The 832,500-nt window shown below is 39.7% G+C and overlaps 1 protein-coding gene across 2 annotated transcripts; it reads right to left on the bottom strand.

Moving 5' to 3' along the window:
• Nucleotides 1–156,769: 156,769 nt before the first annotated feature.
• LOC122809435 (transmembrane protease serine 13-like) lies at nt 156,770–704,778 on the bottom strand. 2 transcript variants are annotated; one of them, XM_044080945.1, is made up of 13 exons: nt 704,580–704,778; nt 516,806–516,983; nt 478,134–478,232; nt 409,840–409,986; nt 392,906–393,038; nt 308,200–308,301; nt 306,851–306,894; nt 295,306–295,468; nt 241,992–242,164; nt 240,395–240,493; nt 199,058–199,200; nt 170,947–171,099; nt 156,770–157,832 (listed from the first exon to the last, which is right to left on the bottom strand). In XM_044080945.1, exons 1-13 carry the CDS (start codon nt 704,580–704,582, stop codon nt 157,821–157,823), a joined length of 1,449 nt encoding a protein of 482 aa, XP_043936880.1. In that variant the 5' UTR covers nt 704,583–704,778; the 3' UTR covers nt 156,770–157,820. The 2 variants fall into 2 exon arrangements, with proteins under 2 accessions (XP_043936880.1, XP_043936881.1); XM_044080946.1 differs by lacking the exon at nt 478,134–478,232.
• Between the last annotated feature and the right edge of the window lie 127,722 nt (nt 704,779–832,500).

Raw genomic sequence — 832,500 nt, 5'->3', positions numbered from 1 at the left:
GTTGGTTTACCAGGATAGTCCAGTGGGCCAAAATAACCCGTTTTCAATGAAGTCCTGGGGAGAAAAGCTCCAAAAAATAGACATACAGACTAGGTACATACAATAGAGAAAGCTCTATAAGCAAACAAACATACTAGGTACATACAATAGATTACTAAAGATACTTATACAATTTTAAAAGAGAATACAGTCATTGAATTCACATTTGAGGTACTTTCCACTATGCAATCTTATAGAAGTAAGTAGAATAAATGTGGGGAGTGTTAGGGCTAAAGAGGTAGTTAATTTGTAGAAAGTAATTGTTTATGTAGGCATAGTTGAGTAATATAGGAATGAATGGGAGATGAAGAGTACCTTGTTTTTAAGATGGGTGGGAACAAGAGCATTCCCATAGGGACTTAAGATGTGAGTGAAGAGATTTTTTGAACATATAATGATTACTACTGGTGCGAATGGATGGTGGGAGTGAGTTCCAAAGTCGTGCTAGGTTAAAGGATAGAAGGTTTTTACCTGGGGGACGAATTGGTTTATGAACTTCTAATAGGTTTTGATTGTTTGACCTTAGGACTCTGTCAGGTAGGTGCAACGTAAAAGCAGAAAACAGGGAGGGACAAAGAGAGGGGGTATTAATGAGCTTATGGGCTAGGGTTAGCTGAATGAAGTTGAGCTGATGTGGAAGTTCAAGCCAATTAAGTTTTTGGAGAGAGGAACAGTGGTGGGTGGAGGACCTGTGACCGTTAGCAAACTTGGCGATTTTGTTGTAGCAAGAGGAAAGTTGTTTCTTTAGAGAGGACTGAAGATTAGTTAGGAGAGGTGATCCATAGAGAAGGGAGGGGATAAGGAAGAAAGAAGAGAGGGTGATTTTGGTGGTCTTTGTGAGGTATTGATTTTGACGGTAGAGCATGCCAAGTATTTGGTGTTTTTTTTTAATATTTAGTTGTAGATGGGAGTTGAAATTAAGCTGGTTATCAATTTGGACACCTAGTAGCTTGGTTTCAGACACCAGTTCTAGGATTGAGTTGTTTTGGCTAGTAATGAAGAATGTGTTTGTATTGAAGGGAGTATTTTTGGAGGGGGTAAATACCATGAGTTTAGTTTTGGAGGCGTTAAGAGCTAGATGGTTTATTTTCATCCAGTGCTCAGTGATTGAGAAAGCTTCTTGTGTGAGATTTTGAAGCTTAGAGGTAGATATGGCAGAGCAGATAATGGTAGAATCGTCAGCGTATTGGATGATGTTAGAGAATGGGATAGATTTGTGAAAATCATTTATAAATATGTTGAAGAGAAGAGGACCAAGTATAGAGCCTTGGGGAACTCCGGTGGGGGTGCTAAGAAAAGAGGAAGTGGCCTTTTTCCATTTTACAGCTTGGTATCTGTTTGATAAGTAGCTGGAGAACCAGTTCACAGAGGAGGGAGAAAGGTTAAGTTTTGAAAGTTTTGTTAAGAGCAGACTGTGTGAGATAGTATCAAAAGCCTTGGAGAGGTCAAGTAGTAGTGTGGAGACAATTTGGCCAGAGTCGCGTGCTTTGTTTACGGTTTCGAGATAGGAGAGGAGGGCTGTCATGGTGCTATTATTTGGCCTAAAGCCGTGTTGTGTAGGTGTGAGAAGGTTATTCTCTAGAAGATGTGGTAGTAGTTGAAGTTGGATGCACTTTTCTAGAAGCTTGGAAATGGGGGACAGGATAGCGATGGGACGGAAGTTGTTAACATTGCAGTTATTACCGCCTTTATGTAGAGGGATGATAAAGGCTTGTTTCCAGAGTTGGGGCACAGTACATTCCAGGATTGAGCGGTTGATGAGAATGCTTATGGGATAGGCAATAGCTTCAGCAGCTATACTAAGGAAGTATGAGGGGATGTTATCAGGTGCATTTGTGCCAGGCTTCAATTTCTGAAGAAGTTTCTTTATTGTAGAAATGGGTATAGGTTTTAATGAGAATAGAGCAGAGTGGAGAGGGAGAGTATTTGATGCTGGTAAGGAAGATGAGGAAGTTAGAGTAGGAGAAGAGCTGGGGGATATAGAGTGAGTAGATGGGAAAGTGGAAGGAGGAAAAGTGCAGGGTGGATTTTTGGCAGGAGAGGGTGGGGGGTATTGGATGGTGAGGTAGAAGTAGGAAAAGAGGAAGTTAGTTTACTAATGGATTCAATGAAGAAGGAGTTAAATTGAGTGGCCAAATCTAAATGTGGGGTATTTGGGTCAGGGGTAGGGGTGTGTGGTTTGCTGGGGTTTAGGAGGGTGGAGATTCCTTTCCAGAATTTCTGTGGATTTGTTTTATTATTGTTTTGAAGGGTAAAGAAGTAATTTTGTCTGTCAGAGATAGTAAGCTTTTTTGCTTTGTTTCGAAGGGTTCTGTATTCAGTGTGGGATTCAGGGGTCTTTCTTTTCTGATAGAATGCCCAGGCTTTATCTCTAAGGCGCATGGTTGCTAATGTGTTTTTGGTAAGCCAGGGGGCAGAATTATTTTTTATTCTTTTTGTCCTTAAAGGGGCTAGAGAATCTAATACTTTTAGGAATGCAGAATTAAAGTGGGAGACTGCGTCTTCTAAGGATAGTGTCCTTAGATTGTTCCAGTTAATTGCATTTAGAGAATCTAAAAAGGTTGTTGGGTTAAAATTTTTGTGGTTGCGGGTAGTAATATAATTGTGGGGGTGGTGAGATATACAGGGGAGTCGATGGGTGAAAGTGGGCATATGATCACTTAGAGCGTCGGGAAGAGTACCACTATCAGAATAATAGTGGGGATGTGAAACTAGAATCCAGTCTAGTATACTGCCACAGGAGAGGTTTTTTGATGGATGTGTTACTTTGTTGATTAGCTGGGAAAAGTTATATAGGTTAATGTTAAGGGGGTTAGTTGGAGATTGTATGGAGGTCCAGTTGATATTTACATCACCTAAGATTATGGTTTCATTACTAATGTTATTGGAGAGCCAGGAGAGGATATCTTCTAATGTAGAGATATTGTCCCCTGGGGGGATGTAGAGGGATGCAAGACATATGTGTTTATGCTTATTGACTTGAAGGAGAGTGAGGAGTAATTCAGCGTTGTTGAAGTGTGGGATAGGTTTGTCATAGGGAGTAATTAATAAGGAAGTTGAAAATATGAGAGCTACACCGCTGCCTTTTTTGTGGGACCTGTCCTTTCTAATGATAGAGTAGTTTGGTGGAATTATTTCAGAGTCTTTTATATGGGGTTTTAGCCATGTTTCTGAGATAGATAGGATGTCAGGTTTATTAAGTGTGAGCCAGGCATGGAGGGTTGCTATTTTATTGACTATGCTTTGGGAGTTTAATGAAGTGAGTAATAGAGGCTTGCGCATGGGGGTGGAGGTAGAGGGGCCCGGGTTTGGATGGATATCACCAGATAAGAGACTGGTAACTAGATGAAGGATATGGCTAGAGAGGCAATTTAGCAGTTTAGAAAAAGGATTAGGTAGTGTTGTGATGGAAAAAGGATTTCTGGTGGTTATGGGGATGTAGGGTTTGTGGGAAGTGAGTACTTTGTAGGAGAAGGATAGGAGGTGTTTTATACGAAATAGATGGGGAGAGATAGATGAGTGTGAATGTGAGGGGGGGGAATTTAGATGGTTAGTTATGTGATAGAGTTGTGTGTGGTGGCAGGTACTGGGTTGGGTGAGGTAGTAAAGATAGGAAAGTTTAAGAAGTAGTAGTAGTAGAATAGTGATGGATGAGGGTTTTAAAAGCATGTTGATTAAGGCTGTTCTGTGGATAGAGGCTATAATTGAATTAAGTATGTATTTAAAGATTATTATAGCAGGACGTGATGTACAAAGCTTGAATTGTAGTGGGGGGTGTGGTGTTAAGAAGGAGGGTAGAAGTGGTAGAGGATGGTGGAAAGGGAAGAGAGGATCAGTTATCAGAGTTAAAGTGTAAATTTAGAGTCAGGTAGTGTAACTCAGTAGTGGGTGTGGTAACAAGGAGGTGATTAGGAGATACTGGGTGTGTCCAGAGTGTTTGAGGTTGATTGGTGTAGGGAGGAAGTGGGTGTGGTAATGAGAGGAATATAGCTAAAAGTGCTGGGGGCGGGTGGGAATTGGGGGCAGGGTAGGGGAGCAGAGTGAGCCCGTAGGGCGAACGGAGCGGGAAACACCAGGAGAAGGATGAGCGCCAATCAGTGGAGCATAGATTGCAGGAAAGTAAGCTGTAACAGGGTAAGTAAGAGTTCTAAATATAAAAGATAGAGTGGGCTATGAGTTAAGTGAGAAATAAAAGTAAAGCAAGTAAGGAAAAAAATGTGAGAAGTGAGTGAAATAAAGCAATATCAGTGTGGGGGGGCACCTTGTGGTCAATGTAGAAGTACACTGGGCCCACTAGGGCAGTGAATGGGCTAAAGTGGACTGAAATGGGAAGGAGCCTATAAGGATTATGGAATTAAATGAGGGTGAGAGGCAAGAGATGGGGAGGTGTAGGCTGCTGGCTGTCCTGGCAGGGAGGTAGCTTACACAGATAACAGACAAGGAGTAGAAATTACAAAGTTTAGTAGCAGCAGTTACACATACTTCCTCTGTGTCCTCTGGGAGAGACCTGATTCAACTTTCCTGACAGGGGGTTAAGGCAGCAGAGAAGTGATGTTGCAGGATCACAAATAATGGATGAGATTGGTGGCTTTAGTTTGGAATATGTGTTCAACCAAGGCGAGGTCCCAAGGGGAATAAGCAGGGTAAAACAACTGGAGACAGGAGAAAAAGTTGAGAGAGGGTTAGTATATGTGTAGTAATAACATCACCTTATCCCTAGTAGTAGTGATGGGCAGGTAAGGAATGGTATTAGCACAAAATAGTAAATTAAAGCAAATAGTGTCTAAGTATACAATTTAGCAATAGAGTCTATCACAGTGGTTAATACACAGTTAAATACTGCAGGGTTGTTGTTAAATTCTGCTGTGTCATATTCGAACATTTAAATGTTCAATCACTAAAGGACGATCTTTAGCGATTCGAACATTTAAGTGTTCGGATATGTAATATAGACCTGATATATATATATATATATATATATATATATATATATATATATATATATATATATATATATATATATATATATATATATATATATATATATATATATATATATATATATATATATATATATACACATATATATATATATATATATATATATATATATATATATATATATATATACATATAAAGTTATGGCTAAAATAAAAAAACAGCAACTGTCATAGATACAAGAGCTTTCTGATTCAACTAAACAAGAAACTAAGAGGTCTAATTCCAACAAGGCCAATTACAAGGCCAGGATCGTTTCCCAGGCTAATTGCAATCACAAAGCCTTCTTCAGCTATGTCAGGAACCTTAACGGTAACACTCAACAGTGTGCAGAACTGGTGGTAAATGGCACAACTTTCACTGACCAGGGTGACATAGCATATCTACTGGCTGATAAATTTTGCTTTAATTCCCTCCAGTACCACCCGTGAAATCTATTCATCCATCCTCAACCCCTTTTCTCATTTTGCACATGGGCCCGGGGTGTCACTTCCACAGTGACAATCATCTTGAGCCAAGGTTTACACCGCCGGGTGGCTAGTCCTGCCACGGTACTTCATTCACTTCCCTCAGTCATGCACACACTTTCACTTACGGCCAATATAGGGTGTCCAGTTCACCTACTCTATGTCTTTGGAATGTGGGAGGAAACCGGAGCACGCGGAGGAAACCCATGTAACCACAGGGAGGACATGCAGACTCCACATAAAAGGCTCTCCAGCTGAAAATTGAACCAAAGAACCTCTTGCTGTGAGGCAACAATGCTAACCGCTGCACCACGGCGGCCATCTGTGAAATCCTTTCTAGCAGATTCCCCTTCCCAGCTATCAACAGGGAGCAGGTCCTGGTGGTGCTTTTTAAGACCAAAAACAATGCTTCAATGAGCCCCAACAATATCCACATTTGCCTCCTAAATAGCATAAAACAGGACCTAGCAGGATCACACCAGGCACTCTTCAGCTACAGTCTCAAAACAGGTTACATGCTAGGTGAATGGAGGGCCACAACAGTCATCCCTTTTCATAAGGGTGAACCATCAACCGATCCTGGGAACTACAGAGCCTTCAGTCTGGCAAGTCTAATATACAAAGTCATGGAAGGAATTATCATGGAAATGATCAAAAAAAGGTTGTTGGAAATGTACAGACACTGGGCTTGTCCCAGTTTGGCTTTGTTAAGGGAAGATGTTGCCTACTCAACCTGGTAGATTTCTTTGAGAGGGTCTCCAAGGCTATGGATTAGGGGAAAATGGTGCATACTACCTACCTTGACCTGGCCAAGGAGTTTGATACAATACCCCACTCAGGTATTGCTGACAAACTCTCAGAACTAGGCATATACCTCCCTTATAACCCACTGGTCTACTGGCTGGCTCATAGATAAGACCCAAGAAGTCAGCATTGATGAGACCACCTCCACCAGGAGACCGGTCACCAGTGGAGTACACCAGGGGTCCATGTTGGGCCCGCTCCTGTTTGGCATACCTCTTGGAAGTCAAGGCTAATGTTAAAGGCCTGTGGCTTACCAAGTTCACAGATGACTGTAAATTGGGAGCTATCGTAGATTCCCATGACACCAACATCCTACAAGAGGACCTAACACAAGCAAATGACTGGTGCCAAAGCCATGAATTAAAAGTGAATACGAAGAAATGCATTATAGTGCCTTTTGGGAAATCATCCACCCAAGCTGATTAGTCCATCAATAAAACATACCTAAGCGGTGATCTGATAGTTAGCTATCTGGAAACCTATGTAGACGGTAACCTGGCCCTCGACCAGTAAGTACTCACGATAGTAAGAAAATCATTCTATGTCGCACAACTCATAGGCAGGGGTATGGAATTCAGGTCCAAGGAAGTTAAATCACCACAATACTCATCCCTTATCAGACCCATCATTGAGTACAATGCTCCCTCTAGCATGTACCTACTCAGGTACTTGCAATAGCTGGAGCTCCCTCAAAGGTTCCTCACCAGGAGAATCCAGGTTATGTATACCCTGATTTACAAAGATTACCTTAAGGCCCTAACTCTGTACTAAAGCTCCTTCAGGTTACTGAAAGGCGATCTATGCCTAGCATATAAGGCATGCACAGATCCAGCTCTGATGGATGTCCTGCACATCCACAATACAAACAGCACCCTAGATCCAAGGATCTGAACTTTTCCTGTGACATAAGTAGACTCTGTTGGAGGGACCGATATGTGTCTCAAAGGATCTCAGCACTATGGAATAAGCTTCCCATGTATATGAAGCATAGTTCATCCCTAACCCCATTCAACAAAAGAAACTTTGATCATTGGATGGGAAATCATAAATTCATCTCTGATTTGCCCCCCCCCCCACACCGTGTCTCTGGTGGACAGAGGTCGATGGTAAGTAAATTCATTCACAACTAACACCCCCCATATAACACATAACTACTTCTTAACTAACATGCCCCAACCATATCGGCATCCAAGGAACTTGAGGACAAAACTGGGTTGAGTTGGGTTAAATGGCTAGGCTTGTAAACACCCTGGTGATAGTTAGCCTAGTATAAACCTATGAACTTATGAGTGACAGCAGCAAATAGATGCTGGGGTGCATTATTGGGGAACAGACTGCAGACACAAAAAGGTAACACTTACACTCTAGAGGCTTGGTCAGATCATACCGTGAGTACTGCATGAAGGCTTGGAGGCCATATCAGGAAAATTACATCAGGCTGTTGGCAGAGGTTTAGAGGAAAGGTGTATGGGATGGAGGGGGGAAAGGATATTGCAGAAATGTAAGGAGTCACAGCTTTTCTTATTAAGGGCCAAAAGAGACATGGCTGTCAGTACTGGTGAACTAGAACATGCCAAAAGTTTGAGGTGTCTTTTTGAATAGAAATGGCAGAAGAGAATGGAGAGGGTAATAGCAACAGATTGTAATGGAGTAACTACTCACTAGGTTCCTTCTCCGTTATTGAGCAAGTTTACTCTCTGAGTGGATGTTGATGGCTGAGATATAATACTATGTACATCTCCCTCTAAAATAACCTAAATGATTACGGCCCCAGACAATGACCTTAAACATATATCTGTACCATGAAATACTATAATCAGGGGTATCCGGTAGAAATGATTTAGTCACAAGAAGGCCTTTTTACATGCTACGTTACATGACATTGTAGTGTCAGTTGCACAACAGGTAGCCCACATGCCTTTGATGCTGGAAGACCAAAAGGCCATCGGGTCTATTTCCACTCCAGGTGATTGGATTGCTGACATTGCCATGCAGCATTGGGGGGATTACACTCCTGAGTGTGTTGTTATTCAGATGTGATGTTAAACAGATACCCCATCTGCTTGGGTTGGTGGCCACTCAGGTGAATGTAAATGAACCCATGGCACTTATCAAAAGGAGTATATGATGTTTTCTGATGCCATGGCTAAACATCCCCTAATAGTGGAAATACCACCTCAAGTCTCCCCTGAAAAGAGGCCACTAGCCTAGTGAGACTAACCTAGCCATCAAAGGATAAATTAATATAAATTTTGCTTGTTGGCAAAAGGAGAAAATATTTATTTAGTCTACCATTTAACAGCATTTGACATTCTATCTACCCTCTGTACTTACCTTCCTATCCTCACCCTCACTCCTTTTCCACCTGTCCCATACACTCTTGAATGCCTCCATGGAGTTCCTCCACTCCACTTTCCTTTTAGATAGAGCACAGATGTTAGTTCTGTCACAGTGAGCCTGACTCAAACCCTGGATAAATATTTTGTCTTCCTCAGGATATCAAAAACCTAATACGAGTCCCCCATATAAAAACATACGCATCTCTCTACAGTAGAAGCTTGTCTCCAAACACCAAAGACACACATGCAGCTGAAATACTCAAGATGTGGTTTAGTATTTCATGGCTAAGATTCAAAAAAGAAAATCCACTGTGGGTGATAACTTCTGTGGATAAAAGGGGCTATTTTCATGATCATAGAAAATGTGATTCAGGGACACGTTTAGCCACAAAAATGAAGTACCTTATTATCAGATTATTTGTATACCTCTGAACTGTGTGGTGTTATTGTTAGTGCTAATCATCACTTGCCTGCTTTAATTATCACTCTCAGCCCATGATTCGTGATGCCACATGCACGCCATTCATTCACTTTTTCTCTCACACATAGACAGAAGCACACACACAGATACACATCCATTCATTCAAACAAACCCAGACACACCCTTATACCTCTCAGCTGTCCACAGGTTTATAGAATGCCCCCTGCTGTTGCCTATTATTTTTCTCCCGTCCCTTGTACATCACGGATTACAACAGTAAATAATGCCAGACGTTAGAGTTTCATTCTTTTTACTGTTCAGAAATGCATCACGATGCAACACCTGCTGCTGTGTTAACTTAAGTAATATTTGAAAAGAGGCACAGGGAACTAATATAAGGGGGCGGCGAAAGCCAACACATTCTGACTAGGCTTATAAATGCCTTCGGCCAGATAGCCTAGTACCTACCAATGAACCTAAAAGTCTCCTTGATGTCATCTAGCAGTCCTCACAGATTTGTTCAGAAATCTTGAGCAAGGCTGTTGAGAGATATGGAAGACCCCCCCCCCCCATGCACACACACATAGACACACGCTCATACCTCTCCACTATCCTTAATTTTGCCTCTTATACCAGCCTCATCCTTCATAAATCACGGATCATTCCATTCAGTCAATAATGCTAGACAGTTTCATGCTTCTTATTGTACAGAATATGCTTTGTAATGCAAAACCTGCTTTTTCCATGAACATGATTTAGAGTAATATGTATGTACCTGGTGTTTAGTGTGCCCTCCCCCCCACTTATTTTAAAAACATGCTTTGTGCTGCAAAGCCCATTGCTCTGTTAACTTTGTAAGTGACTATAGTGTGTCTCTGATGTCTAGTGCCACCATACTTATTATTGCTCAGAAAAAACTCCATCTATACAATTACATAATTTAGTATTAGCCCTGGAGTCTAGTTCCCCCCTCACAAATATTACAGGCTCTGTTTGTCAATCTAGGGGAGTTTAGAGGTATGGCAGCACCCCCACCACACACACACACACACACACACACACACACACACACACACACACACACACACACACACACACACACACACACACACACACACCTGAGACCATGCATACTTCTGCAGACATTCACACATACTGACACACACATACACCCCCCCACAAATACTTCTCTGCAGACACCTGATCTTACCTATTACATGGTCATCCCCACTGACTACAACAGGTAGACCACAGCTTTTTAGTCAGTAGTAGCAGCCCATGGCTTTCCTATTGACTGCTTTTACTAAACTGATGCCCTTTTCCTTGTATGGCCTCCAGAAATGCACACAGTAATCAAGCATTGCTCAGATCAGGGCCAATTAATGTGGGGGCATTTTGTTTTTGGTTCTACAGCCAGTCCCCTCTACAGATATACCCCAGTGCCCAATTTGTTGTTGCCATAGTCCTCTTACTCTCCTTCTGGTGGTTTAGTCCTGCTGTGATCATGCAGTACCTGTTGAAAGTGGGACGGCTGTAATTGTGATTCTCTGAAGCATGCACATAACATTGTGAATGAGGGGAATATATACACTGAATCTGAGACTGCAGTGAGTTTGCCAGTATTCTTCTTCCCTGAATTACAGAGATCTTGGAGTATCATGTGTATCTTGAAGCATTTTCCATTTTCATCAATGATTTGTATAAGGTCATCCAAACACAACATGCATTCAATATGCGGATGACTCCACTTTAGTATGCTCTGACACTTCACCTACAGTTGCAGATTCTGTCCCAAAATACTTTTAACACAGTTGAAAACGGGTTCCTTAACCATCGTCTCATGTTAAATCCTAATAAAACCAAACTGCTGCTTTTCTCCCCCACTCACAGTTTTGCCCCTATAACCTTTACATTAAACTCTAACAACAGCACCATTATTTCCCCCAGAATTCTCAACCAAACTGTTAGGAGTTATAATAGATAATAACATTACGTTTGATCTGCATATCAATAAAACTATTAAAACAGTTAATAAAAAACTTGGCTCACTATATAGGATCAAGCCCTTCCTAACACCATTTGCCAGAACTGTAATTGCTTGTACACATCTACTCTCCACCCTCCTCTATGCTTCCCCTCTATTTACAAACCTCAGCAAAACTGACCTTAATAAACTTTCTAGCAGCTACAATCACATTGCTAGATTTGCTACTGATGCATCCTACAAAACTTATCACTGTCATAATCTAAATCTACTAGGATGGCTTGAACTGCCTAACCTATTTCAGGTTAACCAACTAATAGTTGCACACAAGATCCTGTACTAACCAAATAATACACTCGTACTTAAAAACCTCATCACCCCCTACAGTAACCTTAGCACACTTCATTCATTTGAAAGACTATTAGTTCAAACTCAAATCCAACAACACAGCCGGTAAATCTTTATTTGTTAACTCTGTTGGCAAAACTTGGAATTCTCTTCCTGCTAATCTTACATCTGAACTCTCTCTACCTCAATTCAATAAAGTTTGATTCAGTATTTAAAAAAAACGATGACTATGTCCTTGTCCTAATCCAGACTAACTCTAACCATCACTCGTGTGCACATGGAGGACTTCTGCCTACACTTTATTGTTTCTTAACTTATAAATCCTATGATCTCCTTGGATCTATTACCAGGTTAGCCTACTAGGCATTCAATACCCTATCATTCTTAAAAACACTGTCTAGAATTTTCCATCTGAGAAAAAATTTAGTAATTTATCTGTTTTTGTGTTTGTTTACATCTGTGTAAAAATCCTTTTATTTGTGTTTTATTTTGTGTTTTAAACTCTAAAAATGCAGCAGTTTGTTGAATCTATGCTAGTTAAACTCACACTACCTAAAAGCAGAGTTATGTTGCATTTTTTAGCAGGTTTGTCAGCATTGGACAAACTCAGGGAGTTCTGCCTTGATACATTCGTCTTTTTCTGTAATGCACATTTATGAAGTTAGTATAATGTCTTTTTTACATTTTTTGTATGTTTTTAAAGATGTTGCACATCAGATATGTATTTATTATGATGTGTTTTTATTTTTATTTTCATTTTGTGTTTATTTTTGTGTCAATATGTATATGCTTACTGAGTATCACTCTGCTTTTAGGTAGTGTGAGTTTAACTAGCATATAGTTGAATGATGACATGTGAAAAGGTTTGGGCGTGTCAATGATTGAGTGGTATTTAAGTAGAGTGCAGTTTAGTTTTTATTAGGTCTTAAGAAGTGGTGTTTCAACACCACGAAAGCGCTCACCAATAAATCTACTGTTTTATATGCAGCCGTTGAGTAGTTCTTTGGATGTGTTTGTGGCGAATATTTTTGGAAATAGTGTCCAGACACTACGTACTACTGACCATTACCTTGTTTGTGTTTGGACATGTACAACAGCATTTGCACTTCTTGATTTAGCTAGCTGAGAGGCCATTGAGCGAGAATGTTCATTTGTGTATGCGGCTGCTGTGCATGCAGGGGAGGGTATGAACCAGCATATTGTGATACAGGCTGAAATGTGGGAAGAACCTGAGTGCTTAAAACATACACTTAGAGAAATGTGTAACCCACAAATGAATACTACAATGGAAAGAAACAAATGTTACACAAGAAATCAAAAGCTTGGTGAAATTGTTGCAACATACATTACCGACTTAAGAAATAAAGCAAATGTAGATTTGGTGATCTATGAGATGAGTTGATAAAAGACTGTCTTGTATGTGGTGTTAATGATGCAGTGAGAAAGATTTTATTTCAAGATAGTGAATTAACATTGAGCAAAGCCACTGAGATTTGCCAAATGGATGAAAACACAGAAAAGCATATGAATATGCTTACAAATGAGGAAAGCATGTTTGCAATATCTGCAAGATGAAAAAGAAATATAAACCGAGAGGCAGTGCCACACCCAACCTCATTGTTAACTGTTGCAATTGTGGAGGCAGTCATGAACCTAAATGGGAAAAGTGTTTAGCTTTTGGTCAGCAATGTCACAAATGTAAAAAGTGGTATCATTTCAAAAGGCTTTGCAAGTCTGAAGTGTTGCAGACTTATGTTAAAAGAGAGTATCTGAAGAAGCAAGTAGATAAGATAGAGACTGTGAGCAAACTTTCTATGTTGATGGTGTCTCTGTGATCGATTAAACAGTTAATACAGTATACTATCTGTTGTCAGCAAAGAGTGAAATATTTTGTACTGTACAAATTAATGGTAAACCTGTAGAGCTTAAAGTAGACATTGGGTCCAAGTGCAATGTTATAGCAGCACAAATGCTTGCTAAAGTAAAAGCTGGTGAGAAACTTGATTCAACAACATCTGCAAAACTAGTTGCTTAAGGTGGTGAAGAAATTCAAACTGATGGCGCAGTAGTTCTTTCATGCCATTCTGCTGAAAACAGCTATGACTTGCAGTTTTACGTAGTCAAATGACACATGCACTGTTAGGCCTCAGAGACAGTCTGAGAATGGGATTGATTTCATTTAATAAAGAGGTCCACCATATAAGCATGTATAACAACGATAGTTTTACACAGAGTATTTTTAGTGAATATGCTGATATTTTCAAAGATGAACTTGGTAAACTTCCATGAAGTTAAACCATGAAGTAAGTCCAGATGTGAGGCCAGCACGGAAGATTCCAGTAGCAATACAGAGTAAAGTAAAAGCAGAACTAGACAAAAATGATGAATTTAAGTGTCCTTACTCCAGTCGAAGAACTGACTAAATGGGTATCCTCCATGGTCGTAGCTCATAAGAAAAGCTCAGATGATATTCAACATTTCGGGTGCAAAGCACTTGGAGAAATCCAAAAGAGATGGTACTGATGCTTTCCTTAACTTACTCAATCTCAGAAACATTCCTTGAGACAATTTGCTTGCTTCACCTGCTCAAAGAATTATGTCCAGACAGACACAAGCAACTCTTTGAGTCAGCAAACAATTGTTAGTACCAAATTCAAAGAATAATAGAGTGGTCAAGGCTCAACTTTCGAGAAAACATCAGTCACAAAAGTTGTACTGTGATAAAACCAGTAAATCCCTTCGACCATTGTTACAAAAAGTTGTGAGAATGCAAAAATCCACAAGTTATGAACAGAGATCTTACATCATACAATCTGAAGGAATGGATTACATAAGGAATCGTAGACATGTGCTACCAGTCTCAGAACTAGTGTCACAGCAGATTGTTTCTATGTAACTAGATCGGGTAGAATTTGCAAACCCAATCCTAAATACACAGTGACTTGGATTGAAGTTAGTTATGTTTTGTTGAGATGTTGAAATAATGTCTAGCTCTTAAATATGCCTTTATTTTTGTATTTTGCAATGTTGAACAAAATTAAAGAGGGAGGCTGTAAATCAGTGTGTATAATGAACCTAGTGAGCCACTGTAGATAGACAAGTGCATATAAGTTACTGAGCATGTGCAGGATCAGTGCCATTTTGTGTAGTCAATCAGTGTGAATGTAAGCTTGAATGCAGTGCAAGTATGAGTGTGTTAGAAGTAAAAAGTTAGCTAGTAAGCATAGGAAGCATTCAGAGCATGCAGTATATGTACAAGTTACAGCTTCTGATGTGTTCATGTATCATAAGAAGCATGCAGTATATGTACAAGTTACAGCTTCTGATGTGTTCCTGTATCATAAGAAGCATGCAGTATATGTACAAGTTACAGCTTCTAATGTGTTCATGTATCATAAGAAGCATGCAGTATATGTACAAGTTACAGCTTCTAATGTGTTCATGTATCATAAGAAGCATGCAGTATATGTACAAGTTACAGCTTGTAATGTGTTCATGTATCATAAGAAGCATGCAGTATATGTACAAGTTACAGCTTCTGATGTGTTCATGTATCATAAATGACTTGAACACATACCCAGCCTCTGTGTCTCATTTGTATACATGAGACATGTGACACTTCTCCTGTTTTGCTATCATCAGTTCCATCTTTCCCAGCTGATACTTTACAAAAGGTATGCTTTGGTTCAAATACAGTACTTTGCATTTATTGACACCTAACTTCAACTGCAATTTTCTGCCCAACTGATCAGTATTTCCAGATTTGACCTTAGACCCTTCTTTAAGTCTTCAATTGCTATACCTCTGTGCCATCAACAAAGATGTTAATTTTCTTCTGTGCCCAACAAACACCTCAGAAATGAACACATGGAAAAGTTCCATGACCCAGAATGGACCCTTGCACACTGTCCATCTCACCACAATCCCTTGTATCCTACCTTTCAGCTCTGCCGCTGCCCAGTTCCTCATTCTCAGTCATTTCTCCAACCTTTCCATTTTCCTTTCAGCTGTCTGTGCAGGACTGAATCAAAGGCCTTGCTGAAGTCCAGGTCCACCATATCAGTACTCCTCTCACAGCCAGGGCTTGTGGAACTTGATCATTAGACTAGATCATGTTTGACTCCCAGATTTTTCTAGCCATGAATCTCTAATCATTATCTGCCGGGCAAACTGGCCACTAATCTCCAGAATTTTTCCTTGTACAAGGATACCAGTATCACTTTCTTCTTGCCTCAGGTAGTTCTGCACTGCCCAATAATGTGTGAAAGATTTCTGTCTGTGCTAGTTCACTGTACAGATTTTTGAGGATTCTGGGAGGCAGCCCATCAGGTCTCCATGCCTTATTACTCCCTAGGGCAGCTATTAAATTCTCAGCCTCCTACCTCTCAGTTCCAGTGTCTGTTTACCATTCTCCCCTGTGCGTAGTACCTCATTCTTAGACTGGCACTTTCTTCTTGATTTAATTTGTTAAGGGTGAAGTAAAATATGTTTTCAGTATAGGCTGCTTTTCTCCACGCTTCTGCAATCCACCTACCATCTTTGTTCAGCCTAGCCAAGTCTGTCCCTCCCTTCTTCTTTTGCGCTTTATATCCAAAAGAATCCTTTGTTTCCCTTTTGACCCCAAATCCCTTTCAGTTTGTATCTTTGCTGCTGTCTCTTCTTTGTTACCCTTATGCGTGCCTGCTTGTATTTAAACTCCTCCATGTCTAACCCTCCTTTATATCTTCTATGGCATATCTTTTGCCTTAATCACTAGCCTCACTTTCACATGTAAACACATTGATCTTCTCTATTTTTCACTTCCACATACTCTTAACTACACTCTTAAGTATTCAAGGCCTGATTCACGTAGGTAGCTTGTTTACTTCCTCAGTTTTCCCTCGGTCCTCTAACACATACTTGACCTTCTCACAGGTCATCATAATCATCATCCATAAAATCTCACATCTCTGCCAATGTCTTCTTCACTTCTTTCGTCTCCTCTAACAAGGAATCAAGTTCTTTGTGAAGCTGAATTTCACTAAAAAGAACAGACTGCCTTGTTTAGGTCAGTCCATGTTTGTCAAAAGGTCTGCATTGTACTCGAGGGGTGAGGGAGTAAACAGTAAGGGAATCTCTCCCCCTTCACTATTGTGTTATCTTGGAAATAGCATATTTAGGGAATCTGTAGTGTGGGAGATGCAGGGTGCTTGCTCTACTGTAACAAATTTTGTTTTAAATTAAAAAAAAAGTATGTTCAGTTCACTAGTATAGCTTATCAAAGCACTTTTTTGGTTTAACTATACACCCCTCTAATCTATCGAATGGTGTGGCCACTACTGGATAAAGGCCTCATTGTTACTTCCAGAATTCTGCCCTTTCTGGTCCAGTTCTAGATCAGTCATTTGGAACTCCTCAAAATCCAAGACCTCAGCCAACACTCTCTCCCTGTCTTATCAGAAAAGCATAGACTCTAGGTCTACTCCCTCTTCGCTATTATTCCCTACTAATAGGGCTCCAGGTCCAACTCTAAACTAGTCACAAGTGGTGTCCCGCAAGGCTCCGTTCTGGGACCCCTACTGTTCGGCATATATTTCTCAGAAGTACAGGCAAACACAGGAGGACTATGGGTAACCAAGTTCGCCGATGACTGCAAACTGGGAGCTATAAATGACTCTCCGGCTGACACGGACATCCTTCAAAAAGGCCTTACTGAGACAGACACCTGGTGTCAAAGTTATGGCCTCAAGCTAAATGCCAAAAAATGCATAGTCATCCCGTTTGGGAAAAACAAAACACCCACGAATTACCACATAGGCAGCAGCCCCCTTAATACAGAAGAGGTAATAAGAGATCTGGGGACCCAGGTAGATAGTAATCTCTCCTTTGACAATCATATTGCCAAAGTAGTTAGGAAATCCTTCTATGTGGCCCATCTAATTACTAAGGGGTTCGCACCTAGAAATAAAGAGGTTATAGTGTCCCTCTACTCATCACTCATCAAACCCATCATAGAGTACAATGCCCCATTTGGGATGTACCTCACAAGACACTTCCAACAGCTGGAAAGACCACAAAAGCACCTCACCAAGAGGATTACTGGCCTCAAACATATGTCCTATGCAGCCCAACTGAAAAAACTCCAGCTGTACTTAGTGGCATATCACTTACTCAAAGGTGATCTCTGCCTGATTTACAAAGCCAAGTCCAACTCAGAATTGATGGACATGCTTCACCTAAAGAAATCTAAGTCACTGCAAGCCACGCACTCTAGTGAGCTAAACCTTGCCACAACAATAAATAGAACATGCTGGAGGGATAGATTGCTGTCACAGAGACTCCCCATGCTTTGGAACAAAATTCCTAACTACATTAGGCAGAGCCCCTCACTAACACTCTTAAAGAGAAGCCTTGAGTGGATGGGTAACAGAAAATACACCCCTGGGATCACTTCATTGGCTCTGCTTGACAGAGGCTCAGTTAATTAATCAATGGGGCGGCAAATGCCGACACACTCTGGCTAGGCTTATAAATGCCCTCGGGCAGATAGCCTAGTACCTACCTATGAACCTATGAACTCTTGGCAGTTTCTTCCTCTTTATGGCATTTATATCATAGTCAGATGATTTGGTGCACACTACAGTAGAACTCAGTGAAACCTCACAATATTTTTTTTAGAAATTTGTCCCTCTTTCCCTTATGACACTTTTTCTATCACATTTAAAAGTTTATTATGAAGGAAAACAGACAGAACAAGGCACCTGTCAGTGGCGGATTCAGGATTTCGCAGAAGGGGGGCACACTATGCAAAGTAGACCACGGGGGTGGTGGAAAAATAGAGCACCAAGGATATGGTGGGGGCTGTCGATAGATCACCTTAGGATGCTCTGAAATCATAGATGTAGCTGCACATCAGTGTGGTGCAGCTGTGGTAGTGGAACACATCAGTGTGGTGCAGCTGTGGTAGTGGAACACATCAGTGTGGTGCAGCTGTGGTAGTGGAACACATCCGTGTGGTGCAGCTGTGGTAGTGGAACACATCAGTGTGGTGCAGCTGTGGTAGTGGAACACATCAGTGTGGTGCAGCTATGGTAGTGGAAGCAGTAACTCCTGTACAGCACTCAACAAATTTAAAGACAGTACTGGCTGTTTTGGTGTGTACCTGGAGAAATTTTTGGTTACCTATGTCAACTCATACTCCCCTTCTATGGTGGCACTACTTGCATATACATTATGATACAGTAAAAATTCCTCTCTGAAGGTAACATCACCAAGCAAGTACCACAGCTAACACAACTATTTTTACAAGTAAATAATGATATGTGTGAAAACAGTGATGTTCAGCTTATTGAAAGCAAAACAGCAAGTTAAGGAACTACATGTTATGAAAATAAAAAGAAATCACAACAAGCAAATATTTCAGTAATAGGCAGTGTATGAAAACAGATGTAACCATTACAGCATTTCATAGAGGAATGCAGCTTGACATCTACTTAATTGACGTGCAGCATCAAATATAAATCAGAGGCACCAGTTTTTTTTGATGAACCTTAATTTGTGCAAAATAATTGAACACAAAAGTCTTCCTCAGCAGAACATAAAAAACCTGTATTGTCTTAGTTTACATTTCTTTAAATGATTTTATGCACAGTTCACTTTATATTGCAATCCTTTTAATCATAATAAAGGTCTTACTGTGTCTAGTGTATCACCATTTTGAAGGAAGAAATGTACGTTACACTCTCCTAATGGTGATTTCGATTCATCAGGATTATGGTGCATCTATAGAGTAAGTAATTTGTCTCAAGTTGTTTCAGGAGCACAGTTCCACAGAAATACTAAATTTATATGTAGGACTTGGATTATTTGATTGTACTGTTGTTTGTCGGTTGTAACATTATTATTTTTATATTTTTGGTGAGCTAACCAGTCAAAAACACTGTCATCCTATTAATTATGCTGTAAGTAATTTAATTGTACGAACTACGTATTTCCTATCAAGTTAGCTGTAACTATTACTTACATTAATTTTAGTGTAAACCAATGTTTAATGAATCTATGCAAGCTGATACTGATCAGCTAAAACTTAAAGTAACATGTTAATTTTGTTTAGATGATTTTAGCATCACATAGCCTAGACTTCTATTGTATGATGTAACTATGTGTTGTAATTTTACTGTCAACTGTTATAATGCTCCTCTAAGCTCCACTATAAATGCAGCTCACACAATAAATGGGTAATAAAATATAGTTATAGTAGTAGTAATAGTAGTAATAATAATAATAATAATAATAATAACAATAATAATAATAATAATAATAATAACAATAGTATCCAGGTACCTGCTTTAACTTGTTCAAGATCAAAGGAGAAAGTACAGTTGTGTACACTTACCATAAATGTAGATGTTCGAGTGTATTCACTGTTGCAGTCATCACTTGTGGGTTATCCCTGATGGGTAGCCCTTAGCCAGCCCGAATACCAGAATAAAGATATTCCCTCTTGCGTCGGCTGCAGGTCACCAGGGACTGATGTCAGGCCATCAGTGGTATAAAACAGGGCAGCCGATGCCATTACATCAGTTTTTCTTGCCCCAACCTTTAGGAGCCCTACCCAGAAGGCCTGAGGAAGGCCAGCCTAGGGGATGGCCATATGTATGGATAGGTGTGAAGTAAACAGATAGAAATAGAGGGGGGAAGGAGGGAGGGAAACCAGGACTGCAACAGTGAATACACTCAAACATCTACATTTATGGTAAGTGTACACAACTGTATTATGTTCTTCATGTTTCACTGTTGCAGTCATCCCTTGTGGCAAGATTCCCAAAGTTGAAGGAGGGCTGGATGGTAGAAGGGTCAGGACAAGAGGAACAGGGAGCCCTGCTCTAAGTAGGACTTAGCATGCCCTGCAGGACTGCAGAGGCAAAGCCAGCCTGGGTTTTGGAGAAAAGAGGCAAATGGTAGTGTTTGGTGAAGGTGTGGATGGAAGTCCAAGTGGCAGCTTCTAGAATGTCCTTGGTAGGGACCCCCCTGAGGAAAGCAGTAGAAGTAGATGCTGCCCTAGTGGAATGGCTTCAGACAGGCTTGGGAGGAATTTTTCCATGGAAGAGGTAGCAGAAATGGATACAGTTGGATATCCATTTAGAAATGGTCTGCTTGGAGATAGGTTCCTCTCTGCCCGTGGGGTGAAGCTGACCAGAAGCTGGTCAGTTTTTCTGAAAGGCTTGGTTCTATCCAGATAGTACCTGAGTTGTCTGTGCACATCCAGTAAATGAAGGATTCTTTTCCCCCTGTTCTGAGGGTTAGGAAAGAAGGTGGGAAGATATATAGCCTGATTCAGTGTTACTTCAGACACCACCTTAGGCATGAAAAAGGGGTTAGTCCTAAGAGACACCGTGTCTGCATGAAAGATAATGAAGGCCTCAATGGCCATGAGAGCCTGCAGCTTAGAAACCCTCCTAGCTGAGGTTATGGCCAGCAGTAAGGTGGTCTTCCAAGGAAGGTGTTTTAGCTCTGCTGAGACAGCCAGCTCAAAGTGAGGTAAGGCCAATTTTTCCCAGACATAGTTCAGACCTCAGGCAGGTGTAGGAGGCCCCCTAGGTGGCCTGATGTGAGATACCCCTCTAAGGAATTGTTTTAGCAGGGGGTGGGAGAACAAAGGCTGCTTGGTATGGGAATGGGCAGAGATAGCTGAGGCATGGATCTTGATGGAAGAGTGAGATAATCCTGTTTGTACTAGCTCCACCAGGTAGTCTAGAATCAGAGAGAGAGAGAAGCAAGGGAGCTGCTTGTACCCTTAGTTTGGTACCAGGCATTGAATTGTTTCCATTTTGCCAAGTATGATTTCCTTGTGCTGGGACTCCTGGGCTCCTTAATTATATCCAGAACCTTCTTGCTCAGCAGTGGGTTGTTATCCGCCTTTGGTATATAAGCCATGTGGATAGGTGGGGAGTTGCAGGCTGGGATGCAGTACTGTTCCTTTTTCTTGGGTTAGAAGTTCTTCTTTGAGAGGCAGGTTCCTGGGCGGATCTTTGGTTAGGCTGAGTAGCAAGGGGTACCAATGTTGCCTGGACCAATTGGGAGCAATTAGTTTTGCTCTTGGCCCTTTCTCTCTGATCTTTAGGAAAAACCCTTGGGAACATTGGCAAGGGGAGAAGGCATAAATGGAAGGAGAAAGCATCCACCTTCCAGGCTTTTGGGTGGAACTCCCTGGTGCAGAACTGATCTGTCTATTCTGTACGGATGCAAAGAGGTCTACTTCTGGGGTCCCCCAAGTTTGAGTGATTGAGTGGAAGGTCTCCCTCTGAAGTTGTCATTCGTGGGGGTCCAGGGCACTTTTGCTGAGGTGGTCTGCTAGGGTATTGTGTTCCCCTGGGATGTACTGGGCTATCAGGTGAAGGACCATCATTGAGGCAGTCTGCCAGAGAAGCATGGTTAGATGAGAAAGCGGGTAGGACTGAGTCCCTCCCAGCTTGTTGATGTACCACATGACTGTGGTATTGTCTGTTTTGATGAGGAGCACCCCCAAATTCAGGTGGCTCTTGAAGGCTGTGATAGCCCTGTGTACTGCCATCATTTCTTTTAGGTTGATGTGTAGGTCTAGGTCCCTGGGGTTCTAAGTGACTTGGGTGCACATGTCCCCTAAGTGTGCCCCCTAGGCTTTGTCTGAGGCATCTGTGGTGATGGTCTGGCCATGGGGGAAAATTAGAAAATGTAGGCCCTTGTACAGGGTGAAAACTTCTGTCCATCATAGGAGTTCCTGTCTTAAGCTGGGAATCAGGGGCAGCTGTAGCTCCAGAGACTGAGAGTGGTGGCACCATAGGTTTTTGAGGTACAATTGGAGTTTTCTCATGTATAATCTGGCCAAAGGCACCAGAAGGAAGCAAGATGCCATGTACCCCAGAGCTTGAAGGAACTTCCTTGCTGTGAGGTGTGTTCTGTGAGCCAACTGGGAGAAGTATTGGGGCAGAAAGCTTTGTTTTTCTGGAGAGAGGAAGGCTCTTTGGATGGAAGTGTCCAGGAGAGCTCCCAAGAAGATTATTTGTCTAGTGGGTTGGAAATGGGGTTTTTCCTTCCTTGTTGATGGTGAATCCCAGAGAGGTAAAGAGGGTTTGGACAAAGTTTAGGTCTTGCAGGAGCTTATTCCTGCTGTCTGCCTGTACAAGGCACTGAGCACAGAGTTTTTGAATTTGTCTTAGGGCTTCTGCCCGCTGACTTGTAGGAATGTCTGGGTACCCTGATAAGACTGGACTTTATTTGAAGGTGAATTTGTATCCTTGGTAAATCCTTTGTGATGGATGGCCAGTTGTCTTTGTAAAGGGTTAGCCATCCACCTAACCTTTGGGGAGGGGATATGGGGCAGAGGGGAGGATGAGGAGTCATTGCAAATCCTTTGTGTAGGGAGTTAACTTAGAGCTCCCTGCCCTGGGGGTTGTAGAGGTCCATTGTCTGGGCCTCTTCTGTCCTTGAGGTTGCTGCTTGGAGGTCTATCCCTGTACCCTTTCCTTTGCACAGGCCTAGTTTGGGCAGGAATGGACAAGTATTTGGTGGGAAAGTTCCTGCTGAATCTGGGGGGTTGTACATGGATGAAATCTTTTACTGTCTGCATTGATTTGGCTTTATCCTCCATTTTTCGATCACCTCCTCTGCTTTAGTTCCAAACAAGCGGTCCTAATCTAGGGGTGCATCTAGGAGTTTTGATTTGACATGATCAGGAAGAGGTTGCTCTTTCAGCCATGCATGTCTCCTAATAACTGACCCTGTCACTGCAGCCATGCTAGAGGCTTCTAGGGCATTGTATCCACAGTGGAGGGAATGCTTAGCCACTTGAGAGCTGGAGTGTAAGAGTTCCCCTAGCTCTCTGGAAGCTGAACTGTCTGGCAAGGAGGAAATGTTTTGCTTTAAAAGTTTCAAGGTATGCTGATGATATTTTAACATATGGAAATGACAGTTTAGAGCTCTAATAGCTAAGGCAGCAGAGGTGTATATTTTTTTACCCCATCTGTCCAGAGCTCTGCTATCCTTGTCAGATGGAATAGGGTTTTTGGAGAAACTGGCCTTAGCCCCTTTGGGTCCCTGGGTGATGACCTCTGGGTCTGCCGCAGGATTTTTAAATAAGTATTTGCTGGTGTCTGGCACCCTGTAGTACCTGCCAGGCTTTCTAGGTACGGGAGGCAGTGCATCGGGTGTGAGGCTAGATTGCATAAATACATCCTCCACCACATCCAATATGGGAGGGATGGCTAAGGATTTGTGCTGGGGAAGGTCCTGAAATTCTCTTAGCCACTTCTTAGACTGGGGATAATCCTGAGCTTCCCAATGGAAATGCTCCTTAAGGGTGTGTAAGGTCTCTCTAAAAGATAGGTCCTCGGGTGGATGCAAATGGGATGGATTTCTCTACATCAGAATCCTCAAAGGTGGAAAGGGCTATTGTTCATTGTCTGAATCCAAAAAGTCAGATTCTTCAGAGTCTGCTTCTGATAGAATCTTTGGGGAAATGTCTCTTTTTCTTTTAGCTGGGGTAGTCTGATTACTTCTGATAAAAGCTGTTGTGACTGAGCAGGTTGTGTTTGAGGAAGATGGTGGCTAGGAATTGTTTTCCTGGGAGTGGTTCTGCTTTTAGGCCTCAGTGTTTCAATGGGCCTTGGTGCAGATGTAGCCAGTGGCATGGTCGCCGATCTTTGTCTTGCATCAGTTATCCGAAAGGCCTCCTCAAAGGCCGTTACCTGCAGAGTAGCTCTGGACCCAACTGCTGGGCTGACAACTGAAAACTTGGCAGATGTAGTCTGATCCGGCGGCATACCGGACACCAAATGGGTCTCGGTAGAGGCCTGCGGAGGTATAGCGGTGGGTATCAGGGGCTGCCTAGGTGCCTCACTGAATTCCACTGTGTTGCTGACTGACGTCAGGGTAGAGTCATCTGAAGGCCTAACTTTATGTGGTCTGTCCCTTTCTTTATCCTTTCTCTTTTTGGGGATATCCACACTATGCTGACCAACGGACACCATTTTGTACTGCGAAGAACTGTTTTTGAAATGCCTAGCTACAAATTCTGCTCTATGGCGAATGGTCCTAGCATTAAAAAGAATGCAGAACCAACAACCAGGAATGTTGTGGTCTGGGCCTAAACAGGTTACACACAAGGTATGTAAGTCTTGGTGTGGTATTTGCTTTGCACAGTGGACACAACTGTTTTTCAACATCAGTTAGAGAAAGAAAAAAGTGCTCAATGGGGTACTTAGCTTTTAGTCGCTTTCTACCTCACTCTAGCAGTGTCTGACCAATACACATGCAAACTGCTTCTGCTTCAGGCTCCATGGCAAGAAAGACTGATATAATGGCGTCGGCTGCCCTGTTTTATACCACTGACAACCTGACGTCAGTCCCTGGTAACCTACAGCTGATGCAGGAGAGACTATATAATCTGGTATTCAGGCTGGCCGAGGACTACCCAGCAGGGATGGGTTCCTATTACTTTATCAAACGATAATGTAATCGAATGACCAAAACATTGAAACGGCCGCATTTTGAAGTTCGCATTGTGCGTTTGCAGTACAGTGAATATTGGGCTATTTGCCCTTTCCTTACTGTAGTGCAATCTCGGAGTTGGAATATATATTTAGTGGGGGTGGGGTGGGGGGCACAGCCCCCCACAATAAAAGTTTAGAAATGTGGCTGTTTCGATGTTTCGGCCGTTCGATTATGTTATCTTTCGATAACATAATATGAACCCGCAGGGATAACCCACAAGTGATGACTGCAACAGTTAAACACGAACATCTAGAGCCTATCCCAACATTTCACTGGGCATAAGACAGAGCCATTCTAAAAAAACTCAGTTTGTTGTATTAGATATAATCACACACACACACACACACACACACACACACACACACACACACACACACACACACACACACACACACACACACACACACACACACACACACACACACACACACACACACACACACACACACACACACACACACACACACACACAGAGTTTAGAGAATCACACGGAGTTTAGAGAATCACCATTTTGACTGTCAGTCTTTCTTTGGGTTGAGGGGCCCCTTGCAGAAACCAATGTGGGTACAAAGAACACAGTCGGACTCCAAACTGAAAGCAACCAAGCTGGGACATCAATGCTACTCAATAAAGCACTGCATACATTTTATTATTATTACTGATATATACATAGAAAACTGCCATGTTTATGAAACAAACTGTTCTGCAGTTATAAGTAGCAATTTTTTACACATCTCATTTACTTTTGACTCATCTGAATTTAATAGAGCGGCCACAGTGGTGCAGTGGTTAGCATTGTCGCCTCACAGCAAGAGGTTCTCCAGTTCGATACTCAGCTGGGGTGCCTTCTGTGTGGAGTCTGCATGTCATCCCTGCGGTCGCACGGGTTTCCTCTGGGTGCTCCTGTTTCCTCCCACATCCCAAAGACATGCTGCAGATGGATTGGATACTCTAAATTAGCCCTAGGTGTGAGTGTGTGTGCCTTCTGTGGAAGGTTGGGCGCCGGGCTGGCAACTTGACACTGTAAAACTCCACTGCCAATCATGAGCAGACAGGTGATCCAGTGTGGCGACCCCTAACTGGGAAAAGCCGAAAGAAGGAGAGAGAGAGAATTAGTCAAAACTGGTTACTGTCATACATTTAAGTAGAGTTATGAGGCAGAAAGAGATGCAGAAAGGGGGAAGTGGTTAGCATACTTACTAAACCAAACCTAATCTTTGTAGAAGTCCACTATTATTGTGCTAAGCAAAAGTATAAATAAAATTATATTCCACAAAGCAAGCATACTTTCTTCTTTCGATTTAACTAAAAAAAAATTTGTGAGATACAGACCAAAAACAAGATACAAAAACAGGTATAAAGAAAGTCTGTTTGCCAAAAGCTGTTCACTGCTCCTTATTTGTTTGCATGCAGGGATTTAAAAATAAATAAATAAATATATATATATATATATATATATATATATATATATACACACACACACACACACACACATATATATATATATATATATACACATACATATATATATATATATATATATATATATATATATATATATATATATATATATGTATATATGGGTTTGTTTGGGGGCAGGTTACATATGTAAGAACTATTCTTAGTTTCCCATAAAATCATGAAAGTTCAAAGGTACTTTGTCTTGTGACCATTACTCCTCGTGAGTTCCCACTCTAGAGGGCATCTCCCCTCTCAATTTCTTGACTAGGCCAGTCAAGCCTGTGATGAATTTATAAACACCCATTCAATTATCCATCTCCTATTCGAAGGAAGATAGTGCATCATACTGCCTTATCTACAAAGGGTGTCTATTCCTAAGATGTGTGAGACCTGAGCAGTGAATCCGTCTCTCCACTGTGTTTTATTGATCTTTGAGGCGGGTTATGATCCTTAGTACTTGTAAGAAGGTTTGATTTGGGAAAGTACAAGAGATTCAGGCTCTAATGGATGTCTGACTACCCAAAAGGTAAGGCACAGGCCTCCTCTGAGGTTCCTCGAAGACAAGAAGACAAACTGCTTCTAATGTTTTCTAGTTGCTTAGGGATTATAAACCTGTAATCATCTGTTCCAACTGTGAGATATATCTAGTGAGGTACATCCCAAATGGGGTGTTGTACTCTATAACTGGTCTGGTGAGTACCGAATGCCAGGGACAATAATATTTTACATCTGGATGATATTCCTTCAGCAATCAACTGCAACAAGTGGAAGGATTTCCTGACAACTGACAACAATCATGATCAAAAGACCAGGAATTATCAACCCACGTTCCCAGGTGTCTAACTACATTTACCACGTTCCCAGGTGTCTAACTACATTTACCACGTTCCCAGGTGTCTAACTACATTTACCACGTTCCCAGGTGTCTAACTACATTTACCACGTTCCCAGGTGTCTAACTACATTTACCACGTTCCCAGGTGTCTAACTACATTTACCTTTTGAAGTCAGCTTTTTTGTCTCCCCTATGCTTCCAGTCATATAGATATAATTATGTATCATAAATCAGAGTAGCAACTGCCTTTTGGATAGCTCATTGTGTCCCACGGCTGACAAAAATGAACTTCTCATGTTTTGGTCGGGTCAAAGGGCATGACCTCTGGACAACCAGAGGAAACAAATGGTCAAGTAAAGCACAGCTTTTAAAATACGCTTTTATAAAGTTGACAAGCAAATCTACAGACTCAACCCAGACATAATAGTACTAGAAAATAAAAATTATCCCCATCATACACACCATACAAATAAAATAAATGAATCAAAATTTAAAATACATTGCAGTAGGTGAAGATGCTAAGATTAAAACGCATAGGACAAATGATGCCATCACGCTCCCACAGTACATATGCAAATGTTCTGTTTCACTCAGACATTAGCTAACAACCATACTGCAGCAGCTGCTGAAGGAGAAGACGTTTACAGCACTTCAGCTACAACAAAATGAATGTCATCCTTATGATGAGAGTGGACCCACTTTTTTAAACCTAGGTAGCAAAGATTGTACAAAATATCACCACTCAGCTTGGCTTGAAAACATTCACCTTGCTGAAGGAATTCGCAAATTACGTCAGCTCTAAAACAGCAAGTCTTCAAATGGAGCAAAAAATGAAAGAAAGAATAGCACAAAATCTTGTCATCCATAAACACATACACTTACAGTACATACAGAAAAAAATACATGATCTTTTTCAAATGTAGAAAGATCTATCACTGAACCATCTGTCACATTTTAGCCATTGCAACTGATAGAAAGGCAAAACAGGCATGCCAGCTTCTAACAGGACTTGTAAGAAATTCACATGAAATAAGTATCAGACACTGCTCCCTCCAAAAAAAAAATAAATAAATCTGAAATCAGAGAGCCAAGTGATCAGTTAATTGGTTTTCTATACTGACATAAGCCTAATCAGCTAAATGTACATATTGTGTAGAATCATTATAGGCGTCAGTCTTCACTGAACCAAATTATAAGTCTGAAACCACTATGCCACAAACTAAACACAATACACGTGCACTGAGATACCAGTAAAACAATAAACAGCCTCCTCCATACTGCCAATGGAACCTAAAGATTAATAGAATCATTCTATTTTAGCTCTGATCACCAAGTGCTGCAGCCTATATTTTAACAACCAACTAGTCCATCATCTGTGAAGTGCATATCCTAGTTATGCATTTTCAATAGCAGTAAGACAGCCACAGACAGCTGAGAAACACACCCATGTATATAATGCATCTTCACGGTGGAAGAGCTGCATGCAGAGAAGTAGTTAGACCATTTGGAGCACAGAGTGAGACACTCATTTGGCACCCCCCACGTGAAGGCCACACCCTCATCAAAATGTTGCTCTCCCCCATGCACCCTAAGCAAATATACACAAGAACACTAATCATTTCATGAAAGAGCAAAATAAAATTAGACATTTTAGTGCAAATTCATAGCTGTGTTAGGTAAAAAAGCAGATAAGTACCTCTCCATTTATATTATGCTAGATTTTACCCCAGATGAGTTGTATCCAGATGGCCACTCATGAGTGGCTTTTATTGCAGTATATCACAGACCCACATTTCTTTTTTTTATTCATTTTGGTCCCATGCCTGTTGCCAATCAAATCTCTCCAACTCTTGAGGAGATATCATCTGGGCAGCCATAGGAGACGCCAGTGCCCACATCATCTTCATGGTAATGAGAGTGTTAAGTGTCAGCCCCTCTACATGGGTGGGAGTTGTGTGAACCACATAATCATAGGGGTCACTATGACTCTTAATACACATTTATACTTCTGTGCACCTGCTAAGAAAGGCTACCACATTTCTGGCTTGGTGAGTCAAATGCACCTCCAAAGACTGCATCAAATGTCACCATCTCTCCACACTGATGCTAGCGTTGTCATGTACTCATACTGCTAACAGGAATCACCTTAGTCAGAGTCAGGGCTTCATCCCTATGTAGTAGAGCTGGCATAGTCCCCACATAACTAACAAATAAATGCTGACATGACTTGCTTTTAATAGCACTGGTGTAGTATGGCAAGCCTCTGTACCGTATCAAGGCAGGCAGTCACACAGATATCCACTCATACAATAAAACTATGCCAAATAAGATGCACATTATTCAGATACTACCAAGTACTAGTAAACACCACAGAACACACAGTCAACTAACTAATGCAGCCCTAAATTACACTTTCTTCTGTACAAGAGGAAGTCTGTTGTGATTTTGTTCACACTCTCTCATCTTTGCATGTTGTCATAATACTAAAACTCTTAAATAATGTTGCATGGAGTATCACTCATGATTTTATACACAGCAGCAAAGTGTTATGGATCTTCTTCTTTCGGCTGCTCCCATTAGGGGTCGCCAAAGCAGATCAACTGTTTCCATTTCTTCCTGTCCTCTGCATCTTGCTCTGTCACACCAACCACCTGCATGTCCTCTCTCACCACATCCATAAACCTTATCTTAGGCCTTCCTCTTTTCCTGTTACCTGGCAGCTTCATCCTTAACATCTTTTTCCCAATATACTCTGCATCCCTCCTCAGCACATGTGCAAACCAATGTAATCTTGCCTCTCTGGCTTTGTCTCCAAACCTTCCAACCTGGGATGACCCTTTAATATACTTATTCCTGATCCTGTCCATCCTCATCACACCCAGTGCAAATCTTAACATCTTCAACTCTGCCATATCAAGCTCTGGCACCTGCCTTTTTGTCAATGCCACTGTCTCCAACCCATATAACATAGCTGGTCTCACTACCCTCTTGTAGACCTTCCCTTTCACTCTTACTGGTACTCGTCTGTCACAAATCACTCCTGACACTCTTCTCCACCCACTCCATCCTGCCTGTACTCTCTTCTTCACCTCTCTTCCACACTCACCATTACTCTGAACTGTTGATACCAAGTATTTAAACTCATCCACCTTTGCCACCTCTACTCCCTGCATCCTCACTATTCCTCTATCCTCCCTCTCATTCACACACATATATTCTGTCTTATTCCTGCTGACCTTCATTCCTCTTCTCTCTAGAGCATATCTCCACCTCTCCATGGTCTCCTCCACCTGTTCCTACTCTCACTACAGATCACAATGTCATCTGCAAACATCATAGTCCATGGGGACTCCTGTCTGATCTCGTCTGTCAACCTATCCATCACCATTGTAAATAAGAAAGGGCTCAGAGCTGATCCTTGATGTAATGCCACCTCCACCTTAAACGCATCTGTCACTCCCACCACAGACCTCACTGCTGTCACACTACCACAACTCCTCTCTAGGCACCCTGTCATATGCTTTCTCTAAATTCACAAAGACACAATGCAACTCCTTCTGACCTTCTCTGTACTTCTTCATCAACACTCTCAGAGCAAACATTGCATCTGTAGTGCTCTTTCCTGGCATGAAACCATACTGCTGATCACTAATCATCACCTCCCTTCTTAACCTAGCTTCCACTACTCTTTCCCACAACTTCATGCTGTGACTGATTAGTTTAATCCCTCTGTAGTTACTACAGCTCTGCACATCACCCTTATTCTTAAAAATCGGTACCAAAACACTTTTTCTCCATTCCTCAGGCATCCTCTCACTTTCCAAGATTTCATTAAACAATATAGTTAAAAACTCCACTGCCATTTCACCTAAACACCTCCATGGTTCCACAGGTATGTCATCTGGACCAACAGCCTTTCCATTCTTCATCCTCTTCATAGCTATCCTTACTTCCTCCTTGCTAATCCACTGCACTTCATGATTCACTATCTGCACATCATCCAACCTTCTCTCCCTCTCATTCTCTTCATTCATCATCCCCTCAAAGTACTCTTTCCATCTGCTCAACACACTCTCCTCACTTGTGAGTATGTTTCCCTCATTATCCATTATCACTCTTACCTGATGCACCATCTTTACTAGCTCGGTCCCCCTGTCTAGCCAATTGGTACAGGTCCTTTTCTCCCTCCTTAGTGTCCAACCTTTTATACAACTCTTCATACGCCTTATCTTTAGCCTTCACCACCTCTCTCTTTGCCATGCATCTCATCTCCTTATACTCTTGTCTACGTTCTTCATCTCTCTGACAATCACACTTCTTCGCCAACCTCTTTCTCTGTATACTCTCCTGTACTTCTTTTCCCTGAATATCACCTCACAATTACCCTTTTTGAATTTCCACCATTTGATCCTTGGTGCTGCCCTCACACTCATCCTCCTCTTCTTGATCACCAATGTCATCCTACAAACCACCATCCTATGCTGCCTAACTACACTTTCCCCTGCCACCACTTTACAGACTCCAATCTCCTTCAGACTGGCCCTTCTACATAAGATATAATCCACCTGTGTGCATCTTCCTCCACTTTTGTATGTCACACTATGTTCCTCCCTCTTTTTAAAATACATATTCATCACAGCCATGTCCATCCTTTTCGCAAAATCCATTACAATCTGACCTTCTGCATTCCTTTGCTTAACACCATACCTACCCATCACTTCCTCATCCCCTCTGTTCACTTCACCAACACACCCATTGAAATCTGCTCCAATCACCATTCCCTCACCCTTGGGTACAGTCATCACCACTTCATCCAACTCACTCCAAAATTTTTCTTTCTCATCCATTGCACACCCAACTTGTGGAGCATATGCACTAACAACATTCATCATTATATCATCAATTTCCAGCTTCATAAACATCACTCTATCCAGCACTCTTTTCACCTCCAAAACACTCTTAGCATACTGTTCCTTCAGGATAATGCCTACGCCATTTCTCCTCCCATCCACACCATGATAAAACAATTTGAACCTGCCTCCGATACACCTAGCCTTGCTCCCCTTCCATCTGGTCTCTTGCACACACAATATACCAACCTTCCTTCAGTCCATCATATCAGCTAGCTCTCTCTCTATACCAGTCATACTGCCAACATTCAAAGTTCTGACCCTCATTATCACAGTCCTAGCCTTTACCTGCTTTCGGGCATGCCTTCCCCCTCTTCTCCTCCTTCGGCCAACAGTAGCCCAATTTCCGCCAGCACCCTGTTGGCCAACAGTACTGGTGGTGGTAGTTGTTAACCTGGTCCTCGACCGATCTGGTATGTATATCTGTACTGTTGTCTGCATGTATGATTTGGCAAAATTTTATGCCGGATGCCCTTCCTGACGTAACCCTCCCCATTTATCGAGGCTTGGGACCGGCACAAAGAAATGCACTGGCCTGTATATCTCCAGTGGCTGGGTTAGCAAAGTGCTATGGATACATTTTTAAAAAAAATCAAGCCGTATCAATATAAATGAAAAAATATTTATATTGCGTCTCTAAATATACTCATGTACTGATTAAAAAAATAATTGCAGTTAATTAACAAAAGCAAAACAGGAACACGTCTTCGGAAGGGCACTAATGTAGAAAGTTGGAACTGACCATAAAACTATCACAAAAAGATAAACATGGTATATTGTTTAATATTATCACTTGTTATAGACTTTCTATATAGTTTAATTGTTTTGATGGTCAAATTTTATATTTTGTATTTTTTTTCTTTTTATATGTGAACTTAAAATGCAATAAAAAGTTTTAAAAAAAGATAAACATGGTGTTCAAGACAGTATGTGACACGTTTTGCAGGTAACATGTTCCTGACTTAGAAATTTAGAAAGTTTCTACAATAACAGGATTTGTGTTAGCCTGCATTTTCTAAAGGATACAAAGTCTGAAATTCAAATGTATGTCATTATTTAGTGACTTCGGTCCTCAATTATTTGTTAGAAAATGACAGAATTTATGAAGAGGAGACCAAATATAAGAGGCAAAAAAAATCTGGATATTCTGGGAAAAATCTGGCCAGATGAGAGGCATGGAAGGTGAGTGAGTGCAAATATAAGAGACTGAATTAACACTGTCTTTCTGACAGCGTTTGCTAAGTTCTTAATGGCTTTGAAAGCTGGCAAAACACCTTTTTTCCCTGTAATTAGTAGTACATGGAACAGATAGAGCTCCATGTTCTGCAATGAACTGTGAATGGTTCTCCGATCATAACCCTTAATTGTGTGTTCTTGATATAGATGACAGGTGAATTTCTTGACATTCATGTTTCAAACACATAATAATCAGATTATGGATGTGATCTGCTGATAATCCTCTATATAAACTTTACTGGTGAAAAGAATGAGAAGGTATACAGCACCGGCTATAATAAAATCCTGCTATAAAACTGCATACAGCACCGGCTATAATACAATCCTGCTATAAAACTGCATACAGCACCGGCTACAATAAAATCCTGCTATAAAACTGCATACATCACTGGCTATAATAAAATCCTGCTATAAAACTGCATACATCACTGGCTATAATAAAATCCTGCTATAAAACTGCATACATCACTGGCTATAATAAAATCCTGCTATAAAACTGCATACATCACCGGCTATAATAAAATCCTGCTATAAAACTGCATACAACACAGGCTATAATAAAATCCTGCTATAAAACTGCATACATCACTGGCTATAATAAAATCCTGCTATAAAACTGCATACAGCACCGGCTATAATAAAATCCTGCTATAAAACTGCATACATCACTGGCTATAATAAAATCCTGCTATAAAACTGCATACATCACTGGCTATAATAAAATCCTGCTATAAAACTGCATACATCACCGGCTATAATAAAATCCTGCTATAAAACTGCATACAACACTGGCTATAATAAAATCCTGCTATAAAACTACATACATCACTGGCTATAATAAAATCCTGCTATAAAACTGCATACAGCACCGGCTATAATAAAATCCTGCTATAAAACTGCATACATCACTGGCTATAATAAAATCCTGCTATAAAACTGCATACATCACTGGCTATAATAAAATCCTGCTATAAAACTGCATACAGCACCGGCTATAATAAAATCCTGCTATAAAACTGCATACAGCACCGGCTATAATAAAATCCTGCTATAAAACTGGATTCATCACAGGCTATAATAAAATCCTGCTATAAAACTGCATACATCACTGGCTATAATAAAATCCTGCTATAAAACTGCATACAGCACCGGCTATAATAAAATGCTGCTACAAAACTGCATACAGCACCGGCTATAATAAAATCCTGCTATAAAACTGCATACAACACTGGCTATAATAAAATCCTGCTATAAAACTGCATACATCACTGGCTATAATACAATCCAGCTATAAAACTGCATACAGCACCGGCTACAATAAAATCCTGCTATAAAACTGCATACATCACTGGCTATAATAAAATCCTGCTATAAAACTGCATACATCACTGGCTATAATAAAATCCTGCTATAAAACTGCATACATCACTGGCTATAATAAAATCCTGCTATAAAACTGCATACATCACTGGCTATAATAAAATCCTGCTATAAAACTGCATACATCACTGGCTATAATAAAATCCTGCTATAAAACTGCATACAGCACCGGCTATAATAAAATCCTGCTATAAAACTGCATACATCACTGGCTATAATAAAATCCTGCTATAAAACTGCATACATCACCGGCTATAATAAAATCCTGCTATAAAACTGCATACATCACTGGCTATAATAAAATCCTGCTATAAAACTGCATACATCACTGGCTATAATAAAATCCTGCTATAAAACTGCATACAGCACCGGCTATAATAAAATCCTGCTATAAAACTGCATACATCACTGGCTATAATAAAATCCTGCTATAAAACTGCATACATCACTGGCTATAATAAAATCCTGCTATAAAACTGCATACATCACTGGCTATAATAAAATCCTGCTATAAAACTGCATACATCACTGGCTATAATAAAATCCTGCTATAAAACTGCAAACAACAGTGGCTATAATAAAATCCTGCTATAAAACTGCATACAGCACCGGCTATAATAAAATCCTGCTATAAAACTGCATACAGCACCGGCTATAATAAAATCCTGCTATAAAACTGCATACATCACTGGCTATAATAAAATCCTGCTATAAGACTGCATACATCACTGGCTATAATAAAATCCTGCTATAAAACTGCATACATCACTGGCTATAATACAATCCTGCTATAAAACTGCATACAGCACCGGCTATAATAAAATCCTGCTATAAAACTGCATACATCACTGGCTATAATACAATCCTGCTATAAAACCGGATACAACAGTGGCTATAATAAAATCCTGCTATAAAACTGCATACAGCACCGGCTATAATAAAATCCTGCTATAAAACTGCATACATCACCGGCTATAATAAAATCCTGCTATAAAACTGCATACATCACTGGCTATAATAAAATCCTGCTATAAAACTGCATACATCACTGGCTATAATAAAATCCTGCTATAAAACTGCATACATCACTGGCTATAATAAAATCCTGCTATAAAACTGCATACATCACTGGCTATAATAAAATCCTGCTATAAAACTGCATACATCACTGGCTATAATAAAATCCTGCTATAAAACTGCATACATCACCGGCTATAATAAAATCCTGCTATAAAACTGCATACATCACCGGCTATAATAAAATCCTGCTATAAAACTGCATACATCACCGGCTATAATAAAATCCTGCTATAAAACTGCATACATCACTGGCTATAATAAAATCCTGCTATAAAACTGCATACATCACTGGCTATAATAAAATCCTGCTATAAAACTGCATACATCACTGGCTATAATAAAATCCTGCTATAAAACTGCATACATCACTGGTATAATCAAATCCTGCTATAAAACTGCATACAGCACTGGCTATAATAAAATCCTGCTATAAAACTGCATACATCACTGGCTATAATAAAATCCTGCTATAAAACTGCATACAGCACTGGCTATAATAAAATCCTGCTATAAAACTGCATACATCACTGGCTATAATAAAATCCTGCTATAAAACTGCATACATCACCGTCTATAATAAAATCCTGCTATAAAACTGCATACATCACCGGCTATAATAAAATCCTGCTATAAAACTGCATACATCACCGGCTATAATAAAATCCTGCTATAAAACTGCATACATCACCGGCTATAATAAAATCCTGCTATAAAACTGCATACATCACTGGCTATAATAAAATCCTGCTATAAAACTGCATACATCACTGGCTATAATAAAATCCTGCTATAAAACTGCATACATCACTGGCTATAATAAAATCCTGCTATAAAACTGCATACATCACTGGCTATAATAAAATCCTGCTATAAAACTGCATACAGCACCGGCTATAATAAAATCCTGCTATAAAACTGCATACATCACCGGCTATAATAAAATCCTGCTATAAAACTGCATACAGCACCGGCTATAATAAAATCCTGCTATAAAACTGCATACATCACTGGCTATAATAAAATCCTGCTATAAAACTGCATACATCACCGGCTATAATAAAATCCTGCTATAAAACTGCATACATCACCGGCTATAATAAAATCCTGCTATAAAACTGCATACATCACTGGCTATAATAAAATCCTGCTATAAAACTGCATACATCACTGGCTATAATAAAATCCTGCTATAAAACTGCATACATCACTGGCTATAATAAAATCCTGCTATAAAACTGCATACATCACTGGCTATAATAAAATCCTGCTATAAAACTGCATACAGCACTGGCTATAATAAAATCCTGCTATAAAACTGCATACATCACTGGCTATAATACAATCCTGCTATAAAACCGGATACAACAGTGGCTATAATAAAATCCTGCTATAAAACTGCATACAGCACTGGCTATAATAAAATCCTGCTATAAAACTGCATACAGCACCGGCTATAATAAAATCCTGCTATAAAACTGCATACATCACTGGCTATAATAAAATCCTGCTATAAAACTGCATACATCACTAGCTATAATAAAATCCTGCTATAAAACTGCATACATCACTGGCTATAATAAAATCCTGCTATAAAACTGCATACAGCACCGGCTATAATAAAATCCTGCTATAAAACTGCATACATCACTGGCTATAATAAAATCCTGCTATAAAACTGCATACATCACTGGCTATAATAAAATCCTGCTATAAAACTGCATACATCACTGGCTATAATAAAATCCTGCTATAAAACTGCATACATCACTGGCTATAATAAAATCCTGCTATAAAACTGCATACATCACTGGCTATAATAAAATCCTGCTATAAAACTGCATACATCACTGGCTATAATAAAATCCTGCTATAAAACTGCATACATCACTGGCTATAATAAAATCCTGCTATAAAACTGCATACATCACTGGCTATAATAAAATCCTGCTATAAAACTGCATACATCACTGGCTATAATAAAATCCTGCTATAAAACTGCATACATCACTGGCTATAATAAAATCCTGCTATAAAACTGCATACATCACTGGCTATAATAAAATCCTGCTATAAAACTGCATACATCACCGGCTATAATAAAATCCTGCTATAAAACTGCATACATCACTGGCTATAATAAAATCCTGCTATAAAACTGCATACATCACTGGCTATAATAAAATCCTGCTATAAAACTGCATACATCACTGGCTATAATAAAATCCTGCTATAAAACTGCATACATCACTGGCTATAATAAAATCCTGCTATAAAACTGCATACATCACTGGCTATAATAAAATCCTGCTATAAAACTGCATACATCACTGGCTATAATAAAATCCTGCTATAAAACTGCATACATCACTGGCTATAATAAAATCCTGCTATAAAACTGCATACATCACTGGCTATAATAAAATCCTGCTATAAAACTGCATACATCACTGGCTATAATAAAATCCTGCTATAAAACTGCATACAGCACTGGCTATAATAAAATCCTGCTATAAAACTGCATACATCACTGGCTATAATAAAATCCTGCTATAAAACTGCATACATCACTGGCTATAATAAAATCCTGCTATAAAACTGCATACATCACTGGCTATAATAAAATCCTGCTATAAAACTGCATACAGCACCGGCTATAATAAAATCCTGCTATAAAACTGCATACATCACTGGCTATAATAAAATCCTGCTATAAAACTGCATACATCACTGGCTATAATAAAATCCTGCTATAAAACTGCATACATCACTGGCTATAATAAAATCCTGCTATAAAACTGCATACATCACTGGCTATAATAAAATCCTGCTATAAAACTGCATACATCACTGGCTATAATAAAATCCTGCTATAAAACTGCATACATCACTGGCTATAATAAAATCCTGCTATAAAACTGCATACATCACTGGCTATAATAAAATCCTGCTATAAAACTGCATACATCACTGGCTATAATAAAATCCTGCTATAAAACTGCATACAGCACCGGCTATAATAAAATCCTGCTATAAAACTGCATACATCACTGGCTATAATAAAATCCTGCTATAAAACTGCATACATCACTGGCTATAATAAAATCCTGCTATAAAACTGCATACATCACTGGCTATAATAAAATCCTGCTATAAAACTGCATACATCACTGGCTATAATCAAATCCTGCTATAAAACTGCATACATCACTGGCTATAATAAAATCCTGCTATAAAACTGCATACAGCACTGGCTATAATAAAATCCTGCTATAAAACTGCATACATCACTGGCTATAATAAAATCCTGCTATAAAACTGCATACATCACTGGCTATAATAAAATCCTGCTATAAAACTGCATACATCACTGGCTATAATAAATTCCTGGTATAAAACTGCATACATCACTGGCTATAATAAAATCCTGCTATAAAACTGCATACATCACTGGCTATAATAAAATCCTGCTATAAAACTGCATACATCACTGGCTATAATAAAATCCTGCTATAAAACTGCATACATCACTGGCTCTAATAAAATCCTTCTATAAAACTGCATACATCACTGGCTATAATAAAATCCTGCAATAAAGCTGCATACAACAGTGGCTATAATAAAATCCTGCTATAAAACTGCATACATCACTGGCTATAATAAAATCATGCTATAAAACTGCATACAACAGTGGCTATAATAAAATCCTGCTATAAAACTGCATACAACAGTGGCTATAATAAAATCATGCTATAAAACTGGATAGAACAGTGGCTATAATAAAATCCCGCTATAAAACTGCATACAACAGTGGCTATAATAAAATCATGCTGTAAAACTGGATACATCGCTGGCTATAATAAAATCCTGCTATAAAACTGCATACAACAGTGGCTATAATAAAATCGTGCTATACAACTGGATACAACAGTGGCTATGTGGACTGCAGACAGCTAGAAGAAATATTAGTCAAAGCAACAGAAATTAGAAATCTGAGTTTGGAGGTAAAACAAAAGTAATGTTTATTTATTAATGCAAGATCAGATAAAAACAGCCTAAAGAATATCCAATAAATATAGTCTGGACAGCTAAAACTTGTTGGCATCAGCGAATCCATTGTAATAATAAAATGAAGGTTACTCATGCAGAATAAAAAGCCTTAGCATTTGGAGTAAATGTGAGAGGAAATCAAATGAAAAATGAAGGAATAAACCACTGATAAGTCATGAATAAATGTTAGACTTGGCTATAAGCACACAACTGAAAGTTAATAGTTGTTACAATAAAGAAAGATATAGGCGTGCATTGTGGGATAACTGTTCCTTTTTCAGTGAAAATAGTACAGTACAGGGAACTAATGCTGATAGAAGACACAAAAGGTACAATGCAATGTATACACAATTTAACTAAGTAATAAAGTGGAAATTCTATCTGCCCAATATAGCCAGATAAACCAATGTTGCAACAGTAACTGCTAACACCTTCTAAGTGTGCAAAAAATAATGTTAAAATAAGGTTCATCAGCATGCATTTAAGGAGCCTGAAATCTAACAAACAGTTGCAGTTAGACAGTGACACACAAAAAATTACAAATGGTAGCTGACTAAAGTCATTCAGGCAGCAAATAAGATCTTTCTATTGCATTCACATCCATTAATCCCTGTCAGACTAACAAGTTCTGCAAATACACGTTTATGGAATTTGAGCACATTTTCAAGTTTAAAAACCAACCAGGTTAGAAGCTGGACACATGATAAATAGTTCTTTTATTGCTTTATTCCAGACTCAAAATGATGCCCTTGCCTACCTCACAATCTTGTATAATTTGTGAGTGCAGCTGCAGCGATATCATCATGTTTGACATTGCGCCCCTGCATCTGCATGCCTATAATGTGTGTGGATTAATGAAGCTATGAAGCACTTCTGTAAACAAATTCTGGTTTAAAGGAGCCATCACAGAATTTTGGCACCCTGTTATTTTAAAACTAAATTATTTTTCTGACCAGGAAACACAGGAGAGTTGATTGGTATACATCCAACAGGGACAATTGCAAAACAGAAAAAAAAAACACCTGGCAAGCTACATATCGATAATCACAGAGTTTTTGCACAATATGTTATCATTTTGGTTTTGACTGGGATGCCTTCTCCTGGGCTGCAGTGCTTGCTTCGTTGCTAATCCCTTTGCATAACTTGTCGTGAAGTGTTACAGTGCATATGATATGCCTCCCAATGCTCCTGGCAAACACCCACACAAGGGGAAATATAAAGGGGGTGGCAAGTAGCTGAAGCATTTGCTTGACCCAAAAATTAAATTTTGTCTTAGTAAGAGTTAAAAATTTATATATGCATTTCCTTTTATTTATTTATTTATTTATTTATTTATTTTCCGTAAATTGTGCCCTTTTCAAGCTAGCTCCTAAGGTGATTGCCCCTCTCTCCCTGCCCTTCATATGCCACTGGCTGTGTGTAGTAACCCAAAGGAAACAATTACATCTTACCTGTTTTTTAAATTAACTTCAGCTATTTTCCTGTATCTCTGAAAAACCTCTCCACACATTGCACTCTCCCTCTGTCAGGCCTGGAATTTGAGTCTACCTATGTAAGTTTGTGACACATTCCAACACATGTATATTTTTTTCCTTCTACGATGTCCTCCAACCTCAACAAAACTGTCAGTCATTATGGCAACACAATTCTCGGAGCCAATTAGGATTTTAGAATGGACATGTTATCTGATCTTTCTAAGATCTTGAGCGGCTCTCCCAGTTACATCTACCATCATGACTTGTGACGCTAAATACATAAAAAAGAAAAGTTTTTCTAACTTCTATGGGTTAAAACTTGAAAATGTTTCACAAAATTAGAAACATTAAGAAGAATACTCCCTCAACTAGTTTGGTGGTACATTATCCAATTTTAACACATAATGGTTAGAGAAGTGTTTTTGGCCACATGTGTTTTAGCAAAAAGGAAGGGGCATGCGCCCTTGCACCAAAGCCTAAATCCGCCACTGCCTGTAGCTTTTTTTAATTGCACATCCAGTAAAAACTGAAAATTCACAGCTCTTTTATTGTGCATTGTCATCCACAGATGCACTCACTTCCTCCCCTAGACCATAAATCTATTGAACCATTTATAATCTGAAGGTTAAAAAAAAACAATTAACCACTGAAAACAACTTCAGTAATTTGTTGAGATTTACAAACTAAGGAATATGATATTCTGACTTGGGAAAGAAGCTAGAAGGGTGAAAAGACATGAAACTCATAAAATTCTACTTTAAAAAAGACTACGTTCTCAGATATTTCTTTACAGTTACACTTTTTACATATTGTGTAATGTATTTTTGAAGCAACTATGTAGAGGTCACTGCAAATAAGTCACTGACATTTACTGAGGATTCTTAAACTATAGAATTTCTCACTGCTAAATGAATGGAATTGTGATCTGGTGGTAAAGACTAGGGCAAAATAATTTCATTAGCTGTGAGGTCACAGTACATTATCGGTAAAAAATAGCTTTCCAGAAGACAAAATTGATTTGACCAGGTTTGTCTCACTAGGCTAGTGGCCTCTTTGAAGGGAATAGCTGAAGTGGTGTTTATACTGACTAGATGATATTTGCCAGGATGACAAATTCCCCTACTCTTTTTAATAGTTACTGTTGGATCTTTTACATTCAGCTGTGCTACCACCAGCTTAGGCAGATGGGACCTCAGTTTATCAGCTCACCAGGATAACAGCGCACTCAGGAGTGCAGCTTCTCCTAATGATGCACTGCAATGTCAGTAATGGAACACCAAAGGCAAGTGTGCCAGCTGTTATGCCACTGACACATCAGGATGTCTGCCCCCATGAAGATATGCACAGTTAGAAAATATACCTTTATTAATAAGCAATTACTATGCAGCTGGGTCTTTTGTTTGTGAAGTACTTCATGACAGGATAAAACATATAATAAATTAACTTCTTTTGTCTCCTTCCATCTCTTTTCAAACACGTGGTGCTTTTTTGTGATATTTCTCAGGGCAATGCTATCACTGGTCATATTTTATTGGGCTATATTGAATTGCATTCTGCAGATGTTTTTGATACAACAATGTTTAAATGTTCGGTAACAGGAAAACAAATGCATTGTTCCAGAGTGTACATGAAGGAAAAAGCATCTGAAGTCAAAAGTAGGTTAATATGTTAAGCATATTTGAAAATATATATACCTTTAAATATGGGGGTAAAATAAGTGAGTATAGGATCTGTCATACCTAATTATGTAACATATGTTTTTGGTCTACGTTGTGTCTATGTTTATCTGTGAAGTTGTAACACAAGTAATTTCATGCAGGATCAATAATTTCTGATTTTGAATATACTTCACTGCTTCCTGGTTCTATAAATTCCTTGTACAGCATAATCTGATCATGTATATACAGTTATGTGTAATCTTTAGGAACTCTCCTTTTGGAATAATGTTCCTCAGGAAAGGTGGATATCAAGTAAATAAGGAGAGAAAATAATGCAAGTGATATATGGAATGCAAATGGGCTACAGTCTTTAACTGTTGTTGATATCATGTTAGGAAATTTGGGGGAGAAGCACAGATATGAATGATTTAGAGGAGGACTAGTAACTGGTATCCTGATGAGAAGTTAATATGCATTAAGCATTGTACCAAAAAATGATATAAAAACTTATGTTTATAGAGCTGTGATGAAATGATCTGCCATGACAGGAATAGACTCGTTTAAGAGAGAGATGATAGGGGTCCGAATGGAGAGATGATAAATCAGCAAACAAAGGAGAGTAGTACTTCTGGAATTGAATTCATCCTCAAGTCTTGGTGAGTACCTTCATGAGGTGGACCCTGTTTTTTACAAAATCTCACCAAGACAACACTGATATAGACTATATTTTATATAGCATATATCATGGACAGAAGTAGGTTAAAAATAAAAAAAGATAGCTGGGTTCACAAGACCCAGGATAAAAAAGTGCCCAGTCCTGGTAGGCGTACTGGTGCCAGGACTGGAAAAAATGACAAGTGTAGAATTCTTGAGACATGGAAACATTCCAACAATGGGGCTAGGCCAGGCTCATGGGGTGGATGGCCCCTTGTTGTAGATGGAAGTAGCAGTTCACAAAAATCACAGAAACTGAAAGGCCAAAAAATAACCATAAAGATGACAGAGTGGACAATTGAGGATAAGAAAAAAATTATGCATTGTTATTATTATGCAAGAAACCCATAATTTCCAGACAGAAGATATACAAAAAGATTAAGAGAGAAATTAGAGGACAGAAAAATACTTCCAGAAGAAAAACTGTCAGAAGCTTCAAATAAAAATTTGTGTTCATTAATACAACAGATTTATGAAAAACATAATAAAGACCAAGAAAACTTGGTCGGTTTGGAAAAAGAAGCAACTGAAGAAGTGCAGAAATATAAAGAACAAAATCTAGAGAATTTTGAAAGGTATAGAAAAAGAAATATTGACATGGGAAAGAAAGAGAGATCTGTTATGGTGCAATATTTATGCAAAGGAGAAAGCCAAATTAATCAACACAAAAAGGCAGCCCCCAAAGATATTCAAAGAGAAATACAGGCAAAGGCATCCAGATTTGGAAAATCTCACAATAGAAAAATAAGATCACAAAGAGAGAAAGTAGAACAGATTAGTAACACTGAAATTAAAAAAAAAATAAAAAAAAATTATGGAATACTTGCAAAGTGAAGGATTTAGTGTAGAAAGTATAACAGGTTATATCACAGAATGATGGAACAATAAGTCCCCAGTGTACGGAGAAACAAGAGGATCAGGAGACATCTGAAGAAGAAATATGGGCATGAGAAAGAAGAAGAGATTCATGCTGTAATATTTATGCAAAGGAGAAAGCAAAACTAATCAATACAAAAAGAGAGGCACCAAATATATTTGAAGAGAGATATAGGCAAAGGCATCCGGATATGAAACATTTTACGATACAAAAATAAGAAAACAAAAAGGAAAAGTAGAAAACAGGATTAGTAATGAAGAAGTTAAAGAAATAGTAACTGAGGTTATAGATTACCTGCAAAGTGAAGCATTTAGTGTACAAAATCTAACTTGGAAAACATCACAGGAGGATAGAGCAATCAATCCCCAAATTAAGGTGAAACCAGTGGAGCGGGAAACATCTGATCAGTTACCAGATGAAGATACATTGGAAACCAGTACAAACATTTAGATGAAGGAACAGGAAACTGTGGCAACTCTGATGCAGCCAATGTTGTGCAGTGAGACCAGTGAGTTCCCATATGAAAAAGCAACAAACAAGAAACCGAAGAGAATGTGGCACAGGAAGCTGCTGTGGAGCCATCTATAGAATGCCCACAGGAAATGGAGAACAAAGAATATGCCCTCAGTTTAGAAGAAAATTATCCAAGAGAAGAGTTGCTTGATTTAATAGAGATGGACAGACATATTAGGATCAATGAAAGAAATAGACTATAGAAAGTCAATAAAATCTAAAAAAGTTAGAAGTTTGATAAAACAAATGAAGACAGTAATTAGGACTGTCCATAGAGATTCATGCAATATAACAGAAGTAAAAAGAATATATTACTGTGCAATAAAATTAATAACAGATAAAGTCTTACCACAAAAACATAGAGTAACAACGGAAAGGAAGGGGGGAAATCAAATGCCATCATGGAAGTATTGAATAGAGAAAACTATAAAGCAGTTAAAACAAGAAGTGTCACTGTTAGAAGAGTATAGAAGAAGGAACAGATCAACAAAAATACTCAAAGATATACATGATAAAAGCAATGCACAGTATCAGAACAAATCAGGATCTATTGTGCGCTATCACAAATAATAAACTAATAATATCAGCTCAGGCAGAAAAACGTAGAAGATAATGCAGATAAATTTAAAGGAAAAGTGCAAAATAAGCAATTTATTGATGACATAAATAAAGTTTTATAGAGAATTGGGAAACAAGGCAAAAGGAATTGAAACACCACCAAAAAAGAAGAAATTGATACATTTTGGAGAAATATGTAGGAAGACCCTATGGAACATAACAAAGATGTTAAATGGATAGAAGAAAGTAAAAGAAATTCAAATGGACAGTATATGCAATGGGATGAAGTAATGGCCAGAGAGATGGAAACAAAGTTAAGAGAAGCTTCTAAATGGAAAACCCCAGTCCCACATGCAGTGCCTAACTTCTGATTAAAAGAATTAACATCTTTACATGAAGATTTAGCCATGAGTAAGAACTAAGAGTAAGAACTATTTATATACACACCCAAACAGATACCAGCTTGGCTAACAACAGGAAAAACAATACCCCTACTTAAGAGTGAACCTGAAAGCTATCCTAAAAACTATAGACCAATAACGTGCCTTCCGATGATGTATAAACTATACACTGGAATTGATGTAGACAGAGTTTATAGTCATTTAGAAGAAAACTCAATCATGGCAATAGAAAAAAAGGGTAATAAAATAGTCATATGGAATCAAGAAATTGAGGTTAAATAAAGTCATAATGGAGAACCGTAAAAAGGGGAAGAATCTAAGTATGGTACTGATAGACTAAAAAAAAGCATTTGACAGTATCCCATATTCATGGATAAAAGAGTGATTAAAATGTATGAGATATACCCTACACTGATCAGTTGCATTACAGTGACCATAAAACTCTGGCAAACCACTTTGCAGTTAAGCCACGATAAAGGGCAAATTATTATTCCAAGGATAAGGATTCAAAGAGGGGTATTCCAGGGTGACTCTCTGTCACCACTGCTCTTTTATCTTGCCCTTTACCCATTAACCTCTCTACTTAACAGATTAGGTCATGGCTATAACTTGGCTCCCAGAAAACAACAAAGTGTAAAGACTTTTCATATTTTTATAGATGATTTAAAACTGTTTAGGTCATCAGATTAGGAACTGAACGCACAACTAGAAGTGGTTAAAATGTTTTCAGATGATACAAGAATGTCATTTGGTCTTGATAAATGTGCAAAGTCAGCTTTTAAAGTAGGAAAGCTGCAGCATCAAGAAAACATTGGTTTGGGACAGTAATGTGATATAAAAGAACTTGAGCAAGAGGGAATGTATAAATATTTGGGAAGTGATGAAGGATCATCAATAAAACATGAACAAATGTGAATAAAACTTAGTAAGGAATATTTTAGAAGACTTAAATTATTACTAAAAACAGCACTGATATCCAGGAGCAAAGTCCACTCACTCTATGAATCAATTTGCTCTTCCTGTCCTAACTTACAGTTTTGGAGTGACTGATTGGCCCCAAAAGGTGTTGGATACTTTGGACAGAAAAACAAGAAGGATGCGTCATGCTCATCAAATAATGTATAAAAATCAGTTCATACCAAGATTATATATTCCCGGTTCTGAAGGAGGTATGGGCCTCCTTGAAAGTGATTACATGTATAGATCTGCAATAGTGGGACTGCACACATATCTGCTGACCTCACAAGACTCAAACATAGTGAAAGTATTGAAACATGAGGAGAATAAGTCTAAGATGACTTCCCTGCTTAGTTTAGCAGAAGCATATCAGCATCAAGTGGGAATGGAAATCAAACCAGAAGTAGATAAAAATCAGGTAGCACCTGAATGTGCCAAAAAAAATACTAAAGAAAGCATATAAGGTAAAGGATCACATGAAAAGGCAAGAAGTGTGGAAAATGCATAAGTATAGTTGCAAGTATAAAAAAACTCTTGGAACAACCTCATGCTGATCAGGACTGAATGCAGGACTGGTTAAGAGGTGAATTTAAACCAAAAGATGAAAGGTTAATATTGGCAGCCCAAGATAGTGGACTACATACACGTTGGCTTACAAAGTTCATTGAATATTATTTTTTATTTATTTTACATTTGTTGACCGGGCTAGTCTAACTGGATATATGTCCATTTTCAGTAGAGGCCCGGGGAGATAAGCTCAAAGACATGGTCCAAATACAATAATACAAGTACAAGCAAATAAAAAATAAGAAATAAAATCTAATATTCTAGTCAAAATAGCAATTTTCCTGGTATGGAAAAAAATATACATCAACAATGGTAACGTGTATTTCAGCATAGAGGTTGTAACAGGATGTAACACTGAGGTAAAAAGTCACAAACAGTGCAAATTGAAAAGAACTTAGATAACAATGCACGTTAAGTCAGAGGTAGATAAAAGGAAATAATCATAGTAAAAAGAAAAAGAGAAAAATCATCAGTAATTGCAACATGTGAATTACAGCAGAAAGGTTAAGCAGGATCTAACACTGAGGACCTGCAGTATAATATAGTCCTATTTTTAAGTATGGTGACATAGTATAGGTTAAGTCAGAAGTGAAAAAAGGGAGTTTGATGTGTAGTATTGTAGCAAAGGATTTGCTTAAGAAAAGATATATAAAGAGGAATAGACATAGTGAAAAAAAGGTAGATCAGAAAAATATAATAAGGTGGGAAAATGTAGAAGAGGATAGTAAGCAGTGGATAGGTAAGTCAAGTTAGTAGAGGTAGATGACTAGTCTGGTCTGGAGCAGGGGCATAGCCAGTATGTTTTGAGGAGAAGTTTAATCCTGTTTTTAAATAGAGATAGAGAGGTGAGTGAGGTGATGTCATTATGGAGAAGATTCCAGGATTTACCTACTGTATTAGGGAAGAGAGAATCCCCATCTCTGTTTTGAGGTGTGGATAAGAAGTTTGTGAGATGATCGTAAGGACTTTAGGTTTTTATAGGGGGTGATGAGGGTAGATAAACTTGGAGTATTAGAATTTTTGTATAGGATGTTGTGGGCAATGGTTAGTTGGTGAAATTTAATCTGTTGTTGCAGTTCTAACCATCCTAGCTGTTTTAAGTTTATACAATGATGGGTGCAGAATGGGTTGCCTGTAGCAAATCATGCAATGTTATTATAGGTCATTTCCAATTTGCTGAGGTTATTCTTGGAGAGATTAGTAAAGATGGGAGAGGCATACAGGAGTGTAGAGATCAAATGGGTGTGGGCGATAGTAGTTTTAGCAGTAGGGGAAAGGAATGATTTAACCCTATAGAGACTGACAATTTTTTTATTGACAGTCTTTATGGTATTATTGATGTGGATGTCAAAGTTCAGATTATTGTCGATGGTAACACCTAGTAGTTCGGTGGTATAGTCAGAATATATTATAGTACAATTGATAGATGTCACTGAGAATTGAAGAGGAGAGGACTTCAGAGTAGGAGTGAAGAGGAGGAGTTTGGTATTCTTTGGGTTCAAAACAAGGCAATGATGAGTGAACCATTGTTCAACTATGTTAAATACTTTTTGGGTGAGAGCATGAAGATCATGGGAGGATGTAGCTGAACATAATAGTGTGGAGTCGTCAGCATATTGTATACACATGGCTTGTGGGATAACTAGATGAAGGTCATTAATAAATATGGAGAAAAGAAGGGGTCCAAGTATGGAACCCTGAGGGACACCTAAGGTAATGGGTAAAAGGGAAGATAAAGTATTATGCCAAAGTACTGCTTGTTGACGTTTGTTAAGGTAGGATTGAAACAATTTTATGGAAAGTGGGTCTAATGACAGAGATTTTAGGATGTTTATGAGAATCTGATGGTTTACCATGTCGAATGCTATAGACAGGTCAATAAATAGAGCAGAAGAAAGATTATACAGGTTTCGTTTGTTAATATAGTCAGTAAAGGACAGGAGGGCAGTGGTAGTGCTGTGTGAGGGTCTGAAACCATGTTGACAGTTGGAAAGTAAATTGTTTTCAATTAAATGGTGAAGAAGTTGTTTATGGATACATTTTTCCATGATTTTAGCTAGGGGAGAAAGTAAGGCAATGGGGCGATAGTTAGATATTTCGGTGGACTGGCCACCTTTATGTAGGGGGATAATATGGGAGATTTTCCATAAGGTGGGGATGTAACCCTCAGTAATAGTCCTGTTGACCAGTATGGAAATAGGATAGGCTATGGCATTAGATGATAGTTGTAGATATTCAGAAGGCAGTAGGTCTGCTGAAGGAGAGCATGGTTTCAGTTTCTTCAAAAGGGTTTGAATAAATGTGGTTGAGACAGGTTTGAGATGAAAGGGGGGTGGGGTTGAGGAGTGTGAGGGTAATGTGAAGGTATTTGATGATAACTGACTAGCTAGTGTTTGGATGGCATCTGTAAAGAAGGTATTGAAGGTATTAGCTGTATGGATGGGATTTTTCTGGTCTGTATTTTGAGGGTTTGGTGTAGTGGATTGACCTGGGTGGAGTAATTGCTTAATGCTGGCCCATAATTTCTGTGGGTTGTTGTAATTAGGTTGTTGATATTTTATGAAGTATTTTTGTTTGTCAGAAAATATGGCCTTTTTAGTGTCATTTCTTAGCTGTCTAAAGGTTAGTTGGTCAGCAGTGTTTTTTGTCATTCTACATTTGGTCCAATATTTATTTCTGATGTGAATTTTGTGTTTGGTTTCATTATAAAGCCATGGAGCAGACTTGGTCTTAATTCTGATAGATCTGGAAGGAGCATGATGGTTAAGAATGGCAAGAAAGGTTGAATTAAAGAAATTAATGACTTCATCTAGAGGCAGTTGTTTTAAGGAGCCCAATTGCATGCTCTTAGTTCCATTTGGAATAGATCAGGGTTAAATTTCTTTTTGGATCTAATATGTCTAATGGAGGATGGGAAGGGGGTGTTAGCTTTATATCTGATGATGTAGGTAAGTGAGTGGTCACTGATATCATCAGGGAGAGTTCCAGAATCATAGTAGAGAGTATGATTGTTTGTGAGAATCCAGTCTAATATGCTTGCTTTCTTGTTAGCTTTATTTATTCTGGTAGGGGAGGTAATAGTTTGAGTGAAACCATATAGGTTTATGTGTGTGGTAGGAAGGCTACTACTATAGGAATTCCAGTCTAAATTTATGTCACCTAGGATTATGGTTTCTTGAGGCAGGTGTTGGGATAGCCAGCAGAGGATATTTTCCATGGTGGCTATGTTATTTCCAGGGGGCAGATACATGCAGATGATATAGACTGATTTAGCTTTGTTAAGTTCAAGTTTAGAGATGAGAATCTCAGCATTGGAGTCATGAGGTAGATTACAGTTGTAAGTGGTTAATTGAAAGCCAGATTTAAATAGAATAGCCACCCCACCACCTTTCTTAGCTACTGTCAAGTTTTAGGATATTATATCCAGGTGGGATAATTTCATTGTCTTGGATGACAGGTTTTAGCCATGTTTCAGGTAGGCAGATAATGTCAAAGGAGTACACTTCTAGCAGAGCATAGAGTTGAGTCACTTTGTTGTTAATGCTACGTATGTTAAGATGTGCTAGTAGGAGAGAGTTAGAAGGTCTTGCAAGGAGAGAATAGATAGATTGAATATGGCTTTGAAGAGGGTTAGGGGTTACAGTTGGGCCAGTGTTAGGATGGATGTCACCGTCCTTTACTGTGAGGAGTTGTAGTAGATAGCTTGGATTAGGGGATTTGCTGTAGTGAAGTAACACTCTTTTGTAATATTGTGTACTATATTTCATGTGTAGTGTTCTATGATACTTTGAAAGTAGGTAGCTAGGTGTCCATCTTATGTTTGCATGGTTATGCAGGTTTGGTAAGGGTTGAGAGTTGGTTTGTTGGTTGTGGTAAGTAGTGTCTGGATATATTGGGTGCTCATATGAGGATAGTAAATATACAAAGGTTAGTAGTAGTAGTGGTAAGAGAGTGAAGTAGAATCGGATTTGAAGAGAGATAGTTAAATAAGCCATTGTGAAGGAATAGTTTATTGTTGTATATTTGTGGGGATGGAAGTATATAAGGTGGGAATGTGTAAAGATAAAAGGGAGTGGTGAGTGAGAAGGGGAGTGGTTAGAGATAGGAGATGTAATAGAAGTTGGCCAATAGGATATGTGAAATTGGGTAGTGGGAAGAGGAAGAGGTGTGGTTAGAAAGTATAAGAGTAGGACCCCTTGGGGTGGGTGGGAATTGGGGGTAGGGAGCAGGTAGACACAGAGAGTGGAGCAGTTGTAGAGGAAACAATCAGCAGGACTGATTTGTGAAGGTAAGTTTTAAAAGTCAGATGTGGTGAAGGTTAGTGAGAAGTGATCCTAGGAAAGGTAGTAATAGAATAAGTAGTAGTAAAAAAAAGTAAGGTGAGAGAACAGGAATAGGAATGCAGGTACAACAGGAGGAAATTGGGTAAGAGGCTGTGTAATATGAGGATGAAAGGGAAAAAAGCTGGGTAAGGGTGCCACCTAGTGGATAGGCCTAAAAGTGCAGGCAGATGTATGAAGGAGTTAGAGGAGAAAATCAGGGAAAGGTGGGAAATTTAGTTGGTGAGGGATTCAAAGAGGATGGGAGAGAGAGATTTATGTAGAGAATGTGGGGGTACTCTGCTGGAAGCTGCTGGCTGCCTGAGCTCAAGATGTAACTCACCACCTGTAGTAGTGGTGCACTAGTTGAAAGGCAATTAAGGCAGGAAATTATATAGTACACATACTTTTCCTGTATCCTTGATATAGGAATTGTAAGGCAGTTGGTCTGAGAGGTGTAATGCAGGTAGTTGTAGGGTTTCCTTTAGTTTCTGACAGGTTAGTGCTGGAGGTACAGGTAAAGCAGGGTAACTTAAGGAGGCAAGAGAGACAAGGTAGTTAGAGGAACAGGAGTTAGCACAAAGCAAGATTTAGAGTGGGTATAAAAAGTAATCAATTACCAATACTTATTTATAGACAGCAAATATACAGTACAATAATCCTTGTAGTGCAGGTACAACTAGTCATTCGTAGAGGCAGAGTGTAATCATAGCAGTTTCACAAATCTAACAATTATTCATTCACAGAGCAACTAGTCATTCACAGACGCAGATATGTAATCATAGCAGTTACACAAAATCTTAACAATTAGTCATTCACAGAGCAGATATATAAAGAAATGGAATTAACACTGAAAGTCTACCCTGGTAGCAGTAGATGTGATCACATAGTTAACCATTATATCAATGCTGTAGGGTGGAAACACTTTTTGCATGAGATTATATGCCCCTAGATATTAGCAGGAACCAGAGGCTAATCATAAAAGATGTTCCTATCTATTTAATAAACAACAGAAGTCAGCCATTATTCAATAATCACTAAAAAGGACTATGGTGGGTAAGGACAGGCTTAGAGCGACTGTAAAATAGCACAGTAACAGCTTAACACTAAGAGAGTAAAAGAAATTAGACATTCAGAGTAAGTGCTTAGGAGGCGCTGTTTTTAGCCAATTGACAGTATCTGACAATATAGGTAGCGTGATAATGCTCAGGGCAGGATCTACCTGAGAATAAGGATTAACAACAAATAAAAAAACTTGCCATAGTCGGCTTGTTTTAAAGCCATAGGCAGTCTGTGCCGTTGTCGGCTTGTATCAGAAGCAGGATCTGCCTGAGAATAAGGATTAAAAAACAATAAAAAAACTTGCCATAGTCGTCTTGTTTTAAAGCCAGAGGCAGTCTGTGCTGTTGTCGGCTTGTATCAGAAGCCAGAGGCGGACTGCAGTTATCAGCTTGTTTAAAAAAAAAAAAAAATGTGGGAGAAACAGACAAATGCAGGTTTTGTAAAACAGAAATGAAAACAGTTGCACATCTTGCTGCTGTTTGTGATACACTAATGGTAGGACTGTATAGTGAACGGCATAATATCTGGCAAGACTGTTGCACTAGGGATTGTGCAAATATTATAATATTTAAGTAGCTGAAAAGCACTGGAATCATGAGCCACAAAGCATCATAGAAAATGAAGTTTATATCACATGGGATCATCTGTTACCAACAGTTCTAAAAATAGATGTGAGAAAACCAGATATGGTAGTCCATGAAAAGAAGACAAAAGTAGCATTGATTATTGAAATTGCTGCACCCAGTGACTACAGCAGCTTATCTACAGAGAGAGACAAAGTAAAAATACCAGGATTTGCAGGCAAAAATTAGGACAATCTGTAAGAAAGATACCCAGACAGTTAAAATAGTAGTAGGAACAACGGGTCTTATAAAAAAGAATTTACAATTGTACTTAGATTTGTTACCGATACATGTAACTCCCTACTTATTGCAGGAGGAGTCATTACTGGGCACACTGCAGGTTCTGCAAAGAGCACTTCTGGCTAACATCATAGATTGAAGCAATACTAATTTCATGAACTTTAGTCATACTTTGACTTAGGAATGAGGTCCATTCCCATCATGGAATTAGAAACCCAAAAGACTTGGTGAAATTAAAAAAGGGGGAGATTTTGAAAGAATGTTTATGGGAAGTGCTCTTATTTTAAAGTACACTATTAAAACTTGGTTAAATGATAAGATTATTATATTATTGCCCATTCAGTGGACATGAAAATGTGGTGACACAATTATATATACCATATAATGCAATAGTAAATAGTGCAGAATGTTATGATTAAACCAAATGTCTGTGTTAGGCACAGTAACATACATTGCTTCAGCTATGTTGTATATTATAAGAAGGACAAAATATTGAGATACATTTATAACTCGATTAACAAGTATCTGTAAATACACATTTCCAATATATGAGGTTACGAGGCAAGAAGAATTCAAATTCACTCAGAAAGGCATACAGATCCCACTGGCTTCTATATGCAGACACATGTTTAATTTTTAGACTGAAAACTTCTTAAACTTTTTGGACTAAACAAACATACGTCTGTGGTACTCTTTCATAACGGCAATCCAAAAAGAGTTGTCTGGCAGACAGTGCAAAGGATTAAGGCCATGGGCTGTTAATGAACTGCTTCCTATAGTCCAGAGTTTGATTCCCTCAGCTTCCATTTGCCTATGTGACTCTGAGGAAGTCTCTTAACCAAACAGTGCTTCTGGGCTGAGTCTGAAAAATGTCCTAGTGGATTAGCATTCTAGCCTGGTTAACAAAATGGTAATTCAGTTTTGTCATTGTGATAAACTCCTGAAGAAGATAGGATACATACTTACGTGGCTGCTGACACTGACTTTTGCAAAAATTACATTATAGATATTTTTCTAGCCTTTTTTGCCTACAAGTTTGTACACTGTGAAGCTTTTTCCTGCTAGATTTCAGCCCATTCCCTCCCTGATCACAGGACAGTCTCCAGTGTGAGGGTGAGTGCTGGCTGAAGGTGGTGCTAGCCACTGAGCTGACTGAAGGGGTTGTCAACATGAAGGTGATTTGTGCCATTTCTGGCATCCCAGCAATGAGACCATTTTTAAATAAATCTCTAATCACTCCTTTAGTGGTTGATATCATGGTGTAAACCTTCTAGACCTTTCTGATGCATGGGTGTGCTTTTACTCACATACTAATGAGAGTTAATATCAATGACTTGGGATGGTTAAGCCCAAATCCCTAATCCAAGAGTTCTTTCTTTATTTCAAAGTTTATAGAGCAGTAAAACCCACATGCTTATGCTGAGCCCAGGAAATACCTTTATCCAAGTAATCATTTCTGATCTCTCACCTGCAACACTGACTTTGTGATAAGCAGAGAACTGCTCCAAAGGTGGGCTAGCAACATAACTGTTGAAGTAAGCCCACAAAAAACTGAAGGCAAGTTTACTTAGAAGTCATGAGTGCGGCAAAGGACTTGCTGGACTTTCTTTTCTAAAGCAGAATACAAAGCTCGGGAATGTTATAAATATTCCTGGGAACAGTAATTCTAGGACCATGTTCATACTTGTTATGCAACTGAGGACAAGCAGACTAACTAGAAAGTTTCTGCAGTGGAAGTGTTTTTTGTGGAGGGCAAGTCTGTTTTAAGTTACTGGATGCAGGAACATTGTTATTTGTTAACTTTCTTCATAGGAAGCATGTCATAAAGTTAGCTGTCACAGAGTACTATTAGCTGAAGTCAGAGGAACAAGACACCCAGGGATGAATGAAATTTCTTGCAATGGCTGAAGAAATGCATTGGCATAAAACTGCAATTGCAACAGCAACTGTGAAATAGAAGTATTATAGGGAATTCATTAGAGGATCTAAAAGGAAGGCATTTACTGCTCAGTTTGCATAAAACTCCTATAGTAGAAGGAATAGGATATCATACTGATGACCACATTGACTTATTCAGGTCACCCACCTTATGAAGCCCCTTATGAAGTATATAATTCACTTATTTCGCCTAAATAAGTATGCAGTACAAGGAGTGGTTAAGTAAGCCCAGTGAAAGTAAAGATGTGACACAGCCGACTCATGTACATGGCTGACGTGGGTGCGAATACATCAAAGTCGCACAAATAACACGTTTCATTTAATTTTAATTTATTTAACTGATAACCAGATATAAAATCTGGTTATCATGGACTTTTCCAGCCATGACCTCTACCCAGGCTAAAAGAACAAAAGTAAATGCAATATATATGCACAGTTTGGAGAAGCCAGCAAACAATATGGAACAGGAGTACCACGAGTAAACCACTGCAGACTCCATGCAGACAGTAACCAGAAGTCAGAATTGAACTCACAGATCCTGGAGCTGTGAGTCAGGAATCTTAACAGTCCAAATATGCAAGGGAAGATTATTTGCTCTGGAAGTACCATGGAAGGGTTTCAGGTAACTTTCACAGAAGCAGCAAATGACACATTGGGTTGGTTTGGGCAAACTCCCATGACATGTGTGACTGAACTGACTTTTGTTTTCTGTCTTATAACAGCCGCTTCTAATGAGTGGGGTAAGGGTAATTGAATCAGGAAAGACGAAACTGGAATTTATGTAACACCTTTCATAAATGCATACACAGTATATATATATATATATATATATATATATATATATATATATATATATATATACATACACATACAAAGCATTGCAACTGGTATATTGTTTAACATCTCTTAGGCTTGCAATGAAATTAGAAATAGGTTCAAACAAACTGAAAGCCTGGATTGCTCAGAAGTAGAGAAAAGTACTGATTAGGGACGAAATTTGATTCAGCTTGTTATCCAGATTTCTTAACTGTGTGTTCTCAACTGATTTTAAGCAACAGCTGTCTGGCACTGATTGCTATCTATAGTTTGCCCTTTTGAGACAAGGACAGTTGCTGTGGGAATTTGTATTGTTCCATAAACAAGAGATCTGGAAAACTTCCAAGCTGATGAGTCACTGCCTCAGTTGCATTTACAAGCTTACTACTGAAGGTGCTGTTTGCGTCAGATTACTTAATGTGGAGGTTTGAAAAAGACTGTCATACCCATGACAAGCTTGCATGATCTTGTGCGTGTCCTGTATTTTCATACTGTGGCACAAATGATTCAGACTTCTACCCAGCTTCATTTAGTAGTCCTAGTTTGACTCTATCAGTCATTCTTTGCCTATTCTGTGATGATGGCCAAGTTAATTAATCAAACATTGCTCCTGTGTTACCCATGAAAAGAGGCAGGACTGCTTCATGTAGCTTTACTGAGTTAATGAATGAGAAAAAAAACACACAAGGGGCTTTTATGGTAGCAGTCAACTGTTTTACTTATAAAATGCCAACTAAAGCAAACCACAAAATAATGTAAACAATAAATACTCAAAAAAGCTTAATAAGGAAAACAACTTAAACATTGTTAGAGTCAAACTAAAGATACTGAATCAGGTTAAAGAATGCACCTCATTCTAATAGTATTTACCCACCAAAGCAGATTAGAAAAAGGTTTAAATAAACTGAAATCCTGCATTTCTCAGAAGTAAAGCAATGTTAAGCTGGTTCTCCAATGTCCTAATCAAATATCTACCCTCATACACTGTCTCATCTAACCAAACTCACTGAAATACTCCCCATTTTACAGCAGCATAGCAAGTTTGGGGTGAAAGGGGCATGTGCCCCAGGCACAGGGTGTTCGAGGAAGCAATCCTAAAGTACCTTTCCTGCATTCTTCTTTCTGTACAGGCATTTCTGAATGCCTCTACAGAAAGCAACTTACAAACTTCTTTTTTGTGGCAGGGCGGGGAATGTGTGCTTCAGACTACTATGAGGCAGCCTATTGGAGCTGGCTGTTTTTTGCTCTTCCAATGAAGAGCCATGAGAGCGGGGCATGTACTTCATAGTACCATGAGCAGTCTTTTGGAGATACCCTTTGTTTTTGCTCTTTCAATGAAGAGCTGTGGCATGGAGGTGGCATGCACTCCAGACTGCCATGATCAGTCTATCAGAGATGCCCCCTTTTTTGCACTTCTATTTGAACAAGGAGTTGGGGCATTAGTTCAGGGACCGGCCCAGGGTGCTGGTTGAGCCAGCTATGCCTCTGGATTTTATACTCTTCTGATTTACCCAATATAAGCTGCTATCCCTGCTTTGTTCAAAAAGTTTGCTTCTAAATACATGTATCATGCTGTACAAATATATATATATATATATATATATATATATATATATATATATATATATATATATATATATACATATATATATATATATTTACATTGGATACAATGAAGAGTTTGGATTATTCTGTTATAAATATTTCAAAACTTAGCTATAAGACAGCTCTTGGTTGTTTAACCACAAGTGAAATGGCTGTAGTGTAAAGACAAGATAGCCAGAGGCAAATAGCTGAATTTGATTGTGCCCTCATATTCCTCCTCTTAATGTAATTAAATTTCAAGATTATTCCATCTTGTGAGACGGGAGGATCCCCTTTAAAGTGTAAATACCAGTCTCACTTTAAAGGTTCACAGGTAAGTGGTGAACTAGCCACCCTTGAGGTCCATTTTAAGCCTAGCCAGTTTCCCTTGTAGTGCTCAAATTAACCTATGCCATTTGATTAGAAATTGGCCTTACCCATCCCATGGTCGATAATTACATATTACCCTAATGAGAATAAATGGGATCATACCATAGATAATTTGAAGGGACCAATAAATGGGTAAAGCATTTAGGAGCTGCCTCTGTCCATTAGTAGTACAGGGGGCAGCTCTGGTGTAAATTTTTTGTTTACCATCTGTAGATCCAAGTTGTACTTGAATATGGACAGGGATGAACTTTGCTTTATGTTGATGGAGAGTCTATTCCAGTGCAACGGTATCCTCTGTGAGATATACCTGTCTCTCCAAACCGTTCTGTTGATGTTAAAGAAGAGGTTTACATCCCTAGACAGAATATTTCTGAGGTCATTTGATTTACTGATGTGCAGTAAATCCATCAGTATTGGGTCTTTGTATGTCAGACACAGGTCACCTATCAGCGGTATGTAGGATAGAGAGTATAGCAGCAGGGTTATGAGTCAGTCCACATAGCACATGTTGTATAGACCTTGCATCCTTTTAGTAAGGTATGTGTGTGAGCACTTCAGTTGCTTCATATGTCTAGAGAGATACATGCCAAAGGGGGCATTATATTAATGACTGGTCTAATGAGAGCTGAGTAAAGGGGGGCAATGACATCCCTAGATCTAGAGACAATCTCTTCATCTATAAGCTGTTCAGTATATAAGGACTGTCATACAACAATGGACACATGTTGGTTAAAAGTTAGGTCACTGTCTGCTTAAGTTTCCAAATTCTAAACTAGTTGGTCATCTATTAAGGGAGTATTGTCAATGTGGTAGTTTCCTGGGGTAGATGACTTCTCAAGGGATACAATAATGCATTTTTGGCATTTATTTCGTCTGTGATTTTGGCACTAGTTATTTATTTGGGACAATCCTTCCTGCAGGATAGCCAAGTCATTTGGGGATTCAATGACTTCACCTAGCTTGCAGTCATCTACAAACTTAGTCAGCCTGAGCCTTTTGGTATTGACTTTTACTTCAGAAAAGTAGATGCCAAACAGGAGAAGTCCCAGCACAGAACCTTTAGGGACTCTACTGGTGACTGGTCTCTTCATGAAGGTAACTTCCCCTATTTGAATCTAGTCTAAAAGGGAGGCGAAAGCCAACACATTCTGGCTAGGCTTATAAATGCCCTAGGGCAGATAGCCTAGTACCTTCCTATGAACCTATGAACCCATATGTGAGGCAGTTGATAATCCAGCAGGTGGCATAGTAGTTTATTCGCAGTTTACTGCTATGCTGGTGGGGAATTTTGTCAGAAGCTTTGGCCAAGCTGATGTATGCAATGTGTATCATTTTGCCTTCATCCACTGCTTTGGTGACATTTTCAAAAAATCCACCCAAGTTCAGTAAGCATGAAACTGCCCTTGACAAATCCATACTAAGACAGGTCCAGTGTTTGGATGTTCCCTACATCCTGATTGATTAGTTCCATGATACATCCCTCCATGGCTTTGCATATGAGGTTGGTCAGACTTGTGGGCTTTTAATTACCTGAGTCTGTGAAAGGTCCTCCCTTATTTTGGCTGATAGTACAGTCTGTATACTACTACTAGTGAAATATTTATTCAGCTTTTTAGCCATTATTATTCACATAACACATCTGAATTCTCTGCTCATTTTACTGCCTATGTCCACTACGACACTGCCCGTTAGAAATGCTTAGAAATTACTGAAATGGAAATATCTATATATATTGCAACAGGGTGTCTTTTGTATCATTTCTAAAACAGGAAGCATTGTTCCAGACACAGATATCACTACACAGTTCTACTTTGCTGGTCTCCATGACTTCATCTCAATATCTGCTCTGTATAATTGGCAGTGCCTCAAAGTGTTTCTATTGCAGATTAGAACTTGAAGTTAGATAAGTGTATTATGCCAAGTCTGATATATATATATATATATATATATATATATATATATATATATATATATATATATATATACACACACACACACACACACACACACACACACACACACACACACACAGGATCATAGGAAGTTATTAGGCTATTGACCCTAAGGCCCTTATAAGCCTAGTCAAGAGTTTAGCCCATGTTTAGACAAGTCAGCACGGGATGCCCCTGTCCAGCAGGGACACAGGTGGAATTCCAGGGGTGTATTTTCTGTTTCCCAATCAGTTATCCAGGCTGTGCTTAAAAAGGAGTAATGAGCTACTTTGCTTGATGTAGAGAGAGCGAGTCTATTCCACAGATGGGGGAGTCTATGGGACACAAATCTGTCCCACCAACAAGTCCTATTGATGTCACAGACCAGATTGAGGTCACACATGTGAGTTACTTGAGTGGAGCTTGACTTGCAGATATGCAGCAGTTCCATCAAGGCAGAATCCGAGATCACTTTGTATGCCAGACAGAGGTCACCTCTGAGGAGTCTATCTTACACTGAATAGAGGGACAGGGCATTTAGCCTATCTGTGTATGGTAGATGTTTGATGCCCTGGATTCTCCTGATGAGAAACCTCTGTGGTCTCTCCAGCTGCTGTATATGCTTTGCGAGGTACATGCTGAAAGGAGCATTGTACTCAATAATGGGCCTTATAAGGGAAGAATACAGGGATGTTATGACCTCCTTGTCCTTGGATGAGGTACCCTTTTTTATGAGGTGGGCTATGTAAGATGAATAACCAGGTAAGGTTGGGGTGCTCTCTGCAGCTATGAAACCGGGTTTCTGTGACTGCAGAGATATCAGCATCTTCCAGGGTTAAGAATGCTTGCAATGAGTGAGGTTTCATGTTTAAACTCTTAGTATTTAGCAGCATGACCTTTAATTTGCGTTTTGTTGAAATTTTTATGTTGGTAGTTTTAAAATGATCACTTTTCTTAAGAAAGGCACTATGGGGGAGGCAAGAGCCTTTTGCCAGAAGCCTGAAGCCCAAGTGAGGCAGATGCAGGCCATCTCTGGCAAAGTATCGTGGTCTCTGTCAATCATATCTTCCCAGGTGGTCAGGTACTGGATCCCTGGAATGACACCAAAAAGTAAGCCAGTTGTTAAAATCAATAATTTTCTGTTTGTATTGAAGCATCATTCTGGGTGATGGTAGAATGTTGCTTAAGGCTAGGGACATACCTGCCTGGGACACATATTCAGCAAGCTCAATCATGTCTCTCTTCATATAGTTCAGGGAAGTAAGTCTCAAGTCATTCATGCCAACATGGACTACGTCAAAGTCATAGCAGTACCTTTTGTTGAGAGACTTGAGTGCGAATGTGATATGGTGGATTCTGGCACCTGACAGACAACTGACAGTGACTTTCTCCTTATCCAGCCTGGTGACACTTTCTTTTTTCCTATGTTACATTCAACTATTTATTTTTCATTCCTTAGATCACACCTTCTGTCCAGTTTGTTACCAGCCTCAGCATATTATCTAACAATCCTCCTTGAACAAGACAATTGATGATGAGATTTGTGGAAAGAAGTTAAAAAAGGGAAAAGCAACATTTGCTAGGTGAGTGTCTAGGCTTGTGGCTAAAATGAGTCATGGAAAAAAGACATTAGGAAAAAAGTACTTAAAAGAGCTTTTGAGGGGAAGTACATGTGCTATAGATGGCTTAGAGTATAGTTATATGATAGCTTAGAAGTGTGCCAGAATGAATGCTGGTATGGGCTAGGTAAATTAGTTTATTAGAGCATTTCATGGCAGAAAGTAATAACAAGGTTTGAGAAATGGAGGTGCAGTATATTATTAAATGTCGACAAAAACCTGTTTACTAAGTTTTCAATTATGGCTGAATGAGAAAATAAGATAAATCAAGAAGAAACTGGATGGATGAGGAAGCAATGCTATATGAAGAAATTTGCTGTGTAGTGGCGAATTTGTGGATTATGTTGGACATGATGGCGTGAGTGGACTCTTGGTTGCTATTAAAACGAGACCTTAGTAGAAGGTTGAACATGATAATATGAAGAAGGTTTTGTCAGGATGTGGGTTAGTGGTTAAATATGATAGCAGGTGTAAAGACATATATGATAATGTTATAATATGTCCAAAATAAAGAGACAGATTTGGAAGACAATGGTAAGAAGAGGTGTTATGCAATCATCTGTATTAAGCTCTTTATTTTTGCACTCCGAATGAATAAAGTAATCAAAACTTAAAAGTAGATTTTAGCATGGGGTAATGCTGTTTGGATACTAAGAAAATAGCCATGTATTTTAACTTATAATAATGATTTAGTTTTGTTTAGATATAAAGAATGGATGGAAAAGGGATTCAAAATGCTAAAGGAGAGTGTATTTAAAATAGGTTTTGAAATTAGCAAGCAAAAGAGCAAATGATGTAGCTTTGAATGTACTGTTGAAGATATAAAATTTAACAGGCAATTCTGAGAATTTGTGAAAAGATTAAACTGGCGAGAATTAATAAAGAAGAATAGGGAATGCGTTAATTTGTAGATTACATTCAAACATTTTATAGTAAAAGGATATATTTAATGATTTTTTTTTCTAGTTTTAGAGAGATATGTGGCTTGTGTATGTGCTTTGCCTTAGACCTTGGAAACAGAGATTACCAAGTTACTTTTTTCCTTCTTTTTGGTGATAAGGATCGAGTTTGATTAATAGAGGAATTTATATAGGGGCAAAATAGAAGGCTGGTTGATACAGTCAGTGACTCATTTCATAACCTGGCATTTATGTGCTGAAAATGAAAATCTGTAAAGTAGACATAATGATCCATATTCAAAAAAACATAAGGAATTCTGGAAGAAATGGGTTGTAGTGTTAAAAGTGAGAGAAGTAGGATTAGACAAAGAAATAGTAAGAGCTGGATATCAGGGTCAGCAGTTGGAAAGTGATGTTTCAAGAAGGTGCCAAGATTCAAAATATTTAATATGTGGACATTGTGGCAACATTAGATTTAGTAAATGGATGCGAGACATTACTGAAAAGAGAAAGTAAAAGAAAAGCAATGCTTGAAAGAAGAAAAGGGATAGATTCTTAAGCATGTGTGTGTGTGTGTGTGTGTGTGTGTGTGTGTGTGTGTGTGTGCATATATATATATATATATATATATATATATATATATATATATATATATATATATATATATATATATATATATGGAGCTACTTCAGTAGATCGAACATATTACAAGTTTGAACCACATATGGCCAAGACCATATATTTGAATTTGTAATAGTTCGAACACTGAAGTAAAAAAAGAAAAAAACAACAAAAAACAAAATTAAACATCTGTAGCAGGGGGGCCTACGCCTGCCTGCATCTCCAAACCCCCTTAATTAAATATACCAACTCCGAGATTGCACTACATTGTGGAAAAGGGAAATCTTCCTGTTCCGCAAAAAGATCCTATGGCACCTCTTGAAAAAAGAATGACGTTTTATTAAAACTAAAGTTTCAGATTACAACTTAAACATGACAATTGTGTTATATTTACAAAACTCATTTTCAAACCCCAGCAATATACATCAATATCACTATCTGATCAATGCCATCTTCTTTTCTCCAAACATTAGTACATAAGTTATTTCCATAACTTTGTGTCCGTAATATCTATATGCAGAGTACAACTACCCTACCAGTTCTGTCAGTTTCCTACATTGCTATCTCCATATAATGGTCATACCAAATTCTCCTCATTCATTTCCTCCAGAAGTATTACCCCTGTTCTTTTCAACACTATCTCCCAAAATCTTTCATAATTTCCAACATTTAAGAAGTAAATGGCTAATGCTCTCTTCTTCCTACAAGAACACCTCCTTTTCTGCTTCATTTTATGCTTAATAGGAATCTTTTTATGTGACTATCTCCATATGAAATCCCAAAGACTTGAGTCATATACCATCCAACTTCTGTTAAAAATAGCTTCCTTTAATCCCTCCTCCTCCTACTTACTATATCTAGGAATTACATAAAATGTATTCACAATTCCTTCACAACAGTGTCCTATTTTCAATACTTAACCTCATTGCCCCCTTCTCATGTAAGAGTTTGCTGCTATCTTTCTACTGTATTGTATCTTTAATATCCCTTTTCACTTTCCTTCCCTAGACCGGCGTAACCCCCCCCCCCCCCAGAAAATATGCTTAGTCATTTCACTAATTAAACTATCTACAACTATCATTTAATTACTACACTGCCAGCCCACCTTGGTCATATCCAGCAACAGCGGGTGAGCCAGGGGATCCCTCTGAGCCACTCTCAGTGGACTCTACCCTCCTCCTGAGAGGTAGCTACTAAGGCCACCAATAAACTGTATAGGTCACTTTCCACAGGGTGCCCTTCCAGAAACATAGATAGCTCAACCAGTGCCCTGTGCCAGTAACACAAACTACTGCCTCCCATCTACTCTCTAAAGCTTGTAGGAGGGTTCTTGTAGACACTGTCCCCCTGGCCACCCCTATCTCTTCAAGAAGTGTAGAGCCAAAAAAGTATCCATATGCATGGCATGCCCCCCCTTTCTGCCCCAATCATTCAGGACCGGTTTGTGTGCCCTGCCTTTTCTTCCTCACAATTTAGTTTAAAAAAGAAACTTTCTTCTTTAACGTGCTTGCATGGAGTACTACAGCATTCAGGTTTGACCGCAAATGCAATACGAGCTTTTAAAAGCTGGTATTCCACTAAGGAGTGATTGGGATGATGGATGGACCCATGATCACTCCCCTAAAACTTTGCATTGGGGGCATTTCCCCCTCTCGCCCTGCCATAGCTAGCCTACTGTGTCTTCACTTTCCCTGCTGAGAAGCAAGCTTGTGGATCCCTGGAGCCCCAGCAGCAGGCACACAGTCTGGTACAAGCCCAGGTGTCTGCCCCTACAGCAGTGCATCTCACATCACAGATGATCCTCTGGAGACAGTGAACAAAAAGAGAAGCTGAAAAAGATCCAGCATATTAATACATGATAAATGATAGATATCTGCCTACTGTTCTTACCCGACTGCCTTGCCAGTCTAATGTCTCTTTAGTATAGTCTCCCTTCTTGTGTAAGCTATAAAGCCATGATTAACATAATTTGTCCTTGCCAACAGAAGGCAAGGACAGCAAAAGGTAACAGTCAGAAAATATATTACAAAATGATATATACAGTGTTTATTACAGAAGGCTGTCTCTCTGTCATTAACCTTTGTGTTCCACTGGACCAGGCCAGAGTGATGTCACTACAGGTCACTGTACCTCTGCTGACACCAATCACCAGAGCAAATGATGCCAGTAGTATCACCCACCACTCTGGCAAGCTGGTGCCAGGCTTCATGTTTATACACAGGGCTGTCATATTGTTCCAGCAAGCACTCCCTATAAACCCTATGCAGCAAGAGGAGAAAGAACTTTGCATCTTGGCTGCACCAGTGTCTGAAAAGGTCATGTCCTCTCTGCAAATCAGAATGAAAAAGAAAATGTTAGACACAGTGTAGGGCATAAAGGTGATGTCCAGACATACCACCCTCAGAAATGAACAGCCCCATTAGGGTTGACAGTCCAAGGATACTAGTAGGTAATGAGCACACCCAGAAGGAAAAAGAATCAGGGGGAGGAGGGAGGGAGTGAATAATGCAACATGGAAGAGAAGGGCATCTACTGTTATGGTGAGATTTTACACAACTGTATTATGTCCTTCCATATCAGTGTTTCAGTATTCCTTACAATAGGGAGAGTACAACAGTTCAGGAAGAAGATTAGGAGGAGGAAGGGCCAGCAGAGCCCTCCAGGAAGCCATGGAGAATGGCCCTGGCAAAACCAACTCAGGCCCTAGAAATCACATCTAACTTATAGTGCTTGGTAAAGGTATAAACAGAAGTCCATGTAGCTCCCTCAACATAGAATTAGTTTCCAAACCCTTGAAAAAAGCACCAGAAGAAGCCACAGCCCTGGTAGAATAAATAGAAAAAAGAAATGGTATAAGAAATCCAAAAATAAAGTGTTTACTTGGAAACAGCAAAACCAAAATATCTAGGATGAAAACAAACAAAAAGCTGTTCAGATGTATGAAAAGCTTTAGTTTTATCCAAATAATATCTGAGTTGTCTATGCAAATCCAGGGTGTGCAGAACCTTCTCTCTAGCAGACTGCTGAGAAGAGAAAAAAGTGGGCAAATGTACAGACTGATTAAGAGAACTCATTAACCACCTTAGAAATAAAAGAAGGATTAGTACAAACTGACACACTGTCCTTATAAAAAAACAAAAATGTGTGCGGGGGGTTGGAGAACAGTCATAAGGGCTTGTGGCTCAGACACCCATCTGGTAGAAGTAAGGGCTAAAGGAAGAACAGTCCTCCAAGAACAATGCTGTAAGGAAGCTGAAGCAGCAGGCCCAAAAGTTGCCTGAGTCAATTTTTCTAAAACAAAATTAAAGTCCTAGGAAAGAGGGACAGGCTTCCTGGGAGGTCTAATGTGAAGGATGCCTTTAAGAAACTGTTTGGTCTCAAATCTAGAGGCCAAAGTGGGAATCAATGGCAGACAAGCAGAGACAGCTATTAGGTGGGCCTTAACAGAAGAATATACCAACCCAGCATTCAGCAATTTACACAAGTAACAAAGAAACATCCAAAGCAAGTGGATCCGGGTTATGAGAAACACATCAGACAGAAAATCTCTTCCATTTAGACAAATATGATTTTCTAATAGTGGGTATCCTGGCCTCCTGCAGGACCCACAACATGTCCTCAGAAAAAAAGTGTCTGAAGGGATCAAAATCCTATCACCTAGAATGTCAGTTGAAGAGTGGACAGGTGGGGATGGATGACAGACCCCTTGTCTTGTGTAAGTCCACCCTGTGAAGATAACTTGTGATGATTGCCCTTGGCTAAATGCAAAAAAGAGGGAACCAATGCTGCCTGGGTCAGAAGGAAATCACCAGAATGATTTTGGGAGCATCCTGTTTTATCTTGAACAGGAGTTTCAGAATAAGAGGAAGGGGAGGGAAGGCATAAAGAAACATCACTTTCCAAGAAAAATAAAGAGAGTCCATCTTCCAGACCAGAGGACATGGGATGCTGGTGCAAAATAGAGGAAGTTGTCTTTTCAGATTGGAGGCAAATAGATCTACTTGAGGAGTACCCTACTGGTGGACAGTGTCTAGAAACACATCTCTGTGAAGCATCCACTTGTGGGATTGTGTTATCGACCTGCTCATAGAATCTGCCATTATATTTTGATATGAGGGAATGTAAACTGCCTAAAGGGTCATCTGATAGTGGATAGCTAGAGCGCTTACCTGAAGTGTTATTTATCCTGCACAGGAGATAAGGCCTTGTCCCTCCTTGCTTTCTGATATACCACATCACTGTGGTACTGTCTGTGAGAATTTTGAGGGGCCCTGGAAGGAAAAGAGAATGTAAACCCTGAAGATCCAGAAGAAGAGCTCTCATCTCTTTGACACTGATGTGGTCTTTCTTTTGCTGAAGAGACCAAAGGCACTGCACTTTCAGAGGACCAAAGGAGGCTCCATTCCACATCTGAAGCATTTGTGAAAAGTTCCTGACAGCGGATAGGAGGCTGAAAAGGAAGCCCTGGGTCAAGTGACAACAGATGAATCCACCACTGAAGTCCCAGCTTGAGGCATGTGTAAAGAATTTAGACACTGTCATCTGTGCTAGCATGTCTGGCTGAGATTTTGTGCATAATTTCAGATTAACCTTGGTATTATACACCAGCATGTTTAGCTATGATACTGTAAATAAGTGCTTACATGTTGATTTATAATCTGTTTGTACAGAATGTTTTAAAGACTTGAACAGTGTCCTTTTACATTTCTAACTGTGCATGTTTGTGAAGAAAGATTTTAAAGGCAAACTGTTTCAGATTCAGCTGCTCTGCAGATAATGTCATTGGAATGTTGACAGTTGCTATGTTTTACTGTCAGAAGCTGAAAGACAGGAAGGAACTTTAGAAAACAGCTGTTGGTTTATTTTCAAAATATGAAATGAAAATTAAAACAAGAACAGTTGTGACAGTTAGGCTAGTCTATAAAAGAGCCTGCTGAAGACAGTCAAAGTCAGTTACAGTTGTCAGTTATAGCTGCCAGATGCCGCTCACCTACCCTTACTCCATTCTCACACACCCCTATATCAATTTCTTTTATAGCTACCTACCCTATCCCTGCCTCTTCTAGCATCTCCCCCCTCATTCTCCACCTATCCTTAACTACTCCACCCATTCCTCATGTGCCCTCTCCTTTTCCCACCCCTCCTTCTTATTACACTAACTCCATCATATAAGCCCTTAATCTCCTCTTTTTACATTTCCTTAATACATTTCTACTCATTAATTTTTCTCTGCCTTCATAATGCTATCTTCTCTGCTCACCTCCCTTTTTCTGCTTCTCTCCTACCTCACCTATTATCACATAAAAATATATCCACTTCACCCCCAACCAACATTACCTCACTATATCCTACACAATGAATCTCAACACTATTCCCAAATATCTCCCACACTCATCCATTCTTGGGTATCTCAACTCTATCCTAATATAATAACTGTCTCTGAAACATGGCTTAAACCCCACATTTCTGACAAAGAATTTCTGTCCCTGGGCTATAACATCCTTCTTCTTGACAGAACAACCAAAAATGGTGAAGGTGTTGCAATGGCCTACTCTAACAATCTCACCCTGTCTCCCTTGCCTAATCCTCCTCCTCCTTTCTATCCTACTGAATTGTTAGCTGACAACTGCAAAGTCAACAAACATAAAACCTTAACAATAGCTGCTATATACTTACCAGCAAGAGATAATATACCCTTACTTGAACAAATTTTGTCCTGGTTCACCAACAACAACCTAGTGATACTGCCATACTCGATGATGCAAATATCAGTTGGCTATCTATTAATTCCTCCTGTCCAAGCTCCATTATTAACCCATACAGCTTCACCCAGCTCATCTCTACTCCAACCCACTTTATTAAAAAAAAAAACAACTCCTCATCTTTAATTGACTGGGTCCTGGTCTCCAACCATAATCTCAATCATAACCCTCAATCCCTACCTGATGCCATCAGTGTCCACTCTCCGATCTGTGTCCAAAGATTCACTCATCTTCCTCAACATGACAAACTTATTGAATGCCAAAAACATTTCAACTTTTATCCTGACTCCTTGAACAACATTCTTTCATCTGTTAACTGGTCCTTCCTTTATAATCTTCCCCTAGATGACGCTGTCCAAGAATTTAACACTATATTTCTGAATACTCTCAACTCTCATGCCCCACTGCAGACTAAAAGGTTCAAATCTAGATGCTCCCCTTGTTTTACAAAGGCTACACTCTCCCTTATAAAGAGAACAGATAATGGCTGGAAGCTTTGGACAAAGACTAAACTGCCCTCTGATTACCAAACATATAAGGAACTAAGTAACCCAACTAAAATACAACTTAACATAGATAAGAACATATTCTATCAGAAAGCCCCAACTACAAAAAACAAAAATCCCAAAAACTTTTGGCAGAGTGTCAACCAAATCCTACATCCAGGAAACCCCTCTCCTCTCAACCCCTGCCCAAATAATTCCTCACAAGAAACTGCATCCATCTTTAACTCCTACTTCATTGACTCAATTAGCAAACTGATACAAAAGTCTAACTTCACTGATTCTTCTAATATTCTCATTCCATCTCAGCTTAATGACTCCTTCTTCCTAAAATCAATTCCTACTAACTACATCAAAAATCTTCTCCTCAAATTAAAACCTTGTTCTCCATCAGCTGACAACTTATCTCCACTCTACCTTAAGGCAGCTGTTCATTCTATTGCTTATCCCATTTACATACTCATTAACCATTCTACTGTTCCCTCACTATGGAAACAATTCTACCCTATTCCCCTTGACAAGGGTGGAAACTCTACTGACATAGCCAACTACTGACCTATAGCAGTACTGTCTCCACTTTCCTCAATCCTTGAGAAATGTGTGCATAAACAAATCCTTGACTATCTTATCAACCAAAATCTACTCTCATCAACACAACATGGCTTCTGACCACACCATAACACTACAACAGCCCTCATTTCCTTTGTAAACTCTATCGCCCAGGCAAGAGACAATAATAAGCTGGTCTCCTGTTTTTCTTTCTCTCTCCAAAGCTTTTGATACTGTATCTCATCCTATTCTTATTTTCTTATTTCTAAACTCTCTCAACTTAATCTTTCTTCTCCTACCATCTCCTAGTTTCAATGCTATTTCTCCTATAGACAGCAAGCTGTTAAAATGGCTCTCCTCCCTCTCCCCTTTCTCCCCATTAAGATGGGTGTCCCTCAAGGATCAATACTTGGTATCTTACTTTTCAATATTTTCATAAATCACCTCTACACTTCCTGAGCACAATCATCACTAATACAGTACGCAGATGACTCCACAGTCATCACCACCTCAGATACCCTCCCCAACCTATATACTCTTACACAAACATTTTTCAATCTCATCGAACCATGGCTCTCAGCCCCAAAACGATTAAACTTCTCCTTTTCTTTCCTAAATCAGTCTCAGCACAAATGTACATTCACCATTACATCCCTAAACAACACAGTTATCAGGACTGAATTTTATACCAAGCTTCTGGGTGCCATTATAAATGACCAGTTAAAGTTTGACCTACACCTATTCCACTGTATCAAGAAAACCCATAAAATGATGGGTCTATTGTACAGAAACAAAAAGTTCCTAACTGTTGAGTCACACTAGACACTTGCCTATGCTTACTTTCTTCCTAACCTTCTCTACAGTTCTCAGATGCTAACTTACAATCTAATCTCCTCTCTAAATTTGAATCTACTTACAATAAAGCAGTGAGATTTGCATCTAACAACCCACCAAAGTCACATCACTGTCTTGGTCTTAAGTCCTTAAACTGATTAGAATTATCTCACCATCTTCAGCTTTTACAATTTAGGAAGTAAATGCACACACAGCCAGGAAATGGAACAGCTTGTTGTAAGTTCACCAAGGCAGATTCAGTAAATCCAGGTAGGCACCAAACGAATTCAAATAATTCCTTTATTCAGAACCACAGAATAATAACACAAGCTTTGCTCAGAATTCTGAGCTTTATCAAGTGACCTCGTCACTTGATAAAGCTCAGAATTCCTCTGAGCGAAAGCGCTTGTGTGTTATTATTCTGTGGTTCTGAATAAAGGAATTATTTGAATTCGTTTGGTGCCTACCTGGATTTACTGAATCTGCCTTGGTGAACTTACAACAAGCTGTTCCATTTCCTGGCTGTGTGTGCATTTACTTCCTGGTTTGGTTCTCTGCTGTTTGTTTGACTTCTTTGCAGCTTTTACAATTTACCTATATTCATTCTATTGTGAACAAACCCTCCTCTTGCCCTAACACTTCCTCCTTAGTCTCTTTCTACATCCCCCTTGTACTCTTAGAAGCTCTGACTAGTATTACCTGGAAATCTACAAACTCAAGAACTCTTTTGGTCAAAAAATGTATAGCTATTTTCCAGCTCTTTCCTGGAACAAACTTCCCCTGTCACTTTGATAAACCAGACACACTTCTTCAAAAAAGCTCTAAAAGATTACCTAAATACTACCTGGACATGTCATTGTAAATATCCTAGATGAACCCTCATCCCTTTTCTTTACTGCTACTGTCACACTCTTCTTTACAAGCGTTTACTAATTTTCTTTCATTTCTTCATATTTGCTTCTTCTTAGCCCAGCTTTCATTTTACTCTTTTCCACTATACTTCTTACCAAACCTCTCTACAACCTGTCTCATTTCACTTCTTCGCCCTTTTTCTACCTGAATATCCTTTTTTACCCATTATCCCTGACCTGCATGTCTTCTAACCTTACATACATGCCTTCTCCCATTCTAATAGCTCCTTCCTCCCCTAAATTACTTTATACTAACAATAGTCTTTCCCAGCTCCCCTCTGTTTGATAGCAACTACTCAACCATCTCCTCAATAATAGCCTTCTGGCAGACACTCAGCATGGTTTCAGACCTGCTCACAGTACTACCACAGCTCTTCTCTCCTTCACCAACACAATAAACTTAAACCGTAATAACAATAATCTTACATCTTCTCTTTTCATAGACCTATCAAAAGCCTTTGATATGGTAAATCGGTTCCCATTCAGAAGCCTGAAACATCATAAGCCTGAAAATCAAAATCCTGAAACCAAAAGCCTGAAAATTCAGAATCCTGAAAACTCAAAATCCTGAAAGCCCAAAATCCTGAAAGACCAAAATCCTGAAACTCAAAATCCTGAAAACACAAAATAGACATACTGATGTAATTGTGGCTTTGCTATTGTTAGCCCTGTGGTGTTAGGTCATGCGTTGGGGTCAGGTAAGTGTGTGGTTGGTTTTATGTTAGGGTTAGGGGCGGTTTAAGTGAGTTAGGGTTAGGGTGCAGGTTAGGCATGTATGCAATAGTGACAAATATTGGGGTTAGGGGCGGTTTAAGTGAGTTAGGGTTAGGGCGCGGGTCAGGTGAGTGTGCGATAGTGACGGACCTTAGGGTTAGGGTTAGGGTCAGGGTCAGTTGGTAGATATTAGTGTCTTTATAGTGACATATTAGCACTATTTGTGTTTTCAGGATTTTGAGTTTCAGGATTTTGGTCTTTCAGGATTTTGGGCTTTCAGGATTTTGAGTTTTCAGGATTCTGAATTTTCAGGCTTTTGGTTTCAGGATTTTGATTTTCAGGCTTATGATGTTTCAGGCTTCTGAATGGGAACCGGTAAATCATACACTTCTTCTGCACACATTAAAATCTCTTGCCCTGGAGCCCTCTTCCCTAACCTGGTTTTCTTCCTATCTTGAAAATCGTCAGCAAGCCGTACTCTGGAAAAATTCTCTCTCTGCTCTCCTCCCTATCTCTTTAGGAGTTCCTCAAGGGTCTATCCTAGGCCCACTTTTATTTTCCATCTTTATTAATGACCTTCAATCATCTATACCTAATACTACCTGCATACAATATGCAGATGATTCCACTATAATTTGCACTGCCTCTTCTCAAACAGAACTCCAGTTTCAAACACAATCAGCCTTCTCAACTGTTGAACAGTGGTTCTCCAATCGCTGTCTACTCCTTAACCCCAAAAAACTAAATTATTACTCTTTTCACCTACCCGTAAATCTACTTTGATAAACTTCTGTATTACTGCAACTGATAACACCATAATTTCTCCTGACTCCTCAACTAAACTTCTTGGTGTTACTATTGATAATAATCTTAACTTTGATTGTCACATCAACAACACAATAAAAGCCCTTAATAAAAAGATTGGATCCCTATACAGAATAAAGTCCTTTCTCACACCTGAAACTAAGATAACCCTAGCCCAAACACATCTTATTTCTACCCTTTTGTATGCATCTCCTATTTACACTAATCTATCTAAAAGCAACCTTAAGAAACTCACTACATCTTACCACAATATTGCCCGCTTTGCCACCACATCACAATTTAGAGCTCACCACTGTCTAAACCTACAACAACTACACTGGCTGGAACTCCCTAATAAACTCATTTTTCAACAACTCTTAATTGCACACAAAATCCTATACCAACCTTCTAAAACACCATCTCTTTCCAAACTCTTGACTCCCTATATCAACCTGAAACAACTACGTTCCTCTGACAAATTACTTGTTAATATTACCAAAACTATGAACTCTGCAGGCAACTGCCTTTTTTCTAACTCAGTAGGTAAAATATGGAATAATCTTCCATCTGATCTGTCCTCTTTGCATACTCTTCCACTATTTAAAAAACAACTTTTAATACATCTTAACAAATTCTGGCTTTGCTCTTGTACCAACCCAGACTAGCCTGTTGGCATCCTTAACTCTATCATAAACTTTTCCTATCCACTTGGATTTTATCTTCTACTTCAACTGATATATTACCCCTATTTATTGTAAATATTACATAACTCTTTTTAGCATAAAAAAAAAAAAAAAAAAAAAAAAAAGTTTGTGTATTATCTACCATGGTTCAAAACTACCTTTTATATACTTTATGATCTCATACCTTATTATATTGTTTTGCTAGGATTGTTCTGATAAGTTAAAATCTATAATATTTGTATGTTCATTTTTTTTACATTTTTACCTTTGTATAATTACACTTGTACTATGTCTTCTTATGTATTTCCAATATTGTATTTAACCTCAGGAACTTTTCTCCCCGGGCCTCCACTGAAAATGGACATTAATCCAGCTGGACTAGCCCAGTCAACAAATGTAAAATAAATAAAATAAATAAATAAATAATTCTCCACAGCTCACTATCTAATAAATATTGTTAATATTTCTTCCCGAACTGTTGGTTATACCAAAAAATCACTGTTTGATAGCTGTGTGCAATCCCAGTTTATTTCTGTAAGTCTACATACAATTTTAATGCCTTCTACTTTAGTATCCTACCAACTAGTATGATCTGCATGTTACTTGTGTCATACATTTTGACTGTACACTGTTTTTATTAATTCTTGTATCATATCAGTCCAAAAAAAGAAGCCAGCACAACGTGGTAGAGAAATAATGATTTAATCCATATAATGGCAAAAAAACAGACCGGTTTCAGCAATAATAACAATGCCTTCCCCAAGACACTGAGGAAGGCATTGTCATTATTGCCAAAATCAGTCTGTTTTTTTGCCATTATATTGATTAAATCTCCCTGGGCCACCACTGAAAAAGGGCTCTGGCTCAGTCAGACTATTCCAGTTAACAAATGTCAAATAAATTAAAATGTACTGTGCAGTGGCTACCCAAAATGACTCACCCAAAACTGTAAGCCTGCCTTTGCTCGGTTGTAATAATTTAGTTTAGATCAGGGGCAGTGTTCTTTAGTCAAATAGGAAATTATAACTAAGTTAGATGAGTTAGAATTTTTCTAAATGTTAAATTTCTGTCCTTCAGGATTGCTTTAATTTTCCTGGTGATTGAATTATGTTTGCTTACTGGAAATTATTGTTTTATCCTTTTAATAATTTTCGCTCATTATTAAATATTTTTATTGACTTACATTGTGGCTGGTCAATCAGTGTTTTCTTTAGTGATTTGAGAGTGCTTATACTTGTCTTGATAACTTCCCAGGCCACTCTGAAAGCCTGGCTGCTTCGGTCATTTGCTATTATTTCTTTTAATATCCAATTTTTATAATTGGATACCCCTTTAAAAAGGCATGAAGACATTCTGATTGGGGCAGCATTACCATATTATTTTGGGGAAGGAACACAGCTGGAAATGTGTCAGGCTTTCCCAGAAGTGTTTGGATGTGTGAGATTTATTTTATTTAAGTGTGAGTGTATCAGAGGTCTTAAACTGGGACACATTGTTTGGAGTGTGTTATAATGAGCTACATTAGGGATAGACAGAAGTATACAGTCCAATCCCAGATTATAGAGCATGTTCCTGTTTGTGCTGTTAGGGAAAAATTGTGGAATATTATTCCTGTTTAAGTGACAGTCTCACATTGGAGTCAGTAGTAAGAATTTAAGCTCCTTAGTTACTGACCCAGAATAGTGGTAGATGTCACATTATTTAGTGGCAGCATAGTGCGACATTGTCAGGACATCACATTAATTAGTGCCAGTGGTGTGGGATTTTTAATTGGACTTCAGTAGCCTGTGGGTAGGTGTCATTAAGGTGTGCACTCTTGCCAGCCACAAATTAAACATACAGAATCTCAGTCCATGACAGTTTTATTTATTTTTAGCTAGTTATTCAGGGAAAGCAGGCAAAGATGTCAGCAGAAGATTACAGTAAGCTGACAAAGAACCAGTTGGCAAAGGAGTGTGAAATCAGAGGACTGGTGCGTACCAATCTGACTAAGGAAGCAATGATCTCAGACTTAGTTGCAGCTTCAGCTCAAACAAGCCATTCAGAGGATATCCAGTTTGGTATTGGGGATATGCAGCCTGCAAAGACAGAACAGTCCACATTTTCTTCAGAGGACCTGAGAATCCATCTAGCATTAAGGAGACTGGAACTGGAGGCAGAGGAGAGAATGTGATGTCTGGAGGCTGAAGAGAAGCAGCGTCAATATGAACTGGAGACCAAATGTCTGGAGACTGAAACATTTAGAAGCAGAGGAAAATTAGAGCACCAGCATGAAGTTCATAGGTTCATAGGTTCATACTAGGCTATCTGCCCTGGGGCAATTATAAGCCTAGCCCGATTCTGTATGGCTTATGCCACCCCTTGATTTGAGTATACTGTGCCCTTTTTAAGGTTTAGTTTACTGTGCCTCTGTCTAATAGTGACACGGGAGTAATCCCTGGGACAAACCTACGATCCCCCATCCACTTATCGAGATTCTTCTTGAAGAGATTCAGTGAGGTGCTCTGCCTCACATGAACTGGAATTCTATTTCAGAGTGAAGGGAGCCTCTGGGTTATGAACCTGTCTCTCCAGCAAGTTCTATTTATTTCTGTGCTGAGGTTCAAGTCCCTCGAGCATGTGGCTCTAAGGGATTTAGATTTACTGAGGTGGAGCATGTCCATTAATTCTGGATTTGACATAGCTTTGTATGTCAGGCATAGATTGCCTCGAAGTAGGCGGTATGCAACTGAGTAGAGCTGGAGTTTTTTTAACTGAGCAGCATATGGCATCTGTTTGAGACCCTTGATCCTCTTGGTGAGATACTTTTGGGGTCTTTCTAATTGCTGCAGGTGTCGGGTAAGGTACATCCCAAAAGGGGCATTGTATTCTATGATGGGCCTGATGAGGGATGAATAAAGGCACGATTACCTCTCTTGATCTAGATGTGAAACCCTTCGTGATGAGGTGGGCTATGTAGAAGGTCTTTCTAACCACTTTGGCAATGTGGTTTTCAAAGGAGAGATTGCTATCAACTTGGGTCCCCAGGTCCCTAATAACTTTCTCTGTACTTAATGGGTTTCCGCCTATGTGGTAATTTGTGGGCACATTGTTTTTGCCAAAGGGTATGACTATACATTTTTTGGCATTTAGCTTTAAACCATGGTGCTGGCACCAGTTATCTGTCTCTGCGAGACCTTTTTGAAGGATGTTTGTGTCAGCTGGAGAGTTGATTATGGCACCCAGTTTGCAGTCGTCTGCGAACTTGGTGAGCCATAGTCCTCCCACGTTTGCCTGTACCTCGGAAAAGTATATACCGAACAAGAGTGCTCCCAGGACAGAACCCTGTGGGACGCCACTTGTGACCGGTTTCGAGTCTGACATGGCTCCAGCAACTCTCACTCTGTGGGTTCTGTCTTTGAGCCAGTTTGCGACCCATCTTGTGACATAGGGGTTTATATTTAAGCTAGATAGCTTATCTATGATGCCCGAGTGGGGTATTGTGTCAAATGCCTTTGCAAGGTCCAGATAGGCTGTGTGGACTACCTTCCCTTTATTTATGGCTTTGGTAACTGTTTCAAAGAAGTCAACCAGGTTCAAAAGGCAGGATCTGCCCTTGACAAAGCCGAACTGGGTAGGATCTAGTGTCTGTAGGTCCCCAATGTTTTTGTTTATGAGCTCCATGATGATCCTCTCCATAGCCTTGCAGAATAAGCTAGTCAGGCTTATGGGGCGATAGTTTCCAGGGTCCGTAGAGGCTCCACCTTTGTGGAGTGGGACCACTGTTGCTGTACGCCATTCTGTGGGCACATATCCTGTAGTGAGGCTGAGATTGTATAGCTGTTTTATTTGAGGGATTAGTTCCTCTTGTAGTCCATGTAGGACGCAACCTGGGACGCCATCTGGTCCCATGGAAGCAGTGTTTTTTGCTTTGGAGAGGGCAGCCTTCACCTGAGCATCTGAGATGTTTGGGAGGCAGCCCTCTGCCGGGATAGATACTTGCTCTTTTGGAGGGGGGGGTGGAGAAGTTTGCACTGAACCTGTCTGCCAGGATATTGGCGATGTCTGTGGGTTCAGTGTATTTTTTGTCATTTAGAATCAACTCAGAACAAGTCTGGGAGTTGCATCCCAGGTTTCTAAAATAACTGAAAAAAGCCTTATGATTGTCTTTGGTGTCCTGTGCAATTTTTCTCTCAAAGCTGGCCTTGGAGGATTTTATGAGGGATCGTAATTTTTTGCTAGTACTGATCAGAGATGCCTTCCCTATTAGGGATTTTGCTCTATCATTTAGTAGCTTCCTCCTTCTGTTGCACAGTTTATTTATGGCAGGGGTCCACCAGACTGGACGCCTGCCTTTGGATGATTGGGTCTTGGTTTTGTTTGGGATAGCATGATCCATGCATTCCTGGAGATGTCTGTAGAATGCATTTATATAGGATTCTGCAGTTTGGGCCATAGTTTCCACTGGCCCTGGGGCCTTGAAGGATTCCACTTTGGTTTTGAGAAGTGAGAAGTTCGCTTTTGAGAATTTTTTCACTGTGGTTTTCTGGGCTGGGGGTGGGGTCGGGATGTGGACATCCAGTGAAATTAATTTATGGTCTGATCTTACCAATGAGGGATATACTTCTGGTGTGGAGCATAGAGTCCCCATGTTGGTAATGATCAGGTTTAGTATGTTGTCCCCTCTTGTGGGAGTGGTGACTAGTTGTTCCATAGTGTTTGAGTTTATAATTTCCAGGAATCTTTGGGCTAAGGTGCTGGGGCTTGAGTAGTGCTCCCAGTCAATGTTTGGGTAGTTGAAGTCGCCCAATATAATGGTGTTCGGAGAGATCTTCATTTTCTCCAATGTTTTCAGGAAAGCCGAATGGGATTCCTGACTTTGAGAGGGTGGTCTGTAGGATGCTATAAACTGAAAAGCAGTCTTGCCCACTGTTAGTTGCACATGGATGGTCTCCGATACTTCGTGCAATGCCACTAACCTGGAGGTGTGGATATCCTTGATAAATATGGAAACTCCCCCTCCTTTTGTGCTTCGGTCTGGGTTTTGGGGCCGAAAAGCATGATATGAGGTATAGCCTGGTAGTGCTGGGGTGCTCTCTGGAGCCTTGAACCAGGTTTCTGTCACTGCACAGATATCAATGTTCTCCATACTGAGGAGAGCTTCAAGTGAGTGCATCTTGAGGTTAAGACTTCTGGCGTTTAGCAGCATTACCCTTAGTTTCTTGTTCCTTGTGCTGTCTATGGGGGTGGGTTTGACTTTTGAACCTTGCCTAAAAAAGGCACTATGGGAGTGGCAAGAGCCTTTGCCAATATCCGAAAGCCCAGTGGTGACAGGTGCAAGCCGTCCCTAGCGAAGCAACATGGCTTGTCGAGCATGTCATCCCAGGCTGACAGACACTGGATCCCCTTTGAATGACACCAAAATTTTAGCCAATTGTTAAAATCGATCATTTTGTCTTTGTACTGTGAAGCTTCTTACCCTTTGAGAGGGTCAGGGAGGTAATGGGGAAGAGAATAACTGGACCCCAGAAGCTGTAAAGGTCAGTAAACTTTTTCCTCAATACAGGGATGGGGATGTCTCTGACAGTTTTATCCATATATCTGAGAGGGTATATAGGCAGTATGTTGACCGTGAGTTCTGGGTTCAGCTGCAAACTCCCTTACTCCATAGTAAAGCTGTTCAGCCCATCTCAAAACTGTATGATGTAGATTGTTTGAATTAGGTTAAAGTTAAAAACTGTCTTTTAGATTGTTTTAAACTAATACCTGAAGCTTATAGAAAAAAGTTTTGTGAACAGAGATGCAAGACAGATGAATGTGTACACGATTACACTGCTGATTTAAGTACTTACTTTCACAGATGGGCGAGTGGATGTCAGGTCACCACTTCTGAGGGACTGGCAGACCTTTTAGTGAGGGAACAAGCCCTCAGTACTTTGCCTGATGACATGAGAATCTGGTTAGCAGACTGAGTGTGTAACTCTGCAGAGGAGTTGGGGAGTAAAGGGGATCTTTACTTAACAAACAGAACACCAATGCATAAGCAAGGATATCCAGTGCTGCACAAGGACATAAGGGAACCTATGGGAGGCAGTCTAAACCACTCCAACAGAGTACACCAGTAACAGGGGAAACCACTAGTCCAAGTACACGGTTAGGGATTAGATGTTTCAAATGTAACCAGAGGGGCCACATAGCAGTCAAATGTCCATAGAGGAAAGGTGAGAAACAAAAGGTGAGGGAGCAAGCAAGTAGTGATGACAAACTGTTAGTGGTAATTTATTTGGAAAGGACAGGGGTGCCAAACTATAATCAGAATTTATGTCTTAATAGATGGTAAATAGGTCACTGCTAAGAGAGAGTGACAGCTTCTGATATAACCATTGTAAGGCCTGCAGTGGTTAGAGAAGACCAATACTTGCTTGGAAAGTCCACTCCAGTCAGAGATTTGGGAGGGACCCCATTCCAGATACTTTTGGCTTGGGTTCATCTTGACTGGGAGGGTGGAAGTGGAAGCAAGCAGGTTCATAGGTTCATAGGTTGATACTAGGCTATCTGCCCTAGGGCATTTATAATCCTAACCAGAGTGTGTTTGGCTTTCACCACCCTTTTAGATTAGTTGACTGTGCCTCTGTATAGTAGGTCACAGAAGGTAGCCCTTTTAAGGTTAGTTTACTGTACCTCTGTCAAGCAGGGACACAGAAGAGATCCCAGGGGTAAACTTATGATCTCCCATCCACTCCTCAAGATTTCTCTTGAAGAGGGTCAGTGAGGGGCTCTGCCTAACATGGATTGGGATTTTGTTCCAGAGTGAGGGGAGACTCTGGGATATGAATCTGTCCCTCCAGCATGTCCTATTTATTTCTGTGCTGAGGTTGAAGTCCCTGGAGAGTGTAGCGCTTAGGGATTTGGATTTCCTGAGGTGAAGCATGTCCATTAATTCTGGGTTGGACATGGCTTTATACGTCAGACACAGATCACCTCTGAGTAGGCGGTACGCAACTGAGTAGAGCTGGAGTTTCTTTAGCTGAGCTGCATAGGGCATCTGTTTGAGCCCCTTGATCCTCTTGGTGAGGTACTTTTGGGGTCTTTCCAGTTAGATAGTTAGTTAGTTAGTTAGTTAGTTAGTTGGTTAGGTGTGTTTGAGGATATTCCTGCGGATATCCTTATAGGGAATGACTTGGATGATGCAGTACCTTGTGTGCATTGCAGTGACATGCAGTCAAGCTTGGAGATAGGCATGTAGGTCCAGTAGCCTGGGATAGACTCAAAAAGATCTCATATCCGAAACTGGGACTGGTGTAGTGGCTGTTTCAGAGAAGGAGCTATCCTGTAGCAGTAAATCTGAATGTGAGCCACAGCTGCTGGTAGGTACTGATGTTCCCTTGGACATGGTGACTGGAAGGATGGAGGTGAGTGATAGTACCCAGACTGATAGTGAGGTACAACTGTCAGACGTTACTAGGCATCTTGTGGAAGGGAAGCTTGGGAGAGTCAGAAAGGTTGAGTTGAGACAGGCTCAACTTACAGACCCAACACTAAAAAGCTTGAGGGAGATGGCAAAGGAATTACCTGAGTCTCAAGGAAGAGGGGAGTCTGTACACTGGCACAAAGGTTTACTGTATAGAGAGTGGAATCCTGAAGGTGGGCTAGAAGGTGAGGTAATACAGCAGTTGGTAGTTCCTAGAGCTTACCGTCTGCCACTTATAGTCATAGCACGACATCCCTTTTTCAGGTCATGTGGGTGTAAAACATACTAGGAGATGTATTATGCTGAATTTTTATTGGCCTGGAATTTCAAAGGATGTGGTAGGATATTGTAAGACTTGTGAATAGTGCCAAAATGTTGGCAAGGCAGGGGACAATGTTAAGACTCAGTTAATGCCTTTGCCTGTCATTGAAGAGCCATTTCAGAGGGTGGCTATGGATATTATGGGACCCTTGAGTACCCCAAGTGCTACAGGGAAGAAATATATCCTGGTGGTATTGGATTATGCTACCAGATACCCTGAGGTGGTAGCTCTATCATCTATTGAAACAGAGAAGGTAGCAAATGCTTTGCTAGAAATTTTCAGAAGGGTAGGTTTTCCAAGGGAGATACTGACTGATTGAGGTGCCAACTTCATGGCAGACCTGTGGGCTTGTTTGTAGAAGCATTGTGGGGTGAAACATCTAAAAAACACCCCCTACAATCCCCAGACTAATGGTCTTATGGAGAAGTTAAGCTCTATATTAAAGACTATGCTATGGGCATTTGTGGATCAGTTTAAAAGGGAGTGGGACAAGTACTTGCCCCATCTGTTACTTGTGTACAGGGAAGTCCCTTTGAGTTGTTATAAAGGCATAGGGTGAGGGGGCCTTTTGATCTGATCCAAGATGAGTGGGAAGGTGAGAGTGAATCCCACAGGGAGTCTGTTGGGGCCTATGTCCTTAACTTCTGGACAAGACTTAAAGAGCTCGTGGGTTTGGCCCAAGACAACTTAGCATTAGCCCAACAGGAGAAAAAAGTTTGGTACAATAAGAATGCTCATGCCCAAGAGTATGCTGAAGGACAGAGGGTTTTGGTACTTGTTCCTGTCAGACATAATAAATTAGAAGCAGCTTGGTAGGGACCCTTTGAAATGGTAAGGAAAGTCACCAACATGAATGGCATGGTAAACCTGGTAGGTAGGGGACAGGGACACAAACTGCACCATGTCAATATGATGAAACCTTATCATGATAAGAGGCCCTAGTATTAAGTATTCAGAGTGGATGGCAGGAGGAGTTTGAAGGGGATATGGTAACCAATCTGCTCGATGAGGCTAGGAGAGACACATCTGTGGAAGAGATAGCCATAACACAGCTGTTAACTCCTAATCAAGTCTGAGAGATAAGGCAGTATTAAAGGAATTCGGGGACAAGTTCATAGAGAATCCTGGGTGTACTGACTTGGTGCAGCACTATGTGGACACAGAGCCCTAAATACCTATCAAACAGGTTCTTTATAGAGTGCCTGAGAGAGTTAAACAGACTCTGAAGGAGGTGATAAGGGGAATGGTAGAACTGCAGGTAATTCAAGAATCCAATAGTCCTTGGGCTTCCCCAGTAGTGCGGGTACCAAAGTAACATGGCAATGTTAGGTTCTGTATTGACTGTAGGAAATTAAACAGTTATACAGAGTAAGATGCATACCCCATGCTGAGAACAGATGAAGCCTTAGAACAGTGGGGCTAGGTATATGACCACTACTGATCTGACCAAGGGATACTAGTAGGTACACTTTGACTCCCATTGGTAGAGAGAGGTCAGCTTTTGTAACTCCTTTAGGGTTATATGAATTTACAAGGATGCTCTTTGGAAGGAAAAATGCCCCATCAACTTTCCAGAGACTGGTAGATATTATCTTAGTAGGAGCAGAAGATTATGCTCTAGCATATTTGGATGACATTGCTATTTATAGCCATTCCTGGGAAGAGCACCTTCAACATGTTAGGGAGGTCTTGACTAGATTAAAAAGAGCAGGATTAACCATAAAATCCAGTTAGTGTCAGGTGGGTATGGTACAGGTTACTTACTTAGGGCACAGAGTGAGGAGTGGTAAGATTAGGCCAGAACCTGTCAAAGTGGAAGCTATTCAAGCATGGCCAGTTCTTGTTACTAAAAAGCAAGTGAGAGCATTTCTAGGGACAGCGGGGTACTAAAGAAAGGTTGTGCCTAATTGTAGTACAATAGCTGCACCCCTTACTGACCTAACTAGGAAAAATAAAAAAATAAATAAACCGGAAAAGGTACTGTGGACCACAGATTGCAAACGGGCATTCCAAAAACTTAGAGAGATTTTGGGAGAACCCCTTGTGTTAACCAGCTGAGATTATAGTAGTTTGTTGTGCAAGTAGATGCATCAAATTATGGGGTGGTGGCAGTATTCAGCCAAGTTTCCTCAGAAGAAAAGCACCCAGTGGTATAGCTGAGCTGTAGACTTTGACCTAGGGAAGAATGTTATGCAGTTGTAGAGAAGGAGTGTCTAGCCATAGTATGGGAATTTCTGAAGCTGCAGCCCTATCTTTATGGAGTATTCACTGTACTCACAGATCATAACCCTTTAACATGGATAAATAGAGTCAGCAAGCAGAATGCCAAGTTACTGAGGTGGAGACTAGGGTTGCAAGCATATGACATGACAATACAATAATAATGCCAATGCAGATGGATTGTCCAGGAGAGGAATGGGTTGATATTCCCAGATAGACCCATTTTTCCTCAAGATCATTTTTCAAGGTTCACTTGAAAACTGTGCTTGAGTCATAGGGGAGAAATGTGAAGAAATTAGACAACTTTATCTCTGCTAGCATGTCTGGCTGAGTTTTTGTGCATAATTTCAGATTAACCTGTATATTATATGCCAGCATGACTAGCTATGATGTTGTAAATAAATTCTTACATGCTGATTTATAATCTGTTTGTACAAAATGATTTAAAGACTTGAAAAGTGTCCTTTTACATTTCTAACTGTGCATGTTTGTGAAGAAAATGTCTAAAGGTAAACTGTCTCGGATTCCGCTGATCTGCAGTTGATGTCATTGGAATGTTGACAATTGCTATGTGTTACTGTCAGAAGCTGAAGGACAGGAATGAACTTTAGAAAACAGCTGTTGGTTGATTTTCAAAATATGAAGTGAAAATTAGAACTGGAAAAGTTGTAATAGTTAGGCTAGTCTATAAAAGAGCCTGCTGAAGACAGTTGAAGTCAGTTACAATTGTCAGTTATACTTGCCAGTTGTCCGATGTACTGTGTAGTGCATACACAAAATGACTCACCAAGAACTGTAAAACTACCTTTGCTCTGTTGTGATAATTTAGTTTAGATCAGAGGCAGTATTCTTTAGTCAGATAGGAAATTATAACTAATCACTTAGATCAGTTAGAGTTTTTCCTAAATGTTGGATTTATGTCCTTCAGGACTGATTTCATTTTCCTGGTGAGTGAATTCTGTTTGTTCATTGGAAATTACTGTTTTATACTTTTAATCATTTTGCTCATTATTAAATATTTTTATTTACTTACATTGTGGCTGGTCAATCAGTGTTTTATTTAGTGATTTGAGAGTGCTTATACTTGCCTTGATAACTTCCCAGGCCACTCCAACAGCCTGGCTGCTGAGGTCATTTGCTACTATTTGTTTTAATATCTAATTTTCAAAACTGGACACCCCTTTAAAAGGGCACAAAGACACTATGATTGGTGGCAACATTACTGTATTATTTTGGAGAAGAACACAGCTAGAAATCATCAGGCTTTCTCAGAAGTGTTTGAATGTGTCAGATTTATTTAAGTGTGAGTGTATTACAGGTCTTAAACTGGGACACATTGCTCTGGAGTGTGTAATAAGGAATTAAATTAGGGATGGACAGAAGCATACAGTCCAGTTGTAGATTAGGGGAAAATTGTGGAATATTACTCCTGTTTACATTACAGTCTCATATTGGAGTCAGTAGTTAGGATTGAAGCTCCTTAGTTACTGACCCTGAATAGTGGCAGACATCACATTACTTAGTGGCAGCATAGTGGGATATTAACTGAATGTCTCCGAATGGAAGAAGAGGGACTAGTAAATGTAAAGTATGGGAATGCTAAAGCCAAACTTACTTTAGAAACTACTGGAGCTTTCTTATGTGGAGCTTGGCCAGAGGAAGCATAGGAATGATGGAAACCATGTAACCTAGAGTCCTCAGAAACTCCCTGACTGTAATAGAAGCCAAAGGAAGAAGGGACTGAAAGAAAGTTTAAGCCTTGGGAGGAGGCAGGGTTGCCAGTATTGAAACAGTCTTAAGCCTGTACCCCAGAAAAACGTCCTAAAAAGGAGTTAGGAATGATTTTTGGAAATTTACAGTAAATCCAGGCTTTGCAAGAGAGAAATAGCAAAGTGAAGACACTGAAATAAAATCTCTAGAGATGAGGCCTAAATGAGCAGGTCATCCAGGTAAGGAAAGATCCATATCCCTTTCAACCTGTTGAAAGCAATCACAGGAGTGAGGCATTTGGTGAAGACCCTTGGAGCAGTAGAGAACCCAAAGGAAAAGCAGAGAACTGAAAATGTCAGGAAGCAACAGAGAAACGTAAAATCTTCCTGAAAAGGGGATGAATAGGAATGTGTAGATCAGCATCCTTGCGAGTCAGGGAAACTAGCAAAGCCTAAGAAAGTAGCAGAGGAAACAAGTTTTGAAGGGACAGTATCCAAAAGGAAGGGACATTCAAAAAGGTATTTAGTTGAGAAAGGTCCAGAATGGGTCTCCAGGTGCCTTCTTTCCTGGGGACCAAGAACATTCTGGAGTAAAACCCCGTCCCTCACTGAGGAGTTGGAACTTCTTGAGTCGTGGGTGATTTTCAGCCAAATAGGAAGGGACAGAGAAAGACATAGGGAAAGAAAAACGTGATGCAGAAGAACAGAGCAAGAATAGTCAGACAGCACTTGGTTGTCAGGAAAAGGAGAATTCTGAGTTGGAGGACTTTGAGTAGTCTTAGCAAAGGGAGCCCGTCTGCCACCCTTTTTACCCTTTTTTAACCTTTTGGGGGGAGGAGGTGAGACTGTCTACAGGTAAAGACATGCTTGCTAAGATAATTCCTCAGAAATTTGCGTACAAGGGAAACAAAAATATGCTTTAACTCCATTAAGGCCTTACCCTTTCCTTGCAGGGACTTGAACAATTCTGCAGCAGAAGTACCAACAAATGCTTATTATCCAGAGGAACATCTGTCAATTTGGCCCTGATATCATGAGGCAAAGGCTGAAGTTTGAGCCAGGAATACCTTCTCAAAACATCCAAAAGTAGTAGCCATAGATTATGTGTCAGCTGCATTTAATGGAATGGCGAGTTACTTGGGAGGACATCCCTAGCAAGGTAAGAGCAGATGCTTTTCCATCCAAATCAGGGAGATTTGAAATAGCCTGACAGACTTGAAAGAAAAGAGCCAAAATCATACCTGGTAATATGTGTCCGATAGTTAACAGCTCTAAACGCGAGGGTAGCAGAAGTATACATATTCTTGCCGAGTCACTCCATGGTCCTGGTATCCTTATCAGATGGCAGCAATTTAGTGGAAGGAAACAATTTGGAAAGCTTATCCAAAGACACTGACACTGCAGAGGGGTTATCAGAGGGACACGTATAAAGAAACTTGTAGTTCTCATGCACTTTTTAAAACCTATCAGGTTTTTTGGGAGCAGGGGTAGCAAATCAGGGGCCTGAAAAGCAGCAGAAAAAACATCCAGCAAGGCAGCAAGAACAGGAAGAATAACAGAGGGCCTAGGAGACTTCATCTGTAGAAGCTCACAGTACCTCTTCTGAGCATCAGACATCTGAGCACAGTCCCATTTCAAAATTCCATCATTCTGGACATAGTGTTACCAAACGAAATCTCCTCAAAAGGAGAGTCATGACTGATATTCTTCCCTCATTCCTTCTCCTCTTGACTATGGTTCTGAGGAAGAAGAGTTTAAGTCAGAGACTCTTCATCCAAATCAGCATCATCATCATCATCAGAGGATTCCTGCTCCCTGGGCCTCTCAAGAGGGGGTAGAAGACCAAGGAGGAGCAGGAACAGAACCTCCTGTAGAGGCTTAAGTGCCATAAGAGCATTAAACAGACCTTGAGTAAAGTTCTGCATTCGCTCTGAAGATCTTTAGCAGAAGGCAAAATATGTTTATATTTCTGCTTATTTTTAAGTGAGAAATCAGTCTTAAACAATTTAGGAGGCCCTGCCCCCTGATGACACTCTATTATTGTAGTCAGAACCTCTTCCCTCACTAATATCTGAAGAATACCCCTAGGCCCTTCAGTAATTAACAGTCACAGTTCCACTTGTACATCCGAAGGAGATGTCTACAAGGCCTCCATGGATGTGTGTGGAGTCGGATCATGCTAGCCTCTGAAGCAGTTACGGCAGAGGAATCTGAAAACGGAACTGGATGATCATCTGGGCTTTCACTAGACTCAAGAGAGATGTCCAGTTGATGAGGTACAAGTGAGGAGTCTGACCAAGCTTTCTTGGTCTTTTTCTTCATAGACAGCTGACCCTCAGGCCAGGAAAATACTTCATACTGTCTTTAGCCAACAGTTTAAGGTGTTGGCTCTCTAAGCAGAAAGCAGGGAAGAAGGGTCTATATTAGATAATCGAACATTCAAAAGTTTGACTGTCATATGGATAACACCATATGATCAAACTTTTAAAAGTTCGAACATCCAATAAAAAAAATAAACTACACAAATAACCTGCCTGAATGTTTTAAAGAAGGGGGCAAGCTCCCATCCACCCCTCCCCACACCCTCTGCTCTTTAAATACACCATCTCTGAGATTGTGCTACACTGCAGAAAAGGGATATCTTCCCATTCCGTGCTGTATGGAGATCTCCGTTAAAACATTCAAATATAGTCCCAGGGAAGAAAGCTGACTATGCAACATCTTAGGGATGAAAGCTTGACAAATCTCAGAAGACATATGGTTGTGAAAAGCACCTAAATAAAACAAATACTGCTTGCGATGATCTTTACAGGGAATCAGTCTCCTACACTGGCATTTCTTCCTTCTGGATGACATGAAATTAACAACCAGAACAAGGCAAAACAAAGACAAGAAAAAAAAAAAAAAAAAAAAAAACAGAGGGGTACTTATCTGAAAGTGGTTAGGTAACCAGGTGATAAATAAGCATTCAGACCAATGATCGAAGATGGTATTCAAACTGGGAACAAAGACGTTTGAGGATGGTACATCTGGATGTCCCCTTTATGCCCTATGCCATGCATGGGAAGCATGTGTGTGACATACAGCATATCCAATTACAACCTAAAGGCTTTTGTATACTGGCCAGATGTTGATTTCCCCTTCCCAGGGGATTCCTATTGCAAAGAATTCTGTAACAGTGATATGGAATGACATCAATGCATGATATTCATTACTGAGCAGCATGAGAACCCAGTGGAAAGTAGCATTATCATGGACAGCTTTGTAATGCCTGTGCATGAGTATATTGTGTACATTACCTCCTACCCTGGAAATGGGCAGGCATGAGCATGGTAGTATTTCATGTTAATGTAGCGAGTCAAAGGTGACTTCTTCTTCTTTTGGCTGTTCCTGTTAGGGTTCGCCACAGCAGATTATAGGTTTCCATTTCTTCCTGTCCTCTGCACCTTGCTCTGTCACACCAGCCACCTGCATGTCCTCTCTCACCACATCCATAAACCTTATCTTAGGCCTTCCTCTTTTCCTCTTATATGGCAGCTCCATCCTTAGCCTCCTTTTCCCAATACACCCAGCATGCCTCCTCAGCACATGTCCAAACCAATGCAATCTCGCCTCTCTGGCTTTGTCTCCAAACCGCCCAACTTGAGCTGAGCCTCTAATATATTGATTCATAATCCTGTCCATCCTCATCACAATCAATGCAAATCTTAACATCTTTAACTCTGCCACCTCCAGCTCTGACTCCTACCTTTTTGTCAATACCACCATCTCCAACCCATATAACATAGCTGGTCTCACTACCCTCTTGTAGACCTTCCCTTTCACTCTTACTTGTACCTGTCTGTCACAAATCACTCCTGACACTCTTCTCCACCCACTCCACCCTACTTGTGCTCTTTTTTCACCTCTCTTCCACACTCACCATTACTCTGAACTGTTGATCCAAGTATTTAAACTCATCCACCATCACCACCTCTACTCCCTGCATCCTCACCATTCCTCTATCATTCCTCTCATTCACACACATATATTCTGTCTTAGTCCTGCTGACCTTCATTCCTCTCCTCTCTAGAGCATATTTCCACCTCTCCAGGGTCTCCTCAATCTGTTCCCTACTCTCACTACAGATCACAATGTCATCCGCAGACATCAGAGTCCACGGATCTCGTCTGTCAACCTGTCCATCACCATTGCAAATAAGAAAGGGCTCAGAGCTGATCCTTGATGTAATCCCACCTCCACCTTAAACGCATCTGTCAATCCTACTGCAGGCCTCACCACTATCACACTGTGCCCATACATATCGTGTACCACTCTAACATACTTCTCTGCCACCCCTAACTTCCTTATACAATACCACAACTCCTCTCTAGACATGCTGTCATATGCTTTCTCCAAGTCTACCAAGACACAATGTAACTCCTTCTGACCTTCTCTATGCTTCACCATCAACACTCTCAGAACAAACATTGTATCTGTAGTGCTTTTTCCCTGCATGAAACCATACTGCTGATCACTAATCATCACCTCCCTTCTTAACCTAGCGTCCAGGTTACTGCAGCTCTGCACATCACTCTTATTCTTAAAAATCATTACCAAAACAGCTCTTCTCCACTCCTCAGGCATCATCTCACTTTCCAAGATTTCATTAAACAATCTTGTTAAAAATTCCACTGCCATCTTTCCTAAATACCTCCATACTTCCACAGGTATGTCATCTGGACCAACAGCCTTTCCATTCTCATCCTCTTCATAGTTATCCTTACTTCCTCCTTGCCAGTCCATTGCACTTCCTGATTCACTATCCCCATATCATCCAACCTTCTTTCTCTCTTATTCTCTTCATTCATCAGCCCCTCAGAGTACTCTTTCCATCTGCTCAACACAGTCTCCTCACTTGTAAGTATGTTTCTGTCATTATCCCTTATCACCCTTACCTGCTGCACATTCTTAAACCATGAGCCCAGTTTAGAATGATAAAAGGCTCCATTGCCATATTTCAGGAGACTGCATTATGATGAGCAGCTTAGGAATGGATATACAGTGAATTACAGTTTCTACTGCTAAACAGGCATGCTGACAGCAGACAAGGCAACTGGTAATGAATGTCAGGAATGCAGGGTGCACACACAAGTACATGAAAGCAACATGAATAGGTACTGAGAAGTGCAGGGTGTAAGGGAAACAAAGTTCAAGGGCATGACAGGTGACAATTTGCTGTGGGTGGGGTGGGAGGCAGCTTGACAGGAAAAAGAACACAAGGATATGACAGATGACTCTCCTATTGTAGAGATGGATTTACCCTGATGCAGAACAGTGCAGAAGGGCAGGACAGGGTACTGTCCCACTGGAGAGCACTCTGTGCCATACTTACACAGAGTGCAAGACGTGCTACTGGGGAATCTATGGCTTCCTGCACACAGGTTACACAACATACACTGCTGCAAGTTGGTGGGCAGTTGTAACATACTTATTGCTTCTGTCACTATGGCGCAAGGTGTGACTAATGGCAGCAGACTAGCAGAGAGGTATGTGACCACTGCATGGAGGCAGAGTGGCTGGGCAGAGACTGCCAAGGACAGTAATGCATGTATATATATATATATATATATATATATATATATATATATATATATATATATATATACACAGACACACATACACACATACACAAACACACACACACACACACACACACACACACACACACACACACACACACACACACAGACACACACACACACACACACACACACACACACACTGATCCGGATATGTCAGCCACATGCCTACACATCTTTTCATGAGACAGCGAGAACAACTATGGCTGGAAATGTTTACTGCACAGATGTCCTACTACAGGCCCTTTGCAAACATAGCATGCATATCCTTCAGAACAGTAAAGACAAGGCTTTTTGGGACCAGCTATGGTGGGGCGTGGTTCATGACATCAATGCTGTTGGTGGCCACAACAGGACAGTAGTATAAGTGCTTTGCTGGGTCACTGATATGATACTTCAGGCCAAGAGCAAGGCATAGAGTATTGCATAGAGTATTGCCAAGGACAAGTCCCTTACTTGTGGAGGACCATGAACACAAAGCATTTCACAGAGGTGAAGCATTTTCTGGTAATCCTATCTGTGGCAGTAAAGAGCACCTTCCTACCTGGCACTAACTCAGATATGCGATCTGGGTTAGTAAAGACTTCCGGAGTGTCTATAGGGCATGTACTAGGAGAGTACTAGTATATTCTATTACTGCTGTACAGTTACCCACATGTATGAATGGGGTATTCATCAGAACATAAATGCATATTTCTTTTCTAGGTACATGAGGACTAAAACTATGAGAGCCTGCACCACAAGGTATTTATGTGTCTATATGCTGTACAAATAATTGGCAGGTCATAGTATGCATGCCATGTGTTGGGGGAGTGACACACATAGTTCAGCACTGACACAGGTATATCTTTATGCTTTCACAGGTTCCTCAGGTGGAGGATCCAACACAACAGTACACATACCTCTCAGCTGTCTCTGACTTTACCTCATATTTTTGCCCTGTCCCTTCTAAAATGTTTGATTTTCTAGAAAATCACTGATGATTATGCTGACTAACAGAGGTGCCAATTTCATGTCAGACCTGCTGGCTTGTCCGTGGAAGCACTTTGAGATGAAGCACTTCAAGATCAGCTCCTACCATTCCCAGAATAATGGTCTTGTGGAGAGGTTAAACTCTACACTAAGACCATGCTTCAGGCATTTTCAGACCAGTTTATGAGAGCATAAAACAAAAAATTGCCCCATCTGCTGTTTGCATACAGAAAGATAACCCAGGAATCAACAGGGTTTTCACTCTTTGAGTACATAGGTTGAGGGGGCCTTTAGATCTGATTCATGATGAGTGAGAGGGTGAGTGTGAATCCCACAAGGAGTCTGTTGTGGCATATGTTCTGAACCTCAGGACAAGGCTTAGGGAGCTCATGGGCTTGGTCCAGGAGAACCTGGCAGAAGTCCAACAGCAGAAAAAGGTCTGGTATGACAGGAATACTCATAGGTTCATATGTGTATACTAGGCTAATGACCCTGGAGTCTTTACAAACCTAGCCAATAGGATTACTCTGACATCGTGCCACCTGACCTTAGTTCCCAGTGCCTCTGTCAAGTAGAGCCACTGGAGTGATCCCTGGGGGGAATTTTATATTTCCCATCCACTCATCAAGGTTTCTCTTGAAGAGGACCAGTGAGGTGCTCTGTTTGATATGTATGGGAAGTCTATTCCATAGCAAGGCAGTCTTGGGGTTATAAACCTGTCCCTCCAGCATGTTCTGTTGATTGTGGTAATGAGGTTGCGATCACTGGAGCATGTGGTGTGGAGGGATTGGGATTTTTTTAGATGTAACATTTCTAACAGAGCTGGATCAGACATGGATTTGTATGTCAAGCAGTGATCACCTCTAAGTAGGCGATATGAGACAGAGAATAGTTTGAGTTTTTTGAGTGTGTCCATATAGGACAAGTGTTTAAGGCCTAGGATCCTCTTTGTGAGGTACTTTTGCAGCCTCTCCAATTGTTGCAGGTATCTAGTGAAGTACATGCCAAATGAAGCATTGTACTCAATGATTGGTCTAATGAGGGAAGAGTAGAGGGAGACAATGACTTATTTCTTCCTGGGTGCAAAACCCTTAGTAATGAGATGTTCCACATAGAAGGACTTTCTGACCACAGTGGCAATGTAGTGGTCAAAAGAGAGGCTGCTGTCAACCTGTGTTCCCAGATCTCTTATAACACCTTCTGTGTTCAGTGGACTAACATCGATGTGGTAATTCATGGGAACCGGGTTTTTCCGAAAGGGGATGATGACACATTTTTTGGCATTGCGCTTAAGGCCATGGTTCTGACACCAGTCGTTGGTCTCCGTGAGACCCTTCTGTAGGATGTCAATATCACTTCAGGAGTCAATAATAGCTCCCGACTTGCAATTGTCTGTGAACTTTGTCAGCCAGAGACCCTTTGTGTTGGCCTGGAAAAAGTTCGAGCCAGAGAGTATGCTGTGGGACTGCAGGTTATGGTTCCCATTCCTGTCAGACACAATAAGATGCAGGCAGCTTGGGAGGGACCTTTCAAAGTGGTAAGGAAGGTCAGTGGTCTTAACTACATGGTAGAACTGCTAGGCAGGAGGCAGGGGTCCAAATTATACCATAGTAACATGATGAAACCTTACCACGATAGGGAGGCCCTTGTGCTAATTATTCACAGTAAGTGGCAGGAGGAGTCTGAGTGGGATCTATGGCTACATCGAGTCAGCCTGCAAAATACCAAGTTACTAAGGTGGAACCTAGCATTTCAGCCATATGACATGACAGTGCAGCACTGTAGTGGGGTCAGCAATGCCAATGCAGATGGGATCTCAAGACAGGCCATGGGTTAATGTATTCTCAGACAGGCTCATTCCTCTCAAGCAATGTTTATCAAGGGGCACTTGAAAAATTAGCTTGAGTCTTCAAAGGGGGGGGGGATGTCAGAATGTGAGGTATTGTCAGCTACGTCAGGAGAAGTAGGGCAGTGGATGTGTAACATATGCCAGCAAATCTAGCTGGAATTTTGTAAAGAATTATATGTCATTTGTATATCAAACTGATTTGTACAGATGCTTGTGCTGAAAATGTATTTGTAAAGTTGCTTTTGCTAAAAATGTTTCAATAGTGTGTCCTGCTGGACAGAAAAGAAATATACATCTATATCAGACCGTACTGTTGTAAACAGGATACTGGAACAGAAGAGGTTAATCTCAGTCCAGCTAAATTTTAGAAAAATATCCTGAAATTAAATTACCTGGTCTAGGTCATAAAGATTGTATCTTACAGTTCTGATTGCAGACAGAGACTACATGTCTGTTGATGAGAATGGTTTATTAGCTCCTGTAGGAAGAGTGGAAGTGTTTTATGGTTTTATAGCTTCCAGATGCTGTAACACATCTTAGAAAAGCTCTATCTGTGTGTATGATAACGCATATGTGCTAAATTCTGGTTCAGTTTCTAGCAATGGGGGTAGCATGGGAACCAGAAGTCTGATGACCAGATGTATGTGATGCCATTCAGTAATCTAGGACAAAAATAATGTTTTAATACCAGATGACAGAGGTCTCAGAACACTGTTTTTGGAACCTAATAAAGAATGAAGATCACTCATCTACTTCATCTTTCCTTGCTCTAGTAAGTGACCGGGGAATAGTAATTCTTTAGATCAGTCAGGAAATTATAGTGAGATTAGTAAAGTACTGTTTTTCTGTATCTATATGAATCTATTCATCTGTGTTATGTTAAGATTTCCTGTGACTGAAATTCTGATGCTTATTGTAAATAGATATTTAATATTTTCATGTTCTTTTATTATTTATTATTAAGTATATTTAAACTTTTCATTGTGGCTGGTTGTTTAGAGAATATGTTAACCTTAGAGAGTATTCGTATCTATTTGGTGACTCTGCGGTCACTCCTGAAAGTCTAACTGCATTGGTAAAAACACTACCATCGGTACTAATATTAATTTCATTCAGTATAATTGGGTACCCTTGTAAGAGCTTTAGAGTAGCTAGCTTTGGAATGTCCTGGTAGCAGTATCTACCATATAGTCTGGGGAGAAGGTCATAGCTAGTAAATCTGTGCCAGCCTTTGTCATGCGTGTGTGTGTGTGTGTGTGTGTGTGTGTGTGTGTGTGTGTGTGTGCGCATGTCAGCTACTTGGAGGAGGGGAACAGAGCACTGGATTCACACAGAGGGTTCTGGAGGACTTGGATTGGATGTCCAGCTGAGGGCTCAGCTCTATAGCTGTGCAGTGGGTAGTCTTACTGGGGATCTGGAGGGAGACAAACAGAGAAATCCAGACCCCAGACTGAGCATGTTCCATGTGCGCTCTTAAGGGAAATTGTGCTTGATGCAGAGAGATGCATCTGAAAATACTGGGTGTATTCATTTTTGTTCAAAGTGAACATTCCTTTCTAATGTCAGTGGTGAGAATTCAGACTCCTTGATTACTGGCTCAGAGTGGGGATGTCACATTTTCAATGAAGAATCTATAGAAACGACTGTGGAATCACTACATCTGATACATTGGGTAGACGTACTTAATTTCCAAGACTTAGGCATTTTGTTATTATTAGTGAACGTATATTTGAATATTTCCTAAAAATTGTCTCATAGGTTCATAGGTTGGTACTAGGCTATCAGCCCTAGGGCCTATAAAAGCCTAGTCATAACAATTCCCTGGATATTTCTTCCCACAATATTTACTTCCCTGGACCCCTGTCTATCAGGGCGACTGACAGGATCCCCGAGGTAAATTTCCTACCTCCCATCCAATTGTCAAGGCTCCTTTTGAAGAGGGCCAAGGAGGTGCTCTGCTTGACATGTATGGGCAGTCTATTCCAGAGTATGGGGAGTCTCTGGGTCAGGAACCTATCCCTCCAACATGTTTTGTTCATTGTGATGACAAGGTTTAGATCCCTGGAGTGTATGGCTCTGAGGGATTGGGATTTCTTTAAGTGGAGCATGTCCAACAGCTCAAGGTTTGACATGGCCTTGTATGTTAAGCAGAGATCACCTCTGAGTAGATGATATGCCACAGAGTATAGCTGGAGTTTTTTTAGATGGTCAGCATAAGGTATCTGCTTTAGGCCTGTGATTCTTTTAGTGAGGTATTTCTGTGGCCTTTCCGCTGTTGCAGATGTCTTGTGAGGTACATACCAAATGGGGCATTGTACTCTATAATGGGTCTAATGGGGGATGAGTACAGTGGGACAATGACCTCCTTTTTTCTGGATGAAAAGCCCTTAGTGATGAGGTGTGCCACATAGAAGGATTTCCTGACTGTTGTGGCGATGTGGTTATCGAAGGTGAGACCACTGTCCACCTGTGTCCCTAAGTCTCTCATCACACTTTCAGTGTTTAGTGTACTGCCACCTATATGGTAATTCATTGGTACATGGTTTTCCCAAAGGGGATAACTATTCATTTCTTGGCATTAAGCTTGATCCCATGGCTCTGGCACCAAGCATCAGTTTCTGTAAGGCCCTTTTGTAGAATATCCATATCATTTGGGGATTCATAATGGCTCTTAGTTTGCAGTCATCTGCAAACTTTGTTAGCCAGAGTCCCTTAGTGTTGGCCTGCACTTCAGAGAAGTAGATGCTAAACAAGAGCGGTTCCAGTACTGAACCCTGAGGTACTCCACTTGTTATCTGTCATTTTTTTGTTCAGGGGAGTTTGCAATACAGTACTGAGTCTTAGTTTAGACAGAAAAGGAACTTCCAGTGCTAGATACACACAGAAAAATCCACTACTGATTTAGTATCTAAGACCTAATTTGATATATCATTATTGCTATCTGTATCTTAATATGAAATAATGTTCATTTCTCTCTAAGTCACACAAATTAGGGTTACACCCAGTATCCATAGCATAGAAGGACAGAGCACTATGATCCACAGTCTGTTAGTGGCTCAGGAGCTGAAGGAACTTGACAGGGTGTGTGAAAGAGTGGCTTTTTGCTGTCTCACTGACTCTGGGAAGGAGAATCTTTCACCTGTAATCTGGCATGTTACGAATGAAGGAGGTAGTGCTATAATCCTACAGCAGTTTGCCACTTAAATTTGGATATCATGGGAGTGCTGAAGATAAATGATTTATATGATGTCAATAGATCTTCCCAATTAGGACACAGAAAATTAACTTAGGTATACAGGCCTGTATGTGATGCTGCCAGCTGATCCACTCAAACTCAGCTCTCCTAGTCCCACCACCAGTGTGGTTCCAGCATTGGGGCACAATGGCAGGGACTATAAGGAGCAAATGGAGCTAGAGAATCAGCTCTAGAGAGCATCTGATGATTGCTGGAGGGCATACAAAGTGGGAGGGGGTCAAAAGTTATGGTCTTAAATAGATTTCTCCCTAATTTCACAAACCTTAGTCCATCAATTTATTGAGGAATCAATAAAATGCCGCATATTTCTGACCACTTCATGTAAACAGTACAGTTAGATTAAAGAACTAATATATTTTCATTATGGAAGTTGAGTACTAACATCTTACAATCTCAAAAATATAAAGAAAAAATATCCATTCTATTAGTGGACTTCAAGGAACGATAGTATTTAATCTGATTTGAGATGGGCAGATTTTACAGACACAATCCATGGCTTTTTAATAAAAAATGATTCATACTTTTAAAGAAAAAACAATGATAATCTTCAAGTTAAATAGAAAAATAAAAAGTTATCAGTGGAAAAAAGAACATGTTGAGTCCCACAAAATGACTAGGCAAAAATAAATACAATGAATATTAATTGAATATTGTCTTTTATTAAATAACCAATAATGATGTATAGAAGCCATGCTTATGAGTTTATATTCAGACATGGCTTTAATTACTTCATATTTAACCAAAACAATAATATTAGAGAATTGTAATAACTTAATTTGTCAAATAAGGCAGAACAATATTTTCTGATACATACAGTGATAGTTTTGGGCAATATAACAAATTAAACAGCCTTGCAATCCCAAAGTTTTTGTGAACATTCTAAAACTTAGCAGACTACTATAATTTGTTAAGAGATTTAACATGCTATTGCTAAACTGAAAACTAAATAAAGCTTCAAGTCCAGATGTTTTTCCACTATTCATATAAAATGTACACTAACACAATTAAATTAAAAATTATTATTGGCAATTATGTTTAATCCATAAAAAGGTATTTATGTCAAGTATCTAAATCAGTTTAGAACTATTTTGATATGAAAACCATTCTAACCTAAAATGTTTATATTTAACCCAGAAGTTGCATTTTGTATCAACACTGTTGATATTGTATTTCTAATCAAGTCTGATAATTAATCAACATATATTTGATTACATCTTTACATTAGAATCTGTATGTGTTGCTGAATTTTTTTGTAATCTTTTTCCATTGGACACATCTGAAACCTTTTACAGAATGAACTACTACTACTGTTGTTCTCTTTTTTGACTGCTTCTAAAACTGAAATTCCTGTCTTATTTTATCAGAGCTGTTAATAACATTTATTCATGTCTTTCTACTGTGTTTTTTATCATTTGGCATAACTCTAAACTATTTTTTATTAAAACTCAGGTGAGATAGGAAAGCATATCATATCCCCTTTAAGTTAAATTTTAGACCCTACTCCTTTCTTAAAAAAATAAATCTTCATTAGATCAGAAAAAGTGTTCATTCCACATGCACATTCAATTTATGCTCAGAAAATGCAAAGCAAGGTTTGACTGCTGCACCTGATTATTTTGTTTATTTGTTTTTGTTTGCAATTTTGCCCTTGCTACCTGCTGCCTACCCTCTTTCTTGGTCTGCTGGCCTTGTTTGCTATCCTTCACTAGGGTGGGAGCCAACTAAAGTTAAATGAAAGGGGGTTCCCACTGAGGTACCAATCAAGGGTGGTTTGAGCTTTTTTTGTTAAGACCTAATGTCTCGTGCATGTTCATTTATGGATAGGAAGGAGGCATGCAGTGGGCTATCTACACTGGCTGTCCTTCACTGCCACAACAGGTATTGACAGCAAGCAGCCTTATTCACCTTCTCTGAAGCATGAAAAGTGGCTTCTCTGATCTTCATCAGAAAAATCACACCATCCTTATGTTCAACACAACATCCACATCACTCCCTCCTCAAATATCAGGAGAGGCAAGTGTGCTAACCCCTTCATTCATATCCCTCCCTTCCTAGCTGCTCCAGTGCTGGGGCCACTAACTGAACCTGGGCTACAGTGAGGACTCCATCTCTCTGTGTCACAGGGCAGGGCTGCACTTTTCAAAATTTTAAACTCTAGTTTACCACTCACAAATGGGACTTAACAGAGTAATCAACATATAACAAATCATACATTCTAACCTTTTAACCTCCAGACAATGGTAGCACAAATCCTTCAGCATAAAACATCAAGACTAATATGTCTGGAACTCATTTCGACCTTATAAATCTTTAAAAATCATATGCTTTTGTATCTATTTTATTACAGTTTTCTTCCATAGTTTCCAAACCTAAAACTTTATACAAGACTTTTCACAGCTATTACATTTTGAGATACATCAGCTGAATATTAAAATAAATCGTCCTTAACGGTGGATAAAATAGAGTAGCAATATTCAGTCCTGCCATCTAATGTATTAATACCCAACATACAATCTTTGCCTTCATACTTAGGCTGTGATAACTATTCATTGCCAAGTCCATGCCCCATTTTTTTTCCGGCATTCCTTCATTCTAAAATCCTTACTTAAGTAACTAACTACCCATTGCATCTTTCACTTCTTCATGAAAATCAGACATCAAGCTCATATTTAAGACTGATAAGATAGTTCACTAATTCTTATATTCATGCAAATCTAACCAATAGGAACAAGTAAAAGGGATGCCAACAAACCGTCACAAATATTATACTATTTCTTATCAGGGATTATGGAGACAGCCATTCCACATTGTAAGGCACTAGGGCTCCCACTCACTGTCTTCCTTGCCTTATCAAGAAAAATAATTGTCAGTGTCTAACTTCCTTACAGGAGTACCATTGCATTCTGGTTTCCAATCATACAAACTTATTTAGTTCTAAAATATTTTACTCTTTTTTTTGTTTGAATCCTGATAAATGTCTGGCTGTTTACCAGGTGAAGGAGAAATCAACCAGCAGTTAACCAATCATATGCCATGCAAACCCATTAATCAGTGGAAAAGGGGCCAATACTTTGGTTCTTATACATCCTCTTAAAATGATGTAATCCAGCATGGTGATTAGGTAGATTTAAAGCTATCCTCACAACAATCACAACAAGATTACTTAACATATAATTTTATAATCTTCAGCATTCCCAGTTCCACAGAACGAAGTCAGTTGCCAAATTAACTATTACCATTATTAGCAGTAAATACTTCATTTTTATCCACTAAAGTTTATGAAATCCACCTTATAGCAAGGGAAATTATTCACTTCATAGCAAATTCCAGTTAATAAGTGGGAGAACGCAGATATTTCCATGCAAATCAAAAGTGAAAGACATTCATGCATTATAATCAAAATAACAGATCTCAGCTTATTAGTAAACAATACTCTTCAGAATTCCACAGTCACCAATACATTCAAAAGCTTCATACCAGTTAAGCTCACTCCTCTGAAAATGTACTTGGTTATCACATTGTGCTTCATCCCTCTCTAAGATCAAAATTTTCTCCTTCTAACCCAGCCAGAGCTAAACACATGCGAGCTAAGCACACCCACAACCTTAATTTCTGACAGAATTATAAATGGCCATTGATAGCATGCAGCAGGTACCTAATTAAGCAAAAAAATAAGCATTTAGAAAGAATGACAGCCGAGGCAAACCATACAAAATAGCTACAACCATGGATTAATGAACATATATAAATCCACTTTTATTTTTGTAAACTCTTACAGTTATATCCATTAATATCACTGTAATAAGTGGTTATCATCAATGCATATCAAGCCAAATAAAACATTTCACTTTTGTAAACCATTATGGCTTACACAAATAAACAAGAAGGTAGACAATTATTTAACTCTCAGACTAATACTTAGATGAAGAAATCAATCACCATGCACAGAAACATATAGATTTTCACCAACTTTACATTTTCAGATATTCTTTCCACAGATCAGTATAAGTATATAATCTCAAGAATGAACTTTGCCATCAATTTTCAGCCATAAGCAACTCCTGCCATTATATGTGCCTACATTTAAAGAAAAAAAAAAAGTACATTCTTGGGATTTTTCCGCATACTGTGAATAATGAATCTGTTGATCGTCTTCCATTGTAATAAACAAATCTTGCTATCATATTCCAAATTAAAAAGAATGATGAATTCCATTCAGTGCCACCGTCAGATCCATAAACAGCTCCACTTCATTAGGAAAAATGCTCTTGAGAATAAAATTATACATTCTGAACTTTAAGCATTTTTGGTGAATTTCTCTTTCTTAGTATAAAAAACTGAGATGGCTGTACGATTTTCTATTTAAAAAAAACAAAGTTGGGGAAAAAATCATGTGCCATCTTCCCAGCATATTTGATGTGGTCTTGAAACCTGAAATAGTACCCATTTTTTCAAAAACAGGTTTTCAAATTGGATCACAATACATCTAGGTTGCCCAGTAGTTATGTTAAATTCTTATGATGAAAATCAATATGCTTTTTCAATTTCCATCTTTTTGCAAAATAAATAAAAATAAAAAAATGAAAAAGTCAAGCAGCAAATTCCTCCTCCATAGTTCTGATATATTTCAAACCATTCTCCATTTTTGGAAACTTGCATTCTAATTCAATCAATGTATTTCCAGCTGTTGCAAATGAAGGAATGCCATACTTACTCTCCAGTTGCTTACTTCTTTCATTTTAATGACACAAAAGCATCTGTACATAAAACTTTCAACATTTTTTCTTCTTCATGATCCATTCTCTGGAAAAAGTAACTTGATTTACCTGTAATCTTTTGTAGCTTTGACAAAATAATATCCAGTTAGGACCTTGAAGTTACTTCAAATGCTATTGTTTTGGGAATCTTTATATGATTTTTTATCAGCCATGTGGTCAGTTAACCCATCCAAAATTTCAGTCATTTTTTTACCAACAACTTTTATCATTTAAATACCATGTGTAGCGAACAGGAAACTTAATACTCTGCTATGACAAACAAACATTTCTACTTTCTTAAGGGAATCAAATGAAGATGTATTTTCCTGAAATCCTGAGTTCTCCTAATTTGGAACCTTATTTGCATTTATTTATAATATGTATATATATATATATATATATATATATATATATATATATATATATATATATATATATGTGTGTGTGTGTGTGTGTGTATATATATATATATATATATATATATATATATATATATATATATATACACACACACACACACACACACACACACACACACACACACACACACACACACACACACACACACACACACACGTGTCCCCTTCATATGGTTGACATTTCAGAATGTCAAAGACCATATGGCCGAGACCATATAATCGACATATGAAATGTCGACCATGTGGAACCGGCATCTCCGTACAGTGGGGAATGGAAAAATTTTCATCTTCCATGCTGTAGTGCAATCTCAAGAGTTGGTATATTTATGTTCCAGGGGGGTGCAGCATGAAGGTAAGTTTTTTTTTTTTTTATTTAATGGTCGACATTTTGAATGTCGATCATATGGTCTTGGCCATATGGTCTTCGACATTCTGAAATATCTACCATATGAAGTAGATCCAGATATATATCTTGTTATTTATAAAACCTAACAAATATTATAGACTTTGCAAAATGGTTAATAGTTTGTTTCACTTGTGCATATCCTAATCAAATGCATTTCATAGGCTCAGTAGTGTTTTAAAGCTTACATGTAGTCAGAGTTGTACTTTTTCCTACAAATGGCCATTACTTGCAGTTTAATTTAGTTTTTCATCTTATCTAAATTGCCAAACTATTTTATGAATAAGTTATTTACAAAAATAACAAGAACTATAATTCAATTAATATTTACAAAATCTGGAGTAATATTATGATTTATCTAAAATTCTGACTACATGAAACACGTTTGCTCCTTAAGACTTCTATAATAAAAAAATGATATTTTCAAAAATTATACCTGTAGTTAAATTCATCATTAGAATTAGCATATAAAGCATTCTAATGATGTTCCTAGAAATATGACAAATAACCAAATTCAGTTTGAATATCTTGTACAATTTAAGTAATATTTGACATTTATAAAATTTTCAAAATTATTGTATTTCATGGTAAAACATGTCTTCTTGTTTATGATTTGTTAAATTTGCATAGAACATTTGAGATTAACAAATTAGTGCTTTCATTTCTTTCTAACAAAAGCACATCTTCATTGGGTTTTTATGTCTTGGTCAACTTACATAGAAGAATTGTGGTTAACAAATTAATGCTTCAATTTCTGTATACAAAATCCATATCTTCTTCAGGTATTTGCCTTCTATGTGCGGTATTAGTGCAGTTACTCAACATTTACAACAGCAACTATAACTTTAACTTCTATCTTTCCTACTTAAATTTATCAAATTCAATTTACATGCTCTTTATTAGTCGGAAAGTAGTTAATTCTAAGGATTTCTGATATTAGAAAGCTTAAAGTAGTAGTAGACATTATAAGTCATTCTATTATGACTTCTCAATGCAGTGGTATTAAAAACATTTATATGAACTGTGCCCATTTTATAAATATCATTGCTGGAGCCTTTATTTGTCCTGACAGAGTGTTCTTCAAACTATCTGGAGATATACAGAGCTGAGTATATTTTTCTGGCACTTCAGAGTTGTGTACTGGTAATTGTTGTTTGACTAATTTTATATCATTGCTGGCTGACTTCAGAGTTGTGCACTGTTATTTTTGCTTCACTGTACAGTTTTTCAGATCTCTGCTGAAGGTGTTTGTTTTCCCATACCCAAACTCCCTATTCCTGTGTTGTTGTTTAAATTTGAAGGCTTTTACAGTTGCCCGCACCCACTGTAGATTTGATCTGGGACACTCCCCCCAGTCCCATCTCTTTACCTCATTCTACCTAATAGACTCCTTCTGCACTTGTTTTTAGTAATTTTTAATTTAATTGCATTTTTTAAACTGTTTGGTCTAACATTGCTACATACTCATGTGTGCTAGCTTGCACTGCATTTGAATTGTTTTGACTGCTGTTTTAGCTACTTTTCTGTATATATATATATATATTTAAAAAAAAAAAAAACCTTTCCTGTAACTAGTGTAGCCCAGATTCAGATTTGCTGTATGCAGGACTGTATGTAAGCTTCTGAGCCCCCCCCCAAGCTTTCTGTGTTGGAGGGAAGCCTTCTAGCTTATCAGTGCGAGTGGTAAGCACTAGGTAACCTATCTACCACATAAGGAGTGGTTCTGGCCCAGAAATTGTAGTTACTGGCAGTTTGGGCAGTTTTTCCATCTCTCTCAACTTTCTGATTTAAAAGCCCCATTTGCACTTGTTTCCCCCCTTTCCTGTAACTAGTTTAGTCCAGATACAGATTCTTAGTTTTAGCACCTGAATTTGCTTATTTGTGATCAGCACTTGTTCAGAACTTGTAAGCACTAAATAACCTACTAATTACTACAGCACTCAACCTTCCTCTTTACCTAGAGGAAAACAGTTTTGGTACTTACTTTCCTCACTTGCTTAGAGAAAAACAGCTCTTGTACTCACTTTCCTCACTTATCTAGAGGAAAATAATTTTTTATGCAAACATGTCCAAGGGTCAGCTCCCAGTGTTCTCTCCTGTTTATCTGACGAATTTGGGCATCTTGGGGCAATGTAGAAATTGCCTAATGTACACAGACAACCCTCTCCTTCTACCATCCAACACTACAACCTGTGAGAGATGCACTTATCTAGCCAAACTGGAGGTAAAGCTCTCTCGTATCAAGACTGAACTTGACAGTCAAGAGGAGAAGGTAAACACTTGCACCACATCACACTCATCACATAGTCTCACTAAATCTACACCCCCAAAATCCACACATAGAAACACAAAAACATTTGTGGAGGCTCTCAATAATAATCTGCTCAAGCAACAGAGACCTCCAAAGCGGAAATGCAAGCAACCTCCACCCCCAACACAACCCAAATGACACGTAGCCCGCAGACTCAGTGTAACACTCAACCACAGCCAATAAGGCAAAACAATGTACCCAACACACTAGTCATAGGTGACTCTATAGTCAGGCACACTGATGTTCCACTCACCAGGCTAAACAAGGAGAAGGTTACTGTCAGCTGCCTGTCAGCTGCCAGGATCTGCTACATAATCCACACACTCAGGTCACTCCACAGCAAGTACAAATATGACTATGTCATTGTCCATGTTGGTGTGAACGACCTGAGACGTACCTCCCTGGACTACATGAAAAGAGACATGGAAGAGCTCTCTGATCTTGTAGCCTAGGTAGGTATGACCCTAGCCCTGAGTAGCATTTTTCCATCACCCAGAATGATGCCGAAGTATAAGGACAAAATGATTGACTTCAACAATTGGCTAAGCTTCTGGTGCCATTCTAAAGGGATCAAGTATCTGTCTGCCTGGGATGACATGGTCGACAGACCACGATGCTTTGCCAGAGATGGCCTGCACCTGTCACCCCTGGGATTCCGGATACTGGCTAAGGTTCTTGCCGCCCCTATAGTGCCTTTTTTAGGCAAGGTTCAAATGACAAATTCACCACCGTAACAGGAACAGGCAAGCAAAAACTGAAGATGATGCTACTCAATGCTAGAAGTCTAAATCTCAAAATGTACTCACTCGAAGCACTCCTTAAAATGGAGAACATTGATATCTGTGCAGTGACTGAGACCTGGTTCAAGGCTCCAGACAGCACCCCTGCACTACCAGGCTATAACTCATACCATACTTTTCAGCCATGTAACCTGGACCGGAACACCAAAGGCAGAGGTGTGTCCATATTCATTAAGGATATCCACACCCCCAGGCTAGTTGCTTAGCATAATGCAGCCGAGGTTATCCAAGTGCAATTAACTCTGGGCAAAACTGCAATCCAAATTGTAGCTTGCTACAGATCACCCACCATGCCCCAGGATTCCCACTCCTCTTTTCTTGATGTACTGGAAAATATTAGGGTTCAACCAAACACCCTAATAATGGGCGATTTTAACTACCACACCATTAACTGGGAAAACTACTCATGTACCAATTCCTTCGCTCAACACTTTCTGGAATTCATAAACTCCAATGCCCTGGATCAACTTATCTACACCCCCACCAGGGGCAACAATATTGTAGATCTAGTTCCACACCTGAAGTCAACGCCTCATTGGCCCGATCTGACCATAAGCTAATTACCCTAGATATCCACATCCTGCCCCCACCCCCATTAAGGAAACCATGGTAAAAAATTTCTCCAAAGCCAACTTCATGCTTCTTAAGACAGAAGTGGTGAACTTCATGACACCCATGCAGATAGGCAATACAGTTACGACTACTGAATCCCACACAATTGCTCTTTATAAGCACTTACATGAGTGCATGGATCGTACTATCCCAAACAGATCCAAGACGCTATTCTCCAAAACAAGGAAGCCAATCTGGTGGTCCCCTGCCATAAACAAACTGTACAACAGAAGGAAGAAACTGTTGCAAAAGAGAGTAAAATCTCATAAGTGGAGGAGCTCCCTGGTCAGCCTCAGTAAAAAGCTGTGATCCCTGATAAAATCTTCCAAAGCTAGTTACGAAAACAAAGTCACCACTGATTCTGAATACAACCACAAAGCATTCAATGGCTATGTCAAGAATCTCAATGGAACACATAGATCTGCTCTGAGTTACAGCACAATGGCACTAAATATACAGACCCAAATGATATTGCCAACATCCTGGCAGATAGGTTCAGTGCTAACTTTACCCCCCTCTCACCCCCTTAAGAGCCCATCTCTATACTGGAAGAATGCAAACTTCCTGTAATCACGGCTGCACAGGTAAAAACCACACTCTCCAAAGCCAAGAACACAGCATCCATGGGACCAGACAACATTCCAAGCTGCGTTCTACAGGAACTACAGAACAAACTGGCGCCCCACCTAAGTACCATGTTCAATCATAACCTCACCTCAGGCTTTGTGCCTGCTGAATGGCGCACAGCAACAGTTATCCCACTCCACAAGGGGGGAGCCACCACGGACCCCATGAACTACCGCCCCATTAGCCTGATGAGCCTGGTCTGCAAGGCCATGGAACGTATCAACATGGAACTTATAAACAAAGACATTGGTAATCTCCAAACTCTGGACCCCACCCAGTTTGGGTTTGTAAAAGGCAGATCATGTCTCCTAAACCTGATAGACTTCTTTGAAGCAGTCCCCAAAGCTGTAGACAAGGGTAGGGTGGTTCACACAGCCTATCTAGATCTTGCCAAGGCTTTCGACACCATCCCCCACTCTGGAATTATAGATAAACTCACTAAACTAAGTATAAATCCCTATGTCACAAGATGGGTTGCCAACTGGCTCACTGACAGAACCCACACTGTGAAAGTAGCAGACTCCAAATCCGACATCAGATCATTGACAAGTGGAGTACCACAGGGTTCAGTCCTGGGTCCTCTCCTGTTTGGTATCTACTTCTCTGAAGTACAGGCTAACACAGAAGGTCTTTGGCTAACGAAGTTCACAGATGACTGCAAACTAGGAGCCATAATTGAAACTCCTAACAATGTGGACATCCTAGAAAAGGGCCTCACTGAGACAGATGCCTGGTGTCAAAGCCATGGCCTCAAGCTCACTGCCAAAAAGTGCATTGTCATCCTCTTTGGTAAAAACTCTGTACCCATGAACTACAACATAGGCGGTAGTATACTTAACACTGAAAGTGTGATAAGAGACCTTGGGACACAGGTGGACAGTAGTCTCTCCTTTGATAATCACATCGCCACAGTAGTCAGGAAATCCTTCTACGTGGTTTCTCATCCAGAAAAAAAGAGGTCATTCTTCCCCTCTACTCATCATTCATTAGACCCATTATAGAGTACAACGCCCCTTTTGGTATGTACCTCACAAGACATATACAACAACTGGAAAGGCTGCAGAAATACCTCACAAAGAGGATTACCAGCCTCAAACAGATGCCCTATGCAGACCGTCTCAAAAAACTCCAGCTTTACTCCATCGCATATCGCCTACTCAGAGGTGATCTCCGCCTAACATACAAAGCTATGTCAAACCCAGAGCTGTTGGACATGCTCCACTTAAAGAAATCCCAATCCCGCCAAGCTACACGCTCTAGGGACCTAAACCTTGCCATCACAATAAACAGAACATGCCAGAGGGATAGATTCCTGTCCCAGAGACTTCCCATACTCTGGAATAAACTACCTATCTATATCAAACAAAGCTCCTCATTAGCACTCTTCAAGAAAAATCTTGATGATTGGATGCGAAACAGGAAATTTACCCCAGGGATCACCTCTGTGGCTCTGCTCGACTGTGGCACAGAAAAATAATTTTCTTGGGTGGCAAAAGCCAGGGTACCTTTTTGGCTGGGCTTGTATAGGCCCCAGGGCCGATAGCCTAGTACCTACCTATTAACCTAGGAACCATAGAAAATATTATTTTGTTAGCTTTTTTTTTACTTCTTTCAAGTACAATCAACTTTTTTAAGTTGATAGTGACTTACAAAACATATCTGAGATCAGCAACATACATGTCACCTTTAAACTAAAAACTTTATTTTGTTGTCATTTTACAGTTTGTAACGAATATTGCTGAATTAATTCTATTAAATTAAACTGGACCCACCTTTGAACGAATATATAGAAAACTATTCAGTGTAGTAAGTTGCTATACATCTGGTTTATGTTTTTTCTCATTATGCCTGTTAGTCTAAATAAGATAAACAGCAACTTTTCAAACTCTGAAGGCATATATAAAGCATATAAATTTTTGAACTGTAATTATGATACTGCTTCTTTGCAGGAATTCATAAGTAACAATTTGAAAAAATAAATGCAAATAGCAATTTTTGAATTATGTACGATCACCATTATGCTTTTTGAAGGAAGATGTGCCATCATATTACAAACACCTTGACCTCATGTGTAAAAATGAAAAAAAAGGGTTTGAGGATGGATATATTCATATTTTAAATTACACTGAGCAGGCTAATTTTTCAATAACTTTCAGATAAAAGCTTATTTATATGTGATTTTAAAGCATGTAAAAACTGTAAGTTTAAATTAATTTACAGCTTAGGAAAATAAATCCATTTCCAAATGTTATCTTACTCTACTCATCATAGAATTTCAGTGAATCTGCTGTCTTACTGTTTTATTGTTTTTTAGAACTGCATATTTGTCTAAACGTGTATCTATCTGTATGTTTGTTTTTTTTGATGCATGTCTTATTTTATATCATTCTCTAATTTAATAAGCGATGTTAAAACATTTTAATTAAAATAATTACATTAAAAACCTTTTTAACCAGCAGTGTCAATTTACTTTCCAGAAACTAATTAATTAGATTTTGGAAAAGGAAATGGTAGATTTCTAATTAGATAAATCCATGCCAAGGCTTCTAAAAATATTAAGTTTTGCCTCATCTACTGTTTTAATTATCCAAGCCAGCATTTCTCCTGGCTTATCTTTGCCACCACAAGAATGTGATAACAATGGCACAAATGCAACAGCTAGCAATCACTCTGATTCATTGCAGATGGAATGTTTGCATGTCATATATTCTGAGCTGCCCTAACAGTACATAGCAGGAACTATTACTGTAGACATCTACATAAGTAAAACATTACTAACTAAAAAGTTGAGTCTACTTTTAAGGTATATTGTCTTTCATAATTAATAACATGTAAATTATAACTTGAGGTATGATTTGGACTATAATAAAACCAGAAAAAATATAAATTCTGAAATACTATGGTATGATACCTTTTATAATTTATCCAAAGGTTTTGGGTTACTAATACTGTGACAGGGATAAACCTCATTACCGAGTCAGGGTATGATTAGAGTTCATGAAATTACTATTGCTTCTGTCTTTGATGCTTGCTAAGACTGTTCTTAAAACACCCAACAATATACCTAGAATTGCCTACTTCATAGGTTCATACTAGGCTATCTGCCCTAGGGCATTTATAAGCCTAGCCAGAGTGTGTTTGGCTTTCGCCACCCATTTTAAATGAATTTTGCTATGCCCTTTTTCGAGGTTAGTATACTGTGCCTCTGTCTAACAGTGACACAGATGTGATACCCTGGGTAAACCTATGATCTCCCATCCACTCATCAAGATTCTTCTTGAAGAGAGTCAATGAGGGACTCTGCCTAACCTGGACTGGGATTTTATTCCAGAGTGAAGGGAGCCTCCGGGTTATGAATCTGTCCCTCCAGCATGTCCTATTTATTTCAGTTCTGAGGTTCAAGTCTCTCAAGCGCGTAGCTCGATGGGATTTGGATTTTCTGAGGTGCAGCATGTCCATTAATTCCACGTTGGACATGGTTTTATACGTCAGGCACAGATCGCCTCTGAGCAGGCGGTATGCCACTGAGTAGAGCTGGAGTTTCTTTAACCGGGCAGCATATGGCATCTGTTTGAACCCTTTGATCCTCTTGGTGAGGTACTTTTGGGGTCTTTCCAGTTGCTGCAGGTGTCTGGTAAGGTACATCCCAAAAGGGGCATTGTACTCAATTATGGGCCTGATGAGGGATGAGTAAAGAGGCATCATGACCTCCCCTGATCTAGATGGGAATCCCTTCATGATTAGGTGGGCTATATAAAATGTTTTTCTAACCACTTTGGCCATGTGGTTGTCAAATGAGAGATTGCTATCAACTTGGGTCCCCAGGTCCCTAATTACTTCTTCCGTACTCAATGGATTACCATCTATGTGGTAATTTGTGGGCACTTTGTTTTTGCCAAAGGGGATGACTATACACTTTTTGGCGTTTAGCTTGAGGCCATGGCTCTGGCACCAGTTGTCTGTTTCTATGAGGCCCTTTTGTAGGATGCTTGTGTCGGCTGGAGAGTTGATTATGGCACCCACTTTGCAGTCATCTGCGAACTTGGTCAGCCACAGTCCTTCTGTGTTGGCCTGTACCTCCGAGAAATATATACCGAACAAGAGAGGTCCCAGGACTGAGCCTTGTGGGATGCCACTTGTAACTGGTTTGGAGTCTGACATGGCTCCAGCAATTCTAACCATGTGGGTTCTGTCCTTGAGCCAGTTTGCAACCCATCTAGTGACATAGGGGTTTATATTTAAGCTGGTGAGCTTATCTATAATGCCCGAGTGGGGTATTGTATCGAAGGCTTTTGCGAGGTCCAGGTAGGCTGTGTGGACCAACTTCCCCTCGTCAATGGACCTGGTGACTGTTTCAAAGAAATCAACCAGGTTTAAGAGGCAGGATCTGCCCTTAACAAAGCCGAACTGGGTAGGATCCAGTGTCTGTAGGTCCCCAATATCTTTATTTATGAGGTCCATGATGATCCTTTCCATAGCTTTGCAGACCAAGCTAGTCAGGCTTATGGGGCGATAGTTTCCAGGATCTGTTGAGGCACCACCTTTGTGGAGAGGGACCACTGTTGCTGTACGCCACTCTTTGGGTACATATCCTGTAGTAAGGCTGAAATTGAACAGTAGTTTTATGTTTGGGTTTAGCTCTTCTTGGAGTTCATGTAGGACGTAGCCCAGGAGACCGTCTGGTCCCATAAATGCTGTGTTTTTTTGCTTTGGAGAGGGCGACTCTTACCTGAGCATCTGAGATGTCAGGGGGGCAGCACTCTGCTGGGATAGATATTTGCCCTTTTGGTGGGGAGGGGAGGAGAAGTTTGTGCTGAACCTGTCAGCTAGGATGTTGGCAATGTCTGTGGGTTCGGTGTATTTTTTGTCATTTTGGACTAATTCTGAGCATATCTGGGAATTCCCACCCAGGTTCCTAACATAACTAAAGAAAGCCTTGTGATTATCCTTAGTGTCCTGTGCAATTTTTCTCTCGAAGCTGGCCTTAAAAGATTTTATGAGTGCCCGTAGTTTTTTGCTAATACTGATCAGAGATGCCTTCCCTTTTTGGGATTTTGCTCTATCATGTAGTAGTTTCCTCCTTGTATTGTATATTTTTTTTATGGCTGGGGTCCACCAGACAGGACGCCTGCCTTTGGAGGATTGGGTCTTGGTTTTATTTGGGATTGCATGATCCATGCATTCCTGAAGGTGTTCATAGAATGCGTTTATAAAGGATTCTGCAGTCTGGGCCGTATTTTCTACAGGCCCGGGGGCTTTGAAGGATTCCACCTCGGTTTTGAGGTGTGTGAAATTTGCTTTAGAGAAGTTTATCACTGTGGTTTTCTGGGCAGGGGGTGGGGCCGGGATGTGAATATCCAGTGAGATTAGTTTATGGTCTGATCTTACCAGTGAGGGATACACTTCTGGTCTGGAGCATAGAGTCCCCATGTTTGTAATGATCAGGTCCAGTATGTTTTCCCCTCTTGTGGGAGTGGTAACAAGTTGTTCCATAGTATTTGAGTTTATAAATTCTAGGAACCTTTGGGCTAGGGTGTTGGAGCCAGAGTAATGCTCCCAATCTATGTTTGGGTAGTTGAAGTCGCCCAATATAATTGTGTTTGGAGAGACCTTCATATTTTCCAGTGTTCTCAGGAAGGCCGAGTGGGGTTCCTGGGTTTGGGAGGGTGGTCTGTAGCAGGCTATAAACTGGAAGGCAGTTTTACCCACAGTTAGTTGCACATGGATAGTCTCTGATGCTTCATGCTGTGCCACCAACCTGGAGGTGTGGGTATCTTTGACGAATATTGATACTCCCCCTCCTTTTGTGGTTCGGTCCAAGTTTTGGGGCCGAAAAGCATGGTATGAGGTATAACTTGGTATTGCTGGGGTGCTCTCGGGAGCCTTGAACCATGTTTCTGTTACTGCACAGATATCGATGTTCTCCATGCTAAGGAGAGTTTTGAGTGTGTGCATCTTGAAGTTTAGACTTCTGGCGTTGAGTAGCATTACTCTTAGTTTCTTATCCCTTGTGATACCTATGGAGGTGGGTTTGTCTTTTGAGCCTTGCCTAAAAAAGACACTATGGGGGTGGCAAGAGCCTTTGCCAATATCCGAAAGCCCAGGGTGACAGGTGCAAGCTGTCCCTAGCAAAGCATCGTGGCTTGTCGAGCATGTCATCCCAGGCTGACAGGCATTGGATCCCCTTTGAATGACACCAGTACTTAAGCCAATTGTTGAAATTGATCATCTTGTCTTCATATTGTGGCATCATTCTTGGTGAGGGTAAGATGCTACTCAAAGTCAGGGTCATACCGGCCTGGGCTACATGGTCAAAGAGCTCCTCTATGTCTCTTTTCATGTAGTCCAGGGAGGTACGTCTCAGGTCATTCACACCAGCATGGACAATGACTGAGTCATATTTGTACTTGTCTTGGAGTGACCTGAGTGCTTGTGTTATGTGGTGGATCCTAGCGCCCGACAGGCAGCTCACCGTGACCTTCTCCTTGTTCAGCCTGGTGAGCGGGACGTCAGTGTGCCTGACAATAGAGTCACCTATTACAAGTGTATTAGGTGTGTTGTTTAGCCTTAAGGGCTGTGACTGTTCGGCACACTGGCTTTGTTTGCTATGTGTTGCACGTGTTTTGTTTTGGGGTAGCGGTTGCTTGGGTGTCTGCTTTGGAGGTCTCTGCTGCTTAGGCAGATTTTTATTTAGAGCCTCCGAGTATGTTTTTGTGTGTTTATGTGTTTGGTTTACTGTCGTGGTAGGTCTATGTGATACTGGAATTGTAGTGAGTGTGGTTTCCTTCTCCTCCTGACTGGTTATGCCAGTACTGAGTTGAGAGAGCTTAGCCTCCAGTTTGGCTATATGGTTGCATCTCTCACATGTGTTGGAATTTGTTGGGAGGAGGAGAGGGTTGTCTGTGTACATGAGGCAGTTGTAACATTGCCTCAAGATTCCCAGATTCACCAGCTGGACCAGAGAGGAGAGTGACAACTGACCTTTGGACATGCTAGAATAGTATTGGGAATTCCTTTATAAGTGAAAAAAAGGGCCAAATGGGGAACAAGGTACTCAAGGGGAGTTTGTGAGGATGTAGTGCTTTTAATTTTTTAGTGCTGACTTATATAATTGCTTTAGTGAGCAAGTGCCAGACTTTAGAGTAGGAATAGGGTGTTTATTATGAGAACTAGATCAGTTCTAAGGGAAAAAGTGAAGAGCAGACTTTGTGGAGCCGAGAAAGGTTTAAACCCAATTAAGCGGCGCTGCCTGATGCTGCGCTATGTGCAAAATCACACAAAGCCGCGCTAAAGCGGGTTTTATACAGGAGGACTTGAAAGAGCTAGAAATTGGCCCAAAACGGCCAATAGACTACCAGATTCTTGTGCTGGGAACACTCCTCCAGGAATAGATAGGCTGCTCTAAGCTCCCCACTGCCACTGGTGAACAAAGAAGCCTCCCTTTATCCAAGAAAGGAAATGGGTAACACAGGAACTTTCCAAAAGTCCAGAATACAGCAAAGCCTGTATTTGGACTACTCTAGGTCAGGATAGGTGGGAAGCAAGAATAATTTTTTTTTTTTGCAACAAACAGCAGGAAAATGCAATAAATATGTAACATAGTGTAGCCTCAACAGGTAAATGCAACAAACAGGACAAACTTTAAATTACAAGCGCTAAAGCTGGCTTTAAAGCAGGGGGTTAGAAAGAGATAGGAAATGGCCCAAAACGGCCAATAAGCTACAAGTCACTGGGCTGGAACCACTCCTCAAGGGACAGATAGGCTGCTCAGAGCTCCCCACTCTCACTGGTGAACAAAGAAGCTTCCTCCTATCCAAATAAGGATATGGGCAACACAGGAACTATGACACAGCCCAGAGATCAGCAATACCTGAAGACTGCAGTTTATATTGGTAGCATATTTGAGTATACTTGAAAATTCTTTATATTAGACTTTTTGCTTCTTCTACTACTACTACTACTAGAACTATCAGTGCAACTTTATCTTACATTGCTTTAACTCCCTCTTGCATAGCTTGGTATTTTATGACTTTGGGTCTTATAGTACACTAATTGCTAGATGTAAGTTTTTCATTGATTAATGATACATTTTTCCTGTTTATGTTGATTATTATATCAGATTTTATGCTTCTACTTTCTTAACTTTTACATACATACAAAATATATTTCAGGTATGGACAATATCAAAACAGTAATTCCCATGATAAATGTCCAAATTGTTTTTAAAATGATCAACACCTTGTTTTAGTATAATTTGTTAGTCTATTCCTTGCATCAGCTACTCACTTGGAGAATCAATTAGTATGTCAATCGTTCCTATATAATCTTCTAAATAGGCTGTCTGGGGAATCTCTAATACTCTTTCATTACCCAAAACATTCTCAGAGGTAGTCATCTTTAGATGTCCCATGTAACCAAATAAGATCTTCTCTTAAATAATTATATGAAACACTGTCAAGCTCAGAAATTTTAATCTTTCCTAACAACTTAATTTTTCACATCCATGGCAATCCTTGAGTGGCACAGTGGATAGTATTGTCATCTCACAGCAAGAGGTTTCCTAGTTTGATTCTCAGCTGGTTGTCTTGTGTGTGCAGTCTGCATGCCCTTTATAGTGATTCAGTCAGAAAGCGGGTTGTCACTGTTTCATAATCCCTGCTATAATCAATGTAGGGCACATTTTACAGATTTGTAAGCATTTATAACCCATGAGTATGCAATGCTGTCAATTTCTTTAAATAAACTATGCATATGACACTTGGATCTATTCCCTTTCACAGGTCCATATTATGGTTTTAACAATATACAATCATTTCTCGCATATAATGCTGCTGATATTGTTTTTGTTCTATTAACACAATTGATTGTTTTTTCTAAGTGGTTATATACTCTGACCTCATCAAATCCTATATATCATTGGAAGGCAAACAAGTGCTCTTAGAATGGTTTACAGGTTTGCTCAAGTGGAGGAATGTGTTTGTTTTTTCTTGTTAACAACACAAAACTGGTATCTATTTGGGAAGTATATAAAAATAATTTTCACTCAGGACTAAGTTTTTGTTCAAAGATGTTAATACATTCAAGTCTGAAATTTAGTATTACATCTGGATCTGGCATTTTCCATTTTGGAGTTTTTCTTAATTTTGTCCTGATTTTTCTGTTACTTCATTCCATTTCAGATGATCTTTATTAGAGCTTCTTACTACTTGTTTTTAATTCTTCTGTTCATTCAGTGTTTCTTATAATCAAAAAGGTCTTCATAAATACTTCTCTAAGATGTACTAATTTCTTTTTTTTAATTTGAGTTACTGTTTCTTTTGCTTTATTTCCCAAATCAGTATAAAAGCTTTTTGGGTCATTAATGAATTACTGGTTTTGTATTTGCTTTTACATTTGTCTATATGCCTTTCAGGCTATTTTAGTTTATTCTTGGAGATATTGCATTATAAATCCTGATCTATTTTATTTTGATGTCGTGTATTGTTTATACCAGATCTGTTTTTATAAGAATGCTTGATGATCGACTCTCTTTCGGTACTACTTTAATAGTGATGCTTGTTTTAGTTGCTATATACTTTTCTCTGGTTGATGCTTCCATGTTGGCATTGTTCTCTTCCTTTCTTTTGTGACTCTGATTTTGTAGTTACACCATCTGTTATTAATTTAGCTGTACAATAGTACGTTCTATATACATTATATCACTTGAGGATGCAATAATCCCAATTACTCTGTTCATCTGTTTTACCAGTCTTTTAACATTGTGAGCCTTATTCACTTTGTGTAATCTTTTTTTATCTTAATATTTTTGCCCATTTCTATTTAGTCAAGCAAGTCTTACCTTAAATCATTGTTTTCTAGACTGACAGTACCATATTTGTTCAGTTTCCTGTTCTTTCTCTTGCTGTGCAGTTCTAACTGGACCTGCATGTGAATTTTCTACAGAAAATTTCAAAACATTATTCTGTGATGTATCTTTTCTAAATGAATCCTTCTCCATGTGTTGCACCTCCTCCTGGTGATGAACTGACCCACCATGTTGCAATATTGCCCATATATTAGAGTTCCCACCCTAATTCTTTGACTTTATAGTTGGTATATCACTTCAATCTCTATTTCTTTGTTATATCAGTAAAATTATTTTTAATTACTTTCCATTTTTTGTGATCTTATTTTTATATTTTGAAGTTCACTGTGGCTAGGTGTCTTTGTATGTATTTTTCTTCAAAAATCACTGAAGCTACACTTTTGATACTTATTAGTAGGGCTTTCTTCTAAAGATCACATCATATCACTTATTTTTCCCCATGTCCTTGTTTCTTTTTTATAATCTCTCTTTCTTGTTCTTTATCTTGCAATGCTTTCTCAGTTACATCCCTTTCCCAGTGTCTCAGTATTTCATTAGCTAGGTAATAATCCACTCTGATCCATTGCATACCTCATGCTTCACCTATCATTTTTTTATTTGTGGACTGCTTTTTCCCTGTGCCACAGTGGGCCACCCACACTGTGGCAGGAGTGTGTGCAGGTTCTGTGGATTCTACACTGACAGTTTTTTTCCCTAACCCTGGCCCCACTGCCTATGCCAGAAGTAGGCACTTTTTTATCTTGGGACCTGTGCACCCAGTCTTTTTCATTTTCTGACCCACCTTTCTTCATGACAGATATGACTGAGGTTTTGGACTGTGTGTCTTAGATAGGTATGTCCCTAGTCTTAAGCAGCATTTTACCTTCACCTAGGATGATGCCTCAGTACAAACAGAAAATGATTGGCTTCAATAATTAGCTTAGTTTTTGGTGTCAGTCTAAAGGGATACAGTATCTGGCAGCCTGGGATAACATAATTGACAGACCTCGATGCTTTGCCAGAGATGGTCTTCCTCTGCCACCCCTGGGATTTTGGCTACTAGCTAAGGCTCTTACAAGCTAAGGCTCTTTCCACCCCCATAGTGCCTTTTTAGGCAGTGTCTTAAGGACAAAATTCCCAATGTAAAAACTCCATCTAAAAGCAACCTCAAGGTTATGCTGCTAAACACTAGGAGTCTCAATATAAAACTGCATTCAGTGGAAGCAGTCCTCACCTTGGAAGACTTAGACATTTTGTGCAGTCACAGAGACTTGATTCAAGGCTGTGAAGAGCACCTCAACCATACCAGGCTACAACTCCTTCCACACATTCAGACCACAAACTGAAGGTATGAAAACTAAAGATGGTGGTGTATCAATATTCATTAAAGATAAATATACCTCCAGATTGGTTACACAGTATGATTCCCTGGAAATACTTCAGGTGCAATTAACTGGTGGTAGGACACCTATTCAAGTCATTGCCAGCTACAGGACCCCCTCCATGAATCAGGACACCCACACTGCCTATTTGGATCTATGTGAGTCTATCAAGATACATCTGAACACCCTGGTTTGGGGCAACTTTAACTACCCATCCATTCGCTGGGTAATTTAATCATGCTCTAACTTAATTGCCCAAAGGTTCATCGACTTTAATTCCAATGCACTGGGCCAGCTGGTTGACACCCACACAAGGGATCTGGTGCTTACCGATATGGGAGAACAGACCACTGTAGCACCTCCACTGTGAGGTCTTCTCTAGTGAGATCTGACTACAAATCAGTCTCATTTGAATTAAGTATCACACCTGCCCCCTGCCCCCTGCAGCAACTAAACTAAAAATAAAACTTCTCTAAAACAAATGCTAAATTCTTACATGATGGTATAAATAGCTTTACTGTACCACCCCCTCAGATGGATCTGGCAACTATGTAGAGTTCTACACCAATGATTTATACAAATATCTGTATAACTGCATTGACTCGGCCATACCTGATAGGACCAAAACAAGCTCCTCAAGGAAGAGCAAACTTGCCTGGTGGATAACTGCCATTAACAGGCTGTAGAATAAGAGGAAGAAATTGCTAAGGGTAAGAGGGAGTGAGCCCTAAACTGGAAACACTCACTCCTCAGCTTAAACAAGCAAATAGGGCTTACTGTGTAGTCCTCCAAAGCAAACTACTAATAAGGTGCTCTTTAGTTACATCTGTAACCTAAAAGGAAAGGCCCAGATTTGTGCAGAACTGGTAGTTAATGATACCTCATATAATGAGCCTGTGGACATACCTAACCTGTTAACCAACAGGTTCTGTAAAAACTTCACTCCCCTGACCCAGCACACATACCACAATGACATCCTACCATATGTCCTCTACCTTGTATCTCTAAAGAGCAGGCCATAAACACCCTAAGGCCAAAAACACAGCATCTATGGGACCTGATAACATCCCAGGTTGCATCCTACATGGGTTCAAACAAGAATTAGCAACACCACTGGGTACTCTTTTCAATCATAATCAAAGCTCTGCCTTCATCCCAGCTGAAAGGAAAATGGACACTGTTAACTCCTTGCGCAAAAGTGGTGCTTCCAATGACCCTGGGAACTATAGACCTATTAGCCTGACTAGCCTTATCTGCAAGGCCATGGAGTGAATCATGGACCTTTATTAACAAAGATATAGGCAATCTCCCAACACTTGACCCTACTCAGTTTGGATTTGTCAAAGGGAGATGCCTGCTAAACCTGTTGGACTTCTTTAAGACAGTCATCAAGGCCCTAAATGAGGGGAAATCTGTGCATACAGCCTACCTAGACTTAGCAAAGGCAAATGATACAATCCCCCACTCAGGCATCATTGACAAACTCAGCCATCTAGGTATCAACCCTTATATCATTAGATGGGTCGCTAACTGGCTCCCTGATAGAACCCACATAGTCAATACAGGGGAATCAACCTCCAACAGCAGATCTGTAACAAGTTGTATTCCACAGTTATCAGTATGGGGACCTCTACTGTTTGGAATCTATTTCTCTGAAGTACAAGCTAAAACTAAAGGTCTGTGACTCACAAAGTTTGCTGATGACTGCAAACTGGGAGTGGTCATAGAATCTCCAAACGATGTCAACATCCTACAACAGGGCCTTAAACAAATGGCTGGTGCCAAAGTCATGGCCTTACACTCAATGCAAAAAATGTATCATCCCTTTTGGCAATGTATGCACTCAGTGGTGAGAGACCTGGCCACACAGGTTGACAGCAACCTTACATTTAATCACCATGTCTCCACAGTGATAAGAAAGGAATTCTGTATTACTCTTCATAAGTATGGGCATTACATCTGGAAAAAAAGAAGTTATAACTTCTCTGTACTCTTCCCTCATCAGGACACTAATTGAGTACAATGCCCCTTTTGGTATGTACCTTTCCAAGCACCAGCAGCAACTGGAGAGACCACAGAAGTTATTCACAAGGAAAATTCAAGGTCTTCAGCATCTGTCCTATGTGGATCATCTGAAATCACTGTCACTTTATTCTGTTTCATACAGACTACTCAGAGGCAATCTATGCCTTGCATATAAGATAATCTTTGACCTTGCTTTATTGGAAATGCCGCATATCTGCAAGTCAAATGGTACATGTGTTACTCACTTTAAAGACCATAACCTGGTATGTGACATTAACAGAACCTGCTGGAGGGATAGATTTGTCTCCCAGAGGTCAACACAGCTTTGGAATGGATTCCCACTTCATGTCAAATACAGCATCCCACTGGCCATCTTCAAATGCAGTCTGGATGATTGGATGTGTAACCATAAATTCACTTCGGGGGGGGGGGGTTCCACCTGTGTCCTTCCTGGACAGAGGCAATTAGTGCTGATTATGGAAATAAGGGTGGAACTTGGCTAGGCTTCTAAGAGCCCTAGGGCCATTAGCCTAGTAACTTCCTATGATCCTATTATATATCAATGTCTTCTTAATGAGGCTTCGTTAAAACAAAAAAACAAAAAACAGGGTCCACCATGTGAAGAGACTCACTATGGTTTGAGGATGGATTCTTTTCCAGTAGTAATACTCTCCTTTCCTTGCTGATTCCATCTCTCAATTCATACTTGCTGCTTACTTAAAGACAGAATGCATTCCAAGATATAACAAAGACATAAGGTCCTTAAGGCAAAATCCATGCCATGTCTCAGAAGGTAATGGATACAAAAATGAGGCTGTGCAATATAAAATTATATCTATACAGCAGACAAAAGATTTGTGCTCAGTTTCACCTTTTCTCCTACTTTCCAGAACCTCTCAATCTGAGTAATTAACTTAGCAATAACTGTTCACCAGAATTCAATACATTTTAATAGTGTCCTGTGGTTTTCTTCACTACATAAGGTATGTATCTTTGCATAAGATAGATATGATGCTGGAAAGTATGACATCTGCTCCAGTTATATGTGTATATCTCTGAAGGTTATATATTTCAAATAATTGAACTTTGAAGATGGTTGCACAGTGATCAAAAGGTTGATTAGATCTCTGAGTGAAAACTGCAATTGTGAGAAAACAAGCTAGTAAAGGCTGTACAGCTGGGTAAAATTCAGTTACTTGACAGAAATTGTACTCCTTGGATGCCAGGAAAGAAGAAATTTGGAAAAATTAACATCAAGTCAACTAGAATAGGTGGAGACGTAAAAGCTCTAACTGGGAATTATCTGTTAGTTCAGGAAAAAGCAGTTCAACTTTCATCTTTGGTGAAGGAGATGCCTTCTAGTAATTTAAAGGAAAAATAGTACTACTCTCTCTTCCTCTCTCTGTTTAAACTGGTATTCCTTCCCTATGTATGCACCAATGTGCAAGGGCAGATTTAAGATACAAGACCTGTCTCCACCACCAGCCCACAACTGCAGCACCGTTTATCACCTAAACCATAAAAAGTTAGCCAAACTCGGACCCCTTTTGCTTCCATAACTGCCTGCAACTTACTCCTGTATGATTTGTGGATTTTTCTGTCTAAACCTCACTATGTTTATAGCTTTAATTTTGGTTTCTCCTGCACATCACTGGGACACACTATTTGCCCATTACTGCCCTCCGTTTTCATTACTTATACATAATCTTCACTTTCTTATTTGTCCTGCTCTGTTTAATGTTCTCTCTATTTTTACTGCTTCTGTTCTGCATTATTTCTCTAGCATTACATTTTTCACCCCGGTAATTTCCATAATACTAGTTTCTTTTTTTTCTTTTCCACGTTTATTTTAACATTAACACTCCTTCTCTTTCTGTTTGTATTCTCTAATTTCTGAATATTGTGGCAATTTATCTTAGCTCACTGCCTGTACGAAAACATTCATACTACTATAAAAGGACATCAGGCAGTTCCTTACTGATTGTTTCTTCTCCAGCTTGACCTGCAGGTCCTACTGGGTTGTTCCTGCTCCATTCACGCTTGCTGCACTCAGGTTCTCTCCACTCCCCTACCCCCCCCACTACTCCTAGCTTTATAACCCCATGGTCCTCCTACTTCCATTTTAACCAATTATAGCTATTCTAGTACTAAATATCATTACTCCTCCTTCCCTGTATATCTACCATACCCCCATAGCATCAAAATACATCTCCTGCTTTCACATTATATCCCTATTATAATACCTAACTTAATATCTTTCTTTCGCCTTTAAAATATTCACCTCCTGGTATTTTTCATCACTTTCTCAGGAATAACCAATTTTGTCAAATTCTCCACTATACAACATACAGGCCAACACCATGCCCCCCCCCCCCATCACAAACATGGTTTCCCTTTCTCTACTTTTCCTTCTCCTTCTGCAACTAACATCTTACCATACATGTACTACAAATACCGACATCACTTCTATCAGCAATCCCTGATAATACTAATAGCTTCTCTACTACAACATCAAGTATCTTTACAACACATATAATAACCTCCTAAAATTAAACTTTTAAAAGATAAATCTAAACCAAGTCTCCATATCACCTGAAAAAATGTCCTCTTTTACTCAAAATATTCACCACCTATTTTTCATTTATCTCCCTCTCTGGTGATGTTCACCCTAACCCATGCCTATCCCCAAACCTAGCCCCATCCCCTACCCCTGGTTCTTTCCCTAACTCAGGCCCATTACCTACCTCTGGTCCTTCCCATACTCCTGCGAATGCATCCCAAAGCAAAAATCTGAAATTTATCACCCTTAACTTTCATAACATTTGTAAGAAAATATCATACTTTCAAGCCTGGGTTACATTACATCCTCCAGACTTCTTAGCTGCCATTGAGAATTGGCTAAAATCTAATGTAAAAGAATCAAAGTGCTTCCTCCAGGATATGACTTAATCAGACTAGATAGACTACATAAAAAGATGGTGGAGTTACATTATTTTATAACAGCTACCTCACAGTTGCAATCTACTTAGGTCCCATCCCCAAATCTAAAAATGCTGAACTACTCACTACCATTCTAAAAATGAACAACTTGAAAAAACAATGTATAGTTGTCATGTGTATTCCCTCAGCACAGAACACACTCATACTTGAAAACATTCTGTCCTGGATCACAAAAAATATTCCCTATGAAAATGATTTTTGATGATGTTAACATAAATTGGATAAAACTTACATCAGTATCTCCCTCTACCTCTATAAATGTATTCAATTTATTTTCCCTCTACCTCTATAAAACCAAAACGTATTAAATATCTCAGAACTTATAGTATTGCCCACAAGGCATGAAAAACATAACCAACAAGGATCCATATTGGATTGGATCCTAGTAACTGACCCAAACAAATTTACACAAACAGGTGCCCTTCCCAACACACTAAGTGACCCCTTACCTTCCTTTGCCATTAGCATATCCAAACATTCTCCTAAAAAGCATTTATATAAATCAATCCAGAACCTAATAAAAATGAATCCAGAGTTCTTTCTACACACATACTAAATCTACTTCCTGGACTACCCTAAAGACTCTTCCTCTTGATGAAGCTGTAAATAACTTTAATGTAACATTTTAAACATTCGTAACAGCTTAGCTCCTACTTGAATAAGAAGAATCAAAACTAATCATACCCTACATCAAGCAACTAATGTCCCTAAAAAGTAAGCATGGAAGAAATGGGTAAAAAATAAAACTCAAAACAATTCACAGCATTATAAACAACTCTGTAATAAAGTCAAACAACTCATCATTTCTGAGGACTATTATATCTATCAGCAAGCTAACAACTCACACAGTCCAAAAACATTCTGGTCAGCAATCAACTCACTACTTAATCCAGGCACAAAACAAAAGCCTATTCCTCTCCCAGATAAATCTTCCTTTGAAACTGCCTCCTACTTTAACTCTCACTTCATAGACAGTATTGCTAACCTACTGTCAAACAATATTCAGCCTTCACCTTCAGTAAAACAGTCCTCTGCCTACAACACATCTCAGCCAAGTATAACTGTTAATAATGTTACTCACTGCCCTAATGCTTCTGCTCATACTTAATCACCCAGTCTCTACCAACTTTATAAAAAAACTTCTTCTAATACTCAAACCTAGTTCCAATTCAGCAGATAATCTTCCTGCTCAGTACCTCAGGCTTGCTGCTGAGTTCATAGCCTACCCAGTTACTATTCTTATAAATAGATCAATCCCAAAATCATATGGGCCGGGTATTTGGAAGAAGTTTTTCATTATCCCTCTACACAAAAGGGACAATTCCTCTTATCTATCACCCCATTGCTGTCTTATCACCTCTGTCTAAAATACTTGAAAAATGTATCCATACACAACTTATTAATTATTGTCTCCACAACATATCACTGGTCCAAACCCAGCATGCTTTCAGACCAAACCATAGCACCTCAATTGCTTTGTTATCTTTCATGGACACCATAAACTATGCTAGAAATTCTGGTCATCTTGTATCTGGACTGTTTTGAGATCTTTCTAAAGCTTTTGACAGTTTCTCACACTAAGTACTTATACCAATTTTCCTTACTTAGTCTCACATCCCCTACTTTGACATGGTTTAAAACATATCTGTTGGACAGACACCAGTCAGTAAAGTGGCAAGGCTCCTTTTCTTCCTTCCAAACATCAGTGGGATACCCCAAGGCTCCATCCTTGACCCCCTACTTTTCAACATCTTCATAAACAAACTTAAGTAAGCTTCCCACCAAGCTATACTAATTCAGTATTCTGATGACTCCACTATTATCTGCTCAGCAAATACACAGTGCACCTTCAACAAGTTACCCAAGAAGCTTTTTCATCAATTGAACTCTAATTAAATGACTCCCAACTATTACTCAATCCCAATAAAACAAAACTTTTACTTTTTTTCCTAAAGGACAAACAATAAATAAATACAATTTTAAAATGTATTCCACAAATAACACTTTAATTGAAATAGTGCCACATACCAAGCTATGTGTAATCATCGATGAAAACATGAAATCTGACATATATCCAAAACATAAAAAATCTCATCAGAAACTCGGCATGCTCTACAGGCATTCATGCTTTCTTACTCAGTCTATTAAAATAATTCTTGCTAACACCTATTTATTACCTTCCCTCTTGTATGGTGCTAATATCCTTACTAATCTCCAGACCTCCCTCTTATCAAAACTTGAAGCCTGCTATAACAAATTAGCAAAATTTGCTACAAGCTTTACCTATGCTACTCACCACTACATTTCACTTTAAGCACTACAATAGTTCGAGTTACCACAATGCCTTAACATCATACAACTCTTAGCTGCCCACAACATTATCTATAAGCCCACTACCTGTCCTGCTCTAACTTCTGTTCTCTCTGTCTCCCCACTAGATCTCTAAGATCCAAAGACAAACAACTTCTATCAGTACATAAACCCAAGAAAAATGCAGGAAAATTCCTCTACCCTTACACCATTGCCAAAGTCAGGAATGGTGTCTTCCCGTTCAATGTGCTCACCACATATAAAACAATATTGTGGAGTGCTTTAATGTAAGTACATATTTACTTTTAGGTGTATAGATTTTTCTTTTTGTCTTGCCTTTTCTTAAGATTGTAGTGTATAACTGGCAACTGACAATAATTGACATGTACTTACTGCTATTACATATTTACCTGCTGGCCTTAAGTGCTGCTTGCTTTAATGTCTAGTTTCTTAGCATTCTTTGTGCAACATGCCTTCTGAACTAAGAGTCTAAGTTGTTTCAGTGTGTATAAATATACAGCTATTTTATTACAAACAGTATTGCATAATGTACAATTAGTTATAAGTGCTCTAGCATGTTATTGTTGCATAACACTAATGTCTCGGCAAAGCACATTGTTGCAAACTGAGACATCTGAACTAGTCAGCTATCTGTTGGGAGTACTCTAGGGTAGGAAGTAACATTTTTTCCCTATTTTGGTTGTCTAAGTACTACTAACTATACTCTATGACCCCTGTACAAATTTCTATTTTCCACTCTCTCTTACAGTTCATTCAGCCCTAACCTCAGCGGACTGCACTACTGTAGACCCGGAGATCTTGTGATACCTCTGGCCACAGAAATCAGGGTTTTGGTCACCATTTAAACTTGGAGTCTGCAGTGTATGTTAGAACCTTTTTCTAAACAGTTAATATGTGCTGATTTTTCTGTTTAAATTGATCCTGTATTAATGACCGTGGTGTGCACACTAAATTGATGACACCATAACCTTAGTTTCCTCCCCTCCATCTTATATGGACCAAAGTGTTAGTGCATTCTTAACAGCCATAGTCCACAAAGTAATTCTATGTTAGGAGCCTACTACTGAGCCAAAATTGCAGTCAGTACATAGCTGAGAATTATCATTCTATGCTAGCTACCTTTCCTTACTGTCATAAAATTAGGCAAAGCATATAAGGTTTACACATTCTATGTAAGCCTCATTCTGCAGTGCTAAATTACAAGACAAGGTACTGTACATTACTTTACTTGGTTACAGGCTCTCTCTGACATGGTGAATAAAATTATCCTACTAATTGTATTTGAAGAATTCTGGCACTGTTCTGATTAAAATAGAGTTTTAAAACTAGAATAAATAGAACAAATAAATAAAGTTTTAAAATAGAAAAATATCCTCTTACTGATTGTTTTTGTGGATTTCCGGTACCGCTCTGCCATGAGGACCTGGCGCAACCCACTCAGTTTCTCCCTTTGCTTTGCTTGGGCTCACTCCGCTCCTTAACCCTACCCAGATTCCCACCCACCTCCACATCCACTAGATTTATAGCTAGCCAAACCACACCCACTCCCATCCAGCCTATCTGCTCCTACCTGCTACACCACTCTCTCCACCAACTTAACCCCACCCTCTCCTACATCAATCATCTCACCTAAGCAGCCCTATCCATCCCAACCTGCAGTCAATTTTACTACTCAACTGCCTAACCTCCACCATGCACCTGTACTACTCAACAATACCCAAAATATCTCTACTTCTCCTTCTTTACCTCACCTGCAGTTTCACCTCCCTTAACTCATACCATATCAAGCAATTTTACTCACCCGCACTCCCTCTATGCCACAACCCCCTAACACGCACTCATTTACCAACATTAGGCTACAACTCTTTAACTACAATACCACACTACTCCAGCCCTTCAAACAGAAACACACTCAAAGCTCAAAGTCTCCTACCATAAGTTACCACAAATTAAGTATCAAACTTAGACTCTTGCTATTGCACTCTCTAAAGCAACTTAAACTCCAAGCTGACATCCACCCTAACCCAGGACCCAACAACAACCACTCACCCAACCACTTCTCTCCCCCAACTATCACTCCTACAATACCCACTAAAGCAGCATGCCACTCCCATCCCTATCCCCTCTACCCAACAAATCTAATTCAGACCTGCTCTTAACGAACTTCAATCTATGCAGCATAATCAATAAAGCTAGTGACTTCAATGCAGTACTACCCACCTACTCTCCAGACATAGCTATCATCACAGAAACCTGGTTAAAGCCCCGCATAAAAGACACAGAAGTCATCACAACAGGTTATAACATCATTAGACTAGACAAATTAAATAAAAGAGGTGGTGGAGTAGCCATCACATTCAAGGACATACATAAGGTTGTTCAGCTCAGCTGCACTCCCCTAAACCAGCCCAACTCAGAAATCCTAACTGCCCGCTTAGACATCAACCCAAACAAATCCATCATTATCATAGCCATCGACTTCCCCCAGTAATAACCTACACTCCATAGAAAGTCTACTAGCATGGTCTTCTAGTAACTTCAACCAGGAAAATATCATTCTAAGGGACTTCAACATTGACTGGCACTCCTGCATATCCAACAATCCCACAAATTTTCTAAATCTATTTAACTTCACTCAAATGATAACCTGTCCCACCTGCATTGACAAACGTTCCATAAAACAGTCTACATTAGACTAGATTTTAACTAATAAGCCAGCCCAACCATGGTTACCTAGCAGGGTGTCTCCTTGATTCCCTCAGTGACTATACTCCAACCTTCCTATATAGAAAACGTGTTCATACCCATTACAACATAACTTACAAATACATCCATAGTAAGAAAAATGTATCTCCCTCATTATTCACTCAGCTGTTACAACAACACAACTGGACACCTCTCAAAGACCTCCAACTAGATATAGCAGTTCAACACTTTAATACCTTCATTAAGATACTAAATAATCTTGCTCTTATCAGGAAAATTCACTCAAAAGCCAAACCCATACCCAGGTTAACAACAGATACTAAACTGTCACTAAAATGCAGAGACAGGGCATGCACCACCTACCATACTACCAGAGACAACTCAAGCCTCTCTAACACCTTGGAAATCTAGTGAAAAAAACAAATCAAGAATGACAAATAAAACTACTTCCTGACCTGTCAATAGTCAAACCAAAATAACCCTCAAAAATTCTGGCAAAACATCAACTATCTCCTCAATCCTGGCCATTCCTCAACCCCAGCCCAAACCTCCTCAAACAACACTGACCCAATAGCTAGTCAATTCAATTCCTACTTTATTAATACTGTTATCTCACTCACTCTCACTCTCCCCCATTCATCTCTAGATCATCCCACACTCTTCACTTTTACACCCATCCAAACTGGCTACATAAAAACACTCCTGACCAAACAAAAACCTGCTGTGTTGGAGCTGACCAACTCCCAAATGAATTCCTAAAATTAGCTGCTCCCTGTATTGCCTACCCCATAGCTATTCTGATTAACTGATCCATTTCAGAACAATATGTCCCAACTCTATGGAAGATATCCCGTATCATTCCCCTCCACAAAGGTGTATCATCCAAAGAAGTTACAAACTACTGTCCCATAGCCATCCTTTCTCCCCTTGCAAAAATACTAGAAAAGTGCATCCGCAATCAACAACCTCAACCACCTCCTCCCTCACAACCTATTATCCAGTTCCCAGCACAGATTTAGACCTAAACATAGTACCAGCACTGCCCTATCATTCACCAATACCATTCATCAACTGTTAAATGAAGGACAATTTATCTCCTCTATCTCGACACGTCCAAAGCTTTTGACACTGTTTCCCACCAGCTACTACTAAATAAGCTTTCTTCCTATGGTCTAGACTCCACATCACTGTCCTGGTTCAAGAGCTATCTTTCCAATCATCAGCAAGCTACTAAATGGGAAAACAATCGTTCCCCCTTCTCGCTCTCTCTGTAGGAGTACCTCAAGGCTCCATACTTGGCCCTCTCCTTTTTAGCATTTTTATAAATTATCTCAACTCTGCTACTAATCACACCTCCATTGTCCAATATGCTGACGATTCAACACTTATTTGCTCAGCCCTATCTCCCGAAGATCTTCAAACAAAAATGCAATCATCCTTCCAAAACATAGAAAAACACCTCGTGGAACATCAACTTATTCTAAACCCAAATAAAACCAAGATAATAGTCTTCAGTAATAAGAAATTCAATCCTAGCCAGTCTCCACTCTCAATCCTCTCTTCCAATGGCACCAAGTTAGTTCCCACTACCCAAACTAAACTACTAGGTGTGAGAATTGAACATCTAAAATTTGACAAACATATTTCACTGACAATCAAAAAAGTGCATACCAAATTAGGCGCTCTCTACAGGGCAAAGCCATTCTTAACCCACAGCGCTAGGCTGGCCACTGTCCATTCTCATCTGCTCTCGACTCTACTCTACGGTGCTAACATTTACACCAATATGCGTAAGACTGACCTCAATAATCTAGAAGCTTGCTACAACAGAATAGCCAAATTCACATCCAATCACCCAAACAGAACTCACCATTGCTCAGCGCTCTCTCAACTAAACTGGCTCGAACTGCTTAACCTCCTATCCTTCAATCAACTCACCATAGCCCATAAAGTTGTCCACCAACCCAACAAACTTCCTGCTCTTGCTAGCCTAATACAACCAAGCCGCAATGTCAGGTCCTTCATATTTTCAGAAAACTCATGCTACAAATCACCCGCTCCCACAACCTTCATGGCGACTCCCTATACTCACACAAGATGTCCAAGCTATGGAACACACTTCCTCAGCCCATCACAAAAAAAAAAAAAAAAAACTGCCTTGAGTTCAGAAAAAATCCTAAAAGAATACTTAACAAATCATTGTCTCTGCTCCTGCCGTAATCCAGGCTAATAACACCCTACCACCCTTATCTTTCCACCCTCCCACAATATTAGCCCTTGATACATCCTCTTGAACCTACTGTTCTCACCTGCTCAATTAACTGCAAGCTTCCATCATTCCTTTGCTCTCAACTTGACATCCAATAATATAGAACAAACTGTTAATATGTTTTCTTTTTTGTATACACTGTATCTTAACTAGCAGTGACTGTTTTCTGTAATTTCAATTGCTTCTTCCTAGCCAGATACTGTCTTCCTGTTGAGTTAAAGTCTAATTCTTTAAATGTACGATTCTGAACCATGACCATGTTGTAATTTAGCTTTTCAGCTACTCCTGTGTAACCTGTTATATGTGTTGTGCTTACTTCTTATTTGTTAAATGCTGGAGCTTTTCTCCCCAGGTCTCTGCTGAAAATGAGCTCCTGGCCCAGTCGGACACTACCCGGTCAACAAATGAAATAAATAAATAAATAAATAAATTAATTAATTAATAAATATCAGGGCAAATGCCAACTTTCCCTCATTTAGATGGGCCTTAAAAAAATTCTTAAGCTGCTGTAGTCCCACTTATTATATCCTCTCACTTTTACTTTACCTACCTTTACCTTTTCATCTACCTTTCTATATGTCCTGCTCCCTTAAACATTTCCCCCTTCTACTTCCAACCTTTCCTTATCATATCTCACTTTCTTTTTCCTCTTATGATACAATTAAACTATATTATCTTACTGTTCTTTCCTACAAATAATATTTGCCATAATATCTCCCTACTGTTTTTTTATATTAGTCAACTGACATTTTTCTTTTATCATAACTAATTGATGTACATTTCATTATTATACTTATCTATGACTGATGTTAATATTTATGTATTTTTGGAGCTATTCTTCCTGGACTTCTGCTAAAAATGGGTACACTGGACCCCAGTCAAACTTTTCCAGTAAATAAATGTCAAGCAAATAAATAAAATCAGATGCACTCATGCGTGTTCAAAAACAGTGAAGAAATATTTACAGTCACATATCAAAAGGATGAAAAAATAGAAGCTTTAATGAGCTATTTAGATGAGCCAATAAATCATCACAAATCAGAAAATGAAATGAAGAAAAGGCTGGCTGAACAAGAAGCTTGTCAAGAAGAGCTATTTCAAAAAAATAGTGTTAAGGCAGAACCTGCAGAGAAAACTAGAGAAACTGGAAGGAATAGACTGTTAATTTTATGAAAGTACAAATTAGCAACTGACAGGGTACATTATTGTGTGTGTATGTTCCAAATCTGCTCATGAGAAAATAGCTAAGACCTTCATTAGTAAAACACAATCACATCACCAGAAAGAGTTTTTCATGATAAAATTGTGGAAGAAAGGAAAAAAATAATAAAAACTGTGGGCATCAAAGTATTAGTAGAAAATGTTCCATTGTACTTCAAGAAAAAAAAAAGCAAAAAATGTATCTGAGCTATCAGGGAATGTCAAGAGCCAGATGCAATATTCAAGCTTCTGGATCTAGATTTTTAGAGTATTTTTCCTGCAAGATCCATGACATTATTTAATTCAGAACAGGCTAAGGAGGAATGAAGATAAAAACAGCAAACAAAATGTGAACCAACATTAGAAGGTGACTCTACTTCTCATTATTCTGAGAACAACAAATCCATGGAGAGATTTTTCCAGTGAAACCTTTTCCATTGTTAGAAAGGAAAATGCTGGAGTGACAGAAAAAGTGTAGAGGACCTGACTAGAAGAATCAGGAACACTTTGAACTTGAACCAGAGACTGGTGTTTAGAGATGGGGATGATAAAGATGATGACCAAGAACACTGTAAGCTTAGTAATAGGACACTGTAAAGCATCAATTCAATTAGATACAGGATTTGCTATGTGTAATGTGGCTTTGCAAGAAGTGGTGGCTGAGAAATGTTAGAATATTGTCAACAGTGGTGGGTGAACAGTAAAGGCTATACCCCCAGTTTATGCCATTAAGGTTTAGAAGGAGACTGAAGCAATGACTAAGTAAATCGATTTTTGTTTTTATTAATATTTGTATAAAATTTTCATGACAAATTGCATGTTGTATTGTAAAGCAGTGTTGTATAGAGTACAATCAGGAGCATTTAACATATAAGGTGGGGTCTTATCATAGAGTATCAATACTCTATGCAATAATTTTGCTTCACAGGTACCTGCTAATGTGAAAATTCAAGTTTGTGCAATACCCTAAATGGCACATCTTATGCATGTAATGTCTGTAAGTGTCTGTCCTAGTATTACTAAATGGTAACTGTATATATGCATGTTTCTTGCACTGGGAATGAAGCAATGTAATTTCATTTAGCTGCACTATGTGCAGATCTAAATGACAATAAAGTTTACTTTGACTGCTGTATAGATTATAGATATTACAGCAAAAACATACATTGTCTTATTTGTAATATGTCTTTACATTGTAACAAAAGTGAGAAAATACTGGAAAGAAGAAAGCTGAAGTTAATAAAATGTGATTTGGGGCTGATAACATTACGTATACAATTAAGGCAATAATTACTCCTGTGTTTATGGGGTGGATGTCTAGATTAGTGTCATTAGCTAAAGTTATAGACAGGGGCTTTCTAAGCAAATCAGCTTGAAAAATGAGATAAAATGATAAAGAGCTTGGGAACTGGTAGTTTTATTGCAGTTGTAAAGCTAGTAGCTACAGTTTTTCCATTATAAATGCTCTCATTCAGAGGCAAGAAGAAAGCAATTACTAACAATCATGAGAAGTCTCATCATTATGCTCTAAGTGAAATTTACAAATATTCTTTAGTGCACCTGCAAAGCTACAAGATGTTTTTTTTCTCAATGCCATTTATGCTGAGAAAAATAAATGAAGTACAGTGTAATAGCCATTTACAGGTATATTTGTACTAAGCTAAATGAAAAGTAAATTAAGCTTGAAACTATGGGAAGTGATCAGGTTATACAAGTAGTTGCCTCCTTGGCAGCTTTAATACTTTAATATATTTCAAATAGTGCACAGTTTAGTTTATTTAAAAGTAGCCAGAGCAGTTTTTCTTCACAGTAAAACGCTGACATTTACTGAAAGCATGCAAACTGTTTTGTAATCTGTGTGGGGAAAAGAGTTGAGAAAAGAATGGACAGCAATTAGTCTAGGTGGCACCACAGGCTGTAGAGTACTTTGGTATGAGTAACCTTAATTTCAGAATATATAATGCCGGTGGACACAGCCAACAGTTTGTGCCAATTGTTTCTATCTGGAGAGGTAAACTTCATTTTTTTTTAAAATATACATAGTTTGCATATTTGTTGTAAATTAAAATAAGATGGTGGTTCTAAAAATCTATTTGTTTTTATTTGTGGGTTTTTATTGAAGCAATATCTTGCAAAATTTGACATAGGTTCAAATGGAGATTAGAAGAAAGAACTGTATAAAAGATCACCCTGCAAAATATTAGTACATGCAAGTAAGCTAAAAGTTGGAAATGCACATTCAAAAGAATGGTGATGCATGCTAGGTGTGAGTAATATCTTTCTAGCATAATAGCTAATCTGTACATATCATGGAATGTAAATAGCCTTACAGGTAGAGACAAAAAGCAAAGGCCTATTGTATTATATTAAATATAGTCGGGTGCAAATTACTACATTGCGCTTGACATATTTAGATATAAATGAACATGTGAAATTGATGGAGAAAGGATTACTCAAGGGGCTCAGGTACAGATAGAAAAGACAGCAGAAAAAGCAATGCTAGATATGTGTTAGCAAAGGGTTATTGTCTGGGGAGGAGGATTATGCTGGCATGTATTTATATTCCACGAAAAACTTTTATTATGGTGCTTAAGATATAAACTATAAACTTAAGATAATTTTGGGAGAAACAGTCAACTTTCAGGGATTATTTATGGGTGGGGACTAGAACTTGATTTTGTAATAATGAGGATGTCTCATGGTGGACCTAGATAAGAAATGTAACAAAGAAGGGTAGATTTCTGAAGCAATATATACAATATTTGGTATGGAAAAAGTGAATTTAGTAGTAGGAACTAGAATTTACATATTTTTTAAGGTACTTTAACTGCGCTAGCCTGGATAGAAATTATATTTCACAAGAAAATGTGTATTTAATTGGAAGCTTTGACACATCCAATCTCACAGAACAAGAAGAGGAGCAACTACTGACTGCTAAAGTGAAAATAAGGGACTATTTGTATAATAAGCATGAGTTTAGAAAGGTTGCTGTTAAGCAACTATTTTTGATATCTCTAGAGCACAAAATATTTTACTACAAAAACTTAGGCAACAGAAAGTAGAAAGTATTTTACTAAACTTAAGGAGCCTATGATAAGAAAATTACCAGAGATGCAACAGAGTTATTAGAAGTATTCTGGGAATATTATGCAAATCTGTATAAAGCAACAGAATGCGGAAACCATGAAAAGGCAAACAAAAATTGAAGTATTTATTGAATACCACATTATGCCAATATTAGAAAAAAGGTGAGCTCAACAGTTAATAGCTGAGATACAAAGAGATAAATATGGTGATACATAATAATTCAGCAGAGATGTCTCCAGGAACAAATGGTATTCAAGAGGAAAGAAAATAAATATCTGGGGGTTGTTTAACAATATTTAAAGGAAAGCATGATACCATCATCTTGGAAGAAAACTTTTATCTTTATTACACCACTAGGGTAAAGAACCTTCAGATCCATCTTCATACATACCCATTTCAGTTTTAAACCATGATTATTAAGTGTTTATGTCTATAATAGCTATGAGAATGACACAGATGTTGTCAAAATTGGTAGATATGGATCCAATGTAGTTTTAGACAGGGGAGGTAAACATTTGGCAACATTACTAGAACAAGGGTGATCCAGAGGGAAGCAGAATGTAAAAAACACTGCTATTAGTGTCTTGATGCAGAGAAAATATTTGATAGTCAGCTGAGATTTTATGAGGAGGGCAATTGCAACATTTGTATTTCCATGTTAGACATCCTGGTGACTTACAGCACAATGCCTTCATCAGCTACATTCTTAAACATTAAAGTATACAGGTATTTTCTGATCTAATGAGCTGGAAACATTTCTTAATGAAACATTGGTGGGATGACATAAATCAAATTCTGAAATATTTTTGTTTGGGTTTATTTAGACAGAGTGGGAGCAAGGCTCAGGTAATTTTCATAAGGCATAGTCAAACCTCATGGGCTTGAGCAAGCCACCTCTCTTCCTACCATTTCACAGCCTTGACTGGATCCTCTGGTCTCATCTTGGCATCATCAAATCAGCAAAGATACTACCTGATTTCTTTCTGTGCAGTTTGGGACCAAACAGTAATTCATGGATGCTACGAGATTCAGAAAGTGTGACAAAGAGATTTTATTCTTCCTTGTATTTACTTCTCACTAGACTTTATTAGAAGGGCTACTTTCCTTACAAAATGCCCTTTTCTGTTGTCATCCTAGTAAAACGTTACTGAGTAAAGTATGACAGTCTTTCATGGTAAGCCTTGCCTTGACATCTGTCCTGCCTGCCAAGGCCGAAATGTGTGTATAATTAAAAGAAAATCTGCATTTTAAAGTTTTAACAGTAGCACAGAAACACAGTCAAAAACCACATAATACTGTAAATGCAGCTTTTTTAACAAAAATATGTCATATCACCTGAAGAATGTTTAAATGGTATCAGCTTGCTTCAAAAAAAATATCAAAATCCTTCTCCTCTCCTCCATACTAGTACTAGTAGGACTGTATATGAAAAATTTAGATCCTATTTCCAGCAAGCTGTCCTTTGTAGTAATGCTTGGATTAGGGATTCTAATGCCAGTTGATATTTCTGTATATACAATTTCAAGTTAAAAGAAACAAGTAATGCACATAAACAACTTTTCCAGCTCAGCTCTAAAGAAGCCAGCTGCCTTTGTCAGTTTGTCTTTCACATTCATCCACATTGTTGCCAATGGCTGCTTCTGTTATGCTCTTTATGATTTACAATGTTACGGTGAGTAGCAAGGAAATATAATTATTAAAAATAAGAACATGTAGTGACAGAGACATCACTGTACTAAAAATCAATATATGGCAAAATATTTTTTTCTCTGTGGTTGTCCTTTGATATTAGTTGTTTTCCTTTAGTTTTTTTTTATATAGTCTGCATTTGTTTATATCCTCCACTCACCTCCACCCTTTATCATGCCATATCCTTAGTCTTATCTTTGAAGAATTGTTGTTTCACTTTTTGCTATTCGTGGAATCCAACTATGGTTAGATTTTGCTATTTGTAGATACATTTATATACTGTGCATTCAAGAGCATTCTTTGGTTATAATTTTTGTTTAATGCTTCCTTGCTGTAATATATAAAACCACTGTCTGCTGTACTCTGCATCGTACTCACATAATCCTTTTACTTTCTAATGCTGCACTTCCAGTTTGACCATGCCACATGCTGTATAACCTTAAATTCTTTTTTAACACCTTTACTAAATTACCACTTAAGACAGATGCAAACATATATTTATATAAAAGAAAACAAACCATATTAACATGTCTACAGTTACAAACATTATACATCACATATATTCTTTTGTATACCTAGTCAATCCACCAATTACATAAATTGTTCAATGCCTGTCTTCCCTTAAGCATCACTCCTCCAAAACATTATTCTGCATGTACTGTTCCCACAAGTTCCATTTTTTCTGTGTAATTTGTTACAATATTCGTTATTTCAAATACAGTTGTTTTAGACTTTGATTTCCATTTTATAGTAATTGCTTTTTTGCCAGCCAACAGAATTAATCTTAACAATGCCCTACTTCTTCTTCTTTCGGCTTTTCCCATTTAGGGGTCACCACAGTGGATCACCTGTCCGCTCATGATTGGCAGTGGAGTTTTACAGTGTTGAGTTGCCAGCCCAGTGCCCAACATTCCACAGAAGGCACACACACAGACTCACACCTAGGGCCAATTTAGAGTGTCCAATCCACCTGCAGCATGTCTTTGGGATGTGGGAGGAAACCGGAGCACCCGGAGGAAACCCACGCGACCACAGGGAGGACATGCATACTCTGCACAGAATGCACCCCAGCCGAGGATCAAACTGGAGAACCTCTTGCTGTGAGGTGACAGTGCTAGCCACTGCACCACCGTGGTCGCCCTTAACAATGCCTTACTATATCTAGGCAATTCAGATCCTGTATCCAAGCTCAAAAAATACTTCCTTACTTACACCCATTTGCTCACCCAGTATATTTCCAACATCATTTTGTATGGAATTTCTAAAGTCTGACAACTCCTTACACTTCCAAAACACATGCTCTCAGTTACTTTTTTCTTTCACATCACAACTCCAGCATATGCCATTTGCCAGAGGAAAAATTCTTTGGTATCTGCTTGGGGTACAAAAATACCTATGCAAACACTTCCAAGCAAAAATCTTAAATTTTCTACACTTTGTTGCATATTTGGAAGCTATACATATGTCCTCCCCATTTTTTTATTTATGAATTGCTTATCCAGTCTCTCTTCTCAATCTTTTCTAACCTCCTCTGAATTATTCCTATAGTTATCATGCAATATTTTATATGCCACACTGATCATCTCTTTTTTAACAGCAGCTCCTCTTCTAGATTCAATTAAAAAACTCTACCAGAGCAGGTCTTTCACTTAAGATTCCCCTATCCCTTTGCCTATACTCCGATATTAATCCCTGACAAGGAAGGCAGTCTCTAGCCTGCAGTCCAGATGTCTTCTTGGCTTTTTCCAACTCTGTTAACTTTGCCTTTTTACTTATTTGTTCCCAATACCTTGGTTCCTTTGCCTATTGTTTCAAGTAAATTCCAGACCCTATTGCCTAGTCTACTTATTGTACTGGCAGAATCACTTTTGTCTATTCTTGGGTTGGCTTAATTCTTAAAATACTTTCTGCTACTTTACAAATATAATATTCTCTATGGCAGCTGTTATTCTCCTTAAGGATCTGCATCCAAAATCCCATTCTCTCCATATTTCTCGAATTTGCCCCTTGCTTCACTATCATCATCCCTTTCCTCTTTGAATTGTATCTTTCTGTTTATGTTACATATATCAGCCTTAACTGTGCAGCTTTAAAATTAGCCCCAAACCGGGTAATCCAAAACCACTTGCTATTTTGGAAGAATCAGCTTATCCCACTTTACCCTTGCCCTCTTCCCTTTCCAGACAAAATCCTCCAACTCTTATTACTGTTCAGAACTTCTCATCTGGTTGATACAAATATGCCTGACTTGTATATAAAACTAAAAGGGCTAAAAACATTCTTACTGCTTGTATCTTGCAATCAATATCTGTATATAAGAGATTCCAGTTTCTTAGTTTTTGTATTATCTTTTTAGTCTCTTCCCACATATCCTTAGCTGCCATAACAGATTTTGAACTCATATTATTAAATACTTCACTTTATCATGTTCCCATAAATATGGGTATTACTGAATCAAATTCACGTATAGGTACATAGTTTACAGCTATAGCCTTTGTTTTGTCTTTGTTAATTTTATATCCCAAAAAGACTCAAGGCTGTCTCAGAATATTCCACAACAGTGAAATATCCTTTTCTTGTTTTATCAGGTGCAAATTATTGTCTGCAAATAAAGCCAGGTTTTCTTAATTACCACACCAATTATTGGAGTTTCTTTAGCAATTAGTGTAAGTACTCCCATTTTTGTTTGCCCCTGATACTCTGCTGAATATCCCCCCTGAAATCCTTTATCAGTTTCACATGATCATTCCTTTCTAAGTGTGGTTCATTTAGCATTGTCATTTGCACTCTGCATTCCTTAATACAATTCAGTACTCTTTCCTTTTTGTCTATATTTGTGAGGCCATTCACTTACCAAAATAATATGCTTAGTGTAGCCATTATAAGTTAATATTTTCACCTATTATATATGACAGCTTTTTAAAATGTCTATTCCCATCTTTTGCATTATATGCACCCATTAATTTTTAGTAGGGTGATCTTTTCTATAGTTTCTTGCCCATTACATCTGAACCTATATCACGTTTTGCAAAACATTTTGTTTTAATGAAACATTTAATTTTCAAACAAAACACACACACACACACACACACACACACACACACACACACACACACACACACACACACACACACACACACACACAAATAAGAAAACCCCTATTATCAAAAACAAACACACAAAACTATGTACATCGTCAAATAATTAAGTTTAATGCTGTTGATAGGAACAATTGCCCCAAATTGACAGCTGCATCCACAGTTAGTACCTAACATAAAATTAAGTTTATCCATGCTAAGCAGTATGTAACAGTCTTTGCTCCTACTTACACTAATTGCTGTCTGTTCTGATATGAAAAACAATGTTTTCAGAAAACATTAACATTTAGCCCCAAGAAAAATTTAACTTGTTATCTTTAAATAAAACTACATTATACACTGTTCTATTAAATGCATGAAAGTAGTTACCAGAAAACCAGATCTTATTCACTTTCAATAATTTTAAACTTCATTTACTTACTTATCTTTTTACTTTCTTTCAATAAACAATGTCCAAACCTCTCTATTTACTGCATTTACATTTAGTCAGCTTGTTTCCATTTCCATGGAAATGTAGAGCTGCCCTAGTTTCAGATTTCTCAACTGGCATTGAACATTTATTTGCTTAAAAAAACTATTTATTACACTGTGGTCTGTCATTTTTTTAAACCAACTTGCATTTACATGCAAAAATTGTCAATAGACTAAGCCAAGGACATCAATCCAGATATTAATCTATGCCAAAGTAAAGGAAAACATTTCAATTCTACATATAATCAGTGCAATTTTACAGCTGACCCCCCATACTCAAAAGCCCCAAATTACAATCTATGGACTTAAAAATGCTTTTATCCAGCCTTTCTTCTCCTTTTATATTGCAATGCCTACATTTTTTAAAACTAAGAGGGAGACCAAGAGGAAACAACACCTGTTTACTTTAGTATCTTTATCATATACCACAATCACTGAAAATACTTTACTGCATAACATGCAATTTATATCATAAAATGTTTTATATAATTACTAACAAAAATGCTTACTTACAGTTATATTTCCTCTTTTGCCTTTTTTTTCTTTCTTTTAGTATCCTTCCAAACATTAATGACAAAGTGGGGCATATGCCTGCCAGTCCCCCAACAAGATTAACAAAGTCAACACAAATCCAATCTTTCTCAGCCACCTTTTCTGGTAAACACATACATACAGTTCAGTGATCCAGATTTTCCCAGAATGTCCAGATTTTTGCATCATTCATTGTCTGTTCCTCTTAAAATTTGTGTTTTTCTAGCAAATCACTGAGGATTAAAGTCAGTACATAATGACATACATTTGAGTTTCAGACTTCAAATTCTTCAGAAAATGCATGGTAACATAAAACCTGTTATTCTGGCACCTCTATAAGTTTATTACAGCAATATGCAACTATGTCCCTATTTTGGGCCTTTGTCCCACCATTATTTTAGGTTTTGTCCAGATTTCTTGCACTAAAAGGTTGAGAGGTATGAATACATCTTTCTCAAATGTGATTGATGCCTTATAGTCTCAACAGTTATTCACTAGTTTCAGTGTTGCTGGTCTTCCTCCTGTTCATTTCTATATCCCAACCCCAGACTCCAGTTCAAGTCCAAAGTACTCCTGATTCTTCTGGTCAACTTCTGTGCTTTTTTTTTCTCTCTCTCTAAAGCATTTTCCTTTGGAACATTAAAGACTTTCACTGGCAAAGTCTCTATATGAGCCTTACCATTAGAAGAATGAGAAGAGTCCCCTTCTGTTTTAATGGCTCATCCCTTATTGTACAAATGTTTCCCTCTTAGCCTGTTTTGCATCAGAACATGACTTTGATCAGAATTCTGAAGACAGTTTGATACAGCAGCTTGAATCTCATACCTGCCTCTCAAAATGTCCTCATTGCTGAGATAACTTTGCTTATCTTCTGCTTGGTGCAAGTCAATAATCATTTTCTACAAACATCTACTGTCTCCAGTTTTCAATATTTTACCCTTCTGCCACAGTTTTGTCAGGCCCAACTCTTTCTGACCTAATACAGGTCATGGCTCCTTTCTCATGGCCATGTTTGGCACACACACACACACACACACACACACACACACACACACACACACACACACACACACACACACACACACACACACACACACACACACACATGGTGTACCCTTTCACTTAATAAATCCTACTTTAAAATACCAGTCCAGTTGCTTATTTGTATTTTCATAAAATGAATACAGTCTGTTCCTTCCAATTTCTCTGGTACAGTAGACAATCTCATGTTTTCTCAGCATGTAGTATCCTGTAACTCTATGATTTTGTGAAACAGCTGTTCTTGAGAATTCTCATACTCAGTCTTTTCTTTACTTCAACCTCTGATTTTTTTCAGTTTTATGAGTTTGTCTGAATAGCTGTTTAAAGTTTCTTCCATTTTTTCCAGCCTTTTGTTATTTGAGTTGATATCCTCCTTCAGTGTTTCTTTTATTTTAATCAGCTCTGAGTATGTTTGATTTATTTTTTTACTCTAAATTAGTGGAAGCCATCATTTGCACCAAAGTTGGTGCTTGAACTGCTTTTTGCAGAGAAGCTGCTGGACTTTTCTGAGTCAGTGTTTTCCCTTCAACTTTTAACTTTTCTAGTTGATTTTCTTTTAGTCACAATAAAGTGTCTTCTTTACTGGCATCCAGGAAGTGCAGTTTTTAGTCAGTAACTGAATTTTACTAAAACTTTCAGTATTACTGGCCCTTACCTCTCAGTTTCTTTGTTCACACTGGGAGAGCTAAAATTAAGCTGCTGATTAGTGTGGAGCCATCTTGTAAAACAATGTCTGTTCTTGTTTGACCCTTATTCCTATCCCAGATAGGAAAATTAGTACAGTTTCAGAAAACATTAACATTTAGTCTTAAGAAAAGGTGTACTGGCCATCATTAAATAAAACAAACATATACACTGTTCTCATAAATATACTGAAGTATATAGGTACCAGGAAAGCTATCATCTCTTATTTACTTGCAATAATTTTAAACTGTATTTTCTACTAACTGGCCTGCCATTGTACCTTTTAATCTTAAGATTCCCCCAGCAAACAATGCCTAGAACTGTCAAGATTTCTTGCCTGCACATTTAGTTGGCTTGTCTCAATGGAAGCACAACAGAATGTACAGCTGCCTTCAGCTGTTGACTTTTAAATTCATACTGAACATTTATTTGTTAAGGAAATTTTTTTCACTACATTCACAGTGTTCTCTTATTTTTAAAGCCTATATGCATATACAAAAAACTTCTTAAATTAAGCCAAGGTCATTAAAGTAGACATTCACCTTTGCAAAAGTAAGAGAAAACATCTCAACTCTACATATATTATAATCAGTGTACTTTTACACCCATCCCCCACCCAACAGCCTAGGATTACAACATGTGAACATAAACATGGTTTTGTCCATTCTTTATTCTTGTTTTATGTGGTAATGCCCACATTTCTCAAAACTAAAAAAGAAAACAATGTAGTTGTTTACTCTCTTCTATGTGATAAAGATGCTAATCACTGAAAATGCTGTACTATATAACATACAATTTATACCATGCATTAAGAACAAAAAGTTTTTGCTTATAGTTACTTTTTTCCTTATAGTGTCCTTCCAAACATTAAAGACAATAAGTGTGGCATATGCCTTTCAGTCCCCCCACAAGTTTAACAAAATCAAAAAAAGTCCAATCTTTCTCAGCCACTTTTTCTTGAAAGCCATATTTCACAAATGTGATTGATAAGCTATAGTCTCACATTTATTCACTAGTTTCAGTGTTGCTGGGCATCATCATGTTCATCTCCATTTCCAAACCCCAGACTCCAGTTCAAGTCTTAAGGCTCTCCAGACTCTTCTAGTCAACTTCTGTGTTTTGTTTTCTGTCTCTTAAGCATTTTCCTTTGGGCCATTGGAAAGGTTTCAATGGCTAAGTCTCTCTATAAGCTTTATCATCAGAATAATGAGAATCAGAGTCCCCCTTCTGACTGTTGGATCATTTTTTGTTGGACAAGCTTTTGTATTTCCTGCTTAGCCTGTCCAACATCAAAAATGACTTTGATCCTCCAGGAAAATTATTCTGAAGACAGCTGGATACAGCAGCTAGAATCTCACACCTGCCTTTTGACAATTCCTAAAAATTTGCTTCTCTTCTGCCAGGTGTGCAGTGAATAATCATTTTTCACATACAATCTACTGTATCCAATTTTAATACTATGGCTTGCTGCCATAGTTTTGTCTGGATCAACTCTTTCTTCTGGCATGTTGACATGTTTACTAATACATGTCTTGGCTGCATTCCCATGGGCAGGTTTGGGGCACACGCGCATGATGTGCCCTTTCACTTAACAAATCCTGCTATGAAATACCAGTCCAGTTACTTATTTGTACTTTCATAAAATTAATACAGTCTGATCCCTCCAGTTTATCTGGTAGAGCAGAAAATCTCAGGTTTTCCCTACATTTTGACTGACTTTTACAGTTTTATCAGTTCATATGAATAGTTGTTTAAAGCATCTTACATTTTATCAAGCCTTTTGTTATTTGAAATTATATGCTCATTCAGTGTTTTGTTTTCTTTTAATCAGCTCGGAGTGAATTTGCTTTTTCCCCTCTAAATTACTGCTGGAGCTTGAACTGCTTTTTGCTGAATGGCTGCAGGATTCTTCCTGATCTGTGCTCTTTTCATCCTTTCTAACTGATTTTCTTTCAGGGTCACCAAGTCTCTTCTTTGCTGATACCCAGGCAGTGTGCTTAATAGCCAGTAACAGAAATTTACTAAAATTGGCAGAATTACTAGCCCGTATCTCCCAGTTTCTTTTTTTACACTGGGAGAGCTGAAATTAAGGTGTTGATCAGTGTGCAGCCATCATGGAAGTCTTAACTTGGGATCACCAAGTTTTTCTTCAATGTCTTCTATTTTATGGGAAACCAAATGACTTATTGTAGTGAAATTCATCAAATGTTCAACTCACTGCATCAATATTTTCATGGTCTGTTGCTTCTCCCATTTTGCATATCAGTGGCTCAACAGATACTCACCTTTAGTGCTGCAAGATCAGAAAGCTGTGGATTCTCTTCTCACAGTAGGTACTTGATACTGCCACTGTAGTGCAGCATACGGGGTGAGAGTTTCACTTCTGAATGTGCCTTTCATCACATGAGATGTTAAACAGAGGTCCCATCTCCCACAGTCTGTGGTTGTTCAACAGGGTGTAAAAGATTCCATGACATTTAAAAAAAAGGTTCTATATTATAAACCCGAAAGTTTACTTCAGCGAACGCTCATATGAGCGAAAACGCTGGTAAACAAAAGGGTGTTTATGGAGTCGCAGTACAGTTTGGAGTGGGATTTTTGCCCTTTCCTCACTGTAGTGCAATCTTGGAGTTGGACTATATAGTTAGTGGGGGTTGTGTGGGGCACAGCCCCCCACAATCAGCAGTTCGATTACCAGCATTCTCGCTCATGTGAGCGTTTGCTGAAGTAATCTTTCGGTCTTCTAATATAGACCCAAAAAAAAGACTAGTGAGCTTGCTTCATTTTCATCTTTCATTGCTTACACTTCTTTACATTTGCACATTCATATTTATAACATCTTGTCATCTCTTTCCATTTTATTTTCAAATTTTAACATAAAATGCACACAGAAAAAATAGTTTTCATCATTTGAAGAAACACAAAAATTGATTTTTTCTAAGCCAACATCAACTGTTCTTTATAATTTTTGTCTATCCCCCATTCTTTCCACAACTATCTGTTTTATTTCATATAGTGCATCTTTATCATCTTTATCATCTCTATGGGGACATTCATAAAGGTACTGTGGCATGTACACACCACAGTAGCCTTTTCATATTCAGCAATGTCCCTGACATGCTGCTGTATGGTACTGTAGTTTGAAGACATGCAGCACCACACAGGGCTTGGCCCGTTGGCCATGCTGAATACTAATAAGACAATCCAGGGAATAGGAATTTGCTAATTAACTATGTGCTCTCTCCCTTGAAAACTCATTCAAGGAGGCATCAACACAGTGTGAGTCAAGAAATTGCTCAGCCATGTAGATCAGCATGGCTGACCCACCACTTCAATGAGTGAATAGAGCTGTATTATGGGGATCGGGGTAGAGTGAGCCAATAGACATCAGGGACACCAGTCAAGTGCCATAATAATGGGGACTGGAGGGGGTGAGGAAAACACTAAACACCGGGCATTACACTAAAGACAAGTGCCATAACAGCACTGAAAGTAGTACATAGATGGAGGGTGTAGAAAATAACTAGCCACCAGGGAAATTACAATGGTACCATACCAGCACTTAAACTACTGCATGCATTGAGGGTGGGGGGATCCACTAGACACCAGGGATGACTTTAGCCTTGAGTGCCACAACAGCACATACAGCAGTCCAGGGATCAGGGGAGGACACTAGAAACCAGGCAACTACAATTGTACCATAATGGCACTTCAACTAGTTTTGGTGGTGGGGGGGCACACGATAGTCAACTAGCAAGGGAATTGGCACAGGAACTGTGGTGTGTGTGTGTGTGTGTGTGTGTGTGTGTGTGTGTGTGCTTGTGCATGTGTGTGTTGGGGGCAGAATGCCAATGCCTACATGTGCAGCAATATACTACCACAATGTGATCTGTATACTTGGGTAAAAACTATGATCTAGTAACAAGAAAATTAACTGAAAATGAGGCCTTTCCTCATCATCATTAACATCTCTGAATTACAAATTTCCTTGTTAATGGAGCACAGCCTTAGGCCCTTTAATGAAATACTGGGTATTTTTATTATACAACAATTTTTCACATCTTTTCTATAATCTCTGACTTGCTACAAAAAATATTCTGTCCCACTTTTCAATTTTAACATTTTTTTTCTTTCTCATATTTTCTGTATAATTTCATAAACATTATATTTTAAACCAAAAAATATGAGGGAAAAATCTGGACATTCTCTCTAGGAAATTCTGGACAGTTGAGAAATAAGCTTTTAAAATGAGCAACAAGCATGGGATTCCAACATCTGGTATTTCTAAAAATAATGCAAATTTCCAGTGGTTTACAAAAAAAAGAATAATGACTGAGCCAGCCAAGCAAATTAGGCAAAACAGGAATTTTCTGCAAGATCAGTAACAGTTGAAAACTATGAAAAATATCTGCATGTCTGCCAGTAACAGAAGAAAAAAAAATTACCTCAGCTTTCTCTTCCTGCTGTAGCTATTCCCACATTTTAAAATTTGTCAGCTTCTCGTTCCATTCTGCCCATGATCTACCCAATTCTTTGTTTAAGTAGATCATGGATGAGATGTAGGAGTAGATCAACAAACTGATTGTCAAGTCTGCAACACTTCATCCCTAGGGTGCCAATCGCAGTCCTCTGATAGGGGAGCTTATCGAGTATTCATTTATTTATCTTCAAGTAAAGAACTGTGGAATTTTCTTTATTTTAAATAAAATAAATACATACCCAAAAAGCACCCCTGCAAGAAGAGCGAGAGCAGCATCCTAGGTAGCCGCCGGGTTCGCCTACGTGAAAGGCAGGCCATAGCGCGTAGATCTGACAGCAACATCAAAAGTCAAATACTTTGTCCACCTAATGTGAAAACAATATTCACTGGACAAAACATGGATGCTAGGAGGGCTTAAAGGCAAAAGAAGAGAAGAGAGCAAAGACTGATGGGCAGTATTACTGAAATAATAAAATATGAATTTACAAGAACTTAAAGAAGCAATGTTGGACAGATAAGGCAATTATTCTAAAGTCCATGAAGTTATAAGCAGTTGGACTTGCCAATGACTAAACAACAACTATGCATAGATTTGATTCATATAATTTCTGGGTTTCATAATGAATTTCGATTTTCAGAAAAATATTTCTGCCATTTTAAAAACTTGCCTTTTCTGACAGACCTGTACATATCTGAAATTATAGTACCTTCTTTCCCTAACAGCTAGTAGTTTAAGTAGTGTGCTGTATAACTATTTGTCATCTTATCACAAAGTGTTAACAAAACTATCTTGAAGCAATGCAGAGATAGTGCCATATATATAAATGTATATAATTTATAAAAATTAAATTCAGTCCAGATTAGTAATCTGAAACTGAAAACTGTAATATGGGCTAAAATAAGAGAAGCTAGTAGTTATCAATCAAAAACACAACATAGCAGTAGTGTGACTTTATACCTAAAAGGAATATGGAATTCTCTATAAAGGGAATAATTTGTTCTTTTTCTTTGTTGTAGCATGTGGCACAATGGCACAGTCATTAGCATTGTTGCCTCACAGCACTTCGTGCGTCAGTTTAGTTCTCAGTGAGACTGGAGTTTTTACTTGTATCTGCATTTTTTGCCAGGTGTTCTGGTTTCTTCTCACAAAGGGGTGTCATAGACAAATTGGCAATCCTGTGCATTGTCCATTGGTGTGCATAATGTATGTGAGTGAGCATGAGTGTGCCTCCTGCAATGGGTTGGCACCCCTCTGAGATAACTCTTTTTGCCTTGCAACAGATGGGTTCTAGCACAGGCTCTGATCCCTCCATGACCAGGAAATGGGTTAAACTGGTAATCAAAGAATTAATGAATATATGCTGTGGCATGTAAAACAGCTTTTACTTTTGTGTATTACAATCTAAAATGTAGCTTATTGTTTGCCAATGAGACTAGATGTAAATTCTAAAGATGTTTGTTAAGTAATCATCCTATTAACTTCCTCTGGAAATTTCAGCAGAATATCTTAACATATTTTGAAGATACAGATATTTGTACATGGGAAATGAAATCTCTCATTTTCCATGCGCAGAAATCAGCTTAAAGAACATAGATGATGTCATCAAGTCACATGCTCAGTGTCTTCAATAAAACAGAAAATGTAAAAACAATGTTTTGCTATCAGAAAAAAAGATGATGAAAGAAAGCAGGCTACCAACATGAAGATTTGAAGTGTCCTTTCTGGTGCCTGTCTTCAGCTCAGTGATATTTTCCTATTGTGTTCTTTTCTACATGGCGCTGTAATACTGGCTCTTACAGCACCATCAAAGATGAAGCTGTATGAGAACATAAATAGTCACTTGACAGCATGTCTTCTGAACTGGACAGTATGTTACAAGGACTGAAACTCACTCAGAGAGAGAGGGAAGCAGCCAGTAACTATCTTAAATGCAGCGGAATTTTTGCTTGGATAATGATAATATTTAACAGTGTATCATATCTTCAAACAAGACTGAACAAACCATCGAGGAATTCAACAAACCCTTTTATTTTAAATGTCTGGTGATTTGAGGTTTACTCATTAGCTTGAACTGGACTAAATGCTCTCAACCTGACTTGAATCAGAGGTTGAACAAGGTTTTAAGGGTGAGTCTAACCTCTCAATAGATAAGTTCGAGTGGCTAAGACTGTGACCCCTCAGGAATCAACAATCTTTCATTTTTAAAGAGAGGCTGTATCATTTAGCCTAGTCCATTCAACTGCTGTCCCCCAACTCTGTGGGTTCTGCTCAAGCAGCTTTATTATGCAGAAACACATCAGAATTGAGGCTTAACTAACTTAGATAAACTTATAAACAAACTAGCTATCACACACTCATGCATGTTCACTCTGGCTGCACTCTCGAAATGGCACTGAAGCAACACGTGCTTGGTATTTATATGCACATGGTGTCCTTGGAAGCACTTCTTAAAGGTACAACAGACACTATTCTACATCTTTCCTCTTTGAGAAATGAGTCATGCATTGTAGATGACATTAATTGACATGCAGTTGATACAAAATAATTCTTTGCCATGCAATTATGCAAAACTAAATACATACAAACAATTATGCCAAGTTGCTGTGTATTTCACATTAGGTCTGGAAATACAAATAAATCGTGTGACATAGAAATTAGAACTAGGTCTAGCAACTGGGACTGTCTCTGCTGAATGTTCAACTTTGGGGACATCAGGAACATTATCAGGAATGGAAGTAGGAGTTAAAGACATGTTCTGCAACAGGAACACTGTCTGGATTGCTCTGAGATCTAGAGCCTGTATCACAGGAACAATGCTGTGAAATTGATTCTGAGACAAGATGTCTGCAATTTCTCTTGTACTCCACACCCTCAGATTCCATGAAGTAGGATCTTGGCTCGACACATATACCTGTTACTTGACCAATGTGGTTAAAACCTTTCGCATTTGTATCCTCACTGTCTCTCCTTCTTTCAATGAACAAAGAAATCTGCTCGGTTTATCATAGCTGGAATTCTGAAAAGAATGCTTTCTGAATAGTTGGGCTTTGATTGCTCTGATGTTCTTAGTTTTAGGCCTCAACAAACTCAAACTGATAGGCAATGTTGTTCTGGTTTGCCGAGACAAAAGTCTTTGAGCAGGTGAGCCAAGTATATCGTCACAGGGTATGCTTCTGAGATTTAGTAAATTCAAAAAGACATCGGTTTTATCACACTTTGACTTCTCTAGTAATTGCTTTGCACTCTGTACTGCACACGTTCAGCTACTCCGTTTGACTGTGGGTATTCTGGACTACTAGTAACATGTACAAAGTCCCATTTTTTTGAAAATTTCTGAAACAACTGACTAGTAAATTGGGTACCATTGTCAGAGATAAGTTTCTGTGGACTCCCGTGGACTGAGAAATAATGTTTTAGCTTGATGATAACAGCAGTGGACTTTAGGTTAGGTAGTAAATCGATCTCAAACCAGTTTGAATAACAGCCTACCAACACTAAGTAATGCTGATTGTTCCACTCAAATACATCAGTGGCTATTGCTGACCAAGGTAGATCAGGAACGTGACTTAGATGAAGTGGTTCTTTTTGCAAATGTGGTTTAGTACTATTGCATACTGAACAAGAAGAAAGTACTTTATCAATGTCTATGCTAGAGAAGGCCAGAATACTAGTCCTCTTGCCCTTATTTTGGTAGATTCAGAACCTGGGTGGCCACAATGCAAAATCTGGATGTATTCACATTGTAAGGAAGCAGGAACAACAATTTTGTGGCCTTTAAAAATAATGCCATCTTTCATCAACATCTCATCTCTGTAAGGAAAATAAGTTTGCACTTCAGGCGATACACTAGAATGCATCGATGGCCATCCAACATTAATGAAGTGGTTGAGCTTTTGCAAAACTGGATCAGTCTTTGTATACTCTCTCAGCTCATCAAGTCTTGTGGTAGAAAAATTGCATACTTTCATGACATCAAAGTCAAAATTCTCTGCATTAAGTTGTTCCATTGCATTTCTGGGTGATCTGGATAAGGTATCAGCCAAATAAAGAAGTTTGCCTTTTGTATAGTCCATTTTGAAGTTGTACATTTGCAATCTAAGCATCATTCTTTGTAATCTTGCTGAAGCTGAATGCATTAACTTCTTTAAAATAGTGACTAGAGGTTGGTGATCCACTTCAATCTGAATAGCTTGACCATAAATATAATCATGAAACTTTGAACATGCAAATACTATTCCCAAAAGTTCTTTCTCAATTTGAACATATTACATTTCAGTTTGGATAAGTGTTCGAAATACATAGGCTACTGTTCTGACCTCTTGAAGTATAACTGTGCCAAGACCAAATTTTGAAGCATCACAGGAAAGAGTTACAGGTTTATTGACATCATAGTATCTTAATGTAGATGGAGTGGCAATTTTCTGCTTTCTGGTTCTGTTCCAACCAAGACCATGTAACATTTTTGTGCATCAACTCTCTCCAAAGCACTGTCAACTCACTGAGGTCTGGTATACACTTGCCTAAATAGTTGGCCATACCAAGAAAACATTGTAGAGCTTGAACATTATCCAGTGCTGGCATCTCAAGAATGGCTGCTTGCTTGGATGGGTCCGGTCTCAAGCCAGTGCTAGTAAATAAATGACCTATGTATGTAACTTCTGGTAGTCTGAATTTGCACTTCAGAGGATTGAGCTTCAAGTTCACTTCATGTGATGTGTCTAGAACTTTCCTAAGGTTTCTGTCATGCTCTGCTTCAGCATTGCCTCCAACCTATAAATTATCTACTATTATGGCACAAGGATAACCTGAAAAAAATTTGCTCCATTACATACTGAAAAGACTTCACTTGCAGAATTTTTTTCAAATGGCATCCTGAGGAATCTATATCTTCCAAATGGGGTACTGAATGTAGTCAGTAGTGAAGATTTGCAATCAGGCATCACTTGCCAAAATGAACTTTTTGCATCAAAGACAGAAAAAACAGTGGCATTTGGTATTAGGGCTGCAACTTCCTTGACTATACACATAGGATGATGTAATCTCTTTAATGCTTTGTTCAAATCTCTTGGGTCTATGCATATTCTGATTTTGTCTGAGTCTTTTTTGTGGGCTGCTACCATGGAAGACACCCATTCAGTAGGTTCTGTAAATGGACAAATTACACCTCGCTGCACCATTTTATCCAACTGAGCTTTGACTTTATTCTGCATAGCTATTGGAACTTTTCTTGCTGGTCTGACCACTGGACTGACCTCTGAGTCTAACTTCATAGAGTACACAACTGGAAGTTTGCCTAACTTGTCATTGAAAACATCAGCAATATCATCAGTAAAATTAGAACTGGGACATGTGCATATATAATGAACTTCTTTGGTAAAGAAAAGCAGATTAATTAAACTGTCTCCGAGACCCAATAATGACTGCACAGGTCTTTGGACTACATAGAATAGTAAGCTGTAGGAGTTCCTAGCCAAATAACATGAAAGCACTACTGAGCCTTTGGTTTGAATTTCTTCACATCCATAAGCAACAGGTTTCGCACAACTGGCCACAATAAGTTGCTCACCAGCTCTCAACTTAGCAAATGTGTCTGCTGACATAACAGTACACTTTGAACCAGTGTCTATTTTGAACTTGGTGGATTTACCATTGATCTGGACAGTATAATACACTTCATCCTTTGCTAACAAATCTACTGCATCAACCTTTTCATCCATTACTGATACACCATCTACATAGAAATTAGGGTTGCAGCTTTCTGTCTGATCAACTTGCTTTTTTAAGTGACACTTCTTTATAACTGTGTGAGGTTTACTTGATTTGCAAAACTTTGGAAAATATTTCCATTTTTTTTACACTTGTGGCATTGCTGACCAAATGCTAAGCACTTTTCTCTTTTAGACTCATGATTAGCACAATTGCGACAGTTAACAATAAAGCTTGATTTGGGTCTTGCTGACTCGCCTTTGTACTGCACTGAGCATGTCGTTTTCCCTGAACTAGTCTTAGAACCTGCTGGAAAAGTGCAGGTTTTTCCTGCCACACCCACAGGGGTTACATCTGCCATGTGCTTAAGCCTGCTTCTGTTAGCCACGTGTTGCATGCTGTCTACATTTGCTCTGGAGCCTACTGAAACCATGCTCTTTTCATTTGCAAGCATATTTGTGTGCCCTTCTGTAACTTCATGGATTTGACAAATCTCAATAGCTTTGTTCAGCATTAAATCACTGTCACGAAGCAAAATCTTTCTCACTGCAGCACTATTAAGACCACACACAAGTCTGTCCTTTATCAACTCAAAATCACCACACCTACACATTTTAGCTTTATTTCTCAGGCCAGTAATATAAGCTGCAAAAGTTTATCCTGGCTTTTGATTTCTTGTGTAAACCAAATGCCTCTCTAATGTAACATTTGTCTGGGGGTTGAGCATTTCTCTGAATTTGTGTTTCAAACACTTGGGGTCTTCCCTTGTTTCAGCCTATACAACAATATGATGGTTTTACCCTTCTCCATCATATACTGCTGGTGCATACACAAATGAATGCTCTCTTTCAATGACCTCTGACCCAGCTGGGTTTAGCAAAATGAATGCCCTGGTGCATGCATCTTTGCCAGAAAAAGCTGATTGTACAAAAACATATTTTTGCTCAAATATTCTCCAATTCTCTGCAATATTCTGATCAAATACAAGCAGTCCTGGTTTGCGAAGCCAGTGAAGGCTTTTGCAAGTATGCATGAACACACACACATATACATATGCCAGAAATTTATGCCAGTACTTGTAACTATGCCTAATAACACAACACACCTCTGAATAACTGAACTTTGCGAAATAAGTCTCCTGGGCATAAGAATACTCTTGCAATCACTGTACTGTAAGAAATCTCCTCTTAGTGTAAGAAACATTTCAAAATAACTGGACTGTGCGAATAAACTGGGCAGAAGAAGCTCAGAGTAAAAAACATTTCAAAGTAACTGCACTTTGCGAAAAAAACAGTACACAGCACACTGAGACTTTCTCAAAATGGCTGTACTTTATGAAATAACTCTGTCCAGTGCAAGAAACACTGCAATGGTGGCAATCTGCAAATAGACACACCCAGCACAAGAAATTTTTCAAAATGACTGTATTTTGACTGCACCTTACAAAATAGTTGCACTTTGGACATAAATAAACTCTTCAAAATAAGCATACACTGTAAGCACTTTTACACACTTTGAGATACTTTGAATAACTCTAGTTATGCTCTGAATAGCTTTAATCAATGCAAAACAGTAGTTTATGCCAAAACACAGTAATTTGCCAAAACACATGCAGTCGCCTTGCTTTATTTATGCTTAATGTGCCCTTTTTGCCCTTTATTATATCAATTTTGCTCATTTAATCTCTTTTCACACCATTATACTTATCTTGTGCTTGTTTTACTCTAAACATGCCCATTTTGCAATTCTGGGGTAATTCCAAACCCCTTATGTGCTTTTAGATAATCATTTTATCAAATATCTTAATTTCAAACATTTTGTTTAATTAATAAACTTTTTGTGCCTCTTATTTGCTTAATAATGCATTCTGTGCCCTTGTAATGCTCCATTTTATCTTTTTAATAAAATAAATAATTTGTGAAAGTTTTCATTACCTTTAGTTTATTTCTAGCACTTTTTTTACTTGGTTCACTTTGTTTACCTTCATTGTTAACTCTGCACCTTGTAGCTCTGAAAAGCAGTCTCTGGAATCCCGAGTTTTGACAGCATGTCGCTTGTCTGGTCAGGATAAAACAGACGAACATCTGTGGGTACTGTTCAAGCAATTTTATTATGTACAAGCACATCAGGATTGAGGCTTAATAACTTTAACTTAGATAAACTTACAAACAAACTAGCTATGAACTCATGCATGTTCAACTCTCTGGCTGCACTCTCAAAATGGCACTGAAGGTAGCACGTGCTTGTTATTTATATGCATGTGTTGTCCTTGGAAATGGTTCTTAAAGGTACAACACATGCTATTCTACAGGAACCAAATATACAATTCTGGTCACCCAGTCTGACTTCCCCCACAGTAGTCCTGAAAACTCAGATGCAACTACTTTGGGCACACTACCACACTCAAATTTCCCATAGCAGTGAGGCCATTGTCTACATACAATTTGACATTCAGGGAGACATTCTAGCTTTTCCTTCTCCACGCCTCTTAAATTACCAATATTCTGGGACAGACCTTCTGTTTAGTCGATGACAACCTCTACAAGTCAATCAAGCGTCAAACTTGGTGTGTGTATGGGGGTCACACTGGCTACCACAAACCCATCTTCTCCCTGGCTATATCCAACAATTCAGATTAGATTAGACCATGCTATTCAGATTAGTACAGATTGTTATAATTTAACTTTCCCTACTACTTCATCACATTTTCTGCATACACACTGTATTTCTCCTTGTTGATGGCAGCATTCATTCTTTCAGCCATGTGAATTATTAAAAATGTACATTTCTGTTTAATCATTTCATTTACATAAATTTTATTTCCTGTTACCACAGGTTGCACACACATATATTAATTTAATAGCATTGATTTGAAATAATTCTAATTTCAGCACTATTTTATATAATGATTCAATTATATTCATAACAGGCACAGAAGCAATACAGAACAAACCAGAAATGCACTGCATTGCATAGCCTACTGATACAGAATGGGGAGAGGTAATTTGATTTACAAAAGAAGGATAACAGACACCTCAAAGCTTGGAGAGGGGGGTGAGAGAGAAAAGTGGTCACAGAAGAGCAGGATTTTATAATAAGGCAGACGGGATAACTCAGTGGTAATTTAGGGAAAGAAGGAGGTTGTGGAGGTAAAAGTAGTACATTGAGAAATAAGACAGAGTAACTTATCCTTATTTTTCACAAATTAAATGTTTCTATAAAACTAGGAAAAAGGATAATATAGTTCCACAAGGATCCTTTCAGAATATCAAGCTAAAAAAATCTTAACTTTCAAATGAATGAAAGTAGAAAATCAAATCTGAGAATCCTGACCTGTTATTTAAGTGGTGGTTTGCCCATCCCTGGGAGGGGTACAGACAGACATGGTTATCTGAGGGGTTTGCAGTCTTGGAGTTGGAATAATCAAATCTTGGGGTGTCAGTCAGAGCACAGTTTTTCGCATTGGGTACAGACGGCTTGCCCTCCTTCAAAAAATGTTTTATTATATATATTTTTAATTTATTTGATAAGAGCTTGATAGTTGAATTTCATTATATGTAGCTTAAAGCTGAGATTTTTAATGTGAAATGTTTTATATCACATTCAGCCTGATCCCTCCACCTTAAGTATTTTTTAGTCTGTAGTAGGATGGGGTAGGATGTAGAGGTGGAATTATAGGACTCAGCCATAAACTGACCCTACTCCAACCCAAAGACACTACATTTTACAAAAATTGAAGCAATTCAAGAGCTGAAATTGTTTAGCTTTTGTGATGCACACACTTTTACAACCAGTGCTTGCTTTACCATTCCCAAAGGATGCCAACTGATTATACACTGCAGGCCATGCCAGCTAATTTTCTCGACATTCTTGAGGTAGCATTTACAGTGGCCTTCAAAAAAAAAGTTTAGCAGGCTACTGTCATCAGAGCTTTGGCAAAGTGCTATGCAGCAAAGCATATTCTCTGGGTGGGGAAGTATGCTCTACAAAATTACCTCCATTTTATTTTCCAGTATTCCCTTTAGTTAAGACATGAATAATATGTTATCCCAGAGATCATGATTTTCATATTCACTCCTGTTACAATTTTACAATAAATGACTCCATGAGGTACTTTAAAATAATTTGGGACATGAGGGTTTAAAGCTAAAAGAAAAGAATACCCTTAGAGGAAAAGCAACTTCTTCATTAAAGGACCTCGGATGGAATGATTTTGCTTTTAGTTCTAACACTGATCCTAGCTGTAGTTGTTACAGCAAACTGACAGCATTTGACTAACCCAGCCTTAGAGCTAAGATGACAAACATTATATTTATATACAACAGAGGATTAAAATGATCAAGACTTCATTATGACACTGTCTTTCTTCCCCCACATTTAAAAAGAATTCATTACCACTTGAGTATGCCTACATAATATAAAATAGTCCAATAAGAACAAGTTTAAACATGGATTTCTTTTCCTTAAGATGTCAAGTTCCAATAAGAACAGGTTTAAACATGGATTTCCTTTCCTTAAGATGTCAAGTTCCATAATGAGGTTGAGATGGTGAAGGACTTTCTTTAAATCAATTTTCTGCCTATAAGAAAAAAAATATGCAGTATAAGGTTAATAGTTCAAACCAACGAGGTGAAACATCACCTTACATATGTGCCCAACAGGCCACCGGCACAGAGCCCTTCTGCATCCCTTATGTTATGTATACAGTACTCACGAAAGAATAGTGGAGAGCAAAAGTCGCAACTGTTTAAGAAAGGATCTCAGAGTTTTTCTTTTACAAAACACTGAGATAGACTTCTGTGACAGAAACCTGCCATGGTATTTAAAATTCCCTGGTAGATCTGCACAGATACACTCATGGAAGCTTTCAATAAGTTAAGCACATTTCATACTTGAGACCCAAATACTGTTACAGACCAAACTAACCAAAGCAATCAAAGCAGTCTATCCACAAGTTAAAGAGGGTATGAATCAAAGAAATTCAGCTCCTAAAATAACAAAGCAAGTAAAAGTCCAATATACTTGTGAGTAATTCACTATCTGAATTCGTCATATATGCAGCAGCCACTTACCATAGCAGATATGCAAGAATGCCTCTCTTAATGCAGGCTTAGCATTATGGGATGCACACCACAGGAGTCTGAATATTATGCAGGTTGTACCCCATTATGATGTGTCATGACAGCTGGGCTAATGATGGTTTTAATGAGTCTTGTTTAATTGAGATGCTAATCATAAAAATACTTAAAAAAATTCACTATCATATGCACTAATCATCACATTAAAGAAAATATAAAACATGTTTTTTTCAGCTGCTGCAATTCTATGCTGCCTACAACATGCAGGGTTCATCCCTTCACTTCCAATCTCTAAAAATATATAATAAAATGGTATTTCGTCAAACAAACTGTGAATAAACATAAAGGCTAGTTTGGAAAAAAAAAGAAAAAGAAAACATTTTCTTTTTCCTCCAAGGTGCTAAACCTTGAAGTCAGGAAGCATAGCTTAGTAAAGGATGTTTGACAATTAATGACCCCACAAAATCAACCGCAACAGTCCATAAGTTAGCAAAAGCTTGTATGACAGTTCAAGTCTCACCTTAATGAAGCATAACAAATCATTATGTTTTCACAATGGCTCCCATCTAGTACTGGCATCCCTTGCATGAATCAGTTCTCTGACAAATGGCACACCAACAGACTGTTCATACAGTACAAATGGGTACACCAGGCTCTGCATATCATGATAGCATTAAAGGAAACAAAATCAATATTTATATCAGTTAGCAGTGTTCCTAATATGATAAAGCAATATGCACCCTTGAAGGAGGTTATATTTAAAAAAGATTTGAAAAATTATGGGATGTGAATATAGGTTACCATCTAAGATATACACCTCATTTTGTGCACTACAGAAAGGATAGCAATGTGAACAATATTTCACCTAGGGACAAACTCCCATGAAATGTAGGTAAAATATACCCAGCAGATAGTATATAAGGGTAGTTAGGAATATCAGTAAGATATCTGACATACAGACTGAATTTGTTACGTTAAAGACACAATTTGTAGAAAGGGTGTTTGAGATGGAATTTAATTTTTAAGAAATTTGGGGAAATATTTGGTTGGATACTGAAGGGGATGTTTCAAAGCACCCTTTGTCTAGCAGAAAGGAGAATTTATATACTGACAGATACACCCTTTGTCTAGCTGAAAATGTAAATATAGCAAAATATAATAAGCTTTTTTAACTCTTATAAATACACTACTGTCAACAGAAAGAAGTATTGTTTGTAATATCCAGGATATCTTGTTGAGTAAAAGAAGGGTGTCATTGTTAGTGAGAGATCTAGTTTAAATACTAAAGAATGAATAACATGAAAGATGCATTTATTAGACACATCGGAGCTGACAAGGGAACACCATATAATAACATATTTTATAGTTTTATCTGTCAGTATATAAATTATACAGACAGCTGAGATCACCACAGGTCTGGAAAGGAGTTTATTACCTTCACTGCTGTAAATGTAACATGCTAGGACAGTGTATAAAGCAACATAACTTTGTAGATGTTTATTAGTAGCAAAAACAGAACAAGCTACATATTAAGATTATGGAATATATAGGGAATATTAGGAGCTATAGTGAAATAATACATTATATAGGCACAGAAAAGGGTAACATATTTCTAGTTTTAAGTTTCAAGGAGTTGGGAAACAGTGAAGATCCATCTGGGTGGTAACTGCTCTAATTTGATACTTAAATAATATGCAAAACTACAGTTGTGACTTGAGCAAGAATCACGGTTTAAATATTTTCCTCTGCTAAGCACATATTCAAGCTTTCAGAAATATACAGCTATAATGAAATTGCACATGGGTTAATTCCATTGCCTGGGACTTTTTGGATGAAATACTTAAATCCTGAGCATCACATGCCATGCTCCTTTTGCAACCTAAATAACATGTTTAAACGCTTATCAATTGAACTTTTTGCTGAAGCTTTATGCTTTATATATAAAAAAAATCCTGTTTATGTAATCAGATAATCCATTCCAAAGAATCAGTTCTTCAGTGTTTCATTCAATGATGTCTTTTGCAATTGTTGCTGTTCGTTTATCATTAGAGAAACAAACCAACATGATATTCATCTGGAAAACATCAAAATAAAATCACTTGTTCAAAGAGCTGATATGTAGTAGAATGTTGCTGAATAAAATGAAAAAGCAACATGCTTCTGTTTCAAAAATGTTGAATTCAGGATTTTGCCTTACAGGTGTTTATTTCAGATATTTTTTTTTCAAACACTAACATTATAAAGAACTAAGATTAAATATGACTTCTCATCCTCTGTAACAGTTCATACGGGGAGCCATCCTCCCACTGTGGGAAGGTATCTGGAAGAGCTCCTTCTCAGTATCATGTGGACATGCACAAATATACACACCACAAATCAGCTGCATGTTATGCACGAGCTTTTTTCTGTTTCTGAGGATCCCTCTTCACTGCTGAATCAAGGAATAATTATCCAAACCCTAGCTTTGTGGAACAGAGAACAAAAGCCCTGACAACAATCCAAATGACTAGAGATCGATTAGTGTCTGGGAAAATGGGACAGCTAGAATGAGGTTGGTATGGGAGATGCATTACTTATGCCTGCAAGTCCTGGAATGGAAGGTTGGGGTGACTCCTCCTCTGAAATGATCTGGTGCTCCAGGGAGTAGTATAGTCCAGTCTTCTTGAGAATAGGCCAAAAGGGGAGGGGGGAGATGTGGATGGTCCCACTTAAGCCAGCAACAGTAGCACTTGTGAAGGCATGTCAAGGAATAGGCATTGTTCCATATCTAGGGAGTATGTGGTCCCTCTATGCTACTGTAGAATTCCACATCACCTCCAATGGGAGGGTTAGGGGTGCACTTTAAAATGCCCAAATAGCTGGTAGAATAATGGATCTCTGATTGTCTCTAGCCTCCTAGAGAACAAATGGGCCTTGAAAAGCTCTCACTCTGTGAGGAACGAATAGACATCTGCAGTGCTGGGAAGTGATGGTCAGGAGGGTACCAAAAATAAATGCAAAAAAAAAGAAAATAATTTTTAAATACAGAGTGAGAATTACAAAGCCTGCACATTTCTTTTAAGGAAGTATTTCAGGATACGAAGTCCACACGTGATTAGTGTTCGATGGACGATGCCTTGTATGAAAAATTTACTAAATTTAAGAACATCGCTCCAAATGGAAATGCTTAAGCAGGTCATTGAGGTAGCCAACCTTCTTGGAAAGGGACCACAGAGACCTATTTAGCAGCATCTGATAAGAAAATGTATTGCATACTGTTGAATTCCACACTAGAAAAGGATGTCAAATTGTGAAGAACACTAGGAGTTATGCTATAAATGAAGTCTTCAATAGTGAGCATTCAGACAACTGTGCTACATTCTGAGATGGAATGAAATTCAGACACAGCAATCGTACTGAGGTTTATAAAAGGCTTGCTTGTGTCCTTTGTGGATATTACAGTCTAGTACTTTAATTATTTGTCATCTGAAAAAGATGCAGTACATTATAAGGTACACAAAAATGTTTGTGCATGTCTGTCTGTGTAAAGACTTGTCCTAGGATGAAGGCATTCTAACTGAAACAAACCCCACATGCCACTATTAGGGGAAACCATAGCAATAAGTATAGGAATATAAAAGTGGCTATACTTTCTCATGCTTATGGCCCTGAAGTCTTTCCTCCCTTCCAGAAAAAAGTGAATGGTATTTCACAGGGCATAGGAGGGGATTACTATTGTTCAATACAGATAATGTGGTAACAATGAAATACTTTGCTTTGACTTCTTTAAAATTCTGCAGATTGCAGGTAGATGTCAAAAAAGCAGAGGGAAACTTCCTGCAAATATAAAATAAAGCACCTTCCAAAAATCACCAAGTTGCAGAAAAAAAAAAAAATAACACACAAACATTCTGTCTCTTCTGCACATACATGAGTGATTCCTCACCTAATTCCCCTCTGTGTTGCATCCATAATATAGAGTCAGTGTGTGTGCAAATAAATATCAGATTGACATTTAAGTGGGAAAAGTTCTGTGACACCATAAACAAGCATAATTTCTGGAATATTACTGTGTTCCATGCTTATCTGATTATAGATTTTGGTTCCATGTCAAGAAAAAAATGTCTCAGCCTAAAATTCTTTTGCCTGGTTTAGGCTATCTTTTAAGACAGCATAGAATAATAAAGAACTCAAACAAAGATGCAAAACACACCCATGTCAAAACTGCTTCAGAATCATTATAGACAGACCTGGGATAAGGACCAGTTTCAGCTCACTAATCAATATTGCCGATTAGCTGAATAGTTTTCTGGTCTGGAATGATGTATACTTTCCCATTCCTTGAGAGTATTATCAGTTTTATAAAGTTTACAAAACACATACACAGTGGCATAGCAGATAGTGTTGTCACCTCCTAGCAAAAGCTTTCCCAGTTTGATTCCCGGCTGGGTGCCTTCTGTGTGAAGTCTGCATGTCCTTCGGTGCTTTCATGGGTTTCCTCTGGATGTCCCTCCCACATTCCAAAGACATGCAGTAGGTGGATTGGACACTGTAAATTGGCTGTGAGTCTTTGGGTCAGATTGTGGTATGGAAGAACAGGCAAAGCAGGGCTAGTCACCCAGCAGTGTGAACCTTGGCTGTAGATGATCACCACAGTTGACAACCCACCCCTCAACCTGGGAATAATAGAAAAAAAGGTTGGAATGATGGGATACAGATACCAACATTGTTCAGTTATGTTTTAGTTCATTAAAGGCATATAATTAACACGACAAACAATGCAGTATGAATTACCAGCAAAATAAATGCCACTATTTTTTGGCAGCTGTGGTTCCACATGCAGTGCATAGTGACTGAAAGAACTGAGGAATTCAAAGGCATTGTCATTATATGAACATCACCTCATTTGTCAATGACATACTTTGACATATGGAGCTTCTTTGTAAAACCATAAGCTCTACTTCATGGGATAACTAGGTGGCTCAGTAAGGAAGGATAAATCCAAACCAGATGTAATTACCTAAAAGTAAAGTTTCAGATTCAGTTAATCAACATGCCAGTTTTTTTTCAAGGGACTTGTGTAAAGATTGGAGGAAGATGGACAAAGGCTGCCAGCCTAGTCAAATAGAATTTGATACATAATTCTATCAATTGTATAACTAAATGTAAAATACAGGCTTGTGTTTTTTAAATGAAAGAAAACACTGTAAAATGTGAACTTCAAGATTGTTGCAACAGTGCCATCTGCTGTAAGGAAAACCAAGCCAAGCATTTCAAATGTGTCTTTTGAAGCTGAAAAGATCTTATGAATCTCTTTGATGTTTACAAGTTGGCTCCAGTGAGTCTGGATGAAGGTTTCAGGCATATAGTTTTAAGGTTAAAGTTAAGGGCCAGAATTTACATGTGGAAGGTACTTTATTGCTCTGGTTTCTGCTAGAGTGTATATGTGAAATGCCTTTTATTGTTGTAGTCTCCTGAGCAGGTGTTAGCTTGCTAAATAATGCAGTTTGTGGCCTGGGAACGCCAGACTAAGTGTCAAAATGATGTAATTTGGGAGGGTCTTAGAGAGCTGTCGGTTATTGTTTAAAAACTATTGTTGAGTGAGAGACTAGAGCATTTTGATCTTGGACATCTAACCCAGCACTGCTTATGCTTTATGTCTGCAAGTAGGATTATAGCACTGTGATTTCTCTTAGGAATATTTAAACTTAGAAGAAAGTTAGACTAAGTATTTTTCTTTGAAATCAGATCTTTACTACGATATTGTTTTAAGTTTCTGTGTGATCTCTGAACTTGAGTGGCATTGTACTGTAGTAGTTTTGTCTTGTGTTTTAATTATTTATTATTAAATATTTTAAAACCTTTACCTGTGGCTGGTTTATGTAGATATAATTTAACCTCTAAAGTACATTACATATTTACGGATTTTACTAAGTCACTCCAAATTAAGCCTAGACTGAATAGCCACATTACTAATTAGATAATAATATTGCACAGTAATAATTGGACACCCTTTTATGGGTCTTTTAGTAGCTGATAATTATTAGCTGGGTGGTGGCAGGCATTACTACCATATGGTCTGGGTAATAGGGGCACAGCTGGAGAACCTGTGCCAGCCTTTTCCCAGGAGTGTCTGTGTGGTTGTATAACCTCTTCTCAAAGTGTGTGTGTGTGATGTGTCAGCTACTTGGCAGGGACACGAAGCACTGGTTGGACAGAGAGGGTACTGGAGGTTTTAGCTTGCCCAGGTAGGCTAAGACCTGGACCCTAAAGCTGTGCCAGTGGGGAGTCTTATTGGGGACCTGGTGAGCAAGGGCGCAACCATCCCCAGACTGACTGTGATCTCTGTGTGCACTTAAGGGAAATTGTACTTTACTGTGTGTGTTAGTTATCCTTTCCTCTTCTAGGAGACGACCTCCCTGGTGTTAGTGGTGAGGATTGAGGCTCCTTGATTGCTGGGCCAGGGCGCGGTCATCACATATTGGTGGCAGTGGTGGGATTGAGGCTCCTTGATTGCTGGGCACGGGCATCACTTATTGCTGGCAGTGGTTGAGATATCCTATCACATATTGGTTTGCTGTGGTGGGAACCACATCACATATTGATTAGTTGGCAAACACTAATTGGCTTGTAGTGGTGTGGGGAGAGTGAATTCCTGTAGCTTATGTACAGTGATCTCTAAAAGTGTTTTGTACTCTAAAACAGCCATGCAGTGTACACTCAGAGTTCAGATCACCATTGGTTTATTTCTTTTGTTAGCTTAGTGTTAGGGTGAGCAGGCAGCATGTCAGCAGAGGAGTATGGAAAGCTGACAAGGAGCCAGCTGGCGGAGATGTGCAAGACTAGGGAACTGGTGCATGGAAACCTGACTAAGATAGACCTGATTGCAGCCTTGGTTACAGCTGCATCAGAAAACAGCAGCCTGGAGGACAATCAGACTGACAGTGGCGATACAATATCCTCGGAGAATGGACAGCTCAACCTTTCTGCAGTGGACTTAAAAATCCAGCTGGAGCTAAAGAGACTTGAGTTGAAGGCCAGGCATATGGAACTAGAAGCAGCTGAGAAAATGAGGAGTCTACAAGCTGAGGAAAATGAACGCCAGAGAAGGCATGAGAGGGAAATGCTGACTCTTCGCCAGAGTCATGGAGGTAATGGGGAAGGGAGTAACCAGACCCCAGAAGCACAAAAGGACAGTAAATTTCTTCCACAGTTTAAAGAGGGGAATAATTTTAATAGCTTCATTCATATGTTTGAGTGGGTATGTAAACAGTATGAAGTTGACCAAGGGCTCTGGGTATGGTTCCTGATCCCCTTACTCCATGGTAAAGCTGTAACTTGTTTAGCAAAAATGCATGACATTGACTGTTTTGATTATACTGCTGTTAAAAGACACTTGTTGTAATGTTTTAAGCTAACACCTGAAATGTATAGGAAAAAGTTTCATGAGCATAGACACAAGGCAGATAAAAATATATGTGAATATGTTGCTGAACTGAGCACTTATTTTCATAGCTGGGTGAGTGGATGTCAGGTCACCACTTTTGAAGGGCTGTCAGACCTTTTGGTAAGGGAACAAGCCATTAGCACTTTGCCTGAGGACATGAGGGTCTGGTTAGCTGATAGACAGTGTGCTACTTCAGAGGTGTTTGGGAAGAAGGGAGACCTATACCTAGCAAGCAGGGCAGCCCTGTACAGGAAAGGGACCCCCAGCACTGCTCATGGGACTAAAGGAACCCATGGTGGGCAGTAGAGACTTCCCCAACAGAATCTGCCAGTAGCAGGGGAAGCCACTAGTCCAGGTACACGTCCAGGAGCTAAGGTTAAATGTTTTGAATGCAACCAATGGGGCCATGTGGCATACAGATGTCCATGGAGGCAAGGTGGGGAACCAAAGGTGAGGGATCCAGTAAGTGGGAAAGACAAAATGCCAACAGTGGGTTGTCTTGAGACAACAGGGGTATGGAACTACCATCCTGCAGATGTCCTGAGAGGGAAGGATTTGGATGAGGCAGTACTATGTACTTATGCAGTTACATGCAGTGAGGCTAGGAGACAAGCATGTGGGTCTGGTAGCCTGAGGGAGACCCAGACAGACTGTATACTTGCAGTCAGGACTGCTGAGGTGGTTACTTCAGGGAGTGAGCTATGCTGTAGCAGTGAGACTAAATGTGAGCCCCAGCTGCTTGTGGATACTGATGTTCCCTTGGACAGGGTAACTGCCAAGGTAGAGCTGAGTAGTAGTACCCAGGCTGATAGTGAGCTACCACTGTCAGAAGATGCCAGACTTCCTGTTGAAAGGGATCTGGGAAGGGTTACAAGGAGAGACTTGAGACAGGCTCAGCTCTCAGACCCTACACTGCAAGGCCTGAGGCAGGTAGCTAGGGAAGCACCTGATTCGAAAGGGAAGGGGGAATCTGTATACTAGAACACAGGGTTACTGTACAGAGAGTGGACCCCTGAGGGAGGGCTAGAAGGTGAATGAGTACAGCAGTTGGTAGTGCCTAGAGTTTACTGTCTGGTGCTTCTAGCCATAGCCCATGATATTCCCTTTGCAGGTCATATGGGCATAAAATATACAAAGAGGCATATTATGCAGAACTTCTATTGGCCTGGAATTTCCAGAGATGTAACAGGGTACTGCAGGACCTGTGAGCAGTGCCAAAAGATAGGCAAGGCAGGAGACAAGGTGAGAGCTCTTTTGATGACTTTGCCTGTGATTGAGGAGCCATTTCAGAGGGTAGCTATGGTTATTGTGGGTCCTCTGAGTACCCCAAGTTCCACAGGGAAAAAGTATATCCTAGTGATTTTAGATTATGCTATACGATACCCTTAGGCAGTGGCTTTGTCCTCCATTGAGGCTGAGAAGGTGGCAAATGCTTTGCTAGAGATTTTCAGCAGGGTAGGTTTCCCAAAGGAAATACTGTTTGACAGAGGTGCCAATTTTATGTCAGACCTGCTGGCTTGTCTGTGGAAGTCCTGTGGGGTGAAGCACATGAAGACCACCCCCTACCATCCCCAGACTAATGGTCTTGTTGACAGGTTAAGCTCTACAATCAAGTCCATGCTACGGGCATTTGCAGATCAGTTTAAGAGGAAGTGGGACAAATATTTGCCCCATCTGTGGTTTGCTTACAGAGAGGTTCCCCAGGAATCCACAGGCTTTTTATCCTTTGTGTTGCTGTATGGGCATAGGGTGAGGGGACCTCTACATTTAATTCAAAATGAGTGGAAAGGTGAGGATGAGTCTCACAAGGAGTCTGTTGTGGCATATGTCCTGAACTTCAGGACAAGGCTCAGGAAACTCATAGGCCTGTCCCAGAAGAACCTGGCAGAAGCCCAACAACAGAAAAAGGTGGGGTATGACAGGAATGCTCGAGCTAGAGAGTATGCTGTAAGGCAGCAGGTGATGGTTCTCATTCCTGTCAGACACACCAAGTTTCAAGCAGCTTGGGAGGGACCCTACAAGGTGGTAAGAAAGGTAAGTGATGTTAACTACATGGTGGAAATGCTAGGCAAAAGGCAGGGGCACAAATTGTACCATGTTAACATGATGAAACCTTCCCATGATAGGGAGGCCCTTGTGCTGAGCATTTGCAGTGGATTGCAGGAGGAGTCTGAGAGAGATCTTGTGACTGATCTCTTCAGTGAGGCTCGGGATCACACCTCGGTGGAAGGTGTAGCAATGTCCCAGCAGCTATCTCCTACCCAGGTTTGAGAAATATGAGCAGTGTTGCAGGAGTTTGGGGGCATTAACCAGGGAGCACCCACCTGGTGCAGCACCAGGTGGCTACAGGACCCCAAAGTCCTATCAGGCAGGCCCCTTATAGGGTGCCTGAGACAGTCAAACACACTCTGAGGGAAGAGGTACAAAAGATGCTGGAACTAGGGGTGATTCAGGAGTTCAACAGTACCAGGTTCTGTGTGGATTACAGGAAATTAAATAGTCACACAGAGGCAGATGCTTACCCCATGCCTAGGACAGATGAGGTCCTAGAGCAGAAGGTTGGGGCTAAGTATCTTACAACCATTGATCTTACCAAGGGTTACTAGCAGGTGCCCTTGACTCCCAGTGCTAGAGAGAAGTCAGCCTTTGTGACTCCTTTTGGCTTGTATGAGTTCACAAAGATGCCCTTTGGGATGAAGAATGCTGCAGTGACTTTCCAGAGGGTGGTGGATAATATCCTAGCAGGAGAGTTTGCCCTTGCTTACATGGATGATATTGCTATCTACAGTCATTCCTGGCAAGAGCACCTTCAGCATGTCAGGGAGGTGCTGGGCAGACTACAGAGGGCAGGGTTGACCATTAAGCCTAGCAAATGTCAGGTGGGTATGGCAGAGGTCTCCTACCTAGGACATAGAGTGGGGAGTGGTAAGATAAGGCCAGACCCTGGCAAAGTGGAAGCCATTCAAGAATGTCTGGCACCTGTTACCAAAAAACAGTTGAGGGCATTCTTAGGGACAGCAGGGTACTACAGAATGTTCATTCCCAATTATAGTACCATAGCTGCTCTCCTCACAGACCTGACAAGGAAGAACAGGCCAGATAAGGTAGTGTGGACCCCAGCATGTGAGCAGGCATTTCAGAAGCTTAAGGAAGCTTTGGGAGGAGCCCCATGTATTTGCCAGACCAGACTATAGCCAAGACTTTGTTGTGCAGGTGGATGCTTCAAACTATGGGGTGTGGGCTGTACTTAGCCAGATTTCTTCAGAGGGAGAAGAGCACCCAGTGGTTTATCTCAGTCACAGGCTCCAACCCTGGGAGGAATGCTATGCAGCAGTAGAAAAGGAATGTCTAGCCATAGTATGGGCACTACACAAACTTCAGCCTTATCTGGAAGAAAATTCACTGTGATGACAGATCACAACCCTCTAACATGGTTAAACAGAGCCAGTCAGCAAAATGCAAAGTTGCTAAGATGCAGCCTGGGATTGCAAGCATATATGTCAGTGCATCACCACAGTGGGGGTAGCAATGCCAATGCAGATGGGCTCTTAAGACAAGGAATGGGGTGAGGTACACCCAGATAGACCTGACACTCTCAAGCAATGTTTCTCAAGAGGCACTTGAAAAACTTGCTTGAGTTCCCCGGAGGGGAAGAGATGTGAAGATTGGAGGAAGATGGGCGAAAGCTGCCAGCCTAGTCAAATAGAATTTTATACATAATTCTATCAATCGTATAAATAAATCTAAAATACAGGCTTGTGTTTTTTAAAGGAAATAAAACACTGCAAAATATGAACTTCAAGATTGTTGCAACATTGCCATCTGCTGTAAGGAAAACCAAGCCAAGCATTTCAAATGTGTCTTTTGAAGCTGAAAAGATCTTATGAATCTCTTTGATGTTTACAAGTCGGCTCCAGTGAGTCTGAATGAAGGTTTCAGGCCCATTGTTTTAAGGTTAAATTTAAGAGAGATAATTTACATGTGGAAGGAGCTTTATTGCTCTGGTTTCTGCTACAGTGTATATGTGAAATGCCTTTTATTGTTGTGGTATCCTGAGCAGGTGTTAGCTTGCTAAATAATGCAGTTTGTAGCCTGGGAACACCAGACTTAGTGTCAAAATGATGTAATCTGGGAGGGCCTTAGACAGCTGTTGGTTAGTGTTTAAAAACTATTGTTGAGTGAGAGACTAGAGCATTTTGATCTTGGATATCTAACCCAGCACTGCTTATGCTTTATATCTGCAAGTAGGATTATAGCACTGTAATTTCTCTTAGGAATAGTTAAACTTAGAAGAAAGTTAGACTAAGTATTTTTCTTTGAAATCAGATCTTTACTACGATATTGTTTTAAGTTTCTGTGTGATCTCTGAACTTGAGTGGCATTGTACTGTAGTAGTTTTGTCTTGTGTTTTAATTATTTATTATTAAATATTTAAAAACCTTTACCTGTGGCTGGTTTATGTAGAGATAATTTAACCTCTAAATTACATTACATATTTACAGATTTTACTGTCTAAGTCACTCCAAATTAAGCCTAGACTGAATAGTCTCATTATCACTTAGATAACACTATTGCACAGTAATAATTGGACACCCTTTTAAGGACCTTTTAGTAGCTGATAATTATTAGCTGGGTGGTGGCAGGAATTACTTCCGTATGGTCTGGGTAATAGGGGCACAGCTGGAGAACCTGTGCCAGCCTTTTCCCAGGAGGGTCTGTGTGGTTGTATAACGTCTTCTCAAAGTGTGTGTGTGTGGTGTGTCAGCTACTTGGCAGGGACACGAAGCACTGGTTGGACAGAGAGGGTACTGGAGGGTTTAGCTTGCTCAGCTAGGCTGAGACCTGGACCCTAAAGCTGTGCCAGTGGAGAGTCTTATTGGGGGCCTGGTGAGCAAGAGAGCAACCAGCTCCTGACTGTGATCTCTGTGTGCACTTAAAGGAAATTGTACTTTACTGTGTGTATTAGTTATCCTTTTCTCTTCTAGGAGACAACCTCCCTAGTGTTAGTGGTGAGGATTGAGGCTCCTTGATTGCTGGGCCAGGGCGTAGTCATCACAACTTGGTCTGTTCCCTTCTTTATGGAGATAAAAGATAACAAGAAAAACATCTTTCCACCCACACAAAGTCACAGTAATACAATGCACAGTAAAAGAGAGTGAGATTCAAAACCAAATATACAGATATATTACCTCCATCATCTTGTAAAGCCACTGGACAAGTTCTGTGACCCGAGAATAAACACCGGGTTTATTCTTGCGTGCACACCCAACTCCCCAGCTTGTAACACCAGCAAGATACCATCTGTCTTTCACCTGACAAACTAGTGGTCCACCGCTGTCACCCTGGAAATAAAACATTAAAGCATCTATTAGATAACTGTTTAACTCCACACTTTTCCCCCTCCATTTCTTGCTTGTTTCATCATATTCACTAATTCAGTTAGGCACAGTGATGTGTACACAGTTGGTATTCAGATGGTCACATTAATTTACAGTTTGAAGTACAGACTTTTTTTCTTTATTCTGAACCCATGTTACCTTAATTCAGAATATTCAAAATGACACAGCATTAAGTATGTGCAGTGTTAGTTATATTTTATTTCTTTAGACTTCCTGAATTCTTAATTGTGTCACTCTCTCTTTAAACAGGAATACTGTAGTTGTAATGGACTTTAGCCTGGCTGAAGGATGAGCTAATCACACACTAAATTGGTAGGCATGTGAAACATTTTCCCCATATCATTTCCCTACCCACTCACCTCACTGTTCTCTGAACACTATTTAGAACAGGCAGTGGTCTCTGCTCCCACACAAAATGACACTTACAGAGAGTGGGCATCACTGTCACTGTACTTAATGTCTCAGTGCACATTGACTGTGTATGCGTGTGTGTGTGTGTGTGCATGCACGCGTGTGTGTGTCTGTGTGTGGTGAAATCAGAGATTATCAGGCTTAAACTAATATACAACTTCAGGAAACATGGCTCTGGTCAGGTTTAGGTTCTGAATTTGAATAATACAATGAAATGATTACAATTGAATACTATAATTATAAATATCGCTACATTAAAAAAAGAGGCAATGAAATAGTTACCTAGAGTATCCACAATATAGGGCTAATCAAGTGTTTCTATGGATCATTATTTATACTAAAAACATATCCTGAGAGATGACCAAGTCAGTCACGTGAGGTACATGCTGTCCAAGAAAATAGTTGTGCTGGTAGCAAGCAAGGCTGTGGAAGTGGCACAGAGATGTAAGGTTAGGAAGGCAGACATACCATTTTCAAAAATGTTTGCTAAAGCATAGTTCTCTTCTGGAATTATTATTTAATCTTTGTTGACTGGGTTAGTCCCACTGGGCCAGAGGCCTCTTTTCAATGGAGATCTGAAATGGTATTCGTACTTACTAGGAAAAATGTACCCAAAACACCAAGGAACTTCACTTACTGCTACTGATAATTGCAATGGAATGTTTTACATCCACCTGAGCTACCATCAATTCAGACAGATGGGACCTTGGTTTAATGTCTCATCCACAGTACTGTACACTCAGGAGCACAGCACTCCCCTAACGCTCTGCACTGTACTGTCAATGCTAGAAAAATTAATCCAAGCATCTGGCTTGGGAATAGAACCAACAGCCCTCTGGTCTACCTACACCAAAGGCAAGTCTGATACCTGTTGAGCCATTAACTAGAGAACAATGATTTCCTGCATCACCAGACAAAGAAAAAGACAGTAATGCTTGCAATTATTAGGATCACAGGGAGGGCACCTGGTAAAGTGACCAATTGCAAGCCAAGGGACATTTCCACAAATGGACCTTTAAACTAAGATGGAAAGGGAGCAGGTAGGTATTCAGGCTATAGACAGAAGCACAACATCAATTGAGAACACAGTACAGGAATAAATAAGGGTGACCCAGGTCATGCTCATGTACTATTAAGTATGATGTAATATGAGTAGAAAGATGAAGTAGCAAGCAGTGTTGCAACTGAGGAGAGTAGAGAATACTATCACAGAACTTTGGGCAGTGTGGCAAGAAGCAGGGGAGGCAAGGAGGTGCTTGGAGATATACTGTTCAGGAATGACAGAGGGCATTAGACCCAGCTTCATACAGGCCCATTTCAATACTAAACCACAATTCTAAACTGTTCATGTCTATAATGGCTAAAAGAATGGCGAAAGTGATTCCAACATTGATAGACATGGATCAGTGTGGTTTTGTGGAGGGGAGGCAAACATTTGACAACATTAACAGAACACTAATGATCCAGAAGAAAGCAGAATGTAAGAAAATACCACTGTTGTTGGTGGGTCTTGATGCAGAGAAAGCATTTGACAGAGTAAGATGGGACTTTATGAGCAGGGCAATGGAAGCATTTGCACTTCCTGAGAAGGTTGTAAGGCTGATTAGGAGGATATATGAGGGATTGGAGGTGAAAATTAAAGTGGATGGGGTCCTCTCTGATAATTTCTGCTTGAGCAGAGGAACCAGGCAGGGGCATCCTTTTCCCATTTGTTATTTGCATTGTATTTAGAACCACTGGCAAAGAAAATAAGGGACTCAGAAATTTAAAAATATAATTGGTATGGTAGCCAGGAAAAACTGGCCATTTCCAGATGATATTATTTTATACCCGATAAAATCAGAAAGAGACATTGCAGTGTTGTGGAACATTTTGAGACAGTTTCACATCTTTTTGGGATACACAACTAATGAAGCTAAAACAAAAGCAAAATTGGTAAATTATGTACCCACATACAAATTGGTTCGGCAATATCCGTATTTATGGGGACATGATAAAATGAAATATTTAGGAGTATGTATTAAAAATGATTCTGGTGTGGCAGCTAATGATATGTGGGAAGAGACTAAACAAAAGATATTACAAAAACTGAGAAAATGGATGCTTTGTTATATGGATATGGATAGTAAGATGCAAGTAGTCAAAATGTTTTAGTCCCTTTAGTCTAACACACAGGTCAAGCATATTTTCATCAACCAAAGGAAAGCACTTAACCATGTATGTTTTTAAAGTGGATTTTTATTAAACTTCCATTTTTCAAGTGCTAACTGGTCATTTTGTTATTTTATTATTATATTATTATATCAATGACTCAGCTTGGTAATCTCTTTAATGAAATGAGATCAAACTGTTGGGATGGTGCAGGTCTGTTGCAGTATGCAGACAATGCCTTTTTGTAAAATCTGGCATCAGTGAATAACAAATGAGAATCTATCTCCCTGTAATTCTCAAACAAAGCATAAGAAAGCTAATGAAGAAATAATGAAATTACGCTGCAATCTGGCAAAATGCAGAGCCGCAATTGCTCCTTCTCTTTGAATGAGAAAAATGTTTTTACAGTTAAGGTTGCTGATAGATACTGCTTTCTTAAGCATTCTGTGAACTATCTAGCCATGCTTCTTGACTAGAATTAAAATTATATTAACATGTTGAATATCTGCTTTCAACTTGCAGCTTTTACAAAGCCATTCCAAAACCTTCCTCATCACTACAAACTCACTTACAGACAATAGTTTATTCTTACAAATTGTTTGTAAGTCCTTCAGGCTAACTCTGTTGAAGAAGAGTTAGTTCATCTTGATTGATTGTCAGTCGGCATTATATTGGGTATTAAAGGGTTAAGCCTTGCTGGTGCACTTTGATACACTTAGCATGTTTCCAGTTAAATACGATCATCAGCTGGTTCTGAATTCCTTCCTCACAGTTACAAGCTATGCTATGCCTATGCAATGTATCTGCAAGGCCCTGAGTTTTAAGCTTTGCAGATTTGTTTATGGGTGTTATAGCTGTTTTCTTGAAGTTTGGATTTGTTACTAAAGATGTTAAATAATTTGATTGGACTTTTGACATTCAACATCTAAAACAGTTTCATTTTTTGTAGTGAAGTGTCCAAGTTCTGAAAAATTTCAACACATGTATCAACTTGAGAGGAGAAGAAAATAAAAATCACATAGCAACTGTCGGTACTTTGACAGCATTTGATGGAAAAAGACGTTGTTTTAGGAAGAATGGAACTATTTTAATTGAAAATGAGAATACAATGAAGAGCAAGAGAAAAATACACTTCCCCATTCTTCTGAAAGAGAAGGCTGCATTTTATTGAAACGAGTTATCCAGCAAAAATGCAGGGATATATCTTCTGTAAGCCTATTACAAAACCATTTTGATCCATAACATAATAAGATTTGAGAAAAATAAAAAAAAATTGAGTCTTTTGCTATAAAGTTTACTGAATCATGGTTGAACTAAACACATGATCCCAACATTACCCAAGACTGCAGTTCTGGAGACATTACATCCGATGGTGACAGATACAACTGTGCATGTATGGTTTACCTTTTGGAGTGTCAGCTATACCTGCTGTATTATATTGAAGAAAATGATACAAATTTTATTACAAGCTGTGCCACATGTGTTGATGTTCATATGGATGATATTCTGAGTTACAGAGGCTACAGCAGAGGGACATAGTACTGAGAAAAATGAAGGCTGGTCATTTGTATCTTAAAAAAAGAAATGTGCATTTTTGGAAAAGTAAAACACTTAAGACATGAAGGTTATTTCCTGTAGAAACTAAAACTATTACTGAGGCTTTTCTTCCAGTATTACTGAACTGAAAACATAACTGGGTTTACTGACTTATACGTTCTTCATAAAAATTTCAAGTCTTTTATATCTCTCTGCATCATTTGTTACCTAGTATGTAAGATGTCCAAAGGGAAAAAGAATATACATTAGCATTACAAAATGTAAAACTTTCTTATAGTTTAAGTAACTGATAATTATTCATTTGGTTGAGTGGTACTCCTTTCCCCTAATGATTCACTTCACAGTCTAGGACCTGTATTTCACTCAAAATGCTAGAGGCTAGTGAGAAACCCTTTAGTTATATGTATTATAGCATTTAATCTGGTAGACCACACCATTCTTATAAATTATATGACAGAAAAAAGCATCAGCCCAAATGCTTCAAAGGACCAAATACTTCCTGTCTAGCAGGCATTTTAAAGTTAAAATTTACTCCTTCATTTTGTCTGACATCCCCTGCTTAAAGGAGTCCCACAAGGCTCTATACCTATCCTACTGTTTTCAGTACTGGTAAACTTCCCTATGATGGCCTCACCTTCCACTTCTTTTATATGCTGACAGCATGATAATATTTAGGTCACACCCATCACATCCCACACTGTAGTGTAAGCTTCAGAAAGACCTTCACTGACTTATCAGTATAAATGATAAATAGCTGCTGTTGAACTCAGCCAAAACAAAATCCATGCTTCTGTAACAAATTCTCCAGGATCCCAAACATTTTGGAAATCCAAGACAAACAAAATACTAATTGAAAGAACTACAACTTTCAAATAACTAGGCATCTGGCTTGAACAAACACTAAACTTTCATCTTCATACAGAAAAATAAAGACATAAAATGAGTTATACTTGACTTTGGACAAAAAGATCTCCCATTTTCTTTCCTTTGGCACTAGAATCCACCTCTGGTAAAGGATTTTCCCCTAGCTTGAATATGGCCTTTCCTTAATTGCAACTGCTTCTGAAGATAGCAAGCCCTGGGCCTGCAGAAAAGTTTAAATGAAATATTTTGATCCATCACCCAGTTACTAGACAAGAATCTACTGCCAAACAATCAGCAAAGCTATAATGTCTATACATTCCACAAAGAGCTGACCCTTTACTAAGGTCTTAATTATCTGAATTACTGAATAAGAAAACTTTGTTTTCTCTAGTTGTTAAACCTAACACAAAACTCCTTCTCCTACAATATCCAATGCCATGTTCTCAAAAGTACAGTTCTAGTAACACCCAAACAAAACTTAAGAGAACTAATCAGTTTCTCAATTATAGGACTTAAAGTCTGAGAATCTCCACCCCTTAAAGTAAAATACCTAACCCTTTATTCCAAATTCATTCGAAAGCACATCTTATCAAACAATCCAGATGCAAGTGTTTAATATCAAGACACATTTATTAACATCCTTACCGATGGTTCCTGTTTTCCAAAAAAAGAATTCCAATATTGTTTACAGCTGTAAGAATTTATCTGTAACAATAAATATGATATATATATATATATATATATATATATATATATATATATATATTTATATATGGATCTAGGACGTTTGATCGAAAGATCAAACGTCCAAATCCATTAAGGGCGAGCATACTTACGCGAAAGTGCTTTTTACCTAAGAAGCACTTTCACGTAATTATACCTGTTGCCGAGGCCGTACTACAGTGCGGATAAGGGAAAATTCCCTTTTCCCCACTGTAGTGAGGTTTCGGAGGGAAAAATATTAAAGTAGGGGAGGTATGGGGGGTGCAGGGGGGCAAAGCCCCCCTGCAAAAACATTAATGTAGTGTTTTTTTTTTTTTTTTATTAACACGCTTTAACGAAAGCGATTTTTCGATGAAAGCGCTTTCGTTAAAGTGTGTTCGGTGGTTATGGATTTGGCCGTTTGATCTTTTGATCAAATGTCCTAGATCCATATATATGTGTATATATATATATATATATATATATATATATATATATATATATATATATATATATATATACACACACACACACACACACACACACACACGAGGTAACGTTGTCACCTCACAGCAAGAGGTTCTCCAGTTAGATTCTATAAAAGCATAAAATCTACTTTTCAGAACTTAATGTTTCAGAAATATAAGCATATTGCTTGTTTTGAGTAGGCAACGTACCTTTAGACATTATACTAAATATTATACTTTCTGGTTTCATGGTTGAAGATTCTGGTGCAAGAAAGTAGGGTGTGAGAAGATTTGTAGGCTTCTTTTCTGTTTAGATGAAATGGGTTTACCTCAAATGTTTGGAAGAACTGCATCTATCTTAGGAATGCAGTTAGTCTTCTTGAAAATGTGCTACTGACTCTCTAAACCAAAAACAAACCCGTTATTATCCTTGCTAATATTTATGATAAGGACAATTAAGTATTTGTTTCTCTGTGAAGCTAAGTCAAATGGGTCAAGCCAGCTTACATCATCATATTCACGATCTTAAACATAGCAGGGAAACAATGCATCCTTCTGCAGAAATGTTCCATAAACTTGTTTTGTATGTTGTCATTTTAACAAAGCTAGGTCAACATTGTCAGGGGCATGTTTTCCACCCAGTTGGTGTGTAAAAATAATATTTGTTTTCTTCTCACAGAATTCTTCTCAAAGAATATTTTCTTTGTCTATCTGGAGTATTACCCTACATGATTTATTTCCATTTCTGTACTATTTTTTAAATAAATCTGGTATTCTTGCCTGTTTCATTCAATTTGCCTTATTTTAGAGTAACCTAATCTAAAAGATAATTTTGCAGTTTATAGTGGATAAATAAATGGGTAATGCTTTACAACAATGTGTACCGGAAAAAAAAAGCTGCCCTTTAAAGTGTATATGGTATTGTTAATCGCGCAGTTCCATAACTGCAGTGTGGTCTGAGACAGTTTTATTGATGAAATGTCCACAAATTTTTTTGTTGTAGACCAAGTCTTTTAAGATAAATGGCACTGAGATGTACCTTTTTCTGCCACTGAGCAATTGCATTGCACTGAGGGAAAGACTGCATGGGAGAAATGGATTTTCCCCTCAAGATGCAGAGACTTCAGAGCTGATTACAAAAAGTTTAGGATGCGAAGAGTGCAGTCTATACACAGAACCTTTATGTGTGTGGAGGTGGGGTGGTGGAGTTTTGGATTCTCATGTAAATTGCTATTTGTTTTTTTTTTTACAGAGATGTGTATATCTAGACTCATAGTAGGGACACTGTAGTGCTGTTTATCCCCCCCTGAGTCAAGCTGTGCATGATCAGTGGAGTTATAGTACCATGTATTAAATCCATTATCCATAAGGTATTGATAAAATGTACTTCAAACTGATGATTTTGTATTTTAATTTGTTAAATGCTTTAAGAGATACTAGCAAAAGTGGTGCCATATGAATTTTGCTGTTTCATTTTTCCATTTAAATCTACAGAAAATATGTCAAGTTGCCTGATGCACTTCAGTTACAAATACAATGAATTGTTCAAACACAGGTAATGGCAGCATAACATGTGCTGTGTGTGTTTAGTACATGTGAACGGTTTCAGTGATGTGGCATCAGTGATATTTCTGATGAAGTTACATTCATTTCTCTGGCCTACATCCAATTATTGCTTTACTGTTTGCTATATGTCATGGCATTACACATAGCCATGTACTTGCTTTTGAGCTGCTCATCTGTGATCTATATTATTTCTGTTGCTTTCTTCCAGGATCTTCTTGTAAAAAGGCCACTAAGACCTGTTTTATATTACCTTTTATTACATTTGCTTATTAGTGCAAGATTAACAGAAGCATATGGAGTGCAAGCTGTCTATTTATTGGTGGTTTTGTAAGGTGTTTCATGCCTCCTGACAAGGTTTTGTTTGGGTTCTGTGAAGCTTTCTGGTAATGGCAGTTAGACATTAATAAATAAATAACTGTCCCGGTGCTTTTGTGAGCTTGTGTTTGGATGGATTACCCTAGCATACACGTGCACATACATGTGTAAGAGAGATATGCTCTCAGCTGCTGTTCTCATAGATAAAAAAACGACATTGTGCCATCACAAAATTTACTAGCCTCTCTTTTACACACATGCTGTGATCATGTGAATATGTGATGAGTGTACACATCCCTCTATATCAAATACCCACTGAGTGTACATATCTGTCTGCATCAAATACTCATGGAGTATCAAATACCCAGAGTGTATGTATCCATCTGTATGAAATACCCATGGAGTGTACGTATCCATCTGTATGAAATACCCATGGAGTGTACGTATCCATCTGTATGAAATACCCATGGAGGTACGTATCCATCTGTATGAAATACCCATGGAGTGTACGTATCCATCTGTATGAAATACCCATGGAGTGTACGTATCCATCTGTATGAAATACCCATGGAGTGTACGTATCCATCTGTATGAAATACCCATGGAGTGTACGTATCCATCTGTATGAAATACCCATGGAGTGTACGTATCCATCTGTATGAAATACCCATGGAGTGTACTTATCCATCTGTATGAAATACCCCTCTCTGTACATCCTTTGTGTTGGAACTACACTGGATGCAGGAGTGACAGCATTCTGTCACTGGTGACATATGTGCATCTACACTTTATGTAGTCATTTTCTAGCTCTTCTCAAGCCCCAACCAACTGCTGCCCACCTTGGCTTACACCTGCACTTGGTCTCCCATCACTGCATAGAAGTCAGTGGTTTCCTTTATGCTGATGTGTGACATACTTCTGAGAAATACCATGTCCTTTGTAAACAATTTGTCTAAGACTCTACCTGAGGGCAATCACTGTGTCACACCTTGTTTCTCTTTGCTTATAATACTGTATGCTGTATTTCTTACATTATGCCTTTTTTATTTTTTGCAACAAGGTCAAGACTGAAAAGTGTCTCAGAGTTTGTTTACCTACTTGTAACAAAACTAATACAGGGCACCACCTGTTGGCTAAATATATGAATTTTTCATCATAATTACTGAATATGGGATGTTAAAATGTTGAAGTCAAAGTAATGACTCCCTTACATGTAGACAGCGAGATAGACATGCCCACCCTGCAAGACCCATATTAGCACGAATGATATTTAACTGGCCGTGATCTGGTGCAGTGTCATATGTAGTGCTTGAATGCTATTTATATGTGTTTTCAGTTCAAGTATTGTAAAGCTTCAACATTTTGTCATTTTAGGATTTTCTGCATTTAGTATTATGACTGAGTCTACTACCACTAAATAAGTTGCCATGTACTAAAATAGCATGGTACAGCAGAAAAAGTGTTGGGGATAAACATTAAAACAAACTAGCAAAGCAGAACAGGCTAAACCTGAAACACAGCTAATAAGTTTTCTCACTAAACTCAAATGATACAGTATAGTAATGCAAGGAAGGGAATTACCAGTTTAGAGCTTGCATTTGTAGGAGTATAAACTGGACACACAAGAGTTATAGTATAATAACTCATTAAGGATACTGAATGAACAAGGTACCCTGTCTTTTCAGGAATTAAACACAAGATGGTTGAAATTTAGCCTGGTTCTGTCCAAGTTCGGTAATTAAATACAAGATGATTGAAATTTACACATCTGGGTCCTGATCTGCCTTTATATGCAAGATATTCCTCAGAATGTTTGTGGGAGAACAGACAAAAGCTCTTAGTGACAAGGTGTTCCCAGAGTCTATGTGGGAGATCAGATAAAGCCCTTACTGGCAAGGTAGTCTCGGAGTGTATTATGGGAGAAGACAAAGCTCCTTCTCTGGTTTGATATCTGGTGACAGAGTAAACAGGATGAAATGAGTTGTGGAAGATATGAAGAAAGCTTTAATATCAGTAATTTGCTGTGACCCTGGCAGACTCGATGGAGAAGAAAGCCTGCATATTGATAATTTGCAGTGGCCCTAACACAGGAACAGCAGTTAACATTATATTCCAAACCATTCCAAAACGGCATGCTCAGTACTTAATAATGCTGACGATGTGGACAAGAAAACAATACCCCAAAAGCATCTCATATTTTTGTAGGTGGGAACCAGTTCGGCTGTTGATGTTAGGATTAGCTTGACAACAGGGTCTTTATTTAATGAAGATGACTGACAGACAAATACTAATAATGCATCCATTGTTTTTAATGAGGCATTTGACATAACTTGTATTCATTTATTCACATCTAAGTCAGAGCATCCTAACTGCACTGTAATAAATGTTGTATCCTTCACAATACAATTCCTGAATTAACTGCTCACTCATTTCCCAAGACTGTATTTTTTTGCTGCTTATTTGAATTTAATTGCCACACCTTTGCTTTTCTTACATGAGATGACAACTAAACATTCCAGTCTTGTATGTGTACATATAAAATGTTCTTTGCTATGACAACAACCAAGCAGCCAGAAAGAGCAGGAAATTGCACTTGGTCATTAGATGAATGCAGCTGGCAGTAGAAATAGTAGTAACAAACATGCAGTAGTAATTGGAGGAGGAACAGTAGCGATTAGAGTAACAGAAGCTGAACCTGTAATAGCAGTAGGAATAAGAGTAACTGTAGTACCTGTAATATGGATGATTATGATCTGTTCACCGATCATAACCTGTTTATTGTGTGTACAAGACATGGATGCCGATAAATTCACCTCAAGACGAAAACTCAAGAGGTAAATTTTGGCACCCCTGTTGAGAAAGTTCATATGTGTAAAATCTTACCATAATTGTAGATGTCCTTGCCTTCACTGCTGCAGCATTCATTACAAGTGGGATTCCCTGCTGTGATGCCCACCATCCAGCCAGTTTACCAAAGACTACCATTGCTTTAAGGTACACCGAACGTCACCTACATACTTCTCAAGTAGCGTAGGGCATAAAGGTGACATTCTGGCATAGCGTCCTCAGAACTGATTGCCCCAGCAGGAACAGCAGTCCAAGGAAAACCAAGGAGAACCTGTACATCCAGGAAGGACAAAAGACTAGGGGGATGGAGTGAATACTGCAGCGGTGAAGGCAAGGACATCTACTGTTATGGAAAGATTTTACACAACTGTACTAGGTCCTTAGATTAACTACTGCAGTATTCATTACAAATGGGAGAGTGCCAAAGCGCAATAAGAAACTTGGGAGGAGGAAGTATCAGCAGAGCCCTCTAAGAGGCCTTGAAAAATGTCATCGGCAAAACCAGTCCTAACTCTGGAGATATCATCCAACTGGTAATGTTTGGTACGGGTATGCACAGAAGTCCAAGTGGCAGCTTCAAGAGTAGAATTAGCATCTAAGCCTTTGAAAAAAGCACCAGAAAAAGCCACAGCTATAGTAGAATGAGACTTTATAGAAGAAGGAGGGCTCTTGCCATGAAAAATGTAACAAAAGGAAAAAGCATTTGAAATCCAAGTGGAAATAGTTTGCTTGAAAACAGCCAAACCAAAAGACCTAGGATAAAAGGAAACAAATAACTGGTCAGATTTTCTGATAGTATTAGTTTTAACCAAATAAATTCTGAGCTGTCTATGCACATCTAAAGTATGCAGCACCCTCTCACTGTCAGATTGCAGAGAGGGGAAAAAAGTGGGCAAATTAATAGACTGATTAAGTGAGAGCTCATTAACCACCTTAGGCATGAAAGAAGGATTAGTAACCAAGGGCACCCTATCCTCATGAAATATCACAAAAGGTGGACAAGCCATAAGGGCTTGCAACACAGACACACATCTTGCAGAAATAAGAGCTAACAAAAGAACTGTCTTCCAAGAACAATGTTGCAAGGAAGCTGAAACAGCAGGTTCAAAAGGAGCCCAAGTCAAATTTTCCAGAATGAAATTAAGATCCCAGGGAGGAGGAACAGGCTTCCTGGGAGGTCTAATATTAAGGACATCTTTAAGAAATTGCTTAGCCTCAAATCTAGAAGCTAACGGGGAGTTAAAGGCAGACAAGCAGAAAGAGCTGATAAGTGAGCCTTAATAGAAGAATAAGCCAAACCAGCACTGAGCAACTCACACAAATAAGAGAGAACCAAAGGAACATCCACAGAAGAGGTCAAGAGAAAGACACCAAATAGAAAATCTCTTCCATTTAGACAAGTAGGATTTCCAAGTAGTAGGTTTCCTGACCTCCTGCAGGACCTGCAGCACATCCTCAGAAAAAAGGTGTCCAAGAGGGATCAAAACCCTATTACCCTCAGTATCAGTTGAAATGTGGACAGGTGCAATGGATGAGAGCCCCCTTGTCTTGTGTGAGGAGTTCCACCCTGTGCGGTAACTTGTGATGATTGTCCTTGACTAGATGCAAAAGTAGAGGGAACCAGTGCTGTCGTGGCCAAAAGGCAGTCACCAGCAAGATTTTGGTGGCATCCTGCTGAATCTTGAATAGGACTCTTGGAATGACAGGAAGGGAAGGGAAAGCATAAAGAAACATCCCCTTCCAAGAAAATGAGAGGGCATCCACCTTCCATACCAAAAGACCTGGGACTCTGGCACAAAACAGAGGAAGTTGTCTGTTCAGAGAGGAGGCAAAGAGATCTACTTGAGGAGTACCCCACAGGTAAACAATGTCCAGAAACACATCCCTGTGAAGCATCCATTTGTGGGATTGAGTGAAGGTCCTGCTCAGACCGTCTGCCACAACGTTCTGATCTGAAGGAGTATAAACTGCCTGAAGAGTCACTTGAAACAGGAAAGCCAGATCCCATACCAGAAGTGTCAGATGGCAAGGACACTAAGATCTTGTACCCCCTGTCTGTTGATATACCACATGACTGTGATATTGTCTGCGAATACTTTGAGAGGCCCCGGAGACAAGAGAGAATGAAAGATCTGAAGATCCAGCATAAGATCCCTCATCTCTTTGATGCTGACATGTTCCTTCTGCTGATGAGGTGACCACACTCCCTGAACTCTCAAGGGAGCCAAATGTTGCTCCCCATCCCACATCTGAAGCATCTGTGAACAGATCCTGAGGGGGAAGAGGAGGTTGAAAAGGGTGCCCTTGATTCAGAGACAACAGCTGAATCCACCACATAAGTTCTTTTTTGAGATACGGGAGAAGAGGAGCAGGAAAGTCTAGTGGATGCACATGCTGAATCAACACTGACTTCAGAAACCACTGGAACTTCCTCATGTGGACTTTGGCCAAAGGGAGCAATGGAATGGTGGAAGCTATGAACCCCAGAGATCTCAGAAACTCCCTGACTGTAATGGAGACTGGAGATGAAGAGTTTGAAAGATAGAAATTAGAGTTAATGCATTTGGAGGCAGCAGGGATGCCAGCATTTGCACCATTTGAATCCTGCAGCCCAGAAAGACATGATCCTGAGAAGGAGTCAGGGAAGACTTTTTGAAGTTTATTGTAAACCCCAGACTCTGAAGAAGAGAAATGGTAAAATGAAGATTTTGCAAAAAGGACATCTGGAGAAGATGCCCGAATTAGCAGGTTATCCATATTAGGAAAGGTTTGGATCCCTTTAAGCCTGCAAAAGGCAATAACAGGAGCAAGGCATTTGGTGAATACCCTTGGGGCAATAATAAGGTCAAAGGGCAAAGCACAGAACTGAAAATGCCAGGAAGCAACACAGAAATGCAAAAATCTCCTGAAAAGAGAATGGATCAGAATATGGAGATAAGCATCCTTGAGGTCCAGAGACACCAGAAAGGCCTGAGGGAGCAAGAGAGAGAAAAAATGAACTGAAGGGACAACATCCAAAAGGAAGGCACCTTCAGAAAAGTGTTGAGATGGGAGAGAGCTAGAATAGGTCCCCAAGTACCTTCTTTTCTGGGCACTAGAAACATTCTTGAATAAAACCCATTCCCCCTTTGGGACACAGGCACCTCTTGAATAGTACCCTGAGACAAGAGGCCTCAAAGAATCTCTGGGAAAAAAGGAAGTTGTTCTGAAGGAGGCTGAGGAATGCCCATAAAAGGAGGGCAGGAAATCCAGACCATGAAGTACCCCTGCCGAATGACTGACAGAACCAGAGAGTCCTGGATGATTCGGAGCCAAACAGGGACTGAAAGAGAAAAGTGAAGAGAAAGAGGAATGCAGCTGGGAACAGGTGGATAGTCAGACAGCATCAGTTTGTCAGGAAAGGAAGGCTTAAGAATCCCTGTAGTCTGACTGGCCTTAGCAAGAGGAGTCCGTATACTATCCTTTTTACCTTTAGAAGGAGGGTGACTTGCCTACAAGCAAAGACTGGCTTAGAAGGGTAGTTTCACTGAAAGTTAGGCGCACGAGAAACAAAGAAGCATCCATCAACTTAGCCTTAATATCATTGGGCAAAGGTTGAGGCCTAAGCCAAGAATATCTCCTCAGAACTGAACCAAAAGCAGCAGCCCTAGAAGAGGCATCCGCTGCATCATAACTACATTTGATAGGATGACAAACTACCTGAGAGAAGTCCTAAGCAAGGAAAGAGCAGAAGATTTACTCTCAGAGTCTGGAAGATCAGAAAGAAACTGACAGGCCTGAGAAAGAAGAGCCAAGACATACCTAGAAATATGGGTCTGATAATTAATAGCTCTAAAAGCTAGGGTAGCCGAAGTATAAACCTTCTTACCCAGTCTATCCATGGTTCTACTGTCCTTGTCAGAAGGCAGTAATCTGGACAAAGGAAGCAATTGAGACGGCTTATCAGAGGATACAGACACCACTGAGGGGTCAGCAGCGGGACATTTAAACAAAAAGGAACAGTCTTCAGACACCCTATAAAACCCATCAGACTTCTTGGGAGCAGGTGGCAAAGAATCTGACGCTTTAGAGGCATTAGAAAAAACATCCAATAAAGCAGCCAAGACAGAAGGGATGGCTGCAGGTTTAGGAGATACCATCTGTAGTAACTCATACTAGCTCTTATGGGTATCTGAAACCTGGGTACAATCTCACTTAAAAAATTTCATCATCCTAGAGATTGTGTCCCCAAAGAAAATTTCCTCAGAAGGATTATCTAGAGTATGAGAATCCTCTTCCTCAGACCCATAGTCTAAAGGAGAAGGAATATGGGTAGAATAAGCAAGGGAGTCATCATCAGAATCCAACTCTTCCTCAGAAGAATTCAATAATCTGGGCTATTAAGGGGAAGAAGAGGACCAAGAAGGAGCAGGAACCAAAACCCCTTGAGGAGGCCTAAATGACAGTAAAGCACTAAACAACCTCTCCACTCACTTTGTGGATCTCTAGGAGCAGAAGAAACATGATTAGTTTTCTGTTTCTTTTTTAAGGCGACATCCGTCCTAGAAACCTGAGAAGGCCCAGACTCAAGACGGCATTCCACAACTGTAGTAGGAACCTCTTCCCTAAAAAGAAACTGCGGAACCCCTCTAGACCCCTCGGAAACAGTCAACTGTGGTTTCCCCTGAATGCCCAAACTGGACAGCTGCAAAGCCTCAAATATACTGCCTGCCAGATCCTCACTGGCCTCCAACCCAGATGCGGTAGAAGAATCTGACAAAACAACTGGGCAAGCCTCCCAGTTAGTAATAACCTCAGGAGAAACTCCTGGAAGAGGCTGGACAGGGGAAGATTCCAGTCTTACATTATGCACCATCTTATTCCCTGAAGGCTGACCCTAGGGGAAAGAAGATCCATCCATGGTATCTTTAGACACTGGTTCTCAAGATACAATGAAAGGGAAGAAAGCCTACTATTAAGAGTTTTAGGGACAAATGCCCGACAAACTGAACAAGACGTGTGGTAGCTTACAGCACCTAAGCAAAAAAGACACTTATCATGACGGTCTTTATGGGGAATCAGTCTCCCACACTGACATTTACCTTTCCTGGATGACATTAATCCCAAACAGCACAAAACAATAAAAAATAAATAAATAAATAAAAAAGAACAAAAAACCCAACTGGGTACTTATCTGCAATGGTGAGGACTATAGCAAACAGGAATAATCACTGGAAAGCCAACCAACAGAAAAACTGCAAAAACTGTTGATGGTAACAGACCAACAGTTAAAGACAGTGTTCATACTGGAGGCAAGGAAGTTCTGAGTTTAGTATGCCTGAATGTCACCTTTAAGCCCTGCGCTATGCAAGGAGTGTGTAATTGATGTTCAGCATACTTTAAAGCAAAGGTAGACTTTGATAAAATGACCAGATGGTGGGCTTCACTGCAGGGAATCCCACTTATAATGAATACTGCAGCAGTGAATGTAAGGACATCACATGGTTTAGGGTCACAATCAGTGATCCGATCATAATTGTTTGTAGTGCATAGAGCTTTATCTTCTCCATGAACTATTAGTTATGGTTAAAAAAAAAAAACAAAGGAAAAAGTGTTTTGCTGTCTTTTAAAGTTGTAAAGTGCTTAGTCACTTTATGAGGGCGGTCAGAAAGGCAGAGTAGCAAACAGTTTCCTTGCATTTTCACTCTTATTATCATTCTGGTAAACTGTCCAGATTTTTGCCTCCTTTAATCTGTTCCTCAAAGTCTGTGGTTTTAAGAGAAATCACGGAGAACTGAAGACACTAAATAGTGATATATATTTAGGTTTCAGTCATTGTATCCTTCAGAAAATACAGGTGAACACACATCCTGTTATTCTAGTAACTTTCTTAGTTTGTAAGAGGAAGGGTCACCGTATTGGAATGGACAGCAGGCAGAACCAAATCTTTTTTTTTCTGCTGTTGCGGTTTACTGATCTGTACTGGAAGATTTTATTGCTGAATATTGGACTAAGCCTTAACAACCTCAGCAGGGGGTGCTTAATATTTATTAAACGTTGATGTCACGCCACTCTAGAACTTAACTGATTTGTCATTTTCTGAATACTGGAGCATAACCACAGTATTCCATGCACTACAATAATATTAATAGGAAGTATAGGAGGAGTATGAGTAACAGTACCAGAAGTAGGAAATGTAGTAGAAGGAGTATGAATAACAGTACCAGAAGTAGGAAATGTAGTAGGAGGTGTATGAATAACAGTACCAGAAGTAGGAAATGTAGTCCAAGGAACAGGAATAACAGTACCAGAAGTAGGAAATGTAGTAGAAGGAGTATGAATAACAGTACCAGAAGTAGGAAATGTAGTACGAGGAGTATGAATAACAGTACCAGAAGTAGGAAATGTAGTACGAGGAACAGGAATAACAGTACCAGAAGTAGGAAATGTAGTACGAGGAACAGGAATAACAGAACCAGAAGTAGGAAATGTAGTACGAGGAACAGGAATAACAGTACCAGAAGTAGGAAATGTAGTACGAGGAACAGGAATAACAGTACCAGAAGTAGGAAATGTAGTACGAGGAACAGGAATAACAGAACCAGAAGTAGGAAATGTAGTACGAGGAACAGGAATAACAGTACCAGAAGTAGGAAATGTAGTACGAGGAACAGGAATAAGAACCAGAAGTAGGAAATGTAGTATGAGGAACAGGAATAACAGTACCAGAAGTAGGAAATGTACGAGGAACAGGAATAACAGAACCAGAAGTAGGAAATGTAGTACGAGGAACAGGAATAACAGTACCAGAAGTAGGAAATGTAGTACGAGGAACAGGAATAACAGTACCAGAAGTAGGAAATGTAGTACAAGAAGCAAGAATAACAATAAAGTAAAAGCAGCAAAGCTAGCAGCAGATACCACATCTGTAACAGTAGCTACAAAAATCCTATTGTACAAATATTGTTAGCAACATAGCAGCAGGTTTATTAATGTGTGTATTAGTTGGTGTTTGCTGCTCCTGTCCAAACAAAACATGAAGCTATACCCTCACATGTCCATTTTATGCTCGAACCTGAACTGTTAAGGCTGCATAAGGCTAATCTCTAGAGAAGCCCAGACAGTAAGGAAGTTTTAAACAGCTTCTACCATTTCAGGTAATCCCAGTAGTGTGGATTGTTTGAAAATGACCTGCTAGGAACTCAGTGGAGGATAGTGTGACCATACCTTTCAACTGTACAGATTTTCTGAGAATGTCCAGATTTTGGCCTCATATTTTTGGTCCATTTTTCATAAAATTGTGGTTTTCTGGCAAATTAGTAGTAAATCATTAAAGACTGAAGTTAGAAAATAATGACAGATATTTTAGTTTCAGACTTCATATCTTTCAGAAAATTCATGCTAATGCAAAACTTGTTATTCTATCAACTTTCTAGATTTGTAAGAGCATTATTTAAAAAGTGTCCCTATTTTGTATCCTTGTCCCACTTTTATTTATGGCTTTGTCCAGATTTGTTGCTCTAATAGGTTGACAGGTATGAGTGGGAATAGGCTAGCTCCTGTGTGGCACTATGCTATAGTCAGAATGTGTAGAAAAGTGTGTGTGTGTGTGTGTGTGTGTGTGTGTGTGTGTGTGTGTGTGTGTGTGTACGAGCTGTGTCTTTAGGAAACATTTCAAGGACTGAACGTGCATATATAAATAGCGAGCACGTGCTGCACTCAGTGCCATTTTGAGAGTGCAGCCAGAGAGTGAACATGTATGAATGTAATAGCTAGTTTGTTTATACGTTTACCCAAGTTAAAGTATCAAGCCTCAATCCTGATGTGTTTGTACATAATAAAGCTACTTGAACAGAACCCGTGAATTCTCGTCGATTGTGTCTTGACTAGATGAGCGACATGGAGTCAGAACAGAGATGCCGGAGACTGATATTCAGAGCCATGAGGTGCAGAGATAAAAGTGAAGGTAAACTAAGAGAAACAAGCATGAAAGGGAGCCAGAAATGTACCAAAGGTAATGAAAAAGTGCACAGTTTGTTTTATAAAAAAGATGAAACGGAGCATTAAAAGGGCTCAAACCGCATTATTAAACAAGTGAAAGGCACAAAAGGTTTATTGAGTAAGCAAAATGTTTAAGATTAAGTTATTTGATAAAAAATTGTCAGAAAAGCTCATGGGTCAGAAATTACCTCAGAATTGCAAAACAAGCATGTTTAAAGCAAAATGGGCATGTTTAGAGTAAAACGGGCACAAGAAAAGAGCATTGGGCATGAAAAGAGATTAAATGAGCAAAACAAATATAATAAGTGCAAAATATGTGTAAACAAAGCAAGGTGACTGCATGTTTTTGGGCAAAGTGAGTGTTTGGCATAACTATGACTTCATATTGTATTCAGGGCACAACTAAGGTTATTCGAAGTATCTCAAAGTGTGTAAAAGTGCTTACAGTGTGTTTATTACTGTGTATTTATTCCAAAGAGTCTGTTAGTGTGCAAAATGCAACTGTTTTGTGAAGTACAGTCAAAGTACAGCCATTTTGAAAAGTTTCTTGTGCTGGGTGTGTCTATTCGCAAAGTGTCGCCATTAAAGTGTGTGTCTTGCACTGTAAAGGGTTACTTAGTGAAGTACCACCATTTTGGAGAAGTTTCAGTGTGCTGTGTACTGTTTATTCGCAAAATGCAATTGCTTTGAAATGTTTCTTACTCTGAGCTTCTCATGCCGAGTTCATTTGCACAGTGCAGGTATTTGAAATGTTTCTTACACTGATAAGATGTGATTTCTTAAAGTATGGTGATTTCAAGAGTGTTACAGTGCCTGAGAGACTTATTTCACAAAGTTCAGTTATTCAGAGACTTGTTGTGCTACTGGACATAGTTACAAGTATTGTAGAATATTTGAGCAAGAGTATGATATTTTTATACAGGCAGCTTATTCCGACAAAGATGCAGTCACTACGGCATTCATTTTGCTAAACCTAGCTGGGTCAGAGGTCATAGAAAGAGTGTTCATTTGTGTATGCACCAGCAGTATATGAAGAAGGTGAAAACCGTCATATTGCTGTCAGGCTGAATCAAGGGAAGACCCCGAGTGTTTGAAGTGCAAATTCAGAGAGATGTGTAACCCCAGAAAAATATAACATTAGAGAGGCATTTGTTTTACACAAGAGATCAGAAACCAGGGGAAACATTTGCAGCTTATATAACTGACCTGAGAAACAAAGCTAAAATGTGTCAAGTCTGGTAATGTAAAAGATGAGCTGATAAAGAACAGGCTTGTGTGTGGTATTAATAGTGCTGCAGTGAGAAACATACTGCTTCCTGACAGTGATTTAACAATGAGCAAAGCTATAGAGCTATAGAGATTTGTCAAATCCATGAAGTTACAGAAATGCACACAAGCATGTTTGAAAGTGATAAGAATATGGTTTCAACAAGCTCTAGAGTACATGTAAATAGCATGCAACACGTGGCAAACAGAAACAGGCCTAAGCACACAGTAGCCACAGCCCCTGCTGGTTCACCAGGAAAACCATGTAGTTTTCCAGCAAGTTCGAAGAAAGGTGCATGTTCATTGTCATTAGGTTCAGTGCAGTACAAGCCTGAGTCAGCAAAACCCAAGTTCAACCTTATTGTTAACTGTCGTAACTGTGGTGTCAGTCATGAGTTTAAAAGAGAGAAATGCTTAGCATTTGGTCAGCAATGCCACAAGTGTAGAAAATGGAATCATTTTCAAAGGTTTTGCAAATCAAGTAAACCTTACACAGTTATAATGAAAAGTCACTCAAGAAAGCAAACTGATAAAGCAGAATTGCAGCAGTCCACTTTCTACGTAGATGGTGTATCAGTAGTTGGTGAAAAAGCTGATGCAGTGAATTTGTTAACAAGAAAAGTGTTTTGTACTGTCCAGATCAATGGTAAATCCACTGAGCTCAGAGTAGACACTGGTTCAAAGTGTAATGTTAAGTCAGCAGATATTTTTGCTGAAGTGAGAGCTAATGAGCAACTCATTGTGGCCAGTTGTGCGAAACTTGTTGCTTATGGAGATGGAGAAATTCAAACCAAAGACTAGGTAGTGCTTTCATGTTATTTGGCCAAGAACTATTACAGCTTATTCTATGTAGTCTGAAGACCTATACAGTCATTACTGGGTCTCAGAGATAGTTTGAGAATGAAGTTGCTTTCTTTTTCCAAAGACGTTCATCAGATAAGCACATCTCCTACTTCCAATTTCACAGAAGCCATTTTCTCAGAGTATGCTGATGTTTTCAATGATAAGTTGGGCAAACCTCCAGTTGTGTATTCTATGAAATTAGACCCAGAGGTCAGCCCAGTGGTCAGATTGGCAAGAAAAGTTCAGATAGCCATGCAGGATAGAGTCATAGCTCAGATGGATAAAATGGTACAGCAAGGTGGAATTTGTCCAGTTACAGAACCAACTAAATGGGTGTCATTCATGGTAGCAGCTCACAAAAAAGGCTCAGATGAAATCAGAATATGTACTGACCTAAGAAATCTGAACAAAGCATTGAAGAGACTGTATCATCCAATGCGTACAGTCAAAGAGGTCGCAGCTCTAATACCGAATGCCACTGTTTTTTCTGTATTGGATGCAAAAAGTTAATTTTGGCAAATGATGCTTGATCGCAAATCCTCATTATTGACTACTTTCAGTATCTTGTTTGGCAGATATAGATTCCTGGGGATGCCATTTGGGATTAATTCTGCAAGTGGAGTCTTTTCAGCGTGAAATGGAGCAAATTTGTTCAGGTTATCCTTGTGCCATAATAGATGATTTATTGGTTGGAGGCAATGGTGAAACAGAACATGACAGAAACCTTAAGACAGTTCTAGACAGAGCATGTGAAGTGAACTTAAAGCTCAATCCTCTGAAGTGCAAATTCAGACTACCAGAAGTTACATATGCAGGTCATTTATTTACTTGTACTGGCTTGCAACCAGACCAGTCTAAACAAACAGCCATTCTCAAGATGTCAGCACCAGATAATGTTCAAGCTCTACAACGTTTTCTTTGTATAGTCAACTATTTAGGCAAGTTTATACTAGACTTCAGTGAGTTGGCAGCACCTTTGAGAGAGTTGATGCACAAAAATGTTACATGGTCTTGGTTAGAACAGCACCAGAAAGCATTTGAAAGACCTTAAGCGGAAAATTGCCACTCCATCTACATTAAGATACTGTGATGTTAATAAGCCAGTAACCCTTTCCTGTGATGCTTCAAAATTTGGTCTTGGCGTAGTCATTCTTCAAGAAGGCAGACCAGTAGCCTACGCATCAAGAACTCTTACCCACACTGAAATTCAGTATGCTCAAATTAATAAAGAACTTTTGGCAACAGTGTTTGTGTGTTCCAAGTTTCATGGTTTCAATTGCAAAAGTACAACTTCAAAATGGTGTACACAAAAGGCAAACTTCTTTATCTGGCTGATACCGTATCCAAATCGCCCAGAAATTCAACGGAATAACCTTATTTTCTTTACAGAGATGAGGTGTTAATGGAAGATGGCATTATTTTCAAAGGTCCTAAAATTGCTGTTCTTTCTTCCTTACATCTTGAACATATCCAGATTTTGCATCGTGGTCACCCAGGTTCTGAATCTACCAATAGAAGGGTGAGAGGACTAGTATTTTGGCCTTCTCTAGCAGATGACACTGATAAAGTATTTTCATCTTGTTTAGTGTGTAAAAGTACTAAACCACATTTGCAAAGACAACCACCTCAGATAAGTCAAGTTCCTGAGGTACCTTGGTCAACAGTAGTCACTGACATATTCGATATTTGAGGGTAACAATCAGCATTACTTGCTATTAGTAGTCCCTTATTTGAACTGATTTGAGATTGACTTACTACCTAACCTAACATCCACTACTGTTATTACTAAGCTGAAATATCATTTCTCAGTCCATGGTAGTCCACACAAAGTTATTTCTGACAATGGTACCCAATTTACTAGTTAGTTGTTTTGGATATTTGCAAGAGAATGGGACTCTGCACATGTTACTATGGTCTAGTTGAATGTGCAGTGCAGAGTGCAAAGTAATTACTTGAGAGGTCAAAGCATGACAATACCAGTGTCTATTTGAGTTTACTTAATCTCAGAAACATACCCCGCGATGATATATTTGGCTCGCCTGCTCAAAGACTTCTACCTAGGCAAACCAGAACAACATTGCCTATCAGTTCCAGTTTGTTGAGGCCTAAAGTTAAGAACGACAAGACAATTAGAGCTCAACTATTCAGAAAGCATTATTTCCAGAAGTTCAGCTGTGGTAAATCGAGTAGATTTCTTTGTCCATTGAAAGAAGGAGAGACAGTAAAGAGATACAAATGGCAAAAGGTTTCGACCAGATTGGTCAAGTTACAGGTATATGTACTGAGCAGAGATCCTGTTTCATAGAATCAGAGGGTGTGGAGTACAGGATAAATCACTGACATCTCCCTGTATCAGAATCAATATTGCAGCATTGTTCCTGTGATACAGACTCTAGATCTTAAAGCAACCTAGACAATATTCCTGTTCCAGAACTTGGCTTGACTTCTACTTCCATTCCTGATGATATTCCTGATGTCCCGAAAGTTGAACATTCCACAGAGATAGTCCCACTTACTAAATCTGATTCCAATTTCTATGTCACACAGTTTTTCTTACTTCCAGATCTAGTATGAAATACACAGCGACCTGGACTTAACTCTCTCTATATATATTTAGTTCTATATAATCACATGGCCAAGAATTATTTACATTGATTGCATGCCAATTACTGTTTTTAACATTGCATGACTTATTTCTCAAAGATGGAGGATGAAGAACAGAGTGTGTGTGCTATGTCTTAAGGAAGCATTTAAAGTACTGAACGTGCATATATAAATAGCGAGCACATGCTATACTCAGTGCCATTTTGAGAGTGCAACCAGGGAGTGAACATGTATGAAAATACTAGCTAGTTTGTTTATAAGTTTACTTAAGTTAAAGTATGAAGCCTCAATCTGCTGCTTGAACAGAACCCACAAAGTCTCATCTATTGTGTCCTTGCTAGACGAGCAACAGAATGGTCACTGGGTGGATCTGAATTCGAGGTGACACCAATGGCTAGGCATAGAATTTCTTATTTACCACTCTTTGGGCTATTCACAACTTAGTGTTAGGCAAGTAACCTTACCTAATAAAAGAGGTTCCTGTTAAGCTACTGAATTTGAAAAAATGCAAACTGCAAAACCGCAAATGGGACAATTGTCAAACTACAACAATGTTGAAAAAAATATATATATATATCGAATAGCCAGAGTTGACCAGCAATCAGAAAGTAATGCAATGCGTAGGTAAGTGTAATGAAACCTTTTAAATTTTCCCTTTTCCCTAGTGTAGTGTGATCTTGGAATTGGTATATATAGTTGGGGGAGTGTGGGAGCGCAGCCCCTCACCTTGGTTGGTTGTGTGTGCAATGTTGGCTGACTATGGCCATTTGATGTAGTTATTTTCAACGTTGTTGTACTTCTAGGATTGTTCTCTTCGCAGTTTTGCTTCTACTGTTTCACAGTTTGCATTTTTTTTAATTCGGTAGCCAAACATAGACAAAAGAGTTGGAATGTTAGGAACACATGGGCTGCATGCTTGAAGTGAGAAGTACCTCTTATAAGTGTCTTGTATATTGTTCAGGGCAATATGTATCCTGACACAGCACTGGGGCATTACACTAGTCAATAATAACAGTTATGGGAACACTGAAGCTACCATGATTTCTTCATGTTCAGACAGATTTTTTACTTCTACCAGTACTAGGCCTCTAATGTTGTCTAGTTAAACCAGCCTAACAGTACAAAGACAGGATACCAGACAATGCAGCCACAAGCCATGATTTGGTAAGAGAGGTTAGGAGACTGAGGGCCAGTAATGTGTGTGGGACTGCACACATGTATACCAGCTGCCTCATATTAGCAAGGGGTTATACGATTACAACTCTTCACCCTAGATGATTGTGCAGTACAATATTTTTCAGAGGTCGTATTACATATATACTCTCCTTTTCAGTCCCTTGGTCTCTACACAGTGTCATGAGTTGAGGCCAGTTAGTGACATTGGCAAATGCCCAAGACAACCACTCAGTATGCAGTTATGAAGAGAACTTACCCTGAGACTGATGGTGGTGGATGATAACCCATCTCTTGCATAATGCCCACCCCAAGACTAATGGGGCATATCAGTGGATAGTTGAAACTATCTAGGTGGGGCAGTAGTTGTGAGAAATGTTTATTGTGAAGGGTCCAGAGTATATGCCAGGGTTATGAAGGGGAAAATGAAATGGGCATAGCATACTTTTTGCCTTGTTAGATAAACAGCATTTTGAATGTTAGTATTATAAAGGACTGACTTATCCCAAGTGATGTTATCAAACTCTTGCTCAACACCTATTGCCACTTTTCTGGACAAAGCACCACAGTACACACTGCATATGCACAGGAGGCAAGAAAATGACACCATCATTGTAATAATCCCTCACTGGACTGGTAATCAAGGAGCCTCAGTCCTCACCACTGAGGGACGTACATTGGGAGGATGACAGGTACGCACACAGTATTTCCAGATGCAGCTCTCTGCAACAAAGTGCAATTCCCTTTAAGAGCACACAGAGACTACAGTCAGTCTGGGGCTGGTTTCTACCTTTTTCTCTGGATCCCCAGTAAGACTCCCCACTGTCATAGCTATAGAGTTGCGATCTCAGCTGAGCAGCCAAGCTAAGACCTCCACCACCCTCTCTGTCCAACCAGTGCTTCATGTCCTTGCCCAAGTAGCTGACACACACACTCTTTGTAGTTTGATTTACACACACACACCTGGGAAAGGCTGGCACAGGTTTATTAGCTATGCCTCCTTTTGCCCAGACTATAAGGTAGTTATCACTGACACCAGCCAACTCCTTATCAGCTACTTTAAGACCCTTAACAAAGGGTGTCCAATCTTACTGTGCAATGTTAATATTAATACAAATAGCAATTTGACCTAGAGCAAGGCTGTTAGGAGTGGCCCACACAGTGTCACCAAATAAATATGCAAGCATTCTGAGAACTTAAATATCTCTAGACAGATCAGCCACAATGAAAAGTTGAAATATATTTAATAATAAATAATAAAACAACAAGAAAATACTAAGTATATATTCACAGTGTCAGAGTTCAAAATCATGGGAAATATTTAAAACAACATTGCAGGACATCCTCAAATAAATAAAGAAAAATATCTAAACTAAGCTTTGCTATATTCCTAACTATATCCAAGATAGTTACTATGCCCTACAAACAAACTTACAGAGCAAGGCAGATACTGTGTTGAATGGTTCTTGACAGGTCCAAGACAGAATACAGAATATAGAATGCTCTGTCTCTCTATGAGACTTTTTAAATGAATATCTGAAATATTACTGCTGGGATAGCTTGCAGAATGACATAATTTCTTGTCATCTGACTCTATCCCAGGTGGAATCTCTACTGCTGGAATCTGGCAGTATTTAGCATCTACCTGTGAAAATACATAGACCTCAGATCTCTGGCAAATGCTGGAAGTCATAAAACAATTGCATTCCTTCACATTTCAAAACTAGTAATTAGTTCACTCCAAAGGCAATACAAGAAGATTTTAGCACAGACATTATGTCTCCGGCCTAGCCTATAAAGAAATTTAATTTCAGCTATTTTTCTGGTTAACTTCCTGTATTCCATTTTCCACTATTAAAATATATACATTTAAACAGTTACAATAGTGCATGCACATTTCTGTAGTCTTCCAGCAGGGCACATTGTGGTTACATTTTAAGCATGTGCACTTCATAAAATACCTTTCTAACACACATCTGTACAGACCAGTTTGATATACACAACATACAGTTCTAATACAGTTGCAACACAAGCATCTTATATAAATCATGTTTATATTCACAAATGACATATAATTATTTACAAAATTCTAGATAGCTGTGCTAGCAGTATCCCCCTTTGTCACAATCATCATTAACAACAGCTTCAGAGAACTGTGACTATAGTTTTAATGTCTGTGAAGCAGATAAAACAGTAGTTAAGGGTGTGAAACAAAATAAAACTAGCTAAGACTAGCAGGATAACTATAATGATTTGAGCTTTGCTAATACATATAGTAAATAAAACCACAAGCAGCATCGGTATATTCCACAGGACACAACCAACTGTAAAATAGTTTTTTAAAAGACATATTAGTATATTAGTAGTATAGAAGGTGGATTTTTGCTTCTTTAAAGATAAGCAGGGAAAGGTGGGCCTTTAAGGTTTTGTGACCCTTGGTGGTACCAGCAGTGGTACAAGACTAAGTCAATTGACCTGGAGCTATACTTCTAGCTTCAACTCAAATACCAAGGTGTTCTTGACTGCAATTAGAACAGCAAAAAGTAACAAGGTAACAAAAATGACTAAGCATTCACGGAGATCCTTCTGTGAGTTTAAATCATCCGGTTTATTTAGGTGCGGGTGGTTTTGTTGTAAATAGACTTCATTAGATAATAAAACTCTTAGCTTGCAGTGGTTTAAATCCTCTTGAAAAGGGGGGACTGGATCAGACTACTCGACATGACTGGTTGATGGGATAAAAAATCTGAATGGAAAAATGTGTTTCAGATTCTAGAAGAAACTCTCTATTTCGAAAATGGAGACTGATTGGTGTGGTTGCCATAATCCTGTGATCCCTTTTCAGGAAGCATTTTATTTACAAGCAAAGAAAATGTGCAAATACCAGAGTTAATTTTATTTTTGTCCTTAACAATGCCCTCATTCATTAACCATAAAGAGACTAAGACTGGATACCATTATATTGTTCACATTTCGGTGCATTTGTCTTAGCCATACTGATGGCATTACTCACTTCCATAACTTATAACATCCAGCAGAACAATGCTTCAGTCTAAGCAACTCAGTGCCACACTCACACACAAGATAATACATTTCAGAGAGAGACAGACAGACACATGCACACATACACAGATATAATGGATATAATGCCCTACCTGGCAGGAATCCAGCCCACCGGAGAGTTTGCCAGCGCACAGCATTCTGTCAGTGATCGCACCACTGTATATATTTGCACTGTTGCACATGTCGGTGTTAATGAGTTGAACACTTGCCTCCATCAATGCTGTAGATACAGTAGCTGTATTAAAAAAAAAAATTACATTATATTGTATTGCATTATACAATTTATTAATGGATCATTATGAGCATTAGAACTGGTACTTTTAGGTTCATGTTTTTTTTTGTTTAAAGGAAAATGCCACCCTAGAACTAAAAAATATGTTTTTTTTTCAGTCAATCTTTGTTTCCAGACCTATTTTAACACCTCAAAATCACTCTAAGTGCTTTATATGTAATTTTAGCATGTTTACCACAACATGGCTATCGATCGGGCTTGATATCTCAATGTGATCTTCTTCTCCTTCAACCCTTTCTCTTTCCCATAAAGCATTTCAAGTCTTTTTTCTATGACTCATGCCAGACATAAGGAAGTAACTGTGAATTCCCATGCCATTGACATATAATGGGAAATGTGTGACTCACTGTCAGTTTGTATTCCTTCTGTAACAGGGCTGCTTCTTTTCTGTTGCTAATCACCTTCATTTATGTTTTGCTTAGGGCTTGCTTTACACTATACTTCGAAGTTATCCAGTTGCAGGCAGAGAAGTAGCTAAACTGGAAGCTTTCGTTCCCAGTGTTCTTTGGTAGACCTGAATTGACAGTCCCTCCCCCCACACTACTGCACAGGCATTAAAACTGTAATTGCAACTGATAGCTAGAATACAAAGGAAGGGAATTCCAATCTAAATGTCTTCCCCTCTGCCTGCAGTAAGAATTATTTATGTAAATAGTTTGCCAGCAGCAGAAAGATTTATTTATTTAAACAATTTCAATTTAATTTTTCCAAAGTACGTTTCAGAAAATTCTTGATTATTTCAATGTGTTTTATTAATAGTGACTTTTGATTTACTCCTAATTATGTCTACAACACATTTTTATGTAACTTATTTTTGCTTTCCCATTTCTTTCTGAGGAACAGCTGTCTTGTGACATGCAGTTTCTGTAATTTACTGACATTCTACTCGGCTCCATATTTTCTTAAATTACAGCGAAACAGTAATTTGGAAATCTGACTCCATGATACTGGCACAGTAAAAGAATGTACTGAAAACTCACAGTATTCTGCAGTGCATGCCATGCATTGAAACACTTATTTTTTTGGGAGAGTGGCTACTCTATATTTTGGGAAATTAAGTATCACTCGCATTATGCATATAACTGATGCATTTTTTAACTTACTATCATCTTCTCAAATTCAAAAGTAAACTATTTTGCAAATCTCTACTCCTTTATCGGCATTAGTAATTTTTCTTTGAGCCACTCCTGTCTTTGTGCATATTTTCAATCATAATGTTACACTGCCATACCCCTCAACCAATCAGGGATACATTTCAACAGAATCAGGGACAAAGCCAGAAAAAATCAGGGACCATCAGGGACACTTTTAAAATATTTGTGCTATTAACTTGAGACATTCACAGAATCACAGCATATGAATTAAAGTACATTTTGTGAGGTAAAAGAAATCTACAACTCTTAATTATTGTCATTATTCATTAAGTTTAACTCACCAACTTTCCTCCAAAAGTCACCAGTTTTAGGAGGGATTAAGAGGGGCAGAGCTAAAATTTCAGTCAAAATCAGGGACAGTTGAGAGGTTTGTACACTGCTCATCTATTGGGTTGTTAATGTGGAACCGACACTACTCAGCCAAATAGAGTTCATATTGTCACATTACAAGTTGGGCTATGGTGTCTCCAAAACTAAGAAGGAAATTTGTGAATTTTGCACGAAACATCAGTTAGGAGGCTTACAACCTTCAGTAACTTGAGGACTGCAGCATGCAATCATTAGCTGTACTAACTAAACATTGGAATCATAGAAAAGCTCACTAAGATAGGCACCAACCCTTATATCATTAGGTGAGTTTCAAACTGGCTCACAGATGTAAACCATAGAAATCAGAACAACATGTATTCATTCATTCAGTGAGTCATTTATTTATTTAGCTGGAAGTATCCAACTGGGAAGAATCTACTTTCACTGGAGTCATGAGGAGAAAAGCTCTCAATGTGACTCTTTTTATACAAGAACACAGTACAAGTACAAAGCAATAAATAATGCAAAGAAGTAAATGCAAGCATTTATGTGAACTAGTGTAGTATATAAGGGTATATAAGGGAGGTAGATAGATACTGTAGAACAAGTTTACGAAAAGGCCCAGTATGAGTAAATCAGGATTGTGGAATACAGTAACATTTGGTGAGGATGCTGATTTATACAATGAGAACCTTTGAATGGTTAGTGGCATGTTCACGTAAACTTTAAGGATCAATGAGAACCTTTGAATGTTTAGTGGCATGTTCACGTAAACTTTAAGGATCAATGAGAACCTTTGAATGTTTAGTGGCATGTTCACGTAAACTTTAAGGATCAATGAGAACCTTTGAATGTTTAGTGGCATGTTCACGTAAACTTTAAAGATCTAGATAAGGAGATTGTAAGAAGAGGCTGCCGTGGCTCAGTCTGCAGCTCACAACTTGCCAGATTCCTCTAATTTGTTTTGATTTCCTTGATGCGACTATGCTAACTTTTTTGAGCACCCTACATTTAACTCAAAGGGAAGGAAGCTAATATGGTAAATAAAGTTTAGAAAGAGCAAGAAACTTCGGACAACATACTAATAGGACTCAATCCAGAGTATCCCTTGCAAAACCAGGAAACACACTTACATAAATATTTGCAAACCTCCTTTTACCAGGACACCATCAGAGGTTCATCACCAGGAGAATCCAGGGCCTCAAAAATCAATAGACAGATAGTCTTAAAAGCTCTATTTCTCTGAGGATGCAGCAAATCTAATGGCTGATAAATTCAGGTCTGAATTTACCCTGCTTTCCTCCCCCAGATACCTCTCAGGAAATACCACCAACTACAGGTCCCTCAGCTATCACTAAGGAACATGTCCTCAATGCGTTCTTTAAAGCCAAATCACTGCAACAATTGCACCTGAATGCCAAGTGCAACTGTTATGCCTCTGACAAGGGAGTGCCATCCCTGGTCTTGGGAAACTACTGATCCATAAGCCTGACTAGTCTCATACATACAGCCATGGAAAGAATAATCATTGACACAATAAACAACAACAGAGAAAACCTTCTAGCCTTCTATACAACCTAGTTTGGTTTGGTCAAGTGCAGGACATACCTACTTAACCTGGTGGATTTTTTTGGAGAAGGTCACCAAAGCAATGGATGAGGGCAAAATGGTGCATATGGTCTCCTCGACTTGGCCAAAGCATTCAACACAACACCTCTTTGTAGACATGCTTATGAAACTAGGTATAGACCTCCTATGTGACTCATTGGGTACCCATCAGGCTCACAGATAGGACATAAAAAGTCAGGACAGCTGAGTCTATATCCACAAAAAAGCCAGCCGCTAGTGGAATTTTTCAGGGCTCACTGCTGGGGCCACTTCATTTTTGATGTCTACTTCTCTGAAGTCAAGGACTACATCAAAGTCCTCTGGATGACTAAGTTTGGAGATGATTACAAGCTAAGCAGAATCAACCAATGACACAAATATCCTACAGGAAAGCCTGACACATGCTAATTAGTGGTGCATGAATCACAGTCTAAAACTCAATGCTAAAACTGCATAATACTATCTTTCAGAAAGACGACCAGCCCTGGAAATTACTACATTGATAATACACCCCTAACAGTTAACACTCTGGTCAGGGATTTGGGAATGCATGTAGACCGTGACTAGGCCTTTGACTACCATGTGTCTACTGACTGTAGCAAGAAATTAATTCTGTGTTGCTCAACCTGTATGCTAGGGTATGCCATCCAGATCCAAAGATATCATTGGTCCAATGAGAGCTCAGTACAGTGGAACTATCAGTGAGTACTTGAGTAGGCATATGCAACATCTGAAGCATCCTCAGAGGTTTCTTGCAAAAAGAATACATGTTGTACAAAACATGTCGTATGCAGACCACCTCCAAGCCTTATCCCTGTACTTGGAGTCCTACACACTGGTGAGGGGTGATGCATGCCCGACCTCCAAAGCTGTCTCTGATCCAGCCCTTATGGACCTTTTGCACTTATATAAAACAAATAGCATCAGAAACACATGATGTAGGTTCCTGAACCTAGTCTGCAACCTAAATAAGACATGTTGGAGGGACAGGAATAGGCCTCAGGAATAGGCTTCCCCATCCATGTGAAGCAGAGCTCCTGCCTGCACTTATTCTTGGACAACTTGGGTCAGTGAATGGATAATTGTCAATTTAACTCTGGTCTGCCACCTATATCCCTATTAGAAAGAGGAAGCTTGTAAGTGCTCAAATACTCACTTCCAAGTTATAATCTCTGTAAAAGGAGTGGTATTATAACCTGGCAAACATATTTTGGAATCATGGTTTAGCTTAAAAAGTCCTTTCAGGGTAGTTAGACTAGTAATCACCTATGAACCTGTGTTGCCTTCTCAGTAACTATTGATGGACATAACGTTTGTGTTAATGGTCCATCAATGGCAGGTGGAGTAATCCAAAATGGCAGAAGGAGTTACAAATATAAGTTTCTAACCTGATGAATCAACAGTATACATATGTCAAAACAGTAATTGTGTGTCTAACCAAAAGTCTGCATACTTCATAAATAATGGCCATACTCTGCTAACATGCTTCTGGCCTAGTCAAGAACATGTACTGACAGAAAAAGAGGGGAGAAATGTCTTGTATTAATAGTATCAAAATATACAAATAAACTAGCAACAAATGAAGGGACTATCCCCAACAGTGCAAGAACTTAAAATGGTTGATTTATGGTCCAGACACTATAATCAGAAATATCATTCCTCATCTGTGGTAAAGAGTCTTTATTGAGTGGCTTTCCTTACGTGGGAGTACTATGACTGACTATTGGCATAGCACTTTGGTGTATATAGGGGCACTGAAAAGAGCAGCAAACTGGAATATTTCATAAAGAACCTGAAAGCTCTATAAACATCACCCCAGCAGCACTGCATACTGGTGCTGATCATACCATCATGTACCATCACTAGCCATGACTATGCAGATCACAGCACATGGAAAGTTTTGGCAAAAAGCATCAAGACAGATATACCAGATAAATCCCCTAAGCAGATGAAAAAAAAAAAAAAAACAACAGAAAACTAGCAAGACAGTTATACAGGAGACATCATCTAAGCAGCTGCAACCAGGACACCATTAGAGATCTGAAAATGTGTGCCATTAGAAATAAAGAATTTTAGTCCACTGGCAGATGGCTTCATCATGACACACAGGCTAATGCAAAACATCTTATTCTATCAACATGAACTCGGGCAGGAACTTGCAGCACCATTAGGCACCCTATTCAACCAAAGCCTGAGTACCGGCTTCTTCCCAGTCAAGTGGAGGACAGCTACTTTTATTTCTTTGCACAAAGGTGGAGTGCACACTGACCAGGAAATTATAGACCCATCAGCCTAACTAGCCTGATCTGCAAAGCCATGGAGCAGATTATCATGGAGCTCATTAACAAGGACATTGGCAACATCTAGGCACTTGATCTGACATAGTCTGGTTTTGTCAAGGGGAGGTCATGCCTGTTAAATTTGGTGGACTTCTTTGAGACAGTCACCAAGGCCATAGACGAGGGGAAGGCTGTGCACACCACATACTTTGACCTGGCCAAGGCCGTTGATAACTGGATGGGGAACAGGAACTACACCCCTGGGATTCCACCTATGTCCCCGCTGGACAGTGGCTCAGGGTCCTGACTTGTTGCAACATGGGCTAAATTCTTGGGTAGGCTTGTAAGGGCCTCAGGGCCAATATCCTTGTAACTTCCTATGATGCTATGCTCATTTCGATTCTTCATATATTACTGTGAATGGAGCTTCAGCAGCCTAGCCTGATCATCACCAAACGGCATCATGTGTACACCAAAGCATGAGTAATGTCCACTGTTGTGTCCAGGCACCAGGTGTACTGGTGCTCCATGACATCTTTCTGTGGTGCAATTTTGTGACCCCTGAATTAACTATTTTATTTAATGGGGTATAGGGACTAAATCAGACTGTATGAGGTATGGGTTGCTTTGTCTCACATGAAAAAACAAAACGAAAACATTGTGAATCACCCACAGCTATAGCAAAGGGATTTGACATCCTGGGTAATAAATACATTTGCTGCCCCCCCCCCCCCCCACCACCACCACATACACACACACTCACATATTATAAAAAGTACAGTTTAGAGATCCTTACAAAGAAATACAATCATTATGTACTAAACCCATTTTCATACCAACATCCTTCAGATATTAAACCAAGATCACATATCAGCTGCTTACTGTGTAACATATAGACAGTCTAGCTCTCAAGCTTCTGTTATTTTTAAAAGTACTACCTTTAAAAAATAATCAGTTTGACAGTCATGTCTCCATATAATGTGTACCACGTGATCCCTTAATTATAGGTTATAAGCACCCTTACATATTGACACCTGAATCAGGTATTGTCATCACAACTCCCTTCCTATGGCACTGGAGTGCCATATGATGACTCAGGCTGGATAATTCTAACTGTACTGAAAATATCTGAAACAAACTACATCTGGTGAGGAGAGTAGGACTCGTATCTCTCATCTCTACAGATTTTGGCAGAATGTCCAGTTTTTTGCGCCATATGTTTGGCTTATTGTTCATAAAAATTCCATTTGTTTGACAAATTACTGCGATGGTATTAGAATTAAAGTCACTAAATAATGACATGCATTTGAGTTTCAAACTTCATATCCTTCAGAAAATACATGGTATCACAAATCCTGTTATTCTAGCAGCTTTTTAAGTTTATCAGAAGAATATTTAAAATGTGTTCCTATTTTTGGGCCTTTTCCCCCCATTATGTCAGGCTTTGCCCCCCCCCCCAATATCTGTGGCATTGTCCATATTTTCCACCCCAATATTTGTGGCATTGTCCAGATTTTGGGTTGTAGGAGTTTGAGAGTTGTGGTATGATCCAGCACCACACCCCCTCAACAAGAGCTACTGAAAAAAAAAATTAAAAAAATCAAGGCCTTCACTGTAATAAGCCGATCAATACATTGTAAGCGATCAGCTTATTACAGTTCTGTGTGTAGCCCACTGCTCTTAGTTGCAGTGGTTGATGCAAACTTTAAAATTTCGGTAAATGGAAGTAAAAAAAAAAAAGACAGATAATGGTACACTTTCGTGCAGACTAAACAAATGGCCAGATGGATGCCCCCCCCCCCCCATCTCTCATACACAAAGACACACGCAGACATTCTGCTTCTAGAAACGCATCATTCATTTTCTCAACCATTGGCAACTCTCTCGGTCATATACACTCACAGACACAGTCTGTTCAGCATTCACACACAAACATTCTGCTTTTCACACATGCACTGTTCAGTATCCCAAACATCGCCTAGTCTCTCTCATACAGACGCATGCAAACCCTATTCTGCATTCACACAGGCACACATACTGCTTTCACACGCACTTGCGTTCTTTCTCTCCTGCATTCCTCTCTCTCATTCACGCATAGACAGCATGTTATGCATTCACACAGACACACACATTGCTTTCTCGCATGTAGTGTTCATTTTCTCATGCATGGCTCTCTGCCATATATACACACACACACACACACACACACACACACACACACACACACACACACACACACACACACTCTTCTGCATTCACACCACACATACATTCTGCTTTAACACTCGCACTGTTCATTCTCTCATGCATCGCTAACTCTCTCACACACACATACAGTCTCTTCTGCATTCACACACACATAGACATTCTGCCTTCACGTGTGCATTCACGAACCCACATGCAATCAGGAGAAACACACTCATACACATACATACACACAGCAAAACACCACCTGAAAACCACTCAACTCTACAGCTTTTTGCAGGAATGTCCATACTGTCCTGCAAGTTGGGGGCAAAAGTTGATAGTTACGAAACTATTGGCAGCACCACACCCCCTCAGTAAGAGCACCGCAAAAAAAAAAAAAAGAAAATAAGGGACCTCAGTGTAATAAGCCGATCAATACATTGTAAGTGATCGGATTATTACAGTTAGAGCTATACGGCGCAGCTAAATAGCTGAAAAAATTAGTGAAAGGAAAAACAGCGCAGATAAATGTCAGTGGCAGAAGCATTTAGTGAAAGGAGGAAATGAATCAAAGAAAAAAAAGGGGTGCTCCTTCCTTCCGGCACACTAAACAGATGCTCAGATACATGGCATAACTATTGGCAGCACCACACCTCCTCAGTGAGCCCGGGAAAAATAAAAGTACTTGAGTGCAATAAGCCGATCGATACATTGTAAGCAATTGGCTTATTACAGTTAGATCTATACCGCGCAGCTAAATGGATGAAACAAGTAGTGAAAGGATTAAAAAAAAAGTAATGGGTGCTCCTTTTTCAGATGCATGTCACCCCCCATCTCTCATACACACAGACACACTGAGACATTCTGGTTTCAGACATGCACTGTTCATTTTCTCATACAATGGTAACTCTCTCTCTCATATACTCGGGGGCACAGTCTGTTCAACATTCACACACACGCGCGTACACACACACGCATTGCTCATTCTCTCTCATACAGTCAAAGACAGAATTTTCAACATTCACACATGCATCTACCTGTCAACCTATTTTCATTAACACTCTTCAAGAAAAATCTTGATGAGTGGATGGGAAATAGAAAATACACCAGGGATCACATCTGTGTCTCTGCTCAACAGTGGCACAGGAAAATAACGTTCTTGGGTGGCGTAAGCCAGGGAACCTTGTTGGCTAGGCTTACGTGGTCCTTGGGCTGATAGCCTACTACCTACCTATGAGCCTACCTACCTATGAACATACTGCTTTCAAGCATGCTTCACTAGCACACATGCAGGCAGAAACACTCATACACATACATGCACACACTGCAGCAGGGTAATTGGAGACAGCATGGACTGAAAGAACCTACGGTAAAACAAAACCAGGAAAATACTGTCAGCCTTACAGCACAGACCCACAACAAGGTATAACAATTAGTTTGCGGCAGAAATTTGTATGTAGTGTACTTACCAATACAGTTAGCAAGTAATGTATTTCTCCGTGGAGTTTGCCTGCAGATTAGCGGGAGGAAACTCTTGATCCAATACTGTTTTTACTCCGGAAGGAAACAGTGGATGAAATATAGAGTTCCACAACAAAGTAATGCAAGACTTAATATTAGCTGATAAATGGCCCGTCCTAGTTAATGCCGATGTCACACTGTGGGTGGATCAGCAGGAGAGGGAACAACTGATTTGACTGTGTCGAAGGTATGTCACGACTGGGGAGACCTATTCCAACTCAAAGGATGCGATACTAAAGAATGGGGGATGGGTTTTCCTGCACTACACTAGGGAAAGTGAGATATGTAGAACTAACTAACTTCTTGTAACATTCTCATAACCACAGACGGCTGATATGAGTTTACAGGGATAAAGAAACACTTGCAGTTGAGTTGTATAGTGCTCGAGCCCGGAGTTTTCCTTTAACTAATATTCACCTGATCAAGGAAGCTTCTTTGCAAAACCTTTGAAGTCAGTGGTACATTCCCCAGAACACTAGCTAACAAGTTAAGCCTCTACACCACCTGCTGACCAATCGCAGAAGTGCAGAACTTTTTATACATATCAAGGTGCACCACCTGTTCTGTACAAACAGCTTTCCTTGGTTCTTCTCTTCTCCAAATTCCCACAGCTGTAAACTGAGGATCTTTATCCCAACAGCCATGACTTGCACATCTTCTACACCACAAAAATAGTTTTTCTTTCATTTATCTGCTTAGAATTCTTGCAGTGATAACTCCCTCCCATGCAATAGAGAATGCTAAATATGACTTCCACATTTCGGTGCTCCTGATTTCCTAAATCATAAGCCCTCTTACTTATTAACTGTTAAATAAGCACACACTTCTCCAGTGACCAGTTCCCAATTCATGATCTTCTTAATTTTACTGTATTTACACACACACACACACACCATGAATGTTACAATATTGGGCTAAAGCAGTAATGTTTTAGTGAAACGTTTATCACTGCCTCATTAAAAAGGGAAACACCATGTAACGGAGATGGTAACAGCCACAGATAATATAACAATAAATATTTTATTTAAATACATATAATGTTGAATAAATAATGGTGAATGGGATAATATCAAATAAAAGATAAACTACATATAACTCAGGTTTGATTGCATCAGGTCTGAAGAAATGCATGTTTTAAACTTTAATTTCTAATTTAAATGATTTCATTATCTCCTTTGAATTTTTGCAGTGATAACTGGCTGCAAATCCTTTCTTTCATCCATCACTGCCACCCATTGTGCCTCCCTATCATGTGTGACATCCTGTCTCCTGACACCACAAAACTGAAACCCGAGTCTGGTTTTGTATGAAGCAGTTTGTACCAATCTTTACAAACAATAGAGTCGTGCTTCTTATCTTTTCAACCTAAACTACATAAACACTTGAAACTCTTGACATTATCACGCCCCCTTCTCTGAGTCCAGGTTTCTTAAATCATTGCTAGACAGGAAGGGCATTGTAATCTGGGGACATCTGATCACTGGAAAATAGAATGGATAGCCTCAGTGGTGCAGCGGTAGCGTTGTCGCCTCACAGCAAGATGTTTTCCCGTTCGGTTCTCGCTTGGAGCGCTTTCTGTGTGGAGTTTGCATGTCCTCCCCATGGCCGAGTGGCGTTCGAAACACATGTGTAAATGGGTGTGCCTTCGTTGAAGGTTGGGAGTCGGGCTGGCACCTCAGCATCGTAAAAATCTAGTGCCAATCATTAGCGGACCGGAGTTCATAACCGGGAAAAGCCGAAAGAACAACATTCACCTGCACAACAGGAGTTGCTATATTTTTTAGTAACTAGTTTGGAATACTGGACATACAATGCTTATATTTAGACATAATGTTGGAAAGAACTAGTGACAGTTAATACAAATATTATGTAATATAAAAGGACAAAAAAATCTACACTGAGGATACAATGATTTATTTAAATCAAGGCAGATATAACATGAGCAGAAGTAAGCAACAATAACAAATCCAGCTGTGAAGAAACCATTATTAACATTTTTACCAAGGAGGAGGCTGTTACATTAATAACAATCACAAAGTGCACAAAATGTAAGTAACACATATAATCACCATGGTTAACACAACAATAAATTACAGAACACCCTATGAAACAAGCAGCTTTAGCAGAACTTAGAAATGTAGGCAGTCCTACCCAGCTGGAGGTTAAAGTGAAAAGGGATCAGGAAGGGGGGGAGTGACTCAGCTGGAACAACTTTTGATTCTATAGTACTAAGAACTGGAAATAATGGCTGTGGCCATCATGGAAGTAGAATTTATTAGTATAAAAGAGATGAAGGGGTACCACTGGCCATGACAAGAGGCAATATTATTTACTGTAGAAGGGGTCAGGAGGAAGGTGATGACAAGTAGCTGTTCTTCAAATTCTGACAAGAAATGGACAAAATGCATTGTGGTGTTGCCTTTTATGTTTTGTGTGTGTATGAAGCATGAAAAGAATACATTGGTAGATATTCTTAACAGAGAGAAATCACAAAGTAAGCCAATATACAATGCCAGCTCATGTGGCAGAGAGGGATATGGTCCCGACCACAGCCCAGGTGACCAGAGTTCAGTTACTGACTTTGGTGACTGATGGTAGTGACAAGGAAGATAGTTGTCTCAATGCTTGGGGGGAGTGGAACAGAACCAATCGCTAGATGAAGTAGTCCTTTTGAGAAAGGCAGCAAGTCTGTGGACTGCAGTGGTGGATTTAGGCATGGGCGCAGGGCGTGTGCCGGCCCCTTTTTAGATTTTTTTTTTAAATGCATCCTGTCAACAACGTGCCTAATACTGTACATCGGAGATGTGATTTTTTTTTTGAAATGCATCCTGTCAACAACGTACCTAATACTGTACATCAGAGATGTGACTGGAGGTTGCAGTCAGATGACTTTTCTTTAAAATGATCCTCCAACTACATCTCCATTGTAATTTAAGAACGTTGGTGACAGCTTGATAATGAGTAAAAGTTGACTTAATTCTTTACCTTGAATGTGGCAGACTGTTCAAGACAGTTCAAAACCAGAAATGACTTCAAACTGCTCTTCCATTGTGAGGGAATGATCTGCAGTTCAGGTAATCTGCTAATTTTCATTGAAGTAGTTATTATTTTCAAGGCGCCAAAGAAGTGGTACATTTGAGAGAGTGCTGCATTTGACTCGCGTATAGCATAAATGGCTTGTTATGCTTTTATGTTCTAGTGCAACTTGGTAATCAGAAAGTACAGTTTTGTACCTACCATAAATGTAGATGTTCGAGGATCCACATTGTTGCAGTCCTAACTATTGGGTAGTCCGCTGTCCAGTCGGCCCGAATACCAAAGTATATGGCTGACGTCGGTCAGGGCGCATTAGACTGACGTCAGTACGTCAGGGTACTAATGCGCATGACCGACGTCATATCCTCAGTCTTTTCTTGCCCCAGATGTCAGAAGACCCTGAAAAGATAAGGCCAAAACCAAAAACTCCAAACATACCTGCACCAAAAATATGTACAATAAATACAAAATTACCAGAATATAACCTCACCTACACAACCACCCCTAAACACAGAGGGGAAGGAGGGAGGGTAAATTGGACTGCAGCAATGTGGATCCTCGAACATCTACATTTATGGTAGGTACAAAACTGTACTATGTTCTTCATTCCACATTGCTGCAGTCCTAACTATTGGGTAGAATCCCAAAGCAGAGGTAAGGGAGGCTGGCAAATCATAAGGAAGCAGGAACTGACAACATGCCTTGCAAAATAGCTGTGGCAAAACCAGCCCTAGACTTAGAGTAGAGAGGAAGGTGATAATGCTTAGAGAAAGTATGCACTGAACTCCAAGTAGCTGCCTCCAAAATATCCTTAGTTGCCACCCCTTAGAAATGCTGTTGAAGTGGCAGTAGCCCTAGTGGAATGAGGCCTAATCCCAACTGGAATCTCCTTGCCATGATGGGAATAACAAAATGCAATGCAAAACCCAATCCACCTAGAAATAGTTTGTTTTGACACAGGCTTGCCCTGCGAACTCAAAGCAAAAGAAACAAACAACTGCTGAGACTGCCTAAAATCCTTAGTCCTGCTCAAATAATAACGCAACTGCCTGTGTACATCTAAAGTGTGCAAAATCTTTTCCCCTTTATTTTGAGGATCTGCATAAAAAGTAGGCAAATGAATAGTTTGGTTTAAAGCCACACTAGAAACCACCTTAGGCATAAAGGAAGGATTAGTGCGTGAAGATACCCTATCCTTATGAAAAATCAAAAGGCTCTACCGCCATAAGGGCCTGTAACTCAGAAACCCTTCTTGCAGAAGTAATGGCCAACAAAAAGCGGTCTTCCATGACAAGTATTTCAATTCAGCAGTAGCCATGAGGCTCAAAGATTGTAGAGTAAGTTTCTCCAACACAAAATTGAGATCCCAAGCAGGAGTAGGAGCTCTACGTGGGGGTCTTATATTCTTTGCCCCTCTAAGAAATTGCTTGAACAAAGGATGCGAAAACAATGGTGGGTCACAATCATAGTGAGCTGAAATTGCTGCAGCATGAATCTTAATGGAAGAGAAAGACAAACCTTTGTCCAATAACTCAGTAAGATATTGAAGAGCCACACTCAAATTAGGCTCAGAAATCTCCAAATTGTTTGCTGCACTCCAAAATAAAAATCTCTTCCATTTTTCTGCGTACACTTTCCTTGTACTAGGTCTTCTGGCTTCCATAATCACATTTAAAACTTGTTGAGGAAGTTGAGACCTGCTGTGTTTCAAAACAGAATATGCCAGGCTGTTAGATGAAGAGAGTGAAGCTTGACATTGAGCAGGTGACCGTCCCTCTGAGACAACAGGTGCGGAATCAAGGGTAAAGGCCATGGAGGCTTCCTTACCAGACTCCTCAGTAATGGGTACCAGTGCTGCCGAGGCCAATCTGAGCTATTAAAATCATCCTTGGCTTGTCTTGTCTGACCTTTAGAAGCACCTTTGGGAGAAGGGGCAGAGGTGGAAAAGCATACACATGAAGATTTTTCCAACTGAAAGAAAGAGCATCCACTTTCCAAGCTGTGTGATGAAACCTCTTTGTGCAAAACTTTGGCAGCTGGTGGTTTAGTGGAGAAGCGAACAGATCTATGTCTGACGTTCCCCATGACACTGTCAATTTTGAAATACATGAAGACCCAGTTTCCACTCGTGGGGATCCATGATTTGTCTGCTTAACACATCTGCTAAGGAGTTCTGTGCTCCCAGCAGAAACCTTGCCTGAAGAGTTAGTTGCAAGCTGAGCGCAGTCTCCCATAAAAACATTGCTTGCCTGCACAATGGGTAAGAATGTGTTCCCCTTGTTTGTTGATGTTAACCAAAATTGGGAACCCAAAAAATTTGTGTTAAAACACCACCTGAAAACCACTCAACTCTACAGCTTTTTGCAGGAATGTCCATACTGTCCTGCAAGTTGGGGGCAAAAGTTGATAGTTACGAAACTATTGGCAGCACCACACCCCCTCAGTAAGAGCACCGCAAAAAAAAAAAAAAAGAAAATAAGGGACCTCAGTGTAATAAGCCGATCAATACATTGTAAGTGATCGGATTATTACAGTTAGAGCTATACGGCGCAGCTAAATAGCTGAAAAAAAATTAGTGAAAGGAAAAAACAGCGCAGATAAATGTCAGTGGCAGAAGCATTTAGTGAAAGGAGGAAATGAATCAAAAGAAAAAAAAAAGGGGGTGCTCCTTCCTTCCGGCACACTAAACAGATGCTCAGATACATGGCATAACTATTGGCAGCACCACACCTCCTCAGTGAGCCCGGGAAAAATAAAAAGGACTTGAGTGCAATAAGCCGATCGATACATTGTAAGCAATTGGCTTATTACAGTTAGATCTATACCGCGCAGCTAAATGGATGAAACAAGTAGTGAAAGGATTAAAAAAAAAAATAATGGATGCTCCTTTTTTCAGATGCATGTCACCCCCCCCCCCCCATCTCTCATACACACAGACACACTGAGACATTCTGGTTTCAGACATGCACTGTTCATTTTCTCATACAATGGTAACTCTCTCTCTCATATACTCGGGGGCACAGTCTGTTCAACATTCACACACACGCGCGTACACACACACGCATTGCTCATTCTCTCTCATACAGTCAAAGACAGAATTTTCAACATTCACACATGCATCTACCTGTCAACCTATTTTCATTAACACTCTTCAAGAAAAATCTTGATGAGTGGATGGGAAATAGAAAATACACCCCGGGGATCACATCTGTGTCTCTGCTCAACAGTGGCACAGGAAAATAACGTTCTTGGGTGGCGTAAGCCAGGGAACCTTGTTGGCTAGGCTTACGTAGGTCCTTGGGCTGATAGCCTACTACCTACCTATGAGCCTACCTACCTATGAACATACTGCTTTCAAGCATGCTTCACTAGCACACATGCAGGCAGAAACACTCATACACATACATGCACACACTGCAGCAGGGTGATTGGAGACAGCATGGACTGAAAGAACCTACGGTAAAACAAAACCAGGAAAATACTGTCAGCCTTACAGCACAGACCCACAACAAGGTATAACAATTAGTTTGCGGCAGAAATTTGTATGTAGTGTACTTACCAATACAGTTAGCAAGTAATGTATTTCTCCGTGGAGTTTGCCTGCAGATTAGCGGGAGGAAACTCTTGATCCAATACTGTTTTTACTCCGGAAGGAAACAGTGGATGAAATATAGAGTTCCACAACAAAGTAATGCAAGACTTAATATTAGCTGATAAATGGCCCGTCCTAGTTAATGTCGATGTCACACTGTGGGTGGATCAGCAGGAGAGGGAACAACTGATTTGACTGTGTCGAAGGTATGTCACGACTGGGGAGACCTATTCCAATTCAAAGGATGCGATACTAAAGAATGGGGGATGGGTTTTCCTGCACTACACTAGGGAAAGTGAGATATGTAGAACTAACTAACTTCTTGTAACATTCTCATAACCACAGACGGCTGATATGAGTTTACAGGGATAAAGAAACACTTGCAGTTGAGTTGTATAGTGCTCGAGCCCGGAGTTTTCCTTTAACTAATATTCACCTGATCAAGGAAGCTTCTTTGCAAAACCTTTGAAGTCAGTGGTACATTCCCCAGAACACTAGCTAACAAGTTAAGCCTCTACACCACCTGCTGACCAATCGCAGAAGTGCAGAACTTTTTTATACATATCAAGGTGCACCACCTGTTCTGTACAAACAGCTTTCCTTGGTTCTTCTCTTCTCCAAATTCCCACAGCTGTAAACTGAGGATCTTTATCCCAACAGCCATGACTTGCACATCTTCTACACCACAAAAATAGTTTTTCTTTCATTTATCTGCTTAGAATTCTTGCAGTGATAACTCCCTCCCATGCAATAGAGAATGCTAAATATGACTTCCACATTTCGGTGCTCCTGATTTCCTAAATCATAAGCCCTCTTACTTATTAACTGTTAAATAAGCACACACTTCTCCAGTGACCAGTTCCCAATTCATGATCTTCTTAATTTTACTGTATTTACACACACACACACACACCATGAATGTTACAATATTGGGCTAAAGCAGTAATGTTTTAGTGAAACGCGTTTATCACTGCCTCATTAAAAAGGGAAACACCATGTAACGGAGATGGTAACAGCCACAGATAATATAACAATAAATATTTTATTTAAATACATATAATGTTGAATAAATAATGGTGAATGGGATAATATCAAATAAAAGATAAACTACATATAACTCAGGTTTGATTGCATCAGGTCTGAAGAAATGCATGTTTTAAACTTTAATTTCTAATTTAAATGATTTCATTATCTCCTTTGAATTTTTGCAGTGATAACTGGCTGCAAATCCTTTCTTTCATCCATCACTGCCACCCATTGTGCCTCCCTATCATGTGTGACATCCTGTCTTGAACCAAAAACTGAAACCCATTGGTTTTGTATGAAGCAGTTTGACCTGGAGGCTCAAAAGGTTGAAAAGAGTAAGTTTTCTCCAACACAAAATTGAGATCCCAAGCAGGAGTAGGAGCTCTCGGGTCTTATATTCTTTGCCCTCTAAGAAATTGCTTGAACAAAAAAAACAATGGTGGGTCACAATCATAGTGAGCTGAAATTGCTGCAGCATGAATCTTAATGGAAGAGAAAGACAAACCTTTGTCCAATAACTCAGTAAGATATTGAAGAGCCACACTCAAATTAGGCTCAGAAATCTCCAAATTGTTTGCTGCACTCCAAAATAAAATCTCTTCCATTTTTCGTACACTTTCCTTGTACTAGGTCTTCTGGCTTCCATAATCACATTTAAAACTTGTTGAGGAAGTTGAGACCTGCTGTGTTTCAAAACAGAATATGCCAGGCTGTTAGATGAGAGTGAAGCTTGACATTGAGCAGGTGACCGTCCTCTGAGACAACAGGTGAATCAAGTAAAGGCCATGGAGGCTTCCTTACCAGACTCCTCAGTAATGGGTACCAGTGTGCGAGGCCAATCTGGAGCTATTAAAATCATCCTTGGCTTGTCTTGTCTGACCTTTAGAAGCACCTTTGGGAGAAGAGGCAGAGGTGGAATACACATGAAGATTTTTCCAACTGAAAGAAAGAGCATCCACTTTCCAAGCTGTGTGATGAAACCTCTTGTGCAAAACTTTGGCAGCTGGTGGTTTAGTGGAGAAGCGAACAGATCTATGTCTGGAGTTCCCCATGACACTGTCAATTTTGAAATACATGAAGATCCAGTTTCCACTGTGGGGATCCATGATTTGTCTGCTTAACACATCTGCTAAGGAGTTCTGTGCTCCCGCAGAAACCTTGCCTGAAGAGTTAGTTGCAAGCTGAGCAGTCTCCCATAAAATCATTGCTTGCCTGCAAAGGGTAAGAATGTGTTCCCCTTGTTTGTTGATGTACCACATGACAGTTGTGTTGTCTGTTAGAATCAACACCTGCCCTGGAAAAGTAACTCCTTGAAAGCCATTAATGCAAACTGGACTGCTAACATCTCTTCATGTTGATATGTAGATGCTGTAGTCTGGCAGGCCACTTGTCTTGTATCCACTTTCCATTTAGATGAGCTCCCCAAGCAATGTCTGAGGCATCTGTCGTTAGAATCTGACTTCTGGCCGGGTCACAGAGAGTCCCTTGTTTAGGTGACATTCCTGAGCCCACCAAAAATTCCTTTTGAATGCAAGGTATTATTTGAATGACAGTGTCCAAATCCTGGCAGTGCTGTGTCCATACATTTGAGATACCATTGCAGCTTCCTCATATGCAGTTTGGCATTGGGAAGCACCAGAATACAAGATGCCATGAACCCTAAGGCTTGAAGGACTGTCCTTGCAGTCAGCCCGGACTGAAGAGATAGTTGATGGAAGTAACTGGAAAGATTCTTTTGTTTGTCCGGGGTTAAAAGGCCATCTGGGCTCGTCTCTCACACCCAGAAAGCACATGTCTTGAGAGGGTACTAGACTGGACTTTATTTCGTTCACAGAATACCCTAGGCATCTTAGCACTGCTATGACATATGCCATATGCTGTAGGAGGTCTTCCTTTTCTTGGGCCAGAATCAGGCAGTCACCAAGTAAGGATAGATTTGAATTCCTTTTAGCCTGAAGTAAGCTATCACTGAACCTTTGTGAATACTCTGGGATAAGCAGGGCAATGCAGAGAACTGATAATGAGAATTTCCAGCTCAGCAGATACTTCCTGCAACTTAGTCTGATAGGCACATGAAGGTAAGCTTCCTTGAGATCTAAAGTTACCATCCAGTGATCTTTGCCCAGCAGAGGTAAAAGCTGTTGTAACGGCAACATTTTGAACTTGGGAATGTCCAGATAAGTGTTGAGGATAGATAAATCCAAAATTGGTCTCCACGTGTTCCCCTTCTTGGTACTAGGAACAGGCGAGAATAAAATCCTAGGCCCCTTTCTGGCACAGGAACTGGCTGAATGGCCCCTATTTGGAGAACAGAGAAATTTGCTTGTGAGCCTCTGTTCTTTGTAGAGGAGGGATGTCTGGCATGCCTTTGAAAGGAGGCAAGGTATGGAAATAAAATCTGGCAGTCTTTGAAAAGAAGAGCTCTCGGGTAGGCGCTGGCAGCTGAAAGAATCAGGACCCCTGCCCTCACCAGAAGTCTGAGCAGGGAACTCCCTGTCTAGGCCTAAAAGAACCTTGAGCTCTGCCCTACCGCCTACCCTAGACTGGGAATCATAAGCAGGATAAGTCCATCCCTTAGTAGGCCAATTTCTACTAAACTTGGAGGCTGCACCTGCAAAAATCTAACAGTTTGCATAGACTTAGCCTTGTCCTCCATTTTCTTTAAAAAAAAAAAAAAAAATCCTTTACAACTAGAGTTCTTCTTCAACCTACTAAAAACAGAACCAGTGGCAGCCACCCTCGAGGAGGCCTGCAACATATTCCAACTCAAAGGATGCGATACTAAAGAATGGGGATGGGTTTTCCTGCACTACACTAGGGAAAGTGAGATATGTAGAACTAACTAACTTCTTGTAACATTCTCATAACCACAGACGGCTGATATGAGTTTACAGGGATAAAGAAACACTTGCAGTTGAGTTGTATAGTGCTCGAGCCCGGAGTTTTCCTTTAACTAATATTCACCTGATCAAGGAAGCTTCTTTGCAAAACCTTTGAAGTCAGTGGTACATTCCCCAGAACACTAGCTAACAAGTTAAGCCTCTACACCACCTGCTGATCAATCGCAGAAGTGCAGAACTTTTTTATACATATCAAGGTGCACCACCTGTTCTGTACAAACAGCTTTCCTTGGTTCTTCTCTTCTCCAAATTCCCACAGCTGTAAACTGAGGATCTTTATCCCAACAGCCATGACTTGCACATCTTCTACACCACAAAATTAGTTTTTCTTTCATTTATCTGCTTAGAATTCTTGCAGTGATAACTCCCTCCTATGCAATAAAGAATGCTAAATATGACTTCCACATTTCGGTGCTCCTGATTTCCTAAATCATAAGCCCTCTTACTTATTAACTGTTAAATAAGCACACACTTCTCCAGTGACCAGTTCCCAATTCATGATCTTCTTAATTTTACTGTATTTACACACACACACACACACACACACACACCATGAATGTTACAATATTGGGCTAAAGCAGTAATGTTTTAGTGAAACGTTTATCACTGCCTCATTAAAAAGGGAAACACCATGTAACGGAGATGGTAACAGCCACAGATAATATAACAATAAATATTTTATTTAAATACATATAATGTTGAATAAATAATGGTGAATGGGATAATATCAAATAAAAGATAAACTACATATAACTCAGGTTTGATTGCATCAGGTCTGAAGAAATGCATGTTTTAAACTTTAATTTCTAATTTAAATGATTTCATTATCTCCTTTGAATTTTTGCAGTGATAACTGGCTGCAAATCCTTTCTTTCATCCATCACTGCCACCCATTGTGCCTCCCTATCATGTGTGACATCCTGTCTCCTGACACCACAAAACTGAAACCCGAGTCTGGTTTTGTATGAAGCAGTTTGTACCAATCTTTACAAACAATAGAGTCGTGCTTCTTATCTTTTCAACCTAAACTACATAAACACTTGAAACTCTTGACATTATCACGCCTTCTCTGAGTCCAGGTTTCTTAAATCATTGCTAGACAGGAAGGGCATTGTAATCTGGGGACATCTGATCACTGGAAAATAGAATGGATAGCCTCAGTGGTGCAGCGGTAGCGTTGTCGCCCCACAGCAAGATGTTTTCCGCTCGGTTCTCGCTGGAGCGCTTTCTGTGTGGAGTTTGCATGTCCTCCCCATGGCCGAGTGGCGTTCGAAACACATGTGTAAATGGGTGTGCCTTCGTTGAAGGTTGGGAGTCGGGCTGGCACCTCAGCATCATAAAAATCTAGTGCCAATCATTAGCGGACCGGAGTTCATAACCGGGAAAAGCCGAAAGAACAACATTCACCTGCACAACAGGAGTTGCTATATTTTTTAGTAACTAGTTTGGAATACTGGACATACAATGCTTATATTTAGACATAATGTTGGAAAGAACTAGTGACAGTTAATACAAATATTATGTAATATAAAAGGACAAAAAATCTACACTGAGGATACAATGATTTATTTAAATCAAGGCAGATATAACATGAGCAGAAGTAAGCAACAATAACAAATCCAGCTGTGAAGAAACCATTATTAACATTTTTACCAAGGAGGAGGCTGTTACATTAATAACAATCACAAAGTGCACAAAATGTAAGTAACACATATAATCACCATGGTTAACACAACAATATATTACAGAACACCCTATGAAACAAGCAGCTTTAGCAGAACTTAGAAATGTAGGCAGTCCTACCCAGCTGGAGGTTAAAGTGAAAAGGGATCAGGAAGGGGGGGAGTGACTCAGCTGGAACAACTTTTGATTCTATAGTACTAAGAACTGGAAATAATGGCTGTGGCCATCATGGAAGTAGAATTTATTAGTATAAAAGAGATGAAGGGGTACCACTGGCCATGACAAGAGGCAATATTATTTACTGTAGAAGGGGTCAGGAGGAAGGTGATGACAAGTAGCTGTTCTTCAAATTCTGACAAGAAATGGACAAAATGCATTGTGGTGTTGCCTTTTATGTTTTGTGTGTGTATGAAGCATGAAAAGAATACATTGGTAGATATTCTTAACAGAGAGAAATCACAAAGTAAGCCAATATACAATGCCAGCTCATGTGGCAGAGAGGGATATGGTCCCGACCACAGCCCAGGTGACCAGAGTTCAGTTACTGACTTTGGTGACTGATGGTAGTGACAAGGAAGATAGTTGTCTCAATGCTTGGGGGGAGTGGAACAGAACCAATCGCTAGATGAAGTAGTCCTTTTGAGAAAGGCAGCAAGCCTGTGGACTGCAGTGGTGGATTTAGGCATGGGCGAGCGCGTGTGCCGGCCCCTTTTTAGATTTTTTTTTTAAATGCATCCTGTCAACAACGTGCCTAATACTGTACATCAGAGATGTGACTGGAGGTTGCAGTCAGATGACTTTTCTTTAAAATGATCCTCCAACTACATCTCCATTGTAATTTAAGAACGTTGGTGACAGCTTGATAATGAGTAAAAGTTAATAACTTAATTATTTACCTGGAATGCGTCAGACTGTTCAAGACAGTTCAAAACCAGAAAAGACTTCAAACTGCTCTTCCAGTGTGAGGGAATGATCTGCAGTTGAGGTAATCTGCTAATTTTCATTGAAGTAGCAATTATTTTCAAGGCGCCAAAGAAGTGGTACATTTGAGAGAGTGCTGCATTTGGCTCGCGTATAGCATAAATGGCTTGTTATGCTTTTATGTTCTAGTGCAACTTGGTAATCAGAAAGTACAGTTTTGTACCTACCATAAATGTAGATGTTCGAGGATCCACATTGTTGCAGTCCTAACTATTGGGTAGTCCGCTGTCCAGTCGGCCCGAATACCAAAGTATATTGGCGTCGGACAGGGCGCATTAGACTGACGCCAGCACGTCAGGGTACTAATGCGCATGACCGACGTCATATCCTCAGTCTTTTCTTGCCCCAGATGTCAGAAGACCCTGAAAAGATAAGGCCAAAACCAAAAACTCCAAACATACCTGCACCAAAAATATGTACAATAAATACAAAATTACCAGAATATAACCTCACCTACACAACCACCCCTAAACACAGAGGGAAGGAGGGAGGGTAAATTGGACTGCAGCAATGTGGATCCTCGAACATCTACATTTATGGTAGGTACAAAACTGTACTATGTTCTTCATTCCACATTGCTGCAGTCCTAACTATTGGGTAGAATCCCAAAGCAGAGGTAAGGGAGGCTGGCAAATCATAAGGAAGCAGGAACTGACAACATGCCTTGCAAAATAGCTGTGGCAAAACCAGCCCTAGACTTAGAGTAGAGAGGAAGGTGATAATGCTTAGAGAAAGTATGCACTGAACTCCAAGTAGCTGCCTCCAAAATATCCTTAGTTGCCACCCCTTAGAAATGCTGTTGAAGTGGCAGTAGCCCTAGTGGAATGAGGCCTAATCCCAACTGGAATCTCCTTGCCATGATGGGAATAACAAAATGCAATGCAAAACCCAATCCACCTAGAAATAGTTTGTTTTGACACAGGCTTGCCCTGTAACTCAAAGCAAAAGAAACAAACAACTGCTGAGACTGCCTAAAATCCTTAGTCCTGCTCAAATAATAACGAACTGCCTGTGTACATCTAAAGTGTGCAAAATCTTTTCCCCTTTATTTTGAGGATCTGCATAAAAGTAGGCAAATGAATAGTTTGGTTTAAAGCCACACTAGAAACCACCTTAGGCATAAAGGAAGGATTAGTACGTAAAGATACCCTATCCTTATGAAAAATCAAAAAAGGCTCTACCGCCATAAGGGCCTGCAACTCAGAAACCCTTCTTGCAGAAGTAATGGCCAACAAAAAAGCGGTCTTCCATGACAAGTATTTCAATTCAGCAGTAGCCGCAGGCTCAAAAGGTTGTAGAGTAAGTTTCTCCAACACAAAATTGAGATCCCAAGCAGGAGTAGGAGCTCTACGTGGGGGTCTTATATTCTTTGCCCTCTAAGAAATTGCTTGAACAAAGGATGCGAAAACAATGGTGGGTCACAATCATAGTGAGCTGAAATTGCTGCAGCATGAATCTTAATGGAAGAGAAAGACAAACCTTTGTCCAATAACTCAGTAAGATATTGAAGAGCCACACTCAAATTAGGCTCAGAAATCTCCAAATTGTTTGCTGCACTCCAAAATAAAATCTCTTCCATTTTTCATGTACACTTTCCTTGTACTAGGTCTTCTGGCTTCCATAATCACATTTAAAACTTGTTGAGGAAGTTGAGACCTGCTGTGTTTCAAAACAGAATATGCCAGGCTGTTAGATGAAGAGAGTGAAGCTTGACATTGAGCAGGTGACCGTCCCTCTGAGACAACAGGTGCGGAATCAAGGGTAAAGGCCATGGAGGCTTCCTTACCAGACTCCTCAGTAATGGGTACCAGTGCTGCCGAGGCCAATCTGGAGCTATTAAAATCATCCTTGGCTTGTCTTGTCTGACCTTTAGAAGCACCTTTGGGAGAAGGGGCAGAGGTGGAAAAGCATACACATGAAGATTTTTCCAACTGAAAGAAAGAGCATCCACTTTCCAAGCTGTGTGATGAAACCTCTTTGTGCAAAACTTTGGCAGCTGGTGGTTTAGTGGAGAAGCGAACAGATCTATGTAGTTCCCCATGACACTGTCAATTTTTGAAATACATGAAGATCCAGTTTCCACTCGTGGGGATCCATGATTTGTCTGCTTAACACATCTGCTAAGGAGTTCTGTGCTCCCAGCAGAAACCTTGCCTGAAGAGTTAGTTGCAAGCTGAGCGCAGTCTCCCATAAAAACATTGCTTGCCTGCACAATGGGTAAGAATGTGTTCCCCCTTGTTTGTTGATGTACCACATGACAGTTGTGTTGTCTGTTAGAATCAACACCTGCCCCGGAAGAAGTAACTCCTTGAAAGCCATTAATGCAAACTGGACTGCTAACATCTCTTTCATGTTGATATGTAGATGCTGTAGTCTGGCAGGCCACTTGTCTTGTATCCACTTTCCATTTAGATGAGCTCCCCAAGCAATGTCTGAGGCATCTGTCGTTAGAATCTGACTCGCCTCTGGCCGGGTCACAGAGAGTCCCTTGTTTAGGTGACATTCCTGAGCCCACCACAAAATTCCTTTTGAATGCAAGGTATTATTTGAATGACAGTGTCCAAATCCTGGCAGTGCTGTGTCCATACATTTTTGAGATACCATTGCAGCTTCCTCATATGCAGTTTGGCATTGGGAAGCACCAGAATACAAGATGCCATGAACCCTAAGGCTTGAAGGACTGTCCTTGCAGTCAGCCCGGACTGAAGAGATAGTTGATGGAAGTAACTGGAAAGATTCTTTTGTTTGTCCGGGGTTAAAAGGCCATCTGGGCTGCTGTATTCAGTCTCACACCCAGAAAGCACATGTCTTGAGAGGGTACTAGACTGGACTTTATTTCGTTCACAGAATACCCTAGGCATCTTAGCACTGCTATGACATAATCCAAATGCTGTAGAAGGTCTTCCTTTTCTTGAGCTAGAATCAGGCAGTCATCCAAGTAAGGATAGATTTGAATTCCTTTTAGCCTGAAGTAAGCTATCACTGGAGCCAGAACCTTTGTGAATACTCTGGGCGCAGTGGATAAGCCAAAGGGCAATGCAGAGAACTGATAATGAGAATTTCCAGCTCGTAAACGCAGATACTTCCTGCAACTTAGTCTTATAGGCACATGAAGGTAAGCTTCCTTGAGATCTAAAGTTACCATCCAGTGATCTTTGCCCAGCAGAGGTAAAAGCTGTTGTAACGCCAACATTTTGAACTTGGGAATGTCCAGATAAGTGTTGAGGATAGATAAATCCAAAATTGGTCTCCACGTGTTCCCCTTCTTCGGTACTAGGAACAGGCGAGAATAAAATCCTAGGCCCCTTTCTGGCACAGGAACTGGCTGAATGGCCCCTATTTGGAGCAACAGAGAAATTTGCTTGTGAGCCTCTTTTCTTTGTAGAGGAGGAATGTCTGGCATGCCTTTGAAAGGAGGCAAGGTATGGAAATAAAACCTGTAACCGTGGTGAATGATATCCAGAACCCATCTGTCTTGGGTAATTAAATCCCAATTTTCTTTGAAAAGAGACAGCCTTCCTCCCAAAGGTGCTGCCAGGCGAGAATGTACTGGCAGCTGAAAAGGCAGGTCATTGGGTCTGCTTACGAAAGGACTGACCCCTGCCCTCACCAGAAGTCTGAGCAAGGGAACTCCCTGTCCTAGGCCTAAAAGAACCTTGAGCTCTGCCCCTACCACGTCTAGACCTACCCCTAGACTGGGAATCATAAGCAGGATAAGTCCATCCCTTAGTAGGCCAATTTCTACTAAACTGGAGGCTGCACCTGCAAAAAATCCTTAACAGTTTGCATAGACTTAGCCTTGTCCTCCATTTTCTTTAAAACTGCTTCCACAGGCGAACCAAACAACACATCCGACTGCAAAGGAGCATCCAAAATCCTTGTTTTAACATGCTCAGCTAAATTCTGATCTCTCAACCAGGCATGCCTATGAAGAACAGAACCAGTGGCAGCCACCCTCGAGGAGGCCTGCACAGCATCAAAACCACACTGCAAGGAATGTTTACCCACCTGTTCAGACACATGAACTAAATCCTGCAACTCTTTACACTCAATACTTTCTGCCAGAGCATCCACCTTAGATTTCAATTGTGAAAGGAGGTAATTCTGATATTTTAACATGTGAAACTGACAATTCAACGCCCTCATGGCTAAAGTGGAAGAAGTATACACTTTCTTTCCCCATCTATCCAAAGCCCTTGCCTCTTTATCAGGAGGAACAGGATTTTAACAACAGAGGCCTTCACCCCTTTAGGCCCCTGAGAGACAGTTTCCGGGTCTGCCCTAGGACTCTTAAAAAGATACTTATGAGCTTCAGGCACCCTATAGTACCTATCCGGTTTAACTGGGGCAGGAGGCAAAGAATCAGGATTCAGGAAGCCTCTGCAAAACATCTTCCACCACATTCAGAACAGGAGGTATAGCTAAAGGCCTATGCTGGGGTAAAACAAGAATTCCCTAAGCCTCTTTCTGGAATCAGAGAAATCTTGACCTTCCCATTTAAAATGCTCCCTCATGGAATGCAGAGTCTCTGAAAATGAAAAATCCTCAGGAGGAGAAGCTGAAGGAGTAGAATCATCCACATCAGAATCAGAATAAGGAGGATACTCCTGCAAGTCTTCAGTCAAGACTCAGAAGCCTCGAACAGTGCTCAAAACTCTCAAACTCAGGTTCCACCCTAGGCCTCTTATCAGGAGGGGCATAGAACCTCTAATCATAGTAATCAAATCCTCTGCCATTTTAAGCATATGTTTCTTAGGCAAAGACCCTGAAGCACTAGGAGAAACCCCCACTGAAGCTACACTTGGCCTGCCTCTCAAAGAAGCCTTGGAAACAGAGGGGAGGCTCTAACCACCTTAGGAAGAGAGGGAAGAACAGCCACCTGAGAAGCCCCTCAGCCTGGCCTACTTCCTGAGAGGATACATCCTGTAACAATAAAGTCTCTCCCTGAGACTCCAAAGAAACACCTGGCAGAACCTCCGGCTCCACTGAGTTTTCTAAAGAACCGACGCCAGGGACTGTCGGTTCTTCCACTCTAGGCTTTGCTGCTTTGTCCTTGCGCTTTTGCCCGAAGCGGGCGCCGGAGCATCCGACGGCATTTTATAATTACAACGCTTCCCAAAACTAACCTGGCACAGTCTAACCTTCTCTTAATAGTGCGTTTGTTAAATCTAGCACAAGAGCGGCATCCAACAACGCCGTGCTCAGGCCCTAAACAAGGTATACACAAAGTATGGTAATCCCTATGAGGTATCTGTTTCCCACAAGAAATACAGTTATTCACTTTTTCTGACATCCGGTTAAATACTGAGGCAAGAAAAACCAAAATATTCCCCAACGGGTACTTAGCCAACTTTGATTCGGTCTGAAACTCTGACTTCAGAAACTTTCAGAACGCCAACCTGCACTCGCAAAATTGCTTCTGCATCGGACCATGCGGCAAAAAAGACTGAGGATATGACGTCGGTCATGCGCATTAGTACCCTGACGTACTGACGTCAGTCTAATGCGCCCTGACCGACGTCAGCCATATACTTTGGTATTCGGGCCGACTGGACAGCGGACTACCCAATAGTTAGGACTGCAGCAATGTGGAATGAAGAACATCAGTATAAAATGGATGTGGTATATAATTTGCACAGTCTGAAAGTTTAATATTACGCGCTTCGTTTCAAACTTTGTGTAATAGATTTAGAATTTTTCAAAGTATCATGGGGTGTAGGAGCCAATTAAATTGAGCTGGCACGAGCCTGTTTTTTTGGGATTTCTTCTTTTCCTTTTTTTTTTTTTTTTTGTGTAGTACTGAGTTATCTTCTCCAAAAAAGCAGCATGTAGGAAAGGGAGGCCTACACTTGGTGAGGGGGCAAGGCTACATACTCATCTGAAAACTGGCTCTTAGTTCCAAAAAGTCCTGGCTTCACCCCTTGTGACAGAATGCCAGGATTTGTACTACGCTAGCTACCAAAAATATTGACAGCTGAGTGATAACATATCATTAAATTATATTTTCCTTAATGTCTACAATTAAAGCATACTTATACCAATATAATAACACAGAATATTATGTTATTTCAGGAAAATCAGATATCATCAAAATCCCTTGTTTGGTAAAGCAAGTACAGTTCTCTAATACTTCATACAATGTGTTATGTTACCCTTATAAAAAGTTATGCTGATGAATTAATGCGAGCCACTGTTATTTACTATGAATATCACTTAAAACATGGATATTTTAGACTTACACAACCATTCCTCATAATGAGGTACACTTGAAAGATATGAATTCACCTTTCAACGTTTGGCTGATAACCAACATTAAAATATCTACAAAATATTATCTGTGTGCATTATATACCTCTCAACTGCCCAGATTTTCACAGAATCTCCAGATTTTGCCTCATATTTTGGTCTGTTCCACATAAAATTTGTGGGTTTCCTGCATTCTTAGGGCAAATCAATGAGGACCGATTCACTAAATAATGACAGGCATTTGAGTTTCAGACTTTATAGCCTTCAAAAAATGCATGGTAACAAAAGACCTTTTATTTTAGCAAATCTAAGTTTATAACAATATATAAAATTTGTCCCCCCATTACTTGTCCAAATTTTTTGTGCTAAGAGGTTGAAAGCTGTGATATCATAAACCGATACAAGTTATAAAAGTGGAAACCTAGCAAGACGTAAAGCTCTGGGACATTCTAGCGGTAAACAGTAGAAGTATCTGTTCAACAGTAAAACATACATTTCCACATGCTGGAGTTAAACACAATCTATGACACTCCGAGTTCTTTTTGTAGCTAAAATGAAGCGATTGTCACAAGCAATTTGCACCAGTGACAGAGACATGAGAGCCAAACAGCCCCCCAGATGGGTGACACAGACAAGAAATCTTCAGCACCTCTTAAAATAAAGACTAACCTGATAACAGTGCAAACAGATACTCATGTAGTAGTAGTAGTAAAAAACAAAAAAAAACATGACCATTACTTTCAGTCAGATAAACAGCAAATATTTAGATTTTTTTTTTTTTGCATTGCAGAGGTCCTTCTTATTATGGCAACGTTACCTGCTTACGAGAGGAGAGCTTTTGTTCATAAGCGCAACAAATAAGGACATCATGGCTAGTTTTGTAAGGTACATAGACCATAAAACTTTTTAAAAGGGAACTGCTTCTGATGCTTACTTGCTACTTCTGCTTCAGCAGAGTGCTAGTCTCTGCAGTTGGCGGCAGGTCACTGCATGCAGCAGGTGAATTCTTTATGTAATTTGTGAATTGTTTGCTGTCATGCTCAGAATGGCATATTTAATTTCTGGTTCCTTTCCTCTTTCTAGCTTAATGTTGTCTTGAGGGTGACAATAAATATAGAAGTAGGTGTGCTTTGTTCAGTGATGCGATTCTAATTGCCTTGGGGGACAGTATTTCCATCTGTTCCAAAAGGTTCATTCGGATGTTTAGTTCTGTTGGTGAGGTGATGCTGACATATATGTGTGTGGTCATTGGAATGCCACCACCCCTTCACCAAAGTGTTGGCTGCGATTGAGAACATGTTATCTTCAGGATAATGATTTAAATTTTCTACGGCATTCCTTACTACTAGCAAAGTAGTGAACGGTTTTATGTAAGAGCGCATTGTATGTATCTTCTAAAATGCCTCATAAATATGGGAAACAGCTTGGAATTAGTATTAAATGTCTAGAATATGGAGAACTTTCACATAGTACATACTTATTTTGAATAGTCATCTCCAAAGAGTGACATTAATTAGTGGATTTAATCACAGCTTCTCACACCTCTCAATCTTTGAACGTCAATAATCATAGCACTAGCCTTTAAGAAAACCATAGCAGGGGGCTCAAAAGTGGTGCACATTTATTTATTTATTTTTTTATAGAAGGCATTTGGATTTATTGAAAGAGAAAATACTAGATCACATATACTTAGTGCCAATCTTTGCAGAAGAAAATCAATAATTCTTAACAGAAGCAATGTAAAATATGAGGCCAAAAATCATAGTGTTGCACCTAAATCATAGCAGTTGAAACTAACTAACGTGATAATAATAGTCCATAGAAAGTACAATCTACTTTAGTGTCACCTTAACTATACAGATTTAGTTAGATGTCAATGTACAATAATAATCGTATGGGGAATATGGCAAAGTGGACATTTTGTCTCAGTCTTAGCAGTGTCTTAATAACTGATCAAAAAGAAAATTGACTTTGTCAGTTCTTACTCTCTGCTGAAACCCAGAAAAGCGGTACAAGGGAACATATGGGATCTGTTGTAGGGCAAGCTGTTAACTGATACTTCTGTGTTTCTGGTTTGCTTGCTTTCCATCATCTCCCAAGTAAGTGTGGTTGTAGTTGTGATGTCAGCTAGGAGGCATAGAACAGCACAGCTGCCTCACCACTGGACACGAAACTGAAAATGACAGAGCAGTTCTCTTATGCAGTAGGAGTGCCCTTTCTTTTGCAGTGCTGTTATTCCCAAAATATATTAATGGGGAAATATTTAGCAATGCACACTCACCTTTTTATTTGTGTGCAGTACATGGAAAATGTCAGAAATGCTTTTTTGTAGGTGGTCCCAGGATAAGGTTAACCAACTTGATCAAAACAGCTCAAATGAGCAAGTGGAGATGGATCAAACCTTGCTGCCTTAACCACCAGAAAAGATTTATCTTTAAAAGTCTGCCTTTAACTTTCTACTTAGGTTTCTACCTGGCTGTCCATCTGTCTGCCTGTCTGTCCACTTCTAAAGCAATACAGCTGCATTCCTGCTGCAATCTTGCAACGGCCCCTTGATAAGAAACTCCCGCTACCAGCACATATGACGCTATTGCTGACCTCTGCAGAGCTTGAAACCCTGTTTGCAAGGGCCACTAAACTCTTCTGGATGCCAAATGTCACTGTTTCCTTTGCACCATTGATCACTGTATTTTTAACTTTTTTTATTCTCCTTTCACTCTCCATGCTCAATTTTGAGATGCTTACCCCCACAATCTGGCACGCTGGTATATTTCAGGACAAGTTGCTTCTTTGACATCGGATACTACACACATACACACACATACACACACACACACACACAAACACATACACATACACATCTGATGTCCCTGTAGGAGCACCTATCTGTATAATTTCAAAATGAGTTTGGCAATCTTGTCCCCTTTTCCAAGTTTGCTTGTTTGTGTAAGTTCAACCACTGGCAGCCATACCCAAGATGTCTTATAAAACCCAGATTCTGTCCAGGTCAACACAAATAAAAAGCATTTTGCTCCTTGATGAAGCCTAGGGAAGGATCAGTTCTTTTTCCTGCATTTCCAAGCATACAATCCTGGATTCCAATCTTTAGGGAAAATGATAAATTTCATATATTTCATGTCCATACCCCGAGATGTAGCTCTTTTTTGACAATTCCAGTCTAGCTTGTTATGGATCTGAAGGGCTATGAAAGGGAATCAGTATGCAAATTGTTTCAGTTACAATGGAAGTGTTGTGCATAGTACAGCATTGGAACATGTGATATTGTTAGACACGAACACACATTTTTTATGTATGATATATACATTCAAATCTATACTTACTTGCACAGTTTTTTAATATATACCTCTAGATTTTACCTTTGAGTTTGTTCTTTATATGAGGAATATATTTTTTAGTGTATAATATGATTATTTTACATAAAATACCTTGTTTATGAGCTTATTCCTTGATGATTTAAGATATGTACCTTTATTTTTTGTTATATGCCTTTAATATTTGCAAATGGAAGTGATGGCATTGTGATGTGGACTTTCAGGCATTTAAAAAGTGCGCCTTTTTTGTTTGTTTTGTATATGGCTTGATAAAGCCCTTTTTGGGTGAAAGTGCTTTCCTATTTTCTCAATAAATCGATTTACTCTTGGATTTTTACCACAATTATCCATCTTTTTTCAGAATTTGTGGACCATTTGCTGCTGAGCTGATTTTATGCTACAAATGGTTTACATCCTTATTTTACTCTCCTGTGATTTATTTACTTGGATTATTTTGCTGTTCTGCATGGAGAGTATTTACTTCCTGGTAACTTTGTTTTTGCTTTTATATTTTATTTATATTCTTGGTTATCGGGGAGACATGGCTGAATCCAATGCATTCATTGTTGAATTACCATATAATTTGGAGCACCAACCTGAAGCCAGAGATGACCTGAAGAGGTTCCTGGACTTTGTCTCAGGAGAGAACAACCCGTTGATGACGTATACTGTGGATGAGAACAACACCAACGATATAACAGCTCGTTGGGCTAGCTGAAAGTTTTGAGAGACTGGAAGTGGATTTTTTGAAGTTGAAAAAGTTACAGACTCAACGTCAACACTTCGAAGTCTGTGTGCAGAGGAAGATTGTTCCAAGGGGACTACGAGTTTTGAAAATGCCTACAACTGGGAATTTGTACCCAGAGCTGCTGTTTAGATGGCAGCAGCTAAACCTCGAGGTGAGTCTCCATTATATGGAACTTCTTAATGACTTTTTTCTACCCGAGGAAGTAGCGTTACGTGATAAAATTAGAAAACAGCAATGCTTTATATTTGCCATGTATCCAGAGACAATTGCCAACACTATGATGGACAAAATGTTAGATAGTGTGTTTTTATTTGAGAAAAAGTTATTTGAACAAAAATTAAATAAGTTACAGAGAGATACTTTGGACTTCAAAAATGGACATGTCTTCACTTGGCCTTGAGTAGATAATAGATCTGATAGACCAGGTAGATGTGTTAATAATATTATGGATAATGCAAATAATGTTTTTAGATTTGCATAGTGTACACAATGATTTGAATGTGAATGTTATTAACAATGAGTGTTCATAATGCCACTACATGTCCCAATGATGATTCGATCACAGGTCATAATACTATGAATGATTGTAATATGGCTAGGAATGAGTCCCCCACTATTCCTGTTATCTCACCAGAGCCAAGGAATGATTCTAGTTCAATAGATGGTAACTCCACTACTAGTAATAATTTGAATGATGCTGTTACCCAAGGACAGGGTGATGCAATGGTTAATTGTCAGGGAGATTCTTTTCCAAATGGTAATAATCTAACAGGTACCAGACTTGATGTACATGATACACATGTATATCTCTGTTAGGAGAAAGGAGTTTAGTCGAGGGCCTGGAACCAGTGGTTATACTAACCAGACCCCTTTCCCCATCAGCGATACCTACAAGAGAGGGAGATCCAGGTCAATGAGCAGAGCCCGGCAGAAATGCAAGGTCTCAGTGGACGAACAGCAGGGCCCAACCCTCAAGAAAATGTGGCAATGTCTACCGCTACATTAGCTTGGAATATCTCTAGTAGAATTTTAACAGCAGAGGAGGTTGAGGTTTTAAACAAAGGTTTATCCTTTATATCCTCTACCAAAAGTAATCTAACAGACACGGTGAAAGACCTCAGACTATTCTGCCATAATGTTCAATTGAAATTGGATTTTGGGAGCCAACATGTCTATGATCAAGTCAGTTTTAGGAAGCCTGGAACATATGTACCTGTATTACATCCATCTTTGGAGGTTTTTGCTAAACTAGTACAGGAGGACCTACATAAGTTAGATACCAATAATGGACAACGGAAATGGTTTGGGAATCTATCCCCCAGTCTGAGGATAGCATTGAATAGGATAAAAAATGCTAAAGCTATTGTGATTAGACCTGCAGACAAGTGGGGGTCCAGTGGTAGTGATGGACAAAGTGAGATATGACAATAGTATGAACGTGATGCTACAGGATGATAGATTTTATTCTGTAATTCCTACTAGTGAAATAGAAAGGAGAATTGCTAGTATGTCATGCATGTTGGAAGATTTATTTACAAGCACAATCATTACTTTAGACCGGTATCAATTTTTTCAGGTAGACCATCCCTTGATACCTATAGTACAGGGACTACCGAAGATCCATAAACATGCCAAAGACCCCCCTATGAGACATATTGTAGCAGGAAGGGGTTGGGTGACAGAACCCCTTTCACTGTACTTAGAATACTGCCTCAGACCAGTAGTGGAGGAATATCCATACATCCTGAAGGACACGAAGCATTTCCTGCTGATGATGTATGACAAAACTAGTGACATCAACAGTGATTTTAACATTCGATTGGTGACTTTGGATGTTCAGTCTTTGTTCAATGTAATACCCAATGAGGAGGGAATTGGGTGTAGATATAGATGTCTGATGAATAAGACCTCTTATACTAGGTGCAAAATTGACTTCATTTGTGCTTATTTAGAGGTTGTCCTAGAAAATAACATGTTTCTTTTTGATAAGACAGCATATTTCCAAACGGATGGCGTGGCTATGGGCACATCATGTGCTAATAGCTACGCCAACCTCGTGATGGCGGATTGGGAACAGAATAAACTGTTTCCTATAGCTGGTTTCCAACAACATGTAATGTTTTACACCCGTTTTGTGGATGACATTTTTTTCCTGCGGACAGGTACTGTCTTTGAACTGTCAAGTTTTTTAGAACAGATTAATTCTTTGACACCCTATTTAAGGTTCACAATGGAGCAATCTGAAACTCGTTTCATTTTTAGATGTTTATATTGAGAGGTTGGGTAATGGTTCCTTAAATACAGGAGTCTATAGAAAGTCCTGTTACAGGAATTCACTTTTACATAGACATAGCATGCATCCTAGCTTTGTGTTTTAGAATGTCATCAGAGGACAGGCCATGTGTGCCTCAAGGTTAAATCCCACTCATGAGGGGTTTGAAGAGGAGGTATTGAGTTTAACAGATAGATTATTGAATAGATCATAAAGAGAAGAAGAAGTGCATGCAGGTGTTGAATGTGTCAACTCACTTAGGACTACAGCTGCTGCACCCTATTTCTCTGAGAGCTCAAGAAGCTGTACAAATACTTCAGATGATGGGAGAGAAGCAGCAGTTGGTGTTACCTCACAGGAAGGTTCATGTAGATCTGAGGTCAACCTTATATTGAGTTTCACAAAGGACATACGTGATATTAGAGATATCTTTATTAAAAATTGGGGGTACTCACAACTGACCAGGATTTAAAGGAGGTAGTAGGGGATAGGCCCAAGTTTACTTATAAGAATAGGAAGAATTTGCATAGAATACTATGTTATCCTAAAACTTATATCAGCCATACAGATGAGGCCTCCATTTGGGGTACGAAACCATGCCACAGATGTAATTTCTGTGAATATATAGACAGTGAACCCCGATTTGTACATCCTATGACACATCAATGCTTTTTGCCTAGGGTAAAAGCTGATTGCCAGTCAGAATATTTAGTTTATTTAGTGAAATGCACATTTTGTATGGCGTTTTATGTCGGTAAGACTGATAGACGTCTTAGGGAGAGGATTAGAGAGCATATCTATAACATACACATTAGGACCATCAATAATGCACTCTCCAATCATGTGATGGCGACATCAGATATACATAGTTTTAGGTTTCAGGTACTGCAGATCAATGCCCTGAGCGCTAGAGGAGGGGATATTAGAAATTATACAGAGACATGTGAGTTAAAATGGATTATCAGGTTGAGGGCAGACCGTAAACCTGGCCTGAAAGATAACATCCCCATTAAACCTTTATTAAAGAATAGAAGGCTGAAGATCAAATCCTAGTGTTGTGCATAGTACAGCATTGGAACATGTGATATTGTTAGACACAAACACACATTTTTTATGTATGATATATACTTTCTATATATTATATATACATTCAAATCTATATTTACTTGCACAGTTTTTTTTAACATATATCTCTAGATTTTACCATTGAGTTTGTTCTTTATATGAGGAATATATTTTTTAGAGTATAATATGATTATTTTACATAAAATACCTTGTTTATGAGCTTATTCCTTGATGATTTAAGATATGTACCTTTATTTTTTGTTATATGCCTTTAAGATTTGCAAAGGGAAGTGGTGTCATTGTGATGTGAACTTTCAGGCATTTAAAAAAAGTGCACCTTTTTTGTTTGTTTTGTATATGGCTTGATAAAGCCCTTTTTGGGTGAAAGTGTATGCCTATTTTCTCAATAAATCGATTTACTCTTAGATTTTACCACATTTGTCCATCTTTTTGTTAGAATTTGTGGACCATTTGCTGCCGAGCTGATTTTATGCTACAACTGGTTTACAGCCTTGTTTTACTCTCCTGTGGTTTATTTACTTAAAACAAATCAAGGATGTTATATGATTGCCTTTGGGTTTATGTACACCCTCTTGCATTCTAATCGCAGGTGTTCGAATACTGAAAGCAAGCTTTCGCCATAGGGTTAACTGCTTTGACTAAAATGGAGTACTAATCTGTAACTAAGGGTACAGATCTAACCTGAGCTTAAGTTTCATACTGGGTTGACCAGTACTGCATTATTACAATACATGCTACAGCATTAATGTGGTAAACAGGATAACCTGCTAGTTTGTGTATACAAGATCGAATGCTAACTTTGTTCTGCAGCTGATTATATATACACATACATAATACATTGCGGATGCACATTTAGAAAGTTGACAGAATAAATGGTTGGTTTTGTATTAGCATGCAGTATGAAACTTAATGTCCTAATTAATTGTGAGGCAAGTTACTACATAAATGAGTTGTGCAGGGATGTGGTATGAGTGGCTTACATGATGTAGACATACCCATCTCAGATGAGGGAAGAAGCTAGATACCATAGCACATTTGCTACTTGTCAGACAGATAAGCACTGGCTCATGTGTAGGACAAGACTTGGCCTCTTAAGCAATGTAAAATCACTGTGGGCAAGACAGTTGTATGGGAGCACAAACTTGCAAGCTGTTACCATAGAACTTCACAGGTTTATAACAGTGCATATGCCCGGTATGGCATGGAAGGAGAAAGATGTGACTTGGTATGCGCAACCAATCATCTTTTCAGGGCATGTATTGAAAATACTTGTACTATCTGTGTGCTGCACAGGAATTACCTATTTCTAATACCATCTCCACAGCAAAATCATGTGCAACTGAATTTAAACTGATGTCTTTCCACACGTGATGTCAGAGCTTCTTAAGGTAATCTTTTCACAGCCACCAAACCCAGTGTCTCACTTTCCCACATTCACCCAGTAATCACCTAACCAGACTGCCCCCCCCCCTTTGCAAATTCCTGGATCCGCCACTGGTCTGGGGGGGATGTGCATATTGCACACCAAGTTGCTGAGTGTTGGGAGCCTTCATCAAGCACATGCTTGTGGAGGAGGGAAGGCACTGTAGCTGACGCAGTTCCCTTCCCCCACTCACCCTTGGGAAGAGGTTAGGTTGGCTCTGAAACATATGCTCAAATCCAACTTGGGAAGCTTGGTGATCTGCATGCATAGGGTGAAAAGCCTAAAGGCTAAAAAACATATTAAGCCAGGGTAAAGACTTGTTGGGCTGGGTTCTAATAAATCATGACCATGGAGTCCAGCATTGTTCTTTTTAGTGTGACATTGCACACTTGAGATCATTTAGCTGTCCCAATGAGTGTTTGGTTTCTTTATTTGCATCCAATTTATACAGCAACATGACTAGCTTTTTCAAGGAAGAACTTTCTCTTCTTGCTACTGTGCAGAGTGCAACCTGCATGTATCATATCTCTGTGGTTCACATTTGTGTTAAATCAGCCATTCATTTTCTCCAACAGTATTGTCCTTCCTGTGACCCCCCCCCCCATTAACATAGACACTGGTGGTACCTGGACCCCTTTCATCACTTCCTCCAAAAATAAAGAAAAAAAATCTATTCTTACTCAATTTCAAATTTTCACTCTCTCTCCTTTATATGCTCTGACACACCCAGACACAGTTTGCATCTACTGATATTGGTGGATAAACACTTAGTGTTATGTACCTACAATAAATTAATTAAATTGCAAATGAAATGTCACCCTCCACCCTCCATCAGTAAAATACTGTGATACTTTTGTCTGCATGCTGCAGACCTGCCAAACTGTACACAAAATTATGCTGTAAAACATTTGGTCCTCTGATCTTCTTCAAACTGTACCTATCTTTACCGTTCAGGTCTAAACCATAAATTGAACAGCGTACTACAGTGTGTCCCAGTGGAGTGTTTTATTTCAGGACGTTTCAGTGGATGGGGTTCAGCTTGGCTCGATTTTTCTCCCTTATTTTACTACTCTGGCTGTAGTATACCACTTCATGTAGTCTGACTTAAGCTTGATTAACCACTTTAACTAGCCTGTGTAAACAGCATTTGCCATTATGACCAGGTCACAAACTATTAACAAATAATTAACTAAACAGCACAGTTCCTGCTATAAGCTTTCTTTTTATGGAACAGCATTAGTGGTGGTAGTGCTGCGATAGTGTTGTCGCCTCACAGTAAGACGTTGTCCCGTTCGATTCTCAGTTAGAGCGTCTTCTGTGTGGCGACATGCGTGAATGGGCATTCCTTCGTTGAAGGTTATGCGTCAGGCCCGGCAAGTCGGCACGTAAAAATCTACTGCCAATCATTAGCGGACCGCAGTTCCACTGTGGCGATCCCTAACTGGGAAAAGCCAAAAGACACAACAACAACAACAACAACAACAACATTAGTCTTTTTTTTGCTGCATTATGCTCAAATCATTTCATGTACTGCAATCTTGATAGTGAAAGTGACAGCATGACACCACAGCCAAGAGAGAGAGAGAGAGAGCCACAAATTCAGTTCCATGATAAGTAAACTGACAGGAAAGTATAAGGCCAGGAAACAAACATCCACGAAGATGAGCTTCAAGAGGTTTGGTAAAGCAAAACAAACACATGCATGCAAACACACACACACACACACACACACACACACACACACACACACACACACACACACACACACACACACACACACACACACACACACAAAGAACATCACTGCATCATCACAAGTATTTGTTAGAAAAACATACGTCACAAGCAAATGCCTTAGAAATATAAGGACCCCGTGGTCTGTTCATCCCTACATGGGAAGCCCTATTGGCCCATCCATTCCTATAGAGAAGAGAGTCGGGTGATAGGAACAGCTAACTTGCTGGTCCATCAGAGCACCCAGGCCCTAGGAAAGGGGAAGATGTCTGTGTGCTTCTGCACTTAGCTCTTATTGCTTGGCTCAGTAGGAAAGTCCCTGCCTGTCTCTGTGCAAGTCAACAGTCACTGCAAATACTGCCAGTCACCACTAGGCATCAACAATGCTACAAGTCTAGCAGCCCCCCCCCCCAGAAGATCGGCGAGATGGCATCAGCTACTCAAGGTCATCTTCCCCACCCAGTAGCTCAGAAGTCTGTACTGCTAATTGACATAAGTCACTTGGGATGTACTCAGGGCTTCAGCATTCTATGCCACAGGTCTGGGATTCCAAAGCTTTAGTTATGAGACCACATACTATGTAAGGAGAAGCACACAGCTGTGTTGTGGGCTGTTGCTTGTATCTTTTCCGACTGTTATATTGATAAGAAAAATAGTGATCTATTAATCAGTAGATTTCCGATTGTTATATTGATAAGAAAAATAGTGCTCTATTAATCAGTAGATGTTCCAAAAAAAATGACAACTGATGCAAATCACATTAAAATATGGAAAAAGACTTTTATTTCTTCATAGGTTCATAGGTTAGTACTAGGTTTACTGCCCTTGCGAGCCATTGTAAGCCTAGCCTTGTGAGACTCAAACCCTGCACCTTGTGTTTGTAAGGCAAACACCTTAACCATTAGGCCACCCTTCCAACCCTGAGTTACACAAGTGTCACAAATGGCAAATTAGATTCAAGTTATGAAAGAAATACAACACGTATATACTTTTGCTTAACAAAAGCTGGAAATACAGTTATGTTTTACTTAACTCTGAAAAATTGACTTCAACAAACAAGGCCATGTCATGCTGTGCCCAATTTATGTTTATTTCATTACAAAAACTGGACATGTATGCACTGTCAGTAAATCCAAAAATAGTTTAATTTCACAATAGGTGAAGTCCAGTAATGCAACTTTTATTCTAGAAAATAAACAGAGTAAGCACTTTCATCCATCATCAAATACTTCATCAGATTCTACTTTCATTTAATTCTATATGAATAAATAGTCACTTCTTAACATGATGTAACCAAATTAGCATTTAATAAATATAGTACCGCGGTAGTGGTGTCGCAGTAGCATTGTCGCCTCACAGCAAGACGTTGTCCCGTTCGATTCCTGTGCATCAGGGCTGGTAACTCGGCACATAAAAATCCACTACCAAACATTAGCGGACCAGAGTTCCGCTGTGGCAACCCCTGGCCGGGATAAGCCGAAAGACACAACAACAACATGTATGTAAAACCAACCACTTCATTTTGTAAAATAAATTACCATAAATATTGTTTTGTTAAAAACTATACATATAAATAAAACATGATTATGTCCATTTCAATTTTAACTTTTTTAGCATAGTAGCCTGAGCCAATTAATTTGGGAATTGTGATTGGTTGATTTGTGGTTGCATCATGTTAAGAAATGACTATTTATTGGTATGGAATGAAACTGGAGTCTGATGAAGTCTTTGATGTTTGATGAAAAGATGTTTGATGAAAACATTTACTTGTTTGTTATTTTTTAAAATAAAAGTTGTGTTAGTGGACCTAACCTGGTGTGGAAAGGCACTATTTTTGGATTTGACAGTTGCTAAAATTCTAAGCCATGGTTCTTGCTCTTTTCTTAATGTATGCACAGTGTCAGCCTTCCATAAGCCTTTTCACAACAAAATAATTTAATACAACCATATTTATTCTCAATGTCTGGCAACTATTTTTCAACAAGGTATTAACACAGAAAATAATAAAATGATTACCTACTTGAGGTTTCAGAAGTTTTTCCAAAACCAGAAATCGAGCATGTTGTTCCTTCAGGAAATGTCTGATCAAACGATGGTAAACAAGCAGGCTGGATACTTACTGTGGTGAAATAAAAGAAAAATTTGAAATTAACTCTTTGCCTTCTTCATAATTTCTCAGAGCAACAATTCTGCAGTTCCACCCAAAGCACATACAGGATCTGTCTTTGATTATTGAGAGGTGGTAGTACAACCAAGGTTCTAGGACCAGCCATCACATGCAGTGCTATGCTCTTTAAAATAGAAAGATGATAATACAACAGAGGGAGGATAACAGTAAATAGACCTCAGTGAATGTCACACTAAGCAGTCTGAGGAGAAGTTATCCTGAAATTGTGGTAAAAGCTTGCCTCGCATGTGCTTCACCTTGATACTGGAGAATTAGGTATTCCAAGGAAAAGGTATAAATGACAGGATGCACTACCATCAGTGTCAGATAATGGTATATTCAAGTCTTACAACTATACCCAAAATGGTATCCAGTCTCATTATATAGCTTACCAGAAGTACAGACAGATACCAGTGCCCACCTGGGGAATGATTACAGGTTCATGGATACAAACAGTTCAAGGTACAGAACAGGAGAAGCTAGTACCATCATGGTGTTCTTATACAACAGAAGTTGGACAGGGTTATAAAGAAGAAGGAAACTAGTCACATCTCTTCAGGAAGGTTTGAAAGTGCTTTCAGAGTTCAAGGAAGGAAGGAAGGAAGGAATGAATGAACAAACAAGCTGCATATTACGAGTGTTCTACATAACGCTTTCTATTCAGAGGTTGGAAAGGTGGAAAAATAAATAAGTATCAGCTTTAGAATGTGAATTCCAAATAAGAGACAAGTCCAATATGCATACTAAGATAGACATGCAGACAAAGAAAAAAGAACAGTTAATGGATACCATGCTACCTTATGGGTGTCCCATGCAAAATTAAACAGTATGAGATATAGAGAGAAATGGGTAAATATGGCACATCATACACAAGTAAAAGAAGGAGGCTGGCTCTGGAGACAGGGACACGAAAGGAAGATGAAAAGAGAAGGAATGAAGAATATGTAGTTACTTTACACCAAAGAGTTAAATGCTGAGAAAGTCGAACCAAGCTAGTGAGAAAGATGAAAATCAGGTATGGAAGTGGGTACTCCTTAAAAGAGAGCTGGAGAGGTTAACAGATAATTTTAGAAAGTATTGCATTTTACTGAAGTGACAGTAGTTCTGGAACATGGTTCATGAACAGAACACAAGAGTTACAACATCAGAGGAATTCAAGGTAGAGTGGAAAAGCTAAAGGTTCTCTCATCTATATGAAAAAAATCCCAACATTTCTATTATCAGAGGTTTGTTAATATACAACAGATTTGTAGCAGCCCTTTCTTCCCATCAACTTTTAAAATTAAATAATCATTTTAGTTAGAAGAGTCTATACTAATAGAAAGACAAAGGATCAACAATGATAAAGAAAATCCAGATAAAAGATTATTAACATTGTATTATTGAAAATCATGAGCAAGCAGGCAATGAACAGCAAATTTGATTCAGCTTAGCAAAATGCATACTGTACCTCCATACTGGACTGGACTGGAGAGTTTCAGTAATGCGATGTCATAATCATGAGTTTTATCATCATACTGTTCATTGAGGATGATCTTATTAACGGAGAACTTATTTGGGATGTTATTCAGGTTAATGGTGCCAGGACACACTGTCCACTTCCCCACATTTTGACCATACTCACTGAGGACAGAACAAACATTAAATCATGTACTTTGTCAGACAATGTATTTTTCCATTGGCTGCTTTTACTTAATAAACACAGGATTTTCTTTAGAATTATGAGAGTTAAGTTACTCAAAGACAGTCTAAATACCCACCTTCCATGAGTGTTAATGCATCAGCACAAAAAGTCATTTGTATAATCCATTTATTTTATCGCATTTCCTTCCCTCCAGTTCCTTTCTCTCTCATTGATATTTTAATCAGATAGGTACATTATGAAGAGACTGTCAATTTTCAGGTATAGCCCAAGAAACAACAAAATGATACATTGCAGGACAATACAAGAACAGTATATGACGAATAGTTAACAGAAAAAAATTAACTAACAGGAGATAAGGGCAGTAAATAGGGTAAATGTACTCAAAATATAATAAAGTTAAGATTAGGGAAGACTTTGAATGTGGCAAAGAAAACTATAGTGTGGGAATAACAGGAGAAATCGAATGCCTGATGCTGTAAAAAAGTGAACAAATTACCAGCCTTATTGTATACTGATTACATGGTCATCTGGACTTCACATCCATTCCACTTCTGCATTAGCTCTACAGTTGAGAGTACCTTAAAGAAATTCACTAGTGATTCATTTCATTAGGTTTTAGCACTCACATGCTGTTTGGTATAACTAAATGCCTATGTCATGCCCCTTAAAACTGGACAAGTACATCTCATTAAGGGGTACCTTATATTTTAAGCAGTGCTTCAGATTATCTAGGTTACCATTGCAATCCACAATTTACCTTCTCCTCATATCACCGTTGTACAGCTACTTGATTAAAACAGGTTTTCATGCACGTTGATAAGATGCAACCTGATGAGTTGCAAATGGTTAAGTTACTTTCTGAAGCTTTTTCCAGCCTTGCAACTGGATAGTGAGATTGCTGTTCCATATTTTACCATTACAGCAAATTTCACTTTCCCCTGTGGTTGCATGGCAGTGGGGTCCATACAGATAAAGGAGGTTTGGAGGAGAGGTTCTCCATATGAGTGGGGTACAAGGATAAAAATATTTTTGTGTGTGTGTTTTGCTTTTGCATGGATTTGTGTAGTAGATCCATTGTATCTGATCAGTTCATGTTTCAGTGAGGCAGGTGTCTGGGCTTTGTAACAGAATTCATAAAAAGTTTACAAGTTATCAGTCAGAGGATGACTCATGTTATACCATCACAAATACTGCATTTCTGCCAGCACTAAAATGCTGACTGCCACTGATGACTGCAGATCTTCCATCAGGTACAGCTGAATCCATACTCTACTAAACATCTACACATTTATAATAACTCACCCAACTTAAAAAGTGCCACTACAAATAACTCACTAAGGCAAAAGGTTTAACTAGCAAAACAAGATACATATTCTCTTCCTCTTTAGTGATGCACAAAATTCTTAACGTTAACGTCAACCTTCTCATATTAAGCTATGCATTAGAATGAATTAGTACAGCATTTTTTTATTGCAGCCCTAATCTGTGGAATGCAATCCCACCAAACATCAGGTCTGTACCAATTCTTCATCAGTTTAACTCTCATTTTAATCACCACCTTTATTAATCATGTCCTCAGACAGGTCATTAGTGCCTATAGGCACCATAGTTGTCCATGTCTTTCCATTGGTTAATACCTTTTTCACTGCCCCCCTTATCAAAGAGCGGTTTTGCTGTATCTCCCTCTCCATGGTTTTCATTTCCTAAGTTCATAATTATCTTGATGACTGAATTGCAGTGTAGTCAAACCCTCTTATCTATTCATGTACTTGCTTTCCTCCCCTGAGGTGGTAGCAACTAGGTGTTGGGGTGTGGCAGAAAGTTAATGAGACATGGGTTACAGACATTTTTAGGAAGGAGGTAAACGAGGATCGGGAAGTAGAACAACTTGTTTCATGTCACCACCCTTCCTGTTTTGCAAACTTTCCTACAGCTGTTGCATTATCCCAGCCATTTGCCTTTCTGTCTGTACTTTGGCTAACACCCTTTCACTCCTCCTGTACTTGTGCTGCAGGCTCTCTTTCAGTCTCTCTCTCTCGATTCCTTTTAGTCCCCTCCTTCTTTTTATTAAGTAACTTGCACCAGGAAAATCATATGTCCAACTGCCAATCAATGTAGAAAGGCAACAATCATACAGAACACATCAAACAGAGTTAAAGAAATTCAGTTTATTCATGTAATGAAATGTTTTTGCAATACTCAGCTGTGATAGCATTTGACAAACGTTAAGAATAGACACAACCGTGTCATAAGTAACAAGCACAGATGGGTACAACATCAACAATAATGAGATTTTATGTAATGTTAAAGGGTATTGAAGGCCAAATTCCACGGCACTTCATATGACACATGAAAATGTTATGATAGGTGTGACACAATGGCAACGGAGTCAGATAAATACAAACATGTTAAAGCTAAACTAAAAAATGTAACAAGTTAAAAATATCTTTGATTCTTTGCATCTGCCCCTGCTGCTGTGCATCCCTGCCCTAGCGTACTCGCTACCAACCTCTCTCTACACTGCTTTTATTTGGCCACCGTTCCTGCCCTGTTGGAAGTCTAATATCACTCACGCCTCAGTTTCCAGCACAGGATGTGAACAAAGCTATTTCCCAGATATTTCCAAAAAAGAAAAGTATGTGCATTTGATGGTCAACTGCTTTAGCTACTTAAACCTCTCTCATCACTGTTAGGTTTTTAGAGTTATGCTCCCTACCAGGGTCGCCAGTAGCCCCTCCTCACTCAGTGCCTACTCAAACTCTCATACTTGTCCCTATTCCAGCCCTTAACCCTAGTCGTTAGATTTTTTTTTCTGTTCCTTTTGTTCTTCCCAGCCGTTTGGGACCTCCATAAAACACTCCCTTCATCCCTCTGCTTATCATCGATACTATCCCTTAGTTATCCTGCAGCTTTTGCTTTTTATTCTTTCTTCCTCTTCTCAAATCTTAATTTCTGTTAACCTGTAGCTACTGCTGGGAACTTTCTCTGCTTCTATTGTGCTTCTCCGAGCTTTCCCTCCTAACTTGACCCCCCCCCCCCCACTTTCTCTGCTGCTCTGATTGATCAGTGACTGATTGTCTATTGTTCTTGTGGTAACTCGAGACTTGGGGCTAGCCCAACTACGTTCACCCTTGCTATGCTTGGGATCACTTTGCTCCCCTACCCACCACCCCATATCATTTCCTTTATACTTACCCATCTGACACACCCATAGCCTTACACCACACCCCTTCCTGTCTTCCCAGAACAAACTCAAATTGTTTTTCCCTCCCTTTCACTCTACTAACTAGTCATACTAGCATCTCTACTGACTAAAATTCTCCTCACTCTCACTACCTCCCCCTACTGGTACCTTACTACTGATCAGTAAAGCAATCAATCCCTCTTAACTTTAACAATGACCGTATCACTCTACACTTTTCTCTATCTGCCTCCATTATTTCTATTCATTACTGAACACCCTCCATCCTTACTGTCAACAATAGTCCTATTAATTCTGAAGGCTATATCTTCTCTCATCCACAGCAATCTGTTAACATCACTTCATCTATCATCCCTCTAATTATTCCTCTTCCCAGAATCAGAATTCGTCCCCCCTGCACTATCCATTCTAAAACTAAAACAAAATATCTCTTTAGCTATCCATATAAACATAAGTTTCACTCTGTCCCTGCTACTGTATTTCTATCAGGTGGCATTCATCCAAACCCAGGACCTACCTCAGCCTCACCCTCAAAAAAAATACTATCCCGGTCAACCAATATATTCCAACCCTGACTAAAAAACATCTCATTCTACTCAATGAATATTAGAAGTATACTTAATAAAACCAGTGAATTCCATGCTTGGGTTGCTAACCATAACCTTGATGTAATCACCCTAACTGAAACATGGTTGAAAACACATGTCCCCAATAGAGACATTCTTCCCCCAGGGTATAATATACTTTGCCCGAAGAAAAAAAGGGGTGGAATTTCCATCATCTACTCTAACCATCTAACCCTCACTTGTACTAAAGAATCAATCCCACTCTTCCCTCCAGCTGAAATCCTGGCAGCCAACCTGAAATTGAATAACTTCTCTACCATCACTGTAGTAGCCATCTATATCCCGCCAGGAGATAATATTCCCCTTCTTGAAAACTCTCTCTCTTATTTCACTGAACACTATACAAATGAAACAGGTCTCCTTGGTGATGTAAATATAAATTGGCTAGCTCTAAATGACCCTAACTCTTCTATTTGCATTAACCTACATGGATTTATCCAATTAATATCGGAACCTACCCACTACAATAACTCGCACATCTCCAGAACTCTACTCGACTGGATACTGGTATCCAACCCTACCTCGTATCCTAACCCAGAAACCCTTCCAAATTCCCTTACTGATCACTCTCCAATAAAAGTTACTAGCGTCACTCCACACTTCACCAGATCACACAAATGCATAACTTGTCATAATCTATCCAACTTCTCCCCTGACACCTTTAACTCTCTTCTCTACAGAACTGGAATCACTTTAATGAACTTACTCTTGAAGAAGATGCCCAATCATTTAATTCCATCTTTCTTAATATACTAAACTCTCTTGCACCTCTCTGTACTCTTAGAATAAAATCTAAAATATCTCCATGGCTCTCTAAGGCAACCTGCACCCTTATGAGAAACAGGGGCAGGTTGTGGAAAACTTGGATGAGAAATAAACTCCCTTCAGACTTGCAAAAGTACAAAGAACTCAAAAACCTGGCAGAAAAAAAAAACAATTGCTAAAGATAAAAATGAATTCTACCATAACCCTCCCAAAGCACTAAAATCTAACTCCAATACATTTTGGAACTCAGTCAACCAAATACTGCATTCTAGAAATCCTTCCCCCAAAATCCTTACCCAAATAAGACACCTGAACAAACTGCTACTATCTTTAACACCTTCTTTATTGATGCTGTATCAAAAATGATTATTACAAACCCTCCCCCAGCAAATGTTTCTAATCCATCTGTCCAACCTCCTACTTCAAACTCCTACACACCTTTTTCCTCTTCAACCTGTATCAACTACCTTTATCAAACTACTACTCTCCAAACTAAAACCTTGCTCTACGTCTGTTGATAATATTCCTTCCTACTTTCTCCAGATAGCAGCTGATACTCTGGCCTTTCCTGTATCTATCTTGATCAACCACTCAATCTCTGAGTCTAAAGTTCCATCTATCTGGAAAGAATGTTATACTTTACCTATCCACAAAGGAAGTAACTCCCAAGAAATCTCTAATTTTAGACCTATAGCCATTCTGTCACCTCCCTCTAAACTACTTGAAAAATACATACACAAGCAAACCCTGCAGTACCTAGTACAGGAAAACCTACTGACTCCTACACAGCATGGTTTCCGCCCAAAACACAGTACACAGACCGCCCTTATCTCTTTTACAAATACTATTTCCCAAGCTCGTGATAACAACAAACTTGTCTCCACTTTATTCCTTGACCTTTCTAAAGCCTTTGATACCGTCTCTCACTCTCTACTTCTGGCTAAACTTTCACATGTAAATTTCTCCCCTGCTACTATCACTTGGTTTTCTAGCTATCTCTCTGATCAGCTACAATCAGTGAAATGGCTCTTCACACTCTCCCCCTCCATCCCTGTAAAAATGGGTGTTCCCCAAGGATCTATTTTGGGTCCAGTACTATTTAATATTTTCACCAATCTGCTTTATACTTCTTGCTGTCAGTCATCTCTTGTATAATATGCAGATGATTCTAGTGTGATCACTATCTCCGACTCTCCCTCTAGTCTCATCTCCACTACTCAGGCTACCTTCAGATCAGTGGAAACCTGGATCACCAACAACCAAGTAATCCTGAATCCCAGAAAAAAGAGACTCTTACTCTTTCTTCCAAAACCTCTTAACCATCTCAAATCTTCTTTCACCTTACTGTCTGCCAGTAACACTCCAACAGTACCTGACTCAAGTACCGAACTCTTAGGCGTTACTATAGACAATCAACTTAAATTTGACCTGCACATCAACAACTGCATCAAGAAGACCCATCAGAAACTAGGCCTTCTATACGGAAATAAAAAGTTTCTCACTCCTAATGCTAAACTAACTCTCTCTCATACTTAACTCCTACCCAGCTCCAGATTATATGCTCTATCCTATACCAACCTTACTATTGTCCTAACATATCCTCCCTTATATCCTTCTAATATCCAACTAGATCACTTCACAGCTCTGACCAAGAACTACTACATATCTATAAACCTAGGACTAATAATGGACACAATCTATATAGCTATCACCCTACCATTACTTGGAACAAGCTTCCACTACAAATTGGTTTACTAAATCAACCACAAAATTCAAAGCAGCTGCCAAAGAACACTTAAAAACTCTCTGGTCCTGCCTCTGTACTCGCCCAACATAAGCAGCCTCTCCATCCTTAAACAATTCTCACTATTGACCACAAACCTTAACAACTATCTTCTTCACTCAGCTGTTATCATTTCTCCTCCTATGGCCTTACCAACCTTTCTCTTTCAAGCCATAAATTTCATTTTAGCCTCAGCCTTAACTTCTTCTCCCCTTACATATTCTCCACTAAACCATTATCAGAAATAACAAATGCTCATACTGTATTAATATTTTAAGACTATATTGTATAAACATGTCTTATCTACATGCCTGATTTTAATGTTTGATTTTAAATACAATTTTTATCCTTGATGTTAATGTTGGTAATTCCTGTCAAATAACTGTCATCCTTTTTGTAAATATTTTTTTTCTGTTAATTTTAACTATTCTATTGATAATATTTTCTGTAGCTTTTCTCCCCAGGCCTCCACTGAAAAAGGGCTATTTCAGCTCAGTCGGACATATTCCCAGTCAACAGATGTAAAATAAATAAAAATAAAATAAATATTGAGCTTCAGAAAGTCTGCTCAAGAAAACAGAGATGCACTAAAAATGTACATGACTGGATCATAAATTCTGGTAATAAATTATTGTTTCACTAAGAGTTAAATCAATACTCAGATAATACATAGCAATTATTCAGATGAATTAAGAAGACAGGCGCTCAGGGAAACATACCAGACACTTGAATATTTGTTGAATTTTGGGAAAACTTGAACTGCCAAAAACACAGGCAAAAGAAACAAGAGCACACATGAAAACATTAAATACATGCAGTGACAAATGCCCAGCAAAGCAATAAAGCAAACTGCAAGAGTAAAACTAGATAAGAAAAAGCCAGGAAAAGACAAGAAGGTAGCAAACCCAGTAAATATTGCAGAAAACCAGGAGCACCTGGTTTATTTTATTATTATTATCAGATAAGAAAAAGGAACAAAACAGTTCAATATGTAGAAACTATGGAGCAGGTTTCTTCTGCTAAAAGCAACAATTTGTTTAGTGGAAAAATGTAACCGATTTTGCTTAGTGGGAGAAGATTACCACTGCCCCCCCCCCCAAAAAAAAAAAAAAATCAAGGTATATGTGAATTAATAAAAAAAGAAGTTATGTACTCAGCATAACGTTCCATCTGAGTAGTTATACTTTATTTTTCTGCAACCTGTGGGTATTCGGATCCATATCGGATCCTAGCAGGCAACTTTTCAAGCATCTGCTCTGAGCTCCAAGCTCCTCCCCCTTACCCATAACCCATCACCATCTCCTACCTTTCCTCAGATCGAGTTTGCCACCAATCAGCAACTCATTTTTATAAGAAACTTAGAACAGGTTAGGGGAAAGGAGGGTGGGATGGTTGCAAAAAAATGAAGTATAACTAATTAGATGGAACGTTATGGTGAGTACATAACTTCTTTATCTGAAGTAGCTAACTTCATTTTATCTGCAATCTGTGGGACAGTGTCCCCAGCTACTAAAACTTCTGGGAGGCCCCCATGGAAGGATATTCCTGAGGACTGCATTGCCGAAGGATGCTCTCCCTCTGGAGATCAAATCCAACCTATAAAGAGAAATGAAGGTATGTGACCTTGACCTAGTTGCTGCAGCACAAATGCCATCCATTGAAACCCTAGACCAAAAAGAAGCAGAAGTCGCCATAGATCTGATAGAATGAGCTTTAACAGGACCAGGCGGGGACAGACCTTTGTCTTTATAAACTTGCAAAATATATTGCGTAATCCATCTAGCTAAGGAAACCTTGGAGATAGTTTTGCCCAGAAAGGGTTTAGAGAGGGACACGAATAACTGGTCAGACATACGAAAGGGCTGTGTTCTGTGTAAATAAAAATTAAGCTGTTTATAAACATCTAGCAAATGCAGCTTATATTCACCCTTGTTCTGAAAATTTGGAAAGAAAACAAGCAGGTTAATTGTTTGATTAATGTTTGATTCAGAAGCTACTTTTGGTAAGAAGGAAGGGTTCATGTGGAGCGAGATGCTGTCCTTATGGAAGATCAAGTAAGGGGGCAAGGCAGACAAAGCTTGAATCTCAGAAACCCTCCTAGCACATGTAATGGCCACTAGGAAGGCTGTCTTCCAGGATAAGAACTTCAAATCTACTGATGCTGCAGGTTCAAAGGGAGGAGCAACTAAAGCCTGCAGAACCAAGGTAAGGTCCCAAGGAGGAACGGAGTCCTTAATTGGGGGGGCGTAAAAGAAAAGTGCCTTTAAGAAAGGCCTTACACAGTCTCGAAAAGGCCAGGGTATTCATGTTTTTGCTGAGATGGAAATTCGAGATAGCTGCAAGTTGTACTTTCACCGTAAAGGAACTAGCCCCTTGTTGAAAAATATTGGCTAAAAAATCTAGCACTGCAGGAACAGGGCCTGTAAAGGGATCTAGATTCCTCTGAGAAGCCCAAATAGAGAATCATTTCCATTGGCTGCAGTAAATCTTCCCAGTGGAGGCCTTATGGGACACCACTAGAATAATTTTCACTGAAGATGAAAGACCGGGAGTCCTGGCAATCAAGGGAACTGGAGCAACCAAGCTGTCAGCTTGAGGCTGTCCAAGTTGAGCGGACAAGTGCCCGAGGGATGAGAGATGAGATCCGTGCAAGGATCCAGAATTCAAGGAGGAGCTAGAACATGAGACCAGAGGAAGGGCAACCACACCTGATGAAGCCAGAACGGGGCAATGAGGATCACTTTGCAGCCCAGTCGGCAAGCTTTCTGAAGAAACTTTGTAATGAGAGGTAACGGGGGATAAGCATACAGTAACCCGGGAGGCCAAGCATGGACTAGAGCATCTCTGGGGACATCCCTGGGTGAGGGGATCAGAGCAAAGAACTCACTGCACTTCGCGTTGGAAGGAGATGCGAAGAGATCGCAGCAAGGCTGATCCCACACAAGAAAGATCTCCTCCGCTATGATTGTTTCAGAGACCACTCATATGGCATTAGAATAGCCTGACTCAAACTGTCCACTAAAATGTTGGAGCATCCCGGGATGTGTGTTGCAATCAGAAATCGACTGGTGGAGATCACCCACTCCCACACTCTCATAGCCTCGTGACACAGAGGGTAAGATCTGGTTCCCCCCTGTTTGTTGATGTACCAGATAACTGACATGTTGTCTGACTGAACTGCAATAGTCCCCGGAGGAAGAACAGTGTGAAAGGCTTGCAACGCTAAAAGCACTGCTCTCATCTCCAGATCATTGATATGCAATCTGGTCTCAGTCTGGGACCATGTGCCTTGGACTGTCCTCCCCAAATAACGCCCCCCCCACCTGAGCTGGGAGGCACCCATGGTCACTGTGGCTTGGGCTGTGGGTAAAACAAATGGCTGTCCTACTAAGATCTCAGGAGAGTGGAGCCACCAGAGAAGCGATGCCCTGCAGGCTTTGCTAATTTGAATTGGATATTCCATGGGGAGATCTAGCCAAGACCACTGTACAGCCAGAGTCCAGTGAAGAACACGCATGTGAAGATGTGCACAGGGGAGGATCAAGATTGCTGCGGCCATAGAGCCTAAGGCTCAGAGAACGTCACCCGCCTTTGGTAATATGGGGCCAAGAATCACTGATATATGGGCCCATAGGCTCTGGACCCTGTCTGGATTTAGGAAGACTTTTAATTGGAGGGTGTCCAGCCATGCCGTGATAAAGTTCAAGATCTGCACTGGGTCCAAGAGGGACTTGGAAACATTGATAGTAATCCCTAGCCGGATTGCAAGATGAAGGAAGGAGTCTCTGGCTATGCAAAGATGATGCTTGGTGGAAGCAGCGAGAAGCCATTCGTCTAGGTAAGGAAATACCTGAATTCCCTGAAGCCTCAGGTGAGCTGCTATGACTGCCTTGGTACCTTGGTAAACACCCTGGGGACTGTGGTGAGACCAAAGGGTAGGGCTCTGAACTGGAAATGACTGGCTCCCAGCTGGAAGCGAAGGAATCTCCTGGAGCTTCTGTGAATCTTGATGTGGTAGTAAGCATCCTGGAGGTCTATCGAGCACATCCAGTCGCATTCTCGAAAATAAGGTAGGATGGACTGCAGGGTGACCATCGGGAATTTCTGCCTGGCTACAGCCAGGTTCAAGGTTGACAGGTCCAAAATGGGCCTGAGGTCCCCTGTCTTTTTTGGCACTAAAATGAACCTGGAGTAAATGCCTGATCTGGACTGATCTGGGGGGACAGGTTTGATGGCTCATTTGCAAAGCAGCCTGGAAATCTCTAGCACTGCCGCCTCCCTTTGAGCAGATGGGACATCTGGAAGGCGCTTTGGTTGGATGGGAGGGGTAACAAACGGGATGGTGTAGCCTCCGGATATTATTTGAAGCAACCAATGATCCACAGTTATGGACTCCCAAGCCATTGGGTGCAATGACAATCTTCCCCCTACTGTCTCCAGAGTAGGACAGTCGAGCAACCCCTCAGGGCTGCTGGGTGGGCCTGTCTGAGAAGGTCTCCCTAGACCCAAAGTTTCTTGGCCCCCCTCTGCCTCCGGGGCGGCATCTGTCCTGTCCTCCTCTGCCTCTAGGGGACGGGTTGTCCTGAGAGTTCCGGGAAAACTGTGATTTTTCGGAACCACTTCTTCTTTTCCCTCTCTGATTCCTAGAAAAGGATCTTTGAGGGCTAGAGAAGTGGACTCCAATGGCAGATAAAGTCTTTCCGTCCTTTTTGCTCTGGACCAGAGTATCACATACTGTCTTCCCAAAAAGGTAAGAAAAATCGAAGGGAGCATTTGTGAAAGACGCCTTGAAGGGGTCCACAAATTGACACAGTCTGAGCCAAGTGTGTCGCCTCATAGCCATGCCAATCCCAGCTGCCCAAGCCGCTCCTTCCATGGCATGGAAAAGGAGATGCATGGATGTGTTCGATACTGATTTGAGAGTCGACATTTTCACGGAGAACAGGCCCTTGTCATCTGGCAAAAAGACTCTGGGGGTGACTCAGTGAACTCCGTGACTAAGTCTCGCTGTAGTCGTATAACGTGTGCCAAATAGTTCAGTGCTCAGATGGAAAACATCGCTGAAGAAAACACTCGCTTTCCAAATCAATCCACCACCCTAGACTCCTTGTCTGGAGTGTGGACCGAGGAACTCTCCTGTGCCAGTTCCCTCTTGGTGGCTGCTGCAACCACCATAGCATCCACCGGGGATCCTTTGTACCAGGCCCGTCTGTCTGAGGGTGGAAACTGAATCCTGTCCGGGTGTTTTGTTATCAGCTCTTTGGTGTCAGGCTCCTTCCATGCCCACATGGGGATCCATAGGAGGGGACAACAGGACGTAGATGGGCCTGTGCCAAAAGCCTCCAGGAACACTGACTCATCTGTAGAAAGTTTTGGGGGTGACCAACCTCCCCTCTGGCAGCAGATCTCCATGATGTCTCCAAAGGAGACATCCTCGGGAAGTGACCTGGGGGAACCTTCTCCTTCATCTAAATCAGTGTCTTCTGTCAAGGACTCCGGGAGTCCAGGTGCCTCATTCTACATGTGTGCTTATGAGGACCCTCTTCAGTGGGACTCTCTGAAGAGGGCTCATGAGCCACAGGGGGTTCCTCCAGGCCTCTAGCATGGGCTGTCCCTGAGACAAGCTGAAGGGAGTCATAACTGAATCCAAGGGAGTCTGGGCGGAATCCAAGGAAATAGGTTGGGGTCTTGATCCTTGGGAGAGAACCCTCTCCACCACACTGAACACCGATGGAGAGCGTACCTCCTTAGCACCCAACAAGGAGGAAGCCCTCCCTGGGTCCGCTGTGAGGATCGGGGCCGAGGCAGGAGTAGCCAGAGTTCCAAATGAATGGCTCAGATCTGACAAAGTCAGAGCCGAAGACACCTCCATCCCCTCAGATCCGACTCCCTGTCCTTGGCCCCGAGAGTTGCTCGGGTCCGAACTGGCTGATCTAAGGAACTCAAAGTAATCAGCGGATTCGAGGTTGGAGGAACAGTCAGTGCCAAACCCTCAGCTCCAAGGATCCTCGGATCCATAAACCCTGAAACCACAGGCCGGATCGGGGAAGGAGAAATTGGATGAAAGAAGGGCATGGAGGTCCCCCCTCCAGAGGGAGAGGGGCCTGGCAAGACTCCCATTTGGAGTGGGGTCCGAATGAATCTCCTCATCATCCTATCCATATCCAACTTTGACAGACTCAGAGTCGAGCGCGAGGAGGTGACCGACTGAGAACTGGCTGGTTGTTGCGATGACCTAGATGAAGGCCTTGGAAACCAAGGGCTCCGTCGGCTCCGAGAAGAACCTCAGGGAGTGGAGCCAAGGAGATGTAGGTCTAGACATTTTAGAAGGTGGGCTAGGGAAGGGCTCCCACTCTGGAGACTGCTTATGAGGACTATCCCCCTCTTGTCTCTGTCCTTGTTCTTCCTGTCCTTTCCTTTGGCCTCCCCTTCGACAGGTCTAGTGGGAGGGTGAGTCCCAGCCTGAGGCAGAGGTTGAGCAACTACTGGATGAGCTGAGGCCGATGAATCCAAGGAGGAAACTGGTAGAAGGCCTTTTGCAACCAGTTTGGCCTTCCATTCTTTTAAGGCCCTGGGGTTAAACCCGGCACACACACTGCACTTAACAGAAAGAGGCAAGCAACACACAGCTTATGGCCACACACTCTGCATATTTTGAAGGTAGGCTTTGGCTGATCAGCCATACTACTAACACACACAGCCAACCTACTTAAAACTAACACTCTAGCACACACACCTAAGGGGTAGGGAGGGCCTTACTAGACTACTTTACAACAAACTTTTTAAAACAGATGAACAGCCAATGGGGGATGAAAGGGAACTAAACGACAACACACACACACACTAAATAGAGCAAAAATAAAAATGACCAAAAGTCACTTACTAACAACCCAACACTTGGAGCTACAGAGATCATGATGCTGATGCATGAAGCGGCAAATGAGATCTGAGGGAGGGTAGGAGATGATGATGGGTTATGGGTAAGAGGGAGGAGCTCGGAGCAGATGCTTTAAAAGTTGCCGGCTTGGATCCGATATGGATCCAAATACACACAGGTTGCAGATAAAATTAAGTTAACTACTTCAGATAAAACACTTACAGCCATAATCAGAATAAGTGCAAAACAAATCTGGCTGTAATTGGGCGTACTACATGAGAACAGTTCAAAAATATTAATACTGGTTGTTGTTCTTCTTCTTTCGGCTTTTCCCGGTTAGGGGTCGCCACAGCGGAACTCCAGTCTGCTAATGATTGGCAGTAGATTTTTATAGTGCCCAGGTGCCAGCCTGATGCCCAACCTTCAACGAAGGCATGCCCATTCATGCATGTCTTTCGAACGCCACTCAACCGCAAGAAGGACATGCAGACTCCACACAGAAGGTGCTCCAGCAATGATTTATATATCTTAAATATTACTAACAAAATGACCTGAAAAGCAGAGTTGTATACTGTTATTTTGAAGAGCAGATATAGCAGTGAGAATGAGCGAAACATCCTGGGTATCACCAACAGTCACTAACCCAAGCTGAGGAACTATAATAAAGTCAGAATATGTGCTGAAATCAGAAAATGAAGGCAGCCATTCCTATAGAATGTCACCTGACACACTATTTATTGTTTTTGTTGACTGTGATTGACAGTCAGACTGCACTGTGGTAGCCTTGTGTCAGTGGAGGTCCAGAGAGAAAATCTCCAGTTACAAAACAGGCTGTTTAAAAAAAAAAGAGAAAAATGTAAAGCTTAAAGCTTTAATACGGACATACATTAACTTAAAGGCAGATACACTATAGAAAACCTGCAATCAGTAAAATATAGAATTGTTATATATTAATACATGACAAAATGTAATATATAGTGAGGATTAAGCTGTCAAATTAAAATGTATTTATAGGTAGGAAAAATAAGAGAGAGGAGGCAGTATGGGTAGAAAGCAGAGAATAGGCGAGGAAAGGGAAGTAGTGTGTACATTTCTTACACAAACGAAAGCGGTAGTGAAACTGAAGTAGATATAGAGGGCAATGAGTATTAGATGGAATTTCTTTGAAGGAAAATAATCTTTGATATGAGTTTAAAGTATTTGGCAAGTTAAACTTAAGGTCAGACAACTGCAAAAACTCACCTTTACAATAGACTGCTTTCTCCCACTCAGTCGAGGCTATAAAGGAAACTCTTAATATCAGAGCTGCTGCAGAAATGTTTCATAACACCGTATAACCAGTTTCAGGAGGGATATCTAATATCAGAAACTTTAGTGATAGCATAGTACCATTTGTGAAAACAAAAAGAGCACAGCAAATGCTTAAGGAAAATATTAGAGGTTGAAATGCAGTTGCTTAAACAAGGCAAATGTGAGTTCATTCAAGACAAGCTACAATTCTATGGGTTGATATTTTTTTCACAAGGGGATCTCTCTAGACTCAAGATTACAGGCAATTAAATATTTTACAATGACAGGTCATTGGCATTCAAAAACGTGCACTCTGACTGGTCAGCCCAACTTGCATGTCGTAAATTGAGCATAAACTAGTAGCAAAAGGTCTGGTTGCTCATACTTTCTTCTATTAATATATGCTAAGGCTTACCAGTTTTCTTGAGCTAAGAGGGTGAGAGGTACACACAGAGGGCAGAGAAAATACAAGGAAAATTAGGTACATTTGGCAAAATTAAAGAAACTTACTTGATTTTCCTTGTATTTCTGCCCTACCTTTCTTGTATCACTACTGTCCAGATTTCAAACTTTTTTAAAAAACAAACACCTCCCCCCAACAAAAAACAAAGAAGCAACAGAGATCTTCCTTTCTCTGTTGTGTGCTTTCCAAGGTACTGCTGTACCCCATAAGCATGGGGACATAACTACCATATGCATGAGGTACTGCTGTACCCCATAAGCATGGGGACATAACTACCATATGCATGCGCAGTACAGGAAGAAAGTGGCAAGTATGGAAACAATGTGGAAGAACACCACAGCAACGTTATACAAAGACAATATTCAAGAAAAGCAAGTAATTTTGTTCTTAAATAATTCTTCTTTCGGCTTTTTAGGGATCGCTGCAGCGGATCACCTGTCCGCTCATGATTGGCAGTGGAGTTTTTATGGTGTCGACTTGTCAACCCGACACCCAACCCTTCCATAGATGGCACACACATGCACACACTCATGCCTAGCACCAATTTAGAGTGTCCGATAGCAATAACCAACTCCTGGGTGTGATACATTGAAGATTTACCACGGTTGTCTTTGTTTACGCAGTCTTGCTTCATCCTTGTGATTAAGCCACACCAACTGCCGGTAAATCATCAGTATATCAAAACCAGTCATTGGTTAATGCTATAATATATCACCAGCCAAAGATTAAGTTACTACAAGTGCTTCAGGCATAGCACAAGACAATGCAAAGTATATGCAGACATTTCTATTGCCACAGAATCATTTGGAAACCCTATAAAGAAATGATAGTCCATGGTTTTAAACAGAGACTCATGACAGAATAGTGGAGAAAAGTGAGATTTGTTTAATATCAGATTAAGTGAAGTCATGTTTTGCTCTAACAAGGGAGATCCAATTTAATGTTGATGCCAGGTCATTTGAATTAGAGGGACATATTAATTCAGAAGCTTAAACACCAGGTTAGTCATAGGAGTGGTCAGTATTGGCTTATCTATTGTTCATTAAGGGTATTGGTTTTATCCTACAACAGATATGCTCCCATGAAAGCTTGACAAGTGCAATTCATATACATAAGGATACTATAGTGTGAGCTTAGTCCAGCAGTGTGTCCAATCTATCCAGTCATAGTTCTTGTGCAAATGTGTGCATACACATGGGAGCGAGGCATCACAGGCATTGTACCATACTTATCATTCAAGAGAGGGAGCATGACAGAGGTAATGTTTTCACCACTTTTGGGATGATGATAAATATGTCTGGCAGTTGGCACAGAGGGTTAAGACTGTGAGTTGCAGTTCCTTTGGTACAGGGTTTAATTCCCTCATCCTTCATTTGCCTACTGTATGATCTTGAACAAATCACTTAATCAGACATTGCTCCTGGGATGACCCTGAAAAGGGACAATGTTCCCAGTGGGCCTACCTGGTTAACAAATGGATATCATCATCATCATCATCATCATCATCATCACAGGTTCTTTCTTCTCCCTCCTCTGTGTCCTCTATGCTGAGGCTGGAAGGGGAATACACATGAGCTAGGAAGGGAAAATAAAGTCTGGTGTTCACAGAGGTGTGATAAAAAAGGAAGAAGCTAGTACAATCTCACCCATAATCATGGACAAGGATTCTATTGTTCTTTGTCCACAGACAAGGGAGCCCGCAGGATTTTTTGCAGGGGGGTGCAAACCCAAGACCCGCCCACACAGCCCCACCCCTCTTCTGCCCCGCCCACCAAGCCCCACCCCCATCCCCTGCCCACGCAGCCATTCCAGTGTCCCATTACTTGGCTATTTCTCCCCATTTGACATAGACACTGTTCAAATCTCTCAGTGTGCATACTGTTTTATGCTTTACTTCTACAATGATTACAGATATCTGGATTTCATTTACAACTTTTATTTCAAATTTTATAGCACAAACACTGATAGACATTTACTAAACCTAAACAAAGCAATTGTCTTACAATGAAAACAGACTTAGCATTAAAACTTCTCTACCTTTGAAACCCACATTCACTGAACCACCATTGAAACCCGCATTCAAAGAAAATGCATCTGGCCAGTGGCAGGGTAAGTTTACCTTTGGGCTGTTTTCAAATCATAGGCTCCTTGCACACATTTTTAGAACCATGGAAAAGTTATTTGATTCACCTTCCTGACTGTATTAATTATACTATATAATAATTGAATTATATCCCTTGTATAATACAGCACCACTTGTTACAGCGTGTTTTGAAATTTATAGTTCTGAACATTTTTCCTTTAAACAATGAAACAAATCATATGAACCAATAATGACAACCTGCCCAATTCAGAACATTTCAACCATAAAGGGCCACTCTACTCAAACTTCTGTCATACAATCCACCAATATCAATTAATATGCAGAATCTTTGCAGAAGTAAAAGTCATCTGAATAATTCCACATTAAAGAGATCTGAAACCAGTGAAGAGGTTGTTGCTAGAAAACAACTTTATATTTCAGTGTTTAGTCTACAAACTCAATGCCTGCTGCCCTTGAAGAATATATTACCTACGTTATATTAAAAATGGTAAGCTAGTATATTGCAATATTGAATGGGTGGCAAGCTGAAAAACAAGTTCATAGTTATTAGGCATCTCATCCAAAGGAGGACATACTCAGGACTGTAGCACTCCACCTCCTTAAAATACAAATCTACATGTTGTGGGAGTAGAACCTATAGCCTTCTGTATCAACATGCAAGTATGCTACTGCTGTGCTGCTTTAAAAATTCTATACCACAGTAGTGATACCATTTGCTAAACAAAACGGTTGCACATTTTAAGCAGGCTTAGCATGAGCAGCAGTAAATTTCTCTTCCCTTGAAGCTCACAATTCCTTGAAAATGCACTTGAAAATAAAATCCACCTGCTAACTCTAACTAAGGCATTTCACTCTCTCTCTCTCTCACACCTCATCCTCTTAGTGCAATAAATCTGGACAAAGCCTAAAATAAATAGGAACAGATTATAAATATTGTTGTCATGAACTTAGAACACTGCTAGAATCTGCACCTGCTTCTGACAAAGTACCTTCCTGATGACACAGGACAAATATATATTTGTGCAGTTATTCAAACCCAGACTGTTTTTAAAATAAAAAAGTCACTTACTACCAATGGACAAATTACCCTACCAAAGAAAAATAAGTAGTAGATCAATAACTACAAATAGGTCTAATTAAAGATCTGAATAATATTACCTATGTACTTTCCTCACAGTGCGACTCAGCTTCTTAACTACTACAATTTGTGCCAAACCTGAAGTGCTGAGAGCAAAACAGAATAATGGAATCACTGGAGATAATTGAAAATAGTTTAGAACATTACTTTGCTAAAATATTATGAAAACAGCATGAGCTACAGAATTTCTTGGGAAGAAACAATATAGAGCAATTGAAGAACATTAACACGTCATGCGTTTAACTTGTTTATTACAGGAGTTACCAATACTTACATAAGAACAAAACAATCACAGGACTTAGTAATAAACCGCATATGGCATACCAAGCAGTGCAGCATCTTAAAGCAAAAGTAAAGCAGTCATAGGATGAGAAGAGGCAACTACGTATTCAGCACTATAGAATTGCTCAGGCCACAGTTTAGTCTTTTATAAAATTAACCTCACAACTTAACTGATTATAGGACCGTGTAAGTAGTGTTTAGGATCGTTGGGGAATTTTTTTAGGAAGGCTAGCTCACAGATGGTCAGACAGTCAGTGTATTAAATAACCACGAGGTACAAGCATAGCAAATTATTAACAGACAGAAAATCAGCAACGATCACTGCAAGCTCATTAGAACTGTTGCCCGGGCCCCAATAATGGAAAAGTATTTAAATGCTGCTCACTCTCTCAGCTCTCTTATCTCTCTGGAGTTTTCTAAACCATAAGAGACGGTATAGTAACAACTGTTGTATGTGACTACAAAGTTAACATCAGTTTCTTGGTCACACATTTCCACAGGAAAAGCTAAATTGTCCTTGATAGCAATAGTAAAGTGAAACTATGACCGCAATCAAGAAATCACACACCATATTTAAGATGCTACATTTGTAGTTTATTACATATATGTAATTATTACACAAAGTCACATTTAATGACTAATGTTTGCCAGCGTTTAATGTTACCAAGAGCTGTTTGGATGGTGAAACACATGCCTGATACATTTATTTCAAACTGCAGTCTGGTGTATTATGCAGAACAGAGATGCACTCGTGCCGTCTTATTGACTCCGGCAGATTTTAAACACAACATTGTGACACTGAGAATGTGGACACATCTGACAGTACTCAAACACAGTGACCAAATGGCATGAAGCAATAACCCTGGGACCCCATAGTGCTGCAGCATTTCTCACAAAACATTCCTGGGTAAATGGCATAGCTTTCAACCTCTTAGCACAAAAAATCTGGACAAAGCCAAAAATAAGGGTGACAACCCCCCCCAAATAGGGACACAGTTTACATATTGTTCTTATAAACTTAGAACGTTGCTAGAATAAAACGTCTTGCGTTTCTATGCATTTTCTGAAGGATATTAAATATGAAACTCAAATATCTGTCAGTATTTGATTAATTAACTCCTCACCGCTTCACCACAAAAATCCAGAAAATCACATATTTTATGAGGAACAGACCATAATTATGAGGCAAAACTCTGGAGATTTGAGAGCATATGGTCTCAAATCAAAGTGGGTTTTTTTCTTACTTTTACAAGCTCATTTTGTCACCAAAACATCCCATGAGGCAGTTGAAGCAGCACAGTAAGTAATATAAGGCACCAGAATGTTAGCAGCAAGGCAGGTTCTCCAATTGCACTTGATCTTTAAGACATAGGCAAACATACATTAACAGAAAAGAAAAATATATTATCATATTTTTCCATTTGCATACATTATATATCACATATATTTTCATTCTTTTTAACTACCATCAGTCCAACATTGCACAGATTTCTGAAAATCCTGCCTTCCCTTAAACCTCATTCCTTCTCCTCCTGAACATTATCCTGCATGTACTGTTCCCATGATTTCCATTTTTTCTATGTAATTTCCTCCTTCCCTTTTCTAAAGATCTCTCTTTCAGTCCTTTTATCATTTTTATAATATTCAGCACATCAGATACAGTTGACTTTAGAGTTTGACTTGCATTTTCTAGAAATTATTTTGGGCAGCCAACAGAATTAAATGAAGTAAGGCCTTACTTCCATTTATCTTGAACATTGTTAGTAGCTCTATGAAAATTTAATGTAGCAAAACTAATAGTTCATTGGGGAAGTATCTCCCATAAGTAATCCCACTGCACCCAGTTTTCTGCATCTAAATGTATTAACACCAAAGGCTGGCCCATTCTTTCTGCCTCCTGGTATATCAAGTTGGTCTTTATTGTATTGTTGAATGTCTGCCAGTCCTGGCTGAAGCTGCATTGATCTAGGTTTATTAACTTCACTTCACTTAATCACTTAGTACATCACTCAATAGTAAGATTTCTGCACTAAGAAATTCATATTTTATGACAACACACACACCCTCGTACCTGATAATCTTCACGATCACCACAATCCATTCGCGATTGCCTTCCACAACTTCACATTTCCCGATAATCCATTAACGGTTGCCTTCCACTCACTCTCACTAGTCACTACTACTACACATTTCCGCTAACAGCCAGCCGGACATGACGAAGTAGCTCAATTCCGACTGGCTGGTATGTTCCTTAAAGGAGCCAACGCTGTATTAAAAGAAAAAATATGTACTTTTTTTTTTTAAAGAAAAGCTACCCCTGAAATTAGTACAGTGCGCATCCATGCCTCCCGTGTCCCGATCCCCTGCCCAGCTTAAAACGGATGCAAAGGCGTTCGTAAACAGAATGCCCTTTCTTTAAAAACAAAAAAAAAAAAAAAAGTTTTTAAGTAAAATAAAATTAATTTCTCCCAGCCGATTCCAGGGGGGTGCAAGTGCACCCCCTTGCACCTGCCTGCGGGCGCCCTTGTCCACAGATGAACATTTGGCAGTAAGCACTGATGGCAAATACCACATTATAAAACAAACTGCTTGCCTGTCTTCTAGCATGACATTTCTAGTGACAGCCAGCATATTTTTTTTCAGTTTGGCATTCTAGAAGCTCTGCAGTTTTTAGAACTAATAATGTACTTTCATTCAATTTACATCAGTTTACAGATTTTGCTAAACATCTGTGATTCATAAACTGAAAAGTAATACCTTTATATCCCCAAGCTAAGGGACGTCTTCAGAAGTTTAGTCTCATGTTAGCCTTGAGAACTGCCTAAAATAAAATGTGTGTTGAAAATAGTATTTATAAACCTTTTTGAGTGTGCACATGACATCTCTGCAGCACAACAATGCAGACTCTTGTACAGATTTATTTTTATTAAAGTCTTACTTTGAAATTACTTCTTATGAACACAAAGAGCCTTGTATTGATCATACATAGTTGTGACAGAATGAAACTTTGATCAGATAAAATATGTAGACAGAGACATTCGTACAGCAGAAGTATAAAGTAGGAGTTTATGTAACTTTAAAAGAGAGGAGATCAGCAAAAGGTACGGAGTCATTCTACTGAACCATGCTGTATGAATGATGTGAAATGTTAGAGATTTAATAAAAATGAACACATGCTGAAGATGCACACATTCTTTTCTAAGAATTTAATACAGACTTTATAAAAAAGTTAAATTATAAATTATTGCAAGATTCTGATAAATTAGACAATGATAGGCCTATGACTAGGCATGCCTAGTACACTCAAGACAATCACATTTGAGATACTACATTTGTTAGTGAATGTCATATTTCAAAATATTAAATTGCCATGCATGTTTCAAAATATTGAATTGCAAAGAATGTTGGAGTTAAAATGCTAGCACTTAGAAGTCTTTATAGGTTATAAAAATACTAGTGATGAACATGTAACAAATGTTTAGAAAATGCATTGCACTATTTATATACTTTCAGAACAACTCTGAGAATCATTGCCAGTCAGTTATATGCATAACAGGTCCAACAACTGAGAAACCAAATATATGAAGTATAAATATACAATTACAGTACATTAATATTATGAAACATATGCACTGACTACACAAACCAATCAGTGTGCCCATTGTAAAAAGTCGCTACCATGTTCTCTGCTCCACAAAGTGGAGGAAAGAAAGTAAAAAATACGACAAAAGAAAGACAAACTTTCACCCTGTCTAAAAGAAACCTTAAGAAGATATACATAAATATAAAGAAAAAATGAATTCACTGCCAGGACATTTGGAGTTTGTCCGTGTCCTCATGTAAACAGTAAGACATGTTTGCATGAGTTCCAAAACAGTGGCAAAGACTGCCCACTGTACTGTGCAAGAGTCGTCTACACAGAGGAAGCCACTGAGGAAGATTAATGTTCCTTTATAGGATGATATTATTTACAAAAAGTAAGAAACTTTTTTCTTAAATATCATTGTATAATAAAAATACACTTCTGTGCCTAGGGAATGCTGGATTTACCCAATAATCACTTCACCTTTGGGATCAAACCATGGGTAAATCCAATATTACTCAAACCCAGTTGTGGATTACTGGTAAAACTATAACATTTATAAATATCCATGCAGAACAGTGACTCCCTAATGAAAGTGGTCCTATGGCTAGAAAGACTCTTGTATGCCACAAAGTCACAGGAGTGAGTGTAAAGACATTGGTGACTATCCTTGAAACACGTACCCTGTGACTGATGTGACATTACTGGGCAAGGAATTTAACAGTAGCTTCTTACAGTTAAGAAACACAAGTTGGAAGGTGCAAAATAATACTGGTAACCAAACAAAATCACCAGGTCCTCAGCGAAGGTGCAACAGTTTATTGGCACAGTATGACAACAGCAAAACAACGAAAGATACGCAGTTAGTGAAACCTCATCGTTTCGTCAAACCTTCTTCAGATAATACACACACACCCACAAGTCTGATACTTAAATGCACATGATAAAATTCAAATCAACCAATAGGTAGTTAAAATTAAAATTAATTAACCAAGTAAATTCATTGTCAACACATTGAGGAAGTATAAATTTCTGGCTTTGAAAACTTTTTATACATAATAAATATAGAATAAATAAGAAATATGGAAAATAAATTGTATTAGGACATGCTTGACTAAAATTACATAAAAGACCTGAGAACGTTGTTAAAATTCATATAAATATGTCTTAATAAAATGTTTTAAAATATATTCATTCATAAATGATCAGCTAAATTATAATTTTACAATGGTTTTAAACATTAATTATTTTACTTATTACTAAGAATTGTGTTGAAATACCACTTTCCACCAGTAGAGTGTAGTATGGTGTTATTTAGATCATTTATGAATGAATATATTTTAAAACATTTTATTAAGACATATTTATACTGTGTTTTAGCCCAATAAACTGTTGCACCTTCGCTGAGGACCTGGTGCTTTTTGTTTGGTTAACTTCTTACAGCTCTGTGGAAGACTGAAGTCCTGAATCCTGTATGCTGATTGGTCCAAATGGTGAAGACACTGAGACAGTCTGTTAAAATATGGAATTACAACTGTTCTCTAAAGTCTTATTATTGGTAATTAACGTCATCAGGTTGTGATTCTGGTTGGTGGTGTTTCAATCTGTATTTAACTGTAACTGATTGCTTGTGGAGTTATAGACTTTAATGCAAAGCTTTGGTACTTGAATACTGAACTGAGTTGGAACTTAGTTGTGACTGTGCAAACAGCTGTGTGATATTTGTTATTTGTGAGTTATTAACTTGCATTTTGAGTAGTTATGTTTATTTTATAGAAAAAAAAGCCATTATTGAGTAGGATGTAATTTATTTATTTCCCCTACTGAAGTTGTGCCACAAACCTACACTAATGTTCTCTAGCTATCCTATGAAAGAACTTTTGGCTGAATGTAGTTCTCTCAATTGTCTCCTGGGAGTCTATTGCACCATCTTGTGTATTACTGACAACAACTGATTTTCTTTTACTTCAAAAGCATGCATATGTTGCCTTAACAATATTCAAAGGAATATATCATCATCAACCCCCTATATTGGCAGTCAAATGTTGCCTTACACAATTTTTTTAACCTCTGGATAGTATTAAGCTATTTATCTCCTACTAAGACATAAAGTATGCCTGACCTATAAATGTCGTATGTGAGCACTTTCTTCCTGTGAAGATTCATCAGAGCCAGAAGAATAAGACACAACGTTGAAGCTTAAATATGCTACTGTTCATAACACCAATGTAAAAAAGAGAAATCCTTTACTCGTTCCATCTTGATAAACGAGCTAGTGATTATAAACATTTAATATCCTACAATCAACTTTCAAATCAATGGAGACCTAAATGTTGATTTATTCAACCTAAAATACAGCATATTACTTAGATCCCTAGCATTAAATGATATCACACATTCCTACCATTAAAGGACATCACAGATCCCTAGCATTAAATGATATCACGCATTCATACCATTAAATTACATGTCACACATCCCTAGCATTAAAGGGCACATCAAACATCCCTAGCATTGAATGGCACGTCACAGATCCCTAGCATTGAATGACACGTCACATCCTTAGTATTGAATGACATGCCACAGATCCCTAGCATTAAATAGTATGTCACAGATCCCTAGCATTTAATGGCACGTCACAGATCCCTAGCATTAAATTACATCACAGATCCCTAGCATTAAAACAGCACATCACACATCCCTAGCAACTTACATGTCACAAATCCCTGGCATGTCACAGTTCACTAGCATTAAATGGCACATCACAGATCCCTAACATTAAATGGCACGTCACACCTAATGGTTAAGGTGTTTGCCTTACAAACACAAGGTACAGGGTTTGAGTCTCACAAGGGATAATTGGCTAGGCTTACAATGGCTTGCAAGGGCAGCTAACCTAGTACTAACCTATGAACACATCCCTAGCATTAAATGACACGTTACACATCCCTAGCATTGAATGACATGTCACACATCCCTAGCATTGAATGACATGTCACAGACCCTAGCATTAAATGGCATGTCACAGATCCCTAGCATTAAATGACACATCACATGTCCCTAGCATTAAATAGCACATCACAGATCCCTAGCATTAAGTGGTACTTCACAGATCCCTAGCATGAAATGACACATCACACATCCATAACATTAAATCCCACATCACAGATCCCTAGCATTAAATGACATTTCACAGATCACTAGCATTAAATGGTAAATCACAATTAATCCGTACACCCAGTAAAACGATCCTACCTTTCACTACCTAACTTACTCATCAGCAACATCCTGTCAATCTGATTAATTCCATTAAAGACTACCTTTTCATGCATGGCACTATCACCTACAAAATGCCAAAAAGTCGCAGATAGGCTTACCAACATCAGACTAAATTCAGAGAAAGACAATCAGTTACACAGTGAAGTAAACAATACTGACTGGACACCTATCTACTAAGCTAATTATCTCACTGTTGTCTTCCAAATGTTTCATCAAATAACTGTTAACTTATTCTGTATAACTCAGAGAAGGCTGACAGGTAAAAGTGGTACCTGAATAACAAAGGAAATTAAGAAGCTAATGAACCAAAATGACAGATGTTGAAAACTATGGAAAGCATCCCAAACAGATCTTCACAAATCTTCATACCTCAAACATAGACAGGACTGTAATTTAGTTATCAAATAAGGAAAACTAAAAGCCCCATGTGGAATCACATAATGTCTAGGAAACCAAAACTACTTTGGAATGTAATAACATAACGAATGGTGCCTCGGCTTCCCACAAAAACAAGTCAGGAATAAATTCCATTATCTTAAAAGACATTCCTTTGTATAGCTCATGTGATGCCCCCAGAGCTCACTCAGTATTTCTAGATTTATCCTAAATTCACTATACTCCCTTGAAACCTCCAGTGATACCCTCCAAACGTACCTGTTGCAAGACTCTATCTCAGGCAACAGCATGTGCACTTTTCTAATCAGGTCCTCTTTGACCTACATGGTACTGTCAGGCTATAAAATGAAATCAATGTGAAACACTTTATAGAAGTGTGAAAAGACAAGCTAAGTTTTAAACATATCAGCATCACTTTCTTTAGTATGGTAGCTCAGCGTTATTTTGAAACCACTGGCACACATTTTTAATGTAATTATAGAGAGTTATCATCCCTCTTCATTTTAAACCCTTATTCATAATTCCAATCCCTAGAATTTCATCATCATATCATAGTTACTGCTACCTGATTCCTATACTCCTATCCACCACTGGAGCATTTGAAAAACTGCTATAGAACCAAATGCATCAATATATTACCAAATGTAGCTCATGTAATCCACAAAACAGTAGTATGATAATGTCCATTTCCCCAGTAACAGAATTTAACAGTTATGGAAAATAGCTGGTTAATGAGGTATTTCAGATGACAAAAAGGGCACTTGATTGTGTAGATGATTTTCTCCTCATTAAAAAGAACATACACTTAGGTTTGGGCACAGTGTAATTACCTAGTTACAGAACTGCCTTTTTTATTTTACCTATTTGTTGACTGGGTAAGTCCACTAGGCACAATTCTCCCTTTTCAGGCATGACTCAGTAACACTAGTTATGTGGCATGCTGTGAGTCACACAGTAAGCAAATAAAGGTGGAAGGAATCGAACCCTGTACCCCCCACATAGGAAGCAGCTTTAACATCTCAGAGATTTAGTCCTCTCAACTATCAGATCAGAAGATTATTTAGTCTCATCCTCTTCCCTTTGTATACAGATGGTCTAGTCAGATCTCTACCATGCACTGTAATAAATCTCTACACAGATATAATTCTGTGTCATGCTGGCCAAGCACACCAAAATGTACAGGAAAATCGACACACATGATTTACTCTCCTCGTTCCTGGATCACAGACAACCAGCTGACTTGACATGTCACTAATATATCATCTATATTCTTTGGTGCTACTCAAAAAGTAAGACACTCTTCCCCTGACTATCACTGACTTCCTCCTAAATAGGAAAGTACAGCTCATAAGCCTAAGGGTGTCATTAGTCATATTACTAGTTCGGGGAACCTGCTGGGCGTAGGACTCCTATTTTTTAAGCAGAATAGCAAGCATCTCAGTAGCAGAATATACTCCAACACACACATGCTTTTCTAATGCTGCAAAATGTTAAATGTACACCCTCTACTTATAAGTAGGAGCCAGAAGGTACAAGCATCAGTAAACAGCACGGTTATTCTGTTAAAGTCCCACAACTGTTATTTCTTTATACATGTTTGTTAACAAGAATAGCTGACTTAAACCAATCCCATTTTTGCTGGTGGCCCAAGAAGAATTGTTCAACAGCAGAACTAGTAAAATTATAGTGTAAAATAAAAAATTGGCGCATTAAAGATCTTTCCGAGCAATTCAAGAATATAGGCAAACAAAACTTATGTTGCATTAAGTATATGAAAAAGGAGTAAAGCATGAGGTAGGAGCAAATAAAAAGGAACATGTTCAATAGTATGGTGTACACATGAAGATAAAGGAAGCATGTGATTGATAAAGTGAGCAGTTTACTGGGTATTCAGCTAGCAGTAATGAAGTGGGAAAGGAATTAGACAATACTAACTATGCATCTGCATTTTGGTTGAAGTAGAGGGGTTTCTGAAAGCTTTTTTTGAGGTATCTCTCCCTTTGAAAGAACTCTCACTAGAAGGTAGTAGTTTAAGAGTACCTTCTGGTGAGTCATTGATAATGAAGATTGAACTTGGCTTGCATTCCTGGGGTGGAGAGACAACAAAGTGCTACATACCCTTTTAGATTTCCTTGGACAGAATCAGAGTTATAATATTCTATGGTCAATTCTTAAAATATTACTATTCAAGTAATCAGATACTCTAGCTATTGGATGGACATGCATTAGAAGCAATGATAGGGTTTTTCTGGTTGGCCATACACAAACATACAGAGACTCAGTTATTGTCCTTTGTAATTTATCAGTTTGAGTAGAAGGAGGATTAGAAAATTAGTGACATCTTTCAAAGCATACAAGAAACATAGAATAGATAAGATCTAGTTATAGGAAATGAGGAAAGGGGGGTTATAAACGTCTATGTTCTGTAAAGCTGGCCTAGTTTTTGATTTGTTTGACAAATAACAGATTTTACAAGCTGATCAGATTAAAGCTCTAGATGAAAATGCAATTCGGAGTTTAACTGAGGACTGTTTGACTGAGAGTCTTGTCTTCATAAACAATATGGGACTGCACATCAGTTGTCACATTACTGTCACTGATAGTGAAGAACAATTCTTTGGTGTTCAGCTGGAGACTAAAATTCTTTATTCAGGATTCCACACTTGGAAGTGGTGTCAGATATTCAAGGCATTGTTCAGTGAACACCAGACTGTGGAACTGTCTCCATGTTATTTTCATTTGGCTGGTAGAAAGAAAGTAGCCATATCTTTGAAAACTACAACATACTATACAGTGACCAAGAACTGATCCTGTGACTGTCATATTGATTGATTAGGGCTTTGAGGTGGTATTTTAGCCTCTGATAGTAGACGTGCTACAAATGAGCAACTGGAATACCTATGCAGCGAGCGTATAAACTATTACAACTGATTTTTCTGAGATTTATCGATGTCTTAGCTGGGTAAAAAAGTCTAGGCTTAAGCCTGCTTTCAGTTACACACTGAGTACTGTCTGATAAGTGACTTGCTGAGAGAATCACGTAGTAGGCAAATGCAGACTTAAGGGATTTAAACCCTGGATTACAAGTTTGAAGCTCATTAGCATCTCATAGACTTAACCCTCTGTGATATGTTGGGTAAGTTTAAAAGCAGCAGCAATGTTGCTTGGTCTTAAAAGATAATTCTTTGAATGGACTGTCACACTGACAAAGACACAGGCTGTGAAATAGTGACAAAACTGTCAATTGTTTAATTACTTCATTGTCGTAATCTTGGAAGCAGCCTTTTGCTGATGAGCTCTTCCACAGTGCAGGATGCTACTGCTCTTTTTCACAATGTATTTTGGACTATGGTGATTGCTGTGACAGTAATATGTTATCTTGCTTTTGGTGACCTCATTTGTAACCTTATGACACTTTTGTTTCTAAAGTAGTTGAAGCTGTGGTGGCTTTTCTGGTATTGTTTCCACAGTACCTCTCTTTAATTTCTCCAAGTCGTTTGGGTTTCTAATACCATGGTGGGAATGGACCCCATTCCTAAGTCACAGTACGATTAAAGTTCATGAAATTAGTATTGTTTCACTCTTTGACTTTGATGTCAGCCAGTAGTACTCTTCGCAGCACCCACAATGTGCCCAGTAATGACTCCTTCTGCAATTCGGACTGGTTACATGGATTGGTAACATATCTAAATACAATTGTAAATTCGTTTTATAAGACCCGTTGCTCCTACTACTATGGGAACTGTCTGGGTATCTTTCTTCCACATGGCTCTTGTTTCTGCCTACAGATCCTGTATTTTATGACTTTGTGTCTCTCTGTATGCAAGACACTGTAGTCACTGGGTGTGGCAATTTCAATGATCAATGCTACTTTTGTCCTCTTTTCTTGGACCACTATATCCGTTTTTCTAGCATCTATCTTTTGGACTGTTGGTATTGGGTGATCCCATGTGATGTAAACCTCATCATTTTCTATGATGCTTTGTGGCTCATCTTTCCAGTGTTTTTCAGCCACTTTGATACCATAATGTTTGCACAATCCCCAGTGCAACAGTCTTGCCACATTATTATGCCTTTCAGTATACAGTCCTTCTGCCATTAGTGTGTCGCAACCAGCAACGAGGTGTGTAACTGTTTCCAATTCGGTTCCACAAAACCTACATTTGTCTGTTTCTCCCACATGTTCAATGGACTTTGTAAACCAGCATGTATATAGGCGACTATCTTGGGCTGCCAATATTAACCTTTCATTTCTTGGTTTGAACTCGCCTCTCCTCATCCATTCTTGCATTCGTTCTTGATCAACATGAGGCTCTTCCAGAAGTTTTCTATACTTACAACTATATTTATGTTTTTTCCACATATATGCCTTCTCATCTGGTCCTTCACCTTATATTCTTTCTTTTGTTTTTTGGCACATTCAGTTGCTGCCTGATTTTTATCCACTTTTGGTTTGATTTCCATTCCTGCTTGACATCGATATGCTTCTGCTAAATTAAGCAGAGATGTCATCTTAGATTTATTCTCCTCATGTTTAAAAACTTTCACTACATTTGGATCTTGTGAGGTCAGTAGATATGTGTGGAGTCCCACGACTGCAGCTATATATATGTAATCAATTTCAAGGAGGCTAATTCCTCCTTAAGAATGGAGAATATATAATCTTGGTATACACTGTTTTTTATAAATCATTTGGTGAGCATGAATCATTCTTCTTGTTATAATATCCAATCTATCCAACACTTTTTGGGGCCAGTCAGTCACTCCAAAACTGTAAGTTAGGACAGGAAGAGCAAACTGATTTATAGCTTGGATCTTGTTCCTAGAAGTCAATGCTGTTCTCAGGATTAATTTAAGTCTTCTAAAGTATTCCTTACGGAGTTTGATTCGCATTTGTTCATGTTTTATTGCTGATCCTTCATCAATTCCTAAGTATTTATACACTCCCTCTTGCTCAAGTTCTGTTATATCACATTCTTGTCCCAATATGATGTTATCCTGATGCTGCAGTTTTTCTTTTTTAAAGGTTGCTTTTGCACATTTATCAAGACCAAATGACATTCCAATATCATCTGAAAAAGTTTTGACAACCTGCAGCTGTGCTTTCAATTCCTCATCTGATGAGCTATACAGTTTTAAATCATCGACAGAGAGAAGATGAGAAGTCATTAGACTTTGTTGTTTTCTAGGAGCCAAATTGTAGCTATGGCCTAAGCTGTTAAGTAAACAGCTTAATGGATTAATGGCAAGGCAGAATAGCAACAGTGACAGAGGGTCACCCTGGAATATCCCCCTTTGAATTTTTATCCCTGGGATAATAATCTGTCCTTTATCATGGCTTAACTGCAAAGAGGTCTGCCATTGTTTCATGGTTACTGTAATGCAGTTAATTAGTGTAAGGTGTACCATATACATTTTTAAGCACTCTTTTATCCACGAATGTGGGATACTATCAAATGCTTTTTATAGTCAATCCATGCCATACTTATATTTTTCCCTTTTTACAGTTCTCCACTATAACATTATTTAACAACAAATGATCCTATGACTTTCTTTTATTGCCCTTTTGTTCTACTGCCATAGTTTTCTTCTAAATGACTATAAACTCTGTAGGCGTCAATTCCTGTGTATAGTTTATACGTCGTTGGAAGACAAGTTATTGGTCTATAATTTTTGGAGTAGCTTGCAGGTTCACTCTTAAGTAAGAGCATTATTTTTCCTGTTGCTAACCAGTGCAGTGTCTGTTCGTGGTGTGCATATAAATAGTTCTTACTCATGGCTAAATCCTACTGCAAATAAGTTAACACTTTAAGCCAAAAGTTAGGTACTGCATCTGGACCTGGGGTTTTCCAGTTAGAGGTTTTTCTCAACTTTGTTTCAGTCTCTCTAGTTGTTACTTCATCCCATTTCATATCCTGTACCTTTAACCCTTTTATTCTTTCTTTTACTTCTTCTATCCATTTAGCATCTTTCTTATGTTCCACAGGATCTTCATAGATACTTCTCCAAAATGTATCTATTTCCTCCTAGTACCTCCAGTGTGTGTGCACGTGTGTGTGTGTGTGTGTGTGTGTGTGTGTGTGTGCACGTGTGTGTGTGTGCACGTGTGTGTGTGTGTGTGTGTGTGTGTGTGTGTGTGTGTGTGTGTGTGTGTGTGTGTGTAGATTTGATCTTTATCACACTGATGCTATTATTCTTGAGGATTGATAGAAAAGGTTGATTGAAGAAACAGACGGTTTCATTTTTTTGCAAGGTGAATAACTGACCATTTGACACGACTGACTGCATGTATGAAATTAGAGGGATTAAAATGTTTGTGTTCTCAGATAAGCTAAAGTGACTTTCTTTGGACCTCCTTTTGTATCCAGCAAAGAAATACAAAAAGATGTTTTGTGGAATGGTATTGTTGTGGGTGGAGGAGGTAATGAGGTAATCCAATTAGGGACACCTTTTCTTTTCGATAATGTGCCTGTTCTTGTGGTGATAGAGATGAAGTGAGACAGTTCAAAGAACTGATGGTAACAGATATCACTGCTCATCTGAGGCAAGACACCAGACAAAACTAATACTTATGATGATCAATAACCACAGGCAGACCCCCTGTCAATACTGAAGTTACTCAAATGAGAGAATAATTAGAGGAAGGCCCCCATCAATACTGAATGTACCAAGGATGAAGATTTTATGGTTAAAATTACAAGTAAGCCAAAAAAAAAAATCTCCTGTCTTTTGTTTAGTAGAGCCAGGGGGTATACAGTATGCATATGCCTAATAGTGAGGCACTTTTCAGAGTTTACCCTTACAAAAATAAGAACAGCTCCTATATTTGGGGAGTTTGGTAGCTGTAAGGAAGAAGATGCATTTCCCATGAGATCAGAAGTAAACAATTCTAGTCTACACTCTTCCTTGCATTTTATGCTGGATATGTGTGTGTGTGTGCGTGTCTGCGCGTGCATGCATGTGTTGGATAACTAGCAGTATTACCATGATACCCCAGGGTCTTTTATATTAGGACACAGCCATGTTTGAGTTACTACCAGAATAGTAGGCTTGGAGTGACAAGCCCAACTATGCATGAACTCAGGCTCCTTACAAATACTACGAGTGTCTATGTGTACCATCCTGAGACACAAGTACAAGTCTGATGTCCAACTTGGGTCATCACAAGGATCAGTGAGCCACAATGTCTGTATAGGGTGTTGCTTGGGCTGAACATTACCAGGTAAAGGGTGGTTTATTTACTAATTTGATTTTATATTTACATATCCTTAGAGACAGTGTGAACAGCCACTCTTTTGTTTCCAAATATTCACCTGCTCATACTGTGTTCAATGACACTCTTGATTTTTCCTACAGTGTTATGCATTAGCATCTCTTGTAAGTATTGCAGAGAGTAAATGAGGCTTTTAAAGTAAAGCAGTCCCTTGGAGAGGGAAGCAGATATTAGAAGAATGACATGGCATTTATTGAATCAGAGGTGCTAGTAGTTATTTAAAGATTGCAGAGAATTCTGTTAATCAATTGCTGTCATAAAGTCATGCATGACTGACAATGTAGCAGGAGGGGTTTATGGCCAAGATACAGGGGCAGCTAGCACAGCTAGAAAGAGTGATCAGGATGGCAGGCAGATGAGTGTTAAGCAATCCAGGTATTGAGGGCAAGTATGAGAGAGCTCTAAATTCCTTTTTATGCCATATCATTTAACCATCGATACTACATTACTACATCCCAGGTGTCATACCCTCCCTGTTCTTTGTCCCTGTTTCTCTCTAAATCAGTACTATACCCCATACATACAAAATTCTATACCATTCATTCTGTCCATTTATGACAACTAGAGCTTTAGCTCCCACCATTATGGTAAGAACACATCCTTGGTTCTTTGACCTTGACAAATACTTGCTAGATCCTCCCTGCTAGGCACAGCCGTACGAGGACCAGGCATATCATTTTTACACTAAACATACCTCTGCATCTCATCTTAAGTACACTACAATTTCTGTCACAGTGGCATCTGTACATACTGCTGCAACAAAAGCTTGATTAGCAGGTCCCACTTCAGCCTTCTAGAAGGAAAAATCAAGCAGGGGATGGCCTTTATCCTTTCTCAGGAGGAAGGATGTGGGCTAGCTTGCTACATATTTCCCACCTGGAGGAGACTTGTTAGATAGAAGTGCAGCAGAATACCACAAAGCAGTGATCCTAGTACAGACTGCACACACATGGAAGCATGCACATTTATCCCAGAACTGACATATTACATGTTATGGCATAAACCATCCATAGGACACTAAAGAATTATGCCCTGCCATCAACAATATGAAGGTTGTAGTCTGCTAACATCCAGCCTACTACCAGCTTGTGTGAGGCATGAAAGTGGATGAAGTAATTGGCATAAGTGATAGATGAAGCCATGATACTAGGGCATGTATTAACAAAAATGTTATGTATTAATACAGGATTGGATGACATATCTCAGTGATTTTTTTTTGTTGCTATTTTATAATTTCTAACCAATTTTAAGAACCTGAAAGCATAAAACTATCTAATTTCTATTCGGTGACAAATTGATTGCACATCTTTTAAATAAGCTTCTTTGATTGCCCTGAATACTGTCCATCATGATTTACAGCACCATCATTATTTTTACTGGTCTTTCCAAGACAGACTCAAGAACGGCCTTAGCAAAGCCAATGCATTCTGAATTCTCCTGACTTTTTATAGCTGTCCCTAATTTAAGCTCAAAATCTTATTCCATCCATCTCAAAATTGGATTTATTTTACAAAAGTTGATGGATTACAGCAGGGGTGGGCAAACTTTTTGATTCGTGGGCCACATTGAGTTCTAACATTTGACAAAGGGGCCAGAACAGGAGCAGGTAGATGGCATGCTTTGAAAACATCACCTCATTGGGGGAAAAATACACATCTTGGGATATGGAGAAAACATGTGCTTTAATTTCCAATGTAAATGAAGAAAAGCATTACAATAAAATCTCTGACTTCGAAATGAGTCTTTAAACACTGAAAATCAAATAAATGACCATTTTATTTTAAAGCACTGAAAGTTCTGTTATCCTTCAGGATATCACCATCACTCTCCTCCTGACTGTCTTTTTTTTCAAAAACGGTAGGAGATGCAGATGTACTTGTCCTGTTCCTTTTATTCAATTTGTTTCCCCGGTGCCAAAAGTCAACAATTGTGGGATACAGCACACTTGTTATACAGAGAGAGCACATTTTAAATTTATTGTTTGAACATTTTTTTCAGTAGGCAATAAAACAAAATGCATGAATCAGCAATGACAAAACTGCCCAATTCAGAACATTTCCATCATAAAAGTCTACTTAATTATTAACATGGTTGCCACCTTTGTCTCATCCATTTCTCCTGGCCAAAGAATAATGTATGCATGTTGCACTCTGGCCTTAATGACTGTAAATAAGAAATAAAGAAAAAAAAATGGCACACCCATAGTAACACTTACAGATTGCTTTAATTTATAGCAAGACATAATGGGATGATGTTGAGACTATGTGGGACTAAATATTGCACAGTCAGTTTTACATCACTGACAAATCAATACAACAAATCACTACAATGAATTCCCAATGAACAAAACTGGACTCCCAATGACCATGAAACCATTTAACAGATTTAACTTTCAGGCAGGTGAGCTGGACCACTAGGACTCACTTTCGGTCAAGCCTTAATTGTAATACAACTACTGAAACCCAGTGAATAAAACATAACAAAAATAATTAAAAGCATAAAAATACAAATCAGACATAAATGCACAAAACTGTATTAGGTACAGCATATAAAAATAGCTTAATACCTCTGTAAAACAAAAACATTAACACCAGTTACCTAGTAAATATTGTGAGAAGATTCATCTGGAAGAGAAGGATTCCAAGACCATTTTACCTCAGGTAACACTGCATGAGCATACACAATGGCTCCCTAAAAAAATGTTTTCATTCTATTTTTATATGAATACAGTATAGGAATTTTAACAATGGCTTCTGAGGTGCACTCCAGTGACACTATGTCCAGGTCCTCTGGACCATGTCAAACTAGATCACATTCTTTGGGGCATTTTAAATCAAAAGTAATATTAGGACTTATGGAAAATGCTGCACAGACAAGGAGGGGACTTATATATCCAAGTGCCTGCTTACATATAAATCCCTTGTGAACCAAACAGAACACAGTAATAACTGTTTCTTCTTACCTACTTAATAGTGTACTTTTAGGAGAGCTTAAATTAATAAGCTAGTAAATCATTTTACACGCAGATACATTTTCTGTCAGTGAAACTGGACATCTATTTAACTTCAGCAGGTTTTGAACAGTGATGCTGCAATCTATATACACACACACACAGACACACACACAGAATCTTGTCAGCTTTCATAATTCACTTTCTCTCTCCAATCGCTCACACACACATACACTCTTCACCTTTCAAACCTGCATTCAATCACTTTCTCTCTCTGATCGCTCACACACACACACACACACACACACACACACACACACACACACACACACACACACACACACACTTCACCTTTCAAACCTGCATTCACTCACTTTTTCTCTCCAATCGCTCACACACACATACACTCTTCACCTTTCAAACCTGCATTCAATCACTTTCTCTCTCTGATCGCTCACACACATACACACTTCAACTTTCAAACCTGCATTCACTCACTTTCTCTCTCTGATAATACACACACACACACACACACACACACACACACACACACACACACACACACACACACACACACACACACTTCACCTTTCAAACCTGCATTCAGTGATTCACTCACTTTCTCTTTCCTATCGCATACACACACACACACACACACACACACACACACACACACACACTCTCTCTCTTACCCTGAGTAGTGCTCGGCATCTTCTGTTCAATCCATCCTCATGTTGCTGCTGCTGCCATTAATCCTGGGCCCAGCTCCGTTTCAGGGCTCGCTGTATCCCCCAGCCTGCTAATGCCATTAATCCCAGCTCCGTGAGCTCGCTATATCCCTGGCCCCTTTGCTGCTGCCATGAATCCGTTTCAGGGCTCGCTGAGTCAGCCTCTTCTGTTCCACATGTTGCATTCCCGCTGACTGTTAACTTAACCGCCAGCCAGCCGGAATGATGATGCGAGCTCCTTGAGCTCAATTCCGACTGGCTGGTAGCCTGACGGTGCTGACGTCATCGCGCACGTGATGACGTCAGCCCCGACAGCGCGAAAATTTTAAAAAAAGAAAAGAAAAATCAGAAATGAAGGGGTGCCAAGTTTGGCGGGCCGAATCAAAACGTTTAACGGGCCGCATGTGGCCCCCGGGCCGTAGTTTGCCCATGCCTGGATTACAGTCAGTAAATGCTGCTGCTGATGGTTGCAGTTACATGCGTCTTTTACTTCAAAATAAAATGAATTCAAATTCTCTTCTCCTATCCACTTTTTAAGGTAATAGCATCAGTAAGTGCCCCAATTTGAAGCCTTTTCTTTAACTATTTTTGTTTCCCCCATTTCTGAAGGTCATATGCTGAGAGTTAATGAGTGGAAAGTATTCCCTTACATCATGATTACCCTTCTGGCATCATATATTTATCCTTTTACCTGTAATGCTACCATGACGCGATGGTATGAGGACAACTTCATTGTGTATGCTCAATTGCTGCTTAGCAGCTAGAGAGCTATTCCTATAGGGACCATGTAATAACTTCCTTTCCATTAGATGTAGCAAGACCTCAAGTTATAAATGTTGTATTACATTTTATTTTTGGTTATCACATAGAGAGTCAACAATCGGTGCATGTGTAGTTCAATAACTTAGAGCCTGACAGCCTTGGGATTCCTGCAGAAAAGGAAACACAGACAATCTAATCTATTACATTGTTTTGGTGGTCTAAAGTCTAAAATTTTAACTCTGTATCAGATCTTTTATTCATTTGATAATCGGGTATACCCACTGAAATACTTAAGTCCTTCTATAGTGACAGAATTGCTGGTAATGGATATCACTACTTATCAGAGGCAAGATGCCAAAATGCATAATGTTGAGATAAAGAAAATAAAGGCAGCACATGACAGGAATATAATCTACATGGATGAAGAACACTGATTTACACAGTATGTAGAAGTCCATTTTGTAATAAAAACAAAGAATGCAGACAATCATTCACTACGAGCAGGATCAGTTACATTGGTCACAATCAGCAGGGAAGCATTGATGCAATGAAGCTAGTGGTCACTAATGGGACAGCTACAGTGATTCAGTTATGTACAAGACCTTGAGCAGGATCAGTTACACTGGTCACAATCAGCAGAGGTGCAGGGAAGGCAATGGTCACTAATGGAACAGCTACAGTCACTATCTATGGTACCTTTAGCAGGATCAATTACATTGGTCATAATAAGCAGAGGTACAGTGAAGCATTGATGCAATGAAGCTAGTGGTCACTAATGGAACAGCTACAGTGATTCAGTTATCTACAAAATCTTGAACAGAATCAGTTACACTGGACACATTTAGCATTGGTGTAATGAACCTAATGGTCAGTAATAGAATAGCTACAGTCATTAACTATCGGTAGTACCATGAGCAGGATCAGTTACACTGGTTTGGTCAAAAAGCTAATGCTCACTGGTGTTGTGCAAAAAAGTGTGTAGGAAGGCAGTGCACAAAGCAGGGAAGGATAAATCAATAACAAAATACAGAAACAGATAAGGAGGGACTGATGATACAACCAAAGATTAGGAGCTGCCAGTTACAGAAGGGGCAGGGCCAAATCAGCATTGAGCCAGTCCATCTCTAGCATTATTTTAGCATGCATGTCTAACCATTTATCAATCCACTAATCCCTTCATTTAGTTTCTAAATCTGCAAAGAATGAAGGCAAGTTGAGTGATGAAGGGAACTGATTCCACATTTTGGAGGTAGCCACAGTGAGGCCACTACTGCCACATCATTATGGAGGATACATGGACCATTATAAAGTAACAAAGCATCATGTGACCTGAGGTCGTGGCACAGAATGGGATGCAGTGACATCAGCCTATTCTTTACATGATTTCGTGAAGAGGAAGCAGTGATACACACAGTTGGATTCTGTCTGGAAAAAAATGAAGGTATAGTCTCTGCCTGAAGCAGTGACAGACGAGGGTGCTCTGATGATGAGGCTGCAATAAACCTGACCACATAGTGGTAGAAACTTTCACCTGCAGACATGTCTGCTTAAGGTGTTAAAGAGCTATAAAGTAATATAAACAACAGCTTATTCACGACAGTTCTGGATTTATTATCTAGTTACGGGAAAATGGGCAATCCTATATAGCAGAACAAATTTGCAGTGGCCTTTATATCTACTTAACTGTGCAACTGAACATGAGATCAATGACAGCTCTTTATCCAGAATCTGCCAGAATTTTCAAAACAATTTAGCAGAACTGCCAGGAGCCATGAAAATGCATGTTTTTTTTTTCTTTTAGGAACTGTCACTGGCAAAGAGGGTGCAGTAGATAGGAGGTTCTTGGTTTAATATAGGCTAGGAGAAGGCTGTCATATGTTAACATCTGCTGCACATTCAAGAACCAGTTTTTTTTTAATTTCTCCAAATCTTTGGGTTTCTAATACCATGACAGGGATGTATCCCATTCTTAAGTCAAAGTACGATTAAAGTTCATGAAATTAGTATTGTTTCAATCTTTGATGTCAGCCAAAAGTGCTCTTTGCAACACCTGAAATGTGTCCAGTAATGACTCCATCTGCAATTCGTATGGGGTGACATGTATTGGTAACATATCTAAATATGACTGTAGATTCTTTTTTATAAGACCCGTTGCTCCTACTACTATTAGAACTGTCTGGGTATCTTTCTTCCACATTGCCCTCATTTCTCCTGATTGACTTTGCTTCTCTCTGTAAGCAAGACACTGTAGTAACTGGGTGTGGTGATTTCAATGATCAATACTTTTGTCTTCTATTCATGGACCACTATATCTGGTTTTCTAGCATCTATCTTTTGAACTGTTGGTAATGGATGACCCCATGTGATGTAAACTTCATAATTTTCTATGATGCTTTGTAGCTCATGTTTCCAGTGTTTTTCAGCCACTTCAGTACCGTACTGTTTGCACAATCCCCATTGCAACAGTCTTGCCACATTATTATGCCTTTCAGTACACCTTCTATCATTAGTATGTCACAACCAGCAATAAGGTGTGTGACGGTTTCCAATTCGGTTTTATAAAACCTACATTTGGCTGTTTCTCCCACATGTTCAATGGACTTTGTAAACCAGCATGTACATAGCCCACTGTTCTGCCTCCCCTGTCTGTGCATAGCAAGTGTAATCTTCTAATCTGTAGCAAGATGAATTGAGAAATTTACTCACCACCACAGATAGTGTTAGCAGACAGTGACTCAATCGAAATGATACCTGTGGAGACCGTTAATAGCTCAATTTCCAAACTGTGCAAATCTTAATACAAGAAATCATTGCAAATATGTCAAATAATGATGCTTTGACACACTCCAGCAATATACATGTGGCTGCAATGGAGTCTAACACACAACTGACGAAAATGGGGGAGAAGGGAGGAGTTAACTAACAGAGCTAGGCTACATACAGGAGAACAGCTAGGACAAAATACAAGAAAGGCAATTTCTTAGCTGAACAGTAAATACATAAGCATGTGTAACATGACACTCCCCACCTGAAATAATTAGATTTCACCAAACAACAATAACAATAAACATTAAGTCCATGATATATTTGGGACATCTTTATCCTCTGGAACCTGAAAAACAAGAGGGAGGGGAGAACAAGAGGATAAATGCAAACATCATAATGAATTCTTGCTGTTGCCAACACCTCTGAAGACTGGGCAAGCAGGAACAATGAAAGTTCAGGTAGCAGAATCTTTCCATGTTTCCCATCTTCGTTGTTTTTCTCTGGGGAGAAGAGCATCCCAAGCCACATTTTCAGAAGTGAGGTATCTTAATAGTATCTTGCCCTGAATGGTAAAGGGTGCTATGAAGCCCAGTGGGTCATAGATGCTGTTTACTACAGACAAAACTTCACATTTGGTGAAGGGCTTGTCACAAGCTGACATCTGAAATATGAATGAGTCTTGCTTGACATTCCAAAGCAGACCAAGGCTGCGTTGCATGAAGATAATATTAGAACCAAGTTCAAAGTTCTTTAGACTGTCAACACGGTCCTCAGAATGAAAGGCTCCATTTAGTTGACACTATTGGAGACTATCTTGTGAAGTCTGAGATTAGATAACAGTCAGCATAGCTTGAGTTCTGGCAAGGAGATTGATCGTTTCTTCCTCTGTGGAAAATGATTTAAGCCCGTCATCTACATAAAAGTTTCTTTCAACAAACTGACATGCATCAGACCCAAATTCCCTTTCACCATATTGGACAGTTCTTTTCAAACCATATATTGTGAAAGCAGGAGATGAGCTGCTACCGAAAACATGTCCCTTCATTCGATAGTTTATGACCTTGTCGTTGATATCATTATTGCGGTACCACTGAAATCTGGGTTAGTGTCTGTTGTCTTCACGAACAATGGAACATTTGTTGGATGTCAGCCATTACCGCAGTCAATTCTTGTCTGAAACGGATCAAAACCCCATTTAGAGTATTGTTTAGATTAGGCCCTGAGAGGAGGAGTTCATTAAGAGAAACATTTTCATGGCGAGCACTCGAGTCAAAGACGACTCTGATTTGGTCTGGCTTACAAGGGTGATACACACCAAAGCATGGAAGGTACCAACATTCTTCCCCTTTCTTACGGGGAGGTGCAGGTTCAGCATGATCTCTATCAAACACCTTCTGCATGAAGTCAACAAAGTGCTCTTTCATTGCAGATTTCCTGTTTAGGGTGCATTCTAGTGAAATAAACTGTGACTCTGCAAGCTGCTTCTTTTATGGCAATGTCATTCTTGGGGGATGGAAAGGTAAGGGTATCACCCAGCTATTGGAGTTATCCTGATAGATACTTCACTCATAATTTTCAAGAATTCCTTATCTTCCCTTTTGGCTGCCAACTGATCATCTTCACTAGTGGTATCAAGCACCATAATGCCAAGATTATCATCCCAGGAGTCTAAGCCATAGTTGTAGCCTTGGATGACTTGCTGTGGCTTACCATTACCGCATAACCTTTCCTTTAAACAATAGTGATGAGGACAGGGTTTAAAACAAGTATTGCATCCATTTGGAAGAACATGTGTGTTGAAGGAAGTAACCCTGTTAGGTCTCCTGACTTTATCTAAACAGACATTACCTATGACAACCCAACCTAGGTCTAAGCATTGGGCATATGGAGCATTGTTTGGGCCATTGATATATTCACATACCTTGTGCACCCTCAGTACGTCTCTACCAAGCAGTATCAGGGTTTCATCATCTTTATCAAGGGGTGGTATTTGACCAGATACGGCCTTCAAGTGAGGGTGATGAAAAGCAGCTTCTGAGGTAGGGATCTCTTGCCTGTTAGTTGGAATCTGGTTGCACTCAATGAGAGTGGCAGTGGAATTTCTAGGTTGCCATTGAGAGGAGCCATGATAAGACTGCTAGCTCTCCTACCAGATACTTCTGTAATGCCAGCACAAGTGCCCAGAGTGTAAGACAAGGCATCCTCTGTTATGTTGAGTAGGTCAAAGAACTCTGATCTTGCAAGAGACTGATTACTCATCAAGAATAGTATACAGTCTTATAGCTCTTTCAGGATGACCCTTGGGATATACACAGACCAAGCATATTTTTGCACAAGATTTGTCACTGAGTCCCTCTCCACAGACTTCAATACATTTGGTGGGAACTGGAGTAAGAGCCACTATTTGTTCTATGTTTTCCCCACCTTTGCCTCAGGAGGGTTAACCGTGGATGGGGTAGAAGTATATTGAAATGGATGAAGTGCTTCTACATGATCATCACTGTCACATTCTATGCATTTGATAATGGCTTTACAGTTCTTAGCAACATGCTCGGTAGAAGCACAGCATTTAAAACATACCCCAAATTTCTTAAGAAGCTCTTTGCATTCTTGCAGGGTTTTTTTCTGAAGTCAATACATTTTTCTGAGTGGGTAAGGTTTGTTATGTATGGGGCATTGGCGATTTGGGTTTTCAATTTTCTTGCTTTGATCATCCTTGCTGGGAACTGCAGAAGGTGTAGGTAAGACATCAGTCTGTTTAACTGATACCGGATCTCTGCGGTCTCTGTGTGAGCTGCACAAGTTTGTTGGCTTAGAACAGGGTAGACCTGGAGCGTGGATATCTCAAAGGAGAAGCTTGAGTCATTCTTTGTCTCTGCAATTTTCCTGATGAATTCACAGAAGAAGGAAAATGGGGGAAAGGATAACTTTGTTTCCTTGTACTTTGATCCAATTGTTGTCCATTTTCCTTGGATATCATTTGGGAGTTCTGAAACTATCGGGTTAACCCCATGAGCAGTGTCCAGATAACTGAGGCCTGGAAGGTGTAAGTCTTTCTTGGCTAGCTGAAGTTCAGAAAGGAGGTCACTAAGCTCTTGAAACTTTAGATTGTCCTTGCTAGATATCTTCGGGAAACTTTGCAGCCTCTTGAATAAAGCATCCTCAATGATGTCAGGGCTGCCAAAGGTATGTTCCAGTCTGTCCCAGGCAGCATTAAGACCCACAGCCAGGTTAGCAATATGAACAGCCTTGAGATGCTTAGTACATTCAGAGGAGCTGGCACCAAGCCACCTGATGAGCAAATCTAGTTCTTCGGTAGCTGTAATGTCCAGATCACCAACTGCAGACTTAAAGGTGGATTTCCAGCCTCTGTAGTTCTCAGGTCTGTCGTCAAACCATGTGAGGCTAGTTTTGAAGAGATCTTTGAAAAGCATGTACTTTACAACCTGTGACACTTTTGTGTCTTTGGGCTTTAACTGAGGAGCTGTTGGTTGGACAGAGTTGATCACATTAACAGTGACACCATTGCTGAACGACATTGGGACGTACAGTGGTGCAAGAGCATCAAGCTGAGGAATTGGCTGAGAGTTCAAAAGTGCAGGAGCTTGCAATGGTGCAGAGGCTTGGTTGACAGAAGGCTGGTGACTACCTCCATAACATGGTAGGCTAGCTTGAGCAGGGCTAGGTGTGTCATACTGACCATGGTTGAGAGGTACTGCAGCAGTAGTCACTGGGAGTAATAGTTTTGAGGAAGTGTCTCTGGCTTTGGGAGCATCAGATAAAATGGAATGCTTGCTGCTTTGGTTGAACACATAGTCTGTAGTGCATTTAAGATAACGCTACGTGTCCACTGGACCTATGCTGTCTCTGTCACTGCCACTAGCAGCCTGCTCTAGAACTCTTAACCTTGCCATAGCTGTGGCATGTTCACACTGTTTTTCTAAGGTCTCTATTTTAGCCCTTTTGCGGATAGCTTCAGCCTGCCTTTCTACTTCTCTGTGTGCAGCTTCTGCCTCTCTTTCTGCTTTTCTGTGTGCAGCTTCTGCCTCTCTGGGGGCAGCTTCCACATCTCTTTCTACTTCTCTGCATGCAGCTTCTGCTTCTCTTTCTGCTTTTCTGTATGCTGCTTTGGCCTCTCTTTCTGCTTCTCTGCATGCAGCTTCTGCTTCTCTGTGGGCAGCTTCTGCCTCTAACTGAGCCTTCCTTTCTGTGAAGGCTGCTTGAATCTTGGCAACTTCTGCATCAGCATGGGCTTTAATAAGCTGCTCGCTCAGTGCGGAAGATCTAGACTGTAAAGACCTACTAGATCTGGTGGAGTGTCTGGGTAGATGCAGAGTGATGGGATCTGGATTCATGGAATTGTGTAATTCTAACTTCAGCCTTAGTCCTTGTTTGTAATGCCAAACTGTCCCTGTCAAGATTAAGCTGATCAAACCTGTTTAGTTCTTCTTGTGCTTCCTCAGTGTTATACCTCTGTAATAAATTGACATATTTTATGCATAGTCTCTGTTAGCTTTGATAGGTAGCAATAAATTGCTCGAGTGCACCCTCTAACTGCAGTGCATCATAAGCAGGTTGAGAGAGGATCATGAGTCAGCAAGATTGGATAACAATTCTTTCCTGTCAGTCTCATAATTCTGTTTTGCCTTCCATGTAATTTAGAGATGCGTTTTGCTATTACACTTAGGTTAGGGATTTGATCTTGGTCTGCAAGAAATTCTGCATCTTGCTGTGTATCAGCCTCTGCTGAAAGTGTAGTGCTTTGTGGAGACATTGTGCTGGTAATAAAACAGTTAATGCTAAAGTATTTTCTGGGACTTAGTAATGGTAGTGTCATGTTTTATTTACATTTATAGTTGGTAACCTCTACTTAGCTGTTCACTGGCAGTTAGTATATTGTGTGAATTGTTTGTTCTTGTGTATAAAATCAATAAAAAATGTATTGGAAAAAAGTATTTTCTGGGATAGAGAAAAGTATCAAAAATGTATAAATTCTGAGCTAGCTGGGTTTGCAGGGCATTGGTTTGCAAGAACCCAGGCAGTGCAGAAAATGTCACTTTCAGTTTTACAATGCTGCAAGCATGGCTCAGGGAAGAATAAAACAGCTTCTCTGAAGATATATGCAGTGCCTACAACAAAATATGTAAAACAATCCTTGCAACAATCACTGCTGAATTGCTGACTCACCAAAGAATTATCTTGCTGTCATGTACAAGCCCAAGTGAGCAAACAAATCCTTAGGACACAGGCCTACTCTCTAAACTTAAAAGGCATTAGAACATCTTTCAATGGCTGCCCTGTGCTCTGGGACTTCCTGAAACTTCCATAATCTGCCAAACATATCCACACTTTGTAATTTATGATTAAGCAACAAAGAACTGTATAGGTACAGGATGCAAACTTGTTCTCAAATTGCACTTTCAAAGTCCATCTACAGGACCCCACTGAATATTGTAAGTGTTCAATACGTTATTTGACTGTTCTGCCTCCCTTGGCTGTGCATAGCAAGTGTAATCTCCTAATCTGTAGCAAGATGAATTGAGAAATTTACTCACCACCACAGAGAGTGCTAGCAGACAGTGACTCAAACAAAATGACACCTGTGGAGACCGTTAATAGTTTAATTTCCAAACTGTGCAGATCTTAATACAAGAAATCATTCCAAATAAGTCAAATAATGATGCTTTGACACATTTCAGCAATATACATGTGGCTACAATGGAGTCTAACACACACCCCTGAAGAAAATGGGGAGAAGGGAGGAGTTAAAAGAGTTAACAGAGCTAGGCTACAGGAGAACAGCTAGGACAAAATACAGCAAAGGCAATTTCTTAGCTGAACAACAAATACACAAGCATATACAATATGACACCCACTATCGTGGGCTGCCAATATTAACCTTTCATCTCTTGGTTTGAATTCGCCTCTACTTAACCTTTCCTGCATTCATTCCTGATCATTATGAGGTTCTTCCAGAAGTTTTCTATACTTGCAACTATATTTATGCATTTTCCACATTTCTTGCCTTCTCATCTGGTCCTTCACCTTATATTCTTTCTTTTGTTTTTTAGCACATTCAGTTACTGCCTGATTTTTTTTCTATTTCTGGTTTGATTTCCATTCCTGCTTGATGCCGATATGCTTCTGCTAGATTAAGCAGAGAAGTCATCTTAGATTTATTCGCCTTATGTTTCAAAACTTTCACTATGTTTAGGTCTTGTGAAGTCAGCCGATGTATCTGTGGAGTCCTACGACTGCAGATCTATACATGTAATCAATTTCAAGGAGGCCCATCCCTCCTTCGGAATGGGGAATATATGATCTTGGTATATACTGATTTTTATAAATCATTTGGTGAGCATGAAGCATCCTTCTTTGTTTTCCTATCTAATCTATCCAGCACATTTTGGGGACAGTCAGTCACTCCAAAACTGTAAATTAGTACTGGAAGAGCAAATTGGTTTACAGCTTTAATTTTGCTCTTAAGATGTCAATGTTGTTTTCAGGATTAATTTAAGCCTTCTAAAATATTCCTTACTAAGTTTTATTCTCATTTGTTCATGTTTTATTGTTGATCCTTCAATTCCCAAATATTTATACACTCCCTCTTGCTCAAGTTCTTTTATATCACATTCTTGTCCCAAACTGATGTTTTCCTGGTGCTGCAGTTTTCCTGCTTTAAAGGTTGTTTTTCACATTTAGCAAGATTTATCAAAGCCTCTTCTGTAGTGGGTTTCAGATGAATTTAAAGTACGTGTGAATAACAGCAGGACAGTATAATAGTCATACTGCAGCAGATGGCACTAACTAAAGACTTGCTTTTGTGTCACACATGAACAGATGGAATAACATGGGTCCAAAGACAGGGCCTGTGAGTGTGAGACAATACCACTGATATAAAGTCCAGCCACTTAATCTACTGAGTTTTGGTATAAATGTATGAGTTCATCCAGTAATTAGTGTTTATGTCATAGCCACTCTTCTGAGCTGCAATGTGCCACAGAATCTATGACCTTAGTACAGTCTGGGAACATAGCACCAGTGAACTACCCCAGCCACATAATCTATGCCCCAAGTACCAGTGAACTACCCCAGCCACAGAATCTATGCCCCAAGTACCAGTAAACTACCCCAGCCACAGAATCTATGCCATAAGTACCAGTGAACTACCCCTGCCACAGAATCTCTACCCTTATTACAGTCTGGTAACATAGCACTAGTGAACTACCCCTGCAAAGAAGCTATGCCCCTAGTACTAGTAAAGTCTGGGAATATAACACTAGTGAATTTCCCCAGCCACAGAATCTATGCCCTTAGTACAGTCTGGTAACATAGCACTAGTGAACTACCCCTGCAAAGAAGCTATGCCCCTAGTTCATAGGTTCATAGGTTCATACTAGGCTATCTGCCCGAGGGCATTTACAAGCCTAGCCCATAGTTTTGTGGCTTACGTCACCCCTTTAGTATGGGGAACTATACCCATTATTTTGCTGTGCCTCTGTTGAGCAGTGACACTGAGGTAATCCCTGGGGTATATCTGCGATCTCCCATCCATTGGTCAAGATTTCTCTTGAACAAGGCCAGCGAGGTGCTCTGCCTCACATATACCGGGATTTTATTCCACAGCATAGGGAGTCTTTGGGTGATGAATCTATCCCTCCAGCACGTCCTATTAATAGCCGTGTCGAGGTTTAAGTCTCCGCCCTTGTGGCTCTGACGGATCTAGATTTTTGAGGTGAAGCATATTCATCAAATCTGGGTTTGACATGGCCTTGTATGTTAGGCAAAGGTCACCTCTGAGCAGCGGTAGCGACTGAATAGAGCTGGAGTTCTTTCAGTCGGGCAGCATAGGACAGATGTTTGAGACCCTTTATCCTTTTGGTGAGGAACTTTGTGGCCTCTCCAGCTGCTGCAAGTGTCGGGTCAGATACATTCGAATGGGGCATTGTACTCAATCATTGGTCTGATGAGTGATGAGTATAGGGAGACTATGACCTCCCTTGATCTAGATGAGAATCCCTTCATGATAAGGTGGGCAGTGTAGAAGGTCTTCCTAACTACTTTAGCTACATGGGTGTCGAATGACAGACTACTATCAACCTGGGTCCCCAGGTCCCTGATAACTTCTTCTGTACTCAGTGGATTGCCACCTATTTGGTAGCTAGGGGTAACCTTGTTTTTCCCAAGGGTATGACTATGCATTTTTGGCATTTAACTTTAGGCCATGGCTCTGGCACCAGTTATCCGTTTCTGTGAGACCCTTCTGAAGGATATCTGTGTCAGATGTGTTTTCTACTATGGCCCAGTTTGCAGTCATCTGCAAACTTTGTCAGCCATAACCCTCCTGTGTTTGCTTGTACTTGGAAAAGTAGATGCCAAACAAGAGTGGGCCCAGGACTGAGCCCTGTGGTACACCACTTGTGACAGGCTTTGAGTCTGACATGGCGCCAGCAACTCTGACCCTGTGGGTTCTGTCACTCAGCCAGTTTGCAACCCATCTTGTGATGTATGGGTTAACATTTAAGCTGATGAGTTTTTCAATGATACCCGAGTGGGGTATTGTATCAAAGGCCTTCGCCAGATCGAGGTAGGCTGTATGGACTGCCTTTCCCTCATCAATGGCTTTGGTGACTGTTTGAAAAAGTCAACCAAGTTTAGAAGGCATGATCTGCCTTTGACAAAGCCAAACTGGGATGGATCCAAAGTCTGCAAATTCCCTATGTCTTTATTTATGAGGTCCATTATGATCCTCTCCATGGCTTTGCAGATAAGGCTTGTCAAGCTAATGGGCCGGTAATTTCCAGGGTCGGTGGAGGCACCGCCTTTGTGAAGTGGGACCACAGTTGCAGTGCGCCACTCCCTGGGTACGTATCCAGAGGTAAGACTATGATTAAACAGCTGTCCTAGTACTAGTAAAGTCTGGGAATATAACACCAGTGAATTTCCCCAGCCACAGAATCTATGCCCTTAGTACAGTCTGGTAACATAGCACTAGTGAACTACCCCTGCAAAGAAGCTATGCCCCTAGTACTAGTAAAGTCTGGGAATATAACACCAGTGAATTTCCCCAGCCACAGAATCTATGCCCTTAGTACAGTCTGGTAACATAGTATCGGTGAACTACCCCTGTCCTTATTTATTCATTTTTGTTAATTGGGTTAATCTCACTGATGGGGGCATCTTTTACAGAAATGACTAAGTAACACAAGTTCTACAGAACAAGCAGAGGTTTAATTGTTTTCTATAGATAATCAATCTAAGCCGAATAACATGGAAAGAAACTGTGGTATGCAGAGGAAAGCAATGTAGATTTTTCTCAGACAAAATCCAGCAGCCAGTAGCTAACTCCAGCACCTGAAGACAAGTGGTAACCACACTAATTATTTATATAACCATACCAGTCTTCATACCACCCTCCATTCCACTGTCAAAAGGACAAGGACCATGAATGTATCTTATTACTTTTAGTGCCACACTATTGTGTAATGTCACAATAAATATATGTGGAAGAGTCATATGCATCAAAGAGTAATAACAAACACTGCTTTTGTAGTAATTTAGTCAGATGACTTAACATTAACACTGAACAGTGGCATCATTAACTACTACCTCTATATATGAAGTCAGTGATGTCATCGTTTATGAGACACTGCTCCTTTCAGTAGTCTCAGCAGTTGGTGCAGAGGGTTAAGGCTGTGAGCTGTAGTTCTTGTAACACAAGGTTTGATTCCTTTAGTCCTCATGTGCCTACAGAGTGATCTTGAGCAAGGCACTTAACCAGACATTGCTCTGGGTCACCCCTAAAAAGGGACAGTGTGCCCAGGGGGCCTACCTGTTATTATTAATTATTATTGTTATTATTATTACCATCAAGTAACTTAAAAGAGTAAACTATTGTCTTCTGATGGTAGAAATTTTTGGAAGGGTTAGTGGGAAGTTTAAAATTTTGCTAAGGATCTTGACTTACCCTGGCAGTCAGACATTTCTGGACATATTCAAAGACATGATAAAGGGGCTTTCTCCAGTTTGGAAAGATGGCAGTAGGTATATATGCAACTGATTCACAATTCCTGAAAAGGCAGCTGGAATAATGTGGGGAAGTCATACAGGGCAGTGTGCTGAGACTGCAAAAGTCTCATGATCAGAAACTGAGCTTGGAAAGTTGTCTTCACAGAGAAGAAACAGTGAAGAAAGATTTAGTTCCCTGAAAAATTATTTCTTGTCTGTTAATACTGAAGATTGCATAAGCCAAAATAAGAATTTTATGCTTCAATAATTCACCTGCTACACTTATATTAGAGCTACCTGCTTTTATTTTAACAAACAGGACACCAGAGAGCCCTATTGTTACATTTCATCCAATCTCTTGGACTCCAGTGATCCAAACTGCTTTGGACATAAAATGACAATATATGATTATAAAATAAATGGTCAAATCATAAAATATGATACCATGATTAAAGATCTAGGGACAATGATAGAAAACAAATCAAACTGTGGCCAGTATGTATCTGCGGAAGTCAAAAATGCATGTTTTTTAGTTTGTCTAATTGTAAACAGAAAGCTTAATCATTATAGGGAGACCATTGTATCAGTTCATACTCCACTAATATGACCCATTATTGGATACAACACTAGGTTTTGTAGCACTCAAGCAAGCTGCCTTAAACAACTTGAAATGGTAGCATCCCTTAGTAGAAAAATCTTAGGGGTGAAAAATTTAAAATATTTAGAAAGACATCAGTAATTGCCATTATGTTGTTATTCTTGTAGGTTACTTACAGATTATCTCTCTGTCTAATTTATAAGGGGACATCTGACCCAGTTCCACTTGAAAGTCTATGGTTTTAATGCACTCCTGGGGATCTAACAGCAGATCAGGGAATCTAATATGAAAAATAAATGTACATAATTGAAAAAAGTGATAGATGCATTACATAATGGCTCCCAAGATTACAGAATAAGCTTCCCCTTACAATTAGAAGAAAGCAGCTACTGACTTTTCTCAAAACTAGTCTTGATGTTAACATGTCTGGGTTATAATAGCTAAGCTCCATGAAGGTCAGTAGGTTGTAAGCCTGATAATCAAACCTATGAATTCCTTAGTAACGGTCTTATAAAAAATGAAGCATACTGATAGAAATTGATAAGGAAGTGACCAACAGTAAAATGAGAACATTGTTGTTTGAGAGAAAAACTATTATTTTCTTTCACCCTAATAACCTGCTTTCCTGTCATTACCAAGAAGCTAAGCTTAGAGTAGTTTTCTTGGGTTTATTGGCTAATCAGCTTCTGAAAACTTGTAGAATTTGGTACTGGAACAGTGAGCTTAATTCAAGGCAACAGATACTGATACATACTTATTTGTTAGACTGATAGCAATGGGTGTAATAACGTTTTTCAACATGGGAAGATGTGGGGTTAATATGCAATAAACAAGGTGGAGACATGTACAGATAAATTCTGGCACATTATATACTTAATACTCATACTGAAATTGCAGGCAAAGTAAAATCTTGTTCGGTGGCTATAACATATAGCGTTTTACTCTATAATGGGTCATATTAGTGGATTGTGAATATAAACCAACTGACAATGCATCGAGTTTTACTCAGAAAAGAAATGAGAGAGGGAGAGAGAGATATTGAAGAGATATATGGAAACTTAGGCTGTCACCACCATACAGAGGCTCACAACTGGCTGCTGATTTAAGGCATCATCCATAACAATGTATTCTGATTAAAATGATGCTGTTTGACTTACAAATGTCAAATTGTGATCACCCTTTCGAAATCATGGGCCACAGACAATCTGAAGAAATTGTTTACGGCATACGTAAAAAGCTTGTAAACAGTCTTATTGAGGGAAAAAAAAAAATATATATATATATATATATATATATATATATATATATATATATATATATATATATATATATGGGTTCCCTACGTTAGACCGACAGCTTGGAAAATCGACACTCAAAACATCGACGCCAGAAGAACGAAACCTCAAAAAAACAAAAGTTCACATGCCCAACACACCACAATCCCGACACGTAATAAAACAAAAAGTTCACTGTTACACACAGCACAAACACAACACAGACATACCAACAACCTAAAAACCTACACTACACCTTACACAAAACTATCTATGCACTAACCTTAACCCAAACCCTAACCCTAAGGTCCATAACTATCGAACACTCACCTTACCCGCCTCCCTAACCCTAAGGTCCCTAACTATCGCACACTCAACTTACCCGCACCCTAACCCTAAGTCCCTCACTATCACACACTTACCTTACCCGCACCCTAACCCTAAGTCCCTCACTATCGCACACTAACCTTACCCGCACCCTAACCCTAAGACCCTCACTATCGCACACTAACCTTACCTGCACCCTAACCCTAAGTCCCTCACTATCGCACATTTACCGGGTCACACTCACAAGTTACCCCTGTCGGTGTTTTCGCTGTCGGGATTATGACTTGTCAGTCTTCTACTTCGTCGTTCTTCTGGCATCGGTGTTTTGCGTGTCGATCTTCCGTGCTGTCGGTCTAATGTAGGGAACCCATATAATATATATATATCAATCCTTAGCAAATCACAGTTCAACTAATATAGTTTCCCCTCTGTATCTCATTATTTTTGATCCATAAAATGGTTTCCATTTTGCTTTAAGCACTACACAAGATTTTAAAAAGCTGTTAAGGATTTAGCAGTAAAAAATAAGCTGAAAACCATATTCAAAATACATTTTCCAGACTTTTTGAATCTTACACAGTACTAGCAAAGCTCAGTGACCATTTAAACTTAGACAGAGGTTATGGACACAATAGCAGAACTTACTCAGGGAAACAGTGGGCAGCTGTGACCACCCACTGAGGAGCAATTATTGTTCCACCACAGACATGTGAGTTAGCATACTGCAAGCTAATCTGCCATGGCCACTTCCCCTGTGCAGCAATAACACCGCCGACAATCCGAGAAGTACTCTTACGAGTTCCACAGTCTGAGGAAATAAACAATGAAACAGTTAGTATGAAGCATTATTAATCATCAAGTCTCATTAAATACATGTTCATTAACTATTAATCCTTCATCTGTACCTCTGACAAACATGAAATACCCCATCTGTGACTCTGATGACCCAGGTTCATTTACCATCCCAGGTGCTAGAAGGCTGACCATGAAATCATTTACTATCCCAGGTTCTAGAAGGCTGACCATGATGGGACAAAGTAAGGGTCTTGCAATTACTCTTACATTGGCTCAGTCTTTTTCTTGGGAGGATATGATGTCCATTGTCTCATTTCTCAGCCATTACTGTAAGTGATCCAGATCAAGCCCATCATGCCAGCATGTTTTTATAGAGAGGTAGGGGAACCTCATGACCTCAAGTACAGTCCTGGTTTCTGGCAGAGAAGGCTCTAGACTCCCTACTACTCATCTTCAGACAGTAACGAGACTATGGTCTAATACTTTTCCACCAGCAAATAACTCAGGAGTTTTCCCCATGTTTAATGAAACGTTTTACTAAATATTGCCTTTGGCAAAAAGGGGATAAGCTAGGAAGACAAAAAGGAGGAAAAGGTAAAAGGAGACATAAATCGGAGAATTGTGGCAACATTTCATTCTAATCGACAAAAATCAATTCATTTATAACAAAGGCGAAGATCAGAAAAAATAATCATCCTTGTATCAAACTAAGGGGGAAAATGTAAAATAAATAATCAATAAACTGCATATTATTCACTCTCTGAACTGTTGCAAGGAGATCCTTGCTAAAGTTTAGCAAAGCTCCATTCCCAAATTGTTTTCAAATGTATTTTTATGTGTGTGTGCGCGTGCGCGGATGTCTATATAGACAGAGGGAGCAAGTTTGACTTCTGTGAAGCGAGTGTATGAGGATAAGCTAAAGATGCATGTGCTCTTTCAATGCCAAGGGATTATTACCAGTGGGAGAGGCAGACTGCAGGACTCCATCTGGAGAGAAATCTCATCATATTTGTTGTTCTTTTCTTTCAGGAACTCTTGTATTCTTATATTATTTCTTACTGATCTGTTTTCTAGACCAGCTCTGACTTACTCTGGCATCTAAATGATGGTTTCATTTTGTCAAAAAAGATTGTATTGGTGACTCAATTGTGAGACATACCAATGTCCCCCTCACCAGGCTTGACAAGGAGAAGGTCACGGTTAGTTGTCTGTCAGGTACCAGAATCCACCACATCCCTCACGCACTTAAGTCTCTCCACAGTAGCTACAAGTATGATTCTATCACTGGCCATATTGTTGTGAATAACTTGAGACATACTTCCCTGGACTATATAAAGAGAGACATGATTGCGCTCTCAGAGTATGTGTCCCAGGCAGGTATGACCCTAGCCCTAAGCAGCATCCTACCTTTACCAAGAATACCACCACAATACCAACAAAAAAATAACTGACTTCAACAAATGGCTTAGTTTCTGGTGTCATTCCAAAGGGATCCACTATCTGCCTGCCTGGAATGACATGGTTGACAGGCCTTGATGCTTTGCCAGAGATGGCCTCCACCTGTCCCCTCTGGAATTCTGAATTCTGGCCAAGGCTCTTACCTCCCCCATTGTGCCTTGCTTAGGCAATGTCCCAAAGGCAAATCTTCCAACATAAAAGATCTGTCAAAAAGCAAATTGAAGGTCATGCTGCTTAACGCTAGGTACCCTAACTTGAAAATGCACTCACTAGAGGTTCTCCTCACAATGGAAGATGCCAACATCTGTACAATCACAGAAACTTGGTTCAAGGAAAAGGTAAAAGGAGACATAAATCAGAGAATTGCAGCAACATTTCATTCTAATCGACAAAATTAATTCATTTATAACAAAGGTGAAGATCACAAAAAAGAATCATCCTTGTATCAAACTAAGGGGAAAATGTAAAATAAATAATCAATAAACTGCATATTATTCACTCTCTGAACTGTTGCAAGGAGATCCTTACCAGGCTATACCTCATTCCACACATTCTGACCCCAAAATGAGGGTGGGAAGACTAAGAGTGGTGGGGCCTCTATCTTCATTAAAGATAAGCACACCTCCAGTCTGGTTTACCAGCATGACACACTAGAACTACTCCAGTTGCAACTGACAAGACACCCATCCAAGTTATAGCCAGCTATAGACCCCCCCCCGCCATGACTCAGAACAGCCTACTCTTCCTACCTCTACCTACTTGACTCCATCAAGGTACCCCCTAACACCTTGATCTTTGGTGACTTCAACTACCCCACCATAGACTGAGTGAACTATTCCTGCACTAATGCACTTACCCAATGATTCCTTGACTTCATCAGTTCTAACGCTCTAGACCAGCTCACCTCATCTCCCACAAGGGGAGACAACAGTCTGGATTTCGTTCTCACCAACATGGGTGACCACTGCACCACTCACATAGTAAATTCTTCCCTGGTGAGATCAGATCATTGGTCTGTCTCGTTTGAAGACTCTTTCCTGCTCTCCCCAGCTAAAACCAGGCTAAAATCTTCTCAAAATCTGACTACAACCTCCTAAGGAAGGGTAATCAGTAGCTTCACACCAGTGCCCCCCACCGAGGATGCAGACAACTATACTGAACAGTAATCCAATGCAATATACAAGCACCTGTACAACTGCATGGACTCAGCCATACCCAACAGAACTAAAACTTGGTCAACGAAATGCAAACCTGTCTGGTGGACATCCTCTATCAACAGGCTTTACAACAAAAGGAAGAAACTGTTGTCCAAGAGTAAAAAGGAGCAAATTCCAACTTGGAAAAGCTCCCTCCTTAGCCTCAACAAGCAAATTAGATCACTAGTGAAAACCTCCAAAACCAATTATGAATCAAAATTAGCCTCTGAAACAAAGGAAAACCACAAAGCTTTCTTCAGTTACATCAAGAACCTCCATGGCAAAGCCCAAGTTTGTTCCGAATTATTATTTAATGGTACCGCTTACACTGATCCTGTTGACTTAGCCAACTTGCTGGCAGATAGGTTCAGCACAAACTTCAGCCTCTGCCCCCCCCCCCCCCCCCCCCCAGAAAGGCCCTTTGACATCCCTGATACTTACCCTACATCTCACATCTCCATAGATCAGGTGTTAAAGGCCCTATCCAAGCAAAGAACACAGCTTCCATGGGACCTGATAACATCCCAGGCTGTATTCTGCATCATCTCCAGCAAGGACTAGCTTCACCATTGAGCACCCTAATGGAGAAATGCCATTGTCATCCCCTTGCACAAAGGTGGTGCTACTACTGACACTGGAAACTATCGTCCCATTAGCTTGACAAGTCTGATCTGTAAAGCCATGGAGCTTATTTTTATGGATCTCATGAACAAGGACATAGGCAATCTCCAAGCCAAGTGACCCCACCCAGTTCGAATTCGTCAAGGGCAGATCTTGCCTGTTGAACCTGGTTGACTTTTTTGAGACAGTCACCAAGGCCCTGAATGAGGGAACGTCAGTACATACAGCTTACCTTGACTTGGCCAAAGCCTTTGACACAATCCCCCACTCGGGCAACATCATAACTTGGTGGAAATCCCTATCTCATCAGGTGGGTGGCCAACTGGCTCACAGATAGGACTCAAGGTCAAAATAGGTGCCTCCACCTCCAACAGCAGACCTGTCACTAGTGGTGTTCTCCAGGGATCTGTCCTGGGCCCCCTACTGTTTGGCATCTACTTCTCAGAGGTCTAGGCAAAGACAAAAGGTCTGTGGCTGACCAAGTTTGTGGACAACTGTAAGTTGGGTGCTGTCATTGACTCCCCAGATGATGTTAACATACTGCAAGAGGGTCTCACAGCAACAAATGACTGGTTCCAAAGTCATAGCCTTAAATTAAATGCAAAATAAGTATTATCATACCATTCATCAAAAACATGGCCCCTTGCTGACTGCTGACTTCAGGTTTTCCAGTACTTGCCTCCTATTTGCTGACTCAAAGGCAGCACTGAATGATGGTCTCAGTTCCATTATGCTTTGTTGTGCCTCCACACTGAGCTGGCCATTTGTGACACTGAAATGGTTGCAAGTGCATGCATCCACAGCCATGTACTTATGCAACTAACAGCCCCCAATTTAACTTATGTGGTCAGTTAAGTCAGAAACAGTAGTCTGCATCATGAAACCTTTATAGTCCCTATAGGAAAAACATTCACGTTTAAAAATACGAAGATACAAAGAGAGCCTGTCCAATTCAACATGATAAGCACTTTCGGCCTTAGCCTTCCTCAGATCTTTGTATTTTTAAACGTGAATGTCTTTATTAAAGTTGGTTTTATGATTTTAGGAGATAATTAAGTGGAATTTCTGTGGTGGTATGCTCATGAACTATTTTTTGTATTTTGTATTTCTGTCATGAGCTACCTTTGGAAGTTTCTGGTTTGTTTACTTCACATCCCCCAGAATCTGTCAGTCAGCATGAAAAGAGTCTTTTACATAGAGCAGAGATTAAACACAGGGGAGAACAGTCATTCCCTAGTAGCAAAGGTTTGTCTGTGTAAGATGAGTCAGTCCAAAGGATAACAATGACTTCATGTGAGCAGGGGTCAATCCTTGGGAGTAGTTAAACAGTAAAAGCAGGGAGTCACGTTCATAGGAGTAAACTAACCCTAGGGATATCAATTAGTCTGTAAATACTTGACCAGTACATGGCACAACATGATTTGGTGAGAAAAGGATGAGACACATTCAAACCCCACAAAAATAACATATATATATTGTACAGCCTTCAGTCTGAGTGTAACAATGACCTCACTTCAAGGGACACTGGAGTTGTGAAGATGCAGATATACAGTTCATCTGTCTCAGGTGATAACTTTCACTCTTGGCGTTATGATTTCTGTAATTTTGTAGGCAAATCTGGATTAAAAATATTTGTATACAGCTGCAGCTGTGATGTCACTGATACCACAAACTAGTACATCAGCTAGTAAAGTAATTCCATTTAAGTGCAGAAAAGCTACTAATTCCCACCAAATACAATACTGGGGAAGTTTACACAGCTATTATTTGCAGTACCACTCTCCCCTTCTAAAATTAAGTCAATGGTTTTCCTCAAGTGTCACAGGCCTTACACCTCAGTAAAAATACAAAAAATATCAGGGTAGCTGTTCAACTGTCAGGTAGACATGAACCGACTGTAGTTTTCCAGTGTAAAAAATTCCACATACCTTTCTCTATTGAGGTTAAAATTTTAAGGGAGAAAACTCTTAGTGGACTTGAAAATAGAAATGTAGCAGTCCTACAGATCTGGAAATAGAAAGTAAAAAGTAGTACCTGACAAGTAATTTAGTTTTTATTAGATAGAATAAAAGCCCTTTAAAAGGCTGTTTTTTTTTTACTGATGGTTTAAATATATACATTTTTAAATTAGATGATGCCCACTGTTTTTGATCTGCAGCATCACAATTTAGTCCACTAACAGAAACACATTTGTGGCATAAACCCAGCATTTCACACAGCACAAGACAGGCAAAAAGCTTTACCATCCAGATATGTAAGATAGTTACCTAGATGGCTCGCACACTATTTTAATGCCTGTGACTCATAAGAGTCCTGAAATAGTGAAACTGAAGGTGCAAAAATGGGGACTATGTATATTAAGTTCAAGATACCTGTGTCTCAGAGTATTCCCCTTTTTCTTGGGGAAAGTGATCTCAAAGTATATCTTTATACACATACGCATACATATATTTGTATATACACACACACACACACACACACACACACACACACACACACACACACACACACACACACACACACACACACACACACACACACACACACACAGAGTGTGTGTGTGTGTGTGTGTGTGTGTGTGTGTGTGTGTGGAAGGTTCCCTATTACGCTGCCACAGATGCAGGTTGTCGAATGCATCTTTGTCGAACTGACAAGCGCGAAAAGGCAAAATAGGAAGTGGCTTTTCAGCGAATTCTTTCCCTGGGAAATAATTTGCTTGGTCGCTTTCGCTACTTTGCTGTTTTTGGCACTGTAGTGCGATCTCGGAGTTGGTATATTTAAGTAGGCAGGGTATGGGGGGCACAGCCCCCCACATTATGTAATGTTTTACATTTTTTTTTTTAAATTTCAGAACAGTGATTTTTTTCCCTTGGAAAAAAATCTCTGTTCTGAGGTTTCGACGTTGTAAGCTTTCACTTACATGGGGTCGATTATGTGTCATTCGCTCTTCTGAACATGCAATATCATAATATAGACTCTGTTTGGAAGGGCGGGTTTGCCTTCCAGAAAAGATAACCTAAAAGGACAGTAGCGACTGTTGACATTCACTGCTCTTTTGTAGTTTACTTTTTTCATAAAATCCATACTTCAAGTTGCTGTCACTTATATGCTGGCCATTAAAATAAATAGTGGTCACTTGCCCCCCATTTAAACAAAAAGGTCCCATCATTGAACCTCCTGCTAGTAATATAACAGTTGCTTTTGATTCTAATGAAGTATTTTGAATTCCTCAGCTAAATATTTACCTGTTTTACTGTGTGCAGGTTAATGTTCTGAGTCATTAATATTAAGTTGAGTGCCTTGGTCAAGTCTCAAAAAAGATAATTACTGGTAAATTGGAATCTGTGGTGCAATCAGAAGTATAAAAGCTAAATAGAATTATAACAATATAATTTTCCTTGGGTGACTTTGTTAGTTTACATCCATGAGCTATCATCCATTAGCAAAAATTGTTTTCAAGAATGCTTTTCTTAAAACATTTCCCCAGAATGCTTGGAAGGCTGATTAACCTATAAACTGCTTGGGTTGGTTGCATCTTCTCTCTCATATATGGCTGAAATAATAATATTTTTTTCCCTCAATTTCTGGTAAATAACTTTGGTTTGGTCTAAATAAATGGACTCTTAATTTTGAACAGAAAAAAAACAAACATTTAGATAATCTGAACCAACAATGCAATCAACTTTAATCAATAACGCACTCCACTTTTGTATGATGGCGATCATACATTATAATTTCCTCAAGTGGGTCAAGTAAACTTGTAATAGCTTGCTTTGAAAAGAGACTGGCAAAAGCAAAGAAGTATTTATCAGAAATAGTTATATTGTTTTTCTAACAAAAAATATGACTATAGTTATCAGCAGTGTAACTTCAGGTAAGCTTACAAAAGGTATTTTATTGTCCTTTGTGTATTTTGCCAAGTTATACTCATATAGTTGCTTTGCATTCCTCATGTGATATCCAAACTTCACATATATTAACTTAAATATTTTACTCCTATTGTAAAAGTATTTTTATACTTGCTTCACCCAATCTAAATTCACTTCTTTTCATCTATTTTCCACTTCCCTCTCTATGTAAATGTATTACACAATACTTGCTGTCTTGTTCTACATACTTTCTTCACTCCATTACTTTCTATACCACTTGATTATCACTATATTTTTATATTTGAATGTAGTTCTTAATAGTTTTTATACTTAGCATCAGTAAAGTTGTATAGTGGAGCTTATCTCCCCGGGCCTCTACTGAAAATGGACATGTATCCAGCTAGACTAGCCCGGTCAACAAATGTAAAATAAATAAATAAAAAAAAATACTGAGATCAAGTGCCTCTTTTTCCTAACCAGCTTACTCAATTTGTTATTCCATCATGGATATCTAAACTTTATTCTTTGTTTGATTCACTCTAACTACTGGAACATGTCATTGAATATTTGCCACTTTATCATTAAAAATACCTCCATGTTTTTATGATGCTGTCTGCTTGCATGCAGCTCCAGCTTGCCATCAGCTTCTCTAGATCTGCTCTCATTGCTTCTTTTTATCTTATCCTTATCCCATACTACCCCTGGAACTATTCCATTAGTGGGTTGGAAAACCAAGAAGAGTGGAGAAGAGCACTTTCCTCCATGCTAGGAGAGTTTTTCTGTGCCCTGTGTGGTCCAAGCTACTGATGTCACATACATCACTGCCTGCAGTGTCATTTAGCTCTAACCCTGCCCCCTTCTATGTCAAATATTGAATGGAACTCGGCCACACAATTATGGCACAGCCTTTATCCCCAGGGATGTGCCAGATCACAGGCAAGCCCCCCTCCATTTATCTCAATAATGCTTGCGCTGAAAAAAAGCCACTCATCCAAACCTCCCCAGCTTTTCAGGCAGCTAAATCACAAACTAAACTCGCACTGTTACAAGTCTATTCCTCTATGCTACAGAGACAGGTTCAAGATTCTTCTACAGTTAGACAGCAGGTCTTTTTCCAGTCCCAACTGTTAACTTTACCCTAATGCCTCATAGTTTGCCCTGCAGGTTCATAGGTACTTAGACTACTGATCCTTGAGGCTCTTCAGAAACCTAACCCTGCATCCCCATGAAGTTTTTAGCCCTTGTAACTTAAGTATGAGTAACCCAGAGATGGACAGAGCATTTACATGTTACCCCATCCATCAGGGCAAGGCTGCTAAACCAGGGGTGAATGTGAGGTTTCTCATCCATAAGTCCAGATTACATTTGAACAGAATTTCCTACTTAAATTTGCAGCTGCCCTATTACACTTACATTAAGTAACCACTGGTCACAGTACACAATCATGATAAAATGAACCTGGTGGGTAAAAAATACTTATAATGGAAAATTATGCACTGGGACTATTAAGGACCACATCTAAAATATTATTCACTCTTGAAATACTCATTCTGATACTAAAATTTAAGTAGTGATCCAGTGGGTCTATATTATATATATTCAAAGTTTCAAAACTTCGGACCTCATATGTTTTACAACATATAAGCGAAATTTGAAACTTTGAAAATATAATAAAAAAAAAAAAAAAAAACTTACCTGAACACTCTGAGCAGGGGGGCAAGCCACCCTGCACCCCCCACCCCCACCCCTATTTAAATATACTAACTCCGAGATCGCACTTCAGTGCAGAAAAGGGAAATGTTCCCATTCTGCGCCATATGGAGCTGTTGCTTTTAACCTTTGAACTTTTCAAAGTTCGATCATATGGTGTTGACCATATGACATTCAAACTTTGAAAAGTTCGAATAATTAATAGGGACCCGATCCAGAAGCTCATTTTCATTATTTTTAGGGTGCTAAAGGTCTCACAATAGATCAAATGAGCATTGAGGTGATCCATATAATAGCAACATTAAATGTTAAACATCTGAGTAATTTAGCTGTAAAGTTACAAAGTTCCTAAGGCAGTAGTGTAGGACTCTTACAAAAATCAGCAGTCACAAAATCCTGCCTCACACACTAATAGTAACAGAAATTATTTAGAGTGGCACAGTGGAAAGAGTTGTTACCTCACAGCAAGAGGTTCCCTGGTTCAATTCTCAGTTGGTGTGCCTTCCGTGCAGAGTCTGCATGTCCTCCCTGTGCTTGTGTGAGTTTTTCTGGGTGCTCAGGTTTCCTCTCATATTTCAAAGACATGCAATAGGTAAATTGGGCATTCTAAATTGGCCATATGCATGAGTATGCATGTAAAAGTGTGGTATGAAGGAATACCGGGGCAGGGCTAGCCACTCAGTGGTTTAAAACCTTGGCTCTAGATAACTGTCACTGTTGAAGTGACACACCGACCCCATGTTCAAAATGGGAAAAAGGGTTTGTGGATTGATGGATAGATTTCATCAACTGTTTAAGCTTTAACAGGAAAGAAGCTGTAGGTATAAATAAATGGAGACTCCTCCACCTGACCCATTTTCCCTAAAGTTACAATTACCACTGAATCCTGCAAAAATGCAAATCTTGGTTAAACCAAGTCTCAAGGATCATGCAGACTTATGTTTTTCACATGAGTATTTTGCAGCTAAAGTAATTTACAACTAAAGTTATGAGTATTAGACATAATTAACTTAATTTCTCTGCAATCCTTCTTGTCCATTACACCTTATTAGAGGAGTCCATAAAAACTTTTTGTCTGACTCATAATCCTTGCACCCAAACCTTGTTGCCAAGATGACAGGTGCAACTTATCTTTGTAGAAGAGATGTCTTTTAGTCAAACTGCTCCCCCACGTGCATGTGTTTTTAAAGCAAATCCTCTAAAAGCACTGTTTAAACTGCTAGTACACTTCCGTTATCTTTTATCTAGGCGCTGTTAATACAGCACAGGAACTAACTACTAATCCTCTGGCCTTACTGAATTTAAGGACATCAGTGGCATATTGTAAGGCTTAATCAAAGTTAGCAGCATGACTATCCTTTCCCTGCCACTGCTATAATCTCATTCCATTCATATTTATTCAGTCTTGCAGTTGCTACATTTATATTTTCAGACTCGTCACAGAGAAAGTTTGCCTCATGTAATAGTGCACCTGTAATCTCTACACCTTATTGACTCCAGTACAGACTAAATACAATAGCTGGAACAGTGCTCTGAACTTGTACTGATACTCCAATAGTATATGTATACTACAGTGCTCTGAGCTCGTACAGGTACTCTAATGGTATGTGCATACTACAGCACTCTGAGCTTGTACAGATACTCTAATGGTATGTGCATACTACAGCGCACTGAACTAGTACTGATACCCCAATGATATGTGCATAGTATACTACAGATGTCTGAGCTCGTTCTGATACTCTAATCATATGTACATACTACAGTGCTCTGAGGTCGTACTGATATTACAGTGGTATGTGCATACTACATCTTCTGAGCTTGTACAGATACTCTAATCGTATGTGCATACTACAGCACTCTGAGCTAGTACTGATACTCCAATGGTATGTGCATACTACAGTGCTCTGAGCTCATACTGATACTCCAATCATATGTACATACTACAGTGCTCTGAGGTCATACTGATATTCCAGTGGTATGTGCATACTACAGCGCTGTAAGCTCATACTGATACTCTAATGGTATGTGCATACTACAGTGCTCTGAGCTCGTACAGATACTCTAATGGTATGTGCATACTACAGTGCTCTGAGCTCACACCGATACTCCAATGGTATGTGCATACTTAAGTGCTCTGAGCTGGTATGGTATGTGCATACTACAGTGCTCTGAGCTCATACTGATACTCCAATCATATGTACATACTACAGTGCTCTGAGCTCATACTGATACTCCAATCATATGTACATACTACAGTGCTCTGAGGTCATACTGATATTCCAGTGGTATGTGCATACTACAGCGCTGTAAGCTCATACTGATACTCTAATGGTATGTGCATACTACAGTGCTCTGAGCTCGTACAGATACTCTAATGGTATGTGCATGCTACAGTGCTCTGAGCTCAAACAGATACTCCAATGGTATGTGCATACCAGCAGGGAGGTTTTAGAAAATAAACAGTCTGTATATTTAGTACCATTACCTACTGCTTTTTCTAATTAACTTAACAAGTAGATCAAACAAGTACACAGTTCTTACCTGAACACATTAGAGAAACAACTTGTCCTTTTGGGCACTGGGGGCTGAAATGAACAAAGGAAAGATTCTTTAAAATCTTAGGAAATTTAAAAATAGTCAACAAGTCAAGATTTTTATTTATTTTTCGTGACCTACTGATGCTTTTATGGATAGACTACTTTGCTATCCATTCACTACATAACTACCAGACAGTTTCTTGCAAATAGCTGGAATATAGCTCCAAGTGCTGTCTGACTTAATATAGTCAATGAATTTCAGATCCTACAAATGAGATTGTTAGACAAAGGAAGAATACAGTATTTGTTAAGAGCAGGAAGAAGAAAATATGAAACCAGTAGAGAACATGTCCACTTCTCAATACAGTCAAAATATCCCTTATAGTTAGACCACAGCTATTTATGTGAATTCTTTGCCTTAGATATCCATATGTAACATTTAGCTTCAACATGATGTGGCTGCATATGCCAGCTGTCAAGCATCTACAGCAAATTCAAACAAGTCACTGGCAATAAAGTTTGACATAGAAAGAGTGTAGAGCAGATGAGTCGGAATTCACATCTCCTCTCCTCTTCTGCCTCCTACAGGCCACACCCTCACAAATGCACCCCAATCACAGCAAAACATAAAAGCCATAGTCATAGAAAGCCATAGAAAACATAGATTACCAGAAAATGTAGACTGACATTTCACATAGTCAACCAAAATTTAGACAATTATTCTTTGACACAATGCAATAACAATCTCACTTTCCCAATCCTCAGGCAACATCTCTGCACCTTAGTGGCAGAACTCATCAGAAGAAAGATGTACTAAGGCAAAACACTGTGGTCCCAGGAATATCTTCCTGGAAGTGAGTGATTAATGAAAAGGATCTTTGAAGGAGGGCCATTTGTGAGTTTACGTGATCACTCTTTGTGATATAAATCATGGTGCTGGGGTCAGTGGACACAAAAGGTCTATAAAATTATGTAAACCAGGCCAATACCTATGTGATAAAAGAAAACAAAGGAGGACAAAATTAGCACCCTGAGGTGCAATTATACTGTGACACACAATTTGTTTGGGTTACACTCACTGCAGATGTGTTTACATATTTACAAATTACATGGTTTAGAATTCTAGTCCACAACCAGAATTAACTATTTGATTACAGGAAAACTGGCTGGTGTATACTTGTATTTGTTTTTATTAGGGAGAAAATAGCATTTTCATTTTGTCTACTCACAGTTCCCAACAAACAATGACAGACATCCCATGCAACAGTGCATATTACACCTTATTATCTGTAGTGAGGTCACATGAAATAAAAGAACGACTTTCTGAAAAAACATCACTGGTTCCTTCATTACCTGGGCGTCAAAATAGTTTGCATCAGAGTCGAAGGTGATATGTTGCCTTTGACAAGTAATACTGGACTTGAAGAACTGGATACAGCACCAGTGTAAAATGCCCTGTAAGAGGAAAAATATACATGTAAGCATAGATCTGAAAGAATAATGACAGGTGCTTTTTCTGCATGACTGACGATATGAAGTGACTGACACTGTTATCCCCAGATGGCGCTTCTTACACTTTTCTCTCTCTTTATTAGGAAGCAGTTTGCCTTTGGATACTTGTATCAAGGGCTTCCTTTGTTGAAATGGCTTCCATAACTGTTGCCAGCACTGAGCTTCCCTCTTCTTTGGGTGCCCCCTCTCTCATACTTAGTGGGTTTACCTAGCTGCACTCAGCACAGGATCAGAGCAGGACACACTGACAACTACCAAGAAGGGGTATGCTTTGGGACTGCAGCATGGCACTATATGACCATGGCATTATAACATCATGCAAAGGGTAGTTCTTTCCCCCATAAAACTTTGCAAGAGTAGAAACTAACACTAATGATAACCCTCCTTTGCAGACATACACAGGAATGCCTGCCATTCTATAATTGTCCATTGATTCCATCAGGAGCTTCCACACTACACTGAGAGGTCCTTCTGGCACAGTCCCAACCTACCCCCTTCACATTCAGGGTAAGAGTTCATGCACAGTCCTTCTTTTCTTTTTGGTATACCGGTGGATGGCTGAGTTTCAAAACCACAGTCAATGGTAACTAAAAGTGCCACAGTCACGGTAATCCTAGGATACCACAATCACGGACTCCCCAGGATGGCATTGTCAGTGACATCTCATGAAGCCATAGTCATTGACATCCCAGCCTACCACAGCCACTGACCTCCCAATATACCACAGTCATTCACATCCCAGGGTACCACAGCTAATTGACATCCATGGCAATCACAGTCACTGACATTCCATGGAGAAATCCAACCACTGCAATACTGTGCTGGCATTTTAGAAATTTTTGCAGGCATAAAGTCAACAAAGAAGCATAATATAATGTGAAATAACACAGAACATAAAGCATAACAAAAATGGATAAAGAAAGCCAAACAGTGACATATACAATATGCTTCTTTCAAGTCACTCAAAATACAAGCAGCTACCTGCCCACAAACTGCAATCCCATCTAGTTATCTGGTTTAAAAGCCTGCGTTTGCGCTTGTTTCCCACCTTTCCTGTAACTAGTCTAGTCGAGATATAGATGTGCTGTATCCAGGACTGTTTGTAAGATTCTGAGCCCCCAAACCTTTCTATGTTGGAGGGAAGCATTCTAGCTTATCAGTGGGAGTGGTAAGCACTAAGTAGCCTATCTACCACAAGATCCAGGTACAGATTCTTAGTTTTAGCACTTGAATTTGCTTATTCGTGCTCAGCACTTGTTCAGAACTTGTTGTTAGCACTAAATAGGCTACAAATTACTACAGCACTCAACCTTCCTCTTTATCTAGAGGGAAACAGTTTTTGTACTTTCCTCACTTGCTTAAAGAAGAACAGCTCTTATACTTACTTTCCTCACTTGTCTAGAGGAAAGTAGTTTTTTATTCAGGCATGTCCAAGGGTCAGCGTCCAGTGTTCTCTCGTGTCTATCTGATGAATCTGGGCATCTTGAGGTAATGTAGCAATTCTACTCTTAACAGGCACTGCCTACCCACTACCTGCTGCCTACCCACTACTTCCCTACAACTAGTTCTACTTTCCTTACTTGCCACATTACCTTTTTCCTATTCCTTACCCTTCTTTTCATCCCCTAAACTTACTCATAGTGTGACAACTCTTTATTTATATAATTACACAATATGCCTCTTTTATTGTTACTTTCTATATTCTACCTGTAATTTGCACTATACCTGCCTACTGCACTGCAAAGTATTTCTGCCCTCTCTGTAATTTTTGCATTGTACCTGCCTTTGGCACTGTGAAGTATTTCTGTACTCTTTGATTTTTTTCTGGGTTAACTTCTAATGTTCTTTGTAAATATAAATGTATTATTTCCACTTATCCCAGACCTTATCTCCCAGACTATAGTATATTATTAGACCTGTATTTTTAGTATTGTACCTGCATTTTGCAATGGGAGGTACTATGATAATTTCTGTATTAACCTGTAACATAATTGTATGAAAAAAATGTTTTTTGTTATTTTTTGCAAGGAGCTTATCTCCCCGGGCCTCTACTAAAAATGGACAAGTATCCAGTTAGACTAGCCCGGTCAACAAATGTAAAATAAAAAATAAATAATTACCCTCTCCTCTTACCACACAATACCACAACCTGTGAGAGATGCACTTATCTAGCCAAACTGGAGGTAAAACTCTCTCCAACCAAGACTGAACTTGACAGTCAAGAGGAGAAAGTAAACACTTGCACCACACCACAATCATCACATAGTCCCACCAAACCTACACTGCCAAAATCCACACATAGAAACACAAAAACATTCGCAGAGGCTCTCAATAATAATTTGCTCAAGCAACAGAGACCTCCAAAACAGAAACGCAAGCAACCTCCACCCCCAACACAAATGACACATAGCCCACAGACTCAGTGTGCCAATAAACCACAGCCCATAAGGCAAAACAACATACCCAACACACTAGTCATAGGTGACTCTATAGTCAGGCACACTAATGTCCCACTCACCAGGCTAAACAAGGAGAAGGTTACTGTCAGCTGCCTGTCGGGTGCCAAGATCTGCCACATAACCCACACACTCAGGTCACTCCACAAGTACAAATATGACTCTGCATGTTGGTGTGAACGACCTGAGACGTACCTCCCTGGACTACATGAAAAGAGACATGGGAAGAGCTCTCCAATCTTGTAGCCCAGGCAGGTATGACCCTAGCCCCGAGTAGCATCCTGCAATCACCCAGAGGGATAATGCAGTACAAGGACAAAATGATTGACTTCAACAACTGGCTAAGCTTCTGGTGTCATTCTAAGGGGATCCAGTATCTGTTTGCCTGGGATGACATGGTAGACAGACCACAATGCTTTGCCCGAGATGGCCTGAACCTGTCGACTCTGGGATTCTGGATACTGGCTAAGGGTCTTGCTGCCCCTACAGTGCCTTTTTTAGGCAAGGTTCAAAGGACAAATTCACCACCATAACAGGAACAGGCAAGCAAAAACTGAGGGTAATACTACTAAATGCTAGAAGTCTAAATCTCAAAAGGCACTCACTCGAGGCACTCCTTCAAATGGAGAACATTGATATCTGTGCAGTGACTGAGACCTGGTTCAAGGATCTAGAGAGCACCCCTGCATTACCAGGTTATAACTCATACCACACTTTTCGGCCATCTAACCTGGACTAGAACACCAAAGGCGGAGGTGTGTCCATATTCATTAAGGATATCCACACCTCCAGGCTAGTTGCGCAGCATAATGCATCCAAGGTTATCCAAGTGCAACTAACTCTGGGCAAAACTGCAATCCAAACTGTAGCTTGCTACAGATCCCCCACCATGCCCCAGGATTCCCACTCCTTTTTTCTTGATATACTGGAAAATATTTTTTTTCCTCAAATATTTTTTTATTTTCAATTAAAATAACATTTACATAATATTTTTAAATATTTTTAAACAACTATATACAATAGTTACAATAGCCTGACTTTCAATTAAATACACTGCATGTTATTAAATATAGAATTAACAGATCAGTTATCAGAGATAGAATATTGATTATTGCAGTGTGTCCAAAAAAGATATAACTTTCTTTCAAGGATTATTTACCAATGGCCTGGGATAGATTCGTAGTTCTTTGATTTTTATTTCCATCAATGCAGTTGTCTTCAGTAAAGTGTAGAATTCTTCTAAGGTTGGGGGTGTATTTGAATTCCACCTTCTGGTTACGCATTTCCTAGATATAGCAAGTATTGTCCATAACAAATACATATTTGTCTTATTCAGGTAAGTACCTTCATTTACATTTAGTATAATCAATACTTGCTGCGGTAGCATTGTCACCTCACAGTAAGACATTGTCCTGTTCGATTCTTAGCTAAAGCATCTTCTGTGTGGAGACATGCGTGAATGGGCGTACCTTCGTTGAAGGTTGTGCGTCAGGGCTGGCAACTCAGCACGTAAAAATCTACTGCCAATCATTAGCGGACCAGAGTTCCGCTGTGGCGACCCCTAACTGGGAAAAGCCGAAAGACACAACAACAACATAATCAATACTTTACTTAAGGTAAAGGATTCATTAAATAAAGCTTGTAAAAAATGATTGATTCCATTCCAATATGATTTAATTTTATTACATTCATAAAAAATATGAACCCAGTCTGCTTTATTTGACTTTCACACCTCCAACAAAAAACATTTGTAGTAGTACTGAGCTTTTTAATTCTATCTGGTGTTAAAAATGCTCTATGTAAGTATTTCCAGTTAAATATTTTCCAGTACTATGTGTTAGAGGTGTAATTAACTGATAGTAAGATGTTACTTTTAATTTCTTCTGTTAACTGCAATGACTGACCTTTTGTTAAGAACTGCCAGTATGATGGTTTGGGAATTGTTTTATATGTTATTAACTGTTTATATAGATTTGAAATGGAATTTTTCTTTTCACAACTATTATATATAAATTCATACAGAAAACATATTAGATTAGGAATATCTTTAAATGAGGAATTGTTAATTAATCTAGATAAATCTTGTGTGTACATTAGAATGCTTTGTAAGGTTAACCAGTCCTGTGTTGGAATACTGTAAGCAGTTTTTATCATATGTATATCTAAAACATTTAATTTATTTACACATTGAAACCAGCATAAGAATCCATTTTGTTCCCAGGAGGTTATTATTGCCCTATATATTTTGTGAGGAAAGTTCTTAGTGATGGTAAATGGGGTTAAAAGGTCAAACCAGAGTTTTAGATCTATGTTTGCATTGATAAGTTTCCTAAAGGAATTGATGTAATGATTAATCAGTGTTGTTTTAGAAGGTTTTGTTATATTATATTGTATACTTATGCATAGTATGTACCAGGGTTTGTTTGATTTGTCTACTATTAAATTTTTTTTTAACAAATTAAATTCATTTTTTAATATAGCCATTATTAATTCTTTCCAGTTGGCAAAATAATTTGGATTTATCCAGTTTATTGTAGTTTTTTAAGCACAGATGCTTTTATATATGTTTCTATTTCTGGGAAGTTCAATCCTCCTTGTTTCCAAGGTCTAATGTGATGATTTAGAGCTACTCTATTCTTTTTGGGATACCATAAAAATTTTATTAAACATGAGTTTATTTCTTTAAGAATGCATCTTTCAGGAATTAACTGTATTGCTAATGCTACATATAGTATTTTTGGCAATAAGACCCCCATTTTTATTAATTGCAATCGGTCTTCAAAAGTTAATATAATTTTGTTCCACTTTTCTATATATATTTTTATTGTTTCAATAATGTTTTTTTATAATTTATTAATATTGTTTTGTTTATATTTTCGCATAACATAATTCTTAAATAATTTAGCGTTAGTTCTTGTTTTCCTATGATGGATTTATCTGTAACTTGTAGTTCTTTCTTCTTATTTAAAAATAAAAATTTTGATTTTGATCTATTAAAGTGTAGACCTGAAATCTTATAAAATTTCTCCATTACTTCTTCTAGCTCTCCTAATGACTCTTTGGAGTTTGATAGGGTTAATAAAATATCATAAGCAAAAATCATTATTTTAGATATGTACTAGCCATAGACTTCTATTCTTTTTATTCTTGGATTATTGCGTATCATTTCTGCAAGTATTCCTATAGCCAAAGCAAATAAAATAGGAGAAAGGGGGCATCCTTGTTTAGTACCTTTCGTTATATGGATAGATTCTGATGTGAATGGACCTAATTTAATGTAGGGTAAGTTATTAATATATATGTTTTTTAGTAATAAGATGAAGGGAGGAGGAAATTCAAATAATGCTAAAGTTTTAAATAGATATTCCCAGTTGAGGGAATCAAAGGCTTTTTCTATGTCTAATCCGATTACAAGTGTTTCTCTATCTTCTTTATTCACATAATCTATAAGAGAAAGTACCCTTTTAATATTATCAGGTGTGTGCCTGTTATATAAAAATTAATTTTGATCATTATTAATTGTCTTTGAAAGTGGGATTTTCATTCTGTTAGCTAGTATTGACATGAATGTTTTGTAATCATTATTCAGTAATGATATCAATACTTATACTCAATACTCATCTGTATGAGGTGCAAAGGTCTGATGTTTTATTATCTTTTAGAATTGGTGTTATGAGAGAATATTTCCATGAGGGTGGTATTTTTGTTTTTGACTGGACTTCTAGCAAAGTTTTATGAAAAAGGGAGTTTACTGTTGAAGGGAAGAGTTTGTAAATTTCCATAATTATACCATCTATCCCTGGAGCTTTGTTAGATTTACTTTCATTTATCTTGTCAGCAATTTCTTTGTAGGATATAGGTTTTAGTAGGTCTAGTTTTAAGATTTCGGGATTTTTTTTATATTGATAAGGTTTGTATCTAAGTTTATTTTGGTTGGTATCTAAATCTTCTTTTTTGAAGTGTTGCATATAATGGAACCGATATGCTTCAAGGATGTCTCCTATATCTGATCCTTTTTTCCCTCTCTTTTCATTATATATACTACTAATGTTATTTGCTTTAGATTATATTTTAATTCTTGTAGATACGTTATGTAGATATCTGGGGGAGGTGGCTAATGAGTTTAGTTTTAATTTTTCCAAGGCTAGACAAGTTTTGTGTGTTAGAATTTCATTATATTTATTTAATTCCTCTATTTCTTTTTTTACTTCTGGACAATTCTGTTTTTTTTTTTAGATTTTGCTGTGAAGAGTCTGGTTTGCAAGTCTAATGATTCAGATTCCCACTCTCTAACTTTCTTTTTGTACCAGCTAAGGGTCTTACCAAATAAATATGTTTTTAATGAGTCCCAAACCATGACTCCACTGATTTCTGTTGTATTGTTAATTTCAAGAAATAATTGTAGTTCTGACAACATCCAGGGTCTGAATTCTTTAATTTTTGTGATATACGATGGAATTCTAGTTGAGAGGATTAAAGGTTTAAACTCTATTTGGAGCTTCATTATCAGAGAGTCATGATCTGAGAAGGGGCATGGAACTATTGAGAAGTTGAGGATTTTTGTTTGTAAATCTTGAACTACGAATAATTTGTCTATTCTGGTTTGTGTTCCAAATCTATGGTCTTTATGGGAAAATAATAAGGATTTATCATCTTTTACTTTAAAAGTGTCTATTAAATGAAATGAATCAATCCATTTTTTAAGGATTTTAAAATAGTTGCTATGCGCAAAGACTTCTTGGTGGTTTCAGAAGCCTCTAAGGTACAATTAAAGTCTCCTCCCAGTATAAGATTTCCTTTATAATTGTTGGAAATAAAATCTAGGTGTTTTTTAACCGTTCCTACTCCAATTCCTGGGAACCAATATAGATTAGCTAAGGTCCATATTCTGTTTTTAAATTTAATTAAAACAAATGCTAGTAGACCTTCTTTGTCTTCATATTTATGAATAACTTTTGGATTGATTATGCTTTTCTTCCAGAGAAATGATACTTCTTTTGTCTTTGGTCTATAGGAGGATTGAGCTAAGATTGTAGGGTTCCAAATAAAGCTATCATTAGTCTTAAAATGTGTTTCCTGGAGAAATATTACTTGTGCCTTATTTAGATTTAAATATTTTAGTAAATTTGATCTTTTATTTGCATTGTTTAAGCCATTAGTATTTAATGATAAGAATGTTAAATCCATTTCAAGTTATTGTTGAAAGAAACGTTTTGCTTCTTTTTTTATTTTGATTATAGTAGTTATACCATATTCTCTGATAACATTGGATGTTATTTTTATGTGTGTAAACTTGGGACTGTAATTTAATGTTCTTTCTTCTTTAAATACAAGTAGGGTAAAATTCTGGTCAGGCTTTAAAATGGTATTTCTATAAAATATTAATACTAAAGTATCAAATACAAATGAATATGAATTTCCCATTAAACATAGAATGAAAGTAATTCTTAATCCAATAGATAAAGACAGATCTATTGGATTATCACTCATACCTTTAACCAACCATATCAACTGAGCTCCATATGTTAAATTATTATATGGAGAATTTTCTTAAAAGAGATATGAAATTCTATATTATTCTACTATTGTTCTATAGTATTTTATATATCAGGATGGAATGTTAGTAGTGTAAACAATTATGTTGACTTAGAAAATATCCAATATTTAGTTACCCTTAAGAGATCCCAAACATGTCAGATATGTCATTTTGGATAAATTAAATGCAACAGAGGAGCATACACTAAATAAGGGAACAACAAATAGATTATTACTAAAATAGTTTGACTAAAAGGACTCTACAGGAGACAATGAGTGATTAACAATGATATATGAATTTACTGTAGGTGTACTGTCTTCCTTTACTTTCCCACTCTTCAGCTTACCAACTTCAACTTACACTTATGAAAAGACATGGCTTATCAGTGGTATCCTGAGTACAGGCGCCCTACATTCTAGTGTGCAGTGCTTTTACATATTTATAGATTTACAAAGGAGAGTCTAAGAATGAACTATGATCACACTGACAATTCCCATCCTGCATAGGGCACCTCCTACTTCCAGAATGGGTAATCACATCAGGTCTAGAATGAATGTGATGGTACCTATATGGTAATCAAGACTTACCATAGGTAAGTATTAATCAAATAGTATTTAGAGCATCCTAGAGAGTTCTCGGGGCAGTTAGAATACTCTTAAGCCTCTCCTCCCTTGACCAAAAACTGAGATTTCCTTTCCCTTTCTTTCCCTTGTTTTAAATCAGTACTAATAAAAGAAATTCAGCAAACATAGGTAAACAGAAATATCATTCAGTAGTCCATCTTGTACATGACTCGCAATCCATTAAACAAGTCAGTGACTAACATCACTTTAGTAAACATTATAAAGACAAATTAGAAATAATTTCCTAACTCTTTTTTTCTGATAAAGCAAAACGTTAACAATAAGCTATTTTAACTAAAAGTGTAAAGCATTTCAAATTTTCCTTGCATGTATACATCTCTATGTATATTGTAGTGTCAACAGCTGTCTTTGAAATCTGTACAATACTTCACTTCTTCAAATCATTCCTTTTTCAATTCAGGTTTTGTTTTACCAAAACGGCAACAATATTTCAAGGGCACAATTAATATTTAGACTGAAGTTTCAAATAAATAACACATCAGTTGCCGACTGAGTTAGTTTGGAATGTATGGTTACTGCAAATATAGCATGTTGCAAAAATTTGTATTTTTTTGTGTGCTCTAGAGACTGTCATATGCAAATGACATATATAATGTAGCATAAATAGAGCAGACAGCTTATGGATTCAGATTGTTAAAGTAAATTAAGCTTATTAATCAGGCAGTTTCATTTAAATTCACAAGTAATTTGGGGACATTTCAGTTGAGTTTCCAGGAATGTGTAGTCCAATGTGAGTAACGAGTCCACTTTTCCTCATAAACATGTCACAATTCATTAAACTAAACAGAGTCTAACATCTGTCTAATAATCATTATAAAAACAAAGAATAGTAATTTCCTAGCTCATCAAACTTTCTGATATCGCAAAATGTTGACAATAAGCTATTTTAACTGGAAGACTAAAACATTTCAATACTTCCTTATGAATATATAGTTTTACTTTTACTGTAGTGTCAAGAACTGTCTTTGAAATCTATGTATTACTTCACTTCTTTCAATTCATTCATTTTACAGGTCAGATTATATTTTGTCAGAATGTCAATAGCATTTCAAGGGCACATTTAATATTTAAACTGATATTTTAAATGAATAGCTATCAGTTACCAAGTGAGTTTGTACAGAGTGGGAGGGTAACTGCAAAGATAACATGTTGCAAAAAGTAATATGTTTCTTTTCATATGCTGTAGAGACTGACAATTCCAAGTAACATATAAAATGTAACTTTTACAGTGCATACAGCTTGTGAAATCAGCATGTTCAAGTGAGTAATACTTTTTAATCAAGCCGCTACATTTCAAGTGCACATGTAGTTTGGGAACATTTCAGTTGTGTTAACAGGAATATGTAATCCTATGAGGATAAATCATAAAATATTTACAAATAATCCTTTTATGTATTTATTTTACCTTGCTTAGGTTGTTTTTCATTTTAATAACTAAACATTACTTTTTCTTATTATTAATCTGTGAGGCTAAATGCACTTTGCAGAGTCACAGTGTCCTTAAGAAACTGCAGCAATTGTTTAATGTTGCTATGGCAACGCAAATAGAATGTGAAGAAGGCTTCACTTCTCTTAACCAACAGTACATTTTCCCTCCTTTTTTATGTATTTGTTAATACTAAAAGGAAATAATTCAAAGGACATATGTACATGAATGGAACATTTCAGAGTTAATCACAAACATGTCCCCAATCCCAATAAGCATAACAGTGACTATCATTAATCTAATAAATATTGTAATAACAAGTTCACTATTCCAATTAGTCTACATTAAAACTAGATTATTTTAGACTATTTATCTATTTATAGATAGTGAGTTATTAAATATATACAGACTATATTAGTATAGTAAATAGAAGAGAATTTAGAAAGGGAGACAAGATGCAGTTAAAATGAATAATGAGAAGAGAGGAGAGAGAAAGAAAAGAGAAAATTAAGAGAAAATACACATATACCATGTATGTTGATTTACAGTATAACTATTTTATGTGCTATATAACCCTCCTTCTGTGAAAGAAAAGTACCCTGTTTTACATACCTGAGGTAATGTGAAAACTCTCATGTGTCATCTATTTTCAAAAAAATATAGATAAAGATTCCAGTAGTTACCTTTGTTTTAAAATTCCAAGCAATAAAATCGGTCCTTTAAAGTAATGTTAAAACAATTCATATCATAGCACATGCTTTGAGAGATGTGGCTGCAACAGTATCAGTCTTTTGCTTCTTCTTTTTGATGTCTGTCCAGATATTTGTTTCTTTTGTTCTCTTGAGAGAAGGTGACATCCAATCTATATCTTCTGGTAAAGTAATCACATTATTAGTTTTAATAAATGAAGAGGCTTCCGCTAAGTCAGTAAAAGTCCTCATCTCGTTGGCATACAGTATTCTTATCTTAGCTGGATATGCAAGTTGTGCCTTGATGTTATTTTGTTTCAGAAACTTTACTATTGGCCACACTTTTTTCCTTTGTTCCATTATTCTAGATGAATAGTCGTTATCAAATCTTATCAGGCTCTGTTTATATTTTAGAGGTGCTTTCCTCCAAGCAGATCTTAAAATCAGTTCCTTGTCCAAGTATGAAAGAAATTTGATAATTATTGACCTAGGAGGAGAGCTTGAGTTAGTGGCAGGTTTCCCAAGAGCTCTGTGTGCCCTTTCAATGCCAAAGGAAAGTCCTTCTTTTACATTTAAAAAGTCAGGGATCCATCTTGATAAAAAGGAAATAATTTCCTCACCTTCTGTGTTTTCAGGTAATCCAAAAATCCTGATGTTATTTCTCCTCTTCCTATTTTCCAAGTCATCTACTTTATTAACCAACCAAGTGTTTTGTTTAAGAAGCAGTTCTTTCTGTGTTTCCTCTTCCTTAAGTTTGCTTTCTAAGTCATTTAGAGAAACTTCTATTCCTGTTATCCTTGTCTGGTGTTGTAGCATTTCCTTGACACTGTCAGCCTGTTTTTGACTGCTTGTTTTAAGATTTTCCAGGTTATCTTTAAAATCATACATCTTCAAAGACAACTCCTGCAGGGTAGATGCCATCTGTTGTAGTTCTTTCTTTAAGGCAGCATCCTGGTGAGAATTCTTTGAGTTGCTCATTTTAACAAGTGAATATATCTCCAAGCTATTTGACAGGAAATTATTTGTAAAACTTTACCAAAGTTTCTAATTACGTAAATTAGTCCTTTATCTATAAGATGTTATACTTTGAAGAAAAAAAAAGAATATTTTTTTCCTGTCTTATTTAACTGGTTATATGGGGCTCTAAAATACTGCTGCTTTCAGTAGCCATTCAGGCTCCGCCCCTCATACTGGAAAATATTAGGGTTCAACCAGACACCCTAATAATATGTGATTTCAACTACCCCTCTATTAACTGGTAAAACTACTCATGTACCAACTCCTTCACTCAATGCTTTCTGGAATTCATAAATTCCAATGCCCTGGATCAACTTATCCACACCCCCACCAGGGGCAACAATATCCTAGACCTAGTCATTACCAACATGAGTGACAGGTGTTCCACACCTGAAGTCAACTCCTTGTTGGTCAGATCCGACAATAAGCTAATCACCCTAGATATCCACATCCTGTCCCCACCCACCATTAAGAAAACCATGGGAAAACATTTTTCCAAAGCCAACTTCATGCTTCTTAAGACAGAAGTGGTGAACCTCATGACACCCATGCAGATGGACAATACGGTTATGACTACTGAATAATACACAAATGCACTATATAGGCATTTATATGAGTGCATGGATCGTGCTATCCCACAAAGAACCAAGATGCTATCCTCCAAAAAAAGGAAGCCAATCTGGTGGTCTCATGCAATAAACAAACTCTACAACAGAAGGAAGAAACTGTTGCAAAAGAGAGTAGAATCACATGAGTGGAAGAGCTCCCTGGTCAGCTTCAGTAAGAAGCTGAGATCCCTTATAAGATCCTCCAAAGCTAGCTATGAAAACAAAATTGCCACTGATTCTAAGGGCAACCACAAACAATTCTATAGCTCTGTCAAGAATCTTAATGGCAACATCCAGATCTGCTCTGAGTTACAGCACAACGGCACAAAAATTACAGCACCAACTGATATTGCCAACATCCTGGCAGATAGGTTCAGTGCTAACTTTACCCCCCTCTCACCCCCTAAAGGGCCCATGTCTATACAGGAAGAATGCAGAGTACCTGTAATCACATCTATGCAGGTAAAAGCTGCACTCTATAAAAACCAAAAACACAGCATCCATGGGAGAGGACAACATCCCAGGCTGCGTTTTACATGAACATCAGAATGAACTGGCTCCCCACCTAAGCATCATGTTCAATCACAGTCTCGTGTCAGGCTTTGTGCCCACTGAATGGTGTACAGCAACAGTTATCCCACTCCACAAAGGGGGAGCCACCACTGATCCTGGGAGCTATCGCCTTATTAGCCTCACAAGCCTGGTCTGCAAGGCTATGGAATGTATCATCATGGAACTCATAAACAAAGACATTGGTAACCTCCAAACTCTGGACTCCACCCAGTCTAGGTTTGTGAAAGGCAGATCATGCCTTCTGAACCTGATCGACTTCTTTGAGGCAGTCACCAAAGCTGTAGACGAGGGTAAGGTGGTTCACACAGCATATCTTGACCTTGCCAAGGCTTTTGACACCATCTCCCATTCTGAAATTATAGCTAAACTCACTAAACTAGGTATAAATCCCTATGTCAGAAGATGGGTTGCCAACTGGCTCACTGACAGAGCCCACACTGTAAAAGTTGCAGACTCCAAATCTGACTTCAAACCAGTGACAAGTGGAGTACCACAGAGCTCAGTTCTGGGACCTCTCCTGTTTATCTACTTCTCTGTAGTAAAGGCTAACATAGAAGGCCTCTGGCTAATGAAGTTCACAGATGACTGCAAACTAGGAGCCATAGTCGAGTCCCCAAATGATGTGGACATCCTACAGAAGGGCCTCAGTGAGACAGATGCCTGGTGTCAGAGGCATGGCCTCAAGCTCAATGCCAAAAAGTGCACAGCCATCCCCTTTGGTAAAAACTCTGTACCCATGAACTACCACATAAATGGCAGTCTACTTAACTCCGAATGTGTGATAAGAGACCTAGGCACCCAGGTGGACAGTAGTCTCTCCTTTGATAATCACATCGCCACAGTAGTCAGAAAATCCTTCTATGTGGCACACCTCATCACAAATGGGTTTTCATCCAGGAAAAAAGAGGTCATTGTTCCCCTCTACTCGGGACTCATTAGACCCATTACAGAGTACAATGCCCCTTTTGGAATGTACCTCACAAGACATCTGCAGCAGTTGAAAAGGCCACAGAAGTACCTCACAAAGAGGATTACTGGCCTCAAACAGATGCCCTACACTGACCATCTCAAAAAACTCCAGCTTTACTCTGTAGCATATCGCCTACTCCGAGGAGATCTCTGCCTAACATATAAAGCTATGTTAAACCCAGAGCTGTTAGACATGCTACACCTAAAGAAATCCCAATCCCTCCGAGCTGCATACTCTAGGGACCTAAACCTTGTCACCACAATAAACAGGACATGGTGGAGAGATAGATTCCTGTTCCAGAGACTTCCTATACTCTGGAACAAGCTACCCATCTATGTCAAGCAAGTTCCTCATTAGCACTCTTCAAGAAAAATCTTGATGAGTGGATGGGAAATGGGAAATAGGAAATAGGAAATATACCCCGGGGATCACTCCTGTGGCTCTGCTTGACAGGGACACAGAAAATTAATTTTCTTGGGTGGCATAAGCCAGGGAACCTTGTTGGCTAGGCTTACTTAGGCCCTTGGGCCGATAACCTAGTACCTGCCTATGAACCTATACATTCCACCACATATCCAATCTAATTTAAAATGTCTTCTCTTTCAGCTCCTGCAACATTAGACATTGCATGAATACCCATTCTTTACAATGAAAAAGTCTCCTTCATAAAGTCCTACAGATATTTGCAAGAAGGCACTTCATTATCTTCTCTGTCTTTAAAAGTCCACAAAGCAGTCCAACTCTCCACGAAAAGTAATAATAAGTTTATTAAGAGAACAAACACTGTATATTCATAAGCGCTTTCATCCCTTCAGAAGAGACTTTGTCAGATAAAATACCCCTTCCCTCCAAATCCTTATATACAAATTTGTGCTCCAAATGCTTACAATCAACCAACTATACAAATGTGAAATTAAGTTCTTAAAGGGCCATTTCATAATGAACCACTTGTTTTATAACTTGTATAAAGACAAAGAATGCTAGTAAATAAAATGTAACGCATCTAAAAAAAAATACATCTGTGTCATAAAATTCTTATTGTTCACCTATAAAAAAAATAGTGAAATAGACAATTCTATATTTTTGTATGTGTTTTTGGTTTTAAATTAAAATTTCTGCATTTTCTTTCAAAACTGAAATAATTGACACTTGATCATTGAGGCCACGTTTTTATTTATTTTTATTTTTTTATTTTACATTTGTTGACCGGGCTAGTCTAGCTGGATATATTTCTATTTTCAGTAGAGGCCCGGGGAGAAAAGCTCCACACAAAATACAACAATATGACATGTAAGTAAAAAGCTAATTATTAACAAAATCTAACAAAAAAGACAAGCCATACGAAACTATAGTAGACAAAAAATACAAAATCCCTGCTTTGCTCCAACAGTGTGTAAACTAGCATGGCATTTAGCCTCAATTGCCAGACTAACTCTCTTTTCAGCAATAGCCTTTGCCAGTCACCACCTCTCACATTAATTCTAATGTTTTCTAAAATACCAAAAGTAAATCTTTTGAAATTGGTAGAAATACAAGAATGTTTGTACAAGGCATTTGTTTCTTTCCTATTGCTTTGGTCATACATATATTTATACTGATATTTACCAATTTTTGCAACAGCCTAAGCTAGTTATCCCAAATATTTTTGGGATCCCCAAAGTCCATAAACGTGTTATAAATCCCCCTTTCAGGCTTATTGTGTCAGCAAAAGGATGAAAAACTCACCTTATAGCAGTGTTGTTAGATTATTGGGTTAAGGACGTAGTGGTCAGCACCGCGCATTTAGTTAAGGACTCTCTTAGGTTTCAACACATTGTTTAACGATAAGGAGAGTTATGTCTAATAAGAAATATTTACTGCACAACAACGCTCCGTTACAATGGCTGCTGATTTCATTTACTTGTAATGCAGTTATGCATTCAGCAACAACCATATCATGAGAAGTAAATATTAATATATTAAGGATATAATTGAGTCATCTGCAGCAATATGCATGTTTGGAAATACCTCCAGGACAAACAGGCTACTTACAGTTAACAGTAATAGCTTATAGTAATGGCTGTTTTATTTGTTCATTTATCAAGTGTAGATGAAAGCGAAAGCCAGGACAAACACGCTACCTATAGTTAACAGTAATAGCTTAAAGTAATGGCTGCTTTATTTGTTTACTTATCAAGTATAGATTTTTCTGTATAGATTTTTAATCTTTAAACTAGTTCTATTATCAGTGAGATGTTGCAGTCAGATCAATTGTTTTATTAGATAATTGCTTGTTAATCAATGTTACTCTTCCCGCCTAGTTCAGTATAAAAAGGGAGAGTTTTGTATCTTTTATTATCTGAAGAAGCATAGGTTCCACTACGCGAAAGCACTCATCTGTTTGTCAATGGAATAAATTATCTTTCAATTTTATTTTTACCACGGAGTCTTGTAAGTGAATTTTTTTGATCGTGATTTTTTAGATCGTGGTTAGACCTCCGTTTTGTGATATACTATTATCGTTGGTTTTGTGACGGGAGCCTATTCAGCTTTGGAGCTGTTTCCTGTTTCCTTGGAGATATATATATATATATATATATACACACACACACACACACACACACACACACACACACACACTTTATTAAATTAGTATACTATTATACTTTTGAATCTCATTCCTGCACTATTGATGCTAAAATGGTGAATACTTGAAAAGTATTATACCAGTGAACCTCATTTCAATTGAACACTAATATCTCTAAAATGGTGAACTTTGAAAAGCATTATACTGCTGAATTATTTTAAAATGCTAATAGCTTTAATATGACAAACCTTTAAAATGTATTACACTGGTTAATCTTTTGTTGCACACTAACAGCACAAAAATGTTTAACAATAAAATGTATTACACTGGTGAACCCCTTTTGTACACTCACAGTGCTAAAATTATGAACGTTTAAAAGCATCACACTGGTGGCAAAACAATTAAATGCAGAGGTAGTGCTAGAGAGGACTGCTGTATCCAAACAGGATAAGTCATGGAATCAACTGTGTTGCTTATTTTATGCTGAACAATTTCTGACATGAAAAATTAACTGATTCAAAAGGTAATTTGCTTTAAAAACTTTTACAGTCATTTTATAGAAAATGCTAGTATGTAGACACATTCCAGATCTGTGGTGATTAGTTATAATAGTGCTGGTCCATAAATTGATTGGGGGGTTACAATTTAACCAAATAATGTTATAGTCCTTAGTTTACTAGTATTCTGTGTAAAAATCATAAAGATAGTCATACCTCACTTATGGCGTAGAGGAATAAAGCCCTGACTATGACCCAGGTAACCCAAATTTGAGGAGCAGCTTGTGTGCTTGATGTGAAGACACACAGGATGGTAGTGCCTATCCTGCAGTGGGGTTCGAGGGGACTGGGTTAAGCATATCTCAAGTGGAACTCTGTTAGAGGCTAGAAGTCAGGGAGATGACACCAGGCTGGAGACTGGAGAAAAGTGATTATCCTTTAGGGCTTAGGGATGGGGTATACATTCAGTACCACTCCACATTGCCAACCCAGCCTAATACATTAACAAGAGTACACTGGGGCTTACTAAAAATCTCTCACTAGGCTGTAGTGTACCATCTTCCTGCCCATCCTATAGCAGTTTGTAGCACTGGTAGGAGCTGTGGACCAAAGCCTGCATACAGAGGGTTCCCTATGTGCAGGATTCTCGCAGTAGGTAGACATTCCTAGTGTGGGGATAACAGGTAGCCTGCCAGTGGACTACAGGGGGATAAGACTGTACTGTAGGGATCGGCAAATAGCATCCTGCAGTCAGCAGTAGATGAGATGAAAATATAGAAAAAAATCATGTTGAATCATAGTAGAACTTATCCAAATAATGCAGAGAAGTTTTTTTTTCGATGCGGAGTAGCATTAGTTTGTCAAGGGAAATCTTGTCTTTCCAATTTTTGACATTCTTTGCAGATACAGCAGCAGCACATTATGATGGCCTGACACTGCTCATTTTAACCTTGCTAAAGGTATTCATCACTGCTCTGCATAAAATAATAACTGGAATATTAAATGTAGCAAATTTTTATCTCTCTCTCTCTATGTGTATGTATATATATATATATATATATATATATATATATATATATATATATATATATATATATATATATATATATATAGGGAGAGAGGCGTACCTGTGGAAAACTAGCTATGAACCAGAAGAGTTATTGTGTAATGGTAGGAAACTGAAGTACAGTGTTTGGTCTATAACAGTTTTTCTAGCATTTAGTTCAGATCTCTGTGACTCAACCAAGTTACTTCACCAAACAGCACTCCTGAGCTGTTCCAGGCTGTTAGCAAATGCATTACACATTTGTCTTTTGAATTCCTGCACCTTTTCACACAGGTGCTAATTAGTACTTTATTATATGCTATTTGAGTATGAATCTAAGCAGGTCTCTTATTCTGTTGGGTTGCCATATCCATTTTCACTAAATGTGAGTTTCAAGGGAAGAGACGTTTACTGTTTCCAATGTGAGAGCGTTTTGTTTAGAAAATGTAAAATTTAAAATAACAGTTTTAAATGAAAGTCTGTGATAATTGCAAAAGTAAAGAGGAAAATAATATCCAGACTGACAGCTTTGAACAGTATTTATGGTAATTAGGGAGAGACAACCAAGTAATGGGATACGGCTATGGACGGGGGGGGGGGGCTACTTCATTACCCTGCATAGGGCCCCATTTGTATACAATCTGGCTGCAACTCTGGAGGTATTACTGCAACAATACAGCATTATTAAGTATTCAAGTTGGTCAGACGTTTACTGAGTGATGTCAGAGGTAATAGCGATTCTTGATGACAGAGAAGATATAAGGAGGTCAAAAATTAGATGTAGGCATCCAGCAAACATGCAAGGCTCCCCCCACCCCCAAAAAACAATATGCTGTATGCAGTAATGGTTCTGATTTTTATCTGATTTGGGATTTGTTGAACAAAAGCTACTGTGGCATTTATATTGTCTTTAATTATTTATTGACAGCACTAAACAATGAATTAATTCATTATTACATTTGGATTGTGTATTAGTCTAAATGTGTTGTATTTTAGTAGTCAAAATGTGACATTTTAGTAATGCATTTTACAGTACATTCTAGCAATTGCAAAGGGGTTGACATTTGTCAGGTCACAGTCTGCATTATTTGGCCTGATAATCAGAACACATTCTGATCTTTGGCATCAGTTACATAGTAATTGTTTCATAGTTTTGTGATACAGTCTGATGTACAACATTGGATTGTAAAGGACTTCTACATTTAGTTAAAAAATATTACTCTAGCAGTTCGCACAGAGGACTTGGTAGTGAGTTGCTTTCTGTGGCTGGGGTTCAGGGTTTTTATTTTTCCACCTTTAATTACCTACTGTGTGACATTGAGCAAGTCATTTAACCAGACAGTGCTTTTGAGCAACTGAGGATTTAGGCTTGCCTCCTTTAAAGGACTACATGTCTAGTAAATATCAACCTGTTGTCACTGTTTGCCAGCCATCCCCTATTGCATAACTGGTCTAATTAAGGAAATATTATGGCAATATAACTAGTACACTGATTTTTTTTTATGCAACATAGGCAATTTATTCTTCAAGGACAGCAAACACTACATTTGTAGATGAAGCAATGAAATGCAAAATTTGCCAGTAGCAACCTCTGCATTAGTAATTCTCTTTAATGTGGAATGATTCAGATGACACTTTTGCAGCAATTGTGCATACCGACTTAGCATATGTTATCAAATGGTTAAAATTTCTTATAGGTACTATGCTATCTGCCCAAGGGCCTAAGTAAGCCCAGCCAACAAGGCTCCCTGGTTTACACCACCCAAGAAAGCTATTTTCCTGTGCCCCTGTCGAGCAGAGCCACAGAAGTGATCCCCAGGGTGTATTTCCTATTTCCCATCCACTTATCAAGATTTTTCTTGAGGAGTGCTAATGAGGAACTTTGCTTGACATAGATGGGTAGCTTGGTCCAGAGTATGGGAAGTCTCTGGGACAGGAATCTATCCCTTCAACATGTCTTGTTTATTGTGGTGACAAGGTTTAGGTCCCTAGAGCATGTAGCTCGGAGGGATTGGGATTTCTTTAGGTGTAGCATGTCCAACAGCTCTGAGTTTGACATAGCTTTATATGTTAGGCAGAGATCACCTCGGAGTAGGCGATATGCTACGGAGTAAAGCTGGAGTTTATTGAGACGGTCAGTGTAGAGCATCTGTTTGAAGCCAGTAATCCTCTTTGTGAGGTACTTCTGTGGCCTTTCCAGCTGCTGCAGATGTCTTGTGAGGTACATTCCAAAAGGGGCATTTGTACTCTATAATGGGTCTAATGAGTGTCGAGTAGAGGGGAACAATGACCTGTTTTTTCCTAGATGAGAACCCTTTTGTGATGAGGTGTGCCACATAGAAGGATTTCCTGACTAATGTGGCGATGTGATTATCAAAGGAGAGACTACTGTCCAGCTGGGTCCCCAGGTCTCTTATCACACATTTGGCATTAAGTAGACTGCTGCCTATGTGGTAATTCATGAGTACAGAGTTTTTACCAAAGGGGACGACAATGCACTTTTTGGCATTGAGCTTGAGCCATGGCTATGACACCAGGCATCTGTCTCAGTGAGGCTCTTCTGTAGGATGTCCACATCATTTGGGGACTCAACTATGGCTCCTAGTTTGTAGTCATCTGTGAACTTTGTTAGCCTGTACTTCAGAGAAGTAGATACCAAACAGGAGAGGTCCCAGGACTGAACTCTCTGGTTCTCCACTTGTCGCTGGTTTGAAGTCAGATTTGGAGTCTGCAACTTTTACAGTATGGGTTCTGTCAGTGAGCCAATTGGCAACCCATCTTGTGATGTAGGGATTTATACCTAGTTTAGTGAGTTTAGCTACAATTCCAGAATGGGGGATGGTGTTGAAAGCTTTGGCGAGGTCAAGATAGGTTGTGTGAACCACCTTACCCTCATCTACAGCTTTGGTGACTGCCTCAAAGAAGTCGATCAGGTTCAGGAGGCATGATCTGCCTTTTACAAACCTGAACTGGGTGGGGTCCAAAGTTTGGAGGTTACCAAGGTTTGTTTATGAGTTCCACGATGATACGTTCCATGGCCTTACAGACCAGGCTCATCAGATAATAGGATGATAGTTCCCGGGACCAGTGGTGGCTACCCCTTTGTGGAGTGGGATAACTGTTGCTGTGCTCCATTCAGTGGGAACAAAGCCTGTATTAGTTATATTTACTCATCTATTTTTAGTTAAAATAAATGATTATAATTTAAAAATCATTACCGTACTAATACAAATGTAAATATTTATTTTAAAATATAAAGTTTTCTAGAAAATTTTAAGAAATAGAAGTTTTTGCTGCTAAATGTATTATTTTCTTCCATTCCTTATTTTATTTTATTATCAATTTGAAAGACTGTACATTGTCAAGAAGGTAGAGAAGCAAAATACACAAAATCTTCATTCTCTCTTCTTTTTGTGAACTGTCAGTTTATATAATTCAGTCTTGTCACTTCCCATGTTGAAATAATCAGCTCTATCAGACTATTAGTTTCTTATGTTTCCATGCTGTCACAGTTATTGATTAAATACCAGACTTAACTGCAGTTAGACATGCAAAGTTTACAATCATTTGCATCACGGTCTACAGCCTGTATAGTATACCCATTACAAATAAGAGAATGACTTCACCACAACAGTACCCTAATCGTCCCGTAACCTCAGGCCCTGCTAGCTAGGGGATTGTATTTTCACACTGTACTCTTAGCATATGGGAAAATCGTCTTGCTTTTCAGATGCATTCTGTATCTTGTCTACTTTTCAAAAGCACACTTTAGCAAAGAGCTTTTTAAGGCTCTTTATGTTGATTGCAAAATGTTATGTATCACAGAGGATCTTAAGACACCCAGTCATGTCATATGTTTTATTAATCACACAATGAAAATTTCAAACTTGCATCTAATATAATTACCTCTAAACCATGGCAGAGAAAATATTCAAAATAATATCTACGTACCAAGTGGGCAAGTATGTTTGCATGAAGAGGAGAAAATCTGTTATTTATTTTGCATTTCATGGTCATGTAGGGGGACTGGTCTACAACTTATTGTGACAAATAGCTAGGTTACACAGAAAATACTTTATTCCAAGAAAAGTGTCCTGCAGTTCAGTAAAATGTTATAATTAAACATGTACAGTGTAAGATTCTGCATCATTTGATGCATGGTGCCGAGGAAGGAACAGGACTTGTACTTGATACATGAATGAGTCAAGTGTCATAAGATCCTCTCTGATACATTACGTTTTGCAGTCAACATAAAGAGCCTTAAAAAAGCTTTTGTTTATTTAAGTGTGTTTATTATGTGCTACAGAAAAAAATAGGTAAAATACACAATAGATCTGAAAAACGAGACAATTTTTCCAGTGTGTCACAGTTCCATGTGAGAAGAGTACAATGTGAAGATATCAGTCTCTTGAATAGTAATGCCTGAGGTTATAAGAAGATAAGGTTTCTGGCATTCTATACAAGCAATAATTTATACCTGTCTGCCACAGTTATTGGACTGCATTGTTTTGTTTTATTTTATTTATTATAGGGGATATGCCTAGGGAAAACTAAAACCTTCTTACTGCTTTGGAAATGGTTATGATCGATACAGTCAGCATAAAAACAACAAAGTAGGATTCCTGGAAAAAAACAGACTTTATTTATCTAAAATATGGTTATAGGTGCAGCCATGGAACTAATACCTTTTTGGCTCAGATACTCTGACCTTTTCACTGCCTACTTTATAACTAAGCCTGTGCTCCACTCTCTCTATCATGAAAAAAAAAAAAAATTCCTTAATGCATTCAGATAGCCAGTATGGGGGGGTGGGGGGGGCATTCTCATGTTGTTTGCCACCCTGCGATTTATGGTTGTACATCCCTTCCAGGTACCCATCTTTTTTTTCTGAACAAACACTACCCTCCTGAACTTTATTAGACTTGAGAAGTTGTCCTCCTCCGTCTGCCTACTTTCCTTCGCAGACTATTTATAAAGCTGGCATAGTTTTCCAGTGGTTGGTTTACCTTCAAGCGGATGTTAATTCAGGTAGTTGAACAGAAGTAAGGTGTTACAAAACTGATCAACTGTTCGACTGATTTTGGGACTACACCTCTCATTATTTTTGAATTTGTCCAGAATTATTTTGGTATTGCGTGATATGCCATCCCTAATCCTTTCTGATGTATTAGTCAGTGCAGCCACAGAACCAGATGTCTGCAGCATATAGATGTAATTACAAGACTGAAGATGTCCCTTGTACATGAGGTAAAGGCCTTGCTTTTTTTCTTACTTATTTATACATATGAATTTGGATCTAGTTTGTGGTAATAGACAATACTTATGACGGAGTTTAAGGAAAGCAAAACAAAGGCTCTAAAATTCTTACTATATACATGTCGGAATATGATACAACAAAACAGTTAAAGTGAGTTTTGGATCTCCAACCCCCCCCCCCCCCCCAAGAAGTACAGTTGTGCTGTGTATATATTAACAACTTGATGAAACCTCATTTATCTCCCATTGTATTTTCTCTGAGTACTAGAATGAATTACTTACTTACAAACATAACTTTTAGGGAAGAAAAGAGAAAAAAAGGAATAAAGAAGTGATCCTCCTTGTTAGATCCAAAGACTCTAAGATTCTGCCACTTAAAAAGTAAAGGAAAAACATTTTTAGGAATCGTCCTTTTATGCCACTTGTGTCCTGTGAGAAACTACAGTTGTGTAAAATCTTACCATAACATGTCCTTGCCTTCACTGCTGCAGTATTCCTTACAAATGGGGATGCCCTGCTGTGAAGCCCACTGTCAGGTCTACCATTGCTTTAAGGTAGGCTGAACATCACCTGCACACTTCTTGCATAGGGTAGGGCACAAAGGTGATGTTCAGGCATGCCATCCTCAGAACTGATTGCCCCAGTTGGAACAGCAGTCCAAGGAAAACCAAGAAGAAGAGGGATGGAGGGAGGGAGTGAATACTGCAGCAGTGAAGGCAAGGATATCTACCATTATGTTAAGATTTTACACAACCGTACTACATCCTTACATTCACTGCTGTAGTATTCCTCAGTAATGGGAGAGTGCAAAATCTCAAGAAGAAACTTGGGAGGAGGAAGCAGCAGAGCCCTCTAAGAAGCCATGAAGAATGACAGCATCAAAACCAGCTCTAGCTCTGGAGATACCACCCAGCTGGTAATGTTTGGTAAAGGTATGCACAGACGTCCAGGTAGCAGCTTCAAGAATAGAATTAGCATCTAAGCCTTTGAAAAAAGCACCAGAATAAGACACAGGTCAAGTGGAATGAGCTCTTACAGAAGAAGGGCTCTCACCATAAAAAGTGTAACAAAAGGAAATAGCCTTTGAAATCCAAGAGGAAATAGTTTGCTTGGAAACAGCCAAACCTAAAGACCTAGGATGAAAGGAAACAAATAACTGGTCAGATTTTCTGATAGCATTAGTTTTAACCAAATAAAATCTGAGCTGTCTATGCACATCTAAGGTATGCAACACCCTCTCGCTGTCAGATTGCAGAGGGGGAAAAAGTAGGTAAATTAATAGACTGATTAAGTAACAACTCATTAACCACCTTGGACATGAAATAAGAATTAATACACAAGGACACCCTGTCCTCATGAAATATCAAAAAAGGTGGACAAGCCATAAGGGCTTGCAACTCAGACACCCATCTGGAAGACGAATGAGCTAACAAAAGAACTGTCTTCCAAGAAAAATGTTGCAAGGAAGCTGAAACAGCAGGCTCGAAAGGAGCCTGAAGTCAAATTTTCTAGAATGAAATTAAGATCCCAGGGAGAAGGAACAGGCTTCCTGGGAGGTGTAATATTAAGGACACCTTTGAGAAATTGCTTAACCTCAAATCTAGAAGCTAATGGGGGAGTTAAAGGCAGACAAGCAGAAAGAGCTGGTAAGTGGGCCTTAACAGAAGAATAAGCCAAACCAGCACTGAGCAACTCACACAAATAAGAAACAACCAAAGGAACACCAACAGAAAGTGGGACCCGGTCACGAGAAAAACAGCAAATAGAAAACCTCTTCCATTTAGACAAGTAGGATTTCCTAGTAGAAGGTTTCCTGGCCTCCTGCCCGACCTGCAGCACATCCTCATAAAAAAGGTGTCTATGAGGGATCAAAACCCTATCAACCACAATGTAATTTGAAGTGTGGACAGGTGGGAATGGATGAGAGACCCCTTGTCTTATGTGAGGAGATCCACCCTGTGGGGTAACTTGTGATGACTACCCTTAGCTAGATGCAGAAGTAGAGGGAACCAGTGCTGTCATGGCCAAAAGGGAGTCACCAACAAGATTTTCGGAGCATCCTGTTGAATCTTGAACAGGACTCTCGGAATGAGAGGAAGGGGAGGGAATGCATAAAGAAACATCCCCTTCCAGGAAAATGTGACGGCATCCACCTTACATACCAGAGGACCTGGTACTCTGGCACAAAACAGAGGAAGTTGTCTGTTCAGAGGGGAGGCACAATCATCTACTTGTGGAGTACCCCACTGGTGAACAACATCCAGAAACGCATCCCTGTGAAGCATCCATTCATGGGATTGAGTGAAGGACCTGCTCAGATTGTCTGCCACAATGTTCTGACCTGAAGGAATATAAACTGCCTGAAGAGTCACTTGACATTGGATAGCCAGATCCCATACCAGAAGTGCAAGCCAGATCCCATACCAGAAGTGCAAGCCAGCAAAGAAGGGAAGATCTTGTAACCCATTTTTTGTTGATATACCGCATGACTGTGTTATTGTCTGTGAATACCTTGAGAGGCCCCAGAGAGAAGAGTATGAAAGGCCTGAAGAGCCAGCATAAGAGCCCTCATCTCTTTGGTGTTGATGTGCTCCTTCTGCTGATGAGGCGATCACACTCCCAGAACTCTCAGAGAGCTAAACATTGCTCCCCATCCCACATCTGAAGTGTCTGTGAACAGATCGTGAGAGGGAAGAGAAGGTTGAAAAGGGAGTCCTCGATTCGGAGACAACTGCTGAATATACCACAGAAGTTCTTTCTTGAGACATGGGAGAAGAGGAAGAAGAAAGTCTAGATGATGTGCATGCTGAAGCTACAGTGACTTCAGAAACTACTGGAACTTCCTCATGTGGAGTTTGGCCAGAGGGAGCATCAGAATGGTGGAAGCCATGAACTCCAGAGCTCAGACACTCCCTGGCTGTAATGGAGGCCAGGGGAAGAATAGTTTGAAAGTAAGAAATGAGAGTTAATGCCTTTGGAGGAGGCAGGGATGCCAGAATTGGTACTGTTTGAATCCTGCAACCCAGAAAGACATGATTCTGAGAAGGAATCAGGGAAGACTTTTTGACGTTTATTGGGAACCCCAGGCTCTGAAGAAGAAAAATGGTAAAATGAAGATTTTTGCAAACGAACCTCTGGAGAATATGCCTGAACCAGCAGGTCATCCACATAAGGAAATATTTGGATCCCTTGAAGCCTGCAAAAGGCAATAACAGGAGCAAGGCATTTGGTGAATACCCTTGGGGCAATAGAATGGCTAAAGGGCAAAGCACAGAACTGAAAATGCCAGGAAGCAACAGAGAAACGCAAAAATCTCCTGAAAAGAGCATGGATCAGAATATGGAGATAAGCATCCTTGAGGTCCAGAGACACCAGAAAGGCCTGTGGGAGCAAGAGAGGAAAAAGGGACTGAAGGGACAACATCCAAAAGGAAGGCACCTTCAGAAAGGTGTTCAGATAGGTCTCCAAGTACCTTCTTTTCTGAGCACTAGAAACATTCTTGAATAAAACCCTTCCCCTTTTGAGACACAGGCACCTCTTGAATAGTAAACAGCAACAAAACAAACTAAAACTGGAAAAGATGATTCAGCACGACACAGAAACACCAACCAGGATCCAAAACAGGTTTATTGTCTTCAAACTCTAGCGCCTCGGCCACTGTAAGCCTTCAAGGAGTAAAGTTTCAGTAACATAGCACAATATATATAGTCACACCAATCAATCAATAAAACTATTATACAATTAAATAATAAAATTACTCAATTAAATCACATTTTTCCAACAGCATTCTGTGTTTAAGCCTCTAGGTAATAAAGTGCCAAACTTTAAAATAAAAACAGTTTCATACTTTAAAAGTAGTTTTGACACAACTGCAACATCAGACTCTAACTTTGCTATCTGTTGTAAAATAGTTGCTTTTAAAGTGTCAGTGCTACCATTATGAAATTCATAAAAATGTTGAGCCAAAGGGCTATCCATTTTTTTATTTTTTATGTCCCTAAGATGTTCTAACAGCCTGACTTTAAACATTCTTTTAGTTTGCCCTATATAGAACTTATGGCATCCACATGTGATTGCATAAACCACCCTATTAGTTCTACACGTGTATGAACCACTTGAATAAAATGGTAAATTATTAATATTAATATTAGAAAAAGTTCTATATACAAATGGGCAAGCCTGACATTTCCTACATGGGAAAGTACCTATACTAGATGGTTGAAGTGGTATTTTATTCCCTGGATTAAAAAATTTTGTTCGTACCACCATATCCTTAATATTCTTACCTCTTTTATAGGAAAAAATTAATTTTTTCATTTCTAAATTACTTAATTCATCATAATTCTCTAAAAACTCCCAAAAATGCAATATTTTATGTTTTATCATATCACTACATACATTGTATGTGGACACTACAAATAAATTATTATCCACCTGACTTTCTCTATTGATTGTATAACTATTAATAATCTTTTTCTTATTGTACCCATCATATCTCATATTTATGATTTTTTCTATATCAGCATCCACTAATTTACCTCTTGAATAGTACCCTGAGACAAGAGGTCTCGAAGAACCTCTGGGGAAAAAAGGAAGTTGTTCCTGAGGAGGCTAAGGAATGCCCATGAAAGGAGGGTGTAAAATCCAGACCATGAAGTACCCTTGCCAAATGATTGACAGAACCCAAGAATCCTGGGTGATTCGGGGCCAAACAGGAAGAGAAAGAGACAGAGGAAGAGAAAGATGAATGTGGCTGGGAACAGGTGGATAGTCAGACAGCACCTGGTTTGTCAGGAAAAGAAGGCTTAAGAATCCCTGTAGTCTGAGTGGCCTTGGCAGGAGGAGTCTGTTTACTACCCTCTTTACCTTTAGAAGGAGGGCGAGATTGCCTACGAACAAAGGCTGGCTTAGGGTAGTTTCACTGAAATTTAGGCACAGGAGAAACAAAGACATGTTTAAACTCCTGTAAAGCCTTCCCCTTGTCCTGAAGAGACTTAAATAAACCAGCAGCCACTTCACCAAACAAAATATCATTATCCAGAGGAGCATCCATCAACTTAGCCTTAATATCATCGGGAATAGGTTGAAGCCTAAACCAAGAATATCTCCTCAGAAATGAGCAAAAAGCAGCAGCCCTAGAAGAGGCATCTGCTGCATCATAACTACATTTGATAGATTAACTCACAGTCCCTGCTAAGAGCTAAATACATATTATTTAGAAGCTGAAAAGTAGGATCGCCCTTTTAAATTTCAAGGGCGGACTGTGTAGTTAGTAATAGAGGCAATTAAACTAATTGAGCTTTAATTATTTGATTTATGGAAGAGTGTGTATTATATAAGCTGGAGGCTGTTACTTACATTTTATCTGAAGAAGTCACCCTATTTAGGATGACGAAAAGCGCTTAATGCTACCTGTGGATTCTTAACTTTGCATCTGTGGATTTTACTGAATAAACTCAAGAACTGTTTTTTACAAAACAACGAGCCTGGTTTTCTTTGGTCGGAGGCTTCTTTCTTTTGGTTTACTAGTTTTTGGAAAGTTCATTAAGTTTTTGGGTCCCTGAAATCGGAGCTCCATGGCCACGGAAAACCTCAACACATCTGGTAACCTTTTTAACAGTAACCCGTTACCAACGGAACATTCACAAGAACTAAGCAATGACGGTAACTTAACTGCACTAATTTTGGCTTTGACACAATGGGTGGACAATCTAACAGCTAGATTCGAATCTAGCAACTTTAGTACCGCAGCTTCTCCAGCTACTGATAACGACTCTGAGGACTGTATTACACCAGCACAACGCCAGCATGATACTACTGTGGAAGGCGGAGACAACGCTAACCTGCAACCAGGAACCATCCGTGCCAATAACCCTGACTCGAATCAGAGTAGGCTAAGGCACATAAGAGTAACCCAAGAAGAAGGAAGGAGCGGTCGTGAGCTTATTGGAACTCCCGGGTTCGATAAATGGCTCAATGACACCAGTGCCATGACTTTTCAAAAAACAAATGAAACGGGACTTTCGGCCGACGACGCTGATACTTTGCAGGTTAGTGAACTGACTTTAACTAATAAACTTAAACTCCTGGATACAAAAATGGTCAAGATCAAGAAGTTACAATTGGAGGTTAATTACCTCAATGAATGTATCAAAGAAAAACTAGTACCCAAAGGTTTACGCTACCACGTATTTCCTACTGGCTTGGTAGCTAACTCTCCCTTTCATAGGGAACTACTAACTTTTTTTGACGAACAGGGTTTTGGCTTACTAAAAATCATGATCAAACATTACACTCTGCAGATTGTTGATTTATCGAACGAAGTTAAAGAACTGAACGGGGAAATTCTTTCTAGTACTGAATTTCCTCGTTATAAATATGATTATGATAGATCTTTTGCAACTATTGACCAGCTTTTAGTAAGACTAAAAGCTAATAAAAATAAGAAAATGGCAAGGGACCGACTTGCTTATAAGAACAATATAGCCTACCCTAAACCACCTCTATCTCAAACCAACACGAGGGTGACAAGTACAACACATGTAAGGGATGAAAATATAGAGACTGATGATTTGAATTACAACAACAGAGAGGCTGATCCTAATCCTACTGGAAGAAATAATTCAGAATCTGGAGGAAATACTTGGTCTCATCGCCTAAGGAGAAATAGAGAGAGAGATGGTAACAACCCTAATTACTATGATCAAGAAGACAATTTTACTTATGCCTACCAAGGAGCCATTCCCAAAAAGACTTTCTACAACCAAAATAACCAAAAAAACAACCAGCGCCCTCTGACCAAACCAAGGAGATAACTAATGGGGTTGGATTTCCTACGATTATCACTAACAAAACAGGGGACTTTAAAATATATAATTATTCCAGCTTAGATATAGAACCCTGCTTTGCAGAACTTTTGGCTAAAGGTTATACATTTATACCCAACCAACACATGGATCTTGTTGAAAGCATTAAAGACCTGAAACTTTTCGTAAGGAAACTCAACCTACACTTGCTCCTAGGGAAATCTGAGCACGAGACTTCAACTTATTACATTCCGAGCGACTACAACCCCCCCTTGGACCCAACCCTCCAGACATTTGAAGACATGATGGAACTTGACTTGAGGGCTCTATCTAACAAGGAAAACAAAGTCTTCAATAACAACAAAAACTACAAGAAACCTAACACTACCACTGAAGAAAAAGACTTCCTTAACTTATTTAGAAACCTCAATGTGAGGGCTATTAAACCTGACAAGGGAGGGGGACTTGCTCTATTTGATCAATGTGACTATATTTCTAGAGTGTCTAAAATGTTTGATAATGATACCTACTCAAAAGTTAGTGTAAATGAAATGAACCGTGCACATAGATTAGTGAAGAGTTACTTTAGTGATCTTTTCATTGAGGGGTATATAGACATAGACATGTACAACTACATCAAATGTGAATGGCCTAGAATCCCGATATTTTTTGCTACCCCTAAAATACATAAAGACCTTTATAACCCGCCTTTTAGGCCTTTGATTGATGGAAGAAATTCTTTCACTTATGCAAGTGCTAAACTAGTTGATAACATCCTGAAAAAATACTTAGGAAATGAAACCCAAATTAGTAAAGACTCGTGGGCCTTCCTGACTAAAATGAATGATATTGAATTCAATGAGGAACTCAATTTCCTTACAGTAGATGTAGTCGACTTATATACTGTTATACCCCACGATATAGGTCTTGAATGGGTTAACTTATATTTAGTGAAAAAAGGCGCTCCATCTAACGAAGTCTATCTAGTTACATCCCTGCTTGACATAATCTTGACGAACAACTTCTTTCTGTTTGACAAAGACTACTACCTGCAGAAATGCGGAGTAGCCATGGGTTCCCCAGTAGGAGCCAGTTTTGCAAACACAGTTATGGCCTACTGGGAGAATGAATATATCTTGAATTCAGACCAACTAAGAGACAATATTAAATACTATGCTAGATTCCTAGATGACATTTTTATATGCCTGAAAGGGAACAAAAATATAGGAACAGATTTAGTTGATTACATGAATAAAACGACAAGCTTCCTTAGATTCACCTTTGACTTCCAGGAGATCGTAATCAACTACCTTGATATTGAGTTAACAAAAGATATAGTAAATAAACAGTTCTCAGCAAAGATATACAGGAAGGCTACTTATAGTAATTCCTTCCTACATTTCTCAAGTCTACACCCCTATTGTCAGAAGAAAGCTATAGTTAAGGGACAAGCAATTAGAGTAGCCAGGATGGTAACAAGAGATGATGATTTCATGACGGAATGCGGATTCATTGAGGACATGTTCCACCACAGAGGATACCCTAGAGTATTCCTAAAAGACATTTTTGATGAAGTCAAAATGAAGAGAGCCAATGGGACTATAGGCCCTTTATTAAAGGTTAAGAACACCTATAGTAACCAAGGGGATAATATTGTCAGGATAGGCCAAACTGATGAGGAGACCAATAATAGTAATGTGGTCCTCGACTACTACGAGCTTGACTCAAGAGTAGTCAATGCCACTACTAGTAACCCAGGAGAGACTCCTAGATTCATTACAACCTTCAGCCTTGAAAGTAACATGATAAGAAATATAATGGACAAAAACTGGGCTATATTTTCATATGATAAAAGATGTTCCCAAATTTCTAGTAATCCCCCTAAAACAACATATAGAAGGGGGAGAAACTTAAAAGCACTTCTTGAAAGACGAGGACAAAATATTAAAGATAAAGGGACCTTCTGCTGCGGTTGTTGTAAATATTGTAAATACATCAAGAAGGGGAATAAACATGTGATCAATAATAAGAACTACACCCTGAATGTCAAACTGGATTGCAATTCTAGAATGGTGGTATACGGAGCTCTATGCACTATATGTACATGTTTTTATATTGGTAAGACAGAAAGGAGGCTGCGAGATAGGATATATGAGCATGTTAATGCTATCTCAAATATGAAATTAGATAATGCCTTGAGTAAACATATTTCTGCCTTTCCTGACCATAGTTTTAAATTTGTAGGTCTTGATCAAATTAAACCCGATAGCAGAAGGGGACCGTTCAACTTACTACTTGAAGAACATGAACTATCATGGCAGTTCAGAACGAACGCCTTCATGGAACCTGGATTAAATGACCATTGTAATATCTTATGTCTTTTAAAGCTTAAAAGCTTGACCAGATAATACTTACTTACTTATTCATGCTTATAATTATTTATTTATTTTCAAATCATTTATTTTTAGGGACACTATAGGATTTTATTATTTCAAGATGGTTAGAATAGTATTAAATGAGCGGACTATGTTGATAATATTAACAAAAGTAACAACTCTATATATAAAATTATGAGCTTAAAACATCCCCAATAAAGAAATTGGATTTTACTTTATTCATTTAATTCTATTATTAGTTCTACCTTTTCTTTTCACAGTACCCTTTAAAGTTAAGAATTAATTAACTGGCTTGACATCAGGAAAATATACTGCTCTTATATATATAAGAACTAGTATCTATATTTTTTTTGTGGAGACTTATTAAAAAAAAGATTGATCAGTCTCTACTTGAAGGTTAATACACAAGGCTAGACCTAATAAAGGTCACATTTCGGGCTTTTCATTTTTATGCACAAATTCCACAAATGTTGGATTAGGGCAGGAACGATAGAAACTCACAGTTTGTGTTAACAACTAAATACATAATACTTAGAAGCTGAAAAGGAACATCTCTTCTTTGTGGAGACTTATTATTAAAAATTACTATAAAGTAAAAAAGATAGTTTAACTTTTACTTTAAGGTCAATACATAAGGTTAGACCTAATAAAGTCCACATTTAGGGCTTCTTATTTTCATGTATAAATCTCACAAATGTTAGAACAGGGCAGGAACGATAAAAACTCACAGTCCCTGCTAAGAGCTAAATATATATTTTTTAGAAGCTGAAAAGTAGGATCGCCCTTTTAAATTTCAAGGGCGGACTGTGTAGTTAGTATTAGAAGTAATTAAACTAATTGAGCTTTAATTAATTGATTTATGGAAGAGTGTGTATTATATAAGCTGGAGGCTGTTACTTACATTTTATCTGAAGAAGTCACCCTATTTAGGATGACGAAAAGCGCTTAATGCTACCTGTGGATTCTTAACTTTGCATCTGTGGATTTTACTGAATAAACTCAAGAACTGGTTTTTACAAAACAACGAGCCTGGTTTTCTTTGGTCGGAGGCTTCTTTCTTTTGGATTCTTTCTTTTGGTTTACTACATTTGATAGATTGACAAACTACCTGAGAGGAAGTGCCAAGCAAGGAAAAAGAAGAAATTTACTCTCAGAGTCTGGAAGATCAGAAAGAAGCTGACAAGCCTTAGAAAGAATAGCCAATACATACTTAGAGATATGGTTCTGATAATTAGTAACTCTAAAAGATAGGGTAGCAGAAGTATAAACCTTCTTACCCAGCCTATCCATGGTTCTACTGTCCTTGTCAGAAAGCAGTAACTTGGACAAAGAAATCAATTGAGAAGGGCTTATCAGAGGCTACAGACACCATAGAGGGGTCAGCAGCAGGACATTTAAACAAAAATTAACAATCCTCAGGCACCTTATAAAACCTATCAGACTTCTTGGGAACAGGGGGCAGAGAATCCGGTGTTTTAGAGGCATTGGAAAAAACATCCAATAAAGCAGGCAAGACAGGAGGAATGGCCACATGTTTAGGATATTCCATCTGCAGTAGCACATAGTACCTCTTATGGATATCCGAAACCTGGGCACAATCCCACTTAAAAAAATCCATCATCCTAGAGATTGTGTCCCCAAAGGAAATTTCCTCAGAAGGATTATCTAGAGTATGAGAATCCTCCTCCTCAGACCCATAGTCTAAAGGAGAAGGAATCTGGGTAGAATGAGCAAGGGAGTCATCATCAGAATCCATCTCAGAAGAATTCAATTCTTTGGTCCCTTTAGTGGAAGAAGAGGACCAAGGAGGAGCAGGAACTGAAACTCCTTGAGGAGGCCTCAATGACAGTAAAGCATTAAATAACCCCTGAGTAGAGGCCTGCCACTCACATTGTGGATCCCTAGGAGCAGAAGAAACATGACTAGTTTTCTGTTTCTTTTTTAAGGGGACATCTGTCCTAGAAAGCTGACAAGGCCCAGAGACAGGACAGCATTCCACAACTGCAGTAGGACCCTCTTCCCTAAATTGAAACTACAGAACCTCTCTAGACCCCTCGGAAACAGTCAACCATGGTTCCCTCTGATCACCCAAAATGGATGCCTGCAAAGCCTCCTTGGACGTGCTGCCCACCATATTCTCACTGGCCTCCAACCCAGACATGGTAGAAGAATCTGACAAAACAACCAAACTAGCCTCAGAGTTCGTAATAACCTTGGGAGAAACTCCCAGCAGAGGCTGGACAGAGGAAGAGTCCAGTCTTACCTTCTTCTTCTCTAATGGCTGACCCTCTGGACAGGAAGTTCTATTCATAGTAGCTGCAGCAAGAAGCTTAAGATGCTGGTTCTCAAGATACAATGAAAAGGAAGAAAGCCTACTACGAAGAGTTTTGGGGACAAACGCCTGTCAAACTGAACAAGATGTATGGTCGTGAGCAGCACCTAGGCAAAAAAGAAACTTGTCGTGGTGGTCTTTATGGGGAATCAGTCTCCCACACTGGCATTTACCCTTGCTGGATGACATTTACCCCAAACAGCACAAAATAAACAGAAAAAGTAACCAAAAACCCAATTGGGTACTTATCTGGAACTGTGAAGACTCCAGCAACAGGGGTAAGTACAGGAATGCCAACAGACAGAAAAAAAAACAAAACAGAAGGAGGTAAAACACTGATGGTTAAAAGAGTGTTCAGACTGGCAGCAAAGAAGTTCTGAGGACGGTATGCCTGAATGTTACCTTTATGCCCTACTCTGTGCAAGGAGTGTGCAAATCTATGAATGTTCAGTGCACCTTAAAGCAATGGTAGACTTTGGCCGGATGATAGGCTTCATGGCAGGGAATCCTCGTTTGTAAGGAATACTGCAGTGGTGAATGTAAGGATATCTATGTATATGTTGTCTGTTAGTAAAGTAATGCAGCTCTCAGATCTGCTTTGTTACCGCTCTGCAGCTCTCCGAGCCCTTAACCAATAAGAGCCCCGTAAAGATTTAAGGATTTCCTGTGAAACCCTGAAAAATGCTGCCTGGCACTGTCTAGGGTTGGTAGGGATGGTCACTTTCTAAGGTACTGAAGTTCCTTGTGTATAGTCACTTTCTGACTTAAAGATGTTATACAGCAAGGAATGTTTTTCCAGACAACATCAACTGCAGTTCACAGAAGCATTAATAAACATGACTTTGGGTACTATGAATAAGTGTTGTTTTTTAAACATGAATATTTCCAAGTCTGCACTTAAAAGTTTTAAAACAAATTTGATAGTTAAGTTTTTGTGACCTATGATGAGCAACCAAACTTAAAATGGGAAAAATTCTCAAGTTTCTAGTATAATTAAAGAAAGAAAAAAGAAAAGGAAAAAAAAAAAAGAAAAAGCTATTATTCGCGATTATTCTGGTGAAAAAATAATAATACATCTCCTTTATTTTGGTTTTATTTTTATTAATTATAAATGCAGAAAATGAAGCATCTTCTTAGGGTTGGTAATGTAGCCATAGGAGTAGGCCAATACAATACTCAATGAGTGTGCTCCATCTGTCTATATGTTCTTCTGTTCCACCAATGACTCTGGCAGATCCTTCCATCACTAAAGAATGCCTTCCTCATCTCTGATTAGGGTCCAGTCCTTTCCACCTGCTGCTTGCAAGTTCTCTTTCAGCCCATCCTCTCCTTTCATTTGCAAACCCCTAACCATCACAGTCCTAATTTTATATGCTCATATCATACCACCCCTCAACCTCTACTTTGTACATATGAAGCAAACTGTCTCCCTCAGAACATATCCCATCTTAATGAAATCACACTCCTTCCCTCTACCTCCTTTTCATCATTTCTTTTAGCTCACTTACAGCCTTAATGAAGTCCTCAGAATTATAATCTGAGCATACTATGTAAGGAGATCTAAATGCTACTGATCTGAGCTGCATTCCCAGTACATATTTCACACGTTGTTGACTCTACATGTAGTCCCACTGGTGACTTCTTATACTAGACCGAAATGGTTACTTAGCTCTTATCTGGATTGTTACAAACAACCCACCAAGAAGTTCTTTTCTTGTAATACTCAGTACCAGCCATATTGACCACTGTCTTGTACTCTTATGTTTGTCCTTTAAAATGATCTAAATGTCTTCTGTTACAATTTAAAGTAGGACATTTTCCCCCAGCAAGGAGGACACGTTTTATACGGATCTCTCACCTGTTCATTGGCCTCATTTTTTTCTTGCTAGGATGCAAGTGGGACTTTAGATTTTTGTTTTACCCTGACCTTGCCTATAATACAGAGGAAATATTTTCCATCACAAGAGGAAGGGTAAGACCTGCTGACCACCCACAGGATCAAGTTTTTAAGTTTAAAGCTAGAGGGTTAAGCCTTAGGGTGATACAAGTCCACTAGCTACCCCCAAAACACATTATGCAAACTAAGGAATATATTAAGATTATAATTAAATTGCTAAGGCTATTTTATTCTCAGACAAATGCAAGCTCTGTCCTTTATCAGCCTAGATTATTTTAGCAGGGGAAATGCAAAATGTTTGTGAGTAGTCAAATTCGCTTCCGACTTCTGTCTTATCTCTGGAGATAAGGACATGATAGATAATGACTTAACTGATGCCTTTTACGTTTATTTTGCTAATATTGCAGACCTCTCAACTGTCCAGATTTTCAAAGAATGTTCTGATTTTTTTGCTCATATTTTTGCTCTGTTCCTCATAAAATGTGTAGTTTTCTAGCAAATCACTGGGATGATCTGAGGACTAAAGTCACTAAATAATTACATACATATGAGTTTCAGACTTCAGATCCTTCAGAAAATTATGTTAAAGCAAAACCCTGTTACTCTAGCAACTTTCTACGTTTATAAGTGAAATATTTAAAATATGGCCCTATTTCTGGGCCTTTGTCTCCCCATTTGTTGGGCTTTTACCAGATTTCTTGCACTAAGAGGTTGAGAGATATGTGCTAGCAGTTCTCACTCTAACCCTAAAGACAATTTCTTGAGCAGTGTAACATACTACCCATCTGGCTTACAAGTGGCAGCTAAGGGTGTTCCCTGAATTTTTGAAATTCTATGCAACTTCTAGTATATAGCCCCCATCTCTCTCACAGGAATAGCCTCCTTGAATCCCAGATACCGCCTGGAAGTAAACATTACACATTTTCCTCTACTGAAAGCAAAACTTCAAAAGTGACAAGCTTAAACAAATTTAGACAAACAAGCATTATAAGAAAAAAGCAGTTTATCAAAAATATATAACATGATACATGTGTTAGTTTTTGTTTTATTTAAATTCTAGTTCAACTTACAGCATAAATTAAATACATTTTTATAAAGTATATCTTATGGCTTCTATGACAGATGCATATTGACACCTGTGTTAGTAGCACACTTCCTGATCAGGAAAATTTCCAGTCCTCAAATCGGGTACCTCACACTGGGGGGGTGGTTAAGTACATTGAATGTGTGGATTGGTGAATATAGTGTGTGTCGACTTGTGATTTTATTGAATATAGGAGTATGGTGTGATCAGGAGGTAAGTGGGGTTATTTTTTTTTAATACCAAAATGTTCAGAATTATCAAAACCTTCAACAGTAGGGCTTAGGGTCATGTGCTTGATTGTAAGGGTGTTAGGAAAGTGGATAGTTTTAGTACTGTGGGTACATGTTGGTGCATACAGTGCATGTATGAGCCTGTCTTGTGTAGTCACAGGGGAGGATTAAGGTTAACAGGTTTATTTATAAAATGGACAAGTAAATTTCATCAGGCTGATAGTTGCCTGTGCATTAAATCTGCAGGAAGCACGTCAGGCTAACTAGACTTCACATTCATTCAAATTGCCCTTCTTCCCAGACATATTTCAAAATCCATCAAACTGCCACCATTTTAGAAAGTCATTTAACAAGCAAAATATAAAATACGGCAGAAATACTAAAAACACTCAAAATCAAATACTTTACTAATTTTGGGTAAAAAGAAAGAAATGGGAATCAGGACTGGGATACAAATTAAACACACTTTACATTAATAAAATCATTAAAGATATAAATTTACCTCCATTACCTGATTATCAACAATAAAAGACATTCAAGAAAGGCAAATAAAATCCCACAAACAGGAAATGAAGCAGTATAAGAACAGACATAGCAGTAACTGCACACACACACACACACACACACACACACACACACACACACACACACACACACACACACACACATGCAGAAATGTAGTAGAAAGTGTCTGATGGCACAATTTGATGAGAGTTTAAGTTAAAGATACAACACACAAAAATTAAATACTGCAGTGCATCTTAAACAGAAATAAAACAAACACAAGTTACCATAAAAACCCAGTTAAATAAAGAACCAGAAAATGGAACGAGGAGTCATAAAACAGTCTTTGGGTTTGATTCGTTGTTTTGGACTCTTTGGGTTTGATTGTGACTGTATCGAATATAGGAGTATGGTATGTGCAGGAGGTAAGTGGGGTTATGAAACAAAGAGATTGTGCTTGGAAAACCTGGACTAAAACTAAACAACCACCTTTTCTTCAAAAAATACAGGCAGCTGAGGAACCTTGCAAAAAAGCAAACAACTAATGACAAAAAGTTATACTATAGCTCTGCTCAGCTTAACAACAAATCCAATCCTCAAAAATTTTGGTCAACTCTCAACAACATCCTCTATCCTGGAAAGACCTCTAATCCCTCCCCATACCCTAACTCTTCCTCTCAGGAAACAGCTACCCTTCTGAATAAACACTTTATCTCTTCCATCCAAAATCTGGTAACCTCTAAGCCAAACTCTACTTTGACACCCACCCTCCAAGTCCCACTAAGACAACTTTGTTTCTTTTGAGCCAGTTCCCATTACTTACATCAAATCTCTACTGCTCAAGCTAAAACCTTGCTCTCCTTCCACTGACCATCTGTCTCCTACATTCCTCAAACTTGCTGCTGACTCAATTGTTTATCCTATATCTATGCTAATTAATCGATCTATTCTGGAATCAACTTTCCCCACCCTTTGGAAATCTTTCTTCACTATCCCTCTTCATAAAGGTGGAGACTCCACTGACCCATTGCCATTCTGTCCCCCCTCTCCAAGATATTAGAAAAATGTATTCACTCACAGCTTCTCAATCACCTCCTCACACACCACTTACTTACCCCTACCCAACATGGATTTCATCCTTACCACAGCACCACCACTACCCTCCTCTCCTTCACTCAGATCATTGCAGAGGCCCTAGACAACAATAAACTCATTTCCTGTCTCTTCCTAGATCTCTCCAAAGCCTTCAATACTGTCTCTCATCCTCTACTACTATCCAAACTCACAAATCTCCACCTATCCCCCTCCACACTTGCTTGGTTTAATAGTTACCTATCTGGCAGGGAACAATCTGTCAAATGGCTCTCATCCTTCTCATCTTTCCTTCCCATCTCCACTGGTGTTCCCCAGGGCTCCATCTTGGGACCCCTTCTGTTTAACATCTTCACCAATGATCTTTACACCTCATGCAAAGAATCCTCCCTTATTCAGTATGCGGACGACTCCACACTTATATCCATCTCAAATAACATTCCTGAACTACACTTCCTGACCCAACAGGCCCTACTATCCACTGAACAATGGCTCTCTCACAACCTATTGATCCTAAATCCCAAAAGGACCAAACTCCTACTTTTCCTTCCCCTTTCTCATCACAAAACCTCCTTTTTTTATTACATCTTCTAACAATACAAGTATCCAACCTGACACCCTACAAAACTCCTAGGGGTCATTATCGATGACGAACTAAAGTTCAACATACACATACTCCAATGTATAAAAAAAAAAAAACAAACCAGAAACTAGGTCTGCAATATGGGAACAAAAAATTCATAGCCCCTGAATCTAGACTTACCCTGGGCCAGGCACTCCTCCTCCCCTCCCTCCTATATGCCACCCCAGTTCTTACCAATATCCAGGCCACCACTCTAAACAAACTCCAACAGACTTACCATAAAATAGCCAGATTCATTACTAACTCCCCATAAAACTCACACCACTGCATTTCTTTAAACTCTCTTCAATGGCTTGAACTTCCCCAATTTCTGCTATCTTATCAATTTCATATTCTACACTCTATTCTTTATAAACCCTCCTTCTGTCCATCTCAATCTTCCTTAGTCTCCAACTACATCCCATCCAGGACCCTCCGTACTTCTAACCAACAACTGTTTGATATCTACCACCCAAAAAGGTCAGTAGGCAAACTACTCTACAAACACTCCCTTGCCCATGCTTGGAACAAACTTCCCCTTGATTTACGTTCAATCTCCCACACCTCACACGTTAAAAATGAACTAAAAGCTTATTTTCTCAATTCCAGAGCCTGCCCTTGCCATGACCCTACCTAGTCTTCCTTCCCTTTATGTACCCTCAAACGGACCATACTTAGTACCTCATTACACCTCTCTCTCCATTGTGTCACTATGCATTTGCATAATTTTATACAAACAAAATTTTTTTATTGTTGACCTATTGAACTATATCAATGTAAAATTGTTACTTAGCTTCTTTTTAATGCAACTTTAACTTTATGTATGTATCCCAACATATGTGAATCTTTTTGCTATAACTGCTATTATATCAATATTGTTTAAAATTGTACTTGTTTAAAATGTACTACTGGAGCTTTTCTCCTCGGGTCTCCGCTGAAAATGGGCCACAAGCCCAGTTGGACAAACCCGGTTAACAAATGTCAATAAATAAATAAATAAATTGTTTTGGACTCTTTGGGTTTGCTTCATTGTTTTGGACTCTTTGGGTTTGATTTGTTGTTTTGGAGATCATGAGGACATTGTTCTCTTTGGGTTTGATTCCCAGTTAAATAAAGCCAGCACTCATACCATCAGATTAATCAACTTACGACAAATTATGGGGTTGGGAAGCTCATTACTGGTTGTATATATGCATCTTTCAGTTCTTGGATATGCCACCAGAATCATTACCCTTATGAATATTTTTGACACTCTGTTGCCCGGAAAAGGGTCTGCATATCTTTGAAGCATTGCGCTGCTGCTAAATAAGCCTTGTCCTTTGGACTCTTGTTGGGTTGTATTAGTATCTGCTGTTAGTATAAACTATACTGTGTAATAGAATACAATAGTATAGTACAAGGGTCCCTTATATGACTGCCCTGATTCAAATGGGTGTCCAAACTGTTTTACATTAAGATACACTATAAAACATGGAATTATCATGCCTAAACTACTAAATATATAATTCAAACTGAAAAAAAATGCAGATTCCCATTTTATTAGTGCATCACAGCATTTTCAGGTGTGGATGGTACCTAAGGCAACTTGTTCCTTAGGCTCATACAGAACACCCGCTGGGCATTGGGCATGTGGTAATATCTGTGCACAGCACATCCTCTAGTAATTTATTGCATGCATACATATATATATATATACATATATGGGTTACCTTTAGTTCATCGAATGGCCACAACATCGAAACCCACTGCATCGATATGGCATAACATTGAAACCTGGAGAGCCAACGTTCCCCACACGGTAAGTAACTGTTTGGCCATCAACATGAACTTTGCCCTGTACCCCCGTGGTAGTGCATTCTCAGAGCTGGAATATTAAGTAAGAGGGGTGTGAGGGGCAAACCCCCCCACATCTGTGTGTTTGTTTAAATGGTAGATTTTGAGTTCTGGATGGCCAAAAGGTTACTTACCGTGTGGGGAATGTTGGCTCTCTGGGTTTCGATGTTATGCCGTGTTGATGCAGTGGGTTTTCGATATTGTGGCCATTTGATGAACTAAAGGTGTATATCTCTATATATATATATATATATATATATATATATGTATATCTTTTATGACCATTATGCAGTGGGGCAAGCCCCCCTGCACCCCTCACACCCCCTGCTAATTATATATACTATCGCCAAAGTCACACTACAGTGAGAGAAGGGGCACATGTCCCGATCCCCACTGTAGTACAATCTCCACTCCGAATGCCGACCTCACAAAAGAGCAAATGCACACTGGCATTTGCTCTTTTGTGACGTCGGCATTTTTTTTTTTTGTTTGTTAATACGAACCATTGACAGCAACCTTTCGCACGTCTGCCATCGCAGATGTGCACTTCAACATTGTGATGGTACACTATATATATTTTCATAGGCACACAGAGATCTTACCTAAAATACATTATATACATATATACAGATTTAAATATACAGGGAAGTTTAGTGAGTGAAGCCCCCCCCCCCCAACAATGTGAATTCAAGGAGGTTGGCAGTAAGTTATGTTTTGTCGTATTTTGGGTATAAAGTCCAGGTATATTCAACTGACATTTGTTGTGTACCTCTACTTTTTGATCCTGCTCCTGATTGTACTTTTGAGAAGGGATTTTTTCACTAACAGAATGAACCAAAATTACAAAAATTAAAACAAAAAAAAAACTAAAAAAAACCCAGAAAGAACTCAAAGGAACTCAAAACCAGTTGCCCTTTATTAAAACAATTACGCGCTTTCATCAGTAATAAACCATGACGTCTTCAGAATGATTAAAACCTCCATCAATTGGCTTAATATGCCTACATATAACCACATGACCAACAGCAATAAACATCTAATAAACCAAATTATGTTAAAGGAACACTAAACAATACACATAAATTGTCACAAAAATCTACAGATTGCAATATTAAAACATATAGATTACATTTATACAAAATCAATAAGAACCAAATATAACATAACTCTGAAACTTAGCTTTGAACACAAATATAAATATCCAAATCCCACAAAAAAATCTATAATATAAACTCAGCTTTTAGTTTCAGAACACTGCTTATCGAAAGTGTCTCATTAAGACCTGGGGGCATTGTAGCATTACATTTCAACTGCCATTTCAACTCTTTGTACTCAAGATAAAGGTTGGATGGGCCACCTCTAGGCCCTAAATTGACCTGGTCTATGGAAATGAACTTAAAATTGTGGCTACGATGTGTCTTACTGTGTTTAGTCAGGGTGTTGGTGTCAACCCCCCCTCTGAATGTCATACAAATGTTGGTTAATTCTATTCTTAAATAATCTTGTCATTTTACCAATGTAAAAACAATCACAACCCTGGCACTTAGTCACATAAACAATTCCCCTACTAAAACAATAATATTTATGCAAAAGTACAATTACCCCATAGTTCTGAATAAAAGCTTCCGAAGCCTCCAGGATGCAGCTACATTAAGGGCATTGTCAACATTTGACCATAGTTCTAAAGGAGCTAACACTTGAGGTTCTCCCTAACATAGTTTTAAAACAAGTGTCTTTCTATAAACAACTGTTTTTTACCCGCCTTTTCAAGATGGTCATGGTCCACCCAAAAATTTTCCAATTTTTACTAATGATTCAGCTGATGTCTTCAAAATGTAAATTATATGGAAACACTAAGGCTTTATAGAAAGGACTTTTGTTGTCCTGTGACACAGGATCCACAATCCTTAAAAAACCCTCGTCACCTTCAGTAATGCTTAGTAAGGGAATAAAATGGCCTTATTGTCTCTTTCTTTCAACTTCACTGAAAATTTTGTCTAACAGGAAACTTGGATAACCTCTACTTTCCAGCACCCCCCTTAGAATAATACAATCATTCCGAAACATAATATCATCACTCACCATATGGTCCGACCTAACACACTGTCCCTTCACCAAAGACTCCTTTTGGTGATAGGTATGACAGCTTTCATAATGGAGCATCGTCCAATCCTCCGAGTCTCTTGTAAGGAAACATTGTTACTTTTCAAGTGGCTTGCTTCAAGGCTACACAATGCAGAAATACATATTGAATAACAGGTCAGATTAGTCATATATATATATATTAGTACAGCGATCCCCCTGAAGTGATCAGACGTGCTTTTTAGAATAAAATGGGCTACAGAATGTGTGTTTTCAGACTTTGGTGAACCCATACCTCTCAAAATTTAAATTGTTGTCTACCACTATGCCTATATCTTTAAAGACTATGTTATTTGCTTATGATTTCACCATTTAATTTTGGAATTCAGATTTTATGCTCTTTTTGTCAAACTGCATGATACTAAACTTATTGACATTAAAGGTGAGTTACCACTTCAAAACCAGGTATTTCTTTAGTAGTTTGTCTTTCAAGAACATTGACATCTTTTATACTGGAATAATTGTGTTACCCAGTTTGTAATCATTAATATTTTGTTATCCAGAGCCCACTTTCCAACATTATGCCTGAGAAGCAGATTCTAATAAGAAATGGTGTTAGTACTGTGGTCCTCAGTTCAGCATTAATGCCCACTGAAAGGAAGAGGAGACCTATATTTAATGCTGTTGGAATATCTCTGAATGATGTTGAAATGTTCAAACTCCTAACTGTGCACCACTTAAATCTTTACCATTCTGTATCTAAAAGTAGTAGGCCACCTATTGGCCAGGCTGATGGGTCTTAAATGATTTGGGTCTGAAGTGCCCCCATTGTAAATTAGAAGTACCACTGACCAGTCATCACAAATTGAGAGTACATTCCCATGCTGGCAAATACGTTAATACGACTGAAAGGGGACGAGTCATATTTTTCTTGACCAAGTATCAGAAACTATTATCTATGTTATATGGTCCCATATAATCTGTGCCTTTGAGTTTTATGTGTGCCCTATCTGAAGCCACATAACTGATGTTGCCCCATGTCCACATATCTACGTTTTGCTGCATTTTATGATTTCATCATTCATTTTTGCAATCAGACTTTAATTATTTTCACCAGCTCACATGATGCTGCATTTATTGGCATTACAAGCAAATCACTGCTACAGTAAAAGACATGCATTTGTCTTTTAAGAATAGTGTTCTCTTTTATTGAGATAATTGTACTAACTCTAAAATATGACTGCTTATTCTGATGTTTGTGCAATTTTTTTTCTGCAAGTCCTTTCATTATCCTTCATTGCTTCTGGACAGCCTATTACATTCACAATTTTTCTCATTCAGTTTCCCGATGTAATTAAATTATACTTTATTAGTACTGCCATTTTCTGAGATCAAACTAAAATTGCGGCTAGATCTGGAAGCTTTGGTTAACAAATATTTTCTGCTCTTTAATCTAGATTTGATTTCATGACTAGGGCCATTTTTGACAAGTGGTACATCTTTTCTGTTGTGTATTTTATTACATTTCTCATTTTGCCAAATAAGCTTTTTTTTAATTTGCATGTATATTTACATATTACCAGTATGTTATTAATGAATGCAGAAATCATAAAATTCATTTACTCTATCCTGAACAGATTTATTGTGGATCGTTGATGATAACATCTCAGTCTGTTCTGTTTCTATTCCTAAAGTCTACAAAGGAAGTTTTTATTTATGACTGAGATTGACTTTCTCCTTCATCTAAAGATAACAGTGCCAGGATCTGTGTTAATTATGGTTCCCTTGTGATATTGGAGAGTTTGCATAGAATACCAGTGAAGTGCAAAACTCGTATTACATTTTTTAAGCATTCAAGCACACCTTCACTGCCTTAACTGAGGGGTTGTGCCATTACCTCCCCCACTGCTTATATACACAGAGTCCAGAATCACAGTATTTTGGAATAGCAGTAATACTGCAAGTCACTACAAGCAAGTTTTACAATTACAGTCCTTGGAACTTTAAAAGGCATCCCTTAATGACAGAGGGTATAACAATGGGTGGAGAGCAAAATAAATCACAGGCTTGTCAGCACAATATAAAATAATTCCACCATGTAGAGAAAGCCAGTATATTAAAAAATCAATTAAAACAAAAAGTGTAAATTAAACCTGCACCACCTCAATTGATACATTTACTTTGCACTTTTATTGTCAGCACAATATTCAAGATACTGCAGTGCCTATTTGGAATTTGTGCAAACTATTCAAAATTATTTTAATATTATCCATTTACATCTGGACATATATTTTAAAGTGGAGCACTTTACTTCATATTTGGCTAGTTAAAACCTCATGTGGACTGTATTTTCATAGATATTTACGTCTTGGGGATTAGTTGGGGAAATCCTTATGCTCTGTAGGGAATATAGGCGTAGCATCAGTGCAGCCACACTGATACTGATTCTTGTATAAGCACTTTCTAATCCTGACTAGTAGTTTTATTGCTTCTCTCTCTTTTTTTTTTTTTTTTACATATTCTGTTACAAATGCTGACATACTGCCACATTTTTTTTACATATTCTTTTACAAATGCTGACATACTGCCACATTTTTTTTACATATTCTGTTACAAATGCTGACATACTGCCACATTTTTTTTACATATTCTGTTACAAATGCTGACATACTGCCACATTTTTTTTACATATTCTGTTACAAATGCTGACATACTGCCACATTTTTTTCCATATTCTGTTACAAATGCTGACATACTGCCACATTTTTTTTACATATTCTGTTACAAATGCGGACATACTGCCACATTTTTTTTACATATTCTTCAAATGCTGACATACTGCCACATTTTTTTTACATATTCTTCAAATGCTGATATACTGCCACATTTCCCATTAGGTATGCAACAATGAAAGAAGGCATGGAATTTGTGATGCATAATTTGGATCTTTAAACCTGGCTTCAGTAATAGAACAGATAAACACATTCCAAGCAGTGGAAAGCTTCCAAATTACCTATTTTATTTCTTAATTATTTCCAGTAGGTTTCAATTTTGTTTCTGGTTTAGAATTTGAAACGGTCTAAAAACACACTATGGTTATATGGTGATGTTACACTTGTTTAGTACTTGTGCTTCCTGGGAGAAAGGACAAGCTCACTAGGTGCAAAGCACTGCACATGGTTATGCATCTCACTCCAGGTGGACAGGCACTAAACTATTTATTTGTGAAAACGTGTCTACAATGAATTAATGCCTTATATTTGTCTTAATATGCATCTATCAGACAAAGTAACAGGAGTAACAGGTGCTGAATCTAGGCTGTTTGGCAAATACTGAGCACTAAAACCATCCTTCCTACATTAAGAAGACTCTCCTGCACCCTTAGGGCAGAATTGTGCAGCCCAGGACCCATCTGAGTTGGGGAATGTTGGAGAAAGCGCAATTTTAGGCTTTCACATTGGCTAGTGTGTGTTAATTTCATTTGTATTTAAGCACTGTTTTTGGGCAGTTTTGCTCTCAGTTTGGCAGAGCTGCTCAGAGTCTGGCGACTTAGCTAGAAAACTGGAGTGAATCTAAGCTAAATGAGAGGCAGTCACTGTGATCTACAAAAAGTAAGTATATTTAAAGATTGCACGGCACTTTCTTGAACTGTATTAATTGCTGTGTTACTTCTCACTGCTGTTGCTGCTTTGCCTGTTACTTTCAGTACTTTCTAATACTAGTAATACTGTATTCATCTCATAGCACAGGCTAGATTCACATCTTCTGAATCTAGGCTGTTCGTCATATGTTGAGTACTAAAACCAGCATTTCTAAATTAAGAAGGTTCTCCTGCACCCTTGTGGCAGAAGTTGGCAGCCCAGGACTCATCTGAATTGGGGATTGTTGTAAAAAGGCTCAGTTTTGGGCTTTCCCATTGGCTGGTCTGTGTTAAAACTGTTTAATTTTGTTCATATTTAAGCATCACATTTGCACATATATCTGCACTGTGCTATGATGTCCGGCCAATATCTCTCTGGACTGCCAACAATATTTCAATGTCCCCCACTTAAAACCCAGGTCAGTAATTAAGAAGCCTCACACCTCACCACTGACTCTAGTGTGGGAGCATCACAGAAAACACCAGAGCACAGAGCACGCAAGAGTAAAATTCCACAATTTCCTTTTACAGCATAACAGGAACATACTATTTTCCTGGGACTGGAATATATATACCTCTATCCACCCCAAATGTAATCCCTTATCATATACTTCAGAAAGTACAGTTGTGTACACATACCATAAATGTAGATGTTCGAGTGTATTCACTGTTACAGTCATCACATTTGGGTTATCTGCTTGCAAGTAGCCCTCAGCTGGCCTGAATACCAGAGTCTTGGATTCCTGCACTGGATGCTGTCTCTTCTTCCATGATGTCAGGTCATCAGGGGTATAAAACATGCAGCTGACACCATTACATCAGTTTTTCTTGCCCCAGATGTCAAGTGCCCCCTCAATGGGAAGCAATTCTATGTTATGGTACACCTCCATCAAAAAGCAAATACACCAGAAAACTTAAATACACTAAACCTGGGACCTCTCCTGTTTGGTATCTACTTCTCTGAAGTACAGACTAACACAGAAGGCCTCTGGCTAACAAAGTTTGCAGATGACTGCAAACTATGAGCCACAGTCGAGTCCCCAAATGATGTGGAAATCCTACAGAAGGGCCTCGCTGAGACAGATGGTTGGTGTCAGAGCCATGGCCTCAAGCTCAATGCCAAAAAGTGCATGGTCATCCCCTTTGGTAAAAACTCTGTACCCATGAACTACTGCACAGACAGCAGTCTACTTAACACCGAATGTGTGAGAAGAGACCTTGGGACCCAGGTGGACTGTAGTCTGTCTTTTGATAGTCACATCGCCACAGTAGTCAGGAAGTCCTCCTACGTGGCACATCTCATCATAAAAGGGTTCTCATCCAGGAAAAAAGAGGTCATTGTTCCCCTCTATTCGACACTCAGACCCATTATAGAGTACAATGCCCCTTTTGGAATGTACCTCACAAGACATCTGCAGCAGCTGGAAAGGCCACAGAAATACCTCACAAAGAGGATTACTGGCCTCAAAACAGATGTCCTACACTGACCGTCTCAAAAAACTCCAGCTTTACTCCGTAGCATATCGCCTACTCCGAGGTGATCTCTGCCTAACATATAAAGCTATGTCAAACCCAGAGCTGTTGGACATGCTACACCTAAAGAAATTCCAATCCCTTCGAGCTACACACTCTAGGGACCTAAACCTTTTCACCACAATAAACAAGACATGCTAGAGGGATAGATTCCTGTGCCAGAGACTTCCCATACTCTGGAACAAGCTACCCATCTATGTCAAACAAAGTTCTTCATTAGTACTCTTCAAGAAAAATCTTGATGAATGGATGGGAAATAGGAAATACACCCCAGGGATCACTTCTTTGTCTCTGCTCGACAGTGGCACAGGAAAATAACTTTCTTGGGTGGCATAAGCCAGGGAAACTTGCTGGCTAGGCTTACGTAGGTCTTCAGGCCACTAGCCTAGTACCTACCTATGAACCTATAAACAAGAAGGAAAGGTAGAGCCAAGAGAAGTCAGGGGCTAGAGGGAGGGTAACCAGGACTGCAACAGTGAATACACTCGAACATCTACATTTATGGTAAGTGTACACAACTGTACTATGTTCTTCGTGTTTCACTGTTGCAGTCATCACATTTGGGTTGATTCCCAAAGCTAAGGAAGGGAGGAGGAAGTTAGAGAGCATTAGGGCCAGCTATTAAGCTCTGCAAGACTGCAGTGGCAAAACCAGCTCTGGATTTAGGAAAAAATAGGTATGTGGTAATGCTTGGTGAAGGTATGTACTGAGCTCCAGGTAGCAGCTTCTAGGCTGTCCCTGGTAGGGACTCCTCTGAGAAAGGCTGCAGAGGTAGATGCAGCCCTGGTGGAATGTGATCTTATCCCCTGTGGGGTAGATTTTCCATGGTGCTTGTAGCAGAAATGAATGCAATGGGCTATCCATTTAGAAATGGTGGCCTTCCCCTCTGCTCCTGCAGCAAAGCCAACTAGCAGCTGTTCAGATTTTCTGAGAGGCTTAGCCCTGTCCAAATATAATCTAAGTTGTCTGTTCATGTCCAAAGAGTGCAGTATTCCTTCTCCTTTGTTTTGTGGATTAGGGAAAAAGGTAGGCAAATGAATGGACTGATTTAGGGCCACACTAGACACCACCTTGGGCATAAAGGAAGGATTGGTCCTGAGGGAAACCCTGTCTGCATGGAAGGTAATGAAGGGCTCCACTGCCATGAGGGCCTGTAATTCAGACACTCTTCTTGCTGAAGTGATGGCTAGAAGGAAGGCTGTTTTCCAAGAAAGGAATTTCAACTCTACTGTAGCAGCTGGCTCAAAGGGAGGGAGAGTGACATTTTCCAATACAAAGTTAAGGTCCCAGGCTGAAGTAGGGGCTCTCCTGGGGGGGGGGGGGTCTTAAGTTTTTGGTCCCTCTAAAGAATTGCTTTAGCAGGGGGTGAGAGAAGAGGGGTGGCTCAGCATTATAATGTGCTGAAATGGCAGAGGCATGAATTTTAATTGACGAGAAGAATAGGCCCCTGTGGAGCATTTCTGAAGTACTGAAGAATATGAGGTAAGATGGGCGCCGTTGTGTCCATCCCCCGAGTCTGGCTCCAGGAACAGTATCTTTTCCACTTTTCAGCATAGGATTTTCTAGTACTAGGCCTCCATGCCTCCAGAATAACCTCTAGCACCTGCTTACTGAGGGATGCTATTGGAGAGCTCAAGGAATTTGCCAGGCTGCAAGTTTCAGGGTTTGAAGCTGGGCGTGCAGAATCTGGCCCACTTGCTGGAACAGCACAGATGTGGTCTGAGGCAGGTGCCATGGTTCCAGTAGTGTCATACTGCACAAGAGGGGGTACCAGTGCTGGCATGGTCAGTCTGGTGCAATCAGTATTGTCCTTGGCTTGTTCCTGTTTGATCTTTAGGAGAACCTTCGAGAGGAGAAGCAGAGGGGGGAAAGGCATAAACCGAGAGGCTTTCCCAGGTGATGGACAGGGCATCCACTTTCCAAGCTTGACTGTGGGAAGTCCTTGTGCAAAATTTGTCCAATTGGTAGTTCTGAGGGGAGACAAAGAGGTCTACCTCTGGAGTCCCCCATTTGTTCCTCAAGAGGATGAATATTTTTGGTTCCAGTTTCCATTCGTGTGGGTCCATGAGATTTCTGCTTAGGTTGTCTGCCAGTGAATTTAGATTGCCTGGCAGGAATTGAGCAAGGGGCACTTGGTAGCTCAGGCTGTGTTCCACAGAGCCATGGCTGGTCTGCAGAGGGGGTACGAGTGGGTTCCCCCCTGCTTGTTTATGTACCACATAACTGTGGTGTTGTCTGCCTTTACCAATAATTGCCCTGGAAGGATGTGGTCTTTGAAGGCTGTCAAGGAATTCTGTACAGCTAACATTTCTTTTTGGTTGATATGCAGGTGCATCTGTCTTCGGTTCCATTTACCCTGAATGCACTGCCCTGACAAGTGAGCCCCCCATGCCTAGTCTGATGCATCTGTTGTTAGGGTTTGGGCAGCAGGGGGTAGAGTGAAAGGGAGCCCCATGTTGTGGTAGCAGGCCTCTGCCCACCAAAGGAACTCTGTCTTTATACAAGGAATTATAGGAATCATTGATTCTAGGTCCTGAGAATGTTGACTCCATAGGCTCTTTAGATACCATTGTAGTTTCCTCATATGTAGTCTTGCATATTGAATTAGTAGAATGCAAGAGGCCATGAACCCCAGGGCTTGCAGAATTTTCCTTGCAGATAGCTCGGGCTTTGTGGCTATAAGTTTGAAGTAGGTTGTCAAATAAACTTGTTTCTCTGGAGTGAGGAAAGCCATCTGGAAAGTTGTGTTCAAGCTTGCTCCTAGGAATACAATCTGTTGGCAGGGTACTAGGTGAGATTTCTTTTCGTTTATGGTGCACCCCAGTGAGTTTAGAAGTTTCTTTATGAATTCCAGATGTTTTAATAGCAAGTCCTGGCTTTCTGCCTGAATCAGACAATCGTCCATGTATGGGTATATTTGAATATTTTTCTGCCTGCAAAATGCAATGGCTGGAGCTAGACACTTTGTGAATACCCTGGGCACAGTAGACAAGCCAAAGGGAAGTGCATAGAACTGACAGTGCATGGAGCCTGCCCTGAAGCGTAGGTATTTCCTGCAAGATTCCTTATTGGAATATGCAGGTAAGCTTCCTTTAACTCTAAGGTTGCCAACCAGGCATCTTTGCCTAGCATAGGAAGCAGCTGTTAAAGTGTTAGCATTTTGAATTTTGGGATTACCAGGAAGGTGTTTAGAATAGAGAGGTCCAGGACAGAACGCCAGGAGCTATCTTTTCTGGGTACCAGGAAAAGTCTTGAATAAAACCCTTGTCCCCTCTGTTCTGCTGGCACAGGTTGAATAGCCCTGATACTTAGAAGAGAGAGAACCTGCTGTTGGGCCTCTGACCACTGATTTGGGGGTAGGTCTGGCCAACCGTTTGGGGTTGGTAGGGTGTGAGAAATGGAATCTGTATCCTTGGGAAACTATATTTAAAACTCATTTGTCCTGGGTAATGAGTTCCCAGATTTTTGCATGCAGGGTGAGTTTTCCTCCTAAGGGAGCAGGCAGTTGAGCAGGGCTTGGAAGGGCTAAGGGTAGGTAATTGTGCCATTTTTCTGTAGGGGGCGGCTTACTACTCTCTGCTTTGGAAGTGGGAGCCCCCACTGCTTAGGCCTGTGCACAGCCTGAGACTGTAACCTGAGTGGTCTGCTGTTCCTGGGTTTGGACTGAGAAGGATTGAAAGAGACTGGAAAGGACCAATTCTTTGAAGGCCAATGCCTACTGAATCTGGAAGGCTGTACTTGTAGGAAATCTTTAACAGTTTGCATAGATTTTGCTTTTTCTTCTATCCTTTTGAGGACTTCTTCTGCTTTGTTGTCAACCAGATGGTCTTGGTTTAAGGGACTATCCAGTAATTTAACTTTAACATGATCTGGCAAGTTTTGCTCCTTAAACCAAGCATGCCTTCTAAGTACAGACCCAGTGACAGCAGCCATGCAAGATGCATCTAAAGAGTCAAAACCACATTGCAAAGTATGTTTACCAACTTGTTCTGCAGAATGCATTAAATCCTATAATTCTTTGTGTTCAGCACAGTCAGGAATCATCATTTTCTGTTTAAGTAGTCCCATAATATGCTGCTGGTACTTTAACATATGAAACTGGAAATTTAAAGCCCTAATGGCCAAAGAAGCAGAAGTGTATACCTTCTTATCCCATCTGTCCAAGGCTCTAGAATCTCTATCAGAAGGGGCAGGATTTTTGGCAGCAGTAGCCTGAATGCCTTTTTGTCCTTGGGAAATGGTCTCTGGATCTGCAGTAGGATTCTTGAACAGGAGAACTTGTGAGAGTCGGGTACTCTGTAATACCTGTCAGGTTTTCTGGGAGCTGGAGGTAAAGTGTCTGGGGAAAGGCTAGATTCCAAGGAACCATCATCTACAATGTCCAGAACAGGATGGATAGCTAAAGGCCTGTGTTGAAGAAGGAGTAAGAATTCCCTAAGCCTCTTTTTGGAGTCAGAGTAATCTTGGTTTTCCCAGTGGAAATGCTCCCTAAGAGTGTGCAAAGTTTCACCAAAAGAAAAATCTTCTGGAGGGGAAGCAGAGGGAATGGAATCCTCTGCATCAGAATCCTCATAGATAGAGAAGGGCAAACCCTGGTCATCAGAAGGAACAGAAATAACAGATTCCTGATTAGAATAATCAGAAGAAAATTCAGTTCTAGGTCTCTTACAGGGGGGAGGCTGACTTCCCCTAACTAATGCAATAAGGTCTTCGGCCATTCTAAGCATTTGTTTTTTAGGCATATGGGCCTGAGTATGTGGTTTGGACGTCAGTTTTCTAGGCATGGATCAAGTTTTAGGCCTGGATGAAGAAGATGGTGACGGTTTAAAATGCAAGTCCGTATGCCTGAATATACCCTCAAAAGCTGGTGCCTGCACAGTGGCTCCGGACCCATCCAAGGTAGAGACATCCACAGCTTCCATAGTTGAAGGAGTATTTCGCGGCATACCAGACTCTGAATGGGTCTCAGTAGAGGCCTGCGAATCTGAGGTAGTGGGTATCACGGACTGCAAAAGCGCCTCACTGAATACTGGCGGACTGGTGACTAGCTTAACAGAAGCATCATCGGCAGTTTTGGACCTATGCGGTCTGCCTCTGTCTTTATCTTTACATTTTTTTCAGAAGATCGGTAGTTGGATGGCTTAATGAAGCCATTTCGAAGTACTGATACCGAGTACCAAAATAATTTGCTGCAAAGATAGCCTGATGACAAGGCACAAAACCGACAGTGAGGGACGTCGTGGTCTGGGCCTAAGCAAGGGACGCAGTATGAATGAAAATCTTTATGAGGTATTTGCTTTCCACAGGTAAGACAATTGTTAACTTTTAGTGACATCGGTTGGAGCAAGAAAAAAGATCCCCAACAGGGTACTTATCTTTTCTGAAGACTTCGGTTCTGAAACTTGAAAACAAAAATTGCAGGAGTCAGCCAACCGGCACTTGCAAACTGCTTCTGCTTCAGGCACCGCACAGCAAGAAAGACTGATGTAATGGCATCGGCTGCATGTTTTATATCCCTGACGACCTGACGTCATGGAAGAAGAGACAGCATCCAATGCAGGAATCCGAGACTCTGGTATTCAGGCCGGCTGAGGGCTACCAGCAGGCAGATAACCCATATGTGATGACTGCAACAGTGAAACACGAAGAACATCAATGAGTTCTAGTTTAAGGCCTCTGACTCACTCACATTCAAAATAAATTTAAATCTCACACACACACACACACAGACACTTATGGGAAGCCTGACACAGATTTTCAGCTGTGTCCCCTCACCAATATAAATGGTAAATGCTGCCACCAGAGTCAGACATGGCTACATACCCTAAAAAGGGTGATCAATTATTAAAAAATAAGTATCAAAATAAATGATAGCTATGACCAGAAGCAGTCAGGCATTTTAGTTGACCTGGGAAGTATCAAACAGGTAAAAGCACTATCTAATCTCTAAAGAACAGACTGATTGTTCAGCCACGATGTAAAGTAATGAAAACGACATTTAATAATAAGTAAAATGATTACAAGAATGTAAATCAATAACTTTCAATATAAAACAGAATTCAATCACCAGAAATATAAAACTAAACTGTACGATAGAAGTCCATCATTTTAGAAAACCTTTTTCTAAATAACTAAACTTTCCTAATCTAACTGGAGAATACTGCCCCTGATCTAATCTAAAACATAACAACAAGGCAAAGGCAGGCTTATAGTTTTTTTCCGGGTGTTTTCTGCACAGCGATGTAACTGACTGCAACTCTCAACTAACTGCCGCTCTTCACAAACTGCCCAGCAACTGACTTCAGCAGTCTCTTTTATATAGTCCAGGTTGACAGTCTCAGCTGTCTTATTTTAAAAATAACAGTCAGCTGTTTAAAAAAAAAGTTCTTTTTCCTGTCAATCAGCTGTTCAAATAATCACCTAGCAACCAGGAACATTCTAATGACATCACCTTCTGCTCAGCTAATTGTCTATAGACAGTTTGTATTTAGAATCTCCCTCACAAACATGTGCAATTCAAAATGTACCAAAACACTGACAGATTTTTTAAACATTTTGTATAAGCAGGGAGATACTCAACATTTAAACTTATTTGCATTTTCACAATTAGACATGCTGGCATACAATACAACTTAATCTGAGCATATACACAAATCTCCTGCCAGACATGCTAACATAGATGACAGTGTTTTCATTTTCTTCACAGGCGCAACGGGGTTTAGCACTGCTTTGTGTAGATGCAAATGCTACCCAGCAATCAACCCAGCTGCACTTTCTTAGGTGATGATGCAGTCTTCCAACCTTAGACTTTTACAGAGTAGCCACCCTTGTTGGTCTTACAAGCAAATCCTGGTTTACCCTACCCACTGTCACTAGTCATTACAATATATACCTGCCATAATGGACGGACAGTTTCTCATAATTTCTCCAGCCAACTTGACTGACATAGGCATCCTGAGGCAATGCGGCAATTGCCTCATGCACACTAACAACCACTTGCTCCTAAAACAAACTATGTGAGAGATGTAATTATACCATGAAATTAGAATCTGTCCTGTCACAGAACAAACAAAGATGTACAATAGGTTGTCAGCACACACATCTTCCCTCTCACAGAGAGGGACAAGACACATATACTCACATATGTGGAGGCACTCCCTAAGAGCTCACCAAATGACCAGAGACATCCCAAGTGCAAACATACACATACTGGTACGAGAACAGAATCCGCCACCAAACATGACATACATATCAGTGTTTCAGCAATTAAGCCCCTAAGGTGAAACACCTCAAAACCAAATGCCCTTGTGATAGGCAACTTAGTAGTGAGACACACAGATGTCCCCCTCACCAGGTTGAACAAGGAGAAAGTCAGCTGTCTGTCAGGTGCAAGGATCCATCAAATCACCTACACACTCAAGTTGCTCAGCAACAATTACCATTATGACTCTGTCATAGTACATGTTGGTGTAAATGACTTGAGACATACCTCCCTGAACTATATGAAGAGAGACATGACCAATGTCTCAGATTATGTATTCCAGGCAGGTTCTACCTTCACCAAGGATGATTCCACAATACAGACAAAAAATGACTGATTTCAATAATTTGCTTACTTCTGGTGTCACTCCAGAGGGATCCAGTACTGTCTGCCTGGGAAGACATGGTCAACACTCCATGCTGCTTTGCCAGAGATGGCCTTCACCTGTCTCCTCAAGGCTTTAGAATACTGTCAAAGATGCTTGCCTCCCCTGTAATGCAACAAAACTTCGACATAAAGAAATCCACTAAAGACAAAATCAAGGTCATGCTGCTTAGTGCTAATAACTTAAACAGCAAACTGCACTCCCTGGAAGCACTCCTCACCTTAGAAAAGGCTGACATTTGTGCAGTTACAGACACTTGGTTCAAGGCCACTGAGAGCACCCTAGCCATACAAGACTACAATGCCTTTCACACTTTCAGACCCCAAAACAAGCGTGAAAGAATCAAAGGTGGAGGTGTATCCATCGTCATCAAATCCAAATACACCTCAAGACTGTTGAAACTGCACAACTGTCTAGAGCTATGCCAGGTTCAATTAACCATAGGAAAAACACCCTTCCACATCACTGTTAGCTACAGGAACCCCATCATGAACCAGGAGAAGCACACCGCCTACCTGCACTTGCTAGAATGGCTCAACATACAACCAATCACCCTGGCGATGAGAGATTTCAACTACCCCACCATTGATTGGGAGACCTACATGAGCACAAACACGATTTCTTTGAGGTTCCTAGACTTTGTTAATTCAGATGCCCTGAACAGTTTTGCCCAGCCCCCACAATGGGCTCAAATGTCCTGCACCAACATGGGGGGGGGGGTCATTGCACCCCCCCCCATGTGTTACCCTCTCTAGTAAGGTCAGACCATAAATATGTCTTGTATGAACTTAAGATCAAACCTGACACCCCCACAGGAGTAAAACATAGAAACATTTCTCCAAAGCAAACTATTGACTTCTAAGTGATGGTATAAAAAGTTACAAAGTCCCTGCCAACATAGACAGCAATGTCTCCCATACTGAAGAATACACACTTGCTGTTTATAGCCTCTTAAACGTATTGACTCAACCGTACCTATCAGGAACAAAACCAGGTCTTCCCGAAAGAACAAGCCATCCTGGTGGACTGTAAATATAACTAAGTTATACAACAAAAGAAAGAAACTGATATCTAAGAACAGGAGGGAATTAACTCAACAGAGGAAGAGTACCCTTCACAGCTTGAACAAGTAAATCAGATATCTTAAGTCCTCTAAGGCTAGTTATGAGTCCTAATTAGCATCCCAAGCTAAAGACAGTCATAAGGCATTCTTTAGCTACATCCATAACCTAAGAGGGAATACCCAGCTGTGTGCCAGACTTGTAGCAAATGGTACCACTCATACTGAACCTGAGGAAATTGCCACCCTGCTAGCTGATGGATTCGGCAATAACTTCACTTCCCTGTCCCCACCTGACATGCCCCAAATCATTCCTGATGCCAATCCTCTATAGATTATCTCCCAGGAACAAGTCAAACAAGCTCTCTCCAAGATCAAAAACACAGCTTCTATGGGACGGGATAACATCCCAGGTTGCCTACTAAACAATCTAAAACAAGACCTACAGAAACACTCCGCAATCTCTAACCATAGCCTAAGAACTGGCTTTGTCCTGGCAGAAAAACAGCAACAGTAATCCTCTTGCACAAAGGGGGTCCAACAACTGACCCTGGGAGCCATCGACCTATAAGCTTAACCAGCCTCATCTGCAAGGCCATGGAAAGAATTCACAAGGGCAGATGCAGCATTCAAACTCTAGACCTGACCCAGTTTGGCTTTGTCAAGGGGAGATCTTGCTTATTAAACCTGGTGGACTTCTTTCAGAATGTCACCAAAACCCTGGATATGGGCAACATGGTACATACCATATATCTTGATTTAGCCAAGGCCTTTGAGACAATCCCCCATTCAGGTATCATAGAGAGACTCTCCCAGCTTGGGATTAACCCAGCTGGTATCAACTGGCTCATTGACAGAACGCACACTGTCAAATTTGGGAGTCCACCTCCACCGGTAGACCAGTTATCAGCGGAGACGAGCAAGGATCTGTGCTGGGCTCTCTACTGTTTGCAATCTATTTCTCTGAAGTCCAGGTGAAGGTAGATAGCCTGTGGCTATAAACTGGGTGCAATCACAGAGTCCCCCAATGATGTTAACATACTACAGAAAGGACTGATGCAGACAAATGTTTGGTGCCAACCTCATGGACTAAAGCTTATCACAAAAAGTGCATCATTATCCCCTTTGGCCAAGAAATAGCCCCTGCTAATTATGATATAGATAGCACCCTTCTAAGCTTAAACTCAGTGGTGTGAGACTTGGGAACACAGGTTCATAGCAATCTAAACTTTGATCACCATGTGTTTGTAGTGGTAAGAAAAGCATTCTACATTGCACATCTCATAAATAAGGGCATCACATCCAAGACCAGGGATTTTATAGGTCCACTGCACTTGACCCTTATCAAACCACTAATTGAGTACAATGCTCCCTTCTGTATGCACCTCACTAAACAGCTGCAGCAACTAGAGAGACCATAAAGGTTTCTTACCAAGAGAATCCAGGGCCTCTAAAACATAACATTCATGGAAAGATTGAAAGCCCTGTCACTGTACTTTGTATCATGCAGGTTGCTGAGAGGCGACCTGTGCTTGGCCTACAGAGCAGTCTTGGACACTACTCTAATGGAATTAGTGTACATCTGCAAATCAAATGGGGCAAAATAACTTGCTGCAGAGATCTCAACCTAGCCTGTGAAATAAACAGAACATGCTGGAGAGACACATATTCCTGCCTAAGATTGCCACTCCTCTGGACTAAGCTCACACTCCATGTGAACCAGAGCTCCTCAACGACCCATTTCAAGTGCAAACTTGACAACTGAATGGGTGACCATAAATTCATACCAACGGTGGCACCTATGTCCCTCATGGACAGGGACATTCTGTACTGATCGCTGTATCACTCTGTTAACAGCAATCATCTAAATTTGGTCATTAAGGGCACTTGGGTTTTTTATATGGCTAGGCTTGTAAAGGCACTAGGGCTATTAGCCTAGTAATCTCGTATGAACCTATAAGGAGATGTGTGTTACTGTCTTTATGTGGATGTCAGATAATCTCACTATTTCCTGTTGATATTCATGAAGATGACTGCCTTAGATTGTTCACTAATATGGACAATGACCAACTCAAAGTTCTGCTTAATCCTTGTAAACCTAGTTGAACTGCCCATAATTTTGAACACAGGTAGGCATGACATTGTCACATGCTCTGTATGATGTCCAATGAAATGTGTCTGTTTTACACACAGTGGAGTCCCTGATGACCAAAATGTTTTGGTATTTACCTGGTCACAATGACTGCCTTCTGGCCTTTTGAGTTTAACTTGATTTAGTTCTAAATCCAAGAATGTTGTTGTTATAGAGTCTCACTGTAGCAGTGTTACACTCATTCACAGTGTGTGATTTATTGAGTTATGTGTAATGTCTTATTCAGAAGACATTATGGTTTTGTTGTGCTTTTGACTTCTTTATATGCAGATGAGACTTCTATAAGTCTACTGTTTTGAACTTCTGCTATGGGGTGGGTGGGTAGGTGTATGTGCAGTAACGGGGGTTGCTGTTATGAGTTTAGCCACAGTATTCTGGATTTACTGAGGCTTTACATAGATATTTAGGGTTACATTAAAAAGGAGTGCATTTTCAGTTCATATACTGATTGAAGTGCTTTAATATATCATATAAAGTTAGATGCTTCATGTCATGGATTGCCTGCCACTGCCTCAAATATTTTGTAGGTAACTGACACCAGTTATGTGAAAGACAGGAACTGTGGATCTTTGGATCTGCTCCACTGCCCCAAATAGGTCTAATGGCTTTCAGAGAGATGGTTTCTCAAGTGAAACCACTGGTCTTAGCATAGCTATAGTGAGGCGGAGTAGGAAAGAGGCAACTGCCTCAGGCACGGAGTTTTAGGTGGTAGGATCGGCCATCTGATCCATCATCTTGGCTCTAAATGCATACTGGTTTCCAAAAGCTGGTATTGCAGTTATGGCAAATCTTGAGAGCTGTAGTGCTTCCTTTGTAGTGTAAACTGCAACTGCTTGCTACATTTGTAGAAAACAAAAACAACTTCTTTCATTTGTTTTTTAAACCTGAGCACTGTAGCTCTAAAAATTTAGAGCACTTTCTCTAAAAGAAATGTTGCAGTAGTAATCAAGAAATATAATTTTAAATAATCATGAAGGCGAATAAAAGAACACATACAGTTATGCATGGCCCTAAAAAATGTGTGCATGGGGTCCATGGTTTGAAAACAGACCAGGGCCAAAGGTATACAGACACAGTTTCAAGAGAAGAATTTACTGTTGCTCATGCTAAGTCAGTTTTCAGTTTGAGACTGTTTTATTTAGCAAACGGCCATCAGTCTTTGTGCTCTAAAATTTGAAATTAAACTTTTAAACTAAATCTACATCTCTGTAATCATTCTAAAAATAAAGAAAAAATACTGTGCATGCCGACAGGTTTAAACAGTATTTCTGATAAACGAGGAGAGACAATCAAGTAATGGAACACTGGAATGGTTGCGAGGGTAGGCCCTGGTCTATTTGCCTGCCTAAGGTCTCATTTGTCCATAATCCAGCTCTGATTCCTGGGACACCTCCCAGTGTGCAAAGAGATGTGAGTACTTGTTTCACTCCCTTTTCACTTGATCTGCAAATGCTCTCAGTGTAAAGTTTATCCTCTCCAGAAAAATATGTTTGTCTATGGATGGTAATGGGGGCCTGTCAATGCTTTCCTACACAGTACTTCCATAAACACACCAGCAAGTTTGGCAAAGTTAGCACTTTTGTCACTATTTCTGTAGGAAAATTGATCCATTTTAAAATGTCTACCAAAGCATAGCCATCTTCTCTGCTTCAATAGAATACTGAGCTATGACCTCAGGGTATCTACTTGCATAATCATACTTCTTAACTGTGAAACTTGCAACAATCATAGGACCAAACAATACCCATAGCTATTCTCTGAAATGTTTTTTTCAATAATAGGCAAAAATATCAAAATCAGCCTTTGCCTCCAGCCTTGCCAACCTTTTGGCATCACTTACAGCTCTTGTAGCATCTTGTAACATCCTTTGCAATCCCTGACCAATAAAAAATTCACACAAGCTAATTTTTAGTATGCTTTATGCCCATATGGCCTGTAAATCAAGTAGCATAGGCTACAGTCAGCAGACCCTGGGTACAACCAACTGCCGTATTACTTCTCCATTTTGCTCTTCTTCTGGGGTCCATTCCCAGTGCAACAATCCTTTGTCCCAGTATATGGACTCCCTCTAACCTTGAGAATCAGGATCCTCCTTAACTTCTGTTAATTTTACTGAAAACTGTAAAAAACTGCATGAAAACATGACTTGGGCCCTCTCTGCATTTATTGTTTTATTTTTACTGTCAGACAACATGAAACAAATTTATTGACAGAGACTAGTCTCACCCAGGCAAGTATAGGTCTTTACCTCACTGCTTTATTCAAGCACTGCAGTTTATACTTTCAAAGCAGTTGTAACAAATTCCTGCATGCATAAACAAACACAACTTTTCATCTGCTGGGAGACCAGTAACAAATTTTATCTGACTGGAAATGAGTTGTTTTATATTATTTCAGTTAGAAAAGGTCTGATGAAGTCTCATTGTTTTGTGGACGAAAACGCATTGTATGACTGAAAAGCGTTTATACCTGTTTGGATTATTTGTGGCTATCTTTCAAGACTCAATAAAGTGCGGTTACTTTGGTGCGCTTTTTCCTATTCTTTGTGTTCAGTTAGAAAAGAAGTACATTCAGTTCTGAAAAAATACAGTTTAGATATATTGTAACCTCCAACATACTTGAGGTATTCAGTAAGCAAAAAGAGAAGAGAAGAGGCCTTATATACATTTCTTAGATACTTGGTAAAAAAAAAGAAAAAAGACCCGTGTTCCATGTTTTTTGTGGTTTGGCTCTTTTAGCACAATATAACATTTGTAAGCATCAGTTTTCAGACCATTCCTGTATCAGATAGTTAACATGTAGATAAACACTGATACATTCTTTCAAAATGGAAACTTACTGTCTTACACAAGATGGAGTCACGGAAACCATTTTATATTTTACACAAAGCTAAGACATTCCCCCTGAAGTCTAATAATGTGGAGCTACAATGCAATCATTTTAGTTATAATCACATTTATAGTTTAGGTAACTCAACATTTGAGTACAGAATTTTTTTTTTATCCATTATAAAACTACAGATGCACAAGAACAAAGCAATTACAATGAAAAAATAATCCTATCCTTACTCCTTTCCAGACTATAAATGCCCTACCTGGCCAGCTAAACCATCAATCTGCATAATCTGCTTTTGGTTTACTTATAACTTGCACTGTGGTCTCTAGATGATTTTTAGTAGATTTATTGCTGCCTGGTATGTACAAAGAGCATTCCATCACTAGGACTACATGTAATACCCCCCTGCAGTGAACAGAAAGTCAAGAACAATTTGGTTGTGCTGCATTACAGGTTCATCACTGCCATTTCAACTGTAATGCCTTTAAGAGACTCAGATACTTGAAGTTTAGGTACTTGTCTGAGTTCCCAGATTGCTTTACCTGCACCATAGAAAGAAAAAAGACCCGCCCCTGCTCAAACTCCATCACCTAAATCTAAATCTCCCAACTTATTAATATATAGGTTAGCATGAATACCAGAAGTGTTTGCTATCTTGAATGGGTTCACAGTTTCAGGTGAATCTTTTTTTTTCTTACTGTACCTTCAGGAAGATCAGACAAATGTCTGAATAATGCATCCTAAATACCATGAACTGTGCCAATTAGGCTGTAACTATTTCTAGGGTTCACTATTACATATTCAGTAGCGATGTCTGAATGCATAAATATTCCAACCTTGTTGCGTCAAAGGAATCAAGAAAAAGCATCATAAATTGTTCCAATACTATTTTGCAATATGTCATTTAAGTCTTCTGGTGAGAAATGAGTTATTATTTTTGGCATCCTTTAGCGCAGACTGTTCTAATTTAACTTTGTAATTACAACTACTGTCACCTTCATGTATCACCTTGCCAAGACTGGGCAGGGTTGTCAGATTTGTTAGCTTAACACATAAAAAAAATACTTTACACAGACTACCCAATGATAAATATGCTATAAGCTTTTGGGTTTTCAAAAAAGTCTCATTTAATTCTTTTCCTGCTTCATTGTAGAAACAATCAGTGAGAATTGTAATTTCCTAATGAATTAAGAAGATAGGCAACAAAGGTGGTATGTCAAATATTTGCGCGAGGTCCACAAAGATGGTTTCAATAAGTTGGCCTTTATCCCTCTTTATCAATATGTCACAATGTTATAATATCACATACTTCAAATTCAAAACCTAATAGGGCTTTAATGAATTTACCTTCATTTACACTGGAATGAAAGATTCTATCGCTCACAAAATTATCCAATCCCTGTTTAAATTGCAAAATTGTATTCGGCTTCCTAATTTTAGTGGTAGATGATTCCATCTACTGACCCTAAAATTAAAATAACTTTGTTTAAACTTTTGAATTACAGTTTCCTATCTCAACTGCATAGTTATTATTTCTAGTACCCAAAGAATGATGTAACTTCGCAATGTCCACAGTGGTACCATAGCAATCAGAAAGAAAGCATTCATGTATTACAATCAGATCCCCCATGAATGGTCTATTTAATAGACTATAAAGATAATGTTATCAACCATCTCTGGCAATACCCCTTAATCCTATTATTTGGAAGTTAAAAAAAAAAAAACTTGTGTGTCCTTTCAAGTCTTTCAGTTTGAGTCTTACTGTATTTGACCTGAGATTCTCCATATTCAATTCCAGGTATTATTGTCTTAAAATTGGTAATAAGACATCCCTGTCCCTACACACACTATAACCCTTAATAATTTTTGTAATTCAAAACACCTTATTGTTTATGGCAAATGGAGATCAAATTTAAATCCTTTCTCAATAATAATTCCTAAATCCTTAATACCATTCATCTTCTTGAAACAATTATTCATCATATGGGAATAGTATTGATTACTCTTCCCAATTTTCAAACTAAATTTCATATTATTGATAGTAGCCTGAGTATGTAACTCGTCTAAATATCTCTGATCTCCCAAATTTGTAATAAATGAGACAATGTTGGCATCATTGGCTTATTTACTTATACATACCCCATTATAAATGGGAAATGATGCCATGAATAACCAAATAGCACAGACCCAGAACAAATCCTTGTGGAACACCAGAGTAAACTAATTTCACTTCTGAAAAAAAAGTATATTTAATTCTCACCCTACAAGTTCTCTGGGATAACCAGTTCTTTATCTACAATATAAAAACAGTGATTCAAATCGTATTTTACCATTTAAGAAATTATTAGACGAAGGAGAATAGTATCAAAAGCCTTTGCCAATATTTAAAAAACATAAGCAGGTAGACCCTCATTCAATGCCACCCAAAATGGTTGATAAAAAAGCCTGTTTCCCAAAATGGTTGATAAAAAGGCAATATTTTTGTATGACATGATCTCCACTGAGTAAATCCATGTTGGAAAATATCCCTATGCCAACCTGCAGTCTCCAAAATATATTTAGCAATAACTCTCTCAAAACCTTTTACCAATAAAAAAGTGAGACTAATTGGTAAAATTACTAATTACAAACAAATCCCCACTCTTAGGCACTGGAACCACTGCTACCTCCTTCCATAATTCTGGTACAAAGCCTGAAGACATCTGGAATAAGTAAAGACTAGGAGTAATAGCACTTATTATAGCTTTCAATAAATACCCATTTATCTCAGCCTCAGAACCGGAGTTAATCTTAAGCAGCTCTTCACCATTTACAAATAACTTAGGGCACAAACCTTTATTATTAAAAAGAAAGCTATCTATAACTGAGGACCCAACCATTGATATAACTATTGTATCTAAAAATATGTTAACCAAAGATTTCAAGCCAGTTATTAAATGATTATTCCACCTGACATTATAATGCAAGGAATTTCCCTTATAAAGATCCAAATGTCTAAACAAGAGGTTTATTGTCCAAAGTTTGACTAGCAAGTATTCTTCTCATTTATATTTACATCTTACTTACTTATATCTTTCTTCATTACTTCTGTTAGGATGACTTCTAAACTTCCTCCAAAAACATTTCCTTCTTTTATTACCTTTTTTAGCTTCTAATTCTACCATTGCGGTGATGGTGCTGTGGTAGCGTTGTCGCCTCACAGTAAGACATTGTCCTGTTCGATTCTCAGCTAAAGCGTCTTCTGTGTGGAGACATGCGTGAATGGGCATACCTTCATTGAAGGTTGTACGTCAGGGCTGGCAACTCAGTACGTAAAAATCCACTGCCAATCATTAGCGGACCGGAGTTCCACTGTGGCGACCCCTAACCAGGAAAAAGTCAAAAGATACAACATTCTACCATGTGGGGAGCTAATGGAACATATCTTTCAGTAAGTTGATTTAAGAATACATAAAATATTTTTCAACCAGAATCAATATCAAATCACACAAGTCTTCCTTCTAATTACAATTATATATTTTCCGTTTACCTTATCAAAATCAGTTCTGTAAAATACCAGTCTACTAATTACTTTTTAACCACTTTTGGGAATGACAGAAAGGTGGAATGTATTTGCATCCTATAATAATGTCATTTGATCCAGCCAATTCTGTTTCAGTTATTCTAAAGAATTTTTACCCAAATTAGTTCAAACAATATCAAACAAATTATTACTCCTAGTTGGCATCTCTGCAATCTGTTTATAACCATGCTCAAAGCTGATGTGAACTACATCATTAATTATACCTATTCAACTAGTACAATTCTCCCACTGGATATTTGGAACATTCAAATCCCCATTCTAAAAATTAGCTAGAATTTGTTTGTGTCTTTCAGCTTTTCCTGGTTAGGGGTCGCCACAGCAGAACTCCGGTCCGCTAATGACTGGTAGTTGATTTTTACGTGCCGAGTTACCAGACCTGATGCACAACCTTCAGCGAAGGTATGCCCATTCATGCATGTCTCCATGCAGAAGACGCTCTAGCTGTGAATCGAACCGGACAGCATCTTACTGTGAGGCGACAATGTTACCGCAGCACCACCACCGCGGATCAAAATTTGCTAGAATAATTTTGTTAAATTCCCTATTCTTAGTGGATGCAACGTTTGGGGATCTGTAGAGTAAACAAACCCTAAAGTGATAATAAATGTAATATTAATCGATACAATCTAAAAACACATACTAGTACCTATTAGATTTAAAGGTAGTTTCTCATTCATATAAATAGATACCGTACCATCTTGTTTATGATATGTCTTATAACCTGGCAGGCTAAGTGGAGAATTTCTGTCAGAAAACCAAGTTTCTGTAATTTAAAATGTATCAATAGAATCACACTTTTTGTTTCTAATACAGAACATTTATTATTTAGACTTCTGTCAACACACATCAACATTTTTAGGCTGGAACCCTTCACAGAATCACAGCTGTTTATTTTCCTTCCTTCCTGTCTAAAAATAATTTTCATACTTCATAAGTTTCTTAAAAAGAAATATATCACCATCATAACTTAAATGAAACTTACCTACACCAAAATAACTAAAATTGTAAACCACATCTTCCCATAAGTTTATAATTTTAATGGAAGTATCAAGACAGATTTTTCTTAAATTGCTTGTGAAACCTGTAGCCACCTTCATTAATACCTGCCCAAATCACAAAACAGCATGCTCAAAAAGATTTTCTCTAATTAGTTCAATAATGTCCCTCACAAAATTATTAAATAATGAATTACTGCATTTTCCCACATTGCTTACCTCTCCAAATATAATATTCCTGCCATATGGTTTACTATTCCTAAATAAGAGTTTTAAGAGCAGGACAATATCCAACATTGTGCACCCCCCTCAAACATCACTGTTACCATCTCTCTGTTATTATCAGATATCTGATTTCTAATTGTTTGTAGCATTGAATCGCCAATAATGAATACATTTCTACTGCTATCATCACTCTTTGCCCAATGAACTGCTTCCTGCACAAGGTTATCTGTTACCAGGGATGACCCTCCCAAAGCCTGTCCCCCTTTCTTTCTGACCAGTTCAAACAATCTCATTATCTCCTTCATCAAAACTGAAACATATTTTACTCTGGTACCTGTACGTACTAGCGCAGGGTTATCACCCAAACCATTTGAGTTCACTTTTAAATTACTACCCTTCTGCTCAGAATTACAGTCAGACACCTTCTGAATCACCTTATTACTCTGTTTAAGATTATATTACCTCTGTCCCATAACCTGATCACACGTGCTCTGTAAATTGACTGAATTATCAGCTATACTAAAAGGCAAGGTTTGAGTCTTTATTTAACACTCTATCCATTAGGAGCAAATTCATATTACTCAATTCAGGCTCAACTTTTGTTCCTATTTCTGCAATAACTTTTATAGACCCACAACCACACTTGTTCTTTATTTCTCTGCATCTTTTACAGATAAAATTTTCTAAAACTCAGTCATCCAAAATGTTATTATATATTTCACATATCTTACACCTAGTCAGAAATCCCCTTTCAAGCAAATCCAACAGACTAAATTTATCCATTTTTTTATCTTTTCACTTATAATAACCCAACACACCTAACATGCTTAACACACAAAGAAGCAAAAATGTGTATTTGCATCACTGTGGGATGCATCTGCATGTAATTTTAAAACTAAACCGATGAAAGGTACCAAAGTCCATACACCCACCCCTTCAGGAAGCTACACACAAAAAAGATAACTTCATCCAGCCCTTAAAAGAACTTAAAGTGTAGTTAAAACAGTTTGCTGTCCAGAAAAGCATACAAAATTGTCTTAATTGCAGCAGGAGTCCAATCACTCATTGGTAAGCATATACAGAGCAATCATGGAGCTTCTTTCTGGCCAGAAGCCATGTTCCTGGAGAGAGTATATGTGATTTGATTTTTTTTTTTTTTTTGTAAATTAATTTTTTTTGAGAATTTTCCCAAGAAAAGAAAGGATTGAGATGGGCATGAAGTTATGCTGTGATGGGGCTGCAAATTGTGGGAATTGTCATGACCCAGTAATTTTCCATTGAGAAGACACGGTATTCTTGGTGATACATTTGTTTTGGAGCTGTTTTTAGGACAGAAGAATCTGGTCTTAATACAGTAAATAAAGTATATAATCTGGGACTAGCTTGAAGTAGAAGACTGGCAAGTCAGTAATGATGATGTTAGACTTAGTAGGATTGGTATAAATGATTGTCGGGGGGGATTAATCTTTTAAGTCATCATTGGAGGTGATATGGCGTTTGGGTGTTCTGAGTCTTTGTATAGTAAATGTTCAAGAGCAGTGTGGTCTTTAATATCATTAAATAGATTCCAAAATCTTTTTTTGGTTGTGTTGTATGGTGGTCTGGATTATAGTTATGGGGGTTGCATTGTGATGTCTGGTGGCCTCTTTTGGCTAGTTTTTTAGGAGGATGAATTAGTTAGGGTTTACTTTTGAGGAGTTATTTTTCCAGGTTTTCTAGGCACTGTCCTTAGGTTTGTAAAATTTCTTAGTGATCCACTTGTTGGAAGGGCTTAAGGGCCTAGTGACTTTGGGAAAGTATTTATCTTGTCGGCAGTAGAGGTGGTTGTTCAGAGGTAAGGTTAACAACTGCTTATAAATTCTCCTATTGATATACTGATTCTCTTAAATGTTTTAAGATGACAGATTATTAATTGGGCATGGAAGTTTTCTGATTAATAATTTAATGGAAAATGTAATGGGTCAGTAATCACTAAATGGGGAGGTGACAAGAGGTTAAGTCTGCTTATTATAGATGGTTTCTTTGTTATTACAAGTAGGAAGTGGCTACCTATGACTATGTTTGGCCTGCTGGCTTCCTTAACTATTTGTGCCAAACTGAGGCTGGTTAGGAGGTCCTAAGGTGGTTGTTTAAGAATGCTTAGTAGCAGTGATTTAAACTTTAAAAGGGTGACTGAGTAAATAGATGTGCAACTACCAAGGTAAGAGAGTTGTGGTTGCTGAGAGTGAGAGAAATGTAATTGATTATTGGTAGAAGAGCTTTGTTTTTGGTGTTTGACTTTTAGATTGTCTTTTAAGAGAAGGGTACCAAATCCTACTATTTTAACTCATCTGGCAATGAAAACGTAAGTTTAGGTAGTGGAGGATCAAGATTGGGAATGTCTTGTTTTAACCAAGATTCTATAACTGCTACTATGTCAATGTTATTGGTAGCTATGAATGAATATAATGGTTCCAATTTATTCAGCATACTACCTGCACTAAATTAAGGCAATGTTAATGTTTATAATTTTAATGTATTGTGGTTCTGAGTTTGGTTCAATACAACTACAAATAATAGTCTTGATTAATGTAATTAGCCTGATGATTAATTTTCAGGAATTGTGAGGCTGATTGATATTGCTTAGGAGAAGTAGAATTAAAGTAATTTATGATTAGTAATGATGACGTTGGGTGGTATGGGCATATGAGTTCAGAGGCATTTCTCTGTTTATAAAGTTAAATAGAACTCTTGAATTTTGGAGTTGGTGGGGAGGTTGTACTGAAGGCATTGCTTGGTTCTGTAAGTTCATACAAAAGGCAAATGATGACAATATGTATTTAAACTATAATGAATATCATAGTGAAATGATTGGATTTTCCTGCTGCCGTTATTTTATATTTATGTGTGAATGTTCTAAGGTGGTGAGTGCAGTTTAGACAGGGAATAGAAAGCGGTTGTGTTGGTTGTGATGACAGGAGTGAGATGTCTGTAGGGAAAGTGCGTATTTTGCTGAGAGAACTTAAAAAAGAGTGTGTGTTGCATCCTGAATTTCTGCTTGGAGACATGCTGAAATAAGAATATGGATGCCGGACAGGGTGGCTGGGGAATTAGGGGTGAGACAGGAGTGAAGTGGGCCAGCAACCAGTGTGCAGGGCAATAGTTGAAGTGTGCGCATTCATACCTGCCCAAGAACAGGGCCAGAAAGTCTGTGGAGGGAAGAGAAAAGCAAGCACCACACAGTGGGGCATCAAGAAATCTTAAATCCTTGTGAGAATAAACTGCAAAGAGACAAGATAAGTGTAATTAAAAAAAGTCAAGAAAATGGATCTGAAACTATACAATTATTAGTTTGTAGAGGCTCCCACAGCTAATGATTTTGGTGATAAGCCTGCTTAGAAGATCATGGGCAGTAGCAGCTGGCTTGGTGATTACACCTTGGAAGTAATTCCTTATGTAACAAGCATGCTCAGGGCAAAGGGCTTGCCACAGTTTCACATACCTACATAGCAGTAATTCTGGCATGCTTTGTTGTTTATTCTTGTGGCATACAGGCTGAGCATATACCTTTGATGGCCTATCATGGAAGAAATTTCTGCTGTACATGGGCTATGCCTGCAAGGGGGGAAAAGAAAAAAATAAGCAATTACAGTGAAAAGCAGAGACATGAGTGAAAGCAAGGCGTGAAAGGTACGGAGAAGCAGCAGCTGAACTTTAAAAATGAAAAGAGCAGAGATACAGGAAAGGGTCAACTGCAGGACAGAACACAATGTTGACTTCAATATGCAAGGCAGATTGGAACAATAAATAATCTGCAAGGACGTTATGTGTTAACATTAAAAACAGAGAGTATTGAATGGCTAACACAGAAAATTTAAAATAATAAGTAACAGTCAGCTAACAGAATTAGTCCTATATATTCACTTTTAGAAAAAATGTTTCAAAGCAGACAGCTAACCGCTTCAATGAGAGGTGCTGACAAAGGACTAAGAAATTTGCACCACTGTGCAATTAACATACGTTGGCAGTGAATAATAAAACCACACTGTTTTGCAAGAAGTGTGGTCTCCATAAACTAACATAAAGCAGAGCAGAATCTTGCCTACTGACTAGTGAAGGTTAGTTAGTGGGTCTAAACCTCTGTATGGAGACTTTTCTCATTATCTGAGCCATGGACTTTGTCTCTGGATATGGAAATGGAATTTTACACAAGGAAATTATCTTCTGGCTTTAAACTAAAATATTCCTGGAGGAAATGTAAACTGGGCAGTGCACACAGATCTGTAAAAGTGAGTCTATGTACCTCAATGTAATGTGACCATGAAAATGCACAGATGGTCAGTTAATGTTCATGTTTTGTCAAGCAATGTTTTGTTGTCAAAAGAACGGCTTCAGACATAATCACAGGACTCCTTATGACGTTTGGAGTATAAAACAAATCTTGCCAGTTCTAACTTACCCAGTAGTCATACTGTGACAGAAACATGAAAAATACTGTGCTCCATGGACCCATATCCTATACGTGCAAGATATGCAATTGAAGAACAATTCAGAAAAAAGAAATAACTGAATACAAACAAGAACCACTCAAAACTCAATGCACTGAAAGACATTCACTGTACAGCAGGAGGACTTTGTTCTGTGTCCCTCCAGTGCAGATAATTATGCCTCCAGCACCCCAGTTGGGCTGACACCCCACAATACTTTAAATTTAATATAGTAACTCCATGGTCACACCACCAAGAAATACAAGCAAAACTAAAAGGCACAATACAACTGCACTGTCATGCTTATTCACTGCATAATTCAACAATATTTAATAAAAAAGGCAATGCAATGAAGTACACACTTGATTACTGGTAAACTAAGAGACACATTTCAACAAATATCTTCTTGATGATAAAGGATACTTCCCATTCCAAAGCGGTGAAAAATACCATTGTGTTACCACTATGTAAAGGAGGAAATAACTGTTCAGTTAGCAGAATTAGGCCAATAGTGCTCAACTTTCTAATGAAAACGTTTTAGAAAATGTGATCACAACCCCTAATGTGTTTACTTGATAACAATTTATTTTCTCCAGAGCAGCAGAGATTTCATTCAGACCACAATACAGTATAGTTTTCTCCCTTACAAAACATGTTAGAAAACCACTTAACAAGATGAAGGTGATTGTGACCCCCATTCGAGTACCTTTCAGAATTAATGATGCAGTCAACAACACCCATTTCATTCAGCTACTACTAAATATATAGTTACCAAAGAAGGGCTATCAGATTAGATGGCTTGCCAGCAACCTATTACAGAATATTCAAACATCTAAATGGAACAGACAATAATAGCAGATCATGACTCTGTACTGCAGAGTGCTTCAGTTATTAGTCCTTAATGAGAGTTTTCAACATCATACTTTTTTTAAAACTTGCAATCCTACAAATATTGAAAGGATAGTGCAAAATCCCATTTTACAGTCAAGTCCTATACACACACACACACACACACACACACACACACACACACACACACACACACACACACACACACAGTATAACTTGGATATTGCAAAAAAATATTACAGATCATCATCCTAAACAAAGGTTATTTAATTCATCCAATTACTATATATCTAAACGGTTTCACTTCATAATCTCGAAATGCTGAAATCTCGAATTTTCAAGACCATGAACCTGAAACTGCAGAATGCCGAAAGTGCATAAGAGCAAATTTAAATATTTGGAATCGGTGTTATGCATTTCCGTTAGGTTGCTTGAAGTGTTTGGCTGGTATGGTGTCTGAAATTGAAGGTGAGTGAGTGTTTGTGTGTGTTTTGTACGTTGTATGTGTGGGTAAGTGTAGGGAGGTGTAAGTATGAGTGTGAGTGTTGGATTTGTTGGTGTTTGTGTATGTGTGATGTGTATTTGTCTGCAAGCGAGTGTAGAATGTCATGGTCTGAGTTTTTTTTTTCCATTATGTGTGATCTCGGAGTTGGTATATATAAGTAGGGGTGTGTGGGCAGTGCACTCCCCCACATGGGAGGTACAGGGGGGCTTGCCCCCCTGCTTATATGTAGTGTAGGATTGTGTGGTTTGTGTGCTGTGGGTGGAATGGTGTGTGTATTATGTGGTGTTTGGTATATGTATGTTTGATTGTGTGATTTGTGATTGTGGGTTTCAGGATTGTGAATGGTTCGGCTTCATAGTTTCGAAATGCTGAAATTTGAGATTTCAGCATTTCGAAATTATGAAGTGAAACCATCTATACACACACACACACACACACACACACACACACACACACACACACACACACACACACACACACACACACATTCTGAAAGTAAACTGCTTATTCATGACAACAGGCAATGAGCAGAATATGTAATTGGTTATAACAAGTGTAATGTATGAACTGAAGTTATATCACAATTTGGATCTCATTTTGCCATTGTTGTGGTTTGGCTAAATTATTATTTTTGGAAAACTGGAGTTTTTCTACCAAGACCTCTGCTATAAATGAGATATTGTGTTCAGTTGGACATTGCAAATAAACTTGGCAAAACAAATTAACTAAATGTATAGTAAATGATAGGAGACTGAAAAGCAAAATTGTAGGTCTGTGCAATGCAAATTGTAGGTACATAAAATGAAACTGATTACAGTAAACTCACAGTTAAGTGGAACTCAAGCAACCAGCAATCTGAAGCAACTAGAACAAAAATCGAAGATATACAGCACAATTTTCATGTGTTGCACTTTGTTTTCCCCCTGCATAAACATATCTTATGTTTTTAGAGTTTTAAAAGGGAAGATAGGGATAAATTCCCTCTCTCCCCAACCTGAGAACAAGTCAAACCAAACAAATAGAATAGGGTACAGTATTAATCAGGCCTATTTTTAATAGTAACTCTCAAGCAACCAGAAACTACAGTTATCTGCCATCTACCAATCCCCATGGGTGCCGATTAACTGAGAGTTTACTGTACAAACAAGACAGATGTCATGGCAGCAAACAGGGCAAATCAGAAAAAACTGAAAAGTGGGATAAATGAGAAATAGTGGGACAGGTTAAAGGCTGGCAGGGTAGTAGAGTAGAAAGGAAGTTTGAATTCGGAGGTCAAATGCTAGAATCAGGGGTGCTACAAACAACTGGCAAAGAGTCAGGTGTAGTGTATGACATAAGAATGGCAAAGAAGGTGAAATGCAAGGCGAACAAAAACAAGTTTTGTCACCAGTGACTTTGTATGGTGGAAATCTGGGCAGTGAAGGCAGAGCACTTGAGAAAGATGACATCAGAGGAGAAGCTAAGAATGTCGCAATTGTAGAGCAGATCAAGGAGAACAGATTATGGGGGTTTCTTCATATGTATAAGAAAGCAGAAGACAATCGTGTGGAAAACTATTTGGAAGAGACAGGAAGAAGGCAACAGAAAACTAGAGATGGCTGGACTGTGTGTAAAAAAGATCTGTGACAATCAGACATGACTGTTGAAAAAGTCATTGACTGGCACTGAATAGCAGGAGATGGCAACAGCTGATGCAACACTTTGACTCCATGTAGGACAATAGGGAAAATGGTTCATGGTGATGATGCGCTGTGTCTCGCAGATTCCTGGAAATCTGAATTGCATTTGCTGGTTAAGAGTCTTAACAGGATATGAGCATTCTTAGAAAGGTTTCCATGTGGGGGAAAAGTTTTACTCTCATGTTGTTGTGTCTTGTGTCTTTCGTTTTTTTCCCAGTTAGGGGTTGCTACAGCGGAACTCTGGTCCGTTAATGATTGGCAGTAGATCTTTACATGCTGAGTTGTCAGCTCTGATGCACAACCTTCAACGAAGGTACACCCATTCACGCATGTCTCCACACAGAAGACGCTCTAGCTGATAATCGAACAGGGCAACGTAATACAGAAGGCAAATAATCCTCCTGATACAAAGTGTATCCTCCTTTAATTGTCTAAAGCAAGCATAAAACTCACTGCCAATCATTAGCGGACCGGAGTTCCGCTGTGACGACCTCTAACCGGGAAAAGCCAAACGACGACGACAGTGAAAAATGAAGATATCTATCCCTAAAGTGACTAACATACCTTAGGTTGGAGCAGTGCTAGTCACAAAAATCAGAAATAGTATCTCAGTGCAAGTTTTGCATATATTTCTGTGTAAGGACTACAGATCCTACAATATTTTGTAATGTACACTTTTCCTAAAGATTAGTACACAGTGAGGTGATCAAGTGACAGTTGTAAAGAATGTGGCAAGACTGCTCAGAGCTCTTTAAAGAAACACGTTATCAGTAAATAATTGATCTTATTTAAAGAGTCTAAATATAAGAAATCCACTGCAGCCTTTACTTATTTCCCATCTGCAACAGATGAAGGGAGCAGAGAAAACACAGTTTTGAGACACAGATTCATACTGCTTTGTCCTCATTTCGTTAAGGGGTTCTATTTCAAAATATCCTGTAGTCACCATGCATTTTGTATTCAGTTCAGTCAGTGCCTCTCAATATCAGCTGATGGTTTCTGTCCAGAAATGTCTGCTGTAAATTTAGCTGAGCAGAATCTTTTCCTTTTCTAAAGTTGCCGACTTTCTCCACATGTTCCTTCACTCTGCACTGTTCAGCCCATGCAGGCAGTCAGCATTACTGGCATACACAGCAGGTTGAAACTGTTATTCATTTTAGAAACGTGCTGTAATTTGTCTCTGTTTTGTTAGAAAAATATAATACAAAGCAGATCACAAATCTTGCAATTTGTACTAAAAGTGGGCCTATGACATATCCTAGCTTGTTTACTCCCTTAATAGGTTCATAGGTTAGTACTAAGCTAGCTGCCCTTGCGAGCTATTTTTAAGCCTAGCCAATAATCCCTTGTGAGACTCAAACCCAGCACCTTGTGTTTGTAAGACAAACACCTTCACCATTAGGCCAACCTCCCAACCTTTAGTGACAGGCTATAGAACCTGCATGGTATTCAGCCCATGATGCACTACTGAACCAAGTTCCCACTTTAAAGTATGCATGTATATCTTAAAATACTATGTGTGTGTGTGTGTGTGTGTGTGTGTGTGTGTGTGTGTGTGTGTGTGTGTGTGTGTGTGTGTGTGTGTGTGTGTGTGTGTAGAGCAAGGCAGGAGAATTGCACAGCATAAAAAAGGAAAACGAGGAAAAAAAAGGAATTTAGGAGTTTCTACAAGGACCTGTGTGCACAAGAGAATCAGACTACGAGACAAGGACCTGTGTGCACAAGAGACTCAGACTAAGAGACTAGGACCTGTGTGCACAAGAGACTCAGACTAAGAGACAAGGACCTGTGTGCACAAGAGAATCAGATTAAGAGACAAGCACCAGTGTGCACAAGAGACTCAGACTAAGAGACAAGGACCTGTGTGCACAAGAGAATCAGGCTAAGAGACAAGGACCTGTGTGCACAAGAGAATCAGATTAAGAGACAAGGACCTGTGTGCACAAGAGAATCAGGCTAAGAGACAAGGACCTGTGTGCACAAGAGAATCAGATTAAGAGACAAGGACCTGTGTGCACAAGAGAATCAGATTAAGAGACAAGGACCTGTGTGCACAAGAGAATCAGACTAAGAGATGTCTGCCAGAAACTGTAGTGGGACTAGGGAGGGATATGCAAAGATGCAGAGGTGGATTATAATAAGTGCAATTTAGATGGTCACTTGGGGCCCACAGCTACAGACAGTGCTGGAGTAAGAATACATCGAGCTGTTTTCAGGCCATGGGCTCCCTATACTCTTTCTTAGGGGCACCATACATAAATAGACATGTTTGTTTGGATTCATCTTCCTGAATTACAACCATTCAAACTCTAACATTGTAATTTACTAAGATACATACTCATCAATTACAGCTGCTTGACTGTGTACACATCAAATGTACAAAAAAAGATAAAAAAATGTCTGCAGAACGTATTCCAATCTACTGTACACAGTTACACACTAGTCCTGCAAAGCCAGATTAATGACTGTTTAAAGTGATAATAACAGTTGGGGAAGTCATTCTTATCCACATCCAGCCTGCTTACTCAGCAATAATAGCCCCATTTTTGACTGCATATACCGCAGATGTCTGATTGTTGTAAAATAATAATTACAGATTTCATAATACATTTCAGATTTGTTTTATACAAACACAAACCAGCCCAAGAATTCCAACTTATTTCACATAAATGCATATTAGTCCTGCAAAGCTAGTCTGCTTAAGCTAATTAAACAACAATAAGCTAAGTTACTTTCTCCCACAGACAGCCTCCATTACCTATCCAGCAATTATACCCACTTTGCTGAATACACCTTATCTGATTGTGGTAAAAAATACTTCTCAACCTTTTACAGCAAAAATCAAGACAAAGCCAAAAACTATTAAGGGGCAGAGGCCTAGAATCATGGGCAGATATTTTAAGTATTGCTGCTGTAGACTTAAAATTGCTAAAATAAAATTTTAGTATTTTCTAAAGAAAATGAAGTCTGAAACTCAACTGTATGTCCTTATTTAACTGACTGCAATCCTCCATGATTTACAAGAAAACTGCATATTTTATGAAGAACAAACCAAAACATGAGGTAAAAGAGGGCATTTGGTAGGCTTGGGGAGAGATGATTTGATTTCAACCTTGTTTTACATAAACAGTAGTTAGCCCGCAAGTACTTCAATTTATTTCTCGCAAATGCACATTAGGCCTCTGAAGCTAGATGGTTAATTGAACAAAATAAGTTACATTCATCCACAAAATCCCTACCCCACACAGCAATTATAGCTAATGTATGTACAACTCATTTAAATGTGATCAAAATATTACAACCTCTTACTGACAAAGTTCCAAACCAGAGTCAGATTTTAAATATTGCTCTTATATACTCATAATTGCTACATTAACATGGCATGCATTTTCTGAAGGACATGAAATCTGAAATTCCTATGTTTGCAATTATTTAATGACTGCAACTCAGTTATTTGCCAGAAAAACACAAATACTATAAGGAACAGATCAAAATGAGACAAAGTCAGGAACATTCTACAAAATAAGGGACAATTTCAACTTGGTTTCACACAAACAGTACCCAAAGCTTATTTCATACAAATGAACACTGGTTCCATAAAGCCAGAATGTAACATGAGCAAATATCGAGAGAGTAAGTTGCTTTCATCCACAGCTAGATGCCTCCCTCATTTAGTGACTGCAATCCTCAAAGATCTGGCAGAAAAAAAAAAACACAAATTTTTATATGGCACAGCAGAAATATAAGGCAAAGCCATCGACATTCTACAAAATCAAGAACAGTTTCAGCTTGGTTTCACCCAAACGGTACTCAAAGTAAACATTCCAGCTTTTTTCACACAGATATACTCCAGTCCTGTAAAGCCATTTAGTAAGCTTTGCAAACAAATAAAAGGTATGTTGCAATCCTAAACTGTTAGCTAAGTACAAGGACGTTCTATGAAATCAGACAATTGCAAATGTTTCACTCACAGATTGACCAGAGAGTAAATACTCCTATTTATTTCACACAAATGTGCACTAGAGTCCTTAATGCCAGACTTTAAACTGAGCAAATGAAGTTGCTTTCATGCACAGCACAGCTATCTCCTACCCCAACCTCCAAAAAAATCTGATTGCCTGCCAGCACGTTAAAAAATACTTACCTTCAAACTCGTAATTCACTAATACCAGCTATACAGATACACTTTTTTAAGTATAAGCAGGCAGTGTGCACACAAAAAACCTTCACATACAGAAAAAACTTGCAAAATCCCTAATGACTGCATCTGCCCCTCACTGGAAATGCTTCAGTCGGGACTTCCTTCACACAGTCTGTTATAATTCTTATACACTCCAGAAATGTACTTTCTCCTCTACTTTAGACATATGGGAGCAGATACTTTCACTTTCTTAATGTCTGCCTTTGTGTGAATGCTGGCTCTCCTTCAAGCAAGCATAACAAAACCTTTATTTTTAACCCTCCTTTCACTTCCTTGAAAGCTATAACATACCTTTATAGGCCACACCTCCAGCTATGATAAAGCCATTACCCAAAAATAGAATCCTATTACCTCCAACAAAATAAATGAGGTTTACTTTCTGTGTATCTTATAGAAGAAAAAAAAACCCTCCATACAGCCATTTACAGAAATGTTTCAGTTGGAAGGCACTCATATGGTTCACTACAAAAAACATTCTGTAAACCTAAAGGATGTGACAGGTGAAGGCACTTTTCATTTTGTATTGATTTAGAGATATGATAAGGCAAATTTTAAGCTGCAACACCGTAGTTTTGATTGTTCTATCCCTCAGTCATTTTTGCTTTGTTTTCACTTTTAACTTACACTTATTTTTAAAAAAAGAATACAAGTGCAATAAAACAAGAGTGTGCTACAGTGCAATTTAAATAATTTCACTTTAGAAACACTGCTTTTCTTCTTTTAGTTTACTTTTACATATTATAAGAAATAACGTATCACATTACTAACAGACAGTGACCTATTGTTCTTATTCTGCTATGGTGTACCTGGGCTTTGCAGTCTAGCACTGAGAGGACCTTCTCTGAGTAATATTGTCTTCATAAGTAACAACTGATTGTTAACCATAGGCTGAAGACATGCTGGACAGCTTTAGTGAAAAGTGAAGGGAAATGCAGGCAGTGTGTATTTATCTGGAATATCAGTTTAGGGATTATCTACACAGTAACGTGTTAAGGCAAAACAAGAAGACAGGAATAACAGCTAGATAAAGATAAATAAAACTCCACTTTTCTTTTTTCAGGCCATGAAGACATTTTGTATATACTTTATAAAAACCACTTTCCAAGACAGACGTAAAAGTGATTTTGTTAACGGTTAATAGTTTTGAGTTTGCATTAAATGACACTGTGCCATTGAACACCAGTTTGTTAGAAGTCTAGTATTCGCACAATATATCAGTTTAAGTCCAGCAGTCACCATACCCTTTCTCCATTAGCAATAGAACCCTTTGAGATAGAATAGCTATGTTGGAGTGCATAGAGGCACAGTCCTACATGGAGATAACAGGGCTTCACCTACACATAAAATGCGTAAGTGCACTCATACGTGTGTGTTAACTGATAATGCATGGGCTTGCTTTGAGCATGTCTGTTTTGAATTGTGTGTTCACAGATATATGTGGATGCAATATAGTCAGATCCACTATGGAAGTCAAAACAGTAAACAGAGAGTCAAACTTGTTGACAAACAAGCAAAAACTATGGGTGACATCAGGAACAAAACATTATTTTGCAAGGGAGCAAGCCTCTTGCAACTCCATATTTGGGGGACTTTACCCCCAGCATTCCTCTTACTGGTATATACTAATGTGTTGGTCACACAACCACTGAGAAAACATGAACGCGATAGTCACACACTCACAGGGAAATAAGAAACATCCTGCGATGAAAAAAATGACTTGCAAGAGTGTCAGCTTTCATCACAGCTGATAAACATAAAAACATTCCAGAACTTGTACTTTTGGGAATCGTGCATTCAGCTAGTTGCCATTTGTCAAATGAGTAACTATCCCAAATTGTCATCTCAGAGAAAACAGATTCAGATTACTGGTTTTCAATGAGATTCATTATGTATCCATTGCTTCCAAGTGTGAAAAATATCAGCATTAGTCTTTCAGAAAGAAAGGTCAAGGTGTTAAATTATCAACAATCTAAACTGCCTTCACAGTTCTGAGATATAAATATACATATAATTTCACAGTCTATGTAAGTGAGGCAATTTCCTATTATGTGAAGCAGACTCCCCATCCACATGTACAAAGTTCATCCCTGTCCATTTTCAAGCGTAACTTGCATATGTGGATGAGAAACAGAAAATTTAGCCCAGGATTGCCTCCTGTAATACTAATGGACAGATGCAGCTCCTAAATTCTTTATTCCATACATGGTTCCCCTAAAATTATCAATGGTATGATTCCAGTTATTCTCATTAGGGATAATATATAATTATCAACCATGGGATGGGTAAGGCCAATTTATTATCAAACGTGACAGGTTATTTCAAGCACAAAAAGGGAAACTGGCAAGGCTTAAAATGGCCGACAAGGGCAGCTAGCCTAGTACTGACCCACGAACCTACAGCATACCTACAATGGTTGTATAATTGTATCACATCATGTGCGAATGACATGTTTTGACATACCTTTGAGAAAGATCAAGGCTTTCATCATACCAAGTCAATACTTATAACCTTAATATAAACAAGGTATAATAAATATCAGGATTAAAGTAGAGTTTGAGTGTCTTACTAGCATCTCTTTGTTTAGCAATACTTCAGCATTTTATTGGCCACTGCTGATACTCCACCTGCTTTGCAAGGCTCAGTAAATCATGTTATCCTCAACAAAATGCAATGGCTAGATGAAAGAGGTCTGAATATTAAAAAAAACTATTGACTGGTCCCAGTCATGGAAACGCAGCTGTACAGTATGCATTAGGTCTAATAAAGATGCCCATTTTATTATTTATTCATTTTTTGCTTGGTCGTCATCTTGTATTCCAGATTTCACTAAGACAAACAATGCAGGCCTCGTCACTTATGCCTATTTGGCCATATTCCTTTCTTGCTGTCAGCAATGTGAAATGTTATAAGCTTTAAGTTGTCAGAGTGTTTAAAAAGTAAAATAGTCCACTGATCCCATCTAACTGACTAGGCTCTCAGCTAAAATGCTTCATGTGAGCAGGGGAAGACCCCATACTAATATTAAAAAAGCCTATTCAGTGAGCTGTGGTCAATGGAACAAGGTTGTTTTTACAATGAGTTAGCAGCAAGAATGGATACTATGAAGTATCTATTAAGACACAGTCTGACTTTACTACTTTTTTTTCTGAGCACTTTCTGCACCCCTGCATCATCCTACGGCCTTTCTACCCAGTGTCCACATCCACCACCAAGTTTACCATCTTCTCCTCTGCCCCTTCCCCAGGATTTACTCCAATGTAGCTGGAGCTAGCACAGATCCTAATGGCATCCTGTGGGTCTAGCCACCTCCATTCAGATGGGGGAAATTTATTTTTAATGACCTACATCTGCTCCTCCTTCTCTACATGCAGTGTCCATAGTTGCATCCAAGGAGTGAGAATGCAATGTGGATGTGAGGAGCACCACCCCACCTCTGCAGCAACTTAACCATGTCCTCCACCCTTTCTTCTCTTGGTCCATGTCCCCTCATAGTGACATCTCCTTCCTCTACCAGGGAACACCCATGGAACCACCCATCCCTCCCTGCCACTCCCTTCAGATTCCTGAGCACCTAATTGAACCTGGGTTGGCTGGACAGTACTCAGGGGTTTATTCCTCTATGCCATCATTATGGCAGCATGACTATATGAACAGTGAATGAAATGGTACTTGGGCAGGAAAATGCTTTATGGGATCTAGAAGCAATCCATCTATACATGCCCTCCTTTAAGGGATCTAGAACCAATCCATGTATACATGCCCTCCTTTTCCACATTTCTGCATGAGTTCGAGATGTCACATCAACAGTGACCATCATGTAGATACAATGTTGACTGCAATACGCATAAAATGTGCCAAGCTATTCAACAGGACATCATGGTGTCATCAGCCTAACAGTGACTTCATTCCATTTTTCTCCTGAGATATGCAGACTACAGAAATAAAATATCAGATAAGGCTCATTTGACCCCTATTTCCATATCCCGTTTCACCTTTCAACTGAATAAGTTTCAGATCAGAGTTAATCTATAGCCTATTTACTGTCCTCACACACCCCTCTAAGGACATACAATCTGTTCTACGAGTACTTAAGCTTTCTTACACTTTACAATCCTACCAATGATTTCACAAGACTATTATACATTAACCAATGCTGTGTGAAACCTTTCACCTATTATAAGTCCAAGTCATCAACCTCCTCTATCCTAAACTGGTTCCCCTCTTATTTTTTTGCATCTTGTCCTGAAACCCTCCTGGAATTCATTCCATCGGGGGCTATTAAAATGTATGCAATGTACTTCCCTTTAGTATACAGATCATAATGTAACTTCTCTTCATGTGGGTTCTTATGCAAACCCTGCTTCTTATTTGTAGCCTGTGTCTGAAATGTGCTGGTTCGCTCTACGTCTATAAGAAACTGATTTCTTCACGACCTGAATTCCATATACATTCTTACCATTCATTTAAAACGGACAACTTCAGATTTTCTAATGGTGATGCTCACACATCTCAACAAGTTTTTTTATCCCAGTAGTTGCAAAACTTTAGATAATCTTTTATTCTTATAAACCCTGGTTGGGTTCCTTCAAATTCAGTCTTTTGTGAGCATGCCCCTTCTAGGTGGGCTCTCTTCTTTGCAGGTAGTTTTTCCTGTGGCTAACATTTATTATTCTTGGCAATAAGCATTAAACTCTTGTATTTTTGACCATTTTTAAATGCTGTCATAGCTGTTATATTTCACTCCTTGTTCTTATCTTGTCTTTGTCCTATCCACACGTACTCACCTCATGAAAGATTAGGCCAAGAAAGGAGCTCCTGATGAGGCATCCAGATAGATTCTAAACTGAATGCTTCCAAAATTACACAATGGAACAACCCTGCCATACCTTTAAAGCAGTTTAGGGAGAAGACAATTGTATTTATGGGCTAATCACAATAAAACGGCAAAGTCTTTCACTGCTTATAAAAGACATTTCCAAAAGCAATGGTCGTGTCTCAATCATAGTAATAGGATTACCCTTTGCTGATGCCCACTTGCGAGCATGTCCTGTCAGAAAAAGTGCTAGTCCAATTATTGGAGCACACAAGTTCCCAGGCCTGATCCTTCCAGTCGTATACTTGCAGTGTTGAATTTTCTCCACTAAACCGTACTGCAGAGAGAAGAAAGACAATCAGTTAGCTAAAACTAGAGCCCTGTACAATTTAGAGTGATTATTTAGACAACAGATCAGTTTATTAACTGCTTTTGATTAACTACATGCTCATAAAACATTCTGACAGACTAATGTTCTCTTTGCTGACCTTTGTTTTTCAAATGAAATACCCCCCAAATAAAACAAAAAAAGCATAAATTAAGTATTTAGAAAAAAAGAGTGCCCACTCACCCACACACCTTTAAAATTCCACAGTCAGTGCTTGCTTTAGATCATCTGAAACACTATCTGCAACAGAACTAGCATGGATTAAAATAATTAAATTAATAATACTTACACGATTCCTCGTCTCTCGGTGGTGTAAACCTTGGCTCTAGATGACTGTCACTGTTGAAGTGACATCCAGACTCCATGTACAAAAGTGAGAAAAAGGGGTTGGGGATGGATGGACATGATTCTTAGAGGAACTTCACTGGTTTGAAATTCTATCATGCTAAGCTACCTATATATTGTAGAACAATACTGTTTTGTTAAACCACAGCTACTCAAATTATTCAAATGGTAAGCCCCCCCGTCTTAGCCTGCATCAGAGGAGGTGTACACAAATATGAGTGCTGAAAATTATCTATATGTTATTTTATACAGGATCAGGCTAAACTCCAAAAAAACTCCAAAACTCTAAAAAAAACTCCAGCTTTATTCCGTAGCATATCGCCTACTCCAAGGTGATCTCTGCCTAACATATAAAGCTATGTCAAACCCAGAGCTGTTGGACATGCTACACCTAAATAAATCTCCGAGCTACACGCTCTAGGGACCTAAACCTTGTAACCACAATAAACAGGACATGCTGGAGGGATAGATTCTTGTCCCAGAGACTTCCCATACTCTGGAACAGGCTACCCATCTATGTCAAGCAGAGTTCTTCATTAGCACTCTTCAAGAAAAATCTTGATGAGTGGATGGGAAATAGGAAATACACCCCGGGGATCACTTCTGTGTCTCTGCTAGACTGTGGCACAGAAAAATAACTTTCTTGGCTGGTGTAAGCCAGAGAACCTTGTTGGCTAGGCTTACGTAGGCCCTTGGGCCAATAGCCTAGTACCTACCTATGAACCCAATGGAATGAATTAAATGGGATGGTTCAAAAAAAAAGTCAAAATTAATGCTACTAAATAGCAAATATTAGTTATTTCATGTCACACAGTCACAGTCATGCTGTTTTGCATAGCAAAAAAATAAAAATTTACTTTCTTCTAGAAGAAGAGAAACTTTTTTTTCTGTAATTAAAGGGTCATTGTCATAGTGAATGTGAGAAACCTTTAAATTAAGTATTAATGCTGCCAAAGTGCCATGTAGCATTATTAGAAAGAATGAGATTTTTTAGCCCTGTCTTTTAATCTAACACTGCTACACTCCATTTATAATAAGGTATTTTCCATAATTCCATGATTTTTTTGATTTTATGCTATAACACAACAATAGAGTATAGAGTAAAGTGATTAGGAGGCTACAGCATGGCATCCATATGATTGATTAAAGCAAGGTCCTTGTGGGTGTGGATGCTATGTTGGGATTACTCATGACTGCCCTGGACGGAGCCTTAGTTAGGCTGGGCAGCAGGCAAATGGCACCCCGCACCCACCACCCACCACCACCACCTACCCGTGCCCCCCATCCTCCTCTACTCAAATAAATAAAATAAAAGTGCCCTGCCCCCAGGGGCTCCCAGGGCTGCCTGGTTGGCCTATGCCTAAGGCCGGCTATGTGACTTGCAAGATGAAAGGTGAAGAACACCTATGTAATCAAATACTTTATCATGCCTGAGTAAATCCTCTGTAACTAACATCTATCTATGTTATACATTATTGCTATTAAACAATTTAAAGTGTGCACAAAAGCATTTAATCTTTTGTGTGATACTTGAATATAGGACACAACAATGAATTAATAAACATTTGTTCCTTATTGTAAGGAACTCTGCGGTCTCACTTTTTCAACTAGGAATTTTTATTTAGAATTAGAGCATTTGACTTGGTTCACATTTCTTTTGTGTCCACCGAGGAAGAATCTAATTATGCAAAAAATTACTCTGTTATGTTTTAAAGTGGTTTAGAACAGCTTCTGATCAGTATAAACATTTTAGTGAAAGAGGAACGTAGAAGCTTATCACCCAATATCAATAATATTTAATCAGGAAGTCCATTACCCTACATCATGAATATTTAATCAGGAAGCCCATTACCCTACATCATGAATATTTAATCAGGAAGCCTATTACCCTACTTCATAAATATTTATAAATTATAAGTGTAAAGCAGTGACTACTGTGAGACTTATGCTGTAAATTGATGATGTGGTGTAATGTTGCTAAAGGCATTTGATGCATATATAATGTGGTAAAGTTGTGTATGGTTTTGGCATTGCCAGCAGTCAGTGCCGCTATTGCAAAAATCACATTCAGCAGTAAGATGTTATTTTATATTGTTCATTAAATAGGATGTTCAACTGGACAAAGTCCATTTTAAGACGTGATGGGGGGAATTACGTAATAAAATAAATAAATAAATATATATATATATATATATATATATATATATATTGTATGGAAACATTTTAGTCTCATATATACATAAAAACTACAATGTGTATATATGGTTCATATCTTTATCTCATTTTCTTAATAACCTGTTTGTAGGAATCAGTTGTATCAGTAGGGGATTAACAAATATTGAATAATGTAAATCACTCAGCATGGTACCAAGGAGGAGAGACGTATGTTATTTGCAGAACACAGAGTCTATATATAGCTAATAAAAATGCACATTGTTGCAACAGACACAACAACATTTTAAGAAGCTTGAACTTGACAAAGATTCTTGGTGGGAGAGAAGAGGAGGGATTTGTTCTGGAAACAAAATTATAGTGGAAAGGTAGGCAAATGGAGAGGACATACAACAACTAATGTGGAAGGGAGCTGAAGACAGTAACAGTTCGAACAGGTGTACTAAAGGTAAATAACAGTTTGAGCAGGTGTACTAAAGGTAAATAACAGTTTGAGCAGGTGTACTAAAGGTAAATAACAGTTTGAGCAGGTGTACTAAAGGTAAATAACAGTTTGAGCAGGTGTACTAAAGGTAAATAACAGTATGAACAGGTGTACTAAAGGTAAATAATATGTACAGTTAGAAAGCCGAGGAGTATTAAGTTACATGGAGTTGTAATACCAATACAAAAAATTATCCTAGGCCATCCTCTCACCACCACCCCACCCCAGATTCGGACTGCTTAACCTAGGACCCTGGTTTGTTTACACATTTTTAAATTCTAAAGCCAGTATGCGGGGCACAAATAAACAATTAAAGTAAAATCTATACTTTTGTAATTTAACACAGTAGAAATCAGATACCAAAGTATCCCAAATATACAGAAGAGAACACAACTAAAGAAATGGCATTACTCCTGTATTTTACACCTAGGTATGTTTGCAGCTTGTTGCTTGTATAAAGAGTCATTAGCATGGTTTGAGCCTCTTGGAAAGCATGTACACAGAGACAAACATAAAAGCCACCCCATTCCCACTTTCCCCAAGAGAATATTTACAGATAAAAGAAAACCTGAGCTACAAGTGGTTAGGAGAATTCAATTGTTACATGACTTATCAGGTTTAGTTTCCAGGTGATGGGCTCATACAGAAACCACATGTTGTGATTTCCCCTTCAATATGTAAGCCATGAAAAGCAGCAGCAGAATAAATGCAGTAAAACTTCAGTTTTTTAGAAAAGGAGTTTAGTCAGTTGAAAGTGGGCTTTGAGAACACCATCTAATAAGAGACAGTAAACAAACAGTGCATTTACAGTACTTACACTATATAAAATATTTGTACGGGGCATAAATCTAACTGAACAGCATATCCTCTAGATGTTACAGAACTAGCATGACATGTACTGATATATCTAACAGTTATTAATTGCCAACTCCAGATGCTAATTGTTGGCAACAGTGGCATAAGCGTATGCAAATGCACACACACACACACACACACACACACACACACACACACACACACACACACACACACCTGCAAGCAGACTCACACTGCTCCTATAATACATTTTCTGATGATGTGCACTTTGATCCTACCATACCCTATTTGGCTGTATACTATTTGAAATGCCCAGTCTCACTGCTTGCCATTTATAGGTCCGGACTGATGTACATAGGCATACATACATCCGTGTATTCACAGGTCAGATTAGATACAAGTACTGTGGGACTGATACCAACATTCTGGGGGTCTGCCGGCTCAGTGGGCATAAACAAATAAAGCCCTAACGATGGTCCAGGTGACCTGTGTTCAACTAGTAACTCGGATACCCAGATGACCACTCTCACTTCCCTAGTCTATCCCTCCAAGACCCCATTTGTCTCCCCTTCAAGTTATACAAATTCTTGTTACTTAGGCATCTATCAGGAAAACAAGTTTCTGTGTTAGACATAGACTGCTTCTTATTTCATAATATTGCTACAAACTTCATTACAACACAAATGCAGCAAACCCCACAGAAGCGGATTGGTAGCACCATAATACTCACCATAACCTGATGTTAGTAACTCCCCTCTGATCTGTCCACAGCACAGCTCACAAGCGTACCACTTATTTATTTCTAAAATACCCCATGATCTGCCCTCCACAGCACAGATCACATAAGTACCACTTATTCATTTCTGAAATACCCCACAATCTGTCCTCCATAGGACAATCCACATGAGTACCACTGATTTATTTCTGAAATGCCCCATGATCTGCCCTCCACAGCACAGATCACATGAGTACCACTTATTCATTTCTGAATTATCCCACAATCTGTCCTCCATAGCACAGTTCACATGAGTACCACTGATTTATTTCTGAAATGCCCCATGATATGCCCTCCATAGCACAGTTCACACGAGTACCACTTATTTATTTCAACCTCCAGTTCTTTTTGGCCAATAGTAACAGCCAGCAAACATTTACACAGTCATACATGCACAATGTTAGCAAAAGTTTAATAAATGAACACAGTAATTTCTTCCTCTTATGCATGTATATTCAACACAAGCCAACAAATCAGTCTATACCCCACACTAACAGCGTCAGCAAACTCTAGTTACAGTGCATGGACAAAATTATATTTGCATCATTGTTGGTCAAAAAATATTCCCTGAATGAGCATGCTCTCCACTAGCAAATGCCTCACAAAAACTGAGGTGTATTTATTAGTTAAAATGATTTAACATGCAACAATACAGAGCAGATTTATGAACTACTACTATTGTAACGTAAAATAGAAGAGTCAAAAATCATGTCTCTTTCAAATTTAATTCTCTCTGATTTCAGTGCACTATATCACCCAAGACTGCTTTTTATATTGATACAGAACATATGAGAGGCACAAAAACCTGAATGGCATTCAAAATGAGAAAGTCCACTTAAAACAGCAATCTTATCAACTTTTTAAGCAAAGCCCTTCAGACCATCCTGAAGCTATGTCTCCGGATTCCCTGAACTTACTCTGAAGTTGCTTCATCTTGGGAAGGAAGGCTCACCCCTGCAGTAGCCTCTGCAAGAAAACATTGTGGTCACCCAGTTTGGCACTGTCCTACATGCTGGCGTATCCTACACTTTTTTACTATTTCTCATCTATAAATAAGGTATTTCATTTGACAGCTACAAAGAAGCAAATGATGAAATTAGTTATGTTTGACAATTCTGCTTAGGAAAATCAGTCACGTGTATACTAGTGAGTTCTCAAATTAGACGCAAGAGTGCAGCATTATCATTTTTTGAGAACCTTGGGAAAATCATCATTTCCCTTGCAAATTGTTAGCCATGGTGGTCACTTTGGAATCGATGGAATCAGCACAGGTATATCAGGGTCCTCCTGCAGAACAAAGTCCAAAAACCTTCAGAATTATTATAGGTGCAAGGAGGTTTTCAATGGTTAATAGAACTCAGAGGAGTTAAATGTATTTATAAAGTCAAGAAGCCCTCAGTAGGATGAACTAAAAGAGAAGGCTCCAACCAAATTTGAATCAGTAGATCCAAGCAGAATTGATTAGAGAGACCCAGTTTGCAAAGTCAGAATACCCTAGCGGTTTGAAAAGAAATCATCCAGAGGATAAGTAAGATAACAGAAATGGAAGGCCACGGCAGGAATAGCAAAGCTGATGGGGACTTAAGCTGGAACAAAAGTGGGGCCCCAGCAAAACTAATGGCACAGGCAGTTTTATTTGTTATACAGGCCAGGTGTTTCACTATTAGATCTTGATGTATTGATTTGATGTAAGTAGTTTTTTTTTTTATTTAGCTAAAGAACCTTCCCGTTTATAGATCACATGTCTTTAATCATCAATTACCAATACAAGCTAACATTCTAAAGTGATTGCGTTGCATCTCCCTTCACTTTCTAGTACTTTGGCATTACTGATGACTCTAACACAGATACACACCCGATAGAACATTTTTCTGCATTGTATTTTTACTGATCTGTTTCTTCCCTTCCATTTCAGCTGCAATTGTGTATATGTCTGCTTACTCAAGGAGCTTCTATAATCAATTTTCCTTGTCATTTATTTATTCTTTTCTTTCTCGCTCTCCTCGCTTCTATATACTTCTCACATACAGGCTGTGTCACTCCATTTCACAAAAACAACCACCAGAAACAGCAGTGATTTAAAATAAGAACAATTAAAATTTAAAATAAGAACAATTTTACTCTCCCCAGAAATGGTCTTTTCTCTTACAAACCCAGATGGCAATATGCCTGTTTCATTCAAACAATTCCTTATTTAAATTACTAACTTCAATTCCTTATTTAATTACTGGCTGCGTTTAAAAAAAAAAAAGAGTTTTTCATGTACACATTTAGCAAGACATGCACAGAATAACATTTCCAATGCACACCTTTTTTGCTATACATTTTTTTCATAGTGGAAATCAGCATCTCTTTTAAAGACCTTGACATGCACATATAATTTGAAACCATGATTTGCGATGTTCTCACATCTACATTAATTCATGTGATCCACTGAAATCTGTCCATTTTCCCCAGGACTCAAAAAGTTTAGCTCAGTCCTACATCCACAGTTCATATACTACAAATCTGAATGCTGCATGCAGTTCTGAAGACCTCACTCCATGCCAAGTGCATAAACAGGATGATGAATGCAGTTTACAAAACTTCAGCTAAAACGGTGCATGGTTTGCAGAAGATGCTATGTGAAAGGAAACCTGAGACTCCAATATGCATATTTCTACTGATGGTAGATAGGGAGGGTGACAGACATTTTAAGTAGGTCATAGTAACTAAGCAATTCAAATGATTAAATGTTTTTAAAAAAATAGATATGAAAAGAAAAAAAAACAGGCACAGTAAGAGAATAAAAAGACATAACTATGGGGTAATACAGGGAATTCTGTATTATTGAAAAGGTGGCCATTAATGGAACAGTAATGGGAAAATGCAGAATTGACGAGTCAAGTTTTACTGGAATGTTTGCGTAATGCAACCAGAAACATATTGCATATATGTACGTGTGTGTGTGTGTGTGTGTGTGTGTGTGTGTGTGTGTGTGTGTATATATATATATATATATATATATATATATATATATATATATATATATATATATATAGTTCCCATTCACATTACTCCTAAATACATTTTGCCTAGCCCGTAACTCCAAATTTACACTTCTCCCAAATGGCACTTTGCGATCACACTGCAGTAAGTATGAGCAAATATACTGTTGACACTGCAGTGTGATCTCAGAGATAGTATATATAATTAGCATGGGGTGTGGGGGGTGCAGGGGGGCTTGCCCCCCTGCAAAAATTAGTGAAAATTAGTTAATGTGGTTCAACTCTTTTCCGTTTCGGAGAAGTGTAAATTCGGACTTATGGTCTCAGCAAAGGGTGGTTCGGAGAACTGTACTTTTGGCAATGTGAATGTGATATATATATATATATATATATATATATATATATATATATATATATATATATATATATATATAATATTTTATCATTCTGCATGTCTAGTTTTATTATATAACTACATTTAAACAGATTGCTTAAGCAACCTATTAAAAAACAAAATTCAAGTAAAAAATACATAAACAATGTGCAGTAAAAAGTTGGTGATGACAAATACTTTCAGAGGTATGAATTTATTTATTTATTTATTTATTTATTTATTTTAGTTTGATGACCGGGGAGGTCCACTGGGCTCAGGAGCCCATTTTCAGTGGAGGCCCGGGGAGAAAAGCTCCACATTACAAAATACAAAGATAAAACAAAATACAAAATACAAAAGATAAAAATAAACATAAGATTCAAGGTACAGATACATAAGGATGCAACCGTCAGTCTACATGGTATGAATGCTGGTAATTTTTGATACAGAGGTAGTAAAAGGAATGGTGTTTACATAACATATTATTTATATCTTGAAATGGATGATTAAAGATTACAAAGAGTCTGATTCTAGTAATGGCAGAGTGGTAGAGCAAGCATAGGTTTTTAGGGAGGGGAATAAAGGGAGAGCAAACTATTTACAGTATTTACATATATACACAGGACAACAGTAGCAATAAGTAGATATGAACAAGGTTCAATTTAAAGAGTAATATGAACAAATCTTGCTGACAGTATACCCAATAGACATATGATTTTATATATATAGATTTATATATATATATATATATATATATATATATATATAGATTTATATATATATATATATAAATCAAAACCTTAATTCAATCCATACAGTGTAAGAAACAAATTGCCCTGATAAGAATGCTCACTGTATGTGATGATGTTTAGTGGAACATTAACAGTAGATTTACCCTTGGATTTATCAGCTCTCCATCAGAAGTGCTGCATCAATCCTGTATGTACTGACAGTTTAAAGAAATGAACAGATAAGACAGTTAATTATAAAACTCAGCGTTACAACTTTAAATCATTTTCTACAGGATTTTTACCTCTCATGTCCCCCGAAGACATGGGAAGGACCTGTAGCCCCCATGCCATATATATATTCTGAGAGCAAAGGGAATGCTCAGATTAGTATAGCCTCCCTTGCCACATACTCGTACATTTACTTCCACTGTTTCCATGATCTCAGAGTTGGGCAACAGCTTCTGCAACACCAGCTGGATCCTCAGGGCAGTTTGAGTTTGGAAGGTGAATTAACCAGATGTGTGGTTTTTTTTTTTGTTTCCTCCAAGTCTTTGGGATTTCAAATACCATAATGGGAATGGGCCCCATTTCCACGTTAAAGTATGACAAATTCATGAAATTAGTATTGTTTCAATCTTTGATGTTAGCCAAAAGAGCTCTTTGCAGCACCCACAATGTGCCCAGTAATGACTCCTCCTGCAATTTATATGGCGTTACATGTATCGGTAATATATCCAAGTACGACTGTAAATTCTTTTTTACAAGACCCATTGCTCCTACTACTATTGGAACTGTCTGGGTATCCTTCTTCCATATTCCCTTCATTTCTGCCTGCAAATTGTGGTATTTTATGATTTTGTGTTTCTTTGTATGTGAAGACACTGTAGTCACTGAGTGTAGCAATTTCAATGATCAATCCTACTTTTGTCTTTTTCATGGACCACTATATCTTGTTTTCTGGCATCTATTTTTTGAACTGCTGGTAATGGGTGATCTCACTTGATATAAACTTCATTGTTTTCTATAATGCTTTAGGGCTCATGTTTCCAGTGTTTTTCAGCTACTTCAGTATTACAATGTTTGCACAATCCCCAGTGCAACAGTCTTGCCACATTATTATGCCTTTCAGTATACAGGCCCTCTGCCACTAATATATCACAACCAGCAACAAGATGTGCAACTGTTTCCAATTCTGTTTTACAAAACCTACATTTGTCTCTTTCTTCCACATGTTCAATGGACTTTGTAAACCAATGTGTACGTAATTCACTATTTTGGGCCACCAATATTAACCTTCCTTTTGGTTTAAATTCACCTCTCCTTAACCATTCTTGTGATTGATCCTGATCAACATGAGGTTGTTCCAAGAGTTTTCTATACTTGCAACTGTATTGATGCATGTTCCACATTTCTTGCATTCTCATCTGGTCCTTCACCTTATATTCTTTCCATTGTTTTTTGGCACATTCAGTTGCTGCCTGATTTTTATCTATTTCTGGTTTGAATTCCATTCCCACTTGACATCAATATACTCCTGCTAAACTAAGCAGAGAAGTCAACTTGACTTATTCTCCTCATGTTTTAAAACTTTCATTATGTTTATAAATCATTTGATGAGCAGGAAGCATCCTTCTTGTTTTCATGTTCAACCAAACCAACAACTTTTGGGCCAGTCAATCACTCCAAAACTGTAAGTTAGGACAGGAAGAGGAAATTGGCTTACAGCTTGAACTTTGTTCCTGGATGTCAACACTGTTTTCAGTATTAGTTTTAGTCCTCTAAAACGTTCCTATATTTTATTCACATTTGTTCATGTTTTATTGATGATCCTTCATCAATTCCCAAATATGTATACATTCCCTCTTGCTCAAGTTCTTTAATATCACATTACTGTCCCAAACTGATGTTTTCTTTGTGCTGCAACTTTCCTGCTTTAAAGGTTGCTTTTGCACATTTATCTAGACAAAATGACACCCTTATATCAACTGAAAAAATTTTGACCACTTGCAGCTGTGCTTTCAGTTCGTCATCTGATGAACTATACAGTTTTACACCATCCACAAAAAAGAAGAGAGGTCTTTACACTTTGTTGTTTTCTAGGAGCCAAATTGCAGCCATGGCCTAAACTGTTAAGTAGACAGCTTCATGGGTTAAGGGCAAGACAAAAGAGCAACAGTGACAGAGAGCCACCCTGGAATATCCCCCTTTGAATTTTTATCCCTAGAATAATAATTTGTTGTTTATCATGGCTTAACTGGAAAGTGGTTTACCACTATTTCATGGTTGCTGTAATGTAACTGATCAGGGCAGGGTACATCTTATACATTTGTAAGCACTCTTATCCATGAATGTGTGATACGGTCAAATGCTTTTTTTTGTAGTCTACCTTAACCTGCCATCAGTGGTGTGTAGGTACCTTCATCCTATAGAAGATGAAGACAAGCTTCATAAAAGAGAGAGTATGTTATGTTCTTTATTGTAGAAAAAGGCTTTACTTCCCCATGGGAAATTTTGTCTTCTGTTAGAAATTTCTCAAAAGAGCATCACCCAAGAAAGGGACATCAGGAATCTCCTGACATAACTCCTCATGGAAAGAGTAGAGCCAGAGTCCAGCATTCTTGCATATGCAAGCATCAGAGAAGGCTATTTAGTATTAGATTCATAGGTAAGTACTAGGCTAGCTGCCCTTGAGGGTCAATTTTAGCCCAGCCAAATTCCCTTCGTGCAAATCAAATCCTCTACCTCATCTGTGAGGTAAATACATTACCCATTATGCCAGTCTCAATTCTGACCTCTTCATCTGTAGCACAGGTTTATCAGACTACAGGATGGCAGCATTAATAGTTTGCAGAGACTTCAGATCATCAAAGGGAGGGAGGAAAACTTCTCAGAGCTGTACCATCAGACAGATCAGAAGGATGCATGTGTCAAGTTTCCACAGTACAGGTCAGCTTATCAGATGTGTCCATGGCCTTGGAATCCTTCTTCAGAAGGAGACAGGTTAAATATGGATGATTCTAACAACTATGTTTGATCAAGGAACTAACTAAAGAATGCACTCTGTGGAAAACCAGAAAGAAAACCAACTCCTGTAGTGCTCAGCATAAGTAACCTGTTTTCAGGGGCATTGAGGGTCCTGAGCCTGGCCATTACTAAGTCACAAGAAAAGGGCATCATACTTGATTAAGTTTTTATCACTGTTTGCCACAAGTAGATAATAGGATTTTTTTTAACAGATAAGTAACCAAGGGTTGCCATTCAGGATGGAGTTAATCAGTCTGATGGTTTCCCACAAACAAAAAAATGGGTTCTGTCCAGGTTTTTAACAATCAGAGCATTGCTTTTTAGAAGATTCATAGATGTGTATTAGCCAATTGGTCCAGCAGACTATTTGGAGCACAGTCATTGCAATTCTGACTATTTGTGCTCTCTGTAAAGGCCTGAGAAGACAATTGAGAGTGAATTTATGTGTCCCAATCCACTGATCATCTCTGACTGACTGTATAAACTACTTTGACATTGACTGAAAGCTTATTCCATACATAAGGGGGATCTTTTGGGAGAGTTATTGATTTAGACTATAGGTGTTATTAATATTACCATGTTTATAAAAGTTCTGGTATTGTTATGAGTTTTGCAAATTTGTAAAATGTTGAGTAGGACTGGGTTGTTAATAGCAACGAGAGGATAATATGCAGGAGTCTGTAAGAGAGAATGAATTGATAGGGCTTTTAGATACTGTATATCATTTAAGGAGTTCATACCAGAGATTTTCTTGGGCATCACTGTTTTTTTTTTCAAGCTGGGCAATATGCTTGTACAAATTCAGTACACACAGAAGGGTACTTTACTTCATATTATGGGCCAGATTAGTGAGGAGTAAAGGGGGAACAATAACTTCATTGGACTTGGAAGATATTTATTTAGTAGATAGTTGGCTATTAAGAAAGATTCAGCGAAGGTAAAGCATATGAAGAAGCCAGACACGATGGAGATGAAGTGTCTGAGACAGGCAGTAGGATGCACACTGAGGGGACAGGTGAAGAAATGAGGACATCGGAGAAGAAGCCAAAGTAGCTCCAATTGCAGAGGTCAAAGACAACATATTACATTGGTTCAGGCACATGTACAGAAAGTAATTTAGGATAGATAGAATAAAGGCAAGAGGAAATGAGGGTGCTCAGCAAAGAGATGTACTGTGTGAGAGAAGACCTGCAACAGTCAGGCATGAATATCAAAGAAGGTAGGAAAGTAGCATGGAATTAAGAGATGGTGACAGTTAATGTGACAGCCTAACCCTATATAGAAAATGAGAAAAGGGGGGTTGATGATGATTAGAAAGATTTCCTAACAAAAGTTGATATCTGACAGTTAAGGGAGAGCTCAAAGTGAACAAATGAGCCTATGTCTCTAATAAGGCCATAGGCTTTGAGGAGTTATTTTATTATGCAGTAGGTTCAAGGGTGTGCTTGCTTCCCCAAAGAGTTCAATAATGCACTGAGCTTGCATCCATGGCCTTGTCACCAGAAATATTTATGGATTATTTTATCAGCCGATACCCATGTTCTACAAGAAGAGCTAATGACAGCACTACATATGTGGTTATCAGCAGACAGTCTGCCAGAGACCTTTGATGGCAGGTGGGATATAAGTGAAGCATAAGCTGAAAAGGAGTGGACCTAATATAGAACCCTGTGAAATTCCGATGGTGACAAGACATTTTGAAGGAAAGTATGTCACCAACCCTGAGTGTGAGGATTCTCTTAGCCAGTTAGTTATCCAACAGGTTACATAGGGGGTCAATAGTCAATCAGGAGAATTTCTTAATAGCAGCCATGTGGGGTATGGTATTAAAGGCATTAACTATATCCTGGTAGGCAATGTGATAATGAACATCTGAAAGATGGAAGCTCACAAATTCATTCTAACTTAGAGTGTGCACAATGTGGACAAGAGGTGTAATCTTGGAATTAGAATAATCAAACATGAGCTGTGGGGTTGCAGACGATCTTGGCCCCCTGTAAAAAATATCATTGTATTATTCTTATTATGGCAGAGTTTGACTTTTGGATTTTCATCTTCAGCTTTCTGAAGGTTGAGTTATCCATTATCAATGTCCTGAAAATGAAGTAGTAGGCTTCCTTCAGAATACTATTAGTAAGTCTATGGGAAGGGTTGCCTAATTGACTTCCAGAGCTGAGTTTTTAACTCTTTAAAGTTTGTGTTGATAGTGGTCCTCTCTTTCCATGCTCTTTAACCCATCCCACTGACCACTATGGGTTCTATGAAGGGAAGGTGAAACAGCCACTGTACAAGTCCCTGATTTAAGGACAGATGCTGAGCTGGACTAATATAGAGAGATGAGCATAGAAAAGGCATTGCTAGCACTGAGCAAACTGCTTATCAGTGCTGTCCTGTACCCTCTTCAGCCATCTGCCACCACCTGCTCAACACGTCATCCAAATCCATTGTCAGCACAGGCAAGGCCAACATCTAAAAGCAGGTAAAGCAGGACGTGTAGGGACTGACTCATCTCTCTCTGGAGAATGGACAACTAATGAAGATGCAGAAGTCAATCACATAAAGCAGAGTTTAGGTGCAAAGATGAGAAGTGGGGGTCATTCCAATTTTACTAAAATAAAGTATTTGAACTCCAGTTGTTAGTCCCAGGTCTATATACCAGTTTCCTTCTTATTTATTTATTTATTTTATTTTATTTTACATTTGTTAACCGGGAGAGTCCGACTGGATACATGTCCATTTTCAGCGGAGGCCCGGGGAGAAAAGCTCCAAGTACATAACAGACATATGAACATTGTTAATGCAAAAAAAAGGAAGATAGTTGAGTTCTAAATACAATATAAAGATACATCACATCTTGCCTTAATATAGATGGAAGATGAAGACTGAGATGGTGACATGTTCTTAGTAGACGACACTCTAAAAGCAGCAGCAGATGACCTTCAAAATTTGAAATGGAGTCAGACCCATAGGCTACAGAATTGGTTTCTGTATACCTTTCTTGTTTCCCCTTCTCATCCCATTTAGTACCTTTTAGTTTGTCCTCCAGCCAGTCTTTTTACTTGGCCACTTCCATCATCACAAGGCAATGGACACTCTCATTGGGTTCAAATTTCTCAAACCAAAAATGTTGGGCTGGGAAGTGAAAGAAATGAACATGGCAATAGTCTTTACTATTATGAATTGGGTCCAGGCAAAATGGGAAGTGTTTGTGGTGGTTTTGTCTTATAATCTGTTTATCACAGACACACCTACAAGGCTTTTTGTTTTCTGGATTCAAACATGGGGACTTCCCAAACAAGGGGTGAGCTGAACAGCTTTATGTTTTGGAGAGAATTGTGGTCTTTTGAGGTTCACATGTGGCCTAATCCCACCACAGAGTTGCTGCACATGGATCAAAGAGAATGTATGTGTGGAGATTTGAGCTTTTTGAGAGAGGTATTTGAGGGGACACCAAATAGATGTAACCAGGTGTTAAACCAGCTGCACATTCCCCTTAATGTATTAGTGTTTACAACTCTTCTTAGTTTGTTGTTCTGTAAATACAGACTCAAGCATGTATAACAGCAAGAAGAAATGCATTTCCTAGCCTTAGTAATTTTAAGAAATTGTGAAAAATTGGGAAGGGGGACAAAGTGTCTAGTGAAGGATTTGAAAAGGATTAACAGGTGGGTAGTAATGTGGAAGGGGTTCAGTACAAACAAATGTAAAGTACTGCATTTAATACACAGCACCCCTGGCTTAAAATAGTAGGTGGAGAAGTGGACCTAATAGAAACAATGTGTGTCTAAGGATGTCAACCATACCTGGACTGGACCAATGGAAAAATTATACTATAGGCAGTCAGTAGCAAACAGAATGCTGGGTGGATCTTTTGGTACATTCCAGCAACCACTCTACAGGGTGTTGTGCAGAGTATACCTTGAGTAGCGAGTGTAGGTCTGGGGGCCCTATAAGGAAAGGGACATTAAGCTACTGGAAGAAGTCCAGAGGAAAGCTACCACAAACAGTTTTGGGATGATGGAGAAGGGATATAACAAGGGGCTACAGGAGCTGCAAGTATTCCTACTTGAGACCAGAAGAGACTGGAATACATGATACTGGTGCATATGATCATTTCAGGGAGACGCGAAGGGGGTAGAACAGGGCACAGGCAATGGTCTAAAGAGACTTACCCCTTCCTTGATCTATAAAAGTACTTTTCCACAGAAAGGGTCATAGAGTGACAGACTGAACTAACACACAGGATGGTGGAGGGGAATCCACATAGGCATCCTAGACAGCATGTTACAGGACAATAGTGTCAAAGGGAGGTAGAATGTTAAATGCAATTAAAACACCAGTCTAGAAAGGCATATTTTACCCATGTCATCAGGCAAATGTAAATGATATCACTGTGCATTGCTCATTAAATCACAGTCATTTCTATGGTTACAGTTTGACAGCAGCTTTGCATTAGAAAATCAAAGAACTGTAGTGTTGCCAAGCTTGTAACCCTAATTCATGAGCATGTAGAACTGTCACTTCTTTAAAAACTAGAAGCTACCATCCCCTACTCTCTCTCTCTCTTTCTGGTTAGGGATCACCTTGTCCACTCATGATTGGCAGTGGAGTTTTTATGGTGTCGAGTTGCCAGTCCAGCGCCCAATCTTCCACAGAAGGCACACACATGCTTGCACTCATGCCTAGGGCCAATTTTAACATGTCCAATCCACTTGCAGCATGTCTTTGGGGATGTGGGAGGAAACCCACATGACCACAGGGAGGACATGCAGACTAAAGTTCCATAATTTTGTAAAAAAAGGGATAGTTCTAGTCAAAATTAATGGATACAGCCTAAAACAATATTAGGCAAGAGATAAATTATAAATTGATGAAAATTTTCTGTCAGAAATATTTAACATACAAAATGGTGCCAAAATTGCAGTTTACATGAAAAACAAACTGTAATCCTACTCAGTCACCTCAACTAATCATAATCATACCATCCCCTACTCTAATCTTCAAAAACACATGAACTTGTAAAAACAGCAGAGACTGACTTACCACAGCCAAGTTCATCGCTCCCTGAGGGGCAGTCTTTAATTCCATTGCAATATGTTACACTCTGGTAGCATGTTTCCTGAACAGTGCTGGTACTTCCGGGATTATTGGAACTACTCATGTTAGAAAAAAACTTTGAGCCAAAGCGTACTGAAAAAGAAAAGAAAAAAGGGGAAAAGGTTACCTTTTAGATGTAAAACATTGCCATTTTCACTTTGGTCTTTAGTCTTCCAGTGTCCTGCATAAATGTGTAATACAATGAAAAATAAGAATGCCACTGTGAATGAACTCCTAAAGATGTAATGAAAATGCAACCACAAAAAATAATGTAAAAGGAGAAACACAGTAGAAATAAAAAAACATCAGTTTATTGTCAGGGTAGTGCTTTTGCAAATGATACTGATGCTGAAGAAGAGTTAATGGCTTTCTGTAAGGCCTAGAAAAATGCCACCTCTCAGCTTTCCTTTACCTATACACATATTATTTGTTAGAGCTAATGGGACTGTGTATTTGCTGTACCCTGCTCTGGACACAGTGCTGGTCACGAAGAAGGCCATATGCATTTTGTTTTGGCCTACATAACTATGTCACAAAACTGAGGAGAATAAACTAGTAACAAAGCACAGTTCACCTGCTGAGAAGTCCAATCCTTTAATGTAAAATACAAATGATGAGCGCTTTCGTCTGCATAAAAACAAACTTCATCAGATAAAATCCCACTAAAACTGACATATTTTATAAAAAGTGCTTAACCAATGAAAATTTTACATTAATAATTCAATTAATCAATAAAATTCTTAAAATCCTGGCATTCTAATTTTAAAGAAACAAAGACATATTGGTTTGTTATATATGTATATATACACACACTTCAAACAAAACAAAACAAAATGATAGTGCACCCTGAAAAAACTTTTTTAAAAATTATTATTATATAAGGAAATGGTCTGCATACATTGTAGCATAAACGTAGTTTAATAATTTATATATAGTTCTTTCATCTGGTGTGTTTGGAAATGTATCTACCCTCTTTAAAGTATGTTTGCCTTTCCTATTAAAATGGCTTTGATATTTATATATTCATTTAAGCCTGGAAAAATGTTAGATTTTAATCTTAACTGCCATCTGACTTCCTTCTGCAGTAAAATATTTTTAGCATCTCCTCCTCTAATTTCCAGGTTAACAATATCTATGATGCCAAATTTGAAAGATGGAACAGGTTGACACATGGTGGTGTGTTTATATAAGGCACTTGTTTCCTTTTTAATTTTTATGTCATTCTTATGTTCGTAAATCCTTTCTTTTAAATGACGTTCAGTTTTGCCCATGTAATAACATGGGCAGTGACAACAGGTTGCCAAATACACCACCATGGAGGTGTAACAATTCCCCCTGCAAAATTTGACTACTGTGTTCAACCCATTGTTCAAAGTAATACTGTTGGAAGTATTGATAGAAGAACATTGGGCACATCTACCACATGGGTGAGTACCCCTAGAATTTTTATAGGAGTAGTCTCTTCCTTCCAAAGTTCTTTGGAAATTATTACCTACCCGATGAATAAAGGTAGGTTGGTTCCCTATAACTTCAATAATTTCAGAACTGGTTTTTAAAATAGACCAATTTTCTTGTAAGATTTTTTTGAAAATGGAAGAAAAGTTGTTGTGTTGAATAGAACAGGATCCCAAAAATTCATAGGGTCTGTCTTCTGATGTTTCCATATTCACAATGGGGTGACCAAGTAATGGTTTGAAACGTGTACCCCACCCTTGGTATACTTCCGTCAATATATTTTCTACTAAAACCTTAGGATACCCCCTTTCACTGAACATTTTACCCAGTTTAATGAATTCTTGTTTAAGATCTTCTAAATGGGATGTCATCCTAGCCACTCTGACAGCTTGCCCTTTTATAATGCTTTTTTTCTGAAAATGAGGGTGTTGACTGTCAAAGTGGAGATAGCTGTTACACCAGGTTGGTTTTCTGTATACCTGGGATTTGAAGCCACTCGGGGTTTTGGAGAGTGTGATGTCTAAGTAGTTAATACATTCCGTACTGACTTGGTGAGTGAAAGACAACCAGGAGGTGGTTTGATTGATATAAAACATAAATTGATCCAACTCATCTTGTGTCCCATCCCAAATCACAAAAATATCGTCCAGAAATCTAAAATAAGCTTTAATTTTGGCAGAGAATGCACTCTCAAAAATATATGAGGTTTCCCATTCTAAAAGTACCAAATTGGCGTATCGCCACCCCCACTAACTTGCTTATAGAGAACCCCTTCAAAATTGATGAAATTGTTGTCTAAAACTGTTTCCATTAGTTCCAACAATAAAGATTTCCTGTCTGATGTTAATTCCGAGTGTTTGTGAATACTAATTTCAAAAAATTCAAAGCCCTCCTTTCTGGGGATACATGTAAATAAGTCTTTCACATCAATAGTGATGAATAGACTATCCTTGATCCATAACCCATTGTGAATTCTTCCCAAAAAATCCCATGAGTCCTTTATAAGGTGTTTATGTTTTTTTGCAATATTTTTGAAATTCTGATCAATAAATACTGCCAAAGGGTGGGTTTTGGATCCACGGGCGGAAACAATGGGTCTGAAAGGTGGTTTCATAATGTTTTTGTGTTTTTGGTATTCCAAAAAAACCAGGAATGAGTGGATGGGTTTGCCGAAGAAAGTGGTAAGTAGTCTGGTTGATACGTTGTTCCAGCAGATATTCTTCTAGAAGGGAATCAATTCTGTTATAAGCAATGGAAATCTCATTTAGGGACACCAAACAGTAAGTTTCCTCTTGTGTCAAAATATTTCTTATAGCTTTTTTATAATCATTTTGTTTGAAAATTACCAATCCTCCACCTTTATCTGGTTCCATAAAACGTAGTTTTTTATTATGTTTTAAATTCTCTAAAAGGTTGGTTTCTTCTAATTTTAAGTTGTAGTTCTGCCAAAACCCGTTGGTGTTTTTACCATATGTTTCATATATTTCTTTTGTAACTATATTCTCAAATGTATGGAGCAGAGGGTGAAGAGGAGGGTTGTAAACACTCCTTCTAGTGGAGGCATAGTTAACAATGTCCCCTGCATTCTGATTGGCAACCCCTTTGTTGTAAAGAATTTTAAGATTTAATTTCCTAAGGAACAGTTTTAAATCAATCAAAATTTGAGACAAGTCTCCTTTAAAACTTTTTATAAACTTGAAGCCTTTGGAGAACAGGTGGAAATGAGTTTTATCTAGTATCAAATCAGTGTAATTGTATATTTTGTATCCACGATATTCAAAAACAATTCCATTGTCATGTGTAATTATAACATCTGTCTCTCCTGTTCCCCTGTGTCCCCTGTAATTCCAATCTTGGTTTTTTGAAAGGGAATTTGTGTTGGTTACATTTTGATTTTTGTGGGCTAAGCGTTCTGACCTTTGGGGTCCTAAAAAAACTTCGTTGGATTCTGAAAAGGAATCCAGTTCATCTAGGGAACCAGAATAAGCAACAGGTGGGTCCCTGTGGTAATTAGAATCATCAAAGGAAACCCTTACATTTTTCATAGTCTGTTTTTGGTTAGGTGGTATAGTAACAATTCTCCTGTTGTATCCCTCCCTAGATCTGGATGGAGCAGTTGAAGTTGTAAAATTAGGTGGTGGGTAACATTTACCAGTCTCATATTGCCCCTTGTCCCTAAAATATTTCTTTTGTTTTCTTTCAAAAATCTTTTCAACTTTTCCATTGATTCTCTCTAAAGTTCTTTCAAAAAATGCATTATATTGATCAAACAACAAGTCATTAGTAATAGAAAGGTGTAAATTGTTAATTTCTGCCAGTAAGGTTTTTAAATGTACTTCATTGTACTTAATAAGCTTTAAAATTAATGAAAACCCACATTCATCGAAAAAGCTGTGAAATTCTTTAATGATGTTTTCAGTATAAGCAATACCAAAAGGGTATTTGTGAAAACGAAGTCAATACTTCCAACAGTATTACTTTGAACAATGGGTTGAACACAGTAATCAAATTTTGCAGGGGGAATTGTTACACCTCCATGGTGGTGTATTTGGCAACCTGTTGTCACTGCCCATGTTATTACGTGGGCAAAACTGAACGTCATTTAAAAGAAAGGATTTACGAACATAAGAATGACATAAAAATTAAAAAGGAAACAAGTGCCTTATATAAACACACCACCATGTGTCAACCTGTTCCATCTTTCAAATTTGGCATCATAGATATTGTTAACCTGGAAACTAGAGGAGGAGATGCTAAAATATTTTACTGCAGAAGGAAGTCAGATGGCAGTTAAGATTAAAATCTAACATTTTTCCAGGCTTAAATGAATATATAAATATCAAAGCCATTTTAATAGGAAAGGCAAACATACTTTAAAGAGGGTAGATACATTTCCAAACACACCAGATGAAAGAACTATATATAAATTATTAAACTACGTTTATGCTACAATGTATGCAGACCATTTCCTATATAATAATAATTTTTAAAAGTTTTTTCAGGGTGCACTATCATTTTGTTTTGTTTTGTTTGAAGTGTGTGTATATATACATATATAACAAACCAATATGTCTTTGTTTCTTTAAAATTAGAATGCCAGGATTTTAAGAATTTTATTGATTAATTGAATTATTAATGTAAAATTTTCATTGGTTAAGCACTTTTTATAAAATATGTCAGTTTTAGTGGGATTTTATCTGATGAAGTTTGTTTTTATGCAGACGAAAGCGCTCATCATTTGTATTTTACATTAAAGGATTGGACTTCTCAGCAGGTGAACTGTGCTTTGTTACTACATAACTATGTCTTTACTCAAGATTTTCAAAAAGGGAGTTAGAAATTAATCTAAAATACTCTGTCCTATGACTGTCTCACTGGTAGAAATCTTGGACATGCTAGTGCTGTGCAGACTATCAGCACTTTAAGACGCTTCTTCCGTTTTAAATTACATATTTAATCCTGATCATTCTGCTTGAATTTGGCACAAAGTTTTATCAAAGTTATCTTGTGGAACACTGCTTATCGCTTTATCGTCATTCAGTTATCAGCACAAACTCTTCTACAAGTGACTATTGCCGATATTGCTTGCAATATATACTGAGTGCATATTTCTTGTTACCAGCACATCATTTTCCTCCCTTCTGTTTCTATGTCACAGCCACAAGCACTGAGGCATTAGTGACAGAGATACTGTTTTTGCAATTTCCATTTATTGCTTGTGGAGCTACTGACCATATAATTGAGCTGATGCAGTTTTGTGGAGTGTTCAAGTACTTTTTTTAATGTTTTCTAACAGTGAATCTTTTCATTTGCGGATTATCAATTTATCTGATATAGTTGAGTTTCATCTACCATTTACTGCTTGTGGTGCTGATGACTGTCTCAGAGTTTGCAGAGTTTCCTACTCATCTAGGAGCTTCCTGGCTTTGGCCAGCATGGTGTCCATTTCTTGGTGGATTAGTGATACATCTGACATAGCCAAGTTTCATCTAGTCTCAGATAGCTGTAACCCTCTTCCTCCAGTGTAGTAAGAAACGTGTGAAATCCAGTTTGTTTTATTTATTTACTATTACTGCCATATGACTCTTTCATCAAAGCAACAATTGAAGAAATATAGCAACTGTCCACAGCATCTGCTTGTTTAAAGCCTCAGCACACACTGCTGTTTCTGGGCTCAGTACGTTGTATTTAATTTCACCATTAATTTACTGCTGTATCAGATAGTAAAATTAATTGGTCGTGTTGTTGATCTTTGGATTCTGTTGGGTGATGACAACTGTTTCATACAAGCTGAACATGGCTAACTGCCATTTTCCTTTGGAACACAAGCCTGTGGAGGAGCCCTTATTGATGATTCTTTGGGAAAGGACTGACACAACCCGTATTGAGGAACTTGCTGCTTTTACTTTACTTGGTTTGCTCTCTATTTTTGCCAATCTTATCAACTTTGAAAGTTTTCACTGTTCACATTACAACAGATCACATGGGTATTTGATTTGATTCATTCCTGAATCCACCTGTGTACATTTGGAATTGTTGGTTAAGTTGCCCATTTTTTGACCTACTAAAATTAATAGAAAGTAGTCATAAATAAACTATGTCAATTGCACAAAATCTTGCCCTGACTGACTCAGTTCTCTTCTGGCACTAATACTTGTATTGCTATATTGGTTTGGTGTTGAGATGACTGATTACTGGAATCTTCCATTCTAATACCACGTCAGTGCTCAATAAGATGGGCATCCAATGTAGCCTGATGTTTGTCTGGCAGATGACTTACAGGATTAAGGAGTTGCTAACAAGCTCTTTTCCTGTGATCCAATGGTGCAAGGTTCGATTCCCTCAGCCTCCATTTCCTAACTATGTGACTCTAAACAAGTCACATAACCAGACACCATTCCCGAGCAGAGTAAAAATGATTTGTGGAGATCGACCCTGGAAAAAAAAAACAAATAAATAAATAAACAAACCTGTTTGGTGTTTATAATGGTAACCTAGTCGACAAATACTTCAATCCACTCGTAGCAGCTCATGCCCTGCCAGTTGTTTTTCCATTATATAGTTGCCACAGAATGACTCAGACCGAGGGTGAAGTGGTAATTTTTCCTTGGACGTTCTTTCAAATGATGAAGCTTGATGCCAGAGCTACCAACTTATTTGAATTTGCCATGGAAGCAGCAGCAAATGGAGGGTATCTTCTCCTTTATCATTCACCCAGTAATGTGAGGTGAAGGAGTTTACTGACTTCCTTTTCTCCTCTTTGATGACACTGCCTTAGTAGTTAATTCTAGGCAATTTCAAAATTAGGGTCAACAAGGAGTCAGTAGATTTTGTTAAAATAATTATTCTGCGTTATGAAGGGATTTGGGTTTTCCCCAGGTTGTTACCTCTGCTACCCATGTTTATGTCGGTACATTGGTCTTGAGGTTTGTGCTAGGAGTCATGACCATTGGCATTGTGTTAGAACCTGTGACATGATCTGACCATTTTCTTCTTCAGTTTAAGGCCCTTATGCCCAGGGCAAAATCCCTGGAACTGGGACTAGAGCAGTGCAGAAACTTTAATCAGTTCACCACAGATACTGTAATCACTCATTTGTCAGTACCCTCAGTATTTTAGTGCTGAAGGTATGGGGGAGCTGGATGAGGCCTGTAATGAGACACTTATGGCTGCTTTTGACATATTACTCTTTAGCCATGTACTTCTCATCCTCTTGGAGTGATCTGAAACTCCATGACTTGAGAATTGTGCGATGGTCAGAGCAGAGGTGGTGTTATTTTGACTTACTCGAAAACGGTTTTGATCTGGATAATACATATGCATTTTACAAGGCAGAGATCTCCTGAAAGATGCCCTTGCACTTGTCTCAGAAGATTTCTGAATGTTCAAACTGCCTGGCTGCTTTTTTGGGGTAGTCAGAAAATCGTGCAGTCCTGACATTCTGGCCACTCAGAAAGCTTGTGATATGACTGCCCATTTTTTTTTTTGCTGCTAAGGTTACCTCGTTTAGTTCCAACTTTGCACATAATGCAGAGTATGCAGTTAGTCATAGTACACCTGTCATTGAGCTAATGGAATTCTTACTACAACTACCTGTAGTTTACATCCTTGCTCTTTCAGGACAGTCTTGTCCTACCTAGAAAAAATGGGGCCCATAATCATACCAGATTGCAGCTGCCCATCTTTGAATGACATGAAATCTTCTTACTAAAAAGCTACACAATTGTTTATCGAGTAGCAAATCAATACTTTAAGATCAACTGAACCTGATAAAAATGTTTCCTTTTGGTTTTCAGTACCACAATAAAATGTATTCAGCTGAATGGTGAAAGTAGGACAGAAAAGTCATTTTCAAATGTTATCAACTGACTTGTTCTGACAAATGTAAAAATATGGTTAGACAAATATGTACCAATACTTGCACCATCATTTTGGTCTGGTGTTGAGACTACTGATTACCGGAATCCTACATTCTAATACTAGGTCAGTGCTCCACAAACATTCCAAGAAACAAAGGACAGTTTTATGCAACACAAACCCCTGTCAATCTACCACAGCCAGGTACAACACCTATGGAACATACCAATGTATGGGCAACAAACTCGATTTTATTTTCAAATTGTCTATTTTATTAATACATCCGCCTAAAATCATCTTTTTTTAAATTCAGTGATAGAAGGTAAATTAACATCCAGCTTAAAATAAGGTCATAATTATATTGAACGTATCTTAAGTTGAATGTTAATTTACCTGGCACAAATGCAGCTTAGTACAGTTTTTTGCTTTGCAACTGTGGTTAAGTATTTCGGATAGGTTTGTACAGTGGAAGAAACCATGGACTGCAATTCTGATGATAATCCTTTTTATTTTCTTACTTTGAGAAAAAAAATATGCAAGAACTCCCAGATGCAATGCCACTCCTGTTTGAATTTGGACAAGACCAGTTGTGCATTGAGGTGATGCACCTCACTGTGGACCATGCAATGGGCTACAAAAGTCAAGCATTTGTCAGTGCAGGTTTGACTGAAAGACTTTTTTTTAAGTAATTAAGTACTAAAACGTTTTATGGGCCAGAGTAATGGCATTTGTGGGCACATTCTGAGGAGTTTGAAACTCTTGGCCTATCAGTACTACAGAGCATTTTGCACTGTTTTGTTTGCCTAGTCTTCAGTGAAGTAAGGCTTTTCAGATATTTTTTTCCTTCAAAACGACTTTCTGCTACTCAAGTAGAACAGCAGATTAGTCAGCCTTCAGGTTTCGGTCCACAACTGGATAGCAAAATTGATAAATTTTCTTCTTCCAATATAAAGTTAAAGAAAACATTGTTGAAGGTTACTTCTGAGGTACTACCCACTGTTACCATGGTGGCTGCATCTGATCCTAATTCCTCCTCTGGTGAAGGACAAACTTGTCCAAACATGGTTAACTAGTCTTCCATTTTTACAGAAGAGTCAGTGAAGACCCCTTTCAATTTTTGCTGCTCAGCTCACTTTACCACCTTCTCCAGCTGTTCAAATCCATTTGTTCAGTCTAGGTTTGAAATGTCTTGTTATTTTAAACTGCCCCAATTTATCCCAGGACTGATTAGGATACATTGGTAGAAGCACTTTGTGAGCATGCAATCAGATGGTCAGATGTTATGTCCCTTTCCGCTATGCATTTGGGGTCTAAAGTCTGGTATAAATTTCCCTTCAGGAACTCATTTTCCCTGGCATGGATGTCCATTGGACTGGTGGCCTTGTTACTCAGTACTACAGCTAGGGTTAGTTGAAGGTAGTGGTTGACCTAGGTGCAAGCTGTTAAGAAGTATAACTGGTACCTCAGAAGAATTGCCAATCAGATGCAAGTGCGGTAATGGCACTCACGGAAGGAGCCATGACTATGTGGGAACTGCTTAAATGAATGTGTTTGTTTGTATTGTGATAGTGTGTGTGCGTGTGTGTGTTTGCTTGCATGGTTATATCTGTAGCTTGTATAGATAAGCCCTATGCTAAAGTTAGAGAAAGACTTTAACTTCAATTTCTGGTACCTTTTTAAGTCCTCAACTTTTGGTTCCAGTTTGAGGGTGCCGCTCTAGTGATTGCAGGGACTGCCCAGGGCACCAAATGACCTACTATGGCTCAGCTGTCAGCAGTTCTAGAACTAGCTTCACAAGCCCCAGAATTCTCTTTTCCAGTGATACCACTCAGGCATATTTTGGTCTAGAATGAGTACTTTCAGTTCTGTATTGTATGGTATTGGTTAAGGCAGCACCATTTACAGACTGTCACTGCTGATTTTTTTTTTTTGATACTAGAATTCATGACAGTGGTATTGGTGTCTGTCTATGTGATGCTGTGACTGATTTAGGGAATTCAGTGACCACTCAAGTGCACTGGTCCTCTTCCCCATGCTAATGGTCTTGCTACTATTCTCCACCATAGCAACCCTGGCACTGGATCTAGAACAGGCTCTTTATCTGGCATCCTCTTACACTGTCTTACTGCCTCCTCAGGAATTCATCTAGGCAACCAACATCATAAGAGGCAAAACCCTTCAGCCTACACATTTCATATTCCCGTCTAGGTCCAAATTTTCCAACTAGGAAAGAAGACCTTTGACATCTAGACAATAAACTACCAGAGAAACAGTGAGAAAGGCTCTGGCTAAGACTAAATATATTGGTCTTCCTTTGGATTCATGCATAAAGGATCTTGCTGATGAGGAAAGGACCAGAGCTCTTTCTCTCCTGATGATCCAAAATTTGGGAAACATTTACAAATTATGAAGTTGGGGGCTGGCTATCTGACCTCATCCCTACCTCTTTAATGCAGATTTCAGCAGGTTTGCTGCTTTACACTCCTAGACCTCTCAGAGGTCCTCTTCTTTAAAATCATTGTCAAAATATAACCAAAATTGCATAGGAAAACCCAGACACGGTAGCTCCTGTGCCTATGAAGGCATATCAGGTTTTCCATCCTCCAACAGAGCATACAGTTTGAACAGATTACAACAAGCACAGACTGCCATTTCTGCAGTTACTCTCCATAAGGCTTATATATCTTGGAGCTCAACTCTCCAACCAGCAGACGAGGAGTCCAAAGTGTGTTGGGCTAATTTGAAAAGAGTGCATTTGCATATGCTACCTTACTTATTTTGGCATTGATCTTAACCTGCTTGGTCTATTTCAAAAGAGACATGGCAAATGAAATGCAATGTGTGGCAGAGGAATTGATGGAGGGCCCATTAAGGGAAAAGAGTTAAAATCAGTTCTATCCTCTAGCTTATAAAGTACAGTTCTTCTTCTTCTTCTTTTGGCTTTTCCCCAGTTAGAGGTCACCACAGTGGATCACCTGTCCGCTCATGATTGGCAGTGGAGTTTTTACAGTGTCGAGTTACCAGCCTGGAGCCCAACCTTCCACAGAAAGCACACACACATGCACAGACTCACGCCTAGGACCAACTTAGAGTGTCCAATCCACCTACAGCATGTCTTTGGGATGTGGGAGGAAACCGGAGCACCTGGAGGAAACCCACGTGACCAGAGGGAGGACATGCAGACTCCACACAGAAGGCACCCAAGCCGAGAATCGAACCAGAGAACCACTTGCTGTGAGGCGGCAATGCTAACTGCTGCAACACTGCAGCTGGCCTGCAGTTGCTCATGTGATATGTAACAAGGCAGAAAATATTCTCAGAGTTGGAGCATGTGGCATTGTCATACACTGCCTCTCTTTGCTGCAACTAACCATGTTTGTTGAGGAGACCAAGGTGAATGACTTGGATTTCCCTTTCAATTAGTTCTTCCTTTTCACACCTGAAGTCTCCCAGAACCTTAATATTAAACAGGATGGTAAAAGCATCACTGCTGTGATGGTGAAATTTCACCCTTCCCTGTATACCTTTGGTAGGACACAGAGGAGCTAAGGTCAGATATATTATGAGCATTATCCACAAACGCAGGGTACCAGAAACAATCAATCCTCTAGGACTGGTGTCCTACAGGTCATAGATTCAGAGGTTGGGACTATTGATGTTTGCCAGAAAACAACTGTCAGCTCCAGGGCAGATTGTAGCAGTCTTGAGGCGTAGCTGAACTGTCTCATTCTGCAAGCAGTCAAGGGCTGATTCCAACATCTCCAACAGAGATTTGCCTTAAAGCTTTAAGCCTCATAACAGTTTCCTTTTCCTTGCTCATTCATGACAGATTCTGAATGACAGGTCTTCAGTGGATATTTTTGGCCCACTGGGTCCCAGCATCTCAATCATCTTTCCCATCTGGTTCAAGTTTTAAAAGCCTCTTGATTTTACCTGCAGTGGAAGTTACACTAATTCAACCTTCAGTTACAGAACCTGTTCCAATTCCAGACTCCTCAGGCTACTGTTTTTCTAATAAAGTTGAAATCATTTAATATCGACATGCTGAGAATATTAAAGGGGGTATCAGAATGCATTTTAGAGCCTCATTTTCTAAAGGTCTTAGTTTATGCAACCTGTTGGTACATAGCCATTTGATTAACCCACAGGGACATGTACACCTTTCATTTGCTGACTGGGTTATACTTACCTATGGACACTGCTCTGCCTGAATATTCCTTATTAGAGGAGATAAAGTCCCTATTAATAACAGATTATGTACAATCAAGGGATCTCTTTGTAGTGAGATTGTGTGCGCTGCATATGCACTGTTTTGTCTGAGTGGTAAAATAGATATTGGACATACAAAACATCAGTTTAGGGTCAGATTACAAAAGTATGTTACAGATATTAAAACGAAACAAAACTCCTGTTGCAATACATTCTTAAACCTGTCACAACAGTGACAAGTCACTTAAAGCCATGATTCTTTTCATGTACAGTGGTCTCAAATTCCCTTTCCATTATCACTTATAATCTGGCCTGCAAAGCTTTGTCAAACTCTAGCCCACATATGTTAAAACAAGTCTCTTTTGTGATCTGAACCACATACACAAATCCTTGTCTATTGTGATATGGATTGCCTGTAGTAGTTTCTCTCGCTCATTGGCTTAACAGTGGAGCCAGGGACAAAGATACTTCCTGGAGCTCAGAACAGACCAGCAACAGAGGTGCACTGATTTTACTAATTTCTGCTACTGGCCTGTTTGAGCTCCGGAAAGTAGCAGTAGTTGGACTAATGTAAATATAGGGCCAGAAGTCAGATTATCTTTACAATTTGTACAGCACAGTGCATGCTCATGTTGATATGATTACCAGTTGCCTTTTGCAGGGCTCTGTACTGGGACAACTTCTTATGAGCCAATGGACTACTAAGTTTCAGCATAAAGCCAGTTTAAAGACAGCTGTTTTCAATCTTGAGCTGGTATATATGAAAAAGGAATATCTATAACATTGAATGTTATTCTAATGAAAGATGATCCCTGTTGGCTTCCTGCAGGATACTGGTAGGCTTTTCCATAGCTCACTATCTCTCCCATCACTACTCCCTTAATTTTTCTCTTTAGAGTGATGCATTTTATTAGTGGCACACAAAGTCCATAGTAATATGTTTCAAATGACAATACCCTGATGGACACTAGTTTAAGGGACTTTTATATGCAGAACAAGGTACGGGTTTCTGGCATGACAAGAAGCACAGTTTTTATTTTATTTTATTTTATTTTATTATGACTGGTCATTAAATCTGACTAGTTAGTGTCCTATACAGGTTTTGGCACTAGCAACTGACTTACAATTTCATCCATATCCTTACTCAATCTATAAAGGCCGTCATCTTTCAGCTCAAAATAGAGGTGAATAATGGGAATATCATGTTTACTCTCTTCCCCTAGAATACTGGTTATATTTTCTCTTTTCATTCTTAAAAGTATCATCTTGCCATTATGCTCTTTTTAAATGCATCTGGCTTATCCAAGTCCACTAATAAAGGGTTACTTCCTTCAAGGTGTAAGGCGCACCTTCTCTCCAAAACACTGACAGTGTAGCTTCTTTTGCATCTTCTACTGGGGAAGCTGCAAACAAAAATCACCTTTGCATTACAGTCTCTACTATCAGTACAGGTATGTTTGACTGCTCTTTTTCTTGCTTAGTTTAAATGGATACTAACCTAACACTGCGGGACAGATTCATTAATGACTATACTAAATATACACGAAGTGTACATGATCTGTATTCAAAAACATCCTTACCACATTGTTTGTGCTAGTGTACACCTTGTAGTAACCTTTATGAATCCCCCTCAATATTTAAAGCTGCAAGATTATCAGTAGGAAAACTAAAATTAGGATGAAGAAGGTGTGAGTTACGCTTGTGTGGTCTGTTCACTCAGAAGCTGTATACTTTGTGTAGGCATTAATGAATCCCAGCGTTGTTTTCCTATTCTGATCTCATCTTGTGTGTTAATGCTTCTTTTAGTCTCTATGCTAAGTTCTGCTTTGTATTTATTTTAATTTCAGAGTTTCATGTTATTTCACCTTCAGTTTTGGTACTGACATCTCATATTGTTTTAGCTTTCAGTTTGTCTATTACTGGAATTGCTTCTGATAACAGATATGCTTTTAATTGTCTTACTATTTTTGATTGTATATTCCATAAGTTTAACTTTTCATCTGAATGTACTGGGATATGTGAGATTTTTGAAAAAAAAACATAATATAATCCTACATCAACCCAACTAATTCAGTTAAAATACTATTTTATTACAAAAATAAAATAAAGGAGAAGCTGAAAAAAATATTTTTTCATCATTTTGTAAGGCAGGTAGGTCTGTGTGCAGTATACAATGCCATTTCCAGCACTAGGCAACCAAGGCAGCTGCCTAGGGCCTACGTTGGCTGGGGGGTCCCAGCGTCACTAAAAAAATACAAAAACAAATAGCAGCAGCAGCACAGAATCCTTCTGTAAGCACAGCAAGCATTAGGGCCCCATGGGAGAACTTCATTACCTTGACACAGAAACCTCATTAGGACAATGTCCTAATGTCATCTAAACCCATGTCAGGGATTTAAGCTGGCAATGTCCATCATCTAGACCTACCCAGAAGCTGTGGAGATACAGAGCACTAGAGCAACAAGATCCATTCCAGCTGAGTGCACAACTGCTCTTGTTTAGGACAGAGGGGTGCTCTTGTTTAGGACAGAGGTGTGTGTGTTGTGTGTTTTGTGTGTGTGTGTGTGTGTGTGTGTGTGTGTGTGTGTGTGTGTGTGTGTGTATTGTCCCAATTAAGAACTAAGGACAGGTAAGTGCCATAAACCTCCACACCAACTGCCAGGTCTCCTTTACTTGTATTTTTTTGTCAGTCACTGAGGATTACAGTCTGTTCATGTCATGCACAGAGTTTCAAGTCTGTGTTGTTCAGTGTCAGTGATGCAACAGGTGGCACACTTGCTTTTGGTGCAGAAGGTGGTAGGTTCTCTTCCCACAACATGTAGAAAGAGTGCAGACACTACTGTGCAGCATAAGGGGAAAGGGGATGCTGTGTCTTCCTTTGCATGAGATGTCTAGTAACAGAGCCTGCTGTCAGTTTGCCAGCCATTCTGTACTGCTATATCACCAGCACACCTATTTTCTTGATCTTTCTATTAATGTAACATAGACTACTTATTCTTCATGTGCAGCAGGTACTGAATTTGTAGATGAAACACCAGAATACAAACTTTTGCCAGCAGCAACCTCTTCATTAGTTACAGATCTCTAATGTGGAATTATTCCAATGACTTTCGCTTCTACAGAGATTGTGTATATTGACTGATATTGGTGGATTGTAATGACAGAAATGAGTGCCTTTTATAGTTGAAATGTTCTGAAATGGGTAGTTTTGTCAATATTGGTTCATGCATTTTGTTTCATTGCTTACTGGAAAAATGTTCAAAACTACAAATGTAAAACATACTCAAACAAGTGGCGATGTATTTTATAAGGAATATAATGTAATACAATCAGAAAGGTGAATCAAAGAATGCATGTGCGCATGCATGGTCCTAAAAATGTGTGCAAGGGGCCCATGGTTTAAAAACAGCCCAAAGGTAAACTTAATCCTCCATTAGCTAGATGCATTTCTGTGAATGTAAATTTCAATGCAGTTTCAATGAATGCGAGTTTCAAGGGCAGAGAAAATTACTGTTGTTCATGCTAAGTCTGTTTTAATTGTGAGACTGTATTGCTTTTTTAGCAAATGGATATCTGTCTTTGTGCTAAAAATTTGAAATAAAAGTTTTAAATTGAATTTTATATTACTTTAATTTATTAAGCCCATTTTCAGTGGAGACCCGAGGAGAAAATCTCCAAACAAATGAAAGAAATAGTAATAATAACATAGTCAATAACAATAATAAGTTGCATAACAAGTTCAAAATAAGATATGTGAATACCAATGAATAAAACATTGATTCCGTAGTAGATTTTACACACAAACACATACATACACACACACACACATATATATATATATATATATATATATATATATATATATATATATATACACACACATGTATGGTTTTACTTCATAATCTCGAGTTACTGAAATCCCGAATTTCAGTAACCTGAGACCATGAAGGTGAAAACCGGAATGCCGAAAGTGCATAAGAGCGAATTCGAATATCTTAAATCCGTGCTTATGCATTTCCAGTATGTCGCGTGTAGTGTTATGGTGTCTGAGATTGCAGGTGAGTGAGTGTTTGTGTGTGTTTTTGTGCATTGTATGTGTGGGTAAGGGTAGGTTGGTGTAAGTGGGAATGTGAGTGTTGGATTTGTTGGTGTTTGTGTGTGTGTGATGTATATTTGTGTGCGAGCGAGTGGATGACGGCATGGTGTGAGGTTTTTATGTTACGTGTGACCTCAGAGTTGGTATATATAAGTAGATTGGTGTGGGGGGGTGCAGTGTAGAGTTGCATTGTAGGGTTGTGTGGTTTGTGTGCTGTGGGTGGAATGATGTGTGTGTTATGTGGTATATGGTGTGTGTATGATTGTGGGTTTTGTTGTTGTGAATGGTTTGACTTTATAGTCTCGGGTTACTGAAATTCGGGATTTCAGTAACTCGAGATTATGAAGTGAAACCATATGTATACATACATACATACGTACACACACACACACACACACACACACACACACACACACACACACACATATACATGCATACAACTTGAATATGGTTTATTATCAAAATGTAGACTGGTACTTACACACAGCTTGGAAGGCCAAAAGACTGTTTTCAAGTTCTCATAATGCCAATCTGGAAAATGTTCAACTCCACATTACAGAATGAATGGCAGTGTGCAATCGCTAGTGTGGAATTGATGTTCTTATAAGAGATCTCACTGCAGTGAGGATCAAGAAATGTACCCCTTTCTCACTGTAGTGTGATCTCAGAGTTGAAATATATAATATGTAGGATGTGTGGGGGCTGCAGGGGGGCTTGCCCCCCTGCAAAAACATTACTGGTAACATGAACTTTCGACATTGGAACTTCGGTGCAAGTGTCGATTCCGTGTTAACCATTATAAAATTTTAGTATTTTGTTATTACCAATTTCAGCTATAAACCTATATGCAGCGATGAGAGTAATATATTACAATTTCTAGTAACTAGTAATATAACTAGTTACTTTTTCAAAATAGTAACTAGTAATAGTAATATATTACTTTTTTGTAGTAACTAGTAACTTAAATGTGAGTTACTTTTGAGTTACCTTTGCTTAAACCAATGGTTCTCAATGTGGGCGATATAGCCCCCTAAAGAGTGATGCAAAACTTCTAGGGTCCCTATATAGTATGGATAATAATCAGATGTTAGGAGGTAATAGAGACTTTGAAGTGGCAATTTGGATAACAAATAACAATAATGGCACAACTCATAGCACATACCATTCATAACAGATCATTAGAATTAGTCTGGGGCAAAATTTACTTCATTTTTTTTAGACTGAAAGGAGGAGAAAGCTAATGATAAAGCTAATGATGAACAGACTCCGGCCCTGCCCTGGTACTGTGGAATACCTCTCAACCTTTAAGTGCAAGAAGTCTGAACAAAGCCAGAAAGAATGGGGGGACAAAAATAGGGACAGAATTTTAATGTTGCTCCTATAAAGTTAGAAAGTTGCTAGAATAACAGGTTTTGCATTATTACATATTTTTTGAAGGATATAGTCTGAAACTCAAATGTCAGTCATTATTTAGTATTATTTAGTGACTTCAGTCTTGAATGATTAGCCAGAAAACTGCATATTTTATGAGGGATAGATCAAAAATATGAGGCAAAAAGGGCATTCTGCGAAAATCTGTACAGTTGAGAGGTATGTCTGTGGGACTCTCACCCACTAAAACATCCCCCTAACACTGGAACAATTTGAGCCTGCTAGAGATCATATCCTTACCTTGCTGCATAATAAATGGCATTGGTTCTCCATACTACTGTCAATCAGAATTGAACTCATTGCTCATCAGTTGAACACCCAACACCCCATCCCACTGCACCAAGCAGGACTCTTCGGGTAGATCTATGATCAACCAACTTTTGTCTGACAATTTTTTGTTATGTTCTATTTAAAATTCTTCTTGGGTTTCAATTTTTAGTGGCTGAAAATAGACAAAATGTGATAGTTTTTTTATAGTCCTTGTGCTGCTGGCTGGTTTGGCTTATTATTATTATCTGTCATTCTCTAGCTATAAAGAGTAGTCTTCTTTTTCTCCTTTCGGCTGTGCCCATTAGGGATCACCACGGTGTATTGTCAGTCTGCAAAACAAGTGGCAGTGGGGTTTTACACTGTTGAGTTGCCAGCCCAGCACCCAACCTTCTTCAGAAGGCACACGCATTCACACACTCACACCTAAGGCCAATTTAGAATGTCTTATTCACCTATCATTAGCACTAATTAGTACTCTTCAAATAAAATCTTGATGACTGGATGGGAAATAGGAAATTCACCCCAGGGATTACCTCTGTGGCTCTGCTCGACAGGGGCACAGGAAAATAATTTTCTTGGGTGGCAAAAGCCAGGGTACCTTTTTGGCTAGGCTTATATAGGCCCTAGGGCCAATAGTCTAGTACCTACCTATGAACCTATGAAGCATGTCTTGGGAATGTGGGAGGAAACCAGAGCACTCTGGGGAAACCCACTCGAACACAGGGAGTGTAGATCATAGTGTGTGTTGTACCTTTAAAGCCACTTTAGTGCATAGGCATGTGTATAAAAGTACTGAGCACGTGCAAGCAGAGTGCCATTTTGTGTAAGCAGCAGGAGTGAAAGCATGTATGTGTGTAGCAGTCAGTCAGTTAGCTAGCTTATCTAAGTTTTATGTACCAGTCATCCATCCTGATGTGTTGTGTAATAAATACCTTAAACACCCAAGCCTCGTTGTCTTATTTGAGTACACAAAACGAGTGACATGGTGTCAGAATACGATCCAAAGCCAAAACTTCTTAAAACCATGAGGCACACAGAAATGGAGGAATATACAAGAGTGGCTCAAATGACTCACAAATGACTCATAAACAGGTCAGAAAATATTTCCAGGTACTTAAACTTGTTTAAATGATTTTTCCTCAATGAATATAAAGCGAAGCATTCCAAACCAATTACTGAATAAAAATGTTCAGAATTGCCACATATTGAAAAACGTACTTGAAATAGTTACGAAAACATTTGAAACAATATCTGAATCATATAAAATGTTCAAAAAAGAGAAAACAACTGTATTTTTTTTTTTTTTTGCAATCTACTACTTTTTCACATTAACTAAAGCTATTCAAAGTATCTAAAGAATGCAAAGTTTTGGCTGTGTGTGCAGTATTACAGTACAGTTTTTTTCAAAGAGTACAGTTATTTCAAAAAGTCTGTTATGCAGTTGAATATAATTACAAGTACCTGGCCTGTGTTTGACACTTATTTGGCATGGCAGAGGGATTTCACAGACCTGGTCCGCTTATGTTTGATAATAATATTGCTGAAAAATGTAGAGTGCTTGAGCAAGAACATGATATTTTCATGCAGGCCACTTTTTCTGATAAAGATACATGTACAAAAACATTTATTCTGCTCAATTTAGCTGGTTCAGAAGCCACTGAGAGAGATCATTCATTTATGTATGCACCTACTTCTATGCAGAGGAGGGGGAAGACCGCCATATTGTGGTACAAGCTGAAACACAGGAAGGCCCTGAGTGCTTAAAACATAAATTTAGAGAAATGTGCAAACCTCAAACGAATATTACAACCGAAAGGCACATATTTTACACAAGAGATCAGAAGTCTGGTGAAACTTTTGCAACATATATAACTGTCTTGAGAAACAAGGCAAAAATATGCAGATTTGGTGATCTGAGAGATGAGTTGATAAAAGACAAGCTTGTGTGTGTGGTGTTAATAATGATGCAGTGAAAAAGATTTTGCATCAAGACAGTGATTTAACTTTAAGCAAAACCACAGAGATTTGTCAGATATATGAGCTTAAAGAAAAGCACATGAATATGCTTGCAAACGAGAAAAGCATGTTTGCAACTTCTTCCAGCACGAATCTTGACAGTATGCAGCATGAAGTTAAGAGGTACAGGCCAAAGGGTGTGGCTCCAGCAATGAAACCTAGGGCAGCTTTAATAAAATCCAGGGTACTTGCAGCAAAACTGAGAAGTGATTTAGCAAAACCCATGGTAAACCTCATAGACAAGTGCCGTAATTGTGGAGGCAGTCACGAACCTAAACGAGAAAGGTGCTTAGCTTTTAGTCAGCAATGCCACAGATGTAAAAAGTGCAATCTTTTCAGAAAGCTTTGTAAATCTAAAGAGACACATTTTTTTATTAAGAGAGAGCAATCCAAGAAGCAAGTTGATCAAGTAGAAAGTTGCGACCCTACTTTTTATGTTGATGGTGTTTCTGTGCTTGAGGCAAAGGTTAATGCAGCAGATTTGGTGGCAAACAGCAAATTATTTTGTATTGTACTGATTAATGGGAGACCTGTAGAGCTCAAAGTGGATACTGGTTCAAAGTGCAGTGTTATGTCAGCAGAAATGTTTGCTAAGGTAAAATCTGGTGAAAAACTTGATTTGACAAAGTGTGTGAAGCTTGTTGTTTATGGTGGTGAAGAGATTCAGACCGAAGGCTCAGTAGTGCTTTCATGTTTTTCTGCTGGAAACAGCCATGACTTGCAGTTTTACATAGTCAAAAGACACGTGCAATCATTGTTAGGCCTCAAAAATAGTTTGAAAATGGGACTGATTTCATTTAATAAGGAAGTCCACCATGCAAGCATCAACAATGAAAGTTTCACACAGAATATTGTTTCTGAATATGCTGATATTTTCAAAGATGACCTTGGCAAACTCCTAGTTATATATTCCATGAAGTTAGACCACTAGGTAAGCCCAGTTGTCAGACCAGCTCGGAAGGTTCCAGTAGCAATGCAGGGCAAGGCAAAAGCAGAGCTAGACAGAATGGAACTTTTAGGAGTATTTTTTTTTTCCAGTAGAAGGTCCAACTGAATGGATATCTTCCATGGTAGTAGCTCACAAGAAAAGCTCAGATGACATTTGAATATAAATTGATCCAAGATATTTGAACAAAGCACTGAAACAACCTCATCATCCAATGCATACAGTTGAAGAAGTTGCTTTTCTCATGCCAAATACCACTGTTTTTCTGTCTTAGATGCAAAATGTTCACTTTGGCAGATTTTACTTGATCGAAAATCTTCCTTGCTAACCACTTTCAGTACACCATTTGGAAGGTACAGAGTTTTGAGAATGCCACTTGGGATAAAGTCTGCCAGTGAAGTCTTCCAATGTGTGATGGAGCACATTTTTTCTGGTTATCCACGTGCTGTATAGTAGATGATATTCTTGTAGGAGGCAATGGTGAAGTCAAACATGATAAAAACCTCAGAAAAGTTCTAGCTCATACTCATGAATCTTAAACTGAATCCTCAGAAATGTAAATTCAGGCCAAATGAAGTTCCTTATGTGGGTCATTTGTTTCCCAGTTCAGACTTACAACCAGATCCATCCAAGCAAGCTACAATTACTGAGATGCCATCTCCAAACAATGCCACATCTTTACAATGTTTTCTTAGCATGGTCAACTATTTAGGCAAGTTTATTCCTGATATAAGTGAGCTTTCAGCACTGCTGCAAGAGCTGACATGCAAAAATGTAACTTGTTCCTGGTTGGAACAACATCAAACAGCATTTGATGTCCTGAAACAGAAAATTGCCAGTCCAACCCCTTTGAGATATCATGGTGTTTACAGACCTGTAAATCTTTCCTGTGATGCTTCAAAATATGGTCTTAGTGCAGTAATTCTTCAAGCGGGTAGACCAGCAGCCAATGCCTCTAGAACTCTAATTCAAACTGAGATGCAGTATGAGCAACTTGAAAAAAAGAGCTTTTGGCAATAGTGTTTGAATGTTCGAAGTTCAATGATTATTTATGGCCAACCTATCCAGATTGAAACTGATCACCAACTTCTGGTTACTATTTTGAGAAAACCAATGCACACAGCTTCAGCTATGTTGCAATGGATGATGTTAAAACTGGAAAAGTACAATTTCAATCTGATTTACACAGAAGGCTGATACTTTATCCAGATCGCCCAGACAAACCAGTGAGCAGCATAACAATAAAAAAGCTGATTTTGAAGTTATGAAAGGGAGAAATTTGTCTTCCACACGTCTTGATGAGCTTAGAAATCACACGGCTTCTGATCCAGTTCTCCAGAAGCTGAACTTTTTCATCAGTCACGGATGGTCAGCAAAACAATCGTGTTTACCACTAGACATGCAGCAGTATTTTCCTTATTGAGGCAAGATTTTGATGGAAGATGGTATCATCATGAAAGGTCCACAAGTGGTATTTCCAAAATACTTGCAACAAGAGTATATTAAAATCTTACACTGAGGTCACCCGGCAACTCATTCTACCAAAAGAAAGGTGAGAGACTAGTATTTTGGCTTTCTATGCCAAAAGATATTGAGAAGGAAATCTCAGCGTGTTCAATTTGTAAGAGTACTAAACCGCACCAACAAAAAGAACCACTTCAGCTGAACCAGATTCCTGAACTACTTTGGTCAACAGTAGCCACACATTTTCGAATGGACTGGTCAACATTACTTGGTATTAGTACCCTCTTATTTAAAATGGTTCGAGACTAACCTACCTCCTAATCTAACTTCCAGTACTGTCATTACGAAATTGAAGAGCCATTTTTCTGTCCATGGTAGTCCATACAAAGTAATTTCTGACAATGGTGGACAATTTACAAATCAGCAGTTCAAAAGATGTGCTGAGACATGAGACTTTGTTCATGTTACTAGTAGTCCTGAGTATCCACAATCTAATGACTTGGCTGAACGTGCAGTTCAAAGTGTGAAACATTTGTTGGAGAAATCCAAGAGAGAAAAAAATATATATTTTTCTCAAATTGCTTAATTTCAGAAACACTCCTTAAGACAATTTACTTGGTTCACCTGCTCAGAGATTGATGTCAAAATAAACCAGAACTGCACTGCCAATCAGTAAGAATTTATTGATTCCAGCTGCTACATTTGTAACATAAATTCCATTATGACAAAACCAGCAAATCTCTCAAACCATTAAAAGGAGAGAGAGTGAGGATGCAGAGAGCAAAAGGTTTTGACAGAGTAGGACTTGTGAAACATCTATGTGTGGAACCAAGATTGTACATCATTGAGTCACAAGGAATGGAATTTAGGTGGAATCGGAAACATTCATTGCCAGTGTCTGAGCAGTGTTACAGCATCTTGTCTGTAATTAAGATTCTAATTGTCACAGTATGCTAGCAAATGTTCCTGTCCAAGAGAACAATTCATCTTCTGTTCCTGAAAGTGTTCCTGAAGTTCCTAGTAAACAGCATTCCCCAGTAAGTGTCCCGTTGCTAAACCCAGTAATGATTATTATATGAAAAGGTCAGGTCGTATCTCAAGACCTAATTCTAGATACACAGCAACCTGGACATGATTGTTATTGTTTATGTGTTTATATAATTTTTGTGTGTATCTGATTGTTATTTTTGATTTGCATGGCACATGCATACAAGTCCTGAGCACATGCAAGTAGAGTGCCATTTTGTGCTTGCAGCCAGAGTGAAAGCATGTATGCGTGTAGCAGTCAGTTAGCTAGTTTAAGTTTTATGTTCCAGTCATCCATCCTGATGTGTTTGTGTGCAATAAATATCTTAAACAAACACCCAAGCCTCATCATCCTATTTGAATACACAAAACAAGCGACAGGGAAGACATACAGACTCTGCACAGAAGTCACTCCAGCAGAGAATCTATCCAGAGACCCTCTTGCTGTGAGTTGACAACACTAACCGCTGCACCACTGTGCTGCCCTGCTATAGAGAGTAATCTGCTGGAGTTTTTTGTTAGAAAAATGTGTATTTGAATATATGAGAAATGCTAGTTTAAAAGCAATGTAGTATATAATGCATTTTATTCTATTAATCATATAACAGTACAGATTAACTCATGTGTAAATGTAAGTAGTTTTGAAACTTCAGTGTGGCTTGAAGCAAAGCTGATCCTTGACCCTGGCAGAATGCTAGCTTAGCAAGTTTTAATGTTTATGCTTTTCACAAGTGATTATCTGCTGGGTCAGGAAATTAAATGTGTGAAATAATTAAATCTTCTGCTCTTTCCCGTTGGAATGATTTGGCCTTGTATATGTGTTACTGAGATAGCACGCAGCTGTGTGAGAAAGTGTAACAGAGAACAAAGACGTGTATTAAAAGACTGAAGCTGCTATTGTATTCGAACTGATATGAAACCTTGAAGTAGTAACTTTACAGGAAGACATTATGTCTGACCAGCTGGATAGCAAGGCCGTATTGTATCTAGAGGAAAAGTTTTTTTAAATATACAGCGTCAACAGTTTTATGAATAGAGGACTGTAAGCTAAAGTGATGTAGATGCCCTGTGACATATCACGTCAGTAAGGTGGGCATAGCTTAAATGTTAAACCTATATAAAATTGTGTGCTTCCTGTTTCATGTCAGACAAAATTCTGTACTTGTACGTTTTTTGCCTCCTGGTGTACACTAGTAAACTTTTTAACCTGAACCTCCTGTGTACTGAAATTTTATTTTATTTAACAGTTTGGTCCTTTGTAGATGGAATTCCCTTGGTAAGCCGCAGATCAGAGCGTATCGGTGGTCGAATACTGCGCAGGAGAAGTTACCGAAATGGTTCTTCTTGAGTGAAAAGACCTCCGACTGAATTGTCGTGTAAAGAGGCTGGCCACTTTCTGATCTGTGGCCGAAAAGCGGAACTTGGACTTTCTCAATACCGGAGGCTCAGGTAGGAAGAATTTGCCTTTTTTCTGTTTTAGATCAGGGACTAAGTTACAGTATATTGTTGTCAAGATTTGTTTTGCAGATCAGGGACAAAAGGAAGTACTGTATATTTGGTCATAGATCAGGGTAACAGAATAGGGTAGGCAGTTATTATAGATAAACTGTGAACAGGAACTGAGAACTTGATATCACGTGATAAAAAAGGGTTATGTAACATTTTCTTTGCCATGGGTAATCAGTGCACTAAAACATCGCGAGATCCGCCCCTAACCAAAGACGCAAAATACATGCAATTACAACGTTCTGATAACGTTAGGTATTATACGAAATGGGTTAGTAAATATGAATTTGATGGTAAACTAGATAAAACTTCACTAGTTAACTCCTTAAACAGCTTAAATCTGATGCGGGAGGTCAGGCAAAAAAGCAACGCCAATTAGGCATTCTTCAGGCACACAGGTGGATTGAGGAAGCAAATCGTAGAGAGCAGAAGCTGAAAAATTCAAAAACATTATTTTTAGACAAAGAGGATAATAACTTGGTAATAGCAACAGCTCCTCCTCCTCCTCCCTTACCCCCTCCCTTACCCTTTTCAGGATACGAAGCGAGTGGACAGGCTGGCCCGCCTCCACGTTATCCTGAAGTTTCAGCAAGATCACAACCATTTGTTAGAGATCCTATTGAAACTAGGTCCCGAACACGTAAAACACATAGGGACACATAGGGTATGATTTACCAAATAGAGAGAAATCTACAGGATGAGAGTGAGGAAGAAATATGCCCACTTATAGAAGTTCCAAATCCTCAGGCAGGACAGGAAGGGCAGAACCCAACACTCTTAGTATATAGACCATGGACACTGGAAGATATACGGAAGGCTACTGAGGGAATCCCCCATCCGAAAGTTAATTTTACGAAATTTTTAGAAGATTTACAAGGCATGAGGTTGAGTTACCACTTGAATGGGGAAGAAGTAGAAAAAGTAGTAAGACAAATTATAGGTCCAGAATGACACATGATTTGTGGCACCTGGAATCCTCATAATGCAGAGCTTAGACCACTCCCACATAGTGACGCGGAGTTAGACAACAGAGTGAAAGGTCTGACAGACCGAATCTCTGAGAAATGGAAACCTAGAGCAGACTGGACTTGCATTAATCAATGCATACAACAGAAAAATGAGACAATAGATGGGTACTATGCTAGATTATTAGAATGTTTTAATAATCATAGTGGTATGTCGGTTCCTGAGAACCAAACAAATGATTCTCCATATGAACAACAATTAAAAAATGCATTTTTGAAAGGTTGCATTGCACCTATTAGTAGCTTCATTACGAAACATATGATAGACCATCGAACAGGAAGGCTACAAGCCTTACTCGAATATGCTAGACATGCTGAAAGACATTTTAATAGTAAAAAGAAAAACATAAAGGCGCAAGTCTTCACTGCTGAAGATGGAGCTGAATATTTGTATTACAGTCAGGTAAAAAGGGCAAGAAGAATGCCCAGGGAAACAAACAGTCTGACAAACGATCAGAAGATTTTGAAGAGAGGAAAAAGAGAGGTGAATGCTTCAAGTGCAGGAAAAAGGGACATCTAGCAAGGGATTGTAGGCAAAACAAAAAGGTAATTTCAGAAGATAAGGGAGATGAGGACTGACTATATGATAGTGAAGATACATCATGTGAAAGTCAGAAATCATCAAGAAAAGTTACTAAACAGAAAACAAATGTAAATGTGATAGAAGGAGTAGAGGAAGTGCAAGTAGATATGGAGGATGAAGAAAGTGAAATTTTGGACTTAGCATTATTGAGCCTAGAGCTCTACTTAGCAGATACGAAACCGGAAGTTACACTTCTGGTGGAGGGAAGGGAAGTCAAATTCCTGTGTGACTCAGGAGCATCACGGACTTTGATACATCCCTCCAAGTTACCAGAACATTCAGAATCACCTGATTATATACTAGTAAAAGCCGCAAATGGACAGCTATACAGGGAACCGCTTTCCCATGATATAGCAGTAACTGACCCTGTTTCAGGTATGACCCAGAGAAGTAAAATTGTTGTTTCTGCAAAGTGTCCAGTAAACCTATTGGGCAGGGACCTTATGTAGATATTTGGCATAGCAGTAGTTCCAACTGTACAACGTATGGAGGCACAGAGCAAATGGATACCTTTGTAGTGCGATCGGAGGGTGAAACTTTTTACTGGTACAGCCAGGACCTAGTCACGACTGGTCCAGGGGCAGTAACCGAGGAACTGATGAATGTAGCCATCAGTAAAGCTCCCTCCCTTGACACTGATCGACAGCATTTGTTACACTGTACTCTATACTACTGTACTACACCAGGACCTGATAGAGAGTATGAGCAAGAATTGTTTAGAAATCGTGCAACTAGATTGGTTTTGCGTACTTTGTACTGGGATACTGAGGGGAACAGTGTAGTTAGCTGTTCGTTACCTCAAGAATTCCTTGCATTGTATAGATCAAATCGGTTACCACACGTCAGCTTGACAAAGAACAAAAGTGTCAAATGGGCAGACTTAGGAGAAAAAGTAACAAGATGGGAGAAACAGACTGATTTAGAACTATCAGAACAAGGGATACAAAAACAAAAACTGAATTGGTTGACACAGACACATCCAGCTGTACACTTGCAATCTAGCGAGGACAGCTGATTAGCGTTCTTATTAGAAGAAGAAGAAAAGGCTTTATGTGAAATTCCAACAACTCTTTGGTCAACAGGCAAGTCAGATGTAGGACTTATTCAACAGCAGGACCAGTTACAATTACCCCAAAGTCAGCTTTTAGACCACAGAAAAGACAATACCCTTTGAGAAAGGATGCAGAAATAGGAATTAAGCCTATAATAGCAGCATTACTCAAAGAAGGAGTACTGTTAGAATCTCCTGATTCACCATGTAATACACCCCTATTTCCTGTTAAAAAAGCAAATGGGGAATGGCGGATGGTACAAGATTTACAAGCTGTAAATAATGCAGTAATACCTAGAGCACCTACTGTGCCAGACCCACATACCTTGTTAAACGATTTAGAACCGCAACAGAAATATTTCTCTGTGGTAGATATTAGCAATGCTTTCTTTTCAATACCTATACATCCTGATAGTCAATATTGGTTTGCATTTACATTTCAGGGTAAAAGGTATACCTATACTCGACTACCACAGGGATATTGTGAGAGTCCAACAATATTTGCACAAGAAATGGCTAGCAACCTGGCAGGGTTTACCCCACCGGGAGGTAGTCAAATTCTACTTTACGTAGATGACATCTTGCTAGCAGCCCCCACCCAGCAACAGTGCAGGGAGGATACTGTAGCATTATTGAAATTTTTAGCAACACAAGGACACAAAGTAAACAAAAGTAAGTTACAACTTTGGAGAAAACAAGTTAGATACTTGGGATATGTAATATCCAATGAAGGTAGAATACTAGATGAGGAAAGAAAAACAGCAATTTTGCAAGCACCCAAACCAACAACCAAGAAAGAAATTATGTCTTTCTTGGGTACAACTAGTTTTTGTCGGAGTTGGATACCAAATTATGCTTTGGAATCTGCTCCACTGACTGACTTGATATATAAGACACCAATGGCAGCACAAGATATCTTACAATGGTCACCTGAAGCAGAAACGGCTTTCTGCAGGTTGAAGCAGTTGATAGCTTCTTCATTAGTTTTAGGACTTCCAAATTATCACAAACAGTTTTTTCAGACCGTAGATTGTAAGCAAGGATATATGACGCCAGTATTGATGCAACAACATGGGGATAAGCAATGCCCCATAGCCTATTATTCATCACAGTTAGACCCAGTGGTGCGATCTTTGTCTCACTGTGTACAAGCAGTGGTTGCAGCTGCAATGGCAGTACAGGCTTCAGCCTCAGTGGTGTTATTCCATCCTCTCACATTGAGAGTGCCTCATGCAGTTGCAATAATTTTACTGCAAGAAAAAGTGGCATAACTTTCCCCTGCTAGACATCTTTCGTGTATGACTATACTGCTGAGCCAACCTCATATGACAATTGAACGATGTACGACATTAAATCTATCAACACTACTCCCAACTCCTGCGGATGGCACACCACACAGCTGCCTGCAGGAAATTGAACAGTTAGCTTTACCTAGACAAGATCTCACAGATATGCCCTTGGCTAATGCCGAGGTGACATATTACATGGACGGCTCATGCAGAAGGGGTCCTACAGGGAAGAATCTGGTAGGATATGCAGTAGTTACAGACACTGAAATTTTAGAAGCTCAATCCTTACCACACAATTTATTTGCACAAGCAGCAGAATTGATAGCTTTGACGAGGGCATGTACTTTAGCAAAAAACAAGTGTGTGAACATATATACTAATAGCTTTTTCTACAGTACATGTATTTGCACAACAATGGAAAAAATAGAGGAATGATAACATCCAGTGGAAAACCTATTAATCATGCGCAATTTATTTTGGAGTTATTAGAATCTATTCAGTTACCTACCAAATTAGCTATTTGTAAATGTGTAGCTCATACAAAACAGCAGGATAAGATTTCAAAAGGCAATGCATGAGCTGATGCAGCTGCAAAGCAAGCAGCCTCAGACTCAGAAACTTTACTTTTGAATGAGGAATTACAACCCTCTGAGATTTTAGATTTAGACATGTTAAAAACAATGCAGACACTTACTACAAAAGCGGAGAAACAAAAATGGGTAAAACGAGGTGCAATTCTTGAGAATGGACTGTACATTTCCAAAGAAAGAAAACCGATATTGCCGTCTAATTTATTTAGATATGCAGCTTTGTTGAGCCATGGGCAGTGCCATGTCTCAACAGGAGGGATGGTACAGTTAGTAAATCGAATATTCCAAACATACGGATACACAAACTACACAAAAAAAATTTGTGCAGCTTGTCATACTTGTAACAAGCACCATGTACAAGGAGCATTTAAAACCAAGCAAGGAAGTTTTCCTATACCACCATACCCGTTCCATACTATTTGTATGGATTTCATAGAATTTAATAAATGTGAAGGGAAAAAGTTTTGTTTAGTTATTGTAGACATGTTTTTAAATGGGTAGAAGCTTTTCCAACCAAAAACCCGGATGCAGCAACAGTGGCGAAAGCCCTGATAAAAGAAGTAATCCCTAGATTTGGCATTCCGGAAAGGATTTATAGTGACAATGGCACACATTTTGTAAACCAGACAATCCACCAACTTGGTAGATTTTTTGGTATCTCCTTAAAGAACCATTGTGCCTACCACCCACAGTCAGCAGGACTGGTGGAAAGGTACAATGGTACCCTAAAAAGCAAACTTAGGAAGCTAGTAGAGGAAACCCAAAAGAATTGGATATACTGTCTGCCTTTAGCACTGCTGAGTATGAGAACGGTTCCAAATGTAAAGGGTTTGACTCCCTTTGAAATGGTTTTTGGGAAAGCATATTATGTGCCTCAGTGGAAAGCTCTCATGCCTGCAGAGCAAGAGGCTGACAGTTCATTAGCTAGTTATATGAGGAAACTGTTAACAAATAAATCTGTTTTGCAGTTTAACTCTTTTTCAGATAAGGAACAGACCAGTCTTGGCTCCTGGGACATACGTTTGGGTGAATGTGACGAAAAGAAAGAATTGGGCGAGTCCAAAGTGGGAGGGACTGTACCAGGTTCTGTTGGCAACGCCTACTGCAGTTAGAGTGGCCGAGAGGATGTCCTGGGTTCATTTGACGCATTGTAAACCAGTAAAGAACTTTCAACTTGATAAAAACTTTATGACTGATACACAACCAGACCGAGATGGGCAAAAACAAAGCGAATAGAAATTTAGATCAACCCCAGAGATGTTGCATAATCATTTTATTGAGTGTACATTTATTGACTGTAATTGTGACAATTTTCATCTTGTTGTGGTTTATCCTACACACAACCACACAAGTGAAAGTGGGAAGGCATGATGAAACGTCTATAGACTGGCATCCAAATTTTAACACATACCTAGCCATGAAACGTGTATATGCAGAGACTATGAACATTTCAAATTGTTGGGTTTGTACAGCCATACCAACAGCATATGGAGGACTGATAATGTCCGCTGTCCCTTTGGGGATAAATGAGACTTGGGAGAATTTACTTTTCGATACAGGAACTGTGAGATCACAGGACAAAATAGCTTTATTTTTACCTGTCACACAAAAAGGAGTTGTATGTTTCTATAAAAATGATACCCTCCAGGTGGGCTGGAGCAACTGTAATATAACCATATCTTACCGATGTTATATTAAGAATGGTAATGGCAATACTTTTTGCAATACTAATTATGACTCGTATTTGAACTCATTGAAAACAACTACGAATGACAGTCGCAAAAATCCAGTTTTGTTTAAACAATTGTCAGTTATAGATCAGAAAATGTTTCATGCAGGGCTGATGCGTATTAGTACTAAAGTAGAAAACTGTTATTTTATTTGTGGGGAAAAAGGCATATAAATGGTTACCTGAGAATTGGTCCGGCAGTTGTTTTTTGGGTTATTTGGTTCCAGCAATAAGACATACTGCAGAATTACCTTTGGGTAAGATATGAAACGTGAGAGAAGCAGCCCGAAAACCTGAAGGTCCAGTTGAAAAACCTGTGAATCCAGTTGGAAATCGAAGCTGGCTGGAAAGACCACAATGCAGTAAAAGACAAAAGCGAATTGACTCATATGGACTTGAGTGACAGTGTTATATCCTGGGCAGGAATATTCCCAGCCTATGGAGCAGTCAAATTGATCTGGGAGCTGAGGAAATTGTCGAAACTTCATGAAGTAATGAGTAATGCAACTTTTTCCGCCCTAGAACTGGTGACTGATGAACTAAACGCAATGAGAACTGTTGTGCTACAAAATCGAATGGCTCTTAACTTTACCCTAGTGGCGAGAGGTGGTACGTGCGCGCTTATCAAAGAAGAATGCTGTGCTTATATTCTTGACAATCGTCATGAGATCAATAACCACCTAGAGGTAATTCAGCAAGTATCAGCCATGACTGAACCAGACCCAAACCCACTGACGGACTTTTTCCAGAATCTGTTTGGGGGGTGGGGTTCCATCCTAATGAATATTCTGATTGCCATTTGTGTGGGTATACTCCTAATAGGAGCATGTGTTTGCTGTGGAATTCCCTGCATGAAAAGATTAATCAAAGATTTTATAGATGTATCTGTCACTGAAACTTTGTACCAAGATATTGAGATTGAAAGATTGATCTCAGATGACATTTTTTCTGAAGTATAGATTGAATGACTCACCTAGCTGAAAATCCTAAGTGGAAAAGGCTAGGAGATGAAATGACACTATGCATACTTCAAAGTAGAATAAAAAGTATTAATAGGGGGGAAAATGTTAGAAAAATGTGTATTTGAATATATGAGAAATGCTAGTTTAAAAGCAAAGTAGTATATAATGCATTTTATTCTATTAATCATATAACAGTACAGATTAACTCATGTGTAAATGTAAGTAGTTTTGAAACTGCAGTGTGGCTTGAAGCAAAGCTGATCCTTGACCCTGGCAGAATGCTAGCTTAGCAAGTTTTAATGTTTATGCTTTTCACAAGTGATTATCTGCTGGGTCAGGAAATTAAATGTGTGAAATAATGAAATCTTCTGCTCTTTCCTGTTGGAATGATTTGGCCTTGTATATGTGTTACTGAGATAGCACGCAGCTGTGTGAGAAAGTGTAACAGAGAACAAAGACGTGTATTAAAAGACTGAAGCTGCTATTGTATTCAAACTAATATGAAACCTTGAAGTAGTAACTTTACAGAAAGACATTATGTCTGACCAGCTGGATAGCAAGGCAGTATTGTATCTAGAGGAAAAGTTTTTTTTTAAATATACAGTGTCAACAGTTTTATGAATAGAGGACTGTAAACTAAAGTGATGTAGATGCCCTGTGGCATATCACGTCAGTAAGGTGGGCATAGCTTAAATGTTAAACCTATATAAAATTGTGTGCTTCCTGTTTCATGTCAGACAAAATTCTGTACGTGTACATTTTTTGCCTCCTGGTGTACACTAGTAAACTTTTTAACCTGAACCTCCTGTGTATTGAAATTTTATTTTATTTAACATTTTTCAGGTGTTAAATGTTATTCAGCATCATTGTAACATTGTGTATACAACTTTAATAAAACACTTGTACACGTGCTTACTTGTCTGAGTTAATCTCAATATTATAATTAATAAACTACACTTATGTAAAAGTAACGTATTATTTCACTTAGTAAATAGCAAAAGTAATGCATTACTTTTTTAGTAAAGTAATAAGTAATAGAAATATATTACTTTCACTGAAAAGTAACTAATAATAGTAATTTATTACTTTTATAAGTAACTAGCACAACACTGCCTATATACACATATACATACATACACAGACGCACACATATATAAACGAAAAGGGAAAAAGTACAGTTGTGTACACTTATCATAAATGTAGATGTTCAAGTGTATTCACTGTTTCAGTCATCACCTGTGGGTTATCCCTGCTGTGGTAGCCCTCAGCCGGCCCGAATACCAGAGTCAATTTTTTTTTGCGTCGGCTGCCATCGCCTGTAGTCTGACATCAGGTTGTCAGTGCTATAAAGCATGGCAGCTGACATCATTACATCAGTTTTTCTTGCCCTAATCCCTCAGAAGCACAAGGAAATAAGGAAAAGTGGTACTGGTGGCTAAAAGCCACCATGGGAAGCTTATGTCCCCCTAGGGGAAGATGCTATATGGGGATAGAGGGAGGGAAACCAGGACTGCAACAGTGAATACACTCGAACATCTACATTTATGGTGAGTGTACACAACTGTACTATCTTCTTCATGTTTCACTGCTGCAGTCATCACCTGTGGGAGGATTCCCAAAGCTGAAGAGAGGGGTGGAAGGATTGGTTAGAGTCCTAGGCATGGGTCAAGCAGGCCCTGCAGAACTGCGGAGGCAAACTATGCCCTAGACTTAGAAAAAAGAGGTAGGTGGTAATGCTTTGTAAAGGTTTGGATAGAGATCCAGGAGGCAGCTTCCAAGATGTCCCTGGTGCGGACTCCTCTGAGGAAGGCTGTGGAAGTGGAGGCTGCCCTAGTGGAATGGGTATGGATAGACTTGGGGGGGTTCCCATGTAGTCTGTAGCAGAAATGGATACAGTGTGATATCCATTTGGAAATGTTTTGTTTGGAAATGGGCTTCCCCTCTGCACCAGGGGCAAAGCTGACAAGTAGTTGGTCTGTTTTTCTGAATGGTTTAGCATGGTTCAGATAGTATGTAAGCTGTCTGTGCATGTCTAGTGAGTGTAGAATTATTTCCCCCTTGTTTTGAGGGTTGGGAAAGAAGGTGGGTAGATGTATGGCCTGGCTGAGGGTCACATCAGATACCACCTTGGGCATAAAGGAGGGGTTAGTCCTTAGGGAGACCCTGTCTGCATGGAAAATGATGAAGGTCTCTACAGCCAATGAGGGCTTGAAGTTCTAATACCCTTCTGGCTGAGGTGATAGCTGGTAAGAAGACAGTCTTCCAGGAGAGGTATTTTAATTCTGTAGAAGCAGCAGGCTCAAAAGGAGGTAAGGTTACTTTTTCTATAACATAATTCAGGTCCCAGGGTGGCATGGGAGGCCGTCTGGAAGGTCTGATATTAGAAGCCCCTCTCAGGAATTGCTTAATCAAAGGATGAGAGAAGAGGGTTGAGTCTGAATTGTAATGGGCAGAAATGGCTGAGGCATGGATTTTAATACAGGAAAACGAGAGGCCACTCGAGCAATTCGGCTAGATAATCCAAGATAAGAGGGATGGGAGGTACTGGCCCCATTGGACTGGTTCCAGGAGCAGAATCGTTTCCATTTCCCTATGTATGATTTTCTGGTGCTGGGACTTCTGGCCTCTGTGATGATGTCTAGGACCTGTTTGCTTAGCACGGTCTCCTTGTTGGCTATTAAGGTATAAGCCATGCTGAAAGATTGAGACTCTGTAAGTCAGGGTGCAGTATCTTCCCCCTCACCTGGGTCACAAGGTCTGAGATTAGGGGAAGCTGCTTGGGGGGCTGTAAGCTCAGGCTGTGCAGTAAGAGCTACCAATGCTGTCTGGGCCAATCTGGAGCAATGAGGATGGCTTTTGGTCTGTCTTCCCTTATTTTGATCAGTACCTTGGGAATAAGGGGCAGAAGAGGGAACATGTACACAAAGAGGGAGTTTCAGGGGAAGGTCAAAGCATCCACCTTCCATGCTACGAGGTGATATTCCCTGGTGCAGAACTTTTGCAACTGGTGGTTGAGGTGTGAGGGAAAGAGATCCACTTCCGGAATCCCCCACTCCTAAGTGATTTGCAGAAAGATTTCCCTGTGCTGCCATTCATGGGGCTCCAGTAAGTTTATGCTTAGGTGGTCTGCCAGGGTGTTGTTGACCCTTGATAGGTATTAAGCAATTAGGTGTAGACCCATGGAGGTGGCTGTAAGCCAGAGGCTCATGGCTAACCTGCTCAAGGGGTAAGACTGGACCCCCCCCCCCATTTGTTGATATACCACATTACTGTGGTGTCGTCTGTTTTATAAGGAGAACCCCTGGCCTGAGATGGAGTTTGAAAGATGTCAGAGCCTTTTGTACTACCATCATTTCTTTCTGATTGATGTGCAAGTGAAGTTGCTGGGCATCCCAAAGACCTTGGGTGCACCTGCCTGCTAGGTGAGCGCCCCAAGCAATGTCTGAGGTGTTGGTGGTGATGGTCTGGCCGGAAGGACGGAGGATGAAGGGAACACCCTTGTTCCTGGCACAGGCCTCTGCCCACCAGAGAAACTCAGCCCTTATACATGGGGTCAGAGGGAGAGCGGTCTCTAGGGACTGAGAGTGCTGGCACCAAAGGTTCTTTAAATACCATTGAAGTTGTCTCATGTGAAACCTGGCCAGAGGAATGAAAATGATGCAAGATGCCATGCATCCCAGGGCTTGCAGGAACTTCCACTTTCTCGCAGTGAGGTGACTTCTGGAAGCCAGCTGGGTAAAGTAGAGAGGCAGGAAGCTCTGCTTTTCTGGGGATAGGAAGGCCATTTGGGATGTTGTGCCTAGTACAGCTCCCAAGAGAATGATCTTCCTGGTGGGGTTTTGCTTTGACTTTTTCTCATTGATAGTGAACCTAGGGAAGTTAGGAGTGATTTGACAAAGAGAAGGTCCTGGAGCAGCTTTTCTTTGCACTCTGCCTGAATGAAGCAATCATCCATGTAAGGGTAAATCTGTATACTTCTCTGTCTGCAGAATGCTATGGCCAGGACCAAGCATTTGGTGAATACTCTGGGAGCAGTAGATAACCCAAAGGGCAGCACAGAGAACTGAAAGTGTGGTGAGCCTGATCTGAAGCTCAGGAATTTTCTGCATGATTTTCTGATGGGAATGTGGAGGTAGGCATCTTTTAGGTCTAGGGTCACTAACCAGGCATTTTTTGTTAACATCGGCAGCAGCTGCTGCAAAGTTAGCATTTTGAATCTGGGGACCACCAGGGAGGTGTTCAGAATGGATAGATCCAGGATGGGGCACCAAGTGCCCTCTTTTCTGGGAACAAGGAATAGTCTGGAATAAAAGCCTTTGCCTGTTTGATTTGAGGGGACAGGTTCGACTTCCCCCTGGAATATGAGAGTTTGGACCAGTTTCAATGCCTCTGCCCACTGATTTGGAGGTAAGTCTGGGTACCTTCCTGGAACTGGAAGCTCACTGAAAGAGAATTTGTATCCCTGAAAAATTATCTTTAAGACTCATTGGTCCTTTGTTACAGAGACTCAATTGTCTTTGAAGAGGGTGAGCCTACCTCCTAGTTTTTGATGAGTGAAGTGAGGGCAGAGGGGGAAGGGAGAGTCATTGTGAGTGTTTGCCATAGAAGGTTGGCTTAGAACTCCCTGCCTTACAGACAAAAGTGGTCCATTGTTTGCTTCTCTGCTGGCCCTGGAATAGGGGCCTGGATGGTCTGTCCTTGAGGGGTTTACCTTGGCCCTGTCTGCTAGGTGCAAGGAAGGCCCAGTGCTTAGAGGGAAAGTTCCTACTGAATCTGGGAGGTTGAACCTGAAAGAAATTTTTTACTGTTGCATAGATTTTGCTTTGTCTTCCATCTTTTTAAGCACCTCTTCTGCTTTTTCCCCAAACAAGCACTCCTTATCTAGGGGTGCATCAATAAGTTTAGACTTGACATGATCACGAAGAGGTTGTTCCTTCAGCCATGCATGTCTCCTAATAACAGATCCTGTCACTGCTGCCCTGCTAGAGGATTCTAGGGTGTCATATCCACATTGTAGAGAGTGTTTGGCCACTTGACAAGCAGAGTGCAGTAAATCTGCTAACTCTTTTGAATTGGCACAGTCAGGAAAGGTAGCAATCTTCTGCTTTAATAGTTAAAAACTGTGTTGTTGATATTTTAACATATGTAATGGACAATTGAGTGCTCTGTGGCTAAGGTTGCAGAGGTGTATACTTTTTTACCCAATCTGTCCAGAGCTCTGCAGTCCTTGTCAGAAGGAAGAGGATTCATAGCAGAACTAGTCTTGGCTCCTTTAGGTCCCTGTGTAATGACCTCTGGGTCTGCAGCAGGATTTCTGTGCATGTATTTGTGAGAATCTGGTACTCTGTAGTATCTGTCAGGTTGGGTCTATATTAGCAAATCGAAAAACCCTTTAACCGAATACCTAAATGTCGACACCTATAATGCGAACCACAAAAATCCCGAATGCACTAAACAGCAAAAAATAAAATAACAAACTGTCATAGTCGGCCAACCTCACCACCCACTACATACTACCTACCCAAACAAAATAAATAAACCAAATACATACACTAACCAAACCCTACTTCTAACCTAAAGTAAAGCACCAAAACCCTACTTCTAACCCTACATCAAACCCCACAAACACAACTAACTATGCACTATCCTTAACCACTCCCTAACCCTAAGGTCCGTAACTACCGCACAAGTCCCCTACAGACATACACCCAAAAAAATAAATACACATACATATAACAAAACCCTACTTCCAACACTACACTAAACCCCACATACACAACTATCTATGCACTTTCCTTAACCCCTCCCTAACCCTAAGGTCCGTAACTACCGCACACTTCTCCTACAGACATACACCCAAAATAAATAAATAATACACATGCATACAGCTAAATAAAACCCTACTTCTAACACTACACTAAAGCTTACATAAATTACCTATCTATTAACTTACCTTAACCCACATCCTAACCCTAAAGTCCTAGCTATCTCACACTTACCTTATGGAGCTATACTGCAGACAGGCCAACCACTGCACTTCGACATTTCCATTTTCGCTGTTTCGGACATTCAGCGTTTCCGTATTTCACACAATACATGTCGCTCTTTCCATATTTGCGATTACGGTCTTTTGCTCTGCTAATAGGAACCTGTCAGGTTTACTGGGAGCAGGAGGGAGGGTGTCAGGGTATAAGCTGGATTCATGGAAAACATCATCCACCACTTCTAAAATAGGGGATGATGGCCAGGGGTCTGTACTGGGGCAGGTCCAGAAAAACTCTAAGTCTTTTCTTAGACTGTGGGAAGTCCTGACATTCCCATTGGAAATGTTCCATGAGGCTTTGAAAGGTTTCCCCAAAGGAAAGGTCCTCTGGAGGGAAGGCAGAAGGGATGGATTCCTCTGCATACGAATCCTCATAAGCAGTTAAGGGATGCTGTTCCTCTTCAAAAACTGAATAGTCGAATTTCTCAGAATCCTGTTCCATCATAATTTCTGGAAAAGGGTGCCTTTTCCTTTTAGAAGTTGTGGCCTGACTACCCCAGATAAGGGAGATGAGATCCTCTGCCATTTTAAGCATTTGTGTTTGGGGTGGTGGAGCAGTAGCAAGATGGTGGCTAGAAGCAGATTTCCTAGGAATGGCCTGGCTTCTAGGCCTGAGAGAATCCATTTGTCTGAGAGAAATGGTAGTCGGATGTGAAGATGTCATTTTTTTGTCTAGATTTGGTAGTGCGAAAGGCCTCACTGAATTCCGGAGAACCGATGACCTGGTGAGCAGTAGCGTCATGGAAGGCTTAGCCTTGTGTAGTCTGTCTCTATCTTTATCTCTACATTTTTTCAGAATGTCCACAGATTGTTGGCTGATGGACGCCATATCAGAATGCGAAGATGGAACATGAAAATAACTGTCTACTAACAGAGCTCTACGGCGAATGGCTCTTGCATTAAAGAGGGTACAGAACCAGCAATGGGGGACGTCGTGGTCTGGGCCTAAACAAGTGATGCAGTAAGAATGGAAGTCTCGGTGTGGGATCTCCTTTCCACAAGTGAGACCATTGTTAACTTTTTTGGACATCGGTTAGGGCAAGAAAAAAGGATCCCCAATGGGTACTTAGCATTAGACATTTTCAGCTGAAATTCAACTTCTGGTAGTGACCGATCAGCACTCGTATGAGCTGCTTCTGCTACAGGCTCCACGGCAAGAAAGACTGATGTAATGACATCGGCTGCCTTGCTTTATAGCACTGATGACCTGACATCAGACTACAGGCAATGGCAGCCAACACAAAAAAACACTGACTCTGGTATTCGGGCCGGCTGAGGGCAACCACAGCAGGGATAACCCACAGGTGATGACTGCAACAGTGAAACACGAAGAACATCTAGTTGTTCAAGAAAGACTGCTCTCGATATTTGTATATAAATTACTAAAATGGACTCTTGTCATAACTTCTTATTGTAAATTACAGTGAAGACTTTACTCCAAGAGTGCTTAAACATTTACATGGCTATTTACACGGAAAATAAAAAAGGACTTGTTACTACTATGTATAACTTAGATCTGATGGAAACTCTTGACAAGGGTGAAAGTGATCATCTCTTGTTTTAACTTAGTAAACCATGGTTTAAACAAGCAACTCCAGCTTAAATCCATTTTTTTTCATATTTGTTATAAGAATGTAAAGGTATCTTTGATACAGATCTTACATAAGGACATAGCCAACGTTAGGCACCTATGGAACCCATGGCCGTGGGGAGTCCCCGATCATCTCCCTGCCAACAAGGGCCCCCATGCAGCAGCCATGGATTTCTCCTTCACAGTCATTCATTCCTTGGCACTTTGTAGATGTCCGCATGCCTACATGGTGTCATCACATGATCGCAAACTTTTTTCCGTTTTTTTTTTTTAACTTGTCTATGAGCTGCCCTCAATCAGGTCCACTTCAATAAAGCAGACAAGAAAGTAAGTTGTTTATATATATATATATATATATATATATATATATATATATATATATATGGGTCTACTACTATTCACTGAAAGCACATTTCACTGAAAATCAAATTAGTGTGCACTTTTCACTGAAAGCTCAATTCACTGAAAACGCAATTCACTGAAACATATTTCTCTGAAAGTTATATATGGCCTTTTTCCCACTATAGTGTGACCCTGGAGTTGGTATATAAAGTAAGGGGGGGTGTGGGGAGCACCACCCCCCACATATTTTAAATATTTTGAACTATACACATGGATACTTGCAATTGCAATATATTACTGTTCTCTGAAAATAATATATACTTAAAATATATAATCCCAAAATACCAGAATCTCGAGTTTTGAGATAACGAACCCAAAACATCGAGATTTTGGTATCTTGAAATTTAAAAGTGTAAAAAAAAAAAAAAAAAAGAAAGAAAGCTAAAATAAAGTGTTTGCAGGGGGCAAGCCCCCGGCACCCCCCCCCCCACTTAAATATACCAACTCCGAGATTACGCTACAGTGAAGAGAATTGTAATGCTCCTGTTGCACTTACCATTCTCTCCACTGTAGTGCAATCTCTGAGTTGGTATATTTAAGTAGGGGGAGTGTGGGGCCCCCTGCAAACATTTTGTTTTAGTTCATTTGTATGTTTTATTCCCACTTAAATTTTGACATACCAAAATCTAGATGTTTTGAGTTTATCGCAAAACTCGAGATTTTGGTATTTCATGATTTAAAAGTGGACCCATATATATATATATATATATATATATATATATATATATATATATATATATACACACACACACACACACACACACACACACACGCACACACACACACACACATATATATGTGTGTGTGTGTGTGTGTGTGTGTATATATATATATATATATATATATATGTATACATATATATATATATATATATATATATATATATATATATATATATATATACATACATATATATATACCAATATATAAAAACACCAAAAGAAAACGTCCAGCACAACTAAATACACAAACTGTTGTTATAATTTGCAAAAATAAATAAAAAAGATAATCAGGTATTTATTCAGGTAAATGCTCTTAGTCGACAAACAGTCACGGTAAACAAGAAACTCCAAACCGGTTTCATCCCCTAGCATCTTCAGTGGAATAACACAGTCCCTTGTAAAACATACATTTATATACCCATTTCTTAAAGACATAGTATATAAAGTCACCCTCAATTTTTATTGCACATGAACTGCGGTGGTGGTGCTGCGGTAGCGTTGTCACCTCGTAGCAAGACGTTGTCCCGTTCGATTCTCAGCTAGAGTGTCTTCTGTGTGGAGGCATACGTGAATGGAGTGTGCCTTCATTGAAGGTTGTGCATCAGGGCTGGTAACCCGGTACGTAAAAATCCACTACCAATCATTAGCGGACCGGAGTTCCGCTGTGGCGACCCCTAACCGGGAAAAGCCGAAAGACACAAACAATTAAGTAAATTCCCCTACATATTATAGTACACTTTTTAACAACATTCCTTCTTATAAATGTTCGTTCAAACCAGGCTTATAAAATGCGCCCAAATTTATGATCCAGAGTCTCTTCCTTTTTATCTAAGAAAATCAGCTTCAGACAAATTTGCACTCTATAATGAATCTATGCCTACAAAAACAAAATTAGCAGATGCATTTTCAGTTTTGTGTTTGAAGAGAGCACTCCTAGTACGTTTACATTTTATGTTACTTAAATGTACTGTTACCCTGCTTTTGAAAGACCGTGAGGCAGGGGCAGCTCGTGATATAGGACTGCAGGACTCCAGTCCCTCCCACCTGTAGAAAGAAAGAAAAAACAAAACAAATTGCGAGTCCCAAAACTCTGTGCATGCATGCTTGGAGTTCCTGGAACTCACAGAACTCCAGTCTGCTGTGTCAGCAGCCTGGATAGGGGGAGAGGCATATCTGCCCTGCAGATGCCCAGAAGTCAGTGTGGTGATGACTGCATAGAACGGAAGAACTCCAGACTGGAGCCTACTCTAGCAGGGAAACCAGCCGATATGACAGTTGAGCCTTCTCATGGGGAAGAAACCAGCCATTAGCTTGCGCAGGACGGGGTTGAGGATACTGGAACACTGAATGGGACTGAAGTACGTGTGTGTCTGTGTGTGTGTGTAAAATGCCCCAGTTGCTTTATACTGGTGGGTAGAGAATACCTCAGGCTTGAACCCTGCACCTTGGGTGCAGATGGCAAGGACCTGAATTCCCTACCCACCACCATTTGTAAAAAAAAGGAGATTTATGCCTCATATTTGTTCTGTTCTGTTCCTCATAAAATCTGTGGTTTCTGTATTTTTGTTTCCTTACACAGTTAGTGGTGCAGTGGTAGCATTGCTGCCTGACAGCTCCAGGTTTTCTGGTTTGATTCTTGATTGGGGTGCCTGCTGTGTGGAGTCTGCATGTCCTCCAAGTTTACAAAGACGTCTCTGGAGTGTTTCTCCCTGGGCTTCTGCTGAAAATTGGCTTTTGTTCCAAGTCAGACTTTCCTGGTTAACAAATGTTAAATAAATAAAAATTACAGGCATTTGAATTTCAGACTTCATATTCTTCAGAAAGTACATGGTAACACAAAACCTTTTATTCTAGCAATTTTCTAAGTTTCCAAAACAGAACAAAGTTTATAAGATGGATATTTGAAATTTGCCCCTATTTTTGGGACTGTATTCCCCCCATTATTGGCTTCATCCAGGTTTTTTGTGCTAAGGTTGAGAGTTATGGTGAGAACTGAGTATGTTTAGGGGCTGTTTACCCCCATTACTGGCTTTGTCCAGGTGTTTTTTGCTAAGAGGTTGAGAGCTATGGTGAAAACTGAATTCATTGAATACATTTGGGGGCTGTATTCCCCCATTATTGGCTTTGTTCAGGTGTTTTGTGCTAAGAGGTTGACAGCTATGGTGAGAATTGAATTCACTAAATGGTAGCCATTTAAGTTTAGTCTTTCTCTCTTTCACAAAACAGCTGATTGGGCATAGTGGTATGTTGCTCTGACTGTTTTGCACAGGGTCTGAGTTCAAGTCTTGGCCGTGAAATGTATGGTGGTAACACAGCATTTTATTCTAACAACTTTCCAACATTATACAAGCAATGATTAAAATGTGTCCCTGGGTTTTGGGCTTTTGTCCCCCCCAAATAAATTTCAACTTTTTCCAGATTTCTTGCCCTGCAAAGTTCAGAGATACAGCTGAGTGTTGAGTAGATTTTACAAGGAGCTGAGATCTGCAGGGGAACAAAAGTTTAGTGCTGCTTATACTGAGTTTGCTTGTATTGTTAATAGCACAACAGGTAGTGTACTTGATTTTGATGCAGAAAGCTGTGGGTTCTACTCCCACAGTAGGTAGGGTAGATGCATTGCTGATACTGTACTGTGCTGTAAAGGAGGTGGATGCTGCAGTCCTTTTTGGTGAAGATAACTATGAACCTGTTATCAGTTTGCCATCCATCCCCTATTGCAATATTACTAGCTTATCATTTTTTTAATGCAACATAGGCAATTTATTCCTCAAAGGCAACAGGCACTTTACTTGTAGATGAAACAATGAAATATAAAGTAGCTTGCTAGCAGCACCCTCTTCATTAGTTACAGATCTCCTTAATGTGGAATTATTTAGATGACTTTTACTTCTTGTGCATATTTACTGATACTAGTGGACTGTAGAAGTTTGAGTAGACTTTTATGATAGAAATGTTTTGAATTGGGCAGTTTTGTCATTACTGGTGCATGCATTTTCTTTCATTGTTTACTGGAAAAATGTTCAAAACAATACATTGAAAACGCCCTCTGACAACTGTACAAGGAGTATAATTTAATACAGTCAGGAAGGTAAGACGTTGTCCTGTTCGATTCTCAGCTAAAGCGTCTTCTGTGTGGAGACATGCGTGAATAGGAATACCTTCATTGAAGGTTGTGCATCAGGGCTGGCAACTCGGCACGTAAAAATCTACTGCCAATAATTAGCAGACCGGAGTTCTGCTGTGGCGACCCCTAACCAGGAAAAGCTGAAAGACACAACAACAACAAGGAAGGTGTATCAAAGAGCATGTGTATGTTTCATGTGCAAGGGGCCTATGATTTGAAAACAGCCCAAAGTTAATCTTTATCTGCCACTGGCAAAATGTATTTTCTTTGAATGTGGGTTTCAATGCTGTTTCAATGAACATGAGTTTCAAGGGCAGAGAAGTTTTAATGCTAAGTATATTTTCATTGTGAGACTGCATTGCTTTGTTTAGCAGATATCTATTAGTGTTTGTGCTGTAAAATGCAAACTAAAACTTTCAAATGAAATCCAAATCATTGCAGAAGTAAAGCAGTATGTACATTACAGTGTTATGGTAAAAGGGTCAAAATAATCAAGGAATGGGACATTGGAATGGCTGCAAAGGGGAGGCTCCATTTGACCATGATTTTGTTAGGGGGGGGCAGCAAACTCAGACAGCCCCAGCTGAACTATACCTCTCAACTGTCCAGAATTTTGCAGAATGAATAGATTTTTGCTTCTTATTTTTGGTTTGTTCCTCATAAAATGTGTGGTTTTCTGGCAAATCATTATGAAGTCACTAAATAATGACAGACATTGAGTTTCAGACGTCATAACCTTCAGCAAAATACATGCTAAAGCAAGATTTGTTATTCTATCAACTGTCTTAAGTTTATACAAGAGCAATTTTTAGTACTGTTTGCATGTTCCCCCAATATATTTGGCCTTGTCCAGATTTTCTGCATTAAGAGGTTGAGAGGTGCATGCAAATAAATTGCTTTATAGAATTAGGAATATCCAAACCTCTCAACTGTCCCCAAGTTTGTCTCAAAATGTTGCTCTCCCCCTAATAATCCCGCCACAAAATGGCAATTTTGGAAGAAAATGTGGTGGGTTTACAATTATAAATAACTGTAATGATCAGAGTTATAGATTACTTTTATTTCAGAAATGCATGTATATTCTCTTATTTTGTCAGCTGCTCAAGTTAACAGTACTAATATTAAAAAGGTGTCCCTTCTATGACAGGTTCCCAGCTCCATTGTGTGGCAATTTTATATTTTTGCATCACATTTTTGGTCAGTTTTTTCATAAAATTATGGTTTTCTGGCAAATTTGTGGCAAATCATTAAAGATTTCATATTATGAAGAGACACTTGGTGACATTAAGAGCCAACTTGATTCTTGTTTAGAGTCAGTACAACGTTTTGAACAGCAGGATGAATATAAGAGACTATATGACAAATATATCAAAGAAATGAATGTATTTGATTCAGAGTTGAAAGTAAGAAAAGTTAAAAAGTTTAATAGAGACTTGAATGACTTGAAATCTGACAAGGCCTATACGTGGAAACAAATTAAAAGGTCTGTTAGATTTACAGAGACTGTTAACAAATCAGACAGAAGCAAACGTAAATGAAGTAAATCCATCTTGAAATCCACTCACAATTTGGGTTATAGTACAGAATCTAGTGCATTGGAAATGTCTTCAAATGCATTGAGTACTGATACTGAAAATTATATGGGGGATGTAGTAGATGTGGATTCACCTAAGTATAAGAAAACAAAGTCTAGAACCAGCCATTTAGAAGGTGCGGTAAAAAGCATTGTAAACTAAGGAGAGACACAGGTGGAGAGAACTTTCAGGAACTTGATGACAGAATAGAACAAGAAGATAGACTTACAGTTAATTTAACTGACTATAATTTAACAAATGAAGAAAGGGCTGTTCTCAATAATGGCTTAAACTATGTACCATCACATTTTTGTCCCAATATGATGTTTGTATGGACATAAAGCAATTTTGCAGAACGTTACATATGAAATATTTTTTTCATAACAGAAGTGAAATGTCTAATGTGGTACCTTATTTTAAGGTTAAGAAAAGTTCTTTTGTACCTCCATACCATTCTAGAGTTAAGCTTTTTGAAGATAGTGTGTTACATGAATTACACATTAATCAAAATAATATTTTCAAACATCACAGTGACAATTATACTCAAAAAGAGAGATTAGCATTAAGACACTTGAAAGAAAATAAAGACATAGTGATACTTAAAGCACATAAGGGTGGGGCTGTAGTTCTTTGGAAAACATCTGAATATATTAATGAAGTTAATAAGCAGCTAAATGATGGCAGATTTTATTACAAACTGCCTTTAGATCCGACAGCTGACTTTAAACGTAAAATAGATGAAATGTTGATGGACTATAATAAAAGGAGTTACTTTACAGAAGCATTAGTCAAAGAATTAATGGTAGAGAATCCTAGACCACAAACATTTTATATTTTACCAAAGATACATAAAAATGTGTTTTTCCACCCAGGAGACGGATAGTGTTGGGAATTGGGTTTTTGACTGAACCTATCTCTATGTATTTAGAATATCAATTTAAGCCATTATTACAGCTAGTTAGATCAAAACTGAAAGACACCAATGGGTTTTTGGAACTTGTTTATGACTTACAAATAATACATGATTCATATATTTGGACTTTAAATGTGCAATCATTATATACCAGTATCCCACATCATGGAGGTATTGAGGCCATTAAATACTGGTCATCAGAATATGGCCATTATTCTAAAGAACATGGGGAATTCTTGTTAGATTTAATGAAACTGGTATTGAATAACAATGTGTTTTATTTTGGTAAGGACTGCTACCTGCAAGTGAAGGGGACAGCGATGGGCACCACATTCGCTCCGGTGTATGCTGATCTGTTTATAGGGTATTTAGAATGCAGTTTAATCTATAATATTGACAATCCTTTTAAGGGAGAACTGGTGATGCGGCGATGCTACCTGGATGATTGCTGGGCAGATTGGTCTGGTTCCCTAATAGGTAGGAACTCATTTGTGGGATACCTTAACTTCAATGTGTTCGACATTAATTTTGTGGATAGAATAGAAGTGGCATCTATTGATTTTCTAGATGTCCATATTACAAAAACTAAGGATTGAACTATTAATACAGGATTGTATATAAAGCCATTAAAATTCTATTCCACAAGCAGATAGTGAGGCATACTATTAAAAATATGCCTAAGTTCCAATTTAAACGATTATGACGTATCTGTAATAGAGAAAGTGATTATCAGACTGAGGTAGATAAAATGGGGAAAAGATTTGTTGAACGGGGCTATAACAGATAACTTATTAGAAAGGAAGAAGAGGTAGCACTTGCATTATAAAGGGAATTAGTACAGAATGATGTACAGAGTACAGAACAATTGGTTGAACCATCTAAACCCAGGTTAGTGACCACTTATGGTACCAACACATATAAGTACACAATGTTATAGATAAATATTGGCATATTTTAAAAACAGATGAGTTTTTTGATGAATGTATGGATGAGCAATGTCTTTATGGATATAAACATGGCAAAAATATTGGAGAATTTTTGTCATGGTTTAAAAGGTTGAATATTAATAATAGGAATGAGGTGAATACTGTTAGAGGAAGTAACCCTTGTGGTAATTGCACATATTGTAAAGTCATTTTGAAATACAAGTCATTCACATCCATTAATACCTCAAAGATTTTTGAGATCAGAAAATTGATTACATGCCAGAGCGAATGCATAGTTTACATGGTTATATGCCAATGTGGGGCCTTCTATGTGGGACAGACCTCAAGGTCTTTCAAAAGTAGGCTAGCAGTACATTTAAGTGACATAAAATGCAAATATACTAGGAGTACTCTCTTCAAACACAAAACTGAACATGCATCTGCTAATTTTGTTTTTGTAGGCATAGATTCATTACGGAGTGCATATCTGTCTGAAGCTGATAAATACTTTTTCTTAGATAAAAATGAAAGGCTCTGGATCATAAATTTGGGTGCACTTTATAAGCCTAGTTTGAACAAACATTTAGAAGAAGGAATGTTGTTAAAAAGTTTACTTTAATATGTAGAAGAATTTACTTAATGTGTAAAAAAATGGAGGGTGACTTTATATACTATGTCTTTAAAAAATGGGTATATAAATGTATGTTTTACAAGGGACTGTATTATTCCACTGAAGACACTAGGGGGCAAAACCAGTTTGAACTTTCTTGTTTGCTGTGAGTGTTTGTCGGCCAATGGCATTATTATCTTTTTTATTTACTTTTGTGAATTATAACAGTTTATGTATTTAGTTGTGCTGGACTTTTTCTTTTGGTGGTTTTATACATTTTATATATATATATATATATATATATATATATATATATATATATATATATATATATATATATATACACCACACACACAGATTTTATTATCTGTTTCATTCTATACACTATATGCACTGTAAAAAAACAAATTATAAATATATACATATAGATATTTACAGAAATGCTATATTTGGCATATGTACACATATATATTACTCTTATGAAAGGTAACAGTTTGAAAATGAACTGTGTGTTAATAAACACTGTCAATGTAATATACTCTTTTATGAATACCGTATGCTAAAAAAAAGTAAATCAAAATACCAAGGTGTTTTTTTTGTGCATGTGCGGGCATGGAAGTTACTTTCACTTCCATTATTAGTGTCATCCTTCCACCCCTCCCAATACTATAATCAGTTTAAAAAACTTTACGTCCCAGATGAAAGCAACACACTTTATGATGACAATGGAGTGAAACTACCATTTTATATTTCTCTCTCTCTCTCTTTCTCTGTTATAGTCCTTTCTATAAATCTTATCAACTGACATTTGAAGGCTGCATGCCAGCAGACCATTTTCTCTGAACTGGCACACAACTGGGCAGCTTGCTCAGTTATATTTTGTTTGTAAACCTGGACCTTTCCCTTGTACATGTCTAAAGTGAACTCCAACTAGAATATGAAACAGATTTTAATGCTCACTTAAAGGTTACACTACTGAATTCTAAAGGAGCAAGTAACACACTGCCTTTCTAATTTTTATTTTTTGTAAAAATATTACAAGTTCAGTGTGAATGAGTCAGCAGCAGCAGCAAAACCTGCTTTTACAATCCTGGGAGTTACTGCTCTTACCACACTAATGCCTTCCTCAGGACTTAAATTCATTATTCTAATAACTTAATGATGACAGTTTCAGACCAGCACATGCGTGCCATCACTTCAGGACATGGCTGATGCCTACAGCTCTGTTTCCTACTTTATGACAGCTTTCTTTGAAATTGGTATTTTGCAACAGCTGTTAGAGTCTGCCTCATTTAACGCAATTTGCTAGTACATGATCAAGCCACGCAGGGTGCATTTGAGGCTGTCATTGCTAACAGTGCCTACACAGTCAAATACTACATTAGCTGAGCAGTTCCATCCCCTCCCCCAAAAGGCCATCATGAAAAAATTACTTTATTTCATAAGGCATATACTGCCACAGTGCCTTCAAAGGTTATGTAGTCGTATGCTGACACTGTTTTACGCCATGCCACATCCAATTTATTCCGAGTTGTGTGTTTGACCATGTTCATTTCTTGCACCTGCCTTGCTTTGGGTCACTCACCTATTGCTCATATCAGTTAGTATACTGTTCTACACTGTTCTTCAGTCAAAGAAAATAATTCCAGCAACAGAAGAACTATCTGGCCCATGTAGCAGAAGTCGTTTTCAACCTGATGGCTATTGTTTTAGATCATAGATTTGTAGTGTATTCCACCCCCACTAGAATATCGTGGAATGTTTCATGATTTTCTGAATGTCACTCTTGATCCACTCAGGAAGGTAGCTGTTTGCTATTAGCACCATGGCCATGAAATATTCTCCCACTTCACTCTCTCACTGCACACCCACCCCCAACTGCATTTTTGTGAATATTATTACCCTTATCATTGATCCCCTCCCCCACTTTCCTTTCCAGCTGACCATCAGCTCTAACTCTCCAGAACTTAAATGCCCTCAGTATAACCACATTCAGATGTGACCATTGGTTGGCTGAAAGGGGAAAAGTAGAGGGGAGCAACTCAACAGCAACACATACTCTGTCCTGTTACACAAGGGAGAGTGTTATGCTAAAATTGGGAGAGGGCTCCTTGATGTCATACATATGACTGTATTGTAGCACCAATTTACTGTCCTCCATGCATGCCATATTCAACTGTTATCCACTATATGATTACGGGACTAGTCCTATCACTGGGGTAGTGCCAGATCACAAGCAGGAAAACTTCACTCTCCCTCCTGGAACATCCAACCTGACATATTCTGCTCCTTCCCTCTTTTCTCTGACCAGCTCCTCCAGCACCTGAGACAGTAATTGAACTTGGAATGTTTGGGTCCAAGCAGGGGTCCATTTTGTTAATGCCACATTCAGGGTAGAAATACTGATTTCTTTAAAGTCAGAGGCAGCTGCTAGCAGTGAATTAATGGATTGAATGGACAGGGCAGAGTGGAGTGGGGTGATATGGGGCATGGTTAAATCTGAGCATGGTTGCATTTTAATTTTTGGTCATATGCAAGGTAAGCACTTGCTCATTAGCTACTCTGTAGTACCACTCTTCAGTCTATATGGCTGAGGATTACACATTTTTTTATTTTGATTTAAGTTTGTTAAACAGGTAGGTGGACTGATCCAAGCACGCTTTTCAGTTACTATCCAAGCTATTTGGCAATAATATTTTTCCAGGGACTTACATACACAGTTTAGCTATGTTTTACAAAGATCTGTGTACACATTTAGGTTACTCAACATAGTAAATCTACGATTCTTACAAATCAGGCGAAATAAATCAAGGATCAAGGTATACACTGCACAGCAATAATTGTGGGCAGGTACACAGCAGTACCAGATATGCAGATTTAGATTTTTAATATGGATGACTTTCTTAGTCTTTATCCATTGTCTTGGATGGGAGTACATTTAAACTGTTCTTTCAAGTAGTCCAGTAACCTCTGCCTAAATGCTGGATATTTCTTAAGGTCACATTGTATTCCTGATCTCAGTGAGGGGTCAGTTATATACATGATCCTCTCTCTGTCCTAGTCAGAGTCTTCCAGAAGCAGTCACCATTTGAATGCTGTGTTCTTCCAACCACAGCCAGATCCAGCACTAGACAACCTTGGCAGTCACCTAGGGCCCATTGGCTGGGGGTCTGCCACAGCAGTTAGTTTTTAATAAAAAACAAAAAATTTAAAATGTCTTCAATAAATACCCTTTGACCTTTGGGATTGTTGATGCATGCACCACCTGCTGCCCCTTCGTTTCCACATCTGCATGTGTTGAATTTAAACACAGTGAATGTCTGCTACTTTGGGATATTAAGAAACAAGTGAAGTGTGTGTGTGAAAGTGTGTGAGTGCGAGAGTGTATGTGTGCATGAAATGCCCTAGTTAGGGATAGCAGGTTAGTTAATTTGCTCAGGCTCAAACCCTGTACCTTAGTTACAGAAAGCAAGAGCCTGAATCCTCAACACCAACTATCAAAGCACTCAAAGTGCATTTTTAAAGGACTGAGTTTCAGTGTATTTTCAAGGAATTGTAAGCTTCAGTGCATTTTCAAGGAACTGTGAACTTCAAGGGAAAAGAAGTTTGTTACTGCTCATTCTATTTTCGCTGTATAACTGTCTGCACTATAACATTTGAAATTAGTGTTAGTAGCACAACAGGTAGCATACTTACTTTTGATGCAGAAGGCTATGGGCTCTACTCCCTCACCATATAGATCGATTGCTGATACTGTGTTGTGGGGTGGGTACTGCATTTCTGAGGGTGTCGTACTTTGGATGAGATTCCTAGTAACTATGAACCTTTTGTCTGTTTGCCATCCATTCCTTATTGCAATATTACCAGCTTACCTTTTTTTATGTAACCTAGGCAACTTATTCTTCAAGAGCAGCAGGCACTGAATATGTGTAATCAAGCACTGAAATATACACTTGTTTGCTGGCAACAACCTCTTCATTAGTTATAAATCTCTTTAATGTAGAATTATTCATACGACTTTTACTTCTGCATATTGACTGATACTGAGTGGACTTTTATGGCTAAAATGTTCCGAAATGGGCAGTTTTGCCATTATGGCTTCATATGCTTTGTTTCATTACTTATTGGAAAAATGTTCAAAACTACAAATTTAAAACGCACAAGTACTGTTGTATTATACAAGAAATATAATTTAATACAATCAGGAAGGTGAATCAAAGTACTCACGCATATCTGCATGGTCCTAAAAATGTTTGCAAGAAGCGTATGGTTTGAAAATAGCCCAAGGTAAACTTTATCTTCAACTCGCCAGATGCATTTTCTTTGAATGTGGGTTTCAATGCTGCTTCAATGATTGTGAGTTTCAAGGGAAGAGAAATGTACTGCTAATGCCAAGTCTGTTTTCATTGTGAGACTGTGTTGTTTGTCTAGCAAAAGACTATCAGTGTTTGTGCTATAAAATTTGAAATAAAAGTTTTAAATTAAATCAAAATATCTGTAATCATTGTAGAAGTAAAGAATAAATTAGTATTTACACTGACATGTTTGAACAGTATTTATGGTAATTGGGGAGAAATAGCCAAGTAATGGGACAATGGAATGGCTGCGGGGGAGGGCTACTGTGCATGTAGGGGGGGGTGGCTGATCAATTACCCTGCCTAGACCCCCATTTGACCAAGATCCAGCTCTTACTCCAACCAAAACCAATGTAACTAAAATCCAGTCATGTTTAGGAATTAAGTTTACTTCAGGCAGAGACAAGCACAATGTTTTATCCATTTGCTATTGTAGATAGGAAATATAGATCCCATAAGAGGTATTTTTACTTTATTTCATAAGAATCCTGTATTAAGTGTTACATTTCTCAGACTTTAGCAAGTTTCAAAGCTGAATGGTTTCCACTACTGCTGTAGTACTTACATTGTGTCTGCTAGTTTTGCAGGACCTTAGTATCTAGATTATGTGGTTTCCCCACAGTTGAGCTTTAAAACCATCAGTTTTGCATTAGGATGGTTTTCTGACTGCACTCTTGTAGTAGAAGTGTGCTGTAGCAAACTTATCTGAGTTGTCAGCTGCTGGCTGAAAGCTTATTGTGTGTGTTTTCCTGATTGGTCTGTAGGTCTTGTAGTTGTAAAACTTGTTCCTCTGATTCTTTATAAGCCCAGTGTTAGTGTTTTCTCTAGGCTGCTCTCCATGTAGCAGTGGTTAGCAGTGCCCTGTATAGACACAAATGCTATCAAGTTAAAATTTTCCTTAGAATAACAATCTCTGCCACCTTCCCCAGTACTCCTGCTACTCTAGGAACATCTGAGTTGCATGCAGAGCAGCGTCACCTTGTTGGATAGCTGCAGTTCACACTGACTATAATACCCATTCCTCATCCATGTGCTATCATCCCAGTCCAGTTAAATTTCCCCACTCTTCTCGCTGGTTAAACCTATAGTAAAAAAACTGAAACCATGGATAGGCACTTTCCTGCTATCTCTGTGGCCAGCCTGGTGGACATGGGCATCCTGAGGCAATGTAGCAATTGTTTCATGTAAACTGATAACCTCTTAAGCCTGAAACAAAAAAACACAGTATGCGAGAGATATAGTTAATGCTATGAAAATTGAGACATGAATCTCGCATACTGACAAACAGGTTGTCAGCATATGCACATCATTTCTCTCACTAAATAAGGTCTCAGCACAAACCCACATATGAGGAGGTACTCACAAGTAACTTACCAAAACCTCAGAGGCCTCCCATATGCTGTCATCAGAAACCACACATAAACAAAACCAAGTCAACCCCAACATGCACCAAAATACACATCACAATGCCTCCACAAGCAAGGCTCTAAGGCGAAACACCATACAGACATCTTGGTCATAGGAGAGTCCATCATGAGACAGACACCCCCCTCATCAGGTCGGATAAAGACAGGGTTACAGTCAGTTGCCTGTCAGGGGCCAGGATTCGCCAGATCATGCAGGCACTCCGGTCGCTCAACCACAAGTACCAGTATGACTTGAGTCATAGTCCATGTGGGTGTGAATGACCCAAGATGAACCTCCCTGGACTATATGGAGAAAGACATGACAGACCTCTCTGAATACATGTCACAGGCTGGTATGAGCATTGCATTGTGCAGTATTCTACTCTCACCAAGAATACAAACAGAAAATGATTGATTTTATAATTGATTTAGCTACTGGTGTCATTCTAAAGGAATCCTGTATTTGTCAGCCTGGGACAACATGATTGACAGACCATGTTGCTGTGCAGATATGGTCTGCACCTGCTGCCACTAGGCTTTCGAATACTGGCCAAGGCATTAGCCACCCCGTAGTGCCTTTTTAGGCAGTTGCTAAACCAACAGACCTACCAATGTAACAAATTCTTCTAATGTCAAGCTGAAGGTACTACTGTTCAGTGCTAGGAGTCATAAGAAACTGCACTCCCTGGAAGCTCTCCTTGCCCTGGAGAATGCTGATATCTGTACAGTTACAGAGACATGGGTCAAGGCTGCAGAAAGCACCCTGGCAGTGCAAGGCTACAATGCCTATCACACATTTAGACCACCATCTGAAAAGGAAAAAAAAATGAAAGGATGTTTCCATTTACATAAAAAGCAATCACACCTCTAGATTTGTCAAGCAGGATGACTCGCTTGACCTACTCCATGTCCGGCTGACCATAGGCAAAATCCCCCACCATATCATCCCCTACTACAGGTCCCCAACCATGAACTATAAAAACCACTCCACATACCTGAAGTTACTAGAATCACTTATCATTCAGACCAACACACTACTCATGGGTGATTTTAACTACCCCTTCATAAAATGGGAAACATATACGGCCAGTAATATGCAGGCTCAGAGATTCCTGGACTTTGTCAATGCAAATGCTCTGAAACAGCTCAACTGTATTTCCACTAGGGGCTCAAATATTCTTGACATGCTACTCACAAACATGGGGGAGCATTGCACTCCCCAGTGTAATGTCCTCATTGGCAAGATCAGATCATAAACTGGTATACTTTGAAATAAATGTAACAGCACCCACATCAAACTCTAAAACCCTAAAGAATTTTTCCAAGGCAAATTACCTCCTATTAAGTGATAGCACAGGCAATCTTAAAGCTCCCTCTAACCCTGAAAACATGGAGGCTTATGCAGAAGTATACACGAATGCCTTGCACAAACACTTAAACAAATGCATAGAAATAGCATTTGACTAAACTAAACCCAGGTCTAGCTGGAAAAACAAGACACTCTGCTGGACCCTTGTCATAAATAAACTATACAACAGAAGGCTGAAATTCCTGTCTAGAAGTAAGTGGAAGGGAGCACTACAAAGAAAAAAAACCCCTCATCAGTCTCAACAGACAAATCAGGGAAGTAGTCAAGTCTTCAAAAGCTAAATATGATACTAAAATAGCCTCCCAATCAAGGATAACCACAGAGCATTTTATAGTTATGTCTGACATCTTAAGGGAAACACTCAACAACGTTGGCTGTAGATGGCACTACCTATACTCAGATTACACACTGTTTAGACGGCTCCCACCGTCTAAGTGATGCTCTAATAATGCAGTGAGTGAAACTGACTCGAACCTGGTAAAAGTTTTAATAGCAGAGCTTTCCACAAAGATATAAAACCACAACGTTAAGTGCTTTCATCTGTAGATACAGACTTCTTCAGAACTTCTTCTTTGTTCTATGATCATTTTTTGCTCTGTCCAGAATTATTGTGCTGAGAGGTTGGGAGGGGAGTTAGTGGCTATGAGAATGTTGCAGAATGTACAGCTGCTGTTTTAATGTGTACAAATGCAAACCCTGTTATACTAGTATTGTGTACACCGGCAGCGTTTACAACTATCCCTGATGGTACGCCTTTGTTCTATGATCATTTTTTGCTCTGTCCAGAATTATTGTGCTGAGAGGTTGGGAGGGGAGTTAGTGGCTATGAGAATGTTGCAGAATGTACAGCTGCTGTTTTAATGTGTACAAATGCAAACCCTGTTATACTAGTATTGTGTACACCGGCAGCGTTTACAACTATCCCTGATGGTACGCCTTTGTTCTATGATCATTTTTTGCTTTGTCTACAGTTATTGTGCTGACAGGTTGGTAGGTGGGGGTTGCAGTCTGTGAGAATGTTGTGCAATATTCAGATATTTGCCTGGTATTTATCTGTTTTCATTAAAACATATGGGGTACACAATGCATTTTACTTCATAATCTGTTATTCCAGCATCTGTATTTGCTGATAAGCACATTGTTTTTTATGTTATGCCTTTGTGTTTTTATTTTACTTTCACTTCATCCAGATTTATTGTGCTGAGATACTGGGGGGTGAGGGCTGTGACAATTCTGCAGAATGTACTGATGTCTTAATGCGTGCCAGTGCAATCCCTGTTCTGCTATCAAAGTTGATCATAGCAAAGTTTCAAACTATCCCTGATGTTATGCCTTTGTTTTGCATTTTTTTTTTTTTTTGCGCTTTGTCTGGAATTGTTAAACCGTGAGGTTAGACGAGAGGTGTAGGGGCTGTGAGAATGTTGCACAATGTTTCGATGTTTGACCTGTACTTTTGGTCTGTTAGTCATCATAAATGTGAATTCACACAATGCATGCTACTGGAAAAATGTTATTCTACCATCTTTATTAGTTCATAACCACAATGTTTTAAACCCCTAATGTTACGTCCTTGTCTTTTTTTTTTTTTTTTTTTTTTTTTTTTTTTTTACCTCCTCTTCAATTGTGCTGAGACTTTTGGGGGGACTATGAGAGTTCTGCAGAATGTACTGATTATTGTAATGAATGCTAATGCAATTCCTGTTATTCTAATATCTTTCTAAGTTTATCATAGCAATGTTTTTAACTATCCTTGATGTTACACCTTTGTTCTGCAGTTATTTTCAGCTTTGGAATTATGCTGAGAGGTTAGGAGGTTGGTAGGGGCTGTGAGAATGTTGCACAATGTCCAGATGTTTGTTAGTGTTGGTCTATTCTTCAAAAATGTGGGGTCACACAATGCATGCTACTGCAAAATCTTATTCTAGCATCATTATTAGTTCATAAGTCCAGTATTTTAAATTCTTAATGTTCAGTCTTACTGTAGTGCTGTCCATCATGTGTGAGTGTCTATGTCCTGTCTGTGTAACTGTCTGCCTTATGTCTCTGTCCTGTGTGAGTGAGTCTGTGTGGGTGTCTTTGTGTACCTCTGCGGAACCGGCTACCTTGATTCTGTACAGAGGCTTGCCATAATGTAACAACATTACTACTAAATGCCAGTCAGTGTGTGTGTGTGTATTTATGAGTGGCTACCTTGCTGTGGTACAGGAGCTTGTAATGTAACATTTGTATTAAATGCCAGTCAGTGTGTGAACCTCTGTGTGTGGCTACCTTGCTGTGGTACAGTGGCTTGTCATAATTTATTGGTACGAAATTTTATTTATTTAGCATTTGTTGACCGGGAAAGTCCAACTAGGACAGAGCCTATTTTTAGCAGAGGCCCAGGGAGAAATGCTGCAGAAGCATGTCCTTAGAATGTGGGAGGAAACCACATGAACACAGGGAGGACATGCAGACTCCACACAGAAGGCACCCCAGCTGAGAATCAAACCAGAGAACCTCTTGCTGGGGGGGGGGGTGACAAAGTTAACTGCTGCACCACTGCGCAGTCCCAGTCATTGTGTGTGTGTACCATTGTGAGTGGCTACCTTACTGTGGTACAGGGGCTTGTCATAATGTAACATTGGTACTAAATGCCAGCCAGTGTGTACCTTGACATTTCAAGTCTTTTTAATGGTCTGAATGTAATAATACTACACAGTGATTGTTAAATGGTGCTTCATGAGCTTGATAGGGAATGAGGCGTGATGGCAATATGGTCACACTTTTTATATTCTCCTGGGTAGGGCCCCAACTTGAAACTTGCTGGGAGCCCCAAAATACTAGCACTGGCCCTGTTTGCACATTGAAAATAGACTTAGCATGAGCAATAGTAAACCTCTCCCTTGAAAGTTAGAATTCCTTGAAAATGCACTGGAACTCAAAATTCCTTAATGCACAGAAAGTTATCATTCTTTGACAATGCACTGAACCTAAACAGTCCTTGAAAATACATCTGTTGCTGATAGATTGGTGGTTGGTGTAGAGGATTCAGGCTCTAGTATCCTGTAAGCAAGGTACAGGGTTTGAACCTGAATAAGTTAACCAACCTGCCATTGCTAACTAGGACATTACGCACACATGTGAGGATGCAGACATACACATACGTATATACACACACACACACACACACACACACACACACACACACACACACACACACACACACACACACACAAACACACATGCACACACACCTGTTCTGCCGCTTGTAATCCTCCCTCATTCATTTTGAATCTCAGTTCTCTATAACTGCTCACTGCACATATAGACGAAGAAAATGCAATTGGGTACTCTTTTCAATCATAGTCTAAGCACCGGCTTCATACCAGCTGAATGGAAAACAGCCAATGTTATTCCCTAGCACAAAGGTGTTGCTTCCATTGACACAGGGAACTACAGACCTATTAGCCTGACTAGCCTTATCTCCAAGGCCGTGGAGTGAATCATCATGGACCTCATCAAAGCTATAGGTAATCCCCCAACACTTGACCCTACTCAGTTTGGATTTTTCAAAGGGAGATCATGCCTGTTAAACCTGGTGGACTTCTTTGAGACAGTCACCAAGGCCCAGGATGAAGGGAAATCTGTGCATACAGCCTACCTGGACTTAGCCAAGGTGTTTGTATCTCCCACTCAGGCATCACTGACAAACTCACCCAACTAGGCATCAACCCTTATATCATTAGATGAGTCACTAACTGGCTCACTGAAAGAATTCATATAGTCAAAATAGGGGAATCTACCTCCAACAGCAGACCTGTAACCAGTGGTGTTCCACAGGGATCAGTCCTGGGACCACTACTGTTTAGAATATTTTCCTCTGAATTACAAGAAAAAACTAAAGGTCTGGCTGACAAAGTTTGCTGATGGCTGCAAACTGGGAGTGGTCATAGAATCTCCAAATGATGTCAACATCCTACAAGAGGGTCTTACACATACAAATGATTGGTGTCAAAGTCATGGCTTTAAACTCAATGCAAAAAAATGTATTATCATTCCTTTCAGTAAAAACAATGTTCCTGCTAACTACCAAATCAATAGCAACACCTTAAGTATGCACTCAGTGGTGAGTGACCTCGGCACACAGGTTGACAGCAACCTTACTTTTGACTACCATGTCTCCACAGCAGCAAGAAGGGCATTCATTATTGCTCATCTCATAAGAGCATTGCCCCCAGAAAAAAAAGGTTATAACCTCTCTGTATTCTTCCCTCATCAGGCCAATAATTGAGTACAATGTCCTTTTTGGTATGTACCTTTCCAAGCACCTGAAGCAATTGGAGAAACCACAAAGGTTCCTCACAAGGAAGAGTTAAGATATTCAGCATATGCCCTATGGGGTCATCTGAAATCACTGTCACTTTATTCTGTTTTATACAGACTACTCAGAGGTGATCTCTGCCTTGCATACAAGGCAGTGTCTGACCCTGCTTTATCAGAAATGCTGCATACCCATAAGCCAAATGGTAGATGGATTATTTGCTCTAAAGACCATAAAGACCTTAACCTGGAATGTGACATTAATAGAACCTGCTGGAGGGACAGATTTGTCTCCCAGAGGCTAACATAGCTTTGGAACAGACTCCCAATTCATGTCAAACAGAGCACCTCTTTGGCCCTCTTCAAATGCAATCTGGACTATTGGATGGGTGACCATAAATTCACCCCAAGGGTTCCACCTGTGTCCCTCTTGGACAGGGGCAGTAGGTGCTGATCGTGGAAATAAGGGTAAGAACTTGTCTAGGCTTGTAAGGGCCCTAGGGCCATTAGCCTAGTAACTTCCTATGATCCTATGAACTGTTCAATACCCCATAACTGCTCGCTACTTTAATGTATGGATGAATGGAAAATCTCTAACCGCTCTAATATGCATGCGCACACACAGATGTAATTGCAGGTGCAATCTGCATATGTTCTTAAAGGAAAAATGACATGCATGCAAGTGCATTGTTAAAGAAGAAATGTAAGTTTTGTGGTAGTGGGCCACCCAGTTAAGCCCTGGCCTTCCCCAAGTCAATGGGACCTAGGCAACAGCCTAGGTTGCCTAGTGCTAGATCTGGCTGTGTACACAGCCAGAACAAATAGTAAACCTCCTGGCTGATAAATTCAGCTCAAATTTCACCCCAGTCATTTCCCATAATATACCCCCTCCCTTCCTTTGCCTATTATCACAAAAGAACAGCTCATCACTGCACTCTCTAAAGCTAGAAACATGGCATCAATGACTCTTGATGGAATCCCAGGGTGCCAATTAAAGAGCTTGAAACATGACCTAGCAGACCCACATGGATCTCTAATTACAGTCTCCAGATAGGTTTTGTCCCAATAAAGTGGAGGACAGCAACAGTCATCCCTCTGCACAAGTGTGGGGGGGGGGGGGCATCAACTGTCCCAGGATACTACTGATCCATAAGTCTGACTAAGACTATGGAAAGGCTAATCATGGACCTGGTTAACAATGACATAGGAAATCTCCAGACTCTAGACACAATCCAGTTTGGCTTTGTCAAGGGCAGGTTCTGCCTGCTCAATCTGGTGGACTTCTTTGAGAAGGTCACCAAGGCCGTAGATGAGGGTAAGACACTGCATACCACCTACCTTGACCTGGTCAAGGCATTTGACACAGAACCCCATTCAAGTATTACAGATATACTCACAAAATTGGGCATAAACTTCTACGTAACCAGATGGACAGACAAATTGCTCATGGATAGGACACACGTTGCAAGAGTGGGGGAATCCACATCCAGCAAGGGGTCAGTCATCAGTGGAGTACCACAGAGCCCAGTGCTGAACCACCTCCCATTTGGAATATACTTCTCAGATGTCAAGGCAAATGTAGATGGCCTTTGGTTGATCAAGTTTCCTGACAAATGTAAGTTGGGGGCAATCACCAACTCCCCATGCAATGTTGATATCCTACAGAAAGGTTTGACGCAGACTAATGATTGGCATCACAGCCATGGACTCAAACTAAATGTGAATTAGTATATAATAATAGCCTTTCTGAAATCAAATACCTCTGCAAATTACAACATTGGTAGCACCACCCCCAAGAATGGACCAGTGGTGAAAGATCTGGGTAGTCGGATAGTAATCTGGACTTTGCCCACCATGCATCAACTGTGGTGAGGAAATCCTTCTATATGGCTCAGCTTATAAGTAAGGGCATGGTATCCAAATCTAAGGATGTCATAGTACCACTGTACTCGGCCCTCATTAGACCAATAATCGAGTACAATGCACCCTTTGGCATGTACCTTGTCAGGCACCTGTAAAAGTTGGAGTGTCCTCTGAGGTTTCTCCCTAAAAGAATACAAGGCATAACCAACATATCATATGTGGAACAATTAAAAGCCCTATCACTGTATTCAGTTTACTACTGATTACTGAGCGGTTATCTGTGTCTGATCTACAATACAGTCTCTGACCCAGCCCTGATGGAAATGTTAAATATTTGCAAAACTAACCGCACAAGGGTTACATACGCCAAAGATCTCAACTTGATTGATAGATCATGCCTCAGAGACAGATGTGTCCAAGAGATTACCCCTTTTCTGGAAAAGGCTTCCTATTCACATAAAGCAGAGCCCTTCCCTGACCATCTTTAAGTGAAATCTGGAATGATGGATGAGAAATCGCAAATTCACTCTTGGGGTGATACCCCTGTCCCTTATGGACAGAAGCAGTCTATAAAAACAGTTAAAAGCCCACTTGCTAACCCTTGTTAACTTTCCCATAGGGATAGAAAATTGGGTAAACTCTGGGTAAAACTGGATAGGCCTGTAAAGGCTCTTAGTTCATAGTTCATAGATTATTACTAGGCTAACTACCTTTGTGGCCATTTTAAGCCTAGCCAATTACCCTATATGAGAATCAAACCCTGCACCTTGTATCTGTAAGGTAAACACCTTTACCATTATACCAACCTCCCTTGAGCCCTGAGCCTAGTAGCCTCCTATGAACCTTTGAAGGAGAAGGAAGAACAGTATCTTAAAGGGATGTTAGGCTGACATTTTACTGGAACACACACAATATAAAAATGTCCCCATTCAAGTCAAAGGCCAATGCTCAATGCTGTCCCAAAAAACTTCAGGGCCAATTTGTCAGTCTGGGGTAAAAGACACAGTGACATTAACTGGTTCAGATGCACTGTAATACATAGACATTATAGTCATTTCTATACTTTTCACTTGATTCTTGTGTTTTGTGCTTCCATTTCCTAGTTCACTAATAAGACACACATTTCCCCATTTTTGTCACACACTGCATCATATTCAAAATTTATGAATAAATATTGAGATGTGTATTTCTGGACATTTATCTTTAGTCTCTTAGTGCTCATGAGCTTCCATAGATTTCCCCACCTAGACAAGCATCAGCAAGTAAACTACATGTTTTATGAAATCACCACACTTGTAGATCCCATTTATTGCTGTAAATCACCACTTCTGTAATTCCTGCTTGCAGGAGCTCAATGACCATCCTGACTTCCAGAGATGCAAATCCCCCCACCCCCGCCTTGAATGACTCCCTCCTATTTAGAGCTGGATCATGGTCAAATGGGACCCTAGGCAGGGTAATGGACCAACCATACCAAGATCACATTACTTGACTGTTTCCAGTTACCATAACATGCTATTCAAACCCACCAGTTTACACACCTCTTTCTTCTTCACTTTTACAACCATCACAGAGATCTGGATTTAATTTTAAACTTTTATTTTACAACAAAACACCGATAGTCATTTGCTAAACAAAACACTCTCAGATTGAAAACAGACCACACGAGCAACAGTAGACATCTCTTCCCTTGAAATTCACATTTATTGAAAATGTGTCTGGCAACCCAATAAATAAGAGATATGCAAACAGCATATAGTGAAACACTAATTAGCAACTAGGAAAATGGTGCAAGAATTCTAAAGGCAAATATGCAATGCATTTGTCAACAGCCTGGGATAGCTTGTCTAGTGAAATAACTTGGTCAGATTTGCACATTAGAAGGATGTGCAAATCGGATCTTGTACTACAGGAAGCAGCTAATTAACAGTTTATAGTGTTAATAATCCATATTACAAGCCAGAAAAAACTGCTGTAACCCAACCCTGCAAAAAAGCAACCTGAATTAAAAATGTATTCATAGCTAAAATATTAACAATAAACTTGTAGACTTTATGCTATCCAGTTTATTTACAGCTAAATAATTAATGCATTGCCAATAGTCAGCAAAACTAGGAAACTAAGATTCGGACCTAAAGAACTCTGCTGATATGATGATGTAGAAGCAAGAGAAATAATGGTCCAAAACTGTCAGTTTATTATAAAATAACAAACAAAGCTTTCGAGGTGACAAACTCTTCTTCAGTATAGTATTAAAACAGACAAGCTGTAATGCATCAATATACATCACATGCCAGCCAATAAAAACAACACAGTTCATCACATGGTATAAAAGCCTACAAACTTAAAATCAAACTTGACTAATTCATATAGCAAAGCATCAGTTTGAAGTCAAGTCACATAAGAGTGTTTCTCTTTTAATAGTGGTTTTAAACTATTAGTGACATTTAATCTTGATGGGTGGTCAGCCCAAAAATAATTTATCCATTTATATTCCTCTATCTCTGTTTTATTAGCAAGGTCGCCACCTCTATTCCTTAGTGTGACTAATGATAAAACATGAAATTTAAACCTATGCTGCACACAATTCATCAGTATATGTCCAAGGCATTAGTTGGCTCACACCTTCTAATATTAGAGAGATGAGAGGAAATTCTTTCTTTTAACTTTTGGTTGGTCTTTCCAATATAGAATGCCACGCAGGCTATACAGATCGCTAAATAGACCACATTGTGGGTATTGCATGTTGCATATTTTGGAAAGAAAAATGTTTTATAAGTATGCGGATGTATAAAATCATTAGATATATTTATATATCTACAGGAATTACAACTATAACATGGGGCAGTAGATCTTAAACAGTCCTTTCCTGCTATTTTAGATTTACCTTCACTCAAGTCTTTGTAATATAGAAACTGCTTTAGGTTCATTTCTCTTTTATAGGTGAACTGAGGTCTTTGTCATATAATTTTACTTAACTCAGTATTTGATTTAAGTATAGTCCAATACTTCTGTATTACAGATCTCATCTAGGATGCACACCTATTATATTTCATTATATATCTAATAGACCCTTCTCTATTCTCTTTTAGTCATAGTAGGTTCCAAATTTTTAGTTTGAGACAAAATTCTTTTTTCCTAACTACATACTTATTATTATTCTCTATCAGTTTTGTATCATAGCCTCTTACCCTAATCTCAAAACCATTATCAGCAGTATTTACTCTACTGGCCTTCAGAAATTGGCTTTTAACAACATTTTTATGGATATACCTAGGATGCATGCTTCATGCATGCACATATCTTGTTGCCTGCACATTCTTCTTATAAATGGATCTTTCAAAAGATGGATAGTTATGTGTAATATTAACATCTAAAAATTAGTAGTCACATCTGAATATGTTGTACTTTGCAAATACTCTACAATAACTTAAATTTCTTCTATTCTTCCTTTCCATAACAAAAAGATGTCATCCATGAATCTTTTATAAAAACTCAAATTTGAGTTAGAAAAATTATTAGATTCATATATGACCTGTTCTTCCCAGTGTGCTAATACTATGTTAGCATAAGTATTTGCTACTGGGGTGCCCATAGCTACCCCCAGCCACTGATGAAAATAGTTCTCTCTGAACATAAATACATTATTAGCAAGCACTGTGTCTAACATAGAACATAACACATTAATTTTGGCCACACTCAAGCTACTATGGTTACTAAGGAACTCTCCAACAGACTGTATTCCTATATCACTAGGTGTGACTGTAAACAGCAACTTTATACCTAGAGTAACTAAAACCACTCTTGTGACACAGTTCTCTTTTGACTAGGTATGCAATGATTAGGAACACCACCATGAAAGAGACACCTGGTTGACAAGACTTGAAAATTTATTTAATGCTTTCGTCAGTAAGTGCACATAGCCTTCTTCAGAATAAGAAAGTATGCACCATCACTTCCTTTTAAAATCACAAAATCACATGACAAGTTGCATAATACAAAGTTTAAGATTTTAAAATTTCAAAAGGCTCCAGACTTTTAAACCATGTTACCATATATTTACATGCCCCAAAATTATACATTTTGTTTAAAAATGTATTTAAAGTCTGAATATAAGCACTTGCATAAATGTATATGTATATACACCTCCCCACACACACGTGTGTGCACACCCCTACACATTTTTATACCAAAACATTGCATTTCTAAAATGTTCTATACTAAAAAGTTTCATTTATTTATATTTATACATAGAACTGATAATACCAACAATAATGTTACTGTTTGAAGTCAAATACATAGCATAGTATGCAATGATGTAAAAAATTCACTTACTTCTTTAATAAAACTTTTACCATACTGTAACATACCATGCAGCTCTTTCTCTAAATATTTAGATCGTGCAGTGGTAATCCATCTTTTCCCTGATACAATAGGTCTCATCGATGGATTAGTAATGTTTATATGTATTTTTGGGAGACTGTAAATGTTTTGAGTTACAGGGTGTGCTAAATATAAGTAATTATATAGCTCTGGTGTAATGGAGCATTCCATTAGTAAATCATATAAAAAAGGTTTCACTTTATAAACAATATCATTCACCTGTAAGTGGCTAAACTTCTTAAATGTACTCTCATCAAACAAAAACTAGGAAACTATGATTCATACCTAAAGAACTCTGCTGATATGATGATGGTCATGTTTACTAGAATTAGTTCCTTTAATACAATACCTATTCTGCAATGCAAGAACTAGGTGAACACACACGCACACACACACACACACACACACACACACACACACACACACACACACACACACACACACAAATGTCCATCAGTTACAACCCCTTGTATGACTGTGTATAACTACCTTTCAGCTGTCCAGATTTTCATAGAATGCCCACATTTTTGCCTCATATTTTTGGTCTATTCCTCATAAAATGTGTGGTTTCCTGGCAAATCACTGACAATCTTAAGACCAAAGTCACTAAATAATGACATACATTTGAGTTTCAGACTTCAAATTCTTCAGAAAATGTATCTTAGCACAAACCTTATTACTCTAGAAGTTTATAAGAGCAATATTTAAGATCTGTCCTTATTTTTGAGCATTTGTCTTCCAATTTTTGACATGCTTTGTCCAGATTTCTTGCACTAAGAGGTTGAGAGGTATGGACACCTCTGATGTCTGCTTGTGATCAGATGAATAAATAAATAAATAAATAAATAATGACCTAGAAGTGCATTTCAGCTTGCTGCTATGACAACCATACAGTGTACTCCATTGCATCCTTCACCCCCCTCCCAACCTTTTAACTCAAAAATCAGAGAAAAGGATACAAAATCAGGAATAAATTTTAAATATTGGTCTTGTATACTTAGAAAGTTGCTATTACAATAGATTTTGTGTTAGCAAGCATTTCCTGAAGGATATGAATTCTGAAACTGACATCTGCCATTTAGTGACTCCAGTCCATAATGCTTTACCAGTAAGTCACAACTTTTATGAGGAACATACCACAAATAGGAGGAAAAAATGAGAGACAGTTGAAAATTTACTCTCTGCGCACAAGCATGGACAGACACACGAACACATACACAAATCCATCAACTACATGCACTTGTAGGACTGTACACTTTTCTGCTAAAGATCAAGCAAATTAATAAATTCATATATAATGGCCCAGAAATCTAGTGTAGCTTGTTGTTGACAGAACCATACAGTGTAACCCAATGCAACTCCCCTCTGCCCCTTTTGGCTCAAGAATAAGAGACAAAGACCCAAAATCAAGAACATATTTTAAATAATTTCCTTTATATACCTAGAAAGTTGTTGGAACAACAGGCTTTGCATTAGCAAGCATTTTCTTAAGGATACAAAGTCTGAAACTCAAATATCTATCATTATTTAGTGATTGCAGTCTACAATAACTTGGCAGAAAGCCACATATTTTACAAGGAACAGACCAAAATACCTTCTCTGCTCAAAAATTCTGGACAAAAGCAAAAATACTGGGTGAGCAAATGTTGTGTGTTTTTAACCAGGTAAGCCCAATGGACACATTGTTTCTTTTAAAGAGCAACCCCAGAGCACTGTCTGGTTATGTTACTGGCTCAGAGTCACTTAGAAGACAAATGGTGGAAGGATTCAAACCCTGTACTTTTGACTTCAGGAAGCAGTTAATTTACAGCTTAGAGCCTTAATCCTCTTCAAAAAATTCCAGACACTTGTTAACTTCTTCATTATCTTGTAAATTACTAAGGATTACAGCCAGTCAATAATGTCAGTCATTAAAGTTTTATAGTAATTGTTGTTCAGAAAATGCATGCCAATACAAAACCCATTTTTCTGATAATTTTGTGCATGAATTAGAGTAGTCTGACTCTTATATGTCTCTACTTTTGCAGAGCATCTTTGATTTTGCTTCATATTTATACTCTCTCCTTCATTAACTTAGTTTTTTTCTGGTCCATCAGTGAAGATTAGAGTCAGTCAATAATATCAGTCATTAGAGTTTCATTGCTCTTTTTCTGCAGACAATGCATGTCCATGCAACACCTATTGTCTTGCATACATACATACTTACACGTATACTATCATAAATATATGCTGGTAAGCTCAAAAAATTATTGAAACAAAAAATATATATATATCTATTTTCTTGTCAAATTCATAGTGTCTAAAGTACACTGATTCACTACCCAAGGTTAGCTCAGGCTTATTTTAAGACTTGTCTTGCATTTTAAGTGCCCATACATCAATGGCTTTGTTGACTGAGCCAGCAAATGTTTTGTTATATGATGAGCTGCATATATTATACAGCCTCTAATGAATTATACTATGTTACGCTGTTTTATAGCCAATAATTATTCATCCATGGGTGTCGCCATTGTACTCAGTTTAGATTCAGACAGTGTATACTGCTAGACATACATTGTGTACAAGAGCCAATGAAGAGAGAGAGTCAATTGTTTAGATACAAAACATTTCTGCAGCTGTACTTGTACAAATGTAAACAAAATCATCACTACTTACCTATGAGCCAGATACCCACAGCAACACACAGGCAGACAACAAGCAAGGTGACTATACCACAACATCTCTTCTGAGAGGAATTCCTTTTAGGCTGGGGTGCTGGAAATGAAATAGAAATATAAGTCCAACGGTTTGTTATTTTTTCTTCATTCTACATATTTACCTTTACAAGTAACAGTTTTTAAGCATTTTTAAGTATGAAAGTGCACTGCCTGACAGTAAAGGAGGAGATCATAAGCCTATCTAGTTTACCTTGTGCAGCTAACACTATATTATCTCCATTCCTATCTTCTCCATTATTTTTCCAGCTGTCCTGTGCCTTCTTGAATGCCTCTGTGAATTCTCTCTCCACAATCCATTTAATAGTCCGTTACACAAGCTGAGAACTCACTCTGTTCTTTTGATTCAAATCACATCTCCTTGACAGTTCTTGTGCACAAATATGTCTTCTCCGTCTCTTCCAGTCTCCGATAAGACGACTTTTAGCTCTTTTCATCTTTGATTGCATCTTTTCCTTCTCCTTTCTGTGAACCTTTCTGATTTTTTTTTTACTTGGATTCCTTCTAGAAGTCTGATGTCTCTTTCCTTAATTGACCTCCAGAAATGCACACAATACTCAGAGTATGGTCTGACCAGGGACCTGTATGGTGAAAGCATAGCCTATTTTTGTTTGCAGTTCAGCCCTGAAAATGCAGACCAGCATTCCGTTTGCTCTTGCCAATGTCCTTTCTATCTGCTCCTAGTAGTCCATGTCAAGTTTGATCAACACCCCCAGATACTTTTCCTGATGTGTTACCACATCTTTCTACTGCTGATGCTTCACAAACCAGAGCTGTTATAGCCCAAATACAGGACTTTGTTTTTGCCTGCTCCAAACCTTAGTTGCCACCTTTCTGCCCACTGGATCAGCTTCTTCAAATCTTTCATTAAATTCTTTTCTCATCCTCTTCTGCTGCAATTTTATTTGTGTTATCAGTAAATAAACTGGTTCATGTTCTTACATATCTCTGCAAACTACTAACCCAGGAATCATCCTCGCGGTACTCCACCAGCCATTTTCTTTACTCCTGGCATTGCCATCTCACCACAAGCACCTATGCCTTATTAATCAGCTATGAGACAGTTTAAGCCTTCAGTCTTGTTTCTTCCCCAAACATGTAGTACATAGCAACAGCAATCAGAAAATCCTTCTATCCAATCCAGTTAATAAGTAAAGGTACATCAACCAAGTCAAAATGAGTTGTTACTCCTCTAGACTCAGCCCTGATCAGACCAAATGTAGAATATGATGTCCCTTTTAGTATGTAGTGATCCAAATACATCATGAAGCTAGAAAGACTCCAGAGGTTCATAACTAAAAAGATCACTGGACTAAAGATTTTCGGTTACTAAAACCGTCTCAAAGCAATTTAAACTATGATTTTTTTTTTTGCATAGACTCCTCAGAGGTGATTTATGTTTAACATTAGATTCTGTTGCAGACCATTTTCTCCTTGATATCCTACAGCTCCACAAAGCAAATGGCTTCACAAACACATGAAATAAAGATGAAAGTCTCCATTGATAAATAAAACTATCTGGAGTGACAGATTTATTACTCACTGCTTCCACCATCTTCTAGTACATTCGAATGAGGTAAAACAAACAACTATCCAGCCTGTTCAATATTCAATTTAATAAAAATATAAAAATGTATGCACTTTCATTATTGTAAAAGCATATAAATATCTTCATCAGACATTCTTACCATCTTAGGTCAGTAGTTTGAATATGTTCATTGTCAATCAATGGTATTCTATCCACCAATAGATGTTTAAAGATTTCAATTAAAAAAAAAAAAAAAAAAAGCTAAATTGAATTATTATTAGGCCCTGGTGCTCTAAACACATTAAATCTAAACTGCCAAAGACATTCATGCCTATCTAAAAGGGCCTCTAAATTGCCATCTCTCATCTATAATAACCTGCTGTAACACAAAAAAAATAAATCTTTTGTAACAAATTTCTGCTGTGTTTCACTAGTAGTGTTCATTTTTGCCTTTATCATTCTCACATGTTCTGTAATATTGCCTTTCAGCTTAGCCTCCCAGTGCAGAAGGATTCACAAGCCAAACACTGTGCATGGTAAATGACATTCTTACTGTCACACATAAATCTGCCCTTGCTTCCCACTGTCATATTTATGTATAAGTTAACTTATGAATTGTTAGAAACAAACTTGCACTGCCTATATCCAAAGCAAGAATACATTCCAAAGCTTTTATTGGTATTTTTTCTTTCTTTTTTTTTTAATTGATTCATCTCTCTTCCCTTCCAAAATATTTTAATGTTACTTGCCCTCCTGTCAACAAATTCTGATTGATTTTATTCATCCGTCCTCAACCCCGTATCCCATTTTGCACATAGGGTCAGGGTGTCACTTTAACAGTGACAACCATCTTGAGCCAAGGTTTACACTGCCTGGTGGCTAGCCCTACCATGGTAGTTCATTTGTACCACTCACTTGCACCTACGGCCAGTTTAGAGTGTCCAATCTATCTACTGCATGTCTTTGGAATATGGGAGGAAATTGGAGCACCCAGAGAAACCCATGCAATGTCAGGGAGGACATGCAGATTCTGCACAGAAGGCATGCAGCCAAAAATCAAACCGGAGAACCTCTTGCTGTGAGATGACAACGCTAAGTGTTGCACCACTGTCTGACTGATTTTATCACGGCACGTAATTCTCCTTGCCCCTTAATATTCTCCAGTGCCTGCTAACAATGCTCTGTTTTCTGACAGTCCCTAGTAAAGGTGACGGACACCTTCAAAGTGTCAATTGTAATGTTCTTTTTTCAATGTTGTTTATCCCAAACTTGGCATTAGGCCCACACATTCACACTCCATCTCTGCCTCTGATCACTAAAACCAAAGTATCTTGAATAAGATTTTTTAAGGTATCCCTTTTCTTGAAAAAAGAATAAAACAATTTCCTGACATTTCTCTAAGAAAACACCGTCTTCTATAGTAAGTCAGGAAGCCCCAATAAATTGGATTTTTATAATACCTCTATGTGTAGTCTGGATGCATGATGGCATATTCCAAGTATTTGTTTCCTCTGATTTCTTTCCTACAAAACTTCACACATAACCCCCATTCTTATAAATAGACATATCTAAATAATTGATTTGTGCAGCCCCAATATTCATTTCAAATTTCAAATATTCCGATGCTTCATTCAAATACTTGGTAAATTACAACTCTTCCAACCCAGAGTCTCAATAAAATGTAAATAAGCTCTATATTGCTTACAAAATTGTGAATGAAAAATATTCTGCTCTTCCCATGCCATAAAAAAATATTGCCATACATGGGCACCATCAGGTTCCAGATTGCAACCCCTCTTGTTAGGTGATAAGCTTTATGGTTAAACATGAAGCACTCTCCAACTAATTTATTAAGAACATTTATGAGTGGATAGAGCACACATGATTGACAGGGAATGTATTTAAAATTACTGACATAACATGGTAAGAATATGTGAGGAAGAAGTTCTTTATATATTTTTATAAGAACGAAAGTGCTTACATATCTATATCTTTATTTATTTTATTAAATTGAGTTTTGAATGAGATGGAGAGTTGTGTATTTGTTTTACTTCATTTTTTTAATTGGAACATGCATTTGGTGCACTTTTTGTATATGCGTAAATGAGAGTTATACCCTTTGCTTTAAGTCAAACCTTGTCATTTCAATGGGCATCCTTAAATTTATCTCAGATCTGACTTGTTATGCCCTACTAGAGGCAGGAACTGCCCTATGTGGGTGATTGTAGTCCTTGGACTGTCTCTGCCTTGTAAACGCTATGAAAACCATAAATTTTCTATCAACCTCCTGTGTGGGATCAAGTCAAAGGAATTGCTGAAGTCCTGGTAGATCACATCTACTGATACCCCACTGGCAAGTTAACCTGTAGCAAAATCATAAAACTAGATAAGGTTTGATTGACAGCTTTTTCTGTCCATACTCTCACATTGGGTACTGCTCTGTAATTGCTGGCTTCTAGGAATGTTATCTTTCCTCTCAGGTTTCATTTTACGACTTTTCTTTCCACTGCTGTTAAGTTAATACGTTTGGAATATGTAGACAGAGACTAAGCAAAAGATAATACAAAAATTGAGAAAATGGAAGCTGCTGTCTACTGATAAATAGTCGAAGGATTTTATTTGGGAGGAGAAGAGGGGAAGAGTCAAGTTGGATAAGCGGATCATCCAAATAGAACAAGGAGCTTTGAAGTAACCTGATTTGAAGACTTTTATACATAACACAAGCAGGAAGCTACATTTAAAAGTGGAAAGGGACGATGATGAAACGGGGTAATTTACAATATAAGGAAAACGTGGAATATTGGTCCCAGATCCTTAAGGAGAATAACGGTCAGAAACAGCATTATAATAAGGAAAACGTGGAATTTTGGCCCCAGATCCTTAAGGAGAATAACGGTCAGAAACAGCATTATATTCATAAAGTAGCAGAAAGTATACGAAGAACTAAGCCAACAAAAAATGGAGAAAGGAAATTCTGCTGATAGGGATAACTGCAATTAGGGGTAAGAGAATAGGCAAGAGGGCGCTGGAATTTACTAGAGGAAGGTGCTGCCAAAGCAATCAAGGTATTGGGAACAAATAATTAAAGAGGTTAAGGTGATACAAATCAAAGAGGCCAAGAGGACATTTAAAATGCAGGCTAGTGATTGCATCCCTATCATGGATTGATATCAGAGAACAGGCAAAGAGAAAGGGATAGGGGAATCCTAAATGAAAGACCACCACTGGTTGAGTTTTTAATTAAATCTAAAACAGAAGCTGCTGCTAAAAAGGGGATAATTATAAGGGCATATAAAATATTGCTGTATAACTATAGGAATCAATCAGAGGTGGTCAGAAAAGATTGGGAGGAGAGGTTAGCAATTCACAAAGATGCAATGAGAGGAAATAAATATAGTGCTCAAATGTGCAAAAAAAAAAAAAACTAGAAGTGTTTGCATAAATACTTTTATACACCAACTCTGACATGAAAACTGGGCAAGCAAATGACAGTAACTAAGGAAATGATTTTTTGAGCTGGGATACAAGATCTGAATTGCCTAGACATAGCAAGTCTTTCTTAAAGTTAGTTCTGTTGACTGCCAAACAAGCAATTACTAGAATATGGAAATCGAAGTCTAAACCAACTATAACTGAAGTAGTGAAGTAGTGAATGAGGCAACAGAGACAAAATATTAGGAAGTGGGATCTTTAGAAAAAAGGTAGGAGTAAATTAAAAAGAAAAAAAATGGAAATTGTGGGAACAATATATGCAGAAAAATGTTTTGGAAGAGGAATGAGGTTTAAGAAAAGGCAGGGACTGAACAACTTATGTAATTTTGCTTTGATTATATATTGAAAACAATATATGTGATGTATAATGGTTGTAAATGTGAACTTGTTAATATGGTTTGATTACTTTTCTATAAATGTAAGGTTGCCTATCATTCAAAAAAAGATGTTTAAAATGAATATGTTTGTAGTTTCCCCTCATTTCTTGCTTACTCTCTTGTACAAGGATATCTCATGTACTGTCTTCCAGTCGTCAAGCATTTCTGTACTTGACAGTGATCTGCTAAAGGATTTCCATCAAGTGGTCTACTTGATCACTTGCAAGATTTCGGACAACATTGGGAGGTAGCTCATCATGTCACTGGGCTTCATGTTCCATATTGGTAGAAATGGTCACGGTATGTATTGCTCTCTCAATTCTGTTCTTAATATATCCCGACATGGTAGCCTCCACTTAACTTTTGTGAAGGCTATAACAAAGTTGGCATTCTGTAGCTCTGTTGCAAATGTTATTTAATTGTTGCTTAGCCTGTCCTACCCTTTCTTCATTCTGATATATACCTTAACTAACCCTTGTTTTCATTCCTGATTCATTCTGCTAAGTCTCTTTCAATGCATGCTGTCTCTGCCCTTACTGTCTTTGTTGCTCTTCTGCTAACCAAAATAGAACTGAATAGTCAACAAGCTAGTGTAAAGGACTAATTACCAGAAATCACAAGCCAATACCAAGGCACAGCACTATAGCAGATTTTGAAAATATACAGAGTACTTTTGTCTTTGTAGTACAGAAGACCGTGTATAAAGTTTCAGAATCTACTATTGTCTTGGCTGGGTTTGGTATTGGCTGATGATTTCTGGTTATTTGTTGCTCTACTGCTAGCCTCTCCTTGCACTTTGTCTCTCCCTCCCCACCCTCTTCTTTCCACTTCCAGAAGTAGATAAATTTCGACTTTATTACGAGCTTCAGATTGCTATATTGTCACATTGGACTTCTTTTTTTTATTTGCCTCTTTCTGAAATTCTTGTCCATAGACCTGAGTATTCTATCTCCAGTCCACTCCCATGGCTTAACTCCAGCAATCTGTTACAAGTCTCATAACATATCAACGATCCTCTCCTATGATACCATATTCCCCTCTTGCAAAAATCCCTCACCATCATCTTGTCATTTTATTATTTCTTTTCTCACTCATAGAAAATCTGACATCATCTTTTGTTTTGCTAATTTCACCCTTTCTCTACTTCAAGTCACATAATGACATGATCACTGTTGGCTAAGATGGCCACAACCTAGATATACATCAGTCTCTGTACTGGTTAAGATGATGTCTAGAAGTCTGCTTTCTGGTATATGTAGAACTAGCTGGCTTAACCTTTTGTATTCCAAGACCTCTATCAACTCCTGCTCACTCTGTTCCCTAGAACTTGAAATCTTAAAGTCTAGCCTAATTTGCTCAGCTGTGTGACTCTGTGCAACTGTCACTCAGACAGACACCACTCCTGGGATGAGTCTGTAAAAGGTCTGTGGAGATGAGTGCTCTACCCTGGAAAACAAATACAAATAAAATAAATACTCCTGTTGGACTCAGATCTCCCATGAGTATTATTCCTCCAATTCCATGTATTTATTATCTATTTATTTGTTTATTCTCCTCTCCTGAAGGATCTGTGACATGATATACTGTATCAATCTACCAACGTTCCCTCCACTTCCTTAACTGCCAAACACTTCATTTAGCTTCTAACCCAGCCTGTTCCCCTGTCCCATTTTCAGGCTAGTATGCGGTCTCTTCCCTGACCTCACATAGATTCCCTCTCAAACATCATCCTTCCCTTCCTCTGCCATTCCTGAACCTATATCCAGGCACCTCTATGCTCCACCCTCTTGCCACTACTGGTTTATGTTTCTGCTCTGGTTATCTCCTTGTATGCTCAGCATCTAATTCCATCACTTCTATGCCATTGCAGGAAAATCCTTCCACTGTTCTGTCACTTCGGCACTTTGCCCCTCTCATCCGAGTTCTCCCCCTCTGTCCATTTACCTTCTCTCTTTGAAGTACCAGCTGCTGTATGGATACCTCTGACTTTATTTACTTTTTTTTTTTTTTGCCATTTCTCTTCACATCTGCTATTTCTAGCCTGGCTTCCTTCTCATTCTCTAGCCATTTGTAATTGCACCTCCCACTTTCTTCTCTCATTCTACTCCAACTCCAGTTGCCAGTAGACCTCTTCCAACATTTTTCCATATCATCCTGATCTTTTTACCTTTGTCCCTCATCTCTTCAAACCTCATGCTGTCTTCTAGCTTCATTGTGCTTCCTTCCTAGTGGCACTCTATTCATTCTAACCTGAGCTGCCAGCCCATCACCACCTCTTCATATTTAATCATGAATCTTCTCTCTTCTCTTGTAGACCCCACATTCTTTACCACCCCAAAGCTAACTGAGTCAAGTAGCTGTCTCATATTCTATGCACCTTTCAGATTTCTCTTCCGTCTTTCTGGTCTACCACATGCTTCTCCTTTTATGTCCCATTCCTGGATGTACCACATTTTCCATTCTTTTTATTTAGTAGTTTTATTATTGCTTTTTCTCCTCTATGGACATTTTTATTTTAATGTCTAACTAACACTGCCTTACTGGCATTCAGGGTGTAGTGCCCTGTTGCCCTTCTCTGGTAGTCTACTAAAGCTCAGAGTCCCTCCCATTGCTTGTCTGTGATTGTGATGGACCACTCACCTGGCAACACAGAGATTGCCTTACAGCCCCACAGGCAGAACCCTTTCAGTTTTCCACTGCCATAGTAAGAGAAGGATCTCTGGGAAGACTGCTTCTTACTTTGGATCGCTTCAGCTGCTAAGCTCAGATAAGAAACCCTTTTGGGTTTTATTTCCTCCCTCTCCTTTTTCTGTCAATGCTTGACTAGTGTATTCTGCTGCTGTGACCATTTTTCCCCCAATTAATTTTTTTTTATATGCTTAGCTTTTCAGTTTGTCTGCAAAGTACAAAGCTTATACTGTAAATAAAATAAAATAACACTAGAATGGAAACAGTAAAATCCAACACCAGGACAGTGAATTTTCAGTTAAGCGTTTTTACTCACTTTATTAGCAATGAGCTTCTTCAGAACATTCTGTTTGTTTGAATGTTTCTATTCTGGTGTTATTTTATTTTATTTAAAGTTTGTTTGGTTTTATTTAAACCTTATACTGTATTACAATCTGATTGCTGGTTTCTGGGTTATTTTCACCGCTCAGTTGGGTTTTATGGCCATTATGTGCATGTAGATTCTGTACTAAGGTCATTTTTGTACAGTTCCTCTCATTACTTTGTGCTTCCAGATCTGCAAGTTAATTGTGCCCGGTGTTTCTATTGACTAAAACCTTCATTTTGAAGTTTTGAAAGAAAGCATTTTTGGTAATGTAGTTTTTTGGTGTTGTCATTATTGGAGGTGATTGGGCAAGATTACAATATTTTAAATGACTTCTTTGTGTAAGTCGCATTGTTTTGCATCATCTTGTATATTAAACATTTCTGACTAGATTTTTTCCAAAGTTTTTGCTTTATTTTTTGTCTAAAACTGTTTTTTGCTGTTTCTAATCATTTAGGGCTGAAAGTGACTTTTCAAAACTGGGGAACTTTTGTACATGTATTTTGTGCTTTGACTTGTGTTATTCAGTGCAGTATTCAGAACACTGCAGGAACAGACTTCAGATTGGTATTTGGAGGGAGAATAGTGGGATTTGGTCACTTTTTATTGGCTGACCATGCAGCCATTATTTGGTATTGCTCTGGCTAGTTTCTTGTCCCCTGACTTGAGGTACTGTGATACTGTGCCCCACTCCACCATCTAACCCCTTGTGCACCTAAAAAATGTATGAGTAAATCACGAAATATGCCTCAGCCAATGGCTTGTGACTCTGTAGTAGCCTTGGGTAGACTATCTGATCACTTGCCTTCTTTTGCCTCCAGGTCTCCTGGTGTGGTGGAAGTACCACACTTGCCTTCTTTTGCCTCCAGGTCTCCTGGTGTCGTGGAAGTACCACAGATGTGCATGACGCAAGGGTCAGACACGTTCTCTAGGGCTGCATCATCTCCTGGTTCAGGTGCAGGGAAAGTCAGGGGTACAGAATCTGTTGACAGCATTGATACCTTTCTAGGATGCAGTGCATGCAAAAAAGATAGAAAACCCGCCATGTTGCAGGAAAACAATCTACAACTGTGTTTTCATCTGAAATTATGGCTACGGCTAGATCCATTATTCAGGCTCTTGATTATGGGGGATGCAAACCAGGGTTAAGAGTAACAGCAGTACTTCCACCTCTGTTTAACCACTCAAGGATCCTGATTTTGGAGGGTATCCAAAATCTGAGCTTTCAAAATTGTCAGAATCTGAGCAGTCACTCTCCTCTGAGGATAAACAGGTTCAGAAACTCAGATATTTTTCTTTTCCTAAATTCTGGCTAGATTTAGGGATATATTCCATTGGAAGCAATTATCAGGTACCCCTGAGATCAGCAGGGTATATAATCTTTTGGTTGATGAAGCCCTGGACATGGAGACTGTAGCTCGTTTGTCTCGGTTACAAATAATGAGAAGGCTTGGGGTTTTGTTTACATGCTTTAATCTACAGAAACACAACAGGATGAATAGCAGCATCTATAAATACGAACAAATTAGTTAACAAACAGAGCTTACTTACATGTTCACATCTCAACAGCCAACAGTCTGACATGCACGTGCTCAGTGTTTGCACACTTGTGCAAACCCTTGGATAGCTTCTTAAAGGTATACACACATCTCAACAGCCAACTGTCTGACTTGCACATGCTCAGTGTTTGTACACTTGTGCAAGCCCTTGGATAGCTTCTTAAAGGTATACACACACTCATTGATCTCCATCCTTGCTCTTAAAAAGCTTGCCCTTTGTGCAAAACAATAGCAGAGATAGGCATGCACTACCATGTACATCAGAGACAAAATACAATGTCCATGTCCAAGTTGCCTCATATCTATTGTAAGGTTTAGAGATTCGACCATATCTGTTAACATAACAGTTGGGACTAAAATCAGCAACAGAGACAATCTGCAGTACACAACTCATATCAAGAACATCTGGATTTGTCAGAGGAACAGGAATGTCCTCTGGAACTTCCTCTTGAAATGGAACACTGGATAACCCACTCTGAGATAAAGAGGCTTTCTCACAGGCTATCTGCTGTTGTATAGACTCAGACACTGGTCTCAAATGTTTCCAGTTCTGCCTAAAGATTCCTCCTTCTGATTTTATAGTGCACGATCTTGGCTCTGAACCAAAACAATCTGATCATAACCTTTGGATGTTTGCATCCTTACCACTTCTCCCTTTCATAATGGATTGCTGGTGTGGCTAGCTGGTCTTATCATAGTAGGACTTCTGAGTTAGGCATTTCAACAGATTGGCTTTCACTGATCTGTTCTTCTTGACACACGGAATCAACAAGTGACTACTGATTGGTAATGTGGTTCTGGTATCTCTCAACAGAAGCCTCTGAGCAGGTGAACCAAGATGTTTGTAACAAGGAACATTTCTGTGAGTTAAGAAATTCAGGAAAACATTACTATTGTTTCACTCTAACATCTCTAGTAATTGTTTTGCACTTTGCATTGCACGTTCTACCAAACCATTTGACTGCAGGTACTCAGGACTACTAGTGACATGAGTAAAGTCCCATTCTTCAGCAAATCTTCTGAATTGTTGGCTTGTAAACTGTGTGACATTGTCTAAAATAACTGTGTGTGGAGATCTACAGCAAAATGATGTTTCTTCTTAGTAATGACTGCATTGGATGCTAGGTTAGGAAGTAAGTCAATCTCGAACCAATTGGAGTAAGAGTACTAACACCAAACAATGCTGACCATTCCACTCAAACATATCTGTGGCTACTGTTGACCAAGGTAGTTCTGGAATCCGGAATCTGGTTAAGCTGAAGTGGTTCTTTCTGTTGATGTGACTTTGTACTATTACACACAGAACAAGATAAAAGTGCTCTCTGAATGTCTTGTGAGATAAAATGCCAAAATACTACTTCTCTCACCCTTCTTTTGGTAGAATTGGTTCCTGGGTGACTACGATGGAAGATAGTAATGTCCTTTGGAACAATCGCTTTCATAATGATACCTTTTGTCGGACAGAATCTCATGGAAAATAACAGCAACGAAACCCAGTAGATCCACCATGGCAAATGTGAAGATAAAATCTTTAATAAGCAGGATAAGCGCTTTTCAGTACTGAGAACTCTTTTTCAAATCCATTTTACCTTCACATTTGCCGTGGTGGATCTGTTGGGTTTCATTGCTGTTGCATTCATTTTCTACCATTTTGGTACTTTAGTTCTGCTGCTCCTGGTTTTGGTTTTGTTTTTACTGGGAGCAGGACGCATGGCTGATGTTCAATCTACTGGCACTGATCTTGGCTACCAACCTGGAGCTGTTAATGCTGTCAATGGATGTTTATTTAGGGAACGAGGTCAGCGGTTGCTGGTACAAGGTACATATCCATTTATTTCACTGAACCTCACAAGCAATGATTATACTGAACCTATGGTGCCTGCCAATGATGAAGAGCTTAAAAGTTTGGTTTTTCAACTGGAAAAGGACTTGTTTAAGTTGAAGCGGTTGCAATGGCAATGCTATCACTTAGAGGCCTGTCTACATCATAAGATAGTGCCTCGTAGTCTCAGGGTATTATGTTTGCTTATGTATGGTAATATGTTTCCAGAATCGTTGGCCCAGTGGCAAGAAATCAACTTGCAGACTAGTTCTAAATATATGTAGCTGCTGATTAGTTACTTTGAGCCTAAAGTGAATTTGTTGATCCAGAGACTGGAAGGAACACAGGTACAAATTACTTCAATGTTTGTGAAGGGAATTTGTGTGAGTAAACTAGATGAATTATTTCATTCCTTGAATGCTTATGAATGTAGACTTAAACAGATTAAAGATATTGAAGAGGGATTATTGTGACTTTGTAAAAGGCAATATATTTGTTTGGCCTAAAGAAAGAATAAATACTAATGTACACCACTCTGTGCCTGCTCATTCCACTATGCCTCCTGTTAAACACTCCTGTAACAGCGACGCTACCAATAGGACTGTGGAGGTAGAGGTGGGTGTTGTTGGTGAGTTAGATAGAGGCTCACCTCATCGGGTGCAATAGGATATTGCTGATGCAACTGCGGACTGTAATGTTACTAACACTGCCACTTTGGGAGCTCTGGTGAATACTGCACCTTCTACGTGGAGCCTCAAGGAGGGCTCATCCTTGAAGGAGAGCCTGGGAGTGACACCTAAACAAAGATATTGTATTGGTTCGGGATTTCCAATATTACCAGTACCAGTTAAGCTGAAACTGTCCCTTTTGAGAGAAAGGATAGACAGTCAAAGCAGAAAGAGAAGACAGACATTTGAAAGATACGTTAGTTGTGAATATTTCTGGCACTGAGCTGAGCATGAAACAGCTGACTATACTAAAAAAAGGCTTGACCTTTATTCCTGCACAACCCTGGAGATTAAGTGAGATTGTAAAAGATCTAAGGCTGTTTGTGAGAAATATAATGCTGAGGTGTATGTTCAGTGTTGGAGAAGTAGATGAGCATAGCACTTTGAGTCTTAGGAAGCCGAGTACCTTTGTTCCTGCTTCACATCCTGTTGTTGATGCCTCCATTAAGACCTGTGAAAGTGAAATAGCAAAGGTTGTTAATGAACATAGATGGAGAGACTTCTACAATTTGATGAAGGATGAATACAAGGCGCTTGAAGAACTTAAGAGGTGGGATGGTATTATCATTAGACCTGTGGATAAGGGGGTGCTGTTATGATCAGAGCAAGCACTGTCTATGAGGAGAAGATGAGATGCATGCTGCATGATCCTGACACTTATGTTGAAGTGAATTCTTGTGAGGTTAAATCCATTGGTGTGAATGTAAACAACACAACTGAGGAATTGTTCAAGTCACGGATAATCATGGAAGAGACATACAATTTTGTGAAAACTATGGAACCTGTGACTTCTGTAATTAAAGGGTTGCCAAAAGTCCAGAAGGATAAGGAAGACCCACCCCTCAGACCGATAGTTTCTGACAGGGGATAGGTAACCGAATGCATGTCTGTCTGGGTTGACAGATATCTGAAACTGGTGCTAGAATTTGCACCAGTGGTGTTAAAAGATACTCCATTTTTTTACTTCCTTGTCTTCCCACATGCCAAATCAGCAGTTGTCTGGATGCTCGATCCAAGTTACACTTGATGTTAACAGTTTATTTACTGTTATACCCAATGATGTGGGGGTCAAAGCAGTGAGTGATTTCTTAGCTGAGAAGGATGTTTGTCATCCCGATGAGATTACACAGGTATGCAGCGTTCTTGATCTCGTTCTGCTTAACAATGTTTTTCATGTTTGGAACGAAGTACTATTTACAGAAATGGGATATAGCCATGGGGATGGCTTGCACCAACACATATGCCAACATGGTGTTGGCGCAGTGGGAAGAGTGCTATGTTCTTGGTACTGGTAATGTATGGAGAGATTTTATTTTTACAAAAGGTTTGTAGTTGACCTTTTTATCATTTAGATGGGGGCACAAGAGCAGCTGATCAATTTTGTGGCTTATTTACAACAGAGCACTAGTTACTTAACATTCTCGGTCAATTATTCCCCAAACTCAATAGCATTCCTTGATGTGGAGCTATTTAAGGAAGAACAAGGGTTTTTGCAAACTAGGACACAGAAAGGGTGTTAGAAGAACACCTTCCTGGAGTGGGGGTGTATGCACCCTCAGCATATTTTTAGTAACGTTATGAAGAGGCAGGTCATGCGTGTATCCAGGCTCTATACTCAGGATGATGTATATAACAGAGAGACTGAGTTTTTGTTGTCTTGCTTTGAGAAAAGAGGTTATTCCAAGGGAGCTATAAGAATTGCGAGCTGGAACATCATGTGTGGAGACAGACCTCTGCAAGACCTTGGTTTAGGGGTCATGATGTATGCCCCACATCTGAATGGGTTCCACAGATGGAAGGATGTTTGGGCACCATGAACAACAAGAAACATCCGAGGCTAACCATTGGTTACAACAGTGATATGAATAAGATCAGAAGGATGGTGCATAAGAATTGGAAGATTCTCCAGTTGGATGATGGTGTTAAGGAGGTTGTTGGCACAGTTCCTGTTTTTGGATTTAGGAATGACCCCAATTTAAAAAGATTGCTCTGTAAGGATTCTGTAGACTGCATTGGTGGACGTGTTTGGATTGGAACGTTTCCATGTGGACACTGTAAAGATTGTGCCTATATAGATGGATCGAATATTTTTCAACATCCTGTCATGTCTGTTTAGTGAAGTGCCAGAACTGTGAATCATTTTATGTTGGCAAAACCAGCAGAATGTTGAAAGAAAGGGTTTTGCAACATTGTAGAGACATAAGAACTGGTAGTGAGCATAATGCCTTGGCACAACATGTTAAGAGATATCCAAGGCAATCTTTCAAGATTATGGTTCTGCAATTGTGTAGTTTATCCAGAAGAGGGGGTGATATATCCCTCAAAACTGAACAGATTGAAGTGAATTGGACTGCAGATCTTCAAGCTGATCATGTGCCAGGGCTTAATAATGTTTTACCACTGAAGCCCATTCTGAGAGGGCATAGACCCTGGAAATCATGCTGATTGGTTGCTTTAGAGGGTGGGTGGCTGATTTTATTTTAATTGGTTACTTGTGTTTTTAAATAGGATTTTTTGTTTACAGTGATGTGCATTTGAAAAAGAATTCTCAGTACTTGAAAGCACTTAGGTGGATTTGAAAAAGAGTTCTCAGTACTCGAAAGCACTTATCCTGCTTATTAAAGATTTTACCTTCACATTTGCCGTGGTGGATCTGTTGGGTTTCATTGTTGTTGCATTCATTTTCTACCATTTTGGTCCTTTAGTTCTGCTGCTCCTGGTTTTGATCGTTTGTTGTATGGAAAATAAGGTTGCAGTTTGAGGTAAACTAGATTGCTTTGACGGCCATCCTTGGTTGATAAAGTGGTTGAGCTTCTGTAAAACTGGATCTGTAACTGTGTGATTTTTCAGCTCATCAAGACAGGTGGAAGAAAAATTACGCACTTCCATGACTTCAAAATCATCAGTCGAATGAGAGCCTTGATTGTCATTCTGGTCTGTGGTATGTCTGGGCGATCTGGATAATGTATCTGCAAGAAAAAGATTGAAATTGTACTTTTGTAATCTCAGCATCATACTAGTCACACTGGAGCTGAATGAATGGTCTTTCCCAAGATTGTGACTAATGGTTTGTGGTCTGTTTTGATCTGGAAAGATCTACCATAAACATATTCATGGAATGTCGAACATGCAAACACAATTGCCAAAACTTCTTTTTCAATCTGGACGTACTGCTGTTCAGTTTGGGTAAGAGTTCTCAATGCATAGGCAACAGGTTGATCCTCTTGAATGACTACACCAAGACCAAATTTCAAAGCATCACAGGAAAGTGTAAATGGCTTGTGAATATCGTAATATCTGAGTGTTGGAGGGCTAGCAATTCTCTGTTTCAGGACATTAAATGCTCTTTGATGTTGGTATAATGAAGACCAGGATACATCTTTATGTGTCGTTGCAGGGCTTGAACATTGTCTGGAGCTGGCATCTCGAGAATGGCTGTTTGCTTTGAAGGGTCTGGTCATAGGGCTGTACTTACAAATAAGTGATCAACATAAGCAACTTCATGCAGCCCGAATTTGCATTTGTGTGGATTGAGCTTAAGATTCACTTGACGTGCTCTAACTTTTCTGAGGTTTCTGTCATGTTCTGCTTCATCACAACCTCCTACCAGTAAGTCATCTACTATGATAGCAGAAGGATACCCAGAAAAAATTTGCTCCATTGCACTCAAAGGCTTCACCAGAATTTATCCCAAATGGCATTCTCAAATATCTGCACCTGCCAAACGGTGCACTAAAAATAGTGAGCATGGAAGATTTTTTGTCAAGCTGTATTTGCCAAAATTAACTCTTTGCATCTGAGACAGAAAAAATAGTGGCATTTGTCATAAAGGCTATGAGTTCAACTGTGCACGTTGGTTGATGAGGTCTTTTTAGTGCTTTGTTCAAATCTCGTGGATCAATACATATTCTGGTGTCATCTGCGCTTTTCTTATGAGTTACTACCATGGAAGATACCCATTCAGCTGGAGTTTCCATTGGACAAATCATACCTTGTCACACCATTTTATCCAGCTCGGTTTTGACTCTGTCCTGCGTGGCTATTGAAACTTTTTGTGGTGGCCTGATAACTGGACTGACCTCTGGGTCTAACTTCATGAAGTACACAACTGGAAGTTTGCCTAGTTTGTCTTGGAAAAGATCAGCATAGGTAGAAAAAATATGTTGGGCAAAATTAGAGTAGTGGTCTGTCAAGCTAACATGATGAACATCCTTATTAAATTAAAGTAGTGCCATCTTCAAAGTGTCTCTGAGCCCTAATAATGACTGGACGTGCCTATTGACCACATTAAATAATAAGTCATAGCTCCTTCCAGCAGAGTAACAAGCACAACTGAGCCTTCAGTTTGAATTTCTTCACCTCCATAAGCAACAAGTTTCACAAACCTTGCCAAGCCTTTCATCTTTACATACTCTAGCAAATGTTTCTGCAGACATAACATTGCACTTGGCGCCTGTATATACTTTGAGCTCTATGGGTTTGCCATTTATCAAACAGTACAGAACACTTCATTCTTTGCCCTTAAATCTACTGCATTGACCATTTTGTTAAGCACTGACACACCATCAACATAAAGAGTAGAGTTGCCACTGTCTAACTGATCAACTTGAGTGTTCCCTTTTGATAAAAGAGTGCCCACATTCTTTTGATTCACAAAATCTTTTGAAAGGATTCCATTTATTACATTTCTGGCATTATTGACCAAAAGCTAAACACTTTTCCCTTTAAGATTCATGACTACCACCACAATTATGACAGTTAACAATGAAACTTGGGTGGGACCCATGCTTTGAGTTTACTGATTCACTCTTATGCTTCACTGAGACTGTGCAGCTTCTGGAATGTGCTAGAAAGTTCTGGAGAGACTTGCAGCCATCCCCGGTAAACCCCGTAGCTGCCATGTGCTTGGCTTACTTCTTTTAACCAAGTGCTGCATACTATCAACATGAGCTTTATGACTGTGCCTTCTAGAACTGCTCTCATTTGTAATCATATCTGTGTGCTTTTCTGTAAGCTTGTATATCTGACAAATCTCAGTGGCTTATTCAAAGTTAAATCACTGTCATGAAACACAATCTTTCTCACAGTATTATCTTAAATACCACACACAAGTCTGTTTTTTATCAACTCATCCCTTAAGTCGCCAAATCTGCACATTTTAGCTTTCTTTCTCAGCTCAGTTATAGATGCTGCTGAAGTTTCAGCAGGCTTTTGATCCCTTGTGTAAAATAAGTGCCTTTCCTTGTAACATTTGACTGGGGGTTACACATTTCTCTAAATTTACATTTTAAGCACTCAGGGTCCTCCCTTGACTCAGCCTGTACAACAATATGATTGTTTCCCCCCTCTCCAGCATAAATAGTAGGCGCATACACAAATGAGCTTTCCCTTTCAATGGCTTCTGACCCAACTAAATTAAGTAGAATAAATGCCTTTGTACAGTCATCTTTATCAGAAAATGCAGCCCGTATGAAAATGTCATATTCTTGCTCAAACACTCACCAGTTCTCAGCAATATTACTGTTAAACACAAGTCACTGGGGTTTCAAAATCTGTCTGTCATGCCCACAAAGTATACACAAACACACTGAAAATATGGCCCTTGTAGTTATGTATGAACAAACAGTTCCATGAGCTTGTAACAACATCCAAATGCACAATAAGCTCTTTGAAATGCTTTGTTTTGCAAATTATGCTCCGTAATGGCTGCACTCTGTGAAATATCTTTACAGTAACGCTGCACAAACATGTGAACACTATATGCACTTCTGATAACTCGGATATCTTTGCTTAATATGAAAAATACATATACTTTGCGAAAATGTGGTCTTCTTGACATACTTTCCTGATAAGTTAAAAAATGAGATTATGAATATTCCATTCATTCTGATTATGAGTTTGGTACAGCAGCAATTCAGATCCTAAAACACTGGGATGACAGAGGTAAAGTGATGCAAGGGCTATCTAAAATGTTCTACTTATTTGGAGGAATCTTGGGATTATGGGATAATTTTCAGTGTCCAAACAGAAATCCCAGCCAAACAAAAAACAAGGCATCAAAAAGAAATAGCAGGATGACAGCCCCACCAAATCTAACAAGAAGGATTCCTTACCAAAAAAAACGATGACTCCCTTCCAGCCTACACATACGTATAAATATTTCAGGTGAGGGCAATAATGACTTTCTAGCCTGCCTGTATATGCCAAACAGTTATTTTTAAGAACAACCTGGACACCTATTATGGAAATATTTAAACTAGTGCTTGCCTTAATATATTTTGGTAGTCTGTTCCACACATTAGCTACTCACTCAGAGAACCAATTAGTACGCCTTTCATTTTGTATAATCTTTTACATAGGTTGTCTGAGGATTCTCTGCTTCTTTTTGATAAAACTAAACATTCTCAGAGGTAATTGTCTCTAAATACGCAATATACATGAATAAGGTCTTCTCTTAAATATCTATATGAGATACTGTACAGCTTCAGATATTTTAGTATTTCATAACAACAAATTTCCACATCCATGGATGCCTTTGGTGTATTTTCACAGCACTCTTTCTAATTTACTCATGCTTGTTTTATTGGTTTACATATTGTTATTAATATAACTAACAAACAAGGATTCCATCATTTCTTATATCCTAGACTTTATAAATATTTTTACACAACCTATAGTTCTACAATCATCTTTAACCAATTGGTTAATATGATCAGAAAAATGCAAAAATTGATCTACCCATATACCTAGGTTCTTAAATGAATCTACACTTTCAATCACAGTGTGCTATGTTAAATATTCAACTTTCAATATGTCTCCCAAATCTCATATGCTTAGCTTTTGATGTATTAATCAGCATGTCAGCTATGAATGGGAAACATTAAATTTACCCCAGGACTGCCCCCTGTACTACTAATGGACAGTGGCAGCACCCAAATGCTTTATCCCATGCATGGGTCCCTCTCAAATTATCTATGGTATGATCCCATTTATTCTCATTAGGGGTAATATATAAATTATCGACCATGGGATGGGTAAGGTCAATCTCTAACCAAATGGGTTAGGTTAAGTTGAGCACAAAAAGTTAAACTGGCTAAGTTTAAAATGGTTTGCAAGGGCAGCTAACCTAGTACTTAGCTATGAACCTATATTATTATCCTGTGTCCAAATGGTAAATTTAATCAAGTTCTTTTGCAGATATGCACTATTGATAACACATGTAATCAGTTTACCCATTTTTCAAGTCATCTGCATACAGAATGTAGAGCATTTCAGATGAAAAACAGAAAGTATCATTGTGTAAAATCCTACCATAACAGTGGTTTCCCCCTCACCCTTCCCTCAGGAAATATCATCAAATATAACTTTCCCTACTATTACTAGGAAACACGTCCTTAATGCTCTCTTTAAGACCAAGAACACTGCGTCAGTGGGCCCAAACAATATCCCAGGATGCCTTCTAAATAGCATGATGACCGCTTAGGGCCTCTGGAATTACTATTTAACTGTAGCCTCCAAACAGGCTTCGTGCCTCATGAATGGAGAAAGGCAACAGTTATCCCTCTGCACAAAGGTGGGCCATCTACAGACCCTAGAATCCGCAGACCCATAGGTCTCACTAATGTTATATGTAAAGCATGGAAAGAATTATCATGGAGGTGATCAGAAGAGATATAGTAAACCTCCAGACACTGGACTCAACCCAGTTTGGTTCCGTAAAGGGCAGATCGTGTCTACTCAACCTGGCGGACTTCTTTGAGAAAGTCACCAAAACAATGGATGAGAGCAAAATTGTTCACACTGCCTACCTTGACCTGGCCAAGGCATTTGACAATACCCCACTCGAGCATTGTTGACAAACTCAAGAGGTTAGGTGCAAACCCATACGTCACCTGGTGGATAGTCAACTGGCTCACAAACAGGACCCAGGAAGTTAGAATTGGGGAGTCCACCTCTACAAAGAGGCCAGTCACAAGTGGAGTCCCTCAGGGATCAGCCTTGGACCGCTCCTTTTTGGCATTTACTTCTCAGAAGTCAAGGTCAATGTCAGTGGTCTCTGGCTGACCAAATTTGCAGATGATTGTAAATTAGGAGCTGACATTAAATATCACACTGACACAAATGTTCTCCAGGAGGGGCTGACGCAGACAAACAACTACTGTCAGAGCAATGGACTAAAACTAAATGCCAAGAAGATCATGCCTGTTAAAACTTGATGGACTTCTTTTGAAACTGTCACCAAAGCCCTAGATGAGGGCAAATCTGTGCATACAGCTTACCTAGACTTAGCCAAAGTCTTTGACACAATCCCTCACTTAGGCATCATTGATAAGCTCACCCAGCTAGGTGTCAACCCATATACTGTCAGGTGGGTTGCAAACTGGCTCACTGATAAAACTCACAGTCAAAATAGGGGACTCTACCTCCTCCAGCAGACCCATAACCAGTGGTGTTCCACAGGGATTGTTTCTGGGACCCCTACTGCTTGGAATCTACTTCTCTGAAGTACAGGCTAAAATTAAAGGACTGAGGATGACAAACTTTGCTGATGACTGCAAACTGGGAGTGATCATTGAAACTCCTATCGATGTCAACATCCTTCAAGATCATCTTATGCAGACTAATGACTGGTGCCAAAGTCATGATCTTAAACTTAATGCAAAAAATGCATCATCATCCCCTTTGGCAAGGGTGATGTTCACAAAAACTACCACATCAATAGCAATACCCTAAGCACACAGTCAGTGGTGAGAAATCTGGGTACACAGGTCGACAGCAACCTTAACTTCGATCAGCATGTCTCCACAGTAGTAAGAAAGGCATTTTTATATTGTTTATCTCATAAGTAAGAGCATTGCCTCCAGAAATAAAAAAAAAGGTTATAACCTTTCTGTACTCTTCAATAATAGAGTACAATGCTCCCTTTGGTATGTTCCTTTTCAAACACCTGCAGCAACTGGAGAGGGGCGATAGATGCTGATTTTAGTGTCTGCTTGAACCAGACACCCTTGGGAATACAGGTTGAACTTGGCTAGGCTTATAAGGGCCCTGGAGCCATTAGCCTAGTAACCTCCTATGATCCTGTGATCATATGCAGAAACACCCTGTACCTATGAAGAAACAAAAAAGGAGGACCCATCATCAGAGTCTGCCGTTCAGAAACTTTCTCTGCTGAAGTAGCAGCAGGTTCAAAAGAAGCCTGAGTCAGCTTTTAAAAGACAAAATTAAATCCCAAGAGGGAGGAATAGGTCTTCTTAGGGACCTGATATGAAGGAGGACAGCTTTAAGGAATTGTTTGACCTCAAAACATGAGACTAATGGTAGGTTCAAGGGCAGATAAGCAAAGATTGCTAACACGGGGGCTTTAACAGAAGAATATGCTAGGTCAGCATGGAGCAGTTCATACAAGAAAGGATCAAGGGGACCCCCACTGCGAAGGGATCCTTATGATGCTTAAGACACTAAATAGAAAATCTCTTTCATTTGGCCATACACGATTTTCTGATAGTGGTTTTCTTTGCCTCCTGCAAAACCCTAACCATATTCTCAGAAGATTGGTGTCTAAAAGGGATCAAAAGAATCAAAATGTCAACCGCAGAGTGGACAAATGAGGATGAATAACAGACCCTTGTCTTGTGTGAGAATAGGTGTCTGTTGAGGTAACTTGTGATGCCTGCCACTGGCTAGGTGAAAGATAAAGGGAAACCAGTGCTGTCTGGGCCAAAAGGGAGCCACCAGCAAGATTTAAAGGGAATCTTTCTTGATCTTGTGCAGGACCTAGGAAGCAGAGGAAGAGGAATTTAAGCATATAGGAATTTTCACTTCCAAAAAAAGATATGGCGTTCATCTTCCAAGTCAGAGGACTTCGGACTCCTGAACAGAAGTAAGGAAGCTGCTGTTCAGAGGGGTGGCAAAAAGTTCCACTTGAGTAATGTTCCGTTGATATGCTATGTTCAGAAACATGTCTCTGAGAAGCATCCATTCCTGAGGTTGTGTCCTGGACCTGCTCAGGGAGTCTGCCACAATGTTGCATTCTGAAGACATATAGACTGCCTGAAGGGTTACCTGATGGTGGATAACCAAATCCCAAGCCTCAAGGGCTAGTCTAAAAGATAAGACCTTCTGCTTCCCTGTTTGATGACCTACCATATGACTGCAGTGTTGTCTGTAATTACTTTTAAAGGGCCTGGAGTCCAAAGAGAATGGAAGGCCTGAAGCGCCCTTATTTATTTTATGTTGATGTGGTCCGACCTCTGATGACAGGGCCATAGTTCCTGAACCTTCAGATTGTTGAAAGAGGCTCCCTATCCCATACTGGCACCATCTGTGAACAGCTTGAGTCAGGCCTAGAAGTCTGAAAAAGACAGGCCTGAATTGAGGGAGATCTGCTAAATCCACCAATAAAGTTCAAGTCTGAGACAAGGTAATAAGGAAATTCAAAACTCCAGAGGGTGGCAATGCTGCAGCCAGACCATCTTTAGGTACCACTGAAGCTTCCTCATATACAGCTTAGTCAATGGAAACATGTGAATGGTAGATGACATGAACCCCAAGACTCTAATATTCCCTTGCAGGAATAAGAGAAAAGAGAAGTAGAGACTGGAAGTAGTTTGTCAGAGACAGAACCTTGGGAGAAGGAAGAGAAGCCAGCAGTGGAATGGTTTGGATTCTGCAACCCAGAAAAATGTGGTCTTTGAGAAAGAGTCAGATTTGGCTTCTTAAGCTTGATGGTGAATCCCAGACTGTGCAGGAGTAGCATAGTGAAGTGCCTGGATTGAGAGGGAGCCTGAAGAATCAGGTCATCCAGATATGGGAATATCTGGATTATCTGAAACTTAAAAATGTATGACAGGTGCCACTGCAGACATTTGGTGAATACATTTGGGGTTGTACAAAGGGCAAAGCAGAAACTGGAAAATGACAGGAAGAAACAGAGAAAATGTAAAAGCTTCCTGAAGAGAAGTTTAATAAGAATATAAAGATAGGCGTTCTTTAGTTCTAGGGAGAGCTGAAAGACCTGTGAAATTAAGAGAAAAAGCACCCAGAAGGAAAGAATCTTTAGAGAAAGGAGAGATCTAGGACAGGAACCAGAAACATCAGGAGGAAAAGCCAGTTCCTCTTTGGGATTTGGCAATGGATTGAAAAAGCACCCTGATCCAAAGGATCCCTCAGAACCTCAGCAAAATAAGGAAGTCAGTCTGTAGGAGGTTGAGGAAGACCTGAGAAGGGAAGGAAGGGATTTCCATACCATAAAATAAGAGTGATGGATAATGGGCAGAAGAGAGTCTGAAGAAGTCTGTTTCCAGAGAGGGGAAGCCTAAGACACAGGGGATCCAGCCAAGGGGAGAGGGAGAAAATATAGGTCAGACAGAAGCACATCTGCTCTGAACAGGAGGCTTTTGAGATTTAGACGTCTGGGTGGGTTTATCAGAGAACATGCACTTAGGAACCCTTTTTCCTTTAGAAAGCTGACAAGGTTGATTATGAACAAAGGCAGACTTAAGATTGCTTCTTCCATACCCAAATTTCAGAGAAACTAAGATTTGTTTAAGATCCTACATAACTATCACTTTGCCCTTTAGGGTCATAAACAAGTCGGCAGCTGTACCAAAGAGATTTTGATTGTCCAAAGGTGCATTTAGCAGCTTGGCCTTAATATCACCAAGTAAAGCCTGGAGACTAAGCCAAGAGTACCTCCTCCTAACTGAACCTCAAGCAGCAGATGTATCATGCATCAGCTGCATCACAGCAACCATTTGAAAGAGTCGTGTGTAACCTGAGAAGTGAAGTGAAGTAAGAAGAGGGCAGCAGTCCTCCCTTCAGAGTCAGGAAGTCTCCCCCCCCCCCAAGTTGAGACGAAGGGGAAAATTGGTCATATGTGTTTGATAATTTATGTCCCTGAAGGCCAGAGTAGCAGAAGTATAAACCTTTTCCCCCAGCCTCTCCATAGCCTGACTGTATCAGAAGGGAGAAGTTTGGAAGAGGGTAAAAGCTTGGATGGCTTGTCAGCAGAAACAGACACCACAGCAGGGACTAAAGGATGACATTTATAAAAAGTACCTAAAGACCTCAGGTAACTTATAAAAATGGTTATGCTTCTTAGGAGCTGGAGGCTGGGAATCAAAAGCCAACGAAGCAGCTGAAAAAAATATCCAACAAGGCATGAATGTTGAGGAGATTCCTTTTGTAACAGCACAATAACTCTTGAATGTCAGAGACTTGTGAACAATCCCACTTAAAATATTCCATCATATGAACCACAGTGTTCTCAAATGAAACTCCTCAAAGGGAGGATCAGGACTCAAGGAATCCTCTTCCATAGACCCATAGTTTAAAGGTGAGCTAATTTCTGAGGAGTAGGCCAAGAATTCATCAATTTCTCTTTCAAAACTCATTACATTCCTTCTGCAGTTTTTCCACTGAACACATCACTCCATTTAGTTTTACATAATAACTGTTTTGCTTCCTTATAACCTGTTATTAACCTCCTGTGCATTGGCTTAAATTTCAGTCTTGCATAATTATCTAGCAACAGTTTATCCTTGATAACCCCATGATAAGCGTGTATCACCTGTGGTAAAACTCAGTGGCGGCTGGTGATTTCAAATCAATGGGCGGCTGCAGGAGAGAGCTGAATGGGTGGGGCCAATGGGAAGGGGTGTGGTCAACTAGAAAGGGGCAGAGCTATGCTCAAAACCACAAAAACTGGGAATTTAATTAAATACGCTGCCCTGGGTGCCAAACTATCATTATGAGAGTCCAATCAAGACAAAATGAAGTGGAGAAGAAAAAAATATTTCAATGCATTGGCTACATGACAGCTTACTTAATATCTAGATGGAAACAAAAAGGTTGTGAGGCAAGAAAAAATAAATTACTTTTTAAATACATTACTGGAATGCCAGTCAAAATCAAGTATAAAAAAAACAAGCAGCACTCAACTCAAACCACTTCCCCTTGCTGTGCAGTTCTAATTGTAATTTATATTCAGAAATCAGCTTTATGAAAGTACCAAGTAACATGCTGAAAGTAGCAATCTCTGTGATACCCCACTTAGGAAAATGCTTCTTATCGAAAAAAGACCTGCTGCCTGAACTATCTACTTGTTTCATGGGGAAAACATAATCAACGTAAAACATTAACAGCAAACAAGAAACAAGCTCAAGATAAATTGCTTAAAGGATTACTGCACAGGTTATGGACCACACATGATAGATTGGCATTCTATTTAATTTATGGTAAAGCCTGCAAAGATGACTGCAAGTCTCCAACAAATGTAATGAGCTTCTGAAAATACTGTAATCCTGTCCTTTATTACAAATACTGTCTTATGCATTTCAATACCCAAGGCTTATACGTTATCTAGTTACGTAAATATTCTCTGCATAGCAACAACAAAAAGGCTTTCAATGCTGATAATTCTATAACAGTATGCTTATTAAAGTTTGCTTGCATCTTACAATCTCAGACAAGCTTACCTGATGGTCATTAAAGCGTTGCTACTTCACAGAGCAATAGGCACTGCAACAACATGCAATGTCTGAATAATAAAAAGCATAAATCAACAGTATAAAAAAAGATATGACAGAAAACCTGAACATTCTGTAAAATCAAGGACAGATGAAAAGCCACTATACTACTTGTGTCTACCTTGGATGGGGGGATACTCTGCACACTTACACTGCATAACTGCTCCTTGCCTTGCTTGGACACATCCAGAGTCACTACATGGGGTAGTGGGGTGGGGTACAACAAGTATGTCACAATTTGCATTGTCTCTGGCTAATGATGATGGCCCTGACACATTTGTCACAACTGTCAACCTCAGAGCAAGAAATCTGGACAAAGCCATAAATAGAAGTGGGACAAACGCCCCAAAATAAGGACAATTTTTAAATATTGCTTTTATAAACTTAGAAAGATAATAGAATAGTAGATCTTGCATTAGTATAACTTTTCTGAAGGGTATGAAATCTGAAGCTCAAATGTCTGTCATTATGTTCTAACTTCAATCTTTAATGATTTGCCACTAATTTGCCAGAAAACCACAATTGTGTGAGAAATGGACCAGAAATGTAATGCAAAAATATAAAATAGCTACACAATACAGCTGGGAACCAATATTTTTACACACACACACACACACACACACACACACACACACACACACACACACACACACACACACACACACACACACACACACACAGAGAGAGAGAGAGAGATCTGAACATCACTAATTTAGAAGTTTGCTTTGCCATCTTAAGACTCAAGACAGTTTTAATGTATTAATTTCTATAATAATGCAAGCAAACCACCAAGTACAACTAAGGATTATATTATTGGAACAAAGCCAACAATTGTATCCACCTTCACTAACCTGCTATTTACCAAGTACAACATCTAAAAGTTAATAAAGCCAACAAAAAAAAATCTTATTCTACAAGTTACAACTTTTTTGTATCCCCCTTTACCTTCTCTAACCTGCTATTTCAGTTCCTTTCCTTCTCCTGTTCTTTGAAGTGCTGGCCTCTTCTTTCTTCTACACCAGCCAGGTCAAGGAGCACTGCTCTGCTGCCTGTGTCCACTGTCCTCTGAGACTTCTCACTCCTCCGATTAAATGAACTCCAGGCCTCCAAAAAAAAAAAAAACTATACTGTTGCTGTTTTTTGGCTTGCTCTCTTTTTTCCCAGCATGCAAAGCATGGGAAGAGAGGGAGAGCCGAGAACCAATCAGTACCCATCCAGCCAGCTGCGTCACATACGTGACTGCAGACGTGGCGGTCCGAGCCTCTTCCATTCACTGTGGTTAAAAACCACATAGACTTGTGGGCATGTGTATATTAAACCTTCATTTATTAATCAGGACTGGTTTAACTGTAGTCCAGATTGAGAGAAACTATTTTTTTTTTAAAAACCCAGAACTCGCAGAGCACACCTGCGCAATTCAAGTTCTGGGACTTAGCGAGTCAGTCGGACTCGCTTACATCTAAGGTAGCCTGTAGCCAAGCCAGTGAAGCCACTAAGCCAGTCAGTATTTTTTTTAAATAAATATATATTTTTAATTGTTTTTCTTTACTTTTAGATGGAGGTGCTGCAGTGTAATAGCACAGGCCACCACTGGCAAAACTTGACATGAAGTAACAAGTCATTTCCTTAGGAACACGCACTCTAGTCTATTCCATTCCTTGGTAGGGATTTTACAATCTGAATCAATTGTGCCCGAACATATGTTGTAAATAATGTCAATACTATTGTTGAATCAATGTTTTTCCAGTCTGTTTCTGGAAAATTTAAGTCCTCAGTCACTATTATTCTTTTTTCCTGTATTTTATGCAAGAAATGTATGAATTCTTCTAGGTCATCAGCACTTGACCTTGGTAGTGTATACACTCCAACAGTAGTTATTTGCTCTAGGATTGTCTTTATTATCACAGTTACATAATCTACAGTATTAGTGTTACTACTAAACATGCAATAATCACCAACATCAGTTTGTAAATCCTATTTAACACCTCCACCTGATTTTTGTTAGAATTTCTGTTACAGTAAAAAAATGTATACTCTAACAGAACTGGTTTTCAGCCATTGTTCTTTAACCCTGTTTCACAAACATTTATCTTGTGAGAATGTAGCAAATTTTCCAGTAAAATAACTTTATTACTAATGCTCCTAGCATTAGCAACCAAAGATGCATCAAATTTTGTTATCTGTGAAGTTATATTTTCAACCTGGCAGAAGTTCTGTCTTGAGTTTTTACTACAAAAATTCTCTTCCCTGGTCTTGACAAGTGCAAACCATTCTGCCTAATCATTTGTGCCCAAAATTTTGGATGCTGTACACATTTTCTTCTTTTAACATCCAGCCATTTTTTCATTTACCTAAAAAATATTTTCATTGACAGTGACCTGACTCCTTTCTGTATGCGATTTTTGAAAAACATGTCCTAACACCTGTACAAGCTATGTCATCTAAGAGGACTGTAAGTTCCCTACTAACAGGATAACTTCAGGAGATATCTAACACTTGCCATGTCTGGTTCTATCATTTCTCTGTGCTGACCTTTGGCATATCCACTGCTCTGGTAGTGGATCACTGCTGGACTCTTGGCGTACATATTTTTCATTACTTGGATGAGCTACTAATCTGGGATGAGTCTGCATCCAGGTGTTTGGAATTGATAAGAGAAAGCCTTGGCCATACTGTCCTAGCTAGGGTTCAGGTTGAACCTTTGAAAGTCGTGTCTAACAGCCTCACAAAGACTCATCTTTCTGGAGTGTTTAATTGACAAAGATAAAATAATGGACTTTTTCCCTTGAGACAAGGCCCTTTCCTACCAGATGATGTTTCAGGAATTCTCCAGGAGGAACATCACCTCAACAAGACAATTTCTAAAAATTATTGAACTGATGGTATCAATGATTCTCATACCACTACTGGTCCATTTCCACAAGAGGAAAATTCAATGGTATGTACGATAGTGTTGGATGCAGCACCTATATTCCCTGGAAATCCAGTTGCTGGTTCTAGGCTTCATCAGATAAGAGTTACAGTGGTGGAGAGGACAGCTGGGCACAGAGGTGGCAGAAGCTGTTAAAGGCTGGGGGGGCAGAGGGTGAGAGGGGCACTTTGTTATCTAAAAAGGGCATTTTTTTAAAATGATTTACTACCACAATATAGGTTCACTTGGAGAACATTTTAAGCTTAGCCAATTATGACCCTGACCCTGAGTAGCATCCTGCCCTCACCAAGAATGATATCACAGTATAGAGAAAAAATTATCAATTTCAACAATTGGCTAAGCTTCTGGTGTCATTCAAAGGGGATCCAGTGTCTGTCAGCCTGGGATGACATGCTCGACAAGCCGCGCTGCTTCGCTAGAGACGACTTGCAACCCTGTCACCCTTAGGCTTTCGAATACTGGCCAAGGCTCTTGCCACCCCCATAGTGCCTTTTTTAGGCAAGGCTCAAAAGACAAACCCACTGCTGTAAATAGCACAAGTAAAAAAATTGAGGTTAATGCTACTCAATGCCAGAAGTCTAAACCTCAAAATGCACACACTCAAGGCACTCCTCAGTATGGAGAAAATCGATATATGTGCAGTAACAGAAACCTGGTTTAAGGCTCCAGAGAGCACCCCAGCACTACTAGGCTACAACTCATACCATACATTTCAGCCACAAAACCTGGACCGAAATACAAAAGGCAGGGGAATATCCATATTCATCAAGGATACCCACACCTCCAGGTTAGTGGCACAGCACGATGCTTCAGAGAACATCCACATGCAACTAACAACGGGCAAAACTGCTATTCAAATTATTACTTGCTACAGATCACCCACCATGTCCCAGGACCCCCAACTCCACATTCCTGGAAACATAAAAGTCCTACCAAACACCCTGATATTTGGTGATTTCAATTAACCAAACATTAACTGGGAGAACTACTCAAGTACAAACTCCCTTGCCCAACATTTCCTAGAATTTATAAACTCAAATGCCCTGGATCAACTGGTCAACACCCCCACCAGAGGTGACAGCATATTGGACCTGGTCATCACCAACATGGGCAACCGTTGTTCCACACCACTGGAGGCCAACCCCTTGCTGGTCAGATCTGACCATAAACTAATCACTCTGGATATCCACATTCCGCCACCACCCCCGGTCAAAGAAACCACAGTGAAAAACTTTTCAAAAGCAAACTTCACATTACTCAAGACCAAGGTGGAAAGTTTCAAAGCCCCCATGCTAAAGGATAATGCTGTCCAAGCTGCAAAATCCTTTACTAATGCACTCTACGGGCACCTACAAGAATGCATGGATTGTGCTATCCCAAACAAAACCAAGACTCACTCCTCCAAAAAAAGGAAACCAGTCTGGTGGACCCCTGCCATAAACAAGCTATACAACAGAAGGAGGAAACTAATACAGAAAAGAGTAAAATCCCAAGAAGGAAAGACATCCCTGATCAGTATCAGCAAGAAACTACGTTTCCTCATAAACTCATCCAAGGCTAGCTTTGAAAGAAAAATTGCCATGGACTCCAAAGATAACTACAAGGCATTCTTTAGCTTGCAGTCGTCTCAGACTTAGTCAGCCAAAGCCCTTTGGTATTTCCTTTGACTTTTTTTAACCTTCATCCATTGCTTTAGAGATGAGAGTAAAGCTTAAAATTTGCCCATGATTTTGAGCCTTTCACACTTTCTCCCGATTCTTGCCCTAAGAGGTTGAAAGATCAGAGCATATGTTTGACTGTCCCTGATTTTGTGTCATATTTTTGGCCTGTTCCTCATATGTGTGGCAAATTTATGAGGATGGCAAAACTCAAATAATGATAGATCCTTGAGTTTCAGACAAACACTGAGCCATTTTATTAACAATCCAGCCTCATAATGAAAACAGACTGAACATGAGCAGTAAACTTATCTGCCCTTGTAACCCACAGTCATTGAAAGGGAATGAAATCCCACACTCATTTTGCATCTGGCCAGTAGAGGACTAAGCTTACCTCTAGGCTGTTTTCAAACCATAGGCTCCTTACACATTTTTAGGGCCATGCATACATGTATGTGTTCTTTGATTCACCTTCCTGATTGTATTACATTACATTCCTTGTAAAATACAGCACCACTTGTTAGAATGGGTTTTAAATTTGTAGTTTTGAGAAGTCTTCTAGTAAGCAATGAAACAAAATGTATGAACCAATAATGACAAAACTACCAATTTCAGAAAATTTCAATCATAAAAGGCCACTCAAACCTCTGTCATTACAATCCACCAATATCAGTAAATATGCAACATCTCTGCAGAAGGAAGTCCTATAAATAATTCCACATTGAATGGTCTGTAACTAATGAAGAGGTTGCTGCTAGCAAACAAATTTATATTTCATTGTTTCATCTACAAATAAAGTACCTGTTACCATTGCCTATGTTACATTAAAAAAATGGTAAGCTAATAATACTGCAATAGGGAATTGATGGCAAACTGACAACAGGTTCATAGTTACTAGGTAACTCCTCCAAAGTTGGACATTCACAAGACTGCAGCATCCACTCCCTTTAAACAGTATCAGTGATCCATATGCATACTGTGGGAGTAGAACCCACAACCTTCTGCATCAAAAGCAAGTATACTACCTGTTGTATTACTAACAATGCAAACAACTTGGCAACTTCTCAAAACTGAAGTGGAATCCTTCAAGGCCCCAGGGCCAGTGGAAACTACAGCCCAAACTGCAGAATCCTATATAAATGCATTCTACGGACATCTCCAGGAATTCATGGATCATGCTATCCCAAACAAAACCAAGACGCAATCATCCAAAGGCAGGCATCCAGTCTGGTGGACCCCTGCCATAAATAAACTGTACAACAGAAGGAGGAAGCTACTACATGATAGAGCAAAATCCCTAATAGGGAAGGCATCTCTGATCAGTACTAGCAAAAAATTACGATCCCTCATAAAATCCTCCAAGGCCAGCTTCGAGAGAAAAATTGCACAGGACACCAAAGACAGTCATAAGGCTTTTTTCAGTTATGTTAGAAACCTGGGATGCAACTCCCAGACTTGTTCTGAGTTGATTCTAAACGACAAAAAATACACTGAACCCACAGACATCTCCAATATCCAGGCAGACAGGTTCAGTGCAAACTTCTCCACCCCCTCCCCCCCAAAAGAGCAAGTATCTATCCCAGCAGAGGGCTGTCTCCCAAACATCTCAGATGCTCAGGTGAAGGCTGCCCTCTCCAAAGCAAAAAACACTGCTTCCATGGGACCAGATGGCGTCCCAGGTTGTGTCCTACATGAACTACAAGAGGAACTAATCCCTCAAATAAAACAGCTATACAATCTCAGCCGCACTACAGGATATGTGCCCACAAAATGGCGTACAGCAACAGTGGTCCCACTCCACAAAGGTGGAGCCTCTACGGACCCTGGAAACTATCACCCCATAAGCCTGACTAGCTTAGTCTGCAAGGCTATGGAGAGGATCATCATGGAGCTCATAAACAAAGACATTGGGGACCTACAGACACTAGATCCTACCCAGTTCAGCTTTGTCAAGGGCAGATCCTGCCTTTTGAACCTGGTTGACTTCTTTGAAACAGTCACCAAAGCCATAGATGAAGGGAAGGTAGTCCACACAGCCCATCTGGACCTTGCAAAGGCATTTGACACAATACCCCACTCGGGCATCTTAGATAAGCTATCCAGCTTAAATATAAACCCCTATGTCACAAGATGGGTCGCAAACTGGCTCAAAGACAGAACCCACAGAGTAAGAGTTACTGGAGCCATGTCAGACTCGAAACCGGTCACAAGTGGCATCCCACAGGGTTCTGTCCTGGGACCACTCTTGTTCGGTATATACTTTTCCGAGGTACAGGCAAATGTGGGAGGACTATGGCTCACCAAGTTCGCAGACGACTGCAAACTGGGCGCCATAATCAACTCTCCAGCTGACACAAACATCCTTCAAAAAGGTCTCACAGAGACAGATAACTGGTGCCAGCACCATGGTTTAAAGCTAAATGCCAAAAAATGTATAGTCATACCCTTTGGCAAAAACAATGTGCCCACAAATTACCACATAGGCGGAAACCCATTAAGTACAGAGAAAGTTATTAGGGACCTGGGGACCCAAGTTGATAGCAATCTCTCCTTTGAAAACCACATTGCCAAAGTGGTTAGAAAGACCTTCTACATAGCCCACCTCATCACGAAGGGTTTCACATCTAGATCAAGAGAGGTAATAGTGCCCCTTTATTCATCCCTCATCAGGCCCATCATAGAATACAATGCCCCTTTTGGGATGTACCTTACCCGACACCTGCAGCAATTAGAAAGACCCCAAAAGTATCTCACCAAGAGGATCAAGGGTCTCAAACAGATGCCATATGCTGCTCGGTTAAAAAAACTCCAGCTCTACTCAGTTGCATACCGCCTACTTCAAGGCGATCTATGCCTGACATACAGAGCTATGTCAAATCCAGAATTAATGGACATGCTCCACCTCAGTAAATCTAAATCCCTTAGAGCCACACGCTCGAGGGACTTGAACCTCAGCACAGAAATAAATAGAACTTGCTGGAGGGACAGGTTCATAACCCAGAGGCTCCCTTCACTCTGGAATAGAATTCCAGTTCATGTGAGGCAGAGCACCTCACTGAATCTCTTCAAGAAGAATCTCGATAAGTGGATGGGGGATCGTAGGTTTGTCCCAGGGATTACTCCCGTGTCACTATTAGACGGAGACACAGTAAACTAAACCTTAAAAAGGGCACAGTATACTCAAATCAAGGCTAGGCTTATAATTGCCCCAGGGCAGATAGCCTAGTATGAACCTATGAACCTATAAGCAGCACTAAACTTCTCTTCCCCTGAAGCTGTCAGCTCCTGGCAAAAATCCACTTGAGACACAACTAAATCTTTCAATTTAGCAGCACAAGAAATCTGGAATAAGCCAAAATTTAATTGGGGGGGGGGGCAAAGGCCCAAAACCAAGGACACATTTTAAATATTGCTTGTATAATCTTATAATGTTGCTAAAATAAAGTGTTTTGTATTACCATGTGTTTCTTGAAAGATAGGAAGGCTGAAACCTAAAGGGCTATAATTATTTAGTGAATTCAGTTCTCACTGATTTGCCAGAAAACCACAAGAGGAACAGACCAAAAGTATGAGCCAAATATTCTGTGAAAATCTGGACAGCTGAGAGCTATTGAATCAACTCCTCGAGACACAAATGGTGGTATGGGTAGAGAATTCAGGCTCTTGTTTCTTGTACCTAAGGTACAGGGTTTGAGACTGAGCAACACTAACCACCAAAGTATACCTAATTGGGGCATTTTATACACATAAACACACCTCGGGAACCACAGAAAGAAAACTGACGACACACACCCCCCCTTCTTAAACCTAACCTACCTAAAAGTAAGCACCACTTGGGAACCAGAGCAATAAAACTGTTGCATCAGGAATCAGTAAAGAAAATCTTTTCTTACCGGAAGGAAGCATGGCAGCAATGATCAGCACTCGGGGGGGGGGGGGGTGTCAGCATAACTCTTGGGCACAAATGTGATTACACACATTTATGGAACAGCTAGTATTACCTTCCTCGCACTTTCTACGTTAGCGTGTGACGCACACATGGGTCTTCCTTTAACCACATCCTTAAAGAAGACGAATCCACTTTGCTTAATTTTTCTCCAAGAGGCAGGTCTTGCAGCTGTAAAAGTGTGTGTGTGTGTGTGTGTGTGTGTGTGTGTGTGTGTGTGTGTGTGTGTGTGTGTGTGTGTGTGTGTGTGTGTGTGTGTGTGGTGTGTGTGTGTGTGTGTCTGTGTGTCTGTGTGTGTGTGTGTGTGTGTGTGTGTGTGTGTGTGTGTGTGTGTGTGTGTGTGTGTGTGTGTGTGTGTGTGTTTCCTCCCCCTCGATCTATGGTTCCAGCGCCCTTGGCTGGGCATCAGTCCAGGGCTTTCCTTCTTCCTGCCTGTTCAAGCTCACTCTGACCAGACAGATTCATACTAGTTTGCTTGGGGATCTGTGTCAATGGAAGCGAAAGTGCAGGCCACGTGGAGGCCCAAGGATGCATGGTAGCTCATCAGATATTAAGGACATATTGGTGTGATCAACACCTTGAAAGTCCTTCACAAATTATACATTCCAGATCCACATCTTCTGGTTACAGACAACACCACAGTGATGCAGTACCTCAACAAACAAGGAGATACAAGGTCTTACCCTCTATGCCAGTTGGCAATGATGGCCTGGGAGCTGACTTTACAACATTCTGACTCTTCAAGCATCATAATCCCATCACAGCAAAACATTGTGACAGATGGACTAAACTGGTCCTGGGCAAACCCAAAAGAGTGGCAGCTCAAAGCAGTGGTGTTTCAGGATCTAATCCAGATGTGGAGAAAGTCTTAAATATATCCATTTACCTCCTTTCAAAATAGCTAAAGAAATTATGTTACAAACAGCACAAGGAGGAAGAAAGGTGTATTGCAACTGTACCAAACTTCCAAATAAGCAAACTAAGGCACCTGAAAGGCTAGTGCAGAAGAAATTCACTCCACGTCTTGCAAGTAGCCCAGTTTATTCAAGTATACAAATACAGAAGTATTAACGCTTAAAGTCACTGCGTTTTCGTCCCTACCACACAGGACGTCATCAGAGAATACCAAACCAGAAGAGTTAGCTCTATTTAAACCCATGACAGTTGGTTTAATGACTTAATTAAGTGTAATGCAAATTAATTAATCAATCAACTACAACATTTTACTAATCCCTACATTATATACCAAAAAAAGTCATGCAGGAAAAACAAAACCTTATAAAACCTTTTAAAAAGTTGTTTTTGAAAAATATTTTTCAAAAACAACTTTTTAAAAGGTTTTATAAGGTTTTGTGCGTCTACCCACTTTATATAAGTTATATTTTATATCTGTTGAGTTATGGCATTAATATTTCATGTTGATTTTAGTAAATGTTAATTAAGTCATTAAACCAACTGTGATGGGTTTAAATAGAGCTAACTCTTCTGGTTTGGTATTATCTGATAAAGTCCTGTATGGTAGGGACGAAAACGCGGTGACTTTGTTAAACGTTAATACTTTTGCATTTGTGTACTTGAATAAACTGGGCTACTTGCACGACGTGGAGTGATTTTTTTTCTACACTAGCCTTTCAGGTGCTTTGGTTTGATTAAAGAAATTAAGTTCTAGACATCCTTGCAGCCATGCTTTGAGGACAGATGCATTCTCATTCCCTTGGAGAGGAATGTTTATGTATGTGCTTCCACCCTATCCACTTATTCACAAGTACTTCTGAAGATTCAGAAAGAATTGCCAGAGATGATTGTGGTGATTCCCTATTGGCCCAGACAATGTTGGTACTCCCTTCTAAAAGGTATTGGCTAAGGGCAATTACCACATACTTCCTCACACTTTGGATTTGCTCACACAGCCTCAGTGGCAAGTGGTGCACTCCAATTTGGAGCAACTGCACCTCACAGCCTGGATGATTTAATCTTAACTCTGTTTAGGTACTTGTTTCACGATGATGGACAGCAGGTGTTAAAGGAGGCCAGAAAACCTACCAACAGTAAATTTTGTGTTTACAAATGGATGAGGTTTTCTAAGTGGTGTCTAAATGGGAACAGAGGGTCCCTTGAGGTTAACATCTCACTGGTCTTGAAATATTTATGTGAGCTACTTCGAGATGGCTTATTGTATGCACCCATTAAAGTGCATTTAGCAGTTATCTCTGCTTGTCTGCCATTGGATCATCCTCCTCTTTTTTGGTAAAACAGCTCATGAAAGGAGTATTGCATATGAGACTCCCTCATAAGCAAACCCCTCCTTCGTGACATCTCAAGTATGTTCTAGAAACATTGCCCTTACTACCAATTGAACCTGCGGCTCTGGCTGATCTGAAGCTCTTAACGTGGAAAAGTGTTTTGTGTATTTCTCAGACATCCACAAGGTGAGTTTCTGCACTGCAAGCTCTCATGGTGGGACAACCTTACCTTATTTTTCAGAGGGATAAGGTTATGGTATGCACTAATCCCTCTTTTATGCTGAAAGTAACCTCAGAATTCACTCTCAGTCTATCAGCCTCCCTGTGCTTTTCCCAGAAACTAAGAATAAGGGAGAGAGTATACTAAATACCATGGATGTGCACCAGCAGCTCAGGTACTACCTTGTCAGAACAAACCCCTTCAGGAATGCTGAAAAGCTTATTTCCTTCACAGAGACAAAGACGGTCAACAATATCTCTAATCAAGCCACCATGGCAAGGTGAATCCAGGTAAGGTAAAGGTGCAGTCCACAAGAACATTTTCCTCTTCAGTGGTCTATTGGAAAGGAGTTGACACTATAACAGTTTCAGAGGCAGCAACTTGGTACGCGGAGCATGCCTTTATGAATCACTACAAGCTGGATACCTTTTCTAGATCTAGAGCAGGCTTCACTGGGACCATTTTCCAGGGACTCAAGAACCCTTTTCTTTCTTCTTCTTAGGTCGGGTAAGCTTGGGGAATCTTCCCTAATATCAGTAAGGCAGTGTGATAGTTGAATATAGTTGTTGTTGCATCTTTCGGCTTTTCTCGGTTATGGGTCGCCACAGCGGAACTCCGGTCTGCTAATGATTGGCAGTTGATTTTTACGTGCTGAATTGCCAGCCCTGATGCGCAACCTTCAATGAAGGTACGCCCATTCACGCATGTCTCCACGCAGAAGATGCTTTAGCTGCGAATCAAACCGGACACCGTCTTACTGTGAGTCGACAATGCTACAATATAGTGCAGCTCCTTAATGGCAGTACCCCCCCCATCTTTCCTTTTGTATGTACTTAGTTTGGTGACTGGGTTGCCACTGAGTGTGTACTCAGCATTTATTGTTGTATACATGTGTGTGGTTTTTGGTTTGGGACAGTAGGGGTTTACATAGCTTGTGTTTCCATATTTGCTTCTTGTTAAATGCTAGAAAACTGAAAGGGTGCTGTCTGTACATTTCTAAGGCAGTCCCTGTTCTACCAGGTGATTGATGGATCACACCCACAGACAGGCAGTGGGAGGGAATCAGTTTTATTAGACTGTCAGAGGTGGGTAGCAGGACACTCCTACCTGAATGTCAAGAAGGCAGTGTGCTCCATGAACATCTACTGTTACAGGTAAGTAGTATTTACGCATCTGTACTAGATTTCCTTCTTTCCACCACTTTAGCTTCCTGTTAACCTGACCTTGTATTCAGGTGTTTTTATGAGAGACATGTCATCTCTGGAAGTCCTTTTAACCTTATACAGCAGAACCCTTTGTCCCATAGGTTTTTATAGGATATCAACATCAGAAAATCATTGCCTCAGATAAGAAATAAGCAGAGAACAATTGTCAAGTGACTATCTTTATATACTTGGCATTAAAGAAAAAAAAATCCAGAAAAGTGGAGATTGTTTTGTCAGTTTCATAGGCATTATATAAATGTATGCTTGGTAGTGGTGGGTGTACAAGTGTTGGTCATTTAAAACAAAAATCTTCTGCATTTACCTGAACTGTGATGAGCAACAACTGGCGGAGGAGAGGGTCCTGCATTAGGAATGTAGTAAGGCTGGTAAGATGGAGGCTTCCCACCTCCTTGCGGATGCTGTGGATATCCTCCCTGGGGATATGGTGGATAGGCAGGAGGTTGCACTCCTACTGATGAATACGGTGGAGGCCGAGCATCCTGTGGATGAACAACATGCTGTCAGAATACATTAAGCCATTTTGACTAGTCCTAGATTACTCACAAAATAAGTCACTAATCATTTATTCATAGAATTTGAAACAAAGATCTAGCCATTTTCCCTTTGTTAAATAACTATCTTGAACATTTCTAGCAGAAATAACTAGTTTGTTTTCAGATCCATTTCTATCTGGGCCATGGTTTAATTTTGTTCACTTGTGTTAAAGTTGGAGGTTTGAGGCTTACTGGTATTTATGAATAGCCAAAAGTACTTCAAAATGTCAGTGAGCACAGACTTCATTACTACTACTCCTACAACTATTTTTTTTGCAGAAAATGAAGTTGCTGAACATATAAAAAGAATGTAACATTTAGGAAAGAGGGACAGGTATGAAAATTAGTCTGCATACATCAGAAACTAAGCATACGAGATTTGGGAGACAAATTGAAAGGTGAATATTTAATACAGCACACAGTGATTGAAACTGTAGACTCATTTAAGGACCTGGGTACATGGGTAGATTCAGCTATGAGTTTTTCTAATCATGTCAACCAATTGGTTAATGGTAGTTATAGAACTATAAGTTGTATAAAAAGATTTATAAAGTCTAGAAAATCAAAAATAATGAAGTCATTGTTTGTTACATTAGACCCAAACTTGAGTATGGACATCCTACATACCTGTCAACTGTACAGATTTTCGCAGAATGTCCAGATTTTTGTCTCATATTTTGGTCTGTTTCTCAAAAAAATGTTGTTTTCTGGCAAATCACTGGTAGATCATTGAGGTTTGCAGTCACAAAATAATGACAGACAGTTGAGTTTCATATATCATACCCTTCAGAAAATTCATGCTAATGCAAAACCTGTATTTTTATCCAGTTTCCAAGTTTGTAAGAGCATGTCCCTATTTTTGGGCCTTTGGCCCCCCATTATTTTTGGCTTTGTCCAGATTTCTTTCTCTAACAGGTTGAGAGGTATGAAACCCTATAAGTAAACAAGCATGAGTAAACTGGAAAGAGTACAATGGAAGTATACTAAGGGCATCCATGGATGTGAAAATCTAAGTTAAAATATCTGAACTTGTACAGTGTCTCTTACAGATATTTAAGAGGAGATCTTACTCAGGTATATAGGGCATTTAGGGACAACTACCTCTGGGAATGTTTGTGGTTATCAAAAAGTACTAGAGAATCATCAGATAACCTATGTAGAACGTTCTATAGGAATGAGAAGTGTACTAATTGGTTATCTGACAGAGTAGCTGATGCTTGGAACAGACTACCAAATTACATTAAAGCAAGAACTAGTTTAAATATTTTTCAGAACAGCCTGGATGCTTATTATGGGAACAAGAATTTTGGTATATTGGCAAGTTAGGAGGGCATTAATGCTCGTGCTTGAAATATTTGTATGTATGGATAGAAAAGTTCAGGGAATAGGGCAACTCCTGATTTCATAAACAGCTGCATAGCAAACCGTAAAAAAGATGTTCTGCAAAAATCAAATGCCAGATGCCCACTATGTATGCAAAATAAGCTACAGAACATGCATGTCAACAGTAATGCAATGTAATGACAGTTATAATGTACATCAAACTTTATTACATAGTTAGAGAGTTATACTTGTAAGACACTCAAGCAAGAGTGAGCTATACTGACATGAAATCACAGCACAGAGCTTTGTAATGCAATGTTATATACATGCTTGCACATATATATGCATGTGGTAGAAATCCAAGTCGTTTATACAGCTTACAAAGCCACATTGTTTCCTTTAAGATGCATCTGAACTTCTATCCTCCAAATGTAAACAATTTGCTGTACATTGGTCCCATACAATACTTACGAACCCAGCCCCCAGTGCTAGACATTGGTCCCATATGGTGCTTATAAGCCCAGCTCCAGTGCTGTACATTGGTCCCATGCAGTACTTTTGAGCCCAGCCCCCATTGCTGTACATTGGTCCCATGCAGTACTTATGAGCCCAGCCTCCAGTACCACTGCTACTAGAGACATTCAGGGAACATAGTTTTCCAAGTCTTCTATACTGTACCTGTGCCATCCTACACAAACTGAGGCCATTTGTGAGGTGACCTGTGAGTGTCCATGTCACATGGTGTACTACATTGTGCATCCTTGAGATACTAACACATCTACCCAAAATAGCTAACTGTGCTATTAATATACAGGACAAACTTCAATGCTGGACTCTTGTTCTATTAATCTTATGGAGTATGTTGACTCATTATATTGCAAATACGAAAAAACTAGGTCACTTGTTACAGAATGATTTGGCTACTCTGTCCAGATGATAGAGTGGTCCTAAGCAAAAGTAGCTTTGTTACTTGCTTAGACATGGGGTCCCATAATGTCTACCTCCCTCCACCAGAAACACACTGCACCTTCACTTAGGTGCTGAATAACATAGGAGGTCTTATGGTACTAAACCCCCAAAGGGAACACCACTACTTACTACTTCAAGGGGGAGCAGTAAGTTGGCTTGTGAGCAAGCAAATACTGATAAAGCAACCAATGCACTTAATTACAGCTATCTTATATTAAATGCTTTCCTCTTCTTACATACACATTGATTCTTATGTACAGCCCACCTTGCCTTTGTTCACAAGATAGTGGAAGTGTCACTCTCAATGACCCTATAACATATCTTACGGTTGGGTTCTTGTGCTGAAATCACTTTCTTATTAAAGATATGGTGTCTGAATGATAAAGACATGTATTTACTCTGTCTGAATTTGAAAAAAGTGGGTAACCCCTAAAAGTATCCATATGGCATTTTAGTACATCTTGAATAGCTGCTGCCTTATATTTTAGATTATACTGAGCCATAATAGTGTCAAACCATACAAGGAGTGGCACACGGCGACTGTGGTCCTACTTCATAAGGGCGGTGCCTCCACAGACCCTGGAAATTACCACCCTATTAGCTTGACAAGCCTTATCTGCAAAGCCATGGAGAGGATCATAATGGAACTCATAAATAAAGACATAGGGAACTTGCAGACTTTGGATCCAACCCAGTTTGGCTTTGTCAAAGGCAGATCCTGCCTCTTAAACTTAGTTGACTTTTTCGAGACAGTCACCAAGGCCATTGATGAGGGAAAGGCAGTCCATACAGCCTACCTCGACCTGGCAAAGGCCTTCGACACAATACCCCACTCAGGTATCATCGAAAAACTCATCAGCTTGAATGTAAACCCATACATCACAAGATGGGTTGCAAACTGGCTAAGTGACAGAACCCACAGGGTCAGAGTTGCTGGAGCCATGTCAGACTCAAAGCCTGTCACAAGTGGTGTCCCACAGGGCTCAGTCCTGGGTCCACTCTTGTTCGGCATCTACTTTTCTGAAGTACAAGCAAACACAGGAGGGTTATGGCTGACAAAGTTTGCAGATGACTGCAAACTGGGCGCCATAGTCGAAAACACATCTGACACAGATATCCTTCAGAAGGGCCTCACAGAAATGGATAACTGGTGCCAGAGCCATGGCCTGAAGTTAAACGCCAAAAAATGCATAGTCATACCCTTCGGGAAAAACAAGGTTACCCCTAGCTACCATATAGGTGGCAATCCACTGAGCACAGAAAAAGTCATCAGGGATCTGGGAACCCAGGTTGACAGTAGCCTTTCGTTTGACACTCATGTTGCTAAAGTAGTTAGGAAAACCTTCTATATCGCCCACCTGATCATGAAGGGATTCACATCTAGATCAAGGGAGGTCATCGTCCCCCTGTACTCATCACTCATTAGACCTATGATTGAGTACAATGCCCGTTCGAATGTATCTGACCAGACACCTGATGCAGCTTGAAAGGCCCCAAAAGTTCCTCACCAAAAGGATAAAGGGTCTCAAAAATATGTCTTATGCTGCCCGACTGAAAGAACTCCAGCTCTATTCAGTCTCATACCACTTGCTCAGAGGTGACCTGTGCCTGACATATAAGGCCATGTCAAACCCAGATTTGATGAATATGCTTCACCTCAAAAATCTAGATCCCTCAGAACCACAAGGGCGGAGACTTAAACCTTGACACGGTTATAAATAGAACGTGCTGGAGGGACAGATTCATCACCCAGAGACTCCCTATGCTGTGGAACAAAATCCCGGTACATGTGAGGCAGAGCACCTCTCTGGCCTTGTTCAAGAGGAATCTTGACCAATGGATGGGAGATCGCAGATATACCCCAGGGATTACTTCAGTGTCACTGCTTGACAGAGGCACAGCAAAATGATAGGCATAGTTTTTATTCAAACTAAAGGGGTGGCGAAAGCCACATAACTATGGGCTAGGCTTATAAATGCCCTTGGGCAGATAGCCTAGTGTGAACCTATGAACCTATGAACCTATGAACACACCACATGCATATGCACGTATGTCATGGAAAACTGAACAAATGAAGCAAAAGATGCTAAGAGCTTTGTTAAATTGTCATTCCGAGAACTACAGAAGCATAGCAGCTGTCCTGCTACAAAACTGTGGAAAATATAGAAATTTCAGCCGGTTATATCAGACAATATCCTCTTTCAATTTTCCTTTGCCAGAGTAAGACCACAACAGAGGTAGGATAATATCAGATGGATGGAAGATTGTGGAATCATTGAAAGAAGAATTTTAGAAAATCTGCAAGCCTGCATGACACGACCTGAGGCAGTACCAAACAGAAACAACATGAGGGTCGTGCCATGCAACTCTAACAGAAAATGGACCGGGAGACAGTGGTTTCCAGAAGAAAGCCATGAGGAGCTGTTTCATTGACACAAGTGCAGGAATCAGAAGCATTTGATTTTCTTTATACTGATCACTGCTGCAGTAGCCACAGCTATATAGGTTATATCCTGCAAAGGGTACAACAGCAAACCAGTTTCCATGCACCCAAACTGTCAAGCAGCTTGAGCTGAGCTGAGTAAAAGAAGAGTTTGGGCACAAAGCCCTTCAGAGCTGTACTGCCACCAAAGAGTACACTCCTGAGTCTTTTGAGCATCAATGGTTGGTTTGTGCTTTTCTTTGCTGGGCAGACAAGTTCCCATTAGGGGAAAAAAAAAAAACAATTTTCTCAAATGTTGTTGGTGTTTTGTTATTTGCCTCTTCAGGAAAGTTATTTTAAAGCTAGGAGTGTTATTTAATGGACTGTCTCTTGACTGTAATGTTCTTTTAAAGAGAATACTCTTTTCTTTCCATCAGTTGAAAAGTAGAATATAACTGAAAACATATTTTCTGGGGAGAAATTGTGTTTATTTTTCCATTGTGGGGCTGAGGGCCACATTGGTGCAGCGGTTAGCGTTGTCACCTCACAGCAAGAGGTTCTCCCATTCGATTCTCGGCTGGAACACCTTCTGTGTGGAGTCTGCATGTCTTCCCCGCGGTTGAGTGGCATTAAAGACATGCAGGTAGGTGCGTGAATGAATGGGCATGCCTTCTTTGAAGGCTGGGCATCAGGCTGGCAACTCGGCACTGTAAAAGTCCACTGCCAATCATGAGCGGACCGGAGCATGGCTGTGGTGACCCCTAACTGGGAAAAGCTGAAAGACATTACTCTTTTCCATTGTGGGGCTGACCTTGTGTTTTAAAGTGCTTTTTTACTGAGTTTTTTTTTTTTTGTCAAAAAAGTAACTTTTGCGGACTGGTAGTTTTACCAGCATTTGCTGCTTGTCTTCCGTGGGAAAGAAGCACCATTTTCAGCTTGACCATGGAACAGACTACTGATCCTAAGGTTAGTTCTTCTTCCAGCCAAGAAAAAGTTAAGCAAACAGCATCTGCCATCAAAGGTAGCTAGTAATTAGTAATGCCTTAGCTAAAGGTGTATGGCCATTTGCTGTACCTCTGACTGCTCATTCTTTACCCTGGATCCCTCTGGTGTAGCACCTGCAGCCATTATGGACTGGGGAGGAGCCACATTCTCTGTGGCTGTTGTTCATAGGTTCATAGGTTCATACTAGGCTATCTGCCCAAGGGCATTTATAAGCCTAGCCCATAGTTATGTGGCTTTCGCCACCCCTTTAGTTTGAATAAAAAACTATGCCTATCATTTTGCTGTGCCTCTGTCAAGCAGTGACACTGAAGTAATCCCTGGGGTATATCTGCGATCTCCCATCCATTGGTCAAGATTCCTCTCGAACAAGGCCAGCGAGGTGCTCTGCCTCACATGTACCGGGATTTTGTTCCACAGCATAGGGAGTCTCTGGGTGATGAATCTGTCCCTCCAGCACGTTCTATTTATAACCGTGTCAAGGTTTAAGTCTCCCGCCCTTGTGGTTCTGAGGGATCTAGATTTTTGAGGTGAAGCATATTCATCAAATCTGGGTTTGACATGGCCTTATATGTCAGGCACAGGTCACCTCTGAGCAAGCGGTATGAGACTGAATAGAGCTGGAGTTCTTTCAGTCGGGCAGCATAAGACATATTTTTGAGACCCTTTATCCTTTTGGTGAGGAACTTTTGGGGCCTTTCAAGCTGCATCAGGTGTCTGGTCAGATACATTCGAACGGGCATTGTACTCAATCATAGGTCTAATGAGTGATGAGTAAAGGGGGACGATGACCTCCCTTGATCTAGATGTGAATCCCTTCATGATCAGGTGGGCGATATAGAAGGTTTTCCTAACTACTTTAGCAACATGAGTGTCAAACGAAAGGCTACTGTCAACTTGGGTCCCCAGATCCCTGATGACTTTTCTGTGCTCAGTGGATTGCCACCTATATGGTAGCTAGGGGTAACCTTGTTTTTTCCGAAGGGTATGACTATGCATTTTTTGGCGTTTAACTTCAGGCCATGGCTCTGGCACCAGTTATCCGTTTCTGTGAGGCCTTTCTGGAGGATATCTGTGTCAGATGTGTTTTCGACTATGGCGCCCAGTTTGCAGTCATCTGCAAACTTTGTCAGCCATAACCCTCCTGTGTTTGCTTGTACTTCAGAAAAGTAGATGCCGAACAAGAGTGGACCCAGGACTGAGCCCTGTGGGACACCACTTGTGACAGGCTTTGAGTCTGACATGGCTCCAGCAACTCTGACCCTGTGGGTTCTGTCACTTAGCCAGTTTGCAACCCATCTTGTGATGTATGGGTTTACATTCAAGCTGATTGTCTCCTCAGTGGGAGGTAGCAGGGCAGGCTTCCTTGTTGTGTCAGAATGCTGTTCCCATCCCTGAGGAAGCAGCTGCTGTTGCTCTTACTAACAAAATTGGCCCTTTTTCATTTCAAAAAGAAAGAGAATAGAATTAAGTACTACCCAGCTAGTGATTAATATGAATGCAATTAAGTCTGGTTACAACATTTTGGCTTTAAAGAAAAATGGGAGATTAGAAATGAGTTTTCACAATACAAAAAAAAAAAAAAAAAAAAAAAAAAAAAAGAATAAAGCTGATACATTTGAACATTTAGAGACCAAGATAGAGAGTTAGAAGGCAGCCTTTTACAACTTTGTATTGACTGATCTGGCTTCAAATACTGACAGCAGTAACAAAACAAACAAAAAAAAAGTCAGAAATGGACAAATTAATGGAAACTTTGAAAATGCAACTCTCAACACTTTGATTTAAACATAAGGGAACTCAGCATTTGCAACAAAGAATAGAAGAAAAGTTAATTACACAAAAGCAGGAACAAAATGGTTTGCTTCTTTTCACCTGGATACCTGCAAATTATCATGTCAGCATTGCAGCTGCTATTAAGCATTGTTATGCTGTTCTTTTTTTTTATGAGTTGAGAACACACACCGCCATGACACTCATTTATGAGCTACCAGAAGATTTTTCATTTTTAAGCTCTACGTATCCCCTGTAAATGTCTGCAAGGTCCCATGGGTTGGGCATGCAGTGTGGCAGTATTGGAACTTGCCATCTACTTCTTTGGGTGAAGTTACCCCATTAACCCCCTCCTCCCCTTTAAGGGTAGATGTTGTCATCCATCTCCAGACTTCAAGTATGACTGCTAGCAGAGTCTGTGTCCATGGACGCATGCATCAATCATTTGCCTAAGAGACGAGCAATGCTTTGCCTTTTCATCCATGTCCCTCAGCTTGTTCCTCCATACAGCACTTGAACCACTAATCAAACTCAGGTCTTGTGGGTTATAGGTCAGAGCTTCATCCTTCCTTCCTTCCTTCTATGACAAGCAGATACCCCATAAAAGTAGAAGAAATTGCAGAGGAAACTAAATGATTATAATGTCAATCACATCCATAAATCCATAAATAGCAAAGGAAGAGTAAAGAGGGGAGGTGCCTCTGTTCCAAAAATTCCAAAAACTATTCCCAATATTTCTCATTAAGTATCAGTACTAGTCAGCTCACCAATATGTTCCCCATGATTCTGGCAATTAAAGCACCTGTAGGAAGCCTGTCACAGTTAGTATAATGGTAAAGGTGTTTACCTTACAGACACAAGGTACAAGGTTTGATTTTCACCTTTAAAAGGGAACATTTGCTAGGCTTAAAATGGCCTGCAAGGGTAGCTAGCCTAGTACTAATCTATGAGCCTATAAGCACAAGAATTAGGACTGAGAAGTTCAAAAGGAACTTCACACACAAGAAAACCAGAATAGCAGTGTCATCAAATTGAAAAAAAAAAAACTGCTACACTACTAACTAGGTGAAAACATTTTTCAGGTATTAAACATGATTTAAGTGTTTGTGGTTACAGAAAATATCGTAGATAAAACCATCTTATTATGTACATTGTCTTTACTTAATGATGCCAGACAGAGCGAGCCAAGAAATGGAAGCAGATCAAGAGTACCTGAACAGGTACTGGTTTCATTCTTATGTACTGAGGTTAGTTCAGGACTGGTCCTTTGCATTAAGGCAGGTCCAGGCTAGATCAGCTCAGAGCTAATGGTCTAAATGCTTTCTACCCACCCACATTGTTGTAGGTTGTGGCTGAAGTTCTGTTCTTTAATAATTCTCTCCTCCTTTCCATTCACTGGCTGTTGATAATAAGCATATAAGTATCATTTTGCAAAGTCTTTCCCCTTAAATTACTCTCTAGCCTAAAGGACCTTTGACAAAATAATTTACTACTGAATGTACCGATACTGCTCACACTGATTTGATATTCAAATTAGATAGTTTTTCTTTTTTTTTTTATTTAACTATAATTAGTTCACTGGTTCTTGCTGGTGACAGGAGGTGGTTTCCAGGCTAGTTGTTTTGCATTGAAATTTAAATACTCAGTAGCAAGTCCACCCAAACATTATTCTAAAGGCGGAATCCAATCAGTTGTAGTTACCTCTGCTCCCAGAGTCATTCCTACCACTATCATGGACCCATACTTCTGCACAACTTATCATGGACCCATACTTCTGCACAACTTATCATGGACCCATACTTCTGCACAACTTATCATGGACCCATACTTCTCCACAACTTATCATGGACCCATACTTCTCCACAACTTATCATGGACCCATACTTCTCCACAACTTATCATGGACTCATACTTCTGTAAGAATTGTCTCATGCTGTCTGATGATCATCTGTACTCAAACAGCATAACAGTGTGTGAGAGATTACAAAATAAACTCAGACATCAAAATCATCAGCAGTACATAACACATCACACCTTTCCAAGGCCATCACAATGCACACAATCCATCATATGCTGAGGTTCTATAGATTAATTTGCCAAAACCTCAAAGAGCTCCAAAACACAACACAGGCACAAAGCACACTCAGAATATTAAGACTACTTCTTCAAATAACATAATGAGTCCCAAAGTCACAGATGCTGAGCCTGTAAGGCAGCCATTGACCCAACCAAATATTATTGTTATAGGGGACTCCATTTTAAGACATACAATATGTACCTCTTTCCAAGCTGAGCAAGGAAAGCTTGATGGTTACTTGTTTGTCTGGTGCTAGGATCTATCAGATGGGTTCATAGGCAAGTGCTAGGCTAGATGACCTTTTGGGCCATTTTAAGCCTAGCCAATTTCTTTTTAAAGGTGAGATTGGAACCCTGTACCTTGTGTCTGTGAGGTAAACACTTTAACCATTATGCCAACCCCCAACCAAATAGGATATCAGTTTGCAGACTATTACAAGCCTAAACAATAACCAGAGGTAAGCATCAAACCCTGTACCTTATTTCTTCAAAGTAAAGATCTTAACCATTATGCAAACACCACTAATATAATGATCATGTTTGTTAACCACATGGGATCACTGGAGATGTGCCCTTTTTAGGGGAGATCCAGGAACAATGGGTTGTGAAGTGATTTGCACAAGGTTACAAAGTTTGCAAATGAGGGCCGATGGAATCGAGCCCTGTATCACAGGAAACACAACTCACAGCAATAACGTCTGTACCAACGGCCAGACCAGATTTATTTATTTATTTATTTTACATTTGTTAAACGGGGGTATCTGACTGAGCCGAAAAGGCCCTTTTTCAGCAGAGGCCCGGGGAGAAAAGCTTCAAAGAAAAATTACAGATACATTTAGTTACTTAGACATGATCAGTATACACACAAATTACAAAAGACATGTTTTTACAGTGGAGAGAACAAACAAAAAAAATTAATTTAAAAATAAAGGTAATCAACAGATTTGTGGTGTAGAGCTGAAATTTGGAATATAGGTAGAATACATACATTGTAGATTAGCCAGTGTTTGTGAGTAAGATTAAAAACTATTATCAAGTACTCTAGGTTTAGTATGTGTACCTTATCCGCTTTCACTAGCCTGGGGAGCAATCATGGCACTGCCAACTTTGCTTGAGATGTTGCCCGATGAGGTCTTTAAAGGAGGCTTTGGATGATGTGTTTTGAATGCTAGTGGGGACAGAGTTCCATTTTTTAGCCACTGAACTACTATATAGTGCATCTCCAAAGCTATTGTAGCTGTTGGTGACTTCTATTAGTAGTTTGCTTGATGATCTAAGAGGCCTTTTGGCTGAGTGATGTACTAGGCTTCTGAGGGCAGGACACTTATTGGGGAGGTAATAGATAGAATGACAGAGGCAGAGCTGATTGCAGGTTAAGAGGTTGGGCAGTTCAGCCAGTGGAGCTGTCTCAAAGCAGTACAGTGATGAGTTATATATGAGCAATTTGCAGCAAAGCGGGCAATTCTGTTACAGCAGGCTTCCATTTTGCTTAGTTCAGGTTTGTTGAGATTAGTCAGAATGGGAGATGCATAGAGTAGGGTGGATAGAAGTTGGGAATGAGCAATGGCTTTTCTTCTATGCACGCAAGTCCTTGAACATCAAATACCAGTATGGCTCTGTCATAGTTCATGCTGGTGTCAATGACTTAAGGTGTACCTCGGTGTACCTCGCTGGACTATATACAGAAAGACATGATGGAGTTCTGTGTGTCCAAGGTAGGTATGAGCCTAGCATAGAGCAGCATTTTACCTTGTCCCCTTGGTATGAGCCCAGCACAAAGCAGCATTTTACCTCCTCCAAGGATGATGCCACGATACAAGCAAAAAATAATTGACTTCAAAAATTGGCTTAGTTTTTGGGGTCATTCAAAAGGGGTCCAATAATTGTCAGCCTGCAAGGATATGACTGACAGACCAAGCTGCGTCCCTTGGGATGGCCTGCATCTGTCTCCTCAAGGGTTTCAATTATTGGCAAACACATTGTCCACTCCCCTAGTGCCTCTTTTTAGGCAATGCCATCCTGTTAAATCCATCAACATAATGAAACAAGCAAAGGAAAATATGAAGGTGGTACTGATCAGTAGCTAGCAGCCTAAACAAGAAACTATTTCCTACAAGCCTTTCCCACCCTGGAGGACAGTGACGTCAGTGTACTGACTGAGACGTGGTTTAAAATAGTGTAGAGCACTCCAGCTGTGCAGGACTAAAATGCTTTCCATACATTTAGACCAGCTACTGTGCAGGAGGGGGAAAAGGTGAAGGTGCCTCACTCTACATCCAGAAGACTCTCATCAAGGCTGGTAAAGCAGTAGAATGCATTTGAGCTTCTTCGTGTCCAGATAACCATCAGAAAGTTCCTGTACCATACATTAGCTAGCTATAGAACTCCCTTCTATGACAACAAAGCCACAATGCCTATCAGTATTAAACCCCAAACCATTTTCCTAAGTGATCTAAACTATCCAACTATAGACTGGGAAACCTACACCACCACTAGTGCACAAGCACGGAGATTCCTGGACTTTGGCAGCACAGATGCTCTGGAACTGAGTACCCACTGGAGGGAACATCTTGGATCTTGTCTTTACTAATACAGGAGCATCTTGTACCATCCCTTGTGTATCTTCATCACTTGTTAGGTCTGTCCATAAAGCAGTCTTCTTTAAAATAAAACTGAAACCAGAGATCACTTGTACCTTTAGAAATTTGTTTTAGGCAATCTAACTATTCCTAAATGACACATTGGCAAGCTTCAAATCCCCTCCAAATCCAGTTAAATCCAATAAATACACAAAAACGTACACCATTACACTACACCAGCATGTATAAAGCTGCGTAGATGCAGCTGTACCCTGTAGGAACAAGTGCAGGGCAAACCTCAGAAAACAAACCCACATGGTGGAACCATACTATCAACAAGCTTTATAATAAAAGGAAAAGCATTTTGACCAAATTAAATAAGTGTAATTTCCAGAATGTTACAGCCATTGTCACTGAAATAAACAAGCAACCCAGGAGCTTAATAAAATTCACCAAAGCCAAGTTTGAGGGCAAAATAGCTACCAAAGCCAAAGACAATCACTAGGCATTTTAGTTATATTCATAATCTCAAAAGCAAAATGCAGTATTGTGCTGAGCTGATTGTGAATGATGTTACATACACTGAAGAAATAGTAAATATACTAGCCATTAGATTTAGCTCTAATTTTCCCTGTCTCTTCCCTCCATCTGGCCCTCAAAATATATCTCAAACTGGCTCACCTCCAGCCATCACACAAGGCCCAAGTCCTAAAAGTGTTATCAAAAGCTAAAAATCCAGCATCAATGGGTGTTGATAATGTCTCTGGATGCATCTTAAATAGCATGAAGCATGATTTAATTGCACCCCTAACACTGCTCAGCCTCAGCTTCTATACAGGTTTTGTACCAAGCGAATGGAGAACAGCTGCCCTCATTCCCCTGCACAAGGGAGGCCTTTCCACAGACCAATGCAGTTACAGACCCATAAGTCTCACCACCCTCATGTGCAAAGCCATGGAAAGACTTACCATGGAAATAAGCAATCAGGACATAAGGAACCTCTAAACACTGGAGCAGTCTTAGTCTGGATTCGTCTAGGGCAAGTCATGCTTACTCAGCCTGGTCGATTTCTAGGAAAAGATCACTGAAGCAATGGATGAAGGCAAAATGGTACACGTCACATACCTCGACCTGGCCAAAGCTTTTAATACAACTCCCTGTCCCATGTCCATTGGAACGTCTGAGATGCTATCTTGAACATCTACAAAGAACTTCTCAGAATAAACTGTAAAGGGAGGGGGTACTTTTGTGAAATATTAAGAAAAAAATGACTACTGAACTGAATATCCATGTTAAATGTCAGTTTGCAGTACTTTCTGCAGTACGGTAAAGCAAATTAGTAATCATGTTAAGTGCTAGTATAGAAATGCATAAGGCTTAAGAACATGCATTTCAATTGTAAACAAATGCAACTATCAGATATAAACGGTTTCCCTCACTCCATGATTAAATGCCTCATTTAGGAAGAGCCACAACACATCTAATGCAACTTTACCCATACATGTTCACACCAGTGTAATGTGTTAGCAGCAATTAAATAACTGCTCAGTCTTAAGATCATGTGCCTGGTGTTATCCACTAACCTCAAGATAGTGTATACAGCATGGACATAACAATAGCTTTCCTTTAAACATGGAAAAAAAAAACATTCATAGGGGACAATGAACTGATCTTTCTATACAAGGTGTATCTGCTTAAGAACTACATTCAAAGACGAGCCTTTTTAAGAAAAGCTGTAAATGTGGTAGGTAGTCTGTATCCAGTGCAATCTTAATACATATGCAGACTTTTTTTTTACAGCTTCCAGACTCACCAGGAAAAGCAGTGGTTATCTTTCCCTTAATGCTTCCTAACACCTATTGTACCTCCAACAACTAGATGTAATTCTATGGATTCTGTAGTGAATGACATGAAATGTTGCAACATCAAATAGATATAAATCAACGCGAGGGTCAGAAAATGGGCCAGGAATACATTTATTAAAACAACCTAAAAAAAGTTTTTTAAAAATAACGAGTGCTTTCATCTCATACAAGAGATTTCCTTAGAAAGATTCTGCAGTAAACCATGGACTGGACCAATATGCTTATCAAGAACAGAAAGCATAACAACAGGCAGTCATTAATACCAAATGTAAGGTTACGTAACATTGCAGATTCCTTCAGATGTATGGTCGTCTATTCCAGCACTGGAAAATTACAAGCATAAACTACAGCAGCTGGATTAGTTTAAGATGAATTACAGGCACAGAAAGAGAAAGTAAGATGGTGTAGAACCTCAGGAACAAGTTCAGAGGAGCCATTAACGAATCAAAGAAGGCATACTTCATGGTAATACAGAATTCAGCAGTTTACGAACCAACAACACTCTGCAGTGAAATAAAGCTTGCCCACGCCATCTTCTTCCAGCAATGACCAGCTGAGAAGTACAGCAGTTATGTTAATGCAATTGTCAGCCTAACATGCCTCCAAATGCTTCATGCAAATCCTAACTATAGTAAATGTACTCCTTCATGAGCAGGATGTGTCCATGTGTATCAGATGGACATGTCAGCTAAGCAGCAGCTGTAATGACAAAATGACAACTTTAATAAATATATGGTGACAAGAGCCTCTCTAATGTTCTTAGAAAATTTTCAGATTTCCTTATTGCATGCATGCACATTCCTTTTAATTGCATCTCATTATGAGTAACACTCCCCATTATCAGTCTTAAAAATTCTATGTTCCATACTGTTTCACACAAAAAAAATCTGTCACATATTCATTAAGAATGTTATAAGAAATATTAATAGTAAATGATACTGAATAGTATTTATTCATGAACAAAACACTTTTTGTAAATATAAATTAACAGTTTTAACCAGACAGTGAGCTTCCTAGTTAAAGCTGTCAGTGTTCCACATTTTACCTATTTGTTTCACATTATGAAAAACAGAGTTCCACATAATGCTTGCCAGTACACAACTTTCAAATTGTAATGCACAAGAAGGACTTGTTATGCCACAAAACGATTACATTATAATTTTATAACATACAGAATATACTGATTATACCCTGAAACTGACAAAAATAATCATAGGTAGGCACATACATTAAAAAAAATAGCCATAGTAAGCTTCTTATAAGCCAAGTACTTCTATGTGAAGTGGATTGTTGCCACGGACATGGAAGTCACCAGAAGTGCATTGATTGGCATCTCAAAAGCTGCATGATACCTCTGCTGCCACACAAAATGGCAGTCAGAAGTGAAGGGCACTGCTAGTCACTAACAGCTTTAAAAATGTGTTTTAATTCACTAACAGCTTTAAGAGCGGTTATACACCTAAATCTCTCTTTGTATTATATAGGATTATGATCAGGTCTCCAGTCACAGTAGTCTGTTATGTATTCTCAAAAATGGATGTCAAGATTCACCTACAGAACTTTGTTGAGGTAGATTTCTTGAACACAGTTTTGCAACATTTGGAAACACAACTGCAAACCTTTATGTAGTACATAGAATACTGTGATCATGCTCCGAATTTGTTGAAAAAATTTACTTTGCTCCAACTCATGAAAGGTGCTCACATTTTTGATAAACACTAGTTTCATGCAAGAGCAAAATAGTGGCAACCAATGATGATCATCTGAAGCATTTTCACAGACTGAAATGATATTATACATTTTACTGTCATACAAAAAAAAGGTTGGGCAGCATGAAGTTTGTAACCGCTTTTAAAGCTGTTTTAATAGAGAGATTGCCTTTGTCCACTGTCTCTGTGACTGCTCTAACTTATTGCTTTTGAAGGTGCAAAAACACTTTCTGCTTATACTCTTCTGTAACTAGTAGTACATGGAACTGATATAGTTGCATGCACTATAAAGAATTATATGCCCACATAGATAAATGCGTATAACTGACAGTCCCAACCAGATCTAAATATAATGGGAAATTTAAAAACAAACCACTTTGGTGGTCTAGCAATATAAATAAACTCTACAATAAAAAAAAAATCCTTAAAGTATACAGTGGGTCAAAAGATCCACATATCAAGAAAAACATTAAGAAATCAACTAAAAATGTGAAAAACATTTTATTAGTTTGACTAAAGCAGGCTAGTTTCTGAAGCTAATGACAGCTACAAATCCTTTAGCTACTTTTGGAAACTAAGAAACAATACACAAGAGTACTTTGAACGTATTCATAATGACCCACCTACTGTAGCACAGTAAACATTGCCAATAAACTAGCAAGCAAATTCAGTGCAAATTTTTACCCCAGAGATAACTCTCCAAAGCCAAATTATCCCTGAATATGCCAGACCCCCATCACCACTAAAGAACATTTCCTGAAATTGTTCTTCAAAACTAAAAATACTTTGGCCATACGACCCAAGAATATAAACAGCAGTACTAAATACTCCCTGGCAGAGACACTCCATACACCATTTAATCAGAGTTTAGTCAATGACTTTGTCCCCGAGGTTTGGCACACAGCAGAACTGATGCCACTCCACAAGGGTATATCCACCCTAGTATTTCACGCCTATTAGCTTGACAAGTCTTATTTGTAAAACCATAGAACATATTATACTGACCGGATAAATTAGAACATTAAACATCTCATTGGGCTAGACTCTCAGCAGTTTGGCTTTGTCAAGGGGAGATCCTGGATAATAAATCTGGTTAACTTCTTCAAAACTGTAACCCGAGCTGTTGGCAGCAGTCATAGTGTCCACACGGCATACCTTGACCTGGCCAAAGTATTAGAGACCATCCCTCATACTAGCATAGTTATTAGTGTTACAAATAAATAATTTTTATAGCAAGTTGGTACTAAATTGGCTAAAGATAGAACCCACACAGTGCAGGTAGCAGGCGCCTTATCAGATCATGAAGTGACCACAGGGCTCAGTGCTGGGATCCCTTTTCTTCAGCATTTACATCTCTGGATAGAAGACCATGAACCAAGACCTCTTTGTGTGCAGACAAATGTAAACTGGAAGTTAGGGTCATGTCTCACACTGACAACAAAGACGTTCAGGAAGAACCTGCACTCAAATATCTGGAGTACTAAAATGGGCTTGAATTAAATTCTAAAAAGTGCAATATGTCACATTTGATAACAATTGTAGCTCCCAGCACACAACAAACATTTAACTCTCAAATGAGAATGTTGTTAAAGACCTTGACCTGATCCTCCTGTCATCATGTAATGGCAGCAGTAAGACAGTCCTACTTAGCACAGCTATTTATTTAGTTATTTATTTATTATAGTTTGATGACCGGGGAGGTCCACTGGGCTCAGGAGCCCATTTTCAGTGGAGGCCCGGGGAGAAAAGCTCCACATTACATAATAATATAAAAGATAAATCAAAAGAAAATACAAAAGATAAAATTAAGGTTCAAAGATACAGATACATAAAGATGCAACAGTCAGCCTAAGTGATAAGAATACTGGTAGATTGTGATACAGAGACATTAAGAGGTATAGTGTTTACATAGCATATGAGTCGTATATTGACATACGAGTCATATATTGACATGGTTGGTTAAAAGGTTACATAGAGTCTGAGTCTTGTTATGGCAGAGTGGTAGAACAAGCATAAATGTTAGGGAGGGGAATAAAGGGAGAACAAACTATTTACAATACTTACATATATACACAAGACAACAGTAGACAGAAAGTAAATCCAGAAACAAAGTTGATGGTAGTAGGAAATAGTATAGAAATACAGTTAGTGTGTGCGGAGTAAAAGTTTGAGAGACAGCCTTACAAGACTATCTGCAAATATATAGAGCTGAGTATATTTTTCTGTATTATTCTGTATTATAGAGCTAAATTGTTGCTTAGATATCTGTTGTCTTACTGCTCTGCAAATATATAGAGATCAGTATATATTTTTTTGGCTTTATAATTTGCACATTCCTCACATCTGTGTTGAAACTGTTTTTCCCCACCGCCCCTCCCTGTTCTTGGTTGTAGTTTAAATTTGGTGGCTTTTGCAGTGCCCGCCCCACTGTAGATTTGATCTAGGACACTCCCCCAGTCCCATCTCTTTACCGCATTCTGCCTAATAAACCCTTTCTGCACTTGCTTTTACTCCTTTTTAATTTAATTACATTTTTTCAAACTGTGTATGGACTAATATTGCTACATACTCAAGTGTGCCATCTTGCACTGCATGAGAATTTTTTTTTATTACTGCTTTTGCTACTTTTCTGAAAAAAAAAACACATTTTATCTGCTTTTACTGTATTTGTGTTTCTTCCTACTTTATTTTGCTTTTGCATCATCTTAAAAGTACTCAATTGTATTTATTACTGCTTGGTGTAACTCATTCTAAGCCTTTTAGTTTAAACACTTGGGCTTCAGACCAGTTGTTTTACATTAAGAGGGTTTGTGGTCTGCACTGTAGTGGCAGAACAGGTAGCTTACATCCTTCTAAGTTGGGAACTGCTGATTGAAGGCTCAGTGTCTGTTATTCTAAAAGTGTATTAATTCTGGTTTAAGCACTTGGGCTTTCAGGCCAATTATTTTACATTAAGAGGGTTCGTGGTCTGTACTCGTGTGGGAGGAGAGGCTGGACTCTGCTCTTCTGAGCTGGGAATTTCTGGTTAAAGGCTTATAGTGCATGCATATCTGAACTGCTTCTTACTGAAATTGGTACACCTTGTTTGCTGTAGCATAGACTAGCTTTGTTTGTATAACTTGAGCACTAATCCAGGCATTCTTTAAAGTATTCAGTTGTATTTATTACTGCTTGGTAGTAACTTGATTAAAGTGTAGCTATCATTCTAAGTCTTTTGGATTAAGCACTTGGGCTTCAGACCAGTTGTTTTACATTAGGAAGGTTTGTGGCATGCACTGTGGTGGCATGACAGGTAGCTTACATCCTTCTAAGTTGGGAACTGCTGATTGAGAGCTCAGTGTCTGTTGTTCTAAAAGTGTATTAGTTCTGGTTTAAGCACTTGGGCTTCAGGCCAGTTATTTTACATTAAGAAGGTTTGTGGTCTGCACTCTTGTGGGAGGAGAGGCTGGACTCTGCCCTTCTGAGCTGGGAATTTCTGGTTAAATGTTTATAGTGCCTGCATATTTGAACTGTTTCTTACTGAAACTGGTACACCTTGTTTGCTGTAGCATAGACTAGATCCAGGCCTGCTGAATATAGCTTTGTTTGTATGCTTGTTGTTTGTTTGCTTGTTATTTCCCTGGAACACCAATTCTACCTAAAACGCGGCTTTTCAGCGCTTCTGTGGATCACTGGTGATATCTGCATTGCTTACTGTACTTATTTCCTTGTTTCACTTGAAAGAAAGTTACTGTTTGTCGTTTTTGCATTTAAGTTACCTGTAACACATTGCACTTAAGTTACCTGGCACTTGCTCACTAAAACAATTATATAAGTCAGCACTAAAACATTAAAAGCACTACACCCTCACAAACTCCCCTTGAGTACCTTGTTCCCCATTGGCCCTTGTTTTCAATTATAAAGGAATTCCCAATACTATTCTAGCATGTCCAAAGGTCAGTTGTCAATCTCCTCTCCGGTCCAGCTGGTGAATCTGGGAATCTTGAGGCAATGTTACAACTGCCTCATGTACACAGACAACCCTCTCCTCCTCCCAACAAATTCCAACACATGTGAGAGATGCAACCATATAGCCAAACTGGAGGCTAAGCTCTCTCAACTCAGTACTGGCATAACCAGTCAGGAGGAGAAGGAAACCACACTCACTACAATTCCAGTCTCACATAGACCTACAACGACAGCAAACCAAACACATAATCACACAAAAACATACTCGGAGGCTCTAAATAAAGATCTGCCTAAGCAGCAGAGACCTCCAAAGCAGACACCCAAGCAACCGCTACCCCAAAACAAAACACGTGCAACACATATCTCACAAAGCCAGTGTGCTGAACAGTCACAGCCCTTAAGGCTAAACAACACACCTGATACACTTGTAATAGGTGACACTATCGTCAGGCACACTGATGTCCCGCTCACCAGGCTGAACAAGGAGAAGGTCACGGTGAGCAGCCTGTCGGGTGCTAGGATCCGCCACATAACACAAGCACTCAGGTTACTCCAAGGCAAGTACAAATATGACTCAGTCATTGTCCATGCTGGTGTGAATGACCTGAGATGTACCTCCCTGGACTACATGAAAAGAGACATAGAAGAGCTCTCTGAGCATGTAGCCCAGGCCGGTATGACCCTGACCTTGAGTAGCATCTTACCCTCACCAAGAATGATGCCACAATATGAAGACAAGATGATCAATTTCAACAATTGGCTTAAGTATTGGTGTCATTCAAAGGGGATCCAATGCCTGTCAGCCTGGGATGATATGCTCAACAAGCCACGATGCTTCGCTAGGGACGGCTTGCACCTGTCACCCCTGGGCTTTCGGATATTGGCAAAGGCTCTTGCTACCCCCATAGTGCCTTTTTTTAGGCAAGGCTCAAAAGACAAACCCACCTCAATAGGTATCACAAGGGATAAGAAACTAAGAGTAATGCTACTTAACGCCAGAAGTCTAAACCTCAAGATGCATGCACTCGAAACTCTCCTTAACATGGAGAACATCGATATCTGTGCAGTAACAGAAACCTGGTTCTGGGCTCCCGAGAGCACCCCAGCACTACCAGGTTATACCTCATACCATGCTTTTTGGCCCCAAAACTTGGAACGAACCACAAAAGGAGGGGGAGTATCAATATTCAAAGATACCCACACCTCCAGGTTGGTGGCACAGTACGAAGCATCAGAGACTATCCATGTGAAACTAACAGTGGCCTGCTACAGACCACCCTCCCAAACCCAGGAACCCCACTCGGCCTTCCTGAGAACACTGGAAAATATGAAGGTCTCTCCAAACACCATTATATTGGGCGACTTCAACTACCCAAACATAGACTGGGAGCATTACTCTAGCTCCAACTCCCTAGCCCAAAGGTTGCTAGAATTCATAAACTCAAATGCTATGGAACAACTTGTTACCACTCCCACAAGAGGGGAAAACATACTGGACCTGATCATCACCAACATGGGGACTCTATGCTCCAGACCAGAAGTGTATCCTTCACTGGTAAGATCAGACCATAAACTAATCTCACTGGATATTCACATCCCGACCCCACCCCCTGCCCAGAAAACCACACTGAAAAACTTCTCTAAAGCAAATTTCACACTCCTCAAAACCAAGGTGGAATCCTTCATAGCCCCCAGGCCTGTGGAAAATATGGCCCAGACCGCAGAATCCTTTATAAATGTGCATTCTATGAACACCTTCAGGAATGCATGGATCATGCAATCCCAAATAGAACCAAGACCCAATCCTCCAAAGGCAGACGTCCTGTCTGGTGGACCCCAGCCATAAACAAACTATACAATAGAAGGAGGAAGCTGCTACATGATAGAGCAAAATCCCAAAAAGGGAAGGCATCTCTGATCAGTATTAGCAAAAAACTACGGGCACTCATAAAATCGTCTAAGGCCAGCTTCGAGAGAAAAATTGCACAGGACACTAAAGATAATCACAAGGCTTTCTTTAGTTATGTTAGGAACCTGGGTGGGAATTCCCAGATATGCTCAGAATTAGTCCAAAATGACAAAAAATACACCGAACCCACAGACATTGCCAACATCCTAGCTGACAGGTTCAGCACAACCCCCACCAAAAGGGCAAATATCTATCCCAGCAGAGTGCTGCCCCCCCTGACATCTCAGATGCTCAGGTAAGAGCCGCCCTTTCCAAAGCAAAAAACACAGCATCAATGGGACCAAACGGTGTCCTGGGCTGCGTCCTACATGAACTCCAAGAAGAGCTAAACCCAAACATAAAACTATTGTTCAATCTCAGCCTTACTACAGGATATGTACCCAAAGAGTGGTGTACAGCAACAGTGGTCCCTTCTCCAAAAAGGTGGTGCCTCAACGGACCCTGGAAACTATCACCCCATAAGCCTGACTAGCTTGGTCTGCAAAGCTATGGAAAGGATCATCATGGACCTCATAAATAAAGATATTGGGGACCTACAGACACTGGATACTACCCAGTTCGGCTTTGTTAAGTGCAGATCCTGCCTCTTAAACCTGGTCGACTTCTTTGAAACAGTCACCAAGGCCATTGATGAGGGGAAGGTGGTCCACACAGCCTACCTGGACCTCGCAAAAGCCTTCGATACAATACCCCACTCGGGCATTATAGATAAGCTCACGAGCTTAAATATAAACCCCTATGTCACTAGATGGGTTGCAAACTGGCGCAAGGACAGAACCCACATGGTTAGAATTGCTGGAGCCATGTCAGACTCCAAACCAGTTACAAGTGGCATCCCACAAGGCTCAGTCCTGGGACCTCTCTTGTTCAGTATATATTTCTCGGAGGTACAGGCCAACATGGAAGGACTGTGGCTGATCAAGTTCGCAGATGACTGCAAACTGGGCGTCATAATCAACTCTCCAGCCGACACAAGCATCCTCCAAAAGGGCCTCATAGAAACAGACAACTGGTGCCAGAGCCATGGCCTCAAGCTAAACGCCAAAAAGTGTATAGTCATCCCCTTTGGCAAAAACAAAGTGCCCACAAATTACCACATAGGTGGTAATCCATTAAGTACAGACGAAGTAATTAGAGACCTGGGGACCCAAGTTGATAGCAATCTCTCATTTGACAACCACATGGCCAAAGTGGTTAGAAAAACATTTTATATAGCCCACCTAATCATGCAGGGATTCACATCTAGAGCAGGGGAGGTCATCCGTCATCAGGCCCATAATAGAGTACAATGCCCCTTTTGGGATGTACCTTACCAGACACCTGCAGCAACCGGAAAGACCCCAAAAGTACCTCACCAAGAGGATCAAAGGGCTCAAACAGATGCCATATGCTGCCCGGTTAAAGAAACTCCAGCTCTACTCAGTGGCATACCGCCTGCTCAGAGGCGAACTGTGCCCGACGTATAAAGCCATGTCCATTAAGGGACATGCTCCACCTCAACAAATACAAATCCCATCGAGCTACGTGCTCGAGAGACTTGAACCTCAGCACTGAAATAAATAGGGCATGCTGGAGGGACAGATTCATAACCCAGAGGCTCCCTTCACTCTGGAATAAAATCCCAGTCCAGGTTAGGCAGAGTCCCTCATTGACACCCTTCAAGAGGAATCTTGATGAGTGGATGGGAGATTGTAGGTTTACCCCGGGTATCACTTCTGTGTCACTGTTAGACAGAGGCACAGTATACTAACCTTGAAAAAGGGCATAGCAAAATTAATTTAAAGTGGGTGGCGAAAGCCAAACATACTCTGGCTAGGCTTATAAATGCCCTAGGGCAGATAGCCTAGTATGAACCTATGAACCTATAAAAGTCTAGGTGGGGAAAGTGCAGTTGCACTTCCACCTAGAGAACAAGTAGGAATGGAGTAGAGTTTTGAAGTTGTCAGAATTTTCTGTCATTCGTAAAGAATCTTTTTGGCTAAGGAAAAAGATAGGAGGTACTGCCCGGCAGGTCGCTTTGGTTTGTGGACAGTGAGTAGGTTTAGGTGAGCAGATCTAAGTGGCCTGTTAGGGGTATACGGTTGTAGGATGTTGGATAGTGCAGGACATTTAGAGGGGTTAAATAATAGCCTGTGGGCAGTGGTAAGTTGGAGGTAGTCTAGAAGGTTGTGAAGTTCTAGCCAGTTTAGTGAATAGAGGGCAGAGCAATGGTGGGAGGAGAGTTTGGCTTTGATGGCGAATTTTGAAATTTTATTATAACAACTTTCCATTTTTGAGGAGATGGAGGCAGATAAGTTAGTTAATAGAGGGGCGCCATACATTAGTGAGGGAAGAAGATAGGTAATGGCGAGGGTTTGTGTAGAAGAAGGAGAGAGATAGTGGATGTTTCTATATAACAGGCCTAGTTTTTTATGTGTTTTCTTGATGTTGAGTTGAATATGTGTGTCAAATTTTAGGTTTTCATCTATAGTGACCCCAAGGAGTTTGGCATAGGGAACAATTTCTATGGTCGAGTTGTTGTGGCTTCTAATTTGGAAGGACTGTTTGTCAAGTTACCAAAGGAATATCATCCAGATCTACAGAGGTCATTGTTCCCTTATATCCAGCATTGATTACGGCAATTATTGAATACACTGCCCCCTTTGGGATGCACCTCACTACACATATCAAACTACAAAGACCCCAGAGTTTCCTATCCAAGATCATCACTGGTTTAAAAATGCAGAAAAAACCTGGAAGCACTGTCCCTTTATTCAGTACATTATAGACTGCTAGGAAGAGATTTATACTTGCCTTCCATGCCATTAGGGTTGCAGTGATCCCAATCTCTTCTTTCACCACAAATCAAAAATTCCACAAATACCAGAACTAGGGATTTAAATTTTCATTAGCAAATACAGTGTGGAGAGACGAGGTCATTACGCAGTGCCATTCCCACCTCTGGAATAGATTCACACTGCAATCAAGTAGTGTGATACATTATCTTCCTTCAGACGGGAACTGGACCACTGGATGGGGTTTTACAAAGTCACTCCTGGCTTCAGTGGCCTAGTCATCCTTGATAAAGGAGATACAGGTGGATTCTGGGAAGATGTAAATGGTCACAAGACTCAGCTGACTTGTATTTCATAGTTTTCCTATATTGGGTTATTCTGCTCTCAAAGTGAGTTTATTAACATCTATGTCATGAGCAAGTAAGATGTCATGATTGGAGACTGAACTATAATTGTCTTTGTTATTGCTGCTTTGTTTATATCACGCAACTCATTATATTACTTTAGTGTTAAAAACAAAGAAACATATCGTTTGAAAAACAGCAGCTGCCAACACTGCAAAGTAAAACTGAAAACACAGAAAAACAAAAATCCAAATGTTAAACACGAAATTCCAGACAAATGAACCCGTTTCAATGAAACACACACAGCTGGAGATCACTGTAATCTAACACAACCAATCATGTCCCACATTCTGTTATTCAAACCACTACTGACCCTGAACCATAGCAAAAGAATCAAGTAAAAATTAATTTCAAAGCTTAAAACACACAAATGAAATCAAAATGTCATGCACTAAAGAATGAAGTGCATCACAATAGATTTAAGCAGAATACTTTGAGCTATGTGCAGATAATTACGCCATTGCAAACTTCTTTTTCTTGCTGACAAGGTCATAATCCAAGTCTTTTCCTGATAAAACTTGTTATGTTAGCTTTCATCCTCTATATTATAAACATGTCAATCCTGGCAAAGATCACACATAATTGTACTTTTTGACAGTATACCTAGCAGCTGTTATGAAGGCATATGACTATATAATTGTTTTCCCCATGAGGAATAGTCACTTTTTTGCATACAAATGGAAAATGCTTCAGTCTGAAGAGGAACTTAAAATGTAAAGCATAAACTTGTTGTAACACAGGAATTTGACTATTGCAACCACTACACATGTCCTTCTACTCATTCTCTGAATGTCCTTCTGTGTTATTTGTATTTAATGCTTTAGAAAATTATTATTTTTTTTTTACTAAACAGTTTAATTATGATTTTTATATTTTCCTGCAGAGAGCTCTCTAAAGTCACATTTTTCTATATGGCCAAATAGGGCATATTGTATTGGAATGTGACCATTGGTTTGTCTGCGGGACCTTTTTACTTCTTGGATAGCATCTGTTACGCTAATACTGACAGTGGCACTTGCTCGTCAAACGTGTTTCCATTACAGATAAGAGAGGCAGTTCTGCAGGGTAATTTTTGCATATCACAACACTTGCAAAAGCACATTAGAATAAATATAAACAAAAACAGGTGATATAACAAAGCAGATTATGAATTGTACAGTCAAAAAAGTTCCTTCCCATATCCCATTGTTATAAAGTACAACACAAACAATTAAAAATGTAAATGCTACTATGGCATTAAAAACACCTAAGCCTTGTTACATGTGTTCTTTCAATTTTAAGCTCTGCTTTGACATATGAAAACCAAACTGCACTTTTGTTTTTAAGTGCGCATCTTTTAACTTTGTCCATTCTGTCATGCCTATTATACAACTTTTGGGCTCTTCAGTGGAAAAGTGAATCATTAGGCTAACTGAAGAGTAATTAGACTAACAAAGGTTAGGACATACTTTGGATATTAACAAACAGGACATGTAAACCCTCAGAGTATCACAGGAAATCAATGTGTGCTAGAAGCCCTGCTAAAAAATCATGTGTTTCTCCTGTGAAGCAGGAGATAGTGGTAGGCTGTTAGAACTATGGTTACAACTTGTGGAATTCATGGTTCAAAGGAAATGTACCAGAAATTCAGATGCAACAGTGTTTTCAAAACATTGTGAACTTATGGACTGGTAGAGGTTATTGGCTGGTTGGGTCTAAGACTGTAACAAATTTGGGATGTGGCTTAGGATGTCTGCCTTCCTACTTTTGCTACAGGGACCATTAGTTATTTAGCGACTGATTGGCATTTGTTTACCAAGAAAGTCTGAATTAGCAGTGGCCTTTTTCAGTGATGGCCCAGGGAGAAACGTTCCATTATACAGATGTCATGAACATTTGCATTGCTTCTTCATCTACAATCAGATTCATTCCTGAACAACAGTTGCATTATTCAGACATCCTTGACATTGGTTACATCATTTACAAACAGCTGTGATTAAAAGTAAGTTAGATGGGTTTTATATGAATACATTTTTTTTCCTAGTTAAGTTTATAAGGATGTTCATATGCTTTGAGATTTTTACATCCCCATCCTAGAGGAATTCATTAAAACTGACTTAGAACAAATTTGCTTATAATAGAAAATGGAGAATGTTGCCAAGACATTTCTAATGATGAATACAAATGAGGGATTATTTCAGTAAAACAGATTAGTCTCTGGAATGGTATCTTTGTCTGCTATCTGGCAGCAGGTAATTGACAAGGCAAGGCATGACATTCTTAAAACAGAATTCTTCCTAGGTGACATCATGGTGACAAAGAACATGATGTAGAGAACCTACAAATATTCCTAAACAGGTGCAAAAAATCTTGAGCTTACAGTAAACAGATAAGTATGAATGTTTCAATGATTTCATGTTCAACTGTGGGTATCCAAAAGTTAAAAATGAACTATGAAAATCCTAAAATAAAATAATACTTGCACTAGAAATACCAAACCCCCCAAAATGTGTATTCAGAGCTGGCAAGTATTTCCATGCATTAAAAAAATGGAGGCCCTTTGGCCAGGATTACCTTCTAGAAATTACTAATACCCATCCTTCTCCACACACTCAACTGACCAATTTACCCTCCCCCAAAGTGAGATCACCAAACTATGACTGGTGGAGAATTCATCTATCTTTAAGGGAGGGTAATCATCTTCTCCTAAGTGCAGGTATTTTTTATACATCCTAAACCTTCAGAGGGGACAGGTATACTACAATGACAAACATACACCCATGGGTGGGGTCCTGCCATGATACATTGATATCTAGAGTCTGCTCTATCTGCACAGGTAGGGGCATGCAATGCCGTAAACATGCATTTATGACTGGCCCTGCCACAATGCATTGATATCTGCCCAAGGTCTGCTCAATGTGCATGAATACATGCTGTCTGTGGGTTCACCCTTTAGTAGGGAACAGCAGCGAGTCATAAAAGTCAATGTACAGCTCCCTATACAGGTAAGCTGAACATTGGATGCTAGACCTAACAACCCCAGCCCATCTAGCCCTCCACTTCCCAGGTTACAACATACCTTAAAGAGACGAAAAGAATTATTGTGTCAGATGAAGTGTGCACCCACTTTGATCCTGTTTTACCTGTTAAGTTGACATGGGATGCTTCACCTTATGGAATCAATGCTGTTTCTATTACAGATTCTGAGATCGCACAGAACAAATACAGAATTTGCATCAAGTTCATTACAAAAAGCTGATCAGAACTATGCTCATGATGACAAAGAAACCCTCAGGCTGGCATGAGCAGAGAGCAAATGTAACTAGTATCTACATTAAGAAACCTTACAAGAATTATAAATTGACAGTCAATGTTGACTTTTCTTAATGAAAAAAATAAATTTACAGCTGGCCATGTTTTATTTTACTTTGTTTTATTAAATGGAATTGTCTAACTGTGAAGAATCCTATTTACAGGGGCGGCACAGGGTAAAAAGCTAGAACATACATGTTATGACACAACTACATTACTGAAACTGACTAACAGAATATAACACTGGCTCCTTTTCCTGCTTGGACACTCATAAGATACAGAGTACAAGAAAGCAGAGTATTATGGTCATGCTGATGGACTCGCATTGCTGTCATATGAAAACTCCAAGAAACCAACAACCACAGATCCGGTATGTATGTAGCTACATGCCTGTTATTGTGCTGTTTACCCTTGATGAGTTTGACTATACAAAGGGAAAAAGAAATGAGCCAGTCTGCTGCAACAAGTGAACAAATTAGTTAAAAAATGATAAACTCACTGTGAGTCAGTACATGGAGTTTCAGCTTTTAAAATGCACTAAACCCATCGATTTCACAAATGTCAGTTGATTAAGGAGACCACTGTGCATCTGTCCTGATCAGGCAAGAGGCGTTTTTTTTTTTTTTTTTCAGGGGAGCCATGCACTCCTGCAAGCCCTTCCTAATTGCATATACTATTTAGAGATCTCACCATCATAAAGAGAGGTAAACGGCAACAACTATAGATGTAGTACCATCTGATTCTATCCATGACTATTTGTTTAAGTTTTACAACACGAATATCTGGAACATTCAGAGAGGAATTTAACTACCTGCAACTAGATAATGTACCCCATGACTGGATGGTCTGCTACTCTAAAAAGAATGGTCTAGAGTTCATAACTTGTCACATCCCGATGCTACTGTTAATAGCTATAAATATTAGTATTCATGGATAAGTTACATTCTAGAGTGCTGAAAGGAATACTTGATTGATAACATGGCAATAGTAAAATACTGTTTCTTGGTCAGAGTTTCATGTGGTGGCCTGACAGTGATAAAGAAACTGAAGACTAGGCCATAAAGCGCAGTGGATGTTAAATGATCCAAAGTGCACTACTAGCAGCATCTTGTACCCTTGAAAATAGTTACCTGTACCATGATACTGTATTTGTTACAGGTACTTTCAGAGTCATTGCTAAGAATCACACTGCATATACACAAGCTGCCAGAAATTATCTGCATTTAGTTTCCCAACATGAAAGCAACCCTTCTTCCCAAATGATCTCCAAAGACATTGTTCAAAGCCCACACAAGCAGCAGAAATGCGGTTTTGAGTTTTTTGAAAAAACCCTTATAGGTTCTATATGATTTAGTTAATCTGCATTATTGACATATCCTATCACGTTGTGTCACAGTCATTTGCTTCTCGATATTATTTAACTGAGGAACTGCTATTGCTGGGGTTGTGCTTTTCTTTCCAGACGCGTCTTTTACTCAGTTCTAGTCCTTTGCTACTGTAATCTACATTGGTTTTATTTATAGTTCCTGTATATCTATGAGTCTGTGATCTCACAGCTACTTGTTATGTGGATATAAAAACTTATTACTGATTTTTTTAATCTACTCTGCCTTCTGGAGACTTTTCTCTCCCTTGGACTCAGTTGTAAATGGAATATTCCAGCCTGACATTTCTAGTTAACAAAGGCAAATAAATAAAAGTGTGTGCATTTTCCATTTAGAAATTCTGCAAATGCTAAAATAAACAAATAAAAGTACAGGAAAACATAAGTGCCATTAAATAAACACTAAGTAACATTGGTAATGCTGTTCAATTGTAAAATGGACTAGTTAACCATCAGCACTAATAACATGATATATAACTGGGTTCAATCACATCAAGACAATAATGACTCCAGCTAAACAATATGTAGATTTGAAAGTAACATGAAATGTAGTGACATCTGGCCAGGCTTATGCCATTTCTTCATGGAAATATAAACAAAGCAATGCAGCATGTTATGTTAGTTGGATTATGCACAGTATTTAAACTGTCTGGTTACACCACCTGAACAGATGTTGCTTAGTAAAGGATGCAATGAGTCACTGATCTTGCACATGCACGCACGCACACACACACACACACACACCTCTTCAGTATAAATGCATGAAGCAAAAAGCCTTGGAAAGTTATTGCTTAAAGGAAAAAATATTGACTTTTATTTACAAGCCTATGATAAACAGAAGTCTCGTGAATGGCAAAATACCCAATGCTTGGAGTTGAGGACTGTCATACCCATACAGGAAGACAGCATGGATGTTTTTAGCTTATAACACTGCCAAATTCCTAAGGAAACATGAGGAAGGGTGGCATCTCTGCTCACACATCTCCACCAGTGTTCTCTCAGGCTCACAACTTGGCAAGGGAAGGGACTCTGGGCACACATCACAATCAAAATATCTGACAAAATTACAGTACTCACAGGTGAACAGATGGAATTACACTGCCCCCTTCTGTTTAGATTTAAGAAAATGAGCCAACACAGCAACTTATTCTGTTACTCAACAGCCAACGCACTGTTACAGAGACAGAAGGCTTGGGAATACAAGCATAGCTACCCCTTCAGGAGTGTCTTCTGGGTCCTGTTTATTTTTCCCTCATATTTATCCATAAAGTGTCACCCCAGACAGGAATACAAAGCTTAATAAAGCACAAACTGGAATCTCTCAGTCACCTGTTTAATGCTATTTCAGTATCTGCTAGCAATGGCTGGATAACAGCAGCTTTATTAATAATCCTCCCAATGCCAGCACTATGATTTTACTAACAAATGCTCCCCCACATTGTTTAGAACAAAATCGGTCCCTTCAGTCCATGGCACACCTAGTGAACTCGTAGATAATATGAAATACCTAGCTTTAATTGCAAGTATTGATTGAGTATTAAATAGTATTGATTTAGTACTACACAGTCATATCCAAATGTAACTGGTTAAAGTTAACCAGTCCAGTTTTATTTGAATCCTTATTCTTGGACTGCAGTAACACTCATGCCACTTATACTAGATTTGGTGATGTACTAAAAAAAATGAACATTAATATGACTAACAAAAGAAACAGTTTTTTAATTTAGACCAAGACATGCCATGTGACAGTCTCTCAAACTCAAAAAGGAACATAAGTACAGCAAATTTTAAAAGGAGGACTGCATAAATGTATGGAAGACCAAATTTATTCAGAAAGGATGCAACATTAATGAATCCTAATCTTGACTTGTAAGCTCTGAATGTAGCTTGGTACATTGTACCCACTACTGTCACACCTTCTGTATGGAGAGCACCATTTTCACAAAGCTGGCTCAGAGAGATATAAAAGTGATTTTACAGCTGTACCATATGGTGGTAAAATATCCAGCTGAACATGCTGCTAGAAGCCATCACTACGTTATCCTCTCATAGATGAGCCTACCCTATACAACACATGAATGCCTGTGCAGTTATCCCTGCCACATAGATGTCTTTACAGACAGCCGCACAATGAACCCTGGCACTTTCTAATCTTGCATTATCCTGCCAGGGTGCAGAGGTACTCTGAAGGGTAACACCTGGCTGCCTCTTGCTCTAGATTAAATGCAGGTAACAGGAATTAACCATGGTCATAGGCACTGATTTGTAGTGTTAAGAAAAATGAAATTCTGTTTTCATGAGATGAAATCCAGGAATGGAAAGTTAAATGGCATCAGAAATATTCTGTCTAGGGACCTAAACCTCTACTGCGATATCAACACAACAGTCTGGAGGGACAGTTGCATCTCACAGAGGATACCACTGCTCTGGAACAGACTTCCCATCTATATAAAACAAGGTTTATCCCAGTTTGTATTCAAATGCAACATAGATCTATGGATAGGAAACAGAATATTTACCCCAGGACTGTCCCTTGTACTAATGGACAGAGACAGTTATCCCATGCATGGGTTACATCACATTATCTATGGTATGATCCCAGTTATTCTCATTAGGGGTAATATAGAATTATCGACTGTGTGATGGGTAAGGCCTATCCATAACCAAATGGGATAGGTTTTTTCAAGCACAAAAATGGGAAATTGGCTAGGCTTAAAGTGGTCTGTAAGGGCAGCTAGCCTAGTGCTTACCTGTGAATCTACTGCACTTACCTGTAAATCTATGAATACCACCTGTGATTTTTAGGTTCATAGGTGTCTACTAGGCTGATGGACCTGGAGCCTTTACAAGCCTAGCCCATAGGATTACCCTGGCATCATGCCACCCGACCTTAGTTTCCAGTGCCTCTGCTGAGTAGAGCCACTGGAGTGATCCCCGAGGTGAATTTTATATTTCCCATCCACTCATCAATATTTTTCTTGAAGAGAGTCAGTGAGGTGCTCTGTTTGACATGTATGGGAAGTCTATTCCATAGCATGGGCAGTCTCTGGGTTGTGAACCTGTCCCTCCAGCACGTTCTGTTGATTGTGGTAATGAGGGTGAGGTCTCTGGAGCGTGTGGTGCATAGGGATTTGTATTTCTTTAGATGAAGAATTTCTAACAGAGCTGGGTCAGACATTGCTTTATAAGTCAAGCAGAGATCACCTCTAAGTAGGTGATATGAGACAGAGAATAGTTGGAGTTTTTTGAGTCTGTCCATATAGGACAAGGCCTAGAGTCCCCTTTGTGAGGTACTTTTTGTGGCCTCTCCAGTTGTTGCAGGTGTCTAGTGAGGTACATGCCAAATGGGGCATTGTACTTGATGACTGACCTAATGAGGGAAAAGGAGAGGGAGACAATGACCTCTTTCTTCCTGGATGCAAAACCCTTAGTAATGAGTTATGCCACATAGGACTTTCTAACCACAGTGGCGGTGTGGTGGTCAAAAGAGAGGTTGCTGTCAACCTGTGTTCCCAGATCTCTTATAACGCCTTCTGTGTTCGATGGACTACCATTGATGTGGTAGTTCATGGGAAATGGGATTTTCCCAAAGAGATGATGACACATTTTTTGGCATTGAACTTAAGGCCATGGTTCTGACACCAGTCGTTGGTCTCAGCGAGGCCTTTCTGTAGGATGTCAACATCACTTGGTGAGTTAATAATGGCTCCCAACTTGCAATCATCTGCTAACTTTGTCAGCCAGAGTCCCTTCATGTTGGACTGGACTTCTGAGAAGTAGATACCAAACAGGGGAGGACCCAGGACCGATCCCTGTGGGACTCCACTCGTCACTGGTCGGCAGTCTGACTTGGAGTCAGCTACTTTCACACTGTGGGTTCTATCTGTGAGCCAGTTTGCAGCTGACCTAGTGATACAGGGGTTGTTGCTTAGCTTAGTGAGCTTTTCTATGACTCCTGAGTGGGGAATAGTATCAAAGGCCTTGGCCAGATCAAGGTAGGCTGTATGAACCACCTTACCTTCATCCACAGCTCTGGTGACTCAAAGAAGTCAACCAAGTTGAGCAGGCATGATCTGCCCTTCACAAAACCAAACTGTGTAGGATCCAGAGTTTGGAGATTCCCTATATATTTGTTTATTAGGTCCATGATGATGCGTTCCATAGCTTTGCATATTAGACTTGTCAGGCTAATGGGGCGATAGTTCCCAGGGTCTGTAGTCACTCCTCATTTGTGGAGAGAGATGACTATAGCAGTGCCCCATTCAGTAGGGACAAAGCCTGAGGTGAGGCTGTGATTGAACAGTGCATACAGGTGTGGTGCCGGTTCACTCTGTAGTTCATGTAGAACACAGCCAGAGATATTGTCAGGTCCCATAGAGTCTGTATTCTTGGCCTTGGACAGTACTGTTTTAACCTGTGCAGCAGTAATACCGGGTGCCTGGCAATCTACTGGTATTGTGATTGGTCCTTTGGTGGGAGAGAGGGGAAAAGTTGGCACTGAATCTGTCAACCAGTATATTGGCAATATCTGTTGGCTCAGTATAGGAGGTACCATTATGCAATAGCTCAGAGCAAATCTGGCTATTGTCATGGAGGTTCTTTACATAACTATAGAAGGCCTTGTGGTTGTCTTTACTATCTGCCGCAATTCTGTTTTCATAGCTAACTTTAGAGGATTTGATGAGGGATTTCAACTTTTTGTTGAGGCTGATAAGGGAGTTTTTCCAGTCTTGGGACTTCACTTTATTCCACATCAGTTTCCTTCTTCTGCTGTAGAGTTTGTTTATGGCAGGGAACCACCAGATTGGCTTCCTTTTTTGGAGGAGAGCATCTTGGTTCTATTGGGTATGGCAAGATCCATGCATTTGTGCACGTGTTTGTACAGTGCATTGATGTATGATTCGGTGGTCATGCAACTATTCTCCATTTGCATAAGTGCCGTGAAGTTAGCCACCTCTGTTCATAGGAGCTCAAAGTTAGCTTTGGAGAAATTTTTCATGGTGATTACCTTTGCAGGGGGGTGGGAGGGAGGCGGATTTCCAGGGTGATTAGTTTGTGGTTGGATCTAACCAGGGAGGAGTTGACTATTGGTGTAGAGCAATGGTTGCCCATGTTAGTAATGAACAGGTCAAGGATGTTGCTACCTCTAGTGGGGGTAAGAACAAGCTAGTCCAGGGCATTGGAATTAATGAATTCCAGGAAATGCTGGGCAAGTGTATTGGTACACAAGTAGTTTTCCCAGTTAATGGAGGGGTAGTTGAAGTTACCCAGTATAAGTGTGTTAGGTTAGACCCTAATATTCTCCAGGATGCTTAGGAATGTGGAGTGAGTGTCTTGGGACATAGTTGGGGACCTATAACAGACTATAACCTGAATCGTTGTCTTACCCAATGTTAGCTGCACCTGAAGTATGTCTGATGCATTATGTTGGGCTGCCAGTTTGGAGGTGTGGGCATCCTTTATGAATACGGAATCACCAACACCTTTGGAGCTTTGGTTTAAGTTCTGGGGCTGAAAGGTGTGGAATGAGTTATAGCCTGGTAGTACAGGGGTGCTTTCTGCTGCCTTGAACCAGGTCTCTGTTACAGCACAAATGTCGATGTTCTTCATTTTAAGGAGTGCTTTGAGTGAGTGAATTTTGAGATTTAGACTTCTAGCATTGAGCAGCATGACCCTCAGATTGCATTTGTTTGTAGCTGTTATGGTGGTAATTTGGTCTTTGGAACACCTCCTAAAAAAGGCACTATAGGGGTTGCAAGAGCCTTGGCCAGTATCCGGAAGCCCAGGGGTGACAGATGCAGGCCATCTCTAGCAAAGCATCGAGGTCTGTCAATCATGTTATCCCAGGCAGACAGATATCGGATCCCCTTAGAATGACACCAGAAACTTAGCCAATTGTTGAAATCAATCATTTTCTGCTTGCACTGTTAAGTGTAATTTCCAGTCTTTGCCATGATTTCACTAAAATATTTTAGTGCATCTATATACTTGCAAACAAAGCATATTCAGCTTATAAAACACTGACAGTAATATACTTAGTAAATTTGAGAAGAAATGCAGGTTCTAGAGTAAAACAAATGCAGTAAATACAGAGTCCAGATTTGGGATTTACTGGTATTTTCCTGAAAAATAGAAACTCAGCATCCTGGACCACACCATTTCCTCCAAGTGTCACATATTACTAGGCAGCCTAAGGTCTTGCTTGTCACATCCCTTCATTCAGCACGAAAATGTGCCTGTATCTTGGGAAAGCCAAGGAATGCACAACATGTAGTGAGAACTCAGAACTTCTACTCCCAGAGTTGGATTCCTCTGCTGGTCTACACTGTAAATAGACTTCACCCAGATGAACAGACATGATTAATTTACAGATTATACTTTATTACTGGAACAAACATCAGACATGTTTACAGAGTAAGAGTGCCTTCTTGTGTGTTCAAGATGAAGATCATTACCTCTTTAGAAATTCCAGCCCAAACCAGTGGATACCATTACACTTTAAGGGTATCAAGCATAAGTCTCAACTTCCCACTTTCAGAATTAGAGATAAAGCCAAAAATATTCAGGAACAAAGGCCCCAATTTAATGATAATTTAAATAGAGTAATTTGTTAATCTGACAAAATGAAAGTAATTAATTAGCCCATAGTTTCTGCAATGAAAGCAGTCTGTAAGTGAATGCCATTACTTGTTGATACCAATCACCTTTTGTGCTCAATGTATCGCTGAATTAAGGATGGTCAGAATTTAAAAAATGAGACAAAAACAGGGACAGCTGAGAAGTATGAACATGTTATTATACTGACAAGCCATATCAATGAAATCAACAACTATAAACAAGTCATATTCCACTGTCCAGAGTTTTATTCCTTCATTCTCTACTTGTACATAGACTGCAAGTAATTCATTTAAGCAGATAGTGTTTCCTCAGTCATATCTGGAGTTAAAGACCCACACAAACAAAATGCCTTGATTACAGCACCTGGCATACATGGAAATAACTATAATGTTTCAATCCTACCATACAAAAATGTTAGGAGACTTCACTCCTCCACAATCTGCTCTTAAAATATGGCATCTCCAGATGTTATCCTGTTTTGAAAAAGGATTCCTGGTAAGCAATTTCCTTTTAACAACCTTTTGAAAGCTGGTAATATAGTAATACTATGCAGAAAACAGCTGTAAACTCTAAACACATGGTTTCAAAACAATCCTGACTATGTTATGCACTTAACAAATGTGTTAAATTAATGACAATCCCGACTATGTCATGCATTTAACAATGACAATCCTGACTATGCTATGTATTTGTTAATTAATGACAAGCGGACTATGTTATGTATTTGTTAATTATTATCAAGTACATAACAGTGTTGTCGTTAATTAAAGCAGTCTTTCTCTGAAGTTTTTAAGCCATGACCCAGACTATGAGGTCAAAAATTAATGCACTATATATGGACGGTTTAGAGTAGTCAGTGAAATTTTGTGAGAGCTGGGAGAAACCAGAGTATCTTGGGGGGGGGGGGAGAGAAAAACAGCACTGGCATAGGGAGAACAAGAAAACTTAATATAGGCTATGACTTGATATTAGGATTGAATTCTAGGTCTTGGACCAGTGAAATAGAAACCACCAAACCACTGTGCTGCCCAAAGTAACGTTACTGCACTGCAAAAGGGGCAGATGCTGGATTCTGAAGAGCACTCTGGCTTAGACCAAAGTTCTCATAAGGAGTGTCAGCTGGTCCCACAAAGTGGTTTTAACCACCTTAGGACAGTCTGGTGTTTCTGTCATACATAAGCTCAACCAAAGTATTCCCAAGAGAAGCTAAGCATCATGAAAAAGCAAGGTTCAATCAAACTAAAGTGCATTTGTTACTGCCACATTATGTAGCTTCAACATCATTGCATCTTCGACCAGACTCTGGACAGACGTCTGTACTGTGACAACACATGGCTTCAACCAAGTTAATCTGCAGGGGAGTTTAATGCTGGCATGACTGGTGGAGTTAATCAAACTGCTTCTGAGTAGTATCATATGCTGCCCCAAACGCATGGTTATAACCAAACTAACAATGATGGAGATACCATGACTCATGACTTCAGCCTATGAAGATAATTCTTCCCCAAGATAGGATTACTTTGTTTAAAGCCCTAAGGAGAGGTCTATGTGGAAAAACACTACTTTAAAAATGATTTTGAGGACTCTAGGGAGCCTGCTACTGCTGGTACAAATAATTTCCACAAAAATTATTTACATTGACTACAAGATGTAGCAAATACATGGCAAAATGCCTAACGTTAAACTGGTACTCCAGGTGTGACCCAAACCATCAAAAAAAGACTAGCAGCTTCTGGAATCCCTGAATGCTCACAGCTCTAGCTTTTTACATGTGTGTCTAATAGACCTGGTTAAAAAAAAACAATGCAGCTTGAGACAATTCCACTGCAACACTGAATAACTAAATGGGCTTCATATTTCCATGTTAGGAAATATAAATCCAGTTCTTGCATTGATTTTATCAGGAAAAATATGTATAATCTATGTGAACTAAAGTGATTAAATTACAATTGTTCTTCCAAGTAAATGCTATAACAACTTTATAACTTGTAAGAACTAGACAGGAGGAAGAGATGCATGAAAAGTACTGCAAGTAAACTGCAGACAATGGAAGTTCTAAAAGGCAGTTTAGAGCTCTCAGACTTGGGGTTCCTTCACTACTGCTTGGTGTAGAGGTCTCAGACTTGGGGTTCCTTCACTACTGCTTGGTGTAGAGGTCTCAGACTTGGGGTTCCTTCAGTACTGCTTGGTGTAGAGGTCTCAGACTTGGGGTTCCTTCAGTACTGCTTGGTGTAGAGGTCTCAGACTTGGGGTTCCTTCGCTACTGCTTGGTGTAGAGGTCTCAGACTTGGGGTTCCTTCAGTACTGCTTGGCATAGAGGTCTCAGACTTGGGTTCTTTCAGTACTGCTTGGTGTAGAGGTCTCAGACTTGGGGTTCCTTCACTATTGCTTGGTGTAGAGGTCTCAGACTTTGGGTTATTTCAGTACTGGAGCGAATTCTTTGCTATAATATGTATAAAAAGGGACTTTCATAAAAGGACTACTTACTTTACCCAAGCTACCCCAAAGCATAACATAACCGGTTTCACCTTTGATTGTTATTTGATATCATAACAACTGATGTGAAACAAGTCCTGTATTGTAAATGCTGGTCATCTACCACCAGAATATCTAGAAGTTACTATAATGACCAGAAACCTGTTACTAGAAGTATGTACCAGTGCTCTGAAGCATCTAGAAGCATCCATCTTTGATGGATGCTTCAGAACACTGAAGCATCTAGAAGCATCCATCTTTTATGTCTGTACCAGCACTGTCCAGTATCTTCCCTTCTACAGCCCTTAGCAACAATGGCCAGTACTTCCAATTCTGAAGTCTGTACCAGCACCATATAGTATCTGAACCTCTGAATCCACTACCAGTACTGTTCTGTCTCCATCTGTGGTGTCTGTAACAGCACTGACCAACATCTTCCCCCTCTAAAGACCATACCAGCTCTGTCCACTTACTCCACCTCTGAAGCCTGTATTATCATTGTCCAGCATGCATTAACAATGTCAACTTGTCACCTTATACCAGCACTATCCAATGTCTAACTTTGAAACCTGTACCAACACTGTCTAGTGAGTCCACCTCTGAAGCCTCTACCAGCTCTGACAAGTAGGTCCATCTCTGAAGCCTGTACCAGTCATGTTCAGAATTTCCTCCTCTGAAGGCCCTACTGACTACAGTACACCCAGTGAAGCATCTAACAGCATGGTCCAGTCCGTCCATCTCAAAGCATGTGCCCAGCTCTGACTAGTGCCTTGATCCTTGAAGCTCGCACTAACACTGTCCTGTATCTCTGGCTTTTGAAGTAGGCTCTAGATCTGTATATATGTACTCCTCCAAACCATACCAGCTCTGTCCAGTGTGTCCACCTCTGAAACTTATACGAGGACTATTAGTGTCTTCATCCCTGAAGCCTGTAACAACACAGTCATGATTTCTACTGCTTATTCCTTTCTCCCCAGTTTATGGGATGCTCAAATAAAGTCTCACTTAGCAGTTCCCACTAGCAGTCTAGTAGCTTATGAAGTCATGGCAGACTGCTAAAAATGATACAGAAACCAGCACGTGGACCTTGTCCATCTTCACAGCATCAGCAGAAACACTAACATTTCTCACAGTATAGCTATTTTCTCAACCATCACCCCACAAGAGAAACAGAGGAGAGTCAGTTATTATTTAGTGAAGCCCTCATCACAATAGTTTAAATTCAGAACCAAATCATCATCTTACATGGTAAGGCACTGAGGCAAAGGGGCATAAGGAATGGAAGGGATTATACCCATGACCTTTTCAAATCATCATGGTGTGTCCTAAAATGATCATCTGTTTATACTCAGACTGACAGGAAACCTACATCCAAAGGTAACTATGTTTTTTTTTTTACTTAATGACTACAATGATTCACTGTTACATTGTGTGTATAAATACTGCTTGTCCTGATTAACTTGTATAGTGAGTAGTTTACCAATGGAAGAATGACATTTACGATACTTAACAGACTAATAGCATATATTACACTGCAAGAAATATGCAAACAGCAGCTACAGTTTGGATTACTGAATAATGTACAGGCTCTAGAACACTCTACCAATCATGATAGGGGCATGCTCTACGAGTACTTTTTAATTACAAAAAGTGCAACCAATATAAAAAGTCTTTGTTCTTGCTCTGAAATTTTCTGCATTAATGCCCTGTCAGCAAATGCTGAAATGTAATGAGTATAACTCACATCAACCATGCATAAAAAAAGAGTAGTAATAGGAGATCAAGAGGTAGATCCTGAGTATTTAGTGTTTCATTATTAAAAGACAGTTATCAGATTCAACATTATTCTATTGGGGCGGTGGTGCAGCAGTTAGAGTTGTCGCCTCAAAGCAAGAGGGTCTTAGGTTTGATTCTCGGCTGGGGTGCCTTCTGTGCGGAGTCTGCATGTCCTTCCTGTGGTTGCGTGGGTTTCCTCCAGGTGCTCCGGTTTCTTCCCAAAGACATACAGTAGGTGGATTGGACACTCTAAATTGGCCCTAGGTGTGTGTGTGTGTGTGTGTGTGTGTGCCTTCTGTGGAAGGTTGGGTGCCGGGCTGGCAACTCGACACTGTAAAAAAACTCCACTGCCAATCATGAGCGGACAGATGATCCGCTGTAGCAACCCCTAATCGGGAAAAGCCAGAAGAAGAAGCTACTTGACTCTGACCACTAGATGACACTTATAAAGTTTTATGTCCTTACTTCATTTTCTGTTTAATGTATTGATATGTCACAAGCTGTGAAAAGCCACAGATCTGGCATAATTTCTCAGATGCACTGCAATAAAGAAGGGTACATGAGAAGCAGTTATACACATTTTTAAATTAATAACTAAGTTTGAGAACCCCTGGATATAATGTTTGAAAGTTTCCTCAAGTGAAAGTCTCTGCTCAGCATTTTAAGTCATTATTTTAAACATAATGTAATAAGCAGTTTCTTTTTTTCTGCAGAAAAAACAGTGGTGGAGTTGTATAAAAATAGGAATCACGTAACTGCTTAAGACATTCCTCTTCCCTTGGTAGTAAAGGGCTGCTTTCACCTTGAGCCTACAAAGTAAATGAACTATGAATTGTCAAAGGCTCAATAGGTTTATGGCCCCAGAAGAGGAAAATAATGCAGTTGTAAATGACAGTACACATTAAAAGAACTGTGACTTCTCATACCCTGAATAGCATTATGATTTGAGTGTGAAATAAAGAGGTACAAATACCTTATGTTTTTTTAATTTGCCAGAAACCTTAAAACATGATGGGCAAAATAATACAAGAACAAGGAAGACAAATTCCTAATGAAAGTATCATGATATTACATCCAGAACCAACAGTGCGTATTGTGGAAGGGGACTAGGGCACAAATGATTCAGAAAGAGAATTTTTTTTTATATGTGAAAGTACAGGGATCATTCTATAGGAAGAAGCAGATTAACCTACAGGTAACAAAACCTGAATGTGTCCACAGCTACAAGTCCCATTGTTTTGTATATGGATGCCCAGCTGTGAGTAGGTTTGCCAAATGGGGGCATTGTCTAGGAAACTGGCTGATCTTGCTATAACTCTGTAACGACATGGAGTATTACTATAGGGATCTTCCCCAATGCATGTAGTCTGTAAACATCCTAATGCCTAGCACACAGGAGGCAGATACTCCATTATATGGAGCAGAGGATAAGGACGGTGTTGTGATAAGGAGCTACCCGGATTTGAATATTTCAGCCTTCACTTCACTACTGTGTGCTTCTCAAAACTGTCTGCAATTGTACTGCACAGCAGATGGTTGTGAGCTTACGTGAAACTCCACATTGCCTAGCTGGCTGGAGAATATGGTGGCATTCTGCTTGAACAGTTGAACAGCCAGCTGTTTCCTGACCTCCTGAATTTTCAGTAGTTTAGAAAATAGCCACCTACACTCGGCCAGTATACAGTGGGGAAACATAGTGGAACCAGGTGGTCATATTCTAGAGAAATGCAAGGGGAAACAGTCCTTGGAATATTTAAAAAAGTGTCTGGCTAGGAACAGAGCTTCATGTTAAAATCATTTTGATATATGCCAAGCTATTCACATGGCAGTTTAACTACACACCTAGATACACAAAGGACTATAGTGGCAAACTGATATATTGATAATGTGCTTCATCTTAGACTAGCATAGTAGACAGCAGTTAGTGTTAGAGATTCTGTCAGGGAAAGATAGGACTACTTATTCTGGGGGGGGGGGGGGTGAGCATTTAAGATGCACCCTGAAGGGAGGTGTGGTCCATAGAGTGGAGTTGTCCTTTGACATAAATAGACAAATGCAGAGGATGACGGATCAAGGGAAGGTAATTAAATTAAAAAAAAAATCCCCCTAGCAGAAACAGTCATCAGACTGCACCCCATACAACTCAAGATAGCCTTACGGATCAAGGGAAGGTAATTAAATTAAAAAAAAAATCCCCCTAGCAGAAACAGTCATCAGACTGCACCCCATACAACTCAGGATACCCTTAAGATCCACACTAGCCATAGTCCGGATTCAGGGAAAGCCTGCAGCTGGAAAGTGGTGGTGGTACATATGGTGACGGATGGGAGCACAGCAACAGTGAAAAAGGGGAACTCATTGAAGATAGTGATACGCATATCTTGTTCAAAGTACATAAGGACATTTTTACAAGTGCTCTGTCATTCTTCATCTTACAACTGTTTTTAAAACTTATATAAATTCTTTTGATCTTGGAGTCTGCTTTAATCTTACTGATATAGAAGCACTAACCTTACAGTGAAATCATTGCAATAACTGGATGTTATATTTAATATCTGGCATAGCTCTTGGAATTTCAACTAATGAAAATCAATTTATTTTTATTTTAATAATCAGCGATTGATATTGATTTAATAATCAGATTTATCCATGTCAAATGGAGTGCACTGCAGGTGGAAATTCAGAGAGCTTTTTTACTCTATATTATAATTTATTTTTGTACTATGAAACTAGCAATTGGTAACAATTTTGAACCTAATATGCATGAAGATCCTGCAATTCAAAAAAGTTATTTTCTTAATATTTTCCTGGAAAATCTACAAATGTTCATAACATATAAACTATTATACATAAAAAGAGATCATATTGGCTGGACAAAGCCTTTTTAAAATGGAGAGCAGGTTTTTGGTCTTTAATTACTCCTGGCAAGGCAAAGAGTATAGAATATTTATTTGCAAATGATCTATAAGAAAGCTATTAGCTGGCCACATTTGGAGCCTCATTTTTAGGATCCACCCAAGTTCTAAAACATGGAACAGTAAGGGGTGGTTATACATTAGGAAGAAAGTTTGCAGACATCTAATATGCTAATACCATGGCCCAAGATGCATCAGCTGAGACGTCGTACATAAAGTGATCCATTTTGGAATGAGCCACACCCCTGTGGTATACATACACAGAGTAAGGATCTTCAGAGGATTGCAGAGGTGGAGGATGTGGAAGCGATTATGAGGAATCTGTGCATGAATCGCATATTATAAAAAATGAACGAGCACTGCTATGGTACATAGCTAGAGGGGATGCATCAAGACAGGACGGCATAATGCTCTCATTGTACAGGGTGCTGGTGACACCACACCTGAAATAATACATACAGCAAATGTACAGGCACCAAACATTTGGTGAAACAGCCAGCACCCATATATGAATACTAACTACAATAAACTGAAAAATGCATTTTTTTGCTTTTTCCTGTAGCAGGTTTGTAACAAAAATGTACATGTAATAGCAACCATCACAGTCTAGAATATTGCATCTCAATACCCATGACGGCGTGAAGAGTTGTGACAACGTTTCAACCTTTAGTCAGTGGAATAAGGCACATACAGACACAGTGTGTGCCACTCAAAAAGAAGAACTGAGAAACAATAAAAAGTTGTCTTATTAGAAACATACAGGAACATGGTACTTACATACACAAAATCTAGGTTTGTTTTTGCTTTATTCGCAAATATTTGTTACATGTTAATATATTTAAACTTGAATCATAGCTGGTATGTAAATACCATCTTTTAAATCAAACAAAGGATAAAACAAGAATAATATAATCTGAGAATTATGGGTGCTGTGCGAAGATACTGAGGACCCCGACATTCAAGAATTAAGAAATCAGGGCCAAATATCAAATGTTCACCAAAGAACAAGTAATAACTGTGGCTAGAACTTGATCTCAAGTTTTGATGTCAAATTCCAATAGGTATACTGCAACGGTATAGCAGATTTCACCCCCAGGGGGATGTTGTTACAATGTCTAAAATTATGGGACAGCTATAGTTCACAGCACATTCTGTGTCCCCAGTGGCTGTAGCTATGGAACAACATGGATCAGAATTCTTACTGATAGAATTCTGCAGCTCACATCACAGTGCTGAAATTAATGTAGTGACATCTGTTATCCCCGCACTGTCATACACACAGGGCTTTTCACTTGCACACCCAGTTATTCCTTAACCTCCAAATTACTGCATTTCAAAGGACAGAAGAACCCCCCCCCCCCCATATATTAGGGCATGATCTTTTGTCCTACTATGTTGTCTAGGTTGTCACATCATTTCCTTGTGCAGAGGCACTAGCTGCAGTCTTACAGCTGAACTATACCTCATTTTGCATTCCCCGTTCCATATTAAGCATTTGTTACATATTGTTTGCTACGCAATTAGACAATAACTTTTTAGCAAATATCCATCATAAATAATAAAGAACCATATTGATCTATTAATGCATTCTCACAGTATTAAAGGATTGTTAAATCATTATTCTCAGTAATGAAATATATCATCATACAGCCATGAAAAAATCAAATTGATTAATGGGTATTATAAAGCATTGTTAATGAGGAACAGCATAACAATTCAGGCTTTACTATTCAATTGTTGTAACATTCCTAGTTAATGCCAGTTTGTTCCACATTTGAGAGATCTTTGGTTAAGAGCTATGACTGATGATTTTTTCCACTAAATCACTCCCATCTCCAAACCACAGCACTTAAAAAAAAAAAAAAAAAAACAGCTAGAAAATCCTCCTTAGAAATACCGTTTTTTCCTCCTTTACATCTATCTGTATATGTCTGATCATGGGGCTTCTACTTTAGATGATATAGAGAATGGGAGATGAAAGAGATAAGAAATAAAAGGAGTGACATTCCATATTTACTTTCCTTATGAAGCATCTGTACATATGCAAATCTTTAATGCATTGTGGGAAATATCTAAAAACATGCTTCTGGAGCACTGCTCCCCGGGCCTCTGCTGAAAACAGGATCTGTGGAACCTAGTCGGACTTTCCCGGTCAACAAATGTTAAATAAAATAAAATAAATAAAAAAATGTAAAGCATTCCTGAAAATAGGCTCAGTAGTGAAATGAAGCCAAAATAAACACTCCAGAAGATGTGGTTATATCTACTAAATATGGATGTATGTTTTGGTGTTGACAACTTTCATCAGCATCCCATAAATGGAAATGTCTCGTGCTAAAACTCTGCACCCTTACTAATACAGGTAAGGGCTTCTTCCATACCAAATTCTTCATGGTACAAGTCAGTTTTCAGCCATGATATGCTGAAGAGATATAAAAGTATAGCAACACATACTAAGATACTAAGATCTTACTTATTAATGTATGTATTGCTGAATAACTGACTATGTATGCTGATTCAGAGAAATCATTTTCAGTTATGGCCTAGAGTAGACCCTTTCTGCAAAAAGCAGCAGATGAAAACATTTATTTATTTATTTGCATTTGTTAACCGGGTTGGTCCAGCTGGGTAAGAATTACCCTTTTTCAGTGGAGACCCGAGGGGAAAAGCCCCAAACAGACATACAAATACATACGAATAGAGACAAATTAACAATTACTGAGGAAAACATTATGGGTACAATGGATAAGAAAAACAAACATCAGGAGAAAAAAAAATAATGGCAAATTCTAATAGTGCAATATGCAAAGTGTACACATACAAAATAAGTGATATCCAATACAATCATACTTAGACTATGTATAGTCTACAGTCATTCTGATTTGTGCTAAACTACAAGCTTCTAACACACACACTGTACATTTAAATCTTATTTTCGAGCAAAGCACTCAAACTACCTTAGTTCTAGCAGGTTAACACACAATTTCTAATGTTGAATTAATTAGATGTCATGTCTAGTAACTTGGTTCATTTACCAGTGCCTGGCAGTTGATAATTCGCAGATCTGCTAAGGCAGCTTCAACCAACTCTTATTCCTAATTCCTCTTTAGTAAAGTGTGATCTCAGTTTTGGGGACTGTTGCTCCATATCCTCAATAGTGCCAACTGAAATGGGATTTGACAAGTTTGTCAGGCCAGTAACTGAGACAGCTGATGAGAAAAACATAACAAAGAAGGTCTTGACGAGATGTCCATCAATAATACAGACTGGACTCTAATTTTTCAGATACTCAACAAATCTTCTTCTTCTTTCGGCTGCTCCCGTTAGGGGTCGCCACAGCAGATCAACTGTTTCCATTTCTTCCTGTCCTCTGCATCTTGCTCTGTCACACCATCCACTTGCATGTCCTCTCTCACCACATCCATAAACCTTATCTTAGGCCTTCCTCTTTTCCTGTTACCTGGCAGCTTCATCCTTAGCATCTTTTTCCCAATATACTCTGCATCCCTCCTCAGCACATGTCCAAACCAACATAATCTTGCCTCTCTGGCTTTGTCTCCAAACCTTCCAACCTGGGCTGACCCTCTAATATATTTATTCCTAATCCTGTCCATCCTCATCACACCCAGTGCAAATCTTAACATCTTTAACTCTGCCACGTCAAGCTCTGACTCCTGCCTTTTTGTCAGTGCCACTGTCTCCCAACCCATATAACATAGCTGGTCTCATTACCCTCATGTAGACCTTCCCTTTCACTCTTACAGGTACTCATCTGTCACAAATCACTCCTGACACTCTTCTCCACCCACTGCATCCTGCCTGTACTCTCTTCTTCACCTCTCTTCCACACTCACCATTACTCTACAAATACAGATTACTCTACAAATACTCAACAAATAAACCTCTATAAACCCAGTGTCATAACATTTGTAACCATGGCCAGACTATGCAAACTTCCCACTGACTAAAATATTTTTTGTACTTCTGAAAACTTCTGCTGAAACAGTAAGTTCACTGTGGAGTGAAGCCAAGCACCAAGGTACTTAAAATATTGCACTGGTTTAGTGGGAGAGTCATGAGGTTAAAAGACATTCCAGTCAACAGGAACTTTGCATAGTCTTGCCAAAGTTCCAAAAATCATGACCTTGGCTTTAAAGAGGCGGCCTTGAATGAACAAAGCAGATTAGCAGGCTAATAAGGTCAGAGTGTAGAATATCAGACAACAGGTGATGCATAGGATGGCTGCACACATCAACACCTCAGGATTCAAACAACTAATAGGAAATACCTTTATAAACGTTATAAAATGAGAGGGTCCAATGCAGACCCTTGTTGTACTCCAGAAAGAAGTAATGTCAATGAGGTTAGAGTGTGCTCAGTTTTAAGTATAGCTAGTGAAACAAATGACAACTGTGGATTATTAAAAATGAGTACATTATTGTACAATACTATGTCAATATCCTATAACATTTCTATTTTCAGGGGCGATTTATGAATCTCACGTGATGCTTTGAAAGCCAGGCACACAAGTGTCTCTGTGCACATTTGTGTTTGGCCAGCTTGTTTCTGGCTAGGTAATTCATGCCTATTCTTGGGGACTTTTGTTTTCTTTCTTCCTTCAATGCAGTTTTGCTTTGTTCAATTAAATGCTAGCTGTAACCTGTGCTCAAAGAGCTACTGAAAACAGCCCACATAAAATCAGTTCATTGCCACAGACTGCGCTCGGAAAAAGGTTTCTACAAAAACATCCAAAGAAGGCTTTGCCAACATGTTCTTTCACAGTTGGATTACTCTGTTTGAGATGGTGAGTCATACTAAAGATGCAAATGCTCAGAGCTGTGAAACCTCTACAAGGCAGCCTCTCCCCTAGGCCTATAAGGTCGTCAGAAGCTGCTTATCCTGAATGTTGACTTGTCATTCCCATGTACTACAACATTCTAAGAATGTGGACTAGTTACACCCATGTAACTCTCAGATCTAAATTACTCCTTATGTGGCTTAAAGGGAGAATGCAGCTTTGTAAATCCTTTGTTACACATTCTGAAAATCTTAACTTGTGTCAACAATTATAAATTTATTCCTTGATGGCAATAGCTGATGGGATACCAAAAATAACTACATTTCATATGAGTCATATTCTACGTATGATTAAATTATATTGTACATAACTACCTTACATAAAATGCCCATAATGTCATGCTTTCACTGAGATTCTCTGTCAGAGATAATATAATATAGCTATGGCTGTCTGAGGTCACATGTAGCACTTTCCCTGGATGGAATCTCTGGAGAGAGGGGGACAGAGAGAGAGAGAGAGAGAGAAAGAAAGAATTGTATGTTTTCTTTCAAGCTGGCGCACAGCTTTTAGCATTCTAAAATGTACATGATAAAAAAGAAGGCTGACTTTTTTAAAACTATTCACCATATGGAAGTCTTAAGGAGCAATGTACATGTAACTCCACATTCCTTTACAATCTCAGCAGTCCATACAGTCTTAGAAATTACAATGGACTGTATTTTTGTTTAACAATGCCACACAAAGAGGATTGTTTAGGTCATACCTTCATGGGAACCTCCACTACTGCATTTTTTCCAGCATACAGACCTCTAACTCCTCTAAAATTGAATGTTTTTCATAAATGAATAGGGAACTGAACTACCAGGTACTTTATATGTAATGTGCGTAGCGTAAACCTGCAAAGTGACTGCAGTGCTTTTGAAGGCAGCTACTTCTTCAGTGGAGGGATGATACAAGTGTTTTGGTTTTCAACAAGTGAATGGGGAAATGGATGAAAACAATAATGGAAAAGGGATACCACAACAATGACCACACTACTAAAATAAACAATAGGAAGTGCTAGCATGCAGCACACAACAGCAGCGTCCACAGCTCGAAGGTAAAAAGTTGTGTCACTAGTAGACACAAAATAAATTTTGTTGGTAGAGGCATGTATCACTATTTATTAATTGCAGTCCATTAATGGAATACTGCACTGCAGTCATTAGATTTACTATTTTAGAGCTAAAACATGTCTCTTGAGTTTTCTTCTTCAAGGCAAGTCTTTTCCCTGGGGGGAAAAAAAAAATCGCTGATGTGGCCGTTCGCTGTTATGAGAGTTTGCGTTTTAAGGGTCGATGAAGAGACGTTCGATGGAATGTCTCTTCGAGGATATAATATAGACCCATCTAGCCATCTGTACCATTAACAGTTTTGCCCTGTGAACAGGATGCAGAACTGAAATAGGAAGACAACTGGATGGTCATTCTTTGACTGCATTAAAATAAAAGCTAAGTAACAGAAGACTGTCTGGCCAGTAAACAAGCAGACATGGGACACTAAACTGAGGTACATTTATCAGCAGTAACAAGAAAACAGATAAAGTCAGATGTGCAGAGTGACAGCTGTATTGTCATCTTTGACAAATCCTTCAACTTTACTTATATGACCTAAGCAAGAATATCAGTACAATATGCAGACTGAATAAATTAAAATTATGGGGTACTGGTAGTAATGAATAGGAAACATGTAAATATTAATCTGGTGCATATAATTTCTGATAAATGCAAGTAATCTGTAAATGCACATAGAATGACTATTCATGCTGGAAGAAAAAAGCTTAGTATATACTCTCTCCCTGACGCAGTGAATTTCATGTAGTCTGTACTATCACTCCCACCGACACTGTGCATTTCATGTAGTCTATACTATTACTCCCGACGCTGAATTTCTTGTAGTCTCTACTATTACTCCCCTGACATTGTGAATTTCATGTAGTATATACTATTGCCCCCATGTAAATTAGAATTTATACATTACATTCCAAGACTATGCATCCCTTATGTATGGGGTTTGTGGACCAGTGTTCTATCTGGCTCTTTGTGATTCAAGCCTTCCATATTTTATTTATTTTTCAACCCCTCTCCATGTTGTCTTTCCTGCAGATTTATCTCTGATCATGTTATACTGCTCCTATGGTGCTTCCATTTCTATGCTCCTCCTCCCTAATCCGCACTGTTCAGAGACTGTCACCTTTCTATAACCATGGGAATTTCCATCAGTTTTATGTACTCACTGTCAGGGTGGCCAGTGAACCTGGTATGTTATTGGCACCTCTGCAGTAATTGCCAGCACTCTCGGCTAGAGGAGTTAACATTCCATGCCATGTGACATGGCAGTCTGCCGCAGATGCAGTTCTTCTACAAGATACCCAACTAATCCTAGGAAAACCAAATTCCTTTTGTCCTTTCCTGTTACTTTACCCCTATACGTTTCTGAACCTGAGGCACTGGCTTAGTGAAAAATGAGATCTAAAACACTGCAGCCCACAAAAAGTATTGGGATAGGTAAGTTCTGTACATGACTTACATACTTTCTAGTAGAAAGACAAATCCAACATGCTAGAAAGAAAAATAAACCCATGTCTGACAGGAGCAAGTATAACAATTCAGTTAAAAGGCAATATCCTTCTAGGTAGGAAACTTAGAAATGGTTTGCAGTGACTGTCTTTTCTCAAACACAATATATTTACTTTCCATGTAGTATATGAGAAGTGAGGAAAGCTCTCTTCATTATGCTTTCAGATTATCAACAGCCACAGAGACCACCTAAACTGCACATTTGCCTGCACAGTGGATAAGCTGCAGATCTCACTTATTTCTTCTCCCCCACCCTACCCTTTGAGGTGAATTTCTTGGCGTCCATGTCTCAAACACTTAATAAACAGGTTTTAATTGGTGAATAGATCATAATCCTCTAGGCCTGTTACAAAACCAGGCTAATTAACTAAACTCCATCATTCAGAAACTGTTAAAAGCAGTCCAAAACTTTCAAAGTCAGAAATAAAATTTAAAATAAAAAAATTCGACCAGACTTTGACATCGAAAGAACTCCGCTTTATTTATGTATGATAAGAGCTTTTGTCTGCTAACTGGATTTTATCAGATCATCTTTTCAAAAACAGCTTTATCTGGGGAAAATATGTATACTTAAAGTCATAAATGAAGACTAAAAAACATCCACAAACATGAATAATGAGTGGAGGGTGGTTCAGGACAGGATAGTTTTGAATATTCTGTGTGGTCAAAGTACAGCATTAAAATCAGCCTTAAGTACCATCCTACAGGTCTCTCTATCTCAAAAACCTTGGAGGAAAAGTGAATCTTTTGTGACTTGGACAAACTTACACAGCTAATTATTATGTCCAATAAAGTAGGCCAATGGGTTAAACAGCAAGAAAAAAGACCAAGCATTATATGAACACAGAACTAAAGCACTTGCTTGAAACCAGAAAACATACATTTTTTTTATGTTATTTATTTATTTGACATTTGATCAGTGGGAAAGTCTAACTAGGTCCAGGGAGATCCATTTTCAGCAGAGGCCTGGGGAGAAAAGCTCCAAATACATGTAAAAAGAAATATTAATACAGAAGATAAGAAAATGTTGTTTCTTTCGGCTTTTTCCCGGTTAGGGGTCGCCACAGCGGAACTCCGGTCTGCTAATGATTGGCAGTAGATTTTTACGTGCCAAGTTGCCAGCCCTGACACACAACCTTCAATGAAGGAACGCCCAGTCACGCATGTCTCCACACAGAAGATGCTCTAGCAGAGAATCGAACAGGTCATCTTACTGTGAGGCGACAACGCTACCGCAGCACCACCACTGCAGTTAAGAAAATAAAGACAGTAAAAGTATATAATAAAGCATGTGAAGAAGTGAAGAACAGAATATTAAATTACAATTAGAAATAATTATAATAAATATAATTCATTATTATAGGAGGAAAATTAGACTATAAGACACTAGTTTGACAATCAGTGAAACGAGAAAAAAATGTGTATATTACGTTATCGAACTTTTAAAAGTTCGAACTCATATAGTCGACACCATATAATCGAACTTTTAAAAGTTCAGACATTTCAATGGAGATCTCCATACAGTGTGGAATAGGAAGATTTCCCTTTCCTGCACTGTAGTGCGATCTCAGAGTTGGTATATTTAAATAGCAGGGGGTGTGGGGGTGCAGCCCCTCCCCCCACATGAGGGGGTGTAGGGTGGCTTGCCCCCCTGCTTAAAATGGTCAGGTAGGTTTTTCTGTTTATTTTTTTTTTTTTTGATTTTCGAACTTTTAAAAGTTCGATCATATGGCTTTGATCATATGACATTAAAACTTTGAAAAGTTCGATAACATAATATACACCCAAAGAAAATGGGGTAAAGGATAAGAAAAGTATATAGAGCAAGTGGGTTAAGTAGGAAAGGAAAGGAATGAGGGAAATAGAGCAGAGGGGGAAGAGCTAGAGTGAGAAAAGTAAAGTAGTTGGGCTGTTAAGGAAGTGGAGTACAGCGAGAACAGAGACAAGTCCAGGCCTATTACAGATAGTAGATGGAGAACTAAAATGTGGAAAAGGGGAGACGATGGCAGAAAGGAAAGGAGTATTAGACATTGTGAAAAGGTAGTTTGGGGTAGTGAGAAAAAGATATAGTGTCAAGCAGGGTTAGAGCAGGAACACACCCATGCTTTGCTTAAGTATTCCTTTAGAGTGATTTCCAATGACCGGAAGTTGATGTTTGATCTAATGTTTGTGGGAAGTTTGTTCCAAGCTTTGGCAGTGAAAAAGGAATACAAAGATTTTCTAGCAGTTTTATTGGCTTACAGAAGCTTTGTGTACAGAAAGAAGTGGTTTGTCTTTGTATATGTAATATAAATATATAATATAAATATAGAATGCATTATATCATATATATTTAAATATAAAATAATATAATGTTATATAATACATATAAAAAATATATAAAATAAATAGCCAAGTGCTAAAAATGTAAAACAACCTCCAGCCAACAAGGCTAGTAATTACTATCTTCAGAAACCAAAAACAGAGTCCTAAAAAATAAATCAAAGAAGGAAATACCCAAATGAACATCTTCTGACTCAACAAACACCATAAATAAAAAATGATAAAAAACAAATTAACAGATGTATTATTTTGTTTGAAACCATTTACTTATTCTTGCCATTTAGGTGTGTTTTCTGTGACTCCCTTGTTATATAACCTTCTGTCTCCACAAAAAAAAGGCAATTTGATAACCAGTATGGTGCAAGACTTAGAAAACACCTTCAGTACTGACTACTGTGGGGTAGCCTCTGATCATATCCTTTTCTCCACAATGTCCCATGTCGTACTTAGGTTTATAGGTTCATATGTAGGTACTAGGCTATCGGCCCAAGGGCTTACATAAGCTTAGCCAACAAGGTTCCCTGGCTTACGCCACCCAAGAAAGTTATTTTCCTGTGCCACTGTCGAGCAGAGACACAGAAGTGATCCCCGGGATGTATTTCCTATTTCCCATCTACTCATCAAGATTTTTTTTGAAGAGTGCTAATGAAGAACTTTGCTTGGCATAGATGGGTAGCCTGTTCCTGAGTATGGGAAGTCTCTGGGACAGGAATCTACCCCTCCAGCATGTCCTGTTTATTGTGGTGACAAGGTTTAGGTACCTAGAGCATGTAGCTCGGAGCAATTGGGATTTCTTTAGGTGTAGCATGTCCAACAGCTCTGGGTTTGACATAGCTTTATATGTTAGGCAGAGCTCACCTTGGAGTAGGCGATATGCTACGGAGTAAAGCTGGAGTTTTTTGAGGTGGTCAGTGTAGGGCATTTGTTTGAGGCCAGTAATCCTCTTTGTGAGGTACTTCTGTAGCCTTTCCAGCTGCTGCAGATGTCTTGTGAGGTACATTCCAAAAGGGGCATTGTACTCTATAATGAGTCTAATGAGTGTCAAGTAGAGGGGAACAATGACCTCTTTTTTTCTGGATGAGAAACCTTTTAAAATGAGGTGTGCCACATAGAAGGTCTTCCTGATTACTGTGGTGATGTGACTATCAAAGGAGAGACTACTGTCCACCTGGGTCCCAAGGTCTCTTATCACACATTCAGTGTTAAGTAGATTGCTGCCTATGTGGTAGCTCATGGGTACAGAGTTTTTGCCAAAGGGGATGACACTGCACTTTTTGGCACTGAGCTTGAGGCCATGGCTCTGACACCAGGCATCTGTCTCAGTGAGGCCCTTCTGTAGGATGTCCACATCATTTGGGGACTTGACTATGGCTCCTAGTTTACAGTCATCTGTGAACTTCATTAGCCAGAGGCCTTCTGTGTTAGCCTGTACTTCAGAGAAGTAGATACCAAACAGGAGAGGTCCCAGGACGGAACCCTGTGGTACTCCACTTGTCACTGCTTGCAACTTTTACAGTGTGGGTTCTGTCAGCGAGCAAGTTGGCAACCCATCTTGTGATGTAGGGATTTATACCTAGTTTAGTGAGTTTAGCTATAATTCCAGAATGGGGGATGGTGTCGAAAGCCTTGGCAAGGTCAAGATCAAGATAGGCTGTGTGAACCACCTTACCCTCATTTTCGGCTTTGGTGACTGCCTCAAAGAAGTTACCAATATCTTTGTTTATGAGTTCCATGATGATATATTCCATGGCCTTGCAGACCAGGCTCGTCAGGCTAATAGGTTGATAGTTCCCGGGATCAGTGGTGGCTCCACTTTGTGGAGTGGGATAACTGCTGCTGTGCGCCATTCAGTGGGCACAAAGCCTGATGCGAGGCTATTATTGAATATGGTGCTTAAGTGGGGAGCCAGTTCATTCTGAGGTTCATGTAAAACACAGCCTGGGATGTTGTCCAGTCCCATGGATGCTGTGTTTTTGGCTTTAGAGAGTGCAGCTTTTACCTGTGTAGCTGTGATTACAGGGACTCTGCATTCTTCCTGTATAGATATGGGCCCTTTAGGGGGTGAAGGGGGGGTAAAGTTATCACTGAACCTATCTGCCAGGATGTTGGCAATATCAGTTGGTTCTGTAATTTTCGTGCCGTTGTGCTGTAACTCAGAGCAGATTTGGGTGTTGCCATCAAGATTCTTGACATAGCTATAGAATGCTTTGTGGTTGTCCTTAGAATTAGTGGCGACTCCTTAGCAAGAATTTGGCTCATGCCACTATCCTTAGACTATTTCCCTTAACTACTGTGTGGCACTATGTCTAGCGGTCCACATTTGTTGTCAGAAATCGATGAAAGTAACAGAATGACAGCAGTAACATAGTTCCAAATATATACCAGTATCCTTCACAATGTAGGTGCTGAAGCTATTAGGTGATGGCTAACTTTTCACCGTATTCTGAACAGTATACCAGTTTTAAGCCTGCATGAGGTTTTTTTTGCTCCCCCACGCCCATTTGCTAATGCCTTCTGGTTCCATGCCCTGATCCCTATATATTCTAGCTTCTCCTGTGCCTGCACAATAGTGGGCACAAACCCACAATGTGATTTTTCACTGACTGGGTCTTCAGTCTCCAGGGTAGAAAACCTCTACGATACTGGGGCTAGCACTGTTTCCACACTGGAAGAGGTCAGGCTAGTCTGCATTTTGCACCCGATTGGTACTTTTTGTGTTTATGTCTTTATGTTCTTTGAATGACAGATGCTGCTGAAGTGGCGGGTGTGTAAATGTACAGTGTAAGGGTGATTTCCTACTTCTGTGGACAAACTGACCTTTAGTCCCCCTTTGTAAGCCGATACCTTTTTCATATGAAGTACAATTTCCATTAGGCATTTGAGATGTAAAGGGTAACCCCAGACATGGTTCCCAGTCACTCTTCTCAGAGATGGAAACAGTCAAATCGCTCTCAGTGTCCACTGAACCTGTATCATCTGGGTCATTTTTAGGAATTAATCCCTCCATGCAGCAAAGCAAAGCAAGTTACCCTGGCAAGTCAATGTTAATAAAGAATGGGTAATTGTTTATCATGAATAGCATTCAGATAATTAAGGATATGAATGTTGCTCCAAAATTTCCTGACCTAGTTAAGGAATATTTACTGGATTTGGTATGTTCCCTTGAGAATCATTTTCTGACCACATACTTAAGTGATGTACATCACAGAGATCATGGCTGGCTACTCTGGGATGACAACAAGTAACCATTTCAGTCTGTCTTTGCCTATTTAAACTGAGACAAATACTGCATAAGTTTTACAGCAAGTGTATGTTATTCTGCTTTAAACGGTTGTGATGTTAGGGTTTTCAGATGTCTAAGAGCTGTTTAGAAACCTCTGGTCACATCAAAACAATGTATGCAGTTTTAAACAAAAAAAACTCTAGCCACGCCAAGACTTTCTGATATGAATGCTTCCAACTAAAGAGAATATTCTGTGAAATGGCAAAAGAATTTTCAGATAAGGTTTGTTATTGGCGGATAAAGGGTGAACATTTGAGATTAAGTTGTCCAAAGTACAACCCATCGGCAAGCAGAGGTCTTCCACAGAGAATAACTACTGAAGAGTTGTGCCGGCAGTGATGTCTTTTTTGGGGGAATTTCTCCCTACTTCGAGTTGGTACAACTGTGGAGTTCAAGAGGTGTGGGGGGTGGCTTGCTCCCCAGCAAAAATAAACACTTTTAAGCAGTTTTTTTTTTTTTTTTTTGGTGAATGCATTTCGGGGATTCCAATCCTCTGCGCATTTGCTTAATAAAGTCAGTGTGGAAGCTTTTCAGATATGTTGTCTCTCATTTGTTCTATATGTAGAAGTAATCATGGTCTTATTTAGATGTATCCTAAAACATTTTGGTATACTCTTGATTATTTGGGGGAATAAACTGAGTTAATTTTCAGAACGATTGAGCACTTACATTAGGGGTACTATTGTTAAAGACAGTGTGGTCAAGGCTGACAAACAAAAGGACACAGAATCAGACCTGGATCATAGCTTACACATGTGCTAAATGCACCCTTTGAAGATATGTGAAATGTACAAAATATTTTACATCTGTAAATACAAGTAATATTTTTAATCTAAAATGTCTTGTGCGTAGTGCTTCTACTTTGGCATACATGGCAACATGAGTCTTCCTTGTCAATTTAAGACATGTATTACACAACATTTAAACTCTGTTGTAAGGATGGACAGAAATGCTCTTTGTTGACATACTAGTTTATATAATGAATTATGTTTTTCATTTAAAGGATAACATATAATCTTCAGCTAGAGGGGTTGACATTGAGATTACTCAGAAAACATGGAACATTTTGGATCAATCAGCTAGTTGCATACAGGTATCCAGGATCTAGTGAGCCATTATTGTGCAGAAACGTATATAACAGTATTAATTTGCAGGTTTTGTTTCCCTACTTGTTCTCTATAGTTTTATACAAGGCATCTCATCCTTACAGGTTTCTTCTTCAGTGGCACAGCTATCGCATGCCTCCTTTCTCAGGAGATTATTACTGGTATAATAGCACATTTAAAGAGGAAGCATATGAAATGCATGGAAAGTGTGTGTATATTGTAATTATTTTTATGTAATTTAGACCCGAAAATATTTTCATGTTTGACTTGTATATAAATTTGTCACTAAGAGTACTGTTATTTTTGATATGTTACAATAGTTTCATTGACTCAGTTTTTAATATGCACTTTATAATTTCAAGATTGTGGATTATTTAGAGCCTTAATGAGTAAGCATTGTAATGCAGGAAACAGTCCTGGATGGAGTGGCCTATCCTGGCCAAATGAACACACTCAGCTGGAGTCCCATTCAAAAATCTGCTGAGAAACAAGGAAGTCATATTCAGCCCATGCAGAAAGTATGACAGTAAGGAACCAAACACTATAAAAGAGAGCAACTTAACTGCTTTGCCAGTGTGTCACCAAGAAAGCAGTTGCATACAAGTGAAAAAATAAACAATTTCAAAAGAATACAGGCAGATAATATACTAATCATAGTCATTCAGTCATGGGTAAGCAGATTTAATCGTGAATGCCATAATTTACCCATAAGGGATTTCATTAGTGGTGGGTATATAGGACCAATGCTATGCAAGTGGTCATGCAAACCATAAGATACCCCTGTTCAGCCATATTCATCTTGATGTAGACACATTCAAAATGTTGAACACTAAGCACATCACCCAAACAGGGCTGGTACATGACAATCCCAGTGTAAATGTGTGTCTGCCCATCCAATCAAGGCTAGCTTAGTTGAAGTAGCACTTTGACATGTATTGGTAACTTATCTGTAGGCTGGAAATAGAGGAGTTATAAACCTAACTATACATGGTAAATTCTATACCAACCAATATTTTACAGCCAAGTTATTTAAACAAATCTTCTTATCTTTCTCTAAGTAATTTATTTATAGTATTAATCCTCTCCAGACATTGGAGGGTGAATAGAGGAAACCTCATTAAAATAAAACAGGAGTAACAGTTCCCATGGAGATTTCCCTTTTATAGGCTCAGCGAGCCATTCCTGGAATATGTTCCCTCCTAACATTAGATACACCATCACCTTACAAAACAATCTACGTAACTGATCTAAGATAACGTACATGTAAGCAAGCGGTATCAAACCAAAAGTAATAAAAAAAGGAGGGAGAGAAGTAGGATTACTGCAATTTAAATGCTGGTAAAATCTTCTGCATATCTTTCGACAATAATTTCAAAATTACCTAAAATGTCAACCACATCTTTATGAATACAGAAAAAGATTTCACTTCTTTACAAATGAAATTTCCAACTGAGCACCTGGCATAAGTATACCAAACACTATGAATCATGTTTGAAACTTGCTATCTTGTACTGTGTGATGAATCTTTGCCTGCCCTGTAGCTACATGCCTATGTATTATGAAACTCAAGTGTGACTAATTTATAATGTTAACACTTTAAGTGAAGTTATAGCAATGTTCAATTATATTACTGCTTAGTGATAAGCTTTCTTTCACAGGCCACCTTGAACATGGGTTTCAACTCAGCTGACATTCCTCATAATCAAAACATAAATAAAATTAATATATTTTAGTTTTACTGATCCTTCCCTATCTTTATTTTCTCCTATATATTATATACATTTTTTTCTATATATTATATAAAGATTTCATCTCCCTTTTTGATTAACTGGCTTGTCCTTTCTTCAGTATGAAGCGGTTTTCAGACCATCTTTGCTGATTCCTTCTGTTTTCATCTGGGTGATTTATCTTTCCTACTTTCTGTGTTGCAGAGTATTTCCTAAATACTGCATGGTATCCCAATCACTGACAACACCTTGTTGCTAGTCAATAGCAGGAGAGCAGCAGGATGTTCAGTCCCTTACCTAAAGTCACAAATGGACTGCACTTTTGAATGCAAACACCATTACAGCATGCGTACTGCACCATAACACTGCTTCCTGATAATGAAACCTGCCAAATAAAGTTGCATACGATTTGAATGGAAGCTTGTGTTCTAAAGGGCTGGCAAGGAGGAAGAGGGACATAGTTGCCAAAGATCTGCTTTCTGTTTGTAGGTGGACAGGCACATAGGGTTTAAAGCGTGACCTTTAATGTTGAGGTTCAGCAGGTATCCACAGTAACACAGAGGACACATACAAGCATTCAGAGAATGAACTTGCACAGGATTATAAATGCACACCCATATCTATGGCTGGATAACTACAGCAGCCTGTGTGTATGAAGATCGGCAACATTTGCCCCACTGTACCAAGGGAATACACTGCAGAGGAACATATGTTCACAAACATATCCAAAGGTGTGCAAGCACAAGCTATGGGCATCCACATTATACAAGCATGCATAAGAGGACTCATGTGCATCCTCTGCATCCAATAGTTCAGAAGCACATGATACTGTTTGCATTTTAGCATACAACATTATACAAGCACAGGAGCATATATGCACCTTAACTTCTGAAGATATAAACATTCAAATGTAGGTGTGTAATGACTGCATCCAAGAGTATATAGGCACAGGGCCGCCTGTTCAATCCTGCATCCGAGTGGTGAACAAGCACAGGACTATATGTTTACCACATTATGCAAGGGTCAGAAAAGAATATGTATACCCCCATATCCAAAGGTATACAAGCATAAGAACTCATATGTACCTTACAATACAGTATTCCACAAGCATAGAAGCACAAATGAACAATCACATACAAGGGTATAGGGATACAGCAGCATACCTTAGTATACAATGTTAGACAAGCACAGGATCATATAGCCACCCCCACAAGTAGGGGTATTATGAATACAGTGTGTGTACACACCAGCATCAAAGGTATACATGTAGAACAGCCTGTGTACACCACAGCTTCTGTGGGTATACAGTCAGTCAATGTTTACTTAACTAAAACTAGAACAAAACAAATTAGGGAGATAAAGAGAATGGTAAATATTCTCAGAGGCCTAGACGAAAATATGACCAAACAAATGATGCCAATAATAAATACAGTCCAAATGCAAATACAGAAACAAAATACTTACAAAGTCAACAAATCAAATGTACTAGTCAGTATTTTCAAGAATTCACTACAAAAGTGTGTTATACAATCAAAAATCAGCATCCCCAGATTTCTGGTATGGTGGCATAGTGGTATGTATGCATAGGGAAAGTTCCTTTGTCAGCTTCATTAAAATACAAAACTTTATTCTATGGTTTTGAAGGAGATACAGGGGGGACTTTAAGTAAACTCGATAACAGAGGATTTCATGTCAAGTGTGCTATAGCCAGACAAATGGAGGTAGATGTGGTACTGAACAACCAAAATTTTACCTCAATAATAAGGTCTCTTTATGATAGATCTTTGGCATGGATAAAAATAGAATCCTGTTTGTCAGAGCCTATTACCATTGCAAAAGGTACAAAACAGGGTTGTCCACTTTCTCTTTTGTTATTCGCATTAGTAATAGAACTATAAGCAAATTTCATGCGTGCAAACCCAAACATTCAAGGAATTCAACCAGATATTGACCTTAAGTTAAAGCTTCAACTATTTGCAGTCGACATTTTACTGACTTTAAAAGAAAATAATAATAATACACTAAAAGAACTATGGGAAACAACAAAACAGATTTCTGGACTATCATTTAACGAAAATAAAACCAATATGTTACTAATAAATATGAACAAAAGCATTAAATAAAAAATTATAATAGATATCTATCTAGAGATGATACAATCAAATACTTGGTTAAAATTATAAATGGCATGGATACAACAGTGCAACTAAATTATAAAAAGACTTTGGATAATATCAAAAAACTCATACAAAAATGGAATAAGCTATTTTTTTTTTACCAAGGATGAAAGACTATATATAATTAAAATGAATGATGTTGTCTCTTTCAGCTTTTCCCGGTTAGTGGTCGCCACAGCGGAACTCCGGTCCGCTAATGATTGGCAGTAGATTTTTACGTGCCGAGTTGCCGGCCCTGACGCACAACCTTCAATAAAGGTACGCCCATTTACGTATGTCTCCACACAGATGATGCTCTAGCTGAGAATCGAACAGGACAACGTCTTACTGTGAGGCGACAATGCTACCGCAGCACCAAATGAATGATATTCCTGAAAATTCTGTATTTTATACAAGCTTGCTTGCTACTTCCACCAAAATCATATTTAAAACTATTTGAAGGGTGAATAACAAAAGTCTTATGGTACCCTAAAAAACCTAGAGTTGCCATAAGACATCATTTTGGCAAATGGGAAGAAGGTGGAATAGGCTTACCAGATTTAGGATGTATACAATTGTCAACTTTAAGAACAGTTTCTCTATGGTTAAACAAAGAATACACTTCCAAATGTAAACTAGTACATGAAAAAATCTGGTTAAAAACCACTCATGATACAATAAATAAACATATGAAAATAGTACCGAATAGCTTACTTTGGTTATTGAAGGAATATATGACAACAGGGAAACACAAAAATATAAATTCTAAATACATTATCAATACCCTAAAGTCTTTTATCCACTTTGTAAACAAAAATCCAAATATAAAAGCGTGGTCTTTTTTCATATTCCCAATAGCATACACACAAAATCATATTATAACTCAGGACTCAGTAGCAGTTAAAACACTTAGTAAGAATAGTCTAACTTACTGGCATCAGTTTATAAACACTAATATAGTATTAATGATAGAGTAGATTATTAGTGAGTTAAACATTGAAAATAGCATGTGGTTAACACTGCAGGGATTAAGACAAACAGTTTTAAACCAACAGGCAATAATGCAGAAGTCTGTTAGGGAAAGTTCCTAAGTTCATAGAGCAGGTAATAACGCTGATGGAATTTCCCACAAATGGGAAAGGAATTTTATCAGTATTGTACAAATTAGTTAAAGAAACAAGAGTTCATAATAAACAAAATATATGGAAATACTATGAAACAGTTAATGGTAAAATGCCAGATGATAAAGATACAAAAAATAATTTTTATATCTCCAAAACTAATATCTTTATAACTATACTGGCAACTTTTCACATGGCAATTTATACATAGAACATACTTAACGCCACACAAATCAGAACTAATATATAATAAAGAAAATAGATGTTGGAGGTGCAAATCACAATCAATAGCCAATTGGCAACAAACGTTCTATGAATGCCATTTACTTAAACAATACTGGAAAAGTATTAATTATTTGTTATAGGTGCTGTTCACTGATAATTTTCAACTTACAAAATCTCTAGTTTCGTTGAATACACCTGTGCCGTCTTGTGATCTAAGGCAAAAATATGTAATTTTGTGGACTCTCCTTGCGATTGCAAGGAAAAATATTATACAGAACTGGAAAGCTGCAACTCCTCCCAGTTTTAAACATTTCAAGTACATGGTTTTATCAATCTCACAGTTGGAATTGAAAACAATCAAGGAAAGAACAGAACGACCTACTTCCTTAAGCATTGCCTGACAAAAAGTAAATCAAGTGCTGGAAACAGAAGACTGTAATAAATTATAATCTTATTCAAAGATACATTCAAGAAAACAGTTTTTCAAGTATAGACATCCTATGTAAATAGTTGGTTTTGTAATGTTTGTTTTTGGAATTGTTTCTCCACTTTAAGCTTTGACTATGCAAATGTTTCTTTGACATACATTACTGTATATATGTTTATGTTTCTGAAAAATCAATAAAAATTTATTCAGCAAAAAAAAAAAAAGTTTTATGGCAGATTGGAGCAACTACTGTAAAAACAGCAAGATCTTGAGAATTGGGCCAGGAGAAAGAAATTCAGGGTCATTGGAGATTTTAGTGTGTATGGACAGAAGTAAGTGTATATCTTTCCTGCTGACCCAGTTGGCCAAATGGACAGTGTCGATTGAGTGAAACAAGAATTGATTAGGCGTGCACGCAAACGCACGCACACACACACACACACACACACACACACACACACACACACACACACACACACACACACACACTATTTCATCTAGAATATCAGCATCTGGACCCAAAATACCATAGCCGATAATATTACAGCTGAAGACATATGCACTGAAAGAGCAGATGATTTTAAACATTTAGAGAGCAGGGAAAACATACAGAGTTGGTGAAACCAAAGCAGCTCATAGGCAAGTACTAAGCTAGCTGCCCTTTTGGGCTATTTTAAGCCTAGCCAGTTTCCCTGAAAGGTGACAGCTAAACCCTGTACCTCATGTCTGTGAAGTAAACACCTTAACCATTACACCAGTTCCCCACAAGTGTGAGTTCAGCAGGAATACTCAGCCACTAGGCAGAGAAGAATGCAGTGTTTTTGTTTGTTTTAACCAGCAATTAAGGAAGGCAGATGCAAGAATTTGAGGTTCAAGCTATTGTATCTTGCTTTACCGAGAGTGACATTTCCAACAGGGATAAAACTTATACAGATGCAGGAGGTGCAGTGACTCAAGCAAACGAATATATGGCTAGCTGGCAGGACTCACATTTATTATTGAAAGTTGATCACAGGAAGGGGTTATTGACATTTAACAAGATTCCTAAAGGGCCATAAATGTACTTCTGTTATTCAGAACAGCAGGAGTGAAGATGTGACTGACAAGAATGCACAAAGATAAGAAATTATGTGAGTAGCTTGTTTGTCATTGACTTAAGACCAGGTTTATACAGAGGTCTGGACGGGGTATTATTAGCATAAACATTATGGAGGTTAAAGGGATTTTGGAATGCCTTACATGGTAAGCACTAAACAGCATTACATTTGAGCAATTTGGGGCTCATGTAAAAGGCATGTGGAAGATGCACACAGACATAAAAGACTAATTACAAGGGGACAACTTGTGCTCCTCTAACAGACTTCTAAAGGAAGACTAAACTAAAGACAATGGGATGAAGAGACTTTTTTCATTGTACTACTGTTAAAAGAATAGAACAGTTAGAGGAAGCAAGAATATATGCCTGCTAAAGTCACTAGGAGTTTCTGTGAATTCCAGACCAAGGGCATCTGCTCTCTCTCATTACTGGAAAGGTTATAAGAGAAGTTCTTTGAAATGATGGATGAGTACAAGGTTTTAAACAGAGGCGAATGAGAGATTCAGGGCTTCCCTTATTATTCATCATATCATAATGCTTGGTCTAGATTGGACGGTTTACCTTCATAATGTCAACGGCCACAATAGCAAATGTGTACAATGCCGAACCATTTCCAAGAAACCAGTACCGCCGAAACCTCAGAAAGCCAACAAAACATTGAAAGTCGAAATTTCTGACTGTACCACACCTACAAACAAGTGCTAACATGGGTCAAAAAGGGGGTGAGGTTTTGCAGTTCACAATATTGGTGTTTGAGGTTTTGTGAAGGAACGGTTCAGAGTTCCCAGAAGTGGATTCGCTGTTGTGGCCATCAACATTATGGAGGTAAACCGATTGGACAGTTGTTATATTGCCATTAGACAAGCTTACTTAGTTAGGAACCAGGCCATTGGCTATTTATTGTGGTTTGATCATGCTTTGGTAATCTCTAAAATAATAAAATTAAAATGAGGCCCCATTAGAATAGTACAAGACATTGGAAATTTCCTACATCCATGGTAAAATCTACTGACTTGGGCTGCAGGCTGAGTGGGCATTCTCGTTTTACTTGAAGCAGATGGGTAGACTGACGAAGGAGTGGGAGAAGAGGAAGAAGCAGCTGAAGGAGCACATAATAGTAAATATGATGGCTACGCATATCAAAGGGAAAGAGGAATATTTGCTGGCTAGCCAGGCACTGCTGACTCATCAAAAAAGGAGAGCAGCAAATCTCATTCTGGAAGAAAATCCTAGGCTTAGGGAGACAAAAGGTAGAACTGAAAACTGTGATAGATTTTACTTTAAAAGCAGGCTGAATTCTAAGCTTTGGCTATATAAATATAGATTACACCTATATTTTGGGGGCACTGTTCTTGAAATTCAGAAAGTAGGTGTATTACGGCTTTGAGAGAGATTGATACAAGACAGATAATAAGAGATCCTGTATTGATTTTTCAGATGTTTAGGAAATATTAGGAACAATTATATACAGCAGAAAAAAATTGAGTAGTAGTAGGATGACAGGATAAGCGAATGTTGGAACATCAGCATCTGCCAAGGCTGGGTAGGGGAACATATGATCTTAGACAAGACCAATCAAGAAGTACACATTTGTCGTTTCCCAGCAAGTAGCTAATAAATCCTCAGGTCAGGATGGTTTTCATCTAGAGATTTGGAAACCAGTCAGGGATTCTTTCCCAATGGAATAAGTGTAATATAGCATTGGATGCAGGACAGGATCTCTCCTCTTGGCAGAAAGCAGTGATCTCAGTCATTCTGAAAGAGGGGATGATACAGTCCCCCCATTCTTTTTCCTAATTCAGTGTTAAGCCTTGTCTGAACAGTTATTTATGGCAATTCTAGCTTTAAGGCTTTCAGTGGTGCTTTTAAAGCTAGTTTATTATGATCAGACTGGATGTGTGTATGTGTGGGGGTGGCAGACACAGAACTATACACGGTTAATAGAAAGGGGTAATTAACATGAAACTAAGTTGCTGATACTGAGTCTAGATGCAGAGGAAACCTTTGACAGGGTGGGTAGATATTTTTGTACTCAGTGTTAGATAAGATGGAGGGTTTGCTACTTTACTATAGGCAGTATATAGTGGGGAGCCAGCTAAGCTGTCTTGGCCTTTCTTGGTGAAATGAGGGACACACAAGGGCTATCCTTTGTCTCCATTGTTAGCTGACCTACATTTAGAACCATTGGCATATTGTATTAGACAATCCAGGACAGGACGGGTGGAGTGGGAAAACAGGAAATTAAAAATAGCAATTTTTGCAGACTATGTAATAGCAATTTTTGCAGACTATGTTCTACCACATTGTCAAACCCAGAAAGGGATTTGGGCAAGCTTTTTCAAAGTCTGATTGAGTTTGGTGGTCTAGCTGGCTGCATTAGAGTAAAACACAGACCATTTTGATAAATTATAAGCCTTCGGTGGGAATATCCCCTCGGTTTACATTTATAGAGGAGACATATAATATGGCTGTCAGGTACACTGTACAGATCCTGGGAAGTAACTTGCACAATTCTTTGGGATAAATTACAGCAGCTCTTTCAAAGATGGAGGGCTGTCATAGGCCAATGACAGTTCAAATGTGTGCACTGCTATATATTCTGTATTTTACAGGCATTTCCAGTGTCTATTCCTAACAGTTTTAGGGCAAGTATCACAAACTGGCAAAAGGAATTTGTATGGGATGGGAAGCACCCTAAGGTCTCATGTGAGAAAAAGGTACTGCCCAGTTGCCTCTGGGGACTAGGGCTACCAGATGTGGAGATGTACAAGCAAGCAGTGCTACTAAGGATAACGGCACTTTTTAGGGCATTGAACTATCATCTTTGAAGAAGTTATTGACTGATGCAGCCCAGCTGAACAATGCCATGGATGTATTCAAGTGGTGGGATGCATCTCCAGGGGACTGGTTGGATGTTTTCTACTTAAAAGGACTGATGTTGCAGGTAAAGTAGTGGTTTAAGCAGTGAGATAGGGCCAAGTAGCTATTCATACTGGTGCCTACTGGGGCTGAAGAGGAGGAGGAAGTGGACAGGACCAATATTTCAGTATTCTGAAGCTGGGGCAGGGATCATGAGGAGCTAACTATTTGTCCCAATCAGGTAAGAGATGGGGGTTGTGAGCCTTAGTAAGTTAGTAGTGAGATACAACCTGGAAGGCCTAGCTGTATGGTTAGGGAGGGTTACATATGGTGAAGCTGTTAAATGTGAGACAATAAGGAAACAGTGGAATATACATACTAGCATCACTGACACGGATTAATTACTTGCAGGTCATCACAGAGACCCTTAAAGCATTTAGTTTTAGAGGCATATAGGTTTTGGCAGGAGGACAGATTGTAAGCAATACAGAAATTAGCCAAACTGTGGACAGACTCTTTTAGTAAGATGCTGAGACACAGACATGCAGAAGGCAGATGCAGTTATTCAGGTATGTAACAAAGTCTAGGCAGTATAGGATATTCTCGTGGAAATGCCTTTTCAAACATTTTTATACACCGGCACATCGCCATAGCATGCCTGCTCAGGTGCCTTGGAAAAGTATGTCAGGGAGACTGGTTTCATGTATTTTAGGCCAGCTAGAAAATGGTGGCTTACAAAGGTGGCTTGAGGCTGATGGCACATCAGATGGTGGGGGTTAAGTGAGACATCCCCAAACTTTACTTCTTTGGCACAGTGAGGGAGTGAGGTTACAACTTACAGCTCACAAGAGAAAAGGAGATTAAAAAAGGTGGAAATCTGTAGATGAGCAAAATGTCCAAGAGCTAGGAGGATTAAAGAAGCTGTTAGCGGAGGATGAAATAAGGTCAGGAAGAAGCAAAGGATTAGAAAATGGCACATATAGTTCAGATACATGGCTAGTTAGCAACATTTCTAAGTTGGCCAGGTCAAGTGATCATAATAAAAAGAAAAACTTAAGATTGTCTGGTCAATCTCTTAGCTTTGGGAACAACAAAAAGACTGTGAAGATTCCTGAATATTAAATGACTCTTAGATCCATGTGCATGGAATTTTGTTCTGAACAATTATGGTTGATTTGTTATTAAAGTGATTGCATAAAAATAAATCAGCATGAAGAAAATGTATTTTCAAATTCATGTCTAAACTCTGTAGTATAATGCTGACAACGTGCCCTTTAATGAAGTCTGAAAATAAGGAATTGAAAACAGCTGTAAAACAAAGCAAAATCCCCCTCAATGAGTAGCTAGTCAGATAGCAACATTTGTAAAAGCTACCTCAAAAAAAATCACAGAATATGAAACTAGCTAAATGATCAGTTATTGTACACTCAGCAGCATATGTGCACTCCTCTGTGTCTCAGGGTGCATGTGCACAGTAGCATGTACACATCTCCATGTCCAACAGTGTGCATGCACAGTAGCATATGTGTACCCCAACTTACAAAGATACACAAGCACATCAGCATTTTTACCCTTTTATGTCCAAAGGTGTACATTCTAACAGCATACATGTACACCATTTCCAAAGGTGTAGGTAATAAAAGATAACATATGTGCATTCCTACATCCAGTGATGTACCTTTATTGCAGCATATGTGCACGCCCACCATCAAACTGCATGTACACATTAGCATAAGTGCACCTCCATGTCCAAGTGTCCACGTATGACAGCAAGTGTTCCTCCCATGCCCACTAACCAGTGGTGTACATACATGGAAGCACATGTACATATACCCCCCACACACATTTAAGGGTCTACATGCACATCATATACCTCAAAATGTGCACTCAAGAATCCCAATGGATGGGAGTCAGACTCCACTAATGCATCCAGCTTTGCAACCAAACAGGGGCATGAGGGAGCATGCATGTATCCCTGCATGCAAGGGTGTATACATGAGGCAAGTGTCCATTTCTCTCAGTACCACAGGGTGTGACTCGACAGTTTTGATCATGATCAGCATGCTTGACAGAGTGATATCTACTTGGAGCAGTCTTTCCCCATCCTTACAAGAAAACGCTAGATGTGCACCAATAGGTGCACTGCCCTACAAAGGAGACAGACACGCAATAAGTTACTTGTCACATCTGTAAGCAAGAGGCAAATATGTTACAAATGAGGACTGAAGGCATCTAGAACCACTAAGCACAGAGGTTGGTATAGTTGCTGATAAAAAAAAAAAAAAAGATGCAATTTATTATTTAACAGATATGTACCAGGCATGTTGTGATGAAAGTGCATGTCAGTTAGAAGTTCATCTCTGCTGTTGTCACAATTCAGCATCTCACAATTCAGCATCTCCTGGCAATGAACTGGTTTAAGATAATCATTTGCCAATGCCAACTGTTGACTTGTATTGGTGATGCAGTGCAGCTCTACAATAGAAGTGTGCGAGAGAGAAAGTGAGCAGTGTGCAACATGTCAATGGCATAACAGTTATGTGCGAGTCAGTAGTTTGCTGAGCTCACTGTTATAACATGTTTATGCTAAGGTTTTCACTTCTGTGCATTTATCCTCAATGATGCTGTGTGCATTATTTTTTCTGTATTACTAAAATCTGTACTCTGCAAAATAAATGTATCCATTGTTTATATGTGTGATGCATAGCAACAACAGTATATACATAGGGAAATATGAGGTATAAATTTATATAGCTTTTTTGTTTTAGTTGGACCCATCAGAAATAATATTTGCATTATGGTTTGCATGATTTTCCTTTCTAACGCCATCTGTTTTTCTTTTCTAGAATCCTTGTTAGAATGATGGGACGTTGACAATTTCGCTACTGTTGCCTCCTTAGTGTTATGTGAAATGTCAGTAAAACTTGCTTATTTATACATTTGCTTAGCAAGTTGGGTGGGTGGATTAAAAGCGCCCTTTCAACTCTGAGCGAAGCTGGTGTCAGAACTAATATACAAATACAATTCTACACAGAAGTAGTCAAGATATAATATGACACCAAAGTAATGAAACACATGAAAACAATGAAATCTGAGGCAAACCAGTGAAATACAAAACAAACTTTTTTTTTTTTTTTTTTACACGATCCAAGATTAGCTTTAACAATGAAGAGTACTAAGGATGCACACCTTGAATATGCAGTATAACAAAACACAGATGTTCCCTGTGCAATTGCTGCATAATTAGGGATTTCACATTTATACAAGAATTTTCTCTTGTGTCAGCTAAACTTGGTACTTGCATGAGAATTTTTGCTATGCCTTCAGGCTTACATAAGGAGAAGAAATGTAGGGTATATAGGGACTGACAACACAAATAGAAGTAAATAAATGCCTATACACAGAGAAAGAAAATGTCTGGTAAACAGATTTGCTAGTATTAATAAAGATTTCTAGATTGTCAGAAATGCCCAGGAACATTATTTCATAGAATATTTACCTAAGGCTGTACTAACTAATAAGCATATAATTTAATTAATAATTAAAGTCAATGAACAATTTGTTGTTGGCAATGTAACAATATCAAAGTGTCTGCATTAATAGCAGCAATTTTAAGAGAGTGAGCCAATAGTATGCTTTATGTGATAGAAACAAAGATGTATAATTGTTGTACATCAGATTATGTCTCTTATTTACTTTTTCACACACACACACACACACACACACACACACACACACACACACACACACTGCACCAATGCGTACACAACATAAAGACCTGCCAGTTCAACCTATCAACATGACTTTAGGATATGAGAGGAAGAAAGAAAACCTTCAGAGACAGATAGCGGGCATGCAGTTTTACGTAATAAATGTAAACAGCAATTAGTGTCCTGAGCTTGGGTTTAGTGGAACATCTGGTACTTTATAGCTATATGTCTGCATTTCCAGGATTTGACCCGATAGGTTGAAACTGTTAAACATTTCAAGAAAACACAGTTTTCACAGAGAAAAATAATGTCATCACAATAATACTAAACAGAAAATAAAAAGACATCAGTCTACAGTATGTGCATGATTCTTTAATCAAATATGCACCGACTGGGATGGGATAGTATGTGGTACCATGTCTCATTTCATAATGAGTAAATCTGATGCACGAAAACTGAACAGCACTTTCCAGTGCTGAAAACTGACAGCAAAAAGTATGAGAGATTCAAACAATGAACTGCATAATAATTTAGTTTGAATAAGGATTTTTAAGCAGCTAAAAGGGTGATAAATACAAGTCATATTACATGTTAGAAACTCCTGGATTAATGTACCTGAGACACTTATTAGGGGTTCCATGACATGATCACAAAATTTTAGGAGTCTGAAATCTGCCTGGATTCAAAATTAGAGAACTTAAAAAAAAAAAAGAAAGTGTGGAAACAAAACCCTTCACAACCCCATTCAGGGGGGCTTTTCACACACACATCCTTAACTATTACAACTAATTCTGCAGCGACTGTACCATGGAGAAAATGGAACTTGCTTTGCAGTAACATCCTTTAAAAAGTGTACTGTGTCACACAGGTGAGTTTTACAACTTGCGAAAAGCATATTCTACAATTATTAAACCAATTTATTTTTTATAAAAAATTAAGTAATTCAGTTCCAGCCATAACCAGAGATTAAATGAGGAGGAAAGAAATAAAGTGAAATGTGGCATCCAGATAAACAGCTGGACACATTTATGAATTCATTCACAACAATCTGTTTCATGATTTTTTTCATGTAGGCCAAAAACACTAAAGAGTAAGAAGCGAGAAGAGACTGTCTGTGCAAAAATGCACATATACAAAGATTTAGTATTGCCCAGAGACCTAAAAAACTGGCATGAGATGTCCTTAAAGTCATGTCCTTAGAGCAATATGAGCAAATGTCTGTGCTGTGATGTGAGCATTTTACTAATCATGTTGCTTTTTCAGCAATTTTCTGCACACAACTATTTTCAGATTTGCTAGGCCACTTCTGACTTGGCTACTACTGGCAGTTACGTCTAATTACCAGAGTTAGTCATTCTCTTGGAAGTCAAGTTTATCTCAGCCCAGGTAGACATCTGAAATAATCACAAACAGTTTTGCTGATTTGCATCATTATAAATGAATACTGTATGTCCAGGCTGTCACCTTTTTTATTTTGAATCTACACAGACCCTACTGCCTTGCTGGTATTCTAACCATCCCAATATAAGGACAATATTCTTTAACAACTGGTTGCCTGTCCACCACCAAAGTATTTGTTGTAGTTTGTACCCTCTCCCCAACTACATGTTCTGGATCCTTTTTTAACTTCAGTAAATCTGTCTCTCTCTTAACTCACCGTGCTGAAGCTTTGCATGGGCCCACTGTTGACCACTCGGAAGGTCTGCATGGTACCACTATCCTTTCCAAGAAATAGTCATGGTCTCAAGCTCAAAGCCAAAAAGTTTATTGTCATCCCTTTTGGTAAAAACTCTGTACCCATGAACTACCACATAGGCGGTAGTCTACTCAACACAGGTGGCCAGTAATTTCTCCTTTGATAATTACATTGCCACAGTAGTCAGGAAATCCTTCTATGCGGCACACCTCATTACAAAAGGTTTCTCATCCAGGAAAAAAGAGTTCATTGTTCCCCTCTACTCGTCATGCATTAGACCCATTATAGAGTACAACACCCCTTTTGGTATGTACCTCACAAGACATCTACAACAACTAGAAAGGCCGCAGAAATACTTCACAAAGAGGATTACCGGCCTCAAACAGATGCCCTATGCAGACTGTCTCAAAAAACTCCAGCTTTACTCTGTCACATATCGCCTACTCAGAGGCTAACATACAAAGCTATGTCAAACCCAGAGCTGTTGGACATGCTCCACTTAAAGAAATCCCAATCCCTCCGAGCTAGACACTCTAGGGACCTAAACCTTGTCACCACAATAAACAGAACATGCTGGAGGGATAGATTCCTGTCCCAGAGACGTCCCATAATCTGGAACAAACTACCTATCTATATCAAACAAAGCTTCTCTTTAGCACTCAAGAATCTTAATGATTGGATGGGAGATAGGAAATTCACCCCGGGGATCACTTCTGTGGCTCTGCTCGACAGGGGCACAGGAAAATAATTTTCTTGGGTGGCAAAAGCCAGAGTACATTTTTGGCTAGGCTTATATAGGCCCTAGGGCCAATAGCCTAGTACCTACCTATGAACCTTGTATATTCTGAAACATTCATCTTTTTTTCTCTCAGATTTTTTTTCCAGAAAAAAGTGTATAAATACTCCAGCTTATAACACAAATGAAATTAAATAGCAGAGTGATAAATAGCTAGCAATATAGCAAACAATTAAAAGTATTTAAACGTAACAGCTGTACTATACACCCTGCACTGTTAGTTCTGTACTTAGGACACATGCCATAGGAAACAAACGGTTGTGTTATTTCCTGTGGGATGGGAAGGCAATTCTTGCAACAGGCTGGAAGCTGGTGTACTCATCCAAAGTACTTGCTATAATTTTGGACTTCTCTATGATCCCAGATTACAGTTGTCAGTCTGCTTGTGCTAATCTCTTGTCTCCATGTCATAGGTGCTGCACCCAGTACCACCTCTTTTACTCGCATTGTTTTTTTTCTACACTCAGATATCCGCGTTTCCTGCGTTCACTCACCCACCCTTTCTATGAAAACAGCTATGCCCACTTTCCTTTCTGTTAGCATCGATTGTCTGTAACCAGCTCTTTTCATTCCCTAAGCTTCACTCACAACAAAGCATTTACACAGTTCAAACAAGTAATTATTTTACTGTTAACATTAAATTAACTTTCCCTTACACTAGTTGTTTTAATTATTTCCTAAAGCATTACATTTTTTTTTACTTATTTCCTAAAGCATTACATTTTTTGTTACTTATTTCCTTACAAGTTGTTTTAGATTACTGCAAATGAAGCACTTTTTTTTGCAACTCCCCAACAGGCAGTGGTCCTGAAGTTTAATTCCTCCTGGGTAAATACGCAAATCCCAGTCTACTGTTTAAGGATTAAACCCCATATCAGCATAACCCCAGTTACTTAAATACATCTCAGTCATATAGTGAGACAGTTTTTTTTTGCTCAACATGCAACCTAAATAAGTTACCATAACCAGTTTACTTATTCCAGTGTACGAACCAATAATCATATTCCATTCTTCTGTTTCCCTTGCCCAGCTAGCATTAATAGATGAATAAAAACAAATTTCTAACACAATTTGTTTACAACCCCCTCTCACACCTTCAGTAGCCAGAACATTTAAATCTACATAAAATATCACTTGTGCAATATATGATTTTCTCATAAATTTATTAATGATGACTTCTGTCTTGCTCCAGACCTGGTATGGTTTCTATCCACCTTTGAGTATTGTTCATCCTTCCCTTCCTGTCTAACCATGGGCACCCCAGCAATAAAACACTTCATAATGTCCCTTCCACCTCCTTTTCACTCATCTCCATTTCTGCCTTATAAACTTCACCATCTCTCATTCTCCTATATCTTTCCTCTAGAATTTTCTTTTACTCATTTGTTGTGCATCCTTGCTACATGCAGTGTAGCATACCATCTACCACATCTTCCCTTAAAGCAGTTTCTCTCTCACTGCATTCGAAGTGCCTACTTTGTTTGTGTATACTGCCATGTCATTAACAAAACTCCTGCTGCAGCCTCTCGTTTTCTTAACTAGTTTCATATTGTGCTTGTCCAGCACAAAACAACATTCTACACAACTATGTTCCTAATCAGTTATTATGATCCAAAAACCAAAAACTCCTGTCTGTCCACAAACCTATCAGATCTGCTGGGCATTGTCTGCACTTGTAACATGTTGCTAAGGCCTGGAACTCTATCTCTATCCATCAGGTCAGTACCCTCCCTACCATCCTTCAAAACCATTCTGAAAGACTGCCAAACCAAAGCTCTGTTCATGCTCAGTACCAGGATAAACTATATCCCTAAATTTAAACAAGTATTAGTCATGACACCTCCTTACTCTTCCCTACTTCTATCAATTTATCTCCCCTGGATTTCTCTCTAAATATACCATAAACCTATTTTTCTCACTTTATTTTGCAATCCTTTGTATTATACTAACTTGCCTTTAATTTCTCTATAAACTGGCTAAAAATTCTCCCAAGTATTAAATCATTGTAATATAGCTTGCATCTATTTTTAACAAATGTTTTCATATTATGTCTAATTTCGTATAATTATTAAACCTTTAAAAATAATACAAAAACAAATAAAGACTGTAAAATTATTGCTCTTAATGTTTTGTAGTACTTCATTTTCAGTGAAGACCCGGAGAGAAAAGCTCTGGTGTCCTACTCAGTCAGACTTTACTGGTAATCAACGCCAAATAAATCCTCACCCTCTTGATGCACCACTGCCCTCTCCCTATCTACTGATCTCCTTACCATCACAACTCATATCTCCAACTTTTCACTTAATCTCCACCTAGATTTCTGCACTGCCTACATTTGCCATCTTGGTCCTTTTATGCGAGTTGTCGAATTGTTTCTTCACTTTTCATTCTGTGTCTCTGCTTACACTTATCCTCTTAACAGATAGGAGTAGTTCAGCTCTGAAACACTTTCTAGTAATATATTTTTTTCCACATTACCCAAATATGCTGGTTAATTTTCCCATCATGATTCTAGGTCAGCTAGCCTTGACAGTCAGGGTAAATAACCCCTGGCATTGCATCTTTTTATAAAATGGAAATGTCTTGACATTGCTACTTCCTTGCAATCTGAGGATCAGTATGGTTGCATCAAAGCTGAACTGACGTATTTCATTCTTATTATTTTAGAAAGTAAAACAGCCAGACTGACAGATAACTGCTGCCACACAGTTTTATGATGTTACAAAACGTGTACCCAAGTATGTGTGCATGCACGCGCGCACACACAGACAGACACACATATATCTACATGGTGAAATCAATGCAGTACATTTCTTTCTATTTTAGTTATAATTGTGGGAGGCATTTAAAACATTTGTTAATACTCAATATAACAAAATTACATGCAGCCATATAACAAAGGTAGAAGTACTTAAATTAATTACTTTTCCATAGTAATTGACTGTGACATTAAGTACTAAAACTGTCTAATGCAAAAGTAGTATGGCTGTATTAGCAGTATTCACCAGTTCTGCTGCATACTCCAGCTGATGGTGAGTCATGGAATGCTTATCACAACATCAGCTGTTAAAGAACCATCTATTTACTTTCTTGGCAAGTGGAACTTTTCCACTGCTCAGAACAATGATATTCATGTATTGATTAGTAAATGCCAACATAAAATATTTTTGATTTACAAAAATGATTCTAACCTCCAGAAGCTCAGTCTCTATGAAGATCTCCTCAGAGGCTCATAAAAGTGTCTCTGGGGCTCCACGCTGGGTGATTCTACCTCTGCATTGCCTGTTATCTGGAGATCCAGGACATTCTCAATGAAATTCTCTGCCTTTGGGGCATGAAAACTATTATCACTGCTATAATTCGGTGTCCATGTGCAGCCTCTGCTCATCTCAGAATAAGCAGATAATTTCCATTATGGCCTGTGGAGAACTTTGGTAGAACTATGATAGCAATTTAACCTGTTGCTCTACAAACATCATACAAATGTTGGTGGGTGGTATAATGGTTAAGGTGTTTACCTCACAGTCACAAGGTATAGAGTTTGGTTCTCACTTATGAAAGGGAAACTGGCTAGGCTTAAAATGGTCCACAAAGACAGCTAGCCTTGTAATTATCTAGAAAAAGTCCCAGATGTAACATTAACCACGACTTGTTTGAAAGCCTTGGAGTCTTTAGCAGAGCATCTGATTATTCTCATATGTCTCTTTATTACAGGCCCAAAATTTTTCTTTTTTGCGAATCAAATTTGTCTCGGTTAAAGTACAAACTCCTTTGGCGTGTAAAATAGTCCTAAGCTAAATGCAAAAGTGAAGCAGAGTAGCATTCGGCAAGAAAGCTGCTCCCATCATGCATGGGATAAATGGTACTACTCTTCAGACAGACATGGTAATGAAAGTACTAGAGTATTTATGTGCACAACTCTCCCAGTCGATCATATTTCTACTATAGTCAGGTAATCTTTCTATCGGGTTCCTATTAGATGACCGAAGACACATTATATCGAATGCGTCTTGGTCGAACTTAAAATAACGAAAATGCAAAATAGCGAAGCGGCTTTTAAGCAAATTCTTTCCCAGGGAAATAATTTGTTTGGCTGGTTCTGTTACTTTGCTATTTTCGGCACTGTAGTGCGATCTCGGAGTTGTTATATTTAAGTAGGGGGGGTGAAGCCCCCTCCCACTTTATGTATTATTTCAATTTTTCTTTCTTTCTTTTTTTTTTTTTTTGAAACAGCGATTCTTTTCCCTTGAAAAAAATTGCTATTCTGAGCTTTCGAGATTGTAAGCTTACGCTTACATGGGTTCGATTATTCATCGTGCACTTTTTTAAGCATTCAATGATAATAATATAGACCCTTTCTATCTAGCCCTATTACTTTCCAAAGGAATATTTTCAAGATTCAAAGTTGTCATCTTAGCACTGTACTCTTTCCTTACCAGACCCATCATTGAATACAATGCCTCAAATTATTATGCACAAATCCAAAAACCAGTCAACTGGAAAGGCTTCAAAAATGCTAACCAAGAAAATTAAAAACTTAAATCTTTCAAATATCTTGATAGATAACCTATCCTAATAAATTATCCCAACTCTGCTTATACCGAGGAGCCTACCAACTACTCTGAGGACTTGTGTATCACTTTTCGAGCTACTGAAGCCACAATCCCATTTGAACTCTATTTCTCCACAAAACCTTTGGCTCTACAGATTCCACAGTAAGGACCTAAATCTATACCAACAAACAAGTCTCACTGGAGGGATAGGTTCCTACCTCTACATATTCCCAGTCTACAGGAACAGACTAAAGGTCAAGCCAAGTACCCTGTTGCCTTCTTTTCAGGCTAGCCTTGATTGGGTGGGCAGACACAAACATACACCAGAGTTATCTTGTAAAGCCTTGCTTGATTTAAAGTAATGTTTATAAAGGGTGGGAAGAACTTTTAATTGAATAGTATATGGCTAGGTATCGTATTATTCATGTGATTACTTGCTTAGTGTTGTTCCTACGTAGGTTAAATGGTCTTCATTGTTGTCTGTCACAAGGATATTAACAAGATAACACTGCATAGTAAGGTATATCCTGAAGTATTTGGTCCACTGTTTTATACCAAATGAATGAATGTTAGGAATGTCACTCCAAACGCAACATACTTATACTGGAGCAGTCGTGTGTGTGTGTGTGTGTGTGTGTGTGTGTGTGTGTGTGTGTGTGTGTGTGTGTGTGTTAATGCTCAGGATCAGTAACTTCTTGAGTCTCCCCATTGCCAGTTGCAGCTTAACTTGAGATGAAATCATTTTACAAAAAAATGACCTGTATGTAAAAAAATGTCCTCTGTCTGTCATGAATGGTTTATGGTCAGTTTAAACTTTCCACAAATGCATGCATCATATGATTTTCCTCCATTTACTTCAGGAACTAATGGCATGAAATGCTCGGTGCAGCCCACTTTAGATAATATTCTTATACTTCTGAGCCTTTTCAGTTCCAGCTCTGCCTTAAACATAAATCCATATTCCACTGTACTTATTTTAGGAAACTAAACTTGAACTTTATATCATGCAAGGTATCATTTTTGGAAGAAAACTTGTTTGCATTTCCCCACAGTAATAAAAGGCTTTTGGCTGTTACTTTGTTGATGTCATTTTATGATGACACCTGTGATTTATTTTATTTGTTTGTTAAATAGAGAACCTCAGTGGGCAACAGTGCCCTTTTTCAGGAGTGACCTGGGAGCACTGTCCAGTTAAAGGAAAGCCCAACCCTCCAATGCAGTTAACCTTATTATTTCTCTGTATAATCACTTAGATTTTGTTAAGTGCTCAGAAATCATTAAGCATCTTTATTTTTTCTCCATTTCCATGTCATCATCCCCCGTTCTCTCCATTTTTTATATGGTATTGGGGTGTCGTGTTAACTGTCACCATCTCTCTCAATTCAATGTCACATTCCTACCTTTGTCAACACTCATGCTTGACTGTCACAGATCCTCTCTTACACAATCCATCAACCTCTTTGCAGGGCACCCTCATTTCCTCTTACCTTCTTCCTGTCTGTCCCAAATCTTCTTCTCCAGATTGTCTTCTGTTTTTCGGCACATATGCCCAGACCACCATAATCTGTTCTCTCCGATCTTTTCTGCAATCGGAGGTACTTTGCCTTCTGCTCTTACGTCCTCATTTCTTCATCTGTCCCACAGAGTGTATCCTACCACCCATCTCAGGCACTTAATTTTGATCACCTCTAACTTCCTCATTGGCTTTGCCTTAACTGCCCAGGTTTCTGTACCACACAGTAGTACTGCTCACACCATTGCTTAGTACACCTTAATTTTCCGCTTATTTGGCATTCTTCTGTCAGACACTACTCCTGACATACTGTGCCAGTTGGCTGCAGTCCCTCTGAGTCTAGCTTTGACCCCTTCATTCAGACTTCCTTTCTCCTCAACTACCCCTCCCAGTTAGTTGAAGTGGTTAACTGATTCCACTGTCTTCCCTTCTATCTCAGTTCTCAGCTTCTTCTGATTTTCCCCGATTTGCTGCCATTACCACTGTCTTATCTGTACTTAGTTTCTTCCCATGTGCCTTCAGTTTTGCATTCCATTCCCCTATCCTTTGCTGAAGTTCTTGCTCTGATTCTGCCTGCAATGCCACATCGTCTGCATATAACAACTTTGTTGATCTGTCTCCTCGGACCGGTTTGCTAACATCACCAGTATGAACAGCAGTGGGTTCAGAGCTAAACACTGATGCACACCAACTCCCACTGGTAACCCTTCTGTAAGGCTGAACACTGTTCATATTTGACTCACTGGATCTTTGTACATAGTCTGCACTAATTCTACAAATTTTTCTGGGACTTCAGACATCCAGGATGGCTGCACACTGAGTAACAGCTTAATTTCTGCTTTTCCAGTGTGAAAATAGAAAGTCAGGAAAGAGAGCCAGTGAACTTATCTTTTTGGGTAAATTTCAGTAACTGGTTAGAAAGTCCACTGCCTGGATGCCAGCAAAAAGAATTTCAGAGAACCTGAAAGAAGATCAATCACAAAAGGTGAGGAGAAAACATTGACTGGGAAGAATTCTGCAGCTGTTCAACAAAAAAACTGTGCAAGCTCCAGCTCTGGTGCAAAACATGACTTCTAGTAATCTAGAGAAAAAAACAAGTCAAATATACTCAGAGCTGATTAAAATAAACGAAACACTGAAGGAGTATATCAATTCAAATAAAAGGAAGAAGCTTTAAACAGAAATTCAGATGACGCAATAAAACTGCAAAAATCAGAAGTCAAAATGAAGAAAAAGCTGGCTGAGTATGAAACTGCGCAAGAAGAGATGTTTCAAAAATTGATAGAATTAGGACAGAGCACATAGGAAAACCTGAGATTTTCTGCTGTACCAGAGAAGCTGAAAGGAACAGACTGCATTAATTTTATGAAAGCACAAATAAGTAACTGGATTGATATTCCACAGCAGAAGTTGTTAATTGACAGGGCACATAGTGTGTATGCTCCAAACCTGGCTATCAGAAAGCAATCTAGACCTTTAATAGTAAAAATGCAATCCTATCAGCAAGAAAGAGTTGATTCTAACAAAAACTGTGGCAGAAGGACAAAATCCTAAAACTGTGAGACAGTAGAGTCCTTGTAGAAAATGATTACTCACTGTACACCAGGCAAAAGTGAATTAAATTTTGGACTACATTTATTCCAGTAATCAGGGGATGTGAAGAAGCAGGCATAAGATTTAAGCTACTGTATTCAGCTATTTTAATAATATTCTTTGCAGAAGGGTCAAAATCATTTTTGATGCAAAACACTCTAAGGAGGAAATACAAAACTTTGCCTTACAAAAAGTGAGCTATCAAACAGAAGGAGACTCTCCTTCTTGTTCTTCTGGTAATAAAATCCATAGAGAGACTGTGCCAGTGAAACCTTTACCAATGTTTTATAGGACAATGCTTGAGAGACAGAAAAAAAAAAGCATAAGATTTAACTAGAAGAATCGGGACTACATTTCAAATGAAGCAGAGACTGGGATTTGGGAGATGGAGATCAACAGGAATTAAACCAGGAACTCCGAAATTGACAAATAAATGTAGAATTACAAATCATTAATTAAATTTGTGAAACATGACAGAACAAGAAAACCTGGAACTATTGGACTTTTTTGACTTTGTTAAACTTGTAAGGGACTCCAAAGCATATGCCCTACTTCATATGTCATTAATGTTTGGAAGAACATTTGGAAGAGGGGAAGAGAAAGGATATAGTTAACTGTAAGTAAAAACAATTTTCTTCTTAGCAGCAGTATCTTAGTTCTATGTTCACACATAGAATAGGAATAACAGCAAATGCCCTATAATCTAACACTAAACAATGAATATTTAAACTATTGAACATACTTAACATCATAAAATAATTCACTGAATGCCCATAGTTGGCCAATATTGCAAATGCAATCAACCAAGATGGGGGGGGGGTGCCCCTTAACTATAGATATAGATATATATATATATATATATATATATATATATATATATATATATATATATATATATATACACACACACAGACACACATACACCATATATATATACACACACACACACCAACTCTGAGATCACACTACAGTGGGGAATAGGGCAAATTTTTAAAAAGTTTTCCTTCACTTACCTTATGCATCTCAGTACTTCATGGTCATTGGCCAGCTATGGCCACTCGATTAATTACTTTTCATTGTTGAGCATGTTCAGTAGAACTTTCACCATTTAACATTTTATTAGAAGGTGTACGCTGTAATTCTTATTTGATATGCGAACATAGATCACAGTATTTTTATCATGCATGACAAACTGCATGCTATAAAGTAAAGCTTTCTCAGATCTTTTCAAGTATAACAGAGATACCAAAAAAGGTTCCTCTATTTTTTTTACCAGTCTTCTTTCTTTCTCCATTCGTCTGGACAAAACAGCATAATACAAAAATATTGATATGCTGTTTCTTACTCTTGCATAGGGGAATGACTGGATTAAGGCTCTTGGCTTGATCCAGTAACAAGTTTTAAGGGGAAGAAAATAAATAAAAAAAGAACATTGAACATAATAAAAACTTTTTCTGTTGCAAATAAATGAGTGCTTGCAGCAGAGGTAATGGTGAGTCTGGTTCTCATGTCTCTATGGGGACAATCTGATAAGGTGCAATACAAGCAGAATACGTCTTTCTTTAGATGGCTAGGAAATAATGTTTTCTGAAAGCATTCAAGTGTTTTTCTACTCTGGGAGAGGAATAAAGATAAAACAAAAACACAGCACTGTAGAAGCTCAGGCTGTACCATGCAGCTTAGCATGGATAACCTTTCTTATAGTCTAATCCATGTCTATGACTGAGACTGTCAGTCTGGGACAATTGCTCCTATCAGGAGGGTTAAACTTCAACATTTGAAGATGTACATAGTTTTGTATGTTGGTATTAAGTTAATAGGTTTTAGGGGTGTTGTGTGTGTTTTCTTTGAGGGTTTTCACTAAAGCAAAACGTTTTGTAAGATGTGGCACAGCTTCAAATGGGTATGACAAGAAACAGCTGTACAGAAGATTAACCTGCCAAACATTAACGTATGCATGCAACACAAAAGCTGAAACTAGACATTTAAAAAAGCTGTTACACATTAACAGGCAGGGATAATAACTTTTTAACATAATGACAGCACTTAATCTTTAGATATGAATGGCCTAACAGATATACACAAACAAGAGATTAGTGAACTATATTAAAAAAAGTAAAGTTCCAATAGTTATGCTAAAGGGAGCTCATTTGGAAAGAAATGAGCATGTGAGTTTACTAAAGAAAGGATTTCAGCTGGTTATTCAGCAAAATATCTGGGACAAAGGAAAAGTGGAGTACTTGTATTAATTGCAAGAGGAGCACCAACAGTGACAGGAGACAGATTATGGTAGATAAGGCCCTTGGGGCTACTGGTAAGGGAAGGAGGATTACATGAGTAAGTATTTATATTCCACCTAAAACTGTTATACTGGAGCTTAAGAAAATTCTGGGAGAAATAATCAGCTTTCAGCAGGAATGGGATTTGATTTGCAGCAGTGAAGATGTACCGGGGGGGGGGGGGGCACAGAAGGGAAAATATAACAAAGGAGGGTTTATTTTTGAAGATATTTATGAAAATATTTGGCACGAAGGATGTGAATTCAGTTGCAGGAGTTTGGAGTGAATTTACATATTATTCCCCAAGGTACAAAAACTAGGTTAGGATAGATAGAAATTATATTTCACAGGAACATGTGCATTTAACTAAAAGTTTTGATACACATCCAAAAATTATTTCGGACCATGCACCAATGTTGTTGTTGTTGTCTTTCGGCTTTTCCCGGTTAAGGGTCGTCACAGTGGAACTCCGGTCCGCTAATGATTGACAGTAGATTTTTACATGCCAAGTTGCCGGCCCTGATGCACAACCTTCAACGAAGGTACGCTCATTCCCACATGTCTCCACACAGAAGACGCTCTAGCTGAGAATCGAACAGGACAGCACTACCGCAGCACCACCACTGCAGTAATAATTAAAATAAAAATGTCGGGTAGTGAAATAAAAGTGAAACACTGGTGCTTTCCCCATATTTGTCAAAAAGGAGGAATTTGTAGTGAAAATTATTCAGGAGTTATTAGGGAAAACAGAAATTTCTTCTGAAAATATAGCTATGGAGTGGGATAAAATTAAAATGAAGTTTAAAAATAGGGTGGAAATAAAAGAGAGATGGTTAAGAAGCAACATGAATTATTTAGAGGGACTGACAAAGTATTGTAGAAAAGGGGAAACCACACAACAAGAAGAGCAATTGCAGAATGCTAAACAGAAAATAAGGGATTACCTCGATAATATGCACAAGTTTAGAAAGATTGCACATAGGCAACTGTTTTTGATAACTCCAGAGCACAAAAACTTTTAGCACCACAACTAAGACAACAGAAAGTAGAAAGGGTTATTGCTAAGCTTAGGGAGCCTATAACAAGGAAGACAAGTGGAGAGCCTGTAATATTTTGGAAATTTTAATAAAAATCTGTATAAAGTAGAGAAATAGAGAAAATCAAGAAAAGGTACAAATGGGAATGTTTATGGAAGAAGTAAATATGCTAAGGTTAGAGGTAGATAGGCTCAATTACAACAGGTTAGGATAGCAGGAGATAACAGATGGTATTCCTGTGAAAGTTTGGAAGCTAATAGGGAAAATGATAAAGATTTGGATGGTTTACTTTAACAGTACAGTACAGAAGCACCAACATCCTGGTAGAAAATGGTGGTGGCTGTAATATCTAAAGATGGTCAAGACCCATCAGATCCAGCTTCATATAGGCCCATTTCAATTCTAAACCATGATTATAAAGTGTTCATTTCGATAATGGCTAAAAGAATGTCAAAGGAGATGCCAAAATTGATAGGTATGAATCAATGGGGTTTTGTGGAGGGGAGGAAAACATTTGACAACATTAATAGAACAATCAAGATCCAGAGCAAAGCAGAATGTAAGAAAATATCACTGTTATAGGTGGGTCTTGATGCAGAGAAAGCATTCAGAGTAAGTTGGGATTTTATAAGTAGGGCACTGGAAGCATTTGCATTCCCTGATAAAGTTATAAGTTTGATTAGGAGGATATATGAGGGATCAGAGGTAAACAAAGTTGGTGGGCTCCTCTCTGTTCTGTTTGAGCAAAGGAACTATTATGTGTGTTATATTTAGAGCCACTGGCAATGAAAATAAGGGACTCAGAAATTTAAAGATATAATTAGTATGGTAGTCAAGAAAAGCTGGCTTTATTTGCAGATGATATTATTTTATACCTGACAAAACCAGAAAAGGACATTTAAGTGTGTTGTGGAACATTCTGAGAGGTTCATGTCTTTTCAGGATACAAAAGCTGTAGACTATGTACCCAAACACAAATTGGTTCAGCAATATTCATATTTACAGGGACATGGCAAAATGAAGTATTTAGGAGTATGGATTAAAAAGGATTCTGTTATGGCAGCTAAGGATACATGGGAAAAGACTAAACAAAAGTTAATACAAAAACTGAGAAAATGGAAGCTCTGTTTTATGAATATGGATAGCAAAATACCAACAGTTAAAAATGTTTTTAGTTCCTTTAGTTTTATACACAGGTCAGACATATATATTTTTTTATCAACCAGAGGAGAAGTTGTGGATAGCAATTAATAAAGAATTGAAGGATTTTATCTGGGAAGGGAAGGCAGCAAGAGTCAAGTGGGATAAGCTTCTTCTTTCGGCTGCTCCCGTTAGGGGTCGCCACAGCAGATCAACTGTTTCCATTTCTTCCTGTCCTCTGCATCTTGCTCTGTCACACCAACCACCTGCATGTCCTCTCTCACCACATCCATAAACCTTATCTTAGGCCTCCCTCTTTTCCTGTTACCTGGCAGCTTCATTCTTAGCATCTTTTTCCCAATATACTCTGCATCCCTCCTCAGCAAATGTCCAAACCAATGTAATCTTGCCTCTCTGGCTTTGTCTCCAAACCTTCCAACCTGGGCTGACCCTCTAATATACTTATTCCTAATCCTGTCAATCCTCATCACACCCAGTGCAAATCTTAACATCTTCAACTCTGCCACGTCAAGCTCTGACGCTTGCCTTTTTGTCATTGCCACTGTCTCCAACCCATATGACATAGCTGGTCTCACTACCCTCTTGTAGACCATCCCTTTCACTCTTACTGGTACTCATCTGTCACAAATCACTCCTGACACTCTTCTCCACCCACTCCATCCTGCCTGTACTCTCTTCTTCACCTCTCTTCCACACTCACCATTACTCTGAATTGTTGATCCCAAGTTCTTAAAGTCCCTTCACCAACATGCCCATTGAAATCTGCTCCAGTCACCAGTCTCTCACCCTTGGGTACAGTCATCACCACTTCATCCAACTCACTCCAAAATGTTTCTTTCTCATTCATCGCACACCCAACTTGTGGAGCATATGCACTAACATTCATCATTACACCATCAATTTCCAGCTTCATAAAGATTACACTATCCAACACTCTTTTCACCACCAAAACACTCTTAGCATACTGTTCCTTCAGGATAATGCCTACGCCATTTTTCCTTCCATCCATACCATGATAAAACAATTTGAAACTGCCTCTGATACACCTAGCATTGCTCCCCTTCCATCTGGTCTCTTGCACAAGTGGGATAAGCTGATCCTTCCAAAAGAACAAGGTGGTTTGGTGTTACCTGGTTTAAATGGGGCATTTTAGAGCTAGACAGTTAAGGCTCCTATACATAGCACAAGCAAAAAGCTATAATTCAAAGTGGAAAGGGATGATGAAGAAACAGGGGAGAAGCTCCAGAAACAAGGAAAGACTGGGATTTTGGATGCAGATTCTTTAGGAGAATAACAATAACCATACAGTCAAAGTAGCAGAAAGTATTCTAAGAAATAAGACCACACCAGAATGGAGAAAGGCGATTCTGCCAATTGGGAGGACTGCAATTAGGGATACAGACAATAGGGGGCTGGAATTTACTGGAGAAAACTGACAAAGGAACCAAGGTATTAAAGAGGGAAAGGTAATAGAATGGGAAGAGGTCAAGATTTTATTTGGAATGCAGTCTAGAGACTGCCTTCCCTATCAAAGATTGATAGAGTATAGGCAAAGAGAAAGAACAGGGGGTCCTAAGTGAAAGACAAGCACTGGTAGAGTTTTTAGTAAAATCTAGAACAGAAACTGCTGTTAAGGGATAATTAGCACAGCTTATTAAACATTACCTGAGAATCAATTGGAGGAGGTTAGAAAAAAATTGAGAAGAAAGATTGGATAAGCAATTCACAAAGAAGCAATGGGGAGATTTATGTACAACTCCAAAATACGCAACACAGTCTAGAAGATTTAGGATCTTTGCTTGGAAGTGTTTACGCAGGTATTTTTATACCCCAAGTAGACTTCAAAGAATTTTTCCTCAGGTAGACAGCAAATGTTGGAGGTGTGATGAGAAAGAGGTAACTCGGAACATATTTTTGTGAGTGTAATGATTTGTTACAATTTAAAAATTCCCTGCAGACTACTCAAAAATACTGGATGAGCAAATAGTTATAACTAAGGAAATTGCTTTTTTTGAACAATGATACAGAATCGGCCTATCGGCCGATAGGCCAATCGGAATTGCCTAGACATAGCAAGGCCTTGCCAAGTCTATTGATGGTGGCTGCCAAAAAAGCAATTACTAGAAAATGGAAATCAAAGTCTATGTCAACTGTACTAGAAATAGTGAATCTAGTAACAGAGATAAAAATTCTAAAGATCCCCTTTCTGTTACGGGTAGAAGCAAATTACAAAGAAAAAAATGGGAATTGTGTGAATACATGCAGAATAACATGTTGATGGAAGGAGGACATTTAAAAAAAATGCTAAATTTGAATGAACTATGTAATGTTTGACTGAATGACTGGATAGATTATAATATGTATAATGTTTGCAACTAAAATATGCCAATAAGGTTTATTTTAATTTATGTAAATGTATGATTGCCTATGCCATAAGTGATAATTTAATAAAGATGTTTCTTGTTTAAAAATTTTTTAAAAAGTAGGGATTAGGCGGAAGGTGGAAAGAAAAGGATATGGGCAGCAGAGGTGGGAACTGGATTTAAAATTGATATAAGGAGGTAATGTGTCACAGAGGTAGTGGTGAGAAAGATGGAACAGGTGCTGGGAGAAATGCTGGGACCTGTGATAAAGATTTCAAGTAGTATAAGAATAGATGCATAATAAAAATGAAAATTAAAATGGGCATAGCTGCAATGGTCTAAATCCAACCACTTGAAAGGGCTCATAATGCTGTTTATCTTTGTCGGATGCAGTTGTGTGTTCGTATAAGTTTAACCTGAGGTGTCTTATTAAATGAATACCTTCATATATTTTTTCAGGTTTATGTTTGATGGTTACAGGTTTAAGTTTTTACTGAATGCTATGCCCACTATAACTTACAGTAACATTCACTGTGCTGGGGTTCTGCTCAATGCCATGTAATGTTACAATGAACAGTGTTGCTGACACTGCTGCCAGTTACTCATTTTTATAAGCTGACATTTTTTAAAAAAAAAATCAGAAAAATGTTTCTGGGATTTCAAACCAGGCTGCCCAAATCAGCTTTCTTGGGATCTTGTCATATGCTTTTTCCAAATCTAAAAATGCCCAGTTGGACTCTTTCCTCATCTCTAGCTTCTCTTCAACCATTTGTCTCACTGCAAACATCGGGTCAGTTGTGCTGCACCCTGATCTGAATCTGAACTGCTCATCTCCCATCTTACCTTCTACTACTCTGTGCATCCATTTATCAAATGCCCTCTCTACAACTTTCATGCAAGGTGACAAGAGTTTGATACCTCTGCACTGCCCACAGTTACAGATGTTCACGTTGTTCTTCTACACATACACCAAGTATGCTTATTCTCAAGTCACCAGGGCTATGCCTCTCTCTCCACACTGCTATGAGTACACTCAGGGGCCATTTCTCCCCTATCTTACTCAGTACCTTTAAAATATTGGCCATGACCTCATCTGAGCCTGCTGCTTTCCCCAACTTCATATTCCTTAGTGCTGTTCTTTCTTCTAAGGTGAGCTCCTCTTCTTCTCTCATTATAGGCTGTGGCTGGGACAGTACAGTTTCAATGGGGTTTTCTTCATTCAGAAACTGCTGTAAGCACTCTCTCCATCTGCCTTTGATCTCCTGTGGACTGGTGAGTAGGTTGTTGCTGGCATCCCTTATGAAGGGTGTCTTACTATCTTCTTTATTTTTCTGTCTTTGGTTTGCAACCTGATAGTTTCTTAGTGCTACCTACTAAGTCACTTTCCAGAAGCTGGTAGAGTGCCTCTGATGCCCTATTCGTTGCTATTGTTACTCCTTCCTTATCGTCTTTGTTAGCTAACCAGTATTCCTTCCTAACCTGGTCTGCCTTTTCAATCTTCCACTTTTTCCTGCACTCCTCCTTTCTTCTGATGACTTCCTGGACTTTAACATTCTACCACCAACTTTCCCTATATATACCTTATTTCAATACCTGGTTCAGCCACATATCTGTTCTGTAGTCCTAAACCAAAAACAGGGAAATAGGGTGCCAAAAAACTAATAACCACAAAAGTCACACATTAGCACACTGTAATCCGGTCTCAAATAAAAAACAGCCACACAATAAAGCCCGAAGGTTACTCACTTTATTAACCACACTAATGCTAGTTGGATTAATACATCTGAAGAAGTCTTTTGTGTTTAAGACAAAAATGCAGTGTATATTTGTAGCGTTAGTGTGGTTAATAAAGTGAGCGACCTTCGGGCTTTATTGTGTGGCTGTTTTTTATTTGAGACCGGATTACAGTGTGCTAACGTGTGACTTTTGTGTTCTGTAGTCCTCATAAATACTGTTTTGAGGCACTGCCATTCTTCAGTTCCACCTATTTCCTCCTCTTCTTGGGGTGCTAGAGCCCTGAGTAATTCCTTGAACTGCTGTACTTTCTCTCCAGTCAACTTCCAGGTCTTCAGCCTGGTCTCTGTTGATCTTAGAGCCTTCTCAAACCACCTCTTGCAGCAGATTGTGACAACGGTTTATGGTGTGGATCATATGTTTCACTGGGGATGACTTCAATCACCGTTTCTATCCCTGTGCCTTTTCCTTACTAGAAGGAAGTCTGCCTGAATTGCATGTTGGCCAATCTTGTATGTGATCTTTTGACTCTCTCTCTCTTTCTGAACTATGTGTTGGCTAGCAAGCCATATGCCAGACAGAAGTCTAGAATGGCTTGGCCTTTATTCCTATTGCCCCACCCATGTGGACCGAGGCAATCTTCATATTCTGTTCTGTCTGCCCTGATATGTGCATTCAAGTTACCCATTATCAATAGCAAATGATGTTGTCCTGCTTTATCTAGTAGGTATTGCAACTGCTGTCTTACTGTACGCTTCTCTTCATTATCGTAACCCTGCTGTGGGGCACAGACTGAGATTATGAGTGCTGTCTTATCCTTACACAGGAATCTGATTGCCATGAGTCTGTCACTAATTATGATGATAAGCCTCTCTCACCACAAGTCCCACACCATTTCTAGCCTGTACTCCTGCCCAAATAGTAGACTCTGGATCTCAAGGCACTGGGCTTTGCTGTACTGCCTTCCACCTTGTCTCCTGGATACATAGGATGTCCAGCCTACTCTGTACCATCATATCATCCACTTCCAAGCTTGGTCATGTCAGTGAGGCTATGCTGAGTGTAGCAATTCTTATTTCTTATTAATTCTTATGTTTGGCAGGTTGACTGGTTTTACATTCAACTTTCGCTCAACATAGCTATCCCAGGTAATTCAAGCTGGGCAACTGGATACTGGCCGGACAGTAGCTTATTGACCCAGAGATAATGGCCTTTGTGGTGGGCACATACTGGCCAATAAGGGCACATGCACTCCTCCCATCATTAGCATGGGTCATTCGTGTATGTCGGGTCCTCAACCCACTTACCACAGGCAAATACCCATGTCCATTCGGGTGACATTTATCAACATGACAATCACCTAGAGCCATATTTTACATCAAGTGGCTAGCCCTGCCATGGTGCACAGTCTGTGATCCTTATTATCTGATCATGAGGATACTGCATACCACAGTAGATGCCCAAAGCGGTTGGTCTATACAATTCTTCCCCCTATATGGCACCATGTAGAGTCTGTGCTGCCGCCCATTCATTGAGGAGTTTGCAATGGAAACAGCATGTTTTTCAGAGAAGGGAAGAACCCCACAGAGAAATGGGGAGAACATGTGAACTCCAAATAGGTATTGGCTGGAAGTCAGGATTGAACCTTGTACATGGGAGGCAAAGACCTTAACCATTATACCAAATTGTCTCAAAAATCTCCACTTCCACTTGCTGAGGCTTTTCTGACTTGGGCAGGATAGCATTTTTTTTTCTATTCATATCCCACATGGTTTCAAAAAGGAATGTGTCAAAATCTACACGACCTAGGCCAGATATTTTTTAATCTTCACTACATACTTCACTGATGGTCATTAAAAGTTTTATATATTAAGATCGCCTTACTGAGTTCAATACACTGCTATGAATAGCCAAAGAGTTAGCTGGTAGAGAAAATCTAGTCACCGAGCACAGGGATATGTTGCACTGGAGCACTATATATACAAACTGGTAAGTGTTCTCTTTTTTGGATAGTGAAATGTCATTATCCATTTACAAAATTAACTACTGTTAAGACTTGCAAACAGCTGTGATTTGCCTTACTAGCTGTTTAAAATGACAATTAAGTCACCGATGAATGAACAATGCAAACGACTTACATCTTGCAAAAATGCGGAGGGCGGAAGGGTCTGGACAGAATTGTAATTAAAGTGGGTTCGGGGGCAGCTGCAATAGTGCAATGGGTTAGGGGTGTGATTGGCAGACTGATCATTTGGTAGTGCATTATCTGTATTCACATCCATAGAACTGCCAATACAGAAGTGAAGTCTTGTATTGCCTTATTGTTTTGGGTACTAAGAACCTTGAGCTCAACAGGAGAGAGGTAAGGAGTGCCAGTTTGGAGAGACTGGACTTTTTTTTCCAGGCTCCTTAACTCCATGTTGAGGGTCACCAGACGGAGGAGCTGCAGTGGGCAATAGATAAGCCAACTGCAGCTCTGGGTCTGGATTTTATTTGTACTTTGATAACCAGGAACGTCAGACTGAGCCAATGGCCCATTTTCAGTGGAGGCCTAGGCAGAAACGCTCCACAACAGATTGAAAAGAAAGCCCCACAACAGATTTTTTTTAACATCTTTAGTAATGAAGTATATGTAAATGAACTAAGAAATGCTTTTATCAGGTTAAAGTAAGTACATATGAGAGTAACTTGCCTAAAAATAAAAACAAACTCTGCTTTAACAGGCCATCTAAAACCCAGTGACTCCCAAAGTTGTTACTGTAATTAGAGGGGAAAAAACTTATGATTTCTATGCCATGCCATATTATAAGTCTCCTTACTCCATGCTGGGAGGAAGACAAAGACTGAACAATTAACCCATGTCAACATGGTCATCTTCATTATGGTTACATTCATTGTACTTCACTGATGAGCTTGACATCACTCTGTATGGACACCAGAATACTGACTAGTTTGATATCATTTTCCCTTTAAGGGCACTAGAAATGAGCACAGTATTTCAGGTGTATATCACAACATCGAAAAGTAATTTCTTTGAACTCCTTTTCAATCGAAAATGACGTTAATAGAAATTGCTTTTGTGGGGGCTACACCCCTCACCCCCTAAATATATATACCAACTTCAAGATCGCACTACAGTGAGGAAAGGGCAAATTTTCCGATCTTCACTGTACCTTGATCTCACAAAAGCAAATTTCTATTAATGGCATTTTTGATTGAAAAGCTGTTCGAAAAAATGACTTTTCAATGCAGTGATATAGACCCCCAGTATTTCATGCAGGGCATGAGCACAGACCCAGAAGTTGGGAATATAACCATTGTGCTCCTGGAATCTATTTCCTTTAGGATGCAACAAAGTATCTTGCCAGCCTTGGGTGCAGCTTTTTCACCTGTAACTGGTAGTTTATTTCTGCTATTAGTGCCATATTAAGATCTTTTTCATGAAATGTTCTTTTTAGGGTTATTCCTCCCCAGTTGGTACCCCACTTTGGGATTAATGGACTTTACACTTCCCTACATTAAAGTTGGGATGCCACTTCTACCCAGAATCCTTCAAGGGACTGCAGCCCCTAGCTCCTCTATGTTTGTGCCATCCACAAATGGGTTGATATTTTTCTCAATGCACCTCATGATATCTGGTGCAAAGATACCAAAGAAAACTAGTTTCAGACCATCTCCCATAGAACCCGATTAATGACTTCTCCCTAATTTGAGAGAATCCCCCCAACAGCTCTTTTTTCTGTGAGTCAGTGTGATCATGCATATAGCATACTTAAAGACTGGGGGTGGGTGGACAGTCCCCCAGCCACATGGAAACACTTTAAATTTAAAGAGCTGCAGTGGTCAGAGGAGGGCAGTGGGAACCTCTGATTGGTAGGTCAGGTATTGGCAGGTTTGTCTTCATTATTCTGAAGCAGAAACAAAGCAATGCGTCTAAGTTTATTACCTGCATCAAATTTATGTCATTTTGCATTTCTGATTTAGATGCTAGAATGTACCCATTTACATCTGTGAAATGAAAGATTTACATCCTGTAATTTTTCTTCTACTCCAAGGCCTTGTTCATACATTTATCTTCTTATAATCCTGTCTTTCAACATGCAGTAGTTAAAATCTAAATGAAAGGAATACTGCCTTTTCCCACTCCAGCCTCACTTTTATTCGCTAACTACTTATTGTGTCTCAGGTTCCTCTTTTCCCTCCTCTGTCCTCAAGTACTTGACAGAGTGCCCTGCCCGGTGCAGATTGTTACCTCTTTCTTGTCTTGCCCTTTGTGTGTCCTGCTTGAACAATTGATATTTTGGAATCATGTCAGCCCTGTCATTTTTTGGAGCTGCCTAGTAATTTTTCACATGCACTAGGTCGGCTGCTGGCTCTTATAACAGTCAGATCTCCTGGCATTATTCCGCATGGTCCGCTACCCCTTCCCTTCAGTCTTGTTTCATTTTTTGCCCTTCTGTCTTTCTGATAATTCTTGTACTTCCTACATGTTGTCATCGTTGTTTATGTACCCAAGTCTTCCCACTTCCCTTCTTTTGTCCTATTATCAGTGTGCTTCTAACTCCAGTCTACCTGACTGTACAGGTACAAATGTCCTTGCATACTCTGTATTCAGGACTTCAGCAAGCTTTTCCCATCTAGAGGGAAGTGAAGTCCATCAGTGGCACAGAGACTCTCACTCCCTCTGCCATGTATCCTCCCAGCTGCCCATTAGGGCTTATCATTGCTCATCAGTCCATCTTCTGCACCAGCTATGGTGTTTTGGACCTTGTCATTCACCGATGGCCTTAGATCACAGCATTAGTGAAGCTTTCATAAAAGCCAGTTTCTATTGCCCTTCTCATTTTTAGATCTAATCAATGGGATACAATTTTTAGTGGAATTATTTTTCTCTGCATGAAATTCATTCAATTTCCTACATTTTATTATATTTAGAAACTGTTTCAAACTCGGGCGGCCACGGTGGTGCAGTGGTTAGCATTGCCACCTCACAGCAAGAGGTTCTCCGGTTCAATCCTCGGCTGGGGTGCCTTCTGTGCGGAGTCTGCATGTCCTCCCTGTGGTCGCGTGGGTTTCCTCCGGGTGCTCCGGTTTCCTCCCACATCCCAAAGACATGCTGCAGGTGGATTGGACACTCTAAATTGGCCCTAGGTGTGCATGTGAGTGTGCCTTCTGTGGAAGGTTGGGCGCCGGGCTGGCAACTCGACACCGTAAAACTCCACTGCCATTCAATGTGCAGACAAGGTGATCCGCTGTGGCGACCCCTAACCGGGAAAAAGCCGAAAGAAGAAGAAGAAGAAGAAACTGTTTCAAACTCAAAACATTACATTTGACCCAAACAGCAAATCCTCAGTCTCTCACCATCTGTATTTTTTAAGCTTAATCTTAACTGCTTGAAGTTATTTCTGTTTACTCTCATTTCTTTTCTACACCCCATTCTGCTTTCCACATATCTTAGACTACTTACAGTGTCTAACTGAAGCCCTTCTTTTAAAGTTAAGAACTCAGAAGTGATGGCACCAGGAATAAGTGTTACCATAACACTCCTATAAAATTTCTGGCTGTCTGATTCCTCTTTGGCTAGATTTCCTATCACTGGAACTTAAATTAAATGGAACAGTGGGGTCATACTTTACAACACAAACAAAGACGTTTAGGATTGTGAAAGGAACTGGAGCAAACACAATCAGCTTTCTTATCTGAAAGTAACAATGTTCAAGGGCCATGATCTGCCACATTTGGGCATTTTGTCATGAGACAGCAGAGCTCAATTTTTCCAGTTGTGCAATAATAAAAAAGCAAAAATAAAAGGTGCAGTAATTTCATCAGTATGTAAGCACTGAGAGGGGTAGAGGTCAGAATTCATTATCACACACAAATGTACTAAAGTGCATACCGCACCTAACTGCAATTGTAGAATCTTACAGCAAATCCAACCCACCTCCATTGTTCAGAATTTCAGATACGATATACAATAAACTAATCCACAAAGAATGTTACCAAACAAGCTAGTCTGGGCCCTACAAAAGATGCATTTAAACACAGAGAATTATAGTGCTGAGTAAAATCCCTGTTAACCTCACTCCAGTCTCCAGTTGTCAAAATAGCAAAGCTACAACAATAATCATTAAAAAACTGAGCAGAAAGTGAAAAAAATCAAAATTCTTCTCAAAAGTGCCTACTGATGAAAGTGTAAACTCACATCATTCAAGATCTAAGTCACACAAAATCCATGCAAGGCTAAAATCACACAATGCACAATTAAATCAAAGGTCTATACAAAGTTAAAACTACACAAGGCTATGCAACATACAATCTTGAATCCATACCTATTAAAATCTCACTATGTAGGTCTTAATCTTGGGTCCATGCAAGGCTAAAATTACATTATACAAGCCAAATCGCACAGTTCTTTCATGGCCAAACAAGTACAAATATGACTCTGTCATTGTCCATGTTGATGTGAATGACCTGAGACGTACTTCCCTGGACTACATGAAAAGAGACATGGAAGACCTCTCCGAGCTTGTAGCCCAGGCAGGTATGACCCTAGCCATGAGTAGCATTCTGCCATCGCCAAGAATGATACCGCAGTACAAGGACAAAATGATTGACTTCAACAATTGGCTAAGCTTCTGGTGTAATTCTAAGGGGATCCAGTATCTGTCTGCTTGGGATGACATGGTCGACAGACCACGATGCTTTACCACAGATGGCCTGCACCTGTCGCCCCTAGGATTCCAGATACTGGCAAAGGCTCTTGCTGCCCCTATAGTGCCTTTTTTAGGCAAGGTTCAAATAACAAATTCACCATCATAACAGGAATAGGCAAGCAAAAACTGAGGGTAATGCTACTCAATGCTAGAAGTCTAACTCTCAAAATGCACTCACTCGAGGCACTCCTTAATATGGAGAACATCAATATCTGTGCAGTGACTGAGACCTGGTTCAAGGCTCCAGAGAACACCCCTGCACTACCAGGCTATAACTCATACCACACTTTTCGGCCATGTAACCTGGACCGAAACACCAAAGGCAGAGGTGTGTCCATATTCATTAAGGATATCCACACTTCCAGGCTAGTTGCTCAGAATAATGCATCTGAGGTTATCCAAGTGCAACTAACTCTGGGCAAAACTGCAATCCAAATTGTAGCTTGCTACAGATCCCCCACCATGCCCCAGGATTCCCACTCCTCTTTTCTTGATGTACTGGAAAATATTAGGGTTCAACCAAACCTACTCGTGTACCAACTCCTTAGCTCAACGCTTTCTGGAATTCATAAACTCCAATACCCTGGATCATCTTATCCACACCCCCACCAGGGGCAACAGTATCCTAGACCTAGTCATTACCAACATGAGTGACCGGTGTTCCACACCTGAAGTCAACTCCTCGTTAGTCCAATCTGACCATAAGCTAATCACCCTTGATATCCACATCCCACCCCCATTAAGGAAACCGCAGTAAAAAATTTCTCCAAAGCCAACTTCATGCTTCTTAAGACAGAAGTGGTGAACTTCATGACACCCATGCAGATGGACAATACAGTTACAACTGCTGAATCCTACACAAATGCACTCTATAAGCACTTACACGAGTGCATGGATCATGCTATCCCAAACACTACGAAGACGCTATCCTCTAAAAAAAGGAAGCCAATCTGGTGGTCCCCTGCCATAAACAAACTGTATAACAGAAGGAAGAAACTGTTGCAAAAGAGAGTAAAATCCCATGAGTGGAGGAGCTACCTGGTCAGCCTCAGTAAGAAGCTGAAATCCCTTATAAGATCCTCCAAAGCTAGCTACAAACACAAAATTGCCACTAATTCTAAGGACAGCCACAAAGCATTCTATAGCTATGTCAAGAATCTTGATGGCAACAGTCAGATCTACTCTGAGTTACAGCACAACAGCATGAAAATTACAGAACCAACTGATATTGCCAACATCCTGGCAGATAGGTTCAGTGCTAACTTTACCCCCCCCAACCCCTAAAGGGCCCATATCTATACAGAAAGATTGCAGAGTCTCTGTAATCTCAGCTATGCAGGTAAAAGCTGCACTCTCTAAAGCCAAAAACACAGCATCCATGGGACTGGACAACATCCCAGGCTGCGTTTTACATGAACTTCAGAACGAACTGGCTACCCACTTAAGCACCATGTTCAATAATAGCCTCGCATCAGGTTTTGTGCCCACTGAATGGTGCACAGCAACAGTTATCCCACTACACAAAGGGGGAGCCACCACTTATCTTAGGAACTATCGACCTATTAGCCTGACGAGCCTGGTCTGCAAGGCCATGGAATGTATCATCATGGAACTTATAAACAAAGACATTGGTAACCTCCAAACTCTGGAATCCACCCAATTCAGTTTTGTGAAAGGCAGATCATGCCACCTGAACCTGATCGACTTCCTTGAGGCAGTCACCAAAGCTGTAGATGAGGGTAAGGTAGTTCACACAGCCTATCTTGACCTCGCCAAGGCTTTCGACACCATCCCCCATTCTGGAATTATAGCTAAACTCACTAAACTAGGTATAAATCCTTACATCACAAGATGGGTTGCCAACTGGCTCACTGACAGAACGCACACTGTAAAAGTTGCAGACTCCAACTCTGACCTCAAAGCAGTGACAAATGGAGTACCACAGGGTCCATCCTAGGACCTCTCCTGTTTGGTATCTATTTCTCTGAAGTACAGGCTAACACAGAAGGCCTCTGGCTAGGAGCCATAGTCAAGTCCCCAAATTATGTGGACATCCTACAGAAAGGCCTCGCTGAGACAGATGCCTGGTGTAAGAGCCATGGCCTCAAGCTCAATGCCAAAAAGTGCAGTGTCATCCTCTATGGTAAAAACTCTGTAACCATGAACTACCACATAGGCAACAATCTACTTAACACCGAATGTGTGATAAGAGACCTTGGGACCCAGGTGGACAGTAGTCTCTCCTTTGCTAGTCACATCACCACAGTAGTCAGGAAGTCCTTCTATGTGGCACACCTCATTATAAAAGGGTTCTCATACAGAAAAAAAGAGGTCATTGTTCCCCTCTACTCAACACTCATTAGACCCATTACAGACTACAACGCCCCTTTTGGAATCTGCCTCACAAGACATCTGCAGCAGCTGGAAAGGCCACAGAAGTACCTCACAAAGAGGATTACTGGCCTCAAACAAATGCCCTACACTGACCACCTCAAAAAACTCCAGCTTTACTCCATAGCATATCGCCTACTCCGAGGTGATCTCTGCCTAACATATAAAGCTATGTCAAACCTAGAGCTGTTGAACATGCTACACCTAAAGAAATCCCATTCCCTCTGAGCTACATGCTCTAGGGACCTAAACCTTGTCACCACAATAAACAGGACATGCTGGAGGGATAGATTCCTGTCCCAGAAACTTCCCATACTCTGGAACAGGCTACCCATCTATATCAAGCAAAGTTCTTCATTAGCACTCTTCAAGAAAACTCTTGATGAGTGGATGGGAAATACACCCCGGGGATCACTTCTGTGTCTCTGCTTGACAGTGGCACAGGAAAATAACTTTCTTGGGTGGCGTAAGCCAGAGAACCTTGTTGGCTAGGCTTACGTAGGCCCTCTGGCCGATAGCCTAGTACCTACCTATGAACCTAAATACAAAAATTCACATAGGGCAATTCAAAATTACAACATAACATGCACAACTAAATAACATGCATAGCCAGCATAGCCAGCTCTAACCAGATCTATGTAAGGCTGCATACCATACAAGAGCAATCATTTCATACACAGCTAAAATTAAACAAGTCAGAACAATGCTAAATCATACCAAGCACAGAAAAATCACAGACTTCTGCAAGACTAAACCAAACAGCTTCACAGATAGCCATTAGCCATGCAGTGCAGTAGCCTGCCGAGAAGCCTAGCCAGAATAACCACTGTTTAAATTTAATAGCTACCCCAGTCAAGAAGGGTTGTACTAAATAGTAGGGGTATATTTACAATTACCCTCCCAATCACTTACTTTAGTTTTAAAGATAGCAAAGGTGATGCTTTATCTAACATACCAGGGGAGGTGGTATATGTTCCATAGGTAGGGGATGCATTGCATTAAGTGCCTTTCATGCCACTGACAACAGGTCCTATTAATGCATCTCACATCAGTTATACTTTACATAATAGAAATACAAGGTTTGGTTATTAATTCTTGCTCTACTTACCTACTGGGATTATAACCTTCACTTGCATTTTTAGCTTATTTTGGCACATTCTACAACTGTGTAACTTCTGCTATTGTCAAACTATGACTGTATTTATTTTCACCCGGGCTGTGCCTGAAATTAGGCAGTACTGATCAATGGACTATCCCATAAAACATGTATACAAATAAAAATAAATTAACGTGATGGTCTTTGGTGCAGTTTTTAGTGGTGCCACCAGTTTGTGAAGGGGAAGTTGATAGTGGTGTCTCCAGCTTGTGAAAGGGAAGGTCCTAGTGGTGTCACCAGTTTGTAAAAAGGAAGTTGTTAGGGTTGCCACCAGTTCATGAAGGGGAAGGATATGTAGAAGGTCAAGTTTTATATATATATATATATATATATATATATATATATATATATATATATATATATATATATATATAAAGGCTGAGTGGAAATTACCATTCAACTGCTTCCAAATTAAACACTATACTTTTTAAAACTGAGTATGAATCCATGACCTCAGATGGTCTGATCCAGCCCATGTTGATGGACTCAAGTTTCAGTAGGGGGGTTCCCAAAGGCACCTGGTTTAAAGTCATTTGTTAACTTGGTTAGATAAAGTACTTTGGAGACATAGTGGTTCACAGATGAAGGGACCAGGGACTGAGCACTATGGGTACCACTTTTGATTTTCTTTAAGGATGAGGTGCCACAAACTCTTAGTGCATGGGTTCTATTTATGAACCAGTTGGCCATCCAGTGAATGCCATGCGGACTCATGTTTATTTGGATTATGTTGTCAATAATACCTGAATGGGAATGTTATCAGCAGCTGTGGGTATATCCAGATAGGCAGAATGGACAGACTAAGGATTCATTAATACTTGCAAATTGTGTTGGCTTTCACAAAGCCAAATTAATTTGGATAAAAGGACTGTAAGTGACCAGTTTTGTTATTTGCATGTTCTGAAGATGATGCACTCTATGAGTTTACAAGTTATACTAATGAGACTTGTGTGTTTCTAGTTACCTGGATCTGTGATGGAGTGTCCTTATACAGTGGCACCACTATGGCAGTCCTCCAGAACCTCTGGCAAAGGTACGGGAGCAATAAGCTATCCAGGCCTATACCAGGTTGTCAAACATCTCTGCTTTTGTAAAACATTCAGCTTCTAATTGTACATGTTGCAAATTTAATTGTCTTAATTTAAGAGATGTATAATGATCTATAGAAACTAAAGTTGTAATGTTATTATAGAAGTAAAATTTACTATGTTATTAGTCCACATTTTTACTACTGTTAAGTTGACAAAATGGGCCCATTGGACTCTGGTCTACTACCTGGTTAGCGTACAATAAGGATAGCAAAGACCTTGATGAATTACTTGTCTATTGGCCTCTTTTCTTGGATTTCTGAGCAAGTTTCTAGTGCTAAGGTTTGTGTGAGAGCTCTCAGTTTTATGACTGCACTTGTTAGTGAATACTGTTGGATTGTACTTCTGACATGAAGCCCTACAATGCAAGGACACCAGCATTAAAACACTAGATATGACATTCAAAAGCTCGTTTTTTATTAAGTGTTTAATGTGGCAATTTTTGTTCTTATCACAGAGCTTACTTTTGGTAATTATTCCATTCCATCTTATTGCTTTTGTGAATCCCATATAAGGACACCTGCTGTTTAATACCAAGATCATTAAGAAGGGACAAAATGGGTCCATGGATTGGCTACACATTCATGCAGCACAACTGCCATTTTAAACAGCCTAGTGAAGACCTCAATTATACCATTCTCAGCAGGGCCAGCATCAACATGGGCAAATGGGCAGCAGGGCTGTGTAGTCCAACAGCAAAGACAAATGACTGGACATTGCCAGGTGCTCTGTGGCAGCAGGGAGACAGATGGTCCCATTTTGAGGGAATGTACAGGTCTCCTGGCTTCTATTTGATCACATTCTCCAGAAGGCAGTCACAGGAAAAATATTTCTCTATACACTCCAGTGTCTTCACATCCAGTGGATGTATGGATCGGGGGTCTGTAAAAGACATTATGATTCACAGTATGGGTCGGGGGTCTATAAAAGACATTATGATTCACAGCTTTTTTTTTATCACACTCTACGTTAAGTCATCATAGACCTACCATTAACTACCTCCATTTAGGAGGGAGGGGTGGGGGGGAGGACCTGATTTGTCATTGTCTTAAAGAAAACAGGAGACCCTACGTCCATTTGGGGGGGGGGGGTTCTCACTGAACTAATATTTTTATCTGAAGGAAATATTCTCTGTGCCATCTCCTGAATCCATTCTCCCCCTATTAAACATGTGAAACCAGGTGCATTGTTTGAATCTTCAGGTTGTCAACCTGAATCATAAGATCAGAAGTTCTTATAGGAGCCAGTTACTTCCACTTTTAGAGTCTGTTGTCCAAGCAATTCTTAACAGCACTTAAAGGGCTCACAAAGTGAAAAAAATAGCAACAGTAGCAGGAAGTACCAGAGAAGATTTCTAGGCTTCCAGAAGACCTATGTAAAGAGTTAAAACAAAGTGGATTGCTAGGCAGTGGAAAAACTATAGCAGAACTGATATGTTGTGGGTTAGTGCAACATTCTGCACAATACCACATGTTACAGTAGTAGAGCAACTGGGAGATTAGAAATTAGAATACCTGCAAGGAAAGTTATACACAGGGGTACAGTAGGGCAATAGACTCGGAATGGAAACCCAAGCAATAATCAATGATGAACCATGGGGAGGAGCAAAATACAGAACATGGAGGAGGAAAAAGATGGGTCAGATGTGCTACATGTTACATAGCAGTTTATCTTTTAGATGTGAGGGAGAAGTGTCCTGCAGGATGGCAGCAATGGGAGTACAGTAATGAAGCACTTCCAGGATGCGTGGATGGAAGTACGGTAAAGAAGCACTTCCAGGATACTTGGATGGAAGCACATTAAGGAAGCACTTCCAGGATACGTGGATGAAAGTACGGTAAGGAAGCACTTCCAGGATACGTGGATGGAAATACGGTAAGGAAACACTTCCAGAATACATGGATGGAAGTAAGGTAAAGAAGGACTTCCAGGATACATGGATGGAAGTACGATAAGGAAGCACTTCCAGGATATGTGGTATAATGTTAAAACAAAACAATGAAGTGCAAAATTGAATAGGAAAAGCAGGAGGCCAGTCAGACAAATAATTGCACAAATTCCAGACAATCACCAACAAATAATTTACAAGCCCAAAAATGGAAACAAATGGGTCACAGCTGATTGACAGGTGCTGTCTACTGAAATAAAAAAGGGGAAGACAGAAGGTCTAAAGAGGGGAGAACAGAGACAGACTTCATCCGCAAAGACTGAAAGTGTAGACAATAAAGGCAACTAAGGACAGAGAATAGAAGGACTTGAAGCAAAGAAGCAGGAAGGATGCACAAGGCATCCACTAGTAACTAGGCTGGTCCAGAGGAAGCTAGTCTTGGGGTTGGATGAGAACAGAACTAGTAATATGGTAAGGAGGAGTCAGCTAGGCAAGTAAGTCAGACAAGGCTAGTTTAGAAGACTGTGAGGGGGGAAGTAGTCTAGTTAAATTCAGCATGGCTAAACAGGAGAAACAGCAGAAAAGTAGTCTAGTTAAATTCAGCATGGCTAAACAGGGGAAACAGCAGAAAAGTAGTCTAGTTAAATTCAGCATGGCTGAACAGGGGAAACAGCAGAAAAAAATCAGATAGGAGAAGTAAAGTCTTGTAGTATACGAGCATAAGATTAGACAGAGCAGTCAGAGTAAGGTAGGGGTTCTCAATCAGAAAATACATTTGTTGGAAAGCCAGTGCAGGCCAGACAAGTCTTGTGACAATGAAAGATGGGCTTTATGAAATGTGTTAATACAAGCCAGTCAAATGAAGCAGTGAACATCCACACATTGTGGTCTTTATGGGCACAAATGATCTAACAGATGGTAATACGGAGGACTGAGGAGGGAGGTGACAAACAGGAGATAGGGGAGCACAGTAGCATTTTCAGAAGTATTAGTAGTGCCAAAACTCAACAGAACAAGCAAAGAAAAGAGCCAGTGAGGTAAAATGGTAAGTGAAGGAGAAGGAATTATAGGAAGGGTACAACACATTGTGGGAATGTAAAAAGTTTAGGAATCTAAGGAGATGCATACTGCCTACAGAAGGGACAGCAGCAGGTACCAACTACAGAAGGGACAGCAGCAGGTACCAACTACAGAAGGGACAGCAGCAGGCACCAACTACAGAAGGGACAGCAGCAGGTACCAACTACAGAAGGGACAGCAGCAGGTACCAACTACAGAAGGGACAGCAGCAGGTACCAACTACAGAAGGGACAGCAGCAGGTACCAACTACAGAAGAGACAGCAGCAGGTACCAACTACAGAAGAGACAGCAGCAGGTACCAACTACAGAAGAGACAGCAGCAGGTACCAACTACAGAAGGGACAGCAGCAGGTACCAACTACAGAAGGGACAGCAGCAGGTACCAACTACAGAAGGGACAGCAGCAGGTACCAACTACAGAAGGGACAGCAGCAGGTACCAACTACAGAAGGGACAGCAGCAGGTACCAACTACAGAAGGGACAGCAGCAGGTACCAACTACAGAAGGGACAGCAGCAGGTACCAACTACAGAAGGGACAGCAGCAGGTACCAACTACAGAAGGGACAGCAGCAGGTACCAACTACAGAAGGGACAGCAGCAGGTACCAACTACAGAAGGGACAGCAGCAGGTACCAACTACAGAAGGGACAGCAGCAGGTACCAACTACAGAAGGGACAGCAGCAGGTACCAACTACAGAAGGGACAGCAGCAGGTACCAACTACAGAAGGGACAGCAGCAGGTACCAACTACAGAAGGGACAGCAGCAGGTACCAACTACAGAAGGGACAGCAGCAGGTACCAACTACAGAAGAGACAGCAGCAGGTACCAACTACAGAAGGGACAGCAGCAGGTACCAACTACAGAAGGGACAGCAGCAGGTACCAACTACAGAAGAGACAGCAGCAGGTACCAACTACAGAAGGGACAGCAGCAGGTACCAACTACAGAAGAGACAGCAGCAGGTACCAACTACAGAAGGGACAGCAGCAGGTACCAACTACAGAAGGGACAGCAGCAGGTACCAACTACAGAAGAGACAGCAGCAGGTACCAACTACAGAAGGGACAGCAGCAGGTACCAACTACAGAAGGGACAGTAGCAGGTACCAACTACAGAAGGGACAGCAGCAGGTACCAACTACAGAAGGGACAGCAGCAGGTACCAACTACAGAAGGGACAGCAGCAGGTACCAACTACAGAAGGGACAGCAGCAGGTACCAACTACAGAAGGGACAGCAGCAGGTACCAACTACAGAAGGGACAGCAGCAGGTACCAACTACAGAAGGGACAGCAGCAGGTACCAACTACAGAAGAGACAGCAGCAGGTACCAACTACAGAAGGGACAGCAGCAGGTACCAACTACAGAAGGGACAGCAGCAGGTACCAACTACAGAAGGGACAGCAGCAGGTACCAACTACAGAAGGGACAGCAGCAGGTACCAACTACAGAAGAGACAGCAGCAGGTACCAACTACAGAAGAGACAGCAGCAGGTACCAACTACAGAAGGGACAGCAGCAGGTACCAACTACAGAAGAGACAGCAGCAGGTACCAACTACAGAAGAGACAGCAGCAGGTACCAACTACAGAAGAGACAGCAGCAGGTACCAACTACAGAAGGGACAGCAGCAGGTGCCAACTACAGAAGGGACAGCAGCAGGTACCAACTACAGAAGGGACAGCAGCAGGTACCAACTACAGAAGGGACAGCAGCAGGTACCAACTACAGAAGGGACAGCAGCAGGTACCAACTACAGAAGGGACAGCAGCAGGTACCAACTACAGAAGAGACAGCAGCAGGTACCAACTACAGAAGAGACAGCAGCAGGTACCAACTACAGAAGAGACAGCAGCAGGTACCAACTACAGAAGGGACAGCAGCAGGTACCAACTACAGAAGGGACAGCAGCAGGTACCAACTACAGAAGGGACAGCAGCAGGTACCAACTACAGAAGGGACAGCAGCAGGTACCAACTACAGAAGGGACAGCAGCAGGTACCAACTACAGAAGGGACAGCAGCAGGTACCAACTACAGAAGGGACAGCAGCAGGTACAACACAACAACGGTGCATTTAAGCTGAGCTGGAAGTGAAAGGGAGAAGCCAGGAAGAAAATTAAAAAAAAAAAGAAAGAAGCTGAATGCAGGTCAGTAGATTAGAGGAGTATGGTGGTGACGTTTAGCTAGAAGACAAAAAGTTAAGATAGAAACATTGGGGTGAGAGGATGGAAAGTCACTATCAGCAATGCCAGAAGTCTATGCAAAATGGGGGAAAACTACAGACCATGAGGAAATGGGAACAGGCAAAGTAGGCCTCAATGCAACTTGAGCAAATGAGAAAAGGAATATGACAGAATTACTACAGATATACAAGAAAGACAGAATAGACAAGATGCATGGACTAGAAGCTGTGTATGAAAAAGCAGGTCATTATGTATGAAGTATCAAAGGACATGACCAGTAAATGGGTACGGAACCCAGCAGAGGAGGGAAAAGGAGAAATTAAACCACAGGGAATAAGGACACTATATTTGTGGATGGACACCAAGTATTACGGTGGGCTACAACAGTGGATGACAACATATGAAAAGATAATCTGTGGAAGGGCAAAAACGTTTATATTAATAAAGTCTCCCTGAAGTAAACTGGAGCATTTCAATATGAAGACTGAGTATGCAACATGAATTAGTAGAAGTAACAGACCAAGAAGGGATTACACACTTAATACCAGAAGAGAGATATGGAAGAAAAAGCACATTTTTATATATCATACTAAGTAAGGTGGTGGGGTGCAAAGCATGGAGATAAAGGCACTACTCTGGCCAAATTCATAAACCAGTGGTGTGGTTCACACTAGATGAAAGGGTACATGGGTAGTATTAAGGTATGTAGTCCAGGAGGATCAACGAGAAACCTAGCCCATTTTCTCCAACTGACCCAGCACACTGCCCGCTTAAGTGACTTGGCCAAACTCAGAGTAAGCGGATGGAGATTTAATCACACTCTCGAGTACAGGAAGCATCTCATTAACAACTCAGCCCTAACCATCTCTGCTAATAGCCAGTCAGAAAATAGGTGGAAGCATTTAGAGACATTTGAGACAAAAGGAGCCCTGAAAAACAGGACGCAAACAAAGGGGGGTAATTAAAACTTAGGAAAGGACTTGAGACAGTGCTTTGGTAATTGGGGGGGGGGGCATGCAATAAGCTCTACAAACACAAAATAAGTGCTCCCATGATCCTGTTCAAGAAGATAAAGGCCAAAACATAAAGAAAGTCAATATGGTTGAGGTACAAAGTGCAGTTGAAGCAAGTGAGAAAGAGAAGGCTTCAGAAAATGGAAAAAGGAAAACAGAAGACAAAAACACAAAGATGTTAAAGGTAGGTTACTAACAACCAAAAGAGGCAAAATTGAAAATAAAAAAGTCAGCTTACAGGATCAGTCTCCGTTAAGCACACCACCTTTCTTAAGGTTAGAAAAGTCTAGAAGTTACTAATGCAGCTAACCATAAGGTGTCCAGTGCTAAGGCACTTGGTCAAAGTGTAGCTCATTAACACCCAATGTAATGCGGAATGTTGCACCTCTTACAGCCTGCACACATCCTTGCATTCCAGAGCATTTTCTGAAAACTCAACTTAAAAAGCAGAAGATAATCAAGGCTTTTGTACTGTGGGACATCCTAGATTAAGAATCTTAGTGTAATTTTAATAATAAATCCTTTTCCATTCTAATTCTGCCTATTATAAGCTAATAAGTCACTTAGTTAAGTCAAACCCAAGAAACGTCTTGATGCCATAAGGAGCGATTGGTGTTAACTGGAAATATACAAAGAATATGCTCTGGGCTTGAATGAGCTAGACAGCAAGTCACAGGAAAGGTTAGAAGAGAAACCAGTTAATTCTCAAGCTAATATCCCAAATTCAAAACAGAGATCTGCTGTACAAATGTTTAGACACGGTATAATAGTCCATAAGAATGACTGCTGCTGTGACTGCTAAGTACTAATTTATGAGAAACTAGTTTGCAACAGAAAGCAATGACTAAATGTTGTGTGTAGTGAGAAATTATTTTGTTGAAAATACATTTATTCATGTTTTCTTAGCTATACAGACTGATATATAGTTAAAAGTAGGTTTTCTGAAATCAATGCATAGGAATGCTACCACATCATTACTTATCCATGATTGTATAAGCAAAAAAAAAAAAACTAAGGGGTGTAGTGTATAGTTTTAAAAAGGGAGTTTTTAGTAAAGTGATGCATATGTCTTGCTTAGGTCACCAAGGAGGTATTAAAGATTTTAAGGAAGCAGCATCAAGTCTGTGTAATGCCTCTGCTGTTTCTGATATACTTTCCACGGTATCTTACACTAGCATTTGTTTAGGTGTACCTGGAATACATGCTGCTTTTACACACACAAACCCTTTTTAACAAGTCTTGATATATTCCATCAGCTGGTTCAGAGGGGACCACTGGACAGCATTCAGTCCAGGTAGGAGCTCTGCTCTTATGAATTACTCTTATTTGCAGCCATTCTTACCAAAATGCCATCACTAGGAATCTTACCTCCTGAGATTGTGAAATGATTACTGCTCCATGTACACTATACCTGCAGATCTCTGTTGCTTTAATACCCCATGACTTTAGTTAGATCAAGTTAGGAAACTGCCCCTCATTATTAGATCTTATCTCTATCACTGGAGTAATGACCCTCATTATTAGATCTTATCTCTATCACTGGAGTGATGCTCTTAAGTGGCCATAGTCAAATGCGGTAAAGGTACCGGTCACCTATAACTGCTGTTTGATGCATTAACCAGTGGCATTCCTAGAGGAAACACAAACAGCCAATGAAGTAACTCCTCTCCTCTACAAATACACACAAAAGTGTTTATGCAAGAGAATTAGCTGCCTACCCTGCCACATCGAGCCATGCCCCATTACCCCATTTGAACCCTCCCTAGGAAAGTGATCATTCAGAGCAAACAGATTGTGCTGAGCAGCAAAAAAGGCCTGGTTTATCTGGATTACGATTGACCATTTCTTCTTGCATTTAGCCACATCACCCTTTGTTGCTCAGCACAAGGCTTTCTGAATCTGCCCCAAGAAACTTTACTCTAGAACTTATCTTACATGCAAGGTCAAAAAAGAGCAATTTATTTGTACTGTATCCTTAACCACAAGCTGCTCAGCAGCCAAAAACAGCAATTACATATAGAATGTCAGTGGTGTAACAGGTAGCACACTTGCATTTGGTTGTGGGTTCTATTCCTGCATCAGGTAGATGGATTGCCGACACTGCAGTATGTAGCATAAGGTGGTGCTCTACTCAAAAATTTGACATCCTTTGGATTTGATTTCAAAACAAGTACTGTCTGCTTGAGTTAGTTGTAGATCAGGTGGATGTAAAAGTTCCCACTGCACCTCATAATAAAAACATACTTATTTTCACTTTAACTTCTTTGAATTGGAGTAGGGAAAGTTACCCAATGCCCTGGCCCACTTTCCCCTTAGATAATTACCACCTCAGGTCTCCCCGGAAAAGTTGCCACTGAGCCTACTGAGACCAATCCAGTCAACAAAAGGATAAATAAATTAATACAAATCATTTGCATAATTCCAACATTTGATCTGTCTTGTAACTGCTTGTTAATCATATGTTTATGTGCAGCACTGAAAGGCAGAAATAACAAAGAACAATATATATTTTTTCCTACTGCACCATTGGCAGTCCAAGAAAATGAATAAATGGAGAAGCTTAGATGCCCCTGGTCAGTTTTCTTTCATTAGGTTAGTATGACAATGCTGTTTGTTGTCCAAAGTTGCTCCTGTTCTCTGTACCAGCCTTTAAGGGTGGAAACTTTAAGGTTGCCATTATTAGTGACAAATTCTTGCTGACTGCGAGCCCAGACAGCTGGATAAAGTACAGCTAATGTTGCCTTTCAGCACAACCTCAGGCTCAACAATGTTTCAGCTGATGCATTTACTGAGGCATGGCATTTATAGATGTTTCCACTGATATGACCCCAGAGAACTGACAAGAAAGTGACAATGCAGTTAACAAAGCTAAGAGGAAGAAACAGTAGGGCCTGTGCAATTACACCAGAGAAATCACTGTTGTACCACTGGTAATGCCAGATTTTATGTTAGTTAATGGGAACTATGCATGTGATCAAGCAGACAAGCGGACACACACACACACACACACACACACACACACACACACACACACACACACACACACACACACACGCACACACACACACACGCACACACACACGCACACACACACACGCACACACACACACACACACACACACACACACACACACACACACACACACACACACACACACACACACACACACACACACATATATGGATGTATATCAGAATTCATGATCTGCATTCCAGAGCACTGGACTGGAAAGGAATTAACAGCAGTAAGGGCAGTCTAAAGTCAAAAGCCAAACCAAAACAGGTTAAATGGAATTTTTATTTTTTTTTTAATAAATAAATTGACATATGCAATGTAATATGTTAAGACTTGAATAAGTAAAAGAACAACACTGGATTCTCACTTTTGAAGATGCTAGTATGATTAATCATTTGGTAAGCTAGAATCAGATTTTTTTTAATTTTTTATTTTAATCATGGTAAACCAATGTTCTGGCAGTTTTTTAAACACTAGCAAGGTAGTAGGATTTTTTCTTCAGGTGACTTGTGACACAATGTTATTACAGCTCTGTATTTCAAATGGTGTAGCCTACAAACCATGTCTAATATTCTCTCTCTCTCTCTCTCTCTCTCTCTCTAAAGGATTTATTGTGCTGTAATATGTCACCCTTCAGTAAAGTGCACACACACTGGCTAAGTTAACATTACTGTTTCAGTGACAACTGTATCTTCCTAGAAACATTAAATTTCAACTTATTCCTAGATGAATTTCTATGGTTTTTGCTTCCCTTGGTACATATGTTTCACTTTGCAAGGCAATTTACTTAAAATGAGAAACTGCTTAGCACTGTAAAATCTTGTAAATAATAGATATTACGCACAGTTTTTCTGAAGATAATTATAACTGTGTGTCTTTTTGTATTTATTTAAAATATTACATGTGGTGTTTGATATGCATTTGTTTTAGTTCCCACCTCCGATGGAACTGTGTGTCTGAATGCTTTTGGAATGACACCCACTCCGTGTGCTTAGATGAAGACTCTCAGAGGTCATAGAACTTTAACAGAGTGGAAACAGAACAAATAAATTCCACAATTTTTCCAGCACATATTTTGCATTATAAGGAGGCATAGTGGTGCAACAGATAGTGTTGTCTCCTCGCAGCACGAGGTTCCCCGGCTGGGGGGTCTTCTGTGTAGAGTCTGTGCATCTTCTCTGTGTTTGCCCCAGTTTCCTCCCACATTCCAAAGACAGTCAGAATGTGGACTGGACACTCTAAATTGGCCATAGATGTGAGTGAGCATGTGAGTGTGTGGTATGGATGAACTACCATGGCAGGGCTAGAGACCCAGTGGTATAAACCTTGGCTATAGATAATTGTCACTGTTGAAGTTGCACCCCTACCCATGTGCAAAAATGGGAAAAGGGGTTTGGAATGGATGGACATTTGAACTCCACCCTATAGACAGATAGGATTGATTTTCTGAGACTTCACTTCCATTCTGTGCAACTCCAAGCAAGAAACAAACCTCAAATCACCTGCAAAGTGAGGTACTTGTGTCTAGCAGCTTACCCATTTAAAATAGATTAAAAATACTCGGGGCTGACACACACTAATGGTTTCATTTAGCAAACATCATTGGGTTTTGTCAACTTTTTTGTTTTCTTGTGATATGACGGACAACCTTCAAAAGACACATTAAGTCCATTGTCACTTTATTTTCTTTGACTTTTTATGTACTTCTCCCAGGAGGTAAAGTACACACAGCTACAGAAAGGCAACATCACCTCAACAGTAGTGATTTCATTTTTGAGTCTTGCAGCTTTTCTTGCTTCGCTCTATTGTTCACTGGTGGTCAACCCCCCCCCCCCCCCGATTTAGCAGTTAAGATATATACATATATATATATATATATATACATAAAAACTAACTGGTGTGTGTGTATGTTCTTTAAATTCCTTTTGAACATTCTAAATGACTGATTTCTGAAAAAAAGGTGTTCTACTTCACCCTCTTGCTCATTAGAACAATACGTTTAATTCATAACACTTAGTATTAATAACAGAAATACACAGATTTGGTTCTATAAATTACTACCCTTTATCTAGGTGACAACACAAACACTTTCCTCATAAACCTTACATTTGAATACTGTTGTTCACGTTCTGACACTCATCTGCCTCTTCCTCGTCTCTTCAGGCAGTATCCAGGAAGAGAGGTACATGTAGCCAGAGAATAAGTGGGGGACCGACCTGCTTCACTTTACTGTATCTTTGTCATCTCAGTTGCATATCTTATTTCTATTTATGAAACTGTCACACATCTCGAAGTATATACACTTCTTGACTTCTCATTCTATTTATATAACTATACTAGTTCAAATGTTCCTGAAAATATTAAGCTTACAGTATATGAATTCAAAGACCTTTCAGAATGTTCTTGCAACAGCTTAGCACGGACTAGGACCTCAGAAAAACAACTTTTGGGTCCTTAAGTATTCTGGTATCAGTAATGCACTTCTTGCGTAACAAACATTAAAACCTCGCTAGCACTGTTAATTTCCCAAGTTAAGTACTGTCACTTTTGTAAAGGAGCCCTTGTAAGGTGACAATTTGTTTTAATGAGATATGCTGTACTATACTAACAAACAGAGCAAAGACAGCGATTCCTACTGAATGAAGGCTGCCTTTAAACTCTTATGCCCATAGCTGGATCACTCCTTTGGATTATTTAGGCATATGCAAGAAACGATCTACTGAATAATATTACAATTTAAACACTAAATTCAAAACTGGATAGGTAAAAGCAGGTGAGCAAAACCCCACATTAAAAAACTCTGAAGCTTCTAAAAACATTTCAGTTGGAAGCTAGTTTACCATAGTTCCATTAATTTTACATAGAAAAACTGAGACTGGCCCATCACAGCTCCAACCGTACCTCTCAACAACAAGTGCAATGTGACATAAGAGGTGGTCCATGGCAATTAAAGTTGGAAGAGAATGAAGTAATGTGGCAAATTCGAACATCAGCTCATATCCCGCCAGGCCTCAATGAATACACCTCAATAAAAAGTATTTTGAAACTAAAAGCACTTTTTAGGTAGAACTGCGGCGGGAAAATCTGTATGAAATATAGTAATAAGAAGTGGACAAAATAACTGATTGTACAAATAAAATTTATAATACATACATATATATACATATTTTAGTGGAGTTTTAAATGGAAAGTATTTTGTATTATATAGGACGATTTTAATTTTACATTATATGGGTATGTATAAGTAGATATAAATAAGGCAATGTATATAATTATTTTAAATTATATTTTAATGCATACCTATATAACTGAATGTTTTTTATTTAAATTAAATTTGTGGTTGATAACTATGCCTATTCATTATTAAGTGATAGAATAGGTAGGTATGCACAATTTTAAAGCTAGCTTCTCAATTAATGTAACAAGCAAGTTAAAAGTCGCGTAACATGCAAATATGGGCTAATATAAATTTCCAAAGCAAGGCTGTTAGAACATATTTAAGTTGAAATAGTGGTATTTAACAAGTACCTGTATAGGTAGTGTTTTAATTTATTTATTTATTATTTTTGCATGCATTTTGTATTGTATTTATGGATGTATGATTTTTAAATTCATTGAAAGTTTTTAACAGTGAAGTAGTTCTTTAAGAAAGATAATTGTTTAATTGTTTAATTAATCAAGGAAGGTACGTCTATATAAAGACGTTATGTTAATGTTTTACTTTGTCTGATGAAGGTGAGGCACTGACCCCACCGAAAGCGCTTATTAAACTAGGATTTTAAACATTTAAACATTCTGTCAAACAATCTTTATCAGCATCACTTGCGGTTTGTGTTTTTTCAACAGTTTTTATTTTTTGTACTTGGAAGTGTACGCAACTGTACTATGTTCTTTGTGTTTCACTGTTGTAGTCATTACATTTGGGTAGATTCCCAAAGCTGTGGTTGGGTGGAAGGAATTATACAGCATTAGGACCAGCTATAAGGCCCTGGAGGACAGCAGTGGCAAAGCCAGCTCTTGATTTAGAGAAAAGTGGTAAATGGTAATGTTTGGTGAAAGTATTAACTGAGCTCCAGGTAGCAGCTTCTAGAATGTCCCTGGTAGGAACACCTCTGAGAAAGGCTGTTGAAGTACATGCAGCCCTGGTGGAATGGGATCTGATCCCCTGGGGGATAGTTTTTCCATGGTGCTTATAGCAGAAACAAATACTATGGCTTATCCATTTGGAAATGGTTTTCTTTGAAATAGCCTTTCCCTCTGACCCTGCAGCAAATGCTACCAGCAGTTCAGATTTTCTTTGAGATTTAGTCCTGTTTAAGTAAAATCTAAAAAAAGTTCTTCTGTACAATTGGAAGGAATACGATTCTTTTATTGTCCAAAAACTTTTCAAATGAGCGCTTTCGTCTGCTCAAGGCAGACTTCATCAGATAAAAAACTCACTGGTGTATTAGATTTTTATATATAAAATCAACAGAATAATTATTCAATTAACATCAATCAATTAAAAAACTTAAAGTTGTATCTTCCCTCATTTTTCTCTAGTGTTATACTCAACTTAAAACAGCTTGAACAATATAAGATTTGAATACAATATGCAGATTATACTAACATGAAGGGTATACCACTATACCAGGGTTAGGCACTAGTTCGGTTTGCATAATTGTACATTTGTTGTATTCATACACATTTTGGTACAGTGATTACATGATAAAAGGGATATTTATTTCAATAAATACACACATGTTTAGAAAGGGATGAACAATATTTAAAATTACTCAACAACATGATTACCATTCCTTACTGGTATTTGATATACAATTTTATTTTTCATAAGACATTTTGTCTCATTTTAGGTTGAAAGGCTGTATAAAAAATCTTATATTGTTCAAGCTGTTTTAAGTTGAGTATAACACTAGAGAAAAAATGAGGGAAGATACAACTTTAAGTTTTTTAATTGATTGATGTTAATTGAATAATTATTCTGTTGATTTTATATATAAAAATCTAATGCACCAGTGAGTTTTTTATCTGATGAAGTCTGCCTTGAGCAGACGAAAGCGCTCATTTGAAAAGTTTTTGGACAATAAAAGAATCATATTCCTTCCAGTTGTACAGAAGAACTTTTTTTCGCTTTGGGTGACTTTCATTTTTTTTGGAGTATTGTTAAGTAAAATCTAAGTTGCCTGTGTACATCCAATGAATGCAGAATCCACTCTCCCTTGTTCTGTGGATTGGGAAAGAACGTTGGCAAATAATTGTCTGATTAAGAACCACACTGGATACCACCTTAGGCATGAAGGATGGGTTGGTTCTTAGAGATACCCTGTCTGCATGAAAAATTATGAAAGGCTCCACTGCCATAAGAGCCTGTAATTCGGAAATCCTTCTTGCTGAAGTGACTGCTAAAAGGAAAGCCATTTTCCAGGAAAGAAATTTTAAGTCTGCAGTTGCAGCTGGCTAGAAAGGAGGGAGAATGAGTTTCTCCAAGTTTTTGGCCACTCTAAGATACTGCTTTAGCAGTGGATGAGAGAAGAGGGGAGGTTCTGTGTTGTAATGAGCTGAAATGGCTGAGGCATGGATTTTTATGGAAGAAAAGGACAGGCCCTTGTGAAGCATCTCAGTTAAGTATTGTAAAATCTGAGGAATGTTGGGCACTGCTGTGCTTATCCCTTGAGATTGATTCCAGGCACAGAATCTTTTCCATTTGTCAGCATAAGATTTTCTAGTACTATGTCTTCTCGCCTCCAAAATGACAGCCATCACAGGTTTGCTGAGGGATGCTAAGGGTGAATTTAGTTGATTAGCCATGCTGCAAGATTCAAAGTTTGGAGCTGAGTGTGCAGAGTTTGGTTGTTCTGCTGAGACAGTAAGTAAGGTGTCTGAGGCAGGTGCCACGGTGGGAGGTGTGACACTGCGCAGGAGTGGGTACCAGTGTTGGTGAGGCCAGTTTGGAGCAATCAGAATCATTCTTGGTTTGTCTTGTTTGACTTTTAGTAGAACTTTGGAGAGCAGAGGGGGAAAGGCATAGACTGATAGGTTTTTCCAGTCGAAGGACAGAGCATCCGCTTTCCAAGATTTTTTGTGATGAGTTCTTGTGCAAAATTTGTCCAACTGATAATTCTGGGGTGAGGCAAAAAGATCTATGTCTGGGCTCCCCCATTTGCATGTCAACATGTTGAAAATCCATGGTTCCAGTTTCCATTCATGCGAGTCCATGAGATTTCTGCTTAGATTATCTGCCAGAGTGTTTAGCTTTCCTGGCAGGAATTGAGCTTGGAGTTGTACTTGATAGGTCAAGGCCGTGTTCTACAATGCCACGGCTAGTCTGCAAAGGGGGTAGGAGTGTGTACCCCCCTGCTTGTTTATGTACCACATAACTGTGGTGTTGTCCGTCTTTATCAGTAATTGTGCTGGATGAAGGTAGTCCTTGAAGGCTGTCAAGTGCATTCTGTACAGCTAGCATTTCATTTTGATTTATGTGAAGGTGCATTTGATTTGGGCTCCATTTTCCCTGAATGCACTTCCCTGCCAGATGAGCATCCCATGTATAGTCTGATGCATCTGTAGTTAGGGTTTGGGCAGCAGGGGGTGGTGTGAATGGCAGTCCCTTGTTCTGATGGCAGGCCTCTGCCCACCATAGGAACTCTAGGCCCAGGCAAGGTATTATTGTTTCCAGGCTGTGACAATGCTGACTCCATAGACTTTTTAAATACCACTGAGGTTTCCTCATATGCAGTCTTGTATATGGAATTAGAAGAATGCAGGAGGCCATGAACCCCAAGGCTTGCAGTATTTGCCTTGCAGAAAGCAGGGTTTTTGTGGCCAGCTGTTTGAAGTAAGTCACCAAATGAATTTGCTTCTCTGGCACAAGGAAAGCCATCTGGGCAGTTGTATTCAAGCTTGCACCCAGGAATGTAATTTTTTGAGTGTACCAGTTGTGATTTCTTTTTGTTTATATTGCACCCTAGACAAGCTAGAACTCTTTTTACAAATGCCAGATGTTTTAGAAGAATGTCCTTGCTTTCTGCCTGAATTAGGCAATCGTCCAGGTATGGATATATTTGAATATTTCTTTGCCTGCAAAATGCAATTACTGGAGCCAGGCACTTTGTAAAGACCCTGGGCATAGTAGATAAGCCAAAGGGCAGTGCAGAGAACTGGTAATGCAAGAAGCCTGCTTTGAAGCAGAGGTATCTTCTACATGATTCCCTGATTGGGATATGCAGGTAAGCCTCTTTTAAATCTAGAGTTGCCAACCAGGCATCATTGCCTAGCATAGGAAGCAACTGGTGAAGAGTCAGCATCTTGAATTTTGGGATGCCCAGAAAGTTGTTTAGAGTAGATAAGTCCAGAATTGGATGCCAAGATTTGTCTTTTCTGGGTACCAGGAAAAGTCTTGAATAGAAACCTTTTCCTCTTCTGGTACTAGTTGAATAGCCCCCATGCTCATGAGGGAAAGTACTTGTTTCTGGGCCTCTGCCCACTGATTTGAGGGCAGGTCTTGCCATCCGTTTGGAATTGGCAACGTGTGGAAATGAAATATTTAAAACCCATTTGTCCTGGGTTATAAGTTGCCAGTGTTTTGCATGAAGAGCCAGTTTTCCCCCCAAATGGGGTGGCTAAAAGATAAGTGCTTGGTAAGTGTAAAGGGAAGTCATTGAGACTGCTTATCATAGGGAGGTGTCTTGTTATTTCCAGATTTGGAAGAGGAAGCATCCCATTGTTTTGTTCTGAAAGTCCCTTGGGACTGAAACCTGGTGCCTTTGGAATGTCTGGGTTTGACTTGAGTGGCTCTCAAAGGAACTAGAAAGGACCAGTTCTTAGTAGGCCAGTGTTTACTAAATCTTGGAGGTTGTACTTGTAAGAAATCTTTCACAGTTTGCATAGATTTAGCTTTATCTTCCATCTTTTTTAGAACTTCTTCAGCCTTATTACCAAAGAGACGGTCCTGCTGTAAATGAGCATCTAACAATTTTGCTTTAACATGATCAGGCAGATTTTGCTCTTTCAGCCAAGCATGCCTACTTAGCACAGATCCAGTTACAGAAGCCCTGCAAGAGGCCTCCAAAGAATCAAAACCACATTGCAAAGTATGTTTTCCAACTTGTTCAGTTGAATTCAATAAATCCTGTAAATCTTTATTTTCCACACAGTTAGAAATCAACATCATTTTCTGTTTAAGCACTCCCAACGATATGCTGCTGATATTTTAACCTATGAAATTGACAGTTTAAAGCCCTGATTGCCAGGGTTACAGAAGTAAATAATGAATGAACAGAGATCTCTCAGGGTAAGGTACCTGCTATGTCCCCAAATGAAAAATGTCAATATCAAGGTGCAGGTACTCCACGACTATCGAAGCCAACCATCAACCAAAAAAGCAGAAAATCAATAAATTTTTTTTTTTATACTGAACAACAAAAAAACTTTATTCCATGGGTTGTTAGCGCTTTTGCATGTGGGAACGTCTTCTCTTGGCCGAAGGAATCCTTCCGGTCAGCTATTGATGTAACGAACTCTTGCCTTCCTGACAATAGGAAGGATGGTAACAGCGAAATGCGTCCTACCACATCAGGAAGTACTAATGTGGCCATCTTTGAAGGCACTCATGCAGAGGGGTGCACAACAGAGAATGGTTCAGATTTATTACTAGTGGAGAATGGAGGAACATCTGAAAACTTACAAAATAGGAATACCACAGAAGAGAATATTCCACCAACCATTAGACAATTGGACACTAAGAGCTTGGGACCGGTAGTGAGGAAGAAGACTTTGCTCCTAGCAGAAGGGAATTCAGAGACTAATGAGAGAGACAACACAAATCTTACGTTCCCTTTATCATTTCTACCAGCAGATCGCAAGACATGGAGTCCCCAGTACAAGGGGAAGAAACGGAAACCGTCAGGGGAACCACAGAAGAGATTGTGGAAGAAATCTCCAATGAACTGGTAATTAATTTATCTAGCCATGAGTTGACTGATGCTGAAATGAAAGTGTTAAACAGAGGTTTATCATTTGTGCCCTCACAAGGGATAGACATTAGTGAGTTGATAGTACAATTAAAACTTTTTACTAGGGGTTTAGCACTTGATTTATTTTATGATAATGAAAACACTGAGACAAGGGATGCAGTAATTAATAATTTTAGGAAACCTTCATGCTTTGTACCAGAATTGCATCCGCTTTTAGAAAGTTTTGAGAAAGTTTGTTGCAATGATTTTTATATGTTGTTTGAACAAGCAGGTTTTAAGTCAGAATTTTACAATTTAAGCCGACAGGAAACAGCAGCTTTAAAAAGTTTACAAAACAATGATACTATAGTTATCCGCCCAGTGGACAAAGGTGGTGCACTAGTGTTGTTTGATAGTGTATATTATAATAATAGAATGTTAGAAATGTTGTTGGATGAAACCACATATAAAAAAAATACATATGTATGATCTAAACAAGGTTATTAGTAAACGTCATGCCTCATTGTATGATATGTTGATGTCCAGTATTATAAACAATGATCTCTATAATTATTTTCTAGTTGAAAAACCTCTGGTACCTATCATCAGAGGTCTTCTGAAGGTGCATAAGATATTGCCTGACCCACCCTTCAGACCTATAGTCTCAGGGAGAGGTTGGCTAACTGAATGTATCTCAATTTTTATTGAGAGGCAACTTAGACCTATAATTGATTCTACCCTCTCCATTTTGAGAGATACTAAACAACTATTGGAATCTCTAGCTGAGAGTGCTGTTGAAAAAGCATACTTGGAGAATGACATTATGATGACCTTAGATGTTCAGTCTTTATACACCTGCATACCCAATGATATAGGGATAGACTTCCTGAGGCTTTTTCTTCTAGAGAAGGGCATGACAAACAATAAAGTGATTATGATCACCATGTTGATGGAATTAGTGTTAGAAAATAATGTATTTTTATATGGTGATGGTTATTATCTGCAGATTTCAGGGGTAGCGATGGGCACGTCATGTGCCAATTCTTATGCTAACCTTGTACTAGCCTATTGGGAATCTATGTATATCTTTGGCAATGAGTATTATTCACAGCACCTCAAGTATTATAAACGTTTTGTGGACGATGTGTTTTTTGTTTGGAATGGTGATGTGACTATCTTAGATGAGTTTTTAAGTTACATCAACAACACCACATCTTTTCTTAAGCTGACTGGGGAGAGATCATGTCACCAGATTGACTTCTTAGATGTTACCATCAGGAAGCATAATGGGTGTTTCACTACCAACATTTATAGGAAGCCCTGCAGAAAGAACACATACTTACATCGTGATAGTATGCATCCCTCCCACATATACAAGAACATTGTTAAGAATCAAGCAGCACGCTGTTCACGCCTAACAAGCGATGATTCAGCATATAGGAATGAATTGACTGGCTTAGATGTTGACTTTAAATCTAGGGGTTACCATGACAATGATTTGACAGTCCTGCAACAAACAGAACGCAATGAAGAAACAAGACCCTACATTAGGATAGCAACTAGTGAACAGGTGGAACAAAGCAGGCCATTTACTAGAAGTAAAAAGAGGATGGTACTTTCATATACCAACAAGAATAAAAGAGTATTACTAATGTCATTAGAAAGAACTGGGGTATCCTACAGTTGGATGATAGGCTCAGAGCACTTGTAGGTTCTTACCCCAGTTTTTCCTATAAGAATACTAGATCTTTAAGGAACATGTTATGTTATGAAAGGCAACTTCAAGATCAACCACTTACTGTTAGAATGGGTACCTTTCCATGTCGCAGTTGCAATCAGTGCAAATACATACTGGGCAGGAATAACTTCAGGCACCCGGACACAGGTGTGCTATACAAATTTGATCATTATGCAGACTGTAGGACAAGGAGCATAGTGTATTTAGCCGTCTGCACCAAATTCCAGGCTTTCTATGTTGGTATGACAAATAGAACGTTGAGGGAAAGGGTTAGAGAGCATTTATATGCGATCAATAGGGAGAATGACAGGAACGCACTGGCTAGACATGTCCTATCGCAAGGCACCACACACATTTTTGAGTTCTTAGTTATTGAATTGATACACACCACATTGAGATTAGGCAATGTTAGTAACTTCACTGAAAGGGAAGAATGTAAATGGATCATCAGAATGAAAGCAGATGAAGGACATGGCCTTAATGAGAGGGTTACTCTGAAACCCTTTCTATTCAGTCATCATCTGAAGCATTAGCAGTTATTTATTGCTATACATTTGACTTTTTCATGTCTCTTGGTGTTAGTAGGAATATGTATTTTTAGAAGTTTTTCAGTAGTTTCATATATTTGAAAAGTTTTTTATCACATGCTGTTTTTATATGCTCTTGTGTTTTTAATAAATATTCATATGCTATTTGCCATCCGAAATGTTAATAACAGTAATAATCTATTATTACGTCCATTTTAGTGTCAATGTTGAATTTTGAATTTTTAATTTTTACAATATAAGTTTCTGACTTTTTTATTTAGAAGTTTCTGACTTTTTATAGTTATGTATTCATACAAAGGCTTTCATTGGTTAACTGTTTAATTGATATGTATTTAAATGCAGAAGTGATGAAGTGTTTTATCAAAGTCTGAAGAAATGTCCAGAGTAGACGTGAAAGCGCTAACAACCCATGGAATAAAGTTTTTTTGTTGTTCAATATAAAACTTTTTTTATTGATTTTCTGCTTTTTTGGTTGATGGTTGGCTTCGATAGTCGTAGAGTACCTGCACCTTGATATTGACATTTTTTGTTTAGGGTCACAGAAGTGTAAACCTTCTTACCCCATCTATCCAGCGCCCTGGAATCTCTAACAGAAGGGGTAGGATTTTTAGCAGTAGAAGCCTTAATGCCCTTGGGACCCTGAGAAATGGTTTCAGGATCTGCAACAGGATTTTTGAAAAGGAATTTGTGGGAGTCAGGAACCCTGTAGTATCCGTCTGGCTTACAAGGAGCTGGAGGCAGAGAATCATGAGCCATACTAGATTATGAAAAAACATCATCAACAATGACTAGAACAGGAGGTATAGCCAAAGGCCTATGCTGTGGAAGAAGAAGAAAATCCCTAAGTCTTTTTAGATTCAGAAAAATCCTGACTTTCCCAGTCGAAATGTTCCTTTAAGGTATGTAAAGTTTCCCCAAAAGAAAAATCCTCAGGAGGAGAAGCAGAAGGAATGGAATCTTCTGCATCAGAGTCCTCATAAGTAGGTATAGACAATGCCTATTCATTAGAAGAGTCAGAAGAAATAGAATCTTGTTCAGAAGATTCATAATCAATATCTTGCCTAGGCCTCTTAGAAGGGGGGGGTTTGTTGGCTACCCCGATCAGAGTAATTAAATCTTCAGCCATTTTAATCATTTGTCTTTTAGGCATAGGGGCCTGCACATGTGGCCCAGGCGTCGATTTATTAGGCATAGGAAAAGATTTTGGCCTTAGTTTTGAAGATGGCGTCGGTCTAATATACAAATCTGTAAGCCTGAAACCCTCAAAAGCTGGTGCCTGCACAGCGGCTCCGGACCCATCCAAGGTAGAGACATCCAGGGGTTCCATAACTGAAGCATCTTGCTGCATACCGGACTCTGAATGGGTCTCAGTAGAGGCCTGGAATCAGAAGTAGCGGGTATCAGGGGCTGCGAAAGCACCTCACTGAGTACCGGCGAACTGACGACTGGCTTAGGAGAAGCGTTGTCTGCAGTTTTGGACCTCAACGGCCAGTCCCTGTCTTTTTCTTTGCGTTTTTTAGGTATTCTGGTAGTCGGATTGCTAACCGACAACATTTCGGGATAATTAAGTGTGAGCCAAAATATTTAGAAGCAAAAATGTACCGACGTTTGATAGTGTGCTGATTAAATAAAGCACAGAACCGACGGCAAGGTACATTGTGGTCAGGGCCTAGGCAAGGAATACAGCACAAATGAAAATCCTTAAGAGGTATTTGCTTCCCACAAGTAATGCAATTATTAACTTTTACTGACATCAGTAAGGAGCAAGAAAAAGTTTCCCCAATGGGGTACTTAGCTTTTTAGTTGAAGACTTCGGATCTGAAACTCGAAAACGGAAATTTCAGGAGTCGGCCGACCAGCACTTGCAAACTGCTTCTGCTTCGGGCACTGCGCGGCAAGAAAGACTGATGTAATGGCGTCGGCTGAATGTTTTTTACCCCTAATGACCTGACGTCATGGAAGAAGGGACAGCAACTGACGCAGGACCCAAGACTTTGTTAATAAGGCTGACTGAGGGCAACCTGCCAGCAGATTACCCAAATGTAATGACTGCAACAGTGAAACACGAAGAACATCCTATTATTCTATCAACTTTCTCAGTTTGTAAGAACAATATTTTAAATATGTCCTTATTTGTCCCCCCATCATTTTAGGCTTTGTCCAGATTTTTTGCTCTAAGAGGTTGAGACGTCAGAGCTCTACTATCCTTACATATAGCAAAACAGTAGGTATTTTAGTTACAGAACTGATACTTACAGAAAATTTTCTTTTTTTGTCAGAAATGTCAGTTCTTTACTGGAAGTTTGACCCCATTATGTCCATACCCAAGCTCAGCCCCCTCCCCTTTTGTGGCTTAAACTCCTCTTGAGATGATCGTGCTTTTTTCCTCAGAATGTTAACAATGGTTGCTTAGGTTACAGTTCAGTACTTGTCAGAATGGTGCACTGTTGCTTAGGTTACAGTTCAGTACTTGTCAGAATGGTGCACCGTTGCTTAGGTTACAGTTCAATACTTGTCAGAATGGTGCACCGTTGCTTAGGTTATAGTTCAATACTTGTCAGAATGGTGCACCGTTGCTTAGGTTACAGTTCAATACTTGAAAGAATGGTGCACCTCGATTTGAAATGGGATGTGTGATCAATTTTATCATGTGGTACATGAACATTTATGGAGTACACAGTAAGCAAAGAAAGTTAGATCATCTGTGAAGGAATGAAACATTTACACCACATGTACTCCTATGGCCCCAACTTTGATTCCAAAATGGAAGCCATCCAGCACAAAAAAATGTCAACGTATAATTTTTATTAGTTTATCTTTAGCTGCCCCGAAATATTGCTCTGACATGTGTTATTTGTTTGTGTATGTCTGTGTGTTTGATTACTGGAATACCAGTCCACCACTCACTGTTGTACGTATAGCCAGAAGCAGATGCCCATAAAATAAATCTGTACAAGCCCATGACCGATTCCTCCTACTGCTTTAATGCTTAAAGCTGTGGGGGCCTAGTTACCATTAGTTTGTGTGAAAAAAAAAAAAATTGGAGAATTTCTTTCTATTCTTACACCCTTGGCCAGTGGAGAAGCCCAAATAAAAAACAGGATTAGGTGTACAAGAGTTCTGAGGGTGAAACCTAATAAATCTTCAAATATTTTTATTTTAAACTTGTAACCAAATTAATAAATCCCACATAGAGCAGTACACTTTCTTCAGCCTAGTTTTCTAATCTTTCTAAGTTATCAAATGACAACAAAAAACTTTAAAGCTACTTCTGAGAAATTGTGAAGATTTTTGAATGCCTCCTTCCTTTCTGGTTTTACGGTTATGCTCAACTGCAGTATCAAAACACCTTTAGCAAGTCATCAACAGTAACGTCAGAGATATATTATAAATATATCATCATCATCTCACCCCCTTTCTCTAAATTAAATTAGATTCAGAATTTGGTCTAAAGCATTGGCTACCCATATAATGAGCATTTCCAGCATAATACAGAAAACGTCTGCACTACAACAGGTTGTTCCACACAGGATTACGTGTATTGTAATTAACCTAATCCGTCATAAGTTACATGTTCCACATTAAAGCCAACACCTTACTCATTCGTTCTGAATAAGCTTTCAACACTGTATAATGACCTTTTTCTTGAAGGACTTCCTCTTGACTTTGTGGGTGCTGTCTTAAGGTGTTATATTTCTCCATCTGCTATTAATGGCACAAACAAATTTTTCCATTACAAACAGTATGTGTCAGGGCCATTTGATTTATTTGTTTGTTTCATTAGCAGGATGTTCCAACTGAGCCATGCAAGACCCATTTTTAGAAGAGACCCAGGCAGAAAATTTACACAAAATTACATATTCTAACAATAAAATGAAAAAGAAAAATATAATACACCATGAAACAAATAATGACTTGGTAAAATGATTGTTTCCAAGAGAAGGGAGAAAGAATAGTTACAAAGCAGTGTAAGATACTAGGGGTGTAAAAAAACAAGGGGTTTTTCTTACTTTGGTCACTGAAACTACACCAGAAAGGATACCAGCCTACCACTCGCTATTGTACGTATAGCCAGAGGCAGATGCCCATAAAATATATCTGTACAAGTCCATGACTGCCTCCTACTAGTACTTAAAGCTGTGGGGGCCAAGTTACCATTAGCTTGTAAAACAAACATTGAGGCATTTCTTTCTGGTCTTACAATATTTCAGCAAAATCCTCTGCACACCTTCAAAAACACAGATGTACTACAGGATATTATTTAGCATCAAAGAAGTCAAACAAACAGCAAAGAACCAAACCAGGAAGTAAATGCACACACAGCCAGGAAATGGAACAGCTCGTTGTAAGTTCACCAAAGCAGATTCAATAAATCCAGGTAGGCACCAAACAAATTCAAATAATTCCTTTATTCAGAACCACAGAATGCAGATTCAATAAATCCAGGTAGGCACCAAACAAATTCAAATAATTCCTTTATTCAGAACCACAGAATGATACATTCTGTGGTTCTGAATAAAGGAATTATTTGAATTTGTTTGGTGCCTACCTGGATTTATTGAATCTGCTTTGGTGAACTTACAACGAGCTGTTCCATTTCCTGGCTGTGTGTGCATTTACTTCCTATATTATTTAGCATCTTCATCAAATACTTTTCAACAACTGCGACGTTCTGAAAGTCAGGACGTTTTTTTTTTTTTTTTTTTTTTTAACCTGTTCATTGCTTTACCTTAATTTACTGACAGAATATCATAGAACAAAATTAAAACTATTTCTTTTCTGATTACCATCACCTATCACACCTCCACAGAATTTATATGGAAAGGCAGGAGGTTATAATTGGTAAGATAATATTACTAAGTAATTATAATGCACCTGATTTAAGAGCACTTTATTTGGGTACCTAGCTATTCCATAAAGCACAGAAGCTGGAGGTTTAACCACCTGCTTGTCTGTTAGAAGCATTTAGAATAAAGTAGAAATGGAGTCTGTCAATGTTTAAGATGACATCCCTCAGCGAGGCACTATCTCTTCCAGAAAACTGATCAAAGGAACTAAGTGGAACAAAGATTCGTGAACAATATTGGTAGCAGTAGCTCTTGGCTTCTATGACATAATGTATACAATGGAACGATATGTTACTAGGATCAAATAAAACAGAAATCCCTTCTCAAGATGGGGCACGAAGACTCTCAGCTGCTGACAAATATAACGTCTATTCCTTCAGTCTCCTGTAACAGTCATTTACTGCTTTAACAGTCCCCATTCAATCAGTCCTGTGCTGATCATTAACTCCATACAGACCCAAACCCAGTCCTCTGCATTTAGTAGGATAATATTCTTAAATGAAGCCAAACAAAAACAATGAGTGAAAAGGTCAGACAGAAAAAACAAACAATCAGTAAAAACTAACAGGAAATTCTAGCCAAGCAAGCAAAGGTTTGTTGGCCTGAATTTGTCCATTAAACAACTTAAAAAGAAAAAAGTCATGAGCATTCAGAATCACCAAATAGCTGAAGCACCTGATATTCATAAGGATCATTTGCATATATCCCACATCCCTCTAATACAAGAGGTTTGAGGAGTCACTCAGTGGAAATTCTAGATTGGCTAGAATTTTTTTTTAATTTCCACTAAATGAAGCTAAACAGGGAACTCTTAATAGAGCCTAAAGTTTCTCAATGGATTTCTTTAAGAGATCATGTTTGGTGCTTTGAAAGTCCTACCTGATCCAGCTGTCTAATTAAATTTTCCTTATGCTTTACTGCTTCTACTGGGATTCTCATTGCAGTTGATGTACATTTTCATTCCATCTCAATAAATATGTAAGCTGATACTGCTTTAACCAACATGTCCTTATGTGACCTTTTATGCCACCTGTTTATACTGAATGTACTTTTATTATTTAATATTTGAAAATGTTGCTGCAACTGCTGATACAACAATGCAAGACCATCAGCTGGTATCACTAATATCTTGACCAAAACACAAAAACACTGATTACCAGAATAGTGAGGTAGGAGGATCAAAATGAATCCAATATCAATAATAATAAAATTGAGTGCTTTCATCCAAAAATATGGACTTCATCAGAATAATCAACATACAATATAACAAAATTAAAGTACAGTTTTGTACCTACCATAAATGTAGATGTCCGATAGGTATGCATCTGCAGTCATAACATATGGGTTGTCCTGCCTCAGGCAGCCCTCGGTCGGCCGGATTCCAAAGTCTGGGTCTGGCCTCGGCTGATGTCGCACTTCACCCAACGTCATAGCTCCTGGGGTATAAAGGCATCAGCCGACGCCATTTTCCTCAGTGTTTCTTGCCCCAGATGCCAGGTGCCCTCTAGGAAGGCTAAATTTGGATAAATGTTGAAAATTCCAAACAGTAGCAAACAAAACAAGAATAAATACATATATACATACAAACAAATACACCATAATAGATTCCCCCAGCTAGCTGATAGAGGGGTAAGCACCCTAGGAATACCACAGAGGGGAAGGAGGGTGGGTAATCCTGACTGCAGATGCATACCTATCGGACATCTACATTTATGGTAGGTACAAAACTGTTCTATGTCCTTCAAGGATGCATCTGCAGTCATAACATATGGGTAGAATACCATAGCCAAACTGGGGGAGGAGGCACTAAGATAAAGATGGTGTAGTTAAGATCCCTTGTAAGACTGCAGTTGCAAAGCCTGCTTGGGATCTGGAGTATAAAGGAAGATTGTAATGCTTGGCAAATGTATGCACGGAGCTCCAAGTAGCAGCTTCTAAAATGTCTTTGGTAGCCACTCCTCATAGGAAAGCTGTAGTGGTGGCTGTAGCCCTTGTGGAGTGAGGCCTGATATTTTCAGGAGTTGTCTTTCCATGAAAAGAGTAACAGAAACAAATGCAATTTCCTATCCATTTTGAAATTGTCTGTTTGGAAATTGCTTTTCCTTGCACTCCTGTTGCATATGCTACCAGAAGCTGGTCAGTTTTTCTTCTGGTCTTAGTTCTGTCCAGGTAGTAGCGCAGTTGTCTATGTACGTCCAGGGTGTGTAGTAGTTTTTCCCCCCTGTTCTGTGGGTTAGGGAAGAACGTAGGTAAATGAATAGCTTGGTTCAAGGATACCCTGGATACCACCTTTGGCATGAAAGTAGGATTGGTTCTCAGAGACACTCTATCCTGGTGAAAGATAAGGAAAGGCTGTACTGCCATTAATGCCTGTAACTCGGATACCCTTCTTGCTGAAGTGATTGCTAGAAGGAAGGCAGTTTTCCAAGATAAGAACTGTAAGTCTGCTGATGCAGCTGGTTCAAAAGGGGGAAGTGTTAATTTTTCCAGAACAAAATTGAGATCCCATGCAGGCAGAGGTGGTTTCCTTGGAGGTTTTACATTTTTGATCCCTCTTAGAAATTGTCTGAGGAGAGGTTGAGAGAAGATAGGAGGATCCATGTTGTACTCTGCTGAAATTGCTGAAGCATGAATCTTAATGGAAGAATAGGACAGGCCATTGTGGAACAGCTCTGCTAAGTATTCAAGGATGTGTGCTAGGTTTGCAAGCTTGACATCTGTTCCCTTTGATGCACTCCAAATGAGAAATCTCTTCCATTTGGCTGAGTATGTTTTCCTTGTGGAGGGTCTGCGAGCCTCCAGGATAATGTCCTTGACCCTCTGAGATAAAACAGGTTGGTTTTGTTTTATGCAATTTTCCAGGCAGTTAGCTGCAGTGTTTTCAAGTTTGGATGAAGGGTCTTGTAGTTGTTCTGTGTTAGAAGTAAAGGCCATAGAGGTAGAGGCCATGGGTTCGTCCGAGACATGCTTCTCAGTAGCGGATACCAATGTTGCCTTGGCCAGTCGGGAGCTATGAGAATTACCTTTAGCTGTTCCTCCCTGATCTTCAGTAGAACTTTGTACATCAATGGGAGAGGTGGAAAGGCATAAACTGTCAGGGCCTTCCAGCTGAAAGAAAGGGAGTCCACCCTCCAGGCTTGTGGGTGGTATTCTCTTGAGCAGAATTTCTTCAGTTGGTGGTTGAGTGGGGAGGCGAACAGGTCTATTTCTGGCATTCCCCATTTCTTTGTTATGGTTTTGAAGATATCTGGATGCAGCATCCATTCGTGAGCATCCGTGGTAGTTCTGCTTAATTTGTCTGCTAGTGAATTCTCTTTTCCTGGTACGAATCTGGCCTGCAGTTAAATGTTGAGATTCAGGCCTAGGTTCCACAGCTCCATTGCCATCCGGCATAAAGGGTAGGAATGCGTGCCTCCCTGTTTGTTGATGTACCACATGACTGTGGTATTGTCCGTCCTTATCAGCAGGTGTCCTTGCTGGAGGAATGATTGGAATGCCTCTATTGCATGCTTCACTGCCAGCATCTCCTTTATATTTATGTGTAGATTCAGCTGGTCTTGGGACCATAGGCCTTGGATACACTTGTCTTCCATGTGTGCACCCCAGCCTAGGTCTGAGGCGTCCGTGGTGGTCTGCTTTGGTTGTGGTTTGTGGATTGGCATCCTGGTTTCTAGACTGTGTCTGTGTTGAGACCATACATTTCTTAGGTACCATTGTAATTTTCTCATATGCAGTCTGGCATGTGGGATCAAGATTATGCAGGATGCCATGTAACCCAGGGCCTGCAGGACTTTCCTTGCAGTAAGCTGAGATTGTCTTGTCAATGTCGTGAAGTAGACTGGAAGTTGTTTTTGTTTTTCTTCTGTGAGAAAAAACATCTGAGTTACTGTGTCCAGTTCTGCACCCAAAAAAGTTATCCTTTGGGATGTCACTAGTCTTGACTTCTGTATGTTGACTGTGTATCCCAAGGCTTGCAGCAGTTGTATGACATAGGTCAAATCCTTTATTATTTTTGCCTTGTTGTCCGCTTGTATTAGGCAGTCGTCCAGGTATGGGTAGATTTGAATTCCCTGACGCCTGCAATGTGCAATTACTGATGCCAGGCATTTCGTGAATACTCTGGGCGCAGTAGATAAGCCAAAAGGCAATGCTGAGAATTGATAATGCTCTGATCCTGCAAGAAATCTGAGGTGTCTTCTGCAATCTGGTCGTATAGGGACGTGCAGGTATGCCTCCTTGAGATCTAGAGTCACCAGCCAAGACTCCTTGCCCAACATGGGAAGAAGTTGCTGTAGGGTCAGCATCTTGAATTTTGGTACAATGAGATATGTGTTCAGTGTGGACAAGTCGAGAATAGGCCTCCATTGAGTTTCTTTTCTTGGTACAAGGAATAGTCTGGAGTAAAATCCTTGGCCTTGTTCCATAGATGGTACCTTTTCTATTGCTCTCATCCTTAGTAAGTTGATGACTTGTTTTAGAGCCTCTGACTTCTGGCTTGGTGGAAGGTTTGGCATTCCTCTCTTTTTTGGTAAAGTGTGGAAGTGAAGCCTGTAGCCTTTGTCTATTGTTTGCAAAGTCCATTTTTCTCCTGTAATGCAATGCCAGTTTTTTGAAAATAAAGCTAACTTTCCGCCCAAGGGTGCTTCCAATTGTTCCCTGGTAGGCAGAATCAGAGCCAAGTCATTGTGTCTGTCCTGTGGAAGTGGTTGCAGTCGCAGCTGTGGAGGCACTCCTCTGGTTGTCAGGTTGCCACTGACAGCCCCTGTAGGCACCCCTTGATTGACCTCTGCCTCTTGGGCATCTATTCCTGCCTCTCTGTGCTCTGGAGGTGTCTGGAAAGGACCAATTCTTTGAAGGCCAATTTCTGCTGAACCTCGGAGGTTGGACCTGCAGAAAATCCTTGACTGTTTGCACAGATTTAGCTTTTTCTTCCACTTTCTTTAGTACCTCCTGTGCAGGGGAGCCAAATAAACTCTGTTTCTCCATAGGGGCATCTTAGACTTAACATGGTCTGGCAAGGATTGCTCTTTTAGCCAGGCATGCCTTCGAATCACTGCTCCAGTCATAGCTGATCTAAATGAAGCCTCCAGTGCATCATAGCCACATTTTAAAAAATGATTAGTGACCTGCTGAGATTTGTGTACCAACTCCTGAAGGGACGTACGGTAAAGGTTCAAGAGAGGAAAGCTTTTTATTCAGTTGATCTAACAAAAATTCCTGGTACTGTATCATGTGAAATTGACAGTTTAAAGCCCTGGCAGAAAGAGTAGCAGATGTATAAACCTTTTTACCCCATCTCTCTAATGCTCTTGATTCTCTTTCAGAGGGTAGGGGGTTTTTGGCCGAGGCAGCTGCTACACCCTTGGGGCCCTGAGAAATGGTTTCTGGGTCTGCAGCGTGGGCCTTGTACAAGTGGAAATGAGAATCCGGGATCCTGTAATATCTGTCAGGTTTGGCAGGGTCCGGGGGAAGATAATCAGGGGCTGAACAGGCATCATTGTATGCATCATCAACAACTGATAGTACAGGTGGTATGGCTAGAGGCCTATGCTGAGGTAAGTGTAAAAAAGTCCTTAGCCTTTTTCTAGAATCAGAAAAATCCTGACCCTGCCATTGGAAATGTTCCCTCATTGAATGTAGAGTTTCCCCAAATGAAAATTCTTCTGGGGGGGAGGCAGAAGGAATGGAGTCTTCTGCATCCGAATCCTCATAAGGTGAGTATGGTCCTTCCTGATGGTCTGATAAATCTGATCCATCCGAGGAATAGTCAGAGGAAAGAGGTTCAGGGGGTCAGTCCTAGGCCTTTTTTCAGGAGGGGGTTGTGAGGCCCTGTCTGGGTGAGGTTGGGATCCCCTGATCAAAGAAATAAGGTCCTCAGCGAGGCTGAGAATCTGAGAACTGGAGGAAGGTCTGTGAGGGGGAGCTTTTGTAGGTAAGGCCTTGGAAAGTTTAGCTGCTTTAGCCCTGGAGAAGGCCTTAATAGACATAGAAGCAGGGGGTCTAGCTGCCCCACGTGCAGGAGTAGAAATGTCCAATGGAATGGTGTCTGACAATTCTTGTGTGCCTGCTTCTTCGGTAGGAATTTCTGTAGCTGACTCAGCCGGGGCCTCTGTGGCCTCGGTTGTCAGTGGCATGCTTGCGGCCGAAGGAAGAACCGAGGATTCGGTTTCAGCCAAAATCGAGACACTCGCGGAAGGCCTAACCGTGGTTTCAGCCGAAACCGCGGGCCGCGAGTGTCAGTCCTTTTCCTTGCGTTTTTTAGCTAAATGAGTAGTCGGAGTCTCCGACGGCATTTTATATGCAAAAGCGGGACCAAAAAATTCTTCTGCAAACTCCGACCAACGTCTAAGTGTCCTTCGGTTGAAGGAAGCACAGGCTAAACAAGCTGATACGTCGTGGTCTGGGCCTAAGCAAGGAAGGCAGTAAGAGTGGAAATCCTTATGAGGTATTTGTTTCCCACAAGTTAAACAATTATTTACTTTTTCTGACATCGGCTGAGGCAAGAAAGAGTCCCCAATGGGGTACTTAGCTTTTTTAGAAGTCTTCGGTAGCTGAAATCTCTGGATCTGACCGACCGGCATTTGCGAACAGCTTCTGCTTCGGGCACCGCGCGGCAAGAAAGACTGAGGAAAATGACGTTGGCTGATGCCTTTATACCCCAGGAGCTATGACGTCGTGTGAAGTGCGACATCAGCCGAGGCCAGACCCAGACTTTGGAATCCGGCCGACCGAGGGCTGCCTGAGGCAGGACAACCCATATGTTATGACTGCAGATGCATCCTTGAAGGACATCCCTATATTTACACTAATCTAGTCCTAACATCATCTTCTAATAACCTAATTAATCATTTAAAATTGAGCAAGTTGGGAAACTCATTAGACTTTCAAAGTGTTTTTATGAAAGTCCTCCCTGTATTACCTGATTTGGGGTGCATAAGAACAAAACTCACGTGTCTGCTTTTATTTACCAATTTCAATCCTGATTGATTTGCAAAAGAACACCACAAATATTATAAAGAACAGACCAAAATATAAGGCAAAAACTTTTTCAGACAGCAAAATGACAAACAGCTGCCAGCCCTCACCATTATCCATATACACACAAACATAAACCTATACAGCTATCAATGACAGTCACTTGTATGACTGAAACTGAGCACCACAGAATTCTGGCTGTGATCAAATACATGAAAACATACATAAATGATGGACACAAAATGTATCTTTACAGCTCAATGTCAGAATACAGTACGCAACCCAATGCACCCCCTCACACTCCTTTCAACCTCTTAGCTCAAGAATCAAAAAGAAAGCTAGAAATAGGGGGATAGAAGACCAAAATCAGGAACAGGTATTGCTCTTACATACTTAGAAAGGTTGCTATAACAACAGGCTTTACATCGATATGTTTTATTTTGAAGGCTATTAAATCTGAAACTCAAATACATGTCGTTGTTTAGTGATTGAAGTCCTCAATCACCTCCCAGCGGTACTTCACAAGGAACAGACCAAAATATAAGACAAAAATCGCAGACATTCTTGGACAACAAGGCCACATAAAGGCATGTATGCCCCATACATATTGTTAATATTTTCATGTTGGGTTGTTATAATATATGCAGGAATGTAAGAAGGTAACAAAAGCTAGATAAGTGGCAAGCTAAGTGCCATGCATAGTGCAATTACAAAACAAAATGATACATCACTCACACAACCAGAGAGAGACAGACACACACAAATTACAAACATTACTTAAAAGTAGCAATGTTGCTCCCGGGCTCATAATTCTTCCATTACTTTCTTCTTTCAGTCAGGCTGCTTTGGCTACCTAAGGCAGTCCTGAGTCATCTCCTCGCTGCTTCACACCGTAGCCCAGTGAGCTGCTTTCTGAGCCTCATTTCCACTTTCTAGCGAAAGCAGAAGAAATTTGCAATGTTGAGCTGTTAATAAACAGCCTGGTAAATACAGTAAGCAGAGTTTTCCCTCTTCGGTGTTTCTCTTAACGTGTTAATGGGGGGGGGGGTACAGCTGTGCAGCCAGAGCCACAAGCTGCCCTTAGATATAATTGACTGACAAGATATCTATAAAAACTTCTTAGCTCATTTTCTCCCTCTCCTCAGTGTTTACTACTCAAAAATATACATAAAGAAAATATCATTTGTTCATAACTATTATTTAATATGTACACATTACTCATTTTTTCTCACAGTGATCTTCACTGAAATGCTTGTGCGTTTTTCTTTTTGAACCTGTATGTAGTATATAACTGTACTGAACACTACTTTGTATAGACTAACTAGATGATGTGTATTGTTCATCTTACTGTATGGATACTATTGTACTATCTATTATATTTTGCTTATTTCTGTGGAGCTTTTCTTCCCGGGCCTCCGCAGAAAATGGGCTTCTGGCCCAGTCAGACATTCCCAGTAAACAAATGTAAATAAAATAAATAAATAATAATTGATATAATATCAGTAATAAAGGATTAGCACTGTCTGTTGCTTTGGGAGAAATGTATGGAAATGAATGAAATTTATTGAGAAAAGCTGTCTGGAAGGAAACTAGCTACATAACAATGCTTTATGAATTTAGCCATTTTGCAAAGAATGCTCAATTTCCTGGGTCAATACATTTGAACACAGATTCTTGATTTACAGATGTGGCATCTGTGTAAAAAATTACAAACAAAATTATGGAAGAAACACATACCCTGAATCATAAATTTTTATTTTCTAGGCTAGGTGTCTTAGCCTCATGGTGCTATGCAACTGTTAGTAGAATGTACACTTTTGAATCATTAAAAATAAATAAAAAAATCTCACATATGCACAATTGACTAATAATGGACATGGCTGCAATCTCTCATTAGTGTCGGAACCACATAGTGCTGAAAACGTCTCTGTGCACATGTCCTTTGACAGAGAGTATACCAGCACTCCTCACTGAGATTACAGAAGAGCCCCGCTTCTGCAATTAATACCAGTCATTAAAGTTTCATAGTTGTTATTGCTCAGAAAATGCATGTTTGTGTAACACACATTATTCTGTTAGCTTTTTAAGTGGATTAGAGTTATCTTCCTCTCATCTGCTCCAAGTTTTGCAGATTATCTCCAATTTTGTCTCATGTTTTTGTCTTGTCCCCCATTAAATTAAATTTCTGATGAAGCCCCAAGGATTAAATTCAGTCAGTAATAATGTCAGTCATTTAGAGTTTCATAGTTCTTATTGCTCAGAAAATGCATTTCCATGCTACACCCATTAGTCAGTTAGCTTTTAAATTTATATACATTATATATATATATATATATATATATATATATATATATATATATATATATATATATATATATATATATATATATATATACATACATATATCCACGCACAGACACACACACACACACACACATCATCATCATCATCTTCTTCTTCTTCTTTTGGCTGTTCCCCTTAGGGGTTGCCATAGCAGATCAATTGTTTCCATTTCTTCCTGTACACTGCATCTTGCTCTGTCACACCAACCACCTGCATGTCCTCTCACCACATCCATAAACCTTATTGAAAAAATTACATGGAGCTGCTTACTGCTTGGTGTGATGGATTTGAAGTGTTCTTATGACACTCAGTCTTGCTGGCTGGATTCTGCTAAAATTCAAAGTCTGGTTATATTTGCATTCACAGTCTGTTGCATACAGAAACTTGCAGAATATACACTGATGAGAGAATATACTTTGCAGCACTTGTCTTTAAGAGCAGTAACCAATAAATTTTATAATAAATCAAACTGGACAAACGTTGCAGCTTAAAAGTACTGTTCCAACTTTACTTCTCATATAGTACAGATGATGTGAGAGATATAACATTTACCTTAGGACAAATGAGTCCCTACCATACCTCAAACATGACTGGATTTATACAGCTCTTTATATACAGTTTTAGTCCTCTTGGTATTCTATTTTGGAGAATTGCTTATCCTGTAGAAACAATACTAAGCTTCCTTGTTTAACGATGTCTTGTAAGAGACCAGCTTTTCTGACAGTGTGAACATCCTGTATTCTATTTGGATCTTTGTACAAAAACATCTGTTCTTGTGCCAATGCTGATAAGCATATCCTGTTTTCCATGCAGAAAAGCATATTTTTGAAGAAACACATTGTTCTGACAGTGTGAACATCCTGTATTTTATTTAGATCTTTGTATAAGAACATCTGTTCTTGTGCCATATCCTGTTTTCCATGCAGAAAAACATATTTTTGAGGAAACACATTGCCACAGTGTCATTGTCCATTCTTTAAAAGCAGATTTTACATTTTTGCTCTTGCATACATCCTGTTTTTAAGTCTGTAAGGGAAAAATGTCCATTCTTTAAAAGCAGATTTTACATTTTTGCTCTTGCATACATCCTGTTTTTAAGTCTGTAAGGGAAAAATGTCCATTCAGCAGATTCCTTTTCCAAGCCATGGTCATTTAGTATGACTGCTGATCACATACTACGAAACTCTGTTTCTGCATTTAAGCAAGCTTTTTCTTTCAGCATATTTACAACATAATTAATTTCAGCCTTATATTAATAAAATCTAACAATTCCCTCTGTTTTTAAACATACTCAAAACATTTTATATAGAAAACACAAGAAACAAACCTTTAGTTTGATACAATAAATCAAAATGCAATTTTACATAGTTAATACAATGATATTAAAGTATTACTACCAAAACTGAATGTATTTAACAACTTTTTCTTTTGCAGACCATTCTGTGAAAATATTTTATCAGTTATGAGCTGTGTCTGCTTTAGTTTAACTTGATCAATTTATTCTTTTGCAATCATAGAATTTCATTTATGACTTAGAACTGTTTCATTAACTCTTTGCAACTGTTGAATTAACACCATGTGCTTCTGCAAGCATTTATACCTGAAAATATACAGTTTCAATGTCAATTTAACCATAACACTGTGATCATGTCTTCGAACTGCTCATTAACATCTTGGTAAAATACTGAACTGGGCTTAGATAATAAATATTTGAAAACAATTATTTTACTGGGGTAAAACCAGTGATATTACAACTTGACAAATTACTTTTGAACTTATTACAATGTATCCTGATTAGTATGTATTTACACAGAGTGTTTGCTATTTATGCATTTCAATCTAGTAGGTATCTTGGACCCATTGTTTTCTTTAAATATGTTTTTTTCACACATATTCATTACTAGACATTAATTTTATTTGTACTGAATTTTTCTGCATTTGTACATACAAAGACTATCATTTGTACTGAAATTTTCTACATTTGTACATACAAAGACTGTAAAGTACATTTAGTCTAATCTTACAAATTTAATAACATTAATATTAAGCAAAATCTTGGAAAATGTTTGTCTCTTTAGAAATATCTAGTGGAACTGATACCAAATGCATATGTCGTGTTATTTTAAACTACATACTCAGCAATTAAAATATTCATGCTTTTTTATACCAACATTGTTTTGTCAAAAACATGTTGAAATAGTGACCATTCTTGCTATTAGAAACATTTATGCATTTTGCATATCTTTATTCTCTCTTTATAGCTTTAATAAAGCAATTTTAAGTCATCTCTTGTTTTTTAAACCGTCTCTTGTATAGCTTTACAATTTAACAGGTTGTAAATACAATTTAATTGTAAACAATATAATAATAACCATTATGATAGCTATTAACAACTTGTAAAATATCTTATCCTGTCAGGTTTAATCCAGTTTACCAGTATTTCTAATACACTAATACCTGTTTTTCCCCCCATAAAAGAGTATTGTCAAGAAGGAATGAGATATTTTTTCCTGTAGCTTTATTTTAGACCCTTGTTGTTTATTTTTTCTGAAGCTTTATTTCAGACCCTTGCTGTTTATTTTTTCTGTAGCTTTATTTCAGACCCTTGTTGTTTATTTTTTCTGTAGCTTTATTTCAGACCCTTGTGCAGAACTGCTTATACAGTCAGTGTAAAACTGAGAAAGTGCCCCTCCCCCTGTAGTACTTCAGCACTGTTTTCCTGCCCTATGCTGTGAGAATAGAATGTATGTTAGCCCAACACTTTGGTTATACATTTATTTTATTAGGTTACTAAATAAAGCTTTCACTGTATATTACCTCTAGTAGGTATTTACTCCCTCCTGCACAATTGATTTGAACTGTATATATACTATAGCCCATTTGCTGGCTGTACTTGATGCAACTGAGGTTTTTTTTTTCTTTAACATTTACTTGCAAACAGATTATCAGTGACATCTATGCACAATTGTGACATTTTATTACAATTACCAAATAGTGTTGCCTGTAAACATTTTAACAATTATGTTTTAATAACAATGATGCTTTAGAAAAACTCAAGCTACTTATCTGGCAATCAGTCTTGTTGTTTATCTGATCTTTCCAACATTTCCTGTAACTATTCATTCAGTCTAGGAAGGTCTGAACTCACATTTTATACTCTATAAACTATAATTAATTCTTTTAGCATTTTTCCTTTAATGTGATTGTGATTTGTATAACTATGCATTTATACTACATTACAATTAGCTTACATGGATTTCAGTATTTTTTTATTTATTTATCTTTTTAACTATTTAACTGTCCCGCCATTAATTTTACAAAAACTGTTTGACTAATACCATCTGTGATTTTATTTATTTTTAAAATTCAGAACTTTAACTGTTTGGTGTTACTATACAATTATAACATATGTTTATTTATATTTGCTGTTGTCTGCCTTTTGCTTTTGTGCATTGTAAACAAATGTACTCTAGATGAAAAGAACACACATGCATGTCTGTCTTGTATATGTATATCTTTATAGAAGCATGTCATTTCCCTATCATCCTAGCATGCATGCTTAACCATTTTCAAAACATAAACATATTATGAAATATATTTCTTTTGCACAGATTAACTGTGTATGCAGGAAATTTTTAGTTTTTGTCAGTTCAGCTAATTTATTTCCTTTATCCTGCAACTGCTGTTGAATAGTTTCCTGTAATATTGTATGGTCTTTCTGACATTTTTTAGTAAGCTGTTCTGCTGAATTTGTAACTCCTATGCCCTTTTGAAAAGAAGTGTGTATAACTTGTCTAAGCTTCCTGAACTCATTATGTCTGTCTTTTAGAAGTTTACTACATTCCTTTGTAACAAAATGTACTAGGGGTTCTATCAGTAACTGATTTGACTCACATGTGGTGACAGGACATAACTGTTCAACATCAGAATGTAATGGAAACACTTTACCCTTAGTTAATTCTTTATCATGAACAGATCTGTCTTTACAGTCTATTTTTTAGCAATATGATGCAATATTATTTTATGGCATAATACACAAAATGCAGTTTTTGTTGAAGCACACACTAAACATTTGTCATTTTTCACATGGTTTTCTTTGAGATACCAGTCAAATATTGTAATACATTTGCATAATGCCTTACTATCAACCTGCCCTAATAAGGTTTTACATTTACTAATGTGCTGTGTATACCAACATAGCAATTTACTAAAGTTTGGTTTACTCCTGCATGAATTATAAATAATATCCATACTATCCAATAAAAAAACTGTCTAAGAATATACAAACTATGTAAGAATATACAAACTGTCTTAAGAATATACAAACTATCTTAAGAATATACAAACTATCTTAACATCATCCACACTAAATATGTGACACAGAAAAAAGTCTTACCAGTTAGCAAGAAAACAGGTGATCAGGCTGCTGCTGCTGATGGCTAGAAATTTTTCAGAGTCACTTGAGAAGCTGGTGAAGCACAACAGGCAGCGGACTACTGTGCTGGTGGACATTCACCTTTTCTTGAAGAATTTATGGCACTGCGAATTTCTTGAACTAGTCTCACTCCAGATTGTAGACGTCTAATAAACTTTACTACTGCAAGCTGCATAAACTGGAATACTTCAGTTTAGGAGTTGCACATACGTACAAATGTTAGTTACTGCAATTTGACTGAAGTGACCCTCTGCAGGGCTTACAATCACTCCCCCTGTGTTTGAATGCAGATTGTAGGTTCAAATGCAAGCTAGCTTGCCACTGAAAAAATTACATGGAGCTGCTTACTGCTTGGTGTGATGGATTTGAAGTGTTCTTATGACACTCAGTCTTGCTGGCTGGATTCTGCTAAAATTCAAAGTCTGGTTATATTTGCATTCACAGTCTGTTGCATGCAGAAACCTGCAGAATATACACTGATGAGAGAATATACTTTGCAGCACTTGTCTAAGAGCAGTAACCAATAAATTTTATAATAAATCAAACTGGACAAACATTGCAGCTTAAAAGTACTGTTCCAACTTTACTTCTCATATAGTACAGATGATGTGAGAGATATAACATTTACCTTAGGACAAATGAGTCCCTACCATACCTCTAACATAACTGGATTTATACAGCTCTTTATATACAGTTTTAGTCCTCTTGGTATTCTATTTTGGAGAATTGCTTATCCTGTAGAAACAATACTAAGCTTCCTTGTTTAACAATGTCTTGTAAGAGACCAGCTTTTCTGACAGTGTGAACATCCTGCATTCTATTTGGATCTTTGTACAAAAACATCTGTTCTTGTGCCAATGCTGATAAGCATATCCTGTTTTCCATGCAGAAAAGCATATTTTTGAAGAAACACATTGTTCTGACAGTGTGAACATCCTGTATTTTATTTAGATCTTTGTATAAGAACATCTGTTCTTGCGCCATATCCTGTTTTCCATGCAGAAAAACATATTTTTGAGGAAACACATTGCCACAGTGTCATTTGTCCATTCTTTAAAAGCAGATTTTACATTTTTGCTCTTGCATACATCCTGTTTTTAAGTCTGTAAGGGAAAAATGTCCATTCTTTAAAAGCAGATTTTACATTTTTGCTCTTGCATACATCCTGTTTTTAAGTCTGTAAGGGAAAAATGTCCATTCAGCAGATTCCTTTTCCAAGCCATGGTCATTTAGTATGACTGCTGATCACATATTACTAAACTCTGTTTCTGCATTTAAGCAAGCTTTTTCTTTCAGCATATTTACAACATAATTAATTTCAGCCTTATACTAATAAAATATAACACTTATCTTAGGTCTTCCTCTTTTCCTGTTACCTGGTAGCTTCATCCTTAGCATCTTTTTCCCAATATACTCAGCATCCCTCCTCAGCACATGTCCAAACCAACGTAATCTTGCCTCCCTGGCTTTGTCTCCAAACCTTCCATCCTGGACTGACCCTCTAATATACTTATTCTTAATCCTGTCCACCCTCGTCACACCCAGTGCAAACCTTAACATCTTTAACTCTACCACATCCAGCTCAACCTCCTGCCTTTTTGTCAGTGCCACTGTCTCCAACCCATATAACATAGCTGGTCTCACTACCCTCTTGTAGACCTTCCCTTTCACTCTTACAGGTACTCGTCTGTCACAAATCACTCCTGACACTCTTCTCCACCCACTCCATCCTGCCTGTACTCTTTTCTTCACCTCTCTTCTACACTCACCGTTACTCTGAACTATTGACCCTAAGTATTTAAACTCATCCACCTTCACCACCTCTACTCCTTGCATCCTCACCATTCTTCTATCTTCCCTCTCATTCACACACATATACACACACATACATACACACACACATTTATATATTTATATTTATACACACACCATATATATATATATATATATATATATATATATATATATATATATATATATAGGTCTACTGCATTTGGTCGAATTACACGATCGAAAATGATTTCAGGCAGCCCAGTTCACTGAAAGCACATTTGGTCGAAAATGAAATATAACCCCTGCCCCACTGCAGTGCGACCCTGGAGTGAGAATAATAAATAAGGGGGGGTGTGGCCCCCAACATTTTGCAAATAGTTTTTACTGAACATATATGCAGCAATGTATTTTTAATGGATACACCTTAATATAATGGTGAATACACTACAATTATGTGGGGGGGTGCTACCACCCCCACAGCCTCCAATGTGGGAGGCTGCACCCCCCACACCCCCCCCTTACTTATTATTCTCACTCCAGGGTCACACTGCAGTGGGGCAGGGGGTATATTTCATTTTCAACTAAATTAATTTTGACCAAATGTGCTTTCAGTCAAATGTGCTTTCAATGAAGCAGGCTGCCTGAAATAATTTTTGACCAAGTGTAATTCGACCAAATACAGTAGACCTATATATATATATATATATATATATATATATATATATATAAAGAGAGAGAGGTCTACTTTAAAACATCTAAAACCTATAACATCTAATTTCATAACATTGAGACCAGAACACCTAAAACCCAAAACATCCACAATCCATAACATCGGATTTCATAACATCTAACACTACAAATCACATGAAAATAATATCCCCTCCACATATAATGACACCAAACTACCAAACACACTTTTTACTACGTTTCTGCAGTGGGGTAAGCCCCCCACACCCACCGTAAATTAAATATACCAACTCCAAGATCACACTACAGTGGGAAAAAGTTAATTTCATAACCCCACTGTATCAAGCCCCCCTGCAGAAACATAGTAAAAAGTGTGTTTGGTAGTTTGGTGTCATTATATGTGGATGAGATGTTATTTTCATGTGATTTGTACTGTTAGATGTTATGAAATTCGATGTTATGGGTTTTAGATGTTTTGGGTTTATATATATATATTTTTAATTTATCTTCACCTTATTTCTGTCTTTCTCCAGAATTCTTGAGCAAAATTGAGAGGCATTTTGGTACGTTTATTGTAAAAGTTGTGGCTTTCTGGCAAATTGTTGTGGATTGCATTCATTAAATAACAGGCATAAAAGTTTCAGACTTTGTATCCTTCAGAAAGTTGCTTTGTAATGCAAAGCTTGTTTTTCTAATGATATTTAAAATCTGTTCTCAGTTGTATCTTTTTCTCTTTGAGTTAAGAAGTTGAAGGAGCAGAGGGGAGTTAGAACCATGTAATACAACATGTTGCAACAGTGGTAAACAAAGATATATTGCTGGGCTATTATTTTTGCAATATATGATTCTGATAGAAGAGAGCTGAGATTAATTCATACATTCATTTATTCATCATTCACATGATCTCAGGCAGAGATAGAAGGTGTACAGTCATATAAGTGGTTGTAATTAATGATCATACCTGTGTGCATGTGTGTTTATTTATAAATACTTGGTTCCTGCAACTCGGCACGTAAAAATCTACTGCCAATCATTAGTGGACAGGAGTTCTGCTGTGGCGACCCCTAACCGGGAAAAACCGAAAGACACAACAACAACTTGGTTCCTGTATCCCAGAGTAGTAATTGGTATATTGAAGAAATCAATTGCAGTAAAACAGGAGATTTATCATATAAACCATGGTTTTTTGGGTACGATTATTAGTTTTCTTGTTTTGCTGAATGCTGACAGTGGTTATATTTCTTTCTGAATAAACTCAATGTATATACCTTAATTGTGAACACATTTTTAATTTAGCTTGTTTTCTTGAAAGTGTGTGGGTGTGAAATGCACTGTGTTGTGCTACAACAGAGTTTGCCTGCCACTTAAGTAGAGAAGCAAGGATAGAAGTAGTTAATAAAGCTGCTTTCTATATAGTAGGGTTTGAGGGCCTCTGCCATTATTTGTCTACTGTGAGACTCTTACAAACTCACTTCATTAAACAGTACTCTTGGGAAGCCCCTGAAAAGGGATAATTGCATCCAGGTAGGCTGAACCAAGACTTTGGCAAATTCATTACATACCGTATTTTGAATACCTATATCCTTCACATAGTTAAGTAGTGTCTTTCTATATTCTTTTGACTATGAATCCCAGCAAATTTCTTAGTTTAATGGCTTGCTATATGTACTTTCAATAAATGTGAGTTTTGAGGGTAGATGTTTACTGTTGCTCATGCTGTTCAATACAAGAGTGAGTTTTATGTTTTGTTTAGCAAATGGCTGTCAGTGCTTTTGCTCTAAATTTAAAATGAAAGTTTTATGTAAATCTAAATCTCTGCGGATTATTGTAAAAGTAAAAAAAAAAAAGAAGATAGTCTGTACACTGATAGGCTTGAACAGCGTTTTATAGTAGTATGGGAGGGTGAAGGATACTGAGATATTGGTATGTTTGGGGGAGCCCAGTCTGTTACCCTTTCCTGCACCCCATTTGTCCATGCTCTAGCTCTTCCTGCTGCCCATATGTACGATGCATATATTTAATGCAATGCATCCAAGTGGAATGCTGAAAATCACTGGCAGCCATGTCTTTCCCTTACAGCTGAAGAAAGCTTGGAGTACACTGTTTTCAAGAAGAGCCAACTACTTTATGAAATTTATAGCTGGTTTACTATCTGCATGAGTTACTGATTTTAATTCAGTATCTTGTATGTCATATAATTTGAGTTATGGTTTTAGTGTATTATCTGGTTTTAAAAATGTTTTGAATCTTTGCTTTTGAAAAAAAGCTTACAATACTGAGGGATAAAAGGGCCAAGACAAAAACACTGAGTAGTAAGATACTCTGTGGTTAGGCCACCAGTCCAAGCTTTTTATCTGATGTTGCAACAGAAATGTACAAAGTGAAAGTAGCATCATCATGTGTATTTAAGAAATGTGAACATATATACTGTGTCATTGGAATAAACACTTGGCTGGCAGTAGGTGCTTATACTCATAGTCTGTAACAATTCATTTGCTTCAGTCCCCCATCAGTGACTTGTGCTATCAGATGCTTCTAATCTGCTTTCAGACAATCAGGAAATATTCAGTCACAAGTGGGAGCGGGTATGGTATTTAAAAAGAACCCCCATGGCTAAAACAGTGATGGCAGTGCCCCAAGGATGCCATTGGAATCTACAACTGTCCCCAACCACATTGGAAGCAAGTCTGGGAGTAGGAGATAAACTGTTAGACCCAGTGTGAATGTGGGACACTGGGGCTCAGGCTGAGAAATGATGATATCCCAAGGGGGGCAAACAAACAACCACCCACCCAGCAAACAACAAAGGGAAAGCTGTCTAGGACTGTGGGGTAAAAATCTGGAAGTTGTAGTCACATGGGGTCTGCATGGAACAGATGAACCCACAGCTATGTAGATACTGGGATACAGTTCCAGGCAGAATGAGTCACAAAGCAGCAAGAAGTCATCCTGGCCCAGGGTAGTGACATACTGAGAACATGCTTAGCACACTGTATACTTCTAAAGGGAAGGGAGAATCCTTTATACAGCAGACAGTTGTCTCATATGAGATGAACTCTGTAGTAACCTCAAGAAACTGATCAGGCAGCTTGAACCTGTTCATATGGCCATTACTCAATAGTAAGAAAGCCATACCATGCAATGAGGCTGAGGTTTAGAAGGTCTTTGCTAGGAAGAAAGGCTTGAGGCTTTGACACTGTTTCAAGCTACAATGGAACAAGGAGAACTATTGTTTAATCTGCTTAACAGCATAAAACAGGTCGAGAATAAGAGTTTGTTGTAGCAAAGAGAGGGAATTATAAATAGGGTGTTTAAGGCAGACCATTTTTAGTAGGACCTAGTGAAGTACCATGACATAGGAAGGATGGGGAATACCTGGAGTACCTTGTCTTAAAAAACTTCCTCCTGCAAGAGCCTAGAAAGGATTCAATGCATGAATACACATCCCTTGTAGATACTAACAGAACGGGAAGAGTGTAAAATGGTAGTTGCCAGACTCTCTGATAAGGATTGGGGGTAGGAGTTTAAAGCTTTGCATGAACCTCATAGGCAGATACACATGGGCTTGTATTGCATAACTTACTAACATTGATGAGATCGGTTTCCATAGAAGCATATAACACTCATACTTATACAATGCAGAAGTTAAACAAACATTCCAAACAACTGACACTACATGCCTTCACAATGAAAAATAGTTACCTTAGAGACAAAAACACCTATAAGATCAACAACAGATAATTTGTTCTGTGAGCAATAAAATAAACCAAATCAAATTAATTCAACCTTTACTCTAAGGCTTTATCACAAACGTCATACAAGCGAATGCTAAACAACTCAAATTGTAAAGCATATAATAAAATACAATTCAACATAGCATTTGACATCTATCTTTCTTCCTAAATAAAGAGCAAGCCATTCTGAAGTAAAACAAATTATAGGTTGCAGCCCAGATTACCTTTTTCAGTAGGTGTACAAACCTGTATGTCTTGCATTTATTTTATACCAGGTGCTGCAGTTTCATCCCAAAACACAAAGACATTCTGTGGGTGATCCTCTAAACTGCTCTAATGCATGCACACCATGTGAAAGTGTGTGTGTGTGTGTGTGTGTGTGTGTGTGTGTGTGTGTCTGTATACATATATATATATATATATATATATATATATTATATATATATATATATATATATATATATACATACACAAACACACACACACACACACACACACACACACACACACACACACGTATATGGGTCCCCTTCTGAGGATCGAAGTTTCAAAACTTCGAACATCATATGGCTGAGGACCGGATGTTCGACGTTTTGAAACTTCTAATGTTCTGAATGGGATCGCTGTACAGCGCACAATGAGATATTTATGCTTTCCTCGCTGTAGTGCGATCTCAGAGTTGGTGTATTTAAATTAGCATGGGGCTTGCCCCTCTGCAAAAAAATGTAAAATCAAACTTTTTTTTTATTTGATGTTTAGAGTTTCAAAACTTTGATCATCTGGTCCTCAGCCATATGATGTTCGAAGTTTTGAAACTTTGATCATCTGAAGCAGACCCATATTATATATCAATACACACCAACTTTTTCACATCCTGGACTGGGCCCCATATTCAGGATCATTTTCTATGTCTCATGCCCACTGAATGCTGGGAGAGGCTCAGCCTCCCCCCATAACCAAGCACTGGATTAGGGGAGTAAAGAGAAAAAAGGAAAAGAGTGATAAAAAGGTCTGGGGGAGAAGCAGGCGGCTCACAGAACAGCCCTTCATATTTGTACAAGAACTATATCTTTTTAAATGAGGTAGGTTGACAGAATGGCTAAGGTGTTTACCTTACAGACACAAGGTGCAGGGTTTGATTCCCCTATAGGGTAATCGGCTAGGCTTAAAGTGCCCCTCAAGGGCAGTTAGCCTAGTACTAACCTATGGACCTATATTACAAAAGGTATTCTTTTTGAGGGAATACGTAGGTCAAAATTAGCATGGGAAGGGCACAACATTTATATCTGTTTTTATCAGCCCAGCACACTAGGAAGACAATATTGTTGGGTGTGCCCAGAGAGTACAGCTACACTAGGTTATGGCACGCACTTTTACATAGTTTGTAATAGTGATATTTAACAAGCTTAAGAAACCCCTGCTAGTGAGAATTTCAAAGTGCTGAATTATGTAAAGGAACAGTCTGAAATAATGGTAAAAGACATAAGATATAAGACACCAAATCTGTGTAATGGGAAAGCACTTTACAGAGTCAAAGAACCTCTAGAAAACAGTACAGCTGTATAGAAAAAAAATGCAATTATCAATTCCTGCCATAGTGCAACTCATTACACATACGCACACACACACATACATAAAACCCCGCAAATATTATAAAATGGAAATGAGCAATAAAACAGTTTATGTTCCTTTCAAATACATTTCACTTAAAAAATCTGTACCTAATGGATTTAGATCATCATTTTTCATTTCTTGAGCCATCTACTGTTCTGGTAGAAGGAAAACTCACTCAGATATTGACTTATTGATAGAATGACTTCCTTTCTCATCTTTTACATAGTTTGCTTCCTCTAACCAGATTTCAGTTTTAACAGCTACCGTAATTTCAGTTAAGCATTCCTGCTGTTGCATATAAATGCTGCCTAAAACTATGAAACATAATCAGTTTTTGTTTTACTTTTAGGCAGCCTTGGCAGACTCAGGTAGGGAAAATAGTAACTAATTTAAGCATGGTAAATTATTTGTTGACGTAAAATATAAAGTGAATGTCAAATTTAAAAAAGTTGCATGATTTTGGTCAAACTAAGAACATAGAAAGCAGTGAGACTGTGAGATTGGCAAATGCATGAGGTGTGACCATTATGCTAAATCAGAGCAATGTGCTACATGTAGCAGAAGGTGTAAGTGCAAAAGTCCTGACCATATTCCTAAAGTTTGTAAGGAGAAAAAATGATTAAATAAGAGACTACTGAAAAACGTGTTCAACAAGCATTTATTCTGGGTTCAGTCTCTACAGTGTTTGATGTTGAAGTAGGCTGGCAAGTTAAGATTCCTATTCATGGAACTCAAATGAGTTTCAAGATTCAAACAGGAGTTAATATTACTGTGATTGCACATGCTACCTATAGATGTTTTTTGAAGCAAACACAGTTAAACAAACATTTTGGCAGATTTCTAGCCATGGCTTAGTGGAAGGGATATCAAGTTTTAGTTGTGGGTTATATGTTGGATGGTCTGTACATATAGTCCACTCATAAAAAATTAGATCAGTAATGATGTGGTTGGTGAAGTAGGTCTGCTTAATTGAGAACAAGTATAGATTTAGCCAAAAACAAATGTGGTTTCATATGCCTTGACCACACCCAGGAGAGTGCCATTTCCTATGCTGTCCAAAGCAGACACAGGACTTAAATGAATGCAAAGCCTTGATATAATAAAAATGTGACTATAACAGTGTGCTTGCATGGTCTAATTAATTAAAAATAAATTGAGTAAGAATATGTGCTGATTTAAAACAGCTCAGTGAGTTCTATGACAAATACCCTTAGCCAAAGAAAACCACAATCTGACACTCTTCATTACTCCAATTGGACAGTTCTCTTTTAAAAGGCTTCCATTTGGCATAATCTGAACAGCTGAATTTTTTCAGCATTAAAAAAGACTGGTTTACTTAATGGTCTAAATGGTATTTTTATTGTTATGGATGATAATCTTATATGAAAGAGTTAAGACAAGCCATAGGCATAATTAACTACTTGGGACAGTTTATACTGGACGTTTCATCTGCGTTGTACCATTTAACAGACTTGTTAAAAAAGATGAGACCTGGCCATAGGAAAGTGTTTAAACCCAAACATTTACTAAAGTAAAAGAAATTATAACAGCTGCACTATAGCTCTCAAATATTCAGGGACATATTTCAACAGAATCAGGGACAATCCCAGAAAAAAAATCAGGGGACAGTTTTACAATAGTAATACTATTAATTTGAGACACTGGCAGAATAAAACAAGGTTAATTACTATACATTTTTTGAAATAAAAGAAATCTATATCTCTTACTACCATTATTTATTGAGTATAATTTACCACCTTTCCTGCAAGAGTCACCAGTTTTAGGAGGGATTAAGAGGGACAGAGCTAAATTTTGTAGTCAAAATCAGGGACATCCCTGGAAATCAGGGAATGGTAGAGAGGTATAAGCTGCACTGTTATACTATAATAGCCCCTAATAATGAGTGCAAATACTAGTAGGTATGACCTAGGTGTTGCATTACTTCAAATAAATGAACAAGTGTTACATCCAGTTGCCTGTTGCTAAAATGCTAACAGATGCTGAAGAGAGATATTCACAAATTGAAAAGCAATACCTTGTAAATGTGTTCGCCAGTGAGATATTCTCTGGATGCTTATCAGAACTTGAAATTTTCCACCTCCGTACTGACCACAAACTATTAGTTCCACTAATCAATTCCTACAACCTAGACATAGTTCCACCAAGGTGCCAAAACCAGTTAATGATACCAAAAAGCTTCAAATGCCAAAGCAATCAATTTGCCTAGAAAACAGTTGTTGCTAATTTGTTAGCCAAAAGTCCTACAACTGGCCAGCTATGATTGAAGATGTTATATGTGGAATATAGTGATGACTAGATTAGCAATTACCAAAAGACTAGACAAACTTAAGCAACCTACCCAAAATGAGTAACAGCAGTTATCAAAGATGTGCAAAATATAAGGTCAGATTGTTAGGCATCAACCAAAGAACTTATGTATTAAGTACTATACAGTCAGCACAACTATCAGAACATGGCAGCTTACTGTTATATCAAGAATCACGGTAACCACATCACTGCAAGCAAAGGTGTGCTTGTCTAAGACACAAATGTCATCAGGGTCTTGCACAAAATGTTGAGAAAAAGTTAATGTGGTGGCTAACTTGAAACAGGAATGTAGTTTTTTTATTGCAGTGGAAAAGTGAAGGAAGTACTTGTAGGAAAGTCAGCTTATTGTGTGGATGAATCATAGTTTACTAAGTGCACTTCTTTCAGCAAAAGGATTGGGAAGGGAAGAAATGCATATTTTGCCAGATAATCAGCTAAGATTACTGCATTTCATTTACACAGTAAGGTACAAACCAGGTGCAAAAAATGTTATGGCTCTTGAAACTGTGTACATATTAGGACATGAAACTTATTTAATTTACACAGGCATTTCCATCTGCCATTACAGCTGAAGAACTCAAAAAATATTTGCCTTGTCTGACAAGTGTCTAGGACAGAAAGGATTCTGGGTTCCAGTCCCATGTCTGCCTCAGGATTTGATAATACTAGTCATTACTGGATTGCTATATAGTTTGTGGTTCTCATAGTCTGCTGGTACCATATGCATTTCTGAAACAACACAGAGTGGGCAGATACCAGCCAAGTCACCAAGGAACAGTATGGATGAAACAGAGAATGTGTGATTTTATACATGGAAACTAACATTCGCTCTTATGCAATGTTGACACCATGAAAAAAAGCCACTGTGCACATATCACCACTTTAAATCCATACCTTTCCTTGATTTAGCACAACAAAACAAGACATTGGCATTGTGGAAACTTTTTGTGATGGACCCTTTGATTGTCATTTTGCCATTGCCAAAGCAGATTACTATAGTGAATGTCCAGAAACTGTATTTATTTTTTAAGTTACACCAACAGGTTTACAGTGGAGAAGGTAGTCCAAAAAGCATGTCAGAAAAATTATGCATTAAAGGTCACCTGGTCTTACACACAAACAAATGTGGACACGAACAATTGAAGAGAAATTTAAAAGAAGCACTAGAAAATACTAACCTAGAAGGAAAATATTGGAAACCCTTAACAACATTTTTTGTATAATTATAAAGCAAAGCGGCTAGAATCTCCATAGCCGATTCCCAGCTAATCTCCACTCTACATTATGCATCCCCCATACTTACCAACCTTAAACAGACAGACCTACACAAGCTGGATGCTTGTTACAACAAAAATTGCTAAATTTGACACTGGAACCTCCTACCGCAGCCATCACTGTATCTCCCTTAAAGAACTAAACTGGCTAGAACTCCCACAACTCCTTCACTTTAATCAACTCATCCTCGCTCATAAACTTATTAACCACCCCCTTAACATTCCTTTCCTTCAAACCCTTCTCCAACCTTATCACCCCACTAGGCCCCTAAGATCAAGCAACAAAAATCAACTCACTGTCGTCAAACCCAAAAACTCAGCAGGAGAAGCCATATTCCCATGTACCATATCTAAACTTTGGAACAATCTTCCACCCTCTATAACTACTCTACCTTCCAGCAGCCTTTTCAAGACTGCGCTCAAATTCCACTTAAATTTGCACTGGCTTTGTCCTTGTTTTAATCCAGACTAACACCCACCCCCCACACCTAGACTCTTAACCCAACTATACTACCACCACTACTAACCACAGTCAGAAATAGCTAGTTGTCTTTACATATTTTGACATCTTGTCTGACAACTTTGTTACTAATATTATAAACGACAAGAAACCATCTTAACTTGCAGCATTTACTGTATATACTGATGATAATCAATATCTTGTTATTATATTAAAGCCAACAACCTGTAATGTTGTTTACTATTGCTGCAACTTTGTATCTGTATTTATCATGTTGTGGAGTTTTTCTCCTTGGGCATCCACTGAAAAAGGACCTGCGTCCAGTCGGAATTTCCCGGTAAACCAATGTAAATAAAATAAATAAATAAAATAAACTTCCTACACAACTCAGATGTCACTTGCTCAACTACTGCATGTGGACAAATGTGATCTAAGCTACACATTAAAGATCTAAAATTAACAAAAGTGTTGTACCACCACAAGATTTAGTGCACATACAAGGAAGAAAACTGCAAGTGTAAAGCATGCATGGACAGAAAAAAGGGGCACAAAGGTGAATATCAGGGTTGGATCAGCAGTTAAAAAAAAAAACAAAAAGAAAAAAAGGACAATCGAAAGTTCACCAACCCAGTATGGGATACTAGAAGGACTGTGTGTATATAAACTGCCAGATGGAAATATATGGCAGGACAGTGATGTTCTAGCTGCTTGGTAAGAACAAGGGAAATAGCCAAAAGATGAAGGATATTTGTATGCTGCTAAGGAACTTGTAGACTATAACAGAAATGAGCTGGATGTACTAAACCCCACTTGTATGGATAATGCAACAAACATTTATCATTTCCGCTTGCTTTTGAAGGTTCTTTACCTCACAAGCAGCATCCAATGACTGAGTCAGGAGACTAGCATGAGTGTTGTGTTTTTTTCCAAATACTGTCATCAGTAGGCATCCTTACATTCACTGCTGCAGTATTCAAAGCATATGGGAAGTTTCCCTGTCACAGAAGCCCAACATCCGGCCAGTCTACTAAGGATTCCTGTTATTTTATAGGTATGGCGAATGTCACCAAATGCTCCCTGCATAACCATAGGGCATAAAGGTGATGTTCAGGCCTGCCAGAACAATACTTCTTTGCTGCTAGTCTGAAAGTATCTTTTACAACGTTGGTCTGTTTCCCTGGGTCCATTTCTGCCAGTTGAACACATTTTTGTTCTCCAGTGACTGACTACACCCGTTTGCTATACTTGCAAGATATGTGCCCCATTGGATATTTATTTCCTTGTTTTTTTTTTGTGCTTTGGGGCTAATGTCATCCAGGAAGCATAAATGCCAGTGTGGGAAACAGATTCCCCATAGAGAGTGCCATGATAAGTGTCCTTTTTGCCTAGGTGCTTCTCATGACCATACGTCTTGTTCTGTCAGGCATTTGTCCCAAATTCACTTTGCAGTCGACTTTCTTCCCTTTCCTTGTATCTTGAGAACCAGCATCTTAAACTACTTGCTAAAGATGCAATGGAAGGGATTTCCTGCCCAGAGGGTCAGCCGTTAGGGAAGAAGGTGAAAAAGGTATGACCGGCATCTTCTGCCAAGCATTTCTCCTGAGGTTGTTATGAACCCAGAGGCTCACCCAGCAGTGTTGTCAGATTTTTCTACTGTGACCATGTTGGAGGCTGGTTGAGGATCTGGCTAGCAGCATGTCTGAAGACGTTTTGCAGGCATTCATCTCCGACATTCAGAGGGAGCCACGGTTGATTTTTTTCCAAGCAGCCTAGGGAAGTTCCTCAGTTTTTGGTTGAGGAAGAAGTTCCTGCTATGATTCTCAACTTTTATCCTGGGACTGAGTCAGTCCCAGGATAAAAGTTGAGAATCATAGCAGGAACTTCTTCCTCAACCAAAAACTGAGGAACTTCCCTAGGCTGCTTGGAAAAAAATCAACCGTGGCTCCCTCTGAATGTCGGAGATGAATGCCTGCAAAAAAGTCTTATCAGGACATTCCCTTAAAAAAAAAAAATTAAACATGTTTCTTCTGTTTCTAAGGATCCTCAAAGTAACTGGCAGGCTTTTACTCCAGGGTTAATTTCTGCCTTAATGTAATGCTTCCTCATGGGGTTTCAGTTCCTGCTTTTTCTTGGTCCTCTACTCCTCTTAAAAGGCCTAGAGACCAGGATTTTTCTGAGAGTGAGTCAGATTCTGCTAATGAATCCCTAACTTCCCTTACTCAAATTCCTTCTCCTTTGGACTATGGGTCAGAGGAGGAGGAATCTATTAGTCCAGATGTTCCTTTTGATGAAATTTATTTTGGGGACACACTTTCTAGAATGAAGGATGTTTTACGTGGGATTGTGCTCAGGTCTCTGATATCCATTAAGAGGTACTATGAGCTGCTGTAGTTGGAATCCCCTAAACCTGCAGCTATTCCTCCTGTTTTGGCTGTTTACTGCATGCTTTCTCCAATGCCTGTCATGTGCCTGATTCTTTCCCCCCTTGCCCCCAAGAACCTGACAGGTGTTATAGGGTTCCTGAGGATTGTTATTTTCTATACAAATGTCCTGCTGCTGATGACTCTAGTGTCTGTGGCTTCTGATAAGCCATCTCAGTTGTTTCCTTCCCCCAAGTTATTGCCTTCCGACAAGGACAGCAGAACTATGGGAAGGCTAGGAAAGAAAGTTTACACTTCTACTACCCTAGCTTTTAGGGCTATTAATTATCAGACCCATATGTTTAGGTATGTGTTGGCTCTTCTCTCTCAGGCTTATCAACTTATTTCTCATTTTCCAGACTCAGAGGGTAAAACTTCTGTTCTTTCCTTGCTAGGGACTTCCTCTCAAGTCGTTAGCAATTCTATTAAATGTAGTTATGATGTGGTGGATGCCTCTTCTACGGCTACTGTTTTTGGTTCAGTTATGAGGAGGTATTCTTGGCTTAGGCTTCATCCTCTATAAAAATAACAAATCGGATCAAACCTTCAGTAAATTCAGTCTCTGTTAAGAACATACACTAAAATAAACCTCAAATCTAAGATTGTTCAAAAATTCACTACGATAACCCATCTGATGGAAATTCTGTATGTTAACATCCATTTGTTCATTGCAAGCATTATAGTCAGTGTTTAATCTGCTAACTCTTAGCATTTGACTCTTAAAACCTCAAAATACAGGAGTGAATTTTTGAAAAATCTTAGATTTGAGGTTATAAATGAGAGAAATAACTTGGCAAAACCATATATAGTTATGGTGCTATCCCTGATCATGATAAAAGAAATACTTCATTACGATATACCACCACTTTTAAATAGAAGAACTGATTATGTTAAAAGAATTATTTTTAATAATTGGGGCATCTTAGATGCATTGCCAGAACTTGGGGATGTTATCGGTAGTAGGTCTGGATCTGCACACAAGAATTGTTCAAACCTCAAACAACGTTTATGCTATAAAGACATGAATATGAATTATTTCAAATAAAAATGGCACATTTCCCTGCTACAATTGCCCTTGTTGCAAGTATATATTAACAAAAACTGATTTTAGTCATCCCGAAACTAAACGACTTTTTATTTTTAAGAACTTTGCAACATGTTCTACATCAGATATAGTATACCTCGCTACATTTAGGAAATGTATGGGCAAGAGTAGTAGAAGACTATAAGATAGAATTATTGAACATTGTTCTGATATAGGAAGTATTAACGCTAAAGTAAAGCATGTGACAGAATGTGGTATAGAACATAATTTCATGTTTAAAGTCATAGACGTAATTTATAAGAATAGACAAGGTGGTGATATTGGTAATCTATTACAGCCGAAAGAATATGAATGGATAGTTCGCTTACAAGCTGATATTGAACCTGGCATAAATACCACTGTGAGCCAAAAAACTGTTTTAAAGTTTAAACAGAAATTATTAAAATAAGAAAATTATTTTTCTACATGTTATTGTTATTCTTGCATATATTTTAGTCAGCTATGATATTTTAAGTCAGAATATTTTAAGTCAGAGTGTTGTTAGTAATTAGAGTATTGTTTATTGTTAATTATTATTTGGAAGGCTGTGTCATGTGATTTTTAACTGCATTATTTAATGGAATTGTTTTAGTACTCTTGTATTTCACACTGATGAAGGGTTCTACCTGAAAGTCTTGTGGTTAATAAATTTGTTGACTTGAGTTTCTTCAGTCCATTTTCTGTTTTATTTTAGTCTTCAACCTCCACCTGATGATATTAAAGCTAAGTTGATGGATGCCTCTCTGGATTCTAAACTTTTGTTTGGAGAAGCAGCTGCTGCTTTAAGTCCCTTCAGGATAATGGCAAGGCCTTACAGGAAATTAAACATATGCTTGTCTCTCCTATGCTTAAATTTCAGAGAAACTACCCCACTAAGCCTGCCTTTGTTCGTAGGCAATCTTGTCCTTCTACTAAACATAAGAAGAGTGGCAAACAAGCTCCTCCTGCTAAGGCTACTCAGTTTTTGTGGACTTAGATACCTTCCTTTTTGGACAAACCAGGCACTATGTGACTATGCGTCTCTTCCCAGCCACATATCTCTTTCTCTTCTGGTGTAGCTTCAGATCTCTCAGGATCATCATTCATCAAGGGTACTACATGAAGTAGAAATCCCATCCTCCTTTTTATGGGCATTCTTTAACCTCCTCGGGAATAACTTTCCCTTTTACCTTAGGTTCTTCAAGATCTGTGTCCCAAAGACAGAAAGGGTTCTACTCAAAGACTGTTTCTAGTGCCCAGAAAGAGGGGACGTAGAAACCTACACTAGACCTCTCTCATCTAAACACTACTAAATGGTACCTACCTTTCAGAAGTTGTCCCTTCAGATTGTGTTTCCTCTCTTGCTCCCTCGGGCCTATATGATGTCTCTGGATCTCAAGGATGCTTATCTTTGTATTCCAATCCATCCTCTTTTCAGGTCATTTTTCTGTTGCTTCTTGGCATTTTCATTTCTCTATTTTGCCCTTTAGCCTTTCTACTGCCCCAAGGGTGTTCACTAAATGCCTTGCTCCTGTGATTGCTTTTTTGCAGGTTTCAAGGGATCCAAAATTTTCCTTACTTTGACAACTTGTTGATTTAGCCATCCTCTCCAGAGACCTTTTTACAAAAATCTTCATTTTGCCATATCCTTCTTCAGAAACTGGGGCTCACTATAAATTACAAAAAAGGTCTTCTCTAGCTCCTTCTCAGGATCATGTTTTGCTGGGTTGCAGGATTCAGACAGTGCTTGCATCCCTGCCCCTAACTCTAATTTCTTTCTTTTGCACTCTTCTTTCTCTGGCGTCCATTACTGCCAGGAAGCTTGAGTTATGGGTTTCACAGCATCCACTATTCTAATGCTCCCTCTGGCCAAATTTCATACGAGAAAGTTTCAGTGGTTTCTGAAGTCAGTGTGGCTTCAACATGCTCACCCTCTAGTATTTGTAGTTCCTCTTCTTCCTCATCTCAGACAAAAACTTCACTGGTGGATTCTGCAGTTGTCATTGAATCTTGGAGTCCCTTTTTACCCCCACTCTTTCTTCTCAACAATTGTTCACAGACACTTTGGACATGGAATGGGAGGTGACATTTGACTCCCTAAAGGTACAGGGGGTATGGTCACCTCATCAGCAGAAGAAGCAAATCAATGTCAAAGAGATAAGAGCTCTTCAATCCTTTCAGTCTCGTCTTTCTCCTGGGCCTCTCAGGGTTCACAGACAATACCACAGTGATGTTGTACATCAACAAGCAGAGATCCTATCTTCTTTGCTGGTTGGCACTTCTGGTATAGGATCTTGCTGTCAAGTGCCACAATGATTCTTCAGGCAGTTTATATCCCTTCCAGTCAGAACACTGTGGCAGATACTCTGAGCATGTCCTTAACTCAGTCCCATGAATGGATGCTTCACAGGATGCATTTCTGGACATTATCCACCAGTGGGTTACTCCTCAAGTGGATCCTTTTGCCTCCCCTCTGGACAGACAACTTTCTCTGTTTTGTGCCAGAGTCCCAGGTCCTTTGGTATGCAAGGTGGATGCTTTCTCATTCTCTTGGAAGGGGATATTTCTTTATGCATTCTCTCCTTTCCTCTCATTCTGAAGGTCCTGTTCAAAATTCAACAGGATGCTCCCAAAATCTTGTTGGTAACTCCCCTTTAGCCATGACAGCACTGGTTCCCTCTTCTCCTTCTAGCCAGGGGCACTCACCACAAGTTACCTCAAAGGGTAGATCTACTCATACAAGACAAGGGACATCTTATCCATCCCACCTGACCATGCTTCAACTGACACTGTGGAATTTTGATTTCTCATAGACACCTTTTTTCTGAGGATGTGCTGCAAGTCCTGCAGGAGGCCAGGAAACATAGGACTAGGAAATCCTACTTATCCAAATGGAAGGGGTTTTCTTTTTGGTGTCTCTCATAACCTTGAGCCACTTACTGTGGATGTTCCTTTGGTTCTCTCTTATTTGTGTGAGTTGTTTAATGCTGGTTTGGCCTGTGCTTCTATTAAAGCCCACCTATCAGCTATCTCTGCTTGCCTGCCTTTTTCTCCTCCTCTAGCTGCTAGATTTGAGATTAACCAGTTTCTTAAAGGCATCCTTAATATTAGACCACTCAGGAAGCCTGTTCCTATTTCCTGGGATCTTAAGTTTGTTTTGGAGAAGCTGGGTCAGGCTCCTTTTGAGCCTGCTGCTTCGGCTTCCTTGCAACATCATTCCTGGAAGACTGTTCTTTGCTTAGCATTAACTTCTACCAGATGGGTGTCTGAGTTGCAGGCCCTTATGGCTTGTCATCCTTTTTTGATTTTTCATGAGAACTGAGTGCCCTTGCACACGAATCCTTCTTTTATGCCAAAGGTGGTTAATAAGCTATCACTTAGTCTATCTGCCTACTTTTTTTTTTCCATCATTAGTATTTGCACTTCCTTATCATATACAAAATTTACATTTCTAAGAGATTCAGTCTCAGTAGTGCAACAGGTAACACACACACACCTTTGGTGCAGAAAGCAGTGGAACCTAGATGGATCACTGACACTGCAGTTTAGTATAAAAACAGTGCTGCATTCTTAAGTGTGTCATCCTTTGGACGAGATGTTAAATTGTGGAACCATCTGCTTTAGTTGATGGTAGCTCAGATGGATGTAAAAAGATACCACAGCACTTATCACAAATTCTAGAGGGATGCCCTGGTCAAGTTTCCTGTAGCAGTAAACATACAAACTCGGTTCTTCAGTGACTATCCTGGGTAGCAAAGAATAAATAAATAAAAACAGGAGGAGCTGGAATCCTCCAGTTTTTTTGCAATAACCTTTCAAAATAATCCTTGGTTGAGGTGGAGAACATCACTGGAGGAGGTGTGGTTTATAGAGTGAGAGGTAGACCAGGTTGCACTACTTGTCCACATTGTACACCCACCTGGATAAACCTATGTTGCAGTGAGAAGCAGGTAGGGCTAAGTAAATCCCACCCCCTCCCCAGGACAGATGTAGAGATGTGCTAAGAATTTGGGACACCATTAGGATCCATGACTTGCCTCAGCAAACCAGAATAGTTCAGGGGGCAAGGAGATAGCTGGTGTACCTGGCATAAATATGGGGCACTGGAGTGCTAGGGCAGTACAGATGGAGGGAGGAACAAAAAGGTAAAATAAAATAAAAAGGAGAGAAGATTTTGTTAAGAAATTTCCCATTAAAATTGAGGATATACAGTCAAGTAGTTTAGGAATATTTAAGCGTAATTGAATTCTAGAATTTTTATTAGCTATATAATTTATATGGGTCTATATTAGACGTTCAAACACACAGGTGTCCGAACAGCGTAACATCGAAATGGGAAGTTCGAAATGTCAAAATAGCGAAGCCGCGGAACACCAAATTTTTTCCCAGGGAAAAAAATTTGGCGGGCTATTTCCACAGCTTGGCTATTTCCTTCACTGTGGTGAGATCTCGGAGTTGGTATATTCAAGTGGGGGTGTGTGGGGGCAAAGCCCCCCAAATTAGGAACATTTTAGAGTGTACGTGTGTTTTTTGGTTTTGTACCAGAACAGCGATTTTTTTCCTAAAGGGGGAAAAAAATTTGCTGTTCTGAGTGTTCGAAGTTATTGCATTTTGAACTTATTGCAGTTCGACTATGTGATATAGACCCAATTTATGTGATACTATCCACTCATCGTTATGTATTTTAGGCATAATTTATATGATGCTAGACTACAATTCATTCTTCATTATGAAGATTATACTTTGTAGGAATTTTAAGTAAATAATATGTATCATAATTTTTAAACAGTTAAACAAATCCCCTCTCTCTCCATTCAGTTTAGCCTTGTTACTAGGAAGTGCAAATCCAAAAGCATCATGAATTGTGAGAAAATGCCAATATGTCAGAGGAAGAATTCTGAACTAACAATTGTTCATAACCTGTATTGTGCTATTCAGTGAACAGACTGATAATCATTCATTTTATTGGTTTGACAAAAGAAATATGGAAATCCTTCCATTTTATGACAAAAAAAGAGTTGTCTATCAAATAAAGTATTACTTTAATAACTAATGTCTTGGAGCTATGTTTGGTAAAACAAAACCTTATTATTCCATCTTCTAATCTGATTGCTTTTTAGTATTTCTGGTTTAGTGGGGACTATAAAGAAATGTAATAATAAAATTTAACTGGTTAATGTACTTTACTTGGTACAATTTTTTTCTTTACTTCCAAGAATAAACAATTTCAGTAACTTTTTTGTCAAGCATAAAATCTCCAACAGTATATTTTTGATCAGTTTAGAATTTGTAATTATACTAAGCTTTAATATTCTGTTGTTGCTTACAAGTAGGATAATTTCAAAAAATATTTTTATCAAACATAACATCTTTAAAACTAACAGATTTTTGATCAGTTTAGGATTAATTATTTACCATTATGTGTGTTTTCATACTTTATTAATGCAATTTAAACAAGAGGATAATAATATCAAAACATTTTCCTTAAGTTATTCCTGCTTGGTTCATTAATTAATAGGGGTTGATTTAGTGCTATTAGATAAGTTTAAGGTAAACAAATGTATAAATAATATTAATTTATTTATTTATATTGGTTATTCAACAAGATAGCCACAATAGGATTTATTTTTTATTAAGAAAGTATTACCAATTAAACATCTGTTTATTAAGCTATTTCATTCTGCAGTAGCAAGGTGTTTAATTACCAGTGAAAAAAGTAAAATAAATTTTTTGCAACAAAAAATTCATAGCCAATTTTAACATACATTTCTGAACTAAAATATAACTGCTTTATTATTCTCTAGTTAATGATAACTTTTTACCTTGTCTTTTCTTGCAGGTTATTTTAAAAAGTCGTTTTGCCTGTAGTTTCATTTTGTAAATTCTGTTATGAGCCAGTCAATATATATACTACCACAAAGTATCCTTTTACAAAATGCATTCTGCCAAAAAGGCACATAGTGCAATATTGTAAATTTAGATTACACATACTGAAACAACTCCGAGATAGTTGAAGTGCAAAACCTTATTTCAGAATTTTAACACACCTAAGGTGTCCCCATATAATAGTGTAGAGCAAATGATAGCAAAAAGAGAGCTCTATAGACAGGAAATAAAAGTCAAAAGCAAATATGTGCATACTTAATGGTTAAGGACAACCACTTCTAATCTATAATATTGCAAAAATGGAAGAAGAAAAGCTTGTAAACATTTTGTATTTCTTAACCAATAGTTCCACATAAAACACAATCACTTCTCTAGGAACTGGGAAATAGAAAATGTATTTAGGTAAAGTAGAGCATAGTTCTCAAAATAAAACAAATCATTAACCATAACAAGTGTACTATTTCCCACAAAAAAGCTGGATTTAAGAAAAAAATATAAACACTTGGACACACTGATAAGATCAACACTTATGTTCCTCAGCTCCTACATTGTCTTAAAAGATGTGGGCAGATAAAGGTATGGCAAACACAAATATTTCTAGAGATAGACAGATTTAATGCCCCCTCTACTTGAGGATTTTATGTATGAATTGTGCAATTTATTTAATATAAACTAAATATAAAAGCAGTATATAAATAGTTATAAACATAGGGATAAATAAACCATAGCTGCTTAAATTTTTTCAAACTACTGTAAAACAAGTTCTACCAAGTAGTAAATCTAGGAGGAGGAATTTAAGTAATGATGAAGACAAGTTAAAGAAAAACACAAGCATATTGTGATTCAATTTTAATAGCAATATTTCGGAGACAAAGAATAAGATAACATGAAATAGACTATGAAAAGTTACTTTTATGGATTTATACTTTTATACAAAGGGATACTGAAACCAAAAAATGCATGAGCTATCCACAAATCACCTCCTCCAAAAGACCCCATTAAAACAAGAGTCTTACTAGCATAGCAAATTACTATTTTTATATTGGTTACTTTACAACAGACCCATTGACAAGCTTAGCCAATAAATCATCATCTTGGATATGGGTATATTATCAAGCCTTAAGAAATTTAAAAGGCTACTTAATGTCAACTGAACCTATGGCTCACTTGTTATGCCAGTTAAAACTGCTAATAGTAAAGAAAAGTCACGTTGAAGAAAGTGTAATATGAGCACAAGAACATAATGATCATAGATCAAAGGTACTCAAACTGAGAAAATGTAATACTATGAAGTTATAAACTAACCAGCCACTGAACATGTGACTTACACAAACTCAAAATCACATCAGAGGACAGAGAGATGGGAATAAAGGCAATTCCTTATTCCTTACCCTTTTTATAAAGGGCTGTGAAAGAAAAAAGATGACCATGTCCAGACAGCCTGTGAATGTTAGCAAACTTGAAAACAGCAAGGTCTAAAGCAGAGGAGATATATGTCACTTTGTACTACCACGTGTGGTTTCCAAAATTTTCACAGTGTAAAAAATTAAACAAAGGCAATAACAATCCAGTTAATAATGAAGTCAACTTGCACTTATCAGGATTAGTGGTGACAACTCAAATCACAAACTGTCATGACCTCCCAGTCATCAATCTGTAAGATCCTTTCAGAGGCAAGGTTGGGGACATGTTAATATAAATGATCACATTAGACACAGAGAGTAGGGAGAATAAAATCATTAGTGACAAAATATGGTTTCTAGATTTGATAAATGCAGTTAAGCAACCCTTTACAGTTTTCTGAGCATACATATGTACCACGTAGGCATTCACTTTTGAGAAAGATGCCAGAATTGTCAAACACAACTGTAAGCAGCTCTAAGTGTAGATTATATGGGTTTTTCCCCACTAGAGTTTACCTTACAGTAATAATTAATGACAGTAGCAGTCTCCACAGTAAATGAACCAGTTTTAGCCACCCAGTATTTTCTTTATAGCCACAGACAAAACCAGATCATTATTTTGTATAGAAATGTATTTAGAAATAATGAATAGAATATCTTTATTGAATACAACAATTTTTATAGAATATTTAATATTAACAATTCATAAAGATGTCCCAGAAAAGGATACTTATCTAGAATTTATAAAATACTTAAAACTAAAGTAGAATTCCATGATGAGAAATACTGGGAGTATTTCGTATTTATCAATAATTATCATCCAAGTGATGGCGAGAAAAAAAATATATACTTCTTCTCAAATCTCAACATCTTTGAGATTGAGATTATTCTCCTGAAGATTTCTAAACAAGGCATTCATTACACCACATAAAATACAGATGATTTATAAAAAAAAAAAAAACTGAATGTTGGAGATGTAAAGTCAGATGATGTGGCAAATTGGCAATACATGGTTTATGATTGTGAAATAATTAAACCCTTTTGGATGTTAATGTTTTCTTACAGGCACTTTTTACTGACAATTTCAATCTAAGCAAATCATTAGTTTTATTCAATGTAGCTGTACCCAACTATGTTAAAAGACTTGACTATTAAGTAATAACTAAAAATTGGAAAAACATGACCACACCAACAATGAAGGAATTTTAAAATATTACAACTGAGATGTGCCAGATGGAGATATTAACAATTAAAGGAAAAAACACTAGAATAACGACTTCATTATCTTTATGGATGAAACTTAACAGATTATTAAACAAATGGATGTTTACTCATAAATAACCAAAACATTACCTAAATATGTGACTAGATTCAAACTTGACTTGTAGACATTGTGCATATAGTTGCTAGGTTGATTGTTTTGATGTTAATGTTATTAGTTGTTGATATTCTTGTACACATGTAATTTCCATTCAAAAGTGATGTGTTATATTGATCATACTTTCAATAAACAAATTTAAAAAGATAGAAATAACAATGAACCTTCTTTTAATGGTAAGAACTTCTTAGATTTGGTTTAATACTTAGGTTTTAGGCATAGATAAACAACTTTGTCTTTACAGAAAGCAAACGGTCTCTCAGAAAAAAAGTATGCATTCTTTAGGCAACAAAATTAACTTTGCAAAAGCAAATGCTATGGAAGCAGTATACCCAGATTTTCCTGAAATAATGTAGAACAATACAAGCTTTTCTAAAGAAATCACCAGCACAAATATTATGGAAATTATTCAAAATTTAAAACCTCTTTTAAACCGAGTAACATTTGTAATGATGATACATGTAGAAGATGTGATACAAAGTGAAGATGAAAATGATGCTGACATTAAATGTGTTAACCATGGTTTGAAAACAAGGGACAAAGCTTTTGAAAGAACTGCAATCTACAAATGGTATCCTTGTTTTATCTACTGAAATTTGTACTATTACTACTTTATTATGTGTACATTTCTGCCTTCTGTAATCATATTTTAAACTAGACTTAGTTAAAAATCTGCCAAGCCTATTGATTTTAAAATACACAATATTCTGAAATACAAGTAAATGATACCTACAGAGATGTGTACCTAGAAGAGTTCAAATAAATTCTATACAAAACACTACAAATATTTATTAACAGACATTTAAAATGTTGGGTAATTACAGAATTTTGAAATAAAAAGTGCATAATATAGTCTTTAATAAAAATATAAAATTAAATAAAGCTTTCAGGTCTCTGAGGGCTCTTCCTCAGTTAGATATGGTTTTAGATGCTTTCAGCTCTCGGAGGACTCTTCCTCAGTTAGATATGGTTTTAGATCTGATATCAATATGATGGTAGAACATATAAAAATATAAAAAAATAAGAATACAACATTAGTTTACCTTACATATGTTTGTCTGTCCATCTGTCTTTCTTTTAATAATGGTTTAATACTATTCTTGCTTGTCAGCCCTGGTGGATGGTCTGCCCTAAAATAATTTATCCATCTGTATTCTTCAACTTCTAATCTGATCACCTCACCTAATACCAACATAAATTTTAATTAACACTCAATTTAAATGCATATTCAATACCGCAGACATTAGTGTTAAAAAGTAAGCCATTAGTTTTAATGGGTTCCCAGCAGCATCTCGAACACTGACAATATTGAATCCAATATTGTCACCTCGAGAATGCCGATAGTGCAGAACGTTGAACGGGTAAACAGAAATCCCTGTAAGGGGAGATTTCCATTTACTTCAATGTTGTGAAGTCTCAGAGTTGGTATATTTAAGTAGTGGGGGGTGTGGGGGTGCAGGGGGGCTTGCCCCCCTGCCTACCCCCTTTAGTTTTTTTTGTTTGTTTTTTTTGTATTGGCATTCGAAAATTGAATAGTTCGATCATGTCAGTTCGACATTTAGTGATTCAAACTATTCAATTTTTGAAATGCTGATATAGATCCGTTTCAACACACCTACGTATTTCTGATAAATGTGAGGCTATTCTATCCTTTGTCTGATTTGTTTTACCTATGTAAAATGATGCACACTTTCACAATTTTCCAGATAAACTACATTTTCAGTGGACCAAGTTGCATGCATGTTAAAAATAAACTTCTTTTTACAAATGGGGTGAACACATACTTTAGGTAAGTTAATAAATCTGCAAAAAAAAAATACAATTATAACATGGTACTGTATAATTTCTATGAGTGGCATATATACATTTAGTATTAATACAAAAATCTTTATAACACAATTGTTTTATATTTTTCTTGAACACAAAGCATGGTTTGTCATCAATAAATTTTTTAACTTCATTATCAGAGGTTAGAATGTTCCAGTTCCTTTCAATAATGGCCTTAGCTTGAGAAGTATGTCTATTATACTTAGTGATATAACTAACAGACCAGTCTAAATTGTCAGATGTATGTTCTCTCTTGTATATTATGTTGCCCAACGGCCACAGGACCCAGTTGCCACAAAGGAAGACAAGCTGGTAAAATCCAAAACACTTTAATGTGTTAAAATAACAGTCAAACTGACTGATGAAAACAGCAAAACCAATTTGTCTCAAGCGTTTTCGCTCGGTCAATACCGAGCTTCTTCAGAAGTGAAAATGTAGTTGAATACACAGTCATTAAATAGTTCAAAACACATCACATGCCCATAATACCCCCACCCTTGTTTAAAGTGGAATTACATTGCATTTTAGTCTGACTGTAAGCCGTAAAACCATTATTAAGCAAATAATGCTGAATGTGGCAATAAAAAATAATAAACCAGAAAATGCTGTTACATTTCAAACCACATGTCTCTATCTATAAAACAAATCATTAAAATCGATCATAAAATTTGTCATAATGCTATCAACATAATTAATCTACCAAACGTATAAAGAAATGCCATTATAAGTCTGTCATGACATCTAATGCTGTCCAAAAAACTAGTATACCAAACATATAAAGAAATGCCATTATGAGTCTATCATGACATCCAATTCTCTCTTGTATATTACCTGATAAAGTAGCTTTTGCCTGCTTTTCTCTTTCAGAATTAATAAATGATATACCTTCATTACTTTAAAAAATATATAATAAAATGTATTAAAGTCATGCACCATAGCATCTGTTTATCTGTTAAATCCTTCTAAGTAACTGGCTTTGTATTACTCCTTTATAAATGTATCTCCTGTACATACTATTGGCATGTACAAATCATGTGGCCTATACATTTTTTTATATATGTTATTTTATATAATTATAAATTTGATACTATTAACATCTAAAAAATAATGTTAAAATAAGAATATTTTAATTCAAAAGAAAAAGTTAGTTGTGGTTTGTAAATATTTAAAAGTATTTACAGCCCCTTATAAAGACGGAATATGTCACCCACAAATCTTTTGTAAAAGGATAGTTCTTTATGATAAAAAAATATTGTTGCCATTAAAAATATAAATTTCTTCCCATCTGGCTTGCACTAAATTAATGTAGCTATTTGCTATAGCAGTGCCTGCCCATAGCAACTCCTAAGCATTGATGGTAATATTCTTCCTTAAACAAAAAAACATTGTTGCAAAGAACTACCTCTAACACAGAACAGATCATCTCTACTTTACTAGTAGAAAAATTGCTATGCTCACTTAAAAATTCTCTGACATTGTATACCTATCTCATTTGGGTTTACAGTGAACAGTGATTTAACATCTATGATAACAAGCCACAGTTTATCTAAGCCATTGTTATTTATCTATAAGTGCAATGCAGATAAAAAAATCATTTCTATCATTTATACAACTTCCACTATATTTCAAGAGATTATGTAATTCATATTCTAAATGTTTTGACAATGTAGTAGTGGCCCATCAACTTCCAGATACTGTGGGCCTCATTGGCACTATCTGTGGATTCCTATGAATCTTAGAGAGCCCATATATGATGGGAATTACAGGATTCTCTATATACAAGAAGTTATAAAGTTCATGTGTAATGGAAAACTCCATTAATAAACCATATAAAACTGTTTTAACAATATAAATAATCTTAATCACTTCTGTTTTACTAATCTTCTTAAATGTGAATTCATTAGAGAATAATAAAAACATCCAGAAAACATAATCCTCAGTATTCATAATAACAGTTTACCCCCTTTATCTACTTGTTTTATAATGACATCATTTCTTTGTGTCAAACATTTTGGAGCTTCTTTCTTCTACATCTAAGTTAAACTTATTTTGTTCAAAAACATTTTATATAATTCATTCTCACGCATGCTGTAAAAAGCTTATATTATCTAAACTATTCTTTCATCCTGTTTCTAAAAAGGAGTTTATTTTTAGCAGACACGCAACTTTTTCCAATGAAAATGTGGTTAAACTGGAAAATTGTGAAAAACTGACATAATTTTACACAGGTAAAATAAATCAGAAGGTAAAGGACAGAATAAACGCACGGTGGTGTGAAAGGAGGCTGTTCATTGGACAACCTGATGGTGTGACTTGTATTCACCCGTGAACTTGCACAAGTATTGTAAATGGTCTGAAGAAGCTGACAGTGTTCAGTGAAAGCGCTTAACAGTTTTGATTTTTGACATTATCTTTGGATTTATTGCGGTTTTTAGCTACCTGCCATTGTACTTGCTGAGTTATGGTGGCATTATTTATTTTCTATTCACCTATTTGCATATATTCTACCACTGTGTCACATCTTGATGGATTGTTTTGTTGTGTATTTTTATTAATGGAGTGTTTCATTACCCCTGAGCTTTAGAACTTCTTATATATAGAGAATCCTGTAATTCCCATCATATATGGGCTCCCTAAGGTTCATAGGAATCCACAGATACCACCAATGAGACCCACAGTATCTGGAAGTCGATTGGCTACTACTGCATTGTCAAAAAATGTACAATATGAATTACATAATCTCTTGAAATATAGTAGAAGCTATATTACATTTGCATTGTCAAAAAAATTTACAATATGAATTACATAATCTCTTGAAATATAGTAGAAGCTATATTACAGATACAAATGATTTTTATCTGCATTGCACTTATGGATAAATGACTTAGATAAATTGTGGCTTGTCACCATAGATGTTAAACCACTGTTCACTGTAATCCCAAATGAGATAGGTATACAATGTCAGAGAATTTTTTAGTGAGCATATTGATTTTTCTACTAGTAAAGTAGAGATAATCTGTTCTGTGTTAGCGGTAGTACTTTGCAACATTCTTTAAGGAAAAACAGGTGGAGGACATATTTCTTCTTTAGGAGGGGATGTAAACACTTTGTATAGTTTTAAAACAAAGCGAATAACACCCAATGGAACAAATACCTTGCTACTGAGGAAATAGTAACAAAATAATCCAACTAAGTTTATTTAATTTGTTGACCGGGAGTGTCCGACTAGACATAGGTCCATTTTCAGCGGAGGCCCGGGGAGAAAAGCTCGACAGTTAAAATAAACAGACAGTAGTTACATTGGATTACATAGCGATTAACAATTTAAAATAGCAACTACTTGCAACATATTTACAGATGAAGAACATAGTACATCAGTAGACAATTAGAATCTTTATCTGTGAAGTAAATAACAGACATTAACAAATGTTACAATAAGAAGTTCCTGCTGTATAATAAGTACTAGGCTTATGAGCATCTGAGCTTGCTATAATCAAGGTAGTTAGTGAAGTGGAAATAAAGGTAGTGGTTGGATGGGGTGGGTGATATTAAGACTGGGAGTTGCAAGGACATAGCCAGCATGTTTTTAGGTGCGCTTTTAGTAAAGTTTTGAAGTAGGTGCATGATGGTATGGAGGTAATTGTGGGTGGGAGGGAGGTCCATAATTTGACTATGGTGCAAGAGAATAATGCTTCACCAGCAGAGTTATTGGCTTTAGTGATCTGCAAGTGATTTTTGTTGCTGGATCTTAGTGGTCTGGTGGTGCGATAGGGTTGGAGTAGATTCTGGAGGGATGGGACATTTAGTGGATGGTTTACTAGTTTGTGGGTGAGTGAGTGTTGATACCATTGAAGGAGGGGAGGTAGTTCAAGCCAGCCCAGTTCAGCAAGTGAGAGACAGTGGTGACTACGGTAGGATGGCCCTGTGGTGAATTTGGCGATTTTGTTGTAGCAGGTCTCTAACTTGTTTAGATTGCATTGCCTTAGGTTGGTATATATTGGAGAGGCATAAAGTAGGGTGGAGATAAGGTGGGAATTTGCTATTGAAATCTTTGCTGCTTTGGTGAGAAGTTGCTTATTTCTGTTATAATGCTCCTAGTTTTTTGTGGACTTTTTTATGTTTATGGTCATGGATATGTGAATGTCAAATTTTAGTTCATTGTCTATTTCCACTCCTAGCAATTTGGTGTGTTCAGTTGGGTATATAGTGGTGTTGCCTTTTGCTGTGATGTTAAAGTGAGAGCTGTTTTGAGTATATTTGGTGGGTTGGAAGATGAGTAGTTTAGTTTTGTTTGGGTTGAGTATTAATTGGGCATCGGATAACCAAGTTTCAACAGAGGAAAAGGCTTCCTGTGTGGCTTTTTGCAGTTTGGGTAGGGACTGGGCTGGGCAGATGATGGTTGAGTCATCTGCGTATGGTATTAGTGTGCCATGTTTGGTGGCAGAGGCTAGATTATTGGTGAAAACAGAGAAGAGTAGGGGTCCAAGGATGGATCCTTGAGGAACCCCTATGGTGACAGGTAGTTGGGGATATATGTCATTCTGCCATACAATGGATTGTTGGTGGTCACAGGTAACTCTGAAACCAGTTGGTGACTGATTGAGAGAAGGATTGGTTATTGAGGACAGAGATAAGTTGTTTGTGGAACCATGTCAAATGCTTTAGATAGGTCTAGGAAAGTTGCAGTAGCATAGGCAACCATGAAACATAGGAATGCCAAACTCACATAAAAAGTATTAAAACAGAGTCCGTTATTTGTGCACAGAGGTAAGCGCTTTCACAATCGCTTCATCAGACCATAAAACCCCTACATTATACATTTCCTTATATACCCACCATGCAAGTCACTTATGCAATAATTCAATAAAGAACTTAAAGGCAAAGTATACATCTAGACTTCATATTTTTTATAGACTATCAATAGAGCCCTCTTAAAACTTAAAATACATATGTATCATTGAATTATTGCATAAGTGACTTGCATGGTGGGTATATAAGGAATTGTATAATGTAGGGTTTTTATGGTCTGATGAAGCAATTGTGAAAGTGCTTACCTCTGTGCACAAATAAAGGACTGTGTTTTAATACTTTTTACGTGAGTTTGGCATTCCTATGTTTCATGGTTGCCTATGCTACTGCAATTTGGTTGGATTATTTTGTTACTTTGTATAGTTTTGTTGAATATTTACAGATCACGACTAACTTTTTATCTTTTAAATTAAAATATTCTGATTGTAACATTAATTTTTAGATAGCAATATTTTATATAATAATTATAAATTTAATACTACCATATATAGAAAAATGTACAGGCCACACAATATGTACATGCCAATAGCATGCATACAAGATTTATTTATAAAGGATTAATAAAAAGCCAATTAGGCCAGTAGATTAAATACATCTATAGAAGGGTTTAACAGATAAATGGATGCTATGGTGCATGACTTTACTGTAAGAAAATATAATGCCAAAATGATTAATAAAGGTATATCATCGAAAGAGAAAAAGCAGGCAAACCATACTCATTAGATAAGATACAATAGAATGAACACATATCTGACAATTTAGAGTGGTCTGTTAGTTATATCACCAAGTATAATACACATACTTCTCAAGTTAAGGTGGTTATTAAAAGGAATTGGAACATTCTAACCTCTGATAATGAAGTTAAAACTTTTATTGTCGAAAAAACACATTTTGTGTTCAAGAAAGAAATTTAAAACAGTTGTGTTATAAATTTAGTATTATTAAGACAAAACTCTTTATATCTACAACTAATCATACAGTACCATGTTATAATTGTGTTTTTTGCAGATTTATTAACTCACCTAAAGTATTTGTTCACCCATTTGTAAAAATAAGTTTATTTTTAAACACACATGCAACTTGTTCCACTGAAAATATGGTTTACCTGGCAAATTGTGAAAAATGTATATCATTTTACATAATTAAAACAAATCAGAAGTTAAAGGATAGAATAGCCTCACATTTGTCAGAAATGCGTAGGTGTGTTGAAACTAATGCCTTATTTAAGCACACTAGTGTCTGCAGTATTGAGCATACATTTAAATTTAGAGTGTTAATTAAAATTTTTGTTGGTATTAGGGGAGGTGATCTGATTAATAAAACTGAAGTCGAAGAATATAGATGGATAAATTATTTTAGGGCAGACCGTCCACCGGGGCTGAATAGCAAGAATAGTATTAAACCATTATTAAAAGAAAGACAAACATATGTAAGGTAATGTTATATATTTTATATATTCTTATTTTTTAGTTGTATAAGTTCTACACATAAAATCATATTGATATATATTATAGATAAGGTTTTAGATCTGAAATCTCTTTTAAACGTTTTATTACCAACTTTCTTATTACCAACTATTGTTTTTAGATATGTGACCATATCTTGAATTTTCATTCACTGGCTTGTATTTAAAAGTTCTGTATATATTGATAGGATTATAGCTTTTAACTTTTTTAACACTGAAGAAGAGTCCTGTGAGACTTGAAAGCTTTGTTATTTTATTACATATTCTTATTAACATTTTGAGAGGTTTGCACTGCTGCTTTTTTTCCTATTTTGACTGTTTGCTTGCAGCAGTTCATTCAGCTACCAGAGCATTTTGTTTTACTTGTACTGCATAATACAGACTAGCAGACCTCTCAACTATCCCTGTTTTGGAGGAGCGTTCCTATTTTCAGGCCTGATTTTCCCCTGCAAATGATGCACTTCTTGTCAGTGGCATGTCCCTATTTTCAGGATTGATTTATACTTTCACACAATTTTCAAAATCCCTCATCACCCATGATTTTTTTTTAAGCTGTCTAGTTCATAGAAAACCTCACTAATTACCAGCATATTAGTGGCATCAATTTAAAGAAAGAGGGCATCCATTTTACATATCCCCTTATCAGAAACAGAAATCAATGACCTGGTGTTGTCGAATTTTGCAATACAGTTCATTAAAGTCTACAGATTTTACATGGTCTCTTTGATAATGTGCTTATTTTTCCAGCATTTCTGTCACTCGTTTGTTAAATATTTGTTCATGAGTAGTACTCCACATTCCTACTAGAAACAGGAAAATGTATGCTATTTAATATTCATGTTTTATACTAATGAGATGTCCAGATTATTGGCTGGATGTACCTAAAATAACTGGGATAATGCACCAGTAAGTTAAAGTCTGAAATGGCCTTAGCATAACTCTGAAGACCAGTTTCAGAAAATGGAGAACACTGGCTGGTCATGAGCAAGGAGGATATGAGCTTACAACTGAGCCTAGCTACATATTTTGGGAAATGTGCCAAAAATCCTCAAACCAGTAAACCTGTCTTTTCCTGTATTCTATGTACTAATTGATATGCCACCTTGATGAAGTGACTGGCATCTGGTTTGTTCTCATTCACATAGATATGAACAGCATAATCTTACAGAGAAGGATTGGAAATGGTATGTTCATTTGTAGTTTAAAGCTAGAAGCACATCAGTGAAATAAATATGTTGCTTGTTGTTTTCCAACAATTTAAGTGACCTGTTTCATTTAAGACAATAAGTGGAAGTATCCAGTAATCATTGTAGAACGCTAAACATTTTAGCAAAGTACTCTTATTCACTGCAGCCATACGCTATCTCACATGAGGGTGAGATACAACAGAGAAAAATACCAAGAAGAGAAAGACTAAGGCTACAACATGGGAGCAGTACAAGCTATGGGAGAATGACAGGAGAGGATGTGGTCAGGCACTCATGGAGTGAGGCAGGGGGAGATGAGAGGAACAGGTCAGATGCTCAGGGAGTGGGGCAAGGGGGAGAGGAGGTGGTCAGGCACTCAGGGAGTGGGACAGGGGTGAGGAGAGGAGGAGGTCAGGTATGCTCAGGGAGTGAGGCAGAGGGAGAGGAGAGGAGGAGGTCAGGTGCTCGGAGTGGGGCAGGGAGAGAGGAGAAGAGGAGGTTAGGTACTCAGGGAGCTTGGCAGGAGGAGACAAGTAGGTCAGGTGCTCAGGGAGTGAGGCAGGAGGAGGAGAAAAGGAAGAGTAGGTCAAGTGCTCAGGGAGTGGGACAGGAGGAGAAAAAGGAGTAGGTCAGGTGCTCAGAGAGTTGGGCAGGAGGAGGAGTAGGTCAGGTGCTTGGGGAGTGGGGCAGAAGGAGGAGTAGGTCAGGTGCTCGGGAAGTGCGGTATGAGGAGTAGGTCAGGTGCTCGGGAAGTGCGCTATGAGGAGTAGGTCAGGTGCTGGGGGAGTGGGTTAGGAGGATTAGGTCAGGTGCTGGGGGAGTGGGGCAGAAGGAGGAGTAGGTCAGGTGCTCGGGAAGTGCGGTATGAGGAGTAGGTCAGGTGCTGGGGGAGTGGGTTAGGAGGATTAGGTCAGGTGCTGGGGGAGTGGGTTAGGAGGATTAGGTCAGGTGTTTGGGGAGTGGGGTAGGAGGAGGAGTAGGTCAGGTGCTCGGGAAGTGGGGCAGGAAGAGAGGAGGAGGAGTAGGTCAGGTGCTCAGGGTGTGGGGCAGGAAGAGAGGAGGGTTAGGTCAGGTGCTCGGGGTGTGGGGCAGGAGGAGAGGAGGAGAAGATCAGGTGCTTGGAGTGTGGAGCATGAGAGGAGGAGTAGGTCAGGTGCTCAGGGTGTGGGGCAGGAAAGGAGGAGGGTTAGGTCAGGTGCTCGGGGTGTGGGGCAGGAGGAGAGGAGGAGAAGGTCAGGTGCTTGGAGTGTGGAGCATGAGAGGAGGAGTAGGTCAGGTGCTCAGGGTGTGGGGCAGGAAAGGAGGAGTAGATCCGGTGTGGTGCAGGAGGAGAGGAGGAGTAGGTCAGGCACTCGGGGTATGGGGCAGGAGGAGTAGGCCAGGGGTGTGGGGCAGGAGGAGAGGAGGAGTAGGTCAGGTGCACAGGGTCTGGAGCAGGAGGAGTAGGTCAGGTGCACGGGGTCTGGAGCAGGAGGAGAGGAGGTGTAGGTCAGGTGCTTGGGGCAGGAGGAGGGGAGGAGTAGGTCAGGTGCTAGGGGAGTGGGGCAGGAGGAGGGTAGTAGAAGTAGGTCTGGTGCTAGGGGAGTGGGCAGGAGGAGAGGAGTAGGTCAGGTGCTCAAGGAGTAGGGCAAATGTATCACTTGTGAGCTTTAAGAGAGCAAGGGATGGGAAATCAGCAGGAGTATGGGTAACTTCGGAGGAAACTATGGGAGACAGAGACAGCAGCACTGGTGCAGGACAAAAAAGGTGACAGGAAACAAGACGGGCAGAAAACACAGAATACTCACCGGAGGACATTGGCAGAGAGAGAGGAACACAGGCAAGTTGAGGAACCAACTGAAGGAGAGCAGAGGGAAGCAGGTAATAATGAGAGTCTGGAATCAAGGAAGGAGAGAGGCAGTTAAAGATATACCAGAGTAAGAAGCCAAGGTAGAGAAACAGGGACATACAGCACTGATGAATGATATGAAGTGGACAAAGCCTATGATGGTCAGACAGGAGGCAGCAGGCATGGAGGGGTACTACCAGATAAGGATGAAGAGTTAGCCAGAATGAAGAGTTAGGGTACTTACAGGTCAGTTAAATCTAACACTGAATAGCAGGTTGACATAGCCTGGAAGAAGCAAGGAGCTACAGGACAGCACAGACCTCATTCACTAAGATTTCAGATGGGGAGCAGGAGCACAGAAAGAAAAGCTTGGTGAAAGTAGACAAGGTTCACGGCCTAACCGTTACCAGGAGTGGGGGGTCTTACAGTGACCAAACTAATGACACAAGTAGAGGATTGATGACAAATAGTCCATATGGGCCCCTGTTACCTGGTGGATGTGGCCATAGAAGGTGCAATGGAGACAAGAGGAGAGGCACTAGCCATATGTAGGAATTGGGTCACATGTCAAAACCTGCAGTAACAGCATGGAGATGATTAGACAGTTTAAATGCTGAATGAAGGAGTGGGGTGTGAAACCAACAATAGAAATAATGGGAGTCTGGGTGCCTTTGAATACAAGAAGCTTTTCAACAGGACTGTTTCAATTTGGTCCCATGGAACTGTGCTGTTAAAACAGGGGCCAAAACGCACATTGAAGTATGCCTTTAAACTAGAAGGGGGGGTAAGCGAACAACTCATCATGGAAAGCAAAACATGGTAGGGGAAAGGAGGGATACAGGTGAAGGTGAGTTAAAAAAAACATCAGAATGCCGGGGTTAAAGGAAGACAGTAAAACTAGATGGCAGGAAGACTGTAAAGAAGGCTGCAGAGAATAAAGTATCAGAAAGATTATATTTACAGACAAAACAAAAGGAGAAAGAGTAGCATGAGATGAAAGGAAATGGTAATCCTTAACAGTCAGATGCAAATAAGGAGGAGAAATCCTGAAAGGGATTGGCTGAGTATGTAAGAAATAGAGAAAGAAGAACCAGAGTAAAGACACTTATTTATGAACAGAAGAGATCCAGAGAGAAAGTCAGAAGATAAGATCAAAAACATTTTATAAGGTTGGAACGGAAAGAGTAAGGAGATGTGAAAGCAGGACAATATTGCCCTATGTTCAATAGATCAAAAAGTATAAAATACATCCAACTTGTAAAGTGAGGTTGAAGTGATTGAAATAATGGAGATCAGGGACACTGACAGAGGGGGTGGGACAAGGTGGTACTGACATTTATAATATTCGTGGAAGCAGAATGGGTCGGATGGTAGAGAAATGGAAGTAGACATAAGGAAGGGCTATGGGAAGAGGAGCTGGAGTGTAGAGAATAACTAGGATCATATCGGATGGCAAGGAGGAAGTGAGTGCTAAAATAAGGTTCATATCAGTAAAGTTACAGCAAAATGGAAAATCTGCTATAATGAACCCTGCAGCCACCTACTGCAAATACAAGGAATGGCATGCTAGTCAAAGATGAAATCAAATGGACTGACTTGCAGGAAAAGGGTAGCTGTGATGATTGGATCCTCATCCTGCCAGAGACATACTGGGGCATTCTGTCCTTTAAAGTGTGCCATTAGGGCAGTCTGAATGAAGTGCTTGACAGTGCAGGGTTCAAACAAAAGGAATTGGTAAGAACCAGGAAAAGAAGAATCTTTAATCTGACTCAATATACAAGGGAATGAGGGGACAGATCTTAGTGTGATCATCACTGAGTAACCATGTGACAAAAAGATCACTGCCTGGAATTACAGACAGTTTATTGGAGGGGCTATATTTAGAATATTAAAATAACAAATGGTGAGCTGGAAAGATGTCAGGAGAATAAAGGAGTGATGACCTTTGGGAAATTATGAAAATGTGATATGCAGAAGTTCTGAAAAAGGTTACAAAGATAGAAAAAGAAACCAGTCTGGTTTACTAGTGAAATGATACCAGCAATAAAGGAAAAGCAAGGATCATACACGGAAGGGGGTTATTGGGAAAGTGTAAAAGTAAAGCAACAAAATGCATTAGAAAGACAACTGGAAACAGAAGAAAAAACAGCAAATAATGAAAATGGAATGAAGATTTCTGCAAGTGTACAAGGAAAGGAAGGCATCAGAAAGAGACCTGGTAAAAATAGGCTGGGAATGACAGGAAAGAAACAAATGAGGGTACGAGTCTAGGAAGGCAGTGGACAAGGGGAGCACAGAACGGTAAAGAAACAGCAGAGAAGTTGGAAAGGGTATGCAGCTCTGAGGAAGATTAAGGTGCTGGGAGCAGATGAGATTTTGCCAAGGAACTTACAATTGACTATTACAGTATCTGTACAATGTGAGAGAACAATTCCATAGTAGTTTTATAGAGATAATTCTCACTGGACTGAAGGTTAACAGTTAGGGTACCAATCTACAATAATAGTCTAATAAATCCCATTATTCCTCTGGCCAATCAACACTCAAGACAGCCAGCACTGTCAGGCTAAATGAAAAAGTCTGCCTGAACTAGTAATAAGATCCATTTTCTGTAATCCCATGGGCCTACATGCTCAAGATTTGACTTATAGCCTTTAACTCTACCTAAAAATACAAAAGTCTGCATTTGATGCCAGTACCATCCATGCAGCTCAAATTGTGGCTCTGACTGTCTTACAAATACCAATTACTTCTGAGAATCTTACAACTGCCCATTAGTTCATACAAGTATCCTTGACAGAATTCCATTGACACTCCATCCCAAAATGAGGCATCTAACCCAGACTGTGATACTTACATGGATCAAACCTAGAACACCATGAAGTCTACATGAATCGTGGATTTTAAGGTAGCAAGGTCATTAGAGTTGCAGCTTTTTCAGCCACAAACAAGCCATTTCTCATTAAAAACACAACCTTTTGCACTTCAGTAATTCGACTGTTTAACACATGAACTATTTTTCTACAATAACTTCAGAAGTTGGATATTTTTCCACTTGGAAGAATGACCTTCTATACCGCCACCTATACACCCAACTTTTCTATGGTTATATCTCCACAAATATGGAATGTGCAATGTATCACAGCATTTATGCAACCAGATGAATTATACTGTTTTGCCAAGGCATTACTTCAGTGGAAAGCAATCAGTACTTCAGTGCATAGCATCCATGCAATACAACGTATGCCATCATCAGTACAGGAAAGAACTTCCAAGAAAGAGGTGTACCAACACCTTTGCCCAACGGTTCTTGGAATTAACAAATTCCAATGCCCTGGATCAACTAATCCATAGTCCCACCAGGGGCTCCAATATCCTAGATCTGGTCATTACCAACATGGGAAATCGATGCTCCGCACCTATGGTCACCCCCTCGTTTTCCAGGTCAGACCATAAGCTAAAAACCCTTAACATCCACATCCCAACCCCACCCCCCAGTAAGGAAACCTCCATAAAAAACTTCTCCAAAGCCAACTTCATGCTATTCAAGTCAGAAGTGACAAACTTCATGACACCCATGCAGACGGGAGCTGAAAATTTGACTGCTGAATCCTACACAAAGGCACTGTACGAGCACATCCACTCGTGCATAAATCGTGCCATCCCAAATAGAATCAAGATGCTCTCCTCCAAAAAAAGGAAGACAATCTGGTGGTCCCCTGCCATAAACAAATTATACAACAGAAGGAAAAAACTGTTGCAGAAAAGAGGAAAATCCCAGGATGCAAAAAACTCCCTTACCAGCCTCAGTAAGAAGCTGAGCTCCCTCATAAAATCCTCCAAAGCTAGTTACGAAAATAAAATTGCCAAAATCCCAAAGACAACCAGAAGACATTCTATAGTTATGTCAAGAATCTAAATGTCAATGCTCTGAGCTACAACAGAAAGGCATTAAATATACTGATCCCAAGGATATTGCCAATATCCTGGCAGATCGATTTAGTGCCAACTTCACCCCCCTCTCACCCCCTACAGGGCCCATCTCAATACCAAAAGATTTCCAAATTCCGGTAATCATGGCCACACAGGTACAAAACTGCACTCTCCAAAGCTATGAATACAGCATCCATGGGACCAGATGACATCCCGGGCTGTGTACTACATGAACTACAAAATGAACTGGCACCTCACCTAAGTGTCATGTTTAATCATAGCCTCACCTCAGGCTTCGTGCCCACTGAGTGGTGCACAGCTACAGTTATCCCACTCCACAAGGGGGGATCCACCTTGGATCCCAGGAACTACCGTCATCAGTCTGATGAGCTTGATCTGCAAGGGCTTAAAAACAAAGACATTGGCAAGCTTCAAACACTGGACCTTACCCAGTTTGGGTTCGTGAAGGGCTGATCTTGTCTCATGAACCTGATTGACTTCTTTGAATCAGTCTCCAGAGCTGTGGACAAGGGTAAGGTGGTCCACACAGCCTATCTGGACCTCGCCAAGGCCTTTGACACCACCCCCCACTCTGGAATCATAGATAAACTTACTAAGCTGGGCATAAATCCCTACATCACTCGATGAGTTGCCAACTAGCTTACTGACAGAACCCAGACTATAAAAGTAGTGGACTCCAAATCCAGCTCCAGACAAGTGAAGTACCTCAGGGTTCAGTCCTGGGACCACTCTTGTTTGGCATCTACTTCTCTAAAGTACAGGCCAACACTAAGGGACTCTGGCTAATAAGGTTTGCAGATGACTTGAATTCCCAAATGATGTGGATATTCTACAAAAGGGTCTTACAGAAATAGATGCTTGGTGCCAGAGCCATGGGCTTAAGCTTAATGCCAATAAATGTATAGTTATCCCCTTAGGGAAAAACCATGTACCCATGAATTACCGCATAGATGGCAGAACACTAAACACCGAAAGTGTGATGAGAGACTTAGGGACACAGGTGGACAGTGGTCTCACCTTTGATAACCACATCGCCACAACAGTCAGGAAACCCTATGTGGCACACCTCATCACTAAGGGATTTTCATCCAGAAAAAAGGAGGTCATTGTCCCACTGTACTCATCCCTCATTAGACCCATTATGGAGTACAACGCCTCGCTTGGCATGTACCTCACAAGACATCTGCAACACCTGGAAAGGTTGCAGAAATACCTCACTAAAAGAATCACAGGCCTAAAGCAGATGCCCTATGCTGACCATCTAAAAAATCTCCAGCTATACTCTGTGGCATATCGCCTACTCAGAGGCGATCTCTGCTTAACATACTAGGCCATGCCAAACCCTGAGCTGTTGGAGATGCTCCACTTAAAGAAATCCCAATCCCTCAGAGCCGAGACTCCCCATACTCTGGAATAGACTGCCCATACATGTCAAGCAGAGCACCTCCTTGGCCCTCTTCAAAAGGAACCTTGACGATTGGATGGGAGATAGGAAATTCACCCTGGGGATCACGTCAGTTGCCCTGCTAGACAGGGGTCCAGGGAAGTAAATATTGTGGGAAGAAATATCCAGGGAATTGTTATGACTAGGCTTGTATAGGCCCTAGGGACGATAGCCTAGTACCAACCTATGAACTTGCATATTCCATGAGCATGCTAGCCGATTCCATCTACAGTGAGATGGATCCTTTTTGCTCAGTGCACATCAGAAATTAAGGACAAATTCACTGAAAAATCTGCACAAAAAATTACACACAGCAGTCACAACATACAGAACATGGCTACACAGTCACTTGATACTACAACTTGCACCATACTGAAAGAGTTTAAATTCAAAGTAACAAACATAGCTAACACAACAAGGCTATGTACTAACCACCATATTATGTATACGTTCAAGATTTCACCCACAGAAATATATCAATTACTAGCGTAGTAAAATAATGCAGAACTGGGGTCTCTGACTAGCCCCAGCACAGGTCTATATAGATGTAGGAGTTTGGGGCTGCAGGGAGGCAGAATGAGTTTAAATGGCATTTTTCTCAGTTTTGGCTGGTCAGCATAAAAGTGTGCTCAAAACCTGACAGCTGTCAGATGGAAAGTTCTATACCATTTCCTCCAGTACAACTCCCACTAAAGCTACAGAGACAAAATGATCAGTTTTAATAATTGGCTTAATTTCTGGTGTCATTCTAGGGGATCCAATGTCTGTCTGCCTGGAATGACATGCTTGACAAGCCACGCTGCTTCGCAAGGGACGGCTTGCACCTGTCACCCCTGGGTTTCCGGATATTGGCAAAGGCTCTTGCCACCCCCATAGTGCCTTTTTTAGACAAGGCTCAAATTCTAAACCCACCGCCCTAGAAAACAATAATGGAAAAAAACTAAGGATAATGCTGCTCAATGCCAGAAGTCTAAATCTCAAGATGCACGCCCTCAAAGCCCTCCTCAGTATGGAGAACATTGATGTCTGTGCTTTGACTGAAACCTGGTTCAAGGCTCCTTTGAGCACCCCGGCACTATCAGGTTTTACCTCATTTCATGCATTCCGGCCCCAAAACCCGGACCGTACCACAAAAGGAGGGGGTGTATCCATATTCATCAAGGATACCCACACCTCCAGGCTGGTGGCAACTCACGAAGCATCAGAGACCATTCAGGTGCAATTAACCATAGGCAAAACTGCTCTACAGTTTGTAGCATGTTACAGGCCACCCTCTCAAACTCAGGAACCCCACACAGCCTTCCTGAAGACACTGGAGAGTATAAATGTCTCTCCAAACACCATCATATTGGGTGACTTCAACTACCCAAACATAGACTGGGAACATTACTCAAGCCCCAATACCCTAGCCCAAAGGTTCCTGGAGTTCATAAACTCAAATGCTATGGAACAACTTGTCACCATTCCCACAAGAGGTGAAAATATACTAGATCTGATCATGACAAACATGGGGACAAAATGCTCCACACCGGAAGTATATCCCTCATTGGTGAGATCAGACCATAAACTAATCTCAATGGAGATCCACATCCCACCCCCACCCCCAACAAAAAAGACCACAGTGAAAAACTTCTCAAAAGCCAACTTCACACTTCTTAAGACTGGTGTGGTACCCTTCAAGGCCCCTGAGCCATTGGAAACCACAACCCACGCTGCTGAATCCCTTACAAATGCTTTCTACGAGCACCTCCAGGATTGCATGGATCAAGCAATCCCAAATAAAATCAAGACCCTTTCCACCAAAGGCAAGCGCCCAATCTGGTGGACCCCAGCCATAAACAAACTTTACAACAAGAAGAGAAAGCTACTACAAGATAGAGCAAAATCCCTAAAAGGGAAGACATCTCTGATCTATACTAGTAAAAAACTACGATCACTCATAAAATCATCCAAGGCCAACTTTGAGAGAAAAATCGCCAAGGACTCAAAAGACAATCATAAGGCCTTCTTTAGCTATGTTAGAAATCTGGGTGGAAACTCCCAGATATGCTCAGAATTAGTCCAAAATGATACAAAAATCACTGAACCCACAGACATTGCAAACATACTGGCAGACAGGTTCAGTGAAAATTTCTCCCCCCCCCCCCCAAAAGGAGAAATATCTATCCCAGCAGAGTGTAGCCTCCCAATCATCTCAAATGCCCAGGTGAGAGCTGCTCTCTCTAAAGCTAAAAACACAGCATCAATGGGACTGGATGGTGTCCCCGGCTGTGTGCTACACGAACTCAATGAGGAACTAAACCCACACATAAGGCTGCTGTTTAATCTTAGCCTTACCACAGGATACGTACCCAAAGAGTGGCGTACGGCAACTGTGGTCCCACTCCACAAAGGCGGTGCTTCTACGGACCCTGGTAATTACCGCCCCATAAGCTTAACAAGCCTGGTCTGCAAAGCTATGGAGAGGATCATAATGGAACTCATAAATAAAGACATAGGGGACCTACAGACATTGGATCCTACCCAATTCGGCTTTGTCAAGGGCAGATCATGCCTCTTGAACTTGGTCGACTTTTTTGAAACAGTCACCAAGGCCATTGATGAGGGTAAGGCAGTTCACACAGCCTACCTTGACCTGGCAAAAGCTTTCGACACAATACCCCACTCGGGTATCATAGAAAAGCTCACCAGCTTAAATGTAAACCCATATGTCACAAGATGGGTTGCAAACTGGCTCAAGGACAGAACCCACAGGGTTAGAGTTGCTGGTGCCATGTCAGACTCCAAGCCGGTCACAAGCAGTGTCCCACAGGGCTCAGTCCTGGGCCACCTCTTGTTCGGCATCTACTTTTCAGAAGTGCAGGCAAACATAGGAGGATTGTGGCTGACAAAGTTTGCAGATGACTGCAAACTGGGTGCCATAGTTGAAAATCCATCAGACACAGATATCCTTCAGAGAGGTCTCATAGAAATGGATAACTGGTGCCAGAGCCATGGCCTTAAGCTAAACGCCAAAAAATGTATAGTCATACCCTTTGGTAAAAACAAGGTAACCCCAAGTTACCACATAGGTGGCAATCCATTAAGCACAGAAGAGGTTATCAGGGACCTGGGGACCCAAGTTGACAGTAACCTTTCTTTTGACACTCACATTGCCAAAGTGGTTAGGAGGACCTTCTACAATGCCCACCTGATTATGAAGGGATTCACATCCAGATCAAGGGAGGTCATTGTTCCCTGTACTCTTCACTTATCAGACCAATGATTGAGTACAATGCCCCATTCGGAATGTATCTTACCCGACACCTGCAGCAATTGGAAAGACCCCAAAATTTCCTCACCAAAAGGATAAAGGGGCTCAAAAATATGCCATATGCTGCCCGACTGAAGAAACTCCAGCTCTATTCAGTCGCATACCGTCTGCTCAGAGGTGACCTGTGCCTGACATACAAGGCCATGTCCAACCCGGAATTAATGGACATGCTCCACCTCAAAAAATCCAAATCCACCAGAGCCACAAGAGCAAGAGACTTAAACCTCAACACGGATATAAATAGGATGTGCTGGAGGGACAGATTCATCACCCAGAGACTCCCTATGCTGTGGAACAGAATCCCGGCCCATGTGAGACAGAGCACCTCGCTGGCTCTGTTCAAGAGGAATCTTGACCAGTGGATGGGAGATCGTAGGTTTACCCCGGGGATCATCTCTGTATCACTGCTGGACAGAGGCATGGCAAACTAATGGGTATAGTATTCTTCAACCTAAGGGGTGGTGAAAGCCACACATCTCTGGCTAGGCTTATAAATGCCCTAAGGCAGATAGCCTAGTATGAACCTATCTGACAGAGTATAAATAAGTGGGTTCACTGGAATGTATCAATGACCAGGCTGTCAAACTATGACTCATCACCTCTGAATGGCCAATCAGTACCATTCAATAAAAGGACTGAGCAATTATTTCCTCCTCCATAACTAACTATAACCACACCCAAGGTGTAAGGTACAGATGACAAATGAATTAAACAGGTTGTGTGTCTTCACCCTCTCCCCCACTAGAGGACTAACTGGATTGGCAACTCGCTGCCTGACAGAACCCATACCATTAATGCTGGAGGCATTTGTTCTAGACAGAAATTGTCACTAGTGGTGTCTCACAAGGGTATGCTGACGATTGCAAATGAGGTACAGTTATCAAATTCCATTCTGATTCCCAAATTCGCCAGCAAGGGCGGGACCAAACAAATACTTGGTGCATTAATCATGGGCTTACCCTCAGTACCAAGAAATGCAACATAGTTTCATCTGATACCTCTAGCATCATTACTGCTTACCACATTGACAGCATTCCACTTAAATTTGCCACAACCGTCATGGACTTCGGTACATATGTTGAGAACAGACTCCTTTGGCTATCATATCTCTGTGATGGTCAAAAAATCCTTCTACCTTACACAGCTTGCTATAGTTCCACTTAATTCATCCATTACTAGGCTGATCACTGCATATAATGCATCCTCTGGCATTATATCACCAGTCAACTAAACCAGCTTAACAGACCTCAATGTTTTCTTACTAAGGGTACTGAAAGAGATCTGACAGATTAAAAGCTATATCCCTTTACTCAAGGTCATATAGACTTCTGAATGGTGATCTTTGCTTAAGTTTCCATGGCATTAATAACCCATATAGAACAAGGGGTAAAGCAAACATCTAAACATACAACATCACTTCAGCAATACTAGCTGGCATGACAGATACCCAACCCAATGTATCCTTAACCAAACATATTTCAGTTTCTAGAATAGGCTGGCCTTAAATATCACAATACTTCCCTAGTAACCTTTAAAACCCGCCTGGATGACTGGATAGGTAATCAGAAATGTTTACTAGAGATACATGTAGAAAGTCTACTTAATGGGGAATACTGTTAATTCTCCCACTAGTATTGGTTGACACAGATGAGTTTCTTGATGATCTGCTTTGGTCATAAGCCTAGTATGATCCTATTCAGTAAATGCAATGTCCAACATTGGTTTCATTTAATAATAAATCAGCTTTGCTTCAATGTCATGTATATATATATATATATATATATATATATATATATATATATATATATATATATATATATATATATATATATATATATATATATATATATACACATACACACACACATTCTTTTTGCACTGTATTTGTATGGTATCCAAGGAAGAGACTAATGTCTCATCTAAGATTGGTTCTTCCTTGTTGTGATGGGCTCTAGCTCCTGCAACCCTGGGTAGGATGAAGCAGGACTAATAAAAATAATGAATAACATCTGGTCTGCTGTTGTAATGTGCTTTTATTGTACTAGGAATGCCCCCAAACCCTTTTCATCCCATAAATGAACTATCATGCAGGCCTAGTTCAGAAAAAAAATCATCTGTATTGGACAAGAAGAGAAACAATTCAGTTGGTAAGGTACTGCTCTTGTAAAGCTGTGTTTTGGTTATCATCTTTCAGTGCTTTGTTGGGTTAAATGTTTCTTTTATCCTCAAAACCTGTGCTTAAGTACTTTATGAATAAAAAAGGAAAAAGAAGTACAAAATGGAAGGTGTAGTTATTCTGCAGGATGCACAATGCCATAATTTACATTTTCTGTAAGAAATCAGAAGAAACAGATAATGATTCACAAAGCCCACCCAGGTATTCAAGCTAGTTCCCATGTAGTTGCCCTTCCTCTTTCCCTCCATTACTGGTTTCATCCCAAGCACCTTTAACCCCCCTTCACTTTTTTTTTTCCTGCAAGTCATTTCAACTGCCCCACAACCCTGTCTGTAAAATAAATAATTCACAGCTTTCAGATAGCACACATTTCTCCCTTTATCTCATCCACTCATTTAACATCTTCCACCAGTCCCTCTGTGGCAGTGCCTTCTTGTTCAGCTCTTGTCCAAGATTTTAAAACTTAACCCTAATCCATGAAACAATAACCAGAGATTTACAACAGTATCATTGCTGGCAGTGATGCTGGGTAGGTTAGTAGTTCTTGGCAATTACTCCACACTTCTTAATATTGCACTCATTACAGAAAATATACAAAGTTTGTATTCTTTATTATAATTGCTGTCGGCAAATTTATATATCATCAGGGAAACTGTCCCTGAATAAAAATCAGGAAAAAATCCCTGATAGATAATATTATGCAAATTGCCTTTACACATATGCTGCATGTAGACAATTACCTATGTAAAAGAGTTCCACCCGATAATAACTGATTCGGTTACCAAACTGTAATGCATTTAATTTGAATCCACTTTCAAGCTTGCTAAGTATTCCGAGCGGACAGGTTATCCACTGTGGCGACCCCTAACCGGGAAAAAGCCGAAAGAAGAAGAAGACGGTCTACCTATACAGTGGATACACACCATACATCCCAACTTCTTAGCACAAAAAATGTGGACAAAGCCAAAAATAATGAGGGACAAAGCTCCCCCCCCCCCCCCCTCAAACAGGGACAATAAATATTGCTCTTATAAACTTAGAAAGTTGGCAGAGTATAAAGTTTTATGTTACCATGCATTTTCAGAAGTATGTGAAGTCTGAAACTCTAACACCTGTCATTATTTAGTGAATTCAATCCTCACTGGATTTCCTTCAAAAATCCAGAAAACTACAAGTTTTATGTGGCACATACTGGACATTATGCAACAATGTGAACAGGTGAGAGGTATGATACAAACACAGTGGATCGGCATTCAGTACTTAAAATTGCATTCACACTGAACCGAGGTTGAGTAGATATTTCTGTCACTCATGGTATGGTTAATAAAATGGTAAGAAAATGTTGAGTTTTTACATTTTAGCAGATTTTTGAGAGTAAAAATGCACTAGAAAATTAAACTTTTAATATTGTGAGATAAATCAGCACGGACACCCTTTTTCAGTTTTATATATGAGGATCACATTTAAAAAATCGTAGATAAACCGCAATTCTAAATCTAAACAGCAGCCACAGTACTGCCCCTCCAAAGTTTTGCCCACTCCTCCTCCGAAGGCATCCTAAACCATACATACACAAGAGTGGCCTTATAAATAGCAATGAGAAAAAACACCCGGCAGTGAAGTTCATAAATAAAATATGGCAAACGGATGTAGGAACAGGATAACAGAAAATATATCGTAAATAGTCAGACATATACATACCATAGTAGGATCCCCACGTTGTGTTATTCTGAAAAGAGGTCGAAAGGTTAAGAATCCAGACAGTCACTTTATAAGATGAATTATGGCACTTGCAACATTATTTAGCCGATAAAAGTGAAGTGCTTATTTCGACGTCAAGGAAGGACTGCTAAAACTTGCCAACCAAACAACCTGCGGCTTCATCACATTCTTAGTGGAACTGGATAAACCTGTAGCTCCACCTGAACCGTCTGGCTCATACTGAGCATTGCTAAAGGTTGTGGGCAAAGTAACCTGCCGTTTTCAATACCTACAGCTAAAATGCAGCTCATGCAGAGACGTACACAACCCATTGGGAGGATGACCCACAAATGGGGCAATGATTCGGGGAAGACACCTGTACTGGGCGCTGGTGACCCTGGTGTTTTCGTTGGGAGGGCGGTATCTGTAGTGCACAATGACTGTCCCAAATCTTACTACAGTTCTCTATAGACTGAGTCCCACACTTTCGCCTTTAGACACACACAGAACAAGTACACATATGTGGACAGTCTGGTATGTGGACCCTGTTGATTAACTGCCCTCTTACCAGCCCCTTCTCTGTATTAATTATACCTCATGGACTACCATCCCTTCACCATTCTCTGATGCTTTTTCTCCTCTTCTCTCTCTCTTCTGCAAAATTCCTTCTTACTGCGTACCTCTCAACTTCTCAGAGCAAGAAATCTGCACAAAGCCATAAATAATGGGGGACAAAGGCTCAAAAATAGGGACACGTTTTAAATGTTGCCTTACAAATTTAGCAAGTCGATAGAATAACAGGTGTTGCATTAGCATGGATTTTCTAAAAGGCAGAAAGTCTATATCTCAAATGTCTGTCATTATTTTCTGACTTTACTCCTAAATGTGCCAGTTACTTGCAAGAAAACCACAGTTTTATGGGAAATAGACCAAAAACAAGAGACGAAAATCTGTACAGTTGAGAGATATATAGGGTTATCACCTGTCCCTCTTTGAGAGGGACAGTCCCACTTTGGGCAGTTTTGTCCTGCAAAAAAAAACCCTAAAATGGCAAATGTCCCGAGATTTTAAGACAATATATATTTCTCAACTGTTCTTTAATACTTGCATAAACAGTTATTCTGTATCTGAAACACATAAATATTATATGAAATTGCATAAGCAATGCAAATGCTACAAAAATAAGTTTTTATTTTGGCAAAAAAAGTGAAGTCCTATCCCTTGCACTGGCCGTGGATATGTTTTGTCCTGCAAAATCTCACATTTCTACAGAAAATGTCCCACATTTGAAAAGGTGGCAACTATAGCGAGATATGAACAGGACTGATACTTTAAAAAAGCTCTTGCACATGTGCTACTCCATTTACTACGAATGTTTGTTATAGCTGTATTTACGTTGTAAATATTATATCATACAGCTTCAGTGCTGCAAAATATCCTTTAGTACTATGCAAGCTTTGTAAATGCCACTTTAACCGCGTACATATTTAATATTACTTTGTTTTGTATCCCCGAGTAAACCTGAAAATGTTTCAGAGACATGAGAATTCTACCCCGACAAGTAGACAAAGCACACACACATAACGTAACAGAGCTGGCTTTTGTGCGGTTTAAGGGTTATACAGGGTTTGTATGTACACTAACAAAACATCAGTGCTTATGTTATTAAGAATGTAACGTGTTCCATTTATTTAGGGACACGGATGCTTGTTTCCAGCCCAGCCTCAATAGGCATGGAATCCCGACACCCCATCCAAGAACTAAAAAAGGGCTAACAAACACATGGTAGCCATATGGAGATTTATAGGATTCTTTATGGACTCTGCTTGCAGTTTTCTGTGAAAAAAATGTAGCACTTCCCAGTTTACACCGTTACTCTAACGTCTAACTTTCCAGTTGTTAACACTATCAAGCTGTTTGTTTACGTTTTCCTACGAGATCTAGATAGGTAGCGAGCCTTCTAAATGTAGTCACATTGGATTGAGATTACCTAAACTCTTAAACAAGTCTAACATTTACCTATTGCACCAGAAAACAGACTTGGCGAGCACACTATTGTCTGATTTTTTTATAACTATTTATTTTCCTGTCCTAGGGCTAGTGTCCTTCTAGTTTTGTGAAACTGGACTACAGCAGACACCCCCCATGCAATTTGCAGTAACTGTCCGAGCAAGTTTGCCTTTTAGAGATAATCAAAATTGTAGGTAAAACATTAGTAAGGTGTTATACTCTTCAACCTATTTTAAGTTCTTCTACTTAACTAGAACATAGAGAAACAAGACATTAATTTGCAATCAAACCACCCCGGCCGCCACACCCCTTTTAGGTCAGGGCGTAACCCGAAACATTTCCAAAAGTCAGGTAAACTCCAAACAGATTTGTAGAGGTTATTTATGTCCTCTCAATAGTTTGAGGCTGTTACGTCCAAAGTCTAGCGTTTACACAGGAATACGGAGTAGACGTGAACACGACATTAAGAATGGATAGTAAGGCAATATGAAATGTGTCATTTAATTACCGCAAGTTTGTGAACCAAAACACCCTGCTTATTACCAAATTCTGTGGAATCCTTCCAGAACTTCGAGTACTCAGTTGTGGTGTTTAACTTTTAAAATAAGTTGTAACAGTAAGCCATGTTGCTCGCTATAAATCTAAGCAACAAAATACAACAAAGTCTTGTGAGTAAAATATGTTTAACTTGGGTTTTTATTGATCTGATGGCAGTTAATAGCATAACTTGTTGTTAAAAAATGTTTTTGTATCCTGATGTTTAATGTTAGTCTAAATACTAGTTCCTAAAAGTGGAGGAGCCATTTTCAGCACTCAATGCAGTCTTCAGCAGTAAGAGGGAAAATCCACACAGTTGATGACTGCCTGTGCTTTGGCCCTTAATTACTGAATGATCGATGTCCTTACATTTACCGCTACAGAACTTCTTCTTCTTTTGGCTTTTCCCAGTTAGGGGTTGTCACAGAGGAGCAACTGTCCGCTCATGATTGGCAGTGGAGTTTTACGGTGTCAAGTTTCCAGCCCGGCGCCCAACCTTCCACAGAAGGCACACACACACATGCACTCACGCCTAGGGCCAGTTTAGAGTGTCCAATCCACCTACAGCATGTCTTTGGGATATGGGAGGAAACTGGAGCACCCGGAGGAAACCCACGCGACCACAGGGAGGGCATGCAGAGTTTGCACAGAAGGCACCCGAGCATCGAACCGGGGAACCTCTTGCTGTGAGGTGACAACACTAACCGCTGCACCAAATTGGATTCCCTGCCGTAAAGCCCACCCTCTGGCCAGTTTACCATTTAAGGAACGCTGAGCATCCCCTGCACACTCCTTGCGTGGGGTAGGCCATAAGGGTAGTTCAGGCGTACCATCCTCAGAACTTTTTAGCCACCAGTCCGAATGCTGTTTTAACTGTCGGTCTGTTACCGCCTTCTGTTTTTTTTTCTCGTTTTTCTTTTTGTTGGCTTCCCTGTACTTACTCCTGTTTGCTGGAATCCTCACAGTTGCAGATAAGTACTCAGTTGGGTTTTTGGTTACTTTTTCTGTTTGTTTTCTACTGTTTGGGGTTAATGTCATCTGGGAAGAGTAAATGCCAGTGTGGGAGACTGATTCCCCATAAAGACCACCACGATAAGTGTCTTTTTTTGCCTAGGTGCTGCTCACAACCATACGTCTTGTTCAGTTTGTCAGGCGTTTGCCCCCAAAACTCTTTGTAGTAGGCTTTCTTCCCTTTCCTTGTATCTTGAGCACCAGCATCTTAAGCTTCTTGCTGCAGATACTATGGATGGAATTTCCTACCCCGAGGGTCACCTGTCATGGAAGAAGGTGCATAAGGTAAGACCAGAATCTTCTGCTGTCCAGCCTCTGGCGGGAGTTTCTCCTGAGTTTATTATGCACCTGAAGGCTCATCCAGTTGTTTTGTCAGATTCTTCTACCATGTCTGGATTGGAAGCCTGTGAGGTTCTGGTGGGGCAGCACGTCCGACAAGGCTTTGCAGGCGTCTGTTTCAGGCATTCAGAGGGAACCACAGTTGACTGTTTCTGAGGGGTCTAAAGGTTTCCACAGTTTCTCTTTAGGGAATAGGGTCCTACTGCAGTTGTGGAATGCTGTCTTGAGTCTGGGCCTTCTGAAGTTTCTAGGATGGATGTCCTCTTAAAAAAGAAACCGAAAAACTAATCCTGTTTCTTCTGCTTCTAGGGATCCACAAAGTGAGTGGCAGGCCTCCTCAAGGGGTTTCAACTCCTGCTCCTCTTCTTCCCCTAAAAGGCCCAGAGGATTGCATTCTTCTGAGGTGGATTCTGATGGACTCCCTTGCTTATTCTACTCAGTTTCCTTCTACTTTAGACTATGGGTCTGAGGAGGAGGATTCTCATATTCTAGATAATCCCTTCTGAGGAAATTTCCTTTGGGGGCATGTGGGATTGTGCCCAGGTTTTGGATATCCATAAGAGGTATTATGAGTTACTGCAGATGGAATCTCCTAAACCTGTGCCCATTCTTCCTATCTTATTGGATGTTTTTTCCACTGCCTCTAAAGCACCGGATTCTCTGCCCCCTGCTCCCAGGAAGTCTGATAGGTTTTATAGGGTGCCTGAGGATTGTTCCTTTTTGTTTGTGTCCTGCTGCTGACCCCTCTGTGGTGTCTGTAGCCTCAGATAAGCCATCTCAGTTGCTTCCTTTGTCCAAGTTACTGCCTTCTGACAATGACAGTAGAACCATGGATAGGCTGGGTAAGAAGGTTTATACTTTGGCTACCCTAGCTTTTAAGGCTATTAATTATCAGACCCATATCTCTAGGTATGTCTTGGCTATTCTTTCTCAAATTTGTCAGATTCTTTCTGATCTTCCAGACTCTGAGAGTAAATCTTCTGCTCCTTCCTTGCTTGGGACTTCCTCTTGGGTAGTTCATCATTCTATCAAATGTAGTTATAATGCAGCAGATGCCTCTTCTAGGGCTGCTGCTTCTGGTTTGGTTCTGAGATGTTCATGACTTAGGCTTCAACCTTTGCTCGATGATATTAAGGCTAAGTTGATGGATGCTCCTCTGGTTAATGCCCTTTTGTTTGGTGAAGCAGCTGCTGGTTTATTTAAGTATCTTCAGGACAAAGGGAAGGTTTTACGGGAGCTTAAGCATGACTTTGTTTCTCCTGTGACTAAACTTTAGCAAAACTACCCTTCTAAGCCAGCCTTTGTTTGTAGGTAGTCTCACCCTCTTCCTAAAGGTAAAAAGGGTAGTAAATGGACTCCTCCTGCTAAGGCCACTCAGACTGCAGGGATTCTTAAGCCTTCCTTTCCAGGTGCTGTTTGACTATCCAGCCATTCCCAGCCACATTCCTCTTTCTTTTCGCCTTTCTCTTTTGTTTGGCTCCGAATCACCCAGGATTTTTGGGTTCTGTCAACATTCGGTCATGGTCTGGATTTCCCACCCTCCTTTTATGGGCATTCCGCAGCCCCCTCAGGAGCAACTTCCTTGCTTCCCAGAGTTTTTTTGAGACCTCTTGTCTCAGGGTACTGTTCAAGAGGTGCCTGTGTCCCAAACGGGGAAAGGGTTTTATTCCAGAATGTTTCTAGTGCCCAGAAAAGAAGTTACTTGGAGACCTATTCTAGACCTCTCCCATCTAAACACCTTTCTGAAGGTGCCTTCCTTTCAGATGTTTTCCCTTCAGTCCCTTTTTCCTCTCTTGCTCCCTCAGGCCTTTCTGGTGTCTCTGGACCTCAAGGATGCTTATCTCCATTTTCTGATCCATCCTCTTTTCAAGTGATTTTTGCATTTCTCTGTTACTTCCTGGCATTTTCAGTTCTGTGCTTTGCCCTTTCTACTGCCCCAAGGGTGTTCACTAAATGCCTTGCTTCTGTGATTGCCTTTTGCAGGCTTCAAGGGATCCAAATATTTCCTTATTTGGATGACCTGCTGATTCAGGCATCTTCTCCAGAGGTTCGTTTGCAAAATCTTCATTTTACCATTTCTCTTCTTCAGAGGCTGGGGTTCACAATAAACATCAAAAAGTCTTCCCCGACTCCTCATGATCATGTCTTTCTGGGTTGCAGGTTTCAAATGGTGCCAGTGCTGGCCATCCTTGCCTCCTCCAAAGGCATTAACTCTCAGTTCTTTCTTTCAGACTCTTCTTCCCCTAGCATCCATTACAGCCAGGGAGTTTCTGAGAGCTCTAGGATTCATGGCTTCCACTATTCTGATGCTCCATCTGGCCAAGCTCCATATGAAGAAGTTCCAGTGATTTCTAAAGTTGGTGTGACTTCAGCATGTGCATCCTCTAGACTTTTCTGTTCCTTTTCTCCCATGTCTTAAGAAAGAACTTCTGTGGTAGATTCAGCAGTTGTCTCTTAATCCAGGGCTCCCTTTTCAGCCTCCTCTTCCCTCTCCGGATCTGTTCACAGATGCTTCAAATGTGGGATGGGGAGCAAAGTTTGGCTTCCTGAGGGTTCAGGGGCTATGGGGTCACCTCATCAGTGGAAGGAGCACATTAACATCAAGGAGAATGAGGGGGGTATGAGATCTTACCATCTTTGCTGCTGGCAGTTCTGGTATGGGATCTGGCTATCCAATATCTGATGACTCTTCAGGCAGTTTGCATTCCTTCAGATCGGAACATTGTGGCAGACACTCTGAGTAGATCCTTCACTCAATTCCATGAATGGATGCTTCATAGGGATGTTTCTGGACATTGTTCACCAGTGGGGTACTCCTTGAGTAGATCTTTGGCTCGCCTCTGAACAGACAACTACCTCTGTTTTGTGCCAGAGTCCCAGGTCCTCTGGTATGGAAGGTGGACATCCTCTCCTTTTCTTGGAAGGCAATATTTCTTTATGTATTCCCTCTCCTTCTGAGAGTCCTGTTCAAGATTCAACAGGATGTTCCAACAATGTTGTTGGTGACTACCTTTTGGCTGCAACTGCACTGGTTCCCTCTACTTCTCCATCTAGCCAGGGGCAATTATCTCAAGTTACCCCACAGGGTGGATCTCCTGACACAAGACAAGTGGTCTCTCATCCATCCCCACCTGTCCACTCTTCAACTGACACTGTGGGTGACAGGGTTTTGATTTCTCATAGACACCTTTTTTTCTGAGGAAGTGCTGCAGGTGGCCAGGAAACCTAGTACTAGGAAATCCTACTTATCTAAATGGAAGAGGTTTTCTATTTGGTGTCTTTCTCAAGCCCTGGACCCACTTTCTGTGGGTGTTTCTTTGGTTGTCTCTTATCTGTGTGAGTTGCTCAATGCTGGTTTGGCCTATTCATCTATTAAGGCCCACTTATCAGCTCTTTCTGCTTGTCTGCCTTTAACTCCCCCATTAGCTTCTAGATTTGAGGCTAAGCTATTTCTTAAAGGCGTCCTTAATATTAGACCTCCCAGGAAGGCTTCCTCCCCTCTTGGATCTTAATTTCATTATGGAAAAGTTGACTCGGGCTCATTTTGTGCCTGCTGTTTCAGCTTCCATGCAACATTGTTCTTGGAAGACAGTTCTTTTGTTAGCTCTTACATCTACTAGATGGGTGTCTGAGTTGCAAGCTCTTATGGTTTGTCAGGCCTTTTTTGATATTTCATGAGGACAGGGTGTCCAAGTGGTTAATGAGTTGTCATTTAATCAGTCTATTAATTTGTCTACCTTTTTTCCCCTCTCTACGATCTGACAGTGAGAGGGTGCTGCATACCTTAGATGTGCATAGACAGTTCAGATTTTATTTGGATAAAACTAAAGCTATCAGAAAATCTGACCAGTTATTTGTTTCCTTTCATCCTAGGTCTTTAGGTTTGGCTGTTTCCAAGCAAACTATTTCCTCTTGGATTTCTAAGGCTATTTCCTTTTGTTACACTTTTCATGGCGAGAGCCTTCCTTCTGTAAAGGCTCATTCCACTAGAGTTGTGGCTTCTTCTGGTGCTTTTTTCAAAGGCTTAGATGCTAATTCTATTCTTGAAGCTGCTACCTGGACGACTGTGAATACCTTTACCAAACATTACCAACTGGGTGGTATCTTCAGGGCTAGAGTAGGTTTTCTTGCTGCCATTCTTCATGGCTTCTTGGAGGGCTCTGCTGCTTCCTCCTCCCAAGTTTCTTCTTGAGCTTTGGCCTCTCCTTTTTGCAAGGAATACTGCAGTAGTGAGTGTAAGGACATAGTGCAGTTGTGTAAAATCTTACCATAACTGTAGATGCCCTTGCCTTCATGGCTGCAGTATTCACTCCCTCCCTCCACCCTCCTGGTCTTTTTTTCCTTCCTGGATGTGCAGGTTCTCCTTTAATTTCCTTGGACTACTGTTCCTACTGGGACAATCAGTTCTAAGGATGGTACACCTGAATGTCACCTTTATGCCCTACCCCACACATGGAGTGTGCAGGTGACGTTCAGCATACCTTAAAGCAATGGTAGTCATTGGTAAACTGGCCAAGATGGTGGGCTTCATGGCAGGGAATCCCATTTGTAATGAATACTGCAGAGATGAAGGCAAGGACATCTACTATTATGGTAAGATTGTACACAACTGTACTTTCATCAAATTTGTCTCCCAGCTTGCACGCCAGTCAATAGACTTCATCCCTCTCCACCTGCTCCAGTGAAAAGCACAAGCTGTTTTGCATCTTGCTCACCATTGTTGATCATTGTCTGAGCTACCTGAAAACAAACTAATGAACTAGGAAGTCTAATATGGCTAACCTGACCGGCCTTCTAATATGTATGGGTGACTTATTTAGATTTGTTATGGAGCTAACATTCACCCTAAACACCACTCAGGTGACCCTTGTAAAACAAAGACCCTAAACCATAATAGCTCAACCCTAATACAGGTCATGGCAACATGGATTTTAATTTCCTCTTTGGACAGCATGGTAGATATAGTAATCATGAGACTGGCATAATGGTTAGGGTGTTTACCTTACAAACACAAAATGCAGGGTTTGATTCTCAAGTGTACTGATTAGCTAGGCTTAAAATTGCCCAGAAGGGCAGTTAGCCTAGTACTAATCTATAAACCTGCAAGTAGCAATTATTTCATGTTCTCAGATAACCTTTAAATCCTTAAAGAACCTAACACAGTATGTAAGAGAAGTACATACATAACTTCCTTGAAGGAAAAAATGTCACAAACAAGGCTGTCAAAAACATGCACACTACATCCTTCACACATACTGCTCACCACACACACAGGGCTTCTTATGTAGAGGTACTTAAAAGTCTTTCCAAACCTCAGACCTCCTAAGCTGTCAAACAACTTTCCTCTGCAATCACTAAAGCACACACCAAAAGCAGCACCTAGCACCACACATAAGCCTACAACCAATGATCCTCCAAGAAAGTACAGTTGTGTAAAATCTTACCATAACAGTAGATGTCCTTGCCTTCACTGTAGTCATTACAAATGGGATTCCCTACCATGAAGCCCACTATCTGGCAAGTTTACCAAAGACTACTGTTGCTTTAAGGTATGCTCCTTGTGTAGCGTAGCACATAAAGGTGATGGTCAGGCATACCATCCTCAGCACTGATTGCCCCAGTAGGGACAGCATTCCAAGGAAAACCAAGGAGAACTTGCTCATCCAAGGAAAAAAACTAGGGATATGGAGAGAAGGGAGTAAATACTGCAGCGGTGAAGGCAAGGACATCTACTGTTACAGTAAGATTTTACACAACTGTACTATGTCCTTACATTCACCACTGCCATATTCCTTACAAATGGGAAAGTCCCAAAATGCAAGAAGAAACTCGGGAGGAGGAAACAGTAGAGCAGCAAAACCAGCCCTGTCCAACTGGTAATGTTTGGTAAAGGTATGCACAGAAGTCCAGGCAGGTTCAAGAATAGAATTGGCATCTAATCCTTTGAAAAAGCACCAGAAGAAGCCACAGATCTAGTAGAATGAGCCTTTACAGAAGAGGAAAGTCTCTCACCATGAAAAGTGTAACAAAAGGAAATAGCCTTTGAAATCCAAGTGGGAATAGTTTGCTTGGAAACAGCCAAACCTAAAGACCTAGGATAAAAGGAAACAACTTGTCAGAATTTCTGATGGGTTTAGTTTTATTCAAATAAAATCTCAGCTGTCTATGCACATCTAAGGTATGCAGCACCCTCTCACTGTCAGATTGTGGAGATGGGTAAAAGGCAAATTAATAGACTGATTAAGTGACAACTCATTAATCACCTTGGGCATGAGAGAAGAATTAATACACAAGGACACCCTGTCCTCATGAAATATCAAAAAAGGTGGACAAGCCATAAGGGCTTACAACTCAGACACCCATCTGTCAGAAGTAAGAGCAAACAAAATGACTGTTTTCCAAGAACAGTGTTGCAAGGAAGCTAAAACAGCAGGCTCAAAAGCAGCCCAAGTCAATTTTTCCAGAACAAAATTAAGATCCCAGGGTGGAGGAACAGGTTTCCTAGGAGGTCTAATATAAAGGACACCTTTAAGAAATTGCTTAGCCTCAAATCTAGATGCTAACAGGGGGGTTAAAGGCAGACAAGCAGAAAGAACTGATAAGTGGGCCTTAATAGAAGAAACCAACATTGAGCAACTCACACAAATAAGAGAGAACCAAAGGGAACATCCACAAAAAAGTGTGTCCAGGTCATGAGAAAGACATCAAATAGAAAATCTTTTCCATTTAGACAAGTAGGATTTCCAAGTAGTAGTTTTCCTGGCCTCCTGCAGAACCTGCAGCACATCCTCAGAAAAAAGGTGTCTATGGATTTCCTAGTAGTAGGTTTCCTGGCTTCCTGTTGGACCTGCAGCATGTCCTCAGAAAAAAGGTGTCTATGACAGATCAAAACCCTATCACTCACAGTGTCAGTTGAAGCATGGACAGGTGGGGATGGATGAGAGACCCTTTGCCTTGTGTGAGGAGATCCACCCTGTGGGGTAACTTGTGGTGATTGCCCTTAGCTAGATGCAGAAGTAGATGGAACCAGTGCTGTCATGGCCAAAAGGGAGTCACCAACAAGATTTTGAGAGCATCCTGTTGAATCTTGAACAGGATTTATGGATTGGGGAGCAATGCATAAAGAAACTTCCCCTTCCAAGAAAATGAGAGGGCATCTCTGATGCCCCTGCACAGGCCCACTAATCAAGAAGCCTCAATTCTCACCACTGGCAACAGCTAGAGGATATGCACACTGGGAGGATGACAAGTACACACACAGTAAAGGCAATTTCCCTTAAGAGCACACAGAGACCACAGCCAGTCTGGGGCTGGTTTCTGCCTCTTTATCCATATCCCCAATAAGACTACCCACTGACACAGTTATAGGGTTGTAAATATTGGAAGAGCATTGCACCACAAGTATTAGTATTTCATCTGAGTATTCAAAACTTGCCAAACAACCAAAATGGCGAAAAGACCGCTTCAAAACAATAGCTTCAATAACAGGCTTTTACCATGTTGAATCCACAATATATGAAATATAGAGCTTTGCTGTTGTAAAGGTCAACTGGTGTTGTAATTCCACAGCTTTAAAACATGTGGATGTCATAAAAATAGAAAAAACTAACATAAAAGTGAAGAACCCTTCTGATGTAAACAATGGACAAGCACTTTCAACTTTTTCAAGCCTTCTTCAGATCCAAGTAGGTAAGCTGGGTTCAGTGTTTAAAAGTTGGTATCATCCAATGAAACAACCTCAGTGAATGATGAATGTTAACCAGTCAAGTTAGTCCATTGGTACACACCTCCATAGCTTGAAGTTAAAGCTCTTTATTTAAAACTCTTTGTTTAAAACAACATGACAGTTTGACATTTCTAAGACAGACAGACATATTTTCAGAAGGAATATTAGTAAAATCTTTTCAGTATGTTCTAGTTAAAAGAACAAGCTCTGTATAAAAGCCAAGATTTGAAAGAAAAAGGTGAAAAATAAAAATAAAGATGGTCATTTAGGGCGCTTCTTTTTATTTCATTTCAACAGTTTTTGGGACATCAGAGCCTAAGTCAGTATACCTAAGGTTTCTGGCAATGAAAACAGGTCATAAGTGAGCATAGCTCATGCCATTAAGGCCAGGGGGGTTATCTTGGGTATACTGACTTAGGCTCTGATGTCCCAAAGAAACTGTCAATTGTCCATTGTTTACATCAGAAGGGTTCTTCACTTTTATGTTCGTTTTTTCTGTTTTTATGACATCCACGTGTTTTAAAGCTGTGGAATTACAATGCCACTTGACTTTTACAACAGCAAAGCTCTATATTTCATATATTGTGGATTCAACATGGTAAAAGCCTGTTATTGAAGCTGTCTTTTCGCCATTTTGGTTGTTTAGCAAGTTTTGAATACTCATATGAAATACTAATACTTGTGGTGCAACACTCTTCCAATATTTACATTGTTTTTGTTCTGCTGAGCATTCTTTAGTGGAATTCACTTCTTTTTCTGGATTTGACAGTTATAGGGTTGAGATCACAGCCGAGTGGCCAAGCTAAGACCTCCAGAACCCTCTCTGTCTCAGTGCTTCATGTCCTTGTGGCACACACACACACACACACACACTTTGAGCTTTGATTGATATACAAACACACACCTGGAAAGGCTGGCATAGGTATACTAGCTATGCCCCCTTTTGCCTAGACTATATGGTAGTTCCAGCTGCCTCCAGCCACCCTTATCACCTATTATAAGGCCCTAAACAAAGGGTGTCCAGTCCTACTGCGTAATTTTACTATTAATCCAAATGGTAGTCTGACCAAGCAAGACTATTGGAGTGGCCGGTACAGTGTCACCAAATGCATATGCAAGTACGCTAAGAGCTTAAATATGTCTCACAAATATCAGGAACAAAGATTGGTTTAAATATATTTAATAATAAATAATAAAAGAACAAGACAATACTCAGTACTTCAACACAGTAACTTCAGTGTTCAGAATCACAGGAAATATTTTAAAACAACATTGCAGGACAGTCTCAAATACAGAAAACATCTAAACTTATCTTTACAATATTACTAGCTATATCTAAAAGAAATCACTGTACCTAGTTGCTTACTATTAGCAAGGCAAGTGCAGATGGTGATTATGGGTGGAAGTTCTTGTTAGGTCCACGGCAAAATACAGTTGCTTACTATTAGCAAGGCAAGTGCAGATGGTGATTATGGGTGGAAGTTCTTGTTAGGTCCACGGCAAAATACAAAACGCACAATCTCTCTCTGAGAGAGTTCTTAAATTACTATCAGTTATTGCTGCTGGGTTAGCTTGGACAAAATCACTTTTTGTCACTTGACTTAAGTTCCCAAGCTAAGCCCCCAGTGTCCAATATTTAACATCTCTGTGTGAAAAATACATAGCCTTCAGATGTTTGCTCACAGTTGTGCAGCTGATAAGAAGTCATGAAGCAATAAAACACATCTGTCTCTTAAACCTAGTAATTATTTCTTTTTCAAGACCATACAAAAAATGTTTAGCTGTAGACATCGTGTCTGCTTTTGCATTGAAACTAAGAGATAACATCTCTTGTTTATGGACAAGCTATAAAGTAACTTAACCTCAACTATTCCTCAGTTTTGCAAGTTAATCCTCTTTGTTCTAGTAGGATATGCTGTAGTTACATTCTGGAAGCTCAGTACATAACATACAGTTCTCTGTAAATCATATTAATATTCACAAATGACATACAATTATTTACAAAATTCCCAAAAGCTGGACCGGCAGCTTGACATTTATTCACCCTGCCATAAAAACTCAATCTAGTTTTTCAACTGACCCTTGAGAAACATTGCTTGAGAGGGTTGAGCCTATCTGGGAATACCTTACCGCATTTCCTGTCTTGAGAGTCCATCTGCATTGGCAATGCTATCCCCACTGTGGTGCTGCACTGTCATATATGCTTACAACCCTAGGCTCCACCTTAGTAACTTGGCATTTTGCTGTCTGGCTCAATGTAGCCATGTTAAGGGATTGTGGTCTGTAACTACAGTGAATATCCTTCCATACAGATGAGGCTGAAGGTTCTGCAGTGCCCACACTATGGCTAAGCATTCCTTTTCTACAGCTGCATAGCATTCCTCCCTGGGTTGGAGACTATGACTGAGATATACCACTGGGTGCACTTCTCCCTCAGATGAAATCTGGCTAAATACAGCCCCTAACCCATGGTTTGAAGCATCCACCTGCACAACAAATTCTTTGCTGTAATCTGGACTGGCTACCACAGGGAGTCCTCCAAAAGCTCCTTTAAACTTCTGGAATGCCTGCTTACATGCTGGGGTCCACACTACCTTATCTGGCCTGTTTTTTCTTGTCGGGTCTGTGAGGGGAGCAGCTATGGTACTATTATTGAAGAGAAACCTTCTGTAGTACCCTGCTGTCCCTAGGAATGCCCTCGCCTGCTTTTTGGTAACGGGTTATGGTCATGGCTGAATGGCTTCCTCTTTGGCAGGTTCGGGCCTGATCTTACCACTCCCCACTCTTATGTCCCAGGTAAGAGACCTCTGCCATACCCACCTGACATTTGTTGGGCTTAATGGTCAACCCTGCCCTCTGTAGTCTACCCAGCACCTCCCTGACATGCTGAAGGTGCTCTTGCCAAGAATGGCTGTAGATGGCAATATCATCTAGGCAAGCAAGGGAAAAATCTCCTGCTCCTGCTAGGGTATGATCTAATAGCCTCTGGAAAGTTACTGGAGAATCTTTCATCCCAAAGGGCATCATCGTGAACTCATACAAGCCAAAAGGAGTCACAAAGGCTGACCTCTTTCCAGCACTGGGAGTCAAGGGCACCCGGCAGTAACCCTTGGTAAGATCAATAATGGTAAGATACTTAGCTCCACCCAGCTGCTCTAGGGCTTCATCTGTCCTAGGCATTAGGTAAGCATCTGACTCTGTGTGACTATTTCATTTCTTGTAGTCCACACAGAACCTGGTGCCACCATCCTTCTTTGGTACCGGCACCACTGGGGAGGCCCAAGGACTGCTGGAGTCCTGCATTACCCCTAGTTCCAACATTTCCTGTGTCTTCTCCCTCAGAGTCTATTTGACTCTCTCAGGCACCCTATATTAATAGACCTTCAGGGTCTTGTATCCACATGGTGCTGCACCAGGTGAGTGCACCCTGGCTCCCAGGGAACATGCCCTCATACTCCTGTAACACTGCTCAGATTTCTCAAACCTGGGTAGGGAATCACTGCTGGGACATTGCTACCCCTTCCAATGAGGTGTGAGTCTGAGCCCCACTGAGATCAGTCACCAGATCCCCCCCCAGACTCCTTCTGCCATCCACTGCAAATGCTCAGCAGAAGGGCCTTCCTATCCTGGTAAGGTTTCATCATGTTAACATGATACAATTTGTGCCCCTGCCTTGTGCCTAGCAGTTCTACCATGTAGTTAACAACACTGACCTTCCTTACCACCTTGTAAGATCCCTCCCAAGCTGCCTGCAGCTTGTTGTGTCTGACAAGAATGAGAACCATTACCTGTTGCCCTACAGCATACTATCTAGCTGGAGCATTGCTGTTATACCAGACCTTTTTTCTGTTATTGGGCTTCTGCCAGGTTCTCCTGGGCCAAGCCCACAAATTCCCTGAGCCTTGTCCTGAGGTTTAGGACATATGCCACAACAGACTCCTTGTGGGGTCATACTTACCCTCCCAGTCATTTCTAATCAAATCTAGAGGTCCCCTCACCCTATGCCCATACAGCAACTCAAAGGGTGAAAAAACTGTGGATTTATGGGGAATCTCTCTATGAGCAAATGACAGATGGGGCAAATGTTTGTCCCACTCCCTCTTGAACTGATCTGCAAATGCCCGTAGCATCATCTTGAATGTAGAGTTTAACCTCAAAACAAGACTATTAGTATGGGGATGGTCTTTAGTTGCTTCACCCTACAGTGCTTCCACAGACAAGCCAGCAGGTCTGACATGAAATTGGCAGCTCTGTTAGTCAGTATTTCTTCTGGGAAACCTACCCTGCTGAAAATCTCTACCAAAGCACTTGCCACCTTTTCTGCCTCAATGGAGGACAGAGCCACTGCTTCAGGGTATCTGGTAGCAAAATCTACTACCACGATTATATACTTTTTCCCTGTGGACCTTGAGGTACTCAGAAGTCCCACAATATCCATAGCTACCGTCTGAAATGGCTCATCAATCGCAGGCAAAGGTATCAAAGGAGCTTTCACATTGTCTCTTGCCTTGCCTAACTTTTAGCACTGCTCACAGGTCCTGCAGTATCCTGTTACATGTCTAGAAATCCAGGCCAATAAAAGTTCTGCATAATACGTCTCTTTGTACATTTTATTCCCATATGACCTGCAAAGGGAATATCATTGGCTATGGATAGAACTGCCAGATGGTAGGCTCTGGGCACTACCAACTGCTGTATTCTCTCACCCTCTAGCCCTCCCTCAGGGGTCCACTCTCTATACAGTAACCCTTTATCCCAGTATAAATATTCCCCCTTCCCTTGAGAATCAAGTGCCCCACTAGCTACCTCCCTCAGGCCTTGTAATGTAGGGTCTGAGAGCTGAGCTTGTCTCAACTCTCTCTTGGTAACCCTTCCCAGCTCTCCTTCCACAGGAAGTCTGGCATCCTCAGCCTCTAGATGTCTCAGTCTCTCTGCTGCTTCTATTTCCAAATGCATCTCAGTCTCTCTGCTGCTTCTATTTCCAAATGCTTGGCCTCCAGTTCAAATCTCTTTAACTTCAGATTAATTTTTAAGTCCTCTGTGGAAAGGTTGAGCTGTCCATTTTCTGAATGTTCTACATCTCCAAGGCCAGCCTGGTTGTCTCCTGATCGCTGGTCTGCAATGCAGCTGTGCCCAAAGCTACAATAATTTTTGTCTTAGTCAGGTTGGAATGCACCAGTCCTTTAGCCTGGCACATCTCAGCCAACTGGCTGTCAGCTTGCCATACTCCTCTGCTGACATGCTTGCCTGCTCTCCCTGACTAACTAAGATAACAAAAAAATAAATAAAACAAATATGATGTGAAACTCTGAATGTTCACTGCATGGCTGATTGAGAGTACAAGCACCTTCAGTGACCACTGTACACAGGCTACAGGAATTCAATATCCACATCACTACAATCCAATTAATATTGATGTGGCTGTCTCCCCACTATCAACCAATTAATATGTGATGTGGATATTCCACCACTGTCCACCAATTAATATGTGACGTCCCTGCATGGGCCCAGTAATCAAGGAGCCTCAATCCTCACCACTGGCAACAGCTAAGGGATATATATACACTGGAAGGATGACAAGTACACACAGTAAAGTGCAATTTCCCTTAAGAGCACACAGAGACCACAGTCAGTCTGGGGCTGGTTTCTGCTTCTTTCTCCAGATCCTCAATAAGACTCCCCACTGGCACAGCTATGGGGTTGAGATCTCAGCTGAGTGGCCAAGCTAAGACATCCAGCACCCTCTCTGTCCAACCAGTGCTTCATGTCCCTGCCCAAGTAGCTGACACACACACTTTGAGACTTGATTGATATAAAAAACTGGGAAAGGCTTGCACAAGTTTACTAATACAATGCAGACGAGTTAGCTGCAGTAAACCACCAAGAACACTTGCTAAATTTGTAGAATAATAAATCCACAGTAGTAGAAATGCTTAATTTATTATACAAGATAAAAGCTTTCGGGAAACACCCTTCCTCAATTATCATTACAATTCATTTAAAAATAAAATACATTTCATACTCTTCATTGCATAGTAGCACATGACACAGCCAGCCAATAAAATATCAAATTCAATTAGTAATCATTAATCAAGTAAAACATTGCATTACTTACAATAAAAGAAATATAAAAACATTTTAAAAAGACATACTCCTATGTCATTTATATTACATTTGTTTCTACACTAAGTATGGTTTTATAGTTATCATATTATTTAAACCGGGAAACTTGTCAGCATCTAGTCTAGTAATCCAGCCATACTCGGCAATGTCTAATTTATTGTTTATGTCACTTCCTCTTATATTCCTTTGAATAACTTCCAGTACTTTGAATTTAAAGGCATGTGTGTTGCCATATTCATTTACATGTCTAGCCAGAGCATTTTTAATACATTCCTCCTTATATTTGACTTGTGCTCAATTATTCAATCTTTCAGTCATCTTGAGCACTTTCCTACATAGAAAGATGTGCATCTCACACATGTGCCCAGGTATACAACTAAAGATGTATTGCACGTTGCTTGATGTCTTATATTAAACTTGTATTTAGTTATTGGGTCTTCAAATGGTTACAGGTTTTTTAAAATGTTTGTATATTTCCTTTATTGTAAGTAATGCAATGTTTTACTTGATTAATGATTGCTAATTGAATTTGATATTTTATTGGCTGGCTGTGTCATGTGCTACTATGCAATGACAATTATAAAATGTATTTTATTTTTAAATGAATTGTAATGTTCACTGCATGGCTGATTGAGAGTACAAGCACCTTCAGTGACCACTGTACACAGGCTACAGGAATTCAATATCCACATCACTACAATCCAATTAATATTGATGTGGCTGTCTCACCACTATCAACCAATTAATATGTGATGTGGATATAGCTGTGTCATGTGCTACTATGCAATGACGATTATAAAATGTATTTTATTTTTAAATGAATTGTAATGATAACTGAGGAAGGGTGTTTCCCGAAAGCTTTTATCTTGTATAATAAATTCAGCGTTTCTACTACTGTGGACTTATTATTCTACAAGTTTACTAATCCCAATCCTACTGTGTAATGTTACTATTAATCCAAATGGTAGTTTGACCAAGCAAGGCTATTGGAGTGACCTGTACAATGTCACCAAATACATATGCAAGTACACTAACAGCTTAATTATGTCTCACAAATATCAGCCACAAAGGTTTAAACATATTTAATCTTCTTCTTTCGGCATTTCCCAGTTAGGGGTCACCACACCGGATCACCTGTCCACTCATGATAATAAATAATAAAAGAACAAGACAATACTCAGTACATCAACACAGTAACTGTGCTCCTTCTGCTGACTAGGTGACCACACTTCCTGAACCCTCAGGGAGCAAAAAGTTGCTCCCCATCCCATATCTGAAGTGTCTGTGAACAGATCCTGAGAGGGAAGAGGAGGTTGAAAAATGGAGCCCTGGATTCAGAGAACTGCTGAATCTACCACAGAAGTTCTTTCTTGAGACATGGGAGAAGAACGGGAAAGTCTAGAGGGTGTGCATGCTGAAGCCACACAGACTTCAGAAACCACTGGAACTTCCTCAGGTAGAGTTTGGCCAGAGGAAGAATCGGAATGGTGGAAGCCATGAACACCAGAGCTCTCAGAAACTCCCTGGCTGTAATGGAGGCCAGGGGAAGAAGAGTTTGAAAGAAAGAAATGAGAGTTAATGCATTTGGAGGAGGCAGGGATGCCAGCATTGGCACTGTTTGAATCCTGCAACCCAGAAAGACATGATCCTGAGAAAGAGACAGGGAAGACTTTTTGAAGTTTATTGTGAACCCCAGTCTCTGAAGAAGAGTAATGGTAAAATGAAGATTTTGCAAAAAGGACATCTGGAGAAGATGCCTGAATCAGCAGGCCATCCAAATAAGGAAAGATTTGGATACATTGAAGCCTGCAAAATCACAGGAGTGAGGCATTTGGTGAATACCCTTGGGGCAGTAGAAAGGCCAAAGGGCAAAGCGCAGAACTGAAAATGCCAGGAAGCAACAGAGAAATGCAAAAATCTCCTGAAAAGAGGATGGATCAAAATATGGCGATAAGCATCCTTGAGGTCCAGAGACACCAGAAAGGCCTGAGGAAGCAAGAGAGGAAAAAGGGACTGAAGGTATAACATCCAAAAGGAAGGCACCTTCAGAAAGGTGTTTAGATGGGAGAGGTCTAGAATATGTCTCCAAGTACCTTCTTTTCTGGGCACTAGAAACATTCTTGAATAAAACCCTTTCCCCTTTGAGACACAGGCACTTCTTGAATAGTAACCCAAGACAAGAGGTCTCAAAGAAACTCTGGGGAAAACAGGAAGTTGTTCCCGAGGAGGCTGAGGAATGCCCATAAAAGGAGGGTGGGAAATCCAGACTATGAAGTACCCTTGCTGAATGATTGACAGAACCCAAGAATCCTGGGTGATTCAGGGCCAAACAGGGAAAAGAAAGAGAAAGGTGAAGAGAAAGAGGAATATAGCTGGGAACAGGTGGATAGTCAGACATCACAATTAATAGCCCTAAAAGCTAGGGTAGCCGAAGTATAAACCTTCTTATCCAGCCTATCCATGGTTCTACTGACCTTGTCAGAAGGCAGTAACTTGGACGAAGGAAGCAATTGAGATGACTTAGAGGTGACACCACAGAAGGGTCAGCAGCAGGACATTTTAAACAAAAAGGAACAATCCTCAGGCACCCTAAAAAACCTAACAGACTTCTTGGGAGCAGGGGGCAGAGAATCCAGCACTTTAGAGGTAGTGGAGAAAACATTCATTAAAGCAGCCAAGACAGGAGGAATGGCCATGGGTTTAGTAGATTCCATCTGCAGTAACTCATCGTACCTCTTATAGATCTCCGAAACCTGGGCACAATCCCTCTTAAAAAAACTTCCATCATCCTAGAAATTGTGTCCCCAAAGGAAATTTCCTCAGAAGGATTATCTAGAGTATGAGAGGTCCTCCTCCTCAGACCCATAGTCTAAAGAAGAAGGAATCTGGGTAGAATGAGCAAGGGATTCATCATCAGAATCCACCTCTTTCTCAGAAGAATTTTACTCTGGGCCTTTTAGGGGAAGAAGAGGACCAAGGAGGAGCAGAAACCAAAACTCCTTGAGGAGGCCGTAATGACAGTAAATACTAAATAACCCATGAGTAAAGGCCTGTCACTCACTTTGTGGATCCATAGGAGCAGAAGAAACATGATTAGTTTTCTTTTTTTTTAAGGAGACATCCATCCTAGAAACCAGAGAAGGCCCAGACTCAGGATGGCATTCCACAAGTGTAGTAGGAACCTCTTCCCTAAAGAGAGACTGCGACTGTAGACCCCTCAGAAACCGTTAACCATGGTTCCCCCTGAACACCCAAAACAGACGCCTGCAAAGCCTCATCGGATGTGCTGCCCACCAGATCTTCACCTGCCTCCAATCCAGATGCAGTAGATGAATCTGAGAAAACAAGCGAGTGAGCCTCCGGGTTTGTAATAACCTCAGGAGAAACTCCTGGCAGAGGCTGGACAGTGGAAGATTCCAGTCTTATCTTATGCACCTTCTTCTTCCCTGAGGACTGGCCCTCAGGGCAGGAAGTTCCATCCATAGTATCTTTAGCAAAAAGCATAAGACACTGGTTCTCAAGATACAATGAAAGGGAATAAAGCCTACTATGAAGGGTTTTAGGGATAAATGCCTGACAAATTGAACAGGATGTGTGGTTGTGAGCAGCACCTAGGCAAAAAAGACACTTATCGTGGTGGTCTTTATGGGGAATCGGTCTCCCACACTAGCATTTACCCTTCCTGGATGACATTAACCACAAACAGCACAAAACAATCAAAAAAAAAAAAAAAAAAAAAGCAACTGGGTACTTATCTGCAATGGTGAGGACTTCAGCAAACGAGTAATCACCGTAAAGCCAACAAACAAGAAAAATGGCAAAAAAATGGATGGAGGTAACAGAGTGACAGTTAAAACAGTGTTTGGACTGGCAACAAAGAAGTTCTGATGATGGTATGCCTGAATGTCACCTTTCTGCCCTACATTACGCAAGGAGTATGTAGGTGAAATTCAGGGTACCTTAAAGCAATGGTAGACTTTGGTAAACTGGCCGGATGGTGGGCTTTATAGCAGGGAATCCCATTTGTAATAAATATTGCAGCGGTGAATGTGTAGACATCAGAGTTTATAAAGCAAGCAAACACTTTACCTAGTAGTCTTGTCATAGTGGAGTCTGTTGTATGATATACACATACTCCTCTCAACAGGCTGGACAAGGAGAAAATAATGATTGGTTGTCTATCTGGTGCTAGGATCTTCAATATCATGCATACACTCATGTCACTGCACCACAGGTGCCAATATGATTCTTTCATAGTCCAGGCGGGTGTAAATGACCTGAGGTGTACCTCACTAGACTATATGAAAACAGACACTATGGCTGTCACTGAATATGTGTCACAGGCTGGTACATGCCTTGCACTGAGCAAAATTCTACCTTCACCAAGGATGATGTGACAGTTTGAAGAGAAAATGATCAATTTTAATAATAGACTTAGTTTCTGGTGCCACTCCAGGAGAATCCAATACCTACCCGCATGGGAGAACATGGTTAACAGACCACTTTGCTTTGCCAAAGATGGTCTGAACTTGCCCCCTTAGACTTTCAGATATTTGCTAGAATTATATCCAACCCTTACAGCCTTTTTTAGGCAATGTCAAAATGACAAAACTACCAACATAGCAAATAAATAAATAAATCAATGAATAAAAATAAAAAAACTGAACGCAACCTTAAGGTGTTACTGCTTAATGCTAGGAGCCTGAACACGAGACTCCACACCGTACAGGCTCTCCTCACCCTGGTGAAGGTAGACATCTGTGCTGTTACCAAGACTTGGCTTAAAGCCACAGAAAGTATTCTGGCAATGGAAGGCTATTGTACCTTTCACAAATTTAGACCAAAAGCAGCAGAGACAGGGGCTAAAGGTGGAGGTGTCTCAAGCTATGCTAGCAGCAAATACAACTTTAGGTTGGTTAAACAGGGTAATGCCATGGAATTCATTCACATCCAACTCACCATAGACAAGGCTCCCTACCATGTACTGACCAGTTACAGGTCACCCTATATGATCCATGAAGTTCACAACTCTTACCTAGACCTACTCGAGGCACTTACCATCCAACCAAATGCCTTATTCATGAGAGACTTTAATTACCCATCTATAGACTGGGAAACGTACACTGCCTCTAACTCACAGGCACAATATTACCTGGATTTATCAACAGAAACACCCTGAACCAGATAGTGCACTGTCCAACTGGAGGGTCAAACATACTGTACCTAGTACTTGCCACCATGGGAGAGTACTGCAAACCTCCCCCACCCACCCTGTGTCACATCCTCATTGGGGAAGTCGGACCACAAAGCTGTCTCCCTCAAAATAAAAATAAGCCCAGAAAACCCAACTAAACCCGTAACAGTTAGGAACTATACTAAAGCAGACTACATCCTATTAAGTGATGTTTTGCCAAAATTCACAGCTCCCCGAAACCCTGAGAACACAGCTACCTATGCAGAATTTTTTTACAGAAACCCTGTACAAACATGTAAATGGCTGCATTGAGGCTGCTATACCTACCAGACGTAAGCCCAGCTCACACACCAAAAATAGACCACACTTGGTGGAATCCTTACCTTAACAGGTTATATAACAAAAGAAAAAAAAGTCATGGCCAAAATCAGAAAGATCCTCATATAAGACCCTCATATAAGACAAGAGCTCTCTGATTTAAGTAAATAAGAAACTAAGAGGTCTAATAAAGGCAAACAAGACAAATTATGAGGTCAGGATAGTCTCCCAAGCTAAGGACAAACACAAGGCCTTCTTCAGCTATGTCAGGAATCATAAAGGTAATACTTAACAGTGTGCATAACTGGTGGTAAATGGCATGACCTTTACTGACCAGGTGACATGGCAAGTCTACTGTCTTATAAATTTAGTTCTAACTTTACTGCTTCCCCCCCTCACACACACACACACCTCCCTGTGAAATCCCTTCAAGCATATTCCTCCACCAATAAACAGGGAGCAGGTCCTGGAGGTGCTCACCAAGGCCAAAAACACTACTTCATTTGGCCCCAACAATATCCCTGGTTGCCTCCTAAATAGCCTAAAACATGACCTGCAGGATCACTTGATGCACTCTTCACCTACAGCTTCAAAACAGGTTATGTGCCAGGTGAATGGAGGGCCACCGCAACAGTCATCCCTCTTCATAAGGGTGGACCATCCACTGACCTCAAGAACCACAGACCCATCAGTCTGACAAGTCTAATGTGCAAAGCCATGGTACAATTTATCATAAAAATGATCAAGAAGAACACTGGCAACTTGCAGACCATGTATCCATCCCAGTTTGGCTTTAGTAAGGGAAGGTCTTGCCTACTTAACATGGTAGACATCTTCAAGAGGGTCATCATTACTATGGATGAGGGGAAAATGGTAAATACCCCCTACAGCGACCAGGCCAAGGCATTCAATACAATACTCAACTCGGGTATTGTTGACAAATGTTCAGAACTAGGTGTAAATCCCTACATAACTCCCTGGATTGCCAGTTGGCTCACAGATAGGACCTGAGAAGTCAGAATCAGTGAGACAACCTTCACCACAAGACCAGTCACCATTGGAGTACACCAGAGCTCTCTGTTGGACCTGTTCCTGTTGGGCATCTTCTCAGAAGGTATGGCTAATGTCAAAGGTCTTTGGCTCACCAAGTTTGCAGATGACTGTAAATTGGAAGCTGTTATAGAGTCCTTCCATGACACCAACATCCTACAAGAGGGTTAAACACAAGCAAAGAACTGGTGTGAAAGACACTGATTAAAACTCAATGCAAAAAAGTGCATTATAATGTCCTTTGAGAAAGCATCCACCAAGCTAATTACTTCATCGATAAAACAACCCTAAGAGTTGACCCATTAGTTAGAGATCTTGCAATATATGCAGACAGTAATCTGGTGTTTGACCAACATGAAACCAAGATAGTAAGAAAATCATTCTACATTACCCAACTCATAAGCAGTAATCTGGTGTTTGACCAACATGAAACCAAGGTAGTAAGAAAATCATTCTACATTACCCAACTCATAAGCAAGGGTATGGCTTCAAGGTCCAAGGAATTAATAATACCACTCTACTCAGCCCTTATCAGACCCATCATTGAGTTCAGTGCACCTTTTGGCATTTACCTAGCCAGGCACTTACAACAGTTGGAACACCATCAAAGGTTCTTCACCAGGAGAAGCCAGGGTATGAATACCCTGTCCTACACAGATTGCCTTAATGTCCTATCTCTGTACTCAGTCACCTACAGGTTAATGAGAGGTGATCTATGGCTAGCATATAAGACGTCCTCAGATCCAGCTTTGATGGATCTCTTCAACAACCACAAGACAAAGAGCACCAGAAATGCTAGATTCAAATACCTGAATTTTGTGACATAAAAATACCCTGCTGGAGGGACTGATATGTATCTCAAAGGATCCCCACTCTATGGAATAAGCTCCCTATCTAGAGATGAAGCAGAGGTCATCCCTGACCCTGTTCAAAACAACCCTTTATCATTGGATGGGAAATTGCAAATTCATCTCCAGTCTGGCCCACATATCTCTGATGGACAGAGGGTGACAGTAAGTAAATTAATCCCTATGTAGTATTCCCCCAAACATAACTCTTGGCTACCTCTTTATTAACATACCCCACCACACTGGTGTCCAAGGAACTGTGGGACAAGGCTGGGTTGGGTTGCAATGCTAGGTTTTTAAAGACCTTGGTGGTGGTTAGCTTAGTATGAACCCATGAACCAATGAACTAACATGGTAAAAAAAATATATATATATGCTTTCGCATTTTAAAATGTTTCTGCTCATAAGTTGAAGATAAATGTATTCAGCACACAAAGGACAAATGGGTGGATGGGATTATGTGCACCTGAGCTTAACCTTGAATCTATTAGAGGTAACATTCTTTAGTGGTATGTGTGTGTGTGTGTGTGTGTGTGTGTGTGTGTGTGTGTGTGTGTGTAATAGACTGTCTCTGGGTGTGTGTGAGAGACAGAGAGACAGAAAACCACTAGTTCTGAGTTAATTTAGATAAACTCTGCAGGTATGAAGTTAACACTTACTGCAGTGCCCCTTGCTATTCACAAAGTGGTGGCCTTCTGTAAGCAAGGCAAACTTTTTCTATAGACAAGGTGAAAGAAAATATATAATAAATGTATCTTAATTTGGATAACTTGTGTGTGTCAAAGTAACCCTTTGATTCAGTAGCAGGTGGCACTCATATGTACACAAGCCTCTTTACTGACAGGAGGATTGTTTGTCCAGCCCCAAACCTGCATCTCTCCATTTGGTGTGTTCTCAGTTCAAACAATTCAGAGTAATGGGCTGCATAGTAAATCCTGTTATGATGAGGTCTATGTAAATGTGATAAAACTAAAACATGGCTGAATCACATAAGGTAGCAACTATCTAAAGTTTGCCTGCTGAAGCAGTACCAAATCAGCAAGCAAGCATGCTAAAATTTATTATAACCGTGTTTTGTTTGGAGAAAATAGGTAAACTGAAGACTTATCTCTGTAGTGCACACACTAGTATCTCCAGGAAAATTACTTCTAAAGATAAATTGTACAGTAAGAGAACTGGCAATATTTTCAGTTCTGTCCCTGCCAAATAAAATAGTGCAATCATACCTGCCAGGCATTGAAGAAATGGATGCCTATATTCTGGAAGTGACATCTCAGTGTAAAAGAAAAAAAATGCAGGCAAGAGTTGCGCAAAACACTGTTATTTGCTTTAACCAGATGAACAAAGGGAGGCAAACATTATGGGAAACATTAATAATATATTTGCAACAATCAACTATGTTATTTACAATATTTTGAACTATCAGACTAACAAATATTTTGCATTTTGTCCTGCTTTGTTTAAAGAAAGTATTTACTTACACAAGTTTTGTTTTAGCACATGCATTGACATTCCCATACACACTAGCTGCTCAGCTAGTATAAAGAACTACCATTTTTGTAATGCTGGTGTGGTTCACAGCTAATCACTAGTAGGCTAGCTGCACTAATGAGCCATTCTAAGCCTAGCCAATTTCCCTCACAAAGGTTAGAATCAAACTGTAAACACCTTGCTGCAATATATTTAAATGGTCTTTTAAGTTCAATTGTTTTTTGTTGTTGATTTATGCATGCAAAAGCAACACTTTGATTTATTAGTGCTCACACAGCATGTGAAACAATGGGGTTTGTTCTGCAGCCCTAAACCTGCAGATTTCTAATAGGTCTTATCTCAAAAACTAGAGAGTGATGTGCTATAGAGAAAATTATATTGCTTATCATAAGGCTGCATGCAGATATGTAAACTTCTAAAAGATGTGCCAAACCAGATAAGGCAGTAGCAGTCCCTTACAAGGTGTCATCTGAATTAGTCTGCAATTGTTATTTGTGCCTACCTATCACTTTTAAAAGTAGGGAGACCCCCCCCCCACCACACACACACACACAATGGTAGATTTTTGTCTTTTATAAGCATGTTCGTTTTATGAAATTCATGAGGACAGATAGACAATCCTGTTAAGAAATGTTTTCTGTAGGAAGGTTTTGCTATGAATCAAAATATACAGGTTGCTGAGTTCATGTTCTCAACCCTTTCCCAGCATACCAACCATCCAAATATAATCTGCTCAGTCATAAAGGCAAGTAACAGTAAAAAACATCTGGCGGGAATACTGGCAGTACCAAACCTATTCTAGGTAAAGCCCAGGAATGGTTGCTGAGGACTCCCACTGTTTGGCCATCATATGGTACAGCGTGATACTAAAGCCATCCTACCGTAAATCACATTTTGTTCTCTTGGAGGAATCATGGTTTAAGAGCATAGCTGTGTTTGTTTCATTCCAAAGAGCCTGGCAGCCTGAAACAACCACTGCCATTTTCTGTTATTTAAAGCACAAATGGACACCTGGATATGAGGAAAACACAGGTATTCATATTTCTAGTTTTGCTAATGACACAAGTAAGGGATTATTTGCAGGAAGGCACAGTAGACTAATTCAGTGAAATCCAATAGTCAGATATAGGCAGCATGATTTTTCTCCTATTTTTCTGGATTAAATATACCATCATGGGAGAGTGTTTGCATATTGTGAATGCAGGGTCATGACAGCAAACTGTGGGCCTCTTTAAGTGTGTCTGTATAGCACATAAGGATGTGTAACATCCCTTTGTACAGGGTACATTTAAACAATTTCACTCAATTTCTTTCAAGAAAAGGAGTCATAATGTTAAAATATAGATTTTTTGAATCACAATTATTGGATTTACAAAGTACAAATGTTCATTTATATTTTACAGCATTCATGACTTTTATACATCCATTACTTACATGACATCCAACACTTTGAACCTGAAACTGTGCACTGTAATTTATCTGTATTACTTCAAATACAAATGCATAATTTTGAACAGTATTAAACAAATGTAGACCAAATAAGATTCATTATTAAGTAATCAAAAATATTTTACAAAGTTACTGATGGGGGGGGTGTCCTGTGCTACCTATTGACTGTGAATGCGTCCCACACATCTGCCAACTAATATACTAATTCCCAAGTCACATGACCTTGGAGTTAAAAGGACACTTTTTTTGGAAAATAGTACCTTCATTCTACTCTGAGGTATTATAACTTGGGGTCAACATGTTTAAATAGTGGGGGTGCAGCCCAAATATCAGAAGAGTTAAAGGGACACAGGCTCTCTGCAAAAGGAATATTGTTACTGTTGCTATTGTTTTCTGATGATACTGCAATCAGCTTATATTTTATGTAAACAGGCGTCACACAGACCCTCTCAAGTCATACATGCTTTTATTATTATATCTGGTTTCGGAAGTAGTATATATCTCAAGAATAAAAACGCTGTACATGTAATTGTATCATTCTCTTGGGGAGTTATATGACTCTATTGTAGATTTTCTTTGGAATATCGGTGTTAAGTATACATCAGTACTGATGTATAAGATTTCATCACTGTAGACACAATTCTCCATACTCATGGGTTTTGCAGAGAATGTTATGGTGCTAAAGGCACAACTCTTCAGAATAAGTTTAAATGAAATGTGCATTTCTGAGGATGTACCCATAAAAATTATGTCTACTAATCTTATAATTAATTAGTCTTACTGTAACATTAACATATTTCATCAGACTGATTGAGAGTTCTATATTTATTCAGATAGCAACAAAGCAGTATTTGAAGTAATAGTAACTTAAGTTATCAATATGTTCCATTCACATACATTACTGTGTGTTGTGATGTCTTTTATTTTTTATCTGCTTTTTGTCCTAACTATCATGCCATCCTGCTAATGAGGAATGTGCATTCAATCCCCCTCCCAGGATTTTCACCTAAGATGAAGATGACAGCTGTCTGAGGTGGCTGCGATCGAGGCAGCGGTGAGGGTGTTTTATGCCTTGACTTGTTGATCCAGCTATAAACCATGGAGATATCTTTGTATTGGTGACTCTGTAGTGAGATACACAGATGTACCACTCACCAGGTTGAGCAAGGAAAGGGTTTTGGTGAGTTGCACGTCAGGTGCCAGGATATGAAGGTTAACAGAGCACTCAAATATCTTATACCAGGTGTGCAACATGGTCATTGTTCATGAAGGTCTTAGCCCGAGGCACACCCTTAGATTATATAAAGAGAAACCTGGTGGAGCTCTCTGGCTGTGCATCTGAGGCTAGTGCGTAACTGTCTGAGGCTAGTGCGTAACTGTCTGAGGCTAGTGCGTAACTGTCTGAGGCTAGTGCGTAACTGTCTGAGGCTAGTGCGTAACTATCTGAGGCTAGTGTGTAACTATCTGAGGCGTGTAACTATCTGAGGCTAGTGCGTACCTATCTGAGGCTAGTGCGTACCTATCTGAGGCTAGTGCGTACCTATCTGAGGCTAGTGTGTAACTATCTGAGGCTAGTGCGTAACTATCTGAGGCTAGTGCATAACTATTTGAGGCCAGTGCATAACTAGTCTTGAGCAGCATATTACCTTCAACAAGAATGATGCCATAACCCAAGCAAAAAATTATCAAATTCATTCTAACGGGGTCCAGTGTGTGTCTTCCTCAAGTGAGATTGTTGACAGTTCAATCTGCTTTGTTAGAGAAGGTCTGAACCTCTAGCTTCAGGGCTTTCATATATTGACCAAGACTTTTTCCAGCCACATAGTGTAATTTTTAGGTAATGCCAGTCTGCCTTATCTGCCAACATAACCAGTCCGAATCAGGACAGTATGAAAGTATTGCTTCTCAGTGCTAGTAGTGCCAATAAGAAATCACCCTCACTAGAAGCCCTGCTGTCACTGGAAAATTGGCAGCTGTGTCCTCACAGAAACATGGTTCCAGTGCAGTGATAACACATCCATCCAGCTGGGATTCAATGACTACCGCATTTAGTCCCTGTCCCACTACTGAGGATGTCTCACTAACCAATTGCAGGTGTGTCTGTTTTCATCACATTTGGACTAATCTAACATGAAAATAATCTCAAACCTCTTCATATGCCAGTACCTTTTAAATAAGATCTATTATTACATACCAGATAACTACAGAACCCCTGTCTTTTACCTACAATCCATCAGGCATGGCTAATCAAGCTTGAGTCCCTCACCATTGAACCTAACACTAGTTAGCTAGCTTTAAAAGTGGGAGATTTGCACTACTATAAATAAATAATCCTGACACATTTTAGATTTCCTCAGTGTTAACTCTCTGCACCACAGACTGCACTTCTCTACTGGGATGCAAATTTACTGGACCAGATCATCACAGACATAGTACAGTTTTGCTCAACACCCATAATTTCCCTAATAGCTACTCATATCTGATCATTATTCAGTGTTTTTCTTATCATTAGGACATAACAAAAAATATCCATGAACCCAACTTTAGGGAGTTCTCTATGACAAATTTACTGTAGTTATCTGATGACCTGAAGCCATTCCATACATTGATATTATAGACAAAGTAATCAAACTAAATGTTAACCCTTTTGTAAAGTAGTGGATGGCACAATGGCTCACACAGGACCCAAAAAGTTAAGATTGTGGGTATCCTCTTCTGTAGAAAAAAAAATAAAAAATAAAATAAAAAAAATAATTTCTAGTGGAATTCCTCAGAACTTGGTATTTGGGCTGCTACTGTTTTGTACTTATGTCTCTGATAAGAAAGCAAATGTCAGGGGTCACTGACTGACTAAGGCTATAAAAGATTGTAAATTTGGAGCGATCATCAACTCTCCAGAGGCCATACAGATTCTGTGGGAGGGGCTAACGTGCAAACAAATGGTGCCATGACCATTATCTAAGACTAAATAATATAAGGTGTACTAAATGGTCCTTTGAAAAACAAGCTTACCCATGAATCTACCATATTAATGATACCCCTTCAAAATCAATACAGTTATTGGGGACCTGGGCACTTTTATAGACTGTGAACTGTCCTTTGCCCACCATGTATCTACTGTGCATTGCAAATCATTCTACCAAGCCAAGCTGATTCCCAAAGGCATCTCTTCTAGGTCCAAGGATATTATAATCCCTCTCTAGTCTTTCCTTATTGCACTTTTATCTGAATATAATGTTCCCTTTGAGCAAGTAGGTAATTCAACATGTGATTAACACTGAAAGTCCTCAATGTTGTCTCACCAAGAAAATCAAAGGCTTAAGTTCCATGACTTTTGCTGAATCCCTTAAAGCCCTGTCTCTCTTTTCTGTCATACAGTTTCTTGCAGGATAAACTTTGCCAAGACTACAAGGCCTAGAAAAATCCTGTCTTGCACAACACCTAAATGTTCACAAAACCTTCAACACCATGGATACCTGCGCAAGAGACCTAAACTTTCACAACTATATAAATAGAACCTGCTGGTGCGACAGATACTCTCCCAATGAATTCATAGGTTCATAGGTTGGTACTAGGCTATCGGCCCTAAGGCCTAAACAAGCCTAGCCATAACAATTCCCTGGCTATTTCTTCCCACTCTATTTACTTTCCTGGGCCCCTGTGTAGCAGGGCGACTGGTGATCCCTGGCGTGAATTTCCTTTCTCCCATCCAATCATCAAGGTTCCTTTTGAAGAGGGCCAAAGAGGTGCTCTGCTTGACATGTATGGGCAGTCTATTGTAGAGTCTGGGGAGTCTCTGGGTCAGGAACCTATCCCTCCAACATGTTTTGTTTATTGTGATGACAAGATTTAGATCTCTGGAGCATGTGGCTCTGAGGGATTGGGATTTCTTTAAGTGTAGCATGTCCAACAGCTCTGGGATTGACATGGCCTTGTATGTTAAGCAGAGATCACCTCAGAGTAGACAATATGCGACAGAGTATAGCTGGAGTTTTTTAAGGCGGTCAGCATAAGGCATCTGCTTTAAGCCTGTGATTCATTTAGTGAGGTATTTCTGCGGCCTTTGAAGTTGTTGCAGATGTCTTGAGAGGTACATACCAAATGGGGCGCTGTATTCCATAATGGGTCTAATGAGGGATGTATACAGTGGGACAATTACCTCCTTTTTTCTGGATGAAAAGCCCTTAGTGATGAGGTGTGCCGCATAGAAGGATTTCCTGACTGTTGTGGCAATGTGGTTATTGAAGGTGAGACCACTGTCCACCTGTGTCCCTAAGTCTCTTATCACATTTTCGGTGTTTAGTGTACTGCCACATATGTGATAATTCATGGGTACATGTTTTTTCCCAAAGGGGATAACTATACATTTCTTGGCATTGAGCTTGAGCCCATGGCTCTGGCACCAAGCATCTGTTTCTGTAAGGCCCTTTTGTAGAGTATCCACATCATTTGGGGATTCAATAATGGCTCCCAGTTTGCAGTCATCTGCGAACTTTGTTAGCCAGAGTCCCTTAGTGTTGGCCTGTGATTCAAAGAAGTAGATGTCAAACAAGAGAGTTCCCAGGACTGAACCCTGAGGTACTCCACTTTTCACTTGTCTGGAGCTGGATTTGGAGTCAGCTACTTTTACAGTGTGGGTTCTGTCAGTAAGCCAGTTGGCAACCCATCGAGTGATGTAGGGATTAATGCCCAGCTTAGTAAGTTTATCTATGATTCCAGAGTGGGGATGGTGTCAAAGGCCTTGATGAGGTCCAGATAGGCTGTGTGGACTGCCTTACCCTCATCCACGGCTCTGGAGACTGATTCGAAGAAGTCAGTAAGGTTCAGGAGACAAGATTGGCCCTTCACGAACCCAAACTGCGTGGGGTCCAGTGTTTTAAGGTTGCCAATGTCTTTGTTTATAAGTTCCATGATAATACGTTCCATGGCCTTGCAGATCAGGCTCGTCAGACTGATGAGGTGGTAGTTCCTGGGATCCAAGATGGATCCCCCCTTGTGGAGTGGGATAACTGTAACTGTGCGCCACTCAGTGGGCACGAAGCCTGAGGTGAGGGTATGATTAAACATGACACTTAGGTGAGGTGCCATTTCATTTTGTAGTTCATGTAGTACACAGCCTGGGATGTCATCTGGTCCCATGGATGCTGTATTCTTAGCTTTGGAGAGTGTGTTTTTTACCTATGTGGACATTATTACTGGAATTTGGTAATCTTCCAGTATTGAGATGGGGTGAAGTTAGCACTGAATAGATCTGCCAGGATACTGGCAATATCCTTTGGATTAGTATATTTAATGCCATTCTGTTGTAGCTCAGAGCAGATCTGAGCATTGCCATTTAGATTCTTGACATAGTTATAGAATGCCTTGGAACAGACTTTTCCTTCATGTTAAAAACAATATATTTCCCTAATCATCTCTAAGCACAGCTCTAATGAATGGATGGGAAACTATAAATACACTCCTAGTCTGACCCCACAATCCTTTATGAAAGAGGTAATAACTAATAGGAATTGCACTGGCTAGTCTACAGATGAGATTACTAATCAATAGCCTAGTGATAATCTATGAATCTATAATTCCCTGACATCCTGCCTGCTGTAACATTAGCTTTGAAGCTATCTTTTTTCCCCTTCCTGGAAATGACTATTAACTGCCACCAGTTTCTCTCCTCACTCACTGGGCCTACTGGACAGATTTTAGCCTCCCCTCAGCTCAACATGACTGATATCTGGAGCCAGTGAGGAGACTGAGGACAATTGTGCAGTGCTATACTGCGGCTGGCAAATATTTCCTACCCCCTCCATAGCCCATGTGCTAACTTCACAATTGCTGCCCTAGGAAGGTGCACGGCACACACTTCCACACATGCCTAACCTGTCAGTAAAGTAGCACATCACTCTTGCAGCATGAATCTCACAGGTCCTTAATACTTCTATTGCAGGTGGCCTCCCTCCTCCCAAGAAGGGTTAGCTGACATTTTCCAATCACTTCCATCCTCCTCATGGCCTCTCCAGTACCCATATCAGTAGTCGAACCTGAGTCATCTGGGGAGCAGCACTGGCTTTATCCCTCTGTGCCATGGGACTGTTATCATTGGAGCTATCTTATCTTGATTACTCCTGTGTTGTCTTCTGCAAGCTGGCAGGAATACTCTGTGTTACACCAATGTTGTTCCAACAGGGTGGCTCAGTTGCTACCCAGTGTAGCCAAGCACTTGCTACTTTATATCTTTGATCTACTACCTTACTGACTACTAGTTAGGTGATATATTTCTTACTGACCTGTAAAACTGCACACAGTTACATGCACAGTCATCTATAAAACCTTGCCCATCCTTATCTGTAAACTGCATGTTTGTGCTATTTAAGCTGTGTTTGCTGTAGTCTTGGGATTGTTATCCCCCACTGTATGCAGATAAAGTTTAGTGTAATGCATTTAAATACTGTAAAGGCTAGTTGTTAAGTAACATTTTATTCATATAGCACTTTTTGAGTCCAAGGCTCTGAACATAACAGTATAAATAACAAAAATAAAACACATTCTTATAATAAAAATTTGTAAACAAATCTAAAACCTATTTAAAATAGTGTATAGAAAGGAAAGCAATCTATATAAGTTTGACTAAAATTAAAAGTCTTCTGCTGACTCAAGGGTTGTAATACTGTTACAATCTTTTAACAAGTAACAGAAAATTCTGGAGAATATGGATTACATTCAAGATGTATTTAAGGCTTAGTATGTTATTTAAAGCCTTGGAAACTAGCATCTAGCAACCCCACAGCAGTGGCTGAGTGGAGATTCTTAGTGGTGGTAACATTTAACCAAGTCCTCTTAGTTAGTTTGGTTTCTGCCCATGAATGGCACTATATGCTAACTCGTAAACTTTTGAAGTAACCTGAAATAAAACTGGTAAACAGCACAATAACATCTGCACAGTTGCAATACACTTGGCATGACGAGCTCATTCAGCATCCGTGCTGCAGCATTCCTGAATAGTTAGTACAGATCACATGCAGGCACCCTTCGTAAAGGGAGTTGCAGTAAAGTCTGCAGAAGATTAATGTAAGTAACATTGTTACAAGGTTACTACTAAGCTTCACTTGTTAGAGCCTCTCCATGTTTTTAGGTGACAGAATAGTAACAATCACAGATAACATTTATCATATAATATAACATTTATATTTTTTTCCTTTTTGAAATATGATAATTTATATAACTGACAGGCTTCTGTGATATACAGAAGAAATGTTGGCATTATATTGATATCTGCCTAGCATAAAATACATCTACTTTGGAATTTCAGCAGGTCTGTTGTTCTTTAGGGAAAGAAATGTAGCTAAAACAAATCCTGATAAGTGAACTGGGTACTTGGTTACTGTAACATCCTCTTCCCACAGCCATATCAAAGAATGTTACTAGCACATTGTTTTCTTTTTTTTTTACTCTGTTATACATTTAAAATAAAAATTATCTAAGAGAATACTTGTTTACAATTAAGAAACATATTGATTAATACATTAACTATATACAATATTTACATTCAGCCTGACATGAGTAGGCTTTGGATAGTAACAGGTTTATACAGTAGATAATTAATCATAACATATATTAAACTTGTCTTCAGGAGGAAACTGATTCCAATTTTAAGGTGTCAATCAATGACAAAACGTTCTTGACTAATGGCTTAGGGAACATTTTTAGATGTTCTTCATCTCACATTGCTGCAGTCCTAACACTTGGGTAGTCCGCTGTCCCTCATTCGGCCCGAATATCAGAGCATAAGGCTGACGTCGGTCAGGGCGCATTTGACTGACATCAGAACGTCAGGGTACAAATGCGCATGACCGACGTCATATCCTCAGTCTTTTTTGCCGCATGGTCCGATGCAGAAGCAGTGTTGCAAGTGCCGTTCGGCGTTCTGAAATTTTTCGAATTCGGAGTTTCAGACCGAAGTCAGAGTTGGTTAAGTACCCGTTGGGAATATTTTGGTTTTTTCTTGCCTCAGTGGTTTACCGGATGTCAGAAAAAGTGAATAACTGTATTTCTTGTGGGAAACAGATACCGCATAGAGATTATCATAATTTGTGTATACCTTGTTTAGGGCCTGAGCACGACGTTGTTGGTTGCCGCTTTTGTGCTAGGTTTAATAAACGCACTATAAAGCGGAGGTTGGATTGTGCAAGGTTGGTCTTTGGGAAGCGGTGCAATTACAAAATGCCGTTGGATGCTCCGACGCCGGCTTCCTCAAAGAAGCGTAAGGACAAGGCAGTTAAACCTAGGTTAGAGGAGTCGTCCGAACCGGACGCCAGTTCTTTAGAGGTGTCAGTGGAACCGGTGGTTCCGACGGAGGCCTCTCTGGAGACCCAGGGAGAGACTCTGATTTTACAGGATGTGGCCTCCCAGGAGGCAGGGCAGGCTGTAGGGGCTTCTCAAGTAACTGTACTCCCCTCCCTTACTAAGGGGCCTAGGCCCTCTCTTTCTGCTGCCAAGGCTTCTCCTAGAGGTAGGCCTAGTTTAGGGTCAGTGGGTGTCTCTCCCAGTTCTTCAGGTGCTGTGCCCAAGAAGCCCATGCTCAAAATGGCAGAGGATTTAATTTCTTTAATTAGGGGCTCTATGCCCCCTCCTGATAAGAGGCCTAGGATGGAACCTGTGTTGGGGGATTATGAGCAGGCTTCGGATGTGTCTGAGTCTTCAGTTGAAGACTTGCAGGAGTATTCTCATTATTCTGATTCTGATATGGATGATTCTACTCCTTCTGCTTCTCCTCCTGAGGATTTTTCTTTTTCAGAGACCCTTCACTCCATGAGAGAGCATTTTAAATGGGAAGGTCAGGATTTCTCTGATTCCAGGAAGAGGCTTAGGGAATTTTTGTTTTACCCCAGCATAGGCCTTTAGCTATTCCTCCTGTTCTGAATGTGGTGGAAGATGTGTTTGTGGAGGCTTCTCTTAATCCTGATTCTTTGCCTCCTGCTCCTGTTAAACCGGATAGGTATTACAGCGTGCCTGAAGCTCATAAGTATCTTTTTAAGAGTCCTAGGGCAGACCCAGAAACTGTTAGCCAGGGGCCCAAGGGTGTTAAGGCTTCTGTTGTCAAAAATCCGGTTCCTGCAGATAAAGAGGCCAGGGCCTTGGATAGATGGGGAAAGAAAGTTTATACTTCTTCCACTCTAGCCATGAGAGCTTTGAATTGCCAGTTTCACATGTTGAAATATCAAAATTATCTCCTTTCTCAGTTGAAGTCTAAGGTGGATGCCCTAGCAGAGGGTATTGACTGTAAAGAGTTACAAGATTTAGTGCATGTTTCTGAGCAGGTGGGTAAGCATTCTTTGCAATGTGGTTTTGATGCTGTACAGGCCTCGTCTAGGGTGGCTGCCACTGGGTCAGTTCTTCGCAGGCATGCCTGGCTGAGGGATCAAAATTTATCCGACCATGTTAAAACTAGGATTTTGGATGCCCCTTTGCAATCTGATGTCTTGTTTGGTTCTCCTGTTGAGGCAGTTTTAAAGAAGATGGAAGATAAGGCTAAGTCTATGCAGACTGTTAAAGATTTTTTGCAGGTTCAGCCTCCAAAGTTTAGTAGAAATTGGTCTACTAAAGGGTGGACTTATCCTTCTTATGATTCCCAGTCTAGGGGTAGATCTAGACGTGGCAGGGGCAGAGGTCAGGGCTCTTTCAGGCCCAGAACAGGGAGTTCTCCTGCACAGTCTTCGAGTGAGGGCAGGGGTCAGTCCTTTCGTAAACAGACCCAATGACCTACCTTTTCAGCTGCCAGAACCTTCTCGCCTGGCAGCACCTTTGGGAGGAAGGTTGGCACTTTTCAGAGAAAATTGGAGTTTGATTACCCAGGACAAATGGGTACTGGATATCATACATCACTGTTACAGGTTTTATTTCCATACCTTGCCTCCTTTCAAAGGCATGCCAGACATTCCTCCTCAACAAAGAATAGAAGCTCACAAGCAAATTTCACTGCTACTCCAAATAGGGGCCATACAGCCGGTTCCTTTGCCAGAAAGGGGCCTAGGATTTTATTCTCGCCTGTTCCTAGTCCCAAAGAAGGGGAACACGTGGAGACCAATTTTGGATTTGTCTATCCTCAACACTTATCTGGACATTCCCAAGTTCAAAATGTTGACGTTGCAGCAGCTTTTACCTCTGCTGGGCAAAGATCATTGGATGGTAACTTTGGATCTCAAGGAGGCTTACCTTCATGTTCCTATCAGACTGAGTTGCAGGAAGTATCTGCGTTTTCGAGCTGGGACTTCTCATTATCAGTTCTCTGCATTGCCCTTTGGCTTATCTACTGCGCCCAGAGTGTTCACAAAAGTTTTGGCTCCAGTGATAGCTTTCTTCAGGCTAAAAGGAATACAGATCTATCCTTATTTGGACGACTGCCTGATTCTGGCTCAAGGAAGGGAAGAGCTTCTTCATCATCTGGAATATGTGATAGCAGTGCTAAGATGCCTGGGGTATTCTGTGAACGAAATAAAGTCCAGTCTAGTACCCTCTCAAGACATGTGCTTTCTGGGTGTGAGACTGAATACAGCATCCCAGATGGCCTTTTTAACCCCGGACAAACAAAAGAGTCTATCCCTTTACTTCCATCAACTATCTCATCAGTCCGGGCTGACTGCAAGGACAGTCCTTCAAGCCTTAGGGTTCATGGCATCTTGTATTCTGGTGCTTCCCAATGCCAAACTGCATATGAGGAAGCTACAATGGTATCTCAAAAATGTATGGACACAGCACTGCCAGGATCTGGACACTGTCATTCAAATAATACCTTGCATTCAAAAGGAATTTTTGTGGTGGGCTCAGGAATGTCACCTAAACAAGGGACTCTCTGTGACCCGGCCAGAGGCGAGTCAAATTTTAACGACAGATGCCTCAGACATAGCTTGGGGAGCTCATCTAAATGGAAAGTGGATACAAGACAAGTGGCCTGCCAGACTACAACATCTACATATCAACATGAAGGAGATGTTAGCAGTCCAATTTGCATTAATAGCTTTCAAGGATTTACTTCTTCCAGGGCAGGTGTTGATTCTAACAGACAACACAACTGTCATGTGGTACATCAACAAGCAAGGGGAACACATTCTTATCCTCTATGCAGGCAAGCAATGATTTTGTGGGAGACTGCTCTCAGTTTACAACTAAGTCTTCAGGCAAGGTTTCTGCCGGGAGCACAGAACTCCTTAGCAGATGTGTTAAGCAGACAAATCATGGATCCCCACGAGTGGAAACTGGATCTTCATGTATTTCAGAAACTGACAGTGTCCTGGGGAACTCCAGACATAGATCTGTTCGCTTCTCCACTAAACAACCAGCTGCCAAAGTTTTGCACAAAGCGGTTTCATCACACAGCTTGGAGAGTGGATGCTCTTTCTTTCAGTTGGAAAAATCTTCATGTGTATGCCTTTCCACCTCTGCCTCTCCTCCCAAAGGTACTTCTGAAGGTCAGACAGGACAAGCCAAGGATGATTTTGATAGCTCCAGATTGGCCTCGACAGCACTGGTATCCACTACTGAGAAGTCTAGTAAGAAAGCCTCCATGGCCTTTGCCTTTGATTCCACATCTGTTGTCCCAGGAGGACAGTCATTTGCTGAATGTCAAACTTCACTCTCTTCACCTAACAGCATGGCATATTCTGTTTTAAACCATAGAGGGTCTCAACTTCCACAACAAGTTTTGAATGTGATTTTGGAAGCTAGAAGGCCTAGTACAAGGAAAGTGTACGCAGATAAATGGAAGAGATTTTTATTTTGGAGTGCAGCTAAAGATTTGGATGTTTCTGAGCCTGATTTAAGTGTGGCTCTTCAATATCTTACTGAGTTATTGGACAAAGGTTTGTCCTTCTCTTCTATTAAGATTCATGCTGCAGCAATTTCGGCTCACTATGATTGTGACCCACCATTGTTTTCTCATCCTTTATTCAAGCAATTTCTCAGAGGGGCAAAGAATATAAGACCCCCACGAAGAGCTCCTACTCCTGCCTGGGATCCCAATTTTGTGTTGGAGAAACTCACTCTACAACCTTTTGAGCCTGCAGCTACTGCTGAGTTGAAATATTTGTCATGGAAGACTGCTTTTTTGTTGGCCATTACTTCTGCAAGAAGGGTTTCTGAATTACAGGCCCTTATGGCAGTTGAGCCTTTCTTAATTTTTCACAAGGATAGGGTATCTTTACGTACCAATCCCTCCTTCATGCCTAAAGTGGTTTCTAGTGTGGCTTTAAACCAAACTATTCATTTGCCTACTTTTTATGCAAATCCCCAAACTAAAGGGGAAAAGATTTTGCACACCTTGGATGTTCACAGGCAGTTGCGATATTATTTGGACAGAACTAAAGGGTTCAGACAATCTCAGCAATTATTAGTTTCTTTTGCTTTCTGCTCTCAGGGCAAGCCTGTGTCAAAACAAACTATTTCAAAGTGGATTTGGATTTTGCATTGCTTTCTGTTATTCCCATCATGGCAAAGAGATTCCAGCTGGGATTAGACCTCATTCCGCTAGGGCTACTGCCACTTCAACAGCTTTTTTGAGGGGTGTGGCTACTAAGGATATTTTGGAGGCAGCCACTTGGAGTTCAGTGCATACCTTCTCTAAGCATTACCACCTTCCCTTGTACTCTTAAATCTAGGGCTGGTTTTGCCACTGCTGTGTTGCAGGGCATTTTGGCAGCTCCTGCTTCATTATAGTTTAGCCATCCTCCCTTACCTCTGCTTTGGGATTCTACCCAAGTGTTAGGACTGCAGCAATGTGAGATGAAGAACATAGTACAGTTTTGTACCTACCATAAATGTAGATGTTCGAAGATCCACATTGCTGCAGTCCAATTTACCCTCCCTCCTTCCCCTCTGTTGTTGAGTGGGTTGGGTTATCCATCTGAGGTAAACTACATTTGGTATATTGCATTTTGTATATATTGTATATATTATACATATTTTTGGTGTTAGACTAGCTATTTGTTTAGTTGTGGTCTTTGGGTTTGGACCTTTCTTTTTAGGGTCTTCTGACATCTGGGGCAAGAAAAGACTGAGGATATGACGTCGGTCATGCGCATTTGTACCCTGACGTTCTGATGTCAGTCAAATGCGCCCTGACCGACGTCAGCCTTATGCTCTGATATTCGGGCCGAATGAGGGACAGCGGACTACCCAAGTGTTAGGACTGCAGCAATGTGGATCTTCGAACATCTACATTTATGGTAGGTACAAAACTGTACTTTCTTTGTTTTTTCCCTCCATTAATGCCGTCTTGTTCAGTAAACACAGAAAATCTTTTCTAGTAGGTACTGTGGTAGAGTTCCATTTCCTGGTTATGCATTTCCTAGTTATGGCTAGTATTGTCCACAGTAGATAGAGGTTAGGTTTATTGATAAAAGGACCTTCATTTATAAATAAGATTAAAGCTTTAGTCATAACAAATGTGTCTTTATAAATTGCTTGTAAGAAATTATTAATATCATTCCAAAATACGTTAACTTCCATACAATTGTAGAAAATGAGACCAATCTGCTTTAGTAGCCTGATGACATCACCAACATAACCCATTACTAGAAGAATTGATTTTTTAAATTTTATCAGGGGTTAAGAAGGATCTATGCAGATATTATTAGTTAAATATTCTCCAATATTCAGAATAAGATATTAATTTAACTGAAAATAGTATGTTTGATTTATTTTCTGAAGTTAAAGGTATCAAATATCCTTTAGTAATATACTGCCAATATGTTGATTTAGGTGCTGATGTTTCATTCTTCATATTTGCATTATTATATACAATAAAATTCCGAACAATCCATTTATAAATTTAGGTGGATTTTTAAAAGAAGAGTTGCTTATTATTCTATATAGATCCTTGGGGTATGTCAAGACATTCTGAAGTATTAACCAATCATGAGAATGTAATCTATAAGTTGACAACATATATTGTGTATCTAAGACTTATTGATTTTTATGCAGTGCTGCCAGCATATTAAATTATTTAGTTCCCAAGAAGTAAATATCTCTATGTATCCTGTCTGGAAAGTTCTTAGTAGTACTGAAAGGGATTAATATTGTGAACCAAAGCTTTAAATCCATATTCATATTAACAAATCTTCTAAAAGTATCAAATAAATGATTGATTACATTTAATTTAGTGGGTCTAGTTATGTTATATTGTAAATTTAAACTCAGTGAATACCATAATTTATTATCCTTGTCTATAGCTAAAGTATTTTTAACAAGTTCTTTTCATTTATTATTATAATTGAATGTAAAAATTTCCAGTTAGATTAGGGTTTATCCAATCTATCACAGTTTTAAGTAAAGTAACCTTTATATAAGATTCAACATCTGGAAAGTTTATTCCTCCTTGATCCCATTGTCTGACATGATGTGTGAATGCAATTCTGTTTTTTTAGGGTATCATAGGAATCTTAACAATACTGATGTTATTTCCTTAAGGTAGCTTTTATTACATACAGAATTTTAGGAAGAAGCAACGTTTTTATCAGTTGTAATCTATCTTCAAAATTTATAAATATGTTATTCCACTTATTCACCAACGTATTTATTGTATCAATAATCCTTCTGTAATTAATATTTAGTATCTCATTTATATTTCCACTCAAATCAATCCCCAAATAGTTTAAAGTTGTGACTTGTTCACCTATAATGTGATTCCTGCTTACTTGTATTCCTTTTTTGTTCAGAATAACATGTATTTTTATTTTAGTTTATTAAAATGAAGTCCTGACATCTTATGAAAATTCTCTATCAATAAATTTACCTCCTCTCATACTTCTTTTGAGTTGGATAATGTAAGAAGCACATCATTAGCAAAGAGCATGATCTTAGAACTATATTGGTCATATATATTTACGCCTTTTATCTTTGGGTTGTTTTGTACTAATATAGCCAGTATTTCTATGGCCAATGCAAATAAAATGGGTGACATGGGACAACCTTGTTTAGTACCTCTAGTAATTTGAATTGCCTCTGAAGTAAAGGGTCCTATTTTAATGTAAGCTACATTTTTTTCATAAACATTTTTTATAAATGTAATAGAGGAGAGAGGGAAGCCAAATACATCTAGAATTTTAGTTAAATAATTCCAGTTTAAGGAATCAAAAGCTTTTTCTATATCCAATCCAATTATCAAGGCTTTTTGATTTTCTCTATTTAAATAATCAATTAATGTCAGTATCCTTTTTATGTTATCATGTGTGTGTCTATTATGTATAAATCCAACTTGATCATTATTAATTACTTAAGATATTTGAACTTGTATTCTATTTACCATAATAGACATTAATATTTTTATAATAATTATTCAGTAATGAAATTGGTCTATACGAACTACAATAACTAGAGTCTTTATTATCTTTTGAAATATGGGTGATTAACAAATATCTCCATGAGGGAGGAATTATTGCATGTGTTTGAATTTCAAGTAGTGTTTTATGTAACAATGAAGTTATGCATGTGGGAAAAAGTTTATATATTTCTGCTATTAAACCATCTATCCCCAGGGCCTTACAAGTTTTACTTTCTTTGATCTTTTCAGTAATTTCTTTGTATATAATAGGTTTTTGCAATTCAATTTTTTAAGTCTTTGGGGATTTTTTTTTTTATATTAGGAAGTATAGTTTCTAGATTTAACTGGTCCATTATAGTGTTTTTGCTTTTATACTATCTTGTGTAATGATTTTTAAAATCATCTAATATATATCCTATTTCTGAAACTTTCTTACCTTTCCCTTTATGTAAGATGTTAACAACAGAATTAGCTTTAGATTGCACTTTGATTTTCACAGATAGATTATGTAAGTGTTTTGGAGAAGTAGCATAAGAATTTATTTTTAATCTTTCCATGGCTAAGTTAGTTTTATGGTTTAATATTTTGAAATCCTTTTTAGATTTGAGTATCAAGAGTTGGTTTTGTAGTTCTTGTAGTTCTGATTCCCATTCTTTAACTTTTATTTTATACCAAGTATTTTAATATATATATATATATGTATATGTATATGTATATGTATATATATATATATATATATATATATATATATATATATATATATATATATATAGGCTTTTAGTGAGTCCCAAACCATTATTGTGGTTACATCTGGTTTGTAGTTTATATCTAAAAAGAAATGGAGATTCAGTGATTAACCATTGGTTAAATTCTTTAATTTTTGTGATGTACGAAGAAATTCTAGAGATGAGTGTTAACTGTTAAACATGCATTTGAATTTTTAAGACAAGGGAATTATGATCTGAGCAAGGACACATAATTATTGAGAAGGGTGTGATTTTTGTATAAAGATCCTGGGAAATATATATTTTGTCTATTCTAGTTTGGGTGCCAAATCTATAATCCTGATGAGAAAATAGTAATGAGTTGTTATATATAGTGTTGTAAGTATCTCATAATTTTAAAACCTCAGTCCATCTTCTTAGGAGTTTTGCAATGGATGATAAGCATGGAAATTTCTTATTAGTGGTTTCAGATGTATCAGTGATACAACTGAAATCACCACCTATTATTAAGTTTCCTTTAGATGTATTTGTAATAAAATCTAAGTGTTTTTTGACTGTCCCCACCCCAAAACCAGGAAAGCAGTATAAGTTTACTAGTGTCCACATTCTGTTATTAAATTTCAAGATAACAATAGTATAAGACAATCATTATCTACATATTTGTGTATACTTTCAGGGTTTAAAGAATTATTTTTCCATAAGATTGTTACCCCTCTCATCTTTCATTTATATGAGGAGCAGGCAAGGGTCATGTATTCACTTGGGTTCCATATAAATTTGTCATTTATTTAAGATGTATTTCTTGTAAGAATATTATTTGAGCTCTATTTAATTTTAAATATTTTAGTAAATTAGATCTTTTATTTGGGTTGCGGTGGGGGTGCTGCGGTAGCGTTGTCGCCTCACAGTAAGACGTTGTCCCGTTCGATTCCCAGCTAGAGAGTCTTCTGTGTGGAGACATGCGTGAATGGGCATACCTTCGTTGAAGGTTGTGCATCAGAGCTGGCAACTCGGCACATAAAAATCTACTGCCAATCATTAGCGGACCAGAGTTCTGCTGTGGCGACCCCTAACTGGGAAAAGCCGAAAGACACAACAACAAAAAGATCTTTTATTTGGGTTATTTAAGCCATTAGTATTTAAAGATAATAATGTAAGATCCATATCAAGTTGTTTTAGAGAAAGGTTTGTTATATTATTATGTTAAGTGTGTTCGTCTCCTCCTCTAGTATTAATTTTTTATTAATTTGTAGACAATCATGTAGCTCAGTCGACAATGTTTTCTTTAAAATAATCAACAAGAAAAAAAGTTCAGGCTTGCTAGAACTAACTAAAGACTTAAAATCTAAAATAATTATTGAAATTAAACCATTGTGTTTTTTAAACCCTACCCAAGATAGAATGAAAAGCATTCCTAGTCCAACAGATAAATAAGTCTGATGGACTATCACTCTAACTTCCTTTCCCATTTCATCTGAGCTCCATAGATAGTTTGTAAATATTAAAGGAGTCTATTCTATAAATACAGTGCCTTATGATATTTTAACATTCAGCTTATTGGGAATTAATATTTCTTTGTTGATTAATATTTGTGTCGTTTCCAACTGTCCTTGTATAACGTGTTTCTGAGTTATGTTAATTATTGAGCTTTCTCAGCTACTATCTGACTATTTCCCCATTTCTTTTCATATTAAGTATAAATAGTAGCTGATTGACTATAACAAGGTGTGAACATATTTGCATATTTTGTTATATTTATAATGATCCAGTTATATACATAACAGTATAAGAATGATTGATTCCATGGCATAATCTTTTTCAGAATGTTATCTAGATTTGTATTGTTATGCATGGTTAACTGTTTGTATTAGATATTTAAACTTCCTTTATAGATGGCATTTGGCTTAATTTCTCACACCATTCTTTTACAACATCCTTTTATAACACGGAAAATTATCCAGACATGTATTTGCTAAAGTCTGCAACAAGTGACACATTTTGTTAATATAATTCACATCATGAACTGATGATCAGATATATTCAGTAATATAGCTCAATAAAGTTTGAAGACGTTTAAATCATCTTATGTCATTTCTATATGGCTTTTAATCTAATATAATATAATTGAAATAATCAATTACAGCTAGATTATGAAAAGAAACTTTCAGATCAAAACTTTATGCAGATATAAATTATAAATAGAGTAGTGTGAAGTATAACATTCAATATTATATATCTATAAAGTATACAGTTTGCAATAAACTTCTTGTTTTAATAACTACGTTGAATTGATTAAAAAAAATTATAATTTCAACTTTTTCTACCAGGTTTAACAATTATCTTTTGTTAGTGAAATATATATTAATCAAACAGGATATCTAAATATGCTTCCCAAACACGTAGTATGATCATACTTCCTTATTCCCACGAGTAAATTAACAACCAATCACTGTTTTCACTGCTCGTTGCTATAGTAATACTGAACAGAAACTGCGGCTTTGTGAAGAATTAACTGTTAAAAGATTGCCCAACTTCCGAGCTTTTCAAACTCTAAAAAGCGTCACCTTTAAGCACTCACGAGATACATGTCCCCACTCTACAGCTTTCCAGCTCGAAGCCTCTCTGTTACCCATTTTTTCCCTTCCTTTTTTCCCCCTCAGTGTTCTTAGTTGAGAATACCACCCAGACATAGCATTGTGCCAAGATCTCCGTGCACACCAAACAACAAATGAGCTCTCCCTCACTCAATCCAAGTCCCAAACATCCTGCCAAACCAAGATAAAGCAAGCATTACATAAATATGCCATGGCCATCAGAACATCATCATTTGCCAATGCTTCACAGCCGCATCTCATGCCATTGCCCTGACAGTACAAAAACTCCGTTATTCAATTCCAAAGTGTTCACCCATTACTATAAACACTGTTCCCAATATGTATAAACAAAGAATGAAATCTTTCATACATTCTAATCCAGTCTTACCTCCTTCTAACTCCCTTCAGTTGTTAATTAGTACCACATCCCAGTCTTCTCTAACAGCTATAAATAGTCAAAATAGAAAGTAGCTTCACGTACGAAGACTGATCAGCCACTGACGGCAAAAGGAACAAATGCAGATGAGTATGTCTCTATACAAGGCGTCATTATGTCGTGTCAAATCATCTCTATACCAAGCTCATTCCAGCTTCAATCCAGACATCATTAAAACTTGCTATCTTTATTTGTATGAATTAAATGAATTTTACTAAACATACATGCGTCTTTACGTGTGTTGTATGTGTGAAATGCAGCGCACAGCCCACTCACAGTATTTAGAGGAATTATTTTCACACAAAGCCAAGTATTTATTGGCATAACACATCATGCTTCTATTTCATATAAAGGAGCACTTTCTTTAAACATCATCTGTTCGCTCATTTCGAGAACAAACAATCTAAACAAGAGATTACTAGAATGTAAAGCAGTCACTGCTGACCTTAAACATTACTGTATTTGTTAATCAAAATATGTCATTTACTTATGGTTTGATAAGAATCATGAGAAATATAGAATGAAACTTGACTATTAGGGTTTTTAACTCATTTTAGTCTATTTGAAATAAAAGGATTAACTGATCAAGTTACTATAAAATTAAATAAGGTAAAAGAGAAAAAGAAGGAAGAAAGAGAGGTCAGTAAAGACAAATTATAACTGTTACTATAGGATAGAATCAAATAGGTATATGTATCATTAATAATGAGGTTGCAGTAGATGCTTTGAGAGACTTTGTAGAAACTGCTATTTTAGATTCAGTTTTTCTTTTTTCTTTTTTACATCAGTCCAGGTGTTCTTGTCAGTGGTTTTCTTCAGGGATGGAGATGCATATTGTTTTTGATAAATAATGAAGCATCTTCCAGGTTGTTGAAAGTTTCCATTTCATTTAAGGCAGGATTTTAATTGCTGCAGGAAAAGCCAACTGAGTTTTAATATTATTCTGTTTTAATAACTTAATCAGTGGCCATGCCGTTTTCCTTTGTTCCAGTACTTTAGCAGAATAGTCATTATCAAACCTTATTATGTTTTGATTGTATTTTAAAGAACTTTTTCAGCATGCTGTTTTTAGTATCAGTTCATTGTCCATGAAATATAAAAAATCTGTTATAATTGATCTTGGTGGTATAGAAGATGAAATTGAAACTGTAGCTAAGGCTGAATTTCCCAAAGCTCAATGAGCCCTTTCTATACCAAATGAAAAGCCCTCTTTAAGATCTAAAACCTCAGGAATCCATGTGTTTAAGAAGGAAATGATAATTCCTCCTTCTGTTTTCTCTGGCAAGCCGAGGATTCTGATGTTTGACCTTCTTTCCCTGTTTTCCAAGTCATCTACTTTATTGATAAGCCAAGTATTTTGCTTCAGAAGAAAATCTCTTTGGGTTTCCTCCTCTCTGAGACTTCTCTCAATGTCATTCAAAGATGTTTGCATACTTGTTATTTTAGTCTGATGCTGTTTAAGCATTTCTTTGAATACATCTGTTTGCTTTTGACAGTTCTCTTAGATTCTGCAGATTTTCTTTAAAGTCATCCATTTTCATTGACAGTTCTTGTAATGTAGTCGTCACCAGTTGTAGTTCCTTTTTTAATGCTAGTTCAGAATGAGAGTTCTTCAAATTACTCATTTCTCCAGTCGTTAATAGTCTCCAATATAATTTGACAGGACATTTCTTACAGAAATCCATCAACTTGCGGTTTGTCATTTTAAACTTTTATCTATCTGTTCAGAATGTTCTTATTAGAAAAAAATAATTTACTGTATTCTATAGTGGTTTATGGAGCTCTGAAAATCTGCTGCTTTCAGTTAGCCATTCAGGCTCCGTCCCCCAATATAACATTATAATTTGATATTAGTCCAAGACAGCATATTATGCATATCAAAGTGTATTTGTATTGCCAGCATAACTAAAATAATTTATCCTGCACCTTCTTATAACATCACCCATAGGAAGCCTGCAGACTTTAAACATAGCTTAGTCAGGCCTAATCCCTATGAAATCCCAATAACCAAATGAACTGCTCCCTGATAGTGTCCTGTGTAATTGTCCATGTATGGTATGGGATTCAAACTGGGATGAACTTTGTCAGTTACTCTACACCTCGTCTTCAGCTGGTCAGTGTCCTGTGATCCATTGACACAGATGGTGCAAAGCAATTGAGGAAGTCCACAAGGGAAGATAACTTCTGATATTATGCTCTCAGAATGACATGCATGGCTCTTAGGTCAGAAGGAACCACTCCCTTCCTTAGTGAAATGTCTGCAGACTGGAACAGATTAGGGTCCATGTAGTCAAGTTAATCTTTTTTCAGTTTTGGGAAATTCATAGGACTGACTTCATAGGTGAGTACTAAGCTAACTGCCTTGAAGGGCCATTTTATGCTTTGGCAATATCCTGAGGTCAGAAACAAGCCATGTACCTTGTGTCTGTGAGGTGAAGACCTGAACCATTATGCCAGTCCTGCTGTAATGTAGTCAAACATACAGCATGTACCATCTACATAGTTGCACAAAGTAAGTGCTTTATGAACAGCTAGTCGGGCTGGACTACACAATCTGCAGAAGAGCTGAGTTTTGAAGAAACCATTACAGAAGTGTTGCTTTGCTGTACCCTGGCCTCATTCTCACTATAATGATGGCTGTGGTACAGCTTTCCTTCCTCGTATTAGAATAAACAGTCTCAAACATCTCATTACTTAATGCCTTGAAGAGCAAGGCTATGCTATGTGGTACCAATAGCAAAGCCAAGACATGCCCTCGCAGACTAAAACATCCGCATGTGATCCTTCCTTTGAGTGGTTTTTCAAATGGGTACCTGTATAAACTTATGGGTGGCCATGGTGGTGCAGTGGTTAGCATTGTCACCTCACAGCAAGAGTTCTCCGGTTCGATCCTTGGCTGGGGTGCCTTCGGTGCAGAGTCTGCATGTCCTCCCTGTGGTTGTGTGGGCTTCCTCTGGGTGCTCCAATTTCCTCCCACATCCCAAAGACATGCTGCAGGTGGATTGGACACTCTAAATTGGCCCTAGGTGTGAGTGCTTGTGTGTGTGTGTGTGTGTGTGTGTGTGTGTGTGTGCCTTCTGTGGAAGGTTGAGTGCCGGGCTGGCAACTCGACACTGTAAAACTCCACTGCCAATCATGAGCGGACAAGTGATCCACTGTGGTGACCCCTAACTGGGAAAAGCCAGAAGAAGAAGACCTGTATAAACTCACAGGACTTTAACTATGAGCCTAAAAGGTTGACTGGGGAGATGATATGCTAATTCTGAGATTGCAGTATCCTGGAGTATTTCACCTACTCTCAGGTTTAGTGATCTCAAACTTTATAGTAAGTAACTGGGGTATGATGCATTGCAAACAATTCACTGGTGTGGCTGCAGATGTCCACCGATACAAAAGCTTTAATTGTGTAAGTTTCAGAACTTACTTTTTTTCATTTCAATCATGGTTTAATTTCCATTTCTTTAAAGTGCTTTTAAAGTGCTAAAATTTGTATTATAAGGTAATATGCCTCAGGTAAGGACTCCTCTGAAATGTTTATCTTTCTACTTGATGAGGCAATGCAATTCTATGAGAAGATCTCCTCTGCTGTGTGAAAGAGCCATCCAAAGTCAGGACTACTGTATTATTTTTAAGGCTGCCACACCTCAACCTGTAAAATTACAATTGCCAATGCAGTTCTTTTCCCCTTGTTCCTACACTTCAATTGCATACTGCTTAACCTCAACAGCACAAGCAATGATAGACCCAACACTGTGTGGAATAGTATTTCAAGAGTCATTTCGGGGGCAGACCATGATACTCATCATTGCACCATGTTGTGACAGTTTAACCCCATCTGCTAAGAGGGCAGACCATGATACTCATCATTGTACTGTGTGACAGTTACCGTGATACTCATCATTGTACCATCTGGTGACAGTCTCAACTCAGGGGCAGACCAAGATACTCATCATTGCACCATATTGCTACAGTCTGACCCCATCTGCTAGGAGGGGCAGACCATGATACTCATCATTGTACCATGCTGTGACAGTCTGAACCCATTTGCTAGGAGGGGCAGACCATGATAATCATCATTGTACCATGTTGTGACAGTCTGACCCAAGGGGCAGACCATGATACTCATCACTGTACCATGTTGTGATGATCTGACCACAGGGGCAGACCATGACATTCATCATTGCACCATGCTGTGACAGTCTGCCCTCATCTGCTAGGAGGGGTAGGCCATGATACCCATCATTGTACCATGTTGTGCCAGTCTGACCCCATCTGCTAAGAGCGGTGGACCATGTTACTCATCATTGTATCATGTTGTGACAGTCAGACCCGGGACAAAACATGATAATCATTATTGTACCATGTTGTGACAGTCTGACCCCAGGGGCAAACCATGACACTCATCATTGTCACCTCAGGGGCAGACTATGACACTCATCATTGTACCATGTTGTGAGTCTGACCCCACCTGCTATGAGAGGCAGGCCATGATACCCATCATTGTACCATGTTGTGCCAGTCTGACCCCATCTGCTAAGAGAGGTGGACCATGTTACTCATCATTGTATCATGTTGTGACAGTCTAACCCCCATCTGCTAGGAGGGGCAGACCATGATACTCATCATTCTACAATGTTGTGACAGTCAGACCTGGGACAAAACATGATAATCATTATTGTACCATGTTGTGACAGTCAGACCCCAGGGGCAGACCATGACACTCATCATTGTCACCTCAGGGGCAGACTATGACACTCATCATTGTACCATGTTGTGACAGACTGACACAATCTGCTAAGAGGGCAGACCATGATACTCATCATTGTACCATGTTGTGATAGTGTGGCCCCAGGGACAGACCATGAAACTCATCATTGCACCATGTTGTAAGACTCTGACCCCATCAGCTAGGAGGGGTGACCATGTTACTCATTTTTGTACCATGTTGTGAAAGTCTGACCCCATCTGCAAGGAGGGGCAGACCATGACACTCATCATTGTACCATGTTGTAAGTGTCTGACACCCTCGGCTAGGAGGGGTGACCATGTTACTCATTATTGTACCATGTTGTGAAAGTCTGACCCCATCTGCAAGGAGGGGCAGACCATGACACTCATCATTGTACCATGTTGTGACAGTCTGATCCCAGGGACCATGATACTCATCATTGTACCATATTGTGACAGTCTGACCCAATCTGCTAGAAGGGGCAGGCCATGATACTCCTCATTGTACCATGATGTGACAGTCTGGCCCCATCTAGTAGGAGGGGCAGACCATGATACTCATTATTGTACCATGTTGTGACAGGCTGAACCTAGGGGCATAACATGATACTCATCATTGTACCATGTTGTCACAGTCTAACCCCAAAGTCAGATCATGATACTCATCATTGTACCATATTGTGACAGTCTGACCCCAGGGGTAGACCATAATACTCATCATTCTACCATGTTGTGACAATCTCACCCATCTGCTAGGAGTGGAACACCATGTTACTCATCATTGTACCATGTTGTGGCAGTCTGACCCCATCTGCTAGGAGGTACAGACCATGATATTCATCATTGTATCATGTTGTGACAGCCTGACCCAAGGGGCAGACCATGATACTTCTCATTGTATCATGTTGTGACAGTCTGACCCCATCTCTCTAGGAGGGGCAAATTATGATACTCATTAATTTACCATGTTGTGACAGTCTGACCCCATTTGTTAGGCGGGGCAGGACATGTTACTCATTGTACCATGTTGTGACATTCTGACTCCAGGAGCCGACCATGATGCTAATCATTGTACTGTGTTGTGAACGTTTGACCCTAATTGCTAGGGGGGCAGACAATGTTACTCATATTTGTACCATGTTGTGACAGTCTGACCTCAGGGGCAGACCATGATACTCATCATTGTACCATGTTGTGAATGTCTGACAACAGGGGCAGACTGTGATACTCATCATTGTACTATGTTATGAAAGTTTGACCCTATGTGCCATGAGGCAGACCATTCTACTCCTCATTGTACCATGTTGTGACAGTCTGACCCAGGGGAAGACCATGATACTCATCATTGTACCATATTGTGCCCCCCTCGCCATGGATAGAAACTCTCTTAGTACTTTCCCCCTCACAATATTACTCCTTATCTTACCCTATCTGTTAACAAGATACGATACCCTAGATCCAGCAGGTGCCTACCTCCCCAATGGCCAGACCTCCCTGTACTCCCACGACACCTCTAATCTCATTCATCCCTCTCACTACCCTTCTGTTAACACGAACTCTTACAGTTTCCACCCTACTCTCTGTTACCCGAAAACATCCTCAACAAGGGAACATCATAAACTACTAATCAAACTCCAAAGAATACTTGATTATTTAAAAAAATCCATAACAAAAGATGGTGATATCCACCCCAACCCAGGCCCTTCTATTGACCTAGGCCCAAACCCCCTGAACACTGCCAGAAGCCTAGTGGGCTCCCTCTGTATGCTTCACCTCAATCTACGAAGCATCAACAATAAAGTACACAACCTGCATGCCTTGCTTGCAACCCATTCCCCTGACATCATGTGTCTTTCTGAAACATGGCTCAAACCTAGCACTAAGGATGAGGAAATCATCCCACCTGGGTATAACATCCTTAGGGCAGATAGAATAACTAGAAAGGGTGGGGGAATTGCAGTTATGTTCAAGAACTCCTTGAACATCACTAGGAATCCACTCCAACCTCCAAAAGTTCATAACCAGGAATTGATTGCCCTAAAGCTATGCCTAAACAACCAAAAAAGTATTAATCTCATAGTCACCTATTTACCTCCAGGCAACAATGCTGAAAACCTAGAACAAACTCTCAGTTGGCTTACCACCTTCTATCCCCAAGAAACGATAATTCTAGGAGATGTTAACATCGACTGGTCCCTATACTCCTCTCAACCAAATCCTCTCCCTATTAACTTGCATGGATTCTCCAACTTATTCTTTCCCCTACTAGAGTTGGACATGCACAACAAAAAGAGAGCATCATAGACTGGATTCTTACAAACAAGGATCCTACCAACTATACCGTAGGGACCCTCCCCAATGACCTTAGCGACCACCTTATCACCTTTATTATAAAACACAAATGTCCAAATCCATACCCCCCCCCTAACCAGACTTGTTAGGAACAGCAAGAACTTTGTCCCTGACCAATTTCTTGCAGACCTCAAGGCATGTAACTGGTCCATCCTAAATACTCTACCCTTAGAAGAGAGTGTGTCATACTTTAATGATACCTTCCTCAATATACTTGAATCACATGCCCCTAAGCGACTCATTAGAACTAAGGAACGTATTGCACCTTTGCTAACTAAAGACACTAAAACTAAAATTAAACTCAGAGACCAGGCCTGGAACAAATGGAGAACCACAAAAACCCCTCTGGACCACATCAAGTTTCTGCAGCTTAGAAATTCAACCAAAGCAGCCGTTATGTCTGATAAAAAAACAATATTTCTGTCACCTCCAAGACAAACATCAAAACAATCCCAATAAATTCTGGGCTGGTTTCAACCACCTCCTCCATCCAGGTAAATCTTCCACCCCCACACCTGAAACACTCATGGATAAAGATCCAAGTGAAATATTTTATTATTTATTTATTTTACATTTGTTGACCGGGCTAGTCCAACTGGATATATTTCCATTTTCAGCAGAGGCCCGGGGAGAAAAGCTCCACATATAGACAAAAGGAGATACATCATGAGGACAAATGACATAATACACATTGTTACCTATATCTAAAAACAGGAAAAAAAAGTGAAAGAACATGGAAAAGGAAATGTAATAAGTTAACCGAAAGAACAGCACTTAACTTTCTAGCAAATCTGAGTAACACAATGATGAACATTCTAACATGTTTTAATACCAAGGAGGAAGTATAAGATTAAAGAAAGAGAAGCAACAATAGAGAGAGAGCAGATATAAATAGACATAAGGTAGTTAGAGAGAGATTAAGGGCCATAAAGATGACGAAGACAAGGAGCAGTCTGTAATGGTAAAAGAGAAAGGTAAGGGAGGAAGCAGAAAGAGCAGACAGTAGGAGAGAAACGAGAATAATAGATGGAAATTATTTTAGTCAGGATTAGAGCAGGGACACATCCAGTGGCTTTTAAGGTAACTTCTGAGTTTTTGTTTAAACAAAACAGAGGAGGCAATAGAAGTAAGTTCAGAAGGAAGTTGATTCCAGTGTTTTCCAATGGTACTTGAAAAAAGGGAATCACCTGCTAGGTTTTTAGATTTGGTTAAGGTAACTAGCAGTTTGCTAGATGAGCGGAGGGAGTTTAGATTAGAGTAGGGGATGCAGAGGTTGGAGAGTATAGGTGTGTTGTGAGGTTGGTAAAATGCTCTATGAACAAATGTGAGTTCTTTTTTTACTGAGACCATCCAATCCCACGCCAGCCAGCTTACCTCTTCCCCCTTGGCTGCAACCCCAACCAATGACCCAACTCAACCTGCCTTCAACTTACAACCCACCTCCACCTACTACATTCGTACCCTCCTGAAAAAACTTAAACCAACCACCCTAGCGGCTGACCTTCTCCCAGCCAAATATTTACAAATAGCAGCTGATGCCATAGCCTACCCTGTATCAATCTTAATTAATCGGTCTATCTCCGAAGCCTCTATTCCCTCAATCTGGAAAATCTCTTATATCATTCCTCTCCATAAAGGAGGGTCCTCTACTGACACATCTAATTACAGACCCATTGCAATACTGTCCCCCTTATCTAAAATTATGGGACGCTGCATTCACAAGCAACTTATTACCCACCTCATCCAAAATAATCTCCTGTCCAACACCCAACACGGCTACCACATCATAGCACAACCACTGCTCTCCTCTCCTTTGTTGATTCAATTAACCTCAACCGGAATAACAAATTAATATCCTCTGCGCTCTTTCTAGACCTATCGAAAGCCTTCGATATGGTCAACCACAAACAGCTGCTCCACACACTGGAAACCTTTAATCTTAGCAAAACTACTATAAGTTGGTTTAATGCCTACCTCTCTGGTAGAAAACAGGCGGTACAGTGGCAAAACAGGATTTCAGACCTACTCCCCACTAATATCGGTGTCCCCCAAGGATCTATTCTCGGTCCCCTTCTTTTCTCCCTCTTCATTAATGGTCTACACTCTATCCTTCCCAAAGCTACCTGCATTCAATATGTGGATGACTCCACCCTAATCTGTTCCTTTGACTCTATCACCAAACTCCAAGCTACTACCCAAAACTGCTTTTCTTTAGTCGAAAAATGGTTCTCAGATTTAAAACTCCTACTTAATCCAACCAAAACCAAATTGCTTCTATTCTTCCCCACTCCAGCTACTACACACGGATTAGAATCCCCTCACACCCACATCCCAACCTTCGCTGTGTCCTCTAATAATGGTACCAAAATCTTTCCCGCCACCCACACCAAACTACTCGGGGTGACAATAGACCACAAACTTAGATTTGATATGCATGTCAACCAGACCATTAAATCACTCAACAAGAAACTTGGGTCCATGTATAGAATAAAGAAATTCTTAACCCCGTACACCAAACTAACCATCGCCCGTACTCACCTCCTCTCCACTCTCCTCTATGCCTCCCCGATATTCTCCTTCCTTCACAAGAAAGAGCTCAATAAACTATCCACTACCTATAACCACATAGCCAGATTCATTACCGGAATGCCCTACCGCACCCATCACTGCCTAAATCTAAGGACACTGGGATGGCTAGAACTGCCCAATATTCTTAAACTCAACCAACTTACTGAGGCATTCAAAATTATTAAACATCTCGATAAAACCCCCTCACTGAACAACATACTTACCCCCTACTCCAATCTTTCGTCCCTTAGGTCATCCAAATGTATACACGTACTGACCATTAAATCTAACAACTCGGGTGGTGAAGCTCTTTATGCCAATTCCATTGGCAAAGCCTGGATTGCCCTCCCAAGCAACCTAAGACTAATGACCACTCTGGACCAATTTAAAATTCACCTCCGAACTCTACTAAAATCCCAATGGCTATGCCCATGCTCTAATCCCGACTAATAGCGCACGCCCCCGGCTCTACCTGGCCTACCCAAGCCCCACACAACCCAAATCCTTAAGGGTCCACTCTGTAGCCATGACAATCCATCTGACTAACTTCTATCTCTTTTGGATTATATTTTGTATCACTTATTGTTTTAATTTGCTTACTTATGTTAGCTTATTAACTTACTATAGTTTTGTTATCACATGTGTTTGTGTACCTCTGTTCTTTGGAGCTTTTCTCCCCGGGCCTCCACTGAAAACGGATATGTATCCAGTTGGACTAACCCGGTCAACAAATGTAAAATAAATAAATAAATAAAAATAAATAATTGTGACAGACTAACAACTTCTGCTAGGAGGGGAAGACCATGATACTCATCATTGTACAATGTGGTGACAGTCTGATGGGGCAGACCATGATACTCATCATTGTACCATGTTGTAACAGGCTGACCCCATCTGCTAGGAGGGGAAGGCATGTTACTCATTATTGTACCATGTTGTGACAGTCTGACCTCAGGTGCATATTGTGATACTCATCATTGTACCATGTTGTGACAGCCTGACCCCATCGGCTAGGAGGGGCAGACCATGATACTCATTATTGTACAATGTTGTGACAGCCTGACCCCATCTGCTTGGAATACCAGACCATGATATTCATCATTGTGCCATGTGGTGACAGTCTGACCCCATCTGCTAGGAGGGGCAGACCATGATACTCATCAATGTACCACATCCTGACAGTCTGACCCCAGGGTCAGACCATGATACTCATCATTGTACCCATGTTGTGACAGTCTGACCCCATCTGCTATGAGAGGCAGGCCATGATACCCATTATTGTACCATGTTGTGAAAGTCTGATCTAATCTGCTAAGAGGGCAGACCATGATACTCATCATTGTACCATGTGGTGACAGTCCGCCCCAGGGGCAGACCATGATACTCATCATTGTACCATGTTGTGGCAGTGTAGCCCCAGGGACAGACCATAAAACTCATCATTGTACCATGTTGTAAGAGTCTGACCCCATCGGCTAGGAGGGGTGACCATGTTACTCATTATTGTACCATGTTGCAAAAGTCTGACCCCATCTGCAAGGAGGGGCAGACCATGACACTCATCATTGTACCATGTTGTGACAGTCTGATCCCAGGGGCAGACCATGATACTCATCATTGTACCATATTGTGACATTCTGACCCAATCTGCTAGGAGGGGCAGGCCATGATACTCCTCATTGTACCATGATGTGACAGTCTGGCCCCATCTGGTATGAGGGGCAGACAATGATACTCATCATTGTACCATGTTGTGACATGCTGAACCATGGGGCATAACATGATACTCATCATTGTACCATGTTGTCACAGTCTAACCCCAAAGTCAGATCATGATACTCATCATTGTACCATGTTGTGACAGGCTGACCCCAGGGATATACCATAATACTCATCATTGTACCATGTTGTGACAATCTGAACCCATCTGCTAGGAGCGGAACACCATGTTACTCATCATTGTACCATGTTGTGGCAGTCTGATCCCAGGGGCAGACCATGATACTCATTATTGTACCATGTGATAACAGTCTGACCTCATCTGCTAGAAGGGGCAGACCATGTTACTGATCATAGTACCATGTTGTGACATTCTGACCCCTTTTGATAGGACAGGCAGACCATGATACTCATCATTGTACTATGTTGTGACAGTCTGACCCAATCTGCTAGGAGGGGCAGGCCATGATACTCCTCATGTACCATGATGTGACAGTGTGGCCCCATTTGGTAGGAGGGGCAGATGATGATACTTATCATTGTACCATGTTGTGACATGCTGAACCTTGGGGCATAACATGATACTCATCATTGTACCATGTTGTCACAGTCTAACCCCAGAGTCAGATCATGATACTCATCATTGTACCATGTTGTGACAGGCTGACCCCAGGGATATACCATAATACTCATCATTGTACCATGTTGTGACAATCTGACCCCATCTGCTAGGAGCGGAACACCATGTTACTCATCATTGTACCATGTTGTGGCAGTCTGACCCCATCTGCTAGGAGGTGCAGACCATGATATTCATCATTGTATCATGTTGTGACAGCCTGACCCAATCTGCTAGGAGGGGCAGACCATGATACTCATTATTGTACCATGTGATAACAGTCTGACCCCATCTGCTAGGAGGGGCAGACCATGTTATTGATCATAGTACCATGTTGTGACAGTCTGACTCCTTTTGATAGGATGGGCAGACCATGATACTCATCATTGTACTATGTTGTGACAGTCTGACCTCAGGGGCAGACCATGATACTCATCATTGTACCATGTTGTGACAGTCTGACCTCAGTGCAGACCATGTTAGTCATCATTGTACCATGTTGTGACAGTTTGACACTGTCTGCTGGGGGCAGGCCATATTACTCATCATTGTACTATTTTGTGACAGTTTGACATGATCTGCTAGGAGGGCAGACCATGATACTCATCATTGTACTATGTTGTGACAGTCTGACCTCAGGGGCAGACCATGATACTCATCATTGTACCATGTTGTGACAGTCTGACCTCAGTGCAGACCATGTTAGTCATCATTGTACCATGTTGTGACAGTTTGACACTGTCTGCTGGGGGCAGGCCATATTACTCATCATTGTACTATTTTGTGACAGTTTGACATGATCTGCTAGGAGGGCAGACCATGATACTCATTTTACCATGCTGCAACAGTCTGCCCCAGGGGCAGACTATGATACTCATCCTTGTACCATGTTGTCATAGCCTGACCCAAGAGCAGACCATGGTACTCATCATTGTACCCATGTTGTGACAATTTGACCCTATCTGCTAGGAGGGGAAGACCATGATACTCATCATTGTACTATGTTGTGACAGTCTGACCCCATCTGCTAGAAGGGGCAGACCATGATACTCATTGTACCGACCCATCTGTTAGAATGGGCAGGCCATGTTACTCATTATTGTACCATGTTGTGACAGTCTGACCCCACCTTTCTAGAAGGGACAGACCATGATACTCATCATTGTACGATGTTGTGACAGTCTGATCCCCAGGAGCAGACCATCATACTAATCATTCTACCATATTGAGACAGTCTGTCCCCATCTTCTAGGAGGGGCAGACCTTGATACTCATCACTGTACCATGTTGTGACAGTCTGACCCCATCAGCTAGGAGGGGCAGACCATGATACTCATCATTGTGCCATGTTGTCACAGTCTGACCTCAGGTGCATACCATGATACTCATCATTGTACCATGTTGTGACAGTCTGACCCCATCTGCTAGGAGGGACAGACCATGATACTCATTATTGTACGATGTTGTCACAGTCTGACCCCATCTGCTAGGAAAGACAGACCATGTTACTTATAATTGTACCATGTTGTGACAGTCTGACCCCATCTGCTAAGAGGGTCAGACCATGATACTCATCATTGTACCATGTTGTGACAGTCTAACCCCTGGGGCAGACCATGATACTCATCATTGTACCATGTGGTGAGAGTCTGAGCCCATCTTCTAGGAGGGGCAGACCATAATACTCATCAATGTATCACGTTGTGACAGTCTGACCCCAGGGGCAGACCATGATACTCACCATTGTACCCGTGTTGTGACAGTCTGACCCCATCTGCTATGAGAGGCAGGCCATGATACCCATTATTGTACCATGTTGTGAAAGTCTGACCCAATCTGCTAAGAGGGCAGACCAGGATACTCATTGTACCATGTGGTGACAGTCAGCCTCAAGGGCAGACCATGATACTCATCATTGTACCATGTTGTGACAGTGTGGCCCCAGGAACAGACCACGAAACTCATCATTGTACCATGTTGTAAGAGTCTGATCCCATCGGCTAGGAGGGGTGACCATGTTACTCATTATTGTACTGTGTTGTGAAAGTCTGACCCCATCTGCAAGGATGGGCAGACCATGACACTCATCATTGTACCATGTTGTAAGAGTCTGACCCCATCGGCTAGGAGGGGTGACCATGTTATTCATTATTGTACCATGTTGTGAAAGATTGACCCCATCTGCAAGGAGGGGCAGACCATGACACTCATCATTGTACCATGTTGTGACAGTCTGATCCCAGGGGCAGACCATGATACTCATCATTGTACCATATTGTGACATTCTGACCCAATCTGCTAGGAGGGGCAGGCCATGATACTCCTCATTGTACCATGATGCGACAGTCTGGCCCCATCTGGTAGGAGGGGCAGACGATGATACTCATCATTGTACCATGTTGTGACATGCTGAACCTAGGGTCATAACATGATACTCATCATTGTACCATGTTGTCACAGTCTAACCCCCGAGTTAGATCATGATACTCATCATTGTACCATGTTGTGACAGGCTGAACCCAGGGATATACCATAATACTCATCATTGTACCATGTTGTGACAATCTGACCCCATCTGCTAGGAGCGGAACACCATGTTACTCATCATTGTACCATGTTGTGGCAGTCTGACCCCATCTGCTAGGAGGTGCAGACCATGATATTTATCATTGTATCATGTTATGACAGCCTGACCCAATCTGCTAGGAGGGGCAGACCATGGTACTCATTATTGTACCATGTTATAACAGTCTGACCCCATCTGCTAGGTGGGGCAGACCATGTTACTGATCATAGTACCATGCTGTGACAGTCTGACCTCATTTGATAGGACGAGCAGACCATGATACTCATCATTGTACCATGTGGTGACAGTCTGACCTCAGTGGCAGACCATGTTAGTCATCATTGTACCATGTTGTGACAGTTTGACCCTTTCTGCTGGGGGGCAGGCCATAATACTCATCATTGTACCATTTTGTGACAGTTTGACACCATCTGCTAGGAAGGCAGACCATGATACTCATTTTACCATGCTGCAACAGTGTGCCCCAGGGGCAGACTACGATACTCATCCTTGTACCATGTTGTCATAGCCTGACCCAAGAGCAGACCATAGTACTCATCATTGTACCCATGTTGTGACAATTTGACCCCATCTGCTGGGAGGGGAAGACCATGATACTCATCACTGTACCATGTTGTGACAGTCTGACCCCATCTGCTAGAAGGGGCAGAACATGATACTCATTGTATCGACCCATCTGTTAGAATGGGCAGGCCATGTTACTCATTATTGTAGCATGTGACAGTCTGACCCCACCTTTCTAGGAGGGACAGACCATGATACTCATCATTGTACAATGTTATGACAGTCTGACCCCCAGGAGCAGACCATCATACTCATCATTGTACCATATTGAGACAGTCTGTCCCCCTCTTCTAGGAGGGGCAGACCGTGATACTCATCACTGTACCATGTTGTGACAGTCTGACCATTGGGGCAGACAAAGATACTCATCACTGTACCATGTTGTGACAGTCTGACCATTGGGGCAGACAAAGATACTCATCATTGTACCATGTTGTGGCAGTCTGACCCCATCAGCTAGGAGGGGAGAACATGATACTCATCATTTTACCATTTTTGTGAAAGTCTGATCCCAGGGGCAGACCATGATACTCATCATTGTGCCAGGTTGTGACAGTCTGACCTCAGGTGCATACCATGACACTCATCATTGTGTCATGTTGTGACAGTCTGACCTCAGGTGCATACCGTGATACTCATCATTGTACCCATGTTGTGACAGTCTGACCCCATCTGCTAGGAGGGGCAGACCATGATACTCATCATTGTACCATGTTGTGACAGTCTGACCCCATCTGCTAGGATGGGCAGACCATGATACTCATCATTGTACCATGTTGTGACCATCAGACCTCAGGGGCAGACCATGATACTCATCATTGTACCATGTGGTGACAGTCTGACCCATCTGCTAGGAGGGGCAGACCATGATACTCATCATTGTACCATGTTGTGACAGTCTGACCCAATCTGCTAGGAGGGTCAGACCATGATACTCATCATTGTACCATGTTGTGACGGTCTGACCCCATCTGCAAGGAGCGGCAGGCCATGATACTCATCATTGTACGATTTTTGTGATGGTCTGACCCCAGGGGCAGACCATGATACTCATCAATGTACCATGTTGTAACAGGCTGACCCCATCTGCTAGGAGGGGCAGGCCATGTTATTCATTATTGTACCATGTTGTGACAGTCTGACCTCAGGTACAGACCATGGTACTCATTGTTGTACTATGTTGTGAAAGTTTGACTACATTTGATAAGGGGCAGACCATGTTACTCATCATTGTACCATGTTTTGATAGTCTGACCTCAGTTGCATACTATGATACTCATCATTGTACCATGTTGTGACAGTCTGACCCCATCTGCTAGGAGGGCAGACCATGATACTCATTATTGTACGATGTTGTGACAGTCTGACCCCATCTGCTAGGAATGCCAGACCATGATATTCATCATTTTACCACGTGGTGACAGTCTGACCCCATCTGCTAGGAGGGGCAGACCGTGATACTCATCAATGTACCACGTCTTGACAGTCTGACCCCAGGGTCAGACCCTGATACTCATCATTGTACCCATGTTGTGACAGTCTGACCCCATCTGCTAGGAGGTGCAGACCATGATACTCCTCATTGTACCATGTTGTGACAGTCTGACCCAGGAGCAGGCCATCCATTCATCTTTATTTAAATTATAATGTTTAGAACTTTTCTTAAGACTTTCCATTAATACTGTCATTTCTTTAAATATTATTTTAAAGAAAGTAGAAATGGCAGGTACTTTTAAATTGGGTGTGAATTTACTGTCAGATACTAAATATGGTACTGGCATTCTCCCATATCCTGTATAAAAAACATCACCCTTACTCACACCAGACATATTTTCATCTTCAGAAAGCAAGTCAGCATTTTCATAATCGTAAATTGACAAATTTAATAATTCATCATCATCCTCAATATCATCACATTCAGAATCATCACTTGCTAAATCATTAGTATATCCAGCCTTATCATTATGAAAGAACACTTTTAAATATAATTTCGTCACAAACCTTTTTAGTTCGAAATACAAGTCACCAAGAGAGGGAAAAAAAGTTGGCACAAACTTGCTACCTTTGAATAACACAGACCTCATAGCATCATTAACAATCAAATGAGACAAATTAACCAAACATAAATGGTATTCACATAGTGGACTCACATGCTCACTCCTTAAAGTGGTTTCTACCCTTTCTCCCATTTCTTCCTCAACCAGATTTGCTGGTCTGAAAGAAACCATCAGTGGTAGAAACATTAGAGGGAGAGTCATTTGTACCTTCATTTTCACCATGTCCATTACTAATGAAATTAGCAAAAGTCACATTTTTCGTGAAATTATTCCTTTCCCATTCCCCTGAGGACACTGAAGTGCTGCGTTGTGTTCGCGAGCTTCTCCTGACCTTTGATCTGCTATGCGTTGCATCACGCTGCCATGAAAATAAGACGCCACTTTCGTAGTCCTTCATGTCACGCAACAGTTTATTCCTTTTTCGTAGTAGAATATCAGCCTCTAATTTGAAAATCTTGTCAGTAATTTTAACAAATTGCATCTTAAAGCAGGACTCCCCCACCACCTCATCCTGCAGATGCACAATCTCATTTTTTAGTTTTTAATGCGCTCTCTGGTTCCGTTTGATTAAGATACGGAGCCACTTGTTAGTGCACTCAAGAGACTCTGATTTCCATTCATCCAATAGGTCATGTTCCTCCTCAGAGAACTCAGTAGCAGGTAATTTATCTATGCGGAAACCTCTAGGTGTTAGGTTTAAATTAACATATTTCTCTAGAAGGCATGCGTCTAAAAATAAGGCTATTTCCTTATTCATGAGTCTCTCCAGAGACCCAAAGCGATCATCTACCTGCTTGTTTGTACCCACGTTCCATGGATCCATATTAGAAAACTTTCTCTCTCGTTCATTAACCATGTCAGCAAAGCAGGTTGCTCCTGGCAAAATATTCAGCCCGAAGCTCCACTTGGTTGAGTCATTTTACTTGGTAGGTGTACAGTAAACTGCTGCTATATTTCGTGAGTGTTTTTGGATTACCATGTTGTGACAGTCTGACCCCATCTGCTAGAAGAGGCAGATGATGATACTGATTATTATACAATGTTGTGACAGTCTGAACCCATCTCCTAGGACGGCAGACAATGATACTCATCATTGTACCATGCTGTCACAGTCTGACCCCAGGGACAGACCATGATACTCATCATTGTACCATGTGGTGACAGTCTGACTCCATCTGCTAGGAAGGGAAGACCATGGTACTCATCACTGAACCATGTTGTGACAGTCTGACCCCATCTATTGGGGGGCAGGCCGTGTTACTCAGTATTGTACCATGTTGTGACAGTCTGAATCCATTTTTGGGAGTGACAGACAATGATACTAATCATTGATCCATTTTGTGACCGTCTGACCCCATCCTCTAGGAGGGGCAGACAATGATACTCATCATTTTACAATGTTGTGACAGTTTGAGCCCATCTGCTAGGAGGGCCAGACCATGTTACTCATCATTGTCCCATGTTGTGACAGTCTGACCCCATCTGCTAGGAGCGGCAGACCATGATACTCATCATTGTATGATTTTTGTGACAGTCTGACCTCAGGGGCAGACCATGATACTCATCATTGTACCATGTTGTGACAGACTAACCCCTTCTGCTAGGAGGGGCAGACCATGATACTCATCATTGTACCATGTTGTGACAGTCTGACCCTAGGGGCAGACCATGATACTCATCATTGTACCATGTTGTGACAGTCTGACCCTTGAGACGCACAAAGATACTCATCATTGTACCATGTTGTGACAGTCTGACCCCATCTGCAAGGAGCGGCAGACCATGATACTCATCATTGTACGAATTTTGTGACAGTCTGACCCCAGGGGCAGACCATGATACTCATCATTTTACCATGGTGTGACAGTTTGAGCCCATCTGCTAGAAGGGCCAGACCATGTTACTCATCATTGTACCATGTTGTAACAGGCTGACCCCATCTGCTAGGAGGGGCAGGCGATGTTACTCATTATTGTACCATGTTCTGACAGTCTGACCTCAGGTACAGACCATGATACTCATCCTTGTACTATGTTGTGAAAGTTTTACTATATTTGATAGGGGGCAGACCATGTTACTCATCATTGTACCATGTTGTGATAGTCTGACCTCAGGTGCAAACTATGATGCTCATCATTGTACCATGTTGTGACAATCTGACCCCATCTGCTAGGAGGGCAGACCATGATACTCATTATTGTATGATGTGGTGACAGTCTGACCCCATCTGCTAGGAATGCCAGATCATGATATTCATCATTGTACCATGTTGTGACAGTCTGACGCAGGAGCAGACCATGATACTCACCATTGTACCATATTGAGACAGTCTGCCCCATTTTCTAGGAGGGGCAGACCATGATACTCATCATTGTACCATGCTGTGACAGTCTGATCCTTGGGGAAGACAAAGATACTCATCATTGTACCATGTTGTGACAGTCTGACGCAGGAGCAGACCATGATACTCACCATTGTACCATATTGAGACAGTCTGTCCCCATTTTCTAGGAGGGGCAGACCATGATACTCATCATTGTACCATGTTGTGACAGTCGGAACTCAGGGGCAGACCATGATACTCATCATTGTATCATGTGGTGACAGTCTGCCCATCTGCTAGGAGGGGCAGACCATGATACTCATCATTGTACCATGTTGTGACAGTCTGACCCAATCTGCTAGGAGGGTCAGACCATGATACTCATCATTGTACCATGTTGTGACAGTCTGCCCCTTTGGGCAGACAAAGATACTCATCACTGCACCATGGTGTGACAGTCTGCCCCATCTGCAAGGAGTAGCAGACCATGATACTCATCATTGTACAATTTTTGCGACAGTCTGACCCCAGGGGCAGACCATGATACTCATCATTGTACCATGTTGTGACAGTCTTACCTCAGGTGCATACCATGATACTCATGAGTTTGAGAGACAGCCTTACAGAACTATCTTCAAGTTATAGAGCTGAGTATATTTTCTGTGTTATTCTGTATTATAGAGCTAAATTGTCTGCTTGATATCTGTGTCTTACTGCTCTGCAAATCTATAGAAAACAGTATATATATTTTTTATAATTTGCACATTCCTTACATCTGTGTTGAAACTGGTCCCCCACCCCCCTCATTTCCTGCCTTGTCTTTCAGCTGATATAATTTAGCTAGTGCTGTGTCTCCTTTTAATTAACAACCTGTATTCAAACTGGAACCTTAGTTTGAGAGACAGCCTTACAGAACTATCTTCAAGTTATAGAGCTGAGTATATTTTCTGTGTTATTCTGTATTATAGAGCTAAATTGTCTGCTTGATATCTGTGTCTTACTGCTCTGCAAATCTATAGAAAACAGTATATATTTTTTTATAATTTGCACATTCCTTACATCTGTGTTGAAACTGGTCCCCCCCTCCCTATTCTTGGTTGTAGTTTAAATTTGGTGGCTTTTGCAGTGCCCGCCCCACTGTAGATTTGATCTAAGACACTCCCCCAGGACATCTCTTTACCGCATTCTACCTAATAAACCCTTTCTGCACTTGCTTTTAGTCCTTTTTAATTTAATTACATTTTTTCAAACTGTCTGTGGACTAATATTGCTACATATTCAAGTGTGCCATCTTGCACTGCATGAGAATTGTATTTACTACTGCTTTTGCTACTTTTCTAAAAAAAAAAAAAAAATCTTCTGCTTTTACTGTACTTGTGTTTCTTCCTACTTTATTTTGCTTTTGCGTCATCTTAAACGTTCTCAGTTGTATTTATTACTGTGTGGTATAACTCATTATAAGCCTTTTAGTTTAAACACTTGGGCTTCAGACCAGTTGTTTTACATTGAGAGGGTTTGTGGTCTGCACTGTAGTGGCAGAACAGGTAGCTTACATCCCTCTAAGTTGGGAACTGCTGATTGAGGGCTCAGTGTCTGTTATTCTAAAAGTATATTCTGGTTTAAGCACTTGGGCTTTCAGGCCAGTTATTTTACATTAAGAGGGTTTTGTGGTCTGCACTCTTGTGGGAGGAGAGGCTGGACTCTGCCCTTCTGAGCTGGGAATTTCTGGTTGAAGGCTTATAGTGCATGCATATCGGAATTTCTTCTTACTGAAATTGGTACACCTTGTTTGCTGTAGCATAGACTAGATCCAGGCCTGCTGAATCCAGCTTTGTTTGTATAACTTGAGCACTAATCCAGGCATTATTTAAAGTATTCAGTTGTATTTATTACTGCTTGGTAGTAACCTGGTTAAAGTGTAGCTATCGTTCTAAGTCTTTTGGATTAAGCACTTGGGCTTCAGACCAGTTGTTCTACATTAGGAAGGTTTGTGGCATGCACTGTGGTGGCAGGACAGGTAGCTTTCATCCTTCTAAGTTGGGAACTGCTGATTGAGAGCTCAGTGTCTGTTATTCTTAAAGTGTATTAGCTCTGGTTTAAGCACTTGGGCTTCAGGCCAGTTATTTTACATTAAGAAGGTTCGTGGTCTGCACTCTTGTGGGAGGAGAGGCTGGACTCTGCCCTTCTGAGCTGGGAATTTCTGGTTAAAGGTTTATAGTGCCTGAATATTTGAACTGTATCTTACTGAAATTGGTACACCTTGTTTGCTGTAGCATAGACTAGATCCAGGCCTGCTGAATCTAGCTTTGTTTGTATGCTTGTTATTTTCCTAGAACGCTAATTCCACCTAAAATGCAGCTTCTCAGCGCTTCTGTGGATCCCTAGTGATATCTGCATTGCTTACTGTACTTATTTCGTTGCTTCGCTTGAAAGAAAGTTACTGTTTGTCGTTTTTGCATTTAAGATACCTGTAACACATTGCACTTGTTACCTGGCACTTGCTCACTAAAGCAATTATAAGTCAGCACTAAAAATTAAAAGCACTACACCCTCACTCCCCATTGGCCCTTGTTTTCAATTATAAAGGAATTCCCAATATTATTCTAGCATGTCCAAAGGTCAGTTGTCAATCTCCTCTCCGGTCCAGCTGGTGAATATGGGAATCTTGAGGCAATGTTACAACTGCCTCATGTACACAGACAACCCTCTCCTCCTCCCAACAAATTCCAACACATGTGAGAGATGCAACCATATAGCCAAACTGGAGGCTAAGCTCTCTCAACTCAGTGCTGGCATAACCAGTCAGGAGGAGAAGGAAACCACACTCACTACAATTCCAGTCTCACATAGACCTACCATGACAGCAAAACAAACGCATAATCACACAAAAACATACTCGGAGGCTCTAAATAAAGATCTGCCTAAGCAGCAGAGACCTCCAAAGCAGACACCCAAGCAATCGCTACCCCAAAACAAAACACGTGCAACACATATCTCACAAAGCCAGTGTGCCGAACAGTCACAGCCGTTAAGGCTAAACAACACACCTGATACACTTGTAATAGGTGACTCTATCGTCAGGCACACTGACATCCCGCTCACCAGGCTGAACAAGGAGAAGGTCACGGTGAGCAGCCTGTCTGGCGCTAGGATCTGCCACATAACACAAGCACTCAGGTCACTCCAAGGCAAGTACAAATATGACTCAGTCATTGTCCATGCTGGTGTGAATGACCCGAGACGTACCTCCCTGGACTACATGAAGATTGACATAGAGGAGGTCTCTGAGCATGTAGCCTAGGCTGGTATGACCCTGACCTTGAGTAGCATCTTACCCTCACCAAGAATGATGCCACAATATGAAGACAAGAAGATCAATTTCAACAATTGGCTTAAGTATTGGTGTCATTCAAAGGGGATCCAATGCCTGTCAGCGTGGGATGATATGCACGACAAGCCACGATGCTTTGCTAGGGACGGCTTGCACCTGTCACCCCAGGGCTTTTGGATATTGGCAAAGGCTCTTGCTACCCCCATAGTGCCTTTTTTAGGCAAGGCTCAAAAGACAAACCCACCTCCATAGGTATCACAAGGGATAAGAAACTAAGAGTAATGCTACTCAACGCTAGAAGTCTAAACCTCAAGATGCATGCACTCGAAACTCTCCTTAGCATGGAGAACATCGATATCTGTGCAGTAACAGAAACCTGGTTCAGGACTCCCGAGAGCACCCCAGCACTACCAGGTTATACCTCATACCATGCTTTTCGGCCCCAAAACTTGGACCGAACCACAAAAGGAGGGAGTATCGATATTCATCAAAGATACCCACACCTCCAGGTTGGTGGCAAAGCACGAGCATCAGAGACTATCCATGTGCAACTAACAGTGGGTAAAACTGCCTTCCAGTTTATAGCCTGCTACAGACCACCCTCCCAAACCCAGGAACCCCACTCGGCCTTCCTGAGAACACTGGAAAATATGAAGGTCTCTCGCAACACCATTATATTGGGCGACTTCAACTACCCAAACATAGATTGGGAGCATTACTCTAGCTCCAACACCCTTGCCCAAAGGTTCCTAGAATTCATAAACTCAAATGCTATGGAACAACTTGTTACCACTGCCACAAGAGGGGAAAACATACTGGACCTGATCATCACCAACATGGGGACTCTATGCTCCAGACCAGAAGTGTATCCCTCACTGGTAAGATCAGACCATAAACTGATCTCACTGGATATTCACATCCCGTCCCCACCCCCTGCCCAGAAAACCACAGTGAAAAACTTCTCTAAAGCAAATTTCACACTCCTCAAAACCGAGGTGGAATCCTTCAAAGCCCCCGGGCCTGTGGAAAATACTGCCCAGACCGCAGAATCCTTTATAAATGCATTCTATGAACACCTTCAGGAATGCATGGATCATGCAATCCCAAATAAAACCAAGACCCAATCCTCCAAAGGCAGACCTGTCTGGTGGACCCCAGCCATAAACAAACTATACAATAGAAGGAGGAAGCTACTACATGATAGAGCAAAATCCCAAAAGGGAAGGCATCTCTGATCAGTATTAGCAAAAAACTAAGGGCACTCATAAAATCGTCAAAGGCCAGCTTCGAGAGAAAAATAGCACAGGGCACTAAAGATAATCACAAGGCTTTCTTTAGTTATGTTAGGAACCTGGGTGGGAATTCACAGATATGCTCAGAATTTGTCCAAAATGACAAAAAATACACTGATCCCACAGACATTGCCAACATCCTAGCTGACAGGTTCAGCGCAAACTTCCCCCCCCCCCACCAAAAGGGCAAATATCTATCCCAGCAGAGTGCTGCCCCCTCGACATCTCAGATGCTCAGGTGGGAGCCGCCCTCTCCAAAGCAAAAAACACAGCATCAATGGGACCAGACGGTGTCCCAGGCTCCGTCCTACATGAATTCCAAGAAGAGCTAAACCCAAACATAAAACTACTGTTCAATCTCAGCCTTACTACAGGATATGTACCCAAAGAGTGGCGTACAGCAACAGTGGTCCCTCTCCACAAAGGTGGTGCCTCAACGGACCCTGGAAACTATCGCCCCATAAGCCTGACTAGCTTGGTCTGCAAAGCTATGGAAAGGATCATTATGGACCTCATAAATAAAGATATTGGGGACCTACAGACACTGGATCCTACCCAGTTTGGCTTTAAGGGCAGATCCTGCCTCTTAAACCTGGTTGACTTTTTTGAAACAGTCACCAAGGCCATTGACGAAGGGAAGGTGGTCCACACAGCCTATTTGGACCGCGCAAAAGCCTTCGATACATTACCCCACTCGGGCATTATAGATAAAGCTCACCAGCTTAAATATAAACCCCTATGTCACTAGATGGGTTGCAAACTGGCTCAAGGACAGAACCCACATGGTTAGAATTGCTGGAGCCATGTCAGACTCCAAACCAGTTACAGGTGGCATCCCACAAGGCTCAGTCCTGGGACCTCTCTTGTTTGGTATATATTTCTCAGAGGTACAGGCCAACACGGAAGGACTGTGGCTGACCAAGTTCGCAGATGACTGCAAACTGGGTGCCATAATTGACTCTCCAGCCGACACAAGCATCCTCCAAAAGGGCCTCATAGAAACAGACAACTGGTGCCAGAGCCATGGCCTCAAGCTAAACGCCAAAAGTGTATAGTCATCCCTTTGGCAAAAACAAAGTGCCCACAAATTACCACATAGGTGGTAATCCATTAACTACAGAAGAAGTCATTAGGGACCTGGGGACCCAAGTTGATAGCAATCTCTCATTTGACAACCACGTGGCCAAAGTGGTTAGAAAAACATTTTATATAGCCCACCTAATCATGAAGGGATTCACATCTAGATTAGGGGAGGTCATCGTGCCTCTTTACTCATCCCTCATCAGGCCCATAATCGAGTACAATGCCCCTTTTGGGATGTACCTTACCAAACATCTGCAGCAACTGGAAAGACCCCAAAAGTAGCTCACCAAGAGGATCAAAGGGCTCAAACAGATGCCATATGCTGCCCGGTTAAAGAAACTCCAGCTCTACTCAGTGGCATACCGCCTGCTCAGAGGTGACCTGTGCCTGACGTATAAGGCCATGTCCAACCCGGAATTAAGTGACATGCTGCACCTCAAAAAATCCAAATCCCATCGAGCTACACGCTTGAGAAACTTGAACCTCAGCACTGAAATAAATAGGACATGCTGGAAGGACAGATTCATAACCCAGAGGCTCCCTTCACTATGGAATAAAATCCCAGTCCAGGTTAGGCATAGTCCCTCATTGACTCTCTTCAAGAGGAATCTTGATGAGTGGATGGGAGATCATAGGTTTACCCCGGGTATCACTTCTGTATCACTGTTAGACAGAGGCACAGTATACTAACCTCGAAAAAGGGCATAGCAAAATTAATTTAAAATGGGTGGTGAAAGCCAAACATACTCTGGCTAGGCTTATAAATGCCCTAGGGCAGATAGCCTAGTATTAACCTATGAACCTAAGAGTTTACCATGTTGCGACAGTCTGACCTCATCTGCTAGGAGGGCAGACAAAGATACTCATCACTGTACCATGCTGTGACAGTCTGACCCCAGGGGAAGACCATGATACTCATCATTGTACCATGTTGTGACAGTCTGACCCCATCTGCTAGGTGGGCAGACCATGATACTCATTATTGTACGATGTTGTGACAGTCTGACCCCATCTGCTAGGAATGCCAGACCATGATATTCATCATTGTACTATGTGGTGACAGTCTGACCCCATCTGCTAGGAGGGGCAGACCATGATACTTATCAATGTACCATGTTGTGACAGTTTGAGCCCATCTGCTAGGAGGGCCAGACCATGTTACTCATCATTGTCCCATGTTGTGACAGTCTGACCCCATCTGCTAGGAGCGGCAGACCATGATACTCATCATTGTATGATTTTTGTGACAGTCTGACCTCAGGGGCAGACCATGATACTCATCATTGTACCATGTTGTGACAGACTGACCCTAGGGGCAGACCATGATACTCATCATTGTACCATGTTGTGACAGTCTGACCCTTGGGGCATACAAAGATACTCATCATTGTACCATGTTGTGACAGTCTGACCCCATCTGCAAGGAGTGGCAGACCATGATGCTCATCATTGTACAAATTTTGTGACAGTCTGACCCCAGGGGCAGACCATGATACTCACCATTGTACCATATTGAGACAGTCTGTCCCCATTTTCTAGGAGGGGCAGACCATGATACTCATCATTGTACCACGCTGTGACAGTCTGATCCTTGGGGCAGACAAAGATACTCATCATTGTACCATGTTGTGACAGTGTGATGCAGGAGCAGACCATGATACTCACCATTGTACCATATTGAGACAGTCTGTCCCCATTTTCTAGGAGGGGCAGACCATGATACTCATCATTGTACCATGCTGTGACAGTCTGATCCTTGGGGCAGACAAAGATATTCATCATTGTACCATGTTGTGACAGTCTGACCACATCTGCTAGGATGGGCAGACCATGATAATCATCATTGTACCATGTTGTGACAGTCAGACCTCAGGGGCAGACCATGATACTCATCATTGTACCATGTGGTGACAGTCTGCTCATCTGCTAGCAGGGGCAGACCATGATACTCATCATTGTACCATGTTGTGACAGTCTGACCCAATCTGCTAGGAGGGTCAGACCACGATACTCATCATTGTACCATGTTGTAACAGTCTGCCCCTTTGGGCAGACAAAGATACTCATCATTGTATCATGGTGTGACAGTCTGCCCCATCTGCAAGGAGCAGCAGACCATGATACTCATCATTGTACAATATTTGCGACAGTCTGACCCCAGGGGCAGACCATGATACTCATCATTGTACCATGTTGTGACAGTCTTACCTCAGGTGCATACCATGATACTCAAGAGGTTACTATGTTGCGACAGTCTGACCCCATCTGCTAGGAGGGCAATACTCATCACTGTACCATGCTGTGACAGTCTGACCCCAGGGGCAGACCATGATACTCATCATTGTACCATGTTGTGACAGTCTGACCCCATCTGTTAGGGGGGCAGGCCATGTTACTCAGTATTGTGCCATGTTGTGACAGTCTGACTCCATTTGTGGGAGTGGCAGACCATGATACTAATCATTAATCCATTTTGTGGCAGTCTGACCCCATCCTCTAGGAGGGGCAGACAATGTTACTTATCATTGTACCATGTTGTGACAGTTTGAGCCCATCTGCTAGGAGGGCCAGACCATGTTACTCATAATTGTCCCATGTTGTGACAGTCTGACCCCATCTGCTAGGAGGGCAGACGATAGTACTCATCATTGTACCATGTTGTGACAGTCTGACCCTAGGGGCAGACCATGAAACTCATCATTGTACCATATGGAGACAGTCTTACCCCTTCTGCTAGCAGGGGCAGACCATGATACTCATCATTGTACCATGTGGTGCCAGTCTGACCCCAGCGGGAAGACAATAATACTCATCATTGTAACATATTGTGACAGTCTTACCCCTTCTACTAGGAGGGGCAGACCATGATACTCATCATTGTACCATGTGGTGAGAGTCTGACAGGGCAGACCATGATACTCATCATTGTACTATGTTATGACAGTTTGATCCTATTTGCTAAGGGGCAGACCATGCTACTCCTCATTGTACCATGTTGTAACAGTCTGACCCAGGGGAAGACCATGATACTCATCATTGTACCATATTGTGACAGAATAACCCCTTCTGCTAGAAGGGGCAGACCATGATACTCATCATTGTACAATGTAGTGACAGTCTGATGGGGCAGACCATCACACTAATCATTGTACCATGTTGTAACAGGCTGACCCCATCTGCTAGGAGGGGCAGGCGATGTTACTCATTATTGTACCATGCTGTGACAGTCTGACCTCAGGTACAGACCATGATACTCATCATTGTACCATGTTGTGACAGTCTGACCCCATCTGCTAGGTGGGCAGACCATGATACTCATTATTGTACGATGTTGTGACAGTCTGATCCCATCTGCTAGGAATGCCAGACCATGATATTCATCATTGTACCATGTGGTGACAGTCTGACCCCATCTGCTAGGAGGGGCAGACCATGATACTTATCAATGTACCACATCCTGACAGTCTTGACCCCAGGGTCAGACCATGATACTCATCATTGTACCATGTTGTGACAGTCTGATCCCAGGGGCAGACCATGATACTCATCATTATACCATGATGTGACAGTCTGGCCCCATCTGGTAGGAGGGGCAGACGATGATACTCATTGTACCATGTTGTGACAGTTTGAGCCCATCTGCTAGGAGGGCCAGACCATGTTACTCAAAATTGTCCCATGTTGTGACAGTCTGACCCCATCTGCTAGGAGGGCAGATGATGATACTCATCATTGTACCATGTTGTGACAGTCTGACCCTAGGGGCAGACCATGATACTCATCATTGTACCATATGGAGACAGTCTGACCCCATCTGCTAGCAGGGGCAGACCATGATACTCATCATTGTACCATGTGGTGCCAGTCTGACCCCAGCGGGAAGACGATGATACTCATCATTGTAACATATTGTGACAGTCTTACCCCTTCTGCTAGGAGGGGCAGACCATGATACTCATCATTGTACCATGTGGTAAGAGTCTGACAGGGCAGACCATGATACTCATCATTGTACTATGTTATGACAGTTTGATCCTATTTGCTATGGGGCAGACCATGCTACTCCTCATTGTACCATGCTGTGACAGTCTGACCCAGGGGAAGACCATGATACTCATCATTGTACCATATTGTGACAGAATAACCCCCTCTGATAGGAGGGGCAGACCATGATACTCATCATTGTACCATGTTGTGACAATCTGACCCCATCTGCTAGGAGCAGAACACCATGTTACTCATCCTTGTACCATGTTGTGGCAGTCTGACCCCCATCTGCTAGGAGGTGCAGACCATGATATTCATCATTGTACCATGTTGTGAAGTTCTGACAACAGGGGCAGACAGTGATACTCATCATTGTACTATGTTATGACAGCTTGACACTGTTTGCTATGGGGCAGACCATGCTACTCATCATTGTACCATGTTGTGACAGTCTGACCCAGGGGAAGACCATGATATTCATCATTGTACCATATTGTGACAGACTAACCCCTTCTGCTAGGAGGGGCAGACCATGATACTCATCATTGTACAATGTGGTGACAGTCTGATGGGGCAGACCATGACACTCATCACTGTACCATGTAACAGGCTGACCCCATCTGTCAGGAGGGTCAGGCTATGTTGATCATTATTGTACCATATTTTAACAGCCTGACCTCAGGTACAGACCATGATACTCATCATTGTACTATGTTGTGAAAGTTTGACTATATTTCATAATGGGCAGACCATGTTAATCATCATTTTACCATGTTGTGATAGTCTGACTTCAGGTGCATACTATGATACTCATCATTGTACCATGTTGTGATAGTCTGACCTCAGGTGCATACTATGATACTCATCATTGTACCATTTTTGTGAAAGTCTGACCCCAGGGGCAGCCCATGATACTCATCATTGTGCCATGTTGTGACAGTCTGACCTCAGGTGCATACCATGATACTCATGATTGTACCATGTTGTGACAGTCTGACCCCAGGGGCAGACCATGATACTCATCATTGTACCATGTGGTGAGAGTCTGAGCCCATCTGCTAGGAGGGGCAGACCATGATACTCATCAATGTACCATGTTGTGACAGTCTGACCCCATCAGCTAGGAGGGGGAGAACATGATACTCATCATTGTACCATTTTTGTGAAAGTCTGACCCCAGGGGCAGACCATGATACTCATCATTGTTCCATGTTGTGACAGTCTGACCTCAGGTGCATACTATGATACTCATCATTGTACCATATTGTGACAGTCTGACCCCATCTGCTAGGAGGGGCAGACCATGATACTCATTGCACGATGTTGTGACAGTCTGACCCCATCTGCTAAGAGGGTCACACCATGATACTCATCATTGTACCATGTTGTGACAGTCTGACCCCAGGGGCAGACCATGATATTCATCATTGTACCATGTGGTGAGAGTCTGAGCCCATCTGCTAGGAGGGGCAGACCATGATACGCATCAATGTACCACGTTGTGACAGTCTGACCCCAGGGGCAGACCATGATACTCACCATTGTACCCATATTGTGACAGTCTGACGCCATCTGCTATGAGAGGCATGCCATGATAGCCATTATTGTACCATGTGGTGACTGTGTGGCCCCAGGGACAGACCATGAAACTCATCATTGTACCATGTTGTAAGAGTCTGACCCCATCGGCTAGGAGGGGTGACCATGTTACTCATTATTGTACCGTGTTGTGAAAGTCTAACCCCATCTGCAAGGAGGGGCAGACCATGACACTCATCATTGTACCGTGTTGTAAGAGTCTGACCCCATCGGCTAGGAGGGGTGACCATGTTACTCATTATTGTACCATGTTGTGAAAGTCTGACCCCATCTGCAAGGAGGGGCAGACCATGATACTCATCATTGTACCATGTTGTGACAGTCTGATCACAGGGGCAGACCATGATACTCATCATTGTACCATATTGTGACAGTCTGACCCATTCTACTAGGAGGGGCAGGCAATGATACTCCTCATTGTACCATGTTGTGACAGGCTGACCCCAGGGATATACTATAATACTCATCATTGTACCATGTTGTGGCAATCTGACCCCCATCTGCTAGGAGGTGCAGACCATGATATTCATCATTGTACCATGTTGTGAAGTTTTGACCACAGGGGCAAACAATGATACTCATCATTGTACTATGTTATGACAGCTTGACACTATTTGCTATGGGGCAGACCATGCTACTCCTCATTGTACAATGTTGTGACAGTCTGACCCAGGGGAAGACCATGATTCTCATCATTGTACCATATTGTGACAGACTAACCCCTTCTGCTAGGAGGGGCAGACCATGATACTCATCATTGTACAATGTGGTGACAGTCTGATGGGGCAGACCATGACACTCATCATTGTACCATGTAACAGGCTGACCCCATCTGCCAGGAGGGGCAGGCCATGTAACTCATTATTGTACCATGTTGTGACAGTCTGACCTCAGGTACAGACCATGATACTCATCATTGTACTATGTTGTGAAAGTTTGACTATATTTCATAGGGGGCAGACCATGTTACTCATCATTGTACCATGTTGTGATAGTCTGACCTCAGGTGCATACTATGATACTTATCATTGTACCATGTTGTGACAATCTGACCCCATCTGCTAGGAGCGGAACACCATGTTGCTCATCCTTGTACCATGTTGTGGCAGTCTGACCCCCATCTGCTAGGAGGTGCAGACTATGATATTCATCATTGCACCATGCTGCGAAGTTCTGACCACAGGGGCAGACAGTGATACTCATCGTTGTACTATGTTATGACAGCTTGACACTATTTGCTCTGGGGCAGACCATGCTACTCCTCATTGTACGATGTTGTGACAGTCTGACCCAGGGGAAGACCATGATACTCATCATTGTACCATATTGTGACAGACTAACCCATTTTGCTAGGAAGGGCAGACCATGATACTCATCATTGTACAATGTGGTGACAGTCTGATGGGGCAGACCATGACACTCATCATTGTACCATGTAACAGGCTGACCCCATCTGCCAGGAGGGGCAGGCCATGTTACTCATTATTGTACCATGTTGTGACAGTCTGACCTCAGGTACAGACCATGATACTCATCATTGTACCATGTTGTGAAAGTTTTGACTATATTTCATAGGGGGCAGACCATGTTACTCATCATTGTACCATGTTGTGATAGTCTGACCTCAGGTGCATACTATGATACTCATCATTGTACCATGTTGTGACAGTCTGACCCCATCTGCTAGGAGGGCAAACCATGATACTCATTATTGTACGATGTTGTGACAGTCTGCTAGGAATGCCAGACCATGATATTCATCATTGTACCATGTGGTGACAGTCTGACCCCATCTGCTAGGAGGGGCAGACCATGATACTCATCAATGTAACACGTCCTGACAGTCTGACCCCAGGGTCAGACCATGATACTCATCATTGTACCATGTTGTGACAGTCTGACCCAGGAGCAGACCATGATGCTCACCATTGTACCATATTGAGACAGTCTGTCCCCATCTTCTAGCAGGGGCAGACCACGGTACTCATCATTGTACCATGTTGTGACAGTCTGATCCTTGGGGCAGACAAAAATACTCATCATTGTACCATGTTGTGACAGTCTGACCCCATCTGCAAGGATGGGCAGACCACGATACTCATCATTGTACCGTGTTGTGACAGTCTGACCCATCTGCTATGAGGGGCAGACCATGATACTCATCATTGTACCATGTTGTGACAGTCTGACCCAATCTGCTAGTAGGGTCAGACCATGATACTCATCATTGTACCATGTTGTGACAGTCTGACCCCATCTGCAAGAAGCGGCAGACCATGATACTCATCATTGTATGATTTTTGAGACAGTCTGACCCCAGGGGCAGACCATGATACTCATCATTGTACCATGTTTTGACAGTCTTACATCAGGTGCATACCATGATACCCATGAGGTTACCATATTGTTACAGTCTGACCCCATCTGCTAGGAGGGGCAGATGATGATACTGATTATTATACAATGTTGTGATAGTCCAAATCCATCTGCTAGGAGACCAGACAATGATTCTCATCATTGTACCATGCTGTGACAGTCTGACCCCATGGGCAGACCATGATACTCATTATTGTACCATGTGGTGACAGTCTGACTCCATCTGCTAGGAGGGGCAGACCATGATACTCATCATTGTACCATGTTGTGACAGTCTGACCCAGGAGCAGACCATGATACTCACCATTGTACCATATTGAGACAGTCTGTCCCCATCTTCTAGCAGGGGCAGACCACGGTACTCATCATTGTACCATGTTGTGACAGTCTGATCCTTGGGGCAGACAAAAATACTCATCATTGTACCATGTTGTGACAGTCTGAACCCATCTGCAAGGATGGGCAGACCACAATACTCATCATTTTACCGTGTTGTGACAGTCTGACCCATCTGCTATGAGGGGCAGACCATGATACTCATCATTGTACCATGTGGTGACAGTCTGACCCATCTGCTAGGAGGGGCAGACCATGAAACTCATCATTGTACCATGTTGTGACAGTCTGACCCCATCTGCTAGGAGGGGCAGATGATGAAACTCATCATTGTACCATGTTGTGACAGTCTGACCCCATCTTCAAGAAGCGGCAGACCATGATACTCATCATTGTATGATTTTTGAGGCAGTCTGACCCCAGGGGCAGACCATGATACTCATCATTGTACCATGTTGTGACAGTCTTACATCAGGTGCATACCATGATACCCATGAGGTTACCATGTTGTGACAGTCTGACCCCATCTGCTAGGAGGGGCAGATGATGATACTGGATATTATACAATGTTGTGACAGTCTGAATCCATCTGCTAGGAGGGCAGACAATGATACTCATCATTGTACCATGCTGTGACAGTCTGACCCCAGGGGCAGACAATGTTACTCATCATTGTACCATGTTGTGACAGTTTGAGCCCATCTGCTAAGAGGGCCAGTCATATGTAACTCATCATTGTCCCATGTTGTGACAGTCTGACCCCATCTGCTAGGAGGGGTGACTATGTTACTCATTATTGTACCATGTTGTGAAAGTCTGACCCCATCTGCAAGGAGGGGCAGACCATGACACTCATCATTGTACCATGTTGTGACAGTATGATCCCAGGGACAGACCATGATACTCATCATTGTACCATATTGTGACAGTCTGACCCAATCTGCTAGGAGGGGCAGGCCATGATACTCCTCATTGTACCATGATGTGACAGTCTGGCCCCATCTGGTAGGAGGGGCAGACAATGATACTCATCATTGTACTATGTTGTGACATGCTGAACCTAGGGGCATAACATGATACTCATCATTGTACCATGTTGTCACAGTCTAACCCCAGAGTCAGATCTTGATACTCATCATTGTACCATGTTGTGACAGGATGACCCCAGGGATATACCATAATACTCATCATTGTACCATGTTGTGACAATCTGACCCCATCTGCTAGGAGTGGAACACCATGTTACTCATCATTGTACCATGTTGTGGCAGTCTGACCCCCATCTGCTAGGAGGTGCAGACCAGGATATTCATCATTGTATCATGATGTGACAGCCTGACCCAAGTGGCAGACCAAGATACTTCTCATTGTATCATGTTGTGACAGTCTGACCCCATCTCTCTAGGAGGGGCAAATTATGATACTCATTAATTTGCCATGTTGTGACAGTCTGACCCCATTTGTTAGGACGGGTACGACATGTTATTCATTGTACCATGTTGTGACATTCTGACTCCAGGAGCAGACTATGTTACTAATCATTGTTCTGTGTTGTGAATGTTTGACCCTAATCGCTAGGGAGGCAGACAATGTTACTCGTATATGTACCATGTTGTGACAGTATGATCCCAGGGGCAGACCATGATACTCATCATTGTACCATGTTGTGAAGGTCTTACCACAGGGGCAGATGGTGATACTCATTATTGTACTATGTTATAACAGTTTGACCCTATTTGCTATGGGGCAGACCATGCTACCCCTCATTTTACCATGTTGTGACAGTCTGACCCAGGGGAAGACCATGACACTCATCATTGTACCATATTGTGACAGACTAACACATTCTGCTAGGAGGGGACGACCATGATACTCATCATTGTACAATGTGGTGACAGTCTTATGGGGCAGACCATGACACTCATCATTGTACCATGTAACAGGCTGACCCCATCTGCTAGGAGGGGCAAGCCATGTTACTCATTATTGTACCATGTTGTGACAGTCTGACCTCAGATACAGACCATGATACTCATCATTGTACTATGTTGTGAATGTTTGACTAAATTTCATAGGGGGCAGACCATGTTACTCATCATTGTACCATGTTCTGATAGTCTGACCTTAGGAGCATACTATGATACTCATCAATGTACCGTGTTGTGACAGTCTGACCCCATCTGCTAGGAGGGCAGACCATGATATTCTTCATTGTCCCATGTTGTGACAGTCTGACCCCTTCTGCTAGGAGGGGTGACCATGTTACTCATTATTGTACAAAGTTGTGAAAGTCTGACCCCATCTGCAAGGAGGGGCAGACCATGACACTCATTTATTTATTTATTTATTTATTTTATTTTACATTTGTTGACCGGGAATGTCCGACTAGGTTCCACAGATCCTGTTTTCAGCAGAGGCGCGGGCAGAAATGCTCCAGAAGCATGTCTTTAGAATCTCATCATTGTACCATGTTGTGACAGTCTGACCCCAGGGGCAGACCATGATACTCATCATTGTACCATGTGCTGACAGTCTGACTCCATCTGCTAGGAAATGCAGACAATGATACTCATCATTGTACCATGTGGTGACAGTCTGACCCCATCTGTTAGGAGAGGCAGGCCATGTTACTCAGTATTGTACCATGTTGTGACAGTCTGACTCCATTTGTGGGAGTGGCAGACCATGATACTAATCATTGATCCATTTTGTGACAGTCTGACCCCATCCTCTAGGAGGGGCAGACAATGTTACTCGTCATTGTACCATGTTGTGACAGTCTGACCCCATCTGCTAGGAGGGGTGACCATGTTACTCATTATTGTACCATGTTGTGAAAGTCTGACCCCATCTGCAAGGAGGGGCAGACCATGACACTCATCATTGTACCATATTGTGTCAGTCTGACCCAATCTGCTAGGAGGGGCAGGCCATGATACTCCTCATTGTACCATGATGTGACAGTCTTGCCCCATCTGGTAGGAGGGGCAGACGATGATACTCATTATTGTACTATGTTGTGGCAGACTGACCCCATCTGCTAGGAGGACAATGTTACTCATATTACCATGTTGTGTCAGTCTGACCCAGGGCAGACCCATGATACTCATCATTGTACCCAGACCATGTTACTCATTATTGTACAATGTTGTGATAGTCTGACCTCAGGTGCATACTATGATACTCATCATTGTACCATGTTGTGACAGTCTGACCCCATCTGCCAGGAGGGCAGACCATGATACTCATTATTGTACAATGTTGTGACAGGAATGCCAGACCATGATATTCATCATTGTACCATTTGGTGACAGTCTGACCCCATCTGCAAGGAGGGGCAGACCATGATACTCATCAATGTACCATGTCCTGACAGTCCGACCCCAGGGTCAGACCATGATACTCACCATTGTACCATATTGAGACAGTCTGTCCCCATCTTCTAGGTGGGGCAGACCATGTTACTCATCTTTGTACTATGTTGTGAAAGTTTGACTATATTTGATAGGGGGCAGACCATGTTACTCATCATTGTACCATGTTGTGATAGTCTGACCTCAGGTGCATACTATGATACTCATCATTGTACGATGTTGTGACAGTCTGACCCCATCTGCTAGGAATGCCAGACCATGATATTCATCATTGTACCACGTGGTGACAGTCTGACCCCATCTGCTAGGAGGGGCAGACCATGATACTCATCAATGTACCAAGTCCTGACAGTCCGACCCCAGGGTCAGACCATGATACTCATCATTGTACCCATGTTGTGACAGTCTGACCCCATCTGCTAGGAGGGGCAGACCATGATACTCATCATTGTACCATTTTGTGACAGTCTGACCCACGAGCAGACCATGATACTCACCATTGTAGCATATTGAGACAGTCTGTCCCCATCTTCTAGGAGGGGCAGGCCATGATACTCATCATCGTACCATGTTGTGACAGTCTGATCCTTGGGGCAGACAAAGATACTCATCATTGTACCATGTTGTGACAGTCTGACCCCATCTGCAAGGATTGGCAGACCATGATACTCATCATTGTACCATGTTGTGACAGTCTGACCCAATCTGCTAGGAGGGTCAGACCATGATACTCATCATTGTACCATATTGTGACAGAATAACCCCTTCTGCTAAGAGGGGCAGACCATGATACTCATCATTGTACAATGTGGTGGCAGTCTTATGGGGCAGACCATGACACTCATCATTGTACCATGTAACAGGCTGATCCCATCTGCTAGGAGGGGCAGGACATGTTACTCATTATTGTACCATGTTGTGACAGTCTGACCTCAGGTACAGACCATGATACTCATCATTGTACTATGTTGTGAATGTTTGACTATATTTCATAGGGGGCAGACCATGTTACTCATCATTGTACTATGTTGTTGTTCTGGTCAGATTACTAAATTCTGTGGTTAATACAGTGTTAGAGATGACACAAGAGACCAAGGCTCAAACTTTAACAATTTTATTTTTAGCTTTTAACAATTAAGGTTGTGACAAAAAAACAATTAACTAGGCAATTTGCAAAATCTAACCTATAACAACCTATAACCTATCACATACCTATAACCTATCACATTAACAATTATAAAAAACTGTTAAATCATGTACTTACAGGCATATGCAAAAAGAAAATCATCTTTGCCACTGATAGGGGGACTCCAAACCTATTCAGTACAGCTATCTGTCCAGTGAAGACAGGGCCGACACTGGCAAGAAATGGCTGTATGCTCAGTTCAGGCTCTTGCTTCAATCAGATCCGGATGATGATGAGTTCCAATCTATTGCCAACCTCTGAGCCTTTTATAGGTTTGAACATGCCATAGGGTCAATACGTTCAGCTGATGACACCTAGGCCAATAGTTTAATCATTCAGCTGATGACACCTAGGCCAATAGTTTAATCATAAACTGTTGGCTGATGACATTTAGATCACCAGTTTATTCATGAGCTAACAGACTATTTTAGAAAATTACAAATCATTTTCTGAGTTGTCAACAAGTCCCATAATGTCTAGTTTTATGTCTAGTTTTATACATTACTTCCTCCTTTCAGAAGGCCGTTAGCCCACAAACTTGTGGTATAGTTCCTCTTTGAAACCCCCCTCTGTCTGGTAAACAACTTTTAAACTGGCAAACAACTTCAAGGGTTAACTAAAGTTCAGTTATACCAGCATCAGTGTGCAAGGCTTGCCTTTGAAGAATAATTCTTTCAGGTTTCATGTATGTATATAACATTAAGCAGCATATCATGTATTTATTCAATTAACAGCATATCAATCTAACATCAAGCACACACATAAACACACAGCAGTTCAATAGCTCAGGGCATCAAAGATCAGGTAAACTGTGTGGATCCGTCACAGGCCACCCCTTGCACTAAGCAATGATCGCTGTGTGTTCCTAATAATGAGCAAAACTGACAACATCTTATTGTATTTTTTCATGACCTTACAATAAATGCAGCAGGAAATCAAGCAGAACAACACTGAAACTATTGTGGTCAGCAACAAAGGGTGTAAAAGCAAATTAAACCAAGCAGAAGCCTTTGGTGACCACATAAAAACATCATACCAATGTGAAACAGTCATATCTTGAATTTCATTTGCAATTTTAAGAATGGTACCTTTGTCTTTAATCATTTTAATTACAGTTTGATGCACATCATGTAAAGTCTTGTTTAGCAGGAGCAGCACAGCTTGCCCTTCCTGCTTGATCTGTTTAAAGTCCGGGTGGACTAGAGATGACCATCAAAAAGTATGTAATGGTTCCATGCTAGCATTTAATGTGATGTCCATCCATCTAGCCCATCTAATCAATTCCCCGGTGCAAAAATCAATGATTGCATGTACATTACTTTTACAATGTGCTCCACTGTCTGTGATTGTTCCGTCACTCCAAGCCAGCTTACAGGAGGATACTACACAAGCTGTGGTATCATTGAGTTGATAAATGTCTGTCCCATTCACTATATATCTATGCCAAATACATTCTCCTGTCCCATTATGTAAACATGGATGAGGCTTTCTTTTAATTAGCATACACACCCACCCCTGGGGCCAGGTCTCACATCCTGCTAAATCAATGGGCACATCATCATAATCAATTATATTAGATTCTATCTGAGGCACCCACCAATTATTTCCGAATTGCAAAGGCAATGCTACAAATGGACAAACTTGTTTTGTTCCCTTTTTACTAGCAAGATAATCAAAGATCAATATGCAAGAATCATTTTCACATGTAAAATCTAATGGTTTTAACCAATTATACAAGTGTAGCTCATTTTGCCAATGGTTTGGCCGTTTTGCCCCCCAAACCTGAATGAACTGCAGGTATTGCTGATTGGCAGCCAATTGGGACAAAATACAAAAGCTCTGATTTAATTCTTTAGTAAGGTTATTTAGAACCTGTTCTGTATACATATTAGCATGATCAATCCATCTCCACATGACAGTTTGAGTTATAACACTATCTACGGTTCTTTGACCGAGCTCTGGATCATGATCAGCTAATAGCTTAAAAGCCATGTTTAGGTCTTCACCTAAACGGCTTAATTTACTTCTCAAGGTGTCAATGTCCATGCTATTCAGAAATCCTGTACCCGTCCCAACCGCTCCCAAGGCAGTTCCCATTATTCCTGTGACATCACGTTTGTTTCTTCTATATCGGTAATGCCTATATTTCAAGTGTAGGGAGTCAATTGGCCATAAGTTGGTGGACTTGCATTGTGGATGTCTAGTAGTGATATCAACTGCTGTCATATTAATTATCATTTTAACATGCTGAACAATTCTAGCACTACTTACAATTTTACATCCTCTTGTGTATCTTATTATATGTCCTAAACCATCAAATACAGTTGAACTGTTGTCCATAGCATATATCTCCAAGTTTGGAGATCTGGTTTCTGCAGTGTCGTTTTCCCTTTGAAATTCGGCTATGCAGGAAGAATCTAATGGAGACTCAGCCAGAGAAAATCCTGAGTCATTCAGTCTCTGATATAAGCCCCCAGCAAGATTGGCAGTGCATTTCTCTGGATGTCTGTCACAGTTTAATCTACAAACAGTTCTGATGTATTCTGTGCTGGTCAAATTCCATGTCAAGGTGGGTTTGGTAGTCACTGCAAACAACGCTCTTCCCAGCTTCCAGTAGAAGTCACAATCCCCTGTCAAGTTAGCCACATCCTCCTCACTAAACAGGGGAATAGGGTCATGACACTCATATGGTCCATCTAGGTGTCTTCGCTGGTAAGAGTTGGTGTCTTCCCAAACAGTGGCAACAATCTATGGAGGGGAAAATATAACGGTTGTTTAGCAGAATCAAGCAACACTAAAACAGTATCACCAGGTCCATCACAGATCACAGTTCCACACTCATTTGGTTGCTGGGGTGTGGTTACTACTACCCTCATCCCCAGCCATTTACTTGGGCTAGTATCACAGTCCTGTAGTAGGATGACCGCATCCTGATGTATACAAATTTCTACTAAAGGTAACCCCTTTTTCACAGTCTGTGTTCTGTTATCTAGATTGATGACCTTTACTATCACCTCTTGTTCTGGTTCCCATAGCATGAAAACTTCCCAATTTTCTCCCCAGTGCCATTTTTCTGGGAGAAACAGCTTCCAACCTGTCTTAACTAACACAGTATCCTGTGCTGGTACTCTTTGCTCAGTCAATGCACATAGCCAGAGCCGAGTTTGATCCATGTTTGTTAGCATGGGATATATGGCATCTGGATTCAATCTTTCCAGTTTTAAAGTACAGCAGTCTGATCGGATGTCATTCATATGCATTTGCAGGGGAGTACCTTGATGTTTCCGAGGTCTGTATTTGCCTTCCTGGCCTTCCTCTGCTCTTTCTCTTCTACGAGCTCTGCCAGCTGGTTTAAAGTAGACATTACATCCCATATCGGTTGGCCAATACATCCTGCCAAGGCAGCCATAAGCTGCCCTTTCCACCATTGTGGGGCATTTTTAATTAGCTTATTCCTCATATTACCAGTAAAGATTTGTCCGTCTGGCCCTTTCGGAATATGCAACTCCCCATCTATTACTTCTAATGAGTAAATAGTTGCTAACATGGCCATTTCCCTTAGCTGTTGGATTGCTTCAGCTATCGTTTTCCAGGATTTGCACTCCTCTGCTACTGCTGTAGCATCCGGCCAAGTGGCCCAAAAGGCTGAGGCTAACCATACCACCAATGTATTGATATGGGGATCTTTATGGTCACAATTGTTCACTATCTGCTTCAGCCGGGGGTGAAATACTAAACAGGCTCACTGATGCATTTCTTCATCACTCAGTGACACCGCCTCTCCCCCTGTATCCCAGACCCGGAGAAACCAAGCCAAGAGGGACTCCCCAAGCTTTTGCTTATAAGTCTGAATTATTTTCAATAACTCTGTCTGAGAATAACTGCACACCTCCACCCACTGCTGCGGTTGTCCCCCAGCATGTATTGAATTTTTCTCTACAATTGGTCGGGCACTCACTGACGGGGAATTTATTATTTCAAAGTCATCATTCACTTCATCAGAAGAAGGGAGATCTCCTTCCCATTCTTCAGGGTCAAACTCTGCCTTATATATCAAAGCACGCACTCTAGGCCTAGAGGGTGGTTGCCGTGAACCTCTCCCCTTCCATTGCCTACGCTGTTGTATTACCCGAGTTGCCAGAGTCACTGAATTAGTCTTCCAATGCTCTGCATCCTGTCCTGCCTTAGCCAATTCCATATCTGCCTTCTCCAAGGCATCCCTATCCAATCGGTGGGTGTGTGCATGTTCTTTACATTGCTCTTCTAATTCTAGAACTTTTACCTTCAGATTTTCTACATCCTTGTCTAACTCCTGTATTGCTTCAAAGAACAGCCATCCAGCTGCTCCCACTCCCTCTTTCACCTTCTTTCCCTTATCCTCCAATTTTAAACCTGATAAGGCCTTTGCTAGCTCCTCAGGGTCTACTGGTTTTACTGGTGAGGATTTTGGGGAAGGTGGAGGTGAAACCTGACTCACCTTAGCAAGGGGGTCCCATTTTCCAAACAATGCTGGAAACTCAACATTTGCCCCTCCCTTACTTTTGGTATCTACAGAATGTTTCTTATTTAACCCTACACCTATGTGCTTAAATGGAAAAAACATTGGCTGTTGTGACATATCTACTGCAAACCACAGATCCTGCCGACTACGCCAACTGTTCTGGTCAGATTACTAAATTCTGTGGTTAATACAGTATTAGAGATGACACAAGAGACCAAGGCTCAAACTTTAGCAATTTTATTTTTAGCTTTTAACAATTAAGGTTGTGACAAAAAACAATTAACTAGGCAATTTGCAAAATCTAACCTATAACAACCTATAACCTATCACATCAACATACAAAACCTAACCTATAACCTATCACATTAACAATTATAAAAAACTGTTAAATCATGTACTTACAAGCATATGCAAAAAGAAAATCATCTTTGCCACTGATAGGGGGACTCCAAACCTATTCAGTACAGCTATCTGTTCAGTCAAGACAGGGCTGACACTGGCAAGAAATGGCTGTATGCTCAGTTCAGGCTCTTGCTTCAATCAGATCCGGATGATGATGAGTTCCAATCTATTGCCAACCTCTGAGCCTTTTATAGGTTTGAACATGCCATAGGGTCAATACGTTCAGCTGATGACACCTAGGCCAATAGTTTAATCATTCAGCTGATGACACCTAGGCCAATAGTTTAATCATAAACTGTTGGCTGATGACATTTAGATCACCAGTTTATTCATGAGCTAATAGACTATTTTAGAAAATTACATATTTCCTGAGTTGTCAACAAGTCCCGTAATGTCTAGTTTTATGTCTAGTTTTATACATTACTTCCTCCTTTCAGAAGGCCGTTAGCCCACAAACTTGTGGTATAGTTCCTCTTTGAAATCCCCCTCTGTCTGGTAAACAACTTTTAAACTGGCAAACAACTTCAAGGGTTAACTAAAGTTCAGTTATACCAGCATCAGTGTGCAAGGCTTGCCTTTGAAGCATAATTCTTTCAGGTTTCATGTATGTATATAACATTAAGCAGCATATCATGTATTTATTCAATTAACAGCATATCAATCTAACATCAAGCACACATATAAACACACAGCAGTTCAATAGCTCAGGGCATCAAAGATCAGGTAAACTGTGTGGATCCGTCACAGTTGTGATAGTCTGACCTCAGGTGCATACTATGATACTCATCATTGTACCATGTTGTGACAGTCTGACCCCATCTGCCAGGAGGGCAGACCATGATACTCATTATTGTACAATGTTGTGACAGTCTGACCCCATCCGCTAGGAATGCCAGACCATGATATTCATCATTGTACCATTTGGTGACAGTCTGACCCCATCTGCTAGGAGGGGCAGACCATGATACTCATCAATGTACCATGTCCTGACAGTCCGACCCCAGGGTCAGACCATGATGCTCACCATTGTACCATATTGAGACAGTCTGTCCCCATCTTCTAGGTGGAGCAGACCATGATACTCATCATTGTACCATGTTGTGACAGTCTGACCTCAGGTACAGACCATGATACTCATCATTGTACTATGTTGTGAAAGTTTGACTATATTTGATAGGGGGCAGACCATGTTACTCATCATTGTACCATGTTGTGATAGTCTGACCTCAGGTGCATACTATGATACTCATCATTGTACAATGTTGTGACAGTCTGACCCAATCTGCTAGGAATGCCAGACCATGATATTCATCATTGTACCACGTGGTGACAGTCTGACCCCATCTGCTAGGAGGGGTAGACCATGATACTCATCAATGTACCAAGTCCTGACAGTCCGACCCCAGGGTCAGACCATGATACTCATCATTGAACCCATGTTGTGACAGTCTGACCCCATCTGCTAGGAGGGGCAGACCATGATACTCATCATTGTACCATGTTGTGACAGTCTGATCCACGAGCAGACCATGATACTCAACATTGTACCATATTGAGACAGTCTGTCCCCATCTTCTAGGAGGGGCAGGCCATGATACTCTTCATCGTACCATGTTGTGACAGTCTGACCCCCATCTGCAAGGATGGGCAGACCATGATACTCATCATTGTACCATGTTGTGACAGTCAGACCTCAGGGGCAGACCATGATACTCATCATTGTACCATGTGGTGACAGTCTGACCCATCTGCTAGGAGGGGCAGACCATGATACTCATCATTGTACCATGTTGTGACAGTCTGACCCAATCTGCTAGGAGGGTCAGACCATGATACTCATCATTGTACCATGTTGTGACAGTATGACCCCATCTGCAAGGAGCGGCAGACCATGATACTCATCATTGTATGATTTTTGAGACAGTCTCACCCCAGGGGCAGACCATGATACTCATCATTGTACCATGTTGTGACAGTCTTACCTCAGGTGCATACCATGATACTCATGAGGTTACCATGTTGTGACAGTCTGACCCCATCTGCTAGGAGGAGCAGATGATGATACTGATTATTATACAATGTTGTGACAGTCCGAATCCATCTGCTAGGAGGGCAGACCATGATACTCATCATTGTACCATGTGGTGACAGTCTGACCCCATCTGTTTGGGGGGCAGGCGATGTTATTCAGTATTGTGCCATGTTGTGACAGTCTGACTCCATTTGTGGGAGTGGCAGACCATGATACTAATCATTGATCCATTTTGTGACAGTCTGACCCAATCCTCTAGGTGGGGCAGACAATGATACTCATTAGTGTACCATGTTGTGACAGTTTAAGCCCATCTGCTAGGAGGGCCAGATGATGTTACTCATCATTGTCCCATGTTGTGACAGTCTGACCCCATCTGCTAGGAGGAGTGACCATGTTACTCATTATTGTACCGTGTTGTGAAAGTCTGACCCCATCTGCAAGGAGGGGCAGACCATGACACTCATCATTGTACCATGTTGTGACAGTCTGATCCCAGGGGCAGACCATGATACTCATCATTGTACCATATTGTGACAGTCTGACCCAATCTGCTAGGACGGGCAGGCCATGATACTCCTAATTGTACCATGATGTGACAGTCTGGCCCCATCTGGTAGGAGGGGCAGACGATGATACTCATCATTGTACTATGTTGTGACACGCTCTAACTAGGGGCAAAACATGATACTCATCATTGTACCATGTTGTCACAGTCTAACCCCAGAGTCAGGTCATGATACTCATCATTGTACCATGTTGTGACAATCTGAACCCATCTGCTAGGAGCGGAACACCATGTTACTCATCATTGTACCATGTTGTGGCAGTCTGACCCCATCTGCTAGGAGGTGCAGACCAGGATATTTATCATTGTATCATGTTGTGACAGCCTGACCAAGTGGCAGACCAAGATACTTCTCATTGTATCATGTTGTGACAGTCTGAACCCATCTCTCTAGGAGGGGCAAATTATGATACTCATTAATTTGCCATGTTGCGACAGTCTGACCCCATTTGTTAGGATGGGTAGGACATGTTACTCATTGTACCATGTTGTGACATTCTGACTCCAGGGGCAGACTATGTTACTAATCATTGTTCTGTGTTGTGAACATTTGACGCTAATTGCTAGGGAGGCAGACAATGTTACTCATATATGTACCATGTTGTGACAGTCTGACCCCAGGGGCAGACCATGATACTCATCATTGTACCATGTTGTGAAGATCTGACCACAGGGGCAGATGGTGATACTCATTATTGTACTATGTTATGACCGTTTGACCCTATTTGCTATGGGGCAGACCATGCTACTCCTCATTGTATCATGTTGTGACAGTCTGGCCCAGGGGAAGACCATGATACTCATTATTGTACCATATTGTGACAGACTAACCCCTTCTGCTAGGAGGGGCAGACCATGATACTCATCATTGTACAATGTGGTGACAGTCTGACCCCATCTGTTAGGGGGGGGCAGGCCATGTTACTCATTATTGTACCATGTTGTGACAGTCTGACCTCAGGTACAGCCCATGATACTCATCATTGTACTATGTTATGAATGTTTGACTATATTTCATAGGGGGCAGACCATGTTACTCATCATTGTACCATGTTGTGACAGTCTGACCGCATCTGCTAGGAGGGCAGACCATGATACTCATTATTGTGCAATGTTGTGACAGTCTGGCCCCATCTGCTAGGAATGCCAGACCATGATATTCATCATTGTACCATGTGGTGGCAGTCTGACCCCATCTGCTAGGAGGGGTGACCATGTTACTCATTATTGTACCGTGTTGTGAAAGTCTGACCCCATCTGCAAGGAGGGGCAGACCATGACACTCATCCTTGTACCATGTTGTGACAGTCTGACCCAATCTGCTAGGAGGGGCAGGCCATGATACTCCGCATTGTACCATGATGTGACAGTCTGGCCCCATCTGGTAGGAGGGGCAGACAATGATACTCATCATTGTACCATGTTGTGAGACGCTGAACCTAGGGGCATAACATGATACTCATCATTGTACCATGTTGTCGCAGTCTAACCCCAGAGTCAGATCATGATGCTCATTGTACCATGTTGTGACTGGCTGACCCCATCTGCTAGGAGGTGCAGACCAGGATATTCATCATTGTATCATGTTGTGACAGCCTGACCCAAGGGGCAGACCAAGATACTTCTCATTGTATCATGTTGTGACAGTCTGACCCCATCTCTCTAGGTGGGGCAAATTATGATACTCATTAATTTGCCATGTTGTGACAGTCTGACCCCATTTGTTAGGACGGGTAGGACATGTTACTCATTGTACCATGTTGTGACATTCTGACTCCAGGAGCAGACTATGATACTAATCATTGTACTGTGTTGTGAATGTTTGACCCTAATTGCTAGGGAGGCAGACAATGTTACTCATATTTGTACCATGTTGTGAAGGTCTGACTACAGGGGCAGATGGTGATACTCATTATTGTACTATGTTATGACAGTTTGACCCTATTTGCTATGGGGCAAACCATGCTACTCCTCATTGTACCATGTTGTTACAGTCTGACCCAGGGGAAGACCATGGTACTCATCATTGTACCATATTGTGACAGACTAACCCCTTCTGCTAAGAGGGGCAGACCATGATACTCATCATTGTACAATGTGGTGACAGGCTGATGGGGCAGACCATGACACTCATCATTGTACCATGTAACAGGCTGACCCCATCTGCTAGGAGGGGCAGGCCAAGATATTCATCATTGTACCATGCTGTGACAGTCTGACCCCCATCTGCTAGGATGGGCAGACCATGATACTCATCATTGTACCATGTTGTGACAGTCTGACCCCATCTGTTAGGGGGGTAGCAGGCCATGTTACTCATTATTGTACCATGTTGTGACAGTCTGACTCCATCTGTAGGAGTGGCAGACCATGATATTCATCATTGTACCATGTTGTAACAGTCCATGCCCAACATCCAATGCCCCATCTGAGGAGAGGCGGACATTGTTACTCATTATTGGCGACAGTCTGACTTTTGGGGGAGCCTCAGAGGGTACATAGACCCATTTGTACATTTTTTTGCCAGGTCTGAGACAGTCTGGGCCCACCATTAGGATCCATTGTACCATATTGGACGACAGTCTGACATCCTGACCCTGCAGGGCAGACCATGATACTCATCATGATACTCATCATTGTACCATGTTGAGACAGACTGCCCCTATCTTCTAGGAGGGGCAGACCACATGATACTCATCATTGTACCACGTTGTGCAGTCTGTCCCTTGGTGCAGACCATGGTACTTATCATTGTACCATGTTGAGACAGTCTGTCCCTATCTTCTAGGAGGGGCAGACCATGATACTCATCATTGTACCATGTTGAGACAGTCTGTCCCCATTTTCTAGGAGGGCAGACAATGATATTCATTGTTGTACACTTTTTGTGACAAGTCTGACCCCAAGGGCAGACCATGACACTCATCATTGTACCATACTGTGACAGTCTGACCACATCTGCTAGGAGGGGCACACCATGATACTCATCATTGTACCATGTTGTGACAGTATTACCCCAAGGGCAGACCATGATACTTATTATTGTACCATGTGGTGACAGTCTGACCCCAACTGCTAGGAGGGACAGACCATGCTACTCATCATTGTACGATGTTGAGGCAGTCTGACCCCAGGGGCAGACCATGATACTCATCATTGTACCATGTTGTGACAGTCTGATCCCATCTGTTGGGGGGGCAGGCCATGTTGCTCATTATTGTACCATGTTGTGACAGTCTGACTCCATCTGTAGGAGCGGCAGACCGTGATATTCATCATTGTACCATGCTGTGACAGTCTGACCCCCATCTGCTAGGAGGGGCAGACCATGATACTCATCATTGTACCATGTTGTGACAGTCTGACCCCATCTGTTGTGGGGAGCAGGCCATGTTACTCATTATTGTACTATGTTGTGACAGTCTGAATCCATCTGTAGGAGCGGCAGACCATGATATTCATCATTGTACCATGTTGTGACAGTCTGACCCCATCTATTAGGGGGGGGGCAGGCTATGTTACTCATTATTGTACCATTTTCTGACAGTCTGATTCCATCTGCTAGGAGGGGCAGACCATGATACTCATTATTGTACCATGTTGTGACAGTCTGTCCCTTGGGGCAGGCCATGGTTCTCATCATTGTATCATATTGAGACAGTCTGTCCCCATCTTTTAGGAGGGGCTGACCATCATACTCATCATTGTACCATGTTGAGACAGTCTGTCCCCATCTTCTAGGAGGGCAGACAATAATACTCATCGCTGTACCCTTTTTGTGACAGTCTGACCCCAAGGGCAGACCAAGATACTCATCATTATACCATACTGTGACTGTCTGACCACATCTGCTAGGAGGGGCAGAACATGATACTCATCATTGTACCATGTTGTGACAGTCTCACCTGATCTGTTAGTAGGGGCAGTCCATGTTACTCATTATTGTACCATGTTGTGACAGTTTGACCCCATCTGCTAGAAGGGGCAGACCATGATACTCATTGTACTGACCCATCTGTTAGAACGGGCAAGCCATGTTACTCATTATTGTACCATGTTGTGACAGTCTGACCCCACATTTCTAGGAGGGCCAGACCATCATAGTCATCATTGTACAAAGTTGTGACAGTCTGACCCCCAGGAGCAGACCATCATACTCCTCATTGTACCATATTGAGACAGTCTGTCCCCATCTTCTAGGAGAGGCAGACCATGATACTCATTATTGTACCATGTGATAACAGTCTGACCCCATCTGCTAGGAGGGGCAGTCCATGTTACTGATCATAGTACCATGTTGTGACAGTCTGACCTCAGGGGAAAACCATGATACTCATCATTGTACCATGTGGTGACAGTTTAACCCTCTCTGCTGGGGGACAGGCCATATTACTCATCATTGTACCATTTTATGACCGTTTGACACCATTTGCTAGGAGGGCAGACCATGATACTCATTTTACCATGCTGCAACAGTCTGCCCCAGGGGCAGACTATGATACTCATCCTTGTAACATGTTGCCATAGCCTGACCCAAGAACAGACCATGGTACTCATCATTGTACCCATGTTGTGACAATTTGACCCCATCTGCTAGAAGGGGAAGACCATGGTACCATTTTTGTGAAAGTCTGACCCCAGGGGCAGCCAATGATACTCATCATTGTGCCATGTTGTGACAGTCTGACCTCAGGTGCATACCATGATACTCATCATTGTACCATGTTGTGACAGTCTGACCCCATCTGCTAGGAGGGGCAGACCATGATACTCATTATTGTACAATGTTGTGACAGTCTGACCCCATCTGCTAGGAAAGACAGACCATGTTACTCATAATTGTACCATGTTGTGACAGTCTGACCCCATCTGCTAAGAGGGTCAGACCATGATACTCATTATTGTACCATATTGTGACAGTCTGACCCCAGGGGCAGACCATGATACTCATCATTGTACCATGTGGTGAGAGTCTGAGCCCATCTGCTAGGAGGGGCAGACCATGATACTCATCAATGTACCATGTTGTGACAGTCTGACCCCAGGGGCAGACCATGATACTCACCATTGTTCCCATGTTGTGAAAGTCTGACCCAATCTCCTAAGAGGGCAGACCATGATACTCATCATTGTACCATGTTGTGACAGTGTCGCCCCAGGGACAGACCATGAAACTCATCATTGTACCATGTTGTAAGAGTCTGATCCCATCGGCTAGGAGGGGTGACCATGTTACTCATTATTGTACCATGTTGTGAAAGTCTGACCCCATCTGCAAGGAGTGGCAAACCATGACACTTATCACTGTACCATGTTGTAAGTGTCTGACCCCATCGGCTAGGAGGGTTGACCATGTTACTCATTATTGTACCGTGTTGTGCAAGTCTGACCCCATCTTCAAGGAGGGGCAGACCATGACACTCATCATTGTACCATGTTGTGACAGTCTGATCCCAGGGGCAGACCATGATACTCATCATTGTACCATATTGTGACAGTCTGACCCAATCTGCTAGGAGGGGCAGGCCATGATACTCCTCATTGTACCATGATGTGACAGTCCGGCCCCATCTGGTAGGAGGGGCAGATGATGATACTCATCATTGTACAATGTTGTGACACGCTGAACGTAGGGGCATGACATGATACTCATCATTGTACCATGTTGTCACAGTCTAACCCCAGAGTCAGATCATGATACTCATCATTGTACCATGTTGTTACAGGCTGACCCCAGGGATATACCATATTACTTATCATTGTACCATGTTGTGACAATCTGACCCCATCTGCTAGGAGCGGAACACCATGTTACTCATCATTGTACCATGTTGTGGCAGTCTGACCCCATATGCTAGGAGGTGCAGACCATGATATTCATCATTGTATCATGTTGTGCCAGCCTGACCCAGTCTCCTAGGAGGGGCAGACCATGATACTCATTATTGTACCATGTGATAGTCTGACCCCATCTGCTAGGAGGGGCAGACCATGTTACTGATCATAGTACCATATTGTGACAGTCTGACCTCAGGGGAAAACCATGATGCTCATCATTGTACCATGTGGTGACAGTCTGACCTCATTGGCAGACCATGTTAGTCATCATTGTACCATGTTGTGACAGTTTGACCCTCTCTGCTGGGGGACAGGCCATATTACTCATCTTTGTACCATTTTATGACAGTTTGACACCATCTGCTAGGAGGGCAGACCATGATACTCATTTTACCATGCTGCAACAGTCTGCCCCAGGGGCAGACTATGATACTCATCCTTGTAACATGTTGTCATAGCCTGACCCAAGAGCAGACCATGATACTCATCATTGTACCTATGTTGTGACAATTTGACCCCATCTGCTAGGAGGGGAAGACCATGATACTCATCATTGTACCATGTTGTGACAGTCTGACCTCATCTGCTAGAAGGAGAAGACCATGATACTCATTGTATCGACCCATCTGTTAGAACGGGCAGGCCATGTTACTCATTATTGTACCATGTTGTGACAGTCTGACCCCACCTTTCTAGGAGGGACAGACCATGATTCTCATAATCGTACAATGTTGTGACAGTCTGACTCCCAGGAGCAGACCATCATACTCATCATTGTACCATATTGAGACATTCTGTCCCCATCTTTTAGGAGTGGCAGACCATGATACTCATCACTGTACCATGTTGTGACAGTCTGACCCTTGGGGCAGACAAGGATACTCATCATTGTACTATGTTGTGACAGTCTGACCTCAGTGGCAGACCATGTTAGTCATTATTGTACCACGTTGTAACAGTGTGACCCGCTCTGCTGGGGGGCAGGCCATATTACTCATCATTGTACCTTTTTGTGACAGTTTGACACCATCTGCTAGGAGGGCAGACCATGATACTCATTTTACCATGTTGTCATAGCCTGACCCAAGAGCAGACCATGGTACTCATCATTGTACCCACGTTGTGACAATTTGACCCCATCTGCTAGGAGGGGAGGACCAAGATACTCATTATTGTACCATGTTGTGACAGTCTGACCCCATCTGCTAGAAGGGGCAGACCATGATACTCATTGTACTGACCCATCTGTTAGAACGGGCAAGCCATGTTACTCATTATTGTACCATGTTGTGACAGTCTGACCCCACCTTTCTAGGAGGGACAGACCATGATACTCATCATTGTACAAAGTTGTGACAGTCTGACCCCCAGGAGCAGACCATCATACTCATCATTGTACCATATTGAGACAGACTGTCCCCATCTTCTAGGAGGGACAGACCATGATACTCATCACTGCACCATGTTGTGACAGTCTGACCCTTGGGGCAGACAAAGATACTCATCATTGTACCATGTTGTGACAGTCTGACCCCATCAGCTAGGAGGGGGAGAACATGATACTCATCATTGTACCATTTTTGTGAAAGTCTGACCCCAGGGGCAGCCCATGATACTCATCATTGTGCCATGTTGTGACAGTCTGACCTCAGGTGCATAGCATGATACTCATCATTGTACCATGTTGTGACAGTCTGACCCCATCTGCTAGGAGGGGCAGACCATGATACTCATTATTGTACAATGTTGTGACAGTCTGACCCCATCTGCTAGGAAAGACAGACCATGTTACTCATAATTGTACCATGTGATAACAGTCTGACCCCATCTGCTAGGAGGGGCAGACCATGTTACTGATCATAGTACCATGTTATATTGTACCATGTGGTGAGAGTCTGAGCCCATCTGCTAGGAGGGGCAGACCATGATACTCATCAATGTACCATGTAGTGACAGTCTGACCCCAGGGGCAGACCGTGATACTCACCATTGTGTTGTGAAAGTGAAAGTCCCAATCTAAGAGGGAAGCAGACCATGATACTCATCATTATACCATGTGGTGACAGTCAGCCCCAGGGGCAGACCATGATATTCATCATTGTATCATGTTGTGCGCATCTGCTAGAGGGCAGACCATGTTACTGATCATAGTACCATGTTGTGACAGTCTGACCTCAGGGGAAAACCATGATACTCATCATTGTACCATGTGGTGACAGTCAGCCCCAGGGGCAGACCATGATACTCATCATTGTACCATGTTGTAAGAGTCTGACCCCATCGGCTAGGAGGGGTGACCATGCTACACATTATTGTACCGTGTTGTGAAAGTCTGACTCCATCTGCAAGGAGGGGCAAACCATGACACTTTTCACTGTACCATGTTGTAAGTGTCTGACCCCATTGGCTAGGAGGGTTGACCATGTTACTCATTATTGTACCGTGTTGTGCAAGTCTGACCCCATCTTCAAGGAGGGGCAAACCATGACACTCATCATTGTACCATGTTGTGACAGTCTGATCCCAGGGGCAGACCATGATACTCATCATTGTACCATATTGTGACAGTCTGGCCCAATCTGCTAGGAGGGGCAGGCCATGATACTCCTTATTGTACCATGATGTCACAGTCTAACCCCAGAGTCAGATCATGATACTCATCATTGTACCATGTTGTTACAGGCTGACCCCAGGGATATACCATGTTACTTATCATTGTACCATGTTGTGACAATCTGACCCCATCTGCTAGGAGCGGAACACCATGTTACTCATCATTGTACCATGTTGTGGCAGTCTGACCCCATATGCTAGGAGGTGCAGACCATGATATCCATCATTGTATCATGTTGTGCCAGCCTGACCCAGTCTCCTAGGAGGGGCAGACCATGATACTCATTATTGTACCATGTGATAAGTCTGACCCCATCTGCTAGGAGGGGCAGACGATGTTACTGATCATAGTACCATGTTGTGACAGTCTGATCCCAGGGGCAGACCATGATACTCATCATTGTACCATATTGTGACAGTCTGGCCCAATCTGCTAGGAGGGGCAGGCCATGATACTCCTTATTGTACCATGATGTCACAGTCTAACCCCAGAGTCAGATCATGATACTCATCATTGTACCATGTTGTTACAGGCTGACCCCAGGGATATACCATGTTACTTATCATTGTACCATGTTGTGACAATCTGACCCCATCTGCTAGGAGCGGAACACCATGTTACTCATCATTGTACCATGTTGTGGCAGTCTGACCCCATATGCTAGGAGGTGCAGACCATGATATCCATCATTGTATCATGTTGTGCCAGCCTGACCCAGTCTCCTAGGAGGGGCAGACCATGATACTCATTATTGTACCATGTGATAAGTCTGACCCCATCTGCTAGGAGGGGCAGACGATGTTACTGATCATAGTACCATGTTGTGACAGTCTGACCTCAGGGGAAAACCAGCATACTCATCATTGTACCATGTGGTGACAGTCTGACCTCATTGGCAGACCATGTTAGTCATCATTGTACCATGTTGTGACAGTTTGACCCTCTCTGCTGGGGGACAGGCCATATTACTCATCATTGTACCATTTTATGACAGTTTGACACCATCTGCTATGAGGGCAGACCATGATACTCATTTTACCATGCTGCAACAGTCTGCCCCAGGGGCAGACTATGATACTCATCCTTGTAACATGTTGTCATAGCCTGACCCAAGAGCAGACCATTGTACCCATGTTGTGACAATTTGACCCCATCTGCTAGGAGGGGAAGACCATGGTACCATTTATGTGAAAGTCTGACCCCAGGGGCAGCCCATGATACTCATCATTGTGCCATGTTGTGACAGTCTGACCTCAGGTGCATACCATGATACTCATCATTGTACCATGTTGTGACAGTCTGACCCCATCTGCTAGGAGGGGCAGACCATGATACTCATTATTGTACAATGTTGTGACAGTCTGACCCCAGGGGAAGACCATGATACTCATCATTGTACCGTGTGGTGAGAGTCTGAGCCCATCTGCTAGGAGGGGCAGACCATGATACTCATCAATGTACCATGTTGTGACAATCTGACCCCAGGGGCAGACAATGATACTCACCATTGTTCCCATGTTGTGAAAGTCTGACCCAATCTGCTAAGAGGGCAGACCATGATACTCATCATTGTACCATGTGGTGGCAGTCAGCCCTAGGGGCAGACCATGATACTCATCATTGTACCATGTTGTGACAGTGTCGCCCCAGGGACAGACCATGAAACTCATCATTGTACCATGTTGAAAGAGTCTGATCCCATCGGCTAGGAGGGGTGACCATGCTACTCATTATTGTACCGTGTTGTGAAAGTCTGACCCCATCTGCAAGGAGTGGCAAACCATGACACTTATCACTGTACCATGTTGTAAGTGTCTGACCCCATCGGCTAGGAGGGTTGACCATGTTACTCATTATTGTACCGTGTTGTGCAAGTCTGACCCCATCTTCAAGGAAGGGCAGACCATGACACTCATCATTGTACCATGTTGTGACAGTCTGATCCCAGGGGCAGACCATGATACTCATCATTGTACCATATTGTGACAGTCTGACCCAATCTGCTAGGAGGGGCAGGCCATGATACTCCTCATTGTACCATGATGTGACAGTCTGGCCCCATCTGGTAGGAGGGGCAGATGATGATACTCATCATTGTACCATGTTGTGACACGCTGAACCTAGGGGCATGACATGATACTCATCATTGTACCATGTTGTCACAGTCTAACCCCAGAGTCAGATCATGATACTCATCATTGTACCATGTTGTTACAGGCTGACCCCAGCGATATACCATATTACTTATCATTGTACCATGTTGTGACGATCTGACCCCATCTGCTAGGAGCGGAACACCATGTTACTCATCATTGTACCATGTGGAGACAGTCTGACCTCATTGGCAGACCATGTTAGTCATCATTGTACCATGTTGTGACAGATTGACCCTCTCTGCTGGGGGGCAGGCCATATTACTCATCATTGTACCATTTTATGACAGTTTGACACCATCTGCTAGGAGGGCAGACCATGATACTCATTTTACCATGCTGCAACAGTCTGCCCCAGGGGCAGACTATGATACTCATCCTTGTAACATGTTGTCATAGCCTGACCCAAGAGCAGACCATGGTACTCATCATTATACCCATGTTGTGACAATTTGACCCCATCTGCTAGGAGGGGAAGACCATGATACTCATCATTGTACCGTGTTGTGACAGTCTGACCTCATCTGCTAGAAGGGGCAGACTAGAAGGGGCAGACCATGATACTCATTGTATCGACTCATCTGTTAGAATGGGCAGGCCATGTTACTCATTATTGTACCATGTTGTGACAGTCTGACCCCACCTTTCTAGGAGGGACAGACCATGATTCTCATCATTGTACAATGTTGTGACAGTCTGACCCCCAGGAGCAGACCATCATACTCATCATTGTACCATATTGAGACATTCTGTCCCCCATCTTTTAGGAGTGGCAGACCATGATACTCATCACTGTACCATGTTGTGACAGTCTGACCCTTGGGGCAGACAAGGATACTCATCATTGTACTATGTTGTGACAGTCTGACCTCAGTGGCAGACCATGTTAGTCATCATTGTACCATGTTGTAACAGTGTGACCCTCTCTGCTGGGGGGCAGGCCATATTACTCATCATTGTACCATTTTGTGACAGTTTGACACCATCTGCTAGGAGGGCAGACCATGATACTCATTTTACCATGTTATCATAGCCTGACCCAAGAGCAGACCATGGTACTCATCATTGTACCCACGTTGTGACAATTTGACCCCATCTGCTATGAGGGGAGGACCATGATACTCATTATTGTACCATGTTGTGACACTCTGACCCCATCTGCTAGAAGGGGCAGACCATGATACTCATTGTACTGACCCATCTGTTAGAACGGGCAAGCCATGTTACTCATTATTGTACCATGTTGTGACAGTCTGACCCCACCTTTCTAGGAGGGACAGACCATGATACTCATCATTGTACAAAGTTGTGACAGTCTAACCCCCAGGAGCAGACCATCATACTCATCATTGTACCATATTGAGACATTCTGTCCCCATCTATTAGGAGTGGCAGACCATGATACTCATCACTGTACCATGTTGTGACAGTCTGACCCTTGGGGCAGACAAGGATACTCATCATTGTGCCATATTGTGACAGTCTGACCCCATCAGCTAGAAGGGGGAGAACATGATACTCATCATTGTACCATTTTTGTGAAAGCCTGACCCCAGGGGCAGACCATGATACTCATCATTGTTCCATGTTGTGACAGTCTGACCTCAGGTGCATACCATGGTACTCATCATTGTACCATGTTGTGACAGTCTGACCCCATCTGCTAGGAGGGGCAGACCATGATACTCATTGTACGATGTTGTGACAGTCTGACCCCATCTGCTAAGAGGGTCACACCATGATACTCATCATTGTACCATGTTGTGACAGTCTGACCCCAGGGGCAGACCATGATATTCATCATTGTACCATGTGGTGAGAGTCTGAGCCCATCCGCTAGGAGGGGCAGACCATGATACTCATCAATGTACCACATTGTGACAGTCTGACCCCAGGGGCAGACCATGATACTCACCATTGTACCCATGTTGTGACAGTCTGACCCCATCTGCTATGAGAGGCAGGCCATGATACCCATTATTGTACCATGTTCTGAAAGTCTGACCCAATCTGCTAAGAGGGCAGGCCATGATACTTATTATTGTACCATGTGGTGACAGTCAGCCCCAGGGGCAGACCATGATACTCATCATTGTACCATGTTGTGACAGTGTGGCCCCAGGGACAGACCATGAAACTCATCATTGTACCATGTTGTAAGAGTCTGACCCCATCGGCTAGGAGGGGTGACCATGTTACTCATTATTGTACCGAGTTGTGAAAGTCTAACCCCATCTGCAAGGAGGGGCAGACCATGACACTCATCATTGTACCATGTTGTAAGAGTCTGACCCCATCGGCTAGGAGGGGTGACCATGTTACTCATTATTGTACCGTGTTGTGAAAGTCTGACCCCATCTGCAAGGAGGGGCAGACCATGATACTCATCATTGTACCATATTGTGACAGTCTGACCCACTCTGCTAGGAAGGGCAGGCAATGATACTCCTCATTGTACCATGATGTGACAGTCTGGCCCCATCTGGTAGAAGGGGAAGATGGTGATACTCATCATTGTACCATGTTGTGACACGCTGAACCTAGGGGTATAACATGATACTCATCATTGTACCGTGTTGTCACAGTCTAAGCCCAGAGTCAGATCATGATATTCATAATTGTACCATGTTGTGACAGGCTGACCCCAGGGATATACCATAATACTCATCATTGTACCATGTTGTGGCAATCTGACCCCATCTGCTAGGAGCGGAACACCATGTTACTCATCCTTGTACCATGTTGTGGCAGTCTGACCCCCATCTGCTAGGAGGTGCAGACCATGATATTCATCGTTGTACCATGTTGTGAAGTTCTGACCACAGGGGCAAACAGTGATACTCATCATTGTACTATGTTATGACAGCTTGACACTATTTGCTATGGGGCAGACCATGCTACTCCTCATTGTACCATGTTGTGACAGTCTGACCCAGGGGAAGACCATGATTCTCATCATTGTACCATATTGTGACAGACTAACCCCTTCTGCTAGGAGGGGCAGACCATGATACTCATCATTGTACAATGTGGTGACAGTCTGATGGGGCAGACCATGACACTCATCATTGTACCATGTAACAGGCTGACCCTATCTGCCAGTAGGGGCAGGCCATGTTACTCATTATTGTACCATGTTGTGACAGTCTGATCTCAGGTACAGACCATGATACTCATTATTGTACTATGTTGTGAAAGTTTGACTATATTTCATAGGGGCAGACCATGTTACTCATCATTGTACCATGTTGTGATAGTCTCACCTCAGGTGCATACTATGATACTCATCATTCTACCATGTTGTGACAATCTGACCCCATCTGCTAGGAGCGGAACACCATGTTGCTCATCCTTGTACCATGTTGTGGCAGTCTGACCCCCATCTGCTAGGAGGTGCAGACAATGATATTCATCATTGTACCATGCTGTGAAGTTCTGACCACAGGGGCAGACAGTGATTCTCATCATTGTACTATGTTATGACAGCTTGACACTATTTGCTATGGGGCAGACCATGCTACTCCTCATTGTACCATGTTGTGGCAGTCTGACCCAGGGGAAGACCATGATACTCATCATTGTACCATATTGTGACAGACTAACCCCTTCTGCTAGGAAGGGCAGACCATGACACTCATCATTGTACCATGTAACAGGCTGACTCCATCTGCCAGGAGGGGCAGGCCATGTTACTCATTATTGTACCATGTTGTGGCAGTCTGACCTCAGGTACAGACCATGATACTCATCATTGTACTATGTTGTGAAAGTTTGACTATATCTGATAGGGGGCAGACCATGTTACTCATCATTGTACCATGTTGTGATAGTCTGACCTCAGGTGCATACTATGATACTCATCATTGTACCATGTTGTGACAGTCTGACCCCATCTGCTAGGAGGGCAGACCATGATACTCATCATTGTACCATGTTGTGATAGTCTGACCTCAGGTGCATACTATGATACTCATCATTGTACCATGTTGTGACAGTCTGACCCCATCTGCTAGGAGGGCAGACCATGATACTCATCATTGTACGATTTTTGTGACAGTCTGACCCCAGGGGCAGACCATGATACTCATCATTGTACCATGTTATGACAGACTAACCCCTTCTGCTAGGAGGGGCAGACCATGATACTCATCATTGTACAATGTGGTGACAGTCTGATGCGGCAGACCATGATACTCATCATTGTACCATGTCATAACAGGCTGACCCAATCTGCTAGGAGGGGCATTCCATGTTACCCATTATTGTACCATGTTGTGACAGTCTGACCTCAGGTACAGACCATGATACTCATCATTGTACTATGTTGTGAAAGTTTGACTATATTTGATAGGGGGCAGACCATGTTACTCATCATTGTACCATGCTGTGATAGTCTGACCTCAGGTGCATACTATGATACTCATCATTGTACAATGTTGTGAGAGTCTGACCCCATCTGCTAGGAGGGCAGACCATGATACTCATTATTGTACGATGTTGTGACAGTCTGACCCCATCTGCTAGGAATGCCAGACCATGATATTCATCATTGTACCACGTGGTGACAGTCTGACCCCATCTGCTAGGAGGGGCAGACCATGATACTCATCAATGTAACACATCCTGACAGTCTGACCCCAGGGTCAGACCATGATACTCATCATTGTACCCATGTTGTGACAGTCTGACCCCATCTGCTAGGAGGGGCAGACCATGATACTCATCGTTGTACCATGTTGTGACAGTCTGACCCAGGAGCAGACCATGATACTCACCATTGTACCATATTGAGACAGACTGTCCCCGTCTTCTAGCAGGGGCAGACCACGGTACTCATCATTGTACCATGTTGTGACAGTCTGATCCTTGCGGCTGACAAAAATACTCATCATTGTACCATGTTGTAACAGCCTGACCCCATCTGCAAGGATGGGCAGACCATGATACTCATCATTGTACCGTGTTGTGACAGTCTGACCCATCTGCTAAGAGGGGCAGACCATGATACTCATCATTGTACCATGTAGTGATAGTCTTACCCTTTGGGAAGACAAAGATACTCATCATTGTACCATGTTGTGACAGTCTGACCCCATCTGCAAGAAGCGGCAGACCATGATACTCATCATTGTATGATTTTTGAGACAGTCTGACCCCAGGGGCAGACCATGATACTCATCATTGTGCCATGTTTTGACAGTCTTACATCAGGTGCATACCATGATACCCATGAGGTTACCATGTTGTGACAGTCTGACCCCATCTGCTAGGAGGGGCAGATGATGATACTGATTATTATACAATGTTGTGATAGTCCAAATCCATCTGCTAGGAGGGCAGACAATGATTCTCATCATTGTACCATGCTGTGACAGTCTGACCCCAGGGGCAGACCATGATACTCATCATTGTACCATGTGGTGACAGTCTGACCCATCTGCTAGGGGGGGCAGACCATGATACTCATCATTGTACCATGTTGTGACAGTCTAACCCAATCTGCTAGGAAGGTCAGACCATGATACTCATCATTGTACCATGTTGTGACAGTTTGACCCTTTGGGCAGACAAAGATACTCATCATTGTACCATGTTGTGACAGTCTGACCCCATCTGCAAGAAGCGGCAGACCATGATGCTCATCATTGTACGATTTTTGAGGCAGTCTGACCCCAGGGGCAGACCATGATACTCATCATTGTACCATGTGGTGACAGTCTAACTCCATCTGCTAGGAAATGCAGACAATGATACTCATTATTGTACCATGTGGTAACAGTCTGACCCCATCTGTTAGGAGAGGCAGGCCATGTGACTCAGTATTGTACCATGTTGTGACAGTCTGACTCCATTTGTGGGAGTGGCAGACCATGATACTAATCATTGATCCATTTTGTGACAGTCTAACCCCATCCTCTAGGAGGGGCAGACAATGTTACTCATCATTGTACCATGTTGTGACAGTTTGAGCCCATCTGCTAGGAGGGCCAGACAATGTAACTCATCATTGTCCCATGTTGTGACAGTCTGACCCCATCTGCTAGGAGGGGTGATCATATTACTCATTATTGTACCGTGTTGTGAAAGTCTGAACACATCTGCAAGGAAGGGCAGACCATAACACTCATCATTGTACCATGTTGTGACAGTATGATCCCAGAGGCAGACCATGATACCCATCATTGTACCATGTGGTGACAGTCTGACTCCATCTGCTAGGGAATGCAGACAATGATACTCATCATTGTACCATGATGTGACAGTCTGGCCCCATCTGGTAGGAGGGGCAGACGATGATACTCATCATTGTACTATGTTGTGACACGCTGAACCTAGAGGCATAACATGATACTCATCATTGTACCATGTTGTCACAGTCTAACCCCAGTGTCAGATCTTGATACTCATCATTGTACCATGTTGTGACAGGATGACCCCAGGGATATACCATAATACTCATCATTGTACCATGTTGTGACAATCTGACCCCATCTGCTAGGAGCGGAACACCATGTTACTCATCATTGTACCATGTTGTGGCAGTCTGACCCCATCTGCTAGGAGGTGCAGACCAGGATATTCATCATTGTATCATGTTGTGACAGCCTGACCCAAGTGGCAGACCAAGATACTTCTCATTGTATCATGTTGTGACAGTCTGACCCCATCTCTCTAGGAGGGGCAAATTATGATACTCATTAATTTGCCATGTTGTGACAGTCTGACCCCATCTGTTAGGATGGGTAGGACATGTTATTCATTGTACCATGTTGTGACATTCTGACTCCAGGAGCAGACTATGTTACTAATCATTGTTCTGTGTTGTGAATGTTTGACCCTAATTGCTAGGGAGGCAGACAATGTTACTCATATTTGTACCATGTTGTGACAGTCTGACCCCAGGGGCAGACCATGATACTCATCATTGTACCATGTTGTGAAGGTCTGACCACAGGGGCAGATGGTGATACTCATTATTGTACTATGTTATGACAGTTTGACCCTATTTGCTATGGGGCAGACCATGCTACTCCTCATTGTACCATGTTGCTACAGTCTGACCCAGGGGAAGACCATGATACTCATCATTGTACCATATTGTGACAGAATAACCCCTTCTGCTAAGAGGGGCAGACCATGATACTCATCATTGTACAATGTGGTGACAGTCTTATGGGGCAGACCATGACACTCCTCATTGTATCATGTAACAGGCTGACCCCATCTGCTAGGAGGGGCAGGCCATGTTACTCATTATTGTACCATGTTGTGACAGTCTGACCTCAGGTACAGGCCATGATACTCATCATTGTACTATGTTGTGAATGTTTGACTATATTTCATAGGGGGCAGACCCTGTTACTCATCATTGTACCATGTTGTGATAGTCTGACCTCAGGTGCATACTATGATACTCCTCATTGTACCATGTTGTGACAGTCTGACCCCATCTGCCAGGAGGGCAGACCATGATACTCATTATTGTACAATGTTGTGACAGTCTGACCCCATCTGCTAGGAATGCCAGACCATGATATTCATCATTGTACCATTTGGTGACAGTCTGACCCCATCTGCTAGGAGGGGCAGACCATGAAACTCATCAATGTACCATGTCCTGACAGTCCGACCCCAGGGTCAGACCATGATACTCACCATTGTACCATATTGAGACAGTCTGTTCCCATCTTCTAGGTGGGGCAGACCATGTTACTCATCATTGTACCATGTTGTGATAGTCTGACCTCAGGTGCATACTATGATACTCATCATTGTACGATGTTGTGACAGTCTGACCCCATCTGCTAGGAATGCCAGACCATGATATTCATCATTGTACCATGTGGTGACAGTCTTACCCCATCTGCTAGGAGGGGCAGACCATGATACTCATCATTGTACATTGTGGTGACAGTCTGATGGGGCAGACCATGACACTCATCATTGTACCATGTAACAGGCTGACCCCATCTGCTAGGTGGGGCAAGCCATGTTAATCATTATTGTACCATGCTGTGACAGTCTGACCTCAGATACAGACCATGATACTCATCATTGTACTATGTTGTGAATGTTTGACTAAATGTCATAGGGGGCAGACCATGTTACTCATCATTGTACCATGTTCTGATAGTCTGACCTTAGGAGCATACTATGATACTCATCAATGTACCGTGTTGTGACAGTCTGACCCCATCTGCTAGGTGGGCAGACCATGATATTCATCATTGTCCCATGTTGTGACAGTCTGACCCCTTCTGCTAGGAGGGGTGACCATGTTACTCATTATTGTACAATGTTGTGAAAGTCTGACCCCATCTGCAAGGAGGGGCAGACCATGACACTCATCATTGTACCATGTTGTAACTGTCTGATCCCAGGGACAGACCATGATACTCATCATTGTACCATATTGTGACAGTCTGACCCAATCTGCTAGGAGGGGCAGGCCATGATACTCCTCATTGTACCATGATGTGACAGTCTGGCCCCATCTGGTAGGAGGGGCAGACGATGATACTCATCATTGTACTATGTTGTGACACGCTGAACCTAGGGGCATAACATGATACTCATCATTGTACCATGTTGTCACAGTCTAATCCCAGAGTCAGATCATGATACTCATCATTGTACCATGTTGTGACAGGCTGACCCCAGGGATATACCATAATACTCATCATTGTACCATGTTGTGACAATCTGACCCCATCTGTTAGGAGCGGAACACCATGTTACTCATCATTGTACCATGTTGTGGCAGACTGACCCCATCTGCTAGGAGGTGCAGACCAGCATATTCATCATTGTATCATGTTGTGACAGCCTGACCCAAGTGGCAGACCAAGATACTTCTCATTGTATCATGTTGTGACAGTCTGACCCCATCTCTCTAGGAGAGGCAAATTATGATACTCATTAATTTGCCATGTTGTGACAGTCTGACCCTATTTGTTAGGATGGGTCGGACATGTTACTCATTGTACCAATGTGTGACATTCTGACTCCAGGAGCAGACTATGATACTAATCATTGTACTGTGTTGTGAATGTTTGCCCCTAATTGCTGGGGAGGCAGACAATGTTACTCATATTTGTACCATGTTGTGTCAGTCTGACCCCAGGGGCAGACCATGATACTCATCATTGTACCATGTTGTGAAGTTCTGACCACAGGGGCAGATGGTGATACTAATTATTGTACTATGTTATGATAGTTTGACCCTATTTGCTATGGGGCAGACCATGCTACTCCTCATTGTACCATGTTGCTACAGTCTGACCCAGGGGAAGACCATGATACTCATCATTGTACCATATTGTGACAGAATAACCCCTTCTGCTAAGAGCTGCAGACCATGATACTCATCATTGTACAATGTGGTGACAGTCTTATGGGCCAGACCATGACACTCATCATTGTATCATGTAACAGGCTGACCCCATCTGCTAGGAGGGGCAGGCCATGTTACTCATTATTGTACCATGTTGTGACAGTCTGACCTCAGGTACAGACCATGATACTCATCATTGTACTATGTTGTGAATGTTTGACTATATTTCATAGGGGGAAGACCATGTTACTCATCATTGTACCATGTTGTGATAGTCTGACCTCAGGTGCATACTATGATACTCATCATTGTACCATGTTGTGACAGTCTGACCCCATCTGCCAGGAGGGCAGACCATGATACTCATTATTGTACAATGTTGTGACAGTCTGACCCCATCTGCTAGGAATGCCAGACCATGATATTCATCATTGTACCATTTGGTGACAGTCTGACCCCATCTGCTAGGAGGGCAGACCATGATACTCATCAATGTACCATGTCCTGACAGTCCGACCCCAGGGTCAGACCATGATACTCACCATTGCACCATATTGAGGCAGTCTGTTCCCATCTTCTAGGTGGGGCAGACCATGTTACTCATCATTGTACTAGTTGTGATAGTCTGACCTCAGGTGCATACTATGATACTCATTGTACAATTTTGTGACAGACTGACCCCATCTGCTAGGAATGCCAGACCATGATATTCATCATTGTACCACGTGGTGACAAGTCTGACCCCATCTGCTAGGAGGGGCAGACCATGATACTCATCAATGTACCAAGTCCTGACAGTCCGACCCCAGGGTCAGACCATGATACTCATCATTGTACCCATGTTGTGACAGTCTGACCCCATCTGCTAGGAGGGGCAGACCATAGTACTCATCATTGTACCATGTTGAGTCAGTCTGACCCACGAGCAGACCATGATACTCACCATTGTACCATATTGAGACAGTCTGTCCCCATCTTCTAGGAGGGGCAGGCCATGATACTCATCATCGTACCATGTTGTGACAGTCTGATCCATGGGGCAGACAAAGATACTCATCATTGTACCATGTTGTGACAGTCTGACCCCATCTGCAAGGATGGGCAGACCATGATACTCATCATTGTACCATGTGGTGACAGTCTGACCCATCTGCTAGGAGGGGCAGACCATGATACTCATCATTGTACCATGTTGTGACAGTCTGACCCAATCTGCTAGGAGGGTCAGACCATGATACTCATCATTGTACCATGTTGTGACAATCTGACCCTTTGGGCAGACAAAGATACTCATCATTGTACCATGTTGTGACAGTATGACCCCATCTGCAAGGAGCGGCAGACCATGATACTCATCATTGTATGATTTTTGAGACGGTCTCACCCCAGGGGCAGACCATGATACTCATCATTGTACCATGTTGTGACAGTCTGACCCCATCTGCTAGGAGGAGCAGATGATGATACTGATTATTATACAATGTTGTGACAGTCCGAATCCATCTGCTAGGAGGGCAGACAATGATACTCATCATTGTACCATGCTGTGACAGTCTGACCCCAGGGGCAGACCATGATACTCATTGTACCATGTGGTTACAGTCTGACTCCATCTGCTAGGAAATGCAGAGCATGGTACTCATCATTGTACCATGTGGTGACAGTCTGACCCCATCTGTTAGGGGGGCAGGCCATGTTACTCAGTATTGTGCCATGTTGTGACAGTCTGACTCCATTTGTGGGAGTGGCAGACCATGATACTAATCATTGATCCATTTTGTGACAGTCTGACCCGATCCTCTAGGTGGGGCAGACAATGATACTCATCAATGTACCATGTTGTGACAGTTTAAGCCCATCTGCTAGGAGGGCCAGACTATGTTACTCATCATTGTCCCATGTTGTGACAGTCTGACCCCATCTGCTAGGAGGGGTGACCATGTTACTCATTATTATACCATGTTGTGAAAGTCTGACCCCATCTGCAAGGAGGGGCAGACCATGACACTCATCATTGTACCATGTTGTGACAGTCTGTCATTGTACCATGTTGTGACAGTCTGGCCCCATCTGGTAGGAGGGGCAGATGATGATATTCATCATTGTACTATGTTGTGACACGCTGTACCTAGGGGCATAACATGATACTCATCATTGTACCATGTTGTCACAGTCTAACCCCAGAGTCAGATCATGATACTCATCATTGTTCCATGTTGTGACAGGCTGACCCCAGGGATATACCATAATACTCATCATTGTACCATGTTGTGACAATCTGAACCCATCTGCTAGGAGCGGACCACCATGTTAGTCATCATTGTACCATGTTGTGGCAGTCTGACCCCATCTGCTAGGAGGTGCAGACCAGGATATTTATCATTGTATCATGTTGTGACAGCCTGACCAAGTGGCACACCAAGATACTTCTCATTGTATCATGTTGTGACAGTCTGAACCCATCTTTCTAGGAGGGGCAAATTATGATACTCATTAATTTGCCATGTTGTGACAGTCTGACCCCATTTGTTAGGATGGGTAGGACATGTTACTCATTGTACCATGTTGTGACATTCTGACTCCAGGGGCAGTCTATGTCACTAATCATTGTTCTGTGTTGTGAACATTTGACGCTAATTGCTAGGGAGGCAGACAATGTTACTCATATATGTATCATGTTATGACAGTCTGACCCCAGGGGCAGACCATGATACTCATCATTGTACCACTGTGAAGATCTGACCACAGGGGCAGATGGTGATACTCATTATTGTACTATGTTATGACTGTTTGACCCTATTTGCTATGGGGCAGACCATGCTACTCCTCATTGTATCATGTTGTGACAGTCTGACCCAGGGGAAGACCATGATACTCATCATTGTACCATATTGTGACAGACTAACCCCTTCTGCTAGGAGGGGCAGACCATGATACTCATCATTGTACAATGTGGTGACAGTCTGATGGGGCAGACCATGACCCTCATCATTGTACCATGTAACAGGCTGACCCCATCTGCTAGGTGGGGCAGGCCATGTTACTCATTATTGTACCATGTTGTGACAGTCTGACCTCAGGTACAGCCCATGATACTCATCATTGTACTATGTTATGAATGTTTGACTATATTTCATAGGGGGCAGACCATGTTACTCATCATTGTACCATGTTGTGATAGTCTGACCTCAGGTGCATACTATGATACTCATCATTGTACCATGTTGTGACAGTCTGACCCCATCTGCTAGGAGGGGCAGACCATGACACTCATCCTTGTACCATGTTGTGACAGTCTGACCCAATCTGCTAGGAATGCCAGACCATGATATTCATCATTGTACCATGTGGTAGCAGTCTGACCCCATCTGCTAGGAGGGGTGACCATGTTACTCATTATTGTACCGTGTTGTGAAAGTCTGACCCCATCTGCAAGGAGGGGCAGACCATGACACTCATCCTTGTACCATGTTGTGACAGTCTGACCCAATCTGCTAGGAGGGGCAGGCCATGATACTCCTCATTGTACCATGATGTGACAGTCTGGCCCCATCTGGTAGGAGGGGCAGACAATGATACTCATCATTGTACCATGTTGTGAGACGCTGAACCTAGGGGCATAACATGGTACTCATCATTGTACCATGTTGTCACAATCTAACCCCATAGTCAGATCATGATGCTCATCATTGTACCATGTTGTGACTGGCTGACCCCATCTGCTAGGAGGTGCAGACCAGGATATTCATCATTGTATCATGTTGTGACAGCCTGACCAAGATACTTCTCATTGTATCATGTTGTGACAGTCTGACCCCATCTCTCTAGGTGGGGCAAATTATGATACTCATTAATTTGCCATGTTGTGACAATCTGACCCCATTTATTAGGACGGGTAGGACATGTTACTCATTGTACCATGTTGTGACATTCTGACTCCAGGAGCAGACTATGATACTAATCATTGTACTGTGTTGTGAACGTTTGACCCTAATTGCTAGGGAGGCAGACAATGTTACTCATATTTGTACCATGTTGTGAAGGTCTGACTACAGGGGCAGATGGTGATACTCATTATTGTACTATGTTATGACAGTTTGACCTATTTGCTATGGGGCAGACCATGCTACTCCTCATTGTACCATGTTGTTACAGTCTGACCCAGGGGAAGACCATGATACTCATCATTGTACCATATTGTGACAGACTAACCCCTTCTGCTAAGAGGGGCAGACCGTGATACTCATCATTGTACAATGTGGTGACAGTCTGATGGGGCAGACCATGACACTCATCATTGTACCATGTAACAGGCTGACCCCATCTGCTAGGAGGGGCAGGCCAAGATATTCATCATTATACCATGCTGTGGCAGTCTGACCCCCATCTGCTAGGAGGGGCAGACCATGATACTCATCATTGTACCATGTTGTGACAGTCTGACCCCATCTGTTAGGGGAGGCAGGCCATGTTACTCATTATTGTACCATGTTGTGACAGTCTGACCCCATCTATTAGGGGGGCAGGCTATGTTACTCATTATTGTACCAGTTTCTGACAGTCTGACTCCATCTCCTAGGAGGGGCAGACCATGACACTCATTATTGTACCATGTTGTGACAGTCTGTCCCTTGGGGCAGACCATGGTCCTCATAATTGTACCATGTTGAGACAGTCTGTCCCCATCTTCTATACGGGGCAGACCATGATACTCATCATTGTACCATGTTGAGACACCCTGTGCCCATCTTCTAGGAGGGCAGACAATGATACTCATCATTGTACCCTTTTTGTGACAGTCTGACCCCAAGGGTAGACCATGATACTCATCATTGTACCATACGGTGACAGTCTGACCACATCTGCTAGGAGGGGCAGAACATGATACTCATTATTGTACCATGTTGTGACAGTCTGACCTGATCTGTTAGTAGGGGCAGGCCATGTTAATCATTATTGTACCATGTTGTAACAGTCTGACCCCATCTCCTAGGTGGGACAGACTATGATACTCATTGTACCAACCCCATCTTTTAGGACGGGCAGGCCATGTTACTTATTATTGTACCATGTTGTGACAGTCTGTCCCCATCTCTGTAGGAGGGGCAGACGATGATACTCATTATTGTACCATTTTGTGACAGTCTGACCTCAGCAGCAGACCATGATACTCACCATTGTACCATATTGAGACAGTCTGTCCCCATCTTCTAGGAGGGGCAGACCATGATACTCATCATTGTACCATGTTGTGACAGTCTGCCCTTGGGGCAGGCCATGATACTCATCATTGTACCATGTTGAGACAGACTGTCCCCATCTTCTAGGAGGGGCAGACTACATGATACTCATCATTGTACCACATTGTGCAGTCTGTCCCTTGGTGCAGACCATGGTACTTATCATTGTACCATGTTGAGACAGTCTGTCCCCATCTTCTAGGAGGGGCAGACCATGATACTCATCATTGTACCATGTTGAGACAGTCTGTCCCCATTTTCTAGGAGGGCAGACAATGATATTCATTGTTGTACCCTTTTTGTGACAGTCTGACCCCAAGGGCAGACCGTGATACTCATCATTGTACCATACTGTGACAGTCTGACCACCTCTGCTAGGAGGGGCACACCATGATACTCATCATTGTACCATGTTGTGACAGTATTACCCCAGGGGCAGACCATGATACTTATTATTGTACCATGTGGTGACAGTCTGACCCCAACTGCTAGGAGGGGCAGACCATGCTACTCATCATTGTACCATGTTGAGACAGTCTGACCCCAGGGGCAGACCATGCTACTCATCATTGTACCATGTTGTGACAGTCTGATCCCATCTGTTAGGGGGGGCAGGCCATGTTACTCATTATTGTACCATGTTGTGACAGTCTGACTCCATCTGTAGGAGCGGCAGACCATGATATTCATCATTGTACCATGCTGTGACAGTCTGACCCCCATCTGCTAGGAGGGGCAGACCATGATGCTCATCATTGTACCATGTTGTGACAGTCTGACCCCATCTGTTAGGGGGATCAGGCCATGTTACTCATTATTGTACCATGTTGTGACAGTCTGAATCCATCTGTAGGAGCGGCAGACCATGATATTCATCATTGTACCATGTTGTGACAGTCTGACCCCATCTTTTAGGGGGGGGGCAGGCTATGTTACTCATTATTGTACCATTTTCTGACAGTCTGATTCCATCTGCTAGGAGGGGCAGACCATGATAGTCTTTATTGTACCATGTTGTGACAGTCTGTCCCTTGGGGCAGACCATGGTTCTCATCATTGTATCATATTGAGACAGTCTGTCCCCATCTTCTAGGAGGGGCTGACCATGATACTCATCATTGTACCATGTTGAGACAGTCTGTCCCCATCTTCTAGGAGGGCAGACAATGATACTCATCATTGTACCCTTTTTGTGACAGTCTGACCCCAAGGGCAGACCAAGATACTCATCATTATACCATGTTGTGACAGTCTCACCTGATCTGTTAGTAGGGGCAGGCCATGTTACTCATTATTGTACCATGTTGTAACAGTCTGACCCTATCTCCTAGGTGGGACAGACCATGGTACTCATTGTACCAACCCCATCTTTTAGGACGGGCAGGCCATGTTACTCATCATTGTACCATCTTGTGACAGTCTGACCTCAGCAGCAGACTATGATACTCATCATTGTACCATGTTGAGACAGTCTGTCCCCATCTTCTAGGAGGGGCCAACCATGATACTCATAATTGTACCATGTTGTGACAGTCTGACCCTTGGGGCAGGTCATGATACTCATCATTGTATCATGTTGAGACAGACTGCCTCCATCTTCTAGGAGGGGCAGACCACATGATACTCATTATACCGTGTTGTGCAGTCTGTCCCTTGGGGTGGACCATGGTACTCATCATTGTACCATGTTGAGACAGTCTGTCCCCATCTTCTAGGAGGGCAGACAATGATACTCATTGTTGTACCCTTTTTGTGACAGTCTCACCCCAAGGGCAGACCATGATACTCATCATTGTACATTACTGTGACAGTCTGACCACATCTGCTAGGAGGGGCAGACAAAGATACTCATCATTGTACCATATTGTAACAGGCTGACCCCATCTGCTATTAGAGGCAGACCATGATACTCATCATTGTACCATTTTTGTAACAGTCTGACCCAAGGGGCAGACCATGATACTCATCATTGTACCATGTTGTGACAGTCTGACTCCATCTGTAGGAGCGGCAGACCATGATATTCATCATTGTACCATGTTGTGACAGTCTGACCCCATCTATTAGGGGGGCAGGCTATGTTACTCATTATTGTACCATTTACTGACAGTCTGACAACATCTGCTAGGAGAGACAGACCATGATACTCATTATTGTACAATGTTGTGACAGTCTGTCCCTTGGGACAGACCATGGTACTCATCATTTTACCATGTTGAGACACTCTGTTCCCATTTTCTAGGAGGGGCAGACCATGATACTCATCATTGTACCTTGTTGAGACAGCCTGTCCCCATCTTCTAGGAGGGCAGACAATGATACTCATCGTTGTACCCTTTTTGTGACAGTCTGACCCCAAGGGCAGACCATGATACTCATCATTGTACCATACTGTGACAGTCTGACCACATCTGCTTGGAGGGGCAGAACATGATACTCATCATTGTACCATGTTGTGACAGTCTGACCCAATCTGTTAGTAGGGGCAGGCCATGTTACTCATTATTGTACCATGTTGTAACAGTCTGACCCCATCTCCTAGGTGGGACAGACCATGATACTCATTGTACCAACCCTGTCTTTTAGGACGTGCATGCCATGTTACTCATTATTGTACCATGTTGTGACAGTCTGACTCCATCTCTGTAGGAGGGGCAGACCATGATACTCATCATTGTACCATACTGTGACAGTCTGACCACATCCGCTAGGAGGGGCACACCATGATACTCATCATTGTACCATGTTGTGACAGTATTACCCCAGAGGCAGACCATGATACTTATTGTACCATGTGGTGACAGTCTGACCCCATCTGCTAGGAGGGGCAGACCATGCTACTCATCATTGTACCATGGTGAGACAGTCTGTCCCCATCTTCTTGGAGGGGCAGACCATGATACTCATCATTGTACCATGTTGAGACAGTCTGTCCCCATCTTCTAGGAGGGCAGACAATGATACTCATCGTTGTACCCTTTTTGTGACAGTCTGACCCCAAGGGCAGACCATGATACTCATCATTGTACCATACTGTGACAGTCTGACCACATCTGCTAGGAGGGGCAGAACATGATACTCATCATTGTACCATGTTGTGACAGTCTCACCCGATCTGTTAATAGGGGCAGGCCATGTTACTCATTGTTGTACCATGTTGTAACAGTCTGACCGTTACTCATCATTGTACCATCTTGTGACAGTCTGACCTCAGCAGCAGACCATGATACTCATCATTGTACCATATTGAGACAGTATGTCCCCATCTTCTAGGAAGGGCAGACCATGATACTCATCTTTGTACCATGTTGTGACAGTCTGTCCCTTGCAGCAGGCCATGATACTCATCATTGTACCATGTTGAGACAGACTGCCTCCATCTTCTAGGAAGAGCAGACCACATGATACTCATCATTGTACCATGTTGTGCAGTCTGTCCCTTGCAGCAGACCATGGTACTCATCATTGTACCATGTTGAGACAGTCTGTCCCCATCTTCTAGGAGGGCAGACAATGATACTCATTGTTGCACCCTTTTTGTGACAGTCTCACCCCAAGGGCAGACCATGATACTCATCATTGTACCATACTGTGGCAGTCTGACCACATCTGCTAGGAGGGGCAGAACATGATACTCATCATTGTACTATGTTGTGACAGTCTGCCCCGAGGGGCAGACCATGATACTCATCATTGTACCCATGTTGTGACAATCTGACCCCATGTGCTAGGAGGGAAAGACCATGATACTCATCATTGTACCATGTTGTGACAGTCTGACCCGATCTGTTAGTAGGGGCAGGCCATGTTACTCATTATTGTACCATGTTGTAACAGTCTGACCCCATCTCCTAGGTGGGACAGACCATGATACTCATTGTACCAACCCCATCTGTTAGGACGGGCAGGCCATGTTACTCATTATTGTACCATGTTGTGACAGTCTGACCCCATCTCTGTAGGAGGGGAGGACCATGATACTCATCATTGTACCATATTGAGACAGTCTGTCCCCATCTTCTAGGAGGTGCAGACCATGATACTCATCATTGTACCATGTTGTGACAGTCTGACCCCATCTTCTAGGCGGGGCAGACTATGATACTCATCATTGTACCATGTTGAGACAGTCTGTCCCCAGCTTCTAGGAGGGGCAGACCATGATACTCATCATTTTACCATTTTTGTGACAGTCTGACCCCAAGGGCAGACCATGATACTCATCATTGTACCATGTTGTGACAGTCTGACCCCTTCTGCTAGGAAGGTCAGACGTTGATACTTATCATTGTACCATGTTGTAACAGTCTGACCCCAGGGGCAAACTATGATACTCATCATTGTACCATGTTGCGAAAATCTGACGCCAGGAGCAGACTATGATACTCATTGTGACATGTTGTGACAGTTTGACCCCAGCTGCTAGGAAGGGGCAGACCATGTTACTCATCATTGTGCCATGTTGTGACAGTGTGACCCCATCTGCTACATGGGGCAGACCATGATACTCATCATTGTACCATGATGTGATAGTCTGACCCCAGGGGCAGGCCATGATACTCATCATTGTACCATTTTGTGACAGTCTGACCACAGGTGCAGATCATGGTACTCATCATCATACCATGTTTTGACAGTCTGACCCCAGGGGCAGGCTATGATACTTATCATACCATGTTATGACAGTTTGACCTTATCTGTTAGGCTGTTATGTACTTGGCTGTTTGTGCTCATGCTTTTCTCCTTTATGATGTTTGTCCTACTTTATGTAACCTTCTTGCTTTGTACTCCTCCCGCACAATATTTATGTATTACCATTACCTACCTCTCCTTTTCACACACCTCTGCTACCATAGCTTCTCATTTGCCACACACAAAATAATACTGTTATGCAAGTTAGACACAAGATTGTTATTAGTAAAGCAATTATGCATAGCTGGTGTATCGCTGTTAAGAGTACTGAAGGCCCTGTGAGTATTCATATTACCATAAAATATAAGAAGTAAAAATTAGATGTGGATGGCGAGGTGCTGCTATGGTTGTTTTTATGTTTTTTTATATTTGCTATCATGTCTGTTTTTACTTCTTATATACATATTTATTTATGTAGCATATTTATTATTGCTAGAATAAGTGAAGAAAACCCAGCAAACAAAGGATAAAAGTCCACCTTGGTTCAGACAAATCACAAATTAAAGCAGCAAAAAACCAACAACCACCAAGACAGCTAAAACCATAAATTTAATTGTAAAGCATAAAAGTTAGGCGCTTTCAGACAATTCCTTCATCAGATCAAAGAACAAAGTATGTTTATCGGTTTTAAGTAACACTTGACCAATCACAGACTCAAAGCTACACCGCACCTCTTTCCTCTTTTTCAGAGCTCTTGCTTATAGCAAGTTAACCATTTCAGTGCCTGAGCTTGCGTCCTCTCAAAATCGATTTCAGGGGAAGATATCCATTCAACCCCAGGGGTTTATCAGCTTGTAAATATGCTATCCAATGGACTTCTGACACTTATGTTCGAATTGCATATATTACCCCCTGTTTTATCTGGTTCACATAACGTTATGTTCAGGTTTATTTAACTTGTGCTGATATAAAGCACTGGTATTTTTACTAAGTCTAATGTCACTTATGTGCTGCATTATGCAGTCTTTTAATCTTCTGTTTGTTTTACCCACATAAAACGAAGTACAGGATCCACATTTGGCAAGATATATCACATTGCAAGAGCAACAATCAGCATAGAGTTTAGGTTGGAATCTTACCCCTGTAATCAGGTGTATGAAAGTGTTGTTTTTAGCTATTTCTTTACAAGCCTTGCATCGCTGGCAACGATAAGCCCCGACCCTTTCACTTGCAGGCAGCTTTGTACTGAAGCTGGTAGTTTTTTTGTGTAAAAGTTGCTTAAGATTTTTGTTCCTTTTATACAAAAACTTAGGAATCATGCCCACTATTAACCTAAGTTCATCATTGTTGGCTATTATTTCTGACAATTTTGCAGATGCCTCTTATATCACTGCTGCATTTCATTGGCACTCTAACATTCAACTCCTTGTTTTCATTGCTCACTTTTTCCAGTGCCATGCCTTTATTACTAAACCATGCTTTGCCTTGTGTTCTCCTCGGATTCCATACATTTGGTCAAATTACACTTAGTCGAAAATGATTCCAGGCATTTCACTTCACTGAAAGCTCACTTGACTGAAAGCTCACTTGGTCGAAGTTCATTTGGTCGAAAATGGAATATAGCCCCTGCTCCACTGCAGTGCAACCTTGGAGTGAGAATATTAAATAAGGGGGGGGGTGGCATAGCCCCCCACATTATGCCAATAGTTTTTATTAAAGATATATATATATCAATGCATTTCTAATGGATATACCTTCTTATAATAGTGAATACGTTAAAAGTATGTGGGGGGGTATGCCCCCAAACCCCCATTGTGGGTGGCTGTGCCACCTACACCCCCCTTATTTAATATTCTTACTCCAGGATTGCACTGCAGTGGGGCAGGGGCTTTATTCCATTTTTGACCAAATGAACTTCGACCAAGTGAGCTTTCAGTCAAGTGAGCTTTCAGTGAAGTGTAATGCCTGGTATCATTTTCGACTAAGTGTAATTCGACCAAATGTATGGAATCCGTTCTCCTCATCTTTTTGACATCACATGCAATGTCACTTACTAACTGTTTGTAATAGCCATGTTGTTTAAAGTTGTCAGATAGCAATTCTAACTCGCTGTGAAGTTGTGAATCATCAGTGATTAGTCTGGATGTTCTCAGTACTTGTCCTTTTACTATATTAGAGAACGTACGTCACGGATGCATGCTGTCGTAACTAAGTAATGTATTCTTCCAACATGTTTTCCTGTATAGTGTGGTCCCCATTTCACCATTCTCATCTAAAAGAACTGAACTTCCAGAAATTCAGTCTTCTTCTTTGAGTAATTGAGGGTAAAGCGTAGAAAACTGGTGGTGCTTTGCAAATATGAGACAAACTGTCTAAGTTCCATTACATCGCCTTTCCGAAGAAAAAAGACATCATCCACAAACCTACGGTAAAAGATGATCTTGTCTCTCCACAAATTCTTGGTAGTAAAAATATGTTCTTCTTCCCAAAGCCCAAGTACTATGTTTGCATAAGAATTGGCACAGGGTGTTCCCATGGCAACACCCCACCGCTGCCAGTAAATCTTCTCTTGAAACATAAAGATGTTATTTTCCAGAACCAATTGTAGTAGCAGACAGATTCTATGTATCATACTGTTGTTGTGGATGTTGTGTTTACTCATGAAATGTTTAACCACTTGTATACCATGTGCATTAGGAATAATGGTGAACAAGGAGTTGATGTCAAAGGTTACAAATAAAAAACTAGATGTAGCCCTGTTTGCATCCATAGACTCAAACAGTGCATTCAAAATTGAGGTGTATCTTTAAGCACAGCTGGTGCTTCGCATAGAGCTGGTTTCAGTTGCTTCTCTACCCATATTGACATTGGCTTGGTAGACCACCCACTACCTGCCACTATTGGTCTCAATGTGGGATTGTGTTGATCCTTGTGTATCTTCGGTAGTCCATTAATGACAGGAATCCCTGGTTGTTCAACTACAAAATACTGATGCATCTCATTGGTAATGATTTGCATAGCATAGAGATCTTCCAAATTATTCTTTATATGTCTTTTTATATCCTTTGCCATGCTTCTTCTATAACTTTGTAGGTAGAGACTGAGCAAAGCATCTCTTCCATTCTTGATGGGTACCCCTCATAATTGACAATAACAACTGCGCCTCCCTTCTGTGCTGGTCTAACAATCAGCTCCTTATTGGCTATTAATTCATGAAGAGCTTGGTTTTAGCTGTCTTGGTCCTTGTTGTTTTTTTGCTGCTTATGTTTATTACTATACTCATATTCTTTACAGTTACTGTCCGTGATATTCTTTCGTGTCCTATGTACATTATTTTATTTTTACTTTTATTGTATATTCAATATTTTGCTTAGTGTTTGTTAATATAAAAGTAACGTAGTTTTGGAATTGTTGATAGGTTAAATGAAATCATGTGACTAGGTAGATTACTTTATATAAAGGAGGTGCTTGTATTCAAATTACCATAGAATGTAATAAGTAAACATTACATATGGATGGTGAGGTGCTGCTTTGGTTGTTTTTATATTTTTATATTTATCTATCATATATGTTTTTACTTCTTTTATCCATATTTATTTATTGATTGATTGATGGAGTGATGGATTTATGTAGCATATTTACTATCACACTCATTATATTCTTTACAGTTACTATCAGTGTTATTCTTTCCTGTGTCTTATGTACATTATTTTATTTTTATTTTATATTCAATATTGTATTTAGTGCTTGTTAATAAAAAGAGTAATGTAGTTGTTGAATTATTGATAGTTTAATTGAACCCACATGACTAGGTAGATTACTTTATGTAAAGGAGATGCTTGTATGCAGTTGTAATTGTTCTGAGGAAGTCCTGATGGTATTTGGGATGAAACGGCATGTTATTTAAAGCCGTATATGTGCTCAACAATTATAATAAATACTGGCTTTTAAACCGTTATTCCAATTTTTTTCCTACCACCAAGGTGTCTGGGGTGATGATCTTTTTAGGACGTCCTGTCTTTTCAGGTTCCATTAAATAATTCAGCCAACTCTTTATTAAGGTCTGTGTTGGAGTCAATGCCATTCAGAAATTTCAAGTATCTCAACTCTTTCAGGCACTTGATTTTTTTTACGCTTGCCATATAAGAGGAATTATCCAACTGTAGTAACTTGAGTGGTTTCTTTTCAAGAAATGTCAAACTCACTTCAATAGTTTTCCCAGAAGTGTCTGTGTTTTCTATATCAAACACAGTTTCAACAACCAATGTGAAAAACTTAGCAAACTAGGTCATACTAAGTTATTCTTTTGAACACTTGTTGAGTCAGAGGAGACATAGGCAGGATTATGGTGAGTGAAAAAAACTATGGAAAGTACCTGATATTATCACTTTGTTCTCTGTCCTGCCCCTTTGTACACTGATGGTGTGGACTGTTTCATCCTTGTTTCCATCTTTATCATTAATATTCATAGAACTGTGGGTGAGGACTTGTGTAAAAATGTGTGTTAATGGTGTTAAAAGATTAATAAGCTTGGTCAATTCACTTGACAGCGTGGAAATCTCCTTTTTATTTAAAAGACTAACCACTGATCCTTCAGTCAATTCCAAAGAGGTAGAAATGATAGCAGTAGTTACCGGCTGCCTCCATATGCCACATAAATTCTGCTACTAATACCATGAACCAAACCGTCAAAGCAAGAAAGATAATCTGAAGCCAAGTTATACCAGCACCTGAGGATGAATTCCCAAACTCCACAAAGGAAAGAAACAGCATGGTCACCAGTTAACAGACAAAAAATGTACAGTTGTAAACCTTCATTAACAAAGTTTAGCACTATTTAAACCAGATACAGTGTGCTTTTATCACACAAGAATGGAAGAGACTTCTTCAGAACTAAGAACATTGATTAATTAGGTTCATTAAAAACATTACACCCCAAGTTATGTATTGCGTAAGCACTCTACGTTTCATTTCTTCCCTATACAACAAAACACTGTTAAAACAGGTGTTGCATCCAAAATTTCATCCTACATTGTGAAAATAGTAAAAATAACAATGAGGGATTAAAAACATTTAAAATTGCAAAAGTGCATAAATAAAAAAATACCAGGATTAAAATTGCAAACTCACTATTAAGTAGTGGTCAGTACAGTCCAATAACCCAGCTTGTTCATGATTACATAATAATAAAGATTATCTCATATAAAATTTAAAAGCTCTGCAATTACAGCATGGAATTTGGGAATTCACCCTCTGATGTACTTCACTGGCAATGGTACCAAACAGACAGGAAATATATGCTGTTTGTTTGATTGTTAACATAATAAGTTAACCTGTCTTTTTAGAGCCTTTTTAGGGTACAACCTGG

Source organism: Protopterus annectens, chromosome 8.part0, assembly GCF_019279795.1.
Source record: "Protopterus annectens isolate FY-2018-M chromosome 8.part0, PAN1.0, whole genome shotgun sequence".
Lineage (NCBI taxonomy): Eukaryota > Metazoa > Chordata > Ceratodontiformes > Protopteridae > Protopterus > Protopterus annectens.
This window is presented reverse-complemented; position numbering and strand designations above follow the sequence as displayed.

Excerpts from the sequence above, each read along its gene's own strand:
- LOC122809435 (XM_044080945.1), bottom strand. Across the intron at positions 409,987-478,133 it reads TGTGGGTATCTGGCTCATAG|TACGCTTTGGCTCAAAGTTT; the intron begins GTAAGTAGTGAT and ends TTTCTTTTTCAG. Across the intron at positions 308,302-392,905 it reads CAAGTGGGCATCAGCAAAGG|GGCATTTTACACTGGTGCTG; the intron begins GTAATCCTATTA and ends TTCCTCTTACAG.